Genomic DNA, 1095420 nt, shown 5'->3' on the forward strand with positions numbered 1-1095420 from the left:
CGAAACCGTGCCGAAGGCGGCGAGGCGGCCGTGGCCGCACCGACGCAGCGGAAGAAGAGAAGACGACGTCGGAAACGACGTAGGGCGCAGAACAGCCCGGCGCAGCTGAGGGACGACGCAATAGCAGCTCCACCTGCCAGGGGCAGGGACGCCCGCCCGGAAACGAGCAGTCAGGATGCAGCTCACGCTCCCGAGAAGACATGTGGCCTCGAACTCGGCACCGCCGTAAAGGAGGCCACTGCAGCCCTCAAAGCCGTCATGGCGGCAGAGAGAGCTCCCTTCGCAGCCGCCGTGGCTGCAGAGAAGGAAGAGGCCTCGAGGCAACTGCGTTCAGCCTTCGCCCAAGGCCTCAGTGCAGTAGTACCTGCGAACACTCCTGCGACCTTGCAGAAGGACGTTCGCGCGCCTGTCCCAGCGGTTGCCCCAGCAGCACCGCAGGTGAAAGAAGAAAACCGCCGCGCCAGCGGAACCAGTGGCGACGCCGACCGCTGCGGGAGCGGCCCCCGCAAGGGACCGAGAAGACAAAAAGGCAGCCTTCATCACACGAGTGCGAGCGAACGGCCTGCATTCCTCCGACGCTGAAGCGGCGCAGCCCTCTGAACAAATGGAGCTGCTCGAAGCTACAGTGCAGAAGGCCTGCGCCGTGCAGTAGAGGAGGACGCCGAACGGCGGCCAGCTGCCGCCGTTCTGCACCAGCCTGATGAAGCTGTACCGAGTCACTGACGACAAGGTGCAGCAGAGGGCGTAACAGCAACGCATGCGTTGCCGCGCCGAATTCTTTTGTTACAGAGAGGAAGCAACTGCAGCCGGCCCAGGAGACTACATGCGAGCCCAGCCGCAGCACTCGGACTGACCCAGCTAACGAACACGCAGCACATAGGTAATGATGCACGATACCTCACACTAACCCTACCTCACCTTGCATGCTCTGTCGCAGCTAGCAAGCCGCTACTGCACTTACCACCCGTCCTACTGTCGCAGAGGTTTTTTTGCCTTGGCGCTTGCCTTGGCACTTTCTTTCCTCTGCCCTTACAACTGCTACCCTTCGATCGTTGTCGACCACTTCTATCTCCTGATGGACCATGTTAATGAGTAATCTTACCCAGCCGTATGGATAACATCACAGCCCGCATTCTGTGACGCCTGATTCAAAAACTAACATGTTTACGGAGGTTTGGTCACCACGTTGGTGTGGTCGTGGAGAGGCCCCATCCTTAAATCCAATACGGCAGTCTCAGGTAGCACCTGAAGAAGGCAACGAGTTACGTGGCCGAAATATTGTGCCAGCGGGACACAAACATCCGGCAGTAGACCCGATTATTCCACATGTCAAGATCTCGCCGGGAAAGCCTGAAGAGTTACAATGTTCCAAATGTTTGGTAGTACGATTGTGTCTTTTATCACTCAAAACATTTTTATAAGTAGAAAAGGGCCATTCTGCATCAACTGAGATAACTGGGCCGTATATGAATTTGGGTGTTATATTGGCGCTTATTGCTTTTGGTAAAAGTTCACCTGTCCCACTAACAAAACTATCAATTTGGCCCAAGGGTTCAAACCTTGGGTTATTGTTTTAAATGTTTTCTTATTTTTCTTTAAGTTTTCTTGAGAATACCTCTGGCAATGAAGAGTTCACTAGAATAATTTTATTCATTAACTGAATAGATTCACTCAACGCCATACCTTGAGTTTCAAGCTTTTAATACTTGCAGGTATATGGGAAAAATGAGTGCTAATCACAGCAATATCTCTTTTAATACCAGAATCATTAAAAGCATCCTTGCGCTGGCAAACTGCCAAAGCCTTTGCACTACCGAATTCGTTTACTACCCCTCTAATGGCCTTGAAATATTCAATGTAAAACAACACAGCTTCGACCCACGTACCCCAACGAGTTACCATTGGTTCGAGAGGTAAAGGCACATTTCGTAGTTTTTCTTTGTAGGTCTCGATGCAAGCAGGAGCCTTAGAAACACTTTCTTTGTGGATGAAATCAGTTTATTTACATTCACAAACATGTAACATACTTCTTCAGCAAAGCGATGTACTCCATGAGCAAAGCACGACACATGAATCAAATTGGGATAAAATACTCAGAGGGATTTGCCTGCTTTGATCATATTGGGAGCAGCATCTGAAATAAACACAAATACCCTTTCATCTGCAGAAGATTCTGGAGATATTTTTCTAATACCCTCATTCACAAATCTGGCAATTGTAGAATGATTTACTTTTCCAAGTTCTTTGTAGGCTGCTAAATAAGAAGAAGAAGGCTCTTCTTTTAAAGCACCAACAATTAAATTTGCAATGTAATGGCCACAAGTGTCTGTAGTTTCGTCAACTGAAATCCATATAATGCTGTCCTTGAGTTCATTGCGTTTTTCTTCCAGAACATTTACGTAAATTGTCGGTATGTAATTTTTATGTCGTGTTGATTCATTTGGTGTATTTTGATTTAAGCAATATTTTCGCAGGAAGCCTTTGAGTATTGGGTTTGTAAGTTTGTGAAGAGGAATATCACTTGCACATAGATCCATGTTAAATTGACTTGTTTGGTTACTTTTGGACAAATCCCTCCTACTGCGACTCGCTGCTGTCAGAAGTTGTTGTTGTGGTTCTTTCTTCTGCATTCCTGCGATATAAAGACTTGTCTTGACATGCCAATCTATTTGAAACTTTTTTTTGCACCTACCGTTTTTCTCGCAAACTCGACTATATAAAATAATTCCGTCATATGTAAATGTTCCACGATGGTCAGCTATCCACGAAACGACGTTTCTGTTTCCAGGCGGCATGGCGCAAAACACGTTACACACTACACGTAGTAAACACGTTCAACTGTGTACAAGTAAATAGAAAGCTAAACTGAAACAATTGACGTGCGACTAAAAACTTGAGTAGTTTAATTTTATTGTTGCGGACGCTTACGGTATGGTATGACAGCGGAGGGGATTAACTGGGGGCGGGGGCGCAGGAACATTAACCTTGTCTGCCTGTTCCTGTTCCTCTTCTGTAATGATTTCGCTAGGCATTGGTCTCTCGGTTAGCGATTGCACGCTGTACTAGGTCGTGATCAATCAGTGAGACATCAAAACTAGATCGAGCTAGAGACTGCCCATCAAAATTTTTAAAATATTGTTAACATATAGCGAAAACATGCATCATCACTAGTTTTTAGTTAAAATATGCAATAACCAGTGCAAAGGAGCCAAGTATGCAAATGCATAAGCATCATGCTGATCCATATAATACGGTCTCTAGTGTTAATAAAACTACTTTGCACACCTAAGAAAATATCGATCCTTTGTGATACATGCACCATATGGCTTTCCATAGGTGTACAAAGCCAATTGTTCACATCCGATTATGGTTCCGAAATTATACTGTGCTTGCATCAGTCCCATAAAATGATCATCAACAATGGAAAATGCGTCTTATAAGGAAACAGATAAACACATAGCAGCGGTGTTTGACTTGTGAAATTACATGCCATGCTGCACCAACTCCATAAACAAGACACCTGTCAAGCCTATATATACATAGGGTTTTCGGAACCTCGCAAACACCTGTCACTGACTTAGAAACACTGCAGTTATGAAACTGAAGACCTGATTTATGTCCAAGATGTGGCAGAGAAATGATGTACTTCGCATACATCTCCATTCGTCAAGAGGAGGGCGCTGAAATAGGTTTTCCATCAATGGACATGATTCATCACATATGCAATGGACGTCCTATGCAGACTGTGGTATGGAAACGCTTGCTGTTACCGATTGCAGGTAGATAGCGCTATAAGTCTCACAAAGAACATGCAGTTGTTTACGAGTTGATCGCAAGTTATACCACTCTCTGTCTAGAATGCACCATCAGTCTACCATTAAGTCATACCTCGTTACAACTCCCCTCAGCCGATCACTCCATCTATTTTCTATCATGCTTTGATGCAGATCCATGTCAATTTAGAGGCAGATGGTTCTCTTTTCCAGGAAAGCATCAAAGGCAGCAGTCAACTTGCATGTATCACTATTACCTCAACAGAAATCCAGTAGAATGTTGTTAAAAAATTATGCAGCCACTGTTCTGTAACACAGAGGTTAGTTGACACGGCATGGTTGTGATTGGTGGAGAGTACAGAGAAGCACATTGTAAATACTGATTGTTAGGGTTTAAAACACCTAAACAGGGTCAAACACGTGATCCATTCATTCTGTAGCTGTATACTGCAGTCCCCTCCCCCCCCCCCCCCCCCCCCGTCCCCCGGCTAGCAGTATAACGCTTTTCAGCTACAGACAATTTATAAAGTATCTATAAGGTGGTCGCCAATAACTTTGGGGTCACACTTGGGCTTGTGATTCGACGTGTATAAATTTATTCCTCTACATTTGGTGGTCATTCAAGTTAAACCATCTACACACAATGAAATGGTATTTGTGTGGAAGATCATTTCACTCGGAAGTAATATCAAACTTCGATTTCTAAAGCATGTATACTTTTTAACATGGGTATCATTAGCGACACTTGTGTGTGGCTGGAACCAAGACTGCTTTTTAAGCAACATGACAGTAGCAAGGTCGTTGCGATCGTGTTTCTAGCATGTCCATCTATCACGGATTTTCGCTCAGAATTGTTTGGTGCCACCAGCATTCAGTTATTATCAAAGTCTTATACTTAGTAGGGGATGTGTGATAGATTCGCTGTGATCGGCAGGCTTATAAAGTGTGTGTTGTTATTGTTCCAACATGTGCAAAGAGAATGACTATGTCTGGTCGTAAGGGGGTTATGGATTTGACATGAGAGACTGCGATTTCAGTGCACCGATTGCTTTAAGGATACGGGGTACTTATAAATGGTGGAAAAATCGAAATTTTTTATGACTTTATTAAATTCTGTAGTCTTTCCTGATTACGGGTTTCAAATGAAAAATGACCTATACACACCAAACTTTCAAGTTATGGTCATGTAGGCCACCACGACCTCTTTATTTCTGTAATAGAAACCAGTATTATTTCCAAAGGAACTGTGAAGTTTTTGTTTCCAGCGATTATATGTATGATATATTGTATATGTTGGTAACAGTGCAGGTTTCTAGTGTCTGTAAATGGTTATCTTTGCTAGTATTTTGTTTCACTGAAGCAGTTTGTTCATGTGTTACTGAGTGTTTGTTACCCAAGTGCAACATATATTTGTAGAAGTACATATCCTTTAGTGTGCAATAAATATGAACTATACCATGCATCAAGAAATTCAATAAAAGGAAATTCCATGGTAACCAGTTCACATACAAAGCAAGCCACACTGTTGAAAGGAACCTATGTATCAGTTCTTCAGGGAAGAAATTCCCACATGGCATGCCTCCTGGTGATTCAAATTTTTTGTGTTAACAATGACACTGTTTGTAGTGGATTTGTTGTTGATGATGTGGGCATCTTATCAACTTTGATAAAGGAAGTGGCGAAATGTAAACAATGGCATGGTGTAGGCTGTCTGGAAATAACTGAAAAACAAAGTAGCAGGAAGGGTTTTGTGCCAAAATTAGTTGTTCTGTGTAGATCCTGTAATAAATCTACCTCGAAAACGAATTCGAACATTGTGCATAATTGATATGATGTGAATTTGAAGTTAGTGTATGCAGTCCATGCAATAGGAAAAGGAAAAAAGGCTGCTCAAACATTTTGTGGTTTGATGTACCTTCATCCTCCTCCCAGTAGGTTCAGCAAGTACATAAAATACTTTTAGTTGCCTTGACGGTTGTGTCTAAAGCATCTATGAAACATGCAGTATATGCAACTGTAAATATTACTGTGCTTAATGGTTCATGGCATCATCGAGGACATTGTTCCTTGAATGGTGTTGTAAGTGCTACTTCTCTGGAGAATAGTAAAGTTGTTGATGTTGAGTGCTCATCTAAGTATTGCCACACCTGCCATGGTAACACTGAAGGACATATTGAACATCAGTTTTCTAAAAATTATGAGGGTCACAGTGGAGGTATGGAGTGTGATGGAGCTCTAAAAATACTTCAGAGTTTGGTGCCTGTTTATAACATTAGATATATGAAGTACCTAGGCGATGTGGACTCTAAAGCTTTCAATAAAATTAATGATTTCAATGTTTATCGTGATACCTTGGTAACAAAACTGGAGTGTTATGGACATGTGCCAAGGAGTATGGGTGCTAGATTAAGGAAGCTATGAAGAGAAATGAAAGGAATGTTGCTCTCTGTTGGAAAATCTGTTTGGCTGAGGCAGATTGACAGAAACTGAAATACACCTTCTTCAGAGTTATTATGGACTGGCCATTGGACGAAGTGCAACTTCAAATGATGTTACAGCAATGGGAAAAGCTGTATGGGCCACCTACATTCATAAGTTGTCCACAGATGAGTACCCTGTTCACAGAATTTGCCCTAAAGGGGCAGATTCTTGGTGTGGTTACCAGGCCGGCTTTAGTGGCCGAGCGGTTCTAGGCGCTACAGTCTGGAACCGCGCTACCCCTATGGTCACAGGTTCGAATCCCACCTCAGGACCTTAGGTTAGTTAGGTTTATGTAGGTCTACGTTCTAGGGGACTGATGACCTCAGAAGTTAAGTCCTAGAGTGCTCAGAGCCATTTGAAAATTTGTGTTTACCAAAATGCAAAGAAAGTAGTCAAATATACCAATATAAGCATTCTTTTCCTGAGCCGGTTGTGAATGAAATGAAACCAATTTTAGAGTTCTGAGTGACCCTGTTTTGCTTTGTAAATGTCTTCATGGCGGCACTCAGAATATAAACGAAAGTTTCAACCATTGCATATAGGAAAGATTACCCAAGAATGTTTTTGTAGGACTAAATGTATGAACAGTTGATGTACTAGATGCAGAGATGGTTTCAATGATGGAGTGATAGGAAGGTTGGAAGTCCTGAGAAATTTAGGCATAAAATGTGGCTCTAATATGGAAGATCAGTTGCTTGCGTGTAACAGACAACAGGGGCATGAAGCTGAAAGATTCACTTTTAAAGTTATGAAAGAAGCAAGAATTGCTAAAAGGAACGCCAAGAGGAAGCTTGAAGATGAAGAAATGCTGCATGATGAAGACTATGCTTCAGGAATGCTTAATTGGACTCATATCTTCATTCTCAATTTTCCGCCAGTTGTATTTTTCAGAATTCAGGTACATATATTTCCTAAAGTTTATAAAGCATTGCTCTATTTTTTTCTGTAGCTTACAATAGTCCATACTTATGTAGTAGAGATAAGCTTTACTGCAGAATCAACTAAATTATGGAAAAAATAACATTTTTATTAGGAAAAAAATTATAAAAATTAAAATGTAAGACTTGATATTTTTATCCCTGTAATATACATAATAGGTGGAATTAAACAGATCTAGTACCTCAGCCATCATGTCATGCATATCTGGTAAAGATTTGGTCTCCTTCAAATGTATAACATTGGATTGAATGGTACCTCAATTTGAAGAAGCATCTTGGAAAAAAACTTGCATCAATTTCTTTGTAATTTTTTAATAACCCTGAGCAGGTTCAAAAATATTCAAAATACTTATAATTTGTTTAAAAAGTGTGCAGCATTACCTGATATCAACAAAAAATCTGTAAATCATATACATTATAAACAGTGCCTGAAAGAAATAGGTGTTGATTTTTACATAATATTGAGCCAGAAAAGTATTCTGTATCCTTAAGGGAGATGAATGATTTTACTTGGAAAAATATGTCCAGTCATACTTCCAGAGCCACAGTTATCAGGAGGGGGTGTTTCTGATACTTCTCTCATTGTCAAATGTCATCAGATTGCAGCTGCAATCATAATATTTAATTGTGATTACAGTGATAAATATGTAGCTGGTTTCCTAGGACGACACTGTCTGACATGTGGGGCGCATAGCAAAGGTAGCCTGTGGCTGGGACGAATGGGCATTTCCAGCTTAAGGCTCTCATGAGCAGCGGGTGCAAAGAAAGGTTCCAGCACTTCAACTAGTCGGTTCTGCCCACAGCTGCAGGATCTAGTCCCAGCGGTGGCGCCCTCTGCATAGCTGAACAGCGAACTAATACTCAGGATGTGTTTGGCAGCCTTTGCGATTGCAAGTGTCACAATTATTCTCCGATTATTATGTGGATATTTGAGAAGATTCAATATCGATCACTGACAACTGTTGGTGCTGGACATACTGATAACATTTGAATTCCATTCATCCCTGGACTCCCTCCATGGCTGTGTGGTCCTCTCACCCAGTCGACTCTGGCTGCAACCTGGTGCAATCGCTGAGACATGCGTACACTGCGGCAAGTAGCTCTGTGCAACTCTCTGGCCTGGGGCACTGCGTGTAGCCATCGGAACATGAGTGCGCTGGATGTACGAATATTTCAGTGATCTCTGACTTCTAGCCATGAGAACTACTACTACAGAATGGAAAAAGGTTTAAGTGTGTGGTGTTTACTGCTTCTCAATACAGTACAGTGGACTGTACTTTGTGGTGAAAAGGTGGCAGTGGTATTCGTTGTTGTTACTATCCCATCATATAGTAGACCCTTCCTCCTCCTCCTCTCCCTCCTCCTCTTACTCATTCTCCAACCTGGTGTAGCTGAGAGAAGCAACTTAGAGGTTATATAGTGCTTTAAAAAGCCCATCGCAACATCAGATTCCTGACTGAGCAATTTATTGTTTCTGATGGTGATATAGCGAGCACACACACCAGTCCAACCCCTCCGCAGACACTTCAAGAACACAGAATACAACTGAGCTGAAATTCGAAACTTTCAGCTACCTCCAATGCAATGGACTTCCTACAAAATGACCTAAATGTATCAGTATTTACCGTTAGGAGGCAAGGGAAAAAAATCCAGTAGGGTTTGGAAACCATGTGGTTGCAGGATCGAATTCCACCAAATATTCCAATCCTAGCATCTACCAATAGGAAGCTAGAAAAACTATCTTACACAGACCGTACCAATTTAATTAATTGGACAATCAATGTGACAGAGTGAGGGAATATTTCCAAGGCATCCACAGCTGCGTGTTTACCAGGCAAGCCCTGCTTTCTTTGCGTTACACTCCGATGTTGGGTGCATGCCCGGGAGTGACACGTGACAGGTCATGGCCACGTGAGAGAGAGAGAGAGAGGGAGCATTTGTTTTGACAGGGATTTCTCAGGTATCAAATATTGAAGAGTTGTCGCCATCTGAAGCTTTTGTTTGGGGGATTAGTGAGAAACCAGTCTGTGTGCCACAGGAGTCATCTGGCTGTGTGGCAGCCAACAACGGTTGCGGGGCATACACTTGTGGTAATACGCAAGGCAGCTGGTACATGTTGGAGCCCAGCAGATGGCATGTGATTCAGGATCAAAAGATTTTTAACAGTGTAATTACATGTGATGAGTTATGTTGACGGTATTCCTAGTGTGACTGGAATAAAAATATGCCTCAATTGTTCAAATATTCCATAATGCCTTGACATCCTCCAAATGTTTAAAGAAACAGTATTCCATATACTGCAGTCAATGTCCCGAAAAATCTTTCAGTGAATAAATAAACTATATTCCAAACACTGCCTTGTATCCCATGAATTGTTTAAATAAACAATATTCCACACATTGTTTTGTGGAGCAGAAGTTGTTAATACAATATTCCATACACTGCAATCGATTTCCTGCCAAACAGCCAATCAACTGAGTCTTTTTCCCATCAGTTTCCAGGTGGAGAAGGGAAGGGGGTAGCTGGGGGTGGGTGGTAGGGGAGGGGTTAATAAAGTGACCAACTTAATTATTAAGTCAATTAATTTGGAATCAAAAGTGTGCTTGTACCGGCGATGAGGAGGGGGGAGGGTTAGAGGTTTCCAGAGATGTGGGAGTTGGAGATGGAGGTATAAAGTGGGGTGGAGCTGTGGAGAGAATTTCTCAGAAGGAGAGATTATACCCGTATCACAAACCACTTAGCAGAACAACAGGTTAAGGGGAGGAGTCATAAATCTGCCAGCTGTCAAATTTTAGTTACTTCGAGATCAATTTCATATCAAAAGTGGCCTAGAACAATATGTTAAGGACCTGTCAATCAGAATAGAACAATAGGTTAAGGACTGACAAGAAGCAGAACAGTAGATTTGCCCCTGAATGTATGCTTGCAGCTGATGTAGGCAACCTGTGCTAACAAAATGTGCTGATGCATTCTTTGTCCCACTACTCATAACACTTGTTCTGGGGATGGACGTATGTCCTAACGAGCAGCCATACTCATCTGAAACAATATTAGAAGTATCTTACACTATATACGCATGCACCAATGTTTCACACACCCGCGTGCTGAACCAAAACTTCTGACCAAACCAAAGAGAATTCGACTACAAAAACCACAGTCCATTGGAAACGGAACAGCGTCGAACCCCACAGAGCAGACAGATGGTGAATGAGTCGAGATATTTGCCCACAAAAGAAAACGATGACTTTGGGCACCTATCCTGATATATGCATGAATATATCCCAGGATGGTGTCTGATGCACAAGTGTTGTTCACACGAAACAAACAAAATGAGACCTGTCCAAACGCACAAAACAATAAAAAAACATAATGTACATACTAACACTGATCCTATTCTACACACAGTCATGCATAAAGAAAATTTCACAAAAATAAGAGCATCTAACCTAATATTAACAAAAAATGGAAAACAACAAATGACAACGTTCCTGTTCCAGAAATGGTTTGGCATGACTCACATGTTGGAGTCCAATGGACTACTTTGTCCATAACTGCCCCAGCTCCAATGAGTTTTCATCAGGAATCCTCTGCACACAAAATGGCCCATTGTTAATTGAGAAAAACTTAGAGCACTTTTGCTTTGATTTATTTGGCAGGCGAAAGGGCTTGATGAGTACCTTGTTCCTAATACGAAATTTCTATTCTCTCGGCATTCTATCAGCATGTGGCTTTCTGCTTCTCGCTGCGGCCTGAATCTGTTTATGTGCGAGTTCAATAACACTTTGATGCTTCACATGAGACCTGGGCGAGAATTCCTCAATTTTCTGATGAGGCCACAGGTTGTCCACTGCACAGAACTGTTACTGGTGCCACTTGCATATCTCTGCGCAGTGTTTCGTTCAGCACATCCTGGAAATCTTCCAAGAAGATATTCCAGGTGGTGCATTGCCTTCTGCAGTATATCCTGTAGAGGTTCCCCAACTCTTTCATTACCTCCTCCACCAGAATGGAGCTCAGGTGGTGGGGGGAAATAAAAACTGACGACATTTGATGTGTCCTCATCGTACATTTCCCCAACGACGGCTTGGAATTGCGCACCGTTATTGGAGATCATTTTATCGACATGTCCCATTCGTGGAAGGAAATCTTTTCGGAATGCCCTTGAAACAACCAGAGCTGTCGCCCCCTTCAATAGCGCTAAAGTGACAAATTTTGACATCAGTTCAACGAATACTAACGTAAATCCCTTTATGACAGACATAGAATTATCTGATCCCAGCCTCTCTCTGGTCTTTCCACATCTGCAGTATTGAACTGTATGAAAAAAAAAGTATATTATTTACAGACTACGGCATGCACACACTTTATTCAACATGCAAATGGCACCACAGATATTCGGATCTAGGTTATGTCATGTTTGATGTACCTGCTATCATTGGCGGTGATGTGGTGCATACGAATAGCGAAATTCTGCATGAACCACTGAAGTGTTGGAACATTGAGGCTGTCGGACCTCCTGAATGGCTGTTTTCATCTCAACAATGGTTTTAAGGTTATTTCTGTAGACCTTGTCTTTAATATAGCCCCACAAACAGGATCGCGTGTGCTCAGATTTGGAGAACATGGCGGCCAGTCGAGGCCTTTGCCAGTGGCCTCTGAGTATCTCAGAGCCAGAATGTGGTCCCCCAATTTTCTCCTCCAGGACATCAGACACTCTCTTGCTTCAACGGCGTCGAGCTCCGTCTTGCATGAACCACGTCTTGTCGAAATCAGGGTTAATGAGGGTGAAATCATCTTCCAAAACCTTCCCTTATCATTCGGTAATCACTGCGCTATCAAGGAATATCGCACCGATTATTTCGTGACTAGACACTGCACACCACGCAGTCACCCGTTGAGGGTGAAGAGACTACTCGATCGCGAAATGCGGATCCTCAGTGCCCCTAATGCCCAAATTTACCTATTGACCAACCCATCCAAATGAAAGTGGGCTTCGTCGTGAAACCAAACAACAATGCGCATATCAATTCCCATCATGCCCCACGTCCAACCATGAAGTTTGAACGTCCTAACGCAAACCGTTCAGAAGTTATGACGATTTTATTTCATATAGTTCAATAATTGTCACTCTGTATGGTAACTGTTACATCTTCTTGTAATGCAACCTTTCTTATGTAGTAGAAGCAGAAAACTCAATGTTTCAATGTGTATGAATCACTATTAGAATTTGATGATGCCAAGAACTCCTCGCATTTGTGGCTTTGTCATCGAGGAAGGGTACTTTGCTATGGCCTCTTATTATTTCTGTATTCAGTGATATTCCCTCTCCCATAAATACATGCCCTAGGAAGTCAACTTTTGTTAATCCGAAACATGACTTTTAATGTCTACTGTAACAATGTGTGTCTTGAAGGTGTTCAATAAATCTCATAGGACCACACTATGTTTCTGCCATGATTTTTCTGCTATTAACAAATCATGAACATATGTGGGGACCCTCTCCTTGAGGAAATAACTGAGGATACCACATACTCCTCTGATAAAGGTGTCAGACGAGATATTCAGACCAAACGGCAGCCTACTGAACTGATATCACTTCCTGAATGCAAGGAAGGCTGTGTACTGCATACGGTGTGAATGGAGTTCAGTTTCTTAAAAGTTACTGCGCAGATCGATCAACGAGAAACTGACAGACCACTGAAGTTCAGGAGCAGTTCCTCCAGTGTCTCTCGTCTGTCGGTCTCTATATCGATTGTCGTGTTGATTTTCCATGAGCCTGAAACAGGGCAAATTGACCCACTTTCTTTCCCACTGCCTTGATGGAGCTGTTGCAAGTAGATCTTGCTGGTTGTATCATCTCGTCTTTCAGCATCTTCGAGATTTCAGACACAACCTTCTCCCTATACCCATGCAGAATGACATAAGGTGGAACGAAAAACTTTGTGTGTGCTTTGACACTGAACTAGTATTCAAAATTTTTGGTTGTACCTGGCTTTGGCACAAACATTTCATTGTTTGTTCCATAACCACAACGTTGTGGACTGAGACTACTTTCTTCTTGATGAGCTCTTCAGTTTCTCATTCTATGCAGACCTTTTCCACCTCATGAATGCGTTCAGGTTGAATGGCCACTCTATCATATCTGTTGTTGTGCATTTGTGTGATGCATCGTTTAAAACTATCAGCTGTTAGCTGAGCTTGAATAGCTTGTTTGTAAAATTTTGTAGTCATTTTGGTTTCCTTGTTTAGGGTAGCTGAGGCCCTTCCCAGATCGAGAAATGCTTGGTGCTCCCTCAGATAATTCGTCCCTATTGCTACTTCGATCGAGAGATTGGGAACCACTAAGAAATTTATCTCCGGACGGTGTCCATGACACTTAAATTAGTGTCTGGTCTGTAGGCTCACGTAAGTCCCTCTCCTTGCCATTGCACCTTTTATTTTGGTTTTTTCATTGCGAGAGTCGGCCAGTTCCTGTATGCAGCACATCGAGGAAACGCCTGTTCTGAGATGACGGTAATATTGCTCCCGCTATCAACAATCCCATACAGCTCGACATTCCCTATTGTAACCGTAATTACTGGGTGCAAGTCCTCCCTGCTGACCACCCGTTTTTCTTCCATGACAATTTCTTGTATATCCTCATAACTGCTTACATTTATGCAGTTCTGGCCGAATTTCGATGCGGAGTTATTCTGAACTGCCTCCACATGTTTCTGGCGTCGGCTGTGGTTGTCACTTCGCTATTGTTGCCCATTGGACGGGTTTGGACCTCTAACTTGTTTTCTGTCGCCGTTGTTTTTATTATGGTTCTTACTGCACCACCAGTTGTCTCCCTGCTGGCTATGCATATGTTTGCGCCAGTTTCTGTCAAAGCTATGGGTATTCTCAGCTCTGTAGCCCTGGTCCTCATAATTCTTGCATTTCAGCCATGCTAATCTTTCCTGTCACACACCTTGTGGTTTGTTTCAATCATTGCTCATTTCGTGAATCTTACTGGGTTGCTGATCATTTCCTTAGTTTGCCTTCTTCTTTCCTTTGCGTTTGGTTTGTGAAACACAAGTCCCAGCTCAAACAGCAAACATTTGAACGATTCAAAGTTGTCACTGCATAATCCAACCAGTGCTTGCTAATAATAAGTGGAGGGTTTGGTGAAAAAGTACCGGATCATCTTTGACGCTCTACATGGGAAGTCTAAGTACCAATTTTTTCTAAGCAATGTGTCTAACATTTTGAGAGGGCTTTTGTATCCAACCTTCTCTAGATCTGGCTACATCACTGCATCTTGCTTAATTCGATCTTGCATCTCTCTCGACCAATTTTGCGGAGAGAAATGCGTCTCTAAATGCGTCGAACTCTGCAACTCTGTTATTTTTTACGAAACGGCACCCTCCGTGTGCTAATTCATGTCTACAGCGACCATCGTATGGAGCCGAATTACCGCTAAGAGTGTCCGGAATGCTTCTCGCTTCTGTCCAGAGTGGATCTCCGAGTACACATTGATTGCGTCTCCGTTGGAATTGTGCGGCCGACACTTAAACCAGGACCTGTCGGTAAAGATTGACCCAACGGTGACCCACATAACCGTACATGCGCCTATACATTTTCCCTAGCAGTGCCTGTTTTGAACACTTCTCAAGGTGAGACACTCGATAATCTATTTTTGTGTATTTACTCGAGATGTGTTCGACCACGATATCGCCTACTCTTAGTCGACTGGTGAAGATCTTTGTGTTCGATTTGTTCTTTGATTCGTGTGCTTAGCACTCCCAGCTGCAGTGATAGCTATCTTCCTGGCTTCTGCTACTTCTAATTTAGATAAATGCGCATCTCTTTCTGTACTAGTTGCAGTTTGTTTTGCTTCCGCACACGTTTTTGCTATTTTCAACATTTTTTTCCTGGGTTCACTAGTTTCCATGAAAATTAACTTCGTAAGTTCTTTGAAATTTGCAACTCATGCCTTTTTAGCCTTCTCCTATCTTTTAAAATTCTACCTCCTCTCTTTTTCCTTCCATCTCTCTAAGAAAATCTAAAACAGGATCCTCCGGTCGTTCATATCCGATACTGGTAACAGGGAATGTAACTTTGGATTCTTGCATGCTATTATGCTAGCACCGACTGACTGACTTATTGTCTGTAACTGGTTCTGGATTTTTACAATCGCTTCATAAGATTCCCTTCACTGTGGATCAATGGAATCCATATCATTCTCAATAGGTTGTGTTCCCTGTTCATGACCACTCTCTAAAAGGTGAAAAACACTTGCATCTGGACCTGTCTGCTGCATGTTCTTGTACAACACCTCGTCCCCCGAAAAGTCGTCGTCCTCGCCATAAAATTGCTCCATAACGTAATTAGAATTAGTACGATTTTTGTCTCTTAACAACCTCATCTTACTCCTTGTCAGCATTCAGAACTGAAAGACAATACAACAACGAAATTAACTGAAGCAAGAACAGAGCTAATAATCTACCATTCTTTTCTGCAGACATTCATCAAAGAAACTTTTCTCTCCAAAAATAACACATACCAAAAGAAATCTTATACAAGTAAATGGCTTGGTTCCCAACACTGATTTATGACGATCATGATGAATATGGTGCAGAAACCACAGAACCTAGAGTCACCATGAAAGGTATAGATGTAACTAGCTAAATAAAAGATAAAGAAAACAATAAAATTAGCACATAGGCGGCACAAACTTAAATTCTACCATGGATCTACAAAAAAAAAAAAAAAAAAAAAAAAGGTCGAGTAATTGATGGGCTAGAGAAGAAGAAATTAAATTGTATCAATCTGACCCATTGGGTATGAAACATAAGGCAAGGGTCGCCAACATGGAAACTAACCAAGTGTTTGCTATTTTGGTACTCTTATCAGATATGCAAGTTAGGGGGCATAATCACAATGTTATGCAAATGATACCCAATTGGTTTTATATTGAATCTACACAAGATACGTAACACAGTCTTATAATGGCCCTGATATAAAGGCTACATGGTGTGGCTAGCCTCTCATATAATTTGTTCACTAAATTAATTGATCAAAGTTTCCCGCCAATAATTATTATGGGAAGGGCTTCTGATGAGTTCATCTCGGTAAATGATGACAGCCAAAACAGTTGCAGGATAAAGATTTATTAAAATTATTGACCAAGGTTTCGGTATATATAAATATACCTTCATCAGAAGTAAAATATCCTGAACAAGAAGACACTTTCATTAACATCGGAAATATTATACCATCAACATAACGAGCATAGAAAGAAATGCTCGTTATGTTGATGATATAATATTTCAAGGGAGTGACCAAGATCTACAACATATGTTTCATGTTTTTAGCAGTTTTCACGAAAAAATGAATTTCACAAAAGAGATACAAAACAATGAGAGAGAACTCCATTTTCTTGACTTGAAACTTCAGTTATCTGATAACACTATTAGCTTCGACATTTTTCGTATAGAAACTTTTTCTGATAATATTATCCCAGCAGATTCTTGTCATCCTCAAACTCACAAAATCGCCTTCTTCCATTCTGTAGTTCATCGCCCTGTGAGCACACCTTCAGAACAGAATTGTTTAGAAACAGAAATATCTTTAGTAAAATCAGTAGTTACTAACAATGGATACGACCCTAAATTAACTGACCAAAGTATTAGGAAAAAAACAGCTGTAAAATATTCAACCTTAGGAGATGACAGGACGAAAAAGAATGAGGGTAATAAGTTTATTTCTATTCCACTTTTGGGGAACGTTCCATATAAGATAAGAAGGCTTCTACAGAAACAATACGGTTACAGAGTTGCCTTTTCCGTAAATAATAGTCTGAAACAAAGAGTGATTCATACTATTGGAGCACGAGATGAACTTGCCACTAAATCCGGAGTTTACAAAATTACTTGTAACGACTGCCCAAACTATTACATTAGACAGACAGGTAGACCCATTAAAGTAAGGTATAAAGAACACATGATTAGTAAAAATGAGGAAAACGTACATAATTCCACGTTTGCCGAACATCTATGGCTCTTACAGCATACGCCACATAAACTGGATAACGTAGAATTGCTTCATGAAGCGAGTAAGGGTTACAAACTGGACCTGCTCGAAGAATTAGAGATTTTCATGCATCTGTCTCAAAAAGATGGTTTTGTTCTTAATGAGCAGGTGCAGCTTAGAAACAAAACTTTTTTAGACAGTTTCAAACTCCTCCTTGCTTTAATGTAATATAGCCTGGCTAGCTATAAGTTAGTTTTTTGGCTTGTTGATGCCGGTGAAATGCGCTTTTCCTGTCTTGTTGGGATTTTACGTATTTTTGATGTTTGCTGTTTGTGATTTTCGGTGTGTATGTGTGGTTAATTGACTTATGTTTTTATTCACAACGACAGATGGTTTCATTTTACTTTAACATTTTGCTTGTTTTCGCTAGTATGTATTTTACCCTTTACGTTACGCGAGTTTCGCGCGCATAACACTAGTGCCCTCTCTCGTTAGATGTGTTCCATAGCGCAAGCTTCATCTGCTTGACACTAGGACACAGGCAAATTGGTTTCATATTTTCTATTTTACATAGCTGTTTTTAAATGGTTCTGATATGTTTTATTTATTCTGACAGAAGGTTTAAATTAGCAAAACTTTGCACATGTGTGTGTATCCATGGATTTTAATGTGCGCGAGTGTCTGGCACATACCACAAATGCCCTCTCTCGGCGAAACTATCTGACCTAGGGCTTTCACACTCTCGTCACGATAGTTCATAGGCGAAGTACTGATGCTAAACTGTGTTCGCATTAACCATGTGTCCATAATCATGTTGTGTAAATGGAGATGATGTCTTAACTACTGACGACGCCTTTGGCACAATTGTTTTATTAATTTCCATTGCAGGATGTAATTTTAGTAAGTGACTAAAAGTTTTTGTGCCTGTAATACTCTGGCAATTTTATGGTTACTTAAGCTATAGTGTGTTTTTCTTTCTCCTAGAATCCATCCTTACCCGACGCATCCACCAGCATCTCCGAGCACCGCCTCCTTCCCGTTACCCAGTGTGGCTTTCGGCCGTCCTTCTCCACTGATGACCTTCTCCTTCACCTCACTCATCTCCTCTCCAAACAACTTAATTCCCGTCGCTCCGCTATCTTCCTCTACCTTGACAATGAATGCGCCTATGACCGTGTGTGGCATTCCGGTCTCCTCTTCAAGCTCCAACCCTTCGCCCTTCCTATTAACTACGTCCGTCTGATCGGGTCCTTTCTTTCCCAGCGTCCTTCCTACGTCACCATCCACAACATGGATTCCTACACCTTTTTCCCCTCCGCCAGTGTGCCCCAGGGTTCCGTCCTCTCCCCTCTTCTGTACCTCTTGTATACGGCGGACATGCCGCCTTCTTCACCCCCTCCATTCACCTTCTCCAGTACGCCGATGACACTGCCTTCCTCGCCCTTCCCCCACCCTGCAGCGCTCCCAAAACCTTCTCCAATCCCATCTTGACCGGTTCACCACTTGGTGCAACCAGTGGTTGCTTAAGGTCAATCCTGCCAAATCCCAGGCAATCATAGTAGGCAAAACCACTCCTTCCTTCTGCCTCCTCGATTTCTACATCACCATCTATGGCCGTCCTATCGACCTCACCCCCACCCTTAAGTACCTTGGTTTCACCCTTGACCGTCGCCTCTTCTGGACCCCCCACCTTCGGACGACCCAAGCCAAGGCACGCTCCCGCCTCTGTCTCCTCAAACTCCTCTCTGGCCGAACTTGGGGTCTGGACCCCTCTACCATCCTCCATACCTATAAATCCCTCATTCGCCCTATCCTTTGCTATGCCCACACTGCCTGGATCTCCGCTCCCCCTGCCTTTTACAAATCCCTTCAGATCCTGGAACGCCATGCTCTTCACCCCTCCCCCACGCGGATCCTGTACGACCTAATTCCCTTCCCCCACCTCCTCCTTTTCCTCGAACGGTTACGGATCCTCTACACATCCCGCAAACTCGATCCTCCTCACCCGCTGGTCTCTCCCATCCTCTCCCACCCCCGTCTGCTGCCGCGCCTATACTTCCATGTCCCACCTGCTCTCCATCTCTCCACTCTCCACACCCTCTCCCAAGGTGGCTTCCGCCAGCTCCCCCTCCCTGATGATGCCCTCCTCCCCTCCATCTACCCCTCCTACCAACTTTGATCCTCCCTCCCTCTTCCTGTGTTTGATTCCTTTGGGCACCCTCTCTCCCTTCTCTCCCCCTTCCCTCCCTCCTCCCTTTCTCCCCTCTCCTCCCCTGGGCTTCCCCTACCCCCGTCCCTCTACTCTTCCTCCCCTCTCCTCTGCCATTGGCATCTTTGCTCTCCCCTCTCCCTCCCCCTCACCCTTCTTCCCCTCTTGGCAGTTCCCCGGACTCGCACACGTTACGTGGACATTCGTGCTCCGGAGATCATCACCATCAGTGTCTCGTGTGTGTGCTGTCGTGTTTTGTGTTCAGTGATCATCGTCATGCTCCATCGTTCCCACATGTCATCGCAATCATCTCCTCTCCAAACAACTTAATTCCCGTCGCTCCGCTATCTTCCTCTACCTTGACAATGAATGCGCCTATGACCGTGTGTGGCATTCCGGTCTCCTCTTCAAGCTCCAACCCTTCGCCCTTCCTATTAACTACGTCCGTCTGATCGGGTCCTTTCTTTCCCAGCGTCCTTCCTACGTCACCATCCACAACATGGATTCCTACACCTTTTTCCCCTCCGCCAGTGTGCCCCAGGGTTCCGTCCTCTCCCCTCTTCTGTACCTCTTGTATACGGCGGACATGCCGCCTTCTTCACCCCCTCCATTCACCTTCTCCAGTACGCCGATGACACTGCCTTCCTCGCCCTTCCCCCACCCTGCAGCGCTCCCAAAACCTTCTCCAATCCCATCTTGACCGGTTCACCACTTGGTGCAACCAGTGGTTGCTTAAGGTCAATCCTGCCAAATCCCAGGCAATCATAGTAGGCAAAACCACTCCTTCCTTCTGCCTCCTCGATTTCTACATCACCATCTATGGCCGTCCTATCGACCTCACCCCCACCCTTAAGTACCTTGGTTTCACCCTTGACCGTCGCCTCTTCTGGACCCCCCACCTTCGGACGACCCAAGCCAAGGCACGCTCCCGCCTCTGTCTCCTCAAACTCCTCTCTGGCCGAACTTGGGGTCTGGACCCCTCTACCATCCTCCATACCTATAAATCCCTCATTCGCCCTATCCTTTGCTATGCCCACACTGCCTGGATCTCCGCTCCCCCTGCCTTTTACAAATCCCTTCAGATCCTGGAACGCCATGCTCTTCACCCCTCCCCCACGCGGATCCTGTACGACCTAATTCCCTTCCCCCACCTCCTCCTTTTCCTCGAACGGTTACGGATCCTCTACACATCCCGCAAACTCGATCCTCCTCACCCGCTGGTCTCTCCCATCCTCTCCCACCCCCGTCTGCTGCCGCGCCTATACTTCCATGTCCCACCTGCTCTCCATCTCTCCACTCTCCACACCCTCTCCCAAGGTGGCTTCCGCCAGCTCCCCCTCCCTGATGATGCCCTCCTCCCCTCCATCTACCCCTCCTACCAACTTTGATCCTCCCTCCCTCTTCCTGTGTTTGATTCCTTTGGGCACCCTCTCTCCCTTCTCTCCCCCTTCCCTCCCTCCTCCCTTTCTCCCCTCTCCTCCCCTGGGCTTCCCCTACCCCCGTCCCTCTACTCTTCCTCCCCTCTCCTCTGCCATTGGCATCTTTGCTCTCCCCTCTCCCTCCCCCTCACCCTTCTTCCCCTCTTGGCAGTTCCCCGGACTCGCACACGTTACGTGGACATTCGTGCTCCGGAGATCATCACCATCAGTGTCTCGTGTGTGTGCTGTCGTGTTTTGTGTTCAGTGATCATCGTCATGCTCCATCGTTCCCACATGTCATCGCAATCATCGATATTTGTGTGTCGTGTCAACAGCCTGTGGTGTGATTTCTCGTCGAGTGTGAACGGCTCCATGTTTTGTATTTTATGTCTACTGTTTTTTACCCACCATTCTGTCATCTCTGAGTATTCTTTCTGTCTTTTATCATTGTCTCCTCTAAGGCTGAAAGGCGGCGTAGAATGCTGCTGCCAGCCTACCTGTTGTATCTGCAGGTATAAAATAACAATAAAAGAAAAAAAAAAGTTTCTTTCTCCTGGAATTCATCCTTACTCGACGCATCCACCAGCATCTCCGCCAGCATCGCCTCCTTCCCATTACCCAGTGTGGCTTTCGGTCATCCTTCTCTACCGATGACCTTCTCCTTCACCTCACTCATCTCCTCTCTGAATAACTTAATTCCCGTCGATCCGCTATCTTCCTCTCCCTTGACATCGAACGCGCCTATGACCATGTGTGGCATTCCGGTCTCCTCTTCAAGCTCCAAACCTTCGCCCTTCCTATTAACTACGTCCGTCTGATTGGGTCCTTTCTTTCCCAACGTCCTTCCTACGTCACCATCCATAACACGGATTCCTACACCTTCTTCCCCTCCGCCGGTGTGCCCCAGGGTTCCATCCTTTCCACTCTTCTGTACCTTTTGTATACGGCGAACATTCCGCCGCCTTCATCCCCCGTCCACCTTCTCCAGTACGCCGATGACACCGCCTTCCTTGCCCTGCCCCCACCCTGCAGCGCTCCCAATACCTTCTCCAGTACCATCTTGACCGATTCACCACTTGGTGCAACCAGTGGTTGCTGAAGGTCAATCCTTCCAAAACCCAGGCGATCATAGTAGGCAAAACCACCCCTTCCTCCCGCCTCCTCGATTTCTATGTCAAAAGAGAAAGCTGCCAGGCAGGGGTCAGGACTCTGTCCACAGTTTCCAGTGCCTGGATGTTCCCACATGTCCTGCTACTGTGAGCAGTTGGTCTTCTCACAGCCCATAAGTTCCCACTCCTCTCGTATGTGAAATGAACAGAATGCAGATCGGCATGCATCCTACTCCCAGTCCTACACATGCCAGAACATAGCATCCGTTTACCTACTTTCCATAACAGTGTAACATGGTAGCAAAATGACATTCATTTGCGCTACGGTCGCAGGTTCGAATCCTGCCTCGGGCATGGATGTGTGTGATGTCCTTAAGTTAGTTAGGTTTAAGTAGTTCTAAGTTCTAGGGGACTTATGACCACAGCAGTTGCGTCCCATAGTGCTCAGAGCCATTTGAACCATTTTTTTGACATTCATTTGCATATTTTAGAAATCCAAAATAAGTTGGTTTGATAGCCCTTAATAAGTGTATGAAGAAGCCAGAGCACCTACCTTCTTGCAACATCGACGACACATTTGGCACTACAAAATGGGCTAGACATATGGTGCAGCTGAACAAATATACATATTAGGGAAGTTGTTGAGATTTAAATGTTAAGACATTTTGGTGCGAGAATCTACTTCACCTATCCATCTTCAATTACTTTCTCGGGGAACTTTCTCACATTGATTATTAAAAATTCGCAGGTTATTTCTGCAAGCATGTCTTCATTAGATAACCCAATAATAACATCTTGAATGACACTTGCCTTTTTGTGAGAAAATTAGGAACTTAAGCCTCTGTACCTTTCAGCTGAACGACATCAAGGAACTGTAACTTATTTGCAGACTGCTCAGATTTGGTTTCAGTTTTGTACCTGTTTCTGTCAATAGTGATGTTAAGAATTTCCTGTCGCAAAATTGTTACTTTCTTTAACCAACATTGCGCGCAGGGCCGTTGGATGCAACTTTCGAACATTACCATTTTCGCCTTCTACAAATACAACATAAGGATCCATGTCTGTTGATTGACTTGTATTATCCCTGCTAGCATATTTTCTGCGGCTAGGGAACGTTTGCTTCCTACAAAAGTGACCACTGGTGACAGTGAACTGAGCAAGTTCCTACTGCTCATGGCCTGTCAGTACCAATCCTTGTCCTGGAGGTGGTGCCAGTGCTTCATAGTCTGAATCACCTCCTCATCGTTCTCAAAATGTCTTCCACGAATGGCATCCTTTTTATGGCTCAAACAAGTGGAAATCTGAAGGGGCTAGGTCAGGTGTGTCAGGTGTGACAGCCGTAGATGTTCTCCCCGAACGCCGCAAGTCGTGGAGCTCCACTGAACCGCCTTCTGATGACCTCACCCTCTGTGCCCAATGACTAATTGTACTTCTGTCGACAGCAGATGCTCCATAGACTTTGCACAAGCGTTTGTGAATATTCCCCACAATTTCTTTCTCTACAGTGAAAAATTCAATGATGGCACGTTGCTTGTAACGTACATCACCCACAAACGCCATTTTGAAACCGTCTTGCAGCTACGATGTCTGTCGGAAGTGACGGAAACTTGGCACGCTCACTCAGGAGACTTCACTTAATATATACGTAACGTTTCGCATTCGTAGCACTGTTTTCGGCTTGTACCTGCCGTGATGAGAGTGAATGCTGTCTAGACTTTTCTCTCTGTGTTTTATGTGTCAGAGACTGTGATGAAACAAATGTATGCCAAGACTGATGTTCCTCTTGACTCTGATAATTCTGAGAACAGTGACCTTGTAGCACATTGAAGTGGTACCCGACCGATGTGGGTCTCTAATTTGCACTGTTGATGGAGTAAGCGTCACGACTGGGGCATTGTTATGGTCCGTATGCAAAATCATAGATGAACTCTGACCGGCATCAGCGTGGATCACGTCATTAGTTTCCATTTGAACTATGACGCTTGAGAGCTATCTCCCAGAGACTTACAGAATCGCTTGTTATGAACGTTGTTTGAACTGCAAGAACGAGCACGGAACGACGCTTGAATTTCAACCCACCATGGAAAATCACACCGCTTATAGACTAGGGAAAGAGTATTGCCGCCCACTAAGCTCGATTTACTGTTTACTCTTCCCTGTCTAAGCTGCAAAAAATGTTTTCATAGTATGGACCACAGTCTAATATAACAGTCGCAACACTCGCTGTTTTAAAAGTTGTTACCGTCTGACATCTGGAGCGACATTGACGCTCCAAGTAGCGAGAAAAGAGAACGTCAGATGCATCGTAAGCATAATGTTTCTTTTGCATCCCTTTCCTACTTGATTTACGAAATATTTGAATTAGTTTTTTTGTCTTCAAGAGTTTGTGTAATATCAGAAGATATAGATGTTTCTAAAAATGACTCTAAAATAAGCGCGAGTAGGGATAAAAACCATGGGGTACCCAGCTATGGGCAGGGGGGGGGGAGCAGCTACCCCCCCCCCCCAGAAGATATTCGCAGTTTCTCACTAGTTTACTGTTTTATTTAATAAGAAATGCTGCATGTTTTCTCGGATTGTACAAGTGCATTCTTGTATTTAAAATGTTGATTAAAAGCAGTTTTTCACTGGTTTACTGTTTTATTTAATAAGAAGTGCTGTATGTTGTCTCGAGTACTTGTTGCCTGAGACTAGTATGACCTCCCCCCCCCCCCCCCCCCCCTAGTTCAGCTCCTGGGTACGCCATTGATAAAAACCATGAATCCAGTGGCAAACTACAGCACATTCCCGAAGAAACACTTGTGACGTTGGATAGAGCTGCGGCTTACCACGTTGATATCAATAGGATACAAACATACAGATTCAAATGTAAGACGCACAGACATGTACCTCAACGTGCAAAAGGGATCGACGTCCCATTTGTATTTTAGTCATTGTCGTCTATTGCCACAAGTACGACCTCCATCTTTACATTATTCTAAGTGGGACAAGCCACTGCCAAATAGTGGGAGAAATATGCTGTGTACGTAAACTCCAAGTCCTCAAAGCCAATAACACTGTCAGAAGTGGTGTCATATCTTAAATTTGCCGTTAGAGACATTTTATCCAATGACATATTCATTAGTTTATCAGTATCGGAGAAATACTATACCTTCTTCTTTAAAAGGTGGAATATATTGTCACTTATCCCACATATTTTATTTGTATGCACTCCACATACCTCTGTAATGTGCGCACTGATGGAAGCATAAAACATTCTGGCAAAACCTCTATGCCTGAGTGCTTTTATCCCACATTTTAATTGTATGCCCTCCACATGCCTCTGTAATGCATGCACTGATGGAAGCACAAACACTCTGACAAAACCTGTATGTCTGAGTGCTGTAATGTAATACATTTAGAAGAAAGAACTTATTTTCGTCTTTCCATTTTGCAGCACGTTTCTCCTTCAGTGGCATCGTAATCTGGCTTAGCAACAATTCAAGGGCATCCTTTGTTAAATATCGAGATCCTATTGTCTTCAAAATTGGTTTGTCCTTCTTCTGATAGAGTTTCTGTTGCTTAAAATTGTAGGCAATTTTACTTGTCCCGTAATAATTTTGCATAAGTTTAGCGATCTGCACATTCTGACACTTCAAACTCTTTTACAAGACACGAATAACTGCTCGTAATCCAACCACTTCATCGTCAGGTCTATGTTGACGATTCAGATGAATCTGGCACTGATATATGTAGAATTGAACTTGCTGCATCTGTGCCATATGACTTTAGACAAATTGTCCGTGGCAGTTTCTTCTTCATCGTCAATTGTGGCTAATTTGGGATGTCAAACAGTTTATTATTGTTTGCATTAGTGAACTGGTTTTGTTCGAAGTGTAGTGAACAAAACTTAACATTATTATAAAGGTAAACAGTGTATTTTTTCATAAAATCGGTTCGTCTGTTATGCACTAGCCATTTTCTGCTCCTAAAACGAAACATTAATCGTTAATACGCATGTAGTTTGTAAGCGAATCCTGGCGATATTGTATCGCAACAGAGTCTTTAGGAAACCTAAAGAAAAAGACAGATATGGTGTTTCCTTCATGTTGTTGCTGCAATTTCTTGCGTTATAGGCGCTCTCATTTGTAGAAACAATTGTTCTAACCAAAATAAACAAATACTATTCTTGTTCGCTTTCACGGTCTCGCTCAGATCAATAGTTTTGCTGGCCGCTTGGTGCGCTGCTGGCGCAGTTGGCTACAAACTCTAGGTGAAGTGTCGCGACTGTTATATTAGACGGTGGTATGGACTTAAATGTAGATGCGGTCATCGATATATCGCACGAAACTCTTTGTACCATCTTTTCCGTCGTGTAGATACGTCTTTGACAGGAGTGAGCGTGGATATGTTTGTGTGCGAGTGAATGTGTGGTTCCGAGTGACGTGTATATGTTGTGCCTATTCAGGTGAAGGTAGATTTTTAATGATGCATTGTGTTTAATAGCAGCAGTACTCCATACATTCTGTTTTGTGACGTCACCACACATCTACTGTAGACAAAATGGTTTTGATGACGATGATAGCAAGGCTGTCAGATGGTCTACCTCTGTCAGCGTCAATGCAAGAAGATGAACAGGTTGGTAGATTGACCTATGATTTTGTGACGTTTCATTAAAATTTATTCACATTTTTCTCATAAAAAGTTCATAATCTTTTACTGGTGACACGGTCTTTTTTGCGCCCTTTTCAGTTTGGGAGAAGCATTCTTGAGTACCAGAACCAAGCGAAATTATTATTCCGCAAGTTAAACAGCCATAGTTTGGAGCGTTGCACGATCGAAACAGGACCATATGTTTTCCAGTAAGTTTTTGTTAATGCATTATTGCAACCATGCGTACATCAAGCTATGTGACAATAGCCATTATTGTACTGTCATTGTTAGAACAATGGTTCATAATACACCGTTTCTCGTATTTAGTCGTATGTCGCACAGGCTAAACTGTAAGCATTTCTGTTTTGCAGTCATGAAACAGTTTTGCACCCATTGTGTTGTCGTAACATTGACTTGTTTCCGGAACTTAATTATGCAGCACCTTTTCCTTTCGTAACTAAACGGCATTGAGTGTTCTGCTTGTGTGACATAATTATGGCTTCATATTGGAAAGACATCAAATCTTTGTTGTTTGGGTCATTGTCCTAAAAGGGTCACGATCAACTTCACAGTTCTCGGGTAGGTAACAAGCAAATCAAATGTAGAACGGATTCAAGAGACATTAAAAATACGATATTTGCTCTTCATACAGGAAATATCACATGTCAGCTATAAGCAGCTGTGAATGAAGGTAGAGAACAGCTGAATGGCTTTGTTTGTGGGAAGTAGGTACTAATAAACACAAACAGCGATAGTCACAAAATTCTTTTTGAAAGGTGAAATCTGCATGATATGTAACACAATAAATATTAGCAGAAATCCCTCCCCCCTACTTCCTTCAACATGTAAGCAGAATTCATGCAATATTCAGCAAAATGTTACAGATTGTTTGCTTTCATAAAAGTTTTTTCAAAACTTCCAGTTGACTACCTTGTTGAATAGTATCATATGTATGCTAAGTTACAATGCAGTCAGATTCCTGTAGTCTTACTTTTGAAAAAGTCTTTAATCCTCCCACTCCACTACATTTGTGTACTAAACATGTGTAATTGTCAGAACATACAACAAAACCTAATGAAATATTATACAAACTGAAGAGACAATTCCCATTTACAGTGTGTAACATCTTAATTTAAAATCTCCACTAGGAATTACACTGTACTAATGTACTATTGTCCACTGTGTAAAGTTAATATTATTTGCTTCCTCCTGTAGAAGAATTTTGGTTAGATCACTGTATCTATTCAGTAGCAGATGTTTTAGATCCTGTAAAGTGCAGTTGCTGTGATACTCTTCCCTGAGTTGGTTTATTCTATTGTCATATACTGGGGTGTAAATATCAGTTCATTAAGGCCTAAATGTGGTTATCATCTAAAAGCATGCGGAGGGGTTCTTGGGTGTATTAGGGTAGTATTAAAAAGTCTTGTTTGACATGCTCATTAGCCCGCATACCTACTTCACTGTGATGAAAAGGATTCAACATATGTTAAAAAACATATTCAGAACATCTGGTTGGCATCATGGTTGTTATCCTTGTATTTGATTTTTATGCAGTATCCTTTCTTTGTCACTTTTCTTTTGTAGTGCTTCAGTCTACTGAAAAAAACATCTAAAGATACATCTTGAATGAACATATAAATAGTATTTAAATATATTCAGATTAACAATCATCGAGCTATTGTGGCAGAGTTCTGTTTAACATATGATGGGCGCAGTAGAAAAAACATGTTCGACATTTATTACGTATCATCAGGACTCTCGCTCTCCAGAGCAGTCTCTCTGCAATTGTTGTTCATGTTTTTCTTAGCACATACTTAATGAACAACATTTTGTTAAGAGTGAATTTTTTTTATCCATCCAATGAGCCTGATTTTCATAGTTTCTGTGATTGTCCTAAATTTCTACTAAAACTAACATTTTGGATTAGGCATATAATTGATGAGTATGGACAAACCAAATTACTGGGTGGTTAGATAGTTAGGTAGTTAGCTTCATGCCCCATGAATCATTTTACATGATGGATTGTACTGTTGTGGAGAGAGTCATTTTATATTACAAAGCAAATTAATGTGTACATGTGGTTGCATTTGGAACATTTCTAAGTGTGTTTTTTTTTCCCAAGAAAAAAGTGTGTACAGATGTTTTGAGTTAGCAAGTCCTAACCACCACCTTTTTCACATTACAGTAACAGAAATTCTTCCCCCAACTAGGAGTAGCTGTCAAGGAGAAACTTTCTCAGTTTGTTTCCAAATTTTACTTTGCTGTCTATGAGACATCTTCTATCTATGGTTTCCAGATAGATGGAAAGCTGTCATGTAAAGCTTGTGTTCAGGATTTTGTTCAAAAACTGACTACTGCTGTATCTACCATTGGAGCAGTGTCTGCAACAAATGATGGTCCAATACAAGAATTAGTCTACTTTGATTTTACTCATTCTCTTAAGACATGCAGCATTATATTCTGGGGTAACTCTTCCCATTCACAAAGGGTATGTCTGCTCAGAAATTGATGTTAATGCATTTTTTTGGGGTTTTGTTGTTAGTTGTTGGTGAAAATGGTGGATTGTGCTTCATGAGATTAGATTTTCGGTATTAGTTATATGGGAAATACAGAAGCGTCCGATCCCGCCCGTCTGCTTTGCCCCATGACGTCACAAATATGGCGGAAACAAAAACAAACACACACACTTTCCACAAGAAGCCTAATGACACCAAAGGGACAAGCGCGGGAAATGGGGTGTTTTGGGTGGGGGGCCAACTAAATATAAACAAATTTAGACGCCTTGCGTAGCTACAACGTGTAAGTGAAGACAGCCATGCATGAATACCCACCCACCTCCCCAGGGGTCGTAATCCCTGCAAGCCATAGAAGATAAAGATGCTTCAGTAGCTGATTAGTGTTTTTTGTCTTTTTAAAAAAAAAAATCTCACGGGATAGAACGAACGGATCAGAAAGATAAATATAATAAACTAAAACAGAAATTGGAGGAAACATAATTAAAATAAGTAATAAGCGTTTTTTAATTTTAAAAAAATCTCACGAAATATAACGAACAGATCTGAAAAGTAAATAAAATAAGATAAAACAGAACTGGAGACAGCCACACCCAAACCAAACTCCGCGCCGTCATGACGTCACACACAACACCCTTACGTCACGGGTCAAAGCCGACGCGTGGGATCGGACGCTTCTGTCGACCCGTTATATGGCTGAGATTCGGTTTTGTGGTACTGCGGATGTTGTTTTACCTATATAGGTCAAGTGAAGTGTTAACAAACTGGGTTTGTAATTGTGTGTGATTTTCTGGTAATGTGGATTTCATATGAGATATATAGGTCAAGGAAAATATCTGGTAGCCTACTGGGTTTCGGAGCTGTGTGTGTGTTCTTGGTATTGTGGACTTCTTTTGCATTATATAGGTCAAGTGAAATTTCTGATATCAGTTTTCTCCAGTGTTGTTTTGTTGATTGCTGGGGATTTTGTTTGCTAGATGTTTCTTCATAAGTATATCTTTTATAAGTCTTCATTATTAGGTTTATCATATACATAGTTTGTCCCACCAGAAAGCACATAATTCCCACAGTTCTGTTAGTGTCATGTCATTTCTACAGTTACATATTTTTTGTATTGTTTGTTTGTTTATGTTTGTTCATGTGTGCTATGCGTGATGTAACAGGTCAAAGCCAGCAAGTGGTACTGCAATCTTGGTTCATCCTGTATTTTGCTACATCAATTTTCAATAAGGTGCTATAAGAATTAAAAAATCTTAGCAGTAGCTCTTCTACTATTTATCTTATGTTATGGTGTATGTTATCATCTATGGACACTATTTGCAATGCTCATTTAGCTTTAAGGTACTATTCAAGGAAAATATTATATGATATCCATGTAAATTGCCTATTCCACCTCAGGTGGTCAATGGTGAATAAAGAATCTGAATCCTTCACTTTCCTCATGGCACACACCTATTCTGTCTGAGACTTGCTGGAATAAATTTTTAGCAAATTTCTTTGTTATATTGTTAATTATGGTAATATATACTTGGCAGTTTGTTGTCCATGTAGCATTTGTGTGAATTTCATTTTATTTACTATAAACCTTTCTGGAGTTAATTTCATGTAGTGGCTTGTTCCATGACCATAGAAATTTGCTCCTCAGTTTCATCTTGTGCAGCTAGACAAGCAAAATAAAAATAAGAAAATCTTCTTTCAACTAAAATCAGTTTTTACCCATAGCAAGTAGCCCCCTATCTGGTTATCTAAGATAGCTCTGTGTGTATTACCACTTACTTTAAAAAGAAGTTTTGGTTTCCTCATCTGCATGTGTATTATTTATTATGCATTCATTATTTTTATGTTTGCTGGGTTCTGCTACCTTACCTACCAGATAATCATGATAAGACAAGGGAATTGTCATAAAAGGATCCTAAGAACATTCTGAAGTCTGTTATAAACTTGAACTGTGGACCAAAATGTCTTACAGTCCCCAGGAGTAGTAACCAGTCTCCTTGTCATGGACTAATTAGTAATGATAAGTAAGAGTGAAGCATAAACTAAAGATGCTGTTTGTGAAAATAGGCATGACAAAAGGGAGAAAAATTTCACTGGTAAATAAGATAAAATTACTTTCAAAGAAATTAAGTATGCATGAATGCCAAATAAAAATTTTTGAAATCCTGGCAGGCTGCAAAAAACTACTTTGAGCTGAATGAGTTCAAAAATTGGATGTTGCCATCCCTGTTCTTGTATGAATTTCTTTAATGTTGGAAAATCTCTTTCAATAAATGTATGATAATCCTCCTCCTCCTCTTATACTCCCCAAAAAATCCTAGTCAGAACTGTAATAAGGTTTCTCCAGTAATGTGTTTCCTAACATTTAATACTGTAGAGAGAGAGAGAGAGAGAGAGAGACCAACTTGATGACTTGTTGCAGATTTGTTGTTAAAATGATAAACCTAAATAATTTACAAGTAAAGCTAACAAGTCACAAATAGTAGAGGCACTGAATTGTCAGCAGGCACATAAAAAGACTGAGCTCATAGCTAGCTTTCTGACTAATCCCTTTTTGAGCATACCTTAAGAAAAAGTAAACTCAACGTAGTGTTGACCATGCTTATCATGGATGACCACTATGTTGCCTCTTGTGCAGTGCATAATTTCAATGCTAAAAACTTATACTACCATGGCATTCCTCCCCTTTGCCAGATCTTGAAGTGACAGGCAAGTGACAAGACAGAGATTCAAGCAATTTGCACAGTTCCTTTCTTGTACCACAATTGATGGACTGTACTTTGTAGAAACGTAGAAGATAAACTCAGAAAGGTTAATCTGTAGGAAAGAGAGAGAGAGAAATGGATCTGCATTAAGAAAAACTCTGAGGAAATTCGGGTAACTTTTGAGGAGTTTATGTTTCTTGCATACAGGAAGTGTGTAAGGACAACCAGATCAACACAAGTGTTTGTCAGGAACACACTATCCGAAAAAGTGAGGGATATGATATACAGATTTCATGTGTTTTAAGCATACATTCCATCACCTATGTGTCAAGTTTATTGAAAAAGACAAGAAAATTCAGGAACTCAAAACTCATGACAACACGTCATATTTAGAAGCAGATTGACAGTGTGAATCGCGTGACCGCTGCGGTCGCAGGTTCGAATCCTGCCCCAGGCATGGATGTGTGTGATGTCCTTAGGTTACTTACATTTAAGTAGTTCTAAGTTCTTGGGGACTTATGACCTCAGCAGTTGAGGCCCATAGTGCTCAGAGCCATTTGAACCATTTGACAGTGTGAATTGGTTTATCCAGTATGGTAGCAAAGACATGAGACTTTTTCACAAATCTTCAATTGCTTTCAGAAAGGAGATGGCAGACCCTTTTAGAATTAGTTCTTTTGAGCTGCATCATAAAATGAGTAGTACAAATGATGTGAACTAATATTCATTCTTTATGCAGCCACAGTGAGGGATTTGTGATATGCAGTGCTGGCAATCCTGTATACCCTTGCTCTAAACTCGAGTCAGTTCTCTGGCTGTCCAAAGAAATAACTGAGGCAGACTGCAGAGATAATTTCTCTGGCCTTATGTGGTACATTACCAGATGTTCCATCCACTCCAGAACAATGGGATATCATGATTACTAATTATATTCAGCAAGGTATGATAGCAATGAATTTTTTCCTATAGAGTGGAAGGGAAATATGATCATACCAATTTTGAATCTTTGCAAAAACTCGCACAGTAAAATTAGTTATCAACAGAGCAGCTGTGCGGAATATACTGGAGCGGATGGTTTAGTAAAGCTTTCCTGGTCGGTGGCAACTAGACATTGGCTGTTGCTGCTTCAGTGGGGATTCTAACTGGCCAGATCTACTTTGAATCACCTACTGCCATCAGACACACCCTCGTGCGTTGTCTACACTGGATTTGCAATAGGCTTAAGACACCACATGGGCAAAACTACATGTGACAGACCATTTGCCTGTCTTTACACGGGGCCTGTGACGTCTCACAATGATATGGAATAAGTCAGTAGCTTTACAATTGTAGTACAACTTCTCAGCAGAAAATATGACAACGTGGAGCCAAAGTTTCACGTTCCATAAATCATTTCCATGGTACATTGTAATGATGTGGAATCAGTTTTTTTACATTCACATTGCAAATTAATTGTAAATATGGCTACACGCTTAACATTTTTAAAGTTTTTTTTTTAATAATATACAGAGGTTAGTAATTTCTACCCACCATGTCTCATACATTACAATAACAGAAAGTCTTCTATGGAATAGGAGGAGTTGTCAAGGAAAAACTTTTTCAGTGTTTCCAAATTTTGCTTTGCTGTCTGTTAGACATTTTATATCACTGGGTAAGTTATCAGAAATTTTAGTTGGGTCATTGTGAACCCCTTTTGTGATAAAGACAATCTTAATGTGGAGTAGAGTGAGTCAGTTTTCCGCCTGATATCGTAACTATGTACATCATTGTTCCTTTTGAACTGCAGTGAATTGTTTCCAAAGAATTTTGAATTTCCCACACTATTAATTGTTTCCTCATCACGTGGTACAATTATCAGTGTTGCAGTACCCCTAGATGTGCAGAACTGAATATGTTGTCTTTTAAAACTGAGGGTGAGACCATTCACAGAAAACCAGTCAGTGATACTTTCAAGAACATTGTTCAATATATCTTCTGTAGTACATGATTGATTTCAATGTTAGTGTTGTCTGCAAAAAGAACTAATTCTGCTTGTATGTTAGACAGAAGATTGTTTACAAAAGAGGACCGACAGTGCACCTAAGATTGAGCCTTGGAGAAGACCATATGTGATTTCTCCCCAGTCAGAATAATGGCCCCAGACTAAATTGGTTGAATTACTAAGTACAGGTTAGATATGACATTATCCATTGGTTAATTGTATCGTCAATGCCATAAAACTTCAATTTAGCTAGGAGAATACTGTGGCTCACACAGTCAGATGCCTTAGATAGGTCACAGAAAATATCAGCAGGTGCTATTTTATTTAATGCTTGTAAAGTGCTGACCATTTTATTAGGCTTACACACACACACACACACACACACACACACACACACACACCTTTCAGTGCCACACAAAGACTGTGGTGAATGGTGTAAATCATTTCTCCTTCTAGTATTATGTTTATGATTGTTGGTGTTGTTTTCAAACTGTGATTGATGACAACAAGCTCAATACGGAACTAAATGTAGTGTGGACTCGATCTTTGCCTCTATTAAAGCTCTGTGAAAGTCCATTTAAGTGAAAGTTGTCTGCAAACAGCTTTACATAGAAGACAGGCATGGGCTAAAAATTTCAGAAACTGTTTCAATACTGAAATTCCATACTACGCACTTTTTCCAACTTTGGTCCATTCACCCACGTCTCTAATTATACTGAAATCGCCAGCTGTTATAGTAGATGTTGACCGTGGCTGTTTCTTGACCTTACTGTTTGATAAGAAGTTGACTGGGGTACCACACATCCAGCAACTAAAGGCTACTCATATGCAGATTATGGGAGCATTGTGTATGAGTTGGCTGCATCCTCTGTCCTGGGTTATTAGACACTGTACCTCATGACGGCATCCAGTTTCCATATACATCCATATCTACATCTACGTAGATACTCCGTAAGCCACTGTATGGTGCATGACGGAGGGTACCCTGTACCACTACTCGTCATTTCCTTACCTGTTCCACTCGCAAATAGAGCAAGGGAAAAACTACTGTCTGTATGCCTCCGTTTGAGCTCTAATTTCTCATAGCTTATGTTCGTGGTCCTTACGCGCAATGTGTTGGTGGCAGTAGAACTGGTCAGCTTCAAATGATGGTTCTTTAAATTTTCTCAATAGTGTTTCTTGAAAAGAACATTGCCTTCCCTCCAGGGATTCCCGTTTGAGTTCCTGGAGCGTCTCTGTAACACCTATGTGTTGCTAGAACCTACCAGTAACAAATCTAGTAACCTGCCTCTGAACTGCTCCGATGTACTCCTTCAGTCTGACCTAGTACAGATCCCAAACACTTGAGCAGTGCTCAAGAACAGGTTGCACCACCGTCCTGTATGCAGTCTCCTATACTGGTGAACTGCTCGTTCCTAAAATTCTCACAGTAAACAGAAGTTGATCACTTGCTTTCTCTACCACTGTTTTCACATGCTTGTTCCACCTCATATTGCTTTGCAACATTATGCCAAGATATTTAAATGACTTGACTCTGTCGAGCGGGAAGCTAGATCTTCCTATTTGTCTGCATTAACTTAAATTTTTCCACATTTAGGGCTAGCTGCCATTTATCACACCAACTGGAAATATTGCTAAGATGTCTTGTATCTTCCTACAGTTTCAGCTTTGACGCCTTACCATACACTATGGCATCATCAGCAAAAAACTGCAGATTGCTGCCTACCCTGTCGGCCAAATCATTGATGTATGTAGAGAACATCAGCAGTCGTATCACATTTCCCTGGGGCACTTGTGACAATACCCTTGTCTCTGAACACTTGCCGTTGAGGACAATGTAGTGGGTTCTATTGTTTAAGAAGTGATCGAGCCACTCACATATCTGAACTTACTCCGTATGCTCATACTTTCATTAACAGCCTGCAATGGGGCACCATGTCAAATGGGTTCCAGAAATCTAGAAATATGGAATCTGCCTGTTGCCCTTCATCCATAGTTTTCAGTATATCATCTGGGAAAGGGACAAGCTGAGTTTTGCACGAGACGTAAGCCTGATATACAGTCTCCTGGTGGAGGCAGATACTGCTCCCTTGAAAATAATTTGTCAACACCATCTAATTATGTGTTTAAATTAAGTAGAATTTTTAAACATCCGTGTTATTCAGTCTTCTTCCCTATCCTCAGCTTCTTACTTATTAAGGGCAGCCAGCTGCTGTATGTTTCACCAATATTTGCCAACAGCTCTCTGTTATTGTGGCCACCCACACTCTCATCTCAACATCACAAGTCCACCATGGTGCATACCCTCTGCCCTACTGTGTACTTGAACCTTGAGAATGATATGAAAGTTGACCCAGTCCAATAATTTACTGAGTTCATCAAGAATATGTATACTTTGGCCATATCTACTCTGATAGCTCCAAAGATGGGGGAAAAGGTTGGGCATGCATGCATCAATAAGAATTTCTGCAAACTTTATTCTCTAGGGGATGAAGGTTGCTCTTATACCTAGATCATAAATCATTGCGTATGAAATGCTCCTATACGGAGTGACTCACTCACTCAGCAGTCCTTAGACAGTAACAGGATGTTTTCCAAATCATCATGTAATTTGTACATTTGAGAGCTCTTACATGATCTTTTCAGAACAAAGTTCCTTCATTGCACTGACAGATATAACTCAACACATTGTTCTTAACAGCACAATAGTGACTCGTGTAGAGGTAATTATGAGAGTACCTCAAATGAGTTTTACAGGGGCATTTCTGTACACATTACATATAAATGATTTAGTAGACAGTGTCAAAAGTTCTGAGAGCCAGTTCATGAATGATGCTGTTGTCTGTAGGAAGGTTGGAATGCCAGAAGACTGTAACAAAATGCTGGAAGGCCTACAGAGTATTGATGATTATTGTGCGGACTGGCAATTGACACTGAGTAGCCTATAAATAAAGGTAACATGTTGTGCACAAGTAGTGGCAAAGTAACACTCCTCCCAACAAATAATAAAATATACTACTAAATACAGAAGTCATTCTATTGTGATTCCTAAAAAGATTCTGTTGCTTTTTGCTACATTAATAGTTGAAACACTGAGCTCACACACAAACTCATATCATCTTAGAACAGCCTACATGTTATTGTGGAGTAATGATAGTTCAACACCATCTTGTTGAATACCTCGACTTACTGTATCTGTGGCATAAGTTACAGTTAGCACAATACTTATCACAGAAACTAGATGATGACACTACTTTTATAATCGAAGTGTTAAATTATGTACAAGAAAGTGGGTTCTGTAACAAGATCCAAAATTGAAAATAGTGAAATAGATAGTGAATGTACTGATATACTCTGTTGGAGAAGCCTACATCCATGGGGATTCTTAACCCTGTTACGTTTCACAAGTTCATTACCACTGTCTTAGACTCTTAATTTTCAATGAACTATATCATTCACAGTCTTTGTCATTTTTAATTCACTTGAATAAATAACTGGTATTTGTTTTACAGGCCAAATCAGAGCTGTTCAATGGGACAAAAATTTACCTGAAATTGTGAATTCTATAGTTAGATATCAGGGTCACTGGTCTACTCCAAAAGTTAAAAGTGACATCACACCATGAACCTAGTTTTTTTATTGTATTTTTTATTCAACACTTTTTCTTCATTTATAATATTTGTATGTCAACAAATTTGTGTGAATAGATGGCCATGTCTTGATGTTGTAGAATACTTTTTCCTCGCCAGGAATTACAGAATGCCAATTAATGCCTCCCTTTGAACATACCACCACCCCTCTCCCAAAATTTCTTTAATGTTTAGCTTTAACCATTATCATGATCATTCATTACTGCCAATGTGTAAGGAGGATGTGTAAGATGTGCCATCCATCACAATTTTCTGTCACAGGTGGTTGCCTCCTGATGTGATGTGTCCTTTTGGTACTGATTTGCCATCTGTATATAATATTGATTCACTACATTATTTCAATATATTGACTAGTGTCCTCAGCCAGTGTACAGGTAAATTTCTGAAAGCTGTGATGAGAATCATTAGCAGCTTATTTGCTGTCTAAAATCTGAGCACTTTATTCCACTTGTTACAGAAGATGCCAACTTCGGTCGAAGTTGTGTTCACTGTTTGCACTGGTAAGAGGCACACGTACACCATTTGTACTGCTGCTGCTGATGCTGCAAATTATGGAAAGGACTAGGCCTATTCATGAATTTTTTGCCACCATAAAATTTTTCATTCCATGCCGCTCGCTCACGTGCAGATAAGGCAAATCTGTCCAGATCATCAGACAATGAATGTCCATCAGCAGAATTGTCAACTGAACTCCAATATAGTTTATATTTTCTAGTAATAGACTGCTGAATCTGATTACAAAAATTGTTATATTCACTGCTGTTTGATAACCCATTTTGCACATAATGGGGTTTGATAGTCATTTTGTAGCATCCAACAGCTTTTCTAGTTGGTGACCTAAAGGCCCTAAATCCTTTGTAACATGATGGAGTTTCTTTAATACGTATTTCTCCCCAATAAAATATGACACTTTCCTTTTTGTACACATTACATATAAATGATTTAGTAGACAGTGTCAAAAGTTCTGAGAGCCAGTTCATGAATGATGCTGTTGTCTGTAGGAAGGTTGGAATGCCAGAAGACTGACTTTCCCTATTACTTGGCTATCATTGGTGTTTATCCGAAGTGTTTCAAATACAGGGTGGCACATGAAATGTGTTACCAATTGTTTCTTTCACAATTTACGACGCACATTAGATATCCTGCTGGGATCTCTACAGCAGTACCAGCAGAGCTTGGAAAAACAAATGAGTTACATAATGACGTGTAATTCACAATAATGCCGCTAGGAGACTAGTAAGCAGCAATGGCTGACAATGGAAGACTGATGACACAGCAACAATCGGCAATTGTGTTACTTTTTCATGAAATGAAAAGCCTTGTTGTGACTCAGAGGCATTTTCCAACAACAGTTTAACACACGATGGGTCCCTTGCAAGACCACCACCCACAGGTTGTACGATAAATTTGTACTGGAAGGAACAGTATTGGAAGCAAAGCGACCTTGGGCTAATCCTGTTTGTTCGCCGGAGAATATTGAAGCGGTACGAGTTGCTCTACAGAGAAGTCCCGGGAAATCGTGTGGAAAGGCAGCAGTGCAACTGGGAATATCCAGACGCTCCATTCAACGCACTCTTAAGTGACCTCCATATGTACCCATAAAAGATGACCTGTGCACAGAAGCTCACTGAAGAACACAAGCAGCAGAGACTACTGTTTGCTCAGTGGACGGAGGATAGGGAAGAAACCCTCAACAACGTTTGGTTTTCAGATGAGGCGCATTTTCATTTAGACAGATTGGTTAACAAACAAAATGTACACTTTTGGGCCACTGAAAACCCACAAGTGCTTCATGAACAACAACATTATGCTCAGAGGATTACAGCGTGGGCAGCAATTTCCAGTCACGGACTTACTGGACCCTTTTTCTTTGAAGAAACTGTGAACAGCGAGCGTTATTTGAGCATGCTTCTCAATAGCTTCATTCCACAGCTTCTTGCTACTGCCTTGCCCTTCAACACGCAGTGGTTCATGCAAGATGGAGCAAGGCCACATACTGCAAACACTGTGTTGGAGTTTTTATACGAGCATTTCAACATGCGGATCATTTCACTTAGGTTTCCAGGTCACTTCAATGATGGACAAAATTGGCCCACCAATAGTCCAGACCTCAATCCATGTGACTTTTTTCTTTGGGGGTACCTAAAGGAAAAAATTTTCCCGAAACATCCACGTGATTTAATGGAGCTCAGAAGACTTATTCTTCAAGCTTGCAGTGAAATTATGGAAGACGTGCCGTAGAGTAATCACTAACTTCAGTGTTCGTTTGAAGGAAGTTAGGAAACAAAATGGTGGACATATTGAGCATATGCCGAGTTAGAACAAATCTCCATGGACGGCTCTTCATTGTAGTATATGTTCCTTCCAGATTGTATTGACAATAAAGTTTATATTCAAAAACAAAATGGTAACACATTTTGTACATAGAATTTTCAGATGTGTTTACTGCCTTGTGGTGTAGCACATTTGTTATTTCTTTGGTAACCAACAGTGAGTGGAAGCCAACATTATAAACTGCACCCTGTTCCAGTGAGTTGCAGCTCTGTTATAGACCATGAAATCCAAATTTCAGCACAAGTCATCTCCAAACAATCAACATTCATTTTCATTGAAAGCAGTTAAATGAAACATCAACTGGAGTTTGTCCTCACCTGAAGTATGCCCTAGCACTGTCAGAATATAATAATTGCAACAAGGAAGTCATTCGTATACGAGTATTTTCAGAGCCTTCTTTGTGTTTGATCCTTGATTGGTAATGAAATAACATCTTTGTATGTAGTCCATTTTCAGTCCTTATTTCAAGAAAATGCACTTTAATTTCATGGTGGATATTTATTCCAGTTTTCTCTGGACTGCCATTCTGATCAAGGCTTGCGTATCATCCTTTCATTTGTCCTGAAATGGTTTTATGAAATCAGTCATAAAATGCATCATCTTGTTACTGCCGGTCCACAAGCCCACATTTAAGGTGCACCCCTCGACTTTCATTGCTACCTTCTGTTTCAGAACTATGACTGCTTTTATTTTGTTGGGATTCTTTCTGATGTGTCTTAACACTGTTTTAGTGTGTGGTAAATTGTCTTATAGTCTTACTTTCCCATGCATTTGCACCTTTGTTGATGAGTTGTTCTGAATATTTCTAAAAATCCATTAGTGCATAAATGTTGGAAGGTTGCTCAACACTAGCACTTCAGTTTCTCTATCAATCAGGATCGTTTTAATTGATCTGGATACTTTTCTTTCCTGGGATTTTTGTTGTATGATCCTGTAGTTACTTTTATATCACTGCATCATTACCGAGGTACTCAACATATAAGGTATAGTGACATTACCTGTTGAGGAGCATTGTATCAGTTGTGTAACCTCCTGTAACACAGTCTGCTGGCAGCAAGAAGGTTTCCAATGCCTCATTTTTTGGTTTGGTGTTCAACAAATTTTTCTTTTGTACTATCAGTGCACTACGTTTGTGAAGCCTTCTCAATATCATTCTTCTGCTTGTGGTAGGAATGGCATTTTGCTGCACTGCTTTGATTGTGCCCTTACTCCATCTTAGTGGGTCCAAGAGTACTGTGTAACAAATGAAGCTAAGAAGTGCGGTGGATTGAGAACTGATGCCTGAGTGGCACTGCAGTGATGTGAATGTACCCTACACGTTGTCAGTGTCATCGTCACCCAGAGTGGTAACTCAGAGCGCCTGACGTGGGTGAGGAGCACTGCGGCAGGTATCCCACAATGTGTTACCTTCATATGCCATTCGTAGAGTTTTCCTGTGACAAATCTTTTTCACCTTACTGTTTTTTGTGTTTTTTTATAAATTTTAGTAGATTTCAAATGGTTTTCAATAATGGAACCACTGAAGTGTGTTGTGCACAAAGATAGTCTTGGATCAAATAAAAAATAATAATAAATTAATATAGAGAGATAGTTTGACTATAGCATAGTTTGTGAGGTGTTAGGATTGAACATGTGGTGAAATAATTACGACAATAAATTGTTTGAAATGAAGTGGTTGGGATTTGATTGACTTAACAATGTCAGTGCATTGTTTGCCATAGAAAATAATGGAAATCGATACTAAGATAAAATTGGATGAAAGTTCCTATCTACAGTTAAAATTTTTCATCTACTTATGGCTAGTAGTTACAGCTCAAATGCCACAGTGTAAGCTGTCACGCAGTTATCAATCTTGGTGGACAGCCCAGGTTGTGTACACAATATTGCAGATTAAGGATGGAGCTAATAAGGGGTAAAGGGGAAAGTGGTGATGGGCATGGGTGTCAACTAAAATATTCTATTTTTTGCAGTGTATTATCACATTTGTCTTAATAATGATTTCCAGTTTTTTTTCCAATTTTGAATATCTTCAGATTAATTGTAGTTGCAGAGCAGCCTTACAGTTCTAATGTCGTAGTGACTTGCAGAAGCTGTCCACAGCACACACAACTGGTGGGTTGCTCTGCAACAATAGTTGATCGGAATTTGAATGACACTAGTAATCATTATTAAGACTAATGCAATAACAAGCTGCAATAAAAAATATTATAATAATCAGTTTCTGCACATATATATTTCCACTTGGCACCATGTCAAGCTTTAATAGACAAAACCCCCCTGCGGGTTCGGGGGTTAGAATAGTCCCGCGGTATTCCTGCCTGTCGTAAGAGGCGACTAAAAGGAGTCTCAACTGTTTCGGCCTTTAATGTGATGGTCCCCTAAGGGGTTTGACCACTCCGTTTCTAAATTTTTCCGTTAGTGCGTACCATTTGGGGAAGGACACCTTACGTGGTGCATCTAAAAATCCATCTTGCCCTAAGATCTGCCACACCTGAATTTTCATGGAGTTGGACTTACATCGAGCTTCCGGCCACATCCACTGCAGTGTGTTCCGGGTGGCATACATTCCCTCCAATGTGCACTTCCATCTTTGCCCTCCTGATGTACATGGATATTTCGACACCCGACATCCAGCACGGTAGCCAGTCCGTTGTGGTGGGGTCGTCATGTACCCTCTTGGTGGTAGCCCCCTGACTACACAGGGATCGCACTGCTGATGCCTGAGCTGCTGCCTCCCCACGTATGCCGAGGAGTAGATTCCTATCCCTCTGGGGCATCGGGATCCCAGCAAAGGCCATCCTGCCAGGTGGTCTTTGCTGTGGCTGGGTGGCGCCCGTGGGGAGAGCCCCTGGTCGGAGTGGGTGGTATCAGGGCGGATGACCCGCAATGAATCGTGGTACATCATCTCTCGCTGGTGGGCCTCCACCAGCAGTCTCTAAGCGATCGAGGTCTAACCTCAACGGCAAGCAATTCAATCCAAGATCATTTCCCTCCCTGGCCACTCCATGGGATGAACGCATGGCTAAAGGCAGCAGTGGAGATTATTCATCCCGGTACCTTGTCTGTACGCGGGTCGATGGTGAATATTTTATGCAAACTAAGCCTCAGTTTTTTGTGGAGCATTTAGAGGACAAGTTCGGGGAGGTGGAGGGCTTGTCCAAAATGCGCTCTGGGTCGGTTCTCATCAAAACAGCATCCTCAGCCCAGTCACGGAAGTTGCTCACTTGTGACAAGTTAGGGGATGTTTCTGTCACCATCACTCCCCATAAAAGTTTAAACATGGTCCAGGGTATTATATTCCACAGGGATCTTCTTCCGCAGTCCGACGATGAACTACGCGCCAACCTCGAACGACGAGGTGTTCACTTCGTCCGGCGCGTCCATCGGGGTCTGAGGGATAATCAGGTAGCCACCGGTGCCTTCATCTTAGCCTTTGCAGGTGATGTCTTACCCGAAAAGGTTAAGGTGATGGTTTACCGTTGTGATGAGAAGCCATGTATCCCTCCTCCGATGAGATGTTTTAAATGCTGGAAGTTCGGGCACATGTCATCTCGCTGTACTTCCAGCGTCACGTGTCGGGATTATGGACGTCCTTCGCATCCTGATACTCCATGTGCCCCGCCTCCTATCTGTGTTAACTGCGGAGAACACCATTCCCCCTGCTCGCCGGACTGTAGGATTTTCCAGAAAGAAAGGAAGATAATGGAATATAAGACCCTGGACCGCCTGACCTACCCCGAGGCTAGACGGAAATACGAGCGGCTCCATCCTGTGGCAATGATGTCAACCTACGCCGCTGCTGCAACGACGGTTCTTCCATCTCCTGTGTCGTCCCATACGGTTGGTTCTATGATTGGTCAGCATCCAAAAGCCCCCTTGATTGTGGGGGGCACTTCACAACCTGTTGCTCCTGCTCCATCTTCTTCAGGAGCAACACCCTCCCAACCATCGGGGACATCAGCTCCCCCTTCCCAGCCGGAGAAGCGTAAGACTTCTTCGGCTACTCTCGCCAGGAAGGGTTCCCTTGGGGACCTCCCTTCACAAGTTCAGACCAGTGGAAAAGCGGACGCCCGCAAGTGGTTGAAACAACCACCAGTCCATGGTCGTAGGGCCTCACTGTTGTCGTCTGTCCCTGAGACTGACCCAGTGAAGCCCATGAAGCCTGAACCACCGAAGGCACAGCGCGACAAGCAGAAAAAGAAGAAAGTCCCCCAGACCAACGCTATTGCGGTGGCACCCATCCCACCGCTTCCTACAAGCTCTGCCTCTGCCTCTGAGGACGAGGTAGCGATTCTGGCGTCCGCTGAGGACCTCGATCTCGCCGGTCCCTCGTACACAATGGATTGCATTTGCACGGGTGCTCCGTCGGAGGCAGCAGGTGACCCAGCGGCGTAATCTGCCTTCCCAGTCCCGTCACGCCTTTCCCAGCCATGGCCAACACCATCCTCCAGTGGAACTGCAGTGGTTTCTTCCACCATCTAGCTGAGCTCCGCCAACTTATCAGCCTTCACCCTTTCTTCTGCATTGCTCTTCAGGAAACTTGGTTTCCAGCAATGCAAACCCCCGCCCTCCGTGGCTATCGGGGTTATTATAAGAACCGAGCAGCTTATGAAAGGGTGTCTGGTGGCGTCTGCATATATGTCCTTCACACTCTGCACAGCGAGTCTGTCCCTCTCCAAACACCTTTAGAGGCTGTCGCTGTTCGGGTGTGGACGCCACAGGCTGTTACCGTCTGCAGTCTTTATCTTCCACCAGATGGTGATGTCTCGCAGCATGTCCTGGCTGCACTGGTAGCCCAATTGCCGCCACCTTTCTTGCTACTGGGCGACTTCAACGCCCATAACCCTCTGTGGGGTGGGTCAGTGGCAACAGGTCGAGGCGCCATTGTTGAGCATTTATTGGCACAGCTCGATCTCTCACTGTTAAATGATGGTGCCTTCACACACTTCAGTGTGGTGCATGGCACATACTCCGCCATTGACCTTTCAATCTGTAGCGCTAGCCTCTTACCGTCTGTCCAATGGAGTGTGCATGATGACCTGTGTGGTAGTGACCACTTTCCGATCTTTCTGTCACTGCCACAGCGTCACTCTTCCGGGCGCCCTAGCAGATGGGCTATGAATAAGGCTGACTGGGACTTGTTCTCCTCCACTGCCGCTATTGAGCCTTTCTCTACTGATGACATTGATGCGGTGGTTCAATCGGTCACCACCGGCATCGTTACTGCCGCCGAATCTGCCATTCCCCGTTCTTCTGGTTCCCCTCGGCGGATGGCTGTGCCTTGGTGGTCGCCTGAGATCGCTGAAGCGATTAAAGATTGCCGGCGGGCGCTCCAGCGTCACAAGCGACATCCCTCCATAGACCACCTTATCGCCTTCAAATGGCTGCGTGCGCGGGCCCACCTCCTTATCCGCCAAGGCGAGAAGGAGTGCTGGGAGCGGTATGTGTCCACCATTGGCCTCCATGTCACTCCATCGCAGGTCTGGGCCACGATCCGACGCCTCTACGGCTCTCGGACCCCTGTCAGCGTCCCTGCGCTGTCACTGAATGGAGCAGTTTGTACAGACTCCGACGAAATTGCCAACAGCTTGGCAGAGCATTTTGCTCTTAGTTCCGCTTCTTCCAATTACCCACTGGCCTTCCGCTCCATTAAAGAGCGGATGGACCGTTGGAGCCTTTCTTTTCGCACCCACCATTCTGAATCGTACAATGCCCCGTTCAGTGAGTGGGAATTTCACAGTGCCCTTGCCGCTTGCCCTGATACCGCTCCTGGGCCAGATCGCATCCACTGCCAGATGCTGAAACACCTTTCAGTGGACTGCAAGCGACACCTCCTTGACCTTTACAACCGTCTCTGGGTCGAGGGTGACTTTCTGTCGCAATGGCGGGAAAGTATTGTTATCCCCATTCTGAAACCTGGGAAGAACCCTTTGGAGGTGGACAGCTACCGTCCCATTAGCCTCACCAACGTTCTTTGCAAGTTGCTTAAACGGATGGTGAGCCAGGCTTTGACCTGGGTACTGGAGTCACGGGGCCTTCTGGCTCCATCTCAGGGTGGCTTCCGTAAAGGCCGCTCCGCCGCCGACAATCTGGTGAGCCTGGAGTCGGCCATCTGTACTGCCTTTGCCCGCCGTCAGCACCTGGTCGCTGTCTTTTTCGACATGCGGAAGGCGTACGATATGACATGGCGCCATCACATCCTTTCTACGCTTCATGGATGGGGTCTTCGGGGCCCTCTGCCAATCTTTATCCGCAATTTTCTGTCGTATCGTACCTTCCGCGTGCAAGTCGCGGCCTCCCATAGTTCCTCCCGAGTCCAAGAGAACGGTGTGCCACAGGGATATGTTTTAAGTGTCAGCCTGTTTTTAATAGCCATTAACGGGCTCGCTGCGGCGGTGGGGACGTCTGTCCAAGCGTCCCTGTATGCTGGCGACTTCTGCCTTTACTACAGCTCTATTGGCATTGCAGCTGCTGAACGTCAGCTACAGGGTGCTATCCATAAGGCGCAGTCTTGGGCTGTAGCGCATGGGTTTCAGTTTTCGGCTGCCAAGACGCGCGTTATGCATTTCTGCCGGCGCCGAACAGTCCATCCTGAGCCGCGGCTTTATCTTGACGACGAACTCCTTACTCTGGCGGAGAAACACAAGTTTTTGGGTGTCGTTTTTGATGCCCGGCTGACTTGGCTGCCTCATATTCGGCAGCTTAAACAGGCATATTGGCGGCATCTAAATGCTCTGCGATGCCTTAGCCACACCAGGTGGGGCGCCGACCGATCTACTCTCCTTCGGCTCTACCAGGCATTAATCCAGTCCCGTTTGGATTATGGGAGCCTGGCTTATGGCTCAGCATCCCCATCTGCGCTGCAGGTACTGGACCCAATCCTACACAGCGGCATACGGCTTGCCACTGGTGCTTTCCGCACCAGCCCTGTGGACAGCGTGCTAGTGGAGGCAGGTGTCCCTCCCCTGCGGTTACGGCGCCAACGTTTGCTAGCCGCTTATGCTACCCATGTTTTAAGCTTGCCCGGGCATCCAAACTATCGTCTCCTGTTCCTGCGATCGGTCGTCCATCTGCCAGAACGTCGGCCCCGGTCTGGTTGTACAATCGCGGTCCACGTCAAAGAGCTTCTCTCCTGGCTTAGGGTTTTCACTGTCCCACCTCTTTTCCGGGCCACTTTGCATACACCCTCATGGTGTGTTCCTCGCCATTGCCTTCGGCTCGACTTGGCACAGGGCCCGAAGGACTCAGTCCCTCCAGAGGCCTTCCGCCGCCGCTTTTATTCCATCCTGGCCACGTATCGGGGCTCTGGCATTGTTTACACTGACGGTTCGATGGTTGCTGGTCGTGTCGGGTATGCGCTCACTCTAGGGGATCATTCCGAACGACGTTCCTTGCAGGATGGCTGCAGCGTTTACACTGCTGAGCTGGTCGCCATCTTTTGTGCCCTAGAGTATATCCGCTCCTGCTCAGGTGAGTCCTTCGTTATCTGTAGTGATTCCCTGAGCGGTTTACGAGCTCTCAACCAGTATTTCCCTCGTTCTCGTCTGGTGATGGCTATCCAAGAGTCACTGCATACTCTTGCCCGTTGCGGCCACTCTGTGGTCTTTGTGTGGACCCCCGGTCATGTCGGTATCCCGGGTAATGCACATGTTGACCGCCTGGCGAAAGAGGCCACCAGTAAGCCATCTCTGGACGTTGGCCTCCCAGAGACTGATTTGCGGGCAGTCTTGCGCCGCAAAATTTTGGCGCTATGGGACGATGAATGGCGCGAACTGACAACGCGCAATAAACTCCGTGCTGTCAAGGAGACGACGGCTGTGTGGCGGTCATCCCTGCGAGCTACTCGCAGGGACTCAGTAGTTCTTTGCCGGCTCCGCATTGGCCACTCCCGGCTGACACACAGTTATTTACTGCACCGGGAGGACCCTCCTCTATGTCGCTGTGGGGCGGCTTTGACAGTGGCCCACATTTTGATGGCCTGCCCCCTTTTAGCTGTGGTCAGGCAGACATTTGCGCTGCCTGATACGCTCCCTGCCCTTTTAACGGACGACTCCGCTATGGCTGACTTAGTTTTACGTTTTATTCGGGCAGGAGGATTTTATCATTTAATCTGAGTGTTTCTGTTTTATTTTATTGTTTTGTGTTGATTCTGGCCTTTGGCCTATGATTTTAAACTGATTTTTTAATGTGTTTCTAAGTGGTTGGCTTTTCCTTTTTTTATTTCTATGGTCGGCCAACCACTGTCACACTCTGTGTGATTTTAGTTCGTTTTGTCTTGTCTTTGTCTAAGTTTCTCATGTTCTGTATCGTCTGTGATCTATTCTGTTCCTCGTTTTTATTCTCTGTGGGTGTTCTTTGTATTTGGAAAAAGGGACCGATGACCGTAGCAGTCTGGTCCCTTTAATCCCCCCAAACCAACCAACCAATAAACAAAAATATTGTTGTAGCAGGCAGTGTTTAACAGTAAAATTTCAAATCAAATATGACATTTCTTTTTATTTGTAATTGACAAAGTCATTGTTGTCATGTGATGCCCTATGACATATAAAATATTTTTCGGTGTCTGATTGAAATACTTTGTTAGGACAATGGATAGGGTCTGTGGATGAAACAGGAAAATAAATTGCGTTCAAGCAATTTTTGGCGGCAAGACTCCAGTTTCTCTAATACCATGAGTATGCAACTCCACAAAGCATTCCAGAATTTGTAAAATGAGTAAAAACATTATTATTGCCCAATTTTAAATAATTCTTGCACTAACATGCAAACTATTATGTTGAAAGTACAGAAATTGCACATTACAAACTAAGGAAATTACTTTTGTCTCAGTGTGGCCAGGTGTTTAAGCAGTTCTCAGTGTGTTAGTCTACAGTTAATGTTATCACTTCATTAGAAATTTTCTCCAAAGATATAGCTGCAGATTAAACTAATTCTATCCAGGACCCGGTGTTTCAAAGTAACAGACTCTGAGCCATGTTCAGACCTACTTCAACACCATTATTTTCAGCAATACATCTATTTCTTCTTCTACATCCAATATCTGAGAGTTTTTAATAGTATCATCAAATGAAACAAAATCCTTAAAGTGGAAATTGCTGAGTTATTTGTGGATTTTTAACATCAGTATTTGCCCATCCAGGTGCACATCAAAAATATTATCCAGGTGCACATCAAAAATATTATCCAGGTGCAGAATGTCAGAAATATTATTCAATCAATTGGATGCACTATAAACAATTCCCCAAAAATCTATGATGTTCATATAGTCACTTCAGTAACTCAGGACTTCTGGAAACTGTTTCTGGTGACTTGATATCCTATAGTGTCCCACAAAGCTAAAATAAAACACTGTATGCAGCAGGTACAGCATAATTACAGATTCTGGCACAATGATGTGCCATATATACTGAAGGCACTTATAATAAAACTGTTTGTCAGTTTTGTAATTCTTCTATGCTTGGGGTAAAGTTTACTGGATGTTACGGGGGGAGGAAAATGAATTAAGTGTTTTGCAACAAAATTTATTTCAAGTGGGCAGAATATTTGCATTCAAGTAACACAGTCCAACAGTTTTGTTTGATTGTTTAATGACCAGATGCATTCCAGCATTTTGGCCATGTGACCAATAGAACTCTTGTTGACGAGGCTCGCTTCTGATTCTTGTACTCTCACAGCGGATTTTTGAAACAATGGAGATTAGTCATTTTACCTACAATGTGTCTCTCTCTCTCTCTCTCTCTCTCTCTCTCTCTCTCTCTCTCTCTCTCTCTCTCTCTCTCGTTACTGTACCATCATTCCTGTTACCTCGCAGTGTTTGCATGGGCTTGTCAGAATAAAGCAGAGATATTTGTTTCATTTTGTAACCATAATTTGCTTAGTGGAGGAATGGTACAAAATACTTTAGAAATATTATGACTAGGAAAAAGAAGTACTTGATTTTAATGGATGATATGAGTGTTCAGTTAGTGCTCTCCAGCATATCCAGCCTGTACACAGAGAAATCAGTACATCATTACTACATGCACCCACAAACTTATTAATTAATAAAGAGTTATCATATGCAGCTCCCAAAGAAATGCTTTTCCACATAATGTTATACCCTGTGTGATATTACCTTATAACTGGGAAGAAATGGTCCGTTACTGATTTGAGATGCTGTTTGTAAAAAGGTGTCACATCTGAAATAAACAACCTGCCCTTGGGGAACTTTCAACTGTGCAACACTGGTACAGAATTGCAGGCAGTGTTGTGATGAAATAGAGGATGTGATTCACGAGCTGCAAAGCCAGTTTTCATCATTTAATTGTTTCATTTCTCACCCTTAGCACCCTGAAATAGTTATTAAGCAAGATTAATAATAATTTCCTTCCTTACTCATTCTTAAAACCAAACTGATGTGAGGAAGTGTCTAAACCATTAACAAAGGAAAATTATGAAATTCTCTACAGAGTGTGGCACAATAATCATAATCATTCGGCAACACAGTTTTCAGTATTTGTTGCTTTAAACTGTTTTATGTATAAGAGCAACAATTGATTTCTGAACAGCTTTGCCATTTGGAATAAGTAGTCAATTGACGGTAAGTTTGAGAATGAGTATGAAGTCTTACTTTTAAGTATTGGGTGAGAGTACTTTGGATCTTGATATTGACTACTTATCCTCAATCTTCACCTTCTACTTTCACTGCTCCTGTAATAGCCAGCAGAAATTCCATGTTATTCATTAGTTTCTGCCCTGTTTCACTGTGGGGTAACTTTGATTAAACTGTACCTTAAAGACAAACACTTAACAAACATAATTTAAATGTGAATCATCCTCCACTCCTGGCCCTTATATGGCTTGTATATAACAAAAGAGGCAATTCTGTGCTCAAATATCATAGAACACAGTTGTTACTAAGCTCTATGGTGGGGATAATTCTTTTTAGTGAAATTGAGAAGTAATTTTTTTTTTTTAATCAGTTGTTGCTATGAACATTTATTTGACTGATTTTTTCCTGTGTTCCTTTTGACATTTTGAAAATTATAGTGGTAGTTTACAAAGGATGGGAAAGGTTTTTGTATGTAGTTTTCTTTTTTTGATTGTTTTAGTGCCCATCCTGGTAACATTCACAGCATGCTTTATGTAAAATTGCTGTCCTTGTACGTGAAAGGCTTTCTTCCTTCATTGTTATTACAGTGCCTCATTGCACATATGTTTCCATCACCTGTAGCGTAAGTAACTAACATTTTACTTAAAATTGGGAAACCTGAACCAGTGAGAGTTCGCTTGTGTCCTCCTTTGGTTAAGTTATAATATTGCTGTTTTGAAGTTCCATGACATTGGTGACCATAGACTCCCGTGTATTGCAGGGTAACCGCATCACCATCTCTCTCTCTCTCTCTCTCTCTCTCTCTCTCTCTCTCTCTCTCTCTCTCTCTCTCTCTCGATAAATAGTTGGTTTTAAAACTCCTCATATCAGAATTACAGTGCAATGTCTTAATCATTTCTCATTCTTTTTTGTTTTTCATCCTTCTTTCTTCATGATCTGTGAACTGGATTTGTAATGAGATTGGCAGTCTATCCAATTGATACCTGTCAAAGCAGACTGTGGCTAATGGCTTTGTTCTCCTCTGTACAACTGATAAGAGGAATTGTTAGCTCATGATAAGAACAGTGAGTCAGCACATCAAGTCTTTTTCTTTCAGATGTGTATCATGTTTATAACGTAATCTCGGTTAAGTGAGTGGTGTGTCATAAGGATATGTTGGATGTAAATGGAGATGTTTCATCTATTGATATCAAGGAAATCTATGTAACAAAAATTATATGACCCAGATATTTAGAGGCAGGATCCTTGTAAAAACTCATTTAGAATATGAAATAATCAGCATAAGAACTGTCCAGCATAGCTTATTATTAATCTTTGTCTTTACTGATCATGAGTGTTGGCAGTTGATTGTCAAAAATAAATGTTGTTGCAAAATCATCTTGATACTCATATCAGATAACTGTCCAGGAAATAAATATTTTAGGTGTAAAGGAGACCAGTCACTGAAAAACAGAAGCTTTGAGTCATCAACAGGCACACACAAAAAGATAGAAAACTTGTTATATTTTGGGGTACATCTGTTCTAGACCACAAAAATAACCCCCCCCCCCCCTCTCTCTCTCTTCTCTCTCTAATTATGTACATACTCCATATTTGTTCCTTTTCAGATTTCTTGTTGTTGCAGAGGTGGGAAATAAGAATTGGTGATATGAATGAAGTTATAAGTAAATAACTGCCAGTTTCTCAAAGTTGATTGATTTCTTTGTAGGTTCTGTGTTGAATATGCACCAGTATTGTTTCCATTGCTGCATGCCTTTTTAACATGAATCATAAGGAAAGTAGAACATATTAAGTGGTTGTAAGATGTCAGATGCCCCTTTGTTTTTCTTCCTAGAAATTTTTTATGGCAACTATGCAGAATTACAGCCTTTAGTTCTGTCATTTGTAGAGATTGAAATAGATGTGCCACTGTGATATAATGGCTCTCCTCTAGGTTGAACTAAAAATTATGTAAAAATCATAATTTCCTAAACAGAGAATTCAGGGATTCTGCTCAGTATCTTCGTTGACAAATTTTGGAAAGCTTCTGGTAAGAGTTGAGTTGGTGTTCATCTTTCTTGCACTCTGCTATATTATTTTATGAGCAAAACGTGTTCTTATAGAATATCTTCCCAGACGTTTTCATACAAGCAGAACATAACATCTCTATATTCAGTTTTAGGCTTGAAGATATTATCATAAATACACAAAGTATCTACCAAAGTTGGAGCAAAATTATTAGACCATGTATTAGTAGACAGTGCCCATAGCAGTGTAAAATGGTGACACCTGCAATTTCTTGCTATACCTTGCAGATGACTTCAAATACAAGCAAATGCAAAGTATATGTGATAAATTAACAGAGCAGTTCTAGGCGCTACAGTCTGGAACCGCGCGACCGCTACGGTCGCAGGTTCGAATCCTGCCTCGGGCATGGATGTTTGTTATGTCCTTACGTTAGTTATGTTTAAGTAGTTCTAAGTTCTAGAGGACTGATGACCACAGCAGTTAAGTCCCATAGTGCTCAGAGCCATTTGAACCATATGCGATAAATAGAAGTCTAAATATAATTTACTGCTTCTGTGATGAGCCACTTGAAAGAATGTTTTGTGTCAAATACCGTGGGGTAGTCATTCATTCATTGGATGTACTGGGGAGAAAGAAATGTCTGAATGAAATACATTAGGAAGGGCCTGAAAAGTCTACTTTTAAATGGAGCTGGTCACGTTTGAAACTAATGTTTGACCCATCCCTAAATATTGTTAGAGCATTTGTTGCCCATTAAAAGTGAAAATTACAAATTGAGAGGAACCCCTTCAATACCCTTTAGTTTTTTGACATGTTTGTCACTTAAGCACCCCATCAGTGCTCACATTAAGTGGCTTCATAACTCTATAAAAAGATGTTATGGTTTCCATCATGGGAAGGTTTAAAAAGGCACCGCGTCTCTCAATTGTTTAATGCAAAAAAAGTTGATATTGATAAAACTAGACACATTAAGCTTCGTGTAGAGGAATGTAAGTGATTTATCTTTCCGCACAGAGGACACATCAGAGTGTCTGTTGTCGAGGCATCACCATAACTGACTCATGGTCTCATGAGAGAACGTGTCTGTCAGACGTGTTACAGTATGCCATTTTGTTCTGATTTTTATTTATTTTTTATTTTTTTGAAAATGCTGTTCATTTGAAGCCACTGATACATTTTCTCGGGATAGTACTTCTCTGATTACTGTAGGGTTCCTTGCAGGTGTTTGATGTTTTCCCTTGAGGCAGATTTGGCCCATTAATTTTTCTACATCATGATGTGAAATTATCTATGGCCAGTTAGGCAAATATTTAACTTTCTCCACTTTTCCAACCCAGGTGCACAAAATTCATACCTTTAAAATAACAAACACAGAAAAATGTCTTAGTTTTATTTTCTGTTCTTCCTTTTGTCTTGTGAATAAAGCCTAATCAAGGCAATATAATACATGAAGACCTAACTATGCAAATGCTGGTAGAATTTTTTTTAGTAATGATGATGATGGATAGTTGTTATAAGGCTCCTTATATGCAGCAGCTCCATTATAGTCTTGAAAAACACTTCAGTTGTTGATGTTTGAGGGTATTATTTCAGTATCATTGTGAAATATATTCAGATGTGAATAGTTACATAGATAGAATAATTCTGTAGTTCAATGGCAGAGTTAGTACAGAACATGTATTTGCTGGCAAGCTGCCGTATTTTCTGAAAGGTTATTTACTTCTAGCTATATACTCAGCTCTTGCTGTGTGCAACTGAATTTGGATTATTTGCTTTGTTTGTTCTGTTTGTAATTTCCTAAAAATGGTGTGCTGTTAGCAATATTGTGTACATCCTTTAAAGTATTTTATGTGGCTTTTTATGTTAAATTTTTAAAGTAAAAATGGAAAATGCTTGATTGCTTTTACTAACCTATTTTTTTTTTTCATTTAGCTATCTTATCGAAAATGATGTTTGTTACTTGGTATTAACTGAGCGTAATTTCTCAAAAAGACTGGCTTTCTCGTACTTAGAAGACCTAGCGCAAGAATTTCATGCTCAGTATGGGAAGAGAGTTAATGTTGTGCAAAGGCCTTACACTTTCATTGAATTTGGTAGGTAGTTTATTGTTCTGTGAATATCTGTCAAGAGCTGATACAATTACAAGGAACTGTTACCTTGCTATTCTCTGTTACAGATACATATATGCAAAAGGCTAAGAAAATGTTTACTGATGCGAGAACACGCCGTAACCTTGCTGCACTTAACACAGAGCTACAGGATGTTCAAAGAATTATGGTGCAAAATATAGATGATGTTCTGCACAGGGGTGCAGTATTGTCTGGTACGGTATATTTGCTAGCTTTTTAAACTTAGTTTCACATTATATATAAGAATATATTCTGACTTACATTGTCCACATTTTAAAAATTTGTTACAGATTTGGATACAAAAGCAATGAACTTACAGCTACATTCCCAAAAATATAAGAAAGACGCCACTCATTTAAATGCAAGATCAATGTATGTGAAAGCTTTTGGTGTTTGTGTTTTGATTTTCCTTGTGATAAGTTATTTCTATATATTGTACTAGTTCACATACAATTATTTGTGCAATAGATTATACCGAATACCCTTCAGATTGAATATGTATTCTGTTGTTAATAAATAATTTTTCACTGTGATTTAAATTTAAAATAAATTTTTATGTCTGAGACAGTGCTGTCATTGTTCCTCTCACCTTTAGATCTTGAAACCCTTCCCTGCATTTGACTACTTCAGTATGCAAACTAAGCTCTTCAAGGTCTGATTTTTAAAACTGAAGTTCATATTTCTTCATTCTACCCAATTTCAACTTTAGATACTTTGTAACAAAAAGATGCATATGATGTATGTTTGTCTCCCCAGTTTTGTAAGTTTTATATTGTTGAATATTTTGTTAAAGTAGAGAAGTTTGTAGGCCTGTTGTTTTGTTGGTATATTACTAATTACTTATTGTGACCATATTTTCTGAAGCTGGAAATGGGACACTTCTCAACTGAACTTTTTTAGTTACCATTAACCCTAGGCGTATGAGTTAATGCAGTTACCAAATATAAAAGCTGATTTATGTATTTATTATTAATAAACAAAATATAATCATCAGAGTACTCAATAAATTCATTATGACAGGCAGTGTTATTACAATATATAAAATAATATTATTTATAACATTACTATTATGATAAACATAACCCAGGGACCAAGCCGAGAAGACGCACCAGCGGCAGTAGCAAAGCTTCTGCAAAGAAGGGAACTATGCCTGTGTATTTTACTGTGTGGACTATCAGTTAGCAAATTACTGTAAGTTTTTGTTTTTGCATAAATCTTGGTGCATATCTATGTGTAAGATGGTTTCCTAGTGTAATTTTCGCACCGTTAGACTGCCATGTCATGCCACCAAGTTTAAATCTCATGCTGGTACAGAGAATATAGTTTAGATCAGTGCATTCTACTTTGCATACTTACCTCATGCAGTAGCTTTTGGGTGAGCTGAGTTTCTAATAACAGGTAACTGTAGCTGGATCAACTTCAGTATAGAAATTTATTTTAGTGTTTCTTTATTCTCCTTGTCATATTTTGCATACATTCCAAACTCGATAGCGCCATTTGAGATCTGATATCTATTTTTACACACTACAAGATGACTAGGGACTGTGCTTGTTGTGAGCGGGCACAAGGAGAACTGGATGCTGCCCTAAAACAGCTGAAAGCACCATTGACTATTGTTGACATGCTTCTGGCTAATTCTCAAAGTTGCGGTGACATCGGGCATTGGGGATGAGACTCGCAACACTGTTGGTGCCGTTGGAATTCTGTGGTGACCTGACTGTCGCTGCATCTACTGATATGCAACATCTGCCTGGTCAGTCCTCACTTGAGAGTGGGTAGCAGACAGTGGTGGGTTCATGTGTCACTGGGCAGAAGGTGAAGGAGGGAGCAGGGTGCGCAGATGGCTCTCTATGCCTTAGCTACTGGTACGAGGTGCTACCCAGTGTTGATGATGACTCTGAGCAAGCAAGGGATGTCACTCATGTTGGGCTAGTGGCTGATTTTCCTGCACAGTCCAGGCAGGTGCAGAGGGTGGATATGCTTGTCATTGGGAACTCCAATGTTAGGCAGATGATGGAACTCCTCTGGGAAGCAGGAGGCAAGGTGGGAAAGAATGCCAGTGTACACTCAGTAGGTTTGACGGGGGGTGGGGTCTCGTGTGTGATGTGGAACAGGCCCTGCCAGTGCCTATCGAGTGCACTGGATGCAACCGGCTGCATATAGTGGGACTTGTTGGCACGAATGATGCCTGCCAGTTGGGTTCCGAGGGCATCCTCTGCTCCTGTTCGCAGATGGCTGATTTGGTGGAGGCAACTAGCATTGCACATGGGGTGCAGGCTAAGCTGTCTCTTTGTAACATACACAGGGTTGATAATGGCCCTCTCGTTTGGAGCAGAGTGGAAAGTCTAAACCAGAGTCTCAGAGAACTCTGCAGTGGTATCAGATGTGAATTTCTCAACCTTTGCTATTGAGTACAGAATTTTAATGTTTCCCTCAATAGGTCAGATGTGCACTACACTCAGGAAGTGGCTACTAGAGTAGCGGTGTACATGTGGCATGCACAAGGGGCTTCTTTAGGTTAGAGAAACCCTCCCTTCGAATCAAAGATGATTTGCCTGATAAATTAGCCACAGTGTCCTCAGAGAACATTCGTCACAGATCAGATATAGAAAAGCTTACTAGTGAACTGAAGGAGCATCCAAGAAAAGTTCCCGGAATTAGTTTTGCTTACTGAAGGTTATAATGCACTGATAATATTAAGAAAGTTGGTTGAAATCAGATGTTAATGACTATACAATCCTAAGCACAGATTTGAATATTTATTGTAAGAATAGGTAAGTTGCCAGTGGTGTCGGCGTGTTTATTGCAGTACAAAATTTGATAAAATCTAGCAAGGTTATCGTGGGATGAGATTGTGAATTAATCTAGCTGAAGTAAAGTATCAAAGATAGGTAAAAAAATGGTAATTGGATGCTCTTATTGACCGCGTGGGTCAGGAGCTCTAGTGGTAGGGCACTTCAGAAACTCTCAGAATATCGTTAATAATTTTCATTGGGAATGTCATGCTATCAAAACTGGTGCCGGAGAAAAGAAGTCATGTGACATTGTTCTGAATGTCTTGTCTGAAAATTACTTTGAGTAGATATTTAGAGAACCAACTTGTGAGAGTAATGTCCTAGATTTCCTGGCAACAAACAACCTGAACTTAGTTAACATGGAGGGAGATATCAGTGATCATAAGGCTGTGACAGCATCTATGAAAATTGGTTCAACAAAGAATGTTAAGAAAGGTAGGATAATATTTTTGCTTAGTGAGAGCGACAATACAAATGTCAGAGTATCTGAGCAGTCAGTATGAAATATTCAGTGATGAGGACGAAGATGTTAGCAAATGGGAAAAATTCAAAGGCATCATGCAGTATGCCCTAGACAAATATGTTCAGATTAAGGTCTTAAATGATGGGGAAGACCCACCATGGTTTAATCGTTGTGTTACAAAACTGATATGTAAACAAAGAGAACTACATCTCAGATTCGAGGTCTGCAGCTCGTGGTCTTGTGGCTAGCGTTGCTGCCTCTGGATTACAGGGTCCTGGGTTCAATTCCTGACTGAGTTGGGGCTTTCCTCTGCCCGGGGACTGGGTGTTTATGTTGTCCTCATCATTTCACCATCACCATAATCATCATCATTCTTGGCAGTGGCTAGATCAGATTGTGTAAAAACTCGACTGTGCAAAAATTGGGACCGTGCAGTTGAGTGCCCCACAAACCAAAAATCATCATCATCATCAGATTCAAGAGAAGTAAAAACCTAGCTAACAAACGAAAGCTGAACAAAGTTAAAATGATTGTAAAGAGAGCAATGAGAGAAGCGTTCAATGACTTTTACTTTTAAACTTTGTCAACCAATCTGAGTGAAAAACCTAAGAGGTGTTGGTCATATGTAAAATCAGGAAGTGGGTCAAAATCATCTGTTAATTCACTGAGTGACCGTACTGGCACTCAAAAGGAAAGTAACAGAGAGAACGTTGAAATACCAAATTCGGCCTTCCAAATTGCTGCACCATGGAAGATCGTAACACGATCCCTCCTTTCAATCATCGTACAAATGTCAAAATGGCTGATATTGAGATAACAGATCGCGGAATAGAAAAAAACTACAATCGCTTAGTAGTGGAAAGGTGTCAGGACCAGATGAGACATCTAAAAGATTCTACAAAAATTATGTGAAAGAACTTGCTCCCCTCCTAGCAGTAATTTATCATGTATTGCTTGAGCAACGAAGGGTGCCTAGCGACTGGAAGAAAGCACAGGTCATTCCCGTTTTTAAGAAGGGCGATAGGAGAGATGCACACAATTATAGACCTATATCATTTATGTCAGTTTGTTGTAAAACTGTGGAACATGTTTTATGGTCAAGAATAATGACGTTCTTAGAGAAGGAAAATCTCCACTATAAAAATCAACTTGGATCCCACAAACAGAGGTTTTGCTAAACTCTGGTCACTCTGTTCCTCGATGAGATCCACAGTGGTGTAGACAGTGACACTCAGGTTGATGCCGTGTTCCTCGACTTCAGGAAGGCATTTGACACCATCCTGCACTGCCATCTAGTGAAAAACTACAAGCTTATTGAGCATAGGATCAGATTTGTGACTGGATTCAAGACTTATCTGCTGACAGAACCCAGAAGAGCATTTCGCTCTTAACAGAACAAAATTGACAGGTGTGAAGGTAATTTCTGTAGTGCCCCAATGAAGTGTGATAGGACTGTTACTGTTTACAATACATATAAATGATCTAGTAGAAAGCATCAGATGCCCTCTAAGGCTGGTTGTCTATAAGAAAGTAGCAATGCCAGAAGATAGTAAAGATTTGCATAATGACCTCCAGAGAATTGATGAATGGTACAGGCTCTGGCAATTGACGCTGAATGTAAATAAGTGTAACATATTGCAGTACATGGGAAAAGAAATCCACTGTTGTATAGCTACACTATCAATGACAAACTGCTGGAAACAGTATCTACCATAAAATATGAGGAGTAACTAGCCAGAGCAACCTTAAGTGGAATGACCACATAAAACAAATAGTGGGAAAAGCAGATGACAGATTCAGATCCATAGAAAGAATCTTAAGGAAGTGTAACTCATCCATGAAGGAAGTGGCTTATAAGGCGCTTGTTTGACTGATTCTTCAGTAGTGTTCATCTATCTGAGATCCCTACCAGATAGGGCTGATAGAAGAGAGAGAGAGAGAAGATCCAACAAAGAGTGACATGTTTCATCACGGGTCCATTTAGTTGGCACAAGAGTGTTAAGTATATACTCAACAAACTCCATTGGCAGACATTACAAGAAAGGCGTTGCGCATCACGGAGAGATTTACTATTACTTACTTACTTACTTACTTACTTACTATTACTATTACTTACTTTCCTGGAATAGTCGGACAACATATTACCCCCCCTCCTCCCTACCCCCCCCCCCCCCCCCCCCCCCCCCCCACCACACACACACACGCACGTCTCGTGTAATGACCATGAGGAGAAAATTCAAGAAATTAGAACCAGTACAGAGGCTTACCGACAATCATTCTTCCCATACCCTATTCCCGATTGGAATAGGGTTGGAGGGCTCAATTAGTGGTACAAAAAGTACCCTCTGCCACACACCATTAGGTGGCTTGTGGACTATGATGCAGATGTAGGTAAGTGCAGTTCAGGATCTGTTGCTGAATTTGGCTGGAAAAATGAAGTTACACTTCTGGATGATGCAGCAGAAATTTCTGCATTTTTATGCTTACTTGAATTTTGATGTTGCTCAATGTGCTCTTCCCTCCACGACACACACAAAACTCGATGTTACAAATGGTGCAATGAATATCAGAATTGGACTATGTTTTCTTTATGAATGTGTACTTAATGACAGAAGGTAAAGTATAAAAAGACTTAGTATTGGTTGATTTATGCATAATTATTGAGAGTTAATGTAAAATTCTCTATAAATTGCAAGTCATATCCCATAGGCTAAGATACTTATCTTTTCTCACAATGCAGCAGTGAACACACACTTTTGTATTGGCATCTTCAGTCTCTCATGGACTGCTGAAACAATGCAGATCACACCTCCAACTGTCACTAAGTCACTGGAGAATGGAACTGAATTGTCGTAGTGAAGCACAGGAAAAAAAAAAACAATGCCAGCAGTGTGGCCAATTTGATGACTTGTTTTTGATAATGAATTTTGTCCATTGGTAACATAACTTTCATTCTTTGCAGTTATAGACACATAGCTTTAAATATTACTTAGCATAGCATAGAAAATAAAAAATAAATGCTACTTTCTAAAGTAATGGGACAAAGGGGCATCCCGCCGAAATATATCAGAACACCGGAACTGTAGGTTGAAAAATGGTACTGTCCTGTACAAAGCAGGATGTCTGATCAATTTAAATTATTACGTAGTGACAGAACAGTATGCCATTTCATTCATTAAGATTCAGAACTGTGCAAATAAACAGTGTTTAAGGAGAATAAAAGGGTCATTTTTTATGAAATTATAGTATTTCTCTGTGGGTAATTTGGGAGTGTGGTGTTGTTGAGTGAGTAGTTTGGCGAACTTCGCTGCTAGTTGCAGGAATTGAGGAGAAGGACAAGGGAGGAAACTGCTCAGGAGATTTTTCGTGCAAGGCCACTGTAAAAAATTCGTAGCAAATTTACCTGGTCAGTTCACTTTTGTTTTGTGGTCAGTAAGTTAAAATAATCTTGTGTTAACTGGAGTACTTGGCTACACAAAAATGTGTGTCAAGCTGATGCTGAAAACTTTTAATCTCATGAATGGAAACTTCTGAATTAAGCTCAGAAATTTTTATTTGTTTTGGAAGGATTGTATGAACTGTGATCCTGATAGATGAAATCAGAATGCCATACAGAAGTGTTACCTGAAAACAATTATTGCTTTTATTAACTCATAACTCTCAAAAGCATTTTTTTCAAGTAAACGTCAGTTAACTAAACATTTTGTAAATAAAATATGTGCGCTGGTTTTTGTCTTAAGAGTATGTATTTTACTGAGTAATGACCACAATGTTCAAGAGTATCGTGAAAAGTGGAAAAAACATATTAGTGTAGTTGAAAGCATTGTGTGTTTTGGGAAGTAAGTAGTTTGTGATCTCAAAAGGAGGACTTCAGTGAGGAGTGTGTAAATGTCGGTGAGAAATTCTAGATCTTGTAGAAATGACTTTTCTTAGGAAGCGTGTGCTTTTCTTTATGATCAATTTGAAAACTATCCAAGCTTCAATTTTTCCAGTTAGTCCAGAGTAGAGTGCTGCAACGCTCAATGTTTGACCGGTCACGGCTCGCCTGTTGACGGGGGGACCGAGCCGCTCGTGTCCGGCCCCACACGACTCGGCTCGGTCACGTACTCGCCCCATGTCTGTTGTCCGGATTCCGGACACGCAGGTAACCGAGCACGACCGGTCACCGCTGACGTCTCACGTCGCCTCACCCCAGCTCGCTGCACTCTACTGTACAAATCCAACGCCTCTCTCTCTCTCTCTCTCTCTCTCTCTCTCTCTCTTAATATACAAGTAACATTTATAGGAAACATTAAATAAGTGCTTTCCCTGTAATCTAGAAGACAACCATCTTCATAAAGAAAGCATACAAAGAACATTAAACATTTACAGACGTAAGTAACTTGTCATACTTTTCAATTGTTTGCAACATAAACAAAATTATAGTTATTGTTGATCAGCAGTAAATCACTAACACATTCCGGATTTAATTGGCTGTGGCAATTTGTTAGTAACATGCCGGCTTTACTAAAGCACCTTTCACTAGGTGCGCTTGTTGCTGGGATACATAAAATACATCTTGCATCTGCAGCCAAATCTGGCAGATCTGTTTCATGTCTGCTCCACCACTTTAAGATGTCGTCATCATCTCCGGGGTGCATAAAAATGTACAGATCTACTTCATCTGCTGCGGATGATCTGTTGTTCCTCCATTCCTTGAAACGATCTCTCTTTCTGGGTGGTGATGACACAGTACTTGAAGGATCTATGATAATAAACAAAAGACACAAGTAATACAGAACTGATATGGAAATAATTGAAATGTTCCCATAAGAGACCGATGACCTCTCTGTTTGGTCTCTCCCTCCAAACAACCCGACCCCCGTTCCCATAAAAACGAGATGTTTTACGTTAATGAAATATTATACGAGTCACAACATTCCCGTTTCTCTATAATACACTTTCCACTAACTATGCAAAATCGATGATGTTAATGATTGCATGTTGTACCTGCGTACGTAGCACACATTGTCGCACATTGCTAAGAATTTCCTGCTTTTCACTTATTTCAAGCATATTAAGATCACGGAAGGACGGCCAAAGAAACGATCTTTGTGAGGTTTCCTGCAACTGTTTCTTTAAATGAGTGGTTCCCGACTGGAAAAACAATAAAGTGGAGCAGTTTATGCGCGATACGTACCCATTAGACGCCTGTTTTCATCTACAACCAACAGAAATGTACTCCATACTTGGCTTTTTAGACCTTCCCGTGTAAACATTGGTTTCAATCTTACGTCTTACTACACTGGCTTCCTCGCACTGCTTGATTAGAGAGAGAGAGAGAGAGAGAGAGAGAGAGAGAGAGAGAGAGACCACAAATGAGAAGCCCGTACTGGCTGCAGTGTCTCACGGATAATAACACGTGTAATGTGTTTGAAGTTATGTGCTACGTATTCGGTCACGGCTTCTGTGCTCGGTCACCAGAACTAGTGCGGGTAACCTATCCAGTTAGGGTATGCTCGCCACACCTCGTATTTTGTGCTCGCTTACTCGGTCATGCAGGACTCAAGTCCAGAGGACTGCAGTTTAGTTACAGATGGGAATTTGGATTGCTGTATTGTTTTTTTTGTTTCTTTTTCTAGAATAGAAAGAAAATCGTATCATTTATTACAGTTTGTGTTTGTTATCTTCTTGAAACCTTAACTTCCATTGCAGCTGGGAGTTAATGCTTGCTTCATTTGTAGCTTTCTGTAAGTTGCATTGGTAGAGTTAAATGATGGGCAAATCTGGGAGTTCAGTTCCGATGACTTTGAAGTTCCCGAGGTAGCTCTGGGCATGCTTCAGCATCTACTGTTAGTTGTGATGGAACATTGTGTATCATGGAGAATGGGGCCATGGTTTAACTTGTTGAATCACAAAGCCACTACACTGCTGACACCTGTCTACCCAAATCTTTAAGACTGGTTAGAAGACCAGTTGTGACACATTTAATGTGCAACATTTTACATATGACTGCGACAAGAATACGATCAGTTTCAAAACTGATGCTTATCGCAACTTGGTTATTCCGTCATGTTAAACATAAAGAAAATCTATAATACTGGCTATGTGCAATGTTCTTGTAATATGCAACAAAATGTGTCTGGTCTGTTCTATAATGCTTTATTTAAACACTTTGATAAGTTTTTCAGTTTAACAAGAGTAAGTGAGGAATATTTTGATGAATTATTACAATTTATAAAGGATCATTTAGCTGGGATAGATGCCAATTTTCACCAGAGCTTGGTGTCTCAAGAAAAGTCATGGCCTCCATAAACCTTTGAGGCATATGGGTAGAATTAGTTTCTTTATTTTTGCTGTAGGGGAAAAGTATTAAATGGTTGTAATACTATGCTTGGCACATATGTATGCAAACTAGATTAATAGTTAAATTATGTTAGTCAATAAGGATGGTGCTGAAACCTTCAACCATCTGCTAGAACCTTATAAAGAGGAACTGCAAGTGCCAGATCATTATCCACCATTTACAATTGCTACAATATGTATGTCATATATATAAGGGTGATTCAGTAGCCTTAACCTATAGGAAAAAGCTGTAATTAGTGGAGATGGTGTAAATACAGAGAGATGAACACATGCTACAGATGTGCTTTAATCCTACTAACAAAATATTACATCATTGGTCAATGAAACCTGAAAGTTAACAGTACGGTGCAATTGTTGTCCCCAGTCAGTTGTTCGGTTGTGTGTATAATGCAGAAGGTGTTCAAACTGACAGCCAGCCTGCAGGTGACACATCTGAATACTGTGATGGACGCTGCTGGACGCTGACCCTAGTGTCCCTCTTGGTATTTCTCTACAGGCTCTGATGATGATCTTCTGCATGTCATTTAATGTTTTTGGGTTATTGGTGGACACTCTAGACTTGAGTTGTCTCCAAAGGAAAAAGTCCAATGGCGTCAGGTCTGGTGACCTAACTGGCCATTCCACTGGGCCCTGTCTGCCAATCCAGTGTCCAAGAAGATCCTCATCAAGGAGTCAGCAGGCCTTTCATCTGAAGTATGGTGGTGTGCCACCCTGCTGGAAGAAAAACTTACATCTTGGTTCGAGAGGCAGATCAACCAAGTAGGGTAATAATGTTTCCTCAAAGTGATGTCTATAGTGTGCACAGTTGAGCATGCCATTACAATATATGGGACCAATGAGGACATCCCCATGTTTGCCACACCACACATTTAACCTAGGGTTGGTCTGAATGTACACCTCAACAGTGAGATGGGGATTGTTGTTTTCCAAATAGATACCAGTACGTTTATTCATCCTCCCATCAAATCGAAACTAGCTTCATTGCTGAAGAAAATGTCAGCTTCGAGGTTCTGCTGGTGTGTGCATCTTTCTTCAAACTTCACAGAATGGCACCTGTTTTTCAGTAACATAACGATGGAGTTCTTGCACAAAGTGAATTTGATAGGGATAGAAACAATTAAACAACGGTATCTTGGACACACAGGCTTGGCTTACGCCCACTATGCCTTGCTCCGTCATTTGTGCACTGAAGCCAAAGGCAAGCTCCTATCTTGTTTCAGTCAGATTTGGTTTGACGGGCAGTACCCCATAACTTGGAAGGAGGCAATACTAATTCCATTTTTGAAACCAGGTAAGGATCGCACCGACCCTGAAGTTAATGGGTGTAGCCCTTATCAGTTATATGGGTAAGACTAGAGTGCATGGTCAACTGCTGCCTCATCGGGCTCCTCGAATCCCAAGGTCACCTGTGCCACTCAGTGTGGTTTCAGGTGTTACAATTCTGCCTATCACAACTTAATTCCACAGGAGATGGCGATATAGGTTCCTTCATACACTGAAACCATTTGGTTGGTGAATTTTTTGGCCTTGAAGAAATGTATGACACCACTTGTAGGAAAACATCCTTTGCTGTTTCATAAATGGGGACTGTGTGGATGTCTGCCACCTCTTATTCAGTCCTTACTTCAGGAGCAGTACTTCTGCGGTCCTGTTGGTGATGCCTTGTCTGATTGCTAAGTTCAGGAGAGTAAGGTTCCTCAAGGCAGTGCACCTAGTGTTAAATTGTTTGCAGTCCCTATTAATAGCATCTCATCTGTAGTCAGGAGCCCTGTTAAATGCTTTGTTTGTAGATAATTTTGCAAATTTCTACTCTTTCTACAATCTTATGACGACGACGAGGCAACGGCAGATGACCATCAGGAGGCTGTAAACTTGGGCCAATAAAACTGGTTCTAGGTCCTCTCTAGAGAAAACTGTGTGACACTTTTAACCATGCTCATTGAAGTTTTACCCAACCATAACTCACAATGAGGGACAATATTTTACATTTTAAGGACACTGTCCAGTTTTTGTGCTTACTAGTTGACTTGAAATTAAACTGGCTGCCACACGTGAAAGCCCTGTGAACAAAGGGGTTTAAATTGTTGAATGTTTTGAAGTGTCTCAGCAGAAAGGCATGGGAAGCAGACAGGTCCTGTCTCCTACAGTTTTATAGGGCATTTATTATATCACAGTTAGATTATGGCTGCGTGGTATATTGATCAACCTGTATTTCCTACATCTATATGTTAGACACTATCCACCATGAGGGAATTTTGATATCAATTGGAGCTTTTGGACCACCACAGTTCACAATCTGCGTGCAGAGGCTGGCGAACCACTACTCTGGATTCGGTGGCAACTCCTCTTGGCTCAACAGGCCCTCAAAATCTCCGTGTTGCATCACTCATTGGCATTTAGTGCAGTGGTCCACCCCAACTTTAAGTAGCTGTTCAGGAATCAGCCCCATGTGACCAAGCCATTTAGGATACATGGTACTGATTGTCTCAAGGACCTAGATATATCAGAGCTCCAAAGACACAACCAGGGATGGAAAAAATTGCTTTCTTGATGTCTTCAGAGCCCCAAAGTGATTTTAATCTTGTTGAAATACAAGAAAACTTGTACTCCAGATTATGATTTTTGCAACTCTTGTTTTCTTCAATTTTAAATATGTATTACAGTCTTATCATTGTTTATATGAATGGATCCCAGCAAGAGAACACCCTGGGTTGTTCATCTGTTTCCCATATAGGGTTTTCGAAATGAACCTTCAGAAAAATTCTGAAATTATGATGCAGAGTTATATGGTAGTACGACTGCACCGGAGTGGATTCACAGGCATCATAATACAAAGTTTCTTGTCTGTTCTGACTCACTAAGTACGCTGCAGGCAGTCCATCAAAATCCAATAGACCAGTTGATTTAGCTTATCCATGACCCTCCAACACTGTGGCAAGGAAGTGATCTTGGGTACCTGGTTACATCGGGATATAGGGAAGCGACATAGCTGACAAAGCAACCAAAGAAGCACATCAGCATGATAGTGTATGTTGGTGTGATATTCCCCTGCAAGCCATGATCTCATTATCTGAAAGACAAATTGTGTCCTTGGGAAACTGAATGGTTGGAGGTGGCAGAAAACTAACCGTGGTCACTCAAATAAATCGTACGGGCATGGTGGACTTCATGCCAATCTTACTGATAGCAAGTCACCAGACTGCACATAATCTTCTCTGGCAGGAGGATCAACCATTTGGTGAAATATGTGGTGTGTGCACCATTCTCACCAACACTGATCCCATTGTAACACAGTTCAAAAATTTTGTGAACTGTTGGGCCTCATCTCTGATGTGCTTGGGAGGTAGGCGGACTTTTTCTGAGTCGTCAGTCTTCTGACTGGTTTTATGCAGCCTGCTACGAATTCCTCTCCTGTGCCAACCTCTTCATCTCAGAGTAGCACTTGCAACCTACAAACCTCAATTATTTGCTGGATGTATTCCAGTCTCTGTCTTCCTCTACAGTTTTTGCCCTATATAGCTCCTTCAAGTGCCATGGAAGTTATTCCCTGATGTCTCAACAGACGTCCTATCATCCAGTCTCTTCTTCTTGTCAGTGTTTTCCATATATTCCTTTCCTCTTTGAGTCTGCAGAGAATCACCTTATTGGTCCACCTAATTTTCAAAATTAGTCTGTAGCACCACATCTCAAATGCTTCGATTCTCTTCTGTTCCAGTTTTCCCACAGTCCATGTTTCCCTACCATACAATGCTGTGCTCCAGATGCACATTCTCAGAATTTTCTTCCTCAAATTAACATCTATGTTTGATACTAGTAGACTTCTCTTGGCCAGGAATGCCCTTTTTGCCATTGCTAGTCTGATTTTTATGTCCTCCTTGCTCTGTCTGTCATTGGTTATTTTGCTGCCTGGGTAGTAGAATTCCTTAACTTCATTTACTTCGTGACCGTCAATCCTGATAAGTTTCTCACTGTTCTCATTTCTGTTACCTCTCATTACTTTCGTCTTTCTTCAATTTACTCTCTGTCCATATTCTGTACTCATTAGACTGTTCATTCTGTTCAGCAGATCATGTAAATCTTCTTCACTTCCACTCATGATAGCATTGTCATCAGCCAGTGAATCGTGTCATGGATATCCTTTCACCTTGAATTTTAATTCCACTCTTGAACCTTTCTTTTATTTCCAACATTGCATGTTCAATGTACGGATTGAACAGTAGGGGCGAAAGACTACTCACTGCCTTACACCCTTTTTAATCCAAGCACTTCTTTCTTGGTCATCCTATCTCTCCCTGTAGCTTACCCCTATTTTCCTCAGTTTTGAACATCTTGCACCATTGTACAGTCTCAAATGCTTTTTCCAGGTCGATGAATCCTTTGGACATGTCTTTATTTGTCTTTAGTCTTGCTTCCATCGTCAACCCCAGTGTCAGAATTGCCTCTCTGGTGCCTTTGTCTTTCCTAAAGCCAAACTGATCGTCATCTGACACATCCTCGACTTTCTTTTCCATTCAGTTGTCAGCAACTTGGATGCATGAGCTGTTAAGCTGATTGTGCAATAATTCTAGCACTTATCAGCTCTTACATTATTTGGAACTGAATGGATGATATTTTTCCGAAAGGCAGATGGTATGTCGCCAGACTTATACATTCTGCACAACAACATGAATAGCCATTTTCTTGCCACGTCCCCCAATGATTTTAGAAATTCTTATGGAATGTTATATATCCCTTCTGCCTTATTTGATCTTAAGTCCTCCAAAGCTCTCTCAAATTCTGATTCTAATACTGGATCCCCCATCTCTTCTATATCCACTCCAGTATCTTCTTCTATCACTTGAGACAAATCTTTCCCCTGTAAAGGGGCACCCTCCTCTAACATTACCTTTATTCAAAAGAAGTTATCAATACCAAAAATACTTTCTTCCTTTTAAACAGGTTAATTGTTGTGACTCGCTGATCTTTCAAAGTGCCACCACGCAGTTACGTGCGTCCTATACATGCGGCGCTGTCTGCCAGCCATGCAGCAGCAGTGCCACCTAAGCGGCCAGCCAGCCAGCGGCTGCTAGACTTGGACTCAGTTATGATTTGACTGTTAAAGTGTGCACACGTCTCACTCTGTTTACTTGATCTGTGACTTTCATGTATTGCATCTTCCTTGAAAATATATTTGTTCAACTTGAAGTTATAACAATTGGTGACGAGGTAGTGAGTTTTCTTTTCCATCGTTGACCCATATGTTTCCATGGCTACTTTAGAGCAACTATTGCAAGGTCTCATAGAACAGCAAACGCTTCTCACAAATACGATTCGTGATTTCGTCGCGGCATCAAATGCGGGACATCTCTACATCTCTCGTCGTTGTCTCTCCCTACTTTTCCTCCTTATGACAAGACGGCGGAAGGCTGGTCTGATTACGAAAAACATCTTCGACAGCACTTCTTGGCATTTCATGTCGCGGACGAAAAAACATGTAAGTCTCTGTTCCTTTCATGGATTTCACCTCAAATGTATCGGTTGTTGTCGCAATTGGCTCCTTTGAAAGATCCTGCATCTTTGTCCTTTTTTGAAATGTGCTCACTTCTGTCCGTCTATTTTCAAAAGCAAACGCATGTGGTAGCCTCTCGTGTTGCCTTTTATCGTTGTCAAAAACAACCGAATCAGTCCTATCGCACTTGGGCTGCTAAACTTCACGGCCTCAGTAGAAAGTGTCAATTTGTTACTGAAGTTCACAAAGAATCCTATGCCGATTCCATAGTACGGGATACTATTAACCGATCGGCACCCAACAAAGAAGTTAGGCAATGTGCCCTTCAGTTGGCAAATCCGACTAGATGAAGTCCTATCCATCGCTCAGTGTTTTGAAATTTCTCGCGCCGCTGGAGCGCAAATAGAGGCACGGGGCAACGTCGGGGAAATACAACCTCTGTGCGATGTTGACGAAGCGTGTGGCGTGTCCCCGTCAGTCGACATGGCCACAGTATGCTCCCAAGCGCAGCCTCGGCCCAACCGTAAACAAACCTCTAAGAAACTGCAGCAAAACCCACGGCAACTTCCTTCATGTCTGCGGTGTTTTACTAAACATTCATGAGAAGATTGTCCACAATGTTGGGCCGTGTGTCACAAATGCAATAAAAGGGTCATGTGTCATCCGTTTGCAAATCCGACCGCATACATGATGTTCATGAACGTGACGCAGATTCTGATTCTGTGTTGTATGTCAATTGTACTTCTTCCCTTTCAGGGAAGTTAGTTATTCCTCACTGTCCAACTACTTGGTCGAGATGTTCGCATGCAGGTGGATACTGGTTCTGCTGCCACTATCATCAGTTCTGTTTCTGGTCCTTAACACGCCTTTTGGCCTCTATCAATACCAATGATTGCCATTCGGGGTTTCCAGCGCCCCTGCTCTCTTTCAGCGATTCTTGGAACTATTATTGCTCACTGTCCCTGGGTGTATAAATTACCTGCACGACATTGTTGTCACTGGCTCCACCACTGACGAACATCTTCAAAATCTCCACACAGTTTTTCATATCTTACAGACTGCCGGTCTTAAGTGTAATCTTCAGAAATCAAAATTTTTTCAGGCATCTATCACATACTTGGGGTTTCAACTCTCTCGGGATGGTATTCGTCCGCTTCAGCAAACTGTCGCTGCGATCGATGCCCTTCCTCGCCCTACACCTCTTAAGGAACTGCAGGCCTTCTTGGGGAAATAGCATACTATCACAAGTTCTTACCGTCTGCTGCTTCGGTGGCTCATCCATTGCATCGCCTGTTGCATAAAAACGTGTCATGCGATGCGGCTTTCCAGAAATTGAAGACTATGCTGAAACAAGGCCCCGTGCCTGGCTACTTATCGACCTGGCCAACATCTTGTTCTTACCATGGATGCCTCTCAATATGGGGTTGGTGCAGTCCTTGCGCACCATTTTTCTGACGGTTCTGAACAACCCATTGCTTATGCCTCCAAAAAGCTCACGGATGCCCTGGTGTTTTTGTCTATGGATCTAAATTTCATCTTGTTACGGATCACAAACCACTTGTTTTCTTGTTTCATCCCTCAACGTCACTTGCCGACAAGGCTGCACACTGCCTCCAGCATTGGGCTCTTTACTTGTCTCGTTTCAATTATGAGATTCATTTCCGGCCGACAGCTCAACATGCGAATGCTGATGCACTGTCTCGCCTTCCCATGATTCCTGATCTGGCATTCGATAGGGATGAACTTTTGTGTTTCCACCTGGATATTGCCGAGCAGCGGGTTGTGGACGGGTTCCCCATCACGGGGGACCGGCTGGCGGCTGCTATGGGTTCTGACCCTACCCTCTCCTGGGTTTTACACTGTATTCAGAAGGGTTGGCCAGATCGTCTGTCCGCTAAGACCTCTGATCCGTTGTGGAACTACTACACTTTGCGTTACCGCCTCACGGCTAGGGATGGTGTTATCCTCCTTTCCACCGAAAATGCTTCGCCATGTGTTGTGGTACCTGCGCCTTTGCGTGCTTCGGTCTTATCGCCTCCTTCACCAAGGGCACTGGGGTGTCTCGCACAAAATCTCTGGCGTGCTGTCACGTGTACTGGCCCGGCATCGACTCTGAAATTGCACACATGGTCGCTGCCAGCGGCCCTTGTGCGTCACAGGCCGCCGCCCTGAAGTCATCTTTGTCACCATGGCCTTCGCCTGAGAAGCCCTGGGAGCGTATTCATGCTGAATTCGCGGGACCTTTTCTAGGTACTTATTGGCTTCTCGTTATTGACGCCTACTCTAACTTTCCTTTCATTGTCCGTTGCACGTCGCCTACCACCGCGGCAACCTCCAATGCTCTAGCTCACATTTTCTCTTTGGAAGGCCTTCCCTCTACTCTTGTTACCGATAATGGACCGCAATTTGCCTCTTCCGATTTTGTGGATTTCTGTGCCCATCACGGCGTCATGCATTTCACGGCCCCTCCGTTCCATCCACAGTCAAACGGTGAGGCTGAACGACTGCTCCGCACATTTAAGGCTCAGATGAGGAAACTCCTGACTTCTTCTACTGCTGATGCACTTCTCTAATTTCTGGCTTCTTACCGTTTCACCCCCATGGGCGACCACAGCCTGGCTGAGCTCTTACATGGCCGACAGCCCCGCACGCTACTTCATCTTGTACGGCCTTCCACCTCACGGCCGCGGGTGCCTTCGCTTGGCCGGTTCACTGCCGACAACCTTGTATGGGTACGGGGATATGGCAGGCAGCCAAAATGGAGTCCTGGCCGCATCTTAGTACACCGTGGCCGACGCCTGTATGAACTCCAGACGGACACTGGTGTTGCAGTGCGTCATTCGGACCAGCTTTGGCCTCGTGTGTCGGCAACGCCTGTTCCGGATGCCGCTACACCACCTTCGGCTCTACCTGACGCTCAGGATACTGGAGTCTCTCATTACTCACAACGCAGTCCTCTCACCATCATATCGGTGCCAGCACAAGGACTGACGCCACCAGGAGACATGCCCATGCAGGAACCAGATGACCATTATATGTCGGAGCAACTCTACTTACCTCCTTCTCCTATGGATGCTGACACATCGCCCATGTCTCCTTTTATAACAATCGGACTTGCCACAACGGGCAGATTGGTGCACGGGGCCCCAGCAGATTTGACCCTCATGTCTCCTGTCATCTCGACCCGTTATCATCGGGGACACTTCCGTCCGTACAGGAAGCCTCCGCCTCGAGACTTTACGGCCAGTCAAACAACACCTACAGACATTAGAAATCTACAGGCCACCTCCATCAAGACCTGTACAAAAAATTCAAAGGGGGGAAAAGTGTTGTGACTCGCCGATCTTTCAAAGTGCCGCCACGCAGTTATGCGTGTCCTCTACATGCGGCGCTGTCTGCCAGCCATGCAGCAGCAGTGGCACCTAAGCGGCCAGCCAGCTAATGCACACACGTCTCACTCTGTTTACTTGTTCTGTGACTTTCATGTATTGCGTCTTCCTTGAAATATATTTGTTCAACTTGAAGTTATAACATTGATATTATCTAAGCTGTTTAACTAAAAGAATTTCATATGATTTTGTATATGATGTATTATATCTCAGGTTGAAATGTATAAAAAGAAATTATTTTATTACTTTATTACAATTGTTATGTATTAACCCTGTAGGTACAGTTAAAATTACTTTTCTTTTAGAAACATTTGAAATTATAAAATACTTGGTACACTAAAAATTCATATTATTAATTGTGCAATCTGAAAATATTTATTAAATTTATTTCTGGATTCATTTATGAAATAATAACATAAATTGGTGGAGATTCTTCTTGTGTCAAGAAAGCCTGTGAACTCTCTTTGTTTTGTAAACTCTTTGGAACATTGTTAATACCGCAGAATGAATTAGTAGTGGGCATGTGTTTGATGGAATCAGACGTGTTTTTATGTTTGGCAATAACAATGTAATTTTTGGTTTCATGAAAGTGGAAGGTATAAAGACAATGTGATATAGAAAAATATGATAGAATAAAAAAAAGTTACAAGATCAGAAATTACACAGTTGGCCTAAATAATGGTTATCATGTCATCTGGTAACCTACAAAGTCAAAAAAATTTCAGTCTGAAGAACCAACCACTAGACGTGACGAACTGGAGCCAACTACAAGAAAATGAAGATAAGTAAAAACTTTATTTGTACATCTTATTCCTCTCGAAACTTATTAAAAGAAGTTAATTATTTTGACAAGTGACAAGCAACAAACGATGTGAGGGAGGGTAAGATAACACCCCTCATAGAGGCCTTCAATGTACTCTTTCCACCTATACACACTCTCCTCTGCATTTAGCAGTGGGATTCCCATTGCACTCTTAATGTTACCACCCTTGCTTTTAATTTCACTGAAGGTTGGTTTGACTTTCTGTATTCCGAGTCATTTTGACAATCATTTCCTGTTTGATTTTTTCATATTTTCATGCAGCCACTTCATCTTAGCTTCCCCGCACTTCCTGTTTATTTCATTTCACAGTGACTTGTATTTCTGTACTCCTGAATGTACCTAAACATTTGCCCGCATCTCATGGTCGTGTGGTAGCGTTCTCGCTTCCCACGCCTGGGTTCCCGGGTTCGATTCCCGGCGGGGTCAGGGATTTTCTCTGCCTCGTGATGGCTGGGTGTTGTGTGCTGTCTTTAGGTTAGTTAGGTTTAAGTAGTTCTAAGTTCTAGGGGACTTATGACCACAGCAGTTGAGTCCCATAGTGCTCAGAGCCATTTGAACCTAAACATTTTTGAACTTCCTTCTTTCCTCAATCAACTGAAGTATTTCTTCTGTTACCCATGTCTTCTTCGTAGTTACCTTTGTTTGCACCTATGTTTTTCTTTCCCACTTCTGCGATTGCTCATTTTAGAGATGACCATTCCTCTTCAACTGTAGTGCCTACTAAGCTATTCATTATTGCTGTATCTATAGGCTTAGAGAACTTGAAGTGTATCTCATCATTCCTTAGTACTTCCGTATCCCACTTCTTTGTGTATTGATTCTTCCTGACTAATCTCTTAAACTTCAGCCTGTGCTTCATCACTACTACATTGTGATCTGAATCTATACCTACTCCTGGGTTCGCCTTACAATCCAGTATCTGATTTTGGAATCTCTGTTGGACCATGATGTAATCTAACTGAAATCTTCCCATATCACCTGGCCTTTTCCAAGTATATCTCTTCCTCTTGTACAGAGTACTCGCTATAACCAGTTGAAATTTATTACAGAACTCAGTTAGTCTTTCTCCTCTCATTCCTTGCCTCAGCCCATATTCTCCTGTAACCTTTTCTTTTACTCCTTCCCCCACAACTGCATTCCAGTACCCCATGACTATTAGATTTTCATCTACCTTCACATACTGTATTACCCTGTCAGTATCTTCGTATACTTTCTCTATTTCATCATCTTCAGCTTGTGATGTCGGCATGTATACCTGAACTATTGTTGTTGGTCTTGGTTTACTGTCGATTCTGATCAAACTCTTCCCTACTTTCCTATTCATGATGAATCCTACTTCCATTATACCATTTCTGCTGCTGTTGATATTACCCTATACTCATCTGACCAGAAATCCTTATATTTTCATTTCACTTCACTGGCCCCTACTATATCTAGATTGAGCCTTTGCATTTCCCTTTTCAAATTTTATAGCTTCCCTACCATGTTCAAGCTTCTGACATTCCACGCACTGTCTCGTAGAACATCATTGTTTAGTTGGTGATTGAATCTTTTTCTCATTGTCACCTCCCCATTGACAGTCCCCTCCCAGAGGTCCAAATGGGGGACTACTCCGGAATATTTTGCCCATGGAGAGATCATCATGACACTCTTTCAATTACGGGCTACATATCCTGTGGATATGTGTTATGTGTCTTTAATCCAATGGTTTCTATTGCCTTCTGCATCCTCATGCCATTTACCATTGCTGATTCTTCTGCCTTTAGAAGCAGTTTCCCACCAAAAGGACAAGAGAGTGCCCTGAACCTTTGTCTGCTCATTCACCCTCTTTGACAAGACTTCTTACGGTAGAAGCCTGCGGCCACCAATGCTGATTATTAATCAAAATTTAAGTGGTGGTGGGTTTCGAACCCGGACCAAGGACATTTTCATTACTTATCAAAGATGCCAGACTTAAATACATTATAAACTACCCTGCATGAGGGGACAGCATTCATTCCCCTCTCCCCCCCCCCCCCCCCTCCTTCCCCGTAGGAAGGAATGTGCCTTTGTAGACACTGGCAGTGGTGGGAGATTTTCTTGCAATAAGCCGATCATCTTCATATCATTCTACGTCTACTAAATTTAAGTGGAATGAGGCTAAAGATTCAAAGACTCCCAGCAGCAACTCGGTTCCTTGTGGTTTCACTTACTGAAGATGGTCAGTCCTTTGCTATGGCTAATCCCTTTATAATTCACAAAGGTGTTGATTCAGTTGCCGGCCCTGTCATATCCTGCTGTTGTTTGTGCAATGGCACTTTGCTTTTGGAGATGAATTGTAATCCTGAAGCACAACAATTATTCGGGAGGATTATGGTTCAGACCTGCATCTGGCCATCCTGATGTAGGTTTTCCATGATTTCCCAAAATAACTTCAGGAAAATGCTGGGATGGTTCCTTCGAAAAGGGACGGCTGACTTCCTTCCCTAATATCATGGGACTGACGATATCACTGTTTTGTCCCCTCCTCCCAATCAACCAACCAAAACAACAGCTTGCAGCTTCACACTTCCATGGCTATCCTGTTTGTGTCAAGTCAAAGCAGACTATGAAGTCGTCATGGTCTGACTGTCTATTCCAAACCCTATGTGCTGCTACCAGTGTCAATGTGACAACCACACTCGAATGTCCTGCCAAAACCCAGCCAAATGTGTTACTTGTGATAGGGATGCTCACAAAGGCGATTCCCTTCCCCCCCCCCCCCCCCCCCCCTCTTCACCACTGTATTAATTGCAATGGCGACCTTGACCCCCACCCTTGAGAATGTCCCATGTATCTTGGTGAATGGGCCATCCAGGAAAAACAGGTGAAGGAAAAATTGCCTTACCCTGTTGCTCGTAAGTTTTTAGCTAGTCGAAAGCCCTGCGTTTTACCATCTGGCACTTACAGTATCATTCTTGCTACACATCACTCCACAAAGGACACAGTGACGTGAACTTGTGAGATCAAATTCGACACCGCAGTTGTAAAATCACTGAGTGTCATGGTAACATCCTCTCCAGCTTTGCAATAAGCCACCAAATTTTCACCTCTGGTGGCGAAATCACCTGCTACACAACTGTCAGGCCAGAAAGGACCACAGGAATACTCCCATGAAGACTTTTTACATCCTTACACTCAATAAAGTCTGAGTCTTCACCTGCCAACCACAAAGGATCCAAGAAATCAAACAAAGACAGTCTTCTCCTTTACTGACTTGCAGATTCCCTTCAACGGTGTCCCAGCCAACCTCTGTTTTGATGGTGCACACTGCCAACCATTTTTTTGCTCTGGAATCCGCAGGCCGACTGAGGTAAAATGCCAACACCTCTGTAGATCTCATGGAGCAGGATCCTCCAGACTCTGCACCCTGTAGCAGTGAGTTGTCAAAGGCTAGCACACAGCAGCCGCTGAGGTGATGACCCTTCATTTTTCCCCTCCTGCCCTTTCTCTGTCATGACTCTCCTCCAATGAAACATTTGTAATGTTAGATCCAACAAGTAGAAGTTACAACTGCTCTTGGCATTGCAGCATCCACTCATGTTCTGCCTCCAGGAAACAAAATTGCATCCTCATGACCACTTTGACCTCTCACATTTCTTTTCGGCCTGGTTTGACCTTCCCCACAAGGACAGCATTCCATCTCATGGGGGAGTCATGCTGGTCATCCAGGATGATGATTATAGTCAAACCATCTCACTGAACAACCTGGCAGCAAGCTGTTGCAGTCTGCATTTTCCTTCCTCACTTCACCTCTTCTCTTTGTACTGTATTCATCCCTCCATCATTTGGTGTCAACCCTGCAGACTTCCTCTGGCTTACTGGGCACCTTCCTCACCCCTTTTTGCTGCTAAGTGACTTTAATGCACACCATTCCCTTTGGGAATCTTCCAGAACCTGTCTGTGAGGTGCCCTCTTGGCTGACCTCAATCAAATCAACCTCATCTGCACAGACACTGGAGCACTCACATTCCTTTCAGACTCCATTTGGACCTCTCATTCTGCACTGCCAAGCTTGCCTGTCATTTCAAGTTGTCTGTTGTATCTGACATGTACTTGAGTAACCATCTCCTGTGTGCTATCCATTTGCTGAATCCTACCTCCCCTGCGTGTAATCCCAATTGGCAGCTTTCAAAGGCCAACTGGTGGTTTTTATTCCTCCCTGGTGACCTTTGACAAACATCATTTCTCAGTTGTGATGACCAGGTGGAATACCTTACAACCATTGTCCTTACCACCACAGAAAATTCAATTCCTTGCACTTCACCTTTACTGCACCATTTCTAGCAATTTATAGCAATTTCTGCTTACAAAGGCTCGACAACTGTGGTTAAGAAATTGCAAGGATTACTTGACAGACTCTGCCAGCTGTCAGACACATCCACCCAGAAGTCCTGACATAGCGACTCTATTGTAGAAATCTGGTAGGATCTCCAGTCCCTCTTCAAATCCTTAAGTCCATCCCAGAACCTCTCCCCTGAAACACTCTCTGTCCACACCCCTGCCACTCTCTGCACTCCATCCTTTTACGTGGTTCCTAAAGTTCATAAACCCAACCACCCAGGATGCCGCATTGTGTCTGGTTAGTGTGACCCCACAGAGAGAATGTCTGCTCTCATGGACCATCACCTACAGCTTAGTACTCATAACCTACCATCCTATATAAAAGACACCAACAATTTCCTTCACAGTTCCTGTTCCTTGACCATGCAGTACCCAGCACATCACTGCTGATGCCACCTTCCTCCGCACTTAACATCCCCATTGCCATTGAACATTACCTTTCCCAATGCCTGACACTCCAAAGCTATAAGATCCTTCCCAGCTGCCATGACCCTCTACATATGCACCCAGAATTACTTCTCCTTGGGTGGTATCAATTACAAATAAATGTGTGGTACAATGATGGGTACCCGAATGGCTGGCATGCTATGACATACTCAGGGGCCATCGAGACGAATCCTTCATAATCACCCAGAATCCCAAATCCCTCATCTGCCCGAGACTCATTGATGACATGTACGTAATCTGGGCAAAAGTTGATGACATCTTATCCACATTACTCTGTAACCTCAACACCTCCTCCCCCATCTGCTTCACCTGGTCATCTTCAGCCCAACAAGCCATCTTCCTTAATATCGATCTCCACCTCAAGGATGTCAACATTAGTACCTCTGTCCACATCAAACCTACCAACTATCAACAGTACCTCCACTTTGACAGCTGCCACCCATTCCACATCAAGAAGCCCCTTCCATACAGCTGAGTAACCTGTGGTTATTGTGTATATAGTGATGAGCAGCCACTCTCCAAATGTGCCAACAGTTTTGCAGGGGCATTAACAGACCGAAATTATCCTCTCAACTTTGTCCAGAAACAGATCTCCCATGTCTTGTTTCACCCCCACCATGTACCCACTGTTGGCCACAAAGGAGCTTTCTTCTTGGGATTCAGTACCATCCAGGTCTGAAGTAACTGAATCACATTCTTCACTAGGGTTTCGACACCCTCTCACCGTGCCTTGAAATGAGAAATATCAACCCTACTGTCCTGCCCATCCTTCCACAGTGGTATTCCACAGCCAAAACAAGCTATGCAACATCCTTGTCCACCCTTGCGCCCCACCTGTTGTGTCATGGGTCATGTCCTTGCAATAGTTGTAGACATTACACCTGTCCATAATGTGTCCCACCACCACCTATTTCAGTCCTGTGACAGGGATCTCCTACCCTGTCAAAGGCAGGACCACCTGTGAAAGAAGCCATGTTATATCTATCAACTAAGCTGCAACCACTGTGCCACATTCTCAGTAGGCATAATAGCTAACAAGCTGTCTGTCCGCATGACTGGCCACTGCCAAAGTGTGGCCAAGAGACAGCTGTAACACCGAGCTGCTGAATATGCCATCCAGCACAGTCTGCTGCACTGTAATGACTGTTTCACAGTCTGTGCAATCTGAATTTTCCCCACCAACATCAGCTAATCTGTATTTCACAGTTGGGAATTCTCCCTACAACACATTCTTTATTTCCATAACCCCCCTGGCCTCAACCTTTGCTAGTCCTTGTCCACCTACCTATCCTCTTCCCATTACAGTACAACACAAACCTTCTATCCTGTCTGTGAACCTACATAGTTCTTTCCCCTTCCCTACTTTTCTCCTCTGACTTTCCCCCTCCCCTCTTCTGCCTGCCCCCCCCCCCCCCCCCCAAGCACACCCTGCCAATGCTGCACCCAGCAGCCCTATCCTGTCCCTACCATGTCCCTGCATGCTCCCACAGGTAGCATGAGCACATTCCCCCATCCCTACTGTGCTATTCCTCCTCCTCCCTGCCCTATACTTCTTCCTTACCCATATTACCCAACCCTGCTAGATTGCCTTCATGTCACACTCAGTCACAGTCAGACCTGAGAGAGAGAGAGAGAGAGAGAGAGAGAGAGAGAGAGTGTTTTTCCTGCTTTGGAAGAAGAACTTTGTCTGAAAGCTTTGATATTTTAGCAATCTTTTTCATTCTGCCTGTTTGCAACTCAGTGCTGCTTCTATATAGTGAGTAACAAGCTACCCTTTCCATATTACTGTTATTCCATCATGGACTTTCAATTTTCAGTTTCTGTATCCCACGACAGGCCTAACAGATGCTGTTGAGTTTGGTCCATATTTTTAAAGGCATATATTGACTGTGAGTCAATTGAATGCTGCCTCAAATGAATGCTGCATTATCTTTCCAAGAGCTGAAATGTTTTGAAGTGAAAAAGCGAGGTTGAATCAACAGATGATGGACTGATGTGTAGTGGGGCAGAGGAGATAGCAACCATAAAAAGAAGGGTCTGAGGTCATAGCCCTATAGTAACACTAGTGCTAAGCTCTAATGAAAGCAAATTCATATATCTTTCTGAACAATTTGTCTTCCATAGAAAGGCATTACATCTAAAGTGGAGTTATGCACAGCATACACTCAAATTTTGTTAGTAAGATGTTGAATTCTGTCAAATGCTTTATTTCAATTACATAACACAAATAATAATATTTTGTTTTTCTGCTTCTAATTTCCAGAACATGTGCAGTTGTAGTTTTGCATGGTTGGAAAGGAAATTGATTTTTACAGTTTGTCTTGTTTCTGAAATCAACTGCATAATGGTTTTACATAAGTAATTCATAATCTCTGAAACAATGGAAACTCCAGGTTGGAATAGAAACAATACAAAGAAAAGGACAGGTTACTAATAACTGCAAAGAAGAAACAATGAGTTGGAGACAGGCACAACAAAAGGTCTGTTACACATTTAGCTTTTGGGCAGAGGCCAAAGAAAAAAACACACACACACACACACACACACACACATATATATATATATATATATATATATATATATATATATATATATATATATATATATATTCATTCGCACAAGCAAGCACATCTCATGCACATGAGCGCTTCATCTATGTTCATTACACAATTTCTTTAAGGAACATAGATACATAAAAACATTTTTCAGTTTGATGCTAAGAAGCAAAGAGCCAATTTCTGTTATTACAACTACCAATAAATAACACATTTATAACCTCTCACCTACTGCATAGTCAAATGGAATAAGTTGGTTGCTTACAATAGTGCCTCAGATACAGTGTTCACAGAACCACCACCTGAAATGATGACCATACGCAAATCTGTGTGGAAACTAACAATAACATTGCTGTGAGCTGTGGTGTGTACATTATGGTGTAGTGATTACCATCAGCAGAAGACATGCTGCGGATCCCCAGTTCAAACATGATCAGCATAAATTATTTGTAATGTTTCTGTATTCTGGAATATTGGATGTTTGTATAAACACCAGCATTCTTGAATATTGAATGTTTGTACTAATAGGTACACTCTCCAGCCAGTAGGTCAATTCTTTCTGGCTATATGGTAGTTTTCATAGTACACGTGCTTTCCATTTTAAGTGTTATGTTTAATTGATGACCTTGCTTTTGGATTTGGCCTTGTGAGCTTCAACCCCCTGATGAGAACTGCAATTCTTTCTAGGGATGGGAGCTTAATTGTTTAGTTGGATTTTACTTGATATCTGACTCGCCAGATTTTCTCTAAAGACCAAATACACACCACTGTAAAATAGTTCCCTTTATGATGATCTCAAGTCTATAATGCTCTAGCAGACCTGGTAGCTGTGTTCTAATTAAATTTAAGTAGCTGGAGTTGGATTTCACAAATAAAATTAAGTGACAAAAAACTTGTTTAAGTTTCTCTTGTTTGCTTAATAGCAATAGTTTATCAATGGCACTGTCAATTCAGCAGGAGCCAGTTTACCAGAAAACTTAGTCTCACTCGTAATTTGCAAAAAAACTGTTCCTGAGTCAGATCACACTTCTCAACAAAACAGTACTGCTTGGTTGTAATGTTGCTAGAATAAGTACTCCAAGATGAGATAAACCCAGTGAAAGCTCAAAACTCTAATGGTTCAACGACACAGAAATCATCTCTCAATGAAAAGCAAAATTCGAAAACTTATACAGTTCAGGAAATGCTGCTCCTGTTAAAAGTGATATGTCACAACACTTTCATGTCCATGACCGATGTGCACTCCTGCCAGAACCAAAACGTTTTCACTTTTCTGAGCTGTGGATAGAAGTCAAATCCACAAGGCTTAGCTCCTTCTAAAACAGAAATGTCTGTGCCCTCTGGAGTCCCATACCCATGTCTTCAAATACAATCAAAATGGAAATATCTGGACTGTTCTGAGTGTCGAATGAATTCATTCTAACAGAAACAGACACAAAAACTTCTGGAGGCCCCAACCAAAGTCTCCCAGCCCTCTCAACATCAGATCCCAGCTAAACTTTCAGTTGTTGTTGTTGTTGTTGTTGTGGTCTTCAGTCCTGAGACTGGTTTGATGCAGCTCTCCATGCTACTCTATCCTGTGCAAGCTTCTTCATCTCCCAGTACCTACTGCAACCTACATCCTTCTGAATCTGCTTAGTGTATTCATCTCTTGGTCTCTCTCTATGATTATTACCCTCCATGCTGTCCTCCAATGCTAAATTTGTGATCCCTTCATGCCTCAAAACATGTCCTACCAACCGATCCCTTCTTCTAGTCAAGTTATGCCACAAACTTCTCTTCTCCCCAATCCTATTCAATACCTCCTCATTAGTTACGTGATCTACCCACCTTATCTTCAGCATTCTTCTGTAGCACCACATTTCGAAAGCTTCTATTCTCTTCTTGTCCAAACTAGTTATTGTCCATGTTTCACTTCCATACATGGCTACACTACATACAAATACTTTCAGAAACGACTTCCTGACACTTAAATCTATACTCGATGTTAACAAATTTCTCTTCTTCAGAAACGATTTCCTTGCCATTGCCAGTCTACATTTTATATCCTCTCTACTTCAACCATCATCAGTTATTTTACTCCCTAAATAGCAAAACTCCTTTATTACTTTAAGTGTCTCATTTCCTAATCTAATTCCCTCAGCATCACCCGATTTAATTTGACTACATTCCATTATCCTTGTTTTGCTTTTGTTGATGTTCATCTTATATCCTCCTTTCAAGACACTGTCAATTCCGTTCAACTGCTCTTCCAAGTCCTTTGCTGTCTCTGACAGAATTACAATGTCATCGGCGAACCTCAAAGTTTTTACTTCTTCTCCATGAATTTTAATACCTACTCCGAATTTTTCTTTTGTTTCCTTTACTGCTTGCTCAATATTCAGATTGAATAACATCAGGGAGAGGCTACAACCCTGTCTCACTCCTTTCCCAACCACTGCTTCCCTTTCATGCCCCTCGACTCTTATAACTGCCATCTGATTTCTGTACAAATTGTAAATAGCCTTTCGCTCCCTGTATTTTATACCTGCCACCTTCAGAATTTGAAAGAGAGTATTCCATTTAACATTGTCAAAATCTTTCTCTAAGTCTACAAATGCTAGAAACGTAGGTTTGCCTTTTCTCAATCTTTCTTCTAAGATAAGTCGTAAGGTTAGTATTGCCTCACGTGTTCCAACATTTCTACGGAATCCAAACTGATCTTCCCCGAGGTCCACTTCTACCAGTTTTTCCATTCGTCTGTAAAGAATTCGCATTAGTGTTTTGCAGCTGTGACTTATTAAACTGATAGTTCGGTAATTTTCACATCTGTCAACACCTGCTTTCTTTGGAATTGGAATTATTACATTCTTCTTGAAGTCTGAGGGTATTTCGCCTGTCTCATTCATCTTGCTCACCAGATGGTAGAGTTTTGTCATGACTGGCTCTCCCAAGGCCATCAGTAGTTTTAATGGAATGTTGTCTACTCCTGGGGCCTTGTTTCAACTCAGGTCTTTCAGTGCTCTGTCAAACTCTTCACGCAGTATCTTATCTCCCATTTCGTCTTCATCTACATCCTCTTCCATTTCCATAATATTGTCCTCAAGTACATCGCCCTTGTATAAACCCTCTATATACTTCTTCCACCTTTCTGCCTTCCCTTCTTTGCTTAGAACTGGGTTGCCATCTGAGCTCTTGATATTCATACAAGTGGTTCTCTTCTCACCAAAGGTCTCTTTAATTTTCCTGTAGGCAGTATCTATCTTACCCCTAGTGAGACAAGCCTCTACATCCTTACATTTGTCCTCTAGCCATCCCTGCTTAGCCATTTTGCACTTTCTGTCGATCTCATTTTTGAGACGTTTGTATTCGTTTTTGCCTGCTTCATTTACTGCATTTTTATATTTTCTCCTTTCATCAGTTAAATTCAATATTTCTTCTGTTACCCAAGGATTTCTATTAGCCCTCGCCTTTTTACCTACTTGATCATCTGCTGCCTTCACTACTTCATCTCTCAGAGCTACCCTTTCTTCTTCTACTGTATTTCTTTCCCCCATTCCTGTCAATTGTTCCCTTATGCTCTCCCTGAAACTCTCTACAACCTATGGTTCTTTCAGTTTATCCAGGTCCCATCTTCTTAGATTCCCACCTTTTTGCAGTTTCTTCAGTTTCAATCTGCAGTTCATAACCAATAGATTGTGGTCAGAATCCACATCTGCCTCTGGAAATGTCTTACAATTTAAAACCTGGTTCCTAAATCTCTGTCTTACCATTATATAATCTATCTGATACCTTTTAGTATCTCCAGGATTCTTCCAGGTATACAACCTTCTTTTATGATTCTTGAACCAAGTGTTAGCTATGATTAAGTTATGCTCTGTGCAAAATTCTACAAGGCGGCTTCCTCTTTCATTTCTTCCCCCCAATCCATATTCACCTACAATGTTTCCTTCTCTCCCTTTTCCTACTGACGAATTCCAGTCACCCATGACTATTAAATTTCTGTCTCCCTTCACTACCTGAATAATTTCTTTTATCTCGTCATACATTTCATCAAGTTCTTCATCATCTGCAGAGCTAGTTGGCATATAAACTTGTACTACTGTAGTAGGCATGGGCTTTGTGTCTATCTTGGCCACAATAATGCGTTCACTATGCTGTTTGTAGTAGCTAACCTGCACTCCTATTTTTTTTATTCATTATTAAACCTACTCCTGCATTAGCCCTATTTGATATTGTATTTATAACCCTGTAATCACCTGACCAAAAGTCTTGTTCCTCCTGCCACCGAACTTCACTAATTCCCACTATATCTAACTTTAACCTATCCATTTCCCTTTTTAAATTTTCTAACCTACCTGCCCGATTAAGGGATCTGACATTCCACACTCCGATCCGTAGAACGCCAGTTTTCTTTCTCCTGATAACGACGTCCTCTTGAGTAGTCCCCGCCCGGAGATCCAAATGGGGGACTATTTTACCTCCGGAATATCTTACCGAAGAGGACGCCATCATCATTTAATCATACAGTAAAGCTGCATGTCCTCGGGATACTTTCAGTATCCCACCCATATCCTTCAGTTCGTTTGTTACTGGCTGACTGCCTTTGTACCTCTACCACCATGTCATTTTGTCATAGTCCATTGCAGTGAGATACAAATCTGTTCAATTGTGAACCAACTGACCAATCATAAAAGCTATAAGTAAACAAAAGTTACATTCTAAATTCCATTTAAATACTGGTTTTAATGATACCAAAAGCTATATATTTATGTCCGACCTCTCTAAAAAACTATGTTATCTCAAATTATTTTATTACCATATGTTAATTGTGTCACTGAATTAACTACACAGTTGTTCTCCACAGTTCACTGGTAGATGATGCCATTCATTTCTGATATAATATGACAGTTGATTAAAAGCATTAAGAGAAAGGAACATCCAGTCTAATGTTCTGTTCCCCTGTACATATGGGTGGTTGCTGTCTAACAGGGCTAACAGTACACACAATGGTTTGTTAGAAGACAGGCAGACTCACTGGAGACCATCCCTTTTGCAGCACTTAGAAAATGTGCAAACGGTAGCCAAATAACTAATATTTACAGCCAGATTTACATCTGAGCTGGGTAAGCATATGATCAAGTCATTTGTTTGAAGAGACGACATCATTTTTCATGTCTTTTTAAACACACACATCTTGGAAAAAACCTCACCAAAGTACAGTGTGTCACAATTAATTGTCAGTTTTGCAGCAAAGTGGCCACCATTGCAACTGGTAGTATCTGCTGTGTTCCCAATCCCATGAGTTAGAAGGTGTGTGACCTGCTCCTTCCAAAGAGAAGATTCAATGTAGTGCAGTTAAGACTCTTCCACCTATAGTCTTTAGAATGTACTATGTGAATACTGTAACAATTTGTTTAGCTAAAGCTCCACTAAAGAGAGTAACCTATTTGGTCTTAAGGATAGAAACAATATTCTCTTTTGTAATGCATTTCAAACATGTGGCCCGCTGCCACCCTGTCAGAGCATATCTGTTAATCCATTGTGGACATGGTACAGTAGCTGGTCAAATATTTAACAAGGGAAGTTGGCAAACAGCCATTTGATTTGAGAAATTATTTTATTTTCACAACCAGTTTCGGCAATTGAATTTGCCATCTTCAGGCCCCATATGCACCTCATGTATAGACATTCAAATGTATTGATATTGGCATATTGGAGACATGAGTATTTGGATGTTGTGAATTCATATTTCAAGTGCTTCCTTCAGAGACTTGACAACAACTGAGCACACCTGCAGTCCAAGAATGTGGTCAAAGATCAAAGGATGGCTTTTGCAAAATACACATGTGTGTGACTTGGCTACTTTCCCTTCTGACCTGACTCAAATGCATTCAACTTCATTGGTGCTCTGTGCCGAATGGCACGAGCACAGGTAGCATCATTGTTGTCACAGCCCCCTCTGAGCAACTAGCAGAGATATTCTAATGTGGAAAATACACCAAGCATGCTGCCTGGCAGCTCACTGCCCTGTCCCACATGGCACAAGATCCCCCTTGGCACTCCTCTTGTGACCTCTCAATACCCCAATAGACTTGTCTTCACCATAAAGTGTCAATGACACAGGTTATTATAACCAGGCTCATTGCCTTACCTGAAACAGACCTTCAGCATTTTACACCAACAAATGCATACACTTCACAAACGTAACCACTACTGTGTCTATGTAGAGTGTTTGTCCTTCAGTGTACTTCCTTTTTGTAGATATACCAATATGTATGACTGAATTATTAATTTTAATTTAAGCTAAAATAAATATATCATGACCCCGAAAAAATATACTATGTGAATATGAAATTTTAAAAGACCTGATTTTTGACAGGCATCAAATCAATTATTGAATAAAAATAATCTTAATTCCATAGTTTTCCTCTGTGAAAGTTTAAAACAAACAAAAAGCATATTACATACAGTAAACATTACACTTACACTTGATGTGACTTATTTCATCATTACACACAAAATAAACACTCTTTTAAATTGTCAATTTGTGCAGCAATAGTGGCTTATTTAACCAATGTTCTGTTGTGTTTACCAGATTCTTCATAGGAATTTATCATAGTAATTCTAAATAACAATTTAACACAATGGTACACTTCATACAGAAACTGATTCTTGTTTGCTGAACCAGATCCAGTCCAGTCCACTGCTGTTTCCTGTTTTCCTGCTGCTCAGTACTGAACTGTAAAGTACCATCTAGATGCACTCCCATACAACCAGACTGTGCTATACTCCAAGACTGTGTTGTTGTCTTGCCAGCCAAACTTCCAAATCCCTTACAACATACAAAAACAGAATCCAGGCTGATAATTTACACTATTAATCCCCTGATGACCAATGATCAAAGTACTTCTACCTTTCCCTTGCTTTCCAAACTGTACACAGTCAAAAATAGTTGAAAGAAATCTGTAAAAGGCAACAAGGCTGAAATGCTTCAGTCAAGAATTAGCACACACAACTTTCTTTAACTACAGTGTACTTGTAACCTCTAGTTCAAAGACCCAAATGAACTGGACTGTCTATACTATAGCATTTACTGCTCTGAAACAGCTGTCACTTAGGTAATCATATGCAGGTGACTGGCTAAACTAACACAATTAGCTACAAGTAACTCTGTTACTTATAAACATCACTCGACTGCTAATCCGCAATCAGGTGGTGGCATCATCACCATGTCATACCTACACTATGATATACTCTTTAATAAATACATCTGCATATAAATGATAGTGTGATTTCACAAATTCCTTCATCATATGTACATTACTCATTGCACTTAAGTTTGTTCTTTAGTGTAACATGATTAAAAATGTGCCTAACAAGGAAACACTTACCATCATCAATAACATATTATTCCTAGATATGACAGAAAAGACATCCATTCATAATAAACATAACATCACATTCCAAATGGAACTGTTATACAGTCAACATCAGACACTATAACTGAATACAGATACGTATCATCCAGATTGCCACAGACACACTTTTTTTTGTATATATAACTTCAGTTCGGTTATATTTCTTACAAGGAACTGCTTATGTGTGAGTTTGCAAAAGGCCAATGATGTTTACAGCATTCAGCACCCCATCTATTGTCCAGCATGCAGCCATGATACTGTCTGCTAATGACAGTGGGGCTGCAGGTATCCGATGGTGAGCACAGCATGAGGCTATGGAGTGTAATTGAACTGCTTAGTCACTGAGTAAGTTACAACAGTGCTAGTGGTGTTGATACAAAGCAGAGCAGTGGCAATGATTTAAAAAAGCAAACATTGCATTATATTTATGATAACAGTTTCTAAAGTTGACATTTCATCAAAAAAGAACCTAATGAATTTTGCAGAGTGAGAAAGAAGTGGCAGATGAAATATCAATGTTCCTGCAAGATGAGTTACTGGAATGTGTGGCGTCATACACCCTTGACGAGGAGTACAATGATGGTACATACTTAATGAGTGAAAGTGATACTGAAACAAGCGTTGAGCCATGTCAGACAGGGAGCCACAAATCCTAGGGTACAAAACATAATTACGTACGTGGAAAATTATCCTCAGCACAGGGGGGGGGGGGGGGGGGGGAATTATGAACAGATTTCAAGTAAGTCTGCAGCAGTATGACTGTGTAGTGCATAAGAAAAGCTATGGGTATTCAAGGGAGGACAAGTTGCCCTTGTTACAAAAACTGTTATTTGCGCATTTCAAGGATGCTTGATACAGTGTACAGGGTGTGCATGATAGTGACCTACAGCATTATGCACATAAAATTGTGACATAGATTATGGTGATTTCAAGGGAAGCTGTGGATGGTTGTATATCTTCAAACAGTGATACAGAACTGGAAGATGTAAGATAACAAAATTTAAAACAAAACATGAACTTGATGATGGACAGCAAACTGTGGAGTTGGCCTGATAATTGTAGGTGAGATTAACAAACTTATACCAGTAAGGAATTTGTTTTCAACTCCAACCAGTTGGGATTTGAAGAGGAAATGATTATGAAACGAACCCTTGAAATTAGAGGTAATAAGAGAGTTGCATCAAGATCAACTAACATCAATGCCTGAACACATTCGTATTCAATTATGCCAACTGCTAATCTGGATGGTAAATGGCTAGAAAGTTACTTATTGTGCTGGAAGAAGTTGGAGTGCTCTACTCCCTACAATTGTTTTTCATGTGTGTGATCTTGCAAGGACAGTAGGGAATTTTTACGTCACAGCAAGCAAGAGTGGGAAAGTGTTGTAAGATGACTACAACTATGGCTCTGCATTTGGTCAAAATAACTTGCTTTTGCTTGATTCCTGGTTTGTGTAAAAAATAAAAAAAAATAAAAATGATATGGTTATAATAGAGGGAAACATTCCACGTAGGAAAAATATATCAAAAAACAAAGATGTAGTGACTTACCAAATGAAAGTGCTGGCAGGTCGACAGACACACAAACAAACACAAACATACACACAAAATTCAAGCTTTCGCAACAAACTGTTGCCTCATCAGGAAAGAGGGAAGAAGAGGGAAAGACGAAAGGATGTGGGTTTTAAGGGAGAGGGTAAGGAGTCATTCCAATCCCGGGAGCGGAAAGACTTACCTTAGGGGGAAAAAAGGATGGGTATACACTCGCACACACACACACACACACACATATCCATCCACACATATACAGACACAAGTAGACATATTTAAAGACCAATATATATGTCATCTTCGTAGTGCCTCCCACGGATTGCGTCCTTCATTGGGCCAAACATATGGAAATCCGACGGTGCAAGATCGGGGCTGTAGGGTGCATGAGGAAGAACAGTCCACTGAAGTTTTGTGAGCTCCTCTTGGGTGCGAAGACTTGTGTGAGGTCTTGCGTTGTCATGAAGAAGGAGAAGTTCGTTCAGATTTTTGTGCCTACGAACACGCTGAAGTCGTTTCTTCAATTTCTGAAGAGTAGCACAATACACTTCAGAGTTGATCATTTGACCATGGGGAAGGACATCGAACAGAATAACCCCTTCAGCGTCCCAGAAGACTGTAACCATGACTTTACCGGCTGAGGGTATGGCTTTAAACTTTTTCTTGGTAGGGGAGTGGGTGTGGCGCCACTCCATTGATTGCCGTTTTGTTTCAGGTTCGAAGTGATGAACCCATGTTTCATCGCCTGTAACAATCTTTGACAAGAAATTGTCACCCTCAGCCACATGACGAGCAAGCAATTCCGCACAGATGGTTCTCCTTTGCTCTTTATGGTGTTTGGTTAGACAACGAGGGACCCAGCGGGAACAAACCTTTGAATATTCCAACTGGTGAACAATTGTGACAGCACTACCAACAGAGATGTCAAGTTGAGTACTGAGTTGTTTGATGGTGATCCATCGATCATCTCGAACGAGTGTGTTCGCACGCTCCACCATTGCAGGAGTCACAGCTGTGCAAGGCCGGCCCGCACGCGGGAGATCAGACAGTCTTGCTTGACCTTGCGGCGATGATGACACACGCTTTGCCCAACGACTCACCGTGCTTTTGTCCACTGCCAGATCACCGTAGACATTCTGCAAGTGCCTATGAATATCTGAGATGCCCTGGTTGTCCGCCAAAAGAAACTCGATCACTGCCCGTTGTTTGCAACGCACATCCGTTACAGACGCCATTTTAACAGCTCCGTACAGTGCTGCCACCTGTCAGAAGTCAATGAAACTATACGAGACGAAGCGGGAATGTTTGAAAATATTCCACAAGAAATTTCCGGTTTTTTCAACCAAAATTGGCCGAGAAAAAAAATGTGTTGCATTACTTATTGAACTGCCCCCGTAAGTATTGATATTTACCTACTAACAATTTTGTGCATCTTTGGAATCACCTAAATGAAAGTGTATTAATATGTATTAAATAAGTGTAGTAATAACAGAACAAACCATGTAATTATCATTGTAAATGACTGTAATATTCTAGGGAACATAGTTATAAAAGCCAATTCGGGGTCACCAGTATAGGTTTAGCGTTGTAGGATTGCTGGATCCAATGATGTGCACTATGTCACATGTAATAAGCACTATTTTATTACTCTGAAGCACACATATACAGTTATATACATTCTTGATTCTTGGTGCACGTGTGTACTGTTTTGCGTGCAGCCACAAAACTGCTCGCAAAGAGCTTGCCAAAACAAAGATATTACACATGACCTGGTCAATAGTCGCCACAGTTGTATTAACTTCAATAAACAGCATTGCTATGATGACATCATGATCACTAATACCTGCCCTTATACTGACAATGTTGATAAGGTCAGCCCTTTTTGTAGCTACTGTGGTATCATGTATTGATATCACCCTACCAACGTATAAAGTTGGCAGTGGAATTGCAAGTTTCCGTCTGATGTTGATAGTGATGATGTGGGATTTGGCAGACCCAATGATGCATTCCCACTGAGTTATGCCTCCAGGGGCTCTGGACTATAAGTGCCATATGTCACCCCAGTATAGGACAGCTGGTGGCAGCCACTCAGCCCACTCATGCTCGGAACCACTCGGTTAAACTAATCTATGCTGACACCTCCCAGTCATGGCTCCAACTTTACTGTTCATGCTTACTCCTGGGACCCTCATCATTGTTGACATTGAAATAGCTGGATTCTGTCTCTTGCTGCAATATTTGTAATGAGTCTCTGTTTGTTTGGAGAAATACAAGTTAATTAAATCTTCTGTTTGTTCTGTTAACTTATTTGCTAATTGTTCCTACTCCTGTTCAGCTTTCCTATGATGACAGTTTCTGCACTGCTGTGTAGCCCACCTCTCTGTACTGTTGTATACAAAGTCATACGTGACAGCTACATGGTCTGAAATATTTCCATTGCATGTGGGTTGTTTAACTAGCTGCTCAAGAAGTTTTTCTGAAATGCGTTCAGAACTAATTCACAAGACTGATTGTGTGTACCAACTGCAATGAATCCCTAGATGTCCCAGTCTGTACTCGGTATGTTAAAGTCACCTCCAACTAATATTGCATGATTGGGGTACTATGCATGGACTTTTTATGAATGAGTCTACAACTGTTATGATAGAAATGGGTGTCATTGGTGCCGACATGAGCTACAATTGGAAGATGACTGCACCCTGCACCTTTGATAGCCTCAATGTTCTCATGTTAACAGGGTGTTCCATGCATGATGCAAGTACTGTATTTGGTGTTACATGGGAACCAAAACACCTGCAAGAAGGCTTCAACCACCAGATAACGCTCTGGCCCATTACTCAGACAGTGTGGTATTCGGCGTATTGCTTAGTATGCAATTGAGACTATCTCCCTCTTTCCATTATTGTGTGTAGTTTCCATTCAGAATATTATACACAAAGGTACAGTGTGTGTTTCTTTTATTGAAATATGCAAGAATAGAGTTGTTTGTGGAATGTCAGCTTGACTAAATAAAAAATTTCTCTGTTACACATTCCCAGTGATTCAACTACACATAAATCAGTAAATAAATTTTGAGGGACTGGATCTGTGTTATAGAAAAAAGGTGTAGAAAACAGTGCTCATGTTTTCAGTGAGAAAACAAGATTATGAGTGGTATTGGGAAGAAGAATGAGAAAGTCATAGTGCTATTTAATACTTCATACTGGCATGTCCATTGCATCTACTCACAGAATTGTGCATAAACACAAACTGAAGCATTATAGAGTAACAGCAGTGCTTTGTTTGACCAAGTCAGACGCTATTTCTCAGTGCCTATACTACTATGACAGTTACAGGTTGTAGGTGATGGAGAGATTGATTCTGAAATGCTCTTTTTCTGATGACATAGTGTTGCACATATTGCTGTATGTGTACTTGTAGAACAACTGACATTAATGCTCCAAAAATCCTCATCAACTATATTGAGAACCTCTGTGAAGTGTGATAACCAGAGTGTAGAGTGCAATTAGTATAATATGAATTAATGGACCAATCTTTTTCCTCCAAATGATAACTTCTGAGTCATACATTTGGAGAGCTAGCAATTAATGAAAAGACCTATGGTTATGTAATTCTAGACTGTGCAAGAGCACATGCTGTCACTGCATTTATGACAATATTACAATGTGTTTTTGATGATAGGACAGTTGACTGATCTTCTGCATTGTTTTTATCTTTGTGGACACTCTATACATGCTAAGTGTTAGAGGACAGTATTCAGCTTGCAGTTTCAAGAAGTGTGGTATTCAAAGTTTAACTAATGGTTGACAATGTGTTCAGAAGTTTGTTAGGTTGCTCTTTCCACAATAGGCCACCGTTTTGAGCACTTCATGTACGTGAACATAATTTTAATTTAGTCACATTGCATGTTAGTTTATGCTCAACTTGGGGAAGATGTGCTGAGTTGTTGTGTGGCAGTTTTCAACAGAGCTAGCCAGTATGCACGCTGCATCACTTGAAGGCTTGCACATGTGTCATATGTGAAACACCCCATATAAAAGATTTTAAATTTTAGTAGCTAATTTTTGATACAGCAGATGTTAACTTCCAGTAATTTAAGTTTTCTATCAGTCATTTTCATTCCATTGTGAGGCTGTGTCTACATCTACAGGGTCCAGTCATATTAATGTAACCACTACCTGTGTTCAATATCAACATGCAGTAATCACTCGCAGATGGCAGGCAGTGGCAATAACAGCAGAGCATATAAAAAGTGTGTGTTAGGGACATGGAAAACAGTGCAGTCATTGTCATAATGCAGAAATCGAGTGATTTATCTGATGTCCAAATGGGCATTAGCATTGGCTCTCAGTCCAAGGATGGAAGCATTTATGAAATGGTAAATGTGTAAATGGTTCTTATGCTGCCATGGTTAAAGCATACTGCACATAGCAAAATGGCACTATCCAAAACCAGTGCTGGGAGAACTGTGGTGCACAAGGGCACTAGATGTCAGTGCTGAGTGATGGCTGCAGAGCTGTGTATGAATGAATGGATGTGCAATTGTTGAGCAACTGAGCACCCAGATGAACCAAGGGGCTAGCAACAGTGCCTCATAAGTGTTGCTGTGTATGAGCCTCTCCACCAGGTGCCTGGCTGATGCACACATGCTAACTGTTGTTCATTGGCAATGAAAGCTTGAATTTGCATGCCAGTATCATAACTGGATGTCCACTGAGTGGCAACAGATGTCCTTTTCTGATGACTCAGGTTTTATGCTCTATCAATGTGAAATGTTTGAAAGCAAACATCCTGCAATAACCATTGGAAGGCTCCAGAGCAGAGGAGGGAATGTTATGGTCTGGGGAATGATTTTGTGGCATTCCCTGGGTGACATCATCATTCTGGAAGTCACTCAAGCCAAGTATGCATCTATCCTTGGAGACCATGTCCATCCCTACATGCAGTTTGCTTTTCCTGAGCATTGTGGTATCCACCAGCAAGACAGTGCAATGTATCGCACAGCTAGCAATGAACATGCATCATTTGAAGATCTCCGGGATGAGTTTACTGTACTCCTACGGCCACCACACTCCCCAGATTCAAACCCAATAAAGAATTTGCAGAACCACTTCGACTGGGCTGTGAGAAACCTAGCATAGCTGCTCATGGCACTGGAGTTAGCATAGGTGCACATCTCTGCTGGTACCTTCCAGAACCTCATTGACTCTATTCCTGCATGTCTCACAGTGATCTACACTGGAAAAGGTGATTAATCAGACTTCTACCTGATGGTCACATTAATGTGACTGGACAGTGTATGTGATCAGTCCTTTTGACCTGTTATAATTTTAGTGTACCAACCCATTTGGGCATCATGCTGCTGAGCATCTGTTGCAAGCACTAGTTGTTTTTTGGGTATGAAAGTTGCCAGATATGGTATTACTCTCAATTGCTTTTTTTCACTCTAAATCCTTCAAATTCTGCTGTTTCCTTTTATCATATATCCATGTAAAACTATTGTAGCTGTTACATTGTGTGACCTTGGTAGGTTGTTATTTGCAGTAAATTGGTTTTGCGTGGGTTTAGCCCTTCTTTAGCTAGAGTATGACATAAAATTTTGATGTTTATTTTAACAAACTGACATTAGTGCAACTTGCATTTTAGGCTGGTCTGCTGTAACTTTGTGAATAACATCCTTATATTTGTGATACATTTATGTGTGGCCCTATTAATTGAAATTACAATGTTATGGTACTTTGGACTAGATGGAACTGATTGCCTGAGCTGTTCTCAGTATCACTGGAAAATGCTGTTGTGCTGGATACACTAAAAGGTAGGCATTTATAATGATGTGGACCAAATATTGTGTTTATCACAATTATTTTGCAGAGTTTCATTGCATGATAGCTACAAATATGCATCAGCCAAATCTGTTTTGTAAAAACACTTGCCTCCAGCTAGTTTTGCTGGTAATTTCTCAAGCTGTAGGATAGGGTGGAATTAATAGGTGTTTTGTACATTGACTGTAAATATGAAGTTCCTACATAAGCAAAGAACTAATTCAACAACTGTGAGATGCATTGCCTGCTGCCTGGATGAGCTCTTTTGAATTCTTATTTGCTGATTTTAATGTAAATGATATATGTTAAACATAGCAATATTTTGCAGGGCTACCTGTTTAAATGTTATGTCGCGTGTGTAATCTGCTGTATAATGTTGAAAAAAATTTCACAGGTTTGTGGTAGAGGCGATCCAAAGTTTGAAAAAGAATTTGATTGGAAAATATATTGACAGAGTCCTCAAATACAAATGTAGAAAGGTTGAAAGCACTGTCCCCAAAGTTAGGAAAGGGATTCCACTGGAAATGATATTGACAGAGTGCACAATTACAAACCTAGAAGGGTTGAAGCCACCATTCCCAAAGGTAACTGCAAATGTATAACTATTTACAATGATGAATGTGATGGAGCAACTGACTTGCCTATAGATGGGATGCACAATGAACTGACCCCTGGTTGGAATCAGTTTGTTGCTGCAATTAATGAAATGCTGTTGTAAAAAGCAATGGTAGTAGAAATTCCAAACAACAGAACATTTATTAATTGAGGAGGGATGGCATTGTGGCTGTGTCAACTTGTAATTGCACTGGAGGTTGCCATACATGCAACAAATATACAGCTTTTGTGGTATTCAGTTTTCTACTACACTGTAGCTATTACACTGTTCACTTGCATTGGCATTACTTCTATGCTATGAGGAGGGATGGCATTGTGGCTGTGTCAACTTGTAATTGCACTGGAGGTTGCCATACATACAACACATATACAGCTTTCCTGGTATACAGTTTTCTACTACAATGTAGCCATTACACTGTTCACTTGCATTGGCATTACTTCTATGCCTGTGCATGAGAACTGAGTTCACGTGAGGTTTACTACAGCTACTTAGCCTCCAGTGTAGTAAAATGAGCATACAGCAAATGCGTATGGGTAGCAGGTTTAGTTGTACCTCCTAAAACAATCTGGGTACAAGAGACAGCTATGCTAGTTGCAGTTGTATATCAGTATAGCACAATTCAAGGTATCAAAAAATGTTGAGTAACACTACGACATCAAAATTTTAGATGGTAATGGTGTTGACTTCATGTACTGCTGTTGTATGGAACATGTGCTTCTATTTCTGATAGTTTGAATCTGCATTTATTTCGTTCCATCAGCAACAGACACTAACTTCCTCTACTGTAAGGTTCTCTAACTGCAAGGCATTCTAACAGACTTCCCTATAATGAATAGAGTGGTTAATGATGGCACAAATGATAGTGTTATATTGGTTCATTGACAACTGGGATTTTCACATCTGAAAGTGCAGTTCTAGTTTAATCCCTGATCACCATTCCAGGCTCAATATTTTAATTACCCTATACTGACTGCCAATTGAGGACTTCATAAGTGGCAGATGAAAGAGAACTTCCTGTAAAACAGCTATAAAAGCTTTCTCTGAAAATTATGTAGAAGAATCTCATCATCATGGAAATAAGGTAGAGCTGTTAGCAGCAAACTGACATGACTCTGAGAGTTTTCACATAGAGATTGAAATCAGTGATCATGGTGCGGCTGTAACAACTAATGGCAACAAAAGTAAGCATAAACATCTAGATGTACAGTGAAATGAATGTGTTGGATTTCCTGTTTCTCAGACAGACATTTGATTCAATCAGTGAACTTGTAAAGAAACTGTGGCTCAAGTTCATATAAATAATCAACAAAGCTCTTGAAAAATATATACTGTATATACAGAAAATATTGTGAAGCTGCTTAAGTAATATTGTCCACTGCACAACAGGAGCAGAATGTAGCATAAATCTACAGACAGGCAGATGTTAATTTGAACATGCTTAGCTACCACAAGGGCAATTGGTGATCCTCCAATAACTACCATGTTATAACAGGATCTATCTCAAAACCACAAGAAAGTTTGCTTATATTGTTAGCTAGGTAACAGCACAAAAATATCTAGACACTTGTGGATGAGACTGAAACCACATTAGAAATAACAAAACAAAAGCATAAATGTTGAATTCTGTCTTGAAATATTCATTCACAATAGAAAATCAACAAATTTTACCATCATTCAATAGCTGTTCTGCTACTAAGGTGTGTGACATAGTAATCAGTACCAGTGGTGTTGAAAACCAATTTAAATCACTAAAACACAAAAAGGCTCCAAGGTCTGATGGAGTCCCTGTTAAGTTCCATACAGAATAAGGAAACTGGCACTGAATCAACTCTGCTCTTGACACTAATTTACAACTGTTCTTTTAAACGGATGGCCTAGTAGCGCTCACCAGAAATAAAACACAACTGTAACACATGATGAACCAGTTGGTGGAAAGTGGAAGCACATGTGGCTTGGAAATCAACATCAAGAAATCAAAAGTGATGTGGATATCAAAATTGGAGAAACCTTTGTAGATAACTGTAGACAATCAAGAACTGGAGACTGTGATGTGGTTCAAGTACTTGAGAAGCTTACTGACAAAGGATGCTCACTGCACAAATGAAATTTAAGTAAGAATCACTATTGGTAAAGTCACATTTAACAAGAAGAGGACTCTGCTGACCAGCAGATGAACTTGGAATTAAGGAACAAACTGGTGAAGTCCTACATCTAGAGCATTTCAATATACAGAGCAGAGACATGAACCATAAAAAATGAAGAACAATACCTGGTAAGTTTTGAAAGAGTAGGAGAGATGAAGACTTTTTTAAGTATAATACTTCAGAGGGAGGCCAACTGCATCAAACTCATACTTAGGCACGAGGGCTCATATATGACATCATTGAAGGGGAGATTAAAGGAACTACAAGACAAGGAAGAAGAAAAATACAACATATGGAGACATGAAAGGTGGAGGGAGATACAGCAGATTTAAGGAAGAAGCTGAAGACAGGGAACACTGGCATCATAAATTCTCTGTCTGGAAGACATGCACCTGCCTAGGCAAAATACTACATAATAACGTTACCCCTCTGGACTGTACCAAGGCCATGGCAAGACAGGCCTCCACCAGGGGTGCAGGCACAAAAACTGACCAAAAAAAAAGAAAGAAGATTTAAAAATTATCTGGAGATGCACATGAGTTCTCTTAAATCTTGTGTTTCTATCTTCTGCCTGTGAGAAGATGCCTCTCCCTCAACCCAAGATTGTAGCCATGTCCTGTTGTCACAGTGTTGTCTTGTCCAAGTAGCATCATAAAGAAACAACTACTGTCAAACAGGCATCCGATGTGGGGTTATGTGTCAACAGTGTGCTTTGTTAATACAGCTGCTGTCTACACAGTTACCTCATGTTCAACAATGGAGTATTTACTGCTATTTATCTAGATATTGTAGGATATAAAATGCCGGCAAGTGGGAACTGAAGCAAATATGCTATATGAGGGAAGGCTTTTGATTTTTTCTGATTTTTGCCAACCAAGGACTGAAATGAAATTGTGTAAGCTAGAACACTTGAAACTACTTGATAAAATAGTAAGAGAAATGGGAAACAGGTCTCACATGTAACACCATTACATATCACTTTAGATTAATGTTGGGGATGCCTTAAATGAGAGATCTGTATCTATTTTGCAAAATTTATACCAGATTGTGTTGATAAATGTAGCAGAAACATTGACACAGCTGTGCTAGGTTAATGAAGTAGTGGCTTTCAATGAAGATATTTATGAGAGTTCCAGTGACTGAAGCATCTCGTCAATACAGTTTCAACAAATTAACCACTAGAGGTTGAGTGTAGGTGAAGTAGATGGTCAAATTCATTTATCTTGTTGATAGAATACAACAAATTGCTAAATTTGACATCAGTGCTGTAATCAATGAGTTTACTTCCCTCAGAGCAAGGAAATGGAAAATATATTATATTAAAAACTCAGTTCTAGGAAAGGAATGTGTTCTGACATATAATTATAGCTTTTTTCTTTTGTTTTGCATTAATAATTTATGCACATTAATGATTTATGATGAACAAATAAAATCTGTTCTTAGCTATACATCATCCAAAAACACAGTAACTGCTGCCATAAACAATAAGACGTAGATTTTGTCTTACTTTCAATTATTTAGAAAGATGTACAGAAGTTCTGGCTGAGAGTTATGAATTATTTAAGACTAAAGGAGATGACCTACTGAAAGAAGGAGTGCCGTACACAAACAAAAGGTACAGAGTTTGGCTAGCTTTCCCTATTCCTAGCCAAAATGCTGTCCCACATCCTGTTCCTTAAATGCTGAATGCTGCCTAAGCCATGGAATTTCCTCCCCCCCCCCCCCCCCCCCCCCCATGACATGACCATAAAAAATCCCTATTTCTGGATACCATCCCTCCTTCCACAATGACCATCATCTTTCCATATTCTGCCAATCCTTTTCCCTCACAAACCTGGTTGTACAAAAACTCATCTCCACAGCATAGGCATCCCTTAACCACCAACACTCCCTCTGAAAAATACTGTTACTATGCAATCCCCACTACCTAAATATCATGACCCAAATTTAAATCCTGATGCTCCAACACATTGAAGAAAGATACCAGCCACTTCCTGCACCAGGTCCAATTCATTTCCTTGTACACCTAACCAACTGCATCCTAACCTGTAACTACTTCACCTTTTACGGGAAGATATACAAACAGATTCGTGGCACAGCCATGATCACCCACATGCCACTGTCCTATACCAACTTCTTCATCAGCCACCTAGAGGAAACATTCTTAGCTTCCCAAAATCCCAAACCCCTGGTCCAGTTCAGGTTGATTGAAGTCATCTTTACAACCTGCACCCAAGGCCAGGACACCTTATCCTCATTCCTCCACAACCTCAACACCCTCTTTCCCATCCACTTCACCTGGTCTTTCTCCACCCATTGCACCATCTTCTTAGATGTTGATCTCCTTCTCTCAGATGGCTCTTTCTACACTTCGGTCCACATCAAACCCCCCAGTCACCAACAATACGTCCACTTTGACAGCTGCCACCCTTTCCATGGCAAAAAATCCCTCCCTTACTCCCTGGCCACCCATGGTAGATGTATCTGCAGTGATGAGAACTTCCTCACCCAGTATGCTCAAAGTCTTGCAAAGGTCTTCTCAGGTAGGCAATCCCCTGCAGACCTAATTCACAAACAGATGATCTGTGCCATATCCTCACACACACCTGATCCTCACATCCATCCCAAGAACCAGCCACAAAGAAGCACCCTCCTTGTCACCTAATAGCACTCCAGACTGGAACAACTGAACCATGTCCTTTGTCAGAGCTTTGATTATCTATCACCATGCCCTGAAATGAGCGACATCCTACCCAAGATGTTTCCAACCCCTCCCGAAGTGGTGTTCTGCCACTCACTCAACTTCCACAACATCCTAGTCCATCCCTATGCTGCTCCCATCCCTAATCCCCTGCCATATGGTCATACCCCTGTGGAAGATCCAGATGAAAGACCTGCCCAATCCACCTTAACAGCACCATCTACTCCAGTCCCATCACAGCCTTATCCTACACCATCAGAAGCTGGGTCACCTGTGAAAGCAGCTATGTTATATACCAGCTGTGTTGCAACCACTGCACAGTGTTTTATATTGGTATGACAACCAACCATCTGTCAACTAGAATGAATGACCACTGCCAAACTGTTGCCATAAAGAAGATGGACCACCCAGTGGCACAAGATGCAACAGAACACAACTTGAGAGATTTCAGTGCTGCTTCACAACCCATGCCATCTGGATCCTCCCCACCACCAGTTTTCAGAGCTGTGCAGATGGGAGTTATCCTTACAGCACCTTTTTCACTCCCGTAACCTTCCTTTTGTTTGTGTACCTGTTGATGATGCAGTGCTTCTGCCTTTCAGCAAGTGGCCTCCTTTATTCCTAAATAATTCGTAATTTTTCAGAAAGTTTGTGCAATTTGTAATTTATTTACTTCAATGGTACATATTTGTTGCATGTAATATTTTTCAATTATATGGCTCATTTACATAATATGTTTCAACAATGCTTTATTTTTATTAAACTTACCTTACAAATAACAAAATTTCGTAAGTATGTGTAGAAAAAACTGCAGAAAAGCAGTTTTCAGGGGGTGGGGGTGGAGGGCATACAACTTTGGCAGTTCTTCCAAGGACTCAGGATCACCTCTGTCAGTATGCCCCTGGTTCCCCAAGTTGGAAAAGAGCACAGGCCACAACTATCTATAAAACAAGAAGTTGAACTGATCCTCTATAAAACAAGAAGTTGAACTGATCCACAGAACTATCTTCTTTTTCATTCATGTTGATATGTAGTAGAATACAAGAACATTGTGTTCAAACATTATGATTTATGTGGTCCAAAATATCATTGGCAATAGCGGACATGCTCCTATTCTACAACAACCAAGTATCTGTATGGCATTAAGTGGTCTTTCTCTATCTTTTTTTCCCTTTGAAGTTTATGTTAGAACTCTTTATGTGGGTGTCTAAGTTCTTGCATTCTTATAACATGCTGGTGGTGTTTAAAGTCATATGTTTGCACATCATGTACCATTTCCCACATGTATCATTGTTTTCTTATAACTTCACTTCTCACTCTACTCTTCAAAGTTCCAGCACTTCAGGGATTTCAAAATCTCATCTACCCACTATTTACCTGCCAACTTTGCTATGATGTTGTGAAGGATGATTTGTATTTCTTTCCTCAAGTGTTTACCAAAGTTTCTTTTTAACATGCCATTTATTTTATTATATTTTGTTAAATTCTTCATTATATCTGTCTGATTTGAGAATTGTGAAATATAGCTACCCAAATCTATGAGATCTGTTGCCTTTTATTGACTGAAATATTTAAACTTGGAAGGCTTTATGTTACAGTTAGTGCCCTTGATTTAGTGTCTGAGTGTTTCACATTGTACTTTCTGAGAATGTTTTGAAGTTTTTATGCAGATCTTCATAAATAATCTTCTGTTTCAGGTATTAATATTGGATCCAAATTAACCATCTCCATGGTAATTAGCATGAGCTCAGAAACTGTTGATCATGAGTTATTTAGCGCATGCGTTACACGTATGGTATTCTCAGTGCAATGGATAGAGGAAATGAAGTTGATTAGTGTTCCTAGGTTTTTGAAAAGCTACTGAATCAGCGCCACACTAATGTCTTCTAAAGAAAATATATTCCTGTAGAATATCTAGCCAGATTTGCTACTGGAATAAATAATTTCTGACAGGCAGAATGTAAGACATTAAGCTGGATGGAGAACTATTTACAGATACTGAAGTAATTATCTGGTGTGCCTTATGGGTGTGTAATAGAACCATATTTGTAAATGATTCAGCAAAGAGTAGTAATTGAAACTTGCTGAGTACCCAGCACTGCTTGGGTATGTATTTATTTGAATTTTCTATTAGTCCATCTCCTCCTTCCCCCTCTCTCTGTTCATCTCCACCACTCTTTCTCTCTTTCCACCTCCTCCATACCCCATTTTCTGTGAATTTCCTCCTGCCCCTCTCTTTGTCCATTTCCTACTCCCCCTCTCTCTGTCCATTTCCTCCTCCCCCTTCTCTAGCTGTCAATGTGCTCCTCCATCTCTCTCTGTACATCTCCTCCTTCCTCAGTTCTCTGCCTGTCTCTTTCTCCCCATGTGTCTGTCCATCTCCACCTCTTACCTTTCTCTCTCCATCTCCTCCTGTCCGTGTGCCCCATCCCACATCTCCTCCTTCTATTTTTGCTTATCTCCTCCTCCTCCTCCTCCTCCTCCCTCACTGTCTGTCCATCTCCTTATCCTCCCTTCTCTCTCTATGTTATCACACTCACCCGAATGGGAGGCTTGTGGTTCTTTCCCCTACAGTATTTCTTTCCAGATTGTAACTTATGTGTGTAACAAATTTGATTGAAATCATTTCAGGGCTTTTTAGGATGAGCTATTTACCCATGGACTCACTCACATACACCCACATAAAATATACGTCACACATCTTTAACATATTTCACACATATTTGTACATACATTTCACCTGTATGTCCAGCAAATTTCACTCTGCAGTTTGATTTTCACACAGTTTAATGTTTATGACATTGTATACCCTGAACTTTGTGCTGTACAATCATATAATTTTGCAGGTACAAACAGTGATATATATGGCTAATGTCTGTGAAATGTGTTTTGAATAGAGTTCATAGTAAAGAAGTGATACATTGAAATTTAATGCATGATGTAGCAGTTTCTCATGCACCTTAGTGTCTATGATGCCATATCTCCTGAACTGTGTGTTGTACAAGGATATATTTTTTTAGGTAAATTCAGTGGCATATGTGAATACTATCTGCAAAAAGTATTGAAAATAGAGTTGGTAGCAACAAAGTAATAAATTTAAACATCTTGCCTGATACAGTAGTTTCTCATGTGTATAGTGTTTATGGTGTATCTCCTGAACTAAGTGTCCGACAAGAATGTAATTTTTCTGGTACATTCAGTGGTATATGCTAATAGTGTCTGCAAAATGTGTCATGAATATACTTAGTACTAAAGAAGTAATAAATGAAAATGTCATGCTTCACGGGGCAGTTTTACTACATAAACAGTGAATGTGTACTGACCAACAGACCTTTTTCCTTTCATTGTTTTGTGGTGGTTGTCAGCAAGAAGTAGTTTTGCAAAGGTTTGAAATTATGTGTAAAGTTTGTTGCAATTCTCTAAATGCTCTCATTCTCAAATACAGGATGACTATAGTATTGGTAATCTCATGTCATGGGCTGCACTGGTTTTCCACACCACCCCTTTGGGAGGTGGGTGGCTCTTGTCCCCAAAGTGATTCTTTCCAGATAGTATATGATATGTGTTCAAAGGTTAGTTGAAATCAGTCCAGTGGCTTAGGAGGAAATGTGGAATGTACATACATATCTATTATACATACATACATTTTTATAACTTGTATGGATCCTAGGCTTTGCAAAGTTGTTGTAGTTGTCTATGAAGAAATTCTTGGTAAAATTTGCAGTAATATTCAATTATATCTTGACAAAATATCAGTATCATAAAAATACTACATGTAGAAAAATACAAATTTGTATACTTCATGTTGCATAGAAGCGTGGTATTTTTTGACTGCAAGAGTAATGAGTTACAACTAGACTCACTCGTGTCCTACTGGTAGTTTGTACAAACAATATGAAGAGAGGCAAAGTAGGTCAGCTACATAGGCTGAGCTGTGGATAAAGAAAATTACAGGCAATGATTATCTTCTGATCCAAACTGCTTTGCCGAGAGTGAAGGTAATGTCAAAGCTATATCTAAAATCTGAAATCCGCTGTGGCTTCAAGTTTTCTGATCCCCATTCAGCATGTTCACAGTGGCACTGAAGTAGAGGCAGTTGTGAAATGAGTAACTCCATGTTTTATAACAAATTTAATAGTTTGCTGGTGTAATGATAATACGCTATACATGAAGTCTGTAGAATTATATTCTGACTCATAGTTTGACCGTATTTAGCTAAGAGTCCAGTTAGTTTCATTGTTTCAGATACCATCTTATGTCTATTGTATTTTATTGATGCTGTAGAAGCTGATAGAAATATTCACAAAACTTTTGGGTATTTCATTTGTTAATCCTTTTCTAGTGAATTTAATGCTAAACAAGTTACTGGTTATCGCATATGGAATGGCTTTCTGAGTATCTTTATTTATATTTGGTTTCTTCTTCTAATTTGCCAATATGGTGCTTAGCAGATATACTTTATTTGTAGTTATGTGCTCATTGAGTGTCCTTTTTTGTCTGAGGAGTATTTAAATTCAAAGTTGTGATCTATTTTGTTTGTTTGGAATGGAAGGAGCTGTTGTAGATAGTTGCAGCTGATGCTGTTTCATTGCTGTTTACTGTGGAGCTATATTTACTCTTGTTGATGAGAACAGCCAAATCTAGCAATTAAAATGTAGTCCACCTCACATTCACCTGTGAATTCATATTTTGATGAGAATTTCTAGATAATTTATGTAATTATTCTATTTCACTGGTAGTTTCGAGGAATGGTATGGTAATATCTGTAGAAAGAAGTCGTTTTAGTGACTTGTTTGAAGTTTGAAAACAGAATTTGGTTTGTAGTATACCTGGTCTATGACAGAAAGACATGAGACATGACTCAACCATTTGGTCATTCATAAAATTTATTGTCAATATAATCATATGTTAGCAAAGGCCCAATGACAGCCATGACTTCTTGTAGTCCAAGAGATAAAATGTCTTGATCTAGCATTCAATAGCTGTTTCTTGTGTGTTACTGGTGTAGTGGTGTACAGAAATTAACCAAATGAAAAGGTCTCCATTTTTTCTATTATAGCTTGGTTTGATACTGTGTTGTATTTAAATCTAAAAATTGCTTTTGCAAATGTATGAAGTTCAAACAGAAGCCAATTATTTCGAAGTTCATTATCACCTTACCTTCTGTTTCCTTCTTGGTGAGAATTGTGATAATATACTTCCTGATTTGTCCACACACACACACACACACACACACACACACACACGAGTCAGTCACTTTAGCAGGTAGACTGGAGGTGAGGGCTTGTTGCAAAGTAGGTGAGGAAAGGAAAGAGGCAGGGAGTGGGAGGGATGACAGAGAGAGACAGTAGGTGTGCGAGATAGGAATGCAGGAGGAAGAAACAGCAGGTGCTCAGTGTAGGAATGCGACATGTGGGCACCAGAGCTGGTGAGTTCATGCAATGCCTAATAATGATGCCCCACAGCATTGTTGCAATTCACTGGTTTGTTCAATAAGTGAGAAGGCATCTGTACATCATAGTGTGGTATACTGTTAAAATTTTGAGAGCATTTGTTTCTAAAGAAGTCAACCAGTATATTGCTTCGTCATACGTATATCGAGAGTGTTAAGGTAAAATCAGAGAGGCTTGAGCTCACTTAGAGGCTTTCCAACAGTCTTTCTTCCCATACATTATCATTCAAAATTCAAACAAGAAAGGGGGCAGTGGCAGTGATAGACAAAGTACCCTCTGACGGATGAAGAAAGTGGCTTGTATACTGTACATGTAGCTGAAGATTAATTTGTATATAGATTTCTAGGATTTATCCATTATGAAGGATACATATCAAGTGGCATTGACATGTTTAATTTTGGAGAATTATGTTGCTCATGACAGGGAAATGTAGATCTGAAACTTCGTGGTGGATTAAAACTGTGCCAGACTGGGACTCAAACCTCAAACTTTACCTTTTACAGGCAGTGTTTTTACCACATCAGCTATCCATCATGACTCATGAAATGTCCTTACAGCTTCAGTTCTGCAAGTACCTCTCTCCTACTTTAAAACTTCAGAGAAGCTCTGTGGCATATCTTGCTCACAGTTTTAACCCATCTGGAAGGTTCAACTCAGCATGTACTCTATTGCAGAGTGAGATTTATTTTGGGAACAATCCCCTAGTCTTTGACTAAACCATTTCTCGGTGGTATCCTTTCTACTAGGAGTGTTAGTTTTGGAAAGTATGCAGGAGAGCTTCTGTGAAATTTGGAAAGTAGAAGAGAGATGCGAGTAAAATTGAAACTCTGAGGACAGGTTGTGCATCACGCCTGGATACTTAAATATGAAAGAGCATTACCTGTAAAGGGCAATGTTCTGGGTTCAAATCCTGGTACAACACACAGCTGTAATAAGCAAAGAAGTTTCAAAACTACACCCACTGCACAGTCAGATGCGTTTTGGAAATGTAGAATTGTTTTACAATACAATATTCAAATAAGGAAATGAAAGTATAGTTCACAGGTTTCTTTCAGTTTCATTATTATAGTCAACATATTGTGCACAATATATTTACTGTTCAATGAGAGTGGTAGTGATTTAGCAGTAAAAGTCACACATGATAGGAAAGGCCTGGAACTGAAACCTATACAGAATGAATTTTTTAAAAATAGTTCTCATTTTTATGTTTATCCTTTTTACATATTATTTAATATAAATTGGAAATTTAATCAATTACTTTGATTTTTAACTTGACAAGGTGTGGAAAATAGGAACTGAAGAAAGTTTAAAATAACAGTATAACAAAACTTTCTGGTATTGAAATTAAAATATGTCAGAAAGTCAGTATGCCATGCACATGATGAGAATATGACAGCCTGTGGGAGATGGAAAGATTGTAATTTATGCATTATACAGTAAATAGTGGCCGTAAAAAGGAAACCAAAAGGTTTTACAATTTTCTTCATAAAGAAAGAAGAAGGGCAAGGAAGAAAAAGAAAGAGAACTGTGTAACACAAAGAGAAATTTCAGTTGTATCTCAGAGTTAAGAGAGACAATACAAATAATCATGGAGAAATTATATAATTTCATAGGTAAAGTTGAGATTTAAAAGCTCTACAAATCAACAATACACTTAAAAAGAAGATAAACAAAAAATAAGTCAAAGCATTTACAAAATAGAAATTATAATCAGGGACAATAGGGGACAGACGCTGAGCAGAGTGAATTTTCCTATTTTATCATCCATAAGTTACAAAGTGACTAATAAATACCTGTAAAATTTTTTCTTGCTTTAAGTCTGCTCCAAGCCACAGCATTTCCTCTTTTTAAACTTTTATCATTTTTTAGGGGAAATAGTTGCAATTTTTTACAGGCTATAGATAATGAATTCACTTAACAATCTTACATCCCTGGTGTTTCAGACAAACTGAATAAGGAAGTATTTACAATAAAAGTATTGTGTGTCCCTACTAAGTGTCATCAAATGTCTTTTTCTCTAGAGTTTTGGCAGATATTTGCATTCCTGTTTTGAATTTGTACATAAAATCAGACTTCTTGTGTGTTTTATGTGGTGCCTAATATGTTTTGTTAAGTTGAGTTTTACGTGTCCATTCAACAGAATACTTCCAAACTAGTCTAGTATGATATTCAGTTGGACATTATATGTTAAAAGGGATAGCATAACATGAAGAACAACCAGCAGATTGGTAATGACTGAGTAGGGCTACTGCATAGCTGTAGCACACAGGCAGTGTGATGTTGGCTGGCACATGATATGGGGGAAGTTCAGCAAGGAGAACATGGTAAACAAATGTTTTCCAATCATTCACTGTCTGTTGTTGTCATCAACTGCATTTTAGAAAAACTGAGAGTAAGGCAGATAGCCACAGTACTAGTACAGCACGTGACAGTGTCACTATGAATACAATGTTTCTGCACAACCTTTTGTTTTATTTTCCATATCCATAACTATAAAAAAATAATATGTATTTATTTTGCTCTGCTGTGGAATTTTATAAAATGGCCACAGCCAGCTCCATGATACTCTAGCCCCCAGTTGTCATAACTGTAAATATTTATTTGCCATGTGTCCCTTGCAGGGCTTGCCTTGTCTCATGTGCCAGCTTGCACCATGCTGCCCTGTCTACTTCTACCTTGCAGCTGCATGTCTCAGTTGCTGCTAAGCTATGGTTTATATGTTGTGGTTTTCTGTGCCTATGAACAAATATTATTAAACTGAATGTTGCATTAGACTAACTTGTTCAGTTGAGTGAGCATACAAAACACTACTTCACAGAATTGTGAGGAGAAATAAATTGACATTCTCTGTTGACACTGGGTGTTGCATGAAACATAAAGAGCAGAATTTTTCTGGGATGATTCCATTTACACATTGCAAAAACAAATACTACAAATAGCTGCTGAAGTACCAGAGACAATGTGCTTGACAATTCTTAGGATACACGCCCAGAATATTCAGCTACTGATTCTGTTATAAAAGGGAGCTTAAGCTTTGTAAAAGTTTTAGTTTATGGCATCATATGAAATAATATTTTGGAACAATTATGTCCTGTTTTATAACTGAATAAAAATGGGTTTTCTAAGAAATATGTGGTGCTATACATCATAGCTACCAGTCTTTATGATGATATACTGTATGAAAGTGACATTTTCATTGTGTGTTCACTGTCAGTGATTCCTCACTTGACTGACTATGGCATCTGCCAGTTCATGTTCCACAGAAAAAAAAACCTTCAATAGAACTGCAGGAGCAGATATTTCCATGAAAGATGATGTGTGACTTCTGCAACTGCAGTCTGCTGTAGAGTTCTACAAAAATAATCTGGTCTTAGGGGCCTGATTTATATGTTTAGTGGATTCTGTAAATCATTTGTGCTGTTTCTTGTGTGAGATCGTAACAAATCATATTACCAATCTTATTTTATCCAATCACTATATTCACATTACTGACCTTATTTTAATCCAGTCACTTACCTTACTTCTAGTTATCATACTACTGACTAAATGCCAGGACAACATTTAACATCTTGAGACACACATGTGCATGATAGCAGGCATTATTCTACTGCAGTGGGGAATAGTGGAGCTACTCTACTACATATCATAGCAAAATTTTCGAGACATGGCATGTTACAATTAATGCTCTTCTGTAGGGGACCATAAATTGCACAAAATTGTGATCCACATCACGAAATTGCCTGTTATGCCAGTACGATACTCAGTAGTGGACCTCTGGTTTGTGCACTTTGTAAACAAAATGTAGATCCTTCATTTAACATTACTTTTTTGTGACAGTCATCTCAACAGATCACAAAACAAGTGGCAATGAGCTGATCATTATTCTGATATTTGCAGCAGATTATGTGAGGGACATTAGGAAGACCATTGTTTTCATTTTCCTATTTGTACTCTTCATGTATATTTTAGTAGTATATTTTAGTAAGTTATTACACTCATTTTTCATTACAATTGCTTTTTTTCGATTTCTGGGAGTTTTCTTTCTTCTACTATTCCAGACTTTACTCAGACTTCTTTGTGGGCTATTTTTGTTGACTTTATGTATTGAGTACTTCTTTGCTTGCTTTGTATCTCTATCTTTCACTAAGTCTCCTACATAAACATGTTCTCGTCCACAATCTTACTACCTCCACCCATCCCTCCCTCCTCTTTCTTAAAGTCCCAGAATACTTCTAAAAATAGAACCACTGTTCCAGACACTTTAGATTTGGGATTAAGTTTGCAGGTAGTAAAACTAGCGACCTTCAACGCAACATCACATGAAGTTTTGTAGCAAAGCAGTATAGGTTGTTAATAAGACTTATCCTATGTGACATATCTTCTGTTTGGTGAACAATCATCTGCCCTCACACAAATATTTTGAATAATTATAAGGTTGATTTCAGTGCATCATTAATATAAAATAAGTTGTTTGTTTTAAATCAAACAATGATTCTGAAGATGGCAAATTAATTTGCCAAAGCTAATAAAGAAGTTAATTTAATGAAAATTTATGCAGCTGGCAACTGATTATTTCTATTCTTAACATGTACTTCACAGTTGCCAATTGACAGCCACAAATACAATTTTAAACCTTTTACCTGTCAGGTAAAAAAAGCTGTCACCATTTATAGAAGTATTAGCATAAATTATTAATTATATGCTCTTCTGAAGATGCAAATTAATTTGCTGAAACTAGGCAAGAAATTAATTAAATAAAAGTTTGTGCAGTTGATGACTGATTATTTCTTTTCTTAAAAGGTGCTTTGCAGGTGCTGATTGACAGCCTCAAATAAAATTTTATTTCAAAAGACTGTTCTACCTTAAACATATCTGAATTTTATTTTGATTTGCTGCATAGTATCATCACTCATTTCTGTCTCAAAAAGAGAGCTGTGTACACAATATTTTTGCTTGGATTTTGATACTTGTACTATATAAATCTTGCTCAAATATGGCCCTTTAAATATACCTGTTGAACACTATAAAATAATGATAAACTGAAAGTTTCATTCTGTTCATTACATTGTCATTGTGTATCTATGTGATCAACTATCTAACTTTCTTTTTCATACACTATTCTGCATGAGACAGATTAAAAGAAAAATCTTCATGTAGTTAACATGACCTCTTTTTCTTTCATGGGCATTAAAATATTTGAACACATTTGTTTTTCTCATTTCAAGGTTTGATCACCCATGGATTTGTTGAAAATTCTATCTACTGCCATAGTTTTCTTGTGGATGCTCTCATTTTTATGTTAATTCACTGAATTGATATACATGTCACCTGTTGTAGCATGTGGAATCAGTTTGTGTGTTCAGATGTCTTACCTTTAATGTGAAAGAAATGTAAGTCTACATTCTTGAGGATTAATTTTCCCCCTGTTATGTTTGTAATTGGTGAATGGAAAATACTATAGCATTGACCAAAACATTTGTGAAGATGTTTGGCTTAGTTTTTTTTCTCTCTATCAAACAGACAGACAGACACTCACTGACTCAGTAATATTACACTACCTGAGTTAATATCATTGCTGGTGAAGAGTGATCAAATGAAGTTATGATAACACAATGAATATCTGTTACATCACTGAATAGAAAAGTAGTTCAAACTGAACATATTATTGTTGTAAAAAAGTTCAATCATGAAGCTGATTATTTTTCTAAATGTAATTTATATTCAGTCATCATTTAAGTTCATTACATTTTCAACAGACAACCATTCATCTTGGGAATGAAAACGTACACAAAATGCATGTTACATCATCAGGCACAAGTGTATTTGCCTGAAAACTGTGTACAAGGCAAGGAACCTGTCAATTTTTGAATACCAACTTGATAAACAACTTAATTCTCAGGCAATTTGCAACTATTGAAAATATTTTAAATCATCTTTCAATTTATCCTCAATCTGTAATAAACTAATTTTTTACAGCACATTATTCAGCTTAATTTCAGCATCTTGAAACAAATATTTATTTAACAGACCATTTACCTGGAGGACAATATAGTTATTCTTAAAATATTTACTATTCAACTGTAAAATATACTTATACAATTATAAAATTTATCAAAATGTAACTGACATGTAACAAAAATATTTCTCATTGGAATATCACTGAGAAGTTAACATAATACCTTTAGTGCTCCAGGTTTGAATAATATGTTCAAGTATTTCAAATTTTGTCAATTTGGATATGCATAATGCTCATGTGCTTTTCGTCTTGCTCTGGCAGTTACATTCGTTGTTTCATAATGTAAATGGTATGGTTTCTTATGCCACTCATTTTACAGATTGTTTTAAATTTTAATGTTTAAAACAAATATTTCTTATATTAGTACTTTGTGACCAAATGCTACAATCCATATGGCACGGACATCTCATTATTGTAAAACTGAGGCTAAATTCACAACAAATGTCATCATATAACTGACAGGCAATAGCCTACAGATCTTTTCAGCACTGAAATTCAGAAAGGTGAAAGTTTTATCTCTTACATTCCAACCATTCTTTTTTAATATTCACAAATACGAGCAACTGTAACATTTTGTTTTTTGTACAGCAACATCTGTCCTTAATTTTAAAAAAAATTAAACAAAACTCAGAGAGTTAATTGGAATGTGTTTTGTCAACTTTTACAAATTGAGTTTCATCTCTGAAGGTTGCACCAGACAAAAAAATAAGACTAATAAAAGTAGAACAAAAAAATTAAGTCCATTTTTGAAAATAAAAATTTAGTCATTTTTATGATCATAATAAAATGCTGTTAAAAGTGATAAACTAATGCCAAATACATTAAAAGTGTAACACTGAACCTCTTTCATTAATTATTTTTATTTTTAGTGCAAGGGGAACACCAACAATGAATTAAGAACATTGTAAATACTTTAACTTGTTCTAGCTTATGCAACACAATGTTATTTCCTCCTATAATATTTCTGTATAATAGCTGACACATAGCAGGATTTTCAGTACACTGTTCTATGCTCAGCAGAGGATACTTGGACTTTTCATGATTTATTATCTTAATCTTTTCTGAATCATACAAAGGAGAACTAACATTGTCCGAATTTTGACTACTGTGTAACAGTATGAGATTCTGCTACTGTATCATGCATTTGATAAGCTTCTTAGATCCATCAGTGATACTGCTATTCGTACATGGATTGGGTTGGAGCAACTTCAAGTAGTAGTTGTAGGAACACATTAATGAAACCTGGAATGTAGATAAAGTAAACATTAGTGGAAAAATTTTAAACAACAAAATAGTCATAAGATATGAACTTCAATAACATATTAAATTTTATTTGCTAGCTAGATTTTTCCAGTAGTATGTAAGTGTTGTTTGGAAAAAAAGTAATGAGCAATTGTCAACAAAGCAAGCCATAATATAGACTATTCCTTTTTAACAATATGAAATGGAAAGATTGGTACTTTACATACACTCCTGGAAATTGAAATAAGAACACCGTGAATTCATTGTCCCAGGAAGGGGAAACTTTATTGACACATTCCTGGGGTCAGATACATCACATGATCACACTGACAGAACCACAGGCACATAGACACAGGCAACAGAGCATGCACAATGTCGGCACTAGTACAGTGTATATCCACCTTTCGCAGCAATGCAGGCTGCTATTCTCCCATGGAGACGATCGTAGAGATGCTGGATGTAGTCCTGTGGAACGGCTTGCCATGCCATTTCCACCTGGCGCCTCAGTTGGACCAGCTTTCGTGCTGGACGTGCAGACCGCGTGAGACGACGCTTCATCCAGTCCCAAACATGCTCAATGGGGGACAGATCCGGAGATCTTGCTGGCCAGGGTAGTTGACTTACACCTTCTAGAGCACGTTGGGTGGCACGGGATACATGAGGACATGCATTGTCCTGTTGGAACAGCAAGTTCCCTTGCCGGTCTAGGAATGGTAGAACGATGGGTTCGATGACGGTTTGGATGTACCGTGCACTATTCAGTGTCCCCTCGACGATCACCAGTGGTGTACGGCTAGTGTAGGAGATCGCTCCCCACACCATGATGCCGGGTGTTGGCCCTGTGTGCCTCGGTCGTATGCAGTCCTGATTGTGGCGCTCACCTGCACGGCGCCAAACACGCATACGACCATCATTGGCACCAAGGCAGAAGCGACTCTCATCGCTGAAGACGACACGTCTTCATTCGTCCCTCCATTCACGCCTGTCGCGACACCACTGGAGGCGGGCTGCACGATGTTGGGGCGTGAGCGGAAGACGGCCTAACGGTGTGTGGGACCGTAGCCCAGCTTCATGGAGACGGTTGCGAATGGTCCTCGCCGATACCCCAGGAGCAACAGTGTCCCTGGGAAGTGGCGGTGTGGTCCCCTACGGCACTGCGTAGGATCCTACGGTCTTGGCGTGCATCCGTGCGTCGCTGCGGTCCGGTCCCAGGTCGACGGGCACGTGCACCTTCCGCCGACCACTGGCGACAACATCGATGTACTGTGGAGACCTCACGCCCCACGTGTTGAGCAATTCGGCGGTACGTCCACCCGGCCTCCCGCATGCCCTCTATACGCCCTCGCTCAAAGTCCGTCAACTGCACATACGGTTCACGTCCACGCTGTCGCGGCATGCTACCAGTGTTAAAGACTGCGATGGAGCTCCGTATGCCACGGCAAACTGGCCGACACTGACGGCGGCGGTGCACAAATGCTGCGCAGCTAGCGCCATTCGACGGCCAACACCGCGGTTCCTGGTGTGTCCGCTGTGCCGTGCGTGTGATCATTACTTGTACAGCCCTCTCGCAGTGTCTGGAGCAAGTATGGTGGGTCTGACACACCGGTGTCAATGTGTTCTTTTTTCCATTTCCAGGAGTGTATAAAGGAGACACTGAGCCACTGACAGACACAATGGGAAAGAATGCTAGCTGTATTAAGTCATTGGACTATGTCATTCATCAGACTGAGACTGTTCTGAAGTGAGCCATGATCTTTGCTATGGTGGGTAGTGGGTGTACAGAAGAGGCATAGGGCAGAGAGGGGGAGGGATATCAGGGTATAGGTGGGGGAAAATGCTATCACTGTGCTGTCACTACCTGTGGGAGCATGCAGGAATGTGATAGGGACAGGATAGCACTGCTAAATGCAGCATGGGGTCGTTGTGCTGGGAGGGAGAGGGGGGAGGGGAGGGGAGGGGAGGGGAGAGGAGGGGAGAGGAGAGGAGAGGAGAGGAGAGAAACAGAGAAGGGGAAATGACTGTGCAGATGCACTGGCAGAATAGAAGGCATGTGTAGAAATCTAGGGGGTGCAGTGAAGGGGATAATCAGGTGGAGGGGAAGGACTAGTGCCAGTCTTTGTCCGCTACCTTCCTATCCCCTTCGCTGCTCCCACCCCAGTACTACACGTGCCTTCCATCCCACCAGCATAGCTGATGGTCCTTTTCCCACTTCTACTTCCCTTTTGTGACAGTGCTTCATGAATCTTTATTTTTCCAGATTCTACCCATTGTTTGATATTGAAAGTGTTGTTTGTTAATCTTTTTTTACTTTCACTACTTCTATGGCGGGAGATGTTTGAAGCTTTTGTCTGATAATATTTGGCATGTAACAGTATATTAAATGTTGAATACTGCTTGTTTTGGCCAGCCTATGGAAATTTTTAATCTGCGTTCATTGAGAATTCAGTTTGCTCAGAGTGTCTGCAATCCATTGGTCATTTTCCCATGTTTGGCCATCAGGTATAAGGATTTGCAAAAGTTTGGGTGCAGTTCAATAAGAAGTGTACATTACCATGGAAGACTAAGTCGCTTTTATTGAATGCTGAACTACACTTCAAAGTGACACAGAAACATGGCACTATTTTTCAACATAGTCACCTCATTTCTCTAAACAACAGTCAGAACATTCTACCAATCATTCAATTCCTCGATGATAGAAACTAGCTCCTTGGTTGTGGAACCATTGGAGAACCTCTTTGTGAATGTCCTCATCATTGGAAAATCTCTTTCTTTCTGATGTTCTTTCAGCATTCTGAGAAGATGGAAAGCACATGGTGCTAGATCTGGAATGTATAATGTATCAGCATCACCCATGTCTGTGTGGCCTTGATCAAATTGTTGGCGTGATTTCACTACAGCTGGACATGATGTTGCTTTTGGTCTATATGCCAGCAGACTTTCATGGTCAATCTGTGTATGATTTACATGTTTTTCCCATGAGAATTGTACTGCCCCACATACTTCAACTTTGCAGTATGTTTCCAGATGTCTGATTTCACTTGCACACTGTGAAGCACATGTTATACAGCAGAACTGTGTCTGCAGGGCACTCATCACACGTACCCTCATCTGACAGTGTGCCACTCTTACAGCACAATGGTCTTAGTGTGGGATGACATGTGTAACTAACTTTCTGAAGTCCCTATGTATCTAAGATACCTGATCTTTAAACAATTATGTACATCACTCCAGTCATTAAGAATATTGTTAGTATGAATACTGAACAGTAGAAGCAACAACAGTTTCTGAAGTTACTGTTAGTTGCTATTGTACAATTCAGTCTTTTCAAAGGATTTTATTATATTTTTGCCCTCTGATGGCAACAAAGCATGTTTTAGAACCACTTCATTTATTTTTCACAAGTCTTTCCTCGATTTAATGGAAGATTTTTCATTGCCAGTGAAGGGAAATCAAATTTTGATACTGAATTCTTGGAGTTCTCCAATAATTTGATTGCCTACCTAAATGTTATTAAAATTTAAGTGTCCCAGCTCCAAACTGCAGTATTGTGACAAAAGATTTTCAATTAGTGGTTCCATTCACTGATCTGTTAGTTTGGTTTGTAAATTTACATGCTGTTGCCATTTTCTAGATGTGGCATACATAATCTCTTAACTAGTGTTCATCATTCTTAAATACACAGTTTTATTGCCTCACTAAGCAAAGTGTGTGCCTGATACTCTGTGAGATGTGTTACATTTAAGACAACATTGTTCTTTAATTTTATTGTATTTCTTCTCTAGAAAGATGATTCATACTGACTGTGTGAGGCTTCACTCATTCTTCCATTCGGTACTGAGTACATATATAATGCTGTTTGTGTCTATCCTGAGAATAACATGGCTCAGTGTCAGTCTTGTTGTTGACCACAAATTTTGTTCGTCTGAGATATATGCATATTTGTCAAGTCCAGGAAATAAACAGTCTTTTGAATGATACATAAATATAAACAACCTAAGCCTACATGAGTAAAAAATATTTCATTTATGTTTAACTTAAATCAGATGATACATATGATACATACCAAGCCTCTTGAACCAATGTCGCTTGATCACAAAGGGCACATAAAAAATAAGACTGCCCACTATGAAGAGAGCTGCATATAAGTATTCAATTTGTGGTTTGTCTATTATTGGAGCTATTATCAGGTACACAGAGATAACCAAAACAAGACATGGAATGATTATGTTCACCTGAAATAAACAAAAGGTCATCATCAGTGGCATCTCATAGAAATACAAATTTTTGAAGTTGTAGTGATCTTTAATGGAATTAATACTATGTTACTATGAGAAAGGTTGACAACTTTTCTGAAATAGAAAGGAATTTAACCAAATAGAAAGACTGAACAGATCAGGTCACCAACAGATTTTTATTTGTCACCATTAACAATTGTGAATAAGTATACTCTGGAAATGCAGGAAACAGCCTTCATTTAATTTCTCATATCACTCTCTCTCTCTCTCTCTCTCTCTCTCTCTCTCTCTCTCTCTCTCTCTCTCTCTCTTTTATGATAAAGGACCACTTAATGGATGAGACTATACCAAACTGATAGTGCAGGATCCTGAAAGTGAACTCATTACATACAACTTTAAGAACTGAAAATCAAGTTATTGAAGTATAATTGCAAGTAGCTATAACTTGATTGTTGGACACAATTGCTGTGATCACCCTTGTACAACAATATGACTACAGAATCCTAAAATGAAAAGAGGAGTAAGGAATCAATGAATTTCCATTCTGGAAGTGTATGTTTTTGTAACAAAGAATATAAGTCACCTGCTTAATGAATCATTCCTACAATATTTTTCAGTTAGTATTTATCTCATTGTATTTGCAGGTATGAAATGTTGTTGTTTTACTTTCCTTATTTGCTCTTATGCCCTCTGTTCTGATTTATCTGGGAGAAATTGACCTCAAATGTAAATTCGACCTCAAATGTAAATTCTAGAAGGGAAAAGACCTCTATTTTTATACTGGACACACACACACACACACACACACACACACACACACACACACACACACACACACCTCTCTCTCTCTCTCTCTCTCTCACTGTTGAAAAGAAAGTGTGGGTGCAGGACATTAGATGAGACTGAAGCCAGGGGCCAGGAGGATTAAGGGAACGAATTATGTGTTATAGGGTTAACTACCATCTACAGATTTCAGATAAGCTGGTGCTAAGAAAAGGGATCCTGATGGATGGGTTGTGGAACAGCCACTGAAACTGAGCACATTGTGCCCAGTTGTGAGTTCCTCCTCTGGTGGTCAGCTCTAGTCTTGGCCACAATTTAGCGGTGGCTGTTTATTTGTGTGGGCAGTTGATTGATGGTTGTGCCCACATAAAATGCTGTACAAAAATTGCAGCAGAGCTGATATATGACATGGCTGCTTTCAAAAGTTGCCCTGCCTGTGATGGGATAGAAGAAGACTGTGACAGGATCGGACTCTGATGTGCTGGTTGGGTAAATCAGGCAGGTTTTACATCTGTGTCTCACACAGTTATATAACCTATATGGGCAAGGGTTTGAGAGTGGGAATGGTATAGGGATAGATCAGGATGCTGTTTAGTTTGGGTGGGTGGTGTAATACCATTTGATGAGGGGTGGGAAGGACTGTGGGTAGAATGTCCCTCATTTCTGGGCACAACAATCAGTAGCTGACATCCTGGCAAAGGATGTCATTCAGTTGCTCCAGTTTAGGTTGATACCGAGTGATGAGGGAGTGCTCCTTTGCAGCTGGTTCTTGGGGGAGAGGGGTGGGGGGTTAGGGGTGTGTGAGAGTATGGTGGAAAGAAACTACTTGCAGACTAGGTTTCGTTGATAGCACCTGCTTGTGAAGGCCTTTGTAAGACCTCCAGCATACTGGGCAGGGAATTCTCATCACTGCAGATGCACCATCCCTGGGTGGCCAGACTATGTGGGAGTGATTCTTTGGTGTGAAAAGGATGTCGGCTGTCAAAATGCAGGTACTGTTATTGGTTAGTGGGGACAGAAACACAGATGGAGCCATCAAAGAGGTGGAGATCAAAGTCCAAGACGTTGATACTACAACCCCCTAGTTATTGCTTACACAGGAATCATGAGGACGAGATTAGATTAATTACAGCACACACAGAGGTATGAAGTAAAATGATAGGTATCATTGAGTCAGCTTTTTGGAAATCCATCATATCTACAACACATGGGTCACCATCAAAACTGACTCCTGCAAATTCCACCATAAAATTACAGGAATTGTAGCCAGGAGTCTTCCAACTGTACCTTATGGCAAATAATCATTACCATAATCAGTGAGTCAGAATACATGGAATTCTGACGTGACTGGTTCCTGGATGCTTAGCTAGTGAGACTCAAGGGTAAAGTTATATGAAATTACTTGAATGTTAAAAGGATAGGAATTATCATTTCTCATCCACTGTACTAACTGGAATTATCATTTTGAACCTGAAATGAAAATACATTTCATGGAAGAATACCATGCCAATTTCACCCTGTGGATTGGAACCACATGGACATAAACATTCCACAGCATGTGGATCAAAGCAAAGAATTTTTAGGATTATTCATGAAAAGTATGTTTATGAACTGAAGTGTTCCTCTGGGAAACTGAAATATACACAGCTGCAAATATGACTCAGCCAGTACTAATTAAGAAAATATTGTTTCACTGCTTTTCATTCAATGTTTATTCAAATGTTGAGTATATAAACAATATACACAGTTTCAGCAGCTTACAAAGTGTTCAATTTTTTTGTAATGGCATTTGGAATAGTGTCTTAATAGCAGTTTAACATTTAAATACAGAGCAGCTCCATACTTGTTCATGTGTTGGCTGTAACAGATAAAGATAAGCAACATACCTATCATGTCATAGTCTTAAGGATGCTGTGAGCTAGCCAGAAGAGTCCTTAAATGTAATCCCTGTAGCTAATGATTCTAAACACACTGATGATGAAAATAGTATGAGCACAGCTAAGACTCACTCAGTTACATTTTTAGAGTTCTCACCTTAGCTCATAATCTATTAGCAACTGGAATGTGAAATGAACTGCACATTCTAGTGAAAGCATTAAGGTAGTATCGTAACACTGATGCAGGTAATTCATAGCTCATGAAAGTGTGTATAATAAGTGGCATAGAGGGAATGTAATGTCTGCAACAGACTGGCTGCACTCATATTTGTTGCAGTCATTAGTAAAAAGAGCAGTTACTTGAAATAGAAATTTACAGCATGATTTTCCCCCTCTTCAGTGTAGGAGAAATAGCATATAAACCAGCAGTAATTATACTGTCACTTGTTCATGATACATGGGAAAAGTCTTCTTCAGATGATGATCATTTCTTCTCCTTCTTTCTTTTCCCTCCTTCTTCTTCCTTGGTGTTTGTCTTGCATGCAGGCAGTGTCTGCTGTTTTGGCCCACTGTCACTATTTTACCTGATTGGGTCTGTTCAGGATGAAGGCCTGAGATCTTGAGACCTTTGTGTAGGATATCAAGCCATCGCTGCCTACATTATCCTACTGGCCATTTACCATTTACTTTAAACTAAAACTAGTCTTCACCACTTTAAGAAAATGCCCATACATCATAGACAGCTTTCTCTCATCTTGTCTACTATTGGTGTTATGGCATATCTTCATGATTTGTGATGTGATCGTGCAGTGTTAATCTAGATCTCCACCTGAACATCATTGTTTCCATGGCAGAAAGTTGTTGTTCCACTCTTTTTGTCATAGGCCAGCATTCAGCACCACACAGTGCAGCTAAACATATTACCGATTTCTACCTATGCATTTAAACGAAAGACAGTTTGTTTTTTGCTGTACTCATTTCACTGCTGTTATTTATGAAGCATCCTCAGTGGCATGTAATATTACAGACTGTTATACTTTTGCCTTTAGCCAGTTTGCTGAGATTTCCATTAGCAGCAATTTTTGAGTCCTTGTTATTGGAATGTCAACAACATTGCCTCTTATGGTATATGGGTAATTTAGGTCTGTGGTGAGATACTGCATTCTCTTTATGTTGTGTCATAGGCCTGCTTCTGCAAGGCATTCATTCCAGACTTGCGCTTGCGACTGTAGCTCAACCTGATCCTGCTGAACAGGGATGTGCGTACAAATTACTACCCACCCACCCTGATCCAAATTTCCCTAAACTGTTTCAGAATTCAAACTTCCTTCAGTTCTTCCTTCCATAATGTTCTGAAGGCACCTGAGAAAGTGAAGTTTTTCAGCAAAGCAGCTATTTCTATCTACTCCAGTTGCCTTATATGTGGTTTGGGTTATTCTTGGTGTTCTGGCATAACCACAAATGCTGGAACGAAGGTGCAGTATGCAAGACCAGAGAAGGCGGTGAGGAAACATCAGCCAATGGTGCATGGATTGGACTGCACCGCACCAAGAGTGAAACCTGGAAGAAGTGAATGTAAGTGCCTTGGCTATTCAGATCAGTCCAGTCTGCAACGGACATTAGTGCTAAGCTATCAGATTGTTGTGATCTGTATCAAGTGCTTACTAGGCCTTTGCGTATAGCAAGAACTTTACTGTTTTCCTGTCATCTCTCACTAGCAACATTTGCAGTAATCAAAGTTATGTATTGACAATTTGCTTTCTAGAAATAAAATCACTAATGTTATTTGTTTGAATTGCTGTATAGCATTCTGAGGATGCTGATTCCCTTAGGCAACAATTAGCAATGAGTGGGCAAGACTCCACACTTGGTAACAGAAAAAAAGAACTAAAGTAAACCTCTTGGCAGTTCTGTTCTAGAGTGGATTGGTCAGCTGACCTATTGTTGCTCCATCCTCTATTCAAGGCATTATTTGATGGCAATAACTGAAGGACGTATGACAAACACTCTAACCTTGCAGATATTAATGTGTATTTTCCTAAAGAGGAGAGTGTGAGAATCCAAGGAACTGAAGTAGATGATGTGACAGCTTTTTGCAGACACACTGTGGCTTGATGTGCCAGTCTGACAATGCTGTTGCTTCTCTGATGCCTACTGTGATTATATATCAGTGACAAAATGCCTGAATAATAAAAAAAGATAATAAACTGCAGTTAAGGATTGCAAGAAGCCTACTGCAACATGTAACCTTCCAGCAATTATGATGAGATGAAGTCATGTCTTGCCTGAAGATGGTGTGTGTGGATTCCTATTCAGTACAAAAGATTCATCAGTCAACAGTATTTGTGGTATAGTGGTCTGAGTATACGATGTTTTAATACCCCTCATGTTCTGAAGAGCAAAATTTTGGAAAAAAAGGACTTTAGCACTGATATTATGATGTAAAAAATGATGGAGTGGTCAAGTATAAGTTCTTCAGGGAAAGATAGAAAAGTGTTATTTTTATACAAAATGAACTGAAAACTTAGTAGTAGTTATGATTATATTTGCAGCAACAAAATCTTTAATTGACATGAAGATGGTTTCAAATAGCAAATATCTGTTCTGGTAAATTCCACACTGCTGATCAATAGCACATGGCTGAATGAACCTACAGGGAAAGAGACCACTCTTGCTGTAATTGTGATCACTGACTGAATACCAGTTCATCTTAGCCAGAGTACGTGGCATTAATGAGAATTTTAAGACTAGTTGTTGGTGTTTCTGCAGATACTTGCATTTTAATTTTTGCATTGTGTAGCTGGAGTCAGCCCAAACAATGACTGATCATCACATCTTTCATGGTATGCCCAGTGTCAACAGAAAGCGTCAGTTTATTTCCAGTTACAAACAAATTGGAATTTTACACACCCATTTGATAGTACACTCCCAAATTAGTCTACTCTGATATTCTTTTTATGAATATGTATTTATCAGACACAGTAGACCACAAAAAATAAACAGCAATCCAGCAGTGACTCTGTAGTGCTGCATGGTCGGCAGTAACAGTCAACCCAGGCCAGAGAAGTGCTGTTGCTGCTGGAATACTGGTTATTCTTTGAGTTTTGCTGTCCTTGTTAATACTTGTCAATAATCTGGGACATTTTAAAAATAATTCTGCTTATAACTGGAAACAAACCGATGCTTTCCATCAACACTGGGCATCAATGAGCACTATTCGTTTTGCTGACTTCAGCTACGCAATGCAAAAATGAAATAGCAAATATCTGCTGAAACACCAGAGAAACTGAACTTGGTGACTCTTGGGAGCAACGCCCTATATATAACTTACTGGGAAAGAATTTATCACTGTAAAGGAACTACAAAAGTTCTGGTACAACCTTGAACAAAAATATGGCTAAATTCACCTATCAGCATTAAAATAGTTTTATTTCCCCAGAAAAATTTTCACAGTGCATCAACATTATGGACACTGGTATGATATGGTAGTGGTGGCCAAATTAGAGATTAATTAGCAAAAGTTACTCCCAATAAAATCTTTACTTGTAATGAGGAGAGAAGTTTTTTAGGAATCTTATCCTTCTACTTGTCCACATATGGGCAACACACTTCATTCCAATGTCATAATATTTTCCTGTCTTCCTTCGCTGTTAGAATTTGTGATGTGAATTCTTTTTGCCAGGCATTGCAAATGCTCCTCCCACACAGTTTGAAAGTTTTTTCCTTCGTGGATTGCAGTGTTAATGGTGTTTATGTGCCTCAAATCATTGTACTGATTCCCCAACCCAGGGTTTAGCATCCTTAGTCATAAAGTAAGTTGAGAATCAACATTATATTATAATATTTTTTATATTTGTTTGATTTAAACATTATTGCTGATACACCACAGATGGCAAACAATGTTACAAAGAATCTACTAGAACAAAACAAATGGTAAAAAAAGATGTGGCAGCTATTTGAGATTTAATATGTCACATAAATTGTGGAAGCATAAAATAAATACAAACCATAATATTTTTATTAAAAATTTTACACAGTTCATGAATTCATAAAACTTCAGTCATTATTTCAATAATAGACTTTAAACCAAATGTACGGTTTCATAGGGGGGAATGTTATATAAGGGTCGATCAAAAAGTTTTGATTTGAGAACATTGCTGCAGTGTATATGCAATGTAGTGCAACTTTGATGTGGGTATACAACCACCGACATGTAGGCAAGGGATTAGTGTGGCATTCATGCCTTTGCAAGACACATGCAGTAATTGTGGAAGCGTGAACTATAGTGATGTTATTACCAAATTCATCCTAACAGTACCAATGTGCTGTCATTTTTTCTTGGCTGCTGAAGGACAAGCACTGGTAGAAATCCATCCGAGTATGAAGAATATGTACGGGCAACATCCCTGTCGAAAACTACCATTGTGGAATCGTGCGCGCCAAGTGTGCTGCTGCTTCATAATAATGCATGTTCTTGTACTGCAGATGTTGTAATGCAGAAGTTATGCGAACTCAGGTGGGAGACACCATAGACCCAATCTCCCCCCAAACAATTACCATGCCTTCAGTCCCTTGGAAAGAGCCTTCAAGCATTGATAATTCCTGTGGATGAGGATGTGCAGTGGGCAGTTAAGGACTTCTTCACACAGTAGGTCCTAGTATTTTACCAAACAGGTATTTTCAAACTGGTGTGTCTGTGAGATGATTAGCTCAATGCTCATGGTGATTCTGCCTGATTGGCATACTGATTCTGGACTGTACAGCCTTCCAATGGAAACTTTTTGATTGCCCCTTATACACACATAAGAAAAAGTTTTGCATCACCCCGGTCCCCAGAACTCCTGAAGATAGATGTTGACTGTGGATATTCTCTCACAGACACAGTCCCTTTGACTGTTCAGGGATGTCACTAAACCCGCCCAAAGATGTAAGCAACCATGCATGAGCAGCGCCTATTAGACGGAGGGGGTCTGACAGCTGATCAGTTCCAGTCATTGCCCTAGGGAGGAGGTACACGGCTCGTGTTGTCTGTAGTTCAACCATGCCTGGACAGTCAATACTGTGGTTCGATCACATCCTCGTTGTTACTTTGTGCCAGGGAGGGCTCTCAAAAGGGAAGTGCCCAGGTGTCTCGGAGTGAACCAAAGCTACGTTGTTCGGACATGGAGGAGATACAGAGAGACAGGAACTGTCGATTACATGCCTCTGCATTATGGCTTGGAGGAACCCTGACAGCATGTTGAATAATGCTTTTTGTGCAGCCACAGGATGTCATGTTACAACTCCAACTGTGCGCAATAGGTTGCATGATGTGCAACTTCACTCCCAACATTCATGGCAAGGTCCATCTTTGCAACCACGACACCATGCAGCACTGTATAGATGGGCCCAACAACACGCCGAATGGACTGCTAAGGATTGGCATCATGTTCTCTTCACTGATGAGTGTCACATATGCCTTCAACCAGACAGTCGTCGTAGATGTGTTTGGAGGCAACCCGATACACCTGAATGCCTTAGACACAATGTCCAGCGAGTGCAGCAAGGTGGAGGTTCCACGATGTTTTGGGGTGGCATTATGTGGGGCTGATGTACGCTGCAGGTGGTCATGGAAGGCACCGTAACGGCTGTACGATATGTGAATACCATCCTCTGACTGATCATGCAACCATATTGACAGCGTATTGGTGAGGCATTTGTCTTCATGGACACAATTCGTGATCCCATCATGCACATCTTGTGAATGACTACCTCCAGGATAATGACATTGCTTGACTAGAGTGGCCGGCATGTTCTCCAGACATGAACCCTATCAAACATGCCTGGGATAGATTGAAAAGGGCTGTTTATGGACGACGTGACCCACCAACCACTCTGAGGTATCTACTCTATACCAAACCACCATTGAGGAGTGGGACAATCTGGACCAACAGTGTCTTGATGAACTTGTGGATAGTATGCCACAATGAATACAGGCATGCATCAATGCAAGAGGACGTGCTACTGGGTATTAGACGTACTGATGTGGACAGCAATCTGGACCACCACCTCCGAAGGTCTCGCTGTATGGTGGTACAACATGCAATGTGTGGTTTTCATGAGCAATAAAAAGGGTGGAAATGATGTTTATGTTGATCTCTATTCCAGTTTTCTGTACAGGTTCTGGAATTCTCAGAACAAAGGTGATGCAAAACTTTTTTTGATGTGTGTAGTTTGGTAGATGGTTGAGATGGAGTCATGGAAAAGGAAGATTGAAGTTAAGCATTTCCTTGACAACAAGGTAGACACATATTAGAAATTTGGATAGGGCAGGGATGGGGAATGAAATCAGCTGTCCCCTTTTCAAAGAAACCATCATGGTGTGCACCTTAATCATTTTATGAAAACCATGGAAAATATAGACTGGATGGCTGGGAGACTTGTACTCCCACTATTCCTGATTATCAGTTTGGTGTGCTAAATACCTTGTCACAGCTTTTGGTGTAGGTGTATTGGAAGAAATGAAAGGAATATTAGATTGTACTATCAACTATCTGGAGGAGGTGCTGAGTCATGGACAGACACAATGAAAAAGACTGCTAAAATGTTAAGCTTTTGGCCAAAGACATTGTTCTGTAGTAGAAAACACATACATTCACACAAGCATAACACACAAACACAAGGCCACTGTTTTAGGGTGCTAGAGAACAACTGCGACTGTGTCTGACAGAGCAGCAGTTGGAGATGAGTGATGGCGTTAAGGAGGAAGCATGAGGCAGGGAGGGGGAGGGATAGCAGGATAAAGGTGGGGAAAGATGTTAGTGTTGCCTGGAGGAGCGTGCAGGGATGTGGCCAGGACAGGATAATGCTATTAAATGCAGCAACAGGAAGCTGTGTGGGGGTGGGGGGGTGGGGGAATTGTGGGGGGGGGGGGGGTTGGGAGGGGGGGGGGAAGGAAGATGAGAGAAGAAGGTGCATTGGCAGGACAGGAAGCACATACAGTACTGGAGTGGGGAGGGGGAAGGAGATGGGTAGGTGAACTACACAGACTAGTTATGGTTTAGGCCAAGAGGTTACAATGGAAGAGGATATGTTGTAGGGAGAGCTCCCACCTGCACAATTCAGAAAAGCTGGTGCTGGTAGGAATAATCCAGATGGCATTTGCTGTGGAGCAATCATTAAAGTGAAGCATATCATGCTTGGCGGCATGTTCAGCAACTAGGCAGTCCAACTATCTCTTGTCCACAGTTGGCAGAGGTCATTCATGTGGACAGACACATAGAAAGTGGCACAGTTGTTGTGACTTAGTGTTAAATCACATGGCTGCTTTCACAGGTGGTACTGCTTATGAGGGGGTAGGGGATGCCTTGACAGGACTGAAGTAGGTGGTAGTGGGAGGATGTATGGGACATGTCTTTCATCTAGGTCTATTGCACAGAAATAAGCGGCAAGACAAGGGATTTGGAACAGTAGTGGAGTAGGGACAGACAAGGATATAGTGTAGGTTCAGTGGGCGGCAGAATACCACTTTGGAAGGGGTGGGGAGGTTAGTGGGAAGGATATTCTTCATTTCAGGTCGTGATGACAGGTAGTCAGTCAAAACCCTGGCAGAGAATATGATTCGGTTTCTTCAGTCATGGATGGGACTGAGTCATGAGAGGAGTCCTCTTTTGTGGCTAGACAGTGGCTAGGCTGTATAGAAGTGACTTCTCGGTATGGAATGGATGACAGCTGTCAAAGTGGTGGTGGTGTTCAGGGTTGGTATGTTTGGTGTGGATGTAGATACTGATGTAGCCGTCCTTGAGATGGAGGTCAACATAGAGGAAGGCAATTTTTTGGGTTAAGGAGGACCAGCTGAAGAAGGTATTGAGGTTCTAGAGGAATGTGGATAGGGCATCCTCACCCTTAGTCCAGATGACGAAGATGTAATCAATGGATCTGAACCAGATGAGGGTTTAGGATTCTGAGTGGTTAGGAAGGATTCCCCGAGATTGCTCATGAAAAATTTGGCACAGGATGGTTCCACATAGGTGCCTCTTGCTAATCAACAGACTTGTCTATAGGTGATGCCTTCAAAGGAAAAGTATTTGTGGTTGAGGATATAGTTGGTCATGATGATCAGGAAGGAGTGAGTACATCTGAAGTCAGTCAGGCATTGGGAAAGGTACTGTTCAATAGTGGCTGGTCCATGGGCATTGGTGATGTTAGTGTAGAGGGAGATGACATCAATAGTGATGAGCAGGGTGCTGGTTGGTAGAGGATAAGTAACTGTGGAGAGTCAGTGGAGGGAATGGTTGCTGCCTTTTATATAGGAAAATAGGTTATGGCTAATAGGTGGCAGGTGTTGGTAATTGAGAGCAGATACTCACTCTGTGGAGGCACAGTCACCAGCTACTATGGGTCATCCTGTGTGGTGGGTTTATGAACCTTAGGAAGAATGTGGAAGGTAGGAGTGCAGGTAGGGGTGGGGGTGAGGAGGAGAGAGACACAAGGGAGAGGTTCTTGGACTGAATTAAGGATTTGAAGAAGGCCTGGAGATCCCATAGGATTTCTGGGATGGAGCCACTGTGGCAGGGTTTGTAGGTGGCTGTATCTGACAGCTGGTGGAGGGACTCCATCAGATAATTCCTGCAGTTCAAAAGCAAAGTGGTGAAGCCTTTGTCAGCAGGTGGGATTGTAAGGTTGAGGTCAGTTTTTAGGTGGTGAATTTCAGTTATTTCTTCAGATGTAAGGTCTTTTCCATGTTAATCGATTTGGGGAATGATGGTGAGGCGAAGTTTGACGTTAGGAAATTCTGAAAAGTTAATGGGGTGATTTTGAGGCAGTGGGGGTGGATTATGGTTGGGTGGAGGAGTAAACTAACTCAGGTAGAGTTCAGTGTTGGTTTTGGATTGAATCTGATTGGTAGGGTTGGTGGCAAGAAAGTGTTACTGCTGTAGAGATCAGGAGCAGTTGTTTACAAGCTCAGCAATTTGGGAGTGGGGTGAAAGATAAAACCTTTGGAAAAGAATGATACTTCTTTGGGACTGAAGCTTTTGGAGGACAGGTTGATGACTGTGTTGCAGGTCTGTTTAGGTTATGGACTCTGTATGGTGGTGGGAGGGCGTCTCTGAGGGTGTGGTGAATCTGAGAATCTGATAGTTCTGCAAGACAGGGTTTGGTGGCTGTGAGGGGAGGTTTGATGGAGGCTCTTGTAGAGATGGTAGATAATGTTAGTCCAAGCTGGGAGTATGACGTGAACAGGTTGTTGAGTTTTCTGAGGTGGCATTGTTCGTACTGCATTACTTTCTGGAGAGCAAGGGTTTCAATATGTGTGATGGATTGCAGGAATTTGGGATTGTAGAGTAGGAGCATTTTATGGGTAGAGAAGAGGTACTGCAAGGAGCTTTGGACCTAATTTATATGATTTTGCAGGACTAGGTTGGTGAGGACTATGGACTGACAAAATTTGAACAGGTAGAGATCATTGTGGAAGGAGGGGTTGCATCCTGGACTTTCCATTGCTAGATTTTTGTATCCCATTGACAATGAGATCATCAGATATGGATTACAAGCTTGGTTTAGGGAAGGATGGGAAAGGAAATAATCTGTGTCCTTTATTCAAAGGAACTATGCTGATATTTGACTTAAGCAGTTTAGAGAAACCATGGAAAAACCTAAACCTGGATGGATGTGTGAATGGGGATTTGAATCAGTATCCTCCAGCAGGCAAGTCCAGCACCTGAATCTTTGCTTAATAAGTGTTATTTTCATCAGAGCTCTAGCTCCTGTCATTTGCCTTAAATGATTTAGGAATCCATGGGAAACCAAAACCAGCACAAATGGATTGTGATTTGAACTGTATTACTTCCAAATGTAAGAAAGGAATTTTAAGGTTTAACATCTCATCAAGTTGAGCTAATTATTGACAAAGGAATGCAATGAGGGCACAAGAAATCATTCATGTCCCTTATAGAGGAACTATCTTGTTATTGACTTTGAGATATCTAGCACAACCATGGAAAATGTAACTTAAATTGTCAGATGGCAATGTGAACCATATAGTTCTCAAATGCAAATCCAGTGCTTATATTTATTTGTTTATTTTGTGTTAGCTGCATTTTGTGACTAGATCGCAGGATATGGAATGAGTCACTTTTGCAAGCTTGTTGTGATTATTAGAACACAATATTATATGGGATTAAGTGAACAGTACTAATCAAGTAAATACTTAACTATGTACATATTATAAAAGGTGCTTACAGAAAAATTACAATGTTGAGATATACTTATGATGACAAAACACACACACTCACACAAAGATCTGGTAATGAATCTAAATGTTACAAGTACATTGATATTATATATTATATTTCAGGAACTCTCTTACAGGATGAACCAGGACTCTCCTGACAAACATTCAGGGGGCATTCGGTGATACCTTCTGAGTATTTCGGTATAAGGGACCTGTGCTCTCTGGTGACTCATTACAGAATAACAATGCAGTTCTGATTCTTTTGGTTTGTTACAACACTCATCCTTGTTTCTGTGAAAATACTTTCACAACAGTGAAGCTGTCTGTAACATACAATAACCAAAACATACAACATACAAGACACAACTCAGAGTAATGCAACAATCCTCAAATGAAACATGTACACTTTTACCTCGGTGTGTTCAGTAGGTTTGATCAATGACCAGCATGTAACAAATGCAGAACTGTTCCCTTACAGACACTGTTCAAAATTTTGACAACCCTGACCACAGCAGAGTGTACAGTGATGCACCATCGACTGTCTTACATACTAGAGAATTCTAAGAGTTTGACATACTACTTCCATGATTGCAATAATCCTAGCAACCAGGCCCATGCAAATATCAACCAGAGTCAGATAAACTAGGCTCTTCACATGCCCACAGAAGTAGTAGTCCATTGGTGCCATGTGAGTTGAACAAGCTGGCCACGGAACAGAACCATTGTGACCACTCCATTGTTGTCCAAACTGTACCTTAGTGTGGTTCCTGACATCAGTGCAAATTGTGTTGGTGCCCTGTCATGTTTAAATCACATATGCTGATGAATTCTTAGCAGTACATCTTCTACGAACTGTGGGGGGACATGTTGAAGGAATTTTTTGCACACAGCTTCCTTCAGTGTATCAAAAAGTAGGTAATATCCAAGCATAAAATTGTTGATAATACCAACCCATAATTTCACAGCAAACTTCTGTGTGTGAATTTTTGTCATCCTATGCATGGCTATTCCTACAGATGAACGTGACCTCTCTTGTAAATATGGCCTTATCTGTAAAGAACATGAAAGAACTGAGCAGTGCTGAATACAAACTCAAGGGAAATAACAAAGAGAGCATTACTGTTGTCAACAGCAGGTACCCTGAGTGAATGAAAACATACACACAGTGCATAGTGTTGACATTTGCACTGTTGTGCCCTCTTTTCAGTGCAGAACGGATGCAAACCTAATTGGCACAAGAAAGCAGATTAAGTATAATAACTCTGTAACTAGTCCCTTGTACCAAAATATTTAGAAGGTATCCCTGAACTGCCTCTGGAAGTCTGTCAGTGGAGTTTTTGTACACCCTATACAGTTTTAAAAGGGTCTTCCAACAGAAAATATCTTTGTTTTTTAAACAGATGCTCATCTTCCACTATACTCTCAGTTTGTGAAGGGAGAGCATTAACAATCTTGCAACCATTAAATTCAATCTCTCTTCTGCATAACACTTAATTTGTAAGCTCAAAGTGGATGCCTTCTTTTCTTCTTATGTTGTGTGATACAGAGACTGTTACATTTAAAGATTTCCTTTTTCCATAATAAAACATGTAAGGGGAACATATATGGTGCAGTAGTAGTGCAGATTTTGCGTCCCTAAAGATTTATCTTTGGATTTAGGATGAACTGCACTCATGATATGTGTGACTTATTTTCGTGCATATGACATTTTTCTAGCCAGTTGCTGATTACCCCAGAAGATGATTCCATATGCCATAATAGCATGAAAGTAAGCAAAATAAGACAATTTAATAGTATCCATATTTCTACATGACCAAACAATTCATAAAGCAAAAGTTGAGGGGAAGAAAAGAAGACTTTTGCATAGACCTAGGATATAGCTTGGTCTGTTCAGTTTATTTTGACAATGTACACCCAGGTATAATGTAATGTATAAGTATGTCATCTGCTGGCCATACAGTTTTATTCCTACTTCTTATACACTTCAAAAACTTATTTCAATGAGGTAGACAGAAAAAATTGTTTTTGATAAACCAGTTCACAATATCTGTAGAAACCTTATTCACTGACACTTCTAGTATATCATCAAGTTATCAGTAATGCCATGACAAACTTTCAATACTCTATACAGAGAACTCAATCACTAACAAAAAGAATAAAAAGTAGAGGACCCAGAAATGAGCCCTGAAGCATTGCACAGGTGGTGATGCTGAGACATCTTCTGCACTGCCAAATACATCTTTATGTTAGGAAGGTATGAATCAATCCACCTCCATCCTGAACCAATTACATATAAGTATGCAGCCTTCTGTAACAGTATTTGATGATGGTCACACTGAAAAGCCGTTGATTGGTCACAAAATATTCCAACTGTCCCCATTTTTGTATTAGTGGAATCCAAAACATTGGCATCAAAAGTAAATACAGCATTTCCATTGCCAACAATTTTGGAAATCTAAACTACCTTTTGCTGATGATAATATTATAGTGACTAAGATTGTGAACAAATCTGGCAAGTGTGGGGGCGCGCGTTAGTTCAGATCCTCATCAGGCCATCCAGATTTGGGTTTTCTGTGATTTCCCTGAATCACCTAAGGCCAGTGATGGGATGGTTCCTTTGAAGATGTCACTGCTGATTTCCTTCCCCATCCATCCCTAACACGAATTTGTGGTCCATCTCTAGTGACCTAACTGTTGGCAGAACATTAAACTATAATCTACCTTTAAAATGATCACCTGCAATAAACTCTCATGCTCAAAAACCTGAAGCTGCTTAATGATTGCAAATAAAGAAAGCCAGTCTATTTCAGGTGGATTAACCCCTAGGCAATATCCCAGCCAAAACTTTTTGCAAGACATGAAAATACAACAGAAATAGCAGGGCAGGGCAGTAGCAGGGGAGCAAGCAGGTTTTCGGTCAACAAGGACAGAACATATTCCACATACAGATGATTAGAAATTCTGAGGTCATTGTTGTCTGCTGATCATTTTCTGCTGTTGGTTTCTACATTGCAATTTTAGTATCTGGTCAGTGTTACACAAGGCGCATCTCAAAAATTCAGTGAATGGTCTCAGAAAATAAAGGAAATAGGAGTTACAAACAAAATACCATTACTGGTCTCCAAAGTAGCCACCATTTGCTTCAACAGACTTCTGACATCAGTTGTGAAGATGCTGGAAACTATCAGCAAACACATCTTGTGGAACTGTTTGAAGCACAGAGACCATGCATTGTTGGATATCTGCAGTGTCTGCAAATGTCCGTGAACAATAATGCTTACACTGTCTTTACATATCTTCAGCCCTTCTGCTCTCATTCTTATAAATACAGCTGCCAAACATCTGCAAGCATCTGTTGCACTCATGTTGTTACAAAATGGACCACAAAGCAGAATAACATGTTAATGTCAAGTTGTACTTCAAGTTAGGGAAAATGGTGACAGACACTCATGGAATTTTAGTGCAGGTATATTGCGTTGAAGCAGCGAGTAAAAATTATGTGTTTGTGTGGTTTAGAGATGGAAAGGTCGGTGTTGAGGATGAACCACATTGGGGTCAATGCGCATAATGCCCTTCAACAGCAAATGAGTGTGGTGGATTATCAGTGTCTGTCTTTGAGAATGAGAGCAGAAGAATTGAATATAAGCAAAGACAATGTAAGCACAATTGTTCACAAGCATTTGTGGATGTTGTGGATATCCAACAAAGCTTGACCATGTCGCTTTGAGTGATCCCACAAGAAACATTTGCTGACAGTTTCTAACAATGTAGCCAATGCTGATTACTTTGAAGGCTGGTAAAGGAATTTTCTTTGTAACTTTTTTTTTGAGACTTTTCTCCGAATTTTTTAGACCCATCTTGTACACTCACACTCACTCACTCCGTCACTCTACTGACATCTTTGCAACATGACAATCCCATGCAGCTCTTACTATCTGACTGCAGTTCTTTCTGCCTCATGTAGCTTCCTTCCACCCATTGATACCAATCACTCTGCAATCTGATGTCATCTCATCTTGCCATCTCCTTCTTGGTCACCCAGGGGGTCTTGAGCCGTCCATCTTCCTGTCATATATCCGATGGAATATTCGGTCAGGATCTATTCTGACAACATAACCTGCTTCTTCCAAATGTTTTGCTTTGGGAATCTTCACTAGAGAGGGTTGGTTGGATAACTTAGCTAGATCTTCATTAAATCTTCAAATGCATCTTTGTGTTTCTTGGTCATATGTTGGTCCAAAAACTTTCTGTGCACTTCATTTTAAAGATGGAGAGTTCGTGCTCTTCTCTTTTGCTCATGTTCCATATTTCAGCTCCATGCAGCAGCACTTGCCTGATGATTGTGCTTTAGTGTTTCAGTTTGGTTTTCCTGGTCAGGAGTTTGGAGGATAGAAGTGTTTGGAAAATAGAAGTGTTTGGAGGAGAAAGTAAACTTTGTTTGTGTTCCATAGTCTAATCTAGTATTGACATGTCTTTCATTGCAAACATTTATATTTACACAATGGTATCTGAAGCTGCAAGTGTTGCTGAAAGTGTACTTTTCTATATGAAGGTCATCACGTTGTTTTGTAGTCATGTTCTCCCTTTGTATGATCATGTATTATGTCTTTCTGTCATTAGTTTTTAAACCAATTTGCATGGTGGTTTCATTTAGTTTCTTGAACAGTGTTTCAATTTCACCACTTTTGCTTCCTATTAAAACTATGTCATTTACAAAGCTGAGTGTGTCTTGTTGGTTACATGTGATATTTACATTTGTTGCTTGTTTGGTTTCTCTTACTACTTTCTCCATGACAAGGTTGAAACTAAGTGGGGATAGCATATCACCTTGCTTCAGTTCATTTTTGTTCTCAAATCAGTTCAATAACAAACCACAATATGTTACCCCTCTCAGTGGCTTCTCCATAAATATTTAGACAAGACTGATGAGCACCTTAGGGATTCTGTATTCTGCTATGATTTCCCATAATGTTTCACTGTCACTCAAGCCTACTTCTGACAGTCAGTGGACAGGTAATGGATATTATTATTGTAATCCCGTACTTTTTCACTGGTGGTCTTGATGCAAAATGTGCTGTTTGTTGTTGATCTATTTTCCGAAAAACATTCTGGTAGTCCCCTATTATGTCCTCAGTATAGGCGGTGAGTCTTTGCAATATTATATGTGACAGTAGGGCAGGGCCATTGTTGGGTGTTCTGCCGCCCAGGTGAGAATTGAAAAATGACCCCCCCCCTCATTTTTACTACAGTCGGTCTTCCCAATATCCCCCCCTGCTCCTCCACCACCACCAACATCCAATGGCACAGCAATGCAAATCTCCCATTATACTTTTAATCATTAAACCAAGGTGACCTGACATCCTAATTTTCTGGTGACAGTCCTCAGTTTTCATGCTTTGTTCTCAGTTCCCTTAAAACTGTTTGAGGACAACAAATGTCCACAATTTCTTGTGTTTTTCTCCTCAGTTTTTGAATTTCCTAAAATAACTGAAAGAGGAAGAATGTACTGAACATTTTAAACGAGATCTAAAATGAATAAACCAGTGCAACCTAATTTGGCATCAATTACTTATTTTATTTAATTGCAAGAAAATAGGCTAATATAGGAGTGGAGCTATTTTCTGGTGCAAATGAATTTTTCCTCGAATTTAGAAATTATGCTGTACTGTTAGGAGACATGACGAAGCATCAAACTAGGACTCTGGATAATCGTGGTGTTATTTCACTTCTGTTTTAACTGAAACACTTTTAGAATGAGAAATTGTTCTTATATTATTTAGCATCCACTTTCTTGCGATTAAATAAATAAATAAATAAATAAATGATGCCTTGTTTCCATTTTCTGTTGAGGGTTCTACAACTTTTATTAACAGTAATCCAAATAATTGGCTTCTGATCTTTCGTCTGAGATGGGTCCACGTTCGAATCCTGGAAAGGCATGGCTGTTTTGTTCATCTAAAGATGATCTGCAGAGACAGAAGCAAAAAGAGGGAGGTGTGGTACAGTGTGCGATTTGCAGGGGGGGATGGGGGGATTTCCCCCCCTCTGCATCAGACCATCCCCTCCTCTGGTTTTAGTTTATGCATCCCAACCTGGGATGTTTATTTCCCACGCACTGGAGTAAAACTTTACATATAATTTAAATTTGTGGAGCCGAACACTGAATGTTTTTAATAAGTCTTACTATTAATACTATTAATATGTTTCAGTTTTCTATCATCAGAATAAGTACAAATTTTCACAAATGTGCCTCTACTTTGTGAATTTCCTTCGTATATCTGTACCCGTATGTAGATGATTTTGTAAATAAGCTTTACCTATAATGTACTTTTAAAGATATAACAAGGGATGGCTTTTCTGATAGTGCATACGCGTCAAAAGTGAGTTTCGGCATTAACATCTATTTATAAATAGCTGTTTAACCATGCGTAACGCCACGGTCCAAGCTAGTAACATATATAATTCTACTAACCCCCTAAGACATTCCCCCCACTGGCTAAAGCACAAATCGCACCCTGGTGTGGTATCAAGTCGCAATATTATCGCAAGCCGGAGCACGTGCCACACTCCGGCACTCGACAGAGATCTATCAAGGTCATGTTTGTTTCCCTTTCGTACTCAGTAGCGGGTGCTCGAGTTTTGAGGTAAATATTATGCGGACACTACATCGGGCAGTTTTAGGAGGGGAGTGTCTTGAACTATAATTGCGAAAGATCCCGGCAGAGTTCGGGACTAAACTAACACTTCCAGCTGCAGCAGACAATTGCGCCATAAGCCACTGCCAAATGCTTTGTGTGCTCCAATTTGCTTTGCGCTGTGGATTGCATGATTTTCCTTACTTTGAAATGAGTGTAGACATAAATCCTGGCGCATAAAGGGATTCGAAAGCGACTCTCATCACAAGAAAAGGACTCAGCGATCCCTATGACCCTTATGTCAAGAGATTACATCTCCGTCTTACACCCTTTTTAATCTGAGCAATTCGTTCTTGGTCTTGGAAATTTGTGGTAAGGTCTTATGGGACCAAACTGCTGAGATCATCGGTCCCTAAGCTTACGCGCTACTTAATCTAACTTAAACCAACTTACGCTAAGGACGACACACACACCCATGCCCGAGGGAGGACTCGAACCTCCGACGGGGGAAGCCGCGCGGACCGTGACAAGACGCCCGAGACCGCGCGGCTACCCCGCGCGGCCGTTCTTGGTCTTCCACTCTTATTGTTCGCTATTGGTTCCTGTACTTATTGAATGTTATCCGTTCTGTCGCTAAAGCGCTTGTTCCTTTTTACTAACGAAGAATAACCCCAGCTTTGTTGAATTAAATGTTAATGTTGGGAAAAATTTAAAACACTAATGTTGTTACGTTAAGGGATATTCGAGACAGACCGAAAAACTGGGCCTTAACGATTAAATGCAAACTCAGTTGTGATGGTACAACACAGTCCATGTGTACAGAGATTTTAGGTACACAGCAATCGAGTAGCACGAAAGAAGGACAGCATAGCGAACATACATTGGTGTTCAAAATTAAAGCAACAAACGGAAGGTTTCGTTTATTTTGCCATAACTCAGTATAAACAGGTGATAGTAAAGTAGAAACAATGTAAAGAGAACGCAAACAACTACAACATATATAGCGGTAGACAAAAATATTCTTCGTTTTTTCCCAACTTGCACACATATTCCGGCAATGATTAATGTGCTCAGTATAGGGTGTGATCACCTCTGGCATCAACACAGGCCTTACAACGACTGGACAAGCAGTGAATGATGTCATCAGTCTCACGTTGAGGTAATAAGACCCGTTCTTACTGCATAGCTGCTTGCAAGTCTTGGGGAGTGGTTGGTGGATGTTGACGTGGTGCAACCTGTCTCTCCAGTACATCGCAGAAACGCTCTATGGGATTCAAATCGGAAGACCGAGCAGGCCACGCCATGCGTGCAATATCTTCCGTTTCCAAGAAAACATCAACTACCTGTGCTCTATGAGGTCGAGCATTACTGCCCATCAGTTCAAAGTCTGGGCCCACAGCAGCTTGCAACAACCGCACATGAGGTCTCAAGATCTGGTCACTATATCTGGCAGCCGTTAAATCTTACCGATGCACCCGTACAATTTTGTGAAGAGCTGTTCGAGTGGTCAGCATAATCTCTGAGCATACATTTAGGGATCCTTCTCGACACCAGTCGCTTTCCACAATGTTTGGGTCCGGAAATCGTATTACACGTTCCCTTCAGAGGCGAATCCGTCGACAGTCGCTCTCCAGACTAAATCAGAACTCATGTGTGAGAAGAACATTGGACCACTGTTCGACCGTCCAGGTGGCATGTTGATGACTCCGCTCTAGACGTTCCCTTCTGTGAAGACACGTAAGAGGTACACATACAGAAAATCTCCGACAATAAAGGCCACTCTGCTGAAGCCTTCTGTATACAGTTTGATTCGTACAACACGTCTAGAGGATGCTGTGAGGTCAGATGCCAGTTGACTTCAGTAGTAAGGTGGTATCGTTGTACCGTTTCAGCCAAATAACGGTCAAAAATGGCTCAAATGGCTCTGAGCACTATGGGACTTAACTTCTGAGGTCATCAGTCCCCTAGAACTTTGAACTACTTAAACATAACTAACCTAATGACATCACACACATCCATGCCCAAGGCAGGATTCGAACCTGCGACCGTAGCTATCGCACGGTTCCAGACTGTAGCGCCTAGAACCGTTCGGCCACTCCGGCCGGCCAAATAATGGTCTTCTCTTTCTGATGTCACACGTGGTCGGTCCTGCCCTGGCCTCTCGGATACAGTTTCGGCCACATCCGAGAAACAACAGAACGATTCACTTTAAGCCATTGGGCCACATCAGTTTGTCACTGTCCTGCTTCCATTCCTCCTACACCTCTCCACTGCACAGTCTGGCAGGCGTCTTCTCTGCACCGTACTGCACCGTCTGTGACAGTGTACACAGCTTTTGTGGCTGTGGGACTAGCCGACAAATACTACCCCGTTTGATGGGTGCCCTGACGTCACCACTGGCGTGCTTGCCCGTTGACCGGAATGCCATCTTTTGGGCAGGACACGATCGTACGGACATCTGTTGAGAGTTTGTATGATTATCTCGTGAATTAGACACGGGAAAGGGATAGAGCGGTTAATTGCTTTCATTTTTGACACCAGTGTATCTGGATGACGTTATATGTGGCCCATCCATTGGAAGATTAGAGGTGGAGCAAAGTGTGTGTATAATGAACTAGAATCTGAATGTGGCCAGAACGTCATTTCACAGCTGGGGAGAAGATTCCAGGATGAAAACGACATTCAACAACAGCACGCGCCATCAGCCGGTACAGGACTGTTGTCTTACACGAAGACGCCCAATCAGTACATCATTGTCCTGGCAAAGGACCTTGCGGAAATCTAAGAGGGTTGTCCAGAAAGTAATGCACCGAATTTTTTTTCTCATCCGAAAAAAATGCTACGAATGCTATGTACAGGGCTATTACAAATTATTGAAGCGATTTCATAAATTCACTGTAGCTCCATTCATTGACATATGGTCACGACACGCTACAGATACGTAGAAAAACTCATAAAGTTTTGTTCGGCTGAAGCCGCACTTCAGGTTTCTGCCGCCAGAGCGCTCAAGAGCGCAGTGAGACAAAATGGCGACAGGAGCCGAGAAAGCGTATGTCGTGCTTGAAATGCACTCACATCAGTCAGTCATAACAGTGCAACGACACTTCAGGACGAAGTTCAACAAAGATCCACCAACTGCTAACTCCATTCGGCGATGGTATGCGCAGTTTAAAGCTTCTGGATGCCTCTGTAAGGGGAAATCAACAGGTCGGCCTGCAGTGAGCGAAGAAACGGATGAACGCGTGCGGGCAAGTTTCACGCGTAGCCCGCGGAAGTCGACGAATAAAGCAAGCAGGGAGCTATTTTCATCTTTCAACAGGATGGTGCTCCACCGCACTTCCATCATGATGTTCGGCAGTTCTTAAACAGGAGATTGGAAAACCGATGGATCGGTCGTGGTGGAGATCATGATCAGCAATTCATGTCATGGCCTCCACGCTCTCCCGACTTAACCCCATGCGATTTCTTTCTGTGGGGTTATGTGAAAGATTCAGTGTTTAAACCTCCTCTACCAAGAAACGTGCCAGAACTGCGAGCTCGCATCAACGATGCTTTCAAACTCATCGATGGGGACATGCTGCGCCGAGTGTGGGAGGAACTTGATTATCGGCTTGATGTCTGCCAAATCACTAAAGGGACACATATCGAACATTTGTGAATGCCTAAAAAAACTTTTTGAGTTTTTGTATGTGTGTGCAAAGCATTGTGAAAGTATCTCAAATAATAAAGTTATTGTAGAGCTGTGAAATCGCTTCAATCATTTGTAATAACCCTGTATTATTTGAACTCTCCTGAGCGAGCGCGCCAAGTTTCCATCACTTCTCACTGCAGAGAAAGAGACTGTGGTGAATATTCACAAACGCTTGTGCAAAGTCTATGGAGCTCCTGCTGTTGACAGATGCACAGTTCGTCGCTGGGCAAGGAGGGTGAGGTCATCAGAAGGCGGTTCGGCGGAGCTCCACGATTTGCAGCGGTCGGGGAGACCATCCACGGCTGTCACGCCTGACATGTTGCAGCGAGCCCTCGGACTTGCACTTGTTTGGGCCATTAGAGGATGTCATTCATGGAAGACATTTTGATGACGACGAGGGGGTGATTCGCACAGAGAAGCACTGGCCCCGCCACCAGGACAAGGATTGGTATTGACAGGGCATACACGCCCTTGTTTCGCGCTGGAGGAAGGCCGCAGAACGGGATGGAGACTACGTGGAACAATAGGGTGTGTAGATAAAACACCATTCTTTCGTGTGTGTAATTCACATTATGTTCAATAAAGAACTGTTGAAGAAAAAAATGCGGTGCATTGCTTTCTGTGCAACCCTCGTAGTTCCCACATCTCATGTCAGCTAGTTGCAGTGTTGACTTTCAGAGGTACGGGGGTTGTACTAAAATATGGGAACACCGTGAGAAATACACGTTTGAATATAAATGTAGAGGCTATCCACACCCGCAGGTTGCTCTGTTGTATTTGACCACGAACAGCACCTGTGCAATGTCCTCAGTATGTTGCAACACTCTGGAAAGGCATCTATTAGGTACTTGCCAATCACTAATACAGCATCAAGTGATATGACTTGCGAATTATCAACACTGCTATATTTGAATAACATTGCGCATGACAAAAAGGTTCCATCCTTAGTCTCTTTTGACCAACTTTTACATTGGAAAGCGTAAAAAATTATTCATGAATACAAAGGACGTGAGAGCACAGTAATAAATTCTTGGGTCCTTCCATACCCGCATGAATCTTTTGTGTTCGATTGCGCCATTAATAAACGGTTCAGGTTTATATGGAGTGTTAGGAGAGATATACGGTTCCATTGCTGTGCTTCATGTGATGACAGGTCAAGCCATTTCCAGGACTACTCGTGGTCGTATGTTTGTTGATGCAGCCGTATCTACTTTGTTGATAGGTGATGTTTTCCCCTAAAATGAAGACGGGAGTTGCCACAGACTTGTTGAAGACTCTTCGACTTTGTATGACGGTATCATGTCAGGCAAGGAATCGGTGGTGAATGTGCAGACTTCTGATACACTGTGTGAGATAGCTAATGCTCTAAAGAAGAAAAAATTGCAGCGACAACGATCAGGGACTAATAAGCTGTGTTTGGTATACCAGGAAGTGGAGAAAATTATAATCAGGCTGATTTCCACTAATAGACCTTTCTCATGGAAAATACATTTAGAAGCAATCCAAGAATGCTTTGTCCTTGTTGCAGCAGCTGGTCACCACAATTATCCTAAATCTGGATACAAGTACCTACACGATGTGTTGAAATGGCCACGTAATAATCCAATTGTATGGGACTCTTCCAGAAAGGACAGTTTGTAGTTCGAAGAAGTGATCGATTCTGGATAAGATTACGGAGTGTCCTTGAAACAGAACAATAGCTGATGCCGTCTAATAAAAGCAGAAGTTGTTTGACACTTGGTAGTGGACTTACAGAAATTCAGCAGGCAATATGGCTTAAATCAGTGTTTACGTGTTGTCTTTACAACCTCGTAATGCAAGAATACCCCAGTGTTTCGTTCCAAACTAGCGAACAGCACAAAGAAGATGGGGAGAGCAGGGGATCTAGAGTTATTAGCGACTTCCAAGAAGTTAGCGAATGCCTGAAACCTTTTTCCCTATTTGATTGTGACTTATCTCTCAGAAATATTCTTACAGGAGTTACTGCTGATCAGAGTGTAACCGTACAGGAACTACATTCAGTTGCACAGAAATTATAATAAAATGTTGGGAAACCGGTATACAAATATAATGCTGAAAGACGCGACAGAGTGAAGTCGGTGGGATCAGAATCTGCTGTTAGAAGAGGAGAAAAGAACATTTACATAGGTCAGAAATTGTTGTTCCAGAGAATGATAACTGTTGCTACACTTGGTGTCGTGAATCTAACAGAAGTCTTCTATTATGAACTCTGTGTTTATCCGCCAGCACCATCTGAATCACGAACTCTTGCAACGAAAGCTGTCAAATCTCGTTTAACCAATGAAATACTGAAAAAGAGTGATAATTTGTGCCCAACAGTTGTTCCAGAAACTCAAGCTAATGTTCAGTACATTTTAGATGGAGGATCCCTGCTTCGCCGTGTGCTTTGGAAGGCTGTTGATACATTCCTCAAGACAGTAAATTCCTGTACAGACTTCACATTTCATAATTATAGCATAGGTATTGTTATCTTCCATAGTTACAAGAATGCTGCTTCCATTAAGGGCATGACTCACAGAAGGCGAAACGCATCCAAAACGAGCAAGACTAAATTTCCTTCCTTGTATGAAGTTTTCTGGGAAGAAAGAAAACTTGTCAAACGATACGAATAAATGGCTCTGAGCACTGTGGGACTTAACTTCTGAGGTCATCTGTCCCCTAGAACTTAGAACTACGAAACCTAACTAACCTAAGAACATCACACACATCCATGCCCGAGGCAGGATTCGAACCTGCGACCGTAGCGGTCGCGCCTAGAACCGCTCGGCCACCTCGGCCGGCAAACGATTCTAATACGCAACGTTTCATCACGCTTATATGAGAAGCCTTAATAAAAACAGGATGCACTGTTCAGCATGTTGATGGAGATGCAGATTTTCATATTGATAATTTTGCAGCATTTTCATTTCAAAATATAGCGGCCGGCACTGTTGGCGATACAGATACAAACACAAGTGTTTTGTTCTACCATACAAAAAACAATTGTTTTAAATTGTACTTCCCGAATGACATCAAAAGAAGGTTATCTATAAATCCGGTGTACGATATTCCTGGAATATTTGTGATATTTGTAACAACATTTCGGTTTTACATGCTTCTACTGGTTGTGATACAAAATCCAGAATCTTTTTGACTGGAAAAGCCACAGCACTGGAAAAACCAGTGAGTAATAAACAGCTACAAGTGACTGCAAATATATTTTCCTCAAATGGATGTCGACAATTTGAAACTGAACCTGCAGGACATAAGGCTGCGTTACTAATATAAAGCAGAAAGATATGAGATTCTTTACAAACACTTCGTCATCGAATGTTAGTAGAAAAAGTTGGAGCAGCTAAATAATTTGTCGCACCTGCTCGTTGGCCACCTACGAAAGTTACCGTAGCGTTCAGACATACTTTCAAGTCAGCGTCTGGATATCGAAAGCAACACTTTCAGTGCTGCTTAATGGGGTTTGTTTGATACAGACAAATCATGTTATCCTCCAGTATCTGATATGCCACTAGCGCCAGAGTAGTTGTTTAAAATGATCCATTACTCTTACAAGACGACATGAGCAACAGTGCGATGTGGATACAAGCAGAACGGGTCTGTCTTTTTCAACCTCCTGGCGAGTGCCAGAACAATGCATGTGACGACAACGTTGTAATACAAAACACTGATAGTAATTCACATGCCTTGTTTTTCCAACATCACATATTTACTTCTTAACGATTGTGTTCATATCTGCCTCCTACGATAAGAATCATTTTTACTTATCACAAAAAATTAAAATTATTTCTATGTTTCCAGAAGTTACTGCAATGTTGTTTAAATAGAATATATTATTTGGATGTAATATAATTTCTCTGTTGTTTAAATACGTATACTGACACTTTTATTATCCAAAATATTACAAAAAATCTTAAAACTAAGTAATCAATAGTTCAAAAAACTAACGACATTTTAAACTAGATTTTTCGGTACTTGTCCACGGTCCGATTTTGTCTGATTTTGGATATGTTAAAAAGCAACATTTGTTGAGTTGAATACCACTTCAGTCGCTTCTGTAGCAATTTTTCCCAGGTTGATGGCTCACTTTTCTTAATTTCAGCGGACTGTTAGCATGAAGAGCGATTGTTGCCATCTCTTTACCTGGCGCGCAGCCTGGGACTAGTGACGGAAAGAACCGAATAGAAACAATTCTTTCAGTCGGTTGTAATTTTACGTATCGGTTGAATTATTCATTTATTCCTTTGAATGAAGCCTGTCTACGGCATCAAGTGAATGAAAACAGTCGATTCAGTGGGTAGTAGTTCTACATATCGCCGAATTATTATTGATTCACTCCTTTCGAGTGAAACCAAATGAAAACAATCGATGTAGTCAACTGTAGTTTTGCATATTGGCTGAATTATTCATTCTTTCTTCTCAACTAAAACCAGTCTGTTGTCTTCCTGCCGATTCTGCCGGCGACTGCGAGTGTAATTTAAAACGCGGTTTCCCCGCAGTCGTGGGTAACAATTCAAGAAATATTAGCAAATGAGGTGTTGTGCACATAGCTCCGCGTAGTCAGCGCGTACACAACTTTCCCACTAGAGCGCGCCCCGCTAAGCACAACAGTGCAGGCGCAGCGCTCGTCCGTCTCCGCTCTACGAGATGGCGCTGTCTTAGAGACGGACCAAATTCTGCTTCCGTCGATCCGCGTATTAATATGTCTCGCAGTCAATGAGATTGCTGCTAACGTAGAACCTTTTCTCCTCGCGGATCACACTCGCGCAGTGATAACTGAACGCGCGAGGTATTATAACGAGTGTACAGACCTCCGATTAGTCAGTCTGCATTAGTCTGTACGAGTCTGCATTTATCTGCACCTGTCTGTACCAGTCTGCATTTGTCTGCAGCAGTCTATAGTCAAGTTTCAGTTTGCGCCTAATGAGATTATCATATTCCTGTACTTAGACATGAAGATAAATATATAGACACTGTCAAATATCAGAGATATGTGAGAATAAGATTAACGTACCAAGACCAAAGGAACTTCAGATTGTCAATTTTGGTCACCGTCAATCTGCTACTCTAAGCGTGCAAGTGGCATTTCTATTGTCTGACCTAAGGGCAGAAGATAAACACGCCACCATAAGACCACGAGACATATTGCTGACACTCGCCTACTTCGTTAGAGCGACAAGTCAAATAATCTGATGGTGTGTGTACCGAAGGTCTTACAGTACGCACACCACACAGGCAAAAACATTTTTGCGAAGAAACACTTTGGAAAAGTGGCAGCATATCCTTCAAAAGCGAGTGATTAAGTCACGGACAACTAAAAAAAGGTATCCCGTATGCTTTCTTTTTACGTCATCTCAGCATTAACCGAAAGAGAGTCATTGATGATGGGTGCAAACCATTGGTAAGGGGAAGACAGGGCTTAAGTATCTAAACATGAATGCACAATGAAACAACAGTTATTAAACTTCTAAAACTAACCAAAAACTGAAATATAGTGTGATGAATACAAAGAATTCGTATTTGAATAAATAAATTCTTCATTTATAGAAATATACTTTTTATTTACGTCTCATTGAAATGAGATATGTTATTTATCAAGTATGTAAATGCAAACACGCCCACCTGGAGACTGAGAGAAAACATTCATTTAACTAACGCAGCCGTTAAAGACTTGTTCTAGTAGCTTTTTTCGCATTAAGTGAAGCCCCTCAAGCCCGGAGAATGAGTGGGAAACATACACATAGCTGACGTGGCTGCAAAAACTTGTTTCGTTCGACTAACAAAAATTGACTGAACGCAAAAAACTGTAGACTTATCAATTGATAAAACCAGTCGGTTGTCCCGTCACTACCTGGGCCACACTACGAGCTGTAATTAACCCGAAGATCGTTTTGAGCACCACAATACTTTACTTTTGGGATAGTATGCCGTTGCCTTCCTCCTAGTAGTTATAGGGAGACGTACAGTTTGACGTGGATACCGAATCACAGCGCAGCTCGGCATTATTCACATCAACAAACAATGCCAGAGGTGAAAGAAGTGACATAAAACACTAGAGCTGACCAGGGATCGAACCAGAGACGTTCAAATCAATCCCCTTCTTTTTGTTTAATAATTGGGTCTTCCATCTCCCCTTATAGCACACCCCATCTTCCTCCAAAAATACGTTCTATGGCTACCTGCTCACGCTACAGTCTTCACTGTCTTTTTATTTCTTAACCCCGTTTTTTAATCTTAATTCTTGAAATAAAAGTTCTTCGTGCTTCAAATGGATAAAGAAACAAAAGTCCCTACTTTGGGATTAGGGTATTCTTTCTGGTCCAGTAAAGACCATCAACACTCCAAGAGCGTCTCCGGTCCTCGTTGAATTTCAGTTTGCATTCATCGTCAATGCAGAAAAAGAGAAATAATTAAAAACTTCTTGAATCGCTCAACGTATTTTGTTCCGCACCCTTATCGCAAGCTCCAATGTTGTTGTTGTAAATAAGACTGAAAGTCTGATATTTCTGGAGAGACAGTGGTTATCGAGTAGTGGGTGAATTGAGCCACATACCGAATATACGACTGGTGTGTGATTCCTGGGAATAAGTGCCAGTCCAGCTGGAAAATAACATTCAAGTCTTTGGTGATGTTGCACGTTCTGGTAAGTAAAGCCAAGTTCTTCCTCGTTTACGACTAAATTGCATTTTGGTCAGAACAAATGAATCTGTGTGTGAGGGTATTCTGTAAGTGACACTTCCCACAGGTTGGGTCTGGTGTCAGACTGATGTAACTTCTCTGTAGTTGGAACTTTCCCGTAGATTAAATCCAACTAAGTGAATCTTTGATCTCATGACAGGAGATTTTGATGAACATTCCGCCAAATCCTGCTCCAGTCTGTCGATAAGTAATTCCTGTAAAGTGAGTACTGGTGAGTGCTGCAACTCATTGAGACAATGGGTTTCTCCCCACTAGTAAATGTGGGATGGGACCGATATGATGCCACCTGGGATCCTGGCCTGTGCAGCCTCATGCTAGGAGCATGTAAGACCCAGCATGTGTATTCTAGGGAACTGTGAAGCCTGCAACCTATAGGGCTCTACATTTACATCTACATACGGACTTCGCAAGGCATCATACGGCTCATGGCGGAGGGTACATTGAATCACTGCTAGTCCTTTCCTTTCCTTTCCTGTTCTAATCGCAAATGGAACGACGGAAGAACATTTGTCTATATGCTTGCGTACGAGCCCTGATTTCTCTTATATTGTCGTCTTCAAACGTATCTCGGTGGCAGCAGAATCATTCTACAGTCTTTCACAAACACCGGATATCTAAACTATCTCAATAAAGTTTCGCGAAGAGGACGTCTTCTTCTCATAAGGGATTCAATTTCTCACGGAACATTTCCGTAATACTCACAGGTGATCGAACCTGCATATAAGAAATCTGGCACCACGCGTCTGAATTGCTTCGATGTGTTCCTTTAATTCGACCTTGTGGGGATCCCAAACACTAAGCAGTACTCGAGAATGAGTCGCACAAATGTTCTGTATGCGTTCTCTTTTACAGATTAGCTGTACTTATCTGGAATTCTCCTAATAACACCAAGTCGACCATTCGCTTTCCCTACAATCGACCTTATGTGATCTTCCACTTCGTGTCACTTTGCAACGTTACACCTAGATATTTAATCGACGTGACTGTGTTAAATAGAGAATCATTAATACTCGTTTCGAAAATTACGTGGTTGTTTTTCTACTAGGCTCTTCAGTCCGGAACCGCGCTGCTGCTGCGGTCGCAGGTTCGAATCCTGCCTCGGGCATGGATGTGTGTGATGTCCTTAGGTTAGTTAGGTTTAAGTAGTCCTAAGTCTAGGGGACTGATGACCTCAGATGTTAAGTCCCATAGTGCTTAAAGCCATTTGAACCATTTTTGTTTTTCTACTCACCTGCATTAGGTTACATTTTTCCATGTTTGTAACAAGCTCCCATTCACAATACCAAATAGAAATTTTGTCCAAGTCATCCTATAGTCACTCAGCGACGGCACTTACTCATATAGCACAGCGGCATCAGCGAACGAGAACCGAACCCTTGATCCGCGTCTGGACCCATGGCCAGTTTTAGGAAAAATGATGCAAATCGTTATCTTCACCGCAATCCCATGAACAAAGCTTGTCACTGTCACCCTCTCTGCAGAGAGCTAGCATTACTTACTACGTAGTACTAGATGTTTGAGCCGTGCGACCTCAGTTGCTACTGGAATGTTTAATGTATCCATCTCATCCTTTGCAGCGATTTCATTGAGTAGTTAGAAAACCGAATTCAAATTCGGGGGACACGGGCTTCAGATCCTGTCTGGCCATATGTAGGATTTCTGTGGTTTCCCTAAAGCTTTCACTGCCGTTGTGTCCGGTTGATGTGTTTGGAAGATCACGACGGTTTGACTGCCACATCCTTGACCACCAAGCATTTGCTGTCCTTAATGAATTAGGTGCAGATAGAACGTTCAACCCTTATCATCATTCCTTCCTAAAATATCCTTTTCCTAAGGGGTACCATTATTTGCCGTACCATAGACCTGCGATTTATAGTCCTTGTGTTGCGCACGTGTTTTAACCTGGCACGGTTTGTCGTAGTCTTCCCAGATAGAGTAACATGCCGTAACGCCACAGGCAGATTCATACGAATAATAAGTAGTGTTTAATAATCACTCTCGGATTGGTCCATATTCGAGACGAGTCGACGACAATTTGTTGCTTTTATTCGATCTCTGGCTCATCAACGTGTTACGCAACCTGAAACCTCTGCACTGTACTTCCGTCTAGTTTTGGTGCTGCTACACTGATGCAGGTTTATCACTCATAGCTCGCATGACGTAACCCACTATAATAGCCCTTGAAATGGACTGCACTAAAACAGACAAAAACGTACCGTCTGTAATGACTTTCGCGCCGAACGGACACGAAATTCGAAGACCAGGTCTCGCAAAAGGAACGTACCATACAAAAGCGGGAGAATTTTTTTCTGTTTTCAGATGTTTTACTCGGCGAGATGAATTGCTGGCAGCAGCATCAAGTTTCAGATGAATATGACAAATGGCGCAGGGCTCGGCTTTTATTTCTCTGTTTGCGAGTGTGGTGGCTGTCGGTCGCAGTAGACAGGTGTTCCATCCCCTTTCCTTAGCTCCGCACCATTCTTTCCATTCTACAAATTTTCCACATTAATTAATCACTCTCAATTAATTTCTGAAGCATTAACGGGGACGCTTTCGGCGGTTTGGAGTAACTACGAATGTAAGCTATTGAGTCAAAAGGAAAGGAAACATCAGACACCAAGTCTGAGTTTCTTTGGTTGTTCGCCCACCTTTTAAAAATTTACAAGGACGTCTCGAGAATGTTATGGCGCATGTATATTCAATGAAAAAACGGAGATATTATAAAAATTTAATTTGTTACTCGCCCGAAATGATAAGGAATTGTAAAAATTGGAGAACGTAATTTTTTAGCTTTTCACCAACTTATTTGTAATAATACGAAAACACGATATCTCTCAAAATTCTGTAGTGTGTCATAATAACGGCTGTTCAGATGTGGTCCTCGATTTTATTCAGTGTAAAATAAAAATATCTGCAGGCTACTTAATTTAACTGAAACGTGTAATGCTGTGCCTAGTTGACATTGTCTACTGATGACTCATCTACATACACCACTCGCAGCTCTGGATTGATAAAAATGTAAATGTCGTGTGACTAGGGCCTCCCATCGGGTAGACCGTTCGCCTGGTGCAAGTCTTTCGAGTTGACGCCACTTTGGCGACTTGCGCGTCGATGGGGATGAAATGATGATGATTAGGACAACATAACAACCAGTCTCTGAGCGGACCCAGCCGGGAATCGAACACGGCCCTTAGGGTGGACATTCTGTCGCGCTGACCACTTTTTTTTTAATTCGTTTCGTTTGGTCTGGGCGGACGTCACATGACATCTGTTCAAGTTGATCGTTGATTCCTTCACTCAGTTTTTTTATTACAGAGGACAATCGGCCCTCCGACCGAACACGCTGAGATACCGTGCCTGCACCAGTCAGCTACGGGGGGCGGACTCTGGATTGATATGCTACGTGATCAAAAGTATTTGTTCAGCTATTAGCGGGCACTGATATGGACTGTGTCCATCCTTCGCCTTTACGACGGCTTCAACTCTACTGGGGACACTTTCAGTGAGCTGTCAGAATGTCCGTGGACGAATGGCAATCAACTCGTCCTCGAGAAGCGGAATCAGAGAAAGTGGTGATGTCGGTCGATGGGGTTTGGAGCGAAGTCGATGTTTTCACTCATACCAAAGCTATTTTACTGGGCTCATGTCGGGACTTTGGGCAACCCAATCCACTTGAGGAATGTTGTTGTTCACAAACCAGTGACTCACAGGTGCTGGTTTACGACAGCGTGCATTGCCATGCTGATACAGTCATCGTCTCAGAACTGTTCCTCTACCGTACGTAATAAACAATGCTGTAAAACGTATTCGTATCTTCCCGCATTTAGTGTTCTTAAGTGCAATAAGAGGGCGACACCCTAACCACGGAAAACAGCCTCATATCGTAAGACCACCTCCTCCGTACTCCACTATTTCCACTAAACATGAAGGGAGGTAACGTTTTCCAGGCTTTCGCCAAACTCAAACCCTTCCGTAAGATTGTCACATGCTATAGCGCGATTTATCACTCCAAATTTTGTGTCGTCCGAGAGTGAGGTCCCACGTTAAAACTGGTACCTCACGACGGAGCCACAAGCTAAAGCCGTCGGTACACAGACCGTGCTGTCGAACGTTAACGTTGAGCGTGTCAAGTCCAACGTGCTGCTGAACGCTCAGGAACGATGCGACTTGTGCGTACGGTACATGGGCCCCAATGTGGTTTACGCGCTCGCAACGCACACCAGCGGCAATTGAGGGATGTTTCTAGTTCGTAAATCACACTGTTTACTCAATGTTTACCCACGTTAGCTCTATTAAAACGCATATTTCCTTCATCGTCCACGAAAAGGAAAGTACCATGTCCAATCAATAAGGACACAGGCTTATAAAAGTTCCATTACAAACAGTGCCGTACAAATTTGGAATACTTCTTCGCATAAGATAAACATTATTTCATCATTTCCACATATTAGTAACACCCCAAGGTCAGTCTTACATGATCACTGTTCCTACCCAGTAGCAGAATCTTTGCAACATGTGAATTACGAAGCAGAAAAGAAAAAGGAGCAAAATATCTTTATACAAGTAGCGCAAGCTGTCCTGTAGATTAAGTGAATCGAACAAAGTCACCCCTCAAAAAAAGGTCGACTTATATTTACATAACATCAAATATTACAGTATATAATTATATTAAACTAATAATAAAGTATCAGAACCTAACAAAACCTCAATGCTAGGAAAAAATTTTTGGAAGTGTTAAGACGCGAACCACCGCCCTGACAAAAACTCATTGCCGAACAAATACGCTACTCATTGCACTTTTTTTTTCTTCCTTCATTTTGTTCGTTGTTGATCGTTGTGTTTGGTCGTTGCGGACGTCACATGACATCCGTTAAAGTTTGTTTGTTGATCCTCCCACTCAGTGTTTTATTAATGAGGCCAATCAGCTCTCTGACTGAACACACTTGTTTTTATTTTTTATTAATCTTAGTTTGTTCGTTGTATCTGCTCGGGGCGGACGTCGCAAGACACCCGTTTTCAGTTCGTCGTTGATCCATTAACTCAGTTTTTTTTATTACAGAGGGCAGCTAACCCTCTGACCGAACACGCTGAGTTACTGTGCCGGCAAACGCTGAGCTACCGTGCCGGCAGACTAAACCATACAACACACTCCATGTACTTAATCATATTATCTTACCCCTTGCTATAAACGTTAATCATAGATAATTATGTTACTAATTGAAATTTAATTATGGAGAACAATACGTTTTGGGTGGATCTTCAGTGCGTCGCTGCCTTCAGATAGCCTACTCTCATAATACGCAAAGTTACAATAATTCTTTTGCCACGAATATGATGTTTCTCATTATTTTATTGGAAGGAATCACACAACTAACAACGGGTTTTTCAGTGATTCTCAATTTGTTGGTGCTCAGAAACGGCATACATACATATAGGCTTGAAATGAATGCCAATATGGCGCCTCACAAGTCTGTACTGAAGGGACACGGCGTGCGTGTGACGTAGGTGGCGTTGTGCCATCTCATTGGTCAACGCTCAGACGCACGCTCAGAATATCTGACATGCCAGATATTGCTCTGCACGTTAAGCCGTCGGCACACGGACCGTGCTGTCGAATGTTAACGTTGAGCGTGCCAAGTTCGACGTGCTGCTGAACGCTCAGGAGCGATGCGACTCGTGCATACGGTACGTGGCCCCCAACGTGGTATACGCGATCGCAACGCACTCCAGCGGCAGTTGAGGGATATTTCTATTTCGTAAATCACACTGTTTAACCAACAGGCGCGCGTAAAATTCTCACGTTAGCTCTATTAAAACGCACATTTCTTCCATCGTCCACGAAAAGGAAAGTACCGTGTCCAATCGATAAGGACACAGGCTTATAAAAGTTCCGTTACAAACAGTGCGTCACAAATTTGGAATACTTCTCCGCATAAGATAAACATTATTTCATGATTCCCACATTTAGTAAAACCCCGAGGTCAGTCTTATTTGATCACTGTTCCTACCCGGTAGCAGAATTATGAAGCGTAAAAGAAGAAGGAGTAAAATATCTTTTATACAAGTAGCGCAAGCTGTCCTTTAGATTAAGCCAATCGAACAAAGTCACCCCCCAAAAAAAGGTGAACTTGTATTTACATAACATTAAATATTATAGTCTACACTTGTATTAAACTAATAATAAAGTATCGGAACCTAATAAAAACGCGAATGTTAAGAAAAAAAAATTGGCTGTGTCACGACGCGAACCATCGCCCCAACAAAATGAACTCTTTCGTGGACACTGACGCTATTCATTACGCTAAACCAACATATGACTTTTTGCTTCTAATCATAGTATCTTAGTTGTTGCTAAAAACATTAATCGTAGATATGTTACTGACTGAAATTTAATTATAACAAATTGTACCAAGACCAATGCCTTTTGGGTGGATCTTCAGTGTGTCGCTGCCTTCAAATAGCATACTCCCATTATACGCAAGTTACAATAATTCTTTTTCAGCGAATATGATGTTTCTCAGTATTTTATTGGAACGAATCACACAGTTAACAACAGGTTTTGCAGAGATTCTCAATTTGCTGGTGCTCGGAACGGCATATATACATATAGGCTTGAAATGAATGCCAATATGGCGCCTCACAACTCTGTACCGAAGGGAGACGGCGTGCGTGTGACGTAGGTGGCGTTGTGCCATCTCATTGGTCAACGCTCAGACGCACGCTCAGAATATCTGACGTGCCAGATATTCCTCTGCACGTTCGGAAAGACTCCCGAACGTGCTATTCCACGCTATGACGTCAGAAACTCGGCACGCTCAACGCTCAACGTTCGGATGCACGGTCCGTGTGCCGACGGCTTTAGGAAAGACTCCCGAACGTGCTATTCCACGCTATGACGTCAGAAACTAGGCACGCTCAACGCTTAACGTTCGGACGTACGGTCCGTGTGCCGAAGGCTTAAGGACAGTCGCTGCTAGACGCAGCCACGAACGAGAGACCTCGACGAAGACGCGCCGTCGAGATATTCGATACGGCGCCTCTGCTGGAAGTCTACTGACACTAGGGCGGAGCGCCGCTCAGCTGCACTCTTTGATAGCCCATCTGGTAGCAGCGTTATCGTAGTTCATATCCAGGAAAGAGCTAGTGTCAGTAGTCAGAACTGTACACCGAAGTTCATAGCTGTCATTCAGTACAAGACAAAAACTGTTGCGACGCTACATTAATGTAGTATTCAGTGCAAGAACAATTATTATTGTGTTCTGTGATTGTAAATGTATATCATCCTTCATATGGACATGGATTTCTGCTACAGCTGTAGCCTCCACTCGAGCTCCTCCAGAAGTCACAGCTATTGAACTGTTGTCTAGTCTTGCTGCGACATATATAAAACCAGTTCACGGCGCAGTGTGTGCTCTTTACACCACCATTGGCGTCACTTAGCACTGACACCAGGAATGTGTGGTTTATGAGAAGCTACTCGACCAGTGTACCGCATTCTCTGTAACTCCCTACGCACACTCATTGTGCTGACTGGACTACCGGTGGCACTCTGGAATTCACGTAAGATTCCTTCCTCTGATTTCATGCAACTTTTCACAACCACTGTCCGCAATGCTCGAAGGTCCCTGTCCGTCCATAGATGAGGTCTGCCTGGTCTCAGTTTAGTGGTGGTTGTCCCTTCACGTTTGCGCTTCATGATCACGTTATCAACAGACGAATCGGGCGCTGAAATATCCCTGATGTATTTATTACTCAGGTGACATCCAAAGGCTAAACGACGTTCTAAGCCACTGAGCACTCCTGGCCGACCGTTCTGCTGTTACTACCACGTGTACCGGTATGAAATGAGCGTTTTTTTTTTGGTGAAAATGAAACACTAATTTTGAATTGAAAAGTAAAAACATTTTATTCAAAGTATTGACCATTGCTTTCTATACATTTTGACCACCTTTCTGGCAATTTGTGGACACCACGCCAATAGAAATGTTCGCCTTTTGAAGCAACCAATCAGACACCCAATTTTCGACTTCTTCGTAGGAATCTCGTAAGTGTTCCTCAGCCAATGCGTGTCCCATTGATGAAAACAAATGGTAGTCAGAAGGGGCCAAGTCTGGTGAATACGGCGGGTGGGGTAGCAGCTCTCATCCAAGTGTTTTGATTGTAACCTGAACCAGTTTTGCTTTGTGTGCAGGTGCATCGTCGAGTAAAAAAATTACTTTGCCATGTCTTCTGGCTCATTCTGGTCTTTCTTCGATCAATGCATAGTTCAAATCGATCATTTGTTGTCTGTAGCGATTAGTATTCACAATTTCACCGGGTTTTAGAAGCTCATGATACACCACACCTTTCTGACCTCACCAAACACAGAGCTTGTCTTCTTGTCGAATCGATCTGGTTTTGCAGTCGATGTTGATGGTTGTCTCGGATTAACCCATGATTTTTCCCGTTTGGGATTCTTAAAATAAATCCATTTTTCATCGCCAGTAACAGTTCGATGCAAAATTGATTTTCTTTCATGTCTTTGAAGCAAAATTTGACAAATGGTTTTTCGGTTTTCCATCTGTCTTTCATTCAATTCATGTGGCACCCATTTTCCACACTTTTGGATCTTTCCCATAACTTTCAAACGGTCAGAAAGTGTTTGTTGTGCAACATTTAGTATTCCTGCCATTTGCTTAAAGTATCATCTTCATCCAATATTGCTTGCAATTCACTTTTTTGGTGGTCGTCCACGTTCTACATTTCTTACATCAAAATAATTATTTCTGAACCACTGAAACCATCTTTTTCATATTGCTTCTGATAGAGCATGATCACCATATGCCTCGACAAGCATTCGATGCGACTCTGCAGCACTTTTTTTTCAAATGAAAACAAAAAATTTATGTTTTCCGCAAATCATCACTTTCTGGTACAAAATTCGACATTGTTAACACGATGAAAACATATGATGTTGTTTGTTCCATGACTTGATGTATACTAAATATCTTTGAGAGATGTCATACCAACAAAACAAAAAGAAATGAAGGCTCGTTCACAATAAATGTTCCCTATCGACACATTTATATCCTAACGCTCATTTCATACCGGTACACCTGGTAATTCTCTACATACAACATACTCCCCGCCTCATTTTACACTGCCAGGTAAGTCTATCGTGAAATCTAGCGGTCGATTCCGCGTTACACATGGGTCTTCGGATACTTTCGATAAGGCGCTGTATATACGAGGGTCGTTCAATAAGTAATGCCCCACATTTTTTTCAGAACGTATTTATTTTTAAGAGTCAGAATTTGGTGACAATATACATCAACACGTCCTTGTCTACCTAGTCTCCATCACGTTATATGGCCGTACACCAACGCTGTGCAATAGCATGTATCCCCTGCTGGTAAACTCTATTGTCCTATAGGCGTAGCCATGTTTTCACTGCATGACTAACACTCTCGACATCTTCAAAGTGTATTCCCCGTAGAGAATCTTCAAGCGGCAGAACATATGTTGGTCCGAGGGTGCCAGCTCTGGACTGTAGGGTGGATGAGCCAGCCCAAGCGTGGCTGATCATGGAGCTCTGTTTCTGCATTTCCTGAGGCTGTACCTTTCTTTACCCACCGCCCAACTGTACTCCTATCAACTGCAACATCGCCATACACTGTACACAAACGTTTATGGATGTTCACCACGGTTTCTTTTTCTGCACACAAGAATTCAACAACAGCACGCTGCTTGTAACGTGATCGTATGTAGACGCCATTTTGACACTGTACTACGGCTCTGCCATCTGACAGAACAGTTCGAAACTTCACCGGCGGGCAGAACAAACATCAGTGTGAAGTACCAACAATGGCGTTTGTCTATGTATATTAATGGCTTTTAAAAAAATGTGGGGCCTTACTTATTGAAAGACCCTCTTAACTTGGATTCGCTCAAACTGTGTTGTTCCTAGTGCTTGTTATTATTTTTTTGATATGTAACTATGATGATCGTTGCTAAGCTGACATGTAAAATTGTACCCACACTTTTCATAAAATGAGAATTTTCTTTCACTTATTTATCTTCCTGGCATCTGATGCAATTCCTTATACTTATATATGACAGATGTTATCATTGTAATATTAAGCACGTTTCGACAAGAAAACTATACCGTGTCAAAATTCCCGAAATGTTGTAGTATCATATCTCGAAATTGATCATGTTGATGATCATACCACACAGTGAGAAAATCATATGTTTTTCGGTTACTTTTTGTGCAGGATATCGGAGAAGTGTACCTAGTTCCTTTCTCATTTGAGGGAAATGGACTCGCCAAAGGAGTTCGCACATCCGTTTCGATTCTGCAAGACATGAGTCAAAATAATGATTATGTAAATAAATACACAAGATACAAAGTGAAAGTATATTTCCGAATAAATTATTTCACTATTTAAAATGGCTAAGAGCTACAGGTAATATTTCTTTTCTTGTCATTCACCAGAGGAAGGTCGGACAGTAGCTAAGACAACAGACACGCATTCGCTAGGTGCGGGGCCCAAATTCCCGTGCAGCCCTCTAGATTTCGGATTTCAGTGGTTCTCCTAGTCGTTAATGCGAATACGTAGATATATGGATGTTAATCTTCCCTTCTCTTCTTGTGGTTCAGCCAAATTACCCTGCAACCTGCGTCTTATCGACAACCACTTTGCATTCAAGATCAGACTAACGCTTAATCTGTTATTATCGCCGTAGCTTCCTACTCGACATATCCCACTGTCTGCTTTGTGTCCAATAGGGAACTAGTATCTTTGTGATGTTGTAAACTAGCATGCTTTTCGCATCTCTTTCTGCTTCTGTTTTCTTCCTTCCATCTGATCTGCCGTTTTGTTTTCGCTGTTCTTCTGACCAGCGAACTTCCTCCCCACATTGATTCCTCCTGTACTGTAGCCACATGTTACCGTTATAAGGCATTACTTTCGACAAGAACATAATGTAGAAATTGCTTAATACAATGTTAATAAGACTGGCAGTTTCATATATTCATTACTATACATGTTATTATTATTACTAAACTACCGCAGAAAATGCATCACCTGTAACGACAAGGTCATTATACTGATGTGAAAGGAAATTTATCATTTAGGAGTATATGGTAACAAACTGAGACCAAATGAACCACACATGAACAATGTTCCAGCAAAGGGTGCCGAAATATTCGTATCAGTATACAGTGTAATAAGCCCCCCCCCCCCCCCCCCGCCGCCCTATGGTGGCAACGCAGATATATAGGGTGGTCCATTGATCGTGACCGGGCCAAATATCTCATGAAATAAGCGTCAAACGGAAAAACTACTAAGACGAAACTTGTCTAGCTTGAAGGGGGAAGCCAGATGGCGCTATGGTTGGCCCGCTAGATGGCGCTGCCATAGGTCAAACGGATATCTACTGCCTTTTTTTTTGCATAGGAACCCCCATTTTTTATTACATATTCCTGTAGTACGTAAAGAAATGTGAATGTTTTAGTTGGACCACTTTTTCCGCTTTTTGATAGATGGCGCTGTAATAGTCACAAACATATGGCTCACAATTTTAGACGAACAGGTAGGTTTTTTAAATTGAAATACAGAACGTAAGTACGTTTGAACATTTTATTTCGGTTGTTCCAATGTGATACATGTACCTTTGTGAACTTATCATTTCTGAGAACGCATGCTGTTACAGCGTGATTACCTGTAAATACCACATTAATGCAATAAATGCTCAAAATGATGTCCGTCAACCTCAATGCATTTGGCAAAACGTGTAACGACATTCCTCTCAACAGAGAGTAGTTGGCCTTCCGTAATGTTCGCATATGCATTGACAATGCGCTGACGCATGTTGTCAGGCGTTGTCGGTGGATCACGATAGCAAATATCCTTCAACTTTCCCCACACAAAGAAATCCGGGGACGTCAGATCCGGTGAACGTGCTGGCCATGGTATGGTGCCTCGACGACCAATTCACCTGTCATGAAATATGCTATTCAATACCGCTTCAACCGCACGCGAGCTATGTGCCGGACATCCATCATGTTGGTAGTACATCGCCATTCTGTCATGCAATGAAACATCTTGTTCTAACGTCGGTAGAACATTACGTAGGAAATCAGCATACATTGCACCATTTAGATTGCCATCGATAAAATGGGGGCCAATTATCCTTCCTCCCATAATGTCGCACCATACACTAACCCGCCAAGGTCGCTGATGTTCCACTTATCGCAGCCATCGTGGATTTTCCGTTGCCCAATAGTGCATATTATATCTCGCGCAATTTGTCTGCTACTGATGTGCGGATTAGCCGCGACAGCAGCTAAAACACCTACTTGGGCATCATCATTCGTTGCAGGTCGTGGTTGACGTTTCACATGTGGCTGAACACTTCCTGTTTCGTTAAATAACGTAACTACCCGGCGAACGGTCAGGACACTTGGATGATGTCGTCCAGGATACCGAGCAGCATACATAGCACACGCCCGTTGGGCATTTTGATCACAATAGCCATACATCAACACGATATCGACCTTTCCTGCAATTGGTAAACGGTCCATTTTAACACGGGTAATGTATCACGAAGCAAATAACATCCGCGCTGGCGGAATGTTACGTGATACCACGTACTTATACGTTTGTGACTATTACAGCGCCATCTGTCACAAAGCGAAAAAAGTGGTCCAACCAAAACATTCATATTTCTTTACGTACTGCACGAATATGTAACAAAAATGGGGTTTCCTATTAAAAAAAAACGGAGTTGATATCCGTTTGACCTATGGCAGCGCCATCTAGCGGGCCAACCATAGCGCCATCTGGTTTCCCCCTTCAAGCTAGACGAGTTTCGTTCTTTGTAGTTTTTTCGTTTGACGCTTATTTCGTGAGATATTTGGCCCGGTCACGATCAACGGACCACCCTGTATATTGTCGGATGCAAATCACCATAAAGGTGCCGAAAGGCATCGTGCTGTAGTGTGTCCCAAGCATCTTGCACATTTTGTTGCAGTCAGCAATTGTTCTTGCTGGCTGTGGAGAACGAGTAAATTCCCACGTCGTCATGTCCCAGACCTGTTCAGTTGGCGGGAGATCTTGTGTTCTTGCTGACCAGGGAAGTTGTACACCACGAAGAACACCTTGTGCAGCAGCAGCCATGCATTGACCTGGTGAAAAATCACATCACCTTCCTGATGAAGAAACTGTAGTAACACGAGGATAACAACCTATGTAGTACAACGGGAACTGGTTACTTTGCCCCGCAGAAACACCAAATGTGAGCGCGACTTGTAACTGATGCTATCTCCCCCCTACCCCTACCCCCTCCCTCCCACCCCCTCACGCACACACAATGAAGCCTGGGATGTGACCCGTATGTCATGGGCGAATGCACTCCAGAACATGTCGCTCACAAAGTCTACTCCGTACACGTGTACGTCCATCACTCGCATACAGACAATCTATTATCATCACTGAAGACGGCAGAGCACCATTCCATTCTTCAGTCGACTCCTTCACGATGCCAGAGTAGCCGTGCTTGGCGATGTCCTAGTACCGTGGCTGCCCGGCCAGATGAACACGTGATCTTAGTACTACTGAAAGCAGACGGTTCGCCATGGCCCTCGGTGCCACAGCAGATGCAAGATGTATCCGAATTTCTTCTCTGGACGACGTTCGGTCGACCACCACTGTTCAGACAATGCGTCGAGCTCAACGTGCGTCTGTACTACGCGAACTCCCAGAACCTGGTCTACAGGCGTGGAAATGTTCCTCAGGTCACTGCTAAAAGCAACGACACGACCGACACATTGTGCCCAACATGTGCAGAAATCCGCCGATGCGTCCATCCACCTTTCCTCAGGCTCACACATCGTTGAAATGGCTGATTTTTGTCGAAAAGTTTGATTAAAGATTTCACTTACAATATTAAGATTGTTAGCTCAGAGTTTGAAGTTTCATATATTGATGAAAAAAAACCCAAGAAAAACAAAGAAATGTATGCTTGATTACTTTTTAGAATGCTATAGGTTTTTAATTTTGAGATACACACCATGATAACGGATGGGGCTCCATTTTATTGTTACCATGAGAGTCAAAGTAAGAAAGGTTATAATGAAATGTGCGCCACTCTCTACAATTACGTTGAGTACCCTGTCCCCGTAAGAGAACCCCACTTCTTCAACAGTGCATAAGAGGCCAAAATCGCAATCATACGGTTATAAGAATGTTATTGTTCTTAACAGACAGTGGCAGAGTTGACAAAATCTACCGCTATTTCCCCATTAGAGGACACTCTTATCTACAGTCTGACCACGACTTACGTGTCGTGCGAAGATAGTTACATATGTGTGACAGAGTACGGTTTTCAGAGCAGTATATCTCACTTATCTCCGAATCCAGCCACCTTGGTTCCTTTAAAGTTTATGCGGCAAAAGCAAGCGAAACAGTGAATTTTAAAACACGATGGATCCCTTTATACAAAAACGTCATCTCAGCTGAAACAATGGGAAGAGGCACTAGAAAAGAGGAGAAAGCATCGCATCATCTGCTCCCCATTAGTTTCTGTGCTGCCAGTACTGTTCACAAAAGAAAAGGCAAGTAGTTGCTAAGTCCTATATCGAAGGACTCTAAATCCATACCTTCACATTAGTGAAAGCGAGGACATATTTTCCCAATAAGAGCTTTGGGCTTCCTGGAACAGAAGCATGTGAAGGGAAATCTCCCTTAAAAAAGAAGAAGAAAGATGATATTGCGAAACTACTGAGGAATATTATAGATAGACAGTATCAAGTTTTTATAATCATCTGAAGACTTAACCTACAACAGCAGCAGATGCAGATTACTGAAAAGTGACCAGAATCTATTATTTTTATAACATCGCCGGCCGCAGCGGCAGAGCGGTTTTAGGCGCTTCAGTCTGGAACCGCGCGACCGCTACGGTCGCAGGTTCGACTCCTACCTCGGGCATGGATGTGTGTGATGTCCTTAGGTTAGTTAGGTTTAAGTTGTAGGAGTAGTCAAGAAACTTGCCTACTGTCACACTGCTTAGTTACGGGGTCACCACTTACATAGGAGTAATTTCCTACGTAAAGGAAAACATTTGTGTGGAACTTATACTGTGAACGACCACCTTTATTGTACCGCACAAACACAATAGATACATACGTTAACGCGGGAAACGAACACTCGTCGTGTCCTCCAAAGAACCCCGCTCGTAAAGAGAATCTCTCAGTGTCTTGTCGACTATCGACTTGTCACACCCACAAAGTAGTTCTAAGTCTAGGGCACTGATGACCTCAGATGTTAAGTGCCATAGTGCTCAGAGCCATTTGAACCATTTATATCATCTTTTGCATTCATTTTTATGAACTGAGGGCTGTTTTGTAAATACTTAGGGCTACAAAGATGATATTAAACATTTTCAGTGGTTTAGATTCAAAGACACGTGGAAACAACATGTCATTTGGTTATCATTTAAATGTACTTCAGATCATGATTATGTATGGTAATTTCTCTGTATAATTGTATGCTCCAGACAGACATATATGCTATACAGTACATTTATTGGACTCGAAATAGTGTGATTCATTAAATATAAATTTTTACTTTTATGTAATTTAAATAAGTGTCTTAAAATATATTTCCTTCCTCCTTTATTGTTCTCAGGGGATAACTCCATGTGATAAAAATCACCATGGCAGCTACAAGCCGCGCAGGATTAGCCGAGCGGTCTAAAGCGCTGCAGTCATGGACTGTGCGGCTGGTCCGGGCGGAGGTTCGAGTCCTCCCTCGGGCATGGGTGTGTGTGTTTGTCCTTAGGATAATTTAGGTTAAGTAGCGTGTAAGCTTAGGGACTGATGACCTTAGCAGTTAAGTCCCATAAGATTTCACACAGATTTGAACATTTTTGCAGCTACAAATATTTTTCAGACTAGTTAACATTAGCCTTAAACATTCCAGAAAATGAATTGTTCCACACAGCAGAAAGAAATTCGCCATTAAATTGCTAAAGAAGGTTGTGGAACGTTTTTTCTTTCTCCTAAATAATTTACAAATCATTAGGTGTCCTCTTTTAGAAATAAGTGATTCAGTTAATCTGATGAAAGATCACTAGACGGCCACCAAAAGTGAAAGAAGCCGATTAATTAAAATTGTCCGAATGCTATCTTGAGGAATTCCTTGCCAGGCTCGAAACAGATGCTGAGCCAGGTCATGATGATTGTTGGAGTTGCTGGAGGAGGCAGATTTGAAAGTACAGTCTTCCCATTGCATGCCAGACATACGTTGTGGGTGACATATCAGAGGACCGACTAGGCCAGTCAAGGATCAGCTCATTCTTCTAGACGTTTGTGGTATGAACTATTGCGTGGGGGTCTTGCAATATCCTGCTGAAGTATGCCATTTGGTCCTTGGTCAAGAAGGTTATGACGATAGGGTTTACCATTCTTCCCATATACTGGCGAGTATTCAGCCTCCCTTCAACTACTACCAATTCAGTCCTGTTGTCGCATCGAATCCCTCCCCACACCACGATTCCAAGAGTTGGAGAAGTACGGGTCTCGAGAAGGACTGCTTCCTGTGCAATATCACCATGTTGTCTGCGGACACGGTGTCGTCGATCCGGCCGCCTCAAACAGAAGCGGAACTCGCCGCTGAACACCACAGGACGCCAGTCAGTGTCCCAGTTCACTCTGGCTTTGCACCAACCAGGTCTCTGTTGCCTGTGGTAAGCAGTAAAGATCTTAACCCAGCGTCCAGTATCCTGTTCCCGACAGTTCATTGTGGCATTGTCTGTAACCTCGGCTGATGTCATCCGCTTATTCGTCAGAGCCAGCCGAACAACTGAATGATCCTTTCGTGATGTCATCCTTGTGAAAGGAGACGTGCCTACTCTTTTTATCTAAGTGCAACTTGTCAGCATTCGTTCTGAAGCTACGGCACTGCAGCCAGCTGTCGGTACGATGCTCCCGTGCTCCTCATGCCAGTGATTCGACCCTTCTCAAAGTCCGCAATAAGCCGCGCATGCATTTCCTCTGGGCATGCTGTGCTGAAATGTCCACCTGAAACGTACTAGCAACACGGTGTCGCCCAGAAATCGCGGTGGTACACCGAAGTCGGCAACGCGAATCGATACCACATACATTAGCTAGGGCTCGCTGCAATCAGCAACAACCAGTGAGAGACACTGCAGGAGAAATGCTCTCCCTCTCAGTATAGCAGCTCCTTAGTGCTGAGGTTAACATGGTGTCGTGCAAGCAAGAGCCCAGCCCCATTGTGTGACCTTTGCTTCAGCAGTCAGCGTTGTTAGTCAGAGTCTCAGCGGAGCATGTTGTTGTGTTAATATTGAATGTTGTACTTCAAGAGAACAGTTGGTGATTGAATGCATCAAGCGATGCCTTCATAGTCAATAACATTTGCAAATATTTTTCGCTCTCTTGTGGTAAAGACCTGTCTCGAATTAAGTAAATCTTCTTATTTATTCGTGTAATGACGTGAATTAATGTTTCATCTGTTGTAGCTAGAAATGAACCATCTCCCACAGTCGTGGCCGGATGATTGTACACTACTGGCCATTAAAATTGCTACACCACGAAGATGACGTGCTACAGACGCGAAATTTAACCGACAGGGAGAAGATGCTGTGATATGCAAGTGATTAGCTTTTCAGAGCATTCACACAAGGTTGGCGCTGGTGGCGGCACCTACAACGTGCTGACACGAGGAAAGGTTCCAACCGATTTCTCATACACAAACAGCAGTTTACCGGCGCTGCCTGGTGAAACGTTGTTGTGATGCCTCGTGTAAGGAGGAGAAATGCGTACCATCACGTTCCGACTTTGATAAAGGTCGGATTGTAGCCTATCGCGATTGGGATCTACCGTATCGCGCCATTGCGGCTCGTGTTGGTCGAGATCCAATGACTTTTAGCAGAATATGGAATCGGTCGTTCAGCAGGGTAATACGGAACGCCGTGCTGGATCCCAACGGCCTCGTATCACTAGCAGTCGAGATGACAGGCATCTTATCCGCATGGCTGTAACGGATCGTGCAGCCACGTCTCGATCCCTGAGTCAACAGATGGGGACGTTTGCAAGACAACAACCATCTGCACTAACAGTTCGACGACGTTTGCAGCAGCATGGACTATCAGCTCGGAGACCATGGCTGCGGTTACCCTTGACGCTGCATCACAGACAGGAGCGCCTGCGATGGTGTACTCAACGACGAACCTGGGTGCATGAATGGAAAAACTTCATTTTTTCCGGATGAATCCAGGTTCTGTTTACAGCATCATGATGGTCGCATCCGTGTTTGGCGACATCGCGGTGAACGCACATTGGAAGCGTGTATTCGTCATCGCCATACTGACGTATCACCCGGCGAGATGGTATGGGGTGCCATTGGTTACACGTCTCGGTCACCTCTTGTTTGCAGTGATGGCTCTTTGAACAGTGGACGTTACATTTCAGATGTGTTACGACCCGTGGCTCTACCCTTCATTCGATCCCTGCGAAACCTTACATTTCAGCATGATAATGCACGACCGCATGTTGCAGGTCCTGTACGGGCCTTTCTGGATACAGAAAATGTTCGACTGCTGTCCTGGCCAGCAAATTCTCCGGATCTCTCACCAATTGAAAACGTCTGGTCAATGGTGGCCGAGCAACTGGCTCGTCACAATACGCCAGTCACTACTCTTGATGAACTGTGGTATCGTGTTGAAGCTGCATGGGCAGCTGTATCTGTACACGCCATCCAAGCTCTGTTTGACTCAATGCCCAGGCGTATCAATGCCGTTATTACTGCCAGAGGTGGTTGTTCTGGGCACTGATTTCTCAGGATCTATGCATCCAAATTGCGTGGAAATGTAATCACATGTCAGTTCTAGTATAATATATTTGTCCAATGAATACCCGTTTATCATCTGCATTTCTTCTTGGTGTAGCAATTTTAATGGCCAGTAGTGTACGGGAAGGTGTCGTCGCTGAGTGACTGTAGGAGGATACAAGATGACTTGGACAGGATTTGTGATTGGTGTAAAGAATGGCAGCTAACTCTAAATATAGATAAATGTAAATTAATGAAGATGAATAGGAAAAAGAATCCTGTAATGTTTGAATACTGCATTAGTAGTGTAGCGCTTGACACAGTCACGTCGATTAAATATTTGGGCGTAACATTGCAGAGCGATATGAAGTGGGACAAGCATGTAATGGTAGTTGTGGGGAAGGCGGATAGTCGTCTTCGGTTCATTGGTAGAATTTTGGGAAGTTGTGGTTCATCCGTAAAAGAGACCGCTTATAAAACACTAATACGACCTATTCTTGAGTACTGCTCGGGCGTTTGGGATCCCTATCAGGTCGGATTGAGGGAGGACATAGAAGCAATTCAGAGGCGGGCTGCTAGATTTGTTACTGGTAGGTTTGATCATCACTCGAGTGTTACGGAAAGATAAGATAAGATAAGAGAGATTAGGGCTCGTACAGAGGCATATAGGCAGTCATTTTCCCCTCGTTCTGTTTGAGAGTGGAACAGGGAAAGAAGATGCTAGTTGTGGTACGAGATACCCTCCGCCACGCACCGTATGGTGTATTTCGGAGTATGTATGTAGATGTAGATGTATTGTAGTTTCTCCTGGTCGCAATACATCATGTTCTCACACCATTATTCACCTGTAGGAATGGCTCTTTTGTATCCTGAAAACACTGACGATAAGCTCGCATAAGGGTAAATATTTAATCAACATATCCCACGGAAATGCAAAAAAGAAACAAAAACGATTATCATTTTGGTAGACTTCTATGCAGATGTTCATGTTGTAACACTTCCCATTGCCATCAGTGTATGTCTACATATAGTAATAATGCTCGTATGTGACAATGTGCATATGTTTAACGAACGAATAAAGATGAGGCAGAACACAAGTTCGCATTGGAAATGGTCGGGAAAAAATGTATGCTTCGCCCTTTTCTGCGAAACCATCCCGGCATTCTCAATAATTTATTTAGCGAAACAGCAGAAAACCTGAATCTGAATAACCTGACGAGGACTCGAACGCCGCTCCCGCAGAATGCGATTCCTGTGCTTTAATCATTACGCCAGCTCTCTCGATTACTCTTGTGTAAAGAACAGTGCGATAATTCTCAACAGGAATCAACGAGGAAAAATGGAAAAAAGAAGCACTCGACACGAGGCAGTGGTTATTCTTGCAATAAAGGGAACGGACGGAATTTTTAAAACAACGTTTGTAAAACAAAATGGAGACAGACCTTGTAGGGCCGTGGCGCATTTGGTTTGGTTCTCCGCATTACTAGCAGAGCCAGCATTGAGCCACCGTAGAATATCCAAGCTGTGAAGCTGAAGAAATCTATCAACGAGTCGATGTTCCCCGCTGCGACCATTGCGATGGCAATCAGTGACTGCAACAAAAAAGAAACTATGTTAGAAAAAATATTTTATAAGATAGTAGATTACGTGGGTCCGTATCAGACGAGGACTGCGCCCAGTAGCCCAGAAGACTGCGAAGGTTTCTGAAACAAGACAATCAGCATTGTTGTCACTTCCCTCTCGGCGATATCTGAAAAGCCGAAAGAGGTGACAGTGCAAAACATGAAAATTTCAGAAAATGAGCTACTCCTCCGAGGGGTACACCTATCCTAAAATTTTCAATATAATCACAGATCAATGTGTCTGAAACGCTGAATTTTTGCTGTGATTGCTCTTACCAATAGTAGTGGAACTGTTTCTTATGAGTAAGCGTTAGTCAAGGGTTGTACTAAAAGGCTCAACACTATCTGAAATACCATAATATTAATTGTCTAATTTCGATGTCAATAAATTAATGTATTCCTAAAGTTAACAACAAACGACTACCTCATAGGAAAAACAAGCAGCAGTCATTACGTACCCTTAGCAACAAACTGGACTATCAAACAAAATAGATAGTTCGAAATTATTGTTGAAGCCGGTGGTCGATTTGGTTTGTTAGACGAACATGATAGTGAAACGCAGATATTAATTCATGTCTTCCAAGGTGAGATCTCAACCTCTAGTCATAAAAAATATGCGGGAGGTACTAGACATGATTCAAAGGACTGCTTTCAGTTTCTTTCTTTGGTGTGAGTTCCGATACTAAGGATATCCGCACATTCGAGTCTTTTGGTCATGACCATGACGTAAACGCTATAGGAATAGTTAAGTGGCGCGCTGAACTGCCTCCCTGCAGGGAATTCCGCAACAGCGTGGTGGAGCACACTTAGGATGAACACGATTTGGGCTCCAATCCGGAGAATGAGTAGCCGAGGGAAATGCTAGAGAACCTTAGTCATCCTGTCCTAGCTACAGTGTGGCATTTAAAGGCACATCACACTTAACAGTGTTGTGATGGAAAGTCTTATCTGACTCGGGGAAAATAATCAACATATATTTACATTTGTTGTAATAATCAACAACCATCTGCGCGAAAGAAATTTTATTCTTTTACCAGTTTCAGGCACTTAGTGTCTTTCTTCAGAAGAATATAATTATCACCTTATTAGCGAACGTCAATAAGCAGATGTATGAAGTATATTACTACAGTTCCTTGTAGCAGATTTGTACAGGCGCCATGATCCACAGACAACAGTAATACGTCGCACACACCTGGTTATTTCTGACGCTCGCTAATAATGCGATAGTTATAATTTTCTGAAAAAGGGCACTAGGCGCCTGAAACTTGGATAAAATAATATATTTACATGACCTGAACGGATGGATTTGTAACCATATGGGTTTAGAGCGCAACGAATCTACACCTCAGGCTATTCCGCAATCAATGATCTTGTGAAACTCGGCTCGCTCTGTTCAGCCGGGCGGCTCAGAAGGAAGCACCCTGGTTGATGTCCTGTTCTCTGACTACGGTCTTATATTATACGTTAATGAAAAAAATAGGTGCTTATGCACTACTAGACGAACTTTGTGGATTTAAGACTATGAACTTATTAGAACTCAACTCTTCGTTTTTAACGGGAAGAAATCTTCTGACGTGAAAGTAGCTTCCTGTGTACCCCAAGAGAGGGTTTAGGATCTTGTTGTTCATTATACACTGGCTGGACAAAAATTTGCAAACACGAAAAGCACAACACATGACCATACATAATACGGCGTAGGAAACTAAATGGCATTAAAAACAGCTTCCAGTCGTTTGGGAAACGATAAATACAGGTCCTGTATGGTTTTCAAAGGAACCTTATAGCACTGCTCCTGCAAAACAGTGGCCTGTTCGGGGAACGATGATGAAGGTGGATAGCGAAGGCATCACAATTGGGGAACGAACATTGTACCATGTGATGGACATAATCAGTCGAAATGATCACGTAATCGTTGCAGTAATGCGACCCCTCAGAGTAACTATAGGGCCCATGGAATACAACGATGTGGCTACCGACCATCACCGAATCCCTGCCAAGTTTCAGTCGTGGGATTTAAACTCGGCCAGAAGTCGTAAACAGTGAGAGACAAGACTCATGCGACCAAATGACCTTCTTCCATTACTCCATAGTCCAGGTTTTATGGCTTCGGCACCACGTTTTCCCGTTAACGGGCGTTTGCATCACGGGTGAGTGGCTTTGTAATTCCAGTTCACTCTACAATTCCCTGCTTATGAAGGCCCCTTCGTGGTGTTCTGGTGCTGATAGGGTTCGTGGCTGCGACATTCAGTTCTGCATTGACTTTTTCAGCTGTCGTCCTCTTTTTATTGTTAACAATCCTCTTCAATGACCGTCACGCAACACACACTTTCGTCCGCGTTGTGACTTAACGGATGTTGCTTTTCCGCTTTCCCTGTATACGATGTAAATCTTCGATACGGTGCCTCTTGAAATAGCAAACACTTAGGCTACGTTGCTTTCGGAAGTATCTATGAAACGAACACCAACAAATTATCCACGTTCGAATGCACTTGTTTCCGACATTATACACCCGGAAATGCACAGAACACTGTTCTGAGCACAACTGGCGGTTGCAACATATTGAGGCATTGCACAGGTGCTGTTCGTGGCCAAATTCAAGATAACAGCGCAACCTGCGGGTGTGGCTAGGCTCTACATTTATATTCAAGCATACATTTCTCGCGGTGTTTCCATACTTTTTTCGAAACCCTGCATACAAAAATGACGTGGTGGGCAACGTCGCAGGCTCCATGAGGCTGTTGGTTGATGACACTGTCACAGCGCCAGAAACCTGTAGTGAAATGAAGGAATATCTATAGAGGATCGACGTATGGTTCAATGACAGGCAGGAGACCGCAGAATAAATAAATGTAACGCTCATAAATAAGCGGAAAGACCCATAATTTTTTATTGCACGGTTTGCAATAGCTTGCTGGACACAATAACAAGATGTCTAGAAGTATGAGTCTGGACAGATTTAAAAGTGGATACACCACATAGAACTGGTTGTAGGAGTAATACATGTCAGACAGAGTCATTCGGAGAATCGTGACGAAATACGATTTTCCCACGAATGTGTTAGCTAATAAAATCCTTCGGCTTATTCTTTTTCTTTTTTAAAGGAATTAAAGTAGGCTAGAGTTTAACGTTCCGTCGCCGACGAGACAATTGGAAACGGAGCCAAGATAGGAAATGGCATTTGCCTTAAGCAAATTAGGGAAATCACCGGAAACCTAGTGTAAGTCGTGGACGAGCGACCGTAATGTGCCAACGTTGTTTTGTCACAAATCGCAGTGGAGCAACATCTGTAAATCAAATGTTCAAGACATTCACCAGAACGTTTTGAAGAAGAGAAAAGTGCGTGACAAATCTGTCCTGTAGACTACGTCTTCCGAACAGAAACGAGTGGACCCCTGCCTCAGCTTGATTGAAACGCGAAATGCCGACAATTCCGTTCTGGAAACAAATCATCAGTGGCGACGAGATTTGGTGTTATCAATATGAACCTATCATGGCAGAAATTTGCATGGAGGGCCAATGCTCTGACAAGATAATCGACATTCAAGCCAGTATGACGTGCGAGTTGAACAACGTCGCAAAGAAGAACTTTTCTGACAGTTTTACATGGTTGTATGAACGTTCTGTGCCTAGTATTCAAATGGGGGGAGAGTGTGTAGAACACCTGAACCATTAAAAACACCTTCTTAATGTTTCCGTGTTTCTTATTAATCCAGTCTTGAAACATAATGTACCCTGTGAGATACACGTTATTGGTATCACACCTACGAGACGTTTTTAATAATGCCGTTCGCTGTGTTTTCGCCTGTATCATGCTAAGTTATTAGAATGTTTCAGTGCACAGTTCGGTCCCCTGCAGATGTGAGGTTAGTTTACCGTGCGTCAGACATCAGATGAGGCGTGTTTGAAGATAGCTGCGTCGATAAGAGCGCTACAGATTCATTCCCACATCGCCGCACAACTGAGAAAGTGCACTGTGCTCGCGGTGAGACCTGAAATAAATGTTCCATTGCTGATAATATTGTACTACGGCGGGACAGGATTATTTGATAATTTTCATTCGTGGAATTCAGAGAAACTCCGTGACACTGCCGACCAGTAACAATAGAAACAGTGTAGCTCTGCGTAATTTCAATATGTTTTTTCCAAAGTCAACCGTCTGCCACATCATGGAGGGAGTAAGTGAAATAGACCGTGGAATCCTTAGCGACAGCCTCTTGTAGGAATGTGGGGAATTATGTAGCGTAATTACGTTAGGATTCTGGTTCTAGCACGCTCGCTATGCTTGAGGAAGGACCTCATATAAGAAGACGTGAAATACTCGTGGAGCGGTATCTGCAACGAAACGACGTGAGGGAACCGAATGTACGCCGGCTTCAACAATAGCTCTCGAACCAACAGAGTCTTAGAACATTACAGATAAATTAGTGTTTTCTTACATGTCAGTTACATACATTTGTTTAGTAACACAAAAGCGTCAGTGTAGTGATTCACTCGTTCAGGGTCACTTGGTGAGGTATGAAGCTGGAAAATCGGGACATTATCTGCTAAAATCGAAGTGAATGGCCCATAGTTTTACCTCTGACAGCTTTTCGTCTACGTGAATACCTGACACTTATTGTCATATTTGTGTAGTTATTTAATGAAAAGTTTATTATTTTCCCAGTGACTTTATTTAAACATTGATTGAAAGTGCTATTAAGAAACTGTACTAATTTAAAAGTGGTCAATTTCATATGTTAGCGGACGCCACAACTGAAAAGATAACCAAAAGACACTTCTGTCAGGAAGGCATAAAGAATTGTTTAAACAATTTTTAATGACAATTCGTTCTCATTTAATGTGAGTACACTTGCCCAAGAATACTAGCTTATTTATGAACAAACCTTTATTTGTAATTATTGTGAATGATCTGAGTGTGACCGAATATTTATAACAATTCTTTATTTAAATATTGTTGTAATACATTAGTTTAGTCTGGGAAGTGGTCAAGATGAGTCAAATCATGTCTGTAGAACTTAAGAACGATGTGCTTTTTTATGGGGTGACCTTCAGCCAATGGAAAAGCAGACAATAGTGGGACACTGCAGGAGTCAAGTGGAGACTGAAACTTTTCGAGTGAAGAGCTTAAGGGAGCAATTGGGGAACTTTACGTTGAGTTCTTGAAGAAGTCAGATCTGCCTGCAGTAACATGCATGATTCGGTTGTATAGTTGATTGATTCTGGGCAGTGAACGGCTGCTATCATACTTTGACTTGTGAAGGGACTTCATATTACGAGAGAACTGAAAGTGCTCCAATGTAGGACTAACTTTTTCCGCTTGTATTACGGATCTGAGGCTGGACCATGAGTTACTATTCTTTGTATCGTGCGTGTTAATATGTGAATCATCATGTTAAACTCTGAACTTTTTTCAGCTGGTGAATATTTCATGTGCTGTGATCATGAAATGCTCTTAGTTTTTGCGAGTCTTTGATGACTATTTAGTTTGAGGATTCTGCTACCATTCTCATAACGCTCTCAACATAGCTTTATTGCTTTTGATAAGGGTATTTTCTGTTGGTACTTCCCGTGTACCTGAGATGTCTTTTCTTGAGTAAACGTTATTCAACATAACTCTCTGTCATTTACATCAATTACAGACGTTACAATAGAACTCTTTTTAATAAATTATCCATTTAACTTAATTTTGTATTTCTGTGTATTTCATTAACTCGCAATTCTAGCCAGTGCATAGATTATTCGACTGCAGGTTATTATTTGCAGTGAATTAGCTATGGGGAATGAAAGCGGTTGTGCATGACTCTACACTATGACCACATTGAGTTACACTTTTTAAACAGAGCTCTGCATAGCCCAAGTACCTAAACTACGAGTAACTGGAGGTAAACACGGAACCAATTTGCTCATATGGGATGCTGTATAGAAGAGCAGATACACTTGCAGTAACCGTTTGGTATCGTCACTCTCACATACCCTGAGAAGCACTTTGTGCTGTCATTTTGAAGGCAAGTGGGAGGACTATATTGATCCAGACAATACGCAGATATCTCCACACGATCAGTTTAGCCTCTAAGCTTCCATTATGGAAGAAATTCCAACCGTTCCTCCTAGCACTATGATGCATGAAGAAGTGAGAAGGGAATGGGATTTAGATCAGTGGCACACGGTTCTCTTCGTTGACGACTGCAGAATTTCTCTAACGCCTGACGATCGTTGTAGAAGAGTGTGGAGGCGGAGAGGTGACAATGCACTTCTCAGGCATTCAGTCTCACTGGTTCAGCAGGGAGGTAGGTCAGTCAGTTATGTTTTAGACCGGTTTCAAGTAAGAATGTCGGGTGCCTCTCACCACTAACAAGGGAAATTTGGGAACTGTGCAATATCGGACGAGGATCTTTCACCTTATTGTCCAAACATACTGTCAACAATGTGGTGATGGGTTCGTCTTTCAAGACTATTCTGAATGAGTATGCTTGTACCCATAAATTGCAGGAGGTAGGACTTTAACGATTGGAATGGACTGCTGCATCGTCTGTCAAGAACCCAATTGACTGTGCCTGGGACCAGCTAAAGCTTGTAGGGATCGGATGATCCCAGAAGACCCACCGTCTGCACAGCAACGTCTCGACCACATTGTGAACAGAATGCTAAGGAGGATCCAGGCAGGTTGCAGTGTACAGAGAGGGGGTGGGGGGGGGGGAGGGGGGGGAGAGCAATGTGTTACTAAATGTTACACAGCAGCAGATTTTGATTTCACACATGTGCAAACGTGTGCCCTTTCGAAAATACAGCCTTTAGTTTGTTTATTGTGTTGTTTTTATTTCGCAGTAAATTTTTTTTATTGTAATTAGGTAAATTCTTTCATTCCCTGTCTCCCTCGTAGCTGACCCTACACAGGTTTGCAGATGTGTAAAGATGCAAATCTGCAAGGGTTGGAACTTAAATAGTGGCAACTTTTTATTTACAGCTCGTACAAAATACACTCCTGGAAATGGAAAAAAGAACACATTGACACCGGTGTGTCAGACCCACCATACTTGCTCCGGGCACTGCGAGAGGGCTGTACAAGCAATGATCACACGCACGGCACAGCGGACACACCAGGAACCGCGGTGTTGGCCGTCGAATGGCGCTAGATGCGCAGCATTTGTGCACCGCCGCCGTCAGTGTCAGCCAGTTTGCCGTGGCATACGGAGCTCCATCGCAGTCTTTAACACTGGTAGCATGCCGCGACAGCGTGGACGTGAACCGTATGTGCAGTTGACGGACTTTGAGCGAGGGCGTATAGTGGGCATGCGGGAGGCCGGGTGGACGTACCGCCGAATTGCTCAACACGTGGGGCGTGAGGTCTCCACAGTACATCGATGTTGTCGCCAGTGGTCGGCGGAAGGTGCACGTGCCCGTCCACCTGGGACCGGACCGCAGCGACGCACGGATGCACGCCAAGACCGTAGGATCCTACGCAGTGCCGTAGGGGACCGCACCGCCACTTCCCAGCAAATTAGGGACACTGTTGCTCCTGGGGTATCGGCGAGGACCATTCGCAACCGTCTCCATGAAGCTGGGCTACGGTCCCACACACCGTTAGGCCGTCTTCCGCTCACGCCCCAACATCGTGCAGCCCGCCTCCAGTGGTGTCGCGACAGGCGTGAATGGAGGGACGAATGGAGACGTGCCGTCTTCAGCGATGAGAGTCGCTTCTGCCTTGGTGCCAATGATGGTCGTATGCGTGTTTGGCGCCGTGCAGGTGAGCGCCACAATCAGGACTGCATACGACCGAGGCACACAGGGCCAACACCCGGCATCATGGTGTGGGGAGCGATCTCCTACACTGGCCGTACACCACTGGTGATCGTCGAGGGGACACTGAATAGTGCACGGTACATCCAAACCGTCATCGAACCCATCGTTCTACCATTCCTAGACCGGCAAGGGAACTTGCTGTTCCAACAGGACAATGCACGTCCGCATGTATCCCGTGCCACCCAACGTGCTCTAGAAGGTGTAAGTCAACTACCCTGGCCAGCAAGATCTCCGGATCTGTCCCCCATTGAGCATGTTTGGGACTGGATGAAGCGTCGTCTCACGCGGTCTGCACGTCCAGCACGAACGCTGGTCCAACTGAGGCGCCAGGTGGAAATGGCATGGCAAGCCGTTCCACAGGACTACATCCAGCATCTCTACGATCGTCTCCATGGGAGAATAGCAGCCTTCATTGCTGCGAAAGGTGGATATACACTGTACTAGTGCCGACATTGTGCATGCTCTGTTGCCTGTGTCTATGTGCCTGTGGTTCTGTCAGTGTGATCATGTGATGTATCTGACCCCAGGAATGTGTCAATAAAGTTTCCCCTTCCTGGGACAATGAATTCACGGTGTTCTTATTTCAATTTCCAGGAGTGTAGATCGTGTTTCAAAGTTTTGCTGACCTTCAAAGTAGTCACCAGCATTGTGTATAACCCGTTGCCAGCGATGTGGAAGTCGTAGTGCCAGTTGCGTTGACAGTTCAACTCGATTTCTAAACTGAAGGAAACACTTCTCGGCATTCCCTTCAGAACTGCTACAAATTCGTCGGGCAATAGACCGCGCCGCCAGAACTGTCAGCACAACTGCCACTGCTAAGAGTGTCCCGCGACTTTCACATCCCTGGCAACGGGTTATACACGATGATGGTGATTACTTTGAAGGTCAGGAAAACTTTGAAACACGTATCTATTTTGTACGAGCTGCAAATAAATAGTTGCCACTATTAAAGTTCCAACCTTCGTATTTTTAATGGGGCACAGCAGCCAGCCACAAATTGGTTTTGGGTTACTTTAGTAAAAAAAATATCATTACTAGTTTCGAATTTATACAATTTGTCATCAGGCAGCTTTCATGATTTCGTCAAAACATACGACGCATTGGTTTACTGGTGAGTTGTCATGAAATCTTCGTATCGAACATTTGCTTTCACAGTTTTCTTCCAGCGAATTATATTGGTAATTTTGTTTGTATTTCCACAATCGCATACATCGATTTGCATTATTAAGCGCTTTCGGTTGGTCACAAAACGAATTTCCAATGCGCACCACATGTTTAGACTCACGTACAACATTTGTTTTTGTGCTGTCATAGACCGATACCACCCCACTGGCTTCCCGCAGTTGTTAATGGCAACGCAAATTTCCCTCAGATGCCGACAGCGGTTGTAAGGGGTCCGACGAATCCAATGGAGCACACCCACTGAGCCACATCTCCAGAGGCTCTGTCCCACGAGCGCCGAATATATGATGACAGGCGGCAGCCACACAGCCCATTTGCAATGAGGCGTGGCCCAGTCACAACGGAGTCGCCATGGAGATGCACAGCAGTCGTGGCCCTTCACCATCACTCGTGCGTTAGTTAAGAGAGCCTCGCCGTACGATGCTCTTGTTGTTATTATATTAGCTAGACTTGGATGTATTTGTACACTTGGAGGAAGCTACAAGCTAAGTAAAGCTTGTTCGCTAATCATGTTTGCTTCCTCATTACGCGTCAAACACAACACCATCAAATCACTCGGTAACCAGTAAATGGAGATCAATAGCTCCATAAAACCCTCTCTTCAAACATCCATGGTCAGTCTCTGAGAGTTTGTCGATATATTTCGTGTCCACCGTGAAAGCTATGAATCCTTCTAACACGCATTTCATTTCCATGGAATTTTGTTTTATTAGGAAGTATTTAACTCATATTCCTGACGTTCACGAGTGTCTCGTTCGATTTTCTGAGGAACATTTAGAAAATTTAGACTCCTACAGTAGCAGGTCTAAAGGTAGTTTGCCGTTCTTGTAATTTGTAGGATTTTATTAACGGAAGTAACACATAAATCAAGGAGACACATTTGGACGGTTGGCTGGATGAAACTGGGAGCTGAGCTGCCTAAAGTGAGCCAAGTTAGACAACACTTGACGCAGTCATTGTAGCCACAAGCTTACGATAAGCTTTTCGGTTACTGGACTGACCTGAATAGGCGAGGGGCTACTCTTCTCGAGCGAATGCTGAATCTAAAACGCATATTTGATAAAAAATACATAAATACTTTTACAGGTCTTAAAAGCAAGTTATAGTCTTACGCTAAAGTAAAAAAAGTGTAAAAAGCAGGTAGGGTCCCGCAACTGCATCCACTGCGTCTTCTCATGTTAGCTGCAAGTACTACAGAAAAGAATACTTTAGTTCCAGGATTACATATCTGACCTATATATTAAAACTCTTCTATTTTAACAGAAGTAAGTTGTACCCAGTTCCAGGCAATACTTACCTGACGATGATCGCTCTCCTTTGGACTCACACTAATTTTGGTTTCCATGGCTCTTCATCCAGTAATTTTCTCCAATACTTCCTAACGGTCAGCATGCTTCTTCCTCTGCTGGCTGAGAGACAAATTAATGCCCATATTCCTTAAAACACGGTTGTCAAAGAACAGGTCACATTTATCGCGGGAATATCGAGCCTTAGCACAGAGTACCTGCACGTGAAGGTATTGTCCAGAGGGCTTTGTGAATTTTCGAGTAAGACGGCAAACTACAACGGAATCTATTTTAAATACTGGATGTCACCTCTCCACTGGTTGCCTGTTAGCAATGAGGTGTCGGTCATATTTTCGCATGAAAAAATCTCCCCATAGCTGTACTTAAAAATTAATAGAAGTTGAACGAACTGCGAGAAACATAACGAAAATGGGAACTATGTAGGAGAATAGCACTGACTGCAGTACAGTTTTTGCTTGTGAATGACACAGCATGCACATAGTTCTCTAGACTGTTTACGCAGTTACACGACATGATTTACACGGACATTAACTTTCTCCTTTTTTGCCCAAGAAAAATCTGATACTTCCAGAATTCGGCGAGAGAATGCTTTAGTACTACCGACAACTGCAGTCTATAGCATGTCGCGAAAATTAAAATACGAACATAACAGGTGAAGAATTTGACTAACATACCGTCTACAGTTTTTCGTGGACTCGAGGGTAGATTCTTTCAAGTGCACTAGTTTGTGGAACGTCTGACTATTAATTCTTATAACAACCTTTCGGACGTTGTAGTTCGCAACACTGATGTTTCAGCTAGGAGTAAAAACATGTGCAATAGTTTTTGTACTTACATGGAATATGAGGCTGGGAGCCGGTGTTAACTTGGTCACGTGCACGTAAGACAAAATGCTGAACAAGTGTCCTTCCCTGCTGGCCGCGAAACACAGCCTAGACAAGCATCAGATCATAACTTGTAAGCAAAAGGAAACTTACTTGTATTTTAACATCACAGACAGTGCAGCAAATTTTTCAAGATTATTATTAACATTTTGCTGAAAATAAATCTTTGCCTAGTGCAAAGCCAGAAAAAGAGTTACAGCAGCGAGAATACAGATTTCACTTTCAGTTTTAATAGAAATAAAAAAAAAATCAGCTCCGTCAACGATGCTGCACAAGCTCCTCCGTTTTCAGTGGAACCACGCTCTGAGGCAACAGAGAAAAACAGTTCTTGCAAAAACACGTAGGTGGCTTGCCCGAGAAGCTAACAGCAGTTTTAAGAAAGGATAGTAACGGTAATGCACAAGACGTAAAAATGGAAGACACTACGTGGTTGAAAACTAACTTTTGAGCTTGATGTGTGCAGGATAAGGAAAGCTCCGCTAGGAAGAATGCCGGTTCAGTCTGAGCGACCGCTACACGTCAGTCACACGTCTAACTGTTATACAGGAAACTTGGTGAAAAGCAAAAGTATTAGAGTTTTATCGTTTCGTAATGACTAAAGCTGCAAATAAGACAGCTGAATCTGTCTGCTGTACATCCTTCTCTACACGAACAGAAAGGTTATTATATGCAAATACTGCCCTTCTGGCAAGAGAATGAATAGTGCGACCGTATTATCAGTGTGGTGATGTCGAAATAAAGTGAATTAGGAGCTGTAAGAGAGAGCACTACAAAACTTGCAGGAAAATAAAGTAAAACAACTTGAGACGTAGAAACTGAATGTATAAAAAGAGAAAAAAATCGATCCCCGGCATCTCTAAAATATAATCCAGAATCGAAACAATTAATTAATTCACAATTAAAAAGTAAATATTAAGCTTAATCACTATAGATATGTTCTCAGGGCAATAACACTCAACTTTTTCTTTTAGGATATTTACTGAAGAAGCAAAGGGGCTACTGCAGAATGAATATGCAGAGGTCTCCGTCGATGGGTCTGTAGTAGTTTGTTACATGTATCTAGCTCTTTTAACGTTGGTGAAGTGAGCGGCGATTTTAACACTCGCGTAACTGAAAACGAAAATGAAGAGGCACTGCATGCAGAAGTATAGAGCTCCGAACACTGTTTGAGAGACTACTCGTCCACGCGTATGGCGTCTGATAACATTTGCACAAGTCTCATTCGCTCAACAGAGGTAAGAGTTCATCCTGATATCTCACCATGCAGTGGGTGTAACCGCAGCTAAGGACCACTACCGCGTTTCACTTAATATTCAAAGCCAATTGCTTAGTTTCTAGCATTAATATACGCAGATTATATTGTGTGACCTACTTGGGCTGCTGTTAACTGTTTTGCAAGAATCGCGTAATGTCCTGCACTATAAATCCGAACGAAAAACTTACACTGTGTTTCCATAGTAGCTAAAATTTCGTATAGCGTGGTACTTTCATTTATCAGAAGACTATTCAGCTGCTTTTTTCTTATGTTCATTATTTTGACCGTGACGAGACCTTCACTAAAGGGGAATGACAAAAGCAATTACAAATGGTGTGCGGAAATTTCCGTTAAGATTTCTATGACTTGCAGGGGAGAGTGAGTACGTAATATTTTGAATAGGAACCCATATCCGGAAACGTACCGTTTCTGTTCAGATATGTAACGCGTCCACGTCTGCTGAGCTAAATAGAAAAGTCTCATAGGTGCTTGTCTGGTACACCATAGGATAGACAGGATGACGTGCATTACGTTAGATGGTCAGCTGATGTCACTTAACATCTACCTTGCTGCGAGACCCCTGTAGAGACAGAGGAAGGTCTGCTGGCATGAGTTCTGGCCGCTGCACTAAAAACTCAAGTGGCACCAGATGGGATGGAGAGTGTGTACCAGAACATTCTTGGTACGTACAACGTTAGTGGCCGCCACATCGAGTCGCTGTTGTAATGCATCAGTACTGTCCTGTGCATACAGTACGCTGGGCTCTTTTTTGTATTGGCATAATGTAAACACTTAATGTATAAGTGTTAATACAAACAAATGTGGTTACTTGATAAACGGATGTTTCGTTATGTTTCCTTTCGAATGGGTACCTAATAATTACAATGCGTGTCGCCTAATTCAATTCCTCAGGCAGAACTGGATGAGTTACACATCTGAATCCAAACAGTCGTAGAACGGAAACGATACATTTCCGGACATGGGTTCCTATTCAAAATTTATGAACCCACTCCCCTCTACAAGTCCTATAAGTTTGCAACGGAAACTTCCGAACTTTCTGTATGATCCACTTACCACGTTTTCCAGTTTACAGGATGACGAATCACGTCAACAATTAAGTTGAAGCTACTTTTTTCGGGTAAAAAGTCCTGTAAGAATCAGATCTAATGTCGCGAACTGACGCTAGCTATAAAAGTAATAAGAAATGTTTGTTGATCGTGTCGCAGACCCTTGTTAGAGGGAACTCTGAATCTTGTTCGCAAAGACTATCGGGCTTCTTGCTTCGGCGTGTGCGTGTGTAATATTCCTGGAGATTGCCTACCCTATTTATCATGACGATGAGACTATTCCTATGATCACAAAATTCGTTTTCATCTACGAAGGATATTCTGTAAACACGGATATAAAACCCACAAGAGCATTTTTGTTTTGCATTAGCGTATAGTACGTTTAAGATGTGAATTTCTTTTTATTAGGAGTACACCTGCACTTCAGTGTGCTCCTTGAATCTGATAATTATGTTCTTATTTCAGATATGAAAATAACGGATACTGACTATTTAAAAAGTCTAGACAATGTGCCAATGTGAAACGATCGCATACAAAAAAATGTGTACGTAACCCAAAATAATATCTGGCGCATTGAGTCATCCTTGCTACCATCTAAAATGTGACGGAACTGATTAATCACTGGAATATTTTGTATTCCAGGATTTCATTGATGCTTGGAGAAAAAAACCAATGCGACTAGTGTCCCTGAGTGATGAAATGAGCTTCCTTTAATCCATATACAAAGAATAAGCGCTTCGTGATTACATTTTTATTCATATTTTCTCTCTTTGTTTCAATAATGAGTTTTCAGGTTTTTACAGAAAGATGTCATTGTGACGCAAGATGAAACAGTGATCTTGTATTATGATTATCTAAGAAAAGAACAATCTAAACAAAATTATTTTTCTAGGAAATTCCACGTTTTTGTTTCCATTGCTCTCTAAGAACTGCCTACTCCAGACGGTTAAGTTTATTCGCACACGTGACGTAGTGTTGAGTATCGGAGCTGTAATAAGGGAATATACATAATGATTATTCTTTTTCTTCCTCCAATTTCTCTCGTCAGATTGTGAAACATTATAATTACCATTTAATGCTACAAAGTGAGCCAAATGTATAGTGTACGTCGCACTGCATCGCGTCGAAAAGTAGGTTTCGAGCCTCGAACTTTTCTTTTAGCATGTTATAAATATACTTTTTGCATCCAAGCGACGCAGATTCCGACCGACTCTAGAGCACGGAACAGTTTCCTGATGTTTATCGACTGTATGTTTGAGCTAGGCACTAATAACTTCAGTTTATGCCACGGTGGAACACAGAACATGGAAAAGATTTTCACATTACGTGGAGAAAATCAGAGAAGAAATCTTCGAATAAATATTTTGCCCCGCGAGTCCGACAATCTTACGCCGCTTCTCCCCGAATATTCGTCTGCCACCTTGCGAGAAGCCCGATAGCCTTCATCTGAAGAGAAAAACTGTGTTGCAAAGACTCAGCTGTACTCCTGCAGCCCTCGTTTGCGTGGTGAGCTCTGATGGGGATGAAACTGACGCGCAACTCACCTGCCAGCTGCGAAGAGCGTTCCATTGGCAGAGCCGAAGGTTGACACGGCGACTGCGAGCGGCATGAGCCACGCCATCGGGCCCAGAATGCGGTTGCCGAACAGCTGAAACCAGACGAGCTCTTCTTTACAACTCAATCATACGTTGTGGGTAAAAGGTGCTAAATTACAAAACATGAATTAAATGATGATCAAAGGAGACACAACCTCAAAAGTTGGTGATCTGGTCGTAAAGTGCAAATCTTAGAAATTTGGGTTGCAGAAAGTAGCAGTAATTAGGAGTAAATGTAAGTAATCGAATTCTTATCCTGGATGGATTATCGCTGATTCGATACGACGAGCAATCTGGATTTGGCTTTCAGTCGGTTTTCTATACGTATCTGCCCAAATGCTTGGTCGTATCCTCAGGTACATACACTACTGGTCATTAAAATTGCTACACCAAGAAGAAATGTAGATGATAAACGGGTATTCATTGGACAAATATATTATACGAGAACTGACATGTGATTACATTTTCACGCAATTTGAGTGCATAGATCTTGAGAAATCAGTACCCAGAACAACCACCTCTGGCCGTAATAACGGCCTTGATACGCCTGGGCATTGAGTCAAACAGGGCTCGGATGGCATGTACAGGTACAGCTGCCCATGCAGCTTCAACACGATACCACCGTTCATCAAGAGTAGTGACTGGCGTATTGTAACGAGCCAATTGCTCGGCCACCATTGACCTGACGTTTTCAGTTGGTGAGAGATCTGGAGAATGTGCTGGCCAGGGCAGCAGTCGAACATTTTCTGTATCCAGAAAGGCCCGTACAGGACCTGAAACATGCGGACGTGCATTATCCTGCTGAAATGTAGGGTTTTACAGGGATCGAATGAGGGATAGAGCCACGGGTCGTATCACATCTGAAATGTAACATCCACTGTTCAAAGTGCCGTCAATGGGAACAAGAGGTGACCGAGACATGTAACCAATGGCACCCCATACCATCACGCAGGGTGATACGCCAGTATGGCGATGACGAATACATGCTTCCAATGTGCGTTCACCACGATGTCGCCAAACACGGATGCGACTGTCATGATGCTGTAAACAGAACCTGGATTCATCCGAAAAAATTACGTTTTGCCATTCGTGCACCTAGGTTCATCGTTGAGTACACTATCGCCGGTGCTCCTATCTGTGATGCAGCGTCAAGGGTAACCGCAGCCATGGTCTCCGAGCGGATAGTCCATGCTGCTGCAAACGTCGTCGAACTGTTGGTGCAGATGGTTGTTGTCTTGCAAACGTCCCCATCTGTTGACTCAGGGATCGAGACGTGGCTGCACGATCCGTTACAGCCATGCGGATAAGATGTCTGTCATCTCGACTGCTACTGATACGAGACCGTTGGGATCCAGCACGGCGTTCCGTATTACCCTCCTGAACCCACCGATTCTATATTCTGCTAACAGTCATTGGATCTCGACCAACGCGAGCAGCAATGTCGCGATACGATAAACCGAAATCGCGATAGGCGACCTTTATCAAAGTCGGAACCATGATGGTACACGTTTCTCCTCCTTACACGAGGCATCACAACAACTTTTCACCAGGCAACGCCGGTCAACTGCTGTTTATGTATGAGAAATCGGTTGGAAACTTTCCTGGTGTCAGCACGTTGTAAGTGTCGCCACCGGCGCCAACCTTGTGTGAATGCTCTGAAAAGCTAATCATTTGCATATCACAGCATCTTCTTCCTATCGGTTAAATTTCGCGTCTGTAGCACGTCATCTTCGTTGTGTAGCAATTTTAATGGTCAGGAGTGTAATATATTAGCTGTTAAGACAGGAAAATATGAAGAGTGATTTAAAGGCATATTATATTTTATCTGTACTTTAGATTCCAGTATGGTTACAGAAAAGACACTCAGCATTTAGAACAAATTCTACGTTATTCGATGAAAAGTATCTGGACCCTTTCAGTGGAGATAAATATGGAAGGTATCCACACTTCACCTTTATAACGACTGGAAACCTGCTGGGCACACTTTAAATGCTTCACGTGAATGTCTGTGGAGGAATGGCAGCGCTTCCTCAAGAGCCGAAACCAGGGAAGGTAGTGTTGTTGGGATGTTGGACGCCGGGGTCTGCAGCGAAGTCGATGTTGTAGTTCATGCCAAAGGCGTTCAACCGGGTTCAGGTCGGGAGTCTAAGCAGGCCAGTCCATTTCAGGTATGTTTTTTCCACAAACCATTGCCTCAGAGATGTCGGTTTATGACAACGTGCATTGTCACGCTGATACGGTTCTACAACTACATCTACATGGATACTCTGCAAATCACATTTAAGTGTCTGGCAGAGGGTTCATCGAACCACCTTCACAATCCTCTATTATTCCAACCTCGTGTAGCGCGCGAAGAGAACGAACACCCGTATCTTTCCGTGCGTGCTCTGATGTCCCTTATTTTATCATGGTCATCGTTTCTCCCTATGTAGGTCGGTGTCAACAAAATATTTTCGCATTCGGAGGAGAAAGTTGGTGACTGGAATTTCGTGAGAAGATTGTTCCGCAACGAAAAACGCCTTTGTTTTAATGATGTCCATCCCAAATCCTGTATCATTTCAGTGACACTCTCTCCCATATTCCGCGATAATACAAAACGTGCTGTCCTTCTTTGAAATTTTTCAATGTACTCCGTCAATCCAATCTAATAAGGATCCCACATCGCGCAGCAATATTCTAAGAGAGGACGGACAAGCGTAGCGTAGGCAGTCTTCTTAGTAGATCTGTCCATTTTCTAAGTGCCCTGCCCATGAAATGAAGTCTTCCTATTGCCGGCCGAGGTGGCTGAGCGGTTCTAGGGGCTACAGTCTGGAACCGGGCGACCGTTACGGTCGCAGGTTCGAATCCTGCCTCGGGCATGGATGTGTGTGATGTTCTTAGGTTAGTTAGGTTTAACTAGTTCTAAGTTCTAGGGGACTGATGACCTCAGAAGTTAAGTCCCATAGTGCTCAGAGCCATTTGAACCAAGTTGCTGCAATCACATCCTCGTTTGAATAAAATCTTTGTCCCGCCAGCCATTTCTTCAAATTGGGGAACAAATACTAGTCCGAGGGAGCCAAGTCTGGAGGATAGGGGGGATGTGAAACGAGTTGGAATCCTATTTCCATTAATTTTGCGACCACAACTCCTGAGGTGTGTGCTGGTGTATTGTCGTGATGGAAAAGGACATTTTTGAGGTCCAATCGCCGGCGTTTTTCTTGCAGCTCGGTGTTCAAACGGTCCAGTAACGATGAATAATATGCACCTGTAATAGTTTTACCCTTTTCCAGATAATCGAAGAGGGTTATCCCTTGCAAATCCCAGGAGACAGTCTCCATAACCTTGCCCGCCGAAGGAATGGTCTTCGCCTTTTTGGTGCAGATTCTCCCTTGGTAACCCATTGTTTCGATTGTTCTTTGTATCCATGTTTCATCCACAGTGACGAAACGACGCTTCAAGTCCCGCGGATTCTTCCTGAGCAGCTGCAAGCGATCCTTGCAATCCTTCACACGATTCCGTTTTTTGTCAAGCGTGAGCAATCGCGAAACCCATCTTGCGGATAGCTTTCTCATGTTCAAATGTTTATGCAAAATATTATGTACCCGTTCATTCGAGATGCACATAGCACTATCAATCTCACGCACCTTAACTCTCCTGTCATCCACCACCATATCATGGATTTTATCAATGATTTCCGGAGTCACCTCCACAGGGCATCCAGAACGTTCAGCATCACTTGTGCCCATATTGCCACTCCGAAAATCTTGAAACCACTTATAAACTGTTCTAATCGAAGGTGCAGAGTCACCGTAATGTTTATCAAGCTTCTCTTTAGTCTTCAGAGCCGTTTTGCCTTTCATAAAGTAATGTTTAACCACCACACGAAATTCTTTTTCGTCCATTTTTTGACAATCACACGACTTCCTTGATTCACACGAATGCCAAACACAAATAGACCAATATGGTTGAAACTTGGTGTGCGTTCCTTCCAAAGATGCTACTAACTAAACATGACCTCGATACACGCTGGTGGTGCCGACTCTCGGACTTTGCACGGACCCTCGTATGTTCCAGAACGTACACTATTGTGAAATGATGACGTTGATCTTTACAAGAATACGACTATCGTTTGTTACTGAAATGAATGATGCTGTATGACGTACTATGTATTCTTCCGTGTAATGGACACATGTAGGTGATACGAAGTGAAGACTCTCTGTATTTCAAGAAGGCCAAATTGTTGCAGGAAGCTTGTATGCAAGGATATCTTTGGAGTATCGGTAGCAGTAGTCTCCAAGGTGACAACGGAAGTCAAAATTAGTAGAGGAATGCCATCAGGGAAAAGTACTAGTACACAGAAACTAGTCTTCGGTGATATGAATCGTTGAGCTTTGAAGAGCATTTTCACAAAGGATGGCGAAATTAGCAGGGTACGTGTGACTACAGAGCTCCTACAGAACTTCCAGCAACCTGTTTCTGCGATCACAAACTGGATATCGACAGCCAGATGACAATATCCAACGATCTCGGCAAAGTGACAACATCTACAATACTGTGGCAGCAGGAAACTATTTGAACCCTGCGTGAAGACCAACATTTGGGGTTCATATATCATTAATGCCCAAAGCGGGTCATCCATCGTGTCTATCTGAGGGGCCTTCGAGATATACGAGATAAGATGGCGCTCTTGCAACAATGTGTGGACTGAACAGTAGTGACATAACAGGGACGTACGTGACGTACATGGCACGCCAGTACTAGATTGTTTAACCTGAGCGTGACAATTGTGGCAGATTACAGAGTTGCCACAGTCAGCGCGAGATGGAGTCAGAGTTAAATGACGTCCCTAGCGTCATCCCAAGTCGGTGGAGAAGGTTGCAGGAAAGAGAAACGTTCATCAAAAGTACGGGAAAACTCGACCACGAACTACAGCCCAGTACCTTAAAGGCCCCCTTGAGCTGGTTAGAGATAAAGAGACACACTCTGGGTCTCCCTTCTCTCGCCAGGCTGTGAATAGTCATCAACGAGACCTCTCAAATGTGTGCTCAACCAGCAGTGTGTATTCCACTGAAACATGTGGGGGCTGAAGTGTGTCGCGTCTTGCCCATCGTGAGTAGACCCAGGACCAGAGGGATAATGCCCTACTTACGGACGAGTTTTCGGTTAGCATAGAGAGTGACTGTCCTTGTCTGTTCATGTATGATAACTTTGAGGTGGGTTACAAACATGCCAGTATTGTGAAAAGGGTCCAATTTGGCGGCTAAATTCTTATCGTCTGGAGCGCTGTCATGCTAGAACCAGATAAGCTATGCATGTTTCCTACGGTACTGTGACGTCTGAGGAGTACAGGGATGACTTTCAGCAATGATATGTGCACCATTTTCGTGGAGCATGTGCATCAGGATTCCATATAAACAACTGTAATGACCGACCACACAAGGCCGCTCAGGTGGACTAATACGTGCTAGGAGTAGACATTAGGAGTCTGGAGTGGTCACTTCGCTTCTCAGCCTTAAATCTGATTGGATACACACAGGACGCTCTAGGCCGAAGAATTGGAGCCGTAACACTGCCGCCATTAGAGGGAGCTTGTTCAGCAATGAGAGGCGTTAGAGCAAGCTAAATTAGGCAAGCTTTCCCGTAGCATTCAAATCTGTTGTGTGCCTTTTACTGGCACGTGGAGGCATCGCGACCCGTATTAACCTTACGTATACTACTGGTGGAGGAACAACACAAAGACTCAAAGGCCAACCCTTATCACAATGTCTCATAATACAATGTTGCCAAGGACCTTCTAGTGCACGAATTATCGCCAAGTATCGTGCTTCGTATACTTCGAAGATCCCTTAGCATACGGATAGGAGTGAATGTCAAACCACTCTTAAACAAGGTGTCTGCTGGGTCCCGCCAAAAGAAGTAATGATCTTTTAAAAACCAACACGCAACCCCGATTAAAAACTGGCAACAATAAAGGAAACTACAGGCATCATAGATGATGATGAAGTCCCATACTCCTTGACAGAGCGTAGGGGAACGATGCGGGAGACCCGCACCGCCGTACTAGGCAAAGTCCTAGTGGATGTGGTTCGCCATTGCCTTCCTCCGACCGTAACGGGGATGAATGATGATGAAGAAGAAGACATAACAACACCCAGTCACCTGGTGGCAGGTGAAAATCCCTGACCCCGCCGGGAATCGAACCCGGGACCTCGTGGTCCGACAGCGAGAACGCTACCGCGAGACCACGAGCTGCGGACGGCATTGTAGAAGACTACATAAGAATTCATTAAATATCTGTTGCAGTTAAACGCTAATTCGTGGAGATACGTGAAAAGAGAACTTGAAAGGAATCGTCAAAAGGACTCTAGAAACAACACAGTGATTTCACGAAAACCAACAGCGAAAGAAAATTAGAGTTTAACGTTCCTTCGATGACGCGGTCATTAGAGCACAAACTTGTAAAGGGAAACGAAATCACGCATGTCCTTCTCAAAGGAACCATTTCGGCGTTTGCCTTAAGCCATTTAGGGAAGTCACGTAAAATCTAAATCTGGATGGCCGGACGGATATTTAGGCCTCCGTCATCCATATTGCGAGTTTAGAGTTTTACCACTGCGCCATATTGTCTTGCTCGCTAGTGAATTCGTGAGGTGGTTTTTGGAGAATAAAGAGAACCGCCACCAGGCGCTCTTTGAATAAGTAAAATTACGGAAGAAGGAGGAAGGTTAGAGACGAACGTCCCGCTGACAGGGAAAGGAGAACAACGAATGTTCGTAATCTGAGGAACAGCTTCAGATTCTGATGTAGGAAATCGTGTGTTTAGTAACTACATCAGCATTACAAACCTGGGTGTTAGCAAGTTTTTGCAGCTCATTTGGCAACAGGTCTCGGAACATTTTATTTTTTTCATTTTAACTTGTCTTACGTTCCGAAAATGCATCATTTTCTATATGCAGGAAGCCTTTTTCAAATGCTGAAACCGGATAAAAGGTGGAGAGCAACTGCAGAACCCGTACTAATTGTCTTCTTGCGGACATGGCACCTTCATATATTGGTGCAAATATTCTCGACGTCAGCTTGTGTATGCAAACCTGGCCTCTTTGGAGCTGCGCTTTTTTTTTTTTTTTTTTTAAAGAATAGGACGTTTATCTTACAACAGTTTAACGTGCGTAAATAGCTACGTCTGTGTAGGCGCAACACTAACGCAAGCGGAAGAAAAAAGGAAGAGGGCGTTCGTGTATAATGCCCTGACGTCGTTGGCCATTACAGACTAGAGACAACTTTGGAATGGGCAAAGTTTTGAGGACGAGGATGGTCTGAGACCTTCTCTAAGGGACGATCACGCTCTAGTACGGGGACGAGTAATGGGCCTGTCGCCTTTCGGTAGGAGTACTCTTAGAATTAAGTTGAATGATTTACGAGCGCTACGAAAGAGCATACGTAATGATGGTTTGAACCCAGATCCTTCTAAATTCATGCACAGTGTTCCACCTCTGCTGCAACTTGCTCGGTTAGAAGGTCTCGGACGTGTAATTTACCGGCTCTCTTTTAGGGGCTGCTGAGATGACAGTTGGGTTAAGGTCAGAAAGTAATAATTAGAGTATACTTCTCCGCTTCGAGGTGTCTCTATGGCCAAGAGAGAGACTGAACAAAGGTAAGAAAGACAGCCGCAATATCGCCGATGTGTTTCTTTCGTCGAAAAGACAGATTCATCTAAAGCCCAGCAGACTTGAGGGCGGCTTGAAGTACACAACTTGGTAAATAAGTTCGTTCAACTTTGGAGTGAAATATAATTTACTTTTTAGTTTATGAAATGATATATGGTTAGACACCCTAAACACATTGTGGATTGATACCGAGTTTACTCTTGTTTGGCGTGCCATAAGTTAGAAAAATGGTTCAAATGGCTCTGAGCACTATGGGACTTAACATCTATGGCCACCAGTCCCCTAGAACTTAGAACTACTTAAACTTAACTAACCTAAGGACAGCACACAACACCCAGTCATCACGAGGCAGAGAAAACCCCTGACCCCGCCGGGAATCGAACCCGGGAACCCGGGCATGAGAAGCGAGAAGGCTACCGCACGACCACGAGCTGCGGACCCATAAGTTAGAGGCGGATCTACATCTACATCTACATTTATACTCCGCAAGCCACCCAACGGTGTGTGGCGGAGGGCACTTTACGTGCCACTGTCATTACCTCCCTTTCCTGTTCCAGTCGCGTATGGTTTTCGGGAAGAACGACTGCCGGAAAGCCTCCGTGCGCGCTCGAATCTCTAATTTTACATTCGTAATCTCCTCGGGAGGTATAGGTAGGGGGAAGCAATATATTCGATACCTCATCCAGAAACGCACCCTCTCGAACTCTCGTGTTCTACACGCTGTCTGTAGACGCCGTCTGCTGTGATATATTTTAACTACTTCGTGTATTTAGGTATTTAAACCAGTAGTCAATGTACCATACTTGATTGCCTTCATGTATTTTTTGCTTAAAGTATTTTGATATTTCAATAGTTACTGTTTTCGTTTGGAAGTTTCTCTTGCTTCTAGAGTTGCCCATTTTCAGCAAACGGAAGAAAATAAACGAAATAAATACTTTCTGAAGTTTTTGGCAATGGCTATTCAGATATTTCTAGTGAGACTGTATATCTGGAGGACTTGTGTGAATTACTATTTCAATGGTACTGAGGACGAGTCGAGTGACCGTGACATCATTAGATCTGTAAAGAAGCGGCCGTGCGGTTCTAGGCGCTTCAGTCTGGAACCGCGTGACCGCTACGGTCGCAGGTTCGAATCCTGCCTCTGGCATGGATGTGTGTGATGTCCTTAGGTTAGTTAGGTTTAAGTAGTTCTAAGTTCTAGGGGGCTGATGACCACAGATGTTAAGTCCCATAGTGCTCAGAGCCATTTTTGTAAAGAAGCGTAAGGTGACAATGTTTTCAAGTGACTGTAACTATAACGATGAAGGTGATATTGCTCTTGTGAATGATTCGTTTTGTCACGGGAGGTTCAACATATCGAAACAATACATTCGACAAGGTATATAGCGGAAGAGACTGAATATTTGGCTATGAAGTTAGAATTTGTAAATCTCATTTTATTTACCGAAATTCTGAAGTTACTACAGCTTTTTTTGCAACGAAGCAATCTGCTTTCTTTAAACAAATTCGGAAGCTCTTGAAAACATCGATATATAGTAAACAAGTTTCCCGTGCATCATGTAAACCTTTGATACACGGAGACCGATAGCTAAGTCTATCATCTTGCAGCTCCAAATATATATCAGTACATCAGGAATGATGTGTACATAAGGTTCAATACTTCAGGATTCCTTGCAAATAACAGATACAATGTTATACTGGTGGATAAAAATGAGGTTCGTTTGATCAAAGACGAAACTTTGTGGTGAACCTTTTAGAGAATTTGTAGGCCTACAGTCAAAAGTATATGCTCTCGAGACTGAGTCTGGGGGCACAACGCACAGAGCACACACACACACACACACACACACACACACACACACACACACACAAATGTTTATGTCAAATACTGTAGCCTCTCCATCAATGATTACAGACAACGTGTGCTGAACTGGGCAATAAAAACTACTGTGCAGTACAAATTTCAATCTAAGCAGCATGTTGTTTCTACTATTAGACAACATGAATTTTCTTTATCTGCACAAAGTGATAAATGTTTGATACTACACCATAAGATAAATACGGTGGCGTTGGGTCACTACTGCATGAAAGGAGATGATTGATTTTATTGTAAATTGTAGATTTAATTTGAGATTACTACCATTTTTGTAACTGATGTGAATGCAATGCAAATACCTGTAAAAATGTAAATTGTAGCTTGATGTTATTATCACTTTTGTAACTGATGTGTGAATTCACATACTCCTCAGTCATGTTCTCATTACCACGATAGAAATTTAGAGGTCCATTTTAACTGATCAGGTAGTTAATATATAAAAATCATTGTGTAATGCGTGTGAAATATATCAGTTGCTGATCGTAATTTGAGCTCACTCTCACCTTTATAACTGATAGTTCAATGTAAGTACCAGAAAAGTGTGTGTGAGAAATGTAAACTGTAGATTGTAATTTTAGGTCACTACCACCTTTGTAACTGATGTGAATTCAGTATAAATACCTTAAAATGTGTGTTAAATATGTAAATTGTTGATTGTAATTTGAGCTCACTACTATCCTTGTAACTAATGTGAATGCAATGTTAATATCTCTAAAATGTATAATTAATGTAAAGTGTAGATTGTAATTAGAGGTTACTACCGTATTTGTAGCTGATAAATGACTTCACATATTACTTATATGCTAATTATCTTGATGTAGACTTTTCGATGGGTATTTAATGATCCATCATAATTTTTCAGGTAATGAGTGTATATAAACATTGAATGTAAGAACAATGTATGAAAAAAATTACAATAATTTTTATGTCTAGAGTACTTTTTCAGTTTTTTCCTTTCCCATTCCTGTACTACAAAGACAGAGATGATATTTACTGATGATCACGCAGTACAGTATTTGACATAAGCATTGAGTATGAAAACTAATGAAGTATAAAAGCAATCAAATTTACTGGAGAGGCTACAGTATTTGACATAAACATTTGTGTGTGATACACATGCAGCTTTTTTTTTGAAAATTTGCTATCCACTGCCATTTTTAATGTTTTTTTTTTTTAATTTTCAAGTTCCTCGCGTCCTTCTTTATAACGTCATCGAAAAAGGGGGCGTTGGTTGTGATGTCATCGTTGTGGTGTTATACATAACGGGCGTTGCTTATGACATCGTAGAGAGGACATCAGTCATGTGACGTCACAAATGGAAACAAGGTGCACCAGAGTCGCTCTAGCCATATTACTCCCTTTTGTGGAAACTTTCATTGAACGGTAAATAGGAGTATAGCACATTAATTTTCAAGCTGAATTTTAATTTGAACGTCACAGTTCTTTACTTTAAGAGCTATCCCATGACGCTACAAAAGTAGAAAAAATTACAAATGTTGACCTTACAGTAAAACACTTCCTTTACATGTTATCACTAATTGGAAGACTTGTTACGATTTCGTCATCCATTTATGAAACACCTCTATCGGTTTTTTGGGAACATCTTTATGTTGCATTGGTAAAGCATCTGAGGTCATTGCTGCATTCGTAAAACATTTGAGGTTATTGGACGCAAAATCTACCCCATACGGAAATGGGCAGTTTTTGGACGTTATACAGGTATTACTCGGGTCAGATTCATTCACTGTGGGCCATATGGATTTAATTAATCATACGACCTATTAGAAACAGTAATAGAGCACACTTTATAACCACGCACAGAGCACCAAGTTTTCGACGTGGTTACCTAAGGTAAATCATTGCAGTGGCCTATGACCTTTAACACACCTCGTTATTGTAGACTGTTCATTTTTCATCTCCAGTAACGCTTCAATAATGGATTGTTTTCATGGGGTTTCCGGAGCGGATCGTCAGTGGATACGGGAAGTTTAGCAGCGTCACTGGGCGTATCAAGTTCCGACAGGTTTCTGTGCAAGTATGGATATCTCGAACTTTCGCAAGTACTGAATGATTTAGAATTTTATTGCAGATATCACGAAGAACACCTTAATTAGTATCTGTGGTCTGTCAACGAATAGATGCGTCACGAATTTCAAAATCTCTACAACAGTTTACTTGATGCAACAGCTGCCAGTTATACTTTTTTTCGACTTTAACTCACATATAAAAACTGTGTTTAATCGAAACAACCGACAGATTCACTCACTGTGGAACAATGAACCCAAGAAAAATCCAAAATTATGGGAGAAAGTTGAGAGTAGCACTGCATTAACTAGTCATACACATGCATAGGCGAGAATATTACAACAAATTACATCTTTCATGAGAAATGAAGTTCGAGTGTAAAGTTAAATTCATTGAAGTTAGCTATTCGAGAATAGATTCAACTGTATATGAATCTCAATACAATAGCGTATAAATACATTATTGAAAGCAGAGATTGAACGAATGTGTGAAATATATTCAGAAATTTATGAGGTTTCAGTAAAATTGATTTTATTCATCATATCTAGTTAAATGTCATATGATAGTCATTTTAAAGTACATGCACCGGTGTGTTGGTCATTCACGTTACCGTATTACTATATACGCTTTTTTCACGATAACATCACATCTGTCTCCATAGTGACCGAGATTTTACTGTTTTAATAGTATGGAGCTGTTTGTGACTCGCCTTCCTGTACTACTATTCTGTAGAATAGTTATCCCAATTTGTTTATGTCACATAGAAAGACGATATGAAGGTTCCCTTACTCAAAGTCTATACTTATTCTCCTTCTGAAACTTGAAAATTCTCAGCTCATTATAGTTGAACGTTGGACTTCACAACGAAGAAAAACATTTCTTCGTAATTCATTACCATAAAAATCAAGATAAACGACGAATTTTTTCTTAAATTGAAAGAACTCCTTCCGACGTGATCAGATACACGAAAGAGGTTTACGGTGATTATTACAATGGCGTTCATAGGTGACACGAAATTTGCAGAAACAACATTCCCTAAAAATGGCGATCAGCGATATCTGAAGAAATCTGTTACAAATTCCTTTCTGAGAGAAATACACTCCTGGAAATGGAAAAAAGAACACATTGACACAGGTGTGTCAGACCCACCATACTTGCTCCGGACACTGCGAGAGGGCTGTACAAGCAATGATCACACGCACGGCACAGCGGACACACCAGGAACCGCGGTGTTGGCCGTCGAATGGCGCTAGCTGCGCAGCATTTGTGCACCGCCGCCGTCAGTGTCAGCCAGTTTGCCGTGGCATACGGAGCTCCATCGCAGTCTTTAACACTGGTAGCATGCCGCGACAGCGTGGACGTGAACCGTATGTGCAGTTGACTTTGAGCGAGGGCGTATAGTGGGCATGCGGGAGGCCGGGTGGACGTACCGCCGAATTGCTCAACACGTGGGGCGTGAGGTCTCCACAGTACATCGATGTTGTCGCCAGTGGTCGGCGGAAGGTGCACGTGCCCGTCCACCTGGGACCGGACCGCAGCGACGCACGGATGCACGGCAAGACCGTAGGATCCTACGCAGTGCCGTAGGGGACCGCACCGCCACTTCCCAGCAAATTAGGGACACTGTTGCTCCTGGGGTATCGGCGAGGACCATTCGCAACCGTCTCCATGAAGCTGGGCTACGGTCCCGCACACCGTTAGGCCGTCTTCCGCTCACGCCCCAACATCGTGCAGCCCGCCTCCAGTGGTGTCGCGACAGGCGTGAATGGAGGGACGAATGGAGACGTGTCGTCTTCAGCGATGAGAGTCGCTTCTGCCTTGGTGCCAATGATGGTCGTATGCGTGTTTGGCGCCGTGCAGGTGAGCGCCACAATCAGGACTGCATACGACCGAGGCACACAGGGCCAACACCCGGCATCATGGTGTGGGGAGCGATCTCCTACACTGGCCGTACACCACTGGTGATCGTCGAGGGGACACTGAATAGTGCACGGTACATCCAAACCGTCATCGAACCCATCGTTCTACCATTCCTAGACCGGCAAGGGAACTTGCTGTTCCAACAGGACAATGCACGTCCGCATGTATCCCGTGCCACCCAACGTGCTCTAGAAGGTGTAAGTCAACTACCCTGGCCAGCAAGATCTCCGGATCTGTCCCCCATTGAGCATGTTTGGGACTGGATGAAGCGTCGTCTCACGCGGTCTGCACGTCCAGCACGAACGCTGGTCCAACTGAGGCGCCAGGTGGAAATGGCATGGCAAGCCGTTCCACAGGACTACATCCAGCATCTCTACGATCGTCTCCATGGGAGAATAGCAGCCTGCATTGCTGCGAAAGGTGGATATACACTGTACTAGTGCCGACATTGTGCATGCTCTGTTGCCTGTGTCTATGTGCCTGTGGTTCTGTCAGTGTGATCATGTGATGTATCTGACCCCAGGAACGTGCCAATAAAGTTTCCCCTTCCTGGGACAATGAATTCACGGTGTTCTTATTTCAATTTCCAGGAGTGTATGTTGAACAGACAATAGGATTATAATATACAATTTATTTTTTCCGAACAAGACATACAGGAAGGACTGTTGGATAAGACCAACTGTTGCGCTTTGCCCGTGAAGCACGTTTTAGCTTCAAAGCTTACTTTTATGTTCAAAAAACTTCTGTATAAAAAAGATTATTATCCTGTCTAAGACATGCGTCGAGTTGAAAATAATATATATATATATATATATATATATATATATATATATATATATATATATATATATATATATCGAACAACTACAGAGGAATATCCCTACTACCGGTCACATACAAGATCCTCTCTAAAGCTTTACTGAACAGACTAGAATGCCAAACCGACCACTTGATTGGGGAATACCAAGCAGGCTTCCGTAAAGGGCGGTCTTGTGCGGAACAAATTTGGAACCTGAAAATGATTTTACAACACAAACAGAACCTGATCATTACCTTTGTTGACTTCAAAAAGGCGTACGACTCTATCGACCGGAAAACTCTCTTCAAAATTCTAGCAGAATACAAAGTAGACAACAAAACACGGGCTATCATAGAGCAAACTTTAACCAACACGACCTCCAAAGTAAAGTTCTGTGGGGAACTATCAGAGCCCTTTGAAATTCGCACAGGTGTCCGACAAGGCGATGGCCTCTCACCTCTCCTTTTCAATCTGGTGTTAGATAAAGTCATAAAAGAATGGGAAACATCACAACAGGGGATAACCTTAGGAAACCTACAGATTAAATGCCTGGCTTTTGCAGACGATTTGGCGATTGTCACGAAAGGTATAAAGGAAACAAAAGACGCTATTGAAAAACTGCACGAAATCGCTTCCAAAACTGGACTACAGATCTCTTACGAAAAGACACAGTTTATGAGCACAAAGAAACTCTCATCTCTGAACACAAAGTATGGCACGATTTACAAAACAGCAAACTTCAAATACCTCGGTGAAACACTACAAATGAGTGGACATAACAGAGACTCAAATGAAGAAAGAAAGACTAAACTGGACAAGGCATACAAAGTAGTGTGGAATCATTACAACAAGAAGTCTATCTCACAAAAAGCCAAATTACGCCATTACGACACGGTGGTGCTCCCCGAGGCACTATATGCAGCAGAGACCACACTAATCCGAGGGCACACACGTATCAGACAATTAGAAAAAGTAGAACGGAAAATACTTAGGAAAATATTTGGCGCAACTAACAACAATGGAATATGGATCAAGAAACCTACAGAGGAACTGTACAAACATACAGAGACAATCACAGAAAAGATTAGAAAACGCAGACTACAATTCTATGGACACCTATACAGAATGCCATCACACAGGCTGACCAAACAGATCTTTGACTGGGTAACCACTAGAAACAACAAATGGGTGGCAGAGGTAGAAAACGACCTGAACCAGCTCAACATAACAGCAGACACAATAAACGACAGAATAAAGTTCAGAAACATCATTAAGAAAAGTAAACTACATGAGATACAATGCGACAAACGAACAGGCATAAAATGGACCGAAGAACGCAAGCAAGATCACAGCCAGAAGATGAAAGAAATATGGGCAACCAAAAAGGCAATCAAGATGAAGCCGAAGACACGAAGCCGACAAGAAGCATGGACAGAGGACCGGAAACAGAAACACAGCGAGCGAATGAGGGAAGTTTGGGCAGCAAGGAAGGCAGCAAAAGGAACTGGCCATGTAGTTTAGTCCAAATGCGCTCTTTAAGGGCAAAACACCAATAATAATAATATATATATATATATATATATATATATATATATATATATATATATATATATATTAAATCTGAGAAGCGGATCTAAACACAGTATTCTGTGCAAATGCATTTGCTGGTTGACGAACTGCGACCAACGTGAAAAGAAGTAGAGAACTTTTGCTCCTACTGAATCTCGCGTCATCAAAGTCCACGTCAGGTCAGCAACACCTCCGGGTCAGTCTCAAGAGTTCATCACGCGGAAGAAAGTGGTGCTCTCTTGGGGCAACGGACTGCCTGCAAGTTGCCTGAGAGTTCAGCCCTTTAAATGTCACGTCCGACACTTCTGGAAGTAAGGAACCTGGGGACTGCATGAAATAAATTCTGGAGGCCTCTCCTTGCTCCCTTCTTGAAAAAAAACAAAAACAAAAACTGGTAACCGTTATGCGTATCATGATTTATCTACGGTGAATATGTCTCTTGTAAATGAACAATACAATCAGTCTGTGTGGATCATTAATTTAGAGGTCATTGGAGAACGTCAACCGTAATTATATACTGATCGAACATCAATTGCATCAAGTCCACACATCAAAATATTGCAGAAATATATGTCATGAAAGGAACTTCCTTCTGATGACATCAACAGAAGGCGATCGTCGTCAGTGCCGGTTTCACAAGAGGGCGATCGACATCATGTCAATAGTAGACAAAGCACTATCGCAGTTGGAGATGCGTGTGGGACGGTGTAGACCGCAACTTTGTTGAAGTAACCACCCCAGAATTTACGTGAGGTCATTTAGGGAAATTGTGGAAAGAGCTTTGGAAGACTTAAGATCAAATAAAGCGGAAGGGATAGATAATATTCCATCGGGATTGTTAAAATCAGTGGGGGAAGTGGCAACAAAATGACTTCACGTTGATGGGTGGAATGTGTGAGGCTGGCGATATGCCATCAGACTTTCGGAAAAAACTTCATCCACACAGTTTAAAAGACTGCAAGAGCCGACAAGTGCGAGAATTATTGCACTATCAGCTTAACAGTTCATGAGCCTAAGTTGCTGACAAGAATAATATACAAACGAATGGGAAAGGAAATTAAGGGTCTGCTAGATGACGATCACTTTGGCTTTAGAAAGGAAAAAGGCAGCAGAGGGGCATTTCTCACGTTGAGGTTGATAATGGAAGTAAGACTGAAGAAAAATCAAGACACATTCGTAGGATTTGTCTACCTAGGGAAAGCGCTCAGCAATGTAAAATGCTGCAAGATGTTCGAAATTCTGAAGGAGTAAGCTATAGGGAAAAACGAGTAATATGCAATATGTACAAGAACCAAGAGGGAACAATAAGAGTGGAGGACTAAAAACGAAGTTCTCGAATAAAAAAGGGTGTAAGACAGGGACATAGTCTTTCGTATCTAATGTTCAATAAATACGTCGAAGTAGCAACGACAGAAAAAAAGAAAGTTTTAAGAATAGGATTAAAAAATGGTTCAAATGGTTCTGAGCACTATGGGACTTAACATCTGAGATCATCAGTCCCCTAGAACTTAGAACTACTTAAACCTAACTAACCTAAAGACATCACACACATCCATGCCCGAGGCAGGTTTCGAACCTGCGACCGTAGTGGTCTCGCGGTTCCGGACTGAAGCGCCTAGAACCGCTCGGCCACTCCGTCCGGCTAGTAGGATTAAAATTCACGGTGAAATAATATCAATGATAAGATTCGCTGATGACACTGCTATCTCCAGCGAAAGTGATGAGGAATTACACGATCTGTTGAATGGAACGGACAGTTTAATGAATACAGAATATGGATTAAGAGTAAATCGAAGAATGATGAAAGTAATGGGAAGATGCAGAATGAAAGCAGCGAGAAACTTAATATCAGGATTGGTGATCACGAAGTAGATGAAGTTAAGGAACATGGACTGTGGGAAAATCGGAATAGAAGAGAATCGAAACATTTGACATGAGATGCTGCAGAAGAATGTTGAAAATTAGGTGGACTTCTAAGGTAAGGAATGAGGAAGTTCTCCACAGAATCGGCGACGAAAGGAACACATGGAAAACACTGAAAAGGAGAAGGGACAGTCTGATAGGACATATCTTAAGACATCACAGAATAATTTCCAGGCTACTAGAGGGAGCTGTAGAGGGTAAAAGCTGTAGAGGAAGACATAGAATGGAGTATGTCCTGCAAATAATCGAGGCTGTGGGTTTTAAGTGCTACTCTGAGATGAAAAGGTTGGCACAGGAGAGAAATTCATTGCGGGCCGCATAAAAAAAAAGAAAAAAGGGAAAATCTTTCTGCATAGTTGGGTGGTGACTCTAACCCTGCTCTCCGCAATACCAATAAAGTCCCACTTCCTCGCCCTGGAGAACCTTTCAAAATTTATGGTCATCAGTCAGCTTAATATAGGATGCACAGCCACGTTAAGCAAGCCAGATGCCCCCATCACTTCGCTTACTCTAGTCTCCCGGTACAACACTGGACTTCGCACCACTTCTTGTACTCCTTAAGACCATAGAGGCAGGTGGTATGCAACCCAGATTCCTGCTGTTTCGGCCTGGCGTGCCTTTTGTCATTATGTAGTATGATAAACAAATTGCTCTCGCAGCTCGCTACACCAGAGAGTCTCAATGTCACATGGATACAGTTTCTAGAAGTGGGAGATCTCTGGCCTTCACCAATACGCCCAGCGTTTGGTATATCCTGAATATGGAACGTTAACTGCTAATGTGACTATAAGAGTGTTAGTTCCTAAAACAATTGCGTCAGTTCTCAGGTTAGAGGAACGGAAAGTATGCCACTTCCAATAGAACCATCTCTAATAAAACAATCTGATGTTCAGCGCTTCCTTTGAACTGTTGACACCTGTCAGCTGCTTACTAATGCTTCACCGTTTTATACAGATAACTTACTATCTTTTGTGTCACCCTACGTGTTAATATCGGGGATGACCACGTCCGGAATGTGGTTTACTAACCTGCCTCACTAACTAAATCTCTCCGATAATCGAACAGATTGTTTGGGTACACTGAAGACACATGTTTTGCAAACGATAAACGGTGAAGAAGCGCAGTGTTACGTGTCGTTAATAGTGACCACAAAACGAAAATGATGGAGAGCGTCCAATTATATAGTAGCTCGTAGCCTACTTCTTTCGAACAGCGCCAAAGACAACGACGAACCCGAGTGCCTGTCCCACAGAGGACCACAAATGCTGTCCTATGGCCCAACTCCATACAACGTCACGGAGAAGAGACTAGCGCAATATCTGGGGATGAGAAATTTACAGCCGCTGTCTCTCCTTCACTTGAAATACGGATGTTGAGAGTTCGTCTAGTATCGAAATTTGTTTCTTCCGAGTTGAGTGATAACGCCAACTACTGCCGTCGGCTTGAGAGCGGACAGATCTAGTGCCTGGTTCTGAAGGAGGGACTCACCGTCTGCTTCTGTCTGTCTCTCTCTCTCTCCCCGCCCCCCCCCCCCTTTTCCAAATATAACATGCCGTCATCATCACTTTTACTAGCTAGAGATGTTAAGATGTCCGTTTGTAATAACAATGTATTTTATTATTATTGTATCAAAACGTTTTATATAGGGTGGTTTTAAACTGACTTATCAGCTTTAAAAATAAAGTTATTCATGTCTAACGTATATTTTTAGTAAAGTACATAAAGATTTTTGCTTACAGCTATATATGTGGAATGTGATTTCCATTGGTTACGTGGGACATATCCCATCTGAAGTCTATATATTGCGAAAGACGCTGCAGCACGTCGCGAGTAGGCGGCCGCGGTGGTCTCGCGGTTCTAGGCGCTCAGGCCGGAACCGCGCGACTGCTACGGTCGCAGGTTCGAATCCTGCCTCGGGCATGGATGTGTGTGATGTCCTTAGGTTAGTTAGGTTTAAGTAGTTCTAAGTTCTAGGGGACAAGTTATCCTGGGCTTTCATTTCAGCAAGATACTGCCCGCCCGCACATGGCGAGAGTTTCTGCTGCTTGTCCTCGTGCTTGTAAAACCCTTCCTTTGACGGATCTCTCCCCAGCTGAGAATGTTTGGAGCATTATGGGCAGAGCCCCCCATCCAGCTCGGGTTTCTGCCAAGCTAACGCGCCAATTGGACAGAATTTGGCACGATATCCCTCAGGAGGACATCAAACAACTCCGACTTCTGTCTCATTCAGATAGTTCCTTCGTGGTTTATTACAGCGTACGTCGCTTCAAGGTCACTTCCAAAAATTGTAGTTCAGTGACATAGTTATTTGAAGAGAATGATAGCAACAAACGTTCATAACTTTGACTATACCATAATTTAAGTGGTATAGAAGCTAGGTGTGCACTCATTCTTATCAGTATTTGACTTAGCTGTAAGTTTATGAGTAAAGGTCTGCGAACATGCACTACAGGCCATTAAAATTGCTACACCAAGAAGAAATGCAGATGATAAACGGGTATTCATTGGACAAATACATTATACTAGAACTGAGATGTGATTACACTTTCACGCAATTTGGGTGCATAGATCCTGAGAAATCAGTACCAAGAACAACCACCACTGGCCGTAATAACGACATTGATACGCCTGGGCATTGAGTCAAACAGAGCTTGGATGGCGTGTAAAGGTACAGCTGCCCATGCAGGCTCAACACGATACCACAGTTCAGCAAGAGTAGTGACTGGCGTATTGTGACGAGCCAGTTGCGCGGCCACCATTGACCAGACGTTTTCAGTTGGTGAGAGATCTGGAGAATGTGCTGGCCACGGCAGCAATAGAACATTTTCTGTATCCAAAAAGCCCTGTGCAGGACCTGCAACATGCGGTCGTGCATTATCCTGTTGAAATGTAGGGTCTCACAGGGATCGAATGAAGGGTAGAGCCACGGGTCGTAACACATCTGAAATGTAACGTCAACTGTTCAAAGTGCCGTCAATGCGAACAAGAGGTGAACGAGATGTGTAACCAATGGCACCCCATACCATCACGCAGGGTGATACGCCAGTACGGCGATGACGAATACACGCTTCCACTGTGCGTTCACCGCGATGTCGCCAAACACGGATGTGACCATCATGATGCTGTAAACAGAACCTGGATTCATCCGAAAAAATGACGTTTTGCCATTCGTGCACCCAGTTTCGACGTTGAGTACACCATCGCAAGCGCTCCTGTCTGTGATGCAGCGTCAAGCGTAACCGCAGCCATGGTCTCCGAGCTGATAGTCCATGCTGCTGCAAACGTCGTTGAACTGTTCGTGTAGATGGTTGTTGTCTTGCAAATGTCCCCATCTGTTGACTCAGGGATCGAGACGTAGCTGCACGATCCGTTACAGCCATGCGGATAAGATGCCTGTCATCTCGACTGCTAGTGATACGAGGCCGTTGGGATCCAGCACGGCGTTCCGTATTACCCTCCTGAACCCACCGATTCCATATTCTGCTAACAGTCATTGGATCTCGACCAACGCGAGCAGCAATGTCGCGATACGATAAACCGAAATCGCGATAGGCTACAATCCGACCTTTATCAAAGTCGGAACCATGATGGTACACGTTTCTCCTCCTTACACGATGCATCACAACAACGTTTCACCAGGCAACGCCGGTCAACTGCTGTTTGTGTATGAGAAATCGGTTGGAAACTTTCCTGGTGTCAGCACGTTGTAGGTGTCGCCACCGGCGCCAGCCTTGTGTGAATGCTCTGAAATGCTAATCATTTGCATATCACAGCATCGTCTTCCTGTTTGGTTAAATTTCGCGTCTGTAGCACGTCATCTCCGTGGTGTAGCAATTTTAATGGCCAGTAGTGTATAATTAGAGAGAATCATGTATCTTTCTGTTGTTTCCACGTACATTCTGGAAAGTCAGTCTTTATGTTGTTTTTTCTTAGTGGAGGAACTTTCCCTTCTGTCTTACCTTCTCTCAACGTGAAGAAGGTTTATCGGTTCCACGAACTGTAGAGTAGTAGTTGTGAATAGCTTGATTTTCCTGGTTGGAAAGTCTCCTGCAGCCAGTCACGCCGTAAAACAATCCACGTGGACTAATCCTCAAGAATGTAACTGAAAAGCATCCTGTGTTAAACGAAGCTTACAACATTTTAGAATTTCTTGCCATTTGAGAGTTTTTAGTAACCACGATACTGAATTCTCCGAAAGTTCGCTGATAAAATTGGGATTTGTATTTGTAAAAAATGTATAAACGCTTTTAGTAAAATGTTGTTTGGACCCATGACACCAGCCATCCCTTTGGATTCGCGCCTAGGTACGGCTCACTTTATATCTGATAACACGAAATATGTTCCAAAACAAAACAATAAACACCTTATTGTCTTATGCGTTGTTTGCTTTCTTTCATTAAGTGTTACGCCTCCTACCGCTAGGCAATATTTCAGTTATTGTTACGTGACGATATCGTGTTCTACAGCTTGCCCTGAAAAACGGTAGACATATGACTGATGTAGCTACTGGAGGAGAGCTAGCTTTCATTAGTCGCCTCGACCCAGACGCTCATTAACTTGTTGCGCAACGCTGTATAAGGCGCCAATTCGCCTTTGACAGCTCTTATAGCCAATAAGCACGAAGGTCGTTAAATTTGATGGGCACCAGATCCAGCGCGCGCACCGACGTTGAGCAACGCTAACAAAATGTAATTTGTATCTCTGGTAACTGTGAATGATGCCCCACTTATTTTCGTTATCTTGTTCTGTGCCATCGATGACAAGGCGAATAGAGAGCTATTTATCTGCCACCGCGACAGTGTACTTTCGTCTATTTCTGGGTGGTACATATTCTTGCTGAGAACTGGAACCGCGTGAATATCTGTTTCATTTTTTGCCCGACCATTTTTCACGTAGTCCGTATTACGTTTAAATCAAGATTTTACATTTTAAAATGTATTCATTTTCAAAATTTAGCTCCACAATGACCGTTTGCGTTTACAGTGTAATCGTTTATTCTTCTTTTATTTGTGTGTCTACTGTTTTGTAGCTTTACTGTTGATACCCCAGCAGCTTTTCGCACGCTTAATGATTTCACCCGTCTGAATCGCGATATTTGTCTCATTATTAACGAGAGTGTTCGTTAGCCTTGATTTGACACTATTTTCATCCTCTTGGGTGAAACATTAAGGTTCACGTCTACTGCAGATATGACAACTGTTCCGTAGTGTGGCTGTTGGGAGTAGATATATACCACAACCACTTAATGACCGCCTTAGCCGGCCGGGGTGGCCGAGCGGTTCTAGGCGCTACAGTCTGGAACCGTGCGACCGCTACGGTCGCAGGTTCGAATCCTGCCTCGGGCATGAATGTGTGTGATGTTCTTAGGTTAGTTAGGTTTAATTAGTTCTAAGTTCTAGGGGACTGATGACCTTAGAAGTAAAGTCCCATAGTGCTCAGATCCATTTTTTGACCGCCGTACATCTCAGTCGTGATCCCACCAACCCAGTGTCAAATAAAAAAAATACTGAGAATGAATCAAAAAGCGACGAACAAAAACCAGTGTTATCGAAATCTGACTCTCTAAGTCTTGCACTGTTTGGAAAGACAGCAAATATAATATTGTGATGAGCACGGTAACTAGTGAGAATGACTTATTTTATTTATTTTAGGAAACCACAGACTTTAATTGTTTCAGCCCTGAAAGGTTTATCGTCAAACTGTGGTAAATGTCTTACATATTGTCTTGAGCAATAGGTCATAGTTAATGATGCGTGAAACCTGGGCTGGACCACAACACAGGTACCCAAAATGCTGCTGTGTTTGCCGGCCGGAGTGGCCGCGCGGTTCTAGGCGCTTCAGTCTGGAACCGCGCGACCGCTACGGTCGCAGTTTCGAATCCTGCCTCGGGCATGGATATGTGTGATGTCCTGAGGTTAGTTAGGTTTAAGTAGTTCTAAGTTCTAGGGGACTGATGACCTCAGATGTTAAGTCCTATAGTGCTCAGAGCCATTTGAACAATTTTTTTGCCGCTGTGTTTAGACAGGTAACCCCTGATAACGACGTCCTCCTGAGTAGTCCCCGCCCGGTGATCCGAATGGGGGACTATTTTACCTCCGGAATATTTCACCCAAGAGGTCGCCACCATCATTTAACCATACAGTAAAGCTGCATGCCCTCGGGAAAAATTAAGGCTGTAGTTCCCCCTTGCTTTCAGCCGTTCGCAGTACCAGCACATCAAGGCAGTTTTGGTAAATGGTACAAGGCCAGATCAGTCAATCATCCAGACTGTTGCCCCTGAAATTACTGAAAAGGCTGCTGCCCCTCTTCAGGAACCACACGATTGTCTGGCGTCTCAACAGATATCCCTCCGTTGTGGTTGCAGCTACGGTACGCCTATCAGTATCGCTGAGGCACGCAAGCCTCCCCACCAACGGCAAGGTCCATGGTTCATGGGGGGTGCAACGCCATAGAAATTCGAAAAACTGCTTTGGACCGTAAAAGATTGCAGGCGGCGCTCATGTGCCCAGGTCCACCATCCTCGATTGCCATATTGGATTCTGACATTATCGATGATTTCGTGGATCATTATCTTGAAGTGCGATCTTGAGTTCTTAACTTAGAACCGTGCAGACTCCAACGGTAACCTCAGGCTCGAGAGCTTGGATTGCTCATCATGCAGATGGTGGTAAGGTCAGTCACCTTGTTTACAGTTTTATGGCAATTTGCTACACTTTGGAGCAACTGGTTGCAGTTGAGGGGCTATTGGGGGAGTTTTATTTCTATTTTTGCTGGAACATGGGGTAATTTGTTACAGTTTGGAGCGATGTGTTACAATTTTTGGGGTATTTTGTTACAGTTTAGGGGCACTTTTACAGTTTGAGGGCATTTTGTTACAAGTTATACTGGAATCTGGCGTGATCTGTTGCAGGTTGGGAGGACAATTTGTTACAGTTTTGGCCGTTTGTTACAGTTTTGGGAGGACTCTGTTACAGTTTTAAGGCACTGCGCTGTTTTTTCTGTAACATACAGAAGTACTGGGTGAGGTTTTATGTAGCCACCACTGGGCAGTACACGTATTCATACTTCACCATATTCTCCCTTCATATGGAATACTAGTCAAAGTCTAAACTTTGTCCAAAATGTTTCAGATTAGCCTTCGTAAAACCTCATGGTCTTGAATAATATTAAGTTCATTGTAAGTATTTTACTATAGTCAAATAAATTTCAATGCGCTACATTCTAGACGACTTGAAGAGTTTCGTCAAGACTGAAAACATGTTCATTTCACATCACACCTCCTGACACCCAGTGGTCAGCGCACTGGACTCGCATTCAGGAGGACGACAGTTCAAATCCGCTTACGGCCATCCAGATTTAGATTTTCCGTAATTTCCCTAAATCGCTCTAGAAAAATGCTGGGATGCTTCCTTTGAAATGGAATGGCCGATTTCTTTCCCCATCCTTGACACAATCTGCGCTTGGGCTCCATCTCTAATGACCTCGTTGTCGATGGGACGTGAAACTCAATCTTCCTTCCTTCCTCTTTCCTGACGCCCTCTATGGTGACCAGCAAACAGATCTCGTGTGCAAACGCCCTTGTTGGAGGAATAATACAGGCGTGATATAGAAATGCTATGTAAGCGTGTAAGCTTGCAATTAGAAGTCCCACTATGTCGCCAATCGACTATGTAGGTGTTTCACATATTGCTCAGATTTTCAGATTCCCTAATTGTCACCATTCTGAAATCCGCTGGAAATATTCGATGTCTTCTATATAAAGTAAAAACACAATTTATATGAGGAGTGATCAACAAATCACTTAAAAATGCTATTCTAGCTTTGTCATTAGATCACCTGTATATAGGAAAGATGGTCAGAGTTTAACATATTGTCTACAACGGTATCAAATTTCCTTCACACTAAGGTATAGCTACAGTGAAAATCAGTGTTAGTTCAAGAATAATACCGTCATATGTCAAAAAGTGTGTTGATAATTATGGTATGACTACTACTACTACTACTACTACTACTACCACTACTACAGCTAGTTGGGAACTTATTTCAATCTATAATATGACCCTACTGCCACCACCTTACTGAATTCGCCATGGTACCTACTATTTGAATATACTGAGTGAATGTAGTACTAAAAAACCATCACTAATACTCTACAGACTAAGCCACATCGACCACACGTATTTTAGGACTACCTTACCTCATTTTCCTGAACAGACACCCTTGTAATTGACCATGGTATAAAGCTGAATCGTGCTACAGTGGTTTGAAGAGCACCCACATCAATATGCTAGCCATTAAGTTCGTGTGATCTGAATGCACATCGGACGCTATTGTACACTCCTGGAAATGTAAAAAAGAACACATTGACACCGGTGTGTCAGACCCACCATACTTGCTCCGGACACTGCGAGAGGGCTGTACAAGCAATGATCACACGCACGGCACAGCGGACACACCAGGAACAGCGGTGTTGGCCGTCGAATGGCGCTAGCTGCGCAGCATTTGTGCACCGCCGCCGTCAGTGGCAGCCAGTTTGCCGTGGCATACGGAGCTCCATCGCAGTCTTTAATACTGGTAGCATGCCGCGACAGCGTGGACGTGAACCGTATGTGCAGTTGACGGACTTTGAGCGAGGGCGTATAGTGGGCATGCGGGAGGCCGGGTGGACGTACCGCCGAATTGCTCAACACGTGGGGCGTGAGGTCTCCACAGTACATCGATGTTGTCGCCAGTGGTCGGAGGAAGGTGCACGTGCCCGTCGACCTGGGACCGGACCGCAGCGACGCACGGATGCACGCCAAGACCGTAGGATCCTACGCAGTGCCGTAGGGGACCGCACCGCCACTTCCCAGCAAATTAGGGACACTGTTGCTCCTGGGGTATCGGCGAGGACCATTCGCAACCGTCTCCATGAAGCTGGGCTACGGTCCCGCACACCGTTAGGCCGTCTTCCGCTCACGCCCCAACATCGTGCAGCCCGCCTCCAGTGGTGTCGCGACAGGTGTGAATGGAGGGACGAATGGAGACGTGTCGTCTTCAGCGATGAGAGTCGCTTCTGCCTTGGTGCCAATGATGGTCGTATGCGTGTTTGGCGCCGTGCAGGTGAGCGCCACAATCAGGACTGCATACGACCGAGGCACACAGGGCCAACACCCGAAATCATGGTGTGGGGAGCGATCTCCTACACTGGCCGTACACCACTGGTGATCGTCGAGGGGACACTGAATAGTGCACGGTCCATCCAAACCGTCATCGAACCCATCGTTCTACCATTCCTAGACCGGCAAGGGAACTTGCTGTTCCAACAGGACAATGCACGTCCGCATGTATCCCGTGCCACCCAACGTGCTCTAGAAGGTGTAAGTCAACTACCTGGCCAGCAAGATCTCCGGATCTGTCCCCCATTGAGCATGTTTGTGACTGGGTGAAGCGTCGTCTCACGCGGTCTGCACGTCCAGCACGAACGCTGGTCCAACTGAGGCGCCAGGTGGAAATGGCATGGCAAGCCGTTCCACAGGACTACATCCAGCATCTCTACGATCGTCTCCATGGGAGAATAGCAGCCTGCATTGCTGCGAAAGGTGGATATACACTGTACTAGTGCCGACATTGTGCATGCTCTGTTGCCTGTGTCTATGTGCCTGTGGTTCTGTCAGTGTGATCATGTGATGTATCTGACACCAGGAATGTGTCAATAAAGTTTCCCCTTCCTGGGACAATGAATTCACGGTGTTCTTATTTCAATTTCCAGGAGTGTATGTTAGATATACACCTGCAGTTTATGCGAGTTGCGTTAAACATATGATTTCAGATACCTCAAGAAGAAATGGTGTAGAACTGATTTATTTGCACGCTAGATGCGCCGACAATTGTAAGCCTGCATGTGGAATGTAGTGAAGTCGTGACAGCAGACCTCTTTATCATGACTATGTGCAACCTTGGTCGGAAAGAGACTTCCAGCATAAAAGTGTTGTTGAAGGAATCACACCTGCATTTGTCAAAAATTATTGAGGAAATCTGTGCAAATATGCGATGCAAATGTCTGACAGTTAACTCACTGTACGACATCAGGATAGGTGTGAGTGTATATAATCACTGTGATGGTAGTGTAATACATGCAGACATGGCACTTTTGCTACCTGCTACGTTAACTGTGTGCTTTGTGTGTAGGGTGATGCAGTTTTGTGTAGATAAACTGTGAAACGCAGTATCAAACTTCTAAAAGAATCTTCTCCAGCACATTTGATATACTTGTAGGTGATTTGGACATAAACCAAACCATTCAGGCCGGCCGAAGTGGCCGTGCGGTTAAAGGCGCTGCAGTCTGGAACCGCAAGACCGCTACGGTCGCAGGTTCGAATCCTGCCTCGGGCATGGATGTTTGTGATGTCCTTAGGTTAGTTAGGTTTAACTAGTTCTAAGTTCTAGGGGACTAATGACCTCAGCAGTTGGGTCCCATAGTGCTCAGAGCCATTTGAACCAAACCATTCAGTTTCATAGGTTTAGCGATTCTGAGTAAGTAACAGGAATTGGTTAGATTCTATCAGTACTATGCACACTTTCCTCTGACCATGTGCTTGACAGTTATTGTGAGAGGAAGATCGGAGTCACAACCGTTTTTTTCTGTTTACGAAGTTAGTACTGTTAAGTTGAAACACAAAATGTTACTGCCCTGTACCCGCGTTTTTTCTGGCAAAGAATTTGCTTTCATGCATTGGCCAATGAGATACATACTGTTAACAGTCGATTTTGTAAGTACAACTGACGACGACCTCTGACAAATGAGAAGATGATAGCTTGCCATAGGCATTGGTTACAACCGAAGGCATGTATAAAATACGTGACTCTGTTCATCATTCCCGAGACTTCAAGAGAATTGTAAGGAATATCACAAGCTAAATACGCAAACATAATGTACTTGAGAGATGTGGTACCACTAAACATGTGAAATTGCGTAAAACATATCAAACCACTATGTTTGTAATCATTAGAACCTTTCGCAGTTACAGTGAAATAACTCTTTGACTTCATAAAGTATAGGAAATAAATGTAAATGTCGTGTGACTAGGGCCTCCCGTCAGGTAGACCGTTCGCTGGGCGCAAGTCTTTCAATTTGACGCCACTTCGGCTACTTGCGCGTCGATGGGGATAAAATGATGATGATGATTAGGACAACACAATACCCAGTCCCTGAACAAGGAAAATCTGCGACCTAGCCGGGAATAGAACCCGGGCCCTTAGAATTGACATTCGGTCGCTCTGAGCACTCAGCTACCAGGGGCGGACATGAAGTATAGGAGATGCAAACAAAAATCTTAGGTATGTTAGAATAGTTTTCAGAAAAGTCATGTAATGTAACGGAAGTTGCGTAAAAGCTGCTAATACGAACAGTTCTAGAGGTTGTTTTGGAGTGCTTGTGAAGTAAGCATGACAACAGATGTCGAACGAAATTAGAGATGGCATATTAGGATCATAACAGTTATGTACGGCCCTGGAAGTGTAACGGTATGGACCAGATGTGATGCTAAATTAATTTGTTAAGGTACAAATTTCATTGATTAGGTATAATATTCGTTACCTCCGCATAAAAATGACGTAAAATTCAATGATTTGCTGTATGTATGTCGGCTGTCCCCATTTAAAAATCCTATGGAGACATCTGACATTATGTGTGTAAGGCAAATCACGTAGTGAAGCAGGAGTACTTAGGTGTAAAAGATCTGTGACATCGTTGCTGTCATGTGTCGTTTGCTGAGAGAGTAATTACATTTCATTCTTTGACTAACATGTTCAATGGTAGGGGGGTAGATTTGAAGCAGAAATTCTCTCATTTAAGTAGAAAATTGATTGAGTTTGGTACTACATTCGCTGATTTCTACGCAAAATTCAGTTTTGTCTGTACAACATTCTTTGATTTTGGGTCTATTCCACTAGTAAGTGGAGTGAAGGGTGAATGAGTGTATTCTTCCATAGAAGCACTGGTTTGTCTTGCCATCGCTGTTATTAAGTGAAATGTACGTTCATAGTAATATATTGGTCTGCAGTCTCCTCGTAGAGTGTGTTGTGTATCCTTCATCATCATTTTCATCATCACTGACACGCAAGTTGCCGAAGTGGCGTCAATTAAAAAGACTTGCAATACGGCGGCCGAACCCCGAAGGGGATATCCCGGCCAGTAAATACCATACGATCATTTCGTTTCATTTCATTTCATGTGCTTCCGTATGGTCCTGCATGCCCAACACTCCAAAGAAAGATATGACACCATTATTACACTGAGTGACCACTGGTCAAGACAGGGTCGCTGAGCCAACCAGGGCAGCAGGCGCGGTACCTGAGGATGTTCACAGCACAGCACAGCACAACGCCGTACAGTTGTTAAGTGCGAAATAATCTAGCCAGCTGTGGTAGGAGTGCAATACCTGTAGAGTACTATAGGTGATGGACACCTGTCCACATTCCTAACTGTAAACGTGGCAGCAACCAGTCTAGACTTGTAGGTGAAAACGGCCAGTTTGACGGCGGTTGTGGAGGACTGTGGAGCGTGACAGAGTGTGATGTGGCCTCGAGTGGATGCGATGGCTGACGGAGCGGTGTCTGTAGGATATTGCCGCAGTAATGTGGAACCTTGCCTGAAACGTAGGGACCGTGGAAGCCCCGCCCACTGCTATCCGTTATGGAAAAGACCTTCCCCTGATGTGGTATTTGTGTACTGCATACCTTTCTTACTAATATCCTACAACATGCAACAGTGTGTTTGCAAACCATACAGATTGCAACAGTGAACTATACACTTGAAACGGCCCCTTTGAAAAATTAATGAATGACAGTGCTGGAAAAGCTCTAACGTTATTTGATACAGAAACAGCTGAGTAAAACTCAACGCACTCAGACAGTTTTCTCTTTACTTATTCTGATCATCACTAAACTGACACACAATACAGGGTGATTCAAAAAGAATACCACAACTTTAGGAATTTAAAACTCTGCAACGACAAAAGGCAGAGCTAAGCACTATCTGTCGGCAAATTAAGGGAGCTATAAAGTTTCATTTAGTTGTACATTTGTTCGCTTGAGGCGCTGTTGACTAGGCGTCAGCGTCAGTTGATGCTAAGATGGCGACCGCTCAACAGAGTACGGCAGAAGTGAATCGACGACAGTTGTTCAGCGTGCATTTCGAACGAAGTATGGTGTTAAACCTCCTGATAGGTGGTGTATTAAACGTTGGTATAAACAGTTTACAGAGAATGGGTGTTTGTGCAAAGGGAAAAGTTCTGGACGGCCGAGAACGAGTGATGAAAATGCAGCACGCATCCAGCAAGCATTTGTTCGCAGCCCAGGAAAATCGACTCGCAGAGCTAGCAGAGAGCTGTAAATTCCACAATCAACTGTATGGAGAGTCCTACGAAAAAGGTTAGTTATGAAACCTTATCGTCTGAAATTGGTTCAAGCACTGTATGCAGCTGATAAGATTAAAAGAATTGATTTCTGTGATTTTATCCATGCTCAAATGGAAACAGATGAATCTTTCGTTTCAAAGATTGTGTTTAGTGATGAAGCAACTTTCCACACTAACGGGAAAGTCAACCGTCACAATGTCTGTATATGGGGCACTGAGAATCCGCGGGAAACAACTCAGTATGAACATGACTCGCCTAAGGTGAACGTTTTCTGTGCCATTTCAGCCAATAAAGTTTTTGGTCCCTTTTTCTTCGAAGGTGCTACTGTAACTGGACTACAGTATCTGGAGATGTTAGAGAATTGGCTGTTCCCTCAGCTCGAACAAGAAGCACAACAATTCATATTTCAGCAGGATGGAGCGCCACCACATTGGCACTTATCTGTCCGTAACTACCTGAATGTCAACTACCCGAGGCGATGGATCGGCCGCCAGGCAGCCCGTGACAGAGCACTTCATCACTGGCCTCCAAGAAGCCCTGATCTTACCCCCTGCGATTTTTTCTTATGGGGGTATGTTAAGGATATGGTGTTTCGGCCACCTCTCCCAGCCAGCATTGATGATTTGAAACGAGAAATAACAGCAGCTATCCAAACTGTTACGACTGATATGCTACAGAGAGTGTGGAACGAGTTGGAGTATCGGGTTGATATTGCTCGAGTGTCTGGGGGGGGGGGGGGGCATATTGAACATCTGTGAACTTGTTTTTGAGTGAAAAAAAACCTTTTTAAATACTCTTTGTAATGATGTATAACAGAAGGTTATATTATGTTTCTTTCATTAAATACACATTTTTAAAGTTGTGGTATTCTTTTTGAATCACCCCGTATTTTTAGCGCAACCCAGTCTGACTTTCAATAATCCCTACAAAAGGATGGCCCTGACTAACAATAACCTATACCTTTCATGAATCACTTACCTCACAAAAATCTTCGTTACTCGAACTACTACAATACAGCGACTGCCAATACTGCCAGCTAAATAAAAGATTCTAACTACTGAAGGCACTAACTGCTGATAGGCATAGTTAGCAAATGAAAGATATTGATAGAGAACAAACAATGTATTTATCTTAATAATGTTCAAAAGTCATAATTTTGTGACATCCAATTAAACAAATTTCCTTTTTCTGATGGACACATGTCCAGATCGTCCGCTCAAAACTCTGGCAGCTCTCTCCCCACATCCACCACAGCTGGCAGCTCACCTCCAACTGCGCAACGCTACGCGCTGTTCACATCCAACTGCCCAACACAACAATAGCAAATATTCCAACAATGCCAACCAGCCACAGACTGCACACAGCACAGTCAGTGATTTTCATACAGAGCGCTACGTGGCGTTAACAACATAAAAACTTAAACAGCCTACTTACACACTTTTTAAAGTTAAGATAAATAGTCTAGTTCTGACAAACAGACGGCTTCTCATAATTTAAAACTCAGGTTAAGTGAATGTCTCACCATTTGAAATTTAGGATGAGTGAATTTTTTGAATGTCTTATCCCAGCAGTGGTGGCAGTTGTTTAAGCGTAGTGCAGGTGGACTTAAACTTAGGGCAAGTCATAGCAATACTTATAGTGATAATTGGTTTTACTTTGATGTCAGAGAGGTTGGGGAGAATTGTTAAACATAGCACAAGTGGACTTAGGTGAACAGTGTGTGTAATGTCAGGGGAAAACCCAGTGGCCATCTTGGATTCTATACTCGGAAGAAGTAACTTGATAACTATATAGACTGCAACAGTGAGCTGGTACGTCTGACCGTAATGGCTGTTATAGCCCTGTACGTCTCTACATGTCTGGCTGAATAATAGCTTTCTATCTGCATAGGTAAAACATATTAAGTAGTTTTACATGCCACTGAGAGTAGGTCCGCTATAAATAGGAGGCAAGTTTGGACTAGTTTACTACCTGTATGGTGAAAAACATGTTTAGTTATCCTACTTGCGTTCTTGGAAATGGCCAACGGGCGAAGACTGGCAGGGGAAAACACCCTTTTCTAAGAGTATGAATGACAGAAAGACTTCGACGTTTAGGAGAGCCGGCCGCGGTGGCCGAGCGGTTCTAGGCACTTCAGTCCGGATCCGCGCGCCTGCTACGGTCGCAGGTTCGAATCATGTCACAGATCTTTTACATATAAGGGCTCCTGCTTCACTACATGATTTGCCTTGCACGCATAATGTCAGATGTCTCCATAGGATTTCTAAACGGAGACAGCCGACATACATACAGCAAATCATTGAATTTTACGTCATTTTTATGCGGAGGTAACGAATATTGAACCAAATCAATGAATTTTGTACCTTAACAAATGAATTTAGTGTCACACCTGGTCCATACCGTTACACTTTCAGGGCCGTACATAACTTATGATCCTAATATGCCATCTCTAATTCCATCTCTAATTTCGTTCGACATCTATTGTCATGCTTACTTCACAAGCACTCCAAAACAACCTCTACAACTGTTCGTATTAGCAGCTTTTACGCCACTTCCGTTAGATTACATGACTTTTCTGAAAACACCCTATTTACACAGTGACGTCAAACAAGTGGAGGGACAATCCTTTAACACAAGTGCAGGCTATTCTGAATTTCGTGCCAGTTTTTGAATTTCCCGCCATTTTATATATAGGGCAATTGACCTATTAGGAGAAATCTGGCAATGTTACATGACGTCAATAATGACAGCATAGGGAGAGGAGGTGTGGAAATCTGATAACAATGCAGCCTATGCCAGAACTCTGCTGACATACTTACATATCAGCTTCTGCTAGCATAACTACTTATCCATTCTGTTCAAATGCTCTTAGAAGTCCTTTGCTATCTGTGATACAGATAGAATGTCACAGCAAATTTCCAAATTTTTTATTTTTATTTCTGAACCTTAATTCCCCTTACAAATCTCTGTTTGGTTTGCTTCACAGCTTGCTGGACGATCAGCAGAAAGCAAGGGAACAGTGGCGAAACTAATTTGAGAGAACTTCGACCAAGGAATTTCCACATTCATGAATACAAAACATTTCATCTGTTGAAGGACCAGTCAAGGGAATTAACACTGCTAAAGTCGAGGGTGCTCTGCAGTAGGTTGGCTAACAGATCTTTTTAACTAGATCATCAGAGAAGGCAGAGCACCAACAACCAAGCAGTGGAGCATCACTATACCTATCTTTAAAAGGAAAAGAAGTCCTGCTGAGTGTTCTAATTACTGCCCGATCAGATTACTGAGCCATGTGATGAAGATCTTCGAATGTGTCCTCGGTAAAATGATTCCCGAGATAGCTCAAATCAGAAGGAACCAAGCCAGATTTATGAAAATCTGTGGCGCAACTGACGGAATCCATGCTGCACAGCTGCTGGTTGAAGAATACCGCTAAAAGAACAAGCCCATGCACTTCGATTTTGTAGATCTCTAAAAGGCTTTCGACTGGGTACCACATGGCCTAATCTTGTTAGGGCTTCAGGAACTTGGCACTGCAGAGTACCTTTTTAACTGCTGAACAGAGGAGCTACATACAAGCAACTGTAGGAGCATCCAATGACTTCCGCATTATAGTAGGAGTCCATCACGGCTCGGCCTTAATCACCACTGCATGTAATCAACACTGTCACATAAGATCTGCACATGACACTACCATGTACACTTCCGCGCCGGCCGGTGTGGCCGTGCGGTTAAAGGCGCTTCAGTCTGGAACCGCGTGACCGCTACGGTCGCAGATTCGAATCCTGCCTCGGGCATGGATGTGTGTGATGTCCTTAGGTTAGTTAGGTTTAATTAGTTCTAAGTTCTAGGCGACTGATGACCTCAGAAGTTAAGTCGCATAGTGCTCAGAGCCATTTTTTTTTGTACACTTCCTTAACTTAATGACGTCACGTTAGCTGTGAAGAACGAATTTGATCTCCAGCGCCAAACACAAGAGTGGAACGACCAACTTGTGTCTCAACAAAAAGAAACCTGAGTACATTACATCAGATCCACAAGAAGCTGGAACCATCAACAATGACGAGAAGACGTACCAAGAGTATCAGAATTTAAGTATTTCGGTTCCACAGTCTCTAGCGATGGCCAACTTACAGAAGAGGACAATACAGGGATGCAGGTAACCTGGATGAAGTGACGAACAACAACAGGAGTCATCTGCGATCGTCCAATTAGGGATCATCTGAAGTCAAAGGTCTACCAGACTACCGTCCCGTTTCTGTGACACCGAGTGTTGATTAGCTACAAAAGTGGCTGAACGACGACTGGAGGTCATGGAGACTAAGATTCTTAGATGAACAGGTGGCATACTCGACTGGATGACGTCTCGAACGACACTATCACAAAACGTTCTGCAGTCGTACTGATCCAGAAGAAAATTCGAGAAAGACATCGGCGATGGTTCCCGTAGAGCACGATTCTCTTGCAAAGGCACCATACACAGTGGAAACCATGGGAACGAGACAGTCTGCACAACGACCTGAAGGCTGAATCTTCACCCAGACATGGCCCACGATCGAACAAGATGGAGCCAGCGAATCCTCTCAGCGGTCCCTGCCACCAGGTAGGACAAGCGGTAAAGGAAAAGAAGGCTCATGTGGCTTACGGCCTACTTGTGTAGCACAATGTTGTGTTCATGTATGCATAAATATGGATGACTATGGAAGTGCGAAGAAAGAAAATAATAAAACTGTGGGATGTACCTGCACGCTTTCGAACAGCACCAAAGGGAACTTACATTCTCAGTCCGAAGAACGAGAAATTCCCGATTTAATCCGAAGTACTGGATTTTGTAGAATACTGGAAAATGCAGCCAATCTAAAGAGGAGGATATTGGAAATTTGTGATAAGTTCCTATGGGACCAAACTGCTGAGGTCATCGGTTCCTAGGCCTACACACTACTTAATCTAACTTAAACTAACTTACGCTAAGGACAACACAAACAAACATGCGCGAGGGAGGACTCGAACTTCCGACGGGGCAGCCACGCGAACCGTGACTAGGCGAAGAGGAGGATATTTGCGAAACACTGGTGCAACCCATCCTAGAATTTTACTCATATGTGTGTGTGATTCATACCAGATAGGACTACGACAGGATATTGAATGCATACAAAGAAGGGCTGCACGGTTGCTGGACTCACGGGAGAGCGACAAGGAAATGTTCAGAACCTGTACTGATTGCCGCTAGAAGACCGACGCAAACTATTCCGCCAAAGTCTACTTACAAAGTGTTAACAACCAATATTAAGTGAGGAATCTAAGAATATACGAAATGGTTTTAAGTATCGCTCCTGTAGGGACTGTGAAGACAAGATTACATCTACATCTACATCCATACTCCGCAAGTCACCTGACGGTGTGTGGCGGAGGGTACCTTGAGTACCTCTATCGGTTCTCACTTCTATTCCAGTCTCGTATTATTCGTGGAAAGAAAGATTGTCGGCATGCCTCTGTGTGGGCTCTAATCTCTCTGATTTTATTCTCGTGGTCTCTTCGCGAGATATACGTAGGAGGGAGAAATATACTGTTTGACTCCTCGGTGCAGGTATGCTCTCGAAACTTCAACAAAAGCCAATACCGAGCTACCGAGCGTCTCTCTTGCAGAGCCTTCCACTGAAGTTCATCTATCATCTCCGTAACGCTTTCTCGATTACTAAATGATCCTGTAACGAAGCGCGCTGCCCGTTGGATCTTCTGTATCTCTTTTATCAACCGTATCCGGTACGGATCCCATACCGGTGAGCAGTATTCAAGCAGTGGGCGAACAAGTGTACTGTAACCTACTTCCTTTGTTTTCGGACTGAATTTCCTTAGGATTCTTCCAATGAATCTCAGTCTGGCATCTACTTCACCGACGATTAATTTTATATGGTCATTCCATTTTAAATCATTACTAATGCCTACTCCCAGATAATTTATGGAATTAACTGCTTCCAGTTGCTGACCTGCTATATTGTAGCTAAATGCTAAAGGATCTTTCTTTCTATGTATTCGCAGCACATTACACTTGTCTACATTGAGATTCAATTGCCATTCCCTGCACTATGCGTCAATTCGTTGCAGACCCTCCTGCATTTCAGTACAATTTTCCATTGTTACAACCTCTAGATATACTACAGCATCATCAACAAAAAGCCTCAGTGAACTTCCGATGTTATTCACAAGGTCATTTATATATATTGTGAATAGCAACGGTCCTACAACACTCCCCTGCGGCACACCTGAAATCACTCTTACTTCGGAAGACTTCTCTCCAATGAAAATGAGATGCGGCGTTCTGTTATCTAGGAACTCTTCAATCCAATAACAAAATTGGTCTGATAGTCCATTTGCTCTTTCTTTGTTCATTAAACGACTATGGGGAACTGTATCAAACGCCTTGCGGAAGTCAAGAAACAAAGCATCTACCTGGGAACCCGTGTCAATGGCAGAATAATTAGACTATGTCTGGACTAATTACAGCGCGTACAAAGGTGGTCCACACACGAACGGAATGGAAAGAAACACTAATACGTCCTGCGATGGTAAGTACCCTCTGCCATGCACTTCACTGTGGTCTGCACGATATGCATGTGGATGCAGGCCGAAGCATATTGTGGCGATGGGAAACAATACGTAACCAGCTCTCATCCTCTTCACCAGTGTAAACTGTCGATGAAATTTCTTTCATCCTCAATATTCAAGACTGCTGCCACTGGTCGAGCATCACTGTATTAGCAACCCTGGCTGCAAAGGCGGATGAATCGATAATGTACTCGTTGTTAAAGGCAAACTTTCTGCAGACAAGAATGATCTGACTGATGTTTGTACACTACTGGCCATTAAAATTGCTACACCACGAAGATGACGTTCTACAGACGGGAAATTTAACCTACAGGAAGAAGATGCTGTGATATGCAAATAACTAACTTTTCAGAGCATTCACACAAGGTGGCGACACCTAATACGTGATGACATGAGGAGAGTTTCCAACCGATATCTCATACACAAACAGCAGTTGACCGGCGTTGCCTGGTGAAACGTTGTTGTGATGCCTCGTGTAAGGAGGAGAAATGCGTACCATCACGTTTCCGACTTTGATAAAGGTCGGATTGTAGCCTATCGCGGTTGCGGTTTATCGTATTGCGACATTGCTGCTCGCGCTGGTCGAGATGCAATGACTGTTAGCAGAATATGGAATCGGTGGGTTCAGGAGGGTAGCACGGAACACGGTGCTGAATCCCAACGGCCTCGTATCACTAGCAGTTGAGATGACAGGCATCTTATCCGCATGGCTGTAACGGATCGTGCAGCCACGTCTCGACCCGAGTCAACAGATGAGGACGACGTTTGCAAGACAACAACCATCTGCACGAACAGTTCGACGACGTTTGCAGCAACACGGAGTATCAGCTCGGAGACCATGGCTGCGGTTACCCTTGACGCTGCTTCACAGACAGAAGCGCCTGCAATGGTGTACTCAATCACGAACCTGGGTGCACGAATCGCAAAACGTCATTCTTTCGGATGAATCCAGGTTCTGTTTGCAGCATCATGATGGCGACACCGCAGTAAACGCACATTGGAAGCGTGTATTCGTCATCGCCATACTGGCGTATCACCTGGCGTGATGGTGTGGGGTGGCATTGGTTACACGTCTCGGTCACCTCTTGTTCGCATTGACGGCACTTTGAACACTGGACGATACATTTCAGATGTGTTACGACCCGTGGCTCTACCCTTCATTCGATCCCTGCGAAACCCTACATTTCAGCAGGATAATGCACGAGCGCATATTGCAGGTCCTGTAAGGGCCTTTCTGGACACAGAAAATGTTCGACTGCTGCCCTGGCCAGCACACTCTCCAGATCTCTCACCAATTGAAAGCGTCTTGTGAATGGTGGCCGAGTAATTGGCTCCTCACAATACGCCAGTCACTACTCTTGATGAACTGTGGTATTGTGTTGAAACTGCATGGGCAGCTGTTCCTATACACGCCATCCAAGCTCTGTTTGACTCAATGCCCAGGCGTATCAAGGCCGTTATTACAGCCAGAGGTGGTTGTTCTGGGTACTGATTTCTCAGGATCTACGCACCCAAACTGCGTGAAAATGTAACCACATGTCGGTTTTAGTGTAATATATGTGTCCAATGAATACCCATTTATCATCTGCATTTCTTCTTGGTGTAGCAGTTTTAATGGCCAATAGTGTAGCTTCCTCTATAAGAAGCGTTATGGAACGCTTGATATGGGTGGGTTTTAGAACATCATTTGCGTGCAATACGGGCGGTGTAAAATGGAAGGAAGTTTGTTAACATCTCGTCGACGACGAGTTAATTAGAGACGGGGTAGCCTAAAATAGGTTGTGTTCTTTTCAAAGAACCATTCCGTCATCTGTCTTCACAGATCTGGAGAAAGAATGAAAAATCTAATCTGGAAAGTGTATGTGGTGCTTCTTCTCTCGGACATGTCCGAGAGAACAATAGTGTGTGATATAAGCTGAGAATCTGGGTCTGACAGGAGACATGCTAGGGTAGTTTGTGCGGTAGTGGTGACCACTGAGTCCCGATGGCGTATTGGTCAGCACATCTGCCTAGTAAGCGGGAGACCAGGGTTCGAATCACGGTCCGCCGCATTTCTTTAACTTGCTTCATTCCTATAAATCAGTGCTCACAGGCAGTTAACGGTTTTCATACCTTTGTGTCTTAATGTGGATGGTCTGATGAAGACAGGGACGGTAACGATCCTGATATCCTAATCAGTGTACCCCCTCTATCGGGAAGAACGAAACAGCCTCGATGTTCTCGAACTTCTTTTGTTGAACGTGATGATTATGCAAGCGAATAAAAAATGTCATATTTTTCAAGGCGCAATTTTTTGTACGTAGCGACGCGACTGGCAGCTGCGGCCAGTGTATGCACACCGGCTGCTGCGCCGCAGCCCTTCTTAATGACTTGGCATTAGCAGGCGCTCTAACCGCAGTCTATATAGAACACAATGGAATAGCTGAATAAAATTTAACTCACGATCTTGTTGTAGTCTATTCCTGGCCCGTCTAGTAGACGTCGTGGCCCTCGGCCACGGCGAAATCTTGCACTTACCCCTTTGTATAAAATGGCGCGCTCTCATTTGAGAAATACTTTTTCTTGCAGCACATTTACGAATGTGGAAATACAGCCTCAAAAGCAACGAACTAAAGGCAGTCGTGTTATGCACAAGGGCTGTGAACTCAAAATTGGGGTGTTGCAATGCCATTGGTCTGATTATGCCATAAGATGAAAACACAAAATCGAATATATATCTGTTCAAAAATGGTTCAAATGGCTCTGAGCACTATGCGACTTAACTTCTGAGGTCATCAGTCGCCTAGAACATAGAACTAATTAAACCTAACTAACCTAAGGACATCACACACATCCATGCCCGAGGCAGGATTCGAACCTGCGACCGTAGCGGTCGCTCGGTTCCAGACTGTAGCGCCTAGAACCGCACTGCCACTCCGGCCGGCGAATATATATCTGTATCTCAGAAAAACTGTAGAAGATGGTTGCTCTTAAATGAAAGAGTGTAATGTTCCTTCGACGATGAGGCCATTAGTATTTGAAGAAAGGTCGAACTGGACAGGGAAAAGGAAGTTGATGGCCTATCATCTTTTAAAAGAAAAGATCCGGGTATTTTCTTAATTTATTTAAGAAAATCATGGATAATCTAATTCTGCATGGACGAATGTGGCTTCAAGTCCCGCTTTTCGTAAATGCAACCCCAGAGTGTTAACAACTGCGCCATACCAGAATGAGATTTTCACTCTGCAGCGGAGTGTGCGCTGATATGAAACTTCCTGGCAGATTAAAACTGTGTGCCGGACCGAGACTCGAACTCGGGACCTTTGCCTTTTGCGGGCAAGTGCTCTACCACCTGGGTTACCCGAACACGACTCATGCCCCGTCCTCACAGCTTTGCTTCTGGCAGTACCTCGTCTCCTACCTTCCAAACTTTACAGAAGCTCTCCTGCGAACCTTGCAGAACTAGCACTCCTGAAAGAAAGGATATTGCGGAGAGGTCCCGCGTTCGAATCTCGGTACGGCACACAGTTTTAATCTGCCAGGAAGTTTCATATCAGCGCATACTCCGCTACAGAGTGAAAATCTCATTCTGGAAACATCCCCGAGGCTGTGGTTAAGCCATGTCTCCGCAATATCCTTTCTTTCAGGAGTGCTAATTCTGCAAGGTTCGCAGGAGAGCTTCTGTAAGGTTTGGAAGGTAGGAGACAAGGTACTGGCAGAAGTAAAGCTGCGAGGACCGGGCGTGAGTCGTGCTTGGGTAGTTCAGGTGCTATAGCACTTGCCCGCGAAAGGCAAAGGTCCCGAGTTCGAGTCTCGGTGCGGCACACAGTTTTAATCTGCCAGGTAGTTTCAACTGCGCCATCTCGCTAGGTTGTCACAAGAGTTTCGAAGATGAAAATGTGTAACCGCTGTCTGGAACACCACCGAATGTTGAGATGATGCAGACAAAAGAAGTATCAGTGAAACATAGTCACCATACAGAAATTATCAAAATAATGAAAATGTACGGCATGGAGTTGTTAGATAATCTGCATACATTATCTTCAGTACTAAACTTTCGGGGCCGTCGCAGGGGTCTGCATCGTGAATCATCTCTTCTTTACGATTATTTTTGAGAAGAGAATCTCGAATAGGAAGACACCTGAAGGAGAAACTTTGGCAATATTATCACTGAAAATTACGCTGCACGATTACATGAAAACGCTTAATCAAAATTTACATGGCCACGGAAGCTGCGCGGTAATGCAGTGGAGACTTCTGAACAGTCGCGATTAACAGAAAATTAGATAACTCTCAGCCTACTGTGCAGCTACAATTAATCTCCCAATGGCTGCACACAGTTCGTGGACTAATCTCTTAAACAAGTTGTTCAAGGCTTCGTAGCCGTACGTACTTCCATCAATCATGATGAAGAATGCGGTACAAACTGGATTATCTGGACTAAAAGTGACCTCAAACACTCACTAACGTTCGAGTCGGGCGATTTGGCTGGGCGGAGGAGGTGGTGAAGTCCATCTGCATGTACGTGAAACATACCCGGGAAGTGTAATATGGAGTGTTGTCATACAGTGAGAAACTTGTAGATGAAAAACATGTTTGCAGCAGAATGCAATTGCTCACCTAAAATTTTAGTACAATGCTCGGCCGTACTTTGTCCTTGGAGGGAAACAACAGGACAAATGGAACGTGACAAAATGGCAGTCCAGATCACCACAGACGTTTACTCGTAAGTACTAGGCAGTCCAACATTAACTAGACATGTGCCCAGAAAAAAGTATCATTCATCGTACCATATTAGGCCCTTACAATCATTGTTGTTTCACGTTTCATAGTCTGCATTGTGATTAAAAGTTAAAAAGATTATAAGTTTCGAAATAATCAACTGGGAAGTTACTCTTTGATTGAGTAACCCGCGTTAAACTGGTCTGTCTGTTTGTTTGAGATGGCAGTTGCATTTCGACATCGTGAGGTCGCATTAGCTCGAAGACACTTATACGTCGTTCCATGTTTGAGGCGGTGGAAAGAAACAATTTTTTATCTACCCGTCGTAGTTAATTCCCTACGCATTGTTGGGAACAAGGTGGAAGAGGACTAATTTTACCACATCAGTCCCTTCCAACCGTTGTTGCTCAATGTAGCGAAATTTCGGCTCTCTTTGTGTTATACTAACACCTTATTAATGGTAATAAGAGATTTAGAGACCACCTAACTGACGTGGATGTTCGTTTTGGCAACTTTACTATTATTCGCCAACTATGTGTTGAAAGAATCGTTATTAGCTTGGCCAGTGTTGCTGTCTATTTGGCTAACGAACTGGCTGTCTTCGATGTACTTGCTCCAACTTGCGTTCCAGCAACCTGCCCTCACTGAAACAGAGAAAGGTTGCCGAGTTTGCCTCACCTACGCTGGACTGTCTATACGGGAGAATATGGAATACCGTCATTTTTCATACGGAGACAAATTTGTTTCACTATACACATAAGGAGAAATGATCATCACGATAAAATAAGAGAAATCAGGTATCGCACAGAAAAATTTAAGTGCACGTTTTTCCCGCGCGCCGTTCGAGAGTGGAACGGTAGAGAGACAGCTTGAAGGTGGTACATTGAACCCTCTGCCATGCACTTTAATGTGAGTAACATGTAGACGTAGACTATAATATCGAACGAAACACGTAACGAACGAATTACCAATGTTATTATTCCTGGAAGATGTGGCAGTTCATTGATACTGCGCACCATCATTGCCCAGTCTAATCTCGTACGCCATCTCTGACACCTTGGCGTTACAGGGATGTAAAATCGTAACTTCTTCGACCTGTATGAAACCAGCACACTGGATTTGGAGTCTTTGCGGTTTTGATATTGCACGCGTCTCCCTATGGCAGAAACGACATTTCAAGGTAGAAGTAAAACACCTAACTTCTCACGCAATCTGATTGTGGGTGGAGTCAGCTGCCTGATAAAATTACTATGATTTCCGCATTTTAACACTCAGACAAGTAGCTCAGTTAAAGAAAGGCGCACCCACATTGTACAAGTAACTAGTTGTGTAGCCGATGCTTAAAGGTTATTTGGAATTTTACTATCGCTATTCAGTTTTGTTGTCGCCCGCCAACTAGTTTTGGATTCATACTGTAACTTGAAACCGTTCCTGCACATGGCGAGTTACTCTCGTGGTGCTTTCGCTAGCAACCGTATTGGGGCACATATTATGCGTCCTATGACATTTGCTGAGAAGTTCCTCCAGCGGAGTTCATTAGCAGTTACCGTACCACAGTAATTGCTTTTGCTTCTGAGACCAGAATGAAACAAATGAGATGGAGCCAAGTGTAGCTGAAACAGTACTATATAAACAAAATGGCTCGTGAATATACATGCAGTGACTTCACTCAGCTGAAACACAGCACAGAATGCATAATTTAATGACAAGGCTCTTGGGAGCCGCGGGGAGCTACTCCCGAAACGTGTAACGCCGAAATATTGGCTAACAAATGTGACACGATTTCCAATCCCAATACTAACATTTAAGTTACAAAAATATTCATTACCAGGAATATTTTTCTGTGTCACGTACTTACAGTGTTTGCTGTAGCCTTCCGTTCCAGAATAACATACACACTGATCAATGTTATCGAGCCCTGCGTACACGTACCCAGCGAATGCTTTATCACACGTTAACACCAGACCGTTTCTAAATTTTAACTGCAGTAGCCAATTCTGCCCTAAACACTATGTTAGGTGAGAAATTTCGTACTTCAAACATTCACGGGAATGGCTGAAGTATATGAAAGAAATGTAGCTTCGGAAACTGACACCTACGTTGGAACAAAGGCTTGCACAATTTAAATGAACTTATTGATGCTATCCATAATATCCATACCCATACATATTCATATATATTATAAAAATGTATGTATGTTCGACATCACCTAAACTACTAGTCCGATTTCATCCAAACTTGGTACACATATCTCTTTTGTTTGGAAAGAATGGCTGTGGGGGTTGAAACCACCTAGCTACCAAAGGGGTAGGATTTTGGGGTGAAAAAAGATTGCAGCCCACTACTCGAGAATACCTGGACTTTATTCAGCCAGTATTTAAGAATAAGAGCACTTAGTGACTTGCAACAAACTTTTCACATAATGTCAATCGTTTACGAAACTTTTTCTCGCGGACCACCCATAAAAAATGAAAAAAGGGAAAAAGTTTATCGGTTAGTACATGTTCGCTGTCCATGCAGTAAAGCTGCCACATCTGGCACGAAGTTTTAATTTATTACTTCTTTACTACTAACTGCTTTCGTGGCACATTTTGCAGACAGTATTCACATGTACCGCTGAGTGAACCAGCAACAATATATCATTGTACGACACATAGCTCAGGAGATGGTACGTCATGAACAATGAGATGCTTGAATACCTGTTGCATTATGCACGAGGCTTTAACTTATTATTTCTTTAGTACTAACTATAGTCACAACACATTTCACAGATAGTAGACACATATACTACGGGATATACCTGCACAATTACATCCTTTTACAGCTCATAGTTCAGGGGATACGACATTATACACATTAAGCTGTATGAAAACTAAACTGCAGCGCGAAATTCGCTAAATATACAAGTGAAATGTACGTATATATGTTGTGTGAGTGTATGTGTGAAATATGTTAAATATATTTGTAATATATGTGCATCTGTGTATGCTAGCAAAACTGTCTGTAAAACACTCCTACTAAACTGCTGGAACAATTTCAGCCAAACTTAGTACACATACTATTTACTGTCTGGAAAGAAATGCTGTGGGGGTAAGAACCAACATCCTCCTACTGGAGTGGAGTTGATAAAGTACGGAGAGAAAGGGGGGGAGGGGAGAGATCGAGAGGGAGGAGGAAAGGCGACAAGGCAAAGAGGAGATGGACAGCAGAGAGATTAGGAGAATATGGGCTCAGAGAGGGGGTGGAGGAGATTGATGGAGAAGGGGGAGAAGTAGATAGAAAGAGAGAGGGGGAGGAGGAGATAGACAAACAGAATTGGAATAAATATGTACCTGGGCAATGCTGGCTACCCAGCCAGTACATTACAAAAATGTATGTGTGTATGTATGTATTTATGTGTGTATATTACACGTATCCTACTAAATCACTGGACTGATTTCAACCAAACTTTGTACAGATACCACGTATTGTCTGGAAAGAAGCCCTCTCGAGGTAAGAATAACCTGCCTCTGATTCGGTTTGGTATGGGGCTGAAAATGGGGTGGTAAAGGAGGTGGATAGAGAGAGAGGAGAGGATGCACACAGAGAGTGGGAAGAGGAGATGGAGAAGAGGGGTGAAGAGACAAGTGTAAGAGGAACAGTGAGGAGGCAGATGGAACCAGGACAACGTGTTAGAAGGCAGGTGGAAGACTGATAGTGCGTGAAGAGGCAGGTGGAAGATGGATAGGATGTGAGGGAGCAGGCTGAAGATGGGCAGGGTGTGAAGAGGCAGGTAGAAGAGGGACAAATTGTAAGGAGACAAACAGAAAAGGGACAAGGATACAGGAGATCAGAAGAAGGGGTACAGGGTTTGAGGAAGCAGGTGGAAGATGAACAGGGTGTGCAGATGCAGGTGGAAGAGGGGCAAGGTGTGAGGAGACAAGGAGAACAGGGCAGAGTGTTAGGAAGCTGGTGGAAGAGGAACAGGGTGTGAGGAGGCATTAAGAAGAGGGATAGGGTGTGAGTATGCAGAGAGTGAGGAGGAAGATGGGACAGTGACAGGGTGTGGGGAGGCAGGTGGAAGATGGGCAGGGTGGCAGGTGGAACAGGGACTGGATATGAATAGGCAGGTGAAAGAGGGAAAGGGTGTGAGGAGGAAGGAAGAAGACAGACAGGGTCTGAGTAGGAAGGAAGAAGACAGACAGGGTCTGAGGAGGCAGGAGAAAGAGGGACAGAGTTTGAGGACGCAGAGAGTGAGGAGGCAGACAGGAGATGGACAGGGTGCGGGGAGGCAGGTGGAAGATGGGCAGGGTGTGAAGTGGCAAATGGAAGAGGAACGTGGTGTGAGGAGGCAAATGAAAGCAGAAGAGTGGGCGAGGAGGCAGGTAGAAGAGGGAAAGGGGGTGACGAGGCAGGTGGAGGAGGGATAAGGTGTGAGGTGGCAGATGGGGGAGTGCTACATTATGAGGAGGTAGGTGGAAGGAGGACAGGATATGACAAAGCAGGTTTAAGAGGGGAGAGAGAAATAGTACGGGTAGGTAAATTAGAGGGTAGATATGAATGCTTCCTGATTATTTTGATAAAATCGTTGCAATAAAATTTGTTATATAGATGACTCATTTTTTGTGTAAAAGTAGAATACTCCCACTACCCTTAGGGATGCAGGTGGGGTGAGATATGAAAAAATGTTCTGAAACACTCTATTGATATTTCTTTCCTGTATTTAATTGACTTATAATTTTTTAATGGTGCTATCCGTCTTTTATTTGTGCTGTTCAGTGCTTCAACCACGTCGCGAAAATGAGCACTATAGCGAGCTAATATTTTTTTCAACATGTTTCCGGACCAAAGATCACACCATGTGGCTGAATGTCACAGATAAATTTATCATTGGTTCTCGAGTCATTCAGTGTGAAACAGCAGAGATTCAGGCACGTATGTGTGCAGTGTGTGTGACATACATGTACGGAAGCGATGCCGCGGGGAAAACGCTAGTTTTAGACAAAGTTTGATGTGCGCTGTAACTTTAGACAGCCTGAATTATCGTACATAAAAATAACGTAAAAGATATATATTAGGAATTTTCGCTAAATCTTTTTCTGTGAAGGACAGGATCACATTTAAAAACTGTTTTAAAAGAGGACAGGTTACGAAGAAATTAGATTTTGAAACGCAATTAACGATTATTACACTTATTGAAGATCAGTAAATTGTTTACGTAGTATCTGGCCTGCGAGACTAACGTTAGGAAGTATAAATGGCGTGTTGGTTTCTTATAGTTACTGATCACCAGGTAGTGTGTCAATGTGCTGGATTAAATGAGAAACAATTTAGCAGCGTCGCATGGAGTAAGGGCATGTGACAAAGTTAATGATGACCCTGTCACTGAAAATGCACGTTAGTCCCCAGTCTGTCTTTGCACTATCCTAAAGGCGGATTAACTGCCAAAGACTCCAGACTTTGCGCAAATGTCGAAATCTGCCCACAGTGTCTCATGGTGATACTTTCGTCGGTTGGGGACGTATAGCTCGGCGGCTCCCTTTCCCTCGCTGCCATTCGAGAGCAGTAGGCTAGGTGCTGGCACGGCTTTCGGCCTCTCGCTTCTCTCATCGTCATCAAACTTAAACGTAACACCACACTACACACACATTCATTACAGTCACCGACCTCTTACACTTCACGAAGGGAACGTGCCAGTGTCAGAGGAGAACAGGAAAACCGTTCCAATTAGGCGGCTGAACCTGTCCTTCGGGATCTACCGGCTGACAATGCCATATGACTTTACTTTTACTTATTAGTTCTAAAGACTCAACGTAATCTGGCAACGACGGATAGTTTCTCTTCAGATGTGAAAATGAACATTATAGACGTTCACGTGAGGCTTTTCAATGCAGTGCATCTGCTGGAACCAGTGTGGGGTCTACATAGTGTGTCACCTTCATACTTCGTGGTGAATAGAGCGTTAACATGTCTAGAAGCAATATGGGTCCGTCAGACAGCTGCGTGTACTTTTACAATGAACCGCCTCCAATGTGGTAAACGTTGCCTATGTTCTTTTGAACGACGCCATGTCACTGTGCCCATCTTCTTAAAGCGCGCACTTCCTAAGTTCCAGCTTACTGTTTTGCTTTTAATGAATTGGCTCATGTAATACTCCAGCGACGTCACGTCCATGCCTATATTTTACAAATGGAATTAAAGCAAAACATGACTGCAAGTATGATGTTCCATGTTTGGGCAATAAAAGCACTCCCTCTTTAGGCCGAGAGTGGTCTACCGGGACCATCCGACCGCCGTGTCATCCTCAGAGAAGGATGTGGATAGGAGGGGCGTGTTGTCAGCACACCGCTCTCCCGGTCGTAAGATGGTATTCTTGACCGAGGCCGCTACTATTCGGTCGAGTAGCTCCTCAATTGGCATCACGAGGCTGAGTGCACCCCGAAAAATTGCAGCAGCACATGGCGGCTGGATGGTGACCCATCCAAGCGCCGGCCACGCCCAACAGCGCTTAACTTCGGTGATCTCAGGTGAACTGCGGTAAGGCCGTTACCATGTTTGAGAAGTAGTAGGATGTAACTCAAGGATTCGATTCTTTGGAACGAATGATTAGTATATCAGGCATAGATGTCACCTTTATAACGTACCGGATTAACTCTAAACCGCATACGAAATTTATCGTAAAAAGAATACCGCTGTTGGCTACAACACGCCATGTAAGACCTCCAGGACGTTGATACAGCTTCGAGCAGATGCTTTGAAGTGTGAAAGAAAACTTAAAATATAAGAGCTCCGCGTCTAGGGGATAAAAAGAAAAGAAAAGGGGGGTTGAGTGCTAGACCATCAATCTATAGGTCTCGTGATCGATCCCCAGCCAATCCCGGGATTTTTATGCGGCACATTTCACTTTCTTCTCATCTGGCAATGTTTGTTAATGTGGAAAATTTTGATTTGCATAGTGATTTGGACTAAATCTTGGTAAATCAGTTCGATGGTCGGAGGAAGGCAACGGCATACCATATCCAGTAATAAAGCACTGTAATGTTCACTAGCCTTCGGGTTGATAAGATTTTTACCTTTTTAGTGGCCCTCTAGACGGGAATGGTAGTTCTGCATGTTGTCAACTAGAACACCGGCGAACGGTCGAGGACACACTTGCTCCTAATGACAGTCATCGAAGGTCCTTAATTTTGAATTTAGGAGTGTAGTGTTAAATACAGTTTCACATTTTTTAAAATCTTGTATTTACTTGCACGTGTTATAGGTTTTTTGAACTCCTGTGAGCGAAAAAATAGTAATTTCCATTAGTGTTAACTTAATTTTTGGTGTACGGATGATTGTTGTGGGAGGTGAATTTTTCGGATCCAGCAATGACTGAAACTAGTATGAATCAAATAGGGAAAACATGGTTATTTGGGTATTAGTTTGGTCTAAAAGCTACACCACTGGCCATTAAAATTACTACACCAAGAAGAAATGCAGATGATAAACGGGTATTCATTGGACAAATATATTATACTAGAACTGTCGTGTCATTACATTTTCAAGGAATTTGGGTGCATAGATCCTGAGAAATCAGTACCCAGAACAACCACCTCTGGCTGTAATAACGGCCTTCATACGCCTGGGCATTGAGTCAAACGGAGCTTGGATGGCGTGTACAGGTACAGCTGCGCATGCAGCTTCAACACGATACCACAGTTCATCAAGAGTAGTGACTGGCGTATTGTGACGAGCCAGTTTCTCGGCCACCATTGATCAGACGTTTTCAGTTGGTGAGAGATCTGGAGAATGTGCTGGCCAGGGCAACAGTCGAACATTTTCTGTATCCAGAAAGGCCCGTACAGGACCTGCGACATGCGGTCGTGCATTATCCTGCTGAAATGTAGGGTTTCGCAGGGATCGAACGAAGGATAGAGCCACGGGTCGTAACACATCTGAAATGTATCGTCCAGTGTTCAAAGTGCCGTCAATGCGAACAAGAGGTGAACGAGACGTGTAGCCAATGCCACCCCATACCATCACGCCGGGTGATACGCCAATATGGTGATGACGAATACACGCTTCCAGTGTGCGTTCACCGCGATGTCGCCAAACACGGATGCGACCATCATGATGGTATAAACAGAACCTGGATTCATCCGAAAAAATGACGTTTTGCCATTCGTGCACCCAGGTTCGTCGTTGAGTACACCATCGCAGGCGCTCCTGTCAAGCGTAACCGCAGCCATGGTCGCCGAGCTGATAGTCCATGCTGCTGCAAATGTCGTCGAACTGTTCGTGCAGATGGTTGTTGTCTTGCAAACGTCCCCATCTGTTGACTCAGGAATCGAAACGTGGCTGCACGATCCGTTACAGCCATGCGGATAAGATGCCTCATCTCGACTGCTAGTGATACGAGGCCGTTGGGATCCAGCACGTCGTTCCTTATTACCCTGATGAATCCACCGATTCCATATTCTGCTAACAGTCATTGGATCTCGACCAACGCGAGCAGCAATGTCGCGATACGATAAACCGCAATCGCGATAGGCTACAATCCGACCTTTATCAAAGTCGGAAAAGTGATGGTACGCATTTCTCCTCCTTACACGAGCCATCACAACAACGTTTCACCAGGCAACGACGATCAACTGCTGTTAGTGTATGAGAAATCGGTTGGTAACTTTCCTGATATCAGCACGTTGTAGGTGTCGCCACCGGCGCCAACCTTGTGTGAATGCTCTGAAAAGCTAATCATTTGCATATGACAGCATCTTCTTCCTGTCGGTTAAATTTCGCGTCTGTAGCACGTCATCTTCGTGGTGTAGCAATTTTAATGGCCAGTAGTGTATATTATATTTAACGTCTTTGTTGCAGGGGCTTAAACTTGGAGTTTAAGGGAATTCTATTTCAGTGAATATGGAAAACCGTATAGAACTGCTTGTGTTGTTAAGAAGAACGCTTCAATTTTCCTTAGGGCATGAATTATTAACAACGCAGGTACTGCAATATCTTATTTATCCGCCAAAGCAGGCAGCACGTTTAAGTTATAATGTCCTCCCTTGTACGGAAATTACAGTAAGTGAACGCGAGTGCAGGCTGTGACACAGCAACGGCGACATATGGATGTTTTGGTATGGCTGTGAGTGGTGGACAGATAGCCAAAGCGGTTAAGGTGACCGACCGCTCGCATAAAGTGGGAAATCCGCGTCAGAGTCACGCTTCGGCACAAATTTTCATTGTCGTCATTCCATAATACAGCTGATTGTTGTTCGTGTTTGCAACCGCGAGTACATTTCACGTAAAGCGAAATGCCTCTGTGACGGCGAACATAGCTGAAAGCAATAAGCGCCCGATGACAGCGCCAGGCGGCGAGTGCTGGTACTCACCACTGCGACGGCGCCCGTCTCGCTCATCTCTGCGGCTGACATGACGGCCAGGTACGACACGTTGATGAGCACATAGCATGACGTCACCAGCGGGATGGCGATGATGATCGAGAGCGGCAGATCCCTGCGCAGCACAAAACCGCCCTCCTGATCTCTTCCTCTCTCTGCCTCGTTCTTATGCGCAGGGCGACATCATTCACACAGTAATTTATTCTCCACAGTAAAGAGACTTTGTGTTTTAATATGATAAAAACTTGTGGTACGCATGGAAAACTTCTAGATAAGCTAAATTACTGTGGTATTAATGGGACAGCGCTCGAATGGTTTAAATCATAGCTAACTGGAAGAGTGCAGAAAGTTGAAATAAGCGGTTCACATAATATGCAAAAAACTGGTGATTTCTCAAACTGGGGAACAATCAAGAATGGGCTGCCGCAAGGTTCGGTCTTGGGTCCTCTGCTGTTCTTAATATACCGGGTGATCAAAAAGTCAGTATAAATTTGAAAACTGAATAAATCACGGAATAATGTAGATAGAGAGATACAAATTGACACACATGCTTGGAATGACATGGGGTTTAATTAGAATAAAAAAAATACAAAAGTTCAAAAATGTCCGACAGATGGCGCTTCATCTGATCAGAATAGCAATAATTAGCATAACAAAGTAAGACAAAGCAAAGATGATGTTCTTTACAGGAAATGCTCAATTTGTCCACCATCATTCCTCAACAATAGCTGTAGTCGAGGAGTAATGTTGTGAACAGCACTGTAAAGCATGTCTGGGGTTATGGTAAGGCATTGGTTATGGTAAGGCATGTTGTCTTTAAGCCTCCCTAGAGATGTCAGTGGATCACGATACACTTGCGACCTCAGGTAACCCCAAAGCCAATAATCTCACGGACTGAGGTCTGGGGACCTGGGGGGGGGGGGGGGGGGGCTAAGTATGACGAAAGTGGCGGCCGAGCACACGATCATCACGAAACGACGCGTGCAAGAGATCTTTCACGTGTCTAGCAATATGGGGTGGAGCGCCATCCTGCATAAACATCGTACGTTCCAGCAGGTGTTTATCAGCCAGGCTGGGGATGATGCAATTCTGAAACATATCGGCGTACCTCTCACCCGTCACGGTAGCAGTTACAAAACCAGAATCATGCATTTCCTCGAAGAAAAAAGGCCCGATAACGGTAGATGTGGTAAATCCAACCCATACCGTGACTTTCTCGTCGTGCAATGGAGTTTCCACGACAGTTCTAGGACTTTCGGTAGCCCAAATTCTGCAGTTGTTGGCGTTGACAGACCCTCGGAGCGTGAAATGAGCTTCGTCGGTCCGCAACACATTACTCAACCAATCGTCATCTTCCGCCATCTTTTGAAACGCCCACACCGCAAATGCCCTCCGCTTCACTAAATCGCCAGGTAATAGTTCATGATGCCGATGGATTTTGTAAGGATAGCATCGGAGGGAACGCCTCAGTGCCAACCAAACAGTAGTGTATAGAATGCCCGTGCGACGTGCGACTGCACGATCGCTGACTTCCCCGTGCATAGACGAACCCGCTACAGTCTCCATTTCTTCCTAAATTGTCTCAGCAGCATTACGCCTTGTGCTCGGTCGGCCACTACGGGGTCTATCGTCTAAACAAGCCGTGGCTTCGAACTTCGAAATCATTCTCACCACAGCTGCATTTGTCAACGGACCTTTAGCCGTTCGAATCCCCTTCCTATGGCGATAGGATCGTAACACTGAACTAGCACATTCTCCATTCTGATAATACAGCTTCACTAAAAGCGCCTTTTCAGGTATCGTCAACATGCTGCGACTGCTGGCGCATCTGATTCTCTCTCTTTTTTTTTTTCTTTATTGAGTTTCGATTCCCCCTAAAGGGGGCGGGCTGGCAGCAGCTTATTACGCCACTCTTCAGCCTACAGAATTTGTTTTAAAAGATGAAGATAAGAAAAAATAATAACAGTTGGCGATAAAATCGGTGACTTACAGGTAAAATGGCAGAAAATGCTGGAGCTTAAAACATAAAACACAGGGTTGATGATGCTAATAAAATACACAGGAAGCAGAAAAATAATAGACAGACAAGTAAAAAACACGGCGACAGTCTGGGTTCTGTTCGCAAGAGATATAAAAGGCACACCCAGCGACAGCATGATTTCCGTTCGCAACACTGTGGAAAGACGCACAACACGCAACACTCACTTAAACACTGCACTAAAAAGTTGGCACAAATATGACATACCACACCCGAGAGCAGGTGGGGGAAACTGGTCAGATGACAGGAAAAAAAGGGGGGAAGGAGAGGAAAAGTGAAGTGGGAGGGGGGAAAGAAGCCAATGGAAGAGGAGGATCCAGAAGAGGGGTGGGGGTGCTGAGCAGACGTGCCTGTGAGTGGGGAAGGCAGAGGAGTGGAGTACAAAAGGACTCGGGGGGGGGGGGGGGTGAAAGGAGATAGGGAGAGGGTAGGCAGGGAGAAAACACAGGATGGAAGGGGGGAGGAAGAGGGGGCCCAGGGAAAGGATGGAGGAAAGGAGGGGGGTGAGGATCAGAGTTGATAGGAGGGATAAATGGAGGGAGAGAGGGCACCATCCGGGAGGGGGAGTTGATGGAAGCCAACTTGGGAAAGGAGATGTTGGGTGTAGAGATGGAGGGTAGGGGGGATACAACAGTGAAGACGTGGCAGGGGGCGGGGATGGGAGAGGAGAGGAGCAACCAGGGGGTGAGGGGGTTCAAGGCGGCGGGAGGTGTAGAGGATGCGGATATGTTCGAGGAAGAGGAGCAGACGGGGGAAAGAAATGAGATCATAGAGGATCCGCGTGGGGGACGGGAGGCATATACAGAAGGCGAGGCGGAGTGCATGACGCTCAAGGATCTGGAGGGACTTATAGAATTTGGGGGGGGGGGGCAGATATCCAGGCAAGACTGGCATAACAGAGAATGAGACAGATTAAGGATTTGTAGATGTGGAGGATGGTAGAGGGGTGCAACCCCCATGTCCAGCCAGAGATGAGTTTGAGGAGTCGGAGGTGGTTGTGGGCTTTGGATTGGATGGAGCGGAAATGAGGGATCCAGGTGAGGTGATGGTCAATGGTGAGGCCAAGGTAGGTGAGGGTGGGGTTGAGGCGGACAGGATGGGAGCAGACAGTAAGGGAGAAATCCAGGAGCCGGAAGGAGCGAGTGGTACGACCTACGATGATTACCTGGGTCTTGGAAGGATTGATTTTCAGGAGCCACTGGTTAGACCATGCAGCAAAAAGGTCAAGGTGATTCTGGAGAAGGCGTTGGGACCGTTGGAGGGTAGGAGCGAGGGCGAGGAATGCGGTGTCATCAGCATATTGCAAAAGGTGTACTGGAAGGGGGGGGGGGGGGTTGGGGCATATCGGCCGTGTACTGGAGGTAGAGGAGAGGGGAGAGGACAGAGCCCTGGGGCACACCCGCAGAGGGGTAGAAGGTGTGGGAATTGGGAAGATGGATGGTAACATAGGAGGGGCGGTGGGAAAGGAAGGAGGCCATTAGACGGATGTAGTTGATAGGAAGGGCGTAGGTTTGGAGTTTAAACAGGAGACCGGGATGCCAGACACGGTCGTACGCCTTTTCGAGGTCAAGGGAGACAAAAATGGCGGAGCGACGGGAGTTAAGCTGGAGGGAGAGGAGATGAGTGAGGAGAAGGAATTGGTCATCAGCAGAGAAGGAAGGTCGAAAGCCACATTGGGTGATGGGGAGGCTGATTCTCTCTCTCATTACAGCTCCTTTTATACACGATTGTCATGCGCAGCCACTGACGTTTTGCTGTCCAGTGCCATCTGTCGGACATTTTGTGAACTTTGTTTTTCTTAGTTCTAATAATACCCCATGTCATTCCAAGCATGTGCGTCAATTTTTACCTCTACTTACATTATTCCGTGGTTTATTAAGATTTCAAATTTATACTGACTTTTTGATCACCTGGTATATTAATGACTTGCCATTCTATAGTCACGATGATGCAAAGATCATACTTTTTGCCGATGATACAAGTATAGCTATCACACCCAACAGACAAGAATTAACTGGTGAAATTGTAAACGATGTTTTTCAGAAAATCATTAAGTGGATCTCTGCAAATGGGTTCTCATTAAACTTTGACAAAATACAGTACATACAGTTCCACACAGTAAATGGAACGACACCATTAATAAATATAGACTTCGATCATAAATCGGTAGCTGAGGTAGAATATTCAAAATTTCTAGGCGTATGCATTGATGAGGGGTTGAACTGGAAAAAACACACTGAAGATCTGCTGAAACGTTTGAGTTCTGCTACTTATGCTCTTAGGGTCATTGCAAATTTTGGCGATATACTTCTCAGTAAATTAGCTTACCACGCCTATTTTCATTCTCTGCTTTCGTATGGCATCATATTCTGGGGTAACTCATCACTGAGTAAAAGAGTGTTTATTGCACAAAAGCGTGTAATCAGAATAATTGCTGGAGCTCATCCAAGATCATCCTGCAGACACTTATCTAAAGAGCTAGAGATCTTCACTGTAGCCTCACAATATATATATTCACTTATGAAATTTGTTATTAACAATCCTAACGAATTCAAAAGTAATAGCAGTGTACATGGCTACAACACTAGAAGAAAGGATGATCTTCACTACTCAAGGTTAAATCTAACTTTGGCTCAGAAGGGGGTAAATTATGCTGCCACAAAAGTGTTTGGTCACTCACCTAATAGCATCAAAAGTCTGACATATAGCCATATAGCAATTAAAAGGAAATTAAAAGAATTTCTTAATGGCAACTCTTTCTACTCATTAGATGAATTTTTGGATATAGTAAGTGGGTAATTTCCCCAAACCCCACAAAAAAATTAAAAATATTAAGTGTCATGTAATCTTTGTGTAATATAATATCTTGAATAGACACCTTTTATTAACCTGACACGTTCCACATCATTACGAAGTGTCATATTCATGATCTATGGAACAAGTACTAATCTAATCTAATCTAGTCTATCAAGACGGTTTTTGCCTCTGCGTGAAGAAAAGTTTTATATTGTTGTGTACACAACATGCAGCTTAGCTTTCCTTTCCAACTTATAACTTCGTTAGCAGTACCATTTCATGTCTTCACTGCCGCGTAACTGCAATGCACTTCACACTTACAATATGGTTGCCAGTTAAGAAAATTAAACACGTGAACAGAATTTAGAAAATGAATGGTCTTCGAAATATGTCTGTCAAAGATAAACCCATCTAGTAAAAATGGCTGGATTTAATCAACATTCACTGCAGCATTCAGTCAATGTCCTTATTGCCTGCGGTATATCATTGCTAATTTGAACACAATCATGTGCAGTTCGCCTAATAGTTTTTACTTCTACATAACTGGAAAATGCGCTGATTATGTCCCCCACTTTGATGAACGAGTAAACCGAACTATCTAAACTTACTTATTGCGGCCATTTCTACTATGCCCTATTTGTAACATCTTCGTTTCTCTGCAGCTTCGCCAAATTTGTTTTTGTTCTATTTACACTCACTCCATCCTCTCAGATAGTTCTCCCATTTCTCCAGACGTTGTCTACTTTCTTCTTTGGTTACATGTCATCATGTATATCGTCAGTAAGCATCAAATGGTGGATAATGTGCCTCTTTCCTGATACTGTCACCAAAGATGTAAATTAGGTTAGTAATTTAATTTTGTTTACTTTGGTCAAGAAGATGACAGAAGCATAATTTTGCAATAGAATCTCTCAATTTAAGCTGGAAAGGACTTTCAATTTTCTTTTGTTAGGTGACTTAAAATTTTGACTTCTACTCTACTAGAAGTAATATCCACCGTTATTATTGAATTTCTGTTATTCACATGCTGCAAACACATCGATAGAAACGCAGAAAACAGGTAAATGTACCACTACTACTATACTACTAATCCTCATTCACAAAATTAAATTATCGAAACCTTTGTGGTGTGTTGCTCTGATATTTGTTAAATTATGTTTCGGTAAGAGAATATTTATCATTGACGATTAATACCAATTTACACGCACTTCCGACATTTGTACTCTCCCGTATATCCTATCGAGGGTTACAAAAAGCAGCCTCAGTCTCTATTGTTTTCATCGAACAAATATAGTATCTATTGATTCTTGGCCTACATAAATGCAGAAATAGGCAAAGTCATCAACCGAAGCCGAAAAACTATATTTAGTATAGTCCAGGAATGGAAAGAAGAAAAGAACTCTCGTCAGTCATCCACGACAGGGGCGTCCTCAGAAACTCACGAACAGAGACAAGAGGTAGATAGTTCGAATGGTGAAAAACGACCCGCGGACAACGGCCCCTGGTGTTAGAACAGTGCGAGGATGGCTGAACAGTGCTGGGTACAACGCCAGAGTGACTAGGCGCAAACAGTTCGTCAGTAAGTGTAACGCAAAGAAAAGGATGGTTTTTGCAGAAGAACCTGTCAGCAAGGATGTGACTCTTTGGGACAAGATTCTGTGTGTTGATGAATGCAAATTTACTTTGAGCCACGTCGATGGCAGCAGATTAGGGTGGCGTTAAGCTAACACAGAATGGGAGTCCAAAAACATGCAAGCAACCATCAAACATGGAGACAGCAGTGTGATGGCGTGGGGATGCATGTATTCCAGAGGTGTTGGCGAGCTTGTCTTTATTGAAGGCACCATGGACAAATTTATCAATCTCGATACACTCAAACAAAATCTTACGAAAAGTGCTGTGGAGTTGGATCTTGGAGGTGACTTTTATTTCCAACAAGACAATGATCCCAAGCATACGGCGGAAACTGTCAAACAGTCGATCCTATACAACACACCTCATCGCCTCATTACCCCACCGCGGTCTCCGGACCTCAATACCATCGAAAAACATCTGGAATGAACTCAAAACGGGACTACGCAAACGACATGTGAGCAGTTTGACATATTTTTGCGTGCATTGATAGAATAAGAATGGGTGAATATCGGTTCGGATATAACGAAAAAGGTCGTTTTCTTCATGCCACAAAGACTTAGGGCTGTAATACAGAGAAAGAGACGCATTACCACATACTGACTGCTGAGTGTCTGAATACTTTTGCCCATTGCATATTTCAATTTTCTTTTTTTTAATGTAAGGCGTGTTTTGTTACTTTTTGTTCTGCATATGTTCATACTGACATATGTATTACACATTTGTAAAGAATAAAATATATGTTTTGAGTTAAAAACACATTTGAGGTATACTTCTCTGATTACTGCCAGTGTCCGAATACTTTTGTCCGCCTCTGTATATGGTGTGTTTTGAGGATGGTCGGATAGCATCGAATATCGAGTTGTATCGAACAAGAGCTGTGTATTAACTCTAGCGCTAGGGACAACACCTGTTGCGCCATGCAGTGCAGATTATTCACGTAATATTGAATAAATAAAATAGTCCGTTTCCGGGTGGCAACAGGTTATCTGCTCCTGATCTGATCCACTCGAAATGGGTTGTGAAAGCCTGCGACTGTGAAAACAATGGCTTTGTTAATAAAAAAAATTTCTGCTACCAATCACGATTATCTTTTATTTATATTTTACACGACGCTTTTCGGGAAATGATTCCCATTTTCCAGTGCGTTTTTATTTGTGTACTATACCATTTTTTCGTAATGTATTTAATGTGTGTCTGCGAGATTCTGTAGAACCTCACATAAAAAAACATTACGAACAAATGGCGTAGTACACAGAGAAAAATACCCTTGAAAATGGGAATCATTTCCCGAAAGGCGTCATGTATATTGAATAAATAAAAGAAAATCTTGACTGGTAGCAGCGAAGTTATTTCTAAACAAACACATTATCCGCTCCTATTGAGTTTTTCGGTACACGAACTTAACTTTGTAGTGTTGTGTTTAGTTTGCAAGTAAGTAATACACTCCTGGAAATGGAAAAAAGAACACATTGACACCGGTGTGTCAGACCCACCATACTTGCTCCGGACACTGCGAGAGGGCTGTACAAGCAATGATCACACGCACGGCACAGCGGACACACCAGGAACCGCGGTGTTGGCCGTCGAATGGCGCTAGCTGCGCAGCTTTTGTGCACCGCCGCCGTCAGTGTCAGCCAGTTTGCCGTGGCATACGGAGCTCCATCGCAGTCTTTAACACTGGTAGCATGCCGCGACAGCGTGGACGTGAACCGTATGTGCAGTTGACGGACTTTGAGCGAGGGCGTATAGTGGGCATGCGGGAGGCCGGGTGGACGTACCGCCGAATTGCTCAACACGTGGGGCGTGAGGTCTCCACAGTACATCGATGTTGTCGCCAGTGGTCGGCGGAAGGTGCACGTGCCAGTCGACCTGGGACCGGACCGCAGCGACGCACGGATGCACGCCAAGACCGTAGGATCCTACGCAGTGCCGTAGGGGACCGCACCGCCACTTCCCAGCAAATTAGGGACACTGTTGCTCCCGGGGTATCGGCGAGGACCATTCGCAACCGTCTCCATGAAGCTGGGCTACGGTCCCGCACACCGTTAGGCCGTCTTCCGCTCACGCCCCAACATCGTGCAGCCCGCCTCCAGTGGTGTCGCGACAGGCGTGAATGGAGGGACGAATGGAGACGTGTCGTCTTCAGCGATGAGAGTCGCTTCTGCCTTGGTGCCAATGATGGTCGTATGCGTGTTTGGCGCCGTGCAGGTGAGCGCCACAATCAGGACTGCATACGACCGAGGCACACAGGGCCAACACCCGGCATCATGGTGTGGGGAGCGATCTCCTACACTGGCCGTACACCACTGGTGATCGTCGAGGGGACACTGAATAGTGCACGGTACATCCAAACCGTCATCGAACCCATCGTTCTACCATTCCTAGACCGGCAAGGGAACTTGCTGTTCCAACAGGACAATGCACGTCCGCATGTATCCCGTGCCACCCAACGTGCTCTAGAAGTTGTAAGTCAACTACCCTGGCCAGGAAGATCTCCGGATCTGTCCCCCATTGAGCATGTTTGGGACTGGATGAAGCGTCGTCTCACGCGGTCTGCACGTCCAGCACGAACGCTGGTCCAACTGAGGCGCCAGGTGGAAATGGCATGGCAAGCCGTTCCACAGGACTACATCCAGCATCTCTACGATCGTCTCCATGGGAGAATAGCAGCCTGCATTGCTGCGAAAGGTGGATATACACTGTACTAGTGCCGACATTGTGCATGCTCTGTTGCCTGTGTCTATGTGCCTGTGGTTCTGTCAGTGTGATCATGTGATGTATCTGACCCCAGGAATGTGTCAATAAAGTTTCCCCTTCCTGGGACAATGAATTCACGGTGTTCTTATTTCAATTTCCAGGAGTGTATATTTTCATTATATCTTTGGATAAAACTGATATTATTCTCGTTATTTTAGGCTGTAACAATGTCTAGCTCATGTAATAACAATGTGAATGTTAAACTACCACAGCCGCAATTTCGGTTTGTATTGGACAAAGCAGTTTCTGGTTGTAACGGACAATGCAGATAGCACAAAAACTAAAGTTTTTATTTGTTTTCTTTAACTGACAAAGAGGAGACGTCAGGACATAAATGGGATTAAAATAACAAGAAGAAAGGCATAGAAAAGTTATATTTCTTGAAATAGCCATCAAAGACGCGAATGAGAAATATTCAGTTCCAAGAAGTAAATTGGATGATAGGTGCACAGCTTTATGGGAAAACAAAGAGCGGTCATGAAACCTATAAGGGAAAAAACAAGGTTTTTTTTCGAGAAAGTTCAGTGATGATGAGGAAACAGTATTGCACGAATGTGTTAAGAATTTGGATAGCCAGCTTAGGTTTTTTAGTGAAGATGAGTTTATAAATCTAGCGTGCAAATATGTAGAGGAGCTGAAAGTAAAACATCACTTCAATAAGACAAAACTGAAAGCAGGTAAAGACTCTTATTATTATCTTATAAAAATACATGAAGTGTTAAGATTAAGTACAGCTGAATTTACGAGTTTATTACAAGCAGCAGGTTTCACCAAGGAACAAGTTGGCCGATTCTTTGACAAACGAGGTGAGCTGATGGGAAAGTTCAAGTTTACAACCATTTGCGATCTAATTAAAATTTTTTGCAACAAACATGACTTTTTTACACATTCCAGTTAAATTTCAGGTGACGCCTTTTTAAGGTCATAACTTGCTAACACTAAGTGTTTGAGACTTTTAGCCTTATAACTGATTTTTCAATAATAAAGATTTAGCTTTAATATTTAACATAGGTTGCAGTATCCGCAATGGCGCGCAGTGGTGTATAATAAACACAAAACATGCCTATTCATCCTGTGATACACGTAAAGAGTTTCCGAATTGAGAGAAAAGGACTATCCGGCGCAGAAACTATTCGTGAGAAACTAGTTTTGAGTATCTTCTAATACTAAATGCAATCATCAGTACTGTTATCTCTCAGAGAAGGAAAGCAAATAATTGTGGTGATTATTGGAGGAAAGAGCTCGAAAACCGTATGCGTTCCGTTTTGTGGGTTATAATAATGATAGAGTATTTACCTTGATGGATTTTTGATTTCTTCTGTAGCGTAGTTGAGATTGTTCCAGCCATCATACGCCCACAGGCCAGTATAAAATGCCGTCGCTAAGTTCCCAAAGGACGACGTCGTCCCATCGAACGCGTTCTCCAGGTGCTGAGTGTTGCCTGCAACAACGTTTCACTTGTCATCAGGAGCTGACGGCGGCGCAGTCGGAACACAATCTTTAGTCAGCTTTCTGATACATTATCAGCAGTAAATTCATGCTGTGCAGCCATCTGCGATAGATCAATTAGGGTGTGCTCCATATTTGATGACAGTCACATATTGAGAGAGAATATTACCATAAAATTATAGCTTTACTTCAGTATTTAGCTCACTTTATATATGTGTTACATTTCGTGCAAGATGTGTTTAAAAAATTTGAAGAAGGTACGTAACCTCTCCCTGAGAACCACTGCGTCATGTTCCTGGATGAAGATAAATAGCCCTCAATATATCACTACTTGCAGCATTTCGAAAAATAAAACACACACATAACGTTGATATTATTTTGTAATTTTTTTACTTTTAATTGATGCATGATCATATGTGAAACCCGATATTGAATACTAACGCACTCTTTCCTCTCGATTTCAGTGCTTAATATTTATTTTCCTGCTTTTTTTCAAATTTGAAATGAAGAATAAATTTCAGTTGAGTCTAATTTAGGCTTTTGTCTTTGTTATGATTCTGGTACAGCCCCTCCTGTTCACCGACATTGCCATGATAAGCTTTGATTACAGCACTGCATCACGTTCTTTGTTACAGGAAGTGGGAGGCAGGCGAATACAGGTTACCCAGAGTAGCGTCCCAAAAGATGTATCAGTGACGCATGGATGGCAACGATGAGTGTTTGTGCAGTAGTTTATTGTGCTTCTGTTGTTATATATGATTTTGGAAATCCATTCCCTCGAATAGGACCAGGAAGTCCACCGAGCTTAACGACCTCACCATCTTAGGCCGATGGCTATGTAAAATGTCATACACCCTCTGTTGATGAGTTGTTCGGGACGTCTCGTCTATAGAATCTGTACACCATCACAACACTGCGTCTTGAAGATCAAGTACTGGTAGTGAAATCGTCTTCCATAATCAACATCGGTCTAATGGACACGCTGCATGTGCCGCCTGGATCTTGCTAAATGGCGTGCACCTCACTGAATAAGTTTACTGATGTCGGGATTCTCGAGTCGGGGACTGTAACTGTAAGCCCTAGTTATGTTTTAGCGGTGACAACTCGCACGGCGGTGGAAAGTTATTTATTACAAGGAGCGAGAATTCTGGCATAACTGGCGTGTTCATAAAGATAGTAAAAACCTCTATGAAAACATCTCAGCCTCAAAGCTGACTACTTATCGATATATAGCTGTCCTGGGAAGCAGTGCTTAGCGGGAAACATATGCGGTCCTTTCCACACCTCAATTGGATAAGGCTTACTCAGGTATACCAGAGGTGACACGTGTTTCCATAACTGCTCGCGACAATCCCAGGGAACCAAGTGATCTAACTTCTAGCACTACTAGTGGTTTGAGTGGACTGCCAGGGAGAGTTATGAACCAACAAACCAACAGAGCTCAAAGAGGAAGGCCTCCTGATAGACTTCCAATTGCAATAAAGGCAACACTGTGTCAACATCAGTTTGTTTTTGTTAGAAGACAATCACGAGAAAAATATTCCACTTTTTTCGTTTCGAAACGATTAGACGTTACAGTACGTACTCTAAAAGGTGTAAAAAGACCACCCAATGGCGCCCTGTTAGACGAAACTGGTACACGTCATCGAGCACGAAAATCGTTAAGAACAAAGAATTTAGGCAGACCAACCTGTCGAATGTTAAATTACAACATGATGTTGTGAAATGTCGAGATCTCACAGATTTAGATCTGACAGAGATGCAGGAAGAATGATTGGATAAGACGGTCAAAATAAAGAAAGTAAAAGGCGAAAAGAAGAAAACAGCCAACACACGTACATTGGCAGTGCACATAAGGATCGCTAATATGCGCTCTAAAATACGAACTTTCATATCAAATCAAAATAAATGTTTCAGATGACAGAGCTGTACATCAGAGAACCACCTACGGTGTCAGTGCTCTCGACGTCTGGCATCATTTGAAATGAAGCAAATTCGCTTCTCGTCGGACCTCATTACACACCTCCATTGAGTTGCTACAGTTTTCGTGTGGTTTGGTCTATTGAAGACGTGTAGCTGTGAGCAATGGCCTTTTGAGAGGTGCGCAACTCAAAATATCTACTCTGTGCAGTTACCTTCGTACTGTTCGCTCGGGAACGGGTTGAGATGGACCTGACAACAGCAATGGCTGTCGGGCTTGAAACCGACTGCCAACTCTTCTCCGATCCCAGACTGTACCTCTCCCTGTTCTTACTCCGTTTTCCATGGCGACGAGTGGAACGCCATTCCTTGCAGACACATTGTACAGTCGGCGCTTATACACTAGCAAATCGTGCAATTTCCTCCACCCTGCAGTCATGGGCGATTCCAACCACCACTGGTCCGTTCCTCAGTTCTGCCACATCTCCACGTCGATCCATGTTACTGTGCTGGTTTCATATAATCGACTGTCATATACACGCCCACTAGACTTCTATTATTTGCATCAGCGATGAAGAGTGACACGGCCACCTGGTAGCAGTTGTACAGCAAAACTACCAGGGTCACTGTTATTTTGTCCAGTGAGTTATAATTAAAGTGCAGCTATCCACGGAGGTCCAGTCTGGGCTGTAAGTGACGTATGGCAGCCAAACTTGGTAGATTGCTAATACGTTAATGCGGAACCGATTTCCGGTGGAAAACAAATTACTTCCAGTTCTGATCTTCAGGGACAAATCTGGCACCGTTCACTGTATGATGGTATGCTATCCACGCTGTCATGACACGCCGTGAGTGAAGAGTATGGCTACCGGGAAGAGAGTCCGTGCCCTGTTGGTGAAACTGTTTTACGTGAACGGCAGCAATTACAGTGTTGCGTTGACAGAGTATCGCCGACCGAAAGGTCCTAGGGGAGGCCCGATGTCATTAGATGGTTTAAAAAAGACGATAATGAAATTCGAAAACACTGGTGAGCTTGGTGTGGCTCCTGGAAGAGGAAGCTATCCGATCGCGGTGGAAGTTATTGACGAGACTACTGTTGCTGTAACTGACCATGTAGCACGCCCCCCCCCCCCCCCCCCGCCCCGCCCCACACACACACACACACACACACTCCCGGGTAGTGCTAGTGCTTGTGCAGTGTCACTAGAGTTCTAGAGTTGCCCATCCCATGGTCAACATTTCAGAAACTTTTTCGGACTGTTTTACACTGGTATACGTACGAGATCCAGACGGTTCAGCATTTACAGCAACGTTCGGAATTTGCTCTTCGGTTTCTGACACGGATCGAAGTTGATGAGGTGTGGGTGGGCAATATATGGAGCGACGAGGCACATTTTGCGCAACAGGGTGCAGCGAACTGTTAAATCGCGTGATATGCAAGAAGAATCATTACATTCTCCATACGTGACTGTGGCGTGGATTCACAAGCACATTTATTGTCGGGCCTTTCTTTTTTGAAGAGAATATATCCAGAGGTTCTGTCAGGTGTACCGTGACGTCTGTTCATTATCAAGACTTGCTTGCAGAGCATTTGGTTCTTGCTTTGGAAGAGGGCAACTGTGTGGAAAACACTGTTTTATTGAAAGGTAGGGGCAACACTTCATATCGCTCGCCCAATGGAAGATCTGCTTAATGCTAATCTTCCACAAACGTGTTATCTCCAGAGATTTTCCAAGTGTATAGCCTGTACGATCACCTGATCTGAATACATGTGAGTGTTGGCTCTGGGGATATCTAAAAGAACGCGTCTACCCGAGACACGTTCACTCTCTACCTGCTCTGAAGGCCAGTACACAGGAACACGTTGCTCAGTTTCCACCGTAACTGCTGCGAGCAACTGTCGATCATGTGTTTTATGAATGCAGCAACTCGTCTGCGTCTCCGGTCTCATATTGAACAAATAGTGTAAGCGGTGGTTACTAATAGAATCAACATTGTGCCTTTCTCATTTGTTTCACCTTTTCTGCCCACGTTCCTTTCCTAACCCATAACATATGAAAAAAATTCTGTACGTCTTTCTTGCACTCACAACGCCAGATTTGCACCCGTTTGCCAAAATTGGAACTAAATTTTGGAGCGTAAATCGGTTCCGCATTAACGCATTAGAATATCCACCAAGTTTCGCTGCCGTACGGCAATTACAGCCCACACTGTACCTCTGTGAGTCGCTGCACTTTAATTATAACCGCCCATTACGTTAAAAATTGTCACCAAAGAGAGGGGGGAACATATTCGTGGCAGTAATTAAAATTTTATACGCGACTCCTTTGCCATAAGTAAATAAAGTAACTTCTTCAGGAACCAAAACTAAAGTTTGTGGGAGGAGTAGACAACTATCGATGCCCGTTTTACAACCTGATAGTAGTCTTCCCTGGATCGCTAACGTGGAATACACAGCAGAGCAGGTGCCGCCCTTGCTTACAACACGCCATTGTCTTTCGGGAGAGAAGAGCAGTGAACTAACTTCGTACTACACACTGCATAGCCGTTGGCATGAGACTTATTCCTTTTGCTCGCAGCTCCCGAGATCGTATAGTAGCCGCCGCTTGGCATTAACGTCCTCAGGAGTCGCTAATGCCCTGCAGCTCACTCGTATATCAGAAAGAGCCCTTGGGAGGATATTCCTGCCCTCACTGGTGCCCCCGCAGCAAGCAAGTCTAAACAGGTCGTAGGAGCGTCCGTGAATTTTCCGGGAATGGACAATTTTGTCCTCCTTAAAACTACAGATATACCCAAAAATGAATTTATTATACTCATATTTTGGAGTTATTTGGCGCACTGAATCTGAAAAATTGTTGTAGAGGTTTCTCTCGAAACCAACCTTATAAAAACCTGATTCACATAAACAGCTCACCAATTCATCAACACTGATCTCTACGACATTCCTGTCGAAGGACAAATCAGTGAGCTATAGTTATGACAAATTGTTGTAATAACAAAGCAAATTTTCAAAAGCATGATAGTCCGAGACATTTTATTAATTGTGACATTTTCGACCGTGAAAGTTTACATTTTACAAAGCATGTTATGTTGAAAATTATGCTGATTTTATGTTAAACAGAAGCTTGTCCTTTTAGGATGGTATAACGGTAAATAGATTTACACAACGAATTTAAACGTACGACTTCCGGCTCTGTGTAAGAAAGTAGTATTGTGCTACAGATACTACTCTCTTAACGTGCCTCATTCCGATGTATGTTTCCACTGATGTCTCATGAATGTTGTCACAAATGTTTATTAATATTCATCCTTACCTCCCCATTCGAACCTTCTGAGGGACGCCTGACATGCTGAAATGACTATAATTTGTATTATTGTTTTCTCCCAATGTTTGTTCTTATTTTGATTCACCCCCCCCCCCCCCCCCCCGTCCCCACCTCCATAAGATATGGGTGTGTGAACCAATGAAAAGACTCTCTATCTACTTATTAGTAATAGTTGCAGCCTTCCTCTCCTACTTGTATACATTACAGTGCTGGTGCGACCTCATTATTACGCTGAAGGGCCAAAGAAACTGGTACACCTACCTAATATCGTGTAGGGTCCTCGCGAGCACGCAGAAATGCCGTAACACGACGTGGCATGGACTCGACTAATGTCTGAAGTAGTGCCGGAGGGAACTAACACCATGAATCCTGCAGGGCTGTACATAAATCCGTAAGAGTACGAGGGGGTGGAGATATCTTCTGAACATCACGTTGCAAGGCATCCCAGATATGATCAATATGATCTTGTCTGGGGAGTTTGGTGGCCATCGGAAGTGTTTAAACTCAGAAGAGTGTTCCTGGAGCCACTCCGTAGGAACTGGACGTGTGGGGTGTCGCATTGTCCTGCTGGAATTGCCCACGTCCGCCGAAATGCACAGTGGACATGAATGGATGCAAGGGATCAGGTAGGATGCTTACGTACGTGTCACCTGTCAGAGTCGTATCTAGACGTCTCAGGGGTCCCATATCACTCCAACTGTACACGCCCCACACCATTACAGAGCGTCCACCAGCTTGAACACTCCCCTGCTGACATGCAGGATCCATGGATTCACGAGGTTGTCTCCATACCCATACACGGCCATTCGCTCGATCCAATTTGAAACGCGACTCGTCCGGACAGGCAACATGTTTACAGTCATCAACAGTCCAATGCGGGTGTTGGTGGGCCCAGGCGAGGCGTAAAGCTTTGTGTCGTGCAGTTATCAAGGGTACGTGAGAGGGCTTTCGGCTCCGAAAGCCCATATAGATGATGTTTAGTTGAATGGTTCGCACGCAGACACTTGTTGATGGCCCAGAATTGAAATCTGCAGCAAGATGCGGAAGGGTTGCACTTTTGTCACGTTGAACGATTCTCTTCAGTCGCCGTTGGTCCCGTTCTTTCAGGATCTTTTCCCGGCCGGAGCGATGTCAGAGATTTGATGTTTTATCGGATTCCTGATATTCACGGCACACTTGTCAAATGGTCGCACGAGAAAATCCCAACTTCATCTCTACCTCGGAGATATAACACCACGTTCAAACTCACTTGTATCTTGATAACCTGCCATTGTAGCAGCAGTAACCGATCTAACAACTGCGCCAGAAACTTGTTGTCTTATATAGGCGTTGCTGACAGCAGCTCCGTACTCTGCCCGTTCACATATCTCTGTATTTGAATACGTATGTCTATACCAGTTTCTTTGGCGCTTCAGTGTATAATGAAAGTGCTTTGCGCTGATAGCTCGGTTCTCAAGAGCCTTTTTCGAAGCTGAGAGTGTTATATATATAAAGCACTGAACAACCTGTTCTATCTGTGAACGTGTGAACAAAGAAAGGTGTTCCTGACACCGTGAAGTGGCCTCTGAGAGTAACATGTGCGACTGTGGGTGGACAAGGCACTGTGGCCCAGCAGGTACACCAGTCGTGTTTAGTGCAGGTTGGAGGACGCTGACGTCATAACTGTCGACAGCAGGTAAATGATTTGGAGAGCAGCTCATCTCCATCAAGTTCGCGGCATAGGTCGTTGTATTTTTCGAAATCAGAGATTTGCAACTTGTTATGTCATGCAAGACCTACGGTGTCTGAGCGAAGTAGTGACATATTTAAAGACGTTGGACTTTTACTCGGTTTCGAGTACTTATCCAGCCATACGCCGTACTGATTTGTGCAACGAGACTTTCCAACAGGCTATGTGCATTTACCTGTAGCATTCTTCTCCACTTGAAGACTTTTCTATGTCTGCTGACCTTGTGTCGACGATGTGTTAAGTTGGTAGTCTTGCCCGTTCACTAGAGCATATCGCCCGCTCTCGGGGCAGTTAACAGCCTCATATTAGTTTTACAATGGCGCACTGAGTTGTGAGGGCAAGCCATCAAATTACTAGGCATTGTTAGGTGTTCATTCACGGAGACTACTCGTCACGTTTCAGACTGTGAAAACTCGAAAACCCGTGCTTTTAAGATAGGACCCATACAAGAACTGACACTAAACCGAGCAAGGTGACGCAACTGTAAGGGAGGTGTTCTCGTATGCGGAAGGAACAGGCTTCAGATCCTTGTACAACCCTTCAGATTTGGGTCTGTTGAACAACACAGGGGTATAACGGCATGATTCGTCAATATGTCGCTGCTGCTTCCTTGTCCCATTCCTCTCCACCTGAGAAAATACTTCGTCTTTGGTGTTAATGTCGATTAAAATTTTCTTCTTTCGTTAGGAAATCGAATGAATACTCAATAATTTTACTTTGAAAAATTAGAAAATTATATTTCATTGAAATACACGATCCGTTAAGATATTCGTGTCTAACATAATGGTAATAGCGTAATTCAGTTTTTAAAAATTGTACACAATATCGCACAGAATTTCAATTTAACTGAAGTATTTTTATTTTAACTAACAGAAAGGTCTTACTAAAGTGGTGACTAAACCCCCCCCCCATCCACCTCCTACTCTCTCTCTCTCTCTCTCTCTCTCTCTCTCTCTCTCTCTCTCTCTCTCACACACACACACACACACACACACACACACATGCTGTGATAGAAATGGTTTTGCTTAATGTTTGGTCGATTTTGTGCTCATTAGCGATGGAGCAAAAGTTAACATTGGAAGTAAATAGCACTCAAGTGATTGACGAAAACGACAGAAAACTTGAGTCAGAATGGCTACATGGAGTTATGCCATTATGCAATGTACCTAATCTGAAATCATTTATTCTGAATGAGCATTTCAATCTGATGGTTAAGTGTTCAAGAATTGATGCAGTATTCTTCTGAGTAACTGTGAAGCTCACGACGAGACGCAAATACTGCTATATGTCGAAGAACTGCGATGATTTTGGCAACACAACTGGAGTGTGACGTCACTAATGTAAGTCGGCGATCTCTGAGTGACAACAGGAGAATAAAGTCAGAAAATAACAAAAGATTATAATTTCCGATTTTTCCTGGTACGGTACTTTGTAATATTTCTGGCTTATTCAGCCATCATATTAGGCTCCAGGAAGCTATTCCCAGGGCAGTGAAGATGCAAGAAGCATAGAGACGACGCAATGTGGGATGAGGTTCCGGTGACAGATGTTAGATTCGGTACCATTCCCGTGAGAAAGACCGTCTGCATGATGCTGCAGCTCTGTGATTGGCTGCTTTGTTCGGCGGTAGGGCGCCAAAACGTTAAAATTTAGTTACTATTATTAATTAAACCTGTCATCCAAATTACTTCATTTTTTTAAATAAACATCTCTCAACAGCCAGATATCAATCAGCCATTTCAAAATTATTAAAATCAAAGTATTACTAAAACAAAAGACTGACGATATTACTGCCGATGCACTTCGGTGGCGTTCGGGTCACGCCTTGCTGGCTTGGCGCGCGAAGTGTCTCGGGCAGTCCGGCTCTCGAGTTCTGACCGTTCCAGTAGACAGACATATTGTCTGTTATAGCAGTATTTGCTTCATGCAATTTTATTTACTACAGTTCCGACCGTCGCTAGGTACAGACATGTTGTCTGTAATAGTAGTATTTGATTCATGTAATTTTATTCTCCAGTTCTGACGGTTCCAGACATGTTGTCCGTGGCAGGATGTATTTCATGTTATTTTAGGCAGATATAATGACTGTGGAAAGATATGTTCAATACGTTGTGATCAAGAATAGTTTCTCGTGTCTATATCAATAAAAACGCGAGTGGCATCCCAAATGAGTTATAGTTTATTCGGCCGGCCGCGGTGGCCGTGCGGTTCTAGGCGCTCAGTCCGGAACCGCGTGATTGCTACGGTCGCAGGTTCGAATCCTGCCTCGGGCATGGATGTGTGTGATGTCCTTAGGTTAGTTAGGTTTAAGTAGTTCTAAGTTCTAGGGGACTGATGACCACAGATGTTAAGTCCCATAGTGCTCAGAGCCATTTGAACCATTTTTATAGTTTATTCGTAGCAGCAGTTCCTTGCGAAGTTAATTTCAGCCTCAAGAAAAAGAATCCACGACCTGCCTGCTGTTTTCTGCGCTGGGGACATCATCATCATGAAGACAGCAGGTTAGTGAAGTGTACAAGAACTTGTGTATTCCACACAGAGCAGTAGAAACTAACTAGGCACCTCACGTGTACTGCATGCACAGTACAAATGTGCCTAGTGACACGTCATCTGCAGTAATGAAGAGGAGGTAAAGAAGGATGAAAGTATTAACACTATCTCACTTTTATTCCTTTTTCTTGCCGTAACTTGTGAATCAGGTAATGAACGCACGCCATTTTTCAAATTTGCTGTAAGGTGCTGTTTATGTCCTCGTGTCTATGCGTGATGAGAGTATACCTGTAAACATGTCATGGGGCCAGAGAACCAAACAAAAGTGGAGCACTTATTCGTGAGGTCGGGAGCTGCGCTGCACGCGCTCCTTGTGGCCCAAAGTAGCGGCGAAGTCGTGCGGCGCGACGCGCGGTCTGCGACGCGTCAATGGAGTTGTGGAGCTCCGCCGTGAATGGGTTGCCGAACTCCGGCGCGCGCCGCTTGGCGCTCATATTGATCTCTGGACCACCTCTGACGTCACAGGCCGCTACAACTCTCGTCGACCCAGTCACGCGGCTGCAGCGCGCGTCATATCAGCCGGGGGTCCCCTCTTCGAACTGCAACTCCTCCTCGCGCCCGAGCCGTTAATAAGCGATCTCTTCTTTTATTCCAGGATTGGGCTTGTGCGATCTCGAGACAAGAATTTCTAGCACTGGTCACTGGACAAGGCTGAGAGATTTCTGTTATACGACCTACGGATATATCATTTAATGGAGTGCATTTTATTCTTTTCGCGAAAGAACAGTTTTACATGCTTCGTCAAACAAACGTGGAGTAACGGAGCGGAACTTGAGGCAAGCCTGCAGTATTTGTCTTAATATTTGGCACCTTCCCCTCCTTTTTATGTAAAAAGTTTCACAGCAAACCATAATAAACGTAATAGGTTAGATGAAAAGTGCTCGGTCTGGGAATGAAATAACGCGTTATTCAGCACATTTCCTCTTTGAATTTTCGTTGTGGAAAATTTATAAAATAACCATACAAAACTGCCATAACCACTTTCTTGAACCCCAGGCGTTTATCAGCCACAAATTTCTTTAGACGTAAGTTTAAATGGAGCAAGAGTGTGTCGAATCGGTGAATAGAGTAGGTGTTAAGCCGATTCATAGTTGGTATTCTTCAGTTTTTAGTCGCCAAAGAACATTTGCGCACAGGTGCATTATCCTGATGGAAAAACCTTTTTTTCACTTTTATTATCCAGGCCTCTTATCACGTATTTTTCGTCTAGTTGCCCCAGAAGACTTACGTAGTTATTGTTCTATTCCTGTAAGGTAATCAGTAAGAAGGATCCCGTATGAATCCTAAAAGAAACCTGGACATCCTTTGCACCACTGCGATTATTGTTTCATTTATGGCCTCCAGTGGCCGAACCGCTTCACTAACACAGCAACAAATACTCGTAAAATCAAGTTAGGTTCTTTTCAGGTCAGTCTCAACATAGCTGAGAAAGTAGTTTTTGTATTTGATGTTGGTCAGTGTTCACCAAAGATTGCCCACATCTTGCACAAAGGTTTCTCGTAGTTAATTTTTCAGAAAAATGCTGCTGCTGGTACCGTTGTTTCATACACCTAATGGGATATGGCGGACGGTGCACCATAAGTCTTGTTGTACAAGAACAGGTACCAGCAGCAGCATTTTTCTGAAAAATTAACTACGAGAAACCTTTGTGCAAGATGTGGGCAATCTTTGGTGAACACTGACCAACATCAAATACAAAAACTACTTTCTCAGCTATGTTGAGACTGACCTGAAAAGAACCTAACTTGTTTTTACGAGTATTTGTTGCTGTGTTAGTGAAGCGGTTCGGCCACTGGAGGCCATAAATGAAACAGTAATCGCAGCGGTGCAAAGGATGTCCAGGTTTCTTTTAGGATTCAAACGGGATCCTTCTTACTTATTACCTTACAGGAATAGAACAATAACTACGTAGTAGTCAGTCCTATCTGGTAGGGATCCCAGACAGATGAACAATACTCAAGAATCGGTCGGACGAGCGCCATATAAGCAACTTCCTTCGTGGATAAATTTCAGTTCCTTAAGATTATTTATATGAATCTGAGTCTGGCACCTGCTTTTCCCACTATTTGTTTTATGTGGTCATTCCACTTAAGGTTGCTCTGGCTAGTAACTCTCGATATTTCACCGCAGTCATTTCGACTTTCGTACGACGATTGATAGGATGGACTGTGTTACGATCTTCCACGGTGAAACAATTTCGGAAGGCCGAATTCAGTATTTCGGCCTACTCCCTGTTAATTTCCTTTTCGGTGCCAGTATGGTCACTGAGTGAATGAATAGATGATTTTGAGCAACTTATTGATTTAACAAACATTCAAAACCTCTTACGGTTTTTGCTCGTCTATGTTGACAAAGTTTTACTTTCAAAGTCACTGAACGTTTCTCACATTGCTCTCCTTACGCTGATTTTCGCTTCGTTCAGTTTTTGTTTCTCACCTAGATTTTTACTTCTCTTGAATCAACTTCTCTTTGTTTACGTAGCAGTAACACGGCTATTAAACCATCGTGGGTCTTCCCCATCCCTTAAGACCCTACTCGGAACATACTTGTCTTCCTCTACGTTAACTAATTCGATAAGTTTAAATCTGTTTGTTGGCAGGAGGTCTATGACGTTGCTCTCACGAGCTGGTTCTCTAACCATCTGCTCAAAGTAATTTTCGGACAAGACAACCAGAACGATGTCACACGGATCCCTGCCTCTGATCGGCAGCTCAGGTTGACGCTTGACTCACTTTACTGCGTAACATGTTCCAACATCACGAATATTTTATTCATATTTAATGCCATATTTGTAACAGACTAGTAACTTTCACCCTGCCCTCGTGTGTGTGACTTCCGCATAAGGTCGTTCCTTGCGGTCTCATCAGACCTGAATGGATTGTGTGATGCACTGGATATTACGGATTTCTCTCCCATGAATTTTATTTCTCTCTGATTTCAACGAAACAACGTTGCTAAGTTGCTATCATCCGCATTACGTTCGTGTGTTATAAAGATTTTGAAATACATTTGTCGATATCACTCTACGCAAGCCCATAATTTTAAGAACATTCCTCGCAGTCTCATCTTATGTGCCGTGCGTCATTCTGTATCAGTTGCGAAAGTTTCGCACACTACTGCTCAAGTCATTGCCGAGTTTTGACATAATTCATGTCGCAATAAGGAGTCAGCAGTGAATAACAGTCTCGTTGTTCAAAACAATAGCCTAGAGTTGGTCAATAATTTCCCGATTTTTAGAAAAGAAACTGATTGGACATTTACTTTCAACAGAAACAATAATTCACGGCTTCTGTCTTAAGTAGTTTGTGTAGGAATATGAAGGGGTGCTACGTGACTGTTTGTGTAGCATAGAATATTTACATAAATGAGTGATCATGGATATTTCATGTATAACTTTCTGGACACAACAAAGTGGATATATCTACTCGAGTACCCGACTCATACGATATTAGTTGTAGGTGACTTTATTTACCCTCGATATGTTGACGAAATACATGTTTAATTCCGGAGGTACGCATAAAATATCACCCGAAATTGTGCTAAACGCATTCTCTGAAAGTTATTTCGAGTAGTTAGTTGATGAGCCCACGCGAATAGTAAACGGTTGTGAAAACACACTTGACCTCTTAGCAACAACTAATCCTGCGTTAATAACGAGCATCAAAACCGATACAGGGAATAGCGAACACAGGGTTGTCGTAGCGAGATTGAATATTGTAATCCCAAAACTCTCCAAAAGTAAGCGAAAAATATACCTATTCAAAAAAGCAGATAAAAATTCAGTGACGCCATCCTGAGAGACAATCGCCACTCGTTCCAAATTAATAATGTAAGTGCAGACCAGGTGTGGCTTGAATTCAAAGAAATAGTATCGGCAACAATTGAGAGATTTATACCAAATAAATTAACAAACGATGGAGCTGATCCTCCTTGGTACGCAAAACAGGTTAGAACACTGTTGCAGAAACAACGAAACAAACATGCCAAATCTAAACAGACGCAAAATCCCCAAGATTGGCGATCTTTTACAGATGCTCGAAATTTAGAGCATACTTCAATGCGAGATGCTTATAACAGTTTCCACAACGAAACTTTGCCTCAAAACCTGGCAGGGAATCGAAAGAGATTCTAGTCGTATGTGAAGTACGTTAGCGGCAAGAAACAATCAAGGCCTTCTCTGCACGATAGCAATGGAGATACTATCGAGGACAGTGCTGACAAAGCAGTGTTACTAAACACAACCTTCCGAGTTGCCTTCACAAAAGAAGACGAAGTAAATATTCCAGAATTCGAATCGAGAACAGCTGCCAACATGAGTAACGTAGAAGTAAATATCCTCGGAGTAGTGAAGCAACTTAAATCACTTAATTACACGCCCATATCGTTAACGTCGATAAGCAGCAGGATTTTGGAACATATATTGCGTTCAAACATTAATTACTTCGAAGAAAACTGTCTATTGGCACAAAGTCAACATGGGTTTAGAAAACATCGTTCCTGTGAAACACAACTGCCTCTTTATTCACATGAAGTGCTGAGTGCTATTGACAAGGGATTTCAGATCGATTCCGTATTTCTGGTTTTCCGGAAGGCTTTTGACACTGTACCACACAAGCGGCTTGTAGTGAAATTGGTGCTTACGGAATATCGTCTCAGTTATGTGACCGGATTTGTGATTTCCTGTCAGAGAGGTCAGAGTTCGTAGTAACTGACAGAAAGTCATCGAGTAAAATAGAAGTGATTTCTGGCGTTCCCCAGGGTAGTGTTATAGGCCCTTTGCTGACGATTTGGGAGACAATCTGAGCAGCCGTCTTAGGTTGTTTGCAGATGATGCTGTCGTTTATCGACTAATAAAGTCATCAGAAGATCAAAACAAATTGCAAAACGATTTAGAAAAGATATCTGAATGGTGCGAAAATTGGCAGTTGACCCTAAATAACGAAAAGTGTGAAGTCATCCACATGACTGCTAAAAGGAATTCGTTAAACTTCGGTTACACAATGAATCAGTCTAATCTAAAAGCCATAAATTCAACTAAATATATAGGTATTACAGTTACGAACAACTTAAATTGGAATGAACACATAGAAAACGTTGTGGGGAAGGCTAACCAAAGATTAAGTTTTATTGGTAGGACACTTAGAAAATGTAACAGATCTACCAAGGAGACTGTCTACACTACGCTTGTCCGTCCTATTTTAGAATACTGCTGCGCGGTGTGGGATCTTTACCAGATAGGACTGACGGAGTACATCGAAAAAGTTCAAAGAAGGGCAGCACGTTTTGTATTATCGCGAAATATGGGAGAGAGTGGCACAGAAATGATACAGGATTTGAGCTGTACATTACTAAAAGAAAGCCGTTTTTCGTTGCGACGGAATCTGCTCACGAAATTCCAATCACCGACTTTCTCCTCCGAATGCGAAAATATTTTGTTGATACCGACCTACATGTGATTTGCAGAGTGTCCATGTAGATGTAGATGTAGATATAGATGTACTCAACTACTGTGCTAAACAGTCTTGGCTATTGTTTCAAGCATACGAATGAAGGTGTAAAATTTTTTAAGATGTTTTCTAAAATGTACATTATTGCTTACCTTACGCTAAGAAAGGACAAAAATTAGCTGTTCGATCAAAGTTGGTAACAAATGATAGATAAGTCACAGCTAAATAGATGTCGAGGAATGTATATGAGTTAGCTGACTGCGTGTCGTCATGAAGGGACTGCCTATTTTGCATACAGTAATTCAAAAGCCAGTTTTGATACACGTACAGGAAAGCTTCCGACACTCTCTAGCAAATAGGTTTAAATTCTTTGGCACAAAAACGGACATGAAAATCCCATTACTTCATCTTCCTTATCTATTTCACTTACTTACGATTTTTTATTTTTGGAAGGAATAGTAGAGACGTGTTACTTACCATGTCCTATCTTGTACATTCCACCGCAGACGATGACAAAAATTGCAACCAGCTTGGCAGCGGTGAACAGATTCTGCACAGCTGTTGCCAACTTCACGCTGTAGCAGTTAATATATGCGATGATAACTGGAAAAGAAAAGAGGCAACAACGACAAAGGTGAGATAGACTGTTAAAACAAGTATCCCACAACAGAGAAAATGACTTGTACTTCTAATCGCAACATGTAATAGCCTACAGTTTTTATATATCAGATAATTTTTTAAAGTCTTTCACTACTCATACAGCATTACTGGAAAAATTACTTATTGTTTAATTTGAAATGAAACTGGAATTAATCCTATCGTAAAATATTCTCCAAATGATGTTTATCAGGGCATAAAAATGATGTAGATGAGGGTTACCACCTGCCACTGACTTCAGTTTGAAACGTTGAGTACAAATTTATTTTGGGTGTACACTTGTTGATGATGACCCCATGTAATTGGGCTCAAATTTCGCTCATGACCCGTTATTGGGGAATGTTGTACGTACATGATGTGGCACCGCCACAATTTACTGCTGGTGTAAGACGACACCTAATGCGCCAACATGGCCGAATATGAAAGGATGAGCAGGACCTGTACCTTGACCTCCGGAATCACCAGACCAGAATCCTCTGGATGTTTCTGTCTGGGGTCATCTCAGAAATGAAGTGTACAGCAGTCTCCTTGGTACAGTTGAAGAACTGCAGCAAAGGCTTTTAAAGATTTACGAGATGACATGGGGTATTTAAATGAAACTCATTACAGGGACGAGCGTAGTATTGCATGCAAAAGCGAGGACGACACATGGGACTCCTCCTTTGGAAAAATTGGAAATTTGTGGTAAGACCTTATGGGACCAAACTGGTGAGGTCATCGGTCCATAAGCTTACACACTACTTAATCTAACTTAAACTAACTTACGCTAAGGACAACAAACACACCCATACCCTATACCCGAGGGAGGACTCGAACCTCCGACGCGGGCAGCCGTGCAAACCGTGACAGGACGCCTAAGACCGCTCGGCGGACTCCTCCTTATATAGGGTAATTCAGTTGGCCCTACCCACGGCTTTTATGTAACTTGCAATGCCTTCAAATACCACGTGCAAGATTTCCGTATTCTCTCGCTTGTTACGCACAAATTGTTTAGTCCTAAAGAATAAATGAACAGAATCATTTTGTAGGAAATTTAATGTAGTTAAATTTTGTACTAGGATATGTTTTTGCTAGAGGACATAGTTTTCGAATTATTAGAGAAATGCTTACGTAATAGGCCATCAAACCCATTTTTCTTGAATAACCTGAAAATTGTGACTTCCAGTTAAAATATATCCCAATAAAAAAAATTAGCTACATTAAATTTCCTACATAAAGTTCCTGTTCGTTTTTTCTGTAGGACTAATAGATTGCACGTAGCAAGCGAGAGAACATTAAAACCTCGCGAGTGTTTTTCGAAGGCGTTGTGGGTTGCATAAATTCTATTGGTAGGGGCAGCAAATTACCCTGTATAGGTATGAATGTACATTAGATTGTATCACGTTACGCGCTGAGGCAGGCTTATATTTCTCGGTAAGGGCTGCTACCAGTTAAATCTAAGTTCAATTATATGAAGAGTTAATCGAAAAGTCATTTATAACACGTTTTACTAACTAGGACAATACTGTATTTCGTACTGACATAACTGGATTCTCGTAACCACATATTGGCAGTTACCCTGCAAACGGCTTGTTTGTGGACCCATGTTTACTGGAACGTTTTTGCTTCTATCATCTTATACTTTCACCCGCGTCAGTTTGTGCTGTTAATTATGATATATTCTGAATAAATGCTACCTTTGTACCAGGACGAGAACTTTTCACATTAATTATCAGTACTTTCAAAAGGGGGCACGAACGAATTATATAAAATGTGAACCGGAATGAAGATCGTAAATCTGTCTTTAACCGCCGACGGTCTTCCGTATGGCGCAAGTTATCGGTGGGTTCGCGTCGTTCGTGTGCGGTCTTATACCGCCTCGTGGCAGTCTGCTTGCTCCTTCAAGAACTTTCAGTGTCACGTCACTTGCTCATGATAGATTGCTGAGTATCATGAAAACTGATCACCTGCTGCCGAAGATTCTGTTTGGAGAACCTCGACATGCGGCACTTTACACACTGGCACGTGGTCAAAGGTGGTGCGCCTGCCGACACAGAGACCTTTCTGGCGTGTAAACTTATTTCTCGTATCATGGTGAGGTCTTACATCTTGTTTCAAACTGTACGCTGTGTTATTTTGAGGCGGCAGGTGACAATTCTGCAACCATATCAGCAGCACCTGTTACAGGAACAACGCCTGCTTTGATTGCTGTCATTAGAAAGCGCAATAGCGCTAATGATTTTAGGAGAGACGATTTTACCTTCATTATTGGCGCTTGCATTAGTGATACACGTTCTTTTGGCCGCGAATGCGTGCTTAATTTGACTGAGGAAGGCTAACGTGGAAAAATCCGAATTCGGCAGACAGAAACTCAAAACTGACTTTTAGTGTGGTTTAAATGGTTATCACATTTAGTGTGGTTTAAATGGTTATCACATTTATTGGCGTACGGGTTTAAAGAAATCGTTTCGATAGCTCTGTTTACGTGTATTTTATTTTTCACCATACATTAACAACATATGGTGACTTTCAATTACGGTAAATTTACACTGAAGTGTGGTTAATTCGTTATTACATTTTTTTCGTCTGCCTCAGTCATGAGCTCATTGCGGATGTTGTCTCTTCTACATGCAGAGAGATTGATATTTTGAAGAAGTACTCTCGCGGCTGTTCCTATTCAAGAGGCACAGAAATTGACAGTCAACTTGTCCTTCTGCTCTCTGTCACACATATAAAATGAATTTTGTTTTTTTCAAGATCTGTCTTGTATGGAAATAATGCAACGAATCAACTTTTATATGCTTATGTCACCGAGTAATTGGTAGGATAACATAGTTATACGCTGTTTACTTCCTATCACAATAACACTTAGAGTATCTTTTTCAACATGTAATTTTCTACATTATTTAAAAGCACAGACTAGTACGAAGACTGCTTTTTATTGGATTACGATATGACACAACAGAAAAAGTTAAGATGTGGGCTGATTTCATTCAATTCAGTAACACATGTCGTGAAGGAACAGTCGACAATTGACTCTCCTCCTCCCCCCCCCCCCCCCCCTATAAAGATCATACGATTAAGTGATAGATAATATAACACGGCTGTCAAAATATGACTACATATACTGCTGCTCGTAAAATCAGCAAGTACCACAAATGATGGTATCCGGTGAGGAAAAGTTATTACACGAATAATTCAAACATGTTGTTCCAGAATAATTGTTCCGTTTTTGACCTAAGTTTTCGGGAGGTTTTCCATGGTTGTAACATAAATGTCAAAAGTAGATATCCCATTTCAAGGTATTCCCAACTGTGACTCTGTGCGGCACGAGCATTTCCAACAGCCCATTCTACGTTTACGGATAGCGAATGAAAATTAAAGAAAAATTGGCAACGACCACGAACCAGCTAGCAAGTGCCTCGGCGTATGCTTTATTTTTAAACACAGACAATTCCGGTCTTGATTCTAAATTTTATCTGGTGCATGCACTGTCTCCTGTTTCTCAGTATTATATTTTAACTGAACTCCAAGCCAAAACACATTTATATCTATTGTTTCTTTTGTATTTCCTGTCTTCATTCTACTTGTATTCCTAAAAAATGCCTGTGTTTATTAAATTGAATAAAATACTTTGTCTCTTAAGAAACTGCCGATGTTAATTTACCAGTGCTAATATCGTTTGGGTTGAATGTCTAAATACACCGTAAGCACATATTATTAGGAAACTAAATCAAGTAGGGTCATCGCAGAACGGTTTCTGACGCTCTTCTGGAATAACCACTCACAATTTTTGTAATGGAGCTCATAAATACTCTGCATGGCTTGTCCTTGGTTAATGACTGCTACTAATGTACTTCCCTTCGCGGAATTTAAGGCCAGATGGTATATGGTATTTTTTGCGCTGCCATGGATGTGCCGTTTGTTTGCTGAATGATGCGCGAGGTAAGAATATGTACGTTTACCTTTCACTTAATCGTATAAGATCTGTTATCTGAAGTGAATGGCGTGCTACTGAAATTTCTGTGCTGTGTTCTATAGTAAAAAAGGAACTTCGTGAGCTACCGTAGCCAAAATAGTACGTTAAGTTTTATTTGTTGTGCACGCTACACTACACGATGCGTTACCGATTGCGCCAAGACTTCTTCTTTAGGGAGCAGACAGTTTAGTGGAATTGGGCAACCCAGAGTGGTCTTAGCTTCAACTGGGAGCCCTCCTTTTTTCGCATTAAGTCAGATAAATTGAACGAAAATATGCAAGAGATTTCAATCAGGGAGAGAGAGAGCGCAGCATTTCTAAGACCCAAGCGACGTTACCAGGATAATTGGCACTTGCCTGAGATACACATTTTCGTTTCAATCAACCTGAACAGACTTCCCTTCCGATGTTCAGCTGTTTTAAAATTTTAAGTTTTAAAGTGCTTTTTTTTCTTGCCTTGTTTGGATATATGAATGCGTAATCAGAACCCAATGACTCCTTATAGGTCTATTATTTTTACAAAATATGTGATCAGTAAGTACATTTTGAGTTGCAATTGATGGTAATATTTGGAACCGCGTGACCGCTACGGTCGCAGGTTCGAATCCTGCCTCGGGTATGGATGTGTGTGAGGTCCTTATGTTAGTTAGGTTTAAGTAGTTCTAAGTTCTAGGGGACTGATGACCACAGCAGTTAAGTCCCATAGTGCTCAGAACCATTTGAACCATTTTTTTGATAGTAATATTAAAAATCTACTTCTGTTTGTGAGTTACCCGTAGATTTTAAATTCGGTCCTCCAGCTAATACGACACGTATCATAAGTTTATTTTCTCGAATTGAGAGGTGGCAGTGATAAGGTACTTAGAAGGCGCGCTAGCTAGAAAAATAATTAACCACGCAATGGACCAGCGGCTCCGTTTTGTAGCTGGTGTACATATGTTTCTTGAAGTAATAGAAAGAATTGAATTACTTTGATTAATGTGATATTGTACCACAGCTCGAAATTTTTTTCCAAAATAATTTTGAAGAAGTATAATTAGGCAGGCCAAGGAAGTTGTCAAGGTTTGACCGCACGCTGTCAAAGCATATGTGGTTAGAATTAGCAGAATAAGTCGGGGTATATTCGTGCTATCAAACTACGTCCTTATCAAGAGAGGATCATCTGTGGTACTGGTTTCATTGCGTCACCTAAAATGTTCACTCATTGCGACCTTATGCTGGACGAAGGTCCAGAGGGTGACTCATGACACCATATAACCCAATGCCAGCCGCCGTCGATCCAGTCATATTGTTACTTTTGTGCTTCATGAATAATATTGGTAATACCTCAATATGGTGTGAAAATATGTTTTTTTCACATTTGTATCGTCCTGACGCATACTTAATGATGATCGGAAATCTACAGATGCCGGCCGAGGTGGCCGAGCGGTTCTAGGCGCTACAGTATGGAACCGCGCGACCGCTATGGTCGCAGGTTCGAATCCTGCCTCGGGCATGGATATGTGTGATATCCTTAGGTTAGTTAGGTTTAAGTAGTTCTAAGTTCTAGGGGACTGATGACCTCAGAAGTTAAGGCCCATGGTGCTCAGAGCCATTTGAACCATTTGAAATCTACAGATTATCAGACTTCCGCGTGAATATTCGGTTTGTACAGGACGCACCAGTGTAGTAAGAGTTCTGACGTTACTTGCGTTGCGTTATCCTTTCTTTGCCTTGTGATAAACATCGTTAGCGTTTGGCGAATTTGACCATCGAGATTTGGGTTTTTGCCGTGTCTATTCCAATGAAGTCTCGAAATAACAAAGATCAGAATGTAATGTCCCGCCAACAAAGTGGTCGTCATAGACCGAGCACAAGCTCGGAATAGGGAAGGATGAGGAAGGAAATCCGACGTGCCATTTCGAAGGAACCTTTCAAAATTTTTCTTAAGTAATTTAGGGAAATCACGGAAAAAGAAGTCTGGATGGCCCGACGAGGATTTGAACCATCGTCCTCCCGAATGCGAGTCCAGTACGATATGTCGCCAAAGTCCTCTATGGCATCACACCTCGTACATAGTTGCTCTGTGTACACGTATCATACTGATAGCATTGAATAGCGCTACTCCGCTCTAGCAGGTGAATGTGAGACTTATTTCGCATTTCACTCTTCTTACGTCTGGACATCTGCGCAGAGCAAGACGTAATACACTGATTGGTGTACAGAAGACCAATTACGAGATGACTGATGCAAAACACGGGTGGATAGTGTTACCACGTCACAAAAGTCATGTATTGTGGAAAATAGGTGTCTGCGTCATTTTGATAACCAACCGCACATCTTAGAAACTAGCTATAATCCCAGTTCTTCACACTCTCCGTTAACTACTTTTTCATTGTCGCTTGATGTGATAAATTCAGCTTCAAAAACCTGCTACAATTTTTTTTAAGTTGAAAAATAATGCGAACTCGATGAGTATCTGAAACAGGGATTTATAGAGTCTCCATTATGTGACAGCCGTTCTGCTGCAGGCGTTATACCCCACACGAACACTTGGGCCCTCATAATAATATTTGGCAAGGGCCCGTAATGACAAATTTATAACTCCATACGTAAAGATACATGTACATTATCTGATTAAAAGTATTCGGATACTTATTAGTGGACATTCATATGGAGTTTGTCCACCCTGCGCCTTTGCGGCGGTTAGAAAACTACTGGGGACACTTCCAATGACGTGTCTGAACATCGGTGCAGAATTGGCAGCCCATTATTCCTCAAGAGCCGAAACCAGAGAACTTACTGATGTTGGACGCTGGGGTCTGCAGCGAAGTCGACGTTATAACTCACACCAAAGGTGATCCACTGGGTTCAGGTCGGGACTCTGTTCAGGCCAGTCCATTACAGGAATATTACTGTCGTGTAACCACTCCGCCACAGGCCGTGCATTATGAACAGGTGTTCGATCGTGTTGAAAGATGCAATCGCCATCCCCGAATTGCTCTTCAACAGTGGGAAGCAACAAGGTACTTAAAACATCAATATAGGCCTGTGCTGTGATAGTGCCACGCAAAACTCCAAGGGGTGCAAGCCCCCTCCATGAAAACCACGACCACACCATAAAACCACCACCTCCGAATTTTACGTTTACCGGGCCTTCGCCATACCCACACCCTGCCATCGGATCGCCACATTGTGTACCGTGATTCGTCACTCCACACAACGTTTTTTCCACTGTTCAGTTGTCGAATGTTTACGCTCTTTACACCAAGCGAGGCGTCGTTTGGCATTTACCGGTGTGACGTGAGGCTTATGAGCACCCGCTCGACCATGAAATCCAAGTTTCCTCACCTCCCGCCTAACTGTCATAGTACTTGCAGTGGATCCTGATGCAGTTTGGAATTCCTGTGTGATGGTCTGGATAGATGTCTGCCTATTACTAATTAGGATCCCCTTCAACTGTCGGCGGTCTCTGTCAGTCAACAGACGAGGTCGGCCCGTACGCTTTTGTGCTGTACGTGTCCCTTCACGTTTCCACTTCACTACCACATCGGAAACAGTGGACCTAGGGATGTTTAGGAAAGCGGAAACCTCGCGTACAGACTTATGTCACAAGTGACACCCAATCACCTGACCACGTTCGAAGTCCGTGAGTTCAGCAGAGCGCCCCATTTCGCTCTCTCACGATGTCTAATGACTACTGAGGTCGCTGGTATGGAAACCCTGGCAGTAGGTGGCAGCACAATGCACCTTATAATAAAAAAGTATGTTTTTGGAGGTGTCCGGTTACTGTTGGTCACATACTTTATAATTAAATAAAAGGAAGGTGAGTAGTATCCTGGCCAAACAACCCAGTCACGGAGGGCAAACGCCTGGAGAAAACATGCAATGAGGGTCATTACGCTTGTAACTTTTTGGTGGAGAATGTACATCAGGTCCCTAATATCAGCAAGAGCAGGTGTGAGATCCCATTAAAGAGGTGAAACAGCCGGCGGGTTGAGGCTGTTGATGATGTTCAAGACTCGCTGCTTGTGCATACTTCGGCAGTCTATTCTGACAGATAACCCGTAGTAGCTGCTGGTGTACTAGAGGTTGTGGTTGTTGCGGAGGCTGCTGAGTTGAGCTGAAATGGTTCAAATGGCTCTGAGCACTATGGGACTTAACATCTGAGGTCATCAGTCCCCTAGAACTTAGAACTAATTAAACCTAACTAACCTAAGGACATCACACACATCCATGCCCGAGGCAGGATTCGAAACTGCGACCGTAGCGGTCGCGCGGTTCCGGACTGTAGCGCTTAGAACCGCTCGGCCACCTCGGCCGGCTGAGTTGAGCTGAGCGGCTGTGTAAGGACGTCGGAGAATTGGTAGACATCCTGGGACGACGACCTGATGAGAGTTGTGTGCCGGGGAGTCCGTGAACTGGCAACAGCACAACGTTAGTAGGCTAGTAGTAAGTCTTTGTAGTTCGGACACCCTTTACGGGGTGATTTTTTCCACTGTGTACAAACTCTAGGGATTGACCGATGAGACGATACAGAACAAAAAATGCCTAATGAACTTATGTCAGGAAATGCATGGTTTCCATGCTAGAAGCCATTTTTTCAATCATACTTTGATACAGAGACTGCCGTCTAATGCGCGCTGTACCATGCAGCCACAGTTAGAGTATGCATGGTTTACTCCTAGAGGGTGGTACTGTTCCTCATACGTCATGCTCTAGCGCCCTCTCTTGCCATAGTAACTGGCACCTTGTAGTGGATGCGGCACAACGTTGTACACAGTGGTTCTGTACACGTATCGAGAGCTTGCTGACATGATGTTTACTTATGAAAAGGCAAATGGCAACGGGCGGCGGGCAGCAAAGAAGACCTATACCCACCGACAACAATCACAGCATTCAGTGTTTGCAACAGTGTTTCGCCGTTTGTCTCAGACACGGTCGTTTCAGGAAGCAGGAAATCATGAAGGACGTACCTGAAATGTTCGGACACAAGCTTGGAGGAAAATGTGATTAACACCGTGGAAGGCGACCGCAGTGTCAGTACCACGCAGTTGGCCCGCCAGTGCAGAGTAAGCCAGATGACCGTGTGGAACATCCTCCATGATACATGTTACTGCCCTGATCACTTACAGCGTGTGCAGGGCTTACTAGCGACTAACTTTCCACATAGGGAGCAGTTTTGTCACTGGTTTCTTCACCATGCAGCCACGATTCCGGGATTTGCTTCATCCACCCTGTTCACAGATGAGGCCATCATTAGGCGGAGTGGTATCTTCATCTTACATAACAGTGATCTGTGGGATAGCAGAAGCCCCATGGCATGGTAACAGCGAATCATCAGCATAGGTGCAGCCGGAATGTGTGGGTCGGGTTAACTGTCGACCGTGTTTTGATACCAGTCTTCCTTCCACGTCGCCTAACAGGCCTGAACTATCGGCGTTTCTTGCGGGCGACTGTCCCTGCTGGAAGAAGTGCCATTGATGATTCGAAGGGTTCTGTGGCTGCTACATGATGGTGCTCCAGCCCACTTTGCGTTAACGTCCGAACGCATCTCAATCGCGTCTTCCCTGGTCGATGGATAGGACGAGGAGGTGCAGTTGTATGGCCTGATCTCAACCCGTGCGATTGCTGGTTATGGGGCCATCTCAGAAGTTTTGTGTATGCAGAGCCCATTCCAGATGTGGAGGCACAGGAGCAGCGTATTCATGCTGCCACTGACACTGTTCGAATGCAACCTGGCCGATGTGAAGGTGTGAGACAGAGCATGCTACGGCGCGTACACGCATGCGCTGAGGCACATGGAAAGCATTTTCAACACATACTGTAACTGTAACAGCATGGTACAGCGCGTACGAGACAGCAGTCTCTGTAACAATGTATGATTGTTTTTTTTGGAGGAGGAGACCAGACAGCGAGGTCATCGGTCTCATAGGATTAGGGAAGGACGGGGAAGGAAGTCGGCCGTGCCCTTTCAAAGGAACCATCCTGGCATTTGCCTGGAGTGATTTAGGGAAATGACGGAAAACCTAAATCAGGATGGCCGGACGCGGGATTGAACCGTCGTCCTCCCGAATGCGAGTCCACAATGTATGATTGAATAAATGGTCTCTAGCATGGAAACCATGCATTTCCGGACATACGTTCATTAGACCTTTTTTGCTCTGTATCCACTCATGAATCTATTGCTAGGGTTTGTACACGGTGGAAAAAAATCAACCTATATGAGAAGTAGGTGGTGCTGTTCACAATTACGGCATTTCTCTTCCTCAGTCCCTGGCAGGATGCAGTCCCGAGGTAGTGGTACTGACACACCTCACACTCCATGGTGGAAGGTGGCAATAATTAGCTGTATGCTCAAACGTTTACATTGAAGGGGCCTCTCCTTCGGTATATAGTCTTCAACCCACATCCTAGTATGAAATACATATTGCAGATTGTAAATTCTGTCATTGATTTCCTCTGGCGGTCACATAATATCGTAAATGGGAAGGAGTCGTGAGTCCTGGAGTCTTGGAACAGCTTCTCCCGTTCTCTTTTTATTATTATTATTATTTTTTTTTGTTATACTGGTACACAGTAGCTGCAGGACAACATTTTCCTAAGATTTCTCTCGTCAAGACGTCAACTGGAACTTGCGCCAGAAGACCCCATAAGACAACCTATAATCGCTTTTCTTCTGGCGGCTGGTGCGTGTAGAAATCAAGTCGATGGTGTTGGAGAAAAGCTTTCCATTGGTCGGTAAAGGTAGTTAAATGATACTTGACCCTGTTGCCTTGATAAACAGCCTTGAGGGGACCCTTTCAACGCCTCGTTTAATTCAAGGTAGTCTGCAATAGAGTAAATGGTAACTGGCTGCACTTTCTTCAGCTGGCGCGCAGCAGCAGCCGCTGCAGGTTCCTGTGGGACGCCAGTCCGGTTTCCTGTTGAGGGACAGGTGAATCGTCGGCGTGAGTCTGCAGCGGCGAAAGAGGTTCGCAACGACTGTACATTTCTACAGTCACCACCCGCCGTTTGCGAGGGTTCGAGTCACCTGGAGGCGACCCACATTTGAGGTGACGTTTACATTGCACCATAACAAAATCTTCTTCGTCGGCGGTTTCCTGCTCCGGCATATCAGTCGTGACATCAACACCTTGTTCCATGGTCTCAATCAATCCACATTCGTCGTCATCATCAGGAACGGCATCGATGTGAGGGAAGCTGACCTCTGCTACGTGAGAATTAGTGTCTTGTGACGTCGGAGGTTGAGCAATAGGTAATGGTGGGTCGGCAATGGTGGTCTGACGTCCCGTTTCTTCAGGTCGTAAATACGGTGTGGACTAGCTGACTGGCTGGTAGCATCATGTTGAACAGGTTCCCGTGGGCTGGCAAATTCAGTATCTTGCTTAGTGGTCAGTCGTAATGTCTGTTTCTGTTTCCGTCGCGAGGGGGGAAGGGGGGGGGGACGGGATTGACGGCTCCCTAGTAAATGGTGGAACATCCCGTTTTTTGTATGATTTTATCCTGGCAGTCTTGGCCGGACGCGGAGAATGCGAGCTAGCTACCTTCTGGTGGGGCCTGGCTTCCCTAAGAGCCTGGAGCCAGCCATTCCATACCAGCAGTCTAACCCAGACTACCACACCGCAGCAGCAGATGATGATGCTGATGATAATGACGAGTGATCAAGTCCACAGCGTGGCAGGCGGAACAACGCGATAAGGGAAACAACTCTTAGCAAGGAGCAAGTGAACGCCGGATTCTAACCGGTCAGTGTGCCGACAACACTAAACTCCCCGCCTCCTTTTACGTTGGTGAGCCCGCCTCCCGTAGCATCTAGTGGTCAATTCTGCATTACATAGGTGCCTCCGGATACTTTTGATCAGGTCGCGGTATTATAAACAATGACAGAATTTAAGTTTAACGTGTTTGCAACCTAAAAAAACTCCTTAAAACGGTTCATACTTCTTCGAGTTCGTTATGTCAACCTTAGCTATGTCGTTTGCCATGAGGAGATGAAAGCACGACGAGCGGCCAGTCCATACGTGTGCTTAGGCTTCCGTTGCCACTTTGTTCCAATGGACTCTTGTTTATAGCTGCCGGAAAAGCGGACGCGTGGCCGGAGCCCCAATAAACACACAGACAGGGTCGTGACCGCGACTGAATAACCACGGCTCGCCTGGAGTCTTCGTCTGCCACTTCGCTCATTTGTGTCTCGCTGTTGAGATGAGCAACTCTGGCTCAATAAATGAGCTGGGCTGCATCAGCTACTCGGTAGTTGATGCTAGTTCTGCGCTCGGCTCTGGAGAGGCTAGCTGCTCCACGGGAACAGCTGCATTGATTTTGCGAGGATGGTCCCACAGGAGGAAGTCGCCGCTTCATTCCTCCAATCTATTATCCAAGTTTCATAGACACTACCGCAATGTGACGTCGGTGGTTTGTAGTGCAAAACGTAATACGACCTACAGAGCATCTTAAAATTGTAAAAAAAAACTATGATTCATTTCTCACTGATTATTTTATTTGCGATGGATCTCTTTGAAGTACGTAGTTGCTACACACATACTAGCAAATGTAGACATGTCTTTGACAGTATTTTTCCATTGAGACTAGATTAGACATGTCTGTGATGGATCTTTCATTTGAAATCTGAATTCTACGGCAAATGATGATGGCTGTGAGACAGTAAAGTACGTTGCGCTAGTACAGTGTATTAATGTGGCATAAATTAAGTGAAAAGTGTCTAATGTGATGCCGGTAAGTATAAGTCAGTGATAAAATTCTGTGAGGTTTTACAAGCGATATTGAGAAAGGCGAGTTCTGCAGCTGTTATGATTTGAGTTTCCACAATGCATGCTGTAAACAGTGGTACTCTTCGGTTTTTGTACTACTAAAATAATCACAAACTTTCCTTAACACACAGACCTTGTGGTTACGGGTAACATTCAAAATGTCGAGAAAGAACAATGTATATTCAAATACAGCCATATGATCACAAACCTAATGTGTTTGTGACTAATTGTGACTTCTTTTAGCAATGATATGTTATTTGTTTCTGGTTTGTAAGTGTTCAGAAATATAAATTTTTTTGGTATCTAGCATTTTGAGTCTGAATGTTGTTTAGATACAAATGATCTTGCTAACGCAACAAATTCATTTGTGCAATAGAAACTAGAATTCCATGTTTTACTACGACGGAAAGATGGTTGTAAACTCTCAGTCCTTTGTAGAATTAGAAGCGCAGAACTTCCTAACTCAGAGAAACATGTATATCTCAGTTAGAAAGTCAACCTACACGTCAACATACTTTATTTTGTGCATTATTAATCTTCGACTAAGATAAAATACAGTGAGCACAAAAAAACTCGAACAGTTATACGTCTTGGCATTAAATCTTATCTCCACACGAATCATTAGGCTCAAAAGTGCGTAGAGTGGAAATTTTCTAGGTAATTACGTAAATTTCCTATACGAGATATTATTAACCAGAAAGAAAGTTCAAATGAAGTAAAACTATGAAAAGATACTTAATTCTCATGCATGTAAAATACTGGGACACTTATAACAGCTATTCATCTATCTAGTTTTCGATTCTAAGAGTACCTAGTGATAAATTATCGAAATGACTACGTTAAAATGCATTCCGTCAGTTTTACTGTATCGGCTTCTATCCGGACGGCCGCACTTTCAAATACACGCGCCGCCGGTTACGCCGCCGCGTTTCCCACAGCCGCCACCGCAGCAAGAGGGCGCTGCCACGAACGATTACGCCGCTGCCAAAGAGATGCAAGCATCCCCTCTCCGGAGCTCCAGCGGCGGGTGTACTTAAGCTTAAACATTCATGCACTGAGATTTTTTTGTGTGTTTGGCATTTGATAACATTTACAGACTTTCATAACGGCCAGGGCTCGTCATTTACTGAACAGTCAAAGATCTGAAGACTCAACTGTAAATCATTAGTATCTACACTACTGTTGTTGTTGTTGTTGCTGTTGTCTTCAGTCCTGAGACTGGTTTGATGCAGCTCTCCATGCTACTCGATCCTGTGCAAGCTTCTTCATCTCCCAGTACTTACTGCAACCTACATCCTTCTGAATCTGCTTAGTGTATTCATCTCTTGGTCTCCCTCTACGATTTTTACCCTCCACACTGCCCTCCAATGCTAAATTTGTGATCCCTTGATGCCTCAGAACATGTCCTACCAACCGGTCCCTTCTTCTTGTCAAGTTGTGCCACAAACTCCTCTTCTCCTCAATTCTATTCAATACCTCCTCATTAGTTATGTGATCTACCCATCTTATCTTCAGCATTCTTCTGTAGCACCACATTTTGAAAGCTTCTGTTCTCTTCTTGTCCAAACTATTTATCGTCCATGTTTCACTTTCATACATGGCTACACTCCATACAAATACTTTCAGAAACGGCTTCCTGACACTTAAATCTATACTCGATGTTAACAAATTTCTCTTCTTCAGAAACGCTTTCCTTGCCATTGCCAGTCTACATTTTATATCCTCTCTACTTCGACCATTATCAGTTATTTTGCTTCCCAAATAGCAAAACTCCTTTACTACTTTAAGTGTCTCATTTCCTAATCTAATTCCCTCAGCATCACCCGACTTAATTCGACTATTATCCTCGTTTTACTTTTGTTGATGTTCATCTTATATCCTCCTTTCAAGACACTGTCCATTCCGCTCAACTGCTCTTCCAAGTCCTTTGCTGTCTCTGACAGAATTACAATGCCATCGGCGAACCTCAACGTTTTATTTCTTCTCCATGGATTTTAATACCTACTCCAAATTTTTATTTTGTTTCCTTTACTGCTTGCTCAGTATACAGATTGAATAATGTCGGGGAGAGGCTACAACCCTGTCTCACTCCTTTCCCAACCACTGCTTCCCTTTCATGCCCCTCGACTCTTATAACTGCCATCTGGTTTCTGTACAAATTGTAAATAGCCTTTCGCTCCCCGTATTTTACCCCTGCCACCTTTAGAATTTGAAAGAGAGTATTCCAGTCAACATTGTCAAAAGCTTTCTCTAAGTCTACAAATGATAGAAACGTAGGTTTGCCTTTCTTTAATCTTTCTTCTAAGATAAGTCGTAAGGTCAGTATTGCCTCACGTGTTCCAACATTTCTGCCGAATCTAAACTGATCTTCGCCGAGGTCGGCTTCTACCAGATTTTGCATTCGTCTGTAAACAATTCGCGTTAGTATTTTGCAGCTGTGACTTATTAAACTGATAGTTCGGTAACTTTCACATCTGTCAACACCTGGTTTCTTTGGGATTGGAACTATTATATTCTTCTTGAAGTCTGAGGGTATTTCGCCTGTCTCATACATCTCGCTCACCAGATGGTAGAGTTTTGTCACGACTAGCTCTCCCAAGGCCGTCAGTAGTTCTAATGGAATGTTGTCTACTCCTGGGGCCTTGTTTCGACTTAGATCTTTCAGTGCTCTGTCAAACTCTTCACGTAGTATCGTATCTCCCATTTCATCTTCATCTACATCCTCTTCCATTTCCATAATATTGTCCTCAAGTACATCGCCCTTGTATAGACCCTCTATATACTCCTTTCACCTTTCTGCTTTCCCTTCTTTTCTTAGAACTGGGTTTCCATCTGAGCTCTTGATATTCATACAAGTGGCTCTTTTTTCTCCAAAGGTCTCTTTAATTTTCCTGTAGGCAGTATCTATCTTACCCTAGTGAGATAAGCCTCCACATCCTTACATTTGTCCTCCAGCCATCCCTGCTTAGCCATTTTGCACTTCCTGTCGATCTCATTTTTGAGACGTTTGTATTCCTTTTTGCCTGCTTCATTTACTGCGTTTTTATATTTTCTCCTTTCATCAGTTAAATTCAGTATTTCTTCTGTTACCCAAGGATTTCTACTAGCCCTCGTGTTTTTACCTACTTGATCCTCTGCTGCTTTCTCTACTTCATCCCTCAGAGCTACCCATTCTTCTTCTTCTGTATTTCTTTCCCCCATTCCTGTCAATTGTTCCCTTATGCTCTCCCTGAAACTCTGTACAACCTCTGGTTTAGTCAGTTTATCCCGGTTCCATCTCCTTAAATTCCCGCCTTTTTGCAGTTTCTTCAGTTTTAATCTACAGTTCATAACCAATAGATTGTGGTCAGAGTCCACATCTGCCTCTGGAAATGTCTTACAGTTTAAAACCTGGTTCCTAAATCTCTGTCTTACCATTATATAATCTGATACCTTCTAGGATCTCCAGGATTCTTCAATGTATACAACTCTACACTACTAGCCATTAAAATTGCTACACCACGAAGATGACATGCTACAGACGAGAAATTTAACCAACAGGAAGAATATGCTGCGATATGCTAATGATTAGCTTTTCAGAGCATTCGCACAAGGTTGGCGCTGGTGGCGACACCTACAACGTGCTGACACGAGGAAAGTTTCCAACCGATATCTCATACAAAAACAGCAGTTAACCGGTGTTGCCTGGTGAAACGTTGTTGTGATGCCTCGTGTAAGAGGAAAAATGCGTACCATCACGTTTCCGACTTTGATGAAGGTCGGATTGTAGCCTATCGCGATTGCGGTTTATCGTATCGCGACATTGCTACTCGCTTTGGTCGAGATCCAAAGCCTGTTAGCAGAATATGGGATCGGTGGGTTCAGGAGGGTAATACGGAATGCCGTGCTGGATCCCAACGACGTCGTATCACTAGCAGTCGTGATGACAGGCATCTTATCCGCATGGCTGCAACGGATCGTGCAGCCACATCTCGATCCCTGAGTCAACAGAAGGGGACGTTTACAAGACAACAACCATCTGCACCAACAGTTCGACGACGTTTGCAGCAGCATGGACTATCAGCTCGGAGACCATGGCTGCGGTTACCCTTGACGCTGCATCACAGACAGGAGCGCCTACGATGGTGTACTCAACGACGAACCTGGGTGCACGAATGCCAAAACGTCATTTTTTCGGATGAAGCCAGGTTCTTTTTACAGCATCATGGTGGTCGCATCCGTGTTTGGCGACATTGCGGTGAACGCACATTGGGAGCGTGTATTCGTCATCGCCATACTGGCGCATCACCCGGCGTGACGGTATGGGGTGCCATTGGTTACACATCTCGGTCACCTCTTGTTCGCATTGACGGCACTTTGAACAGTGGACGTTACATTTCAAATGTGTTACGAGCCGTGGCTCTACCCTTCATTCGATCCCTGCGAAACCCTACATTTAGGTAGGATAATGCACGGCCGCATGTTGCACGTCCTGTACGGGCCTTTCTGGATACAGAAAATGTTCGACTGATGCCCTGGCCAGCACATTCTCCAGATCACTCACCAATTGAAAACGTCTGGTCAATGGTGGCCGAGCAACCGGCTCATCACAATATGCGAGTCACTACTCTTGATGAACTGTGGTATCGTGTTGAAGCTGCATGGGCAGCTGTATCTGTATACGCCATCCAAGCTCTGTTTGACTCAATGTCCAGGCGTATCAAGGCCGTTATTAGGGCCAGAGGTGGTTGTTCTGGGTACTGGCTTGGTTCAAATGGCTCTGAGCACTATGGGACTTAACATCTGAGGTCATCAGTCCCATAGAACTCAGAACTATTTAAACCTAACTAACCTAAGGACATCACACACATCCATGCCCGAGACAGGATTCGAACCTGCGGCCGTAGCGGTCGCGCGGTTCCAGACTGAAGCGCCTAGAACCGCTCGGCCACACCGGCCGGCTGTCAGTTCTAGTATAATATATTTGTCCAATGAATACCCGTTTATCATCTGCATTTCTTCTTGGTGTAGCAATTTTAATGTCCAGTAGTGTATATATGTTTCTACATTCAAATCTATTATTAGCAACTGACGCTGCGCTATTGCATTACTTTTACTATTTGATATTAGACATAGAATAACTTAAAATCTGAATTCTCCGTTCACGAACAGTCACTGTTTCTCGCTCCTGTATCCACTAAAGAACCACACAGCGTGGAAGGAAGTCATAAGAGATTGGGAAAGTGCGGCCGATCGGATAGTTGCCAACACCGCAAGTTTCATATACCGGGTGATAAAAAAAGTCAGTATAAATTTGAAAACTTAACAAACCACGGAATAATGTAGATAGAGAGGTAAAAATTGACACACATGCTTGGAATGACATGGGGTTTTATTAGAATAAAAAAAACAAAAACACCTCATGTTGCTAGACGCGTGAAAGATCTCTTGCGCGCGTCGTTTGGTGATGATCGTGTGCTCATCCTCCACTTTCGTCATGCTTGGCCTCCCAGGTCTCCAAACCTCAGTCCGTGCGATTATTGGCTTTGGGGTTACCTGCAGTCGCAAGTGTATCGTGATCGACCGACATCTCTAGGGATGCTGAAAGACAACGTCCGACGCCAATGCCTCACCATAACTCCGGACATGCTTTACAGTACCGTTCACAACATTATTCCTCGACTACAGCTATTGATAAGGAATGATGATGGACATATTGAGCATTTCCTGTAAAGATCATCATCTTTGCTTTGTCTTACTTTGTTATGCCAATTATTGCTATTCTGATCAGATGAAGCGCCATCTGTCGGACATTTTTTGAACGTTTGTATCTTTTTGGTTCTAACAAAACCCCATGCCATTCCAAGCATGTGTGTCAATTTGTACCTCTCTATCTACATTATTCCGTGATTTATTCAGTTTTCAAATGTATACTGACTTTTTGATCACCCAGTATATTCTGGCTTTTTGTCGGCGAAAGTTTTACAGTCGTAAGTGGTATATCGCATTCAGTGTACCAAGCGAGATTTTGAACCGTACTCGTATTCAAGATTTGTGGGGATGAAATCGCTCTCTGGGCATCGAAAGTGTCCGCGTTTATTTACTTCCGGCGAGGAGCTGCTGAATTTGTGTCGAAAACATTTTCTACTAAATAACAGCGGGACCTTCGTCGTATGTGAGGTAACGTTAAAAATAAATTATTTTCACACAGAAACATTCTTTAGAGGTTATGAATATGCAGTCATCTTGAGAGCATCATTGACATGCTCAATAAACGCTAATGGCAGACGCTAGAAGAAAGACGTTGCAGCCTCCGATAATCCACATTCCAATACGAATCTCCATCATACAGCTCGCGTAATGATCACAAAGGCAAAATTAGAAAGATACCGGCTTGATTCCTTCCTTCTTACCACGCATGAATAATTACCATTGTACCATTTGTTACAAACCGTATGGTGGCTTATACAGTACAAATGTGGATGAAGAACATTCTAGTTTGGCCTATAACAAATCCATAAAGATAAAGGAGGCATGCTCACATGCTAGGTGCCAGTGAGTTTTGGGGGGATGGAGCCACTATATCAGCTTCAAATCGACAACACTGTATCTAGAGTTACTCGACACGGTTTGCCAAGCAGCATTTAATAACCATTTCAACAGGCTGGAGTATTTCTGCATTAACGTTGGCTCAGTTTGAGGGTACTACACTATGGGACAGTCAGATCAGCAGATAACACATACCTGGCACAAGTCGCTCACTTTCTACATCAACAGCAGCACGAAAGTAAGAGACTACAACGTCTGCGAATGCCCGATAAGATATGTGCTAAGTAACAACGCTCCAGAGTAATGTTTTGTTACAAAAAACGGCGATATTAAGGCAAGTGTAAAGGGCAGAAGCCGTGACAAAATACCGTGCTTGCTACTACTTAAAACGCTTTCAGTGTGAAGAAGGAGCTGTTGTTGATGCAACACAACATGGAATAACATCGGTCAAGTGCGACAAGTGCCTCAAAAAAATTGAGAGGCTCTCTGTGACAATATGTCGGGGGAGGGAGGGTAGAGAGAGCTGTGTTAATGTGATGTTCTGCTAAGATTCTGAAGATTCTGATAATCGCACGATCTGTTCCAGATTCGTGCCGCACAACTCACTGACGAGCAGAAGCCAAACGCAATGGCCAAAGTGACTGGAAAAAAGCGCATGTGCTCTTGTATAAAACAAGGGTAAAACAACGGACCAGTAAAATTACAGACCAATATCTTCAGAATCGATTTTTTGCAGAATTCTTGAGCATATTCTAAGTTCGAATATAATAAATTTACTCAGGGCAGAAAAGCTTATATCGGCAAATCGGCAGGGATTTAGAAAACATCGGTCGTGCGAAACTCAGCTACCTTTTTTCTCGTATTATATTCTGCGAACCACGGACAACAGGCAGATTCCATATTCCTAGATTTTCGGAAAGACGTTTAAAGTAAAAGAACCCAGGCCGTTGCCCTCGACGGCGAGACAAGGGTATCGTCAGTAGTGCCCCAGGGAAGCTTGGCAGGAACGCTCTTGTCCTCTATATACGAAAATGATCTGACATATATTATGAGTAACAATCTCCGGTGGTTTGCTGATGATGTACGAGAAGTATCGTCGTTGTGTGATTGTGGGAGCATACGGGATGACATAGAATTTCTACACTGGTGGAAAAAAATCGCAGCAGCAAAAATTAATTAATCTAGGGTAATGAACTTCCGGGGATAACCCGCCAGGGTAGCCGAGAGCGCTAACGCGCTGCTTCCTGGACTCGGGTAGGCACGCCGGCCCCGAATCGAATCCGCCCGGCGGATTAACGACGACGGCCGGTGTGCCGGCCACCCTGGATTGGTTTTTAGGCGGTTTTCCACATCCTACTAGGTGAATACCGGGCTGGTCACCATGTCCTGCCTCAGTTACACGACTCGCAGAAAACTGGAACACATTCACGCTATTTCACGATTTACACTAGACGCAGACAGCTGGGGTACACTAATTCCGTCTTGGGGGGTATGCGGTGGCGGCAGGAAGGGCATCCGGCCACCCCTTAACATTAACATGCCAAATCCGTTTAACCATGGCCGACCCTGCGTCACTGCCGGACAAGGCCCAAGCGATAGATAGATAGAATGAACTTCCGGAGATACAGTTGTCTAGGTAACATGTTTAAGTGATTAACATTGCAAGATCTTAGGTTAGTGTAACCGCAAGATAATCCATTGCAAGTGTGAAATGGTGGCACATTAATAACCAGTGTAACCGCTAGAATGTTGATTACAAGCCTGCAACCGTGAATGCATTGTGTTGTACAGGTGCCGAATGTCAGTTTGTGAGATGGAGGTCCATGCCTGTTGCACTTGGTTGGTCAATACAGGGACGGCTAATGTTGGTTGTGGATGACGCTGGAGTTGTCGTCCGATGATGTTCTATACATGCTCTATTGGAGACAGATGCGGTGATCGAGCAGGCCAAGGAAAGATGTCAACACTTTGTAGTTATCCTGTTGGAAAACACCCCCTGGAATGCTGTTCATGAATGACAGCACAACAAGTCGAATCACCAGATTGACTCCGAGAGAGGTGGGGCAGTGGCTAGCACACTGAACTTGCATTCGGGAGGACGACGGTTCAATCCCGTGTGTGGCCATCCTGATTTAGGTTTTCCGTGATTTCCCTTTCGAAATGTGGTGCTACAGATAAACGCTGAAGATTATATGGTAGATCACATAACTAATGAGGAGATATTGAATAGAATTGGGGAGAAGAGGAGTTTGTGGTGCAACTTGACAAGAAGAAGGGACCGGTTGGTAGGACATGTTCTGAGACATCAATGGATCACAAATTTGGCATTGGAGAGCAGCGTGGAGGGTAAAAATCGTAGAGGGAGACCAAGAGATGAATACACTAAGCAGATTCAGAATGATGTAAGTTGCAGTAAGTACTGGGAGATGAAGAGGCATGCACAGGATAGAGTAGCGTGGAGAGCTGCATCAAACCAGTCTCAGGACTGAAGGCCACAACAACAACAACGTGACTTCCCTAAATCGATCCAGGCAAATGCCGGGATGATTCCTCTGAAAGGGCACGGCCGACTTCCTTCCCCGTCCTTCCCTAATCCGATGAGACCGATGACCTCGCTGTCTGGTTTCCTCCCCCAGAATAACTAACCAACTAGACTGGCGTACAAATTTGCAGTCAGGGTGCATGGGATAACCACGAGAGTGCTCTTGCTATCATACGAAGTCGCACCCCAGACCATTATTTCTACATCTGCATCTACGTGATTACTCTGCCATTCACAATTAAGCTCCTGGCAGAGGGTTCAATGAACCACCTTCAAGTTGTCTCTCTGCCGTTCCACTCTCGAACATCGCGCGGGAAAAAAGAGCACTTAAATTTTTCTGTGCAAGCCCTGATTTCTCTTGTTTTATCGTGATGATCATGTCTCCCTATGTAGGTGGGTGCCAACAGAATGTTTTCGCAATTGGAGGAGAAAACTGGTCATTGAAATTTCACGAGAAGATCCCGTCGCAACGAAAAACGCCTTTGTTTCAATGATTGCCACTCCAATTCACGTATCATGTCTGTGGCACTATCTCTCCTATTTCGCGATAATACAAAACGAGCCACCCTTCTTTGAACTTGTTCGATGTCATCCGTCAGGCCCACCTGATGCACATCCCACACCGCACAGCAATACTCCAGAATAAGGCGGACAAGTGCAGTGTAAGCAGTTTCTTTCGTAGATCTGTTGCCCCTTCTAAGTGTTCTGCCAATGAATCGCAGTCTTTGGTTTGCTCTGACCACAACATTATCTATGTGATCGTTCCAATTTAGGTTATTTGTAATTGCAATCCCTAACTATTTAGTTGAATTTCCAGCCTTCAGATTTGTGTGACTTATCGCGTAATCGAAATTTAGCGGATTTCTTTTAGTACTCATATGAATAACTTAACACTATTCTTTATTCAGGGCCAATTGTCACCTTTCGCACCATACAGATATCTTATCTAAATCATTTTGCAATTCGTTTTGGCCATCTGATGACTTTAGAAGACGGTAAATGACAGCATCATCTGCAAATAATCTAAGAGGGCAACCCACATTGTCTCCTATGTCGTTAATATAAATCAGGAACAATAGAGGGCCTATAACACTTCCTTGGGGAACACCGGATATTACTTCTGTTTTACTCGATGAGTTTCCGTTATTACTACGAAATGTGACCTTTCTGACAGGAAATCACGAACCCCTTCGCACAACTGAGGCGATATTCCATAGGCACGGTTTGGTTAGAAGACGCTTGTGAGGAACGGTGTCGAAAGCTTTCTGCAAATCTAAAAATATGGAATCAATTTGACATGCCCTGTCGATAGCACTAATTACTTCATGAGTGTAAAGAGCTCGTTGTGTTTCGCAAGAACGATATTTTCTGAATCCGTGCTATGTGACAATAAATCGTTTTCTTCGAGGTACTTCATAATGTTCGAATAAAGTATATGTTCCAAAACCCTGCTGCAGATCGACGTTAGTGATATGGGCTTGTAATTCAGCGGCTTACTCCCACTTCCCTTTTTGGGTATTGGTGTGGCTTGAGCAATTTTCCAGTCTTTAGGTACGGATCTTTCTGTGAGCGAGTGGTTGTATATAATTGGTAAATATTCAGCTATTGTATCAGCATACTCTGAGAGGAACCTGACTGGAACACAATCTGGATCGGAGACCTTGGCTTTATTAAGTGATTTAAGCTGGTTTGCTGCACCGAGGATACCTACTTCTATGGTTCTCATCTTCGCAGTTGTTCATGACTGGAATTCATCAATATTTACTTCGCCTTATTTGGTGAAGGAGTTTCGGAAAACCGTGTTTAATAACTCTGCTTCAGTGGTACTGCCATCAGTGACTTCGCTGTTGTTATCGCGCAGTGAAGGCAGTGATTGCGTCTTGCCACTGGTGTGCTTTATGTATGACCAGAGTCTCTTTGAGTTTTCTGCCAGATTCCGAGACAGAGTTTTATTGTGGAAATTATTAAAAGCATCTCGCATTGAAGCACGCGCTATATTTCGAACTCGTGCAAAACTTTGCCAATCTTGGAGAGTTTTCATTGTTTTAAATTTGGGATGCTTTTCTCGTTGCTTCCGCAACAGCGATCTGACCCGTTTTGTGTACCATGGGGATCAGTACCATCACTTATTAATTTATGTGATATATATCTCTCGATTGCCGTCGATACTATCTCTTTGAAATCATTCCACATATTTTCTACGCTTACACGATCAGATCGGAAGGAATGGAGACTGTCTCCTAAAAAGGCGTTAAGAGCATTTTTATCATTTTTTAAAATAGATGTTCAAATGGTTCAAATGGCTCTGAGTACTATGGGACTTAACAGCTGGGGTCATCAGTCCCCTAGAACTTAGAACTACTTAAACCTAACTAACCTAAGGACATCACACACATCCATGCCAGAGGCAGGATTCGAACCTGCGACCGTAGCGGTCGCGCGGTTCCAGCCTGAAGCGTTAGAACCGGTCGGCCACTCCGGCCGGGTAATAGATGTACTTTGCGTTTCTTTTTGATGGTTGTGTGTGTTACGATATTCAGTCTAGCAGCAACTGCCTTGTGGTCGCTAACCCCTGTATTCATCATCGCAACCATTTACGCTTCGAGTGGGTTCATGAACTAATTGTTCAAAATAATTTTCTGAGAAAGCATTCAGTATAATTTCGGATGACGTTTTATGTCTGCCGCCGGCTTTAGACGTATGATTTTTCCAGCATATCAGGTGTAGGTCCAATGTGTCTAGCGCGCAGACAGGTTGGTTACAGGGCCTCAACTGGCCTCTTCACCAACACACAACCACCTCTGGCACCGAGGCAGAACCAGCTTTCATAAGTAAAATGCACGCTACAACGTGCCTGGATCATAGCTCTCCTTGAAGTAATCAATTTGCAACAGTTCCTTGTGTCACTATGGTGCCAGTGTTGTTCAGATTGGTGTTGCAAATCCAGTTCGATGTGCCAGAGCCATACGCCGAACACGATGGTCTTCCCTCTTGGTAGTGCCACGTGGCCATCCAGAGCCCGGTCTCCTTGCCACCGCACATTCCCCGTACTACCACTGCTATCAATCACGCACAGTGGCTACATTCCTGCCAAGTCTTTCCGCAGTATCGCAGAAGGAACATTGAGCTTCCCGTAAGCCTATTAAACTACCTCGTTTAAACTCAGTGAGGTGCTGATAATGGCTTCTTTGTCGCCATAAAAGCCATCTTGACTAACATCAACTCACCACGTCCAGTCTCAAAATAACTAACGCTCACGACCGTTACAGCGTGTATTTAAACAAACCTGATTTGCATCCTCATAATGGCGCTACTGGCGCCACTCTTGTGCAACTGGCGCGAAATTTGAACAGACATTATCTTTCACATGTAGAAATACGCCTACCAACTTTCGTTTATGTCGCACAACTCCTTCTTGGTGGTGAGATTTTTTTTCCACCACTGTATTTGGTGTGATGAATGGTAGCTTGCTCTAAATGAAGATAAATGTAAGTTAATGCATATGAGTAGGAAAAACCATCCTGAAGTGGTCGAATACAGTATTGGTGTTGTACTGCCTGACACAATCACGTCGATTAAATATCTAGGGGTAACGTTGCAAAGCGATATTAAATGGAATGAGAACGTAAGATTGGTGGAAGGGAAGGCGAATTCTCGGCTTCGGTTTATTGGGAGAATTTTAGGGAAGTGTAAGATCATCTACGAAGGAGACGAAGTGTAGAACACTAGAGCTATCCGTTCATGAGCACTGCTCGAGTGCTTGTAATGACCACCAGGTCGGATTAAAGGAAGACATCCAGGCAATTCAGAGACGTGCTGCTATTATATGTTCGTTACCGGTAGGTTCGATCAACATGCGAGTGTTACGGAGATGCTTCATGAAGGCAAATGGGAATCACTGGAAAGAAGACGACATTCATTTCGCGAAACGCAATTGAGAAAATTTAGGGCATTGACATTTGTAGCCGCCCGGTGTAGCCGAGCCGTTCTAGGCACTTCAGTCTGGAACCGCGCGACCTCTACGGTCGCATGTTCGAATCCTGCCTCGGGCATGGACGTGTGTGATGTCCTTACGTTAGTTAGGTTTCAGTAGTTCTATGTTCTAGGGGACTGATGACCTCAGATGTTAAGTCCCATAGTACTCAGAGCCATTTGAACCATTTTGACATTTGTAGCTGACTCCATGACGATTCTACTGCCATAAGAACTGGGAAGACAACATAAGAGAAATTATGGCTCATACGGAGGCATATAGACAGTCGTTTGTCCCTCACTCTATTTGCGAGTGGACCAGGAAAGGAAATTCCTGGTAGCGGTGGAAGTTACCCTCCCTCATGCACGGTACGGCGCTTTGCGTAGTACGTATGTAAATGTAGAGATAAAGGTGACACGGATGAAAACAGCTGGTGGGTGTGGACTACAGTCGTCTTCTCTATAGACCATCACACTTACCAGCAGCTTCATTAACGTTGTCGATAGTTATTGTGGTCAATATAGATTACTTTGGAGCTGAATAAGACAATCAGTCAATTTTAGACGCATATTTTATGTCACTATTTTCACGGAAAAATATGCAAAAAAATGTATGTTTTAAAGTATCAGATTAAAATTAAATGTTAAAGCGTGCGAGTTTCCGAATACTTTTTACTCCTGACACACATTTCAACGAGAAAAATATTGTGTAGTCTCACGTAAGGAAATTACACTCTTACACCCACCCTGATTTAGAAAACCACCAAGAACAGTTACTAAAATGCACAGACAGGTATTTCAACCCTTCTCTTGGAATATGACTCCAATTTTGACTGCTGCACTATCTCGCATGGTAGTACCATTACAATAAGGATACCGTAAATAAAAGAGTCTCTACTACACAGAGACCTTGTACGCACACGTCTGAAAGAAGTCGCTATATTATTTTTATCGTCGTACACTTTCAAACTTCCTGGAAATGGGTTTCGATCGGGCGTTGTAAGAACGCGCCGTAACAAATCTGCTCGTTTCACAGAATTCTGTATAGAAGTAATATTTCGAAGAAAAACGTAGTGACGCATGTTTCACATGATATACTAGTTTTTGTTGCCCCTTTTTTGGCATTTCAGAACTTGCATTTCTGAATGATAAGTAAGGGTGAACATTGGTCGTTTTATTCGTCGATATACAACCGCTATGTTATATAGAGCTCTTTGAAAATCGAGTGCTACACATCACTGTTTGAAATAACTTTAAAAAATGGGGCGTGTTATGTACTAACTAGTTTTGCGTGCGTTTTTTGATAGCAGTCACAATTTCTGTTGCCCGCATCAGCCAATCTCGGTGGCTTTCGTTCGAGTACGTTGTACACGAAACCTTGCGTGACAATGTGCGCGGCTGTTGTTCTGTACGGCGTATTGGAACGAACTGCAGGAAAAGAGTGGCAGCGTTATTGTACTCTATGTAATGGAGCCCTTAAGATTGTCGTGCAGTGTTGTAGCATATAATTGCAATTATTCCATGCTTACAACACATGTAAATGTGAGGTGATGTTTACTAGGCAGATACACTCGTGAGCTCCCTCCACGCCCCAAAATGGATGTAAGGAAGTCACCTAAAAATGATACACAGGCATGTCTGCGAACCACGCTGGATTTGTTTCAAGGACGTCAGCACTCAGGCTGATGTCGTGTTCCTCGATTTCAGGAAGGCATTTGATACAGTTCCGCTCCGTCGTTTAGTAAAAAAAACTACAAGTTCACCGAGTATCGGGTCAGATTTGTAACCGGATTCAAGACATTCTTGCAGACAGAACGCAACAAGTCGCTGTCAGCGGAATAAAATTGACTAATGAAAATATAATAGCAGGAACACTTCAAAGAAGTGTGATAGGGCCGTTACTGTTTATAATATACATAAATAACCTATCTGATAACGCCGGAAGCTACATGAGGCTGTCTGCAGATGATGCGGTTGTCTGAAACAAGGCACAAGACAGCAGCGTCAGAAGACTGTAGCGAACTGCAGGACCTGAAAACCTGTAGAGGAAGCGCAGGGACTGGGAGCTGACCCTGGACGTAAACTGTGCATATATACCTTGTGGTTATAATTAAACTTTCCCTATTTAACACGTTATAATACGGAAACTAATTACCGTACGAGTACCAGACTCGGTAGCATTCATGCCCAGAGTATGGGGTGCATGATTTCCATGCGCCACAGGGCCACCGTCCAGTTCCAACTATGGCCACCAGGTGCCGTGATCAGTCATCGCGATTCATAGTCTCACATACCTAACAAGTCGCACTGCACTGGTTGAGGTATCAACATGAGCCTGGAAAAAAGCAGCAGGGCATCATTGGTGAAGCTGTATTATCAAAACAACAGTTATGCTGCAGCTTTACTTCGACAATATCGTCGGCTGAAAGAATGACGGATGGGTCCTCTTTCTCCACATGCTGTGCGGAGCATGATGAAGAAGTTAGAATCCACTGGAGAACTGGGCGTCGTTCCGGGAAGAGGCCGACGACTGGTTTCACCACAGGTGATTAATGACATCGCTGTTGCTATTGCAGACAACGCTGCGCGCAGTCCCCGACCTTCAGGCAGTGCACGTGCTGTGTCACGACTGTTGAACATCCCGTGGTCCACTGTACGGAAGGTGCTTCGTACAAGATCCATTTCGTACAGCAGTTCGCACCACAGGACTCATAATGACGTGTTGACTTCGCTCTTCACTTTCTCTCAAGGATAGAAGTTGACTAGGGCTGGCCCTGGACCATCCTACGGGCTGACGAAGCTCATTTTTCTCTAATGGGTGAAGGGAACACAGAGAATAACAGAGTGTGGGGATCTTCATCTCCAGTCACTGTGCATGAAGTTCCTCGGTATTGTGAACGTGTCACCGTATGGTGTGGCTCCACGGCTACGTTCATCATTGGTCCATTCTTTTTTGAACATGTTGGCCCTCAAGAACCAAAGACGTGCAGTGTGACTGGCCAGCGTTGCTGCGATATGCTTCGCCAGCACGTCATACCCGCTCTGCAGGAAAGAGGCGCATTGAACTCAACCGTTTTCATGGAAGATGGGGCCCCACCGCAAATCGCTCGTAAAGTTCACCCGCTTCTCCGAAATACATTTGGAAACGATCGAAAAATCATCCGACCGTTTCTAAATGCTTGGTCGGCACGATCACGTGATCTCACTCCCTGTGATTTCTGGTTGTGGGACTAACCGAAGCACAGGGCTTATCAGGGGAACATTCACATATGTGTTGATTTGAACCGCAGCATATCAAGAGAGGTAGCTAGCATACCTACGGACATGCTTCGTTCTGCTGTGCAGAATGCAGTCCTGCGCTTTCAGACTCTTCTGGACACTGATGGGCGCCTTATTTAGCCCATTTTGATGTACCGTAGCAACACATTAAAAGTGTTTAAATTGAATTAATTCTGCATTATTTCTCTTTCCCATGTCCTTGACATTAATGCTATCACGTTTGGTCCTCGTGCGATAATTAGTTTCCGTTTTATAACATGTTAAATAGCGTATGTTTAATTATAACCACCTAGAATATGGGAACAAATCCACTACTGTACAATTACACTGGTGGTGAGAAATTACTCCAAACAGTAACTTCCGTAGAATACCTAGCAGCAACCATCTAGAGCGACCTTTAATGTAATGAAAAAGGTAATGCCAGACTGAGATTCATAGGAAAAATCTCAACGAAAAGTAATTCGTCCACGAAGGAAATGGCTTACAAAACATATGTTCGACCGATTCTTGAGTACTGCTCAACAGTCTGGGACTCTCGCCAGGTCGGATTAGTGAAAGAGATGGACAAGATTCAGCAAAGGGCGGAGCATTTAGTCGCGAGATCGTTTAGTCGGCGAGAGAGTGTTTCGGAGATGCTCAGCAAAGAGAGGCGTTGTACATCATGGAGAGATTCATAGTTGAAATTCCGAGAGAGTCTGTTCCGTAAGTGTCGAACAACATATTACTTCCTCCCACATACGTCTCGCGAAATGATCGTAACAAGAAAATTCGAGAAATTAGGATTAATACAGAAATTTACCGGCAATCGTTATTCTCTCGCGCCATTCGTGAAAGGAATACGGAAGGGAGGATGAGACAGTGGTACCGGAAGTACCACATGCCACACACCGTCAGGTGGCTTGCGATGTGTAGAATCTGAATCATTTTATTCTTTTTTGGGGCTGTAAGAACTGGTGATGATTCACTTTCCATTCATCTTGCCAACATGAAATCGAACGGAGTAGCTACATACTCGTATATTTCTAAATATGTGTCTCAGTTATATGCATCAGACAAAACTGTGCTTTTATAGTTACACACTTATAACACATTCCAAGAAAATAGCTGGTTATAGCACTTTGTGCTTCAAAACTCATTAGCCTTCATGTTATAATATTGTGTCAGTTGAAAGTAAGAAGACTAACACTAGAGGGCTGTGGACGTACAGAAAATTCTTGTAAGGAAAGGATTAGAAACGGATGAATATCAGTGTCACAACTCTGCCTGTCTGCATAATAAATTTTTGTACATTCTTGAAATTAGAGTTTGCAGAAAGAGTACCTCACAGAATAACTTTAGGTCAAATTAGTAAAATGGTTCAAATGGCTCTGAGCACTACGGGACTTAACTGCTGAGGTCATCAGTCCCCTATAACTTAGAACTAATTAAACCTAACGAACCTATGGACATGGCACACATCCATGCCCGAGGCTGGATTCGAACCTGCGACCATAGCGGTCGCGCGGTTCCAGACTGTAGCGCCTAGAACCGCTCGGCCACTCCACCCAGCCAAATTAGTAAAGTTCAGAAACTTCATTATTAACGCCAGTACACGGGTTAAAACTCTTCACGCATAACCTGATACGCAACTGCACTGCTGGCAAAAAAAGTGAAGCACTCCGAAGACACGGGCGGATATTAATGTAACTTCTTACACGTACACACCATCGGCAGATATGTTAATGGTCAGAGATGCAACTGAGAAGTAGAACGGCCACCAGATTACGTTAGTGTTATAAGTGTTCAGTTGTGTTAGGAGCTGTGTAGTCGAGACCCCTAACAGCTCGCAGCGCTGTTGCCAGTTTTCAACTACAGAGCGCTAAGCCGGCCGGAGTGGCCGAGCGGTTAAAGGCGCTACAGTCTGGACCCGCACGACCGCTACGGTCGCAGGTTCGAATCCTGCCTCGGGCATGGATGTGTGTGATGTCCTTAGGTTAGTTAGGTTTAAGTAGTTCTAAGTTCTAGGGGACTTATGACCACAGCAGTTGAGTCCCATTGTGCTCAGAGCCATTTGAACCATTTTTTGAACAGAGCGCTAACGGCTGCAGGCCGAAACAGTAGCCGTCTACAGAGCTGTGACAACACTGACGCGTTGCCATAGAGAAGTTTACAAAATCGTGTTAAGTTATTAGTTGAGCTGCAGCGCCCAATCCACTGCAACTGCCAGGGTTCAACATACGCCAATTTAACCACTTGGAATACACTGAGGTGATGAAAGTCATGGGATCCGATATACACGTACAGACGGCGGTTGTATCCCGTTTACAAGGTATAGAAGGGCAGTGAATTGGCGGAGCTGTCATTTGTACTTACGTGATTCACGTGAAAACTTTTCCGACTTGATTATGGCCGCACGACGGAAATTAACACACATTGAACTTTGAATGGTAGTTGGATCTAGACGCATCGGATATTCCATTTCAGAATTGAGAATATCAAACGTCAGCCATTAACTCTCACCATGGACAACGCAGTGGTCGAGGGCCTTCTCTTAACGACCGAGAGCAGCGGCGTTTCGTAGAGTTGTTAGTGTTAACAGACAAACAACACTGCGTGAAATAATCGTAGAAATGAATGTGGGACGTAACGACGAACGTATCCGTTAGGACAGTACGACAAAATTTAGCGTTAATAGGCTATGGCAGCAGACGACCGACGCGAATGCCTTCGCTAGCAGCACCTCCCCTGGGCTCGTGACCATATCGGCTGTGCCCTGGACGATTAGAAACCCGTGGCCTGGTCAGGTGAGTCTATATTTCAGCTAGTAACAGCTGCTGGTAGGGTTCAAGTGTGGCGCGGACACCACAGCTAAAGCTGTTAACCAGGCAATGTGCAAGCTGATGGTGGCACCATAATGGTATGGGCTGTGTTTACATAGAACTGACTGAGTTCTCTGGCCCAAGTGAACCGATGAGACCATTTGCACCCATTGATGCACTTCATGTTCCCGAACAACGGTGGAATTTTTATCGACGACAAAGCGCCATGTCACCGAGCCACAATTGTTCGCGAGGGGGTTGAAGAACTTTTTGGACAATTCGAGCGAATGATTTGGCCACTCGACATGATCCCCATTGAACATTTATGGGACGTAATCGGTAGGACACTTCATGCACAGAATCCTGCACTGGCAACAATTTTACAATTATGGGTGGCTATAGAGGCAGCATTGCTCAATATTTCTCCAGGGACTTCAAATGACTTGTCGAGTCCATGCCACGTTGAATTGCTACACTAAGCCGGGCAAAAGGAGGTCCGACACATTATGAGCTGTCCTTTGACTTTTGTCACCTCAGTGTGAAAGGCACTTAAAGCGTCAGACGTTGACAGATCACTGAAGGACAACGAGATTACTCGTACTCGCGTGAGACGGCGTTATCAGCACCTGACAGATCGAAAGGAGCTTCATTGTGAATCTCCATGCCGGCTGTTCGAATCCACATTTTCGGGGAATTTGGCTGTGACAGTGACCTGATACTGGACTGCATGGGAACGTGAGGGCCGGAATGCCTGTCGTCTAGGTTCTGGTCGACCATGTGTGACCACAAAAGGGGAGCCATTGGGTATGACTTCAGGTCACTTCTGCTAGCGACTGAGGGAATTCTGACGTGTTATCTCTCATGAATAGAGTCGTGGTGCCATTTTTCAACACGACAATGCTCGTCCACACATAGCATGTAAGTTTATGAACTGTCTGCATGGTGCCGGCCGCGGTGGTCTCGCGGTTCTAGGCGCGCAGTCCGGAACCGCGCGACTGCTACGGTCGCAGGTTCGAATCCTGCCTCGGGCATGGATGTGTGTGATGTCCTTAGGTTAGTTAGGTTTAAGTAGTTCTAAGTTCTAGGGGACTGATAACCACAGCAGTTGAGTCCCATAGTGCTCAGAGCCATTTGAACCATTTGTCTGCATGGTGTTGGGGTACTCCCAAGTCCAGCAAAATCCTCAGATGTGTCCCCAGTAGAACATGAATTGGACCTCCTAGGATGCCAACTCCGTTGCAGTGCTAGTACCGAGAATACGAAGGACAATTTACAACGGTTGTCGGCCAGCTTGCATCAGGAGAGGATGCAACTGCCTTATGACATCCTTCTCAACCGAACCAGTTTATGCATCCAAGCTAGAGGAGGTGCACCATCATACTGACAAGTGAACTTAAACTGCCAAGTTCTTTCTAAATTTGACCTGATACTGTAATTATTGAAATAACATCGCATGCCCTCTTAATTAAGTGGTTCAAATGGCTCTGAGCACTATGCGACTTAATTTATGAGGTCATCAGTCGCCTAGAACTCAGAACTACTTAAACCTAACTAACCTAAGGACATCACACACATCCATGCCCGAGGCAGGATTCGAACCTGCGACCGTAGCGGTCGCTCTGCTCCAGACTGTAGCGCCTAGAACCGCACGGCCACTCCGGCCGGCATACCCTCTTAACCTGTAACGTTTCATTCCGTTTCCTCCTCTTCTTCTGAATGTATCACTTTTTTGCCACACAGTATAAATAACACTAGAAGAAATACAATATTTCATTTGACATAACCAGAGCAGAAATCGTTGTGAAATGTGAATATGATTTCCTTTAGAAGTAGTATCTACGCCTACAGTGCAAGTGGCTAGCCAAAGCCTCCGCAGCAGCCTTCTGTACTAGCTGATACCGTCTCTTCGTCTTTCTAGATACAACTAAAGCGTTTGATGAAGTGGGTCACACTGATTTCCATTTAAACCGTATGCACAATGGCTTCAGGCTCAGCAGCACACCTCCATCAGAAGCTACATATGCAGAAAAAAGTAAATTGTTAGGTTCTCAATGATAAGTGCGGTTTTAAATTGCTGTGTTATGTTATGCTGCACCTCCAGTCTACACACAGTGACAGGCAGACCACAACAATTGTATCTCTCAGTGTATAATGGTTAATAATACTTACAACTGACGACCTAACATGTTATCAATGCCACCAGGGTAACGCTGTCGCTCCCTCTCTTCAAAGAGTACAGGAACAGGTTGAGGAAATCTGATGGAGAACCACAGCCTGGTATCTCGTTTTAAGGTTACTGTTATTACAGCCCGTCCGAATACCGATACGAGCATAGGAGCCTTGGGAGCAATAGCATCGGAGAGTTGTGAGAAAAAGTAAAACTGCATCTCTGGCCACAACAATGGATGTGTTTTGACGTATGTGGTCAGTAGGAGTCGGTCGGCAGAATCATTGGCGAGCGGTCGTAGTGAGTGAGTGTACAGGGGGGGTCGCGAGAATTTTGCTGAGATAATTCGCTTGCGTATAAGACAGTAGGTGGTGCGATTTAATTAAACTGCTAACCAGATAGCTCTGTTAAAAGTAGTAGGATACAGTATTCTGTAAGAAAGCTAACAGTAACAAGAAATGGTGATTGTCAATCGGAAACCTCGTGTAACATGATTACCTTCATTTTCTCAGTTCGTAGCGCATCCCGCTTTAGAATAAGAAGGAGAAGGAAGAGATCTACGAGACGGCAAACAACGAAAGTGCAACGAATGGTGTGTTATATCTCAATGGATAGGGAACTGTCCAGAGTCTCATCCATACAGCCAGCATCACGCTAAAGCCACTTTTACGAGTCCTAAAGCTTAACAGTGTGCTTCTTCAGTAATATTAGTCTACGTCACAAGTGCTTCATTCGACCTTTGGTGGTAAATGCCCGCTCAATTTGAGGTTACGTGGTCAAAATTGCGAAGAGACTAATGCAAATGATTGGTGATATGATACTTGAGCTAGCTTTGTATATACTCGCAATTTTTTTCCACAGCTGTTCGAAATTAACCACTGCTATAGTGATTGTAGCGTATAACAACTAATTTTCTTTAGAAACCAATTTTCCAGTAACAAATTTCTACAGCAAAGTCTGATCAGCACAAATGTAAGGCATCAGATTCAAAACACCCAAACCACGAATCTTTGAACCAGGAAAAACATAGCAAAGCGATGACTCTCCAGGACTAAACCATTAATTACTCCAATACGCCACGTACGTTTACATCGAATAGTGCTTCCCTGAAGCAACATAATCTAAAAACAATCGATGTTAGAGTACTGCTTCGTGTGTGTGTGTGTGTGTGTGTGTGTGTGTGTGTGTGTGTGTGTATGATTGTGTTCGTTTGTTTCATATTTCACCCTGCATTGTTGGTTAATCGTATGGCTAGGGTTCCAACAGTGGTGTAACGAAGGTGACTGGAGCGCAGGACGAACTTTGACTTTGCTCCCATTGACATCTCCCCGTTTTTTATTTAATCCGTCTGCCTTGATTTAGTGGCACAAGGTACAGCTAAAGTTCCTCCCCTCACGGCAGCTGGCACCAGGGCTGGAGACGTGCCCTCGCTCCGACGGAGAGCGCGCCATACATCAAAGCAGCCGAGCACAGCGCCACCGAGGAGTCTGGTGTGTGACGGCGAAGCGGGCGCAACTTGGAACCAACGCCAGGGGCCGGGCAGCAGCTGCAGGCAACGCTTTGAGTTGGTGGGAGAGCCGTCCCGTCTTGTTTTTGTCCCGGAGTGGCTGGTTTCTGGGGTTGGCGAGCGAGCATCGGAGAGTACGTCTAAAGTGATAGTAATCCTTCATTTTCCTGCTGAACTATATCTTCCGTTGTTCGGACTATTCACCACTCTCACTGTGTTTAACTCGTGTAAGGGATGTTAGGTTGATTTGGGGGAGGGGACCAAACAGCGAGGTCATCGGTCCCATTGGTTTAGGGAGGGACGGGGAAGGAAGTCTGCCGTGCTCTTTCAAAGGAACCACCCCGGCATTTTCCTGAAGCGATTTCGGGAAATCACGGAAAACCTAAATCAGGATGGCCGCACGCGGGTTTGACCCGTCGTCCTCCAGAATGAGAGTGTGCGAACCACTGCGCCACCTCGCTCGGTGGGATGTTAGGAAAGCTTTTGTTTCAGTAAATGGTAGTCATAACTGTTAGCGATTAAGTCTTACCTAATACGAAGTTCTGGAAGGTGTTCCTCTATTGGCTCGATCCACAGGAATCCAGTGGCTTTACCCTTGTTGTCTACTTTGAAGATCTTATTGGACTGCCAGTGGAGGGAATGGGGGGCCCCATTCTGTACAGGTGGCCATAGAAAGCTAGGCGTCCTGTTCTGAAGGCATTGTTGAGGTTTCCTTGGTGTTGGTGGAGTTCACAACTAGGTTTGTACCACTGCCTTCCATCAGGTAGGATCCTTGGTCCCATTATCTTTCGCAGGAATTTCCTTTCTTGTAATTCGAGGATTCTTACTGAGTCTTCTAGGTTAAGTGTAGGCAATCTGCTGATCAGAGGGCTGACGCTCTGACTACTGTGTTATGGTCTCTTAGTTTGATCGATTTGATTTTCCTCTATTCGAGAGCTATAGTTTCAGTGAGATCATCTGAGATTCATTCTGGGTAATTTACGGTTTTGACTTTCATCGTTTCAGGTCATCAGCAAAGACCATGCACGGGATCCTTAGGTTGTCTGCTTTGATCCTCATCCTTAATCCGGTGTTCGCCAGTAGAGACCTTGTCCTTCTCCTGGAAATACCATCGCCTCGGCTCACAGCCGTATTGATAGGACCAGTCTCTGAGAGTTGTCCTTGAAACTTTACTTTGGGTTTGGCGTTGTAGAGAGTGGTCTGCAGAAACCTACTGAATTTTTCGTTGAGTCCAGTTTCTCTTAGTATTCCAAACAGAGCTGTTCTATCCGCAGAGTCGTTAACCTATTAGAAGTCTACTGTCTGGCTCATTTCTTCCTGTATTGGACGATGCTCTTGAGGTTTCGTATTTCTTCAGTACAGGGTTTCGATGCTCTGAAGTTTGCTTGATATTCCCGTAACTCATTGCTCAGCTGTCTCGTTACGTGTCGTTCGAGGATCTTGGAAAAAAAATATTGCACGTGACTGCAAGGAGCGCTGTTCCTCTACAGTTATTGGAGGCTGTTTTCGTGAATTGGGAGGATAACGGCTGTGGTCCACTCGCCTGGGATTTCTAGCTAGCCCGTAAGTCCAGGATTAATGTATGTGCATGTCTGTGTGCGTTTTCTCCGACTAATTACAGCCTTTCCGCCACTGTCCCATCTTCCCCAAAGACTGTTGTTTTTGAGTAGATTTAAGACCTCTTTGACTTTCTCGAATGTGGGAGGAGGGATTTGCTTGATGTTGAGATTAGCAGGTTTTCTATCTGGGAGTGGTTGGCTAGGTTTTTTGGCGTTTAGACGTCTCTGGGAGTGGTCAGCTAGAGTTTTAGAGCATTCCTTATCATTGTTTTTTGCCAGCTTGTATAGTTAATTAGTTGATTAGTTACAGCCTTGTTTATTTACAGTGTGCTCTCCTTTCATTGTTAAAGCAACATTCACTCAAAGTATCAAGGTTCTTGTCACGTTGATGTTTAATGTAAGATACTCTGCTCGCTTTTTGCTTGTTGGAGTTGAGTGCAAGTAATATTTCCTTATTTTGTTATATAAGCCGATGCACTCTGGTTAGCTGGATTGTATTACCAATAAGTAAGGTACTGAAACTGTTACGTATTTACGCCCTCGCAACCCGCAGCCACTTACCACTCGCAAAGTTTCCTGCGCCACATCCTCATCGCTGCTTGGCATGTATTTACTGAGATCAAGGCGACTTTACGAGGAAGTAAATGGTCCACATTTCAATGATTATTTTCGGTATGAGACAATTCAAATAATGGAGAAGATAGTTCAAAATCGCAACGCTTGACCAATAATGCGATTCCTTTTCCATTGTTTCATTACTGGTCAACGCAAAGCCGTAACAAATCACTCAACAAACGCAACGTACACTGTGGTGACAAAAGTCAAGGGCTACTTCCTCATATCGGTTCAAATGGCTCTGAGCACTATGGGACTTAACATCTGAGGTCATCAGTCCCCTAGAACTTAGAACTACTTAAATCTAACTAACCTACGGACATCACACACATCCTTGTCCGAGGCAGGATTCGAACCTGCGAACGTAGCAGTCGCGCGGTTCCAGACTGTAGCGCCTAGAACCGCTCGGCCACCTCGACCGGCCCTCATATCGGGACGAACCTCTTTTTGCCCGGCGTAGTGCGGCTGATCGACGTTGCGTGGACTTAAAGAGTCGTTTGAAGTCCCCTGCAGAAAAATTGAGCAATGCTGCCTGTATTGCTGTTCTTAATTGCGAAAGTATTGCTGGTCCAGGATTTTGTGCACGAAATGACCTCTCGACTGTGTGCCATAAATGTTGAATGCGATTCATATCGGGCGATCTGGGTGGCCAAATCATTTGCTTGAATTGTCCAGAATGGTAATGAAACCAATCGCAAACTGTTATGGCCCAATGACATGTTTCGGAAGGCGAAGTAGATGAATGGTGGCAAATGGTCTGCAAGTAGCCGAACATAACTATTTACAACCGATGATCGGTTCAGTTGGACCAGAGGACCCAGTCTGTTCCCTGTAAACACAGCTCACACTATTATAGAGCCACCACCAGCTTGCACAGTGCTTTGTTGGTAACTTGGGTCCATGGCTTCGCGGGGTCTGCGCCACACTCGAACCGTACAAGCAGCTCTTACCAACTGAAATTGGGAGTCATCTGACCGGAACACGGTTTTCCAATCGTCTAGGATCCGATCGATAGAATCACGAGCCCAGGAGAGACCTGCAGGCTATGTCGTGCTGTTAGCAAAGGGTCTCGCGTCGTCTCCTTCCATAGTCCATTAACTCTAAATGTCGCCGCACTGCCCTAACAGATACGTTCGGCGTACATCCCACATCGATTTCTGCGATTATTTCACGCAGTGTTGCTTGTCTGTTAGCACTGACTACGCAAACGCCGGTGCTCTCGGTCGTTAAGTGAAGGCCGCCGGCCACTGCATTGTCCGTGGTGAGAGGTAATGCCTGAAATGTGGTGTCCTCGGCACACGCTTGACACTGTGGATGTCGGAATACTGAATTCCCTAACGATTTCCGAGATGGAATGTCCCATGCGTCTAAGTCCAACTACCATTCCGTGTTCAAAGTCTGTTAATTCCCGTCTTGCGGTCATAATTACGTCGGACACCTTTTCGTATGAATCACCTGAATAAAAATGACAGCGTCACCAATGCACTGCCCTTTTATATCTTGTGTACGCGAAACTACCTCCATCTACATATGTGCATATCTCTATCCCATGACTTTTGTCACATCCTTGCTTACTCTACATATTCGTTGCGTAGACTCATTTAGCACAACGAGAGTGGCTCCACTTAGTAGCCGGAAAGAGTGAGAGGTGGGTATTATTGAAGTGTAAAAAAAAAAAAAAAAAGAAAAAAATGGTTCAAATGGCTCTGAGCACTATGGGACTTAACTTCTGAGGTCATCAGTCCCCTAGAACTTAGAACTACTTAAACCTAACTAACATAAGAACATCACACACATCCATGCCCGAGGCAGGATTCGAACCTGTGACCGTAGCGGTCACGCGGTTCCAGACTGTAGCGCCTAGAACCGCTCGGCCGTCCAGGCCGGCATAGAACTGTCGATCACTGCACTCCAATCCCAATCTCCTCACAGCTTTCTTTCATGTATCTCCATCACTTTTCAATTTTGATGCCCTCCAATCCATTTCATTCCTTCTCCTTCTTCTTTGCCGTCTCTTGCCACCTTTTCTTTTTCCCTTCCTAATTCCTTTCGCGTGTCACAAAAATGAACCCCCACAGACGCTGTGGCTAGGCTGTAATATCCCGTTTACGTCACTAGGTTCGTAAAATTCGTCCGTGCCAATTGAGCAGTTTCCTCAACCAAGGACAGAATTGAATGTATGAAGAGCAGGTGAAGTCATTATGAGGAACACACGGCATTCTTAGTGTGACATGTCCCCCGCCGGGACTATGTCCCATGGAAGACTTCACACTGTATTCGGCGGTCGGTGTCTGACTGCTCGTTAACTCCGCCCAGCGTCCCTGATGACAGGATCACTTATTGCGGAATCCACTTGTGGCTGACGCACACTACTTCTTAATTGTGAAGCATGCACGGCGGATGGAGTAAGACGTCAAATGTAGACCATCCTATGGAGCGTTACAAGATCCGTTCGCCGTCGGGCCTTTTGTTTCTTGGCAAGTGGCGGCACTAACTTCCAACGTCAGAGACGGCCGCCACGTTTTACATCTGAAAAGCCTCTTTCTAGACCGTCAGCTGTTTGCTAATGAGCTTAAGTGCTCCTGTAGGAGGCTTGCCGATCATGACTAACTTCGAGAGAAGAGTGCTTCTTCACCGCATTAAGAGCGTACTAAATCAAAGCTGATAGTTAAAGTAAATGCTATTCGCACGACGTAGACGTCTGAAGGAATAAGTTACGGAGTCAAACAACGTCTAAGTAAAATTAAGAGTCTATGATAGGGTCTGCATTTTGAAACTATTGTGATAGGTGATTTAAACATTAGTTACCTAATAATTTTTTTATGATTGATATTGACATTCTTAGATTCACAAAAGACATAAAGGACTTCGCGTCAAGTCAGTACCTTAGGGAGGGCACTAACATGAGAATGCAAAGGCGAAAGAAAGTAGGGATTAGCCGTGGTTAGGTCCTGACTTGATGCGAAGATTATAGTGATGACACAAAGTATAGAATAAATTAGGTAACATGCCCTAGATCGTTCACTATGTACCTCCAGACTATAAACACTAGCCACGAATCAAAATCCTCCTGATGACCGGCAAACAACTTTAAAAAAGAAGGTAAATGCCTCTTTGCAGACATTGCGTTCCTGTACATATTCCAGCTGATCCATTCATTTAACAGACGGCAAGTTCTAGTTCGCACGTGAACGTGATAGGTACATCCTGCATGTCAGAAAAAAAAGTTTTATTAATAATCTGAAAAGTTCGACAGTATTCGTTCAGTTAAAACAGGTACTGCATTATTACTTTTTGAAAATACTTCCTCACTTTCTATTTACGAAGCTCCATATTGTTTGGGGTTTGTTTCACGCCTTTCAACATTTTATAAAAAATGTATTGGCTTCCACATATCTTCCTGGAAGGTAGCGACGGAGATGCGGGAAGAAACTTGATACATCTAGTCGTTGTTTGCAGTTCGAAGACCGGTTTGGTGCTACTGTATGAAGTGCAGGTTTTTACATGTCGACATTCATTTGAGCTGCTTGCTGTGCTAACCGTCCCCCCCCCCCCCCCCCCTATTCCTTGATGCCTCAGGATGTGTCCTCTCAACTAGCCCTTCTTTTAGTCAATTTGAGCCAAAGCGCTTCTTCAGTTATATCTCCTCGTTAGTCATTCGATGTACTCGTCCAATTCCCAGCATTATTCTATAACAGCACAGTTGTAAAGCTTTGTTCTTCTCTTGTCTGTACTGTTTCACTTACATATAAGGCAACTCTCCAAACAAACTATTCCTGAAAAGACTGCCTAACACTTCAAATTATCATCAATGGTAGCAAACCTCTCTGTTTCAGAAAAGCATTTTTTGCTATTCTGCAGTTTGTATCCACTTTACTTCTGCCATAATGAGTTATTTTGCTGCAAAAATAGCAAACCTGGTCCGCTCCTTCTAGCGCCTCATTCGCCAATATAGTTTTCTCAGCATTTTCTGTCTAAATTATACTACCCTCCATTACTCTTTTTTTAATTCTACTGATGTTTGTCTTATGTTTATCTCAAAACACCATACATTTCGTCAACACAACTTCAAAATACTATACCGCATTTGTTCAGAATATCGATATCATCGACAAACATTGATGTTTCATTTCTTATTCTCGAACTTTAATTCGTCTTCCAGAGTTCTTTCGTTTCCCTCATTTCTTGCTCTTTGTGCAGATCGAGGAACTCACTACAACAAGAGTAAGAACAAACTTAGGTTCTAAACAGAAAACAAATAGACAAGAAAACAAGTTCGATATCAGTACCTTAGGGAGGGCACTAACATGAGAATGCAAAGGCGAAAGAAAGCAGGGATTAGCCGTGGTTAGGTCCTGACTTGACACGAAGATTATACTGATGACACAAAGTATAAAATAAATTAGGTAACATGCCCTAGATCGTTCACTATTAAAAATTTTTCCCTATCTTTACGTAGAGAAAAGTTGTCAAGAGAAGTCATTATTGGACATGGCAACTTTTCTGTTACACAGAAGAGATTTCCTTTGTAGCGATTAGCGCCTTTACCAAAGGCGAAGAAATACATTTTGTTATATCAAGCTGTGTTGTGAAGTCGCAAATTCGATACAACAAATGCGGGGTAGAAATAAGTATACGAGCAAAGCAAGCAGAAAACTGATTATGAACGTTTCGCGTTTTAATACTGTCGTAAGAACACCGTATAAAAATCTCCTTTAAAACTTAACGCTTAATGTTCTCTTTAGCACTTGTAGGAATCCACGAATTGACGTAGAAGACGCCACAAACAACAGATTGTGCAAGCTGAGAAACAGGAGCAGCCCCCGAACATGGTCGGCGAGATTGCGTCATCCTTCAGTGTCTAAGCGAAACGGTGCCATTTAGACGTTGTAGACACGCGTATTTTTACTGAGTTGTGCTTTGTCAACGTCCTCCCACGCGGGAAAGCGTTTAAAGGACGACTGAAAAGTGCTACAGGAATCAGTTTCTACGCCACGCAGCATAAAAAGTACTTTCAGCGGAAATACTGTGGTGATAAATGCAGATGAGGTGTTTAGGCTACCAAAACAAATACTCCGCAGAACGTTCTGAGAAGGAAATTTTGTTATACACCTGCTACTTTCGGCGTTATGAGAAAGTGTAACGTGTTTATGCTGTAATTTTTTTTTAGATTTTCTTCGGATGCGGTTGTCATACAAGCATAATAATTCCAGTTGTTTACAAAAAACAGGGAATTGGACTGTTTTCTATTTTTACTTTGTTCCCTTGTCATTCACTTTAGTTAAAGTTTCTCTTTTAATACTTCATCCAATATGTTACGTAGCGTACCCAAGACTAATTAGAGAAAATTAAAATGAAATAACTTGTAATGTGTAGAATGAAGTCCTTTTCTCGGCCGCGTGAAGTACGACATAAGAAATATCTGCAGTGACAGTGTTGTGTGTGTGTGTGTGTGTGTGTGTGTGTGTGATAGAGAGAGAGAGAGAGGGAGAGAGACAGTAAGAGAGAGAGGGGGAACGGTGGCGGAAAATCAATCATTTTCAGGAGCTCATCAATATCTACCACTGTTGTGCGAAAATTGGAAAAAAATTCAACCCTCCTTAATGTACTCTCAACAGTAACTGTTTCCGAAGGCATAGTGACATGGAAACGCGACATGATATCCATAATCCAAAAGTGACAAGGTCCACCACAGATTTTGACCTCATGAAGCTGTCAAGTACGGACAAAAGCTATTCTGAGAAACTAAAAATCATTTCATCACTACACTCACTACGGAATTTTACGGTGTATTAGGATCTAGTCCTAGCGAAAAGAATATTTATATGGTAGATCAGTATTCTATAATACCCACCCACCCACCCACCCACACACACACACACACACACACACACACACACCATCGATAAATCTGAAATGCCGCTTATATAGTGTACGGAGTCTCGTCACTGGACCATAGAATAACGTAAACAGATTGTTTGCAGTGGGGAATCAGGGAAAGGACTCGATGGGAGTGCATGGGTTTGTAAAATACCACAGCAACAGCTACAGGTAGCACATTCGACTGAGAACTCTCCCTAAGCATTCAAAGACAAGAGCCTTGATGTTACTGTTCATACTAAGGACTGGGTCACAGTAGTGATAGTCCTGAAAACATAAAATCTCTAGTGACGTTACCAGCACATTGACGTGGCGGAAGTAGTTACCTAAGATTCGCAACATAAACGGAATTTAACAAAGAATGATACACACCTATACCAGTCGTACTAGTACTGAGAATGTTACGCACCAGTTGTCAAATGCGTGATATTTACCACAACATATTTCGTGACTACGTTATCTCATTATCAAGTGCCGTAAAGCAAGTAAAAAAATCAATATATCGCAGTACTACACATACTGACAACCATGCAAATATCTGTGTTGTATGAGATAAGATGAGGAGACTTGCATAGGACACACTCGCATGGAGAGCAGCATCGGACCAGTCTCTGGACAGAAGGCCGCAACAACATAACTGTATCACCACTTCAGTTGACAGGTCGCAGGAAGGAAAGAGCAAACTAACTCCTGCACAACCATGCCTAGAAAATGTATTGTGATCGCCAAACCAATGCTCGATCCTTATTGCTGCTTTATTTTTAAGCAAGAAAATCAAATGCCTTGGGGGAAAATAAAACAAGAAAAACTAGTTTAACAATCGGTCAATTTTGAGGGCATTAGAAATGTACTAATTAATTTAATGGGAGAAAGAAGTGGAGAGGAAACGCCCATAGCACTCACCTCAAACGATTTAGGAAAACCACGGGAAGAAGGATACAGTACTTTAACCACTGAAATATCACAATCATTTGGTGTGAGTATCATCACATTGTTCTTATGAACACAATGTTCGGCGGTAGCCTGTATCATTTTACTGCCGCGATGCCAAGCCCTCTGGCTCTACGCTGAATTTCGTTGCGTGGCGGGTTACAAAAAGCTAACCTTACTAAATCTTTGATAGTAAGATGACATTGGTAAAACATGATTGTGGCATGTGGCAAATATTAGCTGCAATCTAAAGTATTTTGTTTACCCGTTGTCAAATAAACGTGATGCCCACCAAACTGCAGTGTCGGGTCGAAAATTTCTTTAGGCGGCAAACTGACAGATTTAGGTACAAAAATATATTTGGAAAGCAGAAGCCTCTAGCATTGACAGTCTAAATTGGCGACATTCTGTAAACATCAGTGTGGTACAGAACATATCCCTCTTCATTTCTAGGACTCCTGCTCTTTCACATTAGTGTCTTTTATTTCATTATATAACCAATAAATCCTGAGCTTAAGGGGCAGTGCGGTAAGGCAGTGACGCTTTCGTAAGGCAGTGATGATTCCACACTACCCTCCTACCACAGCTTGGCCAAGCAAAGTGTGGTCCTGGAAACGCAGTGGTATGTTTTGGAAATATTTATGTTGTAGTATGCCCAGGGTGTCGTCTTCATTCGCTGTTCTGTTACATATTTTTTTCCATGGAAGAGACTAATACAGACTTTAGCAACCATTACTTATTATTTCACTTTTAATTTGTCACATGCACACGAACAACGTATTGTATATTGGTTCAAATATAGCATGACATAACGCCACCCCTACACACACACCTTTGTTGGTTGGTTGTTGGAGTTAAAGGGACCAAACTGCGAGGCCACCAATCCCATCATCCTAGATGTATTGAACCAGGAATAACTCTCAGAAGGAGAACACAAAAAGCAAATCCTGGGAAGCCCAATGGTAAACAAGGTACAATAAGACAGAGATAATATGAAGGAGAAGTAGGAGGAGAGTGAGAGGGGTAAGGTGGGCGAGCTGCTTTGCCCAGAATGCAGTTGTAGGTCGCCGGAGTACTGTATGCGGTAGGAGACACTCCCTCTGTTTCCCACCAGCACCACCTCACCGTCCGTTACCCCAAGAAAACGAGCAACATAGAAAAGACGGTCAAAATTTAGGAAAGATGAAACGTTAAAAATGGCGAACGTAAAAGAATAGGAGAATAAAAAGGTGAGAAGGGTTGGGACCAAGCCAGACTGCCGAGAAAGGGCCGCCGTGGGACCCCTGAATCAGAGCAGGCGAGGGTTGTCCCGCCAACTCCTCACGCGGTCAAGAAGGCCAAAGTGCCCCACCTCACAGAGAGGAATAGAAACCGCCTTCGTGGGTGAAATGTAAAACCAAGTCAGCCGCTTAGGTGTCGCCTGCTGACACCAGAGGTAGCGTGTCAGAAAGTTTAAGATATCGCCACGAAGCAGCCAAATTTGGTCAGTCTGGTAGGATGTTGGCCACCGTCAGGTGGACACCACATCGGCGGTAAGGCGGGTCCTCATGTCGGAGAATGTGGCTGTGAATCAGTCAAGTGTGGCCGATGCACAGCTGACAAAGGACAGTGAATTCCCTGTGAGAAGCGCGAAGGGAAGACTGCCATATGGTCGTGATCTCCTTTATTGTCCTCTGTTGGGGGAGTCAAGGGCGAACCAATCCGAGTTCCGGACATCCAACAACAGATGACGTAGAGTCGACAGAAGGTCCAGTTCTGGGACCCCCATCTCGGAAAACACTTGTTGGTTTGGCTGTGTCTGTGCTATGTGAGTGACTGTGACGAGTGCTAATTGTATTTATTTTTTATGGACGTGTATGAAGTGAGAGAAAGGAAACATAGCGTTGGCGATAGCTGGCCCATCTCTCTCGGATACCCGCTATCGTGCACAAGGACCCCACCTGACAGATGGACCATCGTCACCAGCCCTCACTCCAAGAGACGCGCTAGAAAGAGTCAAGATTTGATACTCCTCCCTGCAGTACAAAAAGCACGTTGAGAGAATCTATGACAGCAAAAGACTAGGGCGACTATCAGAATCATTTACTCGGACGTACTGACGTGTTTTTGCCTCTCTTTCTTTCATTCTTTGGGTTGCTTCGCGTTCTATTGTCCTACATTGAACGTAAAAATTGCACGCCTCGTGTGGCCAGCGCAGTGTTGTGCCTGGGGACTTGGGTCCCTCAGCGCACAACAAAGCTCCTGGTTTCCTACTCGCAAAGTTCCTTCTTGAAACTACTGGAGGTAGCGTCTTCTATCTAAAGTTTGGACGTCGGCCAGTTCAGACTGATTGTCTAAGAGTGGCTGCGCCGCTGGGCGGTCGCTAGTGTCGTAGGCGCTCGCGAAATTTTACCAACTCTCCGCCGCTGCGGAAGAAACTTCTGTGTTTGCTCTCCAAGTTCACGAACGTGTAATACAAATTATCTGTGGTGAGAATTCAAGAATATACTGCTGTGGCTTTTACAAAGAGCTGGGGGTACTAACTACTCCACCCCAGTATATTTATTCCTTAATGGGGTTCGTCATAAACAATGTAGGCCTGTCTCTTTCTGAAAGCAACAGATCAGTTCACAAAACAATCAATATTAGAAATAAGAATCATCTACACTAATATTTGGTCCAGAAAGGTGCCCATTATTCAACAACACATATTTTCAATAACTTACCGGAAACCAAAAAAAGTTAAGCTAGTAATTAAGTACAATTTAATAGAAGCCAAAAGATCCTTATGGAAACACCACGACAATCCATGCTCGAACATAAATGCAGGTGCTATCCTGCAGACTGCGCAGTTGTATTTGACCACGAATGGTGCCTGTGCAATTTCCTAAACGCGTTGCAAGTGTCAGTTGTGGTCAGAGCAGTGCTCTGCTTAGTTTTGAGTTATATTGGAGCTAATTGAATTCCAACGTGAATGAACTATTGGGTCTCGTAATGTGGGTGCTTCGGTAACCAAGTGAACAGAAGTGTTTGGTGTTTCAAGAGGTACTGCATCGAAGATTTAAATCGCATACAGGGAAAGTAGAAAATATCATCTGTTAAGTTCAGAACGCGGACGAAATTGTGTGTTGGGTGATTGTGAGAGACGGTCAGGGGAAGAAAAACCAAGGCGAAGGGTGTTCCGTAAGTAGGTCATTCAGGGCGAGATCGAATTACAAAAGCACTCATTAATGCGAATGCGAATGCTCGCAAAAGTAAAACGTGGTGCCGAAGCTATAAAAAACTAGACTGTGGAGTAATGGAAGAAAGTCATTTGCTCGGCTGAGCCTTATTTCACACTGTTTCCAACTTCTGGCCGAGTTTACGTTCCAAGAATGAAACCCGGCGGAGGTTCGGTGATGATTTGGGCAGCTATATTGAGGTATTCCATGGGCCCCGCAGTTACCCTGCAACGTCAGATTACTGACCATTTTGGCTGATCAGGTCAGTTCCATGTTACAACGTTTGTTCCCTAATGGCGATGCTGTGTTCCAAGACGACAGGACTCCTGTTTACACAGCTCTCAACGTCCAGGACTGGTTTTGTGAGCACGAGGATGAAATCTCGCATCTCCCGTGGCCACTACAGTCACCAGATCTCGATATTATTGAGCCTTTGTGGCCTGCTTTGGAGAGAAGGATGCCTGATCGCTATTCACCTCCATCATCGTTACCTGATATATCCATTATTTTGCAGGAAAGACAGTGTAATGTTTCCTTTAAAACCACACAGGGCCTGTATTTATTCACTCCGAGATTGCTGGAAGCTAGTTTGAATGACAACGTGTTTAACCATAGTACTGTGTTGTGTTTCTGGTGTGTCCATTCTTTTCTCCACCTCCCGTATATTTACATGTTTGCAAAGTTTGATATTAACTTGTAAATGAAAATATGTTTCATATTTTTTAGTTATTCCACTTCCTCCAGGGCCATTTCACATATTATATATGGAAGTAATATGTTTCCTATTTTTTAATTATTCCACTTCCTTGACTCCTATTTCGTTTGTTTTATGTGGAACAAACATTAACAAAAAATGGTTCAAATGACTGAGCACTATGGGACTTAATTTCTGAGGTCATCAGTCCCCTAGAACGTAGAACTACTTAAACCTAACTAACCTAAGGACATGACACACATCCATGCCCGAGGCAGAATTCGAACCTGCGACCGTAGCGGTCGCGTGGTTCCAGACTGTAGTGCCTAGAACCGCTCGGCCAAAACATTAACATCTATCTTCATTCGTAAATATATATTATTTACTTTTTTAGACGTTCTAAGTCCTTAAAATCTCCTGCTATTGGACTATGGAACAAGGACAATATCTACCTTGCTAGAGACTGTGGTATTATCCAAGATACGCTAGCTTCAAGATGGAACGGCTTCTATTCGTCATTTTCCCAATATAGTGTACACCCCATTGATACAGGTATTTGTATATTCCCCCGTACTACCTAGGCTGACACGAGATATGATATTATGTGATTACACCTTCTGCAATCAACCCTTGAAAACCTTTCATAACCTCAAATACCTAGAGATATCCAAACCGGCGATTTCAAGTGGAGTTATCACTAGAACGTAGTCGTGGTGAGGGTTTCTCCACATAGGGGTTCATTGTAAGAATTCATAATCGTAGGACGTCGCTTGCACACCTCCCCTCTGGGCGAATCTTGAACATTGCCCATCTGTACGGGACCCTTAAAAAGCTAAATTCCGGCAGCGTCTTAAATATTGGGGAAGCCAACTGAAAAAAAAAAGTTCAGCCCGGAAATACACACTCTCAAAACTGGAATAGGAGGAAAAAATGTATGATGTGTCATCACTAATCCTTGTTGATACCTAGCGAAGCTGAGTGGCCAGTGCACGAAATACATTGCTTTACAAAGATCTCTTCTCATTCTAGAGAACGGCGACGGTTTATATATACTCAATAGATAACTGCGTACACAGAAGAATGACACAATTATAGAGATGGTCTACTGACATTGACACACATGATCGTATAGATATGGTTTGTACGAAGCCAACCAATATACGAATGAGCAAGCATTTCTTTGTTTTCCTTCCGATGCAGTAGGAACACAAATAGTGTCAGATCCTATGCTTAATTTTCTCTAAAGATAACGCAGAAAACTTTAATTACTTAATTTCGTCTAACTTACATCACAAATAAGTAATATGTAAAAATATTGTGTAAATCTGATCAAATCATTTGCAGACAAGAGAAACAGGGAGTTGAAAACCAGTGTAGTATTCTCCTCGATCGAGTAAGCGAAAGTGAGGCCCGACTCTCAGGTCATTAAGGACTAAACACAAACTCCTTTCTGCCAGAAAGAAAAGAAATCACCCGTTGCCTTGCTTCAAAACCAATCCCAGCATTCTCCTGGTGCTATTTCCGGCAGATCTATACCGCATTTTTCGGATGAGGATTTGAAGTTCAGTCCTCACGAATACATTAAATTTAATCAATGTGCACCATGTAAAAGTGTTTTATCCACGAACTAAAAGCATTATTTGCTGACATACATACATCGGAAATAATACAAAAGCTGCAGTATTACACGGAAAAATAACTAACAGTCAGCCTAGCAGTTTCTCTACAGCAACATAAAATCTCGCAGCTGACATACGGCAATGTCTCTAGCTTCAATATGTGTTTTCTGAAGTTTATATTTCGGTTTCATTTCCGATAAGGATGTTCCTCTTGTGTTACCAATAGCATATGGCTTCTTCTTTTTTATATAAAACTATGGCTGTGATGGACAGGCACTCACAGGAAACCGAAATTTTATTCAAGGTAATGCACACCATACACAAGTGTTATGTAAACAAATAATAAATGTATTGTCCACAGATCATGCTCACGTATTATGAATTTCATGGAGGCCAAAAATCTCCTGTAGAAATCTACAAATTCAGCAATTAACGATCGTCCGCGATACCCAGAAAAGAGTAATACCGGCGCCCAAGTTGATCCGTGTTCCTTGAATTCCGGAGGGCGGTAGATACAGTTACGCACTGTCGCCTAATGAACAAAATACGGTTATAGGGAACATGAGACTAGGTTTTTGGAGTTCTTATCAAATGGAACAGCACTGGAGGAACTTAGGATGAACGCCAAGGTAGTGTTACAGGACAATTATCGTATGCAATATACTCGTACAGGATGAACCAGAACTCCACCGATGAACTTTCAGAGGTGGTAGTATGAACAAAAAGACGGAAAAAAGAGCAGCATGCCTTAAGATCCATGAGCTCGAGTTCACCTTTGATACTGTGAAACACGCCTCTTCTATAGTAAACTCTTCGCGTTCCACATTTTAGGAGGTGACAGTATGGATTAAATCAAGAAAAACATGTCCGGTAAACACGGGCTCTAAATGCACACCTTAAGGACTATGAGCACTTGTTTAGTAGTAGGGATACGCTTCACAATAGCGAAGTTAAACAAGTACTCATGGCTCTTAAGCTTTTCATTTTAGAACCCATGTTTACTGGACTTTTTTGTTGTTTTGCTACACGCTAGCACCTTTCCAAATACGTAAAGCAACGAGGTTTCAGTAGAAGAGATGTGTCTCACAGTAACGAAGATGAACAAGTGCTCATAATTGCTAAGCTATGCATTTCAGTCCATATTTACTAGAATTTTTTCGTTACTTTGGTTCCTATTTCTATCTCTCATAGTTTGTTGGTTGAGTTCTGGTTGATCTGTGTACAAACGACCTAACAGGTAAGGTCGTAAGTTCAATGAGGCTGTTAGTGAATGATGCTGTTGTATATAAAGAGGTCACAACTCTAGAAAATTGTAGTGGAAGTGGGAAGATCTACGCTTGGTGGAAGAATTGGTAGTTGATCCTCAATATTAATCAGTGTAACGCATTGCGCATGTTTAGGAGTAAATTCCTGCTATTTTATGATTACACGATTCCTGAACAGTCCCTGGAAGCAGTGACATCCATTAAATATTTGGCAGTATGGGTATGGAGCGAAACGATCTCATAAAGGCAGGTGCCACACTGAGATTCATCGGAAGGATCTGAGACGGTGTAGTCCACTCATGGACGGTAGTCTACGAAACCTTCGTTCGATTGATACTTGAGTATAGCTCGTCAGTGTGTCACTTTTACTCGAGAGAATTGATAGATGAAATACAATAGATCTAAGGAAGAGCAGGGCGTTTCGTCACAGGCGCGAAATCGTCACGGAATGCTCATCCAACTTCTTTGGCACACGTTACAAGACAGATGTCGCTCGCTAAAGAGTGGTTTACTGAGAAAATTCCGAGAACGATTCTTAACTGGGACGAAAGATGATGGGTAAAAACTGTCTTGCTGGAGGGAGGGATACCCTGCTAATTCTTATTTTGAGCAGGCACAACACAGAGATTTTAACTACTTTGTACAAGGACAGATGCAACGAATATGATTTGCAGAACCGGCATCAGTAGCTCGACGCGTTCAGCAGAACGTTTTCCGCAGCTCTGCAATTCCAATTGGAAGGCGCGAGTGCGACTGTGGCGCGCAGATTGCTCCAATTCCGGCGGCCCCCCTGCTCCCTGCCCCCGGCGGTCACGTGTTTTCCATCTTGCGTCTTCTCGTCTGTTGCCGCCATCCCAGCTCTCCTCGCTTATTCTCCTACCACTCGCGGCAGTTCCAGTCTCATATATCGCTGTAAACTTCGGTGTAGAAATTGCAGACTCTTTCGTCCGTCCTATATTTCCGCGAAGGAGTTGAAAGTGTGATACAAGGATATGCTGTGGAATGTAACGCATCTGCTGATAGCTTTTCTTCCGCTTTTCCCAGAATAACGAAGCGGAACACGCTGCATGAGATGGTAAAAGTTAGACAACTGGTAACTACACGACAAAGGGGGATACTGGAAGCATGCTTTCAGACACTTAAAATATTCTGCAAATGTTGTACGGAGAAATTCTCTCACTTTCTCAGCACATAAGGCAACGGTATTGCCGCAGTGGATACACCGGTTCCCGTGAGATCACCGAAGTTAAGCGCTGTCGGGCGTGGTCGGCGCTTGGATGGGTGACCATCCAGGCCGCCATGCGCTGTTGATATTTTTCGGGGCGCACTCGGCCTCGTGATGTCAATTGAGGAGCTACTCTACCGAATAGTAGCGGCTTCGGTCAAGAACACCATCTTACGACCGGGAGAGCGGTGTGCTGACCCCACGCCCCTCCTATCCTCTACCGAGGATGACACGGCGGTCGGATGGTCCCGGTAGGCCACTCGTGGCCTGAAGACGGAGTGCTTTTTTTTCTCAGCATATGTGATCAAAAGTATCCGACCACCCCCAAAAACATACGTTTTTCATATTAGAAGCATTGTGCTGCCACCTACTGCCAGGTACTCCATATCAGCGACATCAGTAGTCATTAGTCACCGTGAGAGAGCAGAATGGGGCGCTCCGCGTAACTCACGGACTTCGAACGTGGTTAGGTGATTGGGTGTCGCTTGTGTCATACGTATGTAAGCGTGATTTCCACACTACTAAACATCCCTAGGTCCACTATTTCCGATGTGATAGTGAAGTGGAAACGAGGACGGACACGTACAGCACAAAAGCGTGCAGGCCGACCTCGTCTGTTGACTGACAGGACCGCCGACAGTTGAAGAGGCAGATATCTATACAGACCATCACACAGGAATTCAAAACTGCTTCAGGATTCACTGCAGGTACCATGACAGTTAGGCAGGAGGTGAGAAAACTTGGAGTTCATGGTCGGCGGCTGCTCATAAGCCACACATCACGCCGGAAAATGGCAAACGACGCCTCGCGTGGTGTAAGAAGCGTAAACATTGGACAACTGAACAGTGGAAAAACGTTGCGTGGAGTGACGAATCATGGTGCACAATGTGGCGATCCGATGGCAAGGTGTGGGTATGGCGAATGCTCGGTGAACGTCATCTGCCAGCGTGTGGTGCCAACAGTAAAATTTGGAGGCAGTGGTGTTGTGTTGTGGTCGTGTTTTTGCACCCATTGTTGTTTTGCGTGACACTATCACAGCACAGGCCTACAGTGATGTTTTAAGCACCTTGTTGCTTCCCACTGTTGAAGAGCAATTCGGGGATGGCGATTGCATCTTTCAACACGATAGAGCACCTGGGCATAACGAACGGCCTGTGGCGGAGTGGTTACACGACAATAACGTCCCTGTAATGGACTGGCCTGCACAGAGTCCTGACCTGAATCCTATAGAACACCTTTGCGATGTTTTGGAACGCCGACTTCGTGCCAGGCCTCACCGGCCGACATCGATCCCTCCCCTCAGTGCAGCACTCCGTGAAGAATGGGCTGCCATTTCCCAAGAAACCTTCCGGCACCTGATTGAACGTATGCCTGCGAGAGTGGAAGCTGTCATCAAGGCTAAGGGTGGGCCAACACTATACTGAATACCTGCATTACCGATGGAGGGCGCCACGTACTTGTGAGTCAGTTTCAGCCAGGTGTTCGGATACTTCTGATCACATAGTGTACGTACATCCAGAAAATAATAATACAAGGGCTGTGTAAAGACATAGGAATTTTTCTTCAAAGTTGTTGGCATCCGTGACGTGTAGAAGCGTTCATAATGGTCGAACGATGTGATCGAGCGCCTCAGACAGTACGAAATTCCGTTGCAGTAGCAAAATACCTCACCCAGCGCACCCTCCGTTTGATCTTCTTACTCCAGGTGTAAGATTCATCCAGACATTCTGTCCCTCAGTTTGCGTAACGAATCGGCGGCCAGTATCCGTCGACAACTTGTGGAAACCTACGGATCCAAAGTGATGAACTGTCAGAATGTTACCAAGTGGATTAAAAGTCCGTACCGACACTCATGATGCGGGAGACCGTCTGTCATTTCAGAAGAACTTGTGCAGCAGGTAGAAGGAATAGCTCGAAATGATCGCAGTGTGATTCTTTGCTCCCCTACAGAAAGTTTTCCACGCGTTTTACGAGGTCTTCTGGATGAAATTTTGTCAGAAGGACTTGAATTTAAGATGTAGCGGAGACGGTGGCTGCCAAAATTATTGACTCCGGAAAGCCGCAAAATTGCGTGTCGGCTGCACTAGAATTTCTCAAACAAGTGAAACTATATGGTATTATTGTCGAAAACTGACACTCTGAGCCCGTGGCTGTGTACAAAATGTAGGGTGACTCTTACATAGAAGATAACAGCAACCAGCCACTTCTTACAATGCTATTTGTTTAAATATAATGTGTTCTTCATGGAGAATTTGTTTTCAAAAGTATAATGGGTATTAAGTAGAGCAAACGGTTGTTATGTAACCTATATGAAGGGCTTTTCCTAGAGTTAACCGTCGGCCTGATAAGGCAATTTTCTTTATGGGTCTTAGGCTGTGACTGGAGTCACTGCACCTCGGCTCCGTCTTTGGCATTGTTATGATTGCTATATCGCCATCTTAGCATACATACTTCCATGTGGTGAAACTTCTCGATGTGTGAGTGTTGCTTTAGATTGTGTGTACCCATATACACAAAAAAAGTGCATCAAACAGTCTTCGCAGCTGCATGATCACAAGCAGTCAGCACTGGAACGTAATGGCGTTGATTTTTCAGTGTAAGAAACCCAAACATCTTCACTTTAATAACTCGTTTACAACATTTAAAATCGTTATGAGGCATAATTACATTCCAAAAGACGTCTCACAAATTGTTTTGGTTGTAGGGCACCACCACCCCAAGGAAATTTCATCACTTAGGAAAGCAGAAAGTGAAAGCTGAAGTAAGACGTGTTAACGTGAACTAACCGTCTGAAGACTAACACGTGATATTCGAAAACGGTAACAGCGCTTATTAAATCAGTAAATAAATAGCATTGTAAAATTCGGCTGGTTGCTGTTATCTTCTATTTAGGAGTCAACCTATATTTAGAAACTATATGATTCCAGAGAACTTTCCCTCTCTCAAACATGTATGATGGATATATGCAGAAAGAAGCCACGAATGAACATTTGTACCAAGGCTGGGGTTCGAAAATGGGTCTCTTTCTCACTAGGCAGATGCGCTAACCACTACATCACACTGGCACAAGGGGCTCTGCATAACTGCACGGCCTATCCTAGCATCCCCCCCCCCACCCCCCACCCCCCACTCCATCCAAATTCCAATTCACACGTAAGCCCACTTGGTATTCCCCCTACACTCGAATATCTTTGCGGAGGCTCTCCAATGACATTGGAATAGTACCTCAGCATCGAACGAAATGGGAGATCCTGCCTGAAACCCAGGAATTGGTGCTTTAATGAAATGCATGGGTTTCAGTCAGGAGCCCCTGATTCGATCGATGCTGGGGTGCTATTCAAACGCAGTTGGAGAGCCTATGTAATGCTATTCGAGTTTAGAGGGAATATAAAGTGGCCTGAGGCATGAATGGGCATTTGGATCGAGGAGGGAGGCAAGCTAGGATAGTCCGTGCAGTTATGCAAAGCTACTGTGCCATGGTGGCATAGTGGTTAGCGTATGTACCTAGTAATTCATTAAACGCTTCGCCTGCATATATACAAGAATTTCTTAAACGTTTTCAAACTGAGGGTGAATCCCTTCTCGATTCAATTGTGACTGAGAACAAAGTGTGGGCATGTCACTATACTCCTGAGTCGAAAAGAAAATCTCTGCAGTGGTGCCATTCCCATCCTCCATCCAACTAATATAAAAGTTTAATGAAAACATATTCATTTTTCGATTTTTGCCAATTTTTGTATTCTTACTTTCTGAATTGCCCCTCGTAAACACTATGACATAAAACGTGGAACACCCAGAATGTGCGGAGGAATCGAAATGAAAGTTTACATATTGAGAGTGTATGTGATACTATTTCAGTGCCTACAAAACAGTGTCAAATCTACAAACAACTTTGGCAGTATGGACCCAGTTAACAGTATGACGTTGCACCCCTGCTGGCCTTGATGCATGCACAGATTCGGCGGGGAACGGTGTCATAAAGCCGTTTTATCATCTCTTGAGACAAACTGACACCACAACTGTTGTAACGGGTCGTTATGTCCCGCATACTGGCTCTGGGGTGCAGTTATCACCTGAAGTCATACATCAGTCGTGAAGTTGCCAATTGACATGGTATCGGCAGAACTGAATGTGAACGGCGAGATGTCGTGTTAAGCTGGACACTGGAATAGAACGTCTGAGTCGTAAGGTCCTTTTTTGTAACATGTTTCTTACAGCCTGATCGGACAGCGGCTGCAATGGCTCTTCCGTGATGGTCTGGCAGTGATCTGACGATAGCCGTAAGACGCCGCAACGCAGAGGTGGCCAGATATCGGTCGTAACGCGCGATTACAATGCGTCGGCGACCTTGTGCACTCGCCAAGTGTACTGAGCTATGTCCCTGTAGTGTGGCTACAACCTATGGATGACAGATGTGAGACGCTGGCATCTGCAGCAACACGACGGAAAGTCCTTCCTTCCTGGATCAAACAGGCTGCCCTCGCAACTTGCACTACATTGAAATGTCCTATTAAATGTGCTTGGTTGAATACAGTGTCGAAGAATGGGAACTGCTGTCTGTGTACCGGTTACACTTCTTTCTGAGGTGTCACCTGGTACGTAATGCATAACGCGGCGGATACATGTCAAATGACTTTAGTTTTTGTATACATTGAAAGCGAAGATCTCAGCCCGCATCTCGTGGTCGTGCGGTAGCGTTCTCGCTTCCCACGCCCGGTATCCCGGGTTCGATTCCCGGCGGGGTCAGGGATTTTCTCTGCCTCGTGATGGCTGGGTGTTGTGTGCTGTCCTTAGGTTAGTTAGGTTTAATTAGTTCTAAGTTCTAGGCGACTGATGACCTCAGCAGTTGAGTCGCATAGTGCTCAGAGCCATTTGAACCATTTTGAAGATCTCAACTTATGCAATAGGACCACAGATACCGCCAGTATCAAAATAGATTTAACACACCGGACACTGACGCACGTGTTCCCCAAATTGCTTTGAGTACCGTACGTAGAGAGGAATCTCCAAGGCATTGGGCTCATCGAGGTTCAAGTCCCGGTCGCGCCATTCTTAAAGCGTATGAAGCTAATTTTTGGACAAAAATCATTAAAAATGGCACGGACTATTTATTTCCCTATTCTCGTCCAATATCAGCTTGTGCTCCATCTGTAATGACCGCGTAATCGACGTGACGCTAAACATTAATCTTCCTTTTCGTTGACTTTTTATTAAATTATACTAGCAATTTTCTTAGAATGCTGTTCAGTTTTTGTATTCATTTGACTTTAACGCTTCGGTACCGTGGAGTCATAAGAGAAAGATAAACTTAAATATTCCTATGGACGAGTATACAAAGCGTTTCCGTCATGATCTGACAAACTCTCAAGGGTGATTGTGAAGTCAGAATGTATCGTCCTGAGATACGGGAAGTGATGCAATCGAAAAACATAAGCCTTATGCGCGAGCCGGCCGCGGTGGTCTCGCGGTTCTAGGCGCGCAGTCCGGAACCGTGCGACTGCTACGGTCGCAGGTTCGAATCCTGCCTCGGACATGGATGTGTGTGATGTCCTTAGGTTGGTTAGGTTTAAGTAGTTCTAAGTTCTAGGGGACTGATGACCATAGCAGTTGAGTCCCATAGTGCTCAGAGCCATCATCATCACCTTATGCGCGAGGGTGTCTACGAAACTGGCATAAGAGAACTTTTTCATACGTGTAATAAAACTATGTCATTTACGCCAAGACAAATTAACATAATTAGTTCGTGACTTGCCAAAAGTATAAGAGAAAAAGTAATTTTGCATTTTAGCACATCAGTTTACCCGATTTTATTAATCAAACATTTTTTGTGCGTTTTTGTTAACTTTCACTGCTGTTAAACAATTTTAGAAAACGAAGAGGGCTTCTTGAGAGGACTTTTTGTGTCTGTGATATACTCTTCGTTTAATGATTGGAGGGAGGGCAGGCAGGACGATTATAATTGAAATCTCGTGGATGTGCAGATCTTTAGAGACGGAATACAAGCTCTTTTTGAGATGGTAGTGGAAAAAGAAGCTTCTTTGGACTGTTTCAGGAACTATCCCGGCGCTCATCTGGAATGATTCAGGGAAACTATGAAAGCTAAATCAAGATGGCCACACGCGAATTTAAATACGTTTCCTCAAAAATATTTGTTCTGCGTCACTGTCACTGTACCATTTTCCTTCATTTTCGGAATTTAGATACAGCTTGCAGCAACTTTTTGTGTCTACGGGACAGTTAGAGGACGTCGCAGTAAGATATTACCGCAAACATTTCTCTGGATGGGTAGGAGAAACGTTCCTGTAATACTCGAACGTAGTATTAATGCAATGTTTCTGCTGTCTTCCTCTGATGAAACCCTTCTCGTTCTTCTGCAGCGACGACGACAGATAAACGAATGTCTAGAAGAAGGTGACCTGATTTGTAAACGCTGAAAAGAATCTGGCAGCGACGCATTCAGGTCAATGTGACTTGCCCAATGTCAGGAACGTGGGAGAGACGCAGGTATTGATAGAATCAGGTTAAGGAACGCGTGTTCTCAGTCGGCACGTACATTACTGTTCTTTAACATTATGAGGAGAGAAATCAATCGAGCATGACTGATTTTAATGATACCAGGGGAATTTACTCATCAGCTGGTACCAATAACCATGGCCCCAGTATTGTTACGAGTGCTTTGTAGAAGGGAAAACGGATACTGTAGAGGCATTAACAAACAGCGTCTTGGGTCGGCACAGAACTGACTCGCACTGTTGTCATTAGAAATTAACAGTGATCTACATAATTACGATACAAAAGAGCCCAGATACGTTGATATCTTACAGCCTTAAGTTCTGGTCCTCCTAATTATATTCCAAACCACTGGTGCATTTCATCCATATTTCTTTTCCTTTCAAGCATCCAGCTACTATGAATTATTTTTTCACGGAATTATTTTGCTCAACAGGAGGAATATAAAGGAATTTTTCCGTACCTATAATGTATCATAAGCACTGATTTCTCCTCACGCGACCTATATCTACATCTACATGATTAATCTGTAATTCATAATTAAGTGTCTGGCAGAGGGTTCATCGAACCACCGTTAAGCTACTTGTCTATCTTTTCACTCTCTAACAGCGTGCGGGAAAAATGCATACTTAAATCTTTCCGTGCGAGCTCTGATTTCTCTTATTTTATTGTCATGATCATTTCTCCTTATGTAGGTGAGTGCCAACAAAATATTTCACGCTCTAAGAAGAAAGTTGGTGATTGAAATTTCATGTGAAGGTAGCGTCGCAGCGAAACATTCCTTTGTTTTAATGACTGCCACCCAAATTCTTGTAACATGTCCGTGACACTCTCGCCCCTATTTCGCAATAATACAAAATGAGCTGCCCTTCACTGAACTTTCTCGATGTCCTCCGTCAGTCCTATCTAATGCGGATCCCACACCGCACAGCAATACTCCAGAAGAGGGCGGACAAGAGTCATCTCTTTAGCAGACTTTGACATATGTTCTAAGTGTTCTACCAATAAGTCGTAGTCTTTGGTTTGCTTTCTCCACAAAATTAGCTATGTGATCATTCCAATTGAAGTTATTGGTAATTGCAATCCCTAAGGATTTAGTTGAGTTTACTGTCTTTAGATTTCTGTGATGTATCGTGTAACTAAAATGTAGCTGATTCTTTTTAGTGCTCATGTGGATGACTCCACACTTTTCACTGTTTAGAGATAACTGCCACTTTTTGCACCATATGGATATCTAGCCTAAATCATTTTGCAATTTCTTTTGATCATTTGATAACTTTACAAGACGGTAAATGACAGCACATTTGCAAACAATCTAAGAGGACTGCTCAGACTGTCTCCTAAATCGTTTATGTGGATCAGGAGCAACGGGGTACCTGAATCACTTCCTTGGGGAACGTCGGATATCACTTCTGGTTTACTCGATGACTTTCCGTCGGTTATTACGCATTGTGACCCTCCTGACCGGATATCACGAATCCAGTCACACAACTGACGCGATGCTCCATAGGCACGCTATTTAATTGGAAATCGCTTATGAGGAGCGGTGTTAAAAGCCTTCTGGAAGTCTAAAAGTATGAAATCAATTTGACGCCCGCTGACGACAGCACTCATTTGGTCGTGAAAATAAAAAGCTAGTTGTTTTTTACAAGAACGATATTATCTGAACCCGTGTTGGCTATTTGTCAATAAATCGTTTTCGTCGAGGTGATTCATAATGTTCGAGCACTTATGTGTTCCAAAATCCTACTGCAAATCGACGTTAGTGATATGGGTCTGTAATTCAGCGGATTACTCCTATTTCCTTACTTGGCAACTTGTGCAGATTTCCAGTCTTTGGGTACGGACCTTTCTACGAGCGAGCTGGTGCATATGATTGTTAAGTATCGAGCTGTTGCATCGGCATACTCTGAAAGGAATCTAATTGGTATACAATCTGGACCGGAATACTTGCTTTTACTAACTGATTTAAGTTGCTTCACTATTCCGAGGATATTTACTTCCAAGTCATTCATGTTGCCTTTTCTTGATTCGAATCTGGAGTATTTACTTCGTGTTCTTTTGTGAAGGAATGTCGGAGAACCGTATTTAGTAACTCATCTTTAGTGGCGCTGTCATCAATAACATAATCATTGTTATAGGGCAGTGGATGTATTAATTGCGTCTTGTCACTGTTGTACCTTACACATGACTAGAATCTGTTTGGATTTTCTGCGAGATTTCTAGACAGAGTTTCGTTGTGGAAAGAATTAAAAGCATCTCGCGTTGACGTTAGTGCTAAATTTCGAGAATCTGTAAAACTTCGTCAATCTTGGGGATTTTGCGTTCTTTCAAATTTGGCATGCTTTATCATTGCTTCTGGAATAGTATTTTGACCTGTTTTGTGTACAATGGGGGATCAGTAACATCTCTTATCTCATCTTGTATTTAGTGTGTATCTCCCAATTGCCGTCGATACTATTTCTTTGAATTTAAACCGCATCTAGTCCACTCTTTCATAGTCGGATTGGAAGGAGTGGAGACTGTCTCTTAGGAAGATGTCAAGAGAATTTTTACATGTATTTTTGTAAATGTATTTTTCGTTTATTTATAGTGGTTTTGGATGTTACTGTACTTAGTCTAGCCACAACAACATTGTGGTCACTAATTCATGTATGTCATGATGCTCCGTATTTGGTCAGGACTATTTACCGATAAGAGGTGAAGTGTGTTTTCGCAACAATTTACACATCGAGTGGGCACCTGAAATAGTTGTTCAAAATAATTTTTTGAGAAGGCATTCAGTACGTTATGCCTATCACTGACTTTAAACATGTATATTCTCCAACATATCGAGGGTAGATTGAAGTCACTACCAACTATAACTGCGTGAGTGGCGTACCTATTTAAAGTAACACTCAAGTTTTCTTTGAACCGTGGACCAATTGTATCATACGAGTCGGGGGCTCAGTAAAAGGAATAAGTTATTAATTTATTGTGGATGTCAAGTATAACATCCACCCATGCTAACTCACAGGAACTATCTACTTCGATTTCACTGTACTGTAAACTACTTCTGACAGCAATAAACACTCCACCACCACTGTATTTAATCTGCCCTTTCTGAACACGGTAAGGTCCTTTGTAAAAGTTTCGGCTATACTTATTTTCAGCTTTAGCCAGCATTCTGTACCTATAAAGATTTGAGATTCAGTGCTTTCTATTAGCGCTTGGAGCTCCGGTTTTTTTCCAACACAGTTACAACAGTTACAGTGTTGATTGTTCCTATGTCTACCATCTTTCTGTGTTCGCCTTGCACCTTTTGAAACTGACGCCCGTTTTGTACTTCCTCGAGACCCTCTAAAGTAAAAAATCTCCCAGTCATCGCCATACAGCCCGCATTACTCATGTAGCTGCTTCCTGCGTGTAGTGGACTCCTGACGTATTTAGCAGAACCCGGGAACGCACCACCCTGTGGCACCAAGTCTAGGAATCTGCAACTTAGACGGTCGCAGAATTGTCTGAGCCCCTGATCAGACCCTCCACTTAGCTCTTTACCACAAGACCACAGTCGGTTCTCTCTACGATGCTACAGATGGTTAGTTCCACCTTCATCTCGCAAGTAAGACTAGCAGTCTTTACTTTCGCTACAGTCTCGTTTTTCTTTCCGTGCAACTTTCTAAATGCAGTAACAGGGTCCATAACTTGTGATCGTTTAGAAATTTATCTCGTTTTATTTCCATTCTTGCTAAAAAGTTATTAGAATGGAAATACGAGTATCACTTTAAAAGAAGAGCATAGGCCTACACGCACAAAATGATTAAAACTAATCGTAGACCATCTAATTCACCTTATAATATACTCTAAGAAAAAAAACCTCAGCACGAAGGAATTATCCGAATGGGACGGAAATTAGTAGATGTGATATACAAGTGAATACAAACAAACGATTAAAATTTCAGAAAAATTGTATGATTCATTCAAGAGAAAGAGCTTCTCAAACCGAGCGAGGTGGCGCAGTGGTTAGCACACTGCACTCGCATTCGGGAGGACGACGGTTCAATCCCGCGTCCGGCCATCCTGATTTAGGTTTTCCGTGATTTCCTTAAATCACTCCAGGCAAATGCCGGGATGGTTCCTTTGAAAGGGCACGGCCGACTTCGTTCCCTAATCCGGTGAGACCGATGACCTCGCTGTTTGGTCTCTTCCCCCAAAACAACCCAAAAAACAAAGCTTCTCAAAGTGAGCAGTCCAGTAATACGTCGGTCTATATCTGGCCCTATGCAAACAATTATTCGGCTTGGCTTTGATTGACAGAGATATTGGACGTCCTCCTTAGGTATATCGTGCCTGATTCTGTCCAATTGGAGCGTTAGAGAGTCAAAATCCGTAATTTGTTGGAGGGATCTGCCCATAATACTCCATACCAGGCCTGTTTAGGCTCACGCTCGCTCGCTGCCTGCGTTGTTATCCCTCGCGGTAAAATGGGACGGTCGGACGTCATTACGTAGCACAGGGGAAGAGCATACATACTGTGCGCTGTCTTCAGAGGAATGGCCCCGTGAGACGTGAGCCGTGAGCCTATGTACTTACCCTACTTGTGCAACAACTTCTTTCCCCAGTGAAGAGACTACAACTTAAAAGCTTATTTTACAATTAGCAGTACTCTTAAAGAGGTATCTGTTGTGACTGACAATTCGCAATTTTTCACAAACATAACTTTTATTTATGTAAGTTTACAAGGTTGATGACTGAACAACAAAAGAAAGGTAACAATAGCGATGCCAGTAAAGTCTCCTAATTGAGGCAAACAAAAGTTTACTTCTAATTTTCCACAAAGGTTCGTGGTAACACACACACATTAGTAAAAGTCCAATTCAGAGACGAAGACTTAATCTTCAGCGGTCGAAGTCCATGAGGCCGGTATTCGGAGTGATACTGAAGCTCGGGGCTGGTTCTAGCTCCTAAATAGCTGTTTCCAGCCAGTCAGGTTTTGGCGTAGTGATACTTCCTGCAGGCCGTGGCTCGAGCTCCCCCTGCAGGAAGTAGTGCTTGGAATGTCTGTTTCCATTACCTTGTATGTAAGTAGCCGGTGCTTACCATGGTGCTTTTGGTACGCCTTGGACATAGACAACCCCGTCCTCTGTGGTGTAATATGGGTAGCCGGCCCTCAGGGGCTACCTTGGCTCCGGCATAATAGTATCAGACATTGATGCCTTAGTGGAAATAAGTAGTACTGATTGATATCTAGTGTTTCTATGTTTGAAGTGTGAATAAAATATTCACGAAGTACTAGGTAATGTCAAAATAAACAACATCCGAAAAAGACATATATCATAAGACAGCATCAGTCATAATAAATATCATATGTCGAACCTAGCTGTCCCATGTTCTTCGTCTCATTAAGTTCCATTTAGTTGTCATTTCTAATGAATGCAACAGTGATAAGAAGTAAATTTGCCACGAAAGGCATTAATTAGCCACGAAGAACTGATACATCATGGTAGCTGCCACAGAATAGACTCATTGACAACAGTTTCTCGTGCCGTGCTGGCTTGTTCGGATTCCTCCCCCCTTCCCGCCCCTCAATTACTCGCCGTGAGCCGGGCTGTTGCTCACTGCTGAGGCGTGAGCGTGAGCTAGCTCCCACGAGCAAATCGGTGAACAACCCTGGCCCAAACCTTCTCAACTGCGGAGAGAGCCGGCGACCTTGCTGGCCATGGTAGGGTTTTGCAAGCACGAATACAACAGTAGAAATTCTAGTCGTGTAGGTGCAGGCAATACCTTGTTGAAATGTAAGCCCAGAATGGCTTGCCATGAAGGACAGCAAAACGGAACGTAGAATATCGTCGACGTACCACTGTGATATTAGGGATGACAACCAAAGAGGTCGTGCTACTAAATCAAATGGCACCCCACACCATCATGCCGTACGGTGGGCGACAGCCAGGTTCGTATCCCATCACTGTCACGGGCGTCTCTAGACAAGCCTTCGCTGGCCATCACGGGTCAGTTCGAGGTGAGACTCATCACCGTTCTATTCCAAATTCCAAGGCGATAATTCCTTCGTAGTGGGTCGCTTTTCCCCCCTTCTTCTTAGAGTATATTATTGAAAATCTATGCTCATCTAACATCTGAAGGGAAGGAAGCGGGGAGGTTCTAACACTTTAGCAATGTTTAGGTAAGGCAGTAAAACAAAGTAACTACTCACTCAAGGCATCCCACAAGGTGTTAAAACATTAAAATAGGAAATTGTATCTTATATAGAACGGAGTTTCAAAACCAGTGTCTCCATAATCCTTATTCCTTTCGAAATTATTTTACGTTATTTACGTTCACAAACGCTGTGGCCCTGTCTTCACATTACGATTGTTTAGTTTCATCCCATGATCCTTAAGGACCGTATGTATTTTCCCCCCTCATGCACTCGAAATTCCATTTTGACTATGCGGATTTTGAGATTACGATTCATCAACTGGAAATTATGCGGGCAAGTTACAGACCGAAACTTTATGATATTTACTTAATTCGCCTGCAGTATATGACTTGGTCCAAATTTTAAAGAAATAAGTATTGGTGTTTATGAGACTTTCTCCTACGCTGAAACAAAGCTAAAAATTTTGGGACAGTGTTACTGTACAACATGTCATGTTAAAAGTAATGTGGTCTTGGTATATCTCCATACAGGAGAAAGGAGTGACAGACATCGCCGGAGAATAAATGTTGTATCGATTTATCGTATGTCGATTCATAGGACTACAAAAAAGAACTTCCGGCTGATATCAAATGTGCATTGCAAATATGAAAGGCAGCGACCGAGACCGTGTATCACTACCTAGAATGAGGCGCACTTTTTCTTTAACACGTCAGAGGACTCGTTTGGTTCAAATGGCTCTAAGCACTAAGGGACTTAACATCTGAGGTCATCAGTCCCCTAGACTTAGAACTACTTAAACCTAACCAACCTAAGGACAGCACACACATCCATGCCCGAGGCAGGATTCGAAGCTGCGACCGTCGCAGCAGCGCGGTTCCGGACTGAAGCGCCTAGAACTGCTCGGCAACAGCGGCCGGTGGACTGCTCTGATGCAGTTCTCCGTGCGAGTCTCTTCAATAACTACTGCAGCCTGTGTTTCACCTAATATACGAGGACGTGATGAATACTAATGCTTTCGAATCTTTTGTGTGAAAACTCTTAAAGCTTTTTGAATAAAACAGACGTTAACAACATCCTACATCTTTATTCTTCATATCTACATATTTGCAGCGCTCTGACGCTAGAGGGCTTGTAACATGGCGGTATGTAATGCAGCTACACTGAGGTGACAAAAATCATGCATCGGGTCGGACTTCCTTTCTCCGGGCGAAGTGCAGCAATTCTTCTATTCCTAACGTTTCGTCCAATACTAAGTGTTTTCCAGTCGCCTAGGTTCCAACCGATGTGGTCACGAGCCCAGGGGAGGCGCTGCAGGCGATGTCGTGCTGTTATCAAAGGCACTCTTCTGCTGTCGTAGCCCATTAAAGCCAAATTTTGGAGCACTTTCCTAACGCATACGTCCCACATTGATTTCTGCGATTATTTCTCGCAGTGTTGCTTGTCTTTTAGTACTGACAACTCTACGCAAACGCCGGTGCTTGCGATCGTTGCGTGCAGGCCATCGGCCACTGCGTTGTTCGTGGTGAGAGGTAATGCCTGAAATATGGTATTCTCGGCACATTCCTGACACTGTGGATCTCGGAATATTGAATTCCCTAACGATTTACGAAATGGAATGTTCAACGAGTCCAGCTCCAACTGCCATTCCGCTTTCAAAATCTGTTAACTCCCTTCTTGCGGCCATAACCACGTCGGACATCTTCTCACGTGAATCACCTCGGCGCAAATGACAGCTTCGCCAGCGCACTGTCCTTTTATATCTTGTGTGCGCGATACTCCCGCCATCTGTATCCGTGCATGTCGTTATCCCACGACTTTTTTCACCTCAGTGTATTTCGGTGCGTGAGAAATAGCGTGCTGTAATCGAGTTTCGAATTGAAAGAGCACCCTCTCGTTCAGCATGACAATGCCAGACTACACACGAGCGCTGTGACATCTGCAATCAACCAACGCCTTGGGTTCAGCGTCAGCGATCATCCTCCATACTCTCCCTACTCGACCCCATCCGATTTTTATATGTTTCCAGAACTTACAGAACACCTTAGAGGACTCCACTTTGATAGCAATGAAGTGGAGCATGTATAGGTGAGGTTGTTGCTCCGTTAACAAAAAAATTGTTCAAATGGCTCTGAACGCTATGGGACTTAACATCTGAGGTCATCAGTCACCTAGAACTTAGAACTACTTAAACCTAACTAACCTAAGGACATCATACACACCCATGCCCGAGGCAGGATTCGAACCTGCGACCGTAGCGGTCGCGCGGTTCCAGACTGAAGCGCCTAGAGCCGCTCGGCCACACCGGCCGACCCGTCAACAAAGTCAAACATTCTATAGTGACGGTACAACAAACCGGTCTCTCATTAGGTGAAATGTGTTCGTCGCCAGAGTGACTATGTTGAGAAATAAGTATGCATAGAAGAAGAATAAAGATGTAGAAAGTTAACAACGTTTGTTTTATTTAAAAAGCTGTAAGAGTTTCCGCACAAAAAATTCCGAAGCATTACTTTTCAGCACGTGGCAACGGCCTTGCCGCAGTGGATATACCGGTTCCCGTCAGATCACCGAACTTAAGCTCTGTCGGACGTGCCCGGCACTTTGATGGGTGACCATCCGGGCCGCCATGTGCTGTTGCCATTTTTCGGGGTGCATTCAGCCTTGTGATGCCAACTGAGGAGCTACTCGACCGAATAGTGGCGGCTCCGGTCAAAGAAAACCATCATAACTGTGGTGTCACCGCCAGACACCACACTTGATAGGTGGTAGCCTTTAAATCGGCCGCGGTCCGTTAATATACGTCGGACCCGCGTGTCGCTACTATCAGTGATTGCAGACCGAGCGCCGCCACACGGCAGGTCTAGAGAGACTTCCTAGCACTCGCCCCAGTTGTACAACCGATTTTGCTAGCGATGGTTCACTGACAAAATACGCTCTCATTTGCCGAGACGATAGTTTAGCATAGCCTTCAGCTACGTCATTTGCTACGACCTAGCAAGGCGCCATTATCAGTTACTATTGATATTGTGAATCATGTACCGTCCAGACCGACGTTCACCATTAATGGATTAAAGTTAAGTATTCCACCAGCTACGTCCGTTTTTCTAAATTCTAATTTCCTTGTCCTGTTCCAGACCTCACGCCAGCCTGCGTGAGCTAAAACGCGTGCCTTTCGGCCTCCTCTAGTAACACGGTGTTGGCTCTGCTGCCAACCAAAACAATAACGACCGGGAGAGCGGTGTGCTGACTACACGCCCTTCCTGCCCGCATCCTCAGTGAGGATGACACGGCGGTCGGATGGTCCCGATGGGCCACTTGTGGCCTGGAGAAGGGGTGCTTTACCTTTCAGCACGCCCTCCTAGATGTAGACGTCGATATCAGTGCCGCCTGTGACAGACGAGGAAGTTTCACACTGCCATTAGTATATTGTTAATGGACAATCTGCTCAAGTGCTTTATTGATGGTATTGGGTTTTCGTGATCGATTTCGAAATTACATAATTTCATTTTCCTATCTGCTTGTGGCAACCAAAGTAAACCTAAATACTGAGTACGTAAGGCGGTCCTAGAACCAATCACATAAAAAATCAGTAGTGTGTACTTAATATGAAGGCCAGAGTTATGAACCAAAACATTACGAACACCTGATTACTAGTGTGTTGGCGCATCTTTGGAACCCAGTACAGCATCGACTCTGCGTGGCATGGATTCGAAAAGTTCTCGTTAGGTATGTGGCAGCAGATGTTTACGCACAGCTCACCCCCTTACTGTAAATTATGGAGCGGTGGTTCGTAGGCGAGGAACTGGCGCCAGACAGCGCCCCAGATGTGTTCCAAAGGGTTCATGATTGGGCGAATGTGTTGGCCGAGACATCAGCATGACTTCACTATCAAACTTCTCAAACCACCGGGACAGAGGATGCCATCACCGTCGGGAACGACAGAATGCGTGAAGGGTTGGGTTGATTTGGGGGAGGAGACCAAACTGCGAGGTCATTGGACTCATCGCATTAGGGAAGGATGGGGAAGGAAGTCAGCCGTGCCCTTGCAAAGGAACCATCCCGGCATTTGCCTGAAGCTATTTAGGGAAATCACGGGAAACCTAAATTAGGATGGCCGGACGCGGGATTGAACCGTCGTCCTCCCGAATGCGAGTGCAGTGTGCTAACCACTGTGCCACCTCGCTCGGTGCATGAAGGGATTTAGGCTGTAAACAATAACGTTCACGTAGTCCATAGCTGTCACTGTGCCTTCGATTTCTACCACAGGTCCGATAGAAGCATAGATGGATGTCTGCCATAGCATAATACTGTCCCCACCGGCCCGTGTCCTTTCGCCTCGATGACAGCGTATCCGAAAACTACCCGACCTTGTGTTACGAGAAATGTGATTCATCCAATCAGGGAACGCGTTTTCACTCTTGACTGAGTATGTCGTTCGGTCAACATGGAAACAAGTAGGAGCGGTCTACTGCGGAGATCCACATTCAACAACTGACGCTAAACAGCGTCGTCCGAAACATTTGTGACTGTAGTAGCATTCTATTCCGTCGTCAAATCTGCCACAGATCGCCGCCTATCCTGCTTTACAGAGCAGCGTACCTTCGATCTCCAAGTTCTATGATGAGGCGTGAACATCCAAATCCTTTTCGCTAACGTGGGGCTTCACTGTCGTTCAACTACTTTTCATAGATGTTGACGATAGCAGTATGCGATCATCCGGCCATCTTCGCCGTTTCCGAGATGTTCATTCCCAGGCGCCAGGCCTTCAAAATATACTCTCGCTTATGTCACTTGATTTCCCCATTCGCAGCTCGGATCGTCGCTAGAATGATACCCACTTGTCTCTGCTCCGCTTGTACAGCGTGGTCAATAATATTCTGAAAAGCTTGTGTGGGTGCTGCACGGTAGATTGTGCTGGGAAATAATTATTAATAAAAATTTAGATACTCTGCGCCGTTTCCGAATAAATTAGCATTGAAGTTAGCCAGCCAGGCCGTTACGCCCGCAAACTCAAACGGCTCGCCAGAGACAATGTCACCAAACGTGTTCTTCGTTTTGTTTCCTAAAACCATACAAGACAGCGATACAAAAATTACATATGAGACGGTAGTAAGGTGAGAAACCGAGCCAAAGGCTGAGCTGTCTTGTGCGGTATCATCTACACTATGAGAGCAACTGATACTAGTTGTATCTGGCGGGCCGGACGGTTTGGTCGAGCGGTTCTAGGCGCTTCAGTCTAGAACCGCGCGACCGCTACGGTCGCAGTTTCGAATCCTGCCTCGGGCATGGATGTGTGTGATGTCCTTAGGGCAGCTAGGGTTAAGTGGTTCTAAGTTCTAGGGGACTGATGACCTCAGATGTTATGTCCCATAGTGCTCAGAGCTATTTGAACCATTTTTTTGTATCTGGCGGGCCGCTTCAATTTGTGCACACAACGGCATTATTGGCTACCTTCAGTGCTAATTAACTCGGATGCGTAACATGTCGAAGACGGTGTTAAGGCTCGCGGTGGGCAGTTTGTTTTGGCTGATCAGTGAAGAGTACGCCAAGTTCCATGCCAGCCTAACGAAGAGATGAATTTGTATGATTTCTAAATCGAAATCGAATTAAATACCACACATGAAAACACTTCAATGAATTATCGAATAACAGTATTTTAATGAAATACAGCTGAACGCCCCTCAGGTTCCATCCATGAAGGTGAATCATTCTCTCTCTCTCTCTCTCTCTCACACACACACACACACACACACTCACACACACACACACACACACACACACACACACACACACACAAACAAACAAACAAACAAACAAAAGCGCGCGCGCGCCCCACCACCATAACGTCGTGGATAAGGGGATAAAGGGGGAATGGGCAATGTCGACTGCCTGTAACGCCGATAAATAGACTACGGGAGAGGCGCTGAGCAAGGGTATGCGGCGGCCCTTGCAGACAGGAGCCAGTGTCATTCTGATGGCGCGTGTTGCGGGCAGTCAGCGGCCGGCGTGGCCGCGTTACGCAATGCGTGCCGGGCTATTCGCGTCTCTGTGTTCTATTAACGCTGCCGCCGCAGTCGCAGCCACACTGGTTGAGAGCTGTGTTGCCGACACGCACCTTCGTGGAAGGCCGCCAAGATCCCCGTGTCGTGATACCGCGGCCGTAATCGCGATGACAACTTCGAGCGCCAAACGAGAGCTTTCGCTTGTTCGGTGTTCGCATATGACCACCATGCAAAACTGCTGCAGTCGGTGTAAAAGCGATGCACAAGTGCCGCAGTATAGCAAAATCGTAAAGGCCACTAACATGATCGTCCGCAGAAATTTGTCCGGAGGGACAAGACTCTTAGACTGCCATTTTCTATATAAACGCGTTGTTCAGTTTCGATAAGGTGTCATACCATAAGAAATAAATTTTATATGTGACACATAAAACTTATTGCAACTCGGCCAACTGATCATCATCCATTCACTCCCAGATCTGTATGAGAATACTGTAATGAATAAAAACTACTCCAGATTCCCTCCCGTTCCTTGCGGACGCCCTAGACCACTAGATAACACCCACACGAGCCGCTGTGCGTAGCTACGGCTAGCAATACGGAAAACTGAAACGTTTTAGGCCTGCCACGCTGAATGAAACCGTATCAACAAAATTTTGTTTCTCTTATGCTAGTGCATGTTGGATAAGAAGAACACCGATAAGCTCAGTACATTGTGTAGGAGGGAGACTATTTATTTACCTGTCGGGAACCCCTGTCCGGAAATGCTAAGCCGTGGTACTTTGAGGCATCGAAGTTTGGGAACGGCAGGGTCAAAGCTTCTTCGTTTCCTAGTTAGCTGTGCAACCAATTAGCTATCAACGTTAAGTGGACGCACGAATTACACCTGTGGAACGGCACTTTGTTGGACACAACGCTAAACTGAAACTTGTTGGTAGACAAAAACTGTGTGCCGAGACTCGAACCGCCTTTTCCGGGCAAGTGACCTGCAGAATGAGCTATGCAAGCACGGCCTTCACAGTTTTACTTTCGACAATACCTTTATACCTTCCAAAGTAGGGGGAGGGGAAGGAGGAGGAGTCGTGAGCCATGCTTGGATAGCTCAGTCGCTAGAGCGCTTGCCCACGAAAGGCAAAAGTCCCAGGTTAGAGTGGTCATCTGGCACACACTTTTAATCTGCCAGGAAGTTTCAAATCAGCGCACACTCCGTTGCAGAGTGAAAATTCATTCCGGAGCAACACCGTAGACTGCGACTAAGTCATTTCTCCGCAATATTCTTTCTTCCAGGTGTGCTAGTCCCGTGAAGTATGCAGGAGAATTTTGGTGAAAATTGGAAAGCAGTAGAAGAGGAACTAGTGAAAGTAAAGTTGTGAGGGCTGGCGGTGAGTCGCCCTTGGATAGCTCAGTCGTTAGAGCACTTGCCCACGAAAGGTAAATGTCCCAGGTTAGAGCGGCGTCCGGCACACAGATTTAATCAGACAGGAAGCGTCAAATCAGCGCTCGCTAAGCTACAGAGTGAAAATTCATTATCAAGACAGAACCCATATACATAAATTCATGATTTGGACGCTGAGTGGCGTGCAGCGTAGAGAACATTTCGATTATGGTAATGCTTCGATGTATCACGTCTTGTTAAGAAATTCAATTAAAGCATTACATCATGCAACGAATTACTGTTCATGCTGTAAAACAGCCGCCGGCCGCTGTGGCCGAGCGGTTGTAGGCGCTTCAGTCCGGTTTAAGTAGTTCTAAGTCTAGGGGACTGATGACCTCAGATGTTAAGTTGGTTGGTTGGTTGGTTGGTTGTTTTGGGGAAGCAGACCAGACAGCGAGGTCATCGGTCTCATCGGATTAGGGAAGGATGGGGAAGGAAGTCGGCCGTGCCCTTTCAGAGGAACCATCCCGCCATTTACCTGGAGTGATTTAGGGAAATCACGGAAAACCTAAATCAGGATGGCCGGACGCGGGATTGAACCGTCGTCCTCCCGAATGCGAGTCCAGTGTCTAACCACTGCGCCACCTCGCTCGGTAGATGTTAAGTCCCATAGTGCTTCGAGCCATTTGAACCATTTTTGTAAAACAGCCCCTTGTTACTAATTCTTTGCTGCTAACTTGATTAGCGATGCACTTTGCAGACAGCGTTCACATATACTATCGGATGTACCAGCAAAATTTTATCATTGTACGACACATACGCAGGATATATGATGTCGTCAACGTTTGAGCTGTGTGAGAACTATATTGCACATCGTAATTCTCAAGAGATATCGGTGAAATACGTATACAAATATATGTTAAACATATGTAAAGTATATATGACATGTGCGCACGCAGGCAAAGGCGCGGCTGAAAAGCTCTTTCTAAACCCCTAGATCGATTTCAACCAAACTTGGTACACATATCTACATCTACATCTACATGGATACTCTGTAAATCACATTCAAGTGCCTGGCAGAAGGTTCATCGAACCACCTTCACAATTCCCTATTATTCCAATCTCGAATAGCGCGCGGAAAGAATGAACACCTATATTTCCCTTATTTTATCGTGGTGATCGTTCCTCCCTATGTAGGTCTTTGTCAACCAAATATTTTCGCATTCAGAGGAGAAAGTTGGTGATTGGAAATTACTTACTGTGTGGAAATTACTTCTGTGCCTGGCAGAAGGTTCATCGAACCACCTTCACAATTCCCTATTATTCCAATCTCGAATAGCGCGCGGAAAGAGTTAACACCTATATTTCCCTTATTTTATCGTGGTGATCGTTCCTCCCTATGTAGGTCTTTGTCAACCAAATACACTCCTGGAAATGGAAAAAAGAACACATTGACACCGGTGTGTCAGACCCACCATACTTGCTCCGGACACTGCGAGAGGGCTGTACAAGCAATGATCACCCGCACGGCACAGCGGACACACCAGGAACCGCGATGTTGGCCGTCGAATGGCGCTAGCTGCGCAGCATTTGTGCACCGCCGCCGTCAGTGTCAGCCAGTTTGCCGTGGCATACGGAGCTCCATCGCAGTCTTTAACACTGGTAGCATGCCGCGACAGCGTGGACGTGAACCGTATGTGCAGTTGACGGACTTTGAGCGAGGGCGTATAGTGGGCAAGCGGGAGGCCGGGTGGACGTACCGCCGAATTGCTCAACACGTGTGGCGTGAGGTCTCCACAGTACATCGATGTTGTCGCCAGTGGTCGGCGGAAGGTGCACGTGCCCGTCGACCTGGGACCGGACCGCAGCGACGCACGGATGCACGCCAAGACCGTAGGATCCTACGCAGTGCCGTAGGGGACCGCACCGCCACTTCCCAGCAAATTAGGGACACTGTTGCTCCTGGGGTATCGGCGAGGACCATTCGCAACCGTCTCCATGAAGCTGGGCTACGGTCCCGCACACCGTTAGGCCGTCTTCCGCTCACGCCCCAACATCGTGCAGCCCGCCTCCAGTGGTGTCGCGACAGGCGTGTCGTCTTCAGCGATGAGAGTCGCTTCTGCCTTGGTGCCAATGATGGTCGTATGCGTGTTTGGCGCCGTGCAGGTGAGCGCCACAATCAGGACTGCATACGACCGAGGCACACAGGGCCAACACCCGGCATCATGGTGTGGGGAGCGATCTCCTACACTGGCCGTACACCACTGGTGATCGTCGAGGGGACACTGAATAGTGCACGGTACATCCAAACCGTCATCGAACCCATCGTTCTACCATTCCTAGACCGGCAAGGGAACTTGCTGTTCCAACAGGACAATGCACGTCCGCATGTATCCCGTGCCACCCAACGTGCTCTAGAAGGTGTAAGTCAACTACCCTGGCCAGCAAGATCTCCAGATCTGTCCCCCATTGAGCATGTTTGGGACTGGATGAAGCGTCGTCTCACGCGGTCTGCACGTCCAGCACGAACGCTGGTCCAACTGAGGCGCCAGGTGGAAATGGCATGGCAAGCCGTTCCACAGGACTACATCCAGCATCTCTACGATCGTCTCCATGGGAGAATAGCAGCCTGCATTGCTGCGAAAGGTGGATATACACTGTACTAGTGCCGACATTGTGCATGCTCTGTTGCCTGTGTCTATGTGCCTGTGGTTGTGTCAGTGTGATCATGTGATGTATCTGACCCCAGGAATGTGTCAATAAAGTTTCCCCTTCCTGGGACAATGAATTCATGGTGTTCTTATTTCAATTTCCAGGAGCGTATTTTCGCATTCAGAGGAGAAAGTTGGTGATTGGAAATTACTTACTGTGTGGAAAAAATTCTGTTGGGGGAGGGGAGGAAATTAGAACCAGCAACTTTCTAGCGGGGTGGGGGTGATAACGTGGAGAGAGAAGAGGGGAGGAAGAAATAGACAGACAGAGGGAGGGGGAAGGAGGAGATAGATACAGGTGTGGGGTGGAGGGGATGGACAGAGAGATGGGAAGGGAGACATGGACAGAGAGAGGGAAAAGGATGAGATGGACAGACAAAGGGAAGAGGAGGAGATGAACAGAGAGAGGGGCGAGGAGAATACGGACTGTGAGAGACGGGAGGCGGAGATAGCGGAGGAGGTGGGTAGAGAGATGGGGAAGAAGAAATGGACAGAGAAATGGTAGTGGTGATTGGCAGAGAGAGGAGTGAATAGGCGGTGGACAGAGGGGGAAGGTGCAGATGGACAGAGAGAGGGGCAGAGGAAGATGGACAGAGACAGGTGGAGAAGAAGATAGAGAGAGAGAGTGGGCGTGAACGTGGATAAGACAGGAGGGAGGAGGATATGGACTAATGAAGTTGGAATAAATACACATCCGGGCTCCGGTCGCAGATTCGAATCCTGCCTCGGGCATGGATGTGTGTGGTGTCCTTAGGTTAGTTGGGTTTAAGTAGTTCTAAGTTCTACGGGACTGATGACCTTAGACGTTAAGTCCCATAGTGGTCAGAACCATTTGAACCATTTGAACACATCCGGGCAACGACCAGTACTCAGCTATTTATCTATAAAATTAGAGTGATGTGTTGAGGAACGGCATATATATATATATACATGAATATTTTAGTAAAGAATAATAATAAAACTCTAAAAATTAGACTGACAGACTTTTTTACGCTAAAAAGTTGTGCTTCGGAAAGAAACTGCAAAAGTGACTGTCTGTAGGAAACGTAGACAGAAAAGGTTAAGATTAATTTATTTTTCTAAATCCGATGTCCTACAATGTCTATGGAAAGCTCTTATCAGAAAAAAGACAGGTTATTGGGACATTCGATACGGCCACCAAGCATGAATGACTTAGCGCTGGCCGGCCGCTGTGGCCGAGCGGTTCTAGGCTCTTCAGTCCGGAACCGCGCTGCTGCAGCGGTCGCAGGTTCGAATGCTGCCTCGGGCATGGATGTGTGTGATGTCCTTAGGTTTAAGTAGTTCTAAGTCTAGGGGACTGAAGACCTCAGATGTTAAGTCCCTAGTGCTCAGAGCCATTTGACTTGAACTTAGCGCTGCATGGAGCAGTAGTGGAAAAATAGTGGAGGCGGACAGAGACTACATTAAACAGAACAGAGTAGAGGATGTTACGTGCAGCAGTTACATGGAAATGAGAAGATGGAGCGCAGCGTCAAAACAGCCCGCAGACAGATGACTAAGAAAAATGACAACTTTGGTGTCATGCTGTTTATAATACCACACCGACGACAGGTAGCAAAGAGGGGTGTAGGTGGTGGAGACGTGATATGCGTGGTTGTCTATCGTTTTAATTGTGCAAGGATTAGACGTAAACCCGAGTTTTCAATTTCCTCTGCTAATTTCTTAGTGATTTCCTCATATTTCTTTGAGTCTTTTGAAAGTATTACAGCTTTGTTTGTATACTGTAACTGATCGAATTTTTCTTCCGAAATATGAATCTTAACGTGTCAGATTAAAATTGAAAGAATTTTTTGAAGTTAATAAAAAATGTTAATGTGAACTGAAATAACGTATTTATAGAATGTGCTGATGAGGAAAATTTTCCGAGGGCAGTATACTTCGAATAACTTATTTCACACTAATTTATATGTAGGAGCCAACATAAACAGAAATGATTCCTTTCAGCAAAAAAATTGAAAGTAGCAATCAGTGGTGAACTCGAGAAGTATTCTTTGTTTCATTTATTTGTTTATTTAATTATTTGTTTATTTTCGCGGGGAAACATAATTGCATAAATCACTATTATTTCGAACAAAATATCAGCCAAATATTAGCACATTATTCTACTTTACGTCATGAATTTTACGAATTCAAAGAAATGTAAAATTCTAGTCCTCGAGTAGTTTTAAAGTTACTTTATGAAGTTAGACGGTAGTGAAATAATCAGATGTATTTGTGTGTGGAACTATAGGGGTTGACAAACATATGAAAACACCAAAAACACAACATATTACCATGCCTAATACGGTGTTGGAAACCTGTTGGCATTCAAAATAGCTTCCAGTCGTTTCGGAATCGGTAAATACAAGCCCTGTATGGTTTTCAAAGGAATCGTATATCATTTTGTGTGTGTGAATTCCTAAGGGACCAAACTGCTTAGGTCATCGGTCCATAGACTTACAAACTACTTGAACTAACTTATGCTAAGAACAACACACACACCCATCCCCGAGGGCGGACTCGAACCTCCGGCGGGAGGGGCCGCGCAGTCCGTGACATGGCGCTTCAAACCGCACGGCCAAAAAATGGTTCAAATGCCTCTGAGCACTATGGGACTTAACATCTATGGTCATCAGTCCCCTAGAACTTAGAACTATTTAAACCTAACTAACCTAAGGACATCACACAACACCCAGTCATCACGAGGCAGAGAAAATCGCTGACCCCGCCGGGAATCGAACCCGGGAACCCGGGCGTGGGAAGCGAGAAAGTTACCGCACGACCACGAGCTGCGGACCCGCACGGCCACTCCGCGTGGCCATATACAGGGTGTTACAAAAAGGTACGGCCAAACTTTCAGGAAACATTCCTCACACACAAATAAAGAAAAGATGTTATGTGGACATGTGTCCGGAAACGCTTAATTTCCATATTAGAGCTCATTTTAGTTTCGTTCTTCCATCTACGCTCAATGGAGCACGCTATCATGATTTCATACGGGATACTCTACCTGTGCTGCTAGAACATGTGCCTTTACAAGTACGACACAACATGTGGTTCATGCACGATGGAGCTCCTGCACATTTCAGTCGAAGTGTTCGTACGCTTCTCAACAACAGATTCGGTGACCGATGGATTGGTAGAGGCGGACCAATTCCACGGCCTCCACGCTCTCCTGACCTCAACCCTCTTGACTTTCATTTATGGGGGCATTTGAAAGCTCTTGTCTACGCAACCCCGGTACCAAATGTGCTCGTATTGTGGACGGCTGTGATACAATACGCCATTCTCCAGGGCTGCATCAGCGCATCAGGGATTCCATGCGACGGAGGGTGGATGCATGTATCCTCACTAACGGAGGACATTTTGAACATTTCCTGTAACAAAGTGTTTGAAGTCACGCCGGTACGTTCTGTTGCTATGTGTTTCCATTCCATGATTAAAGTGATTTGAAGAGAAGTAATAAAATGAGCTCTAACATGGAAAGTAAGCGTTTCCGGACACATGTCCACATAACATATTTTCTTTCTTTGTGTGTGAGGAATGTTTCCTGAAAGTTTGACCGTACCTTTTTGTAACACCCTGTATATCATTCTTCCGGCAAAAGAGCGGCAAGTTCAGCTAATGATGATGGGGGTGGATAGCGATCACGCGCCATTCTCTCCAAATTAGACCACAAAGGCTCAATAATATTGAGGTATTATAACACTGGTTGCCAGAGGAGGTGCGACAATTCATCCTCGTTCTTACAAAAAAAGTCCTGAACAAACATTATCGTGTGGCATGGGCCTGATCAGCCAAACTGGTCACATAATTCTTATCCGTAACCATGGCCCATGGAACACGATGATATGACTGTCCAAATCATCACCGAACCCCGCCATATTTCCCTCCACGGACATAAACTCGCCTAGAAATTGTAAACAGTGTGAAACAAGCCTCATCCGACCAAATGACTGTCGTCCATTACTCCGTAACCGAAGTTTCAGGGCTTTGGCGTCACGTTTTCCCCTTAGGGGCATTTATGTCACTGATGCCGCGCGGGATTAGCCGAGCGGTCTGGGGCACTGCAGTCACGGACTGTGCGGCTGATCCTGGCGGAGGTTCGAGTCCTCCCTCGGGCATGGGTGTCTGTGTGTTTGTCCTTAGGATAATTTAGGTTAAGTAGTGTGTAAGCTTAGGGACTGATGATCTTAGCAGTTAAGTCCCATAAGATTTCATACACATTTGAACATTTTTTAAATTTTTTTTTATTTTTTTATTTTATTTTTTATTTTTTTGTCACTGATGTGTGGTTTTGGAATCCCTACTCGCCCTGCAGTTTCCAGCTTCTGGAGCTCCCTTCGTGTTGTTAAAGTGCTGACAGAGTTCGCGACTGCGTCATTCCGTTTTACAGTAACTTCCGCACCTGTCACCCCCTTGTTATACGTCACTATCTTCTTCAATGACCGTCTGTCATAACCACAACTCACATTTTCGTCAGCGTTGTAACTTAGTGGATGATGTTTTTCCGCTTTCCCTGTGTGCTGCATAAACTTTGATAAGGTGCCTCTTGAAAAACCAAACTCTTCGGCTACCTTCCTTACGGAAGCACATACCTTACGAGCACCAACAACTTGTCCACCTTCGAAACCAGTTAGCTTCGACAAAATGCAATTGCGACGACTCAGAAGACGGTTCTGACCATGACGGACACTTGCATTGAATTGAGGACACTGCACAGGTGCTGTTCGTCGTCAAATACGAGGGCTATTCGAAAGTAAGGTCGGATCGGTCGCAAAATGGGAACTACTGTGAAAATAAAAAATGTTTATTTGCAACAGTTAACTACACCTTCCAGCTACTTCTCTACACAGTCTAGACATTTGTCGTAGCTTTGTACCAACTTTGCAGTACCCTCGTCATAGCATTCTGTGCTTTCCTCCAATTCTCTGTGCTGGTCTACAGCTTGAGGTCTGTAACAAAATGCTGTCTTGGTAGCCAGCGGCTCTGGGACCAAAAATGAAACATGGGGAAGCCAATTATGGGCTGTCTTTTGGGTGATCGAATACTTACCATCGAAAACGCTGCAGGTTCATCTCTATTGCCCCATGCATGGCGTGGTCGAAAATTGTCATGAAGAGGGAAACGCCTGACAGTTACATTATGTGTGTTGCGTGACATCAGGCGAAATCTCTCACCACGCCCTCATGCTTGACGTGAGACAAAGTGTTCTAGGCATCTTTACGTGCTCACTGTGCTTTCCGAACTGGAAACAGCGACGTGACGCAATCGATGAGTATACTAGTGACACTGCCCAACACATCTGATTTTCATTGTGGTTTTCAAAAAAATGGTTCAAATGGCTCTGAGCACTATGGGACTTAACAGCTGTGGTCATCAGTCCCCTAGAACTTAGAACTACTTAAACCTAACTAACCTAAGGACATCACACACATCCATGCCCGAGGCAGGATTCGCACCTGCGACCGTAGCAGTCGCGCGGTTCCGGACTGAGCGCCTAGAACCGCTAGACCACCGCGGCCGGCATTGTGGTTTTCATTTCGCACCCAATCGGACCTTACATTCCGATTAACTCCCTTACAACGGCGCAGACTACATGCTTGACTAGCATCTGCATCTATTTTCAAGCATGCCTTTCTCGCTGTGTCTCCATATTTTTGTGCTACTCCTGTATATGTACGCCATTACCAATTCTGCCAGCTGCAGTTAGGCAATTCTAGGCACGTAGTATGGTGGCTAGTTATTGAAACCAGTGAACGACACTTCTTCAAATTCTAATAGAGACTTGTCATTTCGTAGATGGTCACTGTTGGGATTTTACATGACACTGAAAATGCTTCTTGTCAGATGGTCCCTGTGCATGTATTACGTCAGTGAAAGAAAGATTAAATTTTTTCCATTTTCTGCTGCACACTGATTTGATAAGCACATTGTTTACATGCGACAAGTCTTGTTTCGGCAATTTCCCGTTTTCCCGCTTTTCTGCAATATGCAATAAACTTTTTTCTATAAAATTACAAAACTTTTACGCCTATTTTGATAAATGCTTACGTTTTGTGTCGCAATGTAGTGTCTGTTGTTTCTCAGTTTCCGTGCTGCTGAAGTTTGACAAAGCTCTACATGTATAGCGTGCACTTTTTTATTTGCACTCATCTTCGTTAGAAAACATAATCCACCCCACTGACACATAAATTTACAATGGATTTACAGTTCATAGTCGTGGAATTTTAATGACGATAGCTATATATGAAAGCTTACTCACTCTACGACTCTTAAGTTATATATATATAGATCGTATTATTCTATTTTTCATGTATTGTGCAAATATATATTTTGTGTTGAGTGTTTTATTGTTCAGATTCATTTTTTGTGTTGTGTTGTGAGGGACTGAAATTTATCTTTTCTAAATAATGCTTGTGCTATAGTTCCGTTGGGACATTAAGAATTTTGTCAGGATATGCGTCTGTATGGACACAAATTTCGAGATCTTCCAGGATAATCATTATGGTTCCTTTGCGTACACGATGTAGAATTTTCATTGCATTTTATGTTTTTTTCTGCTCTGTGCTTGTGGTTGCATAAGTGTATGTAAGATGTTAATTGACTACTTTCACAATTGCGCCTGAACACTACAAATCTAATTTAGAAATTCCTACCTGTTTCTCGAATGTAAAATTGGTTACAAACAGTGCATGAGTTTTTATAAATTTCTGGGATTATTGGTTTCCTGATTGTGTTTTCTATCGTAAAGTGTGATTGGTGCGACACGGCTTTTCACTTTCGTCTTTTTAAATATTTTATTGAGTTTTCCTGAAGTTCGGACAATGTATGCTGTTGTTTGGTAAGGTGATTTTATGTAATTTTTTCTTCTATTGTCAGCATCATTTCTATATTAATGATTTGTGTTTTTGGTTGTATGCAATAATCATGTAGTCTGAGTACTATTGCAGGGTTAAAAGCATTCAGTTGTGTTATGTATCGTAATTTTTGTATTTCTTTGCGTGTTGCGTCAGTGTCAAATGGTTGACCATTGATTTAAAGAATGAAAGATTATGTGAAAATGGGTGACAGTAGTGGTTGTTAATGATAATATCTGTCGTGGTAGTTTCCCCATGCAGCTCAAATCTATTGTGGTTATTTTTATTGCTTAATATTAGGTTTATTAAACTGTTTTGTTTAACTTCTATTGCAAAATTTATTCTAGGGTGTAAGCTGTTTAATTTTTGATGGAATATAATTGTTGGTGGAACATTTGTATGTCATTTTCGTTACCATTTACAAGTAACAGGATGTCTGTGGTAGTAGGCAATTTTCTGCATAGATCCTCCGCAAGCCACAGTATGATGCGTGGCGGAGGGTTCCCTGTACAGTACCACTACGAGGCATTTCCTTTCCTGTTCCACTCGTAAACAGAGCTAGGGAAAAATGACTTCTATAGCCCCCGGTATGAGCACTGATTTCTCGTATGTTATCTTCGTGATCCTTACGTTCAGTTCATGTTGGCAGCAGTAGAATCGTTCGGCAGTCAGTTTCAAATACCGCTTATCTAAACTTTCTCAATAGTGTTTTTCGAAAAGAACGTCACCTTCCCTCAAGGGATCCACATTTGAGTTCTCGAAGTATCTCCGAAACACTTATGTGTTGTTCGAACCTACCGGTAACAAATCTAGCACCCCGCCTCTGAATTGCTTCGATGTCTTCCTTTAATCCGACACTCGAGCGGTACTCAAGAATAGGTAGCACCAGCTTTCTAAATGAGGTCTTCTTTGCAGGTGAACAACACGTTCCAAAAATTCTCCCAATAAACCGAAGTCGACCATTCACCTTCTCTACCACAGTTCTCACATACTCGTTCCATTTCATATCGCTTTTCAACGTTAAGTTCAGACATTTAAACGACTTGACTGTGTCAAGCAGGACACTACTAATGCTGTATGCGAACATTACACGCTTGTTCTTCGTACTCATCAGCGTTAACTTCCATTTTTCAGATTCTGAGCTAGCTATATCTAAAGTAAGCCAGTTTGAAATTAAAACTGTTTCTTCTCATGTACCGGGGCTATTCGGAAAATGAGGTCCGATCGGGCGCGAAATGGAAACTACAGTGAAAATCCGACGAAGCTTTGCACAGTTGTATTGGGCAGTGTCTCTAGTACGCCCATAGATCGCGTCACGTCGCTCTTTTCAGTTCTGAGCGCACAGTGAGTACGTAAAGATGCCTAGAAAGTAGTGTCTCTCGCCAAGTATGATGCCCTGATCAGAGATTTCATCTGATATTATGTAGCCTACATAACATAACCGTCATACGTTTCCTGCTTTCTTGACAATTCTCGGCCCCACTCTGCAGAGGCAATGAAGAAGCTCCTGCAGTGTTTTCGATGGGAAGTGTTTGATCACCCACAATACAGCCTGTAATTGGCTTTCCGGGTTTCATCTCTGCTCTCATGAACCGCTGTCTATCAAGACAACATTTTGGCACAGACAACGAGCTGTAAACCAGTGTAGAGAATTGGTGGAAAGCAAAGACAGCTGCCTGCTATGACAAGGGTATGGAAATGTTGTTATAACGTTACGACAGACGTCTAACTCGACGACTATGTAAAGAAGTAGCTCGAAGGTGTAGCTAACTTCTGCAAATATAACACAGTGGTTTTCATTTCGCCACCGATTGGAGCTTACTTTCCCAACAGCCTTTGTATTAATAAATACATGGGTCGTATGACAAGTAGTGGCAACACGGTTATAATTGATACCAGAGCCGGCCGGTGTGGCCGAGCGGTTCTAGGCGCTTCATTCTGGAACCGCGCGACCGCTACGGCCGCAGGTTCGAATCTTGCCTCGGGAATGGATGTGTGTGATGTCCTTGGGCTAGTTAGGTTTAAGTAGTTCTAAGTTGTAGGGGACTGATGACCTCAGATGTTAAGTCCCATAGTGCTCAGAGCCATTTGAACCAACTGATACCAGATTCTACTGACAGACGTTCACCGTATTACATGCTCTCACTATAACTTCCCCATAACTAGATAACCTCCACTACAGAGATTGAAGGCGTCGTACACCGTCAGCTCATCCATCTCTGTCGATGTCTAGTAGGAACTGCCCTACGATACGGACGATGTCTTCTCTTTTAGCGCGTCCCACGAAGCGGTTCCTTCATTTTAGCGACATATCGTAATCGCGCAGATTCTAATGATGGACTGATCGTAGTCGCGCGGATTCTTACGGCGGATATTCCACTATTTTCCATCCTCGCGTACGCAGGGGCTCCTGCACGGGGTTCGCTATGTGCCCCGTGCGTTGTCATGGAGGATGATGGGGTGCTATGCCAGAAAGAAATATAATTGTGCGCTCTCACCTAACCTTTTACCAGTTCAGTATTGATAAATGCACTTTCTTCGTGTTTCCTAAACACTGTTAGGGCGCTCGAATTGGCCTTCCGCAATTTCACACAGTACACACAGCAAGTGGCTCAAACACAGCTGTCGCCGCTCACTACGGTACTTTAGCTCACCTTCTGATATCAGGTACAGATAGCGGGAATGCCATTTGACGTACATCCTTCGTCTTACGGCGGTGTTACCACTACTTTTTATCCAACCCATGTATGTCAGCAACTGATCCCGCAATGCAGTTGCCCGTTGTATTCTATTTAATTGTTTGTAATTTTTTTCTAAAATTCGAAATAGTTCTGTGATATGGTGAAATAATAAAATTATTCCAACTCACAGACATTTGAAGTCATTATATTGCGACACATAAAAGTCACTATATTGTGACGGATAAAACGTAAATGCGTACCAAAAAGGAACGTAAGCTATCAACTTTAATTTTTTATAGTTTTACACAAAAAACTGTTTTTTTGTATATTTCAGGGCTACTTAAAAAAGGCAGATTGTCGAAACGAGACTCGTCATATGTAAATAACGAGCCAATAAAATCAGAGTGCAACAGAAAATGGAGAAATATGTAATATGTCATTCACAGTGAAACTGCCTCGGAATTCCTACTTAACCTATACGGGAATTTAGCCATCTAGTGGTTATTATCATCAGTACATTCTATAAATAAGTTAATATAGTGGACTAAGATATTTTTTACTAACTTTAAAAATGGTAAGATATTCATATTTCGTGAGACAAACTGAATCAGTTAAGAGATACTAGCCAGCTGAAATCAATTACTTTTCTTCATCGTTGCAGTAGTTGGAAATTTTAACTGTGTTCGCAGTAGATGAGATAACTAACACACGTCAGTGTAATGTGATAGCTCAAGACCCGGAGGTAACCAATTCGAATCCTGATGGTAGAGGAAAATTGTCACCAGTCTTTGACCGGTAGGTGATGGCAAAACGTCTACAACACTAGGACACCTTTAAATATTTTGTAAAATCCAGATTCAAGATCAGAAACAGCGTCAACTGTTTTTATGCCGTAGCTCCTTCTTCAGTTCGTTTTAAACGCCCCCGAGTTTCCACACTTTCGGTACCTGCGGGTTCAACGGCTTCACTGTAGTTTTACATCTAGTGCTGTCTGCTAAAATAAACTCTGTCTGACAGACACAAAAAGGAGCTCAGTGAAACCTGAAAGAGGTTTTACTTTGAACGTAGTCGAAATTGTTAGAACATAATCTAAAAATGCAAATACTGCCGTAGATACTTACGTATGGCGAGGATGGCTGTGAGCTTGACAGCCATCTGCGGTGGTTCACACTCATATACGAACGCCTCCACGACGTACTGAGCGAAACTGAGGCAGATGATGGCCATCTGCGATGGTTTCAGCACGAGCGTTGACACCCAAGAGAACAGGAATGCTGGGATGGGCCCAAACGCATCCATGAAGTACGCGTACTCTGCCCCAGAGCTGGTGTTCATGGTACCCAGCTCAGCGTAGGCAAGCGCACCTGCCACAAACAACAAAACATCTCGCTTATAATTCGAACAGCACACAGCATAAAGCATTTCTCGTATTTAAATTGAGTGGAAGTGCTCTATAAGGAAACTAGTTGACATCAGAACCTGTTCTATGAAGCAGTTAGTGCTTACACTGATAGGAGGGTTATTCATTTAATTTTCCTAATCAGCTCTGTCATTTGTATAATTTTCGTTCACTTGCTCACACTTATGTTCGATTCGTCATTTCTCATGCGCTGGATAGTAAATTGAAACTGAACACTCTCAGGAAATAAATAAATAAATATCTAAGGAGACCTATCTATCGCTTGCACCTTGGTCCCGCATTGTGCACGGGGTTGCGTGGTTAAATCGGATTTGGCATGTTAATGTGAAGAGGTGGCCGGATGCCCTTTCTGCTGCCATCCCATACCCCAAGGACGGAATCAGAGTACCCCATCTGTCTGCGTCTAGTGTAAATCATGGAAAAGTGCGGATGTGTGCCAAATGTCTGTGAGTCGTGTAACTGAGGCGGGACGTGGGGACCAGCCCGGTATTCACCTAATGGGTGTGGAAAACCGCCTAAAAACCACATCCAGGCTCGTCGTTAATCCGGCAGGCTGATTCTATCCGGGGCCGGCGCGCCTACCCGAGTCCAGGAAGCAGCGCGTTAGCGCTCTCGGCTAACCTGGCGGGTAAAATATCTAAGAAGACCGTTGTTTTGTTTTTAACGATATGGAGTGAATGAACACCATTATGGCACCCAATCATGCTACAGTAAAAAATACTTGTTTGATTGGGAGGTAGATTGCTGAATTAGGCCTAAAGAAAATGAATCAAAAAACATTACGTAAAAAATAACGTCTTTTGGCTTTCACCTGTGTTCTTTTTATCATGGCTATCGATTTTTATTAATGTCTGAAGTGGCACGTCTCTAAGGAAAGAAGAAAAACTTAAGACTACACACAAGGCATGGTGTCAGGCGGACATCAGAAACAAGGCCAGCGACAAGCTGCTGAGGGAGTTGCGGTGCTGTAGTGGCTAGGCGAGGGCAACACCCTCGGGCAACAAGGTGACTTGCAGACACCGGCATACAGCCAGAATGTTACCTTCGGAAGAGACAGAGAAAACATCTCTATAGGAGAAACTTGCACAAAAATCCCGCAGAAACCACTACACAAACGGCCAGTGCAGGGGGCTAAGACAGTGATTACCAGGAAGCAGTACAACAGCCGAGTCGCCGGTACTAGTCACTACAGAGCGACACATTGACTTTGAGATCTTAAACCTGTGACAGTTTTATACACACTAGAAGTAGGAGAACTGAGTTTCCGATAAGTATCCACCAACAGTTATTATCTTGTGTTCCTGCTTGTTGGTAAAGAACAAGCTCCTTAGAGTTTGTCTCTAGTAGTAACAACGGGTATTAGCTGATATCTTCTGTGTGCCAGAATACAAAGAGGAACAAGGGCTGCTTCACACTTGTCTTCTATTGTCGGAACGAGCTGCAAGCAAAGTGCTCAAGTCTTGTAGCGAAAGTTGAAACTCAGGAACTGGGAGTTGCTGCAAAGGACTGACGTATAGGGTGGGCGTATTCATTTACACACATCAAAAAAAGTTTTGCATCACTTCGGTTCCGAGAGTCCTGGAACCTGTACAGAAAATTGGAGTAGAGATCAACATAAACATGATTTCCGCCCTTTCTGTTGCTCATGGAATTCACTCGTTGCATGTTGTACCACCACACAACGAGACATTCAGAGGTGGTGGTTCAGATTGTTGTGCACACGGGTACCTCTAATACCCATTATCACGTCCTCTTGCATTGATGCATGCCTGTATTCGTCGTGGCATACTACCCACAAGTTCATCAAGGCACTGTTGGTCCGGATTGCCCCACTCCTTAACGGCGTTTGGGTGTAGATCCCTCAGAGTGGTTGGTGGGTCACGTCGTCGTTAAACAGGCCTTTTCAATCTATCCCAGGCATGTGCGATAGGGTTCATGTCTGGAGAACATTCTGGCCACTCTAGTCGAGCGATGTCGTTATCCTGAAGGAAGTCATTCACAAGGTGTGCACGACAGGGGCGCGAATTATCGTCCATGACGACGAATGCTTCGCCAGTAAGGTGTCGATATGGTCGGAGGATGGCATCACGTTTCGTACAGCCGTTACGGCGCCTTCCATGACCACCACCAGCGTACGTCGGTCCCACATAATGCCGCCCCAAAACAGCAGGGAACCTCCACCTTGCTGCACTCGCTGGATAGTGTGTCTAAGGCGTTCAGCCTGACCGGGTTGCCTCCAAACACATCTCCGACGATTGTCTGGTTTAAGGCATATGCGATACTCATCGGTGAAGAGAACGTGATGCCAATCCTGAGCGGTCCATTCGGCATGTTGTTGGGCCTGTCTCTACCGCACTGCATGGTATCGTGGTTGCAATGATGGACCTCGCCATGGACGTCGGGAGTGAAGTTGCGTATCATGCAGCCTATTGCGCACAGTTTGAGTCGTAACACGACGTCCTGTGGCTGCACGAAAAGCATTATTCAACATGGTGGCGTTACTGTCAGCGTTCCTCCGAAACATAATCCGTAGGTAGCGGTTATCCACTGCAGTACAAGCCATTGGGCGGCCTGAGCGAGGCAAGTCATCGACAGTTCCTGTCTCTCTGTATCTCCTCCATGTCCGAACAACATCGCTTTGGTTCACTCCGACACGCCTGGACACTTTGCTTGTTGAGAGTCCTTCCTGGCACAAAGTAACAATGCGGACGCTATCGAACCACTGTACTGACCGTCTAGGTATGGTTGAAGTACAGACAACACGGGCCATGTACCTCCTTCCTGGTGGAATGACTGGAACTGATCGATTGACGGACATCTTCCGTCTAATAGGCGCTGCTCTTGCATGGTTGTTTACATCTTTGGGCAGGCTTAGTGACATCTCTGAACAGTCAAAGGGACTGTGCTGTGATACAATATCGACAGTCAATGTCTATATTCAGGATTTCTGGTGACCGGGGTGATGCAAAACTTTTTCATGTGTGTATTTGCAAAGGTATTAAGTCACTGTAAAACACGTCTCCGAACAAGGTTGAACAATCGGAAAATACACGGTCCAGACACATTAATATGATCGCCGCCTATGTTCGACGTCAGTGTGCAATAACCACTCACAGACGGCAGGTGGAAGCACTAACACCGACACGAAAACAAGGCAGTCGTAGTCGTAAAGCTCAAACGCAGCGATTTATTTGACGTCCAGAAGGGCATTATCATTGGCTTTCGGACCAAGGGTTGTAGAGTATCCGAAGCGGCTAACTTCGTAAACTGTTGCAGTGCAGCCGTTGTTATGGTACACCACGCGTGGCAAAATGGCGCTATCCAGAACCGGCGCCAAGGCGACTGTGGTGCATCGCGGGCCATACACAACAGGGCTGAACGATAGCTGCGGAGATGTGTCCTACTGTTGAGAAACTCGCCGCTGCCAACAGTGTCTTCTCAACGACCGTTCAGCGAACGTTGCTGTGTTAGGACCTCCGCAGCAGGGGCCTGGTCCACGCGCCCGTGCTGACTGCTGTTCATCGGCAACACAGGCTGGAATTTGCACGGCAGTACTGCAACTGGATGTCGACTGAGCGGCGACTGGTAGCCTTTTCAGATGATCGCGTTTTAAACTCCTTGGCGCGTACGGCGTGAAACGTGTGAAAACAAATATCCCGGCCGCGCAGGATTAGCCGAGCGGTCTGGGCGCTGCAGTCATGGACTATGCGGCAGGTCACGGTGGAGGTTCGAGTCCTCCCTCGGGCATGGGTGTGTGTGTTTGTCCCTAGGATAATTTAGGTTAAGTAGTGTGTAAGCTTAGGGACTGATGACCTTAGCAGTTAAGTCCCATAAGATTTCACACACATTTTTTCAAATATCCTGCAACAGTCGGTGGAAGAGTCCAGCCTGACGGAGAGAGCGTTATAGTCTGGGTAATGTTTTTGTGGCATTCCCTGGATGATCTCGTCATTCTGGATGGTACAATGGATTAACACAAGTATGTATATATTAAACTTCCTGGCAGATTAAAACTGTGTGCCGGACCGAGACTCGAACTCGGGAACTTTCTCTTTCGCGGGCAAGCGCTCTACCGACTGAGTTACCCAAGCACGACTCACGCCCCGTCCTCACAACTTTAATTCCGCCAGTACCTCGTCTCCTACCTTCCAAACTTCACAGAAGCTGTCCTGCGAACCTTGCAGAACTAGCACACAGTTTTAATCTGCCAGGAAGTTTCATATCAGCGCACAATCCGCTGTAGAGTGAAAATTTCATTCTATGTATATATTGTTCGAGACCATGTCCACCACTAAATTCAGTTGATTTTTCCTGAGCACGATGGCATCGACCAGAAAGGATAATGATACATGTCACACAGCTTAAACTGTACATGCGTTGTTCGCAGAGCACCAGTATGAGTTTAGCGTACACTACTGGCCACCGAACTCCCAGAATTTGAACCCAATCGAGAATCTGTGGGACCATCTTGATCGAGCTGTACGGGCCATGGATTCTCAACCGAGAAACATAGCGCAGCTGGTAACGGCACTGGAGTCAGCCTGGCTCCACATGTCGGTACCTTCCCGAAACTCACTGACTCTCTTCCTGCACGTCGTACTGCACAAGGACTTCTGACAGTTGATCCCATTAATATCACTGGACAGTGTAAATTGTCCTCAAACTGCTCAAATGGTTCAAATTGCTCTAAGCACTATGGGACTTATCACTTGAGGTCTTCAGTCCCCTAAACTTATAACTACTTAAACCTAAATAACCTGCCAGCCGGGGTGGCCAAACGGTTCTAGGCGCTACAGTCTGGAACCGCGTGACCGCTACGGTCGCAGGTTCGAATCCTGCTTCGGGTATGGATGTGTGTGATGTCCTTAGGTTAGTTAGGTTTAAGTAGTTCTAAGTTCTAGGGGACTGATGACCTCAGAAGTTAAGTCCCGTAGTGTTCAGAGCCATTTTTTTGAACCTAAATAACCTAAGGACATCACACACATGCATGCCCGAGGCAGGATTCGAACCTGCGACCGTAGCAGCCGTGTGGTTCTGGACTGAAGTGCCTAGAACCGCTCGGCCACCGCGGCCGGCCCTCAAACTGCATTCTTAACTGTTTGCATCCTTATTCACTTCCTGAGGAGCCAAAAACTTCTCCTCTCTGTTCCAAAATCACACGTAAATGTAAATGACGTCGACTAGGGTCTCCCGTCGGGTAGCCCGTTCGCCGGGTGCAAGTCTTTCGATTTAACGCCATTTCGGCGACTTGCAAGTCGATGGGGATGAAATTATGATGATCAGGACTACACAATACCCAGTCCCTGAGCGGAGAAAATCTCCGACGCAGCCAGGAATCGAACCCGGGCCCTTAGGAAAAGGATTGTCGTTCCGTCGCGCTGACCACTTTTTTTAAATTCTCATTTTTTTCGATACTGTTCGTTACATTTGTTCGTTGGGGATGTCCCATGACACCCGCTCAAGTTCAGTGTTGAGCCGTTGACTCAGTTTTTTATTGCAGAGGACAGCTAACTAACCCTCTGACCGAACACGCTGAGTTACCGTGCCGGCAGCACTCAGCTACCGCGGCCGGACAAATCACTTGTGCTAAGCATCGAAGGAATCTTTCTGCTTCTCACTGCGTTAAAGGTACCTTAGTAGCCCTCAGCCCACATTTTCGTCAACGTTTATTGCGTCAGCCAGGCCACACCTTCGCCCAAACCTAATGATAGGATCTGTGCTGGGACGCGACGTATCATTGCAGACCTCTCTTCTAACGCGGCACACATAGTAAATAAACGGAATGTTACGCAGTAGTGTGTCAAGATCAACTGTAAATTTCTTCCAAAGTTTTCTGTCCCCGAGGGACAGAACCGTAATTACCTAAGAGTCTCAGAGTAGAAAACTAAAAGACGAACGGTGTAGAATAAGCTGGGTAGGAACCAGGAGTCTCTGCACAAAGGTCTGAATGTCTCAAAAATAGAACTTCGGTCTCGCTAATTACCTAAGGCGGCAAGCGTAGAGACGGAGCAACATGTATTCGTTGTTTCGCAGTTGGAATGAGTAACGTGTGCGATGTTTAGCTCAGCCAGTGGCCTTGGTGGAGGCAGGTCGCGATGTTGATGCGGGTCCCACTGTTTAGTGCGCCGTTCATATTAGGGCCACAGGAGCCGCCTTTGATGCTGCCAGTTCTACGAGGTGCTCTATCAACAAACAAGTTTTCCCGTGTTTGGAACAGCGGGTGAAACGCAGCTAGTGACATGCCGCTCGATAGGAGTTGGTCTGTTCAAATCCTGGTGGTGGAAGAAATTTTAGCAACAATGACAGGTAGGAGAGGTTGTTACTGCTCACTAAACGGTGCATTAATAAGCTGAACTAAATCTCAGACCTCTCCAAAATGCGTGAAAGAGCGAGGGTATCTATCGTCGTTGATGACGAACGTTCCGTTATACTTCACGTGATGTCTGCAAGATGCAGTTACTAATCAGACATCTCGCAGAGGCTGGACAAAGTCACTATCCAAACACCTACTCTAAAAAACTTCTAAGAACACTTTGTAATATGCCCAAGGTGTCCACAAGCCCAGGCATGAACACAAAAACTCACTCAGTGAGATAAAAAACAGAAAACCAGCAACAGAATAACCACTCTCAGGATTCAAACTAATTTTCCTTAAAATGAAGTATAACTGCTGCCTTAAATGTCATTTGTCTAAAATCGTAAAGAAATTCAACTGAGTATACGGTTCTCGGTACAAACTGTGAATTTGAAAATAAAGTCATGAAACAAGGATGCATTTTATTTCTTCTTATACAGGCATGTGGAAGAAACACCTCATTGTATAATAACGACCATAACTGCGCACACCAGGAACCAGAAGATAAAGGGCTACCCAACAACGCTTTGGTCTTTTTGTTAGCTGTGGACCATAGCTCTTCCCCGAGCTGTAACTTACACTCATTCTTCTCGTACTCGTTTACAATGAGCCTCGTTTGTTTCTTTAGTCTATTCAGAACTATTTTTGGAAATGTCACATTCCTCGGTATCTTAATTTGTGGTCCCCAATTCTTTAAGATCCCGTTCAACATCAGGATCAGCAACAGAACTTGTTTCTTTTCTCCACAAAATACGTAGATGTCTGCTTGGGTAGCGTATTTGGGCTCATTTATTACTTATTTACCTATTGTTTATTATTATCCATTATTTATATTTATTTACTATTTAATTAATGATTCCAGAGAATCAGTTCTCCATTTCCGCATGGTGCATGTCACCTTTACCACGTCCAAGTATAGTTCGTTCACCCTGTCTTATCGGGGTAATGAACTTCTTTCAGTGTTTCCTTTCCCTGACTTCTAAATTCTCTTCCAGACGGTAACAATTCATTGCCAGGCACTCCGCTGTGCCAGAGATTCTGGCCGGCTGACTGTACGGTAGTGTCTCAGTTTGTCGGTAGGCATGGATCATGTGTTGTAAACACATATAGTCTGCTTGTACACCATTTCAACCCTCACAATCATAGATGTCAGTGTTTATTTCTCAGTGATGTTCCGTTTTATCGGCGATCGTAGGTACTTGAGCTTTCGTACCCACCTGACTGTACCTCATTTACATCTAACTCTCCAGACGCTGGCAAAATATTAGCTATGTACTTCGTTTGCTCATAGATATGGAGGCTCTTATTGGTCGCTTTAGTTTCGAATGCATTGACTTGTTTTGTGAATGAATATAGGAATTCGGAAAGATCGTAAAATCATCTGCGGAACATAGGCAGTCGATTTTCAGGTCTATGCTTCCTACAAATGTATTTATTTATTTGTAATAGTATTGTCTTTCATGACGCCGAATCATTACAATTTCAGGTGAGTCAAACTATATTTTTCTAAGATGTCAGATGTAATGTCAGGGTCACTGTTACATTTTTAGGAGAAAATAACATTAGAAAATGTGTACAAACTTTTGTGCGCAGTATCGCAACACAGAGAGAGTGTCTGTGTTGTATTAAGCTTTATATCTCTTGACATTCTTGTTACAGCACACACAAGGGATAGCCCCAGGAATTTGGCATGTGAACAGTGCTGTTGCGTGCGTGCCATAGCTGTCTCACTGCACACTTCCCCCACTTCACACCACATTCTCTGAGCGTGAGGAGGGTGAAGAAGGGGAAACAGCAAACGCGCTGCATTTAGGTGGCAATACAGTCGCACTACATACGGCTTGATTTAATATTTCTCAACAACATAGGTCACAAACAAAACAAATTTTCAGTATTCTTTATTTTTTTCTCGCTGGAGGCATAGTATAATTTTTATCTGATACAAACTCTCGGCATATGCCAGACGCAGACAACTTCACAGATTTTTACACTCAGGTTGACACTTACTGTGACTTATTTAATTTCACACACAAAGCTAATTGAAATATTCCATCACGTTTGCAACCTTATTGTGGAGAACACTGAACACCCCTGGATAGTTTTAACGTAAAATAAGTTGTCTTTTAAATGGGGATTTCACCACAAGTCAAGCTGTTTCGCCGGCCGGAGTGACCGTGCGGTTCTAGGCGCTACAGTCTGGAGCCGAGCGACCGCTACGGTCGCAGGTTCGAATCCTGCCTCGGCCATGGATGTGTGTGATGTCCTTAGGTTAGTTAGGTTTAATTAGTTCTAAGTTCTAGGCGACTGATGACCTCAGAAGTTAAGTCGCGTAGTGCTCAGAGCCAGCCAAGCTGTTTCATATACACATGCACAGGGGCGCTTGCAGTTGAAATGACAAATGTTCTCGAAAACAGCTCGAAAACAGATGTAATATTGTCAGTGAGCTCAAGAGAAAATTATCCTCATAATTCTTTCAAGGTACAATGAATTAATCAAACCTCACGTTTTCTTCGGCCTGCTTATGGAAATGGACAGTGTTTCTTGTGACAATTTGTCCTTTCCAGAATGCAATTTTCTTTTTAAATGCATGCCCATCAGCTCAGAAATACACTACTTTTCACCTTGCAATATCTTACTGTGGGCAGTGTGCAGTCACGGTCACGTAAATTCCGATGTCTCCAATCCATTCTAGATGTTCTAATTTTCGTTCCTGTTCTCCTTTTTCTGTTGTAAATTCAACAATAGCGGGTTCTAAATCGAAAAATCGTTCTAGGCATTCGCCTTGACATAACCGAGATACTTCGCAGTTATATTTGAAGTCTCCATACTCTTCGAACAATTCCATCGAAAACTGTTGCAGCTAACAAGGGAATAATGCGTGAGACTTCAGGAAATTCACTATCCGTACTAAGAAATTTCATCAGATACTCCATTCCCGCAAATTTAGCACAGAGTGCTTCTTGATGCACAGAACAATGAATCCCGTCGGTCGATTATGGTAATTTTTTGTTCTTTCATCGTCAACTAAGTCTTTAAAGTCTTTCTACATTGTGCTGTAACGTCGTACCGTAGCAGATTTGCGATACCCGTCGATTATGCCGTTGTATATCTACAGGGTGATTCAAAAAGAATACCACAACTTTAAAAATGTGCATTTAATGAATCTTGCTGAAATATGAATTGTTGTGCTTCTTGTTCGAGCTGAGGGAACAGCCAATTCTCTAACATCTCCAGATACTGTAGTCCAGTTACAGTAGCACCTTCGAAGAAAAAGGGACCAAAAACTTTATTGGCTGAAATGGCGAACAAATGTACAACTAAATGAAACTTTATAGCTCCCTTAATTCGCCGACAGATAGTGCTTAGCTCTGCCTTTTGTCGTTGCAGAGTTTTAAATTCCTAAAGTTGTGGTATTCTTTTTGAATCACCCTGTATTATGCGATACTGACAACTCTTATACGTCTTTTCTGTCATTATCATTCATTTTTAAAAACTTGTGAAGTTGGATCTCTAGACTACCTCTTTTTGTAAAAGCAGACACTGAACCTAGTAACTTCCTTGGTTCAAATGGTTCAAATGGCTGTGAGCACCATGGGTCTTAACTTCTGAGGTCATCAGTCCCCTAGAACTTGTAACTACTTAAACCTAACTAACCTAAGGACATCACACACATCCATGCCCGAGGCAGGATTCGAACCTGCGACCGTAGCGGTCGCGCGGTTCCAGACTGTAGCGCCTAGAACCGCTCGGCCATCTCGGCCGGCACTTAATTGGTACCAAGATCAAATAGCTAATGATAAACGGCGCTGACACCACGTTTCTGCCTAAGTGATGAAAGTCGTGCCGATCAAAAAATGGCGTACCGCAATGAGAAAGGAAATGTCGGCAGTACTGAGTACTCCTTTCTTTCAGGAGTGCTAGTTCTGCAAGGTTCGCAGGAGAGCTTCTGTAAAGTTTGGAAGGTAGGAGACGAGGTAATGGCAGAATTGAAGCTGTGAGGACGGGGCGTGACTCGTGCTTAGGTAGCTCAGTTGGTAGAGCTCTTGCCCGCGAAAGGCAAAGGTCCCGAGTTCGAGTCTCAGCCCGGCACACAGTTTTAATCTGCCAGGAAGTTTCATATCAGCGCACACTCCGCTGCAGAGTGAAAATCTCATTCTGGAGTACTGAGTACTCCCGGGAAGGACAGCAAAAGCCCGCACGTCGCGCTCGTGCAGTTGGGCACGCCGTGGCCGGTCCTCCATAGAGTTGCTCGTGGTCAACACTGAGTATAAACCAAAAAGTAATTATGTCTTCAACTACGCGAGTTTCTTGACTAGGCACACCATATCGAAAATATTTGACTTCTTGTTTTGCATACCAAAACAAAGGATCTTCGATTGTCTTATATCGGAAGCTCTCCCCCTTCATTAATAGACTCACGTACCAGCAAAAGTCCACCAGTAAAATGATCAAAACCGAGAAATACACACTCTAAGGAAAAAAAGGCAAAAACCGACGCACCACGAGAGAATTGTCCTAATGGGGCAGAAATCGGTAGATGTGATGTACATGTACATACAGACCAATGATTACGTTTTCAGAAAAATTGGATGATTTATTCAAGAAAAAAGGCTTCACAAATTCAGCAACACAACAACGTGTTAGTCCATCTCTGGCCCTGATGCAGGTAGTTATTCGGCTTGGCACTGATTGATAGAGTTGATGGATGTTCTCCTTAGGGATGTCGTGGCCAAACTCTGTCCAATTGGCGCCTTAGATAGTCAAAATCCTGAGCTGGTTGGAGGGATGTGCTCATAATCCTCCAAACGTTCTCAACTGCGGTGATATCTGGCGACTTTGCCGGACGAGGTAGGCTTTGGCAAGCGCGAAGATAAGCAGTAGAAACTTGCCGTTTCCGTGCGTCATTATCTTTCTGAAATGTAAGCCCAGGATGGCTTACCGTAAAATGTAAATGTTGCGTGACTAGGGCCGCCCGTCGGGTAGACCGTTCGCCGGGTGCAAGTCTTCCGAGATGACGCCACTTCAGCGACTTGCACGTCGATTGGGATGAAATGACGATGATTAGGACAACACAACACCCAGTCCCCGAGCGGAGAAAATCTCCGACCCAGCCGGGAATCGAACCCGGGCCGTGAGGACTGACATACTGTCGCGCTGACCCCTCAGCTACAGGAAAGGGGGGGGGGGGGCGGACTGGCTTACCGTGAAGAGTAATAAAACAGGGTGTAGAATGTCGTTGACGCATCGCTATGCTGTAAGGGTGTCGCGGATGACGACCAAAGGGGTCCTGCTATGAAAAGGAATGACACCCCAGACCTTCACACCCGGTTACCGGGAAGTATGGCAGGCAACAATCAGGTTGGTATCCCACGGCTGTCCAGGATGTCTCCAGACACGTCTTTGCTGGTCATCAGGGCACAGTTCGAAACCCGAATTATCAGTCAATGAGATTCCTTGCCGAAGATGTGTTTGGAGACCCCGCGGACAGCGGTGAGATAGCAACCCGACTGTCGCCGCCATTGGGTCCGAGTGATAATCTCAGTTAGAATTCCTATTTGTAGCAGGACCGTTTTGGTTGTTATACGCGGCACCCACACGGCTCGTGAATTCGACGATCTAGCGTGCCAATTGGACAGAATTCGGCACAATATCCCTAGGAAGACATCCAATTACTCTATCAATTAATGCCAAGCCGAATAACTGCTTGCATAAGGGCCAGAGGTGGACCAATGCGTTATTGACTTGCTCAGTTTGTGAAGCTGTTTCTCTTGAATAAATCATCAAATTTTTCTATAATGGCCGCTACGGCTGTAGGTTCGAATCCTGCCTCGGGCATGGATGTGTGTGATGTCCTTAGGTTAGTTACGTTTAAGTAGTTCTAAGTTCTAGGGGACTGATGACCTCAGCAGTTAAGTCCCATAGTGCTCGGAGCCATCTGAACCTTTTTTTCTGTAATTGTAATAATTTGTCTGTCTGTACATGTACATCACATCTACCGATTTCCCATTCGGATAATTCCTTCGTGGTCCGTAGTTTTTTTATGTCTTAGATTGTACATGAAAACAATCAATTTGAGGTATAAAACACTTCAGTGTTGTAAATGTGACAGCCCACCTATCAAGAAGCATGAAAATATAAAGATTTGAACGTATCGCCAACTACAGTAAAAGTTGCTGTGCCTGTGGCACGGACGCCGCAAATAGTCTGTTAGATTTCAGAGAGGAGTAAATTTAGATGGAATTTTCGTCAGAAATCTGTAGACTGGCAACGTAACAGAAATAACCAACCGCGAGCTCCTCTGTCGGTGATCGTCATAATACCGGTCAAAATACAGCGATTCGGCCTGCATCTAGAAGCGTAAACGATTACGTTCATTTTGTTAGCAGTACCATCTATCTCCACCATAACAGCCAAAATGTCACTAGAGCCTCTGAAATATACAGGTATGATCAGGTAACGCTGCTTTAAACGTATAGCAACGTGTATATAACGAAAATTTACATCCGCATTGAGCTTCTGGTTAGCGTTAAACACTTTAAACTCGGTTAACACACGAAATTGGTTTCTGTTGATCTTTTGATACACGTACTGTCAGACATCGGGTTGTCTTGCGCATACCAAGAAATAAATTATCCGAAGAAATACAGCTCTAAAAACTGTTTATGTTATTAAATGACGACGAGATGATATGCTGTAACAGGTTACGTTAATCCATAGGAGATTTCCTGGCAAAAGCGCTAAGCACAGAGTGTAAAAAGAATTGTTAATGAATAAAAATTAAAATAATCCGAACCCTTAAGTAGCAAATACTTAGCTTTGTTAACTAAGAATCAGTCATCGAGTGTGCTTTATTTTTATTTGTTTCACCTAACGAAATCAGCCAACTGTGTGCTAACAGGATATGTTCAAAGCTACGCATACCGAACAAAAAATTACTCACCGTCAGTAAACATCCGGCTAATACCGTGTAACGCTCTCATTGATTATCTCCTCATGTCGGCGAGGAGAAGAGTCTACAAATTTCTCGAAGTAACGGTATGCCTTATCCAGCTGATCTGGATCCTGTAGACCTACTAATCTGCGAGGGTGTTGGCTGCTACTTTCACCCGCTGTTCCAAATAGATGCTACGGGATTCACAGTTCCAGTCGGTGGGTGATAGAGTGCCTGACTTTTCATCAAACAATGAACGTAAGTGTGTGACACTGTGAAAAAGTTGTCTACAGCATATTCATCTTAAATCATAAAATCTGATTTGAAGAATATTCGCATCTGAGGTTCACGTTAACTGAACTAAAAATCTGCTACCGTTGTAAATAACGTATCTTTGTACAATATTTACAGCGGCAGTGGATTTTTAATTCAATTATCATGCAGAAGAAAGTGCAACATTTTGTCACCATAATGATTAAATAAGTATACTGGTTCATGTTCGCTGTAAGCTTAACGGGTGGGCCCGTCGGCCGCCGTGGCCGAGCGGTTCTAGGCGCTTCAGTCCGGAACCACGCTGCTGTTACGGTCGCAGGTTCGAATCTTGCCTCGAGAATGGATGTGTGTGACGTCCTTAGGTTAGTTAGGTTTAAGTAGTTCCAAGTCTAGGGGACTGATGACCTCAGATATTAAGTCCCATAGTGCTTAGAGACATTTGAACCGAGTGGGCCCAAGTCATAGTAGGAAAAGGAAAGAAGAAAGATTAGAATTTAACGTGCTGTCGACAACAAGATCACTAGAGACGGAGGATAAGCTCAGCTTAGGGAAGGAAATCGGTCGTGCGCTTTGAAAGGAACCATCCCGGCATTTGCCTGAAGCGATTTTGGGAAAGCACAGAAAACCTAAGTTTGGAAGGTCGGACGGTGATTTGAAATGTCATCCTCCCGAATGCGAGTCCAGTTTGCTAACCAGTACATCACCTCGCTCGTTCGTCATGGTACGAAAAACACTCGCAAAGCATCACAGAATTACCTCCGGCTGAACTACAGCCTCCACACACTGTGGGTTAAACGCCTCAATGACTAACACCATAAGCCGTTTGTCTAGTCGATGCCTTGCATCATTTGGAAAAAAGGTTAGCCCGCTACGCTTTGAACCACACGACAAGCCTCCAGTCAGCTACAATCCCTGTTATGTGTTGTTTGGCCCATCAAAGACGTGAAGCTTTATGTGCTGATGTGATGAACGGCCTATTGCGAGGTACCAGACTAAAAATTTCCATTGCATGCAGTTGCCTTCGCAACGTTCACTCGTGAACGGGTCCAGATGGACCTGCATTGACTGACAGTACGAATTCCTGTCGGGCTCGAATCCGATTGTCAATGACAAGGCGTGACATTCGCTTCCGATACCTGTCGGTTGGGTACGCCGTGTTAGATGGGTGGTAAGCCATTCTTTTTAGACATGCTGGATAGGCTGCTTTCGTACACCAAAAAATCGGCAAATTCATTCTACTTTGTGATCTTGAGCACGTGTGCCATTGTGCAACGCTACACGCCGAGACATAATACTGCGATGATTCCTTACAATCCACTGTCTCATACACGCTACTTCACTTTCATCACTTATATGATTGGCATTGGTGGATGGTCACATACGCGCATGGCCTGGTACTAGTTTCGGACCATCTGCAGCGCTCCAAAGCGACAAGTGTGCACTTTTAAGAGGGGGGGGGGGGCACAAATGTGTTGCCTGGTTAGCTCATAAAGTAATGGAAGATGTAGCATTCACAAATTTTATCGAAATGATCGAAAATCATACAGAACCACTATAAGTTGCCATGGAAGACCTCTGTCCTTTTTATCAATTATGCGTGTCACAGAGCATCATGAGACAGTGATTTCCTTTTTAATCGCAGAATCTGTGTACTGTACATTACGTCAAGAACGCAACTGGGGGCAGCGCAACTTAATACCTACAATTTAAACACTGGCCAGAAGATCCAGTGTGCAATAACATAATACTACAGCTCATCCAACATCTGGATACTTGTACAGTGTCGGAAAAATATCGCTGTTAGATGTCTGAACCACAAACAGCAAAAAATGGTTCAAATGGCTCTGAGTACTATGGGACTTAACATCTATGGTCATCAGTCCCCTAGAACTTAGAACTACTTAAACCTAACTAACCTAAGGACAGCACACAACACCCAGCCATCACGAGGCAGAGAAAATTCCTGACCCCGCCGGGAATCACAAACAGCAGCTGATGACGGTAGAATGGATACAGATAAATATTTTAAAGTGTTTAAAATTCGTACTCGTGGACGTTATTGAAACCAATGACAGCAGCTCGTGGTCTTGTGGTTAGCGTTGCTGACTCTCGACAAACGGGGCACTGGGTTCGATGTCCGGCCGGGTCGGCGTGTGCTTGTTGTTTGTTCTCATCATCATTTCATCATCATCGAAGCGGTGGTCTAGTGGCTAGCGTTGCTGTCTCTTGATCACGGGGTTCCGGGTTCGATTCCCGGACGGGTTGGGGATTTTCTCTACCCGCGGACTGGGTGTTTGCATTGTCCTCATCATTTCATCATCATCATTCGTGAAAGTGACTAAATTGGACTGGGAAAAAAATTGGACTTTGTATAAACGGGAACTTTGTACGGGCGCTGATGACCGCGCAGTTGAGCGCCCCACTAACCAAACATCATCATCATCATCATCATCATCATCGACGCACAAGTCGTGGAAGTGGTATCAAATAAAAAGACTTATAACAGCCGGTCGAACATCCCAGGTGGGGGCTCCCGGCCAATAATGCCATACGTACGTTTCATTGTAACGAAAGATAACAAATTTCGACGATTGCCGGCTACAAACTTTCGCAAGGCGTCGTTTTGACACTACTTCCACAGGTACTGCGAGCGCGGTGGGTTAAACTATGGTTTCGATTTTTAGAATTCTGTTATTAAACTATGGTGAGTCTTTTCCTTCCTTAATCCAATTACTTGACTCATACTTCTCCAGAGCAAGCTTGTCAGTTTAAACTTTGACCATAATTGCTCTACGTCCATCATATTACAACTAAAAGATGCCCATTTATTTTATAACGAGGATGCTAATGACTGCTTATCTGCATTTTCCATCATAAAAATTCCCCTGGCTTTCTTGATGGATGTGTGAACTTCAGTAACCATCGTGGCTGTCATGAAAGCGTGATTGCTAAACCCAGTCTGTATATTGACATTGGCGATCAGATCGGGCATCTTTGCAGTTAGGAGGTGTAAAATATTATCATTCTTGGATGTGTGGCTCGAAGACGTTTTGGGCATTAGAACACAGTAAGCAGTGTCATCACTTCTGTCTCTATGCTGTTCATTTTTGGAACACAATCTACGACCAGCGTAGAGGCAGAAGTGATGACGCTTTCTGCAGGACCTGATTTGTTTGACTGATGGGGCTGCTAAGTGCTGTACCACCTACTGTACTCCCCTGACTTAAGCCCTCGTAAGTTCAACTCCTGGAGGATGTCGTTATCAGGAGAAAGAAAACTGGCGTTCTACGGATCGGAGCGTGGAATGTCAGATCCCTTAATCGGGCAGGTAGGTTAGAAAATTTAAAAAGGGAAATGGATAGGTTGAAGTTAGATATAGTGGGAATTAGTGAAGTTCGGTGGCAGGAGGAACAAGACTTCTGGTCAGGTGACTACAGGGTTATAAACACAAAATCAAATAGGGGTAATGCAGGAGTAGGTTTAATAATGAATAGGAAAATAGGAATGCGGGTAAGCTACTACAAACAGCATAGTGAACGCATTATTGTGGCCAAGATAGATACGAAGCCCACGCCTACTACAGTAGTACAAGTTTATATGCCAACTAGCTCTGCAGATGACGAAGAAATTGAAGAAATGTATGATGAAATAAAAGAAATTATTCAGATTGTGAAGGGAGACGAAAATTTAATAGTTATGGGTGACTGGAATTCGAGTGTAGGAAAAGGGAGAGAAGGAAACATAGTAGGTGAATATGGATTGGGGGACAGAAATGAAAGAGGAAGCCGCCTGGTCGAATTTTGCACAGAGCACAACATAATCATAACTAACACTTGGTTTAAGAATCATGAAAGAAGGTTGTATACATGGAAGAACCCTGGAGATACTAAAAGGTTTCAGATAGATTATATAATGGTAAGACAGAGATTTAGGAACCAGGTTTTAAATTGTAAGACATTTCCAGGGGCAGATGTGGACTCTGACCACAATCTATTGGTTATGACCTGTAGATTAAAACTGAAGAAACTGCAAAAAGGTGGGAATTTAAGGAGATGGGACCTGGATAAACTAAAAGAACCAGAGGTTGTACAGAGATTCAGGGAGAGCATAAGGGAGCAATTGACAGGAATGGGGGAAATAAATACAGTAGAAGAAGAATGGGTAGCTTTGAGGGATGAAGTAGTGAAGGCAGCAGAGGATCAAGTAGGTAAAAAGACGAGGGCTAGTAGAAATCCTTGGGTAACAGAAGAAATATTGAATTTAATTGATGAAAGGAGAAAATATAAAAATGCAGTAAGTGAAACAGGCAAAAAGGAATACAATCGTCTCAAAAATGAGATCGACAGGAAGTGCAAAATGGCTAAGCAGGGATGGCTAGAGCACAAATGTAAGGATGTAGAGGCCTATCTCACTAGGGGTAAGATAGATACCGCCTACAGGAAAATTAAAGAGACCTTTGGAGATAAGAGAACAACTTGTATGAATATCAAGAGCTCAGATGGAAACCCAGTTCTAAGCAAAGAAGGGAAAGCAGAAAGGTGGAAGGAGTATATAGAGGGTCTATACAAGGGCGATGTACTTGAGGACAATATTACGGAAATGGAAGAGGATGTAGATGAAGATGAAATGGGAGATATGATACTGCGTGAAGAGTTTGACAGAGCACTGAAAGACCTGAGTCGAAACAAGGCCCCCGGAGTAGACAATATTCCATTGGAACTACTGACGGCCGTGGGAGAGCCAGTTCTGACAAAACTCTACCATCTGGTGAGCAAGATGTATGAAACAGGCGAAATACCCTCAGACTTCAAGAAGAATATAATAATTCCAATCCCAAAGAAAGCAGGTGTTGACAGATGTGAAAATTACCGAACTATCAGCTTAATAAGTCACAGCTGCAAAATACTAACACGAATTCTTTACAGACGAATGGAAAAACTAGTAGATGCCAACCTCGGGGAAGATCAGTTTGGATTCCGTAGAAACACTGGAACACGTGAGGCAATACTGACCTTACGACTTATCTTAGAAGAAAGATTAAGGAAAGGCAAACCTACGTTTGTAGCGTTTGTAGACTTAGAGAAAGCTTTTGACAATGTTGACTGGAATACTCTCTTTCAAATTCTAAAGGTGGCAGGGATAAAATACAGGGAGCGAAAGGCTATTTACAATTTGTACAGAAACCAGATGGCAGTTATAAGAGTCGAGGGACATGAAAGGGAAGCAGTGGTTGGGAAGGGAGTAAGACAGGGTTGTAGCCTCTCCCCGATGTTGTTCAATCTGTATATTGAGCAAGCAGTAAAGGAAACAAAAGAAAAATTCGGAGTAGGTATTAAAATTCATGGAGAAGAAATAAAAACTTTGAGGTTCGCCGATGACATTGTAATTCTGTCAGAGACAGCAAAGGACTTGCAAGAGCAGTTGAATGAAATGGACAGTGTCTTGAAAGGAGGATATAAGATGAACATCAACAAAAGCAAAACAAGGATAATGGAATGTAGTCTAATTAAGTCGGGTGATGCTGTGGGAATTAGATTAGGAAATGAGGCACTTAAAGTAGTAAAGGAGTTTTGCTATTTGGGGAGCAAAATAACTGATGATGGTCGAAGTAGAGAGGATATAAAATGTAGGCTGGCAATGGCAAGGAAAGCGTTTCTGAAGAAGAGAAATTTGTTAACATCCAGTATTGATTTAAGTGTCAGGAAGTCATTTCTGAAAGTATTCGTATGGAGTGTAGCCATGTATGGAAGTGAAACATGGACGATAAATAGTTTGGACAAGAAGAGAATAGAAGCTTTCGAAATGTGGTGCTACAGAAGAATGCTGAAGATTGGATGGGTAGATCACATAACTAATGAGGAAGTATTGAATAGGATAGGGGAGAAGAGAAGTTTGTGGCACAACTTGACCAGAAGAAGGGATCGGTTGGTAGGACATGTTCTGAGGCATCAAGGGATCACCAATTTAGTATTGGAGGGCAGCATGGAGGGTAAAAATCGTAGAGGGAGACCGAGAGATGAATACACTAAGCAGATTCAGAAGGATGTAGGTTGCAGTAGGTACTGGGAGATGAAAAATCTTGCACAGGATAGAGTAGCATGGAGAGCTGCATCAAACCAGTCTCAGGACTGAAGACCACAACAACAACAACAACAAGTTCAACTCGATTTCCAAACTGAAGGAAACACTTCACGGCATTCGCTTCAGAACTGCTACAATTTCTTCGGGCAATAGACCGCGCCACTCGAACTGTCAACACAACTGGCACTGCTAAGAGTATCCTACGACTTCCAAATCCCTGGCAACGGGTTATACACAATGCTGTTGACTACTTTGTAGGTCAGTAAAACTTTGAAACACGTATCAATTTTGTACGAGCTGTAAATAAATAGTTGCTACTATTAAAGCTCCAACCCTCGTACATCCATTTAAAGATTACAAAGAAACTCACCGTGAGAAAGTTCTGATGAATAATGTGCAATTGGAGAGATTTCGATAAATGTTTGGTAGAAGCACCCAGCGGTTCTGTTTAGTTGCAAAGTACGAATTGAAATATACTATGATGGTCCATTATGACCTTTAGACCGGACTGCGAAGACGCATACCGACTCACTGTAGCCCCGTGCTGTGAAAAGGCTCTGACTGAAGGTGCGCCGTCACTAGCTCAGCTTGAAACAAGATCCTCTCGAAAAGGTTAGCCTGACATTCCACTAGTAGGTCTTCAGTGCGAGTTCTCGCCCTTAGGAATCGCTCTGTGTTACGAGGCCTAACGAAGTTAATAACGAATGAAATTTGATTGTGCCAACGAGGACTCTCAGTCCTTTTTCGGATAATAAACCGATATTTTGTGTCAAAACAAATACAGTTGAAAGTTAGATTATCACAACTGACACGAATACGTAAATTCACGAAGTTAATTACTGGGTGACCGATTTATATCGATAACAAGATAATCCGTTTCTAACGACGTCGTCGTCGTTGATAGATTAAACCATAATCTTCCTTCTCTGATAACAAAATGGAATATGAAATTTCCTTTGAAAAGAAAAAAATACTCTTTTATGCGTAAATATACAACAAAATACCAATTTTCTGAAATAAGTACTTTTCTTTACAGAGCTGTACTCACTGTCCACAGAAGTATCTTATAGCTCTGACCGTAATTACGCAAAACAACTCTTATTTCTGCTGGTAATTCTTGGCTGCTTAACATTTCTTTCTGTTTGCCACCCGATAGGATGCAACGCTTTCCTCAATCCAGTGTTTCTGTACCGCTTATGAAAAACAGTAGCACAAACACGACATCGCTGGAATTTTATGTGTCTGCTTTTAAAATGCCTGCCTTATAAAGCTGTTCCCACAGTAAAATTTTGTCTGCATTACCCATACTCAGAGAGACTGCAGCAAACGGAATTAAACTAATAAAATATTAAAATAATGTAAGAAAGAAGAATAGCGACGGAATCCGTTTAATCCGTTGAGGTACGATATGTAGCAATGCGTCAGAAATTTTTTGAAATGAATGAAAAGAACCCAAGGAATATTGAGGGTATTCAGACCAGTTGTCAGTCGTGTGATTATTGACACAACGCGTTTCGGGGCAACATTATCCAGTTTTCAAGTGCTTAAAAAATTTGTAACTGTATCTCGGGAACGGTGGATGCATCGGCTTGTGATGTTTTATGGTTTGGGTTGACAATGCACGTGTGCATCTTGTTTGTAGGTTTGACGAGGCCTAAATAGACCGAAACATGATGAGGCAATAATAACACGATTGACTTAATATTGCCTGAATAACAGTTGTATGATGGCTTCACATCAGTAATCCAAGGAAGTAACTAGCTACTGATGTCCTATACGGTCTCCGTACGGTACTCGTTACTGCTACAGTATGGCAGTGAGAAACATGCATATAGTGGCCGAATTCTGACTGACTCACCGAACGTCATCTGTACTACGTATTTCATTCTGTTATTGTTTAATGAAGTTGCTTTACGGGATCGCTCTTATGTCGAATTTATTCAAGTGATGTTTGTGTTCAAGTACCTAATTTGTTTCAGTTCTTTTGTGGACATCTCCGCAGAGAGGTGTGATCAAAAGTCAGTAGTGAATTTATGTAACAGCTTTTGGTTATGCAATACATACCATGAATTCATATAAACTTATCAGTCAGTTTATTAACTGTTGCATTTCTCCCTTATCAAAAATCTTTACTACGAGAAAATACACTCTAAGAAAAAGAAACGACGCACCACGAAGTAATTATCGAAATGAGACGGAAATCGGTAGATGTGACGTACATGTACAAACAAATAACAATTTCAGAAAAATTATATGATTTATTCAAGAGAAAGAGCTTCACCAATTTAGCAATTATGCAAGCAGTTATTCGGCTAGGCATTGATCGATAGAGTTGTTGGATGCCATCCTTAGGAATACCGTGCCTGACCCTGTCCAATTGATGTAACAGATCTTCAAAACCTCTAGGTGGTTGGAGGTCCCTGCCCGTAATGCTCCAAATGTTCTCATTTGGGGAGACATCGGGCAACCTAGCTGGTCAAGGTAGGGTTTGGAAAGCACTAAGACGAGCAGTAGAAACACTCGTAGTGCTGTAAGGGTGCTGCTGTGAAATTAAATGGGATCCCTGAAGCTTACTCCTGATTGTCGGGTCGCAGTGGGTGACAGTCACGTTGGTATCCTACCGCGGTTCGGAGTGTCCTCAGACACGTCCTCGCTGGTCATCAGGACTTGGAATCTCACTGACTGGAATAGAATTGTCTTCAGTGATAACTGCCGCTCTGAAATAACTTCCTTCCTCATCCTTCCCTAATCCGATGATACCGATGACCTCACTGTTTGGTCTCTTTCCCCAAGCAACCAGCCAACCATACAATCGCAGACACAGCCAGTAACAATAAAACCAAACAAGTATGCGCATTGTTTAAGTCGCGAGACTTGCATACACCGATTTCAGTTCACCTGCGGACCCTGCAGACTTGGTCTTTCCGTGGTTTCTGTAAATGGATTGCGGAAAAATGTCTAGATGGATCCTTTGGAAAGGACACGCCTGATATTCTTCACCATGTTCGGCCAGTCGTTAGATAGTTCCTTGCTAATGTGACGTTAGACCGCACATCTCCATCTAAGTGACTACTCTGCAGTTCACAACTAAGGCCTGACAGAGGGTTCATCGAACCACCTTCAAGCTACTTCTCTACCGTTCCACTCGAAAAACGTACGAGAAAAACGAATACCTAAGTTATTCCGCGTGAGCCCCGATTTCTCTTGCTTTATTAGAATGATCATTACTTCCTATATAGGTGGGTGCCAACAAAATATTTTCGCATTCGGAGGAGAAAGTTGGTGATTGACATTTCTTGAAAACATCCTGCCACAACGAGAAACCTCTGTTTTAATGATTGCCACATCAACTCGCCTATCATATCCGTGATACTCTCGCTCCTGTTCTTTGAACCTTATCGATGTCATGCGGCCGGCCGGTGTAGCCGCGCGGTTCTAGGCGCTACAGTCCGGAACCGCGCGACCGCTACGGTCGCAGGTTCGAATCCTGCCTCGGGCATGGATGTGTGTGATGTCCTTAAGTTAGTTAGGTTTAAGTAGTTCTAAGTTCTAGGGGACTGATGACCTCAGATGTTAAGTCCCATAGTGCTCCGAGCCATTTTTGATGTCATCCGTAAATCCTGTCTGATGCGGACCCCACACCGTGCAGCAATACTCCGTAGTGTAGGGAGGCTCTTTAGCAGACCTGCTGCATCTTGTAAGTGTCCTGCCAATAAATCGCAGTCTCTGATTAGCTTCCCCCACAACATTATCTATGTAATCGTTCCAGTTAAAGTTACTCGTAATTGCAATCCTTAACTATTTAGTCTAATCAATAGCTTCTAGATTTGTGTGATTTACAGTGTAACACTAATTTAGCAGGTTCCTTTTAGTACTCATGTGGATGACTACAAACTTTTCATTATTTACAGTCTATTGCCACCTTTCGCATCATATAGATACCTAGCCAAAATCATTCTGCAATTGGTTCTGATCATCTGAAGACTTTTTGAGAGACAGTAAATGACATCATCATCTGCAAGTAATCTAAGAGAGTCGCTCAGATTGTCTCCTAAATCGTTTATATAGGTTAGGAACAGCAAAGGGCCTATAACACTTCCATGGAGAACGCTACGTTACAGTACGCTTGTTCGCCCACTGCTTGAATTCTGCTCAGCAGTGTGGGATCCGTACCAGATAGGGTTGATAGAAGAGATAGAGAAGATCCAACGGAGAGCAGTGCGCTTCGTTACAGGATCATTTAGTAATCACGAAAGCGTTACGGAGATGATAGGTAAACTCCAGTGGAAGACTCTGCAGGAGAGACGCTCAGTAGCTCGGTACGGCCTTTTGTTGAAGTTTCGAGAACATATCTTCACCGAGGAGTCAAGCAGTATATTGCTCCCTCCTACGTATATCTCGCGAAGAAACCATGAGGATAAAATCAGAGAGATTAGAGCCCACACAGACGCATACCGACAATCCTTCTTTCCACGAACAATACGAGAGTGGAATAGAAGGGAGAACCGATAGAGGTACTCAAGGTACCCTCCGCCACACACCGTCAGGTGGCTTGAGAAGTATAGATGTAGATGTAGATATCTCTTCTGTTTTACTTGATGACTTTCCGTCAGTTACTACGAACTGCGACTTTTCTGGCAGGAAATCACGAATCGAGTCGCAAACTGAGACGATACTCCGTGGGTACGCAATTAGGCTTGTGACGAATGCTGTCACCTGTTATAGTTCTAGAAATATTGAATCAATTTTAGATCCCCTGCCGATAGCACTCATTGCTTTGTGTGAATAAAGGAACCATTCCGGAATTTGCCTGAAGCAATTTAGGGAAATCACGGAAAACCTGAATCAGGATGGCCGGACGCGGGTTTGAACCGTCGTCCTCCCGAATGTGAGTCCAGTATGCTAACCATTGCACCACCTCGCCCTTCGTTGTATGTTAACCTCTTAAATTAATATAAAACACCATGACACCGTATACTAAATTTTATGTGTGTTGCTGTGCGTTTCTCAAGCTTACATACATCTTAAGACGAAACGTTTTAACAGTCCACGTCTGTCAGCGATCTTCCTCGAAATTGGATAAATCTTCAGCAATTAGGTAACAACAAAATACCTCTGAATAAATTCTGTTTCAAGCTAAAATTCGCTCCTGATCTCCTCGTCTTCATTTAGAAATTCCATGGTTTAAATCACTTCTCAGAAATACCGCGATGGACTCTTCAAAGGCCACGCTTGATTTCTTATCTAACGTAGGATTCCCTCCGACTCCAATCACCTCGTGTGTCGATGAGAAGCACGACTGCAGCTTTCTGTTCTTCTTATATTCGCTAGGAAGAGTGCTGAGTTTTTGGAGTTAAATGTTACGGTTATTACATGGTCATTGCGCAAGCCAAAAATGAATCAATTACGTCGTTGCGATTTACCATTCTACGTTACAATGGACGCAACTGCTCTGCTGGTGGGCAGCCAACGCTTGAAAATAAAGAGCTTTATCTGATTCTTCACCCGTTCCGTGACGCTTGTGTCTATAAAACACACGACTGTAAACTGTGTACTAAAACGCAATGCGGCAGTTCGCTTCCGAATAGTACTCTTTAATATTTAATTACAAGCGGACAGAGTTATTATCTTGCACGTTCGTTAGGAAAGGAGGCCTCTCAAAGCTAGCAGATATTATATTAGTCAAGCGTTGGTAACATATTCTCGGTATTGGATATTGTCATTCAGTTATTAACTTACTGTCTCTGACAGTTTATTGCTCAAGACAATGATGGTGGTTAAAAGGTAACACAAATAGACCAAATAGTCGACGAAGCGGGTGTGTAATGCTACACGATGAACTGATCCTGCGCAAGGGGGATAGGAAGTTCAGATGTTAACGACGCTTCGACATGGGCGTCAGGGGTATGGACATTGCTGGGAAAAGTAATTACAAAATTTCTAGGAGTAACCATCAGGAGGAAAAGCAGATGCCATGTTGAGTTTCATTGGAAGAATCTTAAGAAAATGTGATTCATCCACGAAAATAGTTCCCTACAAAACTATTGTCAGACCGATTCTTGGATAATGTGCATCAGTCTGGGAAACTCACCAGATCGTTTGAAATGTCGCTAGGGTATATTCCGAAAACAGTTGGACAACATTTTACATCCTCCCACATACGTGTCACGAAATGATCACAGAGAGATAATCCGAGAATTTCGTGCTAGTCGAGAGGTTTACCGATAATCATTCTTGCTATGGACTATTAGGCAAAGGAAAATGGAAAGGGGGGACGGATAAATGTAGTGGTACCAGAAGTAACGCCCACCACGCACCGTAGGGTGGCTTGCGGAGTATAGATGTAGATTAGATAGGAGCACTCGCTGGTTCAATTAGCGAAGGATGGGGAGGAAATAGATGTTGGTCTTACTTAAGAGAACTATTCAGAATTCATAAAAAGTAATATAACGCACGGAAATCCTAAATTGAAAAAGCTGAACGGGGATGCGTGGATATCTTTGTAATTTGTTTTCATTAATGCGAACTTAAAATAACCGTTAGTTACCGGATTCGCTAATAGCTTGTGAAGCACACAGAAAGTAACAGAGAGAGCCATGTGTATTGACCTTCAGAGGACAATACTCCCATCGATCGAGAGTGGCCGAGTTTCGGCTGCTAGGCCTCCAGACACTCTTGTGAGCGTTGCCTTCCTTTGAAACTGGAACTCAAGTCCTTTTACCGGCGGCAAACTGCTCCTAGAGCAGTAACCCCACATAAAGAAAGCGGCACGCGCGGACAGAGAAGCGGGGTGGGAACAGTCTGTCCCCTCGTAAAATTTCTCTCTCTCCCCGCAGCAGTTTGGCTGCTAGTGGTGGCTCTGACTCGACAGTCCAACTTCCTCCATATCACAAAACTTTTATTATCTTCTTGACTCTTCGTATTACCTTCTATTAATTTGTCTTTTTATATACATTTATACTCAATTATAGCTGCAGTCAGACAACCGTTATCGTTGTCGAACATGTACGAAGAACAATTTAAATTCGTCTTACATTTAATGCATTTAATGCTACTCCAGACAGACATTTACACCGTAATTTCAGAGCTGTAAATTGGTGCTTTGACAAATGAAATGAACATTCAAGTTTAACATGTTACGCTATTGCTGTACGAGCGCATGGCCCAAGAAGAAACCAGCGAACGGCCGAGTGGCCGAGCGGTTCTAGGCGCTACGATCTGGAACCGCGCGACCGCTACGGTCGCAGGATCGAATCCTGCCTCGGGCATGGATGTGTGTGATGTCCTTAGGTTAGTTAGGTTTAAGTAGTTCTAAGTTCAAGGGGACTGATAACCTCAGCAGTTCAGTCCCATAGTGCTCAGAGCCAAACCAGCGAACGGGATCAAACTCCGGTTCCACGCGAAAAGTAGACGGCACTGTAATCGAGGGCCACAAATAGGTATCAAATTGCTTGTCTAAGCAAATTACGCTGTCACTATAACTGAGATTGCTATCAGTCGCCATATGCGGATATCTACTGAAACATACTGAAATGGGTACTTTGTCCCTTTCGTGGGGCAAAACGGCGACCAGTGGTGTAGAGTGAAGTAAGGGGAGCTTCGTCGACGTAGAGGCCCTTAGAGATGGAGCACAAGTTTTGGAAAATAGGTACTAACCCGTTCAAAGATTAAGTGTTTTATAGAGTACACGGAAAAACAAACGACAGAAAGCTGGACGATAATTTGTATCCTGTTCCTCAAAATTAAGAGTCTAGTGTCTTTAACCTCGCTGGATGGAGTGGGGTTGGAGAGTTCGAAGAACAGCGTCCCAAGTCAAAGTTAGTACCTCACGACGGAACAACAAATAAGGGAAGACACTGCCTGACGCAGCGACGAATGAGAAACGTCGCCGAATACACGCTCTCAAGAGGTTCCAGACGTCACCGCCGCTGGAACATTACATATGTCAGAGAGCAGCGCCGGCAGTCCTCTCTGCAACTATTGCTTACGACGACAGCATCGTCGTACTTCACATCCAGCAGCGTGAGTTTTATTACGTGCCAGAACTACACTACTGCCATCAAAATTGCTACACCACGAAGATGACGTGCTACGGACGCGAAATTTAAACGACAAGATGAAGATGCTGTGATATGCAACTGATTAGCTTTTCAGAGCATTCACACAAGGTTGGCGCCGGTGGTGACACCTACAACGTGCTGACATGAGGAAAGTTTCCAACCGATTTCTCATACACAAACAGCAGTTGACCGGCGATGCATGGTGAAACGTTGTTGTGATGCCTCGTGTAAGGAAAAGGAATGCGTACCATCACGTTTCCGACTTTGATAAAGGTCGGATTGTAGCCTATCGCGATTGCGGTTTATTGTATCGCGACATTGCTGCTCGCGTTGGTCGAGATCCAATGACTGTTAGCAGAATATGGAATCGGTGGGTTCAGGAGGGTAATAAGGGACGCCGTGCTGGATCCCAACGGCCTCGTATCACTAGCAGTCGAGATGACAGGCATCTTATCCGCATGGCTGTAACGGATCGTGCAGCCACGTCTAGATCCCTGAGTCAACAGATGGGGACGTTTGCAAGACAAAACCATCTGCACGAACAGTTCGACGACGTTTGCAGCACCATGGACTATCACCTCGGAGACCATGGCTGGGCTTACCCTTGACGCTGCATCACAGACGGGAGCGCCTGCGATGGTGTACTCAAAAAATGGTTCAAATGGCTCTGAGCACTATGGGACTTAACATCTTAGGTCATCAGTCCCCTAGAACTTAGAACGACTTAAACCTAACTAACCTAAGGACATCACACACATCCATGCCCGAATCAGGATTCGAACCTGAGACCGTAGCGGTCGCGCGGTTCCAGACTGTAGCGCCTAGAACCGCTCGGCCACCCCGGCCGGCTTGATGTACTCAACGACGAACCTGGGTGCACGAATGGCAAAACGCCAATTTTTTGGATGAATTCTGGTTCTGTTTACAGCATCATGATGGTCGCATCCGTGTTTGGCGACATCGCGGTGAACGCACGTTGGAAGCGTGTATTCGTCATCGTCATACTGGCGTATCACCCGGCGTGATGGTATGGGGTGCCATTGGTTACACGTCTCGGTCACCTCTTGTTCGAATTGACGGCACTTTGAACAGTGGACATTACATTTCAGATGTGTTACGACCCGTGGATCTACCCTTCATTCGATCCCTGCGAAACCCTACATTTCAGCAGGATAATGCACGACCGCATGTTGCAGGTCCTGTACGGGCCTTTGTGGATACAGAAAATGCTCGACTGCTGCCCTGGCCAGCACATTCTCCAGATCTCTCACCAATTGAAAACGTCTGGTCAATGGTGGCCGAGCAAATGGCTCGTCACAATACGCCAGTCACTACTCTTGATGAACTGTGGTATCGTATTGAAGCTGCATGGGCAGCTGTACCTGTACACGCCATCCAAGCTCTGTTTGACTGAATGCCCAGGCGTATCAAGGCCATTATTACGGCCAGAGATGGTTGTTCTGGGTACTGATTTCTCAGGATCTATGCACCCAAATTTCGTGAAAATGTAATGACATGTCAGTTCTAGTATAATATATTTGTCCAATGAATATCCGTTTATCATCTGCATTTCTTCTTGGTGTAGCAATTTTAATGTCCAGTAGTGTATTTATCAAAGTTAATTGTCAACTGAACATTAAGATGATACAATCATTCTGTATTGTGCCAAGTGACAAGTTATAGTGTTCAGCGACAGTAAAAAATGCATCTGTCTTCCTGTGTACATGAGTTGTTTCCAAGTTAAGTATTTCAGATTGTTCAAGTCTTAATAAAGCGCTCTAATGTTTTGTGTGTGTGTTGGAGTATCCTCCAGATGTAAGTCTAGACTTGCTAGGAGCCACTACAGCGCCGACGTGAATATTTCAAGTGTTTTGCCGTCCGGCTCTACCTTACAGGGGAAACTCCCCATCGCATCCCCCTCAGATTTAGTGGTGAGATGACCCATTGGATAGCCCGTCAAGAACTTAACGCAGATCAAGAATAAAGACAGGAAGAAGGGGTACTGAACTGTGGGAAAAGAAGAAAAACAGAAACAGTGAACAAGCCAAAGATCAAAATGTTCAACATCGAGCGACAGTGAATGGACGTGGCGTCGTGGTCATGTGGTTACGGTGTTGGGCTGCAAAGGCGGATATCCGGGTGCAAATCTCCCTCGCGCCCCACTATTTTTCCCACAAAATTATGAACTTTCCGTCCGGTCATTGACATGTCTGTTCGTTGTATTCAAATTTGTGTCTGTGTCGTTGTGTAATGTTTAAGGAAGGGGCCTCTAGACGTACGTACCTCCTATTTGTTCTACATAAGTATCACACATTATGCCTCTTGCATTCCGTTTTGGAAGTTTTGACTCTTGAATTCGTTTGTTGCGACACAGTTCACACCGGTTCATTTGTTGTTTTCATTTGTGTGAGAAGTCCATGTGGCATCTCTCCTGCTCTCACTATTCATCACATTTACTTGCGTCGGTAATATATTCTTACCACTGGACTCATATTCTCCAGTCAATGTGTAGTATGACTGTTGCGAAGACTACAGAAGGAGAACAGACACGTCAACGACAGGATGGAAAGATTATAATTTTATGAAAAAAAATTGGGCATAAAGAAGATTTGAACGCAGATCTCCCCGCTTCGCTGTCCAACGCCATAACCACATGACCAAGACCGCGCGGCATTAGCCTAGCGGTCTAAGGCGCTGCAGTCATGGACTGTGCCGCTGGTCCTGGCGGAGGTTCGAGTCCTCCCTCGGGCATGGGTGTGTGTGTTTGTCATTAGGATAATTTAGGTTAAGTAGAGTGTAAGCTTAGGGACTGATGACCTTAGCAGTTAAGTCCCATAAGATTTCACACACATTTGAACATGACCACGACACCACGTTTATTCCATTTCGCTGGACAGAGCACATACTGATATTGGACCGTTCACTATTTTTATTTTCCTTATTTCTTCACGGTTCAATACACCTTCTTCCTGTTTTCTTGCTTGATCTGCGTCCAGGTTTTGACGGGGTATCCACTAGGCTATTTTACCACTAAATCTGAGGGAGGCAGGAGGGGGGGGGGTGATGAGGAATTTCCCTAGTTAGAAATTAAAAGCTGTGGCCCAAGACTAAACTACACAATCAAATCTTTTACGTAATGGAAATGAAGCACTCCGACAAGCTAACTGTCATGATGAATTCGTCATATTCATCGATGGCCACTGAACAGTCACAACATGGTGCGTAATTTGTCACTCCACATAATGATGTTTCATTATTTTGTGGTATATATGAAGTGATTTGTACCGCCGTAATCAGCTATGAGCTTGACGATTACTATGAGTAGCTTAACAAAGGAATTCAAGAGCTAAAAATTCTTTACGAATGTTACAAGTACTTCTATAATTTATAACTCATTCTACCATGGCTTCTCTTCGTACTTACGCATCACACGTTGAATGTATGATCAATCCGTGATTGCCAAAGTTGTCTTTCTTGTTCAAGGTCGATGACTTATAACCCTACGGTGTCTCAATTTCAGCAATATACAGTAATCCCACGTAACGTAGACATGCCAAACATTTCATAAACTATTAATGACATCAAAACGAGGGTGTCGGTACACTATAGTACAGAGTAAATATTTTATTGTATAATTAACGTTCGTAGATTTTTATCTGTCGAAATTTTGAAGCAACCTATAGTCTCCAAATGGAATGTTAATGACATCCTACAGCTCTCAAAGAATCACAATAAACGGTTGTAGTCAAAGTTTTTCTCAAAAAGAGGCAGAAAATGGACTGACTCATTGAAAAGTGCAGTTTCACCTAATGCTGTACTACGTGGAGGCGGAAAATGCGCTGAGCCGGCAGCGTTGGCTTTCACGCCAGACGCACTTCCGGCCTCTTCTACGGAGTTTACTCTAATCAGGCTTCTTTTTTCGGAAAGCTCTCGATTAGTTCCTTTACACATCCATAGAAAATTATGACTCATTGAGTTTCCACAGATGAATTATTCGATTCCGAAATGACCAGGTCAATGGATCTGATTTGGAGTCTCCTGCAAGATCTATCGACTTGTCCACCCCATGAGCTTCGACTCGCGCTGATGAAGAAGACAAACTATGTGAAATTAGCTACTTCCATTAATTGTCACTTTGTAACTATTGCGACACTGTTGGGTAGCTTCGAAACAACATAAAAGTACATTAGCATGTGTAATTACTTACCTTAATGTTATTGAAATCTGAAATGATCTGGAGTATCTCAGATAAATGTTATTTACTACTGAGATACGAAATATCAAACAGTGGTTTCAAGGACCATTGTTTCGCCAAAGAAGCTTGCATATTAAAATTCAAATTCCTAACGAAACGCTAACGAAACAAGGATAGCAGTGGAACCATGGAAGGAATCGTTCAGGTATGTTCGTCTACAGTAATTAAGGTAAACTCAGAATAAGAGTGATTGAACTAGTCTCGAACATGGTACCTCCAATGAAATAATTCCTAGTTTTATCACTGCACCACCTCACACAGTATTTTCCGTCAAATAATTTAATTCCTGAACCACGACTTCGTGTTCAAATATAATATGATAAACAACATGTTTTCCGCCGATACTTTATTAGGTTCTGCATAAGACGATAGCAATGTTATCGGCCGGCCGAAGTGGCCGTGCGGTTAAAGGCGCTGCAGTCTGGAACCGCAAGACCGCTACGGTCGCAGGTTCGAATCCTGCCTCGGGCATGGATGTTTGTGATGTCCTTAGGTTAGTTAGGTTTAACTAGTTCTAAGTTCTAGGGGACTAATGACCTCAGTAGTTGAGTCCCATAGTACTCAGAGCCATTTGAACCATTTGAGCAATGTTATCAGAGGCGAAAAGCATGCTCAGTTTCGCTACGACTGGAGAATGGAATATAAACAGCATTCGACTGAAGATCAGTACTTTTTTGCATCAAAGATATATAATAAATTATGTGAGATAGTTACTGCTCTTGCAGAAATTTTAAATTTGGTGTGTTTGTTGCTTTTCAGACACAATCGGAAATTCTATTCGCACACTTGTTTGTAATTTTTAGAGAAATTACCAGTGTTTTCCTTAAAAATTTGTTTGTACCTCCGGTACCGCTCGATACTAGCCTTACTTCTTACTGCCTTTAAATTTTAGGGTCAACGTCCCATCGAAATCGGTCAGGACTCCAGCTGTGGTGGTAGCTGAGAGGAAACGAATCTGATGTCGACTTATCGGGCAGTAACAGACCGACAGGCACCTGAATAAGTTTCAGGGAATCACCAATTGAATCCTTACGAATCCAGTGTACTTAACACTATTGGTACTTCATATCAAGTCTGCGCATACATCTGTAATAAGGAGAAAAATGTGCTAATTTTATTTTTTCATCATTTTACTAACTATTTAAAAGTTAAGCGTTAAACCAGAATGAGACTTATCAACAAAGTACCACTTGTGATACGAAATGTATTAGGGGTAATGGCTGGTTTTAGCTGAACATAGTATCTGTTTAATTGTAGCTGTCACAGACGACAATGGCAATAAAATGCAAAGCTTTTCTCTATCTAAAGTGCAATAATTAATAATTGTGCTTCGAAAGCAAAGTAATGTGATATTTCCTTTTCCTTCTGGCTTCTTTCACTGACCCAATCATCGTGCGTGAAGATCAATACACAAAATTGTTCTTCGTGTTTATTCTTGATATCCATGAAGAAGTCTTGTGTAAGTTTTCATATAACACGATTTTGTGTTTGAACAAGATCATTACGTATGTTACGAAGACGATCGAAACAAATGTAGGAAAAAAAATTCCAGTGTAACAATAAACTTCATGTAGCCACATTTATTATTTTCATCGTTCTTCAGAAGATCTTGTTAGTAGTATCCACTCTAAAATGCATACAACTAAATAGTTACAAGTTTGCGTGTGCCGCTCTAGCCCTATGGTGTAGTTCTACAGATCGCTCATGAAGTAACGTGATTTCCGACAACCTAGCTACACAATGAATGACTCACTAGAGCTATACATAGCTCCACTGTGCAACTGTTTTCCGGAAACATTATCGAATGGCTCCAATTGTAGTTCCGAAAGAGGTTGTATGATACATACATTCCGATTTGTTACGTCATATATATGTACTTAGTGTAAGTCGTAAGACACACTACATTTGGTACATACGTATTTATTTGGTGTTACAAAATGTTCAAATGTGTGTGAAATCTTATGGGACTTAGCTAACTGCTAAGGTCATCAGTGCCGGCCGGTGTGGCCGTGCGGTTCTAAGCGCGTCAGTTTGGAACCGCGTGACCGCTACGGTCGCAGGTTCGAATCCTGCCTCGGGCATGGATGTGTGTGATGTCCTTAGGTTAGTTAGGTTTAAGTAGTTCTCAGTTCTAGGAGACTGATGACCTCAGTAGTTAAGTCCCATAGTGCTCAGAGCCATTTTTTAAGGTCATCAGTCCCCAAGCTTACACAATACTTAACCTAAATTATCCTAATGACAAACACACACACTCATGCCTGAGGGAGGACTCGAACCTCCGCCGGGACCAGCCGCACAGTCCATGATTGCAGCGCCTCAGACCGCTCGGCTAATCCCGCGCGGCTTGGTGTTACAAAAAGTTTCACTGCACCACCTATGCAATATCAATTCTTGTTAATGTCCCAGACATAGTGACCTGCTTTTCACAGTGTCTCATAACGATTGTATTGTATTCATCCAATAAATGTTTCATTACTTGTGTGTATGTAATAGTATGTCGCGAACCAGTACTGGACCAATTGGGTAGATTTAAAAGATTCAACAACACAGTAAGAAAGTCCACACAAAGAAATAGTGTCAGGAGTGAGTCAGTATGCCAGTGACAGAAAAGCAGCCCAGATTAGTTGGTCTGTAAGCGGTCGGCAGTAGGTGGCGTTGCCGCAGGAAGAGCAGAAAAAATAATTTTGTGAGTGTGGTGTGCGTACTGTAAGACCTTCGGTACACACACCATCAGATTATTTGACTTGTCGCTCTAACGAAGTAGGCGAGTGTCAGCAATATGTCTCGTGGTCTTATCGTGGCGTGTTTATCTTCTGCCGTTAGGTCAGACGATAGAAATGCCACTTGCACGCTTAGAGTAGCAGATTGACGGTGACCAACTTTAAACAGAACTTGATTAATTTTTACACACATTTATTAAAATAATAACAATCATAAACCTTACTTAACTTGATTCTGGATGCTATTTACAATTGACAATCTGAAGTTCCTTTGGTCTTGGTACGTTAATCTTATTTTCACATATCTCTGATACTTGACAAAGTGTCTATACATTTCTCTTCATGGCTATGTACAGGAATATGATAATCTTATTAGGCGCAAACTGAAACTTGACTACAGACAAATGCAGACTAAGGCAGACTGACTAATCGGAGGTCTGTACACTCGTTATAATACCTCAAGCGTTCAGGTATCACTGCGCGGGTGTGATCCGCGAGGAGAAAAGGTTCTACGTTAGCAGCAATCTCATTGGGTGCAAGACATATTAATACGCGGATCGGCGGAAGCAGAATTTGGTCCGTCTCCAAGACAGCGCCATCTCGTAGTGCGGAGACGGACGAACGCTGCGCCTGCGCTATTGTGCTTAGCGGGGCGCGCTCTATTGGGAAAGCTGTGTACGCGCTGACTACGCGGAACTATGGACACAACACTGAGCTTTAAATCGTAAATCATCACACATAGGCACTTAAATGAGGGAGTTTTCTGCGCGGAAATTCTGTCCGCTTCAATTGAAACTCACTTGACATTTAGTTGTCGTTATTTTCATGTTCTATGATTCTTGTTCGTGATACCCCGCTTTCATATTGTATGTGTGCACTTGTTAACAAAAAGTATTATCGGCCAGAACTTTATGACCACCGATCCTTCCTCTCCACCCCCCGCCCGTTGCCGCACCTCTATCGCTGTATCCCTCCCTCTCTCCACCTCCACACCCTCCATCTCCTTCATCAGGGCAATTTCCAACGCCTCCCCCTCCCGGATGACGAACTTCGCCGTGACATCTACCCTTCCTTCCAACTATAACCTGGCCTTGTTCCCCCCACCCCCCTCTCCAGGGCCCCCTTCTCCTCTTTCCTCCTTCTCCCAGAGCGGATTTTCCTCTGTCCCCGCCCTCCCCTGAGACCCTGCACCCCATACTTGCCTCTCTCCTTCCCACATCCCTCCCTACCTGGCCCTCTTCCGCGCGCCCCCCGCTCCCCTCCCCCATCTCTTCCCCTCCCTCCCTTCTTCAGGTCTCCCTCATCTCCTAGAACCTCGCAGATCCTCTGTATTGATCATCATCAGTGTGCCACATCAGTGTTGTGTTTAGTGCTGTTTCTCGTGTGCGTCAAGAGGTGTGATTTTAATTGTGTACTGCCTTGAGGTTCGCCGTCAGTGTTACGTTATGTGCTATGCCATCCGTCAACACCTTTATGCTCCAGTCATACTGTGCCTTGTGTTCTTTTAATCGTCGCAGTGTGTGGCTTTTTGTGTGTGCTACTTTTAAACAGTTTTTTATCTCCATTTTACAGTCACCCCGTTTTTTGTCTATTGCCTTCCATGATGTTCCCCCTTTTTTATATCTATGTTCACCTTATTCTCTCCTTTGCTGTTTTTAAATGTCTTTTATTGTTTTGTTCTCTGTCTTTCGGCTGAAGAGCAGCGCATATGCTGCTGCCGACCCGCCCCGATGGGGAATTGAAATACAATAAAGAAAAAAAAAAAAATGACCACCGACCTAAAATCGATGTAAACCCGTCCAGGCGATAGCAGCGTCACCTGGCGAGGAATGACAGCTAATCGTACCCACGCACGGAGCACGCAGTACCAGCGAGCGTGCTGCATGTTAGTACATTGGGAAGTCGCCCGATCTATCTGAGTTTGACCGAGGCCAGATTGTGACGCCCCAGAGGCTTGGCAGAAGCATTCCCGAAACTGCACAACTTGTCTGGGGTTGAGGAGTGCTGTGGTGAGTGTCTTCAACACGTGGCGAAAGCAAGGAGAAACCACGTCCAGACACTGTGTGGTTAGGCAGCCGCCCCTCATTACACTCCTAACTATCGGCCTCCGCAGTCGACGACCCATGCATATACCAATGTTAACACCACGACGTCGGCAACTACAACTGAAATGGGCACCTGACCACTGACACTGGACGTTACTGTAGTGGAACAGCTCTGCATAGCGTCATGAATCCCGATGTCTTCTTCATCATGCTGACGGGAGGGCGTGAATTAGTCGTGTTCCAGAGGAACCGTTCCTTGGCAACTGTAGTGCTGGACAGAGACAAGCTGGCGGCTGCTGCATAATACTACTGGGAACATTCACGTGGGCATCCATGAGTCCAGTGGAACTCGTGCAAGGCACCATGATAGCCAAGGAGTATCGTGCACTGGTTGGAGACCACGTACACCCCTTCATGACGATCATGTTTCCCGACGGCATTGGTATTTGTCGAGAAGATAATGCACCATGTCACAAGGCCAGGAGTGTGATGGAGTGGTTCGAGGACGACAGTGTCGAGTTTCAACTAACGTGCTGGCATTCCAACTCACCAGATCTGAACCCGATCGATCACATCTGAGATGGGATTGAATGTGGCGTCAGAACTGATAACCCACTTTTCCGGAATTTACGGGTATTAGGTGACTTGTGTGTGCAGATGTGTTATATTTGTGTGTTACATTTGAACTTGTTATTATTTCCTACCAGCATCATTAGTTTACAAGGATACCCGTTAGTACAGCGTAACGCGTGCTTGTGTGACGGGCAGGTGAGCGAGACCCGGATCGAATCCGCATGGCGGACTAGCGATCGTGGCTGGTGCATCGACCAACCTGCGTGAGATTCTTAGGCGGTTTCCAACGCTCGTTTAAGCAAATGCTGGGCCGTTTCTCAATTTCCGTCTCAGAAAATACGATACATAAACAGTTAAAATACTACCACACACAGAAAAAAGTTATACAAATCAGAGAGAGCTGGTGAATACGACTTCCCTCCCTTAGGTAAGTGACGGCTGCGGCGAACGAAAGGGGAACCGGTCGCAAAGCTAAATGAAATAATTTTGTCAAAATCTGAGTAGAGCGAAGCGCCTACTAGACGGGCTTGTGTAATTAATATTTTACTCCGGAATGTAAAACTATCCCTGTATTTTAATCCAGTTGACATTAATGTTTGGAAGTATGCGGAGTCAAGTAATGTTTAGAAATTCTGATCACAGAAATAAACAATCAGGGGTAGAAAAACAGTCGCCGAGAGTAAGACTTTAAGCAGCACTAAAACATATGAGATCGACTTCGAGTTCCTATCAGTATGCACACCCTCCAATATGTGGTAATTATTGCTTTTTCCGCGTTTTCTACTGTTACTGCTCAAGTTGCATCTTGTACGTAATTTAATAAATTGTGTTTTTTCTAAATTGCTATGTGGAGCCACAAAGCGTATTTCTTCTACCGGAAGCGAAAGCTTTACAAAATTATTACCGAGACACCACATTTTAATAAATCCTTGGTATGTTGTTTCAGAGTTTTTATACCGGACAGACGTGTCAGAAACTGGTAATACGACGACTTGTTCTATGAAACGTTAGTCACGCTGTTCGCTTACTTGTACTGTCTCCGTCCGTCTTTCATCTCTAATGTACTAAATGTTTTCAGAACATTTAAAATCTTTGTTGAATTTCCATGCATGTTTTAAAAACTCGAAAACACTTTTGGTTTGAATTTTTCCGTTAGCGGTCTTCTTTTCTTCAAAGGCTGGCTGGTATCAGCTTCTTGAAAGGTATGAAAGATAGTGTTATGTATAAAACCTGATATCCTGAGGTGAAGAACAGACAGCAATCTATATTATTCGTTACGAATTTTAATAGTCTTGATTAGAATACGATCCAATAACAACCTATGTCAATAACCAGTTTCAGTTGATTAACAACCATATTCACATCTACGGAACGAACAAGAAAACTGCTTTCCGTTTTCTTAGAAATCTCCGAAAGATTAATAACATGTTGTTGTTGTGGTTTTCAGTCCTGAGATTGGTCTGATGCAGCTCTCCATGCTAATCTATCCTGTGCAAGCTCCTTCATCTCCCAGTACCTACTGCAACCTACATCCTTCTGAATCTGTTTAGTGTATTCATCTCTTGGTCTCCCTCTACGATTTTTACCCTCCACGCTGCCCTACAATGCTAAATTTGTGATCCCTTGATGCCTCAAGACATGTCCTACCAACCGATCCCTTCTTCTAGTCAAGTTGTGCCACAAACTTCTCTTCTCCCCAATCCAATTCAATACCTCCTCATTAGTTACGTGATCTACCCAGCTAATATTCAACATTTTTCTGTAGCACCACATTTCTAAAGCTTCTATTCTCTTCTTGTCCAAACTATTTATTGTCCATGTTTCACTCCCATACACGGCTACACTCCATACAAATACTTTCAGAAACGACTTCCTGACATTTAAATTTTTCTTCTTCAGAAACGCTTTCCTTGCCATTGCCAGTCTACATTTTATGTCCTCTCTACTTCGACCATCATCAGTTATTTTGCTCCCCAAATAGCAAAACTCCTTTACTACTTTAAGTGTCTCATTTCCTAATCTAATTCCTTCAGCATCACCCGACTTCATTCGACTATTATCCTCGTTTTACTTTTGTTGATGTTCATCTTATATCCTCCTTTCAAGACACTGTCCATTCCGCTCAACTGCTCTTCCAAGTCCTTTGCTGTCTCTGACAGAATTACAATGTCATCGGCGAACCTCAAAGTTTTTATTTCTTCTCCCTGGATTTTAATAAATGGTTCAAATGGCTCTAAGTACTATGGGACTCAACTGCTGAGGTCATTAGTCCCCTAGAACTTAGAACTAGTTAAACCTAACTAACCTAAGGACATCACAAACATCCATGCCCGAGGCAGTATTCGAACCTGCGACCGTAGCGGTCTTGCGGTTCCAGACTGCAGCGCCTTTAACCGCACGGCCACTTCGGCCGGCTGGATTTTAATACCTACTCCAAATTTTTATTTTGTTTCCTTTACTGCTTGCTCAATATACAGATTCAATAACATCGGGGAGGGGCTACAACCCTGTCTCACTCCCTTCCCAACCACTGCTTCCCTTTCATGCCCCTCGACTCTTATAACTGCCATCTGGTTTCTGTACAATTTGTAAATAGCCTTTCGCTCCCTGTATTTTACCCCTGCCACCTTTAGAATTTGAAAGAGAGTATTCCGGTCAACATTGTCAAAAGCTTTCTCTAAGTCTACAAATGCTAGAAACGTAGGTTTGCCTTTCCTTAATCTTTCTTCTAAGAAAAGTCTTAAGGTCAGTATTGCCTCACGTGTTCCAACATTTCTACGGAATCCAAACTGATCTTCCCCGAGGTCAGCTTCTACCAGTTTTTCCATTCTCTGTAAATAATTCGCGTTAGTATTTTGCAGCTGTGGCTTATTAAACTGATAGTTCGGTAATTTTCACATCTGTCAACACCTGCTTTCTTTGGAATTGGAATTATTATATATTCTTCTTGAAGTCTGAGGGTATTTCGCCTGTCTCGTACATCTTGCTCACCAGATGGTAGAGTTTTGTCAGGACTGGCTCTCCCAAGGCCGTCAGTAGTTCTGATGGAATGTTGTCTACTCCCGGGGCCTTGTTTCGACTCAGGTCTTTCAGTGCTCTGTCAAACGCTTCACACAGTATCGTATCTCCCATTTCATCTTCATCTACATCCTCTTCCATTTCCATAATATTGTCCTCAAGTACATCGCCCTTGTATAGACCCTCTATATACTCCTTCCATCTTTCTGCTTTCCCCTCTTTGCTTAGAACTGGGTTTCCATCTGAGCTCTTGATATTCATACAAGTGGCTCTCTTTTCTCCAAAGGTCTCTTTAATTTTCCTGTAGGCTGTATCTATCTTACCCCTAATGATATGCGCCTCTACATCCTTACATTTGTCCTCTAGTCATCCCTGCTTAGCCATTTTGCACTTCCTGTCGATCTCATTTTTGAGACGTTTGTATTCCCTTTTGCCTGCTTCATTTACTGCATTTTTGTATTTTCTCCTTTTATCAATTAAATTCAGCATCTCTTCTGTTACCCAAGGATTTCTACTAGCCCTCGTCTTTTTACCTACTTGATCCTCTGCTGCCTTCACTATTTCATTCCTCAAAGCTACCCATTCTTCTTCTACTGTATTTCTTTCCCCAATTCCTGTCAATTGTTCCCTTATGCTGTCCCTGAAACTCTGTACAACCTCTGGTTTAGTCAGTTTATTCAGGTCCCATCTCCTTAAATTCCCACCTTTTCGCAATTACTTCAGTTTTAATCTACAGTTCATAACCAATAGATTGTGGTCAGAGTCCACATCTGCCCCTGGAAATGTCCTACAATTTAAAACCTGGTTCCTAAATCTCTGTCTTACCATTATATAATCTATCTGATACCTTTTAGTATCTCCAGGATTCTTCCATGTATACAACCTTCTTTTATGATTCTTGAACCAAGTGTTAGCTATGATGAAGATATGCTCTGTGCAAAATTCTACCAGACGGCTTCCACTTTCATTTCTTAGCCCCAATCCATATTCACCTACTATGTTTCCTTTTCTCCCTTTTCCTACTGTCGAATTCCAGTCACCCATGACTATTAAATTTTCGTCTCCCTTCACTACCTGAATAATTTCTCAATATAGCAAGTTTTCACTATAATTGGTGCTTGAGATATCGCTGTTAAACATCACAACATCTTTACTAATTGGCAAATGACGATGGTCTCGGGCAGGCACGTACAGTACTCAATCTGTTTCTGAATTTATATCCCGATATACGTGCTCTGACCACACTTAGGATATTTTGACAAACGTACAATGAAACTTCGAGGAAGTGATAGTCAACGCTCTTTGATGCCTTAGGCTTTTTTACTGTATCTAATTTCTTAATATTAAAAAATATGCTTTTAAAAATATTTTCGAGGTTCTCACGCAAACGGAAAGACGTATTACTGTTTTTTCATTAGATCTGAAGATGGTTTTTAGTCAGCCGAAACTGTTCGTCGTCTATGTAATACTGGATAATATTGAGGTAAAGTCTATTACAATTTGTAGGAATAAATTTCATGTCATGGAAGATTGCGTACGAAGATTACATAAGAATGGGTGTGTTTAAATCCCAAGTCGAATTACGCATTATATTTTCCCGTAATACGCGCGTACGAGGAATATTTGTTCTTTGAAGCATTGAACATAGGAGAATTAACTTCTCTATAGACTCTGACGACTTGTCCCTCAGCGAGAGTAGAAGTTACCCACTAAAATAAGCCGATGAGCATGGTCTATATTTTAGAAAATAAGACATGAAGTGCGAAATAAAGTGACCTGTCGATGTTAGACTAAGTCACGGGGTTATCATGACAGCACAAGCAACTGAGAATATCATTATTTATCATCTAAATTGATTTTCAGTCTGAAATCGACTTTTTCGTGGACTTTATCTCCCACTAACAGATAGATTAGAAAAAAGATAACCTAATGGAAACTGTAAACTTTGCTGAAGTGCATAAATAATAATTGGGTGCTGTAGACACTGAACTAGCTCAGTATCGGCATATATGAGTGTGGAGCCCCGAAAAGCAACATGTAACTTTTCCGCATCAGACTAGTTGTCATGCATGAAATATGTGGTGGGAGATGCCTTCCAATATTCTTGTGGCTGAGGAATTCCGATGAAGATCGACAGGCAGTTGATATGGATGCTGCTCTTTGACTTATTCTTTGGGTCTTCAAAAATACAGCGAAGTCGAACCATAGGTTGCTGAAAGAAGGATGCTCCATATTTACCACATTTAACACAGACAGCATTTACAAGCCTGCAGAGGTGTAATGTTTTTTGTTAGATGTTTCATTGCAGATGTAAGCGGTTGTAGTTGTCATTTTGCAACGCTAGTGAAGATTTTTCAATAGTGGGAAGTGAATCAGTATGTGGTAGCAAAAAACATCTATGGTTGAATTCAACCTTATAAAAAAAACTCCGATCAGTAACCACCGTTTACATTTTACGTAATTTTCCGAAAGCGTTTGAAGTAAGTGAACAGGTACCTGTTCACTTAAAACCAAGGTATTTACCTCCTGTTTTTCTACTCAAGCGTCTAATCAAAATATTACCTTCAGATACGAGTAAATGGTAATTCTCCGTCATACTTTTTTAAGGCGAATGTTGATATCTACAAGTTTGTTTCTTGGCCTCTTTCTTCTTAATTATACACCGACCTGTACAAAACAAAAATAGAAATCGTGCTTGTAACCTGATGCGAAGTTTATGTGTACATCCTACAAATACATATGTGCTCCCCGAGCCACTTTGCAGTCCGCGGCGGTGGGTACTTCGTACTAGGATTATTGATTTCTTGTCCTATCCCTCTACCGTAATGAGCTAAGGAAAGATGACAGCAAGGACCTCTAACAAATTATAGGATGATAGCAGAATTGTTGTACACTTTTCCTTGCATACAGGAAAAGCTGACTTTCTTTCAGAGCCTTCCTGAACGTATTGTTACATATGTTAGCATCTGCGACCTGCGACGTGTGACCTGATTCTAGGAGCGCGTCTCTGAATCCCTTCTATTTCTTCTGTCAGTTGTACATCATAAAGGCTTGAAACAATGGAGCAGTACAATAGAACTAATCGCCTTGTACGCGGTTTCCCTTATACACTCCTGGAAATGGAAAAAAGAACACATTGACACCGGTGTGTCAGACCCACCATACTTGCTCCGGACACTGCGAGAGGGCTGTACAAGCAATGATCACACGCACGGCACAGCGGACACACCAGGAACCGCGGTGTTGGCCGTCGAATGGCGCTAGCTGCGCAGCATTTGTGCACCGCCGCCGTCAGTGTCAGCCAGTTTGCCGTGGCATACGGAGCTCCATCGCAGTCTTTAACACTGGTAGCATGCCGCGACAGCGTCGACGCGAACCGTATGTGCAGTTGACGGACTTTGAGCGAGGGCGTATAGTGGGCATGCGGGAGGCCGGGTGGACGTACCGCCGAATTGCTCAACACGTGGGGCGTGAGGTCTCCACAGTACATCGATGTTGTCGCCAGTGGTCGGCGGAAGGTGCACGTGCCCGTCGACCCTGGGACCGGACCGCAGCGACGCACGGATGCACGCCAAGACCGTAGGATCCCCCGCAGTGCCGTAGGGGACCGCACCGCCACTTCCCAGCAAATTAGGGACACTGTTGCTCCTGGGGTATCGGCGAGGACCATTTGCAACCGTCTCCATGAAGCTGGGCTACGGTCCCGCACACCGTTAGGCCGTCTTCCGCTCACGCCCCAACATCGTGCAGCCCGCCTCCAGTGGTGTCGCGACAGGCGTGAATGGAGGGACGAATGGAGACGTGTCGTCTTCAGCGATGAGAGTCGCTTCTGCCTTGGTGCCAATGATGGTCGTATGCGTGTTTGGCGCCGTGCAGGTGAGCGCCACAATCAGGACTGCATACGTCCGAGGCACACAGGGCCCACACCCGGCATCATGGTGTGGGGAGCGATCTCCTACACTGGCCGTACACCACTGGTGATCGTCGAGGGGACACTGAATAGTGCACGGTACATCCAAACCGTCATCGAACCCATCGTTCTACCATTCCTAGACCGGCAAGGGAACTTGCTGTTCCAACAGGACAATGCACGTCCGCATGTATCCTGTGCCACCCAACGTGCTCTAGAAGGTGTACGTCAACTACCCTGGCCAGCAAGATCTCCGGATCTGTCCCCCATTGAGCATGTTTGGGACTGGATGAAGCGTCGTCTCACGCGGTCTGCACGTCCAGCACGAACGCTGGTCCAACTGAGGCGCCAGGTGGAAATGGCATGGCAAGCCGTTCCACAGGACTACATCCAGCATCTCTACGATCGTCTCCATGGGAGAATAGCAGCCTGCATTGCTGCGAAAGGTGGATATACACTGTACTAGTGCCGACATTGTGCATGCTCTGTTGCCTGTGTGTATGTGCCTGTGGTTCTGTCAGTGTGATCATGTGATGTATCTGACCCCAGGAATGTGTCAATAAAGTTTCCCCTTCCTGGGACAATGAATTCACGGTGTTCTTATTTCAATTTCCAGGAGTGTATGTGCCGTATATTCCACACATTCGTCACTAATATTGTAATGAGAAACCAACGGTTCTTCTGTTTTTATAGGTATTATCTTGGCCGGCCGGAGTGGCCGAGCGGTTCTAGGCGCTTCAGTCTGGAACCGCGCGACCGCTGCGGTCGCAGGTTCGAATCCTGCCTCGGGCATGGCTGTGTGTGATGTCCTTAGGTTAGTGAGGTTTAATTAGTTCTAAGTTCTAGGGGACTGATGACCTCAGACGCTAAGTCCCATAGTGCTCAGAGCCATTTTTGAAGGCATTTATCTTGCATTTTTTTCACATCTAAAGAGACCTGTCGTTCACTAATCGAAGTGGAAAGTCAAAGCCTTTCTGCATTCCCTCACAATCGCCAACGACGCTACTTTACTGCACGAAACATCAGACAGTGTTGCTGACCCTATCGTATAGTTCGTTTATGTATATCGAGAAAATTAGACGTTCTATTACGCCTCTTTGGAACACATCCGACATTTCTTTCGTTTCTGATAAACATTCGCCGTTCAGTGCAACGCAATGAGTTCTTTTAGTGAAACATTCATCGAGCCTATCACGCATCTGAGGTCTGTAAATCCTGTCTCGGTTAGTAGCAGACGGTGTGGCTCAGTGAGGAACATCTTTTGCAGATATAGGAAGATGGACTCTACCATGTCGCCTGGATCTTCCGTTCTCAAGGTATCGTGTGTGAATAAAGCTGTATCCCTCATTCTTGAATCTTTGCGGCGACCAAACATGGTAGTGCACGCACGAATTCACTCAAATACGGTATTTACTGTTTCTGCCTCCAATTTGCGGCCTTCAGTTTCAGTACGAGGTTGATGCACGAGAGATTGAACTGAAGGTTAGGACCCATTCATTGACTTTACATTTCACCAGAACTTCCAAGATTATTGTTTAGATCTTTAGCCAGGACTGACTGTGGAAACTATTACACGCTTCACGCCTAGTCTCTTTTATGCATGGACTCAGCGTAAGAGATAGCTGAGATTTCAATTTCGCATTCCTTTTTCTAAGGTTGTTATACACTTAGTGGCCAGAAGTTGTGGAAATGCAATGGATAAGACGATAACTGAGTCTCAGCTCTGTGAAACTACAAAGCTGCACTAAATACTAAATATTGAAATAGATCTGAAGATATATTGGTCCACGTATTTTGAGGTCCTACCCAAAACTGTTCTCGGATTTTTAGTGCTAGGTTGCTCGAGCGTACACGGATATCATCCTATAAAGATTCGATTGGGTTACGGTCGGGCTATCTGAGGGCCATATCACGAATTCACAGGAGAATTCCTCGAGCCAACTGCGCGCAAGAAAAAGAGCGGTGACATGTCGCACTGACCTGGCATTTACATCACTGTACTCCAATGCTAGAAATGAATGAGGATGGTCAGCAAGCGTATTCACATAAGTGCGCCCTTTATTGTTCCGTGCAGACGGACAGTGGAGCCACATTGCGTCCACGTGAACACAGCTCAGATGACAACTGAGTCACCTCCTGTCTGGGCACAACAACCTCGTTGACAGGCAGGAGCAAAGTACCACGGGGCAAACGTGACACACCAAGGCGCCAATCATCTGAATTGATCGGACCGTGAGACGCCGCCACTGTTCCGTGGTCGAGTGGCGGTGTAGCGAGCCTGTGACAGTTACGGAGCTCAGTGTAGAAGTGTCGGTAAAGGAACAAGAATCGCTCGTCGGCTGCTGAAGCCTATGCGGTAATCTGTCTCCATTTAGTCCTGGGTTGGCTCTGCGGAGGTCGTGTGTCGTTCGTTCCCCGAGCACATTTAGTCGTCTGCTGCGGCGTGGATACATTCTCTGCGATACTGAACAACCACCCTAAAAACTGTAGTCCTGAATTTGTGTGTGCTCTCTGATGTTCCTGACCCATGCCTCCTGCACAGTGTTCAAAGCCGGTTAACTCTAGACATCGTGGCATGTTCAGTACACAGCTGTCCGTTATAGACTGTCCAGATGTCGTGTCTAAACTAGCATCTAGCTGCATCATTCGGGTGTCATACACGATACATCTTCAAACGCGACAATCCTTCCTAGGTATTTTGACTAATCAGTTAATTCCAAAGAAAGCAGGCGTTGACAGATGTGAAAATTACCGAACTATCAGTTTAATAAGTCACGGCTGCAAAGTACTAACGCGAACTCTTTACAGACGAATGGAAAAACTGGTAGAAGCTGACCTCGGGGAAGATCAGTTTGGATTCCGTAGAAATATGGGAACACGTGAGGCAATACTGACCCTACGACTTATCTTAGAAAATAGATTAAGGAAAGGCAAACCTACATTTCTAGCATTTGTAGACTTAGAGAAAGCTTTTCGCAATGTTGACTGGAATACTCTCTTTCAAATTCTGAAGGTGGCAGGGGTAAAATACAGGGAGCGAAAGGCTATATACAATTTGTACAGAAACCAGGTGGCAGTTATAAGAGTCGAGGGGCATGAAAGGGAAGCAGTGGTTGGGAAAGGAGTGAGACAGGGTTGTAGCCTCTCCCCGACATTATTCAATCTGTATACTGAGCAAGCACTAAAGGAAACAAAAGAAAAATTCGGAGTAGGTATTAAAATCCATGGAGAAGAAATAAAAACTTTGAGGTTCGCTGATGACATTGTGATTCTGCCAGAGACAGCAAAGGACTTGGAAGAGCAGTTAAACGGAATGGACAGCGTCTTGAAGGAAGGATATAAGATGAACATCAACAAGAGCAAAACGAGGATAATGGAATGTAGTCGAATTAAGTCGGGTGACGCTGAGGGAATTAGATTAGGAAATGAGACACTTAAAGTAGTAAAGGAGTTTTGCTATTTAGGGAGTAAAATAACTGATGATGGTCGAAGTAGAGAGGATATAAAATGTAGACTGGCAATGGCAAGGAAAGCGTTTCTGAAGAAGAGAAATTTGTTAACATCGAGTATAGATTTAAGTGTCAGGAAGTCGTTTCTGAAAGTATTTGTATGGAGTGTAGCCATGTATGGAAGTGAAACTTGGACGATTAACAGTTTGGACAAGAAGAGAATGGAAGCTTTCGAAATGTGGTGCTACAGAAGAATGCTGAAAGTTAGATGTGTAGATCACATAACTAACGAGGAGGTATTGAATAGGATTGGGGAGAAGAGGAGTTTGTGGCACAATTTGGCTAGAAGAAAGATCGGTTGGTAGGACACATTCTGAGGCATCAAGGGATCACCAATTTAGTATTGGAGGGCAGCGTGGAGGGTAAAAATCGTAGAGGGAGACCAAGAGATGAATACACTAAACAGATTCAGAAGGATGTGGACTGCAGTAGATACTGGGAGATGAAGAAGCTTGCACAGGATAGAGTAGCATGGGAGCTGCATCAAACCAGTCTCAAGACTGAAGACCACAACATCAACAAACAGTTAATTTATTCATTTTTTTCGTACAGAATACGATATGTTCTTCCTGGCATAGTGGCACAATGAATAGTAGCAGAACGTCAAAATAACAGAAACATTAATTTCAATAAAGGTTACCTTGCTGAGACTTGCATAATTAGTTAAAATATTCGCTATTTTTCAGTGTGAGATATAATATTTTCTGTCGTTGTGATAATACGTTCTTACTAAAACATTCCTTTCTGTCAAGATATTCAGATATACAGACGTATCCATGAAAAACTCAACGCAGATAGTTAATTGTTTTCCAGAAGACTGCGCAAGTCTCCAAACATTGTTTTCTATGAAGCATGTTCCGAGGGATGCACTCAGCAATTTTGTATAACAAAAAGGACACTAGGAGGGAAACAGTTAGTGGAATCTTTCAGGCACAAGCTCTGTAACTAGCGAACGTTGTTAGAAGAAAGCGACAGAGAGGACAACTGAGTGCGAACACTTCGTAAATCAAATCACTGTTCTGCTTACAGTGAGGTAACAGCATTAGTGGTGCAACAGTTAGCTACAGAATGGAACTGTAATGGAGAGTGCTTTTACCTGATCCAACACTCAAACACACTCTCAATTTAGTTCAAGTGCGGCAGGGCCAGGTCCGATTACCTTTGCAGCGGCAAAATCATTAACACCCCATTAACTAAGAGCTTGGGCTATTAGTCTGAGTGATTCACGAGAAATAATTCACTTTGGTAGTAAACAGCGCAGCTGATCGAATTGCGATTCAGCCTGTTTCTTGGGATTATTGCCTACCCGTCTCTCCCTACGTTCTGTTTATTTCTCTGCATCTCCCTCCCTATGACTGTATCACCATTCGGTATTCCACGCAAAGTAAGATCTCTTAGAAGGAGTACGGTGATTTAGTCCAATATTATTCAGTTGAATGAAGTGCCATTTATTTGGTTAAAGAGTAAAATTTAATGACCTATTAGTTTTATTGCTGAAAGAAAAATTAGAGACTGCGTATAGATTTCTTTTGTCCTCGGGGAAAAAGACAACACTGTATTTAACACTTGGATAGGAGCATATTTCTAAATTCTATAAACAGTTTTATTTCAGTAACCCGCTAACAACTGCTCCTACTACTCAACTACAACGGCTGTTGCTGTTGTTGTTCGAAGAATGGTTTAATACAGTTCTCCACGCTAGTCTATACTGTGCAACTCTCTTCATCTCTAATTACCACAACATACATGTGTTTGAACCTACATACTGGATTCATTCCTTGATCTCTCTCTACAATTCTTATCCCCACACTTCCCTTCATTATCATTACCAAATTGACGATTGCTTGATTCCTCAGCATGTGTCCCATCAACCGATCCCTTCTCTTAGTCAAGTTGTTCTATAAATTTCTTTTCGCCCCTATTTGATCCAGAGCCGCCTCATTATATACTAGACCTAAGCACCTATTATTTAGCATTCTTCAGTAGCACTACATTCTTAAAGCTTCTACTCTCTTTATCGTCCACGTTTCACTTATGCTTAAGGCTACTTTTCAAACAAATACATTCAGGAAATATTGTTAATATTTCCTGACGATTATATTGATATTATACGTTAACAGAATCTTCTTTTTCAGAAATAATTTTCTTGCTATAGGCAGCCCTCAGTTTATATCCTCTCTACTTTGGGCATCATTAGTTATTTTGCTGCACAAATAACAAAATTTATCTACTTCTTCTAGTTACTCATTTCCTTACCTAATACCTTCAGCATAGCCTGATGTAATTCGACCACATTCCAAGACCTTTGCTGTCTCTTATATAATTACAAAGTCATCAGGCAACCTCAAAGTTTTTATTTCTTCTCCCTGTACTTTAATTCCTTTTCCAAATTTTTCTTTGTCTTCCCTCACTGCTTGCTCAAGCTACAGCTCTGTCTCACTCACTCCTCAACCACTGCTTCCCTTTCATTTCCTTCGACTCTTATAACTAAAGTCTGGTTTCTCTACAAGTTGTAAATAATTTTTCACTCCCTGTATTTTACACCTGCTGTCATCAGAATTTCAAAGAGTGTATTGTAGCTAGCATCGTCAAAAAACTTTCTCTAAATCTACAAGTGCTGTAAACGTTGTTTTCCTTTCTATAACCTATGTTTTAAGATCAGTCGTAGGGTCAGTATTGCCTCGCGTTGTCCTACATCTCCCCAGTACCCGAACTGATCTTCCCCAAGGCCAGCTTCTTCTGTTTTCCATTCTTCTGTAAATAATTCTTGTCAATATTTTGCAACCACGGCTTATTAAACTAGTAGGTCGGTAATATTCTTATCTGCCAGCACCTGTCAGCTCAGAATTTGAATTATGACAGGCTCATAAATGAACAACACAATATTTTATGGGTATAATATAAATAATATTGTGCTTTTCATTTTTGTTTACCAAGAAGCAACGGAAGAATCAGTTAATACGGCGTTCTTCTTGCCGACTGCGGGAATTTCGCCCGTCTCGTATATCTTGCACACCAGATGGAATAGTTTTTCATGGGTGGCTCTCCCAAGCATCTCAATAATTCTGAGGTAACTTCGTCTACTCCAAGGGCTTTGTTTCGACTTAGTTGTTCCAGTGCTAGTACTGCTGAAAAACAAAGAGAACGTTCATTCGGAACATCGTATCAGGATTTTGACGACACTGAGAACGTCTTGACAGACAAAATGCTGCACACTATCCTGTACGGAGAATCTTCTGCGGATGCAGAAGTTATTTAGGGTGCGCGTCCGGGAAGCCATTTCTGTTCATGTTACAAATTAAGGACTTAGTGGTTGTCAGTAATGGTCATCTTAGGCTTTCCGCTGATGACATAGTATTCTGGAAGGTATGCAGTTAACCGTCGACAAAGGAGCACCTCACATCCACTGAAGAGCTTACAAAAGAATTTTGCAGCCTGTACTGGGATATTGCTCATGAGTGTGAGATTTGTATCAGGCTGGACTATCAAGGGACATAGGGCGTATACAACAAAGTGCAGCGTGAACAGTCATAGCCTTACTTATTTTTAGAGAGAGACAGTTACAGAAATGCTGATAAATCTTAGCTGACAGCCGTATTAATAGATACTCATAAAATCGCAAGAGAACCTACGTACGTATATAACTTCAAGAGGCGGTTTTCAGTGAGAATATTAAGAATATACTTTTGTTCGCAACATATCATTCCACTCTAGAGTATAAAGATGAAATTAGATGAAAAGCAGCGGTCATAAATGCGCTAATCCCTCATTCTCCCCACTCTCCAACCGCAAATGGAACGAAACGAATCCGTGCTATAGCGTGAAATGAAATGTGCTTTCTTCCATGCTTTTTATTGTGATTTACAGGGTATGTGAGTTAACGCAGAGTTATTATATTCGGCTCGATAATCCACATCAGTCACAAACCCCGATGTACATTTCTAAAACAGGGTAAAGTATCATGTGGCACTAAGCCTTTCAGAACATAAGGCTGGAATCAAAATCGCAACCGGTCATCTTGGTGGATGTTACTGTGGTTAGCTCTGGAATTAATTACTTCAATAATTCTTCTTCCATCTTTGCAGGACCTAGGATGTCGCCGGCATGACGAGCTAGCACAGCGTTCCACAAATCCTGGTGTTTAAAGAACTGTTACTTCTCTTAGTATCTTCCACAGTTTTTAAAGGAGCTTCGAATGTCCTATGTTCTTATGTATGAATCACCCGAAACTGCACTTTCAAGCTAATGTTCTGATAATACAAGTATTTAAAACAATGTCATACATCTTTACACATTTGAAATATGTAAATCTGGTTTTGAAACGCTCTTTCTACGTGTTTAGAAAAGAATACCGTTAGCGGTTTCTTAACTGTTTAGGGTGTTTACTCGTATTTTCCGCAAAGTTAGTGGAAATAATATGAGCAAACACGTTTCTCATGAACGAGGACGTGAGCAAAATGTGTGTGAAGCTCTTCAGTGGATCTAAGGTGTTCGTTTGTCGAGTGTTAACTGCATTCCCACTGTTCACCTATTAAGCAATATTCGTAAATTATAACATGAAAAATATCCATACTCACTCCTGTGTTTCGATGGAGCGCCACGTACCTTTGTGGACACTGGTCATGTATTTTGATGTCGCTTCTCTGCAAACATGTTGTGCATTGTGAATGGCGGTCGTTTAATTGGGCTTATTGTTTCACACAAGGAGACTTCCTTTACAATGAATTACCACAATTATTGGAAGAGGGCTCTTTGACTATAAGACTGAGCACATTTTAATATCTTGAATACAACGTATTAATGTTCCACAATAATATTTATTACTTCGCTATGAACCGGTTTTCGGTTTCTTAGTCCACCGTCAGATATGTTATCATATTCTTTCAAAGCACGTTACTCATGTACACCATTCCATCACCTAACACGTCGTCTAAAGGAAACATTCCCTTACAGATATAACGTCGCAATGGTCTGTTTTAACAGCCACCAAGATTACCGGATCTTATTTCATCCGACTTTGTGTATGGGGATGGATGAAAAGTGAAATCTGCAGAGGGAAAAGAGAACCACTGTGTGTGCAGAGGGCATACATGTAACGTTACGAAGGAAACAGAAAAGTGCATTCAAGTCGTTGACGGCATTTTCACTATTAATTTTGTTGCTGAAATTATTTTTTGCCTTCGATAAACTGCTTCAGTAAACAACTTGTGTGTACTTATCACTGTTGAAGAATTTATTTTATCCGTTACATTCAAAGAACTGTAAATTTCCACCCATAGAAAACTGGATTTACTATTTTATGAACTTAAATAATTGGAGTTGGCTATACCACTCCGTCGTGAAATACCTTGTTCTTGTTTATAAAAGGTTTGAGAGCAGCCCTGCCTTCGGCAAGGGAATGGAAAGATACTACGTCAAGGTGGGCCAGCATTGGCCCCGCGCCCCCACGTGCCGTCCTTGTGTACGAAACCGCGCTCTTCATTGGTTCGGCCGTCTTGGCACAGCTCCACGGAAAGTCTCACAGCACACAACACAACAGATGCACTCTTACGAGTGGCGGAGGGTACATAGTGCACCAATATCGTTTCCTTCATGCCTATTCCACTCGTGCCGGCCGGAGTGGCCGAGCGGTTCTAGGCGCTACAGTTCGAATCCTGCCTCGGGCATGGATGTGTGTAATGTCCTTAGGTTAGTTAGGTTTAAGTAGTTCTAAGTTCTAAGGGTCTGATGACCTCAGAAGTTAAGTCCCATAGTGCTCAGAGCCATTTATTCCACTCGTAGGTAGCACTCGTGAAGGAAGATTGTGGGTACCTATCCGCCTGAGTCTGATTTTCTCTCGTTTTCGAGTCTTCATCATTACGCGAAATAACACGGCTGAGGAAGCAGTGTGTTTTTTGACGCATTATGGGACGCAGGCTGTTGGAATTGGCTTCCTGCGATGTGCAACGTCTTTCTTGTTCTTACGTCTGTCACTGTAGGCCTTTCAGCACTTTTCACGCTGTCTCGAAGCATCCGTGCATCTTTTCCGGCTCTGAATCTTTGCAGTCTCTTGCATTAATCCATGGCGGTAAGGATCCCCAATTGAATCAATCAAGAATTGGTCGTTCAATAATTCTGCAGGCGGCCTCCTTAGTGCGAAAATTATTTTCGCCTAGGCGAGTGTTAAGACATTTAAGAAACTCAGTTCATTTGCAATTATCACATGTATATTCTAAATAGCTTGTAGAACCAACTGATTTGCGTATATATATATATATATATATATATACCACTACATGTCGTGAGGACAAACTGAATCGAATTTTCTGTTCGATGTAAGTTTCCGAGTAAGCGTATGAACGCAGAAACTTTTTCATGTGTGTATAAAAAACTCACTCTAAGAGAAAGCGGGTTTTTGCCTAAAGCCCACTGAAGCCTTTGGCATAAATCCCGTAGGATCACTGTCAGTAATCCTTGCTGTGCGCCCAGATGATGAGAAAGCACAATGCTACATGTTATTACACCGGCTGGGTCGCAGGATATAGATGATACCGAATCGAGAGACTCATCTACAGGTTTGAAACTAGAGCGTCCTACGGAAAGAATAGCTCGAGTTGAGAGATATATACCAAATAAATTAATAGGAGATGGTAATAATTCCCCATGATAGAAAAACAGGTCAGAACACAGTTGCAGAAGCGGAAAAAGCATACCAAATTTAAAACAACGCAAAATACCAAAGACAGGCGAAGTTTTACAGAAGCTCTAAACTTCGCACGTACTTCAGTGCGAGATACTTTTCATAGTCTCCATAACGAAAACCTGTCTCGAAATCTGGCAGAAAACCGAAAGAGATTCTTGTCACATGTAAAGCACACATGGCAAGACGCAATCAATACTTCCACTGCGCGATGACAATAGTGATATTATTGATGACAGCGCCATTAAATCAGAATTAGTAAACAAGGTTTTCCGAAATTCCTCCACAAAAGAAGACAAACAGATATTCCAGAATACCAGTCAGGTCCCTTTCGGAGTATGCTGATTCAATAGCTCTATTATTCGCAACCATATATAGCCGCACACTCGTAGAAACATTCCCACGCAAAGGCTGGAAAGTTGCACTAGCCACACCAATATCTACGGTCCTCTAACATTATGAGTCGCCTCGAAGACCACGGTTTACTGACAAATAGCTAACATGGATTCAGGAAATAACGTTCTTATGAACCACAACTACCTCTTTATTCTCACGACACAATGGGTGCAATCCACAGGGGACATCAAATTCATTCCCTATTTTTAGAATTCCAAAAGACTTTTGACTCCGCTCCTCACAAGCAACTTATAATTACACTACTGCCCATTAAAATTGCTACACCACGAAGATGACGTGCTACAGACTAGAAATTTAACCGGCACGAAGAAGATGCTGTGATATGCAAATGATTAGCTTTTCAGAGAATTCACACAAGGTTGGTGCCGGTGGCGACACCTACAACGTGCTGACATGAGGAAAGTTTCCACCAATTTCTCATACACAAACAGCAGTTGGCCGGCGTTGCCTGGTGAAACGTTGTTGTGATGCCTCGTATAAGGAGGAGAAATGCGTACCATCACGTTTCCGAATTTGATAAAGGTCGGATTGTAGCTTATTGCGATTGCGGTTTATCGAATCACGACACTGCTGCTCCCGTTGGTCGAGATCCAATGTCTGTTAGCAGAATATGGAATCAGTGGGTCCGGGAGGGTAATACGGAACGCCGAGCTGGTTCCCAACAGCCTCGTATCACTAGCAGCCGAGATGACAGGCATCTTATCCACATGGCTGTAACGGATCGTGCAGCCACGTCTCGACCCCTGAGTCAACAGATGGGGACGTTTGCAAGACAACAACCATCTGCACGAACAGTTTGACGACGTTTGCAGCAGCATGGACTATCAGCTCGGAGATCATGGCTGCGGTTACCCTTGATGCTGCATCACAGACAGGAGCGCCTGCGATGGTGTGCTCAACGACGAACCTGGGTGCACGAATGGCAACACGTTATTTTTTCGGATGAATCCAGGTTCTGTTTACAGCTTCATGATGGTCGCATCCGTGTTTCGCGACATCGCGGTGAACGCACATTGGAAGCGTGTATTCGTCATCACCATACTGGCGTATCACCCGGCGTGATGGTATGGGGTGCCATTGGTTACACGTCTCGGTCACCTCTTGTTCGCATTGACGGCACTTTGAACAGTTGACGTTACATTTCAGATGTGTTGCGACCCGTGACTCTATCCTTCATTCGATTCCTGTGAAGCCCTACATTTCAGCAGAATAATGCACGATCGCGTGTTGCAGGTCCTGTACGGGTCTTTCTGGATACAGAAAATGTTCGACTGCTGCCCTGGCCGGCACATTCTCCAGATCTCTCACCAATTGAAAACGTTTGGTCAATGGTGGCGGAGCAACTGGCTCGTCACAATACGCCAGTCACTACTCTTGATGAACTGTGGTATCGTGTTGAAGCTGCATGGGTGGCTGTACCGGTACATGCCATCCAAGCTCTGTCTGACTCAATGCCCAGGCGTATCTAGGCCGTTATCACGGGCAGAGGTGGTTGTTCTGGGTACTGATTTTTCAGGATCTATGCACCCAAATTGCGTGAAAATGTAATCACATGTCAGTTCTAGTATAATACATGTGTCCAATGAATACCAGTTTATCATCTGCATTTCTTCTTGGTGTAGCAATTTTAATGGCCAGTAGTGTAAATTGCGTGCCTGTGGAGTATCGTCTCAGTTATGTGACTGGATCCGTGATTTCCTGTCACAATTCATAACAACTGACGGAAAGTCATCGAGTAAAACAGAAGTCATAGAAGTAATATCTGGCGTTCTCCAAGGAAGTGTCCCTGCGCTATTCCTAACTTCTATAAACGATTTAGGGGTAATCTGAGCAGCCATCTTCGACTGTTTGCAGATGATGCTGTCATTTATCGTCTTGTACAGTAAACAGATGATCAAAAAAATTGCAAAATAATTTAGACAAGATATCTATATAGTGCAAAAGGTGGAAATTGACTCTAAATAATGAAAAGTGGGAAGTCATCCGCATGGGTACTAAAAGGAATCCGCTAATTCTCAGTTAGACGATGAATCATACAAATTAAAGGCTGTAGACTCACATACTTAGGGGTTTTAATTACAGATTACTTATATCGTAACGATCACACCGATATTGTTGTGCCGGACGCGGTAGCTGAGCGGTTCTAGGCGCTTCAGTCCGGAACCGCACGACTGCTACGGTCGCAGGTTCGAATCCTGCTTCGGGGATGGATGCGTGTGATGTCCTTAGGTTAGTTAGGTTTAAGTAGTTCTATGTTCTAGGGGACTGATGACCTCAGATGTTAAGTCACATACTGCTCAGAGCCATTTTTTGATATTGTTGTGGGGGAATCAAACCAAAGATTGTGAATTATTGGCAGAACACTTAGTCTACTAAAGAGACTGTTTACATTACACTTGTCCGCCCTCTTCTGGAGTACTGCTGTGCGGTGTGTGATCCGCATCAAATATGACTGACAGCGGACATCGTAAAAGTCCGTAGAATGGTGGCGCATTTTTTACTATCGAGGAATAAGAGAGAGAGTGCCACGGATATGGTAGACGAGTTAAGGTGGCAGTCATCGAAACAAAGGCGTTTTTCGATGCGGCAAGGCCTTCTCATGAAATTTCAATCATCAACTTTCTCCTCTTAATGTGAAAAAAATTTGTTGACGCCCACCTACATATGGAGAAACGACCATCATAATAACATGAGAGAAATCAGAGCTCCCACGGGAAGATTTAAGTGTTAATTTTCCCGCGCGCTGTTCGAGAGTGGAACGGTAGAGAAGCAGCTGAAGTTGGTTCGATTAACTCTCTACCAGACACTTAATTGTGAATTGCAGAGTAATCATATAGATGTAGACGTAAAAGGCATTTTAGTGAAGCATGCTCTTCCTACTATCCCACGATGATGTGCAGGCACCCAAACAATGATAGTTTTATTTTGGTTAACAGTTGTTTACTTCATACATCAAACAACGTAGTTTAAAAATACACTCATCAAAAAATGTTTTGCATCACCCCGGTTCCCAGAACTCCAGAAGATAGACGTCGACTGTGGATATTGTATCACATACACAGCCCTTTGATTGTTCAGATATGTCACTAAACCCGCCCAAAGATGTAAACAACCACGCATGAGCAGCGCCTATTAGACGGAGGGTGTCCGACAGCCGATTAGTTCCAGTCATTCCACCAGGAAGGAGGTACACAGCTCGTGTTGTCTATAGTTCAACCGGCTTAGACGGTCAATACCGCAGTTCGACGCGTCCGAATTGTCACTTTGTGCCAGGAAGGGCTCTCAACAAGCGAAGTGTCCAGGCGTCTCGGAGTGAACCAAAGCGACGTTGTTCAGACATGGAGGAGATACAGAGAGACAGGAACTGTCGATGACATGCCTCGCTCAGACCGTCCAAGGGCTACTACTGAAGTGGATGACCGCTACCTACGGATTATGGCTCGGAGGAACCCTCACAGCAACGCCACCATGTTGAATAATGCTTTTAGTGCAGCCACAGGACGTCGTGTTACGACTCAAACTGTGCGCAATAGGCTGTATAATACGCAACTTCAATCCCGACGTCCATGGCGAGTTCCATCTTTGCAACCACGAAACCATGCAGCGCGGTACAGATGGGCCCTACAACATGCCGAATGGCCTGCTCAGGATTGACATTATGTTCTCTTCACCGATGAGAGTCGCATATGCCTTGAACCAGACAATTGTCGGAGACGTGTTTGGAGGCAACTCAGTGAGGCTGAACGCCTTAGACATACTGTCCAGCGAGTGCAGCAAGGTGGAGGTTCCCTGCTGTTTTTGGGGTGGCATTTTGTGGGGCTGACGTACGCTGCTGGTGAGCATGGAAGGCGTCGTAACGGGTGTACGATACGTGAATGCTATCCTCCGACCGATAGTGCAACCATATCGGCAGTATATTGGCGAGGCACTCGTCTTCATGGAGGACAATTCGCGCTCCCATCGTGCTCACCTTGTGAATGACTTCCTTCGGCATAACGACATTACTCGACTAGAGTGGCCAGCATGTTCTCCAGACATGAACCCTATCAAACATGCCTGGGATAGATAGAAAAGGGCTGCTTATGGATGACGTGACCCACCAGCCACTCTGAGGGATCTACGCCGAATCACCCTGGAGAAGTGGGACAACCTGGACCAACAGTACCTTGATGAACTTGTGGATAGTATGCCACGGCGAATACGGTCATGCATCAATGCAAGAGGACGGGCTACTGGGTATTAGAGGTACCGATGTGTACAGCAATCTGGTCCACCACCTCTGAAGGTCTTGCTATATGGTGGTACAACATGCAATAAAAAGGGTGGAAATGATGTTTATGTTGATCTCTATTTCAGTTTTCTGTGCAGGTTCCGGAACTCTCTGAACCGAGGTGATGCAAAACGTTTTTTGATGTGTGTACTATGTTGCTGCGAGTTTACAATTAATAAATGTTATTTACACTTAACAAACCAATATTTTCTTTAAATCTGGTACAAGCATTACCAATAACCAGTGGAAATAACTTTGAGTAATTGATTGTTATTCAGGAAATCAGAAAAAAAGTTTGTGACGTAAAACAACGCACAGAAATGCTCAGATTAAACTACATCACAGAGTCTCATAGTTTACCACAATTATTAATTACCGTTAAGTTTGACTGGAATTTGAGAAGGCAACAAATGAAGATGTTACTCACCTAGTAGTGACAGCAATCCGCAGAAGACCCATATCACAAAACTCATCCCTACAGAACCTGTACGAGTCACAAGGCCTGACGGAGACACAAAAATTCCAGAGCCTGAAAAAATATACAGCACTTCATTATTTTTTATTTGTATAATTTTTAAACTGAATATTTGATAATTTTTTATATTAACAGTATATTGATAAATGGGATGACTGCAAAAGACCTAAACCTGTATGGATACATATGTCTAAATAAATGTTAGGCGTTATAAAAGCTTTGCTTGTTCTGTACAACTGTTTTCATAACTGCAAGAGCACTTGTCAGACTGATAGATGTAGCATCACAGTGATTCAGTTCAGCACAGTCAAATAACAATTATTTGTTACGTGTTAGGGATTTTATTAACTTAGAATGAATTTCTCGTTTTTTACCGAAACGTATTATCTAATATGTTATTTTCGTTTGATAGCATATCGACAACCATTATATCGATTTTTCAACAAGCATAGCACAGTGCCCTTTGTTACACTAACGTTTCAGTTTCTCCCGCGTCCCGTTTACACATATTTTTCGGATCTCCGACTAAATGGAAAAACGCATTCAGTTTGCATGAACTAAAACAATAAGAGGAAAAAGTATTAGAAACATGATCAAATCATCCCCAGGCAGCCTCCAATATACGATTTTTTAAAGATAGTACTAATTTCGAGAGTCACCTTTAGTCTCAAATCTCGCAACAAATGATGTAATCCCGGCTGTTTGAAGATAATTTTTCACTTTAGCAAATTCAGTCAGCCGCGTTACCCACCATCAAATTAATCAACATGAATGAAGCCCTACAAAAAAATAAAATGTAGTGTGTGGCGATGTGAAAAGGGATCTACCGTCAATTTCTTTCGCGGGAAGTGGAAAATTCGTCGTTCTTTCCAAATGGTTAATAATTCAAATTAATTAAAATAAATCTCCTCTGTTTGGACCTAAACGCAGACCGTATTCAAGATACCCTAAACGTTTTAATAAACACCCATATGAACGTAATAACTGGTATAGTCCGTAGCGACGTTAATAATTCATCAGTATTAATGTCACAGTTGTTTATTTTGGTGTTACGTCATCATAGCCACTTCTAGAACCGAACCCATCATTCCGCCTGCGCGTCAGGCCCCTGTTGGATAGGCAACGCTGGGGAACACGTCAACTGCTCACTGTGCGCTGCCGTGATCCCTAACGAACCTTTATATCTTACCAAAAACGTTCCCGTGATTTGCGATGTTAAGATACGACATTTCTTTTACAGAACTTTAACACGTTTAAAATAATGAAAAGTTTACGTGGAGATCTACAAGGAATCATATGAGCGCATGTAATTAAACTGTGACTCGAAATCAAGCGCAGCCGACTTCAACGAACGAAACAGAAGCATAATTTACAAAATCTGAACCAGTAGGTTTGGGAGCGTACGTAGAGGCCAGTATTAGGTATTTGTCAAATTAAAATCTTAAAATTTCTGTCATGCGTGATGCGATAATTGCTTGCTCTTTTCTTTTCAGCTTATTGTTTGCGTTCTAAAAAAAGAAAGATTATTTTAAAAATTGCCGACCATTATGGTTTGTATTTCATAGCTCCTGAACGAAACCTAAAACTTTTCAAGTTTAACATCGTTTTAAGTATGTTATAAATTAGAAACGACTAAGAATTATTAGAAGCAATGTTCATTAGAATTTTGTTTATTTCATAAATTCACATTTTAAACACCGAATAAAATAAATATAACGTAAGATGTCTTTGTAATTCAACCGTAGCGGTATGTAGCGTAACTTGTCTTATTTTTGCTTTTAATTACTACAGTTAAGAACAGACATCCTGGAAGGGGACTATGCAGCAAGCGGCAGATGTAAAATCAAAAATGTAAAAGGTACCACTGCTTTCATAGGTAGACAAGAGCAATTTACTGAAGCCACCAGGTGCTAAAACTACCAATACCTGGTGGCAAGTAAGATTACCTTGTTATTTCTGAGAGGCGACTCAACGAAGTGCCAATTCAACTATACCATCGTTAAGTCCTGTGGAATATAGCATTTACTGCTGATTACTTATTTCAATTGTCTCAAAATTATCTTAATAATTTTCAGTTTCTGTCATATCGTATAATGGTTTTATTTGTTCCTGATTTTCGTTTGTAGGCTGTCGACCTGAATAATTCTCGATTTCGTACTAACTCTCTAGAGAGAATTTCTCCGTAAATAATTTCTCTAAGGAGTAGTTTTACGAGACAACAACGCTCCTCAGAAATTTATTCAAAATTTCACTTCTCAGGTACTGTGTTTGTTTTTTAATATTGTCTTTGTTCTTTGAGCAAAAAGGCGCTGTGCTGTTATTTAGTATAGAAAGGCGAGAAGCGGAAAAAGAAGGCGACTCACCGATCATAGTCCCGACGATTAAAGCCACCCCACTGAAGAGTCCCACCCGTCTCTCGAGGTGAACAGTGTCATTCGCAGTTGGCGACGGCCTCTCCAGCTGGTCTCCCCCTGTGCCGGAAAGTTCGGACAGCGCGCCCGCTTCACCGTTGCTTGCAGATCCGTTGCTTGAGCTCCGCAACTGGAGTCCATCTTTGCCGGATACATTATTCTCTGTGAACAGAAACACCAACATGATAATGTTTTCGCAAGTAACTACTATTGGTCAAAAGCATTTTTATGTTTAAGTAAAATAACTTGTACAGGATGTGACAAATAAAAGTGGCCCGGACGAGTGGATACGATTGGACCTGCATCTATGCATATAACCACACCCCGTGACGTGCACGCCACGTATGCGCCAGCCACGTGATCCACACCGGTTCCTTGGAGCACATTTACACAATCTTCACTCTTGACAGGGTTGTTGGCAGAGGTCAGTCTGGTTGCTGCCCCAGCTGGCCACACAGGTCACCAGATCTATCGGTATGCGATTACTTCTACATCTACATCTACATCCATACGCCGCAAGCCACCTGACGGTGTGTGGCGGAGGGTACCTTGAGTACCTATATCGGTTCTCACTTCTATTCCAGTCTCGTATTGTTCGTGGAAAGAAGGATTGTCGGTATGCTTCTGTGTGGGCTCTAATCTCTCTTATTTTATCCTCATGGTCTCTTCGCGAGATATACGTAGGAGAGAGCAATATACTGCTTGACTCTTCGGTGAAGGTATGTTCTCCAAACTTTAACAAAAGCCCGTACCAAGCTACTGAGCGTCTCTCCTGCACAGTCTTCCACTGGAGTTTATCTATCATCTCCGTAACGCTTTCTCGATTACTAAATGATCCTGTAACGAAGCGCGCTGCTCTCCGTTGGATCTTCTCTATCTCCTCTATCAACCCTATCTGGTACGGATCCCACACTGCTGAGTAGTATTCAAGCAGTGGGCGAACAAGTGTACTGTAACTTACTTCCTTTGTTTTCGGATTGCATTTCCTTAGGATTCTTCCAATGAATCTCAGTCTGGTATCTGCTTTACCAACGATCAACTATTCGAACGGTATCAAAAGTGAGTGATACTTCGACACGTAAATTAGTCTACTTTGCTTATTTTCATTCACATATGTCGTATGGTATTATGTTTTGGGGTAACTCTTCCCATTCTAGAAGGATATTTTTGGATCATAAACGGGCGGTTCGGGCAATAAGTGGTGTGAGTTCACAATTTTGATAACGGCTTTGATGTGGGATCTGAGTGGGGTACTGTCAAGTGGGGGGTGTTCCAGGGATCAGTGTTGGGGTCGCTCCTGTTCCTTATTTATATAGCCGGCCGCGGTGGCCGTGCGGTTCTGGCGCTGCAGTCCGGAACCGCGAGACTGCTACGGTCGCAGGTTCGAATCCTGCCTCGGGCATGGGTGTGTGTGATGTCCTTAAGTTAGTTAGGTTTAACTATTTCTAAGTTCTAGGGGACTTATGACCTAAGATGTTGAGTGCCATAGTGCTCAGAGCCATTTGAACCATTTTGAACCTTATTTATATAAATGATATGCCCTATAGCATTATGGGTAAATCTAAAATATGATTAGTGAAACTGAACAGTTCAAATTTCTAGGTGTTCAGATAGATAGTAAGCTGACGTGGAAAGCCCACGTTCAGGATCATGTTCAAAGACTTAATACTTTGTGTGGGGAGCACTCAAGTCTAAGGTGTATCGCAACAACCCTCATAGCCTTCAAGAGCTGAAACATTTTGGATGAGACTGCGACAATTCCAGCAGTCCAGCTTCGATCCGCCTTCAGTAAATTGCTGACCAGGGCCCAAAAATGCCGAGAAATGAATGGTGGTCAGCATTATTCACAATTTTGATAACGGCTGTGATGTGGGATCTGAGTGGGGTACTGTCAAGTGGGGGGTGCTCCAGGGTTCGATTTTACATAGAGTACGCGAAGGAACTTGCCCCCCTTCTTGCAGCGGTGTACCGTAGGTCTCTAGAAGAGCGTAGCGTTCCAAAGGATTGGAAAAGGGAAAAGGGCACAGGTCATCCCCGTTTTCAAGAAGTGACGTCGAACAGATGTGAGAACTATAGACCTATATCTCTAACGTCCATCAGTTGCAGAATTTTGGAACACGTATTATGTTCGAGTATAATGACTTTTATAGAGACTAGAACTCAGCATGGGTTTCGAAAAAGACGGTCGTGTGAAACGCAGCTCGCGCTATTCGTCGACGAGACTCAGAGGGCCATAGACACGGGTTCACAGGTAGATGCCGTCTTTCTTGATTTCCGCAAGGCGTTCGATACAGTTCTCCACAGTCGTTTAACGAACAAAAAATGGCTCTGAGCACTATGGGACTCAACATCTGTGGTCATAAGTCCCCTAGAACTTAGAACTACTTAAACCTAACTAACCTAAGGACATCACACACATCCATGCCGAGGCAGGATTCGAACCTGCGACCGTAGCGGTCACGCGGTTCCAGACTGAAGCGCCTTTAACCGCACGGCCACACCGGCCGGCTTTAACGAACAAAGTAAGAGCATATGGACTATCAGACCAATTGTGTGATTGGATTGAGGAGTCCCTAGATAACAGAACGCAGCATGTCATTCTCAATGGAGAGAAGTCTTCCGAAGCAAGAATGATTTCAGGTGTGCCGCAGGGGAGTGTCGTAGGACCGTTGCTGTTCACAATATGCATAAATGACCTTGTGGATGACATCGGAATTTCACTGAAGCTTTTTGCGGATGATGCTGTGGTATATCGAGAGGATACGTTCACCGAGGAGTCAAGCAGTATATTGCTCCCTTCTACGTACATCTCGCGAAGAGACCATGAGTATAAAATCAGAGAGATTAGAGCCCACCCAGAGGCATACTGACAATCTTTCTTTCCACGAACAATACGAGACTGGAATAGAAGGTAGAACCGATAGAGGTACTCAAAGTACCCTCGGCCACACTCCGTCAGGTGACTTGTGGAGTATGGATATAGATGTAGATGACTCTAGGGATATACTACATCACCCCCCCTCCCCCTCCCACATATCACTTCCATAGGGATCGTGAGAACAAGTTTAGATTAATTCACCGTGCGCAGAGGCCTATAAACATTCTTCCCGCGCTCCATCCGTAAATGGAACAAGGAAAGATACCCTCAGCCATGCAAAAAAAAAAAAAAAAAAAAAAAAAAATGGTTCAAATGGCTCTGAGCACTATGCGACTTAACTTCTGAGGTCATCAGTCGCCTAGAACTTAGAACTAATTAAACCGAACTAACCTAAGGACATCACACACATCCATGCCCGAATCAGGATTCGAACCTGCGACCGGAGCAGTCGCTCGGCTCCAGACTGTAGCGCCTAGAACCGCACGGCCAGTACGGCCGGCTCTGCCATGCACTTCACAACGGTTTGCAGATTATAGGCGTAGATGTAGATGACGAACTCCCTACCAACCCAACCTTGTGGCAAGAAGTCGGAAACTGCTTTCGAGTACGCTGATGGACGTTTACAATTGTTAGATGGAGACGATTCATTTGAAACTACCTTTAAATACAAAATGAGACTTTCGCTTAACTTTTAATGGAAACGTAACGTCCTGAACGTCGTGTCTACTTAATTATTTAATTTGACATTTCAGAGGTTTGGGAGGTTGCCTTGGCTCCCCTGCTACTTTGGCAGCGAAGCTTTCGAGGGACCGCATCATAATGATACAGTCATCGACAAGCACATATAATGTACTGTACGAACACCTGCAACATTCTAACCATGAGTTGCAATTCGTAATTTTAACATTGCTTATTAGTTAGGAAATGGAAACGAAAGTTATAAAATACTGAAGTTTCGGCAGCATTTTATTACACGCTATATTGTAAATCAATACTAGAAAAATCAAATACGATGAAAAGGTGTTACTAAGCTAATAAAAAGGTTTAAAGCACTTCTGTAAACGAAATTTAAAAAAAGTCTTGAGGTAAAGCTCTTCAGATAGCTTCTGTACACTAAAAACAAGTTACGCGGTATAGGTACTTTCCAGGAAAATTCATTACACCACCACCTCCGTACCCACCTACAGAGATTTAGTGAAAACCTTTTTTTTATTTTTACAAAATCGAATTTTTTATTGTTGCTAAATACACTGATCAGCCAGAATATTATGATCGACGAACTACTATCGATATAAACATGTCCAGGCGATAGCAGCGTCACCTGGCAAGGAATGACTGCTAGTCAGACAAATACACGGTGCATGTAGGATCAGAGAGCGTGCTGTCTGTGTGGAGAATGGGGAAGGCGCGCGACATATCTGAGTTTGATCGAGGACAGTTTTTGATAGCCAAGAGGCTCGGTACGGACAGCGCACTACATGGGTGTTCGAGGAGTGATATGATGTGTGTCTTCAGCACGTCACGAACCCATGGTGAAACCGCGTCCAGATGTCGTCAGGTTGTGCGGCTATCCATCATTACGATGGCGTACGTCGTAGTCTAGGCAGACTGGTAAAACAGGGCAGGCGGCGACCTGTGGCGGAACTAACATCAGGCTTTAATGCTGGTCGGAGTACAAGTGGATCTGAACACACAGTTCACCGAACACTCCTAACGATTGGCCTCCGCAGCCAACGATCATTCATGTGCCAATGTTAACACCACGACATCGACAACTATGACTGAAATGAGCACATGACCATCGACACTGGACTACAGTGGTAGAGCGCTGCAAGGTCTGATGAATCCCGACAGCTTTTTCATCATGCCAATGGGAGGGTGCGAATCCGTCATCTTCCAGGAAAACAGCTCCTTGATACCTGTACTGTGGGATGGAGACAAGTTGGCGGCGTCTCCATTATGCTGTGGGGAACATTCACATGGGTATCCATGGGTCCAGTGGAGCCCGTGCAAGGCACCATGACGGCCAAGGAGTATTGTACACTGGTTGCAGACCACGTATACCCCTTCATGACGACCATGTTTCGCGATGGCAGTAGCATTTCTCAACAAGATAATGCGTCATGTCTCAAATCCAGGAGCATGATGGAGTGGTTCGAGAAAAACAGCGGCGAGTTCCAATTGATGTGCTGGTCCCCCAACTCAGAAGATGTGAACACGATCAAACACATCTGGGATGCGATTGAACGTGACGTTAGAGCTCATCGTCTTTCTCCCCGGAATTTACGCGGATTGGGTACCTTGTGCGTGCAGATTGGTGCCAACTCCCTCTAGCGACCTACCAAGACCGAATTGTTTCCATGCTACGAGACGTCACCGCTGTTATCCGTGCCAAAGGTGGACATACCGGCTATTAGGTAGGTGGTTCAAAATGGTTCAAATGGCTCTGAGCACTATCGAACTTAACATCTGAGGTCATCAGTCCCCTAGAACTTAGAACTAATTCAACCTAACTAACCTAAGGACATCACACACATCCATGCCCGAAGCAGGATTCGAACCTGTGACGGTAGCGGTCGCGCGGTTCCAGACTGAAGCGCCTAGAACCGCTCGGCCAGGTAGGTGGTCATAATGTTTTGGCTGATCGTTGTATGTTCTCTCGTCTATCTACTTTTTTGTAGTGTTCATCCCAAGTTCGCCAGAAACTTCGTTATCCACTTACAAGGCAATCTGTGAAAACCATTCACAGAGGGAAAAATAGTCAACAAGTAATTTCATCGACGGCCTAGCAGGCAGATCGGGCCAGCCTGTTACAACTTCTGCACAAAAGCGGACGAAAAGCATAACGAGCGGGCAGGCAGCGGTTGACAGAAGCTGCCGAAGACGCCCTCAGAGCCACCATGGTCACCTAGCACATGGAGGACGACCACCTTTGGGATCTGGAAAGATTGCTCTATGGTCAAGTGATCGCTGACTAGAGGTATATTCAATTTAACTACAAAACCGTTAAACGCGTTTTTCTCGAAAGTGTATTTTTCAAATTGTGGGGAAACATAACTTGAGGAGGAAGATACGATTTTGAAAAAAATGTTCAAATGTGTGTGAAATGTTATGGGACTTAACTGCTAAGGTCATCAGTCCCAAAGCTTACACACGACTTAACCTAAATTATCCTAAAGACAAACACACACACCCATTCCCGAGGGAGGACTCGAACCTCCGCCGGGACCAGCCACACAGCCCATGACTGCAGCGCCTGAGACCGCTCGGCTAATCTCGCGCGGCTACGATTTTGATTGGAATTCGTTGCCGGCATTCTAAATCGAATTCTCTATCAGCGTAAATAGCCGTTTTGCGATATCTTCAAAATTTATGTTCGGTCCACGTTTTTATCTTATTTTGGGCGAAGAAAATGACGTTTGTTTCACATCATCTTTTTTTGGAACTTAATGTTTTACAATTATCCTACGTATACCGATAGAAAATATATTGAAAATCACTTACAAAAATTATTTTTTTACATGCCCAAAACGAGGGATTTCGGAATTCTCGCCGATGACCCGTGTTCCCGCTACACGGGGTCTTTCCACCTGGTGCGTCGGATATGGACGCAAAAATGATTTATTAAAAACGGAAGTATTAGGAATGAAGCTGAATCATCAGATTCATTACTTTTTATTTTACTTTAAAAATCACAAAAATCACCTTATTTTTCATGCGCTCAAAGAGGGCTACCCGCTGAACATTAGATTGCATAGGTGAGCCGACAACTAAAAGCGTAAACAATCACGTTTGATCAGTTTCTTTTTCCCCCCAGCACATCTCAGGAGTAGAAAAGGTATCATCCCATTATACAGCAATGTTTGCCACTGTGTGCATGATTTCTTCATTTCTGTTGTAAAGTCTTTAGAACATCGCATAATATCACAAAAGCCGCATTTTTACACTGCTCTGGCGCAACAGATTGGTGGAATTCACTCACTCGACACTTCATGCATACAAAAAGAATAGCGAGAGGTGGTTCGATAGGAATCTGGAACGATTATGTTTAAATATTCAAGGTATGTGATCTGCAGTCATCTTGGCAATAGGATCACATTAGACCGGTGCACTTTTTGGCAGAAAATATGGAGCTAGAATCTTTTAAAATGCAGTTTTCCACAGAAATTTTAAAATTTAAGTGAGCATAGAAAGTTCAATGTGTTGTAATTTTGTACAGGATAAGCGGAATAACAGTCATTTAAATAAATGAATAGTAGAACAAAATTTCCAGAAAAGCAGGTTTAATAAACATTATTAGTATCATTGTCATCTAGCGTGTATGAAAGATACATCAACTATAATATTAGCTGATATTATAGATATTGATTTTTGTTCGACAATATCATAACTGTCGTTTACCTTCGGAATTTACTCCAGCGCATCTTTGGTGCTTCAGCTGTCATTGAACCCCCGCAATTGATTATGATTATGGTAACGTTTTCATTGTTGAACGTCAGAGTAAGATGATTTGAGAACGCTCTACTACTATTGAGAGACACTACCGAGAAGAGGGTATCTTACAGGCTCATTTGCTGAGGTTTCTCAGCGATCCTTCAAGCCTTAAATTTATTTTCGATTGTGTTGGCGGGATCACGTAGAGGTGGCACTGAGAAGCACTCTAGAGTTAAAAATTTAAAATCTCTAGAAATATTCTCACAGTGCATGACGAGAGCAATCCTCTTCCTCCTGGCCTAGATCCTGTATCTCAACAGGGTCGGCATGTTAATTTTCGGATTTGTGATCGTTAATGGTAGAGGAAAAAATGACGCCAGCCGTCCCCTCCCCCCTCCCATCATCCCACCTTTCCCACCCTCCGGGATGGAAGTTTTGTTCCCCAAATGTCGCAGTGTAGTGTTGTAGTACGTGAAAATGTGCGGCGTTTTCTAAACGTTTGTGTATTGTGTACCTCCGGCGGGACGTGGGTAGCGGCCATGTATTCACCTAGTCGGATGTGGGAGGCTGACTAAATCCACGTCCAGGCTGTCCAGCAAACAGGTCCTCATCGTTAATCCGACGGGTGAATTCGATCACGGGCCGGAATTCGGAAGAGGCGTGCCAACGCGCCCGGCTATCTGGGCGGGTCTGCTTGACAAGAACAGTGTTTCCTAGATTTGGTGTGCGAAGGATACTAAGCGACATCTGATGGAGAGTTCTTAGTACATGGAAAAAGACATGAGAGGTCCGCGACATCGTAGTTTCATCTTCATACAGAGTTCTGCTGAATTTCTTATTCGAGTTAGAGTGAGAGACCGGAAATATATGGAGATGTGAAAACGATGAAGCCCAGAATCACAAGTTTCTTAGCCTCACTGGATTGCTAGATATCGGAATACGTGATTAGTATTGTGCTGTCTCTGTTCTCGTACCCCTTCCCCGTGGTCCTCACCCCACGCCGGCCGAAGTGGCCGTGCGGTTCTGCAGTCTGGAACCGCGAGACCGCTACGGTCGCAGGTTCGAATCCTGCCTCGGGCATGGATGTGTGTGATGTCCTTAGGTCAGTTAGGTTTAACTATTTCTAAGTTCTAGGGGACTAATGACCTCAGAAGTTGAGTCCCATAGTGCTCAGAGCCATTTGAACCATTTTTTTCCTCACCCCACTTCGCACGTGCACTCTCTATGGTACTATACTGATTGTGAGAGCTTCTGCGAAATCCATTTTTGCGCATATAGAATACGATTTGGTTTCTCCATAATATCCTTAAATCACTTCAGTAGAATTTCAGTTTACTTCTTTAAACATATCACAGCAACTTGATCAGCGTAAAACATTAACTGGAAACGTGCACGAATACCAGGTGTATTAAAACAGTAATGAGAATGTTTGCATTTTGGAAAAGTTTTTAGTTATTCGTCTACATTAATTTTATCTCCTTGAAAATAGTTCTCATCAGATTTTATACACTTATGCCAAGTCTTTCTCCAACCCCCAAAACAGTTCCCGAACTCGACCTTTGATTTAGTTCTTAGCTCTATCAGCGATGCGTTTCGATCTGATTTATGCTTGTAAATTAACTGACCTTTAAGGTCCCCACTGTTTTTAGGAACTAAAAAAAGTCAGATTTGGCCATGTCTGACCAATATTGTCTCTTTGGCCAAAACACTCACGAACGAGCAACGAAGGGTGAGTCAATTCATTATGCTGTTGCAACAGCCACGAACCGTTTCGTCATCGTATGATTTTTTTTCAGGTTTGCTTCTCGCAAACTGCTTTGACCTTGTAAATAGTATTCCTTACTGATCGCTCGACCTTGCGTCGAGAACTCGTGCACTGTGTCTTTAAAGCCGAAGAACACTATGAGGGGAGTCTTTGCATACGACTGCACGTTGTCGCGCTTTTTCCCTCGGTCCAGAATGCTCCCACTGGGACAATTGACCCTTGGTTCTACGTCATATCCGTGAAACTATGTTTCTCATCACCTGTTGTGACATGTTTCGGTAGTTCTGCATCGCTGCTGCTTCATGCAGCGACTCGTGAACAACTTGCATTCGCCGTGTTTCATACCCAAAATATACCAAAAAACTCAGAGCATGAGCCAGTTTATATGCCATAATTATCAGAGACTTCTCTGATGAGATTCGGCTATGGTTCACAATCATTTCTTTAATTTTTGCCACGGTGTCAGCAGCTTCCAGGGCGGTCAACTTAAACATCTTCACGGCCCTTTTCGTAACGCTTATATCATTCGTAAACCCCATTCTGCCGGCTGGGGTGGCCGAGCGGTTCTAGGCCCTACAGTCTGGAACCGCGCGACCGCTACTGTCGCAGGTTCGAATCCTTCCTCGGGCCTTAGGTTAGTTATGTTTAAGTAGTTCTAAGTTCTAGGGGACTGATGACCTTAGAAGTTAAGTCCCATAGTGCTCAGAGCCATTTGAACCATTTTTAAACCCCATTCCACTCATGACAGGCTCAAAAACGCAATATTTAAAGAGTCTTAAATTTTAATGTCTTTATTCTGTTCTTATAGTAACCTTTAATACAAATACTCCGTTTCATTTTTATAAAAAATAAATAATCGCCGATACTGTCCAACACGTGGTAACTTTTTGAACGCTGAGAATAAACTAAAAATTTGATTTGGCTAACAATGTACAGATAATTTTCAGACATATTTATCAATACAACGGCGAGAAAATAGTACGAATGGGACTAATGCAACACAAGAAACTACAAAACTCCTGTTACTCAGTACAAAGAGAATTTCCGTGCATTTCTAGTTGAGTATTCTGTGCGCGGACGTTTTGTAACCATATAGCTTGTTCCGCAAGCCCTCGTGACGAGCGACGGCCGGAGTGACGTCTGAACGGAAGCGGGGAACCTGGAACGGCGGTTTGGGCGCTCGCCTCAGAGTCACCGATCACGGCTCACGTGAACGCTCTATTTTTAGCCCGCAGCGTTTCGTCACTGTAAATGGTTCTCGGTATTCTTCGAACTGCAGTCAGTGCGCTCGCGTCATAGGCCTCTGGTAACGTATGTTGACGAACACGTGAACTGGAGGACAGGCATCGCGTCATTTGCTACGAGCAATTGGATTTCTTTCCAAATTCACCGTTCTTATTCTGAGTACTCGCGCCGGTGAATGGCACCTGCTGAATGAGTTGATCGTAACTCCACGTATCATAATACCCTAGATCTAAAGCCATTTTTTTTTGTTTCTGGGGTTGCATTAAGCTAGAAATATACAATGAAGAGGTAGATATGAAACACGAACTGCTAAATAGGTTCTTCGACACCACTGCTGTCAAAAGAATGTACGAGCGTAATCCCAAAAGTAAGGTCTCCTATTTTTTTTATGAGTACATAGTCCTGTTTATTTCTACAATGGCTTACATCAGTTTGCAGCTTGAACATTTATCTATTTTTCGACATAATCACCATTTCTGTCGATGCATTTTTGTAGACGCTGTGGCAGTTTTTGTATGCCCATGTCATACCATCTCGCCGCCATGGTGTTCAGAAAGTTATGAACCTCTTCTTTCACCTGTTGTAGTTATGTTTCATTTCAGGCAAACAGCGTGGTAGTCAACCAAGCCGAGCGGTTCTAGGCGCTTCAGTCTGGAACCACGCGACCGCTACGGTCGCAGGTTCGAATCTTGCCTCGGGCATGGATGTGTGTGATGTCCTTAGGTTAGTTATGTTTAAGTAGTTCTAAGTTCTAGGGGACTTATGACCTCACATGTTAAGTCCCATAGTGCTCAGAGCCATTTGAACCATTTAAGTTCAACCAACAAGGCCGCGGGTCTCCTACACTAACTTTTTGCAAAATAAGCTAGTGCTTTGTATATAATAATCAGATTACCGAAGAGACGCGAGACGTTAGAGAGAGGGAAGCGTACCTCAATTGGCAAAAGAATTACCACAAGCCGCGCGGGATTAGCCGACCGGTCTTGGGCGCTGCAGTCATGGACTATGCGGCTGGTTCCGGCGGAGGTTCGAGTCCTCCCTCGGACATTGGTGTGTGTGTTTAAAAATGGTTCAAATGGCTCTGAGCACTATGGGACTTAACATCTGTGGTCATCAGTCCCCTAGAACTTAGAACTACTTAAACCTAACTAACCTAAGGACATCACTCACATCCACGCCCGAGGCAGGATTCGAACCTGCGACCGTAGCGGTCACGCGGCTCCAGACTGAAGCGCCTAGAACCGCACAGCCACACCGGCCGGCTGTGTGTGTTTATCCTTAGGATAATTTAGGTTAAGTAGTGTGTAAGCTTAGGGACTGATGACCTTAGCAGTTAGGTCCTATAAGATTTCACACACTCACTTACCACAAACTGAGTCTTACGGAAGTACCACAGAAAAATGTCAATATTTCGGAAAACCACGCAAAGCTAAATCAAAATCACCGTTAGAATTCATCTACTCCCGAATGAAAGTCTTAGAGGTAAGAGCATAGGGGAGTGTGGTTATCACCTGCAGAAACAATACCAAACTAGCAGTAACACTTCAAACACGCTGTTACCGAAACAGCAAGACTTTGAAAGGTTTTCAAAAATAACTGCAGCCTTAATAAGAGACTGCTCACAGTTATTTCTGAAAACCTTTATTCATCACAGTCGCAGTGTTCAACATCCATAATGGATAAAAGCTGTTTTTTTCACGAGTTTTTACGAAAGCGATTGATTGAACGTGATGTATTGCTGTCAACTGTTTGGACCTCGTGAGTAACCCAGTGAAATATTTTACCATTTACACATTTGAATTACGTCGACTGACGCGAGGGAAATTACGGTTGCTGCCTGTGGGGACATTCGGAAACAACAGATCAGAAACAGAGGTTTCTCCACTATGCTTCTGCTGGCAATCCCTCGAGCCGCGGCATTGGTAGCGAGCCAGCGAGTCTCGCATCGCACCATACTTCGATAAAAACATGTGAGAAAGGCGCTAGACTCGCCACCGCATAACTCCCCTGCCTCATGCTGCACTTCTTGGCTTGCGGCCCGTCGCATTCATTCCTCTGTTGCCAAATGATTTTGCAACAACTCTCCATTATTCGTGCTGTTACTACAAAAACACTTTCCTTATACAACCACATCCGCCTACCGCCCTGTCTGTGGGATGAGGAAGAAGGACAAGCTCGCGAAATGTAATAACAAGTTTAATACCATCTTCATCATTGCTGCGCAACACTTACAACGATCGCTCGAAAGATCGATCTGGGACAACACTGCTTGCGTCAGGAATAAGTTTCTCAATGCGACTCCGCCACGGTGACAATGTAACGGCCAAACTGGAACAAAACTGTATCGAACAATCCCTCTTGCCCGCATCTCGTGGTCGTGCGGTAGCGTTCTCGCTTCCCACGCCCGGGTTCCCGGGTTCGATTCCCGGCGGGGTCAGGGATTTTCTCTGCCTCGTGATGGCTGGGTGTTGTGTACTGTCCTTAGGTTAGTTAGGTTTAAGTAGTTCTAAGTTCTAGGGGACTGATGACCTTAGATGTTAAGTCCCATAGTGCTCAGAGCCAGCCAATCCTTCTTCATTAAAGTTTTTTTCATAATCGTCATTATCCACCCTAAGGAACGAAAAAAAGAAAGTGTACATAGAAAATAAGTACACTAACTTTTACACAAATTCCAACATCCATAAACAGTGATCCTAATGAATCCAAACACGAACTATTCGCAGAATAGTTTACCAGCGATAAGTGGCTAAGGCTGCAGAGAGATGGCAATGCTGCAAGATTCACCAGTGGCCCCTCTTGTGGTATCGAAAAGGTCACTTCAGCCAACGAACAGTTGTCAAACGAAATGAAATCGCGACACCGAGTACCGCTACGCATCGTCAACATCAAAAGGCTAAATATCAGCATGTGGGTAAGTTTCAACGGGGCAGAATGCGACCGGTCTCCGTGAAACCGGTGGTCATGCCGTAAGAGCGCGTTTCGTACAGGACATGCTGCTTCAGCAGTGAAGCTACGTCGTAGTGGTGAACGGGTACTGGACTCTCTTACTTTCCCTACTTTCACATTCCAGTCTCCCCTAACAATTAAATGTTCCTCTCCTTAGCTATCTGAGTAATTTCTTTGGTTGCATCATACTGTCTTTATATTCCTTCATAATTTACCGAGCCAGTCAGTGTATAAACTTGTACTACTGTTGTGGCTGTTGGCTTATCTACAGTATGTTGGCTACATTAACGCGTTCACTGTGCTGTTCGTAGAAGCTTACTCTCATTCCTACTTTGTTATTCATTACTGAACCTACTCATGTATTGCCGCTACATCGTCCTGAGTAGTCCCCGTCTGGAGATCCAAATGGGGGACTATTTCACCTCCGGAATACCAGAGTGGATGCAATCATTATTTCATCATACAGAAGGGCTACAAGCCATTGGTAAAATAATGGCTGCATTCTTCTCTCGTTTCCAGCCATTCGCACTACCAGCACAACAAGGCCACAGTCACAAGGCTCGATCAGTCAATTATTCAGACTGTCGCGCTGCAACTTCTGAAAAGTCTGCTGCCCATCTTCAGGAACCACGTGTCAGTCTGGCCTCTCCACAGATACCCCTCCGATGTGGTTACATCTACGGTACGGTTATCTGTACTGCTGAGACACGCCAGCCACCCCACTACAGCAAGGTCCATGATTTATGGGTGAAAATAAGCATTAGGGGACGCAAATGAAAGACTCAGATTTGTTGTATGCTTTCTGGGTAGGCGTAACTTATCTGCAAAGGAAATCGCATAAAATAGGTCAGAACGACAGCGCCGGAATGTTGTTCCAGCCTTTGGAATCATTGTCAAGTAGGCATGACAGCTAACATCGGACGAAATCAGAGACGCGCTGTTGGGATCGTAACAGATTGGTGCAGCCCAAACGAGAGTAAGAGAAATGGTCGGGGAACTTAAAATGAGAATGTCTGGAGAAAAGATGACGTAGCTCTCACGAAACCTTGTTGGATAAATCTAGAGAGCAGGTATTCCAGGAAAACTGCACGAGCATTCAGCCACCACATTCGTGTGTCTTGTGTAGAGTTAATGAGAATAAGCTAAGAGAGATTAGAGCGTATAGACTCAATTTTCCCTCGCTCAGCACACGAATGATGTAAGACAGAAAGCCGCTAATGTTGTTACGAAGTATACTACGCCATACAGTGCACAGCGGCTTCACCATGAGGAGTTAAGAGGGCAACTAACAAAAGTGGCTGAAAAATTCATGGGAAAGGTTGATGCTACGACAGAAAAAAAAACAGACATTTCACGATGACGGCTATTGTGTTTCCGTAAAGATGACAAAAAGCTGCCTGTTGACGAGGAAGTTGTTAGGGATGGAATGGAAGCTCAGTTAGGACAAGGCTGGGATAGGAAATCAAATGGCTCTGAGCGCTATGCGACTTAACTTCTGAGGTCATCAGTCGCCTAGAACTTAGAACTAATTAAACCTAACTAACCTAAGGAGATCACACACATCCATTACCGAGGCAGGATTCGAACCTGCGACCGTAGCGGTCGCTCGGCTCCAGACTGTAGCGCCTAGAACCCCACGGCCACTCCGGCCGGCGATAGTAAATCGGCTGGGTCCTTTTCGATTGGCCATCCAGACGACTACCTCAGCAGATTTAGAGTAATCGTGACAAACGTGAATTTGTATGGCCGGATGGGGCTCTAGCAGAACACGATGACGAAGTGAAAGAAACTGTCGTCTGTCGGTTGGACGTACGCGACAAATTTCTAAGACGCATTTATAGAAAAACTAATCGTACACCACTGTGAATGTGCGGACAATGGAGACTATTTAATTTTCTTTTTTTCCATTCGAAAATTTTTTTTGGAAATTTGTGGTAAGGTTCTATGGGACCAAACTGCTGAGGCCACCGATCCATAGACTTACACACTGCTCAATGTAACTTAAAATAATTTACGTTAAAGACAACACACACACACCCATGCCCGACGGAGGACTCGAGATTCCGACGGGGGCAGCCGCTCGAACCGTGATAAGGCGCCCTAGACTACGGGGCTACGCCGCGCGGCTTTTCCATCCGAATCGACTTTCCTGGTCACCCCCTTAAATTAAAAAATTGCGAATTTTGATATAAGATCACAAGATCTTACCTTCATATGCCGCATAATATACCTATATCCAAATTTTTAACCTGTTCCAGTTATCTGTAAGAGATCTTGTAACATACCATTTTTCTTATAAAAATAGTAAACAGTCGGTACGGACACTTGATGGATGCGTGCACTACTGAAAAAGTAACGATCCAATTCTGAAAGACAAATCCCGCAGGGTAAATTGTATAGCATATCGTAAGACAACCACATTTGTCGCAAAGCTATTATCCGTTTATGAATCGGTGTTGGCGACGACTTCACACTTCGCGCGGCAAACGTGGAGGGCTATAGCGCGATCTGTGAAGCTGGCGCGGCCCAAAATAAAAGCGGTCTGGAACAAAGCCCAAGGCGAGAAGGCGCCGCGGTCACGTTGTTGGAAAGACTTTCCTAACCTGAGGCGGCTTGCACTGCAGGCGCCCTTCGCTGCCCGCTTCGCCACGCGCGCCAGTTGCGCGAGTCCCAGCAGCACGAGCGCAACCAGCCGGACCTTCGTTTCACCTGCTTCAGTCTATCAGACGGCTCTCCACAACTGGCTGACGATATGTCAGGCTTATCTGAGGGTGTTACCGAAACTCGCCCATTGATAAATGTAATACGTGTGTACGTTTCTACTTCGTTCAGCGGTGGAATTGGAACACTGGTTCTACTACCGATAGGAAATGGTCGAAGGCCGAAAATGGCAAATCATATCCACTAGGTCATAACATTGTGAGCACTGAGATCTCCTCTATTGCCCATCTCATCCAATGGTGGAATGTTGCTACTTTTTTTATTTTAATTATTTCCAAGTGACACGAATTACACGCGTTAAAGTTAAATGGCTCTAAGCTCTATGGGACTTAACATCTGAGGATGCCGGCCGAAGTGGCCGTGCGGTTAAAGGCGCTGCAGTCTGGAACCGCAAGACCGCCACGGTCGCAGGTTCGAATCCTGCCTCGGGCATGGATGTTTGTGATGTCCTTAGGTTAGTTAGGTTTAACTAGTTCTAAGTTCTAGGGGACTAATGACCACAGCAGTTGAGTCCCATAGTGCTCAGATCCATTTTGAACTTAACATCTGAGGTCATCAGTCCCCTAGACTTAGAACTACTTAAACCTAACTAACCGAAGGACATCACTCATATCCATACCCGAGGCAGGATTCGAACCTGCGACCTAGCAGCCGCGTGGTTCTGAACTGAAGCACCTAAAACCACTCGTCACCGCGGCCGGCCAGTTACACTCGTCACTAGTCAGTACTTGATGACGTTACAATTACTTTTATTCGCGGAGATTAGCTATTGTCAATTCATTTAATGTCATCCACTTCACCATCGCCCGCAATTACGCTATGGTATTTTCAGTTCACTTAACGTCTTTCTGTTTTTGAGCCAATCTTCCGCCATCGGCGCGTTCACACATTATGTCAACAGGCCCATCATATTCGTGCAGGTATAAATGATCGAAACGATTCCTCTATGTGTTTGTCGTACTTCTTCTGTTTCCGCAACATAGCAGCATTTCTACTAGTCCGAGTCAAGAGTGCTACTACCGCGCAGGATTAGCCGAATGGTCTGAGGCGCTGCAGTCATGGACTGTGCGGCTGATCCCGGTGGAGGTTCGAGTCCTCCCACGGGCATGGGTGTGTGTGTTCGTCCTTAGGATAATTTAGGTTAAGTAGTGTGTAAGCTTAGGGACTGATGACCTTAGCAGTTAAGTCCCATAAGATTTCACGCACATTTTGAAGAGTGCTACTATTTCACATGAACATATGAAAGAACGGAATGCCTGTCAAACATTCAAATAATAATTCTGTCCTGAATATAATGCGCGAATCAGCTTGGTAGTGATTGAACAATCTACTTGAATAACTGAAAACTGACTCGTATGTTCGAAACACTTAGTGTGAAGCAAGCGATAAAATAATAGTACCTGAAGAGCAATCTATCTTAAACTTTGCAGTACTTTATATGAAAGTTATCTGAATTCATGGCCAATCGCTTGAGTGCTAACACAAAGTTTTTTCGGCATTCGAAAAGTCGCCAAGATTTCGTCAAAGTGATTTGTATGGAGTCCAGTCGTCAGCTTGCTGTGTGTTACTACAGCCAACGATAAGCTGGCAGCACGACAGACTGGATCAATGGAAGTCTCGACTTTGCAGCCACCTGAATTTTTGAACTCCTTACTAACTAATCAACAAGCTTTATTTATTCCTAAGAGGACGTGTGCATCTCCTCGGTTAAGGAATAATTAAAATAAATCTACTGCAGTACCAACAACATAAACGGCCCAAAGAAAATCTTTCAATCATTAACTTGATCGTGTTTCTTCCTCTGTAAAGAATACCTGTCTAAAAACCTCGGAAACTGATTAACAGTACAACGTGCGTACCAAATCAAGAAGCGTTATCTGTTATACTTACCTGAAGTAAGGACCTAGAAAATAAATCTGTTAAGTAGCATTCACGTTTAATTAATGAAATAGTGCTAACAATAAATTATGTCATTTAAAATGCCTAAGTATTAACTTTATCACAAACTGATACATAATTACATCGAAGCGAAAAAAAAAATGACATAGGTATTAAGCATATGTTATTCCCCAAACAAATCAGGGGTTATATGAAGATAGTATCTGTTCCTTCGGACATGTCCGAAAGAACAGACACCATCTTCATATAGTTAAGGCTAACCGGCCATTGACCTACTTCTGTGCTGGATACACAGGTATTGACCGAACTCTTAAGGGACTCGGTAAGATTGTCTGCCGCGAGTAATGAGTGTAATGGGCAGGGGCACTACGAATGTAGTGTGTGGACATTAAGATGGGAATGTGGGTCTCACGGGGAGTGTGCAAGGGATAAATCCATGCAGTCGCACTATCCTCTGTGCCCTCGGTGGCTGAGATGGATAGAGCGTGTGCTATGTAAGCAGGAGACCCCGGGTTCGATTCCCGGTCGGGGCACAGATTTTCAACTGTCCCCTTTGATGTATATCAACGCCTGTAGATAGCTTAGGGTCTTGATTTAATTATCATTTCAAATCAGGAACTCTTGTCCCAAATTACAATTTACTTAGGGCGTCAAGCTATACAGTAGCTGACCTTTGCTGAAGCTACGTTTGGTGAAACTATTACTTTCGATGCGGATATACTGCACAAATCGCACACAGTATACTGTCGTTTGACCACCACACGGAGTCGCGCATGGATGAGATAGTTATCAGCATCCCTAGCGTAGGGAATAACTGAAGGCCGCGCAGGATTAGCCGAGCAGTCTCAGGCGCTGCAGTCATGGACTGTGCGGCTGGTCCCGGCGGAGGTTAGAGTCCGCCCTCGGGCATGTGTGTGTGTGTTTGTCCTTAGGATAATTAAGGTTGAGTAGTGTGTAAGCTTAGGGACAGATGACCTTAGCAGTTAAGTCCCATAAGATTTCACACACATTTGAACATTTTTTGAAAAACTTAAAAGAGTTCAAGCAAGTCGTCAGGTCCGGATGACATTCCAATTCGGCTTTACAGAGGGTACTCTGCGGCCTTGGCCACATACTTACCTCACGTTTATGGCGAATCTCTCGCTCATCACAAAGCCTGAAGTGACTGGAAAAAATGCAGGTGTCTCCTGTATTTGAGAAGGGTAAAAGAACAGAGCCGTAAAATTACAGACCAATCTCCTTAACATCGGTTTGGTGCAGAATTGTAGAACACATTCTGAGTTCGAATATACTCGTGATAAATTTCGTAGAGACCGAAAAGCTTATGTCCACGAATCAGCACGTTTTTAGAAAGCATGGCTCGCGTGAAACTCTAAAAAAAATGGTTAAAATGGCTCTAAGCACTATGGGACTTAACGTCTGAGGGCATCAGTCCCCTAGACTTAGAACTACTTATACTTAAGGACATCACCCACATCCATGCCCGAGGCAGGGTTCGAACCTGCGACCGTAGCAGCAGCGCGGTTCCGGACTGAAGCGCCTAGAGCCGCTCGGTCACAGCGACCGGCGCGTGAAACTCTGCTTGCCCTTTTCTCACATGATACACTGCGAACTATGGATGAAGGGCAACAGGCAGATCATGTATTCCTAGATTTTCGAATAGCATTTGACACGGTACCCCACTGCAGAGTGTTAATAACAGTAGGAGCGTACGGAATAGGTTCCCAGATATGTGAGTGGCTCGAAGACTTCGTAAGCAGTATAACCCAGTATGTTGTCCTCGACGGCGAGTGTTCGTTAGAGACACGATTATCGTCAGGAGGGACCCAGGGAAGTGTGATAGGACTTCTATTATTTTCTGTTGATACAAATGATCTGGCGGACAGGTTGGATAGCAATCTGCGTTTTTTTCTCGATGATGCTGTGCTGTACTTGAAGGTGTCGTAGGTGAGTCACTGTATGATGACACAAGATGACTTACACAAAATTTCTAGTTAATGTGATGAATGGCAGTTGGCTCTAAATGTGGAAAAATGTAAGTTAATGTGGATGAGCCGGAAGAACAAACCAGTAATGTTCGGATACAGTATTACTAGTGTCCGGCCTGACGCAGTCTCCTCGTTTAAACATCTGGGGTAACACTGCAAAGCGATATGAAATGGAACAAGCATGTGAGAACTTTTGTGTCCCGCCTGGATAGGCGGTGCGTGGGTTTGATCCTTCTGTAAAATAGGCCGAGAGTGAAGGAAGCGAGCAGGAGCAGGAGAGGTGAAGCACTTCGGTACTGCATGTAACTTAACACTTTTAATAGAGTCGAAAACACAAGTAAATATCAAGTGAATACATAACTTTGGCTAGAATGAGCACGTAGGTGTGAAGCCGTAGTCAGTGTCTAATCCTGCGAAGTTAGGATGACTATTCTGTATAATCTCAAAGCTAACAAATACTCGTTGCTGTCCAAACTTTAACTGAACGTAACTAATACAAAATCTCAATAGCAAGCTAGCCCACTCGGTAGTAGAAGCGATATTTCCAGGCCGTCTGCTCTTTATGAAAAGGGAGAAATCAAGACGGCACTCCCTGAGCTCCACATCGTCGGCCAGAGGGCGCTGTGATCGGCGTAGTTAGCCTTCCCTGGTAGTGCCAACTTACGACAGCGTGCACCTACGTCGCGGCATCGTAGCTATCGACGCCACAAGAACTGTGGTAGGGAAGGCGAAAGGTCGACTTCAGTTTATTGGGAGAATTTTAGGAAAGTGTGGTTCATCTGTATAGAAGGCCGCATATAGGCCACTAGTATGACCTATTCTTGAGTACTGCTCGTGTGCTTTGGATCCGCACCAGGTCGGATTAAAGGAAGACATCGATGCAATGCAGAGGCAGTCTGCTAGATTTGTTGTCGGTAGGTTCGAGCAACAGGCAAATGTTATGGAGGTGCTTCGGGAGCTCAAACGGGGATCCCTCGAGGGAAGGTGACATACTTTTCGAAGAACAGTACTGAGAAAATTTAGAGAACCGGCATTGAAGGTGACTGCAGAACGATCCTACTGCTGCCAACATGCGTTTCGCATAGGGACCACGAAGATACTAGAAATTAGGACTCATACGGAGGCATACAGACAATCGTTTTTCCCTCGCTCTGTCTGCGAGTCGAACAGCAAAGGAAATGCCAAGTTGTGGTACAGGATATCCTCCGTCACGCACCGTACTGTGGCTTGCGGAATATCTATGTAAAAAAAAAAGCACTCCGTCTTCAGGTCACTAGTGGCCTACCGGGACCATCCGACCGCCGTGTCGTCCCCAGTGGAGGATGCCGGATAAGAGGGGCGTGGGGTCAGCACACCGCTCTCCCAGTCGTTATGATGGTATTCTCGTCCGAAGCCGCTACTATTCGGTCGAGGAGCTCCTCAATTGGCATCACGAGGCTGAGTGCACCCCGAAAAAATGGAAACAGCGCATGGCGGCCTGGATGGTCACCTATCCAAGTGCCGACCACGCCCAACAGCGCTTAACTTTTGTGATCTCACGGGAACCGGTGTATCCACTGCGGCAAGGCCGTTGCCCGAGTATCTATGTGGATGCAGAAATCACAAAACGCGTAACTTTAAATTGCTGGATGCTGAGACTGAAGAATTATTACAATCTGTCTTTACTTTTACCCAGGCTTTTTCTTTATATGTGACACAACAGTAAATGTGCTTCAATCAGGTTATTTATAAGGAACTATGCCGAATGAGACATGTTTTAGAACTGGTATAACACATTCAATGTCCCTTTGAATAAGCTGTATCATGACAGTGTTTCCCATCTTACGAAATTTCGTTTCGAACTTGCAGTTTTGTGGTCTATTACTTCAACACCAGTTTGACGTTGGGTACATATTTTGAGACTCACTAGGCTGCAGAAAAGCAAGAATTTCTTTTAATTTGTCTCCAATGTTTAAAAACGACTCATATGAAATGCTTATTGCCACCAAGCGCTCTCAGAAAAAATTGTGAATTCCCACACAGACTGTGCCATTCTTTCGCAGCTAGAGAAGAGTGAGGTCTACCAACGAGAGACTTGTACAGATACTAACAGTTAATTGTACTTGACAGAATGTGTGCAAGATCTACTCGTTTTGTGTCTTATCTGTCTCCTTACGCCGGCCGAAGTGGCCTTGCGGTTCTAGGCGCTACAGTCTGGAGCCGGGCGACCGCTACGGTTGCAGGTTCGAATCCTGCCTCGGGCATGGATGTGTGTGATGTCCTTAGGTTAGTTAGGTTTAATTAGTTCTAAGTTCTAGGCGACTGATGACCTCAGAAGTTAAGTCGCATAGTGCTCAGAGCCATTTGTCTCCTTACCCGCCGGCAGACGTAACCCGGCGGTTGCTGTGATGATCTCGAGTTCAGGAGTTCACTGTTTGTCTCTGTTTAGAGGTGATCCTCGTTGACATTATGTCGCCCCAAAAATGTTTCAGCGTAGCTCAGGGACTACTGTCTGTCAATCCTGACGTTAGAATCCTCTTTGTGCGTTTAGAACTTATACATAGACATAGCTAGACTGGAGATCACAGACCTCACACAATGCAAAACTGAATTCGGAGTTGATGTCCGCCAGGTTGAGGACCATTATACATGTTGAGGGCCATTATACAGACAACAATAAAATCAATGACACTGACGACGACGACGACGACGACGGGAAGCACATTTACTCGAGAGTATAGCAAAAATGATGTTTGTTAGCGCTTATCAACTTTGTCAATGACAATCTGACAAACTTTTGCAGTAATTTGTTGAAGGTTCTGAAATTATTGTCGATTTATCTAGTCGCAGTTGGAGTCAGAGTAAGGAAATTCTAATTCTCAGGTTCACCTGAGGATTTAGTATTATTCGATAACGTGTGTGGTGAAATGAAATGCTAACTTAAATTTGGTAGTATGATGTGGGTTCCAAATTAATGGTAGGTGCAAATCGTTTTGCAGTCTACACTAATTAATTGGTGTGGAATAATTACCAATTCGGATCAGCTGGAATTCCTAAAAATATGTGAAGAATACCAGAAGATACGATAAACAGCCATAGAGGTTCAAATGTCTAGCAATCTACGTTATCATAGCCTTTAAGAATTACATTAATTAGATCTCAAAAATTCGTATGAAAAATATATAAACGTGGGGAACTAAGGTTATTCTACAGTCCTCTGCACACTATTCGTGAACATGTTAGAAACACAACTGCTTTTAGCAACAGCCGCAACATAACTTTCGCTTATCCTATGCCTCATTTATGATCGTTTCTGTAAAATAATTTAGTTGAAGTTGACATTCGATTAGATATTGACAGGTTTCAGTCCATTAATGTGGCGAAAAGACAGAATTCGTATCGATTCAGCAATGAGTTACAATAGTCTTTTCGTTTGTTTAGATGTGGGTGGTGAGTTTTGAGCTTTTAGTTAGGCTGAAGCGAGTAATGTTTCGTGGTTTTAAATCTGAGTACTCGGCGGAAAAATGGATTGATATTCTGCCTCACAGGCAGATTATAAATTAACTTTACTGTACATCACAACGAATGAAAGCTCGAAACACGGAGTTTACACCCAAGCAAGATTCCAAATTCTGAAGCAATACTTTGCTACATTTTCTGTGTTAAGAAAAGTTCCGTCTGCCGTGCACGCAGAATCGTTGACAAAGTACAGACACATTAAAGCAGATTTTAGTCCACTGCTATCACTGTGGACGAAGCACATGGACAATATGTGCTCAAAACTTTAAATCCGTTCGACGAAAGGCACGGCTTAAGTTACAGGGGAGGGTTCTCGGCATCAGTTTCTTTTGCACCCTACGGTGTTCCATTCACAGATGAATCGAAGAAGAAAAAAATTTGTTAGGCGCGCGAGACGAGGCAGATCTGTTGTTGCGGCTACGATGCAAAGGAAGAGAGGTACCTGTGTAAACCGCGTGCCGGGAGCTACACAGCAGGTTCCACAGCTTGCCTCTCATGTCCCGCGCTCGCGGCTCCCTGGCTCATACTGGCTGCTGCGGCCGCGGGAGCGCCGCACGCGAATAGCTCCGCGCCCCACCATGCCGCTTTAACGTGTCACGTATGCGGCGGCGCAGAACGTCCTCTTTAAAAGGCGCCGCGGACGCTTTCGGTGCAGCCTCACGCGCCGTCCGCCATCTTCCGACGCCGGTTATCTCCAAAATGCACTGAAGCACCACCCGCCGGATTCGCCCCATCGGCTCGCGTCGTCTGCAGACCGAGTCCAGACGAGTCGGCCTTGCCGCCGCTCGTCCTCACCGAACGCTAGACTTCTGAGGTACAGCAGCCGGAACGCGTGCCGCTCTGGCAAGGGGGGGGGGGGGAGACAACAATCACTACGTTTAAACTGGAGATCTCGTCGCACGCAACGTCTGCATTCTGACAAGGGAACCTCCCCATCGCACCCCCCTCAGATTTAGTTCCAAGTTCGCAGAGTGGATAGGCCTTGAAAAACTGAACACAGAGCAATCGAGAAAAGAGGAAGAAGTTGTGTGGAACTATGAAAAAAATAAGCAAAATGCACAAACTGAGTAGTCCATGCGAAAGATAGGCAGCATCAAGGGCAATCTCAGTTCAGGAGCGCCGTGGTCCCGTGGTTGGCGTGAGCATCTGTGGAACGAGAGGTCCTTGGTTCAAGTCTTCCCTCAAGTGAAAATTTTACTTTATTTTCGCAAAGTTACGATCTGTCCGTTCGTTCATTAACGTCTCTGTTCACTGTAATAAGGTTAGTGTCTGTGTTTTGCGACCGCATCGCAAAACCGTGCGATTAGTAGACGAAAGGACGTGCCTCTCCAATGGGAACCGAAAACATCTGATCGCAAGGTCATAGGTCAACCGATTCCTCCACAGGAAAACACGTCTGATATATTCTATACGACACTAGTGACGGCATGTCCGTCACATGACAGGAATATGCTGTCGACCCACGTAATTTGTACACTTGGCGAATGGGTAAAAAGATTCTTCTACCTTGCCCGATTTAGGTTTTCTTGTGGATACATACTACGGCGCACTTACCTCGCATCGGACGGACGGACAGATAATAATTGTCTGAAAATAAAAAGTTTCACTCGAGGGAAGACTTGAACCAAGGACCCCTCATACCGCAGATGCTCACGCTAACCACGGGACCACGGCGCACCTGAGCTCACACTGTCCTTGATGTTGCCTATCTTGCGCATGGAATACTCAGTTTGTATATTTTGCTTATTTTTTTCATAGTTCCACACAACGTCTTCCTGTTTTCTCGATTGATCTGTGTTCAGTTATTCAAGGCCTATCCACTGTGCCAACTTACAACCAAATCTGAGGGGGGGGGGGGGGGGTGCGATGGGGAGGTTCCCTTGTGAGTAACATTCAAAACGAAATACGCTAGTTGGCACCTATCAACGAGTGCGCGGCTGTTGCGCATGCGCAGTTGTGCACCGACGCGGGTTGCCAGACAGAAGGTGAGCTATTTGGCTTACAACGCAGGGCGATTCCGATATATCGCAGACAGACCAGCAGAGAAGGCGAGACCTCGCGTATATTAACCCCTCTTCCATTTCGCACGGCTGCCAGCAAATCAACAGAGAAGTATCAGTCAACGGTGCCAGCGAGGGTGTTGCGCAGCTGACGCCTGCGCCAGAACGCTAGCGTGTGCGCATGCGCGGATACCGCGCGCGGCGCGCAGTCAGTACGCGAGTGTCTGTGGGTTATCAAACAATGAGACAGCAATAGATGCTGACGTCGTGCGCGCCAGAGAACAAGGGCCGATAATGTTGCAGAAAAAGTTTCAGTAACGTATTTTGTTCCGCGCGTCGTACTTGGCTGATGTCACTGCCCCCTCGGCCAGTATGTGTACACAAAACTTTTATCGAGCGCACAGGAGCACACCTGTTCCACCTCATCAGCCTATTGCATTCACAAGTGCAATTGTGCATGCACAACAGTCGTTCTACTGTGGAGGCCTGCACCACAACAGTTTCTCTCACGATTAATGAAACTGGAATGCGCTTTCGCGTCTTATCCGGCACATAGGACACTGGCCGATAATGTTGTCATGTGTCAAAAGAACTGCAATTGAAACCTACTGTGAGCCTCCGTTGTCTGGGGGTAGCGATCTTGGTTCGTACACGGGGAGTAGTGGGTTAGAATCTACCTCGAGTATGGATCTAGTTTCTAAATCTGCCGTACTTATTTAATATACAGAGGAGTCCAAAAAAATGTATACACTGTTTAAAAGTCCATAAGTGGCAAACTATTTAACGGAGTTGTCTCATCTTTGGTGAAAGTGTAGCTTAAAGTCCAACTTAAAGATATCACTGTAGGTGTTCGAAATGGTCAACATTAACAACCACACACAAACGATGTCGCCCAACTGCAGCATGAACTACTGACTGCAACGTGTTCAGTTGAATATTTGCACATGAATGTATGATGGATTCTCGAAGTTCATCCAGTGTTCGTGGCTTTTGTCGATAAACGACGTTCTTTGGTGTTCCCACAGGTAAAAGTCCAGAGGAGTTAGGTCTGGGGAACGTGGTGAATACGAAACATGAAACCATACGATTTAGCATTTGCAGAAGCCAATGCATCCAGCATGAATTCCAAAGAGCCTCTGGGCTTGTCTCAAAATGGTGTTGTTGTGCACTGCATCCCCCGCCCCCTACCACCCACCCGTGCAACCTCTTGGCACACTGACAGCAGTATTCTAACAAGAATGGTATAAACAACCTACCAAGATCACAAATACGAAAACAACAACATTGTACATCTTTCTCAGAGAGTTTTCCAGTGAAAAGTTTTCAGCATTTCTTTTACAGTCTCTCGTCAGTTAAACAATCCTGTGACCATTCGTGCCTTCCTTTTTTGTATACGATCGGTATCACAAACAGTTATTTCTGGTATAAACCTCATAACTTAAATAGTATTCCAGTATGGACTGTATACCCTGTCAACCCAAAAAAGTATCGAAACTTGATTAATACAAAACAGAAAAAAGTTAAAACTCGATTGTAATGTACAGGTGTTCTACATAGTCTCCCCCACTTTAGTATAACGCACGAAACGTTCATACCATCATGCGAAACTGTCATAAAAGTCCTTCTTTGGAATGTTGTTCGTCTCTCGCGTCACACTGGCTCGAACGTCGGTTATGCTGTGAAAGCGTTGGCCCTTCGCGTGAATTTCTGCACGACGTTGTTTTCCGTTAGATTCATATTGATAACCACGAGTCTCGTCACTCGCGATTTTTTTTTTCAGAAAAGAATTGTCCCCATTTTGCATTTCAGTCAAGTCGCGGCAGGTATGCACATGACGTTGTTATTGCTCGGGAGTCAGGGTGTACGTGACAAAATTTACACTCTCTTTTCTCCAAAACATTGTAGATAATTTCTTGAACACTTGATTTAGAGATGCTGCTCCATTGCGATTTGTGAAAACAACGTTGACGCACTACGGCTGCACGTCACTACTTAACACTATCTGCACACAGTTACTTGTCGAATGCACGTCTGTTGTTTACACTTCTTAGTTCAAGCTGGTACTGCTGTTACTGCGCTGACGTCTCTTATACTCCAGGAATAAAATCGGCTTCGGCACTTTCAGGACTCTCTTTTATGGGTAAAGTGCGTTTTACAAGTATCCTACTAGGAAATAAAAACCCGCTGTTACCAATGCTTATGACTGTGCTTATGTCATCAGTCCATTTCCTATACCAGTTAATTGCTATTTAAGCGAATTTGTGAAACATGACTGATTTCTAGTTGTGTAGCACATTTTCACGTAGTAGGTAGTTGCCAGTCTCTGCAAAACTTTATATTTGTGTACACTGGAGGTATTTGGCAGTCTCGCACCAAACTAATACATTGACACGGAGCAACAAGATATAACTATATTCTTTATCAGAGTACACCTTTCCATAGAGGAACATATCTGCTACGAAAATTCTGAGTCTGCAACCAGCAGTATCCGCTATAGGGTGAACAGTCTTGAGGTATGACAGCTATCACGTCTGTGTATATAGGAATTTTTGAATGTAGAATAACGTGTTGCGCTCTACAAGTCAATTTACTTGAAGAATTATAGAAATATGTAGTGCATCTACAATGGAGACTACATACAAAACAGAACAAGATTCACACGAGAACCGTACGGACGAGATGAAAAAGATTAAAGCGAGTTCGGAGGCGTATAGACATTTTTACCACTCCCTACGTACACGAATGAAATACTGAAGCACCTATCACTATGCACTGTCAGTGACTTACAGTGAATACATTGCGATCAACTTAAACGTAGACACTCCTAGTACGTTATAAATGTTTCAGGCTACCGTTATAAATTTATAGTGGGCGATAGTACAGCAACGAGCTAGTATTTCTTCCGCGAGGTTGAGGCAAAGTTTTTATCTACCTAGGATTTGGACCAGCTCTGTTTTTTATGCAAAAAATGTATCGGAAGATGGCGATACCTACTCGTATGTTAAGTGCAGATGCAGAAAAGTCCACTGCAAGCGTACGATGATCAATATTCGTACCCTCATGAACTGATCTGTGTATCAGTTGACATGGTATTCATGACAGTTAAATGAACTAGATAATATGCAACGAGTTTCTGTATTACACTATGATTTCATTACTTGATGCGCGCTGTTAGTATAAACTTATTACTTTACTATAACCCACACTAATTCGCGCAGACGAGAGAACTCACAGAGTGAGTAAAGTCTTGCTTTGACTGGATTCTCCCTTTCTTTTTAAGCCTTTCACGACTATAGTGACAAGATTTCGATAGACCTCGACGTTACACAGTCTGTGGTCTGGCTATTTGCCCCGACCTGTGTAAAAGACGGGAACTTCCGGTGGCCTAGTTCGTAGAGGGCTGCAAGGTTGCCGCAAAGGGGTAGCGAAGGCGATGACCTCTTCCCTCCTGAACTGCAGAGAGAACCAACAGTTCGATAATCACGGCTGCGGGGTGTTCCTGCTGTCAATAACAATTCCTCAATGGTGCTTGCTAAGCAGAATTACCTAATTACAAACCAAAATTTCCATTTTCTGTTCTAAACAGAAACCTGGCTTTGGAAATGGAAATACACAATTTGCGTGAAAATCTTAAATTTTCGTAATTTCGCTGATGCCGTAAAGAACAATGCTCAGAGAGTAAGTGCCAGGCTACGAACCTCGAGGTCTCTTGTTCGATCCCTAGCCAGCCTTAGGATTCACCTTTATCAGTGCTTTAGTAATGTGATAAGTGCCAAGTTGCAACTTGGTTCGGAGACGACCTTAAACAACAGATGTCCCTGTAGTTGGCTGTTTAAGTCAGCTCAAAGGTCAGGGGAAGGCAGCGGTATAGTTTGAGACGTTATGACCATGCATCATAAATAACTGTGGTGTCCAATCCAACCTTTGTTTTGATGACAGCTTTCCCTCTGTTACATAACTTGAGAGTTATTCGTGGTAGACAATACAAATAATTTAAGCATCAAATTAATAACATTTCACTATTAACAAGAAATGGATATTCTATGACGCAATCTCGAGCTGCAGTAATATTTTTAAACTTTCGCACGCACGCTCCGACATCGTCGAGAATGGAAAAGTGATCCGAAAATGTGGAATAAATTTCCTTATTTCACAATATTTGTGATCATAGACGTGAAATAAAGAAATTTATTTTAAACTTTCTGGCGGGTTAAAACTGTATGCGACTCTGAAAACGGAAATAAGATCCTTGCAATCGTCTTATTGTCATCCAGGCGTGCCTTATCAGTAGAATAAAATTTCAGTATGCCAGTATCATTATCCTCCAGTGTCTTGAACCGAGCCGGGTAGAATGCCTGTATAGCTCTGTCAGAAAGATCGCTGACAGTTAAAGCCAAGACTCTGGGTTACACCTCAGGTTTGTCACAGAAGCTTAACCTCTTACAAATTACAACGTACACACGACAGCTACACTACGAGTACCAGAGAAAAAAAATAGTCGCCATCTGACCAACAAAGTCAAACAACTCCACGGCGTTTGATAACGCCTCTGAAGATTGACTGCACAAGTTTGTGTGTGTAGAAGACATCATTACAACCATTCTTGCCACAGCAAGCCACCCAAGTCGGACAGGTCTGGCACGTTATTCTAAGCGGTCACAGAGATCTTCATTGAGATTACAGTCCGAGAAATTTGCGGGCCAGTCAATACGTGATCTGCTTCTGAAGTTTCTTACGTCATGTAGTCACAATTTTAGTACATTACACGCGTAGGGTACTTCGTATAACACAGTCACTTCTCCCCTTTCCTGTTCCAGCAACGACTGTTCCGCGAGAATAACGGTGGTTCTAGAGCCTCCTTTGTGAGTTAGAATCTCCCTAATTTTACCTTCATGACCTTTTCGGCAGATATACGTAGCGGGAATCAACATATTTGTTGACCCTCCCTAGAACATCCAAAGAAGAGCGGCGCGTTTCGTCACAGGGTTATTTGGTAACCGTGATAGCGTTACGGAGATGTTTAATAAACTCAAGTGGCAGACTCTGCAAGAGAGGCGCTCTGCATCGCGGTGTAGATGGCTCGCCAGGTTTCGAGAGGGTGCGTTTCTGGATGAGGTGTCGAATATATTGCTTCCCCCTACTTATACCTCCCGAGGAGATCACGAATGTAAAATTAGAGAGATTAGAGCGCGCACGGAGGCTTTCAGACAGTCGTTCTTCCCGCGAACCATACGCGACTGGAACAGGAAAAGGAGGTAATGACAGTGGACGCAAAGTGCCCTCCGCCACACACCGTTGGGTGGCTTGCGGAGTATAAATGTAGATGTAGATGTAGAACAAATTTACGGTATATGCAGGGCTTGGTCAGAAATGAAAGTGACAGAGATGGGAGCTTCAGGTGGCCAAACGTTTGGAAAAAATAGCATTTTTGGCACATGTTGGTCGGGGCATGATTATTTTGTGTTAGAGTAACTTCCAGGCAGTGGCTGGCGCAGCGTTAAGAGTACAGGGTGGTAAGCCGAGGGTCGTGGGTTTTAGTCGTTGTGTGGAAAATTTTTATTTTTTTTAATTTTCGGTTTTTACTCACACTGCAAATACACCGATATAATGTTCATTATACTGTATTTATTAATATTTTCATAAAACTCATAAAAAGGAAAGGCAAAAGAAAATTCGATATATGACTGCAAGGGAAAATATAGGATTGTCGTCATTACTTCATCACAACCTGGAAATTTACAAGAACTTTATATAAATTTTTTTGAGTGGTATGATTAGACCTTAACTGCAGCAGAACCAATTTCTTCTGTTAGTTGACCAGTGGGAAGAGCAAACAAATCCACAATTATACGACGGGACATTTGAAGACGAAGAAGCATTGCAATCAAGCTGTATTAAAGTAATTCCCCACGTACAAATCCACTTGCTAGTGCAACCCTGCGATGTCTGTTGTTATCACCACGTAATGAATTTGTTCATAAAGCTGGGAAACTGCCATTATCTCATTGAGGGACGAAAAGAATTCGCATCCCGATAAGATTCCGTCAAAATACATTCCATTGCCAATATTTGGGGAAGTCATGAGTTAAGTGTGGTTTTCTGTCACAATGTGTGATTAGGGAGAACCTTTTGTGAATGTAAACCATGTTTGTTTTTCTACTGAAACTTTGAAAGCACTATGTGATTATAAGAAAAGCGGCGTTCATAACGTGTGCAAGAGACCAAGAGAATTACTGCTTTCCTTGTTGATACGATAAACATCACCACAGCATGTGTAAATCACCAACTGTAAAATAATAAAAGTATCTAATTTTATACAGGGTGAGTCACTAGCTATTGCCACCAAGAATAACTCCGAAAGTATGATAGGAGCTTAAAACGTTTTTGGAACAAAAGTTGCATGGCACAACGGGAGCCATAATACCACGTTGGTTTTTTGTTGCTAGGTGGGGTCGCTTCAGAGATATGATGGTCAACTTCGCTTTTTTTTTTAAAAAAAATTTAAATGCGATGCAATAGTTTGGTACTTATTTTCTGATAGCGGCTATCGAGACGAATCCAATGATGTGTAACAGTAATTTCTTTGAAGGTCAACGAAGGTCACAAAGGTGTCATGAACGTCCATTTACAGAAGGTGTTCGAAGTGATGACCATTGGTATCAATGCAGTGCTGCTATCTTCTTATCATGGATTGAGTGGTATTCCTTATCAGACCGGCACTTATCGAAGCACATGCTCTGACAATTCTCTCTAATATGTCTTCAGGTGTAGTTGGAATGTCTTTATAAACACTTTCTTTTACGAATCCCCATAAGAAAAAATCCAGAGGTGTCAAGTCTGGCTAACGAGCCGGCTACGACACATCTCCTCCGCGTCCAATCCAACGATTTGGGAATTGTCACTGCAACTCATTTCTAGCCATCAGCGAAAAATGTGCCGGACACCTATCGTGTTGATACCACATCCTGTTCCTTGTTCTTAAAGGTACGTATTCCAATAACAGACCGAATGTTTCTGGCAGGAATGTGGTGTACTTCCTACCACTAAGATATCCTTCGATGAAGTAGCGGCCTATAATTCCGTCCTCCAGAATCCCACACCATATATTCACCAACCACGGTTTTAGGTGTGCAACTTGCCGCAGCCAACGTGGATTTTCAGTTGCCCAATAATGCATGTTATGCAAATTAACATTTCCATGGTTCGTGAATGTAGCCTCGTCAGTAAATAAAATAAAATTAATAAATGTTTCATCTCTCTGAATCTGAAGTTGAGCCCATCGACAGAATTCAATGCAACACATACAATCCGTACCAGTTAATTCCTGGTGGAGACTGATATGGTAAGGATGATATTTATGACGATGCAGAACACAAACAACTCTACTCTGGCTCATGCCAGATTCCCTTGCGGTTTTACGCGAACTGACACAAGGATCTCGTAGCACAGTGGCAACAGTACCAATTTCCGTTTCCTCGTTAGTAACTTTCCTTTGCCGGATATGTTTCCAATGCGTTAAAGATCCAGTTGTTCTCAGTTTATTATCCACATATTTAAATGTACGACGTGTAGGATGAGTACGTTGAGGATATCTTTCAGCGTATAAGTCTCCAGCTCTCACTGAATTTCGTTGGCATTCTCCGTAAATGAGAAGCATATCGACTTGTTCTACAAAGGAATACATTATTCACATTCGCTTGATTCGACGACACTAGTATAACCGTTCCTATTAGTGTTGTATTGCGAAACCATCGAATGGTGTTTATATGTCAATGGCTCATTAGATGGATACGCCGTATTCGGCGAATATTTACTATTTGCACGAAATACGAGACAGAATAGTCTGAGCATTGCTTCGATAAGTGCGAAAGTGATAAGGAATATCACTCAATGCATGATAAGAAGATTGCAGCACTGCACTGATACCAATGGTCATTACTTCGAACACCTTCTGTAAATGGACGTTCATGCCACCTTTGTGACCTTCGTTGATCATCAAAGACCTTACTGTTACATATCATTGGATTCGTCTCGATAGATACTATCAGAAAATAAGTACCAAACTACAGCATCCCATTTAAAAAAAAAACAAACTAAGTTGACCTTCGTATCTGTGAAGCAACCCCACCTAGGAACAAAAACCAACGTCATATTATGGCACCCGTTGCCCCATGCAACATTTGTCCACAAACTTTTCAGCTCCTATCACACTTTCGGAGTTATTCTAGGTGGCAATAGTCAGTGACTCACCCTGTATACGACGTTCTCGTGTCTGACTTACAATCTATTTTTGGAAATTTATTTGCAATTTCTAAAGTCTTTCACTTTCCCTATTTTATGCTTATGATGAAAATATTAATAAATACAATACATTGCACATTATTTCGGTGTATTTGCAGTGTTAGTAACTTAAGAATTGAAAATAAAAAATAGGAGAAAATTCCATATGCAGACTCGACCCCACGATCCTCCGTTATCATTTTGTCCTCTTTCCGCTGCGCTAACCGTTGCCTCAAACTTGCCTTAACAAGAACGGCTGATACCTCGACCGATCTGCGCCAAAAATGATATTTTTCTATACTTTTTTCAAAGAAAATTCCGCACTGGTTGTATGAATGATTTTTTCATACAGCCAGTGCGGAATTTTCTTTGAAAAAATGTCGAAGATTGGCTGTGGTTGCCCGCCCTACAAAACAACATTTTCCTATACGTTTGACCAGTTGGAGGTCCTACCTCCGTCACTTTCATTTCTGGCGAAGCCCTGCATATACCATAAATCTTGACAAAATCGGTGATGAGGAGTACGCGCGGTCCCCTTGATAGGCATAAGACATGGCCGCCAGCCAGCTGCCCAAGAAACTAAATCCGAGTCGTTCACTCAAGGCGCTCATAAAAGTGCCCCCCCCCCCCCCCAATTCTAAACCCGGCCATCTGCACCATCTGGCAACACTGTAGGATGTGGAAGTGTCTTACGGACGTGTTGTGTGCTCAAGATGTTTAAACCGCATTTCGGCTATCTGTTAATGATATCACTACGATGGAATGTCAAAGGTAACTTGCGTCACTTTCTAACAGGCCATTAAGAGCAAAACCTCCCAGAAACATTGCCACCAAAGAGTTTGTGGCTGCGTCAAGATCAGAACAATTTACGTTCGAGAGTTTCCTCGCTCTACAGCTGACCATTCGCGGCCGGGTTCTTTGCACCAGCCGCCATCCGACCAGATGATTGCGGCACGACGCACTTCGGCACGTTTCTGCTCTTGCACTGTTAGCGTAAAATTGCTTTTTAGTACAGTTTGATTTTCCGCTCGAAACAACTTCGATGAATCGATTGAGCACTATGCAGTTACACGAGACGCGTAGGTTGCTATGAGTGTATTTATCAACTATCATTTTCTTATTTGAAGTTCTAATATTTTCCATTCCCGGCGGGGTCAGGGATTTTCTCTGCCTCGTGATGGCTGGGTGTTGTGTGCTGTCCTTAGGTTAGTTAGGTTTAAGTAGTCCTAAGTTCTAGGGGACTGATGACCATAGATGTTAAGTCCCATAGTGCTCAGAGCCATTTTGAACCATTTTAGTATTTTCCGTGCAGTTACGTATTGTATTTTTCATACTTCAGTTTTATGACAGGTGCTTAAGCGTTATTACACAGAGTCGCAAATAGAAACATTTCTAACATTTGAGGCGTATTGTTTCCTTTAGTTTTAATGGAATAGTGCAGGCACTGGAAGCAACTCGAAACATTTCGATCAAGTGGGGGCTAGTGTTATCGGACAAATCACGTCAGGAAAGGATTTTTTTAATGTTTAGTTTTAAGAAAAATCGCTCTGCCACGAACAATCCTAAACTTTCAGGAAGTTTCGAGAATATGACTATTACTATCTCTTTGCTTGAACGTCACAGTTCGCCCATTGAGCATTCCTGTGCAATATTGTTACTGATGACAAGTTATGAAGTCTTTACGTTAACTTTTTCACAAGAAATTAATGGCTAAGACCTAATTAAAGACATTTTCACGAGCACAGGGCCCCTGCAGAGGAGTTCGGAATGCACAACACCCTTTTTGTGCCACTAGATGCAAAATATTGTCTGCTCACACTTACCATTTGGTAGAGGTCATGTGCCTTGTTAGGGTTCATCCATTAATTCACTCTTAGGAAGTTAACGCAAAGGTATCGTAAATTGCCACCAGCAACAATATTGCACAGGAATTTTTAATGAGCGAACTGATGACGTTCAAGCGAAAATTTAGTAATAGTCTCCCGTTTTATTTTTGTAACTTTGAATTATAATACGTGATACTCCTACACCAAAACTCTGTACATAGCCTATTGGATGCAAATGCAGTTCCTCATATAAGTAAATTTTCGAGACTTCCTGAATGTGGAAAACCATTCATGCCAGAACGATTTTCCTTCAAACAGAAAAAGCCTTTCCAGTCATGATTTGCTCGATAGCACTTACCCAACATACGATACAAATGTTTCGAGCTGCTTCCGCCTCCTGCACGACTCCATTAGTCCCAAAACGAACAATTCGTTGGAAATGTTAAACTTTTTCCATTTGTAACTCTATTTCATAACGCTTAAACAACTGCCATAAGGCCGAAGTACGCAAAATCCAATACGTAACTGCACGGCGAATACTAGAACTGCGAATAAGGTTCAAATGGATCTGAGCACTATGGAACTTAACATCCATGGTCATCAGTCCCATAGAACTTGGAACTACTTAAACCTAACTAACCTAAGGACATCACACACATCCATGCACGAGGCAGGATTCGAACCTGCGATCGTAGCGGGCGCGAGGTTCCAGACTGAAGCGCCTAGAATAAGAAAATGACAGTTGAGCAATACGCTTGTGGGAACCTACGCGTCTTATGTAACTGTACTGTGTTCACTCGGTTTATCGAAGTCATTTCGCTCGGAAAATCAGACGGTAGTAAGAAAAAGTTTTATGGTAACGATAGGAGATCAAGAACAGGCAAAATGTGTCTTGCCTGGTCGGGTGGCGGCTGGCGTCAAAGCGCCCGGCGGCGAGTGGTCTGTGGCCCCTGTGAACGAGGAAACTCAGAAGAATAAACTACACTCCTGGAAATTGAAATAAGAACACCGTGAATTCATTGTACCAGGAAGGGGAAACTTTATTGACACATTCCTGGGGTCAGATACATCACATGATCACACTGACAGAACCACAGGCACATAGACACAGGCAACAGAGCATGCACAATGTCGGCACTAGTACAGTGTATATCCACCTTTCGCAGCAATGCAGGCTGCTATTCTCCCATGGAGACGATCGTAGAGATGCTGGATGTAGTCCTGTGGAACGGCTTGCCATGCCATTTCCACCTGACGCCTCAGTTGGACCAGCGTTCGTGCTGGACGTGCAGACCGCGTGAGACGACGCTTCATCCAGTCCCAAACATGCTCAATGGGGGACAGATCCGGAGATCTTGCTGGCCAGGGTAGTTGACTTACACCTTCTAGAGCACGTTGGGTGGCACGGGATACATGCGGACGTGCATTGTCCTGTTGGAACAGCAAGTTCCCTTGCCGGTCTAGGAATGGTAGAACGATGGGTTCGATGACGGTTTGGATGTACCGTGCACTATTCAGTGTCCCCTCGACGATCACCAGTGGTGTACGGCCAGTGTAGGAGATCGCTCCCCACACCATGATGCCGGGTGTTGGCCCTGTGTGCCTCGGTCGTATGCAGTCCTGATTGTGGCGCTCACCTGCACGGCGCCAAACACGCATACGACCATCATTGGCACCAAGGCAGAAGCGACTCTCATCGCTGAAGACGACACGTCTCCATTCGTCCCTCCATTCACGCCTGTCGCGACACCACTGGAGGCGGGCTGCACGATGTTGGGGCGTGAGCGGAAGACGGCCTAACGGTGTGCGGGACCGTAGCCCAGCTTCATGGAGACGGTTGCGAATGGTCCTCGCCGATACCCCAGGAGCAACAGTGTCCCTAATTTGCTGGGAAGTGGCGGTGCGGTCCCCTACGGCACTGCGTAGGATCCTACGGTCTTGGCGTGCATCCGTGCGTCGCTGCGGTCCGGTCCCAGGTCGACGGGCACGTGCACCTTCCGCCGACCACTGGCGACAACATCGATGTACTGTGGAGACCTCACGCCCCACGTGTTGAGCAATTCGGCGGTACGTCCACCCGGCCTCCCGCATGCCCACTATACGCCCTCGCTCAAAGTCCGTCAGCTGCACATACGGTTCACGTCCACGCTGTCGCGGCATGCTACCAGTGTTAAAGACTGCGATGGAGCTCCGTATGCCACGGCAAACTGGCTGACACTGACGGCGGCGGTGCACAAATGCTGCGCAGCTAGCGCCAGTCGACGGCCAACACCGCGGTTCCTGGTGTGTCCGCTGTGCCGTGCGTGTGATCATTGCTTGTACAGCCCTCTCGCAGTGTCCGGAGCAAGTATGGTGGGTCTGACACACCGGTGTCAATGTGTTCTTTTATCCATTTCCAGGTGTGTATTATCGTGTTAACACAGCCACGAACGCTTCCGCAGAAATATTTCTAGAAGGTTTTGCTATTAGTGGCCTGTTGGAAAGTGATGCAAATTATCAAATGTTCGGATGTGTGTGAATTCCTAAGCGACCAAACTGCTGAGGTCATCGGTCCCTAGACTTACACACTACTTAAACTAACTTATGCTAATGACAACACACACACACACACACACACACACACACACACACACACACACACACAAATGCCCGAGGGAGGACTCGAACCTCAGGCGGGAGGGGCCGATGCAAATTATCTTTGAGTGATACCTTAGCAGACAGCCGAAACGTGATTTAAAAAAATAAAGGATTGGACTCAAACTTTGTGTCTACACTGAGCGACGTTTCCCACTAGACAACGTGCAGATACACCACTGTAACATCTCTAGCAAAAGACCACACTACCTCCAGATCCTTCCACAGCCTACAGTGTTGCCAGATCGTGCAGATGGCAGGACTAATAATGACGGCCGCTCGGCTTTATGGGCACCTGAAGTGAACGACTCGGACGTCGTCTGTGTGGCAGCCGACCGGCGGCCAGATTTTATGTCTTAAGACTGTACTACACATTCGGAATTTCATCAGTAAACCACTCTGCGATGGACAACGCCTCTCTTGTGGCATCTGCGACTGGTGTCGCATAAGCATTTCCGTGACGCTTTCATGCTTACTATATTTGTGACGAATCGTACTGATCTTCTTTGGATCTGCTCTATTTTATCTACCAGTCCTATCTTGTACAGATCACAGAGAGTCGACCAGTATTCAACTAATAATGAAATGATGATTCTATAAGCTACCTCATTTGGAGGTGGACAGTATTTCCTGAGAATTCTCCCAATGAAACTGTCTGGCGTCTGGCTTGCCTGCGATTAGCTTTATGTGGTCGTTTCAGTTAAATCATTACCTATCCTTTCCCCCAGATAAGTAATGGGTGTGGCTGCTTCCAATGATCATTTTGCACTCGTGTAATCATTTAATAATGGGTATTTCTACCTATTTATGCGCAATACGCTTATTTGTTTATATTGGGGATCAACAACCTACTGTGCACAAAGCGTTGCCGGCCGCTGTAGCCGAGCCGTTCTAGGCGCTTCAGTCCGGAACTGCGTTGCCGCTACAGTAGCAGGTTCGAATCCTGCCTCGGGCATGGATGTGTGTGATGTCCTTAGGTTAATTAGGTTTAAATAGTTCTAAGTCTAGGGGACTGATGACCTCAGGTGTTAAGTCCCATAGTGCTAAGAGCCATTTGAACCAAAAAGCGTTGATCCTCAGCAGGTCTTCCTGCGTTTCGTTACATTGTTTTAGCGTTGAGACTTCTCAATAAATAAAAGTATCATCCGCGAAAAAGCGTCTTTCGATCTTATACACTACGTCGTTTATACACACTGTGCAAAAAAGTGAGCCGAATTTCAAACTTATTCATCGCAATGGGAAACAATTATATGGCTTCGACAAAGTGACAAAGGTGCCTACAGCCTTCCTTTGTAATGATGTAAAAGCGGGGCGCTCTGCAACGTTACCCTCAGACTCGGCAATGCTTCAAATAGCAAAGTGTCTGCGCATGTGAAAAAAGCTCACTGCCAAGAAGTTCATGTGGGAAGTAAGGTGGGTTAATGATGTTACCTTGGCAGCAATTTTCAACAAGATTCTGCCTAATACCATCGTGGACGTGTGACACGATGGGAAGGTTGTCACATCCTCTCTAACCCACAATTAAACCCTACTTTTGACGTCTCTGCGATGGAAGTCAGAATTGCGACATTCAGCGTTGAAATCAAGCGGTTCTTCTATCGGTGGCCGAGGAAAACGTTTTAGACTCACCGCCTCTCAGTATCGATTCGAAAAGACCTAAGGGGATGACGTAAATGGCGTCAACGAAACCACCCCTTCCCTTGGGGCGTTCATTCCCACACAGCCTCTTGGGCTCGTATTATATAGGGTGATTCAAAAAGAAAGGACATATTTCGGTACTTCGCGATTGAAAACGACAGTTCGAAGTGCGACGAGCAATAGGACGACTTTCTGTTACCTCCTGAGGGCTTTTCATATCCATTCTGAGAGGTGGTGCTTTTGAACTGTTTTCCTCGGCCACCGATAGGAGAACTGTTTGATTTCAACGCTGAATTCACGATTCTGATCTCCATCGCAAAGATGTCAAAAGTAGCGTTCAATTGTGGATAAAAAGAATTGTGACAACTTTTCCATCGTGTTGCACGGCCACAGTGGCAATAGGCAGAATTGCGGCGAAATTTGGTGCCAATGTGACATCATTAACCCACCCTACTCCTTATATGAACTTCTGAGCTGTGGCCTTTTTTTCGCATGTGCAGAAACCTTGATATTTGAAGCAACACCGATCCAGAGGGTAACGTCGCAGGGCGCCCCTATTTTGCATCATTACGGAAGGAGATTGTAGGCACCTTTAAGCCGAATTTCAAACTTATGCGTCGCAATGGAAGACAATTACGGAGTTTCGAAGAAGTGACATTTTCTGCTCAGGGTATAAATTGTGTCTGAAGACTTCTCTTTGTTATGAATAACTCCCTGGTTCTGTTTGCTAGGAACTTCATGAGATACAATACCCCACGGCGTATACGTATTGAAGCTGTCCTTAGATAACCAGTGCAGGTGTACTGTAACAATTCCAAACCTGGCACAGAAAGCATTCTTAGCCACCCGTTGTGGCACACATACCTTCGTTTCTGGCCCAACTTGATTGTCTTTCGGCCGTGGTGCTGGAGCAAATACACTACTGGCCATTAAAATTGCTACACCAAGAAGAAATGCAGATGATAAACGGGTATTCACTGGACAAATATATTATACTTGAACTGACACGTGATTACATTTTCACGCAGTTAGGGTCCATAGATCCTGAGAAATCAGTACCCAGAACTGCCACCTCTGACCGTAATAACGGCCTTGATACGCCTGGTCATTGAGTCAAACAGAGCTTGGATGGCATGTACAGGTACAGCCACCCACGCAGCTTCAACACGATACCACAGTTCATCAAGAGTAGTGACTGGCGTATTGTGACGAGCCAGTTGCTCGGCCACCATTGACCAGACGTTTTCAATTGGTGAGAGATCTGGAGAATGTGCTGGCCAGGGCAGCAGTCGAACATTTTCTGTATCCAGAGACGTCCGTATAGGACCTGCAATATGCGGTCGTGCATTATTCTGCTGCAATGTAGGGTTTCGCAGGGATCGAATGGAGGGTAGAGTCATGGGTCGTAACACATCTGAAAAGTAACGTCCACTGTTCAAAATGCCGTCAATGCGAACAAGAGGTGACCGACACGTGTAAACAATGGCACCCCATACCATCACGTCGGGTGATACGCCAGTGTGGCGATGACGAATACAAAAATGGTACAAGTGGCTCTGAGCACTATGGGACTTAATATTTATGGTCATCAGTCCCCTAGAACTTAGAACTACTTAAACCTAACTAACCTAAGGACAGCACACAACACCCAGTCATCACGAGGCAGAGAAAATCCCTGACCCCGCTATGACGAATACACGCTTCCAATGTGCGTTCACCACGATGTCGCCAAACACGGATGCGACCATCATGATGCTGTAAACAGAACCTGGATTCATCCGAAAAAATTACGTTTTGCCATTCGTGCACCCAGGTTCGTCGTTGAGTACACCATCGCAGGCGCTCCTGTCTGTGATGCAGCGTTAAGGGTAACCGCAACCATGGTCTCCGAGCTGATAGTCCATGCTGCTGCAAACGTCGTCGAACTGTTCGTGCAGATGGTTGTTGTCTTGCAAATGTCCCCATCTGTTGACTCAGGGATCTAGACGTGGCTGCACGATCCGTTACAGCCATGCGGATAAGATGCCTGTCATCTCGACTGCTAGTGATACGAGGCCGTTGGGATCCAGCACGGCGTCCCTTATTACCCTCCTGAACCCACCGATTCCATATTCTGCTAACAGTCATTGGATCTCGACCAACGCGAGCAGCAATGTCGCGATACAATAAACCGCAATCGCGATAGGCTACTATCCGACCTTTATCAAAGTCGGAAACGTGATGGTACGCATTTCTCCTCCTTACACGAGGCACCACAACAACGTTTCACCAGGCAACGACGGTCTACTGCTGTTTGTGTATGAGAAATCGGTTGGAAACTTTCCTCATGTCAACACGTTGTAGGTGTCGCCACCGGCGCCAACCCTGCGTGAATGCTCTGAAAAGCTAATCATTTGCACAGCATCTTCTTCCTGTCGGTTAAATTTCGCGTCTGTAGCACGTCATCTTCGTGGTGTATCAATTTTAATGGCCAGTAGTGTATCTTGTGAGCTGAAATGCTTGTGATTCCTGGTAAACCTGAAGCCCAGTATGCGTCAATTACACATGTGAAATTTGCCACTTACTTGGAGCATTCGATACTTCGTCATATCGGCATTGCACCCCTTGTTAAGCTCGGCGAAAGAGACAGAAATTGCGCTACATGATCTCCAAGGACACGCTAAACACTAATCTACACTCCCCATGCAGTTACCTTCCACTCTACATCGTTTTACACAGTATCCAAGTGCCTCGATTTAGCGTTGACGCACAGGCGCCTAATGTTTTGAACGGTGAACTTCTGAAAATATACACAAACATGTCTTACAGCCTCTTATTCCGCATCTTCACTTTACCGTTGAATACTTGCTGAAGACCGAGTGATAAAATTGGTCATGTCATCTTGCCGAATACTGTACTCCAGAAAGGAATCTTCTAAATGTCATACTATGAATATCAGCGGCAGAGACTATAGAAAGAGTGCTTCGTACGTGCCAGAGCTGTTAATGCGCTTGTACAAATTGCGAGGCTTGAATCTGGATCAGTGGCACAACTGCAGCCTCAGTTGCACCTCGTAAACAGTGATATGTCTGCCCACTTCTCACACATTACGGTCCCTCAGCTGTGTTGACTATACAGACACAGATACATTACAGCCACTTAAAAAATTCAATTAACGCTTCTGTGGTTTGCCAGAAATCACTGCGTTACGTATTCGATTGTTTAGACAGTTTTCTCATGTCAGCCAGATCGTTACCGTCAGCAACAATTACGTCCTTTTCGCACTCTGTTTCTACTTGCTGACAAATGGTACTGTGTGAGGCTGTTTCGTAATACGTACTGTACCTCAGAAACGATAACTTAGTTTTCCGATCCTCAGAAACTATCAAATACAATCTGGCCATAGGGAAGTGAATATCTTTTCTGGACACGGGAATTCGCAAAAGAATTTTTTCAGTGTCATTACGGAAGGAAATGATCAAAAGCTTTTTTATCTAAGATAGCTTTTCAATATATTTAGGCGAATAATTCGCAGGATGTGTAGTTGTATCTCATTAATTTTATTCACAAAGCGGTAAATAATACGGTTATTGCAGTACGAACAAGCAGCATCACTACTTTATGGTGATCAAACCAATTTGGTTTCATGTTGTTTAATTTCTAGCGACAACACTCTCGCGGATATACGAAACTCAACTTCACCTTTTCTCGGACGACATCCTGCGAACCATGGATGAAAGGCAATAAGCAGAGTCCGTATTCCTAGATTTCCGGAAAGCTTTTGACACAGAGTCGTACTGCAGACTGTTGACGAAGGTCCGTGCATTCAGATTAGGTTCTCAGATACGTGAGTGACTTGAAGATTATGTAAGAATAGAACCCAGTGCGTTCTTTTGGACGGTGCGTTTTTATCAGAGACAAGGGTATCGTCAAGAGTGTTCCATGGAAGCGTGTAGGACCTCTCTTGTTCTCTGACGGATAGGGTGAACAGCAAGCTATGGCTGTTTGCTGATGACACTGATGCAGACGAGTACGGAAAACAATCCTTTTAGTGGTGCCCTGCTCGACACAAACTGGTTCAAATGGCTCTGAGCACTATGGGACTTAACGTCTGAGGTCATCAGTCCCCTAGAACTTAGAAGTACTTCAACCTAACTAACCTAAGGACATCACACACATCCATGTCCGAGGCAGGATTCGAAACTGCAACCGTAGCGGTCACGCGGTTCCAGACAGTAGCGCCTAGAACCGCTCGGCAACTCCGGCCGGCTGCTCGACACAGTTGCGGCAAGTAAGTAGCTGGGTGTGACGTTGCGAAGCAATACGAAATGGAACGAGCACATAAGGTCGGTTGGAGGGAAGACGAATGGTCGATTTCGGTTTACTGCGAGAGTTCAAATGGTTCAAATGGCTCTGAGCACTGTGGGCCTTAACATCTGTGGTCATCAGTCCCCTAGAACTTAGAACTACTTAAATCTAACTAACTTAAGCACATCACACACATCCATGCCCGAGGCAGGATTCGAACCTGCGACCGTGGCAGTCGCGCGGTTCCGGACTGCGCGCCTATACTGCGAGAGTAACTGATCTATAGAGGAGACCGCGTATAGAAAACTTGTCCGACCAATTTTTGAGTACTGCTTAAGTATTTGGGATCCCAAACAGGTCAGGTTAAAGCAAGACATCGAAGTAATTGAGAGGCGTACTACTAGATTTGTTACCTGTAGGTTCGATCAACATGCGAGTATTACGGGGACTTCTCGTGATCTCAAATGCGATTCCCTGGAGTGAAGATGACGTTTTCTTCCCGAAACACTATTTGGAAAGTTTAGAGAAGGAGCATTTGCGGCAGACTCCAGAACAATCCTACTGCCACAAACAAATATCTCGCCTTAAGGACTGAGAAGAAAAGAGAATCAGGAATCGTCCGGAAACATAGAGTCGTTTTTCCCTCGATCCATTTGCAACGGAGACAGGAAAGGGCATTATTACCAGTGGTTCATGGTACCCTACGCCATGCACCGTCTGATGCCTTGCAAAGTATGTAGAGGGGTGGACAAGAACATGGAAACTAAACAAACATAACACATAAATCATGCCTAGTACGGTGTAGGAAAACCGTTGGTATTCAAAACAGCCCCCGTCGTCTCCGAATAGATAAATAGGAGTATGGCTTTCAAGGGACTATTCCACCATTCGTCCTGCAAAATAAAGGCAAGACAGATAACGATCATGGAGGTGGATAGCGGATGCGCACCCTTCTCTCCAAAGCACACAGGTTAGTAATATTGAGACGTGGTGATTGTGGTGGTCAGGGGAGATGCCACACTTGATCTTCATATTCACAAAACCAGACCTTGGCGATGCCAGCTATGTGAACAGGGGCTCTGTCATCTTGAAACACAGCATGACCGTCGGGGAACAAACATTCTACCACGGGATGGACACGAACAGGCAAAATAGCCGCATAATACACTACTGGCCATTAAAATTGCTACACCACGAAGATGATGTAATACAGACGCGAAATTTTACCGACAGGGAGAAGATGCTGTGATATGCAAATGATTAGCTTTTCAGAGCATTCACACAAGGTTGGCGCCGGTGGCGACACCTATAACGTGCTGACATGAGGAAAGTTTCCAACCGATTTCTCATAGAAAAACAGCAGTTGACCGGCGTTGCCTGGTGAAACGTTGTTGTGATGCCTCGTGTAAAGAGGAGAAATGCGTACCATCACGCTTCCGACTTTGATAAAGGTCGGATTGTAGCCTATCGTGATTGCGGTTTATCGTATCGCGATATTGCTGCTCGCGTTGGTCGAGATCCAATGACTGTTAGCAGAATATGGAACCGGTGGGCTCATGAGGGTAATACGGAACGCCGTGCTGGATCCCAACGACGTCGTATCACTAGCAGTCGAGATGACAGGCATCTTATGCGCATGGCTGTAACGGATCGTGCAGCCACGTCTCGATCCCTGAGTCAACAGATGGGGACGTTTGCAAGACAACAACCATCTGCACCAACAGTTCGACGACGTTTGCAGCAGCATGGACTATCGGAAACCATGGCTGCGGTTACCCTTGACGCTGCATCACAGACAGGAGCGCCTGCGATGGTGTACTCAACGACGAACCTGGGTGCACGAATGACAAAACGTCATTTTTTCGGATGAATCCAGGTTCTGTTTACAGCATCATGATGGTCGCATCCGTGTTTGGCGACATCGTGGTGAACGCACATTGGAAGCGTGTATTCGTCATCGCCATACTGGCGTATCACCAGGCGTGATGGTATGGGGTGCCATTGGTTACACGTTTCGGTCACCTCTTGTTCGCATTGACGGCACTTTGAACAGTAGACGTTACATTTCAGATGTGTTACGACCCGTGGCTCTAGCGTTCATTCGATCCCTGCGAAACCCTACATTTCAGCAGGATAATGCACGACCGCATGTTCCAGGTCCTGTACGGGCCTTTCTGGATACAGAAAATGTTCGACTGCTGCCCTGGCCAGCACATCCTCCAGATCTCTCACCAATTTAAAACGTCTGGTCAATGGTGGCCGAGCAACTGACTCGTCACAATACGCCAGTCACTACTCTTGATGAACTGTGGTATCGTGTTGAAGCTGCATGGGTAGCTGTACCTGTACACGCCATCCAAGCTCTGTTCGACTCCATGCCCAGGCGTATCAAGGCCGTCATTACGGCCAGAGGTGGTTGTTATGGGTACTGATTTCTCAGGATCTATGCACCCAAATTGCGTAAAAATGTAATCACATGTCATTTCTAGTATAATATATTTGTCCAATGAATACCCGTTTATCATCTGCATTTCTTCTTGATGTAGCAATTTTAATGGCCAGTAGTGTACTGGTAGTAATGCTACCTTGCAAAACAACCATGGGGCTCATGAAATAACACACTATGGCTGCCAAAATCACCGAACCTCCACCATGTTTCACTACCAGTATGTTAACCGGGCCAGAAGTTGGAAAAATGGTGCAACAAGGCCCATCCGACCAAATGTCTTTCTTCCATTGCTCCATAGTCCAGGTTTTGTGGCGCAGGCGGCTCGTTTTCCTGTTACGGGCATTTGAATCACTGATGAGTGGTTTTGTAATTCCAGCTCACCTTGCAGTTTCCCGCTTCGGGAGCTCCCTCCGTTTTCTTTTGGTGCTGACCGGGTTCGCGAGTGCGACACTGTTCTACAATGATTTTAGCAGCTGTCATCCTCTTAGTTTTCGACACAATTCTCTTCAATGATCGTCTGTCACTCTCACTCAACATACTCTTTTGCCCGCTTAGTGGATGTTTTGTTTCCTATTTCCCTGTATACAGTCTGATTTTCGATGCGGTGCCTCTCGAAACATCGAATACTTCGGCTACACTAGTTACAGAAGCACCCACCATGCAAGCGTCAATAATTTGACCATGTTCGAATTTGGTTAGCTCCGACATAATGCACACAAAACTACACAGAACACTGTTCTGACCACGTCTAACACTTGCAGCGTATTGAGGGCACAGAACAATTTGCGTTCGTGGCCAGTTAATCAGCGCCCCTTGCAGGCTTGACTATCATCTGCATTTGTGTTCAAGCAAGCGTTTCTCGCGGTTTTTACATGTTTTTGTCCAACCACTGTATGTAGATGCAGAAGTAGAATACGTGGAATTTCTGCTTGTAAAAATGGTTCAGGATGAAAATAACAAGCCTCGCGTCTCACAAGAAGGAACATTGCCGTCAGAAGGAATTCTAGATGAGATGTACAGGTGCATCACATGTCTCCGAACAGACGATGGTACGAATATGAGCACACCAAAGCAGTTCACAGAACTCTGTAAGACCATTTTATAGAAGGGAGGCTTCTCTTGGATGCTCCATGTCCCAGCTGTATAGGAGATGGGAAAACTTGTGAATGGTGCCATCACATGCGCAAGGCGTTTGGCAATGAAGCGTACCACGGTATTTTTTCAGGACTAACAGCTTCTAGGTACGGCTCGGATGTCGTTGCGTTGAAAATTGTGGAATTGCGTTCCCCTCACCTCGCCTACCCTTTCCCTTCCGTATGTGACAAACAAGTTAAAAGGGAGGCTATTTATCACCCAAGAAGACATACTAAGAGCGTAGAAGGGTAAGTGCGAATAACCGCGCGACCACTACGGTCGCAGGTTCGAATCCTGCCTGGGGCATGGATGTGTGTGATGGCCTTAGGTTAGTTAGGTTTAAGTAGTTCTAAGTTCTAGGGGTCTGATGACCTCAGAAGTTAAGTCCTATAGTGCTCAGAGCCATTTGAACCATTTCAAGTGCTAATAACTTCCTGAAGAAATCAGTTTTGGTTCGAGGACTGGTTGTTTAGGAATCAAAAGTGTATGTTGCGCAATGAAAAGCATTTTGAAAAAAGCTGCGGAAGTTATAGGTGTGAGGTAGAAAGTTTTTGTTCTATTTTATCTTAAGAGCTGACAGGCAAAGTCATTATTCACCTTAAATGCAATAGGTCACCGACAGTTTGTTAGCGCTGTGTTAGTGACATCTGAGAAACCAAGTTCTTTGGAAGAGGCTTCCTTCGTGCTAACAGCCCCTGACTGATACTCGCTGGGAGGAGAAAGGTTATGTAGACCGATTTCAACTTGATGTACGGAATACACTAACAGTGTACATGTAACAACAAATATAATATACGAGATTGGGATAGTTCACAGCTCACTTATTTCGTAGTTTACTTGCATGACAAAGTCTGAGAAAAATTCGTCAGTTATAGTCATGTAGATCTCTTTAAGTACTTAAGCCATTACACCTAGATCGCTCTTTAGCACAATAAGTAATTATGTAAAGAAATAAAACATATGTGCATAATTTTGGATACTTGCTACTTGCCAAATGGGGAATATCGGAAATTCTTATTTTTGCATATATATTTTTTTGCACACACACACACACACACACACACACACACACACACACACACACACACACACATATATATATATATATATATATATATATATATATATATATATAAATGCAAAAATAAGAATTTCCAGTATTCGCCATTTGGCAAGTAGCAAGAGGGCTATTCCGAAAGTAAGGTCCGATCTGTCGCGAAATGAAAACCACAGTGAAAATAAAAAATGTTTCGTTTTTAACAGTTAGCAACACCTTCCAACTACGTCTGAACATAGCCGCCCCTCCGACTGAGAAATTTGTCACAGCATTGTACCAATTTTCCAATATCCTTGTTGGAGAAGTCAACCTCCAGTACTTTCTGCCAAATCTCTGCTCTGATATACAGCTCGTTGTCTGTGCCCAAATGTTGTTTTCATAGCTAGCGGCTCATGTAAGCAGGAATGAAAATCAGGGGGAGCCAAGTTCTGACTGTGCAGTGGATGATCAAACACTTCCAATCGAAAACGCTGCAGGAGCGTCGTCATTGCCCCTGCAGTGTGCGGCTGGGAATTTCATGAAGTAGTCCGCCCACGGTAGCTGATTGGTCAGCGCGACAGAATGTCATTGCTAAGGGCCCGGGTTCGATTCCCGGCTGGGTCGGAATTCTCTCCGCTCAGGGACTGGGTGTTGTGTTGTCCTAATCATCATCATTTCAACCCGATCGACGCGCAAGTCTCCGAAGTGGCGTCAAATCGAAAGACTTGCACCCGGCGAACGGTCTACCCGACGGGAGGCCCGAGTCACGCGACATCATGAAGAAGGAAATGCATGACGTGCAGATTGTGTGGGCTGCATGACAACAGGCGATATCCCTCACAGGCATTCATGTTTGGCGAGAAACACTATTTTCTAGGCATCCTTAAGCGCTCACTGTGCGCTCTGAATTGAAAAGGGTGACGTGACGCGATCTATGGGCAAACTACGGACACTGTGCAACACATCTATGCAAAGCTTCATCGGATTTTCACTGTGGTTTCAATTTGACGATCGAACGGACCTTACCTTCCGATTCATTCCTGTTAGCAAACTGAAATTTATTAAAGAACATCTTCTAAACAAATCGAAATTCTTTCTACGTCAGTGTCTGAATTAAAAGAAAAAGGCGAATATTGGAAATTATTTAACTTTAAATTCAGAGCACTGGCATAGAAAGAATTTCAATCTGTTTAGAAGATGTCTCTTACTAAAATTCAATCTTCTAACAGCATTGGAAAAGTCTTAAATTTCAAGTTACATGTTAAAGCAATCGAAATCGGTGACAGTGTTCCAACACATGTCCAACAATTAATCCTTCGCAAATTCTAGCAGAGTCTCGACAGGCATTCTGATACACTTGACATACGTAGCAGTGGAAGCTTATCGAGCTTGACTTTATTTGACCGGTCTCTATTTCAAATGGCGTAGCTATTGACTACCTCTGTGGAGTAATCGTATAAAGTAGCTCATCTTTCAGATTACGGCTAAAGTCTCTCATTCTGCGCCGTTTAAAGCATGACTCATCTTTATCGTCTGTCTCCAAGATGCTCTGCCCTGAGCTGTGAGTGGATTACATCGCTCATCTTCTCCTGGTTCTTTATCGGTTTCATTCACATTTTCCCCTCGCACTCACATTTCCATGCTGGGGTAGACTGAAGGTCCTTTTCCATAACGCGGTTAAATCATCTCAACGAGTTCTCTCGCTTTTGTCGGCTTACTGTCTGGTAGATATGGCATTAATTTTTAACCAGTATTTTTAGGCCACTTACAGCCCAGAATTAAAGCTTTATCTTCTTAACGTGCAATTTCTGTCCAGTGTAATTTGTCAATTTGCCCTACTCTCAGGCGTCCAACGCTATATATCCTCTATCCCACATATTTTCTCACTGATCCTAATGAACTCTGGCTAGCACAGGATATTGTGATAGTTCTCTTTGTGTACGTTTCTACCTGTATCCTGTCTGAGAGATGGTGTAATAAAGCAATTGAACCGAGTGTCATTTACGGCTCGTTGTTGTCAGGAATTGCGAAAATCCTTGTAGCACACTGTATGAGCCATTTTCCCGCTCATCTATAGCTTCCTTCTTAAAACGCCTAAATACTAAACACTCAGTCTGCTTCCTATGGCAGCACAAATGTAGAGGGTCAAATAGTATGGAATTTCAAACCATCAGGTTGTGATCGTATAGACGTATCGTGACATGAAAATTAACGTACGGTCAATTTAAAAACTGACTGACAGGATACAAGTCTCTTTCTTCGGAACACAACTGAAATCTTCTAGCAGGATTTGGATGATACCAATGGTGAGTGTGACAGGGAAGAAGCTGCGACCCTCCAGGAGAGCGAGGACACTGGAAGGATTCTGTGCGGTCAATACCAACCCTGAGCGTCCCAGGCCACTGCTTCACCGCCAATTGCCTAATAGCAGGCTAGTTGGTATGCACGGAGCTTCCTTGACAACTCAGGGAAACGCTAATTACTTGACAGATGCTCACAGATGGCCAACAATCTCACCGCTTTCAATCTACAGTCACAACAAAAATTTTCATCGAAACAAACGAACAGCAAATTTCCTGAGCTAAACAAGTGCCCTTCCTGGCATCATATTCGCGACTTTTTATTGCTTGAAAGAACTAACTCGATTACAGTTAACCGCAGTACTGAAATCAGAAACAATTTTTTTAACCGGACCAGTAAAACTATTCTAGATGCAGTGACATCGGTTAGAAGTCCAGTGACATCCCTGAAAAGCGATATGAGAAGGGAGACAGACAGTCCGTGGGAAATATTCTGGTAACAAATAAAATATATACGTTGGAAACCTCTAAAAAATTGTGCTGTACATGATGTAAGATTGTTTCACTGTTTTGGATCACTAAAAAGATGAACAAATTCTAAATAACCTGCCAGTTTAACCAGTAGGATAATTATCGATGTGCTCTCTGATATGATGTGGGAAATATGGGGGAAAGATGTGAAATTATTCAGTGAAAAGCTACTGCTGAAATTGTGAGAGCCAGTTTTCGAAATGGACACATTCTTCGGTTTCGAAAATATCTCTCCGGCGTATGGGTAACAAAAATAGGAGGGAGCGTACACGGACATTCAAACAATGATTTTTTTTCCTTCGTTGTGTTCGAAAATTAGAGGAGAGATGAGAACAATAATAATGGTACCAAATTCGCTCTCGCATTCACTGATACAGTGTTAAAAGGGTATCGAGTAAGTATACTAGTATCACACTGATTGGCTAGCATTTAATGGTGTGGCATATGAGGCAGTCGTTTCGCAGTTAACGTTTCAATTTAAACTCTCCCTTTCGCGAATCACCCGAAATGCAGAATTTCATGCTTGAAGTCTGACTGGCTGCGAGATTCATTGATTTTTCGTGGGTCCTGGGTGGTAGTAGTAAGATGTCTTTGCCGCGCGGGATTAGCCGAGCTGTCTTAGGCGCTGCAGTCATGGACTGGGCAGCTGGTCCTGGCGGAGGTTCGAGTCCTCCCTCGGGCATGGGTGTGTGTGTTTTTCCTTAGGATAATTTAGGTTAAGTAGTGTGTAAGCTTAAGGATTGATGACCTTAGCAGTTAAGTCCCATAAGATTTCACACACATGTCTTTGTAATATTTACAGTAGGTAGTTGTCTTTTAGGGAAAAATCTTAGATTAGTTATACGTATGATAAGGTCTACTCTTTATGACTGATGTATACAACTAGCGGCGTGTGTTTCTTAATTTTGATCAATTAATTACTTACAGTCAACTGCGTGACTGTAGAATGCAATTTTAAGTATAATTATACAGCCGCAAGCAGTAACTTTTTTCTTTTATTGTTGTTTGTTTAGAAATCACAACTAGTTTCGACTGGATGACCTCTCATCAATCGACCGCTGCTGAACGAATGTCTGGAACAATGGAAGTGTGTGCCACTTGAAAATGAATGATTACTCGCTCGAATACATTAGTTATAGTTTTTGAATAAATAACATTTAAAAGCAAACGTGACATGAGTCTTACACTCAATGTTAAGCTATAGGAGCCGTTATCACGGTTGGGCAAATGTCGGTAATACGGTAAAAGATTATTGCCCTTATCTGTAGAGAGACAAAGCGGTGGGGTGATTATAGGGGAGGTAAATGAAGCAGTATTCGTAGAATCAGCGTACGATTATGAGCCTAAAAATTTGGATTTAGGAATAGAAAATTATTTACATGGTCGATTTATAAGTGTGATTCCTACCAACCAAATGCCGCTAGTTAAATGTTTATCTGGAGGCGAACGAGCGCTGTACGCCACGAGATGGAAATGAGCTGATTAGAAACAACTTAGGAAGTAATTGTTACTTGCACTGAACCGACGGTCTGCTCGTATAGCGTAACGCGCAGCGAGCTACTGTAGCTTGTGAAACAGGGAGATGAGCCATAGCCGGAGTGGATCTGCGCGGCGAAATTTATTACAGTGGGCAGGTACACCACCCAGGCTCAGTGTGGTTTTTAGGTGGTTTCCCAGCCTCGTTAAGGGAAATGCTTGACTGATCCCCAATTTCCGCCTCAGAGAACACGTTACGCAAACAGTTAAAATACTGTAACTCAACAGAATAAAAATTTACATAATTCACGGAGAGATGGCTTGCACCTTCCCTCAAGTTACCCCCATGACTGTGGTATCAGGAAATTCATCTGGTGACAAAGTTAAATGGTCACGATAAAGTTTGCCAAATACTGGAGAAGCGGTCCCCATACTAGGCGGGATAAATGTTAGGATAAAGAAAGACTTTGATAAAACTGATGAAAATATACGAGGGTGAGTCAAATGAAAACCTTAAATATTTTTTAAATACTATTCATTGTGCAGAAGTGTTACAAAGCTGTATCACTTTTCAACATAATCTCCCCCACGCTCAATGCAAGTCCTCCAGCGCTTACAATGTGCATAAATTCCTCTAGAAAAAAATTCTTTTGGTAGTCCGCGCAACCACTCATGCACCGCGTGGCGTACCTCTTCATCAGAACGGAACTTCTTTCCTCCCATTGCGTCTTTGTGTGGTCCAAACATATGGAAATCACTTGGGGCAAGGTCTGTTGAGTATGGTGGATGAGGAAGACACTCAAAATGCAGATCTGTGATTGTTGCAACTGTTGTACAGGCAGTGTGGGGCCTTGCATTGTCATGTTGCAAAAGGACACCTGCTGACAGCAATCCACGTCGCTTTGATTTCATTGCAGGCCGCAGATAATTTTTTAGGAGATCTGTGTATGATGCACTGGTGACAATGGTCCCTCTAGGTATGTAATGCTCCAAAATGACACCTTTTTCGTACCAAAAGAGAGTCAGCATAACCTTCGCTGCTGATGGTTCTGTTCGAAACTTCTCTGGTTTGGGTGATGAGGAATGGCGCCATTCCTTGCTCGCTCTCTTCGTTTCCGGTTGGTGGAAGTGAACCCAGGCTTCGTCCCCATCAACGATTCTTGCAAGGAAGCCATCACCTTCTTGTTCAAAGCGCCGAAGAAGTTCTTCGCAAGCATCAACACGTCGTTCTCTCATTTCAGGAGTCAGCTGCCGTGGCACCCATCTTGCAGACACTTTGTGAAACTGGAGCACATCATGCACAATGCGGTGTGCTGACCCATGACTAATCGGTAAACATGCTGCAGTGCCATTCAGTGTCACTTGGCAGTTTTCCTTCACTATGCCTTCAACTGCTGCAATGTTCTGTGGAGTCACAACTCGTTGTGCCTCACCTGGACGATGAGCATCTTCCACTGAAGTCACACCATTTGCGAACTTCCTACTCCATTCGTAGACTTGCCGCGGTGACAACATGCATCACCGTAGTGAACCTTCATTCGTCGATGAATTTCAATAGGTTTCACACCTTCACTACGCAAAAACCGAATAACAGAACGCTGTTCTTCCCTGGTGCAAGTTGCAAGTGGGGCGGCCATCTTTATACTGATACTGCGACGGTATGTGTGCATCTGCATTATGCTGCCACCTACAGCCATTTTGCACGCTGTTTGTAGCACGCTTACCAACTTACAGGATAACGGCGCGAAATTTCGATTTGTTATTACAAATTTAAGGTTTTCATTTGACTCACCCTTTTCCAAACTTCGAAGCAAAAATGGCTCTGAGCACTATGGGACTTAACAGCTGTGGTCATCAGTCCCCTAGAACTTAGAACTACTTAAACCTAACTAACCTAAGGACATCACACACATCCATGCCCGAGGCAGGATTCGAACCTGCGACCGTAGCAGTCGCACGGTTCCGGACTGCGCGCCTAGAACCGCGAGACCACCGCGGCCGGCACTTCGAAGCACAAAATGGACGACGTAATAAGGCTGTCTGGTGAAAATATGACAATGATTTGGAGAAAATTGAAAGAGAATTTAGTTCCAAATAGTGTGTACCAGCTCAGACGTAATAAGGCTGTCTGGTGAAAATATGACAATGATTTGGAGAAAATTGAAAGAGAATTTAGTTCCAAATAGCGTGTACGAGCTCAGACTGAGCTGTGAGGTCAGTAGTGGTGAAGGATGTGGAGGCATTCCCACGGGGCTGCAGAAGCCCTGGGTGCTGCCGCCAACATCGACCCGGGAAGGGTGCAACTGGGCCCTAGCTGTAGGGCCGCATCCCACGCCTGCAGCTGGCGTCACTCAGATGACCAATTGTAGGTGTAGCTCAGCTGGGTAAGGCTCAAAATTTTTTGTAGAATGTAAAGTGTGCTTTTGTACCGCATCGGCGTAGGGTCGGTATGGTTATTAACGGATTTGGCACGGTTAATTTAAGGGCTAGCCGGATGTCGTTAATCCGCAGGGCAAATTGAGTCCGGCACCAGCGCTTTAACGTGTAGGGCTGTCCGGGCGGGAATGTAAAATGTGTACTATGGTCTCGCTTAATGAGGTGCCGGAACAACTGCATTGCATTTTTCCTGCTGGTATGCCAGAGCTGTTTAGATACTGACCGACCACGTACGTGAAGTGTAACGACCAGCTTTACGAACAGACGGATAGCATGTCCATGAGGAGACCGTCAATCCCGGTCGCAGCAAATTCTTTCGTGCTAAAATTCGAAGGGGAACTGCTACCATAAAACTGAACATTTAGTGCCATTTCGTCGACTACACGTTTTCGTTATGGAGACTTGGCAAAGAGTAACTACGTCGTTGCCGGCGGCGCTAACCGAGCGGTTCTAGGCGCTTCAGTCCGGAGTCGCGCGACTGCTACGGTCGCAGGTTCGAATGCTGCCTCGGGCATGGCTGTGTGTGATGTCCTTAGGTTAGTTAGGTTTAAGTAGTTCTAAGTTCTAGGGGACTGATGACCTCCGATGTTAAGTCCCATAGTGCTCAGAGCCATTTGAACTATTTTTTTTGTAAATTAGTCAACATATTTCTGTGATAACATTCAGATTTGATTTCATTAATGTAGAGGTACGTTGATACATCGATATGTTTATATTGCAATGATATTGCTCTTATGTGTATTCTTTCTTTTGTCACTATGATCTTTGTCGTACTTGTAACTCTGAATTTTGGGCGCGTAAGCGGTTATTAGAGAGTCAAGTCTTGGTCGTCATGTTGAAAAGACGCAAATTGTAGGCAGTTTATGAAATGTGAACTTTAACAGTGAGGAAGATATTTTCAAGTATGTTTTATATTGTGAAGTGATTTTGCAACAAAAGTAATAAAAAAAGAACTGTAACTTAAATTCGGAGTGCGGATTACCTTTTTATATCACCATTGTTCCAACTTGCAAAAGTTTAATCTTCAAGAATGGTTTATGAAACACATCTATAAAACTTTTGAATATCGCAGAATAACACCTAGGCCTCTTTGCATCCGAGCTTGGAATCATCACTACCTAGATTTTCGACGATTGAGCCATGAGTTCACAACGAGACCAGCGTGGGAAACACGAAAAGATGAGTGCCTAGTTTATCCATTATTTCAAGAGATGACTTTAATAACTGTGCTTAATGACACCTGCCACATAATATAACTTTGTTGTTGCCCGAAAATATAATATTTAGCAGCGTGAGCAACACTACAATCATAATTAATTTTTGACCTTTGCTGTGGTAGGGTTGTTAGATGCACGCGGCGAGGGGGAGGCCAAGGGAGAAGCGAGAGAGAGAGAGAGAGAGAGAGAGAGAGAGAGAGAGAGAGAGAGAGAGAGAGAGAGAGAGATTCTTAAACTTTATTCGTCAAAAGTGACTGGGAAGCCTTATCTCAGAAAAAGTTTAATTTTAATCGAAACACGGCACCTCGTTAAATCAAATTAAATACAACGAGTGCGTAGCTCCCAATGCCTTATCTTAAAAGCATTCATTACACAGTGGCTCTTGCTGTTATATGTTATCGAAGCTCAAAGTCGGTAAAAAGTTTGCTCGAAGCCCTGTTGCAAACACAAAAAGATTATCGTGCAGGTTTTCCGTTATCCACGAGAATGGCTCAGAGGAAACCAAAGTGAGACTCCAGCAGTATCAAGAGTAGACCACAATAAACTAAGGAACTTATCATTATTCCTACTATCTCTACTGTTATCTAAACTCTGTTTGTACAAGTAGAGGAGGGATGTTGGCAGAAGCCCTGTTTTAAAACTACGAACCCTTCCGGCATTCGCTTAACGCGATTAAAAAAGCCGTTGCAAATGGGAACCACGGTGACTGGAAGAGGTTTGAATATGCCACTTCTCGAATACTAGTGAAGTATTTTAAACTCTGGGATACAGTATTACAAGTTTACTCATTTCAGAAATGGATGGCAATGACATTTCTCTTCGAGACAGTCATGGCTATATGAAAGCGCATTCTAGTTTTCTGCTTAATGTGCTCTCGGGAGAGAGGTCGTAAAAGGTGACGGTATGAGTATGGGAAAATAAACAGCAGCCACCGGATGTTTCAGAAAAACCCAGGAAAACGGTAACCAGGTTAGTCTAGTCGATTTATGAAGCGGGTTCCTCACGAAAATCCGTCCAGTTTTCTGACGTTACGCAATACTAACTAGTGTATATGTTGTTCAAATGGTTCAAATGGTTCTGAGCACCATGGGACTTAACTGCTGAGGTCATCAGTCCCCTAGAACGTAGAACTACTTAAACCTAAATAACCTAAGGACATCACACACATCCATGCCCGAGGCAGGATTCGAAGCTGTGACCGTAGCGGTCGCGCGGTTCCATACTGTAGCGCCTAGAACCGCTCGGCCACACCGGATATTTTGTTACCAGGATCGGCACTGGCTACGATTGGCCTTAGTGGATCTAGTGCGCCATATCGAAGAATGGCTTCTCTCTGTTACGAGCCCCTTTTAAAATATCTGAATCGACACACGTATCAATCAACTTTCGTGGAAGATTAAAACTCTATGGAAACAGCAGACGAACACAGAGTTGAAACTATCGCATCCCGTGGCTTATCCCTGTTACACGAGGGCACTTCAGCTTCAAAATTGAACTTCACGACATCTCTCTCACCTTTTAGGTCTTAATTTAGTACACATTCTGCTCCTGGGGAAAAGTTTTCATTGAGAAGCAGCACATATTTAAGTTAGATTAAGTGCCATATACAAGTTGGTAGATAATGGGAAACAGTTTTTTTTAAGATGACATATATACGATAAGAAAATAATTTAATAAACTACTTGATAAACTAGGTCTGTTTATAACGACAAGTATGACAGATACCAGCATATACGCCGGGAATCATCTTCAAACTGACCCATTATTTATTCCATTCGAGCGAATCTTTTATTTGAAGCTTTCCTCAGGCGGACTTAGCACGGTATTCTGATATAAAATCCTCATCAAGTAATTCTGAGTTAGGCTTCCTAAGGTTTATACGAACTGCTTGAGGTAAATGCTGATATATTCACTTGGTAACGGGTAGTAACGACAGTGGATCTTAAATTGATTCCATATTTCTAGTTTTTCAGAAGGCTTTTGACACTATTCCTCACAAGAGACTTTAAATGAAATGCGGGTCTATGGAAAAAAAATTTGAAGGTGTTGTTAAGCAGTTAGGCTCTTCGGTATGTTAGCGATTCATGTGACGAGTGCCTAGTGTCACATTAGCAACTCATTTAGAGTACGTCTGACGTGAATCCGCTCTTAAAAGGAAAACCGTCGAATAAAGCGGAGCATCGCCAACGGCCAGGCTGCCGAGAACGCTATCGTCCTGCTGGGGCCGGGAGTTGCGGCCGCATGGCCCGCCATCGCAGACGTCACCGCGGTCGTCGAGGCTGAAGTTAGTGCCACTCTACAGGAACAGGACATGCTTACTCTCGCTGTCCAGACCATCACTGGAGCAGTGATGGACAAAATACAGCAAACTCTGGAAGCGAATGCGAGCGAGATTCGTGCTCTGAACAAATCTTTGAAAGAACCTGATGATAGGGGACGATTGTTCGAACAGAAACTGGTCGACAAGTCCGGCGACCTTGAAAAATATCAGAGACGCAATAATCTCACCCTGTTCGGGATTCCAGAGTAAAGCAGAGAGAATACAGACGAATTAGCGACGATTCTTTTCAGAGAGAAGCTAGGCCTGCTGGTGACACTGAATGACATTGACAGCAGTCGTAGAGTGAGACGTAGGACGCTGCATCTACAAAACCTAAAACCTAGACCAATAATAGTCCTACAGGAAAAGATATGAAATCTTCAGAGTGACGAAAAAACTCGAAAAGTCAGGTCTGACTATACGAGAGTATCTCCCATCTGGAAGGTCAAACATTTTGAACAACGCGATTTCGAGATTTGGGCTTCAAAACGAATGATGACGGAATAATGGTGAAGACCGAAAATGGAAAAAGATCAGTTTGCGTTACAAATAAACTCAAAAGACTGTACTTTAGGAGCTAAATACTTTAAAAATTTGTATGCCGCTATCCTGTGTGTTTATATTGTTATTGTAAATTACAGTTAGCCATAACTTAACTAATGTGTAATTTTTTTTTTTTTTTTTTTATTTTGCTTCATTACTAATTCCTGGCTACGGTCGCAGGTTCGAATCCTGCCTCGGGCATGGATGTGTGTAATGTCCTTAGGTTAGTTAGGTTTAAGTAGTTCTAAGTTCTAGGGGACTGATGACGACCACAGTAGTTAAGTCCCATAGTGCTCAGAGCCATTTGAACCATTTGAACTAATTCCTGTTTTTTATAGTTTCTTATTTACTATATGAATTACTGTGCCAACTTAGTCTTACTTTCATTTTTATTTAGCAGTATACTATCGTATTATTGTTGTTGTTGTTCATTATCAGCGGCCGGCCGGAGTGGCCGAGCGGTTCTAGGCGCAGGTTCGAATCCTGTCTCGGGCATGGATGTGTGTGATGTCCATAGGTTAGTTAGGTTGAAGTAGTTCTAAGTTCTAGGGGGCTGATGACCTCAGATGTTGAGTCCCATAGTGCTCAGAGCCATATGAACCATTATTAGCGCCATTAATAGTGCACTCTCTTTTTATTCCATTTATCTTACCTTCAGTGCTGTTGTGCATAGGCTATTGTAGCTCTGTTTATCGAGATCCTTTTTCTGTCATCACTCGGCTGTTAGCGACTGGCACAAATCCCTCTGGTCTTGGCCACGAAACCTCCCTCCTCCCTGAAGATGCCCGCTGCTTTCACTTTCTGGAAGCTGTGCTCCCCCATGTTACCGCGTTTCCTTGTGGTTTGTTCCCTTGCAAGCACTGACCCTGAGTCTCAAGGCTCCATCAGCGACATCCACACATATTCTGCGCCTGAACGCACCAAACCTCAGGTTGCTCACTCAAATGTTCAATCTCTGCTCGCTCATCTTGATGAGTTTCGTCACATGTTTCAAGACATATATATCGGTAAATCTAAATGGTTACATTTTTCTAAGACACACTAGGGGGTGAAGTATCGGTGTACATACGCTCTGATTTATCACCTACTGTGCCACATATATTCCAGCTTGGAGATAAACAAGTGGAATATTTGTTCATAGAGATCGTATCCCTTAACAGAAAATGCCTGATGTGTGTCCTCACAAAACCTCCTAAAGTAGGCGGCGTTGTCTGATTCCAAACTGCTCTTTTAAATCTCGAATCGACATAGAAACGTAATTATAGCTGGTGAAATTTGTGGTGTGCGTACTGTAAGACCTTCGGTACACACCCCATCAGATTATTTTACTTGTCGCTCTAACGAAGTAGGCGAGTGTCAGCAATATGTCTCGTGGTCTTATCGTGGCGTGTTTATCTTCTGCCGTTAGGTCGGACGATAGAAATGCCACTTGCACGCTTAGAGTAGCACATTGACGGTGACCAACTTTGAACAGAACTTGATTAATTTTCACACACATTTATTAAAATAATAAAAAGCGTAGACATTACGTAACTTGATTCTGGATGCTGTTTACAATTGACAATCTGAAGTTACTTTGGTCTTGGTACGTTAATCTTATTCTCACATATATCTGATACTTGACAAAGTGTCTATTCATTTATCTTCATGGCGATGTACAGGAATATGGTAATCTTATTAGGCGCAGACTGAAGCTTGACTATAGACTGGTACAGACTAATGCAGACTGGTACAGACAGGTGCAGATAAATGCAGACTGACTAATCGGAGGTCTGTACACTCATTATAATACCTCGCGCGTTCAGGTATCACCGCGCGAGTGTGATCCGCGAGGAGAAAAGGTTCTATGTTAGCAGAAATCTCATTGGCTGCCTTACCTATTAATACGCGGATCGGCGGAAGCAGAATTTGGTCCGTCTCTAAGGCAGTGCCATCTCGTAGTGCGGAGATGGACGAGCGCTGCGCCTGCGCTGTTGTGCTTAGCGGGGCGCGCTCTAGTGGGAAAGTTGTGTACGCGCTGACTATGCGGAACTATGTACACAACAACATTAACATAAATTTTCTATACGATAGTCCTTTCAGTGTGAAATTTAAGCGGACACTTTCTTCTTCAAACGTATTGCTACTTCAGTTTGCTTCTACCCGTCATACGAACAGTAGGCACACTCCCATGGATATATTTGCAACCTAATCCCCAGAGAGAGTAATTCGTACCTCTCAAATACCTACACCTGGCATACCTACCCATGGCATAATTCTCATGACATACTCGCTAGAACGTCCCGGAAAGAAACCACAACTGACTACATACCGAGACTTCATACGCACCAATGTATCCGCACTTGCAAATGAGGCGCAAGAAATAGTTTGGGTGACGTATTACATTCCCTTCTCGGACATAAAAGAAAAACTTCATGGTTTTGCTTATAAACTTACTGAGCTAGACGCAAATATGCTCCACTGCATATCGTAAAAGTAAGAAGGAAACCTGCAGATTAGGCTAACTACCGAAATAAAACAGCTCATGACTCTCAGAAACGCTGCTCATCAGGCATACAAACTGCGATTCACGCCTGAAAATCATATAGCTTACAAGCTGAAGGAGAACAGAGTCAGTCAGGCTGTGAGAAATGGAAAACTCCGGCATACCCACACATTAATCGACAACAGAAATAGATCAGCTGTCTTATGAAAAAACCTGTATGGTGCACCATGCGAAGAACTGAACCGGTACTTCACATTACCTACAACCACAGTTGAACAGAAAAAGAAACAGAGACTCATTGATCAGTTCACGGAGCTGTAGCCGCGAAAAATTCTATCTAAAGCATGTTACTTACCAATGCCGTCAAGAAAGCTATCGTAAATGTCAGATCAGCGTCTACTGGACACGATGGCAATACAGCCAAATGATGAAGCTTATTATTGACCCACTACTGCCCACTATGACAGGTATCTTCAACCCCTCCTTCACCACAAGTGTTTTCCCTGAGGCCTGGAAACGGCCGCCACGTAAAAAGGACTTTACCACAGGACCCTCTGATTACCGACCTATTTGCATTCTTCCTGCACTGTTCAACGCCTTAAAATATATAGTCGACGACCAGCTAACAAACTACCTGACTACTAACAGCCTACGAGACGAATACCAATTAGGTTTCCGTAAACATCCAGCACAACATCTGCTTTAATAAAGGAAACAGATGACCTGAAACTTACCATGGATGCACAAAAGTGTTTTTTTTTTTTAATATTGAAGTCCGCTATAGACTGACAATCAGCCGTCTTTGTCATCAAAGACTCAATGTGCCTAACAGAGTCACTCTCAATTAGCAGTTAACTGCTACGTGTTTCTCTCTATTGCTCCTCATGTGACCAGGCACCTGATGTGTCAACATACAATGCTCTGAGACCCTAAGACAAAGCACACGATAGTTGTTACAGGAGTTACGAAGTGGTCCTTTCGTGTTACTGGTTTTAGATCTTCGTAGACGGGCTGTAAACAAGAGTAATTACCGTGATATTGCGGCAACTGGCCTGGCGCAAGTTACTCATTCAACGCCGCTAGAGCGAAGTGCGCGCTCGTTTCGCAGTACTTGCCGGTGCAGTTAAGGACATCTAGCTACGATTGTCTGAACTACGCAGCACGTGCGAACTTCAAAGACGAAGACTGATCAGCTCTTTAAGAAATTTTTCGAAATTATATGCATCTTTTATCTAAAAATATCGTTTTGCTCGATCTTTGAAATGCTCGAGATTTTTCCAACTTTGGTTTCCGAAACTGCGTTCAACGTGTATCGCTATATCTTACCATTTTTGTCACGTTTACTGCTCTGAACACTACTATTGTCAGCGGTTTATGCAACCATTCTGCATATGATACTGTTTTTATGATGTCAAATCGTATTTTCAAGAATCGTCACCTAATTCCGTCAACATTAACGTAATTAGAAGCTGCTCGATAGCTCGGTTGGGTAAAGATGAGTAAACGGAGTGATCGTAGCGTTGTGACGAGACGACGAATTGAGTCCCCATCGTTGGGAATGTAAAACGTCTTGACGCCAGATGTTACACATTCAACAGAATGTAATGTAGCACTTACAGTGATTTGCATGTTTACCTGCAGCGTAAATTTCACAGTAGCATTTAACACAATTTTAGGAAAGGTTATCCGTTCACTGCTGCTATGTCTGTTTGTCAAGGTTATATATCCGTACGTAACAGTATTATAAAAATGGATGTACGCATGTATGTATGTATGTGTGCGTCACATCTCTTAACCATTGGACCAATTTCAACCTACCTATCAAAGGAGTGGGGGTAAAACGCACAGTAGTCCACGGCGTGCTAATACCTCTACCCTCCACTACGACCTTGCTTATCAAGTACTTGATTTATTAATTAGTATGCTTTGAAAACGCTAATATATGTTTGTCCATTAAGATAGGAACAGGGGATAGTATCATTGTTCAGCAACCATAAACCACCTTTCCGAATAAATTATACTACTGCTTCCGCCATACATAACATTTAACACTGATTAAAGATCTACTACCATTTAGGTCGTAAATATTTTGTTTATGCACAAAGATTTCCAGACCTGTACTTCAAACAAGAAAAACATTAGTTACGACTTGGCAGAAAATGAAATATTATAGAGATGTGCTAAAATCAGACCAGCTCTTCTCATATCAAAATGTTACGTCGGTGCAATTCGCAGCGGCAAGAAATTTTTATTAATGTTACGTGCGATACTCCGCGCCATTCGGCAATCCGGTTCCATAGAGCCCAAGTATTCAACAATTTTCGTCACTTGACTGTTTTGAGCCGATGCGCTCTGCAATAGTTCGATTTTGTGGTTGTAAGTAGTATGTTATCATCATCTGTTACTTAATTTCACGTAATGTCAAATACAAAAAATGGCTCTGAGCACTATGGGACTCAACTGCTGAGGTCATTAGTCCCCTAGAACTTAGAACCAGTTAAACCTAACTAACCTAAGGACATCACAAACATCCATGCCCGAGGCAGGATTCGAACCTGCGACCGTAGCGGTCTTGCGGTTCCAGACTGCAGCGCCTTTAACCGCACGGCCACTTCGGCCGGCTGTCAAATACAAGGCAGTTTCATTTCCTTTGTTTATAGGCACAAAATCTAAATTAAATGACTCATCTCCAAGGAATAAACAAAAGTTACGATTAAGACTTTCCTTGGTGTCATTTAGGACTGAATAGAAAATGGTACATACCTCTACAGGAAATTTTTGTTATTAGGGACGTAGTAACATAGCGCTTATTGTCGTTTGTAGCTGAGAGCCCAGAAACGTGCTAAATACACAAAATAACTATCTATATGCCTCCGTACGCGCACTAATCCCTCTTAGTTTATTCTTACAATCCCTTCGTGAGATCCATAATCGAGACTGCAGAAATGTTGCATAAACTATCTGGAATAACTGCTTTCCAAATTTACTCAAGAAAGTTTCGCGACAAAAGTGTCACCTTTCTCCCAAAGATTCCCATTTAAGTTTCCTAACCATCTTTTATGCTTTAGTATCGACCACAACGAGCTGTTACAGTTATACAGGGCTTCTCTGAACCCCTTCGATTGCTCCTGTGAGAAGGTGCTTTATAAAGACTCCAATAATAGCATCAGAATTATGGAGTAGGCTTCATCAGCGTCAGGCATACAGTTTTCTGAAAAGATTTATTCTATTGCGTAGGTGCATAAGTTCGTAGCGTTTTTCCGTAAATTACACAAGAGATACTCATAACAGAGACTTTAGTCATCAATGATATATTCTCCTTCACTATTTATAACAGTCTGCCAACGCTGGAGTAAGGAAGTCCCTTCAAGGTTGTTCGATAGAGCGGAGAAGGTGAAAATCTGGTGTGCATGGTCAGGTGGGTAAGGTGGATGCGGAATGACTTCCCAACTCAACGCATGTATAGTCTTTTTGGCAGTCTAGCGGAAGGCGGCGGGGCGTTATCGTGGAGTAGGATCACTTCTACATCTACATTTATACTCCGCAAGCCACCCAACGGTGTGTGACGGAGGGCACCTTACGTGACACTGTCATTGCGTCCCTTTCCTGTTCCAGTCACGTATGGTTCGCGGGAACAACGACTGCCAGAAAGCCTCCGTGCGCGTTCGAATCTCTCTAATTTTACATTCGTGATCTCCTCGGGTTGTATAAGTAGGGGGAAGCAATATAGTCGATACCTCATCCAGAAACGCACCCTCTCGAAACCTGGACAGCAAGCTACACCGCGATGCAGAGCGCCTATCTTGCAGAGTCTGCCACTTGAGTTTGCTAAACATCTCCGTAAAGCTATCACGTTTACCAAGAAACTCTGCGACGAAACGCGCCGCTCTTCTTTGGATCTTCTCTATCTCCTCCGTCAAACCGATCTGGTACGGATCCCACACTGATGAGCAATACTCAAGTATAGGTGGAACGAGTGTTTTGTAAGCCACCTCCTTTCTTGATGGACTACATTTTCTAAGGACTCTCCCAATGAATCTCAACCTGGCACCCGCCTTACCAACAATTAATTTTATATGATCATTCCACTTCAAATCGTTCCGTACGCATACTCCCAGATATTTTACAGAAGTAACTGCTACCAGTTTTTGTTCCGCTATAATATAATCGTACAATAAAGAATCCTTCTTTCTACGTATTCGCAATATATTGCATTTGTCTATGTTAAGGTTCAGTTGCCACTCCCTGCACCAAGTGCCTATCCGCTGCAGATCTTCCTGCATTTCGCTGCAATTTTCTAATGCTGCAACTTCTCTGTATACTACAGCATCATCCGCGAAAAGCCGCATGGAACTTCCGACATTATCTACTAGGTCATTTATATATATTGTGAAAAGCAATGGTCCCATAACACTCCCCTGTGGCACACCAGTATTCCTTGTCACTGTTCTTGGATTGCGTTTGGAAGACGTCTCTGTTGTTGGCAATAAATGTCAACAGTTATGGTTACACCTTGGAGAAGCAATTCCTAGTACACCACACCGTCACTGTTCCACCAGACGCATAACATTATCTTTAGTGGTTCCGCGCAAGTCTTTGTACGGGCAGTTGCGTTTGGGCTCAGCCATCCATTTCTTTTCCTGATATTAGTGTAAGGCACCATTTCTCGTTACCAGTAGCGATACAGGATAGGAATGGTCGGTATTATTCACTAACCAATTGCTATATATATATATTCGGCGACTTGCACGTCGATGGGGATGAAATGATGATGATTGGGACAACACAACACCCAGTCCCTGATCGGAGAAAATCTCCGACCAAGGCGGAAATCGAACCCTGGCCCTTAGGATTGACAGTCTGTCGTGCTGACCACTCAGCTACCCGGGGCGGACACTAGCCAATTGATGACGAGCAAGCCCATATGACCACCCGTTGATTTTTGTGATTTTGGTTTAGAGCATGCTGTACGCATACACCCGATTTCTGAACGTTCCCCATTGCCTGCAAATGTCGCACGATGGTGGAATGATCACAGTTCACCACATATGCCAGTTCTCGTGTACACTGACTTGAATCAGTGTGGGTTAATGTGTTTAAACGATCTTCATCATGCCTCGTAGGTCTTCCTGAATGTGGAGAGTCACTAACATCAAAACGACCCTCCTTAAAATGATACACCATTTTCTTGCCGTGTTATGTCCATTTGCACTATCCCCATACACGGCGCAAATGTTTCTGGCTACTTCCGCTGCTGTCACACCTCTATCGAACTCAAACAGAAGAATATGTCAAAAATGTTCCGATTTCTCAACTTGGCACTGCATTTTCTAGCGTCCATGGCTCCACTCACTACCTCCAAATGACAGAATGACAACATGTTAACTCAAATAGCAACACTGAACTACAAATAAAAAAAAACAATCGATAAAAAAACCATTAATTTTTAGGTCATTTCTTGTGGAGAAACAGCGATCTGGCTAAAAGTACTTTACAAATAGATTACGAACGGACTCGACCGCAATAAAAATGATTACTGGTTTCGGTCAGTATTTGAGCATCCTCAGATCCTCATACTATGATGGTGGGCATTGGCAGGGAACGGAGCAGGCAGTATGACTCCACGAGTCAACTGCTCGACTCTATTTGTAACATACGCTGAAGGAATTCCAACAGTAAACCTCTTCACGATGTACAACCCCTCTCTTTAACGTCTGCCATTGTAGTTGTAGCATGTCCTTAACGATTTATAGCCAATGAAAAGATCACGTGACGAAACGCGCCGCTCTTCGTTGGATCTTCCCTACCTTATTTATTAATCCAACTTGGCAAGGCACCCAGATTGATTAAAAATACTCTAGAATCGCTCGAGCTACCATTTTGTAAACCACTTCTTTCGTGAGTGGGTTACATTTTGTTAAGAGTTTCATAATAACTCCCAGCCTGGCGTCTGCTTTTCTAAATTTTTTTGTGTGGCCATTCCACTTTAGGCCACATTGGATGGCCTCTCCTAGAAATTTCATGGTGGTGATTTGTCATCAAGAGTATAATCGAACAATTTTTTGTAAACAGCAGCATCCTCAGCAAAGTGAGCATGCTGTTAACCCATTATGATAAGTTGTCTGTATATTTTGAGAGCATTAGCGTTTCTGTTCTTCATTATCGCACACACGATGTTAGTTCTGGTTAAGTTGAACGTTCGCCGTCCCGTATTACGTACTGAGTGTTACCATTATGATGTCCGCCCCTGGTAGCTGAGTGGTCTCCTAAGGGCCCGGGTTCGATTCCCGGCTGGGTCGGAGATTTTCTCCGCTCAGGGACTGGGTGTTGTGTTGTCCTAATCATCATCATTTTCATCCCCTTCGCCGGCACGGTAGCTCAGTGTGTCCGGTCAGATGGTTACGTACCCTCTGTAATAAAAAAAACTGAGTTAATTGATCATCAACGAACTTAATCGGATGTCTTACGACGCCCGCCCCGAGCAGATACAACGAACATAAACGAACAAACTGAGATTAAAAAAAAAAAGTGGTCAGCGCGACAGCATGTCAATTCTAAGGGCCCGGGTTCGATTCCCGGCTGGGTCGGAGATTTTCTCCGCTCAGGGACTGAGTGTTGTGTTGTCCTAATCATCATCATCATCTCATCCCCAGCGACACGCACGTCGCCGAAGTGACGTCAAATCGAAAGACTTGCACCCGGGAACGGGCTACCCGACGGAAGGCCCTAGTCACACGACATTTACATTTACCATTATGATAAAGTTGGCAACAATGAACTATCGAATGAGAAATTGAGTATTAATTTGCAGAATATTCACGCGGTATACTGAACGGCGTGGCTTCGTTTTGAAGTACATGTTTCGCTTGGAAGATGGCGCAGCACTGCGACGCAGTAGCTGATTGCCGCCAGGCAGACGCAATCAGCGCGCTGCAGCTGTAGTCCTCTTACCAGCCTAAGCCAGATGAGTGCGCCGCCGGCCATCTTGCCGCCAACTCTGCTCGCGTGCTCTGGTTTTAGGACTCTATACACGACGGCGATGCGAAAGTTGTTGATATTACCGAAACGGATCTAAATGACAATCAGCGAAATCGACATTAGGAGGTACTATGAACATCGTATCACGTGTTTCTAATGAAGAAATGGAATGTTAATTTTGACGCGAAGTACCTCTTTTTTTCTTTCTATTTTTTTTTTAATGCATGTCTCGAAGCTGTTTAGGTGTCTTTTATTACAACTACCGGTTCCGGTCCGCACCATCCTCATGGTATCTGTATCCATAAAAAAAAAGCATGAAACAGCTAGAAGTGCAAAAAGTTCATTAAATTATACACACTGGTCATTAAAATTGCTACACCAAGAAGAAATGCAGATGATAAACGGGTATTCACTGGACAAATATATTATACTAGAACTGACATGTGATTACATTTTCACGAAATTTGGGTGCATAGATCCTGAGAAATCAGTACCCAAAACAACCACCTCTGGCCGTAATAATGGCATTGATACGCCTGGGCATTGAGTCAAACAGAGCTTGGATGGCGTGTACAGGTACAGCTGCCCATGCAGCTTCAACACGATACCACAGTTCATCAAGAGTAGTGACTAGCGTATTGTGACGAGCCAGTTGCTCTGCCACCATTGACCAGACGTTTGCAATTGGTGAGAGATCTGGAGAATGTACTGGCCAGGCTAGCAGTCGAACATTTTCTGTATCCAGAAAGGCCCAGCCGGCCGGGGTGGCCGAGCGGTTCTAGGCGCTTCAGTCTGGAACCTCGCGACTGCTGCGGTCGCAGGTTCTAATCCTACCTCGGGCATGGACGTGTGTGGTGTCCTTAGGTTAGTTAGGTTTAAGTAGTAATAAGTTCTAGGGGACTGCTGACCTCAGATGTTAAGTCCCATAGTGCTCAGAGCCATTTGAACCATTTTGAACCAGAAAGGCCCGTACAGGACCTGCAACATGCGGTCGTGCATTATCCTTCTGAAATGTAGAGTTTCGCAGGGATCGAATGAAGGGTAGAGCCACGGGTCGTAACTCATCTGAAATGTAACGTCCACTGTTCAAAGTGACGTAAATGCGAACAAGAGGTGACCGAGACCTTTAACCAATGGCACCCCATACCATCACGCCGGGTGATACGCCAGTATGGCGATGACGAATACACGCTTCTAATGTGCATTCACCGCGATGTCGCCAAACACGGATGCGACCATCATGATGCTGTAAACAGAACCTGGATTCATCCGAAAAAATGACGTTTTGCCATTCGTGCACCCAGGTTCGTCATTGAGTACAGGCGCTCCTGTCTGTGATGCAGCGTCAAGGGTAACCGCAGCCATGGTCTCCGAGCTGATAGTCCATGCTGCTGCAAACGTCGTCGAACTGTTTACGTCCACATCTGTTGACTTAGGGATCGAGACGTGGCTGCACGATCCGTCACAGCCATGCGGATAAGATGCCTGCCGTCTCGACTGCTAATGATACGAGGCCGTTGGGATCCAGCACGGCGTTGCATACTACCCTCCTGAACCCACCGATTCCATATTCTGCTAACAGTCATTATATCTCGACCAACGCGAGCAGCAATGTCGCGATACGATAAACCGCAATCGCGATAGGCTACAATCAGACCTTTATCTAAGTCGGCAATGTGATGGTACGCATTTCTCCTCCTTACACGAAGCGTCACAACATCATTTCACCAGGCAACGCCGGCCAACTGCTGTTTGTGTATGAGAAATCTGTTGGAAACTTTCCTCATGTCAGCACGTTGTAGGTGTCGCTACCGGCGCCAGCCATGTGTAAATGCACTGAAAAACTAATCATTTCCATATCACAGCATCTTCTTCCTGTCGGTTAAATTTCGCGTCTGTAGCACGTCATCTTCGTGGTGTAAATACATACAAAAGACCAAATATTAATCGCATGTCATAGCACAAATCAATAGGGAAATCCTGATAGTGTCCATCTGAACTGTTAAACATCTAAAGAATCAAAAAGGTATTTTTGCAGAAGAGGTGGTGTGTCCAGTTTGAAATCACAGTTACAAAGTATCAAGCAGCTAAATTTAAACATGTCAAAGAGCATCCAAGCGTAGATGACTGTTATGAAAAACGAACCAAAGCAAAGATATAAGTTGTATATATGCAGTCTGGTGCTTATCACTATACCATCCTGGCACAGTGGCTTTGCACAACTGCACAGGTTGCGCTATCACGCCTCCCTCCTCAATCCAGATTCTCATTCACGCCTCATCTCAGTTGGTATTCCCCCCATCCTCGAACAGAATTCCAGAGGCACTCCAATTGTATTAGAACAGTACCTCAGCATCGAACGAAATGAGGATCCTGCCTGAAACCCAGGCATAGGTGCTTTAATCAGGGGGCTGAGGAGAGACTGGAAATTTGGATTGAGGAGAGGTGTGCTAGGGGAGTCCGTGAAGTTTTGCGAAGCTACTGGACCAGTGTGGCGTAGTGGCTAGCCCACCTGCAGAGTGAGCAAGAGACTGGCCGGCCGAAGTGGCCGTGCGGTTAAAGGCGCTGCAGTCTGGAACCGCAAGACCGCTACGGTCGCAGGTTCGAATCCTGCCTCGGGCATGGATGTTTGTGATGTCCTTAGGTTAGTTAGGTTTAACTAGTTCTAAGTTCTAGGGGACTAATGACCTCAGCAGTTGAGTCCCATAGTGCTCAGAGCCATTTGAACCATTTTTTGAGCAAGAGACTCAGGTTCAAATCCTGGCCTTGATAGAAATTTTTATCGCTTCATTCTCCATATATACATCATAGATATTTGAGATTTGAAAAGATCTCTGGAATCATATGGTTTCATTTAAAGATATAACAAATGCTTCTTGAAGCATTCACTGTTAAAAGTCATTACAACACATTACGATAAACACTGACTCCAGACACAAGAACAGAGTAAACATTTTACTATAAAATTACAGATCTGATGTACAAGAGTATAATGAACAAGAAAAATAGAAACATCTCAGAGCCTACAGTGTAAACATGTGCATTTATCAGTGTCTAAATATAGTCGTAAGAAACGCTCTTGGTGATTGCTTGCACTTCCAGTGAGACAGATCTTTCCCAACTGACTTACATCGTTGACTTCTAAATAAAGGCCGGCCGGAGTGGCTGAGCGGTTCTAGGCGCTACAGTCTGGAACTGTGGGCCCGTACGGTCGCAGGTTCGAATCCTGCCTCGGGCATGGATGTGTGTGATGTCCTTAGGTTAGTTAGGTTTACGTAGTTTTAAGTTCTAGGGGATTGATTACCTCAGAAGTTAAGTCCCATAGTGCTCAGAGCCATTTGAACCATTTTTTCTAAATAAAGTAAGCTCTATATAAAAGACTAATCGGCAGTAAATCTTTGTCATTCTCTCCTTTTCTCTATCTTTCTGCAAATTCGATCAGTAGAAGTGCAGAAGCTTTCTTCTGAATTTCATTTTACTCCATCACATTACAGAACGTCTTCTTCTTCGTCGCTAGATTTAGCTAATTGGCAGATCAGTAGAAATAAGTGGAACAGACAGCTCTGAAAATCTGTCATATTTCAGCAACAGGGAGAGGTCGCATTCGGACTGCGAGGCTTCCTTGTTCGTGTGAAAGCCTCACTACCTTTTACAAACGCTACAAGAACACCTCTCTACAGAGCGACTTCGACAGGTGACCAGCATGAAGTGATTTAAATCTCAATTTGCAAACAAGCTGAGCATGGCGTTCGAATTATATAAATCGTGATGGTTAGAAAAATTTTCAGTCAAATTATAATAGAGTTCGTAGTTCACAAAACGAATAGATTTAGAATGCCTTAAGCTACTGAAGTGTGTGGGCAACATAAGAGACATAAGAGTAGTCGCGCCCCAGAAGTCCAAGGTTGAGGATAATCAAGAAATTAGGTTATATCCCCTAGCATCTCTTCATCGACTAGCATTTCCATCCACGAAGAGACTGTCTGCATCAGCTGCATCTACTGAAAGAACAACACGTGGTTGCAGTATCTAATGTACTCGAATATGTTCTGGATGTTAACAATATTCCTCTAACGACCAACAAAGAAGTGAAACCTCTTACTCTCATCCATCACAATACCTGCCTGTACCACGTCGCTACCATCACGATGCGGATATGCTAGTGGATGACTGTGTGACAAGTATCATTCCATAACCTTGAGCGGGAGACAACTGTGCGAAGCGCTTTTCTCCGTTCGTACGTGGTCCAATTTCGGTGTTGCCGGGTACATATCAAACATCTGTGTGTCTGCACTACCATGAGTGGTACACACACTATTGGCCGTCTGGCTCAGAAATAAATTACTCTGAGAATCCAGTACACAGTTTGTCGGGTAACTGCAATTCAGGAAGCATTTGGTACGTCTAGAGACCGTTTTGTTGCAGGCATTTTTACATTACATTGTGCAGTGAAGGCCAAATGCCGGTCATGTTGTGAAATGGTTAATCTTGTAGTGATCTACGGCGAACATTTTTTGTCTCAGAACCGACTATAGTGCAGCACGAAACGCAGCTGGAACTGCGGTCTGTGTCTCACCTGCTTCAACGCGCATGGGGATGATATACAATGGAGTCTTTGTGGCATTACATTCTAAACTTTGCCAAGGGACTAGGACCTCTTTACAGTGAAATTGTAAAAAGGGTTGAATCATTGAAAGACTAATCCACTGATTTCTATATGTTTCAATCACATAACCATTGCCAGCAGTGAGTGCTCGTTTCCGATATAGGTAGCACATTCTGAGTTGTTACACCGTCATGTTTAGCGGTGTGATCTAGACAGTCTGATGCATAATCCTTTTTGGAGGTTGGTCATCCACAAACGCCAATTATTGTTGGAATCCAGCACAAAGATGACTCGATGCGTACTAGTCTCTTCCTATCATCCTATCTCAAAATTGCACAGTCTCGGCACCATTTGCATCGGGCTAAACCATTCTTGGTAGTTTTGAGAATTATGAGTCAGTAACAGATATACAGTTTCGTTTCAGATACCGATTGTGTAAACTGGTTGTTAGATTTTTTGATTGAGTTATTACGACATGAAGATTGATTTTCATCCACTATTACTCTTCACCGACGATATCGTACCTCAAATCATGTACGCTGGTGTCATCCTTGACACTTTTTCTCCCGATATACCTAGATGATTGGCAGTATTCGTAGTATTCTATACATCAATCGCGCCCCAACAGTTTGTTCATACCGAAAATTAGAAAGGAAATCTAGTTTATGCTGTACTCTCATACGTCTAACTACACGAGAGAATTAGTAACATGGTCCCTCAAGTACTGTAAGTTAACATCCTGCTCTGCAGTAACAAACGACTGCCAAACCACACACGATTCGCGACGCCGTCTCGAAACGATCTTCGTATTTCGGAACAAAGCTGAACTGGCGTGTTAGTTCAGATCGAAGGAATGTTCTCACACGTCTCTCAGGGCGCTGGTAGCACGTCTGTCACAAAAATATAAATTTTACGGCTCATTATCTGGCATATTAGGTGTTACATGGAGTTTAGCAAGGAAAATATAAAGGGATATGAAAACTTATCTTAAGTAGTAAATTGACACCTATGTATGAGGAGCTATGGAATTGTTTGCCCTCATGGATGAATAAATCTTATTGGCTGAATTACTCATCATGTCTAATTTCGTATTATTCTGTAAAGAAAGTCATTATGACGACACATTTGAATTAGGTCTACTGGTACCGCACTGGTTCTATCATTTCAAATTTCATACATCGCGTACTTTGCATTTCTTTCACAATAAATTAATATAAGCATAATGTAAGATTAAAAATGAGTTTTGGGGTAGTACGTAGACTCCCTGCGAGTATTTTAGTACCACATAAATTTAGTTCTGTAGGTGCGTTTTTTGAGTGCCAGTGCTGATTTTCAACCGCAATTTTATCGCTGCTGTAAACTTCACCGTTGTTCTGATACACATCCGTTTGTGAAAACTCGTTTGGAGTGTACTCTTAGATGTAACTTACTACGGTGTGCCTTTCGTTGAAGACGGAAAGTTGTCATTTCCAGAACCATTTGCGTATTGAGAGGACGAATCTGAACTTGACGTAATTTCGAAAACTGTAGTAATTGAGTACCCTTGCTAACTCAGGAGCTATTAGCGCTTGTCAGCTGCAGCGCTCCTTTGTGAGGTGTCTGATGAACCGCGGAGTGCGTTCGTGCACCATTCCGCCTGACAGCTATGCAACCCTTTCATCACAGCTGTAACTGGTGTGCTGAATGTGGCTAACGCGTCATTCCGTGTAATCCGTCTTTCCACATCTTATCATCTTTCTTTCACGTCATATACAATGTATGTTACAACGCGAGAAGAAATACAGAAATTATTTCTCCCTTCGTTGTTAGTCACATACGAAGCGCCAAATAATTAATCTAAAAAAGGACAGACACATGCGATATCCTTTGAGTATCGTGATAGTATCATTTCGTGTTATTGTCGATTTTATCAATTTATGTAGCCTTCGTCTGTGGATAAAATGAGGAAGTAGGTTAGTATTTGCGTGACATGGTGAAAGTCCGGCCCTCGCTGACGGGTTCATCCACCCTAGTTTATAAAGGGTAATTGGCTTGTTTCTTGTTTATAGTGATATCTGAAGCAATCACACAAGTCTACGCAACAAGAAAATACCATTTAAACTGCATTAGTATTGAAAACTTAAGTTTATCAGTGAGAAAGGTAAATCGGAAACAGGGAAAGTGACCGGTCAAATAAATAAGTCAGTGCACTAGCCCCAAAATGGCTCAACCTACTTTTGCACTATTTCCGCGAACACTGAGTAGTCTCTTGACGAAGTTAACAGTTTTATGGCACCAAGAGTCCTCTTGGACCAAGTTTTCTAAAGTATTTACCCTGGAGAAATTGAAGTAGGTCAGAAACGCACTGGAGGTTCAGCAGCATTGAATGTATCTGTAAATTGCATTTCAAGGCTTTGATGACGGGTCTGAGACACAGGAAATGGTTGTCGTAAGCCAGTAAGTGTACGACCAATCGACGATAAGCCCGAAGTCTGGCCTTAAATACAGGATGTATTATAACAATTATTATTAAGGGCATATAGATCTTGAGAAAGCAGAGAAGTTTCCATTTATGCTCTAATTTGATATTTATCTTACTTTTAAAAATGAGAGAAAGAAGTCCACAATTTTCACACCAACGTACTTTTTATGCGAAAAATAGCTAGGACTTGGAGATATGACTTTTCGACACTTCAACCAGCAGCAGATGCTCATACAATATTTCAGTTTTCCTTTAAATCACCAATAAAGTACTTTCTTAATTACGCTGATTACTCTGGAGCAATTAATTTTTTTCTTTCTAGTTTTGGCAAAACTAGACGTCACGCTGATCAGTTTGATACCCCACTGGGCATTATAAGCTCTCCGTTTGGCTATGAAAATTCGGACAGAAATTTTCCTTCAAATCACTAAGTTTTCCTGGATAATCCTGATGACTTTCGAGCAAAGAAATCTTTCTTTGCAATACTAGTTCTCTCTATGGTCAATTTGATCCCCCATTTGACCTGTTCCCACTATTCATTTGATATGAAAATTCGGACGATAATTGACCGTGTAGTTCCTAGTGAGTCTTGTTCCGGTCTGCTCAAATATTTGACCAAAACAGACAAGTTTTCTGGTAGTGAGATGCTGACATGCTAACAAATTGTTTGGCGTATCGAACCTCAAATCTTTGTTTGTGGTCGGTGGAAAATTATTACTATCCAGATAGACGAGGGCCATTCAGAAAGTAAGGTCCGATCGATCGCAAAATGGAAACGACAGTGAAAATCCGAGTAAGCTTTGCACGGATGTGTTGGGCAGTGTCTCTAGTATGCCCGGCGATCGCGTCACGTCGCCGTTTTCAGTTTTGAGCGCACAGTAAGCACGTAAAGATGGCTACATAAAAATATCTTTCATCAAGTGCGAGGGTCTGGTGAGAGATTTCGCATGAAGCTATGCAGCCCACATAACATGACTGTCATGCGAATCCGTCTTCATGACAATTCTCGCCCGCACTCTGCATGGGCAATAAAGATGCTCCAACAACGTTTTCGATGGGAAGTATTTCATTACTAACAATACAGGCCGAAACTGACTCCACTGAGTTTCGTTTTTGCTCACTTGAATCGCTAGCTAAGAAGACAACATTTTGGCACAGACAACGAGTTGTAGACCAGCGTAGAGACTTGGCAGAAAGCACAGGCGGCTGCATTCTATGACGAGGGCACTGAAAAGTTGATACAACGCTACAACAAATGTCTAAGTCTGAGGGGCGAGTATGTAGAGAAGTAGATGGAAGGTCTACTTAACTGTTTCAAATAAAACATTTTTGAATTTCACAGTGGTTTACATTTCGTGACTGATCGGACCTTACTTTTCGAATGGCTCTCGTTCAAAGATAAAAGAGGCAATAACATATGTAATTTTTTGAGATGTACAGCAGTGTCAGATCTTCTCTTCATAACCAAAGAAAAACTTTCATCGTTAGAACGTATTGGCTATTATTTATCGCTCACCGTCCCACGCTATGATGTGCAACGATGTAAATCTGATCGGCCAAAACATGGAGGAGGAGATTAGTGTTTAACGTCCCGTCGACAACGAGGTCATTAGAGACGGAGCGCAAGCTCAGGTGAGGGAAGGATGGGGAAGGAAATCGGCCGTGCCCTTTCAAAGGAACCATCCCGGCATTTGCCTGAAACGATTTAGGGAAATCACGGAAAACCTAAATCAGGATGGCCGGAGACGGGATTGAACCGTCGTCCTCCCGAATGCGAGTCCAGTGTGCTAACCACTGCGTCACCTCGCTCGGTCCAAAACATGTGTTGCAGCATTAAGTATACAGGGTGTTACAAAAAAGTACGGCCAAACTTTCAGGAAACATTCCTCACACACAAATAAAGAAAAGATGTTATGTGGACATGTGTCCGGAAACGCTTAATTTCCATGTTAGAGCTCATTTTAGTTTCGTCAGTATGTACTGTACTTCCTCGATTCACCGCCAGTTGGCCCAATTGAAGGAAGGTAATGTTGACTTCGGTGCTTGTGTTGACATGCGACTCATTGCTCTACAGTACTAGCATCAAGCACATCAGTACGTAGCATCAACAGGTTAGTGTTCATCACGAACGTGGTTTTGCCGTCAGTGCAATGTTTACAAATGCGGAGTTGGCAGATGCCCATTTGATGTATAGGTTAGCACGGGTCAATAGCCGTGGCGCGGTACGTTTGTATCGAGACAGATTTCCAGAACGAAGCTGTCCCGACAGGAAGACGTTCGAAGCAATTGATCGGCGTCTTAGGGAGCACGGAACATTCCAGCCTATGACTCGCGACTGGGGAAGACCTAGAACGACGAGGACACCTGCAATGGACGAGGCAATTCCTCGTGCAGTTGACGATAACCCTAATGTCAGCGTCAGTGAAGTTACTGCTGTACAAGGTAACGTTGACCACGTCACTGTATGGAGAGTGCTGCGGGAGAACCAGTTGTTTCCGTACCATGTACAGCGTGTGCAGGCACTATCAGCAGCTGATTGACCTCCACGGGTACACTTCTGCGAATGGTTCAGCCAACAATGTGGCAATCCTCATTCCAGTGCAAATGTTCTCTTTACGGATGAGGCTTCATTCCAACGTGATCAAATTGTAAATTTTCACAATCAACATGTGTGGGTTGATGAGAATCCGCACGTGATTGTGCAATCACGTCATCAACACAGATTTTCTGTGAACGTTTTGGCAGGCATTGTTGGTGATGTCTTGATTGGACCCCATGTTCTTCCACCTACGCTCAATGGAGTACGTTATCATGATTTCATACGGGATACTCTACCTGTGCTGCTAGAACCTGTGCCTTTACAAGTACGACACAACATGTGGTTCATGCACGATGGAGCTCCTGCACATTTCAGTCGAAGTGTTTGTACGCTTCTCAACAACAGATTCGGTGACCGATGGATTGGTAGAGGCGGACCAATTCCATGGCCTCCACGCTCTCCTGACCTCAACCCTCTTGACTTTCATTTATGGGGGCATTTGAAAGCTCTTGTCTACTCAACCCCGGTACCAAATGTAGAGACTCTTCGCGTTCGTATTGTGGACGGCTGTGATACAATACGCCATTCTCCAGGGCTGCATCAGCGCTTCAGGGATTCCACGCGACGGAGGGTGGATGGATGTATCCTCGCTAACGGAGGACATTTTGAACATTTCCTGTAACAAAGTGTTTGAAGTCACGCTGGTACGTTCTGTTGCTGTGTGTTTCCATTCCATGATTAATGTGATTTGAAGAGAAGTAATAAAATGAGCTCTAACATGGAAAGTAAGCGTTTCCGGACACATGTCCACATAACATATTTTCTTTCTTTGTGTGTGAGGAATGTTTCCTGAAAGTTTGGCCGTACCTTTTTGTAACACCCTGTATACACTGGCGATCCAAAACATTGACACCACCTGCTTAATGGCGTGTCGGTCCACCTTTTTAAAGCAACGCAGCAGCGATTCTACGTGGCATATTTGGACAAGTTCTCGCTAGGTATGTGGCACAAGATTTTTACGCACAGGTTATAGCAAATACGGGCCAATGGTTTGTCGGCGCGGAGCTTCGCAGATGTATTCCATTTGTAGCCAAAACGTCAACGTGAGTTCACTATGACGCTCCTCAAACCACTGTTGCGCAATTCGGACAGTTATTATGCTGGAAGATGCCTTCACCGTCGGAGAAAACATCGAGCACAAGGGAAGGAGGCGGTCCGTTATAATGTTTACGTACTTCACAGACGTCACGATTACTACCACAAGAGCCACGGAAGCCCGAGTGAACGTCCCTCATAGCGTAATACTACCCCACGCGGTCTGCGTCCGTGGCATGACGCACGTTTCCAACAGCCATTCACTTCGATGGTGGCGTATCCGGACATGACTATCTATTTGGGGTAACAAGTAACGTGATTTATCGAACCAGGTGACACGTTCCCATTGAGATACGGACCAATCTCGGTGATCCTGTGCCCACTGCAATCGTAATTGAAGTGTCGTTGGGTCAACACGAGAACGCGTAGGGGCCACGTTCGACAAGGTGCGCGGAACGGAGTGCTCCGAAAGAGTTGTACGAGTACCTACACCAATGTACTCTGTCGCCAGATATGCCAGAGACTGCCGCCTGCCCTACCTTACAGAGTGGGCAATCCCCCTACCTCCATTTGATGTGAGGAGGTGTGGACTTCCGACACCTTGTCGTCTACTCACGCATTCTGCGTTCTTCGACCACCTTCCACACATTATCACAACAGTAGCACGAAACAGTCGATCAATTTGCAGTTTCCGAGATGCTCTTTCCCAGGCATCGGGCCATAATAGTCCAAAGTTTGTCAACTCGCTTTCCCCATTTTCGGCCACTACCGTCGCTACTATGATTCTTCAACCCTCTCTGCTTCGCCCACATACTTTCCTTACCGCGTCGTGCGCTCGAAACGCTACCACTAGCCATCCAGTCTCGCAGCAGGCAGTGATCATAATGGTTTGACCATTCAGTCTGTACAACTTCTGACAAAAATACGAGTGTAGGAACTTAAATAGTGGCAACTATTTATTAACAACCGATACAAAAGAGTTACATGTTTGCCCCTGTTACTGTACTTCAAAGTAGTCACCAGTGTTGTGTAGAACCCGTTGCCAGCGACGTTGATGGTGCGAATGGAGCGGTCTAAAGTTATGGTGATTCTCGTGTACGACTGTGATGGTGTTATCCTAACGCATTACGTTTCTCCACGGCAGACCGTCAATGCACAGTATTACCGTTCGCTTTTGGAGCATCATCTGCGACAAGCTTTGCGAAAGAAGCGGCAACACCTTCTGCGCAACCAACCCATGATTTTGCACGACAATGCGTGGGGGCATACAACGCTAGCTGTGGCTTCTCTGTTTGGTCGATGGGACTGGGAAGTACTGCACCATCCACCATAGTCTCTGGACTTAAGTCCTTGTGACTTTGATTTGATTCCGAAGATGAAGGAACCACTTCGTGGCATTCGCTTCAGTACTGTTCCAGAGATTCGACAGGCAGTCGACTGCTCCATTCGCAGCATCAACAGAACAGGCTCTGTTAACGGTATACTACGCCTTCCACATCGCTGGCAACGGGATCTACACCACGGTGGTGACTACTTTGAAGGACAGTAACAGGCGCAAACATGTAACACCTCCGTATCGGTTGTGAATAAATAGTTGCCACTATTTAAGTTTCAACCCTCGTAAATTATACTGGTCGCCAAACTAAGTAAGTGTTCGTCATAGCGTATGTTACGGCGTAAAGTCAAGCGCCGTCACGCCACTCGGGAACGATAGAGCGGAGTGGGCTGTGACAAGGCGTCAGCCATTTGCACGCTGACCGACCCCTTTCCAGGAGGACAACGCGACAGCAGCGGCCTCTATGTGTAGAGGACATAAGCGCCGCGCCCGATTGGTCGCGCCCTGCTCTATAGCAACATCAAGATTAGGCACTGGTATAGTAGCGACTTAGGAATTGTGTATACTGAAGAGATTTCTTATTTTGTCTTTCACCCGTTGCTTGTGACACATATATGTAATTCTCGAAGTTAAGTATTGGCATTGTTCACTTTGTAATAAAAACTCATTAATACGATTTGTTTGAATGTTGTCTAGCGATCCGAGAAAGCTGGTTTCCTAGACACCCCACATTTTATAATTAGGGAGAAGTCAATAGCGTACTAGTTAGCGATTGTTTTTCTACCTTCATTCGTGTCATTATTTAGGAACAACATCAAAAAATTAATCAGGTCACACGCAGTGAACGAGTAGTTGAAAATAGAAATTTTCTTGCGTTCTGCCAGGGAATGTTTGACACGAAATGAACGCGATTGTTGTTCAAAATGTGTGTATATATAAAATATATACAATTAGTAGTGGTCGGCTTCTGATAAATGTCCATTGGAAGCCGATCACATCTACATTCGCTCGTTCCGAGTCCCGAAATATTTCTGCAGTTCGCTTCCCAGGAGGATGCGAAGGCACTCCATCATTTCGTGTCTGTAGGACAATGCTCTTCTGTAGGTATTGGGTTGATCGAACAAGCTGAAACTTGCTCCTGGGTGAGTACAAAGTCCACGGGCAAGAAACAGCCGCGCAGTAACACGGTGTGACAAATAGTTTCATAATAATGAGAGCAGCATAGGTCCCTTTTTGTCAGACATATCAGGCGCGTTGTCGGAAAAGGCGGCAGCGCGAGGCTGTCGATAGATTCTCTCCTCCGAGGCGTCACGACTGCCTGTCATCTTACTCACCACGGTCTGCTGCCGGACAAAGCGAAAATATGTGGATGTTGGCGCTATTTATGAAAACAGCTCAGTCCTTCAGAGAGCAGTGAGTCCAACACAGAAGCGTCTAGCCAGCCGTAAACCGACGCATCTTCCCCCGTTCAGAAGCAGTATACGCCCAAATGGTGGCGATTTTGGGTGGCCGGATAGCGTTTGTGAGTGAATGTTGTAGAATTTTATGTCTTTTCCGCGAAGAGCTCTCTTCCATCGACGACTCACGTAGTCGATTTCCATTTATAGCGACTTCTCGAAGAGCATGCCGAACACGTCTCGCAAGCCGCTCCTATCCCAAGTCGATATCCACCGAAATCGATGAGTGGGAAGCTGACACTGTCTCACCTCCTTAGTTCCTCAGCGAACGCCTCGGTTGCTCAACTTTGGTTCTGTTAACTATTAGACTGAAGAATAAACTGAAATAATTGCTTAAGTTACAAGCGGACGTCAAACACGCCTATTAGTGAAATTTACAGTTTGCTTCATTCTTAGGTAACACATATTTCACATACTTTTCAGATTTGTTAGGGGCAACCCATTTACACGTGACAACATAGTCAGATACAGCAGTGTTTCCCATTGAGGATCACAGTTAAGACCATCTGCTGTATTTTACGAGGCTCGCATATAAATGCGTCTCGTATTAACATTAGCGTATCGTGCGAGGTGGCACGGTTGTTAAGGAATTGGACTCGCATTCGAATGGACTGGCGGTCAGATCGTGTGCGGTAATTCTCTTTTAGCTTTTCCGTAGCGTCCCCAAAACGATGAAGGCAAATTTCTGGTTGATTCTTTTGAAGAAGGTCTTTTATAGCTTATTCAGTGAACGGCAACGATACTATCATGCTACCTTGAGCAACGATGGACGATCCTTCCATTTCTGACGATGCCTACCCATTAATAACGACGTACTGCTATATTACTAGGTAGCATCGATTCCAGTAGCATTCAAGTTCCTGTATTCCGTAAGCCCGTATTTTGCTTAGTGGACTACAGTTTGGAAATGTATCGAAAGTAATTCATTAAGAAACACAATATCAACTTGAGTTCTTTTTCTCTCTCACAAACAAATAGAGGAAACTAGGTTTCAAATGATCAGCACATGTTGAATTGTATAGAGTTGTTACTCAGTTTCCAAAAAAAGTTATCACACGCTAACGCAAGATATGTTCTATAGTATTCCAACAAATTGCTTGATTGGGGTCGAGCTATAGTTTTGTACATCTGTCCTATGAGCGACACGTAGCTATTTCCAACCATAGGAGTCACTTTCCACAATGAATTTTCACTCTGCGGTGGAGTGTGTGCTGGTTTGAAATTTCCTGGCAGATTATAAATGTATCCCGTACCAGGACTCAAATCTGGGGCCTTTGCCTCTTGCAGGCAAGTGCTCTACCGCCTTTTTAAATTTTTTATTTATTTTTCTCGGGCCGCCACTCTCCCTGTACAGCCCATCCTTACGCTCGCCAGATTATGCACTCATGGGTTAGCTTTCTTTAGCTATATTCGTATTTTTCCTTAATTAACTTAATTCTTTTGCTTTAAAATTAACTAAAATCTTATATTTCTTCCCTAAAATAAAACTTTCTTCTTCTTAAGGGTGTGTGATTATCTCGTTTGTGGCACTGTAGAAGATTTAAAAACATGTTTTTACTTTATTTGAAACTAGGGAATTAAATTGCACTTGAATATAAACTCGAAACTTCTTCCTCTGAAACGTAGATTTCGGGTGTTTTCTTTTTGAAATATCCTCCTATCTATAAAAAAAATGTACAAGTGGCCCAATTTTTCCTTTTTGCAGTTGCTGTAGACAGTTTTGGCCCTTTCTTGGATAAAGCGAATTCTAGTACATTATCTATGTGTGCGAGCCGATTTCTAGCGTAGTTTACCGCTGCCATAATTGCGGTTCAGTTTGAACCTCGTTACCGTCGGATACAAAGCTCTCATAGTCACTGCAGCCGCTGGACACGCCTGGAACGCTAGCAGTCTCCGATTTATAACAGTAATTTAGTTTCGATTCTGTTTTCACGTACTTCTACGAAGAGTGAATTATACCTGTGTACTCTACTGTATAGACTAGTGTTTACTAGCCGGCCGCGGTGGTCTAGCGGTTCTAGGCGCTCAATCCGAAACCACGAGACTGCTACGGTCGCAGGTTCGAATCCTGCCTCGGGCATGGATGTGTGTGATGTCCTTAGGCTAGTTAGGTTTAAGTAGTTTTAAGTTCTAGGGGACTGATGACCACAGATGTTAAGTCCCATAGTGCTCAGAGCCATTTGAACCATTTTGATCTAGTGTTTACTAACTCACTGTAAGTTTAAAACGTAGAGGTAATATAGTAGCACAACGTAGATTGCTCCTAGCGACTTCTAGGGTTACTTTTACGTTACTTGTCATTTAGACAAAAGTTTATTAAGGATGGTCAGTGACAGCTCCGGTTGTATATAGATGCAGGGGTAGTTGACCATTGTCTGTAAATGGGTGGAAGCTGTGTTGCCCATAGGCTTCATTCAGGCTGCTGCCCTGGGATGCGATGGCATTAGGGCACTTGAGACGAATGCTTTGGCGCTTGTGGGACCTATAGCGTCGTCTGGGATGTCTGACGCCACTGCAGCTTCCGATTCGCACGTCCCGGCGAGTCGACACTTAACAGACGCTGATTGGCGAACAGTAGCAGGGTCGCGAATCTCTGGGTGTAAGGCAAAAGTGGCTAGTGGCCACAAGCCTGTCTTTTTATGCCTCAAAAAACAGATCTGAGGTGTTGTCCACCGCTGAGTGTACACTTGAGCCAGTGGGGATGCCTTCCCTGTTGTGACTGCGGCCGGTGTTCGTGAGAGCTCCAGCCAAGTGCAGGGGGAGGGACTACTTGTCACTTTGAGCTCCAGTGTCAGGCGGGTGATGTAACCCCTCAGGAAATAGCGGACAGGTTGGGAAAGAAGGTCAGTATCCAAGCTGCTTGCTTGCCTGGGGTTCTCGTCCGAGATGTGGAGGAAGCTTTGCCAGCACTGGGTGCACCTGGCTGCAGACCGTGGCTCGTATAGGCACGAATGACACCTGCCGCCAGGGTGCCGAGACCATCCTCGGTTCCTACAGGTGGCTGCTTGATTTGGTGAAGACAGCTAGCTTCAGTCGTGAGGTGGAAGCAGAGTTATTATTTTGTTCCAACATTCCCAGAACCGATCGCGGTCCTCAGGTTTGGAGCCGAGTGGAAGGATTAACTGAGAGACTCTGACGACTCTGTGACGAGCTTGGATGCAGACTTCTCGACCTCCGCTATCGGGTGGAGAATTGTAGAACTCCCCTTAAGATATGAAGATGGTACCTGTTCTTTCGGACAAGTCCGAAAGAACAGATACTATCGGTGACCATGCAGCGCTCTAGAATGAAATGATAATTAAATCAAGACCCTACGCTGTCGACAGGCGTTAATATACATCAACGGGGACAGTTGAAATTCTGTGCCCCGACCGGGACTCGAACCCGGGATCTCCTGCTTACATGGCAGACGCTCTATCCATCTGAGCCACCAAGGGCACAGAGGATAGTGCGACTGTACATTACTCGCGGCAGACAATCTTACCGAGTCCTGTAAGAGTTCGGGCAATACGTGTGCATCCGCACACAAGAAGAAAGTCAATGGCTGGTTAGCCTTAATTATATGAAGATGGTATCTGTTGTTTCGGACATTTCCGAAAGAACAGATACTATTGGCTACCATGCAGCGCTCTAGAATTTTCAACTGTCCCCGTTGATGTATATCAACGCCTGTCGACAGCGTAGGGTCTTGATTTAATTGTCATTTCATTCTAGAGCGCTGCATGGTCACCGATAGTATTTGTTCTTTCGGACATGTCCGAAAGAACAGATACCATCTTCTTTTAGTTAAGGCTAACCGGCCATTGACCTCCCTCTTCTGTGCGGATGCACACGTATTGCCCCAATTCTTGCGGGACTCTGTAAGATTGTCTCCGCCAATAATGAGTGTAATAGGCAGGGGCACTACGAATGTAGTGTGTGGACATTAAATTGGGAATGTGGGTCTCACGGGAAGCATGCAAGGGATAAATCCCCGGAGTCGCACTATCCTCTGTGCCCTCGGTGGCTCATATGGATAGAGCGTCTGCCATGTAAGCAGGAGATCCCGGGTTCGAGTCGCGGTCGGGGCGCACATTTTCAACTGTCCCTGTTGATGTATATCAACGCCTGTTCACTGCGTAGGGTCTTGATTTAATTATCATTTCTCCCCTTGAGAGGTCAGGCGTACACTACACGCAGCATGCGGTTACTAGGGTAGCGGAATACGTATGGCGTGCATATGTGGGTTTTTTAGGATAGAGAAATCCCTCCGCAGGCCAAATAAGATGCGTTCTGAGTCCAGACAGGGTAGCTTTCGTCATAGCAGATCGGAGAAATAAAATAAAAAAATAATTTAGTCTCACTTAAGTGCAGGAGCGTCTGTGGAAAGGTCCCAGAACTAGCGTGGCTTATAAATGGTAAAAATGTCCATGTACCATTAGGGACCGAAAACTCGCTGAAACCGAATGTCAAACTGCAATGAAATTCTAAATTCTGACTGGAATATGTATCGCAAAGATAAGTTATACTGCAATGAGGGAGGCATGTATGCAGTAATAAAAAATATGAGATTATCTAGTGAAATTACTGCAGATTCAGAATACGAAATAAATTGGGTAACATAAGTGTTAGTGCCCCCCCATGAACCATGGACCTTGCCGATGGTGGGGAGGCTTGCGTGCCTCAGCGATACAGATAGCCGTACCGTAGGTGCAACCACAACGGAGGGGTATCTGTTGAGAGGCCAGACAAACGTGTGGTTCCTGAAGAGGGGCATCAGCCTTTTCAGTAGTTGCAAGGGCAACAGTCTGGATGATTGACTGATCTGGCCTTGTAACAATAACCAAAACGGCCTTGCTGTGCTGGTACTGCGAACGGCTGAAAGCAAGGGGAAACTACAGCCGTAATTTTTCCCGAGGGCATGCAGCTTTACTGTATGATTACATGATGATGGCGTCCTCTTGGGTAAAATATTCCGGAGGTAAAATAGTCCCCCATTCGGATCTCCGGGCGGGGACTACTCAAGAGGATGTCGTTAGCAGGAGAAAGAAAACTGGCGTTCTACGGATCGGAGCGTGGAATGTCAGATCCCTTAATCGGGCAGGTAGGTTAGAAAATTTAAAAAGGGAAATGGATAGGTTGAAGTTAGATATAGTGGGAATTAGTGAAGTTCGGTGGCAGGAGGAACAAGACTTCTGGTCAGGTGACTACAGGGTTATAAACACAAAATCAAATAGGGGTAATGCAGGAGTAGGTTTAATAATGAATAGGAAAATAGGAATGCGGGTAAGCTACTACAAACAGCATAGTGAACGCATTATTGTGGCCAAGATAGATACGAAGCCCACACCTACTACAGTAGTACAAGTTTATATGCCAACTAGCTCTGCAGATGACGAAGAAATTGAAGAAATGTATGATGAAATAAAAGAAATTATTCAGATTGTGAAGGGAGACGAAAATTTAATAGTCATGGGTGACTGGAATTCGAGTGTAGGAAAAGGGAGAGAAGGAAACATAGTAGGTGAATATGGATTGGGGGACAGAAATGAAAGAGGAAGCCGCCTGGTAGAATTTTGCACAGAGCACAACATAATCATAACTAACACTTGGTTTAAGAATCATGAAAGAAGGTTGTATACATGGAAGAACCCTGGAGATACTAAAAGGTATCAGATAGATTATATAATGGTAAGACAGAGATTTAGGAACCAGGTTTTAAATTGTAAGACATTTCCAGGGGCAGATGTGGACTCTGACCACAATCTATTGGTTATGACCTGTAGATTAAAACTGAAGAAACTGCAAAAAGGTGGGAATTTAAGGAGATGGGACCTGGATAAACTGAAAGAACCAGAGGTTGTACAGAGATTCAGGGAGAGCATAAGGGAGCAATTGACAGGAATAGGGGAAATAAATACAGTAGAAGAAGAATGGGTAGCTTTGAGGGATGAAGTAGTGAAGGCAGCAGAGGATCAAGTAGGTAAAAAGACGAGGGCTAGTAGAAATCCTTGGGTTACAGAAGAAATATTGAATTTAATTGATGAAAGGAGAAAATATAAAAATGCGGTAAGTGAAACAGGCAAAAAGGAATACAAACGTCTCAGAAACGAGATCGACAGGAAGTGCAAAATGGCTAAACAGGGATGGCTAGAGGACAAATGTAAGGATGTAGAGGCCTATCTCACTAGGGGTAAGATAGATACCGCCTACAGGAAAATTAAAGAGACCTTTGGAGATAAGAGAACGACTTGTATGAATATCAAGAGCTCAGATGGAAACCCAGTTCTAAGCAAAGAAGGGAAAGCAGAAAGGTGGAAGGAGTATATAGAGGGTCTATACAAGGGCGATGTACTTGAGGACAATATTATGGAAATGGAAGAGGATGTAGATGAAGATGAAATGGGAGATACGATACTGCGTGAAGAGTTTGACAGAGCACTGAAAGACCTGAGTCGAAACAAGGCCCCCGGAGTAGACAATATTCCATTGGAACTACTGACGGCCGTGGGAGAGCCAGTCCTGACAAAACTCTACCATCTGGTGAGCAAGATGTATGAAACAGGCGAAATACCCTCAGACTTCAAGAAGAATATAATAATTCCAATCCCAAAGAAAGCAGGTGTTGACAGATGTGAAAATTACCGAACAATCAGTTTAATAAGCCACAGCTGCAAAATACTAACACGAATTCTTTACAGACGAATGGAAAAACTAGTAGAAGCCAACCTCGGGGAAGATCAGTTTGGATTCCGTAGAAACACTGGAACACGTGAGGCAATACTGACCTTACGACTTATCTTAGAAGAAATATTAAGGAAAGGCAAACCTACGTTTCTAGCATTTGTAGACTTAGAGAAAGCTTTTGACAATGTTGACTGGAATACTCTCTTTCAAATTCTGAAGGTGGCAGGGGTAAAATACAGGGAGCGAAAGGCTATTTACAATTTGTACAGAAACCAGATGGCAGTTATAAGAGTCGAGGGACATGAAAGGGAAGCAGTGGTTGGGAAGGGAGTAAGACAGGGTTGTAGCCTCTCCCCGATGTTGTTCAATCTGTATATTGAGCAAGCAGTAAAGGAAACAAAAGAAAAATTCGGGGTAGGTATTAAAATTCATGGAGAAGAAATAAAAACTTTGAGGTTCGCCGATGACATTGTAGTTCTGTCAGAGACAGCAAAGGACTTGGAAGAGCAGTTGAATGGAATGGACAGTGTCTTGAAAGGAGGATATAAGATGAACATCAACAAAAGCAAAACAAGAATAATGGAATGTAGTCTAATTAAGTCGGGTGATGCTGAGGGAATTAGATTAGGAAATGAGGCACTTAAAGTAGTAAAGGAGTTTTGCTATTTGGGGAGCAAAATAACTGATGATGGTCGAAGTAGAGAGGATATAAAATGTAGGCTGGCAATGGCAAGGAAAGCGTTTCTGAAGAAGAGAAATTTGTTAACATCCAGTATTGATTTAAGTGTCAGGAAGTCATTTCTGAAAGTATTTGTATGGAGTGTAGCCATGTATGGAAGTGAAACATGGACGATAAATAGTTTGGACAAGAAGAGAATAGAAGCTTTCGAAATGTGGTGCTACAGAAGAATGCTGAAGATTAGATGGGTAGATCACATAACTAATGAGGAAGTATTGAATAGGATTGGGGAGAAGAGAAGTTTGTGGCACAACTTGACCAGAAGAAGGGATCGGTTGGTAGGACATGTTCTGAGGCATCAAGGGATCACCAATTTAGTATTGGAGGGCAGCGTGGAGGGTAAAAATCGTAGAGGGAGACCAAGAGATGAATACACTAAGCAGATTCAGAAGGATGTAGGTTGCAATAGGTACTGGGAGATGAAAAAGCTTGCACAGGATAGAGTAGCATGGAGAGCTGCATCAAACCACTCTCAGGACTGAAGACCACAACAACAACAACAAGTGTTAGTGGAGGGTCGAACATGGTCTTCGGATGCTAGACCTCTGCCTCAGCAGCAGTAGTGACGGAATAGTTGAGGAAAAAGATGGAAAACTTTTTGCATAATTTTCCGGTCCATCTTATAGTTTTAGGTGGAGGTTTCAACCTACAAGCTATAGACTGGGCGACAAAGTGATCAGGACGGGCTCGTACGGGCAGGGAATCTTGTGCATCACCCGAAAATTACCATCTTATCCTTTCTGGTGACTAACAAATCCGGCTTTTAGACTCATTTAGCGTAGAACAGGGAATTAGTTATCAGAAGACCGCTGCAGCATCATCATGATGTTTTAAATAAAAATATAAAGAAAGGTAGGAAGATGTGAGAAACAAATTTCAGATTACCTGACAGGTCAACACGAAAATATCATTTGTAGCACCGACAGTGTTGAGCATCAATGGACGAAGTTCAAGAGCATTATACAATACTCTACAGACTGATAAATGCCGAGTAAAGTTGTAAGGGCACTGCTTTCCGAGCTGGAAGGCGTGCCGGTCCCCGGCACGAATCCACCCGACGGATTAGTCTCGAGGTCCGGTGTGCCGGTCAGTCTGTGGATGGTTTTTAAGGCGGTTTTCCATCTGCCTCGGCGAATGCGGGCTAGTTCTCCTTATTACGCCTCAGTTACACTATGTCGGCGATTGCTGGGAAAACACTGTCTCCACGTACGCGTACACCGTAATTAATCTACCACGCAAACATTTCGGGTTACACTCGTCTGGTGTGAGACGTTCCCAGAGGGGTGGGAGGGGAAGGGGGAAGGGGGGAGGGGGGGGTCTACTGGGGGCCGAACCACACAATAACCCTGGGTTCGGTGTGGGGCGGCGGAGGGGTGAAGTGGACTGCTGTAGCCTGTTATGGGGTTGTGAATCACTGAGGGCTATGGCGGGGACGAAGCCTCTCCGTCGCTTTTAGGTCCCCAGTTCAATACCAAAACCAAAGTTTTAAGGGATGGAAAAGATCTGCCGTGGTTCGACAACCGTGTTAGATAGTTTCTACAAAAGCAAAGAGAGCTTGGCTGCTAATTTTAAGCCGGCCGGAGTGGCCGAGCGGTTAAAGGCGCTACAGTCTGGAACCGTATGACCGCTACGGTCGCAGGTTCGAATCCTGCCTCGGGCATGGATGTGTGTGATGTCCTTAGGTTAGTTAGGTTTAAGTAGTTCTAAGTTCTAGGGGACTTATGACCACAACAGTTGAGTCCAATAGTGCTCAGAGCCATTTGAACCATTTTGCTAATTTTAACGTAGCGAAAGCCTCACATACAAACGAAAATCAAACGAAGAAAAACTTATCGTAAGGAGGGCCGTGCATGAAGCGTACAAAGAATTCGAAAGTAAAATTCAGTCTCAGAAAATCCTAAGAAGTTTTGGTCTTTTATTAAATCAGTAAATGAATCGAAGCGATCTTTTCAGACATTCTGTGACCACAATGGTTTTGAAACGGAGGATGACATAGAAACGGCCGAAATACTAAACCTCTTTTTTCAAAACTGTTTCAAAGAGGGAGATCGTACTGCACTTCCTCCTTTAAATAATCACATGAACGTCAAAATGACGGATATCGAGAAATGTCCAGGGACAGAAAAGCAACAGAGGAAAGGCCACTGGATTTGACGGGATACCATTTCTATTCTGTCTATAGTATGCGAAAGAACTTACACCTCTTCTAGCAGCGGTGACTGTAGGTCTCTGAAGGAGCGAAGTGTTCCTGGTGATTGGAAAAAAACACAGGTCATTCCCGTTTTCAAGGAGAGTCGTCGAACAGACGCAAAAAAACTATAGGCCTATATCTCCGATGTCGGCCTGGTGTAGAATTTTGGAAGATGAGTTATGCTCGCGTATTATGACATTTCTGAAGAATTAAAATCTCCTCTGTAGGGATCCATATGATATCCGAAAACAATGATCATGAGAAACCCAGTTCGCTCTCTTCGTCTACGGGACCCAGAAAGCAGTAGATACGGATGCCCAGGAAGATGCAGTGCTCCTTGACTTCAGGAAGACGTTCGATACAGTTCCGCATTGCACCTAATGAATAAAATACGAGCGCACGTTATTCTCAACGGAGAGAAGTCTTCAGACGTTAAAGTAACTTCGGGTGTGCACCAAGGGAGAGTTTTAGGACATTGCTTTTCACGATATATATAAATGAGCTGGTAGAAGACGTCGGAAGTTCTGTGAGACTTTCCGCGGATGATGCTGTTGTGTACAGATAAATCGCAACGCTAGTAAATTGTAGCGAAATCCGGGAAGACCTGGAGAGGATCGACGTTTGATGCAGGGAGTGGCAGTTGACTCTCAACATAAAAGAAAGTAACGTATTGCGAATACATAAACCCTTTATGATTACATGATTTCAAAATAATCACTGGATGCAGTTACTTCCATATAATGTCTAGGAGTATGCATACTGAGCGAGTATAAGTGGAATGACTCCATGAAATTAATGGCGGGTACGACAGATGCTAGAATGAGATTTATTGGAAGCATTTCAGTAAATGTAGTCCATCAACGAAGGAAGTAGCTTCCAAAAAAACACCCGTTCGACCAATACTTGAATACTTCTCGTCAGTCTGGGATCCGTCCGGATTGGTAGAGAGAGGAAATAGAGAAGATCCAAAGAAGAGCAGCACGTTTTGTTATAGGTTTATTTATTAAACGTGAAAGTGTCAGCCAACTCTAGTGGCAGCCGCTGAAAGAGAGGTGTTCTGCATCACGGTGGTTTACCGTTAATGTTTCGAGAGTGAACGTTCTTAGAAAGTCAGCCGATATATTGGTTCCTCCTACGTCCATCTCGCGAAAAGAGCATGAAGATAGAGAGATTCGAGCCCACACAGGGGCTTACCAGCAATTGTTCTTCCCGCGAACCATTCGCGACAGGAACAGGGAAAGTTGGAAGTGACACAGGTATACAACACCGTAAAGTGCCTTGTGGGGTACGCCTGGTGTCTCTGGTGTTTCGGCACATATTTGCAATTTCGTTTTTGAACCGAGTAACTGGAGTCAGACCAAACAATTCTTGCTCGTCATTTCTTTCATGCTATGCCCACTATCAACAGAAATCCTAGATTTGTTTCTCATTACAAACAAAATTATTTTTACATCAGGATTTTACGTGCCAGTTTGACAGAGCGCTCCCAAATAAATCTAGCACTATATTCGTTTTATAGATCTGTATTAACAGGGACGAGAAAACACAGAGAATAAACAATAATCCACCAGAGACTCCGTAGCGCTGTGTGCTTGGCGGGAGCAGTCGGCGCGTTCCAGAGCGGTGGTGTTGCTGCTGGAATTCTTCGAGTTTTACTGTCCCTTTTAATACATATCGGTAAAACGAATATCGCACTAGACTGATCTGGGAGCTCTCTATCGAATGGGTACGTAAAATTCCGTTTTAAAAATCATTTTCTTTGCAACGGGAAACAAACCGACGCTTTTCCTTGAGTATTGGGCGCAGCACGGAAGACTTGATGAACACTCACTTAAAACGTCTGGGCTAATAGGCCGTGGTCGATGTACAAAACTTTCTCCTAACGTTTCCTCTCCGACTGCGAGAAACATCTTCAGAGGTAAAATGACGCACTGCAACAAGCATTCGGGGGAGTGCTGAATGTATGGGCATTGTAGAGGGCACCACAGTCCATCACTTGACGTCGGCTACGAGATTATCTCTAGTACTGCCAACATTCTCGATTAAAAGTAATCGATCGTCATTCTTACTTTGTAATGTTGACATCCAAATTTTGTTTAATTTAATACCGTCCTCTTTTCTATTGAAATTGCCGGTCGTTGTGGCCGAGCGGTTCTAGGTGCTTCAATCCGGCACCCCGCTGCTGCTACGATCGCAGGTTCGAATCCTGCCTCGGGCATGGATGTGTGTGATGTCCTTAGGTTGGTTAGGTTTAAGTAGTTCTAAGTTCTAGGGGACTGATGACCATAGCTGTTAAGTCCCATAGTGCTCAGAGCCATTTAGCCAATATAATGCGATGTTTTCGATACGATATTCGTCTCAGTGAATTTTATTTTAGGATGAGCCTCTTGGTCAAGGTGTTCCGCTACGGCCGATTTATCCGTATGTCTCAGGCGGCCATTCCTCTTGTTTTGAACCAAACGGATGTCAACACTTCTCTTTATGGCGCCTAAGTGTATATAAACCAGAGCACAATTTCAAGGAGTGCGATGCATCTTATGCCGATCTTAAACATTCTTTTATTTTCTTGGTGGGTCTGAAGGTAGTTCTCACATCATACTTGTTCAGCACTCTCCCAATACGATCTGTAATCGTACTGATGAACGGAAGGAAAACTTTCATATTATTGAAGTATGAGCAGAACATCTACGGTCTATATTAAAAAAGAATGGTTATTCTAACAAGGCAATAGATCGAGCACTTCGCACTAGGGGGAGAGAGAATCAGGAGCGACGAGGAACGACGGTCACCCAAAGGGAAAGTTTTCCTTCCTTTCATTAGTTGGCTTACAGATCGTATTGGGGAAGTGTAGAGCAACTGTGGTGTGGAAACTACATTCACACCCATCAATAAGATGAAAGAATGTTTCAAATGGGCAAAAGATGCACAACATCCTTTGGCTACACCGGGTGTATTTAAAATTCCTTGTAGTTGTTGTCTGGTTTATATACACCAACGTACCACAAAGAGAAGTGTTACCACCCGTCTGATTCAACTCAAGATCAATTGCCGTCTGAAACATACTGATATATCGGCCTTAGCGGAACATCTTTACCAAGATAGTGATCATGAAATACAATTCACTGCCGCACGGGGTAGCCGCACGGTCTATGGCGCCTTGTAACGGTGCGTGCGGCACCCCCCGTCGGAGGTTCGAGTCCTCCCTCGGGCATGGGTGTGTGTTGCCCATAGCGTAAGTTAGTTTAGGTTAAAGTTCAAATGGTTCGAAGCACTATGGGACTTAACATCTGAGGTCATCAGTCTCCTAGACGTAGACCTACTTAAACCTAACTAACCCAAGGACATCACTCACATCCACACCCGAGGCAGGATTCGAACCTGCGACAGTAGCAGCAGCGCTGTTCCGAGCTGAAGTGCCTAGAACCGCTCGGCCACAGCGGCCGGCTAGATTAAGTAGTGTGTAGGCTTACGGATCGATGACCTCAGCAGTTTGGTCCCATAAGACCTTAACCACAAATTTCAATTTTTAAAATTCACTGAGACGAATTTTCATATCGAAAATATCGCGTTATCATGCCCGTATGTATAGAGAGGCGATCAAAACACCGTAATAATTTTAGCAGAAAAGAGGATGGTGTTAAATTAGATAAAGTTAGAATGTCAACATTGCAACGTAAGATTGACGATCGGTTATTTTTAATCGAGAATGTTGGCACTACTAGAGATAATCTCGTAGCCGACGTCACGTGATGGACTGTGGTGCCCGGTACGATGCCCATATTTTCCGCCCTCCCTCGAGTTCTGATTGCAGTTCGCCATTTTACGTCTGAAGATGTTTCCAACAGTCGGAGAGGAAAAGTTGGGATAAAGTTTTATACAACGATCACCGCCTGTTAGCCCGGAAGTTTTAAGTGATATCAGTACCAGACGGGAAAGCTTACCTTGTTTAATGAGCACTATTTGTCTGGAGTGACTCCAGTTACACAACGCAAAAAAGAAATTGCACCAGAGAAAAAACGACTGATGTCTCTTAAGAGAGACATCCTGTATATGTAAATATAGAAGTACTGTTGCATTCAGTTACAGATTCATCTTCATCGTTGATGATTAGTTTATATAAGAACATATAAACCACTTGATTGTTCTCGTCTTTGAAGCTGGGACCGACTTGAAATTTGTGTACATTATCTTCTTGACGTTAGCTTCAGACTTTGTTGTTAGTAGCAGTCCACATTTAAATTTAATCCACTTCCATAAGCCGAGAATTATCGATCAGCCTACTGTTCGACGCAGCACTGTGTCAGTCAAGCCACAGTGTTCACAGTACGTTTCCCGTGAGTGTCAGTCGGTGTTACCGTGATGCAGTAGGAAACGGATTGTTTAAGAATATGTAAGTAGTCGAGCGCAGCGTTGAACTTACAGTCGCACCAGGAAAATAAGACCCGACTATCTTCCAGTTAATATCTTTATGGTTAATTTGGCTGACTGGTGTATGTTCTGTTTCTTTTTGTAGTTCCCTCTCGTTGCTCACGTAAGAGGTAACCTGCTAGGAAGTATCAAATCAGTACACACCCCGCTGCAGAGTGAAAACTTATTCCGAAAAGAATCCCCCAGGCTGTGGAATAACCGTGTCTCCGCAACATCCTTTCTCCCAAGAGTGCTGCAAGGTATGCAGGAGAATTTCTGTCAGGTTTGGAAGGTTGGAGATGACGTAATGGCGAAGGAAACTGGGAGAACGAGATATGAGTCGTGCATGGACGGTACAGTCGGTAGAGCACGTGCCTACCAAAGGCAAGGGTCCTAGGTTCGAGTCCTGATCAAGCACGAAGTTTTAATCTGACAGAAGTTTTAGGCAAAGTTGTTAAACATACTCAGTATTAATTAACGGGCTTTCCATCAAGTCCAGTGGCCTTTCCTAAATCGAACGAGATCAGTTGGTTTTCAATTTCGTGTTTATTTGTTTCTGTACCTGTGACTTATGCACCGGTACCCCGTTCGGAGACGGGAAATGTGTTTCGATCTAAAGGTGAAGATCAATGCTGATAAGATTTTCTTCACCGCTCCAGCCCTTTTCAAGTCCCGAATAGCTGCGATCATAATAGCTATACTTCAGATAATGTTCCATCTTGACTGCTTTTTATTTTCACAGAACGTACAGGCGTTTTGGTTTAAGCCATCTTCATCCCCGATCGCAGTAAACAGACATCCTATGGCACGCTTTTGTTCGTAGAAATTTGACGAGATACTGTGTACTGATGTCCTTTTAATGTTATATCAGATGCTGGCTTAAGCGAGAAGTGTTGATATTATTGGCTATGATAATAAATTATGATAAATTAAGCATTTCTTAATCGACGGCTATTGCAGTAACAGCCCGTTACGAGCACAGGTTATAATGGTACTTGAATTACGTAACCATTACGGCACCTCATCTGAACCTCCCGATACCAGTAATATTCTACTGTGTTTCTGTAAAGTAGTTAACATATTTCTGAGACAACATCCAGATTTGATTTCATTTGTGATACATCGATATGTTTATATTGCAATGATATTATTTTTATGTGATTATTTCTTTTGTCACTATGATATTTGACGTACTTGTAACTCTGATTTTTGGGCGCGTAAGCGATAGTTAGTTAGTTGTTGACTTGTTAGAGAGTCGGACCTTGAGAAGGTCAAGTCTTGGACGTTATTTTGGAAAGACGCGTATTGTAGTCCGCTTATAAAATGTGAACTTTAACAGTGACTGTGAGGAAGATGTTTTTAAGTATGTTTTGTATAGTGAAGTGATGTTAGTGTGTCACGTGATATTGCAATAAAAGCAATTAAAAGGAAGTGTAACTTAATTTCGGAGTGCTGATTATTTTCTTACATCACCATTGTCCAGCAAAAGTGTAATCTTCAAGGATGGTTTGTGAAGCGCATCTACAAAACTTTTGAATATAGCAGAATAAAACCTAGGCCTCTTTGCATCCGAGCTTGGAATCATAACCACCTAGATTCTCAACGATTGAGCCATGATTTTACGACGAGACCAGCGTGGGAAACACGAAAAGATGAGTGCCTAGTTTTTTTATTATTACATGAAATGACTTTATTAACTGTGCTCTAATGACACCTGCCACATAATATGACTGTTGTTGCCCGAAAATGCAGTATTTAGCAGCGTGAGCAACACCACAATCGTTAATAAAGTTTGACGTTTGTTGTGGTAGGGTTGTTAGAAGATGACAAATTTACACTATGACGGTATTCAAAATTTGGCGCCAATCTACAGTAAATGTTTCAGATTTGGAGGCAGTGATGCAGAAAAATAGTATATGTTACTTTGCTTGCACGTAAGATGAATGATATGGTATTTCCTCTACCGTATTTTCTTTTCACATCGTATTTTACTTCATTACTGCAGTGTGCACGACAGTTCCACCTTTGGACATGAAGTTCACTAGGAACTCAGTCCATGGCACGTGTTTTGTAGAAAGTTAGTTGACGGAAGGACACAAAGTCCAGTCGAAAACTCTTTTATGACCGAAGAAGGAGTAGTCGTAAATGAAAATTACAGGATTAAAGTGTCGGCCCCGATAGCTGAGTGGTCAGCGTTACGGATTGCCGTCCTACGGGCCCGGGTTCGATTCCCGGCTGGGTCGGGGGTTTCCTCCGCTCAGGGACTGGGTGTGGTGCTGTCTTCATCATCATTTCATACCCATCCGGCGCGCAGGTCGCCCAACGTGGCGTCGAATGTAATAAGATCTGCACCAAGGCGGCCGGAACTGCCTCGCAAGGGGCCTTCCGGCCAATGACGCCAAACGCTCATTTCCATTTTCCACAGGACTAAAGTGCCAGCCCCAGCATCATTCTCTGGCATTACGACAATAGCCTCCTGAGATAGTCACTAAAATATCTGAAGCGGTAAAGGCTCTTTTCAAATGCCTTTCCAAGCATAAATCATTGTCTTGCGGATAAGAGATGTCCAATACTAGGCAGCTGCGCGTGACAGATTCTCCGACGTCTTCTCAAAGAGACCTTTCCAGGATTGCAGATAACACAGAGGCGGCTGTCTGCGTCACAGAAGTCAATTCTTTTTGCCAGCAGGGAGTCTGTCCTCGTGCATCAAAGTTATCTGTGCCCTCCGCCTGCGTATCCCTATTAATAAAAGAACTCAAACGAATGGCAGGGTTTATAAAAAAAAAGTCATCTGCACACTTTTAATGCCGTGGGAAGCATGTTGACATGAAACTAATGAAAACGTCGGACTCGGCTCTTGGTGTCAAATGTTCAAGTAGAAATCATGAGCCGTACTGGCATATTAGTTTTCTATAACTGTTTTATAATAAAGTACAAATCTTTTTAACATTATTTACTGTATTCGGTTTCAGGAAATATTTACGCTTACAAGATGCGCACATACCGATTCATGTATTATTTGCCAACTATTCTCTCAATAAATCTGTAATACTAAGGTTAACACCTAAGAACTTTGAATTCTAATAATATACTCCCCAAGCCAGTATGTAGCGCATGGCGTAGGTACTTCGCACAACATTTGCCACCTTCTCTCCTAGTCCATTCATGTACTGAGTAATAGAAACATGACTGTCAGAATACTTTGGAAAGTGTACTCCTTCTTCTCCTTTTTACTGGACTATGTCCAGAGTCTCCTCTCCTGGGGATACTGCCTTTTCGTAGCACGGACGTGCGGGCGTAGAGGTTTGCGTGTTCGCGTGAAGCTGACGACTATGACGCCTTGGGGTAAGTTACTGGCAGGGCCTCTCAAGTCGGACTGGTCTCAGCGAATTAACCTGACGAAGCGTGTCCCACAACGCCCCATCTCTTCTCACATCCATTTCCATAAAAATGGTTCAAATGGCTCTGAGCACTATGGGACTTAACATCGGAGGTCATCAGTCCCCTAGAACTTAGAACTACTTAAACCTAACTAACCTAAGGACAGCACACACATCCATGCCCGAGGCAGGATTCGAACCTGCGACCGTAGCAGTCGCCCGGTTCCGGACTGCGCGCCTAGAACCATTTCCATAGTCTTTTCCCGTGCCGAAGGGTGTGTGGCACATTGGAAGATGTGTCGTCAATGGAACCTCAGGGATACAGGGCGACCTCTCTGAGTAATTAGCCTTACACTAGCGTGGAGCGCCGCTGACGTTGACCTGATATATTCCCAGTTCTCGTGGGATCAAGATGAAGGACACGGAAAACAACTATAAAACAGAGGGATTCAGTAATATCTAAAATACCAAGACATTGGTGCTAGAATCGACGGTAGCCGTTTCTGCAACTGGATCGGATGATAGACCAATCCAAGAATTTGAAAACGTCACTGAGAAGTTGGACATAGATCAAACCGTTGTCTGGGCTCAAAGGAATATACCTCCCAGATAACTAAAAGACATGTAAGAACAAAAACGGCTTCCTAAACGTAAATGGAGGTGACTGAATGGTACAAGGTTTTTTCGAGGTCCAAGATCCCCCCCCCCCCCCCAAAAAAAAAGAGAAAATACTGTCGCAGAGTGAAGGAAGTAAACAGACAATTCTGTGTCCAAGACAAGGAACAAGAGAACGAGGGAGGAGTCTGTTACTTTCCCTACTCAGGATAACCGGATCCACAAAAAACAGAGGCACGAAATAAGAAAACAGAGCTGTAGTACTGGAGTCTTGGTTTTTAGGATAGTGATTATTCAGTAGGGATATCCGCTAGCCATGACCCTGCAACAGGAGGAGCTAGTTCAGATAGCTCTCTTTGGAAGATTGGACGGGAGGGGGGATGCAAGCCCAGGATGCAAGTTCAGAAGGATCTATCTAGACGAAGGTGCTCTAATCTTTGCTGTGAGGGGGTGGGAACAGCGAAATGGCTTATGAGTTGGTGCCCAGGGTATCTTCGTAGGAGGAGGCAAAGCTGCTGGTCAAGACAGCAATAACTCAATTATTGTGATCGTTTCATAGCTTCTGTTACTGCTAATAACTAGAAACCAGTGCCTACGAGCTTCAATTTGTACGCTAAAGCACTGAAGATGATCATTATGTGATCAAAATCGATTTTGCTGTTAATAAACGCCGGCCGGAGTGACCAAGCGGTTCTAGGCGCTACAGTCCGGAACCGCGCGGCCGCTACGGTCGCAGGTTCGAATCCTGCCTCGGGCATGAATGTGTGTGATGTCCTTAGGTTAATTAGGTTTAAGTAGTTCTAAGTTCTAGGGGACTGATGACCATAGAAGTTAAGTCCCATAGTGCTCAGAGCCTCATTAATAATGTTAATAAACCATCAAAATTACGGCCAATGCTGACCTTCCTTCTAATTTTATTTAAGCTCACTTACGTTAGAAATCTAAAAAAGCACGGACCAAGCATTTATGTCAAGGACATTGTTGTCGACAACACTATCATTAGAAGTGGAGAACTGGGTCAGTTGAATGCAGACAGGAGACATAATAGATTCTGGATTGGTTTGTCATCCACATGATGTGATGAAGTGATTAAGTGAAACCACGGCAAACTTGTACTAGGATCGTCACCCCTTCGTCGTATTATGTATTAACGATTGTAACTTGGTCTGACTCTTAAGGTTAAAAGGAAGATCCTTGAGAATTGGTAAATGCGTGAGCATTGAAGGCTGCTTACAAAATGTTCGTCTGATCCATTCTAGAATGTTTGCTAAAGTACGTGGGCCCTATACCAAAAAGGACCAGCGGGGGATAGTAAACGAATACAAAGTAGGGCAGTCCGAATGGCGACGGGTTTCTTTGGCGCACTGAAGAGCGTCACGGAAATACTGACAAACACTTGAAGACAGACACCAACTACCCCACGAAAGCCTATCCATAATGTTTAAAGAACCAGTATTTGTTGAGAAATCAAGGAATATACTACAATCCCCTACATATCGCTCCAGTAAACAAGATTAGACTTATTGCTCCGCGCAAAAACGCGTTTAGGCAGTCATTCTTTCCTTAGTCGATACGCGAATGGATGGGAAAGAAACTCTGATATACCGTATACAATGGTGGAAAGTACCGCCTGCCACGCAGAGTACTGATGTGCGAGAGTGGTTTGATAAGTCTGCTAATTTCCATAAAATCTTTCATTTTATTGTTGACAGCTATCTGAGTGGTAAGCGTGTCGGCTGCGAATGAGAATGGAGAAAACAGAGTTTCGTGCTGTTGTTAAACATTTTCATTTGAAGGGTTGGACTGCCGCGCAAATCAAGACAGAATTGGATGAAGTTTACGTGTACTTCGCACCATCATTGAAGACCATTTAGTTGTACGGAGAATTGGTTACTAAGAAGCTGTGTGCGAGGTATGTGCTGCGATTGCTCACAGTCGACCAAAAGCCGATATGGCACAAAATTTCAACACAGTGTCTGGCGACGTTTAATCGCAATCCGAAAGACTTTTTTGGGCTGATTTGTGACTGTTGATGAAGCCAGAATCCATCACTACACACCAAAGTCGAAACAGCTGTCACAAAAATGGATAAAGACTGGTGAAAGTGCACCGAAGAAGGCAAACACCATTTTGTTAGCTAGAAAAGTGATGCCTACTGTTTTTTGGTATTCTTAAGGAACAATCCCCATAGATTACTTGGGAAAAGAGAGAAACATAACCGGATCGTATTGTGCCTCATTGCTGGGTCATTTGAACCTTGATTGGTTGAAAAAGGATCAAGGTTGGCACGCAGAAACGTGCTCTTTCACCAGGATAATGCACCATCCTAACATCGGCGATAACAATGGCGAAAGTGCATGAATTGGACTTAGTTCCTCATCCACTCTATTCACCAGGCTTAGCCTCAGGTGACGTCTTCACGTGCCCTAATTTGAATCTTTGGCTTGCTGTGAAGCAATTTTCATCAAATGAGCAAGCTATAGTTGCAGTCAACGACTATTTTACAGAGTTTGACAAAAACTATCTTTTCTGGTGAAATGAAAAAGCTGGAGCATCCCCGTACCAAGTGTATATCCGTCAACGAACACTGTGTCGTTAGGCAAGGTGAGTTGTTTATGAAGCAAACAATTTTTCTTGCTTTTTCACCAGACTTGTCAAACCTCCCTCGCAGATGAAGGGGCGTTAACAGTTTTGCGTGTTGCGATTACAATACGCCGCGTTGATAGCATGGAAGTAGGTTATTTGGAAAACCAATACTGCAGTATTAATAGCGGATGCCAAGAGTGGTTAATCCTGCAGTGTATCCGCCACATGTTTTCTGTATGTGATGTGTTTACACTGCTCTGAACTCCTGTTGGTTATGTATGCTCTTCTCATTATCGTTTGCTTAGTTGCTGACAACAGTGTATGGTTTTCGAGACCGACTTGTGTGGGAGCACTACAGTGAAGTAGTTTGCCTAGTTAACGACAACCCAGTGGGTATTGGACTCTTTGTCTGTTTCCAATCGCAGCAGCCACCAAAGTCTCTTGTGTATAACAAACGGCGTGTAAGTCACGCTCAGTTTTTAACACTGTTTCATTGGTCAACATTAAGTCAACATGCGTAGTCAAGGAGTAGCGATGCTGCCTCATAACGCGCTTCAAATTTCACCTCAAGACTCATCATGATCGTACGTATTATTTCTCAATGGTGTTTTTGTCGGTACGCCATATCTCGCGTATTACTTGATCAAAAGTAATGATTGAGATGTAACTTTCGAGATTTCTTCACCACTAATGAAAAATATACACACAATTTAAAGTCATTGTTTTCTTTAAATGATTTATTTTGAAAACATTTTTATAAAAACAACGTAGAAGGTGCTATGTATTGACAGTCTGTTTAACTAACATGCACGACAGCTGCTGCACCTGTTTAGATACTTCACGCAAGCGTAGTCTGTCACGCGATTTCGATCGTATATCTCGATTTAAAGAATTTAGAAGTCCCCTTCTGTCGTCAGTCTAATTTCACTATTATGCACAACAGCGGTTGGTATTGTTTACTTTCTATCAACAAGAGTTGCGTACTGCGCTAATAAGAATTAGGGGAAGGCGGGGCAAGACGGGGAGGTGAGGTAAAACGGGGAAGGGCTATAAGTTACAGTTAGAGTATTGCCATCTGTGGATAGCTACGTCAACATCATCAATACACAGGTCCCAGTGTGTTGACATTGCTGAACCTTAGTTTCGTGGCGGTTTCTGTGAGCTTTCAAGGTACATACAATTGTTATACTGATTTTCAATGTTTTACACCTTTCGAGGTCCTAAAACATGTGTTCCGTGAACATTTGTCCAGACTGTATATATAGCACTGAATAGTACATCTTATTAACAGTAAACTGCTGTGTCAGTAGTCAATGTTCACTACATAGTGTTCATGTAGGCGTAATATAACCTGACAGAATGGTAGGGGGCAAGACGGGGTGGGGCAAGATGGGGAGCTTCCCCGTCTTGCCCATACTATTTGTCCAACCATTACGTTCTCATCGTCGCATGTGTTTACCTCGCTGCGGGTTTTGAACACGTACATTATACGTTGAATACAATTGTAAATAGAATGGTATTCGCTATTCCAACACTTTCCTAATTAATTACAAAGTATGCCTTAGGCTATATGGTAAATAAAAATACACAAAACGTGCAAAGTCAGTATTCTTGCCATGCTTTAACGACTGACTATTGGAAATATGGTATTAACTGTATAATATAGATTACCAGGAATGATCTGACTCAATAGTACGTTCCACGTGTTTTATTTCAGATGATTCGCAAGTATCGGCGACAAACGTCTAGGCAAGATTGGTCACTGGAGTCAATGGAAGGCGCTGTAAATGCTGTTATGGAAGGTCATATGGGTTCTTTCAGGGCTGATCGACAGTTCAACGTGCCACAGAAATGTGTTTCAGCGTCGGGGTGCCCACGACGCTTGTGCAGGGACAGAAAGTGATGATGACGAGTGTTATATCCTAGCCAGTAATGCCACCCGAGCCCGCTGCCAAAAGGTTGGCAGCATCAAAGTCCGGACGCCGTCCGCATAAGCAGCGCCAGCGAGACAGGAAATCGCCGCAAGTCTGCGCGCGCCACCGCTGGCTTCTGGGTTCTTAAGCGCTGGAGTCGCGAGCGCTAGGACAGTTCTGTATTCGCCACTCAGTTGTATACTCGCCACCGAATTGTGTACTTGCTAGTCAGTTGTGTGTTCATCGCAGCAGAGTTGTTGTTTGTCGTCAGCCGACGCTGACCTAGCCGCTCCGACTCGAACTAGACAGATTTCTGTAGACACGGAGTTCACTACTGTGCTTCTGTATCTTCGTTAATAAAGATAAGTACCGACTTTTATTTAATCAGAGTGTTTGGGTTTTCATCTTTCTGTTCACTGTTCCAGCGGACCGGTCGGCCCGCTATTAAAAGTGTGGCGGTGACTTCGTAAGCCGTTTCTACAGCGAATTGCTTGTCGCTACGAACGCCGCCACAAAAACGAGGCTGTCCACACTTGTGTACTATGTGAAAGTAAGAGGCCTAAATAAAACGTAATACCTGATTCTACAATTCGCAGAACCATGTTTCGAAACCTTATCGTCACATGATTTCGTTATTCCAGGCCTTATTTAAGCTTTAGAGATGAATTCGTGCTACTTCCCCATCTTACCCGGCATATGGGGCAAGTGGGGAATTGGTAGTTTATGTTTCAAATCGAGATATTTCTAACTAAATGTAACAAGTTTGCAGGTTTATTTGCATGCTATTGTAATTCAATGGTTAAATAAACAAATGATGATCAAACCTACTTGAATTTGTTTGTTTTTGTCCCTTTTGTAAGGGTTTAAAGTTAGCTTCCCCATCTTGCCCCGCCTTCCCCTACATCAGCGTTCATCACAGATAAATGCCGTTTTCTTTTCTAACTAACTTTGCTTAGCTTTCAATTCGTCATTACTTTATCCATAGGTCCAGTGGAGCTCGTGTAAGGTGCCAGACGGCCAAAGAGTATCGTACACTAGTTGCAGATCACGTACTCCCCATCATGACGATCATGTTTCGCGACGGCAGTGATACTTTTCAACAAGATAACGCGCCATGTCACAAAACCCCAAGCCTTATGGAGTGGTTCGAGGAGCACAATGGCGAGTTCCAATTGATGTGTTGGTGCCCCCCCCCCCTCCCCTATCTCGCCAGATCGAACACACCTCGGAAGGACTGAGCGTGGTATTAGAGCACATTGCTTCCCTTACCGGAATTTATGTGACTTAGATGACTTGTGTGCGCAGATGTACTGCCAACTCCCTCCAGTGACATACCAAGGCCTCATTGCTTCCATGCTAAGACGCGTCGCGGCTGTTATCCGTGCCAAAGGTGGACATACCGGCAATTAGGCAGGTGGTCATAATATTCTGGTTGGTCAGTGTATCAAGATACAATGGCCATTGTTTACCGCTTAAGAAAGCCTGGTCTGCTTCTCTCAGTTACTTGCAACCCCAAGTGGACTGAAATTACCTGTCAACTGAAACCATATGAAAGACTTGAACAGAGATCTAGGATTTTTCATTCAAAATTGGAAGCGTTATTATGTGACCTTAAAAAAAAGAAACATGTACGGGGTGTAGTTTCTGTTACTGAATTTCGAAATTGAGGTCCCTCATGCATACATTCTACTCAGTCTGTCAAATTAAGATAAATTAAGCTTGGTTGAAGATGTAGACTTTTTAATTTCTGCAGAAATTCGAAATAATGAAACAGACTCTGAACTGTTTGAAGTCATTGAACAATGTGTGGGACACGAACCTTGCGATACTATCAGTCTAAACAGTCCATGCATGCAAGAACAAAAATGTATCAAAAATTATCCAGAAGATTTTGAGGAGGAGATAGAGAAGATCCAAAGAAGAGCGGCGCGTTTCGTCACAGGGTTATTTGGTAACCGTGATAGCGTTACGGAGATGTTTAACAAACTCAATTGGCAGACTCTGCAAGAGAGGCGCTCTGCATCGCGGTGTAGCTTGCTCGCCAGGTTTCGAGAGGGTGCGTTTCTGGATGAGGTATCGAATATATTGCTTCCCCCTACTTATACCTCCCGAGGAGATCACGAATGTAAAATTAGAGAGATTAGAGCGCGCACGGAGGCTTTCAGACAGTCGTTCTTCCCGCGAACCATACGCGACTGGAACAGGAAAGGGAGGTAATGACAGTGGCACGTAAAGTGCCCTCCGTTACACACCGTTGGGTGGCTTGCGGAGAATAAATGTAGATGTAGATGTAGATTTAAATCTTAACGGCTACCCCACTTACAGAAGACGCAAAACGGCGTTACAATGGAAGTTCGATTATTTATCATTGATAATAGGTGGATTGTACCATACTGCAGATTTCTCCGTTTTTGTGTACATAGTTCCGCGTAGTCAGCGCGTACACAACTTTCCCACTAGAGCGCGCCCCGCTAAGCACAACAGCGCAGGCGCAGCGCTCGTCCGTCTCCGCTCTACGAGATGGCGCTGCCATAAAGACGGACCAAATTCTGCTTCCGCCGATCCGCGTATTAATATGTAACGCAGCCAATGACATTGCTGCTAACGTAGAACTTTTTCTCCTCGCGGATCACACTCGCGCAGTGATACCTGAACGCGTGAGGTATTATAACGAGTGTACAGACCTCCGATTAGTCAGTCTGCCTTAGTCTGCATTAGTCTGTAGTCAAGTTTCAGTCTGCGCCTAATAAGATTATCATATTCCTGTACATAGCCATGCAGATACATATATAGACACTTTGTCAAGTATCAGAGATATATGAGAAAAAGATTAACGTACCAAGACCAAAGGAACGTCAGATTGTCAATTGTAAATAGCATCGAGAATCAAGTTAAGTAAAGTTTATGATTGTTATTATTTTCATAAATGTGTGTGAAAATTAATCAAGTTCTGTTTAAAGTTGGTCACCGTCAATCTGCTACTCTAAGCGTGCAAGTGGCATTTCTATCGTCTGACCTAACGGCAGAAGATAAACACGCCACGATAAGACTACGGGACATATTGCCAACACTCGCCTACTTCGTTAGAGCGACAAGTCAAATAATCTGATGGTGTGTGTACCGAAGGTCTTACAGTACGCACACCACATCCGTAGACAATACCGCTCTCATATCAATCTCGAGTATTGTTCTTCCATCAGATCTGTTGAACATTTGTACAGTTATGTGTATAAAGGACATGACTGTGTGACTTTACGATGGTGTTAGAGAATATTTTTAAATATAGCAAATCTTCCTAACAATTCAACCTGTAGCCCCTGCTGCAGTCGTTGCACAACACACAACACAGGCCCACAACGCGGAAGAAGGACGTACGATCGGCACGACCGCCTACGAAATGCTAAATGAAGAAGAGAAGGAAATAGCTGAGGAAGTGGTACATTCACTAAGAAATAAGATTCCCAGTTCTTACTTCAGTGAACGACCAGGAGGCTTCGGTAAAACATTTGTCTACAAAACTTTGTGTCACATTTTACGAGAGGAAACAAAATTGTTTTAACAGATGCATGGACAGGTATTGCTGTCCATCTCCTACCAGGGAGCTGCCCATCACATTCGATTTTCAAACTACCACTGTTCATCTTGAAAACATCCTATCTTCGATTCGCACTCACACCAAGGCTGCACAACTTTTCAGTGACATTGATCTCATCATTTGGGACGAGATTTCAGTGGTTCCCGCTGACGTGCCGTTCGTTGTCGATCAACTTTTAAGAGACATCATGAATAATAGTCTCTCTCATGGAGGAAAATAATTCTGTTTCGTGGAGACTTCCATTAAGCATTGCCCGTCGTTAGACATGTCGATAGAACAGCTACTGTCGAAATTACAGTTAAACGATCAGCCCTATTTGGTCTCATCTCAAAATATTAGGGAAAATGGTACTCCTGTTTTCACTGACTAGTTACTTAGATTGGACAACGGTAATTTAGAAAACGAAACAGATTACTTCAATGAAGAGATCAAAATTCCTAAACATTGTTGTTATTACGATGGTTTTATTATTCACCATATCCAGTGGCACTGGAGTCAATTGACAAACTGTTTCTCAGTTCTATTCAAAGGCGATTCTATGTCCAGAAAATGATGATTGTACAACAAAGCATACGTCATTTCCAACTTGTTACCTGGAGAAGCAAACGTTTACCTCAGTTATGATTCTGTCCAACTTGAAGAAACAAATAACGTTCAACTGTACCCCTCACAAGTCTTTCAATACGTCTGGTTTACCATCTCGTCAATTGGTTCTAAAAAAATTTTTATTATTGTGTTAGTTAGAAATTTTAAAGCTAATTAAGGACCCACTTGCGAGTACATCACCGCTGCTGAATTCATTGACTCCGATGAAACTGTGCCCACACACCGCATTAACCTTACGCCTTATGATCCAGCCATATTTTTTCTAAATGATACGGTGATATTTACGTCTGTGCTACAGACATATACAGCTAAAAACTAAACGATGATCACTTGATAACTGCTAACATTGTTTTCAAAGACGTTTTGTACAATAAAGAAGTTTTAAGAAATAAAATTAATCTCATAGATACAGTTTTTGCTGTTTGTTTGTTTTACAGTTAACCATGTTGTATAAAATGATATCGATTTTTTACAGTGAGACTAATATTTGTTACTACTATTCAAAATATAACACCTTTCATTAATAAATACTTGGGCTTACCCATTTCTCTATTACTATATTACCTATCAGTGACTGATGTGGACAGAGTGCGAATTATACGCACGAGTCAACTACTGATTGTAAGTTTTCGATTTACCATTAATATGGATGTCATGTGGATACTCCCATGCGTTTAGAAGATTTTAGAATCTAACATAATGTGTATCTTGTAGATACAAGTTCTTACAAAGTATGATCGAAATTTCCAAAAACGAGTTTATAAACTGGTATGTGGTCAAATTTCCTACGCTGAGGACAGCGGATCGATTCTCTGTAGAGCCAAGGAATTTTTTCTTGGTGGGAGGACAGGTATGGAACGCACTCAGCCTCGAGAGGCCAGTTGAGGAGCTACTTGAGTGAGAAGTAGCGGCTCCAAGGTCAAGGAAGCCCACAACAGCGGTGTGCTGACCCCATACCGCACCACATGACGTCATTGGCAGAGGATGACACGGCGATCGGTCGGTCAAAATTGGCCGTTGAGAATCAGAAGGTGGAGTTTTGCATTGGTTTAGAGTGGAAAAGTTGCCACATGCCGATTTTTAGTAATAAATATGAAATTCGAGACAACAAAGAGTGTCATCAGTATCATACTTTTCCAGCTAATTTTAAATTTACACAATTACAAATCTTGTTTTTTTTTTATCATGGCCCTCTATTATGACGTATATAGATTTCAAATTCACTTATCGCTGTGGCTGTGAACAGCCTTTCTTTTACCGTCGTTTATTCTGCTCCTCTTGAAGGAGCGCGTGCAACGAAGATACGAAGGAAATGGTCGGTGCAGTATGAATGTCGCCCTTCACGGCCGGGCTATTTCGCATGACACCTCCGCTTCATAAATCATGTGGATGGTTGACCTTTGCGGATCGTAAATGTATCCCGCGTGTGTGTCTTCGATACTAGAAATTGTCACTAGAATTTTATAATCGCTCCCTACACTCTGTTGCGTATGAACAGCAAACACTACAACTTGTGCCATCATTGATCAAATCGTGTGTTTGACATTCAGTATTTGAGGAAGTTTTCGGCGCTCTGAATACCTTATTAGGAAAATAACTTTGATATAAACGAAGCACGGCAGCAGCTCAATGTTCAGAAAGCACTCTCTGATCTAGTTCAATACTAAGCGCAGGACAATGAAATAGCTAACACCGCCAATGCGTCTATGACAGTAGGCGTTTTTGATGCTGCGAACTACCTGGTAATACAGTCATAGATGCGTTGACAGCGTATGCTCTTCCACTGTCTAACACGAAATAACCGTAGATCTTTACGTTAGCTACTAGTTCTCGGAAAGAAGGTTGAAATACCTTTTATGTACTAAGTTACCGTTTAGTGAGAAAGATTGGCTTAATAAATTGTATTGCGCGAATTGCACACTTCATTCCTGTTTTCACATCACTTGATGCTACTGATGAAGATTTTCAGAACTCCAATAAATATAGTCAGGAAAAAGAGCACAGCTACACTTGTGTCGAACGTGAAATACACTGTACTTCAGTGTTCATCGGGTATCACGAAATGCTGGCCACGATACAGAGCGGAATCCATAACAGTGGAGGTGTAGCCAAGCGGTTCTAGGCGCTTCAGTCCGGAACCGCGCGACCGCTACGGTCGCAGGTTCGAATCCTGCCTCGGGCGTGGATGTGTGTGATGTCCTTAGGTTAGTTAGGTTTACGTAGTTCTAAGTTCTAGGGGACTGATGACCTCAGATGTTAAGTCCCACAGCACTCAGAGCCATTTGAACCATGAAAGTGGAAACTTCGAACGCGAAAATTTTAGGTGAGACCTAACGGTGACTCTAAAGAATATCAGTTGAAACTGGCCCCATAGCCGAGGGCTCAGCAATCCGCACCCCCCCCCCCTCCCTCTCTGCTGACGTCTGAGACTTTCTGCGCTTCATTTCTAATTTCTATATCGTACTCCACAGCGGGGTAGGTGCATAGACAAGCGCCCCTTTCGTTTATGCACTGTGCCAGACCTTGCCGGCTCCTTGGCTTCCACCCTACTTTCGTGGGCTTTTGCCTGGTTGTGGTGCCGAGGACACTGTCGTCAGGCCTCGCATGATAAAGCCCGCTCACTTTGCCCCCACGCCCCATATGCCAAGCAGGAGGATGCCTGAAAGTCTTACCATGCCCCCCAGACCTTCTCCCCTATTTCTCTACGACGTCACACATCTTACCTTACTTTCAGTTGTTTGCTTTCTTTTTTGTTTTTGTTTTTCTTTTTGTATTTTTCCCCATTACGTCCACATCTTGTTAATAGACTTTTGGACGCCTTGTTCGGGTGTATTGTCTAATGTTGGTTCCCCAAAAAAGAGAGGAGCGATTCAGGGAGGGGAAGGGGGAAGCATCGTGCTCAGCCTCGGGTTTCGACCCACACCCATCCACTCTCCTCTGGCTCTAAACTGACCACTCTACTTCATAGTTAAAAAGAAATTGTGAAGAGAAAGGTAAAAATGTTGGTGGTGGAACAAAAAAAAAAATCGGTCGAACACTTGGAAAAAATTAAAAATGTCGTGTAATGCATATTCATGTTTTTTGAGGTTCCTTTCCCCCCGGCCCCCAACCCCACCACGACCCCGAAAAAAGGAGAGGGTGCTAACATAAGTCTGTGTGGTGGCGGCCGATTTGGAGGTAGGCCGGTCCCAGTCCTGGTGATGGATAAAGTTTTTACTGCCAGCATTTGGTCGGCAAACGAAGGAGAGGTTATGGCGCAAGTTTCCTAACAAGCAGTCTTTGCGCCTATGTCCTGGATAAATCCCATACCTTCTCACAGTGCCTCACGAACTGAGGACATGTGACACTCTTCATGGTGATCCGTCCACGTCCGGGGGACGTTTAGCTCGACGAACCCCCCCCCCCTCCCCCCTCCGTGTGCCCGCACCGGCTTTCTGCCTCTCCCTTTCTCTCATCATCATCACCATCACATACCACAAACATAACACTACACTAAAAACGCTTCCGTTACATTCACATAAAGTCTACAAATGCACATACGACACGAGTCTCACATATTCGCAAGAAAAGGGGACAACGTGCCAGGAAGAAGAACGCCCTTCCTGTTGGCGGAACCCACCCTGAGGGATATCGCAGCCAACAGTATCATACGACGCTTACATTTTAGTTGAAATAAACAAATAACTGTATCCAGACATTTTCATTTCTCGCTCGATTGTAGTGTCGTAGGTCTATGACCATCATCAGGTGTATTTGGTGTATGATTCACCTCTGTTGGCAGCGTCACAGTGTCATTATATTATGAGTTTTTACGCTCTAGTAGTTGCTCCCTACTTATGTCAGCTCATAAAAAAGGTAGAATATAATGTAAATATAATTCTTAAAATCAGTTTGTGACCCGTGATCGGTAAAAAACCATATAACTAAAACGTTCCGGAAATATGTTCATATATAGTTTTATTTTCGCCTTCTGCCGTCAGATAGTGTACGTAAGATACTCTAGGCAACCTGTAGCAAACTCCTTATGTCACCCTAATTCCAATAAATCCACCCTGTGATGGAGGATTGATTATACGAATCGATCAGTGAGAAAATAAATGAAAGCCTAGTTAGAGTTATTTGCATTATTAATCAATGAATGGGATACCTTATCCTCTATAAATACAGTGATAGGTCACGTTTCACTTCATAGTAATGAATACTTAACTAGTTTTGTCCAGAGGTAACATCGACTGGTGTGCGACAGACGGTTTTATTTGTCGGAGCTCCTTGGCAGCGATATCCTTGACGCAGAAGAAGGCATCTCTGGTATGCAGTTGTGCCGCACTCTGAGTTCAGATTACTTTCTAAATATCGAGTACAGGATCGATGCTCAGAGATCAAGGTTTAATCCTACTCGTGTCATTAACTATCTTGTAATGTTCCCATTAAAACTTCTGAAGCACCACTAAACGCCTCGAAGTTCCGCAGTTTGTGAGGAACCTAAAGTGCGGCGAGCAGCATAAAAGGAATGAGATGTTTCTCTTCTTTCCCATGTGTTAAGCATGACGTAGTCTCTAGCTAATTAAAAGTCAGTCTGTCTGCTTTCCATAAATCTTGTTAATACGATGCTAGAAGATCAGGTATTTTATTTGCTCTCTGTTACTGTTCACAAAGCAGAAATATTTTTACTATCCCTCATATCTGAATTACGTCGAGCGACGGTATCAAAAGAGATTGTCCATCAGAGAGTCTTTACCGAAATCCCATCTGAAACTTTAGCATTAATTACATATTTAACTGTGCAAAACTTTGAAAAGCACTGAAATAATTGCACCACTCTCACTGTATTGAATTTTTACAATTTTTCTATTATTTAATCACTTTTCTAAATTCTGAAGTTTATTCACGTAAGTTAACTAACGATGTCTTAAAACAATGGGCTTCCTTTTTAGGGTCCAGTGTTATATTCCTACTAGAGGCATAGTTTTTAATAATCATTTTCCTTTATTTTAATGGTGTTGTAAGGCTATCATATCTGAAATTTGAAAATAATCTGTTTTATAAATCTAAAACCAATTGGTAAAATGCGAACAATATCAGGTAACAAGACGATGGACCAATGAGTTCATGTGTCCATGGAATAAATAACATAATAAAATAGCAAACTGGATTCGTATTGGGGAGGACGATGTTTCAAATCCCTGTCCAGCCATGCAGATTAAGGTTTTTCTGTGATTTTCCTAACTCGCTTAAGACAAAAGGCGAGGTGGTTCCCTTGAAAGGGTCCGGCCGATTTCATTCCTCGTACTTTAAGCAATTCGAGCTTGTGCTACGTCTCCAATGACCTCGTTGTCGACGGGACGATAAACACTAATCGTCCTCTTTTTTACCTTCCCTTCCAGTTTTGAACTTGAATGACGATGTGGCCACAGGAATTGCATCCACCTTGAGAAAAATGGTAATGCTTTATGCAGAATGGGCTGTTACCCGGCTTGTGTCCACAAGGCAAGTAAAGTGAAAGAATTGCTCGTACTTTGAGCCAATGCTGGTGACGATGACTCCCGCAAAGCATCCAGCTACTCACAGGTGCAGCGGAGAGACTTGTTCTGGCCATAAATTACCAGAGATGGCTGTGCATTATTGAAAAAACAAACACATAAGAGCATGCTCCTTTGTGCGCGTGTTTGTATATCTAATATGGTTCAAATGGCTCTGAGCACTATGGGACTTAACAGCGGAGGTCATCAGTCCCCTAGAACTTAGAACTACTTAAACCTAACTAACGTAAGGACATCACACACATCCATGCCCGAGGCAGGATTCGAACTTGCGACCGTAGCAGTCGCGTGGTTCCAGACTGAAGCGCCCAGAACCGCTCGGCCACTCCGGCCGGCTCTATATTAAATGGCTCTGAGCACTATGGGACTTAACATCTCAGGTCATCAGTCCTCTAGAACTTAGAACTACTTAAACCTAACTAACCTAAGGACATCACACACACCCATGCCCGAGGCAGGATTCGAACCGGCGACCGTAGCAGTCCCGCGGTTCCGGACTGCAGCGCCAGAACCGCTAGACCACCGCGGCCGGCTCTATATTATTATTATGTGTGCTTTGTAAGAGTACTTCGTCGCGTACATGAGCTCGGTACCTTTCCACCATCACGGCATCATCTTACTACTCAGATTAAAATTTAGCATTGAGATGAATTTAAATTTTCTTACTTGATATGGATTCGCGAGATCTACAGCAAATGTTAAGCGCGAACGATGTTTACGTAGCAGTTGTAAACGTGTTCCCATGACAGCCACTGTGCTACAGTTACACCGTTGGTACAAAAAATCTGTCGGTTCTTCTGACAGACTGAATTACATATATGACTGCCGGATAAAAAAAATAAGACTGTTTGGTGGCCTTGGCCGACATCACGCAACTCAGAGCGTTATTTAGCTATTCGATCGCTCACCGAAGCCCGCTTACAATTTTAATTCGATAACCTTCTTTCCGTCGACACCAGTTCGGGTCTGTCATGAGGCTGGTGCTGGAATTTAGAAGGAATGCTATTCATATAACACGCGAAACACTCAGAATAAGCGGCACGCAACACTTAGGCAGTTTACTACCTTCTCGCGGGCGTCGATCCGTAAGGAAGTGACTCTTCGCGGGAAGAGTGCGCCGCGGCGCAAGCAATTATTCATTTAATGCGTCGTTTCTTTTTTGAAATGCAGGGTGTACCTACTAGCATTTACAGTCCTAACACACTGATAGAAAGAAATCACAACACCAAGAAGGAGTGGTGAGACATAAACAGAAGTTGGTAGTCGTGTTTCTACATCCGATACGTTATGTCTGTTCAAATTTCGCTCCAGTCGCATAAATGTGGCACTAGTACCGCCACTATAAGGATGAAAACCAGGTTTGTTTTAAATACACGCTGTAACGGTCGTGAGCGTTAGTTTTCTTTGAAATTGGAAGTTGTGAGTTGATGTTAGTGGTGAGTGGTTATACGAGAATGCCTTGAAGGCGACAAAGATGCCATTATCAACACCTCACTGAGTTTGGACGAGATCCTGTAATAGAGTTACAAAGATTTGAATGTTTCTTCTCCGATATTGCAGAAAAACTTGGCAGGAATGTGCCACTGTGCATGACTGTGGTCACGAGAATGTCCGATGACAAGAGAAACAGGCTCCGGACGGCCACGTGGCGCCGGCCGTTGTGGCCGAGCGGTTCTAGGCGCTCCAGTCTGGAACCGCGCGACAGCTACAGTCGTAGTTTCGAATCCTGCCTCGGGCATGGATGTGTGTGATGTCCTTAGGTTCACTTCACCAGGGAAGACGAATGGAATATTCCAGAATTTGAAACACGAACAGCTGCTAGCATGAGTTTCTTAGAAGTAGATACCTTAGGGGTTGCGAAGCAACTCAAATCGCTTGATACGGGCAAGTCTTCAGGTCCAGATTGTATACCGATTAGGTTCCTGTCAGATTACGCTGATACAATAGCTCCCTACTTAGCAATCATATACAACCGCTCGCACACCGATAGAACTGTACCTACAGATTGGAAAATTGCGCAGGTCGCACCAGTGTTTAAGAAGGGGAGTAGGAGTAATCCATCGAACTACAGACCTATATCATTGACGTCGGTTAGCAGTAGGGTTTTGGAGCATATACTGTATTCAAACATTATGAATCACCTCGAAGGGAACGATCTATTGATACGTAATCAGCATGGTTTCAGAAAAAAATCTTTCTTGTGCAACGCACGAAGTAATGGCCGCTATCGACAGGGGATCTCAAGTTGATTCCGTATTTCTAGATTTCCGGAAAGCTTTTGACAACGTTCCTCACAAGAGACTTCTAATCAAGCTGCGGGCCTATGGGGTATCGTCTCAGTTGTGCGACTGGATTCGTTATTTCCTGTCAGGAAGGTCGCAGTTCGTAGTAACAGACGGCAAATCATCGAGTAAAACTGAAGTGATATCAGGTGTTTCCCAGGGAAGCGTCCTGGGACCTCTGCTGTTCCTGATCTATATAAATGACCTGGGTGACAATCTGAGCAGTTCTCTTAGGTTGTTCGCAGATGATGCTGTAATTTACGGTCTAGTAGGGTCATCCGAAGACCAGTATCAGTTGCAAAGCGATTTACAAAAGAAAGCTGTATGGTGTGGCAGGTGGCAGTTGACGCTAAATAACGAAAAGTGTGAGGTGATCCACATGAGTTCCAAAAGAAATCCGTTGGAATTCGTTTACTCGATAAATAGTACAATTCTCAAGGCTGTCAATTCAACTAAGTACCTGGGTGTTAAAACTACGAACAACTTCACTTGGAAAGACCACATAGATAATACTGTGGGGAAGGCGAGCCAACGGTTGCGTTTCATTGGCAGGACACTTAGAAGATGCAACAAGTCCACTAAAGAGACAGCTTACACTACACTCGTTCGTCCTCTGTTTGAATATTGCTGCGCGGTGTGGGATCCTTACCAGGTGGGATTGACGGAGGACATCGAAAGGGTGCAAAAAATGGCAGCTCGTTTTGTGTTATCACGTAATAGGGGAGAGAGTGTGGCGGATATGATACGCGATTTGGGATGGAAGTCATTAAAGCAAAGACGTTTTTCGTCGCGGCACGATCTATTTACAAAATTTCAGTTACCAACTTTCTCTTCCGAATGCGAAACTATTTTGTTGAGCCCAACCTACATAGGTAGGAATGATCATCAAAATAAAATAAATCAGAGTTCGAACAGAAAGGTTTAGGTGTTCGTTTTTCCCGCGCGCTGTTCGGGAGTGGGATGGTAGAGAGATAGTATGACTGTGGTTCGATGAACCCTCTGCCAAGCACTTAAATGTGAATTGCAGAGTAATCATGTAGATGTAGATGTAGTTCTAAGTTCTAGGGGACTGATGACCTCAGAAGTTAAGTCCCACAGTGCTCAGAGCCATTTGAACCATTTGTGCCACGTGCCACTACCAAGAGGGAAGGTGGTCGTGTTCGGCGTATGGCTTTGGCGCATCATACTGCATCTGCAGCAGTAATATGAGCAGCAGTTGGCACCACAGTAACACAGCGAACTATAACAAATCGCTTACTTCAAGGACAGCTCCGAGCCAGGCGTCCTGTAGCATCTATCAACTGACCCCAAACCACCGGCATTTGTGACTTTAGTGGTGTCAAGCGAGAGCTCATTGGAGGGCAGGGTGGATGTCTGTTGTGTTTTTTGATGAAAGCTGGTTCTGCATCGGTACCGGTGATAGCTGTGTGTTGGTTAGGAGGAGGCCAGCTGAGGGCCTGCAAACAACCTGTCTGCATGCTAGACACACTGGACCTATACCTGGAGTTACGGTCTGGGGTGCGATTATGATAGCAGGAGCACTCTCGTGGTTATTCCACGCACCCTGACTGCAACTCTGTACGCCAGTTACGCTCGTCCACGTACCACTGTTGTGACCCAACATGCTGTACAGAGTGTCAACATGTTGCCTTGGGCTGCTCCATCACCAGACCTGTCTTCAATCGATCATATATGGGACATCATCGGAAGACAACTTCAGCGTCATCCACAACCAGCTTTGTCCGTCTCTGTATTGACCGACTAAGTACAATAGGCGTGGAACTCCATCCCACAAACTAACACTCGGTACCTGTACAACACAAAGCACGCACGGTTGCATGCCTGTATTCAACATTCTGGTGGTTACACCGGTTATTAATGTGCCAGCATTTCACCTTTACAGTAGCTTATCTCGTGCTTACATTAACGTGTGATCTTGCAAATCACAAAATGTTACCCAGACAAATCTATCCAAGAAAGAAGGAACACATAGAAAATGTTGTGGGGAGGGCTGACCAAAGACTGCGTTTTATTGGCAGGACACTTATAAAATGTAAGAGACCTATGAAGGAGACTGCCTACACTACGTTTGTCCGTCTTCTTTTAGAATACTGCTGCACGGTGTGGGATCCTTACCAGATAGGACTGACTGAGTACATCGAAAAAGTTCAAAGAAAGGCAGCACGTTTTGTATTATCGCGAAATATGGGAGAGAGTGTCACAGAAATGATAGAAGATTTGTGCTGGACATCATTAAAAGAAAGGCGTTTTTCGTTGCGACTGAATCTTCTCACGAAATTCCAATCACCAACTTTCTCCTCCGAATGCGAAAATATTTTCTTGACACCGACCTACATAGGGAGGAACGATCGCCACGATAAAATAAGGTAAATCAGAGCTCGTACGGAAAAATATAGGTGTTCATTCTTTCCGCGCGATATACGAGATTGGAATAACAGAGAATTGTGAAGGTGGTTCGATGAACCTTCTGCCAGGCACTTAAATGTGATTTGCAGAGTATCGATGCAGATGTAGATGTAGACATTACATTAATTAATTTTTGATGCTGCGGTTTTTTACGCGTCAGTGTAATTCATAAACAGTTAAACAAAACGAAACAAGCTGTACCAAAAATGACAGTAATAAAACACAGTAGTATTTTGCTGATTACTTTGTAGTGATATTTGTTTAATCTAAAGACATATGGAAGTAACAATGCGTATTTTTTTCTACCGTGTTTACAAATGTCTTGAAATACACTACTGGCCATTAAAATTGCTACACCACGAAGATTACGTGCTACAGACGCGAAATTTAACCGACAGGTAGAAGATGCTGTAATATGCAAATGATTAGCTTTTCAGAGCATTCACACAAGGTTGGCGCCGGTGGTGACACGTACAACGTGCCGACATGAGGAAAGTTTCCAACCGATTTCTCATACACAAACAGCAGTTGACCGGCGTTGCCTGGTGAAACGTTGTTGGGAAGTCTTGTGTAAGGAGGAGAAATGCGTACCAACACGTTTCCGACTTTGATAAAGGTCGGGTAGTAGCCTATCGCAATTGCAGTTTATCGTATCGCGACATTGCTGCTCGCGCTGGTCGAGATCCAATGACTGTTCGCAGAATATAGAATCGATGGGTTCAGGAGTGTAATACGGAACGCCGTGCTGGATCCCAACGGCATCGTATCACTAGCAGTCGAGATGACAGGCATCTTATCCGCATGGCTGTAACGGATCGTGCAGCCACGTCTCGATCCCTGAGTCAACAGATGGGGTTGTTTGCAAGACAACAACCATCTGCACGAACAGTTCGACGCCGCTTGCAGCAGCATGGACTATCAGCTCGGAGAGGATGGCTGCGGTTACCCATGACGCTGCATCACAGACAGGAGCGCCTGCGATGGTGTACTCAACGACGGACCTGGGTGCACAAATGGCAAAACGTCATTTTTTCGGATGAATCCAGGTTCTGTTTACACCATCATGATGGTCGCATCCGTGTTTGGCGACATCGCGGTGAACGCACATTGGAAGCCTGTATTCGTCATCGCCTTTATCAAAGTCGGAAACGTGATGGTACGCATTTCTCCTCCTTACACGAGGCATCACAACAGCGTTTCACCAGACAACGCCGGTCAACTGCTGTTTGTGTTTGAGAAATCGGTTGGAAACTTTCCTCGTGTCAGCACGTTGTATGTGTTGCCACCGGCGCCAACCTTGTGTAAATTCTCTGAAAAGCTAATCATTTGCATATCACAGCACCTTCAGGTCGGTTAAAATTCGCGTCTGTAGCACGTCATCTTCGTGGTGTAGCAGTTTTAATGGCCAGTAGCGTAAAAAGGTTTCCGACGTGATTATGGCCGTTGAGACAGTGTGGCGAAATTTGCCGTTAATGAGCTACGGCAGCAGACGACCGATGCGAGTGCCTTTACTAGCAGTACTACATCCCCTGCAGCGCCTCTCCTGAGCTCGTGACCTAATCGGTTGGACGCCACACGATTGGAAAACCGTAGCCTCACCAATGATTCTCGATTTCAGTTGGTAAAAGCTGATGGTAGGATCCGAGTGTGGTGCAGTCTCCAGGAAGCCATGGATCCTAGTTATCAATAAACCGCTGTGCAAGCTGATGGTGGCTCCATTATGGTGTGGGCTGTTTTTACATGGAATGGACTAGGTCCTCTGGTCAAACTGAACCAATCATTGACAGTAAATGGCTACTTTCGGCTACTTGGAGGCCATTTGCAGCCATTCATGGACTTCATATTCCTAGACAATGACGTCATGTCACTGGACCACAATTGTTCGCAACTGGTTTAAAGAACATTCTGTATAATTCGAGTGAATTATTTGGCCACGCATATCGAATGACACGAATCCCATCGAACATTTATGGACATACTCGAGAGTATGCCCTGATTGTACCCAATAGCAGCCCACACCACAAAACCTTAAATTGGCACTGTATGTCTTGTGCGAATGTAGTCACTGTGATGCTGCCCTCCTTGTCTGCGGCGAACCAAAATGCAGCCATCATTTTCAAACAAGCAGAAGCTGGATTCGTCCTAAAACACAATCTGATGCTATTCCTATCCCCAGTGACGTCGTTTCGTTCACCACTGCCGCCTAGCATGTTTCTGCACATTCCTCAGAGATAGGCGGTGAAGTGGATGACGCACACATAACCCAAACCAAAGCAAATCGCAACGGACTGTCACCCCTGATAGTGTACTATATGTTATACTGTTTCACTGTTGCGCCAGGGTCGAGGAGGATGCAGATCTGTCCTGCAATGCTACTTGCATGAAGTGTCGATCTTCTCCAGGGCTGGTCTGGGTGGTGCGACCTGACCCATCTCGTCGTGTTATAGGGCCTTGTCGTGAACCATTCTGCACACACCCGTTGCATTGGCGAAGCACTTCGTCCTACACAAGCAGCAATTTCCCGGATGGATACATCACATTCTCTCATGTGAATAATGAGTCCCCTTTCAAACTACCTGATTTGACAGTGCGGCTCGCGCATACATCTGTGAGGCATCCTGCACGTCAGCTCAAGTCACACTGATCCACTACCTTCTGTTTATAGCGACAATGGTAGCCTCAGGCATATTTTACCGGTAAGTGGTTAGTCGTCAAAAGTTTCCGTTTTTTTCTGAATATGAGTGTACATTCAGCTAGCAAGTTCCACACACTATGCTGCAAAGAAGGCGCCACCAATAACAAAATGCTGGCACGACCAAACGATAACACGATAACCAATTCTGAACAAACATTCTGGTATGGATAGACTTGTTTTTCTTGTGAGTGTCTTAGGAGGAGAGAGTCGTAATCCTCTTATAAGCGAGCAACACTTGATTGTAAACGAAGATGAAACACTGTAATAACATTCACTTGATTGTAAACGAAGATGAAACACTGTAATAACATTACACAACTATCAGAAAGACACCTTCTACAAGAACAGTGCATGTGTCTTCTCCTCAACATGTGGATACATACTAAACAGCTTAGGAACCAGTCTTACTCACCCTAGCAGCTCCCCTTATCCCTTCCTCTCCTTCCTCTGCATGTAGGGATACTGGTTTGCCAGGCCTGTTCTATCCTTTTCCTGATGGTACAAAAAGAGATCCATCCACTGCAATTGTTCTGCTTTGGTCTGTATTGGGTATTGTTTCCGGTCTGCATTTGGACCCTCCTGTAGGCAGTGGTTCTGCTTTTCTAGGCCTACTCTAACCACTCACGATGGTATACAAAGAGATCCATCTGCAGGCGACGCTCTGCTTTGGTCAATGTCGGGTTGACAGTGATATACTGTTTCGAGTGTGCTGAAATCAAACGTATTTCTAGACCGACCCGTGGAACGATAGCGAAATACTTGACCCGCTGGCTCCCCACATTATGAGACCAGGAGTAATAGCCCTGGGCCTTCCGAAAACATTGGAAGAAGGGGACATCTCTCCAGATCGCCGCCATACGCGCCAATGATGGTAATGTGCGGTAGAGCAGAACCGCCATTCGTAGCTGAAAACAGTGCGATGCCATTAATCAGCATGATTTCCGGTCACGGAACCCCTCCAGACGCAGCCGTCTGTGTTACGGTGTTAACGGCAGACTACACATGGGATGGTAATTCTCTAGTCTCGTTGCCGCATATCTCTGGCCAGTGGTGCGGTAGGGAACAAAATGTTGCGCGGAGTTCATTGCTTGTTCTCGGATGGTAGGCGCAAATCTGAAGGTGTAGTAGTCAGTTATGATAGACCAGAATCTTGTGACGACTATGTCTGCCCTCTCGTTCCCATGCATTACAAAATGCGCCACTCTCACATCCGTATGCCCCAGAAATTTGGATAGTGCACGATTCGACAAGCTGGACACACGGACATCCACAATGAGGCCCCTTTCAAACTCGCTTTCTAAGTCGAATAGGCGGCATCTTCGTGTCCTTCACAGTAATCACGCCTTACATACCCTACCAGGACAGGTGACTACAGTAAACACAAACAACATTTATGGACTTTGGTGGCCACTCTGCCTGTCACAGAGAATCCCAGCTCTCCTTTACGTACCCGCCGATCGAATGTCTGTATTTACAACGTTACACTGACATCCGTCCATGTCTTCTAGGTGCTTCACTTTTTTTTCAGGATTTGTATTTCATCGCTACAGGCAGTCATTTCATTTGCCTCTGTTTTCACTAATACCTTTGCTATTCCCCAAACTGATCTCACCGCCGGAATGTTTTTATGAAAGTTGATCCTACAACGTACCTGAAGAATAATGACCATTACTTTCACTTTTACGTGAGGTTACTTTAGTTTGTTATATGTTCCAGAGATAATAGTGGCGATCAACATTATAGTGGATGCTGAACGTCTTAAAGTCACAATCATATTTATCAGTACCATTATCATCATCATACAGGTTATGATAAATTACAAATTGGTGTCCATAAATGTAGGAATGTGTTCCTGTCATCAAAACGTTAGAAAAAGTTATTCGTAACGAAGCTAAGTGGGTCTCCTGCTACTGTCAAAATAGACACATTTAACGATGTTTGCACCGAGCCTGCGTCCCACGCTTCGTGCTGCACTGTTGGAAATTCCTGGAATGGGTCGTATTTGGATAAATATATTTTGGATCTGTTATCGTGAAAAATCGAGCTTAAGTAAAGGAGCTGAATACGCTAAGGATTTTAAATCTATTGGATTCAAATCTGGTGATCGGGGCAAATCATTCAGTGGGTCCTCTCTCACCTTCATCTACTTCCTCTTCTCTTTCTATAATACCGTCCTCAGATTCATTAGGCCGGCCGCGGTGGTCTAGCGGTTCTAGGCGCGCAGTCCGGAACCGCGCGGTTGCTACGGTCGCAGGTTCGAATCCTGCCTCGGGCATGGATGTGTGTGATGTCCTTAGGTTAGTTAGGTTTAAGTAGTTCTAAGTTCTAGGGGACTGATGACCACAGATGTTAAGTCCCATAGTGCTCAGAGCCAGCCATTCAGATTCATTAGAGCCCCTCTCCGTATTTCTCCCACCTTTCAGCTTTCCCTTCTTTGATTAGTACATACCAGTACTTAATAATCAGCCTTTATGTCATCTGAAATTTTTAAATGTGAATTACTTTGTTTTTATTCTCGTAAATGCTGACAAAACAAAATTATTTACTCTCCGCTGATGAGGTAATTGGGGATACGTCGATGGGACCACTGACCAGCATCACTGTTGTCTAGAAGAAACTGTTTTCCTAAAAAAACTACTCCACATACCTGTCCAACAACCGTATGAATAATCTGTAAGTCTACGACACTAATTATATTAGTTAATGACGAACAGACCCTCAAGATATATCTTGAGCAAATTATCGATGTTACAGATAAAACTGTGGCTGGCTACTTCACTTCGGCACATACTTCACTGCTGGTGTTGAAGGAGTATTGGCGTAAAACGGGAGTGAACTGTAACACCAACTACTCAGAGGTGACGCACTGCTCATATAAAGTGGCATTTGCTCAATCAATGTGTAACTGTGACCTTACCATCAATCACGTACTTGACGCTGTCACGTGTGAATTACTAAGTAGCGAAGGCATTCAGGCGCATTCCTACAATCAAAATAAGCGACGATAAATATCTCCGAGGAATGCAGCTACTAGTTAAAATATGTTTACATGAAATGCATTCAGCGCACATTTTTGCAGGCACTATAAACCTCTAATGTTCGGCGCAAATGTTTATTTAGTCAACTGTGGATCTTTACTAGTAACATGAACCGGCTAAATGACATGTTTAGAATAGTGACACCATATACTTTAGTAAAGAGACTTACACGATTTCACTGGAGCGGTGCAGACGAAGTAACCGAGCTATTACAGTTTATATACATCCGGTCAACAGCAGTTAAGCCTAGCACTCTTTCATCGGTGGGTACTGAAATTCATAAGCATGAAACAAGCATCTCAATGTTACACTGTAGTACATAATATCAGTATATTTTTGTTGCTTTGTTTCTCTGAAGAATTTCATCCGTAATTTAAAGGTCTCCATTTTCCTCAACACTGCTTTCTCTGAACGCTTTTCTCCCGTGCAGCATTGTTTAGGAACCACTATCCTATACTTCTAACGAATACTGCAAGCCCTTAATCAGCTTGTAGCTCGTTAAATAGTCGTCGAAGTGGCGTACAACTGAAAGACTTGCACCCGGCCTTTCAGCCCTACGCAAGTGGAATTATCCGAATGGAATGGAAATGGCTCTGAGCACTATGGGACTTAACATCTGAGGTCATCAGTCCCCTAGAACTTAGAACTACTTAAACCTAACTAACCTAAGGACATCACACACATTCATGCCCGAGGCAGGATTAGAACCTGCGACCGTAGCGGTCACGCGGTTCCAGATTGAAGCGCCTAGAACCGCTCGGCCACACAGGCCGGTCGAATGGAATGGAAATCGGTAGATGTGATGTACATATACAGAAAAACAAATGATTACAATTTCACAAAATGGTGACTGATTTATTCAAGAGAAATAGTTTCGCGAACTGAGCAAGTCAATAACGTGTTGGTCCACCTCTAACCCTTATGCAAGAAGTTATTCGAATTGGCGCCTGAGATCGTCAAAATCCCGAGCTGGTTGGAGGGCCCAGTACACAATGCTCCAAACGTTCTTAATTGGGGAGAGATCCTTAAACCTTGCTGACATGGGTTTGGTTTGGCCAGCACGAACACAAGCAATAGAAACTCTAGCCATCTGCGGGCGAGCATTATCTTGCAGAAATGTAAGTTCAGGACGTCTTTCCAAGAAATTGGCACTATATCCGTCAGGAAGACATCCAACAACTCTTATCAATCAACGCAAAGCCGAATAACGCTTGCGTAAGGGCCTGAGGAGGACAAACGCGTTATTGACTTGGTCAGTTTGTGAATCTCTTTCCCTTGAATAAATTATGCATTTTTTTCTGAAATTGGAAGCATTTGTTTGTCTGTGCATGTACATCACATGTATCGATTTCTGTCCCGCCGGCGTAATTCCTTTGCCGTACTTCGTTTTTATATACTATTTATTAAATTCTTTTATAGTACCACGACAGGCGTTTAGAATGACGTTTCCCGAGAATCCGACAAATCTACTTTCCTCCTTCAGCCCACTTCACTCAATTAATTGTAATTGCTTTTAGGTTTTATCCTGTAAATATCAGCAAAAGCCCTGCGGTGCCTCCTCAGAACCAAACGACCACTTGAAGTATTGTTTGGATACGACTGCTTTACACATTCAAACTTCCATAACATCTCCGATTACTGCGTAGAACTTCTAGAAGATATTCGTCACCACTTACGAATCTACCACTTCACAAAAGTCTTTAATATCAGATTGGACCCTGTCAAGAAACAATCTCTGCATTAGACTGAAATAATTTTAGAGAAACCACGGCAAGCTCAAAGGAGGGAGGTTGACCGAGGATTGCTAGTTCTGAATACAAGTTCAGCGCCATCTCTCTTGATGGAAAATAGCTAGAAAACATAACCGCACAATCCAAGATGCGTTTTGTTAACACCTTACTTGCACATGTGGAAAAATAATACAAAGTAAGTGGAAATTCGCACATTCGGAACTCACTATTCCTTAGTTTCCCCTGACTTACCAGACTTTGCACCAGCGTCGTGGGATAAACCACGAAGCTCTCTGGATTGTCTCACGAAGTGATAGCATGTAACACTGCTGATAGAATGCATCCATAGGATGTGCACATTAAGCTCCGGAGGCACTACTGGTGTTCCTCGAGAAGAATGGGGTATGCAGTGACACCATGTTACAGCTTCTATATTTCTTTTATGTGTATAATCATTCATAACAACAAAATTTCGAAATAAAGCACTCGTCAATTTCATCCTCACAATATACATACTCATTTGAAACTTAACAGTCCGGTCAAGGACAGATCCGTGAAGCCACCTCGACTAGACCCGTCTGAAGGTAGTATAGTGGTATACCAATCCTGTTCCCAAGGCTCAAAGATGAATATAACGTTTGCTTTATAAACTAATTAAACGTACAAATAACATAAAAAAGTGTTGTTTATAACTTTTTTCTTTGTCAGTTCAAGACTTGCATACAGACAGAATTTCTACTGAGTAACTTTTCTGGGGCATCCCGGAAATTTAATTACATATTAAAACGCCCTAAACTAACAAGAATGAGCTGAGAACCTCCTTGCGAAAGTTTCCAGCATTAAACAATAAGCCTGGTCGCTGTTTTATTCTGCCATCAACCTATGCTGAAAATTTCAGCAGCCACCCATTTGACTCGGTCAGTCAACCCGTCCACCAGCACAGGAAGCCCATTACTAACACCGTTTCATCTAGAACATCTTTATGTACCAGCATAATTTTATACTTACTTAATTCGTACTCATTAAAATATAATCGCAAACTTCTTATCATCGACTAGAGAAATAGTGTGCTGCTGCCGGGTCACCGACCTTCGAAAATGGCTGATGTATAACTGACACAAATAGGGAAAAGAACCTTAGAAGACGGAATTTTAAAGTAAAACGGCAAAACAAGGGACGCGGCTTGGACCTGTGAATGCTGTGAAAATGCCATTACTAGGAAGGCGGTGCTCGGCGCAGAGAAGTATGACGTCAGCGCGGCCTCCTGCTTAAGCCCGGGCAGTCAATGCCCTGTGCAAGTAAGGAGCAGGTCCTGGCCAAGGCGACAATACGGCCGAGCACTGCTTAGTAACACTTGTCGTGCTTGTCTTTCTCTTAAAATGGCGAAAACAATTTTACGCGAAAATAGAGGTCAAAGCAGGGGCTAACCGGTATTGTTGCGTGTGTATACGAGTACACACTGTCTCAATCTTTTTAAGTCAATGTATTGCAGACGATAAAGTATAGTAGTGTTTTGAGGTAAGTAACCAATGAATGAAATGAATATTTCGCGTAGTAAGACTTCTTCAGTAAACGATGCATTTGGCGAAAGTTTAGGGTTTAAAGTCCTGTCGATGACGATTTCATTAGAGACAGAGCACCATCTCGTTGCGGAAGGCGATCGTCCGTATCCTTTCTAAAGATACCATCCCGACGTTGGCCTTTAGCGATTCAGGGAAACCGTGGAAAACCTAAATCTAGATGGCCAGACAGTGATTTGAACCGTAAGTATTTGTGAACTACTTACGTTTTATAACAAACAACTGCCTTCTACGTAGTCATTCTTGGCGTTAACTCGGCTGCATTTACTACTCTTAACCATCCACGGCCGGTTGTCGGAGATGTTGCAATGTTCCTAACCGGAACTTGCAAACATGTAATTAATGTATGGAGCAGCAGTATGGACTTCTTGCATAGCTCAACGAATGTCCAGTGAAAAGTTTTGCAATTGACGTCATTCTAACTTGAAGTAATTTATCACAGTAGCGCAGTAGTATCTGAGGAGGTAGCTGTGATTCGTGTGGAGGAAGACTCATCGAGAAGGAACCGTCATGTTGACCGTGCAATGCAGAGTTTGAATAATACAGCGCTGAGAGTAGTGGTCGAGCAGAAATTGCATCTCTATCATAAACAAAGTGTGCTCTCAATGGGACTAAATATTTTTGAACCCAGAGTTCATTTTGGCCAGCGTATTGTTTATTGCACAATACAGCAGTTTAAAAATGGCTCTGAGCACTATGGGACTTAACATCTGAGGTCATCAGTCCCCTTGAACTTAGAACTACTTAAACCTAACTAACCTAAGGACATCACACACATCCATGTACGAGGCAGGATTTGAACCTGCGACCGTAGCAGTCGCGCGGACAAGAAAAGGCCTCTTTTAATTGTGACGATGTTTTCAGCAGCTGTCGCGACAGTCCTGTTTGGAGTGATAAAAATACAAACGCCAAGCTCGTATCAGTTTAGCAGCAAAGACACCCCATCAGTTTCTTGGCTGGCGTTGCAGAAGATGAACTAATACTCGTATGACAGCCATCTTGTTTGAGTGTACTTTTGTTCCTTGGTGTTCATTGGAACTGTCCTGCTACGGTTGTTAGACACTCTACCACCCGTTGTCCGCAAAAGGGAATGGTTCCAACACGACGGTTGACCAGTGCACTTCGATGTTAATGTCATTAATACCATGGACACCTGAAAAACAGATATCTTTGTTTTTGGACACGAGGGAGAGGTCCTCTTCAATCACTAGCACGATCGCAATTTTTTCCTCTGGGGATACGTGAAGCCGTTTGTGTATGAAACTCCAGTATAAATTGAAGAAGGACTGGTCAGTAGGGTCCTAGTTGTCTGTCTCCTTGTACTACATACTACAGCGACGTATGAGAGAGTGGGAAAACTTTTATACGCCATTGTAACTGAGAATGAGAGCGTCAATTTGAAAAATAGCCATGAGCTTAGGAAGTCGCTATAAGACGTAACTTGTTTTTGACAATAAGGAGATAAACATTCATTTCCAACTACTAGTTCCATTTTACCAAAGTTCTCATGTTAATATCGTCTACCATAGGTACAATTTTGACCCTAAAGGTTTGGGACTCTCTGTATCTATGTCACAGTTCATATTGTATAAGACTGTTCAGTGGACCACTGTACCAATATTGATCTTTCTGCTCACTGCTCTATTCCCAACCCACCATAAATTCCGTCATACTGACCCTGTGATTCTTACCGAAGTGACATCTAGTGTGCCAGCATATCACACTGTTTTACCAGTGAATCCGTAAGAGTACGAGGGGGTGGAGCTCCCTTCTGAAAAGCACGATGCAAGGCATCCCAGACATTCTCAATGATGTTCATGCCTGGGGAGCTTGGTGGCCAGCGAAAGTGTTTAATCTCAGCAGAGTGTTCCTGGAGCCACTCCGTAGCAATTCTGGACATGTTGGATGTCGCATTGTTCTGCTGGAATTGCCCAAGTGCATCGGATTGCACAATGGACATAAATGTATGCAAGTGATCAGACAGGATGCTTACGCACGTGTCACTTGGCAGAGTCGTATCTAGACGTATCAGGGGTCCCATATCACCCCAAATGCACACGCCCCACACCATTACAGAACCTCCACCAGCTTGAAAAGTCCCCTGATGACATGCAGAGTCCAGGGATTCATGAGGTTGTCTCCATACCCGTACCCGTCCATCCACTCGATACAATTTGAAATTAGACTCGTCCGACCAGGCAACATGTTTCCAGTCATCAACAGTCCAATTTCCATGTTGACGTGCCCAGACGAGGCGTAAGGCTTTGTGTCATGTAGTCATCAAAGGTACACCAGTGGGCCTTCGGCTCCGAAAGCCCATATCGATGATGTTTCGTTGAACGGTTCGCACGCTGACACTTGTTTATGGCCCAGCATTGAAATCTGGAGCAATTTGCGTAATGGTTGCACTTCTGTCACGTTGAACGACCTTCTTCAGTCGTCGTTTGTCCCGTTCTTACAGGATCTTTTTCCGGCTGCAGCGATGTCGGATATTTGATGTTTTACCGGATTCTTGATATTCACGGTACACTCGTAAAAATGGTCGTACGGGAAAATCCCCGCGTCATCGCTACCTCGGAGATACTGTGTCCCATCGCTCGTGCGCCGTTTATGATACCACGTTCAAACTCACTTAAATCTTGCTATCCTGCCATTGTAGCTGCAGTAACCGATCTAACAGTTGCTCCTGGCCGGCTTTGTAGCCGAGCGGTTCTAGGCGCTTCAGTCCGGAACCACGTCGCTGCTACGGTCGCAGGCTCGAATCCTGCCTCGGCCATGGATGTGTGTGATGTCCTTAGGTTCGTTAGGTTTAAGTAGTTCTAAGTGTATGGGACGTATGACCTCAGATGTTAAATCCCATAGTGCTTAGAGCCATTTGAACGATTTTTTGAAGTTGCGCCAGACACTTGTCTTACATACTGTAGACGTTGCCGACCGCAACGCCGTATTCTGCCTGTTTACATGTCTCTGTATTTGAATACGCATGCCTATACCAGATTCATTGTATATTTACTAAGAGCAGGTCGTGCATTTTTGCCGCAATGCCTCTGTCAGTTTCGAGTATAGATTGTGCTTGGTATGGTACGCCCAGTTTATGCACTATTGCTATGCCGTATTCCTGTCCGATATTCATGTTATCATCGTAACCAGAGATGTCAGCGATTTTATTTGTGGCCACCTCTTCAGCCATCGCTTCGTACACATGAGCTTGCATATAAATAATCCCGTAGACCTTTCAGCTTGACGTCGGATTCAGTTTTATTAATATTAACAGTAGTTATCTTACGTGCTTGCAGTGAGGCATCTATTCTTGACCGGTACTGACGGACCACTCAGGCTCCCCATTCTTATCTTCCCCGGTCATATTAATATCATAGTCACCGGTGTGGTGTCGTCTTTTACCGACATTTTTCACGTCGCAACCCTCTGTGCTATCTTTCCTACGTATTTTCTTTGTGCGGCATAGTTCTTTCGCTAATTCCTGTGTTTCATCGAGCCTCTCCTTCCGCGTCTCTTTGGATTGCACAGGCTACTGGCTATGATGGTTTTTGTCAGTTGTCAACACCCCTGTTGTCGTTTTTAATCTCTTCGCTACTTTCTTCGGAGCCGGCGACTGTACGTGATGGGACTGGTGCCTTTGTTGTCACATAACTACTCAGTGTCTGAAATGTACTATTGCTCACAATACGATCAACGTCCGTCTCCTGAGTCTTCATTCTGAAGCTGCTGTTTGTTGGCGTCGTCCGCCTGTCGACTTGTACACTACTGGCCATTAAAATTGCTACACCACGAAGATGACGTGCTACAGACGCGAAATTTAACCGACAGGAAAAAGATGCTGTGATATGCAAATGATTAGCTTTTGAGAGCATTCATACAAGGTTGGCGCCGGTGGCGACACCTATAACGTGCTGACATGAGGAAAGTTTTCAACCGATTTCTCATACACAAACAGCAGTTGACCGGCGTTGCCTGGTGAAACGTTGTTGTGATGCCTCGTGTAAGGAAGGGAATTGTAGCCTATCGCGATTACGGTTTATCGTATCACGACATTGCTGCTCGCGTTGGTCGACGTCCAATGACTGTTAGCAGAGTATGGAATCGGTGGGTTCAGGAGGGTAATACGGAACGCCGTGCTGGATCCAAACGGCCTCGTATCACTAGCAGTCGAGATGACAGGCGTCTAATCCGCATGGCTGTAACGGATCGTGTAGCCACGTCTCGATTCCTCAGTCAACAGATGGGGACGTTTGCAAGACAGCAACCTTCTGCACGAACAGTTCGACGACGTTTGCAGCAGCAGGGACTATCAACTCGGAGATCATAGCTGCGTTTACCTTTGACACTGCATCACAGACAGTAGCGTCTGCGATGGTGTACTCAACGACGGACCTGGGTGCACGAATGGCAAAACGTCATTTTCTAGGATGAATCCAGGTTCTGTTTACAGCGTCATGATGGTCGCATCCGTGTTTGGCGACATCGCGGTGAACGCACATTTAAAGCGTGTAGCCGGCCGGTGTGGCCGTGCGGTTCTAGGCGCTTCAGTCTGGAACCGCATGACCGCTACGGTCGCTGGTTCCAATCCTGCCTCGGGCATGGATGTGTGTGATGTCCTTAGGTTAGTTAGGTTTAAGTAGTTCTAAGTTCTAGGGGACTGATGACCTCAGATGTTAAGTTCAAATGGCTCTGAGCACTATGGGACTCAACTGCTGAGGTTATTAGTCCCCTAGAACTTAGAACTAGTTAAACCTAACTAACCTAAGGACATCACAAACATCCATGCCCGAGGCAGGATTCGAACCTGCGACCGTAGCAGTCTTGCGGTTCCAGACTGCAGCGCCTTTAACCGCACGGCCACTTCGGCCGGCTCAGATGTTAAGTCCCATAGTGTTCAGAGCCATTTGAACCATTTTAAAGCGTGTATTCGTCATCGTCATACTGGCGTATCACCCGGATGGTATGGGGTGCCATTGGTTACACGTCTCGGACACCTCTTGTTCGCATTGACGGCACTTTGAACAGTGGACGTTACATTTCAGATGTGTTTCGACCCGTGGCTCTACCCTTCATTCGATCCCTGCGAAACCCTACATTTCAGCAGGATAATGCACGACCGCATGTTGCAGGTCCTGTACGGGCCTTTCTGGATACAGAAAATGTTCGACTGCTGCCCTGGCCAGCACATTCTCCAGATCTCTCACCAATTGAAAACTTCTGGTCAATGGTGGCCGAGCAACTGGCTCGTCACAATACGCCAGTCACTACTCTTGATGAGCTGTGGCATCGTGTTCAAGCAGCATGGGCAGCTGTACCTGTACACGCCAGCCAAGCTGTGTTTGACTCAATGCCCAGGCGTATCAAGGCCGTTATTACGGCCAGAGGTGGTTGTTCTGGGTACTGATTTCTCAGGATCTATGCACTTCAATTGCGTGAAAATGTAATCACATGTCAGTTCTAGTATAATATATTTGTCCAATGAATACCCGTTTATCATCTGCATTTCTTCTTGGTATAGCAATTTTAAGGACCAATAGTGTATTTTGGCTAGGGGCAGCGAGCTCGCGCGTACCTGCTGTGTTTACCGTGCGCCGAGTGCGGCTGGCTCCGTTGTGCTTGGGCCCAGCAACTGTGCGCCTGGCGGCGGCGCATCTACTAGCAGTTGCGCCTAAGTTATTCATCCCGCTTCATTGAGTCGGTCTTGACGTTGCGGTTTGACACGCGAGCATCCGCGATTAGATTTCCTGTGGAGCCACAAATGACGCACGTCCGCGTTTGCCCGTCGTATACCACGAGGGCTTTGAAACCTTGAATCGTGAAAAGAGAAGGCACTTGTTTCCTTAAATCGATTTCAACATTCCTGACTTCATTTTCAACATTAAGGTGTTGGTATTCGTGCCATTTCTCGGCTGTTATTTGTATAACGTTGCCGTAGGGCAGCAGAGCCTGTCGAATATTTATGAATTTCATTTTCAATGGAAGATAAAGTACTCGAACTGATCGAAGACCTACCCCAGCATAGCTGATTGAAACATTGACAACTTCACGTTTAGAATTCTGAAGTTTCGTGGAACTATGTGTCTGAGTCGTTATTCTAATGCAAGTTTCTTCGTCTATTAGCTTTGAGTAAACATCATTACCGAGAAAATCGTAAATATAACTGGCGACTTCATCTTTCTGTTATCTTAAAATCAACTGTTAATTTCGAACACTTTTTGACATTCATGTCCACACGGAAAGGAAAGCTTTAAGCAAAACTTCCTGTACTTTTGTATCCATCGTGTGACTGTGAAGTCAGTACTTACAAATTCCTCCTGTCAGCTAGCGCCAGCAACAACGCGCGAAGCGACCACGGCGATAAGATCGCACACCACCAGCACTGACTTCGGACTGTGGTCCTAGCTTTTAGAAAAAGATTTACCAGAGACCTTTCACAATTTAACACGGGCCTAAGGACGGCCAAATCGAGGGAAAATACGTAATACTGCGCGATAGTGTTAAAATTTGACTGCTGTCAGTTGGTGATTATTGACCACCTCTGATGGGTCACGTTTTTGCGGATGGGTGTCTTCGTGTTTGACTTGAAACATTGTAGAACAAACACGCATAGTTATTGTTGGAAGAACGCAATGAGGAACTGGTACCGTTAGGATCTGCAAAATTTTTTACGGCATCCCATCAGACAATTAATATGGTTCAAATGGCTCTGAGCACTATGGGACTCAACTTCTGAGGTCATTAGTCCCCTAGAACTTAGAACTAGTTAAACCTAACTAAGCTAAGGACATCACGAACATCCATGCCCGAGGCAGGATTCGAACCTGCGACCGTAGCGGTCTTGCGGTTCCAGACTGCAGCGCCTTTAACCGCACGGCCACTTCGGCCGGCAGACAATTAATACCTATGGAAGGCACTCTTGATTGATTTGATTGAGACCTTTAATCCAAAGGGTGGGCACTCTTAAGCGGTCTGGTTACGACAATAATTCGATTGGGAGGCACTTTTGACTGGTTTGATTGTGACTGCATACTCGCGGAACGCGTTCTCCTACAGTTGATAATACTCTTCCCTGCAAAGGACGAGATCCTTGAGCAGGGAAGTACGCCTTACCACTGCGCTATGTGTATCCGTAAAAATCCGAACGACTAATATCAAGGCACCTAAACATATCCCTGTTTTCCAGGTTTCTCGGATACATACATAACGGAGGATATGTGGGGCCCTATGCGACCCTTCCGCTTCACCCTTCTGTGTGGAAGCTCTGTGGAGTACTTTCAGCAGTGGACTGAGTCACTTTTCGGTGATCTAGTAGCTGTACGAGCAGAAAACAACGGTTTACTCTGAATACTAATAATTAATTGGAAGTAATAATGTAATTGGGCAATGTATACGTAAATTCAGTCGTAGAGACTTCGATCGCTGTGCGCAACAATTAACAATATTTGAGGTGGAGATGTTCGGATATTATTTGGTTCCGACCCTGGCGGCTGTCTTGTGAATTGATGTGGAAATTTGAATTTTTTTTTCCTGCGCTGCCGCAGTTCCACGGATATTTAGACGGAAACTAGGAAGTCGTGTCTATCCTGTGACGTCTGTCCGACAATGGATGTATTTGCCATTAAAAATATATGAACATGCCGAGAGAGCATTAACATGTGAAAGTTTCCCTAGAATGCTCCAAAAAGTTAGTGCGGAAATGGGATTAATCGTTGCATTAGAAACATCAGCAGTGAAGAAATTTGTATAGAAGTGGACCCCGATAAACTATATCCGTCACACAAAATGCTACCAAATATTTCAACAAAGAGAATTCTGTGGTTATTACTGAGTAGGATTGGTAGGCAAAAGGTATGATTAGCAAGAAAGAAGCGACATTCCAATTATCTGGAAAAGACAGCTGTGAGGTGTCATTATTTACTGTTCAGTTAGCTTAATGACCTGAAAAACAAATATTGTCATTGAGGACGAACATGACAGGTCGAAGCAACGTGATTTGTGCTGCCACTAGATGAAGTGGCATTGGCCCGTTCATCGTCTCCTAAAAACGTATCGCACTACGAATAAGTCTGGAGATTTTATAACATTGCTTAGTGACAAGAGTGATGGTCTCGTGACAATGGCATATGATAGTTGGCGTGCAAGCAAATGGACCTGAGTGAGGTCCATGGATAATTGGGAATCGCCGGCAAGTGTCATCTTCAAATGATCACTCTAGTCAACAGATGTTCCCTTACGAATTCATCCTGTGAGATGTCATGAAGGACCAAAGTGACGTGTTTGTACTTCCCGCGAAGTTATAAGAACTGAGAAGTCGCATTATTGCAGAACATCATCGGGGTTCCATGACAAGGCTTGGTTCAGTGAGTCACAGCCTAGACATTGCCATCTTGCACGTAAGACTCACAATGAGTGCTTTACGGTTGGTGGATGAACTTCAAACTTCTCATTGAGTCGATGGTAAGATAATGTACTTTTGTTCAGGTCGGCCGGAGTGGCCGAGCGGTTCTAGGCGCTACAGTCTGGAACCGCACTACCGCTACGATCGCAGGCTCGAATCCTGCCTCGGGCATGGATGTGTGTGATGTCCTTAGGTTAGTTAGGTTTAAGAAGGTCTAAGTTCTAGGGGACTGATGACCTCAGAAGTTAAGTCCCATAGTGCTCAGAGCCATTTGAACCATTTTTTGAACTTCTGTTCAGTGTTGGTGAAGAGATATACTTAGTAATTCGGCTAATAACTTGTAAGAACGCTGTACACACAGTAAGTCTTTGCACGATGATTTGCAGAGGGTGTGTCATTCCATTATTTGTTACTCACGAATGGTGTGCGGGAAAAGTGATTATCTCCAATGAGCCCTAATTTCTCTTACATCGTTCTAAAGATCAAAATGTTCAGATGTGTGGGAATTCCTAAGGGACCAAACTGCTTAGGTCATCGGTCCCCAGACCTACACACTACTTAAACTAACTTATGCTAAGAACAACACACACACCCATGCCCGAGGGAGGACTCGAGCCTCCGGCGGGAGGGGCCGCGCAGTCCGTGCATGGCGCCTCAAACCGCACGGCCACTCCGCGCGGCTTCTAATGATCATTTGGCGAGATTTAAGATGGAGGCAGTAGAATCGTTTCGCTGTCTGCCTCCCTTAGTGGACCTCTAAATATGCTTAACAGCGTGTGGCGGAATGGACGTTGCATTTGTTCCACAGTTTTCTATACAATATTCCCCGTGACACTCTGACACTAACTGAAGCATTCAGCCGGCCGGTGTGGCCGTGCGGTTCTAAGCACTTCAGTTTGGAACCGCGTGACCGCTACGGTCGCAGGTTCGAATCCTGCCTCGGGCATGGATGTGTGTGATGTCCTTAGGTTAGGTAGGTTTAAGTAGTTCTAAGTTCTAGGGGACTGATGACAACAGAAGTTAAGTCCCATAGTGCTCAGAGCCATTTGAACCATTTTTTGAAGCATTCAATCAAAACTCTCGCACAGTGCATTTTAATTCCTTCCATCTCCATCTTTAATGCAACTTGATAAAGAACGCTAACAACCGAAAAGTACTTTAAACAGCGTCGCATAAGGATCTTGTATGCAGTCTCGTTTGCAACCACATTATCAATGTGTGCTTTCCGTAAGGTACTACCTTGCTGACAGTAGCTTCCAAAAAAATTCTCTTTCTTTCCATAATGTTACGGCGTAAAGTCAAGCGCCTGCGCGCCAGTGGGGAACGAGAGAGCGGACAGGGCTGTGAAGAAGGCGTCAGCCAATTGGACGCTGACCGACCCCTCTCCAGGACGACAATGCCACGGCAGCGGCCTCTATGCAAAGAGAACATAAGCGCCTCACCCGACAGGCCGCGGCCCCAGTTGTACAGAAGCTTCACGACTAGCGACCTGAATAGAAGAGTAACTACATGAATTCACTTGTATTAGAAACCGTATACAGGATATTCCATTGATAGTGACTGGGCCAAATATCTCACGAAATAAGCATCAAACGAAAAAACTACAAAGAACGAAACTCGTCTAGCTTGAAGGGGGAAACCAGATGGCGATATGGTTGGCCCGCTAGATGGCGCTGCCATAGGTCAAACGGATATCAACTGCGTTTTTAAAAATAGGAACCCCCATTTTTGTTACATATTCGTGTAGTACGTAAAGAAATATGAATGTTTTAGTTGGACCACTTTTTTCGCTTTGTGATAGATGGCGCTGTAATAGTCACAAACGTATAAATACGTGGTATCACGTAACATTCCGCCAGTGCGGACGGTATTTGCTTCGTGATACATTACCCGTGTTAAAATGGACCGTTCACCAATTGCGGAAAAGGTCAATATCGTGTTGATGTATGGCTATTGTGATCAAAATTCCAAGCGGGCGTGCGCTGTGTATGCTGCTTGGTATCCTGGACGACATCATCCAAGTGTCCGGACCGTTCGCCGGATAGTTACGTTATTTAAGGAAACTGGAAGTGTTCAGTCACATGTGAAATGTCAACCACGACCTGCAACAAATGATGATGCCGAAGTAGGTGTTTTACCTGCTGTCGCGGCTAATCCGCACATCAGTAGCAGACAAATTGCGCGAGAATCGGGAATCTCAAAAACGTCGGTGTTGAGAATGCTACATCAACATCGATTGCACCCGTACCATATTTCTATGCACCAGGAATTGCATGGCGACGACTTTGAACGTCGTGTACAGTTCTGCCACTGGGCACAAAAGAAATAGCGTGACGATGACACATTTTTTGCACGCGTTCTATTTAGCGACGAAGCGTCATTCACCAACAGCGGTAACGTAAATCGGCATAATATGCACTATTTCGCAACGGAAAATCCACTATGGCTGAGACAAGTGGAACATCAGCGACATTGGCGGGTTAATGTATTGTGCGGCATTATGGGAGGATGGATAATTGGCACCCATCCTATCGATGGCAATCTAAATGGTGCAATGTATGCTAATTTCCTACGTAATGTTCTACCGATGTTACTACAAGATGTTTCACAGCATGACAGAATGGCGATGTACTTCCAACATGATGGATGTCCGGCACATAGCTCGCGTGCGGTTAAAAGCGGAACTGAATAGCATATTTCATGGCAGGTGGATTGGTCGTCGAAACACCATACCATGGCCCGCACGTTCATTGAATCTGACGTCCTCGTACTTCTTTCTGTGGGGAAAGTTGAAGGATATTTGCTATCGTGATCCATCGACAACGCCTGACAACATGCGTCAGCGCATTGTCAATGCATGTGCGAACATTACGGAAGGCGAACTACTCGCTGTTGAGAGGAATGTCGTTACACGTATTGCCAAATCCATTGAGGTTGTCGAACATCATTTTGAGCATTTATTGCATTAATGTGGTATTTACAGGTAATCACGCTGTAACAGCATGCGTTCTCAGAAATGATAAGTTCACAAAGGTACATCTATCATATTGGAACAACCGAAACAAAATGTTCAAACGTACCTACGTTCTGTATTTTAATTTAAAAAATCTACCTGTTATCAACTGTTCGTCTAAAATTATGAGCCATATGTTTGTGACTATTACAGCGCCATCTATCACAAAGCGAAGAAAGTGGTCCAACTAAAACATTCATATTTCTCTACGTAGTACACGAATATGTAATAAAAATGAGAGTTCCTATTTTGAAAAAACGAAGTTGATATCCGTTTGACCTATGGCAGCGCCATCTAGCAGGCCAACCATAGCGCCATCTGGTTTCCCCCTTGATGCTAGACAAGCTTCGTTCTTTGTAGTTTTTTCGTTTGACGCTTATTTCGTGAGATATTTGGCCCGGTCACGATCAATGGACCATCCTGTATACTGAAGAGATTTCTTATTTGCATGTCGTCCTTTGCTTGCAATACTTCTGTGCTCTTGTCAAAGTTAAGTATTGTCATTGTTCATTTCGTGATAAAACTCATTAATACGATTTGTTTGAAAGTTGTCTAGCCATCCATAACACAGATTCCTACACCTTTTTCCCCTCTGCCGGTGTGCCCCAAGGCTCCGTCCTCTCCCCTCTTCTGTACCTTTTGTACACGGCGGACATGCCGCCGCTGTCACCCCCCGTCCACCTTCTCCAGTTCACCGATGACACCGCCTTCCTTGCCCTTGCCCCCACCCTACAGCGCTCCCAACACCTTCTCCAATCCCATCTTGACCGGTTAACCGCTTGGTGCAACCAGTGGTTGCTCAAGGTCAATCCCTCCAAAACCCAGGCGATCATTGTAGGCAAAACCACCCCTTCCTTCCGCCTCCTTGATTTCTACATCACCATCTATGGCCGTCCTATCGCCCTCACTCCCACCCTTAAGTACCTTGGCGTCACCCTCGACCGTCGCCTCTCCTGGACTCCCCACCTACGGACAATCCAAGCCAAGGCACGCTCCCGACTCAATCTCCTCAAGTTCCTCTCCAGCCGTACGTGGGGTCTGGACCCCTCCACCATCCTCCACACCTATAAATCCCTCATCCGCCCTATCCTTTGTTATGCCGATCCGGCTTGGATCTCCGCCCCTCCCCCACCTTTTATAAATCCCTCCAAATCCTTGAACGCCATGCTCTCCGCCTCGCCTATCGCATCCGTCTCCCCTCCCCTACGCAGATCCTGTACGATCTCATCCCCTTCCCCCACCACCACCTTTTCCTTGAAAGGATACGGATCCTGTACACCTCCCGTAAACTCGATCCTCCTTACCCACTCACCTCCCCGATCGTCTCTCACCCCCGCCCGCTGCCGCGCCTGTATTCCCACGTCCCACCCAGTCTCCATCTCTCCACCCTCCTTACCCTCTCCCAAGGTGGCTTCCGCCAGCTCCCCCTCCCTGATGATGTCCTCCTCCCCTCCATCTACCCCTCCTATCAACTTTGACCCTGCCCCACCCCCCACTTCCGGTGTCCTTTCCTTTAGGCACCCTCCCTTCCTTCTCTTCTCTTCCCTTCCCTTCTCTTTCTTTTTCCCCCGTCCCCTCCCTCCACCCCTCTTCCCCCGGGCTTCCCCTCCCCCTTCCTCCCTCCCCCCCATATCTCCCCTGCCCGTGGCATCTCTGCTCTCCCCTCTCGCTCTCCCACTCCCCTTCCTCCTCCTCCTCTCTTGGCAGGTCCCCGGACTCGCACACGCATAGTGAACATTCGCGCGCCGGAGGTCATCGCCATTAGTGTCTCGTGTGTGTGCCTTCGTTTGTGTTTAGTGTTTGTTCGCCGAAACGCCGCCACTGTTCACGTGTACCATCGCCATCATCCCTGTTTTGTGCGCCGTGTCGACTAGTGTCAGTGTTGTTTTCTCGTCAGGCGTGAACGGCTCCGTGTTTTTTTTGTTTTTTGGTGTCCACATTGTTTTGCCCGCCATTTTTGATTGTATTCTCTGTGTCCCCTCTATTTATTACTTATTGTAAATCTCAAGGCTGAAGAGTGGCGTACTCAGCTGCTGACAGCCCGCCTTGTGTAAGGTGATAAAAATTACAATAAAGAGAAAAAAAAAAGTTGTCTAGCGATCCGAGAAGGCAGGCTTCCTAGAACCCACATATCTGACTTCAAGGCAGGACTCAACACATTAAGCTGCCCAGCCTTCTGTTTAAACAGCCACGTTCGCCGCTCCGGTCATTTCGTCGACGATGCTCTGCGCCTATACAAGCCACGTTTAAAATTGAAAGCAAGGCTCTCGGTGAGGAAGAAAGACGAGGCGTGCACTTGGCGTGTAATTCTGGCACGCCTCAGCGCGGGCTGCCGCAGAGTTTATACACTCTTCAGGCTGCCTCAGTACCAGCGCAATATCCGGAGCTCGTAACATTGTGCTCAGAATAGCTAGTGGGAAACACGTCCAATTTAGAGTCAACTATTCTTTAGAGCTAATTACTAACAGAGAATTTGTCAGTGCGCATCTGTGCATTACCTTTTAGCATGAAAATTGTAAGATCAGGAATCCTTTCAAAGAAACGGCAAAGGTAAAAAAATGATTATCATGTACTTCTGCTCGCATGAGGGTGAGTTATTTCGTACACTGTACAACTTGTATCCTTTCCCCATAAAATATGCCTTACCATTAATGCAAATACGTCACAGCACACCACAAAGTTCATTAATAACCGTGGAAAAAAATCGTTTGGGAAATTGTGCAACTCCTCACATACAAGGTGGTGCACTTGTTCATCAGAAAGTAAGTTATTGCTGCTTATTGCTTCTTAGAGTGGTTCAGAGATGATAATCTCACTCGAGGCAAGGATACGGAAGACACTTAAAATTCTGGCTGCCGATTGCTGCAACCGCTACTTGGGTCGTATAAGGCTGTGCATTGTCATGTTTCAACATTATAACTGCTTCATTTTGTAATTGACTGCAGGCCGCAAGTGACTTTTTTAGGTATTTTAAGTATGATATACTAAGTGGTCGCCCGCGGCGGTGATATATTCTCACTTTAGGAAGGGTATCAGCACAACCTGCCACACTGACAGATGTGTTCGTAACTTTTTCTTTTGGGCACGGAAGAATGTTCAATTTTTTTCTCGCTCCTTCCGTTTCTGCCTGATGTTCGTGGATCCAGACACAATCCACGGTGACGATTGTCGCAAGGAAGACGTCACTTTGTCAACCTGCCTGAAAAGTCCTTCATGTGGATTAATGCACTTGACGATTGTTCATCACGATGGCTTCTGCGGCTTTAGTACACTACTGGCCATTAGAATTGCCACACCAAGAAGAAATGCAGGTAATATACGGGTATTCATTGGACAAAGATATTATACTAGAACTGACATGTGATTACATTTTCACGCAAATTGGGTGCATAGATCCTGAGAAATCAGTACCCAGAACAACCACCTCTGGCCGTAATAACGGCCTTGATACGCCTGGGCATTGAGTCAAACAGAGCTTGGATGGCGTGTGCAGGTACAGCTGCCCATGGAACTTCAACACGATACCACAGTTCATCAACAGTAGTGACTGGCGTATTGTGACGAGCCAGTTGCTCGGCCACCGTGGCCAGAAGTTTTCAATTGGTGAGAGATCTGGAGAATGTGCTGGCCAGTTCAGCAGTCGAACATTTTCTGTATCCAGAAAGGCCAGTACAGGACCTACAACATGCGGTCGTGCATTATCCTGCTGAAATGTAGGGTTTCGAAAGGATCGAATGAAGGGTAGAAAAATGGCTCTGAGCACTATGGGACTTAACATCTGAGGTCATCAGTCCCCTAGAACTTAGAACTACTTAAACCTAACTAACCTAATGACACCACACACATCCATGCCCGAGACAGGATTCGAACCTGCGACCGTAGCGGTCGCGCGGTACCAGACTGAGGCGCCTAGAACCGCTCGGCCACACCGGCCGGCTGAATGAAGGATAGAGCCACGGGTCTTAACACATCTGAAATGTAACGTCCACTGTTCAAATTGCCGTCAGTGCTAACAAGAGGTGACCGAGATGTGTAACCAATGGCACCCCATACCATCGCAGCCGGGTGATACGCCAGTATGGCGATGACGAATACACGCTTCCAATGTGAGTTCACCACAATGTCACCAAACACGGATGCGATCGTCATGTTGCTGTAGACAGAACCTGCATTCATCCGAAAAAATGACGTTTTGCCATTCGTGCACTCAGGTTCGTCGTTGAGTACACCATCGCAGGCGCTCCTGTCTGTGATGCAGCGTCAACGGTAATCACAGCCATGGTCTCCGAGCTGATAGTCCATGGTGCTGAAAACGTCGTCGAACTGTTCGTGCAGAAGGTTGTTGTCTTGCAAATGTCCCCATCTGTTGACTCGGGGATCGAGACGTGGCTGCACGATCCGTTGCAGCCATGTGGATAAGATGCCCGTTATCTCGGCTGCTAGTGATACGAGGCCGTTGGGATCCATCTCGGCGTTCCGTATTACCCTCCTGAACCCACCGATTCCATATTCTGCTAACAGTCGTTGGATCTCGACCAACGCGAGCAGCAATGTCGTGATACGATAAACCGCAATCGCGATAGGCTACAATCCGACCTTTATCAAAGTCGGAAACGTGATGGTACGCATTTCTCCTCCTTACACGAGGCATCACAACAACGTTTCACTAGGCTACGCCGGTCAACTGCTGTTTGTGTATGAGAAATCGGTTGGAAACTTTCCTCATGTCAGCACGTTGTAGGTGACGTCACCGGCGAAAACTTTGTGTGAATGCTTTGAAAAGCTAATAATTTGCATGTCACAGCATCTTCATCCTGTGGATTAAATTTCGGGTCTGTAGCACGTCATCTTCGTGGTATAGCAATTTTAATGGCCATCAGTCTATTTTCTGGAGCATTAGAATCTGTCGCGGATGTCACACCGACCTACATTTGCGGTGAGTTTCCAAGGGTTTCATACCCTCACAATGGAAAAAAAACAACTAACAGAGCAGCGGTCTGATAGGGCAACCTGTAAGCGGTCCCCATGGTGGTGATTGAACATCTGCACGACGCTGTTACCTATTTGGTATCCAGCACACTATTTGGAACATTCTTACCAACTTACAAACAAGAGGCGGCATATTTTTGTGTGTTATTAAGCAGTTACAGTTTTCATTTGACCCACTATCGTGGTTTTCTACCTCTCAAATAAATGTAGTTACTGTTTCTCTTGTAATGAAGTAGATGCAAATGGTTATGACACATTGCTAACATTGTTCCTAAGCTCATCACTAAGTTGCTGTTCTAAAGTACTCTGTAAATCGGCAATCTAGGTTAATGTAAAACTGTAATGTCTGTCTGATTGCCTTATTGAACACCCTAATATCCAAAACTACTAGACGAATACTCATGGGGTTTTGCAGGTAACTTGGGCGTGATTTGGGACAAAATACTGGCTTTATATCATCAAAATTGGATCATGAAAAGAAGCCAAAATTTAAAGTTTTATCTAAAATCTACTGCTCAGCTTAGTAGTTTGGATGTTTATTCATTTACTGATTTCACTTTGTGTATTAAAAAACTAACAATTGCTTTGCTTCTTTCGATAGGTTTCGTTTATATTCTGTGCTAGGAAAAGCGACTATATTATGTTTGCTTTGCAATTCGGTTGACTACTCATTACATTTTGATTCCGTTTTCTTTATGAATAAAAATGCAGAGAAAACGGTCGAGTCTTTCTGAATACACTAGAACGACTAAAACACTGCGTCTTACGCTGTCTCAAAAGCCAATGAAGATGATGAGGCGAGACTTGTTGCGGGTAGAGATCAGCTGGCTTTAACTCACTCTCTGGAAACTTCTCCCGAAAGCGAGGCGCGGCTTAACTGTGATTTAGAACGTCCTGCATTATGTCACTCCTCAGAGCCCTTCACTTATAGAGTCTTAAAGTTACTTCTCTCCTACGTAACATTACAAAAGCGTGAACTTATACGGGAAATGGCGCTGGCGAACAAGTTTTTATACCATGAATTCCACTTTTTCCTAACAATTTACCATTTTGCTTTAAACCGGTACAATTCCCGGTTAGCTTATATTAACCCACGACCATAAACAAAGCAGGAGGTCAGACGCTGCATGTTGCGGACTTGGATCTTAGTGTCAGTTGCTTTCCGCACATTCAACTATACATGGCTCCCTCCCGTGTTAGTGAAGCAAACAATCTCTTCGCTCGTGTCCCTAATCATACTACTGCAAACATTGTATACAAAGAAGCTTTATAAGACAAAAATAAATTCCACATATACACTACTGGAAATTAAAATTGCTACACCAAGAATAAATGCAGATGATAAACGGGTATTCATTGCACAAATATATTATACTAGAACTGACATGTGATTTCATTTTCACGCAATTTGGGTGCATAGATCCTGAGAAATCAGTACCCTGAACAACCACCTCTGGCCGTAATAACGGCCTTGATGCACCTGGGCGTTGAGTCAAACACAGCTTGGATGGCGTGTACAGGTACAGCTGCTCATGCAGCTTCAACACGACACCATAGATCATCAAGAGTAGTGACTGGCGTATTGTGACGAGCCAGTTGCTCGGCCACCATTGACCAGACGTTTTCAATTGATGAGAGATCTGGAGAATGTGCTGGCCAGGGCAGCAGTCGAACATTTTCTGTATCCAGAAAGGCCCGTACAGGACCTGCAACGTGCGGTCGTGCATTATCCTGCTCAAATGTAGGGTTTCGCAGGGATCGAATGAAGTGTATAGCCACGGGTCGTAACACATTTGATATGTAACGTCCACTGCTCAAAGTGCCGTCAATGCGAACAAGAGGTGACCGAGACGTGTAACCAATGGCACCCCATACCATCGCAGCCGGGTGATACGCCAGTATGGCGATGACGAATACACGCTTCCAATGTGAGTTCACCACGATGTCACCAAGCACGGATGCGACCGTCATGTTGCTGTAGACAGAACCTGCATTCATCCGAAAAAATGACGTTTTGCCATTCGTACACTCAGGTTCGTCGTTGAGTACACCATCGCAGGCGCTCCTGTCTGTGATGCAGCGTCAACGGTAATCGCAGCCATGGTCTCCGAGCTGATAGTCCATGGTGCTGCAAACGTCGTCGAACTGTTCGTGCAGAAGGTTGTTGTCTTGCAAATGTCTCCATCTGTTGACTCGGGGATCGAGACGTGGCTGCACGATCCGTTGCAGCCATGCGGATAAGATGCCCGTTATCTCGGCTGCTAGTGATACGAGGCCGTTGGGATCCATCTCGGCGTTCCGTATTACCCTCCTGAACCCACCGATTCCATATTCTGCTAACAGTCATTGGATCTCGACCAACTCGAGCAGCAATGTCGCGATACGATAAACCGCAATCGCGATAGGCTACCATCCGACCTTTATCAAAGTCGGAAACGTGATGGTACGCATTTCTCCTCCTTACACGAGGCATCACAACAACGTTTCACCAGGCAACGACGGTCAACTGCTGTTTGTGCGTGAGAAATCAGTTGGAAACTTTCCTCATGTCAGCACGTTGTAGGTGTGTCGTCACCGGCGAAAACCTTGTGTGAATGCTCTGAAAAGCTAATCATTTGCATATCACAGCATCTTCTTCTTGTATGTTAAATTTCGCGCCTTTAGCACGTCATCTTCGGGGTGTAGCAATTTTAATGGCCAGTAGTGTACGAAGTCTTGGGCACAGTTATAAATAAATACCTACGCAACGCCGGCTTCCTTACCTAGTGCATCATAAAATCATAGATTGTAGGTGTTATTGCCATACGTGACCTATAGTAACGAATTCTTGTGTTTCACTTTATGCATCCAAACCATATCTAGCAGTTTAAAATAACTCATACGTGGTATTCTTTAATCGCTCGAGTCATATTGCGCAATGATTAAGTCATAGGACCCTTTAAGATCCTTAAGACGCCATCTGGAAGTCGATTCCTATCCTAAAAACGCGCTTTTCGACGGTCTGGGAGAGTCATCGGTGGAGACTATAGGCTAGTAGCTAGCTTCCCGAAATCATCCCAACTGTGATGCAGAGTTTAGATACATACACTTGCGAGAAATTCATTCGTAAAGCTGCTCGATCCAGACAGATGTTATTGCACAAAAATAGGAAGGCTGAAACAACTACAGTCGGTTATGTGATTGCAGTATCGTCTGTCTACCTACGAGCGATAACAGATTTCCTCAGACCACCACAGAGGAAGTGAAACTCTGTACGCTCTTAGAATGTGATGCTTCCTTACACCAGTATCCCACCACCAACGTATTTGTCTCTTTCCACGATGTTTTTGTGATTGTTCCGGCTGCTACATTCTTTCGAAACGAATTTGTGACGAATGTAGTTCTGGCAGCTGAAGTGGGATTCACGTGTAAAGAGCATGTGTCTACATTTAAAGCCCCACTCCTATGTCCCTGATAATACAACAAATAAGCCTACCTCTACGCTACTATAGGCATGACATACGCATCGAAAAATGTCTGGAATACAAAACATCATCTTTGAGCTTTGGATACACCGTCTTTCGGGAAACTGCGACACCTGAGACGGCTGTTAGATATTTTGACAGTTGTCGTGCGTCAGTTACAAGACGTCATGGTTACGTTTAATCGTCAGCGTTGGCCCGTATCGACCACATTGTCATTACCGAGTGTCATTTATGATGATAAGAGAAAACATTATGACCACTGCCCACCCCGACGTTGGATGCCACCTGGTGGCTTTGCGGGAACGTGACGCGATAACAAAAGTATGTAAGCGGACGGGGGATCAACCTAGCGAAGATGTGGTCTGCAAATTGGGAAATCCATTGAGATAAGCCAGTCTGACAAAGGGAAGATTAATACTACATAGTGTCTGTGAGCGAGGACCTCGAAAACGGCGAAGACGGTCGAATGTTCACGTGCTACTGTCTTGAGCATCTACGAAAAGAGGTAGGAGGACAGTGAAACTACCACTAAGCGCTAAATGGTTAGACGTCCACTATTCTTCACAGAATGTGGGGTTTGGAAGCTTGTCTGCTCTGCAAAGTAATATAAGTGGTGACCTGTGGCATCTCTGCCGAAAGAGAACAACGCTGTTGCACGTACTAGTGATCCGGAGCACGCCGTTCGTCGTACATGGGTGAACATGGAGCTTCGCAGCAGAGCAACCCTACGCGACCACATGTTGACCAAACGACATCGTCAATTACGACTGCAGTGGGCACGGGACCATCGGGATTCGACCGTCTATCAATCGAAACGTGTCGGCTCTTCGGTACAATCACATTTTTGCTACACTAAGTTGATGGTCGTCTCCACAAACGCCGTCAACGAAATGAACGGCAGCTCGAAACGTGCAGAGTGCTACGGACGCAAGCTGTTGGGAGCAATACTATGTTAGGGGAGACATTCTCTTGCCCTTGCATGGGACCTGTGGTAGGAATTGGAAAAATGCTGACAGTTGCGAATCGCCTGCATCTCTCCATTCTTGATGACTTCCCTGACAGCGATGTCATCTTTTAGCAGTATAATTGTCCGCCAGAAACGTTTTACAAAGTTTTGAGGAGCATTATAGTGCACTCACATTGATGTCACGGCAACCAAATTCCCCAAATGTAATTCCTATGGAACCCATCTGCGTCGTTATCGGGTGCCATCATCACGTACGCAAATCAGCGGTTCGTTATTTATGCGAATTACATGACATGAGCGCAGATGTCCTATGCCACATACCTCCACAAACCTACCAACAAAATGTCGGATCCGACATACGCAGAATCAGTGACGTGTTGCGTTCCAGCGACGAACGATCAAGCTACCCTACTGTCCATTAAAATTGCTACACCACGAAGATCACGTGCTACAGACGCGAAATTTAACCGACAGGAAGAAGATGCTGTGATATGCAAATGATTAGTTTTTCAGAGCATTTACACAAAGTTGGCGCCGGTGGCGACACCTACAACGTGCTGACATATCTCATAAACAAACAGTAGTTGACCGGCGTTGCCTGCTGAAACGTTGTTGTAATGCCTCGTGTAAGGAGGAGAAATGCGTACCATCACGTTTCCGACTTTGATAATGGTCGGATTGTAGCCTATCGCGATTGCGGTTTATCGTATCGCGACATTGCTGCTCGCGTTGGTCGAGATCCAATGACTGTTAGCAGAATATGGAATCGGTGGGTTCAGGAGGATAATACGGAACGTCGAGATGGACCCCAACGGCCTCGTATCACTAGCAGTCGAGATGACAGGCATCTTATCCGCATGGCTGTAACGGATCGTGCTGCCGCGTCTCGATCCCTGAGTCAACACATGGGGACGTTTGCAAGACAACAACCAGCTGCACGAACAGTTCGACGACGTTTGAAGCAGCATGGACTATCAACTCGGACCATGGCTGCGGTTACCCTTGACGCTGCATCACAGACAAGACCGCCTGCGGTGTTGTACTCAACGACGAACCTGGGTGCACGAATGGTAAAACTTCATTTTTTCGGATGAATTCAGGTTCTGTTTATAGCATCATGATGGTCGCATCCGTGTTTGGCGGCATCGCGGTGAACGCACAATGGAAGCGCGTATTCGCCATCGCCATACTGGCGTATCACCCGGCGTGATGGTATGGGGTGCCATTGGTTACACGTCTCGGTCACCTCTTGTACGCATTGACGGCACTGTGAACAGTGGACGTTACATTTCAGATGTGTTACGACCCGTGGCTCTACCCTTCATTCGATCAGTGCGAAACCCTACATTTGAGCAGGATAATGCACGACCGCACGTTGCAGGTCCTGTACGGGCCTTTCTGGATACAGAAAATGTTCGACTGCTGCCCTGGTCAGCACATTCTCCAGATCTCTCACCAACTGAAAACGTCTGGTCAATGGTGGCCGAGCAACTGGCTCGTCAGAATACGCCAGTCATTACTGTTGATGAACTGTGGTATCGTGTTGAAGCTGCATGGGTGGCTGTATCTGTACACGCCATTCAAGCTCTGTTTGACTCAATGTCCAGGCGTATCAAGGCCGTTATTACGACCAGAGGTGGTTGTTCTGGGTACTGATTTCTCAGGATCTATGCACCCACATTACGTGAAAATGAAATCACATGTCAGTTCTAGTATAATATATTTGTCCAATGAATACCCGTTTATCATCTGCATTTCTTGTTAGTGTAGCAATTTTAATGGCCAGTAGTGTATATGCGATGACAACAGATCATAAAAGCAGTCATAAGTAATAAATCAAAATTTAGAGTCATGTACAATGGCATCGTCGACTCAGATAACTACACATCGTATTGACAAACTAAATAACATGATATTCTCTTCACACAAATTGCTAAATACAATTTGCAACACAGTGAGTTTTTACTGTTCCTGTATCCGATTAAATGTTAAGTCAATTAGCTCACATGCATACAGGAAAACATATTGTGTTGTATATTGTATTTACTGGCGTGTGTGTGTGTGTGTGTGTGTGTGTGTGTGTGTGTAACCACCACTTATTACGTTTCGCAATGCGAGCAATAGTAAGCTATGTCGATACTGAACTGGATATGCCTCCACATTTTCATTTCTTATTTATGATTTCATGTACGATCTGTTATTAGCACAGATGTAATCACATTGACGAGACTTTTTATAGTAACCATGTGGTCTAAATTCACAAATAGTGACGAGTAAAATATTTTATATTAAAGACGGACAGCCTCAGAGGAAGCATGAAACCTATTAACTGATTTTTTGTGGCTGTGCATCCAAGAATAAGGAAAAATTGATGTTATATTACAGGCATTGTTGTAAGTTAGTCTCATGTTCCATAAATGTTTTGTGCAATAAATTATAAAGATGTGGGACGAGTCTTTTGCATTCAAATAGCAAATTATTTGTAAATATGACTACATGCTGACCATTTTATAATATACAGATGTGAGTGAATAATTCGTACAACTACCTTTACACACCACAATAATAAAAATTGTTCTACGGAATAGGACAAGTTTCTCGGATAAAGACTTTCAGTTTGTTTACAAATTTTAATTTGCTGTCTGTCAGACATTTTATATGACGGGGTAAGTGATGAAAACTTTTGCTTGCACCATTGTGCACATCTTTTTGTGCTGAAGAGAACCTTAATGTGGAGTAATGAATGTCATTTTTTCTTATAGTATTATAATTATGCACACAATTGTTCCTTTTCAACTGGATTGCATACAACAACCTTCATGACCGAATGAATATACTGTGAAGCAGTAGTCGAAATACCTAACTCCTTAAACAGATGTCTATAATACTATCTTGAGTGAGTACTATATGTTATTCTTACAGCACGTGTCTGAGCAATGAAAACTTTCTTTCTTAATGATAGTTACCTCAGAACATTATTCCTTACGATATTGAAATGAAATATGCAAAATATGCCAGCCTACTTATTTGTCTATCCTCAAGACTGGCAATGATTCTAAGTGCAAATGTGGATTAATTGTGTTGTTTTAAGAGTTCCGAAATGTTTTTCCTGTTTAAATTTTCATCATATGGATACCTAAGAAGTTTGATGGTTCCATGCTAGCTATTATTTCCTCAAGATGTGCTACACTTATGACTGATGTAGTACCTCTGGATGTACAAAACTGAATATGTTGTATCTTTTTGAAACTGAAAATGAGACCGTTCTCAGAAAACCAGTTAATGATGCTCTTAAGAACGTTGTTTACCGTTTTCTCTGTTGGTGTATGTATGCTAGGATTAATTAAAGCACTAGTGTCATTCACATAAAGAGCAAATTCTGGTAGTTTTGCGTTAGGTGGAGGATTATTTACGTATATGAGGAAAAACAGTGGACCTAAGATTGGGCCTTGGGGGATTCCATACGTGATTTCTCCCCAGTCAGAAGTCTCTCGCCTGATTACACTGGATGAGTTACTAAGTCCAGCTTTCTGCATTCTTTTGAGTGGATATGACATTATACATTGGTTGGCTATACCACCAATTGCACGAAACCTCTATTTATCTAGGAAAATATTGTGATTTACACAGCCTAATTGCTTAGATAGGTCGCAGAAAATACCAGGAGGTGATTGATTGTTTGAGATTTAATAAAGTTTGGTGAGTGAATGCGTAAATGGAATTCACAGTTAAGCAACTTTTGTGAAATCCAAACTGTGATTTACCGAGGATAATCGCGTCTCGTCATGCAGTTTAGACCGCGCTGAACTGAACGTTTTTTCTTGGTCGGCCTCGTTTTGGTCTAAGAGGAGAGTTTGCTATGTCTCAGAACCGTGGCCTAAACCTTGAAATGGCACATTCATCGATGTGGTCTTGGCCGACCTGCTTCAAGGCGGCCGGGCACTCTGCTAAACAGTCAGAAAGAAGTCTTTGAGGCATTACGTTGCTCATTGTACTCTATTTACAGTGAAAGTGTAAATACATAGGAGCTTAAACATTCCTCAGATCCAAGCAGGGAGTACTCCTTCTCTATACAAATAGCGGGTTTCTGGGCTTACGGAAATTCTGACCGTCATTTATAGTATTTGTACTCTTTTATATATCTCAGGGAAATCATACAACTAAAATCTAGCGAAAGAGACGCCGACAACAAGCAGCGAAAAAAGATCGCCAGTGCTAATCGTGGGATACACACTTTATACAACAGCAAATACGTATCAAAGTGAGCTAAATTAAGGCACTACAACAGTGTTATTAAAACAGAGTGTCTGTATGATAGTGAATGATGATAATTTAGAGACTATGAGAAGTCGACAGATTAGAGAGAAAGATCATCCGTGAGATTACGGGTGCAAAGACTGCGGACTGATGGTATAGATCACGAAAAATGGGAGAACTTTACTAGGAAAGTGATAGATTAAGCGAGTCAACAAGGAAAAGAAAATTAAAATTTACATACATCTGTTTAAGATGGATGAGAAAAAGCTGCCAAACTGATTTTTATATTACTTTGTAGCACGTTAAGTATATACAGGTCAATGATCGACAGCTTTAAAAGTTTCCAGGGCAAATATAAATCGAACAGGGAATGGACAGATGAAAGAATGCAAAGATCTGTGGCTATAAATAAAGCTTCTAGTGATGTGTAATTGTTAAATAAAGCGGTCTTCTATAGCCGTCACGGAATAAAAGAAGTATTCTTCTCTCTGCATTTTCCTCTTATGCTAAAATTCAGGAGAGGTTTGTATGTTAGATAGCGACAATTAAATAAACCTAAGATGACATAAACAGAAGAATGGTCGTATGGTTCGCTGGCTAGTGCAGGTTAAACACTTGTTTTGTCTTTGTTCACCGTCGAATTGGCTCTTGCCCCTGCGGCTAGATATCCCACCTAACGTGACTGTGTAGTGTACAAAATTTGTTTGTGAAACGTGCTTTGTATTTCTGAGACGTAGATGGGAAAACAGGCATGCATTTTTCTAACCAGTTGTGGAATATAGCATAAAAGCCATATCCACACTTTACGCTATACCAGCAAGTTCGTCTCCATCTTCGATTTACCTAGTTCGGTAATGGGCAAAGGGCTTGTGTAACAGAAAATGCTAAGTGATATAAGAAAGTCGCGAAAGACGAATTACTATACTTCTCAATGACTATCCCTACGTCCTGACTCTACTAGCGTGGAAACATGTATCAGTATGAACACAAAATGGGGCTCCAGAAGGTACTTCAGAGGAAGGCTACAACAGTCTCCATGAAATCTCAAATATACCAGACAATGGAAGGAACAGTCACCCCTATGGCATTATATTACTTGACCGTCTACTGAAAATGCAGATACTACTACTGATGATGGGAATTATTCTACTGGACTACAGTGAGAACAAAACGTCCATGGGGTAGTGTTGTTCAACAACAAAAACGTGAGTATACGTAAGGATACAAAGAGCAGCGCATTAAATCATTTATGTAAACGTCATTCAGAGGTGAGATGGCGAAGACCGCATGAATGACCGAAGAAACGTGGCTGGATATATTCACAAGCAGGTGGAGGCTATGAAACTTTCGTTCATAGACTTGTTTCGCCGAATCAAGTGGCATTAAGTGAACCATGTAACAAATACGGTACCACGAGATAACATGAAGAAGACAAATAAGAAGCTGCAGATGATGTCTCACAGACTTTATAGTCTGGGAAAGCGGATTTACAGCCCCGTCGGGTCATACCGAGTTGCGCCTTCCATCGTTTCCGTAAACTACTTAAGTAAAACGCTGCTATTTTAAACAAGATCCTTCCCTCTTCTTGTGAAAGCTATCTTTTGCTTAGTGTTTAATGACATAGACGTCAACTTGATGTTAAAATTTAATCTTATTTATTTCAGAAAACGATATCTGCGCATTAATAGCTGTCTTGGGGAAAACTGAGACCACTGATATAATAACTCGCGGAGTATACTTCTTAGAAAAATAATACAATCAACTTCATTTTTCGGAAGAGAGGAAAGGAAGAGGAAGGAGATACGGGCCTGTTGGTTGGTTGGTTTGGGGGATTAAAGGGACCAGACTGCCATGGTCATCGGTCCCATACGGGCCTGTTAAGTAATAGTTCGTGATATGCGTTCACGTGTGCAAAATGTTTAGATGCCTCTTCATACTTGTGGCTATGGCATTTACGTCAAATACTAAAATATTTATATTTGACTAACTGTGCTATTAACTGCCGCATCTCAGGTGGAACAGTCGACATCAGTGAGAAGTACCTAGCAATACATAATGGTGCTGGTAGCGTCCTTTAAAAAGGATGTGATGTCTGAATTGTTGAGGCTCTGGCTTGTTTCTCGAAGTGTTGTGATCCCAATTGTCAACTGTTGTAAACGTTACAATAGTCTAGAATAAATTATACGAGCTTTACTTTTCTTACATGGACAGTTTTTTCGATAAGACCTTTTGTTTGCTTTCCGCTTCCGATAGTTCGTCCGCAAACAGATACTGCAACTCCGATTCCCTCACCATGCACTCCATTTCATTAATCATGCTGCACTCTAATGCTAACTCCTCAACATGACAGTAAAGAGTGCGTCGGAACCCGTACTCTTGTGTACCTGTGTGAGGGTTATTGGTAAAGAACCTATACAAAGCACAGATCATCTACTGCCGTCCGTTAGTGGCCGAGCGATTCTAGGCGCTTCAGTCTGGAACCGTGTGACCGCTACGGTCGCAGGTTCGAATCCTGCCTCGGGCATGGATGTGTGTGATGTCCTTAGCTTAGTTAGGTTTAAGTAGTTCTAAGTTCTAGGGGACTGACGACCTGAGATGTTAAGTCCCATAGTGCTCAGAGCCATTTGAACCATTTGAACAGATCATCTACTAGTGTTCAGCTACACCTGCTCGTCGTTATGTGATCCTACATGTCAGCAGAGTTTCCTGTCTTACTGGTTGTTTGAACTAACTAACTCTGCGATCAGACTTTAATATCAAGCAACATCTGTCTTTCACTGTTTCATCTTCCGCTTTAAATGCCAATTTGACGAGGGTGTTGGAGGAATGGCCGAAGTACAGTCTGGGATAAATTATGCGTGCTTTGCTTTCCTTACATGGACAGTTTTTTTGATACGACCTTTTGTTTGCTTTCCATTTCCGATAGTTCGTCCGCAAACAGATACTGCAACGCCGATTCCCTCGCCATGCACTCCGTTTCATCAATCTTACTGCGCTCTAATGCTAACTCCTCAACATGACAGTAAAGAGTGCGTCGGAACTCGTATTCTTGTGTACCTGTGTGAGGGTTATTAGTAAAGAACCTATACAAAGCACAGATCATCTACTATTTTAGTGTTCAGCTACACCTGCTCGTCGTTATGTGATCCTACACGTCAGCAGAGTTTCCTGTCTTACTGGTTGTTTGAACTAACTAGCTCTGTGATCAGACTTTAATATCAAGCAACGTCTGTCTTTCACTGTTTCATCTTCTGCTTCAAATGCCAATTTGACGAGGGTGTTGGAGAAATGACCGAAATACAGAGGATACAAAATGCAGAGTAAAAGTATTTCTAAAAAGAGAAATTTGTTAATCTCGAAAATAAATTTAAACGTTAGGACGCTGTTCCTGAAAGTTCACAGAGAAAAGGAGAGAGAGAGAGAGAAGGAGCTTCACAAATTAAGCAGTTCAATAACGCGTTGGTCACCCTTGCCCTTATGCTAGCAGCTTTTCGCCATTGTATTGATTGACGGAATTGCTGGTTGTGATCCTGCAAGATATCATGCCGAATTCTGTCCACCTGGCGCTTTAAATCGTTTCAATCCCGAGATGGTTCAAGGTCCCTGCTCGCAGTACTCAATTAGGAAGAGAGCCGGCGACGTTGATGACCAAGGCAGGCTTTGGCAGGCACGAAGACAAGCAGCAGGAACACACGCCGTGTGCGGGCGGGCATTATCGTGTTGAAATGTAAGCCCACGATGGTTTTCCATGACCCACCTCTCTCTGGGATGTCTCCAGACGCGTCTTCGGCCTGCAGTCTCATTGACAGGAGTAGAACTGCCTTCAGTAATGAGCCCCGCTTCGAACTGTGACCGAGCGGTTCTAGGTTCTTCAGTTTGGAACCGTGCGACTGCTACGCTCGTAGGTTCGAATCCTTTCTCGGGCATGCATGTGTGTGATGTCCTTAGGTTAGTTAGGTTTAAGTAGTTCTAAGTTCTTGGGGACTGATGACCTCAGATGTGAAGTTGGCTCTGAGCACTATGGGACTTAACTTCTGAGGTCATCAGTCCTCAGATGTTAAGTCCCATAGTGCTCAGAGCCAGTTTTGAACTGAATCCCGCCGGCCGCAGTGGCCGAGCCGTTCTAGGCGCTTCGGTCCAGAACTGCGCGACCGCTACGGCGCAGGTTCGAATCCTGCCTCGGGCATGGATGTGTGTGATGTCCTTAGCTTAGTTAGGTTTAAGTAGTTCTAAGTTCTAGGGGACTGATGACCTCCGATGTTAAGGCCCGTAGTGCTCAGAGCCACTTGAGCCATTTGAACTGAGCCCCGATGACCAGCAAAGACGTGTTTGAAGACGCCATTGACAGCGGTGGGGTACCAAGCTATCAGAACGAAGTCTTTCGAGATGGCACTGATATGTAAGACATTCCCAGTTTTCTTGTAGCGTCAATTCGGTATAAAATCTCGAGCATTCGACGATAGCCTCCATCGTCATCGTCAGGAGCAACTGACTGTCTTCGTTGCTGGTGTGGTGGGCGCATATAGCCCGTGGACGGCTTATGATTGGTCGGCGATTACGTCCTAATGTCACAGACGATGTCAATGTCTGCTATGGTGGCGCCACCGCTTCAGTGGGAAGGTAAATACTGCAAGGAATCTCTGTGCTGCTTCCCTGCATCGAGCGCTCGTTTCCATGCACCGCTCAGATAATATCTGCAATCACGGTGAAAGTTCTTCTCGCTCATTCTTATTTCAGCAGCCTCCTTAATAACAGGATCCCAGTATGTGGATTCCCCCTTCAGTTGACACTGAAAGTAGCCGCGCGGGATTAGCCGAGCGGTCTGAGGCGCTGCAGTCATGTACTGTGCGGCTGGTCCCGGCGGAGGTTCGAGTCCTCCCTCCGGCATGGGTGTGTGTGTTTATCCTTAGGATAATTTAGGTTAAGTAGTGTGTAAGCTTAGGGACTGATGACCTTAACAGTTAAGTCCCATAAGATTTCACACACATTTGAACATTTGGACACTGAAAGTAAAGAAATGTAACGTATTGCGCCTAATTAGGCGAAGAGATCCATTCCACGCTGTGAGACACTGGGAGAATCTTGTGAAAATGTAATTCATTCACGAAAGAATTGGGTCACAAAACTGTTGTAAGACCGCTGCTCATCAGTCTGGGAACCTCACCAAGATGAATTAATAAAAGACAGAGAGAAATGGAATCGCTTAGACGGCGCGAGAGTGCAACCGAGATAGGCTGGCCAGGGTGGCCGAGTGGTTCTAGGCGCTACAGTCTGGAACCGAGCGACCGCTGCGGTCGCAGGCTCGAATCCTGCCTCGTGTATGGATGTGTATGGTGTCCTTAGGTTAGTTAGGTTTAAGTAGTTCTAAGTTCTAGGGGACTGATGACCTCAGAAGTTAAGTCCCATAGTGCTCAGAGCCATTTGAACCATTTTGCAACGGAGATACTCAAGAAACTCCAGTAGCAGATGCTATAAGAGTTATTGTTGAAATTCCGAGACCGTACTTTCCAGGAAGATTCGAGCGACATATTACGTCTTGCCAATATGTCTCTTTAAATGACTTCGACGAGAACATCAGAGTAGTTATAACTGATACAGAGGTTTACTGACAATCATCCTCCCTGCTCACTATGCGCGATTGGAACAGGAAAAGGGGGGGGGGGGTGGAGAGAGGGGAGAAAGCGAAAAGATATCCGCACCGGATTTACCCTACGCCACACTCCGTAAAATGCCTTGCGAAGTACAGATGTAATATAAACGGGTCAGAGTCCTTGTGGAATATGCCTCCCGGATTATAGAGATGACAGGCGAACAGTGAGGTGAAGCCCGCATTCAGGATGGTGAATACCCCGGTACAAAGAGGAATTCCAATTAGCGGCCGGACTGCTTAGACGGCAGGGTGCTGAGTGACTGTAGGCGGGAAAGAGTGAAAGCAGGATCGCGTTTTGGGGGAAACGCGGGGCGTGGGCGTGGGACACGGCTGGGCGCGGTCGATGCGGCCGTCTGCGGTGCCAGAAGCGCTCTCGCAGGCCTCTAATAACAATCTCACCGCTTCCTCCCCTTGAAATGGAAACTGCTTGTTACGGCCCGGAACTCGGATAATTGTCGCGCTCGAACGGTTCCGAGATGGGGAGGTCGAAGAAGAGGCTCGTTCAGAAACTGTAAGTACCACTTGAACGCCTTTATTTCGACGATACGTTTCGTGCTGCGTCTCTAGAACCACCGAATGCTGGCTGGAAAAGCTGTAGCGTCTACTACGTGCATTGCCTCAGTGAGCATGAGCACGGTAGGCGGTGCAAATTCTAGAGTGATCTGCTTCCAAGCACGTGCACATGTAATGGACACAACATATTAACGAAAAAGTGTATCGAGCACGTGTGAATTTCACATCTAAGAAGTATAGTACATAATATTTTGGCCTTTCTCCAGCCTTTCGCTACGCTGTGATGCGTGCCGACGGGGCTGACACGAGGGTGAGCGAGTTTTCGAGCACGGGAGGTGTTTCGCAGCAACGAGCGGAATTAGCGTTAGCAGGATATGGCCGATTGAAATATCTTAATTCCGTTGCTGAGGCTGACTGGGCTGAAAGAGCTAAATGTTAAATTATTTTATGGAGTCGTTTGGAGCTCGAGAAACCGAGAAGTGTCGGCGGCTCTAGTGAGGAGCAGAAGCCAAGTATTGTGCCCCGGGGGCCGTGTTAGTGTTGTGGAGTGTATTTCACAAGTCGGTTATGAGTGATCAGTAAAGTTGCTATCCCGAACCGAAAGCTTGAGAAGAGTTACCACGTGCTTTGTTTTAGTGGCCGTACAGCAGGGCGTGGAGCCATTAGCTGGCCGTCTTGTTTAACGAATGAGATAGTTATTCCCGTTTGTTCTGGTAGGAACCTGAAGTGCAATTTTTTGTGTATCCTCCGTTTTGAATTTATACTTTTTATTTTATTTGTAGAGGGAGGATTGTGTGGAGCTGCTACTTACCAATTGGTGTCGGTTTCTTGATGGTTTATGGTGTTCGTTTTGCAAACTGGTGATGAATCTGAGAGTTTTCTGAAAGTAATTAGATCGATACAGGGCACTTACGAGTGTCACAGGAGTAGTGACATTTCAAGCCTGTCAGCGAGGCTGCTCACCATTATCTGAAGACTACTCCTGGTCCTGCAATAAATCTGCGGAGCAATACGTAGCGTGATTTGTCTCGCGCTCCCCAAATAGCAAAGGCTGTGGAAATTCTGGCCGCAGGCACCGGCGCCGGATAGCTCTTACAGAAGCTCCGCAGACGGACGACAAGCAACGTTTCAGCAGTCCGCATAGATGACAGCCAATACCAGCAAGTGAATGCGAAATGATACTGATTTTACACTACCTTAGTGACCGCTGCTTCGCTCACCTAGACTGTATAGTCTGCACAGATGTTTTTTTTTCAATAGAATTTTAATGTTGTTCACGAACTGAAACATCTTTTAAACTTTTAAGCCCCTGTTTCGGAAGTGTTTCTGACCAAACTGGTAACTGGAATTCAACGTTTGTGTTAAACATGCCTTTTACGTTCCACAGAAACATCCGTCCCCTATCACCTAATTCTTTATATCTAACCAAGAAGCGACATACCAATTTCCATACATTTCGCTTTACAATTTTTTATAATGTAACGAAATATTTTCTTAATAAGTTTCATCCCGTACTTCACCCCCTTTGGGGTTGAATTTCCAGAAATAGTGAAACACTTATTGTTTTCATTTCTAACAGGGAAACCAAATACCAGTTTTCAAAGATTTAGCTTTAAAAATGCTTCATAATAAAATATTTTCACACTAAATTTCACTGGCTACTTCACCCCCTAAAAGGTCTAATTTCCAAAAACAGAAAAATGCGCGTTCTTTTACTTCTGACAGATGCCGAATACAAATTTTCATTGATTTAGCTTAAAAAATGCTTGTATAATGAAATATTTCCAGAAAAAGTTTCATCTCCTATTTCACGCCCATAGGGTTTGTATTTCCAAAAACAATGAAACAATTTTTTTTATTACCACTCAAGAAACCCAATTCAAATTTTCATAGATTTAGCTTTAATAATATTTTCGTAGAAAAATATTTTCATAAAACGTTTCATCCCCTTTTTCTCTCACTAACTGGTTGAATTTCCAAAAATTCTGAAACACCCAATATTTTTAAATTTGTAACTGAGGAGTCAAATATCACTTTTCATAGATGTAGCTTTGAAAACACTTCAGTAGTTCTGTTATAAAGATTAAGTAAAAAAACTTTCACCCACAATTTCACCATATACGAGTTAAATTTCCAAGAATGCTGAAACAGGTACTTCTTTATTTCTCCTCGAGAGACCAAATACCTTAATAGCGACAAATTTTCAAAAAATATTTCATCCTCTATTTCACCCCCTCACGGTGGAATTTTGAAAAATCTTTTCTTAAATGACGCCTACACCCTATCCAAATTTAAAGTTTCTATCCTTAGCGATTTGGGCTGGGCGATGATAAATAAGTCAGTCAGGAAATTGCCTTTTATACACAGGGTGTTTAATTTAAAAAAAAAATGGTTCAAATGGCTCTGAGCACTATGGGACTTAACATCTGTGGTCAGCAGTCCCCTAGAACTTAGAACTACTTAAACCTAACTAACCTAAGGACATCACACACATCCATGCCCGAGGCAGGATTCGAACCTGCTACCGTGTTCAATTTAACTGAAAACGATAAAATATCTCGAAAACTACATATCGGATTAAAAAAAGTTATAATTCCAACATGTTTGTCACACTCGAACCCCCATCCCGTCCCGAGCGTGGGTAGCGGGGATCAACCTTGAAATCTTCTATGGGAACCCCCGTTTTTTATTGCAGATTACGATACAAGGGCAAAATAGCTTTTGTCTGAAGAATTTTCTTCGTTTCGCCAAAGATGGCGCTGTAATCGGAGGAATAGAAATGGGTGCACAATCGTAATTTACGACATGTTACTCAATGGCCTTTGAATATCCAGTGGCACGTGAGACCCCACCTCCACGCTGCGATGGTAGGAGAGGCCAGTATTTCATAACGTCTAATAGGAAACCCTATTCACAACGTTGTATTTCTCCGATATATCGAACAGGGAACTAATCGACGCGTCACTGTGTCTGTTTAGCGAACGACACTGCGACTGGATCTCGTGTAGCGTGCAGACGTATAACAGATAGCAGCTCTAAATATCACAATACTTGCTCCGTTTTTATTGCTCGCAGTCCTACCTATCACTTGGAGAACAGACGTGCAAGTGGACGTTGCAACGACAGAAGAAAAAATTGAAATTATCCTGATTTACGGAGAATGTAGGAGAAATGTTCAACTGTGTGTGAAATCTTATGGGACTTAACTGCTAAGGTCATCAGTCCCTAAGCTTACACACTACTTAACCTAAATTATTCTAAGGACAGACACACACATCCATGCCCGATGGAGGACTCGAACCTCCACCGGGACCAGCCGCACAGTCCATGACTGCAGCGCCCGAGACCGCTCGGCTAATCCCGCGCGGCTGTAGGAGAAATGTTGGGGCTGCTGTTCCCTTGTATGCTGAGCGTTTTCCAGAGAAAGCGGGTTCTCGTTCATTCTTTTACAAGGTTGTGAACCCCTTTACGTCTTATGGTGGCGTACAGACCGGAAAAAGGAAACGAAGCAAACGTGTTACAGGTGAAGCTGATGAAGTAGCTGCTCTAGCGGCAGTGCACCACAACCTACGGATAAGCGCTCGCCAAGTATACCACGATTCCAATATGTCCGTAGGTAGTATTGTCACTATACTACATAGTCATAAGTATCATTCATACCACTGCATCAAGAACTTCGTGGCGCCAATTTCCATAACCAGGTAGTATTTTGCGAACGGCAACGTCAACAAATGCAAATGACCCCCACGTTCTTTGCCGAGGTACTATTTTCCTATCAGTCTACATTCAGAAACCATGGTAGCGGTAACCGGCATGGTATGGATTACCGGAGTGTAGACAATCCTCACTAGCTACGGCAAGTTAACCATCAACGTCCTTGTTTGGTTAACGTGTGGTGTTTCATTATGGGGGACAAACTCATTGGTCCATATTTTCTCGACGGCTAGTTGAATGGACGTAAATATCGAACGTGTTTGGAACAGGAACTGCCGACACTACTGCAGGATGTTGCCCTAGACGTTCGACAATATACAGGGTGTTTCAAAAATGACCGGTATATTTGAAACGGCAATACAAACTAAACGAGCAGCGATAGAAATACACCGTTTGTTGCAATATGCTTGGGACAACAGTACATTTTCAGGCAGACAAACTTTCGAAATTACAGTAGTTACAATTGTCAACAACAGATGGCGCTGCGGTCTGGGAAACTCTATAGTACGATATTTTCCACATATCCACCATGCGTAGCAATAATATGGCGTAGTCTCTGAATGAAATTACCCGAAACCTTTGACAACGTGTCTGGCGGAATGGCTTCACATGCAGATGAGATGTACTGCTTCAGCTGTTCAATTGTTTCTGGATTCTGGCGGTACACCTGGTCTTTCAAGTGTCCCCACAGAAAGAAGTCACAGGGGTTCACGTCTGGCGAATAGGGAGGCCAATCCACGCCGCCTCCTGTATGTTTCGGATAGCCCAAAGCAATCACACGATCATCAAAATATTCATTCAGGAAATTAAAGACGTCGGCCGTGCGATGTGACCGGGCACCATCTTGCATAAACCACGAGGTGTTCGCAGTGTCGTCTAAGGCAGTTTGTACCGCCACAAATTCACGAAGAATGTCCAGATAGCGTGATGCAGTAATCGTTTCGGATCTGAAAAATGGGCCAATGATTCCTTTGGAAGAAATGGCGGCCCAGACCAGTACTTTTTGAGGATGCAGGGACGATGGGACTGCAACATGGGGCTTTTCGGTTCCCCATATGCGCCAGTTCTGTTTATTGACGAAGCCGTCCAGGTAAAAATAAGCTTCGTCAGTAAACCAAATGCTGCCCACATGCATATCGCCGTCATCAATCCTGTGCACTATATCGTTAGCGAATGTCTCTCGTGCAGCAATGGTAGCGGCGCTGAGGGGTTGCCGCGTTTGAATTTTGTATGGATAGAAATGTAAACTCTGGCGCATGAGACGATACGTGGACGTTGGCGTCATTTGGACCGCAGCTGCAACACGGCGAACGGAAACCCGAGGCCGCTGTTGGATCACCTGCTGCACTAGCTGCACGTTGCCCTCTGTGGTTGCCGTACGCGGTCGCCCTACCTTTCCAGCACGTTCATCCGTCACGTTCCCAGTCCGTTGAAATTTTTCAAACAGATCCTTTATTGTATCGCTATTCGGTCGTTTGGTTACATTAAACCTCCGTTGGAAACTTCGTCTTGTTGCAACAACACTGTGTTCTAGGCGGTGGAATTCCAACACCAGAAAAATCCTCTGTTCTAAGGAATAAACCATGTTGTCCACAGCACACTTGCACGTTGTGAACAGCACACGCTTACAGCAGAAAGACGACGTACAGAATGGCGCACCCACAGACTGTGTTGTCTTCTATATCTTTCACATCACTTGCAGCGCCATCTGTTGTTGAAAATTGTAACTACTGTAATTTCGAAAGTTTGTCCGCCTGAAAATGTACTGTTGTCCCAAGCATATTGCAACAAACGGTGTATTTCTATCGCTGCTCGTTTAGTTTTTATTGCCGTTTCAAATATACCGGTCATTTTTGAAACACCCTGTATGTGGTTCCAGAAAGACGGTTGCCCAGCGCATTATGCAACTGAAGCACGGGAGGTATTAGATCGTGTTTATACTGGTCGGTGTATAGGCAGAGGTGGCCCTATTAATTGGTTCGCAAGGTCGCCAGATTTGACGTCGCCGGATTTCTTTCTGTGGGGATATTTGAAAGATAAGGTGTACCACCAAGTGCCAATAGGCCGTGAAGATATGGTCGACGCATCAGAAACGCCTGTGCTGACATTCACGCAGCTATGCTTCTGTCCTGTGTACGATCACTTGAAAAGCGGATCCTTAAGGGTATTGAAGTTGGCGGTACTACTTCTGAGCGCTTACCGTAATTGGAAAAGTAGAGCAGTGTTCGCCTAGAGCCATGGCCACAGTGGTGCGTTGAGTTGTCCCCTGTTCGATATGTCGGCGGAATACAACGTTGCGAATGGGTTTCCAATTAGAAGTTATGAAATACTGGCCCATCCTACCCTTGCAGCATGGAGGTGGGGTCCCATGTCCCACTGGACATTCAAGGGCCATTGAGTAGCATGTCGTAAATTACGATTTTGTACCCATTTCTATTCCTCCGATTACAGTGCCATCTGTGGCGAAACGAAGAAACTGGTTCAGACAAAACCTATGTACATTCTACCGTAGAATCGTAATTTGCAATAAAAAATGGAAGATTTCAAAGTTGCCGCCCCTCCCCCCCTACCACGCACGGGGTGGGGTGGGTGGTCAGGTGTAGTATCATTGGATGTTCACCTCCCGGACAAACAAATTGGAATCATAACATTTTTTGATCCGATGTGTAGTTTCCGAGGTATCCCAGTGTGTTCAGTTAAAATGAACATACGTACACTGATACGCCGAAACATTATGACCTCTGCCCACCGCGAGGTTGAATGCTGCTTTGTGGCGTTGTGGGCACTTGACGCGGTACTAAAAGTATGTAAGCGAAGCAGACACGGACGGGGGATCGCCCTAGTGAAGATATGGATTGGAAATGGGAAAATCCGTTGATATAACGGATTTGGACAAAGAGCAGATTATTATTGCGTAGAGCCTGCGAGTGATTTTCTCGAAATCGGCGAAGCTGGTCGAATGTTCACGGGTTATTGTCGCAAGCATCTATGGAAAGAGGTAGAAGGACAGTGAATCTACCACTGGGATTTAAATGGTTGGACATCCACGACTCTTCACAGAACGTGGGGTTTGGAGGCTTGTGTGATCTGTAAAGTAGGATAGTTGGTTATCTGTGGCATCTCGGCTGAAACAGCTAAATGCTAGTGCACGCAGAAGTATTTCGGAGCACACCGTTCATCGTACATTGATGAACATGGAGCTCCGCAGCAGACCACCCCTACATGTTCACATGTTGAATGGTTCAAATGGTTCTCAACACTATGGGACTTAACATTTGTGATCATCAGTCCCCTAGAACTTAGAACTACTTAAACCTAACTAACCTAAGGACATCACACACATCCATGCCCGAGGCAGGATTCGAACCTGCGACCGTAGCAGTCGCGCGGTTCCGGACTGAGCGCCTGAAACGCTAGACCACCGCGGCCGGCTCACATGTTGATCCAACGACATTGTCAATTACGATTGCAGTGGGTACGGGACTAGCGGGATTCGACCATCGATCAATGAATACGTCTATGTTCTTCGGGTGCTGCACCAGGTCGATGGTTGTCTCTACAACTGCCGTCATCGAGATGAACGGTGGTTTGAAACGTGCAGCGCACCAGGAACTCAAGCTGGCGGGAGCAGTATTATGCTGTGGGAGACATTCCCCTTCGCTTGCATGTGACCTGTTGTGGTAACTGAAGACACGCAGACAGCTGCGGCCACCTGCAACGGTTCATGTTTCCAGCTACAGTCTGGAACCGCGCGGCCGCGTACGGTCGCAGGTTCAAATTCTGCCTCGGTGATGGATGAGTATGATGTCCTTAGGTTAGTCAGGTTTAAGTAGTTTTAACTTCTAGGGGACTGATGACCTCAGAAATTAAGTCCCACAATGCTCAGAGCCATGTTTCCAGCAACATAATTGTCCGTGTTTCGGAGCCAGAACCGTGCTACAGTGGTTTGGTGAGCACTGTAGTGAACTTACGTTGATCCGTCGGTCACCAAATTCACCAGATCTAAATCCTATGTAACCCATCCGGATCGCTATCGGGTGCCACCACCGCGTACGCAAATCAGCGGCCTGTCATTTACATCTACATCTACATGAATACTCTGCAATTCACATTTAAGTGCTTGGTAGGGGGTTTATCGAACCACAATCATACTATCTCTCTACCATTCCACTCCCGAACAGCGCGCGGGAAAAATGAACACCTAAACCTTTCTGTTCGAACTCTGATTTATTTTATTTTGATGATCATTCCTACCTATGTAGGTTGGGCTCAACAAAATATTTTCGCATTCGGAAGAGAAAGGTTGTGACTGAAATTTCCTAAATAGATCTCACCGCGACGAAAAACGTCTTTGCTTTAATGACTTCCATCCCAACTCGCGTATCATATCTGCCACACTCTCTCCCCCATTACGTGATAATACAAAACGAGCTGCCCGTTTTTGCACCCTTTCGATGTCCTCCATCAATCCCACCTGGTGAGGATCCCACACCGCGCAGCAGTATTCTAACAGAGGACGAACGAGTGTAGTGTAAGCTGTCTCTTTAGTTGACTTGTTGCATCTTCTAAGTGTCCTGCCTATGAAACGCAACCTTTGGCTCGCCTTCCCCACAATATTATCTGTGTGGTCTTTCCAACTGAAGTTGTTCGTAATTTTAACACCCAGGTACTTAGTTGAATTGACAGCCTTGAGAATTGTACTATTTATCGAGTAAACGAATTCCAACGGATTTCTTTTGGAACTCATGTGGATCACCTCACACTTTTCGTTATTTAGCGTCAACTGCCACCTGCCACACCATATAGCAATCTTTTCTAAATCGCTTTGCAACTGATACTGGTCTTCAGTTGACCTAACTAGACGGTAAATTACAGCATCATCTGCGAACAACCTAAGAGAACTGCTCAGATTGTCACCCAGGTCATTTATATAGATCAGGAACGGCAGAGGTCCCAGGACGCTTCCTTGGGGAACACCTGATACCACTTCTGTTTTACTCGATGATTTGCCGTCTATTACTACGAACTGCGACCTTCCTCACAGGAAATTACGAATCCAGTCGCACAACTGAGACTATACCCCATAGGCCCTCAGCTTGATTAGAAGTCGCTTGTGAGGAACGGCGTCAAAAGCTTTCCGGAAATCCAGAAATACGGAATCAACCTGAGATCCCCTGTCGATAGCGGCCATTACTTCGTGCGAATAAAGAGCTAGCTGCGTTGCACAAGAACGATGTTTTCTGAAACCATGCTGATTACGTATCAATAGATCGTTCCCTTCGAGGTGATTCATAATGTTTGAATACAGTATATGCTCCAAAACCCTACTGCAAACCGACGTCAATGATATAGGTCTGTAGTTCGATGGATTACTCCTACTACCCTTCTTAAACACTGGTGCGACCTGCGCAATTTTCCAATCTGTAGGTACAGATATATCGGTGAGCGAGCGGTTGTATATAATTGCTAAGTAGGGAGCTACTGTATCAGCGTAATCTGAAAAGAACCTAATCGGTATACAATCTGGACCTGAAGACTTGCCCGTATCAAGCGATTTGAGTTGCTTCGCAACCTCTAAGGTATCTACTTCTAAGAAACTCATGCTAGCAGCTGTTCTGGAATATTCCATTCGTCTTCCCCGGTGAAGGAATTTCGGAAAACTGCGTTCAATAACTCCGCTTTAGAGGCACAGTCGTCGGTAACAATACCATCGGCACTGCGCAGCGAAGGTATTGACTGCGTCTTGCCGCTTGTGTACTTTACATACGACCAGAATTTCTTCGGATTTTCTACGAAATTTCGAGACAGTGTTTCCTTGCGGAACCTGTTAAAGGCATCTCGCATTGAAGTCCGTGCGAAATTCGGGATTTCGCGTTCTTCTGAACTTCGCATGCTTTTACCGTTGCCTCTGCAACAGCGTTCGGACCTGATTTGTGTACCATTGGGGGATCAGTTCCATCTCTTACCAATTTATGAGGTATGAATCTCTCAATTGCTGTTGCTACTATATCTTTGAATTTGAGCCACATGTCGTCTACATTTGCAAAGTCAGTTCAGAAGGAATGGAGGTTGTCTCTTAGGAATGCTTCTAGTGACACTTTATCCGCTTTTTTAAATAAAATTATTTTGCGTTTGTTTTTGGTGGATTTGGAAGAAACGGTATTGAGCCTAGATACAACGACCCTGTGATCACTAATCCCTGTATCAGTCATGATGCTCTCTGTTAGCCCTGGATTGTTTGTGGTTAAGAGGTCAAGTGTGTTTTCGCAACCATTTACAATTCGCGTGGGTTCGTGGACTAACTGCTCGAAATAATTTTCGGAGAAAGCATTTAGGACAATCTCGGAAGATGTTTTCTGCCTACCACCAGTTTTGAACAAGTATTTTTGCCAACGTATAGAGGGAAGGTTGAAGTCCCCACCAACTATAACCGTATGAGTGGGGTATTTATTTGTTATGAGACTCAAATTTTCTCTGAACTGTTCAGCTACTACATCATCGGAGTCTGGGGGTCGGTAGAAGGAGCCAATTATTAACCTAGTTCGGCTGTTAAGTATAACCTCCACCCAAACCAATTCGCAAGGAGTATCTACGAGGGCAGTTCAATAAGTAATGCAACACATTTTTTTCTGAAACAGGGGTTGTTTTATTCAGCATTGAAATACACCAGGTTATTCCCCAATCTTTTAGCTACACAACACTATTTTTCAACGTAATCTCCATTCAATGCTACGGCCTTACGCCACCTTGAAATGAGGGCCTGTATGCCTGCACGGTACCATTCCACTGGTCGATGTCGGAGCCAACGTCGTACTGCATCAATAACTTCTTCATCATCCGCGTAGTGCCTCCCACGGATTGCGTCCTTCATTGGGCCAAACATATGGAAATCCGACGGTGCGAGATCGGGGCTGTAGGGTGCATGAGGAAGACCAGTCCACTGAAGTTTTGTGAGCTCCTCTCGGGTGCGAAGACTTGTGTGAGGTCTTGCGTTGTCATCAAGAAGGAGAAGTTCGTTCAGATTTTTGTGCCTACGAACACGCTGAAGTCGTTTCTTCAATTTCTGAAGAGTAGCACAATACACTTCAGAGTTGATCGTTTGACCATGGGGAAGGACATCGAACAGAATAACCCCTTCAGCGTCCCAGAAGACTGTAACCATGACTTTACCGGCTGAGGGTATGGCTTTAAACTTTTTCTTGGTAGGGGAGTGGGTGTGGCGTCACTCCATAGATTGCCGTTTTGTTTCAGGTTCGAAGTGATGAACCCATGTTTCATCGCCTGTAACAATCTTTGACAAGAAATTGTCACCCTCAGCCACATGACGAGCAAGCAATTCCGCACAGATGGTTCTCCTTTGCTCTTTATGGTGTTCGGTTAGACAACGAGGGACCCAGCGGGAACAAACCTTTGAATATCCCAACTGGTGAACAATTGTGACAGCATTACCAACAGAGATGTCAAGTTGAGCACTGAGTTGTTTGATGGTGATCCGTCGATCATCTCGAACGAGTGTGTTCGCACGCTCCGCCATTGCAGGAGTCACAGCTGTGCACGGCCGGCCCGCACGCGGGAGATCAGACAGTCTTGCTTGACCTTGCGGCGATGATGACACACGCTTTGTCCAACGACTCACCGTGCTTTTGTCCACTGCCAGATCACCGTAGACATTCTGCAAGCGCCTATGAATATCTGAGATGCCCTGGTTTTCCGCCAAAAGGAACTCGATCACTGCCCATTGTTTGCAACGCACATCCGTTACAGACTCCATTTTAACAGCTCCGTACAGCGCTGCCACCTGTCGGAAGTCAATGAAACTATACGAGACGAAGCGGGAATGTTTGAAAATATTCCACAAGAAATTTCCGGTTTTTTCAACCAAAATTGGCCGAGAAAAAAAATGTGTTGGATTACTTATTGAACTGCCCTCGTACTTCGACTTCACTACAAGATAAACCACTACTGACAGACACAAACACTCCACCACCAATTCTGCCTAATCTATCATTCCTGAACACCGTCTGAGACTTCGTAAAAATTTCTGCAGAACTTATTTCAGGCTTTAGCCAGCTTTCTGTACCTATAACTATTTCAGCTATTTACGTGAAGTACATGATCTGCGCATAGACATCTAATGCCAAATACCTCCACAAACCTACCAACTAACAGTCGGATCCCTGATACGCAGTATCAGTGACGTATTTCAGTCCAAGGACGGACAAACAAGCTATTAAGCAGGTGGTCATAATGTTTTGGCTCATCAATGTAGAGCATGTGTGTGTGAATTCCTAAGGGACCAAACTGCTGAGGTCTTCGATCCCTAGACTTACACACTACTTAAACTAACTTATGCTAAGAGCAACACACGCACCCATGTCCGAGGGACCTTTCGAACCTCCGGCGGGAGATGCCACGCAGTCCGTGACATGGCGCCTCAAACCGGCGGCCACTCCGCACGGCCTCACCAATGTAGACTCTTCGTATTTGTAGTGAGTTATGAAATACCGAGTAGTAGAACTGTTTTCACATCTGAACAGTGTTTCCATGTGAGATGTACTAAAACCATTTTTGGGATGTTGTTAATAGCTACATACACAAGATATTTCATTTCAGTTCGAACCGCAATGTTCAGCTAACTAATGTGGTTTTTGCATGGCCATCCTCCATCCGCAGCAAGCACAGAAATATTCTCTTCCTGCACTGTATTTCATTTCTGCAAGACGCGTTTCGCATTTCTTTTTTTTTTTTTTTTTACTTTAAGGCTGCTAATGTATCACAACAATAAGGCCAAACAAGATAAAAAGTGGGTTGAAAAATGTCGGAAACATAAAAAATGCCTATTTTCATAAACAAAGCTGTAATGTGACTTCCAGCACGTGATCAGATGACAGGAAACACAGATGCCAACTAAAAACGCGATTTTCATTTGCAAAATAAATATTTCAGTTAACTGCCTTTACAATGAAACTTTGTTAGAATTAAGTCTGTGTGTTAGATAAGAATTGAAGCCAAGAGTGTTTCTTCTCGCTGACCACTATTTGGTGTCCAGCCCATCGGTGAACTCGACACTTACTTATCTAAGAAACGAGACGTGAGCTGTTGTATAATCTACAAATAACACATATGAAACAAAATTGTATCATTCTAGATCACACTGATGATGCCTTAAAGTGAAAGAGGCGAAACGCTTCTGGGAGAAATAAAATACAGTGCAGCAAAAGAAGCGTTTTTCATTGGCAAAATAAATATTTCAGTTAACTACCTTTACAATGAAACTTTGTTAGAAATTGTGCGTTAGATAAGAATTAGAGCCAAGAGTGTTTCCTCTCGCTGACCACTTTCTGGTGTCCAGCCCATCGGAGATCTTGACACGACTTCACTGAAAATTCGACAGAGTGAAATGGCGCAGTGGATGCACACTGGACTCACATTCGGAAGTACGATGGTTTAAATCCGCGTCCGGTCCTCCAGATTTAGATTTTCCGCCATTTCCCTAAATCTCTCCAACTAAATAACCTTTGAAGGGGCCCGGCCGATTTCCTTCCCCATCCTTGCAACAGACGCAGCTTGTACTCTTTCTCTAACGACCTAGATGTCGACGGGACGTCAAACCCTAATCTTCCTTTTTCTTGAAAATTTCAATCTGCCACAATCTGTCTTCTATTTTATAAATCCTACAGAACCTCTCCTGAATGGCCTTTTGGATTGGCAACCCACAACAAACATATGGCTTGACAGAGGCTAGGTTTTTCTTCCGAACCGACTCCTTTAATCTGCACTGAAGTCTACATTCAAGTGACTTGCAGACAGATTAAAATCCCGATCTTGGCCTTACGGGCCGCCTTGTGCAATATAACTAGGCTGAAGACGCCTCACGGATCGACAGGCAGATACTGGCGAATACCGGCAGATGGTAGTGTTGATGAGGGGCGTGAACCGATCTCCAACGATTTAGATGGTGGAGCTATGTAGCCAAAGGAAAAAATATTCAGTTCGAATCCCGGTCGTTGACACAGTGTTAATTGGCAAGGAAATTCACGGTCCGAGAGTTCAGATGGTAGAACAATGCTCACCAAAAGGAAGGTATTGAGATCGATTCCTGATGGGAAACTCACTTTTAACTAGCAACTTAGTTATTTAAGTGCACATAGGGCTTAAAAGGAAAAGTTAACTCCCAGAAATTTTATTGAAGTTTGTGACGTTTCTTGTTACACAAAAAAATATTTTTATCGACAACTGCTTATAAAAACAAGTGTACATTTTGCGCTCATTACACAAGTGGCTGTTTAGTAGGAAATTCCTAAACAGCAGTTTATAACACTGTTTTGACTTAAGGTGGTCGTGCAACTCTGATCTGTTGTCAAAGGTAAGGAAATCCGAGAGTTTTTCGCAATGTAGAGCTTGCGAGTCTGAACCGAGAGGCAATGTTATGTTACGCATCAAGATATTGAGCAATATCCAGTATGAATTGTCGTCATTACTAATGTTAATATCGGAAAAGAGGTCAACAGAGACACCACAAGTTATAGTGGTACGCATTTTAAGAAGAGAAATGGTGGGGCAAAGTGCAGTGTCAAGGGGAGTGTATTGTACTATGTGACACGGGGGCCAATAATGTCATTCGTCCGACTCGCTGTAGCGTGCGCTTCGGGATGCGCTTAGAACATTTAACGTTGATTTTCATTTTAATTTAGGTATAGTGATGATAGTTGGTGAGGCATTAAGCAAAGTTGTCAAATATTGCGCTCACAAGCTACTACTAACTGTCTGAGTACCGGTATATAAAGTTTTCTACGAAGGGTCAGAAGAAGAAAATAGGGCTCGATATGAAGCGTTACCAGTTACCAGGATAGGCAACGGCTGAAGCATGTTGTATAGAGAGCCCGCAATGTATTCTGCGTTTCCGTCTGCGCAGGACACGTCACACACCCAACATCTTACTTCCACATCAGTACAGGATTAGACAAGGATGGAGCAGGAAATCGGCTTTGACCTTCTGAAGATGACCATCCCGGCTTTAACCTTCAGAAAGTAATTTAAAGAAAACTATGGGAGATCTATACCACGATACCAAAATGCGAATCCACTACGCTATCTCAGCTTCATCTTCAAAATGGGATGAATCAATAAAAGCATTAATTTGACGATCTTTATTGATCTATAGCAAACAAAGATACAAATTCGTTTCAATATCTTTTGTATTTCCCCTTATCACGAGATGACAGGGAGCAGAGGGATAGCCAAGCGCGGAAGTGCGGTCAGTGGTCAGCCAGAGGCTCTTGGACAACTATGAAAATATACGCTGAGAGGTTCCCTTTGCAGGGTTTGACGCCCTTTTTGTGTCGATGTCCTTTTGTTGGATAATCCTCGCATTCACTTCAAAATGTATCTGGTAAATGTCATAAAATCTGTAAATAAATCACTGAATTGTAATTGTTAGTAAAAGATAATAATGACTCTGGTAAGTGAAATACTCCAACAAGTTCTTAGTATACGACTGGCAACAGTAGTTCTAGTTGTTCACCGTAAGGACGCAATAAAAATGTCGACTACCCAAGGGAAGGCACTCTAAATCTCTTTCAGTGTGTCAGATTCGATGCAAGATAGAATCTAACAAGGATCCGCTAACACAACAGCCACCATAACGCATGCGAGAACAGTTACGTGAAAATAAAAGAGATATGTGGTCAGTTATGTAACTCTTCGCAGTGTGCTTCTCGGAAATTATTTAATACTAAATGAATTGCCTGGATAATATAAGTTAGTACAACAGTAGTTGCAGTAATGTATCCTTACTTACAATACTCGTGCATGCAGTACAGTATCGTAATACTTTTAAATCACATTTTTATCAAGGACCACCTTTATTATTCGTAACATACCGTTTAAAAGCGATACCTTACTGTATTACATGTATCCGTGCCATAGATAAGAGAAGGTTATCACAATTATTGTTGTGCTAACTTACATTCTCCGTAGATGAATGGAATTGCTACCTGATCTTCGTTGGTGTACGTTTTTCTCACACAAATATTCAACTGAAGCCTGTTGACTGAATGAACAGTGTAAATATTCTTTGTGTTTCCATTTGTTTACTGACGACTCCAACAAGCGGAAGAGTTTCGTAGCCCAAAGTTCCTGCACTATGTACAACAGGAAAGCCAACGTCAGTTTTCTCTTATGTATTTAGTAGTGTGATGTTTACGTGTATGATACACAGGGATATATTTCTAAAAAAGCCATGAGGAGAGGAAGTGGATTATCGAGTAAAAAGTATACAGTGCTGTTTGAGAACCACGCACTGCTGTTCATATCTTCATAACGAACAAAGTCACAAGAAAGGCAATCATGCTGGTTGACTTCCTCTGATAGCTAAACAACGTTTGCTAGATGCAGTTTTCAAATGGTTCAAATGGCTGTGAGTACTATGGGACTTAACATGTGAGGTCATCAGCCCCCTAGAACTTAGAACTATTTAAACCTAACTAACCTAAGGTCATCACATACATCAATGCCCGAGGCAGAATCCGAACCTGCGACCGTAGCGGTCGTGCGATTCCAGACTGAAGTGCCTAGAACCGCTCAGCCACACCGGCCGACTACAGTTTTCATTTTGCTTCTGGAAAAACAGTGATTTGTGGTGGTCGAGATAAATGGAACGTTCTGTATATTGCAGTAGTTACTTTTGTGTTAACAATGCTGAATAATGTGGCTGTGTACGGGAGCGGCGAGTGGAGAATCGGCTGTGTCTGTAGATGTATCTAATTGTACGTGCAGAGTTGTTGGAGTGATTATTGAGATAGAGCAAGGCTCATTGGGAATTAATCGTAGAGCTGCGGGAAGTTGCTGTCCTAGTGAATAAGTTGTTATAATGATACATGTAGATGATTGACTGATCGAAAATACATTTACTTATTGGAAATTTTTGATCAAATTCACATATTGTTACAAACCACTTTGTTATTTAAGAAAGAGGTTATCCATTCCCAAAACAGTAAAATCAGACCTTGAGAACTATAAGTCATGGACCCAAAAGAGCTGATCAGTTACTTATTAACAGGTTTTAGTATCGCGTTAGACATGGGGAAGCGATTTTAGGGTTTCGGTTTCTGTCGACAACGAGTTCATTAGAGCATGAGCCCTTTCACTACCAGCTTATCTTTTTCAGAGTGAAAGGCATTAATGGTTGATTATTTTAACTGATGTCGTAGTCAGAAGTAGCAATACGAAAAAAAATTTCTCGCTGCTTCGTTTTCCAGTTCGGGGAAGGGTGGGACATACAGCGTTATTCGTAATTACTTCAGGGGACTTCAAACAACTGCATGAAAACTATAAGACGCTCTGAAAACAGAGACTCATAAGTGGATAGAGCATCTCTCAAAGTTTTTAACTCACATTACGGGGCTCAGAATGAACACCGCTTGTGGAATGGCAAACGTGAATGCGGCCGCGCGGTTCATTGACGCGAATTTTCCGGGAAGGCGCGACAGCAGTCCGCTTTACAAATCTGCTCATTGGGTTGCCTATCCGCGGGCGCCAACTAATTGGATGCGGCAGTACGGAGCGGAGAGTTAACGGTGAAATAAGAAGGTATCACAACCTACAGGCGCTAGCTCTAATTATAAGAATTGCGCAAACCATTAATATGCTTCACTTTACCAGTGCTACACTAGCACTTAGCAGTAACATGCAGCAAATTTCCACAGGTTCTCTAAAAACCTATCGTGGAGCTCATACGTCTCAATGGTGGTGAAAGGGTTAAAGAAACCTCGGCATTAGCCTTGAGAGAGCTAGGGAAATCACGGGAAACCCAAATCTGGATTACCAGACGGGGTTCTGAACTTCTGCCCTCCCGAATACACGACTGTGTGTTCGACGTGCAGCTGTTGCAGAATTAAGATGCACACCTGATTCTGGTAATAATGTATTCATTCACTATTAAGTATTTAAAAACACCACAAAGACGAAGTCGCACAGGTTGTCGCTGTGTTCATCGACTTCAGAAAGGCATCTGACAAAGTCCCGCACTGTCGTTCAGTGAACTAAATAAGAACTTGCCTTCGGACCAGACTTGTGGGTGTATTAAGGACTTCCTTGCAGGTAGAAATCCACGCGTCGCTCTTAACGGAACATAATCTAAAGATATAAAAGTATTTTAGGAGTACGCCAAGGAAGTATGATAGGACCGTTATTGTTTAGGAGATACATAAATGATCTAATGGATAACGCCGGAAGATGCATGAGGCTGTTCGCAGATGATATGGTTGCCTGTGAAATGTAGTAGGGGAAGGCTGGGTAAAGCGGCCATGCGTATTTTTTGCCCTCGACAGTCCTACTGCCTACCAGGAAGTGGTCAAACTAATGATAATATACATCGTCAGTGTTATCAGTGAGTTTGACAAAGGAAAGTAGTTCAGTTAGACTTTTTTACAATATAATTGTTTAAACAGCACACTTTTTCACAACTTCAGTGTTTAAACGACATATTTTGGCTTACAAATACAGTTCGTTTTTGTTTCTTTCGGTTTGATCATTTCATCTGTCAACCGTTAACGCCAACATAGCGTCTGATTTCGAGAAGAGGGCAAGGTGACCACTTTTCCCAATAGCTCATTTTTAATCAGTTTTCTCTAATAACAGTTAGCTACTTCCATACTTCATATGTACTACTACAGACCGAATTCTAAATTTTATTTACATACAAAGCTATCATCCGTAACTGTGTCACGTTGTGACGGTTTTGAATTAGTTAACTTACTAACGTTATTTAAAACTATCTCTGTTTTGTTATATTTGGTCTAGTACAACAATGCGATTGAAATCTGTCTGCTGCAGCCGTTTGGTATTGTTGGGCCCAGAAAATATACCTATAAATCAGAGCGGCAAACGTGGGACCATGTTGCAAAGCGAAGTGCGATTGAGGCGGCAAAGAATGAGAAACTGCTTTCTTCTACAGAAGCAAAGCAATTTTGTGCTCCACGTAAAACGCTGAAAAGAAGTGTTCTAGGAAAAAACACAGATGCTGTAGGTGGTAAAAAAATTATGGGAAACTTCAGGACTGTGTTCGATAAAAAACAAGAAATCTTTTTATTATGTTTTTGAAAAGGGAAAGTGATTTTAAGGATTTACTGTGAACGATATATGGAGATTAGCATTGAAGTTGGCAGACTGGAGCAAAATACTGCATCGTTTTAACAAACAGTTAGAGATTGCAATCAAAGACAGCACCCTAATGTTAGTCTTAGGAGGCCTACCTCAATGGCTAGAGGACAAACTTCTCGCAAGGTCAACGTAGAAAATGTTGTCGACAAAACAGTTGACAATTCTGTGTAAGAACAGCAAACTGTTTGCTGGGGGCATTACTTCGGTTGAAAGGGGGTTGCTGTCCACTTTTGGAAGTGTATATGTCTTCACTGGCCGCTTTATCCCGTTAGATTGGGAAAAGTGATCACTGTGTATGCCTACAGAAAAATGCATGTAGGTCCTGTTCATTATACGAGTACATTTTTTTACGTATAGATATTCAGTGTGATGCCTTACAATACGAAGATTCGAAATACAGGATGTTTCAGCTGGGTTTTATGGAACAAACAAAGCCCTCAAAAACCACACACGAGATTTTCCTATTCTCTCGTTAGCTACGCAAAAACCATTAGTCCTACAGATAAAATGAACAGGACTTTTTTGTCAGAAATTTAATGTAATTAAAATTTTGTACCAGGATACGTTTCCGCTGGAGGCCGCAGTTTTCGAATTATTCAAGAAAAACGCGTCTGAAGGTCACGTGTTTGTTCAATAATTCCAAATCTATGGTCTCTAGCAAAAAACATATCCAAGTACAAAATTTAACTACATTAAATTTTCTGCATAAACGTACCGATCATTTTTTCTGTCGGAGTAATAGTTTGCACGCAGCGAGTGAGAGAATATGAACATCTTGCACGTGGTATGTGAAGGCGCTGCGAGTTGCATAAAACCCACAGGTAGGGGCAGCTGAATTACCGTGTACGTAAGCGGAAAGCTTCTATAATTACCACAGTTCTGTATAAATTCAATTTCTCTTAGAGTGACCACTTATTCCACCTTCCCTAACACCAGAGGAATACAGCGAAATGCAGGAAGAACATCAGATGACCCATGCTTGCTGCAGGGACTGGCAGTTGACCGTGAAATAAATGTAATATACTGCGCGTAATAGGCGTAGAAATCCATTCCTGTAGGGTTACACTATAGGTGACATACACTGATCAGCCAGAACATTATGACCACCGACCTTTAGCACACTCGACTCGCATTCGGGGGGACGACGGTTCAATCCCGTCTCCGGCCATCCTGATTTAGGTTTTCCGTGATTTCCCTAAAATCGCTTCAGGCAAATGCCGGGATGGTTCCTTTGAAAGGGCACGGCCGATTTCCTTCCCCGTCCTTCCCTCACCCGAGCTTGCGCTCCGTCTCTAATGACCTCGTTGTCGACGGGACGTTAAACACTAATCTCCTCCTCCTCCACCACCGACCTGCTATCGATATAAACCAGTACAGGCGATAGCAGCGTCACCTGGCGAGGAATCACTCCTAGTCAGACACATACACGGTGGATGTATTATCAGTGAGTGTGCTGTCCGTGAATAGATTGGGGAAGGCGTACGATCTATCAGAGTTTGACCGAGAGCAGATTGTGGTGGTCCAGAGGCTCGGGACGAGCATTTTCGAAACTGCACGTCTTGTCGGGCGTTCGAGGAGTGCCGTGGTGAGAGTCTTCAACACGTGGCGAAACCAAAGAGAAACCACGTTCAGACGTCGTGAGGTTGGACGGCCACCCCTCATTACAGATGCCGGACGTCGTAGGCTGAGCACACTGGTAAAACAGGACATTCGGCGAACTGTGGCAGAACTAACTCAGACTTTAATGCTGGGCAGAGTACAAGTGTGTCTGAACACACAGTGCACCAAACACTCCTAGCGATGGGCCTCCGCAGCCGATGACCCGTGCATGTGCCAATGTTAACACCACGACATCGGCAACTGCGACTGAAATGGCCACGTGACCATCGGCACTGGTCGCTGGTGGAGTGACAAAGAGTTGCATGGTCTGATGAATCCTGATACCTTCTTCATCATGCCTCTGGGAGGGCTCGAATCCGTCGTCTTCCAGAAGAACAGCTCCTTTACACCTGTACTGCGGGACGTAGACAAGCTAGCGGTGACTTTGGGGGACATCCACTTGGACATCGATTGGTTCACTTCAGCTGGTGCAAGGCATCATGACGGCCAAGGGTTATCCTTCACTGGTTGCAGACCACGTACACCCCTTGTTGACGATCATGTTTCCCGACGGCAGCAGTATTTTTCAACAAGACAATGCGCCATCTCACAAGACCAGAAGAGTGATTGAGTGCTTCGAGGAACACAGTGGGTAATACCAATTGATGTTCTGCCCCCATTCCCCCCCCAACTCGCCAGATCTGAATCCAATCGAACGCAAATGGGATGTGATTGAACGTGGCGTCAGAGTTCATTGCCACCCTCCCCGCATTTTATGGGAATTAGGTGACTTGTGCGTGCAGATGTGGTGCCAGCTCCCTCCAGCGATCTGCCAAGACCTCATTTCTTGCTTGCCACGAGGCGTCGCCTCTGTTATCCGTGCAAAAGTTTCAAATATCGCCCATTCGGTAGGTGTTCATAATGTTCTGGCTGATCAATGTATCACTGCAGACAGTAACCATCGTAAATTACCTACCAGTGACGATCCGGAGTGACCAAAGGTTAATTGACAGCATAAAACAAATTGCAGGAAATGTAGATACTAGGCTGAGGTTCATTGGGAGAATCTTAAGGAAATGCATTTCATCCACGAAGGACATGACTTACAGACAGGTTCTTGAGTATTGCTCTGAGAAGATTGGATTAATAGATGAGATACGCTTCGTCACGGAGTCGTTTAGTTAGCGCGAGAACCTTACGGAGATGCTCAACAAACTCCATTGGCAGACGCTACAAGAGCGGCGTTGTGCATCACAAAAAGGTTCACTATTGAGATGCCGACAGAGTACGTTCGGGGCAGAGTCGTGCAACATATTAGCTCCTCCCAAGTATGTCTCGCGGAATGACCGCAACGAGAAATTCGAGATATTAAAGCTAATAAGGGGGTTTACGGCCACGCGCCATTCGTGAATCGAAAATGGAAGGGGTAAACCAAAAGTACCCTTTTCCGCGTATCAGATGACTTGAAGAGTGTAGATGTAGATAAGGAGAAGAGATGATAAGGCTCTATAATCCAACAGTCTGAGGTTTGTGGGCGAAGATAGAAATAATACACGGCTATTACAAATGATTGAAGCGATTTCATAAATTCACTGTAGCTCCATTCATTGACATATGGTCACGACACACTACAGATACGTAGAAAAACTCATAAAGTTTTGTTCGGCTGAAGCCGCACTTCAGGTTTCTGCCGCCAGAGCGCTCGAGAGCGCAGTGAGACAAAATGGCGACAGGAGCCGAGAAAGCGAATGTCGTGCTTGAAATGCACTCACATCAGTCAGTCATAACAGTGCAACGACACTTCACGACGAAGTTCAACAAAGATCCACCAACTGCTAACTCCATTCGACGATGGTATTCGCAGTTTAAAGCTTCTGGATGCCTCTGTAAGGGGAAATCAACGGGTCGGCCTGCAGTGAGCGAAGAAACGGTTGAACGCGTGCGGGCAAGTTTCACGCGTAGTCCGCGGAAGTCGACGAATAAAGCAAGCAGGGAGCTAAACGTACCACAGCCGACGGTTTGGAAAATCTTACGGAAAAGGCTAAAGCAGAAACCTTACCGTTTACAATTGCTACAAGCCCTTACACCCGATGACAAAGTCAAACGCTTTTAATTTTCGGCGCGGTTGCAACAGCTCATGGAAGAGGATGCGATCAGTGCGAAACTTGTTTTCAGTGATGAAGCAACATCTTTTCTTAATGGTGAAGTGAACAGACACAATGTGCGAATCTGGGCGGTAGAGAATCCTCACGCATTCGTGCAGAAAATTCGCAATTCACCAAAAGTTAACGTGTTTTGTGCAGTCTCACGGTTTAAAGTTTACGGCCCCTTTTTCTTCTGCGAAAAAAACGTTACAGGACACGTGTATCTGGACATGCTGGAAAATTGGCTCATGCCACAACTGGAGACCGACAGCGCCGACTTCATCCTTCAACAGGATGGTGCTCCACCGCACTTCCATCATGATGTTCGGCATTTCTTAAACAGGAGATTGGAAAACCGATGGATCGGTCGTGGTGGAGATCATGATCAGCAATTCATGTCATGGCCTCCACGCTCTCCCGACTTAACCCCATGAGATTTATTTCTGTGGGGTTATGTGAAAGATTCAGTGTTTAAACCACCTCTACCAAGAAACGTGCCAGAACTGCGAGCTCGCATCAACGATGCTTTCGAACTCATTGATGGGGACATGCTGCGCCGAGTGTGGGAGGAACTTGATTACCGGCTTGATGTCTGCCGAATCACTAAAAGGGCACATATCGGACATTTGTGAATGCCTACAAAAACTTTTTGAGTTTTTGTATGTGTGTGCAAAGCATTGTGAAAATATCTCAAATAATAAAGTTATTGTAGAGCTGTGAAATCGCTTCAATCATTTGTAATAACCCTGTATGTGACAGAATTTGCATAAGTGTAAGAATTTGCGTCCGCCTTCGCAACTGAGCAGTCAGTGCAGATGTCTGCCACGCGGATGACCTAGGATCGATTCCCGTTACTGTTACGGATTTTTACTTGCTGGGAGGAATGGCACGGGCTGCATTCAGCCTCGTGGTATCAACCGACGAGCTGCCTGACCCCGCAGTAACGGCTCCACGGTCTGTAAAATCTGCAAAACGGCCTGCAGATCGGTATGATGATCACGTGCCCGCAACTACATGACGCGGTCGTTAGACATCTCTTCCACCTTCACGCCCTGGATGAGGTGCAGGATTTTTTTTTTTATTATAAGAATTAGCCCCTCCCCCCCCCCCCCCCCCACACCCTTTTGGTACAATTTCTTTTGTTGTCTGTCATTTACGGTTGCAACACCTTACTGGAATTGTGTAAAAACGTAATGAACCACTGGTGACTTTCAGTAATGGAACAGAGACAAGGAAAACCACAGTTTCTTAGTTTTTTTTATAGATTTTCACAATTCTCTGTAACATTACCGCAGAGAGCGCGGTAAGGAAATTGACTGGCAGATTTCCTCAATACGATGACACGCTGTGAAGGTTCTTGGAGTGATTATATAGGATGATTAAGCACTGCAGATATCAGAGACAGTCGAACATTTTTTCCACCGTTCCCGCTTAGGACGAAGAAGGCAGATTCATTCTCTCTGTTCACAAAATGTGAATATGAGCAGTTGTTCCCTAGACGGTCTCTCGGGCTACAGCGTGTATATGATACATCCAGACACACGAGATGTGTGTTCACAATTTTATAATTTCGCGTGTTGTATCAGCGCGATTCGCATGATATTTTTATTGTTGTGTTGGTAAAATGTCTGAAAACTATTTACACAGTGATAGCCATATAGGACATTTAGTCTGTTGTCAGTTGTCAAAAAAGTTACATGCGTTTTGTATTGTAATTACCTATTTTGTAAAAATGAATCAAAAAATTGTATTAACTTTAGTTATAAGAACAGAATTAAACGCAGCCAAGTTTAGACATGTTCACTGAATTACCTCGGGTGAGTAAGGCCACCTTCGAGTCCTTTACCATCCGGGTTCTGTCTCTAATAACCACAATGTCGATAGTACGTTAAAACCTAATCCTCGGAAACACTATACAAAGGAAGTAATTTGGGCATAGCTTCCCGTGTCGAAAACTCGCCACGATAATTCTTTCTCAAATGGGATTCGAACAATAAGATTGAATTTTTTGTCGTAACAGGTTTGTTTATTGATGGGGTTTTCTGCAGTGAATAAAAGGCCAATCAAGATTTAAATGTATGGGTACCAACATGAGGTATGATCTCAGTGCACCAACACACTGATAACCGCACTCAAACCATGGTAGAGACAGGGTGAAGCTGAATTTTCATCATACGTGACCGCTATATTTCCAGATTAAATTATGGGATGTTTTTCTATAAAAGGTGTCGCTGGTGGTCCAGATGTCTCGACATAGTCAGTCCTGCTGTAAGCAATGTATGTGACGTGCCTGTACGGTCCTGCCTGGACGAGTGAAAAACATCTCTGTCCCTTCTGGCGCTAGACGTTTGGAGTCTTTGAGATCCTTCGTGACGTTCAGTATGCCTTTTCTGACCCCATCGATCCCATTCACATTGCAGTCGTAGGATCCCGACAACGCGACCAGCGGTATCGAGGAACGATAGACAGCGACCTCGATAGACCACACTACTGCCGCTGTCGAATTTCGACACGTGCTGGTAGATGTTTCTCTTTCTTACACAAAGCATAATGCGATGTTCTCACCAACAACCGATATTCAAATGCGGAATCTGAATGAGAAACCCACTGCTTAATCTTCCCTGAAGTTCATAATGTATATGGTTTTATTCCTACCTACTTCTTGCGATTGTCCTGAAGTACTATCATTTGCATATCGAAGCAGGTATGTCACTTCATGCCGATTTGACGATTCTTGCGTACCAACTTCAAGGGGTTGCAATTTTAATGTCCAGCAGAGTCTTTGCATGCCAGCATCCACCCGAGTAGCCGTGAGTGTCGAAACGCTGCTTCCGGAATGGGAAGGTGTGCTGGTCCCCGACTGAATCCTCCCGGCGTATTAAAGACGAGGGCCTGGATGTGGTTTTAGTGCGGTTTTCCACATCTCACTAGGTGAAAGCCGGGCTGGTATCTACGTCCTACCTCAGTTACGATTCGTAAGCATTTAGAAAACTTGAGCTCACTTTCACAAGCATTATTCCCTATACAGACAATTGGGGTACACTATCCCGTCCCAGGGGTAACTGGGTGGCGACAGGAACGCCATCCAACCACCCATTAACTTAACCATGCCAAATCCGTTACTAACCGTGCCGACCCTGTACTGATTCGGGACAGAAGGAGAAGCAAAAGAAAAAGAACAACATTGTACTTGCAGGCCAGCCAATGTATTTACAAGTACAACGAGTCATTTTTATCCCCAAGTAGCTGATTACCCAGCGTTGGTGGTTATGCACTTATTCAAATCTTCTATTAGTTTCTCTCCTCATTCCCCCTCTCCTGTCCACGTACTCCTCTCTCCTTTCTCTACCCACCTCCTCTATAATCCACTCCCTGTCCATCTCCTCCTGCCCTTCTTTCTGACAATCTGTTCCTGCTTACTCTCTCTATTCATCTGCTCCTGCCTCCTCTCTCTGTTCATCTGGTTCTCCACTCTCTGTCCATCTGCTCCTTCCGCTTCTCTCCATCTGCTCCTTCCCCCTCTATTTCCTCCTCACCATCTATAAGGCCATTTCCTCCTTCCTCTCTCTCTGTCCATCTCTTCCTCCCTCCTATCTCTGTCTATTTCCTCCTCTCCTCTCTCTACATCCCTCTCCTCCTCTTCCCTTTCTTTGGCCAATTCCTCCTCTCTCTCTCTCTGTCGAACTCCCTACTTCCTCTGTCCATATCTTCCTCCACTGTGTCTGTCCCTCTCCTCCTCTTTCCTTTCTCTGTCAGTTTACTTCTCCCTCCTCTCTCCATCTGCTTATTCGCCCTCTGTTAATCTCACCTTCCTCCTTCTATGTCCATCTCTTCCTCCCCCTCTCACTGTCCATCTCCTCCTCTTTCCTTACTCTGTCCATCTCCTCCTCTCCTCTCTCACTGTCCATCTCCTCCTCTCCCTCCCTCTTTCATCTTCTCCGCCTCCCTCTCGCTCTCCATCTCCTTCTCCCTCCTCTCTTGTCAATCTCCTCCTCTCCCTTCTTTCTGTCCATCTCCTCCTCTTCCCTTTCTTTGTCTGATTCCTCCTCTCACTCTCTCTGTCCACCCCCTTCCCCTTTCTCTGTCCATATTTTCCTCCACTGTCTCTGTTCCTCTCCTCCTCGTTCCTTCCTCTGACCATATGCTCCTCACCCCTCTGTCCACCTTCTCCTCCCCTCTAAGTCTATCTCCTCCTCTCTCCTATCCCTGTCCTTCTCTACCTCTCCTCTCTCCCTATCCATCTCCTCCTCCCCCTCTCTATGACCACTCCTCCTCCCCCTCTCCCTGTTCATCTCCTCCCCCTATCTCTCTCCAAGTTATCACCTCCACTGCAATAGGAGTCTGCTGGTTCTTACCCCCACAGTATCTATATCCAGATAGTAAGCAACATGTGTACCAAGTTTGGATGAAATCGATCCAGGGCTTAGAAGGCGCTTTTTGGCCGTGGCGTTGCTCGTGTACTCACATGTCACTATATATTTAACATATTTCACACATATTTCCCTACAGGTATTTCACCTGTATCTCTAGCGAATTTCGCCCTGCAGTTCCGTTTTCGCGCAGCTCAAAGTTCATTACGTCACATCTCTTGTGTCGTATCCAGCGGTAGGTGTGGACACTGTCTACGAAATGTGTTGTGAATAGAGTTAGTAGTAAGGAAGTAATAAATTAAAACGCCGTGCATGATGCGGCAGTTTTTCTCTTATCTCAGGGTTTATGACGTCGTATCTTCTAAACCCTGTGTCGTACAATGATACATTTTTGCAAGAACATTCAGTGATATATGTGAATACTGTCTACAAAATGTGCTCCAAATAGAATTAGTAGTATAGAAGCAGTAACTTAAAATATCACGTCCGATGCGGCAGTTTTAATGCAGGGACAGTGAAAATGTAGTTAGCGATAAACTCTTTTTCCTTTCATCAGTTTGTGGATGGTGCCCGGGAGAAAAAGTATCGTCAAGTTTTGAAATTATGTGTAAAGTTGGTTGCAAGTCACTAACTGCTCTCATTCTCAAATACTTGATGAAAATAATCTGTCTATTTGCGCGTAGCGATATGCACTCCTTTTTCACCAACACCCCTTTGAGCGGTAGGTGGTTCTTATCCCCACAGTGGTTCTTTCCGGACAGTAAGTGATACGTGTAACAAATCTGGCTGAGAGTGAGTCAGTGGTTTAGGATGAGATGTTGAACGTACATACATACATACATCCTCTTTTATGATATGTGTGGATTCACGTGAAAGCGATTTTTAAGGAAAAATTCATAATGAAGTAAATGAATTGTAAATCTGTTATTAATATATACGATCGCTTTAAGCGTAATGTACGTGCAGCCTTGTCTAGTACTAATTTTATTTTATTTTATTAGTTTTGTATATTAATAGAAACTGTTATGTAGGCATGCTATTCCTATTTTGTGCTAAAGGTTTTCCTGTCTACTCCATTGTTATTTATGGACTGTTCTGTTTTTACTTTTTCATTGCAAAGATGTTACTTACTGTATGTTTCTACTTCAGTCTAGATGTGTTACTTCTCTTCCAATGTTGTTTGCTAACATTTAACTTCTTTGGTGATAATACTCAGTAAATGTCTGAAGATGGCCTAGTAAGCCGAAAACCGGTTAACAATAAAAGTAATTTTGTAGAACAAAAGCAAACTGGTGCTTTTCATTGATTACGTGAAGTTTTAGTAAATAAGCCAAATAATAGTATAATTCTTGTTGCATATTTTTATGGAACTTCATATCTAAATATAGATTTCTTCGTAAAATTTTCCTTATACCATTAATTAGTGAAAGTTAAATTAATGGAATTTAAATTGAAGCTTGATAAGTTGATTACCAATATCAGACATCGCAGGAAGCTCGGACGTTGTTCAAGCTGGAAGTCTCACAATGTTCATAACAGGGATAAGTCATGTTATCAGTTTGTCGCACCACCAGCGTGAGCGCTTACAAAGAAAGTGTACGTCGGTCTGCAATAATTCCGTATTTACGCAAAATTGGGGTATGTTTATATTAACTTTATTATTAAAAATTTTCCGCTTCACAAAGTTCTGAGGTACACAATTTTCTCGTGAAATACCTTACGATGATATTCACGAGCGTAATTTTTCATCTATTACCATTGTAACCGCTAATGTATTATCCGATAAAGAATGTGATGAATCAGCGAAACGGCTCGCGAAGTAATGAAACGAGAATCCTAGAAACGCTCTCTTTGACGTGTTTCCCACACATTTACACCAAAGTATCGTATAGCAGTCGTGTGACGTCTTTCACTATGTGTAGTCCTGCGCAAACACAGCGGCGCTACACACAGTTCGCGCAGCATACACAAATTCTCTATTACGAGGCTGTTGCGTCACTGTAGCCGCGAAGTGAGTGAAGGTCTTTAAACCAGTGTCACACAACAAGCAGACAGATTGCTACAGCAAATAAAGCAGCCACGCCGTCTCTCAGCCACAGCCTACATGCCGCTTGGCACGTCCGCACACAAACACGTCTGAGGACGTGAAAGCTTTCTTCTGTGTAAACCAATAACTGATACCCATTCAAAACCACGTATGTTCTGTACTTACCACGGCAGATGATATTTTAGCAGATAGAATAGTTTTCTGAAAAGAAGCATTTTGAAGACAACACTATTCCGTATTGCCTAAACTATTAGTGGAGTACCATAACAGCTATGTTTTATTGACATAACAGACAGATTGGTACAGGCATTGGCAGTTATCGCACAACATAAACAAATAACGTATTGTGCATAGCTAAGCGGCATAATCCATTATTGTTTGATTACCCTATTTCCAAGTACGTAATGGAAACAGTCCCAGCCATTAAATTTCTGGGAGTTATGCATACGGAGGAACTGAAAGTAGAATAGCTACATAAAACTAATCATGGCAAATGGAGATACCGAACATATTCGTAGAAATAATTCTCAAGAAATTCTAGTTCACCCATCAATGAGTTATCTACATCTACATCTACATCCATAATCCGCAAGCCACCTGACGGTGTGTGGCGGAGGGTGCATTGAGTACCTCCATCGATTCTCCCTTCTATTCCAGTTTCGTACTGTTCGTGGAAAGAAGGATTGGCGGTATGCCTCCGCGTGGGCTCTAATCTCTCTGATTTTATCCTCATGATCTCTTCGCGAGATATACGTAGGAGGGAGCAATATACTGCTTGACTCCTCGGTGAAGGTATGTTCTCGAAACTTCAACAAAAGCCCGTACCGAGCTACTGAGCGACTCTCTCGCAGTCTTTCACTGTAGTTTATCTATCATCTCCGTAACGCTTACGCGATTACTAAATGATCCTGAAACGAAGCGCGCTGCTTTCCGTTGGATCTTCTCTATCTCTTCTATCAATCCTATCTGGTACGGATCCCACACTGCTGAGCAGTATTCAAGCAGTGGGCGAACAAGCGTACTATAACCTACTTCCTTTGTTTTCGGATTGCATTTCCTTAGGATTCTTCCAATGAATCTATGTCTGGCATCTGCTTTACTGACGATCAACTTTATATGATCATTCCATTTTAAATCACTCCTAATGCCTACTCCCAGATAATTTATGGAATTAACTGCTTCCAGTTGCTGACCTGCTATATTGTAGCTAAATGATAAGGGATCTTTCTTTCTATGTATTCGCAGTACATTACACTTGTCTACATTGAGATTCAATTGCCATTCCCTGCACCATGCGTCAATTAGCTGCAGATCCTCCTGCATTTCAGTACAATTTTCCATTGTTACAACCTCTCGATATACCACAGCATCATCCGCAAAAAGCCTCAGTGAACTTCCGATGTCATCCACAAGGTCATTTACGTATATTGTGAATAGCAACGGTCCTACGACACTCCCCTGCGGCACACCTGAAATCACTCTTACTTCGGAAGACTTCTCTCCATTGAGAATGACATGCTGCGTTCTGTTATCTAGGAACTCTTCAATCCAATCACACAATTGGTCTGATAGTCCATATGCTCTTACTTTGTTCATTAAATGACTGTGGGGAACTGTATCGAACGCCTTGCGGAAGTCAAAAAACACGTCATCTACCTGGGAACCCGTGTCTATGGCCCTCTGAGCCTCGTGGACGAATAGGGCGAGCTGGGTTTCACACGATCGTCTATTTCGAAACCCATGCTGGTTCCTACAGAGTAGATTTCTAGTCTCCAGAAAAGTCATTATACTCGAACATAATACGTGTTCCAAAATTCTACAACTGATAGACGTTGGAGATAGAGGTCTATAGATCTGCACATCTGTTCGACGCCCCTTCTTGAAAACGGGGATGACCTGTGCCCTTTTCCAATCCTTTGGAACGCTACGCTCTTCTAGAGACCTACGGTACCCCGCTGCAAGAAGGGGGGCAAGTTCCTTCGCGTACTCTCTTGAGCGATTTTGTTTCTCTATCCCTCTGTCGTCTATTTCGATATCTACCATTTTGTCATCTGTGCGACAATCTAGAGAAGGAACTACAGTGCAGTTTTCCTCTGTGAAACAGCTTTGGAAAAAGACATTTAGTATTCCGGCCTTTAGGCTGTCATCCGCTGTTTCATTACCATTTTCGTCACAGAGTGTCTGGATATTTTGTTTTGATCCACGTACCGCTTTGACATAAGACCAAAATTTCTTAGGATTTTCTGCCAAATCAGTACATAGAACTTTACTTTCGATTCACTGAACGCCATCCGCATAGCCTTCCTCACACTACATTTCGCTTCGCGTAATTTTTGTTTGTCTGCAAGGCTTCGGCTATGTCTATGTTTGCTGTGAAGTTCCCTTTGCTCCAGTAGCAGTTTTCTAACTCGTTTGTTGTACCACGGTGGCTCTTTTCCATCTCTTACGATCTTGCTTGGCACATACTCATCTAACACATATTGTACAATGGTTTTGAACTTTGTCCACTGATCCTGAACACTATCTGTACTTGAGATAAAACTTTTGCGTTGAGCCATTAGGTACTCTGAAATCTGCCTTTTGTCACTTTTGCTAAACAGAAAAATCTTCCTACCTTCTTTAATATTTCTATTTATGGCTGAAATCATCGATGCAGTAACCGCTTTATGATCGCCGATTCCCTGTTCCGCGTTAACTTGCAAAACCCTCCGCACGTCTCGATAAAACGAAGATTAGCGCTCTGTCGACGACAAGGTCATTAGAGACGGAGCACGGACTCGTGTTGAGGAAGCATGGGGGAGGAAACCGAATTAGGACAAGTAAAAGTAACACCCACCCCGCTAATCTACAAATAAACCTAGAGAAAATAGCGTTATATAGATAGTATCCTGAACCAAGAGAACAGGAGTTCTCTCATCAGAAGAGAGAATGAAAAAAAAGAAAAAAAGTACTACGACTGAATGCGCTGAAAACATCGGCAGCAACGTGTGTTACGTTAATAGCTTCTGCAATGTTTCAGCTTGTGACTAAACTGCCCTCCGTGAGAAGCATGACCGACGGCCGTGTGTGCGCGCCGCCTTTTGAGGTTGGTTGCGTGCCGCTGTCTGTCGCCGGCGCCAATCAATGCGCGCCAGGTTGTATGACCTGACCACCACTGCGGTCACAAAATACTACTTCACCGACCTGGCACGTCAACGACTTCGTTGACCCATCCGGATGATGACCTGTGATGTACCGCACACTACGTCCGTTAAAAGCTGAGATAACATTTCTCAACTTAGTACAGAGGCTACTTCATTGTTTACAATAACATTGCCGGCCGATGTGTCCGAGCGGTTCTAGGCGCTTCAGTCTGGAACCGCGCGACCGCTACGGTCGCAGGTTCGAATCCTGCCTCGGACATGGATATGTGTGATGTCCTTAGGTTAGTTAGGTTTAAGTAGTTCTAGTTCTAGGGGACTGAAGACCTCAGATGTTAGCCGGCCGGGGTGGCCGAGCGGTTCTAGGCGCTACAGTCTCGAACCGCGCTACCACTACGGTCGCAAGTTCGAATCCTGCCTCGGGCATGGATGTGTGTGATGTCCTTAGGTTAGTTAGGTTTAAATAGTTCTAAGTTCTAGGGGACTGATGACCTCAGATGTTAGCCGGCCGGGGTGGCCGAGCGGTTCTAGGCGCTACAGTCTCGAACCGCGCTACCGCTACGGTCGCAGGTTCGAATCCTGCCTCGGACATGGATATGTGTGATGTCCTTAGGTTAGTTAGGTTTAAGTAGTTCTAAGTTCTAGGGGACTGAAGACCTCAGATGTTAGCCGGCCGGGGTGGCCGAGCGGTTCTAGGCGCTACAGTCTCGAACCGCGCTACCACTACGGTCGCAAGTTCGAATCCTGCCTCGGGCATGGATGTGTGTGATGTCCTTAGGTTAGTTAGGTTTAAATAGTTCTAAGTTCTAGGGGACTGATGACCTCAGATGTTAGCCGGCCGGGGTGGACGAGCGGTTCTAGGCGCTACAGTCTCGAACCGCGCGACCGCTACGGTCGCAGGTTCGAATCCTGCCTCGGGCATGGATATGTGTGATGTCCTTAGGTTAGTTAGGTTTAAGTAGTTCTAAGTTCTAGGGGACTGATGACCTCTGAAGTTAAGTCCCACAGTGCTCAGAGCCATTTGAACCTCAGATGTTAAGTCCCATAGTGCTCAGAGCCATTTGAACCATTTTAATAATAACATTTGGTCTTTCATCACTGTTAGAAAGACAACCATTGACACCTGTGCAATATAGTTTAATTCTTGGACACATTTCCATACATCATATGGACCACATACAATTTTTATGAGAGAGAAGCATATGATGACAAATTAAGTGACGCGACGAATATATTTTCTTTTATTGCCCAATAACACAATCTATTTACAGATAAAATCATCCATTAAACTTGCAGTGACCAGCAAGCTTCACTCACTGTGTATAGATAGAAGCATGAGTCAATTTAATGGCATACCACTCTTGGAAACAAGCTGCTGAAATAACATTAGAAGATTATACTTGAAACTGGCTGGTACTGCTAGCGCACAAGAATATCCTATGCAAAATACTTTATTATAAATATACAGCAGACTTCGAGGAGATGAAATAAGTCGAAAAAATTTCAGGTACCACCCCTCTTCGAAACCATTTATCCCCAGTCGTACCATGCTCTCTTCACGTGAGAAATTGCGAGAACTAATGGAGTAAAAGTTAATTTCAGATCAATAGCATTATCTACAAGCAGCTATTAATTTTTTGTACCAATTAACACTTTTCTCATTAAAACAGTCGGGTACTGTCTTTTCATAACGTGATGTTATAAATAGCGGCAAACATGTTATATCTACTGATTGTGATGAGTGTAATGCATCCTTACCGGCTAAAAGTAGTCTTAACCGGGTAAAGGGTCATCATATGGCACACGTACTGACCCTTTTTTAAAGTTGGCATTTGAGTTCAAAAATGGCTCTGAGCACTATGGGACTAAACATCTGAGGTCATCAGTCCCCTAGAACTTAGAACTACTTAAACCTAACTAACCTAAGGACATCACACACACCAATGCCCGAGGCAGGATTCGAACCTGCGACCGTAGCGGTCGGCATTTGAGTACTCCTCATACAAACATCTCCGTAAGTAAATTATAATGACATACAACTGGTACAAATTCCAAAGCAAATTGATAAAGAAGACACTAATTACGATGACAAGAAAACAAAGGCAGAAGCAACTGAAGTGACATACTGAAATGACACAAAATTATTTTGTTTACGTACTGAAGTCATATCTCTCTTTCCGCTTTCTCTGGAAGGGAATAATGTTCTTTGTACTCAGTAAACTCTGTGGCTGCGAGTAACATTGGCGCGGATGTTCGCAACTGGTATTTCTTGCTCACAACATTACTTAGCAACTTTTGTGTGAGGTCTGACTGGTCGGTACGTTCGGAAAATATGTAATTTATGTCTTCTGCGTCTCCGCAGCCACAAATTGGGGATTGTACTATCCGTATGTGGTGTAAGTACCGTACACATCGACGGTCGTTGAACTTCAACCAGCCGGCCGAAGTGGCCGTGCGGTTCTAGGCGCTGCAGTCCGGAACCGCGAGACCGCTACGGTCACAGGTTCGAATCCTGCCTTGGGCATGGATGTGTGTGATGTTTTTTTTTTGTTTTCTTTTTTTCACTACGGGACTCAACTGCTGTGGTTATCAATCCCCTAGAACTTAGAACTACTTAAACCTAACTAACCTAAGGACATCACACACATCCATGCCCGAGGCAGGATTCGAACCTGCGACCGTAGCGGTCGCACGGTTCCGGACTGCGCGCCTAGAACCGCGAGACCACCGCGGCCGGCGATGTGTGTGATGTCCTTAGGTTAGTTAGGTTTAACTAGTTCCAAGTTCTAGGGGACTAATGACCTCAGAAGTTGAGTCCCACAGTGCTCAGAGCCATTTGAACCATTTGAACTTCAACCGCGCTGTAGTAACTGCAAATTTCCGTGAGCACGTACTTCCTTGATACCAAAGTCTGGTTGGTAGCACTGGTGTTATCTGAGCTTAATATTTCCGTTTAGTCACCTGGAAATCTTGCCATTCGTTGGTCCACTCAGTCCGAATCCTCTTCCCGTAACTCGCGTAGTAGATCCTCCGCTGGAATGTGTGTATAGCCTTCTACACTTATGATAATCTCTTCCTTAAAAAGAATGTCAGCGATCTCGTTGTTCAGTACGTTGTTATGCGCTTTAATCTAATACATAGAGACCCTGTGACCATTCCATTCCGGTTGGCTTACGTATGTTGTTATCTACTGACCTATCGGGTGATTTTTATGCCTTCCACGTTCTCCCTTTCGATTTCGTTTCATGCATTTTACAGGTATACTTAACACTGCCTAAACTTGTAGTGCTTCCTAAAATAAATGGAACCAATGAAAATGAAAATTATAGTGTAGCAAAACAGTAAAGATCGAAGGCTAAAATATTCGAAACATCAATCACAGTCGCACGAAAATGTATATATTTTATCGGTTTAGACGATGGAGTACACCATTATGCTTGTAACTCCAAACTATAAGGGGCAGTCAAACCAAACCGTTAATACATTTATCCTACAGAGAGGCAAAACGGTCAATGTCTTCATGGAAAAATGTTTGCCTTTGCCTGCGGAATCATGATTGGGCTCAGGCGTCCATCGCTTCATCCGAAGTAAATCTACAGCCATGAATGTCTTTTTTCAGGGATCCAAAAATGTGTAAATCGAATGGAGAGAGATCGGGACAGTATGGGGGATGTGTACGGGCTTCCCAGTGAAACTTCTGCAGCGTCATCGAAGCGACAGGGACGCCGGATGCGGAAAAAGTCATGATGACCTTCTTCTTTGACGGCAAGAGCCCACTGCTCCACCGAATCACAATGCACAGCTGCACGCGGAAATTTTTCAAAAATTGATACGCGCCATCAAGTCCAAAAGGCCATGAATGTTGCCGGACAGCATCATTCCGTTGCAGGATTGACCGCCCACATGTTGCCAAGGTTGTTTCGACTACGTTGCAGACGTTTCGATGGAGGGCCCTTAAACACCCTTCATAAAATCGCGATCTCTCCCCATGTGATGTCCATATTTTTGGAACCCTGTAGAAAGACATACGTGGTCGTCTATTTGCTTCGTAAGTGCACCTGTGCTGATCCAGCCACATTTTTCAGAAATACGGCAATTCTCGTAAATTTGTTAAGACAAAAAAGTCCATCTTATTGTTCGAATCCCATTTCAGAAGGAATTATCGTGGCGAGTCTTCGACACGGGAAGCTATGCCCAAATTACTTCCTTTGTATAGTGTTGCCGAGGATTAGGTTTTAACGTACTATCGACATTGTGGTTATTAGAGACAGAACCCGGATGGTTAAGGACTCGAACGTGGCCTTACCAACCCGAGGTAATTCAGTGAAAGTACGATAGGCCTAAATAAGATCGTTAGTACAACGATTCAACCCTTCTCCCACGATCTTACAGTCCATTCGCTGGTTACATGATACGGAAATCTTAACTCTGAACAAAATTTTAACGTCAAACGAATATATATGTATTGTTAGAGTGGTGCGAGACTGAGTCAAGTCGACATCTTTTCTCGCGTTAACAGTTAAATACAGCATATATTTCCGTTGATTTGACCTTCCCTTACAGACTGGCTGAAAAAGAGTTCCAACACCTGAAAAGACGACATCGATTTTCATCCCATATGGCGGTATATGCCACCTGGGATAGTAGATGTACTGATGATGGCTTCAACGTCGTCCGTCGTAGTGGCATAGTTTCCAGAGCGTCATCTGTGTCTAACCTTTAGTCGGGAATGCTCTTAGCCAGAAGGCTCAGTGTTGTGCATCCGAACGTTGAGCGTTGAGCGTGCCGAGTTTCTGACGTCATAGCGTGGAATAGCACGTTCGGGAGTCTTTCCGAACGTGCAGAGCAATATCTGGCATGTCAGATATTCTGAGCGTGCGTCTGAGCGTTGACCAATGAGATGGCACAACGCCACCTACGTCACACGCACGCCGTCTCCCTTCAGTACAGAGTTGTGAGGCGCCATATTGGCATTCATTTCAAGCTTATATGTATATATGCCGTTTCTGAGGACCAGCAAATTCAGAATCATTGGAAAACCCGTTGTTAACTGTGTGATTCGTTCCATTAAAATAACGAGAAACATCATATTCATGGCAAAAGAATTATTGTAACTTGCGTCTTATGAGAGTAGGATATTTGAAGGCAGTGACACACGGAAGAGCCACCCGAAACGCGTTGTTCTTGGTAGAATTAGTTATGATTAAATTTCAATTAGTAACATACCTACGATAAGGTTTTCTGCAACGGGTAACATACTTTGATTACTTGCGAAATGTGTCTGTATGTTGTTGGATTAGCGTAATGAGTAGCGTCATTATCTCGTATGGATTTGATAGCTGGGGTGGTGGTTCACGTCTTGATACTCCTAAATTTTATTTCCTAACGTTAGCGTTTTTATTAGGTTCTGATACTTTATTATTGGAAACGATTAATAGCTTAGACAAGAAGAGAATAGAAGCTTTCGAAATGTGGTGCCACAGAAGAATGCTGAAGATTAGATGGGTTGATCACATAACTAATGAGGAGGTATTGAATAGAATTGGGGAGAAGAGGAGCTTGTGGCACAACTTGACTAGAAGAAGGGATCGGTTTGTAGGACATGTTCTGAAGCATCAAGGGATCACCAATTTAGTATTGGAGGGCAGCGTGAAGGGTAAAAATCGTAGAGGGAGACCAAGAGATGAAACACTAAGCAGATTCAGAAGGATGTAGGCTGCAGTAGGTACTGGGAGATGAAGAAGCTTGCACAGGATAGAGTAGCATGGAGAGCCGCATCAAACCAGTCTCAGGACTGAAGACCACAACAACTTTATTGTTAGTTTAATATAAGTATATACTATGATATTTGATGTTATGTAAATATAAGTTCTGTGGTGTCACCGCCAGACACCACACTTGCTAAGTGGTAGCCTTTAAATCGGCAGCGGTCCGTTAGTATACGTCGGACCCGCGTGTCGCCACTATCAGTGATTGCAGACCGAGCGCCGCCACACGGCAGGTCTAGAGAGACTTCCTAGCACTCGCCCAGTTGTACAGCCGACTTTGCTAGCGTTGGTTCACTGACAAATTACGCTCTCATTTGCCGAGACGATAGTTAGCATAGCCTCCAGCTACGTCATTTGCTACGACCTAGCAAGGCGCCATTACCAGTTACTATTGATGCTGTAAAACATGTACCGTCAAGAGCGATGTTCACCATTTATGGATTAAAGTTAAGTATTCCACAGCTACGTCCTTTTTTTTGCTAGTCTCATTTCCTTGACCTGTTCCAGACCTCACGCCAGCCTGCGTGAGCTAAAACGCGTGCCTTTCGGCTTCCTCTCATAGTGGGTTGGCTGTCTTGCCAATCCACAACAAGTTCACCTTTTTTGAAGGGTGGCTGTTCGATTGGCTTAATCTACAGGACGGCTTGCGCTACTTGTAGAAAGATATTTTGCTCCTTTTTCTTTTACGCTTCGTAATTCACATGTTGCAAAGATTCTGCTATTGGGTAGGAACAGTGATTAAGTAAGACTGACCTTGGGGTTTTAATAAAATGTGGGAATGATGAAATAATGTTTATCTTATGCGGAGAAGTATTCCAAATTTGTACCGCACTGTTTGTAATGGAACTTTTATATCTCTCTGTCCTTATTGATTGGACATGGTACTTTCCTTTTCGTGGACGACGGAGGAAATGTGCGTTTTAATAGAGCTAACGTGGGAATTTTACGCGCTCCCGTTGAGTAAACAGTGTGATTTACGAACTAGAAACATCCCTCAACTGCCGTTGGAGTGCGTTGCGATCGCGTATACCACGTTGGGGCCCATATACCGTATGCACAAGTCGCATCATTCCTGAGCGCTCAGCAGCACGTTGAACTTGGCACGCTCAACGTTAACGTTCGACAGCACGGTCAGTGTGCCGACGGCTTTACAGAACTTCGTGAACAGGTCGAGCAGGCAGTATTTGCCATCTGTAAGCTCAACTGGATGCCAGAGTCAACGCCTGCATTGCCACCCGTGGTGGCTGCACTGCGTAAGTGTTTCAGCATGGATCGAAAACTGCTACCTCTGAAACCGCTTGTGTTGTTGATCTGTAAATGTAATCACTTCATGTACTCCATATGCACTTTTACAACAATAAATATTGAGTGAATTGGAAAGCTCGAAAAACGTGTACTAATTTTTTTTCCAGCAGCGTATATCTAACGTTTTAAACATTGCATAAATGGAACTGTGTAAGTAAATCGTTTTCAGATAGTTTATGTACATAGTGGGGAAACAAATATTGCGTATTTATTCAATAATGTAATAATATGTCCGCTAACTCAACCATTTCAGCTACTTTTCATGATCAAGGAGCTAGCAACCGTCCCTTTTACAAACCAGTTTTAAGAATTAATAACAAATATAAACAATCATCAGTCTTGGTATTTATAAAAAATTTTGTTGTCATGACAATAATATTGCTTTTGTTTGTGTTACGATGTTGACGATGGACAAATTTATAGAAATCTCTAGACTGTTTCCAAAAAAGTACATTCATTGTAGATTATTGGAAAAATAGATCCCGAAAGAATGAGACAATGTGCAGCGCAGCGCACCCTATTTTGAACCTTGTGCACAGGCTGCCACTCTGTGTCACACGGGGAAAGACGTGAGTCCGGTTTCAGTTTCTGGAGCGCCAAACAGTTTTAACTTGTCTAGAAGTTTCGGAAAATTCGATGTTTATGACTAAGAACGTGTCCGTATACGACAAAGATGGTGTAACCAACGTTTTATGCACGAGAATATAAAGTTGAAATACATGTACATAAAATACAAAATAGACATCACATTCCATCGCACTGTTCTTGCGGCACTTACGTGTACTTTTCAGCTCCATTCAGTCTACCTCGCGTCGGTTAAGTTTTATTAGAACTACACGTTCGGGGTATGAAAACGATACATATAAAAAGAAACCATTGTCTGATATCGCGCTTTTACAGCACCGTTAAAATTCTATTAAAAGCCACGCCTTCGAAGAAATATCGATACGTGGCACGAGGTAGTGATAAGGGACATAAAAATCCATGCGTCATATGTGAATGACGAGTAACTTAGTAATATTATACGTCGGAGTTATTTTTGGCGTCTTAGAAAAGTGCAGAGTAACGTTGACACACACATACACACACACACACACACACACACACACACAAACAAACAGCTCATAGTCTCAGAGTACTGATTTCGACTTGTTATGCCATGGAAGAAAATTATTTGGTTTAACCGTTTTCAATTCAACTCTGACTGTCTTCTGCAAATATCTCAGACAGAACCCAGTTTCTTCTGGGAAGCTGGAGGCCCGATTAGATGCATCAACTCTATTGCCTTCGTATCTGTACTATGAGGAAATGTAAAGTTTGAAACTGGACCGTACCTACAGCGTCTCCGCTCAGTCGGAAATGGTGTCTCCTAGGTTTTTCCTGTTACTCACAATGACTGTCATATCTGGCAGTACTTTATACGTAGGAAACAGCCATTCTTCACCATAGATCGGATTCCACGTTCAACTGTAGGTCTCCCAGTAACTGCCTGTGTAAGGCAATACACATTTCAAAGCAATCGGAAGCAACTGGCCACTGGGTTGGAGACGGCTTTACTTTTTATGTTAACGCTATCGACCTCCTAGTTTTAAATAATCTAGGAGTAGGCTCGGTTACGGTTTAGTATCGCGTCGACAACGAGGCCCTTACGAACGGAGGACAAGTTCAGTAAGGATCATTCTGGGGTACAACTCAAGTGATGTAGGGATACCGCTGAAAACGAGAATTTTAATCCCTCACCTCCCTCAGCCGATCCTTATTTTAAAACATCATATGCATTTATTTTGGAGCTGATTTCATCGTGTTTACTTAAATTATGCAGCAAAATTGCTGAAATGCAGTAGAATCTGGTCTTCTGTGAAAATTTCAATCGGAAAATAAGTGGAGTTTGACGTACCTATGACACAAAAGTCAATTACAAGAATTGTGTCCTTGCGTGATATTCATTGCTAAATCTTTCCACAACTATTTCTTATAGAGATTAGTTATGCCATTACATTTCCATGACTTACCATCGGAAAGTCTGCTGGACGCGATGGGATACAACTGCTTCTCCATTACTGTGGTAGGAGTCGGACACTTTGTTGTCATGGTTTCCTGATCGATCATATAACTTGACATGTAGTGAAAGAGTTATGGCATAGCAGAGTACTGCCCTTTATAGTCTGGAGGATCAAATACAAAGCCTGAGCCCGCTCTTCCAAACGGAATACTTCCAGGTTTTCTCGTAATACTCTATGCGAATTCAATTACGATTACTACTATAAGATCTTATTCTTTCCCATAGCCCAGTCATATATCAGTAAGTGTTCCGTATGAGATACTGCACACACAAAATTTTGTTTTTATACAAATTCCATAAACTTCCATTTCACCTGCACACTAAAGGGAAACTCTGAAATCTTTTCAGTGTTTCTGCATGTGGTCCGCGGAAGACACTGTTTTAACTTGAACTATCTTCTCGCAAGTCACCATATTCACCAATTTTATGCAAAGATTATTCCTGATGCTACTCAGGAAGGAATCTAGTTTCATTTTATTTCTGAAATTGAAACAAAGCTCTGTGACTCAGCAGTTGGGATTTTAGAATGGTTTTAAGCAGGAGTGGAGACAAAACCTCTTTCAGGGGTCCTGCTTTCGTTTTTCCGCAGTTTCTCTAAACCACAAAGGCGAAAGACAGCACAGTTCCTGAACAGGCCATTTCCATTTTCATGCTCTATTCTTGTCTAGCTGGAAGCTGAGGTCCATTTATCTTGACATCTACGAATCTTTTAACTTCTTCACTTCTGTCTCGTCGAAATCGAAAAGGCATGTACTCTGGCAGCAACTGAAACGTGTAACCGTGTGAAGATATTCTGCCTAAAAACTATACATCCGTAATAGGCTTTTATTTCCTTCACTGAATACCATTACTTACAAGCTACATGAGTTTATTAAATCAGTCAGGGTAAGACCGATATGGTTCCTAAAAATTGTTCTCGGTCTCTTATTTCAGTAACAGTGCCAACAGTGAACTTGTTTATCTTCTAGTAAGCATGATACTGATGCGACATTAAACCCTAAAAAGAACCAAGTAAAAATGATAACATACTGAATTCAGGACTGACTTGAATAAATACCTTGACTAGTGAATTCTTACAGTTGTTAAATGGCATTTTTAAATCTGAATGCCCGCGTTAGTTTAAACTTTGATATATACATAATGATACATAAATTACGCTCAAAACTAAATTTCGTTTGTAATGAAAATCGAAACGTCGTTTTTCCGTTGACACTGGAGGTCGTGTGAATGACATGATGAGCTGCGTTTGTTTAGGTAGTTCCCATCAACGTAATACAGAAACAACACTGAAAATACTTTCAGTAGCATAAGATGAAAGTCACCAGACGACACGTAACAGAGCGAGGAACGCCTTTGTTACAACAACCACCCATCAGTAAATCCTACGGATCCTATACGATCTGATGCTCGTTCGAAGTTTCACGTTTGTGATTGTGTAAACGGAACATGATTCCTAAGATATATAAGAACTGCATGTCACTAACATTTCGATACTGCACTTTTCCGATGCCAAATTCTGAGGAATAAAATGATAGGGAAACTGTACGGAAGCGACGGTTATTTGGAATGCGTTTAACATCAACATGAAAATAGTAAATATCTCGTATCAAACAGCGACTTATATCACCTCGTGAGAAAATGATCAGTGACTTGGCACACACTAAATGTGTGTGGCACTGATAACAAGATTTTACGAATGATTTACAATACACTGACGCAATGTCTGAAGACAATACATAAACATGAGGACGCAATATTACTTTAAACAATGGGACGCCGTCTACCAATACATACTGAATCAGGGAACTGGGTCGTGCGTAGTAAAGTACTGGGGTGTTCAGATCAGACTTTCGGATAGTTACAACTTTAGCTTTAAATACAATGTGTCCCGTAGGTTAAGTCTTACCACATCACAGCCAAGTAATTTATCTCTGGTAACATCTCGACATTTGCTGAGATTTAATTACCAAGACTTCCACAGTTTTTACTGTAATGCCATATCGGGCTACAATGAGCGATAGACAACAGTGGGCAATCTGAGGCACGTAATACCGATCGCACTGCCGCTTGAGGAGTAACCGTGAAACGATAAAATTAGCAGAACGTGGGTAATCAGATAGCGACTTCTGTGAACGCTTATACCTCCGAATATTCTACGAAAGCTGGGGAAGTTGTGAAAGCAGTGTATCAGTTTAGTTGATGGCATCGCCCAAGCGATGTTTCAGATAAACGCCAGCGCTCCTCGCAGCTCCAGGATCACGCTGTTTGCCTGTTGCACCCCGACCAGCACGTTGCATCACCGAAACAAGTTGCGGAAATATCTGCTGTGACGGCTTTATGATTTCATACTCCACGAGAACACATTTGTGGGATGGCCTTACGAGGAAGTGGAAGACGTCCGTGCATTTCATAATCCTGCTAGCAGCTGTCGTTTAGCGCTTTAAGTTGCTACAGCGAGTTGAGGAAGGACAGTTTGACGGGACGGCCTTTGCTGCTGTACTGAGCTAGGTGTCTTGCTCGTTGCTGATTCAGGCAAAGCTGAACCAAATCCTTTCGAATTTGCACACTGGAATACGTTGAGGTGTGTTGGATCTCTATCAGGTTAGATTACCAGGAGACGTGAACATATACAGGGTGTTACAAAAAGGTACGGCCAAACTTTCAGGAAACATTCCTCACACACAAATAAAGAAAAGATGTTATGTGGACATGTGTCCAGAAACGCTTAATTTCCATGTTAGAGCTCATTTTAGATTCGTCAGTATGTTCTTCCACCTACGCTCAATGGAGCACGTTATCATGATTTCATACGGGATACTCTACCTGTGCTGCTAGAACATGTGGCTTTACAAGTACGACACAACATGTGGTTCATGCACTATGGAGCTCCTGCACATTTCAGTCGAAGTGTTCGTACGCTTCTCGACAACAGATTCGGTGACCGATGGATTGGTAGAGGCGGACCAATTCCATGGCCTCCACGCTCTCCTGACCTCAACCCTCTTGACTTTCATTTATGGGGGTATTTGAAAGCTCTTGTCTACGCAACCCCGGTACCAAATGTAGAGACTCTTCGTGCTCGTATTGTGGACGGCTGTGATACAATACGCCATTCTCCAGGGCTGCATCAGCGCATCAGGGATTCCATGCGACGGAGGGTGGATACATGTATCCTCGCTAACGGAGGACATTTTGAACATTTCCTGTAACAAAGTGTTTGAAGTCACCCTGGTACGTTCTGTTGCTGTGTGTTTCCATTCCATGATTAATGTGATTTGAAGAGAAGTAATAAAATGAGCTCTAACATGGAAAGTAAGCGTTCCCGGACACATGTCCACATAACATATTTTCTTTCTTTGTGTGCGATGAATGTTTCCTGAAAGTTTGGCCGTACCTTTTTGTAACACCCTGTATAAGGACATAATCGAGCACAGACTACGTTGACTTGCGGATGAGTGAAAATGTGAATTTGAGACATTACAGCTGCCTAACAAAAGTTCGACAAGAAACTTTGCCGACCTATCGGAGAAGGATTGCAGTAAAAAAGCACTTTTTTGACGTAGGCCTCTTTTTTGACAATAAACTTTACCCAACATGTTTCCACTGAGTTTATTCTTCCATCGATGACCGAGAAACTGAAAATTCTGCAAAATACCAACCTTCAAGTGCCATAGCCTCTCTATTCGATTAGATACCTTTTCCATCCCTAAATACGTCTGTTGCTGGAATAGTTGCATTTTAAAGGTTGACAAATATGGTAAACAGAATGGCTGTTTCAACAGTTAGTACTACTTAAAACACTTCCATTTTCATATTGCTAAAGCACCTTTTACGGGCAGTTGGGTTGTCGTGACTTAAGATGATTATTCTTTTTTCTTTCGCAATACGTGCCCCTCCTCACGTAATTTTCCATCCATTTGATCCAAAAGACTTATGTGCTAGTCGCTAGTTAGTTTCTGGAATATGTCCAGAAAACGCTGACAGTGAGAATTCCGGCACATTAAATCGGCACTGACGTCCCCTCTACAGAAACAAAACGATGTACAAAATCAGTTCGATGGTTTTTAATTAGTCCAAAACCATCTGCAGATAGTTTTTTCTCAGAATCTGGTATTGTTTAACATTTAACAAACGCTACATCCATTCGCTCAAAGATTAATAATACGTTAGATGTAATATGCTAAACCCTTCGTCCTGAAATGCCTGTGGCGGCCGGTATTTCATATATCTCTAATCGCTTTAATCGCTGGTCGTTCAAAATCAAATGTGTTTGAAATCTTATGGGACTTAACTGCTATGTCACCAGTCCCTAAGCTTACACACTACTTAACCTAAATTATCCTAAGGACAAACACACACACCCATGCCCGAGGGAGGACTCGAACCTCCGCCGGGACCAACCGCACAGTCCACGACTGCAGCGCCTCAGACCGCTCGGCTAATCCCGCGCGGCAATCGCTGGTCGTCTCCTACCGTGCTGGGTATATTCTCGACATTTTTGTCTGTGGCTGCACCTTTGGGAAGTTCGTCATATGGATCATTTAGAAGATGAATACGAATATGTTTGATTTCAGCCAGGGACATGAGACTAAAAATTCCTTTTTTGCATATCAGCCCCGGCGAAATGGCACGCCGAGGCTCCGACATTGCTCAACTACAATTTTGGTTGTAATAAGAATGTGGTGGGGTGTTTCAGGACACCATTCGGAAATTTTGCAAAGGACAGTCTTCTCGCCGAGTGTCGCCTATGCAGCTAGACAGGAGGTAGCGATTGCTATATCTATCACTACACACCAGGCCCTGTTCACACAGTACTGAAATATAGACGCTTTGATCCATATTTACGTCACGTAAGCAGTATTTAAAGATTGGATATGAGATAATTCAATCATTAAGTGTGAAAATTGTTAACTGGAGCAAGATTTATGTGTAAGTTTTCAGCGGGCTACGATGCGTAAATGTTTAGTTAAAAATCTAGCAATTTTTTCTTACGGATATAGACTTAAAGCGTTTTTATGAAAGCTTGATACACTATCAATTGAAGAGCCCGAGACAACCAAATTACTGAAAGTTATTTAATAATTACTGCCGCACATTTTACACAATGACAGCCGATTTCGTTCGATTACAGAACAATTTCGGACCGATATTAGTTGCAGAGTAAATAAATTAACGGACGCAGTGTACAGCAATTGAAACAGACTTGTTCCTCTGCGACAACATCTGATAAGATGATGTTCTGTAACTGAAAAATCTGTTATCGTTGTGGAAAATGGGAGACGGTGGACTGTCATAAAGGAGTCTTTAATAGCTCTTTGTTTGTGTTTTAATTCGCAAAAGTAAGAAGAAAACGGGAGGCAATAATTGATTCGACTTTTTTGTTTCCTTTCATTGCCATTCAAAGAAAAGTACACTGCTTATCATTAAAACTGCAGTGCCATCAAAGTGACATGCCACAATTGAAGCTATTGGTGTAATATACAAATTTGTCCACTGTGAACCGACAGTAAGATTTGACAACCATTGCATACACTGAAGTGACAAGCGTCATGGGATAGCGATATGCACATATACAGATGACGGCAGTATCGCGTACGAGAGGTATAATTGAGCAGTGAACTGGAGGAGCTGTTATTTGTACTCAAGTGATTCATGTGGAAAGGTTTCCGACGTGATTACGGCCACAAGACGGGAATCAACAGACTTTGACCGAGAAATTGTAGTTTGAGCTAGACGCATGGCACATTCCATTTCGGCAATCGTCAGGGAGTTCAATATTCCGAGATCCAAAGTGCCAAGAGTGTGCCAAGAATACCAAATTTCAGGCGTTACCTCTCAACACGGATAACGCAGTAGCCGACAGCCTTCACTCAGCGACCGGTAACAGTGGCGTCGGTGCTAGCAGAGAAATAACCGCAGAAATCAATGTGAGACGTACGCTGTTAGGACAGTGTGGCGAAATGTGGCGTTAATGGGGTTTGGCAGCAGACGACCGATGCTAGTGCATTTGCTAACAGCACAACATCGCCTGCTGCGCCTTTCCTGGGCTCGTGACGATATCGACAGGACCCTAGACTGGAAAATCGTGGACTGGCGAGAAGAGTCCCGATTTCAGTTGTTAAGAGCTGATGGTAAGGTTCGAGTGTGGTACAGACCCCACAAAGCCGTGGACCAAATTGTCAACATGGCGTGAGCTTTGTTTACGTGGAATGAACAGGGTCGTCTAGTCCAACAGAACCGATCATTGACTGAGACTTCATGTTATGGACGACAATGCTCCATGTGACCAAGCCACAGTTGTTTGCAAATTGGTTTGAAGAACTCTCTGGACAAATCGAGCGAATAATTTCGCCGCCCAGATCGCCCGACATGGAACCCATCGAATATTTATGGGACATAATGGAGAGATCAGTTCGTGCACAAAATCCTGCACCGGGAACACTTTAGCGATTATGGACGTCTGTAGAGGCAGCATAGCTCGGTATATCTGCAGGGGTTTTCCAACGACCTGTTGAGTCCATGCCACGTTGACTTTCTGCGCTACGCCGGGCAAAAGGAGGTCCGACACGATATTAGGAGGTATCTCATGACATTTGTCACCTCATTTGTATTTTGAAAATTGCTCGATCGTATGCTGCAAGAATGAAACTTGGCCGTGGGACCAATTCAGAATAACATATGGACTGGACTTGTCGACGTCGGCTGTTCGGGGTAAGAACCAGACATGTCCACGACTTCTCTTGTCATTGCACCAAATAGAAGTCAGGTTATCGCTTATAAAAGGAGTAGAACATAGCGCAGGTATTTATGCAGTGTCATGTCTATATACATAATGTACAGAATTCACGACCCATCTAAAAAAGCTGTTTCAGTCTAATATTAAGAGTGCTAATAATGACAAGTTTACTATTTCAAAGTACACGTCCTTTGAATACTCCACAGAACGCAAATCGTGATTTGGTGATTCAGAAAGCCTCAACCACATTGGCTTTTCGTCAGGAATAATTTCACAAAGTGCCTCTGCCAGTTATTTGAGAAACACAAAGATGTGAAGCTTGGCAAGAAATATGTGCCTCAGACATGTAATTTTGTACTAACTTGGTCTGTGACTGAAGCCTTACCGATACTACACCCAGTACATCAGAAAAAGAAGCTTAATGAACTTCTTTTAACCTTCCACAGTCATGATTTTTATTCAGCGATTCACGTCTTTGTAATTCTCAGACTACTTATAATGTTCAAAGTGCTAATAGTTGTTTCTTTAGTTACTTGTTTATTCTCTTGACATCGTATTCATAAAACAAATTTGTTTGGTGCAAGAGAGAAGTAAGTTCAGTTTTTCAAAAGTTAATAAATATGGTAATAAATTACTGTCGTCATTTTAATTCTTTCTTTGCACCTACGAGAAAAAGTGTTTTTCCACCAAACGCGTTTCGTTTTATTGAAAAACAAAAAATCATCTGTGGTCGATAATGAAAAATCTTTACGATATGTCTTGATTTCTAGGGCGAAAATAGTTCTTTACAAGAGTTTGACTTTTACTTGCAGTATCTAATGCGTGCTTTTTGGGTTATTTCTTCGTTTGACACCGGTGATTCTGACCTAAGCCCACACTCTTTGCAGAACTATGCATTTTACGATGTTAAACAAAACATAGTATAGTACTATCACTGTTTACTAGTATCCTTTTAGCTAAATATGTATCGTGTGTTTTGTGTAGTGTTGCCTACTCTACAGCTAGTTTTTCTTTGATCTAAAACTAAATATTTATTTGATTTATAATAAGTTATTACGATGTACTGGTGGACTACAAAAGTTTGGGAAAAGACAAGACCGATTAAATATTTTATTCCAATTTCGGTAGGGTGTTTTGTGTTTTACTCGATAGTATGTAAATGTGACTTACCTGGGTATTGAACCAATGCCTTAAATTGTCAGTTTGGCGTTAAATGTACCACGTGCTTGGATTTGAAAGTCTAATCAGCATTTCAGGGCAAAATCTAAAAGTAGGTAATGGTTACGCCAGCTACCTTCTGTAGATATCGAGAGATTTAGCCGCGTGTTCTCATTCAGAAAACATATTTTAATGTGGGTTGCTTGTGAAATTTGTGTTGTTCCCTGCGCGTGTAGGAATTCGACAGTGTCATAATCGTGGCAATCGTGGCCTATCGAGACTCCTGTCTATTGTCCTGCGGTATTGCTGCTAATGTTCGTCGAAATTCAACTACTGTCATGTTTATACACAGTATGGGGGTCAGGAAGGCCACAAATGGTTCAAATGGCTCTGAGCACTATGGGACTCAACTGCTGAGGTCATTAGTCCCCTAGAACTTAGAACTAGTTAAACCTAACTAACCTAAGGACATCACACACATCCATGCCCGAGGCAGGATTCGAACCTGCGACCGTAGCGGTCTCGCGGTTCCAGACTGCAGCGCCAGAACCGCGCGGCCACTTCGGCCGGCAGGAAGGCCACACTCGACTCCCTGCCATACTCATACCCAATATAGTGCATAAGGAAGGCCACGCTCAACGGAATGCAGAATCTCAACGGCCCCACGTGGCGACAGCTAGAGAGGATACACACACTGATTGCTGAGCCGTGTTACATCGTACGAGCACTTAACTACCTCAAGTCAGGAAATTGTCTTTATTAGAGTAAGACAAGTATGCACACGAACAGCGCGACGACGCCTGGAGCAGCACCGACCGTGATGTCGGCCATGTTTACACGGCAGGGGAGAGAGGAATGCAAAACATCTTTTCAGACAGGTCCCGATTCTGCATACAGCATAACCATGGATGTATCCGAAGTTGGAGGCCCCGAGGGGACCAAACGTCACCAGATCATCATCAACAGACCCAGCAGCTGGCGTAATAGTACACGATTACCACTGGTTCCCACAATCCGTAACTTTCAGTATTCGTTACATTTCTGACGTATTATGGAAATACGAGGGCAGTTCGATAAGTAATGCAACATATTTTTTTTCTGAAACAGGGGTTGTTTTATTCAGCATTGAAATACACCAGGTTATTCCCCAATCTTTTAGCTACACAACACTATTTTTCAACGTAATCTCCATTCAATGCTACGGCCTTACGCCACCTTGAAATGAGGGCCTGTATGCCTGCACGGTACCATTCCACTGGTCGATGTCGGAGCCAACGTCGTACTGCATCAATAACTTCATCATCATCCGCGTAGTGCCTCCCACGGATTGCGTCCTTCATTGGGCCAAACATATGGAAATCCGACGGTGCGAGATCGGGGCTGTAGGGTGCATGAGGAAGAACAGTCCACTGAAGTTTTGTGAGCTCCTCTCGGGTGCGAAGACTTGTGTGAGGTCTTGCGTTGTCATGAAGAAGGAGAAGTTCGTTCAGAATTTCGTGCCTACGAACACGCTGAAGTCGTTTCTTCAATTTCTGAAGAGTAGCACAATACACTTCAGAGTTGATCGTTTGACCATGGGGAAGGACATCGAACAGAATAACCCCTTCAGCGTCCCAGAAGACTGTAACCATGACTTTACCGGCTGAGGGTATGGCTTTAAACTTTTTCTTGGTAGGGGAGTGGGTGTGGCGCCACTCCATTGATTGCCGTTTTGTTTCAGGTTCGAAGTGATGAACCCATGTTTCATCGCCTGTAACAATCTTTGACAAGAAATTGTCACCCTCAGCCACATGACGAGCAAGTAATTCCGCACAGATGGTTCTCCTTTGCTCTTTATGGTGTTCGGTTAGACAACGAGGGACCCAGCGGGAACAAACCTTTGAATATCCCAACTGGTGAACAATTGTGACAGCACTACCAACAGAGATGTCAAGTTGAGCACTGAGCTGTTTGATGGTGATCCGTCGATCATCTCGAACGAGTGTGTTCGCACGCTCCGCCATTGCAGGAGTCACAGCTGTGCACGGCCGGCCCGCACGCGGGAGATCAGACAGTCTTGCTTGACCTTGCGGCGATGATGACACACGCTTTGCCCAACGACTCACCGTGCTTTTGTCCACTGCCAGATCACCGTAGACATTCTGCAAGCGCCTATGAATATCTGAGATGCCCTGGTTTTCCGCCAAAAGAAAGTCGATAACTGCCCGTTGTTTGCAACGCACATCCGTTACAGACGCCATTTTAACAGCTCCGTACAGCGCTGCCACCTGTCGGAAGTCAATGAAACTATACGAGACGAAGCGGGAATGTTTGAAAATATTCCACAAGAAATTTCCGGTTTTTTCAACCAAAATTGGCCGAGAAAAAAAATGTGTTGCATTGCTTATTGAACTGCCCTCGTATATGTGCAGTTGGCTACAGAACCGTGTTGCACACGGGAGTGTACCTCTTTGTCCAAAGCAAATAGACGGCCACGAGTATCTTCCTTCAGAGTTCCAAAAATATAGAAACAGCTTGGGGAGAGATAGGGACTGTATAGATCAGGGGTGGCGAAGATTTCGGCTCGAAGGCCATGACCTGGCCCGAGCGCCAAGGCGCTCAGCCTTGCATCACGTTTCCCCCACCGCTACGCCGCCATGTCTGCGCGCGGGGAGGGGCAAGAGGGGAAAACAGTGCCGCATTTAAATGGCAGTACAGCCGTATTGCATATGACTTCGTTTTATATTTCACATTTCTCAGCAACATAGGTCACAATCACAACAAGTTATCAGTATTAATAATTATTTTTGGAGCACTGGTGACATAATATAATTTTTATCTGGTACAAACTGTCGGCATGCGGACAGACGCAGACAATTTAACAAAGTTTCGCTTTCAAGTTGTCACATAATGGTGACTTATTTAGTTTCATAATCGAAAAAAGGTCTTTCACACAAATATGTAGTCCGAAATATTGTAGCGCTTTTGCAACGTCATTATCGCGACTTGGAAAAACTACCTGAGAAAATCAATGTGGATATCCTCGACAGTTTTAACGTAAAAAGATTTGTTATCAACGTTGGAATTACCTTGCATGTCAATCAGTGATTATGCCTCAGAAGTTCGCTGTGAAGACCTTACATATCCTCCATACAGTCCTGATCTCTCCCCATGCGATTTCCATATTTTTGGAGTCCTGAGGAAGCACTTTCGTTGCCGAAACTTCCTGGCAGATTAAAACAGTGTGCCGGACCGAGACTCGGTCCGGCACACAGTTTTAATCTGCCAGGAAGTTTCAAAACTAGCGCACACTCCGCTACAGAGTGAAAATTTCACTCTGGAAACATCCCCCAGGCTGTGGCTAAGCCATGTCTCCGCAATATCCTTTCTTCCTGTAGTGCTAGCCCTGCAAGTTTCGCAGGAGAACTTCTGTGAAGTTTAGGAGATAGGAGAAGAGGTATGGGTGGAAGTAAAATTGTGAGGACGGTTCCTTAGTAGTACTTGGGGAGCTCAGTTGGTAGAGCACTTGCCCGCGAAAGGCCAAGGTCCCGAGTTCGAGTCTCGGTCCGGCACACAGTTTTAATCTGCCAGGAAGTTTCAAAACCAGCGTACACTCCGCTGAAGAGTGAAAATTTCATTCTGGACTTTCGTTGTCGTCGATTTGCTTCGGACAAAGAGGTGCACACTTGGGTACCATCACGGTACTGCAGGCAACCGCAAACATCTTCCACGAAGGCACTGACCGTCTTCTCTCACAGTGGGATAAATATATTAAGAGTTATGACGATTATTTTTGAAATAACAAACAGACTACTTACGTTTTTCCCATCTGTCTCGTTTTCATTTGACCGCCCCTTATAGATTCATCATTTAACGTTGGATCTTGAACCAAGTAGGCTTTCTCTGGCTAGTTTACGTCTATCTTCAAACATCTATTAGTTCAGTTTCTTCAGTATCTCCATGGCACCTACCCACTGGTAAAACCAGCCTGTGGCCTTTTCTGCTACCCTTATTTGTATATGTTCAATATCCCCTGTAAGCTTTGTTTCGAGTAGTATTTTAGATTGGGTCACTCGAGTGTTTCGTAAGCAATCTACTTTGTAGACTGATTGGATTTCCCTAGTAGTCTACCAATAAACCGATGTCTGCCACCAGCTTTGCCTACGACTGAGACTATATGATCATTCCATCTCGTATCACTACAAACTGTTACACCTAAGTATTTGTACGAGTTGACTGATTCCAGTTTCGACTCCACAAGGTGTTGGACTGTGGCACTGATCACCGCATTCTCGAGATCGCTTGCCTAGACGTTCGCAAGTCAGCACTCTCCAGTTGTTACAGTTTACTAAATCTGGCAGAGAGCTGAAGCAATATAGTATCATATATCAGTATATGCCATCCAAGCTCAGTTCCCAGCTGGGTTAGAGCCATTGTTGCCGTCAGACGTGGAAAATTGGCGAAATAAATTTCGTACTTGTATGCTCCCAAATCACCTATCAATTTAATCACATAACCTCCCTGCAATACAATATATGCCTAATAAGTAAAGTTTCGTTATTTAATATCATTCTTGGTGTTGTAACTTTAATTACCATCTATGTGTTTTACGTCAGTGCTTCCAGCCGCAACGTTACAATAAACACAATTCTCTTGCAATGTAAGTTCAGTTGCTTATTGTTGGAGCAGATATGCTCTAGCAATCAAACGCTACTGCACGTTATAGAGAGGCAGTTGTTTGGAGCCAGCCCTAATGTGTATCTTCTTTTCTTGAATTTTTCGTAGATGAATGAAGTCCATTTAAAATCTGAAGTACTACGTAGAATAGGGACCTATGAGAAATGAATATCAAAGTGTATTATAATGGTTTTACGTTACATAAAAGATTCTGGAAACATAACACAGTCATACACATGAGAATACGACAGGACATGTGTTTAAACAGAATATATGCTGGGTTATGCAACCTACGCCAAGTTAAAATGCCTTTGAGATCAATGTGTGGTAACGAATTCTGGCAATGATGCTCAGATAATTTATATTTACAAGTCAGGTGTTTCGTTCAAGTTACAACCCAGATGTACGTCATACGTCAAAAATGGCATGATATTTCTCAAAACTGTTGACAGAAGCAAGCAGAATTATGATTACATCTGCCGTTGTTTTCAACAGAGACAGCTTCGGCCCGGGCGGACGGGGAGGTTAATCGGCGGCCGTGCAGCCAGGCCAGTGTCATTTGCTAATAAGACAGCTGCAGGCCAGTGCAGAATATCAAACATCTCATTGCTGTGCCAAGCTCCAACTACAAAGAATGAAGCAGCCTACTCCCCTCAACATCTACAGAAAATCCCGGGAGGGCTTTTCACCACGATTTTGATCTTATTCTGGTTTGTCTTACTTGCAATTACCTCGGTGCACTGCCACACAATTGTGCAAAGCGAAATTCAGCTCCCTGATTCTGGTCACTCTGAGTAATATTTCTGATAACCTCGCAATCGACGATCCGTTAAGCGTTAATTTATTTTGAGACTGGTTATCTGCTGCCTCCCCTTCCTCCTCGCTTATAAAATGATTCAAATGGCTCTGGGCACTATGGTACTTAACTGCTGTGGTCATCAGTCCCCTAGAACTTAGAACTACTTAAACCTAACTAACCTAAGGACATCACACACACCCATGCCCGAGGCAGGATTCGAACCTGTGACCGCAGCGGCCACGTGGTTCCAGACTGTAGCGCCTAGAACCGCTCGGCCATCCGGCCGGCTCCTCGCTTATACATTGAAACTAAAATGTAACGCAATAAGTAAAAAAAAAGTACTCTTGATGGCGATTGTTAATTGTTGTAACGGTCCCCTGCATAATTCCAATTAAGTAATCGTTGAAGTGTGGCAGTGCCGGATGCGCCACCGAAAGATGATGGAATAATTTGGGTAATGTTTGGCACCAATATTTTTCAGTTACAAAATGAACCACAATAGTTTACATCAGATGTTACCCCTGACGAATTTGCTCCGTATTAACGAAATTTGATACCGAAATGCAGTGTCTGATTAATGGATGAGCATGTAAAGCAATACATACACATAACAACGCTATTGGAATAGTATCAGTGGTATCATATACGCATAACAACATGGTATCACGAAAGAGGATGTAATAATATCCACCTTTGTGACCTTCGTTGACCTTTAAAGACCTTACTGCCACACATCATTGGATTCGTCTCGATAGCCGCTATCAGAAAATAATTACCAAACTATAGCATCCCGTTTAAAAAAACAAATTTGACCTTCATATCTCTTAAGCGACCCCACCTAGCAATTTTTGTCCCACAAACTTTTCAGCTCCTATCATACTTTTGAAGTTATCTAGGTGGCAATAGTTAGTGACTCGTCCTGTATATACGCATGCTGTGATGAATCGTCAAAATCAAGAATCTGCTGGAAGTAATCCACATTTCTAATCACACATCTCTGCTCCTCAATGCGCTAAAGATATCTATAACCCAAATTAGGTTTCGTACTGAATTAAAACCTTAAGCTGATTTCACATCCCTACCTAATATCACCAGGAGAGTGCCATTGAATAATACTTGCTTCACTGTCTTCTACTGTAGCCTTAGATATGAAACGCGAACTAAAAATCAACTACGTAAGCCTCAATTTAACACAGCAATTTGTTATGGTTAACAGCTGTGCGATAAATGCCATAGCCTAGTTAGAGCTATTAGCCCTGTGTGGTTAGCTGGCTGCCGTTTCCTGAGCATACAGTCATTACGCAAAAGGTTTTCCCATAAATACACTTCGAATACAGGAGAACGCTGCGACTTTTCTGCTCGGCCAAGCCACGAGACCAGCACTGTTCCGTATCTTATTTAAAAAAAAAAAAAAAAAAAAAAAAAAAGGAAAAGTCATTGGTATGGTGTGGGGAAATCAAATGTGGAACACTACTCACAAACTTTTGAAGGCTATTTTATTCATCTTTTCAGAGTAGAAAAAAATGTACATTAGAAACAAAGATGGCCGGAGTAAATTAAACCTGATGTAGTTGTAAATCCCCATCTGTTCTCCAAGTGCATTCTTGGGTCAGTCGATGCAGGGAAGTTGTCTATCGTAACTTGCATACGACTCCTAAATGAAAGGTTGTGGAAACTGCGACATTGAGAAGCGTAGATGTGATCGAAATGAGCTTCATGCCGCAGAATAGCTGCATGACACTATAGGGTCTTTATAATTGAAATTTCGCTACCTGAGAGGGCACCTATGAAAAACGAATGCTCGGAGGACAATGAAACTTTGTGGGAATAGTTGTAAAGACACGCGGGAGAGAAATAACGAATAAATCATTGAAAGGAACACATTGTAGTTTCCACATGAGAGGGTAACATTTGTTAACTGCGTACGAAGTTTACGTTCCAGGTTACAAACTTTGTTTAATGTGAGGACCGTCTGCATTCACGACAGGCTTGGAGATTTTGCGGATACCAGTTTACAATTCCTGGCAGCTTTTTTCGAACGGTGGACCATAGAATGTTCAGCTGTCCTGACGCAGTTCGTGCACTGCTTAACAATCACACATTGCGTCCGGCATTCTTAGCCATGGCAACAGTAACTTCTTCAGCAATTTTTAGCGCTATTGGTCATCGGCCTGTGCCAGGAGAAACTCCCAAACCACCGATTAATTCGAACTCCAGCATCATATTTCTCAACCCCGGCGCGAAAAGGACCTCTCCTTATTCCTTTAATGTGTGGATACTCGCGAAGAGTAGCAGCACTGCTGCGGTTGTTTTGATAAAATAGCTTTACGAGTAAAGCTCTGCTCACCTTGTCCAGACCCATGTTGTCTGTTTGCATCTATAATGTACACCGATGCTTGTGTTTCAACCCCACGGCACCCTATCATAACCTGCGAAGGAGAGCTTCTGTGAAGTTTGGAAGGTAGGAGACCAGGTACAGGCAGCATTAAAGCTGTGAGGACGGGGCGTGAGTCGTGCTTGGGCAGCTCAGTTGGTAGAGCACTTGCCCGCGAAAGGCAAAGGTCCCGAGTTCGAGCCTCGCTCTGGCACACAGTTTTAATCTGCCAGGAAGTTTCATTGTGAAGGTGCTTCGATGAACCTTCTGAAAGGCACTTAAGTGTGATTTGCAGAGTAGCCAGGTAGATGGAGATGTAGACAGCCCTTCTTACCAACATTACACCCTTTCTTTTGACGTCTCTGCTGTGTAGGTCAGAACCACGATATCCAGCTTTGAAATCAAGGGGTTTTCCTATGGACGGCCGAAGAAAACATTTCAGACACACTTCCGCTTAGCATTGACACGAAAAGGTCACTGGGGGTGATATAAAGGGCGTCAATTAAATGACCACTTATCCTGGGCCATTCGTTCGTACATATTTTGCGGTCAAAACCGACAGTTCACAGTGCGATGAGCAACAGACAGATGTTGACACTAATGACACCTCACGTGGACGTTTCAACGCTTCTCTAGGGACAATGTAGTGCTGCATCCCCATTGAAAGTGACTCCCGCCCCCCTTGAAGTGCAGCACGACCGCAATATTTGCTCTAGTGTACAAATTGGAACCACTAGAGTCCGTGCAAAACCATTCAACGAAATTTGAACGTGATCCGGAACGGCAAAGGTTAATTACGCTTGTCAGGCCTCCTGTTCTGTGGCGTGACCATCTGGGAGTGCAACATTAACATGTATATGAATAAAACGACAAATATTCCGTATAAGACCACCCCCCCCCCCCCCTCACCCCAGTTCAGCAACACGTTCGATATGACCCACGTAACTTTGTTGTGCACTTAACATATGTACCTGTCAGTGACTATGACTTCAGTTTAGCCTGGCGCCTGCTCTACAGCCTGATGGTAAGCAAATTGCACCCATGGGGTGCCGGAGTGGTTGTCTAATACTTAGGTGCCAGAGCAGCCGCCAGGCTGATTTGGTGTCGACATTTCAGAACGTACATTTCTAATGTGCTCATCAACGGTGCGTGGGTGGCACCGAGGGTATTGCCGAAGTAGAGGGTGTTAGAGGGACCCTTTGCCGTTCGTTTCACGACACTGACACATGGTATATAAAATATCAAAGTATCCCTCTATGATCATCCAGTTTATGCTGTTCAGCAACAACCTCAGTGCCACCCACATACCTTTCTTGAGCTCGGTAAAAATGTACCTCTCAGAAACTTCGACTCCGATTCAGAATAGCGGCTGCACTAGCGCCTGACGACTAGATAATCCCTTCGACGGCCTTAGATGAAGTCTGCCTACGTTTAGGCGCTAGAGCACCCACGAGACTAAATTGGTGTTGAAGTTTCTGACAGGTATATTTTCAATGTGCTCAACAAAGGTGCAAGGATGGCAACGAGGGTGTTGCCGAACTGGCTGGAACACCTAATTTTATTCTCGCATGTGTCAATGCCGAAACCTCCCAAATCACGCCACACGACGACGCGAAAAAGGAGGGGTGAAAATGCATAGAAACACTTTTATGCTTCGGATAACGTTCAAATATTGTTGAGTGGTGCTGAATGGTTCCTAGTGGTTCGACCCTGCATGACACAAAAAAAATTGCAGTCACGCTACACTCCAAAGTGGTGAGATCACGCTCAGCCGGGTTTCTGCGCTGCAGTGTCCACAGAGTGGGTTTGAAGTGTTCAGGGGGTGGCAGAAGGCGCCAGATTTGTCAAGAACGTCGTCATGTTGCTCGTCGCACTGCGAAATGTCGGTTTAGACCGCGAAATGCGTGGGAATCAAAGCGCCAAGGAAGGGGTGGTTTCATTGGCACCCTTTATGCCACTTCGCGAGGCATTTCCATGGTCAGTCTTGAGCGGCGGCGGCGTTTCTAAAATGTTTTTCTCGGCCACCTACACGAAAATAGCGTGATTTCAACCTTGGGTGTTGCGGTTCTGACATTCGTTGCCGAGGTGTTAAAACGAAGTGGCGAAATGTAGGTAAGAGGGGGTGTGATGACCTTTCCATTGTGTTACATGTCAACAGTGGAGTTGAACATAATGGTGGTGAATTTCGGTACCAATGTGACTTCATTAACCCACATTTCAGCTCACAAAAGTTTCTGAGCTGTGGCCTTCTTTTCAGACCAGTCGACGGTTTGTCGTTCAAAAGGTCGCTGAGCCGGTGAGTAAAGTCACAGGGAGTCACAGTTTTGCCCCATTACAAAGGAAGGTCGTAGGTACCCTTGAGCCAAATTTCAAACTTACGCGTTGCATTGGGAGACAGTTACGGGGTTTCGAAAAGTGATCCTTTAATTTTGTTGCGCCTTGTGTATTCATTTTATTTAAAGAGATTAAACTCGCCATTTGGGGTCAGGTAAAGAAATACCACGTTAAGATAGGTGTATCATACGTAAATGCTTCAACGCTGGGCTGGAGTATTACCCTCCAAGAGCAAATTTGCAAGAAGTTTGTTTCTATTTCCGTCGTAAGGGTGCGCTGTTTTCATGGTTTGGCAAATTAATTTTATTTGCCCTCCCTATCGCCATGGGCGTCAGTTAAGAGAAAGAAGTTGTGTGTGCCAACTGTCTGTAAATCGTGCAAAATTTCACCTGTGCGTTATCGTATTTTAACTCTTCGTGTATAGTATTTTCTGAGGCGGTGACTGGGAACCAGCTCATTATTTACCTAAGAGAATGCGGAAAACCACCTGAAACCACACTCAAGCTGGCCATTGTAGCAAACTGACAGTCGTTAACTCGCCGCGTGGATTCTGTCCTGGCCTGGCTCACCTCCCTCTCTCGTAAGATAGCGCACTGTGTGTTAAACTATACGAGCATGCCGTTGCAAATAGTTTTTACCGCTTGTCTTCGTGCTTGCCAAACCCCACCTTGGCCAGAAAGGTCGCCGGATCTCTCCCAAACTGAGAACGTTTGGAGCCTTATGGACAGAGAGCTCCAACCAGGTCGGGATTTTGACGACCTAACGCGCCAACTGGACGGTATCCCTCAGAAGTCCAGACGCCCACCCGACAACTCTATCAATCTGTTCCCAGCCGAGTAGCTGCTTGTATAAAGGTCAGAGATGGCCAACGCGTTGCTGATTTACTCAATTTGTGAAGTTATTTACCTTGAAAAAATCATTCAATTTTTCTGAAATTTTTATCATTTGTTTGCTTCCTCATGTGCATCACATCTACTGATTTCTATCCCATTCTGATAATTCCTTCGTGGTGTGTTTGTGTGTGTGTGTGTGTGTGTGTGTGTGTGTTGGTACACTCAGTTACTGCACGTTTAATGCTTAAAACCATGCTCAAGAAGTGTCTCCAACGGGCAACCTCCACGTCAGCAGAAAACCAAGCTACTCTGCAATTGCCCTGACCGCGTCCAGGCCTACACTTCACCCATTGTTACGCTACACGATCAGGACAAGCTACATGACTGAAATCAACTTCGATAGTTACTGGAGACGAACTCTGGGTACTCACTGAGGAAATAACACGACATACACGCTTCCCGTTTTAATAGAAGCTTATAAAAACAACGGTAAACTAATATGGCATCTAAGAAACATATGTTAAAAGATAACAAAAGTGATGACCTAGAAGGGCATACAATTTCTGTTTCCATAGTTAAAAACAAATGAAAGACAAACAAATTAAAATCAGCTTCAGAATGCAGTGTCAATTTTCGAAATGTATGTTACTACTCTCATGTCGCAAATTGACGAGAGGGGGGAGGATGATTAAGATCTCGCACTTGCATGAATCAGACCACAGATTAAATCCCCGTGTGGTCGCCCTGTTCAACGTTATCAGTAGCTTTCCTGCACCGTTTCAGTTTCATGTCTGCGTGGTTCCCTCAGAACGACCAGAGTTGATATCCTCATTCAGTGTCCGAGAAGTCCATCGCTGACTTATAATGTAGCTGTTAAACGGCAAAAACTGACAGTAGCTATACATAGAGCAATGGAGGTCACTCTAAAGGAGTACCTTGCAATATGGACTGAGGTGCTGCAGAAGTTAAGATGTGACACAAGAAGAGCTAGGAAGCTGTACAAGAGCAGCACGATCCAAGAAGAAAGAGTCCCAAGGTTGCATAGATACAGGTAAGTTAAACGACGTTTTAAAGAAGAATTATGGATACCAGAAATGGAACGGTGGAAGCAATACGTGGAGGCTAGCTTAGAAATCGATCCGTGGGGTGTACCATATAAAATAGTCTGCGAGAAAATACGATCACCAACAGTCTTATCCACGCTCAAAAGGAATGATGCGACGGTAGCAGAAAGAAGGGAACAGTCAGCTGCCCTACTAATGGAAACACTGATTCCTGACGATGGAGAGGAAAGCGAGACAGATGTTGTGGGAAGGCTATAGGAACAATAAACTTTTATAAACCTTAGCACAAGTAGAAAATAGGCAAATAATTTTAAGGCTGATACATAGAGACAGGAACTGTCGATGACATGCCACCCTCAGGCCGCCAAAGGGCTACTACTGCAGTGGATGACCGCTACCTACGGATTGTGGCTCGAAGGAACCCTGACAGCAACGCCAAATTGTTGAATAATGCTTTTCATGAAGCCACAGGTCGTCGTGTTACGACTCAAACTGTGCGCAGTAGGCTGCATGATGCGCAACTTCACTCCCGACGTTCATGACGAGGTCCATCTTGGCAACCACGACACCATGCAGTGCGGTACAGATGGCCCCAACACCATGCCGAATGGACGGTTGCAGAAAGAAGGGAACAGTCAGCTGCGCTACTAATGGAAACACTGATTCCTGACGATGGAGAGGAAGGCGAGACAGATGTTTTGGGAAGGCTATAGGAACAATAAACTTGTGTACACCTTCGCACAAGAAGAAAATAGGCAAATAATTTTAAGGATGGAAGAGAAATAATCTCCAGGGATTCCTGCCGATGTAATACAAGCGCCATGTGACCAGTTGGATAGTTACTTGCGCGAACTGTGCAACGAATGTATCTTGCAAGGAAGGGACGCTGCACCGTGGAAGAACGCAGAAGGGGTAATAATTAGTAAAGGGAAAGATAAGGATCCAATAATATCGAAATCCTATAGATCAATTTGTCTTTTGAACGTTCTCGACAACATATCTGAAAAGCTATTATCCAAAAGATTACAAGATCTTAGTCTGCTACACGGGATGAGGCCTCACCAGTACGGATTGCTAAAAGCCAAATCAATTGAAGAGGCAGAAAATAAGGCGATTTTGCTAGCGAGAAATACTAATTCTATGTAGGCTCTAGCGATTATGATTGATATTGCTGGTTCTTTCGATAACCTACGGTGGCCGTCTTTCTTTGGTCACCTTATGGGTTTGGAGTGTCCAGAAGCCGTCCACAACTGCCTGAGAGATTATTGCCACGGGTGACATGCTTCTTTAACATGTCCAGGAAGAAAACAACGAAGACAATAACAAAAGGCTGTCCAGAGTTTTGGGATGTAGCACTGGAGCCATACTACAGATGTTACATGACAGTGGAAGTGGACTGGTAGCACATTCAGGTGACGTGCGGTTCGTTGTACGTGGTGACTCCAGAAGAATTGTAGAAGACGAATGTAAGGCGGCACTCCACGAACTTGAGGGCTGGTGTCGAAGTTCAACTGTCACTAGCATCTCACAAGACAACGTGCCTCCTGCTGAAAGAGAACGTAGTAAGAAACCCTAAAATAAAATTAGATGATGTAACGATTAGGAGAAGCGCAGCAACGAGATATCTAGGGGTATTCCCGAACGAACGTCGTAACTTTTCACAACATATAGAGGAAGTAGGCGGAAGTGGTACAAAAGTGATGAATAAGATTATAACAACTGCAAATAGGCAATTTCGGCTTCCCTCGAAAACAATCAGAGTATGCCACCAACCCACATTAGCACCAGTCGTAGGATATGGTGCGAACCTTTAGGCTCATAGATGGCAGTTAGTGAAGCTAGACATATTAATGAGAGGAGTTCAACGAGGAGCGCTAGTAAGATAAACGGGCGCCAACTGCTCTACCCCGAACGATGCTTTGTTAGTAATTCTAAGGATATACCCGCTGGACGTGGAAATTAGAAAAGGGGAGCCTTTTACTGGTTAAAGAAAGGAAGTACGAAGGGTGCTTGGAAGTGAAGCCAGTTCGCAAAAGGCAATAAAAGATCGCAAATTGCAACTGAGGCAAAATGAATGGGACACTTCGGGCACAGACAGGAGAACATATGAATTTCTCCCTAACATCATGGAGAGATTAAAAATGAGATTTCTTAACCCGTCGAGCGGACTTATATAACACCTGACTGGCCATGGCCTTTATGCTACGTATCTACATAAAATCAGAAGACAGATGAATGATAGCTATGTCTGCTGCAGTGTGGACACACCAGAATATACATTGTGGAACTGCGAGCTCTATGAAGATGTGGCGAGTAATGGACGTCAGGTATTAAGGATGTTGGATCCCAAAGCAGCGCCAAGGAGCGAGTTGACCTGCCGCATTTTGGACGATACTTCAGCCTCAATATCGAGTAAGGCCAAGAAAGATTTCATGAGGTATTCAATCATAAGTCAGCATGCTACCATCCCGCCTAGACAACACACTCTGCAGATTGAGAGAAGATAACTAAGGTCGGTGACCACCGAATGAAATACTGCCCCAAGAAGCTACATTGCGCTGGTGCAAGTGATCATAGAAGTGTGGACTTCAAGACGTAACATTGATGGGTGGAATTGCTTGCTAGAGTGGAAATGCTGCTGACGTGCTGCCCGACGCTCAAGGAATCCAGCAGACAATGGCTGTTGACTGGGGTAGTGTAAGGCCGAATCCAGTAACGGAAACAACTACCTACGAGTTAAATGCACCAAAATAAGTGATCAAACAGAGAACAAATTCTGTTGTGCTTACAGTAGCATTAGTAGTTAGGTAACTGGTTAAGGCTATTATTGTAGTTTTCTAATAGTAGAACTAGTCGCAGCACTTTAAAAAATAAGTATCAGAAGTAAATTCTTAATATATAATTTATTAATGTCCAAGGAAATGTGATTTGTATGGCCTATTTTAGCTTTTCATATAACAGGCTGTAACTATGATAATAAATTAATTAATTAAATAAGCCTCCATCACTTTTGCCCAACTGAAGCACGAATGTTCCCTCTCTAGTGATATCGATGTCGATGAGATGTTGTAGTTGAGGCTGGCCTTTTATTCCACAAATTAAATCTAAAATTTTAAATAACATTATAATCGCAGGTATATGCCTTCTTGTGTGACATCAATCCACTTGCATGTAACAAGACTAAAGGAGCTAACGATCACACAAAATTTGAAAGATATTTTACGCGCAGCCAGTAAAGGAAGTATGGCTCGTCGCTGTTGACAAGCAGTCATTTGGAGAATTAGTGGGTCGTGTCGTTTAAATGCAGTTGCGTACGCTCAAGGAGCTCAGAACTGTGGCGGGAGATATGGGCTTCAGTTACTGCCACTTTGTCTGTCAGAAAGCAAACGACTTTACCTCGTTATTTTCTTGTTTTCATCTTTCTTCTCTCCTTTATAAGACACGATGGCCTCACAAATCCATTTAAGATACGTCTTTACAACCTGCAGTTTCTTCTGCTTTTGTCTTCTTGCTCAATAAGCAATTAACCGTTTTGCGTCTTTATCATTTCACAGAAATTCCCTTAATATTTTTTTAATTTTTTTTCTACCCGGTGGTAGAACTACGGTGGGCTGTGTTGAAGTGCGACTGGAAGTGCAAAAAGACACGACGACAGTGGCCGAATGAGTCTGGAACTCAACCACTAATATATCTTACAACTTCTCGTATTCCGGATAAATTTAAAACCGATTATACTCTTTGCGATGTGCATAATTCGTACTCAGTCCGATCATGAACAATAACACGTTCAGCTACCAGTTCTGCTGTCTTTAAACAGTTGATACTATCACCGAATAAATCTGATCCGCATTCACGCGAAAGTTAGCTTTGTTGCTCAGGCGTTTGAAGGTTGCACGGTCGAAAAAGTGTTCGCTCCAAGATTACGGCACAGTCGGAAAGAGAACGCCGAGAATCGAAGGCTTCAGTATTGCGAGTAATTTGAAGGAATGGTTTACGGGATCCAGTAATTGGCTGGGGAAGTTATCTCGTCTGACAAGGAGCACTTCGAATTGAATGGTAGCATAAGTAGAGGACTCTTGCAAATCCACATGTTCACGTAGAAAAGGAAGCGAATCGAGCGATGCTTCAGGTGTCGTGTAGCCTGCCATGATGCAATTTGATTGGCCCATTCTTCTCTAAATGTACCGAACTGTTTAGGAGTACCTCTATATTCTTCAACCACAGATTTTTCGATCCATTCGAGATCTGTTTAGCGAAGAGTGGTCTTACAACAATAGGATGCTGTCTTTACTGACAGCGGTGTTAAGAGACCATTTGTACGATACTCTGTATATGTCGAGGAGGTACTTCTGAGTGCTGACCGTGACTTCTGATATCGGCTGCGAGAACAATTTCTTGATAACCGAGAACTGCCTGTGTAAGTGTTTGCGCTCTAGCCAGGCCTGCATTTCCTATGCTTTCTGTTTTCTAACGTAATTCGCTAAAGCTTGTTAGCAGCAATAAATTTCCGATGGGATTCATGTCGGGTGATCTGGGTGGCCACATCTTTCCATCGAATTGTCCAGAATGATCTTGAAACCAGTCGCGAATAATTGTGGTTCTAATGGTTCAAATGGCTCTGAGCACTATGGGACTTAACTACTGTGGTCATCAGTCCCCTAGAACTGAGAACTACTTAAACCTAACTAACCTAAGGACATCACACACATCCATGCCCGAGGCAGGATTCGAACCTGCAACCGTAGCAGTCGCGAATAATTGTGGGCTGGTAACATGGTGCATTGTCACCCTCAAACATGAAGTCCATGAATGGCTGCAAATGGTCTCCAAGTAGCCGACCAGAACCATTTCCAGCCAATAATCGGTTCAGTTGGACCAGAAGACCCAGTTCATTCCATGTAAATACAACCAACATCATAATGGAGCCACGACCAGCTCGCACAGCACATTGTTGACAACTTGAGTCCACGGCTTCGTGGCGTCTGCGCCACACTCAAACTCTACCATTAGCTCTCACCATCTGAAATCGGGACTCATCTGACCAGGTTTTACAGTCGTCTAGGGTCCAGCCGTTATGGCCACGAGCCCAGGAGAGGCGCTGCAGGCACAAGCGTCGGTCGTCTGCTGCCACAGCCCATTAACGCCAAATTTCGCCGCGCAGTCCTAACGGATACGTTCGTCGTATGTCCCACCTTGACTTCTCCCGTTATTTCACGCAGTGTTGCTTGTCTTTCAGCACTGAAAACTCTGCGCAAACGCCGCTGCTCTCGGTGGTTAAGTGAAGGCAACCGGCCACTACGTTGTCCTTGGTGAGAGGTATTCCCTGAAATTTGCTATCTTCGGCACACTCTTGACACTGTTGATCTCGGAATATTGAGTTCCCTAATGAATTCCGAAATGGAATGTCCCATGCATCTGGCTACAACTACCATTCCGCGGCCAAAGTCTGTTAATTCCCGTCGATCGGCCATAGTCACGTCGGACACCTTTTCACATAAGGAACAGTTTTAATTTTCCAGGAAGTTTCATATCAGCGCACACACCGGTGCAGAGTGAAAATTTGATTCTGGAAACATCCCCTACGCTGTGGCTAGGCCATGTCTCCGCAATATCGTTACTTCCAGAAGTGCTAGTTCTGCAAGGTAAGAAGGAGAGCTTCTGCGAAGTTTGGAAGGTAGGAGACGAGGTACTGGCGGAATTAAAGCTGTGAGGAGGGGTCGTGATGCTTGGGTAGCTCAGTTGGTAGAGCACTGGCCCGCAAAAGGTAAAGGTCCCGAGTTCGAGTCTCGGTCCGACACACAGTTTTAATCTGCCAGGAAGTTTCATATCGGCGCACACTCCGCTGCAGAGAGAAAATTTCATTCTGGGAACATTTTCACATAAACCACCTGACTAGGAATGACAGCTTTGCCAATGGACTGCCCTTTTATATCTTTTTTACGTGATCCTACCGCCGTCTGTATCTGTGTTTATCACTATCCCATGACTTTTGTAATCTCAGTGTATTCTGACAGCTACGTCGATATGCAGTATAGGTAACTTTGAATTTCTTTGACTGACTCTACAGCAGTCTTACAGATATCCAGGCAATACCACAGGTCAGTAAGAGGGCGAGTGGTTACAGACTGACTTAGCATTGTAGTCAAAAAAAGCAAAACGCGTCTGGTCAGCAAACATTCCACTTCAAAAACGTATACACAAGACAATTTTATCCCAGGAAAGTGAATGCGTATATCTTCTGTCATACAGTTAAAATAGCTAATAACGTAAGTCAGTCTGTATCAACAACATAGAAGGTGCTCCTTGACCGCCCAAAACAACAATTTGCCAGCAAGCAAAATAAAAAATGTATCGTGCAAATGTTGTTTAGCTACCAGCAGGATATTAATCAACATGATTGTATCTCTTTTAACTTTGTTCGTTACAAAGATCTGAACAGCAGTACGTCTTTTTTAATAGCACTCAATACTTTTTATTCGTTAAGCCACATCCTCCCCTCAAGATCTGTACAAAAAATGTATCACCACGCACCATTCCGGTAAACATGACGATATTAAAAATGTAACAGAAAACTGACTTTTACTCTCCTGTGATAGCACACAGAGCACGCACCCGAGGGAGAGTTGACAGTAAATAAATGTAAACACAAGGAAAGCATACTACCCATTCAGTCAATCGACTTGTTGCAATGACTGGTCTAGTAACAGTTATCCATAGATGTGTAACTCTTCTACCTTCGCTTCGTTGTTGTATATTGTACGCACACGAACCTTGTATAGCAGACAGTTGCCTGAATTATCAATCTGTATTTTCCCTGTGCTTCCATTTGTTTACCCAAAGTCAGTTGTGTACGTTTTCAATAACGTCATTTTTACGTGAATGGTACACTGTAATACCTTTTGAACAAATCTTGACGAGGGAAAGAAGTTTACCGAATAAAAATTAAGGGGTGTTGTTTATAAAAGTTGCACTGTTATTCATATCTTGCTGGGGAACAAAGTTACAAGAAAGGCAGTCATGCTGGTTTATCTCCTCCTGGTATACACTGATCAGACAAAAAGTTATGACCACTGACTACCGAGACTTAAGATGCCGCCTGGTGCCTTTGCGGGTACGTGACGCGGCAACAAAAGCGTGTAAACGGAGCAGACACGTACGGGGGATCACCCTAGAGAAGATATGGGCTGCAAATGGGGAAATCCACTGAGATAAGTGACTTTGACAAAGGTCAGGTTATTATTACGCAGAGCCTGTCAACGAATATCTCAAAAACGCTGAAGCAGGTCGAATATAATCTACGGAAAGAGGTAGAAGGACAGTGAAACTACCTCTGGGTGCTAAATCGTTGGACATCCACGACTCTTCACAGAACGTGGGGCTCAGAGGCTCGCCTGCTGTGTAAAGTAAGACAGATGATGATCTGTGGCATCCCTGCCTAAAGAACACAATGTTGGTGCACGCACAACTGTTTCAGAGCACACCGTTCGTCGTGCATCGTTGAACATGGAGTTCCACAGCAGATCAGATGTTGACCCAACGACATTGTCAGTTACGATTGCAGTGGGCACGGAGCCATCGGTGTTCGACCATCGATCTTCAGACGAATCACATTATTGATACACTGTTTCGATGGTCGTGTCCACAAATGCCGTCATCGAAGTGAACGGCGGTTCGAAACATGCAGCGCGCCACGGACACAGGCGGACGAGAGTACTATTTTGCAATGGGAGACATTCTCCTGTGCTTACATGGGACCTGTGGTAGTAATCGAAGACATGCTGACAGCTGCGAACCACCTGCATCCCTTCGCGCCAGGTGTCTTCCCCGACGGTGACGCGAACTTTCAGCAGTATAATTGCCCGCGGTTCGGAGCCGGAACTGTGCTACAGTGGATCAAGGAGCATTATGGTGAACTCACGTTGATGTCTCGGCGACCAAAGTCGCCCGATGTAAATGCTCTGGAACCCATCTGGGTCACCATCTACATCTACATCTACATCCATGCTCCACAAGCCACCTGAAGGTGTGTGGCGGAGGGTACCTTGAGTACCTCTATCGCAGGGCCGGCCAAACGCTGCACAGTGTGCAGACGTGCGGAAGTGCTGCACATGTGCGCACGTGTGCGACAGCGAGCGACAGCGACATCTGTTAGTAGACATGTGTCCTAAATGAACGGCGGACGCTCCACTTGCCTGTTTATGTGGTACAAGCAAGAGCGCAACATACCCAGTCTCTTTTACCCCTGGTAACCGTAACCTTAACAGAGAAGTAATGAGAAATGCCAGGTACTGTGAAAAAGCAAAGGACAGGAGATCTGTGTTCTCAGTCGTTTAAAAATGACTGGGAACTGCAATTCTTCTTTGTAGCCGTTGGTGAAAACTCACAGTGTTTGCTGTGCCGCCGAATAATAGGCGGCCAGCGTAAGTTTTCAATTGAAAGACACTACAATACATATCACAAAGACGAGTGTAGTGTACTCAAGAGTGAAGAACGGCAAACAAAATTAAATGTCCTTAAGAAAATGGATGAGACACATCAACTCGATTATCATTTCTCATGACCAGTGATAAACGTGTTTGTGTTTATTCCTTTCATAATTAAAAATTATTGTTTACTAACTGTGCATTAGTGCCACATTCTGCTCCACGTTACATTATTATCAGGAAAGTTGGTCATTAAACCGATTGTTCCAATGTATACTTACATTTAGCTTTCTTTTTTAATGTGTGAAGGGCTACGCTCAGCTGAAGTCGATAAAACGTAACATTCATCTAATTGTCGGTTATTATGCAGATTTCAGACGGAGCTGCTGAAAGATGCAGCAATAATGGTTTTGAAATAACAGGTGATCATCGAGAGGTCTGCGGTTATCATTCTGTTCAGAGGTCAGTGAGACAGAAATTATGTAGGTGTAACAGATGGCACCGAGAATTAGATATAGGAAACCTTGCGTTAGTTTAATGTTATTTGAAATCATGAATAAGGTTCGTTGGAAGTTGCTAAGTGCTCTCTTTCTTTAGCACTAGATCAAAAACATTACTCGTATTTACGTGCCGCCAGTCAATCTGCCTTAATAAAAACCCACGGTTGTTAACTATATTACTTGTCTTACTGGGTTAAACTGTTAACATAAAAGTAGACGTCTCAATGAGTAGACTGTGACAGTATTTTAGATGTTTAATACGCGAAATACCTGTGGAAAGAGCAGTAGAATGCGCCGGTACAGAGTATCCCAACAAGTGGATAAAGCGACATTTGTGCGTAGAAACATGCACTACATGAACACTGACGGCTGCGGGGTGCACGCTGTGACCCGGAAGTTGCGCATGTGCAGGAGCACCGCACGCGTGCAGAATTTCTGGCCGGCCCTGCTCTATCGGTTCTCCCTTCTATTCCAGTCTCGTATTGTTCGTGGAAAGATGGATTGTCGGTACGCTTCTGTGTGGGCTCTAATCTCTCTGATTTTATCCTCATGGTCTCTTCGCGAGATATACGCACGAAGGAGCAATATACTGCTTGACTCCTCGGTGAAGGTATGTTCTCGAAACTTCAAGAAAAGCCCGTACCGAGCTACTGAGCGTCTCTCCTGCAGAGTCTTCCACTGGAGTTTATCTATCATCTCCGTAACGCTTTCGCGATCACTAAATGATCCTGTAACGAAGCGCGCTGCTCTCCGTTGGATCTTCTCTATCTCTTCTATCAACCCTATCTGGTACGGATCCCACACTGCTGAGCAGTATTCAAGCAGTGGGCGAACAAGCGTGCTGTAACACACTTCCTTTGTTTTCGGATTGCATTTCCTTAGGATTCTTCCAATGAATCTCAGTCTGGCATCTGCTTTACCGACGATCAACTTTATATGATCATTCCATTTTAAATCACTCCTAATGCCTACTCCCAGATAATTTATGGAATTAACTGCTTCCAGTTTCTGACCTGCTATATTGTAGCTAAATGATAAGGGATCTATCTTTCTATGTATTCGCAGCACATTACACTTGTCTACATTGAGATTCAATTGCCATTCCCTGCACCATGCGTCAATTCGCTGCAGATCCTCCTGCATTTCAGTACAATTTTCAAATGTTACAACCTCTCGATATACCACAGCATCATCCGCAAAATTCTCAGCGAACTTCCGATGTCATCCACAAGGTCATTTATGTATATTGTGAATAGCAACGGTCCTATGACACTCCACTGCGGCACACCTGAAATCACTCTTACTTCGGAAGACTTCTCTCCATTGAGAATGACATGCTGCGTTCTGTTATCTAGGAACTCCTCAATCCAATCACACAATTGGTCTGACAGTTCATATGCTCTTACTTTGTTCATTAAACGACTGTGGGGAACTGTATCGAACGCCTTGCGGAAGTCAAGAAACACGGCATCTACCTGTGAACCCGTGTCTATGGCCCTCTGAGTCTCGTGGATGAATAGCGCGAGCTGGGTTTCACACGACCGTCTTTTTCGAAACCCATGCTGATTCCTACAGAGTAGATTTCTAGTCTCCAGAAAAGTCATTATACTCGAACATAATACTATCGGATGCCATCATCTCGTACGCAAATCATCAGTCCGTTATTTACGTGAATTACATGACGTTTGCGTAGACATCTAATGCCACATACCTCCACAATCCTACCAACAAACTGTCGGATCCCTGGTATGCAGAATCAATGATTTATTTCGATCCAAAGACGGACAAACAAGCTATTAAGCAGGTGGTCATAATCATCAGTGTAATGAACCTCATTTGCTTGATACATTTTTGTTTTCCTTCTGGACAAAAATTGTTTTGGGTATCAAGGTAAATGGAACACTTGTTTATTCCATGAAAAATTTTTGGAAAAAGAAAATGTATGACGTTTTTTGAAATGATTTGTTTCAAACTAAGAAACGAAATAGGTTAGAGAGACATTGGACACGTCTTTGAATAATGCTCGAAATCATGCACAGTAAATGAGGAGCCCTAGAATTTTCTCTAGTCCATTTTATTTCTTACTTTTAGGCAAATCATCTGAGCGTTCTTTCTTTAAATTTTTTAAAAGTTTTCCTCAGAAAGCGTGAAGCATATTGTATTTAAATGGGGATTGGTTGCCTGGAATTATTAGGAAAAGCTGAGCTGTTTCGATCTAAAACCGGATACTTATTTTATTTTTTCAACATGAAAGGAATAATTCTAAGATTTCTACACGATGTGATTTTTTTATGTGCAAAATAGCTAAGCCTTGAAGAGATGAACTTTTGACACTGCTTTTATGTAGCTAGCAGCAGCTATTCGTGAATTATTTCAATTTTTCCTCAAATCACTGATTAAGCTCATCGTAATTATTCTCATTACTATCAAGCAGGCCGGCCGCGGTGGTCAAGCGGTTCTAGGCGCTTCAGTCCGGAACCGCGCGACTGCTACGGTCGCATGTTCGAATCCTGCATCAGGCGTGGATGTGTGTGATGTCCTTAGGTTAGTTAGGTTTAAGTTCTTCTAAGTTCTAGGGGACTGATAACCTCAGATGTTAAGTCCCATAGTGCTCAGAGCCATTTGAACCATTTGATCTATCAAGCAGTTCAGCATGTTTTGGAAAAATAGACCTAATACTGGTCAGTTTGATACTCCATTTATTTATTTACCACTCTTCCTATGGCTATGAAAATTCGAACAAAAATCCATTGTGTAATTTCTAGGGAGTCTTGTTTTTGTTCCGCTCAAACATTTGACCAAAAATATACAATCACTGCAGCAGCCGGGTGTTTATTTGAAACTTTTAGATGTTTGATGTGAATTATGATGCATATGAGGCTGTTTGCAATCTGTACATTGAGCCAGCTGTGATAGAAATCAAGTAGAAATTTGGAAAGGGAATTAAAGAGCAGGGAGAAGAAATAAAAAATTTTCGGTTTGCCGATGACATTGAAATTCTGCCAGAGAGGACAAAGGACTTGTAAGTGCAGTTGTACTGAATGGGCAGTGTCTTGAAGCAAGGATATAAGATGAAAATTAATAAAATGAAATTAAAGGTAATAGAATATAGTCGAATTAAATCAGGCGATGCTTGGGAAATTGGATAAGGAAATGAGACACTGAAAGTTGTAGACGAGTTTTGCTATTTGGGAAGTAGAATAACTTATGATGCCGAAGTAGAGAGGATACAAAATGCAGAAAATCATTTCCAAGAGGACGAATTTGTTAACATCGAACTTAAATTTAAGCGTAGGAAGTGTTTTCTAAAGCTGTTTGTACTGAAGTGAAACGTGGACATTGAGCAGTTCAGGCAAGAGGAGAATACATGCTTTTGAAATATAGTGCTACAGAAGAATGCTGAAAATTAAACGGATAGAACGCGTAACTAATGAGGAGTTACTGAACAGGCTTACCGACAATCATTCTTCCCACGCGCCATTCGCGAGTGAAACAGGAATGGGGGGATCAGTTAGTGGTACCAGAGGTACCCTCCGCCACACACCGTTGGTGGCTTGCGGTGTACGATGCAGATGTAGAATTGAGAATAAAAGGAAACTATGGTATAACTTGGCTAAAAGAAGGAATCGGTTGACTGGACAAATTCTGTCAATTACGTTCTGGATGGAAGTGGGGAGAGGAGGGGAGGGTGGGGCTGGTTAAAAATTGCAAAGGAAGACCAAGAGACGAGTACAGTAAGCATGTTCAAATGGATTTCGGTTGCGGTACTTATCTGGAAATGAGGAATTTTGCACAGGACAGAGTAGCGTGAGGAGCTGCATCAAACCTGTCATCGGACTATAGACCACAGGAACGTGAGTTCTGTGGGAAATGAATAAAATATTAACACTGGACTCGTTAATGTAGAAAACCGTCCTACATTGATTTGCAGTCCAACGTAAATAATAACACGCTTATTACAATCGCTTGTACTTTTGAGATGGGATGAGTGGTCGAGAAGTATTTACCTCGTTACATACGGATCATCTTCACAAAGCCTTCCGCACAAAGCACACTTACTTTGGTTGCAGAAAGGAAGATCATTGTTGGTATCATTTCGCGATCCTATCCATTAGGGTGCATAACAGCAAATATCGGTCATCGGTGGTCACCTCGCAGTGGCACTACGAGGAAAGCTATAAATCAGTGGAACTCAAATTTTTAATGGCCATTAAAATTAATTGCGACGTTGACGGGTACCAAAAATTGAACCGGAAAACCTTCGTACTCAGCGAATTCTTCTAAAGTGAAGAATGCAAGAAAACCGATAATAGCTGCTATACGAAATAAACGCATCTTTAGCATCACATTTTGTAACTTACAATTGCTGCAAGGAAACTCAGTCAACTAAAAAAGAGATAAGAGCGCACAAGACGAATGATTTCAACATCCAGTGAAGCTTGTTCCTCTTCACAATGGTTACATTATTGTAGATTCGTTTCCAAAAAGCTACTTAAACTGTACAGCCTCTCCATAAGACGGTGCGATATTGAAATTTCATTTCCGTATTGCGTTGTTCACCAACACAATTTATAAACTTGCACGGCTATAGATCCGTTAAACTGTTGTTCGAGCAGCAGTCTCGCGTAATCAAGGACAAAAGCGCTGAGATACAAGTAAAGAGATGCTGACTTACCAAACTCCTCCTGATCCATCTCTACTCTTCGCCAGGAGAGCTGCACCAGCTGTGGACTAAACAGTAACCAGGATGTCTCCGAACACTAGTAAAAGTCTAGCAGCACTCCACTGAGCCACTTCTGAACGCCTGCTTGCGTACCGTACGTGCTACGTCTGGCGATCCTCATCCACTGAAGCAACCTTCCAAACTGGCGTTGCTAATTGCCAGTGCGTATGTAACCCCACAGAAATGATGTGTCAAAAGCTTTGTTTCTGAGTCAGCCAAATGACACAGTGGTAGTGAATCATCTAAGCATTCCCATGATGGGCCTAGAAAATCAGTTCATAGTCCCGCTGACGCATGTTAATGCCGTAAATTCCCAGGGTAGAAGTCCAGATCGCTGCTAGCCTGTTCGTAGTCCGCCACTGGGTATTACGTGTGACTAAGGAATTAATTTCGTAACATTTCTTATTTTCTGAAATTTTCGATTCGTTTCCAGATTGGCTGTCTCAATCTCGAGTGTTCGAGGACAGTAATTTTATCTGCAGCCCCACCCAAACGCAAGTTAGAAAACTTTAAAAGTTATTAGTTAAACCTGCTAACAGATCTCCGGTAGGAAATAGGAGTTGTTTTCATTGGGTGTAACCTAAGCCAGAGAACATGATTTTTGTGTTTCGTAAACTATTGTATGTGCACAGGTAAGAAAATTCAAAACACCTAAAACATCAGGTAAAATTGTTTTAATATCCTTCAGTAAACTTCGTACATGAAAACTACTTAGTTTAGTTTAATATGAAAGCATTTTATAGCAAACAGACGACGAATTCCTCGGAAAATAATTCTAGCCGATTGTTAGCGTTGAAAAAATATTAAAACGAAGCTTTCTTTTTTGGGCATAACTGACTTCATGACACACAAGCAAATGCCATAAGCTGTCAGCTGGTACAAGAGAATTTTTAAAAGCGTAGCAAGTGGTTCATGCTGCTGTGTGAGTAACGTATTCACAAACGAATAAATCTGGAATTATTCCGATAATGATCAAATCATGTTGCAAGAAAGTAAGCAGGCGACTGACGATTAGTGTGTACCTGCCGCAGTCTAAAATTCCTGTATGTTAGAACGGATTGCAAGATGTGTTCTTAGCTGTAAAAAGAGTGTTAAAATGTGCGACACTCGGCTCTCAAGAAACAGTAGGCGGAATTGGTACTGCGTGTCTAGCCACAGTAGGCTTTACAGTTTTTGACCACTCAATCTCTGTAGCATTCATCATGTTCCATGTAACTTTTTATTTTTTCCCGAAGCGCAGTCAAGACTGAATGCCAGCAATTTTCTACAAATGAGGAGAAATACTGGAGGGCCATGAATGTCTATCACTGTCAGAAGAGACTTCGAACTAGTAATTTGATGAGTGGTTTGAAGGAAGAAAGTATTTCATTGAGTGTAATTGAAATTACTTTGGAGCAGTAAACTAAAATGTACAGCCCAACTACCTTACCAGTACATTTTATAAGTAGACAAATAAATGAACGGAAATTTATTTCGCTATTATTTCAAAAGCTCTTCTACCAAGATGAGAAACGCAACTAATTCTACATCTTATTGGATATCAGCAAGGGTCGACTTTATCCTGAATAGATGTTTAACGTAAATATTTTAACTGAGATTACCAACTTAGGAAGTAAGGGAGCCCTGGTTTACCACGTATCTCGATTGGTGAGAAAAGAGGTTGTCATGCTAGTTTGGGAGTTCAAAAAAATGGTTCAAATGGCTCTGAGCACTATGGGACTTAACTTCTGAGGTCATCAATCCACTAGAACTTAGAACTACTTAAACCTAACTAACCTAAGGACATCACACACATCCATGCCCGTGGCAGGATTCGAACATGCGACCGTAGCGGTCACGCGGTTCCAGACTGTAGCGCCTAGAACCACTCGGCCACCCCGGCCGGCAAAAGAAGTTCAAATGTGTGTGAAATCTTATGGGACTTAACTGCTAAGCTCATCAGTCCCTAAGCTTACACACTACTTAACCTAAATTATCGTAAGGACAAACACACACACCCACGTCCGAGAGAGGACCCGAACCTCCGCTAGAACCAGCCACACAGTCCATGACGCAGCGCCCTAGACCGCTCGGCTAATCCCTCGCGGCTGGGAGTTCAAAGGCAAACGTGAACGGCTCAAAGGGGTCATTGAATATTTTAGGCTGAAAGAGCAGTAGAACTCAATACTCTGCATACAAGTGTCTTTAAAAATAAAATCAAGGCTTGGAGAATTCGAAATTAAGCTTGTAAACCGGCTATCATGAACACACGAAAGAAGCGCTCATAACAAGAGAACTGAGGACATGTTGCCAGATACACTTAAACATGTAACCGTAAAAATTCTAGCAAAAATGAATCAGCATATAATCTTCCCCTCCCTGTTCCTTAGAGCTGTACAAGGATCTAATTTATGATTAATATAAGTATAATATTTATTCATTTCTCTCCTAGCGTGTATCTCAGCACACGGGGTCCGCTAGTTTTCACGATTTGGCAGATTGTATTTTAATTTACATGGTGACCGGATGCCTTTCCTTTCAATGCAGTACTCGGTTACTCTAAGGGAGGGAAGTCGCGTGCACAACTTTGCTGCATGTGTTATAGTATTTTTATAGTAGAGTTTGGGGTCCAGGCCAGCATTTGCCTAAATGAGGCTGAAAAACGTCGATCAGTTGTAGAATTTTGGAACACGTAGTATGTTCGAGTATAATGACTTTTCTGGAGACTATAAATCTACACTGTAGGAATCAGCATGGGTTTCGAAAAAGATGATCGTGTGAAACCCATCTCGCTCTATTCGTCCACCAGAATCAGAGGGCCATAGACACGGGTTCCCAGGTAGATGCCGTTTGATACAGTTCCCCACAGTCGTTTAATGAACAAAGTAAGAGTATATGGACTATCAGACCAAGTGTGTGATTGGTTTGAGGAGTTCCTAGATAACAGAACGCAGCATGTCATTCTCAATGGACAGAAGTCTTCTGAAGTAAGAGTGATTTCAGGTGCGCCGCAGGGAAGTGTCGTAGGACCGTTGCTAAACACAATATACATAAATGACCTTATGGATAACATCGGAAGTTCGCTGAGGCTTTTTGCGGATGATACTGTAGTATATCGAGAGGTTGTAACAATGAAAAATTGTACTGAAATGCAGGAGGATCTGCAACGAATTGACGCATGGTGCAGGGAATGGCAATTGAATCTCAATGTAGACAAGTGTAATGTGCTGCGAATACACAGAAAGAAAGATCCTTTATCATTTAGCTATAATATAGCAGGTCAGCAACTGGAAGCAATTAATTCCTTAAATTATCTGGGAGTAGGCGTTAGGAGTGATTTAAAATGGAATAACCATATAAAATTAATCGTCGGTAAAGCAGATGCCAGACTGAGATTCATTGGAAGAATCCTAAGGAAATGCAATCCGAAAACAAAGGAAGTGGCTTACAGTACACTTGCTCGCCCACTGCTTGAATACTGCTCAGCAGTGTGGGATGCGTACCAGATAGGGTTGATAGAAGAGATAGAGAAGGTCCAACGGAGAGCAGCGCGCTTCGTTAGATAATCATTTAGTAATCGCGAAAGCGTTACGGAGATGATAGATAAACTCCAGTGGAAGACTGCGAGAGAGTCGCTCAGTAGCTCGGTACGGGCTTTTGTTGAAGTTTCGAGAACATACCTTCACTGAGGAGTCAAGCAGTATATTGCTCCCTCCTACGTATATCTCGCGAAGAGACCATGAGAATAAAAGCAGAGAGATTAGAGCCCACACAGAGGCATACCGATACGAACAATACGAGACTGGAATATAAGGGATAACCGATAGAGGTACTCAAGGTACCCTCCGCCACACACCGTCAGGTGGCTTGCGGAGTATGGATGTAGATGTAGATGTAGAAAAACTACCTAAAAACAGCACTCAGTGCGGGCGACGTACCAGACCAATGGTCACTAATCCGTTGAGCGGGTTCTATTCATGTCTGACTCTCCACGCGTCGCAAGCAAACTCCCTGCGCAGTAATGTATATCAGCAGGTCATTCGTTTTAGCGCTCTGATACCTGACAATACCAACGCAATCAACAACAATGGATTAAAACAGCTTATTTTCTTTCCTCTTTCTTCCTACAAAGTGAAGTGACGCTCTGGCAAACGTACAGGATTCATATTAGAGAGGAAAGTGGTTCACACCCCTGTCTGGCCACCCAGATTTAGGATTTCCGTAATTTCTCTAGATCGTTCCATGCAACTGCCGGGGTGCTTCCTTTGACAAGGGAGCTACTGGTTTCCTTCCCCATCCCTTCGTAATCTAAGTTTGTGCTCCGACTCCAGTGAGCGCGCTGTCGACGGGACGTTTCACTCTAATCCTTCTTCTTACTTTCTTCTTCTTGTTGGGAGCACGTTCTCTAGAGAAACATGTTACGTCCTCGGTAAAAGGTTCACACATTGTGCTAGAATTCCTGTGGCTCTAAATGATGAAACCAGGAAGCAGAAACTTATGTCCGAGGGCGGACTCTGGGTGCGCAGTAGCGGCGAGTGCGGGGTCGCGTCGCTCCAGTAATGCCAGTAATCGTCGCAGCCGGCCTCCCCTACCTCCATCTCAGAGCGTACAGCACAACGCTATCACCATTACACCACCCACTCTCAAAACTTGCCCACACTGGCTTCCGCCATCTACTGGACAACTCCACTGCTTGCTGCGAAGATGGGAGTTTGGGAGCTGAGTGCTCGCAGAATTTCTGTCGCTGGTGTGGAGAAGGGAGGCGGTTCTTTCACGTTCGGGGCATTAGCACTAAAATACCAGCCCGCCATTCTGGTTCATCGTGTTTTAGCTGTTTGTGTATTCGTTATATTGTCTTCTTTCGGTATTTTATTTGCAAGTTAACGTTCTATTGATAACAAACTCGTTACAAGTGGCCCACGACAATACTAGACGTAAGTCGCAATACGTTATACCGGAAGGCATTTCACAGCTTGCCTTTCAGAACTTGTTGGTATATCGTTATTCAGAATGTTTTCTTCGACTTTACCTCGGCTTTATTAAACGTCGAAATTACGCTATTTGTCAGCTACGAGGGTCTGACAAAAAAGAAGAGAGACTGCTAAATTTACTAGGGATTCTTTTTCGTTGTGGATAATTGTAAGGTTCCTCTTCGACCTCGAACGGTGTCTTTCTGTAGTGACAAGTCTCATCGAAGTCGTTCAACTCAGTGGCATTGTATGACTTCTTACAGTCCGTCGGATAATGCCGTATTCGAGACTGGACACAAAAGAAATGCGGCTAACGGTGTTAATTTGTCTAGTTACCCAGTATGTTCAATTACAGGTGACCCGTTTGAGTCCACACACAGCTAGTTATTTATAGCGCTCAAAACTTTTCCGCATATCATTCTCCGTAAGGCTGCGCAGGATCTCCATCGAATTTGATCTCCGTCGGAGCGTAAAATCACATCTACAGTAAACTGCTCACTCACTGCCACTGAGTTGAGCGACTTTGATGAAAATTGTAACAGCATAAGGACACAGTTCAAGTTCGAAAAACCGACACGTACTCACACACAGCACCAGTGTGACAAAAAGCAACGTGCGATGGTGTCCCTAATAAGACTTCAGTACAATCGTAGTAGGTACGTGCTCAGTTGTCACACTCGTCAAGTCTCAAATGTAAAAATTTAAAAAAGTCAAACGTTACATATGAACGTCATAGAGTTGAGCCCTTACCTACGATAGTTTTGATGATCTCATTAGGGACGTTATCACACGCTTTTTCTTCACACTGCTGAGTGCATCATATCACGCTGTTAGCATAACATAAGTTGTTGTGTAGTTTAGCTTGACAATGTCCGATGGGGCGAAAGTAACTGATCACTAATAATGAAATAATTCAAAAAACAGCGTACACACGAAAAATGGCTTCTATTACAAATTAAATGCAAGCTGGCTGTATTTATCTTCCATCTTTCACCAGGTTTTTTCTGTGAGGTCCTGAGACAGCCTCTATTAGATGAGACACCAGATATTCCTTCGGAACGGGATTCCGAGCGGCATGTGATTAGTGCACTGGACTCGTATTCGGGAGCGCGACGGTTCAAATACGAGTTCAGCCATCTTGACATAGGTTTACGTCATTTCTCTAAATCGCCTCAGGCAAATGCTGGGATGGTTCCTCTGAAAGGCCGCCGTCGAGTTCCTTCCCCATCCTCGAAACAGACTGAGCTTGTGCTCCGTCTTTAATAACCTCGATGACGACGGGACGTTACTGCCTAATCTCATTTTTTTCCTGAACGGGCACAGAGCAACAACGAACATAACTACACTCGAACAGTGAATTTTCGTTAACCCCTGGGTGCCTCCTCGTAGTCGAATAGACGTTAAACCCTAATCTATCCATCTATCTTTCTTCCTTCCTTCCTTCAATCCATCCATCATTCGCTGAGAGCCAATATACCAGCCAGGAATTTCTGTGAGTTGCCATAACGACACTCTCAAGAACACCGCGGTCCAGGAATGTGTAGAAGTCTTCCTATTTATTTCCAACCAGTGACTCCAAACACGACGGTTGTCTTTCTTATGGGTCGTCAGGCGCCTTTTCTCTGGTGTTTTGTCAGATTTTTGCAACTTCGTTTCTGCAACGCGTAACATGGGTCATCCAAGCGAATCCTTCTCGTCACGTCTTTATACGACGCCCAGCGTCGAGGGAAAGGGTCGGTTTGTTTCCCATGACAAACAAAATGTCTTTTAAATCGGAATTTTACGTACCCATTCGATAGAGCGCACCTAGATAAATCTAGTGCATTATTCATTTTATTGATATGTATTAACAGGTACAGTAAAGTACGAGGAATAACCGGTACTAAAGCAGCGACTGGACTCCTCGCTTCTGCATAGCGGTAGCAGTCAGCACGGGCCAGGGCGGTGGTGTCGCTGGTGAAGTACTGGATATTCCTTGAGTTTTACTGCCCCTATTAACAAACATCGCTAAAACGAATATCGCACTAGACTAATTTGCGACCGCTGTGTCGAATGGGCATGTAAAATTGCACTTTAAAAATTATTTTGTTTTTAACGGGAAACAGCCTGACGCTTTCCATCGACGCTGAGTGTCGCATGAAAGACGTGATAAGCAGCATTTGTTTGAACTTACTCCAGCTACACATTGCAAAAACAAAATTGCAAATATCTGCCGAAACACCAGAGACAATGCGCCTGACGCATTAGGAGAGAGACCCTGTATATCCGTAGATTACTGATTTTGGTAAGAAAGGACACTCTTCAGATCCGTTGTACAGTAAAAGGAAACAAATACACTAGAAATGGGCTGTGTACATTTACACACAGTAAACACACAAATAATACATGGAAATGAGCATACAGATTTCAAGTACTGTGCAGCATCAGATATTTACCAAAATGTTTCCGAATACAAGTATAAAGTCAAGAAATGAAACAGAGATTTGCCAGCAATATTACCTCAAATGATAGCACATGTATAATACATATAACGCAGCAAAGCGAAAATAAACACGATGGCTCGTTTACACCATACTGTGATACATCCCGGTTCAATAAGTGCAGCATAGTTGACGACCTATGCTAGAAATCGTAGCTGCGTACACAATTTACAGAACGGTTCCAAATATGGCCGTAATTACCGTGTTATTGTAGCAGCAAATGTACGGCAAAAGAATAATGTATTCCTCCGCCGCGAACATATACAATTATCTCTACTGAACTTCTTGATAATATACTGACAATGTGGTCGCGTTTCCTCCATTAACAGTATGCAACATTCTGCATTGAACTTAGTTTCATTCCTGAATTAAACAACCTGCTTAGATGAAGGAAAGCCATTCCTGAGGCGTGTATGCAGGGGAAAAGTATGTAGTCTGTGACGTGCTATTTATTTTACGTGGATGCCTCACTGATGATAGAAAGAAAAAAATCTGCAACGTAAGTGAAATATATTCATTAAACTCACATGACTTTGGTCCCCGATACGTCTGGAACTTGCGCCTTGCCACAGTATTCATATTGCTTCCTTAGCACTATCAAATGATTCAAATGGCTCTGAGCACTATGGGACTTAACATATGAGGTCATCAGTCCCCCAGAACTTAGAACTGCTTAAACCTAACTAACCTAAGGACATCACACACATCCATGCCCGAGGCAGGATTCGAACCTGCGACCGTAGCGGTCACGCGGTTCCAGACTGAAGTGCCTACAACCGCACAGCCACACGGGCCGGCCCTTAGCACTATCCTAGCCGGCCGCTGTGACCGAGCCGTTCTAGGCGCTTCAGTCCGGAACCAAGCCGCTGCTACGGTCGCAGGTTCGAATCCTGCCTCGAGCATGTATGTGTGTGATGTTCAAATGGCTCTGAGCACTATGGGACTTAACATCTGTGGTCATCAGTCCCCTAGAACTTAGAACTACTTAAACCTAACTAACCTAAGGACATCACACACATCCATGCCCGAGGCAGGATTCCAACCTGCGACTGTAGCAGTCGCGCGGCTCCGGACTGCGCGCCTAGAACCGCGAGACCACCGCGGCCGGCTTGTGTGTGATGTCCTTAGGTTAGTTAGGTTAAAGTGGTTCTAAGTCTAGAGGACTAATGACCTCATATGTTAAGTCCCATAGAGCTTAGAGTCATTGAACCATTTTGAGCACTATCCTAATGTCCGCGCTTTCCCCTCCTACCAGGCGGACGTTCAGCTACTTATTTGGCAACACTGTGTTTTATTTTTCTCTCGTCGCAGACATAAAGTCTTTTGCCTGGGCTGAGACACAGACTTCTGGATGCTTCATTATACAAGACTTGAATTTTGTTAGCATTTTCTCACCATACATTGGAACTTCGACAAAAGTAAAGCGAGGATAATGGACTGTAGTCTACAACAACGTCTACGTGACTACTCTGGAATTCACATTTGAATGTGAACCACTTTCATGATATTTCTCTACTCTTCCACCCTCTAACAGCACGCGGGTAATACAAACACTTAAATCCTTCCGTGCGAGCTCTAATTTTTCTTATTTTATTACAATAAACATTCCCTCATTTGTAAATGGGTATCAACAGAATATTTTCGCATAGGAAGGAGACCATTGGAGACTGAAATTTCGCAAAGAGTTCTCACCGCAACGGAAGACGCCTTCGTTTTTATGATTGTCACTCCACCTCTAGTACCATATCCATGACGCTCTCTCCCCTATTTCACGATAACACAAAACGAACTACCCTTCTTGAAAGTGTTCGATGTGTTCCGTCAATCCTATCTGATACGGGTCCGATCCAATGCAGTAGTATCCAGAAGGGGACGAATAAGCGTAGTGTAGGTAGCTCTTTAGTATATCTGTGGCATCTACTACGTGTTCTGCCAATAAAACGCAGTCTTTGGTTTGTCTTCCCCACAATATTACACGTATCTAATCATTCCAATTCAGATTATTCGTAATTGTAATTCCTAGGTTTAGTTCTCTGTGTGTGATTTATCGTGTAACCCTAATTTAACAGATTCCTTTTAGTACTCACGTGGATGATCTAACAAAAAATGGTTCAAGTGGCTCTGGGCACTATGGGAATTAACTGCTTTGGTCATCAGTCCCCTAGAACTTAGAACTACTTAAACCTAACTAACCTAAGGACATCACACACATCCATGCCCGAGACAGGATTCGAACCTGCGACCGTAGCGGTCGCGCGGTTCCAGACTGTAGCGCCTAGAACCGCTCGGCCACACTGGCGGGCGATGATCTAACACTTCTCATTATTTAGGGGCGAGCTATATTAGACAATGTGGAGTGAGTTAAACTAAGAAATGAGGTAGTAAAAGTAGTAGATAAGTTTTATTATTTGGCCAGAAGAATAAGTGCTAATGCCCAAAGTGGGTAGGACATAAAATGCAGACTGACGATAATAAGAAAAACGTGTCTAGAAAAGAGAACTTTTGAGTATCGAATAGTAATTTAGATCTTAGGAAATATTTCCTCATGATACTTCTATTGCGTATGGCCGTTTACGCAAGTGAAACATGGACAATAGCCGGCCGGAGTGGCCAAGCGCTTCTAGGCGCTACAGTCTGGAACCGCGCGACCGCTACGGTCGCAGGTTCGAATACTGTCTCGGGCATGGATGTGTGTTATGTCCTTAGGTTAGTTAGGTTTAAGTAGTTCTAAGTTCTAGGGGACTGATGACCAAAGCAGTTAATTCCCATAGTGCGCAGAGCCATTTGAACCATGGACAATAAACAGTTCTGATAAGAACAAAAGAGAAGCTTTCGAAACTGATGCTACAGGAGAATGCTGAAGATCAGATAGGGAGATTGGGTGACTAATGAGAAGGTACTGGATCGCTGGGGAGAAAAAAATATTTCAACTTGACTAAAAAAGGACCGATTGATAGGACATACACACATCAAGGAATCGTTAATTTGATAATGGGGAATGAGTGGAGGGTAAATATCGTGAAGGGAGAGGAAGGCTTTACTACAACACTACAGTACGCAGATTCAAACAGTTTGTAGTGGAAGTTTGTTATGGAGTGTACACTGCAGTATTTATGCATAGATGAAGACCGACAGAGAAAGTAAAGCAACACCCTCAGAGATATAAAATTGTTATCCTAGCTCCGAACCACCGTATGATAACTATTTAGATCCAGGTTTGATCAGTTTGTATAATTTTTAGCCAAATAGTTAAACTTAATTCCGTGTCATTCGGAGCTAGCGCGATAGTACAGTGGTTAGCACACTGGACTCGCAGTCGGGAGGACGAAACCCCCGTCTGACAATCCTGATTTACGTTTTCCGTGATTTCCCTAAATCGCTTAAAGCAAATGCCTGGATAGTTCCTTCGAAAGGGCACGGCCGCTTTTCTTTTCCATCCTTCCTTAATCCGAGCTTGTGCTCCGTCTCTAATGACCTCGTTATCGACGGCACGTTAAACACTAATCTTGTCCTCCTCCTCCATATCGTTCGGTCTTTCAAACACGTAGGGTGCTCGGTAATGATCTTAAAGATGATGCTGCCCACATTCAGAGATTAGGTTCTATATTTAATTTGAGAAAACCTCGAATTTCAACGAGACGAAGAAATCTGAGTCCGATAACAGCATATTTGTGAATGGGAATTGTGACTACAACAACGAACTAAATACAGTCCTGTCTAGGGAATTAATGGGCAACCTTAATCAAGGTAAATGTCCCTGACATCATTGCGGATGTTCATTAATGTAACTAAATATTTTTTTTAACATTGCCTTTCCTTCGTTAATACACTCCTGGAAATGGAAAAAAGAACACATTGACACCGGTGTGTCAGACCCACCATACTTGCTCCGGACACTGCGAGAGGGCTGTACAAGCAATGATCACACGCACGGCACAGCGGACACACCAGGAACCGCTGTGTTGGCCGTCGAATGGCGCTAGCTGCGCAGCATTTGTGCACCGCCGCCGTCAGTGTCAGCCAGTTTGCCGTGGCATACGGAGCTCCATCGCAGTCTTTAACACTGGTAGCATGCCGCGACAGCGTGGACGTGAACCGTATGTGCAGTTGACGGACTTTGAGCGAGGGCGTATAGTGGGCATGCGGGAGGCCGGGTGGACGTACCGCCGAATTGCTCAACACGTGGGGCGTGAGGTCTCCACAGTACATCGATGTTGTCGCCAGTGGTCGGCGGAAGGTGCACGTGCCCGTCGACCTGGGACCGGACCGCAGCGACGCACGGATGCACGCCAAGACCGTAGGATCCTACGCAGTGCCGTAGGGGACCGCACCGCCACTTCCCAGCAAATTAGGGACACTGTTGCTCCTGGGGTATCGGCGAGGACCATTCGCAACCGTCTCCATGAAGCTGGGCTACGGTCCCGCACACCGTTAGGCCGTCTTCCGCTCACGCCCCAACATCGTGCAGCCCGCCTCCAGTGGTGTCGCGACAGGCGTGAATGGAGGGACGAATGGAGACGTGTCGTCTTCAGCGATGAGAGTCGCTTCTGCCTTGGTGCCAATGATGGTCGTATGCGTGTTTGGCGCCGTGCAGGTGAGCGCCACAATCAGGACTGCATACGACCGAGGCACACAGGGCCAACACCCGGCATCATGGTGTGGGGAGCGATCTCCTACACTGGCCGTACACCACTGGCGATCGTCAAGGGGACACTGAATAGTGCACGGTACATCCAAACCGTCATCGAACCCATCGTTCTACCATTCCTAGACCGGCAAGGGAACTTGCTGTTCCAACAGGACAATGCACGTCCGCATGTATCCCGTGCCACCCAACGTGCTCTAGAAGGTGTAAGTCAACTACCCTGGCCAGCAAGATCTCCGGATCTGTCCCCCATTGAGCATGTTTGGGACTGGATGAAGCGTCGTCTCACGCGGTCTGCACGTCCAGCACGAACGCTGGTCCAACTGAGGCGCCAGGTGGAAATGGCATGGCAAGCCGTTCCACAGGACTACATCCAGCATCTCTACGATCGTCTCCATGGGAGAATAGCAGCCTGCATTGCTGCGAAAGGTGGATATACACTGTACTAGTGCCGACATTGTGCATGCTCTGTTGCCTGTGTCTATGTGCCTGTGGTTCTGTCAGTGTGATCATGTGATGTATCTGACCCCAGGAATGTGTCAATAAAGTTTCCCCTTCCTGGGACAATGAATTCACGGTGTTCTTATTTCAATTTCCAGGAGTGTATTATAATATTTAATATTATGGTACTCAAAACCTATTTTATACGTAACATGATGAGCCAACATTTAAAACAATAAGAACTGAAATCCTACAGCTTTGTGAACATAGATTGTCAGATGATGGTTGAAAGCATCGTTCCTGCCAAGTACGAGAAAGGGCCGACTGATTCCCACCACTCCATCGTGAAACAGGAGGACTTTATGTTACCAGCGAAGTGGCTGCTCACCCGATAAATTAACTGACAAATAATAAGAATTAACATCTTTTTCCAACCTCGAGTGCTGCTCTTGATGACTTTAAATACAACTGTTCTACAGAAGCACAAAAAAACCACTAGAGCTAAGTCAAATGGTGAAATGGACTTCCGTCTATGTAAATAGAACGTCTTGTCGCTGCACCGCTTAGTTGTGTGCTAAAGCGAGGCAGCACCGCTTGATACTAGAAGCTGCACTATTTAGTTACTAGATGGTGGAGCTCTTGTTTACTTCCTCGCAATTCTCTTAATTAAATGCACACGAATACCTCACTGCTTACAAACGTAGAGTGTTCAAATGTGCGTGAAATCTTATGGGACTTATCTACTAAGGTCATCAGTCCCTAAGCTTACACACTACTTAACCTAAATTATCCTATGGACAAACACACACACCTATGCCCGAGGAAGGACTCGAACCTCCGCCAGGACCAGCCGCACAGTCCATGACTGCAGCGACTTAGACCGCTCGGCTAATCCCACGCGGCAAACGTAGAGTGCTTCCTTAGGCGAAATTAAGAAATCAAAATTAAGCTACGTGTTAGTCCTACGTTGATCGACACTACTGACTGTTACACTTAAAAGAGCGGATACTGGCAGACTTCCGAAAATGAAGTATAAAAATCATAGAAACCGAATCTCAGCCTTTTTATGCGAACAATGTGCTACGAATTGTGTTATCTGAGCACGTCTCACGGACCGAATCAGAGCTTCAGCTTATCAAGGTATGCTGCTGAGAATTAATTGTTAATTACTCTATGCAGAGTATTTCAGAACCTGTAAATTTTGTTGTAGGACGTCACAGTTCGGTTCAGTTACTTATCTCCGCTAACGAAAGCTCACCTCGCTGATGTTTTGTCTTATATCGACAATATATCTTCTCGCCCTGAATCTAATGTCATTGCTTAGTGATCTCAGTCCTCTGAATACACGGCAGCCAACAAATAAGGAGTTCATTTTCGGTATAAGATGATGATGAGGTCCCATACTCCGAGGAGCGCAGGGCACGATGCGGGAGACCCGCACCGCAGTACTAGGCAAGGTCCATAGTGGAGGTGGTTTGCCATTACCTTCCTCCGAGCGTAATGGGGATGATGAAGACGACACAACAACATCCAGTCGTCCCGAAGCAGGAAAAATCCCTGACCCCGTCAGGAATCGAACCCGGGACCACGTGCGTGGGAAGCTAGAACGCTACCGCAAGACCACGAGCTGCGGACTTCGGTACAAGAGGGTTACGGAAAAAGTATCGCTGCTGTTTCAGTTTCTCTGATATCGAATCCACGTCATGTAGAAGATGTCCTGCTGGCGTAATACAGTTTGTGTCGAAGTTATAGTTACAACGAATATTTGGAAATGAGAAGTAGCTGCGGATGCGAGCTGTGCAGGCTACACTGCAATGCAGTTCAATCGCCTGATTGCAGACCCAGTACGCTCCTTTCCATACAAGCTTTACCTAGAATATTATTTTGCCATATAACAGAATTACCTTATCCCGATAAACAGGGTGGTTAGAAACAGTCTGAAAAGCTGGTAAGGGTGTTTAGGATAGGTTGTAATGAGCAATAATTTTTAAGAAACAATTCCACACGTTGCGACGTTTCCGAGTTAATTAGCATTGAAGTTTAGTCAATCAGGCCATAATGCGCGCATATTCAAGCGGCCCGCCAGACAGAACTGCTGTCAGTTGTTCTCATAGCGTAGATAACAGCACACGAGACTGGACAGCCTTTGTCTCGGGTTCGATCCTTTCTACCGTCACATAACCAATTTTTGGATCGCTCTTTTTTTCGGTTTTAGGGGGATTAAACGAAGAATACATTTAGTGACGCTGTCTCCGGCGAGCTGCTTGACTTTTGGGGCGCAACGATCTGATTGTCTAATTAACTCAGAAACGGCGCAACGTGTCCAGTTTTTTTCTAATCAATTATTTCTCAGTACAACCTACCCTACAACACCCTTACTAGATTTTGAGACTCTTACTGACCCCCCTATATAATTCCCGGACGCTACAGACACCGTGTAATTTCCAGTAGATACACATAATCTGGCACACGATATAATGATAGTGAAGGACAAACCGATCGAAAAAACTGAGGGAACAATAATTAGCTCATCTCTAAAAGTATAAGTCAAAATATAATGCCACAGAGGAACACATCATCTGGAATATGACTCATGTTGTTCTCTGCTTGATAGTCTGGGCTGTAAATATGCACCGAGAAGCGATTTAAGGTGGAACGAAATCATAAAACTAGTAAAAAAATGGCTCTGAGCACTATGGGACTTAACTACTGTGGTCATCAGTCCCCTAGAACTTAGAACTACTTAAACCTAACTAACCTAAGGACATCACACACATCCATGCCCGAGGCAGGATTCGAACCTGCGACCGTAGCAGTCGCGCGATTCCGGACTGCGCGCCTAGAACCGCTAGACCACCGCGGCCGGCTAAAACTAGTAACAAAGTGATATTTGCAACCGGTCGTTTTTTTAGTTTTTTCATACGATTTATTCTACCATAAATATGTTTTCGACAAACTGCAGGCTCATCATCAGATGGAGGCGTTACAAGAACATTATGCTGCGGACCAAATGTAGCTAGATGCTGTGCTGATCCTGATGGCGGAAATGACGGAAATTTAGTAGGCGGTGACGAAACGTTTATGAAAGCGAACTGGTTGCATATTTATTAGCAGATAAATGGCCAATTTAAATCACAGTCGCAGTTCCTCATCCAAAGTGGATATACTGATATTCATTGATAGAATACTAAAGAAACATCAACTACCCACGAAAAGGATGGTCTACAAAACCCTCGTTGTACCGCTTCTTGTGTATTGCTCTTTAGTCTGGTACCATTATCAGGTAATGTCAATAGAAAAATGAGCAAAGATTCAAAGAAGAATTACATTTTTCGTTACATGATCGTTCAAGAAGGGTGTAAGATGTTAAAAGGGAAACGTTATGACTCACAGAGAAGTATTGCCTTAAAATTCTGTGGCAACATGTACGGAGACGAGCCGTGAAACATTTAAAATTTAACTTCTTCGCACAAATATCTCACGAAGTGACTATGATGGTACACTTTGTGGTGGGGAAAGGTAGATGCAGAAACAACTTCCTTCTCTTGGAGAGTATCCACGTATCATAATGACTGATAACTACGAATGCCAGAGGGCAGTATTAACTCCAACGAACAGTATATAAACTGGACGCGACATTATGGATGATTTTATTTTCATAACCCATAGACAAGATCGGGGTTAAATGTCAATGAGGGAGTGTAAAAATGTTGTCTTTTCCTTGCGGTTTGTGCTGAATAAAGTGGATGGATGCTATCAGATGTGGCAATGCGTGCGTGATACTGTCACCCACGAGAAAAATATGATCAAATTCAGGGCGTTTCCAAAATGAATTTTCACTCTACAGTGGCGTGTGCTCTGATTTGCAACTTCCCGGCACATTAAAACTGTGTGCCTGACCGGGACACGAAGCTGGGACATTTGCTTTTTTTTTTTCTTTTTTCATTTTGAGCGATATAGTTCGTTGGGTTTTTGGTCTGGACGGACGTCACAATACATCCGTTCAAGGTGATCGTTGATTCCTTTTCCTCAGTTTTTTTATTACAGAGGGCAAGCAGCCCTCTAACCGAACACGCTGAGCTACCGTGCCGGCAACGCTATAATATGTGGAAAAGCGTGATACTATCACCCACGATAAAAATATGACCAAATTCAGGGCGTTTCCAAAATGAATTTTCACTCTGCAGTGGCTTGTGCTCTGATTTGCAACTTCCCGGCACATTAAAACTGTGTGCCTGACCGGGACTCGAAGCTGGGACATTTGCTTTTCGTAGGCAAGTGCTCTACCGACTGAGCTAACCAAGCACGATTTACGATCTACCCTCCCAGCTCTACTTCTGACCAATACTTCATTTCCTGCCTTCCAAACTTCGCAGAAGCTCTCCTGCGAAACTTGCGGAACTAACACTCCTGGAAGGAAGGATATTACGGAGACATGGCTTAGCCACAGTCTGGGGCATTGTTTCCACAATGATTTCTCACTCTGCAGTGGGGTGCGTGCTGATTTAAAGATATGCAGAACTACTGCGAAGTTTGGGAGGTAGGAGTTGAGGCACTGGCAGACGTAAAGCTGTGAGGGTAGGTCGTGAATGGTGCTTGGATAGCTCAGGCGGTAGATCACTTGTCCGCGAAACGCAAGAGTCCCAGCTTTGAGTCAAATGGCTCTGAGCACTATGGGACTTAACATCTGTGGTCATCAGTCCCCTAGAACTTAGCACTACTTAAACCTAACTAATCTAAGGACATCACACACATTCATGCCCGAGGCAGGATTCGAACCTGCGACCGTAGCAGTCGCGCGGTTCCGGACTGCGCGCCAGCTTTGAGTCACTATCCAGCACACAGGGTTATTCCGCCAGGAAATTATGCTTCAGAATGATCGTAACATCTTATTTGTGTGGAGAGGACTTCCGTGGCACAATGTTAGATCGCTGTTGGCAGTAGGAAAATCTCTACTCGATGAATAACACTTGTCAGTCGTAGGGGGTCATGCAAACATTGACATTCTTCTCTGAAAATTATGATATCTATCTACAGAGCACTGCCACACTCACCACTATAGAGTGGAGAACGAATGGTCTCAGGAACACGATACTGAATTCATAGTTCCGCTCATGTCTCACATTCGTTTCCATTGGAACTCTTTAAGAAATCTTACACCGGAAAGTTTCTGACCCGAGTCACACTACTTGCTCTCACCTAGTATGAGCCAGTGCTTCCCAATACCTTCGGTTGACCTCTTGTGACAATGAAGGTTATTCCCCGACTGTTAGAAATGTACTCCTAATATTGTGATGTAGCTGCGTAAATGAAGATGATGAAATTCCTTCGCAAATAACTCAAGGTTGAGTTTCGCTATGGGAAACAGGAAGATCAAGTCGAGAGAGCTAATGTGAAAAAGGTACAGTCATCGCGCGTGAGAAGGAGCTTAATAATATGTTATTTTTGTTGACCGGTTTCCCCTGCTTCCAACGAATTCTAATGTCTCTAAAACAAACTTGTATTATGACTCAGCCGGCCGGAGTGGCCGAGCGGTTCTAGGTGCTACAGTCCGGAACTGCGCGACCGCTACGGTCGCAGGTTCGAATCCTACCTCGGGCATGGATGTGTGTGATGTCCTTAGGTTAGTTAGGTTTAAGTAGTTGTAAGTTCTAGGGGACTGATGACCTCAGCAGCTAAGTCCCATAGTGCTCAGAGCCATTTGAACCATTTTGACTCAAAGTGGAATTCCGGGATGTTGAAACGTCTCTCCTCATTGTAAGACGAAGTATTTTATGCACTTCTTCAGGATATTTTAGACCAAACATAAATAACACTATGGTGTATTTGAGTATATTTCTCACGCATATGTGAAGAACTACCAGAAAACTATATTGAAGTTCAACCTTAATTTAAATACATCGTTTCTTTCAGTGCTGTGACTGTAATACAGCCCTATGTACTGGAAATAATAGGAATATAAAGTAAGGACTGCAATGTATGCGATGTTTCCGATAGATTCCATTAATAAATAACTGTGTCCGAATTCTCAATGGACCGTCCTAATTACGTTATGGTGCTTTCTGTGTCACTTAGAGCGTGCGCCATTTGGTTGTTTAAATACGTCCGAGTCCGGTTCCTTCGTCATCTCTTCTTAGCTAAGATGGAGTATGCACCGATGATTGTAGAAATGACAGGAGGGGGGAAATGAATGTAGTGTCAGCGCATAGCCTTTCTCGAGAATAGACTGAGGGGTGTGCCGCAACGGATTGACTTTGAGCGCCTTGCCGCCAGGCACATTATCTCTCAAGCGGTTATCACAGCACCGTCAGACGCTGACGTCAAAGGGGCGCTAACCACAGCAGCTTAAATCATCAGGTAGCTGCAGGTGCTTCCTGCCGTCTTTCCGCTTTCTTATCAAATTGGTTGCCTTATCTGCTTCGCCGTAGACACAACTGATGAAATTCAACGTCACCTTGCGGTGCAGTTCTCTGTCAAGATAGTAAGTCTATTTTTACGTAATGTCTCAAACTCTGAGTCAGACGAAGTAACTTCATACTCTCGACTCCGGATTAGGCTAGCTTCAGTCTTTTTTTTTTATTTGTCCTAAAAGTAGTAAATCTTACTCTTTTTTCGTAATGTTCTTGGTGTGGTCGGTGAGTGAAGAGGTACAACTTATGCAGAACAGTTTCTGTAGCGTTGTACACGGCATTCCACGACTTGTACTCGTCACGGCAATATATTAGCTTCTTTTAAATGGGTTTGAAGAGTAAATTGTAAATATGCAAAACATAAATTAATTACTACTGATTGTAAGAGCCGGCCAGAGTGGCCGAGCGGTTCTAGGCACTTCAGTCTGGAACCGCGCGACCGCTGCGGTCGCAGGTTCGAATTCTGCCTCGGGCATGGATGTGTGTGATGTCCTTAGGTTAGTTAGGTTTAAGTAGTTCTAAGTTATAGGGGACTGATGACCTCATATGTTAAGTCCCATAGTGCTCAGAACCATTTGAACCATTTTGTTTGTAAGAATTTGATTTTACGCCCGACATCACCCACGTCAAACCATAACAACAGCGATCACTTTATAGACTGCGAACATCTGCTCACGAGCATATTCGAAATGAAATTAATAGCTACATTACCGAAGGAGAATGTTACAGTGTCTAACGAACTCTGAATTATGTACGAGATCTATCAGGAAGTTATACCGCAAGGAATGAGTACAACATTGCATTCCAACAAGCTGTTATTTCATCTTGTGGATACGTTGTTCTAAAGATACCGCCATCTTAGTAAGAACGAGGTCGCTTTATTATATGAATATCAGAATTAATTAAATCTGGTTCAGATGGCCTCAGTGTCATGTTACAATTTTTTCGACGGCTCTGCGGCCCAGACGCAGGGAAGGAGTCTTATGCCCGTTAACTTCGTCAGCACATGTACAGAGTCAACCCCGACTCCACCGACAAAATTTTGGAAGTCGTTCAAGGAGACTTTTTGAGTATTATGGTGGTCTGTGGTGGCTCGTTACAGAGTGATGAAATAGTTGTAATACACACATCAACAAAAGTTTTGCATCACCCCGGTTCCCAGAACTCGTGAAGATAGACGTTGACTATGGATATTGTTATCGCAGACACAGTCCCTTTGACTGTAATCAACCATGCATGAGCAGCGCCTACGGATTATGACTCGGAGGAACCCTGACAGCAACGGCACCATGTTGAATAATGCTTTTCGTGCAACCAAGGACGTCGTGTTACGACCCAGACTATTGCGCAATAGGCTACATGATGCGCAACTTCACTCCCGAGGTCCATCTTTGTAACCACGACATCATGCAGCATGGTACAGATAGGCCCAACAACATGCCGAATGGGCCTCTCAGGATTGGTATCACGTCTCTTCACCGATGAGTGTCGCATATGCCTTCAACCAGATAATCGTCGGAGACCTGTTTCGAGGCAACCCGGTCAGGTTGAACCCCTTAGACACACTGTCCAGCAAGTGTAGCAAGGTGGAGGTTCCATGCTGTTTAGGGTGGCATTATGTAGGGCCGACGTATGCCGCTGGTGGTCATAGAAGGCGCCGTAACGGCTGTACGATGACCACGTCGGCAGTATATTGGCGAGGCATTCGTCTTCATGGACGACAATTCGCGCCCCCATCGTGCACATCTTGCGAATGACTTCCTTCAGGATAACGATATCGCTCAACTGGAGTGGCCAGAATGTTCTCCAGATATGAACCATATCGAACATGCCTGGGATAGATTGAAGAGGGCTTTTTATGGACGACGTGACCCACCAACCACTCTGAGGGATCTAAGAGGAATCGCCGTTAAGGAGTGGGACAATCTGGACCGTCAGTGCCTCGATGAACTTGTGGATGGTATGCCACGACGAATACAGGTATGCATCAATGCAAGAGCACGTGCTACTGGATATTAGAGGTGCCGTTGTGTACAGCAATCTGGACCACCACCTCTGAAGGTCTCGCTGTATGGTGGTACAGCTTGCAATGCGTGATTTTCAAGAGCAGCAAAAAGGGCGGAAATGATGTTTATGTTGATCTCTATTCCAGTTTCCTGTACAGGCTCCGGAACTCTTGGAACCTAGGTGATGCAAAACTTTTTTTGATGCTCGTATATTAGCTTTATTACACCAGTTCCGTTTGTTTCCGTCAGAATACCTTCACACCACTGAAACAGCCTATAATATGCAGTCTCCAAAACTTACAGCGCAAAATACAGATTAATGCAAGAAACTTCAGACGAAACACGTGGTTGCCGTCACAGAGCTGCAGCTCACCAAAAGGTCGTTGTGCAGGTCTTCCATTGCATTCAGTGGACCCATCTGGAGGAGCATATTGACCAGCTCTTCATCTCAAACCTGTCAGTAATGCTGTGCATCACTATTAATTTACAACTAACAGTACCGGGAAAAAAACCAAGACAGAACCGAACAGTACTGAAAGCAAGCTTCAGGGCGAAGAGTAGAGTGAGCATTGCTGTTCTCATCAGCAGGTACGGTGACTAAATGGAACAAAATTGTTTCCAAAGACGATATGCAGCGCATACCGTAGACATTTTCCCTGTTGTGCATTTATTTTCATGGCAGTAGGAATGCAAAGATATACAGAGGTAAAAAATCAAACGAATGCAGCTACTTTGCAACGAGCCACCGGTGTCAACGCGTCCCTTATGCCAAAATATTCAGAAAATGTGCCTGAACAACTTCCAAAATTCTGCCAGGGGGTTCGGGTACACCCTGTTTACGGTGTAAGATCAGAAGACACTTCGTTATTTATCACCCACCCCCTTTTCCCCCTTCGGATCTCATGTTACAGAGCTACAGATGACCCTTAGACGAGTTGTATGTTTTACTGTTCAAAGCCGTATGAATGCCACTCATAGATATCCTTATTCTAAACATTCGTTCCTTACCATCTAGGAAAACAACAGCCCTGTTTCCTGTTGTGAAATACCTTTATAAACGCTTCACAATAAGATTTTTTTTTTTTCAAATCGGAAGGATAAGACTTAAGTTGCAGTAAATTGCTACAGCATAAAGTTAAAGAAGATGCCACTTCAGTTTTGTATATTTGTAATCTTCATATCAACCCCGTCATGTGAACTACAGTTTTCTAACACTTAATTTATTTCGTATGCAATGTCCTCGGGTGGCTAAGCAAGTGTTTACATAGCATAGTCACACAAGTGTATGTGCGACTTCTGCCATAAATTACAGTGCAAGCATACAATAAAAAAACATTTTTTGGGATTCTTATGTCTTATTTTTTGTGCTAGTGATCTAAAATTTTTTGTTGTGCATTACTAGCATAAAAATAAAAGACATAAAATCCCAAAAAGCGGCAAATTTGTCTCATTTGATGTACAAAAACAATAAAAGAACAGTTGCGTCGTTTTTATTATGTTCCGTTTAAGTAACCCAAGGACTATGTCTCACCGGTTTGACGTAATACTTTGATTTTTGCTATTATCCTTTAATTGCTTCGCTAGCTTCTAGAATTATGAATAAATTCTTCTCTTTTTTATTAGGTCTTCGAGCGTTGATCAGCGTAGTACCCAAAATTGAACAATTGAATAATTGAACAGTCCTGTATCCTTTCTTCACTGTCGGATCTAATTCTCTTCGGTTCATCTTTTATCTTTGATGCTAAGATTTCTGAGGTACTCTCCTCTATCTCTTTCCGACGTGAGTGGTTTGCTTATATCTCAGTGACTACTACATCATTGATTATTGGTGACAACACAGACATCAAAACAAGAAGTCTTAAATAAAGTATTTCTGTACGTGGCTCCCAACGATGTTACTACGAAACTGGATACAAGTTTGTATTAAGTGAAAAGATACATTTTCGTAATAAGGGCTTGATTCAAATACATCATGCAGCATCCGTTTTAAGTTTTACATAGTTAAAACGAGGATAGCCAGGGACTACCTGTTATTTCAAAACACAAGCGCACACTATCAGAAGAGATGTATGCGTGTGCGCAAATTCCTGGTCATATTTTTCATGACACCTCCACTGTGTGCTGTCCGGCAGGTCCACGAATGTGTCCTGGTTTCGTACAAGTGATAACAAGGGGGGCAGCTCTGTTTTTGTTTGTACATTAATAACCGATGTGCCTTGTTGTGTTTCTTCAGCGGAAATTGCCTGGCCTCATATTGGACGTCGGCGCTAATGCAATCCTATCACTGAGCGAGTCCCGCTGAAGGCCGCACGTTACACATTGGCCCTTTAGCGAAGCGACCTCCTGTCACCAGGAGATACCACAATCTATAATATACTCATAAATACTGCGTAACAGGAGCACGCAAATGATTGAAATCTGCATCTCGTAAAAGTAACGCATTCATACTGTCTCTGACACGGCATATGATCAGTTAGTTAACAAATTTTTCTCTGAGATTTCCGCTAGAACTTTCTTTTAGATCTGCACATCTTGTACTTGAGCTAAATCTACAATATATTTCTTCGGAACTGTGGTGTCACCGCCAGACACCACACTTGCTAGGTGGTAGCTTAAATCGGCCGCGGTCCATTTAGTACATGTCGGACCCGCGTGTCGCCACTGTGTGATCGCAGACCGAGCGCCACCACAAGGCAGGTCTAGAGATACGGAATAGCACTCGCCCCAGTTGTACGACGACTTTGCTAGCGACTACACTTACGAAGCCTTTCTCTCATTTGCCGAGAGACAGTTAGAATAGCCTTCAGCTAAGTCCATGGCTACGACCTAGCAAGGCGCCATTAGCCTTACAGAGTTTGATAATTATCGTATGAAATGTCTCATCTAGAATGCTGTATTCACATCAAAGAATAAAAGATAAGTATTCGAGGAGCTGCATACTTTTCTTATTAGAATTCACTACTTATCCTGTTCCAGACTTGACGCCAGTCGGCGTGTGTGTACGCGGGCCTTTCGGCTCCCTTCTCAGTGTGGCGTAGCTAGCTTGTTACGCCACAACAGGAACAACTCTTGCATCCAAGACATTCAAAGATAACTCTGCTTGCCATATTATTTTAAATAGTACCTGAATGTTACCTCCACAGATTCTTCCACTTTCTTTCTTCGTTTCAGTCAACTGGGGTCCACGTCAGTTGAACTGTCAATTCTGACCTTTGACTGCTGTCCATTGCTCTTTTCGCTATTGGGTCCACGACCTCCATATCTTCAGCTTCGGCTTTTCCTGGATTAGTTTGCATATTCGTAGCTTTTTTCTTTAAGTGACTCGCGCCCCCGGATATCTATAGGAGAAATTTCCAGTTCTCATTAGTATTTTTCAACTTCTGTGGACCATGTTCCTTTGGTTTTCTTACCTTGGTTATTATCCTTTCGGATATCCTTCCTGTGCTCATTTGTCTCATATGGCCATAAAGGGCAATTTATATTTTCTGAATCGTGTCACCTGCCTTCTCAACAAGGCTTATATAATTAGTGGTTGTGACTCCCATGACTCGCTGTTTTCTTTAATGGAACCCAGTATTTTCCTCAAAATTTTTGACTTCAAGCATTTGCATTAGAGCTTTCCCTTTCACTCTAAGACGGTCCGCCGTATGTAGAGCCTCCGGTCGAATAACAGTGCAGTAGTGTTCCATTTTGGTAATTAACGATATCGATCTCTTATTGTAGATGACTTTTATTACTTGGTATGCCACTTTCATTTTGTTCATGCATGATACGGTCTCTTCCTTCTCTGGTAGGTTAGGCTTTGTCCAGTCACCTAGGTGTTTAAACTTTTCTACCTGTTTAAGTTTTTCTAGTCCGACTTTCAATTCTCTTGGCGTTCATTTTACGTCTGTCATATAGTGCGTCTCTTACAGCATTTGTAGATTTAGAGAAAGAGTTTGAAAATGTTGTCTGGAATAGACTCTTTGATGTTCTGTAAGTGACTGGGATAAAACATGCGGAGGGAAAGTTTATTTACAACTTGTATAGAAATCAGGCTGCAGTTATAAGAGTCGAAAGACATAAAAGGGAAGCAATGGATGACAAGGGAGTGAGACAGGGTCGTAGCCTGTCCCTGTTATTCAAACTGCACATCGAGCAAGTAGTAAGGGAAACCAAGGATAAATTTGGAGAAGGAGTTAAGGTTCAAGGAGATGAAATAAAAACTTTGACGTTTGCAGATGACATCGTAATTCTGTCGAAGATATCAGAGGACTTGAGCGAGCGAACACCTGTCAGCACCTGCTATATCTGGAATTGTCTCATTTAGTGTCTTGCACACTTGCCGGAACAGTTTTGTCATGGTATGTTCTACCAAGGATCAATATAATTCTAAGTGAATGTTATTTAGTCCAGGGGCCTTGTTTCGTCTTAGCTCGTTCAGTGCTCCGAAAAATTACTCTCTTAGTATCATATCTCCCAACTCATATTCATTTAGTTCCTCTTCTCTTTCTGCTATATTACCTACAAGGATATTTTCTTTGTATAGAACTGGTATATAGGATTCTCATAAACAATCTGAAAAGCTAGTAATTACAGACAGTTGTTCTCATAGCGTAGATGACAGCGCACGAGACTGGACAGTCTGGAATGGCTTTAGCAACCCATACAAAGAACACATTTGGCGACACCACCTACGGCGGGCTGCATCAATTTTCTCCCGCAACTGCCTGATTGGCTAACTTCAATGCTAAATGTTCAGATGTGTGTGAAGTCTTAAGGGACCAAACTGCTGAGGTCATAGTTCCTTAAGCCTACACACTACTTAACTTAACTTAAACTAACTTACGCCAAGGACAACACATACACCCATGCCCGAGGGAGGACTCGAGCCTCCGACGGGGACAGCCACACGGACCGTGCGGCTTTCTACGCTAATTAACTCGGAAACCGCGTAACGTATCGAATTTTTGTTCTTAACGATTATTTCTCAGCACAACCTACCCTGCAACACCCTTACAAGCTTTTCAGACTGTTTCTGACCACTCTGACTTGCAGCTTTCTCGTCTTTGTTTAGTATTAACTTGCCGCATTAGCTCTTTACACTCGTACAGCTGCTTCTCTTTTCTCCAAAGGTCTATTTTATTCTCCTGTAGGCGGTATCTGTCTTTCTCCTAGTCGTTAATGCTGCATCCTTGTATTTCTCGTCCACCATTCCAGCTTTGTCATTATGCACTACCTGATGCTCATGTTTTGGACGCCTGCATTCCCTATTCCGAGCTTCATTTGCCCCAATTTTATCTTCTCTCCTTTCATCAGTCAGATTCAATATATGGTGCCCTAACCAAGGATTGCTACTAGGCTTCGTCTTCTTCCCTATAAGGTCCTCTACGGCCTTCACGATTTCATCTCTCAAGGCTACCTGTTCGTCTTCTTTTGTATTCCTTACCCCTATTTCGATCAGTCGTTGCCTGGAAATAAGGTATATTAGATGGGATGCGCTTACGTAAAGACGTCTAACTCTCCACACTTTGTCACAGTTCATTAGCTTTACATTATGCATTTCTATTCTTTCTTGTGTTATACAATTATTTTCTACATAGATAGAATTTCGTCTTCATTTTCTCACTTTTTGTACATCTCTCTATTTACTTCCACGATAGAGTTTTATTTTCAATTTAAATTTCTCTCATAGATGTAATATGCAGCAAATAAAATTCCGAGGCAGTAAATAGGAATATATTTTATGTATATCTTTGTACACGATGGCGCTTGGGACCGAGGCTATATACAATGACTGAAGATCACTATCATTATCATTAAAAGCATCACTCGTATCATATTTTTTGACTTCACATTTGGTTTCCGGATCCAATTAAACAAATCCAATGCGTCACCGACTTTGTTGTAAGCGCGCACATTGTATAACGCAAGAAATACAAGGTGAAAGTTTTTATAAGGTATAGCAATGAGTCACAAGTACGAGCATTATCGGTGGAGTACCTACATAAAAATCCTGTACTAAGCCGTTAAAAGAAAGTAAAAGACATCGGCTAGTCACATAGTGGTATTATGACATGTTGTCTCCATAATGACCTACAAATTGTCCTTTTAAGTTTACAGTAACAGAAGTATAAGAATACGGTGAGTTATTTCATAGCATGAGCAGTACGTTAGAACCAGAACGTCAATAATGACAGAAATCGTTGACATATTATTAGTTTGTTTACCGGACGGCATATTAAATTTGAGATACCGAAACCGATTGTTAAAAATAAATATACGATGCTGCTGAGTTATTTTCATTGAAAAAGTAACACTCTCTGTATTTTTTGTACATTATGTCAATAATATTGTACCGGCGTATACAGTAAGTCCATAACACCATCAACAAAATATTTCTTTCACAGACTTGTGATGTCCGATCTTATTACATTGTCAACATACTTATTGTCCACAACCGCTCATATTTTCATTTACATTCGCATCAAAGTATTCTTCTACGAGGCCTTTGTCAAGTGACAAATTGTCGTCCTGTACTTGCTTTCACCTCGAGAGAAGTACTACAATTTCTGTCTACCTTGCCTGGCTTTGCCGGCAGCAGAGGGTGATCCATGTAAAGAGAGATGCTGATGTAAACTGCGACTGAAATGAAGTTTGTGACGCTAAAGTTACGAAAGCCACGCGCCATTAGTCGGAGCCTTACAGCGCATGAAGCTAACAAGCTGGAAGCCAATCCGCTGTTACGAAACGATGCTTTCGGCAGTCTGAGAATTTAGGTGATGCAAAATTTGACCAGAGCAGCTGGAAGAGGAATAAGCAGTAAGCATATATTGTTTGATACACACGGCAACAGCTTGTAATTTGCCATACCAAACTATATATCTTCAACAGTTTTCGAGTTTGATAGATGAAAAATGTTATCAAGAAATCTTCATGGCCTTTGTGAAAATATATGCACGGACACCATTTGGATTCCAAACCACTTACGAATTCCAAACCACTTACACGAATTCCATAAAGCAAAATCACATTAGATACACTCATGCCGGCCCTCGTGGCCGAGAAGTTCTAGGCGCTTCAGTCCGGAACCGCACGACTGCTACGGTCGCAGGTTCGAATCCTGCCTCAGGCATGGATGTGTTTGATGTCATTAGGTTAGTTATGTTTAAGTAGTTCTAAGTTCTAGGGGACTGATGACCTCAGATGTCAAGTCCCATAGTGCTCAGAGCCATTTGAACCATTTGATACCCTCGTATGTACAAACGTAAGTAAGTAGACAACAAAGACGATTGAAAATGGCTTTCAACGCTCGACAACGCTGCACTGCAAAAATAAATAAATAAATAAAGCGAATGAACGGTACTTTGTGATTTTATTAAGAAAGTATCTAAAATGGCATGTAATATAATAACGATTCTAGATATACTCACAAACATCGTTAGATGATTATGCCACTTATAATTATGATTAGTGTAGTTCCATAAATATAAAAACATATGTCTTCATATGCGTAAGTCGAAGACGCCCAGATACGATCATACGTGGTGTAAATAACAGATGGCATGTATGCCAATAGACGAATTCATTGCCTCTGTTGCGAGCAACTAGGGGAAACAAATCGATTTTAACGATTTTCTTATTAGGAGTCACTGTCATGTAGAATTACATAAATGATAATGATTTCTCCAAACAAACGTTATTTATTTTCTTCTGGATACACTATTGCAACTTCGACTTTGTAGTGTTTGTCAAATGATTCATTACTGTCCTTTTAAAATTAATCAAAATGCAAGTCGCAGTACATGTCTAGAAAATCATATCCATTACTGGATCGTACAGGGATCATCACTTTAAGGCTACTTTTATGGTAGACCGCGAAGTGAAAGTATTACGTAGGTTTATATCACTTCCACAATGTTAAATGAGCTGTGGGAGGATTCACCGAAGTGGTTTACGAAAACTGCAGGTGTTAGAAATACAGTTGTTAAGTGAATATTGAAATCTGTTCTTCCGAAACATGATTCCAGCAAATTAACCACTACGCATTCACTTTGCTTAAACGTAGTTCAATATCCTCTCTCGCTATTTGCAAACACTTGCTACTTGTTTCTGTAAAGGTTATACATTTGCATATCATAGGAAAACAGACATTGCGTCTATTATTTTGGTCATTAGCCTATCTGCAATGCTCTGACATTAACCCCGATGTTTAACACAAGTCCAGTAGGTATAATCGTGAAGTGAGGCTAAGTCTACTATTGTTTCTTGTTTTGGTATCAGCCGGTTTTTTTTCCTTGGCTACTTTAAACTGAAAGCCTGGTTATCGTCATTACATTATGGCTGGCTGAGCCTTTGTTCCAGGCGAGGCCCGAGCCCCGGTACTCGTCTGATAGGCGGGACGCTCATGATCGAGTGCCAGTCAGCGATCTTTATCGACATTTGTCCTCGGCCAGCTCGTTCTTATCCTAGCGTATGGGATGTGGCGGCGAGGAACACTGACGCACAGTTTTTCAATCGCTTTTCACTTCCCTACGATGCGGCCCTACCTTGAGGTTGCGACTAACGCTTCCGGTAACACTATGCCATCCTCTAAAGACGTTCTACCCAGGCGTCGTTGGTTTATAATCTCTCTCTTTCGGACCATTATTCCCGTATTAGAGGTTCTCCTACTTCAGATTTAGCGGCGATTATTTTCTACGTCCGAAAGCTAATGCTCCTGCAGACGAACCGACACGTTAACTTAACGCAGTGTCATGTTCGCCACCTCTCTATTAATTATGAAGATTTGTTTCGTTTGTTTTTGGGTTCGAACTGCGTGTGTGGAGTTGCTGGGCAAATGTGGGGAACTACACTACTGGCCATTAAAATTGCTACACCACGAAGATGACGTGCTACAGACCCGAAATTTCACCGACAGGAGGAAGATGCTGTGATATGCAAATGATTAGCTTTTCAGAGCATTCACCTACAACGTGCTGACATGAGGAAAGTTTCCAACCAAATTCTCACACACAAACAGCAGTTGACCGGCGAATTTGATAAAGGTCGGGTTGTAGCCTATCACAATTGCGGTTTATCGTATCGCGACATTGCTGCTCGCGTTGGTCGTGATCCAATGACTGTTAGCAGAAAATGGAATCGGTGGGTTCAGGAGGGTAATAAGGAACGCCGTGCTGGATCCCAACTGCCTCGTATCACTAGCACGCGAGATGACAGGCATCTTATCAGCATGGCTGTAACGGATCGTGCACCCACGTCTCGATCCCTGAGTCAACACATGGGGACGTTTGCAAGACAACAACCATCTACACGAACAGTTCGAAGACGTTTGCAGCAGCATGGACCATCAGCTCGGAGACCATGGCTGCGGTTACCCTTGACGCTGCATCACAGACAGGAGCGCCTGCGAAGGTGTACTCAACGACGAACCTGGGTGCACGAATGGCAAAACGTCATTTTTTCGGATGAATTCAGGTTTTGTTTACAGCATCATGATGGTCGCATCCATGTTTGGCGACATCGCGGTGAACGCACATTGGAAGCGTGTATTCGTCATCGCCATACTGGCGTATCACCCGGCGTGATGGTATGGGTTGCCATTGGTTACACGTCTCGGTCACCTCTTGTTCGCATTGACGGCACTTTCAACAGTGGACGTTACATTTCAGATGTGTTACGACCCGTGGCTCTAACCTTCATTCGATCCCTGCGAAACCCTACATTTTAGTAGGATAATGCACGACCGCATGCTGCAGGTCCTGTACGGGCCTTCCTGGATACAGAAAATGTTCGACTATCTGCCCTGGCCAGCACATTCTCCAGATCTCTCACAAATTGAAAACGTCTGGTCAATGGTGGCCGAGCAACTGGCTCGTCACAATTCGCCAGTCACTACTCTTGATGGATTGTGGTATCGTGTTGAAGCTGCATGGGCAGCTGTACCTGTACACGCCATCCAAGCTCTGTTTGACTCAATGCCCAGGTGTATCAAGGCCGTTATTACGACTAGAGGTGGTTGTTCTGGATACTGATTTCTCAGGATCTATGCACCCAAACTGCGTGAAAATGTAATCACATGTCAGTTCTAGTATAATATATTTGTCCAATGAATACCTGTTTATCATCTGCATTTCTTCTTGGTGTAGCAATTTTAATGGCCAGTAGTGTAGCCCAAGATCTGACTAGACAGATGTGGTAAACAGCCAAAAAAGCATAATCCGGCTGGACGGTGTACCAGACCGCCATATGCACGGATTTGACGTAAGTTGTATGTGGATAACTTGCCCGTCTCGCAAGCTATTAAACAGTACAGAGAGATCTAGCACTGGTTTTTGATATCACCACACAATTTATCACAATGGTTACTCTGGTTCTATGACCAGAAGGCACACAATGAGGGAACTCAGCTGTAGTCTTTTCCATAAGTTAAAAGGTCCTGATGATGCACGAAAAAACACTAAACACGTCGATAATTTGTGCAACAAAAGTACCACGACAAAAATGTGACACGTGAGGCAGCGATACAGCTGCAAGGCGTATAGCAAACCCGGCCGTGGGTTGTCTGTCGGTGGCATGTGGAACGTAAATAGGACGTGTGATGCCATTGTGGTGCGAAACATAACGTAACATCTCCCAGTGTCCCAGTGCTGAACAAATGCTCAGCAGTTATTCGTGGGGCCGCTGTTTGACCAGCAGTTATTTTATTTAGAGGCTTCCATGCATGTTCGATCATTTGAAGTCCGGGACGGGGTGGGGCGAGTAGGGGACGATAGGCGCCGGCGAGAGGCTAAGCCAATGTAGTTGCTTGATATCGAACAGTCCTTCCAGGAGTGCTCGGACAGTAATGCCCCTCAACTACAACTCAGGACCATATGTTCCACTAAAAAGGCGCACGTGAAGCGACATCAGACACCCTTACAGCCAGCATTCGCTATAGTACTCGTAGTAAATCACATCAAAAAAAGTTTTGCATTACCCCAGTTGCCAGAACCCCTGAAGATAGACGTTGACTGTGGATATTGTATCACAGAGACAGTTCTTTTGACTGTTCAGGGATGTCACTAAACCCGCCCAAAGATGTAAACAACCATGCATGAGCAGCGCCTATTAGACAGAGGGGATCCGGCAGCCGATCAGTTCCAGTCATTCCAGCAGGAAGCAGGTACACAGCTCGTGTTGTCTGTAGTTCAACCATGCCTAGACGGTCAGTACCGCGATTCGATCGCGTCCTCATTGTTACTTTGTGACAGGAAGGGTCCTCAACAAGGGAAGTGTCCAGACGTCTCGGAGTGAACCAAAGCGATGTTGTTCGGACATGGAGGAGATACAGAGAGACAGGAACTGTCGATGACATGCCTACTGCAGTGGATGACCGCTACCTACGGATTGTGGCTTGGAGGAGCTCTGACAGCAACGCCACCGTTTTGAATAATACTTTTCGTGCAGCCACACGACGTCGTGTCACGACACACTGTGCGCAATAGGCTGCATGATGCGCAACTTCACTCCCGACGTCCATGGCGAGGTCCATCTTTGCAATCACGACACCACGCAGCGCGGTACAGATGGGCCCAACAACATGCCGAATGGACCGCCCAGGATTCGTAGCACGTTCTCTTCACCGATGAGCGTCGCATATGCCTTCAGCCAGACAATCGTTGGAGATGTGTTTAGAGGCAACCCGGTCGGGCTGAGCGCCTTAGACACACTGTCCAGGGAGTGCAGCTAGGTGGAGGTTCCCCGCTGTTTTGGGGTGGCGTGATGTGGGGCCGACGTACGCCGATGGTGGTCATGGAAGGCGCCGTAACGGTTGTACGATACGTGAATGCCATCCTCCGAGCGATAGTGCAACCATATCGGCAGCATATTGGCGAAGCATTCGTCTTCATGGACGACAATTCGCGCCCCCATCGTGCACGTCTTGTGAATGACTTCCTTCAGGATAACGACTTCGCCCGACTAGAGTGGCCAGCATGTTCTCCAGATATGAACCTTATCGAACATACCTGTGAATTGTAACGTGGCAGCTATACAGACGACTGAGAAATAACTGTAACCGTGACTCGTTCGTGAACAAGACGTTGCTTTGACGAGTACACCGGCACTGCCACCATACTGACCAATAAATCTTCATACCTACTACAATGTTAACAAAATTGTAACGTGGCAGGAATTCCTGTGTGGTGGTCTGGATAGATGTCTTCCTATTACACTTTACAACCCTCTTTAATTGTCGGCGTTCTCTGTCAGTCAACAGACGAGGTGGGCCTCTATACTTTGTTGCTGTTCGTGACCCTTCACATTTCCATTTGACTGTCACATCGGAAAGAGTGGACCTAGGGATGTTTAGGTTTGTGGAAATCTCGCGTGCAGACGTATGACACAAGTGACACCAAATCATCTGACCACGTTCGAAGTCTGTGAGTTTCGCGGAGCGCCCCATTCTGCTCTCTCACAATGTCTAATGACTGCTGAGGTCTCTGGCATGGATTACCTGGCAGTAGGTGGCAGCACAATGCACCTACAATGAAAAACGTATGTTTTTGGGGGTGTCCGAATACTTTTGATGTTATAGTGTGTCTAAATTACGATGATATGGGTTATCGATCGAAATTTGTGACCAGACTGAGGATTTCTTGTGGGGAAGACGAAGCAAGTTGTCTTGAATGGAGAGTCCTCGATATATGTAGAAGTAACTTCACGTGTGCTTCAGGAAGATTTGTCGGGACCCTGGCTGTTCATGTCGTATATTAATGAGCTTACAGACAACAGTAATAGTAACCTCAGACTTTTTACACCTGACGCAGTTACCTGTAATGGCGTAGTCTGAAAAAAAGACTGCACAAATATTCAATCACATATTGATATAATGCCAAAGTGGTACAAAAATTGGCAACTCACTTCAGATGTTCAGATATGTAAAACTGTGTGTTTCACAAAACGAAAAGACGTAGCGTCTTATAACTACAATGTCGGTGAGCCACTGTCGGAACTCATACGAACACCAGGGGGTAAGAGTTTGTAGGGATATGAAGTGGAAAGATCACTAGCCGCAGTCGTGGGTAAAGCAAATGGCATATTGCAGCTCATTGACAGAATACTAGGTAAATGCGTTCTGTCTACAAAGGATATTGCATACAAAACACTGATGCCACCTATCCTAGAACATCTTTCAAAAGTGTGAAATCTGTAGCAAACTGGGTTCAAAAATGGTTCAAATGGCTCTGAGGACTATTGGACTTAACATCTATGGTCATCAGTCCCCTATAACTTAGAACTACTTAAACCTAACTAACCTAAGGACATCGCACAACACCCAGCCATCACGAGGCAGAGAAAATCCCTGACCCCGCCGGGAATCGAACCCGGGAACCCGGGCGTGGGAAGCGAGAACGCTACCGCACGATCACGAGATGCGGGCCCATAGGGATCGCAAACACAAGATTAGACTTATTACAGCGTACACAGAAGCGTTTGATCAGTCATCCTTCCCTCGTTTGATACGTGTATGAACGAGAAGAAGCTCTAATACGTAACTGGTATAATGGGAAATACCCTCTGACATGCACTTCACAATGGTTTGCACAGTATAGCTGTAGATGTGAAGGCTATTTCTGGGAGTGAAATAGATAAAGCAGTTAACGAAGTTAAAACCAGGATTGTTCTAGTACCTGGACACAATATCTTGCTTACCAGGCTTGAAAATATCGTAATCAATGAGAATGGCTCTGAGCACTATGGGACTTAACTTCTGAGGTCATCAGTCCCCTAGAACTTAGAACTACTTAAAACTAACTAACCTAAGGACATCACACACATCCATGCCCGAGGCAGGATTCGAACCTGCGACCGTAGCGATCGCGCGGCTCCAGACTGTAGCGCCTAGAACCGCTCGGCCACCCCGGCCGGCTGCTTATCTGTCCTTCTCGCCATGAACGCCAGTACTCTGAATACATATGCTGCCATAAAACTAAGCCATTGTATTCGTAACTAATCGTTATTTCTTTCAACTGTATGAGTGTAACCGACTGTGAGTTCACCAGAGTGAAGCACCAGGTAACTTTCATTGCACAAGTCGACACACATTTTCACAAAAACAGAATATACAGTTATGTTGAAATTTTAATGCGACAGACGCCATACGAATGGTGCAGTATGATTAGTCTCCGGGCAATGTGTTTGTCACATCGCAACATCTGTCCGCCCCGGTAGCTGAGTGGTCAGCGTGACAGACTGTCAATCCTAAGGGCCCGGGTTCGATTTCCGGCTGGGTCGGAGATTTTCTCCGCTCAGGGACTGGGTGTTGTGTTGTCCTAATCATCATCATTTCATCCCCATCGACGCGCAGGTCGCCGAAGTGGCGTCAAATCGAAAGACCTGCACCAGGCGAACGGTCTACCCGACGGGAGGCCCTAGCCACACGACATTTCCATCGCAACATGTCGGCTGGCGCAGGGCGTGCTGCTACGCCAACGATGTGAATGTGGAACCTGTTGATAAAGGATCGAACGCGACTATGAGCAGGTACTGGATCACGCAATGTGACCATTGCACGAGAGTGTCGTCATTTTGTCCACTAGGCCGTAGTGGAACTTAACGCAACTTCGATCACAGCGTTGGCTTCAACACTGCAACGGCTGTGGACCTATCTCCGTCGACAGTTCGACGCCCTCCGTTGCGTGCTGGCTCTACGGAACCCACGTCATTGTGTAGGCTTTTGCAGTCTAGAAAGCACAAAATACTTGTAGTATGTAGTGATAGCCGGGTCGCAAACGTGTTAGACCCTATCGTGATGCAGCATGCAACGTTGGGCAGTATATCTGGCAAACCCCAAGTGTGGTGCTTTGGTAGTCATTCTACGACATGCGATTTCGACTCCTGTCGAATACTACAGAAATCGCTAAATTAGGAAGGAGCGTCCATCGCACTAACCATCTTTTTTAGGCAATTCCACATGCCCTATTTCAGGACAAATATCGGTGAGGAATCAGTACCTTGTCTTTGCAGAACTGGGAATGCATTCTAGAGGGTGGGGTTCAAATCCCCATCCGACCATCCAAATGGTTCAAATGGCTCTGAGCACTATGGGACTTAACTGCTGAGGTCATCAGTCCTCCTAGAACTTAGAACTACTTAAACCTACCTAACCTGAGGACATCACACACTTCCATGCCCGAGGCTACCTGCGACCGTAGCGGTCTCGCGGTTCCAGACTGTAGCTACTAGAACCGAACGGCCACTCCGGCCGACAGGTAGTGTAAAAAGACTACGGAAAGATGGATGTTTCATCTGCATTAGTGCAGGAAGAGATGGCAAGAATAGACAGATTAGGATGGACATTGACGCTTCCTTTATCTAAAAATGACTCAAATGGCTCTGAGCACTATGGGACTCAACTTCTGAGGTCATTAGTCCCCTAGAACTTAGAACTAGTTAAACCTAACTAACCTAAGGACATCACAAACAACCATGCCCGAGGCAGGATTCAAACCTGCGACCGTAGCGGTCTTGCGGTTCCAGACTGCAGCGCCTTTAACCGCACTTTATCTAAAACATAGCCCAGTCAGTTTACGTAACCAAATGTACCATATTAGAAAACAAGTTCTTTTTCCATTCCACAAGCCATTTTGTATGTGCAGGCCCCTATCGTTGCCCAAAGATTAGCTAAATTCTCCGCAAAAAAAATAAATAAATAAAGTATCTAGTCCTTACTTTGGGGAGCAGACGCCGTCAATAAACTGAACGCCTGCACCGTCATTTCTTGGAACTTGATCGTTGTGAGACATTTTCGTGAGTGTTCGTGGAATGTTGGAATGTACACAGACGGAAAAAAATTGCAGCATCAAGAAACGAGCAACGTAGAGTAATGAAATTTCGAGAATGTTTTTGTCTAGGTAATATATTCTAGTGATTAACGTTGCAAGATCACAGGTCAATGTACGCGCGAGGTAAGCCATTGCAAACGTGAGACGCTGGTACATTAATAACCGGTGTAACCGCCAGATTGTAGACTGCAAGGATTCTATCGTGTACGCATTGTGTCGCACAGGTGCCGGATGTCAGTTTGTGGGATAGAACTCCACGCCTGTTGTACTTGGTCTGTCAATACAGGGACGATTAATGTTGGTTGTGGATGACGTTGGAGTTGTCGTTTGATAATGTTTCATACCTGCTAGGTTGGACACAGATCTAGTGATCGAGCAGGCCAAGGCAACTGTAGCGCATGTTGGGTTACAACAGCGGCATGTGGGCGAGCGTTATCCTGTTGGAAAACACCCCGTGGAATGCTGTTCATGAACGGCAGCACAAGAGGTCGAATCACCAGATTGACATACAAATTCCCCGTCAGGGTGAGTGGAATAACCACGAGAGGGCTCTTGCTGTCATACGAAATTGTTCGTGTAGGTCCAGTGTGTCCAGCACGCAGAAAGGTTGGTTGCAGGCCCCTGTCTGGCGCCGGCCGCGGTGGTCTAGTGGTTCTAGGCGCGCAATCCGGAACCGCGCGACTGCTACGGTCGCAGGTTCGAATCCTGCCTCGGGCATGGATGTGTGTGCTGTCCTTAGGTTAGTTAGGTTTAAGTAGTTCTAAGTTCTAGGGGACTGATGACCACAGATGTTAAGTTCCATAGTGCTCAGAGCCATTTGAACCATTTGAACCTTGTCTGGCCTCTTTCTAACCAACACACGGCCATCACTGGTACCGAGGCAGAACTTACTTTCATCAGAAAACACAATAGACTGCCCTCCCGTTTGACACCACTGAGTCGCAAGCTGTGGTGGTTTGGCGTCAGTGTAATGCACGCTACAGGGCGTCTGGTTCGGAGCTGTCCTTGAAGTAACTGATGCGTGACAGTTCGTTGTAACACTGTGGTGCCAACTGCTGCTCGTGTTGCTGCTCCAGATGCAGTACGATGCGCCAGAGCCATATGCCGAACACGGTGGTCATCCCTCTCGGTAGTGGGACGTGCCCTCTGGATCCTGGTATTCTTGCGACCGACCATCCTCGTGACAACCGTTGCCAGCAATCATGTAGAATGACTGCATTCATGGCAAATCGTCCTGCAACATCGCGGAAGGAACATCCAGCTCATCCAATCTCATAAGTGACAAACGCCCATGTCCATTACAGTGCGTATTTAAAGCCAACCTGATCTGTATCATCATAGTGGGGCCACTAGCGTCACTCATCCGACTGGCGTCAAATTTCAACAGACTTCATCTTCCAAAAACACGAGGACAATTCAAAAAGTAACAGCAAACTATCAGGATTAGATGGACTTAACACGACAGGCATTTGTATCTCCCGGAAATTGAAGTTCCGTCATATGCTGACAGATGGAATGACAAGCTGAACAGGAAAGGCAGTTGAAACAAAATGGCCGCGTCCGTAGCTGTGTGCACTGTAGAAAAACATCGAGCAGTTTTTGTGGTCGGAGGGCGTAGAACTTCGACAAATCCATAGAAGGATGTTGGAAAGGTATGGTGATAGCTGCATTTGTGAGGGAAGAATGTACAGATGGGTAGATGCCTTTAAAACTGGACGTACGTCAATCACAGATGGGCAACGCTCTGTTCGTCCCACTGCGGCCGCTGCTGACGAGAATTTGGGAAGCGCTGATTCGTGAGAACGGGCGTATTTCGGTAGAAACTTTAGCCAGGAAACTGAGTATCAGCGTGGATCCGCTCATGGCCAGGAAACTGAGTATCAGTGTGAATCCGCTCATGCCAGTATTACTGAGGTTCTCAAGTACTATTGTTGTGTGCACGATGGGTGCCTAGGATACTCACCGGCGAACAAAACATGATGCGTGTTGAGGCAGCGACATCATTTCTGGCGCGATATACCGCAGAAGAACATGACTTTCTGACGCGTATCGTCACAGAAGACGAAAACTGAGTGCGTCACTATGAACTAGACAGTAAAAGTCAGTCTTCAGAATGCCGACACACACCTCCAACCAAGAAAAAATTCAAGTCTCAGTCCTCCGCCGGAAAGGTCCTTTTGACACTCGACAGGGATATGAATGGGCCGATTTTGGAGCACTATCGGCAAAACGGCGAAACAGTGAACAGTTCCCGGTACAGCACGATGTAGGAGAATGAGCTCAAGCTACCGGTACGGAGCCATCGCATAGACTTCTGCCCAGAGCCGTTCTTCTCCATCACGACAACGCGCGCCGCCACGCTGTAGCTGCAACTCTTGCCGTCATTCGGAGACTGAGATTTCAGGTCGTACTGCATCCCCCATACAGCCCTGATCTCGCTCCTTCAGATTACCATGTGTTTGGGCTCCTGGGGGCCGCACTCAGAGGAATACGATATGAAAGTGAGGATGGGTTAAAGAAGCGGTGCACTCTTGGTTGCGGGAACGACTGAAAACCATTTATTCGAATCCACTAGAAAAGTTGGTGCTACGGTATAAGAAAGAAGTGTACAGAAAAGGAGGGTAGTTATGTTGAAAAATGACATCTTCTTTGTAAGTGAAATATATGCTTCTCAAAAAATACAGGGTGTGACAAAAGAATTATCCGATTTTAAAAAAAAAAAGTTACTATTATTTTATTTGAGATATGTGTGTGAACAACATTCTGTTGTAAACAGCAAACTAGAGTTTTACATGATTTCCGCTAGGTAGCAGCAGCAGTGTGAGCCCACTTCAGTTCTAGCAAAAATGGTGTCGGAACAACAGAAGGCGTTTTCTGTTCCACGTTTTGCGCAGTGCGGGTGAGTTATAACTGTTTAGTGTGACTTTCGTACTAGGTATGGCGTGGATCCCCCTACATTACAGAGCATTAGACGATTGTATGAACAATACCGAGAAACAGGTTGTTTATGTAAAGCAAATCGCCGGGCCGTCCCCGAGTCTAACGCATCCGCCGTGGTTTCTCAAGGAGTCCGCAAAAATCCGTTCGTCGTGCAGCTCGACAGCTCAACACGCCCCCTTTGTCCGTTTGGCGTGTGTTGCGTAGACGTTTACACACGAAACCATACAATATTCAGCTACTGCAAGCTCTTCGTGAAGGTGACAAACAACAACGTGTGGTGCTCTGTAATTGTGTTCTCGACAAGATGGAGGATGGTAGTTTTCTTCCACGCTTAGTGTTTAGTAACGTGGCAACATTCCATTTAAATGGAAAGGTGAATCGCCATAATGTGAGAGTATGGGGTACAACAACAATGAATGAACTGAGACATCGCATAACAGCAGCTGTGGAAGCTGTAACTCAAGACACGCTCGCTGCAGTGTGGGGACAATTTGAATATAGCATTGACAAGTGCCGTGCGCTCAAGGGGGGGGGGGGGGGTATATTGAACACCTATGAAAAGGCACGAAAAAAACTATTCGAGTTTCCTGCTCATCAAAAAACAAAATTCATTGTGTATGTCTATTAGTTTCAGAAATATAGGTGTGCCAAATCGGAAAATACTTTTGACACACCCTGTAGTTTGTTGTTACTTTTTGAATCACCCTCGTAGAAACATGCCAACCAACATTTGTTTATATCGCACAGCTCCTTCTTGGTGTTGCGATTTTCTCCGTCAGTGTATCAATACGCAAATGAAGTCCTCCTTCTTCATCATCGACACTTGTCAAGTGTATGTCTGTGTTTTGATAGTGAACTGGGTTGTGTAATGTACTGCTGTGTTTGTGTTGTTATGGATGATTACTGGAATATAAGAAAGATAGTGCGGTGCAGTGTTATCTCACAGAGTGTTCGTCTCCAGCGACACCCAGGGATTGCCAAGTATAATGTCCTAATCCACGATTTTATCATATCAAATTTGTCATACACCCTCATTCCACGAAGCAGAAAGTAAAGATACTGGATAATAGCAGACATCCTGGTAGTGGAAAACTAATTATTCAGATGAAAATTTACTCCACCATTACGATCCTAATCAGCTTTGTATACGGCGCCACTGCAATGCAGTGCCCTAGCTAAATGGACTCCTCTTAGGAGCATACAGTGCTATGCCAATAGCAATAATGTGGAGCTAAAGCTAAGAAGGCTAGTAGAGGAGTAGGCAAAATTACTCTCCACTTGAATGACCCGTAGAGGACCGCCGAAGTTAACGCTTTCATCATATGGACAGTCCATCATCTACAGCCTCCTACAAACTCACCTCAAATGACTCTGCAGAGAGCTTTGCAATGTAGCTCAGGATAGTTGCACGATCATTACAATAGGCCGTAGCCTGTTTGCCCTGTGTTGCAAAAAAAATCGATTGAAATTTTTTCTCCGGCAGAATTTCGAATGATTAATGTGGTCGTTATTCCCCCTTCTTAATTCTGAGAAATACATTCTTACATGTTCCACAGTTCGTAGTAACAGACGGAAAGTCATCAAGTAAAACAGAAGTAATACGCGGCGTTCCCCAAGGAAGCGTTATAGGCCCTCTATTGTTCCTGATCTATATTAACGATATAGGAGACAATCTGAGTAGCCCTCTTAAATTGTTTACAGATGATGCTGTCATTTACCGTCTTGTAAAGTCATCAGATGACCAAAACGAATTGCAAAATGATTTAGGTAATGTATCTGTATGGTGCGGAAAGTGGCAATTGACCCTGTATAAAGAAAAGTGTGAAGTTATTCCTATGAGTACTAAAAGATATCAGCTAAATTTCGATTATGCGATAAGTAACACAAACCTGAAGGCTGTAAATTCAACTACATACTTAGGAATTACAGTCACAAATAACCTAAATTGGAACGAGCACATAAATAATGTTGTGGGAAGAGCAAACCAAAGACTGCGATTCATTGGCAGAACACTTAGAAGATGCAACAGGTCTACTAAAAAGACTACTTACACCACGCTTGTCCGCCCTATTCTGGAGTATTGCTGTGCGGTGTGGGATCCGCATTAGGTGGGACTGACGGATGACAGCGAAAAAGTTCAAAGAAGGGCAGCTCTTTTGGAATTATCGCGAAATAGGGGAGATAGTGCCACAGGCATGATATGTGAAATGGAGTGGCAATTATTAAAACAAAGGCGTTTTTCGTTGCGAGGGGATCTTCTCATGAAATTTCAATCACCAATTTTCTCCTCCGATTGAGAAAACATTCTGTTGGCACCCACCTACATAGGGAGAAATGATCATCACGATAAAATAAGAGAAATCAGGGCTCGCACAGAAAAATTTAAGTGCTCGTCTTTCCCGCGAGCCGTTCGAGAGTGGAACGGTAGACAGCTTGAAAGTGGTTCATTGAACACTCTGCCAGGCACTTTGGTGTGAATAGCAGAGTAATCACGAAAATGTAGATGTATTCCGAAACTTTTCAAAATAAAGTAAATTCGAATGCTGAATATTCATTGTTACTGTTATTTTATTTATTATTATTATTTCCGTTTTAGTAATTCATAGTGTAAAGTTTTACAATTCTTTTCTTTTTTAAAATCTGGATATGTAATGGCACTTTCTATAATTATTATCATTAGTACAGAGATCCAGTGCAGCCGGCCGCTGTGACGGAACGGTTATAGGCGCTTCAGTCTGGAGCCGCGCTGCTGGTACAGTTGCAGGTTCGAATCCTGCCTCGGACTTGGATGTGTGTGATGTCCTTAGGTTAGTTAGGTTTGAGAAGTTCTAAGTATAGGCGACTGATGACCTCAGATGTTAAGTCCCATAGTGCTTAGAGCCATTTCAACCATTTAGATCCAGTGCAGTAAAGAAACAGTAATATAAATGGAAATTAATTAGAGAACTAAACGTTTTCAATTTAAAGATAATACACCGTCAAGTCTGATTAATGTGACCACCTGGCAATAGCCTGAATAACCACATTTTTCAGCGCGGACCGCTGAGAGATGTGCAGGATGAGTCAGTGAGGTTCTGGTAGGTACCGCCACGCCAAGCTCAGTGCCGTGGTCGCTACGCTAGGTTTCTCGGTTGAGATCCATGGCGCGAAAAGCCCGATCGAGGTGGTCCCACATGTTCTCTATTTGGGTTTAAATCCGGGGAGTTTGGTGTCCAGGGATGCACCGTAAACTCATCTTTGTGCTCTTCGAATCACGTATGACACGCTGCATTGTCCTGCTGATAGATGCCATCGTGTCGATGAAAAACAAACTGCATGTAGGGGTGGACATGGTCCCCAAGGCTAGCTAGATCCATACCTTTGTTGATCCACTGTGCCCTCCTGAATGACGATATCATCCAGGGAATGAAATGAAAACATTTCCCAGACCATAACACATGCAGGGTGTTTGTTGGTGTTTGTTTTCAGACGTTTCGCGCCTCAAACGACAACGGCCGTCTGTCTGATGGAGCATAAAATGTGATTCATCTGAAAAGGCCAACTGCCGCCATTCAGCTGATGTCCGGTTGCGATACTGGGGAACAATTTAGAGTATTTGTAGCTGATGAACAGCAGTCAGAATGGGGGCATGAACCAGGCGCGTGCTGTGGCGGCTGATATGTGGCAACGTTCACTGTGGGGTCTTTGAGGAGGCACTGTTGGTAGCACTTTGGACCATTTGGGCAGTCAGCTGCCCAAAAATTTGCAAGTCTATTCGCCCGCACGCATCTCCGCAGGCTTCGTTCACCCTGTCATCTATGGCCCATGGTACACCACAGTTGCGTCGGCGCCGGTTTTGGATAGTGCCATTTTGTCATGCAGGGTATATTTTAACCACGTCTACAAGCGAACAGATTAATAACTTAGCCGTTTCGGAAATGTGTCCACGCTTCGCCCGAAAGCCAACGATCATGCCGCTTTTGGACATCAATTAATTCGTTCCGTTTCCTCCACATTACGAGAAATACTGCACTATTTCATTGTTTTCCGCTGCCCCCCCCCCCCTCTCTCTCCGAGAGTCGTTGAGGATAGGCAATGGTCACATAACTGTGTCTGGACTGTTTATTTTCAATAGAATATTAGTATTTTGAATAGAAATGTGTCTGTAATAGTCCAAGGTATTGTGTAGCATCCAGAATTGATGGTATTACTTTGTGAGCGATAGAAACCAGTTCTGTGCAGTAGAAATACAACTATAGTCCGCCTGCTTAGCTGAGTGGTAAAGTGCTTGCCTCTCATGCAGCGGGCGTGGGTTCGATTCCCGTCCGGGTTGGAGATTTTCTCCGCTCGTGGAGTGGGTATTGTGTTGTCCTTATCATCATTTCATCCTCAGCACCCGCACGCAAGTCGCCCAATGTGGCGTCGACTGAAATAACACCTGCACTTGGCGGCCGAACTTCCCCGAGTGGGGCCTTCCGTCCGACAATACCTCACGCTCAGTTCATTTCATAACTTTATACTCATAATGGGATTGGTGAAGGCTGGTCTAGGATATAACTTACAAAAGAACGTAAATAATTGTGAATACAGAAGTTTCTGCACTTCCTATACTATAGTGAACACCAAGTGAGGAGACAGAGAGTTTCAGTCCACCAAATAATTCGAAGCCCGGAGTATCGCTAGCCAAGTATCGCTTATAGCCCATGTTGTATATACGAATTCATGTGCGAAATGCAACAATCTTCGTTTCCGCGTCATGAACGCTAAGAGTTGTTAGAATTTCTATAAGTAATAGGGCGTAGTTTTGTTAAACTTACTTCACAACAAATGTTCAAATGTCTGTTAATTCCTAAGGGACCAAACTGCTGAGGTCATCGGTCCCTAGTCTTACACATTACTTAAACTAACTTACGTTAAGAACAACACAGACACCCATGCCCGAGGGAGGACTCGAACTTCCGGCGGTAGACTTCACAACAGTCTTCTCGGTACGGTACCCTTGTGAAAATGACAGAATTACTAAATTGGTATAGTGAAAATCCACGACAACACGTGACACTACTCAGACTCAGACACATAACTGCAGACAACTCTTGTCGTGTTATCACCATTCTGGGTATGCGTATATCACCACTTACGATAGCTGATTTCTGTTTGTCGGAAGCGGAATAATGAGGAACATTTACATTTTGTTTGCGTTAATTGTGTGTGTTTGTGTGTGTGTGTGTGTGTGTGTGTGTGAGAGAGAGAGAGAGAGAGAGAGAGAGAGAGAGAGAGAGCGAATGCAATTTGTATATCTAATTTAATTAACTACATCACATCAAGACTTTCGAGTCCTTCCACACAATTTTACTTAGGGACGGAAAGTGCCTAAGCACGAACAGGAAATATACATATTCAGTAACATTTATAAAGGGGGATTTTTCGCCGATTCTGTTTCCTAGATGAGCGTTAGATCATCTGCTGAAGATGGACCGCAGATGACTTACAAAAACGCTGTTGATGGCGTTTCCTTTCCGCTAAAAGCCACAGGAAGCACGTAGCGTGGGGAAACACCATCTTGACGACAATGACATCATCAGAGAAGTGCTCTACTTTGACGAGGAACAAAGAGGAATGAGTAATGATTCTAGTGAGCAACAACCCAAAATTCCCGTCGGAAGTTTGAAGGGAATTACATCGAAGTAGCCAGTCCAAGATGTGAACAAAATTCCAAACCAACAGTTGCGTACTACATAATGTGTGCTAGATAATATGTAGATGTATATGTAGAACTGTACTGTGGGAAGAAACATCTATGCCACTTTCATATCTGCTGCTGATGTGTGATGCGTAAGGCATTTTACTCTCATGAATACCGTATTTAATCTTTCTATGTTCTGTAGGTAATGACAGTCCAGTATTATCAGTTCGTGTTGGCTGTTGTCGAAATTTCGTATTACGATGACGTGCCCAGGCTCATTCTGGGCGCTGCTATCCAAAATACGGATCTTTTAAGATCTCCATCTACAGCTATACTCTGTGAATCACTGAAGAGCGATGCAGAGGGTACTTTTTATTGTACAATAAACTAAGGTTTCCTCACGTTCCATTACCAGCTGCAGCAGGGTAAGAATTACTGTTTGTACGCCTCCGTGCGAACTATTGTTTATCCTAGTTTCAACGGCTATATACAGGGTGATTCAAAAGTAACTGTACACACGTCGTGGGTGTAATGTATGCATCACAATAAGAGTGAAATGTTAAATAAAGCTTTGTCTGAAATTCCCAGTTATGATGCATAATGTCATCTGTGGTAGGCATTACATCATGGCCAGTACAGGCTTTTGGTCTCTCGCGTTCGCTCGCATATCAACTGATGTTTTGCACATCCTCCTACACACCTCTGTTGATTCTGGCACGAAATGCCTTTGTTTACTTGACTTCAGTGTGGTCTGTTGTACTTTATGCCGCTGTTGTAATGTAGCGGCACTAGAAGTACTTCGTACAACCATTCTGTCGTTAGTTCATAGACTGCAGTCGTTGTGTACGATACAATGGCGTGCTCAAACGATGAATACGCAGATATGCACCGCTTTTACGACGCAGCAGAGGCAATGCTTGAGTAATGACGTGACGGTACATGGAAATGCTTTCAAACAGAAGAGTAGCAAACCAAACTTCCACAACTGTGGACAGGCGTTTAAGGGAATATGGTATTCGCGGTGTACCACGGTTATGTCGGCCTCAACTGGGTGAAGTGGGTTTGAGAACATCCTGAAAATGGCATATGAATTTCGACCATAAGTACCGACCTATGAGTGCCACTGTACGGGTTCCTAAGTCAGTGCAATTCCACCTATTTCAGCTATTTCGCCTGGAGAACGTACAGGAGCTGACACCTGTAGATTATCTTAGACGTCATTAGTTACTCAAGCGCCATGCTGCTGTTCGGTCGTCGGTTGCTAATTACGGATGAGAGCCTCTTTACTTATGTGGGTATCGTGAACGTTCATAACATGCAAGTGTGGACGAATGAGAATCCTCACGTAACTACAGTACGAGGATATACAGATCGTTTTGCAGTGAACATATGGTGCGGTTTAGTGGACAATCAGTTTCTAGAACCGCATGTTCTTCCACAGCTCCTGACTTAAAGAGTGTATCGACAGTTTTTGGAACATGAACTGTGTGGTCTGCTTCATGATATCCCACTCGCCACACGAACCACTTGTGGTTTTTGCACGACGTTGCCCCTGCACATTTCAGGCGGGAGGCGAGAGAGTATTTCAATGTCTGAGTATTGCTTATTCTGATAAGAGGTAAGTCGTACAGGACCAGTTGCTTGGCCATCAGATCCCCGGATATTAACCCCTTGGCCTTCTACCTTTGGAGCCATTTCATTGAGATCTTGTATGGTATTGCAACTGAGAATGTTGCACAACTACAGCAGCGAATAGAAAATGGCTGTGCGACTGTGCAGAATGAAATAAACGGAGTCTGCAATATTTCGAGAGCGGTAAAACGTCGAGCACATCACCGTCTTTGTCTACATGAACATCGTTTTGAACGTATTGTGAGGTAAATGTACAGTACGTAGTTATGTTGAATTTCAGGTCCCTCAGTGTCGTTGCTTTCTGTGAAGAATTAATTTTTTTTGTTGGTGTTGCACTCGTGATCCCTACTGTACGGCATTACTCTGAAATAAAGTAATTTCAGACAAAATTTAACATTTTACTCTTGTTTTGATGCATACATTACACCCACGAAGTGTGTATAGTTACTTTATAATCACCCTATATACCAGATAGATACGATTTTTCGTAATTTCTGATATGGAAGATGGTTCTCGTAGTTTTCTAAGTAGTATTTCGCGAGATGTATTGCGTCTTTCATCGAATGTGTGTCGCTTTAGATTTTTCAACATTTTTCTTCCAAGTTAAGCAAACCTGTGGCCACCCACGACGCCCTTCTTCGATACTCCTGATAGACTGACATTGTGTGTCCCCCATACACTTGGTTACGTGCCGTAAGAGTGTTTCGTATACAATATCTCTTCTTAACAAACTGCAGTTTCCCAGTATCCTGCTAATTAATCGTGACCTATCGTTCACATGATCGATAACTGCCTTGTCGTGTTTACACTTCATACTGTTACCTCCTAATATTAGTGTCAAAGAACTATCTCCACTTGTGACTCATTAATCCTGTAGTGAAACAATCTCGTGCTTTTATATATCGTCAGGTATACAGCGTTTTATTTCCCTACATCATTGAGCATTCCCGTACTATCATGTCGACACATTTTTGAATATATTACTGCCATTTTTACTGGATGGAATCTCGCATAGATAACTGCATCATATGCGAAATGACTAAGGCCGTAAATAATTTTATCCACTGCATCATCAAAGTATAATAGGAACAGCAAGGGTCATATTTGACTCTCGCGGGGCAAGCCCGATGTTACTTTAGTGCCTATAGATAACTCTCCATTCAGGATAACGTGATACGTCCTGCATGTTAGCAAAAATCCGGTGGATATCCCATTGCAACGCGTTTTCCTGACAGGGAGTAGACATGACGATATAACCAACCTAGTTTCTGATATCCGTGAACTGAGGATGTCGTTTCCGATTAGAGCTAGTTATTTTCAAATCCATCCTGATTTCCATGAAGAAGGCTATTTTTATATGTATACGTTATAATATAATACGTGAAATCATATGGTTCAAATGGTTCAAATGGCTCTGAGCACTATGGGACTCAACTGCTGAGGTCATTAGTCCCCTAGAACTTAGAACTAGTTAAACCTAACTAACCTAAGGACATCACAAACATCCATGCCCAAGGCAGGATTCGAACCTGCGACCGTAGCGGCCTTGCGGTTCCAGACTGCAGCGCCTTTAACCGCACGGCCACTTCGGCCGGCGAAATCATATGGTGCTTGCTTCATATTTGTTGTCGAGGCGATTATATACGGTGCTGTTGGATAAACATGACCACCGCCTATGTTCGACGTCAACGTGCAATAACCACTCACAGACGACAGGTGGCACCACTAGCAGTAGAGGGTATTTAAAGCGAATCGGGGGGACGCAGAAAAGAAAGCAGTCGTTGTCGTAATTCGGAAACGGAGTGATTTATGTGACGTCCAATACGGCATGATCGTGACTTTTGGACCAAGGGTGGAAGCATTTACGAAATGGTTAAGTCTGCAAACAGTTCGCATGCCACAGATCAGCCCGATCATCACGACCACCGACCTGCTATCGATATAAACCTGTCCAGGCGATAGCAGCGTCACCTGGCGAGGAATCACTCCTAGTCAGACACATACACGGTGGATGTATTATCAGTGAGCGTGCTGTCCGTGAATAGATTGGGGAAGGCGTACGATCTATCAGAGTTTGACCGAGTGCAGATTGTGGTGGTCCAGAGGCTCGGCACGGGCATTTCGGTAACTACACGACTTGTCGGGTGTTCGAGGAGTGCTGTGGTGAGTGTCTTCAACGCGTGGAGAAACCAAGGTGAAGCCACGTCCATACGTTGTGGGATAGGGTGGATACCCTTCATGGCAGATGTCTGGCGTCGTAGGCTGGGCAGACTGGTAAAACAGGACAGGTGGCGAACTGTGGCGGAACTAACATCAGACTTCAATGATGGGCAGAGTATAAGTGTGTCCGAACATACAGTGTACCAAACACTCCTAACGATCGCCCTCCGCAGCCCACGACACACTCATGTGCCAATGTTAACACCACGACATCGGCAACTACGACAGAAATGGGCATGTGACCATCGGCACTGGATGTTGACGCATTGGCAGTGCGTTACATGGTCTGATGAATCTCATCATGTCTATGAGAGGGCGCGAACCCGTCGTCTTCCATGGTAACAGCTCCTTGACACCAGCAATTGCGAACGGAGACAAGCTGGCGGTTGCATGATGTTCTGGAGAACATTCACTTGAGCATCCATGGGTCCAGTGGAGTTTGTAAGGCACTATGGCGGCCAAGGAGTATCGCGCTCAAGTTGCAGACCACGTGCACCCCTTCACGACGATCATGTTTCCCGATGGCAGTGGCATTTTTCAACAAGATAATGCGCCATGTCACAAGTCCAGGAGTGTGAAGGAGCGGCTCGAGGAACGCAGTGGCGACTTCCAATTGATGTGCTGGCTGGCCCACAGCTCAGAATCCGATCGAACACATTTGGGATGTGATTGAATGTGGCGTCAGAGCTCATTGCCCCCCTCTCCACAAATTATGGGAATTAGGTGACTTGTGGGTGCAGATGTGGTGCCAAATCCCTCCAGCCACCTACCAAGGCCTCATGCTTCCGCGCCACATCTTCCGCCGCTGTTACCCATGCCAGAGGTGGACATACCGGGTATTAGATAGGTGGTCATAATGCTCTGGCTGATCAGTGTATACCATGCATGGCAAAATGGCGCTGTCGAAAAATGACGCCGAGACAACAGTGGTGCACCACAAGCCATAGATGACCACGGTAAACGACGCTTCCAGAGATGTGTAAGGGCAAATAGACATTCAAATGTTGAGCAATTGACCGTCCAAATGTACCAAGGTGCTACTAACAGTGCCTCTTCAATGACCGTTCATCGAACATTGCTGCGTATGGGTCTCTGCATCAGGTGCCTGGTTCACGCACCCATGCTGAGTGCTATTCATCGGCGACGAAGGCTGGAATTTGCACGCCACTATTGCAACTGGACGTCCAACGAGTGCCAACAGGTGGCCTTTTCAGTTGAATCACGTTTTATGCTCCATCGGACAGACTGACGTTGGCATGCACGGCGTGAAACTTCTGAAATCAAGCACCTGCAACCAGGTGGGAGCATTATGGTCTTGGGGCAGCTTCCGTGGCATTCCTTGGGTGATCTCGTCGTTCCAGAAGGCACAATGGGTTAACAGGAGTATGCATCTATTCTTGGGGATCATGTCCGCCCTTACATGCAGTTTGTTTTTCCTCGGCAAGATGGCATCTACCAACACGACAATGCAAGGTATCACACAGCTCACAGTGTACGTGCATGGCTCGAAGAGCACCATACTTTTTTGACAGACAAACTCCCCAGATTAAAACCCAGCCGAGAATCTGTGGGACCACCCCGATCGGGCTGTTCGCGCCATGGATCCTGAACTGAGAAACCTAGCGCAGTTGGCCACAGTATTGGAGTCGCCATGGTTACATATCCTTTTCGATACCTTCTAGAATCTCACTGACACTCTTCCTGCATATGTCGGGCCGAAAAAGTTGATTTTTCGGGCTTTTGACAGGTGATCACATTAATGTAACTGGACAGTGTTGCTTATCGCCTGTTAATCACTGGGCGATCTATCACGGTTGACATATGTGTCGCAATATGATATTGTGACTGAGAATTTACAATGAACTAGAGAATAATTGAAGATAATACCGGTAGCAGGATGCTGGTTTATAAGAAATGCCTTACGTTCATCCAAGGGAGAGATCGTCCCCTATTGATTATAAGAAACGCTGACAGCATTACGATAGGAGCAACATTGTTAGTGCGGGGCTGTTCTCGACAGCAAACATTAGGAACTAAATTGTACATGTTGACTCAGTTCTCTTTAGACACCAACTACCAGTTACTGTGATTGCAGTTTTAGAGAATTTTTTACGATTCTATAGGACAGTGGCTCCCTTTTTTCCACCAGTTTGATTATTCCCCTGCCACCTTAACAGAAGTGATTAATGCATGCATGTGCACTCGAACCTGAGAGTGCCGGTTGCATTCCGCCGGTGGAAGAATTTCCGTCCTTAGGATCTGATTGGTATAGAGATGAGGTACGAGGACGTGCAGTTCTTAATCACTGGACAGTGTACCAATTCGCCGGCTGAAATTCAAAATTAGTATGAAGAGTCTTACATAGTGGGGGTAACTGGTAGCGATCCAGTCCTCGGATGGGACGTTAATCTCTAGCACCTCATCGGCTGCGTGACGACTATGTTTCACCCTGCCTTTGCTTTCATCCCGTTCTCATTAATAACAAATAACACCTCATCCTATACTTACTAATAGCAATATTACATTTAACAAATATTTGCGACAGTTATCAACATACTGCAGTATACATTTGACACACCATCATCACACCACAGCGAGGCAACGCCAACCACCTGCATTAGGATCTTACTCAGGACGGTAATGCGACACTCCGGCGATCATTGAAGGGATACGGATTAACTTTTACTTTCTGACTTTAAAATGGCTCTATATGAAATGACCAGAATCTCACGAAACCTATACTGAACGTTACATTCCAATATAAATATGATCCTAAAGGAGATAAAATACAGATTTTCTAGAGCAAGAAAAGGGTAACTGAAAGATAGAATTTAAGTATGAGGATTATCTTAACTTATTCGTCAGAAGTGTAGCCTTGTACAGAAGTGAAACATGGACGATAAACAGTCCAGACATTAAGAGAATACAATGTTTTGTAATTTGATGTTTCAGGAGAATGCTGAGGATTAGATGAGAAGAACGCAAAACTAATGAGAAAGTAGTGAAGTGAATTTGGGAGAAAATAAATTTGTGGCACAGTTTGACTAAAAGAAAGAATTAGTTGACAGAACACATCCTGAGACATCAAGAAATTGACGGTCTGGTAAGGGAAGTAATTTAGAAAATAAAACTTCAAAGGAAGACCAATGTTTTCCTACAGTACGTAGGTTTAAACTGATTTAGATTTCAGCATTTACGCAGCGATGAAGAAGCGCAGGTGAGACTAACGTGGAGAGCTGCCTCAAACCGACGCTCGGAATGAAGGTGTCAGCAACAACAAAATGGTTAGAAATATATTTTCACTTATTTATCACGCTCACAGAAATCCATTTTCCCAACTATAATCTGATTCGTTGAAATAATTAATTTCTGACGTTGACATCCTATTACATTGCAGATTTCTTAAGATGTTTTCGATAAACTATTAAGTTTTGTGTAATAGAGTCTGGAAAGCGATATTATTGACAAATGGTGAGCTCTTTCTGAGCTAATATCTTCTGCTCTTGCTCTGAACCTGAGTCCAGTGCCGTGGAAAATAAACAAGTCGTAATGCACTACCTGATCAACAGCATACGGTCACATATTAGTAGATATAAATGTGGGGTGTCTGCATACTTCATCTTTGTGATGATTTGAACTGTGCTGGAGACACTTTCAATTCGGTGTCTGAAAACCTGTGCTAGGAATGGCAGACAATTTTCTGTTAAGAACAGAAACCACAGAAGGTTGAGATGTTGGACTCTCGGGTCTGGAGCGAATTCGACTTTCTTATTCGTCCCAAACGTGTTCCACCGAGTTCAGGTTGGGACTGTGAACAGGCCAGTCCATTCCAGGAATGTTACTGCGCACAAACCAATGCAGCACAGATGCTGCTTTACAACAGGATGTTGTCATACTGATACTGACAATCATTCTCTGGGAAGTATTCCTCTACTGTATGCACTACACAATGTTCTATGTGTTCATGTCCTTCCACATTAAGCTACACTACTGGCCATTAAAATTGCTGCACCACGAAGATGACGTGCTACAGACGCGACATTTAACCGATAGGAAGAAGATGCTGCGATATGCAAATGATTAGCTTTTTAGAGCATTCACACAAGGTTGACGCCGGTGGCAACACCTACAACTTGCTGACATGAGGAAAGTTTCCAACCGATATCTCATACAAAAAATTCAAATCGCTCTGAGCACTATGGGACTTAATAACTGAGGTCATCTGTGCCCTAGAACTTACAACTACTTAAACCTAACTAATCTAAGGACATCACACACATCCATGTCCGAGGCAGGATTCGAACCTGCGACCGTAGCGGTCGCGCGGTTCCACACTGTAGAGCCTAGAACCGCTCGGCCACACCGGCCGGCGATTTCTCATACACAAACAGCAGTTGACCGGTGTTGCCTGCTGAAACGTTGTTGTGATGCCTCGTGTAAGGAGGAGAAATGCGTACCATCACGTTTCCGACTTTGATAAAGGTCGGATTGTAGCCTATCGCGATTGCGTTTTATCGTATCGCGACATTGCTGCTCGCGTTGGTCGTGATCCAATGACTGTTAGCAGAAAATGGAATCGGTGGGTTCAGGAGGGTAAAACGGAACGCCGTGCTGGATCCCAACGGCCTCGTATCACTAGCAGTCGAGCTGACAGGCATCTTATCCGCACGGCTGTAACGGATCGTGCAGCCACGTCTCGATCCCTGAGTCAACAGATGGGGACGTTTGCAAGACAACAACCAGCTGCACGAACAGTTCGACGACGTTTGCAGCACCATGGACTATCAGCTCGGAGACCATGGCTGCGGTTACCCTTGACGCTGCATCACAGACAGGAACGCCTGCGATGATGTACTCAACGACGAACCTGGGTGCACGAATGGCAAAACGTCATTTTTTCGGTTGAATACAGGTTCTGTTTACAGCATCATGATGGTCGCATCCGTGATTGGCGACATCGCGAGTATCACCCAGGGTGATGGTATGGGGTTCCATTGGTTGCACGTCTCGGTCACCTCTTGTTCACACTGACGGCACTTTGAACAGTGGACGTTAAATTTCAGATGTGTTACGACCCGTGGCTCTACCCTTCATTCGATCCCTGCGAAACCCTACATTTCAGCAGGATAATGCACGACCGCATGTTGGAGGTCCTGTACGGGCCTTTCCGGTTACAGAAAATGTTCGGCTGCTGCCCTGGCCAGCACATTCTCCAGATCTCTCACCAATTGAAATCGTCTCGTCAATGGTGGCCGAGTAACTAGCACGTCTCAATACGCCAGTCACTACTCTTGATGAACTGCGGTATCGTGTTGAAGCTGCATGGGCAGCTGTACCTGTACACGCCATCCAAGCTCTGTTTGACTCAATGCCTAGGCGTATCAAGGCCGTTATTACGGCCAGAGGTGGTTTGTCTGGGTACTGATTTCTCAGGTTCTATGCACCCAAATTGCGTTAAAATGTAATCACATGTCAGTTCTGGTATAATATATTTGTCCAATGAATACCCGTCTATCATCTGCATTTCTTCTTGGTGTAGCAATTTTAATGGCCTGTAGTGTATTTGCTAAGTGTAGTAATGTGGTCGCACCCTAACCACGAAAAACATCAAGGGACTGATGACCTTGCTGTTTGGTCCCTTTAACCTCAAACAACCAACCAAACCAACCAACGAAAAACATCCCGATACCGCAACACCACATCCTCCCTATCTCACTGTTGACGCTGCACTTGATCGCAGGTAACATTCTCCAGGCGTCGCCAAACCAAAACACTTCCATCGGATTACCACAGAGTATAGCGTGTTTCATCACTCCACATCACTCGTCTTCAGTCGCCCAGTGTGCAGTGTTATCGGTCTTTACACCTGCTCAACTGTTCCTCAGTGTTGACTATAGAAATGTGTGACTTATGAGAAGCTGGTCGACCATTGTCCCTAATTTTTTAAATTCTCTACGCTCAGTCACTGCGCTAATCGGATCTCTGAGAGCACTTTGGAACCCACGAATATTTTCTTCTGATCATTTCATGCGATTTTTTTACACCCACCCTCTACAGTGTTTGACAGTCCCTGTCAATAGGCCTATATGAGACGTTTCTGGTCGTAGTTTAGCTGTGGATTTCCTTCGCATATCCACGTTACAACCATATCATCAACAGTTAGCTTGGACAGCTTTAGAACTGCTGAAATGTCCATGATTGATCTGTTAGTCAGGTGACATTCAGTGGTAGTTAACGTTCCAAGTCAGTGAGCCCTCCCAACCGACCCACTGTGCTGTTACTGCTTCTATACTGACAACGCAACACACCCCACCTCGTTTTATTCCAGCGGCTCCTCCTCTACAGGCATCTAGCGCTCAATCCCCCAATATTTAGAATACTTTTGATCAAACAGCGTACAGAGAGATGAGAATCAATTTCTCCTCCATCCGTATTTATATTTGTTTTCGTAGGTTTCATGATTCGTTCGGGTTATCTTGACCTGCGTTTGCAGTTAGAAACATGTCATCTTCTTCCTTTTTCTTTCGCTTACGCCATAGTCCCGCAGCGATCGCAGGGTCGGCGTGGTTAGAACGGATTTGGCAGTGTTAGTGTTGGGGATGGCCAGATGCCCTTCCTGCCGCCACCCCGTACCCCCCAGGACGGAATCAGTGTACCCAAACTGCCTGCGTCTAGTGTAAAGCGTGAAATAGTGCGGACGTGTTTCAAACGTCTGCGACGCGTGGAAATGAGGCGGAACGTGGGGACCAGCCCGGCATTCACCTAGTGGGATGTGGAAAACCACCTAAAAACCACATCCAGGCTGGCCGGCACACCGGCCCTCGTCGTTAATGCGCCGGGCGGATTCAAATGGTTCAAATGGCTCTGAGCACTATGGGACTTAACTTCTGAGGTCATCAGTCCCCTAGAACTTAGAACTACTTAAACCTAACTAACCTAAGGACATCACACACATCCATGCCCGAGGCAGGATTCGAACCTGCGACCGTAGCGGTCACGCGGTTCCAGACTGTAGCGCCTAGAACCGCATGGCCACTCCGGCCGGCCCGGGCGGATTCGGTCCGGGCCCGGCTCGCCTACCCGAGTCCAGGAAGCAGCGCGTTAGCGCGCTCGGCTACCCTGGCGGGTAGATACATGTCATCTCGCTTTCATGAAAATTTCCAGTTTCGAGTGCTTTGTCTTTAGTGAAGTAGTTTATGTCTGAATGATTGTCTCGAGTAATGTAAACATTTTGAAATTATGTAATGGTCGCCCTTCGCTGTAAAAATATTTTTTTAGAAAGCCCACTATTCTCATTTCGGCCGTGCGGTCACAATCAACTCGGATACTGCAGAACTTTGCTTCACCAAATGTCGAAGCCTTAAAAAATACCTCACGTATATACATGTCAGATATTTTTTTAGGGTTTCGATATGCACTGAAACACAATTTTACAGAATCCCATTTGACAATGGTCACATAGCTGAATTTGCAATAAAGGGTTTCATAAATAAATAGTATTACAACTAAAGACGACCATGATGTCAATGAAAAAAAATCTCTAAAATTTTTCCGCAGATACAAGTGACACAAAGGACAATCTATACAGCCTAAATATTTCAGGAAAACGAGACGTTTCCTTCATAGGGAAGCGTTTCTTGTTGTTAGGAATCCGTGGCCTTCCACGCTAATGGAACTGACCTAGCAGTAGCAATACCACGCCTCTAAACAGAACAGACATAGTGTATGCAAGAGTTTCTCGAGATCAAAGAGGTGTCCAGCTATTGCACTTGTATTCTGGAGGAGCGAGGCTCAATTCTCCGTCCAGTCATTCGAATTTAGGTTTTCCTTGTCTTCAGTAAAACATTTCACATGATATGGTAGTCATCTGAAATGACATCAGTCGAAGGTAAACTTCTTTCCTAAATAATGTGGCCCGATTTCACATCGAGAAAGGCCTATTCGCTACTGTCTCCATTATTACTACACACATCAAAAAAAGTTTTGCAACACCCCAATTCCCAGAACTCCTGAAGATAGACGTTGACTGTGGATATTGTATCGCAGACACAGTCAGTTTGACTGTTCAGAGATGTCGATAACTCCGCCCAAAGATATAAACAACCATGCATGAGCAGCGCCTATTAGACGGAGGGGGTCCGACAGCCAATCAGTTCCAGTCATTCCACCAGGAAGGAGGTACGCGGCTCGTGTTGTCTGTAGCTCAACCATGCCTCGATGGTCAATACCGCTGTTCGATCGCGTCCGCACAGTTACTTTGTGCCAGGAAGGGCTCTCAACAATTGAAGTGCCCAGGTGTCTCGTAGTGAACCAAAGCGATGTTGTTCGGACATGGAGGAGATACAGAGAGACATAACTGTCGAAGACATGCTTCGCTCAGGTCCCCCAAGGGCTACTACTGCAGTGGATGACCGCTACCTACGGATTATGACTCACAGAAACCCTGACAGCAACGCTCCCACGTTGAATAATACTTTTCGTGCAGCCACAGGACGTCGTGTTACAACTGCAATTATGCACATCTTGTGAATGACTTCCTTCAGGATAACGGCATGGCTGGACTAGAGTGGTCAACATGCTCTCCAGACATGATCCCTATCGAACATGCCTGGGATAGGTTGAAAAGGGCTGTTTATGGACGTCGAGACCCCCAACCACTCAGGGATCTACGCCGAATCGCCGTTGAGGAGTGGGACAATCTGGGCCAACAGCTGAATTTCTCAATCATTGTTGGCCACATGTCCTAGAGTTCATCTCTAATGATCTCATCATCGTAGGAAACATCTATCCTTCTCGGGCGAATCGGATAGCATAGCTAATGATTTCTACCCCGCCGCCACTTGTGAGAGGACGCTAGTAAATATACTACAAACATATACTGATTGCAACTCGAAATTGCTTGCAGGTGTCTGGTGCGTTCCATTGCTTTTCACGTACCACCTAGTGGCCCATGTTGCCTGCTTCGATTGAGATGCGAGCCTTTGAACATGGCGCTCCGCTCCAAACGTGTTCCCATGTCGACCCAACGATATCGTCCGTTTCGACTGCGTTGGGCTCAGGATCATCGAGACTGGAGAGTGTATCAATTGAAACGTTTCGCCTGGTCTAATGACTCACATTACTTTCCACACCAGGTCGATGGTCTTGTCCGCAAAAGCCGTCATCCAGGCGAAACTTGCTTCTCGCGTCTCTCCGCAGACGCCTGATGGTGGGAACAGTATTATACTATAGAGGTCGTTTGTTGGCTTTCCGTGGGACGTGTGATAGGAATCGAAGACACCACAACAGCTGTGAACTACGTGAACATTATTGCGGACCACCTGCATCCCTTCATGCTTGAAGTCTTCCCTGACAGCGATGGCATATTCCAACAGGATAACTACCCTTGTCACAACCAGAATCGTGCTTCAGTGACAGTGAACTCACCTTGATGTCTTGGTCACCAAATTCCCCTGATCTGAACAGGGCGGAACATATCTGGGAGGCTCCTAAAAACACTTGCCGGTAAGTTACGGGAATTGCGTGACCTGCGCTTAGGCATTTGGCCCCACACACCTCACCTCAGGGACCTACCAAGGACTTTTCGAATCCATGCGAGTAGAACTGCTGCTGTATTGCGCTCCCAAAGCTGGACCAACACACTGTTAAACAGGTGGTCATACTGTTTTGGCTCGTTAATGGATGTATGAGGATATACCTGTATACTTTACAGAGCTGCAGAGCATAGGCAGACTAACTCGGGATTGAATGACATCCTTGACCATCTGGGCCTGAAGATCATTCGAGAGACAGCCATTCCTTCCCACTTCCTTACCCATCGAGCTTGACGTCATCTGAATGTTAGAATGAATTCCTTGAATGAATGGCATAAATCTCTTGTTCTCTCACCTTTGCTTCATATACGAATGGACCATAAACAGCAAGCTTTTCTACTTATTGAAAATACCTTCCATTACGTATCCATTATAAATTTTCTGAGTGGATACGATTCTGTATAATAATGTCCATCTCAGTACACCATGGTTGCCCGAAGGATATTTTTTTTAATTTACTGGCTTTCGGACCGTGCCCATACAGCCATTTCAGCAGTGGAATATCAGTTACGATGATAGGAGCGTAAGAACTACACAACAGTCAGGGCCCGAGCGGAGAAAATCTCCGACCCAGCCGGGCATCGAACCCGCGCCTCTTTGGTTATCAGTGCCCCAACTGTTGGTCTGCACATTTACATGTTGTATTCGGGCTACACTATGAAGTCTGAAATGACGTCGGCCTGAATGCAGCTTCTCAGGTGGTTCCCACACTCATGTTGATCTAGTCCGCGAATTAAGACTCAAGCAAAACTTAAGAATCTTACAAACAGGTTTCTTTAGTTGACTTTTTCACTAAAAAGAAGTCAGTGTAAGAATGCATTTAGTGGTTGCGCCCATAAGATTAGGAAGTTATTGGTTTAGTCCTCTGCGGGTTGTGGAGAGGTTCGTGAAACTTGAAATGAATTTTCGACTGTTACCTCTGGTAACAATTTGTGGAGGAAAAACAGGTCAACTGTGGTATTTAAGCCAATCTTCTGGTTAGATTGATTAGAGCTTAAATACCTTAAGCTGTCTCAAATGACAGGGATATCAAATGGGTGATTAAGTAGAGATAAGTAAAAGTACTGTGACTCTCAGAAGCAGATGCATTACGTTGCTAGTTGTCGGTTACATAATGTACTTCGTAATTTTTACAATCATATTACTTCATACCATATTTTGCTTCTCGTCCAGTAAGTGTCGAAGTTACAAAGTCTGTGTGTGATAAATTGTCTGGTAACACTCGCCAATTGGCGTGAAATGCCTCAGTGCAGAGGTGCGCAAGTAAAACTTACTTACATACGAAACAATCGCATCGTGCGAAAAAAACACATGCTATCGGCGTGCCACTTTGACACATAATGAAACCGATATTTTTAGTAGAAGTATTGCTTCATATCGGTGTGCTTTCGGAGGTTCCACCCACAAAATATTTCAGGAGGAATATGAATAATTATTTTTAAGCCCCATAGACTGTGGAAGGCATTAGGACAGCAGGGAAATGTGTTTTATCTGCCGCACTATTTAGCAACGCAAGACAGTACATATAATGTCTGGTGTAAACAAATTCCCTATTATTACACACAGGAATACTACTGCTAGAGCTCAACGTTCACTTTCTAAATTCGCAGGATTTTAAGCGTGATACATATGTCGATCGTTTCCTGACTAGTATATTTGTCATCAACACATATTAATGACCTAACTAAAGATACCATAAAGTGTAGTCATCTTTACTGACTCCTCGTAAGGCATCGTGTTTACGTTAACAAAGATTTGCTTTCTACTTTTCTTCACCAACGGTCAGATCAAGTGCTCTGAGGTTACGATCTGTGAGAAAGGTGACCGCTACCGTAATATTTTTCATATACTTCAAATAAAGAGGTACGCCGAGCAGTGATTCGACAAATAACTTCCAGTGTTTTATCTGCTGCATTAAATTAGAGGATTTGTTGATGTCACATTTCGGGTACGGACGCAAAGCCTGCTGCTTCACCCCACTTTAGAGGAGCGCGCCGCTAATGCGTCAGGCAGGGAAGTAAAGAGGAGGCATGCGCTCAGCTACTGTTTGCTCGGCAATATTAGCGAGGAGCAGCGCGCAGGTGACTCACCACGCATGCGGCGGTCATTCTGATGCATGTCTTCCCGTCGGCGAGCCGTCTGTCTGCGATCATGACACTCCTCGGACTGACGCTGCGCCGCGGCCGGCCGGGGACCGCGCCCCCTACCCCTACCCTTACCCCTCACCCCCTCCCTGACGCCTTACCCCTTCCGCTTGCGCGCCGCTGCGTCTGCGCACGCACCGCCCCCGCCGCTGCCGCCCCGGGGATTCACCGCACGCGACCGCACTTGCATTTCCTCGTTCGTACTTCGGAATTACGGACGCGACATCTGACAAAATAATTAAGTTACGTAAGAGCTGGTATCAATTTCACAGACACTACCCAACTTCGTCTCTCAAAGAATCAACAGCGATACAGGAAAAACCATCCGTGCGCATCACACTGTATCTTGTAAACAACAGAGGCAGGTGTACAGCTATATTCCTTCTTGCCACATTTGCGAAAGGTGTTCCACACAGTGCCACACTGTCGACTACTAACTAAATTGCGACTGTATGGCGTATCTTCGCGAATATGTGAATGACTCGAGGAATATTTAACTAATGGAACACAGTACGCTACACTAGACAGTGAACTATCCACAGAACACAAAGTAGCATCGGGTGTGCGCCAATCAAGCGTAATAGACTTCAAAAGGCACTGAGCACTATGGAACTTAACTGCTAAGGTCATCAGTGCCCTAAAACTATGAACTACTTAAACCTAACTAACCTAAGGACATCACACACATCCATGCCGGAGGCAGGATTCGAGCCTGCGACCGTAGCGGTCGCGTGGTTCCAGACTGTAGCGCCTATAACCGCTCGGCCACGCTGGCCGACAAGCGTAATAGGACCTGTAATGTTTCAGTATTCAGAAACTACTTATCAGAGAGATTCAGTAGCAGCTGACAATGCCGTTGTCTGCTGGAGATTATCGCCGTTTGGCGATCGTAAAAACCTTTGAGAGACTTGGACAAAACTTTCACTTTTTTTTTAGGGAATCACCGCTCTGTGTGAATAAATGTACGATAATGGCTACAACAAAGGAAAAGAACCCGATGATGGTATCTGTTTCCAACATTAGTGATGAACATTTTGAGTATGACAATCGTATAAGTATACAGGGAACACTGTGGTGTCACCGCCAGACACCACACTTGCTAGGTGGTAGCCTTTAAATCGGCCGCGGTCCGTTAGTATACGTCGGACCTGCGTGTCGCCACTATCAGTGATTGCAGACCGAGCGCCGCCACACAGCAGGTCTAGTCTAGAGAGACTCCCTAGCACTCGCCCCAGTTGTACAGCCGACTTTGCTAGCGACGGTTCACTGTCTACATACGCTCTCATTTGCAGCTACGACCTAGCAAGGCGCCATATTCAGTTACTATAATCTGAACAGATAATATTGTGAATCATGTACCGTCAAGAGCGACGTTCATCATTAATGGATTAAAGTTAAGTGGTGGTGGTGGTTAGTGTTTAACGTCCCGTAGACAACGAGGTCATTAGAGACGGAGCGCAAGCTCGGGGTAGGGAAGGATTGGGAAGGAAATCGGCCGTGCCCTTTCAAAGGAACCATCTCGGCATTCGCCTGAAACGATTTAGGGAAATCACGGAAAACCTAAATCAGGATGGCCGGAGACGGGATTGAACCGTCGTCCTCCCGAATGCGAGTCCAGTGTGCTAACCACTGCGCCACCTCGCTCGGTTTAAAGTTAAGTATCAAACTAATTACGTCCGCTTTCTGAATTCTAATTCCTTGTCACGTTCCAGACCTCACGTCAGTATAGTCCTTCCCTCCTCACGCCAGCCTGCGTGAGCTAAAACGCGTGCATTTCGGCCTCCTCTAGTGACACAGTGTCGGCCCTTCTGCCAACACAATAAACACTAAGAAGCCGTATGAAACGGGACGATCATGAAAAATCGGTAGACTTATAACGAAGATTGAAATTTGCTGGAAGCGGTTCTGCGAAAATGCAAAGCATCTATAGAGGGAACTGCACACACAGCGCTAGTGCAACCTGCTTTAGAGTACTGTTCCATCGTATGAAGTCGTTGTCAAGTAGGCATGGCGGCAGGCGTCGAACGAATTCAGAAATACTTTGATAGCATCGTCGCTTGTCGGTATTTATTTATTTATCGTATGGCATTATTATCAATCACATTAATGAACTAAGAATAAAATTCATTAAGAAACATGTAAGTTATAAATATAGTTGATTGGCCTATCAGCCGTATTCAAGTAGTCTTTAAATTGTCCAGTGGAGGCTCTTAGCGAACATGTCAAATACATCGGAATTTCTTGATATCCCCAGTTACAATCTCTTATCAAGCTTTCTTCCACTATTTATTGTTTTTTAAGCGTATAGCTTCTACAAATTATGATTTCCTAGAGCGGAGTCGTTTCATATTTATATAATCAGAGAACGAATGTAAAGTAAATTGTTTCGAATTTTTCTAAATTCCATAAGAAGTGCTTGTTGTCGTCGCAGATGTGGTGGAGGTAACTTCATAATAATTGACCCCTGACTTTGAGCTCATATTCTGGTCGCATCACATGACGAACATCGATATGTTATACCTTGCCGGAATCGTGTCAATGTCTACTTTTATTTGACGTATGAATATTACATTTTAGTTGAAAAGTGGGCGGCATACGCGATAATATTTAAGACCATTTCGACAATTTTTTGATGAGTACCAAATTTGAAGAGTCATAGGAATCAGACTGCAATTAGGAGAAAAATTTCCTTTGCACAGTTTAAAGAGACAATCATACTCCACTTCCAGAAGAATTGATGTTGCTTTCCGATTAGACCTTCTGTCCTAATAATGGTGGGCATAGATAACTGCAATTCGCCTAATGGAGATACATATTAACTAGACGAAAAGTGTAAATGCAAGCTCTGTTGTTGCCTTACACAGTTGTTATGTTTCTAGGCATTAAATCTACATAAAGAGCTAATATCACATCTTTGATTTATTTGATTTTGCGTTTCTATGCGCCGTGTGCTCACATGTGCCGGACCTTTGAACAGTATTTCCACTTCATTCTTCATTGCAGCAGTGTTTACTTATAGGCTTCCCGTCGGATAGGAAATAATCGTGCTCCCATTCGCTGTTGTGTACTCGTGTGAGACAGTGCTCGTAACAAAATTAGTTGCCTTGTACTTGTGTGAAACCATGCATAATTTACGGAGTTGTGAAAGGTGCATGGTGGCGAGCGCGCGTGCTTACTTTGAGATCGAAAAAGAACAGGGCGCGAGCAGTTCCATATCATAGCCAGTAATGAGAACGTCTGAAAGTCTCGGTATTAGTGAAAGTACAGTGAAGCGAATTTCGAGAGAATATAGAGAAACTTCATGTCTTGTATCACCAAAAAGAGTTCTGTCAGGCGACAGAAGTTTGTTTTAGACTAGTTTACGCAGGGAGTCATAAGAAGAAAAATCCACGACTTCTATGTGGAAAAGCAGTTTCCAACAGTTACAGATGTATTGGAAAAGTTGAAGACTAAAGTGAAAGATTTTCGCCGGCCGGAGTGGCCAAGCGGTTCTAGGCGCTACAGTCTGGAACCGCGCGACCGCTACGGTCGCAGGTTCGAATCCTGCCTCGGGCATGGATGTGTGTGATGTCCTTAGGTTAGTTAGGTTTAGGTAGTTCTAAGTTCTAGGGGACTGATGACCACAGCAGTTAAGTCCCATAGTGCTCAGAGCCATCTGAACCATTTTTTTTTTGAAAGATTTTCCTGGTATGAGTGAAACAATTCGATAATTGTGCTTCAGATACAAAAAGTTCAACAAAAGACCTGTACTGATGGAAAATAATCAAGTAGTAGGAAAAAGAGAGAGTTCTTGCGGGAAATAAGTTACTTGCGCAATACTGCATGGACTAGTTACTACACTGATGAGAGTTGGAGAGGTGCAAATAATTTCAGAAAATTTAGTTGGCAGGAACAAAAAAGTGCCTTATGCATCAGAAGATGTGTACGATTATCATAGGAATTGTTCAAGAGTGGAATGGCCGGAAATGAGGAACTCAAACACCGGCTGGGTCTGTAAAAAGGATTATAATGTGCCACATTGGGAACGAAGATGGGTTCGAGCAAAATGCTGGCTTATGTTTTATAGGGCAAAAAGGAAGTGAAGATTATCATTCTGAAATGAATGCCAGACACTACGAAGAGTGGTTTAGGAGCGTTCTCGAATAATTACCAAACATATCTGCCATTGTTGTAGATCAGGCTCAATATCACAAGATGATAAATTCAGTATCACGAAATCTACCTACGAAATGAAGAAACGATTCTGTTATTGAATGGATGGAAAGCAATGATGCAGAGCTACCATCTAATGCCACATCATATGAGGAATTTACTAAAGCTGGCTACTGGAACACGCGCGAACGCACTTCAGGGCACAGGAATATCTTTTGGAAAGTACACTGAAGCGCCAAAGAAACTGCTCTAGGCATGCGTATTCAAATACAGAGACGTGTAAACGGTCCGAATACGGCGCTCTGGTCGGAAACGCCTATATAAGACATCAAGTGCCTGGCACAGTTCTTAGATCCGTTACTGGTGCTACAAATGCAGGTTATCATGATTTAAGTGAGTATGAACGTGGTGTTATAGTCGGCGCACGAATGATGGGACGCAGCATCTCCGAGATAGGGATGATGGTTCAAATGGCTCTGAGCACTATGGGACTTAACAGCTATGGTCATCAGTCCCCTAGAACTTAGAACTACTTAAACCTAACTAACCTAACGACAGCACACAACACCCAGCCATCGCGAGGCAGAGAAAATCCCTGACCCCGCCGGGAATCGAACCCGGGAACCCGGGCGTGGGAAGCGAGAACGCTACCGCACGACCACGAGATGCGGGCGATAGGGATGAAGTGGGGATTTTCCCGTACGACCATTTCACGAGTGACAGAAGTGCAACCCTTCCGAAAATTGCTGCAGATTTTGAGAGAGGACAAGTTACTCTCTCACCTATTTTTCGTATACGGAAAATTATTAAAGATTTTGTTACAATCTGACGCACCTTGAGCGAGACCCTAGAAAGTTAACGGCCTGAGCAGACGTTGATGGAGCCTGGTAGCGCGATAAAAGCATGGGGTATTCATTGCGCCACAATGAAAGGTAATACTGGTGGAGACTGTTTAAACTGACTGAGCGCCAGGCACTTATGCTAAACAAGTGAATATCAGGAATCCGGTAAACATCAAATCTTCGACATCGCTGTGGCCGAAAAAGATCCTGCAAGAACGGGGCCAACGACGACTGAAGAGAATCGTTCAACGTGACAGAAGTGCAACCCTTCCGAAAATTGCTGCGGATTTTGAGAGAGGACAAGTTACTCTCTCACCTATTTTTCGTATACGGAAAATTATTAAAGATTTTGTTACAATCTGACGCACCTTGAGCGAGACCCTAGAAAGTTAACGGCCTGAGCAGACGTTGATGGAGCCTGGTAGCGCGATAAAAGCATGAGGTATTCATTGCGCCACAATGAAAGGTAATACTGGTGGAGACTGTTTAAACTGACTGAGCGCCAGGCACTTATGCTAAACAAGTTGATTGAATACTGTAAACAACTAACAGGTGGTTTAAGACTACACTGGACAAGGATCCTGGGTTGACAAAGACGGTTTAGCTGTGGCCCTAAAAATGTGGATAACGCAATCTGAATCTGGCTTTGATTGATCAAGTCTACTGAAGTTTTCCTATATATGTGCAGCTGGGGGCAAGTGACGATTGAAATCTGTACGACCTGAAAATGCCGGAGCGGTAGTACGTTACCCTGTTTGCTTCGAACGGCGACGTAAATTGCAGCTGGCGAGATGTGTGCGGCGGAGGCGATATGTGGAGGCGGCACCTGTGAATCGATCGCGGCCACGAAAGAAATGCAAAAATCTCACGGTCTAGCGATCAGGCAAACGGATCGCAATTTACTCTCTACCAGAGCCCTGAAATCACAGTAGATTTCAGTGTGTGACGCACCTGTTCGCTGGTCGTGCCAAGGACCAATTTGGCACACTCATATGACAGAGCGCACAAGGATACCAAACGTCAAGACTGATAAAACAAAAACGAATATGTGTGCCCTCGGCAAACGAGCAGTCCGAGACATTTGAGGTCACATTGTCGGTACAGTAAAAACTTCACCCAGTCTAAACTAGTCGCATGTGAAGTCAGTCTCAGGACAGGTCTCAAGTATCAACCACACATGCCAGATCCTCGACTAGAAGTTCCTTCCAGACCAATGTCCTGCACCTGAGTGCTTTGCACCTCTCCAGAAAAAAAAAAACCCGTTTTCTTGCAAAGTGCACGAACGACACCGCCTTCACCCCGTCTTGTGCCAATCACAGGGCTCTAGAGGCGCTAAATCTCCCCTCCCGCATGACAGCACAAACTCACGTCGAACCAGGGCAAGGGTTAAGAAACCTGCGTCTCAGGAAAAAAACTGAAACCGCCAATTACTGGATTTTTTTAAGTTTTCGCAGAGGGGGAAGATGATTTTCTGAAGCCGTGTCGCTTCCCACAGCAACAAGCGGACAGATACAGTCTTAAATATCTTTATCTAAATCGCCTGTGCCTTGGAGCTTGTTAGTTCTAGCTATGAGCTGCAATAAAGATTCTATCTCTAGACATTTCTCAGATGCCGGAGTTTCTTATACAACCAAAGCGGCTGATGGAAGTGGTTCACAGTCCTATTTGCACTATCGGCGAACACAAAAACTTGTGAATTTTTATTACGCATGACTCTTCACACAATGCCTGGCTTATGACTCCCCTGCGTAAACACATTCCTTCAGACCATTGCCCTCAGCCCAGGCTTGAGCTGGCGCCACGGCAGGTATCGCGACATTGTTCTGCTGGAGATCTGTATCAACAAGGGGTTGCCCAGTCTGCCCTGTACAGCTGTGGACCTGTCCGGCAAGCTTCACTAAGGGATGGGCTCTCCACCAATTGCTTTCAACTCCCAACATGCCGTTTCTACCAACTAAGAATCAACGTCTGCTCAGGCTGTTACCTTTCTAGAGTCTTGCTCAAGGTGCGTCAACTTGTAACAAAATCTTAAATAATTTTCGATATACGAAAAATAGGTGAGAGAGTAACTTGTCCTCTCTCAATTTCAATGCTGGGCCATCAACAAGTGTGAGCGTGCAAATCATTCCACGAAACTTCATCAATAAGGGGTCTCGGAGCTGAAGGCCCACACCAGTACCCTTGATGACTGCACAACACAAAGCTTTACGCCTCGCCTGTGCCTGTCAACACAGACATTGGACTGTTGATGACTGGAAACATGTTGCCTGATCATACGAGTCTTGTTTCAAATTGTATCGAGTAGATGGATGTGTATGGGTATGGAGACAACCTCATGAATCCATCGAATCTGCATGTCAGCAGGGGACTGTTCAAACTGGTGGAGGCTCTGTAATGGTGTGGGGCGTGTGCAGTTGGAGTGATATGGGACCCCTGATACGTTTAGATACGACTCTGACAGGTGATATGTACGTAATCATCTTGCCTAATCACCTGCATCCATTCATATCCATTGAATGAACATTACTGACCATCTCTGGGATGCCTTGCAACGTGCTGTTCAGAAGAGATTTCCGCCACCTCGTACTCTTACGGGTTTATAGACAGCCCTTCAGGATTCATTGTGTCATTTCCCTCTAGCACTACTTGAGATGTTAGTCAAGTCCATGCCATGTCGTGTTGCGGCACTTTATGTGCTCGCGGGGTCCCTGTACGATATTAGGCTGTTGTACCAGTTTCTTTGGCTCTTCAGTGTATATTGCGATCAGTGGAAAGGCAAACTAAACTTGTGTCGTTGTCTGTAGAGCATTGCGAATTGAACGTCAACGAACTTATTTGTGTATTTGTCAAGAACAAGATAGCAAAGGAGAATAAGAATTTTAAAATAAATTATGCTTTACAGTTGGGTCACTCCGCTGTGGAGACTATTCCCTCAAAGTGTGTGGAGGAATTCAGTGAGACATATCCACGAAGTTGAAAGCACTTATGCACGAAGAGCACACTGTCTTGACTTCGCAACAGAATCGTTGTTGATAAAGTAGACGAACTGTAATAGCAGCAGTGAGACCTAGCCAGCAGCGAAAGAGATTAAGACAGGTTTTATTTCAGTTATCATTCTTTACTGCAAATTCGTCCGCCCGCTTAGTTGAGTGACAACGTGCTTGCCTACCAGGCAGCGGGCCCGGGTTCGATTCCCGGCCGGGTTGGGGATTTTCTCCACCCGTGGACTGTGTGTTGTGTTGTCCTCATCATCACCGAAGCGCAAGTCACCCATTGTGGCGTCACATGAAATAAGACTTGCACCACGGCGGCCGAACTTCCCCCGACGGGGTCTCCCAGCCAACAATGTCGTGCGATCATTCTGTTTTTTCACTGTAAAATTAATTCGAGCTAATCGACTTTTCCATTGACTGTTGAAATGTGCTATACAAATGTTCATTTATTGTGAGCTGCTTGCATATAGAGCAATTTTTTGTAATTTCCCATATTATTTCCCTCTACTCGCAACAAGAGCTGTGAACGTGGCAGTACTGACCTGGAATGCGACTACGACGTTATTGTTCTTCGCTGATAAAAAGGCGCTTATGGTGCATTACAACAGTGGCGACGCGTTGGTGTGACAGTTGAGCTCCACCACTGCCTCACATATATTTCACACAATTCGTTTAAAAATTCTTATGTAACAAACACGAGGAGTGCTCATTAGTAAAGACATATGATGTAACCAACAAAATTTCAAGGTTAACACCAGTGCCTTCTCCGTCGCAATAGCTACAACGATAAGCTCAACCGCAGCGTCTTGTTTTTGACATTATAGCGCTGAAATGAGTGATCAGAAAATAAAGAAAAACTACCTGTAAATAGAACAAGATTTTATCTTTAAACTGGGATAAGAAAATTTTTCTCCTAATTACGGTCTGACTTTTATGCGTTCTTAAATTTGACACTTGCCGAAAAAACCTAGAAAGAGCACGGTTTCTCTTAAATATTACCGCGTATGTCACCCCATTAGACGCAGTAGTCATACACTAAATATATAAAATAACATATCGATATTCGTAATGCAATGTGTCCAGAATATGAGGTCAAAGTCAGGGGTCAATCATTATCAAAGGGATAATAGGTTTGGTAGCCAGAATGTGACAGTGCTATTAATAGTGCCCGAAATCATTTGCATCGTCTGATTGAATTCCATGTCTATCTTCTTAGTGTGAGGGCTATCAAGGCAGATGGAGCAACAGTATTCTATTATTGAAAGAACCAGAGCCAAAGCTGTAGACGCTCAAGAGCCCCACGTGTTGCTGCACAGCATCTGTATAATATTATTTGTACGGAGTTCTGCAATGTCTTTGTTAGGTGTTTCTTATAACTCAACGTTTCGTCCAAAGTATCTCCTAGTTACGAAGATTTAATGTGAGTTAAGATGACACTGTTGAAAGGAATTCTAAGTTCCATGTTTCCAAGTTTGTTGTTCAGATGAAAAGACGAAATCTCCGTCCAAGCGACAGCCGTGGCTCGTAACTTGTCGGAATGCCCCATACGAAGAGTAACAGAAATACACAGAGAACTTAAATGGGAATCCTTGGAAAAAAGGCGACGTAGTTGAGCGAAAGCGATTGGGTAACTTCAGGGAACCTGTATTCGAAGAACAATGAGCGAGCATTACTTTGTCACTCTCCTTTATCTCGCTTAGGGGTCATGAGAATAAGCTAATATACACTACTGGCAATTAAAATTGCTACACCCCGAAGATGACATGCTATAGACGCGAAATTTAACCGACAGGAAGAAGATGCTGTGATGTGCAAATGATTAGTTTTTCAGAGCATTCACACAAGTTTGGCGCCGGTGGCGACACCTACAACGTGCTGACATGAGGAAAGTTTCCAACCGATTTCTCATACACAAACAGCAGTTGACCGGCGTTGCCTGGTGAAACGTTGTTGTGATGCCTCGTGTAAGGAGGAGAAATGCGCACCATCACGTTTCCGACTTTGAAATAGGTCGGATTGTAAGCTATCGCGATTGCGGTTTATCGTATAGTGATACTGCTGCTCGCGTTGGTCGAGATCCAATGACTGTTAGCAGAATATGGAATCAGTGTGTTCAGGAGGGTAAAACGGAACGCCGTGCTGGATCCCAAAGGCCTCGTATCACTAGCAGTCGAGATGACAGGCATCTTATCCGCATGGCTGTAACGGATCGTGCAGCCACGTCTCGATCCCTGAGTCAACGGATGGGGACGTTTCAAGACAACCACCATCTCCCTTGACGCTGCATCACAGACAGGGGCGCCTGCGATGGGGTACTCAACGACGAACCTGGGTGCACGAATGGCAAAACGTCATTTTTTTGGATGAATCCAGGTTCTGTGTACAGCATCAGGTCGCTTCCGTGTTTGGCGACGCTGCGGTGAACGCACATTGGAAGCGTGTATTCGTCATCACCATACTGGCATATCACCCGGTGTGATGGTATGGGGTGCCATTGGTTACACGTCTCGGTCACCTCTTGTTCACATTGACGGCGCTTTGAACAGTGGACGTTACATTTCAGATGTGTTACGACCCGTGGCTCTACCCTTCATTCGATCCCTGCGAAACCCTACATTTCAGCAGGATAATGCACGACCGCATGTTGCAGGTCCTGTACGGGCCTTTCTGGATACAGAAAATGTTCGACTCCTGCCCTGGCCAGCACATTCTCCAGATCTGTCACCAATTGAGAACGTGTGGTAAATGGTGGCCGAGCAACTGGCTCGTCACAATACGCCAGTCACTACTCTTGATGAACTGTGGTATGGTGTTGAAGATCCATGGGCGGCTGTACCTGTACACCCCATCTGCATTTCTTCTTGGTGTGGCAATTTTAATGGCCAGTAGTGTAAATTATCGCGCGAACAGATTCTTGTTTTCCCTCGGGCAACAAGTTATTGGAATAGGAAAGAAAATCGATAATACTTCTACGATGCACCCGCCGTGATGCACTGTACAGTGGCTTGTGGAATGTATGTAGAGTATGTGGAGTTATGTAGTTATCATCCTCCAGCCTTCAAAAAAAAAAAAAAAAAAAAAAAAAAAATGGGTCCGAGCACTATGGGACTTAACGTCTGAGGTCATCAGTCCCCTAGAACGTAGAACTACTTAATCCGAACTAACCTAAGGACATCACACACACCCATGCCCGAGACAGGATTCGAACCTGCGACCGTAGCGGTCGCGCGGTTCCAGACTGTAGCGCCAGAACCGCTCGGCCACCCCGACCGGCGTACAGCCTTCCACTTCTAGGCATGACAGTATAGGGCAATGTTTTTAAGTCAAAAGCGCACTTGTCTTCGGACATATTCCCCATTTTATATCAATACACTTTGTCCAACGTTTTGACACTGACTACATTTTGTTCCAGATGTGCGATTCAGAAAATTCTGCAAAATATTCTTGCATTCGGGAGCATGATGGTTCAAATCCTTGTCCGACCATCTTCATTTAGGTTTTCCGCTGTTTGTCTAAATCGCTCCAGGCAAATGGTCTTTGAAAGAACACGGTCAATTTATTTCCCCATCCTTGAAATAATATGAGTTTGTGCTCTGTCTCTAATGACCCCGATGTTAACGGGACGTTAAACCCAGATCATCTTTACTTCCATACTTTTGCAAACCCTCCTTCTATAGTTGCCGTTAAGTTTCGAAACGCTTTATAGTCACAAATTTCTTTGCTTATGTAAATTGGAGAAAGTCAGTTGGTGTTATATCTGGGAACTTGAGTGGACATTCCAACAATACGCACTTCAAATTCCTCAGCTTTCCCACTGGTAAAGTGCCTGTGTCAACAGACGCACTGCCCTGATCAAAGATGATTCATTCTTCTGAACCAGCATCTCATCACGTCATTTATCCAATTGGTCCAGAAGAGCTGGGTAAAGTAAGTCAGTCATGGTTATACACTGAAAGAAATCAAGAAGTAGAGTGCCTTTTGTATCCCCTAAACTCTGTCCGTAAAACCTTTCCGGAAGATGAAGTCGACTTCCCCATTCTTCACGCTGGGTCATCGGCCTCCACGTACAGCCTCAAACTGCTGTTTCGTTTCTGGATGAAGTGGTGAATCCGCGTCTCATTCACAGTAACAAGCGGCGCACAAAATTAATGCATTCTTATTAAAATGGTTTTAAGTATTACCGATAAATTCCTTTTCGCATTTTCATAAGGTAAGGAGTCAACAAATGTCTCCCTCATAACGTATAAACCTTTGACATGTTAATGGTTCAAATGGCTCTGAGCACTATGGGACTTAACAGCTGTGGTCATCAGTCCCCTAGAACTTAGAACTACTTAAACATAACTAACCTAAAGACATCACACACATCCATGCCCGAGGCAGGATTCGAACCTGCGACCGTAGCAGCCGCACGGTTCCTGACTGCGCGCCTAGAACCGCGAGACCACCGCGGCCGGCTTTGACATGTTAATCTCGCATATAACATATAGTGTACTCTTACTTTTGATATGCCTCGTCTGCTTCATAGCCTTTTAATTTTCTTCCTCTCCTTCTTCTGCCCTTGTTGGGCCTTAGTCTCCTCAGCAGCTTGCCTTCACACATCTCTGTTCCTTGCTTTTCTTTTCCATCTTCGGATCTCCATCTCGGTAAGGTCAAGCAACACATTTTACAGTCATCTTGTTCTTTGCTGTGCCTTCCTTCAGGTGGAATATCATCTCCCTGTTACAATTCTTTTAGGCATCATGTCATCTGCCACCCTCTCCATGCGTTCTAAATAGTGTATTCTCTGAGATTTAATAAATTGTGCTATAGCTCTCACTCGTATCAGCTGATGTATTTCATGACTGTCTCAGAGATCCACACATTTTTCGCAGAATTTCTTTTCCGAATACCTTTAGAGGTTGCTGAAAGCCGCTTCATTGTCCACATTCAAACGAACATGAAGGGAGTAATCGTTGAGAGGATACGGAACAAAATAGGTATAATGATCTTATGTCTGGAAATGCATGGTTTCCATGCTGGAGATCATTTATTCAATCATACTTTGTTACAGTCCGCAGCTCGTGGTCGTGCGGTAGCGTTCTCGCTTCCCGCGCCCGGGTTCACGGGTTCGATTCCCGGCAGGGTCAGGGATTTTCTCTGCCTCGTGATGACTGGGTGTTGTGTGATGTCCTTAGGTTAGTTAGGTTTAAGTACTTCTGAGTTCCAGGGGACTTATAACCATAGATGTTGAGTCCCATAGTGCTCAGAGCCATTTGAACCATTTTTGAACTTTGTTACAGAGACTGCGGTCTAGTACGCGGTGTACCATGCAGCCAGTATGCATGGTTTCCTCCTAGATGGTTGTACTGTTCCTCATAGGTCATGCCCTAGCGCCCTCCCCTGCCATAGTAATAAGTAATGTTGTGCCCGATTCACTTCTCTTCCTGACTTACCTTTTAGTGAATGTGATATAGCGCTGTAGACAACGGTTCCTTATTTGAAACGAGAGCTTGCCGACATGGTGTTTACTTACGGAAAGGCAAATGGCAACGGGCGGAGGGCAGCAAGGGTGTATCAAGAAACCTATCCCCGCCTACGACAACCGGAGCATTCAATTTTGCAACAGTGTTTCACCGTTTATCTGAGACACGGTCGTTCCAAGAAGCAGGAAATTATGAAGGACGCACCCGAAATGTTGGGACACCAGTCTTGGAAGAAACAGTGATTGTGGAAGGCGACCGCCGTGTCAGTACCAGGAAGTTGGGCCGCCAGTGCAGGATAAGCCAGACGACCGTGTGGAACACTCTTCATGAAAACTGTTATTACCCTTATCACTTATAGTGTGTGCAGGGCTTACTAGCGACAGACTTTCCACATCGGGAACAGTTTTGTCACTGGTTTCTTCACCAGGCAACCACTATTCCGGGATGTGTGTCATCCATCCTATTCACAGATGAGGTCACCTTTACGAGGAGTGGTAGCTTCAACTTTCATAAGTCACCTGTGGGACAGTATACAGGACCCCCATAGTATGGTGACAGCAAATCATCAGTATCGGTACAGCCGGAATGTGTGGGCAGGATAATTGGCGACCGTATTTTGAGACCATTCTTCTTTCCACGTCGTCTAACAGGGCGTTTCTTGCGGGTGACTTTGCCTCCCCTAATGGAAAAAGTGCCATTGATGGTTCGATGGATTATGTGGGTGCTGCATGATGGTATTCCAGCCCACTTTGCCGTTAACGTCCGGACGTACCTCAATCGTAAGTTCCATAGTCGATGGATCGGACGAGGGGATCCAGTTGTATGGCCTGCTCGTTCACCAGATCTCAACCTATGTCATTTCTGGTTATGGTGCCATCTCAGCAGTATCGTGTATGCAGAGCCCATTCCATATATGGAGACACTGGAGCAGCGTATTCATACTGCCTTTGACGCTGTTCGAATGCAGCCCGACCGATATGAAAGTGTGAGACAGCACATGCTACGGCTAGTACACGCATGTGTTGAGACACATGAAAACCATTTTCAACACATACTGTAACTCAGACTGCATGGTACAGCGCTTATTATATCGCAGTCGGTGTAACAATGTTGTTGTTGTGGTCTTCAGTCCAGAGACTGATTTGATGCAGCTCTCCATGCTACTCTATCCTGTGCAAGCTTCTTCATCTCCCAGTACTTACTGCAACCTACATCCTTCTGAATCTGTGTAGTGTTTTCATCTCTTGGTCTCCCTCTACGATTTTTACCCTCCACGCTGCCCTCCAATACCAAATTGGTGATCCCTTGATGCCTCAGAATATGCCATACCAACCGATCCCTTCTTCTAGTCAAGATGTGTCACAAGCTCCTCTTCTCCCCAATTCTATTCAATACCTCCTCATTAGCTATGTCATCAACCCATCTAATCTTCAGCATTCTTCTGTAGCATCACATTTCGAAAGTTTCTATTCTCTTCTTGTCTAAACTGTTTATCGTCCACGTTTCACTTCCATACATGGCTACACTCCATACAAATACTTTCAGAAACGACTTCCTGACTCTTAAATCTATACTCGATGTTAACAAATTTCTCTTCTTCAGAAACGCTTTCCTTGCCATTGCCAGTCTACATTTTATATCCTCTCTACTTCCACCATCATCCGTTATTTTGCTCCCCAAATAGCAAAACTCATTTACTACTTTAAGCGTCTCATTTCCTAATCTAATTCCCACAGCATCACCCATTTTAATTCGACTACATTCCATTATCCACGTTTTGCTTTTGTTGATGTTCATCTTGTATCCTCCTTTCAAGACACTGTCCATTCCGTTCAACTGCTCTTCCAAGTCCTTTGCTGTCTCTGACAGAACTACAATGTCATCGGCGAACCTCAAAGTTTTTATTTCTTCTGCATGGATTTTAATTCCTACTCCGAATTTTTCTTTTGTTTCCTTTACTGCTTGCTCAATATACAGATTGAATAACATCGGGGATAGACTAAAACCCTGTCTCACTCTCTTCCCAACCACTGCTTCCCTTTCACGCCCCTCGACTCTTATAACTGCCTTCTGGTTTCTGTAAAAATTGTAAATAGCCTTTCGCTCCCTGTATTTTACCTCTGCCACCTTCAGAATTTGAAAGGGAGTATTCCAGTCAACATTGTCAAAACCTTTCTCTAAGTCTACAAATGCTAGAAACGTAGGTTTGCCTTTCCTTAATCTACTTTCTAAGATAAGTCGTAGGGTTAGTATTGCCTCAGGTGTTCCAACATTTCTGCGGAATCCAAACTGATCTTCCCCGAAGTCGCTTCTACCAGTTTTTCCAACAACGTATGAATGAATAAATGGTCTCTAGCATGGAAACGATGCATTTCCGGACGTAAATTCATTAGACCTTTTTTGTTCCGCATCGCCTCATCGAACAGTCTCTAGAGTTTGTCCACGGTGGAAAAAAATCACCATCTATATCATACTCATAAAATGTCTAATAACAGACAACTGATCGGGAGTGCCTCTAGTTGGGCGAAAACCACATTGGTGTTTCCCGATGGTATTTTCATCACACTTTTTAATCCTGTCGCTCAGTACCTCTGAAAATACCTTGTAGGCTGTGCTGAATAAAATGCCTTTATAGTTTTTATATGCTAACTTTTCTCGTTTTTTATTTGTGAGATATATTATTCAGCTTTTCCAGTGCTCTGGCATCCCTTCATTTACCCAAATGCTACTTATTACTGCATGCAGTTCATGTATTAGCTGTTTGTCGCCAAATTTTTAAGTACTGACACTATCCCGTCTTCACCATGTGCACGGCAGCATTTGGTCAAATGTTTAAAAGGACCGAAAACAAGACTTCCTACAACTTATACAATGGAACCTTGTCCGAATATTCATAGAAAGACGAAAAGTGGGCATCAAGCAACTGCTTGAAAGTAATCTGGGTAATTAAGAAAAGCAGAATTTGTGAATTGAGGGAACGCTTTTGTTCGAATTTTCATAGCCAAACGAAGAGTGAGAAATGCATAAATCGGGTACTAAAGTGACCAACGTGAGGTCTAGTTTTGAAAAAAAAAAAACTTGATAGTAAAAAGAGTAACTGAGAAAAACTTAGTTAGTGATTTAAAGGATAACTGGAATTTTTCACGAGCACCTGCTGCTGGCTGTTCAGCGCCTAGCTATTTTGCACATAAAGAGTTACATTGGTTTAGAAATATTAGAATTCTTTCTTACATGTTAAGAACTAAAATACTTATCAATTTCCAACGTAAACTGAAACTTCTCTGTTTTCTCTTGATCTATACATAACAATAGAATTCCGACTGATATTTACATATATTACATACATGTCATGCTTTCTGAACCAAACTTAAAAATTTAAAAAAATATGGAAGTAACGGTCAAACGTTTTCTGAAATAAACTGTCATCAAGTAAGAAATAAAATAGATTATAGAAACAACTGACGTCTATTTGGATGATACTCGAAATCATCTACAGTAAATTAGGCGCATCAAATATCTATTTCATTTGTTACTGCTAGAAAATTCATTTCACAAAACATATCACCGTTTTTTTCAAATATTTTAAATTCATTTTGTATATCACCGCCTTCAAGAAGAATTTAATAATTCCAATCCCAATGAAAGCAGGTGTCAGTTTTACTGAACTATCAGTTTTATGAGCCATGATTGCAAGATCCTGACACGAATTATTTACGGGGTACTGACCCCACCAGAACCTTAAAACATAGGTTAAATAGAGGCAAACCAACGTTTATAACACTCGTAGACATAGAAAAAGCTTTTGATAATGTTGAGCGGAATACATTCTTTGACATTCTGAAGATAACAGAGGTACAGAGAGCATAAGGTTATATAAAGTTTGTACAGAAACAAGACTGCATCTGTAAGTGTCAAAGGATAGGAAAGGGAAGCAGTGGTTAAGAAGGGAGCTTTAGCCTATACTAGATGTTATTCAATATGTCACTGTACAAGCAGAAAAGTAAAATAAAGAAAATTTTGGAGTTCAGGGAAAAGAAACTTTGAGTTTTACTGATGACATTCTAACTCTGCCAGAAGTAGCAAAGGACTTGGAAGAATTTAACGGAATGGGTAGTACCTTGAAAAGAGTTTATAAGATGAGCATCAACGAAACTAAAACAGGATTAATGGAATGTAGTCGAAATAAATCTGCTGATGATGAGGGAATGAGATTAAGAAATGAGACACTCTCTGCAGTAGACAGTAATGCAGTGGACTGTAAAGTAACTGATCATGTCAGAAGCAGAGAGGATATAAAATGCAGACTTGATAGAGCAAGGAAATTATTTCTGAAAGCGAGAAATTTGTTAACATCGGCTATAAATGTAAGTGTTAGTGTGTCTGCAGTGAAGGTATTTACCTGGCCTGTAACCTTGAACCGAAGTGAAACGTTGATAAGTGTTAAATCCAGACAAGTCATCAAATATTGGGTGTCTAGGAAATCTGCTTTCTCGGGTCGCTAGACGACTTTCAAATAAATCGTATTAATGAGTTTTAAGGGCGACTTGCAAAATTAGCAATGTTCTTCAGTATAAACAATCCTAAGTTCGTATTACATAGACGTACAAGCAAGTGGTTAGAGTTGACGCTTCTATCCATGTTGCTAGTCTTGAAGCTGCTGTCCACTTCACCTAGGGGCCGCTGCTGTCGCGTTGTCCTGGAGAGGGGTCGGTCACCGTGCGATTGGCTGACTTCTTCTCACAGTCGTCTCTACTCTTTCGATCTCGACTAGGGTGCCGGAGCTTGACCTTACGCCGTACCAACAAGTGGTTCAGACAAGAAGAGAATGGAAGCTTGAAAGGGGGCACGTCTTTAGCTTCCGTTTCATAACTTTATTGTTTCATGACTTGCTAATGGCACTATTTTCTTGTTCACGGTATCATATCTTGAACACATGCCGACGGGAGGTCAGATAACTTTTTTCTACTTCGTACACAACGCTATGGCCCAGTGAGCTACGGAGTAGAGCCGCAGCTATTGTCATGGGGAAGCTGGCCAGGAGCAGAAATACACTACCGGCAATTAGAATTGCTACACCAAGAAGAAATGCAGATGATAAACGGGTATTTATTGGACAAATATATTTTATTAGAACTGACATGTGATTACATTTTCACGCAATTTGGGTGCATAGATCCTGAGAAATCAGTACGCGGAACAACCACCTCTGGCCGTAATAACGGCTTTCATATGCCTGGGCATTGAGTCAAACAAAGCTTGGATGGCGTGAACAGGTACAGCTGCCCATGCAGCTTCAACACTATACCACAGTTCACCAATAGTAGTGACTGGCGTATTGTGACGAGCCAGTTGCTCGGCCACCATTGAACAGACGTTTACAATTGGTGACAGATCCGGAGAATGTGCTGGCCAGGGCAGCAGTCCAATATTTTCTGTATCCAGAGAGGCCCGTACAGGACCTCCAACATGCGGTCGTGCATTATCTACAGAAATGTAGGGTTTCGCAGGGATCGAATGAAGGGTAGAGCCACTGGTCGTAACACATCTGAAATGTAACGTCCACTGTTCAAATTGTCGTCAATGCGAACAAGAGGTGACCGAGACGTGTAACCAATGGCACCCCAAACCATCGCGCCGGTTGATACGCCAGTATGGCGATGACGAATACACGCTTCCAATGTGCGTTTACCGCGATGTCGCCAAACACGGATGCGACCATCATGATGCTGTAAACAGAATCTGGATTCATCCAAAAAAATGACGTTTTGCCATTTGTGCACCCAGGTTCGTCGTTGAGTACACCATCGCAGTCGCTCCTGTCTGTGATGCAGCGTCAAGGGTAACCGCAGCCATGGTCTCCGAGTTGATAGTCCATGCTGCTGCAAACGTCGTCGAACTGTTCGTGCAGCTGGTTGTTGTCTTGCAAACGACCCCATCTGTTGACTCAGGGATCGAGACGTGGCTGCACGATCCGTTGCAGCCATGCGGATAAGATGTCTGTCATCTCGACTGCTAGTGATACGAGGCCGTTGGGATCTATCACAGCCTTCCGTATTACCCTCCTGAACCCACAGATTCTATATTCTGCTAGCAGTCATTGGATCTCGACCAACGCGAGCAGCAGTATCACTATACGATAATCCGCAATCGCGATAGGTTACAATCCGACCTTTATCAAAGTCGGAAACGTGATGGTACGCATTTCTCCTCCTTACACGAGGCATCACAACAACGTTTCACCAGGCAACGCCGGTCAGCTGCTGTTTGCGTATGAGAAATCGGTTGGAAACTTTCCTCATATCATCACGTTGTAGGTGTCGCCACCGGCGCCAATCTCATGTGAATGCTCTGAAAAACTAATCATTTGCACATCACAGCATCTTCTTCCTGTCGGTTAAATTTCGCGTCTGTAGCACGTCATCTTCGTGGTGTAGCAATTTTAATGGCCAGTGGAGTAATAACCGAACACGAAAATACAGCAAACAGAAGCTTTACTTGACTTATAACTTTCTCCAAGCATTGCGAAGGAACTTTCTAAAAGAACAAACAGCAATAAGGTCCAGCTATAACAAGAAGCGAATCGAAGAGCGTCGCGCAGTGTGAGGCTCCCACTGCTAACGCACGAGCAAACTGTCGACGGCTAACTAGACTGAAGACTTTCGGAGGCTAACTAGACTGAAAAGTTTCGAAAACTGCTTCTGAGACTAGGCCGTATATATGCCGCCGGCCATCTTATATCGCAGCGGCAGAGCGCGCTCGTAGGCGGAGCCGCTGAAGGCGTTTCCTGACGGGAGCGCATCATTGGATCCTCCATGTCCCTGTTAGAGCTGCAGATAAAATATCGAAATATCTATATTTCACCCAAAAAATCGACATTTACGGGCGACATACTGTACATCGATATATCATGTCAAAACGGCAATATCGAGAGCCGATATTTTTATTTTATATTATATTTTTCATTATTTTCGGCACAGGTTTGAAGTCGTTCCCTTGAAATTTTGATAGAACATAATTTTGCGTTCACTGTGTGAAGGGGTCTTGCTACTTTTTGTACTTTCAACATGTCCAGTCGTTCTCTTTGACTGTGTGAAGCAAGTATATGTGACACAAAAGAAGAAGTCCGATTGCACTAGGGGGTGACGGTGTGAATGGGATAACAGGATTCCTGATGTGAATAAACAACACGCCAGTTTCGTTAAACAAATTTTTAATGCAATGATGAACAAAATCTAAATGACAATATTAATCTTTGCGGTAGGCAGAGACGTGTGAGGGGAAATGTCACAATCTACGTTTGACGCTACCAATAGAAACTGCAACGTCTAGCTTCACCACGCAATTTAGACACTGCAGCTGCTAGGTAACTGGCGTTGACAGAAATGAAAAAAACAGGGAAGTCGACATGAAGTGTTCCAGGCGAAACCGAATGACGGACCCATCCGACACATTTTATTGTGCCACTTACACGCAGTTACCATTGTTAGCAAAATGGTTATCGCCAAGCGCGAACTTGCTTCGTTTTCCTCTGAATTCTTATTCTAAGGGCGATAGCCAGGCTAATAGTTTGTTGATGTAAGGATTATCCAACAATAAATCAATTCGCATATATACAGCTCTAAAACCGGTATTATATCTATAAGGTGAAGCCTTTATGGACCAGAACTACAGTATTCATTCCGTCGATATATCGATATATCGGTCCGATGGCTCGATATATCGAATCCCGGCAACGGCATTTTTGAAATATCGATATATCGGATTCCCGATATCTTTTAAAATATCAACAATCCTAGTCCCTGTGCGACCATTATCAGCGTCTGTCGGAAACGTGCGTTTCCTTTGCCAACCGTGAGAGGCCAATGAGTGCAGTATCGATTTATGATACCACAAACTGTTTCAACGTTTATGATTGTAGCACAGGTTGCATCTAGTGAAAATTGTGGTGCTGTGGTGGTAGTTAGGAGTGGTGGTGCCGAGTATAGATGTGTGCAACAATATCCGCCGCGCGGGATTAGCCGAGCGGTCTCAGGCGCTGCAGTCATGGACTGTGCGGCTGGTCCCGGTGGAGGTTCGAGTCCTCCCTCGGGCATGGGTGTGTGTTTGTCCTTAGGATAATTTAGGTTAAGTAGTGTGTAAGCTTAGGGACTGATGACCTTAGCAGTTAAGTCCCATAAGATTTCACACACATTTGAACAACACCCAGGCAACTTATTATTAATCACAAACTATTAACTGACACATCAAAATTAAGAGCCGCCCACATCAGTTAGCCATACAACACAATACACAGCTTATAAGACCTAAAAACTGCCATTAAAAGAAAATCCACAACAGAATTATTTATACAGAAATCTGTCAATTTAATCCTCACATAATGCCACAATCAAAAGGTTGTGTTGGCAGAAGAAACACCACCGTGTTACTAGTGGAGACCGAAATGCACGCGTTTTAGCTCAGGCAGGCTGGCGTGAGAAGGGAAGGACTACACTGACGTGAGGTCTGGAACACGACAAGGAATTAGAATTCAGAAAGCGGACATAACTAGTTTGATACTTAACTTTAATCCATTAATGATGAACGTCGCTCTTGACGGTACATTATTCGCAATATTATCTGTTCAGAATAGTGACTGAATATGGTGCCTTGCTAGGTCATATCAAATGACGTAGCTGAAGGGTATGCTAAACTGTCGTCTCGGCAAATGAGAGCTTAGGTAGACAGTGAACCATCGCTAGCAAAGTCGGCTGTACAACTGGGGCGAGTGCTAGGGAGTCTCCCTAGACTAGACCTGCCGTGTGGCGGCGCTCGGTCTGCAATCACTGATAGTGGCGACGCGCGAGTCCGCCGTATACTAACGGACCTCGGCCGATTTAAAGGCTACCACCTAACAAGTGTGGTGTCTGGCGGTGACACCCCACAAAATACCATAATCTATCAGATCTATGGAAACATTTAAATTTTCCCTTTTAAAACAATAATATAAGGTACATTGTTACAATACAGCTATAACCTTCAAAAATTAATAAAAAAATTAAAAATCTCAAACAGTAATCACCAAAGATTTTAAAAAACACGGTATAGTCAAAACAGGGCCAACTAAAGTAGTCAATAGTCAAAACAGTAAGAATAAGGATGGCTACTGATTATCGCAGCCGGCCAGTGTGGCCGAGCGGTTCTAGGCGCTTCAGTCTGGAACCGCGCGACCGGTACGGTCACAGGTTCGAATCCTGCCTCGGGCATGGATGTGTGTAATGTCCTTAGGTTAGTTAGGTTTAAGTAGTTCTAAGTTCTAGGGGACTGATGACCTAAGATGTTAAGTCCCATAGTGCTCAGAGCCATTTGAACCATTTTTGATCATCGCACACAGGCTTAGAAAAAAAAATACAACTATTGCCTTCCCAATGTCGACGAAATTTAACATGGCACACTGTCATAATATCAGTAATGAATAGAAAACATTTTTACAAATAAAGACAACAATCACTTTTAAACTTGTCAATAGCGAAGTTTTAGGACGTCCGTAACCGAGTGCTCCTGACAATCAATAAGTTCATAGCGAGTCAAAAACAGAACACATTTGATCTCAGTTCCGTACAACCCAAACTGAGCCGCGACCAATATGCCGGTGGCAGATCATGTTGGTAAGTGTAACTCGTTGACACGTCGAGACCCGTGGTACACTCACGGCGCGGGTCGTCAGTGTGATGGCAAACCACATTTTCTTCCTGATCGCTCTACGGGGAAGACTACACCCGGAACGCCGTGCCACCGGAATGGGCCTCTGTCAAGTATTTTGTTCTACCGATGAATAAATAACTCATGGTATATAATAATGGAAACTTAAACGAAGGCACCACGAAATAACAAGTAAATTCCCTGTGACGACATATCACTGTCCTTCTATGTCTTTGCGAGGCTCTCTGTTTACCTTCAGTGCTGTAATAGATACTGAACGATGAATGGACTAGAGCGCGAATCCCTTTAAGGATAAAACACAATTATCAACTTAATTTAACTTATACATCAGCAAACATTGTTTCCTTTAGAACTTGTAAATATTAATAAATGACAATCTAATAGTTATATACTACTTAATGTGAGGCGATAAACTTCAAAGATTGCCTGTACTGTTGAATTTCGTAGGTAAGTCTTAATGTCTTTAAATTGCTGAATGACTACTCTGCTGTGGCTGTAGTTTCAGGAAATGTGGCCAATATCTTCACAAGGTTGTTGATATTTGGATAGATGTCGTTGTTGCATAATTGCAGTGGTTCCATGGCAGATGAAGGGCTAGAATTTTTTTCTTCCCTATAAACGTAATTTTAGCATTTGTAGACTTAGAGAAAACTTTTGACGACGTTGACTGTAATACTCTCTTTCAAATTCTGAAGGTGGTAGGGGTAAAACACAGGGAGCGAAAGGCTATTTACAATTTGTGCAGATACCAAATGGCAATATAAGAGACGAGGGGCACTAAAGGCAAGCCGTGGTTGAGAAGGGGGAGAGACAGGGTTGTAGCCTATCCCCGATGTTATTCAATCTGTATATTGAACAAAGCAGTAAAGGAAACAAAAGAAAAATTTGGAGTAGAAATTAAAACCCATGGAGAATAAATAAAAACTTTGAGGCTTGCCGACGACATTGTAATTCTGTCAGAGACAGAAAAGGACCTGGAGGAACAGTTGAACGGAATGGACAGTGTCTTGAAAGGAGGATATAAGATGAACATCAACAGAAGCAAAACGAGGATAATGGAATGCAGTCGAATTAAATCAGGTGACACTGAGGGAATTAGATTAGGAAATGAGACACTTAAAGTAGTAAAGGAGTTTTGCTATTTGGGGAGCAAAATAACTGATGATGGTCGAAGTAGAGAGGATATAAAATGTAGACTGGCTATGGCAAGGAAAGCGTTTCTGAAAAACATAAATTTGTTAACATCGAGTATAGATTTAAGTGTCAGGAAGTCTTTTCTGAAAGTATTTGCGTGAAATGTAGCCTTGTATGGGAGTGAAACTTGGATGATAAATAATTTAGACAAGAAGAGAATAGAAGCTTCCGAAATGTGGTGCTACAGAAGAACTCTGAAGATTAGATGGGTAGATCACGGAACTGATGAGGAGGTACTGAATAGAATTGGGGAGAAGTGGAATTTGTGACACAACTTGACTATAAGAAGGGGTCAGTTGGTAGGACACGTTCTGAGGCATCAAGGGTTCACTACTTTAGTATTGGAGGAAAGCGTGGAGGGTAAAAATCGTAGAGGGAAGCCAAGAGATGAATACATTAAGCAGATTCAGAAGTATTTAGGTTGTGGTAGTTACTCGGAGATGAAGAAACTTGCACAGGATAGACTAGTATGGAGAGCTGCATCGAACCAGTCTCTGGACTGAAGAACACAACAACAACAATAGACATAATTCAGCAAAAACATCTTCAGCTCCATATCTTCAAAGTGGAATTCAATTCTTACATGAACTCTTCTCGTTCTATTAAATGGTGTTTCACTGGCTGAAATCTAGAACACTGATGAAAATCCAGACAACACTTTCTTGTGTTCTGCAATTTTTAGCTCTGTTATGGAACAAGCTAAAATGAAATAAAGACCGCCTCTCGGTAGTACTCTTCAGGATCACGCATGGAGAAGTTTGATCTGTTCTTTTGGATGTTAACCATCCCAGGAATCAAGACTGAGATGTCCAGCTGTTGATAAATTTCAATTGCACTCTCAAAAACAATCCTGAAAGTTTTTGTAGTGTCAGACCTCAGAATTTCTAGTTCTTCTGTAATGTCCTCAATTGCTTCCGTGGCTTGGTTTCCCCCCAACGGATCTTTCTTGTTGAGCATTAGCTATATATTTAATTTATTTAAAAGGCCACTAGAAACAAATTGTTTATCATTTATTTAAATGGTGACTCTCCCCCTCCCTTGTTTAGTATTGGACTGATGATACAGAAGCTACACCTATTGACATGTAACATTATCATGTTTAAATTAACAAAGTTATTTAATAACACTTCACTCTTCCAAAAAATAACGAAAAAGAGTTACCCTGAAATGTCATTTCTGGTGAACTAGACAAACCAATCTCAGTCGCGCTAAGTACTGCAAATCCCTTCTTACTATCAGTGTGACGAAACTTTTAAAGTTTCCACAGACTATGTTCGTCGTTTAATCTTCATGTAAGCAAACACACATTCAGTGTCTGGTCACTGACCCGAGGATACAGCCACCGGATGCTTTACTCATTGGAAAACGGTCCAACTTATGTATTAGGTATATCATTTTTCAAACTCAGACCATGAAACTCTGAGACACTAAAGCCATATTACTTTTATTTCATGTTTTAGTGCTCTTAGAGGCAACAATTCCGCTCTATGGATATCGATAGAAGTCTGTATAAGTTGTTGATGCTAAGCTTAGCTTCGTTGAGTGTGAATTGCACAGGAAGCATGAGGAAGAACTTTGTCGCCACGTTGTGGGACGACGTAAGAGGGAGAATATTGTCTGTCTGCTATAAAATGATGCAACTTTAGGCATGCGCGTGCCAAAATAATCAGCAGTTATGGTATATTTACACGCAGAAGCAACAAGGTCAGGTGAAAGCATATCGTAGAGTTGTTTATGTTCAAACACACTCGCTGCGCTATTTATTTTTCAGTTGACACACAACACTTGTTCGCTGTCCTAGTATATTGCTACAGCTATTAGATCGCTGAACTTGGCAGCAGCCGTAAACATAAGAAGTCGACACGAAAAGTATCGACATTTACCGATAGCAAGTAAGGAGCCAAAACTCAGTTTAGCATCGATATCTTATAGACATCGTGCTCGCTGCAGCCAAACTTTGCAATCTAACAGACATTATAAGTGTTCACTAGTCAAAGTTTATTCATTATAACTAATAATTTCCGGCAACGATCTTGCCGCAGTGGGTACACCGTTTCCCGTGATATCACCGCAGATAAGCGGGTCGGGCGTGGTCGGCACTTGGATGGGTGACCATCCAGGCCGCCATGCACCGTTGCTATTTTTCGGGGTGCACTCAGCTTCGTGATGCCAATTGAGGAGCTACTCGACCGAATAGTAGCGGCTTCGGTCAAGAATACCATCACAACGACCGGGTGAGCGGTGTGCTGACCCCACGCCCCTCCTATCCGCATCCTCCACTGAGGATGACACGGCGGTCGGATGGTCCCGGTAGGCCACTCGTGGCCTGAAGACGGAGAGTACTAATAATTTCCTATTTTAACGTGAGCGACTGTAAAGCCATAGAATAAAAGGAAAACATTCATGTCTCTGGGCAGGGCATTTGGACTCCGTCGTCCGTTAGTCCCTCCGTATGCATGCCGATGCGAAGGAGGAGAATATAATGTTTTATTTTTCACTTGAGATCAGCAGCCTTTTCGTTTTACATTACGATGTCCTGATTTCTTTGTCGCATGATATGGAAGCGTGCATATGCGTTTTCGAATCTTCGGGATTGATTAGAGAAGTTTATTTCCCGCAGAAGTAGCCACACCGAACTTCAGATTTACGTTTCTTTTCTCTCAGTTTGAACTTCAGAAATGTCCCGTAAAATAACGTATAGCAAATCCTGATCCATCTCAGTCTTTATGTTTGTCCAGTAAAAGAGCATGCCACAAATTGTGAGCTTTCCCGGTTTTTCTTTTTCACTCTACTGGGTAGCCTAACAGAGCCAAGAGGACGTCGGTTTTTGGGGAGGCTGGTTTTTGGGGATCACTCTTCCTGCAGAGTCCGACGTGTGAGTATGGTTCTTCCCTTGGAACATGATCTTAGTATACGTCGGGCTGTGTTGTGCGAGGTAGGCTGTTGTTAGATTTGAAAGTATTAGTACGTTCATGTTCAGTTACTGATCTACTGTGCTTTTTGTATGCTCTTCGCATGTGATACCAATAGACTCCTGTGCAACTTAAGATCTTGTGTTCATACTCCTTTCTTCCACACTATCTGTCTGTGAATAAGATTTGCGTTGCCTTTTTGCCTAATTATTCAATGTTGTTAGTTAAGAGGAGTGATAATTGAGTGAAATTAACGGCAACGAAATTATAGTGGTGGAGCGGACTTGATGTGTTTCATGAATGGTGGCCCCACGTCCGTTTCTTTGTAATCTTGAGTTCCATTTATTATTTCTTCTTCCTCTCAGTTTCAACGAGCTTTACCATTATAATTCGAATGCGGGCTGTAAACTTTCTTTCTCGAACCAAACCTTCGGTATAATGACGTCCATCCTTTGTGTGGTGGTGGACACCACGTGGCTAGAAACGTGTTTTTTATGATCAGTAATACTGGGGCGTGACGAGACTCGGAAAGAGCGCTTTAACAAACCTTCCTTATTTAACATAGTTCAATCTAATTAAATAGAAGAGCAGCACGTATACAGGGTGGTCCGCTGATAGTGACCGAGCCAAATATCTCACGAAATAAGCATCAAATGAAAAAAACTACAAAGAACGAAACTCGTCTAGCTTGAAGGGGAAAACCAGATGGCGCTATGGTTGGCCTGCTAGATGGCGCTACCATAGGTCAAACGGATATCAACTGCGTTTTTTTTTAAACAGGATCCCCCATTTTTTATTACATATTCGTGTAGTAGGTAAAGATATATGAATGTTTCATTTGGAACACTTTTTTCGCTTTGTGATAGATGGCGCTGTAATAGTCACAAACGTATAAGTACGTGGCATCACGTAAAATTCCGCCAGTGCGGACGGAATTTGCTTCGTGATACATTACCCGTGTTCAAATGGTTCAAATGGCTCTGAGCACTATGGGACTCAACTGCTGAGGTCATTAGTCCCCTAGAACTTAGAACTAGTTAAACCTAACTAACCTAAGGACATCACAAACATCCATGCCCGAGGCAGGTTTCGAACCTGCGACCGTAGCGGTCTTGCGGTTCCAGACTGCAGCGCCTTTAACCGCACGGCCACTTCGGCCGGCCTTACCCGTGTTAAAATGGACCGTTTACCAATTGCAGAAAAGGTCGATATCATGTTGATTTATGGCTATTTGATCAAAACGCCCAACGGGAGTGTGCTATGTATGCTGCTCGGTATCCTGGACGACATCATCCAAGTGTCCGGACCGTTCGCCGGATAGTTACGTTATTTAAGGAAACAGGAAGTGTTCAGCCACATGTAAAACGTCAACCACGACCTGCAACAAATGATGATGCCCAAGTAGGTGTTGTAGCTGCTTTCGCGGCTAATCCACACATCAGTAGCAGACAAACTGCGCGGGAATCGGGAATCTCAAAAACGTCGGTGTTGAGAATGCTACATCAACATCGATTGCACCCGTACCATATTTCTATGCACCAGGAATTGCATGGCGACGACTTTGAACATCGTGTACAGTTCTGCCACTGGGCACAAGAGAAATTACGGGACGATGACAGATTTTTTACACTCGTTCTGTTTAGCGACGAAGCGTCTTTCACCAACAGCGGTAACGTAAATCGGTATAATATGCACTATTGGGCAACGGAAAACCCACGATGGCTGCGACAAGTGGAACATCAGCGACCTTTGTGGGTTAACGTATGGTGCGGCATTGTGGTAGGAAGGCTAATTGGCCGCCATTTTATAGATGGCAATCTAAATGGTGCAATGTATGCTGATATCCTAAATATTGTTCTACCGATGTTACTACCAGATGTTTCACTGCATGACAGAATGGCGATGTACTTCCAACATTATGGATGTCCGTCACATAGCTCGCGTGCGGTTGAAGCGGTATTGAACAGCATATTTCATGACAGGTGGATTGGTCGTCGAAGCACCATACCATGGCCCGCACGTTCACCGGATCTGACGTCCCCGGATTTCTTTCTGTGGGGAAAGTTGAAGAATATTTGCTATCGTGATCCACCAACAACGCCTGACAACATGCATCAGCGTATTGTCAATGCATGTGCGAACATTACAGAAGGCAAACTACTCACTGTTGAGAGGAATGTCGTTACTCGTATTGCCAAGTGCATTCAGGTTGACGGACATCATTTTGAGGATTTATTGCATTAATGTGGTATTTACAGGTAATCATGCTGTAACAGCATGCGTTCTCAAAAATGATAAGTTCACAAAGGCACATGTATCACATTGGAACAACCGAAATAAAATATTCAAACGTACCTACGTTCTGTATTTTTATTTAAAAAACATGCCTGTTACGCACTGTTTGTCTAAAATTGTGAGCCGTATGTTTGTGACTTTTACAGCGGCGTATCCCTAAGCGAAAAAAGTGGTCCACTAAACCATTCATATTTCTTTACGTACTGCACGAATATGTAATAACAAGTGGGGTTTCCTATTTTTTTTAAAAAAACGCAGTTGATATCCGTTTGACCTATGGCAGCGCCGTCTGGTTTCCCCCTTCAAGCTAGACAAGTTTCGTTCTTTGTAGTTTTTTCGTTTCACGCTTATTTCGTGAGATATTTGGCGCGGTCACGATCAGTGGACCACCCTGTATAGCAAGCATCACAACACAGTTAGCCATCCAGCAGTGATGATCAGTTAAAAGACACAACATACTTGCAATGTATACTCGTTATTACTTTTCGGCCTGCCCTCGGCCCTCGTTCACTCGTTGCACACGCCACATTAGCCGCCCTCCCCCGCCATCCCGTCCACTCCATTTGGCAGAGCTATGCTCGAACACAAGTTTAAGAGACCTTGTCGCGACGGAAGCCCGGAGCCTCCCGAACCTAAGGAAAAACATACTTGTTATATCTGCCGGAACGGGTCTGGGGTTCGTAGGGTGGAGGGCGGAGGATGGCTGAGGCAGGCTGGCTGGAGATTCCACGAGTCAAGGCGGCTGCTGCGTTTCGGTAAATGCTCGCTTAGGGTGGTCAGCTGAGACTGTGACATTTTTATCAATGGCGAAGGTCTTGTGGTTGCGGGAGATAACAACGAATGGACCGGAATGAAGAGGGGTCAATGGAGCCTGACGGCGTCATCCCTGATCCAAACCTTAGCACAGGTGAAAAGGCTTTTGGGGATAAAGAATGGTAGAGATCGACGCCGCAGCGGCGGAAAAGAATACAGCAAGCGCATGAAAGCTTGTAATTTTTGCAGAAACTGGCCATATTCACCAGTTTTCCAACTGTGCAGGGGGAATGAGGCGAAAAATTCTCCCGTGGCCTTTAAGCCCTCACCGTAGAGTAATTTTGCCGCAGAGCATCCAATATCCTCTTTTAACGTACGGTGTAGTCCCAACAAAACCATAGGTAGGGCAGCCGTCCTTGCTTCACCGTGATAGGCCAGTGAAACCTTAACGGTATGGTGCAAACGTTCTATCATTCCATTACTACAGGGATAGTAGCTCGTATTTCGCAGATGCTCGTAACCTGTCACGAGTATTAATGCGGAAGAGGTCCTACGATGTCAACGTGAATGTGAACTAGTCGACCTGTAGATGAAGGGAAAGAGTCCACGGGAGAAGTCGTGTGACGGCCTACTTCACTTTTCTGCCGGTCAGAGCGTTAACGCCAGGGCGCAACAAGACGTGTAAACATCAAACGAAATCGAATAAGAGGTCGCAACATATTGCGAGATGTGTCGCACCAAAAGCGGCATTGAGAACCCTGTAATTCCACATATTCAAGTTTCAAACTGATAGTTGCGGGATCGAGGCGCTCTTGTTGCAAAAATGCGTCCGATTCTTGGTCTGTTGCGGCAGCTGCCCAATCGATACACGTCAAAACTATACAACTGCGCGGCAAGAAGTCCGCGACAGCATTGTAGGTCCCCGGGATATGGAATAAATTCCGCGTAACGTACCTGACGTAGGGCCTTTAACTCAGAAACCGTTGAAAAAGTGAAGTTAAGAGTTTGTGATCTGTGTAGATTTTGAACTTCACACCTTCCAAGTATTGTCGAAAAATTTTTGACAAGGAGATATATAGCAGGCAGTTCACTATCAAATGCACCCCAATTCTTTTGCCGTGGAGATGGACATTTCGATGAGAAGGCTAGTGGCTGCCGAGCTCCAGATGACCATTGCTGGAGCGCTGCGATTACAACAGACTGGCTAGCATCGAAAAAAAGTGCCATCTGTTCACGGAGGACAGGATGAACCAATAACATAGAATTCGCCAAGGTCAACTTGAAGGTTTCGAAGGCCTAACTGGAGTGCTCCTGGACACATCGAAGACAGCTTGCCACTTCAGCAGTGAGCACTTGTGTTGCTGGGATGGCCAGATCTCTAGTACAAGCCGTGCAGGTAACTCGCGTCGCCGCTGGCGCACCGCTACAAGATGCCATTGTCACGAGGTTATGTGACCCTGATATGAAATAGGTCTGCCTGCAATGCAGCGGGAGCATTATTGTACATTCTTATCTCACTGAGCGCCAGTTTATTTACAAAATTTATTCGCATGCGCGAATTTTCTTCACTCTTAGCATTTATATTTTGCATACGCTGTCCGATCAAAAGTATGCGGACATCTACTAATAATGATACTGCTGTCTCAGCGATCGGATACCAGCATATTCCTCGTAACAGTCGTCAGTTTGCGGCGGAGCTAGTTCCCATTCTCAACTTTCAGTCCACCTACCTCAGTAGGCTACTTGTTGCCTGCGCCTTGACTCTGCGTTCATCGGCACTGGCTCAGTCGAAAAAAGCAGCAATGAAGAAAATTCGACTAAATACCTTCCAAACAAAGGCCGCATTACTCAAGCTCGGAGGCAGCATCTGAACATTCGTAAAATTATCTGGCTTTCGGGATTCTAAATAGTTTTCCTGAAAAATTTTAAATTTCAATCGATTGGGCTCTATTGCCTCCAAAACGTGTTGTAAATGGCTGTCAAGTCCTAATTTACTTTCAAATTAATATTGTTTGGTGCAAGTTAACAGCCGGCCGCTGTGGTCGAGCGGTTCTAGGCGCTTCAGTCCGGAAGCGTGCGACTGCTACGGTCGCAGGTTCGAAACCTGGTTCGGGCATGGATGTGTGTGATGTCCTTAGGTTAGTTAGGTTTAAGTAGTTCTAAGTTCTAGGAGACTGATGTCCTCAGATGTTAAGTCCCATAGTGCTCAGAGCCATTTGAACCATTTGCAAGTTAACTACTCTATTTAATACAACTTCTCCACGTGAAAGTAGCCACAAGTTTATCAATCCGACCCGAATAAATTTAGCATTCCATACAGTCACTAACCCACAGATATTCGCGGGTTACTACATCGAGTCGTTCAGTGATCTTCTTAGAAACAAGTGCTCGCCCGAGTGTTCCGAGATGTTCGCGAAACAGCCACGCGGAGTAAAAGTACAACAACAAAGTTCACACACAAACAACTTCCAAACAAATGCTCTTAAAATTTCCAGACTTCCGTTATAATGTTAAAGCTAAAGTTGTTTCAAAATTCCGATTACAGAACCGACAGAACTTCATAATTCTTTCATCTTAACAAAAATTCGCGTGCAGTGGTTCCACATTGATCTGTACTATAAGACGGTTCACCAGCGATTCTTAAAGACACAGAACTGTATGACAAAGAATGGTAACTGCTTAATTCCTACTGGCAGTTTATTTAGCCAGCCAATCGGAACAGCTCCAGCCCTCGAATACTCGCGGTAATAGCTAAGTCATCCAACAGAATCAGACAAAGCAATTTATAAGAGAAATTCTTTATTTACGAAACCAAATTTAATTTAAATAAAACAAATAACGGTTGAAAATACGTTTCAAAAACTAACTGATCTAATAAGAGAAATTCTTTATTTACGAAACCAAATTTAATTTAAATAAAACAAATAACGGTTGAAAATACATTTCAAAAACTAACTGATCTAATAATTAACTTGCCGGCCGCGGTGGCCTACCGGTTCTAGGCGCTTCAGTCCGGGACCGTGCTGCTGCTAGGCTCGCGGGTTAGAATCCTGCCACGGGCATGGATGTGTGTGATGTCCTTAGGTTTACGTAGTTCTAAGTCTAGCAGACTGAAGACCTCAGATGTTAAGTCCCACAGCGCTTAGAGCCGTTTGAACCATTTGAACCAATTCTCTTTTGGCTGCTTACATACAAAAGCATGCACACCAGGATACACGTTACATACAGTGCGTCGCATGTTCATGATTGCGCGAGAACTTTCCCACGCATACTTTCACACTTTAAAATAAAACGTTCACACTTTACGTATGCTCTCTACACCCTCTCTCATTCTCTCCGCAACATTTACTCAACAAAACATAATAATTTTTGAAGTAGTTATTATTACGTCATCCAGCTACTGTAATGAAGACAAAGAATATTGTAGAAAATCAGTTTATATGAAGTAATCTTTTTAGTTATAGTTTCAGTTGATATTATAAGCGAATGCTTTACAATTTCTAGGTCAGTTTTGTAACTGCAGTAAAGTTATTAAGCGCTTCAGGTAAAATTTTATATCTCGGAGAGTAGTGAAGATACCGAATTAAGATTTTTACAGTGTAATTTTAATATCAATACAAGTTTGCATATGCAATATGAAAAAGATGGAATCGATTTTAATACTAGTCATTTCGATTCAGTGCGAGTGTGCACAATGAAATCGAACGCAAGGTAGTCAGCTCACGGTCCTAGTGCCCAAGGCGACAGCTGCGCTAATGAGAAGAAAAAAAAACTACTCTCTCTCCTGCTAAACAGTATAAGACATGGACGGCGCGTAAAGCGTCTGAGTAAGCTGCTATGTTACAAGGTGCATTTTCTCAGGTGTTTCGACAAATATTTGCAATTTTTTTTTTTGCGATATGTAGCTGCATTCACCACAAGAAAAACACTGGTCATTGCGTTTTTAATGCGATCCCCAGTGCCAACAGCGACGGACAATTTGTTTTGCGTTAAAAACAGAATTACTCTACGGTGGAATTATTCTTTTCGTGTACTATGTTTTTTCCGTCACATCATGTTGCACAGACGAGTCAAACAATTGCACCTGACTCAACGAACTGGCGTTGCAACTATCTACTTGCAGCCGCTCCGCAAAGTCAACATCCAAAAGATGCATGTAGATCACCATAAATATGTGACTTTTATATTGCGTTTTTGGCAGGGTAGCGAATCAGAAAACAAATTAGTTCTGTTCCTTCTTGAAAGTCTATTAGCAAAGACCATTAGCTAATTTTAATTTTGCCTCTTATCTCCTGCTTTACACTATTCTTAAAACATTCCACATCTTCCTGGATGTAAGTTGACAATTCTTCTGCTCCACATCAGTGTGCCATTACTGGATAAAACTTAAAGTTTAAAACTTTTGAAAATGAATGCCCGTTAAATGTAGTTAGTTTATTAGTTTTAAACTCTGCAAAGGGCTGCTCTGTTGCTAGATCCACAACAACCAGCCCGTCACATTTGAATATAATGTTTGGATATAATGTAACCATCCTTTTCAAGCAGATCCAAACAGGGTTGGAGCTTTATAAACAGGTTTTTCGTGTTTTATTTTACATAATAAACGCTCTCGAAGCCATCAAAAATGGCTCTGAGCACTATGCGACTTAACTTCTGAGGTCATCAGTCGCCTAGAACTTAGAACTAATTAAACCTAACTAACCTAAGGTCATCACACACATCCATGCCCGAGGCAGGATTCGAACCTGCGACCGTAGCGGTAGCTCGGTTCCAGACTGTAGCGCCTAGAACCGCACGGCCACTCCGGCAGGCCCGAAGCCATCAATTTCGGCCAGTACTCCAACTTTGGCAACTTATCATTAGTTCAAAAAATGGTTCAAATGGCTCTGAGCACTATGGGACGCAACTGCTGAGGTCATTAGTCCCCTAGAACTTAGAACTACTTAAACCTAACTAACCTAAGGACATCACAAACATCCATGCCCGAGGCAGGATTCGAACCTGCGACCGTAGCGGTCTTGCGGTTCCAGGCTGCAGCGCCTTTAACCGCACGGCCACTTCGGCCGGCAACTTATCATTAGTGCTGACGGTAAATGCTGATGCATTATATTCTCCGCTTGTATCTAAATTTCACCATACACTGTGTTCAAGGTAATATTTGAGCCGTGCCTACAAAGCTACAATGGTTTCTTCTTATTTCAGTAGCAATTTATATTGCTCCTTCATGTTTTCGCTTTATCTCCAGCTGTTGTTTTTTGACTTCAAAAAATGGTTCAAATGGCTCTGAGCGCTATGGGACTCAACTGCTGAGGTCATTAGTCCCCTAGAACTTAGAACTAATTAAACCTAACTAACCTAAGGACATCACAAACATCCATGCCCGAGGCAGGATTCGAACCTGCGACCGTAGCGGTCTTGCGGTTCCAGACTGCAGCGCCTTTAACCGCACGGCCACTTCGGCCGGCCTTTTTGACTTCAACCTCTTCCATTTCCAGTTTTCTTTTTCGTACACATAACACATGAAGTGTGCTAAAAGGAGAAATTTCTATAATGTGGTATCGTTTATGTCTGTTGGTACATTGATTCTTTCTCTTAAGACCTATGTTGCAAAATTATTCATGGGAATCAATCCTAATTCACCAACATCTACATTTGATGATATTGTGGAGACCAGTACCATAGGGTGATAAAAATATGTTTCTCCAGCTTTGATATAAGGCTTATGTATAATGGTTGTATCATTTTTGTTGCAGTCTGCATTAACAAGCTCCACATAGTTTATAGGCCAATAATTGAAACTAAAGCAGACAAAATATACTGTGTAATCTTGTGTCACTTGTGATAATCTGGAAGGTTTGCTTGTACGCAAGTCTACTTTCTGGTATTCCTATTGGCGCACTAGACAAACTGCAGGACACTATTAAACACCACAAAGGAGCTGTTCTGTAAGTTATTCGTTGCTTGTCACCATACGGAAGTGACTGGCACAAAGTACAGCGGTGCACCCTGCAAATACTGTTAGTACTCTTAGACAGTCTTCCACAGGGCCTAATACACGTCCTCTCAGAAGTTACCGATCGTGGCTTCAAGTCTAGTTATATCAGTTTTTTCATAATGAATCTCAGCGTCTTAAGGCCTTATAGAGTTTATTGCATTCAAGTTACAATTATAAATAATTCCTTGAATGAAAGAGCAACTCAAGTACTTTTGTTTGGAATCCTCTGCACGTGTACTGCTTCCTGTGTCTTCTGTTAGAAAGTGATAGTAGCAAAGACGGCGACTAGGGAAGATTTTCTGGATCGTGTCGTCTTCTGTGATGAATCGACATGACTCCTAAGAGGAAATATGAACAGACATAGAGTGCACATCTGGGGGTCAGAAAATCCTCATGAGACGATAGAGTTGCAATGAGACTCCCCTAAACTGATTATTATTTATGCCATATCCCGGCGGAAAGCTTATGGGAAGCAACTGTAACTGGTGTTTCTTATCTTCATGCTCAAGAACTATGGCTCTTTCCTGTATTGGAAGGAATTGAACCAGGGAACTTCATTTGGCAGCGAGATGGTTACTCACTGGCATAATTCAGTTCGTGACTTGTTAAACGACGTTGTACGCGACCACTTGATTTGCCGCAAGGGGCCGAGCGACAGAGGTTTCGCAGGGTCTCCACATTCAAACGATCTGATGCCATGAGACTTTTACCTTTGGGGGTTCATAAAGGATCATGTGTACGCGCCTCCGCTGCCAGCTGATCTACCCGACTTAAGAAACAGGATTAAGCAATTGTTGCAAGAATTACTCAATACACAATGATCAAGACTTGGGAAGACCTCGCCGATCGACTAGATGTGCGCTATGTGACGAATGGTGCTCACACCGAACACGTGTAATTGAACGTAATAAATTCTGCAAGGACTTAAAACCTTGATATTCATTTTGAAACATCCGGTACTATACGCTTCAGCTGAGTAAGATGTAAAAGTTAGTCATAGACGCATATCAGGACACTTTAAAAAATCGATAAGGAGGTTACGTGAACTTTGTTCGCTCCGGGGCTTTTGACTAGACATACAAATTTATAATACATCTTTACAGTTGGACCTCATCCATGATGAATAGTCACTCTCACCTGTCTTATCGCAATTTACAATCACACTGCTGTTTCCGTGGTAGTGTCCTTGCACATAGAAGTCATAGTTTGATCTTAGGTAGTCACACATCTCCATTTTGTTAAAAATCGCAACAAAATCTCACATTATATTAAGGTCTGTAAGATAATACTCATCTACACGATATAATACTCATCTACGCGATAACACTGTGTCCCGGATGGTGCAGTGGTTACCGCACATGCCTGCTAAGCACGAGTCCCGGGTTCGAATCCCGGTCTGGTACACGTTTTCGCGCGTCGCCACTGATTCCGCTTGATGTCCCCTTGCAGCTGAAAGCAGTTATCCTCCTTCTATTTACAGTAAGTTATATTTTCCGTTGCACCTGAAAAGACCGTGTAAATGTTGCTGAAAGTGAACCTTTTAAGAAACCCGATCTTGAAATTATGCAACAGGTCTATAAAAAGAATGTCCGTCACGAGATACCTATGCAGCTTCTTGGACGAGCAAAAACTTATAGTGCACATATTGAAGAAATAAGCAAGATAGGCCGGAATATGGTTTTCTCCCAAACATAAATCAGGGATAGGGAATGAGGCAACTAAATCCATAAAGAGGCCTCACGCACTCCTTGACGCGCCATGTGATGATGATGTGGGGCGCTCAACTGCGAGGTTATCAGTGCTCGTACAATTTCCCAACCTTTACACAGTCCAATCTAGCCACTTTCACGAATGATGATGAAATGATGCGGACAGGACAAGCACCCAGTTCCCGAGAGGAGAAAATCTCCGAGCCGGCCGGGAATCGAACCCGGGACCCCGTGATTAAGAGGCAGCAACGCTAGCCACTAGACCACGAGCTGCGAACGATGCGCCATGTGGCTTACAACACCTCCTGGTATCGAACTGGTTGCAGACAAACCTTCGAATGTGCCTTTGATGAATAAGGCACACGAGAACGTACTATGTAGGAATGTCCGCTGTATCCAGGCTCTGCTGATACTGATCAGCAGCAACTGAATCGACACGGAAGACTAGATGTCACAGAGATACTGCATTGCAAGTCAGAATGATAGATCATGGACAATATTACCGATGCTTTTTTTTTTTTTGAGTCATCAGTCTTTTGACTGGTTTGATGCGGCCCGCCACGAATTCCTCACCTGTGCCGTTCTCTTCATCCCAGAGTAACACTTGCAACCTTCGTCATCAATTATTTGCGGAACGTACACCAATCTCTGTCTTCCTCTATAGTTTTTGCCTTCTACAGCTCTACATCTACATCTACATCTACATCTACATTGATACTCCGCAAGCCACCCAACGGTGTGTGGCGGAGGGCACCTTACGTGCCACTGTCATTACCTCCCTTTCCTGTTCCAGTCGCGTATGGTTCGCGGGAAGAACGACTGTCTGAAAGCCTCCGTGCGCGCTCTAATCTCTCTAATTTTACATTCGTGATCTCCTCGGGAAGTATAAGTAGGGGGAAGCAATATATTCGATACCTCATCCAGAAACGCATCCTCTCGAAACCTGGCGAGCAAGCTACACCGCGATGCAGAGCGCCTCTCTTGCAGAGTCTGCCACTTGAGTTTATTAAACATCTCCGTAACGCTATCACGGTTACCAAATAACCCAGTGACGAAACGCGCCGCTCTTCTTTGGATCTTCTCTATCTCCTCCGTCAACCCGACTTGGTACGGATCCCACACTGATGAGCAATACTCAAGTATAGGTCGAACGAGTGTTTTGTAAGCCACCTCCTTTGTTGATGGACTACATTTTCTAAGCACTCTCCCAATGAATCTCAACCTGGTACCCGCCTTACCAACAATTAGTTTTATATGATCATTCCACTTCAAATCGTTCCGTACGCATACTCCCAGATATTTTACTGAAGTAACTGCTACCAGTGTTTGTTCCGCTATCATATAATCATACAATAAAGGATCCTTCTTTCTATGTATTCGCAATACATTACATTTGTCTATGTTAAGGGTCAGTTGCCACTCCCTGCACCAAGTGCCTATCCGCTGCAGATCTTCCTGTATTTCGCTACAATTTTCTAATGCAGCAACTTCTCTGTATACTACAGCATCATCCGCGAAAAGCCGCATGGAACTTCCGACACTATCTACTACCAAGGAAATCATTCCCAGATGTCTTACTAGGCCGGCCGAAGTGGCCGTGCGGTTAAAGGCGCTGCAGTCTGGAACCGCAAGACCGCTACGGTCGCAGGTTCGAATCCTGCCTCGGGCATGGATGTTTGTGATGTCCTTAGGTTAGTTAGGTTTAACTAGTTCTAAGTTCTAGGGGACTAATGACCTCAGCAGTTGAGTCCCATAGTGCTCAGAGCCATTTTATGTCTTACTAGGTTTCCTATCATCATGTCCCTTCTCCGTGTCAGTGTTTTCAACATTCTCCTGCCCTCTCCTATTCTGCGCAGAACCTCCTCGTTCCTCACCTTATCAGTCCACCTAATATTCAACATTCGTCTATAGCACCACATCTCACATGCTTCGATTCTCTTTTGTTCCGGTTTTCCCACAGTCCATGTTTCACTACCATAAAATCCTGTGCTCCAAACGTACATTCTCAGAAATTTATTCCTTAAATTAAGGCCTTTGTTTGATATTAGTAGACTTCTTCTGGTCAGGAAAGCCCTTTTTTCTAGTGCTAGTCTGCTTTTGATGTCCTCCTTGCTCCGTCCGTCACGGGTTATTTTACTGCCTAGGTTATAGCTTTCTTAACTTTATCCACTTTTTTGACCATCAATCCTGATGTTAAATTTCCCGCTGTTCTCATTTCTGCTACTTATCGTTACTTCCGTCTTTCTACGATTTACTCTCAGTCCATATTCTATACTCATTAGACAGTCCATTCCATTAAGCAGATCATGTAATTCTTCTTCACTTCCACACAGGGTAGGAATGGCATCACGAATCGTATCATTAATATCCTTTCACCTTGAATTTTAATTCCACTTCTGACCCTTTTTTTTATTTCCATCATTGTCATTGCTTTCTCGATGTACAGATTGAACAGTAGGGCCAAAGACTACATCCCTGTTTTACATCCTTTTTAATCCGAGCACTTCGTTCTTGGTCGTCCACTCTTATTATTCCCTCTTGGCTCTTGTACGTATTGTACATTCCCCATCTCTCCCTATAGCCTACTCCTATTTTTCTCAGAATTTCTAACATCTTGCACCATTTTACATTGTCGAACGCTTTCTCTAGGTCGACAGATCCTATGAACGTGTCTTGATATTTCTTTAGTATTGCTTCCGTTATCAACCGCAAGGTCAGAATTGCCTCTCTAGTGCATTTAGCTTTCCTAGAACCAAACTGATCATCATCTAACACATCCTAAAATTTCTTTTCCATTCTTATGTATATTATTCTTGTCAGCAACTTGGATGCTTGAGCTGTTAAGCTGAGTGTGCCATGTTGGCTCTTGCAGTCTTCGGAATTTTGTGGATGATATTTTTCCGAAAATCAGATTGTATGTCACCAGACACACGCATTCTACACACCAGCGTGAATAGCCGTTCTGTTGCCACTTCCCTCAATGATTTTAGAAATTCTGATGGAATTTTATCCATCCCGTCTGCCTTATTTGATCTTAAGTCCTACAAAGCTCTCTTCCATTCTGATTCTAATACTAGATCACCTATCTCTTCTAATCGACTTCTGTTTCTTTTTTCCATCACGTCAGACAAAGCCGCGTGAGGTAGCCGCGCGGGGTAGCCGCGCCGTCTTACGCGTCTTGCCACGGTTCGCACGGCTTCCCCCATCGGAAGTTCGAGTCCTTCCTCGGGCATGGGTGTGTGTGTTGTCCTTAGCGCAAGCTAGTTTAATTTAGATTAAGTAGTGTGCAAGTCTAGAGACCGATGACCTCAGCAGTTTGGTCCCATAGGAACTTACTACAAATTTCAAATTTACGTCAGACAAATCTTCCCCCTCATAGAGGCCTTCAATGTACTATTTTCACCCATCCGCTCTCTCCTCTGCACTTAATAAAAATGGCTCTGAGCACTATGGGACTCAACTGCTGAGGTCATTAGTCCCCTAGAACTTAGAACTAGTTAAACCTAACTAACCTAAGGACATCACAAACAACCATGCCCGAGGCAGGATTCGAACCTGCGACCGTAGCGGTCTTGCGGTTCCAGACTGCAGCGCCTTTAACCGCACGGCCACTTCGGCCGGCTCTGCACTTAATACTGGAATTCCCATTGCACTCTTAATATTATCACAATTGCTTTTAATTTCACCGAAGGTTATTTTGTTTTTCCTATCTGCTGAGTCAGTCCTTCCGAGAAGTACTTCTTTTTTGATTTCTTCACATTTTTCATGCAGCCATTTCGTCTTAGCCTCCCTACACTTACTGTTTATTTCATTCCTCAGTGACTTGTATTTCTGTATTTCTGAATTTCTCTGAACGTTTTTGTACTTTCTTCTTTCATCGATCAAATGAAATATTTCTTGTGTTACCCACGGCTTCTTCGCAGCCACCTTCTTTGTACCTATGTTTTTCTTTCCAACTTCTGTGATTGCCCTGTTTAGAGATGTCCATTCCTCTTCAACTGTACTGCCTACTGGGCTATTCGTTATTGCTGTATCTATAGCCTTGGAGAACTTCGAACGTATCTCGTCATTTCTTAGTACTTATGTATCCCACTTTTTTGCGTATTGGTTCTTCCTGAATACCCTCTTAAATTTCAGCCTATTCTTCATCACTACTACATTATGATCTGAGTCTATATCTGATCCTGGGTACGCCTTACAGTCCAGTATCTGATTTCGGAATCTCTCTCTGACCATGATGTAATCCAACAGAAACCTTCCGATGTCACCTGGCCTTTTCTAGGTATCCTCCTCCTCTTGTAATTCTTGAACAGAGTATTCGCTATTACTAGCTGAACTTTGTTACAGAACTCAATTAGTCTTTCTCCTCCCTCATTCCTTGTCCCAGGCCCATATTCTACTGTAACCCGTTCTTCTACTCCTTCCCCTACAACTGCATTCCAGTCTCCCATGACTATTAGATTTTCATCTCCCTTTACGTTCTGTATTACCCTTTCATTATCCTCATATACTTTTTCGATCTCTTCATCCTCAACTTTTGACGTTGGCGTGTATACCTGAACTATCGCTGTCTGTGTTGGTTTTCTGCCGATTGTGATAAGTAGTACCGTATCACTGAACTGTTCACAGTAACACACTCTCTGCCCTACCTTTTTATTCATAACGAATGCTACTCCCGTTGTACCATTTTCTGCTGCTGCTGATATTACCCTGTACTCATCTGATGAGAAATCCCTGCCTTCTTTCCATTTGACTTCACAAACCCCTACTATATCTATATTGATCCTTTGCATTTCACTTCTAATTTTCTAGCTTCCCTACCACGTTCAAGCTTCTGACATTCCACGCCCCGACTTGTAGAAGGTTGTTCTATCTTTGATTATTCATGCTTTTTCTCATGGTCACCTCCCCCTTGGCAATCCCCTCCCGAACATCCGAATGGAGGACTATTCCGGAATCTTTTGCCAATGGCGAGATCATCATGACACTTTTGCAGTTATAGGCCACATGTCCTGTGGATACACGTTGTGTGTCTTTAATGCAGTGGTTTCCGTTGAATTCTGCGTGCTCATGCCGTTGATCATTGCTGATTCTTCCACCTTTAGGGGCAGTTTCCCACCCCAAGGACAATACAGTGCCCTGAAATTCTGTCCGCGCCTCCGCCCTCTTTGACAAGGCCGTTGGCAGAATGAGTGTGACATCTTATGCCGTTAGTCTTCCGCCGTCAATGCTGATTATATACCAAAGTTTAACCTGGGGCGGATTTGTAGCCCAGGACCGAGGACATACTTGTTTACTACTCAAAGACGCTAACCGTACACCACAGGAGCGATGCGATGTTGGTAACCGCTGGCTACTGCAGTATGGGAGGTTGCGACAGAAGCTCGAGAACAACACAGCAACGACAGCTAAGGTCAACCGTTCCGGCAGACGAACAACCAACAGTGAATGCATCGCGATTGTAACAACACGAGAGAGGAAGCGCAGCGATGAATCGCGCCTCGCCACCCAGAGAACTAGAAACCGGGGCGGTTACCAACCTCACTGGTAGGAACGATGCTTCATCGCAACAGGAAGTCGTCCCCAACAAGAATGCCGACAGACAGCCGAAGAGCCAGACGCAATCACAGCGGACTCTACAGCGCCCAAGGAATCGTACAGGATGTCCCTACGGACTGGGCAGTGAAGGAGTGTATTGTGGATTGCGGCAGTCAAGAAGTGGTGTTATCACCATTTACAACCTTTTTCAATTAGTTACAGTGTGCATTAGTGACGCATAGGAGGAAAAATTTGTAAATAAATAATAGCGGTAGATATAGTTAGATTTGAAAGTAGGTGTAGTTTTTCTCAATAATAGAAAAAGTTGTGGTGATGGGGACTAGTATAGTGTGGATGTAGTAATGTACCGAGTGATCAAAAAGTCAGTATAAATTTGAAAACTGAATAAATCACGGAATAATGTAGATAGGGAGGTACAAATTGACACACATGCTTGGAATGACATGGGGTTTTATTAGAACCAAAAAAATACAAAAAATGTCCGACAGATGGCACTTCATCTGATCAGAATAGCAATAATTAGCATAACAAAGTAAGACAAAGCAAAGATGATGTTCTTTACAGGAAATGCTCAATATGTCCACCGTCGTTCCTCAACAATAGCTGTAGTCGAGGAATAATGTTGTGAACAGCACTGTAAAGCATGTACAGAGTTATGGTGAGGCATTGGCGTCGGATGTTGTCTTTCAGCATCCCTAGAGATGTCGGTCGATCACAATACACTTGTGACTTCAGGTAATCCCAAAGCCAATAATCACACGAACTGAGGTCTGGGGACCTGGGAGGCCAAGCATGACGAAAGTGGGTGCTGAGCACACGATCATCACCAAACGACGCGCGCAAGAGATCTTTCGCGCATCTAGCAATATGTTTTTTTTTGTTCTAATAAAACCCCATGTCATTCCAAGCATCTGTGTCAATTTTTACCTCTCTATCTACATTATTCCGTGGTTTATTAAGTTTTCAAATTTATACTGACTTTTTGATCACCCGGTATATTGTCTCAGTTTCCGTTCTATAGGAAAAAGTGCTCTTGATAGTAATAATTTCTCTAAGAATGAAAACAGTCTGTTTTTAAACTATAGGTAATAGGTTACAATGTAATAAATAAATCTATTTCAGACAGATGTGTAGTGAATCCGACAGCACATCACGTCTTAACCGGCTGTGAACGTGAGATGATAATCAGTGCAAGATGCATGTTTCAGTGCATATCGGAGATTGACACAAGAATTAGTGTTTCCCGAGATCTGCACTGTGTAGGGTTTTTCTTGAGTATCTCAGAGACAATGATCGAACACCGAAAACCGCCGGACAGCACTATCGCAAGTGTTTGCAGGAATGACGCCAGTCGCCAAACGGGGCGATCGACGGTCTACCGTGAGAATAAAGCGTGCTGCGTCAGGAACACGTTTCCACAAGAATTGTAGGGACACAAATTCCCCGCACACGCTTCAGCGGCTGCCGGCCGAACATTATATCCAGCGCCTCCCTCGCCTTCTGTCCGATCAGTGTAGGTCAGATATTTTTGGGGGAAAGAATTAGTGCGGTTGCTGGTACGTCTCCGTCTGAGTTCCAACCTCTCTAATTTTATCTTCGTCGCCGTCTCTCGAGATATGCGTCAGAGGAGGCAATATACTGGTTGACGAGTCTAGGAACGTACGCTCTAGAAATTCTGACAGTTAATCGCGGCGTGGTGCGCGACACCTATTTGTAGCACCTGCCACTGGAGTTGAATGAGCACCGTGACACTTTCGAGCTTATTAAACGAACCTGAGACGAAATGCAGGTAATTTTCATTCCAAACGGGCAAAAGTCCCAGTTTGATGACTTACACTCGAGTATCAGTCGAACGAGGAATTTATAAGCTATCTTTTTAATGGGTGGATTCTTTTAATAAATCTCATTCTGGAATATGTCTTTCTCATTGTCAGCCTTATGCGATCATTCCACTTTAAATCGCTCCTTGCACATACTCCCAGATATTTAATGGATGTGACTGCTTTCAGTAACTATTCAGTATTCGTGTATTTATACAATAACGTATGTATCCGTCTTATTATGCGCAGTGCATTATATTTGTTTATGTTGAGGGCCAACTTCAAATCATGTCCGCTACACCGACCGTCTCTCCCATCAATTGGAGCGTACTTGCAGCCACTTTAATTCAGCATATTTGAAGAATACTACACTTTCATTTTCTACACAATGGACAGACACATTAATTTCTTCCTTGTGTTTTTGCTACAATGATATTCTTTCATTTTTTAGCTCCATGAATGAACTCCATTTCCTATGCTCTACTTTTTTCTTGGGATGGCGATGAAAATACGTAGTTAGCATCTAGATTTCTGAAGTGATATTGTAATTTCCTGTCGGGCATTTCGTTTCTTAGAGAATCGCTAGAATAAACAGATTTCATTGCTATGGACATACTGAAGTACCTCATAATTTAATTCGATAGTAACACCAGTTTTGCTCGGGAAAACGGCTGTTAGCACTAGAGCGTGTAATTCACGTTAACAAGAAAACGGGGAGACTCGTGTTACGGGTCGTCAATGTGTTTATATGTACTATTGCTTACACGTGGCTATTTCATTGCTACATGCAGCTGTTTCGTGGCTGTAGCACAAAGAGTAGCGAGAAGTGCGGCAGCATGCTATCTTTTCTTGATAGCCCGTAACTGATTCAGAGAACACATTCGCTCTTCGTCGGTATTGGTGCGAACGCTGGCGCAGTAGGATACGAGTGACGGCGCGAAACTACTTGCGGGACAATACGTCTTCTTTCCCTCGCGAACCAAGGAGAAATAAAAATTGCAATGAGGGTTTAAAAAACACTGGTATTATCGCACACCGTAAAATTTCTTTGCCCGTCGAGGCAGTGAAGTGTGTGCCAATAGATTCCGTTGTTCTAGAATTCTCAAAAGCATTCGATGCTTCCTGTGATTGCCACCCGGCATATAAAACGTGCTTCCCGAGAGCTACCGCAAGGTTGTGAGCATTTATTCCTCGTTCGTTTGATACCGAGGAATCGCATCGAACAGTTCAGATTACAGTTGCTTTAATGTTATGTGATCCCGTGACACTGAATAAACAGAAGTCATCGCCATATACGCAATCATGCAAAACAAGGTGACGCAGTAATTAAGGCACTTGCCTCGCGGGGAGCAGCGGGCTTCCATTCCAAGCATTAAGAAGAAGATATCGCAGTAATCATTTCCTGAAAACAAAAAGTATGAGCGTTTAGGAAATTAATTTTTAGATATAGTTTCTATTTCATGAAACTTGATTCAAGACGGCGAATATAGCCAAAAATCCGCAAAATAGTAAATACGTTCTTCTTAAATAATTGAAAAACTACTAAGTCTTCTCAGGTTATCAGCTGAGTGGCGACGTCGTCTTGTCGCAACGTTTCAATGGATTCCGTATCCATCACCTTCGCCTGAAGACGAGACGACGCCGCCACACGGCTGCTAACCTGAGAAGATTTCATACCCGAAATACTCCGAAAAAGCCTGCAATCACATACGAAAAACTATATCTCTGATCGAAAAACGTTAAACTGGAAAATCGTAGGCCTTAAAAATCTATCGATTGCCTTTTTTAGAAGTATCGATTTACTTGTTTTGTTTCCAGATACATAAAAAACGTTAAAAGTATCGTTAACTTTCGCGTTAGAAATATCGTCCGCATTCATGTATCTGGCTGGCTGGTCGAATCGTACAATATTGAGATTTTTGGGGCATTCGAATGTGACAGTGGCCCGATGTTGGACGGCATGGAAACGTGAGAGCAAATATACTCGACGTCAAGATTCCGATCAGTCACATCTAACCACTACAAAGGAGTATAGCCATATTACGCACCAGGCACACCGTAACCTCTTCACATCTGCCCATGCCATCGGGTGCCCTACAAATTGTTGGGATGGTTCCTTTGAAAGGGCACGGCTGGCTTCCGTCCGTAATCCAATGGGACTGATTACCTCGCTGTTTGGACCCCTCCCCTCAACCAACCGACCTCTCAACACGTGAAGTTTCATTTCGTTTCTCCCTTTCTAGGAGCTTCACGTTTTTGTTATAATGTAACTATATGTAAGTAATGCAGATATAAGTTACTAATAACACTTACTCAGGTAATACATATGGACAGAATCTACGTAAACCTCTGCACGATGTTCTACACTGCTATGAACATGTAACTATATGTAAGGGCATCAACTGCGAAAAGTCTGAGGCCACTATTAATACTGTTTAGCAGAGAATTAATGTGCAATATTAGCAGAAAATGTTCCAACACTTCGCGAAGGCACACCTGAAGTTGCTTCTATAACTGTGGATGACTCGCTATCCAATACAACATGCTGCATCCTCCCCACCACGAAATCCTCATTCCAGTCACATATTTTGTTTGGTATCACATATTCGCTGATGTTGTACTGTGTCAAGTGCTTTTATGAAGTCATGAAATACATCTTTGGGCCATACCATTCAAGACGACATTTGAAAAAACTGCGAGTACAGTTTAGCTCCCGATGTTTCTGAAAACTATGCTGGCTGGCATGGAGGATGTCATTGTGTTCGAGATACTTCGGTGTGTTTGAGCTCACAAATGCTGTGGATGTACAGCTGTCTGTAAACTGAAAAGAGAGCAGTGCTCATCGTGGTGTAAGTTACCTTCGCCAGGACACTGCAGCTGTCGTACACGATTACTAAGAATCAGTTTCTGCTTTAGCAGTGTAGAGCATCGTGCAGAAGTTTACGTGGATTTTGTCCATATGAATTACCTGCATAAGTGTTATTAGTAACTTATCTCTGCATTCTATGTAGTGTTAACGCATTTTGTGCAAATAAACACTCTGTAGGCATGACTGGTAAGTGCGTCACCAGTCATTAATAAGGCGCTCTGTGGAGTGCCCGTATGACTTTGTACAGGGTGTTTCAAAAATGACCGGTATATTTGAAACGACAATAAAAACTAAACGAGCAGCGATAGAAATACACCGTTTGTTGGAATTTGCTTGGGACAACAGTACATTTTCAGGCAGACAAACTTTCGAAATTACAGTAGTTACAATCTTCAACAACAGATGGCGCTGCGGTCTGGGAAACTCTATAGTACGATATTTTCCACATATCCACCATGCGTAGCAATAATATAGCGTAGTCTCTGAATGCAATTACCCGAAACCTTTGACAACGTGTCTGGCGGAATGGCTTCACATGCAGATGAGATGTACTGCTTCAGCTGTTCAATTGTTTCTGGATTCTGGCGGTACACCTGGTCTTTCAAGTGTCCCCACAGAAAGAAGTCACAGGGGTTCATGTCTGGCGAATAGGGAGGCCAATCCACGCCGCCTCCTGTATGTTTCGGATAGCCCAAAGCAATCACACGATCATCGAAATATTCATTCAGGAAATTAAAGACGTCGGCCGTGCGATGTGGCCGGGCACCATCTTGCATAAACCACGAGGTGTTCGCAGTGTCGTCTAAGGCAGTTTGTACCGCCACAAATTCACGAAGAATGTCCAGATAGCGTGATGCAGTAATCGCTTCGGATCTGAAAAATGGGCCAATGATTCCTTTGGAAGAAATGGCGGCCCAGACCAGTACTTTTTGAGGATGCAGGGACGATGGGACTGCAACATGGGGCTTTTCGGTTCCCCATATGAGCCAGTTCTGTTTATTGACGAAGCCGTCCAGGTAAAAATAAGCTTCGTCAGTAAACCAAATGCTGCCCACATGCATATCGCCGTCATCAATCCTGTGCACTATATCGTTAGCGAATGTCTCTCGTGCAGCAATGGTAGCGGCGCTGAGGGGTTGCCGCGTTTGAATTTTGTATGGATAGAGGTGTAAACTCTAGCGCATGAGACGATATGTGGACGTTGGCGTCATTTGGACCGCAGCTGCAACACGGCGAACGGAAACCCGAGGCCGCTGTTGGATCACCTGCTGCACTAGCTGCGCGTTGCCCTCTGTGGTTGCCGTACGCGGTCGACCTACCTTTCCAGCACGTTATCCGTCACGTTCCCAGTCCGTTGAAATTTTTCAAACAGGTCCTTTATTGTATCGCTTTTCGGTCCTTTGGTTACATTAAACCTCCGTTGAAAACTTCGTCTTGTTGCAACAACACTGTGTTCTAGGCGGTGGAATTCCAACACCAGAAAAATCCTCTGTTCTTAGGAATAAACCATGTTGTCTACAGCACACTTGCACGTTGTGAACAGCACACGCTTACAGCAGAAAGACGACGTACAGAATGGCGCACCCACAGACTGCGTTGTCTTCTATATCTTTCACATCACTTGCAGCGCCATCTGTTGTTGAAAATTGTAACTACTGTTGGTTGGTTGGTTGTTTTGGGGAAGACCAGACAGCGAGGTCATCGGTCTCATCGGATTAGGGAAGGACAGGGAAGGAAGTCGGCCGTGCCCTTTGAAAGGAACCATCCAGGCATTTGCCTGCAGCGATTTAGGGAAATCACGGAAAACCTAAATCAGGATGGCCGGACGCGGGATTGAACCGTCGTCCTCCCGAATGCGAGTCCAGTGTCAAACCACTGCGCCACCTCGCTCGGTGTGTAACTACTGTAATTTCGAATGTTTGTCCGCCTGAAAATGTACTGTTGTCCCAAGCATATTGCAACAAACGGTGTATTTCTATCGCTGCTCGTTTAGTTTTTATTGCCGTTTCAAATATACCGGTCATTTTTGAAACACCCTGTAAAACACCCTGTAGTTGCTTCTCGTGTCGTAATGGGGCATCAGAATGAGGAATCACCTGCTCAACCTTCAGTATGCAGTCCTATGAAGGAGGGAAGAGCATGAACTTAATCCGGCGACCTACCTTTCATCGCACTTCTACGCCACAGCTCCCCCCCCCCCCCCCTCCTTTTACCCTAATTTTTTTCGTTGATGGATTAATTGAGGGCATTGCACAAGCACCGTTTGTGTTCAAATACAAGTGTCATTTGCAGGCTTGGCTAGCACCTGCATATATTTTCAAGCAAGCATTTCCTGCGGTGTTGCCTTGTTTTTCTCCAAACCCTGCAGCTTTTATGTCGACTCACATTTTTGTGAATACAGCGTTCTACGTAAATTTGTGCTGTTCAAAGCGAACTTTTTTTCTTGTTTTGAGAAGGGTACTGACTACATATCGTTTTGGGTAGAAACAAAGCACTGAAAAACCTTAGTCGAAACAAGGCCTCTGGAGTAGACGATATTCCCTCAGAAATACTGAGATCCTTCGGAGAACGTACCATGACAACACTATCCAGCCTGGTATGCAAAATAAATAATATAAAATAAATACTCTTTGATTTTGTAGGGAGCACATTGTGCTCATGTGGGAGCGATCCTGATGCTTTTAAAACATTAAACTGGTAGCTAAAATCTTGGCTACCAGTTTATTGTTTTACAAATACACTTGAACTTCAACAGAAATTTAGTAATCCCTATACCAAAGGCGGCAAAGACATGTGTGAAAATTGTCTATCACTTTAATAAATCATTCTTGCAAATTATTGACACGAATTAATTACAGCAGAATGGAAAAGCATAGAAGCTGACTTCAGGGAAAATTATTTTTGAATCCGCACTGGTGTATGAACATGCGAGGCAATATTTATCTTAAAAGATAGAATGAAGAAAGGAAAACTAACGTTTATACCATTTGTAGATTTGAAGAAAATTTTGACAAGGCTGGCTGGAATTCATTTTGAAATTCTGGAGGTAGTGGGGATAAAATACAGGGAGGGAAAGGTTACCTGCAACGTGTGTATAAGTCAGGCAGCAATTGTAAGCCTCGAAGAACATGAAAAGGAAACAATAGCTGCCGGCCGAAGTGGCCGTGCGGTTAAAGGCGCTGCAGTCTGGAACCGCAAGGCCGCTACGGTCGCAGGTTCGAATCCTGCCTCGGGCATGGATGTTTGTGATGTCCTTAGGTTAGTTAGGTTTAACTAGTTCTAAGTTCTAGGGGACTAATGACCTCAGCAGTTGAGTCCCATAGTGCTCAGAGCCATTTGAACCATTTGAAACAATAGCTGTGAAGTTTATCCGTAATAACACGAAAAGCTTTCCTGGAAAAGGGAAATTTGTTAACATCGGATATAAATTTAGGCGTTAGGAAATCTTTTCTAAAGGTATTTGTCTAGCCTTGTAGCCTTGTACTGAAGTAAAGCGTGGACGATAAACATGTTAGGCGAGAAGAAAAGGGAAGTAGGTAGATCGGATAACTAACGCACAAATGCTAAATGCAAATTAGAAGAAAAGAAATTTATGGTGCAACTTGGCCAAAAGAAGGGAACGGTTGGTACGACACATACTGAGGCATTAAGGATTTGCAAATATGGTATTAGAGGGAAGAGTGTGTGTGTGTGTGTGTGTGTGTGTGTGTGTGTGTGTGTGTGTGTGTGTGCGTGCGTGCGTGCGTGCGTGTGGGATTCGGGGGAGTTGAGATTGAAGAGAAAGAAATACCAAGGCATGTCGACAGTAGTAGAGTAATTTGGGTTGGTTATGCAGATATGATGGAGGTTTTACAGGGTTCATTAGCGTCGAAAGCTGCACCAGACAAGTATTCGGACTGAAGACAACAACAACAATAACATAGTCTATCAGATCCAGTTATTAAATTGCCCGCTTCTGGTGATTCATAGACCCACTACACACCGTAACCTGTTTACCCCATTCAAGCCGTGCTTATTTCATACGAAGACGGTCTCCTGACTCACGCACTGCATTGTTGGCGACTGTAGTTGAATCCAGACGTGAAGTCCTTGACGACTTGGTGTCATCGGAAGGTAAAGTTGCTGCTCGAAGGTTTTGCCAACAGCATATTCCACAGTTCAATTTCTATCAAGGAAATCGTTTCTATACTTAGTTCTTACATTTTTTTGTGGATCATCCTCCGAAAATGCGATATTTTGGATGAGGATATGGAAATGCCATTCAGTTTACAGCCAGTGTGTGAGCCAGATGACACGAAGCTCATCTGTATTTTCTTATATTTCACCTAATGTAATTCAACTTCCTGCACCAATTATTGCACAATCTCTATTGTCCACCTAATATAATAAAGAAAAACTAATAATAATTACTAACAACAAATAACAATATGAAGTGTGATAGATGGAATAGAAATAAGAACAGTAATGAGAAAGAAGGAAATAGATTTGTCAATACTCGACAAATACGTGGAACAGGCGACAAATATCAGTTTTTTGGGTAATCTTAGGTAATTTCAGTGACTCGGATACTCAATGTCCAGTTTCATTTTCACACTAACTTTAGAAACCTCATGGATCCGGTGTACTGTGTTATTTCCCATTTCTGCAGATCGAGTCTCCCTTTCGGAGTCGACTTCGGATCCGAAGACAAACTGACGGCTCTTCCCTCCATTCTTATCCTGTTATCGAGCCATTTCCCTCCTCCACGGCACGTAACATCGTCCTATTCTGGGCACGCAGTCGTTTATCTACATCTACATCGATACTCTGCAAATCACATTGAATTGCCTGGCAGAGGGTACATCGAACCACCTTCACAATAATTCTATATTATTCCAATCTCTAATAGCGTGCGGAGAAAACGAACACATATATATTTTCGTGCGAGTCCTGATTTCCCTTTTTTTTATTATGATGGTAGTTTCTCCCTATGTAGGTTGGCGTTAACAAAATATTTTCGCATTCGAAGGAGAACGTTGGTGATTGAAAGTTCGTGAGAAGATTCCGCGCAACGAAAAACGCCTTTGTTTTAGTGATGTCCACCCCAAATCCTGTATCATTTCAGTGACACTGTCTCTCTTATTTCGCGATAATAAAAAACGTGTTGCCCTTCTTTGGACTTTCTCGATATACTCCGTTAATCCTACCTGGTAAGGAACCCACACCGCGCAGCAGTACTCTAAAAGAGGACGGACAAGCGTAGTGTAGGCAGTCCCTCTAGTAGGTATGTTGCATCTTCTAAGTGTCCTGCCAATAAAACGCAGTCTTTGGTTTGCCTTCCCCACAACATTTTCTATGAGTTCTTTCGAATTTAGGTTGTTAGTAATTGTAATTCATAGGTTTTTAGTTGAATTTACGGCCTTTAGATTTGATTGATTTATCGCGTAACCGAAGTTTAACGGATTCCTTATAGCACTCGTGTAGATGACCTCATACTTTTCGTTATTTACGGTCAAGTGCCAATTTTTGCACCATACAGATATCTTTTCTAAATCATTTTGCAATTTATTTTGATATTATAATGACTTTAATAGACGATAAACGACAGCATCATCTGCAATCAACCTAAGACGGCTGCTCAGATTGTCTCCCAAATCGTTTATATAGATAAGTAACAGCGGAGGGCTTATAACACTACCTCAGGGAACGCAAGATATCACTTCTGTTTTACTCGATTATTTTCTGTTAATTACTACGAACTGTGACATCTCTGACAGGAAATCACGAATCCAGTTACATAACTTAGGCGGTATTCCAAAAGCACGCAATTTCACTACAAGTTGCTTGTGTGGTACAGAGTCAAAAGCCTTTTGGAAATCTAGAAATACAGAATCAATTTGAAATCCATTGTCAATAGCACTCAACACTTCGTGTTTGCGAAGAGCTAGTTGTGTTTCACAAAAACGATGTTTTTCCAATCCGTGTTGGCTGCGTGTCAATAGACCGTTCTCTTCGAGGTAATTCATAATGTTCGAACACAATATATGTTGCAGAATCCTGCTACATATCAACGTTAACGATATGGGCCTGTAATTCAGTGGATAACTCCTACGGCCTTTCTTAACTATTGGTGTGACCTGTGCAAGTTGGTCTCCATGTTCTCTGTTGGCTGTCAGTTAGACGACTGAATTCGTCACATTCAAGAAGCCAAAATACAGCTCATTACACACTACTTCGTAGATAGAAATGCACTGATACTGATGCTACTGCTTCCCTCCCTTCATCAAGGACTCAAACTGGACATTCCAGTAGGACGTGGTCTGGTGTACCCATGGCTCCGCAATCACAGCTGGGTCCCTCTTTTTCCTGGATACTATATAGACAATCTGAGTATGTAGCATGTCCCGACAGATAGCGTACAAATCCATCACTTGGATGAACGTTAAACCATTTGTGCGAGGGTGTACTACAAAGTGAATTGCAGGTACTACCTATAAAATTTGTTATCGACATTATTACTGAGCCGTTCTTCTGTTAAGCTGACAGCTTTATAAATAACAAGAACGTGAGATGATTCCCCTTTAGAATCTAACATATGCATTACGTCGACCACTACGTATTTAGTTTTTTAGGCTATTTTTCATTTCATCCAATAAAATTCTGGGCTCCTCCAAACTCGTGCATCACGTTTACTTGTACTTTCTTAGAATATTGTCGGTGAAGCTTTCATTCAGTTTCAAAAAATCAAACATGCGCTATTCAGAACGGCGCGGAAGCTCCAATTTACATCCGCTTTTAGTTATATGTCTTGAGCAGCTAACTCGGAAGACCACACGCAATGGAAATATGTTAGACCTTGTAGCTAAAAATAGTCCGGACCTTATCGACAATGTCAGTAATGAAACGGGGTTAGTAATCATGATGACATTATAGCAACTATGATTACGAAAGTTGATAAGTCAGTCAAGAAGGCTAGGAGAGTGTTTCTGCGAGACAGAGCAGATAAGCAGTTATTAACATCTCACTTAGACAGTGAATTGTCATCACTTAGTTCCAATAAGATGGGTGTAGAGGACTTATAGGCAAAGTTAAGCAGATTGTAAATCGTCATCTGGAGAGCTCTGTGTCTAGTTAGTGAATAAAGGATGGAAAAGACCCACCATAACGGATGCTGAGGAAGCAGAGGCTGTTGCATTCTCGGTTCAAAAGGGAACGCACAATAACGTCAACCGAAGGTTAGTAGATATTCGTGCGTCTGTGGAAATATCTACGCGCGAAGCATACAACAGCTACCAATGCCACACCTTAGCAAAACATCTGGCAGAGAACCAGAGAAAATTCTGGTCGTATGTAAAATCGCTAAGCTGGTCTAAGGCTTCCACTAAGTCCCTTGTTGACCAGTCTAGTGTGGCAGTTGAAGACAGCTAAACGAAAGCCGAAGTTCTAAATTTCACGTTCAAGAAATCGTTCACACAGGAGAATCGTACAAACATGCCGTCATTTGACCATCGGACAGACTCCCGTATGGACGACATAGTAATAAGCATACCTGGCAATGAGAGACAATTGAAAGATTTGAAAGCAAATAAATCACCAGGTACCGGATGAAATGCCAGTTCGATTTCACAAAGAGTACTCTAAGGCACTGGCCCCTTACCTAGCTTGCTTTTATCGTGAATCTCTCGCCCAGCACGAAGTCTCAAGTGACTGGAAAAAGGCGCATGTGACTCCAATATATAAGAAGGGTAAAAAACGGACCCGCAAAATTACAGGACAATACGAGGTGTGGCTAGAAAAAAACCGGACTAGTACTGGTGTAACAATAAAACGAATGCAATAAGGCTGAAAGTCGCGTGGACTGTCACGTGACTCTCGCTCCGCCTACTGCTCGAGTTTCATCTGCCTCCTGCACTCAGTCTGCCCGTGGCGTCTGTTTTAAGTAGTTGACGTTTTGTCTGTGCGTCGGAAAATGTTGAGTGTACAGAAAGAACAGCGTGTTAACATCAAATTTTGTTTCAAACTAGGAAAATCTGCAAGTGAAACGTTTGTAATGTTACAACAAGTGTACGGCGATGACTGTTTATCGCGAACACAAGTGTTTGAGTGGTTTAAACGATTTAAAGATGGCCGCGAAGACACCAGTGATGACACTCGCACTGGCAGACCATTGTCAGAAAAACTGATGCAAACATTGAAAAAATCGGTAAACTTGTTCGACAAGATCGCCGTTTAACAATCAGAGCAGTGTCTGAGTTAACGGGAGTTGACAAGGAAAGTGTTAGGCAGATTCTTCGTGAAAGTTTCAACATGAACAAAGTGTGTTCAAAAATGGTTCCAAAGTGTCTCACAATTGAACAGAAGGAACGCCGAAGAATGATTTGTTCTGACATCCTGGAAAACATTGAAAGTGATCCCACCTTCTTACAAAATGTTATTACTTGCGATGAATCGTGGTTTTTTACTTACGATCCCGAAACTAAACGCCAATCGATGCATTGGAAAACTCCTGGTTCTCCACGACAAAAAAAAGCACGAATGTCAAAATCGAAATTCAAGGCAATAATGATTGTTTTTTTTTTATATCAAAGGGATTGTGCACATTGATTAGGTACCAGAGGGACAAACAGTGAATCAGCATTACTACATTAGCGTCCTGGCTACCCTACGTGAGCGAGTACGGAGAAAACGGAACGATTTGTGGAGAAAAAAGTCATGGATCCTTCACCAATACAATGCCCCAGCTCACAGTGCGTTGTCAGTGAAGACGTTTTTGGCAAAACACAACATTCCCGTCTTAGATCATCCACCCTACTCACCTGGTTTGGCCCCCTGTGACTTTTTTCTTTTCCCTAAAGTCAAGTCAGCTTTGAAAGGAACTAGATTTGAGACTGTTGAAGCAGTAAAAGAAAAAGCGACGGAAGTAATGTATGGACTTACCGAAAATGATCTGCAGCATTGCTATGAACAGTGGAAAATTCGTATGGAGCGGTGTAGAGACCGAGGAGGAGAGTACATTGAAGGAGATAACATGAAATTGTAAATAATTGTAAATAAATGTTTTTTCCAGCATCAGTCCGGTTTTTTTCTAGCCGCACCTCGTATCCCCAACTTCCGATTGCTGCAGAATCCTTGAAAATATTCTCAGTTCAACTATGATTTTCTTGAGACTGAGAAGCTTATGTCCACGAATCAGCACGGTTTTAGAAAGCATCCCTCGTGCGAAACTCAACTTTCCCTTTTCTCACGTGATATATTGAGAACAATGGATTAAGGGCAACAGGTAGATTACATATTTCTAGATTTCCGGAAATCATTTGACACGGTGCCCCATTGCAGGCTGTTAACGAAGATAGGAGCATATGGAATAAGTTCACAGATATGAGAGTGGCTCGAAGATCTTAAATGTTGTCCTCGACGGCGAGCGTTCATCAGAGGCAGAGGTATCGTCAGCAGTGCCCCAGGGAAATGTGACAGGAAGACATCGAAGCAGTTCAGAGGCGTGCTGCTAGATCTGTTACTGGTAGGGTCCAAAAACACGTAAGTGTTACGGAGATGCTTCGGGAACTCAACTGGGAATTCCTGGAGGGAAGGTGATGTTCTTTTCGAGAAACACTGTTGAGAAAATTTAAAGAACCGACACTTGATGCTGACTGCCGAACGATTCTACAGCCGCCAACATACGTTGCGCGTAAAGACCATGAAGATAAAATACGAGAAATTAGGGCTCATTCGGAGGCATATAGATAGTCGTTTTTCCCTCCCTCTATTTGCGAGTGAAGCAGGAAATAGTGGTGCAGGGTACCCTCCGCCACGCACCGTACGGTGGCTTGCGGAGTATCTATGTAGATGTAGGCGTAGGTATATAAGCATTAGGCAGTTGTGTAAGGCATATTAGTCTGGCTACGTTTGTGTGCTAGTGTCTTTAGACATTCTCTTATGATACAAAGACGCTGTCAGCTGATTTTCTAACTTAAGCGATCGCGTTTTAACTTCATCCCCTGACGCTGCCAAAGATTGCAAAATCGCGCTGACGTGTGTTTTTTGAATTTGTACTGCAGAAGAGTTGATGGTGTTTTTTTCAAAGAAAAGGAGGACTGATAATAGCCATGTTCTGAGACTTGTTCTGGGCCATGTTCTGAGACTTGCTAAATAACGCAAAAAGCACAAATTCTTGTGCAGTACAAGTTCTGTAATAGACATGGACGCGACTCCCCGCTCTTTGGCAGTAGTCGGATAACGTCACGATTCGGCTTGCTGAGCTTGTGTAAGTTCAAAAATCAGCTAACGACATCTTTATATTCATTGAAAATATCCCCCACATAAGGAGACGAAACAAATACGTCTTAGAGCACGGCCTAATGCCCACACAATAAAAATCATCGAGAATTTCAAGTACCGGCCGCGGAGGCCTGCTCTGTATGACGTGTAGTTTATTTACTGAGAATGGCCGTAACCACGAAGAAACTAAAAGCTTCAGCTTCTTTCACGTAAGTATATAGCAGTGATAGTTGGAGAGAAGTATGCTACATGTCGTACAACTACAACGCCAGTTAACGGCATGCAAATTGTCACATGTCATTACTGTGTCATATGCGACGATGTAATTAAATGTTTAAAAAGGAGCAAAAAGGAAAGTTAACAGTTTAACATCCATCCAAGACGAATTCACTGCAGACGGAGCACTAACTCGGGTAGGCCAAACATGAGAAAGGGCTCCGTCCTTCCCAAAGGAACCCCCTGACACTCGCTTTAATCAATTCAGGAATACCGCAGAAAACTATATCTGAATAGATAGATTTGAATCTTGTTCCTTCTGAATTCATGTCCAATGTGTTACCCACTACGCAGGCTATCTGGATAGTTCTTAAATTAAATTATAGTTTTAGAAGAGATTGCGTTCGAAACGCATTTTCACGTATTGTGAATAAATTAACAAAGCAAAAATAACTGCGGATTTATTTATGTCTAACGCAAAGGTAAAACAGGCATATTTCTTTCAACCACACTTTCTTCCTGCCTCACGGTAAGTGAATGAATTGCGCCTTAAATATTGTTCATGATTAAACCTGAGAAACACCTGATTCTGATATGGCACAAATGAGGGACCAGGAGAACTGGATATTGTTCTTGTTGCATGTCACAACTTTTTATTTCGCTCTTGAATATACACTGAAGCGCCAAAGAAACTGGTATAGGCATGCGTATTCAAATACAGACAGAATACGGCGCTGCGATCGGTAACACCTATATAAGACCACAAGCGTTTGGCGCAGTTGTTAGATCGGTTACTGCTGCTATAAAGGCAGGTTATCAAGACTTAAGTGAGTTTGAATGTGGTGTTATAATCGGCGCGATGGGACACAGCGTCTCCGAGGTAGCGATGAAGTGGGTATTTTTCCGTACGACCATTTCACGAGTGTACCGTGAATATCAGGAATCCGGTAAGACATCAAATCCCCGACATCGCTGCGGCCGGAAAAAGATCCCGCAAGAACGAGACCAACGACGACTGAAGAGAATCGCTCAACGTGACAAAAGTGAAATCCTTCCGCAAATTGCTGCAGATTTCAATGCTGGGCCATCAACAAGTGTCAGCGTACGAACCATTCAACGAAACATCATCGATTTGGGCTTTCGGAGTCGAAGGCCTACTCGTGTACCATTGATGACTGCACGGCACAGAGCTTTATGCCCATCAACGCCAACACTGTACTGTTGACGACTGGTTACATATTGCAGTTGGAGTGATATGGGACCCCTGATACGTCTAGATACGACTCTGACAGGTGACATATACGTAAGCATCCAGTCTGCTCGCCTGCATCCATTCTTGTCCATTGTGCGTTCCAACATCGACTTGGACAATTCCAGCAGGACAATGCGACGTCCCACACGTCCAGAATTGCTACAGAGTGGGTCCAGGAACACTCTTCTGAGCTTAAATACTCCCGCTGGCCACCAAACTCTCCAGACATGAACATTATTGAGCATATCTGGGATGCCTTGCAACGTGCTTTTCAGAAGCGATCTCCACCCTCTCGTTCTCTTACGGATTTATGGTCAGCCCTGCAGGATTCATGATGTCAGTTCCCTCCAGCACTACTTCAGACATTAGTCGGGTCTATGCCACGTCGTGTTGCGCCACTTCTGCGTGCTCGATATTAGGCAGGTGCACCAATTTCTTTGGCTCTTCAGTGTAATTTATATTAGATATACTTCGCATAGAATTCTTCACAAGAATAGAAAAGCAATGAAAATCACACATTTATATGGTAAGAGTAACGTAAGATACCACGTGGGATTGACATACTTCTCGTGTGGATTTTGTAATCCGACCGGAATATCAAAGACAGCACGTTTCTCACAGTATGGTTTTTATGTTCGCGTTGACGTACAGTGTTTGCAATTCTGTATGCTGTTAAGAAGTCTACAGTGCCTGGACAAAAATATGGAAACACTGTGAGAAGTGCATGTTTGAATATAAATACAGACGCTACACAATCCTGAAAGGGGCGTTGCTGTATTTGACCGCGAATGGTGCCTGTGCGGTGTCCTCAATACGTTGCGAGTGTCAGTCGCGGTTAGAACAATGTTCTGTATAGCTGTGGGTACATTGTGTCGGAGGTGAGTGAATTCGAAGTTGGGAAATTTTTGGTGCTCGTATGGGGTGTGCTTCTGCAACCAAGGTAGCCGAATGTCGTACTCGCGAACCCTGTCAAGCACCAAAACAACACGAATGGAGCTCCATAACGTGCGAATTGCAGGGAGAACTGGAATGATAAAACCACACATCAGTGATGCAAATTCTCGTAACACCACAACGTGGTGCCGAAGCCATAATACTTGGACTATGGGGCAATGGAAGAAAGTTTTTTGGCAGAATGGGTCTTTTTTGACATTGCTTCTAACTTCTGGCCTTGTTTATGTTTGGTGTACGCCGTCTCAAGCCTATGACGCAGACTCCTTGATGCCAAGAGTGAAACGCGGTGGCGGTTCGGTTCTGATATTGGCAGCCATATTGTGGCACTCCATAGGCATCGTGGTTACTCTATAAGGTCGGATTCTATCCAAGGATTGTGACCATTCTGTCTATCAGGACCAACCCATGGTACAATATTTGTTCCCAAAAGGTGATGCTGTGTTACAAGTAGACAAGGCCGCTGTCCACACAGCTCACATCGTCCAGGAATGGTATTGTGAGCACGAGGATGAGGTGTCGTATCTCCCTGGCCACCACAGTCAACAGATCTCAATATTATTGAGTCTTTGTGGTCTACTTTGGAGCGAAGCAAGATCGATCGCTAACCATCTCCATCATCGTCTTCTGAACTTGCCACTATTTTGCAGGAATAATGGCATAAGATTACCTTGAATACGTTTCAAGGCCTGTATTTATCCATTCTGCGACGACTGGAAGCTGGTTTAATGCCAAAGGTTTTCCTGCACCTTATTAGGCATGGTAATTTAGTGTGCTTTTGGTGTTTCCATATTTTTGTCCGCTCCCTGTATCTTTCCCATGATGTACGTGAAGTTGTAACATTTCAGAGTAAAATATGTTTAAGAAACCTTTTTTACACCCATGAATAAAGTTAAAGTGAACTCGTATGAATCTACTGAGGTAGAGACGAAGAAGGTAAGTTCAGCCACTTAGTTGGGGAAGCTTTCTTTCGTAGGGCGCAGTGTCATCCCTCCTTCGCAAAATGTGTGTCGTGTCGTAAGTGTACGTTTTGAGTGTAGGTGACAGTGATGAGTGCCCTTGGAGATTTAGTGTCGTGTTTGTGTAGTTAATGACGACGAGAAATAAGATCACGGTGCAACCCGCTCATACTCCTCTCGAATAGTGGGCTGTCGAGCTTAATGTCCCATACGATAGTCGGGTCACCATCAACAGTGCCACAATGGGATATGTGGTAGAGGTTTGCAATTGAACCTAGTACACAGACGCAAAGTCCGCCCCGAAAGCTGTGTGGTCAGCGTGACGGATTGCCGTCCTAAGGTGCAGGGTTCGATTCCCGGGTGGGTCCGGGATTTTTCTCAGCTCAGGGACTGGGTGTTGTGTTGTTTTCATCATCATTTCATCCCCATCCGGCGCGCAGGTCGCCCAATGTGGCGTCGAATGTAATAAGACCTGCACCAAGGCGGCCGGACCTGCCTCGCAAGGGACTTCCGGCCAATGACGCCGAACGCTCATTTCATTTCCAGCAACGCAAAGGAAGTAACGGGAACTGTATGCAACTGCTTCTCTTTTCATTGCCAGTTGAATGAAAATTCGAAAGGATTCCAACCAGCAACCTCTGAGTGGAGTGTTGGCATAAAAGCGTGCGGTAGCGAGATTGGCTATCGAGGCGAGCTACTCGTAACTTCGTACTATTGAGGCTCAGCATGCAACGATCATAGAGCAGTCATTACAGCAGCTCGTAAAAATACCTAGCAAAGTATCGCTCGACTAAGCACTCTTGAGCAAATCTCGACCCAATAATTCTGATTTTGATTCAAGGAGATTTTTGACGAATGTTAGGATGGGTCTTTCCGTGTAACCACGGATGTTACCTCGATTACCTGTTGCTCCCCACCATACAGAGTCAGAAGCACAAGCACCACGCTAATGATCGTACATTGCAAAAAAGAAAAATTAGAAAAGAAATTTACTGGAAGTAACAAATGAAGATGATCTGAAGGGATATCTGGATGAAGCTCAGGTAAATACCGCACTGGTACCAAGTACTGTGAGAACGAGTCCAACGAAAATTAGTCCATCATAGATTACAGCTGTCGTTTCTGAGAACGTCCAGCTCTGAAAACTGTGCGAGTCAGAGCATAGTGTAGGTTCTTCGAAGTAATACTGACGCAAGCATTTCCGTCGATTACTTATTATAGCGGTTAAACATCTTCCTTGTTACAGTCCGGTAACCACACGAAGGCTTTCTTGTGCTTCCGTCACAGCTAAATCACCAAAGATAACTTGTTGTGCTGTTGGTGCGGAACAGTGCAAGAAAAGGTTGTTCACATCAAGATTGAAGTGCATCGAGAGGGCAGTGATTTACAAAATGTACAGCAATTTAATAACTTTGGGCTAATTCGACCAGCTATCTGCAATTTCGGCGCAAAAAGATTTGCAGTTCGTTTGTAAGATCGTTTTCGAGATAGCTTTTTCGTTGAGTTTTAGCGATATTACTTTCCATGGTTCATATTTTCTCAGGAATTAGTACTGTTTCTAGTGGTCTAGCAGCACAAGGGGTTGATAACAGATCAGAAAGAGATCGGTAACAAAACCTATGTTCGATGACTACTTTAATATTATTCGTCGGTATGGGACACTTACCAAATTGGATTAACGGAAAACATACAGACTGTAATCGGAGACGTCAGAAGAAAGACGTTGTGTACCACCGAGAGACTTACTAATGAAATGCCAAGATCTCGCGTTCCAAAATGAATCACTTGCTTAAACAGAGTGCAAAGACCATGACGTTAACAGAAGGGAAATTTCCGCTCATACGTGTTGTCGAACACGTGCGAATGATGTAGGACGATGAGAAAAATATATTAGTATATTATGCATCCTGCGCCACTTACCATACGTGTACAAAGGCTTGTGGCGCACATATGAAGATGAAAATGTAGTAATACGAGAAGCACAGATTTTTATTTTTCCACAGTCAGTTGCTTTGGTCTCTGGGACGGCCACTGACATTCATGTGTGAGACTGGCGGGAAAATGCTCTAGAATTACATTTCTCCATCAAGTCTTGCGCTGTCAGCAAGCTTCACTTCAGCGCAACTCGCGGACTGAAGTTAGAAATTTCATTCTGAAAACATTTGTTTTAAATAATGGCTACATATTTCTCATCCATATTCATTCTTTCGCAGACGCCAGTTCCATATTATTGCCACGAGGTTCAATGCGATGTTCTGAATAGCAGAAAAGCATAAAGAAGTAATATAGTGGTAACACGCAAAAATTTGCATTCGGGAGGAGCGGGTATCAACCGCCCATCCAATCACACCTTTCAGGCTTTTCGCGTCGCCTGCGACGATGTTTTTAGATAAGGTGGCCACCACTATTTCTTCGCCTTAATTTCGTTTAGTCAACCTACTGCTCCACCACTAAATACCAAGGTTTCGATGGGATGTTAATAAATAAACAGGAGTACGAGCGAAACAGTTGCACATCGTCGGTGTATAGAACATAAATACAGTGATCATAGTAACAAATGACTGCGTTTTTCGTCCACATTCTGTGTCAAGTTTGATCAGACAGTATACTGACACTCATCTAATTAGCTGGAAGATGCGGACTGTCATTTACGACCGCTACCTAAACTACTCTAGACGTTGACACTGTCACCACACTATTCATGGCTTTTAAGTGAATTCAAGGCACACAGTACCGCGCGAGATGGCGTAATGGTTAGCACTCTGGACTCGTATTCGGGAGGACGACGGTTCAAATCATCGTCCGGCTGTCCACATTTAGCTCATCAGAGATTTCAGTAAGTCACAACCCGCCAGGTTAGCCGAGCGCGCTAACGCGCTGCTTCCTGGTCTCGGGTAGGCGCGCCGGCCCCGGATCGAATCCGCCCGGCGGACTAACGACGACGGCCGATGTGCCGGCCAGCCTGGCTGTGGTTTTTAGGCGGTTTTCCACATCCCCCTAGGTGAATACCGGGCTGGTCCCCACGTCCCGCCTGAGTTACACGGCTCGCAGACATCTGACCACTTTCGCACTAGTCACAGACAGTTGGGATACACTCATTCCTTCCTGGGGGGTATGGGGTGGCGGAGGGAAGGGCGTCCGGCACCCCTTCAACTAACATTGCCACATCCGATTAACCATGCGGACCCTGCGTATCCGCGGGAAAAACGGCACAAGCAAAAGAAAGGAAAGGAAAGGAAAGATTTCAGTAAATCACTGAAGACAAATGCTGAGATGATTCTTTTGAAACTGCACAGTCGATTTCCTTCCCTATTATTCCTTAATCCGCGTTTGTTCTCCGTCTCTAAACAACTCGTTGTCGGCAGGACACTAAACTCTAATGTTGTCTTTCAGGTCACAGATGAATACTAATCTGGTATTTCATTTCCTCAATGTTCAAATTACAGAAAGCACACACAAATGCAGTTACTAACATAAAAAGATGATCCATGCACCTCACCCCGCCGTGAGAGGCATTCAAGTATGTATCCTATGCTACGATTAGTAAACTGATCAGAAACAGCGATTTAACAGAGGAAATGGAGAAATCTGCAGAGTAAGATACAGAATAGAGGTAGTAAACAGTAACTGTCTCAGGGGAGTTGTTAGTCTCCTACTGAGCACCTCCTCAGATGGAGAATAGTGGGATGCTCACCAGATGTGGTGGGTACCGGGGAAATAAAACACCTGGGATGGACCAAAACTAGTGACAAGGGCAGAACGGTTCCGTATGTCAGTGGCGGTATACCAACAGCCTCTGTTCCTTACGTTAGTTGCGGCTGATTAATATTCTCTGTGGCTAACAACCATAGTTACAACTCGAGGTTGATAACCTCTCACTGTCAAACATGAAAAGATCTTTTAGAGAAAAATTTCCACCGTCCAACCCAGTAGGGAAGGATAAGGCTAAATCGGATTTGGTGGGTAGCCAACTTGAAGACTCAAATGAATTAGATCATTTGAAATCACCCAACTCTCAACAAGCACATAATGCCAAAATAAAGCATAAACATGTTAACTACATTGCAACACATAACATAAATTATTTACTGAAAACTGGAAAGCTCAAAAACTTGACAAATGAATTGGACAGACAAAACATCATAATAGCAGGACTCCAAGAAATGACAAATACGACAGAAGATCCATTTGAATCTCAAGAATACAGAATTTATAATGGAAAACCAGGACAAAGAGTTATAATACAGTGCCCACAATTCGGAACAGGATTTGTAGCTAATTTGAAAGTCATGGATTCAATAGGTGATTTTAAAGCTATTTCTCCACAAATCGCAACTTTACTATCTATACTATCATAAACGCCCATGCCCCTACCAGTGAGAAAAGTTATTTAACAAGAACTATGGTTGAAGTAGATAATTAAATCGAGTCAATAAAAACAAATTAAAGATCTCAGTAAGAGATTTTAATGCCCAACGGGGAAAGGAAAAGAAGCACAGATACATAACTGGAAAATGGGCTCCCCGCAAATAAATTAATAGAAATGGACAAAGGCTCGCTGAAATTCGCAGAACACATGGGCTCATTTCTAAATCCACATATTTTAAAAGAAAACGAAGAAAACTTATGACATGGAAACATCCTGACTGGACAAGAGGAGAGTGGCAGCTGGACCATGTCTGCATGGACAAATTATTTCATAATGAAATTGGAAACGTTAAAGTGCAGAGAAGAACAGACACAGATTCAGATCATTACTTGGTCAAAATCAAAATCAAATTCACCCCATTAAGGAAAAAAAGACAGCCAACAATTGGAGGTGAAAGAAAGTATGGTTCACATAAATTAATAAAAAATGACAAATATCAGAAAAACACACAAAATACAATAGTAACCGATAATCTTGAAAAACTAGTACCAATTTTAAAACAGCGTGTTGAAGAATCTGCCCCAGTAAATCAGCGTAAAAATCATGCATGGTGGACTACAGAATGTGACGAAATTCATGATGACGAACATCAAGCTTGGAAAAAATTTGGATAGTATTAGTTGAAAACAGTCTTGGTTGCAATTTTAGTTTTTTTATTTATCAACTACGCGTTTCACCTTATTTAGGCATCTTCAAGCTGATCTTAATTTGGTGTTTCTTAAGAAGATCCTTTAGACAGTATAGCTAAATGGCATCGTCTAGTACATCAGGCCAACATCACCTTTGTTAACCTTTCTAAATGGTCGTGAGTGACTCCAAGACCTGCAAAACGCGTACACGTTCTCCTGTGAACGTGTACGCGTTATGCAGGTCTTAGAGTCACTCACGTCCATTTAGAAAGTATTTACTGAGGTGGTCCATTGTAGGCCATGAAATAAATAAAAAACCAGAAACTGTGATATTAACTAGAAAACAAGATCGATGATCTTCTGAATGATTATGAAAAAGCAGATACAACAGATCCAAAGTCAGAGATGCGCGCGAGAACTCCATGGAAAGCACGAAACCACTGACTTTGTTGCTCTAGCAGTGGGAAAGTAATTGCGCCTCTCGCTCTGTGTCAAATAGATGAAGTGTCGAATTCGGAAATAAGTTTTCTTTTTTGTTGAAATCTTCTCTAGTTAGTGAAGTGGTCAGAGTTTAAAAAAAAATCAAATGGGCCATTTCCATTTCAACGGAACCATCCCGGAATTGAGAGAAAACACAGCAAACCTACATTTGGATGGCCTGGTCGGGATGTGAACCGCCGTTCTTCCAAACGTGAATCCAGTATTTTCGCACTTCGAGTCACGGTTTATTTTCAGTTATCTCAGTATCATATATCGCATTTTTAGTTAAGGGATTTGTGGCTGGACTAAACCATCGTGGGTCTGCAAACCAAAGACACTACTCATACCACCACAAAGGGTCGTGGAAATTGTGTATCTTTTCTCAGTACGGTTTGATGATTTGCATGACGTCTGTAAGAGGCTATGATGTTAGACTGCTTTCTGTCATTCGCATTCAACTTCGTTTTCCTTCGTACCAGCTTGGCCCGCGCCCTCTGCAGAAGAAACCCGTAGATGTGGCCCACGACTGGCCAGTTTGTTTCGTGTTGTGCTCCAAGTAAATTTACCTGTGCGCCCTTTCGGTAATCTAATATATTCTCCTTGAAAATTTATTTAACTTTAAAAGATGTATTGTAACAAGTTAGCAGGATGACGAGTGAAGATTCGGGAAAAGTTGGTATTGTGTGCTGAACCTTGGTACGAACCCAGAACCCTAGCATTTGCGGACAATTCGCTACCAGTTACACTATATGAGCACGTCTAACGGACTTGATCAGACTTCACATACGTCCAGTGTAGCGTATATTTCTCTAAAGAGCAAAATCATCATCCATTTGAACTCTCCAGTATATTGTCTTCCACGGTTGCTGCTAGCATCGTGGTAGAGTCTCTGTGCGGATAAGATGGTACTTGTCTCAAGTGCCGGTCACAACATACCCGTCGCTAAAGTGTATGAAAACTTGTCTCAAAGTGTAGAGTATTCGTCACTTTAAGATTCTTAAAACATTTTTGTAGGGGCCATAGCAAAGAGCAATGATTGAGTTGCTGAGTAGAGAGGGCTACCGTGGTGCACAAATCCGCAAATGACTGTCGGCAGTGTGTAGGGACGCCACGGTCAAACGGCCTTATCTGGGTACGTGTAGAAGTATCCGAAAGAAGTTAAATAAGCAATAGCTAAATAAGGCTGGAGTTGGGATCTGGGACATTAAAACCGCTTACAAACAGCAGTTTAAGTCTCTGTCTGGCCATCCAGATTTAGTTTTACCATTTTCTCCCTCAATAAGTTAAGGAAAACTGAAGATAGTCGTCGTGTGATAGTCCAGAAATTGAATGACATGCCGGCCGGGGTGGCCGAGCGGTTCTAGGCGCTTCGGTCGCCGGTTCGAATCCTGCCTCGGGCATGGATGTGTGTGATGTCTTTAGGTTAGTTAGGTTTAAGTAGTTCTAAGTTCTAGGGGACTGATGACCTCAGCTGTTAAGTCCCATAGTACTCAGAGCCATTTGAACCATTTTGAATGACACAGTTCGTTGTTAGTAGAGAATTTTTCGATGATGTGGAAGATGCAGGGTTCTAAAACAGCCGCAGTATATTTCCATCGAAAGTAGTCTTACCTGAGAATTAAAAGACGGTGGAACGCAGAAAAGTGGTGGACAATGCTTTGAATGGAATTGGATGATTCGCGAACAGTTTGATATTTTCACATAACGTCTCGTGTGCTTGCTACTGCAGGCAAAGGTTCTGCGAAGTTTCGAGGATGTGCTTTGTTTTTGTGAGGTTACGTTTAAAGTACTGCTCCAAGGATACTCACTCTACGCGCATTACTACTGTAGCTGTGAAATGGATAACGTCTTGTGTCTTGTTTGCTGTTATCTAAACACTTAAAACATTATGGTTGGTTGGTTTTTTCGGGGAAGGAGACCAGACAGCGAAAACAATATGTACCTCTACTCTGCAGATGACTATGAGGTGCACTGCACCTGTTACTTTTCACTGTAATACACATTACGGTTTCTCCTCATTGTAATACGCATTCCGGTTTCTTCCATTTCTCTTCACGAGAACAACTATTACCCATATATTTATATGCAAGCTCTTAGTAGTCATCATTTATCTTCGCGGGCTCTACGGGACCGATTCTCAGGCAAACATGTATGTCCTTAGATACACCCGAAACCGTAGAAGAATATGTTACTATGGAGGAAAGAGAAGTTATAGTATTATATCTAGGCGACAGCGAGCTCTTTGGTGTCGTAGCATTCGCTCAGTTGGAGAAGGACTCGTCCGTAGTTTTATTGAAAAACATCACTTCGGTTATCGGCTGATAATATTTAAAGAAAACAAGGAAAATCTAAATTGGATGGCCGGAAGTGGATTTGAACCTAGATCTTCCCGAATACGAGCCCATTGTCTTGACGATCGCGCCATCCATGACGGGTTGCTATTATGAACATAGTTTTTTTTCTAGACAGGAGCGACAGGGAACATATGATGGCCTCCTATTTCTTATAAAGTCTGGAACGTCGGAGTAATGTGTCACGTACCACCAGGATATACTAGTACATACCTAAAGATCTTTGATAGACACCCATTAAATGTGGACTCGGCAAGCGAAAGTTCCAAGCTACTGAAGAACTTCATCCTCCAGGTGAGTCACGTATTTCCACTAGGATTTAACATAACCTGAGTGTCGGCTTTAGATTTCAAAAGTTACTTAACATTACATTTCTGTGCTATTCATTATTTAACAAATGCGAAAAATTCAAACCAGTGTTATTTTAGAGATGCAAATGGTTTTATTCTAAATTAATCCAGTTCAGAGAATGTGACTCCTGAAACTAAAATACTGCACAATTAGGAAAGTACAGAAGGATCATTCGCATAAGTTGAAGAAATACAGAAATGCTGCTTGAAGTATATTTACACCTCCTGTAGAAGTCTATAATAGTTGCATAAATAACCCTGAAAACAGTTCAAGGAAAACATAATTGCTGAACTTTTAGCTTCAAAAATGAGATACCAAAGCAAGAAGAAACAACTGACCAATTGTTAATGTTACGCTGTCATTTTACTGCTTCGCTCAAAACATAGAAGAATTAAAGTCCATTCGTCCATAAGGAATAAAGATCTCTTGCGTGTTATGACGTATTGAATTACGTTAGTATCGAAAGAAGCAACAAGGAGATTTTAGTTTCCATTTCACCAGACGTATTAGTCTCAGTTTATATATTGTTGCGAAGTCACAACTCAAAAGTCGTTTATTACGTTTAAATTAAAAATCAGAATTGCAGTGTGCGGGGTAGACCTCAAAATTTCAACCAGCTAAACCACAAGTTATCTATTTGAAGAAATACTTCAGAACCAAGATCGTATTTAAATATCTATTTAGAACTCATGAGCGGTTTCAACAGTGCTTTGCTGTCATCTTGGGATAGCATATTTTTCAAAATATATGCCATAATTCTGAAAACAAAAATAAGATCCGTAGATGACAGCTAAGTACTGTTGAAACCGGTCATCAATTCAAAATAAATACTTAAATTCGATCTTGTCTCTGAAGTATTTCTTCAAATATTACAATCTGCTGATCGCTCCCTGATCAGTATGTCTGTATTATATCACAAGTTACTTGATACAATGAAAGAAAATGCGATGTTACTATTATGAGAACAAGGTAATTCAAAGTACGGGAAATCAAAACAAAACAAATAAACCTCTTAGGCGCGAAACAATGTAATTAATTATTCTGTGATGTTAGGAAATTTCGAAACTTTCACTATTTCCATTTTCCGTACATCGTTTTCGTAAATTCATGAAAAAACAAAACTAGAATTGAGACTGCAACAAAAAGTGCTTGAGCGCAAAAGAAAGTGACTTTATCGCGGAAGATCATAAATGTTTGGCCTCAGACTCGTAAAGATCTCTCGCGAAGTTATTAATGTGACTTTGTTTAGCTGTACAAGAAACACAGACTAGTCATAAGATACTGGGAGTCTGTACTCGCCAGCTCGGAAGCGCAACTTACTTCGCCTTCTGCGACCATTCTGAGGCATGGCTTCTCGTCTGCGAGCCGTCTGTCTGCGATCATGACACTCCTCGGACTGCGCCGCGCGCGCTGCTACATAAAGTCTTGTACGCCCACCCCCACTCCCACCCCCGCAAGCCGCGACACGACGCGCACGCGCGAGTCGTAGCACCGCCTCCGGGGGGGATTCACCCCGTAACATCGGCCGGCCGTCGTCAACAGTACTATGGGCTGCAACTTCCAGAGGTTAACACTAATGTTCATGTAAACAACTTCACGACTAGAAGCTCTGCTGAAAGATAAATATAGGAACACCGACTCCTGGGTCCACTAGCACAGTCATGTTGGCCGAAACGCTGTCAATTTACAAGGCGGTTATAATATTAATATTTCACTACTTGAACCGGCGTGGACGGGAAATTGTTTACAAAATGGTTCTGCCCAATTTTAAAAGAACGATTTTCGGACAGGATTTGCGTTGTCAGTGGCGTTAATGCCATGACTTATGGTTAGACGCCGATACTGTCAGGGCGACGTAGGGTTGAAACACAAACATCAGTGTGAATTACAGTTGTAGACAGTCAACATGGGTCTGGACAAGGTGATCAGCGCTATACTTGTATCGCTGTTTTATCAAAACAGTAATAGGTTACCGACGCATTAAAGGAATACGGAGATTTCATCGTTCAATACCCGGGTTGAAGGACATGATTCGGATGTTCGAATTAACTGGCGATTTGGGAACTGCTCCTGAGAGAGGGCTACACCAATTGCGTCACAGAGTGCTGAAGTTACCGAGCGAGGTGGCGCAGTGGTTAACACACTGGACTCGCGTTCGGGAGGACGACGGTTCAAAACCGCGTCTGGCCATACTGATTTATTTTTTCCGTGATTTCCGTAATTCGCTTCAGGCAAATTCCGGGATGGTTCCTTTGAAAGGGCACGGCCGACTTCCTTACCTAATCCGATGGGACCGATGACCTCGATTTTTGGTCCCCTCCCCCAGACCAACCAACCACATTTTGAAGCTACTGTTGCCATGGCTCAGAATGCTGGGCCCAATGTGCGATATTCAAGTTCTGCACGAGCTGTGCCACGACAGCTAAACATTCAATGGTCCACCATTCGAAAAGTGCTGTGAACAACTGTGAAATAAATCTGTACAAACTTCACATTACGCACCAACTTTTGCCAGGTGATCCAGACAGTTTAGTAGACTTTCCTCTGACGTTTCTTGCAATGGTTGAAGTTAACGACATGTGACTTCGCAACATTTTGGGGAGTGATGAAGCACACTTTATTCGTTATGTCCCTAAAAATGTTTCCACAAATTTAATTGTCGTACGATCACTCGTTTATCATAGGGGCCCTCCCATGTAGCGAAATTTTATGGGTAAACACCCTGTACTTGAAGGAATACGGAAACCAACAACTAATTTATTCCAGTACACGTTTTGAGTTTTCACACATCTTCTGTCTGTGATGCAGCGTCAACGGTAGCCGCAACCATGGTCTCCGAGCTGATAGTCCATGCCGCTGCAAACGTCGTCGAACTGCTCGTGCAGATGGTTGTCGTCTTGCAGACGTCCCCATCTGTTGACTCAGGGATCGAGACGTGGCTGCACGATCCGTTACAGCCATGCTGATAAGATGCCTGTCATCTCGCGTGCTAGTGATACGAGGCAGTTGGGATCCAGCACGGCGTTCCGTTTTACCCTCCTGAACCCACCGATTCCATATTCTGCTAACAGTCCTTGGATCTCGACCAACGCGGACAGCATTGTCGCGATACGATAAACCGCAATCGCGATAGGCTACAATGCGACCTTTACCAAAGTCGGAAACGTGATGGTACGCATTTCTCCTCCTTACACGAGGCATCACAACAACGTTTCACCAGGCAACGCCGGTCAACTGCTGTTTGTGTTTGAGAAATCGGTTGGAAGCTTTCCTCATGTCAGCACCTTGTAGATGTCGCCACCGGCGCCAACCTTGTGTGAATGCTCTGAAAAGCTAATCTTTTACATATCACAGTATCTTCTTCCTGTCGGTTAAATTTCGCGTCTGTAGCGTGTCATCTTCGTGGTGTAGCAATTTTAATGGCCAGCAGTGTACATCTACACGTCTGGAAACAAGTGTGAAGTCCAGGGTAAGAATGATTGCTTAAACGTTTCTGTGCTTGTTGTGAATAGACTAAATTTACCCTCGTGATCCCTACGGAAGCGATACGTTTGGAGATTGTAGCATATTCCTAGATTCATCACTTAAAACGGTTCTCGAAAGATTCTAAGTAGGATTTTGCGGGATAGTTGCCATTTATCTTGAAGCGTCTGCCAGTCCACTTTTTCCAGCATCTGTTTGACGCACTCTCGTCGGTCAAACAAACCTATCATCATTCGTCCTCCCCATCTTTGTACACAATCAATATGCCTCGTTAGTCCCATTTGTTGCGTGGTCCATACACTTGAGCAACATTTTGGGATGAGTTGCACGAGTATGTTATATGCGATCTCCTTTGTAGACTGACTGCATTTTCCTAATATCCTATTAATGAATAGAAACCTACCACCTGCTTTACCTGCGACTGAGCCTACGTGACCGTTCCATTTCATAGCCCTCTAAAGAGTTACATCCCGCTATCTGTTTGAGTTTATTGATTTCAGTTGTGACTCACTGATATTGTAGTCGTAGGATAAAACGTTTCCGCGTTTTGTGCAGAGCACAGCTTTACGTTTCTGATCATTTAAAACAAGTTGGCAATCTTTCCATCATTTTGAAACATTATTAAGGTCTGGTTGAATATGTTGACATATTTTTTCAGCTAGTACTTCATTATAGGTAACGGCATTTTCTGAGCAAAGTCAGGGGTACCTGTTCATATCGTCTGCGAGGTCATTAATATAATCGTACAACATGAATAGCAAGGGTCCCAAAACAATTCCCTGTGGCGCACCTGAAGTTACTTCAACATTTATCGACGGCTCTCCATCCGAGATAACATGCTGCGCCTTTCCTACAAAGAAAATCTGAAATCATTTACATATTCATAATTATCGACTTCGTTCTGAATGTTGCAGCTGCGTCGATTCATTTAGGTACCACGTTTTCCCAGCTGTACATTTATATTTAACTAATAGTTGATCGCGCTCGCTGTATTACGGCAATTTGAAAATTCTTTTCCTGAACAAACGCTTTCAGGTAAACTGATGCAGCTCATCATTCGCCACGTTGCCGACTAATTCGTTTATTTGCATCAGAAATAATATCTAACGTCAAGTTACAATTTCTTTCAAATTCCAAAATTATACCTAGTCGGTTATGTTTATAGAGTTTATATTGCTGTCTTTAAATGTCGATACATTCCTGTGTACGGAAAATATTGCTAAACGTCCTGTGTATGTACTCAAATGAGTCGCGCTAGGTCATTCTACAATTGGAAAACTAAACTAAACTCAGCCAGAACCGGCCATGAATGCCCAACGTTACCGGCCGGTCACGGCGTCATTCGCAGCGCATACGCGTCACTGGATGTGGATATGGAGGGGCATGTGGTCAGCACACCGCTCTCCCGGCCGTATGTCAGTTTACGAGACCGGAGCCGCTACTTCTCAATCAAATAGCTCGTCAATTTGCCTCACACGGGCTGAGTGCATCCCAAGTGCTAGCCCAGGCCGACAGCGCTTAACTTCGGTGATCTGATGGGAACCAGTGTTACCGCTGCGGGTAGGCCATCGGCTACAAATGAAAAAAGGAGCTGTAAATTACAGAACAAATCTAAGTGTATGTAACTATTACAAGGGTATATCAAACAATAACTTTCGCATTACTATCGCAGGCCAAGTAACTTTCATTGAATGCTGCACGACATACACATACAGCACAGATTTTCAACATAGTCACCAACTCTCTGTAAACAACGGTCGGAATGTTGTTATAATCTTTCATTTCCTCAGTTCATCGACGACAGAAATCTTCTATTTGGTCACGGAGTCATTCGAGAATCGTCGTGCGAACGTCCTCGTCGTTGTAAAATCTTCTCACCACCTCCGTTCCAAGACATTGTTTCAGCTTGCCGAAAAGATGAAAATCGCATGGTACGAGATCTGGACTTCCCGATCAGCATCGCCTACATCTCTGCGGCCTTGCTAAAATTGCTGGCAGCATTTCTCTGCGGCTGGAAGCGACACTGCATTTGGTCCATATATCGTCAGAATATCACGGTGGATCTGTGTGCAATTTACACGTTTTTCCCACAAGAATCGTACTCTCCCTCGCGCTTCAACTTGTGGAGTGCGTTTCCAGTTGCGGCGTCATTTCAACCGCGCACTGTGAAGCACTTGTTATTCGCACCGCAGGAGAACTGTGTCTGCGGATAACCGGAACATGTGTTCTTTTCTAACACTCTTATTGCGCAGTAGTCTTTGAGTGGGACGAGATACATAGCTTACTTTACGATTTCCCTACGTAATTATACTATTGTTAATTTTCCATGGGGCAGCTTATAACGGATCCGTGATCCCACGAACGTAGATATTAGTATCCGACACCCAGGTCGATAGTAGACAGGAGTCGATTGTCGAGTGCTGCAGGAGGCAGTGAGATTAGTGTCGGGTGAAAGCAGTAGTGTAAAGACTGGCAAAAATAAAAATGGCGGTTGAGCTGGGTGCGGTGTCAATGGCGGATGTGCCGAGTGAGGAGTGAATTGTAAATTTACCGGAGTGTGACAAATGAGCGCGTCCCCTTATCGCCGTGGGGTTGACCCTCATCAATACCGATTCGCGAGTGACATAAAACCAAAAGTGACAAGTGCCGAAATACGTGTTTCGCGTCAACCGTGTCGGCCAGCAACAACCATGGATTGCAGTGAGGATTGTTGTGAATGTTGACCATCATCATTGCGTGTGACGAAGTACTTAAAATCAGCAACCAATAAAAGATATAACCGTAATTAAACATGTAAGGCGAAGATAGCAACTGCCTCAGAATTTGTGTGTTAATAGAAAATAACATATCAGTGTGTATATCGCAACCTTCGTGGTCTTTAATAATAGAAAAACTTTCAATCGTTAACTACTCCGTCTCAGAACAGCCACACTCTATTGAAGTACCCCCGAAACCACAGCAGAAAAAACCGATGGCCTTTCATCCATTAAGCACACGGTCATATATTCATAATAATTCACTGTTTGGCAGCTTCGGTAAATCACACAAAACTCAATAAAGGATGTAACGGGGGTGTTTCAAGCTGCAGTGTTCCAATTCTGCAGATAAAAGCGTGTTACTGAAGCAAGTATGAATGTATTACGCCACCTGAGGATGGGTGAAAGCTCAAACGCATCTCCGTAGGCACGAAGCAACACAGAAAGTAGCCGCTGGCTGTATGATTCAATCCACAGCCACGGAGGTCAGCCACCGCTAACACGGATAAAATAACGTTTCCTGTTAAATTTAAGTTAGTTATTGTAATTATTGAGTGAATGTGATCGGAAATGAGAGGAGCAATGAAAATATTTGCGTGCATATCAGTTATTAATTGTCAGCTATTAGAGAGGAATCGCCAAAGTGTCACATTGGAGATTTAATACCTCAGTGATTACCTTCATCTCTAGATGTGGGCTTTATAAAGCAGCTCCGTTCTTTTGAGAACAAAATACATACATATTTATAACATTTTTCTCTGAATTATTTCCTCCAAACAAAGCCATTACATTTATTTTTTTTTTACTTAACACAGCTACATGCTGTCATGCTGCCATTTTGCGCCCACTTGTTGCCGGCGGATTCGTCATATAAATACACTACTGGTCATTATAATTGCTGCACCATGAAGAAATGCAGATGATAAACGGATATTCATTGGACAAATATATTATACTAGAACCGGTATGTGATTACATTTTCACGCAATTTGGGTGCATAGATCCTGAGAAATCAGTACCCAGAACAACCACCTCTGGCCGTAATAACGGCCTTGATACGCCTGGGCATTGAGTCAAACAGAGCTTGGATTGCGTGTACAGGTACAGCTGCCCATGCAGCTTCAACACGATACCACAGTTCATCAAGAGTAGTGACTGGCGTATTGTGATGAGCCAGTTGCTCGGCCACCATTGACCAGAGGTTTTCAATTGGTGAGAGATCTGGAGAATGTGCTGGCCAGGGCAGCAGTCGAACACTTTCTGTATCCAGAAAGGCCCGTACAGGACCTGCAACATGCAGTCGTGCATTATCCTGCTGAAATGTAGGGTTTCGCAGGGATCGAATGAAGGGTAGAGTCACGGGTCGTAACACATCTGAAATGTAACGTCCACTGTTCGAAGTGAAGTCAATGCGAACAAGAGGTGACCGAGACGTGTAACCAATGGCACCCCATACCATTATGCCGGGTGATACGCCAGGGCCGGCCGAAGTGGTCGTGGGGTTCTAGGCGCTGCAGTCTGGAAACACAAGACTGCTACGGTCGCAGGTTCGAATCCTGCCTCGGGCACGGATGTGTGTGATGTCCTTAGGTTAGTTAGGTTTAACTAGTTCTAAGTTATAGGGGACTAATGACCTCAGAAGTTGAGTCCCATAGTGCTCAGAGCCATTTGAACCATTTGATAAGCCAGTATGGCGATCACGAATACACGCTTCCAATGTGCGTTCACCGCGATTTCGCCAAACACGCATGCGACCATCATGATGCTGTGAACAGAACCTGGATTCATCCGTAAAAAAGGCCATTTTACCACTCGTGCACCCAGGTTCGTCGTTGAGTACACCATTGCATACGCCCCTGTCTGTGGCGCAGCGTCAAGGGTAACCGCAGCCATGGTCTCCGAGCTGATAGTCCATACTGCTGCAAACGTCGTCGAACTGTTCGTGCAGATAGTTGTTGTCTTGCAAACGTCCCCATCTGTTGATTCAGGGTTCGAGACGTGGCTCCACGATCCACTACAGCCATGCGGATAAGATGCCTGCCATCTCGACTGCTAGTGATACGAGGCCGTTAGGATCCAGCACGGCGTACCGTATTTCCCTCCTGAACCCACCGATTCCATATTCTGCTAACAGTCATTGGATCTCGACCAACGCGAACAGCAATGTCGCGATACGATAAATCACAATCGCGATAGGCTACATTCCGACCTTTACCAAAGTCGGAAACGTGATGGTACGCATTTCTCCTCCTTACTCGAGGCATCACAACAACGTTTTACCAGGCAACGCCGGTCAACTGCTGTTTGTGTATGAGAAATCGATTGGCAACTCTCCTCATGTCAGCACGTTGTAGGTGTCGCCACCGGCGCCAGCCTTGTGTGAATGCTCTGAAAAGCTAATCATTTGCATATGACAGCATCTTCTTCCTGTCGGTTAAATTTCGCGTCTGTAGCACGTCATCTTCGTGGTGTAGCAATTTTAATGGCTAGTAGTGTACTTTCAAATGGCGTGAACAGTTAAATTAATTACATTCTACTATTGCGTATCATTAGCAATAAATACGTTGTTTCTTTGGATGGAGATAGGTTTTGGGTGGGTAAAGGTAAGTCGTCGGCTGCAGTTCTAGAAGATGCTGATTTCTGACTGCAGTGTGTAGTGATCTGGTATATTAGTGCGATACAGTCTGGGATACATGATATCAAGGGGCTTTGTAGTGGGTAATATTATGAGTAGGTTATGTTTTGCGGTGCTGTTCTGATGTTAGTGGCCTGAGAGTTAGCTAATTATTCTTTCAGGTCTAGATCTAATGAGTACAGATAAGAGGGAACATCATTTGCACTTCTTCGGACTATAAGCCAAAACTAAGCAGACTCTATGAAATTGTACTTAAAAATTTGAAATTCCTCCAGCAGGTCCAAACTAAAACCCTTCTCTTCCCTGTGCAAAATAACCATGTCTTCCAATTTAATGTTCTTTGTATCTAATTGCTTTTCCTGTCTGCCTGCCTGCCCTATACAGAAATACGGACAATCATTACACCTTATTTTATAGATGCCAGAATGAGAAAATGGTTCATTACCCTTTAAGGCGTGAATTGAGTTTTTCTCAAGACTGTTGTTAGTTGAAAACGAAACATTACAGCCATATCTCTTAGCAAGAGGGCTGCTTATCTTATATAAAACGTTTCGTAGAAATGGTATGAAAAAGAAAATATTTTTCCATATTATGCTTATCCATTACGGATATTTTAGAACCGTGACTGTATATTAAATGTAAATAAGTTATACACAACTGCAACCAGTCACTTTTTTCAATAATAATGCTTTATTACATGGACCGGTTTTCGAACCCTTTCAGGTTCATCTTCAGATGATTTCGGGAGGATCCGGGAAGTTACATCATTACTGGTAGTAGCATAATGCTGGGTGCTGGTTTGCGGCAGTATAGGCGGCTTTTTTCGTATCTGTCTGCCTCCATTTTGATGTCCAGAACACTTTCACACGAACTATATTAGTTCATGCTTTGACAGTGACACTTTACCAGCATCCAGCAAGCGCTTTACAACTGTTGTAAACAGTTGAAACTGACGGCTATCAAACTCAATGCAAGCATGACCTCGACGAACAAGATTCTGACGCACCCTCACAAATGTCCTTGGTGTTTTTCGAATCACATGACAGGCAGTTACAATTCTAGCAAATAATTCCATATCCGTACCCATTGCGGTCTCCTACGCAAGTGATTTAGATGCCCCATAGGGAATAACCACTGGGATTCTGGTCAGGTGGCGTCACGAGCCATGGACTAGGACCTCTCCTTCCAATCCAGCGACGGGAAATACAGCATTGAGATGGTTGCGGACATCCACACTGAAGTAAGGCGGTGCACCGTCTGTCGTTGATTCATAGCACGTTCTGTCATGGGACAATGTAAATACGAAACAACAGAGACACCCTGTTGTTGTTGTGGTCTTCAGTCCTGAGACTGGTTTGATGCAGCTCTCCATGCTACTCTATCCTGTGCAAGATTCTTCATCTCCCAGTACCTACTGCAACCTACATCCTTTTGAATCTGGTTAGTGTATTCATCTCTTGGTCTCCCTCTACGATTTTTACCCTCCATGCTGCCCTCCAATACTAAATTGGTGATCCCTCGATGTCTCAGAACATGTCCTACCAACCGATCCCTTCTTCTAGTGAAGTTGTGCCACAAACTTCTCTTCTCCTCAATCCTGTTCAATACCTCCTCATTAGTTATGTGATCTACCCATCTGACCTTCAACATTCTTCTGTAGCACCAAATTTCGAAAGCTTCTATTCTCTTCATGTCCAAACTATTAATGGTCCATGTTTCACTTCCATACATGGCTACACTCCATACAAATACTTTCAGAAATGACTTCCTGACACTTAAATCTATATTTGATGTTAACAAATTTCTCTTCTTCAGAAACGCTTTCCTTGCCATTGCCAGTCTACATTTTATATCTTCTCTACTTCGACCATCATCAGTTATTTTGCTCCCCAAATAGCAAAACTCATTTACTACTTTAAGTGTCTCATTTCCTAATCTAATTCCCGCAGCATCACCCGACTTAATTCGACTACATTCCATTATCCTCGTTTTGCTTTTGTTGATGTTCATCTTATATCCTCCTTTCAAGACACTATCCATTCCGTTCAACTGCTCTTCCAAGTCCTTTGCTGTCTCTGACAGAATTACAATGTCATCGGCAAACCTCAAAGTTTTTATTACTTCTCCCTGGATTTTAATACCTACTCCAAATTTTTCTTTTGTTTCCTTCACTGCTTGCTCAATATAAAGACTGAATAACATCGGGGAAAGGCTACAGCCCTGTCTCACTCCCTTCCCAAGCACTGCTTCCCTTTCATGTCACTCGACTCTTATAATTGCCATCTGGTTTCTGTACAAATTGTAAATAGCCCTTCGCTCTCTGTATTTTACCCCTGCCACCTTCAGAATTTGAAAGAGAGTATTCCACTCAACATTGTCAAACGCTTTCTCTAAGTCTACAAATGCTAGAAATGTAGGTTTGCCTTTCCTTAATCTAGCTTCTAAGATAAGTCGTAGGGTCAGTATTGCCTCACGTGTTCAAATATTTCTATGGAATCCAAACTGATCTTCCCCGAGGTCGGCTTGTACTAGTTTTTCCATTCGTCTGTACAGAATTCGTGTTAGTATTTTGCAGCTGTGGCTTATTAAACTGATTGTTCGGTAATTTTCACATCTGTCAACACCTGCTTTCTTTGGAATTGGAATTATTATATTCTCCTTGAAGTCTGAGGGTATTTCGCCTGGCTCATACATCTTGCTCACCAGATGGTAGAGTTTTGTCAGGACTGGTTCTCCCAAGGGCGTCAGTAGTTCTAATGGAATGTTGTCTACTCCTGGGGCCTTGTTTCGACTCAGGTCTTTCAGTGCTCTGTCAAACTCTTCACTCAATATAATATCTCCCATTTCATCTTCATCTACATTCTCTTCCATTTCCATAATGTTGTCCTCAAGTACATCGCCCTTGTATAGACCCTCTATATACTCCTTCCACCTTTCTGCTTTCCCTTCTTTGATTAGAACTGGGTTTCCATCTGAGCTCTTGATAATCATACAAGTGGTTCTCTTTTCTCCAAAGGTCTCTTTAATTTTCCTGTAGGCAGTATCTATCTTACCCCTAATGAGATAAGCCTCTAAATCCTTACATTTGTCCTCTAGCCACCTTATGAACAAGTAAAGTAGCCAAACCTGCATCATGACTTCCTAGTAATCAGGCTCGTCCTTGTTTCCTTATAGGAAATAAAGAATGTAAATTTAAATAAGCAGCATATTACGTGTAAAATTGTACACATGTTAGTTTTAAATAAGCTGGAAAACAGTAATGCTAGAGAAAACGGTAGACAAGATTACTTCCATATATCCTTCTCCAGCGCCAGGTCCCCTACCTCAAATTGCTCAGCGGAGCATTCTCTATGCCCTGTTACATTTTTGCACCCTGTTATGGAAACACACTATATAATTTGTTGTTAAACATAAGCACAATTTGAAACAACGGCATAAGTTCAGTAATTTCAGGATGTGTTAACTTTTTGTGATGAAGCAAATTACTTTCAACAATATACAACGTAGTATCAACCCGGACATTGGTACACTATGTGATCAAAAGTATCCGGACACGTGGCTGAAAATGACTTACAAGTTCGTCTCGCTCTCCATCGGTAATGCTGGAATTCAGTATGGTGTTGGCCCACACTTAGCCCCGATGACAGCTTCCACTCTTGCAGGCATACGTTCAATCAGGTGCTGGAAGGTTTCTTGGAGAATGGCAGCCCATTCTTCAGGGAGTGCTGCACTGAGGAGAGGTATCGATGTCGGTCGGTGAGGCCTGGCACGAAGTCGGCGTTCCAAAACATCCCAAGGCGTTCTATAGGATTCAGGTCAGGACTCTGTGCAGGCCAGCCCATTAGAGGGATGTTTTTGTCGTGTAACCAGTCCGCCACAGGCCGTGCATTATGAACAGGTGCTCGATCGTGTTGAAAGATGCAATCGCCATCCCCGAATTCCTCTTCAACAGTGGGAAGCAAAAAGGTACTTAATACATCATTGTAGGCCTGTGCTGTGATAGCCACGCAAAACAACAAGGGGTCCATGAAAAACACTACCACACCGTAACACCACCGCCTCCGAATTTTACTGTTGGCACTACACACGCTGGCAGATGACGTTCACCAGGCATTCTGCATACCTACACCCTGCCATCGGATCGCCACATTATGTACCGTGATTCATCACTCCACACAACGTTTTCCACTGTTCAATCGTCCAATGTTTACGCTCCTTACACCAAGCGAGGCATCGTTTGGCATTTACCGGCGCGACGTAGATCTTATGAGCAGCCGCACGACCATTAAATCTATGGTTTTTCACCTCCCACCTAACTTTCATAGTACTTGCAGTGGATTGGTAGTCTGGTCAGATGTCTGCCTATTACACATTACGACCCTCTTCAATTGTCGGCAGTCTCTGTCAGTCAACAGACGAGGTCAGCCTGTAGGTTTTTGTGCTGTACGTGTCCCTTCACGCTTCCACTTCACTATCACATCGGAAACAGTGGACCCAGGAATGTTTAGGAGTGTGGAAATCCCGCGTACAGACGTATGACACAAGTGACACCCAATCACCTGACCACGTTCGAAGTCCGTGAGTTCCACTGAGCGCCCCATTCTGCTCTCTCGCAATGTCTAATGACTTCTGCGGTCGCTGATTTGGAGTACCTGACAGTAGGTGGCAGCAGAATGCACCTAATATGAAGAACGTACGTTTTTTGGGGTGTCCGGCTACTTTTGATCACATAGTGTATATAAACTAGTGATATCGAAGAGCTCCACCTTAGCTTGAGGATAAAATGTGATAGTTTTAAATTTTTCAATCAAATCTACTGAAAAACTCTACGGAAAAATCATTTTCAAACACATATGTTTGTATGTAAAAACCTCGCTAACTTACGGCAAGCACTGCTAGAACTGTAGATAATCAGAAAGATTGGTGTCCATTTTCATAGCCCTTAAACTGGGTCCTCAAAACTGGTGGTTCGGGATTCACATTTACGAGCCACTTTTTACGGAACTCTCCAACCATTTTTTTAGTATTTTGCAAACCGTTCCTAGTTTGATTTTGGAAACTAGTAGTCGGGTTCGCGTCAGTCTCTACGATTTATGTTATTTACCTTAAAGACATCTATTAGATTTAGGTACATAATGGGTCTTATGAGCGACTATTACAGTACTGCCTTTTGTCTGATTTAGTTATTAAAGCATCATTGCTCTCAAGTTACTGATTTACACTGCTAATTATCGGCTGCTCTACAGGGAACGCCCTGTCTTTGGAAGAACATTCTTTTTCCAATGTAATACAACACACACACGCGATCCTAGCCTGCTGAGATTTCTCTGTTATGGAACTTTCTAGACCAATTTTAAGATCTACAACAAGATTTTCATAGCACTGGGATTCAGTAAGTCGGATTAACTTTATATTTAAGACCTTTACTTAAAACATCTTTTTCTTCCTTCGTAAAACTAATATCAGTCTTATTTGCCATCCTATCACAGAATTTGTGCCCATGCTGATTACGAGCAGGCATAAGGCTTTATTATTCACAGACAATTTTTAACAGTTTTAGTAGTTTTTTTTTGGTGTCCGTCAGTAATATCACATTTTCGGATATATATCCAACACGAGACGTTGAACATTTGAAAATTAAAATGGTCTTTGAAAGCTTTCGTTAAAAACAATTAAGACCTTCACGCTTCTTCATTCAACTTATCTTTTTTATCATGAAGTTTGACTGTCTGCTAGACACAACTTGTTGTGCTAGTTTTTTTTTTCATTTGCTAGTCCTTTTTACACTGACATTTATATATGATTTTACATCCACACGTTTCATACACTGCTTATTAAAATCAACTGTCATACATGGTCTTAAAATTTTAAAAGAAATGTCCATGTACATGTCAGTAGTCTTAGACACCTCAGCAGGCACAAACTTTAAAATCTTGGACATGGCAGCAGTCAGTAACTGCGTCTTTGAGAAAAGTAACATCTAGAAATACCACGGAAACACGATGCAGCTCCTATGTCAATTTAAGAACAAGCCGAAAGCCGTCGATAAAGGTTCACATGGCTCTAAGCACTATGGGACTTAACATCTGAGGTCATCAGTTCCCTAGACTTAGAACTACCTAAACCTAACTTAACCTAAGGACATCACACACATCCATGCCCGAGGCAGGATTCCAACCTGCGACCGTAGTAGCAGCGCGGTTCCGGACTGAAACGTCTAGAACCGCTCGGCCACAACGACCGGCCCCGTCGATGAAGTTTCTGTTTTTAAACTGTAATTGATGAGTAAGAATAAAGCCCCCATTATTGAAATGGTATTTATAAATTTGATATTCCTCCAGCAAATCCAATCTACAACCCTTCTCTTCCCTATAGAAAATAGCCTTTTCTTCCAATTTAACAGCGGTGTGTGCATATTGTATGAGATGCCCGGCATAAGTAGAGTGGCATACGTAGGCGGAAAAATTGGAAGATACGGTTATTTTGCATAGGAAAGAGAAGGGTTTTAGATTGGACTTGCTGGAGGAATTTCCAATTTTTAAGCACGTTTCAATAATAGGGGTTTGATTGTTAATTATCAATTACAGCATAAAAACAGAAACTTTTTCGACGCCTTTTGAGCTGTTGTTAAACTGATGTAGCAGCTGTATCGGGTTTCCGCTCTGTTTCGAGATGTTGTTTTTCTCAAAGACGCAATTTGTCATTTCCTACTTCAAAGTGCGTCGTAGTTTTGTTTACTATTTCCATACGTTTGTTTGCTTTTTATAATTTTTGTTATATTACCGTTTCTGTAGTGCTGTTTTAATGTAATTTTATTAACATATGAGGTGTCTTTTGTGGTTGGCACCGCTTCTTATGTGAGCGCCACCTGGGTGTAAGTTTCCTACTCGCTTGTCTCTTCTGTCCTGTTAGTTGTCTGTTTGAGTGTATGAGGCACGCCTTCCTTAGAGTTTACATGGATAATTTTTACTGTTGACTAACCCAAATGGGTATGCCATAGCATTTATAGGGATGATTTTATTGTTGACTTCGTTTCTCTTTTCACCTAATATCTGACACGTAAGCTTATTTTATTTTTCAAAAAAATGGTTCAAATGGTTCTGAGCACTATGGGACTTAATATCTGTGGTCATCAGTCCCCTAGAACTTAGAACTACTTAAACCTAACTAACCTAAGGACATCACACACATCTATGCCCGAGGCAGGATTCGAACCTGCGACCGTAGTAGTCTCGCGGTTCCGGACTGAGCGCCTGAACCGCTAGACCACCGCGGCCGGCTATTTTATTTTTCCATTGCATGTAATTTTTCATGTTTCCTGTTGCTACACATACGACTTTCATGTACTGGTTGTAATATATCCTATTTTTAGGTGTTATTACTTCTTCTGAGTAAGACAGGTTTATATCCGTTGAACCGCCCTCCCCCCTCTCTATCAGACACTACAAACCTTACAACTGGATGATCCTGCTATGATATAGTGCGTGGTTTTTTCTGATTAACGTGTTACTTGTCAGTGTGACCAGCTCACATGTGGTGACGCATGGCAGGCAACCATTCTGACTCACTGCTGTTACAGGTCAGTACAATTCGTGCTTTATGAAGTCAGAGTCAAAATGGCTCTGAGCACTATGGGACTCAACTGCTGTGGTCATAAGTCCCCTAGAACTTAGAACTACTTAAACCTAACTAACCTAAGGACACCACACAACACCCAGTCATCACGAGGCAGAGAAAATCCCTGACCCCGCCGGGAATCGAACCCGGGAACCCGGGCGTGGGAAGCGAGAACGCTACCGCACGACCACGAGCTGCGGACTGTGTGATGTCCTTAGATTAGCTAGGTTTAAGTAGTTCTAAGTTCTAAGGGACTGATGACCACAGATGTTAAGTCCCATAGCGCTCAGAGCCATTTGGGTTGTTTTGGGGAAGAGACCAAACTGCGAGGTCATCGGTCTCATCGGTTTAGGGAAGGGCGGGGAAGGAAGTCGGCCGCGCCCTTTCAAAGGAACCATCCCGGCATTTGCCTGGAGCGATTTAGGGAAATCACGGAAAACCTAAATCAGGATGGCCGGACGCGGGATTGAACCGTCGTCCTCCCGAATGCGAGTCCAGTGTGCTAACCACTGCGCCACGTCGCTCGGTTCAGAGCCATTTGAACCACTTATAGATGAAATAGTATTTCAATGCTTAAGGTTGTATCAGGTATAATTGAAGGAATCTTGTGACGTCAGTTTGCCAAGACTACAAGTTCTGTCGTTCCTACAAACTATGACATCTTTTATAATACCACTAAAAATCTACTCCACAAGAGTATATGATTATGTCAGGGGTATATTTGATACTAGCTCGCCATGTCCTCGACCAATGCGTAAGTGGTATCAGAGTGTGGATGGGATACGTGGTTTCTTAGGTAATCCAATATGTACGACAACGTAACTCTGTTGATCTAAGAGTTAGTCAAGTTATCAGTATGTGTATAAACAAGACTTTGTTTCTGAACTTGAAAGCCCACACGAGACATCCATTGCCCTTTGTCAGCTCGGTATTACTAATAAAAGCCATTTCAGTCTCGTGTGATTCATGCAGATAGAATCCTGTACGTTTTTACCTAAGGAAGCAGAACTAGATGGAAATATGTGTTTCTTGAAGTTTTCGCGGCGGATCTAATACTCCATCATTTTTCGGGAGTGCACTCGGTGTAGTATTACCTCTTGTACCGATATTTCGGCTGACAATCCTTCAGGCATTTTCAAGTTGAATCGCTTCCAAGATTTATAAAACACTTTACACGCTGGAGTAAAGACGCATGCGTCAGACAGACATACCACTGTTTCTAACAAGAGCAGCAACTGACAAAACTTTACGCCTCTAAGGGTAAAACTAAGCACGCTGAGTCAGCGAGTTCACAGTGCTTACGAAGTATTTCTTTGATTATTACAGAATGCATATGTTGGAATGGCAGTCAGTGAAGACTTAGAACAATATTTACTTTGAGTAGACGAACGTGAAAAAAGAGGTTTCCACGATTTGTCGAGCTGGCAACACTCATCTCGCTTGAGCAGGTTGTCTGCTAATTGTATTTCCATAGCTTCGTTGATCACCGAATCTCAGTAGGATGAGGCTGTGGGCAGTATCTTAACTTTCCCGTAATCCATGGACTTGCCAGTGAAAATACAATGATCAGCCAGTGTTGATCCCAGATGATCTGCAGTCTTGGCTGTTGGAAGGAAGGTCTCATCCACTTTATGCTTCTTCATTATTCTTACAATTTTAGAAGAAATATTTGTCACATGCTGTAGAAAGACCGTGTACTTTACATCTCTTTCTTCTTGCTCTTATTTTGTTTGATATTTCGTTTTCACTGTCATTGATTAGCAGAAAGGCTGAAGAAGACACAACCGCATTACTTAATCGTGCCCTCACTTCCACTTACAGTTTAAGTGACTACCAATGATTTAAAAAGATTGATGGTGTAGCTACGTGTTGTCCTCTCTCACCCATGGTAGCTAACTCATTTCTGGAGAATTCTGAAGAAAAAGCGCTCAACTCTGCAGTTTTAAAACCGACAGTGTTCTGGAGAGATGTCGATGACACAATCACAAAAAACGGTTCAAATGACTCTGAGCACTATGGGACTTAACATCTATGGTCATCAGTCCCCTAGAACTTAGAACTACTTAAACCTAACTAACCTAAGGACAGCACACAACACCCAGCCATCACTAGGCAGAGAAAATCCCTGACCCCGCCGGGAATCGAACCCGGGAACCCGCGCGTGGGAAGCGAGAACGCTACCGCACGACCACGAGATGCGGGCGACAAAATCACAGTCCAGCCCAATGACGAGGACAAATTGGTCTAGTTTTTCGAACGTCTAAACTCCATCCACGAAAATATCAAATTTACAGTGGAACGGGAAATTAGTGTCTGTCTACCATTTATGGTTGTATCAGTTCGGCGAAAGGAAGGTGGATTTTTAGTACATCGCGTTTACCCTAATCCCACCCATAACGATTTGTACTTGCAGGCGTCTAGCTGCCACCACCCTTCACAAACTATGACTTACATCTATATATACATCTACATCTACATCCATACTCCGCAAGTCACCTGAAGGTGTGTCGCGGAGGGTACTTTGAGTACCTCTATCGGTTCCACCTTCTGTTCCAGTCTCGTATTGTTCCTGGAAAGAAATATTGTCGATATGCCTCTGTGTGGACTCTAATCTCTCTGATTTTATCCTCATGGTCTCTTCGCGAGATACACGTAGGAGGGAGCAATGTACTGCTTGACTCCTCGGTGAAGGTATGTTCTCGAAACTTCAACAAAAGCCCGTACCGAGCTACTGAGCGTCTCTCCTGCAGAGTCTTCCACTGGAGTTTATCTATCATCTCCGTAACGCTTCCGCGATTACTAAATGATCCTGTAACGAAGCGCGCTGCTCTCCGTTGGATCTTCTCTATCTTTTCTATCAATCCTATTCAAGCAGTGGGCGAACAAGTGTACTGTAACCTACTTCCTTTGTTTTCGGATTGCATCTCCTTAGGATTCTTCCAATGAATCTCAGTCTGGCAACTGCCTTACCGACGATCAACTTTATATGATCATTCCATTTTAAATCACTCCTAATGCCTACTCTCAGATAATTTATGGAATTAACTGCATCCAGTTGCTGACTTGCTATATTGTAGATAAACAATAAAGGATCTTTCTTTCTGTGTATTCGCAGCACATTACACTTGTCTACAATGAGATTCAATTGCTATTCCCTGCACCATGCGTCAATTCGTTGCAGATCCTCCGGCCTTTCAGTACAATTTTCCATTGTTACAACCTCTCGATAAACTACAGTGTCATTCACAAAAGGCCTCAGTGAACTTCCACTGTTATCCACAAGGTCATTTATATATATTGTGAATAGCAACGGTTCTACGACACTCCCCTGCGGCACACCTAAAATCATTCTTACTTCGGAAGACTTCTCTCCATTGAGAATGACATGCTGCGTTCTGTTACCTAGGAACTCTTCAATCCAATCACACAATTGGTCTGATAGTCCATATGCTCTATCTTTGTTCATTAAACGACTGTGGGGAAGTGTATCTAACGCCTTGCGGAAGTCAAGAAAAACGGCATCTACCTGGGAACCCGTGTGCCTCTGAGCCTCGTGGACGAATAGCGCGAGCTGGGTTTCACACGATCGTCTTTTTCGAAACCCATGATGATTCCTACAGAGTTGATTTCTACTCTCCAGAAAAGTCATTATACTCGAACATAATACGTGTTCCAAAATTCTACAACTGATCGACGTTAGAGATATAGGTCTATAGTTCTGCGCATCTGTTCGACGTCCCTTCTTGAAAACGGGGATGACCTGTGCCCTTTTCCAATCCTTTGGATCGATACGCTCTTCTAGAGACATACGGTACACCGCTGCAAGAAGGGGGGGCAAGTTCCTTCGCGTACTCTGTGTAAAATCGAACTGGTATCCCATCAGGTCCAGCGGCCATTCCTCATTTGAGAGATTTTAATTGTTTTTCTATCTTTAAAACTTCAGTACACAAGGCTCATGTAGTGTCCGGCGCTGCCAGCCTACAGGTTGAGCTGATACACTTGGAAGAAAACGAATTAAGAGAACTCAGCATGTGAAAATACAAGATCAACAAAATTAGAGCAAGAAGAAACCGATGTAAAGTCTACGGCCTTTCCACCGTATGTGGGAAATATTTCTCGAAAAATTGCAAGAATAATGAAGAAACATAAAGTGGATGAGATCTTCCTTCCACCAGCCAAGACGGCAGATCTTCTGGGATCTGTGAAGGATGATCTACTTTTACGAAAGGCAGGTATGTACGAAATTCCTAGTGAGTGTGGTAAATGTCATATAAGACAAACAATACGCACTCTAAAAGAACATTGCATTGAACAACGGCGAGACACTCGCCCAGCAAGTCTGCATTGGCTGAACATTGTATTTCCACTGGCTATTCCAACGACTACGGGAAAGTTAAGATACTGACCTCAGCCTCATCCTACTGAGATTCCGTGGTCAACGAAGCTATGGAAATACAATTGGCCGACAACCTACTCAGGCGAAACGAGGTTTGCCAGCTCAGAAAATCATGAAAACCCCTCATTTCACGACTGTGCTCTCAAAAGAAATATCGTTCTAAGTCTTTACTGATTGACATTCCAACATACGCCTTCCGTAATAATCAAGGGAACACTTCGTAAGCACTGTGGATTCGCTGACTCTTATTGTGCTTTGTTTTACTGTTTGAGGCATAAATTTTTGTCATTGACTAACGTTCTTGTTACAAGCAGAGTTATCTCTCACAGATGCGTGTTTACTTCAAAGTGTAAAGTTCTTTAAAATTTTGGTACGTGACTCACCTTGAAACTGGCTGAACTGTTGTCAACGGAAATATCGGTACAAGAGTTAATACTACCCCGGATGCTCTCGCAAAAAATAGTGGAATAATGGATGGAAATACATTAAACTAATAATCACTGAAGGACAGTAAACCAGATTGATGATGAAATACATTTACTAATAAGTTACAACTTCGTTTTGTTTGTGAAAGTGAACACAGATCTAATTTCACGAAGCTCTCGAGTATTGTTTATGTTGTAAATAAAACGATCATTTAACTGTCCTTCCAAAGTGTTGGAATTACTTTTTAAATACATCATAACTGGATAGATGTTCACTAGTGATTTTAATGGTACGTTAAAATTTTGACTGAAATACGCATTTCTGAGTGAGCAAAATTGTAAATGCACGGAACCCAAACATCAATTTTCATGTAATATTTTCATGTCCCTCTGACCAAAAACCGGTACTTCAGTGCTGACATTCTCATTTTACCAGTGAAATGATTGGAATGGACTTGAGCCGTTCGTGCTATGAACTACCACAGCTAATAGTTCGACTTAAATTAAAACAATTATAAAGCGATCGCCTGCTTTATCACGATATAGTACACGCATTACGAATAAAATTTCGCGTCAACGTATTAGAGTGCCACTGTTTGATGATTATTTCCCTAACAATGTTCAACATATCTAAATTTATACTCGGGTGTGACTCTCAATTCAGTGACTTTAAGCTGTAACGGAGAAGCCAGTGTCTTTCTCTTTGGATTCAGTCCACTGCTGATTTCAGTACGTAACGCCAGCAGCTCCCCCCCCCCCCCCCCCCCCCCTCCCCATCAGATAAAGCCAGACAGCTTCTTTCACGGATCCAAATGCGTATTAACGAACTACTGAGAGATTCACGTCAGGGAGTTACTCGACAAACACTCTTTAGGTCAGAATTTTCGTCATCGTACTTCCACATTCTTATTGCCCAGAACAAAAATATTCGTGGGTATTGTTTTTCATTATCCAGCTCTTATCTCCTAACAGGAGATAAGATCCATTATTCGATTACCTAAATTAGGTAAAAGCTTAGGATCACGGAATAGCTCAGACATATTTGTTTTCCAAAGAGACTGAAACAGTAGGTACGCCGGCCGGTGTGACCGAGCGGTTCTAGACGCTTCAGTCTGGAACCGCGCAACCGCTACGGTCGCAGGTTCGAATCCTGCCTCGGGCATGGGTGTGTGTGATGTCCTTAGGTTAGTTAGATTTAGGTAGTTCTATGCTTTAGGGGACTGATGACCTCAGATGTTAAGTCCCATAGTGCTCAGAGCCATTTCAACCATTTTTGGAACAGTAGGTACAATAAAATTTTGTTCTACCATAACCAACACTTAAAAACAGAATTTCCGCAACTTTGGCTGCTAAAGCGGCAACGAATATAAAATTCGACGTCTCAATATAGCAACAGCTTTCTTAGGTTTGAATATGTAACGGGGTGTCTGGTATGGTTTCGTGTGGGCGGTGATTCTCTATCGGAGAGGGATGCGAGTGCAGCAGTAGAAGGCAGCTCATGGATACAAGAAACCCTTTGTTGCCTTTTATTTACATTCATTCAGTGTTCAGCGCTGCTAGTGTTGATCCCTGGCGAGCACAGTAAGTACACTAACACGGCATCTCCCATCGTGGTCACCTCTCGGCGTCTGTCAGGTCAGCAGTAGCACACGTGGTGCCCCTCTGCTGCTGCTGAGTCAGAGGAGGTGTCGAGTTTCATAGCCGTAGCAGGCCGGTCTCGACGTCGGCTCCTGTCACCGAAAACACAGCAGGCTGTGCCTTGTCCCCAGCACATGCAGAGATCACTGCATCGTAGACCCGTGAAGGTGTCAGCAGCTGCTCAAGTTGCCAGGTGCTCAGACGGCGATCCGAGATTTGAGGTCTGGCCACTACGGTGGCGACAGCGTCATCGGTGCGGCGTAGTCTGAGACAGAATGTAAATCATAGTATAGCCCAGGAGTCCGACGCCGATAGGCTGGCCCCGGGGGACTTAAAATACAGCTGTCTGGAGCTGACCGAGTGGAAGATGTCGCGTTTCCGTACCACGTGAAAACCGTTCATTGACTGCGGCTGACAGAGGCGGCTGCTATGTCCTACATAAGGTACTGGCCTGTGGCCGTAGCCCGTGTCGTTACAAACACACGCTGATCAGCCAGGACAACGTTTAAAGCCATTTTCCACACTCACCTAGACTAATACACTACTGGCCATTAAAATTGCTACACCAAGAAGAAGTGCGGATGATAAACGGGTATTTATTGGACAAATGTATTATACTACAACTGACCTGAGATTACATTTTCATGCAATTTGGGTGCATAGATACTGACAAATCAGTACCCAGCAAAACCACCTCTGGCCGTAATAACGGCCTTGATACTCCTGGGCACTGAGTCAAACAGAGCTTGGATGGCGTGAACAGGTACAGCTGCCCATGCAGCTTCAACACGATACCACACTTCATCAAGACTAGTGACTGGCATATTGTGACGAGCCAGTTGCTCGGCCACCATTGACCAGAGGTTTTCAATTGGTGAGAGATCTGGAGAATGTGCTGGCCAGGGCAGCAGTCGAACATTTTCTGTATCCAGAAAGGCCCGTACAAGTCCTGCGACATGCGGTCGTGCATTATCCAGCTTAAATATTGGTTTCACAGGGATCGAATGAAGGTTAGAGCCACGGGTCGTAACACATCTGAAATGTAACGTCCACTGTTCAAAGCGCCGTCAATGCGGTGACCGAGACGTGTAACCAATGGCACCCCATAACATCACACCAGGTGATATGCCAGTATGGCAATGACGAATACACGCTTCCAATGTGCGTTCACCGAGATGTCGCCAAGCAGGGATGCGACCATCATAATGCTGTAAACAGAACCTGGATTCATCCGGAAAAATGACGTTTTGCCATTCGTGCACCCAGGTTCGTCGTTGAGTACACCATCGCAGGCGCTCCTGTCTATGATGCAGCGTCAAGGGTAACCGCAGCCATGGTCTCCGAGCTGATAGTCCTTACTGCTGCAAACGTCGTCGAACTGTTCGTGCAGATGATTGTTGTCTTGCAAATGTCCCCATATGTTGACTCGGGGATCGAGAGGTGGCTGTACGTTCCGTTACAGCCATGCGGATAAGATGCCTGTCATCTCGACTGCTAGTGGTACGATGCCGTTGGGATCCAGCACGGCGTTCCGTATTACCCTCCTGAACCCACCGATTCCATATTCTGCTAACAGTCATTGGATCTCGACCAACGCGAGTAGCAGTGTCGCGATACGATAAACCGCAATCGCGATAGCCTACAATACGACCTTTATCAAAGTCGGAAACGTGATGGTACGCATTTCTCCTCCTTACACGAGGCATCACAACAACGTTTCACCAGGAAACGCATGTCAAATGCTGTTCGTGTATGAGAAATTGGTTGGAAATTTTCTTCATGTCAGCACGTTGTAGGTGTCGCCACCGGCGCCACCCTTGTGTGAATGCTCTGAAAAGCTAATCATTTGCATATCACAGCATCTTCTTCCTGTCGGTTAAATTTCGCGTCTGTAACACGTCATCTTCGAGGTGTAGCAATTTTAATGGCCAGTAGTGTAGTAAGCCCATACTCATGTTGCGAACATGTGGTTATTAAAAATCAACATGAGTCTCACATACTTTTAGGTGACGCGGAGCGAGCTACACAGGGTGATTCACGTAAGACATAACACGTCTTTTATTTCGTGAAAGGTTACACATATCGAAACGCGGTTTATGACAAATGTTATAGCGGCGAGGGGCACGTATTTTTTTTTTTTTGTTTGGATAATGTTTTTAACGCTGGTATCAACGGAGATATTGCAACAAGTATTTTTTTAAATGTAACTGTATATTTTTTGTAACTACATAGCTTTGGAACTGTATAGCTCTTGGGAAGACACTTACAGTGTTATAGCGTTCGTTGATGTTGACGTTGCAACCTGTAGTAAAAAAAAAAAATTCGAGTAACATCCTAGAATTTGAGAGTAGGGTGGCCGGAATCGGCATTTACGTTGCAAACAGCGCCAAGCAGAGTTCTCGTGCTACGCCGTGCCAGAATGTCAACTCATTTGCCTGTTTAGTTGTCTGCACTACAGGTCGCTCATTTCTGCTTCAACATTCGTTGCGTGCAGACATGTTCACCAATGAGGAGCAGTTGGATGTATTGCTTCTTTATCGTGAATGTAAAAGTAATGCCGTAAAAACAGTACAGCGGCACAGGGCTATCTATCCGGATCGCCAATGTGCGACGCGCCAGACAATTTCACGAATTATTAAGAGGCGAGTGAGTACAATCTCCTTGAATGTCAAAAAGAGGACAAGAAAGAAGTCTGAAACTGACAGAAGACACGAAGAAGCTGTTCCGGTTACGACGCTAATTAACCCGCATACACGAGACATATTGCCAAGGAATGTGGAATCATCCAGACGAGAGTCATTCGCATCCTGCATCGACAGAATTTCCATCCCTATCATCTGACACTACATCAGGCACTCGACGACCGTAATTTCGAACTTTTTGTCTCTTTGCCCTTCAGCAACTGAGAGACGACACTGCGTTTTTCCAACGTGTGCTCTTTACCGATGAAGCAGCGCTTGCTAACCACTGTAATGTAGGCCGGCCGGTGTGGCCGAGCGGTTCTACGCGCTTCAGTTTGGAAGCGCGCGACCGCTACGGTCGCAGGTTCGAATCCTGCCTCGAGCATGGCTGTGTGTGATGTCCTTAGGTTAGTTAGGTTTAAGGGGGTAGGACGTCAAACGGGACGACTTGGAGCAGGAGAGGCACCACAGGACATTTCAATTTCCACTGTCTATTCTTTTACAAATAAATTTATAAAACTTTGTCAGAATGACCAGAAAGGATTCAGGATTTACACTTATAGTGGTGGAAGTTCAAAAATATAAGAAAATAATTTATTTTTTTACATTTGTATTTCACCTTTTTTTCACTTACCATTGGCTGCATTTGTTACTATAGGTACACTTTTCTTCATAAGTAAGGGAGATTCTTCGATGAATTTTGCACAGCATACAAACCATACGTACAGGTATATGAAACTCTAGAATTTTCCAAACCTATTAAAAACTGTGGTAAAAATTGAGATAATTAACTATAAAGTTTGAGTTTTTTCTAAACATGAAGTTTAAAATGCAACAGCACATTCATTTTTTCATAAATTAAATAATTTCTAGAGTTTCATACACCTGTAAGTATGGTTTGTATTCTGTACAAAATTCATCGAAGAATCTCTCTTGCTTATGGAGAAACGTGTACCTATAGCAACAAACGCAGCCAATAGAAGTGAAAAAATGATGAACGTCCACATGTAAAAAAATTATTTTGTTATTTTTTCGAACTTCAACTGCCATGACTGTGAATCCTTAATCCTTCCTGATAATGCTGACAAAGTTTTATGAATTTATTCGTAAAAGTATAGACAGTGGAAATTAAAATGTCCTGTGGTGTCTCTCCTGCTCCAAGACGCCCCGCTTGACGTCCTACCCCCCTTAAGTAGTTCTAAGTTCTAGGGGTCTGATGACCTCAGATGTTAAGTCCCATAGTGCTCAGAGCCATTTGAACCACTCTAATGTACATTTGCATAACATGTGCTACTGGGCAGCCGAAAATCCACACTGGCTTCGTCAGATGCAACATCAGCGGCCTTGGAGCGTAAACGAAGGGTGCGGCATCATAGGAAATCAAACTGTGGGACTTTTCTCCATCTCAGGCGTTCCTTTTTTCCTATTTCCTACGCGACAAAACTGCTGAGGTCATCGGTCCCTAGGTTTACACACTATTTAATCTAACTTAAACTAACTTACGCTAAGGACAACACACACACCCGTACCCGAGGGCGGCCTTGAACCTCTGACGGAGGGAGCCGCGCGATCCGTTACAAGGCGCTTCGGACCGCGCGGCTACCCCGTGCGGCTCAGGCATTCTAAATGGACATTCGCAAGCACGCTTTCTGACGAACATTCTGCCGGTTTTTCTAGAAAAGGTTCCACTGCATATTGGACAGTGTATGTGGCTGCAACATATCGGTTGTCCAGCTCACTCGTCTCGTGTTTCAACGCAAATACTGAATGAGAACTTTCCTAGACGTTGGGTAGTACAAAATTCTGTTGTGAAATGGCCTGCGATGTCCCGCGATTCGACGCCTCTTGATTTCTTCCTTTGGGAAGCACTCAAAGATGCTGTCTATGACACCAGACGATATGTGTCGTCAAATCGCCATTGCATGCTCTACCATATAATCCACTGTAATTACATCTGTTCATCGTTCTTTCGAACGGCGATTGCAAATATGCCTTTCAGTCCATGCTCAACAGTTTGAACACACGCAAAGAATAAAGTTCTTTTTTTGGAAGACAAAATTTATGTTATGTGGTTTAGGTGGTTACCAAATCACTGTTGGTAATTTTTTTTATTTCATTTACATACGTAAATGGCATGGCATGTACATATGTACATTGCACTGCAATGTCAAATAAGTCGACAGCGTGTACTACACGTCACTGGTAACACTGCCATTACGCGCTTATGTTCAGCATGAAACGACGTTTCGTTAAGAAGAATATTTTGCAGTGTACAGGTAGTCACTAAAGTATTTTTAATACAATGTTTAGTTAAACGAATGTACCCCATACGATGTAACTTCGAGCAGTGTAGGTGGAGACGGTTGTCCGACAGCACGTATTTCACCTTTAAGAAGCACACAGCTACGTACAGGGAAAGATAGGTCAAATCTTCCTTGTAACATTTAGATATTTAATACAGCAGTTGCTTTTTGCAGCGTATAAGACCTCTTTATTTTTGAAGAATGAACAGCTGATTTCTCTGTTTCAGCTCACGTAAGTCTGAGAGCATATACAAATATGAAATCGTTTTCCTAAGGTCTTTGTAATACGCTAGATTCTAGCCTATGTCGTATTTCCATATACAACATTCGTCAATGAATCTGCATCTTAATCGTAAATTGGTTCAAGGGGAAATACAGCGTTGCTCTTGTAGCGCAGGCCTACCTTCGGTTACAACCACGCAGCCTGGTCCGAAACGCCTGCCTGCAAGCGTTTGCACCGCAAATGCTGTTTCCGGCCACCGTGCTCTCACATTCTAGGACACTTCTCGAATTTTTTACGACAGGTTTCAACGTCAACATTAACAAACGCTACATCACTATAATTGTCTTCTCCAGCGATATCGAATGCTCTTATACTCGTAAAAAGTAACCGAGTCCATTAAAAAGTGTGTTTGCTTCAGTATCTCCGTAAATACCGGCGCTAAAAACATTAACCAAACAAAAAATACGCGCCCCTCGACACTCTAATATTAGCCGAAAACCGCTTTTTGATACATGTAACCTTTCACGAAATAAAAGAAGTGTTACATCTTAAGTGACTCACTCTGTATATTTGACGATATAGTAGCTGGAATCCTTGATTTCGACTGGGTGCTAAAATTTGCATAAAATATGGGATCACGAAAGCTTAAATGTCATTTCGACACAAAATTCCAGAAACTACTATCTTAGTAACTGCATCATAGAATCGAACAGAACCCCCAGAACAGAAAAGAAGTCTAAATGTTACAATGTTTAGAATGTAATCGTTTCCCAAAACCACTTGTGACAATCCTGCCACCTCCCCCAACTTCTGCAAAAATAATTGTCTCAAAATAACTATGAAATTCTGTAGTGCTCGTTAACAGATGACTTTGTACAGTCCTCAAATAAATTTGGTTAAATTATTCCCATAAATGGCCACTTAAACTAAAAAAAAATTACTACTAAACTTCATGCATAATATATGTGTTTCAGGTAATAAGTCAGACAAAAGTAGTCAGTTTCTACTATTAATATTGTGCATTGATTTCATTGTTTTATTATTGCAGTGTATTCTTCGGTTCCCCTTGGTACAACAATTTCTTATTTAACAAAGGAAAGCACAAAACTGAAAATATTCGACTAGATTATATATAACTGTATTTCGAGTACTGTTATTCTACCTATAAAACCATCATACTGTGACAGATTTGTAGCGTTTTTAAAGACAATAGTAAGCACGGAACCAAAATTTAAGATTACGGATGTTACAAGAGGGTGAATCTATTACTGGCTGCAGTAGACAGTGATATGACTGAACACGAAACAGACTAACTTTCTTACAGCATACAGCTGCGGACATATTTCTGTGATACAAAAAGAAACTGTTGGATCCATGCGAACACTTTGAGAAGAATCAAATGTATGGTGTAAGAAGGAGGTGTGGATATTATCACATTATTTTCATAGTATTATTGCGTATTGCGTAATAAATCGACAACCACTGTTCACAGTAAGCTGTGTTACCATTTTATTTCCAAAACGGTTCGCTAGCTATCACTTGATAGACTGTTTGAGGTGTCTACTGATATCCCACGATATTCAATCACTGCCGGGTTGAGTATCCGGAAGCAATTTGCAAACACGGAAAGGAAGAGGCGCGTTCCGTAGAGTACTACAAAACCCATCCGCACGTAACACATTTTATATCAACAAAACCACACTATCATACACCTATTAGTTATTATCATGTTACATGAATTATATTTACGATGCCCCTTTATGCTGCGAAACTTTCCGGTAGGTTTCTCGTGGAAATGCTGGCCATTTACATAACTGGACTTTTACTTTGATGTTAACCTACAATAAAATTTAAGAAATGCAGCCCGACGGCACGAAGATATTATCTATTCAAAAGTTCATTTGTGGAACAGAAGGAGTTATCGATCAGAAATGATTAAAATATTTTTTGAAACTGTTGGGCCACTTTTGTTCCTAATGGCTTACTGATAAATCGCGTCGGACAACAATTTCAGTAACTTGAATAGACTTCTCCATTAACCTCTTAGTCTCGCAGTAGTCTACAGGGACGATCATACACATGTCCGCCGTCATTACTGTAATTGGTGGGACATGGTACGTCCTACCTGTTGTCGCAAATAATCATGAGATGCTGCAGGTTACTTACACCGGACATCTTACGACCCATCCTTTTCCTAAACTTTCTCAGTGGGACTCGTGCTGGCCAAGCACGTTGAATATCTTAAAGAGCATGCACATCTTACTGACGATGCATTAGCAGTAACAAAATGGGCTGCTCTCATTACCACACTGCCTACCCACCCTCTCTCCCTACCCGACACCAAACTCCACTACTACCTTGTGTAGCTCTAATGATCCCTCAATCAGCATACAGCAAATTATGTGCAGTTCGCAGCAAGAAAGGTTATGTACGATGAAATACATATTTGTGATGTACAATCAACTGGAAACCTATAATACGTTCATCTAATGCCTACTCAAGAATAAAAAGACGCACGAAAAGAATAGGGAACATAAAAATAAGTGACAATTCACAACTCTATAATTGTAAACTGTAAGATAACCCAAATGTGCTGCCAGGAAACATTACGTATCTCTCAACAAACTACGTTTAGTTAAATGATTATCTTTCACTTTATAGACCACTAATGATGCCTAACACGAACAAGTGAAAACGATTTGATAAAAACAAAATAAATATTGAGTTGCTAAATGATAAACATAAATGAAGTAGTAACTGAGGAAGAATGCTTTCAAATTTCCCTCAACAAACGGCAATTGCGTAAGCTCATTGTAGGCAATTTCTAGTAGCCTCTCTCCTAGACAACGCCTCACTTGTAAACTACCGTCTCTGACGTCAAGACAGCATCTACTCTTATCCCCAAACACTATTACAAGCTCTTCGTTCCTCGAGTTGCATCCTTTGCTACAATGCTTACGAAATAATTAGACTAAAAGAGGATTTTGATATCTTCTAGCCGATGTGGTTTCCGAAAAAGCAAGAGTAGCTATAGTCAAAAGGCTCTATATTAAGGATGAGAAAGGCCACTAGTCGAACCCAGGGAAAAAGATAGAAGCCCGATATATCTGCGGTCGTTTGGCCCAGTAAAGGAACAGTAAAGGAAGGTGGCCCCATGCCTACCCAAGAAGTAACAGTTGTTCCCGGTAGAAAGGAAGGCGATGCATGCTGATCTGTTGCCATGTGCGCTGGAAGCAGCGAGATATTGCTGAACTCCATATCGTACAGAATGTACCGAGAAATCACTGAAACTAAATACTATCAAATAGAAGTATAGTACGTGTGTCTTTCGCACACTTCAGTGACGAGACACAAGACAATATACTACTTACCTCTGCTCTGATAGACTGCGGCCAAAACGTAATCATAAGTAATTGTAATAAAAGTACCATATTAGTACTGATATTAATATTAGTAGCACAAATTTTAGTAGCTGTTGTGTAATCAACATGATAGTGGTGATAACAACTGTGGACGACCGTTTCTAGGTGCTTCAGTCCGGAACCGCGCTGCTGCTACGGTCGCAGGTTCGAATCCTGCCTCGGGCATGGATGTGTGTGATGTCCTTAGGTTAGTTATGTTTAAGTAGTTCTAAGTCTAGGGGACTGATGACCTCAGATGTTAAGTCCCATAGTGCTTAGAACCATTTGAAGTAATAACAGACTCTGCTAGTATTTGTAGTGTGTATTGTGAATTAAACCGAAAACACAGAAACGACGGAGAGGCTTTGTCCCGCTATAGCCCTCAGTGGTTCACAACCCCACAACAGGCCACAGCATTCCACCCAACCCACCACCGCCCTACACCGAACCCAGGATTATTGTGCGATTCGGCCCCCAGTGGACCCCCCGGGAACGTCTCATACCAAACGAGTGTAACCCCAAATGTTTGTGTGGTAGAGTAATTATAGTGTACGCGTAACGCGGAGACAGTGTTTGCGCAGCAATCCCCGACACAATGTAACTGAGGCAAATAAGGGGAACCAGCCCGTATTCGACGAGAAAGATGGAAAACCGCCCTAAAAACCATCCACAGGCTGGCCGGCACATCGGACCTCGACATTAATCCGCCAGGCGGATTCGTGTTGGGTACCGGAACGCCTTCCCGCTCGGGAAGCAGCCCGTTAGATCGCACTGCCATCCGGGCGGGTACAGTATTTGTAGCAGTAGCAATAATTGTAGTAGATTGCAAATAGCGAGTGTCTAGGGCTCTTTTGCAGTGACAGGAAAGGGGCACCCGACTGAGAGTCGAAAAAGATGCCATAGGAATGCAGGTGGAAAAGCAGTTACATAGCCACACAATTATTAGTGTGGCATTAGTTGAAACAAACAGAAATAAAAAATAGTAATATTTTAAGTATTTTAAAATTAGATTAGGATTCATTGCATAATAAAATGCACACTAAAATGGTTGTTATAGCCACCTACTTCCTTGGCGTTTGTCCGGCAATTTAGCAGGGCCTCGCATTTGACTTTCTGTGTGCACTTTTGGAGCTATCTTGTGCTTGGTCAGTACGGAGAGGTCTATGTGGAGCCTATCTACCCAGCGTTGTCCCAGCCTCCCGAAAGGACGTTTAACATCGAATTTCATGGAAAACCCGCTTTTTGCTATTGTGTCTTGATGTTCTCAAGAGTGGGGATATTCTCAATGATACGTGTCATTCCGTACTGCCTAGGAATTTCATCATCGGTTACATGATCATGAAGTGTCAGGCCAGACAACTACCGAAGCATTTTTTTCAATCACAGCAAATCGTTGCTCTGCTTCTTTTGTTACCGGCCAACATTCTACACCGTACCGGAATGTGTGTGTGTGAATTCCTAAGGGACCAAACTGCTGAGGTCATCAGTCCCTAGACTTACGAACTACTTTAACTTACGCTAAGAACAACACACACACCTATGCCCGAGGGAGGACCCGAACTGCCTGTGGGAGGGTCCGCACAATCCGCTACATGACGCCTCAAACCGCTCGGCCACTCTGCGCGGCACTGTACAAGACCACTGGGGGCATTGCAGATTTTCTGCTTAAGTTGGTCTGGGATTTTCTTATGACAAAACACACCAATCAGTGTCCGCCATTTAAATCATACATTGCTAAGGCTGTTTGTGATTTCAGAATGAGTGAGCAGTCGGCATCGCTTTTTGAGCCATGGCACTTGAAGATATTTGTCTTAGGTAAATCTATACTGTCAGTATTGAAGGCGCCCACATTATTTGCGTCTGCTGACAGTTTTTTTTAATATTTAGGCCTAGTCTGGACTGTTTAACGCTCTTTTTCCGTGCTCTGAATTGTCACTGAAGCTCGTTCGTGCCTTCACCAGCCAAATATCATCAGCATATAGTAATGCCCACGGTGCTGATTTCTGCAGATTTCTAGTGACCATATCCATATTATGTTGAGGAAAAGGGGAAAAAGACCAGATCCCTGACGAACACCCACAGAAACAGAAAAGTCACTCGGTACACCAGCAGTAGCTAGTACTCGACTTTTGGATGATATTAGATCAGCCGGGCCGATTATTTTAGTTCTTCAGGCACTTCATGACCTCGTAGGGCAAACCATATGAGGCCGGGTGACACTTAATCATAATGACCTACATAAATGTAAATTCGATCTGCAATGTTCCATTGGTGTTACCAAGAAATTGGACTAGAATGAAAACATATATAAATAATGCTTTGTTACATCATCGAAGAAGAGGTGAGGTAAGGTGTGAGAGAAAAGGTGCCGAACAGAACACTTTCTCGTGATCCGCTTTCCAGTAAAGGACTCCTAATTGTCCTAATCAGCACTCTGGTTGCTGCATTAGTCCTACTACGTACTCTGCTGCACGATCAACCACGGTTGGCCATCTGATGGTGAGGCCCAGGTGTTAGCCTGTACTGTGCTGTCATGATTCGGAGTAGGGGCACCTCCCTAGGAGCACTCGGACAAACCAGCTGGTACCAGACTTCCAGCATCTTTGGTTGTTCCTCAGATGGGCCATCCAGGCCTATAGGGTAACTGACACCCCACATCTGGCAAAACCGTGCTGGGTAGATTTAGAGAACTCTATACGAAGAAGACTGTGTGAGAATTATACTGCTCCCATCGTGTGTCTCGTGTAGGGACCGTCGGAATAACTTGAGAGAGAGGCATACAGACAGTCTCTTTCCCTCGCTCAGTACGCATATGGAATAGGGAAGAAATTCGACAATATTCGTTCGATGTACCATCCGCCTTGCGCCCTACATTAGCTAGCGGTGTATGTAGTTAGACATAGATATCTGAATGATGACCTTAGAGTTACCTGCTCTGTATTTCATGGTAATTATCGCGTAACCCTATTAAAAAGTTGACAGCTTAACGGGATGATCACTCACAAGCAATAACTAATTTGAAATGATTCGCATAATATTAGGATCTGAATGCCATTGAAAATCGGTGTGATAGCTTTGAACTATGCGCTGAGCATCAGGGATGGCATCCACTCATTCTCGTGAAATTACGCGAATTATTGTAGCACAAGTATTCCAAATTGACCTATCCAGCATTGAGACGCTTGTGCAATGCATGACACGGAAATCTGCAACGGCTAGCAAGGATCACAGAATTGTTACATATTATTAGCCTGAAAGTGACATATTTTTTACTATTCGGAGGGAGATTAAATGGTTCAAATGGCTCTGAGCACTATGGGACTTAACTGCTGTGGTCATCAGTCCCCTAGAACTTAGAACTACTTAAACCTAACTAACCTAAGGACATCACACACATCCATGCCCGAGGCAGGATTCGAACCTGCGACCGTAGCGGTCACGCGGTTCCAGACTGTAGCGCCTAGAACCTCACGGCCACTCCGGCCGGCAGAGGGAGATTAAATGGAAATAAATACAATTCAACTAATATTCAGATTACTGCAGTCTCTACACATCTGCGCTCCATTTTCTTCGCATAAGACGAGTGGAATTTCGTTTTATATTAATGTATTGTTCCTCCCAGAATGTCCCACAATACACTGCTGAACTGAGGGAAACCTGGTCATCAGATCGTCGAAACATACCTCCTTTCTTACGGCATCCGTATCAAATGTTTTTTTTCTTTCTTTTCGTAGTTCCATTAGTTAAATAGTGAGATAGCCTGATTAGACGATATTCTTTGTTTCTGGGGTCTAGGGCATTTTCAGGCCTACTCAGAACGAAATGACTTCTTGGAAACAACGTTACTCACATCCGTGCTGATTCAGGTCTGAGTCACCACATTTATAAGTGCGTCGTTGTGCAGTGGGTCTACAGACGCGTAACAACTCTTAACTCCTTAATGATAACAGCGACAGTTAACAACAGCATACGCGAGAAAACTACAGAACAAATGAAATTTAATGATCCGGCGAGCTGGCTTTCAAGCGCTACAAAGGTGAATTTGCCGTTTATAACTGACATGTCCATAATACACTGTGTTACGTATTATACTTGACGCTGTTTTTACTCTTTTTAGGGACTGACTAACTTCTACTATTATTTAAACCTTATTTTTGCTTTCTTTACTTTGTTGTGTACGTTCTCTTCCAGGCTTTCACTGGAAACTTGGTAAAAACCACCAGAATACTCCAATTACATTAAATAAATATTTAAAAGAAATGTCATTGTTTACTTTCTCCTTCTGGGTACATCTCGTCTGAGTATACTTCATCTATTGTACGTCCGCTATTTTTAAATCCCTAAATATTATACAAAGTGCTCACTATGGTACTTCTCTGTTCAAAATTGCAATTTGTTTGAAGTGTATAGATATATTCTACCGGTGTCTCAAATTATCTTCACATGTGCAGTGGATTCTATTCATGTGAAATTATATTGAAAGAGATACTTATCCGATTTTACTCTATCCTTCAGTACGTCATCATTTTTGTAAGAACGTCTCTACCATATTTGTTTGTGGTAAGGTGAAAAAATTGCTGATCAAATGTAATGGCTCGTCCAGTAACTGACCACATATCGGAGTGTATACACCGCCAGCTTTCGAGAAATGGAGGTGCGTCAGGTGAAAGCACCCAATAGGGTTTACGAAATTCGTAGGCAAAGCGCATACAAGAGTAGTGGTTATTAACAGGTTCAAGCTCCATTTTCAACGTCATTATGCAACCTAATACACCTCTCACACCTCTCTAGCACTCGTAATGACTAAAAATTCCAAAACAGTGGCTGTTGTTGTTGTGGTCTTCAGTCCAGAGACTGGTTTGAATGGCTGGCTCTGAGCACTATGGGACTTAACATCTATGGTCATCAGTCCCCTAGAACTTAGCGCTACTTAAACCTAACTAACCTAAGGACATCACACAACACCCAGTCGTCACGAGGCAGAGAAAATCCCTGACCCCGCCGGGAATCGAACCCGGGAACCCGGGCGCGGAAAGCGAGAACGCTACCGCACGACCACGAGCTGCGGACGACTGGTTTGATGCAGCTCTCCATGCTACTCTATCCTGTGCAAGCTTCTTCATCTCCCAGTACCTACTGCAACCTACATCCTTCTGAATCTGTTTAGTGTATTCATCTCTTGGTCTCCCTCTACGATTTTTACCCTCCACGCTTCCCTCCAATACTAAATTGGTGATCCCTTGATGTCTCAGAATATGCCCTACCAACCGATCCCTTCTTCTAGTCAGGTTGTGCCACGAACTCCTCTTCTCTCCGATTCTATTCAATACCTCCTCATTAGTTACGTGATCTACCCATCTAATCTTCAGCATTCTTCTGTAACACCACATTTCGAAAGCTTCTATTCTCTTCTTTCCAATCGTCCACGTTTCACTTCCATACAAGACTACACTCCATACAAATACTTTCAGAAACGACTTCCTGACACTTAAATCTATGCTCGATGTTAAAGAAATTTCTCTTCTTCAGAAACACTTTCCTTGCCATTGCCAGTCTACATTTTATATCCTCTCTACTTCTACCATCATCCGTTATTTTGCTCCCCAAATAGCAAAACTCATTTACTACTTTAAGCGTCTCATTACCTAATCTAGTACCCGCAGCATCACCCGATTTAATTCGACTACATTCCATTATCCTCGTTTTGCTTTTGTTGATGTTCATCTTATATCCTCCTTTCAAGACACTGTCCATTCCGTTCAGCTGCTCATCCAGGTCCTTTGCTGTCTCTGACAGAATTACAATGTCATCGGCGAACCTCAAAGTTTTTATTTCTTCTCCATGGATTTTAATTCCCACTCCGAATTTTTCTTTTGTTTCCTTCACTGCTTGCTCAGTATACAGATTGAATAACATCGGGGATAGGCTACAAGCCTGTCTCACTCCCTTTCCAACCACTGCTTCCCTTTCATGCTCCTCTACTCTTATAACTGTCATCTGGTTTCTGTACAAATTGTAAATAGCCTTTCGTTCCCTGTATTTTACCCCTGCCACCTTCAGAATTTGAAAGAGAGTATTCCATTCAACATTGTCAAAAGCTTTCTCTAAGTCTACAAATGCTAGAAACCCAGGTTTGCCTTTCCTTAATCTATTTTCTAAGATAAGTCGTAGGGTTAGTATTGCCTCACGTGTTCCAACATTTCTACGGAATCCAAACTGATCTTCCCCGAGGTCGGCTTCTACCAGCTTTTCCATTCGTCTGTAAAGAATTCGTGTTAGTATTTTGCAGCCGTCGCTTATTAAACAGATATTTCGGTAATTTTCACATCTGTCAACGCCTGCTTTCTTGATATGAATAAAAAATGCTTTCGCACTGCAAATGGTGTATATTATCTCAAATGTTCAACGTTCAAGAACATCCTGTGTTACTAGGTTACACTGCGTTGGGAACTACCTCTTAACAGCGGAAATATATAACAAGGTGAATATCAAGGAGTGCACTCACTTTCAGGAGTCAAACATGATTTGTGCTAGCGTCACAATCCAGTGTGCTGTGAATGAGCGTCTCGGGTGGTCTCAGTATGTGTACGGATTTTTAGGAAACGTAAGGTATGCGCTTACAAAGCTTAGTCATCACAACACTTCAGATACCATTTTGATGAATGTTACGCTCATGACTGTTGGACCAGGTGTTGTATATTGTTGTATGGTGCATCGACACTACCTGACGTATACAAAGTATTACGTGCATATTTATACATGTATGTATACACTACAATGAGCCACGAGATGTGGCCCAAATTCAAAGATATAGTAACAACAGAAATCGAGAGATTGCTCATAAATTGGTAAGAGATGGAACTGATCCCCCATGGTACACAAAACAGGTCCGAACGCTGTTGCAGAGGCAACGGAAATTGCATGCGAAGTTCAGAAGAACGCGAAATCCCGAAGATTGGCTAAAATTTGCAGACGCGCGAAATTTGGCACGGACTTCAATGCGAGATGCCTTTAATAGGTTCCACAACGAAACATTGTCTCGAAATTTGGTAGAAAATCCGAAGAAATTCTGGTCGTATGTAAAGTACACAAGCGGCAAGACGCAGTCAATACCTTCGCTGCGCAGTGCCGATGGTACTGTTACCGACGACTGTGCCGCTAAAGCGGAGTTATTGAACGCAGTTTTCCGAAATTCCTTCACCAGGGAAGACGAATGGAATATTCCAGAATTTGAAACACGAACAGCTGCTAGCATGAGTTTCTTAGAAGTAGATACCTTAGGGGTTTCGAAGCAACTCAAATCGCTTGATACGGGCAAGTCTTCAGGTCCAGATTGCATACCGATTTGGTTCCTTTCAGATTACGCTGATACAATAGCTCCCTACTTAGCAATCGTATGCAACCGCTCGTTCACCGATAGATCTGTACCTACGGATTGGAAAGTTGTGCAGGTCGCACCAGTGTTTAAGAAGGGTAGTAGGAGTAATCCATCGAACTACAGACCTATATCATTGACGTCGGTTTGCAGTAGGGTTTTAGAGCATATACTGTATTCAAACATTATGAATCACCTCGAAGGGAACGATCTATTGATACGTAATCAGCATGGTTTCAGAAAACATCGTTCTTGTGCAACGCAGCTAGCTCTTTATTCGCACGAAGTAATGGCCGCTATCGACAGGGGATCTCAAGTTGATTCCGTATTTCTAGATTTCCGGAAAGCTTTTGACACCGTTCCTCACAAGCGACTTCTAATCAAGCTGCGGCCCTACGGGGTATCGTCTCAGTTGTGCGACTGGATTCGTGATTTCCTGTCAGGAAGGTCGCAGTTCGTAGTAATAGACGGCGAATCATCGAGTAAAACTGAAGTGATATCAGGTGTTTCCCAGGGAAGCGTCCTGGGATCTCTGCTGTTCCTGATCTATATAAATGACCTGGGTGACAATCTGAGCAGTTCTCTTAGGTTGTTCGCAGATGATGCTGTAATTTACCGTCTAGTTAGGTCAACTGAAGACCAGTATCAGTTGCAAAGCGATTTAGAAAAGATTGCTGTATGGTGTGGCAGGTGGCAGTTGGTGCTAAATAACGAAAAGTGTGAGGTGATACACATGAGTTCCAAAAGAAATCCGTTGGAATTCGATTACTCGGTAAGTAATACAATTCTCAAAGCTGTCAATTCAACTAAGTACTTGGGTGTTAAAATTACGAACAACTTCAGTTGGGAAGGCCGCATAGATAATACTGTGGGGGAGGCGAGCCAAAGGTTGCGTTTCATTGGCAGGACACTTAGAAGATGCAACAAGTCCACTAAAGAGACAGCTTACACTACACTCGTTCGTCCTCTGTTAGAATATTGCTGCGCGGTGTGGGATCCTTCCCAGGTGGGATTGACGGAGGACATCGAAAGGGTGCAAAAAAGGGCAGCTCGTTTTGTGTTATCACGTAATAGGGGAGAGAGTGTGGCAGATATGATACGCAAGTTGGGATGGAAGTCATTAAAGCAAAGACGTTTTTCTTCGCGGCGAGATCTATTTACGAAATTTCAGTCACCAACTTTCTCTTCCGAATGCGAAAATATTTTATTGAGCCCAACCAACATAGGTAGGAATGATCATCAAAATAAAATAAGAGAAATCAGAGCTCGAACAGAAAGGTTTAGGTGTTCGTTTTTCCCGCGCGCTGTTCGGGAGTGGAATGGTAGGGAGAAGTATGATTGTGGTTCGATGAACCCTCTGCCAAGCACTTAAATGTGAATTGTAGAGTAATCATGTGGATGTGGATGTAGATGTAGACAATGTTACATGAAATTACAAAAAAAAACAAATAATTGTCTACAGTCTGCAGTGCGTTATTTAAAGAAACGAAATACAGCTAAGTGACAAATCTACGAGAAACTTGTCCCTGCTTTACTAGTGTGTTAAAAGACAACAACGTCACTATAAGACAGCCCTAGAGGATTGTGACACTGTAAGATTATAGTAGACATGTAAATAACGGTGGAAAAAATCAAAGTATGTACACACAACACATCGCTAAATCTATTCTGTATGTAGTTACCACCACTACTGGCGTAGGGTGGGTAAATTAGGATAGGCAGAAACTTTATTAAAACAAACCACGCTGCGCTATGTACCACCTGCACAACCCGTAGTATCGCAGCGCCACGGCATATACTACAGGACGAGCAGTGCCGATGTTGGTGATTAGGGGAACCCAACGTCTGGGAAAATTTGTTATACAGGGTGTTACAAAAAGGTACGGCCAAACTTTCAGGAAATATTCCTCACACACAAATAAGGAAAAGATGTTATGTGGACATGTGTCCGGAAACGCTTAATTTCCATGTTAGAGCTCATTTTAGTTTGTTCTTCCACCTACGCTCAATGGAGCACGTTATCATGATTTCATACGGGATACTCTACCTGTGCTGCTAGAACATGTGCCTTTACAAGTACGACACAACATGTGGTTCATGCACGATGGAGCTCCTGCACATTTCAGTCGAAGTGTTCGTACGTTTCTCAACAACAGATTCGGTGACCGATGTATTGGTACAGGCGGACCAATTCCATGGCCTCCACGCTCTCCAGAGCTCAACCCTCTTGACTTTCATTTATGGGGGCATTTGAAAGCTCTTGTCTACGCAACCCCAGTACTAAATGTAGAGACTCTTCGTGCTCGTATTGTGGACGGCTGTGATACAATATGCCATTCTCCAGGGCTGCATCAGCACATCAGCTATTCCATGCGACGGAGGGTGGATGCATGTCTCCTTGCTAACGGAGGACATTTTGAACATTTCCTGTAACAACGTGTTTGAAGTTACCCTGGTACGTTCTGTTGCTGTGTGTTTCGATTCCATGATTAATGTGATTTGAAGAGAAGTAATAAAATGAGCTCTAACATGGAAAGTAAGCGTTTCCGGACACATATCCACATAACATATTTTCATTCTTTGTGTGTGAGGAATGTTTCCTGAAAGTTTGGCCGTTCCTTTTTGTAACACCCTGTATATCACAGAGCCCATTGCTATGCTGTGCTGCTGCTTTGGTGGACACGCTGGAAACTTGAGTGGCTGACCCGATAAATCAGCTGCTGCTGTGGTAGTGTAGACAACAGAAACTCGAACACCTGTGTGTCTTGGTCCAGCATATCTGTTAGGGTTGATTCCCGCTCCACTGCATCGGGGAGAGAGGGGGCGGGGCGGTGTTGTTGTGCTGTTGGAAAAAAAAGGAAAATCGTAAGTAAAAGCACGTAGAATATATAAATAAATGAGTAACAATGAAAGAGATGGTTGGATAATACTTACTTTTGAATGTGGCAGTCTTCTTATTCTTTTTATTCTGTCTGTAAGGGGTGGTTGATCTCTGCAGACGCTTCTTGATGATGATTCTTTCACTAGAGCATACAGACCTAAATGACGAAACTCATGCAAATTGGCCTAGAGAGGAAAGGGGAGGGGAGGGAGAATTTGTTTTCCACCATTTTAAAGTAATCTTATTGGCTTAGAGACAGTAGGGGAAGGGAGGTGCGAGGGAAGGGCAAAGCCGAAGGGTGTGAAGGATTATCTTAAAATGCGACTTGTATCAAGTTACACCGTGATCTTTAATATACTACACGCAGTTGTCCGAGAAGCATGGAACGGGTGTCAGTGCGCTTGGTCCCGCCCATAACCAGTACTTACACGTCAGTCTTCCCTTTAGATTAAAGTGACGTTGTAGCATAAGGAAGGGCTCCTAGCCATTGGAATACGTAACACTATCGCGATGACGAAGACGAGGAAATATGCATAAGCTGGTACCCTTGTAAAATGGAATAACCAGAAAAACAGTAGTAGATCGCTGTCCACTATTATTAGGTAGCACATCTATTCGAGAGGATTTGCGACTGCCGCATCTCTGTCGACTTTCTAGTGTTTCTTGCGCCATTTCTGGGAACATACAGAAAAAAATCTAGGTAAGTTGGCTTCCAGAAGATTGGCATCTGCACCATCAATCTGCCTAAAATCGACAATTATTTGTACTAGGTCTGCTTTCATCTTTTGCCTGTGCTTTTTAAGCGCCTGTCGTTTAAGTTACATTGGACGTAAAGAATCTGTTGTAAGAAAAGTGAAGCACTGGTCAGCTTTGTTCAACCTACGAAGCAATTTAACCACACAGTGGTAGAAAGCCTGAACAAAAATCCGAATTACCATGTAATTTTGGCAGATTTCACATGCATAATGTATATGTATGTGATTGAAAGCCACGTTAAACACCATAAAAAAGATACAGCAGCAACCGATAAAAGAGCGCCCATATTTGGATTAATATGTTGATATTTGTCACCGGATAAATGACAATGAATCTGGGGAATGCATTAGAGTTTGTTGATACCTGATCTAGAAGTTAGTACATACAGGGTGTTCCTGGTACCAGTGTGAGTTCTTCTGAGGTTTCAGGACTCTCTTTGAACGTCCTATCTCTGTTAATATTTACGCAAAAGTTTTCCGTATTCCTGACTCATTTTGCTTGGACAATATCATTTTTGTTTGGTCATATTTTTTGTTTCTTGTTTTTCAATTCCACTGGCGTCTAGTATATTCGAACAGCATTAAAACTGATATTTTTAAGCAGAAATGATTGAGTTAGTGGAATATACCATCCAGGGGTATCGCGACCGTGTCAGTATAAATGTGGAAGTAGAAGACGTTTTAGGACCTAAGTATGTCATCATGGTAAATGGTTCTCTCTGCAAGAGGCACTACTAATTATTTGCGTCGGTTTCTTGTATTTCCATTTAAGGAACTTAATTCGTAGTAGGCTACGCAATTTTCTCAGTATCTGAAGGTACAATTTCTTTGACAATGACGAGGTAAAATGGTTAATCTCCCAAACTTCAAAAAAAGGACGTAACGTTTCAGCCTCTTTAGCTGCAGAATTTTTCCTAGTGCATTTGCCATGTCGAGAAATATAGTACTTCGAATTATGCTGATACTGTTATATTTGCATATCCGTAAATGCCATTCCATCACTCAGAGTTGTCGTCGTGATAAATGTTCCTTTCTCTGTCAAATATTTGACTAGATCTATGAGAAGGTAATTATGTACAGAGAAAATAGTATATTGTTGCTGTACAAGTGACACACAAAACAATTAAAACAACCGTGTTCCAAATGATATAACGCTTTCGAAATGGTAACATTGTCGTTTCCATTCCCAGTGAAGGAAGATAGTCTGTATTTGGTTGAGCGACAGCTTCTCTGACAGAAGCCGCATGGAATAGCCACTGAAGTGTTGCAGCGTTGCTAACTGAAACACAAGTGTCGATGAACGCCAATTTTTTTGCTGTATCAACAGCAACAATGTCTGACGTCACGACGGCATACAGGATTCGTGACAAGACATCATCAACGAAGAACAGAGGAGTACAAAAAGCAATCCTAAGTGCTTGGGATCTGGTAAGAAACGAAATACTTCTTGCAGAAAATCTTTGCTATTGGCACCAATTTTAACGAAGTTTCCAAACATGTAAATAGCGGCCCCTACTCCTTCCTAAGTAACTGATTGATTAGGGTGAGATTAGGAGTGTTCCTGGTGTGGCACATTACTGCTTCGGACATGCTACAGCGCAAGTTGATCCTCGCGAATAGTTGCAATTGGAGGGCTACGTTGACCAACTCGTAACTATACGGTCCAGCACATCTAACAGTTCCCAATTGCACCAGTAAGGGGTTTGCTTACCTCGCGTCTTTCAAGTTGTCTCGACGTCCCAATTGGTCTTCCTCTCCGCCGGTCGTGGCTCCACACGAGCATACAATCGACTGTGACTAGTGGACTGGGTAGTGGCAAATCTCAACGCTATTAAAATGAAGGTCTTGAAATAATGGGATGCGACTTTATTTTTTTAATAGGAAAATCAAGAAAAATCAGTCTTTAGAGCCAATCTAACGCTGATACTTGAATGAAAATCGGCATTCGTGCAAATGAATAAAACTTAATTATTGAAAAGTAATTCTGTATCATAGCGTGACATACTGCGTTACGGTGTCACAGATTAGTCAATGCTCTCTTATTTTGGAGGAGGGGTGGGGGTGGGAGGGTGGTCCGAATGACCACTCTAATTTGCATTTCTGCATTTAAGCCACTTAAGGGGAGGACGTACGAGAAAAATACGCAGGTACATATGAGCTAATGTAACTGTTACTGTTTGAGAGATAATTGAAACAAATTTTGCACATGTCATCAGATTATTGGCTATAATCTCGATTTTTCAATTTTTTGTCACATAATTTGATCAGAACGTTGCCGGATACTTCCAGAAGACGTATTATCACGCGAGGGACAATTTCTCAAAGGGTACTGTACTTGCCACTTCCAAAATGTGGTAGGGTATTCTTAGTAATTAGATAAACAAATCTTTGTGCCAGTTTGTCTTAGAACTCTCGCAACAATTTTTTAAAGTTATGTGTATGATACACAGTAGTTCTTGTATTTCACAAAAATTTAAATAAATTTGACAGTAATACGCTTTGAAAAACTCTGTACCACGGGAAGTTGTGGTACAGTATTTACGAAGTCTGTAGCAACTTACAGTGGTTCAGCAGAGAATGTTCCTTATACACTGAAAAATGGAAGTTCCAGAAAAAGCAGGAAATAGATTTCATTAGCATTTATACCAGAAACAAGTACCTTAACGCTGAGTAATGTTGACCATAACCACACATTTGGTATTTTTGGTCTTCATACAGATCCTTCCTTCTAGTTTTATCCTTGTGGCGTGCCCTTTTGCCAATATCCTTCACTGATATTTCAAAACCAACAATAAACTCGTCATCAATCTTCTTCAACAGGTTTTCAGAGAAGCAACTTGCATCAAATCCTAGTCTCGTAAGGGTCCTGATTCTTCCAGAGTTACCATCACTGAGCACCACACAAAAACAGGACGAGGAGATTTTAACAATACTAGATGAACAGATGAGCGAAAAGTCTTTGCGCGTCTCGTCAAAATGAGGATATTAAAGCTTTCGTTCGGGTTTTGTGTTCCACCATGTGTGTACTTCTTTAATAAATCGTTATCAGTCGCATCGTAAGTGGACTTACAGCTCTCTACACTCTACATCGGTCTTCTCTGATAGTACGAAATAATAAAATATCACAAACAAGGACAGAATCATGTAGAAAAGCGGCATGGCACTGCGCATTTATTTAAACAAGATGGCTTTTATATAATTCTTAGCACGAATTAAACTCTAAAATTGGTGACACTATTTCTAATATGCTCCAGAAATATCTGGTAGCAACACAAATTTCAATATTTTTGACCAATTTTACATACATATCCCTTAAAGCAAGAGTCAGAATAGTTTCAAGAGATAAACAATAACTAATTTTGTCATTCATTCTTGTCCAGTTGTGCTAATTTGTAATGATCTCGATGTCGAACGGACTTAAAAATCCAGTCTTCTTTCATTCCTCTTACATATAGTCTAGAACGGAACCCCACGTCAGGGAACGGCGGGAAAAGCCAATACTGACACTTCATTTTATTAATTTATGTAGTTCTTAAGTTCCAACGCCCACTACAAAGTACACCACTCAGAGCACAAACCTCGCCACAAGTTGAGCATATTCTCATCCTGTCTACACCGAATACGGAAGGTGGTCATAACATCAGACTTTGTAAACATTATTGAGTATTGGAGGTAATGAGGTAGAAAAAGTAGATGCAAATGCGTAAAATTTAATAAGGTGACACCAAAATTAATACAGTCAACGTAAAAATTCGGCATTACAAGACAGTAACTCAGTCAGAGTACATGTACTCATCAGCAGCGCTAGTGAAAGAAAAAAAGGAAGTGATGTAAGAAAAAAGAAAGATCGTTATGAAGACGATAGGGAACAGATCCAAGGCAGAAAAGTAATGCAGAAATTAACAAATCAGTGTAAAAAATTTAAGATCATGATAAGAAAAAAGGTGAAAACTTTGTGGTCATATCCAAAGATGTGTTCTTGCCTGCTGACACAATAATCTGTACAACATTCTGAAAAAACGAGTGGTGGAAAGAAGGACAAATAAGCAAGAAACTGAAGAAAGGAAAAACAAAGGTAGGGTATTTGTGAAAGTTTAAAGTTGGATTAGCTTCTTGGACGTGGTCGTTAGCAGATATGCAGCGCAAAAGAGAAACGAAATAATTTGAGTATAGAGTACATAGCGAAATACGTGCAAAGTGGAGTGTCGTTGCTGGCGTTTTCTGAGGTACCCTAATGCAGAGAATTTCCCGGTCGTTTTTGTACTATGATACGCTATAGGCTACTTTGTGTTCTCGTTATTATTCTGTGTTCCCAGGTAAACCGTAAATTTTTCATCAAGCGAAATACATTTTCACTTTTATTTTATGGTACAGTTCACATCAAATGCTCTTTCACTCTCAGCCGTCTGATTTCCAACTTGCAGACACAAGCGGAAACTACTGAAATATAGGGAATACTGTCCGATATTTTGGAAAAGAGAGCAGGAAGCCGCACGGGCAGGGCTAACGTTAAACGCACAAAGCCGAATGGTGCGTCATGCCCCTCAAACGGGCTATTTCGGCTTCCGGCCGGTCGCTTGACGGAGCACGAACTTTAGGGACGATGCGGAATCAGTCGGGAGTAAAGTATTTGTAGCCGCTAAGCGACTTGAGAGAGAAACGAAATTTTCACATGACCAGTTCTCTGAAACGCCGTCTTGAGTCGGTACGAGGTTCGGATTTTATCTACATTTCATTCATACTGTAACAAACAATGGATTGAAATACACGTTACTTTTTCCCGATTTGCATCCAGGCCTTGGTCAATATTTGCCGAAAAAGTGGTATTTATTAAATTGTTCGAACGCAAACGATTCTTACTAGTGAACAGCCGACTGATAGTGGGAGAAGTTGAGAGACGCTGTGTGCAGCAACCCGAACTATGTCATAATGTCAACAGAATCTATAATTCACCAGTCTCCTTGTGGTATGTGGCGGAGGGTACATCGGATACCCCATTACTGTTCCAATTGGAATGGTACACAAGAAGAAAGACTGTCACAAAAGCTCCATATGAGCCCCAATTACTCAGATTTTATCGTGATAATTATTTCGTGACTTATATGTCTGAAGAAGTAATAGGTGACTTGACTCTTCTTGAGACGTGCATTATCAGAAATTTCACTAGAAACTTCTACGTGTCCCACAACGCTGCTCCGACCTGGAAGAGCTTTTCCGTCACTCTCTTGATCTTGTTTTATTTATCGTATAATGTAAACAAGTACATATATACAACATTTGCCAATAAACGTGCACAATCACAAATTCGCACAATCTTACAACTCCAAGTCTAGTTTACTAGTCCAAATGACCGCCTTATGCAATGCGTGGTACGATTGAAGAGGACAGTAAAGATATGGCGGATTCACTGTAAGGTGTCACCACAGTCACGATCTGCAGAACTACCCCCTCCCCACTTCTGCATTAGGTAACCACATCTTCCTTGCCCGGTTGGGAGTCGGTTCAAGATCCTCCATTGACGTTTGGGGAGATCGAGCCCATGTATCCGCAAGGGGGAATTCTCAACTAGATGTTTATTAACTACTGATGACTGCTCCCACTGGATTTCCATTAATGGTTGACACTGAAAGAGGACCCAACGAAGTCGTATGCTGTGCGCTACGACGGTTTCCTTGATATCGAGCGTTGGTGTTCTGCTTGTGCTATACACTACGTGATCAAAAGTATCCGGACACCTCCAAAACATACGTTTTTCATGTTAGGTGCATTGTGCAGACACCTACTGCCAGGTACTCCATATCAGCGACCTCAGTAGTCATTAGACATCGTGACTGAGCAGACAGGGGCGCTCCACGGAACTCACGGACTTCGAACGTGGTCAGGTGATTAGATGTCGCTTGTGTCATATGTCTGTACAAGAGATTTCCACACTCCTAAACATCCCTAGGTCCACTGTTTCCGATGTGATAGTAAAGTGGAAAAGTGAAGGGACACGTACAGCACAAAAACGTACAGGCCGACTTCGTCTGTTGACTGACAGAGACCGCCGACAGTTGAAGAGGGTCGTAACGTGTAATCCATCCAGACAGTCACACAGGAATTCCAAACAGCATCACGATCAACTGCAAGTACTATGACAGAGAAAACTTGGATTTCATGGTCGAGCGGCTGCACATAAGCCCCACGTCACGCCGGTAAATGCCAAACGACGCCTCGTTTGGTGTAAGGAGCGTAAACATTGGACGATTGAAAAGCGGAAAAACCTTGTGTGGAGTGACGAATCACGGTACACAATGTGGCCATCCGATGGCAGGGTGTGGGTATGTCGAATGAACGGTGAACGTCATCTGCCACGTGTGTAGTGCCAACAGTAAAATTCGGAGGCGGTGGCGTTATGGTGTGGTCATGTTTTTCATGGAGGGGCCTTGCACCTGTTGTTGCTTTGCCTGGCACTATCACAGCACAGGCCTACATTGATGTTTTAAGCATCTTTGCTTCCAACTGTTGAAGAGCAATTCGGGGATGGCGATTGCATCTTTCAACACGAACGAGCACCTGTTCATAATGGACGACCTGTGTTGGAGTGATTACACGACAATAACATCCCTCTAATGGACTGGTCTGCCCAGAGTCCTGACCTGAATCCTATAGAACACCTTTGGCGTGTTTTGGAACGCCGACTTCGTGCCAGGCCTCACCGACCGACATCGACACCTCTCCTCAGTGCAGCACTCCGTGAAGAATGGGCTGTCATTCCCCAAGAAACCTTCCGGCACCTGCTTGAACGTATGCCTGCGAGATCAGAAGCTGTCATCAAGGCTAAGGGTGGGCCAACACCATATTGAATCCCAGCATTACCGATGGAGGGCACCACGAACTTGTAAGTCACTTTTAGCCAGGTGTCCGGATACTTTTGATCACATAGTGTAAGAGCATGTCATATATTTTATTTCATCAATCGTGAGTTGGAATTTAAGCAATATACAAAAAGGACAAGAGACAATGTGGATCTATCCTTAATGGAGTCGTTAACAGTTTACCCACTTCATATATGGGGATCAGTTACATTAAAGTCACAACGCCTATGCTCGACGTCAACGTACAATAACCACTCACAAGCGGCAGATGGCCACATTAACATTGGAGGGTATATAAAGGACGGTGGGATGCGGAAATAGAGTGCAGTCGCTGTCGCAATGCGGGAACTAAACAATTTATTTGACATCCAAAAGAGCATGTCGACTGGCTTTCGGACCAAGGGTGGAAGCGTCTCCTAAACGGCTGAGTTTGTAATCTGCTCGCATACCGCCGTAGTTAAAGTACGCTTCGGACGAGGTCGTAGATGACAGACGTTAACGATAGCTGCAGAGATGTGCACGGGCGAATATACGTGCAACTATTGAGCAACTGACCGCCCAGATGAACCGACAGTGTCTCCTCAACGACCGTTCAATGAATGTTGCTGCGTAATGGGCCTCCACAGCAGACGCCTGGTTCGTGCACTTATGATGACTGCTGTTAATCGGCGACAAAGGCTGGAATTTTCACGCCAGTACCACAACTAGACGTCCACTGAGTGGCCCCAGGTAGACTTTTCAGATGAATCAGAGTTTTATGGTCCATCTGACAGATGACCCTGCAACAATCGTCGGAAGAGTACAGGCCAGAGGGGATTTCCCGGGTCATCTTGTGATTCTGGAAGGCGCGGTCTATCAACACAAGTACGCATCTATCATTGGGGACCATGTCCACCACTACATGCATTTTGTTTCTCCTCGGAATGTTGGCATCTACCAGCAGGGCGACGTAACGTATCGTAGCTTGCAGCGCATGCGCGTGGTTCGAAGAGCACCAAGACTGCTTTACGGTACTCTGACCATCAAATCCCGTGGATTTGAACCCACTCGAGAATATGTTGTAGCACTTCGATCGGGCTGTTCGCGCCATCGGTCTGTGACCGAGGAACCTAGCACAACTGACCGCGGCAGTGGAGTCGGATGGATCCACATCTCTGTCGTTAGCTTCTAGAACCTGACTCACTCTCTTCCTGCACATCTCGCAGCGTTCAGCGCTCCAGAAGATGGTAAGGTGGTTATTCAGGCTTTTGACAGGTGGTCACATTAATGTGGCTGGACAGAGTAGCTGGCTACTTGTATTGTGGACTGGGTTAGCAGATGGAACTGCTAAGGAGAAGTGACGTTGCAGTCAAGCCATTAGATGCAGCGTACAAGGAACGTGACTTTGCTTGTGCAGTGCGCCCAGACAGTTTGTCAGACAACGAGCAGATCGGAATCTGGCTGGAAGAGAGTGGCGTAGAGTGAAGCCTAAAGGTACTAAACTCAGCCGCGCGGGATTAACCGAGCGGTCTCGGGCGCTGCAGTCATGGACTGTAAGGCTGGTCCCGGCAGAGGTTCGAGTCCTCCCTCGGGCATGTGTGTGTGTGTTTGTCCTTAGGATAATTTAGGTTAAGTAGCGTGTAAGCTTAGGGACTGATGACCGTAGCAGTTAAGTCCCATATGATTTCACAAACATCTAAACATTTTGTACTAAACTCAGTGAGAAAATACCTGCTATAACAGTGACTACTGCAAACACAGCTTACTGCAAAATGAGTATTGGTATGAAAAAGAAGAAGAAACAGAAGAATGTAGAGAATATAATGAACACAAAATTAAAACAGTCTATAGTAGTCTAGAACCAAGCAACAGTCTCATAACAGCCGTGAAAATAGCTCGCAAAATTGCTGCACGAATTGCTCCAAAAGTGAAAGCACTCTGCAGAGAGTATATTATACTCATTCCCAAAACAGGCTGGGCATTACTTATTGTTCCAGTGCTCTTGGAGGATTAGTTGATAGAGCGGAATGCGTTAATAATGTAAAGGCTGCTTGCAAACAGTTGGCTGAGTTGCAAACACATGATCATACAGTGGAAGGAAAGCACTTCATGGAGGGCTTATACTGTGAACCAAACAGGGAAAATGGACTTAGTCTGTATCTTTTTTTTTTTCTTTCTTTTTTTTTTTTTTTTTTTTTAAAAAAAGCTTCTCCTATAACAGTGTGCCAGCAAGAGTGTTTACAAATATTGGCTTAGAATATATGCTAAACATTGGAAACGCCACATTTTCGAAGCGTTTTTGTGAGAGATTCTTTTCTCAAAACGCCTAACATATGAGAGCGCCATTGCTAACCTCCAGACGGAAATTAACATTGGGTGTCTTACAAGAATGATAATATTGTATACTACTTCCATAGCTTTGACAATTTACCGCCTCCTCCAGATGTAGTAAGGTAGTTCAAAAACTATACAATTAAGTGTAACTACAATAGGTTTCAATTTCCTGAAAGTAAGAGGTGTCGTCACATTTGTTTAAAGTTTGTGGACTCTATATAAATTAACATGTGTCTTAGCATATACTGACAGTATCACAATGGATGCTATCGAGCATGGTCTGATGTTTAGCCTGTGTGCTGAGAACTCAGTTATAGCTGCTGCCTTTAACTCGGCGCTAAATTTATCTTATCATCCGTGTGAAAATGCCTTACTCAACTTATTTACCTTAAATTCCAAGTAGAATATTACACAGTAGAATATTACACCTAAAAACAATAACTTTCACTGTTATAAACAAATAAGTGATGTTAAAATCCTGGACAGAGTTACTCTTCAAAACGGGGGACTTATGAATTCGACTACATTTTTTTCCGCCCTGATGAGAGAATCAGGAATGTCCGAGAATGCGATGAGAAGAAAAGAAGAAAAATCAGTGTCAAACCGAACATCAGCTACAATAAAACTCTCGAACGAAGCGAGAAGTGGAGTAATGTGTAGTATATATTCAGAACATTAACGTGTTATGTGTTAACTGACACACGTCTCGGGGTGCATTCCACAATGCTGCTCCTACACACGTCACATCAGTTCTGGTCTGCAATACCGCCTGGATATGGGGTAGTGGAATCACCAGATCCGCTCTTTTACACGCTACTCATGCTAAGATTCGTTTCAGAGGTAAGTGTATCAGTAAGAAAAAAACGTTCAAATGTGTGTGAAATCTTATGGGACTTAACTGTTAAGGTCATTAGTCCCTAAGCTTACACACTACTTAACCTAAATTATCCTAAGGACAAACACACACATCCATGCCCTAGGGAGGACTCGAACCTCCGCCGGGACCAGCCTCACAGTCTACGACTGCAGCGCCTTAGAACGCTCGGCTAATCCCGCGCGACTGTATCAGTTAGAGATCAAGATGGAAATCTTGTAGATTTCGATGGAGAAGAACAGCTGTTCGATTGCACTTAAAGAAACTTCATGGGCATTGTATTCAGCAACGTGTTGTGTCTGAAGAGATTAAAACGGATACAATGAAGAAGAAGAAAAAGAACAGAAGGCAGAACAAGAAGAAATTGGTTTTATTCTCCACAATCGACAGGTACTGTCAGCACTAGGGCTCACAGTCTATAAATACGATCACCATTCTCTGAGAGCTCTCATTCGACGTTGTTATGTTCGAGGGAGAGGACGAAGAAGAGGATAGTTACGTACTCAAATGATCGTGTGGCATTGATGGCCGTGAAGCCCCGTCCGTGAACTTCAGCCGCCGAGTTGCAAGTCTTATTTTAGGTGACGCCACATTGGGCGACGTGCGAGTCGGTACCGATGAGAAGATGATGATACAACACAACACTCAGTCCACGGGCGGAGAAAATCTCTAATCCGGCCGGGAATCGAACCCGCAGCCCGCCGCACGGTAGGCAAGCTCGTTACCGATGAGAAGATGATGATACAACACAACACTCAGTCCACGGGCGGAGAAAATCTCTAATCCGGCCGGGAATCGAACCCGCAGCCCGCCGCACGGTAGGCAAGCTCGTTACCGATCAGCTAAGCAGTTACGTACTGAATGTCAGAGAAAAAGAATGTCGTTGATGTCTCCGCTACTTCGCTTCGAATATTATAAGAATAAACCATTTGATCAACCTCACAACGATTCCGTATCGACTGTGATACAATAAGAAAACATTTACCTACTGTCTTGCGAGAATCGCGCTATACAGGGTGGATATAATTAAACATTCACTATTTAAGGCGGCCCCCATGAAAAATGCGTGATCGTAGGACAATGACACTTTTTGGAAATGTTTTTAAGGACATACTGAAGAGAAATAATGAATAAACTATTGAAAGAAACACACTTTAATTTCCACGTGAGAGGGTAACATTTCTTAATTGCGTACCATGTCAAGTTCCAGGTTGACAGCGTTTCTCAACGTGACGGCTATAAGTATACATGACAGCTTGGAAGTTTGTACGGATACCATTTCACAATTGTTCGCAGCAATTTTCGGACGGTGGACAATGGAATGTTCAACTGTTGTGATACAGCTCGTGCACTGCTTGAAGATCACAGATTGTATCCAGCATTTTCAGCCATGCCAACAGCAACTTCTTCAAAAATTTGTGGCGCAATTGGCTGTCTCTCCCGGGAGCAATTCCCAAATCCCCAGTTAATTCGAACTTCCGAATCACGTTCATCAACCCCGGTGGGGAAAGAGGACCTCTTCGTATTCTTTTAATGGGTCGATACTCGCGAAGAGCAATGAACCTGTACTGATTAGCAGGAGAGAAGATACTAAATTTATTTTCTCAGGTAGTGCAGATACCAAATCGAAAATTGTGATCGAAAAAATTTTTCTGGGAAATGCCACAATTACGAGTGTGCGAGAAAGAGCAAATATTATTACCGAACATCTTAAGAAATGACTCTAGCATTTCGTCCTAGGGATTTAATTGAATGTGTTGCACTAGAAATTAGTACAGGGACAAGGCAAGCTAAACTGAATACAGCGCTCGAAACAGCAAGATACGTTATTTTAGCCTTTCAGACGAAAAGGTATTCGACCTCAAGTTATTGTATCATATTTAATGTAACAGACATAACAGAGTTGAAGCAATATCTGAATTCGGCCGATTTTAGCACAAAAATACTGCGCAAGCGAATGAAATGTATTGCAATTTTCATTCGCTATATTACATGGCAGAGGAGTAAGAGAAATCCGTTCATGAGTTGTAAAGAGTTCCAGAAGTGGCCCATATATTTCATCGATAATATAGTACGGTTCGAGAAGAAGAAATATTTAAATCCTCTGTCATTGATATGAGAATTGAAATGCAAACCAAAAAAATACTATACCACTCCGCCTGGTAACTAACGATTCTCTTACATAAATGACACTTTCAAGTAACTGGGTAACAAGGCGTACCAGTAACGTGAGATTTAATACTGTACATATGGAGGGAGTCTCGCAGTTTTCTCAGCCGGAAGTGATGTCACGATCACGTGATCGGAAGTGCCACAATCTTCGGAATTCAATGTATATAAGAAGTCTTGACAATTACAACTGATCAATAATCTGGTGGACATCTTATTGTGGTGATACGTTACTCAAGGTAAGGGCAAAACAGTTCTCCCATGCTTAAGGAGAGAGTTTGATTTTGCATGAGACTGACCATTGCTGCTGCATTTTTCTTTTTTTTTCAGAACCATGTACAAGAATTGCACACCATAGACAGTCGATTTGTTCCAAGAGATTAGGCATTGGGGATGCTGTGTCGTGCTTGAAGTAGCGTGGTTGCTCATGGAGATTTCATTTCTCAGTAGACGACGCCCTACTACTAGTTGGATGTCACTTCTGCAAAATGAGTCATCGAAAGTCACCATCATCACAGTGTGGGCTCAGCTGGTGTGCTATTGGAGACTGCGCTGAGTGATACACACGCACAGTTATTCCACCAGAGTCGTATGTTTACACGAAGGGCTTAGAGAAAGTGAAGTGGATTAATGACATATTGACGGAATGCGATGTGCATAATATTGAGGACAATGGTTGCCCCACACTTCCTACCCTCCGTTTGAAAGAGAGAGAGAGGGAAAAGAAATCATTACTGTTTATAAGATAGGTAACATGTGAGTTTAAAGAATACAGTATTTAAAGTATAAAATACAGATGTGTGTGTGTGTGTGTGTTTACGCCATTTTATACCTATAAAGCATATCCTGACCTTGGAGTCGTTTTAGTCGTTTTAATATTACGCCGGAGGTGTGTGTGTGTGTGTGTGTGTGTGTGTGTGTGTGTGTGTGTGTGTGTATACATGATTTTTACGTGGATAACGTACTCTCTTTGACATAAAACTCGACCGGCGGCCGGCCGCTTCAGAGGCTAAGTCCGCGCCGATCGCGACATGGGACAAAAAAACTGGCCAACTCGCTAATTCTCTAAGTCCGGTTATATGCACAATCTGGAAACACTGTAGACTGCGACACTTCCTGGAGGAAAACTTGTCACATGACAGAGAAACCCTAAGCTGATTACGCCTGTGGTCTAGCGGTAGCGTGCGTTGTTTCTGTTCATAATATCAGTGGATCGAGAGCAGCTGGCATGAAATATTTTAATAGCCTCTTCTGTCTGAATGCTGAAGACGTGAATGTAATGGTAGCGCAGATTCAATCTATTTCGCTTTCTGACACACTGACATCAAAATTTTATCCAGTAACGATTTTGCGGCAGATTTCCTGCTGACTGTCCTCTGGACGCCGTATGCGGCAAAGCTCCGGGATCCACTGGCTGGCTACCGGCAGCGGCCGTGGCGACAGCAGTGGGGCTGCACTCCCCCGTTCTTTATCGAATGCGCCTGCTACCGCTCATCGCTTTTATTGATTTAAAACGCTTTATTATTAAATGTTGCTTCACAGAAAATTTCTACAATTTCCATTCACGCTCAAAAGCAACGGAGACAGACGCCCTGATTAGTAGTCGGGTATTATATTACATTGATCGGCAACAGCTGAGTATGGCCCAAAATTAATTTTATAGACTGGGACGAAATTAAACCACATCACTACATTCGATGAATTTATAAATGCTTCATACCTCGTTTCTTTTCCTTTCAAACTCAATTATTTGTGCAACTCTTGGTCAATGTTCGGATGTTTTCGTCAAGCCAGAGTGAGCGTCTGTGGTGCAAAGTGTATTACAGTTCTTGTTTCATTCCTTATGGTAAGTCTATGCGATAAACTGTGTGAATACCTTGCAATGCATGCTCTGTAGCAGTGCAGGAACACTGCACATTTGGAGTTCCATGTATGGGTTCATGAAGTATTTAATGTTGATCGAAAGTGATAGCTAAGGTCATCAGATTTAAACCAGAAAAATTTGTCGTTTTGGACGTTTCAGAGAACGGAAAGGAATGGATAACGCCGGTGTTAGAAAACGTCTACAGTTAAACGCTATTGAAAAAATTTAGAAGAGGGGAACTATATTAATCAACATGTGCACTTCATAAACAACCTTCTGACATGTTAGACCTATATGACGAACAAAGCTCAAATTTATATCGTTGACAGTCGGTTTGAATCTTTTCAGGATGTATTTTACAGTGAAGCACCTTGGCATTTGCAAATCAGACATCCATGATATTAACTTAATTTACTAAGTCGAAATCGGACGAAGATTGATGTTTAGAGGCATTCTTCAGATTTCGTATAAGGAATTTTTACTAGCAGTTTGCAACTCCATTAATTAAAATGGAAAATAAAAGGTTGTAGTCAGCGTCTTCTACCGTGATTGGAACTGCTATGTCATATAGTACGAGCACTGCAACGCACAAGGGAACCTCTGAGCTAACGACACACCGGCAGCAAGAGACGGACTATAGTCACTGCGATGTTGCTTGAGCCTCAAAACGCAAACACACAAACAGAGGAGGAGGAGATTACTGTTTTAACGTCCCGTCGACAACGATGTCATTAGAGACGGAGCACAAGCTCGGATTAGGGAAGGATGGGGAAGGAAATCGGCCGTGCCCTTTCTAAGGAACCATTCCGGCATTTGCCTGAGGCGATTTAGGGAAATCACTGAAAACCTAAATCGGGATGGCCGGGCGCGGGATTGCACTGTCGTCCTCCCGAATGCACACACAAACAGGTGTTACTTGTGTGAAGAATGCCGTTCTTGGCGTCCAGAAATTAAATATACTTCCTAATTGTGTCATCTTACAGTGGATTATATTGTACGAGTCTTCGATTTGGAAAACGAATGTCAAGTGAATTTAGCGAGGTAATGCCGGCCTACACCCGGAAGTAAATGCACTATCAGAGTGTTGACAAATGCTTGCTACGACGCTGCCATTTCTCGGCTCTCTTACGAGGCAGCTCTTCAGCGAAATGCTTGCCGTGATTCTCCGATACGGTTCTTCAGAATGGAGACGCGCGCGCAAGTTTGGTTTTTATGCGGCGTTCTCCCCTGATGGTTTCTGACGTCGCCTTGTGGGCTATGTATACATTTGAGACATTCAATTATCATTAATCCAGAATGATACAAGTTTCAGCTTCTGGCGTGGAAGAAGGCTGTTGCCGCCGACATTATATCATTTCAACGTAGGGAAAGCAAAACGGGTCATTCAATGTTTCTCATTCAACATAAAGCATGTGAGATAATTTTCCGTAACGTTCATAATCATCTAAAAATACAAACGAAGTAAAAATACATCGGAAGCTTATTCGAATTGAATATAATGTAAGATACCAAACGCTTTGCACCTCGATGTCGAATTTGTCCACGTGCAATCTTTTGCAGCATACACATAGAATGTCATGATTATCACGAGAATGAAGAAATATGTTGGTAAGAATGGAAGCAAGAAGAGACGCAGTCAACAAATATTCGACTTCTCATGGCATTGATTTCATTTGGGACGTAAGAAGAGGTAGAGCGGGATATTACTTTCGTTAACACGAAAGATATGCCGCACATATTGATAACGAGAAGGCCTGCGTCTTCATACGTTTCCTCCTTGAAATATGTATGCTCTGTTATATACTAAGTAGCCTGATCATTGTTTCAGTAATGTTACCCTCTTGTTTGACCCCTTAACGATGAACAGATTCGGCTGGCCGAAGTGGCCGTGCGGTTAAAGGCACTGCCGTCTGGAACCGCAAGACCGCTACGGTCGCAGGTTCTAATCCTGCCTCGGGCATGGATGTTTGTGATGTCCCTAGGTTAGTTTGGTTTAACTAGTTCTAAGTTCTAGGGGACTAATGACCTCAGCAGTTGAGTCCCATAGTGCTCAGAGCCATTTGAAAATTTTTTTTGATGAACAGATTCCAAATGCATGTCTCTGCATGAAAGTAGCTGTGCGAACCCTTCCTGGGTTGTTTTTTTTTTGTGTTTTATTGCTTGGAATTGGTGAAGCAGACCACTGTGCCTTCCCCCCTCGTGGTTGGTTGGTTGGTTTGGGGAAGGAGACCAGACAGCGTGGTCATCGGTCTCATCGGATTAGGGAAGGATGGGGAAGGAAGTCGGCCGTGCCCTTTCAGAGGAACCATCCCGGCATTTGCCTGGACTGATTTAGGGAAATCACGGAAAACTTAAATCAGGATGGCCGGACGCGGGATTGAACCGTCGTCCTCCCGACCCCCCCTCGTGGGTTAGGTCTCAAAACTAAACCGCTTTTTATCCAATGGCATAATTTATTCAGACAGCATCAGCACAAGACTATCAAACAAAGCCTTCCATTTACAGTTGCAACACTCTAACCAACACTGACCGAAGTGTAATGCACGATCATAGTTCGAAATTAGCAGCTGTCTGCTACTGTGGCAAAGTCCGTACTACACTTTCGATTCCGCAGCACCATTTTATGTGGTAACACTGTGTAGTTGCAGAGTTGTGCCAGCATGTCTGTCCTCACACTGTCAACTTTATGTATCTCACTCCTCCTGTAGCGTTGATCGCGAGGAGCCGAAGTAAATGAGTGTATTCTGCATGACATTAAAAATTTAAGTTATTCACGAGCAGCTAGTTGAGAATATGTATGAACTTCAAAATGACTCGACGAACCGTCTTGTTCCGCATATGGATTCAAACCCAGCTCATGCAGACTAAGCAAAGATTTCGTGACTGACGGAAACTAACAGTCATTCCTGATTAGGCATACAGAGAATGATATACCTCGATTTTAGATAGTATCAGTTAGCAAATATCAACTTGAAATTGCATAACGCAAACATTTTTAACAGACGTGAATTCCTACCCAGCATCTATTGTCCCTGTTAACGAACTACGAGAGATGTTAAATACTGCTTCTTCACAAGTAACTTACTTGGAATGCCGTGAGGTAAAGCTTTGTGTTGGACACGGATTCGAACCCAGAACCTAATCGGATTGCTATCGAAGCACAGTCAAATGTGACATATCGGATTTTTGCGGCAGTAGCTAGATGTTTTAACTGAAATGACGAGACGAAACATTAATTTTTTCCTTCCCAGGCACCAACCCGGCACCTATCGTTGTTGTATTCTAGAGAAAACGAACGTTAAATATGGGTTTGTTGCACCAGAAGTGACATGTGAGCATGTTTGAACTAGAAATAATATGACGACGAGTTCAGCGCTCACTGGGAATAGAGCCCAACACATATCGTTGTTGACTACACACAAAGAGACGTCAGCTACCGAATTTTTCTCCACCAGCTGCTCAGAATAACATCTTGAACTTACAGTCATCTCGCAAATAGTTCTGTGTTGAAAACGTCAGATATCGTTAGTGTTGACAACGAATGAAAATACATTAAAAATCAAAATTATTATCCACCAGCAGATAGGTGTTCTCATGCTAGAGCTTGATAATACATAATTAAATCTTTAGTGCCGGGCCAGGATTCGATCCCATTGTGGAGATGTTGAGGAATCTGCAGTTTTGAACAAACAACAAATTGTAGCCGAGCTGTATTGTCACGAAGGGATCAAATTCCGCGTTAAGGGCGGTCTGAGTTGCATTCCCAGTTCAGAACCAATTTTATCGACATACAGAAGCTCAGATAAAAGATGGAGTAAGTGTCCTGTGACCATATATAGCGTTTGTTTCGTCACTTGAAATAAATAACTAGTATAAGAAAGGTTACTGGTGATAGAGTTCCTACATGTCGCCACTCCAGACTTTATTGTGGTTCAACCTACCGTCTACTTGGTAGAGAAGGAATATCATCTTTAATGTGAATTTTCAGACCACACTGCCATTATATCTTCTTCACTTGGTGTAGCCAGGAGAGAATGGAATCTGTCTCTCCCTATCTAAAATCATTGACAGACGTGGGAATCGAACCCAGACCATAGGTATAACAACCTACCATCCGTCCAACAGACCACGAAATCCTCTGCTCTGCGACTCATTTTTCTATCATAACGCCGTAGCGCCACACTGGATGAGAATTCTGACACACACGCTCCCTGTAGTAATTTGCAGCGTGTTCAGTAAATTCATTTACTTGGTTGACCGAATCACCATGAACTAGCTGCCTCGGCTACCCAGCGCATACATTCGACTCTATTTTGTAATCACCGAAATAAAATCACGTAACTGGCACCTACACAGACCTGCCAACAGTGTAGGATGCAGAAGTTTAAATAGGAAGTGTTCCTTTCCACTTGAGCTATTCTATTGCGCTATCTGTTTGTAGAAAACGTCGTTCAGTCCAAAAGAAAAGCTGTAACTGTTTGTCTCTTAGAAGTCAAGACCTGGCCATATGCATAATCCCACAGTGCTGTGGAATACAAAAGTTCTGGAGGAATAGTTGTCGAGCTCTGGAACTGTTGTGGCTACGTGTCAGCTCGTAGCGTAGGTAAAATGTCGCGAGTTCGAATACATTCAGTGCTACATTTTTTAAAACGCAATTCTGCTGTCTGCTGAAGTTATCAATCTAATGGAACTTTGAACATAATTCCCTTCACTTCTCAACCCAAAGTAGTCGCATGTGGAAAAAGGGCAAACTACTGTGTCATTTTGTTCTATTCAGGTTTAATAGACACCAGGCAGCAGATGGATCTCGAAGATGTGTAGGGAGAGCGCATCGTGCCATAATATGTCAGAAAAGTATTTTCTACATTAGCTGTCGTGTGGTAGTGAGATTTTATTCTTCTTCAAACTTTGTTTGACAGCTTTAACTCAGAACAAGTTTTCTACATGCACGCAATAAATAAACTGCATGTGCATTGCCAGACTGTCATAGGTAACATCAGAGAATTCGCATATATCGTTGATGATTAATTTCTCTCTCATGTTTACTATTGTTTTAACAACACTAAAGGAAACCTTACGAAAATTGTGTATTATAAGAAATGAAATAACACTAACCACGATGAACTTACGACGAAAGTCTGTTTTAATAAAACCGAGTATCTGTACACAAGTGTGCCTCTATCGACACGAATTAGTAACATACTACTCACTTAGATTTTTATTGGGTCTGTGTTTAAATGGTATGCTGTGTCATACTCAAGAGGTATGCAAATGTGGCATTTCATAAATATAGTTACATATTCCTAGAAACCCAAAATTCGCTTGTCAGCAGCGGAAAGAGGCGTTACCTGTTGTGCAGCACTGTGAGTTTTCAACATCGCACTATGAGCCGAAAGTATTTTCTTGCGACTTCCTTATTGATGTTTGATCCGACTGCTTGTAGCTCTTTCACAGAAGGGATAAAAACGTTGCAATCAGTGAGACTGGAAATGCGAACCATACTAGACGCTTTTTCAGAGGTCAGCACGTTACCACAGAGCTGGCGAAGAGGTATGGGTCTAAGCATCCTCTTACGATGGCAATAGTGCCTATAACTCGTAAACCGCTATTTAAAGGTCGCGATTAGATGCGATTTCCACCTTTCAACGACTTTCCTGGGCTGAAAACCGCAAATTTAAAATCTTTTGTTACACTTCAAGCGATAATAACTCAGATTATTCAATGGAAATGACAGGTAAAATCAAGTGAACTTTGAAGCTTAATTCCGTGCCCACCAGGAAGTAACTCGTCGGTCACAGAGTTGCCAAACATACGTTGCCTTGTTGCCAAATCTCAGTTACAGTACCAGCAGGAAGAAGACGAACCAATGTGATCCTACAGCGGGCTGGGAAGTGACCATAGCTGGTGTCTCCAAGTCGCGGCTGCTACGGCGTGGAATACGTAATGCGTCTGATTCGCTTTCAGTAACTAGGTTTAGGGACTGGAGCGTAGTTACGAATAATACTCAGAACTGACTGCAAACTAAGCATCATAAATCAGTAACTCTCATTGTTGTTTTTATATTTTTTTTTCGTAAGTGTACTCAAAACCAAGAAACTCATTCACAGGCGTTTTCGTGCCTCGCCGATAGTCGAGCACAACAAACAAATAAAAATAAAAAAGAAAGTGTATGTGTGTGTGTGTGTGTGTGTGTGTGTGTGTGTGTGTGTGTGTGAGAGAGAGAGAGAGAGAGAGAGAGAGAGAGAGGGAAAGAGAGAGAGAGGGAGGGAGAGAGAGAGAGAGAGAGAGAGAGAGAGAGAGAGAGAGAGAGAGAGAGAAATAAAAAGGAATGAGAGATAGTGTAAGAAATTGTTGTAAAGAAATTGAATCATGGTATTTAAAGAAATCAGTCATTAAAATGACACGTTCCACATCATTACGAAATGTATTCATGATGTATGGAACAAGAATTAATCTAATGTAATCTAATCTAATCTAATCACATCATATTGATGACTAGTCATGAAGAGTCATGAATTACCGAAATTTTTGCCAATACCAGTAACCAAATCTAAACTTGAAAATAAAAGACGACAATTTTTGTAATAAACCGTGACTCCTATCAAGACCCTTTCGTCCGTGTTATCTAACCACGAAAGATGTCTGATATACCTCCATCCTGAAGTAACAAAGTGTGAATACATTTAAAGACGTAGTGCACGATGTGAGGTTCTGTGACGGAGATACGAACCCAACACGTAATCGGGCTGCTAACTAAGAAAAATCAAATGTTACGTATCGGTTTTTCTTACGAGCCGCTAGGTGTGTGAATCTAAAATAGGGATACAAACTTTTGTGCCTAAGTGACAATCGAACTGCACACCTACCGTGCATCCACGAATATAACTTCAGTATCAGTTGCTTATTCATGAACAGTAAGATGTGTGCGTGTTTGACCAGAAATAACGACACCTGTTTCGATTGTTGGCAACACATGAACAAACATTAAAAATGCGCCTTAATTTTCACTGGCAGGTGGGTGTGCACTTGATAAAGCTTGAAATGAAATTATGAATATTTTTTCACTGGATCAGTGTTCAGATGCACATACTTACCTTTGGAGGAGACCTAGAGAAGATTGCAGTCTTGGGAAAAGGAACGAAAGGATTGAACTATACTGTTCCGAGAGATTCAGATCCTCAAAAGAGGAGATACGAATTCGAATCACAGTCCAGCACCAAATTTTTCAACATCTCTAGTTTAATCAAGTACAAGTAAAATAAGAGCCCTGTCCCTTTAAATGGCTATCGGTTCATCAAATAAAATAAAATTTTCTAATGTAAGTAAGCTTACTGGCGACTGTATTTCTGTTTGCAATGACTTCCGCTATGTCATTTCCCAACGTAAACCGGCTCTCCCCAGTTGGTAATGAAGGAACGTGTTGTTTAATGCGGATTCTGGATTATAACGTCTTTCTCTTGAGGTTACCAGAGGTAAAATAAATCTGTTTGTGCCTCTTAAAAACAAATGCCTGATCCCACGCATTGCACCTGTGATAGTTCGTTCCATCAGACCATTGTGGCCACATTTTCCAGCCCCAGGAGTGTGCTGTAACGGATGATGTGCTTAGCTTACATAATTAGTCACTGTGGAAAAAATGCCAGTCTATTAAATGGTCAAGTAGAAGCAAGCTTCTGACGCAGAGATGCTATTCTCATGTCAGCAGGATGTAAAGACTCTTCTAGGCATCATAGCCTCGATGTTAAGCCATTTTGATTTTTCACAAATTCAGCAAATTTCTTAGTTCGAGAAAATCCACTGTCATGTGTGAAGTTGTCGGATAATTCGATTATTACTGTTATTATTACTATAATTTTATTCATACCGCTGATGGAACGCGACCGTAGTCTTGAGGTAAAACGCGAGACCAGCTAATATGACGTCTGGCGACCGAAAGCACATATCGACAAAATTTTTATCGCCCCTTTCCTCTCGGTGCTTAAGCTATGAGTGTAATTCAAGCGAATCTACCATATCATATTAGCTAGTCTCGCGTTTTACCTCAAGACTGCAGTCATAGTCAAGAATAATGTACTAAGCTTGGAGTCAAGACTTCCTCTGGGAAGTGACGCAGTCTACATGTTGCCAGATCGAGCATATTGCCAGACATAGAATTCTGAGAGGAGCACAACTGTATTGTCCACCTTACGTGAACGACTCGGCGGTCAATTTTTTGGTCTAAGACTGTATCTACAACACATATTGCACGCTGAAGACCCAAAAGAATTAAAAAAAACTAAAGTAGTTTATGAGAGCAACGTTAACCATAGCGTTCTAAGTATTCATAGTTTGTATTCATGTGTGTAAACGCCTTCCAATGCCCACTCAAGGAAGACAAGGATACACAGTCTAGCTTCAATATTATAAATACGCCTCAGTTTGTGGATGAACTCAGCCTTAGGTTGATAATAATTTTGAATATTTAGCAGAACTGTACCCATTGGTGTTAAACTCGTTTTCAACCAATGATTCCCACAGCTACAGGAACACTACTTGTGATACCTCTTGGACAAAATACTTAAGCAGTGTTATCAGACAAAAAGATCAACCTGACACAAACTGTGGGAAGTTTGTTTTACAACCTTCGTACCTGGATAATGAGCTTTTTCCTATTTGAGATATCTGTGAACGTTGCTGCTTAAGACGATTTAAGCAGAAACTAAATTCCCTCAGCTTCGACAATGTTTAAAGAAATCGTCTTATCGGCACTAAATTGTGGTTTGTGAATTGTTTACCAGCCGTACTCTGCCGTATTTCGCCGGTTCTAAGGCAAAAGCTTACTGACAATTTTCACACAAAAATTACTGTTACAGTGTACTTATGGATCCAAATGAGTGAATTGCGTATTTTCCGGTGAGAAAGAGCACTGGCGAACAGTCTTCGCTACATTAGATTATTAAAAGTGTAAGGTCAATGTTTCGGATGCGAGTTTTGTAACTGTGAAATACTTTCCTACATTATACAAGCGAATATTAAATTTGAACTAATATTGCGAAAATTTTGTACTTGGACAGCTTAGAATGAAAATAATTCTGTTTATTTCAAAAGGAAACAATAGATTTTCTAAAACATTGTCTGTCATACACAACTTGAAACAGGTCATGTCGACCAAATCATATGGAAGAACTGACAACGACGTATATCGGAAGGCAGTAAGATCTCTTGCCTTTTGGTTTGTCAGTACTCGATAGCCATTTCTAGGCGCAAGTAAATGAAGAAAGGCAGCGCGTTTTTGTTATCAAGTACCGTCTTCGTCAATTACTTTAGTTTTAATCTAATCTACGAGTAATTGCTGATGTTTGATATTAACATGAAAAGGATTCCGTAGACAGGGAAAGGACCTGTTCTTGGGAAACTACTTCTATAGTGACCAAAAGGCATTAAATGATCTTCAAGCACTTGTGTTCCAGCAGCGGTATGAATAAAATGATAGTAATAATAACAGTAATAATCGAATTATCCGGCAACTTCACACTTGACAGTGGATTATCTCGAACTAAGAAATTTGCTGAATTAGTGAAAATTTTATTTTATTTGATGAACCGATAGCCATTTAAAGGGACAGGGCTCTTATTTTACTTGTACTTGATTAAACTAGAGATGTTGAAAAATTTGGTGCTGGACTGTGATTCGAATTCGTATCTCCTCTTTCGAGGATCTGATTCTCTCGGAACAGTATAGTTCAATCATTTCGTTCCTTTTCCCAAGACTGCAATCTTCTCTAGGTCTCCTCCAAAGGTAAGTATGTGCATCTGAACACTGATCCAGTGAAAAAATATTCATAATTTCATTTCAAGCTTTATCAAGTGCACACCCACCTGCTAGTGAAAATTAAGGCGCATTTTTAATGTCTGTTCATGTGTTGCCAACAATCGAAACAGGTGTCGTTATTTCTGGTCAAACACGCACACATCTTACTGTTCATGAATAAGCAACTGATACTGAAGTTATATTCGTGGATGCACGGTAGGTGTGCAGTTCGATTGTCACTTAGGCACAAAAGTTTGTATCCTTATTTTAGATTCACACACCTAGCGGCTCGTAAGAAAAACCGATACGTAACATTTAATTTTTCTTAGTTAGCAGCCCGATTACGTGTTGGGTTCGTATCTCCGTCACAGAACCTCACATCGTGCACTACGTCTTTAAATGTATTCACACTTTGTTACTTCAGAATGGAGGTATATCAGACATCTTTCGTGGTTAGATAACACGGACGAAAGGGTCTTGATAGGAGTCACGGTTTATTACAAAAATTGTCGTCTTTTATTTTCAAGTTTAGATTTGGTTACTGGTATTGGCAAAAATTTCGGTAATTCATGACTCTTCATGACTAGTCATCAATATGATGTGATTAGATTAGATTAGATTAGATTAGATTAATTCTTGTTCCATACATCATGAATACATTTCGTAATGATGTGGAACGTGTCATTTTAATGACTGATTTCTTTAAATACCATGATACAATTTCTTTACAACAATTTTTTACACTATCTCTCATTCCTTTTTATTTCTCTCTCTCTCTCTCTCTCTCTCTCTCTCTCTCTCTCTCCCTCAGTCTCTCTCTCTTTCCCTCTCTCTCTCTTTCTCTCTCTCTCTCTCTCTCTCCCTCTCTCTCTCTCTCTCTCTCTCACACACACACACACACACACACACACACACACACACACACATACACTTTCTTTTTTATTTTTATTTGTTTGTTGTGCTCGACTATCGGCGAGGCACGAAAACGCCTGTGAATGAGTTTCTTGGTTTTGAGTACACTTACGAAAAAAAAATATAAAAACAACAATGAGAGTTACTGATTTATGATGCTTAGTTTGCAGTCAGTTCTGAGTATTATTCGTAACTACGCTCCAGTCCCTAAACCTAGTTACTGAAAGCGAATCAGACGCATTACGTATTCCACGCCGTAGCAGCCGCGACTTGGAGACACCAGCTATGGTCACTTCCCAGCCCGCTGTAGGATCACATTGGTTCGTCTTCTTCCTGCTGGTACTGTAACTGAGATTTGGCAACAAGGCAACGTATGTTTGGCAACTCTGTGACCGACGAGTTACTTCCTGGTGGGCACGGAATTAAGCCTCAAAGTTCACTTGATTTTACCTGTCATTTCCATTGAATAATCTGAGTTATTATCGCTTGAAGTGTAACAAAAGATTTTAAATTTGCTGTTTTCAGCCCAGGAAAGTCGTTGAAAGGTGGAAATCGCATCTAATCGCGACCTTTAAATAGCGGTTTACGAGTTATAGGCACTATTGCCATCGTAAGAGGATGCTTAGACCCATACCTCTTCGCCAGCTCTGTGGTAACGTGCTGACCTCTGAAAAAGCATCTAGTATGGTTCGCAGTTCCAGTCTCACTGATTGCAACGTTTTTATCCCTTCTGTGAAAGAGCTACAAGCAGTCGGATCAAACATCAATAAGGAAGTCGCAAGAAAATACTTTCGGCTCATAGTGCGATGTTGAATACTCACAATGCTGCACAACAGGTAACGCCTCTTTCCGCTGCTGACAAGCGAATTTTGGGTTTCTAGGAATATGTAACTATATTTATGAAATGCCACATTTGCATACCTCTTGAGTATGACACAGCATACCATTTAAACACAGACCCAATAAAAATCTAAGTGAGTAGTATGTTACTAATTCGTGTCGATAGAGGCACACTTGTGTACAGATACTCGGTTTTATTAAAACAGACTTTCGTCGTAAGTTCATCGTGGTTAGTGTTATTTCATTTCTTATAATACACAATTTTCGTAAGGTTTCCTTTAGTGTTGTTAAAACAATAGTAAACATGAGAGAGAAATTAATCATCAACGATATATGCGAATTCTCTGATGTTACCTATGACAGTCTGGCAATGCACATGCAGTTTATTTATTGCGTGCATGTAGAAAACTTGTTCTGAGTTAAAGCTGTCAAACAAAGTTTGAAGAAGAATAAAATCTCACTACCACACGACAGCTAATGTAGAAAATACTTTTCTGACATATTATGGCACGATGCGCTCTCCCTACACATCTTCGAGATCCATCTGCTGCCTGGTGTCTATTAAACCTGAATAGAACAAAATGACACAGTAGTTTGCCCTTTTTCCACATGCGACTACTTTGGGTTGAGAAGTGAAGGGAATTATGTTCAAAGTTCCATTAGATTGATAACTTCAGCAGACAGCAGAATTGCGTTTTAAAAAATGTAGCACTGAATGTATTCGAACTCGCGACATTTTACCTACGCTACGAGCTGACACGTAGCCACAACAGTTCCAGAGCTCGACAACTATTCCTCCAGAACTTTTGTATTCCACAGCACTGTGGGATTATGCATATGGCCAGGTCTTGACTTCTAAGAGACAAACAGTTACAGCTTTTCTTTTGGACTGAACGACGTTTTCTACAAACAGATAGCGCAATAGAATAGCTCAAGTGGAAAGGAACACTTCCTATTTAAACTTCTGCATCCTACACTGTTGGCAGGTCTGTGTAGGTGCCAGTTACGTGATTTTATTTCGGTGATTACAAAATAGAGTCGAATGTATGCGCTGGGTAGCCGAGGCAGCTAGTTCATGGTGATTCGGTCAACCAAGTAAATGAATTTACTGAACACGCTGCAAATTACTACAGGGAGCGTGTGTGTCAGAATTCTCATCCAGTGTGGCGCTACGGCGTTATGATAGAAAAATGAGTCGCAGAGCAGAGGATTTCGTGGTCTGTTGGACGGATGGTAGGTTGTTATACCTATGGTCTGGGTTCGATTCCCACGTCTGTCAATGATTTTAGATAGGGAGAGACAGATTCCATTCTCTCCTGGCTACACCAAGTGAAGAAGATATAATGGCAGTGTGGTCTGAAAATTCACATTAAAGATGATATTCCTTCTCTACCAAGTAGACGGTAGGTTGAACCACAATAAAGTCTGGAGTGGCGACATGTAGGAACTCTATCACCAGTAACCTTTCTTATACTAGTTATTTATTTCAAGTGACGAAACAAACGCTATATATGGTCACAGGACACTTACTCCATCTTTTATCTGAGCTTCTGTATGTCGATAAAATTGGTTCTGAACTGGGAATGCAACTCAGACCGCCCTTAACGCGGAATTTGATCCCTTCGTGACAATACAGCTCGGCTACAATTTGTTGTTTGTTCAAAACTGCAGATTCCTCAACATCTCCACAATGGGATCGAATCCTGGCCCGGCACTAAAGATTTAATTATGTATTATCAAGCTCTAGCATGAGAACACCTATCTGCTGGTGGATAATAATTTTGATTTTTAATGTATTTTCATTCGTTGTCAACACTAACGATATCTGACGTTTTCAACACAGAACTATTTGCGAGATGACTGTAAGTTCAAGATGTTATTCTGAGCAGCTGGTGGAGAAAAATTCGGTAGCTGACGTCTCTTTGTGTGTAGTCAACAACGATATGTGTTGGGCTCTATTCCCAGTGAGCGCTGAACTCGTCGTCATATTATTTCTAGTTCAAACATGCTCACATGTCACTTCTGGTGCAACAAACCCATATTTAACGTTCGTTTTCTCTAGAATACAACAACGATAGGTGCCGGGTTGGTGCCTGGGAAGGAAAAAATTAATGTTTCGTCTCGTCATTTCAGTTAAAACATCTAGCTACTGCCGCAAAAATCCGATATGTCACATTTGACTGTGCTTCGATAGCAATCCGATTAGGTTCTGGGTTCGAATCCGTGTCCAACACAAAGCTTTACCTCACGGCATTCCAAGTAAGTTACTTGTGAAGAAGCAGTATTTAACATCTCTCGTAGTTCGTTAACAGGGACAATAGATGCTGGGTAGGAATTCACGTCTGTTAAAAATGTTTGCGTTATGCAATTTCAAGTTGATATTTGCTAACTGATACTATCTAAAATCGAGGTATATCATTCTCTGTATGCCTAATCAGGAATGACTGTTAGTTTCCGTCAGTCACGAAATCTTTGCTTAGTCTGCATGAGCTGGGTTTGAATCCATATGCGGAACAAGACGGTTCGTCGAGTCATTTGAAGTTCATACATATTCTCAACTAGCTGCTCGTGAATAACTTAAATTTTTAAGGTCATGCAGAATACACTCATTTACTTCGGCTCCTCGCGATCAACGCTACAGGAGGAGTGAGATACATAAAGTTGACAGTGTGAGGACAGACATGCTGGCACAACTCTGCAACTACACAGTGTTACCACATAAAATGGTGCTGCGGAATCGAAAGTGTAGTACGGACTTTGCCACAGTAGCAGACAGCTGCTAATTTCGAACTATGATCGTGCATTACACTTCGGTCAGTGTTGGTTAGAGTGTTGCAACTGTAAATGGAAGGCTTTGTTTGATAGTCTTGTGCTGATGCTGTCTGAATAAATTATGCCATTGGATAAAAAGCGGTTTAGTTTTGAGACCTAACCCACGAGGGGGGTCGGGAGGACGACGGTTCAATCCCGCGTCCGGCCATCCTGATTTAGGTTTTCCGTGATTTCCCTAAATCAGTCCAGGCAAATGCCGGGATGGTTCCTCTGAAAGGGCACGGCCGACTTCCTTCCCCATCCTTCCCTAATCCGATGAGACCGATGACCACGCTGTCTGGTATCCTTCCCCAAACCAACCAACCAACCACGAGGGGGGAAGGCACAGTGGTCTGCTTCACCAATTCCAAGCAATAAAACACAAAAAAAACAACCCAGGAAGGGTTCGAACAGCTACTTTCATGCAGAGACATGCATTTGGAATCTGTTCATCAAAAAAATTTTTCAAATGGCTCTGAGCACTATGGGACTCAACTGCTGAGGTCATTAGTCCCCTAGAACTCAGAACTAGTTAAACCTAACTAACCTAAGGACATCACAAACATCCATGCCCGAGGCAGGATTCGAACCTGCGACCGTAGCGGTCTTGCGGTTTCAGACTGCAGCACCTTTAACCGCACGGCCACTTAGGCCAGCCGAATCTGTTCATCGTTAAGGGGTCAAACAAGAGGGTAACATTACTGAAACAATGATCAGGCTACTTAGTATATAACAGAGCATACATATTTCAAGGAGGAAACGTATGAAGACGCAGACCTCCTCGTTATCCATGTGTGCGGCATATCTTTCGTGTTAACGAAAGTAATATCCCGCTCTACCTCTTCTTACGTCTCAAATGAAATGAATGCCATGAGAAATCGAATATTTGTTGACTGCGTCTCTTCTTGCTTCCATTCTTACCAACATATTTCTTCATTCTCGTGGTAATCATGACATTCTATGTGTATGCTGCAAAAGATTGCACGTGGACAAATTCGACATCGAGGTGCAAAGCGTTTGGTATCTTACATTATATTCAATTCGAATAAGCTTCCGATGTATTTTTACTTCGTTTGTATTTTTAGATGATTATGAACGTTACGGAAAATTATCTCACATGCTTTATGTTGAATGAGAAACATTGAATGACCCGTTTTGCTTTCCCTACGTTGAAATGATATAATGTCGGCGGCAACAGCCTTCTTCCACGCCAGAAGCTGAAACTTGTATCATTCTGGATTAATGATAATTGAATGTCTCAAATGTATACATAGCCCACAAGGCGACGTCAGAAACCATCAGGGGAGAACGCCGCATAAAAACCAAACTTGCGCGCGCGTCTCCATTCTGAAGAACCGTATCGGAGAATCACGGCAAGCATTTCGCTGAAGAGCTGCCTCGTAAGAGAGCCGAGAAATGGCAGCGTCGTAGCAAGCATTTGTCAACACTCTGATAGTGCATTTACTTCCGGGTGTAGGCCGGCATTACCTCGCTAAATTCACTTGACATTCGTTTTCCAAATCGAAGACTCGTACAATATAATCCACTGTAAGATGACACAATTAGGAAGTATATTTAATTTCTGGGCGCCAAGAACGGCATTCTTCACACAAGTAACACCTGTTTGTGTGTGCATTCGGGAGGACGACAGTGCAATCCCGCGCCCGGCCATCCCGATTTAGGTTTTCAGTGATTTCCCTAAATCGCCTCAGGCAAATGCCGGAATGGTTCCTTAGAAAGGGCACGGCCGATTTCCTTCCCCATCCTTCCCTAATCCGAGCTTGTGCTCCGTCTCTAATGACATCGTTGTCGACGGGACGTTAAAACAGTAATCTCCTCCTCCTCTGTTTGTGTGTTTGCGTTTTGAGGCCCAAGCAACATCGCAGTGACTATAGTCCGTCTCTTGCTGCCGGTGTGTCGTTAGCTCAGAGGTTCCCTTGTGCGTTGCAGTGCTCGTACTATATGACATAGCAGTTCCAATCACGGTAGAAGACGCTGACTACAACCTTTTATTTTCCATTTTAATTAATGGAGTTGCAAACTGCTAGTAAAAATTCCTTATACGAAATCTGAAGAATGCCTCTAAACATCAATCTTCGTCCGATTTCGACTTAGTAAATTAAGTTAATATCATGGATGTCTGATTTGCAAATGCCAAGGTGCTTCACTGTAAAATACATCCTGAAAAGATTCAAACCGACTGTCAACGATATAAATTTGAGCTTTGTTCGTCATATAGGTCTAACATGTCAGAAGGTTGTTTATGAAGTGCACATGTTGATTAATATAGTTCCCCTCTTCTAAATTTTTTCAATAGCATTTAACTGCAGACGTTTTCTAACACCGGCGTTAGCCATTCCTTTCCGTTCTCTGAAACCTCCAAAACGACAAATTTTTCTGGTTTAAATCTGATGACCTTAACCATCACTTTCGATCAACATTAAATACTTCATGAACCCATACATGGAACTCCAAATGTGCAGTGTTCCTGCACTGCTACAGAGCATGCATTGCAAGGTATTCACACAGTTTATCGCATAGACTTACCATAAGGAATGAAACAAGAACTGTAATGCACTTTGCACCACAGACGCTCACTCTGGCTTGACGAAAACATCCGAAATTGACCAAGAGTTGCACAAATAATTGAGTTTGAAAGGAAAAGAAACGAGGTATGAAGCATTTATAAATTCATCGAATGTAGTGATGTGGTTTAATTTCGTCCCAGTCTATAAAATTAATTTCGGGCCATACTCAGCTGTTGCCGATCAATGTAATATAATACCCGACTACTAATCAGGGCGTCTGTCTCCGTTGCTTTTGAGCGTGAATGGAAATTGTAGAAATTTTCTGTGAAGCAACATTTAATAATAAAGCGTTTTAAATCAATAAAAGCGATGAGCGGTAGCAGGCGCATTCGATAAAGAACGGGGGAGTGCAGCCCCACTGCTGTCGCCACGGCCGCTGCCGGTAGCCAGCCAGTGGATCCCGGAGCTTTGCCGCATACGGCGTCCAGAGGAGGACAGTCTGCAGGAAATCTGCCGCAAAATCGTTACTGGATAAAATTTTGATGTCGGTGTGTCAGAAAGCGAAATAGATTGAATCTGCGCTACCATTACATTCACGTCTTCAGCATTCAGACAGAAGAGGCTATTAAAATATTTCATGCCAGCTGCTCTCGATCCACTGATATTATGAACAGAAACAACGCACGCTACCGCTAGACCACAGGCGTAATCAGCTTAGGGTTTCTCTGTCATGTGACAAGTTTTCCTCCAGGAAGTGTCGCAGTCTACAGTGTTGCCAGATTGTGCAGATAACCGGACTTAGAGAATTAGCGAGTTGGCCAGTTTTTTTGTCCCATGTCGCGATCGGCGCGGACTTAGCCTCTGAAGCGGCCGGCCGCCGGTCGAGTTTTATGTCAAGGAGTGTACATCCTTCATATTCACATAACCTTAACATTTTGTTAAAGGTACATGAATATTTCTTACTTTCAGTGAAGTAATGTAATTTGACACCATGTTCATATATCGTTTTAATATTTTACAGAAGGTATGTGACTTTCATGGAAATAACGCATATCTTTGACTTTCGAGTTGAGGTTACGTAATTTTTTATTGTATATCTGGCCCCATTTGTATGCCTTGTTTTAATACTACACTCTGATTGCTTGGGAAGATGAGGGGAGAGGTGTAAATCACAACTGAGGTAGTTCTATTTCTTTTAATGTTCTGTATTTGATTGATTGATTGATATTATTATTTGATGAGACACTTTTTTGAATTTGAAGTATAGGTTACGTAACTTTTTACTGCGTATTTGACTCCATTTTTCCGCCTCGTTTTAGAACTATTTTCTGAGTGGTTGAAAAGAGTGGGGCATGAAACACAATTGTGCTAGTTCCTTAGTCTTTAGTTTCTCATTGCTTGAGGATAGGTGGGGGAGGGGGGGATAATGGCGCTATTTTTACATTTCATGCCAATACTTTCCTTTGATTGGATGGAAAGAGGAGGGGAAGAGATACTTTTAAATTTCTCACTAGCACAATTAGGCTATTCCCCTTTAATTTTTGTACTGACTGCTTCATTTTTAATACTTCCCTTTGATTGAGGTGGGTGAAGGGACATGGCTTGTCACTGATATGGATGTTGAAGTCACTAAAAATTGTCGTGTGACTAGGGCCTCCCGTCGGGTAGACCGTTCGCCGGGTGCAAGTCTTTCGATTTGACGCCACTTCGGCGACTTGCGCGTCGATTGGGATGAAATGATGATGATTAGGACAACACAACACCCAGTCCCTGAGCGGAGAATATCTCCGACCCAGCCGGGAATCGAACCCGGGCCCTTAGGTTCAAAATGGTTTCTAATGGCTCTGAGCACTATGGGACTTAATATCAATGGTCATCAGTCTCCTAGAACTTAGAACTACTTAAACCTAACTAACCTAAGGACATGACACAACACCCAGCCATCACGAGGCAGAGAAAATCCCTTACCGCACCGGGAATCGAACCCGGGAACCCGGGCGTGGGAAGCGAGAACGCTACCACACGATCACGAGATGCGGGCCCGGGCCCTTAGGATTGACATTCTGTCGCGCTAACCACTTTTCATTCATTTTGTTCGTTGTTGATCGTTGTGTTTGTTCGTTGCGGACGTCACATGAAATCCGGTGAAGTTCGCTTGTTGATCCTTCCACTCAGTTTTTTTATTACAGAGGCCAATTAGCTCTCTGACCGAACACGCTGAGCTACCGTGCCGGCACCAGTCAGCTACCGGGCGAGGACATGAAGTCACTGATAGACAGAGGGTGACACTAACAAGGAGTGGTAGAGCTACGACGCCTCTTGGGCTCCTCTCAGACGCTCGGTGCGTGGGAAGTGTTCCAGAATATTCATAGCATTTCTGCTTCAGTGTGAGTGATTTATGTTGATCTGTACATGCGAGATTTTTCTTTTTCTATCCATCCAACCTTTTGGAAAACATAAATGACAAGTGGTTATTTTTACCAGGCGCTTGGAACGTGTAGATTACCTATGATAAATTGCTGCTGCAGGAGAGTAAGTTATTTTGCACAGTCTATGTGGACTCGGTCACATGTATCCCATCCAGTCATTTCCTCTGTACTGTCCTATTATATAAGATTTTCTACTTCTTTGTCACTTTCAGAATCCGACATTTCTGAATTTTACTACAACTCCAGGGGTTAACTACAAGACGAACTTGCTCAATGAAACATTTTCGAAAGATCAGATTCAGTACTTAGGTTTCTCCCTATCATCTTCCGTTTTGGTGCCATATGATCACTGAGTGACTGTATAGATGACTTTGAACCGTTTGCTTACTTAGAGAAAATTCCGCTTTCTTATTCATGGGACGATTCTCACATTGTTCTGTTTACCCATTGAGATGTTATATGTCAGTAAAGCTATAATCTTGGGTAAAGCTGTCTTTGCTTTCAAAGCAAAGTTCTAACAACTATTTAACCACAATGGCGCTTTCCATACCTTCCAATCTTGCGCAACACATTACTGTCTTATGCGTATTTAAATTTTATCTACTCGTACTCCACGTTTTATTCTCCAGAGAATAATGTCTGCTGTTGATTGTGAATATAATCTGCCACCTGTTCGTCACATAGGCTAAACAGAAAATATTTTCCTCCATTCATTGATATTGCTGGTACTACAGCTCTCTTATGGTGACAAAACACTCGCCGCGCAGGATAGCCGCGCGGTCTCAGGCGCCTTGTCACGGTCCGCGCGGCTCCCCCCGACTGAGGTTCGAGTCCTCCCTCGGGCATTGGGTGTGTGTTGTCCTTAGCGTAAGTTAGATTAAGTAGTGCATAAGCTTAGGGACCGATGACTTCAGCAGTTTGGCCCCGTAAGACCTTACGACAAATTTCCAAACACAACACTCGCAAGTCGATATTCTAACTATCGCCAAGGTAATGTTCACATAAGACGTTTAGAACAATCTCTCACGAATCCCTCTCCTTGTCACCTGTTCTGACCACTTGATTCTCTCAAGTTTGTCACGAATAGTTAAACAAGCAACAGACATAGCAGGCAGACATAATTACGTTTGTGTATGTAGTACAGTTTGCTTAACGTGATGTTCTGAACGAGGGCATGACCGTTTCGATAGTTAAACCAATCACAGTGGTGTGAGAGAAGCGAATATGTAATTTCAAGGGCCAGCAAAACATAAAACATTCTGCTATCAGTAGACATTCGTCTAGTATTTCACAATACATATGTAAATATTGTTCATCATAGACGATGTTATTGGAAAGGCTGTAACTCTGTCAACAATGATCTGTGTAATAACGTTACTACACAATGCGCAGTACATCAGCGTTTCGAGAGTTACCTCCGTTTTCGTGTTCTATGGGAGTTTATATAAGTTTTAGACATGTTTTCTACATCTGTGTTGGTCTGCCTCTCGTCCTCTGTAATCGTATTTCTATGTTCTCACTGCAATCGTAAAACCGGATAGTATAAACTTTTAATTTAGATGCTAATGTTACAGGATAGCTTTTCTTGTGTATCTGCTTACAGGAAATGTGTCTTATTCATCACGCAGAAGTTAACATGTACACAACAAATGATTCATAATTTCTGGAAGCTAATTACCTGATTGTGTTTTGTGTATTGTACGAGTGTCATTCAGTGGCTTCAACTTACGAAATTTGTACTAACGCATCATTTGAATATAGATCCTTTGCTCTCATAATTCGATTACAGCGTTAGATACAAACACAGAATTCATTATTTCTGTACTATGGAGCATTAGACTATAAGTGTTCCACGCATCGCCGGCCGCGGTGGTCTCGCGGTTCTAGGCGCGCAGTCCGGAACCGCGCGACTGCTACGGTCGCAGGTTCGAATCCTGCCTCGGGCGTGGATGTGTGTGATGTCCTTAGGTTAGTTAGGTTTACCTAGTTCTAAGTTCTAGGGGACTGATGACCTACGATGTTAAGTCCCATAGTGCTCAGAGCCATTTGAACCATTTGTTCCATGCATCAAAAGGTAATTGTAAGAACTTTAACAGCAGCCATAGGTAAGACCGCTGTAGTGTTTCAGTGCGAACACACTTCGAGCTCCTCTTTGCGGACCACATTTGTTGTGGTTCTGCAGCTACATCCATACCCCACAAGCCACCTTATGGTGTGCGACGGAGGGTTCTTAGTGTACCGGTGTTGACTCCCCCATTCCTATTCAAGTGCCGAATGGTGCGCTCGAAAAGCGATTGTTGGCAAACCTCCGAAAAAGAAACCTCCGAGTGAACTTGAATTTAAATACGCTCACGGAATGTTAACAATGAAACACACCATCATGCAAAACGATTCTCTTTCAGCGTCTGCCACTGGAACTGGATAACTATCTCCGTGGTTCTTCCGCGCTTACTAAACGAGCCTCTCACAGAACGTGCTGCTGCTCTTTGCATCTTCTCTGCTTCGTCTATTAATTCTACATCTACAACTACATATACATAACTACTCTGCAATTCACACTTAAGTGCCTGGCAGAGAGTTCTTCGAACTACTTTTCGATTATTTTTCTACTGTTCCACTTTCTAACAGCGCGTGGGAAAAATGAACGCTTAAATATTTCTGTACGAGCTCTGGTTGCTCTTATTTTATTGCTATGATCATTAATTTTACATATGTAGGTTTGCGACTATAAAATATTGAAATATTGCCATGTCCAGAGGAGAAATTTGGTGTTTGAAATTTCGTGAATAGAACTCGCCTCATCGCAAAGCGCCTCTGTTTTAATGATGGCCATCGCAACTCGTTTATCATATCCGTGACACTTTCTCCCCTATTTCGCCATAAATTCTGGTGACGCCCCTCAGACTAGCGAGCAGTGCTCAAGTTTCGGCCGAACGAGAGTTTTATAAGATACCGCATTCGTGTGTTATCTTCAATTTCTGAGGAGACTTCCAATGAAGCTTATTCTGACATATGCCTTTCCTACATTTAGCTCTATGTGGCCGTTGCGATTTAAATCGCTCCGTACGCAAACTTGTGGACATGTATTTATGTGACTTTTTCCGGGGATTGTTCGGGCTTCGTGCTGTCAGACACCTTTTTCTGCGCAATACGTTACATGTTTATATATTGAGGGTCAACTGTCAATTCCTGTATCAAGGGTCGATCCTCTGTAAGACTTCCCACATTTCGATACAATTTTCTAGCATTAAAACTTCTCTGTGCATAACCACATCATCGAAGAATAGTCAGCGGCTCGTGGTCTTGCGGTAGCGTTCTCGCTTCCCGCGCACGGGGTCCCGGGTTCGATTCCCGGCGGGGTCAGGGATTTTCTCTGCCTCGAGATGACTGGGTGTTGTGTGTCTTTCATTATCATTTCATCCTCATTTAATGGCAAATCACCGTAGTGGCATTAAAGTTCTTGTGGAGCGGCGATCGAACCGCCCCGCGAGTGGTCTCCCGGCCACCAATGCCATACGCTCGTTATTATCGAAGAATAGTCTAATGGAGCATTTGACGATATCGTCTGTCATTTATGTATATCTGGAACAGTAAGAGTCCTACAGCAGCCCATGGGGTACACCTGAAATTCCTTCTACATCTGATTTATCTCCGTTAAGAATAACATGCCCTGTTATATTTGCTATGAGCTTTTCAATCCAGTCACAAAGCTGATCTGATATTGCATACGCTCAGGTGAGGTGAGAGTGGGGAGCACTACAGAATGCCTTCCGGAAGTCAAGAAACACGGCATCAAGCTGGGCGCCTATATTTAATATCTTCTGGTTGTCGTGGGCGAACAGGATGAAATAGGTTTCACACGATCGTTGTTTGCGGAATCCGGGTTGGATCTTGCTAAGGAGATTTTCAGTCACCAGGAAGATCGTAATATGTAACATAAAACGTGTTCTATTATTCTACAACAGATTTATGTGAGCGATGTATTCCTGTAGTTATGTGCTTCTGTTCGAAAACCCTTCTCGGAAACAGAATTGTTCTGTGCATTTTTTCAGTCACTTGGAACGCTTTGTTTTTCGAGCGACCTACCGTAAACTGCTGCTAGAAGAGGCGCAATTTCCTCCTCATACTTTATGGACAATCATAAGATCCCCATCAAGTCCAGTCACCTTTTCTGTATCAAGCGATTTTAACTGATTTTTTTTATATCGCCGTCACTGTGACAGTTGAAAGGAAGAACCACAGTAGGCCGGCCGGTGTGGCCGTGCGGTTAAAGGCGCTTCAGTCTGGAACCGCGTGACCGCTACGGTCGCAGGTTCGAATCCTGCCTCGTGCATGGATGTGTGTGATGTCCTTAGGTTAGTTAGGTTTAATTAGTTCTAAGTTCTAGGCGACTGATGACCTCAGAAGTTAAGTCGCATAGTGCTCAGAGCCATTTGAAGCCATTTGAACCACAGTACAATCTTCCTTAGTGAAACAATTAATTTTTCAGCCTGCTCTCTGTCATTCTCCGTTTCAATGCCATTATTGCCACCGAGTGACTGTACCGATTGCTTTGACCCATTTACTGTTATGACATAAGGTTAAAACGTTTTAGAATTTTCTCTCAGCTTCGCAGGTAAAATTTTACTTTTGATTTATTGAGCGTTTTGCTCATGGCTCTTATTACGGGTGATTGAGCGGAAAATTGGATCTGATATGGCCACTTTCATTACAAAGGAAGCAGGTTCCTTCTTGCCCTGCATATGTAACATGAATCCAGTAACCGTAAATATTGAGGTATGAAGAAATAGTGTTTTGAACACACATTTCTACGGCTCGGATACCACTGTAACACTGCAACCGATGTTGCGCAGACCAGCGTTCCCACCAGATATGTCGAACGAATCCATAAAGTAGCAACGCCACCTTAAGAAATAAATCGTCCACTTTGGTTGGAAAATTGCAGACTCTAGCCGGAATGTACTCGATCGCCGCATTTGCAAGAAGGATTGGACTAACGAATCCATCATGATGTGTACACATAACCTGAGAACCAATCCGAGAGAGAAGCCGCTCTGTTAGCAAGGGATCTTGAAAATTCACAAAAAATGCATTCAAATCAGAATCAAAATAAGCAGTATCTACCTGATAAGATGTATCGCGAATCGTGTCAACCACAGTGCCAAGTTCCGGCGCAGTACAAAGTTCAAGCTGCCTGTTCTTGACCATGCTGCACGCAATTACAGCGTTGCCAGAGTCTCGTTTCTTAAATCGCATTTTTGCTAAACCTATTGGCGGGACTAGGTTTTTGCGAAATACACTTCCTGGACGTCAAACATACAGAATGGAACAATTGTGCGTAGCGTAATGTGCAGTATAGTGTAGCCTACCTATTGTTTTTTGTAGCTCACTGGATACAGACGATGTTACTGGTTTCACTATTATTTACTATTGCCCTTATTAGTACTATGAACGGAACAAATTGGCTGTTTACGTCTGATAAACACATGTTATATCTTAATGTTTAAACGAAGATAACAGTAACAGAAAGAAATACACAAGATACCGCATTGTGGAGGTGTAAACTGGATACAGTTTCATGCTTTAACTGAAAAAATAGTTTGAAATAAAATTGTTGAAAAACAGTCTTGATAGCAGCCGATGTTAACTTCTGACTAGTTTCGGTCTTTTAATTGCGGGCCATTAACAGAGTTTGCATTGTAATATCACATGTAAAAGTGCTACATTACATAGAGATGACAATGTCGTAAAAGTATACTCAAAAACGATGCATCATTACCCATCTGCATGACGGCGATGGCGCCTGATCCTCTGTGGAGGTCTCCGTCACTGTAACTGGTGCTGATGGATAAGCAGCCACGAGTTACATAGGGTAGAGAGAGTGCGCTCCAGAGCCTAAGGCGTCGCCGTCAGCCGATGGAGAACGACTTACTTATCGTCTTGAGTCTACATATTTAAACATTTATCTTTTAAATTTAACTAATCAATAAACGTGTTTATATCCATTTACGGTTCATAATCTATGTTACAGCCAGCCTCATAAAATGCATTAAAATTTGGTGTAATTCGTTAATTGAGTTCCAGAGCGTCGTCTGGAGGAAATAATTAGCGCTATAAGATCGCTAATTCTATAGCTACAGCTATTTATTCGTAATAAAAACCAAATGTATGTTGTATTAATACGACACTTATAAATATTGACTTATTTGTGTTAGTAGTCGCCGGCCGAAGTGGCCGTGCGGTTCTAAGCGCTGCAGTCTGGAACCGCGAGACCGCTCCGGCCGCAGGTTCGAATCCTGCGTCGGGCATGGATGTGTGTGATGTCCTTAGGTTAGTTAGGTTTAACTAGTTCTAAGTTCTAGGGGACTAATGACCTCAGAAGTTGAGTCCCATAGTGCTCAGAGCCATTTGAACCATTTTTGTTAGTAGTCAGTTATTTAAAGTCTACAATACATCACTGTTACCATAATTTGTGATCCAAGATGGTTCCCCAGTCTTGCAGTGCGATCCCCCACAACACCATCCCCTACCCACCTCCACTCGTCAGGGCACCCAGCATCATGAGACAGACTTAACATTTGTGCTTTCTACTCGGTCTACCAACATCATGAAGCATCAGCAGCAGCAGATATCAGTCACTACCCCTGGAGAGAATAAAAGAAGGCTGTCACATTCAGATGTAAGTATTATCATTAATCTTTCCATCTCTCACTCTCACACTCTATCCCTCCCTCCCTCCCCCCCTCTCTCTCTCTCTCTCTCTCTCTCTCTCTCTCTCTCTCTCTCTCTCTCTCACACACACACACACACACACACACACACACACACTCTCACTCACACACACACTCTCACACACTCTCACTCTCACACACTCCCACTCCCTCTCCCCCACTCTCACACACTCTCACACACACTCCCACTCTCCCCTCCATTCTCCTCCCCACTCTGCCCCCCCTCTCCCCCCTCTCCCCCCATTCTCCCCCCACTCTCCCCCCCACTCTCCCCCACTCTCCCCCCACTCTCGCCTACACTCTTCCCCCACTCTCCCCCACTCTCCTCCCACTCTCCCCCCACTCTCCCCACTCTCCCCCCACTCCCCTCTACTCTCGCCACCCCAATCCCCCCACTGCCCCCCCACTCGCTCACCCCACTCACTCCTTCCACTCTCTCCCCCCACTCTCTCCCTCACACTCTCTCCCCCCACTCTCTCCCTCACACTCTCTCCCCCCACTCTCCCCCACTCCCCCCACTCTCCCCCTCCCCACTCTCCCCACTCTCCCCACTCTCCCCCCACTCCCCCCACTCCCCACTCTCCCCCCACTCTCACTGCCCACTCCCCCACTCTCTCCCCCACTCTCTCCCTCCCACTCTCTCCCCCCACTCCCCACTCTCCCCCCACTCTCACTGCCCACTCCCCCACTCTCTCCCCCACTCTCTCCCTCCCACTCTCTCCCTCCCCCACTTTCCCTCACCCACTCTCCCTCCCCCACTCTCTCACCCCCACACTCCCTCTCCCACTCTCCCTCCCCCACACTCCCTCCCCACACTCCCTCCCCACACTCCCTCCCCCAAACACTCCCCCACACTCCCTCCCCCACACTACCTCCCCCACACTCCCTCCCCCACTCTCACTCCCCCACTCTCACTCCCCCACTGCCCGCATCTCGTGGTCGTGCGGTAGCGTTCTCGTTTCCCACGCCCGGGTTCCCGGGTTCGATTCCCGGCGGGGTCAGGGATTTTCTCTGCCTCGTGATGGCTGGGTGTTGTGTGAAGTCCTTAGGTTAGTTAGGTTTAAGTAGTTCTAAGTTCTAGGGGACTGATGACCATAGATGTTAAGTCCCATAGTGCTCAGAGCCATTTGACTCCCCCACTCACTCACACACACACACACACACACACACACACACACACACACACACACACCTCATTATTATTATTATTATTATCTGTGTGTCATTTGTTATTATTTCTCTGACAGTGCAGTGGGTCCCTGATGATGTAGTCAATCTACCAAAACAAGGAGACACAGTTATTCGAGTTTCCACAGCACTGCCTGATTTATCAGACTTCACGTTTCCCCCACATAATTTATCATGTGACTGAGTCTGCAGCACTGCAGTAGTGCACCGGTGACATATTGCTTCAGCTGCTGCTGCTTCAGGACATAAAAGAACTCTTCTTCTAAAACTTTGAGTTCCCACTATTATCAACATTGCCACCATTCGTCAGGTGTTTACGACGGTGCACATCACCTATTAAAGTGATGCTCTTTTCAATTATGTAGAATCTAAACGTCAGTGGGTGTAAACATGTAATTTTTGGCAGGTCCGCTAGTGAAGAGTTCAACACAGTGGTAGTGTATGAAAATCCCCAGTACAGCGACATGAAGTAGCTCTATCACCCAGTGAGTAGTGGCAATTATGTCAGAATTTTTCAAAGATAACCATCTCGTTCAACACTCAAACAGTTCCTGTGTTACTAGGCTGTCACAATACATGTTGAATACTACCCAAGCATAACTGAATTGTACATTAACAAGAATACTGAAGAGTGCACTCACTTTCAGGAACCAACGTTAAGAAACTTCATGCGTGCTAATTCCTTCAGTGTGCTGTGAATAACTGTCTTGGGTGGTGGGAGTATGTGTATACATTTTTTTGGGAATGGATGGTACGTGCTTACAAAGCTTACACATGAGAACAGTTCAGAGGTCGTTTTCACTACTAATTTTGATATGTGTTGAGCTTCTGTGCACAGTATGTGTAATGAATCACCACCACCCTATGTTGCTGAATATATACGTGCAGATTTGTACATGTTCATGTATCCTACAATGTTATATCAAACTAAAAAAAGAAAAAGTAGACTTTTTCTATCTCTAAACTTACTCTCATTTCATGTAGACCATACATACTGTAGTAGATAAAGATATACTGTCGTTGTAGCTCAGTCAGTTTGGTACTTGCCCTAAAAAAGTAGAGTGCCACCAATACTATCTTGCCTTCCCAGCTGGCTAAGCTGTAACAACTGTGCGTTTTTATAAGCTGCAAATGTGATTAGGTTTTTTGTAAATAAGATCAAGTGGAATATATATGATAACAAAATAATTTATGTTATTTTCACTAGATATACACAGATAATATTTTTCTATTTACTACAGAGATACTTTACTACCATTGGCTAGAAAATCTTATAAGCACAAAAATACATTTTCTTAGGTTGATACTTTAGTATTAATGAATAGAACTTTTTTACATTAAAACTAAAAAATCTACATCGTGTGTTTCTCACAACAATCTCTTTTTTTTTTAAACTGTTACACTTAGGATTCATTGATACAGCTGTTTCAGTAGAGGCTTTTTCACGTTATTTAATACAGCCACCCACACAATACACAATTTCCAGTTAAGAAACTGCATGGAAGACGACATAAAACATTAATGTCAATTTTAATTAAACTTGTGCATCAGCAAACCACGGTTCGACAACAGTACAAAAATTTTTTTTTTACTCATCGAACCAGTACTGATTTCATTCTCCAAATATGGTAAAAGAAGTGGGTACCAGGCACAGTCATAGAGCAGCACGGTAATGTCATGTATAATCCAAAGTGTTCAATGTTCAAATCAAGCCGCACAATGCTCACAAGCCTACAGGCAGAACTCAGAACTCTTAAGCCACATTCATTTACAGAATCAACTGCAGGCAGCCAGCTGTCAGAGGGATCCTCTTATGCATCGATCTGCTGCCTCCGCCAGCACCTGCAACATTGGAACCCAGCTGTATCCAAGCAGTGGTTGATCGATGGAAATGGACGTTGCGCCTCCCACCTCCCACTAGCTTACGGACGTCAAAATGGCAAAAGCCTGACTAGCGTAGTGGGCTTCCCAAAGTCCCGTAGGTGAATGTCAGAGGGAGCAACATAAATACATTCACGAAATATGCACGCCAACAAGCCAGGAAGCAGGACGCTAATAAAACCCGATTCATCAGCTCCCCCCCACCTCCCACTCTCTCTCAGGGAAGGAAGGTAGTTTTCATAGTCCAAGAAGTACACAAAAGTACTAAGAGAGGCTGCTACCACACAGGTACAATCACATCCTAAACGCCTCTCAGTTGCGAGCAAACACCTCCTACATAGCACAGGTTATTCGGGGCCACATTCTGTGTCCACTGCAACGTCCACGTCATATTCGTCCACCAATAGTGTTAACAGCCGTCAAAGAGAGCGCTATCAACTGGAGAATACTGTGTTTCCAACAAGTACTCGCACAGATGGAGGTCCTTCTGCTGACAAGCCGGCCAAGGTGGTCACCGAGCGAGGTGGCGCAGTGGTTAGACACTGGACTAGCCTTCGGGAGGACGACGGTTCAATCCCGCGTCCGGCCATCCTGATTTAGGTTTTCCGTGATTTCCCTAAATCGCTCCAGGCAAATGCCGGGATGGTTCCTTTCGAAGGGCACGGCCGACTTCCTTCCCTAATCCGATGAGACCGAGGACCTCGCTGTCTGGTCTCCTTCCCCAAACCAACCAACCAACCACTGTGGTCGAGCGATTCTAGGCGCTTCAGTCGGTACCGCGCTGCTGTACGGTCGCAGGTTCGAATTCTGCGTCTGGCATGGATGTGTGCGATGTCCTTAGTTTAGTTCGGTTTAAGTAGTTCTAAGTCTAGGGGACTGATGACCTCAGATGTTAAGTCCCATAGTGCTCAGAGCCATTTGAACTATTCTTTCTGCTGACAGGCGGAAAAGACGGCAGACACTCTCTGTACAGCTCACATCAGTTCCTGCGGCTCAGCCGTTCCTGCCGTGTCAACATTTGCTGCATTACGCCAAGGAGCACAGCTTCGTAAGTTCCGTTGAGAATGCAACGATTCCGATTTAGCACCCACTGTTTACAGATAACTAGAACATTCGAACTAGAATCGGCATAATTACTATGTCATAGTAACGATACCATTGGCTGCCAAGGAACAGCAGAGTTATTTACATTTCATTGTATTAGGTATCGGACGTCAAGTACCACGTATCAGACTGTTATCAAAAGGTAAATAAACCTTCGATCATAACTCATAATAAATGTTATCGGTTATTTCGTACTGTGATGCCACATTTGTTCTAGGGCCGCCCAGTCAAGCAAGTGTATAATTTAAAAGTACTACAGTTCTTTTCACTGCTCTTGTGGGTAGCGTCTGGAGTACCTCTCTGCAGCATCCAGCAGAAGTCAGCCAACATAGCATCCTACGTACCACTGTTCCATGAGAGAAATCTTCTGTGGAATCGCTCGATATGCCCAACAATGAATGCACCACAGTTCTCTGGGAACACATCGCGGTGGAAGTAAAGGAAGTGCATCTTCAGGGCCATGTTGCAGCCAGAGGCCTTATAAGCATAAGTGAGATAGTCCACAACGTCCTTGTAATTTTTAACTCTCCTGTTCCCCAAGAAAACTGTTGTCACGTGACAAAAACAATACCATGCACGCAGCTGAGCGTGGACTCTAACAGTGTGTCCCCCAACAGCTGCCATATCTGTAGACCAATGAATATCCTCTTTGTTATCTTCTCTATCCTGAGTCGAAGAAATTTCTTACACAAACATTGAAATGCTACTTCATTCCTGTGCACGACCTTAACAAATGCTGTCATGTTTCCAAGCTTAAGTGCACTGGTGAGAGAACAGTTTTTTTCGGATTCATTAGGAGTTCTTCTGTAATATTTTTTGACTCAGGCACCAAATCTGTTCGTGGAGGCCATTCGCTCTGTGTGTAGTGTTTTTTCTAGCGCAACTGTCCTCCCTCACATAGATGGCAGCAATGCATAGTGTAGCCACCGTAATGACTTTGTAATTCACAGTTTACAACGGATTTCAACATAGTAATAATTTCTTTACAAAAGACAGCATGTTCGACAGGGATGGGTGGCCTTTCATTGCTACTGTGTAAGAGTACTGCCTTCAGGCTTGTTGCCGGCCGGAGTAGCCGAGCGCTACAGTCTGGAACCGCGCGACCGCTACGGTCGCAGGTTCGAATCTTGCCTCGGGCGTGGGTGTGTGTGATGTCCTTAGGTTAGTTAGGTTAAGTAGTTCTAAGTTCTAGGGGACTGATGACCTCAGCAGTTAAGTCCCATAGTGCTCAGAGCCATTTGAACCATTAGAATTTTTCAGGCTTGTTTTTGAGCCATCTACAAAGAGTCTCCATCCGTCAACAAACCGTCAGTGTTACTGTAGAATGTAATTTCGCCTTCAGTAATTGAACTAGCATTCACTTTTTTTTCTGACGCTCCAAAAACACAGGCACATGTACCGTGTAAGCTATGAGATTTCACTGCTGCAGTCGTGAGGCCAAGAGTTCGGCTTTATACTCTGGAAGATATAGTTCCCCAGACAGATCATTGATTCCACAGTCACTTTTTCGGCTTTATTTTTTTTTGGTTCAGCTTTATCGCTTGATGGTGGTACATGTGGAGGAACAGGAACTGGCAGTCCTTCGCTAAGACCCACAGAGCGAATGACAGATAGGATATCAGGGTGCTGAATGTTCCTATTGGTTTTGAATCCTTTCCTCAAGGGGGGTACTATACAAAAATAGCAATCTCATGCATGATTTTTGGGTTCACACCAAATAACAGGCACCCAACTTCAAGGAGACATTTTTACCATGCATCCGAGCTTTTAGTGTAGCTGAACACGAGATGCAACATAGGTGTGGTGCCCACGATTTATCCTGGCCTCCCACTCGACACCCGAAATAAAAGGCGTATGCTTGCTTCACTGCTTTAGTCGCGGCCACCTTCTTGAACCATAAACAACATCTGCACGCGTGTAACAAAAGTTATCAGGCTTGTTCCTGCAGGTGTGGCGGATTTTTGTGAAAGGGTACACACACTCATTAACAAAATTTTTCAATTTCAACATTTCCATTCACTGCCAACCAGTTACTCGTTCCAGTAACAAGTGACATGTCACAACACAAGAGCACAGAGATGTGACAAATGACAATTCAAATCGCGTCTGGTTTCTACATTCGTCAATACTCAAATGACCGGATGGTATAAATCTGTGTTGCCAAATTATACCGGAAGTGCCACGTCATTCACGGATGAGAAAACCTTGTCACAATGTCTTTGCATGTAGCTCTTATAATGTCCCATAAGTGGTATTGTGAAATGTAAACACCTTATTTATTTGTAACCCTGATCTAACAGACAATTTTAATCTCGATATTCGTTTTTAGTGCATCTGCATCTGTGAACCCCCCAAGAACCATGGACCTTGCCGATGGTGGGGAGGCTTGCGTGCCTCAGCGATACAGATAGCCGTACCGTAGGTGCAACCACAATGGAGGGGTATCTGTTGAGAGGCCAGACAAACGTGTGGTTCCTGAAGAGGGGCAGCAGACTTTTCAGTAGTTGCAGGGGCAACAGTCTCGATGATTGACTGATCTGGCCTTGTAACACTAACGAAAACGGCCTTGCTGTGCTGGTACTGCGAACGGCTGAAAGCAAGGGGAAACTACAGCCATAATTTTTCCCGAAGGCATGCAGCTTTACTGTATGGTTAAATGATGATTCCGTCCCCTTGGGTAAAATACTCCGGAGGTAAAATAGTCCCCCATTCGGATCTCCGGGCGGTGACTACTCAGGAGGACGTCGTTATCAGGAGAAAGAAAACTGGCGTTCTACAGATCGGAGCGTGGAACGTCAGATTCCATAATCGAGCAGGTAGGTTAGAAAATTTAAAAAGGGAAATGGATAGGTTAAAGTTAGATATAATAGGAATTAGTGAAGTTCGCTGGCAGGAGGAACAAGACTTTTGGTCAGGCGAATACAGGGTTATAAATACAAAATCAAATAGGGGTAATGCAGGTGTCGGTTTAATAATGAATAAAAAAATAGGAGTGCGGGTAAGCTACTACAAACAGCATAGTGAACGCATTATTGTGGCCAAGATAGACACGAAGCCCACGCCTACTACAGTAGTACAAGTTTATATGCGAAATAGCTCTGCAGATGACGAAGAAATTGAAGAAATGTATGATGAAATAAAAGAAATTATACAGATCGTGAAGGGAGACGAAAATTTAATAGTCATGGGTGACTGGAATTCGGTAGTAGGAAAAGGGAGAGAAGGAAACGTAGTAGGTTAATATGGATTGGGGCTAAGAAATGAAAGAGGAAGCCAACTGGTAGAATTTTGCACAGAGCACAACTTAATCATAGCTAACACTCGGTTCAAGAATCATAAAAGAAGGTTGTATACATGGATGAAGCCTGGAGATACTGACAGGTTTCAGATAGATTATATAATGGTAAGACAGAGATTTAGGAACCAGGTTTAAAATTGCAAGCCATTTCCAGGGGCAGATGTGGACTCTGACCACAATCTATTGGTTATGAACTGTAGATTAAAGCTGAAGAAAATGCAAAAAGGTGGGAATTTAAGGAGATGGGACCTGGATAAACTGAAAGAACCAGAGGTTGTACAGAGTTTCAGAGAGAGCATAAGGGAACAATTGACAGGAATGGGGGAAAGAAATACAGTAGAAGAAGAATGGGTAGCTTAGAGATATGAAGTAGTGAAGGCAGCAGAGGATCAAGTAGGTAAAAAGACGAGGGCTAGTAGAAATCCTTGGGTAACAGAAGAAATATTGAATTTAATTGATGAAAGGAGAAAATATAAAAATGCAGTAAATGAAGCAGGCAAAAAGGAGTACAAACGTCTCAAAAATGAGATCGACAGGAAGTGCAAAATGGCTAAGCAGGGATGGCTAGAGGACAAATGTAAAGATGTAGAGGCTTATCTCACTAAGGGTAAGATAGATACTGCCTACAGGAAAATTAAAGAGACCTTTGGAGAAAAGAGAACCACTGCATGAATATCAAGAGCTCAGATGGAAATCCAGTTCTAAGCAAAGATGGGAAAGCAGAAAGGTGGAAGGAGTATATAGAGGGTCTATACAAGGGCGACGTACCTGAGGACAACATTATAGAAATGGAAGAGGATGTAAATGAAGATGAAATGGGAGATACGATACTGCGTGAAGAGTTTGACAGAGCACTGAAAGACCTGAGTATATTGAGTAAGCAGTAAAGGAAACGAAAGAAAAGTTCGGACTAGGTATTAAAATCCATGGAGAAGAAATAAAAACTTTGAGGTTTGCCGATGACATTGTAATTCTGTCAGAGACAGCAAAGGACTTGGAAGAGCAGTTGAACGGAATGGACAGTGTCTTGAAAGGAGGGTAAAAGATGAACATCAACAACATTCCATTAGAACTACTGATGGCCCTGGGAGAGCCAGTCCTGACAAAACTCTACCATCTGGTGAGCAAGATGTATGAGACAGGCGAAATACCCTCAGACTTCAAGAAGAATGTAATAATTCCAATCCCAAAGAAAGCACATGCTGACAGATGTGAAAATTACCAAACTATCAGTTTAATAAGTCATGGATGCAAAATACTAACGCGAATTCTTTACAGACGAATGGAAAAACTGGTATAAGCCGGACTCGGGGAAGATCAGTTTGGATTCCGTAGAAATGTTGGAACACGTGAGGCAATACTGACTCAACGACTTACCTTAGAAGCTAGATTAAGGAAAGGCAAACCTACGTTTCTAGCATTTGTAGACTTAGAGAAAGTTTTTGACAATGTTGACTGGAATATTCTCTTTCAAATTCTGAAGGTGGCAGGGGTAAAATATAGGGAGCAAAAGGCTATTTACAATTTGTACAGAAACCAGATGGCAGTTATAAGAGTTGAGGAACATGAAAGGGAAGCAGTGGTTGGGAAGGGATTGAGACAGGCTTGTAGCCTCTCCCCGATGTTATTCAATCTGTATATTGAGCAAGCAGTAAAGGAAACGAAAGAAAAGTTGGGACTAGGTATTAAAATCCATGGAGAAGAAATAAAAACTTTGAGGTTTGCCGATGAAATTGTAATTCTGTCAGAGACAGCAAAGGACTTGGAAGAGCAGTTGAACGGAATGGACAGTGTCTTGAAAGGAGAGTATAAGATGAACATCAACAAAAGCAAAACGAGGATAATGGAATGTAGTCGAATTAAGTCGGGTGATTCTGCGGGAATTAGATTAGGAAATGAGACACTTGAAGTAGTAAAGGAGTTTTGCTATTTGAGGAGCAAAATAACTGATGATTGTCGAAGTAGAGAAGATATAAAATGTAGACTGGCAATGGCAAGGAAAGCGTTTCTCAAGAAGAGGAATTTGTTAACATCGAGTATAGATTTAAGTGTCAGGAAGTCGTTTCTGAAAGTATTTGTATGGAGCGTACCCATGTATGGAAGTGAAACATGGACGATAACTAGTGTGGACGGGAAGAGAATAGATGCTTTCGAAATGTGGTGCTACAGAAGAATGCTGAAGATTAGATGGGTAGATCATATAACTAATGAGGAGGTATTGAATAGGATTGGGGAGAAGAGAAGTTTGTGGCACAACTTGACTAGAAGATGGGATCGGTTGGTAGGACATGTTCTGAGGCATCAAGGGATCACCAATTTAGTATTGGAGGGAAGCGTAGAGGGTAAAAATGGTAGAGGGAGACCAAGAGATGAATACACGAAACAAATTCAGAAGGATGTAGGTTGCAGTAGGTACTGGGAGATGAATCTTGCACAGGATAAAGTAGCATGGAGAGCTGCATCAAACCAGTCTCAGGACTGAAGACCACAACAACACAACATCTGTGAAGTAAGGCGACATTCGTTTCTGTAAAAAAAAGAAGTGAAACTTTGTGGACCAGTACAATTCTCAGTCACAGGAAATGAAATTGAACGAAAATATAAAACGGTGCAATTCGCAAAAACTACGTTGTCCGGCATTTATAATTTCTGAGAAACCTGTCCACTAGCTTCCAACGTAATCAGCACCAAACGGCCTTGAGAAACGACACGGATTCCACAAATGTCACTATAATGTAGAATATATACGCTGATGACGCAAAAGACGATGAGAGTGAGCGTCGCCTAGTGGCGTTGTGGACGCGCGACGCGCTAAGAAAAGTGTGTTATCACAGCAGAGCCAAACGGGGAGCCGTTCTACTGACGATGTGGGTCGCAAATGGGGAAATCCACTGGTGTAAGTTGAAGTCCATTAATTATGGAAGGCGGGAAAGAGGGAGATGGTTCGGAGAGGGCGAAGGTGCGATGCAATGAAAATCTCACGTCAACTTTTTTTTTTAATTCAGTGAATAAACATTATTATAACGACTAACATTTTGTTTTATAAAATTAATCTCAACCATAGTGCCCGTCAGTCTTTGTGACATCTCTGAACTGAATGCCTTACACTTGTGCATATCCGGAATTTCCCGGTTTGAAACATGTGCCGTCAAAGTGTCAGGTTTGATTCGCTGAGTTCTCTGCCGCACCGCTGAGTCAGTCATGATGGTCGCTAACGCATATAAAGTCGATGTGACTGCATTCATCGTGAATTTGTATCAAATCTTTTACAATGCGTGCGGTAAGTGGCGTTCTGAAAAATTGAAACACACGTGCAAGCAAGAAGTGTTAACCTTTTATTGAAGAAAGCTAAGCTGAAATCAAAAATTTCTTAGTGATTATAGAAATCAAGAAATTGAAAAGCTATGTAATTATGTGGTTCAAAGGAAGATACAAACAATGTTATCTTTCATCTGCAAAGTAAAGGTTCAATTACATTTAATGCATATAATGTACCAGTAACAGGTTAGTTTTTAGGGACACGCCAAAATATTTAATACTATTTTCGCGTAACACTTTTGTCCATCTGTCTCTGTCTGTCCATCCGAATACTACTCAGGATTGAGATGTTTAAAATAGTGTATGTAATCGCATGCTAAAAGTATTGTTTTATAAATAAAATACAGTTTAATTAAAATGTTTTAACGAATGTTTCAAAAAAATAAAAATTGAAGAAGCAAGCCAAAACCCTACTGCAACTACTGAACAACAAAGACCGAAAAGAATACGGTGAAATTTAATTTTTATAGGTAAAACTTGAAATAGGATAAGTAATATTTTAAGATGAAGGGGTTTTCTGTGCTTTTCTATGTCCCAGAGACAATAGGTAGATGTCTCTTCAGTTCAAAAGATTAACAGTGAGATATCATGAAAAGTAAGGTGCATAAGATCGTCTGCCGAGAGTGTCATTGCTGCTATATTAGACAGACTGGGAGGTCAATCTACACTAGGCTCAGAGAGCACCATAGACGTTGGAAGTCAAGGATGCCAGATTCATCCTTCAACGAACATCGTAAAAATGACAATCGCGCATACATCATAGATATGTAATTCCTACACACAGAGGGAAAGCGAGCAAATCTCACTCAAATAGCAATTTTAAAAATTAGGGAACAGATATATATATCTCCATATTTATTACTTTATAAACAAACAGAAGTAAATTATTCGGCCCTTTCGGATAATACTGCAATCCCTACACAGATGAAAAACCTCATTGTCTTCAGTCATATAAGAAAATTCCATTCCTACGCATAGCTCTGCCCTAATATATGTTTAGTCATAGTTATTGTAAATGCTGTCATAGTGATTTTTTTAAATTCAAGTGTAGCTGTGTCAAAATTGCCTAGAGAGATGACTTTTACGGTATAAGTCAAGAACCGACATTTTAAAAAGATGGCCGGCCGGAGTGGCCGTGCGGTTCTAAGCGCTACAGTCTGGAGCCGAGCGACCGTTCCGCTCGCAGGTTCGAATCCTGCCTCGGGCATGGATGTGCGTGATGTCCTTCGGTTAGTTAGGTTTAATTATTTCTAAATTCTAGGCGGCTGATGACCTCAGAAGTTAAGTCGCATAGTACTCAGAGCCATTTGAACCGTTTTTAAAAAGATGACTTGTTTACCTTTGCTTGGTTCTCATCTTTGGAATCAGTTACGTATTAGAAAATGGGCTTATAACTCTAAACCTCCGTTGTACAGTAATAATAAGTTTGTGAAGCAATGGCAAAAAAGTGTTCCGTTTAGTTAATACAATTATACAACATTTCACCAAGACCTCACAGTTGTCAGTGTTGCTATATTGTACAGACTGAGCGATCAATCTACAATAGGCTCAGTGAACACCATAGAAGCTGAAGGTTAAGGAAACCAGATTCATCCTTTGCCGAACATCGCATAAATGATAACCACAATTTGAATGATTAAGAATGAAAGCCAAGCAATGTTAACTGTGCTTTATAGACGATTCCTAACCAACAAGGCGACAGCATTTCAGCATGTTTGGTTTAATAAGCAGTGTCTAGATTACGAAATGACACCAAAATACGCTACCATCAAGCTCGAAAAGAGATCAGCTTCCGGTGCCCCTGACGACGAAGGCGACTCTTACAAACAGCCTGTTGGCCTCCTCAACCGGTAGTCTGCCTCTTCGCGCACCAAGAAGTCCTAACTAACTACCATTCAAATCATGACTGAACAGTAACACCGCAAATAAAGGTAACACAATCCTAAACTGAAGTTCCTGACCACAAGACACAGCACTGGTAGTAAAGGCATACGGGTAAATACTACATTACCCACAACGAATAGGGAGTTACGGCGATGAGGACAGCGCAAAACGTATGAGGAAAACAGCATACAAACTGTAGACAAAACCAGAAACATCGAAGTGGTATGATGTACGACATAATGGAGAATAAGCACTGGAAATTATTACATATGCAGCTTACTTACATACTGCATCTGTGTGAATTTATCTGGTTGGAAAAAGTTACGGACCTCACTGATAATGCGCTTTCCTGTCAAAAGGAGATGTTAGAACAGTTGTTGTTGAAGGAGAGAATACTAAGCCCAACAATACCAACCCAGTTTTCAGGCTTAATTGTGAACATATCAACGTTCTCCCTGACAGGATCAGAAGACTATCAAAAGACCATAATTATGCCTCAGACATGATACCAAAACCCCAAGTGTTAGACCATATAAGAGTAGATCCGGAATTACCTCTTCAGAAAGATATAACTACGAATGTACAGTGCGAAGAAAAAATTAAGCAGGTACAGCAACAACATTACTTGAGTGCAGGAAGAACGAGTTCTTAGTCTTAATGGGACTTAAAACTAGCACAGAAGGTAGTAACGTGGTCGTGTGTAGAGCAGATAACGGAGGGACTGTAGTGTTGTAAAATAAAAGTGATTATACAAGTTAAATCGAAGAATTTTTCTAGTCAGTGTAGCTTCAAAACAACAGAAAGCTCCAACAGCCAAGATAAGCAGATAGTAAATAAGTGCTCTAACATTTTTTCTGAATATCTTTGGAAGAGCATTCTACAAGTGAATCCTAGGGCTGCACAGCTGTATGGCTTAATCAGATTCCACAAACCAGACATTCCAATCCGACCAGTGGCATCTGCAATACAAGCACCGGTACGCAATATTGTCAGGGTGATCATCGACATCGAGGAAAAAACTGAACTTCACAAACATATAGCATTAAAAACAGTTTACATTTAATTTACAAGTAACAGATGTTACCGAAAAACCTGCTTTACTGACACATTGATTTCAGCTTCCTCTCAACATCCTACAGCCTACAGACATGCAGTATTCCACCACATGATCCATTATTTCCCTTCTGTTCCCATATCCCAAGCAGTCTATGACCAGGAACTCAATACAATAAAAACAATACCACAAATAATGAATTTGATTCCAACATCGTTGACAAATTCACAATAAAAGAACTGAAGAAGCAAGCAAGATCCCCACTGTACCTAGTGAACATAGATAAACAAAAAAGGTAAAACTTCAAATAGTATAAGTAACATTTTAAAAGGAAAGGATTTCTCTGTGCTTGTCTATGTCCCACAGACGACTGATCGATGTCCCTTCAACTCCAAAGGCACATAACCAAACGTTATGAAAATGGGGATGTCGTATCCTGACCACTCGTCTAATATAGGGTGCCTAGGAAGCTGTTTTCTCGGACAGCTCGACAACAGTTCAAACAAATCTTATTAATGGAGCTTATAACAGTAAATCAAATTGACAATACTTAACTTTCCGTATTTACAAATATTTACAAAGATGGGTCGCAAGCAAACGGTGACATGCAAATAATCAATGTCCTTAGATATATACAATTTCCATGCAAACAAGTAATACAGTTGACAAGTAACGACTAAAGCGTTTGTATGACGACTCGTCTTCTAGTGTGGCCACAGCTATTTTGTTTTCTTTGTTGTTACTTTTACCTTATACAAAGGTAGGCCTGCAGCGGCAATATTACGCCGCTCTTCGGCCACAGATAATACACTTATTACAAGTTGAGGCATCGAAAAACGAAACAACACGGTGGATAGACAACAGTAGACACACAAACTTAAAATAAATGAAGTCGTTCACAGGTGTAGCGTCCAAAGAAATACGTGCAGCACTCGGACACTAACAGACACGACAGCAATGGCACACGTGAACGAAGGAGCACAAATGACGAAACACGGAATCACTAACACAATGGCACACACAAAACACTGGCGACGATCTCCGGCGCGCGAATGTTCACTTTACGTGTACGAGTCCGGGGACCTCCTAAAAGGTGAAAGGTGGGGGAGAAGGGAGAGAGGAGGGTGTAGATGCCAGTGGCAGAGGAGATGGGAGGGGGAGGAAAGAAGGTAGGGGGAGTAGGGGAGGCCCGGGGAGAGGAGGGAGGGAGGAAGGGAAGAGGGAGAGAAGGGAGAGAGGGTTCCCTTGGGAAAAAACACAGGGGATGGATGGGGAGGATCAAAGTTGGTAGGAGGGGTTTCCTTAGGATTGGAATTATTATAGTCTTCTTGAACATAAATTTTGACAACATAGTCCACGGAGAGCAGCGACCTGATTCTGTATTTAAAAATGAACAGTCGACATCTCGATAATATTGCGATCTCGACTGTTCATTTTTAAACATTCTTCTTGAAGTCTGAGGATATTTCTCCTGTCTCATACAGTATATCTTGCTCACCAGATGGTAGAGTTTTGTCATGGCTGGCTTTCCCAAGGCTATCAGTAGTTCTTATTTCGACTTCGGTGTTTCAGTGCTCTGTCAGATTCTTCACGCAGTATCATATCTCCCATTTCATATTCATCTACGTCCTCTTCCATTTCCATAACATTGCTCTCAAGTACATCGCCCTTGTATAGAGCCTCTACATTCTCCTTCCACCTTTCTGCTTTCCCTTCTTTAGTTAGAATTGGTTTTCCATCTGAGCTCTTGATATTCACACAGGTGGTTTCTTTTCTCCAAAGACCTCTTTAAGTTTTTTAGAGGCAGTCTCTATCTTACCCCTAATGATATATGCCTCTACATCCTTACATTTGTCCCCTAACCATCCCTTTTTAGCCATTTTGCACTTCATGTCGATCTCATCTTTGAGACGTTTGTATTCCTTTTCGCCTGCTTCATTTACCGTGTTTTTATATTTTCTCCTTTCATCAGTTAAATTCAATATCTCTTCTGTTACCCAAGCCTTCGTCTTTTTGCTTACTTGATCCTTTGCTGCCTTCAATGCTTCATCTCTCAAAGCTACCCATTCTTGTTGTACTGAATGTCTTTCCCCCGTTCTTGTCAATCGTTCCCTAATGCTCTCTCTGAAACTCTCTACAACCTGTGGTTCTTTCAGTTTATCCAGGTCCCATCTCCTTAAATTCCCACCTTTTTGCAGTTTCTACGCTTTTAGTGTACAGTTCATCACCAATAAATTGTGGTTAGAGTCCACATCTAGCCCTGGAAACGTCTTACAATTAAAAACCTGGTTCCTAAATCTCTGTCTTACCATTATATAATCTATCTGAGACCTTCTATTGTCTCCAGACCTATTCCACGTATACAACCTTCTTTCCTGATTCCTAAACCAAGTGTTAGCTATGATTAAATTATGCTGTGTGCAAAATTCTACCAGGCGGCTTCCCCCATTTCACATTCACCTACTACCTTTCCTTCTCTTCCTTTTCCTACTGTCGACGTCCAGTCCCCCATGACTATTAAATTTTCGTCTCCCTTCACGATCTGAATAATTTCTTTTATCTCATCATACATTTCCTCAAGCTCTTCCTCATCTGCGAGCTACTTGGCATATAAACTTGTACTACTATCGTAGGTATGGGCTTCGTATCTATCTTGGCTACAGTAATGCGTTCACTATGCTGTTTCTTAGCAGCTTACCACTCTCCGTTTTTTTTATTCTTTATTAAACCTACCCCTACCCCTATTTGATTTTGTATTCATGATCCTGTATTCACCCGACCTGAAGTCTCGTTCCTCCTGCCACCGAACTTCACTGATTGCCACTATATCTAACTTTAACCTATCCATTCCCCTTTTTAAGTTTTCTAACCTACCTGCCCGATTAAGGGATTTGACATTCCACTCTCCGATACGTAGAACGCCAGTTTTCTTTCTCCTGATAACGACGTCCTATTGAGCAGTACCCGCCCGGAGATCCGAATGGGGGACTATTTTACCTCTGGAATGTTTTACCGAAGAGGACGCCATCATCATTTAACCATACATTAAAGCTGCAATCCCTCAGGAAAAATTAGGGCTGTAGTTTCCCCTTGCTTTCAGCCGTTCGCAGTGCCAGCACGGCAAGGCCGTTTTCGTTAATGTTACAAGGCCACATCAGTCAATCATCCAGACTGTTGCTCCTGCAACTACTGAAAAGGCTGCTGCCCCTCTTCAGGAACCACACGTTTGTCTGGCCTCTCAACAGATACCCCTCCGTTGTGGTTGCACATTCGGAACGGCTATCTGCATCGCTGAGGCACGCAAGCCTCCCCACCAAAGCAAGCTTCATGGGTGAAGGGGGTCACTATAACAACCAGATTTCTTATCGTAAAGCATTTGAGTCCACAGGTGTGTCACGGCACTGCACTGAACATATATTTGAATGATGTGCAGAAGCAGCAGAATTTAGTGAAACTAAACTTCTAATTGTTGTTGTTTATAGGTCCCCTAACTATGACTTCAGAGCATTTCTGTTGAGCTAGAGAGGGTTCTTGATTCACTTTGTAGGAAGTACCAGAATGTAGTTATTTGTGGTGACTTCAATATAAATTTTGTATATGACGGTGCAAGTTAAAGGATGTTGGTAGATCTCCTAAATTCATATGACCTGATGCAGACTATGTTTTTCAGCTAGGGTGCAGGGGTACAGCAGCACAGCCATAGACAATATTTTTATTCATTCTTCATTACTAGATGGTCATTCTGTTAGTAAAATGGTGAATGGCCTTTCAGACCATGATGCACAAATTTTAACACTGAAAGGCATTTGTACTCAGACAAATGGCACATTTAATTACAGACTATGCAAGAAAGTTAATCCAACAGCAATAGAGTGTTTTTTAAACCTCGTCAGGGAACAAGAGTGGCAGGATGTTTATAGTGCCGATAACATAGATGACAAATATAATGCTTTTCTTAGCACATTTCTCATGCTCTTTGAGAGCTGCTTTCCATTAGAACGATCTAAACGGGGTACTAGCAGTAAAAGGCAGCCTGGGTGGCTGACTAGTGGGATAAGGATATCATGTAGAAAAAAGCGGAAATTATATGAAAATATTAGAAGTAGCCACAATCAAGCTACAGTAGCCCATTACAAACAGTACTGTAAGGTGCTTAAAATGTTATTAGGAAGGCAAAGAGGATGTGATATGCAAGTAGAATAGCTAATTCACAGAATAAAAATAAATCCACGTGGTCAGTTGTGAAGGAGGTGTCTGAACAGCAGCACAAGGTCGACAATATGAAATCAGTTCGTAGTAAAAATATTTCTGTTACTGATAAATCAGATATATGTACAGTATTTAACAATTATTTTCTGAGCCTTGCTGGTGAAGTAAATAAAAATTTAGTTTGTACAGGGAATCATATAACTCTCTTAGCAAATGCCTTTCCGAGACTGATGTCTGAGCTACTTGTCTGTGATACTGACAAGGGGGAGATTGAGTCAATAATCAAATCACTGAAAACTAAGGACTCTCACTGATATGACGGAGTGCCTGTCAAAATGTTAAAGTACTGTGTTGCATATGTTAGCCCTGTATTTAGCCATATTTGTAATTTTTCCTTTAGGAATGGTCAGTTTCCTGCACGATTAAAGTACTCAGTAGTAAAGCCGCTTTATGCCATTAGTGTTTGCTAAAGTTATTGAGAAGGTTGTGAATGAGGGGATTATTGATCATTTTATATCACACGATTTGCTATCAAATGTACAGTTCGTGTTTAGAAGTCGTTTAACAAATGAATATGCTATATTCTCTTTTCTCTGTGAGGTACTGGATGGGGTAAACAATAGGTTTCGAACGCTAGGCATATTTTTTTGATTTAACTAAGGTATTTGACTGTGTTGTACACACAATATTTCTCCAGAAGTTGGACCATTGCAGAATACAGGGATTCGCTCACAATAGGTTCACCTCTTACTTTAGCAACAGACAGCAAAAGGTCATTATTCACAGTGTTGAGAATGGCTGTGATGTGGGGTCTGAGTGGGGTACACTCAAGTGGGGAGTGCCCCAGGGATCAGTGTTGGGGCCACTTGTATTCCTTATATACATTAATGATATGCCCTCTAGTACTATGGACAACTTAAAATATTTCTGTTTGCTGATGACACGAGCGTCGTAATAAAGGATGTTGTGTGCAACGTTGGCTCAGTTTCAAATAGTGCAGTTCGTGACATAAGTTTATGGCTTGTAGAAAATAAACTGACGCTAATTCACAGTAAGACTCAGTTTTTACAGTTTCAAACACATAATTCAACAAAACCTGTCGCTTTAATTTTACAGAATGGGCATATGATTAGTGAAACTAAACTGTTCAAATTTCTATGTGTTCAGATAGATAGTAAACTGTCGTGGAAAGACCACGTTCAGGATCTTGTTCAAAGACTTAATGCTGCCATTTTTACTATTCGAACGGTATCTGAAGTGAGTGATCGTTGGACACGGAAATTAGTCTTCTTCTTTGCTTATTTTCATTCGCTTATATCGTATAGTATTATATTTTAGGATAACTCTTTCATTCTAAAAGGATATTTCTGGTTCAGAAACGGGCGGTTCGGGCAATAGTGTAAGTTCACGAACCTCTTGTCGACCCCTGTTCACGAGTCTGGGTATTTTGACATGGGCCTCTCAATATATATATATATATATATATATATATATATATATATATATATATATATATATATATATATATATATTCCTTACTGCCATTTCTTGTTAACAGTATTACCTTATCTGCAAGAATAAGCAGCTTTCACTCGTTAATACTTGGCAGAAATCAAACCTGCATTTGGATCGGACTTCCTTAACTCTTGTGCAGAAAGGTGTGCAGTATACTGCTGCATCCATTTTCAATAAATTAGCACTAGAATTCAAAACTCTTAGCAGTAATCCATGCGCTTTCAAATCGAAATTCAAGTGTTTTGCGTGGCTCCTTCTATTCTGTCGAGGAGTTCCTTGAGAAATTAAGCCGATTCTTCCTATATGGTTGATTGCGTTTACCTAAAGTTATGGCTTGAGTTTATTCGGGTTGATAAACATTTTATTTTTATCTGTTATTACTTTTAAGTTGTAATTTCATGTACTGACATATTCCATGACCTTGGAGATTTGCTCCTCAATTTGGTCCTGCGAAACATGACGTGTAAATAAATAAATCAATCAATCAAAATGTGAATTAACCACTGAAGTAACTGAATGAACATTTAGTTATTGAACAAGGGATTATAACTGTAAAATCTAATCTTGGAACAGGAGAGTGAACATGATAAAAGCAGGTGTATGAGAAAAATTCACGGGTATGATCAATGATTGCTAGAGTGGTTAATAGTTAAAGAAAGAAACGGAAAAGTAAGTACAGATATCAGGAATATCGGAAAAATGCATTATGAAAGCAACTAGTTGGCCGCGAGATGTTGAAACTTTCCGATGGGCTCCTGAAGAGAGTTAACTAACATCCCGTGCCCACCGAATTGATGATACCAGACGCGTGTAGCGTGACTGCGGAAAGGTGACGGCGGTAGGAGCGGTGGCTGGAGACTGGTAGTTCATCCTGCCCTCTCTACTCATTGCTAAAGTGATGTCATTCTTCTTTAGAACCGCAAGGTTCATTTGGCAGCAAACCTTCCCCTTTGGTCGTCGGCCTGGAAGTGTTCTATTCGATAACTGAGTGGCAAGTTTACTTGTTGATCGCCTATCAGTAAGTGTCCTCCAGCTTAACACCCTAAAACGTAGACGTTCTGCCAGAACTGAAACCTCACTGGTCATTAGTGGCAGACATTGTGAGTTCCATCCAACAATAATGTTGTAATCTGGTTGAACAAACCTCTGATTCTAAGTATTTCGTTATTATCAACGGAGGGGACTCCAAAAAGCCTCTCCCACCCCATGGCACAATTCTGAAGCTGGCAAATAGGAGAATTTACACGTAGACACTCACGATATAGCACACGCTCTACAGAAAATAACGTTATGAACAAAAGAAGACACATGTCCCAAAAGTTTAAACAGAACGTTCATCCGTAGCATAACTGCTGAGGCAATGGTGCTTCTCATCCACTTGCATCTCTGAATGGTTGTTACTGGTTTACATCTTTCTAAAAGAGTTTACCCAGACTCTAACAATGCTGTTTCTTAGCAGACATCTGATCCTTTCGACATCCTGGAGTGTGGGTGGGGGTCGGGGAGTGGGGGGGGGGGGGGCTAAGCAATTTCGGTTCCCTGCTGCCTGCGCTGAAACTCAACCTATGGCTCCAAGAAATTTGTGAAGCCTTTCCCTATTCCTTTAAGTAACCTCCAACCTAATCGCATCCAGGTTGGAGGCTTTGAAGTCTGCAGAAAATAACAACCCCTCAAATAGGGTAACTGAAGGGGTCTTGGTTCTGTTCCCGGCCAGATCGGAGATTTTCTCCAATCGGGGACTGGTTGTTGTGTTGTCCTTAACTTCGTACAGTCATAACCCACACGAAAATCGCCTGCGTGGCGTCATATGACAAGTCTAAGCCTACGTCACTTCGTACCACTGTACGACTTGGCAGTAATGAATGTCCTGAATTGTCGAAACACACTCTCGTATCGTCTTTCCACTGTTGAGATGGCTATGTTGGCACGTACCGAAAGCCAATTAAAAAAATACTGTGCCAGCTGATTAGTGCAAGCAGAGAGGTCCAGAGACATTTGAAAGTCTCAAACATCAGTCATGTGTATATACAGACTGTAGCGACGAATGAAAATTTGTACCAAGGGCAAGATTCAAACCTAGGTCTGCTGCTCATTGGGTACATGCGCAACCCCTACGCCACCCTGCACCGTGACGTCGCACAAATACAGGTGCTACACAGATTGCCTCCCTCCTCAATCAGAATTCTCATTCACTCCTTTTTTTCTTTTCATTTGCTTTATCTGTATTAAAAAAACTGTTAACTGTGTAAAACGTTTAGCTGAGGAGCGGTTTCATCTCTTGCCACCACGCTCTCTCGTTAGGAATTGAAATAATTATGAAAAGAAAAAGGATGAACTATGGGCTAAGCAATAGTCCAGGTATCATATTTATTTGATTCAATTTTACAGGTCACAGCTTACAGTTTTTGTGATAAAAGAAAATGTGAAATGATGAAATCTTGATTTTTGTAGTACAGGTGACGTGTGCCATTTCGTGGGGCGCTGTTCCACTGCTGTTGCGCATGGACAGCTGAAATAGCTAGGGTTAATCCGGGTGCTGGAACAAGCAGTAAGTTGTTCAGTAACTCGAAGTACTGGTTCAAATGGCTCTGAGCACTATGAGACTTAACTTCTGAGGTCATCAGTCCCCTAGAACTTAGAACTACTTAAACCTAACTAACCTAAGGACATCACACTCATCCATCACCGAGGCAGGATTCGAACCTGCGACCGTAGCGGTCGCGTGGTTCCAGACTGCAGCGCCTAGAAACGCTCGGCCACCCCGGCCGGCTCGAAGTACTGAATACTGTCTGTAGTTATGAAGCAGTGTAAGGGTACGACTAAATTGAACAAGGGAATGAACGTATCATGTGATGAAATATGTGGCTTGACACATAACAGCAGCACACTTAAAGATCCAAACCATCTTTCGACATGTTTGTAAATCCCTTATCCCTACAAAAACGCAATCGTGTTCATTGACTTCATTCCACCAACACAAGTTTTGACAATGACAATACCGAAATTTTGGCAGCTTGCTAAGACAGTCATAAGCAGCGTCGTCTTACAGAATGCATCAACAGTCAAACTTAGTTCTGATTAGTGTATTTCGGCTGGCAAAATAATATTTGAGTATTTTCAAGACTCTAATTTGATCAATTCATGCAATGGAAGGAGTATCAGAGCTGTGGCATTTGAAATCTGACTGACATGAGAATCGTACCGCATGCCCAGAAACTGCACAGTCTAATTATTAGCACTAATTTCCTGATTCAGCATCGGTACTAACTATAAATCGTTTGTTGAACATGGCAATAGTTAGCGACAAATATGAACCACAACGCGCTGCCACTCCATTTCTTAAGCTGCCTATGATAAGGTACTAATGGTTAAATCCACTATGGTGCCACATGCATGTATTGAAGAACTACGAGTTGTTTTTTCTTTGTCACTTTTCCGATCCAACACAAGATGAAGAAAGAGGGGGGTGGGGGGCGGCAGTGATCACTCTTCGACCGAAAATTTTGAATATAAAAAACAAACAAAATGATAAATATTGCTACAACCAGAGACAGCCACGCCGTACAAAACGGCATACAAACCAGATGAACGGGCGAAGGGTCGATCTGTCTCAGCTTTGCTCGGTCCTTCTTGGCAGTAGGTTGTACAGTGTGACATTACGTTTAGTGCTGCGGTGTGGCATTTATCGGTCGGCACAACTCTCTTGAGTTTGGCAGAATCGTGGTGTCAGCACAGTTTACTCTTCGGTATTAGTCAGCGGTATGGTATGAAGGACGTTGACAGGTGCAGTGGCTTTTTGCAACAAAAAGAGGCAGTCTAATGATGTATCGTTACAAGCCTTTCAAATCTAAAGGAAATCACGCAAGAGAGGGATGAAAATTCTCGATATCTATTATGCAGGTACGGCGCATTCGCTACGAAACGACATTACAATACCATGCACGAAGAAGTTTGTGTTATAGTTGAGAACGAAAGAGTAAAAAAACACAACGATCGAGAGACGGGATTCTGTTCTGCACGTCAAGAAGCACTCTGTGCTAAAGTTGTGGGCGTAGAGCATTTGAAGAAATTAGTGGTACGAGCAGTAAAATTTGTGGAGTTGCATCCATTGTTTCACTCGCAGTTGCAACAGTTTTAGATGGAACTGAAAGACGAGTATGGAGACATTGTACAGGGTGTCTCATAAAACACTGACAACGCTTAGTATGTTGTGCGGAAAGGCAGGCTGATCGAATATCAAGAAGGAGTCCATATCCGGGCACGGCTCCGACGCTGGAAAGCGCCGAAGTCCGAGATCGATCTGTTGTGACGATTTGTTTCGATTCGTTTTGGTGTCTCAGCATGGAACGTACGCAACCCTTTAGCCATCTGGGTGCTGCGGATTGATGACCTGAGCTACGTGGCTCTGCAAAGACCTTATCCGCATCCTACTGCGGGCCTTGTATGATCTGACAGTGTAGTAATGTTGTTATCAGCAGGATACAGCTGCGGAATGACTGAATTGGTTCTTGCACACGGCAATGTGAATTGGAGTATGAGAGCTGGTAGAAAATTGTATGCGAAATGTTTTCCAAACAGGCGTATCCCACATCATTTCGTGTTCGCGGCCATCGAAAGACGCGGCAGAGAAGCCGAGAAGTTGCAAGTAGGTATTTTCTGCCTCAGGTCTGTCCATTGTAGAGTAAAGTAGTAGCACTTCGTGCTTGGTACGTGAGAATACTTACCGTGGTCTACTGTTTGTTCTCTGATAGGTGCCGAAATCGATGCGGGTGGTCCACCCTCGCCTCGAACACTTCGGCTGGAGGAGGACGTGCTGACAATGTTCGAAGAGGACCCAGCCATTAGCACTCGGCACGTGGCACAGGCGCTGCACACGGGCAAAAGTGCTGTGTGGCGTGTTGCCCATAAACACCGGCGCCGTCCATACCATCTACAGAAAGTCCAGGCATTACGGAAGGAGGACCGCCGGCCGAAGTGGCCGTGCGGTTAAAGGCGCTGCAGTCTGGAACCGCAAGACCGCTACGGTCGCAGGTTCGAATCCTGCCTCGGGCATGGATGTTTGTGATGTCCTTAGGTTAGTTAGGTTCAACTAGTTCTTAGTTCTAGGGGACTAATGACCTCAGAAGTTGAGTCCCATAGTGCTCAGAGCCATTTTTGAAGGAGGACTAACCAGACGGGTACAGTCTGCGCAGCGGTATTTCCAACAAAGCGTACTCCAGCCACAATTACCGAGCTTGGAGCTATTCACAGATTAATGCGTGTTTACTAGAGAAGGCATATTAAACCTGCGGAAGATGCATGTTCGAGCGGACGAAAACCCGCGTGTCCAGATGATTCAAAGTCACCAAACAGGATCGGTATTAATATCTGGCCCGGAATAATTGGTGACCATATCATTGTGCCATGTATGCTGCCAAACAGACTAACAGGACCAATCTAACTCACGTTTATGGAGACGTTTTGCCTACCCTGTTTGATGCAGTGCCAATAGTTGTTCAGACGGAAATATGGTTGCAACACGTCGGAGCTCCAGCACACTTTGATGTCGATCTGCAGAATAACCTCAACGTGGCATATATCAGTTGATGTACTGGTAGATATGCACTAGTTCCATGGACAGCACCATTGTCAGGTCTGACGCCTCTTATCCATTTTCTGTGGGGTAGTATGAAGAGCCGGCCGCGGTGGTCTAGCGGTTCTAGGCGCTCAGTCCGGAACCGCGCGACTGCTACGGTCGCAGGTTCGAATCCTGCCTCGGGCATGGATGTGTGTGATGTCCTTAGGTTAGGTAGGTTTAAGTAGTTCTAAGTTCTAGGGGACTGATGACCACAGATGTTAAGTCCCATAGTGCTCAGAGCCATTTGAACCATTTAGTATGAAGAGTATTTTGTTTGGCACACATATACGTCAGAGGACCTTATTGCTGGAGTCAACAAAGCGACCGAAATACTTCAAAGACAACCACGCGTATTGGATCGTGTCAGTGAGGCTTAGGACCCCTAATGTAGGCTCTGCATTTAGGTAAGAAGTACGCAGCTCGAAGTCCCTTCTAATGTAGACAGCACGATGTGCTACTCTTGTTGGGTTTATTGAGGTAATGTGAAATTCACACCCATCTCAGACTTCTACGCTCTGCAGCGGCCAACTCGTGCGTTTCCGGATATGGGCTCCTTCTTCAAAACCGATCAGTGTGCCTTCCCGCAACACATTCTAAGTGATGTCGGTGTTTTCGGGACAGCCTGTATATTACTGAAGTACGGTGGTTAAGTCTACGAGCATGTTTGGAACGATTTTTGGATTTATAACCCGCTATTATTGAATATATTAATAGCAAATGAGTGCAAGAACGAAAATTAGATAATCCGGAATGGTTCGCACACCCTACATTTTAAGTGGACTCGACTGGACACGGCATACAGTAAGATATTGCAAGGTGTGAAACAACTTATTTCTGATTCGATGAGGATGCATTTAAAAATAAAATCGCGTTGCAGAAGGGACAAATTCTGATAAACACAGTGAAGTTCTTTAAGCGCACTGAAATTACAGACAACGCGAGGTTTGAGGAATTAATTGTGGCCTTGAAAGAATTACGATAATTTTCTAAATGTTTTGTGGACGCTGCCAATCTTATATCTGTTTTCGAGAGCGTTCGCTGTCTCAGTTTAAAGCGCCCCTGCACCGTGCTGTAGTAAGTAATGCATCCGCAGTGTAATTCCCATTTTAAAGACAAAAAATGGTTCAAATGGCTCTGAGCACTATGGGACTCAACTGCTGTGGTCATCAGTCCCCTAGAACTTAGAACTACTTAAACCTAACTAACCTAAGGACATCACACACATCCATGCCCGAGGCAGGATTCGAACCTGCGACCGTAGCAGTCGCACGGTCCCGGACTGCGCGCCTAGAACCGCGAGACCACCGCGGCCGGCTATTTTTTAAACACAAATTCTCTTACGTTAAAACAGTCTAGGGCGTCCACATTATTTTTCTTAGCTAGAGTTTCCACGTCTCTATAATGTGCTCCAATATTTCAAACAACATATGTGCATGAAAGACCTTATTTCAGTTATGAAACTAAATAAGTCACGATTACATGGCAACCTGAGTGAAAATCTGTGAAACTGTCTGTCTCTGTATCAGACAAAAAATGTATTATGTCTTCATGGCGTCAGAAATAATTAAATAATACGGAAAATTTGTTTTGTTCATGACCTATGTTGTTGAGAAATGGGATGTACGAAAGCAAGTCATATTCAGTGCGACTACATTGCGTTTAAATGTGGGTCGTTCGAGTTTTCCCCTTTTCCCTCGTTACATTCAGACAGCGTGCCGCGGCAGTGGGGGAAATGTGCAGCTAGGCTGACAACTAGGGTACTCGTGGCAGGGCACGCCCCACTCATGAGCCGAATTCTTGGCTGCGCCTGCTTTAAACTATACACGGAGCACATATTTATTGTTTAAAACAACACGCTCTGACGAACTGTGCAAGTCCCTACAGACAGATTACATGTCCAATAATTAAGTATATATAGAGATGATGTCGATCCTTCTGGTCGTTATATTGAGAACAGGAGAGTAGTGACATGGCTGTCACTGCCAACAGATCTGACTTTATTGACTGTCGTGGGAATAGTGTCCTACCTCGGCGGATGAAATGAAATAAATCAACTGGAAAGCACGCTGGTCGCTGCCGGCTGCATAGTTCCTTTGGACGGTGCTTACATCACAACAGAAAAGATTTAGGACACCCATCACAGCAAATCTAAAACAGACTTATGTCTTGATTTAAAATAATTGATGAAAAATAAATTTATTTTCAAGTCGAATTCTTGACTTTTTAACTGCAATAACGGCGAACTTACGTTTAATAAAGATTGGAAAGATGAGGAATAGTGGTCTCTCATCATCTACAACATCAGTTATAGGATTCGGTCCACATGAAAGGAAGGCAATATTCAAAAACGGAGTGAGACAGTGTTGCAGCCAACGTTATTTTATTTGTACATGTAGCAAACCGCAAAGTCAACTAAGAAGAAATTTAGAAAGAGATAACGCAGTTCAGGGAGAGGAAACGAAAACTTAAAGGTTTGCAGGTGACACAGTATTTCTGTCAGAAATGACATTGAAGATCAACTCAAAGGAATGCTTAGTGTCTTGAAAGGAGGTTATCAGGTGAGCATCTAAAAAAGTTAAACAAGGGTCATCGTGGTTAGTGGAATTAAATCAGGAGATGCTGAGGAAATTCGATTAGGAAATGAGACGTTAAAAGAAGCAAACGATATTTGCTATTTGGCCTGCAAAAAGATTTTTGAGGGGTAGAAATAAAGAGGACATAAAGTGGAGACTGACAATAACGAGAAAAGTAATTCTGAAAAGAGAAATATGTTGACATCTAATACAAACTTAGGTGCCAAGAACTCATTTCTGGAAGTATCTATGTGGAATGCAGTCTTACGTGGAAGCGAAATGTGGACGATAAACAGTGCAGATAAGAAGAGGTAGAAGATTTTGGAATGTGGTGCTACAGAATAATGCTGAAGATCGAGTAACTAATGAAGAGGTGGCGAATCGAACCGACTAGAAAAGAGAGTTATCATCCAAGTTGACCAAAAGAAGAGATCAGTTTTTAGGACACATCTTGAGGATTCAGAAAATTGTTAATTTGCTGACGGAGGGAAGTGTAGGTGTAAAAATTCTAGAGGGAGTTTAAGGTTTGATTAGACGTACGTTAAACAGGTCCACGTGAATGTTAGTTGCAGTGGTTACTCAGAGATTAAGAGCCTGTGCAGTATAGACAACCGTTGAGAGTTGCACTGATCTAGTCTTCGGGTGAAGACCACAAACACAGCAACAACAAGAACATTTAAATGGGATTTTTTCTTTCCTGGCTGCACATACTGACGTTAACTGGCCATGCAGAACCAACGGTATGCCGTTTTATCCTTTGCGACGGCGTTATTCGATTGTGTGGTACTTCGGCGCTCGGGTTCAGCACGTGACTCGCCCGGCCCTCTTCAGCTTCCCAGATCTCGGAGTCGTTACTTTTGACTCAAGTCGTACATTAAAGGGCATAACGAGGCTGACTAGACCCCGTTCCATTGCACCCACTGAGGAAAAATTCCTGGCAGTACCAAGAATCGGATCCGGTTCTCACGCGCACAAGTCACCCACGCTAACCGCTTAGCTACGGAGGCATACTTTCTTTGCGTAAGCGTTACCGAATCTGTCAGAACTCGAGATAATTGTTTTTCTTCTGCTTATGTATGCTACGAATCACTGAAATGCGTAGTCGAGGGTAAACATCGAAAGGACGCATCTTTATACAGAAAAAAATTGTGTAATTACATAGTCTTGCCAGGACGCCTGAAAACATAATTTTTGTCCTTTATGTATCTGGGCACGATCTCAGTCGTGATTGTCCAGCATCATGCTGCTGTAGATCCTTAGCATCATTCACTTTCTTATCATTGTTCTATTTTAATTATGCAAATGCATTCTCAGATTGTTTTATAACCTCGACATTGATATGCCCTGAGTAAATTTTACGCACTGTTTGAACAAATATTATTTTATCAGATCAAACTCTACAAATTATTCTTTTCAAATGCACAGGCACTCCAACCATAAGCAACAAAATGGTTCAAATGGCTCTGAGCACTATGGGACTCAACTGCTGAGGTTATTAGTCCCCTAGAACTTAGAACTAGTTAAACCTAACTAACCTAAGGACATCACAAACATCCATGCCCGAGGCAGGATTCGAACCTGCGACCGTAGCGGTCTTGCGGTTCCAGACTGCAGCGCCTTTAACCGCACGGCCACTTCGGCCGGCCATAAGCAACACGCGAGGCCCCTTATGAGTTCCGGAACTTAGAAAATAACGTTTTCCAAATGCGCGGCAGTTGATTTTTCAAGAAGTCTGTTACCTTCGTAGAGGTAATCTATCATTTTATATGATCTGGGGTGATAGATTTAACATCAATCTAATCTGCATACCCTCTGATCACCTGATGAGCAAGAGGTCGTGTTCACAACACATTTGACTTTTAGCAAACCTTACCTGTTATCGGTTTCTTAGTAATATTAAAACAATTTTTCTCTTTGTAACTAATTTGATTTAATGTCTATATTGAGGGACAACGTAAGCAATGGTTGACTGTTTTTTTCTGACGGTTTTTGAGAACTGTATTTTGCCTTAGATACAGACTGTAAATTGTTTACATCAAATTTAATTAGTAGGGTTGACCCGGCGATATTATCATATAAAAATAAATTGTATTATCAGTGCTTTTATCATTTTATGTGGGCACATATCTTCGTTATTTGGTTAGTTAGATACTGAAAGTGAAAGCTTAGCTTCTCTCGCTGGAGCTGTTTGATTCTGGTAGATCTTTAGCGAGGAGACGGAAACTACATATGGAAATAGAGTTGAAGTGCCGGGAAATTAATTTTGCAGATCAAGATTTGCATTCACGAATCAGTTCTTACAGTGAACTACGAATTAAATCCAGACAAGGATTCCTAGGGTCAGAAATATTGACTGCATTTCTCTAGTAATAAAGAAGAATTTGACGACCTATTGCTGCGGTTGGGGCGTCGTGCGTCTCGACGTTGCTTCAGGGAGTAGTTTCTCGAGTTCAGTATTGAGCCCAATGCCGAACACCAGCGTTGTCGGATAGCAAGACTGACTCTAGTTCAGTTTCCGTATCGATACTCGATCTAGACGGGGATGCGGACGACGTGCCCTTGCTGCAGACAGAAGACAAGAAATCATCATCGACAGCGAGAACATTCAGTCCTATGGAGTTTACGATCGATTTCGTTACGAATTATGACGGAAACGCTCCTCATGTTTTTCCGTGTTGCTAAAATTAACTATGGGCAATAATAATACTGCAACACGAGCTTCCTAATATTTCAAAACTACGTTCCTTTACATTAAATCTGAAAAAAATATCGACCAACAAATCAATGAGATGATTTAAGTACTGTATTATTCCTTGGCATTTCTGGTTTCAAGAAAACCTTTCATCAGCAAATCCCTGAATAACATTTTTGCACGAAGTACTGATCACCAGTTGTATACTTTCAAGTTCTATGGTGCTCTACAGAAAAAATGATAAAGACTAGAAATAAAAATTATTATAAAAGCTAAACCCATAACCAACGTACTTGCAGTGAAAAAGTCCAATATTTTTCCGAAGAAATGTTTAGCACAAAATACGATACTCAATTGTCTTCATTGCATTACCAGCTGCTTTTAGCAGTACAAACACAAAACGTCTTAAATATATTTAAGAGGTCATCGTCTTTGAACTCAGATACGATCTAGTACTCTCACTAAGCAAGGTGCTGCATGGTAGTCTTGCATTCGTTAAGACATCGCTTCAGATCCCGATTCGGCCATCTAGGTTCCCGAAATCGCTTCACGAAAACGCTTGCGTGCTTCCATTGAAACGGACACTTGCGATTCCCTGCCTCATTTGAGTTTTGCGCTCCACCTCTAAAGGCCTCGTAGTCGACGCGACTTTGAACCTCTGTCTTTCTTCCCTTTTTCTAGTATTCTGTCAAACACAAAAGGAAGGAATATCAGGGTTTATAGTATTCTGTTGCAAAACGGTACCTGTCTGAATGACTTTTATTGCCTTTTTGTATATGTGTGTCGCCTGCGCACTTTGATGTGATCGAGAAATCGGTTGCGCCGGCCGCGGTGGCCGAGCTTTTCTAGGCGCTTCAGTCCGAAACCACGAGGCTGCTACGGTCGTAGGTTCGAATCCTGCCACGGGCATGGATGTGTGTGATGTCCTTAGTTTAGTTAGGTTAAAGTAGTTCTAAGTCTAGGGGACTGATAACCTCAGTCATCCCATAGTGCTTAGAGCCATTCGAGCCATTTTTGAGAAATCGGTTGAATACCGACGTAGAATGGTATTGAAACAACATTGATGTTAGTTTTCATAATATTATACCTGCATTATTCACAGAAAAAATATATACCATAGTATCACGTACTGATGACTCTTTTTACGCTTTGCTAATATAAAAGTACTGTCATTACATTACTTTCTGCTGTTAACACTGTTTCTTTGTTTTATCCTTTAGCTATTTGTTAGGTTAAAGTAATAATATAGGCTGAAGTAATAATTTCGAATATGTTGCTGGGAGATGTTGATTATGATCTTTGTAAACTGGTAAGTGGGAACTTTTCGCCCAGAACACGAAAAACAAGATGGCATGAAAAGTGAAAATTTGATAAACATTGACACAATGCACGGTAGAAAGCACAGTTTACATACCCTGTAGACGCGGAGTCAACAACAAATATAAAGCACACATAGTTTATTTACACAGACCCTCTGAAGTAAACACACGTTCCTCTGGTGACGAGACGGAGGGTAGTAAAATAACTTTCCAAGCAGCACATGTCAATCGGACTATACAGAGCATGCTGGCGGAAGAAGACGAACACTCTCCTGACAGGTGATTTCGTTTCGGAGTTAAAAATCCCATTTGACCTTCACAACAAAACCTGCGGTGTATGCATCTCTCAGACAGTTCAGTAGTTACTGGTGCATATTAGTTAAGCAGGATCAGCAATTCAAAATCTTACACTATTTTTGTAAAGTATTTGTCAAGATGATTCAGCTACGCTGTTCATCTCAGATATTTTCTGAGACGTTTAAGAGATCACAATTCTGTTCTTAATCAAATGAATTGTAAAATATCAGTAAATGACTTATAGTCTCATTTCATAGCTATACTAACTATAAAGGTATCAGTACCGTCTTCGCTTTTTCAAATAGAAATACAGAAATTTCTGCTGCTAATATCAAAAGAAATGAATTCAATAGCACTTCACTCTTCAAAATTCGATTACTACAAAGCACGTTTTTAAAAAAGTATCGTTCTGAAATAAACTAAAAGCAGTTTTACAACAACTTTATTTTTACGTAAAAGACCAGACTTTAATCTACTTTTAAACATAATATCCGCAAGTATTAAGGCACTTACCGTATAGTATGACCAGTTTCTGAAATCTCTCCTCCTAGAATTAACCGGTCCTATGCTGACGTTTAGACATGGTCAACCTACACCTAGCGCTGATGTCAGAAGTGCAACAACAAATTATAATAACTTTGTGCTAGCTCATTGCTATACTGATCAAACTGTTGCCAGCCATACAAGGCGATGAGATCTTTAATTCGATGAACCACATAAGGACGGGTTTTGTCGTGTGGCAATTTTTTTTTTCACGACGTAATTTCTTTAAGACCTTACAGTAAATGTCTGCATTGACTGCGCTACCTCGAGGCGAAAACTAGACAAGCAAAGCACTGTACCCAAACCAAAACACGGCATACATGATTATTCGGGCAGAAATTGTTTGCAGGAACTTTAGTTCATTGCAAAACGCCGACTGCTTCCGTTCCAAGGCATGTTGTTTTAATTCCGCTGTAATGTGAACAACGCATTTTTCGCACTAGCGACAACTTGGTTTAAAAGCTTATTCCCTGCATAGAACCTCAAAGAAAGGTCATTGCACTGGAAAAACAATTGGATTTGTACAACACAGTCAGCATTTCCAGCGTACAGCTTTCACTACTGTAAGCGTCCTGTCATAATTTGATGCTGAAAATCTCTTGGAAAGTGAGAGAAAGCATAAGATAACGATCAAATCGTGTGCTGTCTGTCTTTCCGATTTTGTTTCTATTGATTTTCTGCGCCAGGTCATCAGTAATGACGACGGTCGTCCACCTCACTTCTCATCGTGCGCAGTTGTACGACAGTAATTAAATCGTCTAGAACATTTTATAACCATTCCAGTCCTCGTAGCGTTTTCTCCACACACAAGGAAAATGACGTTACATCTATGGATTATTCAGCAGTTAACTGCGATAGTAGTTTTGCTCTTGTTTCTTCCAGAGCCTTGAAAAATAGGTGTAAACAAAAAGTAGTACAGACCAAAGAAAGAAACAATGTCCAGCAAACAAGGGCTGTAAAGTGCATACCTTAACAACTATGAGCACTTGTTAATCTTCGCTACTGTGAAACACATCCCATCTACTGAAGAAAAGCTCATAGTGCTTAAGGTATGCATTTTAGCGCTCAAATTTACTAGACAAATTTTCTTGCTTTGGTCCATAGTACCTCCACCCAAAATAAGAAGAGTAAAGAGCTTACAGTAGAAAAGAATTGATTCACAGTAGCGGAGATGAAAAGTGCTCACAGCTCTTAAGGTATGCATTTTAGAGTCCATGTTTACTAGACTTTTTAACTGCGAATAATCGTTCCTGTCATAGCCCTGAAAATTGACCATTGCTCCTGGAACGCCCTGTAGTGATGAATTATGTCTTCTTTCGTAGTCTCGTCGACAGCGCAACCGATATAGTGATATAATTAAACAATTGCTGACAAAGATGGAAAAAGAAATCACATGTGCCCTCAATGAAGTGACATTTCAAATGATCTTCCATAAAGATGCAGGCGACGAGTGTTTTTACGGGATCGCCATGTGTGGCATCCGTTGTAGTCATACACGATAAAATACAAACACATAGAACACAACTGTGGAATCAAAAACTCGAAGGGCTGGACACCGCACGACCTGGCGTGTGGCAACTAGCCCTACACTTCACCAGGGAGAAAATATACATCCCAACGCTTCAAGGGCCTGACGGACCTGCATACTCAGCGGAAGGGAAAGCAGAACTAATGGCTCGAACACTCGCAGCGTCATTCACACCGAACCTGGTACCATCAGATCCAGTGTTCACACTTGCTACTGACCAGGAGGTTACACGGATTTTAGCCCAACCATCGCGCGACGACATTCGACATGCTAGTACAGCCGAAGTCTCCTGGGCTATAATGCATTCCGCTGCTAGGAAAGCCCCTGGTCATGATGGCATTCAAAACCGTGTCCTCCAGGAGTTCACGGATAAAGCAACTGAGTACCTAACACACATAACGAATGCCATACTAAAACACCAACACTTCCCCGCCTTTTGGAAGACGGCCAAGGTCCTGATGTTCAGGAAGCCGGGGAAAGATCACAGCCTCCCACAAAATTACCGACCCATCAGCCTTCTGAGCTCGCTCAGTAAGATTGTTGAGAAGGTGATTCTCAAACGCATCACTAGGCACTGCATAACAAATGACATCCTGAGACCGGAGCAATTCGGCTTCAGGAATCACCACTCCACAACACAACAACTCCAACGGGTCGTTGAACATACAACACATGGCTTCAACATAAACAAAGCTACAGGGGCAGTGTTCCTGGACATCGAAAAGGCTTTCGACCGTCTATGGCACAACGGCCTCATCCGCAAACTCAGCGACGCGGGCTTCCCCGACGGGCTGCTGCGTGTAATACACTCATACCTCACAGACAGGAGTTTCATCACTGACGTGCAGGGAAAACAATCAACACGACACGGTATACACGCGGGTGTACCCCAAGGAAGCTTCCTAGGGCCCCTACTGTTTAACCTCTACATAAACGATCTCCCAACCACACACAACACAATGATGGCAATCTACGCGGATGACACAGCCATTCTTGCGCAAGATTGGAAACCATCAAACATTACGTCACGCCTACAGACTGCACTCAGAGTGGCCGAGCCTTGGTTGGAGAAATGGCGTGTTAGAGTAAACGTCGACAAGTGCGAAGCCGTTCTGTTCACTAGAAGACCGAAGCAACTGCGCAAACACCGCTACTGCAGACCAATAACTCTACATGCACGTCCAATACGATTCCGCGAGAAAGTCAAATACCTCGGTGTCTGGCTGGACCGGAAATTACTCTGGGGGGGACCACATACAACACATGACCAACCGAGCTAGCGCGAGGCTCAAACAGCTCTATCCTATGCTCAACAGGCGTAGCACACTGAACAGAAGGGTGTCGAGGTCCATGTACATGACACTTATCCGACCGCTGATGACGTACGCAGCTCCTGTCTGGGGATACGCTGCGCCTACACGCCTGCGCCGTCTGCAGCTCATACAAAACAAAGTACTCAAAATCATAAGCAATGCTCCACGATACACACGCATCGCGGACCTTCACCGGGAATACCGACTTGAGACTTTCACGGAGGTAATCCACAAACTCACCACAAGACTATACAGAAACTCCAGACATTCGCAGAACCCGTTTATTCTGAATCTGGGGAACTACGACCACAACCATAGATGGAAACATAAAAGACCAAAAGACATACTTGTAAGGACATAACATCTATGGCCAAGCATACGCAAACATAACGGCACAGGCGAGCCCCTGTTAATCAGACGCCATTACTGGATATCCAGCTGAAATACACTGTCGAATAACTGGCACCACGCAGGGAAGCCGTACCGTACACTGCATGCAAACAAGCTCCACACATCCCCCACACAGTGAGATGATCTATGGCCGATCTCCCACTACTGTATAACGATCTTGATTGTTCCAGGAATGTAGCAGCTGCAGCAACTGGGACACATCGCCATCGCTTGTCACGGTAATGATGCGTGATACCTATACTAACAAATCCAACCATGCATGAGCTATCGCAGCTAGTAAGCCACTACTGCTCTTACTACCCATCCCACTGTCGCGGAGGTTTTTTTCCCACAGCACGAGCCATGGCACTTTTTTCCCTCTGCTCTTCAAATCGCTACCCTCACTCGCGTTTCGTCCACTATCTATCACCTGATGGACCGTGTTAATGCGTAGCCTTACCCAGACGCACGGACAACATCACAGCCCAGCATCCTGTGATCCACTTACTAGACAACTAACATGTTTACGGAGGTGACAGTAGAACTTTTGGTTTGGTCACCACGTTGGTGCGGGCGTGGAGAGGCCCCATTCTTTTTTATCCGTTGTAGTGACAAAGATGAGATTCTCCAAATATATACATAAATTACATACTGATGTATGAATCTGGCAACATCCAGATACAGTAAGCCAAGTGAATAAAATTTAATATGCGAATTACTCATTATTTAACACACATCATTTTCAGAGACTGGAAGATACGTTGCGTTGAAAAAGTTAGCAGAAGATTAAGCCCCGTAGTCAATTTTGTATATCTAGTGCCCAGGCTTTTCCTCAGAACAAAGGCGTCTGATTCTTTTCGGGTAAAGTACGTTATTTGCTAACCTTCAAGGGTGAAATGAAAACTGTAGTTTACATCACACTGAATCTGCTGAAGACTGCAGAAAATTTTTCCTGCTTCAGAAATTCAAATCGGAAAATTATACAAAATCAGTAACGCTGAAACGAGCTCTCGAACAGAAATTTTGCTTAGAAATTCTTCCAATCCATCTGTGGCATGAATCAGCAAGCCAGGGTTTAATGGTATTAGTTGAAAACAGTCTTGGTTGCAATTTTAGTTTTTTTATCAACTACGCGTTTCACCTTATTTAGGCATCTTCAGGCTGAAGATACACATCTTGCGGTTCTAGTGTTAATATGCCGCCTATAGTAAACATGCGTTCATCTGTGAATAGCTCCAAGCTCGACAATTGCGGCTGGAGTACGCATTGTTGTAAATGCCACTGCGCAAACTGTACCTGTCGTGGGTAGTCCTCCTCCCGTAATGACTAGACTTTCTGGAGATGGAATGGATGCAGCCGGTGTTCATGGACAACACGCCACACATCACTTAACCCGTGCGCAGCTGCTGTGCCCTCCGCCGTGTGCTGGTGGCTGGGACCTCTTCGAACATTAATTTAGTGTTCGTGGCGAGCGTGGGACACCGCATCGCGTTTCGGCACCTATCAGAGAACAAGCAGTGGATTGGGGTCAGTATTCGCAAGTACCAAGCACGAAGTGCTACTACCTTACTGTACAATGGACAGATCTGAGGCACAAAATATCTACGTGCAAATTTCCTGCTTCTCTGACGCGTCTCACGATGGCCGAAAACGTGGAAAGATGTGGGATACGACTGTTTGTAAAACGTTTCGTGTACTATCTTCTAGCAGCTCTCCTACTGCAGTCCGTACTGCCGCATGCAGGAACCATGTCAGTCATTTCCGCAGCAGTGCACTGCTATTAACAACGTTACTGCACTGGCAGACTACGCTAGGCTTAGTTCATCCATCCGCTGCACGCATACCTTCCATATTCAGACAACAAAACGAACCGAAACAAACTGTCACAGCAGTTCGTTCTCAGACTTCGACGTTGTCCTACGTCCGAGCTGTGCCCGGATATGGGTCCCTTCTTAATAACCGATCAACTTGCCTTCCTGCGCAACATACTAAGCACTGTTAGTGTTCTATGAGACACCCTCTACAAAGTCTCCATACTCTTTGTTTGGTTCCATCGAAAACTATTGCAACTCAGAGTGGAACGATGTGTGTGACTTCAAAAATTTTAGTGTTCGTACCAACAATTTCTCCAGGTGCTCCACGCCAACAAATTTAGCACAGACTGCTTCTTGACGTGCAGAGCAATGAATCTCGTCCCTCGATCGTTGTAGTTTTTTGCTCTTTCGTTCGGAACTATAGCTGTAACTTCTTTCTGCATAGTATTGTAATGTGATTTCGTAGTGAATTCGCCGTATCTGTCAGTTATGCGGCTGTGTAATAGATATTGAGAATTTTCATCCCTCTTTTCTGTTACCCCCATTAGATTTTAAAGGCTTGAGATGATACATCATTAGGTTGTCTCTTTCTGTGCAAAAAGCCATTCCGCCAGTCAACGTCCTTCATACTACGAACTAACAGCGAAGGGTAAACTGTGCCGACACCGCGATTCTGCCAAACTCAGGAGAGTTATGCGACCGATAAATGCCACACCGCAATACTAAACGCAATGTCGCACTGTACCGGGTACTTAACGGAAGGACCGTCCAGAGCTGAGGCAGGTCTGGCCTTTATCCTCTCATCTGGCTTGCATGCGGTTTGACACGCCGTGGCTGGCCTTGGTTTAAAGGAATATTTATCATTTTATTTGATTTTTACATTTAAATTTTCAGCAGAAGAGTGATTACTGCCGCCTCCCCACCTCACCCCTCCTCCATGTTGAGTCGGACTGCAAAAACGACAAAGGAAAAACAACGCACAGTTCTCCACTACATGCATTTGCCACCGTAGTGGATTTAACCATTAGTGCCTAATAGTGGGCAGCTGAAGAAATGGCGTGGCAGCACGTGGCTAGTTCAACTCTCTCACTAACTACTGTCATGCTCAACAAACGATTTATAATGAATACCGATACTGACTCAGGAAATTCGTGCTAATAATTAGATTGTGCAGTTTCTTAGCATGCGTTTCGATTCTCGTCTCAGTCGTATTTCAAATGCCACAGATCTAATACATAATTTCAACTCAGTCCATTGCATGCATTAATCAAATTACAGTCTTGAAAACACTCAAATATTATTTTCCCAGCAAAATTCACTAATAAGAACGAAGATAGATGTTGCATTCTGTAAGACGACACTACTCATGAATGTCTTAGCAAACTGGCAAAATTTCAGTGTTAGCATTGTCAAAACTTGTCTGGGTGGAATGAAGTCAATGAACACGAATCCATTTTTGTAGGGAAATGGGATTTGCAAACATATCGAAAGAGGATTTAGATCTTTACGTGTGCTGCTGTTATATCTCAAGCAACATATTTCATCACATGACATGCTCATCCCCTTGCTCAATGTAGTCGTATTCTTACGTTGCTTCATAGCTGTTGACAATATTCAGTACTTCCAGTTACTGCCCAACTAATTGCTTATTCTCTTTCCTATTTGAGGGCTTGTTATTTTCTGCAGACCTTAAAGCCTCCAACCTGGCTTTGATGAGGTTGGAGGTTACTTAAAGCAACAGGGAATGGCGTCATAAACTTCTTAGAGCTATAGCCTGAGTTTCAGCGCAGGTAGCAGAGAACGAAATATGTTAGCTCCCACCCCCACATTCCAGGACGTCGAAAGGACTAGCTGTCTGTTAATAAACAATACTGTTCGCGTCTGGGAAAATGGTTTTAGGAATTTCTAAACCAGTTGAAACTATACAGAGACGCAGGCTCATGAGAAACGCTGTGCCAGGGAGCTACGCTAGGGATGAACGGTCTGTTTTAACTTTTGGAACAAATGTCCCCTTTGGCCCATGGCGTTATTTTCTGTAAAGCGTATGCTTTTTCGTGCGTGTCTACTTGTAAACTCTCCTGTTTGTCAGCTTTAGAATTGAACAGTAGGGTGGGAGAGGTTTTCTGGAGTCCTCCCCGTTGATGATAACGAAATACCTAGGAGCTAGGGTTTCTTCAACCAGATTACAACATTATTACTGGATGGAACTCACAATGTCTGCAACTACTGACCACGTAGTTTCCAGTTCTGGCAGCAAACCTAAGTTTTAGAGTGTTAAGTCGGAGGACACTTACTGTTAGGCGATCGACAAGTACACTTGCACTCAGTTATCGAGTAGAACACTTCCAGGCTGACGACCAAAGGGGAAGGTATGCTGCCAGATGAACCTTGCGGTTCTAAAGAAGAATGACTTCACTTTAGCTGGCCGCGGTGGCCAAGTGGTTCTAGGCGCTTCAGTTCGGAATCGCGAGACTGCTACGGTCGCAGGTTCGAATCCTGCCTCCGGCGTGGATGTGTTTGATGTCCTTAGGTTAGTTAGGCTTAAGCAGTTCTAAGTTCTCGGGGACTGATAACCTCAAATGTTAAGTCTCATAGTGCTCAGAGCGATTTGAACCATGTGAACCTCACTTTAGCAGTGAGTATAGAGGGCAGGCTGAATAACCACTACATCAGTGGTTAATTCGCATTTCGATTTATTTATTTATTTACATGTCAAGTTCCGTAGGGCCCAATTTAGGAGAAAAGCTCAAAGGTCATGGCACATATCAGTACATGAAATTACAACATAAAAGTAATAACAGATAAAAATAAAATGTTTATGAACCCGAATACACTCAAGCCATTACTTTAAGTAGACGCAATCAACAATATAACAAGAATCAGCTTAATTTTTCAAGGAACTCCACAACAGAATAGAAGGAGTGACCCATGAGGAAACTCTTCAGTTTCGATTTGAAAGCGCGTGGATTACTGCTTTTAGAAAGTTTTAAACCAGTTACAACTATACAGAGACGCAGGTGCATGAGGAACGCTATGCTAGGGATGAACATTCTGTTTAAACGTTTGGGACAGATGTCTCCTTTGGTTCACAACGTTATTTTCTGTAGAGCGTGTGCTATATCGTGAGTGTCTACGTGTAAACTCTCCTATTTGCCAACTTCAGAATTGTACCATGGGGTGGGAGAGGCTTTCTGGAGTCCTCTCCGTTGATAATAACGATGTACGATCTAGGATCTGAGGTTTGTTCAACCATATTACATTATTGTTGGATAGAACTCACAATGTCCGCTACTAATGACCAGTGAGGTTTCAGTTCTGGCAGAACGCCTACGTTTTAGGGTGTTAAGTTGGAGGACACTTACTGTTAGGCGATCGACAAGTAAACTTGCCACTCAGTTATCGAATAGAACACTTCCAGGCCGACGACCAAAGGGTTGCTGCCAAATGAACCTTGCGGTTCTAAAGAAGAATGACATCATTTTGGAAGTGAATATAGAGGGCAGGATGAACTCACATCTCCAGCCACCGCTCCTACCGCCGTCACCTTTTCGCAGTCATGCTGCACGCATGTGGTATTACCAATGCGGTAGGCACGCAATGTTAGTTAACTTCCTTCAGGAGCCCATCGGACAGTTTTAACATCTCGCTTTCATCATGCATTTTGTCGATCTTACTGATATCTTTACTTACTTTTCCGTTTCTTTCTTTAACTATTAACTACTCTTGCAATCATTGGTCATACCCGCGAATTATTCTCATACATGTGCTTTTATGATGTTCACTCACCTGTTCCAAGATTAGATTTTACAAATATAATCCCTTGTCCAATAATTAAATGTTCATTCAGTTACATTTTGATGCTTTGCAATAATAAATCTGGTTGTTATAGTGACCTCTTATTTCTGTTGTAGACAGATGATCCCCTCTGTCATTAACATACTATGTGCTTGGTGTGGTGTCTATAGTTTCATGCTTGATTAGGCCACCCTTATCAATTATGATTTCAGTAAGACGTTTCCATTTGCATAACATAATCTTAGGGATATGCTAAATACTACAGCTGACACCGCTCACAGCGAACAGTTTCATCTTCACACCGGCAAAACATGATGAGTTCTACAGGCAACGGGTTACGGCAGCATTTGGTAGCTGCAAGGGAAAATTTCTCCGCAAGACATTGAGTATGATGCAAAATTCTTTCGTGTCACAAAGATGGAACACTGTCCTTCAACGGCAGATTAGCGTAGACAGCTGCCGTCTTCCAATCATTCAGACTAAGCAGAATCCACAGAATCTCTAAAATGTGTTGGCCAAATAAACCATGTGCCACATCACTCCAAATTACCTGTGTAGTGGTGGAGCGTACTTTCTTTGCGAGTGTCAAAGAATTGCATAGTCTTCTTCCTCTCAGTGATACTATTCACTCTTCTTATTTCTCACTGTCGCTTGGCCTAATACATTTTTCCGTAGACTTCATAATGCTTTTACGCTTGGTGTTCTTCATGTTCCTGGCTCACATCACAGATACCTAAGTGTTGCAGAGTCTGGAAGCACGTCTCTCTCCGTATCTTGGCAGCGTTCAATTTTAAAACTGTCGTTGTGATCGTGGCCAAAAGTGTCTCCAGCTGCCCACTGAATGTGAGCTTTGCTCGTCACCTCTTTGTGAAATCCCTAGCTGTCTCGTGTTTTGAGCGCTTTGGGCGGGTGTATGCATTTAGTTGTAGAAATATCAGGCGATACCTCCAATATGTAGATTTTTGGGGGCAGGGTATATAACGGATGATAGGGTGTTTAGAGGTCAGAATCAAGTCTTTATACATTCTTGACATTAGATGGCAATGGCTGACAAGCAAAAACGTAATGGAGAGGGTAGTTTTAAGAAACGTTGTCATTCGCAAATATAAAATTCTGAATTGCGTGGGTATCGATAAAAGTTGTGTACGAAGCACATTCTTACATTCACTTATACCCTTTCATTTGAGTCTACATAAAATTTTGAAATTTGAATTGATGGCATAGTTTTAAAGTGTTTTGATCTATCATTTACGTATTCCCTGATAAAACTTGTAGTTATTATCATAATTAATGTATCTGATTTTATTACAGCGTAACAATATTGAGCAAATAAAACTTTTATTAATTCTCATAGTCATTTTTAGATCAAAAAGATTACTGTCAAATGCTGACCTTCGAAAGCTTAGCATTATATGACATACGTACATATTCATCCGAAGTAACTTTGTGTGAGAGTCGAAACAGGTAATCAACAAAATTGTTGCGTGATAAAGACCGACTACTATCGCACAATAAATTGCAGTACACACGTGGTTTATCTGTGACATCAGGTGATATTTCCAAAAAATATTTGTTGAGCTGGTCTACAGTTTCAGACATTGAAAGATTTTTGTCTGTTATATGCACTGGTGGAAAAAATCGCAAATCCAAGAATGAGTTGTGCGACATAAACGAAAGTTGGTATGCGTGTTTCTATATCACGAAGATGACGTCTCCTCGGTTTCATCCCAATCGAATAAGAGTGGAGCTAGTTATGATCTGTGGTGCGATTTGTTCAAAAAAAATTATAAAGACTAGAAATAAAAATTATTATAAAAATGGTTCAAATGGCTCTGAGCACTATGCGACTTAACTTCTGAGGTCATCAGTCGCCTAGAACCGCAAGGCCACCGCGGCCGGCGAAATGCATTTCTTTAGGTAACATATATAAGTGATTAACATTGCAAGATCACAGATTAATGGAAGCGCGAGATAAGCGATTGCAAATATGAAATTCTGGTACATTAATAACCGGTGTACCAGCCAGAAAGTTGAATGCAAGCGTGCAAACGTGCATGCATTGTGTTGTAAAGGTGCTGGACTTGGTGAGTCAATATGGGGTAGTTAAAGCTGGTTCTAGATGGCACTGGAATTGTCGTCTGATGATGTTCCAAAAGTGCTAGATTGGAGACAGATCTGAGGATCGATCTGGCCATGTTGGATTACGACAACGGTATGTGCGCGAGCCTTATCCTGTCTGCAGACACTCCCTGGAATGTTGTTCATGAATGGAAGCACGAAACGTCAATCCATCAGACTGACGTACAAATTTGCAGTCTGCCATAACAAATCGCACCGCCGGCCGGAGTGGCCATACGGTTCTAGGCGCTACAGTCTGGAGCCGAGCAACCGCTGCGGTCGCAGGTTCGAATCCTGCCTCGGGCATGTATGTGTGTGATGTCCTTAGGTTAGTTAGGTTTAATTAGTTCTAAGTTCTAGGGGACTGATGACCTAAGATGTTAAGTCCCATAGTGCTCAGAGCCATTTTGAAATGCATTTCCAAAATTTCACTACTCTACATCAATTACTCTTTGGTATAGCGATTTTTTTCAGTCTCTGCACATACTTTTGAGAAGTTATATGTGTTATTCTCATTTGAACTGCTTTTCGCAAACCCGCCGTCCCTGTCGCATCTTGCGTCCAGCTGTCCCGTTCTGCTTTGATGGAGCTTAGTATTGGCTTCCACTCCTTGCTCAGTTGGAATCTGTGTTCCTCTTGAGTGAATTAACAGTCACAGGAATTTCAATCGCTTCTTTGAAAATGGAGTCCCAAAATTTATCCGAGGTAGCCAGGACTTTCGAGGAAGGCATGGGAGCCAATACTGAGATCCATCAAAGCAGAAAGGGACATCCGGACTGAGATGATGCGACAGGGACGTCGGAAGGCAGCTGATACTTTCTCCCAGCCCCCGCCCTCCCCACTCACCAGATTCCCCCCCCCCCCTTCCAAAGAGCATGGAACCGGGCCAGCGAGCCTCGTACTCTGGACGCCGGGTACTACCAGCATGTAGCAGACACATCATTCCGTCAGAACTAACTGATGGGGTAGCGGAACGGTTATTCGCGGGAAATATCGTGGACCTTCGACGATTGGCTCCGGCAGTACATCAGAAAGCCTTGTTAGTAACATATACACTGGGAGAGCCTCAAAAAAATGGTTCAAATGGCTCTGAGCACTATGGCACTCAACTTCTGAGGTCATTAGTCCCCTAGAACTTAGAACTAGTTAAACCTAACTAACCTAAAGACATCACAAACATCCATGCCCGAGGCAGGATTCGAACCTGCGACCGTAGTGGGGAGAGCCTCAGATGACGACTATGATCATGTTTCTCTTGAAACCTTAGCTTATTTTAAAACATTTAGTCTTTTTCAGTACTCGAGAAATTCTGAAATAATAAAGGATATTCAGTCTTAAAAATGTGAGAAAGAGCGTAGAATCTGTCTGAGTTCAAAAGACGTTCACTATGGGTACCTCACGGCCAAACACAAATTGTGAGGAAAATAAAATGGAATTAACTGCTGAATTATTTGGGTGAATTTTGTTTCCTGGGAGCAAAGCTTAGAATATAGGTTGGGTTAGTGCGACTGTGCACGAAGATGCTGATACCATTTATGCTGGCGAATTCTGAATCTACTAACTGATTGTGGTCTTCCATTTCCTATAGCAAATATCAATTTAGGCGACCCAGTTAGTGTGCTGCCAATAATAGCATTCAAGCTAAGACTTATACAGGCTGAATGCGTGGTGATATTACAAACTTTCAGCGTAAATATATCAACTCGGGGTAAGGGATCAGGTCCAGAAACGATTGAGTTGAAAGTTCTAAGCGAAAATCGTTGTGATATCTCTGGCAGTGTATCTCATCTACAGAGCCCATGTTTCCTGAACATTTTCTTCGTGTTTTGTTCACTACTACCTCATTCCAAAATATGGAAAGCAAACAGTCTGCAGTGTAAGAGGTCCAATGTCAAGGTATCGAAACGATTTTCTCTTATACCTCGGTCATTTCCGCGCGAACGGCCTTACCTCAAATTGATACATTTACCGTTCTACTCCTCTCTGAATGTTTATAACATCATTGCGGAAGCACTCTGTATATCTAGATAGAAAATAATCGAACTGGTAGTGTTAACTTTAAACGGTTCGCGAGATTTTTATCTTGTCCAATGAATTTCACTCACCCCAATAACTTGTTATTCCATTTTAAATTAGCGCATCTCATTTTCTCACTCGTTCAGCCATGTTGGGCTCTCTCTCTCTCTCTCTCTCTCTCTCTCTCTCTCTCTCTATATATATATATATATATATATATATATATATATATATATATATATATCCGTCTCTCTCACAGTGTTCTTGTGTGTGTGTGTGTGTGTGTGTGTGTGTGTGTGTCCTGCAAAGGATTCGCCACTCTCTCTTATATCAGCGATTCAAACAATTAGGTCTTCTGAGTCACATGCGACGCAACCTCACACATTGGTTACAGAAGATCCTTTATTATAACGTTTAATATTCCCTGGCGCGGTTCCGTTTTCTGTTCCATTTTTACACTTTAAACAAAGTGTGTTTGTCTATCTGATAGCTACACAATTACTGATGACCATGTGAATGACTCCGCGGACAGAGCCAGAGGAAAATAAAGCTGTAGCGGCAGACAATGGTACTCCTGTACCACTTCTCTAAGATAGTGCCAACACCGACACAGCTCTCTAAGGATCATTATTGGCATGTGAATGAGGTGTCTCCCACGTCGTGCTGACGTCAATTTTGATGTTGTCAGTCGTCGGGTTTGCTACTTTTCCTGTTGTCACGTAAAGTAACTTACCAACTACCACCAAACTTACTGCCGAGCTTGGTATGTGGGTAGAGAACACAGTGTTAGGCGACTTACAAGAACAGAATTGTACAAATGGCTGTAAGCACTATGGGACTTAACACCTGAGGTGATCAGTCCCCTAGACTTAGAACTACTTAAACCTACCTAACCTAAGGACATTACACACATCCATGCCCGAGGCAGGATTTGAACCTGCGGCCGTAGCAGCAGCGCAGTTCCGGACTGTAGCGCCTAGAACCGCTCGGCCACTTACAAGAACAAAACGTTTACTGTGGAGGTGGTATTTCCAAAACCTGCCGCAAACAAGGTCAGCGTAAGGAAGAGGCTTGAACGGTGAAAAGACATTAAACTTAGACTATAGACGAATGGAAAGATGTGAGGTGGCCCAATGAGCTTTCTTTTACACTAGTCATTATCAATAGGTCATATTTGCACATGGAGAACACATAAATATGGACATAACCCATCGAATCTTCTCATAAATGTGAGGCATTCTGCAGAACCTGCATTGCTTTTGTCGGGAATATCAAACTTTTTTAATTTTTTTTTTTTTTTTTAGTTGCTGTTCTGATGGTTCAAATGCCTCTGTGCACTATGGGACTTAATATCTGAGGTCATCAGTCCCCTAGAACTTAGAACTACTTAAACCTAACTAACCTAAGGACATCACACACATCCATGCCCGAGGCAGGATTCGAACCTGCGACCGTAGCGGTCGCGCGGTTCCAGACTGAAGCGCCTAGAACCGCTCGGCCACAACGGCCGGCTGTAGGTTCTGTGACCACTCTGAGAAAAAGAAATATGTGACACCATCCATGAAACCTTTTTAGGTGGCCACGTTCATTCAGTGGCATAGGCACTGTTCGCAGCAGAGGAACTTCGGTTATTATAATGCCTCAACTTAAAATTAGCCGAAAATATCCAAGATTGGACATAAGTGTTGCCCGACCACTAAAATCACCGAATTTGAAGCCGTGCCACTATAAATACGAAAGCGAGGGCCCCTTTAAAAATCTATATGTCCTTGGTGCATTTTATGTTATCAGGGAGTTTGTTAAAATGCTTTTGAGCCAAGTGAAGTGTGTACTTCAGGCACAGTTCAGCATTGGTGTGAGTCATGTTGCGTCTTTTTACTAATTCAGGCCCTTCGGAGGCTCATCTCCCATAAGATATTACTCCTCCCCCCCCCCCCTCCCCCACCCTACGAACGTCCTGTGTCCGTAGCGCTGTCAATGTTGCGAGCAAGAAGGTGAGCTACCAAAAGTTTGTTCTCTACCGTCAGATTTACTGCAGATCGTCGCCTACACTGCGGGCAAGCCGCCGAATTTCACGTTGTGTGGACGTCCAAACCCTTGTCATCTACTCGTGGTTTCACCGTCCTTCAACCCATTCCATAAACGCTCGCGACAGAAATACGCGAACACAAGGCCAGCTTCGCCGTTTTCGAGATGCTCAACCGCGGGCGTCAGGCAATAAAGATCTGCCGTTTGTCAAAATCGTTTAGGGGCATCCATTAATGATGTAAAATAGGTCAAAGTGAATTTTTAAATTTAATTGATTCTTGTTGAAACAGTGTTGTGTATATTGTATTAAATAAACAAAAACACTTTCTTAGCCTTGTTTATCAAACTTTATTATTACTGTATGGTCTAGGTTTCGGGTTATAAGCCTATTTTCTAGTACATAATTGATCCCAAACATGTGATCCAGGCAGTATTTAAACATCTCAACTTTTTAAAATATCTGTTCTTAACTTACATTGTAAAACCTATCTCTTTTGGCGACTTTGACAAAATTGTGTATTAATTTACAAAATTCGTTAGGACAGCATTTACAGTAACTATGACTAAACGTGTACTGGAGCAGAGCTATATACGGAAGTGGAATTTTGTTATGGTAATGAAGGCACCAAGGTTTTTCTTTCATATAGGGGTTGCAGTATTGTTCAAAAGGGGAAAATGATTATGTAAGGTGGCTATAATTTCGCACCTTACAAGCACTCATCTACGTACTTTGCCGTGATTTACAACCGGAATTAGGTGTCATTTGATAGGTTGTACATCGTATATACAGGGTGTTTCAAAAATGACCGGTATATTTGAAACGGTAATAAAAACTAAACGAGCAGCGATAGAAATACACCGTTTGTTGCAATATGCTTGGGACAACAGTACATTTTCAGGCAGACAAACTTTCGAAATTACAGTAGTTACAATTGTCAACAACAGATGGCGCTGCGGTCTGGGAAACTCTATAGTACGATATTTTCCACATATCCACCATGCGTAGCAATAATATGGCGTAGTCTCTGAATGAAATTACCCGAAACCTTTGACAACGTGTCTGGCGGAATGGCTTCACATGCAGATGAGATGTACTGCTTCAGCTGTTCAATTGTTTCTGGATTCTGGCGGTACACCTGGTCTTTCAAGTGTCCCCACAGAAAGAAGTCACAGGGGTTCATGTCTGGCGAATAGGGAGGCCAATCCACGCCGCCTCCTGTATGTTTCAGATAGCCCAAAGCAATCACACGATCATCGTAAATATTCATTCAGGAAATTAAAGACGTCGGCCGTGCGATGTGGCCGGGCACCATCTTGCATAAACCACGAGGTGTTCGCAGTGTCGTCTAAGGCAGTTTGTACCGCCACAAATTCACGAAGAATGTGCAGATAGCGTGATGCAGTAATCGTTTCGGATTTGAAAAATGGGCCAATGATTCCTTTGGAAGAAATGGCGGCCCAGACCAGTACTTTTTAGGATGCAGGGACAATGGGACTGCAACATGGGGCTTTTCGGTTCCCCATATGCGCCAGTTCTGTTTATTGACGAAGCCGTCCAGGTAAAAATAAGCTTCGTCAGTAAACCAAATGCTGCCCACATGCATATCGCCGTCATCAATCCTGTGCACTATATCGTTAGCGAATGTCTCTCGTGCAGCAATGGTAGCGGCGCTGAGGGGTTGCTGCGTTTGAATTTTGTATGGATAGAGGTGTAAACTCTGGCGCATGAGACGATACGTGGACGTTGGCGTCATTTGGACCGCAGCTGCAACTCGGCGAACGGAAACCCGAGGCCGCTGTTGGATCACCTCCTGCACTAGCTGCGCGTTGCCCTCTGTGGTTGCCGTACGCTGTCGCCCTACCTTTCCAGCACGTTCATCCGTCACGTTCCCAGTCCGTTGAAATTTTTCAAACAGATCCTTTATTGTATCGCTTTTCGGTCCTTTGGTTACATTAAACCTCCGTTGAAAACTTCGTCTTGTTGCAACAACACTGTGTTCTAGGCGGTGGAATTCCAACACCAGAAAAATCCTCTGTTCTAAGGAATAAACCATGTTGTCCACAGCACACTTGCACGTTGTGAACAGCACACGCTTACAGCAGAAAGACGACGTACAGAATGGCGCACCCACAGACTGCGTTGTCTTCTATATCTTTCACATCACTTGCAGCGCCATCTGTTGTTGAAAATTGTAACTACTGTAATTTCGAAAGTTTGTCCGCCTGAAAATGTACTGTTGTCCCAAGCATATTGCAACAAACGGTGTATTTCTATCGCTGCTCGTTTATTATTATCATTATTATGTGCGATTGGACCTATACGGATCACGCAAAGCTTTTCCTATTCAATTTTTTAATTCTCCAAACTTCCCTCATTCTTTTCCCATGAATTCTCTTTCTTTCCTCTGTCCATTTTGTCCCCTGTCTCTTGCAAACTTCATTCTCGGGTTGTACTTTCCAACTACTGATTTTTTGCCTGTATACATTTCTGTTTATAACTTCTGAAGAATTTATTTGTGCATTTGCTAGATCTGTTTTGGTTTCTTGTATCCAGGGTATGGTTTTCAATTTTTCAATGTATATTAAATTTTTGTGGGAGAGTCTGGGTGTTGGGAGTCTGTGGATATGACCGTTTAGTTTTTATTGCCATTTCAAATATTCCGGTCATTTTTGAAACACCCTGTATGAATATTTAAAGAAGATTGACATTGCCACGTACACCTTGTAAATAGTTGTTAACGCTTATTGCATGAAAGGTGATGGAATGTCTTTACTATCAAAGCGGCGTAATGAATGATTGCCTATACTAGTAGAGGTTGGAATGCAAGTGGAAATGAAACGGCAGGCGTAACTCAGGCCTTGGGTGGAAAAGCCCACACAGGTGTGTTGCTCCTGCTAAAAGCAGGAAGTAGCCCATGACGGACGGTCGGGGCACCTGAGCGCCGAAGCAATATACAGCGGCGGTATTGTAGCTAGGCCGGAAGGATAACCAGAAACTCTGAAAATCTCGGACGCAGCAGAGAGGAACATGGAAGCGTTACCTCGGAAATCACGCAGGCTTGGTTCTTTCCGAGCATTTTTACTCTGAGGAGCGCACCATTGTATGAATTCCTAATTAACGAGGATTGGTATTTACTCGCAAACTTTCCACGCTGGACTAAAAAAGACTAAAATATGGTTAGTCGGCGTTCGAAAAAATCTGTAGAGGGGGAGAGTATTCCGTGGTTCCGAGAATATGATTTGCTTTCTGCAGTTACGAAGGAGGGGAGCCGAGCTTTTCTGGGAAGTCAGCGGTGGAGAAAAAGGTCTTCCGTTTTGAGCGCCCGTGTTTGACGGTCACTTAGTATCAGCTTTTGTTGGTACAGACGGACTTGCTGTCTTCGTTCTCAGGAGATTTTGTAGTTAGAACGGTTAGGCACTGTACTGTTGCGAACTTATACGATTCTGGACTCCGCCTCCGGGTAGGAAGTCGTCGTTGAGTACGCAGCGTTCAGTGACTGAGAGCACTTCCTCTGCGTGTACTCACGTAGAGACGTTATCTGAATTCCGTCCCTGTGGCTGGGAGCTCGCGTTTCTTGTCTGTAGAACACAGAGAGGAGAAGACAGTATTAGATCATACTAGTCAGAGGATCGCCTTCTGCCGGCCTAGTGTTTGAAAGAGTTTTTTATTTCGTGGCTGTCGTTCGTCCATCGTCGCAGACGTCTACGAGAACCATCACTCCAACGTACTGGACGCAGTACATACGGTGATATTGCTAATTGCTTCGGCTTATTAGGGCTATAAAGTTAAACAGCTGTGATCACGTAAATTTTATTTTCACTGAGGTTGCACACCACTGTAGATCATCTTTGAAAGTAGTGTCTTCTAGTGTTTGGTACGTAGATGATGTCAGTCATCTCACGTTATTTATATTAGATCGCGTAGCCATAAAAAGGGACAGATTTGGGCAACTGATCAGTAATATTAATTAGAAAATTCATTTGTGTCTCTTTATATCCATTGGACATTGATATATAAACATTTGTAATATATAAATGGGGTTTTAATCTACAATGTATAAGCAGAAGCAACATACACTCCTGGAAATTGAAATAAGAACACCGTGAATTCATTGTCCCAGGAAGGGGAAACTTTATTGACACATTCCTGGGGTCAGATACATCACATGATCACACTGACAGAACCACAGGCACATAGACACAGGCAACAGAGCATGCACAATGTCGGCACTAGTACAGTGTATATCCACCTTTCGCAGCAATGCAGGCTGCTATTCTCCCATGGAGACGATCGTAGAGATGCTGGATGTAGTCCTGTGGAACGGCTTGCCATGCCATTTCCACCTGGCGCCTCAGTTGGACCAGCGTTCGTGCTGGACGTGCAGACCGCGTGAGACGACGCTTCATCCAGTCCCAAACATGCTCAATGGGGGACAGATCCGGAGATCTTGCTGGCCAGGGTAGTTGACTTACACCTTCTAGAGCACGTTGGGTGGCACGGGATACATGCGGACGTGCATTGTCCTGTTGGAACAGCAAGTTCCCTTGCCGGTCTAGGAATGGTAGAACGATGGGTTCGATGACGGTTTGGATGTACCGTGCACTATTCAGTGTCCCCTCGACGATCACCAGTGGTGTACGGCCAGTGTAGGAGATCGCTCCCCACACCATGATGCCGGGTGTTGGCCCTGTGTGCCTCGGTCGTATGCAGTTCTGATTGTGGCGCTCACCTGCACGGCGCCAAACACGCATACGACCATCATTGGCACCAAGGGAGAAGCGACTCTCATCGCTGAAGACGACACGTCTCCATTCGTCCCTCCATTCACGCCTGTCGCGACACCACTGGAGGCGGGCTGCACGATGTTGGGGCGTGAGCGGAAGACGGCCTAACGGTGTGCGGGACCGTAGCCCAGCTTCACGGAGACGGTTGCGAATGGTCCTCGCCGATACCCCAGGAGCAACAGTGTCCCTAATTTGCTGGGAAGTGGCGGTGCGGTCCCCTACGGCACTGCGTAGGATCCTACGGTCTTGGCGTGCATCCGTGCGTCGCTACGGTCCGGTCTCAGGTCGACGGGCACGTGCACCTTCCGCCGACCACTGGCGACAACATCGATGTACTGTGGAGACCTCACGCCCCACGTGTTGAGCAATTCGGCGGTACGTCCACCCGGCCTCCCGCATGCCCACTATACGCCCTCGCTCAAAGTCCGTCAACTGCACATACGGTTCACGTCCACGCTGTCGCGGCATGCTACCAGCAGTGTTAAAGACTGCGATGGAGCTCCGTATGCCACGGCAAACTGGCTGACACTGACGGCGGCGGTGCACAAATGCTGCGCAGCTAGCGCCATTCGACGGCCAACACCGCGGTTCGTGGTGTGTCCGCTGTGCCGAGCGTGTGATCATTGCTTTTACAGCCCTCTCGCAGTGTCCGGAGCAAGTATGGTGGGTCTGACACACCGGTGTCAATGTGTTCTTTTTTCCATTTCCAGGAGTGTATATCATTTTGCAGTTACTAGCTCCCTTAATCATTCATTTATGTAGTTTATATGTTAAAGAGCAACAAGGAGGAAGTAATATCACCATTTAGAGATCCTAAGATGTGCTTCAGGGGGTAGTCAGGTAGGGCCAAATCTTCATTATTTTCACGTTCAGTATTTTCCGTTGCACACATTCATTTTTACACCCGCCTGGAGTAGCATCTTGGAACTGAACAGAGTTTGCTGTTGCAGCAATAAATGTGGGGATACACATACCTATTTGTTAGTTTCTAAAATTTCTAACTGCGTGGGATTTGCACTCTTTCCCTCTGCCGGTCGCGGTGGTCTAGCGGTTCTAGGCGCTCAGTCCGGAGCCGCGCGACTGCTACGGTCGCAGGTTCGAATCCTGCCTCGGGCATGGATGTGTGTGATGTCCTTAGGTTAGTTAGGTTTAAGTAGTTCTAAGTTCTAGGGGTCTGATGACCATAGATGTTAAGTCCCATAGTGCTCAGAGCCATTTGAACCATTTTCCCTCTAGTACTTCTGTATCTATGATGTATTTGTGACACTCTCGGCAGATGATCTTACAATGGTATACTACGCTGTTTGTGTATCTTTGGAGTTCAAGAGACATCTACCTATTGTCTATGGGATGCAGAAATGTACAGAGAAACCCTTTCCTTTTCAACTATTACTTATACTTTTTGAAGTTTTACCTTTTCTGTTCGTCCATGTTGTTCACTGCTTACAGTAGGGAACTGGCTCGCTTCTTCAGCTTTTTTATTGTGACTTTTGTCAACAATGTTAGAATCAAATTCATTATTTGTGCTATTCTTTTTATTGTATTGAGTTCCCTGGTCATAGACTGCTTGGGATATGGGAACAGAACGGGAGTGGTGGATCATGTGGCGAAATACTGAATGTCTGTAGGCTGTAGAATGTTGAGACGAAGCTAGAATCAATGCTTTAGTAAAGCGGTTTTCCGGTAAATTTTAAATTTATGGTTGCGATTTTCTATCTGTAAGCTCGAGTTCAGGAAATGAATGCTGGAATCCCTTAGCTCAGTACTGACCTTTATGCTAATACGTCCTTGATTCATATTTTCCATGGACTTGTGGATTGGTCTGGTGGAACCTTTCCAACTGCAGATAATATCATCGACATATCTGTACCAATATTCAGTATGCTTTGGCAATGGTAAAAGCTTACGAAACTCTGTCTCCCACTTGTTATGAACATTTCTGGTAGCAGTGGGGATAAGGGTGAGCCCATTGCCAGACCATCTACTTGCTTGTAGTAGCTCCTTTGAAAGAAAAAATAATGTTGATTTAGACAACATTACACTGAACTACCTATTCTCAGCTGTTCTTCTGGATTAATGTTATATAAAAATAATGTTTGTGACATAATATCTACACAGTGTTTCACAGGAATGCTTGAGAACAAGCTCTGTTCATCAGATGAGACTCATTTTGTAATTTTTGGAGTCTTAACATCTGTTACCTTGCTAAGTAAATCTAAACTATTTTTGATGGTATATTTTTATGAAGTTTAGTTTTTTCCTCAAGACGTTGTTGATCACCCTGACAATATTGTGTGTTGGTGCTTGTATTGCAGGTACCATTCATCGGATTTGAAATTCTTGTTTGTGGAGTCTGGATAAGCCATACAGTTGTGCAGGCCTAAGATTCATTTGAAGAATGCTTTTACAAAGATATTCAGAAAAATTGCTAGAGCACTTGTTTACTACCTGCTTATCCTGGCTCCTGGAGCTGTCTGCAGTTTCTGGAGCTACACTGACTAGAAAAATCCTTCTACTTTACTTGTATAATCAATTTTATTTAACAACACTACGGTCCCTTCTTTATCTGATCTACTCAGAACCATATTACTGCTCTTAATGATAGTTTTATGTTCCCTCAAGACTAAGATCTCGTTGTTCTTCCTATACTGAAGTAGGTGTTGTTTCTGTACCTGCTTAATTTCTTCTTCACGCTCTACATTCGTGGCTATATCTTTCTGTAGAGGTAAATCTGGATCTGCTCTTATACGCTCTAACACTTGGGGTTTTGGTATCATGTCTGAGGCATAATTATCGCCTTCTGATAGTAACTGGTCCTGCCAGGGTTAATGTTGATAAGTTCACAATTCTGTCTACAAACTGGATTGGTATTGTTGGGCTTAGTATTCTCTCCTTCAACAACAACAACTGCTCTAGCTTATATTTCTGGCAGGAAAGCGCATTATCAATTATGTCCGAAATTGTTTCTTTAACTGTATTGTCCAATTAGATAAATTCACACAGATGCAGTATGTAAGTAAGCTACATATGTACTACTTTCGAGTACATACTCACCATTATGCCGTACATCATACCAATTCGACGTATCTTGTTTTATCTACAGTTTCCATGCTGTCTTTCTTATATATTCTACTGAAGTTGAGCTCTCTTCGATCTTGATGGTAGCGTATTTTGGTGTTATTTCGTAATTTAGACACTGCTTATTGAACCAAATATGCTGAAATTCTTTCGCCTCCTTGGTTACAAATCGTCTACAAAGTACAGTTAACGTTGCTTAGCTTAGCTTCTTAATCATTATAATTGATTCAACTGTGAGATCTTGATGAAATATTGTATATTGTATTAACTAAGCGAAACACTTTTTTGCGTTGTTCCGCACACTTTATTATTACTGTACAACGTAGGTTTCGCGTTATAAGCCCTTTTTCTAGTGCATTACTGATTCTAAAGATGAGAACCAAGCAAAGATAAACAAGTCATGTTTTTAAAATATCGATTCTTGATTTAAACTGTAAAAGTCATCTCTTTTGACAATTTTGTCAGAACTACACTTGAATTTAAAAAATTCACTAGGACAGCATTTACAATAACTATGACCAAAGATATATTGGGGGAGAGCTGAGCATAGGCACGATATTTTTTATGTGAATAAGGGCAATGAGGTTTTTCATCTATGTAGGGATTGCAGTATTATCCGAAAGGGCCCAATAATCGACTTGAGTTTGTTTATCTCTAATAAATCTGGGGATATACACATAAGTTTCTCAATTTCTAAAATTACTACTCGAGTGGGCTTTGCGGCCTTTCCCTCTGTGTGTAGGACTTACATATCTATGACGTATTCGTGGGTTTCACTTATACTATGTTCGGCGAAGGATGAATGTGACATCCTTAATCTCCAACTTCTATGGTGTTCTCTGAGACTAGTGCAGATCGACCTCCCGGTCTCTCTAATATAGCAGCATTGACACCCTTGGCGGACGATCTTATAAACTCCATTCTTCATGATGTCTCGCGCTTAATCTTTTGAACTGAAGAGACATTACCTGTTTCCCCTGTGACATAGAAAAGCACAGAGAAACCCTTTATTTCGAAATGTTACTTATCCTATTTGAAGTATTACCTGTAAAAAGTAAACTGCATCACATCCTTTTCTGTCTATCTATGTTATGCAATACGTGCAATAGGGTTCTGGCTTGCTTCTTCAATTTTTATTTTTTTCAAACATTCGTTAAAACATTTTAATTAAACCGTATTCTATTTATAAAAGAATGCTTTTAGCATGTAATTACAAACACTATTTTAAACATGCCATCCCTGAGCAGTATTCGGACGGACAGACAGACAGAGACAGATTGACAAAAGGGCTCCACGAAAATAGAATTAAATGTTTTGGCGGATCCCTAAAATACTCACCTGCTATTGGTGCATTATTTGCATTAAATGTAATTGAACCTTTACTTTGTGTTGTTTGTATCTTTCTCATCCACATAATTACATAAACCGGGGAATTTCGGGTATGCACAAGTGTAGAGTATTCAGTTCAGAGAGGCCATCACTATGCTTGAGATTAATTATATAAAAGCAAATGTTATCCATTACAGTAATGTTTATTCACTGAATTAAAAATTTGACGTGAGGTTTTCATTGCCTCCCATCCTCGCCGTCTCCGGACCTCCCCCCCCCCCCCCCCCCACACACCGCCCCCTTCCCCTCCTGTAATTAATAGATGTCAATTCATGTCAGTAAATTTACCCATTTACGACCCGTATCGTCGGCAGAATGCCCCCTAATTCGGCTCTACTGTGATAACACAATTTTATTAGCTCGTCACGTACCCACAACGCCACTAGGCGACGTTCAGTCTCATCATGCTTTGGCTCATCAGCGTATGTATTCTACGGCAGTGGTTCCCAACAGGTGGTCCGCGGACCCCCAGGGGTCCTCGAGCTATGCCAGAGGGGTCCGCAAGATGCTATTAGAATAAAAAATATATTAAATATATTTCGTATGGTAACAGTTTTTTTTTTTGTTTTGGCCGCTCGATATTTTTTCAATAACGAATATGTCAATGTTTTTTCTAAGTACCAAAATTAGTAAACGTATAAAAAGACTCTTAATTTGGCTTTTTTAGGTACTTGATACTGTGATATGACAAGGTACCAATCATGCTCGATGAGGGGGGTCTTCGAGAAAATTTTGTTGGGAACCCCTGTTCTACGGTATACTAACATATGTGGAATCCGTGGCATTTTCTCATGGGCGTTTGGTGCTGATTGCGTTGAAAGCTAGTGAAAAGCTTTCTCAGGAATTATACATGCCAGACAACGCAATTTTTACGTATTGCACCGTTCTATATTTTCGTTCTATTCCCTTTCCTGTAACGGAGAATTACACTGGTCCTCAAATTTTCATATTTTATTTTTTACAGAAACGAATGTAGCCTTACTTCAGAGGTTTACATGCACTGAACACGAATATCGAGGTGAAAATTGTCTCCTAGGTCAGGATTACAGGTAAATAAGGTGTTTACGTTTCACAATACCACTTATTGGACATTATAAGACCTGCATGCAAAGGCATTGTGATAAGGTTTCCTCTTCCTTGAATGACGTGGCACTTCTGGTATATGTGTCCGCAGCTCGTGGTCTCGCGGTTGCCTTCTCGCTTCCCGAGCACGGGATCCCGGGTTCGATTCCCGGCGGGGTCAGGGATTTTCACCTGCCTCGAGATGACTGGGTGTTTGTGTTGTCCTCATCATTTCATCATCATCCAGGAAAGTGACGAAATTTGACTGAGCGAAGTTGGGAAACTGTACGGGAGCTGATAACCGTGCAGTTGAGCGCCCTACAAACCAAACATCATCATCTGACTTCTAGTATAATTTCTCAACACATCTTTACACCATACGGTCATGTGAACATTGTCGAATGTAGAAACCAGACGCGATTCGAATTGTCAATTGACACAGTTGCGTGCTCTTGGGTTCCAATGTGTCACTTGTTACTGGAGCGAGTGTCGGGATGGTTGGCAGTGAATGGAAATGTTGGAAATTAAAAATTTTGTTATTGCGGGTGTGTTTCACAAAAATGCACCACACCTACAGTAACAAACCGTGGGCTCCACGCCCATGTTGCACCACGTGTTCATCTACACTGAAAGGTCAAATGCATGGTAAAAATGCCTCCTTGAAGTTTGGTGTGCCTGCATCAGGTGGCTGTTTTTATATGATACATTCCTTGATGAAAGGAATCAAAACCAATAGGAACATTCAGTACTCTGACATCCCATCTGTCATTCGCCCTGTGGCTCTTAGCGAAGGATTGCCGGTCCCTGATCCTCCACATGTACCACATCAAACAGTGATACCGATAATGCTGAACCGAAAACGTAACAGCCAAACGAGTAATATTATCTGCCAGTGACACTGACCTTACATTTCCACCAACATCGTCATCTGGAGAACCACAAAGAACCATACAGTGTGAAGCCAGTGATCTGACTGGGGAACTTGATCTTCCAAAGTATAAAGCCGAACTCTTGGCTTCACGACTACAGCAATGAATTCTCCTTGCTTACACAGTGCATGTGTCTGTGTTTAGCAAGTGCCAGAAAAAGAACTTGAGTGTTATTTCAAGTACTGAAGGCGAGATTACATTCTACAGTGACATTGACGGTTTGTTGACAGACCTGAACATGACATTCGAACCAGACGAGTGTAGATTTTTTATAAATTGCTCAAAAACAAGCCAGAAGGTAGCACTCTTACACAATAGCGATGAAAGGCCAACCATTCCTGTCGAATATGCTGCCGTATCTAAAGAAAGCATTACTATGTTGAAATCCGTTGTAAACTGTGAATTACAAAGTCGTTACGGTGGCTACACTAATTATTGCTGCTATCTATGTGAGTGGGACAGTCGCGCAACAGAAACCAGTACACACAGAGGGAATGGTCTTCACGAACAACTCTGGTGCCTGATTAAAAAAATATTAACTAGAACCTCTAGTGAATCCGGAAAAAACACTGTTCAGTCACCATTGGATATTAAGTTGGGAAACATGACAGCATTTGTTAAGGCTATGCACAGGAATGAAGCAACATTTCAATAACTGCGTAATAAATTTCCTTGACTCGGTACAGAGAAGTTCACAAAGAGGATATTCATTGGTTCACAGATACGGCAGGTGTTGGGGGAAACACTCTTCGAGTCCACTCTAACCCCTTATGGAGTCCACTCTAACCCCTTATCAGTTGCATGCTTGACATTGTTTTTGTAACGTGGCAAGAATGTTCCTTGGGAACAGGAGAGTCGAAAATTACAAGGACCTTGTGAACGGACTCACTCATTCTTATAAAGTCACTGGCTGCAACATGGCCCTGAACATACACTTCCTTTACTCTCACCTTCATGTGTTCCCAGAAACTGTGGTGTATTCAGTAGTGGGCATGGCGAGAGGTTACACAGAAGATTTCTCTAATGGAGCAGCGGTACACAGGATGCTATGTTGGCAGACTTCTGCTGAACGGTACAGAGAGGTGCTCCAGATGCTACCCAGAAGAGAAATGCAATGAACTCCGTACTTTTAAATTATACGCTTGCTTGACTAGGCGGACCTAGAACAGAAATGTGGCAACACAGTACGAGAAAGTGCAAAGAAGGGCAGCTCGTTTCGTGTTATCGCGCAATAGGGGTGAGAGTGTCACAGACATGATACGCGAGTTAGGGTGGTAGTCACTGAAACAAAGGAGGTTTTCTTTGCGGCGAGCTCAATTTACTCTTTAGAATCCGAAAATACTTTGTTGTCACCCAACTACGTAGGGAGAAATGATCATCACAATAAAATAAGAGAAATAAGAGCTCGAGCGGAAAGATTTAGGTGTTCCTTTTTCCCACGCGCTATTCGAGAGTGGAATGGTAGAGAAGTAGTATGAAAATGGTTCGATGAACCCTCTGCCAGGCATTTAAGTGTGAGTTGCGGAGTGACCATGTAGATGTAGATATAACCAATAACATTTATTATGAGTTACGACACAAGCTTTATTTATCGTTTGTTAACAACAGTTTGATGCGTGGTACTTGACATCCTATACGTACTACAATGAAATGTGAATATCTTTGCTGTCCCTTGACAGCCTATGGCATCGTTACTATGACTGAGAGTAATTATGCAGATACAAGTACGACTTTTCTAGTTCTCTGTAAACAGTTGATAATCGAAACTGTTGTCTTGCCAACGGAACTCAGGAAACACTTCTCCGTGACGTAATGCAGCAAATGCTGCCACGGTAGGAACGGCTGAGCTCCAGGAACTGATGTGAGCTGACTGCAGGCACTGAACTGAGAGAATCTTTTCTGCCTGTCAGCACAAGGACCTCCATCTCTGCACTTGGTGGAAGCACAGTATTCCCCAGTTGATAGCGCGCTCTTTGGCAGCTGGGAACACTATCGGTGGACGAATATGACGATTTGGCTGCGGACACAGAAAGTGGTCCCGAATAATCTGCGCTATGTTGAAGGAGTCTGGTCGCAAACGAGAGACGTCGAGGATATGGTTGTTCCTGTGTGATGGCAGCCTCTCGTAATATTGTTGTGTACTTCCTGAGTCATTTGCACAGCCTCCCTTCCCTGGGAGGCCCTATTTCCCTGCTTGCTGGCGTGCGCATTTGGTAAATGTAAATGTCGTGTGACTAGAGCCTCCCGTCGGGTAGACGGTTCGCCGGGTGCAAGTCTTTCGATTTGACGCCACTTCGGCGACTTGGCCGTCGATGGGGATGAAATGATGATGATTAGGACAACACAACACCCAGTCCCTGAGCGGAGAAAATCTTCGACCCAGCCGGGTGTATTTGGTGAGCGTATGTACCAGTGGTCTAGGGGTCAGTCGGATCTCAGCCGTGGCAGCGTGGGGACGGCTCCGCGCGCCGGCCAGTGCTCCGCTGCAGGCGTTGTTTACTTCCGCGTCGTAGCTTTAAGGCTTGTGTCCGTCCACCGTGAACAACATGTCGAGCGCTTACCGCCGTGCGACCCTTAAAGTTTCCTTCCCAGCTGAACATGCGCGACCTCGTGCACATGAAGTTGAAACGTTCATACGTGAAGAAGTTCGTTTAGATCCTAACCACGTTATCGGAATCCATTTTTCGATCACGAGTAGTGTCGTTCATATTAAAATGACAAACACCGAGGTGTGTGAAGATGTTATTCGCCGCCATGCCAATGGACTTAAGTTCAAATACTCTGATGGTCACGTCGGAGCTGTAACACTTGAACTCGCAGAGTACGGTCAACGCACGATTAGGGTGTTTGAACTACCTTTTGAAGTGCCGAAGGACGAAGTTGTCTCTGCGTTACAACCATACGGTAACGTCATCGGTTACGTAGAGGAAAAATGGCAAACCTTCACGACCTACCATGTCCTTAATGGTGTGCGTCAAGTCAAAATTGAACTGAAAAAACATATACCATCATACCTGACCATTGGCGGGGTGCGAGCCATTGTCATGTACGACGGCCAACCCCGAACATGTGCGGGTTGTGGACAAGAAGGCCACGTCAGATCCGCCTGCATGCGACGCCGCCTGATCCAGACGCCGGTCGGCGAGGAAGCGTCCCCAGCGGTGATGACTCAGATCCCTGTCACACACGCGAAGGTTGCCCAGGAAGGTAGCACGTCTACACAGAGTCTTCCTGCTCCGTTGACGACGTCTGATCAGGTAGATGCAACCGCTTCTGAGATTCCTTCTGAGGTGCCCCAGACGCCAGATCCTGACCTGCCGAATCATCGCCGCACTGTGACTGAAAATGCTACTGAGATGGACGTTGATCCGGGAGTGGTACCTACTTCTGCTTTCTTTCAGACTGGTCCGGAGTCAGACGAAAGCCACCCGCAATCGGACTCTGAACGACCTGTTCGAAAACAAGGGTCGACACGAAAGAGAAAGAAACGTAGCCGTACACCCCCTGATGAATCCATACTGCGGATGGATACCATGGATGCAGACCCGAAGATGGACGACAAACCGCTCTTTGATGATCAAAAGTCTGATGCGAAAGACCCGCCACAGGCGACCACTGGCAACGAACACCCCTCCTTACTGGCGCCTTCGCCCCCACAGGTCGACGTTGAAGAGAGCCTATCCGATGAGACGAAAACTACGTCTCCTCTCCACGTGGATGATGTGCACAGCCGATGCCCTACCGCAGTATCAGGCTCCTGGGCGGACGACGTGGACATCGAAGGGACTGGGGTGGACGCTGCTGATGATGGGGCACCCCCATCGGTTGCGCCCGCGCCCGCAAACTCTCCACAATAGCAGCCTCTTCAGCGGACCGGCAAGATCGACGACCTCTCGCTCCTGAAGAAGAAGCCCCACCTGTGCCTGTGGGACTCCAACACTAGAATTATCGTGTCGCAACGATTAACCTCGCGACCATTCGTGCGCCCCACAAACTGGCGCTGCTCCGCGATATGATTTATGATGCGGACATAGATATTGCGCTTTTTCAGGAAGTGAATGTCGCCGATTTTTCACCACCACATGGCTTCACGGTGCATCTTTCTCCCGCTTCGGACACCGGTAGTGGTGTTGCCATCATCTTACGCGAAGGTCTTCCTCCCGAAGATGTCCTATACCTCCCCAGCGGCAGAGGTATGGCCCTTACTCTCTTTGGTGTACGCATCGTCAACATTTATGCGCCGTCGGGCTCCAGCTACCGTCGTGAACGCAATGCCTTCTTCGCGAATGAAGCTACACCCCTTTTTATGGGACCACACGATGATTGGGTCATGGGTGGAGACTTCAACTGCACCCAGCGACCTCAGGATCAATTGCCGCGTCACTCACCATGCGCAGCTCTGGAAACAGTCGTCACGCGGCTACAATTTGTCGACACGTGGAGACATGTTCACGGTGATCTTTTGGGCTTTACGTACTACACTGCGCACTCCTCTAGCCGACTGGATCGCATCTACATCTCGCGATCCCTAATTCAACACACTCGACAGGCTGAAATCTGGCCTGTTGCTTTCTCAGACCATGAGGCTTACTCCTGTGATGTTGTTCTCACAAGACAGGCAGTATGGCACGGACGTGGTTTATGGAAACTGAACACGGCACTTCTTAATTCACCTGACTGTCGACTTCTAATAGAAGACACTTGGATCACATGTAATAGACGCCGACGCACGTATCCGTCTACCATACCCTGGTGGATCCAGTGAGCAAAATCTGCTCTTCGAAAAACTTTAATCCGGTATGGCAAAGATGTTGTCGCTTGGAGGAAGAGCACTATGGACTTTTAAATACAGGATCCTACGAGAATGCTCCACGATGCCAGCCTCCCCTGAGAGCCATACAAGGATGAACCAAGCTAAGGCCCAAATCTCCAATCTCATGCGACGGTATTTGGAAGGAGCGATAGTACGATCTCGTACTGCTGATCGCATGCGTCATGAACATCCGTCGATGTACCGTATCATCCAAGAACGACAAAATCGACGCCGAAAATTGATTCGCGTCCTAACGGATCAAGAAGGGCGTTGCTACGTAACCCAATCTGCAATAGGGAATGTGCTTCACGCCCACTACCGGCAGCTCTACGCCGCAATTCCACATTCCCCAGAGTTGATCGAGGAAGTCTCACAGCTCAACTTCGGTGGTATCCCAGGAGATGCGGCGATTGACTTGATGTCAGAGGTGACTGATGAGGAAGTCCGCGATGCGATCCGGGCAGGAACCATCAATCGCTCCCCAGGACCCGACGGTCTTCCCCTCGAATTTTATCGCACCTTCCGTGATTTGTTAGAGTCCACCTTCACCTCCAACTGTCGGGAACTGATGCCTCCGGAAGTACCTGTGCCGGATGCTTTCATGGAAGGAATTATTATTCCTGTACATAAACCGCACGGTGGCAACAATATCAGTGATTATCGGCCCCTCACCCTCCTTAACAGTGATATGAAAATCTTCACTCGCCTTTTGGCAGCACGACTTAAAAACGTTGCCCGATACGTTGTGTCGCCAGACCAAGCATCTTTGGGAGGAAATAATAATATTCGCACGGCTTTATGCCGCTACAGGGATATGATCGCCGTTACCCAGGCACAACGCCTCTCTGGGGCACTTGCGTCTTTGGACTTTAGTCAAGCTTTTGATAGGCTTGACCATTCGTTCCTTACGGCCGTTCTCCACCATATGGGTTTCCCAGTCGCCGTTATCACGGTAGTGATGCGCCTTCTGCGGGGTGCCTCATCCAGGATTATGTACAATGGCAGACTCACTCCACCGATAATAATAGGTCGATCCGTACGTAAGGTTGCCCTCTATCAGCAATTTTGTACGCCATTTCCTTGGAATCCTTGCTATGTGGACTAAGACAACGTTTGGTAGGGTTGTCCATAGATCGCTACCGATTCTGTTGCACGGTCTATGCTGACGATGTAGTCATCTGTTTACGTAATGCCGACGAGGTTCGAGCTGTTTTGACGTGGGTAGCGACTTATGGTGAGGCGTCGGGTAGCTCTTTAAACGTACGCAAGTCACAAGTTATGTTCATTGGCACGGGACTTCCCGTGGAGTGCGTTACACCTCTCACCACCGTTGATACCATTCGTTGTTTGGGAATAGATTTTTCATCTGATCTCCGGCGTTCAGCCACCATCAACTGCCGGCGCCTCCTTTTAATGATCAGAGCAGGTCTTATGGACCATCGTCTTCGATCCCTAGATATTCTCCAACGAGCTCGATATGTCAATACATATATCGCATCCCGAGTTCCCCATGTAGCACAAGTTCTACCTTTCCCGCTTACTGTGGCAGGTCGCATGTTGGCAGCGATGGCATCTTTCGTCAGCTCTGGGATGTTGTTCAAAGTTAACTATGCAACCCTTACTCTTCCCCGTGAACGAGGTGGGATAGGTCTGTTTCACGTGCCGGATAGAGCTCGCGCCCTATTTGTCAGCTCCCAGATGACGGTATGGACCCGTTGCCCAACGAGCCTCACTGGTCTCCTCCTGTCGGCATACTCGCCGGTCTCACTGTCAGCCCCAGTGATGATCTCGGATGTTCCGGTCCAGTTCCATTATATACGGTACTTCTTTCTGGAACTCAGTTATCTACGCCTCACCTTACCAAGACAGCTTTTACTCAAGACAAAGGCAGTATACAATGTCCTCCAATTAGGTCGTCCACCTAACCCGATTGAACAAAAGTTCCCCCAGGTTGACTGGCGTCATGTATGGCGCGCGGTGTTCGCCTGTTACCTTGACACGAATGTACAATCTGTCTGGTACCTAACTGTCAATGGTAAGCAAATCAACCAATTTCGCCTTCATCGTATCCACCTCGCCCAATCACCTCTATGCTCCACGTGTGGAGTGCCAGACAATGATGAACATCGGTTTGTTTGCGGACCGGCGGCGGAGGTTTGGCACTTGGTTCGACGTGTTGTGGCTTTTCTAACGCGGGACATTCCGGATCGGATTACTCCCCTTTCATTATTATTTCCGGAACGTGACTATTTTCCTCGGACAAAGACCAATTCTGTGAATTGGATTCGCGGACATGCCATTCACTACATATTTGGACAAACTGTAGACTCTGTACTCGATTTTTGGACATACCTCAATGACCGTCATTATGTCGTTGTCCGTCACCCAAAATACAGACAATTTTTCTCGAACTTCCTTGGGAGTGCTTTCCACGAGCCGCCTCGCAGCTGGAATGTGTTAAGCCAAGAGAGAAGAAGGTTTCCTGTTTGAACCAATGAACATTTCTGAACAATTGAACGGAACACATCAATTTCGAGAAGACGTGACTCAACATATTACCAGCGGGGCGCAGGAGGCCTCTGATCACTTACACACACACACACACACACACACACACACACACACACACACAAAAGCCAACGCCTGAAGTGGCCTAGATTTTTTTGTTATAGGATGAAAAGTGGCGGTGGCACTTGTTTTTTTTTTTAGATCCATTTTATTAACGGGTTTTCAAAAGAAAAGAAAATATTTACAAAAAAAGAAAAGAAAACACAAAAAAAGAAGAAAAAAAGGGGTAGCGTCATTGATTCATAGTCAAAACATCTTCGGTCCCGGGTTCGATCCCCGCCACTGCCTAAATTTTGATAAATAATCAGCATTGGCGGCCGAAGACTTCAGGCATAAGAAGTCAGCCTCATTCTGCCAACGGCCTTGTCAAAGAGGGCGGAGGAGCGGATAGAGGTTCAGGGCACTCTCTTGTCCTAGGGGTGGGAAATTGCCCCTAAAGGCGGAAGAATCAGCAATGATCAACGACATGAGGATGCAGAAGGCAATGGAAACCACTGCATTAAAGACACGTAACGTGTATCCACAGGACATGTGGCCCGTAATTGAAGAAGTGTCGTGATGATCTCTCCATTGGCAAAAGATTCCGGAATAGTCCCCCATTCGGATCTCCGGGAGGGGACTGCCAAGGGGGAGGTTACCATGAGAAAAAGATTGAATAATCAACGAAAGGATAACGTTCTACGAGTCGGGGCATGGAATGTCAGAAGCTTGAACGTGTTAGGGAAACTAGAAAATCTGAAAAGGGAAATGCAAAGGCTCAATCTAGATATAGTAGGGGTCAGTGAAGTGAAGTGGAAGGAAGATAAGGATTTCTGGTCAGATGAGTATCGGGTAATATCAACAGCAACAGAAAATGTTATAACAGGTGTAGGATTCGTTATGAATAGGACGGTAGGGCAGAGGGTGTGTTACTGTGAACAGTTCAGTGACCGGGTTGTTCTAATCAGAATCGGCAGCAGACCAACACCGACAACGATAGTTCAGGTATACATGCCGACGTCGCAAGCTGAAGATGAACAGATAGAGAAAGTGTACGAGGATATTGAAAGGGTAATGCAGTATGTAAAGGGGGACGAAAATCTAATAGTCATGGGCGACTGGAATGCAGTTGTAGGGGAAGGAGTAGAAGAAAAGGTTACAGGAGAATATGGGCTTGGGACAAGGAATAAAAGAGGAGAAAGACTAATTGAGTTCTGTAACAAGTTTCAGCTAGTAATAGCGAATACCCTGTTCAAGAATCACAAGAGGAGGAGGTATACTTGGAAAAGGCTGGGAGATACGGGAAGATTTCAAGTAGATTACATCATGGTCAGACAGAGATTCCGAAATCAGATACTGGACTGTAAGGCGTACCCAGGAGCAGATATAGACTCAGATCACAATATAGTAGTGATGAAGAGTAGGCTGAAGTTCAAGACATTAGTCAGGAAGAATCAATACGCAAAGAAGTGGGATACGGAAGTACTAAGGAATGACGTGATACGTTTGAAGTTCTCTATCGCAATAGATACAGCAATAAGGAATAGCGCAGTAGGCAGTACAGTTGAAGAGGAATGGACATCTCTAAAAAGGGTCATCACAGAAGTTGGGAAGGAAAACATAGGTACAAAGAAGGTAGCTGCGAAGAAACCATGGGTAACAGAAGAAATTCTTCAGTTGATTGATGAAAGGAGGAAGTACAAACATGTTCCGGGAAAATCAGGAATACAGAAATACAAGTCGCTGAGGAATGAAATAAATAGGAAGTGCAGGGAAGCTAAGACGAAATGGCTGCAGGAAAAATGTGAAGACATCGAAAAAGATATGATTGTCGGAACTACAGACTCAGCATACAGGAAAGTCAAAACAAACTTTGGTGACATTAAAAGCAACGGTGGTAACATTAAGAGTGCAACGGGATTTACACTGTTAAATGCAGAGGAGAGAGCAGATAGGTGGGAAGAATACATTGAAAGCCTCTATGAGGGTGAAGATTTGTCTGATGTGATAGAAGAAGAAACAGGAGTCGATTTAGAAGAGATAGGGGATCCAGTATTAGAATCGGAATTTAAAAGAGCTTTGGAGGACTTACGGTCAAATAAGGCAGAAGGGATAGATAACATTCCATCAGAATTTCAAAAATCATTGGGGGAAGTGGCAACAAAACGACTATTCACGTTGGTGTGTAGAATATATGAGTCTGGCGATATACCATCTGACTTTCGGAAAAGCATCATCCACACAATTCCGAAGACGGCAAGAGCTGACAAGTGCGAGAATTATCGCACAATCAGCTTAACAGCTCATGCATCGAAGCTGCTTACAAGAATATTATACAGAAGAATGGAAAAGAAAATTGAGAATGCGCTAGGTGACGATCAGTTTGGCTTTAGGAAAAGTAAAGGGACGAGAGAGCCAATTCTGACGTTACGGCTAATAATGGAAGCAAGGCTAAAGAAAAATCAAGACACATTCATAGGATTTGTCGACCTGGAAAAAGCGTTCGACAATATAAAATGGTGCAAGCTGTTCGAGATTCTGAAAAAAGTAGGGGTAAGCTATAGGGAGAGACGGGTCATGTACAATATGTACAACAACCAAGAGGGAATAATAAGAGTGGACGATCAAGAACGAAGTGCTCGTATTAAGAAGGGTGTAAGACAAGGCTGTAGCCTTTCGCCCCTACTCTTCAATCTGTACAGCGAGGAAGCAGTGATGGAAATAAAAGAAAGGTTCAGGAGTGGAATTAAAATACAAGGTGAAAGGATATCAATGATACGATTCGCTGATGACATTGTTATCCTGGGTGAAAGTGAAGAAGAATTAAATGATCTGCTGAACGGAATGAACAGTCTAATGAGTACACAGTATGGTTTGATGAGAGTAAATCGGAGAAAGACGACAGTAATGAGAAGTAGTAGAAATGAGAACAACGAGAAACTTAACACCAGGATTGATGGTCACGAAGTCAATGAAGTTAAGGAATTCTGCTACCTAGGCAGTAAAATAACAAATGACGGACGGAGCAAGGAGGACATCAAAAGCAGACTCGCTATGGCAAAAAAGGCATTTCTGGCCAAGAGAAGTCTACTAATATCAAATACCGGCCTTAATTTGAGGAAGAAATTTCTGAGGATGTGCGTCTGGAGTACAGCATTGTATGGTAGTGAAACATGGACTGTGGGAAAACCGGAACAGAAGAGAATCGAAGCATTTGAGATGTGGTGCTATAGACGAATGTTGAAAATTAGGTGGACTGATACGGTAAGGAATGAGGAGGTTCTACGCAGAATCGGAAAGGAAAAGAATATGTGGAAAACACTGATAAGGAGAAGGGACAGGATGATAGGACATCTGCTAAGACATGAGGGAATGACTTCCATGGTACTAGAGGGAGCTGTAGAGGGCAAAAACTGTAGAGGAAGACAGAGATTGGAATACGTCAAGCAAATAATTGAGGACGTAGGTTGCAAGTGCTACTCTGAGATGAAGAGGTTAGCACAGGAAAGGAATTCGTGGTGGGCCCCATCAAACCAGTCAGTAGACTGATGACAAAAAAAAAAGTACGCTACTGGCCATTAAAACTGCTACACCACGATGATGACGTGCTACAGACGCGAAATTTAACCGATAGGAAGAAGATGCTGTGATATGCAAATGATTAGCTTTTCAGAGCATTGACACAAGGTTGGCGCCGGTGGCGACACCTACAACGTGCTGACATGAGGAAAGTTTCAACCGATTTCTCATACACAAACTGCAGTTGACCTGTGTTGCCTGGTGAAACGTTGTTGTGATGCCTCGTGTAAAGGAGGAGAAATGCGTACGTTTCCGACTTTGATAAAGGTCGTATTGTAGCCTATCGCGATTGCGGTTTATCGTATCGCGACGTTGCTGCTCGCGTTGGTCGAGATCCAGTGACTGTTAGCACAATATAGAATCGGTGGGTTCAGGAGGGTAATACGGAACGCCGTGCTGGATCCCAACGGCCTCGTATCTCTAGCAGTCGAGATGACAGGCATGTTATCCGCATGGATGTAACGGATCGTGCAGCCACGTCTCGATCCCTGAGTCAGCACATGGGGACGTATGCAAGGCAACAACCATTTGCACGAACGGTTCGACTACGTTTGTAGCAGCATGGACTATCAGCTCGGAGACCATGGCTGCGGTTACCCTTGACGCTGCATCACAGACAGGAGCGCCTGCGATGGTGTATTCGACGACGAACCTGGGTGCACAAAAGGCAAAACGTCATTTTTTCGGATGAATCTAGGTTCTGTTTACAGCATCATGATGGCCGCATCCGTGTTTGGCGACATCGTGGTGAACGCACATTGGAAGCGTGTATTCGTCATCGTCATACTGGCGTATCACCCGGCGTGATGGTATGGGGTGCCATTGTTTACACGTGTCGGTAACCTCTTGTTAGCAATGACGGCACTTTGAACAGTGAACGTTACATTTCAGATATGTTACGATCCGTGGCTCTACCCTTCATTCGATCCCTGCGAAACACTACATTTCAGCAGGATAATGCACGACCGCATGTTCCAGGTCCTGTACGGGCCTTTCTGGATACAGAAAATGTTCGACTGGTGCCCTGGCCAGCACATTCTCCAGATCTCTCACCAATTGAAAACGTCTGGTCGATGGTGGCCGAGCAACTGGCTCGTCACTATACACCAGTCACTACTCTTGATGAACTGTGGTACCGTGTTGATGCTGCATGGGCAGCTGTACCTGTTCACGCCATCCAAGCTCTGTTTGACGCCATGTCCAGGCGTATAAAGGCCGTTATTACGGCCAGAGGTGGTTGTTCTGGGTACTGATTTCTCAGGATCTATGCACCCAAATTGCGTGAAAATGTAATCACATGCCAGTTTTAGTATAATATATTTTTCCAATGAATACCCGTTTATCATCTGCGCTTCTTCTTGGTGTAGAAATTTTAATGGCCAGTAGTGTATGTTACTCCCCCTACCATTCGCGTATGGCACATTGGGAAACCCACTCATAACATCACTAAGGGGGTGGCCTGTAAAGCGTTTGCAATTTTGAAGTCCGTAAGCTAGTGGGAGGGGCAACGTCCGCTTCCGTCCATCAGTCACTGGCTGGATGCAGTTGGGTCCCAAAGCTGCAGGTGTAGCCGGAGGCAGTTGCGGGTTGCATAAGAGGATCCCCCAGACAGCCGGCTGCCTACAGCTCGTAAAAAAAAATTGTTTTGACTGCTCTCGAAGCTTGGATTATGGATGCACGAGTGGCTTTAAAACTGACATTGGTTCAAGCGGCTCTGAGCACTATGGGACTTAACTTCTGAGGTCAGCAGTCCCCTAGGACTTAGAACTACTTAATCCTAACTAACCTAAGGACATCACACACATCCATGCCCGAGGCAGGATTCGAACCTGCGACCGTAGCAGTCGCGCGGTTCCGAGCTGAAGCGCCTAGAACCGCTCGGCCACCGCTGCCGGCAAAATTGACATTAATTTTCGATGTCGTCTCCCATGAAGTTTCTCAGCTGGAGATAGTGCATTGTGTGGAGTGGTTCTGTTCTGAAAGAGAAAGATCAATAAACGATTGTCTTTATTGTACTGTTGAACAAGCTTCGTCGTGTGCGTCTTGAAAGTTCGAACGAATTTTTCAGCGAGTCCATTGACTTCAGAATGAAATGGTGCAGTTCTCAAAAGTGAAATGACGCTGGTTTCACAGAATAGTTTAAATTCCACAAAAGAAAACTGTGTGGCGTAGTCTGTGACAGTAGGTTTCAACAATCCTCCGACAGAGAGAACGTTTGACAAGCACATTCCTCATATTTCAAATGAGATTTAACCACTGGTTGATGCAGCAACTTCTTATCGTTAGGTTACTCACTTTGAATATATTGTTTGATATGAAACAAAACAGAAGCCTTAGGTGCAAGTTTGGCAATGAAATTTGAGTTTACTGGGGAATTTTCCGCAGTGTCTGGGTCACTAATATCAGTTGGGGAACTAATATCAGCTGAAGAGTAAAACATTGCGGCTTGTCCTGTTGACAGATGTGAAAGCAAAATACAGTCACGTGTTGTGAGATGGACCTAAATATAATTTCACAGTTCGACCGAAGTCACACGCTCAGTGCTCTGCAAACGTTAAGCCATCCGTGTAGGTCCTGAGGTAGCCACTTAAGCTTTGTGGTCTGTGAGGACAAATTTACAACCGTAAATATAAACATGAAATTTAATGACTACAATCATAATCGCGAGAGGTTCCTCGATTTGACTGTAATTTCTTTGTACCATTCACAGAGTCTTTGAAGCGAACGTAAGTGATCATTGATAACCATGATCTTGATGCGACAAAATGGCGCTTTTGTCATAGTCTGAAGCATCCGCAGCAAATGTGACCATTTTGTTCGGATGTGTTGTAAGACATCTGGCGTCAGGCAAGCTCTGTCTGAATTTGTTAAATGTGAGTTGGTATTCTCTATTCCTGGTCCATGTGGTGTCTTTACGTAACAACTTGTGTAGTGCTTCACTAATGAGAACTACATGAGGGAGAAAATTCCGATAATAATTTATTTGTATTAATATGGCACGTAATTTCTCGGCAGCCGAAGGTTTATAATTGCACCGATGTGCTGCAACGTCGTTTACGGACGAGGTCCTAATTATTGCACTTCACATTGAAATAAAATGCACTTGTCTTTGTTGCGTTTCAAATTTGCCGCTTCTAGTATTTGGAAACCGGGTTCCAAATTCCGTAAGAGTTCCTGTGGAGGTGAGACGGAGACAATTATGTTGTCCAGGTAGTTCAGAGTGTTCGGGTCTTACCGAAATAATTGTTCTAAATACCGGTGGGACAAACTTAGTGCACTGGCTATTCCGAAGCATAATTTTTGTAGCGGTATAGAACAGATGGAGTATTTATCACCATCAAACTCTATGTCCTCGTCCAAAAGGATTTGCAAATATGCTCCTTGGAGATCCAGCTTGGCAAAGTACATACCACCAGCCAATTTTAACATCAGTTCTTTTGGTTTTACAGTGAGATATGAATCAGTAATAGATAAAGTATTAACAATCGCTTTGAAATCTTCGCAGATGCGTAGTGAGCCATGCGGTTTCTGTACAACTGCTATCGGCGCCGCCAATCGGCTACTGGTTATGGCCTCTATAGCGTCATTCTGTTCAAGATGGTCGAGTTCCTGTTTAACTTTATCTTCTTAATCTAAAAGGAATATAGCGTGCTTTGCAAAATTTGGCACTGTGTTTACCTTCAATGATCAAAATGGCTCTGAGCACAAAGGCACTTGACATCTGAGGTCATCAGTCCCCTAGAACTGAGAACTACTTAAACCTAAATAACCTAAGGACATCACACACATCCATGCCCTAGGCAAGATTCGAACCTGCGACCGTAGCAGTCACGCGGTTCCGGACTGAAGCGCCTAGAACCGCTCGGTCACAGCGGCCGGCTACCTTCAGTACAGCGTGTGGTTCATAGCCATTAATATTGCTTGTTTCTTCAGAAAAAATATCATATTTGTAGAATAGCTGATTTAACTTTCCATTGGGAATGACAGTTTGAAGTTGATTTGCTCCTTCTTGAGTGGTGAAGCCCAAATCGTTCAAGAGATCCAGTCCTAGAGAATGAGCTGCTTCAGCTGAATTTACAATGACAAACGTAGCCTGTTTCATAAATCGTTTATTCGTAATGTCTGTTGAATATTGTCCATTTACTGCAATCTCCTGTTTGATGTAACTCAACAGTGAACTCCGAAAGTCTACACTTTAGCAATCCTAATTTTCGATAAGCCTGTAGGCTAATGATTGACACTGATGTCCCTGTGTCAATTTGAAAACAGACTAGCACTTTGTTAACTCGAAGAGTAACAGATAACGAATTGTTATGTACAGAAAACACTTCTCGTCCGCGAAAGCTTTTGAATTTACGCATGCCCATTATGAACATTACTTGACTTTTTGTTGTAAAGCACTTCAGTATTTTTGGGTATGTGATTTTTTGTTGGTTGTGCTTCGCTTTGAGCACCTCAGCCCTATTGCGCCAGGACGGGGTGGATTTGTGGCGTAAATGTTTGATCACTGTCTTTCGTCGTACTGTTCACTGCAAAAGTTCCACCTGCCTCAGTACGGCGGCCGATCACCAGCCCATTTCTCTGCATTCTGCGCTGACGACGTAAAAGCAGCGTTGAAGAAAACGCCGTCAATACTTAGGTTGAAAAGTCCGCGTAAACTCTGCTAACAAGCTATCCTGTAAATTCTTATAATACTTTTCGGGTGGAAGACGGTTGCTTCATCTCTTTAGAAAAATGGCAAAATTCTGCAACGAGTTCTTTTCTTTCTTTAGGTTCAAAATAAACGCTTGCCATCAGCCAGTATTTAATTAACGAATAATATCACTGTCCTCAGCTCTCAGTTCATACAACGCAGTACACACACACACACACACACACACACACACACACACACACACACACACACAAGAGAGCCAGAAATGTAATTAAGTCCGACCCGAATTTTTACGTGATCTACAAAAATGGTTCAAATGGCTCTAAGCGCTATGAGACTTAACATCTGAGGTCATCAGTCCCCTAGAACTTAGAACTACTTAAACCTAACTAACCTAAGGGCATCACACACATCCATGCCCGAGGCAGGATTCGAACCTGCGACCGTAGCGGTCGCGCGGTTCCAGACTGAAGCGCCTAGAACCGCTCGGCCACACAGGCCGGCCGTGATCTACAGTCGACGCTCTGCTACAATATATGAGTTTCACATTCGGTCTTTTTTTTTAGTGGATTTCTGATAAAGAAACTGCTCCCCAACTATTCCATAGATGAATATGAAACATGCCACGCGGAATTCTACAAAGACCGAAAGTTCACACGCGCTTATTTTTCCAACTAAACACTTCACAAAGCTCAAATTTCCAGAATCTGTCCGTAAATGGAACTGCTTTCACGGCGATACCATCCTGACGCGAAATACCAGTAACTTCTTCATTTTACTCATAACGTAGACGGACACTTCCAACATGACCTGTACGTCCGATACCGAGCCAACGACTGACTTCCTGCCATTCCTTCCACATACTACCTGCAATGCGTGTGAAATGCTTAACTCTGATCAGTTGTTCAAAATTACCAGCCAGTCAAAACAATCCTTCTAGTTCTTTTTCGCGCTAAAACTGTCTTACGCCAATCAACATTCACAGATGCATTTACGTCATTTCATTATGCAAATAAAATGTTTAACAAAACCAAAAGAAAAGAAAACTAATCTTCAAATAACTTTAGAAAACTATTACCCTACAAATAGCTATTCTGGCTGCCTTCATACTGTAACAAGTACCCTGGGACATACGTCATCAGCACGGTGGGGAAATTACGTTTTTCATTGCAACTTGCTTGCTTAACACTATCCCATGACATAGTGACGTAATGTTTAACATGAAATAATATTGATTTTTTTTCGTATGTCCCACATACACACTCTCACTCATTCTCATTTACTAACACAACAACACATTAAATAAATACTGATCTTATCTGAATTTTATATCACGAAAATGAGGAATAGTTAACGTTTTTAATTATGAAAATTCAGACAAATTGACCTAACATTTTGTGAACTTCAGTAATGATTCCAAATAATACTAAAAGACAAACTGTTATGAATCCTAACTGACTTTAATCTTACAAGCGTCGGTTTGGGGTGTTTTAGGTAATTTTCTCTAACTCTGAAAGTATGCCAGCTAGGAAGCTGAGATTTTTACACAGTCTTCTTTTTAATAACAAAGGGCAGAATATTCACTTTTAACTAAATTGAATAATATTTAATATAGTTTATTTAGATTCTTCGGGGCTTGAATATTCTGTCGCTCTAATTGACACAGGTACCGTTTCCCACGGCTAGGCTAGCGACAGGTGCGAATGCGTCACGCTAAGATACAAACGGCTGTTTCTATCACCGCCAAAGGCTCCAAAGCTACGAGCCGTACTGCAAAGTAGTGCAATAAATGCTTTTACGTATTGACTCGCGACGTTACACTATGTCCGGATTATTACAACGTGCGTTCCGCTAGGAACAATATGCCTTGTGGAATTTACGCCACAGCATGAACAAGTTTGTAATTTATCATTTGTAACCTTGTTTACTGACGGGCGTGCTCGCCCTGCATTCTCCAGGTTTGGCCACACGTCATTTGGCCATGCCGAATGTGGATGTGTAGTGTATACAGTACGTCAGCCTCTTCGCACTGCAGTGCTTCAGCAGAAACATCCATTTGTTCGTATGCCCATATGAACGACAGACAGTCTTGTAAAAACGGGTTTGTTAGACTAAGCGGGTCCTTCTTTAATTTAGCGCCAAAGGAGTTCATGATACACAAGTCATTAATTAGCGAGTTTATTACACTGATAATTTTCGCAATGAAATTAACAATTGCCAGCTCCTGTAATTGAGTAATACAGTCTTTATAGGACTGATCTTGTTTTGGTTGGCAGGAGAGCCAACACCGTGTTACTCGAAGGAGGCCGAAAGGCACGCGTTTTAGCTCAAGCAGGCTGGCGTGAGGTCTGGAACAGAACAAGGAAATTATAATTTAGAAAAACGGACGTAGCTGGTGGAATACTTAACTTTAATCCGTTAATGAAGAACGTCGGTCTTGACGGTACATGAATCAATATCAATAGTAACTGATAATGGCACCTTGCTAGGTCGTAGCAAATGACGTAGTTGAAGACTATGCTAAACTATCGTCTCGGCAAATGAGAGCGTATTTTGTCAGTGAACCATTGCTAGCAAAGTCGGTTGTACTACTGGGGCGAGTGCTAGGAAGTCTCTCTAGACCTGCCGTGTGTCGGCGCTCGGTCTGCAATCACTGATAGTGGCGACACGCGGGTCCGACGTACTTGTATACTAACGGACCGCGGCCGATTTAAAGGCTACCACCTAGCAAGTGTGGTGTCTGGCGGTGACACCACAGATCTGACTTTCTGAAACATTGAAAAATTCTGTCTGCTAGTTTGTTGTATGTCCCACATTGATTTCTGTGGTTATTTCACGCAGTGGTTCTTGTCTGCCAGTACTACAACGCTATACAAACGCCGCTGCTCTCGGTCGTTAAATGAAGGCCGTCACTCACTGCATTGTCGTCCACCATATTTTTATCTCACATTGTCTTCATTTGTCTCTTTTATGTTTCTCTGAGGCCAAAAGAAAAAAAAAACACTGCATTGTCAAATGGTTCTGAGCATTATGGGACTAAACATCTGCGGTCATCAGTCCCCTAAAACTTAGAACTACTTAAACCTAACTAACCTAAGGACATCACACACACATCCATGCCCGAGGGAGGATTCGAACCTGCGACCGTAGCGGTCGCGCGGTTTCAGACTGAAGCGCCTAGAACCGGTCGGCCACATCGGCCGGCACTGCGTTGTCAGTGGTGAGAGATAGTGCCTGAAATTTTGTATTCTCGGCACACTCTAGACACCGTGGATCTCGGAATACTGAAATCCCTAACGATTTCCGAAATGGAATGTCCCACGCATCTAGCTCCGACTACTATTTCGCTTTCATTGTCTGCTAATTGCGGTCCTGCGGCCATAATCACATCGAAAACCTTTTCGGATGAATCACCTGAGTGAGAATGACAGCTCTGGGAATGCAATGCCATTTTATTCCTTGTGTACGCGATAGTACCGCCATCTTCGTATGTGCATACCGTTATCCCACGGCTTGTGTCACCTCAGTATATGATACAAACACGATGGGGGTTTACATGAAATAAAGGCGTCCGTGGCAGGATAGTACCCAGATTCGAAGCGTTTGTAATTTGTTGAGAATTATCCTTTCAGCGCATAATTTATTGTTGACCAAGTTTGTTGGAGGACTGGCTACTAGCTCAGTGATAAAATTAGATTTCAATTGTATGGAACTACAGCTACCTTTGTTACAATTCCAATTTGTGTATCGTAAATTCACGTAGTAGAATTAATTACATATGTTCTGCAATGTGCTAATCTTATTTTTCCTTTTCAGGAATGTCCGCCTTCTTAGCTGCTTGGTTGGAGCGTCTGAGTGCCATGCAATTGGCTCGAGTTCCATTCCTAGTAGGGTCGGAAAATTTCTCCGGTGGGGAACTGGGTGTTGTGTTTTCTCATCATTGTTTCATCATCATCGACACGCAAGTCGTCTAAGGTGGCCTCACCTGAAAAGACTTGCAACTCGGAAGCCGAACTACCCCGGGTGGGATCTCGCAGCCATGAGTGCTATACGATCATTTAATTTTTTTTCATTCTTCAGAATATTTTTAGTGGGTTCTGATACCACATTACTTTTTCCGACTTTGTTTGTGCTGTTGTTTGTGCTGGGTATTAGGAATTGTTTCATTACCACAGAATTTCATGTAGCTCAAGACGACAGACGGTTAGGATGCTGTAATGTCTCGATAACAAATAGGTACTGTCAGAGCCACTTAAAGCCCAGATGCTGACTAATAAATTACATATTTTATGATTATTTGTATCTATGTGAGGACAGTTGAAAGCTGTGTTGATGTTGAGGCGAAGTAAAACACTGAAATGAAAACTGTGTACAATAATAAACATTATTTTCGTTACACGTCACCTGATATCTGATGAGTGAGGAAATGCTGCTCCAGAAGCTGTATATAGTTGTTCCAGGCCTCAGCTTTCCGATCGTGTGCCGGAAATGGTTGCGGCGGCATCTTAAATTGCAATTGTTGTTGTTGGCATTCGTCTTTGCTTTTTTCACGTGTGGCTAATTGCGCCACCATGAGCTTCTGGGTTGCTGTTGGTTATTGCAATAACTGTAGCGCTGGCAGTAGAATGGTCAGTTTCGGTTGGACAATGTCTCAAACAGTTCACAAAATTCACAAAAATCTTCCTGGAGAGGAAACGGATTAGGATTCCTAGAATCTATTACGCACCGTAAATGTAATCCACCCATTGTTTCCACAGAAATCAACTAAATACGTGAACTCAAAGGAAAACGTGAAAAAATAGATTGCCAACTTAGTTCGGTAATTCTTTCCAGTATTGGTTATTTCTGCTCGTCGCCAGTGTCGGCGTGTATAGTGTTGGTGTGCATTGCCTCGTTGTCAGTGTCGAGAACTGATGAAAATGTCACTAAACTTAACTCAACCCTTTGCAGGTGTTAGCTACCGGTCGAAAATTGTTATCAACGACTTCCAGTTAATCGTCGCCACTGTTGAAAACTGGTGGAATATTGTCAACAATCTTTAAACTTTTTCCGCGTCGCCAGTTTTGGTATGTTGTAACTGAATGTTACTATTAACCTAGCCCAAATATCCACAGTACTGAAAAGTTAATTCCTAAAATGGTTCACTAAAATTGGTGGCAGTTTGCATGTTAGTACTCTTAAATTATACACTTACTTGACAGGACAACATTAGAACGGAAATGTGGCAATACAGTACGAAATAACCAATAACATTTTTACGAGTTATGATATAAACTTTATTTAATTTTTGGTAACAGTCTGATGCATGACACTTGATGTACTACACCTGTTGTTGTTGTTGTTGTGGTGGTGGTCTTCAGTCCTGAGACTGGTTTGATGCAGCTCTCCATGCTACTCTATCCTGTGCAAGCTTCTTCATCTCCCAGTACCTACTGCAACCTACATCCTTCTGAATCTGTTTAGTGTATTCATCTCTTGGTCACCCTCTACTATTTTTACCCTCCACGCTGCCCTCCAATACTAAATTGGTGATCCCTTGATGCATCAGAACATGTCCTACCAACCGATCCCTTCTCCTAGTCAAGTTGTGCCACAAATTTCTCTTCTCTCCAATTCTACTCAATACCTCCTCATTAGTTATGTGATCTACCCATCTAATCTTCAGCATTCTTCTGTAGCACCACATTTCAAAAGCTTCTATTGTCTTCTTGTCCAAACTATTTATCGCCCATGTTTCACTTCCATACATGGCTACACTCCATACAATTACTTTCAGAAACGACTTCCTGACACTTAAATCTATACTCGATGTTAACAAATTTCTCTTCTTCAGAAACGCTTTCCGTGCCATTGCCAGTCTACATTTTATATCCTCTCTACTTCGACCATCATCAGTTATTTTGCTCCCCAAATAGCAAAACTCCTTTACTACTTTAAGTGTCTCATTTCCTAATCTAATTCTCTCAGCATCACCCGACTTAATTCGACTACATTCCATTATCCTCGTTTTGCTTTTGTTGATGTTCATCTTATATCCTCCTTTCAAGACACTGTCAATTCCGTTCAACTGTTCTTCCAAGTCCTTTGCTGTCTCTTCTCAATGGATTTTAATACCTACTCCGAATTTTTCTTTTGTTTCCTTTACTGCTTGCTCAATATAAAGATTGAATAACATCGGGGAGAGGCTACAACCCTGTCTCACTCCCTTCCCAACCACTGCTTCCCTTTCATGTCCCTCGACTCTTATAACTGCCATCTGGTTTCTGTACAAATTGTAAATAGCCTTTCGCTCTCTGTATTTTACCCCTGCCACCTTTAGAATTTGAAAGAGAGTATTCTAGTCAACATTGTCAAAAGCTTTCTCTACGTCTACAAATGCTAGAAACGTAGGTTTGCCTTTCCTTAATCTTTCTTCTAAAATAAGTCGTAAAGTAAAGTCAGTATTGCCTCACGTGTTCCAACATTTCTACGGAATCCAAACTGATCTTCCCCGAGGTCGGCTTCTATCAGTTTTTCCATTCGTCTGTAAAGAATTCGTCAAAATCTAAATAACTTTACTGTGACTTGGCGGTCTATGACATTGTCACTATAATGGAAAGTAATTATGCAGACACTAGTTTCACTACTCTAGTTCTCTTTATACAGTCTGAACTGTTGTCTTCTCAGTGGAACTCGTGAAACTCTGCTCCGTCGCGTAATACAGGAAACATAGAAACGGCTGAGTTCCAGGAACTGAACTGAACGCCAAAGGCCTTGCCACGTTGGTAAGACCAGTTCCCACACGATCACCGAAGGAGGAGGAGATTAGTGTTTAACGTCCCATCGACAACGAGGTCATTAGAGACGGAGCACAAGCTCGGGTTAGGGAAGGATGGGGAAGGAAATCGGCCGTGCCCTTTCAAAGGAACCATCCCGGCATTTGCCTGAAGTGATATAGGGAAATCACGGAAAACCTAAATCAGGATGGCCGGACGTGGGATTGAACCGTCGTCCTTCCGAATGCGAGTCCAGTGTGCTAACCACTGCGCCACCTCGCTCGGTGATCACCGAAGTTAAGAAACGTCAGGGGCAGTTAGTACTTGGCTGGGCGTCCTTCCGAAGAAAACTGGGTGCCATTCGTTGAACGACGTGGTAGTCGCCAAATTGGTGTCCAATTGGGCGACGTGCACCAGGAAGGTGTGCCATAAGACATTATGTCCCCCTCGGTAGCTGTGGGGTCAGAGTGGCTGGTTGCCAACAAAGGGGGCTGAATACGATCCCCAGCTGGGTCGTGTATTTTCTCCGCTCAGGGACTGAGTGTTGTGTTGTCCTCATCAACACCGACACATAAGTCGCCTAAGTGGTCCCCACTAAAAAGACTCACACCCAGTGGCAAAACTGTCAGACGACAGATAGAGAGAGACTGAACAGAGAGAACGTCTGTGTAGTTTTTGTCTTTTCTGCCTGTCAGCGGAAGGATCTCCATCTACCCAAAACCAGGCGGAAGCAAAAGAGTCACCGGTTTGCAGTGCTCTCTTTGGCGGCTGGCAACGCTATTGGCGGACGAATACGACACCTCGATGGGCGTGACGGCGGACGCAGAAACATGTCCGAAGTAGCGAGCGCCATCTAGCAGATGGCTGCTGGAAACCGAGAGGCGCCTGGTATTTGGTTGTGCCTGTGAGGTGGCGGGCTCTCGTAGTATTGTTGTGCACCTATTGAGCCATGTATGAACATTTTTTAGATATAGTTAGAATTAATGTTTCAACATTGATAGACGGTAAATCATCGAGTAGAACAGAAGTGGTATCTGGTGTTCCGCAAGGTAGTGTCATAGGCCGTCTGCTGTTCCTGATTTAAATAAATGATCTAGGTGATAATCTGAGCAGCCCCCTTAGATTGTTTGCAGATGCCGCTGTAATTTACCGTCTAGTAAAATCATCAGACATTCAATCCAATTACAAAATGATCTAGAGAGAATTTCTGTATGGTGCGAAAAGTGGCAATTGGCACTAAACAAAGAAAAATGCGAGGTCATCCACATGGGTACTAAAAGAAATCCGATACGTTTTGTGTATACGATAAATCGCACAAATCTAAGGGCTGTCAATTCGACTAAATACCTAGGAATTACAATTACGAGTAACTTAAATTGGAAAGACCACATAGATAATATTCTGGGGAAGGCGAAACCAAGACTGCGCTTTGTTGGAATGGTAAAAAAGTAGTATGAAGATGGTTCGATGAACCCTCTGCGAGACACTTAAGTGTGAATTGCAGAGTAACCATGTAGGTGTAGATGTACACTCCTGGAAATGGAAAAAGAACACATTGACCACGGTGTGTCAGACCCACCATACTTGCTCCGGACACTGCGAGAGGGCTGTACAAGCAATGATCACACGCACGGCACAGCGGACACACCAGGAACCGCGGTGTTGGCCGTCGAATGGCGCTAGCTGCGCAGCATTTGTGCACCGCCGCCGTCAGTGTCAGCCAGTTTGCCGTGGCATATGGAGCTCCATCGCAGTCTTTAACACTGGTAGCATGCCGCGACAGCGTGGACGTGAACCGTATGTGCAGTTGACGGACTTTGAGCGAGGGCGTATAGTGGGCATGCGGGAGGCCGGGTGGACGTACCGCCGAATTGCTCAACACGTGGGGCGTGAGGTCTCCACAGTACATCGATGTTGTCGCCAGTGGTCGGCGGAAGGTGCACGTGCCCGTCGACCTGGGACCGGACCGCAGCGACGCACGGATGCACGCCAAGACCGTAGGATCCTACGCAGTGCCGTAGGGGACCGCACCGCCACTTCCCAGCAAATTAGGGACACTGTTGCTCCTGGGGTATCGGCGAGGACCATTCGCAACCGTCTCCATGAAGCTGGGCTACGGTCCCGCACACCGTTAGGCCGTCTTCCGCTCACGCCCCAACATCGTACAGCCCGCCTCCAGTGGTGTCGCGACAGGCGTGAATGGAGGGACGAATGGAGACGTGTCGTCTTCAGCGATGAGAGTCGCTTCTGCCTTGGTGCCAATGATGGTCGTATGCGTGTTTGGCGCCGTGCAGGTGAGCGCCACAATCAGGACTGCATACGACCGAGGCACACAGGGCCAACACCCGGCATCATGGTGTGGGGAGCGATCTCCTACACTGGCCGTACACCACTGGTGATCGTCGAGGGGACACTGAATAGTGCACGGTACATCCAAACCGTCATCGAACCCATCGTTCTACCATTCCTAGACCGGCAAGGGAACTTGCTGTTCCAATAGGACAATGCACGTCCGCATGTATCCCGTGCCACCCAACGTGCTCTAGAAGGTGTAAGTCAACTACCCTGGCCAGCAAGATCTCCGGATCTGTCCCCCATTGAGCATGTTTGGGACTGGATGAAGCGTCGTCTCACGCGGTCTGCACGTCCAGCACGAACGCTGGTCCAACTGAGGCGCCAGGTGGAAATGGCATGGCAAGCCGTTCCACAGGACTACATCCAGCATCTCTACGATCGTCTCCATGGGAGAATAGCAGCCTGCATTGCTGCGAAAGGTGGATATACACTGTACTAGTGCCGACATTGTGAATGCTCTGTTGCCTGTGTCTATGTGTCTGTGGTTCTGTCAGTGTGATCATGTGATATATCTGACCCCAGGAATGTGTCAATAAAGTTTCCCCTTCCTGGGACAGTGAATTCACGGTGTTCTTATTTCAATTTCCAGGAGTGTAGATTGATCCATGAAGTCTTGTAGGCTACAGTAATAATAATGTATTTACGAAGGGATGAATTACATCACATTACATTTGTCTTACATTTAAATCAATATTTTACATAGTATAACACCCGTATGGCTTAAAACTAATGGAGATGACAACTACAGTGATATCTTCTCTTCCGAAAAATCTGCTAGCTGACACAACAAATAGTTGTTGCTGTCATACTACCTAGTACAGCCAGTCGTCGAAAATTGCTACTGGAAAGTGCGAATGCTATGGGACTCCATGAAGTTTACTGATTTGTTATTGAAGGAGTAAAGGAGGATCCTTCTTGTTTGTTCCTCCAGCGACTATGTCCTGCTAGTACGGGTCCAGTAATTGTGCTGCAGCGTGTGTTAGTTAACAGGGTGTTTTGTGGCAAGTGGGAATCGATACACAAATATCCTTTGGAGCACGGTATGGGTTGCGATAGTTCAGAAATCTTGAACTATGGCTACAGAACAACGCTGGTTGGGGCCACAGGATTTAATGTGTCGACCAGCCAGACTGGACAGGCGACCTACGTTATTCACTTCAATTACGTCATCCAATCTAAGCGTGGCTTTTAGACATGTCCTCATCCTCATCCAGGCGAGCTTCACACTGAATAGCGGTTTTCACTTTAGTTCAATGTTTGACATTCAGAAATATCAGGAAAAATTCATCTGGATCTTACAAGGGAACCTCCCCATCGCACCCCCCTCAGATTTAGTTATAAGTTTGCACAGTGGATAGGCCTTGAAAAATTGAACACAGATCAATCGAGAAAACAGGAAGAAGTTGTGTGGAATTATGAAAAAATAAGCAAAATATACAAACTGAGTAGTCCATGAGCAAGATAGGTAACGTCAAGTATAATATAAGCTCAGGAGTGCCGTGGTCCCGTGGTTAGCGTGAGCAGCTGCGGAATGAGAGGTCCTTGGTTCAAGTCTTCCCGCGAGTGAAAAGTTTAACTTTGTATTTTCGGTTTATGTGAAAAACTCATGTTTTCATCACTTTTTTGGGAGTGATTATCACATCCACAAGAAAACCTAAATCGGGCAAGGTAGAAGAATCTTTTTACCCATTCGCCAAGTGCATAAGTTAGGTGAGTCGACAACATATTCCTGTCATGTGACGCACATGCTGTTACCAGTGTCGTATAGAATATATCAGACATGTTTTAATGTGGAGGAATCGGTTGACCTATGACCTTGTGATCAAATGTTTTCGGTTCCCATTGGAGAGGCACGTCCTTGCGTCTACTAATCGCACGGTTTTGCGGTGCGGTCGCAAAACACAGACACTAAACGTATTTCAGTGAACAGAGACGTCTATGAACGAAAGGACAGATCATAACTTTGCGAAAATAAGGAAAGTAAACTTTTCACTCGAGGGAAGACTTGAATCAAGGACCCTGCGTTTTACAGTTGCTCACGCTAACCACGGGACCACGGCGCTTCTGAGCTCAGTTTATCCTTGATGTTGCTTATCTTGCTCATGGACTACTCAGTTTGTATATTTTTTTCATAGTTCCACACAACTTCTTCCTGTTTTCTCGATTGATCTGTGTTCAGGTTTTCAAGGCCTATCCACTGTGCCAACTTATAACTAAACCTGAGGAGGGGTGCGATGGGGAGGCTCTCTTGTTAGTACAATCACGAGACGTAACTTGGTTCGTATAAAGACATAGAATGACGTTAATACCGACAAACAAATATTTTTATCGATTTCGTCTTGTTCTTCTCTAAAGATACGCGCCAAACGTCCCTCTCATCTACGTTCTGTGAAACTGGAAGCCTTGCGACTGTCGATAGTTTGCTTCCCGTCATATACACTGAGGTGACGGAAGACATTGGAGCCGCGCGGAGTGGCCGCGCGGTTTGAGGCACCAAAAAAATGGTTCAAATGGTTCTGAGCACTATGGGACTCAACTGCTGAGGTCATTAGTCCCCTAGAACTTAGAACTAATTAAACCTAACTAACCTAAGGACATCACAAACATCAATGCCCGAGGCAGGATTCGAACCTGCGACCGTAGCGGTCTTGCGGTTCCAGACTGCAGCGCCTTTAACCGCACGGCCACTTCGGCCGGCTTTGAGGCACCATGTCACGGATTGCGCGCCCCCTCCCGCCGGAAGATCGAGTCCTCCCTTGGGCATGGGTGTGTGTGTTGTTCTTGGCATAAGTTAGTTTAAGTATTGTGTAAGTCTGGGGACCGATGACCTCAGCAGTTTGGTCCCTTAAGTATTCACACACATTTGAAAGATATGGCGGTAATATTGCATACACAAGGAATAAAATGACATTGCATTCGCAGAGCTGTCATTCTCACTCAGATGATTCATCTGAAAAGGTTTTCGATGTGATTATGGCCACAGGACCGAAATTAACAGACAATGAACGCGAAATAGTAGGCGGAGCTAGATGCATGGGACATTCGATTTCGGAAATCGTTAGGGAATTCGGTATTCCGAAATCCACAGTGTCTAGAGTGTGCCGAGAATACAAAATTTCAGGCATTATCTCACACCACTGACAGCGCAGTGGCTGACGGCCTTCATTTAACGACCGAGAGCAGCGGCGTTTGCGTAGAGCTGTAGTGCTGGCAGACAAGAACCACTGCCTGAAATATCCACAGAAATTAATGATGGTCGTATAACGAACGTATCCGTTAGAACAGTGCGGCGAAATTTGGTGTTAATGGGTTATGACAGTAAACGACCGACGCTAGTTCCTTTGCTACCAGCACGAAACCACGTGCAGCGCGAGGCCCACGAGAAAGACAGGCCGTGGCGCATACGTCACAAAGGTAGGCCTGAACTCGCTCGCTGCCTTAGCTCAGCGGGCAAATGCGTTTCTAAACCTGTTAACTAGCAGCTGTGCGTGTACGCACTAACGGGAATTGCATATTCTACTGGAATCTGGTATTATGAAATCTTAATGATTACTAGTGATACATCAAAATTTAAGATCAGTTCTCAACATAAATGGTAAACCGGCTTGTTTGTACCATATAGTCTCTTCTGCTTAACAGTCCTCATTTCATACAAGATGTGGTGTCTTATGCAACTGATAACCATTTTGACATGATTATAATTTTATTATATCCCAGTACAGCCATAACAAATTATTAGTAGGCCTATGCACTTTCTGTCATTGCAGGACTAATAACAGTAATATCCCGTAATAGTGGATTCCGGTAGAAAATGTAATTCTCGTTTGTATATACACACCCATTTACGAGTTAACAGGTGCAGAAACGCAGTTTTTCTGCTAAGTTGAGCGAGCGAGCGAGCGAGTTCAGGCCTACCTTCGTGACGTACGCGCCGCGGCCTGTCTTTCTCGTTGGCCTCGGTGCAGCGCCTCTCCTGGGCTCGTGATCGTATTAGTTAGAACATAGAATACCTTGCTTGATTAGATAAATCCCAATTTCAGTTGGTAAGATCTGATGGTAGGTGTCTGTGCCGTAGACCCCACGAAGCGATCGACCTAAGTTGGCAACAAGATGCTGTGCAAGTTGGCAGTTATTCCATAATGGTGTGAGCTGTGTTTCGATGGACTGGACTGGGTCCTCGGGTCCAGTTGAACTGGTCATTGACTGGGAATGGTTATTTTCGGCTACATTGAGACCATATGCAGTCATCTGTGATGAAATTTTTATGGACGACAATGCATCATGTCTCCGTGCCGCAATTGTTCGCGATTTGTTTCAAGAACATTTTGGACAATTGGAGCTTTGGTCACCCAGATCGCAAGACACAATCGAAAGGTCCGTTCATGCACAAAATACTGCACCGGCAACACTTCTGCAACTATGGACGGCTATAGACGCAGCATGGCTCAATATTTCTGCAGGGGACTTCCAACGACTTGTTGAGTCTAAGCCGGCCGGAGTGGCCGAGCGGTTCTAGGCACCGGTTCTGGAACCGCGCGACCGCTACGGTCGCAGGTTCGAATCCTGCCTCGGGCATGGATGTGTGTGATGTCTTTAGGTTGGTTAGGTTTAAGTAGTTCTAAGTTCTAGGGGACTGATGACCACAACAGTTTAGTCCCATAGTGCTCAGAGCCATTTGAACCATTTTTTTGTTGAGTCTACTCCACGTCGAGTTGCTGCACCACGCTGGGAAAAAGGAGCTCTGATACGGTTTTTTTTTTGCCATCTCGGTGTAATTCATGGAATTCTCTGTGACTTAAGTATTGTTTCGTTCTAATGTGTCAGAAATGATTGACTAACGTGTCCGCAATGCGGTATCTCAAGTAGGCCTATATTTTTCTTCCACGCTTTATTACGGCGATCCTCTGCTACGATGTGTGTATATACACTGATCAGCCAGAACATTATGACCCCCTACATAATACCCGGTATGTCCACCTTCGGCACGGGTAACAGCGGCGACGCGTCGTGGCATGGAAGCAATGAGACCTTGGTAGGTCGCTGGAATGAGTTGGCACGACATCTGCACACACACAAGTGTGGGGGGCGATGAGCTCTGACGCCAGGTTCTATCACATCCCAGCTGTGTTCGATCAGGTTCAGATGTGGCAAGCTGGCCGTCCTGCACATCAATTGGAACTCGCCTCTGTGTTTCTTGGACCATTGCAATACACTCCTGGCCTTGTGACATGGCGCGTTATCTTGCTGAAAAATGCCACTGCCGTCGGGAAACATGATCGTTATGAAGGGGTGTACGTGGTCTGCAACCCGCGTACGATTCTCCTTGGCTGTCCTGGTGCTTTGCACTAGCTCCACTAGACCCATAGATGCCCACGTGAATGTTCCCCAGGGCATAATGGAGTCGCCGCCAGCTTATCTCCGTCCTGCAATACAGGTGTCAAGCAGCTGCTTCCCTGGAAGACGACGGATTTGCGCCCTCCCATCGGCATGAAGAAGAAGGTGTCGGGATTCATCCGACCATGCAAGGCTCTGCCACTGCGCCAATGCCCAGTGCTGATGGACGCGTGCCCATTTCAGTTGTAGTTCCCGATGTCACGGTGTCAACATGTACACATGCATGGGCCGTAGGCTGCGAAGACCCATCGTTAGGTATGTTCGGTGTACTGTGTGTTCAGACACACTTTTACTCTGTGCAGCGTTAAAGTCTGATGTTAGTTCCGCCACAGTTCGCCACATGTCCTGTTTTACCAGTCTAATCAGCCTACATCGTCCGACATCTGTAATGAGGAGTGGCTGCTCAACACCACGACAACTTGACGTGGTTTCACCTTGGTTTCGCCAGGTATTGAAGACACTCACCACAGCACTCCTCGAACACACGACAAGTCGTGCAGTTTCCGAAATTCCTGTGCCGAGCCTCCGGGCCATCACAATCTGCCCTCGGTCAAACTCAGATAGACCGCTCGCCTTCCCCATTCTACACACGAGCAGCACGTTCACTCATACTATACTACTGGCCATTAAAATTGCTACACCACGAAGATGAGGTGCTACAGACGCGAAATTTAACCGACAGGAAGAAGATGCTGTGATATGCAAATGATTAGCTTTTCAGAGCATGCACACAAGGTTGGCGCCGGTGACGACACCTACAACGTGCTGACACGAGGAAAGTTTCCAGCCTATTTCTCATACACAAACAGCAGTTGACCGGCGTTGTTGTGATGCCTCGTGTAAGGAAGAGAAATGCGTACCATCACGTTTCCGACTTTGAAAAAGATCGGATTGTAGCCTATCGCGATTGCGGTTTATCGTATCGCGATATTGCTGCTCGCGTTAGTCGAGATCCAATGACTGTTACCAGAATATGGAATCGGTGGGTTCAGCCACGTCTCGATCCCTGAGTCAACAGATGGGGACGTTTGCAAGTCGACAACCATCTGCACGAACAGTTCGATGACGTTTGCAGCACCATGGACTATTCAGCACGGAGACCATGGCTGCGGTTACCCCTGACGCTGCATCACAGACAGGAGCGCCTGCGACGATGTACTCAACGACGAACCTGGGTGCACGAATGGCGAAACGTCATTTTTTCGGATGAATCTAGGTTCTGTTCCCAGCATCATGATGGTCGCATCCGTGTTTGGCGACATCGCGGTGAACGCACATTGGAAGCGTGTATTCGTCATCGCCATACTGGCGTATTACCCGGCGTGATGGTGTGGGGTGCCATTGGTTACACGTCTCGGTCACCTCTTGTTCGTACTGACGGCACATTGAACAGTGGACGTTACATTTCAGATGTGTTATGACCCGTGGCTCTACACTTCATTCGATCCCTGCGAAACCCTACATTTCAGCAGGATAATGCACGACCGCATGTTGCAGGTCCTGTACAGGCCTTTCTGGATACAGAAAATGTTACACTGATGCCCTGGCCAGCACATTCGACAGATCTCTCACCAATTGAAAACGTCTGGTCAATGGTGGCCGAGCAACTGGCTCGTCACAATACGCCAGTCACTACTCTTGATGAACTGCGGTATCGTGTTGAAGGTGCATGGGCAGCTGTACCTGTACACGCCATCCAAGCTCTGTTTGACTCAATGCCCAGGCATAGCAAGGCCGTTATTACGGCCAGAGGTTGTTGTTCTCGGTACTGATTTCTCAGGATCTATGCACCCAAATTGCGTGAAAATGTAATCACATGTCAGTTCTAGTATAATATATTTGTCCAATGAATACAAGTTTATCATCTGCATTTCTTCTTGGTGTAGCAATTTTAATGGCCAGTAGTGTACATGCAGTGCGAGTGTGTCTGACTAGCAGTCATTCTTTGCCAGGTGACGTTGCTATCGGCTGCACAGGCTTATATTGATAGTAGGTCGGTAGCCATAATTTTCTGGCTAATCATAGGAAAACACACTATTGCGTCTGAAGATGGTGTAAATCAGCCATCAGAGTGAGTACACTTCGGGTTCCTTTCAACGTGTTACCACAGATTGCTGGCAACTGTTTCCATTGGAACTGGAGTAGTACGGTGCCTAATTGTGTCTTGCCACACCAAAGCAAAACACTGACATTCCGGAAATGGCCAGCAACCTGTATTACCCTTAGTAATAATTGATAAATGAAAATGTGAGTTTTGGCTCGGTCGGAGCGCATTTTTTGCCGCCATGCGCGAACAAAGCATCCCACACGACGTCCACCGGCATTGAATATTAGACAGTTTCTCTCGCCCCAAAATAATTTTTCGATTCGTAATTAAGGCCTGAGGCGCAGTTCAAGTTCGATGCGTTTGTAGGTCATACTCTGGCGTGTGTAGAATACGGAAAACATGCAGAAACAGCTAACGTTTACGATTCCACAACTGTCACCCTGGAAGCTAACAGGCAGTCGCATTAAGCACAATTCCGCGAGTCGTCTTGTTTCGTAGTACTGCACGTGCACATAAAGGAAATAGGTGGTGTAAAGTGGAAAAGTTCGGCGTTCTGGCCCTAGATGAGCCAATCAGTCCCGACCGGCCACCGCGTCATCCTCTGCCAATAGCGTCAATGGCTGCGGGGTGGAGAGGCATTTGGTCAGGGACACGGTCGTCCTCGGGTTTCTTGACCTTGAAGCCGCCACTACTTCGAGTTGCTCCTCAGTTGGCCTCAGCAGGCTGAGAGAATCCCGTTGCAGTCCTCCCGCCAAGAAAAAATACCTGCCAGTACCTGGTGTAGAAAACGGGTCCTCCACATTGCAGTCACCCAGTCTGATGACTGAAGCTATGGAGATCGACAATGGCTGCTTCGTCTGCACATTATTTAAATACAGTACGGTCTATACCAGTGACCGCACATGCTTAGATATTACAACTACTGGTGTCACAGCACCATTCTCGCCTCGTTTTCTTTATTCACAGACACAGACAGATTATTTTAACTGTAATAATATTATAATTTTGATTGCATCCACTGACTAATACCAACGACGAGGTACTAAAAAGGGATTAGATGCGTAACACGGATTTCTTCTGTTCCATTAATTCCTCTCATCAGGGCAACCTACTCGTACATTTCCATCTGCATCAGTACTCCGTAAGCCACCTGACGGTGCTGGAGGGAACTTCTAGTACCACTAACTGACCGCCCTCTCCTTGTTCCACTCGCGAATGGAGCATGGAAATAATGACCATCGGTGAGCCTCTTAATTTGCTCTAATTTCTCGAATTTTCTCCTTGTGGTCATTTCTCGACAAGTGTGTGGGAGAGAGAAGTGCTGTCCGACTCTTCCCGGAACATGTTCTCTGGGAATTGCAAAAGTAAAGCATTCCGAGATGCAGAACTTCCTTGTAGCGTCTGCCAATAGAGTTTGTTACGCATCTCTGAAACTCTCTCGCGCCGACTACACGGTCCTGTGACCAAACGCGACGCTCTTCGTAGGATCTGTTCTTCAATTAGTACTATCTGGTAAGCATTCCCGAGTGATGAGCAGTACTCGAGAATTGGTCGAACAAGTATTTCTTAACCTCTTGTTTCGTGGATGAATTACATTTCCTGAAGATCTTTCCTATGAATATCAGTCTGGCATCTGCTTCTGCTGCTATTTGTTTTATGTGGTCATTCCACTTAAGGTCACTCCGGACGGTTACTCCTAGATATTTTACGCTAGACACCGTCTCCAACAATTTTTCATCAGTGGTATGTTGTCCAGCAGTGGATTTCTCTTCCTATGTATGCGCAATGTGTTACATTTATTTACGCTCAGTGGCGACTACCAGTCCCTGCACCATTTATCAATACTCTGTAGGCTCTTTTGCAGATCGATACAGTCTTTTGACGTTGCTAGGTTCTTATAGACAATCACATCATCTGCGAGCAACCTTATGGAGCTTCCGACATTTTGTAGTCAATCATTTATGTGTATTGTAAATAATAAGGGTTCTATCACATTTCCTTGGGGTACTCATGAAATTGTCTTTACATCCGTTGATATTGTACCGTTAAGAGCGACGTGTTGAGTTCTGTCTGCAAGGAAATCTCTAATCCTGTCGGAAATCTGGACCGATACTCGGTAAACTCGTATTTTTTTCTCTAAACGAAAGTATGGGGCGATGTTAACTGCCTACCTGACGTCAAGGAACATGACATCAACCTGAGCGTCAATGTCTACATCATTGTGGATCTCATGGAGCAACAGAGTGCCCTGAGTTTCCCAAGATCTCTGTTTGTGGAATTCATGTTGATTTTTATAGAGGAGATTTTCGTTCCCAAAAACGACATAACACGTGAGCATAAAACATGTTCCATAATTATACAACAGCTCGACGTAAGCTATATAGGCCTGTAATTATGTGCATATGAAGGCCAACGGAAAGAACCAGGTACGTCAGTTTTTATCAGACTAGAGAAAAAGCGATTTCAGTGTTTGAACTGTGATTACATCAATATACAAGAAGATACACTGAAGAGCCAAAGAAACTGGTACACCTGCCTAAAATCGTGTAGGTTCCCCGTGAGCTTGCAGAAGTGCCGCAACACGACGTGGCATGGACTTGACTAATGTCTGACGTAGTGGTGCAGGGAACGAGTGGGTGGAGATCTCTTCTGAACAGCACATTGCAAGGCATCCTAGATATCCTCAATAATGTTCATGTCTGGGGAGTTTGGTGGCCAGCGCAAGTGTGTAAACTCACAAGAGTGTTCCTGGAGCCACTCTGTAGCAATTCAGACGTGTGGGTGTCGCATTGTCCTTCTGGAATTGGCCAAGCCCGTCGGAATACACAGTGGACATGAATCGATGCAAGTGATCAGACAGGTTGCTTACGTAAGTGTCACCTGTCAGAGTCGTATCTAGACGTGACATAGATCTCAAATCACTCCAGCTGCACACCCCCCACATCACTACAGAGCCTCAAATTGCTCAAATGGCTCTAAGCACTATGGGACTTAACATCTGAGATCATCAGTCCCCTAGACTTAGAAGTACTTAAACCTAACTAACCTAAGGACATCACACACATCCATGCCCAAGGCAGGATTCGAACCTGCGACCGTGGCAGCAGCGCGGTTCCGGACTGAAGCGCCTAGAAGCGGTCGGCCACCGCCGCCGGCTACAGAGCCTCCACCAGCTTCAACAGTCCCCTGCTGACATGCAGGGTCCATGGATTCATGATGTACCCATAACCGTACACGTTCATCTGCTCGATACAATTTGAAACGAGACTCGTCCGACCAGGCGACGTGTTTCCAGTCATCAACTGTCCAATGTCTTTGTTGACGGGCCCAAGCGAGGCGTAAAGCTTTGTGTCGTGCAGTCATCAAGGTTATACGAGTGGGCCTTCGGCTCTGAAAGCGAATATCGATGATGTTTCGTTGAATGGTTCGCACGCTGACACTTGTTGATGGCCCAGCATTGAAATTTGCAATAATTTGCGGAAGAGTTTCACTTCTATCACGTGGAACGATTCTCTTCAGTCGTCGTTGGTTCCGTTATTACAGGATCTTTTTCCGGCTGCACCGATGTCGAAGATTTGATGTTTTACCGGATTCCCGATATTCACGGTACTCTCGTGAAATGATCGTACGAGATATTCCCCACTTCATCGCTACCTCGGAGATGGTGTGTCCCATCGTTTGTGCGCCGACTATAACACCACGTTCAAATTCACTTAAATCTTTATAACCTACCATTGTAGCAACAGTAACCGATCTGAGAACTGTGCCAGACATTTGTTTTCTTGTATAGGCGTTGCCGACCGCAGCGCCGTATTCTGCCTGTTCACGTATCTCTGTATTTGAATACGCTGCCTATACTAGTTTTTTTGGCGCTTCAGTGTACAGTGCTTTTTGTTTGATAAATTAATCATCTTGGGTGCATCGGATGTAGAAATAGCGGTATTGGCATCCGAAGTGTTCCCAGAATGAGTTAATTTCCCAAAATGCAGTCAGACGTCCCTTTGCAAGGGGAAAGAAACAGGTAATCAGGCGAATAAGACGTAGTAATTCCATAATAATCACGACTAAAAGAATCTTGTGATAATACAGCGGTAGTATTCATATTACGTATATTTAGCGATTGGGCAGCTGACTGAAGAACTTCACAGCACGACGACGGAAAAACTTAATCAGCCTTTACAAATCTTTATGTTTAACCTGGAAATTGGAAGGAGATGTAGGATAAAGGACGGAATTGTTCGAGTTAGTTTACAGCAAACGGAAGATAACTGCAAAGCTATTGTGCACTAGATAAGGAAGGAATTGTGATGTTAAGCATAACATCATGAGCAGATATGGGCAATTCAAACAGCCCATCAATTGGTTGACATTGTCATGCTGTTCTTGTGATACCATTTTGAATTCCCCCATAATAAGTCGTTTGAAATTTCACCCTACGGCATAGGCCGGATTCAATCACCTTAAGGGGGGGTAGGACGTCAAACAGGCCGACTTGGAGCAGGAGAGGTATCACTGGACATTTTAATTTCCACTTTCTATACTTTTACAAATAAATTCATAAAACTTTGTCAACATGACCAGGAAGAATTCAGAATTCACACTCATAGCAGTGGAAGTTCGAAAACATAACAATATCATTTTTTTACGTGTGAAATTTCATCATTTTTCACTTACTAATGGCTGCATTTGTTGCTATAGGCACACTTTTCTTCATAAGTTAGAGAGATTCTTCGATGAATTTTGCACAGCATACATACCATACTTACAGGTGTATGAAACTCTAGAATTTATTTAATTTATGAAAAAACGAATGATCTGTTGTATTTTAAACTTCATATTTAGAGAAAACACAAATTTTGTAGTTGATTACCTCAATTTTTACCACAGCTTTAAATAGATTTTGAAAATTCTAGAGCTTCATACAACTTTAAGTATGGTTTGTATGCTGTGCAAAATTCATCGAACCATCTCTCTTACTTATGAAGAAAAGTGTACCTATAGCAACAAATGCTGCCATTAGTAAACGAAAAAAAAGATGAAATTTCACATGTAAAAAAATTACATCATTATGGTTTCGAACTTCCACTGCTATGAGCGTGAATTCTGAATTCTTCCTGGTCATGTTGACAAAGTTTTATGAATTTATTTGTAAAAGTATAGACAGTGGAAATTAAAATGTCCTGTGATGCCTCTCCTGCTGCAAGTCGGCCCGTTTGACGTCCTACCCCCCTTAATAGGCTGAGTTTCGAAAGAACATTTTGCAGCGTAGAGCCAAAACAGTGTTATCCATTTCTTCATTAAAACTGATCATAGTCAAAAGAGATGGCTTACATCTGGATGTTTCTATCACTTCCTTGAAATCGTCAGAGGTTTCCATGGCCACACACATGGAATGTAATTTCGATGTTCTTAAAGCACTAATTTTATGGAGAGTTATATAATGAAGAAGGGGAAGATGGTGAAGTTATTCGATGACTGAAAGTAAAGACTGTATTACGCTCTCTCGCGGAGAAACAATTTTGGTAGACCGAATTCAGTATTTCGGCCTTGTCTCTGCTATCTCCCACATCGGTGCCAGCGTGATCAATGAGTGACTAAATAGTTAGATAGTTAGTAACTCACTTTTATGTTGCATGCGCCATTTGCACGATAAATTATAATATGTGGAACGAGTCATTTTATATTAAAACCACAAATTATTTTGTAAATGTGCCTACAATGCCCAGCTCCTTAAACAGATATCTACAAGATGATCGTGGGTGAGCACACATGTTATTACTACAACACGTTTTTGAGCAATGAAGACATTCCTTCTCACAGATGAATTACCCCAGAACATTATTCCATGTGACATTATTGAATGCAAAATTATCACAACTTATTGAATTGTCTCTCCCCAAGATTTACAGTGGTCCTATGTTCAGACGTGGTTAAACTAGATTGGTTTAGGAGTTCCAAAATGTGCTTTTTTTCACTTTAAATTCTCATTAATATGAACACCAAAGAATTTTGAAGTTTTCACCCTGTTCATTATTTCCTCGCCATGTGCTACGTTCATCATTGGCGTAGTACCCATAGGGTGCAGAAACGAGTATTCAGTGTCTTTTAAAACTGAGAGTGAGATAACTAGTCAATAATACTTTGAGGATAATTGTTTACCATTTCTATTGCTGCTGTGTGTATGCTTGGACTGATTAAAATACTAGTGTCATCTGCAAAAAGAACTAATTCTACTGCTTCTCTATTAGGCAGAATATCGTTTGAGTATTTGAGAAACAATCGGAATAATTTCCCTGGACTACATTGCTTGAACTACAAGTATAGCTCTCTGAATGCCTTTGGGTAGATATAACATAATCAATTGTTTGCTTAGCATCATTTGCATAAAATCTAAGTTTATCTAGGAGAAGATTTTGATTCACACATTCAAATGCCTTAAATAGGTCACGTAAAATACCAACCGGTGGTGTTTTGTTATTTAATGCTCGTAAAATTTGGTAAGTGAACATGTAAATGGCATTGTCTGCATAGCAGCCCTTTAATTTGAGAATCATAGGAAAATATGGAATTACCTTACAGTAAAGAGCATTTAAAAGCATTTAAACGTTGTTTCAGTGGATCCCATTTATTTCATGATGAACTGCTTCACACAGCATAGTTAAATTTACACACGAAGTGTTACACAACATGCTGTATGTGACACTCGTTAATAATAATAGCTAATACCATGTCACACATCTGCTAATGATATGCGACCACTATCGCTTCCAGGATGTACCTGAGTCTAATAATGCAATATTTCTTAATAACTGGCTAAGCCACAACACGCCCGCTCACTTGGCCGGCGCCGCTAGACTCCTTGCAGCAATGATAATATTAGAGTTACTGCCTCAAACTTTTCGGCCTATCAGTGGCCAGGTGGTTCCCTGCTACCAAATGAGGGTCTGATTCTCTCAGGCAATAGGAAGCGACTATGCTGTCTGTAAGTGTATTGTGACGCCATAAGCTACCATAACGACGCCTCCACCTCGACCAACAGTAGGGCTTGCTACAGGGAATAGGCAAAATAATGTGAACACCTTTACTTACTTAAGAATGGTTTGTTAATAAGGGGTTGGACCCCCATTTTCCCGTAATACAGCTGCGATTCTTCTTCGAATACAGGCATATAATGATTGTATAGTCTCCAGTTTAATGTTATGCCAGTTTTTGATCAGAACCCCTTCTAACTCCTGTAGTGACGAGGGAGGCGGGAATCTGCTCCGGAGTCTGCGCTCCAGTGCCAACCACAAGGGTTCGATAATGTTCAAGTCCGGGTACTGTGCTGGCCAGGGAAGACGCTGCAGTTCAGTTGCATGCTCCTCATGCCACGATTGTACTGTCCTGGCTGTGTGAATGGGTGCACTATCGTCCTGAAATATGGAATCATTGTTGTGGAACAACATTTGAATCAAGGGATGCTCCTGATCACCTAAATGTTCACAGAATCGTTGGCTGTAACACAGCCTTTTAGAGTAACGATGGGACCAGCAGAATACCATGATGCGGCTGCCCACACCATCACACTTCCACCTCCATGCTTAACCGTTGCAGTCATGCAATCAGGATTGTTGGCTTCTCTTGGCTTTCTCCAGGCGTAAACCCGGCCCGATGTTGGAAATAACGAAACCATTGACTCGTCGAGCCATATGACTTGTTTCCACTGATGAGCCTTCCAGGATTTATGCTCCTGACACTATGTTTTACCCTTCTTTGCGTTGATTGTCGTCACTAATGGTTTCGGAGTAGCAGCTCGTCCATGAATATTCGCTTTATGGAGTTCTCGGCGGACAAAAAAATGGCTCTGAGCACTATGGGACTCAACATCTGAGGTCATCAGTCCCCTAGAAGTTAGAACTACTTAAACCTAACTAACCTAAGGACATCACACACATCCATGCCCGAGGCAGAATTCGAACCTGCGACCGTAGCAGTCGCGCGGTTCCGGACTGACGCGCCTAGAACCGCTTGGCCACCGCGGCCGGCTCTCGGCGGACAGTGTCGATAGATACGGGGTCTCGAAGGTGGCTATTAAACTCTGCAGTCACTTTAGCTGCCGTAGTTTTGTGTTGTTTTGATACAATTCGTGTTAGCGTACGACGATCTCTGTCATTTAGTTTAAATTTTCACCCACTATTACGTTTACAAGATGATGTCTTTCATGAACGTGTAGGGTGTCATGACCTCTGAAACAGTGCTCTCGAAACATTCAATAAGTTGACTCTCTTTGATACTGATGCTCCAGCTTATCAGGTCCCCACAATCTGCCCTCTTTGGAACTCTGTTAGGTCTTTGATTGCACGTCGACCTCGGCCTCTGAACGCAAATACGAAGTGTGCACTACTCGTAAATAACCTGCACTGATGCCTAGTCCGTACTGAACACGCACAGTCCAGCGCGTCATGTGGCTTACCTTCGCTGTTGACCGTCAAACACAACCATCCGATTACTGCCACTGTTCACATTATTATGCCTATCCCCTGTACATGTTACACCATATTACACTTGGATTGAGTCTGATTAGCCATAAATGCTATAAACTCTGAGTATGGGAACTATGATTACATTTCGACCTCAACGATTCCTTAGAAAAAAATCGGCCAACATTAAACAACCACAATTTCAGTGGAAAAACGTAAAACTGTTGGACACCAGTCTGCATACTATAGGCATTTGTCGACAGGGACGGACTTCCATTGTGTTAACAACTACATTTTACCGTCCTCCCCCTATTTCCTTGCGCAGAGAACTATTATTGAGGCATGTAGCTCTATGTCATCTGTTAAAGAGTCTTTGCAACGTTGGAATACAATAACATATAAAATCCAATTACAGTATATCACAAAGAGAGAACTTGTACACTCTGCTAAACCAGTAATGCCTCAATGCTGCTGTGGGAATATACCATGGAAAATATTCAATTCCAATAGTGCGCAAACCCTCCATAATATAACAACTGTAATTAGTTTCTGTCACAAACCTTTGGAATTCCCACTTCAGTAATATTGCTCTCATTTACAAGGCACTTAAAAAAGCAATACATAGAGGACGTATTCAGAGTCAGCAGCAGAAGTTGTGGGATTTTAATGTATGTGCGAGATATAAGAGAGAGATAATAACATTCTAGAGACGTGGTCTCAAGGCAAAAGTACCATTTCACCTGGACGACCGCAATAATGCAGCACCAAGAGACGCATTCGAAAAAACTGGTAAGGAAGCGCTGGTACTATAACGAGGAAACATAAACGTCCCATGGCTATACCCTGTAAAATGTAACTGGCTGACTGTAGAAAGGATTTTCTAATGAACCAACTGCCTGAACTGTGGAGACTGCTTGGCGTAGACGACTATTACCTTATGGATCTGAGTATAATGCAAGATTTTGCTGGCATATTTTAACAAAATGGAGACGTGTGGCTGCCCAACATCAAACCACGGCATTTGTGTGCATAAGACTGCTAAGGAAAAACCTCCAATTGTAGAACAGGGATTCGTAACAAATTTATATGTCAAATCACAAGCCGATGAATGAACGAAGTTATTGGTATCCACCTTATCGTTTTTATAATGTGTCCGGCAATGCATCTACAAGGAACTTTTACATCTTCCTTGGTTAAAGAACATGATATTACCCGACTAGATGCTTCAATTTATAACCGTGGAATGGATTGTGTGTTTGACCCTGTGGAAAACTGTCTAAGTGTATTTAATGCTAACAGCAAGTATTTAAAATGTGCTCCACTGTACTCTGTGACAATCACTTCTTTGTGCTGTAAATTATCAGATGTCTTACAAAACAGCTGCAGTTAACAGTGTTATGCAATTTGTCTACCCAGCCAGTAAGAGCACACGAAAGTTGAGTAGTGTACAAGTCAAATTTCCGAACGTGACGAACGAGAAAAGATTTTTAATTATGTTCTGTCCACCAACAATTCCTATTATTTATCTGCAGACTGCATGGGGATTGTTCATGCAGACTACGACAAAGATGACGTAAATATTATACAGAAGTGTTGTATTAAAGCTGGAGAAACGTCCAGGGAATTATTCTGCAGAGTACCATCAAATATAGGTGTTACCAAATTGTGATTGGTTCCCACAAGCAATGTTATTCCGAGGGTATTAAGAAAGAGAACCAATTTGCCAAACAGACGTAAACAATTCCGTATAAAAAATTTACTCCTTCAAGCACAGTTAATGCGTTATGTGTACGAGAAAGGAAACTGGAAATGAAATCTGTCAAAGCTACACAAATGGAAAACGGAGTACATGCTGAAAACAGTTTCCACAACGCAAAATACAAACTGCTATTGGAAAAAGAGCAGACCATTTAGATGTGCAAGCAAGATTTATAAATTACTTTAAATACAGTGTGTGGAAAAATCTGAATACAGCAGAGGAATACAATATATCGGCATTTATTGTAAATATCAATGGAAAGTGGTCATGCATTGGAGTTTTCTGTCTAAGGAACTGCGTTGCAGTGTAGAGTAATACTGTGTATACAAAAAACACATCCATGTTGCTTGTCGTAATACACAAGTATGATTATTGCCCTCTGATTGCGTAAGAAAAAATTGCAGTTCTGCATCCAAAAATAAAAATTATATGTATTATTTATCAAAAATATGTAAAATTTCGAGTATAAAACACACATGTAGCACTACTGTTGCAACTTAACTGTTCTATAGTAGTATAAAAACATATACATGGTTCACATATTGACACTACTATTATAACATACATATTAAGCTGTACTTGTCGACCAGCTTAGTTGATCTTTGTCCCATGCATCGCTGCTAATACTGAACACAGCTATTCTCTTGCTTTAAGTCAGAACACTTTTAGGCATCCCTTATACAGTAATAATAATGTTGAGATACGTTTCCTGTATATGAGCACTGTGTGGAAATGTAGTAATATGTATGACTGGAAAGTAAAGGCATGTTGTAACGTATTAAAACAACATTAAATTTATTACTCTCTCTCTCTCTCTCTCTCTCACGCACACACACACACACACACACACACACATATATATATATATATATATATATATATATACTTTATTAATAATTATTACTCTTCTTTCATCATCACTGTTCAGCATAGGACAGTATTTTGGAAATATTGTCTTTTGTACAGATTAAATTCGGCATGTATGTGATCACATTCACATGCATCAATACAGTTATCCAGCTCTATGCTCATATGAACTTTATGTCGCATTATACATTCCACCATATCACTGAATACTTGTTTAACACTATGGCATTTGTAATACTATACCAAAAAGACACAAATTGCAAACATTGCATATGTTTGTTACACTTTGCTTTCTTCAATATATGCTGTGTATCAGTCTATTAGTTTCGATGCCATACCACCAAACACCGTTACTATTGAGGTGGTAACACGACTGCTGCTGGTGGTGGCCCCACTGTTGCTATTGCTGTTGCCACTGGAGGAAACGTTGATGTCGGCATCATGCGAGATGTATTCAGTGGTGTGTTGACTCTCGATGTATGACAGATATCTGCACGAACGTCTCTGTTTTATTTGTTTGAACCGAACATCTCTACGTTGCTGCACAGTCTCTAGTTCATATACAATGTCTGCGCTCTTCCAACAATGAAGTCCACGATAAGTCAAATAAATTTACTTGTGGACAGCACTGTTGCTTTGGCAGCTAACTAGATGACAGAACTGGCTGATTAATACATAAACATGCAAAACCTCCAGCCCTTCCCTGCTCCAGTTGGCACCTACCGTTCATGGTAGCCCACGTCTGTTTCAAGTAGTGGGGAGGACTACTATTTATTTTGAATTTCCGTGACGTAGGTCCTGTACATGAGAAAATGTAGTTCATAGGCTAAAAATAGAACTGAAAGTAGGTCATGACACCCACAATTCCTAGGACACCAACCACCGAGCTATTGGACTACCTCATATCACTAGGCACTTGTTTACAGATGATACTGAACTCTGCAATACTGGCCCCAATTTCTTAACAATATTACTCTGCTGAGAATAAAATATGCAAACGGACTGTGAGAAGGAATTTCTACATGTATTAAAATGCCAATGTTGTGTCGAAGTACATCCATTCCCATCTGTCTTCATCTGTCTGATAATTCTATAATTCTCATACGTGATGGTAGTAAAATTTAGATTCGAACATCTTTAATTCATCGTCATCCTCCTTCTTCAAAAATTGGAATAGTTACTGCTTTTTTGAGCAAGGGAAACTCTGACATGATGGCGAAGCTCTATAAATAATAAAGTGGATTCTTGTACATAAAGGGTATCCTACAAGACACGATGTTTTTAAATGTGCTACATAGACCACAACACGGATTTGTGGTCCAAAAACTCCAAACAGCATCAACGTTGTAATGACGACACTGTACGTGGGACACTTCGTGAGTCAGACAAGGATTCCTGTACGGAGGAGAGACGTTTTGTAATATTTTGCAATTAGATTTCCTCATTGCTGGAATATCTGCAGATGATAGATAAAGGGGCTGGGAGTTGACAGTGAATGTGGGTCAATTCTATGTAGTGCATTTGAATAGGCCGCGAAATCCAATACTGCACGATTACACCACTAATAGAAAACCACTGGAAAAACTAACAATCGTAAAATATCTGAAAGTAACCATCCAGATTGACCTAAAGTGGAATGGTCACATAAAATAGAATGTCTACATCTACATCTACATCGATACTCCGCAAGCCACCCAACGGTGCGTGGCGGAGGGCACTTTACGTGCCACTGTCATTACCTCCCTTTCCTGTTCCAGTCGCGTATGGTTCGCGGGAAGAACGACTGTCTGAAAGCCTCCGTGCGCGCTCTAATCTCTCTAATTTTACATTCGTGATCTCCTCGGGAAGTATAAGTAGGGGGAAGCAATATATTCGATACCTCATCCAGAAACGCACCCTCTCGAAACCTGGCGAGCAAGCTACACCGCGATGCAGAGCGCCTCTCTTGCAGAGTCTGCCACTTGAGTTTATTAAACATCTCCGTAACGCTATCCCGGTTACCAAATAACCCAGTGACGAATCGCGCCGCTCTTCTTGGGATCTTCTCTATCTCCTCCGTCAACCCGACCTGGTACGGATCCCACACTGATGAGCAATACTCAAGTATAGGTCGAACGAGTGTTTTGTAAGCCACCTCCTTTGTTGATGGACTACATTTTCTAAGCACTCTCCCAATGAATCTCAACCTGGTACCCGCCTTACCAACAATTAGTTTTATATGATCATTCCACTTCAAATCGTTCCGTACGCATACTCCCAGATATTTTACAGAAGTAACTGCTACCAGTGTTTGTTCCGCTATCATATAATCATACAATAAGGGATCCTTCTTTCTATGTATTCGCAATACATTACATTTGTCTATGTTAAGGGTCAGTTGCCACTCCCTGCACCAAGTGCCTATCCGCTGCAGATCTTCCTGTATTTCGCTACAATTTTCTAATGCAGTAACTTCTCTCTATACTACAGCATCATCCGCGAAAAGCCGCATGGAACTTCCGACACTATCTACTAAGTCATTTATATATATTGTGAAAAGCAATGGTCCCATAACACTCCCCTGTGGCACGCCAGAGGTTACTTTAACGTCTGTAGACGTCTCTCCATTGATAACAACATGCTGTGTTCTGTTTGCTAAAAACTCTTCAATCCAGCCACACAGCTGGTCTGATATTCCGTAGGCTCTTACTTTGTTTATCAGGCGACAGTGCGGAACTGTATCGAACGCCTTCCGGAAGTCAAGAAAAATAGCATCTACCTGGGAGCCTGTATCTAATATTTTCTGGGGCTCATGAACAAATAAGGCGAGTTGGGTCTCACACGATCGCTGTTTCCGGAATCCATGTTGATTCCTACATAGTAGATTCTGGGTTTCCAGAAATGACATGTCAGGCTCAGATTCATTGGAGGAATCTTAGGGAGACTAATTCATCCACGAAAGAAGTGGCTTGTATAACACTTGTTCGACCGAATTTTTAGTATTGCTCCTCTCTCTGAGACGTTTACCATGTCACACGGTGAGGCGGCGGCCTGTTCCAGGCCTTACTTCACTTATTGTTCTGCTCTGCATACGTGATTAGCATATAAAACTTTAATTTCTTCATCTTGCTTTCCGAATCGTTCTGTTTACCTTACCTTGCATTACTCGCGACTTTCGGATGTAACTCATGAGTGGTTAAGAAGTAGTTGGTGGTAATGTAGATGGGTGACGAAATTGGATGTTCGAATCAAGTAAACTTCTGGAGAGATTCAGATTTCTCTATTCATATCTTTGCTCAGCACGTGGGATTCCCTCTAACTGTGGAACAGCAACCTTCTCACGCTACTTAGAGCGACACGGCAGTCGAGCCCCATTTTCGTTAGTTCTGAGATGAAGGTCATGTGGCAAGCGGCGGCCCAGAACGTCAGCCGCATACGGTCAGTGCGAAATGGACCCGAAGGTACTCACTCGAATTTTGTGTACAATAACAACCGGTGTCTCACGGGCACCTGGTCCTCATTATAGCTATCGACGGGCGGTTTTGGCCGTCTACAGTGAGACTACCAGCTATGTTTGCTCTCGTAGCTCTGTCTTGCTAAGCCAGAATTATTTCCACATGTGCACGCCGAAAATCTTCACAGTACACCTTCCGTGGGCTGGTAATCTTCCTAAAATTGCAAATTTCCCATAATGGAGAACCGTGCGTGGGATTATTCGCCCGGTCCCTGCTCGCTAGTGAAACTATGGTTTTCATTAGCTGATGCATGCTAAATCACATGGTGGGAGACAGGAAACCAATTTCCATGTCTGGGATTGGCGATCAACTTAGGCATTTTTGCTGACTGATCTCGGTGGTGTTTCTTCTTTTTCTTTTTTTCCGCTTCAAATGAAGAGATTGTTGGACTTCGGTATTCTGCCATGTCATTCTGCAGTTTAACTTTTTCGCTAATCAGAGATTATTCATACGCATCGTTATCGACAAGATGGTGAGTTCGGCTTTCTGCAGCGAACCTGCTACAACCAGCGGCATAACCTATTAGCAGCTCTCAGGCCCCAGCGGTCGGTGCCACCACCTTCAGCTACGATAATTGTGACTACGGTAAGCCTGCAGATTCCGATATGTACTTTCAGCTTTATGTCATTTGGCGGAGCGAACCTGCTACAACCAGCGGCATAACCTATTAGCAGCTCTCAGGCCTCAGCGGTCGGTGCCACCACCTTCAGCTACGATAACTGTGACCACGGTAAGACTGCAGATTCCGATACGTACTTTCAGCTTTAGGTCATTTTGCAGAGCGGAGAAAGAGAGACTTAACCTCAATTTACAGTTCAGTTATTGTTTCTGAGGCAGTAATTGAGTTGCGTGAAGTCACGCTTGTTTTCCTTTAAAAGTCAACTTTCTTTTCTCGGGGATTTTTGGTCGCTAACCACTCATGAATCAATTAATTGATCCTATTATCAGGTGCAAGTGTCGCAACTATTCTAATGATTTTTCAGCTCTTTAATTCGGAGTTCTATTCTGGTTGTATATTGTATTGATGTCATGCTAATTTCGTTCTTCTTCTACCATAGCTTAAATTGTTATTGGTGTGTCCATAAATTGTCTGGCCACCATTTGAATCGATTTGTCCAGTGTATTGCTGGTTGACACCCTCTGTGACGGATTACTCAACGGACATGCTGTGAAGGAAAGCTATCTTTTAATAGCTCTTTTGATTCCATTCTGTGCCTGAAGCTTTCTGGTGTTCTTCGTTTTTTCACGAATAAAAAAAAATTTTATCACATATAACTCTCTCATTAGTAGTTATTAGGTTACTGAACATACTAATTGCCCGAATTCTCTAACAACAACCCAGGCCACCTGAAATTTTCAGGTATTTAATTTCAGTGTTTCTTATGCGCAACAGTCGGTACATCTGTATAGTCCACATACTTCATGGGGGTATTTTATCGTCTCTCAGGATCATGTATGATAAATTAGCAAGATTTTGTCATTTGCATACCAACAGTGAATCCGTTGGGGTGGTGTCTGTGCTCACAGGACACCGTCTTCTAGCAATATTAATAGAAGATATACACAAGGCCCAACACACAGTGGCACACTCGCAAGTTTGCGCGAATGCATTGCGGAGGTATTACAGATACTGCAGCCGTACATACTACAAGAGAGATGTTTCGCATCCGAGTGAGTACATTCAGGGTAGAGCTGGGCAACGCATTACTTCTCCTCATGTACATATTGTGAAATAATCACAACGGGAAAATCCTAGAAGTTTTCCATAGCAGAGGGTAAACACATCCCCATTTCTGTAAATGTGTAGATATTATTTAGAACAGAAAACATACAAGCAGTGCATAATTATTACTAATTTAACGAGAGATGGAGCAATACAACACACTTTTGACAAGCTGCACTATTGATGCGAGGATGATATACTGTTAATGGAATGGAGGAAATGTGTGTTATGTATCTGATCTTGTTTTGCTACTTCACTGCCAGCGTTGGTCAGTTGATGTAATAAAAACTGTAATATTATTACAGTTATAAAATATGTCTGTCTTCATGGATAAAAAAGGCGAGATTGATGCTGTGCCACAATTACTTCTAACATCTAAAGTTGTACAGCCACTGCTATAGACTGCACTGTGTTTAAATAATGTGTAGACATTCTCTTTACGTGCATGCGCGCCATAACAAAACAACATGACGAACGGAATAATGGGTCAAGTGACTGTTGATGATCGTCCACTCTGTCATAGCTCCCAGGTTGACGCTGTGACGGCTCACAAACAGTAGCTGTTTCTGCGAGTTTGCCACATTCCACAACCAGCAGTACATGACCTAAGACTGCATCAAACGTGATTCAGCCCGCCAGCCTTACTGATGAATTGGAAAACTGAATTTTCTGGCTGAGAGAAAGTGTGTTATATGCAGAGCTGGTGCGTATCATGTGGAATGCTGTGTTCACGTATGGAGGCAAAAAATGCACCCCCTCTAGTCTGGAGTGCAGGGTGGAGGTTGGGAGACAAGACTATCTTGGCACCTAGGCGTTACTGAATCCTTCCCTTGCATAGTGGACAAAGCAGCAGAGGGGATGCTTTATGTGGTCAGTGAGGCAGGTGGCTGTAGATTACCCCTCCAGACATATCATGCCACACAGTGCAGTATGTGGAGCCCTCCCAGTGCGGTAGTCATTTGGATGAATAAACATTCCCATCCCATCCTATCCTACAACACGTACAAAACTGTAATTGCTTAAACATTGAAATTCTTGTATTTATGATAATTTACAAGTGTCTTTTTATGCCAAACCTGAAGAGTAGTTGGGTGATAATGGAAATTAATTGAAAGTGGTTAGCTGAAAGTATAGCAATTGTCATTTCTTGAATTATTTGTTTAAATAAATAGACCATGCAAAATACAACTGTCCACCAAATTATCTCACCTAGAATTTCTAGAATTTTACACTTAGCATAGTGCTGGTGATGTCCTGCGTACGGCCAGTGATGCTTTTAACATAACACCACTACATAAATGTCTCGAGAAATCCAGAAGTATGCCTAAATAAATAAATCATGCAATATGCAACTATCTTACTGTTAAAATTTCCTACCATTTTACACTACTGCGTGATAGGATTGTATTCATACCGCAGTTCACAGAGGTAGCCGTGTTTAATAGTGACGTCATAGTTATGTCATCTTGGATGACACCATGTGTCACAAATTGAGCCGTTGTCTAATAAATATCAGTGACATGGACAATAAATTATATTGATAAGGGGAAGGGTCGTCATAAACATCAGCAATACGGATAATAAATATGGCGATAAGGAAAAGGATCTCAGAAAACATCTGGCACACACAAATCATCCTAATTAAGATAAGGATGGTATAAAATTATAGTGTTAAGGAAAAGGTTGGTCCTAACTGGGTTATAAATTATAGTGGTAAAAATAAACAGCCGCATCCATTCAGGATGCCCCAGCCAATAGGAGAACAGCCCATCATTTATACGTTACCCAAATGACCCATGGGGAGGGGTGCGGAGAGGAGTGGGTCATAAACAATCCCAGACTCTCATGACAGATGTACACCAAATGGAAGGTATCTGCAAGGAACAACATTCTCCGGAAAGGGTACAACCTGGGGGACGCATGATCGCACCTTAAGTACTTCTGCTGTAGCTCTTTGTTATTCAGCAGCAGAATATGCTTGCCCTGTCTGGTGCAGATCCAGTCATGCTAAACAAGTGGATATCGCCTTGAATGAAACCTGCAGACTCATTACTTGATGTCTGAGATCTACACCACTTGATAAAGTTTATTGTCTAGCACACGGGTATCAGCCAGCAGTACCAAGACTCAAATCAAGGAAAAGCTTTCTCCATTCAAGTGCTCACTGAACCACCTTCAAACTTCAAAGTCAACTCATGGCGTTCCAGATCCAGCCACCTTGCAGTGTGGATGATCCCGACAGAAAGTCTCCCATCAGGTCAATATGGAAGACCCTCAACAGACTGCGTTTTGGAGTTGGAAGAACGAAGACCAACTTGAAAAAGTGGGGATTTGCATGCGACTCCACAGCATGTGAATGTGGTGAAGATCAGATAATGAGTCATCTTCTTGTCTGCAGCCTATACCCAACGTCATGTACGCCACAGAATGTCATTGATGCCGCCAAGGAAGCATGCGAAGTTGCAGCATACTGGTCACGCCGCATTTAACTGTAATTGTAATGCTTATAGTACCATGTTTTGGAACATTTTTTATAACTTGTAATCTATAGTGTGTGTTTCTGACACGATTAAATAAATATGACAGATGTAGACACGGTGAAAATTGTGGCCGTATTCCCTTTCTTTTATGAGGGACATTGCACATTGATAAGAAAGTAGAGGAGACAGAGTGTATGAAATTCTGTGCGCTTGTCTGCATGTACCCAGTAGAGCTGTGTGTAAGCTGTACTATCAAAGTGTCAAACATCACAAATATTCGAATTCAGGCATTCATTGCCAGTTCCAGGCAACGTGAGCTTTGTTGACAGGGACCTTTCAAGATAACAATACTGGAATCAACAATCATCATTGCATGAATGCACGGTATCACGTTGACACGAATTAATAGAAGCTCCTCAGGCTTCCAGCCACGTCAGGTGATCAAAATCCCATGAGCTTTCTACCGAGCTCTTCTCGGCCAGTGTCAAGTGGTAAACCAGAAACTGTCTGAAAATCGTTGCTGCGGGGTAGGTTGTGATGAAAAATAGTTGTTAAGAAAAAATCCGAGTAAATTAGCACTGAAATGTCCAATCAGGCCATTGCGCGCGCAGATTCAAGCGGCCCACCAGAGACGGTGTCGTCAAATGTGTTCTTCGTTTGGCTTCCTGAAACTAAACATGAAACCGGTACAAAAATTGGACGTGAGACCGTAGTAAGAATAGAACCCGAGCCAAAGACTGAGTAGTCTCGTCCGCAACGGCCTGTTTGGCTAACTTGATTGCTAATTAACTCGGAAACGACTTAACGTAAAGAATTTTTTTCTTAACAGTTATTTACCAGCACAACCTACCATACAACACCCTTACGAACCTTTCAGACTGTTCCTGGCCGTCCTGTATAGCCGTAATGCTGACTGTGACTTCACTGGCGCTCGCTTCCTCGTCAAATAGGGTAATGTTTTAGTCCCACGTCCGTCGCGCCAGCTTCAATCTCGTGATGGCCTGGTTCCAGGTTGCGCTGAGCTGCAAACCGCCGTCCTTATTGATGGTGTTTCTTTTATAACACTATCCCAAAATCCGTTCGTCCTCATAATGCCAGATGTTTCGTCGAACATAATCCGGTGTCGATTACCTAAGCGTATTCTGCCATATCTGATTTTTCAGGATAGCAATCGACGACCACATTAGTTTTGCGATAGAAGTGGAAATAGATAGTGCATTGCGCTTTCTTGACGTCTTCGTTCGCCGAAAAACCAACGGGCATCTCAGTCACATCGTCTCGGGGACGGATCGGTTTCTGCACGCACTCACCTCCATCCGGCACAAAAATGTGGCGTTCTGAACATCCCCGGTAAAATCGTCTCAGACGCTAAAAACCTGCCACTAGAACAAAGCCACCTCCTAAGAGATATCCGGCAAAACAGCTGGAGGTCCGAGTCCTCCCTCGGGCATGGGTGTGTGTGTTTGTCTTTAGGATAATTTAGGTTAAGTAGTGCGTAAACTTAGGGACTGATGACCTTAGCAGTTAAGTCCCATAAAATTTCACACACATTTTTTGAAAACAGCTGGAATCATGTATCACAGGCCATTTCCGTTGAGACTCGCAAGAAAAATACCACCAAAGAAGAAAGCAAGAAACTAGCATTTTTGCCTTTCTGTGGACAGTATCCGGGAAGATTAGCCAGTTTCTGAAGGGACACAACATTTCCTCACATTTCGGGTCCCCACCAACAATTCGACAGCTTAAGAGGCCCGTGAAGGACTAGAACGCCTGGAGTGTAAAAGATACCATGTTAACGTAGCTGCTACTACATTGGCCAAGCAGCACTCACAGTGGGGTAACGACAGACGCATCACGAGAGGTGCATACGCCTACGATATTCTGAAAAATTAACCGTGGCAGAACACGCTTTAGAGAATCGACATCAGATTATGTTCAACGAAACATTTGTCATTATGAGGACGCGCGGATTTAACAACTGGAAGTTGTCCTTTTTCATGCCAAAAGGGAAGAGCATTTTATATTTTTGTAGGAAATCGAGAGATACCGATATCTTTTTGCGCATAGCAGCTGTGTGCTCAGCCCAATTTCACTTTTCATCTATTATTACACTGGGACTCTTTGGTGAGTGAGAGAAGTTGGTATTTGTACCATATGAGATTAAAGATGGTAAGGATTCGAGCTGTTTTGGGTTAATGAACCTAATATGGCCTATCAGGAGCGCTTGAGTTTTGATAGAATTCTGTGTCCATTTTGAGAGTACACATATCTCGGCATTGAAATTTGCGATAGCTGCCTTCATATTTATAATTTTTGTGCTTAGGTACACCTGGAGGCCGTAAGCATGCATGTGGTATTTGCATTAGGACAAAACTGATGACACATCATTGAAATACAGTGAAAAGAGTACAGTGAAACTTCTGTGTTTAAGTCTGAAACTGCTGAATGTACTGAACCTTCTTAAACTGCTGAGTTCAACTGAACCTACTGTCTCTTTGCTTGTTTTTATCATTTCAGCACTGGGACTCTTTGGTGAGTGAGAGAAGTTGGTATTTGTACCATATGAGATTAAAGATGGTAAGGATTCGAGCTGTTTTGGGTTAATGAACCTAATATGGCCTATCAGGAGCGCTTGAGTTTTGATAGAATTCTGTGTCCATTTTGAGAGTACACATATCTCGGCATTGAAATTTGCGATAGCTGCCTTCATATTTATAATTTTTGTGCTTAGGTACACCTGGAGGTCGTAAGCATGCATGTGGTATTTGCATTAGGACAAAACTGATGACACATCATTGAAATACAGTGAAAAGAGTACAGTGAAACTTCTGTGTTTAAGTCTGAAACTGCTGAATGTACTGAACCTTCTTAAACTGCTGAGTTCAACTGAACCTACTGTCTCTTTGCTTGTTTTTATCATTTCAACACTGACCCACGGAATTTTCCCTGACAAACACAACTCAAACTTACCCTAGTCATTTATGACCCACAATATACACGCGGAACGCAATCTGACTGCAAATAATTAACACAAAAGAATGGCCCTGAATTAGATGAAATCCTAACAACAACCTATACATTTCATAAGTCACTTACCTCACAGAAAATAGTCATGACACGAACTACAGCCGGCCGGGGTGGCCGTGCGGTTCTAGGCGCTACAGTCTGGAACCGCGTGACTGCTACGGTCGCAGGTTCGAATCCTGCCTCGGGCATGGATGTGTGTGATGTCCTTAGGTTAGTTAGGTTTAAGTAGTTCTAAGTTCTAGGCGACTGATGACCTTAGAAATTAAGTCCCATAGTGCTCAGAGCCATTTGAACCACGAACTACAGCAAATACAGCAAGCAGCAACTACAGCCAGCTAAATAGAAAGATTCTAACTAATATAGGCTCTAACTACTGATAGGTATATGGTTAGCAAAGGAAAGATTTCGTTGCAGAGCAAACAATGTATTTGGCCCATTTTACCTTATTCATGTGACATCCAGTTCCAAAAGTTATATAATTATCAATAATTCCATTATCTAAACATCATTGTGTAATCCATTTCCAACCAACACTAAATCTCCATGACGGACACACGTTCAGATCGTCCGCTCGCTCACTGCTAACTTCCAACACTGCTAACTATTAACTCTCAGCTGCGAGTCCCACCAGCAACAGAGTCTCTTAGCGAGGGCGCAGAGCACTGTCACTGATATTAATGCAGTCTCTAACACTGCCAACATACAAACGTATAAACAGGCTACTTACAACAGGACTTAACGCCACGCTCTCGCGGACGCCTGATAGTATTTGTCTTCATTATGACGCTATGGTGCCCGACATGACGAATTGCTAGCGAGACGTCGGGTATGAGCGAAACCATTATGCTGCACCAGGAGAGAGACTTAAGCTGGTAAGCTTAGCAAGTAAAATGTCGAAGTCTACAGTGCCAAATGATTTGCTAAAGTCTAAGAAGTATATAATAATCACTTCAAGTCTATCCATGGCAAGCTTCAGGTTTCTGTTATTTTAATAAAACAGATGTTGTGCTGCTATGTTTGCAGAAATCTAATGGTTATGTGTCTGTCCACATCTGTACCCCGCAAGCCACCTCTTATTTCCTCCATTCCATTTTCCATTCGCGAACAGTTTGTGGGAAGAATGACTGAATGACTAAGACTCTGTGCGAGTTCTGATTACTCTGATTCCCCCCTCCCCGATAGTCATTTCCTGCCGGGATGAATGTGTAAGGAGTAATATGATACCTCCTTCTTTTTGCACATTGGGAGGAGAGCGGGGGGGCGGTGGATAAAATCCCCATACGGCCATGCAGATTCAGGTTTCTGTCGTTTTCCCTAACTCGCTTAGGGCAGGGCCGGCCACAATATATCAAATTCCACTGGACGTGGGGGCCACGAGCGATCCAAGGTTCAGCCTGTGTTGGCTTTGCTCGGTCCTCTGAATAGGTACCCTGTAAAGCGCGACATTTCATTTAGTATAGCGGTGCGGCATTTTGCAGTCGGTACAACTCTCTTCAGTTCGGCAGAGTCGTGGTGTCAGCGCTGTTTACCCTTCACGATTTGTTCGTGGTATGAAGACTGGTAGCAGTTGTAATGGTACTTGAATTACGTAACCATTACGGCAGCTCACCTGAACCTCTCGATACCAGCAACCACCTCGTACAATAGCAACTGTCAACCATCCGTTGCCATGTGTGAATGAATCATTAATGTCAATGCTGAAGTTCAATCTGCATCCACAGAAGACTGATGGTCCATCAAGTAGAGAGTGTGCAGCGACTGATTTTATAGTATTCTTCTTTTTATCAGCTGCAGATGTAGTCATTTCAACATCTTCTATCGTTTTATACATTGTATATCGTGAACGTCGACGATATCTTGCCCTACAGAAGATATCGTCGACGTTCACGATATACAATGTATAAAACGAGGTGGTTCTGGTGTTCCAAATGTAACTGGACTTGAGAGCTTTGTCGACCGTGATGTCATCGCATATAGGACTTATCATGTTACTGAAAATGCTAATAAAGACTTTGGAAAATCTACTTATATAGATATCGTCGACGTTCACGATATACAATGTATAAAACGATAGAAGATGTTGAAATGACTACATCTGCAGCTGATAAAAAGAAGAATACTATAAAATCAGTCGCTGCACACTCTCTACTTGATGGACCATCAGTCTTCTGTGGATGCAGATTGAACTTCAGCATTGACATTAATGATTCATTCACACATGGCAACGGATGGTTGACAGTTGCTATTGTACGAGGTGGTTCTGGTGTTCCAAATGTAACTGGACTTGAGAGCTTTGTCGACCGTGATGTCATCGCATATGGGACTTATCATGTTACTGAAAATGCTAATAAAGACTTTGGAAAATCTACTTATATGCCACCCTCTCCTTTTACCTTATATACACGTGGTAGACGTAAGTTATCAACTAATGAAACTGTATTTGTGTGGATCAAAGGCAAAGGTACATGTGAATATGTAAAGTTTTAATTACTGAATATTCTACTGTGTTTCTGTAAAGTAGTTAACATATTTCTGAGACAACATTCAGATTTGATTTCATTAATGTAGAGGTACTTTGATACATCGATGTGTTTATATTGCAATGATATTATTCGTATGTGTATTCTTTCTTTTGTCACTATGATCTTTGACATACTTGTAACTCATGATTTTTGGGCGCGTAAGCGATTAGTAGTTGTTAGAGAGTCGGACCTTGAGAAAGTCAGGTCTTGGACGTCATGTTGGAAAGACGTATATTGTAGTCAGCTTATATAATGTGAACTTTAACAGTGAGGAAGATGTTTTCAAGTATGTGTTGTATTGTGAAGTGATGTTTTGTGTGTTACGTGATAATGCAACAAAAGCAATAAAATAGGAAGCGTAACTTAAATTCGGAGTGCTGATTACTTTTTTACATCACCATTGTGCTAACTTGCAAAGGTTTAATCTTCAAGAATGGTTTGTGAAACACATCTATAAAACTTTTGAATATCGCATAATAAAACCTAGGCTTCTTTGCATCCGAGCATGGAATCATCACCACCTAGATTTTCGACGATTGAGCCACGATTTTACAACGAGACCAGCGTGGGAAAAACGAAAAGATGAGTGCCTAGTTTATTCATTATTACATGAAATGACTTTATTAACTGCGCTCTAATGACACCAGCCACACAATAAATTTGTTGTAGCCCGAAAATGCAGTATTTAGCAGCGTGAGCAACACCACAATCATTATTAAATTTTGACCTTTGTTGTGGTAGGGTTGTTAGACAGTTCAGTGGTTGTATGCACAAAAAAGAGTCAGTCTAGCTATGTATCGTCACAAGCCTTTAAAACTGAATGGTAATGACAGAAAAGAACGACGAAAATTCTCAATATCGGAAAATATTCTATGGAACAACATTACAACACCATGTAGAAAGAATTCAAAGATTTAGTTGACAATGAAAGAACAAACAATTACAACGGTTGACAGTCAGGATTTATTGTTCTGTAGAGCAAGAAGCACTTTGGGTTATATTTGCAGGTACGGAACATGTGAAGAAATTGGTGGTACGAACACTAAAATTTGTGAAGATGTGCTTATTGTTCCAGCGTCACTTTCAATTTTTCGATGGAACTGAACGAAAGGTATGGAGACTTTTTGTATTTCTGCAATGTATGTTTCTTAAGGCAAGGAGCACCCCTGGAACGATTTTTCGGTTTAAAATGCGCTATTGGTGAATTTTTAAAGGAAAAGGACAACAGGAACGAAAACTAGATGGATTCCAGAGCTCGACTTATAAGAACACTCGAATGCACACTGCAAGCTGCCCACATTAAGACACTGCAAGGTGAGAAACAACTTCTTTCTGATTTGATGGGGATGGATTTAAAAAGAAAACCGAACTCTAGGAGGAAAAAATTCTGACGAAAAACATCGCTGATTTCCCTAAACAAAAGGTGAGACTTGAAGAATTCATTGTAGCCGTGAAAGAATTACAAGGATAGTTTTGTAAACGTTTTGAGAACAGTGCCAATCTTACATCTGTTTTAGAGCTTTCTTCCAGAGTGCTTATCGTTTAACAAGGGGAGGCCGCCAATTGTGAAATTCAGATTCGATTCATACTGCGCATAATAAAAGCTCATGGCCAGAGGTGTAATGTGGCAAAGCTCCAAGATGCACTTCTCAGCTGTTGTCGAGAAAATCGACAGTTAAAAGAAATCGTTGCGGTGAAATACACTCTACGATTAATAGTTTTCTACAGCGTCGTGGCGCAGCGGTAAGCGGTCGAGTTCGTAATCCGAAGGTCGCCGGATCGAATCTCGCGCGATGCAATTTTTTTTTAGTATTTGTTTTTTATAATTCAAATGTATATATATATATATATATATATATATATATATATATATATATATAATTCCCGGCAATCAGTTGCAACAATTATGCATATAATAAGTTGTTGAAAGTCGTTTGTCGTGGAAAAACTGGCTACATCATTATGTTTTCCGCAAACAAAGTTGTATTTCACAAATGTTATTAATTGTCTTCATAATGTTAACCACGTATAGTTAACGGAAGACGTAGAAACGATATTCCGAAACGAATACGTATAGCGTAAGTCAAACGTTCGAATTAGAATAGAGAACCCACGAACACAAATTCGCTGTGGCAGGTATGAAATATAAACTCCGTTACTCGCTCGTTACACTTGAAGGACGGATGTTGAATGGGCCGAAACGAGCCGCCGCATAACAGCGTAGTTGCCTGCTAACTTCGAAAGAAGGTAGATGCGGTCCCTAGCGCAACTTATAACATTGTCGAAAATCAGTGGGGACGAGAGAGCTTTGGTACACCCTGTTTAAAAAACGGAAAAATGGAGGCGGTACAATTGGAGAGCGATCCACCTTCACCAGCATGCATAAGCAATTCATTAATAGTTTATATATATATTTGAATTACAAAAAACTAATAATTAAAAAAATTGCATCGCGCGAGATTCGATCCGGCGACCTTCGGATTACGAACCCGAGCGCTTACCGCTGCGCCACGACGCTGTAGAAAACTGTTAATCGTAGAGAGTATTTCACCGCAACGGTTTCTTTTAACTGTCGATTTTCTCGACAACGGCTGAGAAGTGCATCTTGGTGCTTTGCCACATTACACCTCTGGCCATGAGCTTTTTTTATGCGCAGTATGAATCGAATCTGAATTTCACAATTGGCGGCCTCCCCCTGTAAGTTGAAAAGCGTCCCAGTGCATGTGCAGATGTAACTGACTGACATGCAGTGTAATTCCCCCATTTCTTACGTTAAAAGAGCCCAATACACCTACATTGTTTTCCTCAGCTAAGAGTTTCCGTGTCTCCATAATGAGGTAGCAAAAATGCTACAATACTTCGATCAACATGTGTGTCTGAAAGACCTTCTTTCGATTATGAAATTAAATAAGTCATGTTTACATGGCAACCTGAGTGTGAAAATCTGTGAAAATATCTGTGTCTATCCGCATGCTCACAGTTTGTTTAAAAAAAAAAAAAAAAAAAAAGCACTCCGTCTTCAGGCCACGAGTGGCCTACCGGGACCATCCGACCACCGTGTCATCGTCCGTGGAGGATGCGGATAGGAGGGGCGTGGGGTCAGCACAGCGCTCTCCCGGTCGTTATGATGGTATTCTTGACCGAAGCCGCTACTATTCGGTCGAGTAGCTCCTCAATTGGCATCACGAGGCTGAGTGCACCCCGAAAAAATGGCAACAGTGCATGGCGGCCTGGATGGTCACCCATATAAGTGCCGACCACGCCCGACAGCGCTTAACTTCTATGATCTCACGGGAACCAGTGTAACCACTGCGGCAAGGCCGTTGCCTATTCTGACAGTTTGTACCACATAAAAATTACTTTATGTGTTCAGTGCGCCAATAATAATGAAATAATACTGAAAATACGTTTTGTGCGTGATTTATGTCGTTGAGAAATGTGAAAACCAAGTCGTTTGCAATACGACTGAATTGCCATTTAAATGCGGCGCACTCACCGATTCTCCCTCTTGTGCCTCTTGACGCTGAGACAGCGTGCCGTGGCGGGTTTGGGTGCGGGTATGTGCAGCCAGGCTGAGCACCATGGCACTTGTGCCAAGGCACAGCTCGCGATCCGGCCACCGGGGCTTAAGGCAAATGCTGGATGCTTCCTTCGAAAAGAACATGGTTAATTTCCTTCCCTATTGTTCCTCAATACGAGCTTGTGCTCTGTCTCTGATAATCCTGGCATCGACTGGGCATTAAACTGCAATCTACCTTGCATTTTCTTCTTGGAAATTTCGCTCTCGAAACATAAGAGTAAACTCTCTCCCAAGTCAGCATCTCTCTTGTAGTGTCTACAACTGTAGTTGAATGACACGTCCGTAACGTTCTCACACATACCAACCGAGTCTGTGACGTATCGGAGAGTAAACAGCTTCAAGTGAGCATGCGGAACGATTTGAAGTGGAATGATCATATAAAATTAATTGTTGGTAAGGCGGGTACCAGGTTGAGATTCATTGGGAGAGTGCTTGGAAAATGTAGTCCATCAACAAAGGAGGTGGCTTACAAAACACTCGTTCGACCTATACTTGAGTATTGCTCATCAGTGTGGGATCCGTACCAGATCGGGTTGACGGAGGAGATAGAGAAGATCCAAAGAAGAGCGGCGCGTTTCGTCACAGGGTTATTTGGTAACCGTGATAGCGTTACGGAGATGTTTAACAAACTCAAGTGGCAGAATCTGCAAGAGAGGCGCTCTGCATCGCGGTGTAGATTGCTCGCCAGGTTTCGAGAGGGTGCGTTTCTGGATGAGGTATCGAATATATTGCTTCCCTCTACTTATACCTCCCGAGGAGATCACGAATGTAAAATTAGAGAGATTAGAGCGCGCACGGAGGCTTTCAGACAGTCGTTCTTCCCGCGAACCATACGCGACTGGAACAGGAAAGGGAGGTAATGACAGTGGCACGTAAAGTGCCCTCCGCCACACACCGTTGGGTGGCTTGCGGAGTATTAATGTAGAAATGTAGATGTAGAAGTGTTATTGGAGGAATGTGCATCGGAATTCAATTAGCACAATTATCCCCATCGCACCTTCGCCTGTGGAGAATACTGCTGCCAGTACAGTCGTAGAAATATCAGAAAAAAACCGCCAATTTACTGGCTAGTGTGAAAGTCATGATGCAGGATAGGTGTATCGAGCTTCACACTTTGCTCTATGAGCGGAAACGAAGTGCTGCACTCACATCTGTGACTTTCCTGGCGTACACTTTGGCCAAACAGACTCTTCATTGACGACAAAACCCATCTGTATCGAGCTACCCTGGTGTGTGATTTTTGTGGACTTCATGAAATTTTGTCACCGGGCCACATTTGTTCTGGACTGGTTTGAAGAACATTCAGGACAGTTAGAGCCAAAGGTTTGGTCACGCAGATCGCCCGATATGAATCCCGTCGAACATTTATGGGACATAATCGAGAGGTCAGTGTGTAACACCATAGATTAGACACTACATACCTTTCGTTGTTTCATTTAGCTTTCTATTTTGTTCAACATCCCATCGTTGAACTCCTGTAATTAGTGTACGATTAATTCGATGCTGTAATGAAGTGTAATCTCTGTAATATGCACAATATGAGCAAATGATCTTTTGTCTTCCTCATATAATCTCTTTGGTTATCTTTAAAATTAAATAATTTTATTTAAATAATTTTGTGTAGAACTAACAATATACGCAAATGTTCTGTTTTATTTAAAATGTTTGTTTGCTGTTATGTAAACTGCTGACCATCACTTAGAGTTCTTAGTTATTTTGTATGTAAAAGATGGTGTGGTTCCCCTCTGGAACGGAACTGTGTAGCGCGCGCAAAATGTGGTTGGCATGGATAGAAAGGTGGAACCAAGAGTCAGTCGTGGACGAGCTACCAAACTATCAACTGCTCATGTAAAAGTTGTGTTTTGTGCTGGTTCCGAGAGAGGCTTTTCCTGACGCTTTCCAATGCCTCGGATGGATGGATAAAGGGCTGGAACTATTCTGGAATTGGTATCTATCATCGCCACCAAGAAATGACAGAGTCCAGCAATTCTACCTGCAAATCCACCAACCAACTTGCAATTGCCACCACATTGTGCAATCACTGTAATGGAACACTATAGTAATGTACAGTGAAGGATCAGCTCATTGCATGTGTTAATGTGCTCAAATATAAGGTAATTTATAACTGAATTTATGTACCTACCTTGATTTTTTCCTTATCACAACAACTCTCAGGTTCCTCTCCGTTTGAACTATGATTACCGAGTGTCCTTTATTGAAAGCATATTAAAATTAATATGGCAATAGAGTGTGCTAAGATTAATAATGTTTGTTGAAAGGATCTAACAAATATCTCAATTTTGTGTTTCACTGCAGTAAAAGTTCAGAACCGCAACTGTTGAGAGTTATATGTTCATGCTTGCTAAGCGGTGTGTTTAGTTTGCTCTGCTACAGTGGTCAAGATTATGCCCCTCCCCCTCCCCCCCTCCATTGAAAGTAGTTCAAATGCACGAAGTTACTTAATTATAGAAAGTTTCAATTACTCTTGCTATTCAAGTCAAATTCTGTACAATATTGGGTTCCTCGTGTGTATTAAAAGTGCATATTAATGTTGTAACAGGATCCATAGTTTGTCTATTGTGCTCATGCTATATAACGATTAATAGAAAGACAACTATCTATGAAAACAGTAACTTCTTTATTCAAAAGACAGCGAGAAGTAACCTGTTAGTGAATTCCATTTAATTTTCATTCTAAGTAAAAAGGTGTTTAGTAGTGAGAGACTTAATCTATGCACAATAACTAATTTTGCTGTGCACCATATCCATATTTCATGTCAGACAGGAATATGTTTGAAAAGTAATATTGAACCTATGTCCAAATTTTGATTCTAAAGTGCACTGTAATAGCAATATTATTGGAACCACTCAGTTTGACCAAGCCTTGAAGGCAAAAGTATATGTCATTTTCTGTTACCATTATGCAAATAGCCATGTTCTCTTATAACTGTTAGCACTTTCTTTAACGTGAACATATGCAGGTGCCAGAGTTCATTGCACTCTCGTGTGACAAAGTATAGGCTGTGATTGCCCATTGAAGTTACTTATTTTCAGTTTCTTGAACAAGAATGTTACTCATTCTTACGCCTTATTAGGCTGGCGACCGTTGTTATTATCATTTTGACACTGTGCTTAGGAAAATTATTGTTTGTTACTGTTTAAATATTTACGTAATTCTGACTTTCACTTCCGATAAGCTACCTCCGTTAGGTATTTCACGGTCAACACAACTAAAATCCTTTCAGAGGGTAACACTTCTCTGCTTCTTTATGCTATAATTGCTTGAATAAAAATAATTTCATTGTACGAACTGCCCCCAACTTTAAGGTTATCGTATAGCAGTAGCGAACAGAAGTGTTATAAGTGTGTGCACAAAACCCTGCACCTGCAATACTTTCGCTATTATGTACGGCTATAGAGAGGATGGCTCAATATTTCTGCAGGGGACTTCCAACAACTTGTTGAGTGCATTCCACATCGCGTCGCTGCACTACGTCAGGCAAAAGGAGGTCGACACGATATTAGGAGGTATCCCATGACTTTTGACACCTCAGTGTATGTTCAAGCATGGATACCCCTGTATTTCAGCCCATTAGCAGTTACCTATAAGTCTTACGAACTTCCACACAGCTCTTTCTGATGGCCGAAATCTGTGACCCTGTATTAACAGTTTCGCTTATGCAAAACAGATATCCTCTTTTGTTAATTTTTTAAAATGTGCATGTTCCGGTTCCTTTCTTTTCGATGACGTTGCATGCCCAATGTGATTTTTTCTACATGTGGGCCGGCCGAAGTGGCCGAGCGGTTCTAGGCGCTACAGTCTGGAACCGCGCAACCGCTACGGTCGCAGGTTCGAATCCTGCCTCGGGCATGGATGTGTGTGATGTCCTTAGGTTAGTTAGGTTTAAGTAGTTCAAAGTTCTAGGGGACTGATGACCTCAGAAGTTAAGTCCCATAGTGCTCAGAGCCATTTGAACCATCTTTTGCTACATGGGATTTTTGTGTGTGCACGTCGTTGCTGTTGCAACCCTCAGTCTGAAGACTGGTTTTATGCATCTCTCCTTGCTTGTCTATGGATACGTAAGCCTCTTGCTCTCAGTGAAACTACTGCAACCTACATCCATCTGAACCTGCTTGCTGTGGTTAAGCCTTGCTCTTCTACTACAATTTTTACCCGAAACGCCACTCTCCATTACCCAGTTGACGATTCGGTCCTTTAGCGTGATGATGACTTCTTTCGATGAGCTCAAGAATGGACGCGAGCTCTGGCATGCTCGACGCTAAGTTGACCTTAACGCGAGGGCGCTGCAGAGCTGATAGGGGAGGCCTTGTCTTCAGGAGCGTCTGCCATGCGTGGCTGAGGACTGCAGCGAACCCTTGCTAATGTCTGTGGTATTGCTTCGCGTTGCCGACTTTCATGTTGCAACTCGATCTCTGTACGACACCACACTGTCAATGGAGACTTTCTTTTAGTCAAACAATGACACAAATTTCTTTTCTCCAAATCTTCATTAGTTATCCGATTTACCAATCCAGTCTTCAGCATTATCCTGCAGCACGGCATTTCAACAGCTTCCATCTCCTTCTTGTCTAAATTGTTTATAGTCCACATTTCACTTCCGTAGAAGGCTACACATCGGACAAATAACCTCAGAACAGACTTCCTAACTCTTACAGTTACGTTCTATGTTAACAATATTTTCTTTTCCCGAAAAATTTTTTTTTCTTGCTATTTCCGATCTGCATTTTAGGTTTTCTTTGTTCCGGGCAATGTTAGTTACTTTGCCACCCAAACAGAAAAAGTCGTCGACCACTTTTAGTGTCTCACTTCCTAATATAATTCCCTCAGCATCGCCTGATTTAATTCAGTTATATTCCGTTCCCCTCATTGTGATTCTAGCTGATATTTATCTTATATTTTCCAGACACTATCCATTCCACTCAGATGATCTTGCAAGTCTTTTGCAGTCTATAACAGAACTATAATGCCACCGACAAACCTCAGCTGCGCGGGATTAGCCGGGCGGTCTTGGGCGCTACAGTCATGGACTGTGCGGCTGGTCCCGGTGGAGGTTCGAGTCCTCCCTCGAGCGTGGGTGTGTGTGTTTGTCCTTAGGATAATTTAGGTTAAGTAGTGTGTAAGCTTCGGGACTGATGACCTTAGCAGTTAAGTCCCATAAGATTTCAAACAAATTTGAATTTTTCACAAACTTCATAGTTTTTGTATATTCTCCTTGATTCTTAATTCCTTTCTAAAATTTCTTCTTGGTTTCCTTTACCGCTTGCTCAGTGTACATACAGAGGAATGGCTACAACCCTGTCTCACTTCCCTCTCAACTTCTGCTTCCCTGCCATGCCCTTCGACATTTATGTCTGCAGTCTGGTTTCTACACAAATTGTGAATAACCTCTCGCTCCTTCATATTTTACCCCTACTGATGAGAAATTAATCTGGGAAATACACATTCATCCTTTTAATTTTTTTAGTTTTAGTGACTTTTGACTTTGTGTGACTGTTAATTCATGTGATTGAAGTTTCAGGTTGTTACCACATTTTACGTATTCCATTTGGTATTGCCACATAGGTTAATATTCTGTATCATCTGTAGACAAAGTATTTACGAGCAAAGGATAGCAAATGTAATAGGTACGAAAACCTCCTGTAGATAATTGTTTAAGGAATAAGTTCCATCTTCAGTAGCCGCACAATGTATTTACTCCTGTTAACAAGGAAAACCAATTCGAAAATTGTAAATGTACCACCAGATATAAAAACGAGTTTCACTACTCAGTATTATAAAAACAAAATTTATCATCATTTTTGGTTGATAACTCCTTCCACCCCTTAATGACATTTTTGAAAGATGTAAGCACATGACGGCGCACGTGACGTTTAGTGTGTGTGTGTGTGTGTGTGTGTGTGCGTGCGTGTGTGTGTGTGTGTGTGTGTGTGTGTGTGTGATTGTGTTGCAGTTAATAAATTTAAATTTGACTTAATGTTACTGAAAATCTTTTACAATATTTCACTCATTTAAGGGGTTCAGATTTATCTCTACATTGAATTTCACATATCAGAGAAGACGATCTATCGACATGCAACTAATTAACTGGCGCCATTAGACAGAAGTGTTGAAGGGACATAGTATTAGCCCCCCGCATTCTGACGTTAGCATTATATTTCGAATTATGCTAGAACCACTGCTTCTCAATCCTTCACTGGCAGAAAAATACGTGGTTCCCTGGAAGTCGCATTCGGTTCCTACATGTTGCAATCACACAAACCAAACAAGGGAGCTGTAGTGTGCACGCAGTGCCTGTGTTAACTGCCAGCTTAAATCTCGACAACAGTCGTAAACGTGTTTACTGTGGCGGAAACGCGAGAGTGCTTCTGCGCATTGTTCCTTAGCTACCTGACTCACTTGAAAGAAAAGAGCAGTGAAACTGTGCCTTGTTCTTGCGATTTTACTAACTGGCGATAAATGCTGTTGAACGCATGAGACGGCTTGCTGTGTCTGGCTGCCATTCATCGCGATCTGCATTGCGCTCGCTGTTAGTCCAGCAGCTGCTTGTTAGACGTTGCCTTTTGGCTACTGTAAGTTACTCAAGTCGATTCTCGTCTTTACTATTGCTGGAAAAGTTTTGGGAAGTGCTTCTGTCTTTTCTCTCTGTTTGTGTGAGAATCGCACTGAGAAAATAACTCTTCCTTAGAATGCGATGAGCCTGTTCGATCTCGATTAGTTCAACTTGTTTCTGAGAGCCTAGCTTCTGACTCTGCCGCGGCCATCGACGACCACTGCCCTTGCCGCGGTGCGGTGGCTTCCGTGTTTTAACGATACAGATAGACGTCACATAGGTGTAAACACACCGAAGAGGTCTACGTAGAGACGTCAGTCTAACATATGGTACCTGAAGGCAGCAGTCTTTTCAGTAATTGAGGGGTAAACAGTCTAGATGGTTGACTGGGCTTGTAACATTAGCCAACATGACCTTACTGTGATGGTACTGGCCTTGTAACATTAGCCAACATGACCTTGCTGTGATGGTACTGTTGAAACGAAAGGAAGGTTGGTTGGGTTGTTTGGGGGAGGAGACCAGACAGTGAGGTCATCAGTCTCATCGGATTAGGGAAGGATGGGGAAGGATGTCGGCCGTGCCCTTTCAAAGGAACCATCCCCGCATTTGCCTGGAGCGATTTAGGGAAATCACAGAAAACCTAAATCAGGATGGCCGGACGCGGGATTGAACCGTCGTCCTCCCGAATGCGAGTCCAGTGTGCTAACCACTGGGCCACCTCGCTCGGTTGAAAGGAAGGGGAAAGTACAGCCATTATAGTTTTCGAGGACATGGAACTCAACTCCATGGCTCAATGATAATGTCATTCTCTTGGGTAAAGTATTCTGGATATAAAATTTTCTCTCATCTGGACCTCTGGGAGGGTACCACTCATGAAGGTGTTGTGGGTAGGAGCGTGGAACGTTAGATCCATTCATCTGTTAGATAAATTACTGGATTTAAAAATAGAAATGGATATGTTGAAATTAGATATAGTAAAAACTAGAGGGATGTGCGGTTGCAGAAAGAACATAATTTTAGGTCAGTTGATTACAGAAAATCAAACAGAAGTAATGCAGATCTAATAAGTACAAAAATAAGAATGTGCGCAACCTACTATGAACAGCACAGTCAACGCATTACCGTAGCCAATACATATAAAGAGTAGTACAAGTTTATACGCCTACTAGTTCCGTAGGTGATGATGAGATTGAAAGAATGGCTCAAATGGCTCTGAGCACTATGGGACTTAACATCTGAGGTCATCAGTCCCCTAGAACTTAGAACTACTTAAACCTAACTAACCTAAGTACATCACACAAATCCACGCCCGTGGCAGGATTCGAACCTGCGACCGTAGCGGTCGCGCGGTTCCAGACTGAAGCGCCTATAACCGCTCGGCCACTGCGGCCGGCATTGAAAAAATGTGTGATGAGATGAAACAAAGTATTCCGATAGTTAAGAGCGATATAAATAGAATTGTGGCGAGGAAGTTGAATTCAGTAGTAGGAAAATGAGGAGAAGGAAAAACAATAAGAGAAGATTGACTGGGGGCAACGGATGACAGGGCCAGCTAGCTAACAGAATTTTGAACACTGCGAAATTTGGTCATTGCTAACACGTAGTTTAAAAATCAAGGTAGGAGAATGTACACACGGAGGAGACTTGAGACACCCGAAGGTTTCAGATAGATTATACACTGCCCAGTAACATTAATGTGACCATTTGTCAAAAGTCTAAATAACCAACGCGGACCGCTGCTACACGTGTAGGAAGAGATTCAATGAGGTTCAGGAAGGTACGGACAGGGACGTGGAGCCGCGCCGACTCCACTGCCGTGGCCTAGTGCAGTATGTTTTTCGGATGAGGATCCATGGCGAGAACAGCCCGATCCAGATGGTTTCGTAGATTCTTAAATCTAGAGAGTTTGATAGCCAGGGGAGTTCACAAAGTAATCCTGGTGCTCTTCGAACTACGCACGTACAGTGCAAGCTGTGCGACACGTTGCATTATCCTGCTCGTAGACGCCATCGTGCCGAGGAAAAACAAACTGCATGTAGAGGTGGACATGATCCCCGAGGATGAATGGAAATGAAATGAGCGTTTGGCGTCACTGGCCGGGAGGCCCCTTGCGGGGCAGGTCCGGCCGCCTTGGTGCAGGTTGGTTGGTTGGTTTTCGGGGAAGGAGACCAGACAGCGTGGTCATCGGTCTCATCGGATTAGGGAAGGATTGGGAAGGAAGTCGGCCGTGCCCTTTCAGAGGAACCATCCCGGCATTTGCCTGGAGTGATTTTAGGGAAATCACGGAAAACCTAAATCAGGATGGCCGGACGCGGGATTGAACCGTCGTCCTCCCGAATGCGAGTCCAGTGTCTTAACCACTGCGCCACCCCGCTCGGTTTGGTGCAGGTCTTATTACTCGTACATTCGACGCCACATTGGGCGACCTGCGCGCCGGATGGGGATGCAGTGATGATGAAGACAACACAACACCCAGTCCCTGAGCGGAGAAAATCCCCGACCCAGCCGGGAATCGAGCCCGGACCCCTTAGGACGGCAATCCGCCAGAGGATGAATGCATATTTTTGTTGATCGACTGTGCCTTCCAGAATGACGAGATCAACCAGGGAATGTCACGGAAAAAAATGGTTCAAATGCCTCTGAGCACTATGGGACTTACCTTCTTAGGTCATTAGTCCCCTAGAACTTAGAACTACTTAAACCTAACATAAGGACGTCACACACATCCATGGCAGCTTTTCAGACTGTTTCTGACAAGGGAACCTCCCCATCGCACCCCCCTCAGATTTAGTTATAAGTTGGCACAGTGGATAGGCCTTAAAACACTGAACACAGATCAATCGAGAAAACAGGATGAAGTTGTGTGGAACTATGAAAAAAATAAGCAAAATATACAAACTTACATAAGCAACATCTAGGACCGTCTGAGTTCGGGAGCACCGTGGTCCCGTGGTTAGCGTGAGCAGCTGCGGAACGAGAGGTCCTTTATTCAAGTCTTCCCTCGAGTGAAAATTTTAATTTTTTATTTTCAGTTTATGTGACAAACTCCTATGTTTTCATCACTTTTTTGGGAGTGATTATCACAGCCACAAGAAAACCTAAATCGGGCAAGGTAGAAGAATCTTTTTACCCATTCGGCAAGTGTACAAGTTAGGTGGGTCGACAACATATTCATGTCATGTGACGCACATGCCGTCACCAGTGTCGTATAGAATATATCAGACGTGTTTTGCTGTGGAGGAATCGGTTGACCTATGACCTTGCGATCAAATGTTTTCGGTTCCCATCGGAGAGGCACGTCCTTTCGTCTACTAATCGCACGGTTTTGCGGTGCGGTCGCAAAACACAGACACTAAACTTATTACAGTGAACAGAGACGTCAATGAACGAACGGACAGATCATAACTTTGCTAAAATAAAGGAAGTAAACTTTTTCACTCGAGGAAAGACTTGAACCCAGGACCTCTCGTTCCGCAGCTGCTCAAACTAACAACGGAACTACGCCGCTCCTGGGTTCAAATGATCCTAGATGTTGCTTATCTTGCACATGGACTTCTCAGTTTGTATATTTTGCTTATTTTTTTCGTAGTTCCACTTAACTTCTTCCTGTTTTCTCGATTGATCTGTGTTCAGTCTTTCAAGGCCTCTCCAGTGTGCCAACTTATAACTAAATCTGAGGGGAGTGTGATGGGGAGGTTCCCTTGTGAGCACCCTGTATAAAAGAGCTCCACAAAGGAAACCTTCTTGAAGGCAGGTTTCGAACCTGCGACCATAACGCTCCCTCCTCCGGCCTGAACACTTCCCGAAGATTATTACAGTATGTTTGCTTTCAGACTATCACGCCGCACACACCAACGATCGTCTGTTCGATGGAGTATAAAACGTGTTTCATCTGAAAAGACCACCTGTCGCGACTCAGTTGATGTACAGTTGCGGTCTTTGCGCGCGAATTTCAGCCTTCGTCGCCGATGAATAGCAGTCAGTATGGGTGCACGAAACAAGTGCCAGCTGCGGAAGCGCATAGTCAGCAACGTTCGCTGAACGCTCGTTGAGGAGAGACTGTTGGTAGCCCCTTAGTTCATCTGGGCGGTCAGTTGCTCAACAGATGCGTGTCTATTCGCTCGTACACATCTCCACAGCCTGCAGCTTTCGTTCACCCTTGTCGTCTAAGGGCCATGATACACAACAATTGCCTTGGTACCAGTTTTGGTTGGCGCCATTTTGCCATGCACGGTGTACTTGAACCACGGCGATATGCGTGCAGTTTTCTAACTTATCCGTCTCGGAAATGCTTCCCGTCATGCTTTATATACCATCTACTGCTAGTGCTGCCAACTTAGTCTATGAGTGGTTATTGCACGTTGACTTCGAATATTAATGTGACAAGACCGTGTACAATAAATAGAAAATTCTAAACCAGATATTAAACTACCTATCGTTTCCAGATGCAGATGATGGCTCTGAACGTAATTTATTAATCATGAATTGCAGTTTAAAACTAGAATTGCAGACAGTTGGGGAATTGAGAAGATAGGACGTTTGGCGACACTATCTCTTGTGGTCCGCTTAAATTTTCTCGCACACCGGCCTGATTGGCTAACTTCAGTGCTAATTAACCCAGAAACGGTGCAACGTATCGAGTTTTTTTTTTTTTTCTTCACACTTATTTCTCAGGACAACCTACCCTGCAGCACTCTTACAAGCTTTTCAGACTGTTTCTGAGCACCCTGTATAAAAGAGCTACACAAAGGAAACCTTCTTGAAGACAATATTATAGAAATGGAAGGGGAAGTTGATGAAGATGAAATGGGAGATATGATACCGCGAGAAGAATTTGAGAAAGCACTGAAAGACCTAAGTCGAAACCAGTAATCTAGAGTATACGACATTCCTTCAGAATGATTGAGATCCTACCGACAACCATGTCAAAACTTTTTCACTTGGTATGTGAGACAAATGAGTAGGGTGAAATACCTTTAGACATCAAGAATAAATGTTCAAATGTGTGTGAAATCTTATGGGACTTAACTGTTAAGGTCATCAGTCCCTAAGCTTACATACTATTTAACCTAAATTATCCTAAGGACAAACACACACCTATGCCCGAGGGAGGACTCGAACCTCCGCCGGGACAGACATCAAGAAGACTAAAAAAATTATATTCTAATAAACGCAAATGCTGACAGGTGAGGATATGACAGAGCTGTTAGTTTAATAAACTGTGACTTTAAATCATCATCACGCATTATTTACAGAAGAATGGAAAGACTGGTAGAAACCCACCTCGAAAAGATCAGTTTGCTTTCCGGCAGGAACACGCGAGGCAGCGCTGCCCTACGACTTATAGTATTGACTGTCTCTGAAAGTCTGAAGGTAGGACGGATAAAATACAGGGAGTGAAAGGTTATCTACAACTTGTACAAAAGCGAAATTCAAGTCATAGGAGACGAGGACATGAAAGGGAAGCAGTAGTTGAGAATGGAGTGAGATTGGGTTGTAGCCTGTCCCCGACATTATTCAATCTGTACAATGACCAAGTGGTAAACGTGACAGAGGAGCAATTATGAAACAGATTTAAAGTTCAGTGGGAAGACATAAGAACTTCGAGGTTTGCCGACTTTATAATTTCGCCACAGTAGGCAAAGGACTTAAAGTATTAGTTGAAGAGAATTAATGCTGTCTTGAAAAGTGATTACAAGACTGATATCAACAAAAGTAAAACAATTGTTCTGGTACGTAGTCGAATCAAATCAGGTAATGGTGTGGGAATTAAATCAGAACAGGAAGAAGCATCAAATAATGCTGCGATATTGCGCTAAAATGTATTTTTTGAAAATTGTCTTCAGCAGTTGGTCACAAAGCCAACCTGCGACGGATACGTATTGGAACTGCTGGCAACTAACAGGTGAAACACTTGACATTTGCAGTTCAATGAATGCAGAGATAGGAATCAACGACCATAAGGTTACTATAGTATAACTGACCATTGGTGCTGAACAAAAAGTTAAGAACGGTAAATTTCTACTCAGCAAGTGAGACAAGAAAAAGATGGGAAATTACATCAGCAGTCAGAAAAGATCATTCAGCTCTGAAGCGCAATATGGGAGATCTCTAACAAAGTTCAAACTCATTTCAAGCCATGTGCTAGACATGTTTCTGTCATGATAGACGTACCATCCTTAGTTGAATAACAAGATCAGAAATTTACTCCGGAAACATCGCAGATCCAAGCAAAGCCCAACCATTGTTTAGAAACAAAAGCTGAACGAACACAAAATTAGCGGAACGACTAGTATACGGCTTCCGAGTAGGAAGCAACAGCTTATCTACTAAGTTGTTAAAAACACTTAAATTTTTTGACCTTTTCTAAAATCTGTCAGTTAATCCAGTGTAGCCCAAAATCTTTGCACAGTGTCAGGAGGAACGTCCTGAACAACATACTAAAAATCCTGGCCAAAAGGGTGCGAGCGATGGAGTGGGGCTGTTTTTAAAGGCCACATTTTTATGTTTTTCTCTAATAACCCGGAAACTACAGCTTCTAGAGAAAATGTTTTCCAGTACAAATTTAAATTAATTAAATTTCCAACAATAAAGGTGCTATTCATTTTTACCTCCAGGACTAATAGTTTCCGCGTCATAGGATGGAAAAATTGCGGATTATTAAAAATATAGCTCGAACGGTATAAATTTAATGTTTATCTTTAAATGAAGTGGGTTAAAAACAAATATTAAATTTGTGTACTACTTTTAAATGCAGTAGAGTCGTATTAAGGGATAAACTGTGCTTTGGGGGTGTAATAGGGTGAAGGGAGGTGCGTCCGGTAGAAGTGCGAGGGAAAGTAGGTGGCCAGATTGTGTTCATGCGCTTCCCTTCTTCATACGTCTGCAAAGTGAAGGTCTACCCCAGTTCGTAACAAGAAGAAAGCACAGGGGTTTCACAAGGTTGTGCGGGCCCTCTACTGTAAACCTTATCAGTCACTGGCGACGCAGTGTGCAGACACGATCAGGGCGTCTTTATTTTGCGCAAGATGGGTTCACACAACAACAAATGCAGGTACACTGCTGGCCATTAAAATTGCTACACCAAGAAGAAATGCAGTTGATAAGCGGGTATTCACTGGTCAAATATATTATACTAGAACTGAGATGTGATTACATTTTTACGCGATTTGAATGCATAGATCCTGAGAAATCAGTACCCAGAACAACCACCTCTGGCCGTAATAACGGCCTTGATACGCCTGGACATTGCGTCAAACAGAGCTTGGATGGCGTGAACAGGTACAGCTGCCCATGCAGCTTCAACACGATACCACAGTTCATCAAGAGTAGTGACTGGCATATTGTGACAAGCCAGTTGCTCGGCCACCATTGACCAGACGTTTTCAATTGGTGAGAGATCTGGAGAATGTGCTGGCCAGGGCAGCAGTCGAACATTTTCTGTATCCAGAAAGGCCCGTACAGGACCTGCAACATGCGGTCGTGCATTATCTTGCAGAAGTGTGGGGTTTTGCAGGGATCGAATGAACGGTAGAGCCACTGGTCGTAACACATCTGAATTGTAACGTCCAGTGTTCAAAGGGCGAACAAGAGGTGACCCACACGTGTAACCAGTGGCACCCCATACCATCGCCCGGGGTGATACGCCAGTATGGCGATATGGCGATGACGAATACGCGCTTCCAATGTACGTTCACCGCGATGTCGTCAAACACGGATGCGACCATCATGATGCTGTAAACAGAATCTGGATTCATCCGAAAAAATGACGTTTTGCCATTCGTGCACCCAGGTTCTTCGTTGAGTACACCATCGCAGGCGCTCCTGTCTGTGATGCAGCGTCAAGGGTAACCGCAGCCATGGTCTCCCAGCTTATAGTCCATGCTGTTGCAAACGTCGTCGAACTGTTCGTGCAGATGGTTGTTGCCTTGCAAACGTCCCCATCTGTTGACTCAGGGATCGAGACGTGGTTGCACGATCCGTTACATCCATGTGGATAAGATGCCTGACATCTCGACTGCTAGTGATACGAGGCCGTTGGGATCCAGATCGGCGTTCCGTATTACCCTCCTGAACCCAACGATTCCATATTCTGCTACCGGTCATTGCATCTCGACCAACGCGAGCAGCAATGTCGCGATACGATAAACCGCAATCGCGATAGGCTACAATCCGACCTTTAGCAAAGCCGGAAACGTGATGGTACGCATTTCTCCTCCTTACTCGAGGCATCGCAACAACGTTTCACCAGGCAACGCCGGTCAACTGCTGTTTGTGTATGAGAAATCGGTTGGAAACTTTCCTCATGTCAGCACGTTATAGATGTCGCCACCGGCGACAACCTTGTGTGAATGCTCTGAAAAGCTAATCATTTGCATATCACAGCATCTCCTTCCTGTTGGTTAAATTTCGCGTCAGTAGCACGTCATCTTCGTGGTGTAGCGATTTTAATGGCCAGTAGTGTATAAGTTTGTGACAGAACTATTACATATATCACTTTGTGATACACCGTTAGTGACTTCTGATGTAAGATTCGTGAATTTCCCTTCACTGAGCCAGGCCTGTGAGGGTACAGTGATGGACCTGGGTTGTCGCAGCGCTACAAATACGGAACGGCTTAAGCTCTTCTCTACTGGGCTGCTGGTTGGCGAAAATATTGTGGCAATATGTTGACCCCTTTGCGGTATCCGCGAGGCGGCACAGTCTTTCAAGATAGCCGGGCGACGACATGTCCCCTGACCATTTCTGGTGTGACGAATCTGCATTTTCTGCGGCGGTTGCAAATATGCGGCACCGACATTGTGTCGTCTTCAGTGTGGCAAAATTCTTGAATCTAACTGTCCAGATGATGTCCCAATCAGAAAGGTCGTCGGCATAGGCATTGTAGCGTAAGTGTCTGAACCAATGAGTGGCGACACAGCATGTACAGCGTACCACCCTCTGGGCATTTATGGAGCGTGCTGTAAGGGATAGTGGAGAAGATTTGGGTGGGTTCCCTGTCGTTTCAGGGTGTTTTCCTTGTCATCACTGTGGCGATAGTTGCAAATTCTCCCTCCCTGGCGGTAGTTTCCTGGGAGAGGAGAGGAACATCAGTCATTCGGGGAGCCGGTATGAGGACGCGTGGCCGAGAGGTCAAACCGCGAGAGGGGGGCGCCTGGTCACAGCCTGGCAGTTAAAGCTGAATCGATCGGGTAAGAGTCGCCTTTTAAGCGCTAGCGCGCTGTTTGCTCTGACAAGCTCACAATCTGCGAGGTAAATTCAGCAACTTGCGTTGCTTTTTCAGTGTCTTTACTAGTTTAGATCTTGGATCCAGTTTTATCTTGCTGTTGTGAGCATCACAGAGTTTTCCAAGCAGTTGCGGTTCCATAGCAATCTTCTGTCCAATTAGAGGTATCCACCACCTGTTATCAGAACAGTCTGTCCCAAGTGAGCTTTATTCAAACGATCATGTGTTGTAATATTAGGTTCAAAAACGTGCATTCCTCGGTGGAAATTGATTTCGTTACGTTTTTGCAGAGACAATTTGTCTGTTATCTTACAATTAAATATAAAACTGTTCGTAGATTCACTTTGGAGAAAATATTCATTTTAGAGTCTGGAAGGTAGGAGACGATGTTCTGGCAGAAGTAAAACTGTGAGGACGGGGCGTGAGTCGTGCTTGGGTAGCTCATTTGGTGCCGGCATGGTAGCTCAGCGTGTTCGGTCAGAGAGCTGGTTGGCGTCTGTAATAAAAAAACTGGATGGAAGGATCAAACGAACTTGAACGGATCTCATGTGACGTCCGCAACGACCAAAAAAAAAAAAAGAAGGTTGGTAGAGCACTTGCCCGCGAAAGGCAAAGGTCCCGAGTTCGAGTCTCCGTCCGGCACACAGTTTTAATCTGCCAGGAAGTTTCACACTTATTTTAGTTACGAACTAATTTAGGCAAAATAGATCTAGTATTTAAAAGAATTGTTTTCCTCATTTTCTTTAGTCGTACACCAAATTACGCCTGGTAACCCACAATAAAGAAATATGACCGATTTATTCCACATAACTAAATTGTGCTCTTACTGTGACGCTTAAAGCAGGTGTCTCTGTACCATAGGTGTCCATCTTGCAGGCCGCATGCAGACCAAAGCAAGTATCAACGCAGCCCAACAGGTGAGCATCGATCGGTAAAAGGAATCCACAAAATTCCGTTTATTGAAAATTCAGTATTTTCGATTTGAAACTCCCATCACATGAGACTATTCTCTCATTGGTCCATACCACTCTTAAAATTTCCGCACGTGCTATACGTGAAACTCAAGTCTCGTCATTACAACTGGCCAATTCATAAGTGGCACTGGTCTGTTGTTTTACGGCTACTTCAGTTGCAACTGAGAAGTTAAAGATTTAGTGCCGTAAATGAAATTAATGTATGAAAATATAAATAAATTCTGTGTTATTTTTGTACAATTGTGACAAAGAACTTTTTCTGCGTAGTACTCAATTTATTAAAAAAAATGCTTAGAAAGTGTGGCAGATATAATTTCCCATGACAAGATGGGAGGTATTTTTAAAATCAGTTTGTCTCGTCAAACTATTGTCAGGAGAACTGATGAAGCCAGGAGAACTATTGAAACGGATTTGAAAAGTAAAACTTGTATTTTAGATTTTATTCGTTGGCAATGGACGAAAGTACTGATGCTTCTAATAGTCCAAATTTGCCATATTTATTAGAGGTATTACATCTACATCTACAGCTGCATGATTACGCTGCAATTCACAATTAAGTGCGTGGTAGAGCGTTCATATAACCGCCTTTAAGCTATTTCTCTGTGGTTCCACTCTCTATCAGCGCACGGGAAAAAACGAGCCCATAAACCTTTCTGTGTGAGCTCTAATTTCTCTTCTTTCACCATGACGATCATTTCTTGCAATGTAGGTGAGATCCAACAGAATATTTCGCATTCGGAGGAGAAAGTTGGTGACTGAAATTTCACGAGAATATTCTGCCGACACGAAAATTGTTTTTGAATGACTGCCACCCTCATTCACGCATCATGTCCGTTGCACTCTCTCTCTCTCCTATTACGCGAAAAGACAAAAGGAGCTACCGTACTCCGAACTTTTTCGATGTCCTCCGAGTTTATTAGTGACGAGTACTATTTTACCGAAGAAATGGCTTCATTAGTACACGACAACATCAAGAGATTTATATGAAGCAATGAAAGAAGAAACATTAACGCAGTTTTCTTTGTCTCTTGTCAATTATCTGGCGTAGTTGCACATGGTACCCTGGCTATAGTATATAAATAGGAAAGCTTTTAAAAATAAAACACACGACGATGCCGCTGCTGTCGGAAACCCTCATTTGTTGAAAACCCATAGTAGTAGGGTAATGGGCATGCCAGTGCCATTTTGATATCAAATTGATATGCAAAATAATTAAATTGGTCAATTAATTACCCCCACCCACGCCCACCTCACCCCTGTATGACGTCATGTATTTCCCTCAGCCGGTATGTTGGTCCCGGGCTTGTCCACCCCTTCCCCCTCCCCCGGCATAAACATACCCTACTGGCGGATTTCGAATTTTGGATTTAATTTCTTGCCCCAGGGCTGTGCTGACGTTCCACCCCACACTCAGCCGGGAATTGGCTTGAAATTAGAAATTGCAGTGACCTTTCTGGGACTCGAACCCTTCTACTTCTGGATGGAAGGCCCAAGTCCACCCCCCCAGCCCCCAAACACATGGAAACTGTATTTTTACAAGTCCTTCGAGATCTCACAGATTTCTTACACTTTCGGCATACTGCCATCCTCAGATCTCTTACAAAGATAAATATTGTGTAAGCGACAGGTTCAATAAATTAACGCTAAGTATAACAATTCTTAGTGATACATAAAATATAAAATTATAAAATGTTTATAGCCATATCTAGCAGCCATACATACTTGGCTATAAACATTTTGTAATTGTATATTTTATGTATCACTAAGACTTGTTAGATTTAGCGTTAACTTATTGAACCTGTCACTTACACAATATTTATTTTTGAACACATCTGAGGATGGTAGTATGCCGAAACCGGTAATAAAGTGTAAGAAATTTGTGTGATCAAGACGGACTTGTAAAAATAAAGTGCCAAAAATGATTGCGGACTCTTTTACAGCCTTTATGTCTTCAAACTGCCCAGATGCAGGAGAGGAAGGTTTCCTTAGTGTACTTTACTTACTTTAGCTGGGAAGCTGAAGTCAAGATCGGTCCTAATTATGTAATTAATCACAAAGATCGGCCCAAATTATACAACTATATGCATAGCGCCACACAAGCACTGCCTAAAATCGCAATACAGCTCAAAAATTGACGATACCACACACCTGGCGTTGTCGTGTTCAGAAAAAATTTCACAATACGACTCGAAACTAGTGGCAGGACGCACTTAGACTCTACCCCGCATCAATAAGCTGGCGGGGAAACAGGCTGGAATGAGAGGTACTATCTTTATTTCTTTATTTTTTGGTGGCAACTGTGTTCAGCTAAGAAGATGCTGGTATTGGGCAGAAAGAAGTTTAATATGTGTCTTAGTTGTAAGCATACAGCTGAGGATTCTAACTACGTCAGAGTTTGCTACAGATGCCTCCACCCCACCATATCTGGAAGTAGAGTCTTCAGTCAACTGCAGCCTACCTCCCATCCACCAGTGTACTAGTACACCCAGCCCCCTTTGAGGCCATGGTCCTTCGCCAACACAAAAGCACGTGAAGCCAACTAAACAATAGGAGATGAATAGAGGGCTGCCCCATGTGCAGCTTGTCGTTCGTCTAAAATTTATTGACACAGCCCCACCTCACACGCCGTGCCTTGACCAAACCACAATCCCTTAGAGGGACCACACACTGCCTTCGCAAGTACCTGCCGTTCTGAGAAGGGAAAACAATTCACTGTAACAATTGTATTTAATGTCAATGCATCTATAATAATGGAGAAACTATTAAAAGGAAAGCACAATCGTGACGATAGTAAGTGCCCTATTTTCACGAAAATAGGTGCAATCCATTTTCTTTTAGTTTTATGAGCAAAATCGGTACAGTTTTGGTGTTCAACTGCAGGATACAATTCGCATCTCTTAATTTTGCAACATCCAACGAAGTGCAGCAGCACCAATTCCACATGGCTAAAACTCAGATGTCAGGCTATACACCCCCCCCCCCATACACGTCCACCTTGCGTAAAAATAGGGAAAAAAACTTCCACTATTTTGCTGCAAAAACTACCAATCACTACAGAATGTCCTCGTTATTTCGAAACCATCATCGGAGTAAAGAAAAATCGAGAATTTAAAGTCTAAAGAAAAAAAAGAATCTTTGTAAAAACAAGTTCATTCAGCTTGATGCACAAATTACATGGCCTCAGAATGTCTCTTAAGTTCAAATTAGTGTCTGTAAATAAACTGTCATGCATGTGCTTATTACTAACATTTCAGACATGTGAAATAACATTAGAGAATGCTATCTTTCACTCCATTTAGCCACATGTTGGAAAAAAACAGAAGCATTTTACGTTTCGAGAACAACAAGCTGTAATTGAAGAGGATGTTGCTGTTTTGTACACTGTGGCAAGTTCCATTTTATCAATGCAACGCTATATCATACCTGCATTTATGGAACAAATCATGACAGCCTGTCTTGTAACAGAACCTCCTATAAGATTTTACCATGTCTCTCTCTTACACTACATCAAAAGCAAATACCATCTGGATGCTACATTTGAGATTTTTGATCCATAACTTACCTCTACCGACATGTCTGTATAGTTACTATCATACAGCAGATCCTTGCATTCTAGTTTTGTAAGCAATTTGATCATCACAGCCTGTTTCACGCAATCTATTCACATGTCAGGAAAAAAGACTATCATTTCTAGGTTCCACAATGAGTTATAATTCAAGTCAAGTCTACTTTATAATTAGAGGTTATGAAAAATGAAATAATACAGGACTGGCAGTAACATCTATTTTTAAACACGCAATCGTGGCGGTAATAATAAAAACAGTCATGATCCTACAAAAACAGATGCAGCCAATTTCTATTAGTTTTATGAGCAAAGTCGGCGTAGTTTTGAGAGAACTGTCGGCATCCAAACTTTAGCCAGTTTTACAACTCCTTATAACAGAACCTCCTATAAGATTTTTCCGTGTCTCACTCTTCTGATATATCGAAAAATAAATACCATCTTGACATCGAGCATATTACATATACACGTATAGCTACACTGGAGCACCTGACCAGTGGTCGAGCCGGCCGGAGTGGCCGAGCGGTTCTAGGCGCTACAGTCTGGAACCGAGCGACCGCTACGGTCGCAGGTTCGAATCCTGCCTCGGGCATGGATGTGTGTGATTTCCTTAGGTTAATTAGGTTTAATTAGTTCTAAGTTCTAGGCGACTGACGACCTCAGAACTTAAGTCGCATAGTGCTCAGAGCCAAAGTGACCAGTGGTCGATCTCACTTGCACAGACCTGTGCAAAGTTTTGTCGACTTTATTGGAAGAAGACCAATCCAACAGACTATCAATCACGAGAGACAGTTCCTGTATTGTTCCTTCATAAGCAGTTCAGTGCATAGTTTTTTAGTTTTTTGGCTGTAATGCATCCATGCAGTGTATGACTACAACTTTATACACCACCATATACTTTGTTTTTCTACTATGACTTAGAGGTCCGTGTCAGGTGTTCGATTCATTGGCTCTCACAGAAAGCTCAACATCACATGGTGTAAACTTCCACAACACACCGGTTGGTAGAAATAAAACGCAGAGGCAATGTCTCTTAGTGACAAAAATGCGGAAGACGTCGCAACATATGGAAACTGTAAGTGTTTGTGGCATTGTAGAGTGTTTCCAACAACTAGGCATAGGTAATGGCCTATACAGTTAATCTCATTTTCCACAGTGACGGAGTGGTGGATATCTCGGTGTTCCGTTTCTAAGAGCATTGTTTCATCATTTTGCAGTCATATACATGATTACTGTTCCAGTGTTGACCATCGAGAGAAGATGCTGTTTACAATATGCGCGAGGTAGCAGAAATAAAAAGAGGTACTGTTATCTTATAGGTGAAAAGGGAAAACATGTGGAGGGTATTGCAGCATATGGAAGTACGACGAGTCTGCAGCAATGAGGAACACTTCCAAACAAATGTCTGTAAATGATGGTCTCTACATTTCATCCCATGCTCCACAGTGGCAAATAGCAGGTATCAAGTGTTCTGCCGAGGCCCTCTCTATCTCAACCAAGTGGTTTCAGTCAACAATTATGTGGTAATCAACAGCATACCAGTGGACAGACTGGATGGGACAGACATCGTTGATGGGATGAATTACTGTAATATGCACCGCAGTTGATAGCGTGATCAGTTTTAGCAATTTTACCAGTTGTTCTGTGTTTTCAGAGCCAGCCAGTGACACAGCAGAATGCTTCCCAATTTTTGTATCATCGCTAAATTATCCCTCCACTACTTTGCAAGTACCATATAATAGATTGCGAATGCAGGTAGATGACTGGGCAGTATGTCCATTTGGCCACATACACTAAAGTATATCAGACAGCGTCCTATATCGATGTAATTAGCTTATCTACACATTTCCAATGCATCAGCCATAGTGCAGAATTTATGATTAAGACTAGCCATCTTTCCCTGTGTGGATGGTCGTCACAGAACATTCTTGTATTTGTAGGATAAAGTCGGATATTGACAGATCCGTCCCACGTTGCCCTTGACCAATCCTCCATGTGACACCAATCTTACGCATGGCACCAATCCAAATGCACAAGACCTCTCCAGATGAGTGCATGTCCAAGAGGGTAGCACCTCTTATCGGTGTATAGTAGACATGAGAGTTTTGCGCTGATATAACAGACAGTTAAGAAGAAACGTGTGGTTTATATGTGATGGAGCTCAATACAGATGGACTTTGATACATTTCACGTAAATCATCCATGCCATCAATTCTGAAGCATTATTCCACCGTCTGGAGTCAGTACCAGGTAGGTATCGGTGTGAGAGAAATGATTGTAGAGCATAAACACACGCTCTGATTGCTACACGGCTCTGCATCAAAAAATGCTATATTGTTAAAGCCATACAGTTTCTGAAATATTAGTCACGCGGAATGCAACGCTCTTAATACTCTAATTCAGGATATATTTGTACAACATCAAACACATAACCATCCCACAAGTTTCTTCCCCAAATCACTAGGCTGACACATTTTAAAATAATAAAACTGCTTCCTTCTACGCTATTCTGGTGTCCTAGGAAAGCATCCACTGCTTGAGCTGCTTATAAACGGCCTGAACGAAGTCTGGAGACTGCTGTTCTGTCTCTTAGGAAAATAATGGATTTTACACGTCTTTTTAAGTAGGATACATACATACTCTCAATCACACTTCCCGTGGCAATTATGCTTATCATTAGTAGTAGTATCTGTTTTCTTGGAGCCGGCCGCGGTGGTCTAGCGGTTCTAGGCGCGCAGTCCGGAACCGCGCGACTGCTACTGTCGCAGGTTCGAATCCTGCCTCGGGCATGGATGTGTGTGATGTCCTTAGGTTAGTTAAGTTTAATTAGTTCTAAGTTCTAGGCGACTGATGACCACAGAAGTTAAGTCGCATAGTGCTCAGAGCCATTTGAACCATTTGTTTTCTTGGATGCGGCTATGTCTCACTAGGAAATAGAGCAAAGTAAAACCGACATGATTATTTTCGATATCTGATACATTGAGGTACCACCCATGACCTGCTGCACGAATATGCACACGAAGAAGCAGCAGCTTCTTATGAGGGAGTAAGCACCTTGAGCAGTAGCCAAAGAAGATGTCACAGTCTTATTGCTGTTTACACTAGCATCACCACAGCTCTGGTAACATCCATCTTGCACGAAGAAGTCCTGGTCTGATGTTAGGTAGTTTTGCTCAAGTGTAGGATAATATAGCAATTTCGTTCTAACATCACATCTCTCGAGTACACCCCCCTCCCACTATTAAAGGTGATATATGTGACATCGGATGTGACACCGGTCCTCTCTTCTACAGAACACTCTAGAGAATAGCTAAAATGTAATAAAGGCATTGATTCTTCTACTTAATACTTAAGGAATAACATTGTTTGTGAGAACCAGCAGTAATTCGAAAATATATATATATATTTGACTGCATGTGTGAGAACACAATTATGGATTTGGATACATTTGTTTTGCATGTTTTAATATGCGCCTCTGTGTAATACTTACATCGCCTTTGTTGAAGTATGTGTTATGAAAACCCACATAATTTGCAGGGGGAGGGTTAAAGGTGAATGCAGCCATAGCATAATTTTTAAGCTTTTTCGATCTTGAGTGTTCAGGTACCCCCAACCCACCTCAATTCCCATATTTCATGGTATTTTTTCTCTAATTTTATGTATTCTCAGTCAATGTGATTAATTTTGCATGTTTTTTTCCCGATTTTACATATTTCGTCGTATTTCCCTCAATTTTACGTACGTACCATAAATTTGTCGCATTTTCCTCGATTTTATGCCATTTTTTCATATTTTTTTATATTTTTCCGTGTGTATATGGTCATATTGCCGGCATACCCATGCGTTGTTTGATTTTATAAAAGGATATTTGTGTGTCCTATACACCAGCCTATTAAAAAATCCTAAGGATTCCCCTCTTGCCAATGATCTACATCCATGCATTTAGTATGGGAAGATCATGAAAAGTACAGTAACACTCTCCTCGTACCTAGATAAGGCTCAATGAGTGGTGGAGATTGGAAACTCATAGTCTGGAAACAAATCTGTGTACTGCTACGACACATCAGAGAGCTTGTCTGCAGGCTGATGTAGTGATGCACTTGATGGAAACTCAAAGGCTGGCACAGTTCTACATGTTCATTTGACTTCCACTGTACCATTTAGTTATCTGCAACAGGGAGTTGACATGTGTACACAGTTGATTTCTGCTGCTGCTCTGGCATATCTTCCCGTAAGTATATGCTCTTTTTGCTTACCAGATGAGCTTTGTTTATTCCTTCCAACTCTGATGCATTCCCACAACCCTGTCAGGACATCCACAAACTGTAGATTTCGTGTATTTTTTGTTCTAGGAATAAGTTATTAGTTAGTTGACAGTGTGTCGACTGTACTTAGCATCCTGGAACGTGAGAGTTTCCTTTCTCTGTACCTACAGAGTGCGCATTCGCGGCAACGTAATTTATGTGGGAACAGTTAACAAGCTATGCAATCGAACCGCAACCGTCCGTCGCTGATAGCTCTGCACACATACATACATGCATACATACATATTACCAATCGTGTTGTCTCGATTTCAACAACTTGTACGTTATTTTCGACAGCGCTACAGCCCCGCAAACAGGGAAAAACTCTTCACAAAACGAATCTGTTGGGGATGTAAGCACATTTAAATTGATCCTGCTAAGGAACATAACCTCTTCGATACAAGCTATATTACCGATGTTTCGTAACAATGTTGCCTAGATTCTCCAGTAATAACAGAAAAAGGCATCCTGCTGCGCCTTTCACACACCCTTTTATACTTTTAAACATCCATGATGATGGCACATGATCATCCTAGTTCCACTACTTTGTGTGCTAGATGTCTGTTGGAAGGATGGAGACAGTCCTTCGTGAAATTATTCTTACGTTCGGTGCAGATCAGCACATTAGTTGGACGGTATAGTATAGCACTGTACTCGAATGCATCCAGTCACTCACAACCAAATATTCCACAGATGCAATGCATTCGCTCTATTTTTGTATGTCTATGTCTGTGTGTGTGTGCCGTGGATAGCTCCAATAAGCCCGACCCAACCCTCCCGCTGTTGGATCCACCAAGTATTATATCCGGAACGGTATCTAGAGGATGGTCCAAAATACAATATGTCTGGGACTGGGTTCGAAGTTTTATCCACCAGCGAGAGGACTGGGTGATGTTTATGGCAGCCATCCATGATATTCGCATTGACAACGACACACAGAGAATAGAACTAATGCACTGCAGCTGTAGAATATTTGGTTGTGAGTGGCTGGGTGCATTCGAGTACAGTGCTATACCGTCTGACTAATGTGCTGATCTGTACTGTACATAAAAATAATACTCACGAAGGACTGTCTGCATCCTTCCAATGAACATCTAGCACACAAAATAGCAGAATTGCAATGATCATGTGCCACTATCGTGGGACTTTGAGAGTAGAAAATGAGAGATGATAGGCGCAGCAGGTTGCCTTGGTTTGCTGTTGTTCCTGGAGAATCTATTACAAGGTAGGCTCTCATGACTTGTTCTGTAAACGAAGGTGTGATATAGCTTCGCATTGGTAAAATGGATCTTGCCATAATGTACAAAACAGCAACGTCCTCTTGAATTATAGCTTCCTGTTGTCGAACTTAAAATGATTCTGTTCTTTTTTTTTCTTCCAACATATGACTCAGTGGAGTGAAAGATTATATTCTCTAATGTTATTTCAAGTGTCTAAAATGTTTGTGATACGCACATGCATGACAGTTTATTTACAGACACTGATTTGAACGTGAGAGACGCTCTCAGGTCATGTAATTTGTGCATCAAGCTGAAAGAAATTGATTAACATAGATTCTTTTTTTCTTTGGAGTTTAAATTCTCGCTTTTTGTTTACTCCGAAGATGGTTTAGAAATAACAAAGACATTCAGTGGTGATCGGTAGTTTTTGCAGCAAAACAGTGGAAGTTTTTTCCCCAGTTTCATGCAAGGTGAACGTGTATAAAAGGTGTATAGCATGACATATGAATTTTAGTCATATGTAATCGATGGTGCTGCACTTCGTTGGATGTTGCAAAATAATGAAATGCGAATTATATCCTGCAGTCGAAAATAAAAACTATTCCGATTTCGCTTATAAAACTAAAAGAAAATGGATTGCGTGTCTTTTCGTGAAAAGAGGGCGAATGTGGTTTCATTTTTAATAGATTCTCGATCGTAAGAGATGCATTAATGTTAAATACATTTGTTACAGTGAATTTTAGACGAACGAACAAGTTGCACTTGGGGCAGCCCTCGATTTATCTCCTATTGTTTAGTTGGCTTTACATGGTTTTGTGTTGCCGAAGGACCGTCGCCTCGAGGGGGCTGGGTGTACTTGTCCACTGGTGGATGGGAGCTAGGCTGCAGTTGACTGAAGACTCTGCTGCCAGATATGGTGGGCTGGGGTCTGAGGCCAGCAGAGGCAGTCTGCCTGTTATCCAAGCAGCAGACGTTTGAAAAAGCGATCTGGAGAGTTCTCCGGAATTTCGCTGTTGTTCGAGGAGGAGGGGGGGGGGGGGTGAGGGCGGTCCATACTTTCTGAGGAGAAATACGTTTAACAGAATTCATGAAGCGTCTTTTTCTTGTCTTTTGTCTATCTGTGACTGATTTCTGCAGACAAGAGACAGTATATCAATGCCACCAGAAAGATCTCTTTGTGGACCACCAGCAGCAAGATAGAACAGGCCTCCATCCATACCATTTGTTACGAGTACTTGATACGACTTCTGCACCACTTGTTAGCAGCAGACACAGTGGCTGCGCCAAAGACTGAGACGGCTTGGGCTTTCTGTCCAGAAGGACCAGTGTTCGAGTTCCAGGAAAGGGCACCGCCATTTTTAATTTCAAACCAATTCTCGGGTGGGATGCGGGATGGGACGTTAGCACAGAACTGGGACAAGGAGATTCCTACCAAAATTCGAAATTTCCGCTGTAATTCAACATTTCTCTCTAAATTGCGCCAGTAGTGTATGTGGGGGAGGATGGAGGGTGGAGGGCTCAGGGACCCACGTGCTGGCTGAGAAAAACACTTGACATCATCTGGGGGTGTGCTGGGCGTGCGTGTGGGGGTGGGGGTAATTAATTGATCAATTTCATTAATTTACATATGAATTTGATATTAAAATTGCATCAGCACCCCCATTACCCTACTAGTTACCATTTTATAATACACCAAGAAAATTTATAAGGAAAAGCTTTAAAAATGCATTAAGCAAATCGTTTGTTCCAGAAGGAGCTAAGAACAGTTAGGCTCCAGAGGTGGGAAAGGTATGTGCAGAGCCAATTGGCTATTGATCCCTGGCGCATCCCATATAAGATAGTAAGAGAAAAAGTCTGGTCGCCAGTGGTGCTCTGCACTGTCAGGGACGGGAACGGGATGATGGGATCCTGGCAGGAAACTGCTGAGGTCCTTCTCTGGTCCCTGCTCCCTGACGACAATGCAGAAGAGGACACATAAGAGCTACGCCCAATTAGGCAAGCAGTTCAGGAAGGATATCAGAACAACACAGTGGTTTATCCATTCTCCGAAAAGGAAGTGGCAGCACAAATAAGATCATTAGAGAGTGGGAAGGCCCCAGGATCAGACGGCTTTATAGCGGAAGTGGTGCAGTACCTCGCTCCTCAACTGTTAACACCTCTAACAAGAATATACAACGAAGCATTGCGCCTCGGGACATTTCCCTCGATTTGGAAACAGGCCAATGTCGTGAGTGTTAAGAAAGGCTGAGATAAAGACGCAAAGGAAGTAATGTCCTACAGACCAATCTGTCTATTGGACCAGTTGGGCAAACTGCTAGAGCGGTTGCTGGCTGACAGACTGGCGGCACACTGAGTGCTGTGTGGGATGAACGGTAGGCAATTCGGTTTTTGGCAGGGGCGATCGGCGTCTGGCGCAATTGCCCTGGCAGCCGAGGTCTGTGGGTCGTCCCCACACAAGTACATAGTTGGAATCATGGTTGACATCAGTGGCGCCTTTGACAACCTGTGGTGGCCTTCGCTCTTCTACTGCTTGTAGGAGAAGGAGTGTTCAGGGCCGCCTATATGGCTGTCTGGGGAGCTATTGTATGGATAGGAAGGTCTGGCTATCGTCCCTTAGTGGGAGAATTGGCAAGAAGATCACAAAGGGGTGTCCACAGGGCTCTGTCCTGGGGCCACTCTTTTGGGATATAAACATGGAACCTCTCTTGGAAAGCCTGGAGAGTCGTGATGATGCGCTAGAGGCGATAGCCTACGTGGACGACCTCCTCCTGCTGGTGGGTGGCCGTAGTCGCGAAGATTTTGAACCAAAGATCGAAAGGGCTACAACAATACTAACCCAATGGTGCCAAAGGACTAAGATGAAAATTGCTCCCAACATATCATTTACCTGTTACTAAAGGGCCAGTTGGCCAGAAATCCGACAGTGAGGATTGAGGGCTCACTATTTATTCGGTGTCGTGAGGCCCGGTATCTGGGTGTTATCATAGATGAGAAATGGATCTTTGCCCAACATATCGAACCGGTAACCCAGAGGTCGTTAGAGGCCCTGAATAACCTTATCATGATTGGACATAGGAGATTTCACCTCCCCCCAGATCTGATTAGACTTTCTCGCCTCCATCGTGGGTTACGGGTCCGGGGTCTAGGCACACAGGCTCACGAGGGTCGTGCCTGCCATGGGTGTGAGGAGGGCGCAGCGCAATATGCTTTTACGCTCGATCGGTGCTCACAGAACCTCTCCTGGGGGGGGGGGGGGGGGCACTATTAATTCTCATGGGATTATATCCTTTGGACATTAAAATCAGAGAACAACCGGCCTGGTATTGGGTTAAAAGAGTTGAATTTGAAAAAAACCGAACACATTCTGAGCGTGCAGGTGGGGGACAAATTCTCAAGTAGAAGGAGAGGGGAAGAACTGTGGCAGGAATTCTGGGACAGGGAAAAGACAGGAAGAGGGACATACCAGCTGCTGCCAAATATTAAGGAATGACTGCAACTCTCGCACTTCAAACCGAGCAAGGGATTGCTGCACTTCCTTACAGGTCATGAGCCGTACCCTGAATATCTTTGCCGGTTTGGAAGGAGGGCTACCCCTCGTATGACTGTGGTGCTGAAATTGGCACTCCGGACCACGTGATATACGAGTATCCCATTTTCGATGACGTAGCCACCAATTTAGGACGCCAATTACCCAATAAAGACACATACCATCTGATTAGGGACCCATCCACATTCAAGATCATCGATAGTTGACAGCGAGGTGTCGGCAAAGGTCCTGCAAGAATATCGTAGGAACAATCTATAAATCGTGGTCAAAATATGACATACTCGCACCTATCCCATTCCGCAGGGGCGTGAACTAGCCGATCGCCGTGACGGTCGGAATCCGCCTCGTCTTGGAGTAGGGAGAAGATGCGAAAAATCCCGGATTTCACTTAATGCGCACCGATAATGATTCATAGTAAGTAGGTAATTTTTTAAGTAGACTGTAGATTTTGGACACCCTTTAACAGTACCTGCAGCGATTTAAAGGTTAAGGCCAGCCCAGTGCCATGGGCACGCCCACTGGGGTTAGCTCGGTGGGCACGGCCAAAAGTTGTAGGTTTATAGATCAACTGGCACATCTGTAACACTGCAGGAGTAGCTCCTTAGGACAGTAGAGTAGATAATGTAGAAAGTAGAATGTAGACTTACCCATAACAAACAAATACTCTCACACCCTGTAGCAAGGTAGAAGGTAGAAAACTTGTATTTGTAATAATGCTGCAGTGTAAATAACTGTACTGTAGTAATTAAGACCCACTAATGTCTAAAGTGGTGTGTTATTACGTATAAATATCATTCGTTGAATAAGGAATTTTTTTCAAAAAAATTGTAGTGAAGACTGAATTTTATAAGAGTCAGGGGACTTTTTCACTGCCAGTTGCGGGAACCCCTGCGAAGTTTCGATGCTTGGTACGGTGATGTTGTTGTGTTGGCAGAAGAGCCAACACCGTGTTACGAGTGGGGGCCGAAATGCACGCGTTTTAGCTCACGCAGGCTGGCGTGAGAAGGGAAGAACTATACTGACGTGAGGTTTGGAACATGACAAGGAATTAGAATTCAGAAAGCAGACGTAATTAGTTTGATACTTAACTTTAATCCATAAATGATGAACGTCGCTCTTGACGGTACATGATTCACAATATTATCTGTTCAGAATACATTCGTAGTAGCTGAATATGGCGCCTTGCTAGGTCGTAGCAAATGATGTAGCTGAAGGCTATGCTAAACTGTCGTCTCTGCAAATGAGAGCGTATGTAGTCAGTGAACCATCGCTAGCAAAGTCGGCTGTACAACTGGGACGAGTGCTAGGGAGTCTCTCTAGACCCGCCGTTTGCCGGCGCTCGGTCTGCAATCACTGATAGTGGCGACACGCGGGTCCGACGTAACCTAACGGACCGCGGCCGATTTAAAGGCTACCACCTAGCAAGTGTGGTGTCTGGCGGTGACACCACATATGTCGTACGTTTTACAGAAGTAAGATCAGTCGAGGCCAGAGATTAAAAAGATTTTATAGCATAGTTAATGAAACCAAATTGTTCATGATATCAAAAGCAAAACATGTGCCAGAACTTGACGATGCCACTGGTGGCTGATCTAGCCTGTTTGGTAGATTTGACTGTTCATTTAGGTGACTTAAACAAGTGTCTTCAAGGTAGTACAGTGTTTCAAACAATAAGCGCGTTCCAACTGAAACTGAAATTATCGCAAGCACATACAGTGTGTTACAAAAACGTACGGCCAAACTTTCAAGAAATATTCCTCACACACAAAGAAAGAAAATATGTTATGTGGACATGTGTCCGGAAACGCTTACTATCCATGTTAGAGCTCATTTTATTACTTCTCTTCAAATCACATTAATCATAGAATGGAAACACACAGCAACAGAACGTACCAGCGTGACTTCAAACACCTTGTTACACGAAATGTTCAAAATGTCCTCCGTTAGCGCGGATACATGCATCTACCCTCCGTCGCATGGAATCCCTGATGCGCTGATGCAGCCCTGGAGAATGGCGTATTGTATCACAGCCGTCCACAATACGAGCACGAAGAGTCTCTACATTTGGTATCGGGTTTGCGTAGACAAGAGCTTTCAAATGCCCCCACAAATGAAAGTCAAGAGGGTTGAGGTCAGGAGAGCGTGGAGGCCATGGAATTGGTCCGCCTCTACCAATCCATCGGTCACCGAATCTGTTGTTGAGAAGAGTACGAACACTTCGACTGAAATGTGCAGGAGCTCCATCGTGCATGAACCACATGTTGTGTCGTACTTGTAAAGCCACATGTTCTAGCAGCACAGGTAGAGTATCCCGTATGAAATCATGATAACGTGCTCCATTGAGCGTAGGTGGAAGAACATGGGGCCCAAGCAAGACATCACCAACAATGCCTGCCCAAACGTTCACAGAAAATCTGTGTTCAGGACGTGATTGCACATTTGCGTGCGGATTCTCGTCAGCCCACACATGTTGATTGTGAAAATTTACAATTTGATCACGTTGGAATGAAGCCTCATCCGTAAAGAGAACATTTGCACTGAAATGAGGATTGACACATTGTTGGATGAACCATTCGCAGAAGTGTACCCGTGGAGGCCAATCAGCTGCTGATAGTGCCTGCACACGCTGTACATGGTACGGAAACAACTGGCTCTCCCGTAGCACTCTCCATACAGTGACGTGGTCAACGTTACCTTGTACAGCAGCAACTTCTCTGACGCTGACATTAGGGTTATCGTCAACTGCACGAAGAATTGCCTCGTCCATTGCAGGTGTCCTCGTCGTTCTAGGTCTTCCCCAGTCGCGAGTCATAGGCTGGAATGTTCCGTGCTCCCTAAGACGCCGATCAATTGCTTCGAACGTCTTCCCGTCGGGACACCTTCGTTCTGGAAATCTGTCTCGATACAAACGTACCGCGCCACGGCTATTGCCCCGTGCTAATCCATACATCAAATGGGCATCTGCCAACTCCGCATTTGTAAACATTGCACTGACTGCAAAACCACTAACCTGTTGATGCTACGTACTGATGTGCTTGATGCTAGTACTGTAGGGCAATGAGTCGCATGTCAACACAAGCACCGAAGTCAACATCACCTTCCTCCAGTTGGGCCAACTGGCGGTGAATCGAGGAAGTAAAGTACATACTGACGAAACTAAAATGAGCTCTAACATGGAAATTAAGCGTTTACGGTGACATGTCCACATAACTTCTTTTCTTTATTTGTGTGTGCGGAATGTTTCCTGAAAGTTTGGCCGTACCTTTTTGTAACACCCTGTATAAATGCAAACAGCTTTTTTCATTTTAACACGTTGCCCAAACATCATCCTAAAGACCGGACGACATACGCAGCCATACTTTTCGATTTAATACAGGATTTTCGAAAAAATAATCAAAATTGTTGTATTAATGCGACACCTTTGATAAACAATATAGATACGTCGCCATAAGGTTTTCAGATGGAATGCATAGAGTTGCATTCTGACATCTTACTGAAAGAAAAATTTGATCACGTATTTTTATTGGGATTTCACAAATCATACCTGCCGAGAGGCAAATATACCTTGCTGCATAGTCATGTGTTATATATCATATCTTTGTTCGGAAACACGTACGCTTGTGAACACGAGTAAAGCACACAAAGAGTATAAATATGACAAAAATCTCAGGTGAACAGCTTTGTAACACACTGAGAATTGCAACCCCTTCAATCAAACCTGATACGGATATATTTTTTTCCCAGATTCACAGCCAAATTTGACATTAATACAATAATTTGTAATTACCTGCCGGCCGGAGTGGCCGTGCGGTTCTAGGCGCTACAGTCTGGAGCCGAGCGACCCCTACGGTCGCAGGTTCGAATCCTGCCTCGGGCATGGATGTGTGTGATGTCCTTAGGTTAGTTAGATTTAATTAGTTCTAAGTTCTAGGCGACTGATGACCTGAGACGTTAAGTCCCATAGTGCTCAGAGCCATTTGAACCATTTTGTAATTACCTATATATAAAATTATTAATGCATTCACGTACATAAAATGTCACATTAATTCCATCTTTCTTTTTCAGGGTAAAGAATCATAAATTAATAAATTCTAAATTACTTAAATGTGTTAGCTGTGTCCATCTGACCGTCACCGCCTTTTCATTTTTCTCAACATGGTTCAAATGGCTCTGAGCACTATGGGACTTAACATCTATGGTCATCAGTCCCCTAGAACTTAGAACTACTTAAACCTAACTAAACTAAGGACATCACACAACACCCAGTTTTCTCAACGGTTCTTGTTAGTGCTAAATATATTACGTGCAGGCCAAAAATGCTCGTCTTCTTATAATGTGGTCCGCGTAAGCTAAAAGATTGAACACCTCTGCCCTGTGCGGACGACTGCATGTGTGGTTGGTTGGAAATTTGATTAATTTAGATGACAAATGATCGATAAGAACAGCTGTCATTTATGTTTAAGAGTTATGGAATCACAGAGCACTTTCAATTTCTGTGAATATCAGTTTGCTGGGTTAAGCAATATAAGGCTTAACACCAGTTGGCATTACGATTGTGTGATGAGCACGAAAGAGCGGCAGGCAGACAGCACTTTCCACCACCGAACCCCAGCACGTCACACTCACACGGCAACGATCCAACGAGCAAAACATTTCAAGTTACTAATAACACTACCGCAGATAACGCATATGGACAGATTCTAGGTAAATTTCTGCACACTGTTCTACAATGCTAGAGGAGACAAGATGAGAAATCTTGCCGTCGATCATTGTCCTAATCTCTTTTTCAGTTCTACTCACCTTCAGATCTTCTACCTTCCGTTCTGTCGCTGCATACAGAACCTAAATAACCCATCTCTCCTCCTCTCGCTATTTCAGAGCAGTAGTCAAACATTAATCTTACAACAATATCATTCATATGCACGTCTATGAATTTTTCGTTTGGATTTAAGATCGCGGAGTAGAGTCTAAGGAAGTCCAGACACAGAACTAAGTCATCTGTCAAAAGGGGTACTATTAGAAAGTTGATTCTAAATTCTAGTGACTGGCACCTAAAAGACATTTCAGCTTTTTTATTTACTGTCATCCTTTTATAATTCACTGCTCGCCTGATTCTTGCGTTTTGCAAAGGCAATGCTGACTACTGCTTCCACAATCTTAAAACAGCTTCTCTCTCATTATAGAAGTGTGTCAGCCAGTGTCTAACATCCCTTGAAATTCTTTTTTCGTATTTGCACACACAAGCTACCGTCAATAACTTCCTTGTCCTGTCTCAAAAGGGATTCCCTTATGTCTTCCAAGTCTATATACAAAACAAAACATCGTGTCGTCTCAGAACTAAGAACGCCTAATTTCTGCCAATGTGACTCTCCATCACGTGGGACATTGTAACGTGGTTCTGCGACTCGAATGTTTGCCCTTCAATCTCCAGCTTCCTATATTCACGCCGGACCAGGCCGGTCAAAGCTTCTTCGCTCTTTTTACGTGTTCCACGGCGGACCTGAGTGTCACTGCGTATTTCGACCTCTTCGCTCATTATTACGTCTGGTTTAATATGACTGATGACCCCTTTGTGTCTCGCGGAACTAACGGGGAATGTTAAATTGATTTCTCTCTAGTGGTAACGGTGAGCATGATACTGATTTTCTATAGTAGCCTAATTCCTGCAACAGAGACTGAAAACCTCGAACGTTGCTCATATCCCCGCCAGAAGTCGTACTTTCTCTTTGTACTCCGTGAGACATCTTGGTCAAACAAATTCTGATTATCTTGGATATTACACTACTGGCCATTAAAATAGCTACACCACGAAGATGACGTGCTACAGACGCGAAATTTAACCGACAGGTAGAAGATGCTGTGATATGCAAATGATTAGGAGCATTCACACAAGGTTGAGGCAGGTGGCGACATGAGGAAAGTTTCTCATACACAAACAACAGTTGACCGGCGTTGTCTGGTGAAACGTTGTTGTGATGCCTCGTGTAAGGAGGAGAAATGCGTACCATCACGTTTCCGACGTTGATAAAGGTCGGATTGTAGCCTAGCGCGATTGCGGTGTATCGTATCGGGACGTTGCTGCTCGCGTTGGTCGAGATCCAACGACTGTTAGCAGAATATGGAATCGGTGGGTTCAGGAGGGTAATACGGAACGCCGTGCTGGATCCCAACGGCCTCGACTCACTAGCAGTTGAGATGACATGCATGTTATCCGTATGGCTGTAACGGATCGTGCAGCCACGTCTCGATCCCTGAGTCAACAGATGGGGACGTTTTCAAGACAACCCTCTGAACGAACAGTTCGACGACGTTTACAGCAGCATGGACTATCAGCTCGGAGACCATGGCTGAGGTTACCCTTGACGCTGCATCACAGACAGGAGCGCCTGCGATGGTGTACTCAACGACGAACCTGAGTGCACGAATGGCAAACCGTCAGTTTTTTGGATGAATCCAGGTTCTGTTTACAGCATCACGATGGTCGCATCCGTATTTGGCGACATCGCGGTGAACGCACATTGGAAGCGTGTATTCGTCATCGCCATACTGGCGTATCACCCGGTGTGATGGTATGGGATGCCATTGGTTATACGTGTCGGTCACCTCTTGTTCGCATTGACGGCACTTTGAACGGTGGACGTTACATTTCAGATGTGTTACGACCCGTGGCTCTACCCTTCATTTCATCCCTACGAAACCCTACATTTCAGCAGGATAATGCACGACCGCATATTGCAGGTCCTGTACGGGCCTTTCTGGATACATAAAATGTTCGACTGCTTCCCTGGCTAGCACATTCTCCAGATCTCCCACCAATTGAACACGTCTGGCCAATGGTGGCCGAGCAACTGGCTCGTCACAATACGCCAGACACTACTCTTGATGAACTGTGGTATCGTGCCGGCCGGAGTGGCCGAGCGGTTCTAGGCGCTACGCACTGGAACCGCGCGACCGCTGCGCTCACAGGTTCGAATCCTGCCTCGGGCATGGATGTCTGTGATGTCCTTAGGTTAGTTAGGTTTAAGTAGTTCTAAGTTCTAGGGGACCGATGACCTCAGAAGTTAAGTCCTATAGTGCTCAGAGCCTTTTGAACCATTAAAGCTAAAAACTTTGTACCCAACATTCTTTGTCCGTCAGAACAAAACACCACTAAAAGGCGGTATGTCAATGAATAAAAGCGCCGGATGGACGGTTTCCAATCCAGTATGTTGGATGGGGCGTAACTAAAACATTAGAGCTAAAAAAACTAGGGACTTTGTACCCAACTGCCGGCAGTTTTATTCATTGACATACCGCCTTTGAGCAAATTCTGGTTAATTAGGGTGGGTCGTATAGCGCGTCGAGGTACTGGTTTCGTTGCAGCATATCTTTACGATATAGCATCATGATATGCGTCAGTCATCAATATGCCATATTTGACTTGATCCTGACTATTTCTCGACCAATATTCAGCCAAAAAAACTGTCCAGAACTCTGTGCATGATTTAAGCTACTTCGCATCTCAGGTGCGCACACACGAAGTTCATCGTTAACGACGGACTCTATGTTAAGGAAAACGAGTTCTCAAATTGATCAATAAACATATGGGAGTATAAGCTGTGCGTCGGATCAGGGAACTGACTATACCTTTGAACCATCAGGAAATGTCTCCTATTTCCTTTGTCTTAAAATTCGTCAATCGATCCGTTTGTAGCGCCCCTGTCATGTATTTTGGACTCCGAATTCTCGCCTAACTCTCCGAGCTCATCAGGATGGCATCTTCTCTTCTTTATCAGAACGCACTACACCCTGCAAGTCCTGAAATTCCTTACCATGATCTCGTACGCTTGAGTGATGCAATTCATCTAGAGCTTCGCGATATCGCTTATTAACCAGATTCTCCTTAACACGAAGCAGAGACTGCACCTCCTCCATTTCTGCCACATCTACTGTACGAGTCTTGTCAGAATTATTCTCCTCACGAGTAGATAATTATCAAATTGCCACCGTAAGAGCTTCAGTTTGGCTGGAAACCTCGGGTACTTCACTACACGTCGGTTTAAGACCTGCTCATGTCTCGATAATTTCTGACAAATATCACATAATATTTCATTTTGATCCTTGTTGACTGCCTCCAGTACTTCCTATTCAATGGCCGGGTCAGTCGCAATGTTAATCGCACAGGTTCCGTCATTATGTTCGATAGCTCAAATTCGATTTTCTACATTTACAACTACCTTCGCACTGTCTTCCATAATTTCGTCTCGCCATCGATTTACTACACCTAGCCCAGATTTCAACTCCGGCTGAAGGTTTTCTATTATGCCTTTACTATCAGCTTTGAACACATCTAACCTCTGATTAATGCTAGTTGCCCGTTCTCCATTCTCTTGGAATTTTCATCTGTTTCTGGGAAGTGCCTTCCGTTCTTTTTTTATAAGTATCTTCCACTTGCAATTTTTTATCCTACACTAAGGCTAGAAAATTATTCAGATCAAACACCGGCACTGGACTTTGTGCCGCGCCTGACCTCGCCTCTTCCGCTGGTGTTTCTAAGAACTGGTCCATAATCTGTCCCTGGGCTCCGGATGGTAAACAGTTCTCTAGACCCTCGCCTGCTGCGTGTGTCTTTTGTGCTTCGTCTCTCTCCCTTAGGGATCTCCCTCACTACCTATAAGTGAGAGGTATTGTTGATTTCGTCTGCCTCCTGGTGGTATAAATCTTCGGCAATATTTGGGGCTTATCAGTGATAAAAACTCGCGACTTAGTAACAGCTGATTGTTCCTGTGCTGCAAGATCACATTAACAACCTCTCTCAGAAGATATCCCTCCTTTTTCAATTTTCATTTCTCATCAACAGTAAATGCGCTGGCCATACCGGTTTCTATCCAAAAATAAATCATCTAAGCCATGAATTTAAGGGAGAGAATTTTCGGTCTAAGCCTGTGCACGGCAATGCTAACTCGGTACAGCTTTATGGAGACGACCGCTTAATCATTAAATGTAATTTGTACCTTTCTCGTTTATAGACCGATTATGACGATAACGGGACTAGTAAAATGTTAATTTAAAAAGAAGCATTACAGACTGTGACATTTATTAACATTTCCACTGAACTGGACTACAGAATTATGGAAAAATTACTGTACATTATTGTTCCACCCGAATTCGTATCAGAGTAGAAGCTGCGGGGAGGACAGATCAGCTTGGGGTGGACTCTGTGCTATAAGAAAGTGAATACTACCCTTGAGTGGAATATTAGCCATGTAAGCACGAGGCATGCTCTGTTAAATGAATTGTAGTAACTGACAAAGGACACTGATGCTTTAGCAGGAAGTACTAAAAAGCATGTAAGATACAATCACAGAATGCCTAGCTAGAGCACCGCTACTAAAAGCTTTGGTAGATAATAGCAGGATGGACCATTCCGGGACCTCACTTTTCTGAAAGAGCTAACCGGACGCTCACGTGAGTTGAAAGAATGACTAAATTTACTCATTATTTTCATGATCTCCTGGAGAGCGAAGATGATATACCGAGGAAGACATTAATTATGAAGCAGCTCCGCGCGGCAGCAACCTCTGTTGTCTTCCATATGCCATCTGCTGCATCCAACAGAGATCTCATTTATGCATCTCCTTTCTTATACTCCGACCATCGAAATTACTCCCTATAAATTCTCACTGTTATCTGACTGTGTTCTGCATCAAAGTTATTCTTCTTAATCTCTATTACTCCCCAACACAATCTGAATGAACTTTAGACAATAGCACAGCTGCGCCTCCAGGAGCAACAAGAGTAGCAGCATGAGGAGCAAATGCAGAAACTGTTCAAAAAGCAAAATTGCTCCGTACTCATGCTGCATTGAGAGCAGGCCTGACGCAGCCAGAGAAACTTTCTTTCCCGCTGCCCCCGACGCCATTCGCCAGTTTCGACGAGGCTACGGGAAGGTGGTGTGAATTATCTCTGCCAGGTCTTGCTACACTGCCAAGTAAGTCGTATCGTCGATCCAGCTGATAAGGCTGTCTTGTTATTGTCCAGTAGCGTCGTCCAAAATGTGCCCCTGAGGCCCTAGCGCCCGCGATCACCCGACCAGCGCCCCGGGCGAATTCGTATGATAAATTACCAAATATGCAGCAACCAGTCGCAAAATCATGTTTTATTTATTCACTTTTGCAAATCGATTTCAACTGATTAACAGCCATCATCGGTGGTACAAATACAAGAATAAAAATAATTAATAACAATGACCAAATGAATAAATGTACATAAAGCAGCGTAAACCATTTAAAATGAACATACAAATTTACCTTTCAACCAATATGTGCCCTGAGTAGTAATGCTGTCTTAAACAGAGGTCAAACATAAAGTGATTCATCGAGAATTGACTATGACAACGAGAAACCAAAAGGGGGCGCTGCAAAGCAAACCCGCCCTCTATGCGAAAAGATACAGCTAAAATAAAAATGAACAGAAGATGAAAGAGGTATGACATACAAAGTGAGGTAAAATATAATGATAGAATACTAAAATATTTACATGAAAAGGATATATTGACAAAGATTTTGTCAACCACATAGTACAGTTATACACGCTAAAAAGCGATTGTACAAATTAGTAAAAAGGAACAAACGTAGATGAGTAGCACACCATCGAAAACATTTTTTATAAAAATTTTTAAAAATTTTTAAAATTATTTATCATATTCTTATCCAAAAGCAAAAGTTATTCATAATGACAAAACGTAAAACAGTGTTGGCATCCATCTAACGTACAGTTAATGACATTCAGGAAGATCGGACTTTTTTTCCAGCAGATGGCGCCATATTGCTGAATGCAATGATAAATAGATTGGTGATATGAATGATGTTATTGTGACTTAGTTTGCGTTGACACCCTTTAATTTGGCTTTTGCTGTCTTGTCGGCTGCACTAACAGACATATGGTGTAGTTTTTTTTTTCCTTTATTGTGATTTCATTCCCCTGCCCCATATGGGCAGGGTAGGGCTGTCAGCGGCACAATCCGCTACTCATCAGCCGAGTGACATGACAACTAAAACAAGAATAAAGTGTTAGATATATAAGGCGATAAAAAAGGGGAACATAAAACGGAATAAGGGGAGATAATGGAGGTAAAACTACACTGACATGGGGAAAAATTAAAAAGGTCGACATAAACTTAAAATACACAGTTGGCGATTCTTAAAACACAAAGAAGACACTGAAGGCACACGCACAGGTTAAAAGTCGGCCACAGTATTAGAACACTCCAGAACCACACATTTAAAACCCACTTGGAGCACACATGATGAAGAATAAAACTGCCAGGTGGGACCTGCCGAGGGAGAGGCCGGAGGGGATGGAAAAGGAGGGGAGAACAAATTACAGCAGGGGATGTGGTGGGGTGAAAAGAGTAGGAGTGTCAGCAGGTACACTAAGAGGCAGGAGACTGGTGGGGCAGGAGATGAAGAGGGAAAACAAGGCAGGAGGGAGTGCAGAGACACTGAAGGGGAGCACAAGAGAGGGAGGGAGGGGGAGTAGGAGGGGAAAGCCACTCAGGAGAAGGGAGGAGGAGGAGGAGAGGGAGCCCTGAGGAGGAGGCAGGAGGAAGATGGGATTAGAGTTGGAAGGAAAGGTAGATGTCAGGGCAAAGTTCATTATCCGGGAGGGGTAGATGGTGGAAGTTGCGTTGGGAAAGGAGGTGGAGGGTGTGGAGATGGAGAGAGGGTGGGACACAACGGTAAAGGCACGGCAACGGGCTGGGGATAAAGAGGAAGGGAGACACCAGGGGGTGAAGGGGATCAATGCAGCAGACAACATATAGCGTGCGGACGTGCTCAAGGAAAAGGAGAAGATGGGGAAAGGGAATGAGGTCATAGAGGAGGCACGTGGGGGACGGAAGGCGGATGCAGAAGGCGAGGCGGAGCACATGGCGTCCGAGGATTTGGAAGGATTTATAGAACCTGGGAGGGTCGGAAATCCAAGCCTCGCTGGCATAACAGAGGATGGCACGGACCAAGGATTTGTAGGTGTTAAGGATGGTGGAAAGATGCAGACCCCATGTCCAGCCGGACAGGAATTTCAGGAGGCGGAGTCTGTTGTGGGCTTTGTGTTGGATGCTAAGGAGATGGGGAGTCCAGGTGAGGTGGCAGTCGAGGGTGAGGCCAAGGTATTTGAGGGTAGGAGTGAGGTGGATTGGACAGCCATAAATAGTGAGATAGAAATCATAGAGACAGAAGGAGCGACTGGTACGGCCTATGATGATCGCCTGGGTCTTTGAGGAGTTGATATGGAGGAACCACTGGTTGCACCAAGTGGTGAATTGGTCAAGGTGTGTTTGGAGGGTACGTTGGGACCGTAGAACAGTAGAATAAAGGGCTAGGAAGGTGGTGTCATCAGCATACTGGAGAAGAAGAACAGGCGAGGGAGGTTTGGGCATATCAGTAGTGTACAGGAGATAGAGGAGAGGGTAAGGACAGAGCCTTGGGGCACGCCGGCAGAGGGATGGAAAGTATGGGAGTTGGAATTGTGGATAGTCACATAGGAGGGACGATGGGAGGGGTAGGAAGCAACAAGACAGACGAAGTTGATGGGGAGAGCATAGGTCTGGAGTTTGAAGAGGAGCCCAGGATGCTATACACGGTCATAGGCGTTCTGGAGGTCAAAGGAAACAAAGATATCGGAGCGACGGGAGTTGAGTTGGAGGGAAGGAAGATTGGTGAGGTTAAGGAGTTGGTCGTCAGCGGAGAAGGAAGACCGGAAGCCACATTGGGTAAGGGGAAGGATGTGGTGCTGGTTAAGGTGGCGGTGAATACAGTGAGAGAGGATGGTCTCGAAGACCTTACTGAACACGGAGGTGATGGTGTTTTTTTCTCAAAGGATGGGTCCCCTCCACACCCACACCAACGTAGTGACCATACCAAAAGTTCTACTGTCACCTCCGAATAACATGTTAGTTTTGAATCAGGAGTCACAGGGTGCGGGTTGTGATGTTATCCATGCGTCTGGGTAAGATTACTCATTAACATGGTCCATCAGGAGATAGAAAGTGGACGAAAGCGATCGAAGGGTAGCAGTTGTAAGGGCAGAGGAAAAAAAGTGCCAAGGCAAGCGCCAAGGGAAAAAAACCTCTGCGACAGTAGGACGGGTAGTAAGGGCAGTAGCGACTTGCTAGCTGCGACAGTGCATGCAAGGTGTGGTTATGTTAGTGCAAGGTATCGTGCATCGTTAGCTTTGCGGAAGCTCGTTGTGGGGCTTGCTGCAGTTGCTGCGTTCCTGTAACAGTTCAAGGTCGTCATACATTAGTGGGCGATCGGTCATACATCGGCACACAGTGGAGGCGTGTGTGGCTGGTTTGCGTACTGTGTACAGTACGGTTTCCCTGCGGTTTCCTGTTTTTCGGTGGGTCGAGCATCTGGGGTTACCAGTAGTAGCTGTGTTGCAGGGGCTCGCCAGTACTGTCGTGTTAGCGTGCTATGGACCATAGATGTTTAGTCCCTTGCCAATAGTGTCTTTGGTCTATTATGTTTCCATCTATGGTTGTGGTTGTAGTTAACCAGAGAAAGGATAAACGGGTTGCGCGAGAGTCTCGTGTTATTGCACAGTAGTGCGGAGAGTTTTTGGAATACCTGCAAGATGGTATCTAGCCGATACTCCCAGTGAAGGTTCGCGGTGCGTGTGTAGCGCGGAGCGTTACTTATGATTCTGAGTACTTTGTTCTGTATGAGCTGCAGACGGCGCAGGCGTTTGGGCGCAGCGTATCCCCAGACAGGGGCTGTGTACGTCATCAGGGGTCGAATAACTTTCATGTACATGGACCTAGACACCCTCCTATTCAGTGTGCTACGCCTGATATGCGTAGGGTAAAGTTGTTTGAGCCTCGCGTTTGCTTTGTTGGTCACGTGTTGAATGTGGTCCCCCCACAGAGTAGTTCCCGGTCCACCCAGACACCGAGATATTGACCTTCTCGCGGAAACGTATTGGGCGTGAATGTAGTGCTATTGGGTTGCAGTGCTGATGTTTGCGCAGTAGCTTCGGTCTTCTAGTGAACAGAACGGCTTCGCACTTGTCGACGTTCACTCTAACGCGCCATTTCACCAGCCAAGGCTCTGCCGCTCTGAGTGCAGTCTGTAGTCGTGAGTTAATGTTGACAGCTTCCAATCTTGCGCAAGGATGGCAGTGTCATCCGCGTAGATTGCCACCGTCGTGTTGTGTGTAGCTGGGAGGTCGTTAATGTAGAGGTTAAACAGTAAGGGCCCTTCCTTGGGGTACCTCTGCCTGGATACCACGTCGTGTCGATTGTTTGTCCTGCACGTCGGTGTTGAAACTCCTGTCTGTGATATATGAGTGTATGAGACGTACGAGCCCGTCGTTTGTAGTACAATGCCTGGTGAGTCGTTTTAGTATTACCTTCTCAACGATCTTGCTGAGCACGCTCAGCAGGCTGATGGGTCGGTAATTTTGTGGGAGGGAGTGGTCTTTCCCCGGCTTCCTGAACATCAGAACCTTGGCCGTCTTCGAAAAGGCGGGGAAGTGTTGGTGTTTAAGTATGGCATTCGTGATGTGTGTGAGGTAGTCTATTGCTTTGTCCGTGAACTCCTAGAGGACACGGTTTCGAATGCCATCGTGACCAGGGGCCTTCCTAGCGGTGGTATGCATGTTGGCCCATTTGATTTCAGCCGTACTAGCTTGTCGGATGATGTTGCGCGCTGGTTGGCCTAGGATGCGTGTGACCTCCTTGTCGGTCGCAAGAGTCTGAGGGTGTGAATGACGCTCCGAGTGTGAGGCCATCAGTTCCGCTTTTTCTTCCGCAGAATATGCTGGTCTGTCGGGCCCTTGTAGCCCGGATGTGTACAGTTTCTTCCTGGTGAAGTTTCGAGCCAGCTGCCACACGCCAGGTCGCGTGGTGTCCAGCCCTTCGAGTTTCTGGTCCCACTGTTGTGTTTTAAATGTTTTTATTTTGTCCCGGGTTATTCCCTGGAGCCTGTTCATGTGCTGTTTGAAGTGATGGCGCCTGGTACGCTGCCAATGTCTCCTGAGGCGGTTCCTCATTGAGATAAGGCCCAGGATCTCCTGAGGCAGGGCAGCACTGTGTTGTTGTGGGGTGCGGATCGGTATGGTGTCGTCTATTGCGTCTCGGACGGCGCTGGTGAGGCTTTCAACTGCCTCATCAATTTTGTGATTTTGGACATTATTCTCCTCGCTATCATTCTCGGTATTGGAAACAGCTGGGCAGTATAATAAGCCTTAGCAAGGATGCATGAGTTGATATACTGTGTCCTTTGAACTTGGTTCATATATCGAGTTAAATTCTCTACAATGGCTCCTTGCACTTTATCTGCTGCAACTTTCCAATTTAAAGCCGTCATTTTCATAGGACATGCTGTCAGGGTGATCCCAAGTGTTTTATGTTGTCGGACTATTTTTGCCCACTCGACGTTGATATTATCAAAACCTCTGAGATTTAACATCTTACTTTTTTTTCGTTTGCATTGGCTCCAGATGCTCTACAGTACGAATCAGTCACCGTTGCTAGCGTGGTTACCTCGTCATTATTCCTTATAATGACCCCTATATCGTCAGCATAGACTCTTATAACTGTTTTATTTCCTGATAATGTTAAGCCTTTTAATCTAGCATGGACATGTCGCAGGAAAGGTTCGAGCGAAATGGCGAAGAACGACATGGACAGAGGACTTCCTTGAGGAACACCTCGTTGTATTTGCATCGGCCTGGATTGTTGACAACTCACCGCTATTTTAGCATTTATTCCAGTTGCTATGTTCTTAATCAACTGTATGACCCTATCGTTGAAACCTATTTTCTTCAATGTCTGTAGAAGATATTCATGATTTACTACATCGAACGCTTTATAAAAATCTAAAAACAATAAAGCACACTTTATGTTTGTTACAGAAGTTATTGCAATGATATCCCTGAATTCCGCTAGATTTTGAAAAATGGTTCTGCCTTGCGCACAGTTCTGATGTTGACTAATAATTTTATCTGTAAGGCATGAAATTCTCTTGTTTATTAGTCTAGCTATTAATTTATAATCAGAATTCAGCACTGAAATTGGAGGAAAATTATTTAAATCTTTGTTTCCATTATTTTTTGGCACCAGAACAATTTTACTCTCCTTAAACTCGGCCGGAATCATTTTACCCTGAATAACCTCATTTACAATGTCCGTGATTTTTGCACCTACTATTGGCCAGTAACGGATGTAAAACTCTGTTGGCAGACCATCCGGTCCTGGGGATTTTTTTGGTGGTGAGGCGCACAGAGTCTCATACACGTCTTCTTCAATGACAACCTCGAGAAAATTTTCGTTGTCATCTTCTGTCAGCTGTGGGGCTAGGATGTCATGGAATTCTTCCAAGGAAGCATCTCTACTTTGATGTACAGAATATAGCTCGCAACAATAGCGATAAATCTCGTCCATGATATCCTGCTGGGTTCTGAGAATCGTACCGTGTTTTGTTCGAATTTCATCAATAAAAGTCCTTCTCCCGTTTTTCGTATGCTTCACTAAATGATATAGGGAAGTAGTTTCATCTTCTGACGCTGAATTTGCCTTCGATTTTATTTTCAACCCTTCCATTTGACTTCTCTTGATATTAAATAACTTGGCTTTGACTTTTTTGATGTCTGCTATCCGAAGTGAGGAACCTGCTGAGACTTGATATATAGATCTCTCAAAACGGAATAGTAATACTCTATAGTACATTTCATTTCCCTTGCGCTCTGGGCACTGTATTGAATAAGGACTTTCCTCAACTTTGGCTTTGCCATTTTAACCCACCAGTCAATAGCAGTGGCATATCTACTACGGGCTCGCAGGCATATTGCCCATGTTTCTTTAATCAGATCTTCTAAATCATGATTTACTAACAAGGAAGTGTTCAAATTCCACTGATTCTTGAATCGGCGAACCGGCTGTCTTGTTAGATTTATGCAAGCTAAGACACTTGAATGGTCTGAAAAGTACGTAGGAATGGTTTCTACTTTTGTCACGGAAGTTTCAAGACTTTTAGAAATATATAGTCTATCAATCCTGCTACGTGATATTGCCGTGACGTAAGTGAACTCAACAGTGGAGGGATATTTGATTTCCCATACATCCTTTAATTCTAAACCAGTAACTAGTTGTTTTAGTTCACTTGAGAAATTAAAATTAGGTAACTGATCTTTTCGATTTAAAACACAATTAAAATCACCTCCAAGTAATAACTGTCTTGGAGATTTCCTTAACAAGTATATCAGGTCATCTTTGAAGAAACGTGCCCTGTCAGCTCGATGAGAACTTCCTGAAGGGGCGTACAAGTTGATGATAGTCACATCATAGATATTTAGTCCTATTCCTCTTCCGGATTCCAGTCGTTCCACCTCGCTTACTGTAATCCCTTCCCTCACCAAAATAGCTGTTCCAACACTTGTTTCGGGAGACATATTTCTGTAACTGACAAAACCGGGAATTACCAAATCCGAAATTAGAACTTCTTGTAACAGGGCAATATCAGTCGCGGATTCGTACAAAAATTCCTTAACGGCCGATAATTTCAAACCGGTCGTGATTTTATTTATGTTTATAGTGGTGACAGACTTCAGCCCTCCTGCGCTCACGCTATCCTTGTTGTTGCTTATCTTACACATGGACTACTCCGTTTGTTTATTTTGCTTATTTTTTTCATAGTTCCACACAACTTCTTCCTGTTTTCTCGATTGGTCTGTGTTCAGTTTTTCAAGGCCTATCCACTGTGCCAACTTATAACTAAATCTGAGGGGGGTGCGTTGGGGAGGTTTCCTTGTTAGAAAATGTAGTCCATCAACAAAGGAGGTGGCTTACAAAACACTCGTTTGACCTATACTTGAGTATTGCTCATCAGTGTGGGATCCGTACCAGGTCGGGTTGACAGAGGAGATAGAGAAGATCCAAAGAAGAGCGGCACGTTTCGTCACAGGGTTATTTGGTAAGCGTGATAGCGTTACGGAGATTTTTAGCAAACTCAAGTGGCAGACTCTGCAAGAGAGGCGCTCTGCATCGCGGTGTAGCTTGCTGTCCAGGTTTCGAGAGGGTGCGTTTCTGGATGAGGTATCGAATATATTGCTTCCCCCTACTTATACCTCCCGAGGAGATCACGAATGTAAAATTAGAGAGATTCGAACGCGCACGGAGACTTTCCGGCAGTCGTTCTTCCCGCGAACCATACGCGACTGGAACAGGAAAGGGAGTTAATGACAGTGGCACGTAAAGTGCCCTCCGCCACACACCGTTGGGTGGCCTGCGGAGTATAAATGTTGATGTAGATGTAGATGTAGACGTAGACGTAGACCACAGTTGGCGCAACGGCGTATGTTTTGATGGATAAGTGTACAGGTGTTTGAATGCGTGTTTGCCAGCGCATCCGCGGCAACGGGGTGCCAGGCCGCAGCGAAGGGCCAAATGACCGAATCGCTGGCAGTTGTTGCATTGTTGGGGGACTTGTGGTGATTCGTATAGCTGTACCCTTACGTCCATCCGCAGAAGGCTCTTTATCTGCAGAAGGCCGCGGTGTCGGCCATCTCGACCAGGTAGTGTGGTAGACGATTGTAGGAGCGGAAGCCCGTCATCCAGTAAGCATTTTTACAGTCGAATCCCCGGAAACTGAGCGCCACTTGTACTGTGGTGTTCGTTCTTCAGGTGGTCTGTACGTATATTGCTCGTCCCCTTTTCTTTGAGGTGATTGTGTATTTTTTTTTCTTTATTGTCATTTTGAAATCTGTATGCAGGCAGGCCTGCAGCAGCATACTACGCCGCTCTTTGGCCGCAGAGAAACACAAAGATGCAATGAAGACAATTAGAGAAAAAAGATGGTGGACATATAAACGGAGACAAACACTTTTCAAGATACAAGGTGCCGTTCACGGGTGTAGAGTCCAAGATAAAATTGTTCAGACACTTGGACACAGACAGAAACGAAAATTGTCACACGTGAATGTAGGTGCACAAAACGAATAACACTGAACCACTTAAGTACAAAACGACGGCACACACAGAACACGAGGTGTTGATCTCCAGCGGGCGAATATTCACTAACCGTGTACGAGTCCGGGGACCTGCCAAGAGTGAAGGAGTGGGGGTGGGAGGGAGACGGGAGAGCAGATGCCATGGGCAGGTGATACAGGGGGAAGGGGGAAGGGAGGAAGGGGGAGGGGAAGCCCAGGGGAAGAGGGGTGAGGGAGGGGACGGGGGAAAAGGAAAAGGAAGGGAGGGAGGGTGCCTAAAGGAAAGGACACAGGAAGTACGGGGGGGGGGGGGGGGGGCAGGATCAAAGTTGATAAGAGGGGTAGATGGAGGGGAGGAGGACATCATCAGGGAGGGGGAGCTGGCGGAAGCCACCTTGGGAGAGGGTAAGGAGGGTGGAGAGATGGAGACCGGGTGGGTCGTGGGAATACAGGTGCGGCAGCAGGCGGGGGTGGGAGAGGATGGCTGAAACAAGCAAATGAGGAGGATCAAGTTTGCGGGAGGTGTACAGGATCCGTATCCTTTCAAGGAAAAGGAGGAGGAGGGGGAAGGGGATGAGATCGTACAGGATCCACGTGGGGGAGGGGAGACGGATGCGATAGGCGAAGCGGAGAGCATGGCGTTCAAGGATTTGGAGGGATTTATAATAGGAAGGGGGGGGCGGAGATCCAGGCTGGATGGGCATAACAAAGGATAGGGCGGATAAGGGATTTATAGGTGTGGAGGATGGTGGAGGGGTCCAGACCCCACACACGGCCGGAGAGGAGCTTGAGGAGACGGAGTCGGAGCGTGCCTTGGCTTGGATTGTCCGGAGATGGGGAGTCCAGGAGAGGCGACGGTCGAGGGTGACGCCAAGGTACTTAAGGGTGGGAGTGAGGGCGATAGGACGGCCATAGATGGTGAGATAGAAATCAACGAGGCGGAAGGAAGGGGTGGTTTTGCCTACAATGAGCGCCTGGGTTTTGGAGGGATTGACCTTGAGCAACCACTGGTTGCACCAAGCGGTGAAACGGTCAAGATGGGATTGGAGAAGGTGTTGGGAGCGCTGCAGGTTGGGGGCAAGGGCAAGGAAGGCGGTGTCATTGGCAAACTGGAGAAGGTGCACGGGGAGTGACGGCGGCGGCATGTCCGCCGTGTACAAAAGGTACAGAAGGGGGGAGAGGATGGAGCCTTGGGGCACACCGGCGGAGGGGAAAAAGGTGTAGGAATCTGTGTTATGGATGGTGACATAGGAAGGACGGTGGGAGAGAAAGGAGCCGATCAGACGGATGTAGTTAATGGGAAGGGCGAAGGTTTGGAGCTTCAGGAGGAGACTGGAATGCCATACGTGGTCATAAGCTCGTTCGAGGTCCAGGGAGAGGAAGATTGGGAATTAAGCTGGTCGGAAAGGAGATGAGTGAGGTGAAGGAGAAGGTCGTCGGAAGAGAAGGACGGCCGAAAGCCACACTGGGTAACGGGAAAGAGGCAGTGCTGGTGGAGATGCTGGTGGATGCGTCAGGTGAGGATAAATTCCAGGACCTTGCTGAAGACCGAGGTAAGGCTGATGGGACGGTAGGAGGAGACGGCGGACGGCAGTTTGCCAGGTTTAAGGAACATTAGGATACGGGAAGTTTTCCTCAGGTCGGGGTAGTAACCGGTGGACAGGACTACATTGTAGAGCCTGGCCAGGGTGGAGAGGAAAGAGACATGGAACTTCACAAAGGTGACGGTAGGTGACACGATTGTGACCAGGAGCGGTGTTGCGTTTCATGCGGAGTGTAGCAATGAGATCCTGTGTAGTGATAGGGGCATTGAGTACCGTGTGTGCAATGTTGTCCAAGTACTGGAAACCAGGAGCGAGGGGAGGGACAGAGGTGTCAGTTCGATCACGGACATCCGGGAAGAGGGAGTAATCGAACTGGGGATCATCGGGGATGGAAAAGACATCGGAGAGGTAAGAGGCAAAGTGATTGGCCTTACTAAGGGAGTCAGGGAAGGGGTGATCATCATGGAGAAGAGGATATTAGGGGGAGGGTTTAGTTCCTGTAAGGCGACAGAAGGCTGACCAGAACTTGGACGAGTTGATAGGTAGGGTAGCATTTAAACGGGTGCATGTCTGTCGCCAGTCCTGGCATTTCTTAGCCGCGAGCAAATTACGAATGTGTCGCTGGAGTTGCCGGTGGCATCGCAGTGTGTCCGGGTCACGCGTGGGGAGGAAGGCACGGTAGAGACAGCGGGATTCACGGAGGAGGACGGCTTGTGGGGGTAAGGTAGGACAGTGGGGGTGGATGGCGACATTAGGGACGTGGGCCTCCACGGCCTCAGACAAGGTCTGCTGGAGAAAGGAGGCGGCATGGGTTACATCGTCAGGGTGGTGGTAGGTGAAGGGGTGGCTATCGACCTGGGTGGAAAGGGTATCCCGGTAGGCATTCCAGTTGGCATGGGAATAGTCATGGATGTACTTAGGGGGAGGGTCATTACGAGGGTCAGGGCGGGGGCGACGACCGTCTGAAACGGTGAGGAGGACAAGGAGATGGTCGCTACCAATGGGCTCCAGGACATCCACCATTATGCGGCCAAGGAGGTTCGGGGAGGAATGAATAACATCGGGAGTGGAGTTGGATTCGGGACAGGTGTGCTGGGGGATGGGGATGAGGTCGCCTTGAAGGGAGGAGACGAACCGATGCCACCGCCGTAACTGGGCGGCGGAACGACTATGGATGTTGAGGTCGGCGGCGATCACGTAGGAGGATAAGGTACGGTCAATGTGGGAGAGGAAGTCGAAGGGAATAGGGGCGTTAGTGCGGACATAGATGGTGGCGCAGGTAACGATAAGGCCGGGGAAGAAGAGACTAAGGATCGGGTGTTTGGTGGGGCCGGGAAGGAGAGGTTGGAGTCGAACGGGGCTCTGGCGGTGGTGACCAATGGCAACTCCGCCACGAGCAATCGGGAGGGAATTATCGGAGCGGTGGGGGAGGTAGGGCGAAGTGTGGACGGTGTGGTGGGGTTGGAGGAAGGTTTCATTGAGGAGGAAGGCATTCAAGCGGTGGGTGGCAAGGGTGTTGTGGGGTGGCTGGTGGAAATTAATGTTGTTTAAAATGTAGAATTGTAATGTAGCAAAGGATGCATTTCCCTGCCGTTTAACCATATGTGGGGTGGCTGGTGGAATTAATTGTTTAAAATATTATTTATGCTGTCTTTTGCCGTTCTCAACACTGGCTCTCTAACTACAATATTGGCAACCAGAAAGTGATTAGCAAAACGTGAAGCCTGTAATTAGAATTCCTAGTGCCCACTTCATCTGAGAAATACACTTACAGCTACAGCTTAAAGCTCTGAGGAATTAGGAAATTGTCTGGGATTCACAATCAAAAACGATCGTGTAAAAACGTTCGCTATATTCTGAAAGTCACAGATGAAAAAAAAAAGAATCCACACAGTCTGACTGACAGAGCAGTTCAGAGTCTAATGCGCTGATGCAACTATAACTGTCCAAATTAAATGTTTAAGTGAATGCTCGCCATAATTTGATGATAATGTTCATCAAACGCCACCCTAAATAATGGTAGAATGTCTGTCCCGCGACAGCACGTGAAAATACGACATACGCAAACTGAAGCTAGATAATTAAAGTCATCCCAGAATTAACACTTCTCTCGAAAATGATTTCATGGTTACGAGTAACTTAATAAGGCATCCGAGGCTGTTTATAGCAATGATACCGACGCGACGCGACTCCCGACACAGATGGTGTGCTATCCAGCGTCTGGAGAGAACTGGGGCCTTTTTTCCTCGCGCAACATTCTTATAAAGCCGCGGTGCGGACGGCTAAGGGAACGCCTGATCAAATCGGCTGGGCTAGTAATGCACCTTTTTAAGTTACCGAATAAATCATAGCTTCTTTTGCTGATGGCCGATGAAGGTCTCAATTTAAATGTGCATTCAGCACACACGTAAGTAATCATAATAAAAGTTTGACGTGGCTAAGTCAAATATTTTGGGCGAGAGAATTAATTTCATTACACTACACGCAGTAGTCGAGCTCTGAACTTGCCCTTTGGAGATACGCTATCGCTATAGTTTTATAGTTATTGAGTTGAAACTTCTCACATCTTTATGATTATAGCGGATCTCCATTCTACTTAATTTTAAACATCCTATCCTTATTTATTAGCCTACTTAATCTATCTTGTTTCCTTAATTTTTAAGACAAAAACCAGAAAATCATGATTTTTACTAAAATCTTAATTTGTGAGATCCAGAAGACTGTTTCTATTAAATAATTATCAAAAAGGAATCTAAATATAAATTTTTAAGTCTCCAGCTCTTTTCTGTTGCGTCAATGATTTTTACAGAAAAACATCCAAATTTCGAAAATGGTTAAAGTTATTGAACTGATATTCAACACATACTGATTTAGTATTACTCCTAATATGCTAGAACCGTTTCAGGTTATTTACTTGATTTTTTAAAGTATTGCGCAACATTTATGACGTCAGAGTTAGTTACAGCGGACTGGCTGGCACACAATACAAAGACTGATGTGAATTTATTATGGCGTGAGTAGGCTGCTTCCCTACAGTGTGCAGGAAGAGGTTCTTGTTGGCGGGAATGGAGCGGATGTTGTTGAAAAGGATACAGTGCTATCGCGCCATGACAGGAAGTTAAACGAGGGTGTCAAGACGGGAGAAGGTGAAATGGGCCTGGTTGTTGGAGTAGGTGGCGTACATTTTGAGATGGAAAACGGAACGGGTAGCGAGGGAGATCTGTTGGATGGTGTGCGGGCGCTGAAAAGGATGAACATTCTGAAGGACGATGGTGAGGAATCTGATGATGTCCTCAGCGGTAGGGGGTGGGCGAAGGGAATTGCCGGGAGGGGTGGAGGCGTCCAGAGGGCGGACAGGAACAGTGACTTCAGGAGTGGTAGGAGGGGGTCAGGCCTTACATTTCTGGGAGTAGGTAGGATGAGGGAGGTTACAGGTATTACAGGAGGGGGGGGGGGACTGGAGATTGGGGCACTGCCGTAAAAAGTGGGCTTGCCTACAGTGCGGGCAGGTGGGGGCCTCATGGCACTCAGATGTCGTGTGTGCATTATACCGCAAGCACCTTTGGCAGTGGAGGGATTGAGGAGGGGATCGTGAGGGGTCAACTTTATAACGTTGGTTAAAAAGGAGGGCACCCTCCTTCAGGAGACGGTCTATGGAGGGGGCGTGCTCGGAAAAGACCCGCATAAGGCGGGTGGGGCCAGCAGCGTTGTGTATGCGACGAACTGCACGCACCTCCAGATGGGGATGTGCCTGAAGCTCCGCCAATACCTCCTCCTGCGTGATCGTCGGACTAAGCCGAGTGATCACGGCGGTGAGGGTCGGCGGGCGACGCGGGGGTTGGGGTTGGCGGGAGAGAGGCGGGGAAGGAGCAGGGGTGAGGGAGGTATTAGGGCCAAAGCGGTTGACAGGGATGCGGGAAAGGAGGTCTGTGTGGAGGGTAGGACTAGGGGAGGAGATGAGCACCGAATCACGGCGAGGAGCGAGGAGCGAGGAGGGAGATGGGGGCACCAGGAAAATTCTGGCGAAGGAAGAGGGTGAGGTTCCGGGCTTCAAGAAAGGAGGGATCAGGACGGGAGCGGAGGTAGCGGTAGGAGAAGGGGGTAGAGGAGGAGGGGGCAGAGACAGGCGGGGAGACATCCATGGCATCATGGGTGGGGGAAGGAGCATGAGGCGGAGCCTTTTTGGGAGTAGAGGAGGCAGGGGTGCCACTGGGGCGCTTGACGGCGATGGAGGAGGTGTGGGGGATGGGAGCGACTCGAAGGTGGTGGGGAGTGGCAGGTCCCAGTGCTGGAGGCGGCGCCGGAGATGGTGAGGGCGATGGCGAAGGCGACGGTGAAGACGATGACGATGAAGGCGAAGAGGAGAGTGGAGCGTGGGCCGTAGCCCTCCGGGCGACCACCCAAGCGGGGGCCGCAGAAATGGAAGGAGCAGAGGTAGGGATTGGAGGGAAGGGATCAGAGGAGGTGCGGGAGGGAGGAACTGGGGATGGGGCGACAAATAGTGAGGGAGATGGGAGAGTGAGGAGTGGGGGGATGGACTGAGGGGGGAGTGATGCGGCACACCACGTGATAGTGGTGGCGGTGGCGGAGGGGGACGTGTAAATGATGGCAGTGATGGTGGCAGTAGTGGCGGTGGTGGGGGTCGACATTACGAGAAGGGGAAAAGCACAGGACAGGACAAAGAAGGCGAGGAGAAACACAGAGTAGAAGGGATGGAGAAACTATGAAGGAGACTGGGGCCGAAGCCCCACTCTACTGTTGCTGGCGGGGGCGGCGACGCTGTTACTGCTGCTGCTGGACGCTGGCTGGGACCGCAGCTGGACGCTGGCTGGGACCGCTGCTGGCTGCTGGGAGGGACCGCTGCTGGACGCTGGCTGCTGGCAGGAACCGCTGCTGGCCGCTGGACGCTGCCTGCAGGCTGCTGGCTGCTGGCTGCTGGCTGCTGGCTGCTGGCAGGAACCGCTGCTGGCTGCTGGACGCTGGCTGGGACCGTTGCTGGACGCTGGCTGCAGGCTGCTGGCAGGAACCGCTGCTGGCTGCTGGCTGCTGGCTGCGACCGATGCTGGCTCGACTGCTGCACGTTGACGAGCCGGCGGGCACCTGTAACACCTATCGCTTCGATTGGTACCGTAACAGCACAATCGAAGGGCGGTATTCAAACGAATTACCGCCGGAGATGTGTGATTTTGTAGATTTATGTCTCATGATATACGGGCACACCGTAAGTGACCCTACGAGTTCTCAATTCATCCTATCGAGCCAGTGTTAATTTTCCCATGTATGAAGTGTGCTAGCACTTTATTTTTGCAGTTGGCCTTGTTTCGTTAATACGTTTGTTTCGTTCGTGCCCATAATTTTCTTACCTCAACTTAGTTTACATTACACGTGCTGTAACCTCCCCCATGTTTATCGACCTTATTGACAGTGAAAAATTAAACCGCGTGTACCTAATGGAAATTTGGGAAAGCAATCGTCACCGAAGTCAATCTGTCGGTAAAGAGGGAGGAAAGGGTTACATCTAAATGAAAGGAAAAATGCAAATGAAACTGGCGGAAATTAATTTTGAAAAGGGGTAAAGTTAATAAAGAAAGAAAATGTGCGGTCGTCACGTTAACAATTAATTGGCGCTAATTAGATATTTGAGATTTGGGGGAAATTACGGTCGCCAGTCCTAAGGACAATTACTATAGTAACTGAAAAAGAAAGGTTATTACACATATAATTAGCACTAGAAGCGTGGCAACTGAAGGTTGACACGTGTAGTGTGAAAACTGAAAGTTTGTCAGAAGTAATAAATTTCGCTACACTCTGACTTAATTTAGCAAAAGAATTAATAAAACCGGAAAATCGAAAGTTAATTTAGTGACTGAAGTTAATAGTGAGCTTTCTTTCTGAAGCACATCGAAATTCAGTAAAATACGGTTAGTCTTGGACTACCTCAACAATCATTTCAAAAGCTACTTGAATCTACGCAACTTAGAAATAAGAGATTTAACTTTGATCTTGAATTAAATGATTCTGAACAATTAACAATAGTAAAATTTAGTACGTACCAAGCTGAGCTGTAGTCACAGGTAAGCTAAAATACGGTAACAAAACTCGCGCTCTTAATTTGTGCTTGTGTAATCTAAATATTGTAGCCAGCTATGAATACCTTAACTGAACTTTGAAATAAAAGCAGTGAAATCGAATGATGCTGGCGTTTGAATTTCAACGACATTCGGGTTCATTCCGGAAAAGGAAGGGACCCTGCTTGGTAATGCAATTGGGACAATGAGCAACAAAGGTTCATGCTACGTTGCTGTAATTTTGTGATTTGAACAGTTTGAAAAGCTGAGGTCTGCCATACAGTTCTAAAACTTTACGTGCTTCCAGTCTTCCTTGTTGGTTGATTGAAGGTTTGAAGCCGTCGATCGAAGAGGTGGCGACAGTCACTCATTGTCGGCCGTCGCTGTTGCAGAAGCTGGATGTTGGCGCGCCTTTTTCTCGACACGGTCACCAGGCGAAACGGGCTCTTGATGTGCGCCAGCTAATGCTTCCCGTCCGCGACACCGTGTCAGAAACTATCATAGCAAGTCGAGCGCAATTACATGCTGCCCAACCCCGAAAGCGCGGCAACTCGCGGGAGCGTCACACAACACACCTGCTCCACTGCACTACCCCAGCCAGACTCCGCTCTGCCCGCGCTCCACGCGGCAGAGTTAACACTACCAAAGATCCTAAACACTTTGGTTCTCCACACGACCTATCGATGTATTCGTTTGATAGCATAGTTTTCCCTAGGCAAGACCGAGCGTAAAAATACAAATAATATTCACAAAGCAATCAATTATACATCGACATAAATGCATAAATATATAGATACAAATAGTAAAACAATTACATTATAAAGACACAGAAATGTCATATCTTGAGGTAACAAAACAAGGAAAAAAAATTACAGTACAATAGATGGAAATAGGATGATATGCATTTCCGGCGTTACAGTGCATTCAGCAACGTGGCGCCATCTGCCGAAAAAAAGTCCGATCTTCCAGAATGTCATTAACTGTACGCTAGATGGATGCCAACACCGTTTTACGTTTTGGCATTGTGATTAACTTTTGCTCTTGGATAAAAATATGATAAATAACTTACAAAAATTTATAAAAAAAATTTTCGATTTTGTGCTTCTCATCTATGTTTGTTCCTTTTTACTAATTTGTACAATCGCTTTTTGGCGTATATAACTGTACTATGTGGTTGACAAAATTTTTGTCAATACATCCATTTCATGTAAATATTTTAGTATTATATCATTATATTTTACCTCACTTTGTATGTCATACCTCTTTCTTCTTCTTCTCATTTTTATTTTAGCTGTATCTTTTCGCATAGAGGGCGGGTTTGCTTTGCAGCGCCCCCTTATGGTTTCTCGTTGTCATAGTCAATTCTCGATGTATCACTTTATGTTTGACCTCTGCTTAAGACAGTATTACTACTCAGGGCACATATTGGTTGAAAGGTAAATTTATATGTTCATTTTAAATGGTGTCTACATCTACATGATTACTCTGAAACTTACATCTAAGTGCTTGGCAGATGGTTCATCGAACCGCAATCATACTATCTCCCTACCATTCCACTCCCGAACAGCGCGCGGGAAAAACGAACACCTAAACCTTTCTGTTCGAGCTCTGATTTCTCTTATTTTATTTTGATGATCATTCCTACCTAAGTAGGTTGGGCTCAACAAAATATTTTCGCATTCGGAAGAGAAAGTTGGTGACTGAAATTTCGTAAATAGATCTCGCCGCGAAGAAAAACGTCTTTGCTTTAATGACTTCTATCCCAACTCGCGTATCATATCTGCCACACTCTCTCCCCTATTACGTGATAATACAAAACGAGCTGCCCTTTTTTGCACCCATTCGATGTCCTCGTCAATCCCACCTGGTAAGGATTCCACACCGCGCAGCAATATTCTAACAGAGGACGAACGAGTGTAGTGTAAGCTGTCTCTTTAGTGGACTTGTTGCATCTTCTAAGTGTCTTGCCAATGAAACGCAACCTTTGGCTCGCCTTCCCCACAATATTATCTATGCGGTCTTTCCAAGTTAAGTTGTTCGTAATTTTAACACCCAGGTACTTAGTTGAATTGACGGCCTTCAGAATTGTACTATTTATCGAGTAATCGAATGCCAACGGATTTCTTTTGGAACTCATGTGGATCACCTCACACTTTTCGTTATTTAGCGTCAACTGCCACCTGCCACACCATACAGCAATCTTTTCTAAATCGCTTTGCAACTGATACTGGTCTTCGGATGACCTTACTAGACGGTAAATTACAGCATCATCTGCGAACAATCTAAGAGAACTGCTCAGATTGTCACCCAGGTCATTTATATAGATCAGGAACAGCAGAGGTCACAGGACGCTTCCCTGGTGAACACCTGATATCACTTCAGTTTTACTCGATGATTTTGTTATATTGCTAGAGAAGGCCGAAATGCACGCTATAAGCTCACGCAGGATGGCGTGAGGTCTGAAACAGGATACGTAATGAATGCTATAAAGAAAAGTACGTAGCTGCTGGAATACTTAACTTTAATCCATCATTTGTATACATCGTTCTTGATGAGACATGCTTCATACGATAACTATCAATTGCTATGGCGCCTTGCTAGGTCGCAGCCATTGACTTAGCTGAAGGCTATTCTAACTATCTTCTCTGCAAATGAACGAGGCTTCGTCAGTGTTGCATCGCTAGCTAAGTCGTCCGTACAACTGGGGCGAGTGCTAGTACGTCTCTCTAGACCTGCCGTGTGGTGGCGCTCGGTCTGCAATCACTGACAGTGGCGCCACGCGGGTCCGACATGTACTAATGGACCGCGGCCGATTTAAAGCTACCACCTAGCAAGTGTGGTGTCTGGCGGTGACACCACAGATTTGCCGTCTATTACTACGAACTGCGACCTTCCTGACAGGAAATCACGAATCCAGTCGCACAACTGAGACGATACCCCATAGGCCCGCAGCTTGGTTAGAAGTCGCTTGTGAGGAACGGTGTCAAAAGCTTTCCGGAAATCTAGAAATACGGAATCAACTTGAGATCCCCTGTCGATAGCGGCCATTACTTCGTGCGAATAAAGAGCTAGCTGCGTTGCACAAGAACGCGTCTATATACATTTAATTGGTTTACGTTGCTTTATGTACATTTCTTCATTAGGTCCCTGCTATTAATTATTTTATTCTTGTATTTGCAGCACAGATGATCGCTGTTAATCAGTTGAAATCGATTTGCAAAAGTGAACAAATAAAACATGATTTTGCGACCGGTTCCTGCATATTTGGTAATTTAATGGTATACGGTCGCTGCACGACTTGGGAACTACATGGAGCCTACCATTCATAAATTCGTATGTTGTTGCAGTGGCCGAGCCGTGTCGGTTAGCTGACCGCGCGGTCCGCTCGCCGCGTCTCGCTAAGCCGCTGGACGCGCGCGTCGTACGGAAGAGAAACCGCTGCGGTCAAAAGCACTGGTACGACACAAAGCCGTAGGTTAACAGACGTAAGGGTACAGTGGGTCGAGATGGATAGTTAACACAGCAGACTAGAGAAGAAGGAGCGGCGCGTCCGCACTATTTAAACCCGAGTGGGAAATTAATCATGCCAAATGTACAGCATGTCATCGGAACCTCATTATTTAAAAAAAGCACTCGATTGAACAGCACTTTAATACCCGTCTCAAAGATCAGTTCGAAAATTTGTCGTAAGAGGAACGCCGGTCAAAGCTCGAAGAACTAAAAGAAAATTTCAAGCAGCATTAAAATGAAGTAAGTGTTTCCTATCGTATGACTCTTTATTATCTGTGCACATGTCCGCCCCCGGTGGCTGAATGGTTGGTATTTGGTCAAAAAAATGATGGCCTTCCTCCTTCGGGTGGGGCCGCAAGCAATAGAACCACGGATACTACTTCTCCCAGATAGGACATATTATCCCCGAACAAAGACAAACGCAGTGACCTGGATTCGAGGTTTGACTGTGCGTTATCTTTTCCGAGACGGCAGTAAGAATGTGCTCGACTTTTGGGCCTCACTACAAGATCATCACTCACAGCTTATGAGACATCCGAGATATCGACCATATTACGCAAATTTTTTAGGGAGTGCCTTGCTTGATCCCCCACCCAGTTGGGGTGTCCCGGGTAGGAGAATGTAATTATTGATTAACAGTATCAGAACAAGAAAGGACCAGGACAGTGGAGAGGATCCACAATCACACGTGAAGACGTACCCGACACCAACGAGAGGTATAACGGGATTAGCGAGGTCCGCGCCCAAAAGAGGAATGTAGACCCTTATTGTTTTGTACTGACAGAAGCAGGAATTTTTTTTTTTTTTACTATTATGTAACAAAAAAAGTTCACGTATTTACGTTTCCCAGAAATATTTTATTTTATCAAAGTCGTCTTCGTATATATTAAAAAAAATGCTAGAAGCAGTTTATGTTTGTTATTGCTACACCGGACTGCAAACAAAAAAAAAAGTCCACTTATTTACGTTTCCCAGAAATATTTTATTTTCTAAAGGTCATCGTCTTATATAAAAAAATGCTAGCAGCAGTTTATGTTTGCTATTGTGCAAAAAAAAAAAAAAAGTTGGTAGAGCACTTGCCCGCGATAGGCAAAGGTCAAAAAAAAAAATGGTCAGCGTGACGGATTGTGGATCCTCTGGGCCCGGGTTCGATTCCCTGCTGGGTCGTGGAATTTTTTTCCGCCCAGGCACTGGCTGTTGTGTTGTCCTCCTCATCATACTCATCATCGACTGCAGGTCGCCGAAGTGGCGTCAATTTGAAAGACCGGCACCCGGCGAACGGTCTGCCCGACGGGGGGCCCTAGCCACACGATTAAATAAATAAGTTTATGAAGATGATAAATAAAACTATATTTTATAATCTGATATGCCACTTAGCAATGTGCCAGTTATGGAATATCAGATTGTAAGCAACAAGGAACATTTCTTTTCGGGTAATTTTTATATTTGGGTTGCATTAAATTGCGTCGCACAGACATAAGAAAAAAAGTTTCAGGTGTGTTATTTTTTGCCACTTTCTGGAAAGGAATCACAAACGCTCTCTCGAACAGCAAAGTGTCATTAAGCGTCATTGCTTGTTTTTGTGTATTTGTGTTTTGATGGATTGGAAAATATACGTTGTAGTTTGATCTATGTTTTCAATTAATTAAAACTCAAATATTCCCATGGATAAAAATGTATTTTGCGACCACATTTCGCTGGCCTTGCTAGGGTCTATGACCGCTTTTCAGAGGAACTGGGGGAAAACGCATCTAAAACCATTTTTTTGTTACTTTTTTATTTGGGTTTCAATTAATGAAACAATTAATTGTTAAAATGATAAAAGTCTTTTAACAACAGGATTGAACAAAATTAACTGTAGGTTTTTTTTTTTTTTTTGCCGTGGTAGGAGCAGGAAACAGGTGCGCAAAGTTTGCGCGCAAGCTACAAATGCTCGCTGAGAACTGTGAAAGCAGGGAAACCCTTTGCGGCTGCGAATCCCATCAAGGATTGTCTGGTAGACTCGGCAACTTGTACTTGTCCAGCAGACCTCGCGGAAAAATTTGACAAAATAGATTTTTCGCCGTAAACTGTTGCTCGCCGAGTCGAAGATATTGCCTCAGATATGAAGCAGCAAGCAGAGAACGACAAACTTCGTTTCATTTTCTACCGCTCTTTACGAGTCCACGGACGTGTCATATTCATTGGGATGCCGACGACAATCTGCGTGTCACCGAAGAATTTCTCGACCTTATACCATTAAAAGACACAACCACGGGTTTGGATATTTTTCTAACCGTGGAAAACGTGTTCGAGTCAAAGGGTTTAAAATGGGAACGCCTGACCAGTGTAACAACGGATGTAGCCCCAGCGCTATGCGAGATACGTACTGGATTCCTGGGTTACGTCAAGTCAAAAATGGCTGAAGTTGGCTGTTCCTTATTCGTGGCAGTCCATTTCCTGATACATTAGGAAGCACTTTGGCGCCAGTTTGTCAACATAAAAAATGTTATGGAGACAGTTGTTCGAACGGGTAATTATCTTCGCTCGCAAGGACCCACACATCGCCAATTTAAGGAATTTCTGGCTGATATCGAAGCGGAATTCCCGGACATCCCTTACCATGCCGAAGTAAGATGGATGAGCAGAGGAAAGGTGCTTCATCGGTTTTTCTCCCTGAGGGACGAAATCGATAACTTCTTGGAAATGAAAGGACGTCCAGAAGAATTACTTCGTGGTCCTAAGTGGGTGGGGAATTTGGCGTTTTTGAGTGACCTAACTGGTCATTTAATGCTTTGAACATTTCACTCCAAGGCGAAAAACACTCTGTTGATGATTTAGTGCAGACGATTCAAGCATTTCGAAAAAAAAAATATTTTGTGGGAAAAACAGTTGCTCGAGGAGAATTGTGGAAACTTCCCTGCATCAGATCTACATCTACATTTATACTCCGCAAGCCACCCAACGGTGTGTGGCGGAAGGCACTTTACGTGCCACTGTCATTACCTCCCTTTCCTGTTCCAGTCGCGTATGGTTCGCGGGAAGAATGACTGCTGGAAAGCCTCCGTGCGTGCTCGAATCTCTCTAATTTTACATTCGTGATCTCCTCGGGAGGAATAAGTTGGGGGAAGCAATATATTCGATACCTCATCCAGAAACGCACCCTCTCGAAACCTGGCCAGCAAGCTACGCCGCGATGCAGAGCGCCTCTCTTGCAGAGTCTGCCACTTGAGTTTGCTAAACATCTCCGTAACGTTATCACGCTTACCAAATAACCCTGTGACGAAACGCTCCGCTCTTCTTTGGATCTCCTCCGTCAACCCGACCTGGTACGGATTCCACACTGGTGAGCAATACTCAAGTATAGATCGAACGAATGTTTTGTAGGCCACCTCCTTTGTTGATGGACAACATTTTCTAAGGACTCTCCCAATGAATCTCAACCTGGCACCCGCCTTACCAACAATTAATTTTATATGATCATTCCACTTCAAATCGTTCCGTACGCATACTCCCAGACATTTTACAGAAGTAACTGCTACCAGTGTTTGTTCCGCTATCACATAATCATAAAATAAAGGATCCTTCTTTCTCTGTATTCGCAATACATTACATTTGTCTATGTTAAGGGTCAGTAGGTACTCCCTGCACCAAGTGACTATCCGCTGCAGATCTTCCTGCATTTCGATGCAATTTTCTAACGCTGCAACTTCTCTGTATACTACAGTATCATCCGCGAAAAGCCGCATGGAACTTCCGACACGTTAAAGAAGATGTGGATTTTTCAGAATATGGTAAAATCATTTGCGAATTACAAGAAGAGATTGAAAATAGATTTTTAGAAATAAGTGAGCTTCAGCCGGCGTTAGATGTATTTGTTCGCCCGTTTTCCCTTCTGGCAGAGGACGTTTCACAAGTGTTTCAACTAGAACTGGTTGACCTGCAGTGCGATATCCGCCTGAAGGACCGCTTTCTTATGTGTAAAACTTTGGATGACTTTTACAGCAATTTTCCACGAGAGAAGTATCCTCTTTTGCACAAGCACGCGGCCAAAGTTCTCTCAATGTTTCGTCCAACGTATATTTGTGAGCGTTTTTTCTCCCTTTTAAAGCTTGCTAAAACTAGGAACCGTTCACTACTTAGCGAAAAAATATTGACGAATTCTTTGAGGTTAGCAGTCTCCCGGAATATTGTACCAAACCTAGACAAAATCATTTCCTCGAAAAACAAAAAACGTGTAAAATGTTAATTTTCTTTCACACTGTTGATTGTAAGGATTAAAGGTCTTTATTACTTTAATTATAGTTTTTTAACAAATTTTCAAACTTGGTCAATTAAAATTATTGCGTACAAAGCAGCAAACTAAGGATCCGATGCCTAAACTCTGCAAAGGGATACAAAAAGCTGTAGCACGAAGCACAACAAAAAATATTTACTTGTAACTACCAACAGTGAGAATGAGACTCTATGGACCTTACGTAAAATTATTTCTAAAATAGAATAATTATGACACTAGTTCATTTAAGAAATTCATATATCTTTCAGAAGACGCCTACTGTACTTATGACGAGTGTGCATGTGCAATGCTAATAGTATCAAACGCTGTTCTTCGATTCCTGTATCGCATACTGTTTTCTAAAGCTTTCCGTAGTAATTCTGACACACGAATACAAATTGTTACCTAAACAGTAAATAGTTTGCTTGTTTTAAGCTCATCGACCACTATTACAGAGCTGCGGTTCCTCTGTTATTTTATTTACGTTGGATCTGACCGCGGGACAGTACAGCACAGAGCAGTGCTGTGTGGTCTCACTCGCTCCGCAACTTTCTCTCTCGCTCCTATGCCGACAGTAGCGACACAGTCGCGTCCAGGCGCCGAACTACACTGCCTTGCGCTCGCGGAGCGCGCCGCAACCGCCGGGCGCAATTCTTGCATGGGCCTGGTTTATCCGAAATCGTTCAGAATTTGAAGCTCTCTACCGACCCTGAGAAACGTACCTTTGATGAACTTTGTCAAGCGCTCACGCAGTATTTAGGTCATCAAACCCATGTGATGGCAGCACGGTTGCAGTTTAACAACCACTACAATCACCCCTGCAGTCGTATGCGGCGTAGATCGCCAACCTGCAGGGTCTCTCGCGCATGTATAGTTTTCAGGGTATCAAATGTACTAAAATACCTCATATGCAGACTCATTAACTAGGACGAGATCGCCGGTTAACGCCCGACGCAGATGTTCTAACTAGGGCATTTACCTTGCTGACACTTCTTTAGCTAAAGTCGCTAAGACTGCTAGATCACATGAACTTTAGGCAGCGGCAAAGGAGGTACTATCTGACAACCGGCTGGTAAAAAGTGGAAATGAGCGTTTGGCGTCATTGGCCGGGAGGCACCTTGCGGGGCAGGTCCGGCCGCTTTGTTGCAGGCCTAATTACATTCGACGCCGCATTGGGCGACCTGCGCGCTGGATCGGGATGAAATGATGATGAACACAGCACAACACCCAGTGCCTGAGCGGAGAAAATCCCCGACCCAGCCAGGAATCGAACACGGGCCCGTAGGACGGCAATCCGTCACGCTGACCACTCAGCTATCTCTTTTTTTTTCCTTTTTTTCCATTTTGTTCGATATGGGTCGTTGCGTTTGGTCTGGGCGGACGTCACAAGGCATCCGTTCAAGTTGATCGTTGATTCCTTGACTCAGTTTTTTTTTTTTTTTACAGAGAGCACGCAGCCCTCTGACCTTTTTTTCTTACAGAGAGCACGCAGCCCTCTGACCGAACACGCTGAGCTACCGTGCCGGCACGGCAGGTCAAGAGATTGGTGGCAAAGTTAGACGCATACTCTGAGCTCCCATAGCTCTCTGAACTGCTCTCTAGAGCTATCTGACTTCTCGCTAGCGAAAAAGGCAGCTCCATTCCCGCGTTTTTCGCAGCCCTAACTGACCAAACGCCTGTCATGTTTTTCTGCGTGATGGTCTAGATCAATCACACCTCGAGCAGAGCGCGAAGGAATACATCCTTTCGGCGCTCTTATGCCGAAAGAAAGATACCACATGCTTCGAGAAGCTTCTCCCGAGAAATATGAAGAGCCAGTGAAACGCCTCACATAAAAATTTGGTGGGAAGAGCCAGTTCTCCAGCTGCGCCCGCGGTACGAGTCACGTAGGCGACACAAGAATGTGCCCTCCACTTTTTAGCGTGCCCACACTGCGATTTTGGCACGAAAGCTACCGGAAACTCCAACAAGCCAGAGCAGAAATACGTTCCAACACCCAGCTAAACTCATATTCTCATGCAATGCACTGAACAGGCACAGAATAGAAACTGCTGATCAGAAAGGGCACTTGAAGTAAAATATAATGCATTTTACGCAGACACTTCCTTTGGGAATCGGTATTATCCCATAGAATTAAAACAAGAAAACATTAATACTATTCCTAGTTAAGTTAATGGGTTCTAAAAGCAATGAAAGAGGTACAAAAATCACTGCATATCTTTCAACGTAACAAAGAAATATTCTGAATCAACCACTCCAAACATCGTTGATAAGTACCAGGTGCTAACGAGATTACAAAACTCAAGAGATTAAACTGGTTAAGCCCAGAGTGGGTACTGGGTACTAAGAAACTCGAACAAGTGGCGTCCAGCTGAAACTGTCGGTATGCATCGCACAAGTCGATGCGCCAGAAATACTTGCCTCCAGACAATTTCGCCAACGACTCCAGCGACCTTGGTATGGGGTAGAAGTCCGCGATTTGTTACACATTGATCAAAAATCAAATGGCTCCAAGCTCTACGGGACTTAACATCTGAGGTCATCAGTCCCCTAGACTTAGAACTACTTAAACGTAACTAACCTAAGGACATCACACACAGCCATGCCCGAGGCAGGATTCCAACCAGCGAACGTAGCAGCAGCGCGATTTCGGACTAAAGCGCCTAGAAGCGCTCGGCCACAGTGGCCGGCCGTTACACATATATCGTCTGTTTAAAATCGCCGCAAAGGTGCATGACTTTGGTTTATACATCACCATCAAAGAGATGGCTCATTGACTCGATGAAACAGGGAAAACGACGCCGAGGTCCCGCCAAATGCTGCAACTCGACCTTCAGCTTATCATGCAAGGCGAATTGAATGGTGTGGGGACGACTAAATACAGCTAGCGCAGACAACTTAAAGGAGATGTGTGCCTCAAAATTTTTCTGCCTGCCCCAGGGTAAATGTACTTTGTCATCTATCCGAAAGACAAAAACAGAAAAGACTTCTAACCCAAAAAATATTTTGAACCAACGGTGAGTTTACCACTAACAACGGAAATAGCCGTGCCACATTCTTATAACGTGCAGAGACGGAGAACTGACCACTCAAAGGAATAGTTGGTTCAAATGGCTCTGAGCACTATGGGACTCAACTGCTGAGGTCATTAGTCCCCTAGAACTTAGAACTAGTTAAACCTAACTAACCTAAGGACATCACAAACATCCATGCCCGAGGCAGGATTCGAACCTGCGACCGTAGCGGTCTTGCGGTTCCAGACTGCAGCGCCTTTAACCGCACGGCCACTTCGGCCGGCTTCAAAGGAATAGTGTTTACTGTAAGACACAGCTGGACGACGTGGCCGTTGCAACACAGGGATGTCCAACAGCCGGTATATATCTAAGTTAATTAGGCTGACCGACGCTCCCGTGTCCACCTATCCCGACCCACCATCAGCGACAGCAGAATTCGTTGGGGCGGTGCTTGCAGGGCGTCAAGAGACAGCCTCTGAGTGCAGGGAAAACCCTGGGGCTTCCGACGACCACTTCACGTCTCATAGACTGCAACAAACTGTTGCCAAATGGCCTGTTTTGAGGGAAGTGGCACACATGACCTCTAGGTGCGGGCAGTCCTGTCCAACACGCACCAAATGACAGTCGGGGCACGAACATCAGACTGCACATTGAGAGGAAGGAGAGTGACACAAAGAATCCGAAAAACGGTGCGAGCGGGTATGACGATGCTTCTAATGACGCATACCTGCCGAGCCTGACATGGGCGGAGATGGGCAGCGTCGTGATGTCGCTGCACTCGAATCTTTAATGGTTAATCAGCACCGTGACTCAGAGTAAGACAAGGCCACCTGGTTCACACCATGGGGCGGGGGGGCTGTGTACCACGCTGTATAACTGTGCCACCTGCCGATTGTCGGAAAGTACGTCCCTCGCCGTTGCCTAAAACTCAAGTAACTCAGCAGTCTTAACGACTGCGGCTAAAGGAGTGTCAGCAAGGTCAGTGCCCTCGTTTGCACATTATCGTCGGGTGTTAACCGACGATCACGTCCTAAATACTGAGTCCGCATATCAGGTAGTGCATTTGGGACATCCAGAATCATATATCTGGCGGAGGGACCTTTCCGGTTTGCAATCCACGCCGCATACAACTGCAGGGGTGCTTGTGGTGATGGTTAAACTGTAACCGTGCCGCCATCACATGTGTTTGAGGACCTAAATACTCCATAAGCAACCATTCTTATTAGCTGCGTCGCGATACGTCTTACCTGGCAGTGTAGCAAGAACTGACACAGATAATTTTCCCCATCTTTCCGCAGCCTCGTCGAATCTGGCGAATGACGTCGGGGGTGGAGGCGGAGAAAGTTTCTCTGGCGGTGTCAGGCCCACTGTCAGCGCAGCATGAGTACGGAGCAATTCTGCCTTCTGACTGAACAGTTGCTACGTTTACTCCTGCGGCTATTGTTCTTGCTGCTCCTGGAGGCGCAGCGGCTCCTTCCAGCACTCCAAAAATGCCGGGTCTACGGTGGCAACAGTTCAGCACTATGAAAAAAAAGAAGAACGTTATACGTGTAGGTAAATATCGGTGCGGGCATGACAATACTGTGGAATCGTCACTGCTGGCATGCATGTAACTATGCTAACCGACGGTGCCTCGACTAGAAGGCGGAGAGCTGAATCCTGGACGTGTGAGTTAACCTATGGCGAAGCAGAGTATCAGATCACCGAGTAGAGAACGAGCACGAAGGGAAACGCAACGTACGATCAGCACGAACGACTAACAATGGAGCACATGGAATAGAGTTACTTATTATTCTGAATTAAGAAAATACACATATGTGAAACGGTAAACTAAGAAACAAAAAAATTAATTTAAAATGTAAAATAACAATTTAAAGCACAAAACAAATACAAGAAAAATTATTAATTGGAATAGTAATGAATGTTTAGATATTTTAATTAAGTATGTTGAAAATACTCCACCAGCACATTGTGTACAGCTTACTTACTAAAAATGCTGTTTCAGAAACCAGCTTTAATACACAGGGATGTAAGTGGCATGAAAGCTGCTTTAATTTATGTCGTAATAAAAGTTTTCATTTTTCAAACATAATTAATGGTGGTGGGGCATTTTTTCAGTATTTTAAATTATTACGAGAACTGATTATACAGTGGTCAGGAATATTAGTTACATATCAGCTTTTATGTGAAAAACTTTTTATGTATCATCGTTTCGAAGATATTCCCCCTAAAGATAAAAGGCCAAATTGCCTTTCGGGGTGTGTTTTACCGCTTAAAAATGAAATTGGGCACAAACGAAAAAATGCGTATTGCACTACACACTCGTCAAGATTCACCAAGATCGTTTAATGACACTTCAGAATGTTCCCTTGTCAGAAACACATCACAAATCAAAGGATGTTATTCACCAAGACGAATCAAGAAGGACGAACATTCAACTTGCAGAGATGTAAATTGTTTCAGATGGCCGGCCGGTGTGATCGAGCGGTTCCAGGCGCTTCAGTTCAAATGGTTCAAATGGCTCTGAGCACTATGGGACTCAACTGCTGTGGTCATAAGTCCCCTAGAACTTAGAACTACTTAAACCTAACTAACCTAAGGACATCACACACATCCATGCCCGAGGCAGGATTCGAACCTGCGACCGTAGCGGTCGTGCGGTTCCAGACTGTAGCGCCTTTAACCGCTCGGCCACTCCGGCCGGCCCAGGCGCTTCAGTCTGGGACAGCGCGACCGCTACGGTCGCTGGTCCGAATCCTGCCTCGGGCATGGATGTGTGTGATGTCCTTAGGTTAGTTAGGTTTAAGCAGTGTTAAGTTCTAGGGGACTGATGACCTCAGGTGTTAAGTCCCATAGTGCTCAGAGCCATTTTTTTGTTTCAGATGAACATCGAATATTTAGGTCACATTCTTACCAAAAACATCACTTTTCTGTAAATGATACGCTACGGCAGCCCCAAAACATTAATTTGCTCCAACAGTTTTTGGTGGAAAGTCAATTATTACGGGAAGTTCATTCCACACAAGACAGAAATCACATACGTATCAAATAAATCGCTGAGAAAGGGTATCCTTTCCGAGTGGACAACAAGATGCGACAGAGCATTTGACATACTAAAGATTACATTGAGGTCGTCGCCATGCCTGATAACGTTTCGCAATACAGTTTCAGATCTGCATTAACTAACAGAACTCCGGGCTCGTCATATCAACCAAATTAGCAAGCCTTCAAAACTTTAACATTCGCACAACGAAACTAATCGGAAATCGAAAAGAAGCCAAGCGTGTTGTTAAATTTTCCATGTTTTCTTATGCGGGAGCAAATTTTCAATCTGGAGAGCAGACACCATTAGCGCTCTTCAACCCACACTGACAGCTTCCAGAAAAGCAGAACAAGGCTACACAAGTGGGCCCTATTTCGAAACACATACCGTTATGAGATCCATTACAAGCCAACACCGCAACAATCCAATGCCGACGGGGTGGTATCACTTCATCTGTGTACAGATATGCCTTTCAAGACGACCAAAGTATTGAGCTTTTAAATAGATACGCAAGTACAAAGAAGATCGGAAAATTTTACATGTACAAATGGTTCAAATGGCTCTTAAGTACTATGGGACTTAACACCTGAGGTCATCAGTCCCCTAGACTTAGAACTACTTAAACCTAATTAACCTAAGGGCATCACACTCAGCCATGCCCGAGGCAGGATTAGAACCTGCGACCGTAGCAGTCGCGCTGTTCCGGACTGGAGCGCCTAGAACCGCTTTCATATACAGCGGAACACAATGCTGTGAACACAAAACGAAATAATGTTTTACCAAGTAGTGAGCTACACAAAGAAGAATTGTCCCGAGTGTCTATAAGCCATAATAAGAGACATCAGAGATTATTTCTTTCTTCAGCACAGGCTTGTGACAGTGAAACGAGCAATGCTCCTTAGTAGCTACACAGACGAATATTTTGTGACAGTTCCCCAGATCGTCCTCTAACTATTATGCTTCATTCAGTGAAAAAGAAGTTTGTCTGATTAATTTCCAATGGTGAAGTGTTGTGGCTCACAAGGCAAGCAGTGCTGTGTCGTCTATAGGCTGACAAAATAAGGAAATGTTTCAGGGAGCCCCACCGATGGTAGAGATGGTGCGGAGGCCGATTTGAGACGTTAAAGACAATTGTCTTGGATATTAAAATGGAAATTGAAAAGTAAATTAGACAACTACCTTAAAGATATGTAAATTGTCTGTATGTAAAAAAGAACAACAATCACTAAAGCAAAATCAATTGAGAAAGGATATGTGACGCTACGGAGAAGTTGCTGAGATGTGAAGTAGCTGTAGTGGATGGGGGATGCGTGGGGTGGGATCGCGAGTGCGAGCGTGTTGACATCGTGGTACGAAATTTTTTAGCAGTAGAAACGATGTACGTGTCGTGGGGGGGGGGGGGGTTGTTTGGGGGGAAGAGACCAAACAGCGAGGAGCCGTCCCAGCATTTGCCTGGAGCGATTTAGGGAAATCACGGAAAACCTAAATCAGGATGGCCGGACGCGGGAGTATGTGTCGTGATTCGAGCGTTGAGTACAGAAGTGCAATTGTGTGCACTTTCGAAAACAGATTTTGGGCTTGTACATTACATGGAATGATCGCAGTAAGATTAGTGTTTACACTCAACCTGCGCAGCACTGTGAACTAACTGGTGGCAGCAGGGTGGAAGCTGTAATAGGGTAAGGAATGCAGTGAGAACTACGCGCGGTTGGCTTCAGCACCTCGTTAAGTAGGTATTGTCTTATACAGTGTGGTCAGAAAAGGTGTCATGCAAACTGTCCCCTATAAAATCTGCATCCAGTATAGGTCAAGGATGGGTCCGCTGATTCCCCATCGAAATTCCGCGACTTGCCCTGCAGGTGGAAGAGCTGAAGACCTACAACAGCCTGTCCTTGCGTGGTGTGCTTATGAAGAAGACTGAATATGTTTCGAGTATTTTGGTGTAATATACCCAGTGTCTCCGGTGGCCCGTTACAGAGTAATTACATATCGTTCGGTTTCTTACCGTAATTCATCATCGAACGACGTAAAGAGGGCTTGGTGCAGTCGAGCCACCACCGAAGTGTTGAAGGATACGCTGGAAGGTAATTTCGCAAAACTATTAAAAATTTATCTCTTATAAATCAGTAGCCAACTCAAACAATCTTCTCTGCTGATCACTAATTTCACAAAATATTAAAAATTTATCTCTTACAAATCAGTAGCCAACTCAGACAATCTTCGCCGCTCATCTCCAGTTTCATAAAACTATTAAAATTTTATCCCTAATAAATGGCTGAAGCTTTCAGAAAGTTCACAGTCGCTCAACTTCGTGATTATTGCAGGAGGAATAGTTTACGAGTATATAGCATATTTAGAAAAGGTGATTTAATTAAATTCATCGTTTCAAATAATTTGCCTCCTCCCACAAGAACTCTCGATAATTTGAGAGTGAAGGAGCTCCAAGATAGAGCTAAATGTCTTGGCATTAGAGAATACAATACATTAAAGAAATCAGAGATAATTAACGCTATTGGATAGAGTTTACATTTCATCCAGAAGTATTCCAAAAGACTAGATCAAGTCCAAAGCGTGTACCCAATATAAAAATATTTTTACAGATTTGGTGATGATATTATTGAAAAAATAGTGAGGCTAGATTAAATTTACCCATTTAGTAGCAAAATATTTGAGCAAGAAAAGGAGGCTGAACCATCTAAGAATCATTTATTTGAGATTAAAGAAATTAGGTCGAAATTTAATGAAAAATTTAAAGCGTGGTCTGTTGACTATAAAATTGTCTTTAACGATGCTAGCATTGCCAAACTCGATACTGTTAGTGCGAAAACAGATTACATAACGAAAGCGCTCAATTCGATTGTAGATGTAGCTAAAAAGAGGACTAATTTCAGGAAAGGAGATAAAATGAATATGACAGTCAATAACCCAAAAATGTTTTATCCGATTTCTACAGGATACAATGCATCGAATAACAATCGCGAGTGTGTTCAAGTCTTGTGCAACAAAATAAGAGATATCTTAACATCTGATGAGACTGTTGATATATCAGACACTGCATTTAATATTCAGATGTTAATAATTCCTAGAGGCAGTGGAGGTGGTAAAAAATAATAAATCTAGCTGAAGACAAAAAACTAAGAGATGTATCACAAGAATTAATAACAATGCTAATTTTTGTTGTCCTATAGTTGTAATTGTGGCTTTGACATACCAAACAAATAATATTTTGGGAAGAGAGCTAACTACAAACGAGATTAAGAAAATCAGAGAAGGAGGTAAACACAAATTACAGAAAGAGTTAACTGACATATTATGTAACCAGTTGGGTGAATACAACGAAGAAGGATTTACTTCAGATGACATTAAAAATGTTGAAGAATTGTTGGATATCTAAATAAATGTTGTATGTGCAGAAAATTTCAATTCCGTTATCTAGAGCGGTCCTGAGAAAGAAATAAAAATTTATCTGTACATAGATCACAACCATTTCGATGTAATTAACAGTACGACTGATTTCTTGGGAACTTCATATTTCTGTGACAAATGCAAGAAACGTTATCACAACAAGGATACTCACAGATGTAAAACAGAGAGAAAAGTGTGCATATTATGCAAAAGTCCAGAACATGAAAGTGAAGAAAATAAGATTTATTGTGAGAAATGCAATAGATACTGTTATAATGAAGAATGCTTGAACAATCACCAAGAAGTTTGTGATACAGCTTACAAGTGTGAAGGATGCAAAAATATTAAGGACATAAATGTGGGTTTTAACATTGCACAAATTGTAAACAAGTAGTGGAAATTGGAAATCATAAATGTTATATGCAACATGTATTGCAAAAAGGTGGTATCTGTAAAAGAAGAGTTGGTGAGGATTTTATAATGCAAGGTTGCCCAAATTGTAATAAAGAAGGTTAATGGAGAATTCAAAGATTTTTGCATTTACCTATACTTCGAATGTAATAAAATAGTTGGCGGTAAAGAGTTTAAATGTTGTACAAAAGCCTTGCCTAGGAAAGTGAATTGTATCTATACGGTAATGAGAGATACATGTGGTTTGACTATGAAGCAACTCAAGAAACTCGAACACAAATTCCAAATCTCGTAATTGTTCACTATTTTAAAGGTGATACTTCTTATAAATTTAAGACAAATAATGAATTCTGTAAGCGGATGATATCTGAAAAGAACAGTTATCACACATTCATAGCTCACTATGCGAAAGGTTACGATTCCCATTTCATTTTGAAGTACTGTGTTGAAAATACAATAAGGCCATATACCATCTACACATGAACTAAACTGATGTTATTGGAGATCATAAAGTTTGACATAAAAATTATTGTCAGCAGTAACTTTATCCAAGGACCACCCACTATTTTTCCAAAAACTTTTGATTTGAAAGAATTGAAGAAAGTCTAGTTCCCACATTTATTCAATACGCCAGAAAATGAATACTACATAGGACTGATTCCTGATACTGAATATTACTGTGTTGACGCTATGAAGCCAAAAGATAGAGAAGCATTTCTCAAATGGCATAGCTCCAGAGTTAAAGAAAATTATGTTTTCGATATGAAGAAAGAAATTAACGGGTACTGTAATTCTGCTGTAGATATGTTAAGAAGAGGCTGTTTGGAACTGAGAAAAAATTTCTAGAGATAGCTAACATTGATCCATTCTGTTATTTAACAATCGCTGGAGTTTGCATGGCTATTTACTGATCTAAATATTTGCCGAAAAATACAATCGCTGTATTGAATAAAGAACAGAAACAAAATTATAGTAAAGAATCCATAGCTCGGTTAAACAGTAACAACATTCAACATGCTCTTAATGGCGGCGAAGTAAGAATAGCTGGCGGAAAAGTAGATGGATTTGATAAAGAAACTAATACTTTTTATCAATATCACGGCTTTTCCTGGCACAGATGTAAAAAATGTTTCAAAAGTGAAACGATTAATAATAAAAATAAAGAAACGATGGATGATCTTTATCAAAAGACTTTGAGAAGAAGCGCAGAAATACGAAATGCTGGATACAATCTGGCAGAGATGTGGGAATGTGATTGGCTGAACTCAGCAGAGTATACAAGGCTTAAGAAATTAAAGCAGTTGCCAGAAACTGTTGAACCGATGAATCCAAGAGATGCTTTTTATGGTGACCGCACAAATACAATAAAATTAAGAGCTAAAGCAGATGGTGTTAGCTCAAAAATAAAATATATTGAGGTATGTAGTCTTCATCCTACTGTGCAATTTCATGACTTTTAACCTGAACGACTTCCGAGAAAAATATGTAGACCAAAATATTATCCTAAAAATTGGTTGTTGTTGTTGTGGTCTTCAATCCTGAGACTGGTTTGATGCAGCTCTCCATCCTACTCTATCCTGTGCAAGCTTCTTCATCTCCCAGTACCTACGGCCGCCTACATCCTTCTGAATCTGCTTAGTGTATTCATCTCTTGGTCTCCCTTTACCATTTTTACCCTCCACGCTGCCCTCCAATACTAAATTGGTGATCCCTCGATGTCTCAGATCATGTCCTACCAACCGATCCCTTCTTCTAGTCAAGTTGTGCCACGAGCTCCTCTTCTCCCCAGTTCTATTCAATACCTCCTCATTGGTTATGTGATCTACCCATCTAATCTTCAGCATTCTTCTGTAGCACCACATTTCGAAAGCTTCTATTCTCTTCTTGTCTAAACTATTTATCGTCCACGTTTCACTTCCATACATGGCTGCACTCCATACAATTACTTTCAGAAACGACTTCCTGACATTTAAATCTATACTCGATGTTAACAAAATTTTCTTATTCAGAAACGCTTTCCCTGCCATTCCCAGTCTACATTTTATATCCTCTCTACTTCGACCATCATCAGTTATTTTGCTCCCCAAATAGCAAAACTCCTTTACTACTTTAAGTGTCTCATTTCCTAAACTAATTCCCTCAGCATCACCCGACTTAATTCGACTACATTCCATTATCCTCGTTTTGCTTTTGTTGATGTTCATCTTATACCCTCCTTTCAAGACACTGCCCATTCCGTTCAACTGCTCTTCCAAGTCCCTTGCTGTCTCTGACAGAATTACAATGTCATCGGCGAACCTCAAAGTTTTTATTCCTTCTCCATGGATTTTAATACCTACTCCGAATTTTTCTTTTATTTCCTTTATTGCTTGCTCAATATACAGATTGAATAGCATCGGGGATAGGCTACAACCCTGTCTTACTCCCTTCCCAACCACTGCTTCCCTTTCATACCCCTCGACTCTTGTAACTGCCATCTGGTTTCTGTACAGATTGTAAATAGCCTTTCGCTCCCTATATTTTACCCCTGTCACCTTTAGAATTTGAAACAGAGTATTCCAATCAACATTGTCAAAAGCTTTCTCTAAGTCTAAAAATGCTAGAAACGTAGTTTTCCCTTTCCTTAATCTTTCTTCTAAGATAAGTCGTAGAGTCAGTATTGCCTCACGTGTTCCAACATTTCTACGGAATCCAAACTGATCTTCCCCGAGGTCGGCTTCTATCAGTTTTTCCATTCGTTTGTAAAGAATTCGCGTTAGTATTTTGCAGCTGTGACTTATTAAACTGATAGTTCGGTAATTTTCACATCTGTCGACACCTGCTTTCTTTGGAATTGGAATTATTATGTTCTTCTTGAAGTCTGAGGGCATTTCGCCTGTCTCATACATCTTGCTCACCAGATGGTAGAGTTTTGTCAGGACTGGCTCTCCTAAGGCTGTCACAAGTTCTAATGGAATGTTGTGTACTCCAGGGGCCTTGTTTCGACTCAGGTCTTTCAGTGCTCTGTCAAACTCTTCACGTAGTATCTTATCTCCCATTTCGTCTTCATCTACATCTTCTTCCATTTCCATAATATTGTCCTCAAGTACATCGCCCTTGTATAGACCCTCTATATGCTCCTTCCACCTTTCTGCTTTCCCTTCTTTGCTTAGAACTGGTTTTCCATCTGAGCTCTTGATATTCATGCAAGTGGTTCTCTTTTCTCCAAAGGTCTCTTTAATTTTCCTGTAGGCAGTATCTATCTTACCCCTAGTGAGATAAGCCTCTACATCCTTACATTTGTCCTCTAGCCATCCCTGCTTAGCCATTTTGCACTTTCTATCGATCTCATTTGTGAGACGTTTGTATTCCTTTTTGCCCGCTTCATTTACTGCATTGGTATGGTTTAATAAAATGTAAAGTATCCTCCTAGAGGATTATATCACCCTGTTTTGCCTGTATGCGTGCAAATCGATAAAAAGGAAAAATTGTTGTTTCCTTTGTGTGTCAAATGTGCAGAAGAATAAATAAGTAAACACAATCACAGTGATAAAGAAAGAAGTTTTATTGAAACTTGGGTAAGTGATGAAGTAAAGTTGGCCGTGGAAAAATGATATAAAGTTTTAGAAGTCTATGAAGCATGGGATTTCAGAAACAAAAGCAACAAGTTGTTCAAAAATTATGTAAAACACTTTCTCAAAATCAACTCGAAACCAGTTCACATAATTTCGAATCTGATGAAGAGTATATCAAAACAGTTAAAGAGAAGTTGGATATTGACTTAGATCGTAAGAGAATAAAGGAAAATCCAGGAAAACGAGGTGTTGCTAAGATTTGTCTTAATTCATTCTGGGGGAAATTTGGGCAAAGGCAAAATATGAGTCAAACAGCATATGGAACCAATTTACAGCACTTTTATGAGATACTGCTGGATGACCGATTAGATAACTTAGATATCAATTTTATTACAAAGCAGATGGTTCAGATGATATATAATTTCAAAGATTATTATGTGGAAAATAATGCAGCTCCAAATATTTTCATAGCTGCATTCACTACATCAAATGCAAGACTCAAATTATATGATATGTTAGATAAACTAGTAGAATCTTTTATATAAATTTTGATACCGATTCTTTAGTATATATAGATGATGGTGAAAATACTGTGGAAAGAGGCTGTATGTTAGGTGAATGGACTAACGAACTGGGAAATAACTGGATTACAGACTGGGCTTCAACAGGCCCAAAAAGTTACTGTTATGAGAAAAATGATAAAAAGATAGAGATGAAGGTAAAGGGCTTCACTCTATATTACAAGAATATTCAAAAGTTGAATGACGATTCGATGATACGGCTAATAGAAAGTGAAGTGAAAGAAAAGATACAGCTAGAGTACAATCAGATAACTAGAGATGTTGATACAAACAGGTTAAGAAAGAATTCGCATTTCAGTATGATAAAAGTGTGGTTCTAGAAAATTTTGATACTGTGTTTTATGGTTATTGAATCTCTTCTAATGAAAAATAAAATTCATACCATATTCTTTATACAAATAGTATAAAGTAGTTAGTTGCATTTTGTTGTATTCTGTGATATCTAACGTAACCATTTTCTGAATGCTTTTGCCTCTTCTTTTTTTTATTTTAATATTGAGCAATATAATCCTGATTCATTAATAAATATAGTTTTCATATCAATATTTTGGACGCCATGTTTTATGGCATCTGTAAAATCTTTAAATCTTTATTTATCTTCATCATCCACATCTTTTTAATAGCATCCCTAGATTTTTTTATAGTCTAATATTTCAGTTATATCTTTAGCTTTAAACCATGGTTCATTATTTTCATCAATAATTACTGAAAAATTTTTGTTGTGATAAGCGACCTTATTGTTCTTTAGATCAACAAGCGCCTCCATTTACATAGAATGCAAAAAACATTAGTAAATTAAAATTCTACAGCAGGAACTGTCAAAATTTCGTCATAAATATTTTTATCTCCTCATTTACTTCATCAACAATATTATTGGATCGTTCACATAATTTCTCAACAAAGTGAGATATACTGTTGAAGAGCATATTGTATATTTCTTTTCTTTTGTCTACTCTGTGTACACCAATATAAATGTTAAGCATTTGCTCTATTAATTTGTAATCAGTGCATTTATATTTTCTGACATAAAATATTTTATCAGCTTTTGGTCTTCCACTATTATAGCTTGATAGATTATTTTCAGATAATACGCCACCAACTTTAAAATAATTTTTCTTGGGATACTGCTTGGATGTGGCAATGTATTTAATTTGTTCTTTCTTCATCTCCACTACATCAGATGTTACATCTTTTAATTGTAGACATTCTTTTTCCCTTTCTTGGTCTTTTTCTTGTATTTCTATTGCTTGTTGTTCAATAATTTTTTGAGATTTCACTTTTTCAACAGATGTTGTGTAATTAAGATAGTGAACTAATATATCCTCAATTGTTATATAATAATCTTTGATTTCATTAGCAATTTTGGTGCGTAAACTCATGATGAGTTTCTTGAAGTTTTGCATGGGTAAACAAATTCATGTCTTTTGAAATGAATTGTGAGGAGCTAACGATTTTATTTCATTTTGGATGTATTCGTACTCTAAATCGAGAGGATCGTCGTGTTTGATCTCTTTGTATGAGAGACCACAATTTTGCAAAGAAGTAACCAAATTTCTCTTAATTTGTTTCAAATTTTCAGGGTTTACGCTCGCAAACCCTGCAATTCCATAGTGAATGAAGCACAAAATGTCATTTGTGATCAAAACATCTTTTTATTAAACAAAGGAACTCAAATGTCTTGGAACCATGAATTTTTCGGGGCTCTTTTTCATTTTGTGGGCTGCAGAATTTAACATATGACTCACAGCATAGAATTTTGGTTGAAAACTTTTGAAGTGTCTTTTTGATTTTTGTGGGTGTCTTGGTTTGCACGCCCAAGTGATGCGTTTATAAAAATATTAGAAAGTAAGTGGCTAGTGTGCTCAACCTATCCATTTATAAGAAAATGAAAAAGTCATTAAATTATTTACGAGTGCACTCAACGGGCCCACTTACTACTCATGGAGACCACAGGGTGCAGCCAACTGCAGGTGGTGGCTCACGTCGCTACTAATGATGTGTGCCGCTTTGGAACAGAAGAGATTCTCTCTGGTTTCGAGCGGCTAACAGAAGTGGTAAAGGTTGCTAATCTTGCTTGCGAGATGAAAACAGAACTGACCATATGCAGCATGGTCAACGGGACTGACTGCGGACCTCTGGTACAGAGCTGAGTGGAGGGTCTGATTCAAAGGCTCAGGCGGTTTTGCGACCGTGTGGGCTGCAGATTCCTCGACTTGCGCCGTAGGGTGGTCGGGTTTCGGGTTCCGCTGAACAGGTCAGGAGTCGACTACAGCCGCACGGGATTAGCCGAGCGGTCTAAGGCGCTGCTGTCATGGACTGTGCGGCTGGTTCCGGCGGAGGTTCGAGTCCTCCCTCGGCATGGGTGTGTGTGTTTGTCCTTACGATAATTTAGGTTAAGTAGTGTGTAAGCTTAGGGACTGATGACCTTAGCAGTTAAGTCCAATAAGATTAAAAAAAAAAAAGGTCCACTACACGAAGGAGGCTGCTACGCTGGTAGCAGGGGCTGCGTGGCATGGACTGGGCGGTTTTTTAGGTTAGAGAGTCTCGTGAAAACACAAAAAGCGCTTCAGTCACAAAGGGTACAGGCCGAACACAGGAAGAACTTAGACACAGGAACCATCGGTATAACAGTTGTAAATTGTCGTAGCTGTGTTCGGAAAGTATCAGAGCTCCAAGCGCTAATAGAAAGCACTGATGCTGAAATCGCTATAGGCACTGAAAGCTGGCTAAAGCTGGAGATAAGTCCAACCAAAATTTTTGCGAACAACCTAACGGAGTTTAGAAAGGATAGGCTAAACACAGTTCGCGGTGGTGTGTTTGTTGCTATTATAAGTAGTTTATCTTATCCCGAAACTGAAGTAGATAATTCCTGTGAGTTAGTATGGGCAGAGGTCATTCTTGGCAACGGAATGAAATAATAGCCGGCCGTTTTGGCCGAGCGGCTCTAGCCGCTTCAGTCTGCTACAGTCGCAGGTTCTAATTGTGCCTCGGGCATGGTGGTGTGTGATGTACTTAGGTTAGTTAGGTTTAAGTAGTTCTCTAAGTTCTAGGGGACTGATGACCTCAGATGTTAAGTCCCATGGTGTTCAGAGCCACTTGAACCATTTTTTTTAAAATAATAATTTAATCCTTTTACCGACCTCCCAGTTCAGACGATACAATTGCTGAACGGTTCAAAGAAAACTTGAGTTTGATTTCAAACACGTACCCGACTCACAATTATAGTTAGTGATGACTTTAATTTACCCTCGATATGTTGGCTAAAATACATGTTTAATTCCGGAGGTACGCATAAAACATCATCCGGAATTGTGCTAAACGCTTTCTCTGAAAATTATTTCCAGCACTTAGTTCATGAGCCCACTTGAGTAGTAAACGGTTGTGAAAACACACTTGACCTCTTAGCAACAAATAATCCTGAGTTAATAACGAGCATCAAAACGGATACAGGGATTGGTGAACACAGGGTTGTCGTAGCGAGACTGAATATTGTAACCCTGAAATCCACCACAAATAAACGAAAAATATACTTATTCAAAAAAGCAGATAAAAATTCACTTGACGCCTTCCTGATAGACAATCTTCATTCCTTCCAAATTAACAATGTAAGTGTAGACCAGATTTGGCTTGAATTCAAAGAAATAGTATCGGGAGCAATTGAGAGGTTTATACCAAATAAATGAACAAACGACGGAGCTAATCCACCATGGTACACAAAACGGGTCAAATCACTGTTGCAGAAACAACGAAAAAACATGACAAATTTAAAAGGACGCAAAATCTCCAAGATTGGCGATCTTTTACAGAAGCTCGAAATCTGGCGCGGGCTTCAATGCGAGATGCTTACAAGAATTTCCACAACGAAACTTTGTCTCGAAACCTGGCAGAAAATCCATAGAGATTCTGGTCGTATGTGAAGTAGGCTAGCGGCATGACACAAATCAATGCCTTCTCTGCGAGATAGCAATGGAGATACTATCGAAGACTGTGCTACCAAAGCAGGGTTACTAAACACAGCCTTCCGAAATTCCTTCACCAAAGAAGACGAAGTAAATATTCCAAAATTCGAATCAAGAACAGCTGCCAACCTGAGTAACATAGAAGAAGATATCCTCGGAGTAGTGGAGCAACTTAAATTACTTAATAAAAGAAAGTCTTCTGGTCCACACTGTATACCAATTAGATTCCTTTCAGAGTATGCTGATACAATAGCTCCATACTTAACAATCATATACAACCGTTCGCTCGACAAAGATCCGTACCCAAAGACGGGAAACTTGCACAGGTCACACCAATATTCAAGAAAGTCAGTAGGAGTAATCCACTAAATTACAGGTCCGTATCATTAACGTCGACATGCAGCAGGATTTTAGAACATATATTGTGTTCGACCATTATGAATTACCTCGAAGAGATCGGCCTATTGACACACAATCATCACGTATTTAGAAAATATCGTTCTTATGAAACCCAACTAACTCTTTACTCGCACGAAGTGTGGAGTGCTATTGACAAGGGATTTCAAATCTATTCCGTTTTTCTGGATTCCCGAAAGGCTTTTGCACTGTACTACACAAGCGGCTTGTAGTGGAATTGCGTGCTTGTGGAATATCGTCTCAGTTATGTGACTGGATTCGTGATTTCCTGTCAGAGAGGACACAGTTCGTAGTAATTTACGGAAATCATCGAGTAAATTTCTGGCGTTCCCCAAGGTAATGTTATAGGCCCTTTTCTGTTCCTTATGTATATAAATGATTTGGCAGACCATCTGCGCAGCCGTCTTAGATTGCTTGCAAATGACGCTGTCGTTTGTCGACTAGTAAAGTCATCAGAAGACCAAAACAAATTGCAAAACTATTTAGAATTAATGTCTGTATGGTGCGAAAATTGGCAGTTGACTCTAAATAACGAAGAGTGTGAGGTCATCCACATGAGTGCTAAAAGGAATCCGTTAAACTTCGGTTACACGATGAATCAGACAAATCTAAAGGCCGTAAATTCAACTAAATACCTAGGAACTGCAATTACGAACAACTTAAATCGGGAGGAACACATAGAAAATGTTGTGGGGAAGGCAAATCAAAGACTACGTTTTATTGGCAGGACACTTAGAAAATGTAACGGACCTATTATACTAAAGAGACCACCTACACTACGCTTGTCCATCCTCTTTTGGAGTACTGCTGAGAGGTGTGAGATCCTTACCAGATAGGACTGACGGTGTACATCGAAAAAGTTCAAAGAAGGGCAGCACTTTTTATATTATCGCGAAATAGGGGAGAGAGTGTCGCTGAAATGGTGCAGGATTTGGAGTGGACATTATTAAAACAAAGCCGTTTTTCGTTGCGGAGGAAACTTCTCACGAAATTCCAATCATCAACTCCCTCCTCTCAACGCGAAAATATTTTGTTGACGCCGACCTACATAGGGAGAAACGACCACCATGATAAAATAAGGGAAATCAGAGTTCGCACGCAAAGATAAAGGTGTTCGTTCTTTCCGCGCGCTATGAGAGATTGGAATAATAGAGAATTGTGAAGGTGATGGGATGAACGCTCTTCCAGGCACTTAAATGTGATTTGCAGAGTATCCATGTGGATGTAGATGTAGAATTTAATATCTTTAAATGTGAACCGTCTGCACACATCATCATAGAAACCTTGGACGTCTGCAATGATGTTCACACTTTGAGACCCCCATTGTGAAATGCTCTTGGTATGGCACTACACCTGCTAATTTATATGAGTCGTTGCACAACTCCAGTAAGCAGACAACAGTTACTCTCATTGTCATGTAGAACTAGAGTATATGCCACAGTGCATTCTGGGAAATTTGCTGAAGATTCAAATTCACTTCGTACCTGTATCGCTCCTGATTTAGTTATCTCGTTCTATTTTGGGCAGTCTCTTGTGATGATTGGTGACAGCTCCTTGAATTTCCGTGGCTTGAGTAGACATCCTTCCTCTTCAACACCCTCATAGTAACAAGCACAGAGGTTTGCATACATGTCAAATGCTAAACTATATACATTTTCGTCCCACTGCAACAGTAAACTGCCATAAGGATAGAATTCCGAATTCTAGTAGACTCTGGCGTTAGTTAACTTGCAGTTGTCAAATGCAGTGGAATCATTTGCTATGTTCTCCGTTCTGTCGGTCTGAAATACAAGTATGATGAATCTGTGTGTCTTCAATTGAACAAAGGTTTTAGCAGCTCACGTTTGTCTGGTTGCCATCGGTAACAAAGGGTATTCAAAATGCCCCCATGAATGGAAAATTAATTTCAGATATGCACCGGCATTCAGAACTTTTAAAAGCTTCAAATTCTGCTCATCTGCTAGGGTAATGTGAGGCATTTCCAACATTATTTTATTGATGATCTCGTTCTCTTCTTGGGGTCCTTGAGTGTATGAGTTGTTCCCTGTCGCACTTTATACTAGAACAAGTTCCTATTTAGTATTCATAATAATTCACTGTATGTCCTCAAATTACCCTATAAGCAGTTTTAGAGGTATTCCGGCAGTAAATCTCTTGTACTCTTCCACTGTTCTACCCAATGGTTCGTCTATGAACCATCCTGCATTTTCTAAACCTCCCAAAGCTGAAAGTAAGGCATATGTTTTAAGGGTTGATGCTATGCCTGCATTACGTGTATAGTTAATCTCAACACCATTAAGTTCATATCATATCTCCTGAGACGGATATGCTGAAGCATTTCGTGTAAGCTTCGATCCCACTGTGGAAGAACCATCCTTTGTCCTAAATACCCCACCCAAATATATGAAACTCTTCCATGTGAGGGTTAAAGCGTCTTGGTGCTGAATGAAAGTACTAAATTCATCGTCCTTGTTAAATGTGATTGAAGCATAAGGTTAAGGGTGGATTGGGGGGGAGGGGTATTCCTAGCGTATAATTCGCTCGTCGTATTCTACTGGGACTGTGACGAGCGACGTAATTGCAAGGTTTCGGACCTACTGTTTTCAGAAACTTTTAGTTTGCACATGTTATCACCACGCAGTTCTGCTGTGAAGTGCCGTGCTGTGGGTTACATGTCCTGTTTCATACGTTGCATCCATCCTGTCTTAGATGTAGTCACACAATGATTTCCTCACCTTGAAAGTCAACAAGTTGATTATTCTTTTCCACAATACGCAACTCCTGATAGTCCATGTCTTAAATGTTACTGGGAAGTATATAGCGTTGGGGGGAGTCTCGGCAACCTTATACCCCGATCTAGCTGACAGGAAGAATCCGTAAATTGCGTGAATCAGTCTATCGCTGAAGTAGGATTTGGTTACAGTGTTACACTCGACAGGATTATACTGACAGTGTGCATACCCACAGTCTCATCAGATCTGTAAAATTTATTAGAATCATTTTTCAAAACATGTCCTTTTGTGAAACCTAGTAGTTGTCCTAATGAACCATTCTGGTTAAAGTCAATCACTGCATTCACTGTGCTTATTTCAGATTTAAGTGTACTGTTGTTTACACGTAGCTTGATGCCTTTTCCAGACTCTTTTAAAACTTAGTTTAAACTGTCAATATCGTATGCACTGGGTGCTATTTCCACAATTTCTTATTTTACTACTAATTTCCATATACAGTTTATTGTTAGCCTCTGTGACATTCCGTATGCTGTTGTATGTCTCCAGCCCAATCAGCGCGATACTCCATTCTCCAATGCTGAAATCATTCAGTAGGAAGTAATTCGCACGTAATACTGGCGATCGTTCTTTTAAAGTCAGAGTATACGATATTGCATCTGAACCTCAACTGGTGAATGAATGCTTAATGCACTTCCTTATAAATCCTTCTTCGTAAATGACATTAGGAACATGATGTACAGGTGACCACACAGGCAAGTATTAAAATCTTGGTAGCGTTGAAAATTGTAGAGCACATGTCTTCAACTGGTGAAATATCGTTGTAATTCTTGTGGAGGTTGCGGGTCACCAAATGAGTCGTGATAGCAGACGTTGTTTATACTTTTTTAACAAACGCCTCCCAGTGGGTTTCTGGTCCCGCAGCAACATATAAATTCACAATTCCACATTCTCCGTATTTCCACATACTCTTCGGCAACATATGTCGCATAAACACACAGCAGAATCTTAGAATGTTGAATTTTTTCTAACAAGCTTAAGCAGATCTGCTTCATAAGCACTCTATCTGGTAGGATGGCTAAGAGGATTTTTATATTTATGAAGAAACTTGGCCATTTCTTGTATGGAAAATTGGAAATTTGTGGTAAGGACTACGGGACCAAACTGCTGAGGTCATCGGTCCCTAGACTTACACACTAATTAATCTAACTTAACCTAACTTACGCTAAGGACAACTATAACACCCCAACGACCCCCTTAAAGTCAATTAAGACAGAATATCATAATATGAAGTAGGGAAGAGTTATCTTGGCAAATACGACATTTTTGCCGATAAGACAACACCAAGAAGTTTTAATAACAACAACATTATACATCACTGAGAGTTTTTGTTATGAAAAGACGAGGAAGAAACCTCAGATTTAATTAACGGACAAATATCCAAGTAATAATTTTAATTAATATCTTGAAAGCTAAGTCCAAGGTGATCTTAATCAGAGATAACTTTTATGTGGAAGAGAGTTGTAAGCGCAACGAAGAAATTCAATGCGCCTACAATACTCTTTCACAGAAGAAGTCTCTTGCTGGCTCTCGTCCTGTAAAGACGTGCGAGAACAATTCTTGTCTTAGTTATTGAGAGTAGGGAACGAGAAGAAATTGTTTTGTGTTCAGAAGTGTTTCTTGCGTAACGTGATTCACGAACTCTTAAACTGATTTTCTAAGCAGAGACAGGAACTGATAGACGCGTTTAACCGTGCATAACGGGTTAATTGAACTTTATCGACGAAACTAGTGAATATTGGACTTGACTTTCAAATAGTTGGAACTAAAAGAAGAGTGGATAGTATATCAAAGGACTACACTCAATTAGTCTCGAGTAGGACACAATTACACGACTTCACGAAAATAATACAATGACGCTGAAGAGTCAAGTTGTCGCAATTGTCAAGAAACTTAATTTTAATAGAACTGACTTTACCAACCAACTGCGTGTGCGTGTGGTGCGAAAGTTATGAAGTATTTAGTGGCCAAGGAACAATAAACTGTTCGTTCCAAGTGAAATTTCAAGCGTGGACTACATTATTAAGTGATTTAACCAATGATAGTTAACCAACGACTGTTCAGCAGGGACAATTTAATCTGAATATCAAAATACCCACTTCATTAATTGAAAAGAGAACTTTTGAACATTTTTTTAACATTACGGCATAGGTTCACTCAGACGTGATTAAAGAGTATCTGTGTATCTCGCTTCATACAGGTTCAACAACTCCATAGCAACGAGCCAACAACGTACGAGAAGACTGATAATTATAATGTTTCCTCGCAATTGGTGGTGTGTACGATGCGGATGAGATAAGATTTAACAACTACTGCATATCCGGGCAATGAATCATTCAATCTTAAATCAGAAAAAGCACCCATCGTACGAGTTCACATTTCTGTCTCCCGTTCACCAACGGGGACCTACGTCATCGCGCATCGTGTCTCAACTCCACTGCGAGAGCTGTGGCAGTAGCAGCTCTAGGCGTCGACAATATCAGCACGCGGTTAGAGTGCGGGGACGCCACACAACACACATACCCATGCCCGAGGGAAGACAAGAACGTACGACGGGGAGAGCCGCGCGAACCGTGTCAAGACGCCCCTGTCCGCGCGGCTACCCCGCGCGGCTTCTTCAATGGTTTCAGGTATAGTTCTTTCGCGATGGCTGCTACTTCCATCTTGTGGTTATGTCTTCTTGCTTCTGCTAGCTGCTCCTGAGAGTTCTGTGCGTTCTTTACTGTTCTGAAAAAAGTTGGAGCACTACCAGCCATTGAATCCACTGCTGAGACACTTGCGAGAGCTGGAATGAGGAAGAGAATAATTGCACCTGACGTCTTGAATACTGGCAGAACCCTGGGTGCTTTAACCAGTCCTTTATGCTTCAGAACGCATTTAGCTTCATTCGTCGCTGCCAGGATACTGTTTTTCAAGCATCCCTGCCCCGTCTTCTTCTTAGTCATCATCTTATTCTTATTCTTTAGTGCACATGTTGCATTCATAACTTGCTTGAAATTCATCCTTAAACCCAACTTAATTTTACCACATATGGTTTTTTCAACTGTAAATGCCGCAATGCATTGACCTATGCCAATATCCCTTCTTTCACTTATTGCCTTGAGTTTATCAGTTAAAATTCGATCTGCAGTCAGACGTCCTGGAAGATCTTTATTTGCCATGTATGCATTGTCGTGTTCTAAACACAGTTTGTCATGCAAATTAATCCTCTTATCACCCCACGCTAACCATTTTTGAAAGCTTTGTTCCAGATCCATATTAGTTATATCCGGGAATGTGTAATTCGACCAGCAGTTTGTTGAGAATACCACCACCTCCTCTACTGTGTCTCCTATCAAGCATATTCTACTACAGTAGTGGTTGTGGTCTGCACACCCTATTATACAGGAAATCATGGTTCAAATGACTCTAAGCACTATGGGAATTAACATCTGAGGTCATCAGTCCCCTAGACTTAGAACTACTTAAACCTAACCTAAGGACATCACACACATCCATACCCGAGGCAAGATTCGAACCTGCGACCGTAGCAGCAGCGCGGTTCCGGACTGAAGCGCCTAGAACCGCTCGGCCGCAGCGGCCGGCCAGGAAATCGTTAGCGACAGTCCAGCTGTTTTGTGTTGCAGGAAAACTAAGCCATTTAACTAGTGCTCTATTCCCTCGACATCTTATGACCCTCTCTGTGAGAAACATTTCCAGTTCTGAGCTTTTTTTTCAATTCCCCTGTGTAAACACATCCTGCAGTTTCAGTACCACTGCTATCCTTTAAGATATAATATCTAGGATTCGTTCTTTGCACCTTGGAAACTGTAAATATCTCAGTTGACTAGTTTGAGAGGTATGACTTCTCATATGCTGTCTTGTGGTTTAAAATACATACTAAATCACCCACATTAAACTCTTGTTCGCGTGGACTCAGCATTTTAATGTGATTGTATACTATATCTAGTTCATTGTCAGGAACATCAACTGGTCTCATTTTTATTGTGCTATGTTTGGTTAGATTATACTGTGCAATTATTTGTGGGAGGATATCTATCCATTTTTGTGAACTGCAAAGATTAAAATGTATTCACATTTGATCTTTTATTGTTATGTTCAGACATTCCACGATACTCACCTTCAGGTGGGTGAATGTTTAGTAGTGGTGTATTCCATGCCACTCCATCACGATCTTCAAATACCTGTTGTAAAACTCTCCGCCATGACCTGTTTATGGTTGTCCAGACATCGATTCATTCCTGTCTGCAAGAAACACTCAAACGCCTCTGCAATATCTCTCTTCATTTTCGTTTTCACAGGTAATGCCCAGCCAAATTTAGAGTAAGTATCAATGGCCATTAAAATATACTTGCAACCATTACTCACATGTGAGTACTCCCTCATATATACAAGATCAGCCCATCACAAGTCATCCAAACCTTTAATCATAACTTGCCTGCAAGAATTTATCTTGCATGCTGGTTTGTGTAGTTCTCGAACTAGTGTCTCAATACTTCTTCGATGATACCTCTCTCTCTGAGCTCAGAAATTAATGAAACAACCTCATTCGAACGAGCTGTATTACCATTGGCAGCTGGTGCCATGAGCAATCACAGCCCAGCTATTAGCTCATTGGGATCGTCATAATGATATATATATATATATATATATATATATATATATATATATATATATATATATTGCAGGAATTGCTTGTTCACTCATTTATGCTGAATGTCAATACCATCACCGCTGTTATTTTCACCTCCTAATGTAGGTTTAGTAATGGTTTTGTATTTCACACTGCTTTTGCGTTTTGGTACTCCAAATGCTTTCTTATGCAGATCAGTCAAATGTAATATTTCACCACACATTTCCAAGTCTTTAGCTGAATAATGTAGGGTTTCTGAAGGTCTGAGGAAAATAAGGTTAAGTGGATCTGGTGTTCTCTGAAATTCTCTATCACCAATCCATATTCTGTTATCAGTTAAACTCATAGACTATGTGCCCAGCACGTATGGTTTTACCCTACTTACGCTGAATATTCTGTCTATCGTAGCATGACTGTGACGGATAGTGATGTCGACAGTAGCATCGTCATGAGAATCACGTAATTTTACCGAGAGCTGCCCTAGAGGTTTGGTAACTGGCTTAAAGGTTTCTCTTAGTGTTTGATCCCACTCCAAATGTCCTAACCTTAGCAGCCATAATTTCTCTCGAACGGCCTTCTGCTATTCTACTATGTGGACGGTTGAATTACGTGAAGACACAGTGGAGATAGGAAAGACGTAAGAGTAACCTGGAATTTAGTATCACGTATGAAAACCTGAGAACACTTGATGAAAAATTCTATAGAGTACATGAAATATATTTCCAATTGCGAATATGGACAACCTTCGGATGTGTAATGGAATGACGAAAATGAAAATTTGTGCTGGACCGGGACTCCAACCCGGTTCCCGCTTATCGTGAGCGGTCGCCTTTTGTTGATCTCATTTTTTCCGTAGTTAATCGTTCTATTTGTTCGGGTCGGACGTCCAATGACGCTTGTTCAAGTTCATCGTCATTCCATTAACTCGTTTTTTTTATTAGAGGGTGGCTACCCTCTGCCCGAACACGCTGAGCTACCGTAGCATTAGACTATCCATGCACGACCTAAGGCCCCACCCAAACTTCCATATATCGTCAACCATGTGTCATATACACCACTGGCCATTAAAAGTGCTACACCAAGAAGAAATGCAGATGACAAACAGGTATTCATTGGACAAATATATTATACTAGAACTGACATGTGATTATATTTTCACGCAGTTTGGGTGCATAGATCATGAGAAATCAGTACCCAGGACAACCACTTCTGGCGGTAATAACGGCCTTGATACGCCTGGGCATTGAGTCAAACAGAGCTTGGATGGCGTGTACAGGTACAGCTGCCCATGCAACTTCAACACGATACCACAGTTCATAGAGAGTAGTGACTGGCGTATTGTGACGAGCCAGTTGCTCGGCCACCATGGACCAGACGTTTTCAATTGGTGAGAGATCTGGAAGATGTGCTGGCAAGGGTAGCAGTCGAACATTTTCTGCATCCAGAAAGGCCCGTATAGGACCTGCAACATGTGGTCGTGCAATATCCTGCTGAAATGAAGGGTTTCGCGGGGATCGAATGAAGGGTAGAGCCACGGGTCGTAACAAATATGAAATGTAACGTCCACTGTTCAAAGTGCTGTCAATGCGAACAAGAGGTGACCGAGACGTGTAACCAATGGCACCCCATACCATCACGCCAGGTGATACGCCAGTATGGCGATGACGAGTACCGCGATGTCGCCAAACACGGATGCGACCATCATGATACTGTAAACAGAAACCGGATTCATCCAAAAAAATGACGTTTTGCCATTCGTGCACCCAGGTTCGTCGTTGAGTACACCATCGCAGGCGCTCCTGTCTGTGATGCAGCATCAAGTGTAACTGCAGCCATGGTCTCCGAGCTGATAGTCCATGTTGCTGCAAACGTCGTCGAACTTTTCGTGCAGATGGTTGTTGCCTTGCAAACGTCCCCATTTGTTGACTCAGGGATCGAGACGTGGCTGCACCATCCGTTACAGCCATGCAGATAAGATGCCTGTCATCTCGACTGCTAGGTATACGAGGCCGTTTGGATCCAGCACGGAATTCCGTATTACCCTCCTGAACCCACCGATTCCATATTCTGCTAACAGTCACTGGGTCTCGACTAACGCGAGCAGCAATGTCGCGATACGATAAACCGCAATCGCGATAGCCTACAATACGACCTTTATCAAAGTCGGAAACGTGATGGTACGCATTTCTCCTCCTTACACGAGGCATCTCAACAACGTTTCACCAGGCAACGCCGGTCCACTGCTGTTTGTGTATGAAAAATCGGTTGGAAATTTTCCTCATGTCAGCACGTTGTAGGTGTCGCCACCGGCGCCAGCCTTGTGTGAATGCTCTGAAAAGCTAATCATTTGCACATCACAGCATCTGCTCCCTGTCGGTTAAATTTCGCGTCTGTAGCACGTCATCTTCGTGGTGTAGCAATTTTAATGGCCAGTAGTGTACCATACGATACTGCAGTAACTGTATTATTCCGAATTATTATGTCCAAAGGAAAGGTGCATCGTAATTCGGAATAATACATGCACTGCAATATCGTATTTATGTGCTGACGCTGGGCAAACGGCATTCAAGTAAAATATCTCAACTACGATACTCGTATATTGGAACATACATAAGGAATGTACGAGTACAGGTTTTAGTGCCGACATATGAAAGTTGGGGTTCGGCTTTGATTCGTGCTCGGATAACCTAATGGTTGGGGGGGGGGGGGGGGGGGGGAGCGGGGTAGTTACGGATTAGAGTCCCGGTCCGGCACAAATTTTCATTCGGCTCTCAGCCGTGTTCGAAGTGGACGCGCGCGGGGCTGCGTGCGGCGCTCTGCAAGCGGACCGTTGTTAAATCACGCAGGTCACGGTATCACAGTGTAAGCAGATCTCCTCGAATGACGATGGTGGTTTCTTATAGAAAGGTCATGATTAAATTAACGTTCCATGTCCAGAACACGAGACCGAAGGCATACGAGGTAGAGCGTTTTCTGCGTGAAGTAATGCAAGTTAATCCACAGGAACTTCTCGGTATACGTCTGTCGATCGTATCCAACACAGTTTACATGAAATTTGTCGATGAAGCAGGGTGCTTATTCGCCGTTCCACCGATGGATATCGTTGCCACCACTCGGACAGCAATGTGGGTGTAGTGACTGTCGACCATGCAGGACTCGGCGTTCGGAACATACGAATCTTCGAGCTGCCGTTTGAAGGCTGGCCACGCTTGTTGTGAACGCACTACGGCCTTACGGGGAAGTACGGACTCACGCGGAAGAGAAGCGGCATCCGTTCGAGACGTATCCTGTTCTGAATGGAGTGCCTCAGGTGCGAATCTAGCTGCGCAAACACATCCGTGACCGTTGGTGGCTGTCGAGCGATCGTCACTTATGACAGTCAACCGCGGACTTGCTCAGGGTGCAGGTAGGAAGGTAATGTATGCTCTGAATGCCTGCAGAGATGCTTCGTCCAGACACGACGCCTACATTCCAACCGATGACCCTGCCTATTACGTACGTTGAGGCAGCGAGGAACATGATGAACGCGGACGTTGTTCCGTTCTAGTTACCGACCCCTGCGGGACCGGTGTCCGTAACGACGACGCAGCCTCCATCGGAACCGTCGCTGTACTCGACAGCAGTGACCACGTCTGCACTCCAGCCACGTGAGACAGGAGAGCACCAGCAAGGTTCCTATTCTGTATCTTTCCGCCACTGTGCCGATCGTTTCGGTACTCAAGAGCACCAAACGGTCTAGTACTCGAATTAGAGCCCCTGCGTTATTCAGTATGCATTTCGGAAGCGATACCGTTCGGGTATAGAGAGCCGAAGCGCTGTTGTCGGTTCGCGCCGCGCAAGCCAATCAAACGCAAGCGGCCGCAGATCCGCGCATGCGTACTGCAGCGCGCACAGCGCCACAAACACAAAGCGGCTAGCAGACGACACTGGCGCGCTATTCTTCCAAGTACCGAAAATTGCGTTTACGTTGCCACAACGCATGACGATGCATTCCATCAAGCTGACGTGCCCGCCTTCATCGCTCTTGCCTCCTCCTTAACAGTATCAGGCGCAGTACCCCCGTTTCCATGATTCTCAGCTAAAATGCATAGAGATTTTTAGTTTCCCTGACTGCATGTTTCCATGCATGCATAATAACGATAGCGTATTTGACTGCATTCTGCAGGTTGTTGCAAATGCCGTGTTACGTCATCTTATTCTCATTCACACTGACATCGTGTTTTGGATTTTACGTTTCGGAAAATGAGTTAGGAATAGTGTGTAGTACAGCATTGCACTAATACATATACAGGGTGTCCAAGCTATCTTGTCCACCCAAAATATCTCTGGAACAATAACAGCTATTGGAAAACGACTTTCACCGGTATCAATGTAGGGCTGGGCCCATGAATATACATATTTGGAAACATTCTAAAACGAAAGCATATTTGTTTTTTAACACAAACTTATGTTTTTTTAAATGGACCTCCTGTATTTTTTCTTCAGCAATCCATAGCATGACAAAGCACATACACAATGGCGTTGATTGCATCGCAATATTCCCATTACATCCCGAGATATTGAGACGCGAAGTTGACGCTTGAAACACCCTACATGCGCTGCTAGCGCACGTCCTGAGGCTCAGGCGTGAACCTCATGCTGCCCGTAATCGCGATGTGATTGACATGTGTAATCACACCTTCACACTTATGAAGAGGTCCGAAACGAATAATACGGTCTGCTGCCATCAACTCTCATAAGCACATAATGGTTTCCCTCTTGCACGTTTTACGTATCTACGTACACAATATGAACCATTAACGATCGGTGTACACCCGTCAGGTTGTCTTATTTATCCTGCACACCCAAAATAAGGTTTATCTAATGCGTTATATGGCCCATTGTGCCTGTCGCGCAGGGCCTGGCTCTACCTAGTCAAGTGTCCAACGTAGTTCCCACTACTGCCACAGTTACCACTTCGCCTTGTTTATGATTTGCGACCCATGCAAACTCCTGTACTCCACCACCCTCCGAGCATCCCATTTGTTGTTGCTTTGGCGTGCAGTACACCGCTTGCCAGTGTAGTCGTGCATCACAATAATCTAGTGACGGCACGGAGGTAGTACACATCGTGAATAAACGTTGTGTTGTGGAACTTATACTATACAGTATAATGTACACACATGAAGATATGGTAGAAATGCTGCTGATCTATGGAGAATGTACGTTGACGGGAAATACGTTATGAGATTGCTTGTTTGTTGATAGTACTGTTAGCGAACATTATGAGTAATAAGTTAATATGTCTGTTTTATACCCTACTCTACATACCTGTACTGTACCCTGTTGTAGGTGGACGAAATGCTGTTCAGGCAGAACGACTGTACAGAAGACGATTCCCTGAGAAGCCATCGCCTTCGCGCCGGATGTTTGGTCGTCTCACATCTCGTCTACGTGAAACGGGAAGCTTAAATCCAAGACCTCGACATCGTCCTAGAACACGCACAGATGAACGTGCTGAAGTTGCTGTGCTCGCTACCATAGCTGTGAATCCTCAAATCAGCACACATCAAATTGAACGTGAAGTTGGTGTGTCGAAATCAAGCGCACACCGTATTCTTAAACGTCATAAATTTCATCCTTACCATGTTCATTTACACCAGGATCTTCATCTAAATGACTTCCGCAATAGGGTAATATTTTGTCAGTGGGCTCAGCAAAAACTTCTGACTAATCCAAATTTTTTTGCAGATGTTGTCTTTACCGACGAGGCATCATTCTCCAACAAAGGAATTGTCAATATGAGGAATATGCATTATTGGTCCGCAGACAATCCAAAATGGCTCCGTCAGGTAGAGCATCAACGTCCGTGGAAAGTTAATGTTTGGTGTGTGATTATTGGAGATACCATTATCGGACCTTTCTTTATAAATGGCATCCAAAATGGCAGACAATACTCCAGATTTATATGACACAATCTTCCTGTTCTCTTGGACACCGTACCTCTGAACCGGAGAATGGTCACGTGGTATCAGCATGACGGATGCCCTGCACATAACGCCTTACGAGCACGACGACTTCTGAACCTAAGTTCCCTAGTAGGTGGATTGGACGAGGTGGCCCAGTTAGGTGGCCTGCCCGATCTCCGGACCTTACACCGCTGGGTTATTTTCTTCGGAGAGCAGTGAAGGATGCTGTTTACCAACATGAACCAACAACACCAGAGGACATGAAGCAACGCTTTATTGATGCTTGTACAGCCATCAAAGAGGAAACAGTAGCACGAAGTAGGGCATCCTTCATCCGCAGAGTGACCCTATGTATGCAAGCCAATGGGCATCACTTTGAGCTTGAGATGTGAACGCTATGTTTAGTATGTAGTGCTGGTATCACAGCGGAAGTTTCTACAAAGGGCCATTTTACCCAGTGATGTTAAGAAACATTTGTTTGCAACAATTTGTCATTTAACGCATTAGATAAACATAACATTTATAATTATGTGATAATAAAACTAATTGGTTAAACATGTTTACATTCATCTTCTATGTCCTACCTGAACTTCCCAAATCAAAACATTTTTACCTAAACAACGGTAAAACTTTTAGTCCACTTGCTCGTTTCACTAAAACCATCAACATGAATTTTACTATTACGAGTGAATGATTAACTCTCACTTGTGCTAGATCTACAGTAAACTAAAGTTTTAACGTTGAACGGCATTACCTTTTTAGTAACGGATTAACGATAAGCGAAGTTAACTTTGTGACTAACGTTGCGGTACACAGATATGTTACAGAACCGCATCACCCCTAGCCTATGGGATAAATACCTGCTGGAATGTACGACGTTAATGTAGGATGGCAGCAGACCGTATTATTCGTTTCGGACCTCTTGATAAGTGTGAAGGTGTGATTACACATGTCAATCACATCGCGATTACGGGCAGCATGAGGTTCACGCCTGAGCCTCAGGACGTGCGCTAGCAGCGCATGTAGGGTGTTTCAAGCGTCAACTTCGCTTCTCAATACCTCGGGATGTAATGGGAATATTGCGATGCAATCAACGCCATTGTGTATGTGCTTTGTCAGGCTATGGATTGCTGAAGAAAAAATATAGGAGGTCCATTTAAAAAAAACATAAGTTTGTGTTAAAAAACACATATGCTTTCGTTTTAAAATGTTTCCAAATATGTACATTCATGGGCCCCAGCCCTACATTGATACCGGTGAAAGTCGTTTTCCAATAGCTGTTATTGTTCCAGAGATATTTTGGGTGGACAAGATAGCTGGGACATTCTGTATAAACACACCCGAAAAAATTGATTCTGAGAGTTTCTAAGAATAATAAGATAAACAGAATGTTTATCCTAGAGATCCAAATGATTAAGTAGCCCACTTCCCTATATGATACGTCAACGATTTGGGTCTTAAAAACATAACTGAAAAAAACGCATTTTCGAGAGCTCCTGCAGTTCGTCGAAGTTTATAACATGCATCTCATGAATGAAAATGTTCGAATATGGTGCTACAGTCTAAAAATATTACGGTGGAGATCTTTCATCTTTGTCTACTGTTGTTGAGGATTCGATCGCAGATAAATAGTTATGACAAGCAAGATTGTGAAGATGACTGCTGCTTGTTGCATTCGCAGTAATTTAAGTTGTGCTCTTAGATTCCTGTCTAATCGTATAGTCGGAAATCACTACATATTCGGGAAAAATGGTGAATTATTTCTGACAAGAAAAAATATAAAGGTCACTGTCGGTTGTTTCTCACACAACAATGTCATCTCCAGCAATTTCATATTTCGTTTCTTAAACACACAGAAATCACGAAATCATTACTGAAGAAGTGCGCTTTTACATGTAAGTAATAATGAATATTGCAGAAAAATCTTAACTTACACGAATAACAATGTCTCAGAACGTGTTGCCTATATGAAGAACCAGTGACCTTTCATTGCACATTCCCGTACGCTAACCACTTTTTTTTTGTGATCGGTGGGTTTGGTCGTTGCGGACATCACATGACATCCGGTAAAGTTCGTTTGTTGATCGATCCACTAAGTGTTTTTATTACAGAGAGTAGCTAACCCTCTGACCGAACACGCTGTGCTACCGTGCCGGCCTGTCACTGCGCCAAGCCAAACAACGGGAAATTAAAGCTCAATTCTTGTACTACAGCAGAGAGGAACGTAGGCTGACTTCGTTGCCAGACGGTGTTGCGTAAGTCATAAATGCGTGATAATTTGGAAGGTTCCCAAGATCAGGCTTCACATGATTGCTTTCCATTGTTACTTGAAAGTTGTAAACATGATTCGATAGTTACTAACTAAAGCATTTGTGGGAAAAAGTACACAAAGTCACTAGTAACGTCAGTTCACACTCATGTAATATACCTAAGCACAGCCGATGTCTTGATATTTAATGATCTTTAAACTCTTATTTACATAAAAATAACACGTATTTTGAGAGAATATTGACCGAAAACGGATTTCTTTTTGGATGTAATCATTCACAGTAACAACCTAACCTACACATATTTCTAACAAAGGAAAATAGTCTATTATGAACTCACTTTGCAACTGGATGCGTCCTCTGGTGATTCGTTAGTAACACAATCACTAAATCCAAAGCTAGAACCACTAAATATGTTTAAAATAACAAATTATAGGTGTACATAAACCACAGCTCACCGATCGACAGGGCCACACCGAAATCCAAAACCTCTCGGTACAATTGTCGTAAAATCGTTGGGACGACCGTTCGGCAACAGGTCTCAGAAGCTTACTGAATAGGATATTTCGGTAAAGAACCGAAAACGACGTCACTACTGAGACAAACCTACTACACCGATCGGTATGAACGATACAGAATAGGGCCCCAGATCGATTCGAGCTAGGACACGGATATGCGGGAGGTGCCTACTGTTTGACGTGATACACAGGACGCGGACACGCATTTCCGCAAGCAGAAGTCGCCCAAGCGACAAAAGAAGAGGAGGCTGTCTGCAGAAAATGTTACGCGAGATGGTGACACGTTGCAGGAGGATGACGAAACTCCATCTGCGGCCCAGGCTGTGGACCCCACTCCAACGGCTCCTGATTCTCTGCTGGCAACGTCCGCCCAAGGACAAAGCCACATTGACGATGCTCAACTCGTCGACGAGCCCCTTGGCCATTTTGTGGCTAAGACACGAAACGAACGTCATACGTCGCATAACGCACCACAGCTCCAGCTTGGTGATTCTGCGTCCGGGATTGAGATGGAAAGAATGACACCAGACTCGAGCTACAACCTGATGCCCGCGGCCGGAGGATCGTCGGCCGACATCTTGACTCTGCCGATCAGTGATATCTATGGTGCTGGTGGCAGGAACGGTCGGACGGGCGACGTGGCGCTTACTGGCTTAAACGACTGCAGAATGCAACATCGTACTATCCAACGACCGAGGTCTATCGGACAGGTACAGTCAATGCCAACGGTATTAGTTCCGTGATCAAAACCCAGCTGCTTGTTGCATTCGCAACATGATTCGGGCGGCGGACATTGATATCGTGCTTCTGCGCCTGGATGTTTATGGATACGCGTCTTACGTCAACCCAACTTCCGACGGCGGTAGTGGTACGGCCATACTACTACGCGATGGCATCGAACCAACGGATGTTCAGTATTTGCCCTCAGCGAGAGGCATTGCGCTCACCATCGGCGCAGTCCGCCTTGTGAATCTGTATGCCCCGTCTGGTACGGCGAAGCGTCGAGAGTGAACACTCTCTATTACTCCACTGAGGTAGCTTCATTGTTTCAAGGCGCTACAGAGCACTTCGTGGTGGGTGGGGACTTACTCCCCTGAGGATCAGATCCCTCACCATGTCCCATGTCCAGCCCTTCAAGCTATGGTCAGGGATCTCGCTTTTCATGATACATGGACACTCATCCACAGCGACCGACGCGGGTATACCCACTTCACCAGCCACTCGGCCAGAAGATTGGAGAGGATTTACGTCTCCCGGAGTCTTCGGGCAGCGACTGTCGGTGCCGAGCTGTGGCCCACTGCATTCACCGACCATCAGGCCTTCATCTGCGCCGTGACTCTGCCACGACAACAGACGAACCGTAGTAGAGGACCTTGGACTCTTAACGTCAACATTCTCTGGGAAGAGGCTTGCCGTGTAGCCGTCACTACTGCTTGGCACAAATGTGAGCGACGGCGTCATACCTACAATTCCACAAGATGGTGGACATAATGCGCTAAACCAGCTCTTCGCCGCACGCTCAGGGCGTATGGACGAGACAGGGCGCTTTGGCTCCTATCGACCTCTGAGTTTTACTATACGGTCTTGCGAGAACTAGCGTCGCAACAACCTTCGCCAGAGTGCCAAACTGCAGTCCACCGTGCGCGGCTTCTACAGATTACGGCTGACAGATTGGATGGCACGCGGGTTCGAGCGAGATTGCAAGAGTCCATCCCTGAGGAACGTACTTCTCTTTATCACATCGTCAGAGAATGGAGACATCGTAAGAGCGACACATCACGGTAGTTATTTCGGTGGACGGGTAACGCGCAGAGACACACAACGCCATCTCCCTTGCCATCACAGATTGTTACCGCACTCTCTATGTAACAGATCAACGGCGTGACAATGAGGCTGAGGACGTGCTTCACGACCTGCCACCTTCGGGTAGGGTGCAAAGAGACGCCACATTCTTGGAGGCTGTCACGTGGGAAGAAATGCGCATGGCCCTTTCGTGGGGCGGGAGGAACAAATCCCCTGGACGTGATGGTCTTCCACTTGAATTTTATAGCACCTTTTCTGACCTGATGGGGTAAGTTTGGCGGCAGATGTGCTGTGAACTCCTGGATCCAGACTTTAGGCCCCCTCCCAGACCCCCCCCCCCCCCCGAACTTTTGGAGGGCGTGATCATCTGTGTCCCGAAACCAAACGGGGTGCAGACCGCAAGACTTCCGGCCGTTGACGTTAGTGAATTCGCATTATCTGTTCTCCGGCATTCTTCGTACTCGCCTCCTCCCTATTGTCAAAGATGCCATTCATGCCGACCAAACATGTGTGGGAGGTGGCAGTAATATACACACGGCGTTAAGCTCTTATAGAGATGTGGTGGCGCTCATGTCGGCATGCCGTTTAGAAGGCGCGCTCGTCGCAGTTGACCTAGACCACCCATTTGCAGGCTGTCTTAGAGAAGATTGGACTGTTCCCAATATCGGCAGGTGTGGTTCTCCGTCTCATCCACGGAGCCCCTTCCACAGTCCTGGTCAATGGCTACCGCCAGCACCCCCCTCCACTATAGGGATGCTGCTACGCTCGCTACGGTTCACTATTGAGCACTCAGTGCGACAAGGATGCCTCTGTCAGCCTTTCTCTTCGCCGTCGCCCTCGAGCCTGCACTTCATGATCTACGACAGCGTTTGGAGGGCATTCGTCTCCGCAATGCGCATTTTAAATGTTGTGCCTGTGCGGACGATGTAGTTTTCTTGGCGAGGTCGGCAGAAGATATATGTACGGTGATCAGCGTGGCTTCAGCGATACGGCGAGGTAGCCAGGAGCCGTATCAACCTGCGAAAGTCGAACTACATTTATGAGGGTTCAAATGGCTCTGAGCACTATGGGACTTAACATCTATGGCCATCAGTCCCCTAGAACTTAGAACTACTTAAACCTAACTAACCTAAGGACATCACACAACACCCAGTCATCACGAGGCAGAGAAAATCCCTGACCCCGCCGGGAATCGAACCCGGGAACCCGGGCGCGGGAAGCGAGAACGCTACCGCACGACCACGAGCTGCGGACATTTATGAGGGCAGATGACTGAATATGAGTAAGCCAGTCCCGGCGACGGAATGTTTGGGAGTGACCTTAAGTGTAGCGTACAGCAGCAGATACTTATCGCAGACTACTTAATGTGATCCGCATGCACGTTACTCTCCATAACTTTCGAACACTTGACTTGATCATGCGGGTACATTTTGTCAACGTCTACCTCGCTCCGAAACTTAATCATTACACACACGTTCTCCCAATGGTTGCTGCCAAGTTTCAGGCGGCCTTAGGTCATTTCGTCAGCGAGGGCAGGGTGTTCAAGAACCGTTACGAGACGCTAACGTTGCCCACACAGGTGGCATTGGAATGATAAACGTACACAACAGGGCGCGCGCTCTCTTTCTGCGGACGATGCATCGCCTACGTCCTTCGGACAAGGACACCCTCCCTGCTGCACTAATCCAGGAGGTGTTGCCTCAGTCCCTCCGGCCACCGATTGCTGTTGGACATCTCACGCCGGCACTGTATCACAGTCGCACCTATCTGGTCGACATAAGTTATCTGTTGGATGTCTTACCGATCACGCGGGATCCTAGAACCAAGGACTTGTACCGCTACTTTCAGCGGACACTGCCTGCTAATGTGGTTGAACGCCGACATCCGGGGGTTGGTTTGAGGTGGGTGCAGAATAACATACACTCGCCTTTCCTTCCCACCACGGTCAAATGGTATGTGAAAACAACTGAAAAATTCCCCACCCGACAATGTTTACGCATGATACATCTTGCCGATGATCCTTTCTGCCCCAGATGCGCCACTGTCGACACCGACATGCACCGTTTCGCTTGTGGCATGACTGCCGACTGCTGGCTCCTCACACGGCGCATGTTGGCATTGTTGCTGCGACGGACGCCTCAGTCCGTGGAGCCCACCGAACTGATCCATCCCGACGTCGCTTACTACCCCGCTACTCGTCATAACGCCAAAGTATGCGTTAAAAGGTATGGCATTGTCATATTTACGTAGAGCGTTGCAGGATTATTAGATTTTTGCCATTATTTAACGAGCAACTACATGGTTTTACGGCGCAAAGCGTCGTATGTTTCGCTCTTTGCGAATTACTCGGGATCGTTGTTTACACGCCCTCCAGCCCATTTTGGTGTACTGGGTGTGAGAAGAGATTGAGATATAGTATATGATGGACTGATGAGAGACATCAACGGTAATTATAGGGTGTTTCACCCTCGCTGAACGAGAAGACGACCTGGACATCCCGCGTCTGGCAGGCCACGAGTGGCCTACCGGGACCATCCGACCGCCGTGTCATCCTCGGTGGAGGATGCGGATAGGAGGGGCGTGGGGTCAGTACACCGCTCTCCCGGTCGTAAGATGGTATTCTTGACCGAAGCCGCTACTATTCGGTCGAGTAGCTCCTCAATTGGCATCACGAGGCTGAGTGCACCCCGAAAAATGGCAACAGCGCATGGCGGCCTGGAGGGTCACCCATCCAAGTGCCGACCACGCCCGACAGCGCTTAACTTCGGTGATCTCGCGGGAACCGGTGTATCCACTGCGGCAAGGCCGTTGCCAAGGAGATAAAAAAGATATATAAAACTACAAATAAAGTTATAACAAGAAAAAATGAAAAACAAATAAAATATACTACAAGTATTGTAGCCCTTCCTTTATCCTTTTCTTTGTTTAACAAAACGTTCAGAGGCATATTTAGTTTTTGTTCTTGGGCGGAGCCTGAAGTGGCGGCAAACAACCGTCCTAGTTAGCTTTTATGGTGATAGTGGCCATGGCAATAGCTTTGTTTTTGTTTTTAGGTTAGATAGGTTTTTGGGGGTAGTATGGTTGATTGGGGCCAACACCTGAAGTGGAAGAAGCCTAAAAATAAGAAAGATGGTAGAGCACTTTCAAAACAAAGAAAAAAGAAAAAATGGTAAGGCGACTGCTCGCGATAAATGGGAAATCTGGGTTAGAGTCCCAGTCCACCACAGACGTCATTCCGTTATGTAGTTGATGGTTGTCCATATTTGCAATTGCGAAAACATAGCATGTATTTCATGACGGTTGTTGTCGCCACAGTGCCTGTTCCTTTGGACATGCATGCATTTCCAAGCATCGTAGTTCGAAATAACACAGGCACTGCAATATCGTATTCTATAGAGTGGCCCAAATGGGAAACAAGGCCATCCAACATTGCTGAGAGAGATTAAGCGGATTAAATATCGCAGAACAGAAATGTAACCCATTGAGTAAAGATGTTGATAGTAACACAACCACTTTAGAACAAACATAGTTCCAGATCCAGCAGCAGAATTTTCAATCTCATAGGCGAAAGCAGTAAAATACTATTCGGAATTGTGGACAAAGCAGATGCTTCAGATTATAAAATATGCATTAACACAATGGAAAGGTGAATGGAAAGTTTTCTGGGACTATGAAAGGAACAAGTTGCCGTAGCAACGTTTTCTGGTCTGAATTACATAACAGGCTATATAGCAACAAATGATCAAATATTAGAAAATGGATTGAATAAGTTGGAACAATTCATTATGTACTCACTACAGACAACGGATGCAGGACTAAAGTGAATAGTCACGTTCGACAACATCAATGAAAAGATGACACAGTTAGTCTCACTATTTAGAGAATTAGTTACTGAGCACGAACAATTAGTAAATGCCATCTTGCATGCACAAAAAAGGTTCCTAGTATCACAAAAAATGGCTCTGAGCACTATGGGACTTAACTTCTGTGGTCATCAGTCCCCTGGAACTTAGAACTACTTAAACCTAACTAACCTAAGGACATCACACACATCCATGCCCGAAGCAGGATTCGAACCTGCGACCGTAGTGGTCATGCGGTTCCAGACTGAAGCGCCTTTAACCGCACGGCCACACCGGCAGGCTCCTAGTATCACATATCATGTATCTGATACAGACAGTAAAATATTTAAAGTTAATTCAGACGGTATTAGAAACGTACATTTCCCTGTATCCTTACCAGAATATGGATACATACTCCTACAAATAATGGCTTTAGATGTCCTCGTGTCAGATAATGTACTAATATATGTCATTAGTATTCCACTAGTAGAAAACAAAGTGTTCAATTTATGTAGAATATTGCCATCCAAACAGCAACAAGAAATGATACAGGGAAATACATTTATATTTAGCAAGAGAAAAAGTTTTTACTATTAGATAACTCTAAGAAGGTGTATATTAGACTTACGACAGATCAATTAGAATGTAAAGAGATTTTAAGGGAACAAAAATATGTAGACAAACCTCTGTAATGTTCTTCATGTCCGACCAGAACGAGTGTGAAGTCAATCACTGCAAAGCAGGGTAATTAAAAAGAATTGTGCCAGAAAGATAATTACCTTAGACAAAAGTTTGTGAATACATCTTAGTGAAGACGATTGGCTGTACATAAGGCCGAAGGAAGAATGTGTAACCATTTCGTGTGAGGAGCAGGCTTCTGGGGATATTCACCTACAAAAGTTAACGCTGCACATAAACTGCAAAGGCTATGGATCATAGGTGCACAACCAGTCAAATAGAATAATACAGACCAATATCACCAGAATGGGCATTGTCCCCAGTATCACAGTCGAGGAGGAGGAGGAGATTAGTGTTTAACGTCCCGTCGACAACGAGGTCATCAGAGACGGAGCGCAAGCTCGGGTGAGGGAAGGATGGGGAAGGAAATCGGCCGTGCCCTTTCAAAGGAACCATCCCGGCATTTGCCTGAAGCGATTTAGGGAAATCACGGAAAACCTAAATCAGGATGGCCGGAGACGGGATTGAACCGTCGTCCTCCCGAATGCGAGTCCAGTGTGCTAACCACTGCGCCACCTCGCTCGGTTATCACAGTCGAAATCAGTTGTTGTGAGGAATCGGAGCAAAAAGTTAAACAGATCAGAGGTACAATTAGAATTACCATTAAGACATGTAGTGACTAGGTGACGATCTACGGATAGCTGGAAAAAGAATGGAAGACGTGAAGTGGCTGTTGATATACAGCAAAAGTAAATGGACTATGGTAGAAGGGTCCAACACTATTCTGTAGCTAATTACATAGTTTTAACTACAGTAATAGTCGCAAGTTGCTGTGCTCGCATTGTTCCATGTTGTAGATATATATTCAGACTGTTCTGGCAGTTTAAATTGCTGCCAGGCAATATGTGTTTGGACTACTGCAGTTAATACATCCAAGTCTACTCCACTCAGAAGGCTGGGTAATGTTGTCATCCATCGCAGACATCCTCATGAATAAGAAAATAAAGTGTACTTAAAGAATAAAAGGTAGAAATGAAATATGGATATCATGTGAATAGGCTATAAGAAACATCATGTTAAAACAAGTGTATTTTTAAATTTAAAACAATTAATGGTGCGCTGTATAAGTGCCCATGAACTGGGTCTCCCATGCCAGACAGGCCTCAGCGGAGGAACCACACAAAGAGTGTCACACAGTGCCTCATCTGTTCCATATCCAGTCCCCCAATGGAACTTTCCCAGATATAGAACCCAAGATGTGATGCAATCCCTGCCAAGGTGTGCACGGCACATGGGAAGATGTGTCATTAACGGGACAGCAAGGATACCGAGCAAACTCCCTGAGTAGGAAGCCTTGACTGCATGATGTTCCGTGGCGTTGACTGAATATATCCTCAATTATCGTGGGACGAAACTGGAAAACATAGAACAAGAAAAAACAAAAACTGAGAGACATGATGAAACCTCAAACATCCAAACATTGGGTCTGGAACTGATGAGGGCTGTTTCCACAACTGGAGATCAGGTTATAGACCAGTCCAAGAGGTGGAAATTGTCACGGAGAAGTTGGACCAGGTCCAGATTAAATCCCCGTCTGAGGCTCAGAGGAAAAAATTCTTACAGAATAGAAATGAATGGAAGGTAAGGAATGGCTTTCTAAACAAAGCTGGAGGAAACTAAAAATTCTTGAGCCTAGGAGCTCCAAAAAAGACTTTATAAGAGTCAAGGGGGTAAACGGATTCATTCCATTTGTAAGACAGGAAACAAAAGAATAAGGGAGGAGTCTAATACTCCCACTTCTCAGGTGATGCAGTTTGCTCATATAGCTTTCTTTGAGAAGACTGGTTGGGGAGGGGGGGGGGGAGGGGGGGGGACCACGACCCAAATTCAGAAGAGTCTGTGGTGTCACCGCCAGACACCACACTTGCTAGGTGGTAGCTTAAATCGGCTGCGGTCCTTTTAGTACATGTCGGACCCGCGTGTCGCCACTGTGTGATCGCAGACCGAGCGCCACCACAAGGCAGGTCTCGAGATACGGACTAGCACTCGCCCCAGTTGTACGACGACTTTGCTAGCGACTACACTGACGAAGCCTTTCTCTCATTTGCCGAGAGACAGTTAGAATAGCCTTCAGCTAAGCCCATGACTACGACCTAGCAAGGCGCCATTAACCGTATCTGAAGATAGTCTTATTTGTATTATCAAGAGCGATGTACCACAAGGATAGAATAAAGTTAAGTATTCGAGGAGCTGCATACTTTTCTTATTAGCTTTCACTACTTATCCTGTTCCAGAAGTCACGCCCGTCTGCGTTAGATAGCGTGCATTTAGGCCTCCTCTATCTACAAGGTGTTGGCACATTTGCCAACACATCAGAGTCTATCTGGACAAAGGTGCTCTTATATTTATCTGAGAGGGGATGGGAACAGTGGATTGGCTTAAGACAATGGTGGCCGAGATATCGCTGTGGGAAAAGGTGAAACTGCTGGTCAAAACAGTAGTTGAGCTCTTCAAGACCGAAGCGTATCAATTTTGGTCCCATAACATCTTAAGGATACTCCTCCAAAGACTGTCTTCGATAAAATAACTGTGCAGAACCAGAAGGTATCGACAGAGGTTTGGAGGGTAATCAACCAAAAAGGTTGTGACTTATATCCAAACCCTTCAGGCGGAAGGTGGTGCAAAACCACAGAGGAGAACGCAGGAACAGGAACTGAGATTGTTCTTATGGTTTTCACATGTTAACGTCGGTGTAATCAAAGATATCAGATGCGAGTGGAGGCTGCAAATCTCCAGAACATGCATTTATATCAAAAATGGAATTTTCATTCGTGCCGATGGCGGATTTTCTGTCCAGGGACTTCGTGACCATCAGGATGAAACAGTGTGACGAAGGAAGGAAATTGTATTGGCCTCAGCTTACCTTCCTTACAAGGGATAGTACTCTTTCCCAGGAAGTGGGGAAACTGATAACTGCTCGCAGTACAATGAGCAAATACTGGTTGGTTGTGATGCCAGTGCCCACAACCTTCTGTGGGGAAGCAGCGACACCAACAGCAGCAGTTTCTGAATGTTTACTCGAAAGCAAGCTGGAGATACTGAACAGGGGCGGGGTCCCCACGTTTAAGAACACAAGGCCCTGACAGAATCTTTCCAGCTCTACTGTAGCAAGTAGGAGAGGTTGTACATGTAAGGGTTGGCCTATCAGCAGGAATCATTCCTAATGCTTGGAGAACAGTGAGGGTTGTTTTAAAAAAATGGCTCTGAGCACTATGGGACTTAACATCTGTGGTCATCAGTCCCCTAGAACTTAGAACTACTTAAACCTAACTAACCTAAGGACATCACACAACACCCAGTCATCAGCTTGTTTTCATTCTGAAGCCAGGGAAAAGTGATCATACCGAGGCCAGGGATATGAGACCGATCAGTCTGTCCTCCTTTCTCTTAAAGACATTAGAAAAACTGGTAAATGTGCACGTCAGGGAAAGGAAGTTAACTAAGTTTCCTCTGTATGTAAGCCAACACACATATCAACCAAGCAAATTATTTGAAATAGCACATCACCATCTTGTTAGAAAGGTGGAAAAAGCACTACGCTTTCATGAAATTGCCCTTTGCATCTTCCTGGATACTGAGGGGGCTTTTAGCAGTGCGACCTTCGAATCTACGGTTAGAGCTGCAGAACAGCATGGCACTGAGATTACCAAATGTAGGGAGATTAGGACCACATTGCGCAGAAGAAAGGTAAAACCAACACCACCAGAGGATCTCTGCAAGAAGCGGTTCCGTCCCCACTACCGTGGAAATCAGCAATGAATTAACTTACTTAAGAGTTAATTATTAGAAGATACTATTGGCAAGGATATGCCAACTACTAAGTCGTAGTAATACTTGGCAAATTTTCTATTACTTTTAGAACAATGCCACAACGTGCATTTGAACAATGCGCAAAACTGGTGCAGGAAATAGGGTCTACCGGTCAACACCAAGAAATCTGTTGTAGTACCGTTCATGAAGAAGCATATCTAGCATATGTACCGGAATCTTAAGCTTCTCGCTGAAACTCTACCTGTAGAGGGAGCAGTAAAGTTCTTCAGGTCAAATGTGTATGCAAAACTATCATGGACGCCTCACATAAGGAATATACACTGAAGCGCCAAAGAAACTGGTATAGGCATGCGTATTCAAATACGGAGGTATGTAAACAGGCAGAATACGGCGCTGCGGTCGGCAACGCCCATGTCAGACAACAAGTGTTCGGCGCAGTTGTTAGATCGGTTACTGCTCCTACAATGGCAGGTTATCAAGATTTAAGTGAGTTTGAACGTGGTGTTATAGTCGGCGCACGAGCGATGGGACACAGCATCTCCGAGGTAGGGATGAAGTGCGGATTTTCCCGTACGACCATTTCACGAGTGTATCGTGAATATCATCAATCCGGTAAAACATCATATCTTCGTCCTGTCTGATCACCTGCTTCCATTCATGTCCATTGTGCATTCCGACGGACTTAGGCAATTCCAGTAGGACAATGCAACACCTCACAGGTCGAGAACTGCTACAGTGTGGCTCCAGGAACACTGTTCTGACTTTAAACACTTCCGCTGGACACCAAACTCCCCAGACATGAAGATTATTGAGCATATTTGGGATGCCTTGCAACGCGCTGTTTAGAAGAGACCTCTAGCCCCTCGTACTCTTACGGATTTATGGCCAGCCCTGCAGGATTCATGGTGTCAGTTCCCTCCAACACTACTTCAGACATTAGTCGAGTCCATGCCACGTCGTGTTTCGGCACTTCTGCGTGCTCGCTGAGGCCCTACATAATATTAGGCAAGTGTACCACTTCCTTTGGCTCTTCAGTGTATGTTCCAAGACGAAAAGTACTCTTATGAGAACTAGAATATCCTCTGAAAAAAAACAGGAGTCTAAACACCAAGAGTATGTACTGCATACACATCACTGTAATATGGCCTATGGTGATCTGTAGGGCTGCTGTAATGTGGAACAAAGTAGAACAGATGGTGGCTGCTAATGAACTTGTCAAGGGGCAGAGCTGGCCTACTTAGCCATAACAGGCGAAATTAGGAGCACACCCACTGCTGGGACGGAGGCTGGGCTGTACATGACGCCGTTACACCTCTGGGTTAAAATGGAGGGTGTGGAAGGGGGATACATGCTAAAAATTGGAATTAACTAAATGTGGTGCCACCGCCAGACACCACACTTGCTAGGTGGTAGCCTTTAAATTGGCCGCGTCCGTTAGTATACGTCGGCCCCGCGTGTCGCCACTATCAGTGATTGCAGACCGAGCGCCGGCACACGGCAGGTCTAGAGAGACTCCCTAGCACTCGCCCCAGTTGTACAGCCGACTTTGCTAGTGATGGTTCACTGCCTACATACGCTCTCATTTGCCGAGACGACTGTTTAGCATAGTCTTCAGCTACGTCATTTGCTACGACCTAGCAAGGCGCCATATTCAGTTACTATGTCCTCTGAACAGATAATATTGTGAATCATGTTCCGTCAAGAGCGACGTTCATCTTAATGGATTAAAGTATCAAACTAATTACGTTCGCTTTCTGAATTCTAATTCCTTGTCATGTTCCAGACCTCACGTCAGTATAGTCCTTCCCTCCTCACGCCAGCCTGCGTGAGCTAAAACGCGTGCATTTCGGGCTCCGCTAGTAACACGGTGTTGGCTGTTCTGCCAATACAATATTAAACACCTGTAGGATATCCTGAATCCGTCACCAATACAGGGAATGTGGATAATATGGAGACGCCCATTGTCTGCACAATAACTTCCAGCTGCTTCAATAAACTTTTCAGTGTAACAACTGGAAGTAAGGAGCAGTGGAATACCGAACGGCGACACCGAGGTGACATAGCCTGGTTTACTGAGGGGTCGAAAACAGACAAAGACGCTGGGGCCGGGATTTATGGTGTACCACCTATTCTAGAGAGAGAGAGAGCAATTTCTCTAGGGAAACGGGCCATGGTATTCCAGGCGGAAATATCTGCTATCAGGGTGTGTGCAGAGAAGTATTTGCGTAGCCGCTGCAAAGATAGTAGCATCTACATTTATGCAGACAGCCAAGCTGCTCTGAAATCTCTATGGGCCCTTTCAGCGAGATCAAAAATCTTAGCAAAATTCCACAAAGCATTTTTGAGACTAGGGGAAAGCAATGGAGTAAACCTGCTGTGGGTCCCTGGTCACTCAGGAACAAGTGGCAATGCACGAGCTTATAGGTAAGCCAGGTCAGGTGTAACAAATCCATTTGTTAGACGGGAACCTTTTCTAACCATACCTAAAGTGATGATTAAGTGAAAATTACAAAACTGGATCAGAAGGCAGTGTGTGGAATATCTACATATACATATACACCCGCCAAGCCGCCGTACGGCGCCTGGTAGAGGACACCCTCCACCACTACTAGCCATTTCCCTTACTGTTCCACTCGCAAAAGAGAGCGAGGAAAAAAAAACTATCTACATCCCTCAGTATGAGTCCTAATTTCTCATATATCATCTTCCTGGTCCTTACACGAGACGTATGTTGGCGGCAGTAGAATCGTTCTGCAGTCACCTTCAAATGCCGGTTCTCTAAGTTTTTTCAAGAGTGTTCCTCGAAAAGAGCACCGTCTCCTCTCCAGGGATTCCCATTAAAGTTCCTGAAGCACATTCGTAGTACTTGGTGTTGCTCGAACAAGCCAGTAACAACTCTAGCAGCCCACCTGTGAGTCACTTCGATGTCTTCCTTTAATTCGACCTATGACCCAAAAACTAAAACATGGCAAGCAAATGATGCTAAAGCCATGCTTTAACAAAATTTCTGTAATCCTGGACTTGAAAAAGAGGCAAACTAAACACATGGTAGGACTAATGACAGGCTATGGCAGCCTTAAGAAACACCTACACGGGATTGGTATAGAGAAGAAGCCCGTAGACCAGATATGGTCAGCTGGGGCTCGTTTGCCCTAGTCCGGTGCAGCCGGGCAGAAGTGACTTACGTAACTGCGAGCAGCTCACCAGAAGCATACGTCACAGAGACGAAGCGTGAGAGCAGCCGACTCTCGGGCTTGTGTGTGTGCCGTTCTAGGTTACATACATAGAATACAATACTGTGATGATAAGGAATCAATGGCAGCAGGTTAAATGAACCATATAATATTTTATTGCTTACAATATACAATAACACCACATACAAAAACGCAGACATTGTTATATTACCTTTATATAGATTGTGATCCATATTTCAAATGTCTTGCTGCAAGCGAAGGGATGTCGGACTAATACCACTTTTGGTGTGCAGTCTAAGAACGGCCCTCAGATGGCTATATGTCATTTGTGATGTATGTTTAGATTTGCAAAGCTTTAAGGCTGAGAAAAATTGTACACATAAATTAGTAGAACCAAACATGCACATTATAGTTGCTGCTTTCGCATGTGGTTGAGGAAATCTATCCCGTGGAAAGCAAGAATAGACCTGAATGATGTCATTCGCCATTCTAAACTTCTCCTTAATGAGGCGGTCACATTGTAGGTGTATCAGCTCTAATTGCACCTCTGTGGACACAGTTCTGACATCCACCGAGCATGGTGACATGAAGATATCAAATACTCGAATCGTTTTGCGGATGCTGCATCCAAATTATTCAGAGACCGAACAGATGACGCAACAAGGTCATTATTAATGTTAGCTGCGAATCACATCACATTCTTAAAATGGGTGAAATTACGATCCTGGGCTTTACCTTTCCATATCTGCAATTTCATTTGCATTTCGTGAATTTTAGGAAACAGAGATATAATTAACTGACCTTTTCTCTGCAACGAAACATTGAGAGCCATTATTCCGGTAACAAATGCTATGTTAACAACCCATTGAGGGCCAGAAGGTCCAGGAAGCGACCTTCCTTTCGTATCCATTAAAAGATTTACCTGTTCAAGGGTTTTACCCCCACTCAGCCATCTTAACTGTCAAATACACTCCTGGAAATTGAAATAAGAACACCGTGAATTCATTGTCCCAGGAAGGGGAAACTTTATTGACACATTCCTGGGGTCAGATACATCACATGATCACACTGACAGAACCACAGGCACATAGACACAGGCAACAGAGCATGCACAATGTCGGCACTAGTACAGTGTATATCCACCTTTCGCAGCAATGCAGGCTGCTATTCTCCCATGGAGACGATCGTAGAGATGCTGGATGTAGTCCTGTGGAACGGCTTGCCATGCCATTTCCACCTGGCGCCTCAGTTGGACCAGCGTTCGTGCTGGACGTGCAGACCGCGTGAGACGACGCTTCATCCAGTCCCAAACATGCTCAATGGGGGACAGATCCGGAGATCTTGCTGGCCAGGGTAGTTGACTTACACCTTCTAGAGCACGTTGGGTGGCACGGGATACATGCGGACGTGCATTGTCCTGTTGGAACAGCAAGTTCCCTTGCCGGTCTAGGAATGGTAGAACGATGGGTTCGATGACGGTTTGGATGTACCGTGCACTATTCAGTGTCCCCTCGACGATCACCAGTGGTGTACGGCCAGTGTAGGAGATCGCTCCCCACACCATGATGCCGGGTGTTGGCCCTGTGTGCCTCGGTCGTATGCAGTCCTGATTGTGGCGCTCACCTGCACGGCGCCAAACACGCATACGACCATCATTGGCACCAAGGCAGAAGCGACTCTCATCGCTGAAGACGACACGTCTCCATTCGTCGCTCCATTCACGCCTGTCGCGACACCGCTGGAGGCGGGCTGCACGATGTTGGGGCGTGAGCGGAAGACGGCCTAACGGTGTGAGGGACCGTAGCCCAGCTTCATGGAGACGGTTGCGAATGGTCCTCGCCGATACCCCAGGAGCAACAGTGTCCCTAATTTGCTGGGAAGTGGCGGTGCGGTCCCCTACGGCACTGCGTAGGATCCTACGGTCTTGGCGTGCATCCGTGCGTCGCTGCGGTCCGGTCCCAGGTCGACGGGCACGTGCACCTTCCGCCGACCACTGGCGACAACATCGATGTACTGTGGAGACCTCACGCCCCACGTGTTGAGCAATTCGGCGGTAAGTCCACCCGGCCTCCCGCATGCCCACTATACGCCCTCGCTCAAAGTCCGTCAGCTGCACATACGGTTCACGTCCACGCTGTCGCGGCATGCTACCAGTGTTAAAGACTGCGATGGAGCTCCGTATGCCACGGCAAACTGGCTGACACTGACGGCGGCGGTGCACAAATGCTGCGCAGCTAGCGCCATTCGACGGCCAACACCGCGGTTCCTGGTGTGTCCGCTGCGCCGTGCGTGTGATCATTGCTTGTACAGCCCTCTCGCAGTGTCCGGAGCAAGTATGGTGGGTCTGATACACCAGTGTCAATGTGTTCTTTTTTCCATTTCCAGGAGTGTATATGGTACATCATAGCAGTCAGATTCCAGTAATCCATTAACTCTCGAAACTGTCTTTGATCCACTCCTGCAGACCGTATGCAATTTACAGTCCTAATGACGACATTCATATCCCTGTCATATTGCAAAGTCTTCGCTCAGAGCTCCTCTTGATCAATTACACGATGCACTGAGTGAAATTGATATCCTGGACTCAGCTTATTTTTAGACGTCCCACATATCCCACTTTACAGCCAGCCATATTTGGGGCAGCATCAGAGGCGACGGAAGTGAGGATACTCCAGAGCAGATTCAGTTTCGTACAGCATGTTGAACAGCACTAAATATATCTTCGCCGGTACATGTATCCCTCATGGGGACTAAACCAAGAATCTCTTGTGTGATATTTAAATCTGTATCTACCCTAGAACGAATATAGCCAATTGTGCTGTATCAGTAACGTTGTTACTTCTACCAAGGCACATAGAATTGCAAAGAATTGATGCCCTCTCACCTTAGCTGTCCTTCAACATCTGCACTAAGGTCTTCTATTCGGCATGCAATTGTGTGTCGAGAAAGACAAATTGTATGAAATTGTGCTGTACTTACAGGACACACGGATTCACCAGCAAAGTAAAGGCATTCTTTCACAACCAGTCCAGTGGAGAATGGTCTAAATTCCCAAGCAATTAAATGGGCAATTCTAAAGCTCGCCTTCACTGTACCTTCATATGTAGCTTCAAATTTCTAAAAATGTGAAAAATATGGATGACCAGTCTGTCATTTGTACAGTAATCACTCTGTTAAGGGCTATCCTGATCTTGAGTGGTGATGCAACATAATTATCACCCACACTACTTTGACTGAGTAACATATATGTGCATAATTTATGTGCTGGGTAAATTCAGCTGTAATATAACTTTAAAATATTAATAGTTGGTGCAAATTAATTGAGATAACTGTGCTTACCTTACTACTGAAGGATTCTTTTAACTTTGCAGTTAATTGCAGACGCTCATCGCCTTGATCACAGTTATACACGTCACAATTTTTGGAATTTTAGTGTCGCTCAACGCGGTGTGGGGCGGCGGTGGGGTGAGTGGACTGCTGTAGCCTATTGTGAGGTTGTGAACCACTGAGGACTACAGCGGGGACGAAGCCTCTCCGTCATTTCTAGGTCCTCAGTTCAATACACTACAATACAACACAAAGTGCTTCCTACTACTCTTTAAGGGTACATAGCTATTCCAGCTATGGAATGTCAGTATTATCACCTCTGATTAACAGAATAGGACGTCACTCTGTTTCAAAATTACAGCATGTTTAAGTGTAAAATTGTATAGTCTTAGGATTTTGTCTGAAAGCTGTCTCTTATATACAATCATGTGGGCAGTGGTGCAGCGGATTGTCTATGTGAACAACACAGACAGACGACTGCTCACATTCCTAACTAATGTAGCGCAGAAACACAAACAATCCGTAAGCTCCAAAATGCAGGTAAAAGCAACCTTCCTGTATGGTGCATTGCTTGAGACGTTTAGTGCTAGGTAGAAGTTGGGCTACACCTCCAACACCTCTTGATGTGTGTGGGTCGCAGGAGTGTCGAGCAGCCAGTCACAGAAACAGTGTGGAAATGGTAGCATGACATCAAGCGTGCACCACAATCTGCTAGGTGCATGTCAGTGAGGTACTACCCATGCGTAAGGCTACCCTGCAGACGTTTCCACGTGGTTCGGTACAGCAGCTGGCAGCTGTTCATTACCAGACCTAGTACTCCCAACATGGCTGGTGCTGACTGCTGCCACTGACTGCTCCCACAGAGTCAGGGGAGAGCGGGGGGGGGGGGGGGGGGGGCAAGGGGCAGCAGATAACCCTAACCCCCAGTGTCTGTTAAAGAAGGATGCAAATGTTTCTACTGCACAACATGATAGCGACAACAATGCAGTTTTAGAATAAGCTCCACAACAAATTGTTGAAATTGTTATGTCAGAAGGACAGTTGCTTAAAATTATGGGAAATGCTGGCTTGCAATTTTTGAACTTAAATAAGATAATGTACGAAATATGTGTGATTTCCTACCAAACTTAAACTTTAGGTGACAACTGTTTAGATGGTGACATGAAAGGGGAACACCCTGGAATTCTATATCTCACCTCACTGCAAAAATCAATACACCTCACACTGAATATAAGCTGGGGAAATTTTGTTTAGTAGCTCAGCGTGACAGAATGTCAATCCTAAGGGCCCAGTTTCGATTCCCAGCTGGGTCGGAGATTTTCTCCGCTCAGGGACTGGCTGTTGTGTTGTCCTCATCATCATCATCTCATCCCCATCGACGCGCAAGTCGCCGCAATGACGTCAAATCGAAAGACTTGCACCTGGCGACCAGTCTACCCAATGGAAGGCCCTAGCCACATGACATTTACATTGCCATTGTTTTCAATTTGTAACAGTGGAACAGTATTTCCATTTTAAGTTTCACCTGTTTTATCAGACAGGTTTTCAAATGAATTTTCTAACCTACTACCACTGGAAATTGCTCTGTTTAATTCCAAACAAGAGTTACTAATTTCGTCTTTAATTCTGTTTACTTCTTCTGCATTATTTACCTCTACTGTTTCATTTACAGGCTGATTTAGCACATAATTTGGTTCCTCCCCTTTCCTTTCTGATATACAAGCTGCTTTCTTACGTTACTTGTAATTCTGATGGTGTATATTGTCCTTATTTTTTTATAAAAAAAGCTTGATTCACTTTCTGGTACATAACCAGTGCTATATTTGAAATTGCATGAGTCTTTGCAACATTTGCCAAAGTTTGAATTCCAACTGGTCCAAGTCTTAGTTTCCCTGATCCTGATTTGTATGAGCATTTCTACTTCCATTCCAGTTACCTGAGATTCCATCTTCATCCCTACCTCTTTTGTTACTATTACTTCTCCAAATATACCTGTGATTATTTCGGTTAGCTGATCAACTGAACCTATGCATTTGCTAATTATTTCTACTCCAATTTTCCCTCACTTAAGTGTGTTCATGTTCCCAAAATTAGGTTTAACTCTTTTTCCTGTTCCCACATTAATTTCCTCTGGGCCAGATAACAGTAATTCTTTCACTATTTGAGGCGATTTATTTTCTAACCCCAAGTTAATTGTTTCCCTACCCAACTCGTGATCAAGATATTTGAGTTTGTTTATCCATTATTGACAAAACTCTTTTACTATCCTCTCTCATGGTCATATTTTCTCCACCCCAAAACTCAGTCATGATGTTCTGCTGTTCTTCTTTGTACCAATATTCTTCTAGGAAGACCTCTCTGAATTCTTCCCAAGAAGCACATTTACTTGCTACTTCTGCTGCCCAACCATAAGCATCCCATTTCATAAAACATCTTACAAAAGACATCTTCTGTCTTTAACCCCATCCCTTAGGTAAATCATCAAATTCTCTAATAAAGTCCATAGGGTGTACATTCCCACAAGGTTCAAAACTGTTAAATTTTGTACAACCAATGAAAGATGAAACACATGATAATGAGTGATCACTTCCATCAACACTTAGATTCATGCCATTTTTAATTTCAGTAAATTTTGAATTCATAATTTCATTAACTCCAAACATACTGTCCGTAACTGCACAAATACATTTATTTTCTACTTTACTTTCCAGATTTAGAGCTGAACTATTCACTACTTCTTTTGTCTGCTCTAACTGTGTTTTCAAATCATCTTTATTTTTGTCACAGTAAGTTTTGTTATCCTCATGAACTTTCTGACATTTATAAATTACTGCTTCTGTCGCATCCTTACACATTTTTACAACATTTTCCTTACTAGCTTCACAATGATTGGCTACTTCCTCCAACTAAGATTCTCTTTCTGCGTGAGCCTCACTCAACCAGCTTTTGCAATCACTCCCTGCTTCAGCAATAATATAGTCATATTTTATCAAATTTTCGTTTACAACTGCGAGCTCTTTCTTTATATTGGCAATATCCTCTTTCATTTCACCCATGTTTGAATTCATTTCAAACACTATTATCTATACCACCATTTTGTTCTGTTTTAATTTTACAAAACAACATGTGGTGACTGACAGTTTCTTGTTTGAGATTAAAGCTTTGTATCAGTTCATAGTTACTTTCAACATTACTTACATTTCTACCATTAGTGTATGCAGCCCTTGTCATTTCTTCCAAAATTTGACTATTTGTTTGACTATAATCAAAACTTATTTCATTATCTACCA

The 1095420-nt window shown here is 43.3% G+C and overlaps 2 protein-coding genes, 1 non-coding gene and 2 pseudogenes across 4 annotated transcripts; 2 read left to right on the top strand and 3 right to left on the bottom strand.

Moving 5' to 3' along the window:
- The first annotated feature begins 26263 nt into the window (after positions 1-26263).
- LOC124555467 (vesicle-trafficking protein SEC22b) lies at positions 26264-55030 on the top strand. Its single transcript, XM_047129390.1, has 5 exons — positions 26264-26541; positions 26656-26765; positions 54267-54427; positions 54511-54657; positions 54754-55030. Exons 1-5 carry the CDS (start codon positions 26467-26469, stop codon positions 54903-54905), a joined length of 645 nt encoding a protein of 214 aa, XP_046985346.1. The 5' UTR covers positions 26264-26466; the 3' UTR covers positions 54906-55030.
- Positions 55031-112509: 57479 nt separating this feature from the next.
- Positions 112510-705566, bottom strand: LOC124555744 (b(0,+)-type amino acid transporter 1). 2 transcript variants are annotated; one of them, XM_047129768.1, is made up of 12 exons: positions 705506-705566; positions 409994-410203; positions 407583-407684; positions 347761-348003; positions 261704-261829; positions 246102-246246; positions 235571-235694; positions 183708-183811; positions 179793-179889; positions 168489-168638; positions 118135-118303; positions 112510-114071 (listed from the first exon to the last, which is right to left on the bottom strand). In XM_047129768.1, the coding sequence occupies exons 1-12, from the start codon at positions 705531-705533 to the stop codon at positions 114007-114009; spliced, it is 1563 nt and encodes a 520-aa protein (XP_046985724.1). In that variant the 5' UTR covers positions 705534-705566; the 3' UTR covers positions 112510-114006. The 2 variants fall into 2 exon arrangements, with proteins under 2 accessions (XP_046985724.1, XP_046985723.1); XM_047129767.1 differs by lacking the exon at positions 705506-705566 and adding an exon at positions 433858-433928.
- Positions 329536-329653, top strand: LOC124556978 (annotated as a pseudogene).
- Trnat-ugu lies at positions 495843-495917 on the bottom strand. The gene has a single exon. It is a non-coding gene; the product is annotated as a tRNA-Thr (tRNA).
- Positions 705567-1079953: 374387 nt separating the features above from the next.
- LOC124557321 lies at positions 1079954-1080071 on the bottom strand (annotated as a pseudogene).
- Between the last annotated feature and the right edge of the window lie 15349 nt (positions 1080072-1095420).

This window comes from Schistocerca americana, chromosome X (genome assembly GCF_021461395.2).
Source record: "Schistocerca americana isolate TAMUIC-IGC-003095 chromosome X, iqSchAmer2.1, whole genome shotgun sequence".
NCBI lineage: Eukaryota > Metazoa > Arthropoda > Insecta > Orthoptera > Acrididae > Schistocerca > Schistocerca americana.

Coding starts and splice junctions, on each gene's coding strand:
- LOC124555744 (XM_047129767.1), bottom strand. CDS start 433,912: ATGAGAGGCAAGCTGTGGAACCTGCTGTGTAGCTCCCGGCACGCGGTT. Junction 246,247..261,703: donor AATGTACAAGATAGGACATG/GTAAGTAACACG, acceptor ACGTTGTTGCAG/GCAACACTCAGCACCTGGAG. Junction 183,812..235,570: donor AGACGGGCGCCGTCGCAGTG/GTGAGTACCAGC, acceptor GTCTGGTTTCAG/CTGTTCGGCAACCGCATTCT.
- LOC124555467 (XM_047129390.1), top strand. CDS start 26,467: ATGGTTTTGATGACGATGATAGCAAGGCTGTCAGATGGTCTACCTCTG. Junction 26,766..54,266: donor ACAGGACCATATGTTTTCCA/GTAAGTTTTTGT, acceptor TTTTTCATTTAG/CTATCTTATCGAAAATGATG. Junction 54,428..54,510: donor TTACACTTTCATTGAATTTG/GTAGGTAGTTTA, acceptor TCTCTGTTACAG/ATACATATATGCAAAAGGCT.